At 36.9% G+C, this 1,153,433-nt stretch overlaps 4 protein-coding genes and 1 long non-coding RNA gene across 7 annotated transcripts; 3 read left to right on the top strand and 2 right to left on the bottom strand.

Annotated features, from left to right (window-relative positions):
• Window positions 1–310,752: 310,752 nt before the first annotated feature.
• CMC1 (C-X9-C motif containing 1) lies at window positions 310,753–385,560 on the top strand. Of its 2 annotated transcripts, none has more exons than XM_079114018.1 (4): window positions 310,753–310,945; window positions 335,851–335,935; window positions 381,386–381,476; window positions 384,415–385,560. In XM_079114018.1, exons 2-4 carry the CDS (start codon window positions 335,893–335,895, stop codon window positions 384,533–384,535), a joined length of 255 nt encoding a protein of 84 aa, XP_078970144.1. In that variant the 5' UTR covers window positions 310,753–310,945; window positions 335,851–335,892; the 3' UTR covers window positions 384,536–385,560. The 2 variants fall into 2 exon arrangements, with proteins under 2 accessions (XP_078970144.1, XP_078970143.1); XM_079114017.1 differs by having other exon boundaries at window positions 335,846–335,935.
• LOC306645878 lies at window positions 357,177–375,266 on the bottom strand. The gene is made up of 2 exons (XR_013759756.1): window positions 375,017–375,266; window positions 357,177–358,854 (listed from the first exon to the last, which is right to left on the bottom strand). It is a non-coding gene; the product is annotated as an uncharacterized lncRNA (long non-coding RNA).
• A 1,326-nt stretch (window positions 385,561–386,886) lies between the features above and the next one.
• On the bottom strand, window positions 386,887–412,232 carry AZI2 (5-azacytidine induced 2). The gene is made up of 8 exons (XM_079114010.1): window positions 411,965–412,232; window positions 403,999–404,219; window positions 402,478–402,603; window positions 401,916–402,015; window positions 400,723–400,871; window positions 396,803–396,861; window positions 391,177–391,295; window positions 386,887–388,969 (listed from the first exon to the last, which is right to left on the bottom strand). The coding sequence occupies exons 2-8, from the start codon at window positions 404,212–404,214 to the stop codon at window positions 388,557–388,559; spliced, it is 1,182 nt and encodes a 393-aa protein (XP_078970136.1). The 5' UTR covers window positions 404,215–404,219; window positions 411,965–412,232; the 3' UTR covers window positions 386,887–388,556.
• Window positions 412,233–412,264: 32 nt separating this feature from the next.
• ZCWPW2 (zinc finger CW-type and PWWP domain containing 2) lies at window positions 412,265–531,746 on the top strand. 2 transcript variants are annotated; one of them, XM_079114007.1, is made up of 9 exons: window positions 412,265–412,607; window positions 440,223–440,573; window positions 453,140–453,299; window positions 473,594–473,708; window positions 486,234–486,280; window positions 509,483–509,541; window positions 510,684–510,751; window positions 523,167–523,291; window positions 526,431–531,742. In XM_079114007.1, exons 2-9 carry the CDS (start codon window positions 440,236–440,238, stop codon window positions 526,590–526,592), a joined length of 1,074 nt encoding a protein of 357 aa, XP_078970133.1. In that variant the 5' UTR covers window positions 412,265–412,607; window positions 440,223–440,235; the 3' UTR covers window positions 526,593–531,742. The 2 variants fall into 2 exon arrangements, with proteins under 2 accessions (XP_078970133.1, XP_078970134.1); XM_079114008.1 differs by lacking the exons at window positions 473,594–473,708; window positions 486,234–486,280 and having other exon boundaries at window positions 526,431–531,746.
• A 21,288-nt stretch (window positions 531,747–553,034) lies between these two features.
• On the top strand, window positions 553,035–1,153,147 carry LOC306647149 (uncharacterized protein; the record flags this gene model as incomplete). The annotated part of the gene is made up of 5 exons (XM_079116162.1): window positions 553,035–554,006; window positions 582,494–582,720; window positions 831,548–831,616; window positions 1,140,773–1,140,946; window positions 1,153,142–1,153,147. The coding sequence occupies exons 2-5, from the start codon at window positions 582,505–582,507 to the stop codon at window positions 1,153,145–1,153,147; spliced, it is 465 nt and encodes a 154-aa protein (XP_078972288.1). The 5' UTR covers window positions 553,035–554,006; window positions 582,494–582,504.
• Between the last annotated feature and the right edge of the window lie 286 nt (window positions 1,153,148–1,153,433).

The following is a 1,153,433-nucleotide window of genomic DNA, read 5'->3' as shown; positions in this document are numbered from 1 at the left end:
GTCTTTGGGCCCATAAGTGGAGTTCAGAGAAAGTCCCTCCCTGCATTTGCTGTTTTTCAGTGAGTAGTAATCAGAATACCAAAGTAGCATTTTCTGTGGTGGTATTTCCTAAACTCCTTCATCCCTCTGTAAGAATTTTCTTTCTTGTTCCTTGCCTTCCCCTCTCTCCTTATTTTCTTTTTGCAGTACTGGGGTTTGAAACCAGGGCTTCCATGCATGGTAGGCAAATTCTCTACCACTGAGCCATTGACTACACCCCCAGCCTTTTTTATTTTATTTTATTTTGTTTTATTTATTTACTTATTTACGTATTTATTTGTTTATTATTTATTTTTGAGACAAATTCTCACTAAGTTGTTGAGGCTGGTCTCAATCTTGCAATTCTCCTGCCTTGTCCTCCGAGTCCCTGGGACTTCAGGTATGTGCCACTCACTGCTCTTGGCACCTCTTTAAGAATTTTAAAAATCTCAGGGAAGGATTCTAATTGTCTTGGGTCACATGTTTACCTCTGAATCAATCAACAATGACTGAAGGATAGGATATTTAGGACAAGCAGTCCCCATAAGGACTGCATGGCTAGCTTGGAGACAGGAGTTGTTCTTCAAAAGATGAGGGTTCTTATAAAGAGATACGAGATAAAGATAAAGAGTACGATAAAGATAAAGAGTATGAGTTCATGCAGTGGTGGGGGGCTTTTTAAAATTTCTGAGGTGGATGCTTCCCGTTTGGATGGTGTAGTCCTTCTGTGGTCACTGTGGAAGGTGGCCTAGGCTAATTGCCAATTTGTATCTAAAGTAAGAAGGCTGCATGTTTTCTTTGATCTTGAACCTACTTTTATTTCTCACATGTGCTGTCCTGATAAATCTACTTATTATCACTTTCTCTATTTTGCCCTATATCCTGCATGGTCTCTGTTATGTTTCTGTTGAAAATCTTATTCACACATTTGTGTGCTTGTCTTGATTATAGAAAATTTTACTTTTACTTCTTCCCTATTTTTGCTTTACTTCAAACCCATTGATTCAATCACCAGGTCACACACACACACACACACACACACACACTCCACACACATACGTCATACAACAAAAAACTACCTTGAGTGACAGGATTCAAAAACCAAAGCTTTAACACAATGTAGAAATCAAGGCAAAAACAATTTTCAGGGTAAGCAGACCCATCTAAAAACTGTAGGGTAGGTGGTTTTGGGGGTGGGTGGTGATAAGGAAATGTATCCTGCACTTGCAGACCAGGGAATAAATGGGAAATGGCTAAAATGGAAAACTCCAAGTTTGTTGTTTAACGATTTGAAGGCAAATGCCGAAAGAAGCAGCAACAGGAGATGGAAGTGGTTCTTCTGCAGAGTGGATAGTAGTAGGAAAAAAGAAAATGGGCTGAAAAGTTTCATCATATATTGTTGAACCATATTGCTGAACTATGATAACTTGACAGAAATAAAAATAAAATAAAAGGAACCCCAATTTAAGTCAGTGGTCTTAGATTCTGGCCTAGTTTGGTTGCATAACCCATATTTTCAGTTTATTTCATTAGTGAGTAACAGCCCCATATGTATGTTCTTTTCTTAGTTTAATCCCTAGTTTTGATGTCACCTACTTCCCTAGAAAGTACATAGGATGTATAAATTTTAAGATCTTGTATATATACAAGTCTTAAGCCCGCACTGAAATTTAACTGTCTTGGCCTAGAATTGTAAATTGGAAACCATTTCCCTCAAAATTGCTCCATTTCAGTTTCCCCTGTTTTATTGAGAAATCTGAAGGCATTCTGGATCTTGTTCCTTTCAAATAAACTTTATCTTTCTTTTCTGGAAGTTTTGGGATTTTCTCTTTGATTCCAGTGTTCTGAAATCGTATGCTGATGGGCTTTGGTGAGGATCTATTTTCACTTATGGTGGTGAACATTGATAAGACATTTAATTCTGAGAAAAACCTATTTTAATGATTATGTTCCTCTTTCTAGAATTCCCTTTATTTAGACATTCAGTCTTCTGGACACTCAGAACTCTATGTTCAGTCTTCTGGGCACTCTCAAGTCTCTGATTTGCAAATGATTTCCCTCTCATTTTCCAACTCAATCTTTTGGCTCTACATTCTGAAAAATGTCCTCAAAATTTTCTTTCAGTGCTTCTTCTATTGAGATGGCCATTTCTGTCTCCAGATTTGTGTTTTCCAAAACTCACTCCTGTTATCTCCACGTTTGTTTGTTACAGCCTCCTACCTGTATCTTATGCATGCAGTATCTTTTCTCTTAAACCTCTGGCTTTTATGCAGAGCATTTGGCTGGTGCTCATGTTTAAAAATCCAGCTTTCCTTGGTCAACTAAGTCAGTCAATATGTTTCCTTCTGCTTTCCAACTTCTAAAATTTTGTTATCTTTAGAAAAGGAGTGATATGCCCCAAAGAGAGATCTCTAAGTGAGAAAAGAGGTGTCTTTACATTCTTCCTCTTCTTGTTGGCATACACCATTTGGAGCAGAGGCTGATTGGCATTGTGGTAGGACACAGGAGAACTCCTCTTGCTCAATCGTCCAGATCGATTTGGTTCTGCCCCAAAACTTATGTTAGCTCTGAGAACACAATACCCCAAAGCATGGCACCTTGGCAATGCTAAATACTTTAAAATAAAGGAGATGGAAAGGGATTCAGAAATGAGATTTTTTTTTTTTTTTTTTTTTTTGGGGGGCCTCCTTTCTCTTAACCCTCTGTTTTCCCTAGAGAGAATCACAGAAATCAGAATTCCTCTTCCCCAAGGCAAGTCATAGATAGAACTGCTTTCCCTCAAAGCCAGCCATAAAACCCTTCTCCTTTGAACACTCATTCCACAAGGACCCTCCCCATACCTGGGGGAAGGAATGCTACACAGAGTCCAAGAAGAATCTGAACAGACAGGCCTAACTGGATCTCCCCCCTCAGTCTATTACCATTGGATCAGATCCTTGGGTCCAGTCACCTTTCAGTAGGGCCACCCATGCTTCACTGAATCTAAGTATAAAAATAGTTTTCTCTGGGTCTCCGAGTCTTAATTTCTGAGGTTGGGCGTGTTACACTAAATGTTGGTTATATAATTATGCTTTTCTCTTGCTAACCTGTCTTGTAATAGGAATGTCATTTGTGACCCTGGTGACGGGCGAGGAAAGGGAGCACATTTTTCTGCCTTTACACGTATAAACCTGGCTCAGCAGAGAAAAGCCATGTGCTGAAACTTTGCTTGCTTCATTAGAAAGCAGCTTGAGCCTATTATTGCACACCCTGGGGCCACCGGTCCTGCCCACCCTACCTTCCCTAAGCAGCATGGTGAGCAGTGTGGTAAAGCAGCATTGCATCCACCTGTAAATTTCTCTGAAAGGAGTTTTTGGAAGTAATAATCTCTCCACCTCTTTGCATTTCCAGTGGTTTTTGTGTGTTTGAAGGTCAAATGTCATCGCTTTTTCTGCCTCTGCTTCCTGGCTACCTAGCTTCACTCTCCTTTGAAAAACGGGGGTCATACTGCCTTCCTCACTGCACCCCTGTGAGGAGGAAGTAAAACAGGACAAGTTGGAAAACCAGCGGCTGGAGCCTGCCTCTGCAGGACTCTGGCCTTTGGGGACTTGGAAGTACCAGGGAGACTCCTTCTCCCATGGCCACCTTTACTCATGGACCCTCAGTGAGGTTGCACTCTTCCCCCTCAAGGGTACATTGTCTGCAAAAGTGAAAGTGATTTCAAACCTCTGAGATCAAAACACAAAGTGAAAAAACCCAGTAACTAAATTCTCACCTTAACAACCATTAGAGTCAAACCAAAGAGGGGAGAGAAGATGCTAGCCTCCCCAGACCTGCATGCAGGGCAGCAATTCTCCGCAAACCCAGGGAAGGTGTGAGACAACGTGGAGTCGGCTGCTGCCTTCAGACCCAGGGAATATCTGTTGACACCTCTCTTTCTGCCTCCCTGCACCCCACTTCCTTCTATTTTTGTAACCTTGAGAGGAACAGGAAGTGGTGTGTGTGTGTGTATGTGTGTGTATATATGTATACACATATATATATTTTTTTATGTTTTTAAGCACTCAGGGTCTGTCTGTGTTCTAGAAGCTGACGAGGCTGTGAACTTGCCACAGAGAATGTCTGTGACCTGGGGCAAGGGTTTCAGGATCGCCAACTTGTCAGGAGAAGAGTTACCCTCAGCAGGCTAGAGGAACAATCATCTCCTTCCAGCTGGTACAAGGCGCTGTAGTTCACATGTCATATGCTATTCAAATCCGAGGTTTAAAATGGCTCCCAGGTTCTTTTACTTAATCAGCGAAGGAGAAGGTGGCAGCAGAGCTCTGGTTTGAGAAGGTGGCCACCTGAGCCAGGTTGCTAGATAAGGGTCTCCTGGCAGAGACTGCTGCTGGCTTTGTGCTGCAGGGGCTGGTGAACCCATGGAGACACTTTGATTCAGTAGTGACCAATCAGACTGGGGCCGCTCAGATCACATCCGTGAATCAGTGGTTTGAAAATGTACACAATCTAGAATGGGACTCTCTATGCAAATAGGAAATAGAAAAAAATGTATATAGGTTCCAAATCAAATATATGCGTTTTGGGGTAGCTGACCAATATTTTGGTTGCTTTTCTTTCCTAGCAACCACTTCCAACCTATTCTCTGCTTCTTGGTCTCCCACTTAGCTTCTAGTTCTATTTTTTCTCTCTTTTATCAGATTTGTTATACTACAGATAGCTTTACCAGATTTAGAAAATAAAAATACAGTTAAATTTGAATTTCATATATACATCAAATTTATTTTGGAATAGATATGTTCCCAAAAGTTATTTGATGTGTATTTGACATTCAATGGGACAGACTTATACTAAAATAATATTTTATCTGAAATCCACTCTTTTTTTCCTCTCCCTCCCCTCCCTCTCCCTCTCTTCCTCCTCCTTCTCCCTCTTTGTACTGGGTATTGAACCCAGAGGGACTTTACCACTGACCACACACCCAGAAACACGCCCCCACCCCACACACACACCTTTTTTTTTTTTTTTTTTTTTTAAGATAGGGTCTTACTAGTTGCTTGGGGACTCACTAAGTTGCTGAGGTTGGTCTCCAACTTGTGATCCTCCTGCCTCAGCCTCCTGAGTGACTGGGATTACAGGTGTACACACTATGTCCAGCTCTGAAATCCACAAGTAGAGTCTATCTGGCAATGTTTTTTGTTGTTTTTTTTTGTTGTTTTTTTTTTTTTTTTTTTTTTTTTTTCTGTTTTGAATATTTGCCAGAAAGAGTTTCTGTTAACCCAGGGAAAAGATAAAGGACAGCAGGTTAGTTCTCATGTGCTGACCTACTATAATGAACTCAAATTGAACTAAGGAGCTAGGATGATCTATGCTTACTGATTAATGGTAGAATGAATAAAGTTTTTAAAAACTTACTTATTGTTTTTATTTTTTGAAGTTTGCTTCTGCTCCCACAGAATAGGTAGCCAAATAAATAACTTTATGGTGAATACTATAGACTTCTACAGAGGTGGTAAACTATGAAGTTGGACACTAAATCTGTACCCTTACACTCCTAGTACATTTATTGTTTAACCAAGGATGATGATGATGATGATGATGATGATTTTGAGATTAAACCCAGAGAGCATCAATTCAGTGAAGAAGTACTTTCATAGTAACTCTTAAGTACATAAATGATGAGCCAGAAGGTCCTAGAGTTACAAACCTTCAAGAATGTCTTCTACCTGTGCCATATTCTTATCTGGAAAACACACACAGGAAGATGGTGGCTGCCTGCTGTAATGTATTTATTAGTGAGCAGCAGAAATTAAAAATTCTACACAATACAGAGAAACTGCATTCCCTATAATTTAGACGATTTTTCCCCCTTTGGAAAAGTTTTCAAATGTTCATATACTTCATAACCACTACCCAAGTACCCATCCACTCCGTGAATGAGCAACTCTTGACCTTTTGCATTTTTTCCTCATAGAGAACTTCACACATTTGTTTTCACATCCTACCATCTCTGAAACTGGGTGCATTTGAAAATCAGTGGCATTTCATGGAAACTTTCTTCACGAGTGATATATCAAGTAATAGTAGGTTTTTATAATCAATTGCTTAGATTCGGTAATCCTGATTTATTTTTAATATTAAAGTAATATAACCTTGCCCATAAGATTGTGGGGCTTTTCTTCTGTATGTCATTCTCATTCTTCCTGATGTCATTTTTCTTACTCCTAAGAGGCAATAACTATTGTAAATCTGTTGGGTATCTTCTGGAACATAATTTTATATATACATTCACACAAATATGTCTACATGTTTTACATATGTATGTTATTTTCATAATATGTACTATTATTGTTTTACATGTCATTTTGCAACTCTTCCTTTTTTTTACTTATAATTATATTTTTAAAATTCTACTCATTTTGACTTAGAGGTTTTATCTGCTGAATGTGCTGAATCATATTCTATTATATGCATACTCTAATTAATTTATCCATTTTCCTATTGGCAGATATTAAGAATGTTGTTTCTATTTCATTTCTTCAGTTTCCTACTAGAATTCTTACCCCACCCCGCTTTGTATCACGGATTGAACCCAGTGGTGCTTAACCACTGAGTCACATCCTCAGGCCTTTTTTATTTTTTATTTTGAAGGTCTCACTAAAGTTGCTTAAGTCCTCACTAACTTGCTGAGGCTGGCTTTGAACTTGCACTCTTCCTGCTTCAGCATCCCAAGCCACTGGAATTACAGGCATGTGCCACTGCACTTGGCTCACAGTGGAATTTTCTAACACATTTAGCAATGGATTATCAAGCTTGTAGAGTATACTTTCAACTATTTTTAATTTACCTTTATTATAATTAATGCTACATTTAGTGGTACCTTTACCTTTATTGAATGAAATCTGGACCTGTTATTTTGTGAGGTTTGATTTTTTTTTTTTTTTTTTCTCCTCTAAGGAAAGCACTTTGTATTTTGCCTTCACCCACTTTTTTTTTTTTTTTACCAGAAGTCATAGTAGTACAGTTATAAAGTCACTCTCTGTAAATGTCACCTTTGAAATTTCTGTAGGACATCAGTCTGAACCACAAACACTTTTTAAATCATGGTCGCATTTCCAAAGGCTATCTGTACTTGCAAGACCATATAAGGCCCTCTCAGGTTCATCCATCAACCACCTGGGGTTGGAAAGCTGAAGTAACATGAATTTTAAAGAACTGCCAGTAATAAGTGTGAAGGGTCTAAAAGTGAGCATCCTTATTTGATCCAGTAATGCTACATTTAGGACTTTACTGTAAGTAAATTAAAGCTATGCGCAGGAATGAAGTGATGAGGTATTTATTACCTACTGATAAGTTTATAATAGTATAAAATTAGAGGCACTCAGACTTTATAGTAAATAAAGTAAATAAATAAGTCAGGGTGAGTTTCTATAAAAAAAATGTGCCATAAACTGTTTATAATGTGTTGTTCAATGAAGAAAATGGAATAAAAGATAGTTTGAAGAATGTGACATCTTTTAAAAAATACCTTCTTGGAAAACTATCTTAAAGGATATGATCAAAGCATTAACAATGGGATGTGCATTTTATAGATGATTACAATTTTCTTTCTTTTGTTATGTTTTTAATATTTATACTGTAAACATAAATTATTTTCAAAACAAAAATGATTTTTAGGACCTATGCCAGGACTTTGTTAGCTTGCATCATGATAACATGTTGAGAATGTACACTGGAAGATGGGTAAGAGAATTTAGATGGAGAAATAAGTTTACTAAACACATATCATCGGGGAACAATTGATTTTTCCTGTGCATTTTCTTCACTCTTTCTTGACAGACTTTTAAAGGGTTTTAAGCACCAAAAAAATCCAAAGATAACTGGTGTCTTGCAATAAATAATCTTGTTTTCCTTTTTTCTTAAAGACTTTTGCACTTAATCCTTCACTATAGGAAGAGAATTTATGTTTCTACTAAAGACCTGCAGAAAAATAGATTTGACAGCTTTCTTTGATAATAAATTTAAGAAAGATATCCAACGCTTCTCTTATTATTTTTTTTAATTTAGTTTAGAGGAAACCACAATCATTTGCAGAATAACAAATGATTTATTTTTTTGAGCTTCAATATCCTTTCCTCTAATCTTCACTATTGTAATAAATAAGTAAATAAATACCATTTGATCATCTAGGATGAGCTCCTATCAGCTTCAAAATGCAGAAGTTACAATATATTAAAAAAAAAAAAAAAATAAAAAGGCTGTGTTGTAGAGGGCTCCTAAATGACTGAAGATACTCAAATGCAAATAATCTAGAATTTGCATTATAGTAGGCTAACCAAAACTACTATAAGTGATAAAATCTAATGCTTTCCAATATATAGGTTATGACAAAACTAGCATATATGCATTGATGATAACATTAAAATGGATTCAGTAATTATGAAAAGAATCCTAATAACATGTAAGAGTTATCAAAAATGATTTTTTTTTACTACCCCAAATGAAAAACCTATTTGTACAAGGATCTTTCATTTACTATTCATTTACCATTCTTGCATGATGTAACTTCAGAGAAACTGCAGCCCAAAATGGAGTTTTAAGACCCATCCCAACTCTGAGCCACTGATTTTAGGATCCATAAAGTCACAGAATTTTAGAGAAGGAAGGAAACTTGAAAGCAACTGAATAGCTGTAAAGAATTTAAAAGCTTTGCTTTAGGTCTCCCTGGCTATTAACTAAATATGCCAGGCTTGCAGTTGACAGCTCAGTGATTTTTGATTTAATACATCTTTTCATGCAAAACCCCAGCACACAGTGATGAGGTGGCTCCTAAGGGAAGACTAGGGACCAGAAGCCAGTTGTTGGTCAAGGCAAAAGTGATTGTTGGTTCAGGGGTATACCTTGTGTCTGCTGCTCCCTCTGCATTCCAGACAGACAATAGCTCTGGAAGTGGTGTGAATAACACCCCACCCCCACAATTAGCCTCAAAGAGGTGTTAATTTCACAGTCAAACTGAGGACCATTTAAATTCAGGCAGTGTCAGAAAACAAGCATTTATTTGGAACCCAAAAGAACAATTTGTCTCTTTTCTTTTGCATTGTCTATCCATTAATTTTCCCAGAATAAAACATCTTCAAACACACTTTCCCTGCTCCTAGAATGCCCCACATCCCAGTCCAGGCAGACAGGACTTTAAAGCAAAAAGAGAAGGCTGTTGCTCACCCTTTGGTGAAGATAGCAGGAAGAAGGGCAAGCTGCCTCCAAGGAAGCCATTTTTTGGGGGAAAATTAAGATCACATTTGTTCTTCTGCAGACCCACTTTTATCAAGGATATGATTATGTCCTGTCAAAGTTCACAGAGTTTATCTGAGTTGGACACCTTTCCTCTCAAACCACCCATTTCGTTTCTGATCCCAGGGTTATGATTTTGGATGGTAACTGAACCAATTTTTTCCTCCATCTCACAGTTTCTCAACCTCAGGCACTATTGACATTTTGGACTTAATAATTTTCTCAATGGGGAAAAGGGAGAGAGAAGGTGGGGCCGTTGTATTTGTTATAGGACAGTCAGCAGAGCATTTTGGCTTCTATCCACCACATGTCAGGAGCACACCCCTCCTTCTGGCCTCCATTTATAACAATGGAAAGTGTCTCCAGAGATTACTGAATGCCCCTGGTTGGAGGCAAATCCCAACAAATAGCCATACTGTCCTAATCCCCAAAGGCGCCCTGACAAAGCTTTCCCAGAGTTGGGTTCAAGACTCATGGTTATGGCTTCCTGTTCTTATACTTTTCTAATAGACCATCCACCATACTGAAATGAAAATAAACACACACAAAAAGAGAATATTTGGAAAATCATGGGGATAGGAACCAATTTAATTCTTCATCCCATCCCATCTTGATTATTCCTTTTGTTTTTCATTAACAGCAAACTATGTTCTGTATAAATAAATATATTACCATTTCTGCTAAGTCTCCTGTATAATAGAATGCCATAATGAATTGCCAGCTTCTGTATGATGTATCTTACACTATCTTAAAACCCCAGAGAAATTACAGGTACTTGCCGTCTCAGTGTCACCAGAATATAAGCTCCTGCAAGCATAGTTTACCAATATACCTCCCAAGGCTTTGTGCAGTGGCTAGCACCCAACTGTGCAAAACACAATACCCACTTGATATGCTTTAAAATGAATCAGTGATTGAAGTAAATTTTACCTACAGACAATCTTTGACTTCTTCTCTTACAACCCAAACCTTTAGCAAATCATGTTTTCTCTACTTTCCAAATATATCCAGGATATATTCACTTCTCACCACCTCTATCTATACTGCTGCCCTGGTCCAAGTCACTGTGATCTCTCACTTGGACAATTGCAATAGCCTACTAACTAGTCTGCATGTTTTCACCCTCCCCTCCTGCAGTTCATTATCAACCCAGCAACCAGGGAGTCCTTTTAAACATAAGGTGGATCAGAGAGTTCCTTGCAATGGCTTCCCATCTCACTCAGCAAAACCCCAAATTCTTTTGGTGGCCTACAAAGTTCTGGGGAAAGTGTCCCAGTTACCTTCTGAATTCATATCTTCTCTTCTTCCTCTCATGCACTCAGTTCCCTCTACACCCACCTTCTTACTATTCTTTGAAAATGCAAGAACATTCCTGCATCAGACCTTTGCACTAGCTTGTTCCCTTTACCAGGAACACCCTTCCCACAGGTCTCTGCATACTGTCTCCCTCATTCAAAAAAAAATTTTTTAATTCTTTTTGGGTGTACATGAAGTAGAAGGTACTTTGACATATTATACATACATGGAGTATAACTTCCCATTCTGTGGTTGAACATGATGTGGAGTTACACTGGTTGTGTATTCACACATGAACATAGGAAAATTACCTCCAATTCATTCTACTGGCTTTCCTATTCGCCTCCCACCTCCCTTCCCTTTGTCTAATCCAGTGGCTCATTCAAATCTTTATTCCCAAATATTATCTTCCCAATGAAACCTCCCCTAGCCACTCTAGAGTTACAACATTCCTGACCCTCTTCGATGCTTACAATTTCCCTTATTTATCACCTATTAAACCAGAATATAAACAGATTTCCACCTGCTTTGTTTGTTTTTAAATCTCCAGCATCCAGTATATAAATGCAGTAGGTATTCAAATATTTGTTAGTTGTTAACAGGTGAATGAATGAATGAATGAATGAATGAATGAATAAAGATACAGAGATGTCAAGCAGAACTAGGATGTAAATCTGGACTGCCAGTCCCTAAGTCCTGTTCTTCCAATGCAACTTGAGTTTACCTGTGCATAGAATCACTTGGGGGAAGGGGTATGTTTGTTAAAATGTAGATTATTGGATCCCATGCTGGACCCAGAGAAGAAGGGGATTTAGGAGATTGTATTTCAAAATAATCCCCAGCAAGTCCTATGAAGTAGAATGATTGCCTTGCAAACCAAACCCATAAATGAAAACTTAAGGTGTGATCTGGGAGCTGCCTACATCAGAACCATCAGGTTCAAAGTCTGGAAACTGGAGCTGGCTTCTCAGATTGTGAATTCCAACTCCACTGTCATGAGCCCTGTTGAGTCTTGCTTTTATTTTTTCCTTTATTTCCTTTATCTAATCAGAAACTTTTTGAAGAAAGGACCTCTATATCTACCTGTACTAAATTTTCTCACAGAAGAAAATTCTTTCTCATATCTGCGATTTCTTAACTATATGACCTTGGTCAGGTTACTTAACCTCTGTATCACTATTTTCAATTTGTAAACTGGAATCCTATTTCATAAGATCACTATGAAGATTCCAAGAATTTTTGTTATAAAATTACCAGAACAGTATCTGGCATAGAGCAAGCATATACTAAATGTTAGCCACCATTATCCTAGTCTCATTTCCTAGACCTATGAGATTGGAATCTCTGCAGATAGGGGCTCTAGAGTACTTAAAACAAGCCCCCTGTGATTCTGATGCATGCCGAGGTTTAGCTTGTCCTGGCTCGCTCTACCCGCTGGGAAGACTTACAGTCAAAAGTTCAATCAATGTTGAGTGGGAGCAGCAGTGATCCAACCCCTGGAGGAACACAGGAGACTTGCTACTAATAACAACACAAGTTTGGAGAGATAAAGTAAGATCAGGGACCACCCAGCTCAAATCATTTTCATAATAGCAGGAACTTAAAATGATTCTGTAGCCCATGTGATAATATTTAAATGATGCATAAAACTTCCTCTATGCTCTGTTACTCAGTGTTGGTTCAAGGACCGGCAGAATCAACATCACTAGAAAGCAATCATTAAAAATGCAGATTCACAGTTTCCATGCCAGAACTGCTCCAGGAAGATGACTCTAAACCTCTCCTTCTCAAGTCTACTGCACAGTGGAATTACTTGGGAAGCTTCAAACAATACTGATATCTCCATGCTAAGTGAAATAAGCCAATCCCAAAAAACCAAAGGCCGAATGTTTTCTCTGATAAGTGGATGTTGATCCATAATGGAGGATGGGTAGGGAAGAATGAAGGAACTTTGGGTGGTACAGAGGGGAGTGAGGGGAGAGGCAGGGTGGTGGGGATGGGAAGGATGGTAGAAAGAGACATTATGACCCTATATGCATGTAGGATTACACAACCAGTGTGACTGTACCATGTACAGCCAGAACGATGAAAAATTGTGCTCCATTTGTGTACAATGTACCAAATGCATTCTACCATCATGTATAATTAATTAGAATAAATTAAAAATTAAAAAAATAATATTGATATATCCATCTCATTCCTAGAGGTGCTGAATCATTTGGTCTGTGTGAGAACTAGACATTGGGATTTTTTTTTAAGTTCCCTAGGCAATTTTATTGTGATGTTGGGGGTTGAACCCAGTCCCAGTCCTTTTTCTTTGAGACAGGATCTTACTAAGTTGCCCAGGCTGTCTTTGAACTTGTGATCCTTCTGCCTCGGCCTTCCAAATAGCTAGGATTACAGGCCTGTGATCCCTAGGTGCCTGGTTCTCTAGGTGATTTTAATGTGTAGAAAAAAATGATAACACTTTGTCATTCACTGTATATAGTAACACAAATTTTAAATATTAAATGCATATTTTCACCTTTTAGACTTTGCTCATGTTGGTATTCATTTTGAGTCAACCAAAGTGGATAGTGGCATGTAATCCTGTGTGGTTTTTTTGTTTTACTAAATTATATTGTTGCTGAGTATTTTCTCATTTATAAGCATGTTTTATGAGGAGAATGAATAATTGTCCCTCAAATCCATCCCATTAGCTGTCTAGCACTTCAGCTTGCTCTTTGGTGACCCACAGATAACTTCTAATCCATCTCCCTTGTGACGAAGATTGCATGAGATAATGAAGATGAAGATGCTTTGAAGAGTATCAAGGACATTGCCATCACGGGGAAAGAGGAAGCATCATGAATAAGCTCCATTTGTTGAGGACCAATGTGCCAGGCATTGAATAGGTGAAATATTTTGCATCTGAAACTCATGGTAACCTTGCTAAGTATTACTATTTTTTGTTTATTTGCTTTAAATAAATGGGAGACTGAGACTCAGAGAAATGGAGAAATAAGTTTAAGGTCATCCTGCAAGTACTTGGGAGAATCAACTTCTGAATCTAATTTTTTTTTTTAAGTTGGACATAATACCTTATTATATTTACTTATTTTTTTTATGTGGTGTTAGGATTAAATCCAGTGCCTCACATGTGATAGGCAAGGGTTCTACAGCTGAGCTACAACCCCAGCCCCGAAACTAAATGTTTACAACACGCAAGTTTCTTCCCTAAACAGAGGTTAAGAGGCATGTGTAAAATACTGTAGAATTTAGTTTAATATTATAGGAAAGGAATAGCGGGAGGGCTATGGAATTATAGAAGGGAAGGAAATTGTGTTGTAAATGGAAACGATTTACGCTTCAGTGAGTATAAGGCTTATTGTGCAGATACATTCCAAATCAGAGTGGTAGCCCTCTGTGACTGGCTCTACTAATTTGAGCCAGTTTGAAGAAATTGCTAGATATTCACCAAGTCTTTACAATGAACATTTAACTTGCAAGATATAATTAACTGTTTAGACACCCCCCTTCTGAAACACACTGAAGATGGGCTTAAGTTGAGCGTGTACATGACTGTGTGGTGAATGTTGACAAAACAACACCCTTGGAAGAGCAGATAGGTAACAGTTCTCCCATTTCCCCCTCCAGCCCCTCTTTCCATCTCACAACACATTCTCTCTCCCTCTCCCTCTCTCTCCACCCCCACCTCTCATTTCAAAATGGGGTTAATAGGATAGAACAACTTTTCTTAGAAGGCACTAGAAATAAGTTTATATTTTCAAATTTATTGATTTTTCCATGTTGGTTCTATGTTAGAATCATTTGACTAGCTTTAAAAATATTGATGCCTGGGTCCTTCTGCACAGACTCTAATGCAATTGGTCTGTAGAGAGGCCTGATTTGGGAATTGTGGGAAAATCCTTACAATTCAAATAGGCTTTAGTGCTGGAGAAACACTAGGCTAATTAACCGTAAACAGACTGAAGCTTAGTGACTAAATTACTAAAGAAAATTTATGCAAGATATATGTGGTACAATTACATATGATTAAAAATGCATCAATTGCTGGGCATGGTGATGCACACCTGCAATCTCAGCAGTTTAGAAGAAATACTAAAAATATGGCAAAAAAATATCAGAATAAACCTTACTGGAACTCTGTAAGATAAAGTTTGTAGCAACCAATTGAATAGTTAACAAAGTTAAAAGCCACTGAAATACAGTAGAAAAATGTTCTGGCACCTTAACTTACCCTAGTCTTGATTCTTCCTGGTATAGTGGTGGTTTTAAAGATGGCAGCAATCTTAATGTGGGCATCAGCTGTCAGGAGGAGCAGAGAAAAACTTGTCCTAAGGAATTGGAATTGCCTATGTCTGTTTTGACCTACCCAGGGATTTTTTTTTTTTTTTTTTTTTTTTGTACAGGGAATTGAACCCAGAGGAACTTAACCACTGAACCACATCCCCAGTCCTTTTTTTAATTTTTATTTAGAGACAGGGTCTCGCTGAGTTGGTTAGAGCCTCACTAAGTTTCTGAGGCTGGCTTTGAACTCACAAACCTCCTGCTTTAGCCTCCCTAGATGTTGGGATTACAGAACTACACCCATGCCTGGTTTAACCAGGGATTCTTTAAAGGGATTGATGCAAGAGGCTTTCCTTCCTTTTACCTCACTTGGAACTCAATGACTGTTAGAAGGTTAGTCCCCCTAAACATGGAAAGAAAAAATAAGCTGCTACAAACTTGAGTAAAAGATAATAGTTGGGGCAAATAATAGGTTTATTCAAAATCCAGGGGGGAAAAAGCTATAAGTGAACTTAATGTTGGGTATGAGATTTAAGGGCTTTGAAAGTTTCCTATGTATACTAGAGAATCTAGAAAGCCATTTGTATATTCATGGAAGGGCGCATGCTCAGAAAATACTTGAAAAACCATGGAAGCTAAAGCAGAGTTACCAATGTCCTAAGTAAAGAAAGAGTAACCCATACAGAGCTAATTTGCAAAGATCTGGAAAATTTTTAGTCATAATACTCAAAATCATGTTTTTCAAAGTTGCTAGTTCTAAAAAAATCAAAATATTCTAATAAGAGAGTATGATACATTAAAAAATATATATCAATTAATAGAAACTGTCCATACAGAAGCTTCTGTAATCCCAGCAGCTTGGGAGGCTGAGGCAGGAGAAACTGTTCATGCAGAAGCATAGACTTTGGAGTCAAGAGTCAAGAACTTTAAGTCAACTTTCTTTAAAATGATCAAGGAACTAGAAAAAACCTAGGAAATGAAGGAAACCAAGATAATGAATTCCACCAATAAAGATAAAGAGAAGGAAATTATAGATGACCCAAAGAGAAATTTTAAAGTTGAAAAGTACAAGAGTGGACATGAAAACTACATTAGAGGGCTTCAGCAACTGCTTTCTTCTTCTCCTTTCTCCTCCTCCTCCTCTTCTTCTTCTTCTTCTTTGCAGAAGGAGAATCTGTGAACTTAAAGATTGATAAAGTGAAATTATGTGGTCTGCACAAATAAAATACTTTAAAAAGTGACAGAAAAACTTAGCAAAACCTAAGGGATCTAGGACACCATCAAGCTTATCACCATATGTATTCATATATATATATAATGGGAATCCCAAAGAGAGGGGAGGTAAACAAGGGCTGAAAGAATATTTGAAGAAATTATGCTCCAAAATTTCCCAAATTTGATAAAAGACATGAATCTACCCATTCAAGAAGCTCACTGAATACCAAGCTGGATAAATACAAAGCAGCCCACACTGAGATACTGTTGCAAAACAAAGACAAAGAGTAAATATTCAAAGTGGAAAGGGAAAAACAACATATCACCTACTAGTGATCCTCAATAAAATTAACAGATGATTTCTCATCAAAGCCATAAGGGCAGGCAAACAGTGGGATGACATGTTTAAAGCATTGAAATGAAAAAACTATGATCAAAGAACTTTATATCTGTCAAAACTATCCTTTGAAAATGGAGGAAAAATTAAGGCATTTCTGATTAAAGATAAAGGAGTAAGTGGTTAGGAAACTCACCCTATACAAAAAAGGTAAAGATCTTCATGATAAAATGAAAGAACTGGAGCCTAGGACTTTGAAGCCACATAAAGAAATAAAAGAACATTGGTCAAAATGTCAGAAGCTCTTTCTTATTGGTAATTATTTTAAATATAAACAAAGTAAGGTCTCTAATTTGATAGCGGGGAGTTCCTGGAATAACATACACCAAACTCTCAAAGAAAATGGATGTCAATGAAGAATCCTGTATCCAGCAAAATTAAGCTTCTTACTTGAAGATGAAATAAAAACCTTTCATGATAACCAAAAGTTAAAAGAATTTGCAACTAAAAAACCTGCACTACAGAATATTCTCAAAAAAAAATTCCATAAAAAAAATAGAGATAATACCCTTCATTCTATCAGATCGTAGTGGAATGAAATTAGAAATCAACAAAAGAATAATAAAAAAAAAGAACCTACTCTAATACCTGGAGACTAAATAATACATTATTGAATGACAAATGGATAGCAGAAGAAATCAGAGATGAAATTTAAAAAAATACTCAGAGGTAAATGAGAATAGTGTTATAACATCAAACTCTCTGGGAGACTGTGAAGGCAGTGCTAAGGGGCAACGTTCATTGCATTGAGCTCATTCATTAAAAGAATAGAAAGTCAACAAATAAATGACCTAACACTACATCTCAAAGCCCTAAAAAATGAACAAACCAACACTAAAAACAGTAGAAGACAGGAAATAATTAAAATCTGAGCTGAAATCAATGAAATTGAAACAAAAGACACAATACAAAAAACCAACAAAACAAAAAGTTGGGCTTTTTTGAAAAAATAGATAAAATTGATAAACCCTTAATCATGCTAACAACGAGAAAGAAAGAGAGAGAAAACTAAATTATTAAAATTCATGATGAAAAAGGAAATATCATGATGGACACTACTGAAATACAGAAGATAATTAGAAACTATTTTAAAAATTTATACTCCAATAAAATAGAAAATCTTGAAGACATTGACAAATTTCTAGAGACACATGACCTACCCAAACTGAATCAGGAGGACATACACAATTTAAACAGATCAATTTCAAGCAATGAAATAGAAAATGCCACCAAAAGCCTATGAACCAAGAAAAGCCTAGAACTAGAAGGATTCTAAGCCAAGTTCTACAAGACTTTCAAAGAAGAATTAACACTAATACTCCTCAAACTATTCCATGAAATAGTAAAGGAGAGAACCCTTTCAAACTCATTCTATGAGACGAATATCACCCTGATACCCAAACCAGAGACACATCAAAGAAAGAAAACTTCAGACCAATATCCCAAAGATAGACCAAAAATTTTCAATAAAATTCTGACAAATTGCATACAAAAACATATTGAAAAAATAGTGCACCATGATCCAGTGGGTTTCATCCGAGGGATGCAAGATTGGTTCAATGTATGGAAATCAATAAATGTAATTCATCACATCAATAGACTTAAAGACAAGAATCATATGATCATCTCAATAGATGCAAAAAAAGCATTTGACAAAATACATCACCCTAGTATTCAAAACACTAGAAAAACGAGGGATAATAGGAATATACCTCAACATTGTAAAAACTATCTATGCTAAGCCCAAGGCCAACATCATTCTAAATGGAGAAAAAATGAAACCATTCCTTCTAAAAACTGGAACAAGACAAGGATGCCCTCTTTCACCACTTCTATTCAACATTGTTCTTGAAACCCTAGTCAGAGCAATCAGACAGATGAAAGAAATTAAAGGGATACGAATAGGAAGAGAAGAACTTAAACTATCACTATTAGATGACAACATCATTCTATACTTAGAAGATCAAAAAAATTCCACCAGAAAACTTCTAGAACTAATAAAATAATTCAGCAAAGTAGCATGATATAAAATTAACATCCATAAATCAAGTGATGAAGTCACTGAAACAGAAATTAGGAAAACTACCCCATTCACAATAGTCTAAAAAAAAAAAAATTGGAAAACAATCTAATGAAAGAGGTGAAATACCTCTACAAAGAAAACTACGGAACTCTAAAAAAAGAAATTGGAGAAGGCCTTAGAAGATGGAAAGATCCCCATGTTCTTGGGTAGGTAGAATTAACATTGTCAAAATGGCCATACTACCAAAGCGTTATATAGATTTAATGCAATTCCGATTAAAATCCCAATGACATTCTTCATAGAAATAGTAAAAGCAATCATGAAATTCATTTGGAAAAATAAGAGACCCAAAATTTCCAAAGCAATCCTGAAAAGAAAAGTGAAACAGGAGGCATCACAATACCAGAACTTAAATTATACTACAGAGCCATAGTAACAAAAACAGCAATGGTATAGGCACCAAAACAGATATGTAGACCAATGGTACAGAATAGAAGATACAGAGACAAAACCACATAAATACAGTTATCTCACACTAGACAAAGGCACCAAAACCATTCACTGGATAAAAGATAGTCTCTTCAATAAATGGTACTGGGAAAACTGAAAATCCATATGCAGCAAAATGAAATAAAGCCCCTAGCTCTCACCCTGCACGAAAATCAACTCAAAGAGGATCAAAGACTTAGGCACTAGAACAGAGACCCTGCATCTAAGGGAAGAAAAAATAGGACCAAATCTCCACCATGTCAGCTTCGGAACTGACTTCCTTAAGAAGACTCCTAAAGCACAAGAAGTAAAATCTAGTATCAGTAAATGGAATGGATTCAAACTAAAAAGCTTCTTCTCAGCAAAGGAAACAATCAATAATGTGAAGAGAAAGCTTAACAAATGGGAGAAAATCTTTATCACATGCACCTCAGATAGAGCATTAATCTCCAGGATATATAAAGAACTCAAAAAACTTAACACCAAAAAAAAAAAAAAAAAAAAAAAAAATTAAACAACCCAATCAAAAAATGGGCTAAGGAATTAAACCAACACTTCACAGAAGAAGATATACAATCGATCAACAAATATAGGAAAATATGTGTTCATCACCTCCTGCAATTAGAGAAATGCAAATCAAAACAGCTCTGAGATTCCATTTCACTCCAGTCAGAATGGTAATTATCAAGATATCAGGCGACAATAAGCATTGGCAAGGATGTGGGGGAAAAAAGTACACTTTAATTTGTACACTAAAAAGTACACTAAATATTCACTTTAGATCTGAGGATACAAATAAGTTGAAAATAAAGGAGAGAAAAAGCTGGGTGGTGTCACCTTCCTATGTAACTCCAGCTACTGAGGCAGGAAGATAAATTTAAGGGCAGCCTCAATCACTGAATGAACCCTGTGTCAAAGTAAAAAAATAAAAAGGACTGGAGATATAGCTCAGTGGAAGGGTACCACTTGATTCAATCCCTAGTAACACACACACACACACACACACACACACACACACACACAGATAGAAAGACATTTTGTGCAAATGGTAAACAATAAAAGAACACCAGCCCTCAAATTTTAAAAAATACAAGAGAGGAGATACTACCAAATACATTCTGTGAAGTTAGCATTACCTTAATATAAAAGTCAAAGACATTACAAGAAAAGAAGACAGCAAACCAATAGTCCTTTTAAATATAGATGCAAAGAAAACCTCAACCAAATACTGGCAAAATGAATTCAGTAGCATCCTAAAAGGATTACACATTATGACCAATTGGAATTCTACCAGGAAAGTAAGGGCAGTTAAACACATGGAAATCAATCAATGTAATATATAACATTACTAGAGTAAAGGTAACAAACAAACAAAAAAAGCACATGATCAACTCAACTGCTGTAGTAAAAGCCTTTGAGAAAATCCAAAACTCCTTCTTGATAGGAACTCTAAATAATCTTGAAATTTAAAGGGATTTACTCAGCATGATATATGAAAAACCTATAGCTAACATCAGATCAATGTTAAATGACTGAATTTCCCCCTTAGATTAGGAGCAAGACAAAGATGCTCCTTCACCACCTCTAGTCAACATTGTACTGGAAGTTCTAGCCAGAGCAATAGGGTAAGAAAAAGAAATAAGAGATAATTAAATGAAAGGAAGGAAGGAAGGAAGGAAGGAAGGAAGGAAGGAAGGAAGGAAGGAAGGAAGGAAGGAAGGAAGGAGGGAGGGAGGGAGGGAGGGAGGGAGGGAGGGAAGGAAGGAAGGAAGGAAGTGAAAGAAGGAAGAAAGAAAGAAGAGTAAAACTCTCTTTACTAACAAATGGCATGCTCTAATATAGAAAGAAAATTCTAAAAAATTCATACACAAAACCCCTAGAGCTAATACACAAATTCAGCAAAGTTGCAGAATACATGGTGAACACACAAAGATCGTTGCTCTTCTATACACTATCAATTAACAATCTGAAAAGGAAATTAAGAAGTCAATTCCATTTTAAAAAGCATGAAAATGAGTAAAATATGTCAGCTTTCTATCACAATAATGAAATACCTGGGATAATTAATTTTATCAAGGGAAAAGTTTTATTTTGGCTCAAATTTTTGGAGATTCCTATCCCAGATAAGTTAGACCTGTTGCTTTGGACCTTGGGTGGGCAAACTAAATGGCAATGTCAGGGAGCACATGGTAGAGGACGCTGCTCATCTGACATTCCAGGGAACAAAGAGAAAAATGACTGTCCAAAGTTCAACAATTTCCCTCAGGTACATGCCTCCAGTGACCTAAGGTCTCACTTGCAAAGTTTCTACCACCTTCTAATAGGACCACTCTGGAACCAAGTCTTTAACACATGTACATTTAGGGTACATTTACTTATCCAAACTTTATGGGATTTAATTTGACCAAGGAGGTGAAATTATTGTACACTTGAAGACTAAAAAACATTTCTAGAAGAAATTAAAGAGGACCTAAATAAATGGAAATACATTCTGTGTTTATGGATTGGAAAATAGCATTAAGACAATGATATTTCCCTAAGTGAAGTACGGATTCAGTGCTATCTCTATTAGAATTCTTTTTTTTTTTTTCTGAGAATAGGAAAAGATGATCATAAAATATATGGAATTGCCTATAGCTTTAAAAAAGAACAGTTGAAGGACTAACATTTTCTGATCTCAAAAGTTACAATAAAACTATAGTAATCTGTGTGGTTCTGGCATGAAGATAGATGTTCTCATCAAAGGAATAAAATTGAGGGCCCACAGATAAACCCATACATTTATAATCAACTGATACCTTAACAAGCATAATGGGATCATTCAATGGGAGAAGAGCAGTCTCTTGAACAAATGATGTTGAGAACTGTATATTCATATGCAAATAAAAGAACTTGGACCCTCACATCACAGCAGATATAAACACTAACTCAAAATCTACCAACGAATTAAATGTAAGAGCCCAAATTATAAAACTTTGAGAAGAAAACAGGAATAAATCTTCATTTGTGTTTGAAATATATTCTTAGTTATGATTTCAAAAGCACAAGTTAAAAAAAAAAAGAATAGATACACTGGACTTCATCAAAATTAAAAAATTTGTGCACTAAAGGATACAGCCAAGACAGTGAAAAGACAACCTAAGAAAATAGGAGAAAATATTTGCAAATCATGCATCTGATAAGGAGCTAGTATCCAGAATATATACAACTTTTATGATTCAACAATAAAGAGATGACCAAATTAAAAACAGGCAAAAGACTCGAACACATATTTCTCCAAAAAAGATATACAAATGGCCAAAGAGCATATGAAAGGATTGTAAAATCATCAGGAAAATAAAAATAAAAGTCACAGTAAGATACCACTTCACACTCAAAAGTAGGACTATAATTTCCAGAATATGGAGGAAAAAATGTGGAGGAATTGGAACCCACCTACGTTGTCAGTGTTTGGAATGTCGAATGGCCCAGTTTCTGTGGAAAAGAGTTTGGTGATTTTTAACAAGGTAACAGAATTACTGTATGACCCAGAAATTCTACTCCTAGGTTTATACCCTAAAGAATTGAAAACAGGTGTTCAAATAAAATCTTGTGCTTGTTCATCATCCTTAGAGAAAAGGAGGCCAGTAAAATGCCATGTCCCTGAAGTGCCCCTTTTCATTTCCAAGAACCCAACCAAGTTAAGGTACAACTGGAGGGAGTCTGAACCACAATGTCCAGATAAATCTTATCTCAAAGGAAAGCTGGCTTCCTCACATGCATTCTGGGAATCCAGGCAAGTAAGCATTATCTGTTTGCATGCATGCCAAGAGTTGTGCATGCATGTGAAATCCTCTGGATACTGTTCATGCAAGAGGACAAAGCAAGCTGAATTAGCGATGTCACCTTGTGTAGCCTACTGTGCAAAACCCCATCCTTGTGGTAACTGGTGTGAAATGGAGGGCACTGAGGAGAAGATAAATGCCACTCATTCAGCAGCCACCACTGGACAAGGTGTCTTGAGGAAAGAGATATTACTTCCTGGCAAGACACCCATGAAGGACAAAGGTACTCTCTGTCCAGCCAGTTGTCAGTGGACCATCCACATAAGCATTTTTCAATAAAGCTTAGGTCTCATACCTCATCTCCTAGTGCTTTCTTTGATCTCTTGGCAACCTATCCCACTACCTGAGGACAAATGGGTTCTGGACAGTACAACCTGAATGTTCATAGTAGTATTATTCATAATAGGTAAAAGGTAGAAATGACAGTATCCATCAGTGGATGACTATTAACAAAATGTGTTTTATCCATACCATGGAATATTATTTGGCCATAAAAAGAAGTGAAGCAGTGATTCATTATGTATGTAGCGGTGTATTCATTATGTATGATTCATTATGTGATTCATAATGAAGCGGTGAAACATTATGGAAACTAGAAAAAATTTCCAGAGGCATAATGTATGACTTTGTTTATATGAAATACTGAAAATAGGTAAATTCACAGAGACAGAAAGCAGATTTGTAGTTGACAGGGGCAGAGGTTAAGGCAAGAATTGGGTATGAGGCTTCCTATTGGGGCAATGAAAAAGTTCTGGAACTAGATAGCTTGATGGTTGTACAATATTGTCAATGTACTTAATGCCATGTAAGCGTACACTTTATGGTCAATTGTATGTTAAATATATTTTACAGAGAGCCAAATACACAAAGACCCTTTGGGAAAAGTACTTTAGTCCTCTGCCTGAGGACTAAATACACTAAGAGGTAAATACACCAAGATTCTATTGTCTACTTTTCTTTTATATATTTATGAAATACAAGCAAGTGAAAATATATATTTGTATAGCTATCTTTTCCCCCAAAAAGTCCAGCATGCAATACACAAACTGGCACTGACTTCACTTTTTCAATTGACAGTATGGTCTGGAAATCCCTTCACAACACAGAGAGATGGTCCCCTTTCACTTACAATTGCAGGTTCTCTACTGTGAAAACAGTGCTCTGGAGACCCATTGAATATCAATACCCTCTCAAAAAATAATTACAATCTTTTTGAAAACTTTTTCACTTTTATCCTTTTATTTCCAATTGCAGTAACCAGATCTTCTTTTTATTAAAATCCTAAATGACTCCAAAAGCAAAATTGCCTTTTAGGATACAAATGCAAGATGATGAAGTCCCTGGTGATTTGCCTTATCTGTGCCCTTCTCATGTTCTCCTTATTGCTCACTTCAGGAGATATTTGGAGTTGGTGATAATGGTTGAGAGTTCAAATCACATAGGATTCTGCAGGGCATAAACCCTAACCATTGCCATTTTAGTGTTTTTTTTTTTTTCCATATTGGAAAGTAAATAGGAGGAAAGAAAAAGAAACATGTCATTGCTTCCTATTGGTTTCAGAACTTCTTATAGCTTCCTCAGAGCCCAAACTTTAACTCTCGATTCTTGAATGCATCACAGTAAGGTGATGCATGGGACCCTAAGAGTTTCAAACAATTTCTTCCTTGCAAGCATCAGAGGAAACCAGTAATCCCTCAGCTGCTTTAGTAGTTCAAATCAGAAGAGAAAGTGGTTAGTAACTTGCTGAAATAAACCCAGTCGGACTCCAGATTTTAGCAACCATGAAAGAAATTATTTTCTTTACACATATGTTCAGCATAATGGGTGAGGAGATGAAAAGGAAATGAGTTTGCATGAGGTACCATTATGATTGATTATGATTCAGCAAAGATTCCTTAGTGTCAATTCTTCCCACCTGCAGGATAGATTTCTGATAAGTTGGCATGGTGATCTGTGAGGCTGAAGCAAAGGCAGAACTGGTATTGGAATAAAAATTCCTCCCTCTGCTGACTGTCTCATTTTCTGGTAGCCCTTTGGGTAATGCTATCTCACACTGATTTTTTTCTCCACTCTGCACCCATGGTGTGCCACCTAATAGGCATTCAATAGAAATGAAATGACTGTTGAATGAAGATTATTAATATTGCCTTTTAATTCTATGAAGCCTGTATCAGTAAAGTTTCTCCAGAGAAATAGAACCAGTAGGATGTATGTTTGTGCATGTGCATATAAACACATTATATATATATATATATGTAAAATATGTGCTTATTTTACTTAGAGTTTTGTTTCATACGTATGTATTTATTTTATTTAGAGATTTTATTTTAGGGAACTGGCTCATGTGATTATGAAGTATCTGGCAGGTTTGAAGTCTGCAGAACAAGTCAGTAGAATCAAAACTTGAGTTGGTCCAGTAGTGTTGAGAGGAAATGTACTCTTTTCCCGGAAACCTCATATTTTTTTTCTCATATGAACCCTCAACTGATTGGGGGAAGCCTGCCTGCATGATTAAGGAGGATCCACTTTTCTTAAGGTTGAATGTTATAAATGTTAACTATATTTACAAATATGCCTTCACTTCAACACTTAAATCAGCATTTGATTAAATACCCATATTTTATAGCCTCATCAAGTTGACACAAAAAGTTAAGCATCACACCTCCTTATCTGATTCATAAATACTTCAAGGCTAGGACAGAGGACTCAGTGTACGCTAAAACTGCCATTAACTTACCTCAATAATTTCTGGCCCAAGTCCCTTAATTTATTCTGGAGAAATCTACTCTCTTTTAAATTTTTAATATGCTTTTATTCTTGGTGCAGGCTGGTTTTCTGTCCCTGAGATAGCCTGCAATATGCTTTGCCTAGTCCCAAGTTCCATTGCTAGACTTGCATCTTTTCACTTGAAGGGTACAAAATTATGTGGCTATCTTCTATGCTATGGCTCTCATGTAAAGTGTCCATCCATTATCATCAAATCCATATTCAAAACTCCATTCCTTTGAGAAGACCAAAGAGAGGTGTGATAACCTGAAATTGCAAATTTCAGACATCAAGTTTAAAGCACCTTTAGTTATTAACTCCTCAGTGAAACCATGTTAGCCAACTTTCCCTGAATGTAAATCTTGACGAGGTCTATATTGCAGATAACAGAGGTGGCAGACCATCTAATAGAAGGCAACCATTTATGAAAACGCACTGTGTTAGTTAGCTTTCTGTCCCTGTGACAAATGCTTGAGATCAACTTAAAGGAAGGAAAGGTTTATTTTGGCTTATGGTTTCAGAGGCTTCAGTCCACAGTCACTTGGTCCCATTGCTGTGGCTTGTGGTGAGGCAGAACATCATGATGGGAAGAGCATGGGGAGCAAAGCTACTCACCTCACGGTGGTCAGGAAGCAGAGAGAGATAGGGAGAGAGGCTACTGAGGAAGGGGCCAGGGACAAGACATAGACTTCAAGGTCATGATACCAAAGACCTACTTCTTCCAACTAGGTCTCACCTCCTAAATTTCCATGGCTTCCCAATAATGCCATCAGTTAGAGTCCAAGCCTTTAGCAGATTAGCTTTGGGGGGAAATTTCAGATTCAAACCATAACACAACACATACTTCACAAATTTCTCTGTGGTTAACTAGTCCACTCTGCTCTTAGTGCTGGGGTAAATTTTGACTATATTTCTTTGATAGGGTTACCTGAAATCCAAATCTCTCTTCATACCATCAATCACACTGTTGTTGCTTTTTTGTTTCGTTTTGTTTTATTTTTGTCTCTAGATGACCTAACCCTCTATCATTTATTCAATATATATTTGCTTGGCCCCTATTAAGTGTCAGCCACTGGAAAAGACCCTCAGCCTTTTCCATTGGGTCTAACTGTCTCATCTCTCATTCAAAATAACAGGCCCTGTAGCCTTGGTTATTGTATCTTCAAAACTCCAAAGATATTTATCATCTCTGGATGGAAATAAAATTATCTCAGACTTATTTGATAAGATTGAGGTCATGGAACAATGGGACATTGTTGACTGGTGCTCATGGTGGGCCTGACAAAGTATACTCAGTGCCTGCTGCATGCAATGACCATGGTCACATCAAGAGAAAACATGTGGCTGTGACTGCAGATAGCACAAGTGAATAAAGGAAAAGGAGACCGACCTAAACATTGGTAAGCTTTAAGCTTCCTTTCGGCAAGGAGTCTATCGGCAGGAAATTGATTTTGGCAGTAGGTGTACCTGTGTACTCTTTTGCCTCGGAGTCTGTAAATTCACACAATCACAGCCTAATGGAGCCTAGGAGACGGTCTTTCTTACTCCGATGGGTTGCTACTTCATGAGCAAGGCTGAAGCCGGCTTGACACTCAGACCATCTCTCCATCCAGAAATCTACCTCCTACCTTGTGACAAGACAGTTTTCAGGATTTTGATGAAAATGTATGCATTGTACTAAGACTGAAAAGAAGAGTAGGTTAAAAAAGCCAGAGAAGGAATAGTGAGAGGATGTCTTCCTCTCACTAGTTTCCTACTTTCCTGGAGCCTATGCAAGAACATTGTTCCTCCTGACTTGCCATTACACAATTACATTTTTCTAATGGTCATATTTTCTCCACATTTTAGACCCTTGAGAAAAATTTCATAAAATGTGGCAATGTGGCATCTTAGGTGCAGTGGCACATGCCTTTAATTCCAGCAACTTGGGAGGCTGAGGCAGGAGGATCAAGATTGAGTCCAACCTCAACAACTTAGCAAGACTCTAAAAAGTTAAAGAAAGAAAGAAAGAAAAGGACTGGAGATGTGACTGAATGGTAAAGTGCCCCTGGTTTCAATCCCCAGTATTAAAAAAAAAAAAAGAGGAATCTTAGATAATGAAATATGGTAATCCAGGACCTTAGAACTAAAGACACACTTCATTGCAGTCTGCATCAAATGAATTTCCATCATATTTTCAATTGCTTTGAATATCCATATTTTATTCTTCTAATTAAAATTGTGAACAGTTTGAGGCAGAGAGAGTATCTGGTAGGTGCCAGACACTTTACACATGCCATTTTATTCTGAATTATTTTAAACACACATTTTACAAACAAGGAAATTAAGGTTCAGAAAGGTGAAGTTACTTGCCTAAACTCAACTTAGTCAACGTGATAGCAGAATCAGACTCTGGTTGATGAACCAGAGTTGTAGAAGTAACTCTTTGCAGAGAGGTAAGGGTGGGAGTCTACATGGTTCTGACATGGGTGGGCTAGAACTTACCCTGGAAATCTTGACTAAAATGTTTTTGTGGGTCCAGGCCACAGTTAGGTTCACACTTAGGAAACTCTCTGAGGGTAAAGCCACAGCTTGGTTAAATTGGGTGACTCACAAGTGTGAAGGTTCATATTTTAGCACCTGGCAATCAGAGGCAAAATTAAACCACTTAAAAATGAACACTAATGAAAATTCAGAAGCTTTGCAAGGGCTCCAGTCACAGCATATATTAGACTCTAAATTGCTCTGAAGGACTGAATTACCTTCTGGCCCATCTTTGATTCCTATTAGAGAAATATAATGTGATGTCTGTAGGCAGGTGAGAGTTGATCCTGTTTTGGGGTCATGTCCTCCACTTGGACAGATTTGATTTCAGGAGACTCTCCTGAAAAGTAGGTTTATTGTAGCGTTTATTGGATCAGTTTGCAGCAGGCCCATTATGAAGTCCTGAAAGCTGTAATACAGATCTTTGCAAATCCAAGCCTTAGGGACTTGCAGAGATTAAGAAAAGACAACCCTAGCATATTTAACAGTTAATACCTCTTTAGTTTGAAAATAGCTCTTGATTATTTTTTTCCTGGACAAAATTACAATTGTAAGGGGATAAGCAGAGAGAAAGGGGAAAGGACCTACTATGTGTTGACCAAAGAATAAAGGAACTTCAGCATACCTCATCTTACTATTTCTCTACCTGAGAGAGTTCACAGATTTCTCAGAACTTTGGTTTAATTTTTAACACTTATTTTACTCTGGGTTCTGCCAGTGCTAGCTATCCACAGACACAATTAAAGAGATAAAAATGGGGTCATTCTGTCACTGACTTACAGGACAGTGTGTTGGTGGTAGATATGTGTTTGCAGTTAACCTAATGACTCTGCCCCTTTACTCAGCCTTTGGTCATTTTGATCACTTTATGCTTTACAGATTTTTTTAAAAAGATATTTAGATTTCCCATCTTGTACAGTTTTTCAGTCCTTCCCCACATTTCGACATGTTTACAGTAAGAACTGAAGGTTATGCAATAACAGAAGGTTATGTATTAGTAATACAGATGCCAGGCACTGACTTTGTCAAAAGCCTCCCAGACTCAAGAAGGACTGGAGGAGGGCATTCACGTAGAAAGTAGGGAGAATCTGGGTGTCTGGGATTAGAAAGAAGAGAAATAAAAACTGGATCCACATTCAGCTTAACCATTTATACCTCACTTTTCCCCATTGGATTATAAGCTTTGGGAGGAGAATCATGTCTTGTTGTTGTTGTTGTTGTTACTGGGGATTAAGCTCAGGGGTGCTTTCAAACCAAGCTACATCCGAGGTCCTTTTTATTTTTTATTTCAAGACAGGATCTTGCCAATTTGCTGAGGCAGGCCTTGAACTTGCAATTCTCCTGCCTCAGTCTCCCAAGTTGCTGGGATTACAGGCAAGCACAACCATGCCTAGTAAATCAGATCCAGTTCTGTTCACTCTTGAATCCTCAGATTTTTTGCACAGTGCCTGCAACATAGCCAGGACTACATAAATATTTTCATTAATAAATAAATGAAAAGTGAATGAGTCAGGATAAGAACCCTGTCTAACTCATTCCCTACATGATCCCCAGACTAGAGCATAGCATCTGGCACTAGTAGAAGCTCAACAAACCGTATACACTTGAATGTCTCTCTAGAAACTAAAATACCAAGTTAGACCTACAACACTCAGTATTACTACCATATAACTCAGGTAGAGAAATAGTAAGATGAGGTATGCTGAAGTCCCTTTATTCTTTGGTCAACACAGTAGGTCCTTTCCCCTTTCTCTCTGCTTATCTCCTTAGAATTGATTTTCAGAAGCCAGATAAGTTTTTAGAGTTGTAGTTCTCAGGCAAATAAGGGCCAGTCTTAACTCATGCATGGTCCCCTACATAGATGCCACCACTTTGCCTAGCTTTCTCTGAAGGGATCGACTCTTTACTTATTCCAGCTCATATAATTTTATTAAGCACACTAAGTGATCAAATCCATTCTCTTTCTGTTGCAGGAATAAAGTGGGAAGGGGAAGTCCATATTACAGAACCATGTTATAGAAATTAGGCTGATATTCCAAGACATACCCCTGAATGTAGTGGGGAGAGTGCAGAAGAGTGGGTCAGGGGTCTGGAGTCTCTGGTTTGGGCACTTGCTTTGCCAAAAACCTTAGTGATTTTCTTCTTTAAGTATTTTTCTTCTTGTCTACAACAGGAACATCCTTTTGAAGAAACAGTTTCAAGGAATCATGTCCAGGGTGGAAAGAAAGTATAGCCAGAGGGTAACTGTATCTGATTGAAAATGCAAACTGTGTTGAACACCAATTTGCTCATAAGTCAGTCCTTAATAATGAATCTCCAAAGCTTTGTTAGAGAGCTTGGAAACTCAAGTATGAATGTTTCCATCTGTAGGGCTCCATCCTTTGAAGATGCAAACTCTACTGGGCTTATTTGATACATAAGAAAAATGTTTTTAACGCTCATAATGTGTCCTCATTTTTCTTTTCTATCCATTTCATGTATAATATCTGCCAACTCAATCTCAGAGTTATATAGGACTTCTTTGCCTTATTATTCATCTAATGTGTGGGACTTTGATCTAATTAAAATACTTTCTCAATGTGCTATCAAAGAAATTCTAGCCCTCACACATCAACGGCTTACAGGAAACCACCACAGTGATACCCAGAAGGAAACAGGAAGCACCGCTTGCCTCTGGATGTCGAGATTGCTGAAGGACTTGCTTTACGGGGCTCACACTTTAACAAAAAATCTGTCAAATCATTTGTGGGGTTTCCGACAAATTAGTCCTTCCTATTGTTTCCAGCTTGGGAGAAATTTGTCCAAAAGTCACTTCAACTACGAAAAAGGGGTGGATCGTAAAACAATAATAATGTAGTAGTATTTTCAAATACTGCTTAATACAAGGGGAGGTTCTAATACTGCAGCACCTCAGTTATGGAAAACACACACACGAACATGCAAAATATATGCATACACACACACACACACACACACACAGAGAAAAGATGGAAAGAAAAGCACCAATATGATACCATTGCTCACCTCAGGGGGTGGGTACATTCGATTATCTTCTTTCTGTTATCTCTGTTATACAGATTATATCCATATATTATGTGGGAATCACAAGAGATTAAAAAAGTATTATTGAAAATTATATTAAATGAAACTCTGCTTACAGAATTCCATATTGAAAATCATAGCATACCCAAATCCTAACCCTAAGCTTTTTAATATTTTTTATTTTGAGACAGGGTCTCACTAATTTGCTGAGGCTGCAATCCTGTTGCCTTATCTTCCCAAGTAGCTGGGATTGCAGGCATGTACCACCATGTGCAACTATAGAATTTTGAACTTTGGGGATCTCAAGAGTCATCTAGTCCAAACACCATAATTCATTATAGGAAGAAACTAAAGTCCAGAGAACTCAAATGACTCATGTCTTGGATGATAGGTAGCAGTGGGTGGGAAGGTGAAGGTTAAAATCTTTGGTTAGAGTTCTTCTAGTGCTATTAACATAGTTACCATTGCAGAGCCCCCTTAGCATACATGTGATGTGAGGATAGTTTGGGTTCTATAGATAAAATCCACTCTATAATATTCTCCATAGCTCATTGGAGGGAAATTGCAATTTTTTTCAGCCGGTGGGGGCAGGTACTGGGGTTAAACTCTGGGGTACTTGACCACTGAGTCATATCCCCTATTTCGTATTTTATTTAGAGACAGGGTCTCACTGAGTTCCTTAGCACCTTGCTTTTGCTGAGATTGTCTTTGAACTCTTGATCCTCCTGCCTCAGCCTCCCAAGCTGCTGGAACTATAGGCATGTTCCACCATGCCCAGTAAAAATGGAAAATTTTAAAAAATATCATCAAATGCTATTTGAATTAACTTTTGTTGCTATGACCAAAATACATGACAAGAACAACTTAAAGGAGGAAAAGTTTATTTTAGCTTATGGTTTCAGAGATTCAGTTCATAGATGACCAACTCCATAGGTCTGGGCTTGAGGTGAGATAGAATATCATGATGAAAGGACCTGGTAGAGGAAAGCAGTTCAGAACAAGGAAGCCAAGAAGCAGAGAGAAGAGAAAGTTCTGCTCACCAGGGACAAAATATAAACCTCAAAGGCAAGCCCCTAGTAACCTACATCCTCAAACCATAACTTTCCTGCCTATAGTTGTCACCCAGTTAATTTATATCAATGAATGAATCCACTTATTAGGTTACAGATTTCCTAATCTGAAAATTTTACCTCTGAACATTCTTGTGTTGTACATGAGTTTTGCAGGGCTAACTCATACATAAATCATAACATTCCACTCCTGGTCACCAAAAGATCATGTCCATCTCAGGACTGGGGATATAGCTCAGTTGGTAGGGTGCTTGCCCAGCATGCACAAGGCCCTGTGTTCAATCTCCACCACCACCACCATAATATATATATTTCATTTCCATCTCACAATGCAAAATACATTTACTCCATTTCCAAGAGAACATATTCCTAACCTTTCCAAAACTGTCCAACAGTCCACTTACAAAATCTCATCTGAGATTCAAGGTAAACTCTTGGATTTTTTTCTCCATAAAAATCAAAGGCAAGTTGCATATGTCCAATATATAATGGCACAGAGTAAATATTTCCATTCCACATGGGAGAAATATTGGCATAGAAGAAAGGGAGCAAAGCAAGACTGAATTCCCTCTGGGCAAACAAGTCCCTAGCTCCATGTCCAGCATCTGCAGCACATGGCATCATAATGTTTTCTCCAGAGGACTTGTGTAGCTCCACCCTAAGACCTTGCAGATTGCAGCCCCATAACCTCTCTCTTGACTTGTCTCTGTTGAATTCCTGCAGTTTTCCTCAGCAAATGTTTCCCATTCCTGGCATCTTTTAATATTGGGGAATCTCCACTCTAGCTTTGTCTTTCTTCTCACGTCTTCGCACATAACCCTCTCAGGGGCTGCCTACAGGAATTCTGATTCTTCTACACTTTTCCTGGCCTCACAGGACTTCCTGTGAAATCTCAGTGGGAGCACCCATGACTCCCTAACTTCAGCATCCTACGTTCCTATAGAACCAGCACCACGTGGATGATGTCAAGGTCTGCTACTGTCTCCAGTGGTAGTTAAATCTCCTGAGACTGTGGTCCCAGTGACATCTGATTGCTGGGTGGTGGAGTATGGTGAAACAACTTCCTAGGACTCCTGTGCAAGCAGGTTGCCCCCATGGTCTCTTTGCAAAGGAATTTTCACTTTTATACCCTTAAGATTGGTGTGGTCTTGACAGCTTTTGAGATGCCCTCAAACTGTCTTTTCTGTTGTTTCTGGGCAAAGCACTTAGCATCTCTTTGTGACTATAATCTCTTTAACAATCACACCTTTCTTAGACCCTGTTTATTTTCACTTATCTGGCCAAATTGCAAGTTTTTCAACTATTTCTGCTTTGATTTCTGCTCCTGATTATCATAGTAAACTTAGCTAAAAGCTGCCAGCAATATCCATACCACCTCCTGAATGCCACACTACCATGAAACTTCCTTCACCAGATTAATTAGTCCCTTACTTTAAAATTCAGCCTCATAGAAAATATGAGGACCTGGTCAAAATGTAGACTTCTTTGACAGAATGTAAATGAATGGTCTCTAGTCCAGTTCCCTTAGGGTCATCTCTCCCATCTGCATCCTCATCAGCATAGACTTTACTCTCCATATGGTCTTCTGAGTCCTTACCAGAATTGCTCATTAAACTCCACTTATGGCATTCTAGGGCTTCTCTGGCTTGCATCTTCAAACCTTACAAACTTCCTGGAAACAGTTCCATAGACTTCTGAACCACATCATCAACTATAATCACAGCAATGACACATCTTTTTGACACCAAATTTTCTGTGTAAGCTTTCTATCACTGGGACAAAAAAACCTGAGAAAAATTGACTGAAAGGAGGAAAGGTTTATTGTGGCTCCTGATTTCAGATGTTTCAGTCCATGGATAACTGAGTTGGTTTGGGGCCCATGGTGAGGCAGAACATCATGGCAATGGGAGCATATGGCAGAGAAGGTTGCTGACCTCATAAGAGCCATGAAGCAAAGAGAGAGAGAGGGGTGGGAGAGGAAGGGGCTGGAAACAAAACATACCCTTTAAGGGCACACACTAGTGACCTACTTCCTCCAACTAAGTCTCATCTCCTAAAATTTGCACTGTCCCCCAATAATGTCATTAGGTATGAACATGTCAATGGATTAAATCACTGATGAGGTCAGAGTCCTCATGATCCAACCATGTCTCAAAGGCCCCATCTCTATCACTGCTGCATAGGGGACCAAGTCATCAACACATGAGCTTTGGGGGGATATTTCAGATCTGAACTCTAACACCTCGCAACAACTGAGCTCAACCAGATCACACTGAGCAGGCTGCTATACAATTAGACTTGAGACCTGATATATGCCCACTCCAGTCATGACCTAAATCATTCATCAGGTATGTCTAAACCTGAGGATAGGGAGGGAAAGGGAAGTGACTATATCTTTCCATGTAAGGGAAAAAAGAAAACAAGATATTGACTCTGAACAAGAGCCCAAAATGTAAATAAAATCATCTTGTATATGAGAGATGGGTTCTTAAAATTCCATTTTATAGATGAGTAAAGTGACATTAAGAAATCAATCTATTAGTCCATGATCAAAGTAAATAGCACAGATGGAAATATAAACCCAGTTACCTACCAGACTAATGCTTTTTCCAATCTTTTCTCTAGCCATGAATCTCTATTTACATGAAAATATAATATCCATTACAAAAATCAGCTGTAACAGAGTGTTAAATTGGAAGTGTTCGGTCAACTGCAAGGGTATAGCTGATACTGTAGACTATCAGATGGAACTCTGAAAGTAGTCAATAACCAGTTAGATATGAGAAATGGACACTGGTGGTCCCCAGATGGGTTTCCCTTTTCTGGGCCAGTGTATCATTCTCCCAGCTGCCGTGAGTACTGACTCCTGGAGGTTCACAGCTAACTTCTTAACTGGAGAATTGCTCTCAACTGAATCAATGGGATTCACCTCATCTGGGAGGCAGTCCATAGCCCATGACTGACTGATATGGGGGTGCCAAAACAAGACCTTTTGCCTCAAGGTGGGAACCATTTGTGATACAATATATGTTCCACAGCTCAGACTGAAGCCTGTCTTCAACTGAGACCACATCCTTGCATAGCTTTTTCCTCCTTCAGTAAATCACTTGAACCAGAATTACGGTTGCCAGATGTAGGAAAACAAAACTACATAAGATGCTTGGAGTTTTGATAAAAGAAATTGGATAATTTAATGATTGGATCGAGGCTGTGATACAGAGTGACTGTGAAATTTTCCATTAATTTCAAGTGACCAGAAAAGGCACAGGGCCCAGTCAGTTTTCATCTAGTCACAAGGAAAAACATTCTCCCCAGAATAAATTCTATAGGGTGAGCGAGAGACAAAAATACAGATGCTTTATTATTACATTTTGTATGTCCTACTTTTTGGAGGTAACTCTTACATTTATATATGTAGGACTTTGTCCAGGATATAATCCAGAAAGGCTCCCAATGTTGAGAAATCTCCAAAGAAGCCTAGAAAATTGGCTCTTGAGAATCCCTTTGGAACATAGGCAGGCCTGGAGACCACAAAGCTATGAGAGTAACAGCAAAGAAAAGCATTCCTGTCTCCTCTGTTCTTCACCCTCCTCTGTTCCCCTCAGAGGAGTGGGGTGAGGAATCAGAATCAAGAGCTAGTGAGAGAGGCAAGTGGGAGAGAAAGGGGGACAGGTGACCACACCCTCCTCTCAGCAGGCAGTTGTGGGTTGTGGGTGGGTTAGAAACCTCAGCTTTGAACAAAGATTTGCTTTGTTAAAGTGTCTCTTGATGTTCTATAGGTTAGTCTCTGGGTTAAGACTGTTTGTGACTTGACAGTGACTGTAGGATCTTTGGGCACCTAATAATTAACAGAATAGTCGGGGATGACCTTCACTTTTCATCCAGAGATGGGAAAAGACTATGCCCATGGAGCAAGACTGAGAGAGCAAAATGTGGGTTGTACGACTCCAACCCGAGTCTGCATGTTCAACACACTGATAAATATAAACGGATCATTGTAAAAAGGACTAGGATTCTGGGAGCCCTCTGCGCTGGGCCTTCTGCTCACTTTACACTCCTCTGACTCCATGACCTTGGAAACCCAGTGTCAGGATGCACTGTTTGCCAACTGCTGCAGCATACCTAGCTCTCCTTTACTTTTTTAAAATATTTTTTTAGTTGTCAATGATCTTTTATTTCATTTATTTTTTTATTTTTTAATGTGGTGCTGAGGATCGAACCCCAGGCCTCACACATGCCAAGCAGGTGCTCTACCACTGAGCCACAGCTCCTTTAATTTTAAGACTTGAAGAAAACAGCTTAAAGCTGACTAAAAGTACAATGATAGCAATGAATTACCTCTTGTCATTTTCCTTAGGATGTGCCATGAACGGACATCAGAGCACAGTCCAAAATAACACTGTGGTTCGGGTCAGCAAAATTTTCCTATAAAGGGGCAGAGAGCAAATATTTTAGACTCAGCTGTTCATTTAAACTTGTAAGCAGCAATAGACAATGCATAAATCAAACAGGTGTGGCAATACTAAAATACAAGTTTATTTACAAAAAACAAGCATTCTCCCATGGACTATATATAGTTTGCCAATTCCTGCTGTACTATGTCAAAGCATGTTTTTCTGATATGTGGTCTTATTTTTCTTCCAGAATCATTCCCCTCTACTATCTTTACCACCAGTCCATATAGGTCAGGTGCTTCAAGACCCACTGCTCTTGATCCAGGTGGGCACATATGGCTCAGTCTAGGCAAAGACTGTGTGCCCACTATGATTGACTTAGGGGTGGGTACATGAGCCAAGGTGGCCAGAATTAAGTTAAAGGATTTTTGCCTGAACAGTTCTGGAGTTCAGTCTGGAATGATATAAGGCTGGAATGTTTGGACCTGCACATAAAGCCTGTCCATATTCAGACAGAATAGAGAATACAGCAGACAAAATTGCCTGAATTCAGTGGGAGTCCCTAATATAAGAATTTGTGTCTTCAGGAAAACCTGAGGGGGGATGTGGAAGTCAGGTTGGAGGAGAGGGAGACCAATCAAGGATGCAATGTCAGAAAGTCAAGGTAGGTTAGTTTTGGCTGGGTTCTGCAGGAAGTGGGGGAACTCTGGGGAAAACCTCTACTTTTTTCCCTCAGAGTGAGGGAGTTGGGGTATTTATACCCCTGAACTGGTTACACATTTGTTAAGGTCTGCTCCTGGGAGAACTTAAATTCTCAGGAACTTTAGCGCTCAAGGCAAGCAATGTTGACTTCTGAACTTGAAGACAAAGAGACACAGGTGCCCTTATTGGAAGCCAAAGGACAGTAGGTAAAAGGATGGAGGTCATGGGTAGAAGACTGATAGTTTTTTCTACACTGTTAGAGAAGTGGCTGAAGAAAGAACTAAAGGCAAGAGATAGGAATAACCTAAGGTTTTTTCTTTTCCTTTTTTTTGGGGGGGTGCTGAATTGAACCCAGGGCCTTGTGCTTGTGAGGCAAGCACTCTGAGCTGAGCTACATCCCCAGCCCTTACCTGAGGTCTTAAGACAACTTTTGAACCTGTGTCCAGTTATTCCTGAAACTCTAAGATTTCCTTGGATTTTGTACTTATGTACGGGGAGGGGAGAAACCCCTTTGAGTTGAGTTTTTATTACTTGTCAGCACAGGTGTCTTAATTGGTAGAAATGTACAATTGATCGGCCTTGGCCATAACGGAGAAGGCCAACAAAACAAAACTGGGAAGGTGGCATATTGGTCTTTGGACCTCAAGTCTCAACTGAGCTTTTTTTTCTCTATTTCTGTTCTTAATAACAGGCCAGTTGCAGGCTTGCAAGGGTAGAAGTCTTTCACACTCTTACAACAATCCAACTCCTGAGAATGAGGGAAGGCCTGAAAAATCTGACCTCAGCTGGAGAGGAACCCCAGGTGCACTCAAGGCCCTAATAAATAATGGAGCACAAGTAGAAGAAAAGGCAAGAAATGTGGGAAATGTGATATCTCAGTTCCAAGGCCCGGTGGACCAACGTGGCAGCCTTGGATAGAAACAGATTAAGTGTGAGAAATCACTCATCCCTAATATGCAGCCGTTGCATGGACTTTGCCATGGCGGGAGGCATTCAGCCTCAGTCAGCCACAGACAACAAGATGTGCATTTTTTCACTTCAGAGGATTTAGCCAGTTGATTAACTACAAAAAGAGGGAGCTCGGTGGGTAAAAGACTAAGCTCTCACTTCAGGGAATTCTGGTTGAGCCCTCCAAGAACGGGAGTTCACGTCTCAGCTCTGGGACGCTCCTGGATAATAGCTCACATCAGAAAACCACAGTAAAGGATTTGGCAAGGGGGACCAGGGCGGGGGTCAGATGGGCAAGGGATTATGGGAAGTCTCTCTTGCCACCCTCATGGAATTCTTAAAGACACGGCAAGATAAGCAGAGAACCTTGGAAATCCAGCATCAGGTCTGATTTGAAATTGCCTCATGGTTTTGGAGAAGCAAGGATTACATAGCATGAACAAAGAAACATGACAGTCATAGACATAGTCTTCCTCCTTACCTGTTTCTTTATTCTTTTTCTTACATTTAAGAGTACCTACACATCGATAGAATTGGATATCAGGAAAACACAGATTCACGAATGTCAATGTAGTCAGGGCTGAATTTGCCAAACAGGCAGTTTGAATCAGATTTAACTGTAAGAAATCACTAATATTCCACCATTTTTAAAATAATAGTTGCATATAGTTTAATAATTTGAATTTAGCAAAAGAGGATCTTCAAAAGAATTTTCTTGAAATATATTAATGTTAATTAAAAATGTATTAAAGCAGCTTTTGTGGGAAAACCCGTGAGTGTTTTTATGTTCTCTGACATTTGTTTAATGTTCAGTATTGTCTTTATTTTGAGTTCGTGTTGAAGATAGGGTGTGGACGGAAAAAAAATTTCAGGAACTGGGTATATAAGGATCCCATTTGAGTTAGTATGAATCTCTATGAGTCTTAATAGTTTTTACATTATTCCAAACACTGAACAAAGGATCCTGAGTCCACCACTTAGGAGCTGTATGACTTCAGATTACACAGATGTTTAAGTCCCATGATATTTTAAGTCCTCAAAACCCCTTTTGTTATAAAATAAGATAATGTGATGGGCTGACAGATCTGGCTCCATGAGAATGTTATAGGCCAGACGCTAAAGGAAATGACTAAACAGACTCCATTTTGCTCTGAGACTCTATGTTATGTAGGAAATAAGCTTCTCCCATGGGAACACCCCGCCTCGGAGCCTATCATCAGTTACTAGGTGTGACATGTTTAACAGTACAGAATGATAATTCCTATGTAAAGAAAAATTGCTCTCTTTTGATTCCTATTGCTCCTAAGCAATGTACCACGTGAACAGTGATTGTGTGGATGTTAGTAACCATTCTTTAGTTTGTACCTAGGTAAGGGTCATTTTGACCCACTTCCCCCTCTGTAGATGATCTCATGATGTTAATGTGTAATTTTGAATCATAGCCACAGACACTTATGATTAATGTAATTTTGGGTATAAGAACCCCTATAACCCTGTGGTCAGGGCTGTTCTCCCAATAGCCATTTTTTGGAGCATTGTATGAGACAGTCAGCCGACCAGCTTAATAAAGACTCTCAAATTTGGACTTCTCAGTGGTGATCGGTCTGTTCTTAAGTTGCACCCCATAACAATAATAAAAGTTTATTTCTTATAGGGGTTTTGTTGAGAATTAAATAAGATAATGCCTGTAAGGTATCTTCACATAGTAACTACAATAATGATTAGCCAGGATAATAAAGTTCGTCATCATCATTACTATTATCATTATTACTAGGGCAAATCTGGGCAAAACTAAAAGCGGTGAGGCCTCTTTTCCATTTTCAGTCAGCCTTCCAAGTTCACCTTTCCGGGTTTTCATCCCCCTTATTGGTAACAAGAGATGAACCTGAACTTGGAGTTGAAGAGCTAAGATCATCTCTGCATTGCCACTTCCCAAATGGATGACTTTAAACAAGTCACTTGAAGGTCTCTGAGCCTCAATTTCCTTATCTTAAAAGATGAGAAATACTCCTCTGTGGGTTTGTAGTAAAGATGAAATATTAATCTTGAACGACTAAGCTTGCTATGCAGACTCCTTTCCCAAGCCCAACCACAGCATCTTGGCTGCCTAGGGATCCTGGTTTCCTTGTAGGGCCTGAGCCCCCTCCCTCTTCTCTCTCTGCTTGGGGTCAAAACCTCAGTTCTCCAGATCCTATTCTACTCTCTCTGAATCTGGTATAGCAAAGTGGTCAAGGTGCTAATGACCTTCATTCATTTGAGAACAGTTCTTGTGTTCTTTGTTTTGTTGTTCTTTTTAGATACACATGGTGTATTTTGACACATTCTACCTACATGGAGTATAAACTTATTTTAATTAGGATCCCATTCTTGTGGTTATACATGATGTTCTTGTGTTCTTGATCATCTAACAGGTGCCAGTTTCTGGGGATTCAACAGTGAGTAAAACAAAAGAAAACAAAACAAAAAATCCCTACCCCTAGTGAACTTACTTCCACAGGATTTGAGCCGAGTTTCTGTTACTAGTGGACAACAAAGTAAATGGCATCTACAGCATATGAAATGTTGGTAATTCTTTCACTTCTTCGTATCAGGGATTGAACCCAGGGACACTTAACCACTGAGCCACATCCCCAGACCTTTTTTATATTTTATTTAGAAAGAGTGTCTCACTGAGTTGCTTAGGGCCTCACTAAGTTGCTGAGGCTGGCTTTGAACTTGTGATTCTCCTACTTCTGCCTCCTGAACCACTGGGATTACTATCATGGGCCACCAGACCCAGCCAGGTGTTGGTAATTCTTTTTCTTAAAAAAATTTTATTTGTTCTTTTTAGTTATACATGATGGTAGAATGTATTTTGATATATTATGCATACATGGAGCATAACTTCCCATTCTTGTGGTTGTACATGATGTGGAGTTATATTGGTCATTTATTCATATATGAATATGAGAAAGTTATGTCTGATTCATTCTATTGTCTTTTCTATTCCCATCCCTTCTTCTTTCACTTCATTTCCCTTTGTCTAATCCAATGAACTTCTTGTCTTCCCTCCCCCTTCCTTATTATGTGTTATCATCCACCTGTCAGAAAGAACATTTGGCCTTTGTTTTTTTGGATCTGGCTTATTTCACTTACCACGATAGTCTTCAGTTCCATCCATTTACTGACAAATGCCATAATTTCATTCTTTTTATGGCTAAGTAATATTCCATTGTGTACATAAACCACATTTTCTTTATCCATTCATCTGTTGAAGGGCACCTAGTTTGATTTCAAAGCTTAGCTGTTGTGAATTGAGTTGCTATAAACATTGATGTGGCTGTGTCACTATGGTATGCTGATTTTAAGTCCTTAGGGATGAATTTTTAATTCTTAAGCATAAAATAATTAAGTGGAAAGGAGAGATTGGAAACCTGTGCACGTGTGTGTGTGTGCTGTGTGTACCTGTGTGTGTTTTAGGAGACTGCTAGGAGGGCTGATTGAGAATCCAACTTTGAATACAGACTTGAGGGGTGACAATGGAGGGATGTAGGGAGAGATGGCCCCCCTGTCTACAATCCCACCATATAATACATAATCTACATGACAGAATTTTTGTATTAAGTTCTGAATTATTTGTTTTTACCCTTAAAGAAATTTTAAGCTCTACTCACCTTTGACAAGACTTCCAATATTGCAACTGGGATTAAAAACTTGTTTTGGGCAAGCCAAGTTAATAACTCATCTTGAAAAGATTGTGTTAGCAGAGAAGTCACTTTTCACTTAGTTATAGCTGAAAGCATCCTAATTTTCAGTGCAACCACACCTGCCTTTGGTTAAGATTCTGTTCTCTAAAAAATATGTACCATCATATCCAACCCAGTTTACTGCTCTACAGAGGCACCATGGATGCTTAGAACTCAATCACAATAGCTGCCAACACTTAACATATACTTAAAATGTGCTTAGTGTGGTTATCAGTACTTGATACGTGTTATATGTGACCTAATCCTCTCAACAACTTTGAGGCAGCTTCCTTAATTATTATAATTTTCCAGATGAGGAAACTGAGGGACAGAACAGTTAAGTAACTTGCTCAGTCATGCCATTTGTAAAATGCTAGATATGAGATTTTGAATCTAGTTGTCTATTTAAGTACCAAATCATTCATTTTTAAACCCCAGAATGGATTAATCACCTGAAAAGCTTGCAAAACCCAAATCGCTGAGGTCCAAACTCAGAGATTCTGATTCAGCATGGCTAGGGTGGGACCAGATAATTTGCATTTGTGACAGGCTCTCAGGTGCTGTTGTTGCTGCTACTGCTGCTGCTGCTGATCTGGGGACCTGAACTTGAAAATAACTTTGCTATGTTATGCCATGTCAAGCAGGAGGGGACTGACTTTTCAGATGATCTGACAAAAGAAAAAAAATCGCTGTTCTTAAAAACAAACAAAAAAAAAGTCCACTCTGTTTATTGATAACAAACTGGAGTGTTTATCAGTTTAATCAGCACTGAGCTCCTTTTAGGAGTTCCCAGTCCAGGGAAACTTATGAGACAATGACTGTTAATTTTTAAAAAAGGCAGAATGTGATCAGAGGAGTCTGAGTTTGGAGGTCCACAGGAGAGAATCAGAAGGTAGTTCACTAAAATAATGGCCTCTAATGAGTCATGTCCCTGTAGCCAGGACTCCTTTGCCATGAGATGCTGCCACTACCTCTCCTAAGAGGAGGAATCCACTTTTTCTGAGCTGGCCTGTTGCTTTGACCAATAGGTGGGTGTAGCGTGTTCCAGTTCTGGGGCCTGGCTCCTAAGAGATCTGTGACTCTTGCTTTTGCCCTCTTGGAAGCTTGGGATCACTGAGCTACAGGAAAGCCCTGTTCATTGCAGAATGAGAGAGTACACAGATGAGCACTGGGGTACCCCAGCCACCAGTAGTGTACAAGTCTGCAAAGGAAGTGACCAAGAAAGATTCTGGATTTTTTTGTGGTTTTTGTTCACATGGTCTCTGTCTAATCCCAAACCCACTCGCCAGCAACTCCTAAGAAATTTCAGTTAGATTCCAACCCAACTGCTTGCCTGGCATTGGGAAGTCCCATGTTCACCTGCAAGTGGGTACGGGTATGAGGCTGTCCCTAAGCCTGAGTGTCTGTTTCCCTGTGTGCACTGAGGACCATGAATTTAGGGTCACGACATCGATTGTCCAACCTCCACCCTGACCTTGAGAGCATGTGCCCACAATGGGACAACAGGATGGCTCCCAGCTTGGCATTCCCTACGCTTCCTTCCCCTCTTCATTCTAGATTCCTTGGAGAGGACATCTTCCAGGGTTCTGATTTGGGTTGAGGAAGGTGAGGCACCAGCTCCTGTGGAAGTGGCCCTCATGCTCCTGTGCCCTCCTTTCCCAGTTAACATAAGAACCTGACTATATAGTCTCTAGTAAAAAGGCTCATCTCAGTCTCCAAAGTCCCTTTACTTTTCATTTTGGAATTATGGAGGTGCTCGTTAGGGCTGGTGTGTCTTTTCTTGGGACAGTCCTAGGACTCTGAAGTGCTAAGAAGGCCTAGTAGCTCAAGGCTGGTCCTAAGCCTCAGGCTGTTGGAGACCTCAGGGGATTTAGAGTATCCCCCATAGCATTATGACCAGCTCAATAGTGTAGGAGGGTAGCAGGTACCAGGAGTGAAATTCTAGTTCAGAACAAGAGAAGGAACATTTGCAAGGATGTTTTTGCATCTGGATGATATATTTGGATGCCTGAAAAGGGTGAAAATTCAGTGGAAAAACAGAGGAGGCGGGACTCTCAATATTTCAGCAGTTTATATTTAGTCTTTTGTATGCACCAGGCACTGTCTCACATACAGAAGTAAATAAGGCAGGTACAGACCCTGCTCTTGTGGAATGGCTTTCTAGCTGAGGAGCTCTATAATAAATAAATACTCAATAATACAAGGTATAATATCAGATAGTAACGATAGCTATGAAGAAAAGCTGAGTATCTTAAGGGTATTGAAAGCAAGTATGTGAATAGCAAGAGAGTAGAATGGATTGGACATAATTCCTATGCTCACATAAGAATACAGCACCAGTGAAAGTCCTCATCATGTACAACCACAAGAATGGGATCCTAATTAGAATAAGTTATACTCCATGTATGTATGTATGTCAAAATACACTCTGCTGTCATGTGCATCTAAGAGGAACAAATAAAAATATATTTTAAAAAGGAAGAAAGCAAGTATGTGTATGAGTGTCTGAGGTGTGTGTGTGTGTGCACGTGCACCTGTGTGGTGTGTTAGTTTAGTGAGAGCAGTCAAGAAAAACTTGTCAATGGGGAGACCTTTAATGGAGACAGGGATAAAGTATCTATTAGATACTTTGATGCAAACTGGAAGAATATGGGTCTTCAGACCCCAGGTGTTATTTGGCTTGATGATATCTTGGTTGGCCATTTCACATAAAACCTTGGTTTTCAATTTCTCTGGAAGCAACACTGGACCCACAGACTTATAAGACAACCTTTTACTGGAGTGAGCAATGGATGCCTTCATTCAATGAGGCAAGTAGTCTCTGACTACTCCTCTAGGAGACGTAACCTGTCTAACCTCCTTGGGTAAGTATTTAAGGTCACTGATCTTTGGCCATGATACCAGAAAATAAAACAAAAAAGAAGCAAGGATAATTTGCATGTCCAGATATTATTCATAAATCAGGCCCTCATTATCTGTCAGTCTGTCTTTCTACTGTCCTTGTTTATTCAACCCTAGTATTACATTCAAAGTGTATGATTTCAGAAATGTTAATATCTATCCCTGTGGGAAATAGATTTACCAACTAAAGTAGTATAATATGAGTCTGTATGAACTGCTCTTTTTGTGTTTACCCTTATGGTGTCTAATCAAAACACTGTTTCCCAAAATTATTTGTGCAATATTTCTAACTTTGTTTCCAGAATGACTGCTGTATTTTGCATTTCCATTAGCAATGATGGAGAGTTTTAGTTGCTCTGCATCTTTGTTAGCTCTTAATATTGCAGATTTTAAAATTTTCATCATCTGAAGAATTGCATAGTGGTATCTCATTGGGGTTTTAATCTGCATTTCCCTAATGACTATTAATGCTTAACATCTTTGCTTATGGTTATTTGCCGTGTGTGTGTGTGTGTGTATGTGCATGTGTATTCTAACTCATTAACACATACAGATATGTGTTTATTTTGGTGAAGTGCCTATTCAGATCATTTGTTCATTTTAGAAAATTTTATTTTTTGTTTAGTTTGTTTGTTATTGTTGAATTATGAGAGTTACTTATACATTCTGGACACAAATCCTTCGAAAGATAAATCATTTGGAAATACTTTCTTCTGGTCTTTTCATTTACTTAATAATGTTTTTCATAGAGTAAAGGTGTTTAACTTTGAGAAAGTCCATTTTTTTCTTTTGTGTGCTGAGTTACATGTTTGAAAATTGTTTTGCAAATCCAGTCATAGCAAGTTACTCCTATGTTTTTTCTAGAACTTCTATGTCTTTACATTTCACATTCTAAGAACAATTTCTAGCCCATTTCTTATCATATATGAGGTAAATGTAGAAGACTCTTTTTCCACATGAGTATCTGGTTGTTTCAAGGTAATTCGTTAAACAGACCATTGTCTCTGCCCTTTATGTCAATAATCAGTTGACCATATTTATGTGGGTCTGTTTTTAGCCATTGTATTCTCTTCCACTGATCTATGTGTCTATTCTCTCACCAAACTACACTGTTTTGTTTATTGTAGGTATTTTTGGGAGATGTAGGGTTGTTCATTTTAAAAGTTACTTATTTTAAATTGATAAATCAAAATTGTATATATTTGTATTGGGTAAGAATGCTGTTCTGAAACATGTTTTTACCTTGTGGAATAGCTAAATGGACTTAATTAACATCGGCATTTATTTCATGTATTTATCATTTCCTTGTGTGTATGTGTGAGAGAGTAGTTAAAATCTACTCTTAACAGTTTTCAAGGATACAATACATTGTACAATACATAGTAATTACAATACATAAATACAATACATAGTAATTAGCTATGGTCACCCTGTTGTACAATAGATGTCTTGAATTTATTCTTCCTAACTAAAATTTTGTCTTTTCACCAATACGTCCCCACTCATGCTCCCAGCCCCTGCTGGTCACCCTTCCACTCTCAACCTCTGTGAGGTCAACTTTTTAAGATTTCACACATAAGTGAGACCATGTATATTTGTCTTTCTGTGCCTGGCTTCTATCACCTAACATAATGTCCTCTATACTTATTCATGTTGTTGCAAATGGTAAGATTTCCTTTTTTTTTTTTTTTTTTTTTTTTTTTTGAGACTGAATAGTATCCTATTGCATATATACATTTTTTTTTTATTGTAAACAAATGGGATACATGTTGTTTCTCTGTTTGTACATGGCGTAAAGGCATACCATTTGTGTAATCATAAATTTACATAGAGTAATGTTTGATTCATTCTGTTATTTTTTCCCTTCCCCCCACCCCTCCCACCCCTCTTTACCCTCTATACAGTACTTTCTTCCTCCATACTTGCCCCCCTCCCTAACCCTAACTCTAACCCTAACATTAACTCTTCCCTCCCCCCCTTTATGTGTCATCCTCCACTTATTAGTGATATCATTCGTCCTTTGGCTTTTTGAGATTGGTTTATCTTACATTTTCTTTATCCACTCACTTCTTGCCTTTTGTGAGTAAATGTTGCAATGAACATGTATGTAAGATGTCTCCTTGACCTACTGATTTCATTTTCTTTGGCTATATATGCCCAGTAATGAGATTCTTGGATTATATGGTAGTTCTCTTTTTAATTTTTTTTTTTTTTTTTTTTTTTTTTGTGGTGCTGGGGATAGAACCCAGGGCCTTGTGCTTGCAAGGCAAGCACTCTACCAACTGAGCTATCTCCCCAGCCCCTCTTTTTAATTTTTAAGAAACCTCTGTACTGTTTCCATAATGGCTATACTAATTTATATTTCTACCCAGTGTCCTCTTTTCTCCATATTCTCTATAGCTCTTTATGTCTTTTGTCTTTTTGGTAATAGCCATTCTAACAGCAAGGTGATATTTCCTTGTGGTTTTAATTTACGTTTCTCTAATAATTAGTTTTGTTGAGCCTTCTTTCATACACATGTTGGCCATTTGAACATCTTCATTTGCCTGTTCAGATCCCTGCCTATTTTTAATTCAGTTATTTCCTTTCTTATTGTTGCATTGTTTGAATTCCTTATATATTTTGGATATTAACTTATTATCATATGGTTTACAAATATTTTCTTCTATCCCCTGGATTGTTTCTTTTCTCATTTGCTGTTTCCTTTGCTGTGCAGAAGATTTCAGTTTGATACAATCTCACTTGTTTTGTTTTTACTTTTGTTGTTTGTGCAGTTTTATAGTTTCAGATTTTACATTTTAGTCTTTAACTCATTTTGAGTTCACTTTAGTTTTTCTTTTTAGTTGTTGACGAAACTTTATTTTGTTTGTTTATTTATATGTGGTGCTGAGAATTGAACCCAGGGCCTCACACATGCTAGACAAGTGCTACACCACTGAGCTACAACCCCAGTCCTCATTTTAGTTATATAGTAAGTTTTAAAACCAGGTAGTGTCAGGTCTCCAATTTTTTGGATCAGTTTATTGATAGCTATAAAACTCTTGTGGAATTTTTATTGAGTTACATTGAATTATCTGAAAAAACAGGGTTGATAATCACCCAGGTAGGCCCTATGGGCCATTTTGTGGTTTTTATTCTAAGTGAGAAGGGAATCCTCTGAAGAACTATAAATGGGTAATAGAAATGATTTGTCATATTTTTAAAAAGAATTATCTTGGCTGTTTCAGGAAGAAAACTTATGGAAGTATCAAGGATCTGAGCAGAGACAGCAGGAGGTAACTGCAATAAACTAGGTAGCAAAGATGGCTTATAGCAGTGGACCAATGTGCAAGTGATGAGGGGCCCAGAGTCGTGCACATATTTCTCATGTAGACAGCAGTACTTGCTGTTCAGTTGCCTATAAAAGTTAAAGAGGAGTCAAGGTCTACACCAATTTCTTTTACACTTTTTGATCTGAGCCACTAAAGGCAAAATGGAATTGTTCATTTATTAAGATATATTATGCAAAAGGAACAAAATTTTAGGCATTTAATTTTGAGGTGTCTATTTGGCATTCAACTGAGGTGCATGAGCAGGCAGCCACCTTGGGCATTCAAGCCTAGAATTCAAGGGAGGGATATAGGTTGAAAATACAGATTTGAGAAACTTTAGTACTATTTTTTGATGATATTTCCCTCCGTTTTCTCTTTTTGAAATATTTATTAAGCAGATTTGGAGTCTTTTACACCAAGTTTCTTAATCTCCACGTATTTCCAGTTTCCTAAGGTTTTTGATTCATTTTATGGACTTTCTCTTCCATCCATGTATCTACTAATTTGTATTTTGTTACAATGGTCTAAGTTTTTCAAGTTTTCTGCTTTTGATTTCTCCTTTAGTTTTCTTCTCTGGTTTTATCAATTTGAGAATTCTTGATATTTCTCTGAAGATATTAATTGGTATCTTTGAGGTTTTCCCCAATTACCTAAGTCATCTTTTGGGTTTGTGTGAGTCGGTTTAAAGAACTTTCTTCAAGGGAGAGATGTTTAGTGACCCTTGATGTTCATGAATACAAGTAAAATATTAAAAATCTTTTTAGAAGTTGTTATAGGCTGAATTTTTATGCCTTGCTTCATGTGTTGAGTTCCAAATCCCCAGTACTTCAGAACATAACGGTCTTTGGAGAGAGGTTGTAGAGAGGTTGTAAAGGGTGGACTTAGTTGAACTGAGATTATTAGAGAGGCCATACTCCAAAATGATGGGTGTCTTTACAAGAAGGGGGTTTGTACATCCAGGCAGAGAGAAGATCAAGTAAATACAAAGGGAGAAGAGGGTCATGTTTAAGCCAAGAGGAGAAGACTCAGAAGAAATTATCTCAGACTTCCAGCATCCAGAATCATGGGGAAACAAATTTCTGATGTTTAAGCCACACAGTTCATAGTACCCAAGAAAACTAGCAAAGAAGTTCTCAGACACGGGCCTGTTTTTGCTTTTTGGTGATTTATTAGAAAACTGACTATTTCATTGGTGGATGTTCCCTTCTCTCATATACATAAATGTGGTTTTAGTATGTAGCTGTCATTCAATATCTAGAGTTGAGTCTTCCAACTTCTTGCTAAGAGGCAGACACCTACCTCTACTGAAGTTTGATGCCCAGCTATTCAAAATGCATTCCCCCCCATCCCCATTGACTCTTCCCTGTGCAATCTTATATCCATCTCACCCTCATCTTATGTTCCGTCTGGTGCTTCTGAGTTCTGGTTTTCGCCTTTCACTTTCACTAGAAAAATCTGACTGGCAGTGTTGGGGAACGGGGAACATCAGCTGGCATCTCTGCAAGGGAGCAGGGAAGGTGGTCTATGAATGCATACCTGGAATTTCAAGCCATCCATATGCTTTTTGGTTTAAAGACTTAGCCTCGTCATATGTGACGGCAGTTGTTCCTGAGTTCTCTGCTTTTCACTGGTGTTTCTCTGGGTACACATCTTAGATGCCCACCTCAGCCACCACTTCACCATCTCTTTCCTCTTTGACATCCTCTGAAAATGTGAATAATCTTCTCCTTTTCTTGCTGAGTCATACCTTTTTTATTCTGTTACTGTTTCCTTGAAATCACCTGTCTGAGAAGAGATAAAGGAATGTTCTCAATCTATCACTTTCAGCTGTCCAGGAAGCCTTTGGAAAATGAGGACCATAAAGTGATTATAAAAATTGTTTTTCTTACTAAAAATAAATAATAAGAAGAAGTTAGAGTTAGAATTAGTAGTAGAATTAGAGTTAAAAATTTAGAGTCGGTGTAAATTAGATTGAAGAGTTAATAATAGAGATAACGAAATAAAATTTTGAAGACTTTTTTTAAAGTTGTATTGAATTGAGTTAGTGGCACTTAATGTCTTTGAAATTTTATTACTTGCCAAATAATGGAGTAGGTTTGAGTAACTGGTTCCCCAATCTAGGGAGTTATTATAATAACCTTGGATGCTTGTTTATAATCCAGATAGTTGGCCACAAACCCAGAGACTGAAGTCCCATAGGTCTAGGGTAGAAAGTATAAGGTCAAATAATCTCTTGACACTCTGAGCACTTGGATATTCTGTGAGTCTGAAAATTTCATTTCTGTTGCTTGATTTCCTTTTTAGTTGGAAACTCTTTTATGAATGAAAAATATTCTGACTATTTGGATAATTATAGACCCATTTAAAGCCTTAAACTGAACCTCAATATTGCATATGAATATCTCTAATTAACAAGTAAAATTATATAGTTGATTTTGTAGTTGGGAGGACTAGGAAGGGGTTTAAGGGGATGACATGAAATTCGAAAAAATATTAAAATATATTTTTATACTTGAAAAGTAAAATACCCCTTTACTTAAAGTAACTTCAAAAAATAAAATGCAATGCCTTTTTTCTTATCTCACACAATGCACAGGAAACAATTTATTTTCTACCACACGCAAAGCTCACTCTTCAGGGTGGGAGTTGGGGATGGAGGGAAGTCTGTCATGAGAATTTCAAGTTTATACAAAGGGCTCATGGGTTTAAAAAGGTTGGAAAGCACTGTAGTAGTGAGATGGATTGGTTTTTGAAGAAAAGTGAGAAAAGAAAACCATTAAGTCCAACTGTCACTCTTCCAACTAAATATTGAAACCACCTGGGACAAAATTGAGTGAAGTTTACAGTCATAAGTTACTTTGGTGTTTTCGAGGTTTGCCTGTGAACCTCCATTTAGTGTACCATAGGCTTCTAGAGATGTGATTAATTGCTATATCTTAAAACTTTCAAAAATGTTATGTTGCCTATTACACTGAACTAACTCATTAAAGGTTTCAGTTCAGTTGATTTGGAGGATTTTATGGGGCATTATGGTTTATGGATACAGAACTCGAGAGACTGGGATCTCTGTTCTTTCACAGTAATGGTATGTACGAACTAAACAGATCTCTTAATATTTTGTCTGTAAGTCTTTGCATGCAAGGGTAATTCGGCTCAAAGTTGGTCACCTATGGACTGTGGAGGCTCATTTGATTTACTGATTTGGCCACCCCGGTGAGTATCTTCTTCCTTTCTTCTCTGTAACAATGATGACCAAGGACATGCAATCCAAAGTGATATTGTTATTTACTGTAGTAAATGTTATTTACTGTAGTAATGGTAGTTGTAGTTTTGTTCTAGAACATTCCTTCATTTGAAAGTTAAGCTTGATTAAGGAGATTAAAACACTAATATTAAAAACCATGGTTCAACAGACAAGAAAGTTGATTTCGAGTCTGGGTTCTCCCAGTTTTGTGGATTGGGTCAGGATGATTGATGATTTCTAAGCCTTAGTGTCTTTTTCTTGATAAGCTAATAAGGGGCTCTGGGGATTTCTTCTCCCATCCCCAGACACTCTGTAGGAATAGAACGGTTCTATCAGTAGCTATTATGAAATATAATTATCCAAATTGTTTAGAATGTTTGCAATTTATTTGTGAAATTGAGATCATAAGAACTACCTTATATAATTGTTTTCAGAAACAAAATATATATATATATATATATATTTTTTTTTTTTTTTCAAACAGTATACATCATGCTTGGCATTTTGTCCTGAAGACAACAGTAACATTAAATTTTTTTTTTCCCCCTGGGGATTTGAACCCAGGGCCTTGTGCTTGTGAGGCAAGCACTCTACTGACTGAGCTATATCCCCAGCCCCAACACTAAAGTTTTAAACGAAAGAATGCTACTGAAAATGTAAAGGATGTGTAGGAAGCACATAACACTGAAAGCTAAGAGACTCAAAGTTGGGAGGCATGTGAAAAACTTTTAATAATACACCAAAAAGTTTCATGATCTTGAATAAAGCAGAGGAGGCAGCAGAGAGGATGAGACAAGCTTCAGTGTTAAGAGACTTGATTCCTAGAGTTGGACTGTGTCTCATTCATTTTTGTGCACCTACTACCTCACACAATGCCTGGCACAGAGTGGGTGCTGAGGAAATATTTCTTATTTGATCATAGAATTGACTCAATCTGATTGAATTTCACCAAACAGGTAAAAAGATGAGGAATCTTATAGTTTGGATCCTTTTCCCTTATGTTTCCTGTTAAACCTAATTCTTTTCTTTTTATCTCCAACTTAGGGAGATGGACATTCTGTCTTCATTTCTTTGAGAAAATGTTGCCATAGGAGAGAGTAGCCTTTTAAATGTGGTAAAGTTTCTAAGTTTTGATATTTTCAAAAGGGCCCAGGCCTATTGAGAGGAATACAAGATGAATCAGTCAGTAACTTATTCACAGAGATGAACAAAGACTCACTCCCCTCAAGAACAGAGAGATCCTGGGGTGGGAGGGCACATGGTGACCTCAAGGACAGAGAGATTAGGAGTTGGCTGAGGGTTCCTGGATAAGTTTGGAGACAGTAGAGCAGAGGAGATCTGTGTTATGTCCCTGCTGAGTGTCAGGGGATGAGAATGGAGTTACATAAGCTCCCCCTACTACCATCTTGTCAAGGAAGCCTGGCTTGTCTGTGTGGCGTGAGCCTCAAGGATTTCTCTGTGATGTGGCAGAATATTCCAATGGCAGGTGATACTAGGTTCCAAAACCACTGATAACCACTCCTACACCATCCCTAAAACCTTGACACTCTTGGTTCTGTGAATCATGGCCCAAAATTCTGATTCAACTCTGGGAGGAGCTGAATTTGAATGAATTCAGATTAAATTCCTGCTACCCAGTAGCATGAGAACTCACAATATAAACTGATGTCAGTTCTAGTACAATAAGAAACAACATTTCTCATTTTGTCAGCTGAGATTCAAACATTATATAAATAACTTCTGCTGGAAGTAGAATAGGCATTGATTGTAAGTTGGTGCACGAACACCATATACAGGGTCATATATAGGTTGGTGCAGGATCATCTTGTATAGGTCCGAGCATACCTGAAATGGAAATTCAAACTAAGAATACAGTTTTCAAAAGGCCATCGACAAATTGGAACCTGATGAGAACGGGAAGAGAGTATCAGAGATGCAATATGAAAATGGTACAAGTGTCTGGGGTCCTTCAGGGGGGCTCTTGCATTTTCTAGTAATCAAAGAGGATATTGAAGATCAAAGGTAGAATTATTGTCAACCTTTATGTAGCACTTACCTCTTCTAGGAACTGTCCCAAGCACTTCATTTCGGTTAACTCATAATTCCCACAAGAATCCGGAGCATAGATGAAATTATTATCACCAATGACAGGTGAAGACGTGCAGGTCCAAATAGGTCATTCACTCAAGTTCTTGCAGCTGATAAGTGGCAGAGCCGGGATTCAGACTCAGTTTTATTCCAGGGTTCATGGCCTCTCCTTGCTCTCTGTCAGGTTCTAAATTTGTATAATGAAGAGTTATGTACATTTAGAATGATTTAGAAAGGGATGAATTCTGGTCTTAGAAGCATGGATCCCACTGGAGTGGTTTGGGGAGGTGTCCCACATGGTATGGAGAGGTTTGAGATGCTGATGGAGGTGGGTTTTAGGCAGAATGATTCTGAGGTCTCTGATTTGAACTTCCAAGTCGTAATTACCCTAACATTTTATTTGTTAGTTAAAATATTTTAAAATGGATTAAAATAGGCTCTTTTTTTCTCCCTCAGGTGCGCAGTCTGTGAGATTTACCAAAGAACAATACTGCAGTAAAATTCTAGCTCAGCTTAGTAGCACTCATATGATCATGGGTAGAAATATCTCATTAAAAACAGCATACTTTTGTAATACATGAAAATATTTTATTTATGTATCTGTAGAGCTAACTGAGGATGACTTTAAGTCATTTTCTAATTTTTTTCTTTTATATTCTGGTTTCTTTTGGGGAGGTGTATTTGACTTTATCTCCTGATATCAACCCTTGTTGGCTGAATTTCTTGGGACTGGTTTTCCTGTGTGTTATAGAATTTGTGTTTGAGAGCTCATCTTGGGTGTGTTTCACTCATCTCCTTTTCTCCTATCTGCACTCACTCCGATCTGTCTGACAAACCTGTGATTATCGTGGTCGATCTGGTCTTCTGTCCTATTATGATATTGGCAATGTCACATCTGGTGTCTCATAAAGACCTCTCCCTTAGAAATATCAAAATTTATAGTTTTTCTAGAATGCATTGAGAAAGTGAATGTGTCTAACTGAGCAGAGATTCCAACTTGTTTTACATGTACACTGACTTTTTCAAGTGTGCAACTTGAAAGGACTGTGTTGTTTTAAGATGAACTTTAAAAAATATTTACTGTTTTTGAATATCACATCACTGACAATCCCACCATTTAGGCTTTTGAATTGCCGATACCATACACCTCATTTGTATCTGACTTGTTTAGATGATTGCTACCTAAAGCACCAACTATCTGACAAATTCCGTAGACCTTCAAGTGAGACTGTACTGAGAATGTACATATTGAAATTATAAATTTCTTTCCTTCAGTTTCTCTTTTATATTTAAGTTATGACATTACATTGACTTAAAAAAAGTCTACATGTAAGTAGGTTAAATCATTATGAATTTTATTTGGAGTAAAACAGGGGTTCTTACAAAATATTTATTCTAAAATGTAGATTTGAAGATTTAAGGAGCTTTCATTTTGTGTTGAGTTTCAATAACCCCCAAACCTCAAAATGAAACCAAGGCCAAGCTCTCAATTTTAAAATCAGGGGCTTCCTTGAATCTTGACTCAAGTTTATTAAAAGAATACATGACACTTCACAAAAGCTGGTGGGAGGAAAGGTTTCTGTGGAGGGTGATGTGAAGCAAATATCAAATTTCAGAGAAACCATCATAGTAATAAAATTTACTTTCTCAGAATATTTTCAGAAACTTTCTATTTCTATTTCTTTTCTGTGGTGTGTTCTAAAAAGCAAATTAAACAAGCAACAAGTGCTGTAATAAAATTACAATATTGCTGCATATTTCCATTAGAGTTTCTGTGTCTACCATTCTCTTAATTTTCTTACCAGATGATACACTGTCAGAGGACAAATTCTGCTTGAGGATAGCAGAGTAGAAAAAAAAAAAAAAAAGTGGGGGGGAGCTTTTTTTTTTAACTCATGATTGCTTTGGGCCTAAGGAGCATCTATTTAGTGGAAGTTCTTTTTACCTTTACTGTATCCCACTGTGGAATAGCTTTATGTCAATACTTTCAAATCCTATGTTATGGACTGGGGAGGTTGCTTAGTGATAGGGAGCATGCTTAGCATGTGTGAAATTCTAGGTTCAATCCCCAGCACCAAAAAGCAAAACAAAAACAAAAACTAATCCTATGATATAATCTGAAAAAAGTAAATGAACAAAAATATTTTATGAAAATAAAAAAACCCTAAAGCATAGAGTAACAATTCAGCTTACCAGATAATCAATGTTGTTATAAAGCTATAGTACATGAAAGAGCATGTTAGTGGTGAATGAATAATTACAGATAAAACAGATATTCCCAAAACAGACTCCAGTATATGAAAAATTATGATAACAATCATCAGAATTGGGTAGAAAAGGATTATTACATACAATAGGTAAGGCTTCCAGGAAAAATTAGATTCTTACTATATATTGTACAGTGAAATAAATTTAAGAGAATCAAGAAAAGATTTTTTGATGTAAAATAACAAAAAATATAGAGGATCAATGCTGTGATGTTAAAAAGGAAAATAGTTTTATAACCAAAAATAGAAAGTAAAACCAATAGAAGAAATCACAAGGGAATAAACTGATCAAATTAACTACCTTAAATTTGTTTTTAATAATAGTAACAGTAGCATCAACTTTATTAGGGCTCACACTTTGCTAGTGAGTAGTCTCCAACATTCTGAACCTGTCTATTCAACATAGGAATATGACTGCCATGTACAGATGTCTGGGTTGTGTGCTATACAAGGGCAGGATAACTGAGAGAATGCCATCCCCACTGTAGACATGTTTGTTATTTTGAAAAAGCTTTTTAAAATTGGATCTTTTTTGTTTCAAAGATAGGTTTATTTGTATAATTCTGATGACAATTCTCTGAGCAATTAACTAAAGTGTCTTTCTTAATAGTACTTAGATATTGCTTTGCTTGAACTCTCAAGGCAAGGAACAAGTTCGACAAAAGACTGTGCATATTACAGTAATCAATATTTCTCATGCTGGTTGTTTCTTCTTGATGTGCATTTTAGAAAACATTCCTAATGAAAAAAAGAAAAATTCTCTATTGGCAAAATTTAGCTAAATTTTGGTTTTACTTTGCAGGCCATTATTTGTTTGTTTTACCAAAATAATGTTGCAGCGTTTCTACTTCAAGTCTGATAATATTTTCATACACTGTGAGTCATATATAATTCATGATTGTTATCACAAAATAACAACCTTCTAATTATATCATAGCAATTACTTATTGGTTGCTGTGAAAATTTTGTTATAAAATTTTAATTGATGCTAAAGTTTAATGGGTCATTAGAGAAATGTAATTTTAAAGTATTATTATGCATTTTAAGATCAGTGTGCAAAGCAATCACATCATATTTACCCAGATATTCAAAAGTTAAGAAAATAGTATATCATGATCTGAAAAATTGAAAATGAGAAATCACTAACCTGTAAAATGAAAGAAAAATATTTAGATCATTGGATATCAGTGTTAACAAGAAAACAAGATAGTAGTCTCCGCAGGATCTCCTATATACATGCCAGAGGGGGCCACAGGTAAATTTATCCTCTACTCCCCTGCCTGAGAGTGGATACATTCCTTTAAAATTTGGGGGAAAGCCATGTAGAATTCATTAAATAAAATAAGCTTTCTGCTATCTAGTTACATATCTATGAAGTTTGAATATTAAATAGCATATCAAATGCTCATCTCAACTAAGACAAGTTAAACTTCCAGAAGAAAACACAACTAGAATGTTTTTGTAAGAAACTTTTAACACAAGAATTCTGACAAAGGGGAAAAAAAAAAACAAAACTTTAACTCCTGTTTATCTTTTTTAAAACTCTAAAACATTCTTTCTTTAAAAAAAATGTTTATATTGCAAACTCAAGATGGGAAAAAAACAACTGAATAAAGAGAATGGGTGCAAAAATTGGTAGATTTTGTCATCCAATTGTGGTAAAAAAGGAACAAAGTAAAATACACCACAAACATTTTATTAAGTGTTTAAAGTTGAAATCTATTTTGAAAAAAAATATATATACATATTTTGATACCATAGAAAATAAGCTATGTGGAGATGAGAACATAGTAACATGCTATTCATGGTTGTATACTATTAATAATTAAGTTTTCAGTGACATAATTTAGCATTCAGAGAATGTCTAACATTTAGAGGCAACGAACATTTTCTCCATTTGGTAGAAACCATACCAAAATTTGATGACATTATGACGGATGCATAATGCAAACACCAATAATTACAACATTACACATTATTTAGAGAATAAATACAAAGCCAAATAATTAAGAGTACAGGAGATGGAATGAATAAAATGACTTCATAAGTTGAATAATGCTGTTTATTATTCAATTATTTGGTAGACCACCAGTGAAGGACTGGTGAACTGACTTTTAAAAAAGAAACCGAAGTTTGGATTTGTGGCATTTGCTAATTTCAATGGTATAAATATCTCCACTAATGCTGACTGCAAACTCTAGTGGCTTTATAACTATTTCTTCAAATTCCTGAATATTTAATAATAGGCATCACCAGTCAGTGCAAACTGGTTCCTACACATCACAGACACATATAATCTAAATAGTATAGAATAAAAGACAATCTTTGTAGGGTAAGTGAATGTCAAAACTGCAAGTATTGACTTATGCCTATGACTAATTGGGAAGACTTTGACCAGGAGATGATAAAACCGAAGAGGGAACATACACACACACACAGAGCTTTGTATTTCTGAGATGGTACCTTGTTAGGTTCCCCAGCCTGGTTAGTAGATTATTTACAAAGAAAGAAAAAATCTGGAAATCTAAAATCTGTCTACAATAAAAACACAAATATGCTTGGGCACATAACAAATTACAAAAGTTGATGCTTGATGATGATAGTATATTTTATATTCTGCTTTTCTGTGTATATTTTAAACATGGAGGAAATAAGACAGCAAAAATCTCTTTGACAATGCTGAACAGTTTTTTTTTTTTTTTTTTTTCCTCCTCATCTGAGGAGCCAGGGATTCAAACCATGGCCCTTGCACATGCTAGGCAAGCGCTCTCCAAGAGGAGCTATCTCTTCAGCTCCCGGAACAGTTTTTATACAACATGAACTATACAACCACTTTTTATTTTCAATAAAAAATTGAGTTTTGGAAACACACTTAGCAAATATAGTTTTCTGTTGAATTTGTAATAGAGAATACAGTTTATAGCACCATGCTAATACTGATTTATTACATTTTGGAAAGTAATAATGTTATAAGCAAAGTGTTGCAGAAACTAAAATTTGAAAGACATATATCCTTGAAATTTCAAAGACTAAGACATTCCCTTAAAAAAAGAAATTTTAATTTATATTAAAAAATGTAATTATTGCTAAAGAAATCACAGTCTTTTAACATTGATATGAGACTTCTGTTATAGGAAAAAAAAACCCTGAAAGATAGAAGATGAACAATTCTGATTGTAACTCATCTCTGAAATTAACTTTTTTGTTTTCTTTATCACATGTGATATTACCTTTCAGAAAAGGCTTATGAGACTAAAGGTATATCATGCCTATATTGTGTTTGAGATATCATGTCTTTTAAACTATTTTCTAGATTCTAGATTGCTTTCCTCTGCACTATTACAATTAAAATATTAAAATCCTTGCAGCCATAATTTACTGGAATCATTTCCAAATGCGCCTCTGGCTCTAAGCTTATATGTATCTTTCCCCATTTTTAGTTCCAGTAGAGAATATGGAGTTTTAAAACTAAAATGTATTTAAAACTGCTTACAGTTTCATGAAAACCAGCAAAAAATTCTGAGGCAATTTCTATAGAAAATGAAATATTAGTGTAAGGAAGCATTGCAACTGTCACAATTTCATTTCTATAAAACAACTATAGAAATATATTCTGATGTTTGATGTCTGTAATTATTTTAATTAAAATTTGCACTTTCTATCATGTTTTGATCAATAATCTTATTTTTGTAATTTATGTGGAATACTTTTATACTTGAAGTAAAAATAAATAATATATTACTTAAAAAAAAGACCCTTTCACTTGAAGAAGAACAGCATTTCTCATTTGCCTATTTTGTGGATCAGCAGTATTTTTTCTGATTATATATATTTATTTGTAAGCTATATAATGTGTGACTATAAGTAAAAATCTAAATGGTGTGATGAAGAGGAAAATGATCATATCTTATCTTTAATTTATTTTATTATTAGTAATGATATATTTTACTGGCTATAAAAATAATTTAATAATAGTACTGTGATTGACTATACTTCACAAAATATTGGCTTAACTATTTTTGAGAGACTATTCAAAGGATCATTTCTTAAGTTTATTTCAATGCTGAATTTTAATGACTGTCATAGAATTTTTTCCTTAGAAATATTTTAATAAGAAACTTCAGCATAAACATCTATCATTAATCTTAGGGAAAGAATTTTAAGTACTGGATGAGTGTCATGTGAATTTTAATATTTGAGAAAAATTGTAGAGATTTGCCTCTCAATAGATGCTTGTTTTGACAGTCTTTCCAATATGTTGTCTTTGTGCTACAATTAACTATGAAGGTAAAATGTGCACATCAGATGGTAGTCGATATCTATATATCAAATAGTCTTCTCATTCATTTTAATTGTTATGGCCAACCTCTAGGCAAATCTGATGAGTTTTTAAGGCACTGAGAAGAAATAACTTTACCATCTTCTTTTTTACTTATGCTCGCATTGATAATTTTGTGTTCTATCTCCACTTTTTTGTTGGAAACTTTCTAGACACTTATCCAATTTTGGAGAGTAGTTTAAATAAAGCTGGGTACTACAATTTATAAATCTGTATTTTTTTTTATTGTAAACAAATGGGATACATGTTGTTTCTCTGTTTGTACATGGCGTAAAGGCATACCATTTGTGTAAAAATCTGTATTTTTAAGGCACAGGTAAATGGCAACACACTGAAATCTTCAGTAAAGGAAGGAAGACAGGAGGGCAACACCATCAATTCTTCATGTTTTAGAGTCTTTAGTCTTCTCTCAGGATACATCTTATACCAGGCAAAGTTTGCATCTGTATTATATATTGGTAGTTTAATTTCTATTTTTCTAAAGAGAAAATACATATAAAAGACTACTAAGTATAAATAAACAAGCAAATAAATGATATTTCAGTAGTTTTCTATTTTCCCTGGAGAACCAGACATATACCAAAAAGAGCATGTGTCTTGTCCCATATAAAACCTAGACAATTGGGAATTCCCCCAAACTAACAAAGGCATGAGTATGCTGAGCTGCCAAAAAGATGATCAATATTCATCTTCATATTCATTATGCTTTTGTATTATATATAATCATCACTGAATAAGTCACTGGAAAAACCCAAGAGATTTTACTACTTGAAAATTTAAAATTTTAGAATGACTTTTGCATGTAAAATTTTAATGCTGTGAGACAAATATTTACAACAAATATAATAAAAAATAGGTTAATGACCTTTTATGAACAATTTATAAACAACATGTAAATGTCTTTAAAATATGATTTAAAAACTGCCAGAAAATTTTTTTTAAAAACACAAGAAACGAACAAATGATTCACATAACGCAAATGACTAGCAAACATGTACAAAAAATTCACATGTAATTAAAGAAAAGCAAAATAAAACAATAGTAAGATTGTCATTATTCCTCTATCTAATTGTCTGTGGCAAATGGTCTGCAAAGATGACTGCTCACAATTCCTCCATTGCTGTGCATTCATGTCACATCTCTTCTCAAGAGGGCCATTTTTCCTTCTCCAGTGATTTGCTCTGAACAGTAGAATGGAATAGAAGTGATGTTGGCCTCTGCTTGGCTTGTTTTTTGAGAAGCCTACCAGCTTAAGTTTTCCTTCCTTTTGGATTGAACTGCCAGGCGGATAGGAAGATCTGATAGAAAAAGAGGTCACGGGGAGCAGAGCCAAGGCTAGCTGACAGTCACATCTCAGGTTCCAGACATGTGAGTGATGCCTTCCTGGACTTTGAGCCCAGCCAACCTCCTGCAGTACATGAGTCACTCCAGCAGATTCCACATGTGCAGAAGAACAGTCCAGACAACTCAAAGCAAAGACTTATGGGAAATCATGGATTGTTGTGGTTTTAGAAGCCACTAAGCCTTGGGTGCTTTAGTAGGTACCAATAGATAAGTAACACACTGTCAAAGATTTCAAAATCAAAATATTCAATTTCCTGTAGGTACAGAGAGATAAGCATTTCCAGATATTGCTGGTGTACATACAAACTAATAAAGCTAGATCATATGGTAGTTTTAATTTTTTGAGGAAACTACACTGTTTTCGGTAGCAGCCGTACCACTTTACATCCCCACCATTAAGCACAAGGATTTAAGTTTCTCCCCATCGTTGCCAACACTTTTTGCTTCCCCACTCCTTTTTTTTTTTTTTGGAGTAGCCTTCCTAGGGCATAAAGTGATAGCTCGTTGTAGTTTGTTTTTTTTTTTTTTTTTTACAGACTGCATTTTGATTCACTGTACACAAATGTGGTACAACTTTTAGTTTCTACGGTTGTACACAACGTAGATTCACACCATTCGTGTAATCGTACATGTACATAGGATAGTGATGCCTGTCACATTTCACCACCTTGCATACACTCACCCCTTCCCCCTTCTCATTTACATCTATGAAATCTAAAGTTCCTCCATTCTTCTCTTACCCCCCCCCATTATGTATCATCATCCACTTATTAGGGAAAACATTCAGCCTTTGGTGTCTTGATATTGACTTATTTCACTTAGCATGATATTCTCCAATTCCATCCATATTCCTGCAAATGCCATGATTTTATTCTTCTTTATTACTGAATAATATTCCATTGTGTATATATACCACAATTTCTTTATCCATTCATCTGTTGAAGAGCATCTAGATTAGTTCCACAATGGAATATTATTCAACTGGTATAGATGCCCTTCATCATAGTTTTGACTTGTATTTCTCTAATGGTTAGTGATGTTCAGCATCCTTTCATATGTGTTGTCCATTTTTATATCGCCTTTGCGAAAATATCTACTCAAATCTTTATCCAAAAGCATTGAAAGGAGGGCCTCAAAGAAATATCTGCACACCTATATTCACAGGAACATCATTCACAACAGCCAAGAGGTGTAAGCAACCTAAATATTCATCAACAAAATATGATATATACACACAGTGGAATCATGTTCAGCCTTAACAAAGGAAAGAAATCTTATCATGTGCTACAGCAGGAATGAAGTTGGAGGACATCACATTAAGTGAAATAAGTCAGACACAAAAACACAAATACTACATGATTCCTCTGATATGGAGTATCTAAAGTATTCAAATTCGTAAAAATATAAAGTAGAATGGAAGTTATCAGGGGTTAGGAAGGAAGGGAAATGGAAGTCGTCATTTAATGGGTATAGAGTTTCAATTTTGCCAGGACAAAAAAGTCCTGGAGACTTGTTTTACAACAATGTGAATATAATTAGAACAACTGAACCATATACTTTAAAAGAGTTAAGATGATGATAAATTTTGTCATTTTTACCACAACCAAAATATTTTAATTTATAAAGATTTTATCAAAAGTCAAATGAACAAAAAATATGAGCACTAAAATAAAATTCTTAATCTAAGTCCAGGAACTAATAGCACAAGCAGATATTTATAAGGATATTCACTGAACTGTTGATTTTAGTAGCAAGGTATTGATTTATTATAAAAAAAATCCAGCAACAAGATTAGGATTGGTCCCATGCATTGAAATATATTTATATAAAAGACTATTTCAATAATGTGAGAAAATGTTTATCATAAAATTCTGAGTGAATAAAGTTATTGAAAAAAACGCAGTGTAGTTTTTTTTTATCTTGATTTCTTTTTTTTTAATTGTAAACAAATGGGATACATGTTGTTTCTCTTTTTGTACATGGAGTCAAGGCATACCATTTGTGTAATCATAAATTTACATAGGGTAATGTTGTTTGATTCACTCTGTTATTTTTTCCCTTCCCCCCCACACCTCCCACCCCTCTTTTGCCTCTACACAGTCCTTCCTTCCTCCATTCTTACCACCCTCCTTAACCCTAACCCTAATGCTAACCCCTCCCACCCCCCATTATATATCCTCATCCGCTTATCAGTGAGATCATTCGTCCTTTAGTTTTTTGAAATTGGCTTATCTCACTTAGCATGATATTCTCCAATTTCATCCATTTGCCTACAAATGCCATAATTTTATCATTCTTCATGGCAGAGTAATATTCCATTGTATATATATACCACAGTTTCTTTATTCATTCATCAATTGAAGGATATCTAGGTTGGTTCCACAATCTGGCTGTTGTGAATTGAGCAGCTATGAACATTGATGTGGCTGTATCTCTGTAGTATGCTGATTTTAAGTCCTTTGGGTATAGGCCAAGGAGTGGGATAGCTGGGTCAAATGGTGGTTCCATTCCAAGATTTCTGAGGAATCTCCATACTGCTTTCCAGAGGGGCTGCACTAATTTGCAGTCCCACCAGCAATGTATGAGTGTACCTTTTTCCCCACATCCTCTCCAACACCTATTGTTGCTTGTGTTCTTGATAATCACCATTCTAATTGGGGTGAGATGGAATCTTAGGCTAGTTTTGATTTGCATTTCTCTTATTACTAGAGATGGTGAACATTTTTTCATGTATCTGTTGATTGCTTGTAGATCTTCTGTGAAGTGTCTGTTCATTTCCTTAGCCCATTTGTTGATTGGGTTATTTGTATTCTTGGTGTAGAGTTTTTTTGAGTTCTTTATATATTCTGGAAATTAGTGTTCTATCTGAAGTATGAGTGGCAAAGATATTCTCCCACTCTGTAGGCTCTCTCTTCACATTACTGATAGTTTCCTTTGCTGAAAGAAAGCTTTCTAGTTTGAATCTATCCCAGTTATTGATTCTTGCTTTTGTTTCTTGTGCTATGGGAGTCCTGTTAAGGAAGTCTGATCCTAAGCCGACATGTTGAAGATTTGGACCTACTTTTTCTTCTATAAGATGCAGGGTCTGTGGTCTGATTCTGAGATCCTCGATCCATTTTGAGTTGAGTTTTGTGCAGGGTGAGAGATAGGGGTTTAATTTCATTCTGTTGCATATGGTTTTCCCAGCACCATTTGTTGAAGAGGCTATCTTTTCTCCATTGCATATTTTTGGCACCTTTATTTAGTATGAGAAAATTGTATTTATTTGGGTTTGTGTCCATGTCCTCTATTCTGTACCATTGATCTACCTGTCTATTTTGGTACCAATACCATGTCTTTTTTGTTACTATTGCTTTGTAATAGAGTTGAAGATCTGGTATTGTGGTACCCCCTGCTTTGCTCATTCTACTGAGGATTGCTTCAGCTATTCTGGGTTTTTTATTCTTCAGATGAATTTCATAATTGCTTGCTCTATTTCTGTAACGTACGTCATTGGGATTTTAATTGGAATTGCATTAAATATGTATAGCACTTTAGGTAGTATGGCCATTTTGACAATATTAATTCTGCCTATCCAAGAACATGGGAGATCTTTCCATCTTCTAAGGTTTTCTTTAATTTCTTTCTTTAGTGTTCTGTAGTTCTCATTGTAGAGGTCTTTCACCTCTTTTGTGAGATTGATTCCCAAGTATTTTATTTTTTTCGATGCTATTGTGAATGGGGTAGTTTTCCTAATTTCTCTTTCTGAAGATTCATCACTTATGTATAAAAATGCATTGGATTTATGAGCATTGATCTTGTAACCTGCTACTTTACTGAATTCACTTATGAGTTCTAAAAGTTTTCTGGTGGAATTTCCAGGTTCCTCTAAATATATAATCATGTCATCAGCGAACAGGGATAGTTTGAGTTCTTCGTTTCCTATTCATATCCCTTTAATTTCTTTGGTTTGTCTAATTGCTCTGGCTAGAGTTTCAAGGACGATGTTGAATAGAAGTGGTGAAAGAGGGCATCCCTGCCTTGTTCCAGTTTTTAGGGGGAATGCTTTCAGTTTTTCACCATTTAGAATGATATTGGCTATGGGCTTAGCATAGATGGCCTTTACAATGTTAAAGAATGTTCCCACTATCCCAATTTTTTCTAGTGTTTTGAGCATGAAGGGATGCTGTATTTTATTGAATGCTTTTTCTGCATCTATGAAATAATCATGTGATTCTTAACTTTTAGTCTGTTGATATGGTGAATGACATTTATTGATTTTCTGATGTTGAACCAACTTTGCATCCCTGGGATAAAACCCACTTGATCATGGTGCACTATCTTTTTAATATGTTTTTGGATGCGATTTGCTAAAACTTTGTTGATAATTTTTGCGTCGATGTTCATTAAGGATATTGGTCTGAAATTTTCTTTCCCTGATGTGTCTCTGTCTGGTTTAGGTATCAGGGTGATATTGGCTTCATAGAATGAGTTTGGGAGGGTTCCCTCCTCTTCTTTTTCATGGAATACTTTGAGGAATATTGGAATGTTTTGTAGAACTCGGCTGAGAACCCATCTGGTCCTGGACTTTTCTTTGTTGGTAGGCTTTTGATGACCTCTTCTATTTCATTGCTTGAAATTGATTTATTTAAGTTGTGTATGTCTTCCTCGTTCAGTTTAGGTAATTCATATGTCTCTAGAAACTTGTTGATGTCTTCGAGGTTTTCTATTTTGTTGGAGTATAGATTTTCAAAATAGCTTCTAATTATGTTTTGTATTTCAATTGTGTCTGTTGTGATATTTCCTTGTTCATTCCAAATTTTAGTAATTTGAGTTTTCTCCCTCTTTTTCTTTGTTAGCGTGGCTAGGGGTTTATCAATTTTGTTTATTTTTTCAAAGAACCAATTATTTTGTTAATTTTTCTGATTTTTTTTTTTTTGTTTCAATTTCATTGATTTCGGCTCTGATTTTAACTATTTCCTGTCTTCTACTACTTTTGGTGTTGGTCTGCTCTTCTTTTTCTAGGGCTTTGAGCTGTAGTGTTAAGTTGTTTGTTGATTTCTACTTCTTTTATTGAATGCGCCTCATGAAATAAATCTTCCTCTAAGTACTGCTTTCATAGTGTCCCAGAGATTTTGATATGATGTGTCTTTGTTCTCGTTTACTTCTAAGAATTTTTTAATTTCACTCCTGATGTCTTCTGTTATCCATTCATCATATAATAGTGTATTATTTAATCTCCAGGTATTGGAGAAGTTTCTGTTTTTTATTCTGTCATTTATTTCTAATTTCAATCCATTCTGATCTGATGGAATACAAGGTAGTATCTCTATTTTCTTATATTTGCTAACAGTAGCTTTGTGGCATAAAATATGGTCTATTTTAGAGAAGGATCCATGTGCTGCTGAGAAGAAAGTGTATTCCTTCTTTGTTGGATGGTATATTCTATATATGTCTGTTAAGTCTAAATTGTTGATTGTGTTATTGAGATCTATGGTTTCTTTATTCAATTTTTGTTTGGAGGATCTATCCAGTGGTGAGAGAGGTGTGTTAAAATCACCTAGTATTATTGCGTTGTGGTCTATTTGATTTCTGGAATTAAGAAGGATTTGTTTGACGTACATGGATGAGCCAATGTTCGGGGCATAGATATTTATGATTGTTATGTCTTGCTGATTTATGCTTCCCTTAAGCAGTATGTAATGTCCTTCTTTATCCCTTCTGACTAGTTTTGGCTTGAAGTCCACATTATCTGAAATGAGGATGGATACTCCAGGTTTTTTGCTATGTCCGTGTGCATGGTATGTTTTTTTCCCATTCTTCCACCTTCAGTCTATGGGTATCTCTTTCTATGAGATGAGTCTCTTGCAGGCAGCATATTGTTGGATTTTTCTTTTTAATCCAATCTGCCAGTCTGTGTCTTTTGATTGATGAGTTCAGGCCATTAACATTCAGGGTTATTATTGTGATATGATTTGTATTCCCAGTCATTTGACTCATTTTTGTTTTTTGACATGATTTGGTTTCTCCTTTATTTGGCTATTCCTTTAGGCTAGTTCCTCCCGTTGCTGATTTCCATCGTTGTTTTTCATCTCTTCCTCATGGAATATTTTGCTGAGAATGTTCTGTAATGCTGACTTTCTTTTTGTAAATTCCTTTAGCTTTTGTTTATCATGGAAGGATCTTATTTCGTCGTCAAATCTGAAAGTAAGTTTTGCTGGGTATAAGATTCTTGGTTGGCATCCGTTTTCTTTCAGGGCTTGGTAAATGTTATTCCAGGCCCTTCTAGCTTTTAGGGTCTGGATTGAAAAATCTGCTAATATTCTTATTGGTTTCCACCTGAATGTAATTTGATTCTTTTCTCTCGTGGCCTTTAGAATTCTGTCTTTATTTTGTATGTTAGGTATTTTCATTATAATGTGCCTTGGTGTGGGTCTGTTGTAATTTTGTATATTTGGAGTCGTATAAGCCTCTTGTACTTGGTTTTCCATTTCATTCTTCAGGTTTGGTAAATTTTCTGATATTATTTCATTGAATAGATTGTTCATTCCTTTGGTTTGTTTCTCTAGACCTTCCTCAATCCCAATAATTCTTAAATTTGGTCTTTTCATGATGTCCCATAGTTGTTGGAGATTCTGTTCATGATTTCTTACCATCTTCTCTGTTTGGGCAACTTTATTTTGAAGATTAAATATTTTGTCTTCATTGTCTGAGGTTCTGTCTTCCAAGTGTTCTAGTCTGTTGGTGATGCTTTCCATTGAGTTTTTTATTTGGTTTATTGTCTCCTTATTTCAAGGATTTCCATTTGGGTTTTTTTGAGAATCTCTATCTCTTTGTTAAAATGATCTTTTGCTTCCTGCAGGTGCTCTTTCAGCTTATTGGTATTATCATTCATTGCCTGCATTTGCTCTCTTATCTCATCCTTTGCTTTGTGAATCATCTTAATCATGTATAATCTGAAGTCCTTTTCTGACATTTCTTCTAACATGCTGTCATTGGATTCTATTACTATAGAATCTAGATTTGTTTGGATCATTTTCTTCCCTTGTTTTTTCATGTTGTTCATTATCTTCCCCTCTAGCGCTGCCGATCTGGGGTATTGCAGATTTCCCCCTATAGGCTTATAGTGGCCCTATAGGTTTCCAAAACCCTTTCTTTAAGGGGAGATCAATATTAGCAGTGCCCAAATCAGACACTATGCAATCCTAAGACCAAATAGTGCCTGACAATGAGCTTCAAGCCTCCAACAGGCATCTCAGGATGGGATTTGCCCCACCCGAAGATTGGAGCTTCGGCTTCCAGGATCCAAGATGGCTGCTCTGGCTTCCAAATGTGTTGGCAAATCCATATTTGGTCTTTTAACTGTTGATTGGTGCGATCATTTAATGCCTGCCTTTGCTCTTTCATCTCCTCCTTCAATGCCTGCATTTGCTCTTTCATCTCCTCGTTTACTTCCCTGATTGTTTTTATTATGTACATTCTGAACTCCCTTTCTGACATTTCTTCTGCTGTGCTGTTATTGGGTTTTATTGATAGAGTATCTAGGTTTGTTTGGGACATTTTCTTCCCTTGTTTTCTCATATTGGTCAGATATCAGTGGGACTCTGAGATATTGCAGATTTCCTTTATTGGCTTATAGTGTCCCTGTAGATTTCCAGTATATCACCTCCCAGCCTTCAGTAGCCTGAAGTCTTGGAGGAACTTGATAATGCAGTGCTTTTGAAGAAAGCTGCCCCTAGCCCGCTACTGGTTCCAGGGCTTGGAGCTGGCTCTGTGCGGAAAGGCTCTCACTGGACTGTCTGCTCCGAGACGCTGGCCATGAAAGGAGCCTGCTACCGGAGGGAGCAGGGCTGCTTGGGGAGGTCCCTGGCTGCCCTGCCCTGGTCCCTGAAGCTGCCTGTGAGCCGGAGCTCACCGCTGGCTCCTGGAGTTGGAGCTGGCTCTGTGCAGAAAGGATCTCAGTGGGTGGCCTGCTCCGAGAAGCTGGCTGTGGAAGGCGCCCACTGCCAGAGGGAGCAGGGCTGCCTGGGGAAGACTCTAGCTGCCCTGCCCTGCTCTGAGAAGCCGCCCCTGTCTGGGCCTGCCACCCAGGCCAAGCTTCACCCAGTGGGGGAGACGCACCCCGTGGCTCTATGTTAGTCCAAGTCTCTCAATGCCTCCCCTTCTTGAATCCTGGGTTCTGGAGTGACAGGAGATGCAGTCACCCTCTAGTCCGCCATCTTGGATCGCCCTGTGGAAGGAGCCTGCCGCCGGAGGGAGCAGGGCTGCTTGGAGAAGTCTCTGGCTGCCCTGCTCTGGTCCCAGAGGCTGCCTGCAGGCCAGAGCTCACTGCTGGCTCTGAGACTTGGAGCTGACTCTATGCAGAAAGGCTCTCACTGGGTGACCTGCTCCGAGAAGCTGGCCGTGAAAGAAGCCTTCTGCCGGAGGGAGCAGGGCTTCTTGGGGAGGTCCCTGGCTGCCCTGCCCTGGTCCATGAAGCTGCCTGCAGGCCGGAGCTCACCGCTGGCTTCTGGAGTTGGAGCTGGCTCTGTTTTGAAAGCTGCAGTGTAGTTTAAATATATAAATATATATCATATCATATGTGTAATATGTATTTATATATAAATATATATATATATACATATACCTATATGTATGTGTGTGTGTGTATATATTTTGTTTTGTTTTTTTATATGACCTAATCATACACAGATGTGTAAATCTACATATACATGTGCATATTTATATGTATCATGTGTTTTATACATGCATGGATTCGGTTTGATGAAAAAATTGGACTTAGTAGTTTATATGCATAAAGCAAATTTGCTCTCTCACATAACTATGTTTTTGAATAGGCTCTAGAGATTTGTTCTTCCTTTTCCAAAATGAACTTGTAAGGAGAACCATCAGCTGGTCTGGTGATTTGAAGGCATGGAACAATCTGAGCCAGGCTACCATCAAAACCTCAACCTTACCTAACATCAGTTTCCCTCTTGGTATCACTTCGGAGAACCCTTAGAGGAGAAAGGATCTGGCAGTGTCTTCGTGATAGTCTACTTCGTTCTCCTCACCCGCCACTCTCACTCATGCGGCTACCTCAGGGAGGTAAGGAGGAAAGGAAAGATTAGAAAAGATTACTGGCATCATCTCTTTGGAGGAAACAAATGTTCAAATGCCAGTTTTCATGGGGTGTCTGGCTTACAGACCGCCTCCCTGTTCCCACACACTTCTCTCTTTGTAGACCTTTGTCTTACCTTTTGCTGATGAGCTGATACCTTCTTTGCCTTGTTCTCTACCACTCCCCTCTGGGACTTCACTCCTCGGAGTCCGTCCTTATTTTAGGTGTCTCTTTGGAGGTGGTCCCTTTCAAGATGATTCAAGGCATGGTCCCTGTTACCCACAGGAAAACAAGAATCCTGTCTCTCTCAGAGTTCAGAGTGCAAGTACTTTCTAAGTTAGCATACTTTTTCTGGTTTCTGAAGCCTCTGATTGCTGCAGTCAGACAGACTTCTCTTCAGAGTTTCTCCAAAAAAGAATCAAAGGCTGGTACTTTTGTCCATCGAACTTTAAAGGACTCGGGCAAGCTATTTGCTTGAATCCTCTTACTAGGGCCAAGGCGAGAGTGAAGCACCCCTCCCACAGACATGGGGTAGAGTGCTATGTCTGGTATGTCAGGGCTTCTTAGCCTCAACATTGTTGGCATTTAGGGTCAGATAATCCTTTGTTGTGGCAATTGTCCTACATGCTAGGACTATTGTATAATGGAATCATCAGTAATTTTTTCTTTATTATAACTTTAACATTTTATATAATGAACTTGTTGTACATGTTTGAAAATAATTAAAAAATTAAGACCAAATAATCCAACCAATTTTCAACACATGCCTCAAACGCAATGATGCCTTCAAATATTATTAAACTAGAAATACTTTGTCTGCAACAGTGGCAACCAATTTTGATTGAGCAACATAAGCCGGTACATGCATTATTTTATTTAATCTTCATAATCACTCCATTAAGTAGGGATTTTTGTCATTCCTATTTTGCAGATGAAGAAACTAAGCCTAGAGATGTAAATAAGTTGGCTAATAACACTACAAAGCTGGTTAATGACAGAGCTTTCATTGAAACACGAATCAATTTCTTGAATCCCATCTCCTGCTCTCCATTGTTCTAATCACCAGGCATCTAGCTCTTAGTGATGTTTATAGTGAACTTAAATATTATTAAGACATTCTTTGTTTATGGGCATAGTGTTCTTTAGGAAGAGGCTATTGAGCCTGCATCAAATACCTTCATGGAGGGCACAGGTAGGTAGATTGTTGAAATAGTGCTTAGGTAGAACAAGATGGTGGAAACTTATTCCACAAACATAAGACTAACCCACAGCTTCCATCATAATCACACAGCATCACTTTGCAACAGCAATATAAGAAGCCATGAAGATTGACATGTGAATACTGACCTGAAGGTCTATATTTTCAGGAGTGAGCTACTGTCTAAATATTAGTGACTTTTATATTCAAGTAAAAGGAGAGGTAATGAATATGTAGACAAAGAAAGATGTTGTTAGACATACTCAAGTGATTCTAGGACAAAATAATCATGCAAATTGGGCAACTTCTTTGTAGGAAATAATCTCAAGTACATATTCAATATAATGGTGATGTTAGAGCTCATACTGATTCAAAAGAAGGGGTAACAGCTGAAGAGACATGGGGCTGAAGGGGACTCTTGCTAACTCAGAAGCTTTAGAGAAACAAGAACAAATTGGGTCCCACGAGGTGGCGGGGTGAGGATTCCCAGCTACCGCTAGGCTTAGGTTCCTGTGGCTCAGCACCTGGCAGAGGAGAAGAGTGGGCTGCAAGTTTCAGCCCTGCGTGTGGGACTGGAGTAAGCAGGGACAGATGCATGTGCCATCGGAAAGTCCTGCGTTTTTATCACGGTGGCCAAAATCGGCACATCTAGTCTTTTCTGCTTAAAAGTCAGTGAAACACACAAAGCTAATGGTCAAATTCAAAGGAGACTTTGCATCAGTGGTACCAAAAAGAAACAAACAAACAAAAAAAAAAGTGATCCATGCACAAAATACATCAGCATCAGCTAGAGGCTTATTGGAAATATAAGTGCTTGGTTCACAGCCCAGACCTCATTAATCAGAATCCTTGGAGTTGGGACCTAGGAATTTGCATTTTAACCTATTCTGTAGGTGATTCTTATGCATGCTAACATTTGAGAGGTCCTGGTCTATACCACCTCCTCCACCACCTCACAACAGAAAAAGCCTCTATGAATCCACATAAGATGAAAGTCCTCAATGTTCCTCTCATTCTGTAGTCTAAGACAGGAGGACGGGACACATACAGTTATCGAGTACTTGCAATGTGAAAGACCCAAATAAAGATGCGCTGTAAGTGTACAACGTACTCTGGATTTCAAAGACTGAGTATAAAAAAGGACTGTAAAGTATCTCATTAATGATGTTTATATTGGTTACATATTAAAAAGATAATATTTCAGGTATATTGGACTAAACATATTATTGAAATTGATTTTCCCTATGTCTTTTTACAGGTTTTTTTAAATTAATTTTTTAATTTGTTCTAATTAATTGTACATGACAGTAGAATATATTTATACATTTTGATAGATCATACATCAATAGAGTATAATCTCTCATTTTTCTGATTATACATATTGCAAGATCACATCGGTCATGCAGTCATACATGTACATGAGGTAATAATGTCTGTTTCACTCTATCATTCCTTCCCCCATACCCCTTCTCCTCCCTTCATTCCCCTCTACCTAATATAAAGTAACTCTATTCTTCCCTAGCCTCTTCCCCTTATGGTGAATTAACATCTGCATATCAGAGAAAATATTCAGCCTTTGGTTTTTTGGGTTTGGCTTTGTTCGCTTAGCATGATATTTTCCAACTCCACCCATTTAGCAGCAAATGCCATAATTTCATTCTTCTTTAAAGCTGAGTAGTATCCCATCATATTTATTTATATATATATATAATATATAGTGTGTATACACACACACACACACACACACACACAAACTACATTTTCTTTTTACAGTTTTTTTAATGGGACTACAAAACATTTAAACTTATGTATGTAGCTTACATTATATTTCTATTGGATGCCACTGTCCTATCTAACCTCTTTGAAGGATGATTTCTTTCCTAGTCTATATTATCTAGTTCTAAAGTAGCCAAGACTTATTTGAAATAAAAGCAAAGACAGCAAAAGGAGACATTTGTTTCATATTTAATATGTGCCAGACTTTTTGCTTAGTATCTTACATGGATTATTTAATTCAATATACACAATAATTACAATTTGATGAGATAACTATTATTATCCCCATTGTAATGATAGGGAAACTGAGACTCAGTTTAAATTACTTGCTACCACACGGTACGTGACAGAACCAGAATTCAACTCAGGGCCATCTGACTCCAAAGCACATGATTTTATATAGCCCCCTGTACCTTTCCCTTTTGTCATACAATGTATTGAAAAAGTGTCATTTATTTTCAATGACATTTCTGTATAAAATGATGAGTGTATTATTAAAGTCTATATCAAATGGAAGCTGATTGTCAGAAAAAATAATAACAGAAGCAATCCCATATGTAATGTGTGAATCCATAGGTACTTAAGATGTAAAGTCATTCAGGAACCTTGAGACAATCTTCCTCAGCTTTGCATCTGATGAATTGGTGACCTTTCCAGTCAATCCCCATCATAAAGCTGGTCACATGGCTAGGAAAACTCTGAAAACTTGTTTAAAACTTGTAAATTAGAAATGAACCAAGGAAAAAACAGTAACTTCATAATTCTGCGAAATCACTGTTAGACAATCCTACCAGCTTCAAGGCCCTGAGCTAACCTAGGCCACAGAGAAGTAAGGTGGATTTTTTTTTTTTTTTTTTGGGTGGGGGTTACTGGGAATTGAACTCAGAGGCACTCAACCACTGAGCCACATCCCCAGTCCTATTTTGTATTTTATTTAGAGACAGAGTCTCACTGAGTTGCTTAGCACTTTGCTTTTGCCGAGGCTGGCTTTGAACTCGAGATCCTCCTGTCTTACCCTCTAAGCTGCTGGGATGATAGGAGTGCACCACTGGATCCGGCAAGGTGGATATATATATATTTTTTTTTATAGGCAAGTCTATTCATTAGAAGATCTGTGATAAATCATCTATGTGATGACCCAAATCATCTATGTGATGACTTTTTAAACTGTAAGCAGAGGCAGCATCCATCTTTGTTTCAATGCCTGGCAACAGAGCCAGGAAGCTTACCACTGTTTTGTTCCTTCTATCTGTTCTGTCAATACTTGTTGGTGTTGATAGAATGGATCACCAGGGTAAGCCTCCAAATCAGGGAGTGGCAGAGCAACAGAGACATCTAGCAGTAAACAGCAGCCTATTTGGATAACTCTGGGTAGTTAAATGCATCCTGTTTTCCCTTTTCCATGAAATAATTGAATGAAGTATGAGAACATGGAGCCTGGTACTAAAGGGCCCCAAAGAAGAAGATCAGAGGCTGCCATGTCAATGATGTACTTCATGGCACCTAAATCTATAAGCCTCTTCACCAACTGGGATAGACTTGATCTCTATGACCAATAGCGACATTTATTTTTGTTAGTGCCATATTGAACATTTTTGGCTAATTATAGCACTAATAAAATTGATGATCTGAGAATTTGTCACCAGTAAACAACTTAAGTTGACCACTGCCAGTTAATGCCAAGGTGTTCACAATTTTAATGATGGTCTACATAGGGGTTACAGCATGATCCCAGTGGCTTTTGGGTCAAGTCTCCTGGGGGTTTTAGAATCAACTAGACTTTTTTCACATTTCAAGGACAGGTACAGGTGGACAACAGAGCTTCATCAGTTGAAACTTCTAGGATGGTGTCTGTCTCCTTCACCGTGTTTGATGTTCCCAACGTTACAGATTTCCCAGGTTCTAAGTTCATATAGAAGACATTTCAAACCACAGAAAACAGTGTGGAAACCCACCAAGTGGGGTTGGAAGGAGGGGATGGGAAATGAGGGTAGTGTGCCCATAAAGCATTTTGCAGCTGATCCTCAAATGACTTCATGGAAGCTCTCTCTCTTATTCTCTCTCTCTCTCTCTCTCTCTCTCTCTCTCTCTCTGTCTTTAAGAAAGACAAATTTCAATGGCCACTTAGAGTTCCCAGAGCTTGAATGTGCCAACCCCTGTATTTTCATAACTCTTTCAGAATCTCATTCAATATAAAATGCAAGGGGACTAATGTATAATGATAGTTTGTTTTTGTTTTTTGTTTTTTTTTTTTTTTTTCCACCTGGAAAATACTAGCTTTCATGTGCTGGAAAAGTTCAAGATGAAGAGAGAACAAAGCCTTCCTCTTGATATCAGAAACTCATGGAATTATGACTCCCCATGGCCTAGCCAGCGGTCAAATGCATCAGAATAGCTCTAGTCTTGGACCCAAATTAAAACCATCAGCTCAGCCTGACTGTGATGTGGCCATAACATTTCACCACATTAAATGTGTGATAACTGTACACGGGCAGGTAATGTGATCTGACAGTGTCTGTTGTCACCATGAAACTGTTATGTCTGAATTATTTTCTCAATCCCAGAATGTCGATGTCCATCATGTGTCTTTACTCTGGTTTAAAGTTATCATGATGGTAATAATATACATAGTGATAGATCCAAAGCAGGGGAAGCAAATTAATATTTACTGAGTTCTCACTATGTATCTGTGGCAGCCAAATCCTAAGTTGATCCCTCATGATTTCCTACTTCCTGTTGTCTACTCCTCTGTCTGATTGCTTTTCCTTAAGTGTGCGAAGGAGTTGGAATTCGTTTATAACCAATATGTCAAAAGTATTCTGATTCCATTCCCTGGACGAGGCTACATTCTATGGCAAAAGTGATAGGTGTCATTTCCACAAATATGTTGTTATAGAAGACTCCTTCTTAGCAGAGATTCTCCTTGCTCATTTGATGAAGTAAACAACCATACTGAGGAAACTCACAGAAAAAGCTATTCAAAGAGTCTTCTGTGTCATTTTCCAGGGGTCCCCGAGGGGATTGAGCTCAAGGTCCCATAATGATAACCTGCCCCATTAACACAGTCCATAATGGTTTTCTTCCCCTCCTTGTCTCATTTCCCAGCTCTTACCAGTGCTTCCTAGAACTTCCTCCCAAATAAGTGGTTTCACTTCAATCCCTTTTCTCAGGGTCTGCTTCTGTATGAACCCAACGAAACAGGCAGGCACTTCACATTGGATGGAAATTTATTAGAAACTGTATCAAGAAGGACAGAAACAAGCACAGAGATTGTTTACAAAGAGGGCCTTTAAGAATGTTCTAGGCAAAGTGCCTGAAAAGACAAAATACACTGACCACAGCCTACTGGTTTTATTTGTCAAATTCAACATTTGCTAGTTCAGCTTTGGTGAATAATTTGATGCCCAAATACTTCAGTCCTGGGAATGGAATGTGCTGGGTGGTGGACTCTGGTGTTGTCCCATTTGATAGATAGTGGCCCCATTGTGAGGTCACATTAACATTCTGATTTATACATCCAGTCTCTTGAGTTTGGTTAGCGTAAGCCACTTTCAAAAGTCCTGCCAACTCGGGCAGCAATTGCTGTGATTGAAGGATCAGACTCTGAAACTGCTACCCTAGAAGGCTCTGACTGGTTGGGCAGGCATTTTCCTTTTATATATTTGTCACTTGTCCAAAACAAGTGCAACCAAAACAATCCACTAGATCTTTAGGAAATAGAAACATTTCGTGGCATTAAACTCTGAAATTCATTGTTTATAAATGGTACTAGGTAATAAAATAACCAAACTTCCATAAAATCTGAGGTTAATATATCCAATTCTAGTAGAGTGAAGATGTTTATTATCTTATTATTATTATTATTTTTAAAGTACTGGGTATTGAATCAGGGTGCCCTACCACTGAGCTACATCCCCAGTCCTTTTTATTTTGATAGAGGGTCTCACTGAGTTGCCCAGCCTGGCCTTGAACCTTTGATCCTCCTGCCTCAGTCTCCTGAGTCACTGGGATTATAGGAGTGGAGTGAAGGTGTTTCTGTTGGGACAAAGCTAAGTGATTGCATTGTTGAGCTGGGAGCAGTGATTCCTAACCAGGAGCAAAGAAGCCCTGGCACCTGAGGAGCTTCTCTAAGAGTTTTTCTCCCACATACCACCTACAGACTGAATAAATAGTTCTCACACAGATATCTATAACTGCTTCTTACATAAGTAGATGGATGTTTTTATTATAATACATTTGAATTCATGGTAACAGGTGATGTTTTTGATTGCTATGTATTTTCTTGATCAACAGTTACCAGATAAAACTGTCGTCATGTAGGGAAGGCCTTGTTAATTTTTTAGGTTAATAAGGAATGCTTATATATGTACATATATGATTACATGAATGGTGTGAGTCTATATTGTGTACAACCATAGGAATGAAAAGCTGTACCCCATTTGTGTATAATGAATCAAAATCAGTCTATAAAAATAAAAATAAATAAAAATTTAAAAAAAAATCTAAAAAAAGACCAAGAATCATGATCTAGACAACCATACAGGCAACATGTCCCTTTGAATGTATTTCCTAAGAACTCGATTTTAAAAACCGGGCTTTGAAAAGTGGGATGGAGGAACTAGTGAGTACAATGTCACCCTCTCTGGAAGACCTGGAATTTAAAGTCTGGACCTTTTAGCTAAAACAGATCCCAGTGCTATGGGTGCTGTTGACACTCTGTTATGAGAACTCATGAGTCTGATAAACTTCCCTTGATGGAGCCCATTTTAAGACCCATGCAAGTAGTGCTGGGGCAGAGAGAAGGGGGGCCGATGGCTCCACCGGAAGCCCATCCCAACATCCTGGCCTGGACGGAGAAGTTTCCCTAGAAGTCATGGGACACAACCATCCAGCTCTTGGAGGCCAACATGATTCCACACTGATGCCTCTGGGAGATGGATCTGGGGCTATCGAGGCGGGGTTCTTGATGAAAACCTCCTTCTCTAGGCCCCCAGGTGAAAACACTTGTCAGGGTCATGAAGCTCTTCAGAATAAGGATCCTTCTCATTCCACTAGTGCTCTACAACTTTCTATTTTCTCTTGATCCTTTCTACAGGTCTTGAGGTGGAAAGGGTAAAATGATCCCATTTAGAGGTAAGCTGTGTCTCACTAGATTTCCCGTCTCAGGGACACTTAGCTAGCACATGGCAGAATCATGACAAATACCCAGGTCTTTCTAGAACCAATCTCAAAGACAAGTGCATGTCCACCGTGAAATAATGATGCTATCTTTGAGAATCACTGAATAATTCTCTAAATCATAATTTAGACTCACATTATGATCCCATAAACCTTTAAAACAGCTCACATGCCACATAAAACATGATATTCAACAAAATATATTTAGGAATCCTGGAGTTCAGAGTGGAAAAATGTTTAACATTAAATAAAACACTATTTAATATTTATAGTCTCATTATTAAGTATCATTTTGAATATATTTCTATGGACAAGATATTTGTGTAGGCCAAGTACTAGGGCACACACCTGTAATCCCAGTGGCTCTGGAGGCTGAGGCAGGAAGATTGCAATTTGAGGCCAGCCTTAACAATTTAGAGGTCTAAGCAACTTAGTGAGACCCTGTCTTAAAAAATTAAATAATTAAAAGTATTGGGGGATTTGGCTCAGTGGTTAAGCACCCCTGGGTTCAATCCATGGTACCAATAAAAAAGATACTTGTGTGATTATTCCATTTCATCACCTCCACTGTCTTCTAAGAGCTTATTATCTCCTTTTTAAGATAGGAAAAATAGGCTCAGAGAGTTCACATACTCATTCAGTGTCACACAGCTGCAATGCTGGAGGGGTGGGATTTGAAATTTGCTGCCATCATTTTCTCTTATTCTACAATTCCTACCTGATGTCTAAATATTTCCCTCAAGAGAACCTATGTGTTTCTTGGATCTTGATTTATCCTTTGCCTCCTTTTACCCTTGACATTGATGTTTAGGCTCTTAGAATCCCAGCTTTCAGCTCATCTCACCATGCACCCCTTAAAATGCTCTTGCAAAGCCTCCCGTGGCTTGCAGACAAAGGGAAGGTAGGCTGGACTCACTTCCAGGCCCTCTTCCTAATCCACTAAATATCTCATTACCATTGACCAGCCGGATGTCAGCATGTCACACATTATTCCAAGAGCAGAGCAAGAGCCCCTCAGGTCGGCAGATAATCAGGAAACAGTGTTATGAGAGTTGACATCTTATGAATAATTATTTAAAAAATCTGTTCATTTCTGTTCCTTTAACTCCAGATGGGCGAATCGGTTCTTACCAAGTTGCTCAGTCAAACTGTGATGAGAACATCACTTAAGCAAGATGCCAGTTGCTTTATTATTTTTTTTTCTTAAGTAACTTTATTCCTGAGTTATATTCTGAGAGTTTAGTATGGCCAAACAATTGGAGACAAATAACTTCCTGTAAATTAGGTAACCCTTGGGCTCCCCTGGGAATTCCTCTGAGAGTTGTTTGGCCCTGTTTGTTTTCCTGTTTCATTTCAGTTTCTGTTGGTATAAAGTTCTGTGGGTAGGATGGGTAAATGGCAGAAAGTCGAGTCACGATGTGAACATAAAATGTTAAGCTCATGACAACTTTGAGGGGTGCCTAGCTTACTTTTGAGAATGAAGAGTTTGAGAAGGGGGCTAGGTAAGGACCTGTGGACTTGTTCCCCAAAATATTATTTGAGGTGCAATTTTGTTCTCCCATAGTATGAGGTCTGTTCGTGCGAAGGCTCAAGGTGGAGAAGAGGATGTTCATTATTTTCTATTGCATTTTGGGAAACTGACATGACTCCTGCCCTGGGTATGTCACCCACAGCTTTAGGCAACCTCTCTGTCCCCCAAAAGCTACTTTGCAGAGCTGCTGGTAAAACTTTGATCTTGCGGATATGAATAAATTCTCTTCAGTGTCTGATGTACCACTAATTTAGAGGCAGTTTGGGGAGAAAATGGAAACAGTGCCACATAAAATGTACACATTGCTTGTAATGTTCATCATTATTTTGGAAATATGACATGTGAAAAAAAATCAGCAATAAAGCTATAATACAACACTTCTCAATATGTGGTCAGAAGACCACTGTACATACATATTCCCGAACCATAGATTGCAGGATGGGGAGAGGGAGCTGAAACCTCTGAATTCAGGAACCTGCTAAGGCACAATCTACACCCACCCCTGGGACCTAGAACTTGGAGCAACAATTAAGCTGTTTATTTAAAATACATTTTACACAGACCATTGTAGCTCAAGATAAGCATGAAGGAGAACAATCCATAAAATGCATACACGGGGGCTGGGGTTGTGCCTCAGTGGTAGAGCACTCACCTAGCATGTGTGAGGCACTGGGTTCCATCCTCAGCACCGAATGAAAGTAAAAATTAAGAAAAATAAATGATCAAACTGTTTTCAAAAAAACTGCATACACTGAAGGCAGAGTGTGGTAGGTGGGTGGCTCACTACATTGCTCTTAGCTTGGGTGATTCCTGACTTAATGGCAGTCATGGAAATTCCTCCTTGCTTCCTACAGGACAGCTGTAGTGGAGAACAATCTGACCTTGGAGCCCCATTCAAACATCCCAGCATTGCTATTTGTCCTTCTCAAGCCTCAGTTTCCTCCTCTGTTATGTTAATGATCCCCATGATGACCCAGCAGTAAAGAAGCAGGCGACTGAGAAGACTCCATCTCTAAACTCTAAAGAGTTAATTATAGAGCCTGTGCATTTATATGAGTCATGTCTTGTGTGTGTGTGTGTGTGTGTGTGTGTGTGTGTGTGTGTGGTGTTGGGGAATTGAACCCAGGACCTTGCACAAACTAGGCAAGGGCTTTTGCCCTGAGCTATATCCCTAGCCCCTGACTCAGGCCTTCTTTAGGAGGTTGAAAGGAGAGACTTTTAAGTCTAGGGTGACTAATTGTTCTGGTTTACCTGGGACCAAGAAGTTCTTGGGACATGAGACTTCCAGGTTTGTTTGTTTGTTTGTTTGTTTGTTTGTTTTAACCAGAAAAATCCTGGGCAAACAAGGATAATTAGGTCACTGTATCTGGTCATCATTTTTTTTTTTTTTCACCCAGGGCTGCTGAGTAGAATCACCAGAAGAGCTTGGAAACATGGATGCCTTGGCCCCATCCCAATTGAATCTGGATCACTTGAAGTACCTCTATATGTTTCAAAGATTATTTCGATGTCAAATACGATACAAATGAACTTTGTCTTTCAGCAGACCACACAAAAGACAGAAACTTACAAAAATCAGCCACAATAAAAAGGGGAAAAGCGGCTCCATGAAGTCTTACTGAAAGGCCCATTGGAGAAGGTTGCTGTCCTTAAGGATGTAACAGCTGGAGCGAGCCCTCAATTGATTAAACTAACCAATTGCTGTGCTGGGGGTGGGGCTCCGAGGACCACAGTGCCAGCACAGCCCCAGGACTTGTTTGGGGAGACAGATGCTGCTTCTGGAAAGCCACCTTCCATAGGTTGGCATCCTGTCCCCCTGGCTCATCTCAAGGAGAAGGCAGGGCATGGCCAATATGGTGTGATAAAAACAAGTCTCTGTGGAGCAGGAGTTTTCTTCTAGCTGTTGAATAAAATAAGTGCATTCTGAGAGGTTAAAGGAGTTTGACTTTCCTCAAGGTAAATACTTACAAGTAAAGAAAAATCATTTCTTTCTTTCTTTTTTTTACAGACTGCATTTTGATTCTTTGTACACAAATGGGGTACATATTTTCATTTCTATGGTTGTACACAATATAGATTCACACCATTCGTGTAATCATACATGTACATAGGGTAATGATGTCTGTCTCATTCCACCATTTTTCATCCCCCCCCCCATTTCCCTCTATATAATCTAAAGTTCCTCCATTCTTCTCTCACCTCCATCCCCCCCACCTCCATTGTATATCACCATCCAATTATCAGGGAAAATATTCCTTTCTGAATTAAGATTCAAATGAAATAGGGACTATCACTCAGTGATTATTAGCCAATGGACCTTGTTTCGCCTGATCCCATAATATTCTGCATCATCTGTGGTCCTTTGAGAAAAGACCAGAGTTGAGAATAACTTCTCACTTATGGATTTAAAAACTGCACCTCAGGTTTAATTCATGCCTACTCTGTGACATAATTTGTCCATAGCCAGTTGCAATGGCCAAATATGCTGCTCAAAGTAGAATTTGTATCAGTCTGTGTTTTATTATTTTTTGATCACTGTGGGGTTTTTTAAATTATAAAACCAATATTATTGACTGCTGTTTGAGGAAAAAAAATCTGCTATGCCCCAATGATTATTTTCACCTCTGTGTTTCCAGGTACATGGTATTTTCTGACAGTACCAATAAGAGAAAAAGAAGGACTAGAATTTAATACTTAGTAAGCCTCTTCACAGTGGGATGACATTCCAAACTCTGAAGCAATAGGAGAAATGTCAGAAAGACTGACCAATTTAATTAGAGTCTTAATTCACAACAGTTTGACTCAAGACTTTTTGACATCACCAGAGTACAAAATGATATGCATTTAGTAATACCTATACTTTAAATTTTGGTATTTTGCCAGGCTAGTGATATGCAGTACAATAAGTTGCTGGGCAGAGTCAGCAAGCTGCAGCTCCCAGTCAGACTTGTGATCAAGAGGGCAAGTGATCAGTACTCCACAGTGCCCTGTGTTGCAAAGCTCAGATGCTTAGCAGGTTGGGTGTTTCAGATGCACTTTTGGCTTACCATATTTTCAACTTATGATGAGTTTATATGGATGTAAACCTATTGTAAGTAGAGGAGCACCTGTATATAAAATTTATATCTCTCTGAACATACTCCGTGGTATATGTTTAGATACGTGTGAGACCTGATCAAGCACTTAGAAACTTGCTACACCACTTCTTCATGTACCTTCTGTATTTAGAGGTTGAAAGGTAAAAATGGACATTTCCCAGGTTCCTTGCAGGTGGGGTGGAAGAATCAAATTAGATTGACTCATCAATGCATTCTAGTGAGGTTTTAGAGGCAGAAGCAAGACAGATGCTGCTGTTGGCCATTCTGTTTTGTTTTGGAATATGGCTGTGGAGATGTGGCATTTGAAGAGTGTTACCATGTCTAATTCCAGCCTTGGTGGCTGTCAGGAGACATTTGTGCTACCATGGTGTGGCATCCTAATCCTGGGGTCCCAGCTGCAGTGGCATTTTCTTCCTGATGGTGGCCGATGTAGCAGCCCCTTTTGAGGATTGGTTCAGTGACGTGATGGACGTTATACTTAGGGATCCAGCCTGGAGCCTGTTCCTACAGAATCTCCAGGGGCTTTTCTGTAAGCATTAAATTCTTTTTTTTTTTTTTTTATTGTAAACAAATGGGATACATGTTGTTTCTCTGTTTGTACATGGCGTAAAGGCATACCATTTGTATAATCATAAATTTACATAGAGCAATGTTGTTTGATTCATTCTGTTATTTTTTCCCTTCCCCCCACCCCTCCCACCCCTCTTTACCCTCTATACAGTAGTTCCTTCCTCTATACTTGCCCCCCTCCCTAACCCTAACTCTAACCCTTCCCTCCCCCCCATTATGTGTCATCCTCCACTTATCAGCGATATCATTCGTCCTTTGGCTTTTTGAGATCGGCCTATCTCACTTAGCATGATATTCTCCAATTTCATCCATTTGCCTGCAAATGTCATAATTTTATCATTCTTTATGGCTGAGTAATATTCCATTGTGTATATATACCACAGTTTCTTTATCCACTCATCAATTGAAGGGCATCTAGGTTGGTTCCACAGTCTGGCTATTGTGAATTGAGCAGCTATGAACATTGATGTGGCTGTATTTCTGTAGTATGCAGATTTTAAGTCCTTTGGGTATAGGCCAAGGAGTGGGATAGCTGGGTCAAATGGTGGTTCCATTCCAAGTTTTCTAAGGAATCTCCACACTGCTTTCCAGAGTGGCTGCACTAATTTGCAGCCCCACCAGCAGTGTATGAGTGTACCTTTCTCCCCACATCCTCGCCAACACCTGTTGTTGCTCGTATTCTTGATAATCGCCATTCTAATTGGGGTGAGATGGAATCTTAGGGTGGTTTTGATTTGCATTTCTCTTATTACTAGAGATGTTGAACATTTTTCCATATGTTTGTTGATTGCTTGTAGATCTTCTTCTGTGAAGTGTCTATTCATTTCCTTAGCCCATTTGTTCACTGGACTATTTGAATTCTTGGAGTAGAGTTTTTTGAGTTCTTTATAGATTCTGGAGATTAGTGCTCTATCTGAAGTATGATTGGCAAAGATATTCTCCCACTCTGTAGGCTCTTTCTTCGCATTGCTGATAGTTTCCTTTGCTGAGAGAAAGCTTTTTAGTTTGAATCTATCCCAGTGGTTGATTCTAGCTTTTATTTCTTGTGCTATGGGAGTCCTGTTAAGGAAGTCTGGTCCTAGACCAACAAGGTGAAGATTTGGACCTACTTTTTCTTCTATAATCTGCAGGGTCTCTGGTCTGATTCCGAGGTCCTTAATCCATTTTGAGTTTAGTTTCGTGCATGGTGAGAGATATGGGTTTAGTTTCATTCTGTTGCATATGGATTTCCAATTCTCCCAGCACCATTTGTTGAAGAGGCTATCTTTTCTCCATTGCATATTTTTGGCCCCTTTGTCTAGTATGAGAAAATTGTATTTATTTGGGTTTGTGTCCGTGTCCTCTATTCTGTACCATTGATCTACCTTTCTATTTTGGTACCAATACCATGCCGTTTTTGTTACTATTGCTTTGTAGTAGAGTTGAAGATCTGGTATTGCAATACCCCCTGTTTCACTCTTCCTGCTAAGGATTGCTTTAGCTATTCTGGGTTTCTTATTCTTCCAGATGAATTTCATAATTGCTTGCTCTATTTCTGTAAGGTACATAATTGGGATTTTAATTGGAATTGCATTGAATTTGTATAGCACTTTAGGTAGTATGGCCATTTTGACAATATTAATTCTTCCTATCCAAGAACATGGAAGATCTTTCCATCTTCTAAGGTGTTCTTTAATTTCTTTCTTTAGTGTTGTATAGTTCTCATTGTAGAGGTCTTTCACCTCTTTTGTGAGATTGATTCCCAAGTATTTTATTTTTTTCGATGCTATTGTGAATGGGGTAGTTTTCCTAATTTCTCTTTCTGAAGATTCATCACTTATGTATAAAAATGCGTTGGATTTATGGGCATTGATCTTGTAACCTGATACTTTACTGAAATCACTTATGAGTTCTAAGAGTTTTCTGGTGGAATTTTCTGGTTCCTCTAAATATATAATCATGTCATCAGCAAACAGGGATAGTTTGAGTTCTTCTTTTCCAATTCGTATCCCTTTAATTTCTTTGGTTTGTCTAATTGCTCTGGCTAGAGTCTCAAGAACGATGTTGAATAGAAGTGGTGAAAGAGGGCATCCCTGCCTTGTTCCAGTTTTTAGGGGGAATACTTTTTTTTTCACCATTTAGAATGATATTAGCCATGGGCTTAGCATCAATGGCCTTTACAATGTTAAGGAATGTTCCCACTATCCCTATTTTTTCTAGTGTTTTGAGCATGAAGGGGTGCTGTATTTTATCAAATGCTTTTTCTGCATCTATTGAAATAATCATGTGATTCTTGACTTTAAGTCTATTAATATGGTGAATTACGTTTATTGATTTCCTGATGTTGAACCAACCTTGCATCCCTGGGATGAAACCCACTTGATCATGGTGTACTATCTTTTTAATATGTTTTTGTATGCGATTTGCTAAAATTTTGTTGAGAATTTTTGCGTCGATGTTCATTAAGGATATTGGTCTGAAATTTTCTTTCCTTGATGAGTCTCTGTCTGGTTTAGGTATCAGTGTGATATTGGCTTCATAGAATGAGTTTGGGAGGGTTTCCTCCTCTTCTATTTTATGGAATACTTTGAGAAGTATTGGAATGAGCTCTTCCTTAAAGGTTTTGTAGAACTCGGCTGAGAACCCATCTGGTCCCGGACTTTTCTTTGTTGGTAGGCTTTTGATGACTTCTTCTATTTCAGTACTTGAAATTGGTCTATTTAAATTGTTTATGTCCTCCTCATTCAGTTTAGGCAATTCATATGTCTCTAGAAACCTGTTGATGTCTTCGAAATTTTCTATTTTGTTGGAGTATAGATTTTCAAAATAGCTTCTAATTATGTTTTGTATTTCCATCGTGTCTGTTGTGATATTTCCTTGTTCATTCCGAATTTTAGTGATTTGGGTTTTCTCTCGTCTTCTCTTTGTTAGTGTGGCTAAAGGTTTATCAATTTTGTTTATTTTTTCGAAGAACCAACTATTTATTTTGTCAATTTTTTGTATTGTTTCTTTTGTTTCAATTTCATTGATTTCAGCTCTGATTTTAACTATTTCCTGTCTTCTACTACTTTTGGTGCTGTTCTGTTCTTCTTTTTCTAAGGCTTTGAGCTGTAGTGTTAGGTTGTTTATTTGTTGAGTTTTACTTCTTTTATTAAATGCGCTCCATGAAATAAATTTCCCTCTAAGTACTGCTTTCATAGTGTCCCAGAGATTTTGATATGATGTTTCTTTGTTCTCATTTACCTCTAAGAATTTTTTAATTTCCTTCCTAATATCTTCTGTTATCCATTCATCAGATAATAGCATATTGTTTAATCTCCAGATGTTGGAATAGTTTCTGTGTTTTACTCTTTCATTTATTTCTAACTTCAATCCATTATGATCTGATAGAATACATGCTAGTGTCTCTATCTTCTTGTATTTGCTAACATTAGCTTTGTGGCATAATATATGGTCTATTTTAGAGAAGGATCCATGTGCTGCTGAGAAGAAAGTGTATTCACTCTTGGTTGGATGGTATATTCTATAAATGTCCGTTAAGTCTAAATTATTGATTGTGTTGTTGAGATCTATGGTTTCTTTGTTCAATTTTTGTCTGGAAGATCTGTCCAGTGGTGAGAGCGGCGTGTTAAAATCACCTAGTATTATTGTGTTGTGGTCTATTTGGTTTCTGAAATTGAGAAGGATTTGTTTGACATACATGGATGAGCCACTGTTTGGGGCATAGATGTTTATGATTGTTATATCTTGCTGATTTATGCTTCCCTTAAGCAGTATGAAATGACCTTCTTTATCCCTTCTGACTAACTTTGGCTTGAAGTCCACATTATCGGAAATGAGGATGGATACTCCAGCTTTTTTGCTGAGTCCATGTGCATGGTATGTTTTTCCCCATCCATTCACCTTTAGTCTATGGGTATCTTTTTCTATGAGGTGAGTCTCTTGCAGGCAACATATTGTTGGATCTTTCTTTTGAATCCAGTCTGCCAGTCTATGTCTTTTGATTGATGAATTCAGGCCATTAACATTCAGGGTTATTATAGAGAAATGATTTGGTTTCCCGGTCATTTGGTTCATTTTTAAAATTTTGTTTATTTATTTGTTTGACACAACTTGTTTCCTCCTTTATTTGACAATTCCTTTAGGATAATTCCTCCCTTTGCCGATTTGCTTCTTTGTTTTTCATCTCTTCCTCATGGAATATTTTGTTGAGAATGTTCTGTAATGCTGGCTTTCTTTTTGTAAATTCTTTTAGCTTTTGTTTATCATGGGAGGATTTTATTTCATTGTCAAATTTGAAGGTAAGTTTTGCTGGGTATAAGATTCTTGGTTGGCATCCATTTTCTTTCAGGGCTTGAAAAATGTTGTTCCAGGACCTTCTAGCTTTTAGGGTCTGGATTGAAAAATCTGCTGATATGCGTATTGGTTTCCCCCTGAATGTAATTTGGTTCTTTTCTCTCACAGCCTTTAAAATTCTGTCTTTATTTTGTATGTTAGGTATTTTCATTATAATGTGCCTTGGTGTGGGTCTGTTGTAATTTTGTGTATTTGGAGTCCTGTAAGCCTCTTGAACTTGATTTTCCATTTCATTCTTCAGATTTGGGAAATTTTCTGATATTATTTCATTGAATAGGTTGTTCATTCCTTTGGCTTGTTTCTCTAGACCTTCCTCAATCCCAATAATTCTTAAATTTGGCCTTTTCATGATATCCCATAGTTCTTGTAGATTCTGTTCATGATTTCTTACCATCTTCTCTGTTTGTTCAACTTTGTTTTCAAGGTTAAATATTTTGTCTTCAATGTCTGAGGTTCTGTCTTCCAGGTGTTCTATTCTATTGGATATGCTTTCTATGGAGTTCTTAATTTGGTTTATTGTTTCCTTCATGTCAAGGATTTCTGTTTGGTTTTTTTTCAATATCTCTAATTCTTTATTGAAATGATCTTTTTCTTCCTGTATTTGCTCTTTTAACTGTCGATTGGTGCGATCATTCAATGCTTGCATTTGCTCTTTCATCTCATCGTTTGCTTCTCTGATCATTTTAATTATGTACATTCTGAACTCCTTTTCTGTCATTTCTTCTGCCATGCTGTCATTGGGTTTTATTGATGTAACATCTAGATTTGTTTGCAGCATTTTCTTTCCTTGTTTTCTCATATTGTTCAGATATCAGTGGACCGCTGAGATATTGCAGATTTCCTCTGTTGATTTCCAATGTCTCTGAAGATTTCTATATATATCCCCTCTTAGCCTTCAGTAGGCTGAAGTCTTGGAGGAAGTTGATAATGCGGTGCTCCACAAGGAAGCTGCCTCTCTAGGAGTGGTGGCCTTCAGGTGGGGTATATTCCCTGCTAGTGGGCAGAGGTGCCTCCACTTGTTGACCAATGGTCATCCAAAGGGGACCTAGGCTGTGGGCTGAGGCAAGGCCTGTTTGGGCCTGTGTCTCTGGTTTTACCGTCCTTGTGGGGAAACCTCACCAGGCAGGGAAGACTCACCCAGTGGGGAGGTCTCGCTGGTCAGTTTCCTCCTAGAGGTTCCCCTCAATTTACAGCTACTGCCTGGGCTGGGCTGCCTTCCTCTGCAAAGTTTCCAGGGGCCCGGCCCTACCTCCTGGGCCTGGGAGCCTCACCCTTCGCAGATGAATCTCCTTAGGCTGCCCCTCCTCAGAGAATTTGCCCATAGGCCTGGAGCCTTCGCTCCGCCCTAAGCCTGTCTCTGTGCGGCTCTTCCACCCAGAAGCCTCCTAGATCCTGGGACCCTGCTCTGCACCTAATCGCCTGGCTGCGTGGCCCCTCCTCTGAGCAGCCACCTGTGGCCCCGAACAATCGCTCTGAGTCCCAGAGACCCGCCACAGGCCTCTTCCTCCAGACAGCCGCCCAGTATGCCGGTGCGGTCACTAGGAGTCCAAGAAACTCACTTCGTGCCTCCTCCTCCCACCAACCACCCGTAGCCCTGGGCAATCAATCACTCCGAGTCGAAGTGACCCTCCCCGTTCCTCCTCCTTCTCCAGATAACCCCCCGGGTGTTCAGGAGCAGTCCCTCTGAGTGGCTCTGAATCCACGTGACCTGCTGCACGGGTCCTCTGGGCACCGCCCGGAGCTCTGGTGCGGCCCCTCAAGACCAAGCGTCCCACCACGCTTCTCCTCCAGGCAGCCCCCCTGTGTTCAGGAGCTGTCACTTTAAGACCAAACAACTCACCACTCGCCTTCTCCTCTGAGCAGCCGCCTGGAGCGCTAATGCAGTCACTGCGAGTCCAAAGGACCCGCCGCGCTCCTTCTCCTCCTTCTCCTACTCCTCCGGGCAGGCCCCGGGGTTCAGAAGTGGTCAGAGTCCAAACAGCTCGCCACGCAGCCCCTTCTCTGGCAACCGCCTGTAGCTCCGGTGTAGTCACCCGAATCCAAGCAGCCGCTCCTCTTCCTCCTCGTCCTCAGGGCAGGCCCCGGGGTTCAGAAGCGTCGTTCTGATTCCAAACAGCTCGCCTCGCAGCTTCTCCTCTGGCAACCGCCTGCAGCTCTGGTGCAGTCTCTCCGAATCCAAGTGGCCACGCTCCTCTCCTCCTCCTCAGGGCAGGCCCCGGTGTCCTGAGTCCACACAGTTCTCCCCGCCACTCCTCCCCCGGGCAGCCGCCGGGGCCCCAGTGGCTGCTCCGAGTCCCAGCGCTGTGCCGAGCGGCCTCCTCTACGGCGCTCCAGCGGGGGGAGGGGCGTCTCGCCGGCAGTTCTACTTCACAAAGTTTCCTGCGTTCCGGGACCCCAGTCCCATCCGGGATGCCCCCCCAGGGGGTGAGAGTCACCCGGCTGCTTTGAGTTGGTTCCAAGCGTCCCAATATCTCCTCTCTTGAATCCTGAGTCCTGGAGCAACATGAAATGCAGCCACCCTCTAGGCCGCCATCTTGAAAACCCCCTGTAAGCATTAAATTCTCTGTGTTAAATCCTTTTTGCTAAAATTTCTAGAGTGATTTCATTTGCATTTGAATTATGAAGTCTTGGTAGGAAAAGGAAAGACCCAAAACTATAAAAATGGAAAAAATTAACAGAATGAACAAATTAGTTCGCCAGAAAAAATAAAATAAAATAAATGCACATAAATAGAAAGGACTTGGAGTAGGTTTTGTTTTAGGATTTTCCTCATGGCAGTCACCCAAATGACTGTAAGAAAACCAAACACACACACACACACACACACACACACACACACGCATGCACACGCACGCACACATGCACACGCGAGCACACGCACACACACGCACACGCGCGCACACACGCACACACACACGCACACACACAAAGTGATCCCACTCTCTTGCCCATGAGTGATCAGTTGTCCTTTAAATTCCTTCTTGAGAAATGTGACATTGGAAATGAAATTTCATCAACATCTTTCCATGTATTTGGAATGAAAAGGTACAAAACTTTTACCTGTGGACTGAGACACGGAGAAAGCTGGTTTGTAGTGGGAAAGAAAATTAAGCAGAGAAACAGAAGGAAACTAAAAGAAGTAAAATAAGAAAGGGTTAAGAGAACGAGAATGACACTCTGCTTTCTGTTTAGCCCTGAGGATCAGGACTACGTTTCTTTTTCTGCTTGAGCCTAGGGCGTCTTGGTTACTTATAAAAAACAGCAATAATTTTAACCATCTTTGCAATAACAAAATGGGCTTAAAGTTCATTCACTCAACAAATATTTATTGCACATCTTGTGCAAAAGAATTGAGGAATAGGGCTTAGAATAAGGCTGAGCCTTCATCTTTATGGAGTGAGCAGTTGAGCAGCAAGGAGATACTGAATGAGGCCTCGTAAGGAAGTGCTTGCCTCCTCAAAAAGGCTCACAGTCTGGATGAATCCCAGCTAAGTCATTTAGAACAGAGGATTAGCCAAAACAAGAATGTATTCATTTGTGGTTGGAGCAAGTCCCTTCAAGTGTTTGTGATGTGTGTCCTCTCTGCAGGTGGCGCACCCTTTCACTACTGTGAACAAATACTGAAGTTAAAAACTTCTGGGATGAAAAGATGGAAAACCTAAAAGCAGACAAGATACTCCAAGTTGTGACTTTAGGCAAGTCACAGAAGCATTCCCTTTTACTCTACCAATAGTAGTTTTTTCAGTCCTGACCATAGATGAATGCTCCAAGTCAGAAACATGTGACACTGAAAAACTATTTGGCTCTTATACCCTTGATTTCTCCCATACAGCCCTGTTCTGATCTCCAAACCTACATTCAGAGATATCTATCATCATTCTCCTCCATGAGAATTCTCACTTCAGTTTTGCAGGGGTTTGCAAACATGATTACTTTTTTTGTGTGTTTATTTAAAATACTTTAAACTAAAAGGAACAAATGAAAAATTATAAAATAAAATACTTGATTCATTTTTTTAAAGATGCTAGAAGGTTTCCTGTGATTTCTGGGCCTGGTTACCAGCTGACCACTACTTTGTCCTGTTGTGAGCTGAGGACTCTAATTCTGGGACAATGTGTGTCCAGGAAAAAAGCATTGGGAATAAGAAAGACTGATGGCATCCAGACTCTTATTTCCAAGCTGTACAACCTTCTAGGCCTTATTTTCTTACTCATGCAATGTTGTATTCCAGCTCTATCCTCAGATTCTCTGTTGACTGAGAGCCAAAGAAGAATAAGAATGCAAAAACAAACAGAAGAGGGAAAGAGAGCATTCTGTGCAATCGTTCTATAGCCAGTAAATGAAAATTGGTATGAAACCCTGAACTTGAAGGAACAGAAGATGAGCCAGACTCAGGTCACACCAACAAACCTGTTATAGCCAAAGGATGCGTCTTCCTGGTTAAATACCAGATGAATTGAAGGCCGTTGCCAGCAGCTATGAAGAATGTCACTGGGATGCTGTCTGATTGCCCAGTGAGTCTAATGAGTGATGGGTGTCAGCTCCCACAGGAAGGTCAGCACATTTCCAATGGTTCAACTGTGGGGTTTGGCTGGAGGCACCTACAGACACACAGGTGACAGGAAACATCTCTTCTTCACAGTGTGCACCAGAATAGGCCAACTCTGTGCTGTCAGATGAAGTGTAGCATAGATAGCCTTGGCCACGATAGGGAAAGAGTGAATCTCGGGCAGGCAATGGATTCGAGGGAGCAAAGGATTGAGCCTGTAGTAGGATGTCTTCTTTTCTCTTCTCACTCCTTCCCAAGAGAAGATTGATTGCCCTGTCATCTTGCCTATTACTTTTTATTACAAACTTTATTAGAAATAAAGCAGTGTTGGCTCAGATCAGTATCGTTAGATGCGTTTTTTGCAATCCTGGTGGGGTCGAGGGTCATCTGTGAGATGCCTCTGTGCTATCTGTTGGGAGCAAGCAGGAAGGCTCAAGGTCCCTTGTCTCTCTTCAATCAGAAATGCTCTTTTCTCAGTTTCTTTTTCTTGTTTATTGTATAAATTTATAGTGCATAACAATATCTATTTATCTATTCGTAACTCTATATATCTATATTAGCTCACTTTTTGTTGCAGTGACCACAATACTTGATAAGAACAACATAGAGGAAGAAAGATTTATTTTGGTTCATGGTTTCAGATAGTTCAGGCCACAAGCAGCTGACTCCATTGCAGAAACATTGAAAGGGTGTGGCTGAGGAAAGCTGCTCAGTTCATAGCATGCAGAAAGTGGAGATAAGGTGAAGGAAGAGGAGGAGGGTGAGAGGATAAGTCTTTCCAGGACATGACCCCAGTGACCTTCTTCCTCCAGTAAGGTTCCACTTCCTTCCTAGTTTATCCAGCTATCAGGTGGGTTAATCCACTGATGAGGTTAGAACATGATCCAATCAATGCCCCAAAGCTCTACTTCTGAACACGTGAGACCTTGAGGTACATTCTAGATCCACACATAACATACATACTTAGAAAAATAATTGCTACAAGGAAGCAATTTAACATGCCCATCACTCACATAGTGATCTTGTTTTCTACTCAAAGCTACTAGTTTATATATCATGTTTAAATGTAACATGTTAAGAAATGATTCTGTTGTTCAAAATAAACCAATAAGTAAAACTGAAGACCAATAGATTAGAGCTTTTCACTCTGATGTGCACGTGAATCAACTGTGAATTTTGTTAAAATGAAAATTCTGATGCACAGGTCAGAAGAGAGGCTTGAGATTCTGCCTTCCTAACCAGCTCCTGGGTGAGGCTCAGATTACTGATCTATGGGCCAAACTCTGAGGACCAAGGAATTAGATGAACATATCACAGTACCCACAGCACTCTTAGTTGAGATTTAATTTACTCTTTGTTGAAATTACATTTATATACCATACACTTTTAATGTGTAAGATTCAGTGGTTTTAGCATATTCAGAGTTGAGTTAAGCAACTATTATCACTATCTAAATTTAAAACATTTCCATCACCCCAAAAAAAAGCCTGTAATGGTTAATTTGATGTGTTAACTTGACTGAGCCATAGGGTACCCAGATATTTGGTCAAAAATTATTCTGGGTGTTTCTATAAGGCTGTTTTTGATGAGATTAACATTTAAATAGGTAGACTGAATAAAGTAGATTTCACTCCCTAATGGGGGGGGGGAGTGGTTTTTTCGTTGAAGGCTGACTAACAAAAGGGTTAATTTTCCTTGAGTAAGAATGAGAGAATTCACTTTGTACTTTCTACTAGAACATAATTTTTTCTTGCTTTTGAATTTGAGTGGACTCTTATGATCTTCTTAGATCTTGAGTCTGGCAACTTTTGGACTGGAATAATATCTCCTGGTTCCCAGGCCTTCAGACTAGTACTGGAACTACTCTACTGACTCTCCTGGAACTCCAACTTGCTGATTCATCTAGCAGACCTTGGGATTTGTCAACCTCCACAATTTTATACATGAGCTATGTATTCTGTGTCTATGGAGAACAATGACTAATACAAAATCATATATCCATTAGCAATCCCTCTTCACTGCCTAATCTCCTTAGGCCTGGAAATCACTAATTTACCTTATGCCTCTATGACTTTACATATTCTGAGCATTTCATGTAATGGAGTTATTTGATACATGACATTTTGAGAATGCCTTCTTCCAATCAACACAATGTTTTTAAGATTTACTCTATTGTAGTATATACCAAATATATACCACTCTTTGCAATCCTTTCCAACCCAACTTCATATTCCACCAGTGGCCCAGTAGAGAGACAGGCACTGTTAATTATTCTGTCTCCAGCACTAAGAAGAGTGTCTGGGTTTTATTCAGTGTTAAATAAATAGTTGTTCAAAGAATGCATAAAAGGCAATACCCACTCAACTAGAGGTGTGGAAGAGCTCTTCCAAGGGATATAGATATAAAGAGGTGACCAAGAGGTTTTGGCATATGTATAGGAAGTGGTGGGGAAGAGGTAATTGTTGAGTTGCTATCAGGTGAGACTAGAAACCGTGTCTAAGAGACTTTCCAGAGCATACATCCATTCAGCTGTCACCCAACCTTTTGCTTGGATTGGCTTTTCAAAGCAATTGTCTTAACATCAGAGAGGTTCCAAGAAGAATAAGTTAATTTATGCATTGACTTTGGGAATCTATTTCAGACCTAAGAACCTGCTATGACAATCTTAGGAAATGTGGAATGAATGACATAAGATAATTCTGCAAAACAAAGTTACTTTCTTCTAAACCAATTCAGTTATATCCACCAAACATCAATTGCCTATCTGCTACACTTAAAACATTGTGGATGTAAAAATAAACATGACAGAGCCTTGTTTTAAGAACTTTGTTATTTACTCTGTGGCAGTTTAAGTATTTTGGAAATAATCTCTGAAACATTTAAAATATCTCTGAAAAAGAAATGATTTACCCATAATGGGTAGACAAAAATCTCTTGAATTGTGAGTTAAGCAAATTTGCATAATTTTTCTTCCAGAAGCTGAAAGAAGCTATAGATGTCTAATATTACCATTTCACTTTTAGATAAGCACTAAAATATGAGGATTAGAACATTGAAATATTAATCTGGAGACCTGAGTCCTTAATCTTTTTGACTCTTAATTGTGTCTCATTACAATTTTGTCTCCACACAGCCAGGGTAACATTTCTACTGTCTATGCAAATCCAACCATGTCATTCACTTGCCAAAGATCCCTCCATGTCAAATTGACTTTAGCATAGTTACCTCTGTAATTGTCCAGTGGTAATAAAACATGTTATTCATAAAAGATATGCTGGACATGAAATGACATAGGAAAGTTCCAATAAAGGGTTGAACAAAAACATACTCTGAAATACTAATAAAAATCACTTGTTCCCTCATCAACTCCCTTACCAACTCTTCCACTTTTTAACCATAGCACAAGCATCTTCAAGTTATCAGATAGTGACTTATCATGTTTATTATGGTCTGCCTTACCTTGTTACAGTGTAAATTCCCTGGAGCAGAAATCGTGGCCTATCTTACTCAGTGAGGTATTCCCAGTACATTATGCCTGACATAGAAAGTTGTTCAACAAATATTTGCAAATATTTTTCTGACAGAGGTTCAACTATTTCTTTTTTTTAACATCTGTTTCCATGATGTATTTGCCATAGGGAAGTTAGTCTTTTGTTTGTTTCTAGTAGGAAAATCTACCAAATTTTACCTTGTTCCTTGATTCCATGACTTAGTCAATCCAGAATTACTAAATAACTGAATATATTTTGGTCTACTGATTTAATCATTTCAAAAATAAAAACAGAATTGAAATAAAATTTTAAAATCCAAAGCTGTTTTTTAAAACTAGAAAGCCGAAAAATTCTTCTGGAAATGTAAACACACTAAAAGACCCAAGATAATTTTTTTTTCAGTGCTGAGGATTGAAACCTAAGACCTTATACATGTTAGACAAGGGTTGGTGCTCTACCACTGAGCTACAACTCCAATCAACTCTTTCTTTTCTTCCTTTTTAGTTTTTAAAGAAGAAAGTCACAATAATTGCCCATTAGATATCAAAACATAATAGAATTTGCAGAAATTAAATAGTATAGTAATGGTGTTTAAACACACACACACACACACACACACACACACACACACACACACACAGAATGGATGGAGAGAAGAGAAACCAGAATTTGACTCATGTACAATGAGAACTAAGTATATGATTAAGGTGGAGAAAATAGGGATGGTTTACTAAAGTTTTTGTTGAGATAACTGACTACATAGTAAAAAGTTATATCCCTTCTTTTTATCACAAACACAAAAAATTCCAAATGAATTTGAAAATGAAAAGTATTTTTAAAAACTGTTTGGGTATTAGGTCCAAATGTGTATGTATGATTAGTATATAATCCTGGCAAGAGAAAAATGCCAAGATTCTTGGTGTTTCTAGCTCTTTAGTCTCAGAATACATGTACTTCCGTTTCCATCAAAAAATGCTACCAAAATTATAATTTATTAAGAGTGTAGTTGAGGGCTAGGGTTGTGGCTCAGGAGTGTGTCTAGCACTCCTGAGACCCTGGGCTCAATTCGCAGCCCCACATAAAAAATAAAAAAGGTATTGTGTCCACCTACAACTAAAAATATATTTTAATAAAAGAGTGTAGTTGAAAATGCCCCACTGGAAAGGGATTCAGAAGAATTTGCCTTCTTCTTTTTTTTAAAGACTTTATTTTTTAGAAGGGTTCTAGGTTCACAGCAATACTGAGGAGACAGTGCCTATTATTAACATTCCCCAGTGAAGCGATACACTCTGTCAACTGATGAATCTCCATTGATACCTCATTATCATCCAAAGTCCATAGTTCACATTAGGGTTCACCTTTACTGTTCTATATTCTGTAAGTTTGGACAAATTTATAATGACATGTATGTACCTGCATATTGTCACACAGAATGATTTGTTGGGATTACAGGCCACCATACTTGGCTAACAAAAGTCATTTATAAAGACTGAAATGTTAGGGTTTTCTGAGAAAGTCTGAGAGGACAGGGAATACATTTGTTTCTGGTTTACGCACAGAAAAACTGGAATATAGAGAATTGAGGTAAGTTATCAAAATCAATACAATAGGTCCCTCCATTTGCATATTGTTTTCTAGAATATTCTTCAGTATCTATATTCACTAAATAAAAGGAAGCTGGTCATTACATCCTTTTTTTTTTTTTTTTTTTTTTAAATCACATTTTCTTTGGCTGAATTGAATCCCCTCTGAATTTGGGTTGATGCCCAAACTCCTAGTACCTCAGGGTGGGACTGTATGGAGACAGTACCTTTGAGGAGGTCGTTAACTTATGTGAGGTGCTATAGTGGGACTCAACCCAATACACTGCCATCCATTCAAGAAGAAAGAATTAAGACGCAGACAGTTTCAAAGGGAAGACCGCAGGAAGGCACAGAAAGAAGATTGCCATCTACAAGCTAAGAAAAGGAGCCTCAGAAGAAACCAACCATGCTGACAGCTTGCACTTGGAACTTCTAGCCTCCAGTATCATAAGAAAATGAATTTTCATTGTTTAAGCCACCTAGTCTAAGGTATTTTGTTATGACAGACCAAGAAAACTAACACAGAAATGTTCTTGTTGGTGGTGGCTTCATTTTGAAGTGGGTATCTTTACCAAGCAAAAACTGCATACGCGTATAATACCAGTTTGTACTAAAGAATTAGGAAAATCATTTTTTTTTTCTTTACTGAGAATCAGATTCCCAGCTGAAAATGGACTTTTTGAGCCCAGGATGTGTAATTTGTGATTAACTGGAGGTGAAGAATAGAGAATACATTACCCAGTTGGTAGCAATATTTTCTATAATTAGATGTCCTGGTTAAGCACACCCATGGGTTTGGCATATTTTCATAAATCATCAGCTGTGTATGCCCCATTAATAAATAAGTGACATGTGGAGAGGTGACAGTGATGCAAGTAAGAAATAGGCTGTCTATGCCCTGGGGGTCGAAGAGGAATGAAGCAGAGGCTTTGATAAATCAAACTGTGATGGGGACAGGGCTCCATGACCAAGCAACATGAATCCTTTGACATGAACCAAGTCGAACTCCTGGGAAGTTTGTAAACTTGAAATGGGTTCTAGATCATGGGCTGGGGAAGAATATCTATAGCTGTGCTCCTCAAATGTAATGGATTTTTAATTACTAGGTGACCTTGGGAAATGCAGATTCTGAATCAGGCAGGTCCGAGGAAGGCACGAGATTCTGTATGTCTAGCTAGTTCTGAGATAATGCCAGTGGTTTGGGACATTTTAAATAGAACTTGAAGTACACAAACAAAAGACAAAGAAAGGTAGAACTTAGAGTCATCAAAAGGAATTTCAGAGTCACCCAGTCGCATTTTGAAACTAAAGACACCCAAATTAAAACAATCAGATAGCAGTTTTGGCACTTCCATTTGGAAAAGCTCTTCCATTGGGTGGAACAGCATGGACTCTCTTATGTGTCAGTGGTTGGGATGCTAATAATACACCTAAGAAGATGGAAATTTGGCTTTACTTATTAAAATGGAAAAGGTTCATACTCTTGAGCCTAATATTTTCACTTCTGTAAATGTACCCTGCAGATACGCCCACATTTGTGCAAAAGCATTTTCTATGCTTTCTGTGAAAGGGCTGTATGTTCTAGTGTGCATGGAAGTTTACAAAGGAAAGAAATTCCAGTATGATTTCTGACAGAGGAAAGTGTCAGGAACCAAGAGTCTGGGAGAGGAGATTTACTTCTCACTTTTGTATGGGGTAATTCGTTTTTGTTGGTTTGTTTAGTTTTTAGATTTTAAAAAGGGGAGTGGGGTGGGATGGAGAGATCATTAGCAAGACTCATGAAAGTCAGACACAGTATTCAGACTGACAAGGAGCTGCTACTTTCTTTGTCCCTGAAGTCACATGGAAGCAGCAGTCGTTATGGTTTGCTTATAGTCTTACGGCCCACCCTCATCTGGGTCCCTTGCAGCTACTTGCATGGTGCTCTTAGCTCCTTGGGTCCCCCAAAGTCATCTGGTGCCTCTGAGCTCTTTAGGTTTCTGGGGAAAGAAATTCATGCAATTCAAGTTCAGAAAGGGGGACACTGATGATAAACGTATGTGGAAAGAAGTACAAGTGAAAGTTCTTTGGGTACGAAAGTTACCCTGTAAAGTAGAAGTAGACCCACGGTCTTGCCCAACTGCCTTGTCTCTGAATCAGGCGCACGCTCGCTCTCTCTCTCTCTCTCTCTCTCTCTCTCGCTTTCTCTCTCTCTCTCTCTCTCTCTCTCTCTCTCTCTCTCTCTCTCTCTCTCTCTCTCTCGCTTTCTCTCTCTCTCTCTCTCGCTCTCTCTCTCTCTCTCTCTCTCTCTCTCTCTCGCACTCTCTCTCTCTCTCTCTCTCACTCACTCTCTCTCTGTCTCTCCATCTTGGATGTATGTATAGGTCAGCACTGTCTCCTCTCACGGCTATCAGTCGTCCTTATCCTGGATTCCTGGTCCCTACATTCATGTCCTGTTGGGGACAGAGCTTCCCATGGCTTCCTACTCTTGACCCATATACCTCCTATCTTGAGTTCTGATTCTAAAAGGTTGTTTGGGTTTCCAGTGATTCCTTATTCCTGTTCTTGAGAGGACTGAGCCAGCTTGAACAAAATACGACTCCCTGGGTGGGGGTCACAGGGCAGAGTGGCTTCAGGGTGGTCAGCAGAGCTGCTGGTCTGCTGTTTCATATGGATAGACATTATGACTGACCTTCTAAAGCAGATTCTTCCTCCAAACCTAGTATCTTCTTAAAGACCCAGGCTTGATGTTGAAAGACACATGAGATGTGATCATCTGCAATCTTTCAGTCTTTGGTGGCGTGTCACTTCCTATCTTTCTGTCCATGAGACTCTTTGCCCAGAAACACTCAGAGACCTCCTGGACTACCCCTTGTATGCAGCTTGCTCTGCTGCAAGCCTCATTTGTGCATTAAATAACCACTCCAAGGTGCTGTTCTTTAAAAGACTTAGGAGGTCTTTGGCTACCTTTTACCAGTTGGCCTAGGATCTGTGTGAGTCTGATGTCTCTGCAGAACCCATTCCACTTACAGACCACAGACTGAGATGGGTATCATGTTTCCATTTACTAAAAGATTTACAAAATGCAGACAGGATCACACCCCAGAGGCTGAGAAAACAGTACTTGTGTGAATTCCTGAGATAAAAACATATTTTTTTTTTTTTCAGGTGAGGTTCTTTATAACTCACTGGCTTAGCAAAGCAGAGAAACTAAGGAAACAGAGTGTTATAGCTAGATGTTTCTCAATACTGCCGCTGAGAGGAACAATTCGTAGGGTTCTTTCTCAACGTCCTCTTCCACAGTTCATTTAGCAAATATGTTTCTTAGTCCAAAAGTGACTGTACTTTTGACATAATTCTGGTTCACGGTACCCATCTCATTCTCTGCAGACTTCAAGGTGGGACTTCAAGCTTGAGCCCACTCCTCAGAGCAGCATCCTGCATTCTTGCTTCCTTTTATGTACAACAACAAAAGCTTGGAGAAAAGTGATGACTGATCTCTATGCTAATGCTGCTGGCATCTCTGTTATCACACCCCACAGCACCTGTTCAGTATTCTAAAAAATTAGAAATTCTCACGAGATAAAGACTTTGGCTACTTCCACAACTACTTCTGGTAATCATGTTTCTTCTGGCCCTGATGCTACCCTCCTTCTGTTAAAACCCTCCCCACCTCCTAGGTGGTTTTAAAAATTGTTTTTAAAATAAAATACAACAGTTTAGTTTGGTGATAGTACAAGATGCAGCATAGGATTCATCCAGTGAGCTTTTAACCAAAGCTTGGATGGGGTTCAACTGAACCTTGAAGGATCAGAGAGGCAAGTTACATCCCTGGACTTCTATGCAAGAAAAGGGGGGGTTTCAGCTTGGGCTGCTAATGGCCAGTCTAAACGGAAGACAAGCAAAGAGCAAACAAAATAAGCAAGAGGCAAAGAGAAGCATTTGGGGGAAAGAAGGCTCCTGAAGAAATAAGTCAAACTACCAGTCTTTTTTCCTGAGTTTTTCACTTATCTGGGAACAAATTATTTGGCCAGACATGTTGGCTGCAAAGAGAACCCTAATACTATAGTCACTTTTCCTTTCTATCCAACATCTTAAAGGTAGAGAAATGTAGATTTGGACCTTCTTTCCTTGCCAATGCAGGAAAATCGTAATGTCAGAACCCACCGTCCAAAATAAAACCCAACAGTTCTTGAGTTAGTTCAGAAAGTATAATAACTAGAGCGTTCCAGGAGGTCTGAGTGAGATAGAGCTGAATCTATGTCCCTGTGAACTAGTGTGCTGGGAGCTTTTCTCCAAACTTCTAAGAAGGAGCTTGATTTTTTTTAAATGGCATTTTAAAAATTAAATAAACAGCTCTTTTCCTTTCTCCCTCTCCAATCTTCACTTTCTATCTTCCACTGGCATTATTATCATTCTTTTTAAAAATTTTCCTTATTGTTGTGTTTTGATTTTCCCTTCCTCTAAGTTTCTCTGAAGAGAGAGAGAGATGAACAAGAAGACACAAAGACCCTGAAACAAAAGCCAGAAAACCATCTCAGAGGTGGAAGGAGAATATCGGCAGAAACCAAGGAGAGTCCCGGGGACACAGTGGGCCTTCCGAGAGGAGAATCAATAACGATGACAACGTTGGCTGTGGAAGGGATTTTGTTAATGAAGTAGCCCCCTTCCCACAGCCACAGGACGAAAATGAACTGGAGATGGTAGCTCACTGCAGACCATTCTGTGCTAAATGTCTTTACTCACGCAACATTTGAAAGAAAATCTGTCCATTTTCCTGGATGGAAGCCTTCCTTCTGGGTCTCTTCCCAGTGGAAGCTATTGGACCTATTAAAGTCTCCAAGGCCCAAGTGTCCTGGAATTTGGCCAAACAACAATTGTCTGGGAATTTCACTTACTTCGAAGTTTTAGATTCAGAGGCATGACGCGAAGGACACCAAGCTGCCACTTAGGTGAATCAGAGGAATATTTTCTAAAATATTAAAGAGATCATAATTTCATCCACTTTACATGGGTGGCAGTAACAGAGAAATTAGCATTAGGGGTTGAGGAGAAGACGGGATGAATGAAAGATCCCTCCTTGGGGACAGGAGAACTGGGTTTTAGAGACATCTTGTTACTAACGAAGTGCTTTCATTTAACACAAAGTCAATTAACTACAGAATACATGCTAATATACCTTTGAGTCCCACTTCAGCATTTCGATTCTATGTCACACTGATCCTTGAGGCCACACTCAAAAAATGAAGATATGGGTTTATTGCGTGAGGGGGGGACAGGTAAGTTTCTTTAAATACTTGAATATAATGAACAAACACCAGGTACTGAGACTATAAAAGAGAACAACAATAACAAAATATTGGTAAACAAGGTTAGTGTTAGGAATGGAAGAGGAAGAAATACAATTATGAAACAGATTCCAATAATTTTAAGTAATTATTCTGTGTCCCCTTGGACAAACATTTGAAAATCAAGATAAATGGGTGACGTATTTTCAAAATATAAATGGGAAAAAATTATTCAAGACAAGATAGAAAAGCCAAGTAGATTTAAATTCAAGGAGGAAATTGAAAAGTTTGTCAAGATCTGCCATTTGAAGGGGCGCCAGGCAGGGAGTACACACAACTCTCCAGAAATGATTTCCATGTTATTCCAAATACAGAGTCAACATAATGCTCTTATCAAAACCAAAAAATAATAGCACCAGAAGTTTCATTTACTAATTTTGACTGTTTTATTTCTTGTTAATTTTTGCTCTTCTGTTAATTTTGTTTCTTTTTGGTTTATTTTGTACTCTTTTCCTACTATGCCTAGCTTCCTGAGAGTTTTTACTATGAATGTATGCTTTATTTTTGTCAAATTACATGCCTGTCTATACCTACTATAATGATTATATGGTTTTTATATTTTATCTGTAAATATGATGAGTTACTGATTTTTAGATGTGAAACCAGCACTATAATCCTGGGATAAACCCCAGGAAATGAACATGGTATATTATACTGTCTATGTATTATTGGATTCGATTTGCTAAAATTTTTAGGAGGATTTTTTCCCTATATGTGTATGTGGGATATGGGTCAGTAGTTTTCTTTTCTTATAAATTCTTTGATTTTGGTATCAGAGTAAATGCTGGCCTCATGAAGTGAATTGGGAAATATTTTCTCCTCTTAAAATTTTTGTGAAAAATTGATATTACTTTAAGTGTTTGATAAAATTCACTAATGAAGCCATTTGACCTTGTAGTTTTGGTAGGGAGTTTGTTGACTACAAATATAATGTACTTAATTGTTGATGATAGCTAATATATTTTATTGCTTATTATGTTCCAAGTATTGTGATATTTATATGACCATTGAAATCAGTCCTAGTAATGACATAAAGCTTATAGTATCATTTTTCTCATTTCTAGATGAAGTAACAGGCTTAGGAAAGTGAAGTGATTTACCTGAAGCCCATCCCTAGTAAATAATAAAGGAAGACTTGGATTTATGTCTTTTCTACTTTGACTTCTGAATCCTTTGTCCATATCTTGATTATACATGTTTTATTCTACCAATAGGCCCAGGAGAGGAAAAAGTAGTTCTAATTCATTTTTTTATTCATTCATCTACTTGTTTTTTGCTGTACCATGAGGCCTTACTGTGTCTCAGGATCTGTGTACTAAGTACTAACTGAAAACTCAGATATGAAATGAGTATAAAGAACAAGTTACTGCCCCACGTGTTGGCCCACGCCTGTAATCCCAGTGGCTCGGGAAGCTGAGGCAGAAGAATCGTGAGTTCAAAACCAGCCTCAGCAACTTAGTGAGGCCCTGAACAACTCAGCAAGACCCTGTCTCTAAATAAAATATAAGAAAGAGCTGGGGATGTGGTTCAATGGTAAAGCACCCCTGGGTTCAATCTCTGGTATCAAGAAAAAAAAAAAAAAAACAAGTTCCTGAAGTTACTGAAGAGGAGGGCAAATATCTCCTGAATGTACCCAGAAAGATTTTTCTGTATAGATGAGCATCTCTGCTTACCTCTGCCAGCATGACAGCATTTTGAGCAATTCTTTCTCCTATTCAAATCTTTATTCTAACTCCAAGATGACATGATACAGTACTCCCAAGAGCTTGAGAAATGTGCTACCTGAGGGACAGATCAGTGTCTTCATTGCACCAGCCCTGAAGACATGCCATTCTTTGACAAGTACAGAAAGTAAACATTCTTAGCTCCTATGTGCCAGCTGCCACACTAGGTAAACCGAAGTTCCCTGGTGTAAAATTTTCGAGGAACTCTTGAAATCAAATCCACATAATTTCCTTAGCAATCAAAGAGATAAAATCCATTCCCTTCTTTCTTCCACCCAATGTTTTTTGGCTTCTCAATAAGTCCTGAAGTACAGCTTTACAAATGTCCCAGCTTGTATATATGTATGTATGTATGTATGTATGTATGTATGTATTTTTGCCATACAAGATAGAGACAGAATGAAATCACATATGAACCTGCAAGGAGATTTTCAGTTATCATTTTCTCTTTTACTTGAAACCACATGCCCCTTCTCTTTGAATATTTTCCAGCTGGGTTAAAGGAGGCTAGGGTCGAAAATGTTCTAACACTTAAAAAATAGTTTTTGCCAGGAGGGTTTTTCCCAGTTTGCAAAATAATGCGGTGTGCCTCCAAATAAACAGATGCGTCACAAGAACTGGAAGCCAAGAGACTAAAAACAAAAATGCAAAAGAAACTCAACCCTAACATCTGCTCAGGTGTATGTCAGTACTTGGGGGAAAAAGTTAAACCTGCATCTGTTATAGCTGTCTCAACCCCTACAAAATAACACAGGCTTTGATAGGTCCAACCAAAAAGCAACACCAGGAAGAGACAACATTGAACTTGTAGCCAGAGCTTCCTGGGATTGTCAGAAATTTGACTTTAAATTTCAAAATCTGTGCTCTCTAATCTCCTGATTAGATTATCTTAATTACACACAATCAGATGATGATGGGCACAATTTTAAAATATAAAGGATCTTAAAGAAATCTTTACCCCATGGCATAATGTTTACAAATGAGGAAACTGAGATACATAAAGTGTATTTAATTTTGCTAATATCTAACCTCTACGTAGTGACAGAACTCAGACCAGAACCCAACATGTCATGACTGAAACAATGAATTCTTTCCTTCACACAACACTACTTTTATACAGGTAGGAAAATTGATTCAAGAATGGAGCTTGATGCTGGGATTGCAAATTGGTGCAACCACTCTGGAAAACGGTATAGAGATTCCTTAGAAAATTTGGAATGGACCCACCATTTGAACAAGTTATCCCACTCCTCGGCTTATATCCAAAGGACTTAAAATCAGCATACTGCAGTGACACAGCCACATCAATGTTTATAGCAGCTCAATTCACAATAGCTAAACTATGGAACCAATCTAGATGCCCTTCAAAAGATGAGTGGATAAAGAAAATGTGGTATAAATACACAATGGAATATTACTCAGCCTTAAAGAAGAATGAAATTATGGCATATGCTGGTAAATGGATGGAGTTGTAGAACATCATGCTAAGTGAAATAAACCCATCCCAAAAAACCAAAGGCCAAATGTTTTCTCTGATATACAGATGCTGATCCATAATGGGCAGCAGGGGGAAGGGCTAAGGAAGAATGGAGGAACTTTGGATAGGGCAGAGAAGAGTGAGGGGAGGGGAGTAGGAGTGGGGGTGGGAAGGGTGGTGGAATGAGACAGACATTATTACCCTATGTATATGTATGATTGCACGAATGCTGAGACTCTGCATTGTGTACAGCCAGAGAAATGAGAAGTTGTGCTCCATTTGTGTACAATGAGTTGAAATGCATTCTGCTGTCATACATAATTAATTAGAACAAACTTTTTAAAATTAAAAAAAATAATGAAGCTTGAAAAATGGTTTGGAGTCTTTCCTTGGTTCAGTGTCTACCTGAAGACTCCTGAGCTGTCATACTGCAACATACATGTAAAACATATTCCTAGCAATGAAAGATGTGGTATGTGGTAAATGTCAAACACTCTGCAAGATTAGGACATGCCAACTGAAATTTTAGAAGATTAAGATAATACATATAAGACACCTAACAGAAAGTTTGGTACCTGCATAGAGGTTAATAAATGCAAATAGTACCCGGAGCATATAAGCACACAAAGTTTGTTGTTGTCAACAATGATTTTTCCATCTTCCCATTAGAGGAATCTAGAATACCCCTGGCTTGAAAATAAAACAAGCTGTTTCCCAGGGGGAGACCCTTTATTTAGGAAAGTAGGTACCCCTCTAGCAAACTTAACGCTTTGGGCTTCTAACCTCCATTTTCAGTTACCCAGTGGTGGTGGACAGTGCTGGGTTCTCTCCACTGGTGGAAAAGGCTACCGGACTCATGTTTGGTATTGTGGCAGAGACTGCTGATGGCCTGCTGTATCAGTCAACATTTGTCACAGTACAGCTGCATTACAATCACTAAGCTAGTTTGAAAATAGTTCATTGATAGAACAGGGAGGAGGAAGACGAGACCCAGTGAGAAAGGGGTCCTAAGTGAGGATATATTTAAGGGAGTATTTTCACAGAAGAGTAGACTAAGAGGCAAATATTCCTCTCTTTCTTATGAGAACTAGAAATACTGAATTATACCAGACATGAGTATTACAGACTCTGATCTGTATCTCCTCATAAGATTGTGACTAAGAAGAATACAGAGAGAAAACTCTAGTTTCTTTATAGGGTCCATGCATTGCAGCAAAGTAACAAAGGTGGTCAACACGAAGTTCAGAATCATGCAGATTTAAGTTGACTTACGAGTTCTTCAATTACAGTTTGGGGAGAATTTACATCTCTAAAAGATTGAATCTTTCCATTCATGAATAGCTCATATTTAGTTAGGTCTTCTTTGATTCTTCCAACAGAATTTTGTAATTTACAGCATATAGATCTTATACATATCTTATTAAGTTCATATCTAAACATTTCATTTTCTTTGGAGGTTCATACATTATTGTGTTTTAAATTTTGCTCATCACGTGTTCACATGTTCATTGTCAGCATATAAAATGCCATTGATTTTGGTGCATTGATCTTGAAGATTGATCTTATGAAAAGCAATGTCATTTAACGTACATTTATGTAGTATTTCACTTTGTATGGGTTACATCATATCTTGGTGGGATATTATGTTCATAAGTGAAAAATATAAGATATAATTTCAGTTCATGTATTATATGGTTTATACAGCCTTTTTGAAGCACTGGTGAGATGTTTTGCAAAGGGACAGGGGAAAAGTATTGGGTAAAATGAATTTAGAGTACATTGGGGTGAAAAGTTCTCAAGCCTAGGATTCAGGATATCTGGACTCTATTTGCCTTCTAGATTTTTTTTATGGGACTCTAGCAACCCTGGAATGACTTTCTCATCTGTGAATGGCTCACATCACATAAGCACTGTTTTATTTTTTGGCAACATATTTCAGAATTCAAAAAGATAGCACTCACAATCATGCTTTTGAAACACAGAACTACTACACCGGTGGAAGGTTAGAAGATTTTTCTCTCCTCTGGTGCTTTAAATAATTAAGAGCCATTTTCCACTTGGAAAATGCTTTTAAATTTTAGCATCAAGGTGAGATGTGTATTATCAAGGTAGCCTCTCTAGCCATGTTTCTGGGGAACAGGAGTTAATTACATCACACCATGTATGAGTGAGTGTCCCTTCCATGCAGGCCAACTGGGCATTATTACAAGTACAAGTAATTGCCCTGCCTTTCATCACTTGCCTAAGTCATTAGAACACAAGATTATTAAACTAAGACCCTACCAATTTAGCTGCTCAATGATGGAGTCTATTAGACCATCTGCTACCTTATCAACACCAGACACAGCAAGTCCAGGCAACTTTATACCCAACATGGAGCATGGTACTGCTTCCAACTGGTCCATATACTGTTTTTAAATGATTGTTATTTAATTGCTAGGGCTAACAAGCAATTCAACAACTGCTCCTCAGCTGTTAGAAAGATTTGCCAAAAGTGGACTGTTTGGTTCAGAAAGAGCCACTGTACAATGTAAGTTTACTTCAAATCATGTTGTTCAGGCTACAGTCTTGGAAATATTATTTTGGGAAGGCATGAATCTTACAGATACAGGCTTATGACCCCATTCTCCTCTCTGCTCAAGTTCTCTCAGTAATGAAGCCTTAGTTATTTTAAGAAAGTGAATAGCAAAAGAGAAATGTGGAATGTAGAAAATCTGTGTTTTTATATTTATGTTTTCTGGGTCCTTCCTCTCTGCCCTACCTCTTATCTCTCCCAGAAGGCAGAGTGATTTCTGTGTTGTCCACTAGCATGTTCAGCACTTGATAGGTGCTTAGCAAATATTTTACAAATAAATGTTACCTCAGAGAAAGTATAGGTACACACACATCCAGGGAAAGAGGTTAGGAAGGATATATGGACAGAGTTTAATGAGAGGAGAAGGAAACCTTGGCAGTGGCTCTGGGCAGGGAACTCTTGACAGGTGGCTCTTGGCAGGTACTTCTCAGAACCAGGAGGAGTGAAGAAAATGATTTGAATGTGGAGAACTGACATACTGGCAGAACCTTATAAAGGAAAACCAAGAGTGCCCCAAATAAGTCCTCCAATCCCATTCTTCAATGATGCAGCGTGAATTTCCTCCAGACCCCTGGGGTAAGGTCTCCTCTACCTGCTGGCACTTACCTATACATATTGATTGATAGTAGTATTTTGCTTTCCACCTAAGTATGTGACACACTGTAAGCTCTTCAAAAGCAAAACCATGGCTGCAGGTGTATTTTTTACTGCACCTGCCTAACTGTATAGGACTTGCTGACCACTGTCTCCTGACTGACAGAAGGATCCATGTTTTATCTTCTCACCAGGATGAAGGGGAGGCAGCATGTGTCTCTAGACCATTTTGCATTAGGTACTTCCAAAGTTCAAGGCATAAACCCACTTTTTAAAGAATCCCTTCAAATCGCCTTCAAAGAACTAATGGATAATGGGGACCAATCCTTAAATGACTTCTCCCTTAATGCATCTTTTGTCAGATTGCTTAAGGATACAAAATTATTTGAAACACTTAAAAATTGTAATGATATAACAGAAAGGATTCTTTACAATCAGACCAGTTCAAATTATATCATTCTTTGTAACCCTGTGAACAAAGGCAAATTATGTGACCTCTAAAATCTTGTTTTTCTCTCCTGTAAGATTGCGTTGATGAGGTGGTTATGAGAATTATACATATATGAAACTATTTAAGACAATGCCTGACATTTTGCTGACTATTAATAAATGGAGTTAACTATCTATCAACTTTGATTGACCTCTCTGATCTTTGATTTCCTCTTCCAAATAGGAGGATGACAGTTATATTCATCTCCACAGGGTTTCCATGGGTATCGAATGTACACTCCAAGGGGGAGAAGGTGATGGTATGCTAAATTATTTTCTTGATACTAAAACATTATTCCCACCTTAAAGCCAATACAGAATTTGTTAGCTATTTTTAAATTGAAAGGAAAATATGTATGAGGCTTTGTTCTGATCAGAACAATTTCCACTTGCATCAGAATACTTAGCTTAGGGATACCCCTTAGATCCTAGGGAATTATGATTACTCCACCCTGTTCTTGGGATGATTTGAAGGAACAATTTGAGAACACTGAGAAAATGATTGGTAAATCATAAAACACACACACACAAAATAGTAATAGAAGAGATGCATCTGGTACCTGCTAAGTTTTCTCAGCATGACATTGGATACATGTTGACTAAAATATGTAAAAATGTGTTCTGCTACATTTTCACTATACCCTATCCCCACTATTGCCAGATTCCCTCGCTCCAACACTTCTTCCTGCAAAAGGCTCTTCCAGTTCTCTTGGGGGAATTGAGAAATTCTTTGAGTACTGCTTGGCATTGTGGATATAGTTGCTGAAGGTTTTCAAATGAGTATCATTCACTATGTTCTCCCATCAGAGAAAGTGATGACTCCAGACCAAACACTAAGTTACCGTGTTCTCAGAACTCACAGGAGTCAGACTTTATATTGCCCATAAGATTTTTCTAACAGTTAACTTTATGCTTATGTCTTCTTAAAAGCTCTTCTCATTATATCTCCAAGCTACACACTAGTGGAAACGTTTTGCTTTGAGAGAGCTATTTGCTACAAAAATTATACTCATACTTTTCCTGTCACCTTCACAACAACACAAACCCCTCCTGAACACCAGTGAGTGAACCAATGGTTCAGATGGTCTCCAGGTATATTTGGGCTACTGTAGCTGAAGATTAGAAGTTGCATGATCAAGGTTAGTGGGTTTACTTATCCATTCAACAAAATATTTGTTCTCAGTCTACGATAGCACCGATAGGCAAGGCATTGGATAGATAGATGAATGAATAATGGGCAAAGGGTGGATGAATGGGTGGGCAGAGAGATGGATGGGAGGTTTGATGGATGGATTTATGATGATTATATGGATGAATGGCTCCCCAAAATGTATAACAATAAAAACCTAACTTAAATTAAACATAGTAACCCTAAAACAGATTGAAGGTAACGAACATTTTTTTTTTTTCAAGGTACAAGATCAGCTCTTTAACTAATGGGCACATACTATTCTTGAGCTCCAAGTGGAGTTTCCTAGGTGTTTGTGATAGTTAATCATAGGAAGTATTTCGAATATACTAGGCAGAAGACTTTCTTTGATTTCACCCTCAGTGTACATATTCCTACTACTTGAAATAAATGCTCTGGTCTTTTCCAGTAGAGATTCTTCCAGCTCTAGTTCATTGGAGCAGAACCAGCCTCTAAAGTCTAAGGATGAGCTGAAAGTTTCTGTTGTTGTTCTGTAGATCTGGGGATTGAATCCAGGGCTTTGGGCCTGATGGCTCTACTTTGTTTTTTAATTAATATTTTCAGTTCGTATAAACTGTCCTAAAACTTTGGTTTTGGAGAAATCCTTTCTCTTAGTGATTTTCCTGTTCACACCAGTGTGGCACATGCATATGAATGCCGGCTTCCTGAAAACAAGGACTTTCTGGCTGTGTTGTTCATAGCAATAATCTTACAACATGGTGCAGTACCTTCAACTTTTGATGAGTGGATAGATGAATGACACACATAAACTTTGATCACTGCAGTGTGTCAGTCCTCCTTGCCACATATTGGACTATACTTCCTCAATCATTATAACTCTCCACTTCAGTCTTGAAGGTAAATCATATCTAAAGAAAAAAGTAAAAGTGATAGGAACAAAGAAAACAGATTAAAGTCTACTGTATTTAAACAAAATCAGAATAAGCTTTCTGTATCACTCTGGTTGTCTCTTTCTACTGGGCCAATACAACAGTAGTTCCACTGTGTTTGAAAATTAAGTTATTTCTTACTACTTTCTCAGGTTACCTTAGTTTTTTTTTTGTTTTTTTGTTTTTTTTTTTTTTTTCCAAAGAAATGTGAAATTTTGTCCTTTTTTCTATCTAGGACACTCTTGGAAAAAAAAATTTGCCCTTTAGTTTAAGTTCAAATGCTGGTAGATGTTCTCACCTACAATGCCACGCCCTGAAATAGACCATATTACCCATTTCCCAGTTATAAGCAGAACATTCTAGAATTCCTAAAGAAATAGTCCTGGTTGGTATATTTCCCCAAATCTTGCCTGAAGATTGAATAATTTCCACCATCAAAAAAAAAAAAAAAAAAAAAGGCTAAAATAATACCTGATTCCATTTATACAGTGAGTGGCAGATAAATCCCATCCTTCTAAAATTCTTGACCAACTTGCTAGATGTTTACCCCACATTATTCATTTGTTTCATTAGTAGAGCTTGGACACTATTTTCAAATAACAAAAACCATAATCTTAGTAATACCTTCCAGAATCTCTCCCCAACATATTAGGCTTACCTAGTGCTGGATCTTTCTTAATTCAGTTGGGTATCTTTCAAAGACCTGTATTGGAGGACTCGTGCTCAAACAGAAGATTGGGAGAAAATGCCCATTCCTACTGTTGAAACCTGACTTGCCAGGACATATGTAAGTCCACCCCATCTTGATCCTTATTTTGATGCAAAATATTTTCCAAGGCAAGAAAAAGATGGCTGATACACCATTTGGGACCTAAAGTGTTATTTTCAGGTTTAAGTAGCACCTGGAAGATCCTGTCTCTTACAAGCTATATGTGTGTCCTTCTCCTCCCCTCAGTGCCTATATTGAAGTCCTAATCCTTGGTACTTTAGAATGTGAATGTGACCTTAAAGAGATAAGGTCAAATAAAGTCACACGAGTGGGACCTACTCCTACATGACTGGTGTCTTTATAAAAAAGAGATTAGGGCTCAGACACACACAAAGACAGAGGGAGACAATGGCATGTGCTAACCAAGACATCCTCAGAAGACCCACCCTACCTGCCACACTTCAATCTTGGACTTCCCAGCCTACAGAATTGTTGGAAAATAAAGGCCTACTATTTTAGCCACCAGTCTGTGGTATTTTATTTCAGCAGTCTTAGCAAACTAATATGCTGTCACAGAAAATCTGGAGAGAAGAGATGCCTGACACAAATGGGAAAATTAAGAAAAATTGAGGTTCTTTCAAGTCTCTGAGGTGGTAGAAGTCTGAAATGTGTCTAGAGACAGTTGTCTGCTGGGAAAAAAAAAAAAAAGAGCAGACCTTAATGAAGATGAGGAACCTTTCCTTTCCGCTGTACTTACTTTCAGGTGAAAGCTAGATTGATTTCTGCTTTGTTCCCCAAACAGCTTGCATTAGCAACTGGTCACTGCCAAGCTTGGCCTGGGAGGGAAGAAGGCTTTATCAGTATGCAGATGAGGTGCTGGGGGCAGGCTGCACACCAAACACCCTGGTGTCAGCAGCCTTTAACCCAATGTAGGAATTCAGCCTCACTTCTGGCCAGCAAATCAATTCAATCCAGAGAGAAACCTTGGGGATAAAAATTCACACACCATCAGGAATTCAAAACCTTACCTCCTGCAAGACTGGCTTCCAACAATTTGGAATAATAATACACCTCAACACAAAGACCCAAAGCAACAAAGAACATCTCAGCCTACTTAAACACATTGAAAAAGCTCTAAGCAGATGGTCAGCTCCGTCCCAAACTGAACAGGCTGCAGTGGACCTATCAAAACATGGTTAGCATGCTGCTTTCATCTTTATTCCAAAATCTAATGCTCACTAAGCATTTCCAATATTAGACAGGCCCCATTTTATTTCCATTTGGAGAAAGATGGGAACTAGTCCCCACAAAAATTTAGGCACATAATGCTTAAAACCCATAAGCAATTGGACCTTGAATGTCTAAAATACCTTGTACTTTTCTTTTCTCAGTGGATTCCTACCATATCTGACCCCTTTAGTGGACCATTTGAAACATCTCCTCCTCTATACAACAAAATTACTTTCAGTAATAATCACAAAATGAAATGAATAATGGCTATACAATAAATGCAAAGAGTAACAGTTTTTCTTTTAACTAACTTTGTATATCTAGTCATATTAGTGAAAAAGGAGAATAGAATAAAATATCAACACTGAGAACATGAGAAAAAAATGGATTAATATTTTTTTACTTTAAGTGAAAAAGTCCAATTTAGGTAACCATGAAGTCATATCACTAATTTAATGTTGTGGTTTCTGGATTTGTTTCTTAATTAACAAACGCCAAGAAGAGAGGAAATATTAATTTTAAAGATTTTCAAATTATTGAAGATATTTCAGGAATGAACTAAAATTTGCACTTACCAAGCAGAATATTACACTTTGCAGCTCACACTCTGGTTCAGTATTTGAATTTTAAACACAAATAGAAATTCTAAGTGATTATAAAGAAAGACAAAAATGAAGTTAACTCAAGTTCTGATTATTTGGTTTTTAAATTTTTATTTTTAGTGCATTGTGATTATGCATAATATGATTACTTATTTTTATTATTGTTCATTTTGGATTCCTCCTAAGGGTTGAAGGCTTAAATTGTGCCTGAAGCACACATTCTCAGAACAGACAGAGGTAGTTGAATCCACAGGTGTCAGAGAACAAGTGCAAAACTCGGAATATCCATATTAACATCCGTGCTGATTACCTATTGAGTAAAGGGCAATAAAATTGTGCCAATCTGAAGATATATATATATAACAATTATCTAGAACCTAAGACAAAAAATTTGTGTGAAGGGGTAATCTATCACTGATACATTTAAAATTGCTGGTGCATGGAAGTAATAAAAACTTTCCAGTTGTGGTTTATGATTTTTAAATTCTCTACAGATAACACATTTATTTATTGCCTACATCTGGGGACATGACCCCCAGAACCCCCACTCTCAGTATCCCTCCAGCATCTCTTCACTGCCAGAGTGAGGTAAAACATCTATTTTGTTCCTGCTCACTTCATCCATTCTCCAGCCTATAAAATTCTCTTCCTACAAATCCACAGAACAGCTTTGACCTTTAGCTAAACATACTAAGATTTTGAAAGCAGAGGTTATACTTCTCCCTTCTTGTTATTTCTCATGGCATAAATTCTAATTAAATAAGTGAGAAAGGCAATTGATAAAAGATTTACCCATTTTTCTAAGATGTACACACACATCTTGGATAGTATTCCATACATCATGAGTTTAAAAATCATTATATGAAAATTTCAATATTAGAATTGTAGGTAAAGGAATCCCACAAAGAAGGTTGAGAAAACAAAGAGTCCAGAGTGTATGATTCCATCAAAATGAACAATGGAAGCAAGACAGCTATTCTACATTGCTGTTCTAAGCTGCTAGGTAACAGAACTGTCACTCATAAGCCTGGATGAGGCAGGGAGATTGCACTGATGATGTAAAGGGCATCCAAAGGGTGTTTGGAAGGTTGCAGCAAGGTCGCTTGTTGGTCTGGTTGCTGGTTGCCTGGGTGTGCTGACTTCGTGAAAATTTCCAGAGTTGAATATTTGTGAGATGTGTACTTTTCAGTACACGTTATACTTAGTAAAAAAAAAAAAAAAAAATCTTAAAAAAAGAATCACAGAAAAATGCATTGTGTTTGAAAGAGGAAAGGTATATCTTAACCACATATAGGAAATACATGATCAAAACCTTCCATAGAGGCAGGCAGGTATTTTTCTAATTTCTCTAACCTCCTACAATTCTCTAAAGCCACAGGGTTTTGCCAGTTTATTTAAACTGGTTGTCACTAACTACCGAACTAAAACCAGTTTTTTAAAATGTAAAATGTGAATGTGCTCAGTGACAGTTTCAGCTCCAAACACATCTTGGGTTTTTGTTTTTTTGTTTGTTTGCTTTTGACTCTGGGGGTTGAACACGGGGGCCCTTAACCACTGAGCCACATCCTTAGCCCTTTTTTATTTTTTATTTTGAGACAGGGTCTTGCTGAGTTGCTTAGGGCCTTGCGAAGTTACTGAGGCTGGCCTTGAACTCGTAATTCTCCTGAGTCGCTGGGCACATTTTTTTTTTTTTTTAACATCCACAAACTGGACTGATTCTGGAATGGTCTCTTGCAGTCAGAACTTTCACCACTCTCTTCTCTTCACGCTTTATTCTTTTTTCTCTTTATGCTTTCAGGACATTCCTCATTTCTCTCTTTACATGAGACTTTCTGCTTCCAGAATATTGATGTCAATACTTCCTCTTTCTAGAGTCCTAATACATGCAGGAAAATTATCTCAGTTTGTCTTCAAACCAACTCAGCTGATTGCACATAACTCCCCTAAAGTTTATCAGCAATGTCCTGGGGGCTTGAATCAACGGACAGCCCTCTTCTACTTCATTCTCAACTCCCTTCCTCTGAAGACTCCCAAACCCCTGGATTTCCCATGAATCATGCTCTATCCTGAAAGGAGGACGATGTCTGAGGGAAGATAGGCTGTGAGGGGAAATATCCCTGACCCATGCTATATGGAAAGACTTCATTCAGGGCATGAGAAAAGAAGAGGAAATGAAAACAGGTAGAATCAAGTAGGGAACCACAATGAGTCACAAGTGAGCCACAATTTAACACAATAGTAACAGAAAAACAGTATTTACTGGAGTTTCTCAGAATCTACTGACAACAACAACAAGGACAGTATAACAAAAGGTACTTCTTCTTCTTTTTTTTTTTTTTTCCGGTACCAGGGTTTAAACCCATAGGTGCTTAACTACCAAGCTACATCCCCAGTCCTTTTTATGTTTCATTTTGAGAGAGAGTCTCACTAAGTTCCTTAGGGCCTCTCTAAGTTGCTGAGGCTGGCTTTGAACTCACAATCCTCCTGCCTCAGGTTCCCGAGCCGCTGCAATTACAGGCATGCACCACTGAGCCTGGCTAGCTACTACTTTTTGAGAGTCTAATACATGACAGACACTGGGCTCAGAACTCTGGTTTTGTTTGGTCCTCATGACAAGCCAATGATGGTAGTTATTTTCATGTCCATGTTGCAGATGAAATCACTGAGGCTTCACTAGTTTCGAACATAGTTTTCATCTGAAAGTCCTTATCACCACCCCATATGGCAAATAGAACACAGAGAATGAAACACAGAGTGAATCCAAATCCCAGAGTCCATTTGAGAAACTTAGTTTTGATTGTGAGTAGTCCATGTTCACATAACAGAGATGTTAGTCGATCCTGTTTCTCTTTGTATTTGCTGTTTTTCTTTTGAAATTGTGGGGGTACCTGTCTTCTGTACCTGAAAACTTTTGAGATGTTAGCTATTGGATTTTATTTATTTTCAGGTCTGCAGAATTTTGCAGGGTGCCTGGCACATTGATAACAATGGAGATCACTACAAAAAATCATTCTCAAGATTTTCATCTCTTGATATAACAAAATTAAGCAGAGGACCACCCCATTTTGCTAATTCTCTATGAAGCAGCAAATCTCCACATTCTTATATCATCTTATCAGCTTTGAAACTAGGACCCACAAAACCAATAACCAAAATCAGCAGCAATGGTTTCCAAATCCTTCATCAAACATCCAGGTGGCTTTTGGTAGAGGATGCATTTTTGTCTTTATGTTGTTTCTTGGAGACAGATTTAATTTATTCAGACACTCTTTTACCATCTAGACTTTAAATTGTTTTCATTTCTTTCTTTCTTTCTTTCTTTTTTTCTTTTTCTAAGTAGTTTTTCTACCACTCTGAGGTTTTACAAAAATCTTGCAATTTAGATAAAAGGAAAAATATTCAGGGTAATTTGAGAGGTTTTTTTGTTTGTTTGTTTTCTGTTTTTGTTTTTAAAATAAGAAATGAGCAGCATTATATAGGTCCATTTACACAAAATACACTAGCAGCAGTAGATTTCTACTGCAGAATAGGAGGTTGTGTTCATATGCAAGGAAAAAACTCTGTTTGACAGAAAGTGATGACTAGTACCCTAGACAGCTGCTAATGAGGTCTCTCATATCTCCATGAGACTCAACAGGGGCTGGATAAGACAGCTCCTCCAGACACCCTTGGAAGACTTTATTCAAAAGTCAAGTTCTATAAGAACTTATTGTATGGCAGATTGAGTGCACATGATAATCAATGGTAAGTTATCTTTTCAATCACACCTTAATCTTAACTTGGGAAATGCCAGTTCTGAAAATCTTAAATCTGGGTTTGACTTGTCTTTTTACACAATCAAAAATCTGAAACACAAAACAGAAAAAAAGAACAACAACAATAACAAACCTCTTCGTGGAACCAAATACAAACGTCTTTGATAAGGAACATGGAACAATGAATACAATTCTTCCCATGGTTCTTTCTGGTCTTCCCTTGTCAACCTGGGGAAGGATTAACTAGAACATGGTTATGGCCCCTGAGTACACTGAGAATGTGTTCTTTTCCAAATTCATGTGGCTCAGGGGCAACCGAACCTCTGGGCTCTACACTGAATAAGGTTCTTCTGTTGGCAAACGGAAGATGACTCTTGACTCTATACACATCCACAAAAATGCTTTTTTCTCCCCTAGCATACATTGAGTCCCAAAGTTTATCCAGGATGAGGAACAGCCACAGGTACCAACTTTCTTAAAAAAAAATCCAGGGGGATACGCATGCAGTGACGTATGCCTATAATCCTAGAGACTTAGGATGCTGAGGCAGGAGGATCACTGGTTTAAGGTCATCCTTAGCAATTAAGTGAGGCCCTAGCAACTTAGCGAGACCCTGTCTCAAAATAAAAAATAAAAAGGGCTGGGAATATAGCTTAGTAGTAGAGTGCCCTGAGTAGAATCCAGGGGGAAAAGATTTTTAGAATTAATTCTAGCTCTGATACTACTCAGATACACAAATGAGAAATGGAGCTGCCAGTACTATTAATACAGAGAGTTCATGATGAAGAACTCTTCAAATACTCTCTGGTTTTATGGTAGCCTTAACTTTGGAAATGAAAGTGAATGAATATACATAATAAAAGTTTAATTAATCTTACATTAGAGTAAAATATATAACCAATAGCATTGCATAACATCTTCAACATGCTCCTCCCTTTTAGCAATCCATAGCTCAATGCTCTGAGCAAAATTACAATAACATAGAATTTCCATCAGTCCCAATGAATGCATCTGGGATGCAATGATCCAGTAATTGGTGTTTCTGATTTTTCTGAACAAAAGTACACTTTTAACACAATTCGGAATAAGTTAACCAAAGAATTCAGATCCAGTAAGCATGTTGCCCACTTCACAGGATCATGTGGTCTAATCCATTTTAGAAATTAAACTGCCCCCAGTCCCTCACCAATGGTGGTGCAAGGAGATGGTGCCCCATCCTCTTGGGATCACTCTGGAAACTTCATGCAGCCCTTCAAACTAGAAGTAGAGATTTTTCTTTCTTTTGTGAGGGTGACTATTTTTACATAAGAATCTTGTGTAATGAATTATTTGATTATGGTTCCACATTCAATACATAATCTTTGTTTCTTATTTATATTTATTTACTCTACTAATATTTACTGAAAACATAAAAATGCTAGACATTATTCTAGATGCTTGACTTATGTCTATAAATAAAGCCAAACTCTGGCCTATGTGAAACTTATATCCTAGGATGGATATAAAGGTAATAATCAATGAATATATAAATATGTATATAATATAGTATGTTAGAAGGTAAAAAGCAATGGGGAAAAATGAAAGGGGGATCAGGGAGTTTGTCAATATTCAGATGTGGTATAAATTGGGAAAAATAAAAACATAAACAAAGTTATATGGTCAATCTATAATAATATTTTGTATGGTTTAATTTCAACAGACAATGTCATTTAAAAGAAAAATTTCTCTTAGGAAATTGAAAAGAAAACATCAACCAAAGTATCCTTTTTTCCCTTAATAATTCTGTGACTCTATTGCATGAAGAATTCACAGGTTAAAGATTGGAGGAGATTTATGTGTATTACTATAATAGATTCATGACATCCTCAGCAAACAAATAGCAATCTACTTGATTAGCCATTTTTATTTCTAACCTGAATGTTCAAATCCAGACACGTTGTATTTGCTAATAGACCATTGACTGTACAAGCCACGCAAACCAACAGTACTAACCAGATTCAAGTACAAGTTTAAGAGAATCCAGCTCAAGGAGTGACCCTTTCTTGCACATTCATTTCCAGAAGGAAATGGCTGGCCTTGGCCCGGTTATTTGGTGAAACATGTGTATGAATGATGAGGATTCAATTCTATCTTCTAAGTATAGGAGGAAATGCTGTTTGAACATAATCATTTCCTGGGATATCATTGTGTACACCATGCTCCCTCCTTCCCAACCACAAACTATCACACCCTGACACCCTCCACCCTCAAGTCCATAATCCATGACTCCTCCAAGCTGACCCAGGAACAATGGGGGTACTCCCTTGGAAGAAGTTGGAAAGGGTGGAGTGACCGTTGAGTCTACTCTGATTTCTTTAAAAAACTGTCATATGGCGAGATAGTGGTGGGTTTCAATGCTGTCACCTATTCAGTCAGCCCAGATGAACTAGAATCACCATTTCAGTTTTATCATAGCTCCAGGCAAGAACATGTCACCCTCTTTATTTTCAGCTTCCAACAAGCTGCTTAGGCAGATGCTAAATGTGGTCCTCCCTGCCACGTTGGGTAGAGTGGCCTTTGTGTGGGTTAATTGAGCCCCCACTCCATTTAATAGGCTGTTGAAGTCTTATTGAAACAGAGCTAGTGCCGCAGGTTAAATACATTGCAGTGCTCTTGCTAATCCTCTCATTAACAGGGCTGGAAAGCTGGTTGGGAGCTGTGAGTTTGCATATATTAACAGGGAGCTCTTCGCTCAAGTGCTATCAATGAAATGACAAAGCCAGTTTGCAAATAGTGAAATCAACAGTGACACAACGCTAGATACCTTTAAAAAAATAAACAGTTTAATAACTGATAAATCTTATATTCACACTTGTGAGAAGAAAAAGATAAGCTGGGAAGAGATGCCTTTTGTTGAGTCAGACTTAAGACAGAAATGAGACTGATGTCAACCCACTGCAGACTAGTGGGTAAAGTTGAACTGAGAAATGGCGCTAATGAGCCATAGAGACTAGACCCATGTGAGGAAGTACTCAAGATGGCAGAGTGTGCTGATGTTGTTGTTGTTGTTTTTAATAAGGGAGAAAATAAGATAAAATGAAATGCTGTCAGTGGCTGGAATAGTTAAGATGGAGAAGTGCAGGTTGCCAGCTTTCCTAGGAAAACAGTACTGACAGAACCATTTCAGAAAGTAAGTGGCTTCAGAAACCATCTCCCATAGCAGACTGCTCCATGCCAGCAGGGAAGTAGGAGCAGGGGGACATGTGAAAGGGGGAGGGTTTCAAGTGTATTCAGCTGAGGACCCTCTAGCCTCAGTTTGTATGTCATACAAGAAAAGGGAAAGGGGATTGTGGAAGAGAGAATCAGTAGTGGAGAAAGAGTCAAAAAGGACTAAAAAGTGTGGCCCAAAGACAAGACTCATTCTCACCTGCTCTGATCCATTAGTGGCTCTTAGTGCTCAGCGGAAAGACAAAGAAATGCTCTGTGATGTCAAACAGCAACAAGGAGTTCTTATGTCTAGGTGGATTCTGGGTACATTGGGTAAAATGGAATCTACATTTTAGGAAAAAAACGTTCCTCATGCCAACTGGCAAGAGTTCACATCCTGCACTAAAGTTCAAAAACCAATTAATAGCAGATGATGGATAGTGACTAATGACACTGCTGAATAGCAGCACTATTTAGCTTCCCCCCATGCCCATCAGTTTGTGTGGAAAGAGCAAGTCCCTGGTTTCCAAGTAAATCAAGGGTCACTGATCTGAGAGTTAGTAATCTTAAGGAATTATGCAACTTTTCTAACTTTTTTCTAACTTTTCTGAAGTATGCAAGTTGTGTTTTTTTTTTTTTTTTTAAACATATGTGACTTGGCCCAACTATCCAAAATTATGCTTAAAATGAGCCATGTTTAAAGTGTTATGCTCAGTAAGTCTCAATTAGATCAGCAATCATTCTGTGGCTAGCTAGCTATCATTTACTCTCCAGAACCTAAAAGTCCCTGTGTAAAATATGCATGAGATACACTAGAAGAAGTCTAAGTCTCTCCTCATTCACAAATCCCATGATTAAAATAATAGGACAACTGTAAAAAATTAACAGGTAGATTTTATTCTAAAAAATCAAGAGTCAGCTTAATTGATCTGTGGTGATGATTGGAAAGTGAAGAGAAAGCAAATGGTCTTTGGTAATTGACTTATATTTGACGAATTCACTTATCAGTTCCCAGAGGAAAGGACTGGGCCTTCCATGCTTCTAAATTGGGCTTTACACGTTTATTATTATTTCAAACACCCATACTAGTGACTTTTCCTGAATTTAAAATAGACATTTGGAACCTCTCCCATCTCCAGCTTGATTTACGATTGTCTCACTTTCAATACAAAATCTGTCATGGAGTCTTTTCAATCTGCATCTAAAGGAATCTCAAAGTAGGCCTTGCTTTCTTTCTCCACTACCACTGCCCTTCTTGCTCTTCCTTCTGATCTCCTTCCCAACACATCTTCTGCATAACGGACGGGATAATTTTCCTAATGCTTACATTCAAATATATTATTTACCATTTTGTGACCTTTGATAAATTGCTGCCATTGGGCAGAATAATTATAAATTCTTCACCCACCAGCTGATGGTTTTCATAATCTGACTCTCACCATTCTAGGCTTGTTCTCCCTTATAAACTCTAAAACATGATCTATGTTGACCAAGTGAGGGCAGGTACCCAACTTGCCTTTGCCTTCCCGTTGTTGGGTCTCTATCATCCCAACTGCCCAAAGTCCCTAGCACAGAACACTCAAAATTTTAATCTCCCTTTAGTCTATGAACTGGAGACAAATTAAGTAACTATTAAATTTGCTATAAAAATCTCTAGAATATCATATTCTTCAATGTCATGCTTCCTCCTAATATTAAATCCTTCCTGAAATATTAGACATTGAGTTCTCCTCATAACCTCACGGTTTACAAACTTCAGCAGGGCAGGGAATAATGATGATGTCATTATCTTGAGGTTGCCTGAATGTACCTTGCCAAAAGCCTTTTCCTAGAAGGGGATCTACAAAGATTTGTTGAATTATATGGAATGATTTGCACCCCCGCCCCAAACTTTTAAAGTCCTCTTGTGAGTTCAAACTGCTCTTTAAAGAAATTCTTTTTTTTTTTTTTACATTATACTTTTATTTTAGTTTAGTTTAGTTTTAGTTTTATTTGCTTGCTTTTATTTTGCATTTTTTTCTAGGGTAAAATATAGCATAAAATTTGTCATTTTAATCATTTTTAAATGTGTAACCTAATGGTACTAATTACATTCAAATCTATTCAACCATTACCACTATTCATTTCAAAACCTTTTGGTCACCCCAATTAGAAACTTAGGAAAGGAGGAAAATAAGAAATTCTTTTAAAATGAGGATAACTATTTGTGATTTATTCTTTGGTACTTTAGATTCCCATGTTATACTTTCTTCATGGAAGTATATACCTCTGATCAGTCAAATAGCCTTATATTGTAAAAGAGAAAATATAGAGTGTTTTTGTTGCTGTGACCAAAGAATCCAACAGGAACAATGTAGAGGAGGAAAAGTTTATGTGGAACTCATGGATTCAGAGGTTTCAGTTCATAGACAGCCAACTCCATTGCTATGGGCCCAAGATGAAACAGAACATAATGGCAGAAGGGTGTTGGGAAGGAAAACAGCTCAGAACATGGCACCAGAAAGCAGAGAGAGAGAGAGCTTCCCTCACCAAACACAAAATATATATAACCCAAAGGCACATCCTCAGTGACCGACCTCCAGTTACCACCCCATTAATCCATACTAGTGGATTAAGCCATTAATTAGCTTGCACCTCTCAAAACTTCATAATTTCTCCTCTGAAAGTTCTTGCATTGTCTCACACATCAGCTTTTGGGGGACACCTCACATCTAAACCATAACATAGGTGGTTAGTGAGATATTGAAAGTCACACAGTTGGTTACTGACCTAAGTAGGACTAGGAGGACTAGGTTTTCCTGATCACATTCAAGTGTGGCTCATGGACCAGAAGCATCAGGATCACTGGGGAGTTTATTAATAATGCAGAATCTGAGGCCCCATTCCAGACCTTCTGAGTCAGAATCTACATTTTAACAGGAGAATCATGCACACATTAAAGTTTAAGATCACAAGGGTTGGTGAGGAGTTGAAGAAAAGGAAGCCCTTCAACTGTTGATGGTATTGTAAATTAATATAGCCATTGCTATATAACATCTCCTTGAAATGTTAGAAGTAAAACCACCATATGATCCAGAAATCCCAGTGGATATACAAGGGAATGAAAATCAGTATGTCAAAGAGACATCTGCACTCACAGTAGCTAAGATATAAGATCAACTTAAGTGTCCATCCACTGATGAATGAATAAAGAAAATGTGGTCCATACACAAAGTGAAGTACTGTGCAACAACATGGATGAACTTGGAGATCATTAAGTTTAATGAAAGGAGTCAGGCACTGAAAAACATTTATTGCATGATCTCACTCATATGTGGAATCTAAAAAAAGAAATCTGATAGAAGTAGAAGGTGGAATGGTGGTTACCAGAGGCTTGATTGGTTAGGGGACAAGGGAGATAAGGAGATGTTGACTAATAGATACATACTTATACTTAGATCACAGTGATTTTTAAAAGATGAGTTCAGAATAGGTAAATACATAAAGACAGAAAGCAGATAAGTGATTACACCTGGGATCAGTGTGGGTAGGTGAAAGAGGGAAGAAGAATGAGAAATGACTACTGATGGTAAAGGAGTTATTTTCATGTGTGTGATAAGGTTTACAATTGATTTTGTGATTGTTGCACAACTCAACAATCATACTAAGAATCTCTGGATGATATGCTTTAAGTTGGTAAATTGTATGATATATGAATTATATCTCAATAAAGCTGGCTTTTTCCTAAATGAAGTAAATACAGAATAAACATAGATCACTCAAAAATGTTTGTTTTAATCAAATCTCATAGATAAATATATTTTCATCAACATAGAGCTATCATGGAGGTAGTGCAATACAAAAAAAAACTAAAGCAAACAAACAAAAACCAAGTTACCAAAAAACAAGAGCATTGCTAGCATACTTTCTTAACTGTTCAAGACTAATACTAATTATAGTATTTGGGGTCAAAACAAAACCTCCTTCTACCAACTCACATAAAAAGTCATCAGCAACATGCTGATCCAATTAAGTCAAAGGAATGAATGCGATCACTTTTCTTCCTATTCTGTCCAAACAGCTTATTATTCTAGTTTAGTATAAAAATTTTCAAAGGCTGCACTAAAAATCTTTGGACCTCTCTAAGATTTCCCATTACTGAAATCAAGTACTCTACATTCACATTCAACAATCTATTAGGTATAAAATTATGACTTCTCTTTAGGAAAATTGGGATTTATTTTTGTCTGCAATCATACTGCCAGATTTATAAAGCATTGTTTACACCACTAGTTGTAAAAAATAAACAAACACCAGGGAAATTTCATAGCCAAATTATGCACATAATCAAATTGATGAAAGTAGAAGGCTGTGAATTTAAATTTGTCCTCTCCTCTCTTCCCATCTCACCTCTTTTCTACTTTTCTTTAAAAAAAATAAGACTTGTCGGGGAGTTTCCTTGGAGAAGCACCTTGTCATTTCACCACTCTTTAAGACAACTGTGGAATCCAAGAGGGAAATTCTGACTTAAGAATTCCCCTGTATTATGTTGCCCCACGTTGAAACTGATCACATTTATCAAACACTATAGAAGTGCTAATGCTATGCATTGTTATCCACAGTTAATGCAATCAAGGGAACACCTCCAGTACTCTGATATGTGTGTTTGTGTGTGTGTGTGGGGGGGGGTGTTTGTGGATGTGTGGGTGTTTGTGGGCATGTGTGGGCATGTGTGCAAGAGCTGTTCTTTGGATGAAGAAAGCAGGAGTGATTATAGCACAGATTAGTGTGAACTTCTGTCCTTTTAAAGACAAGAGGATTTGGGTGTCAATTTGGTAGAGTGCTAACAGCTTCTGATAAGTTCTCTCTCAATATCCAATGAAAATACAAAAAGAGGGGGAAGAGGGAGGGGGAAAAGAAGAGAGAGAAAGAGAGAGAGAGAGAGAGAGAGAGAGAGAGAGAGAGAGAGAGAGAGAGAGAGACACAAAAACAGTTCTTAAAGTGGAAAAAAAGACAAAGCCATATGCTATACAAAGCCATATGCTATAGTAAAAGGAAAATTGACTGCAAACTCCGTTGCTTTGAGAAACATTATCCTAAAGTACTCACATTTTATCCTCTGAAGCAAAAACAAAGCAGCAGGTAAGGGATGGAGTAGCAAAAGCAAAAGGAATGAGGAAGTTAAATGAACTGCTGTCTCCACTCGGCTGGCCTAAATGCAGCACTGAGCTGAACTTTGGGTCCAGTCTTCCCTTGTTCTCCAACAGCATGACAATTATTTCTACTTTTATCAGAAAAAGACCTTTAAAAGTGTTCCTTGGTCAAGTTAATATCACAGGAAATTTTTTCCTTAAATTTTAAAACTAGAACATTTCTAGTTATAACAATCTGTGTCATAGTATGGTAAAGAAGAAGGAGAAGGAGGAGGAGGGGTGGGCAGAGGAGGAGGAGGAGGAGAAATGTTCTCTTATGCCTTACAAAGATACTAACCTGACTGCAAAACTAGATAAGAATCATACCCTCCAAGAACATTATTGATATATTTCTTGTATGAATAAGTTAGAAAAATACTACATATAATAGTATCCAATGAACTTAACATGATTACATCCTATTCTAAACTAAGTATTGCAAGTTTATCACTGTGTTCTGTAGGGATCAGACTCTGAAATACCATGCTTGGCAGTAGGATGTTCATTGAGGAGTGTCCTTGGGGTAAATTTCTGTTAAAGAGAGAGAAGAAAAGCAAGATTGGGCCGTGGGAGAAGTTGACTTTAGATATAGGCCCCACGGCCTCCTCCTTGGGGCTCACAGGAAGCTCTGAAGCTATAACAGATCTACCTGTGAATGAGGTGGTCCAGCCTTTGGTCCCACATCAGTCAGATTTTGGGTACATGCCACGTTGGAAGGAATGTGACCTTGCATGAGGCAACTCTCACATTCAATACTGGGAAAGAAGAACTCCTTCTTTATTCTGGAGTTGTTGGGTTTGGTCTGCTGGTAGCCAGAGAGGGTCTATTCATCACAATACAGAATTCAAAAGACATCAGAAAGGACAACAAGAGACTGCAAAAGCTCTGGGTTCAACGGATTGTGACTTGCAATCCCCAAGGCCTGATTCCTTCAGCCTTTCCTTTGATTTTTTGAATATCTTTTCCTTTCACTTCAGTTAATATTTTATTGCCTAATATACAATATCAGATGAACTAAACTACCAAAGTTAAGTAAGAAACATAATTTCAGGCTAGTATCAAGGACAAATATATACAAACCATATTACACTATGCCATGAAAAACAGGATTAAAGTTGTGTATAAAAAAGTATAACCCAGTATGATAGTTGATTTTCAGTGTCAGGTTGACTAGGTTAAGGAGTATCCACATAGCTTTTAAAGTATAATTCATGGTTATATTTTTGTGGATGTTTCCATAAGAAAATGGCAGTTAAATCAGTAGACTGAGTAAGGAAGACATGCCTTCAACCAAGGTGGGCAGGAACCATGAAATTGGCTAAGGGCACAGAAGGAACAAAGATGCAAAGAACTGACACCAGCAACCTCCAGGTCCTTAGGCCTTGGTCCTTGGACTGAGAGTTACACCATTATCTTCCCTGGTTCTGAAGTCTTTCAATTTTGATTGAACCAGCCCTCTTGATATCGAATCTCCTGGGTATTCGGGATTTCCTCAGGGACTTTCAAGATGGTGGAATAGAGAAGGTCACCTTCCTGGCTCTTCCATGGCTTGAAACCAAGAAAGAAGCTTCTCAGTAAGGTGGTGGTAGCGGTGGTGGTGGCGGTGGGGGGTTACTGGAATTTAATACTGGTTATTTGAAGCAAATCAGCGTCTCAGGAGTTTGGATATAATAAAGGAAGAAATCCTAGTGCCATAGCTGTTGCTGCAGCCAGAGTCACCAGTCAGAGTGGTCCCTCTGTGAGTAAAGTGGAGGGACAAGGGAACTAAAGGAACCTGCATTTTTAGGAGGCCTGAGGCGTGTCTGGGTATGGAGAGTTTAGAGATCATAGACACTGAAAGGCATGCTTCTTTAGGAAAGAGGCTACCATCCCTTCAGTCTTCCAGGCTTTGCATAGAGGACAGAGGAAGGAACCATTTTGCAGCCATGCGGGGTAAAGGGGGCAGCTGACAACTGGGGGAGCCAATTCCTGGCAAGCCCTAGTTTGGCCCTAAATACAGGCCTGGCAGGCCCACACAGAGTGTGCCTAAGTGACCAGGAGAAAATCAAATGTGAAGAGAGGTTTACACAGGGGAAAAACTGGTCTTGGAAACCCACCTGGCTCTACCCCTCCCCTTCCAATCTGGTTACTTGTAGGACTAGCTGGGAGAGATTGCCTGGCTGGAATTTGAAAGGGCAGTGGCAGAAGAGATTGAGTTTGGAGACTGAACCGGAGACCAGGAAATGTGGGGCCCACAGGTGACATAATGGACTGAGAATTGGTTCCTTCACATGAGTGGAACCCTGGTGAGATCCCTGGGGTGCAGTCTTCCAGCAGAGACCGGTAATTGCTGGGCCCTGGAGGTGTGCTGATTTAAAGTTTGCAGACCAATTGGCATTCAGGGAAGATCCTAAGCCTAAACCCCATCTCCAAGAGTCCCACCTACAGAATTACCTCTCTCACACCAGTGACCCCACCTAACAGGGCTGAGAAGGGAAGCTGAGAATCTTTTGAACTCCAATGAACACAATTCTTTAACTTTTCAAATTTTCATTGAGATATTGTTTTTCTTTTCTCTGTTTACTTGTGACCTTGATGATTTATGGATATTTATACACATTCATTTTTTTTCTCATTTCTAGCATTTTTAAAACCAGTTATTTTTCATGGATCAGTATTTTGAGGATTAGGATGTTTCACTGGTATATTTCAGTTTTGTATTCTTTTATTTTCATTTTTATTTTTAATTTTTAAATTTTTTTCTTTTATATGTATATATATATATATACACACACGTATATGTATGTGTGTGTGTTCTCTCTTTTATCTGTTGCCCTTGATTCATTCTCTTTTCTTCTGCTAACAGCTAATCTCTATTGTTCTCTCTTAATTTTTTATTTCTATCTTCTCTCCTCCCTCATATCACTTCTATTCTCTCCCAGTCCACCATTCAAAACTGTAAATTCTTTTACAAATTTACTGTTTTTACTGTGGGTAATAATTGATCGTATCATTTTCATTTATTATGACAATTAGCACTGTAGGTGTCATAGCAGGAACTATTTGAATTAATGCTGTATATTTTTTGCATTGGTTGTTGTTATTACTTGTCTCCCCCTAAACAGTGAGGTACTAGAAACCTTCAGGGACACTCTAAGTCCACAGGGTAGAAACTACTGCATAAAATCCATACTGTTAGATGGTAGACATACAAACAACATGAAAAAATAAGGAAACAAACTGCCCCAAACAAACCAAAATACTTCAGTAACAGAATCCATCAACACCACAGTGGAAGAAATGTCAGAGAAGGAATTCAGAATGTATATAAACTGATCTATGAGGTAAAGGAAGATGTAAGGAGTGAAATCAGAAAGAAAAGAGAGGAAGTGAAAGATCACTTCAATAAAGAGAAAGAGATTCTGAAAAAAATATCAAGCAGAAATCCTTGAAATGAAGGAATCAAAAAACCAAATTAAAAATTCAATAGAAAGCATAAAAAACAGAGTAGACCACTTGGAAGATAGAGTTTTAGACAATGAAGACAAAATATATAATCTTGAAAATAAAGTTGACCGTGGAGTAAAGATGTTAAGAGACCATGAACAGAACTTTCAAGAAATATGGGATAACCTGAAAAAAGACCAAATTTAGGATTTATCAGAATAGATGAAGGCTCAGAGATATAAAAGAAAGGAATGCACAATCTTTTCAATGAAATAATATCAGAACTTCCTCTATAATTGTGTGAATCAACTCCCCTAGGTTCTCTTCTATATCTCTATCTCTATTCTATATGTGTTTCTTCATTTATCCATCCATCCACCCACCCATCCATCCACCATCCATACTACTTGTTGTGTTTCTCTGGAGAACCCTGACTAATTTGGCAGACATAACTAAATAAAGTCAACCCTAGCAAGAAAAGTGTAATTCAACATCAGTTTTGAGATATTATGGAGGTGGAAGGGTAGGAAACCTGCTAAGACCTTTGCTCACTCCACATTCATAAATTAAAGAATAAAACAAATATATTTAAAATCTCTGTGTGGGTGAAAGTGAATATTTTTTAAATGTTGCATGAGACGTTTACCAAGTGGAAAATAGCAAAGGACTGAACCTTTGGGGGTCACATGAATTAAGAAGTAAATAACAAAATTAAAATATACAAAAAATAAATGTAACAATTTTTTCAGGTAAAAAGTCAATGTCTTCAGTATGTACAATTTATATAAATTTTAAAAATCACTAAGGTCCCAATAGAAAAATAATGAGGATAGGACCTCACAATTCACACACAGAGGGAGTCAGATTAGAATCTTCAAGACTACATTGGCAGTGATTGAAATAAAAGTCAATTATTTCTTTCTTGCCTACAAAACTATTTTGTCATGTGTTTGAATCTTTTTGGTGTAGGGAGTAAACCTTCAATTTTTCAATGAATCAATTCCAAGACAGCAATAGGAAGAAAGTAATTAACTTAAGAATTTATTATTTATGTACATGGCATATTAAAGGAAATTCTTAATTGAAAAGTAGATAAAATAAATCACGAAGTTTTTTTTTTTCTAAGAATTTTTTAATTTCCTTCCTAATATCTTCTGTTATCCATTCATCATATAATAGCATATTGTTTAATCTCCAGATGTTGGAATAGTTTCTGTGTTTTACTCTTTCATTTATTTCTAACTTTAATCTTTTATGATCTGATAGAATACATGCTAGTGTCTCTATCTTCTTGTATTTGCTAACATTAGCTTTGTGGCATAATATATGGTCTATTTTAGAGAAGGATCCATGTGCTGCTGAGAAGAAAGTGTATTCACTCTTGGTTGGATGGTATATTCTATAAATGTCCATTAAGTCTAAATTATTGATTGTGTTATTGAGATCTATGGTTTCTTTGTTCAATTTTTGTCTGGAAGATCTGTCCAGTGGTGAGAGAGGCGTGTTAAAAATCACCTAGTATTATTGTGTTATGGTCTATTTGGTTTCTGAAATTGAGAAGGATTTGTTTGACATACATGGATGAGCCACTGTTTGGGGCATGGATGTTTATGATTGTTATATCTTGCTGATTTATGCTTCCCTTAAGCAGTATGAAATGACCTTCTTTATCCCTTCTGACTAACTTTGGCTTGAAGTCCACATTATCGGAAATGAGGATGGATACTCCAGCTTTTTTGCTGAGTCCATGTGCATGGTATGTTTTTCCCCATCCTTTCACCTTTAGTCTGTGGGTATCTTTTTCTATGAGGTGAGTCTCTTGCAGGCAACATATTGTTGGATCTTTCTTTTGAATCCAATCTGCCAGTCTATGTCTTTTGATTGATGAATTCAGGCCATTAACATTCAGGGTTATTATAGAGATATGATTTGGTTTCCCGGTCATTTGGTTCATTTTTTAAATTTTATTTATTTATTTGTTTGACACAACTTGTTTCCTCCTTTATTTGACAATTCCTTTAGGATAATTCCTCCCTTTGCTGATTTGCTTCTTTGTTTTTCATCTCTTTCTCATGGAATATTTTGCTGAGAATGTTCTGTAATGCTGGCTTTCTTTTTGTAAATTCTTTTAGCTTTTGTTTATCATGGAAGGATTTTATTTCATCGTCAAATTTGAAGGTAAGTTTTGCTGGGTATAAGATTCTTGGTTGGCATCCATTTTCTTTCAGGGCTTGAAAAATGTTGTTCCAGGCCCTTCTAGCTTTTAGGGTCTGGATTGAAAAATCTGCTGATATGCGTATTGGTTTCCCCCTGAATGTAATTTGGTTCTTTTCTCTCACAGCCTTTAAAATTCTGTCTTTATTTTGTATGTTAGGTATTTTCATTATAATGTGCCTTGGTGTGGGTCTGTTGTAATTTTGTGTATTTGGAGTCCTATAAGCCTCTTGAACTTGATTTTCCATTTCATTCTTCAGATTTGGGAAATTTTCTGATATTATTTCATTGAATAAATTGTTCATTCCTTTGGCTTGTTTCTCTAGGCCTTCCTCAATCCCAATAATTCTTAAATTTGGCCTTTTCATGATATCCCATAGTTCTTGTAGATTCTGTTCATGATTTCTTACCATCTTCTCTGTTTGTTCAACTTTGTTTTCAAGGTTAAATATTTTGTCTTCAATGTCTGAGGTTCTGTCTTCCAGGTGTTCTATCCTATTGGATATGCTTTCTATGGAGTTCTTAATTTGGTTTATTGTTTCCTTCATGTCAAGGATTTCTGTTTGTTTTTTTTTCAATATCTCTAACTCTTTATTGAAATGATCTTTTGCTTCCTGTATTTGCTCTTTTAACTGTCGATTGGTGCGATCATTCAATGCTTGCATTTGCTCTTTCATCTCATCATTCAGTGCGTGCATTTGCTCTTTCATCTCATCGTTTGCTTCTCTGATCATTTTAATTATGTACATTCTGAACTCCTTTTCTGTCATTTCTTCTGCCATGCTGTCATTGGGTTTTATTGATGTAACATCTAGATTTGTTTGCAGCATTTTCTTTCCTTGTTTTCTCATATTGTTCAGGTATCAGTGGACCGCTGAGATATTGCAGATTTCCTCTATTGACTTACAATGTCCCTGAAGATTTCTATATATATCCCCCCTTAGCCTTCAGTAGGCTGAAGTCTTGGAGGAAGTTGATAATGCAGTGCTCCACAAGGAAGCTGCCTCTCTAGGAGTGGTGGCCTTCAGGTGGGGTATAATTCCTGCTAGTGGGCAGAGGTGCCTCCACTTGTTGACCAATGGTCATCCAAAGGGGACCTAGGCTGCGGGCTGAGGCAAGGCCTGTTTAGGCCTGAGTCTCTGGTTTTACCGTCCTTGTGGGGAAACCTCACCCGGCAGGGAAGACTCACCCGGTGGGGAGGTCTCGTTGGTCAGTTCCCTCCTAGAGGTTCCCCTCAATTTACAGCTACCACCTGGGCTGGGCTGCCTTCCTCTCTAAACCACGAAGTTTAATCCAACAGTGATCACAAAGTTAACAAATGACTTTCATATTTCATAAATAAATATAGGATCACTTGGTCTGGGAGAATTACAATAGAGGTAGCTATATGTTAGGACATCAGTAGCACCAAAATTAATAATTGCTGCAGTAAAGTTTTCTCATTGTCTTTTAGTTAATACCAAGAAAGAAGTTAATAAACTCATAACAAGAGACTACACACTTTCAGGGGAATTTTATAGAGTAGAAAGCAGTGACCAGAGAATTAGGATAGGTTGTTGTTTATTGTGAAGAAAAAAAGTAAGTTTTTTTTACAGCATTCGACTATCCTCAGGTAATGAGCTTGGTATAAGAATGGATTTCATTAATTTCTTTTCAAAAGGACACATCTTAAGACAATGAATAGATAAATAAATACATTTTTATTTCAAATTTAATGATAGTTGATGGATATTAAGTCCAACCACAAAGGCGACAATGTAAAAGTCACTTGAAAGCTCTAGATATCAGTTGGCCTTATTGGTTATTTGATAAAAATAATCCTTAGAACGTCTTAAGAACCTATAGCCTCGTCATTGTTTATGCTTATGATCCTTTCCTGTTCTGCAATCTATTACATGATCTTAGAGGTCATCTGTTCCCAACACAATCAAGGGGAAGAAATGCTATGGTCTGAAGGCTTGTGTCCCCTAAATTTCATATGTTGAAATCTTAATCCCCAAAGAGATAGTACTAGGAGGTTGTTTTTATCTTTGGGAGGTGAATGGGTCATGAGGATGAAGTCCTCATGAATGAGTGTTCTTAATGAAAGAGGCCCCAGAGAGATCCCTGGCCCCTTCCATAACGTGAGAACACAGCAAGATGATCACATCCATGAACCAGAGGTTTGATGCTCACCAGACATAAAATCAGCTGGATCTTGGGTTTCCTACTCCAAAATTTTGAGAAACAAATTTTTGTTGTTTATAAGCCACCCAGTGTATGGTATTTTGTTATAGGAGCCCAAAGAGACTAACACAGATAGTTATAAAGATCTTTCACTATAATATTTCAGAACTGAATATCCCAATATAATATAGCTCCACAGAGCTTGTCATTTTATTCCCTTCTGTGTTATCAGTATTTAAGATAATATCTGGCCTATAATAGAAACTCAAAAAATGTTTGTTTCAGAAGTAAGGAAAAAAGGATGGAAGGAATTAAATGTTTCTAAGTTGAAAAAGTCTATTCAGCACCAAACAGGAAAAAGGAAAATAGACTACCCAAGGCATATTATCACAATATTTTATAATACTGAAGAAGATAAAGAAAAAACCCACAGAAGACCCTATTATCTTCCAGGGAGATATAAAAAACAAACAAACAAAAAAATGGTCCATAAATCAGAAAGGGTTTGTAATTTTCACAAGCAACACATACAATAAGCACCAGACTAATGCCTTCAACTTTTTTTCTTTGTTTGTTTGTTTGGTCAGAACTGGAGCTTGAACTTAGGACATTGTACATGCTAGGCAAGCACTCTACTGCTAAGCCCTTTTTATTTTGAGACAGATTCTTGCAAAATGAACCCAGTTGGCCTCACACCTGCAGTTCCCCAGGCTCAATTTCCCAGGTAGCTTGGATTATGGGTGTTTACCTTCACACCCAACTCAACTCAACATTCTTAAGGAAAATCATTTCCAACCCAGAACTTCACTTTCAGTCAAACTGTCAATCAAAATGAAGGTAAAATGCAGATATTTTCAGATATATGCTCTCAAAAATTTACTTTTTAAAAGTCTTTTCTTTGGAAGCCATTGGAAAATATGTTACACTAAAATGAAAGCATGATCCAAGAAATAGCAAGACAAGGGTACAAGAAACTGAGGATTTGGCTCAGAGAAGAGGTGAAAGGAAATCCCTGCTTATTAGCTGTGGAGGAGTAGAGGACAGCAATCAGCAACTTCACACAGAAGTTGGTCCGAAGACTCTTCTATTTCTTTCTTTCTTTCTTTCTTTCTTTCTTTCTTTCTTTCTTTCTTTCTTTCTTTCTTTCTTTCTTTCTTTCTTTCTTTCTTTCTTTCTCTTTCTTTCTTTCTAGAAATGAGAAATTGATAAGTACTCAACACATTGAAATCACTTAAGAGGAAATTTAGATAGTTAATGGAATAAATGAAGTTTGAATTAGGGTTGCTTTGAATCAGTCCACAACATCAAATAAGACTGTTATTAATCATAACAAAGTAAAAAACTGTACAGAAAAATAAGTTAGCAGAGGATACTCCATGACTCAGCTGTGAAAGAATTTTATAGTTAGCTGAGCACTGACTGACATCATCGACAGTCTAAGGAGAGGAGAAGATCTCATAAGTAGGTAGGGGTGGAGGGTGGGGTAAAAGAGAGCTAAATCCTTTCCTTCTACAGGAAAAGCCAAAAGAGAATGTTTAAAACTGAAATGTCAAGAGGTAGCAATACAAGTATATGGTTTTGAAAAAGGGACTTAAATGTCAAATAGAAACAAACTCCGCTCAGTCTGACCAAACTGTTTTTTCCGCTATCCCCCATACATAGTCCCTACGCACAGAGCAGAGGGGCCACCATGCTTCTCCTGGTAATGGCAATAAGTAACACAATGTTCCAACAGTTGGTTAGACAGGAGCCACTGGGAGACTGCCTGCTGTGGCGGTGCATGCTAACATGAAGAAGAGGGAAAGACATCACAATATCACTGACAGCTGGCCGTATACCTAGCTCTGGGCTAGCTTCTTGCATTTGGATTTTTCATTTAATCTTGTTTGTCAGAAAGAACAAGTAACACTTGTTTCTGAATGCCTTAGCCGGAAGAACAGAGTGTTTATTTTTAAGGTACATGTGTTCAGGACATCTTCCACCAAAGCCAATGCATAAATCTCATGTCTTAAACATCTGAACAGCATAAGCAATTTCACTGGAACACTGTAGATAACAGGTGAAGTGTTAGAACTCAAGAAATACCCATGAAGACAACAGTGTACAAGGATAAAAGCCAAGGAACGTTTGGTTAGTTCATAATGTTCCAGCTTTCAGATCCTAGTTAAGTATACATTCCATAGAGGTCTGGGCTTAAAGGTAATAGAAACTTTAATTATGTTTTATTGATTCATCAAATATTAGCATGGCTTTTGATCATTGGGTATTATATGCCCATCTAATTTTCATTTTCTTTAAAGCAACACCTTTAAGCTGAGTTCATTATAAGAAACAGAGTACCAGTCAAACTGAAAATCATAAAACACTTTAAGGGGCATGGGTTTTTCCAAAAACTTTAATGGGGGCTGTTGAAAAACCTAGTTTTCATCATTTCACTGCATTTTAGTCTGACTTTGAAGCCCACATTACTCCAACCAGTTCCTGTCACTGCTTGAGAATCATAAACTATAGATGGCAAAAATTACAAAGTTGGGCGTCCATCTTCTCCATATCCAGTGACAGGAAACAAAATACATTTCTATAGTACAAAGACATGAACTGATGGATAAACACACTCCTATTAACTGTTTAAAGACAAATCTCAAAATAAAGAAAGAGACCATCTATCTGTGCAGATCCTCATGCACCAGTACTTTTTAAAAAGTATCATTCACACTATCAGGCACACACAAATTCAGAAAATTGAGGTTTTGGGTTTTTTTTAGTTTTGAAAAATAGTATTCTTATAAATACATAACTTTGCTATTAATTACTGGAAGGAAAGACTTTACAGTGTGGATTTCCAAGACAGAATCAGTCTCTTTATTTTTGAGGTATGAGGAGGTTGAATAAAACTGACTTTTAAGTCAACTAATATGTAATTGAATGCTTTATTTGTCCACTCATTCATTCATTCAAAAATATTTTGGGTACCTGCCGTAGGCTTGGCACAAGAATTCAGAAATGAAAAAAACAAAAGTCCTTATATTCAAGAAGCTAATAGTCTGGTGACAAAGACAAAAAATCAACCCAAGACCTTGAGATCTTGTTGAAAATGAAGAAAAAAAGTCAGAGACTAGAAAGTGAATGAAGGTTGGTTAAGGGAATCATGGGAGGAAATGGAGTTGGAGATGGAGCCAGGGGCTAGACATTACAAGACCAAAGTAGGATTTTCTGTTTTAAGTATACTGGAAAGTTTATAGGGGGTTCCAAGCAAGAGCAATATGGTCAGTTCCACTACATCATGATGCCTCTGAAACAAATTATTTATAGCACTGAATGTTTGGTTTATCTGGCTACTATTTTCCTTTATCTGATTTCAAAGGCTTATTTTTAAAGACATGAAAGACTGCCTTCAGCAGAGAACCTTTAATTTGAAGCACAAAGTTGATGCTTTGCAAGCAAATCAGAAAAATTTGCTAGATTTAAAGTTCAGATACTTCATTTCTGTGTTTGTAGACCTGTTTTTTTCTGAATTTCTTCTGTCTCCTGCTAATACAAGTTCGGTTTCTTTTCATTCATTATTTCTAGTAATATTTAAACAGCAATAGTGACTTTTTCCAAAATAGTTGGAACCCACTGCATTTCAAAGATGCAATAACAATTCGATAAAACACAACTTTCCCAGTGGCTCTGGAAGCTGAGGCAGGAGGATCAAAGGTTTGAGGCCAACCTCAGCAACTTAGAGAGGCTCTAAGCAACTTAGTTGAGACCCTGTCTCAAAATAAAAAATAAAAAGGGCTAGGGGTGTGGCTCAGTAGTTAAGTGCCCTTGGGTTCAATCCCTGAGACCAAAAAATATAAATACAACTTAAAAACAACAATAAAATCTATAGCTTATCTCTTTAGAGAGCCCACATCTTAGACTTCGTGAAATGGTCCTGATTTTAAGTATTTTGTGTCTATGTCTCTAAAGGATATTTGTATTCATTTGTCATATATCTCCAGTTAAGAACAGATATCATTGTGTTTGTCTCACATTGTATAATTGATTACACTGAGATTTGTTCAAAAAGAGTTTCAGTTGATCTTGGAATACACATCAATATGCTTTCATCTCTTCATTTATTCCAGAACAAAAAGAAATCTCATGAAAAATGCAATTATTAAGGAAAGGGTCATGATCTTTTAAGTTTGCAGATTTTATCAGTCTCAGAAATAGACATTCAACTTCAGTCTTTGGGCAATTAATGAGTTATCTCAGCTAAAGAACATTTTTTCATTAATATTACACTGATAGAAATTTCCAAAGAGAAAGAGCAACTAAGTCTCCAAAGACAGAATTAGAGAATAATTCTTTTGCAAAGAAAGAAGGAGTGGGGGGTGGGGGGAGAAGGGATGAAGGGATTGAGGAAAAGAAAAAAGGGTTCCTTCTTAAACCTGCTGGAAAATACTTAAGGTTTTTTTTTTTTTTTTTAAGATTTGATGCATCATAATTAACATACTAAAGATAATAACCAAACTGTAACTTCGTTCTACTTTTCATTTATGCCCAGCCAGAACGCTTGCCTTTATACACACTTTGCTCTGGTTGGCTTATCTTTTATAGTTTCAACCTGTACCAACAGAATTATGCTCCATACATATTCACTTAGCAAAATACCAACGCTATAAACAGATTTTTTTAAAAAGTCAGAACAACAAAAAATTTATTGAGAATAGTCTTGACAGAGGATAATGTCTATCCAGCTATAGTTTCAGAGTTAATCACAATGGCAAGGTCAAATGGTTTTTACAAGGTAAAATTTTCTTCACCTATATCTACTAAAGAGCAGGAACACGAGGGGCCGAGCGAGGAGACATCAGAGCCTCCACTAGACCTGTGAGCTTGAATACCTGAACCACTGTTAGCCTATTTTTCCATCGGTAAGTGGAAAGGAGATTTCATACATAAAATATTTAGTACATAATGTTTAGCACTGTGCCTGACACATAGCAAGCCCTCCATTGATGGGAACTCTTTGTTATGATTCAGATGGCCTCGGAACCCTCCCTCAGCCCCACTGTCCAAAGGCAGCTGTCTTTGATGTACATGAACTGTCAGGAGGCCACAGCCACTGTGGGGTGGAAAGTACCTCAGAGGTGTTTGAGTTCAACCTCCCACATTTCACAGAGGAGGAAACAGCCCCCAGTGGGAGAAATACGACCCAGGGACACATCCTTAGTTATGAGGGTTCCTCACTACACGGTTACGGGTTTCCTAATTGCAGGGCCCATTTACTCCCTGTAGTTAAATTGTATCCAGACCTCTCAGATGTCTTCTCTGTTGTTCCCCTTCTTACTCAGTTTCAGGCCCCAGTGACCAAGCAGTCTCAGAACGTACGGGTACCTTCCAGCAGCAGGGCCTCGCTCCTTCTGCCGGGGTGGATCACTGCTCCCACAAATCTCCAAAGCTCTGTTTTCCCTGTATTCAAATCTAAGTTCAAATGCCCTCTCCCCTGAGAGGTTTTCCATGGCCTTCCGTGCATGATGCCCCTACCCCTGCTACCCTCTCTTCCTTTCTGCCTGCTTTGTGTTCTTGACACTATCGGTAAGTGACGTTTCGCTGGATATTGATTTCTTTGCTTATGTGTGTCTCCCCACTGAACTGCGAGCTCTGTAAGATCAGAGGTATGGTCATGCTTTCTGTGCGTCTTCAGTCTAGAGGAGCATCTGGCATATAGGAGGTTCACAAGGCGTATATTAAGCAAATGGAGAAAGGGAGGCCAGCAGGAAGGGGTGGAGGAGGGCTCTGTAAGTTTAACAGGTTCTATGGAAGATTCCTGGGTTGCAGAAGAATCGTCAGTATGAACCACTTTAGAGAGAGAGCAAACATCTTTTTAAAAATAAGTTCTTCCCCTCACCCCCATCCCCTGTTAAATGCATGAGTTTATTGTTGTCAGCCTCCCTCATTCTTTTGCAAACATATTAAAAGTAAGAACTTGTTCAGTTCTCTGCTATATTCCCAGCACTAGACTATTAACAGGTACATAATTAAAGCTCAATAAATTCAATGACTCACTAAAGCTTTTTTTTTTTTTTTTTTAAGGAAATAACTGGAAAATGATTTGGGTTTAAGGTACCTAGAAGAGGTTTTGAAAATGAACCGAACTCTCTAATAACCACTTAATACACTTTGGCTCTGATAAAGTTAAAAAAAATGCTTAAAAAACTGAGTCTATACATTGCTTTCTTTTCTTCTTCCCTCCCTCTCTCTCTCCTTCCTTCCTTCTTTTCCATCCATGTACCCTGTTTACCATCAGTGAACCCTATTTGGATGACATTCCTTCATCTACTCAAAAATATTTTTGGAGAAACAACTATGTGTTAGAGGCTACAAAATAATTGAGATGGAAAGGGACATGATCCTTACTCTTAGTATAGTCACACTCTTGTAGAGGAAAGAGATTAAACAAGTGTACTTAGAGTCAATTGCCTAAGTGTTCTAAGGAAAAACCAAGGTACAATAAAAGAAAATAACAGATGAGTGTGCAACATATTGTGACAAACTCAGTAAGCTGAAATCATAAGCTGAGGTATGCCCTATGGGTCTGAGATGCAGCCTAATCCAGCAACCTGAATGAAGGTCTTTCCTGGCATATCAGGCTCAATTCTCCATGAAGTTCTGTTAACTTGATAAGAGATGTTTATCCGAAACATCTAAGTGCTATCTGAGAATTCAGGACACAGCAATTAATTGCTCTGTTGATATCAGCAAAAGTCTCCCAGTTTACAAGAACAAGAGCGATAATTATAACAAACCCTGTACTGCGCAGTAGTCTCAGGTTTTAATCTTTATTAATTTATTTATAGTTATAAAGTAGCTACTAGTATTGTTCTCATTTCACAGTTGAGAGATCAGGCACCAATGGATTGAGCAGCCTGCTGGAGGTCATGCAAACAACTCTTTAGGGACAAACTGAGTTCATTCTTTTCTCTCTGTTATTCATCTTTTGTAGCTTAAGGACCCTGGGGACTCTGGAGTATGTACAGAAAGTGAAGAGACCTTCTTCTGGGTTTTACTACGAACTCAAATTCCAAGCAAGTTGCCATTGCCAAGTGGGTAGATAAAAGGTTTTCCAATCTATATTTAACAAAAGGATGAAGGCTCTTAATGTATCGGTAATGATGAGGTTGAGAAATAATATTATGAGACTGATCCATAATAAAATACTTGTTTTTAGGGTTTCTAAAAAGAAATAAAATAAAAATGCATTTATTGAGCATCTTCCATGAGCAGAGTACTGGGATAGGCCATTGATCTAAGAGATCAAAAGAATGAAAAGACATTAAAAAGCATTCAATAAACTCCTGTTTTTAGGAAAATGGAAACATACCTTCCCCTACTTCTTCCTCTAAACACAACTAAAACCCCTGGAAATTGCATATAAAATAGCATAAATGACTGAAAAACTACTTTTTAAAAAAGCATTAGAGAATTTGGGATTCAAAAACAATATGTGGTGAGACCCCTGGATTTATTTATTTATTTATTTATCTCATTATGTCCTAGACCTGGTGTGTAAATATCCGCGAAACCAGATAGGTTGATGAACATAAGGGAGGGAAGCCAAAGCCCCAGGAAAGGGCCAACCTAGTAAAACAAAAAACATTTAGATAATAACTTTTTCTATTCTGGTCAAATATCACAGGAAAGATTATAGCAAGCCTTACCCCATGCCAGCAAATAGTGCATGGGACCTTGGACCTGTACTATCAAGACTAAATAAGGTGTCCCAACATCCAGGCAGGGGTAGTAAGAGAAGTCCAAGTGAGGTATCAGGACATTTTCCCCCACAGCCAGTAATAAGGGCCCTCTCCCTGCCATAGTCAGTAGAGGTTATGTAGGAAGTCTGAACTACTCTACCCCATAGTAATAAGATACCTCTCTCTATTCCCATTGGCGTGGAGTCAGAGGAAGATTAATGGAACATGAAGACTTCTACTTTCCCAAAAGTAACAAGGCCACTTCCATTGCAGTGTGAGTGGAGACCATACACGGAGCTAGAATTTCCATTTATGTCTAGCAGTGACAAGGAACATCACTCCTTGGTGTCCATGGAGGCCAGGTGGAGAACCTGGACTTTAACCTCTATCTAACACTACCAGAGTGGTGCCCACCATCCCCTTGTCAGATTGTCATAAGAAAAATCCAGCTAAACAGAAGGTATGTCTCAGGACATAATGCAAAATGTTCAGATTTTGATTAACAATCACTTGGCATATTGAAAATGAGGAAGATCTTAAACTAATGGAAAAAGATAATAAATAGAGGATGAGAAATGCTAGAATTATCTTGCAAAGGTATTAAGGAAACCACGGTAAAAACTTCTTTAAGGAGCAGCTACAAGCACACTTGAAACAAATGGAAAAAAAAAAAGGAAATCCTCAGTAAAGAAATAGAGTCTTAGCAAAAATAAAGCTATAAAGAACCAAATGGAAATTTTTGGACTGAAAATTATAATTGAAATAACAAGTTCAGTGGAAGGGCTTCACTACAGAGTGGGAGGGATAGAGTGAAAAACCAGATGATAGAATAGAAATTGCCTAATCTGAGCAACAAAAAGAAAATATATGAGGAAATGAACAAAACTCAGCTCCGTAGGAAATTAATAAAATATTGAATATTCATGTCACAAGAGTCCTTGCAGAAGAAGAGAGAACTGAACAGTACTTAAAAAAATAATAATTGAAAATGTCCCACATTTGACATGAAACATAATCTACAGATTCAAGTAACTTGAATAAACCCCAAATGGGATAAATCCAATTAATTCAATAGTAAAATGGTGACATCAGTAGACTCTAGTGAATTATGTCCACATAATACAATAATGCTCCAGTACATACTCAAAAACACTATACACAAATAAAAGAGGAATTCTAAAAAATGTTATGTAGTCTACAGGACAATAGGGGGAAAAGAAAATAGAGAGGTGAAAAATAGAAGACACAGAAAATGCAAATTTAAATTGCAGACTTAAGCTTTAAAATGTCAACAATTACATTAAGTGTAAATGGTCTAAATATACCAGATAACAAAAAGGCATTTTCAGAATGGATTAAAAAACATCATGCAATTGATGATAAGAAACTCACTTCAACTATAATGGCATAGGCAGATTAAAAGTAAAAAAGTAGAAAAATATTTCCTGTAAATACAAATAAAAAGAAGCTATAAAACACACTTCTAAATAATCCCTTGCTATATTAACCTAAAAAGGTTAATTTCAGGGAAAAGGAAATTACCAGAGACAAGAGGGACATTATAGAATGATAAAAGGTCCATTCACCAAAAAGGCATTTCGGTCCTAAATGTGTATGCATCTTACAACAGGCCTAAAACACAGGTGGACTAAGAACTGAGAGAACCAAAGGGAAAAAAGCCAAATCCACAATAATAATAGGAAACTTCAATACTCTTCTCTCAACAATTAATAGAATAACTAGATAGAGAATCAGCAAGAATATAGAACTCAATGACACCATCAACCTACAGAACCTAATTGACATTTATGGAACACATCCAAACAACCAAATACACATCATTTCCAAGGAGCCACAAAAAATATACCAAGATAGATTATGTTCTGGACAATAAAACTCCAAAACTAATTTAACAGAATATAGATTTAGAAATTACTAAGATTCTTCAGATACCAAAAGGGAATACTTTAAGTTTTTTTTTTAATTTTTAAATTTTTTTTTATTTTTTAGTTGTAGATGGACATAATACCTTTATCTTATTTATTTATTTTTATGTGGTGCTGAGAATAAAATCCAGTGCCTCACATGTGCTAAGCAAATGCTCTATCACGGATCTACAACCCCAGTCCCGAAAGGGAACACTTTTTTCCAGGAGAACTCAAACCAGAAATCAATAACAGAAAGAAAACAAGACAATCTCCAATAGTTAGAAGCTATAAAACACACTTCTAAATAGCCTGTGGGTCAAACTCTTAGGGGAAATGAAAAATACATTGAACTGAATGAAAATTAAAATATAACATATTCTAATCCATGAAACATAGCTAAAGCAGTTCTGAGAAGCAATTTTATGATACTAAACTTATACATTTTGAGTTAAAAATCTCAAAACAACGATCTAAACTTCCACCTCAAGAAATTATAAGAAGTTTATACCCAAACAAGCAAAAGGAAGAAAACTTTAAAACTAGAAGTCAATGGAATAAAAAAAAAAAAAAAAAAAATATATATATATATATATATATATATATATATAGCAGTAGAGAAAAATCAGTGAAACAAAGAGTTGGGTTTCGGTTTTTAAATTATCATATAAACTTCCAACAACATTAAAATAAGACATGAATACAAGTTACCAATTTCAATAATGAAACAGAGGATATCACCTTTTGATTCATCAGATATTGAAAGGGAATATACTGCAAAAAAAAACTCTATATAGGTAAACTTGGCAATTTCAATAAATTGGACCAATTCCTCAAAAAGTGAAAACAATCCTAACCACCTAATATGGAACAGATTATTTGAATCACCATATAATCATTAAGGAACTTGAGTGTGTCATTTAAAACTTTCCAAAACAGTAAATCTTCAGGACTGAAAGAAAATTCTACCATGTAAAGAAGAATTACCACCAATTATTGAAGGGGATAGACCTCATCCCAAATCATTTTGTAAGGTTAATATAAGACGTATAGTCAAAGTGGGAAAAGATAGTACCAAAAAGTACAGAGCAATATCCCTTTTGAATATAGTGCAAAAAATTATTTTAAAATGTAATAAATAGAATTAATCAACATATAAAAAGAATTGCACATCATGAGCAAGTGGGATTTATTCCAGGAGGCAAATCTGGTTTAGTATTTGAAACTCAGTCAGTGTAATCCACCATACTACCAGGCTAAAAAAGAAAAATAACCTGACTAAATCAATCAATGCAAAAATATCTTTAATCATTTATGATTTAGAAAAAAGAAACTCTCAATAAATGGGAATAGGAAGGAATTTTTTTTCAGTAAGGACATCTTAAAAATTCCTGCAGCTAAAATCAAACAGTGATAAAAATGTTTTCCTCCTAAGATCAGGAACAAGGCAAGAATTTCAACTCTCACAACTCATTGAAAATAGATTACTAACTAGTACAATAAGACTATTAAAAAAAAAAGGCATATAAATCAAAAAAGAAGAAAGAAAACTGTCTCTATTTGTGGGTAACATAATTGTCTATGTCAAAGAATCTAAAAAGAAGTCCTAGAAGTAACACATGATTTAATTAAGGTCACAGGATATAACATTACCATACAAAAGAAAATAAGCACATGAATGTCAAAATTAAAAATATAATACCACTTATAAATGTACAAAACACAAAGTAATTGGCTGTCAATCTAGTAAAACATGCACAGGACTTGTATGTTGAAAACTATACCACACTAATGAAGAAAATCAAAAACACTTCTAAATGAAAGGCAAAACTTGCTGTGTTCATGGATTAGGGGCTAGGTAAAGACGTCAGTTCTCCCCAAACTAAAACCAAGTTTAATGCAGTTCCTACCAATATCACAGCAAGTTTATTTTTCAATATAGAAAAGATTATTCTAAAATGTATGCAGACAAGCAAATGACATAACAGTTAAAAACAATTTTGAAAAGGAAGAATTAAGTAGGAGAAATGGACTTCAGTACTTATTCCATTCAAGTTAACAGTAGTGAAGTCTGTGAAACTGGGGAAGGGATCAACACATAGATGAATGGACTAAAATAAAGAACACAGAACCAAACGCACACAAATATGTCCAAGTGATCTTTTATCAAGGTGCATTAATGCAACATATGGAGAAAAAAATGGCATTTCAACATTGACTCCAGAACAATTGGACATCTCTCAGCAAGAAAGGAAAGAACCTTGACTTAATTAAGCCTTGCCCCTTATACAAGATTTAGCTCAAGGTAAATAACTGACTCAAATGTAAAATGTGAAACTTTAAATGTTTTCAATTAAGAAATAGCAGAAAATCTTCAAGATTTAGAGGTAGGCAAAGAGTTTTTAGACTTGATAACAAAAGCATGAGCCACAAATGAAAAAAATTAATATATAGTACTCTATCAAAACTTAAAGTTTTTAATGTATGCACTTGGAAAAAAAATCTGTACCTTACAAACCATAGGCTCATCATTCAGTCCCACAGTCCCAGAATCAGACCCAGTACTAGGCATGTAAGTCAATGCTAAATACATACTTGTCAAATAAATCTACAAATATTTGCAAAGAACCTTTAAAATCTTAATCTGTTATTTATGATATAATTCAGTTGTGTTCATCAAACACCTATTATTGCAAAGCACTGTATTAGACCCTGAAACACTTGAATTTTAGAGAACTGGAGGAGTAAAAATATTGCATGATAAGGAAAACTAAACACAATGTCAGCCTTCTAGATAATAAATATTGCCCTTTGGAAAATGAACCAGAACATCCTCTCTAGAATCACTCATTTAAAACTTTGACATTTAGGGTGAGCATTCATATCCCAATTGACTCCATCAGGCCTTGGTCCTGTAAACTAAAATTTAATTGACAGATGCTTGACACAAGTGTGATTTGTTTCCTGTTCTCTGTCAAGGCAAACTTTACTTGTGAACCTCAGCACTATACAACACTGTCCCTAGAATGGCCTCAGAGTGTACCTCGACCTCGACATTGCTCAAGGCAATGTTCACCAAATGTTTCATTTTTTATTTATCTATTTATTTTTTTATTGTAAACAAATGGGATACATGTTGTTTCTGTTGTACATGGAGTAAAGCATACCATTTGCATATTCATACATTTACATAGAGTAATGATGTTTGATTCATTGTTATTTTTTTCCTTCCCCCCACCCCTCCCACCTCTCTTTTCCCTCTATAAAATCCCTCCTTCCTCCATTCTTGCCCCCCTCCCACTCCCCCATTATGTGTCATCATCCGCTTATCAGTGAGATCATTCGTCTTTTGGATTTTTAGATTGGCTTATCTCACTTAGCATGATATTCTCCAATTTCATCCATTTGCCTGCAAATGCCATAATTTTATTATTCTTTATGGCTAAGTAATATTCCATTGTGTATATATATATATATATATATATATATATATATATATATATATATATATATATCACAGTTTCTTTATCCATTCATCAATTGAAGGACATCTAGGTTGGTTCCATAGTCTGGCTATTGTGAATTGAGCAGCTATGAACATTGATGTGGCTGTATCTCTGTAGTATGCTGATTTTAAGTACTTTGGGTATAGGCCGAGGAGTGGGATAGCTGGGTCAAATGGTAGGTCCATTCCAAGTTTTCTAAGGAATCTCCACACTGCTTTCCAGAGTGGCTGCACTAATTTGCAGTCCCACCAGCAATGTATGAGTGTACCTTTTTCCCCACATCCTCTCCAAACCTATTGTTGCTTGTATTCTTGATAATCGCCATTCTAATTGGGGTGAGATGGAATCTTAGGGTAGTTTTGATTTGCATTTCTCTTATTACTAAATATGGTGAACATTTTTTCATATGTTTGTTGATTGCTTGTAGATCTTCTTCGGTGAAGTGTCTGTTCATTTCCTTAGCCCATTTGTTGATTGCGTTATTTGTAGTCTTGGTGTAGAGTTTTTTGAGTTCTTCATATATTCTGGAAATTAGTGCTCTATCTGAAGTAAGAGTGGCAAAGATATTCTCCCACTCTGTAGGCCCTCTCTTCGCATTGCCGATAGTTTCCTTTGCTGAGAGAAAGCTATTTAGTTTGAATCTATCCCAGTTATTGATTCTTGCTTTTATTTCTTGTGCTATGGGAGTCCCATTAAGGAAGTCTGATCCTAAGCCAACAAGTTGAAGATTTGGACCTACTTTTGCTTCTATAAGATGCAGGGTCTCTGGTCTGATTTCAAGGTCCTTGATCCATTGTGAGTTAAGTTTTGTGCAGGGTGAGAGATAGCGGTTTAGTTTCATTCTGTTGCATATGGATTTCCAGTTTTCCCAGCACCATTTGTTGAAGAGGCTATCTTTTCTCCATTGCATATTTTTGGCACCTTTGTCTAGTATGAGAAAATTGTATTTATTTGGGTTTGTGTCCATGTCCTCTATTCTGTACCATTGATCTACCTGTCTATTTTGGTGCCAATACCATGCCGTTTTTGTTACTATTGCTTTGTAGTATAGTTGAAGTTCTGGTATTGCAATACCCCCTGTTTCATTCTTCCTGCTAAGGATTGCTTTAGCTATTCTGGGTTTCTTATTCTTCCAGATGAATTTCATGACTGCTTGCTCTATTTCTGTAAGGTACGTCATTGGAATTTTAATTGGAATTGCATTGAATCTGTATAGCACTTTTGGTAGTATGGCCATTTTGACAATATTAATTCTGCCTATCCAAGAACATGGGAGATCTTTCCATCTCCTAAGGTCTTCCTTAATTTCTTTCTTCAAAGTTTTGTAGTTTTCATCGTAGAGATCTTTTACCTCTTACCTCTTTGGTTAGATGGATGCCCAAGTATTTCATTTTTTTTTTTAAGGCTATTGCAAATGGAGTTGTTTTCCTCATTTCCCTTTCAGCTGTTTCGTCGCTTGCATATAAAAATGCTTTAGATTTATGTGTGTTGCTTTTATAGCCTGCTATTTTGCTGAATTCATTGATGAGGTCTAGAAGTTTTCTGGAGGAAGTTTTTGGATCCTCTAAATATAGAATCATGTCATCCGCAAATAGTGACAGCTTAAGTTCCTCTTTTCCTATTCATATCCCTTTAATTTCTTTAGTCTGCCTAATTGCTCTGGCTAGAGTTTTGAGGACAATGTTGAATAGAAGTGGTGAAAGAGGACATCCCTGCTTGTTCCCGTTTTTAAAGGGAATGGTTTCAGTTTTTCTCCATTAAGAATGATGTTGGTCATGGGCTTAGCATAAATAGCCTTTACAATGTTCAGGTATGTTCCTACTATCCCTATTTTTTCTAGTGTTCTGAGCATGAAGGGGTGTTGTATTTTGTCAAACACTTTTTCTGCGTCAATTGAAATAACGATATGATTCTTATCCTTAAGTCTACTGACATGGTGGATTACGTTTATTGATTTACGAATGTTGAACCATCCTAGCATTCCAGGGATGAACCCCACTTGATCGTGGTGCACAATTTTCTTAATATGTTTTTGGATATGGTTTGCCAATATTTTGTTAAGGATCTTTACATCTATATTCATCAAGGATATTGGTCTAAAATTTCCTTTCCTTGATGTGTCTTTTCCTGGTTTGGGTGTGAGGGTGATATTAGCTTCATAGAATGAGTTTGGTAGGGTACCCTCCTTTTCTATTTCCTGGAATACTTTGAGAAGTATTGGAATGAGTTCTTCTTTGAAGGTCTTGTAGAACTTGGCTGAGAATATGTCTGGTCCTGGGCTTTTCTTGGATAGTAGATTTTTAATGGCTTCTTCTATTTCATTGTTTGATATTGATCTGTTTAAATCATGTATGTCCTCTGGTTCAGTTTGGGAGGAGCATATGTCTCTAGAAATTTGTCAATGTCTTTGGTACTTTCTATTTTGTTGGAATACAGATTTTCAAAGTACCTTCTCATTATATTCTGTATCTCAGTGGTGTCTGTTGTGATATTTCCTTTTGCATCATGAATTTTAGTAATTTGAGTCTTCTCTCTCCTTCTCTTTGTTAGTGTGGCTAAGGGTTTGTCTATTTTGTTTACTTTCTCAAAGAACCAACTTTTTGTTTTGTCAATTTTTTGAATAGTTTCTTTTGTTTCAATTTCATTGATTTCAGCACTGATTTTAATTATTTCCTGTCTTCTACTACTTTTGCTGTTATTCTGTTCTTCTTTTTCTAGGGCTTTGAGCTGTAATGTTAGGTCATTTAGTTGTTGACTTTTCATTCTTTTCTGGAATAATGTTCACCAAATGATCAGAGTTAATTCTTGAGAAACAGCTGTTACAAACTCTAGTTCTGAAGGGTGATCTTACATAAATCCTTTCACCTGCCACTTGTCCTATGTGAATCTCTCCCTGACCTGCTTGTGTGGAGCATGGCCTCCCAGGGTTCTGCAGTTTAGTAGGAAGAGGAGACTGCAGGTATATGGCTTCAACTGGGTCATTCTCCTTCAGAGGACTGGCTCACAAATGGAGTATTTTTCCTCATCCTCAATAGACACGTCAGCACTGTTCTTCCCTGCTGGCCCTGCAGAGAGAAAGGGAGAGACAGGGACAGAGGGCTGCCATGGATTCCAGGTGTCCCTTAATGCAGTCCAGCGTGGCCACCACAGGGCTTCTCTGCTCACCTGCAGATATCCTTTTGAGCGTTCAATTAAAAGGGACATTTGCTGACGTCCATAGGTGGTGTGCCTGGTCCTGGCAGGTTCAACATGTTGGCTTCCAGCATGGATGTTTATAAGATTTGGGAGACTTTTTGCATTTGTTGAAATGCAAACATTAATGTTTGCAAATTCTTGGCATTCTTGTGCTTATTATAAGCCTCGGAAAATAACAGGATCACATTCTTTAGTAACCTAGATGATATTTTGCAAAAGTTTTCCTGCAATGACCATAGGTGATTTATCATTAAAAATTGGGATTCAGAATGAAGAACGAACAATAATTTTCACAACCTTCCCAGCCAAAAGTTTTCAAAGTGACACCAAAAAGAATTTATTTTCTTACTTCTCGAATCATGTTCTGAGAAAGATTAGGAGTAAGAGAGACCCACCTAAGTTCTTGGACCTCAGTACTCTGATTGATAAAATAAGGCTAGAAATATCTACTTAGAGGATTGCTGAAACAATGAAGGGAATGAGTGAATTCTTCTATTGCTCTGGAGAGGGAGAAGGCTGATTAACTATTACACAAAATCCAGGACCCCTAAGAGAAAAGCTGATAAATTAAACTGTATTCTTAAAATAAGCAAATTAAATGTCAAAGAGAAACTGGAAATAGCTGTGTCATATCACGAAGAACTCAGCACTTCCATATATAAAGAGTTCCTAGAAGTTGAAAAGAAAAAAGGCTGAAAAGTTGATGAATAAATTGCTTACAGGAATAAAAGAAAAGCAATTGTCTGATATATATACGTATGCATATATATAATATATATATAAAATATTTTGTTTTAGTTGTAGGTGGACACCACCTTTATTCCATTTTTATGTGGTTCTGAGGATCGAACCCAGGCCCCCTGCATGCAAGACAAGAGCTCTACCACTGAGCCACAACCCCAGCCCCAATATATTTTTTAAAAGGATGTATTTCACTCACAATAAGAAACAAAGCATTGTGAAATTACACTGAAATAACACTTCTCACCTATCAGGTTGGCAAAAATCCAAAAGTTTAACAACACTCTCTGTTGCCAAGGTCATAGAGAAACCAGCATTCTCATACATTACTGCTAGAGTTGCAAATGGCATAACCCCTGCAGTGGGCAATTTGGCAATCTCTATCAAAATTACAAATGCATTTACCCTTTGACCCAGTAATCCCACTTCTGGGAATTTATCCTACATGTAGGCCATACACCCATGAAATAATGAATACATTAATAGAAGCCTTAAGAGCAAAGTACAAGAAATAATTCAACTGCTCAGCATCTCTGTATGCCTGTGTTTATTTCTAGTGCAATATCTCCATATGCCTCCAGTATTTATAGTGAAAAAAATAGGTACTAGATAACCCACTACCTTTTATAAAAGAAAGGGATAGAGTTGGGAGAGAAAAATATTGATATTTGTTTCAATTTGCAGAGAGGAATATTTGTAATTGCCAAGGGAAGCTAATAGAAACAGGATTATTTTTTACTGACAATGAAAATGGAAATAAAATGAATGGTAACAACAGTGGAAGCAATACTTTTTGAAATTTCTCTTTTTATATCATTTTGACTTTGTGTGTGTGTGGTGCTGGGGTTTGAACTTGGGGCTTTACACATATTCAGCAGCACTCGAACTCTGAGTTATATCCCCAACTCTTTATTTTGATATTGAATTGTGTGATTTTTTTTAACCTTTTTAAAAATAAAAATTTAGAAACAAGAATCCAGTGAGTTAAAAGAATAATAAAATACTGAGCCAGGGTTCCAGGCCCATTCAGGTATAAATAAATGTCAGTGGCTTATATGACTCAAAAAGTTATTCTCAGGGTTATTTAATCTAGGCCTATTTCTTAGTGTGGCCTCAGACCACTAGCCTCAGAATTATCTGGGGTATGTTTTAAAAATGAAGGTGGTTAGGTCTGACCCAATGGTTTCCTGAGTAATCAGAATCTCTGGAGTTGAGACATAAGAACACAGAGTGTTTAGAAACTCACAGTTTGAGAATACTTCGACCTGCTCAGGTACACTGTAAAGGGGACTGAGGTAGCAAGCATCAGGCGCCTATTCAAGTCAAGATTTTCAATACCATAGCAAGGTTTCTAAGTTCAAGATATACCACCCAAGCCTTGTGCTCCATCCCTGTGTATCCAGTTGCCTGTTGGCATCTTCTCTTGCCTACTTAATAGGAATTGTGAATATCAGGCATCTAAAATTGATCCCGGGGGGTTGGAGTTGTGGCTCAGTGGTAGAGTACTTGCCTGGCATGTGTGAGGCCCTAGGTTTGATTCTCAGCACCACATGGAAATAAATAAAAATAAAAGATTCACTGACAACTAAAACAGTATTTAAAAAATAAATAAATAAATAAAATTGAACCTGGACTGTCTGGGCTTGGAATTGACTCCCTGTTTACACATTCATTCTTTTACAAGTTATTCATGTAGCCTTCCCCATCTTAGCAAATGATATCATAGTACACCTAGTTGCTTAGCTAAAAATTTAGACGTCACCTTGGATTCTAACATTTGTCCTCTTCTCAGTGTCTCTCCCTCAGTGTCACTGTGATCCATTGCTCTGCGCTATCCACATCTTGTCACTAATTAGCAAAGGAATCTAGAATCTCATGGAAGAAGCAATTCTCACTTTGGTGCATCATAGAAACAATTTAAACTCTGCTTTATTTTGGCGTCTCTGGCTTCAAGCAGAGAAAGCGCTGCAGTTGATTTCAAACAAGAACAGCATCTTCTTTCCCCCTTGCTCCTTTCTTTGTAAGTCCCTATAAAATAGAGTCACCAGATTCCCCAAAGATAAAAATCCATTCTCTCCCCCTCGTTCACATAAGTGCATCCCCACGTATTCACGGGCTTCTGCAGATTTTAATAAGGTCCCCTGTGTGGATCTCTTCAAATACGGGCAAAATACTTAGAGTGAGAAAATGTCACATCTAATCAAGGGTGCTATAAATGTAGCCCCCGTGGCAGGCGGACAGTTCACAAGTGGCTTGAACCAAATCACAGTCCTTGTCTGTTGGTGACCAGAATTGAAGAATCTTATTTTGGATTTTCATTTTGGCCATTTCAATGGCCAAGTATGTAGGATTATTTTTTTTTAAAGGAAATTATATTTGAACTGGACAAACAGCATAGCCTTCTGTTTACAAGAAAACTCCAGCACTTTATATCCTGGGGATGAAGTGTTTATGAACCAGAAAGTATTCTCTTTAAATCTAAATACCTGGATGCACAGACACAAGTACCCCAAATCTCATTATCTCTCAAGTTCTTTGTAACTCTACACATAATGTTTTTTTTTATTACTGGAATCTAGATGTCTCCAGCAGGGAGCTCTTTGGGCCTCTGCCTTTACATCAGCATTCTATGCTTTATCATGTACAGAGACTTTCCTGGATCTCTGGAGGATTTGGTAGGTAGGCATTGCCCATAAAGGATATTTGGCAATGTCCAGAACATTTTTGGTTGTCACACCTTAGCAGAGGAATCATACTAGTGGGTAAAAGTCAGGGATGCTCCTAAACATTCTCCAACGTTCACAAACATCCTAAAAACCGACATCATCAGGTCCCAGAGGTCCATTGTACTGAGGCTAAGAAGCCCTGTGGTAGGGACCTGGGTTTCTGTGGAGGCTCTACATTGTAGCCATTGCCGGCTGCTTCTCCATCATCATGAGGTCCTGTCTGCAGTCCTCAGCTTGCACCTGGGTCTCTGCTGGATTGATAGATGGCTTCTCTGGGATTTCATCCTTTCTCGTGAGAAGCTGCTGCTTCCCTGCTGGTATCAGTAGTCAGAGTGTTGAGTTGGGACACATTATACTGCTCTTTATTGGAATGTCCCTTCATCTTCCTCTCACACAGAGGCCTCCTTAGCCTTTAACTAGAAGTTTTGGAGGTCAAGGAGAGAGAGAAAGCAGAATTCTGCAAAAGGAACAGGTTAAGGCATTCTATTGCTTTTTAATTGAATTGTTCTTCAAAGGGGAGTTCCTACCAGGACCTTCCAGTGATCTGTCTTTGCTCCTGAGGCCCTGACACCTGAGTGTTCCTACTCGTCCTCTTTAGTTCTCAACCTGCAGCTGTTCCTCCGCCCTCTCTACCTCTGAATCATCCTCATTTATTATGCTTTGCTCTCATTTTCCAATTCCCACTTCCCAGAGGAAGCTTTTGGAGCATTTCTACATTTGAACATCCTGAGAAAGGCCTCCAATCCCAGGATTATAAGGAATCTCACAGAAACTTGTAAATGCATTATTTTCTTGAACATATTCTGGATCAACATTTCAGGCAGGGAATCCTCTCAAATAAGTCTGTGGAGTCAGAGAGAAGATCAAAAGGAAACTGTAATTTCTCTCTAAATCAAGTACGGGAAGGACTTTGGGCTTTCTTTTGTTTTGTTTTTAGTCAGATTAGGAAGGAAGAGCCATATAGAATCATGATTAAGAGAATCAGAAAGTTTTGGGTTTGAACTGTAACTCTAATAGGCAAGCAATATGTAATCTCGGAAATGTTATAGTTCGGAACTGGACTGTCCCCCAAAGTCTTATGAATTGAAGATTTGGTCCCCAGCTGGTGGCACTATTGGGAGTTTCAATTTTAGACTCCCAAGGTAGTGGAAATTTCAGGAGGAGGGGTGTGGTTTGAAGAGGTAGGTCTTTGGGGGTATGACCGTAAAGGGTATGTCTTATCCCCAGTCCTTCCCTGCCCACAGCCCCCTCTTTTCTTCCTGGACATCATGAAGTGAGGAGCTTTGCTCCACCACACTCTCCCCACCGTGATGTTCTGCCTCAGTGGCTCAGAAGCAATGGAGCCAAGTGATCATGGACGGAAACCTCTGAATTCATGACCCAAAATTCTTTCTTCCTCTAAGTTGATTTTCTCATGTATTTTGTCATAGTAATGAAACAGGAAAAGCTATTAGCACAGGAAATCTATTCACCCTCCTTTAGGTTTGGTTCCCAAACATGGGGATGACAACTGTATCCCCTGAAGGATTTTAAAAAGGCAATTGATGTAAACACATAACATTGAGCATGGCACATAACACATTTTCAATGATTATTGAATATGTTTATTGTAAACCTCAAATTTCTGACCTCATTCATAGAAACATCAGAAATTCAGGACCAAATTACTTGAGAAACATGACCCATCAACTACCTGAAAGCCTGGAGGACACAGACCAGCCTACTGGATAGATACACTTCATCTACTGAATCAGAATCTGCTTTCCCAGGATCCCCAAGAGATATGCAGGGATACTAAGACATGAAAAACCCTAGAAAATTTGGAATGAAAAACATGGATGTGGCAGCAGAAAAAGCAGCTTCAGACCATTGCTTCCAGGCTCTGCTCTTGGCCCAGGTGACCTATGCTTACCCTGGTGTTTATGTATTCTACAACTGTGCAATAATTTACCATGTGCTCAGCAGCGTAAAACAACACTTGCTATTATCTCACAGTTCTGTAGATCAAAAGTCCAGCAGGACTTTTGGTGTCCTGAATATTCTGCTCAGGATATCATGAAGGTATTGGCTGGACTGAGTCCCCATCTGGAGACATGAGGATAGAATTCATTTCCAGCATCTGTCAGGATGATAGGAGAATTTTTTTCTGTGAAGTTATAGAATTGAGGTCCTTGCTGTCTTTTTGGCTATGAGGACAGCTGTCAGCTCCTGGAGATCATATTCTAGCCCTTGGCACATGGCTCCCTCCACCTCGAAGAAACTTCATTGCATCAAGTTTCTTTAAAATAAAATCTTTTTGATTTTTCCTTCTGAGAAAAGTCTCTACGTTTAGAGATTTGGTAGGATTAGGCTAGGCCTACCTGGATCATCTCTATCAGAAGGCCAAATTTTCTAGATAATGAAACTCTGAATCATAGAGTCTCCATCTTCTTCATAGTCATGGGCATGCACATCTGGAGAAGGGTCTCAAGACATTTTAGAATCTTGCCTCCCACACCAGCTGTTATAAACTAGTGTCCCTCACAAATTCATGTTACATCCCTAACTTCCATATACTTGCATTTGGAGATAGGAACTTCAAGGAGGTAAAGAAGTTTTAACAATGTTGTGAAAGACAAGGCCCTAATCCAATAGGTATGGTGTTTTTAAAAGAAGTCGAAGAAGTACCAGGAGTACATTCTCCCAAAGGAAAGGACCCTGTGAGAACACAGAGAAAAGGCAGCCATCTGCAAGCCCAGGGGAGAGGCCACTGGAGAAAACAAACCTGAGTACACCTTACTCTTGGACTCCAGCCTCTAGAACTCTGAGAATTTTTTTTTCTGTTGTTTACACCACTCAGCTTATTGCATTCCATTATAGCAACCTGAGCAAACACCAGGTAATAATACCAACGAAAATCTAAGAATTTGAAATTGAAGTGACAAGATCTTTGATGAAGTTTAGAATGCACTCAGGATACGGTTGTTTGAACATTATGCTGAACAGGGGAACCAGGGTGTGAGGGAAAACAATGAGAAATCCAGATGAGATAGCTATGTGGTTACAGTTTGTGTACCAGTATGTACATTGGTATTCTCAGGTATGAGCCAAGTGCTCTGAAAACACAGAGAAAGGTTACTTGCAAATGAGACATAGATACTTTCATAGTGTGGGGTATATTCCACCTGGCAAGCTAGAAGGATGGAATAATGGGTTTAGAGGGATGAACTAGGCTTTGCATATCTATGGTTCTTAGTAAGTGTTTGTGATGTTTATTGATTGAAAAAAACACCAATCCAAAAGGAATCTTCACTGTGAAAAGAGAAAACATTTTCAAAGGAAGATTACTAAGAAGCAGTGACAAAGAGAGAGGGAAAGAAATCTATATTTTCTTCACTTTACATTCTGACCAGAGTGAATTTTTATAATCATTATGTATAGTTTAATAATTATAGTTTTATAAGAAATGGAAATGTGTGTTTTAGTCAATGAATTAATTATTATTAATTTATTTATCACAGTGCTGGGGATCAAACCTAGGCATGCCCTGTACCACTGAGCCTTACCCACCAGTCCCCAAAATGTGCATTTTAAAAGATATGCACTGACATCTTAGTCATCTGGATTGTGATGATGATATGGCTGACAATTTTCATAGTTTTATGTAGGTATAGCTGGACATAAGTCCAGTAGGTAGACCAATTTTTATATTTGTTCTTTTTAGTTACACATGACAGTAGAGTCTATTTTGACATATTATACATACATGGAGTATAACTTGTTCTAATTAAGATCCCATTCTTGTGGTTGTATATGATGTGGAGTTTCACTGTGGTGTATTCATATACGAATATAGGAATCATATATGTCTGATTCATCCCACTTTCTTATTCCTATCTCTCACCCCTTCCCTCCATTTCCCTTTGTCTAATCCACTGAACTTCTATTAAGTAGACCAATTTTTCAATTTGTCATTAATTATCCAGTTAAACTCTATTGAATAGGCTCACACATTTTTGAAAATAGAATAAATAATTTCAGGCTTATTATTTTTCCAGTTTGAATATTAACACCCTTAGAGGAAATATGTAAATCTCACATTTGCATTTTCTCATTGCCAGAATCTAAAGTATAACCTGGATCAGTTACACTCTGAAGGTCTCATATTCACATCCTTGCATTTACAGATGTCATCAGGGGAGGTAAGGAACACAAGAACCAATAGATCACTTCATCAAGCAAATTTCCAGTCTCAGACACATTTCAGAAGCCTTGTGAGGTTGGTGAGAGGTTTCCCCCACAAAAAGAAAAAAGAAACTTTGAAAAAGAAAGGGATTTATTTTGAAATTAGCTATAAGGCAGGTGGGCAGGGAATGGCAAAGGTTATCTTGCATGAGGTGTGACTAATCTCCAAAATGACTTCTATTACAAGATAGCAACCTTACCTTGGTCATGGGGGTTACCACTTCTTTTATGTGTCTCTGAGTCACTTGTTGTGGGTGAACCTATACTTCAAAGATGAAGATCAATGACGGTGTGTTTCTGGGTGTTTAGTTTCCCGCATACACACTTACACAGTTCAGGGCTTACACAGTCCAGGAAGGTCCCAGAGGAGGCCTTTTGAGAAGGATACTTGGATTTTCCAGTGGGTTTAAGAGACAAGCAGTTGACTTCCCAGTGTACTTCCAAAGACTCATTGCCTTTTCCTTCTTCCAACATCCGTGGCCTGCAGGAACTCTGAAGTTTCAGAACCAAGCTTCCTGCCTATAAAGTGAGGACCTTGGATGCATAGCTTTTTCCTAAATTCTATTTTCCCCAGAGAACAACATTTGGAGACCTCTAGAGAAGTTCCTCCACGGGAGAAACATTTGTTCTCTTATCCCATATCACAGCTCCCATTTTTCCCACCCTAACCCATAGCTATGGCTATAATTTCTAGCTGGTATTATTAACCAGAAGTATGAAGGCATGAATCAGTGAGTGAATGAATGATTGAATGAACATTGACTGGCAGAAATTCACAATATACACCCTGAATGCCATCCATACACCTCCATATGACTACTTCACCAGACATGATCTTGGTGATTCATTGTCATTGCAGTCTTTCTCCCACTTCAGTCACCAGGCCTTGCAAAAATTTTAAAAATTTAAAAAGTTTTGCTTCATGAAAGGTTGTGAACCTCCTACCTGAGATGTGCAAAAAGCACTGATAAATCTGCTATAGTCTTTGACTACCAGTTTTTTAAAAATATTTTTAGTTGTAGATGGACACAATATCTTTATTGTATTTACTTATTTTTTATGTGGTGCTAGGAATCGACTCCAGTGCCTCACACATGCTAGGCAAGCGCTCTACCACTAAGCCACAACCCCAGCCCCTGCCAATTTTTGACAGTTTCTTTGACTTGGTGTTGTATATATGATAGAGCATTTTTGCTGCCTTCTGTCTTTTTGTTTCTGAGAATATTTGTCTGTTTTGGGAACCTGTATGTTTATACTACAGGGAGTTTGTATGATAAGTTCTAGGCATGTCCACTAAAATCATTTATTACATTCGGCGCAAAGGGAACAAAGATGTTTTTGCTCTTGCTCTTCCTAAAACAGTACAGGATACATGGGTTTTCTCAGTCACATAAATCTTTCTCTACCCTTCTCAGCAGCATGGAACACTTGTGACACACACTCACAAAAGCAAGATATAGGGTATCTAAGACTCCCTGGCTTGTTTGTGGATAATTTTTAAGAAGGAATGAGTTTTATCTGATAAAAAAGAACAAGTTTGGGAAATAGAAGACAGATTCTTCCCAACCAGGCTGGTACCCTTGCAGCCCTGTGCATGCGATCACAGCTCTTATACAAGGCAATCATATTGACTTTGCAACCCAAGTTTACTTAAGGTTGAAACTCAAAACTAAACTTAAGGGAAACTAGAGCCCATCGCAACGAAGAAAAAGAAAGAGAGAAACAGAGGGAGACTGTGTGGACAGAAACTGAAATTTCCTACTGCTTGTGTTTGTCGGCATCACATCAGAAGTCCCCACCTACCTACCCTCCCTCCTTTCTTCCCAGTGATGCTGAGGGAAGCAGATTCAGAAGCAATGGGAACATGTGCATAAGAAAGCCCTGTAGGGCATCATCACCATAGGGTGGACCTCAGCAGATCATGTACCCAGCTCTGCCTAGCACAACAAGTTTCCTTAACTTACTCTGCCTAAAGTATTAGTTTCAGCACCTGACAAGTGACATTTAACTTTGTCTCCTTCAAAAGGGCACCCAGAGGCCATCACCACCCAGTTCCCAAGTTGCTTTCGGGACTTGAACTCATGTGAGAACAAATGACAAGCCACATGGTACTTTACCCACCCTCCACCCACACGTGGAAACCCAGCTCAACCTGGGCTGTCATTGAGAGCACCTTACTCAAACAACTGTGTCAAAGGCACTCATGCCTCTGGATTCTGTAAGAATGAAAGCATGAGGAGAGGAGGGCTCATCATGAGCATAATACCTAGCACTAATTGAGCACTTACTGTGTGCCAGGCCCTGTGCTAAATATTGGACATGAATGAACCCATCTAATTCTCATGAAAAACTGTATGATGTAGAGGAAAGTAGGGCACAGAGAGACTAAGTCACATGCCCAAGATCACACAGCTGCTAAATGGAGAAAACAGGCCATATAGCTTCTAAACTTACTATTTTAACAAGCATATGCTTTAAGCTTTATGTATGTATTTGTGCAAGTGAGTGTATATGTGTGTGTATGTACATGTGCTTGTGTGTCATGTACATAAGTGGGTTTCTGGAAGTGTGTTGCCTTTGCAACCCAAGGGCAAAAAAAGAAACAGAATGAGAAAAAAGACACATTTAGAGCCTTGGATAGCTATTAATGGACACACCTTTTATGCATTGTCTGTAGAGGCCCTTATAGGCATCAACAGCATGGCTGTTGGCAGGATGTATTGCAATTTCTCACTCTGTCCTAGTGACAGTTTGCGGAGACCAATTCAATAAAACATCATTTGCCAATTACTGGGGTTTCCAAGGAATTTCCTTGGGAAAGGTGTGAATTGCAGTAGAAAGTCCTAACCTTTTCAGGTCCCAAAGCTTGCTCTCTCTAGCTTTGTTCTAAGTGGAGGTAAAAGTGGGGATGCTGAGAAAGGGGGTGGAAATATAAGCAAAAAAAAAAAAAAAAAAAAAAAAAAAAAAAAAATATCTCTAGCTCACACCATCTTATTAAAAAAAAAAAAAACCAAAAACTTACTTTGATTTTTCTTTCCCAAGGGATTTCTATTTTATTGAAACTTGCAAACAACCAGCAAAGGCATCCATCTGGTTATCAAAAGACAAGGTTTTCTTCATGAAGTAGATCATTCTGATACCTTTTTTGGGGAATTTGAGATGTACTACCCCACACTCATCCTGGGTTAAAAAATGATTGCTCTACAGGTTCAGTTGGCATCTCTCTCCTTTGTTCTTTCTCTATAGAACTTCTACTAACTCCCAGAAAAGTCCTATGTGGGTAGAAATGTGAATAATGAACAGAGTTTGTTTTCTTCCATTTCTATTTACAGTCCTCTAAAACATTACTGAGAAGAACTTGGACATCCTTCAGTGCCCTCTTCTTATTTGGGGACAAGGAGAACAAGGCCCAGATATCCTCTAAGCCACATGTTATCTCTAGGTTTGGTCTCACTCTGAGTCTCACTTTATTTCTCACCTTTACTGGATCTTTTATATGCTCTATTTGATTAAGAGCCCAATAGACTGCTCAACTTGAAAAGTGTTGTTCAGAAACTTTCACTGAATCATACACTAATTTTGGACTAGCAATCTTCATTCCAATGTCTAAAGAGATTTTCTAAAAAATGTGTGGCCCTCTTGGCCAAACCTAAATGTTGACAAAATCCAATTTTGCTTTCAGTAATCAGCATATTTTCCGAGCTGTATTGAATCTTTAAAAAAAAAAATTAGCTGTATTAATCAATAGGATTCCTTACTGAGTAGAATCAAAGCAAAGAAGCCAAAGTAGAAGCCAAGTGCTCATGGTCAAGGTAAAGTCACTATGGTGACTAACAGTTCCATGAAGACAGAGAGCTAGCCTATTTTATTTATCAGGATTAGCAAAGTATGTGATAAATGGTAAGCACTCAACACATTTTGGATAAATAAATTAATGAAGAGTAATAGGAGAAGGAGTGCCACATACATTTCTCTGCTCTATCACGTTTGTTCAGTTGCCCGAACAAACAATGTGTTTTTGATGGCACCTCATGAATCTCCCTCAGCTAGATCAGGCCAGGAAAATAGCATCTTCCAAAAGAATAGGACTGGGAAAACAGTACTATTTGGTGCTTCAAAGTGTGAAGGTGCTTGTGTTCCCAGTGGTGGGAGAGGTAGAGCCAGGAATGTTCTCCCCCTTCCCACATTATCAAGACTGTCGGTCACATGTTATCTCGGAATATCTCCTATTTCTCAAGGTTGCCTTCTCTAAGCCTCAGATTTCTTGTCTGTAAAATGTCAGTAATTTGAGTTAAAGATGGTAAACAAAGAACATGCCATTTCTGCACGTTGGAAAAAGACATAAGGAGAAATGATTGACTGAGAGAAAAATCAAAGCATGTCAAATTGCACCACGAGTGAGGGGCTGTCATCCAGGGAAGTGCAGTCCTTCTTAGAGGGAATTCAGCAAGAGTGAATCAAGTGGTGATCTCTGAGATAATTAACAACAGAACAGATGAGTCACTATGCCAGATATTTCTACTCTTTCCATCTCTCTCCCTACAGTTAGCAGTTGGCCATGATTTTGTGTCCTGGTTAAAATTATAAGAATGACCTCTAAACACTTCAAGACCTCTGTTTTGAGGATGAAAAATGAGTATTGAGAAAGGAGAGAAAAATATACTATAACTATAAATTTATTTATAAAATAAAAATACACCTCTTTTCTTGCAGTGCCAAGTGTCAAAACACATTGCTTCCTGAATTTTGCAATCATGAATTGAGGAATCATGTTCTTGGTCCCCTCCCCTCAAGAAGCCTACATTCTGTCATTCTCTCTCCACCAAAAAGTTTTCAGTAAGTGCAGAGACCAATACAAAGATAATATTTCACATCTGCTGAGGAAAACCCACATTAGATGCCTATATTAATCCTCTCAGTGAGTAAGAAACACTAAGCATTTAAAGAAACAAATCATAAATTTAAAAAATTGCTATACAGATTCAATGCAATTCCAATTAAAATCCCAATGATGTACCTTACAGAAATAGAGCAAGCAATTATGAAATTCATCTGGAAGAATAAGAAACCCAGAATAGCTAAAGCAATCCTTAGCAGGAAGAGTGAAACAGGGGGTATTGCAATACCAGATCTTCAACTCTACTACAAAGCAATAGTAACAAAAACGGCATGGTATTGGTACCAAAATAGAAAGGTAGATCAATGGTACAGAATAGAGGACATGGACACAAACCCAAATAAATACAATTTTCTCATACTAGACAAAGGGGCCAAAAATATGCAATGGAGAAAAGATAGCCTCTTCAACAAATGGTGCTGGGAGAATTGGAAATCCATATGCAACAGAATGAAACTAAACCTATATCTCTCACCATGCACGAAACTAAACTCAAAATGGATTAAGGACCTTGGAATCAGACCAGAGACCCTGCAAATTATAAAAGAAAAAATAGGTCCAGATCTTCAACATGTCAGCTTAGGACCAGACTTCCTCAACAGGACTCCCATAGCACAAGAAATAAAAGCTAGAATCAATAACTGGGATAGATTCAAACTAAAAAGCTTTCTCTCAGCAAAGGAAACTATCAGCAATGCGAAGAAAGAGCCTACAGAGTGGGAGAACATCTTTGCCAATCATACTTCAGATAGAGCACTAATCTCCAGAATCTATAAAGAACTCAAAAAACTCTACACCAAGAAGGCAAATAATCCAGTTGACAAATGGGCTAAGGAAATGAACAGACACTTCACAGAAGAAGATCTACAAGCAATCAACAATCATATGGAAAAATGTTCAACATCTCTAGTAATAAGAGAAATGCAAATCAAAATCACCCTAAGATTCCATTTCACCCCAATTAGAATGGCGATTATCAAGAATACAAGCAACAACAGGTGTTGGCGAGGATGTGGGGAGAAAGGTACACTCATACATTGCTGGTGGGACTGCAAATTAGTGCAGCCACTCTGGAAAGCAGTGTGGAGATTCCTTAGAAAACTTGGAATGGAACCACCATTTGACCCAGCTATCCCAATCCTTGGCCTATACCCAAAGGACTCAAAATCAGCATACTACAGAGATACAGCCACATCCATGTTCATAGCTGCTCAATTCACAATAGCCAGATTGTGGAACCAACCTAGATGTCCTTCAATTGATGAATGGATAAAGAAACTGTGGTATATATATACAATGGAATATTACTCAGCCATAAAGAATGATAAAATTATGGCATTTGCAGGCAAATGGATGAAATTGGAGAATATCATGCTATGTGAGATAAGCCAATCTCAAAAAACCAAAGGTCGAATGATATCGCTAATAAGTGGATGATGACACATAATGGGGGGAGGGAGGGGTTAGTGTTAGGGTTAGAGTTAGGGTTAGGGAGGGGGGCAAGAATGGAGGAAGGAAGGACTCTATAGAGGGAAAAGAGGGGTGGGAGGGATGGGGGGAAGGGAAAAAATAACAGAATGAATCAAACAACATTGTTCTATGCAAATTTATGATTACACAAATGGTATGCCTTGATTCCATGTACAAACAGAGAAACAAAATGTATCCCATTTGTTTACAATAAAAAAATAAATAAAAAAGAAAAAGAAAAAAAGAAAAAAAATAAATTAAAAAAATTAAAATGGAGTAAATTCTAGGGAAAAGGGAAGAAACAAACACCTATTTTAAGAGCATGGGCTATAAATATTAATTTGGTCTCAACAATAGGAAAATATATTTCAATACGTTTAAAAACTGGCTATACATGATGTATTAGGGTTTTCTGGAGGAACAGAATCAACAGGAAGTATGATTATTCAAAGGGGATTTATTAGATTGGCTTACACGATCAGAAGCTGGATAGTTCACAATGGCCGTCTGCAACTGGAGAGCTGAAAGTACAAATAGCTGTGCAGTCCAAGAGGCAGAAGCCCCAGAACAAGAAGGATCAACTGTGCTACCCTAGTCTGAGACCAAAGCTGGAAACTACCTGGAGAATCACTGACAGAGTTCACTTTGGAAGAGTGAAGAAGCAAGAGTTTGATATTCTCAGACAATCCAAGCAGCAATTAAAAACCTGTTCAAGAAGAGTTGAGCTTGCATCTGCATCTGCTTCCTTGTTCTTCCAACTTTTATTCCATCCAAGCCACCATCTTATTGGGTGGTGCTGCCCATGCTTAGGGAGGGTCTCCAGTTCACTATTCCACAGGTCCAATCATTCCTAGACCTGCCCCCACTGACATATTCAGAAACCTCTTAATCATTCGCATCTCTTAATGGAATCAAGTTGACAATTCAAATTAACCATTACACTAAAAGTGGAATGTAGAGTTTTCAAAATACTAGTACAAAACAAAAAACAAAACACCACACAAAACCAGGGAAGGAACAACAACAACAAAAATGGAATGAGAGAAAAAACACAGCAAATAGAAAAGAAATAAGATGACAGATATAAAATCAGGCACACACATAGTCAAAATAAAAGCCAATGGCTTGAACTTCATCATGAAAGGACAGACTACCAGATTAGATTTCAAAATTTAAAATGCATAAATGGGGTTTCTAAGAGTTCTTTAAAACTGATTTGAAAATATGGAGATTTACAAAACATACCTGAGAGAGGATAAAAGAGTCCATTCATAGAGGAAGAAACCCGAGTTCTCTGTAAATCTATGAAAATGTATTCAGCAACGAACATGGATAAGAATAAGAACTGAAATGGCCCAAAGATACCATTTTCCACCTGTAATAAGTTAGACAGACATTTGAACAATTGATGGCAGCCACAGTTGATAAGGATGAGGGAAACAGACACTGTGGATGGAATGATAAATTGACTGGAATTCTCCAAGTTATGGAGGGTTTCTAGGACAGGAAGCAAAAAATGGTATTTTTCCACCAACTCAACTCCAGGGTAAAGACCTGGAGACAGGACAAAAGTGTTCAGGACAAGAGTTGTACCAACAAGTCATGTCACCGTAAAGGGTAGAGATCCAGAGCCAGTTCTGACCCTTCCTTTTTATTCTCTATACAAGTCTCTTTATCAGAAAGAGCTTCAATTTTCCCTTCTGCCTACTACTGTCTTTAGATGAAATTAAATAGCATAGCATATGCAAACGACTTTATGGAATATAAAAAAAACTACATGGTGTACAACATCATTTTTATAATAATGACAAAATGCATTGACATATTTCTATAAGAAGCATAGAAAAAATTAAATGTGTATACAATTGGACAAAATCTAGCTACCACCATCTGAATGCCTTTATGGTGTTTTAAAAATTTTTCAAGTATTTTTTTAAAAGTACTTTTCACATCTGGGGTTAGAGCTCAGTGGCAGAGCACTTGCCTAGCATGGGTAATCCCCAGCACCGAAAAACAAACAAAACAAAACAAAAAACAAAGTCCATTCAGCATCTTTGAATAGGTCCAAATATATGGTCAGCTTGTTTTCTTTACAGAAATGCAACAAGATGTCCCCTTGCTCCCCCACAGCTGTGCCTGTCTAAAGCATTCACAATCACTGAGCTTCTTAGAGATCCCACTTAGGAGAAACCAAAGAAAGTGCTTTTAGCAGCTGTGTCCCAAACCCAGGCCACAGGTCTCTGTGTAGCTTGTCAACCCTGAAGTGGGAGGCAGGGACTCGGGATTTGGACAATACCTTCCATTGTCTGCCTTTTACTGTCACAGTCACTATTGTTTCCAAAGATGACATCTGAGTAGGCTTTCATTACTGGGCAAAGAGAGAAGACTTCCACAATCCAGGAATGACAGAGTTTCTCAGAGGGGATAAAATCGTCTCCTTTTTTAAACCCTTGGTATCATCTTCAGGAAAGTCAACTTTTCAACAGAAAGTTTTCATTGAACGACAATGTTCTTTTTGAGTCATTACTCTAGGTACCAAATAGTTAAAAAAAAAAAAAATGTATTGAGCGGATACCAACACACTTTAGGAGCAGTTATGATACTGTGTTGGCATTCTGGTTCTGTTTGTTATTATACCTGCAAACTTGTATAAGTTATTTCAATTCTTTTTATATTCAAAATGAGATAATATTAATACTTTCCCTCTAGATTTGTTATAAGAGTTAAGTGAGATAATGCATGAAGCCTTTTCACATAGTACTGATATGCAACCAGTCCTTATTAAATAGCAACTTTTTTTTTAACACTACTTAATTTCAAGACTTTTTGTAAAGCTAGAATAATCTAAAAAGGGTGATGATGTAAACCTCACTTGGGGAAAGAATGGAAACAGATCAGTGGAACAGAATAGATAGAAATAGGAATGGTCCCTGCATATGTGATCAGCTGGTTTTTTTTTTTTTTTTTTTTTTTTGAAAAAGGTACAAAGGCAATTCAGTAACTATAGGTTAATTTGAACCCAGGGCCTTGTGCTTGCAAGGCAAGCACTCTACTAACTGAGCTATATCCCCAGCCCTAGGTTAATCATTTTGACAAATGGTACAGAACAATTTTGTATCAATATGCAAAACATTTCAATCTATAACTTGTTTTATATACATATTTAATAATGTGGTCAATAGTAATGCAAAATCTAAAACCATAAAATTCGAGGAAAAAGAATATTTTGTGTACTTGAGTTGACAAAAATTGCTTTTTATATGATATGAAAAACAATTTGCATAAAAGGAAATTTAATGAACTGGCCTGCATTGAGAGTCATTTTGTTTTACTCTTTAAACTTCATTGTTAAGAATATGAAAATACAAGACTTGAACGATGAGAAAATTTCAGCAAAACATGTATCTGGCAAAAAAAATTGTATCCAGGAAATATAAAAACTCTCAAAACTAAATAAGAAAACAACCCAATAAAAATGAGACAAAAGATTTGAACAGACACTTTACCAAAAAATATATATGTATGATAAATAAACATAAGAAAAAAAGCCTAAGATAATTATTAGGGAAAAACAAATGAAACCCACAATGAGATACTGCTAACTACCTTTTGGAATGTTTACCATTTATTGTTAAAACTTGGCAATGGAATTTTCATAAGTTGCTGATGTCACAGGGAAAAATGTGGCACTTTTTGTAAAGTTTTGTGTTTGTCTTATCACCTAGCAGTCTCCTCAGCCCACAAAAGTCTGTACATGAATATTTATAGGGTATTTCTTCATTATTATCAAAATTTTAAAAACTTGAAAACAAGCCAAATGTCCTTCAATGAGTAGATGAATAAACAAGTTATGGTTTATCCATATAATGAATTGATACCCAGCAACAAAAAGTAATGAATTATTGACACATATAGTAATGGATAAATAGCAAAGATCTTATGCTAAGTAAAATAATCAAAATTTTAAAAACTATTTTCTGTCTGGTTTCATGTATAGGACATCTTGAAAGGGCAAAGATGTAGAGAAAGATAATAAACCAGTGGTTTCTAGGGGTCTGGGAGTGTGAGAAGTGATTGACAGCATGAGGAACATTTTTGGAGTGATGGACATGTTCTATATATTGGGAGCAATTGTGGTTTTATGACTGTGTTTCTCAAAACTGATGGAAATATACATTTGAAAAGGCCACTGTTACTGTAAGTAAATAATACCTCAAAAAAACCTGACTTCAAAAATAAATCATAATGAGATGACGATGCAAGATCAGTTCACCATCTCCAAACTTCAGCTTGAACCCCAAACTACTACATTGACTAGAGTGGTAGATACTAAAATTAGTCCAAGACAGCACCAGATTTAATTGTATCATTTTGCTATGACAGAATAGTAACCAGATCACTCTTTATGATGGAATAAATAATGTATTATCAGCACACCCCCATAATCCCAGAGGTTCAGGAGGCTGAGGCAGGAAGATTCTGAGTTCAAAACCAGCCTCAGCAAAAGTGAGGCACTAAGCTCACTTAGCTGAGACCCTGTCTAGATAAAATACAAAATAGGGCTTGGAATGTGGCTCAGTGGCCGAGTGCCCCTGAATTTAACCCCTGGTACCCCAAATAATAATAATAATAATAAATTATAAACAAGTGTGAGAAGTGAGGATAGGATAAGACAGATGCTTGGTCTTTAAGTCTAGTTTGGATGCTGGGTCTACAGGAAAGAAACTGTTGGACAAAACCAACTACTTTGTCAATTTGCCTGTTTGGCCCTTCTGAACATACTTTAAACTTTACAGAATGGGAAGCTCATTTCACAGGGTATTCCCCAGCAATCAAACTTTGATTTCTGTTGATGGAACGTTTTTGTCATAGTTGGCTTCTTTACGCCAATCTAGACAGGAAATCCCTTTTGGCAAGAGCTTTAAGTTCATATTAGGTCAGGTTGTTTGGTGACACATTCTCCGGAGAAATTCAGATCTGGAGCTTCTTTATTATGCAATAAAGAGTAGTCCCTTGAATTTCTAGAGAAAGTTTCTTTCAGAGTTCTAAATATTATAAATTTATTTTTTTCTCATTAGTCTTTAAAACATCTATTTCGAACTGGGAAAACAAGGGACACATTACCATTTGCCACATGGAAAAGCTAAAACCAGGGGTGCTGGTAGGTTCTTAATTGTTTCCAAAACCCACTTAAAGAAAATGACCACATTTAAGAGAAAGGTTGATGGATTCTTGATTCTGTTGCAAAACCTCTGGGAAGGATCAGTCTCTTGTACGTGGGAGGGGTTAATAGAAAAACAGCTCCTTTTCACCTAAAGCCATTTGTTTTTTAAACAGCCTCATTAATTTATCGTCTGAAAAGAACTTGGCCATCAAATTTATATCAAATACCAGAAAGCTGTCTTTTGGTTTTGAAAGGTGTCTGAGTCACTTAAGAGTCACAGGGTTCTCCGCTTGAGGAAGAGCTTCTTTGGTGTTGAAAGATGTCTGAGTCATTTAGGATATGTAGAAAGATGGCTCCCTGCCAGCACGTGGGTTATCTAACATCTGAGCAGCCCAAAGTTCATGTTGGCTGTTTGCATTAATCACCATAATTTGACTAACCAGCCCGAAGTGACAGCTCAGCATCAGTGTGGCACTACGGCCACAAACTGAACAAAGAGAAGCAGAAAAAGGGAGAGTGGCGAGACAGAAATCCCCCACTCCCTTCCATGATAGTTGAGAATTTCCAAAATGTCATTAAAAGCATCCACAATTCAAGGAAAAAAATATAGTAAAGGGGAAGCCCAAGTGAAATGAGGACAATTCCCACTTCATGTTCTGTCCATGTTTTTACTTCTTGCTACAAATATCAGCCAGTTTCTCTCTGACTTTTGGCTGCAGCTCTATGCTTGGTACAGCCACAGCTACATCCCAGAGCACATTGGGTTCCTTTAGTCCCACTGTTTAAGAACCCAAACTATTTCAAACAGTTTTTTTTTTTTTTTTTTTTTTTTCATTTCCTAATTAAAAATACAATACTTCTATCCCCAAGACCTGGGTAAGAATGGAATTTTTTGGAATTTCATTGAAATAAGAATAAACATTTTATTTACAAGGGAACTAACTACAGGTCCGGCTGTATACCCCTCACCCTCCCCTTCTCCCCTACCCCACTTTCAAAGACATAGAAACAAAGGACTTTATTGAACACAGATTACATTTTTATTAAATAACTCAAATCAAGCAATTGATTGGCGTAATTGCTAGGCAAGACATTTAGCCATAAGTTCAACTTAAACTTGACTCTTTCAATTTGCCTGAAGTACATTACCTGGCCAAGTCTTAGATCTGTGGCTTCTTTGCCTCTTTTGGTGGGCAACTGGGCCTACTAGTCATGTGATGGCACTCTTCCCTGAAACCAAGCAACCTCTCCAAAGATTCTCCCCCATTTCCTGAACTGAGTTCCAAAGACTACTTCTTCCCTGAGATGTCAGTTAAAAAAAAACTGAAGGATGAGATGAGATGAACAAAATCGTTTGAGAATCTGTTTTAAACAAACTTAAGCAAGGCTTCTCAGAACCTGTTGTATGTTTGTGTGTCTTGCAACTCCCTAGAAGCAAGCAAGGCAGACATAGTTTCCCAAGCCTATTTAACTAAGGAGCCCTTTTAAAATTGTCTACCACAACACTAGTAGTTCCATTTAACACACTTTGGGAATGTCTGTCCAACTCAATTTTCCTTCCCAATGACAGGTGACACTCCTTTTGTTTCTAAAACTGCAACTCTGTATTTCATACTCTGGTCATAATCCCACCTCCAAGTCCTGTGCATTTGTTGAACAAGTACAATCGACATAGCCTGAGTCCAATCCCTCCTGCCTGAGTTTATGATCATCTGCATTTCTCCAGGTGTTGAAGATGGGTTTGTTTGGTTTGGGTTTTTTGCCATGCTGAGAATAGAACCCAGGGCCTCACACATGCTAAGCAAGTGCTGTACCACTGAGCAACATCCCCGGCCTTGGAGATATTTTTATCAAAGAGTAGTCTTTCAGAATTGGATTCATTGCAATTATATTTTGCAATTACCTCACACATATGGTAATACACACACACACACAGTGTTCTCACATTACTCTATCCCAAGTTAATTCATAGACATAGGCATGTAATGTTATCACCTCACCAAATGGTCTGCTTTCTTCCTGCTCTATCCTAAAAATCTAGTCTTCAAATATGTGCTTCAGAAAGCAGCCATAACACAAAATGAAAGATCCTGGGTACTTAGTAAGTTAGAAATAGATCTGCCTATAAGTTCAAGCCATAGTCAGTCTTCTTATTCACAAAATAAGGCCTGCTTTAAAAGAACAACTATAAACCTGCCTGATAATATCCCAACTTTTGATTTCTGAAAACAAAGAAATACTGTGATATGCTCCTCTTCTAATTACTGGAATTTATTTCATTTTTCTTTGGAAGTAGGAATGAATTAAATAAAATTTGGAACAATATAAATTTTGATTAATTTTGGACTTGTATAGCTTAACTCCAACTTACTCTGAGGTTTTTTGAAGTGACTACTTTTTTGTTACTTCAAAAAACCCTGGGAATAAAGATCAACCATTCTTTATTCTTATATTTCTTAGAGTATATATGTGTGTGTGTGTGTGTGTGTATCTCAGAATTTATATATATTATATATATATATATATATATATATATAGAGAGAGAGAGAGAGAGAGAGGTTTATAGCATTTAGAAGAAAACAAAGTTAGCTGAGGGAGGGGGAGGCGGCGTCCCCTGTTTTCACAGAGATTTTGAGGCTTGAGTCATCCTTGTCATTTTCAGACTTAACTGCTCAAAGCTGAGTCACAGGGTGGGATGGAATTGGGGGGTTAAACGGAGTTTTAAAATTTGTCCAGCAACCTCAGTACCTGGTCACACATGATGGTAACCCATGGAAGTGTTCTCATACATTATTACCCTGTGGACTTTTTCTGGTTCCTTTCCATCACTCTCTGAGTAAGAATATGTTAGGCACCATTTTCTTTCTCCAGATGCCCCTCTCCTACTCACCCCTCTCCTATTCAGGGGGATGATATGATTCCTAGTAAAACAACTCTAAATATTTGGACTTGGATAGCTTAACACCAACATGCTCTGAGGCTCTTGATATGGAACAGTAAGTCACTTATTAAAACCCTTGGAATAAAGATCAACTGTTTTTTATTCTTATCTCTCTTAGAGTCCATGTGAAGAATAAATGAGTCAATATATGTAAAACAATAGGGCCTAGCAGAGTGTGTGCATTAGCTTGATAAATGGAAAACAAAAATATTGGCCATCTCTACTACTATGTATTACTACATCTACTACAGCTATCAGTATCTCATTCAAGACCCCTGTATTTCCTTGAACATGAACATTCAAAGTCAAAGAGGTATATTTTAAGTCCTAACTTCTCAGAGGGTGGTCCAGGGGTCAGATGATCAGTAGCAGCAGTATCTAATAAGCAGGTACCTTAGAAAGGCAGAATCTTTGCTTCCATCCAGGTTTCCGGAATCAGGACCGCATTTGAACAAAACCCACAGGTGATTCACATGCACATTAATGTTTGAGAAGTAATCAAGTAGCAGAATATTCTGGTTAATGGAACTGACCTCAAATACCACACACAGTTGATTAACTTTTAAAGATTTGAAACTGAAAGCATTTGCTTTTTGAAATTGTGAGGGACAAATGTGAGACACCAGAGGTCAGCTTCATTTTCTGTATTTTCAGGACCCTGTTCTCACTGACAAGGGAGATAAAACTTTGGTGCCATCCTTTAGGGGACTCTAGGACAATAGTGTATCCTTGTAACTCAAAGTGTGGTTCATGGACAAGCAGACTGACATCACTGGAAAACTAGGTAGAAGTGTAGAATCTGAACACCCATGCTATCCTTAACAAGTTAGATAGAATCCATATTTTAATCCTCAGTGGCTCACAGGGGGATTAAAATTTGAGAAACTGCTGTAGCTCATACATCAAAGTTGTCCCAATCAGTTTGATCAGTCTTTGGTTAAAGTCTGGTCCTAGGGCCCTTAATTTCCTTGATAAATTTCCAGCCACTTCCTATTCTTTGTGCATACAGACCAAGGAGTTTCAGCAGCCTGAGGTCAGCCCCTGACCGAGGGACCCAGTTTTTATCTGCAGAGCTGGTGAAGAAATCCCAGAAGGGATAATGGGATGAGAATTAGGAGAGCCTGCTTTTTTTTTTCTTCTTCTTCTTCTTCTTTATTGGTAGTGGTGGTGCTTCTGGGGATTGAACCCAGAGCCTTGTGCATGTGAGGCAAGCACTCTACCAACTGAGTTATAGCCCTAGCCCAACCTTCTTCTTCATTTTGCTGTTTCTCTTGTCTTCCCTAGCACATAAATCACTTGTCATCTACAAAACTCTGATATCACTTTCCCTCACACGCCAAGACGAATAGGCGGCCAGTCCTTTTGGGCCCTCCTCTGCAAGGGTTCTCAAAACTGACCTCTGTTACCCATCACCTTGCTACTTCCCCAAGTTTAGCTCCCCTACTGCTCTCAACCCGTGTCCTATCTTACACATCTTGAAAGACATCCTTCGAGGTACAACACAAAAGCCCCCTGCTAATCCTTCCAGGTGGAAATGGTCATTCTGCCTTTTCATAGCATTTCTGTACATTTTTAAGTGAGGTATTTATCTAATTATGCTCTTGTTAGTTGCTTACAGAACTTCCATCTAGGTAGATTCTGAGCCACTGAAAGATGAAGAATGTGGTAGCAAGCCAGGCATGTGCATATAATCCCAGCTACTTGGGAGGTTGAGGCAAAAGGATTGCAAGTTCCAGTTCAGCCTTGGCAACTTAGTGAGACCCAGTCTCAAAATAAAAAATTACAAGGACTGGGAATGTAGCATGGGGGTGAAGAACCCCTGGGTTCAATCCCCAGTACAGAAAAAAAGAAAAAGAATCTGATTGCATATCCTAAGCAATATATAATAGGTGCTCAGCAAATGTTTATCAAATAAAGAAATGATTGATTTTAAGGTATTACGAAGTACTATGATATATTTAAGATTAAGTGCTAAATTTATATTCTTTCTCAAGGATATGAATTGCTGTATAAAATGGGGAGGAGAAATATGAGATGTTACATGTTACATGTTTTCCATAGAGGAAACCTCATTCATGGGGCAGATTCTCTCAGCTGCTGTGGAAAAATAAAAGGTATGTGGAATTGTTAATACAAACAATTGGTCACACACATTTGTACATAATGGCTAAAGTCAATCACTGCTTATTGTTCTAGCTATTAAATACCAGTTTCCATATTCATTTTAGACTTCAAACTATGTTTCCCAAAAATAAGTCTTGAAAATAAATGCTGTTGTCTTTTACTAGTATCATCCCACAGTGAATGCAACATTTGTAACTTGAGTAATTAGCATCTGATCTGTTCTTTCAAATTGTATCTCTCCCTCTCTCACTAGTGCCTGCCTCTCTCCCTTTCTCTCCCTCTCTCTCTCTCTCTCTCTCTCTCTCTCCCTTTCTCCCTCTCTCTCCCTCCTCCCTCTCTCCTTTAATTAATGCTAATGCATACTGCCCTACAAGAATTTGCAAGCTGTACTGAGAAATAATGCAGTGTTAGTTTTGTAATTTAGTGCACAGAGCACATTTGTGCAAAAGCTTTGTAAACTGGGCCCATGGTCAAAAGGAGCAATTAGCACTTTGTTAGTATGCAATGATGTACTAATCTGTGCAGTCCCCAAAAGCAATTGTCTGTTCCATTTTGCCCTCATGTGCAAATTTTTTTCCAATGTGTACAGCACTCCTCCAAAAATAACATGTTGCCCGCTTGGTGCTGTAAATTGGGTTCATGATGATGAAGACATATCAGTTTGAAGGTATTTGTTGGGGAGAAATGAACATGAATTTGGCCCTTCCATTTTCAGTAAAACAAGGAATTCCAGACGCATTCTAAAAAGAGAGCAATAGTTGTTTGTTCATCCATCAAAGCAGAGGTGTCTTCATTTTTGGAGAAAGACTATGGGGATGGCATTTGGTGGGAAAAGGAGACCTCAAACCAAACAGTTAAACCCAGAGTCACACAGATTTTAACTTCATTAACATGGCAGGACTGATTTACATTTAAACAGATGACAAGGGTTTCTTTATTTAAATAGCACATAGGAACCATATAAAAAAATTTTTTTAAGATACCAGGGATTGAACCTAAGGGTGCTTAACCACAGTTTTTGTTTGTTTGTTTTAAGGCAGGGTCTCACTAAGTTGCTTAGGATCTCACCAAAATGCTGAGGCTGGCTTTGAACTCACAATCCTCCTGCCTCAGCCTCCGGAGCTTCTGGGACTACAGGCGATCTACTCTGCCCAACAGGAACCATATAACGCTTTGTGCATTCTTTGGACTTTTCAGGTTCTTAGTGAAGCACATGATTATGTTGGGTTAATAATTAAAATAATAATATCTTAGATATTAGGCTGATTTGCAGTTCTCCCAAGGTATTTTAGGCTCATTTGAGTCTCCCATACATCTGTGGGTTCAGAGAGGTTGGATGGCTGGTACAAGATCACCCAGAAAGCAGTATTGTGTAGTAGTTCAGAGCCTGGGCTTTGAAGTTAGGCTGCCTGAAGACAAATTTTCACTTTACTTCTCTCTGGCTGTGTAAGCTTGGGTTCACCCTTCTGAGCTCCAGTTTCCTCAACTGTAAAATGGAAATGACAATTATCATAGGCACCTCAAGGGGTGACTGTGGGGATTAGATCTGAAGCATTTAGCATAGTGCCCCATACAGATCCATGGCATGCAGGCGTCAGCTGTTGCTATTGTTATTACTTAGCGTATAGTAAGTGAAGATATGACATTCTCAGATTTGGGGGCTTTGAAAAGATTCACAGGCATCTAGTATATGGTACCACCTTTTCATCCAAGGACTTATTTTTCAGACTACCAAAAGTATCAAACATAGTTTTGAAGATAAGAGAGAGTCACAAAGGAAATCAAAGCTATTCAACTGAAGGAAAAGGCTATTGAAGGTATAGAGAATATTGTTTATTACCATCAAAGAATGAAATATAACAAACTGTAATAAATTAGAACATGTTTTTGATTTGATATAGAGTTAGTCCTAATAGTAGAGAAGAAGAGGGTTCTTACAGTGCAATAGGTTGCAAAAACGACCACAATCCAGCACCTTTCCTTGTATCAATGACCTTTGGAAGTTACTTTGTAGCTTCTGCTATCAAACAATGAAGTCTTTGTTCCCACAAGTCAATCTGGGATGGTCTGTGGCTTATTTTGGCAAATAGAATGTAGTAGAAGTGACACTGTGACAGTTCTGAGTCTAGGGCTCCAGAGGCTTTCCAACTTGCTCTTGCACTTGGGTTGCTTCCCTTTTAGCTTGAGTTAGCCCGAGCTAGCCTGCTAGAGGTTGAGAGAGAGCCCTGTCACTCCCCTGCATCAGGAAACAGCCAGCAAACACAGACAGCAGTCATCTAACTCCCTGGCTATGACCTGTGGGTTTATGAGCAAGCTTGCCTGTGTCCAGAGGAACCGCCCAGCAGAGCCCAGGCCAAACTGCTAACCCACAGAAACTGAGTAAAATAAGTAATGTTCTGGGGGTAGTTTGTTACACAGTGAAAGCTAATTTAGCACTAGGAGGTTATGGAGTCTGTGACCTTGAAAATTCTTGAAGATAGCATAGGCTTCTCCCAGTGGGAACAATTTGGGAAAAAAACCATAGTAGGTAAAATAATGAAATAAGAGACTTTAGAGGATTTGTTCCAACAAGTGTGCTTCTCTGAGCTGGTGAAATACAGGTTTAAACTCCATCTAGAGAATTATTTTCTCTTCATAAGGCAAACAACATAATCTTTCAATGATGTAATCACTAATCATTGTTGCATACTTACTCAAATAATGAAGTAGTGCCTCTCCTAGAAGAACAAAAAACTAAAAATTGAAACAAATATCATTTTTACCTTATCTGGTTCACTAGGTAATACTCAAAATCAAGCTTTTTTTTTAAAGTATATTGCATTTCCATAGAAATCATTTAAGTTTACTGATAATATTACATGAAACAAGTAAGTTACAAATACATTCTAGAGTGTATTATAGTAGTCTATATATTATAAAGGTAATAAGACATACTTATAAAACTTTGATCTAGAATTGGACATTTAGGTAGACATCAGACCATGTTGTCATTTGACATTCCTAAATACAATTTGCAGAGCAAGTCTAAATATTCAAATTTTGCCTGAAACGCATGCACTAATCAACATTTCCTGTTGTCAAACTCTGATACGCCAAGTTTGGTACTTCATTTCCTTTTCCTCTTTGGCATTTAGATGCCATACTATTAATATAATCCTCTTTCTCATGACATTCTTCTCCTTACACTTGTTCTCTTATTGTGAGCTGTGGTTAGTGCCCCTGTCTCTCTCTCCTCCAGTCTTGGTAGTAGTGCTCTTTAACTGTGGTACCATATTGGCTTGGGGATCAATATTCTTCCAAGCACGTTCTAACAGGATGGTATGGGGCCCTCCCAGATTTCTCCCTGTTGGTGTCTATTTTCATGGAAAAGACAAGAGGCAACTCAATTTTTTTTCAATTTCCTGAAGCATAGTACATAACCCACCATGGTTTCTCATTCATTCATTCATTCATTCACTTGTACCTTCTCTCAACAAATGACTATTAAGACAGGAAATGTGTCAGACTTGGAAGATACAAATGTGAACCGAATGTTAACTTGAATTCTGTCTTTGTGGAGCTCTTAGTCTGGTAGGAGAGTCAGAACTTTGTCAAATAATTATAAAAACAAGTGTAAAATTGTCCCTGGGACAACTGCCACATGGAATATGAGAACTTTCTAGTAACTGAAGCCAGAAAGAGCCTCCCTGAAGAAATGATTTTTTGAAGTGAAATATAAAGTTGGTGAATACATCAACCAAGAGATGGAGGATGCAAAATGGAATGGCAAAAGGAACTGTAAGTGCAAAGGCCCTGCAGCAGGAAGAGGCGAGGATCTGGGACTACAAATCATATAGCATGGTGATATAGACAGTCAAGTAAAAAACATACATGGGATGAGATGTAGAGAAAGCTAGGGCAAGCCTAGACATGCTTTGGTCAAGAGTTTACCTGTATCCCAAAATGCAGAGGAATCCAACGAAGGGTCTAGCAGAGTATCAATACGGACAGAGCAGCATTTTATTTTTTGGTGTTTTTTTGTGGGGGAGGGGGAACCAGGGATTGAATTCAGGGGCACTTGACCACTGAGCCACATCCCCAGCCTCGTTTGTATTTTATTTAGAGACAGGGTCTCACTAAGTTACTTAGTGCCTCTCTTTTGCTGAGGCTGGCTTTGAACTTGCAGTCCTCCTGCCTCAGCCTCCCAAGGTGCTGCGATGAAAGGTGTGTGGCCACAGTAACATTCTGAAGATGACTTTGACTGATGTAGGGAGCAAGGACACACCGAGTTTATTTTCTGTTAAGAAGTCTCCCCCCAAGAAACTGAAACCAAGCTACAACTGAGACTTTAAACCAAGAAATGGGAAGGAGCAACAGACAGAAGATGACTTCAGCGAAGAGAAAAGACATGACTAGGACTCCCATCAGAATATTCCCGGTACTCTGTTAAGCATAGAGATTTCAAGGTTCTATCCCATAACTTCTGAGTGAGAATCTCTGGAAGGCAAGACCTGTAGTCTGTCTTGGGGTATCTTTGCTCATGACTAAGAATTACATTGTCTAAGGTAGATAGGTAAGTCAGAAAAGGATGAAACTCCCAAATCCATGAACTCTCTGGGCGAGCTTTGAGGAAATAGGAAGGGAGGACATGGATTCAGTGAGAGAGCATTGGCCTGGGTTTCCTTCCCAGCTTAGCATAGCACCCTGTGCCCTGGGTTTGTCCCAGAGCCCCCGTGCCTGTTTCCCTGTCTATATATATCACACTGCCAAAATTCCTTCCAGCAAGTAATGCTAAATTCTGAACTACGGTCTCTGAGTTGTTTCTGTTTCCCCACACACTGCAATGTCATGCATTTTATCTGCATTTAATTCTGATCACTGGTAGAAACTTGTTGATAATTCTTCAAATAAGGGTCAGCAAATGACAACTCATTGGCCAAACCCAACTGGTTCCCTGATTGTTGTAGGACCCAGAAACTAAAAATGAGTTTATGTGCTTCATGACTGAGAAAATATGAAAGACTTATTTTATGACAATAAAATTGTAGGAACTTTGATTTTGTGTTCACAAATGAAGTTTTATTGGAACATGCAGTCATGCTCATTATGCAGAGATGGTCTTGCTCCATACATATTCCAGAGAGGCAGAGTTGAATAATTATGATGGATACCATCTGGTCCACAGAGACAAAATTATTACTCTTAAAAAAAAAAAAACACACAACAGAATGTGTTTCTGAACCTGTCCTTAAATTAACCTTTCAGTGTCTTTGGTCAAAATATTAATAAATCACCAAGCTCCTGTGAAGCACATAATTAATTCATAATACCAATAACTGCCTTTAATTTATATCTTTCATAAATTTGACTTTTCATATTGAATCTTCTTAGAGTTGGACATGCTTTTATCTTATTTTACTATGCCTAACTTATGAATCTACAGCTTCACAAAGTCTCTCACATGATTTTCAGTCCACTGTACATGACCTGTGCCTCTCTAGAAGAACCAATTAATAAGACAAAACCAGTCTATGGTCTCTAATTGATTTATCTAAAACAGGATGAATGACTTCTGGCTTGAAACCCATTCCTTAGTCTTCCACCCTGGGATAATACTGTACATTTGAATGATAGCGTTTTGTGAATATGCAAAATGCTTTTGAAAACAGTAAAAATCAGATAATTCACACCAATGACAAGGAGGCACAGTACAGATTAGCACATTTCTTGGGAGGGAGGATTAATTGAAAAAAAAAAATGGTGTAAGTTTACTGAATTGCTCTGTAAACTATGCCCAGAGAGACACACACACTGTTGACAAGAATTGTTCCTAAAGATACCATAACATATCCGGTTAGCAGAATGGGAGTTGCTCTTGCAGGGGACCTCATTACAGCTGCTGGCTATGAAATCATGGTGGAGAAGTGGGGTGAGACTGCTGGGTTTTCTGTGAGAAGTATTGAGTTTGTGGATTATTAAGGAGGTGAGAACCAGTGAATAAGCAGGGTTAGGCTGTACAGCACTTTTCAAAATTCATTTTTGTCTTTAATGCTTAGACTGTTAGAGACGGTCATTCTCGGATTCAGCTAAAGTCTAGGATTTTTTTTTTTTAAATAGTTATTGTTTTGTTTGGTTTCCTTTTTTTTTTTTTGTATCAGGTACTTTTGTTTATAGCAATAAAATCTCTTAATGGAGAATTGGGATGGAAGAGAAATAGCAAATAACCTTTAGCTGTCACCTTCCCTGGCTTTTCCAACTCTTAATAGGTCCATGAAAGGATAGATAGTTTTGAAGCCTAATGGGAAAGGAAATTAAAATTGCTTCCACTGGTCGAGCCAGACCTGAGCCATATTGCAGAGAAAGTATTTTCCCCCTCCTGCCTCCACTCCTCGACTCATACTCTTAATTTTCTAATCGATTATTTCTTTATTCGTTGGCCATCAATTCAACACGTATGTACTTAGCACCTGAGAGGACCCAGGGTTAAACTTCTGGCAGTTCCACAGAGAGCTATAAGACATGGTGCCTGCTGGATTGACCTGCTTAGGAGAGCTGCTGTAATGACGTCCACTTCTCATTGACTTCACATGATTTGAGTTTATTTCTCACTCTTACAACTTTTCACTGTGGAGACTCAGCCCAGGCTCCTTCCACCTTCCTTTCATATTGAATCTATAGCTCTGTCATGCCCTAGGGTGCTGGGGACCCCATTATGTTCTCTTCATCTGAAACAACAGAGGGTGGAAACAGAGGCCAGTGTTATCTGGGAGGTTTTCCATGAAGTGAGCATGGAAGAGGCTCTCACGGTGCTCTGTTGTGCTGCTCAGAGCTCAGTCACCAGGCCATAGTTAGGAGTGATGAGTGTGAACTGTGACAAATGTCATTTAACCCCTTCCAGGGGTAGAAGGACATGGATTTGGAAAAGAGGTAGCCCGTCTTGGACAAACCTGTCTTCAGAAAACTTATTTCTCCCATATTTGAGCTACGAACTGCTCAACATTATCTTCACAGATTGACATTCCTTTCACACTTTCTGCCACTCAATGCTCGGAAACCTTCCAGGCTCTCAGGATGACTGGAAGTAGGGATGGAAATGTTAACCTGATTGAAAATGGAGATTAAGTGAGAAAACACACTGTGCCTTATTATTTTAATAAGTAAATTATTTTAATCTTATTCAATCCTTTCAATCACTCTGAAATGCAGATTTTATTATCAGCAGATAGCTGATGACAAACTGAGATTCAGAGAGATTAAAATCCTTTTAGATTCACTGGATGCCCCCCCCAACTCCATTCTATTGCACTTTTCGCTACTTCTCTGCCTCCCAAATCTCAGTCTTTTGCTCCTTACCACACTATCACCCAGTGTGTTAGACAAGCTCTTCCAACTTAGTCTCAGCCAAGGCAATGCTATCTGTGATTAGGATCTGGTGGCCCTAGATTTCTGGTACATCAGTGGTCAATGCCTCCACCAAGGCAGTCATGTGATGGCCTTTATCTTTCTCATTTGTCATTTAAGACAATAACCGGATAAACAATTCTGAGCAAGGACAGAAGAACAGAGTTAATGATTCTATAACCCTTTTCCCTGTTTTGTTTTTGTGGGGTTTTGTTTGTTTGTTTGTTTGTTTGTTGTTTGTTTCATTTTAAAAAAGATATGCACCTGGTGTGGTAGCTCACACCTATAATCCCAGCAGCTCCAGAGGCTGAGACAGGAAGATTGCAAGTTCAATGCCAGCCTCAGCAACTTAGTGAGGCCCTATCTCAAGATAAAAAATGAAAAAGGGCTAGGAATGTGGCTCAGTGGTTAAGCACCCCTGGGTTAAATTTCTGTCACTGAAATAAACAAATAAAAATGTCAGGGTTAAAACCAGATGAAAATACAATAAATAAAATCTCTCAAATTAAAACCACAGCATATTATCATTTCATAAGCATTGGAATGACTAAGAAGACAAATGTAAAAAGCAAAATTGACAAGGATGTTGACCAATTGGTCCTCTCATCAGTAGCTGGAGGGGGTGTTAAATCATATCACCATTTTGGAAAACTGTATGGCAGTTTCTTAAAATGTTGAATATACAGCTATTATTGACTCAAAATTTCACATGTAGCTAATTATCCAAGAGAAATAAAAACTTTGTCCCTCCACTTACACACACCCATACACACACCCCACAAACGAAGACTATACAAAAAGTACAAAGATTTCCAAACTTTCTGGTCTCAGGACATTTTTATATTCTTATAACCAATGAGGATCCCAAAAGGCTTTTGTTTACGTCATTTTTGTCCGTTAATATTTACCAAAATATAAATTAAAACTGAAAATTTTAAAAGAGATTTATTCAGCCAAAAATAAACTTAGTTAATATTTGTATTAGGGTTCTCTAGAGGAACAGAATCAACAGGAAGTATGATTATAAAAGGGGATTTATTAAATTGGCTTACACAACCAGAAGCTGGATAGTCGACAACAGCCACCTGCAGTTGGAGAATTGGAAGAACCAGTAGCTGTGCAGTCCAAGAGGCAGAAGCCCCAGAACAAGAAAGATCAACAGTGCTACTCTAGTCTGAGACCAAGTCTTCTGGAAACTACCTGGAGAATCACTGGCAGAGTCCACTTTGGAAGAGTGAGGAAGCAAGAGTTCGATATCCTCAGACGATCAAAGCAGCAATTAAAAACCTGTTCAAGAAGAGTTGAGCTTGCATCTGCATCTGCTTCCTTGTTCTTCCAACTTTTATTCCATCCAAGCCACCATCCTATTGGGTGGTGCTGTCCACGCTTAGGGAGGGTCTCCAGTTCACTATCCCACATTACAGTCATTCCTAGACATGCCCTCTTTGACACACACAGAAGTCTTAATCATCAACATCTCTTAATCCAATCCAGTTGACAATTCAAATTAACCATTACAATATTGTTAACACTGTTAGATTAAATAACATTTTTATGAAAAATGGCTGTTTCTAAAAAGTCCATGTGAAGAGTGGCACTATTCACATTTTTGCAAATCTCCTTCTTGTATGTCTTAATAGGAGATAGCTGGATTCTTACAACTGCTTCCACCTTCAATCGTTGCTCTATCACTTCACCTAGCCTCTAGAAAACCCACTGTATGTTTGTGAGAATGAGTAAGTCAATAATGCCTCGCACTGTAATGAAAATAGTTTTAATTTTGCAAATCTCCTGAATGCATCTCAGAAACTTCTAAGCATCCCTGCACCACTCTGGAAACTACTGCTGTGGAAAAATTTCCCACAAACCCAAGCATTTAATAATGTTTAACATGTAACAGAATGATTACATGCACTATAACTTAAATAGGAAAAAAAAAAGTTACAAACAATAAAAAGTGCATTTAACAGGAGGATAAAGTGTTCGCAATAAAAATAGATATTCAACTATGTATACTTACTTGTCCCAACTAGGTAAACTTCAGAAACAAAATATTGTCTAAAAAGAACAGAAAGAAGAATAACACAGTATGAGATTATTTTTTATAGAAGAAGAAAATTTGAAGAAATGTTCTAAATGGTTATTTACTACATAAATAAAGTAAATCTAAAAAAGTTGCATGTGAATTCTAAACTCCAAATTCAGAGTAATTTGCTTCTGGATGAGAGAAGAAAGGAAGGAGGGGGAAGACTGGAGAGGAATACCCAGGGGTTTCAATTGCATTTAAAATGTTTTATTTGAAAACTCAAAAGCAAATATAGCAAAATGCTAAGACTTGACAAGGTTGGATAGCTGGTACATGAGCAACAGTTATTTTACTTCTTATGCTTTTATGTATGATTCAAATATTTCACAATGTTAAATTTATGTACAAGAGTCCAAAAGCCTTTGGGAGTAAGCTAAACCAATGTGTTGATCATTTATCTTTCGAAGGTCATTCATAGTTTTGCTGTTTTGAAGCCTTTTCTTAAAGTCTCCCAAAACAAATACCTCAATCCATGCAGGTATTTCCGTACTTAAATCTTTCCTGAATTTGTATTCTTTCTGAATTTTAAAGGAAAAAAACCTCTCAGAAATGATACATGTTTATATCTATTGAATGAAAAGCTATTGGATACCCTGTACCAAAAGAAGGAAGAGAAGAAAGGAAAGTGGAGAAGGAGGAAGAGGAGAAACTGAAAGGTATTGAAGAGGTATAATAATGCACATTTTGCATCAATCAACAATGTGACAAGAAAGTCATTTCTTATCCCACCTGGATTCAGAGATGATTGGATAACCTAGCAAATACTCATTTGGGTGCATAGGAATATATTCAACAGTACATGGGCACATTTGTATGAAGATGATTCTTGATTTCAATCAATCATTCACTATTAATGGGACAAGGTTGAATAAGTTAGGGTGAGTCTGCATTGTAGAATAGTATCCAGCCCTGGATTACAATAGTATTGACATCTGATAAGGTAAATACTTCCTTGCATGATTATCTGGGTTTTTTTGTTGTTTGTTTAAAGAATTTGTTCTTTCATAAACGTTTTAAGATAAGTTTATCTAAATCTGAAGAAGAAATTTTGTTTTTAAATTAGATTTGCATAGAATTTAAATGTAAACAATAATTTGGGGAGAAATGATGTTTTGTGATTTTAAATTGTGCAAATTCAGAACATATGGATTTCCATGCCTTTGAATCTTGTGTTAGATCTACCATTATGATGTATTGTCTTCTTTACCTTGGTGCTGTCTTTGCCATGCTTAATATATTTTAAGTGATTTGTTTGCTTGTTTCTGTTATTACTGAGAGTGAAATGTTGCGCATTCCAGTTTTCAGGTACTCAAGGTTAGAATCTGTGATGACTAAAAACTATTCAAAATATTTATCATGTATATAGACAAATTTTCTTGCGAATTCTATTTTTTTTTTTTTTTAACAATAAAGATGCCATGGGTCTGAAGGTGTTCTCCAAAATCCATGTGTTAGAAACTTAAACCCCCATGCAAGGTTGGTGGAAGATGCAGCCTTTTGGAAGGCGTGCAGGCCATGAAGCCTCTACCCTCATGAATGGATTAATGCTGCTATAAAAAGTCTTGAAGAGTAAGCTCACTCACATCTGCCCTTGTACCATGTGAGGACTTTGCCCTTTAGCCTCCCACCATGTGTGAATACAGCCAGAAGACCTTCACCAGATCATGACGTGCTTACCTTGAATATCCCAGCCTCCAGAAATAAATAAATCTCTGTTCTTTATAAAGTACCTTTACTGTGGTATTCTGCTGCAGCAGCATAAACAGACCAAGACAAAAAGTTCGCTATGTATCTTTGTAATCCTCTCAGGGCTCAGATCTGTTTGATACTTGTCAGTTTTCCTCCTGGAGAGAAATGAAATGGGCACACCCAGTGGCTCTCCAGTGCAATAGCAGTAAGCCTGCCATGACTTGCATACTTAGGTTGAAGAACCTTTCCACTCCCTACCTGCTGTTCTCTCTCAGCATTCAATCTTCCTGTTCAAAGCCCTGGCCTCTTGGAAATCAGGGATCTCTGGCACTCTCATGAAAGCCCAATGTTGACCCTCTCCCTGGAGTTCAACATCCTCAAGGTGAATTCTTTTCTACAGTTCTACAAAGCTACTCTTTACATGCTCACCTAGCCAGGAAAGAAAGGCCCAGATTGGCTTCCACTCAGTGGAACCAACACATGTGAGTCTCAGAAGGGCAAACAGATTCACTGGAACTGGTAAGGAAGTCCGGGGTTGGATTTAGGTCACTGTGTATCCAGAATCTCCTTTTTTTTTTTTTTTTCCTGTTTCTAGATTATTAGGTCCAGTGGTTTTTTGTTTTTGTTTTTGTTTTTTTTTTTTAATTTCTTATTTGTTCTAATTTGTTGTACATGAAAATAGAATGCATTTATACATTTTTGATAGATCATACATAAATGGAGTGTAATCTCTCATTTTTCTGATTATACATATTGTACTATCACATCAGTCATGCAGTCATATATGTACATGAAGTAAGAATGTCTGTTCCACTCTACTATCATTCCTACCCCCATACCCCTTCCCTTCCCTTCTCTCCCCTCTACCTAATATAAAGTAACTATTCTTTCCTATCCTTCCACCCCTTATTGTGAATTATCATCCCCATATCAGAAAAAACATTTGGCTTTTGGTTTTGGGGGATTGACTAATTTCACTTAGCATGATATTCTCTAGTTCCATCCATTTACCTACAAATGCCATAATTTCATTCTTCTTTAAAGCTGAGTAATATTCTATCATATACATATATGCATACATATGTATGCATTTTCTTTATCCATTCATCTATTGAAGTGCATCTAGGTTGGTTCCATAGTTTAGCTATTGTGAGCTGAGCTGCTATAAACATTGATGTGGCTGTGTCACTGTAATATGCTGATTTTAAGTCCTTGGTATATAAACTGAGAAGTGGAATAACTGGGTCAAATTGTGGTTCCATATCAAGTTTTCTGAGGAATCTCCATACTGCTTTCCATTTTGCATTCCCACCAGCAATGTATGAGTATACCCTTTTCTCCCACATCCTCACCAACATTTATTGTTACTTGTAAGATCTGATGTTACTTTTCAAGGAAACTATTGAAAGATATATCTATGACTTTACCCTGACTCAAACCCTTGATAACTTAACTTCTCACATTCCTCCATTCTCAAGCACTACCTACCTGCATGCCTTAACTAAACAGTGTCTAGATTATTTTAAAAGGAATGTTTTTACTGTAATAGAATCTCATTTCACCCATAGCTAATCCAGGAAACTTAAAACTTGCATTCAGTTGAAAGAGTTTTAGAAGAGTTGAACAAATCACCTGAGACAACCTGTCATATAGGACTGAAAACATCACTAAACAGTGGGGAGTAAAGACCATGGTGTATAAATATATTTGTTGGTCTCCCAGTACACCCATCTCCCAGTCTTCCTGCCAATATGGAATCTGGGCTCTGTCTGTGAATCCATTCAATGAATAGGATGCAGGAATAGTGACAGCAAACAGTTACAAGGTTTAAGCTTGTAAAAAGGTCAGTAAACTTGAGTCACAATGTAAGATGTCCAGTTACTTCATTAGACAGGCCATGTGGAGTCATCTTACGTAGGTGCCTTTTGAAGCAGAGAGAGAGAGAGAGAGAGAGAGAGAGAGAGAGAGAGAGAGAGAGAGAGAGAGAGAGAGAGAGAGAGAGAGAGAGAGAGAGAAAGAGAACTAGCCACTTTCCTACCAGTTCAAGTTCCAGTCATCGGCACCCTTACCAAGGTCAAACTCTTACCACTGTCCCTGTGGAGTAACCCTAAGTGGGACCAGCAGAAGAACCATCTGACAGAGCCTATTTAAAATTAATGAAAGAAATACTGTGCAAAATGGTCTCTGAGCCCAGGCCTTGGGCTGAGGTTGACTTAAGTTTATTCCAAAATCATTCTTCAGAATGCCACCCCAGAGAAGGTAAAACATGAGAAAATGGTCATCATTTTAAGTCATTAAACATCGATTTGTCCTGTAGCAATGTATAACCAAAACACATTAAAGGCGGAAGTCGGCAGTGAAGACAGAGACCCTCAAAACCCACAAAAACTTCTGTCCAGAACTGAATGTGTCATTTTGTCAATGTTTCCATCTGTCCAACCAGAACCTCTGCCACCTTGTTCAACTAAGGTAAAAATCTAAGATTACATCATGTAGAAGATCTAGGGCACATCCCTGACTCTCCAGAATTTAAGAAAGACCCACTAACACCTACAGTGAGGATGTAAATAAAAGCAGTCCTACAAACTTGGATTCCCCAGAATATATATGCACCTGCTGCTGAAAGTGAGAGATTGTTTCTTTTCCCAAAAGCACTGGGCTTTGTGAATCACTTCGATCCAGTGAAGTGTCTACAAGAGAAAAATAACACACACGCGGGCCCATGAATTCATCCTCATAATAAAACCCCCTCAGACATTTTTTTTTTTTTTTTTTTTTTTTACGGCTGTGAAGCAGCACCTGCCATTAGCTGTGGTGTTTCCTATTTTCATATTGTCTGACAGTAGCAGTTGGATCAGGCTTGAGCCAGTGTGACTGAGAGGCAGGCTCCCTGCTTCCACAAAGCTGAATTTAATAAGATGAGAACAGCATGCCAAGATGGGGAGCTCCCTCCCTAACACTTATCCTGACACCAGCCCCTCAGCAGGGCGTATTGCTGTGGTAATCTGGGTGAGCCGGACAGAGCGTCCTGCTTACAAGTTCAATATAATGGAGCAGCAGGAGGTGAAGGGCTGGCAGAAAAGCTTAGCAAAGTTAAAGCCTATTACTCTATGCTTGAGGAAAAATGAGTCACAAAATATTACACCCAGAGCAAGACTTGAACCTGCCAAATGCAGCAGCAACACACGCTAGGCCTTGTCCATAATGGCACATTCATTATTCCACTGTCCAGGGTAATGTGAATTTAAATGTCTTTAACCCTAATGGAAATGTATATGCAAATTTCCTCTTCAGCCCATCTCTCCTTCAGTATTCTTTTGCTCTGAGTCTTAACAGACAAGGTGACTGTACACTACATATGTCAAGGAAAATGATGCCTTTTAAATCTGCCTTTAGTAGCGAGAAGGCAAGAAACTGGACAGAAATCTTCCAGCTGCATTTTGTGGCCTTTGTTGATGTTGTTTTATTCCTCTAAGGTGTTGAATTTAAAGCTAATGGAAGAAAGAGCATGCAAATGATTTCTGAGTTCAGTCCTGGTTGAGGATTAGCTGGCTTAGTTATTTTGAATATCAACTCTTTACTATAAGTAAGTTCTAACAAAAGTTCTCCAAAACAGGGTAGTTTTGGCACAAATTCTTCAATTATAGCTAATCAAAGCACACTGCTAGACTCAGGGCAGGTTTAACTCACATTTTTCATCAACCAGTGCCCCAGAACCAGTCTAAGGCTCCATCCAATGAAAGACTGTTCTTTAGAATCCTGGACCTTAAATTGCTCTAAGATGGAGATTCTTTGAAAGAACAATAGAACTAGGACATGTGATTCCTTCTGCTTCCCCTACACCAGCTCCTACACTATCACAGCAAAGTCCTCGAGATCATCAGATACAGTGCTAATAACAACAACCACCCATTTCTGAGCTCTTACCATGAGCCACGTTCTTGGTGGGTGCTTTATAATCACTATCTCTAATCTTTATAGGTTGCTAATTTTCTCACCGTGTATAAATTTCACCTTTATTTATAGGTGATCAGATTATCTTTGTGATTTTCCAGGGGAGAATCAATTTGAAATGTCAGACGTTCCAAATTCTGTCTCTTGTTGGCTTCCAATTTTTACAAGCTCTTTGGAAGTGCAGTGACCCTTTGATATAGGCTCAGTCTTTTGGATTTCCTCTCCTTTCCCTTGCTCCTCTTGAACATGGTATCTGGGACTCCTAAGCTTAACTTCAGTGAAGAGTAGGGACTTCAGACTCACACAGTGAGTCTTGGATTCCTGAGGGCCCTGCCTTGAAATGACTGGTGTGGTTGACTCCATGTACCACAGAGCCATCAGGTCTCCCTTGCCAGCTGTAGCCTCCTGCTGCTAACTGCTAGAAACTGTGGCCTGGCCTGTTGTCAGTGCTTATGAAGCCCTCACACATTGCAGACTCTGACCCAAGGAGTATGACAGTCCACCTTCTCTATCTGCATTCTGTGTCCCCAAATAGAAAGTGTAAGGATATTTGCAACTTTCATGCCACGTGCAGGACAGGAGAGCAAGTCCACTTTCTCAGACCTGTCCCTCCAGCTCCTCTTTAGTCAATACTGTATATTCATTCCCACCCTATGAACCAAAGGTGCAGAAATGAATATGGAGTTCTTCCTAAGATCTCAGCTCTGTCTAAGGAAACAGACCACGATGTTTTGAGCAGTCTCCTATTTCCATCTAGATATTTCTGTTGTCTTCTCACTCTAAGAGCAGGTTCAAGATGTCTTGTGGGTTAGTGTATCATATTTGTTTCTGTGCCCCTTGCTGCATTGTATGCTCATGGGAAATAGGCATTACTTCTCTTGAATATACACAACATGTATTTTACATGATACTCCGTACTCACTTTGTGTGTGTGTGTGTGTGTGTGTATACATATATATATAACTCATTATTATATATATATTACTCATTTTGTTTGTGTACTATGAGGACAATATTTGTCTTGTGGACCTATAACCTGCGATGATCAGCCTGAGGCCAGCATATCCCCTTGGTTGGAATGTATAGGTCAAAACTTAAAAGTTGTTTTTTACTCATAAGGGTTTAACCTGGTCATCTTAAGCTAATTAGAAGCTCTGATTAGCGGCTTTAGATTCCTTGATTAAACACCTAAATAAACTAAGTTTGAAGCAGGCTTTCAATGATAAAGTTGTTTTTGGTGAAAAGATAGGAAACTGTACTACTTGGTGCTTAGTGAAAATGTTTTGAATTAGTGTATATACACGTTATTGTTATTTATTCATATTAATTCAAAAATTATCTGTCAAATAAATAACAGTTTTTCAATTTAAAAAAAGTGGGGGAAATGAGAATTCTGACATCTGACCTTCTTTCTTTAATCCTTCTGACCTGTCTTCTACTTAACACTGCCCTAGACCAAGAAGAACAACCTACCCCTTCCTCCTCCTGCCTTGCCAGACTCCTGTACCTTATATCCTGACTTCTTCCTGTACTTGGACTTTCCTAATGCAAGATTTCCTCAGAGATAGACAAAGATTCAAGTAGAAGTATTTATTTGGGAGAGGTAGGAAACATTAAAGTGGATTAGTGAGAAGGAAGGCAAGGCCGTGTATAAATTCTTCATTAGAGGCCAGTCACCGGTCTGGACAACTGGACCTTCATGGAGTGACAGTGTAGAGCACTTGTTCAGAGCAACACCACGCAAAGTCTAAGGAAGCTGCAGCATTTATACACCAATTCCTATCACTTACTAGTTGAGAACCACTCCATTTGGAGTAAGGGAACTATTTATTGTCTTGATTGTAGTGAGTACATAAATCTATACCTCTGTTAAAATTAATAGAATGAAGATATACAGATGCCAACTATGCATAAGACAAGATATTCAACATCATATGTCCCTAGGAATTGCAAATCAAAACAACAAGTCATCACTATACATTCAGTCAGAAAGGTGAAATTACAAAACTTGAGAACACTAAGTGTTGACAAGGATGTAGAGTAAAAAGTACTCATTCATTGCTGGTGGGAATGAGATATGGTACTACCACATTGGAAGACAGTTTGATGGTTTCTTACAAAACTACATGTATTCTTCTCATACAATCCAACAATCATGTTCCTGATTATTTTGCCTAGATGACTTGAAAACTTTTGTCTACACAAAAACTTGCACACAGAAGTTTGTAGCAGTTGTATTCGCAACTGCTTAGATTTGGAAACAATCAAGATGACCTTCAGTGGGAGAATGGATAAACAAACTGTGGTGTATACATACAGTGGAATATTAAGCAGTGACACAAAAGAAATGACCTATAAAGCTATGAAAAACAGGTACTTTCAGCTAATATTTCCAAGTGAAAAAAGTCAATGTGAAAAGGCCTCAACTACACAGCATTGTACAAAATGGTGCCAGGATTTAGGGGAAGGGAGGGATGAATAGGCAGAGCACAGAGGATTTGGGGGAAGTAAAACTATTCTGTATGAGTCTATAATGATGTATACATGTAATTATGCATTTGTCAAAATCCATAGAATGTGCAAAAGGAAGAGAAACCCCCACTGTGAACTATGGACTTTGAGCAACAGTGATGATTTAAAGCATATTCATTGGCTGACAAATATATTGGTCTGAAATGTTAATAGGAAGAGAAGCTCTGTGTGTGTGTGTGTGTGTGTGTGTGTGTGTGTGTGTGTGTAGTCAGGGAGCTGCTTTTTCCTTAATTTCACTTTGAACCTAAAACTTCCCTAAAATATAAAATCTATTTTTTAAAAAGTGCTATAGCACTGTACACCAAAAAAAAGTCAATTTTACTCTATGTAAATTGCTTCAATAACTAAAAAGGAAGAAACGAGGAGGGGGAAAGGAAGGAAGAAAGGTATTTGAGGATATCTTCTGTTTCCCCATGTTTTATGGGAACATTAATATTTACCCATCAGAGATGTTTTACCCATAAGCAAGATATTATAAGTCAGATGCTTGGCACTTTACTGAACAAATAGTAAGTACTCAACAGCTGGTCAGTAGGTTCTATTGCTACTTCTTAGACAGAGTCTACTTGGAATCACATTGATATTTATTCCTACAGTCACACCAGCCCAAGAGGCAAGAGTGGTAGTTTTCAAACCTAGTGTATGGTAGAATCACCCAGAAGGCTTACCAAAACACAGATAGCTGGGTCCTAGCTCCAGATTCTGATTAAGCAGCCATAAAACAGAGCCCAAGATCTGCATCTCTGACAATTTCCTGGGTTATACTACTAGTCCTGAGACCATACTTTGAGAACCAATTTTCAAATTCTTCCCATTCCTCCCTATCCCAAGCAGTTGCCCACTTTTGAAATCACTAGTCTGGGTTGGGGATATAGCTCAGATGGTAGAGTGTTTGCCTTGCAAACACAAGGCCCTGGGTTCAATCCCCAGCACTGCAAAAATAAATAAATAAATAAATAAATAAATAAATAAATAAATAAATAAATAAATAATCTAGTGCCTGAGTCCTACATCATGGACTTCTGATTGAATAGTAAGTGCAGGATGTAGCTTGAGTGTTGTTGGTTTTTTTTGTTTGTTTGTTTTGTGTTTTGTTTTTCTTAAATCCATCTTCCCAGATAATTCTAATAATAAGTCAAAGCTGAGAACTAGGGACCTGGGGGTATGTCAGTGAAGCCTTGCATCCCAAAACATGATTCTCAGATTAGCGGCATCTGCATCACCAGGGAGCTTGACAGCAATGCGCAGTTTCAGACCCCACATAGACCTACCTAACCAGAATCTACTTTTTAAAAATTTTTAATTGCCACATAATTATTGTAGATTTATGGGATAAAATGTGATATTTTAATATATGTGCATAATGTTTAATGAACAAACCAGGATAATCAGAATACATTTGTTTGCACTGAAAACACTCAAAAGACTCTTTTCCAACTATTTTGAAATATACAATAAATTGTTATTAACTCTATGTTATCTTACTGTGCTATGGAACACCCAAAACAAATCCTCTTATCTAACTGTATTTCTATACAGACTGTTCTCTATCTCCCTCTCCCACCTACCCTCCTAAACTCTGGTAACCACGATTCCACTCTCCACTTCTAGATCTACTTTATTCAACTTCCACATATGCTTGAGAACATACAGTATTTGTCTTTCTGTCCCCAGCTAATGTCCTCCAGTTCCACCCATGTCATTTCAAATGACAGTATTTCATTCTTTGGGTGGGAGGGGCTGTTTGTTTAATGTCTGAATAATACAGAGTCTGCCTTATCAATAAGATTCTTCTATTTCTATGCACTTTAAAGTTTGAGATGCTACTATTCAGAGCATCCTCCCCCACAACTCACATCAGAATGTCACCAGATCTCCCCTTTGCCCCAGAATTTCCCCTTCCTAAAATACCAGGTATAATATAAAGCTGCTCCTCCACCCTTTATGCTACAGTCATTTCCCGCCTCCCAACTTACAACCTAGCTTGTCAGTTTGTGAACATCCTAGATAGCCACTGGTTCATCAGTCAGCCTGCAAGCATTCTTCTCCATTATTGGTTCCTGCCAGCCCTCGAGATATCAGTATCTGGAAGAAGCTCCTACACCATTTCTCTTCCTTTCCTTTCTTTCCAGCCCCCAGCAGATGCTCTACTCTTCCGCTTAATAAAATCTCTAGTATGAGTTCCCAGTGTCCAGAGTGGCTTTCTGCGTGCTGTTGCTGGACCTTGACTCAGACAGGGCACCCAGAGTGCTTGCTCCCCTGAATTGAAGGGTCTGAGCTGCCTTGAGACCAGAGCTGAGCCTCATTTTTCTTACACCAGGCTTGTAGAACAAAATGTAGAACCCTCTTCCTGTGCCCCTGGCCCCAGAGAGCAGTTTTTACCTCCCACATTTCAGGCACAATCCTGAGGAGCTTTTCCTCCTTTGCCTCCAGCCTTTTCTCCCCGCATCTTCCCAGACTCAGTTTCCATCACTAGACTTCATCACACCTCTTTATTAATGCCAAGGCTGCATCCTGTGATTCAAGTAAAGACAGGAGGCAGGATCAATGTCTCAGTAGGATTTAGAAAAAAAAAAGAAACTCTTCTTTAAAAAATGTTAGCACCTGGTTTCTCCCTAAATTACCCTAACACAGATGTGTTGAGATGGTATTAAAATAGAATCCTTATCCACTACAGGCTAGAAAGTGAAAAGTGACATGGAAGGGATGCCTAATGATTTGGAAAAAGAAAAAGATCTAACTGCATTAGTGAAGAAATTATGAGGTGTCTATGACCAGAGAAACCTGAAATGTGCTAATTGAATGCCCTCAGATGCCATTATCAGAGGAGCCCCTCTGGAGTCAGTAGCATAAGCACATCTGAGCAGAAACCTGAGCTAGCAGCACACAGAGCTGTCTAAGAGAACAGGCCTAAGTTGGGTTCAGTAGTGCATGAGTCAGCAGGGAGGGGCCTGTGCACATGGCTTCATCAGGAATCCTCTACAAACAAGGATGGAATCACCTCCAGTTTATATGCCATCATATGTTCAAAACCCAGAAAGAAGACAAGCTTTGTTTCCAGAAGGGCAATAGTAGTTATACTAGGAATATGTGCAAGCACTCACAGGTACTCATGTACACATGTGTGTACACACACACACACACACACACACTCCAAATCACAACCTTTGCCACTAAAAATATGTTACAGTGTAATATAAAGCCAACAGTGTAATATAAAGCCAATACTCTGCCTTCCCACCACCTGTCAATCTGCACTCTGCCTGTTACAGGAATTTCCGGCCTCTCAACCACTGGTCAATCTGTGCTCTGCCCACCTCTTACTTTACAGGAATTTCCGGCTTATGCTGCGCCATTTTCCTGCTTCCCATGTTACGTCCTAACATGCTAGATAGCTATTGGTTCATCAGTCAGCTTGCAAGTATTCTCCTCCGCTACTGGTTCCTTCCAGCCCGGGAGATTCCAATATCTGGGAGAAGCTACACGCCATCTTTCTCTTTCTCCTTTCTTTTCACCCTGGAGTGGACGTGTTAGTCATCCGCATAATAAAGTCTCTTGCGTGAGACCTTGGGTCTGGGGTGCATTTTTCTGGGAGCTATTGGCGAGCTGCAACTGAGATGAGCAAGCGGGCGGCAGTTCTGCAGGATCCGCGGCAGTTCTGCAGGATCGCGCAGCAGCGGCTAGAATTGCTGCGGGTCCCAAGCTGCCTTACAAACAGTATCAGCATTATCTGACCCTACTCCTTACCAACTATTTAAGAATTTGCATTTTAACTAGGTCCCCAGATCAGTTTGATGCACACAGAAGTTCAATGAGAATTTCTCTAAACCACATCTTGGGCGGCAAACAGGAATCACTCAGGAATTTCCATGCACAGAGGATTTTGAGAACACAATGAAATAAAATACAAGATGAAACTTTGTCCATCTTTTCCCCCCTCAGATTGAGTCCTTTGCCTGTTTTAAAACAGTATGTTGATATATAGCAGAAATACTCTAAGACTACTATTGGCAGACCTGGCTAATAACTCTTTTAAAGGCGAATTTTATTCTGTTCTACTAATTACCATTTTAGTTATATGCTTCCTGAGACCAGGACCCATGACTTATTGTTTTACATCAGACTTCAGGCCAACCAACAAAATTAGGTGGGTGCTCATCCAATGTTTATAATTAATAATAAATTACTAATACTAAATGAAATTCAGAATTCTGTCTTCTCTGTACTGTTCATATTTTGTGCATTTTAATTATTGAAGGCATTATTAGGATTATATCTCCCCAGTAAGACATATACTCTTTGAATGTACGGACACATTTGGTGTTTCTACTTCCCTTTCCATCCAAAGGCATAACATATTAATGAACACAGAATGTATATCCAGTACTTATAAATTGTATTGACTGCCCTCAATTTTTTAATCCAACTAAGAGACATGATTTTACAAGAGAACATCTAAAGCTCTATCAGTCCTATCTATAATAAAATATGCAGATAATTCCATTTCTCTTAAACTACTTTCAATGTTTGATATAGTGATACATATCTTTTGATGTTTCCTGGGATGTTTCACTTAGAGTATAACATATTTGATCATTTATTCAGAGACTGGTTGAAGGCACTAAACTAAGCACTGGAGAACAGGTCTGAATGCACAGGTGGAAGTGGCAGCCTAGAGACAAAGGTGTTATGAGAGATAGGCAAAGCTATTCCTGGAAAGTCGAGGCTTCATCAGGGGTATAGCTTTGGCCTGGATATGAAATGCAAGGACAAAAGACAATATGGTGGATAGTGTTCCAGAAAAAAGTAAGCAGAAGCATGCAAGCCGTCTGCAAATTCAAAGCCAAGAGAAGAAGAGGTCAGTTCTTCCTGCTTCCAGTGCTGTTACGGTTTAGATATGAGGTGTTCCCCCAAAGTCCACGTGTACGACAATGTTTAGAGGTGAAATGATTGGGTCAGGAGAGCCTTAACCTACTCCGTATATTAATCCCCTGATAGGGGATTAATAACTGAGTGGTAACTACAGGGCAGGTAGGGTGTGGCTGGAAGAAGTAGGTCACTAGAGATATGCCTTTGGGGTATATATTTTGTCACTGGTGAGCAGAGCTCCTGCTCTGCTTCCTGGTGGACATGTCCAAAGCTGCTTTCCTCCACCAAGATGTTGTACTGCTCCTTGGCCATCTATGGACTGAGACCTCTGAAACCATAAACCAAATAAATTTTTTCTTCTCTAAAATTGTTCTTGTCAGGGTTTTTGGTCACAGTGGAAAAAAAAAGATGACTAACACAAGTGCCATGTAGCAAGAGGACAGAGAGAACAAGCAGCAGGAATCTCACCACAGTGTTTCTGACCAGTCATATAGACTCTCCAGCTTTAGAGTTCTGGATACCTAACTGAAGGCACCCAGAAACTCACGCGAGAGACTTTATTAAGTGGACAGGCAGAGTGTCTCCCTGCAGGGTGAGAGAGAGAGCGAGCATGTAAGCAAGAGTAAGGAGGAGAGAGTGAGAGCAAGGAGGAGAGAGAGAGAGAAAATGGCGGAGGAGCTATTCTTAAGTAGTGGAATTTCGCGGGCTAATAACAATGGACCAATGGCTGGCGAGGAGGTTGGTGGGCTAGCAATTGGGTTGTAAAGTGGTGTGGGGGAGACAGAGTAATGGCGACAGCAAAATAGCAGATCTTATGACAAAACTAACCAGCCACCACTGTGAGTGCCACCACCCCCACAGGATTTCTGGGGAAATGTGGCAATAGAAAACAAAGAGAATAAAAGCAGGAGGCTTTCTCTTTCTCCTCTGTCCTTCCCCCTCCCCCACCCCTCCCCCCATTGACTAAAGCTAAAGGACTTCTCCTGGTGCTCTCTCTGCCTGTACCTGTTGCTTAATTCCAGGTCTCCAACTGTCTTTGGGGCTAAATCAGGAAATACTAGAAGAGAAAGAGGGTTCTCTGGTCCTTAAGGTTCTGGTTTCTTTCCCCAATCTGCCTGCTACCTTTTACTTTTTTTTAGGCTCCTTAAGGAACTATTTCTTGGCTGGGGATATAGCTCAGTTGGTAGAGTGCTTTCCTTGCATGCATGAGGCCCTGGGTTCAATGCCCAGCACCACAAAAGAACTATTCCTTGCATTCCTTCCAGGGCTTTTAAATGTGAACCTAGTGTATATATTCCACTTTGACTGGACATACAGGAAAGGCTATCTTGTGACTAGAAAAATGGCTTTAAGACTAAAAATGCTCAGAAAGGATCTTACCTGAATCTTACTTGATACTTGAGTCACAGGATCTGTCTTAGAGTTCATTCAACATCTAGGGAAGAAAAGAATAAGTTATTTTAAGAAATGTCTTTCAACTTAATGGTTACATATGGTTAAATCTTCATAAGGAATATTGAAGGGCATTTCCCTTTGAATGATCAATTCTACAAAGCTGGCAGAAAAAAAAAGGTAAATCTGAAAGTACTTGGCATGCTTAATTGTTTTTCAGAGTAGACAGTAAGGGGAAAAAAAGCCACAGATCTCAGTGCTGTCTCCTTGCTTCACTGAATCATCAAAATAAAGGGAGTCTTCAGCCATGGCTTCAGATTAGGACAAGATGGGAACTTCATCATGCTTGTGTTATTGTAGGGGGATTGATTTGAAAATAAAAGACCTAAGTTTCAGCTGGTCCTAAACTATGGAGAATTTTACCCACACAAAGGCCCCAATTGCCAATGCAAATCTGGTAATTGGACACTTAATTACCCTATTTGCACACATAAATGAGGGGTGTTCCTGTAAGAAATCAGAGTCCACTCTTAAAACTTTGGCCCCAAGCAATGAAACTACATGCTTTTGTCAATAGTTAAATTGATTAGAATTGTGTTTATTTCTGCTCGTGTTAGTCCACACGTATTTTCATTGGAGCCTTATGTCCATTGAGTTAAAAGATTAGCTTAAAAAAAAAAAAAAAACCTATGTTATGCAGAAAACCTAGATAGTAATTGCCAACTATGTGCCAAGTATCCTTTCATTATGTAGAGAATGCGAGGTCTGAATAAAAAGAAATATTCTTTGCAACCTCATATGCTTGGGCAGACTCAGCAGTCTTATGGTCAAAATAAAGACAGAAGGGCCTTTTAAAAGAATATGTTAAGCAAAATTTCTAGCATGGATTACTCTCTTGGGTAAATGGCTCAAACATTGAATTTCTCCATTTCCTTAGGGCAGGTAGAGGAGCGAATTTTCTCTGAATATCTTCTAGCTAAAGAGTGTCCTAACAACATCCTTAGGGGAAAAAAATGTTCATTGATTTGGAAACATGTATTGTGAGTAGGCCCATCTGGGTTTCCTCCCCATGAATAAAAACTCCAAGACTTGGCTGTTTTCTGATCTTTGATTACATATAGGCCTGGGTTCTAGTCCTGGCTCTAACTCAAACTAGCCATGTAGTACTGGGTACAGACTCAATTCCTTACAATTTTTCAAAATGGAGGAGGGAAAAGGGAAAGCTGACAAAGTCAGCCAGGTAGCAAGTCTAGAAAAGGAGGTAGGTTATAAGAAGCTGTAAGGTGTCAAATGTGGAGAAGGATGAGAAGGAAGGTGCCATCGTTAGATTTTATGATGTGAAGGTCGACAGTAACTACGTCTCTGTCTTGGCCGCTAGATGCTAATAAATATTGGTTGAGTGGATGACTTAAATATCAGCATAATTTATTGAGTGTCCTTGTACAGGGAGCACTCAGAGAAAAAAAAAAGTGCTCCTGTTTACTAAGGAGCTGCAGGAATATTCCTTGAAGCACAAAAACTGAACAAGACAGTCAAGAAAACTCAACATGACAGAATGGCAATTATCAAAAATATAAGGAGCAATAAACGTTGGTAAGGATGTTGGGGAAAAGGTACACTTATATATTGCTGGTGGGACTGAAAATTAGTGCAGCCACTCTGGAAAGCAGTGTGGAGGTTCCTCAAAAAATTAGGAATGGAACCACCATATGACCCAACTATCTCACTCCTCAGTACGTGTCCAAAAGATTTTAGATCTGCATACTACAGTGACATGGTCACATCAATATTTACAGAAGCACAATTCACAATAGCCAAGCTATGGAGCCAACCTAGGTGCCCTCCACAGATGACTGCATAAAGAAAATGTGGTATATATATACACACAAAGGAAGATTACCCAGCCATAAAGAAGAATGACTTTATGTCATTTGCCAGTAAAAGAATAGAACCAAGAGACTATCACTCAAGCCATTCCCCCCAAACCAAAGATTGAATGTTTTCTCTGATATGAGGCAGCTAATCCAAACTAAGGGTGAGTGAGTATAAAAATAGAAGAAAGATCAGTGGAGTGGACAAAGGAGAATAAAGGGAAGGGAGGGAAGAGGGTTGGGATAAGGCAAAGACAGTAGGATGAATCTGACCTAATTTCCTATGTACATATATGAATATATATATGTGTGTGTGTGTGTGTGTGTGTGTATCTCACCATCATGTATATATTCAAGACACTAATTTAAAAAAAAAAACATAAGTAAATAGCAGAAAGATCAGGAAAGTCAAGGTAAGGGGCAGGGGAGGGAGGAGATCAGGGAAAGGGGAAGTACTAGGGACTGAATTAGAACAAATTATATTCCATAAGTTTATGTCAGAATGATTCCTAATGTCTACGTACAACTAAAAGTACCACTTTTAAATAAAAGTACCCCAAAAATAAAAAAAGAAAACTCAACGTGAGGATGAGGAACAAGATGACCTTTGAGTTCTTCCACTGTAATCAGATGCCTGCTATGCATTGCATTCTGTGAAGAGGTACCTCTCAGGACTGACTTGCCTCTACCACTGTTATCATCTCCTTAGGTTCTGCAAATGCCAAACAATGCAGAGGAGATGTACATGAAGGACAGCCCCACTAACACAATCAAAACCAGTGGACTCTGGAATCAGGTCTGGATTCTGGCAGCCCAACAGTAGAATGCTTGACTTCTTTGCTCTCTCTCTAGATTATGGGGTGTCAGGATTCTGTGGGTTGGGCTCCATCTTCTTCCCTTATTGCTCTTGTGGAGCGTCTGATAAATGCTTGAATAATCAATCAATAACTAAACACATGCACATACATAATGTGTGCATCATACAGAGAGATATGAGGGATTACTCATTAATATTCTCCTTTCACATCTAAAGCATAAAACAATATCAATGTTTATAGCAGCTCAATTCACAGTAGCAAAGCTATGGAACCAAACTAAATGCCCTTCAACAGATGAATGGATAAAGAAAATGTGGTATATATACACAATGGGATATTACTCAGCCACAAGAAAGAATGAAATTATGGCATTTGCTGGTAAATGGATGAACTGGAGAACATCATGCTAAGTGAAATAAACCAGTCCCCCCAAATCAAAGGTTGAATGTGCTCTCTGATATGTAGATGTTAACCCACAACAAGTGAGGGAAGGGAGGGGAAAAAATAGAAGTTCATTGGGTTAGACAAAGGGGAATGAAGGGAAGGGAGGGAGGATAAGAAAAGGAAAGACATTAGGATGAATCTCACATAACTTTCCTATGTTCATACATGAATACACACATGACCAGTGTAACTCCACATCATGTACCACAAGAATGGGATCCTAATTGGAATGGGTTGTATTCCATGTATTTAAAATATGTCAAAATAAACTCAACTGTCATGTATATCTAAAAACAACAAATAAGAAAATAAATAAATAAATATAGGGCTGGATGTAGCTCAGTGGTTGAGTGCTTGCCTAGCATGTCCTAGAACCTGGGTTCCATACCCAGTACCACAAAAGGATTAACTAAATTTTTAAAAACTAGACAACTTGAACTTTAATTAAATCACTTTATTTAAAATGTTGATATCCATACTATAATGTATTTCTGCCTTTTCACCTTAATAGATGAGTTAAACATTTAAGAAGAACAATGATGCTAAACATTTAAAAATCATTTTTATTTTTGCATTTCTTTGAGTTCCATTTTAATTAAAACATTAAAATTGTATATATATTGAATGTGAAAAAATATAAAACATAAAACAAATACATTTCTGTTTGGAAAACCATACTCCTGTTTATTTTATTACCAAGGCAAATATTCGAAAGAAATTTTTCTGCTAATGGGCGGTTATGTGTGAAAATATCTAAGGTGAGAACAGCAGCTGAAATCTGGACTCTGTCCATCACATTCATGATATAATTGACTGCCTCACCACCCTTTCTTCCTCCATGAAAAGTGTTTCAAATCTTCATCCTGATTTTCTTTTTCTTTCTTTTCTTCTGTATTGAGAACTTGCAGGTGCTACTCCTGTGGGGTAGTCTAGAAGCTATTGAAAGTGACTGTATTGGTTGACTATAGAGGTGACAGTGCGGAGGGATGCATTATCTGAGGATAAACACTCTGATCAGATTTAGAGGTCAGGGAGGTAGAAAAAATACTTTTTCTCTGTTAAAAAACCTGTGAACCTCAGGTGGGCCCTGTTGGCTTGAAGCAAAAAAGAAAAGAAGCAAACATTTATTAAGTGGGGACTAGACGCCAGGCTTTTAAACCACATCATCTCATTTCATTCTCTGCCACCTTGAGGTAGGTATTAACATTTGTTTTACACAAGAGGAGAATATTTAAGAAAGTTGGAAATTTGCATCAGGCCACCCAGCGAAGAGTCCTGTGACTTCAAACACATCCAAAATACTGGTGTTTTTCAAGCCATTGGTCAGGAAGTCAACTGAGTATCAGGACTAGAAGTTTCTAAATTTTAAAATAGACGATATTAGATTTGAAAATACCCAGCAGTAATTTTCTGAAGTGCTTGCTTTATGTAATGTCCATGTGTGTATGTGTCATAAGGAAAGTGGCATTTTTGACCCTATGAATTTGGGTAAAAAGTTGGAAAGCCATTGCCATTGTCCATGCTGGTATTATCCAATCTCACCTACTGTCCTCTTTCTGTTCCAGGTTCCTACCCAGGACACATTACATCTAGTCATCCTTGGGCTCCTTTTGACTTTGACATTTCCTCTCTTTCCTTGTTTTTAATGGCCTGATGGTTTTGAGGTGTTCTGGTCAGGTATATTGCAGAAATGCCTCTCTACTAGAATTTGATTTCTTTCTCATAATTAGACTCAGGTATAGGTTTTAGGTAGGAAGATAACAGTATTAAAATCTTTGCTCTATTTTAATTTTTGCATGTGGTATGCAACAGAGGATGGAAATTCATTCGTTTGTGCAGGGATATTCCGATTTCTCAGTGCAATCTGTTGAAAAGGCTCATTTTCTCCATTCAGCTTTTATCCATTCAACTTGTCTCCCTTTTCAAAACTCAATGGTCCCGATATGTGAGGTTTTATTTATTGACTCTCAATTGAATACCATAGATATCTTTGTCTATCCTTATGCCAGCACTACCCAGTTGTGATTACTGGGGCATCCGTAGTAAGATTTAATATGGAAAAAGGTAGGCCCTCCAATCTTGTTTTTTTTCCAAGATTTTATGGGATGAAGGAGTATTCTGAATGATTTGCATTTCCACATGAATTTTAGAATAAATTTGACAATTTCTGAGAAGACATCAGCTAGAAATTGTGTTGAATCTATAAAGAATCTGGGTGGTTCTTCAATATTAACAATGTTAAATCTCCCAATTCTTGAACATGGAATATCTTTCCATTTATTTAGATATTTGAATGTGTTTCAGCAAGTATTTTTGAGTTTTCAGAATACAAATTTTATGCTTGTTTTTTAAACATTTATTTCCACATATTTCCTTTTCTTTGATGTCAGTTCGTTCTTCTTTTTCTTGGGATAGAAACTTACTTGAGGGAATTTTTCATTTCTAGTGTTGGCATTTAGTACTATAAACTCACCTCTCAGCACTGCTATAGCAGCCCCCTGTAAGTTAGTATGTGGTGTACTCATTTTTGTTCATCTCAAAGAATTTTCTAACTTTCCTTGCAATATCATTTAAGGCACACTCGTTATTTAGGAGTCTTATTTAATTTTCTCATATTTGATAATTTCCTAAATTTCTTCCTGGGAAACCTTTTTTTTCTGTTTTCTTTTTTGGGGGGAGGGAGTGCTGGGGATTGAACTCACTAAATTTCTTTCTGTTATGGGTACCTAGTTTCACTTATTACCAAAAAACATACTCTGCATAACTTTAATTCTTTTACATAACTGAGCCTACCATATGGTCTGTCCTGGAGAATGTTGCATTTGAACTTGAGGAGAATATTCTGTTCTCATTGAATAGAATATTCTATACATGCAAATAGTTTTTTCTTAGTGCTTTTCACACCTTCTCTTTTTCTTGTTGGTATTCTACCCAGTTGTTCTATCCATTATTGAGAGTGACATATTGAAGTCTCCAACTATTATCTTTTTAAAAAATTTTTGAACATTTTTCTCCTTTCTACTTAAAGGGGATTTACTGATACCAATTTAATACATGGTTTACTGTCTCATATAGGAGCTTTTCATATCCTGGAAATAAAGGGCCTCTGAAATGAAAATATGAATGTGGAATTAGTGACCCCATAGTAAACATCTCTAGCTTGACCCAATATGCAGATTCTAAAAGTAACAATGGGATATGAATTATTTTAACATATTTTAAAATATGTGGCCTGGGAAGCCTGTTTTAAACCAAATTTATTTTTAACTGACATAAGAACATAAAATAGTACATATTAATAGAGTATGTATTGTGTAATGTTAAAATCAGATTCACCATACGTCTTCAAATGTTTATTATTTGTTTATAGTAAAATCATTCAAGATCTTTAAATGTATCTGACATTATTGTTACCTTTAGCCATCCTACTGTGTAATAGCACACTAGAACTTCTTGCTCCTCTTTAACTGTAACTCAGTACCCATTGATCATCTCTTCCTCATCCCTTCCTCTTCCTACCCTGCCAAGTCTCTGGTCACTGCCACTACATTTTTATATTCCACATTTGAGTTGAGATCATTTGGTACATATCTTGCTGTGCCTGGTTGATTTCACTTAACATAGTGATTTCCATTCCATCCAAGTTGTTGCAAAGGACAGAATCCATTCTTTTTATGGCTGAATAGTGTTCCATCATGCATGTGCTCCACATTTTCTTTGCTCATTCATCAGTGATGGACATGCAGGTTGTTTCTGTTCCTTGGCTATGCTGAATAGTGCTGCAATGAATATGGGAGTGTAGTTGTCTTGTCCACATCCAGACTTCTTCTCTCTTGGATATATATGTAATAGTAGGATCGCTAGATCAAATGGTAGCTCTATTTTTAATTTTTTGTAAATGTAAACTTGCACATTCCCATCAATGGTGTGCAAAAGTCCCCTTTTCCACTGTCTTGCCAGCTTTTGTTATGTGTAGTTTTTTTTTTTTTTTTTTTTTTTTAATAACAGCCATTATTACTGGGGTGTGGTGCTATGATATCTCACTGTGGTTGGATTTGCATTTCACTGGAGATATTGAACATCTGTTCATATACCTGTTAGCCTTTATTTTATTGGGTATTTTTCCTTGGTATTGAGTTTTTGGAGTTCCTTATATATCCAAGATATCGGTCATTTATCAGATATATAGTTTGCAAATATTTCCACCCATTCTTCAGGTTGTCTTTTCACTCTGTTGACTGGTTTGCTGTGTAAAACTTTTCAGTTTTATGTAATCCCTTTTGTCTACATTTTTTTCTACTTGTCCCTTTATTTTCTTCTAGTAGGTTCGTAATTTCAGGTCTTCTATTTCAGGTTTCAGTCCACTTTGACTTGATATTTGTAACTGGTGAAAGAACCAAATCATATTGTTTAACTGTACTTTTCTCCTTTAAATTGGCTCTATCCCTGTGTCATTGTTAGATCTCATTTTGATTCTGATTTTCTATGCACCTCATGCCTTTGTTCCCCATTGCCTCTTGTACTGCTGTGTCCTACATCGAGTGAATAGTATTATAATTTAATTTCCGTGGTGATTTTTTTACTATATATATCTTTAGTTGATTTCTTATTGGTTGCTCTAAAGGTTGGCATACACTTCTTATTACTTTAGGTATATGCTGATGATTTCAGTGAGATATTGAAATGTTATTCCTAGGGAGTTTCAGTCCCTCTTTCCATTTTTTGTGCTATTTATTATAAAATTATATACTTTAATAATTCAATCTATATTATATATTACATCTCTATGCTACAAACCTAATGCATATTATAACCGACATTTTATATTGGCATTATTATAGTACTATTTTATAGAACTTTGTATTAAAAGAGCTGAAGAAGGAAAGAGAGCAAATATAACTTTATGAAGTTTCTTATGCTGATCTTCTTTTTAAATAATTCTTGTCCTTGTGGATTCAAGTCACCATTTGGTGTCATTTTTTTATTCCAATAGAGGTCTACCACCATTCACCTACTTTGTAATATTTTAGTCAAATACATTACATTTCTATATACAAAGTATCAAAATATTGATAATTTCATGAAATTGTTTTTTAAATCACTGATGAGACAAAAGAGAGGAAAGAATATGCATGTATACTGTCTTTTAATTACCTTTACTGGTGTGTATGTGTGTGTGTGTGTGTGTGTGTGTGTGTGTGTGTGTTTAATGGATTCAAATTACTGTCTGGAATTACTTGCTTTCAGTCTGAAATCTTCCTCTAGTATTTCTTATACAGCATGTTAGCTGGCAACAAATTCTGTCCATTCTTTAGTTCATCTTCATTTTTAAAAATTTTTTCTTAATATAAGACTCTTGGTTGACATTTTCTTCCTCTCAGCATCCTACTGCCTTCTGACCTCCGTTGTTTCTGATGAGAACTCAGCTATTTATCTTATTGAACATTCCATTGCATGTGATTGAATTTTTTTCCTTGATACTTTCAATATTTTCTCTTTCTCTTGTCTTTTAGCATTTTTACTATGATGTATCCCCTTACAATTTTTTGGACTTACAATGTTTGGAGTCTGTGGAACTTCTTAGATATGTAGATTAATATTTTTCAATAAATTTGGAAACTTTCTAGCAATTATTTATTCACCAAATATTTTTTTCTGTTTCTCTCTTCTATTCTTCCTTTAGTGATGTGCTAATATCTTAAGGGTATTCCACGATATCTTAAGTGTTTGTTCATTTTTCCCTTGTTCCTCAGATTTCAAAATTTCTATGTCTTCTTCAAATTCACTAATTCTTTTCTTTGCCAGTTTAAAACTAGTTGAGTCCCTCTAGTTAAAATTTCATTTGTTATTAAACTTAATAATTTCCACCTGGTTCTTTTTAAAATTTCTCTCTATTGATATTCTCCATTTGACGAAATATTGTCAGCATAGCTTCTTCTCCTTCCTTAGCCATACTTTCCTTTAGTTCTTTGAATATTTTGAAGTCTTTGTTAACTTTAACATCCAGCCCTCTCACAGTAGGTTTCTGTTGCCTACTATTTTCTTGTTTGAACTATATTTTCCTGAACTTTTCGTTTGTTTGTTTGTTGCATGTCTTAGGATTTTGCTGTTGTTTTAAACTGCAATTTTACATAGCAATTCTAGGCACTGATTCACCTCCCCTATCTCCAGGACTTGTTTCTTTCTTGTTTGACTTTTCTCTCCTGACAGAGAAACCTATTTTAGCAAGGTCTATTTCCCCTGTATGTGTAGCCTCTGTTGACAGTTCTCAAGGGTGAAGTCTTGGCTTACACACAGTCCACCTGGGATGACTGGTTTAGGCAAGGTTTTTTGGAATGTCTCTTTTTCCTGATATTTCTGTTACAGGGCTTGCCTTTGCTCTCATACCCAGCTGTTTTGTCAGTGAGAGAATTGACAAGTATATTTTATCACTTACTAAGTGTTGCTTAGGACTTAGGCCAGTTAGTTGCCCTAAGCCTTAATTTGACCAGATTATAAGACATGAACTAATAACACCTATCCTAATAGATTATGCCAATTAAATTAAATCATGGAAGTAAAAAAGTCTAGCATAGGATCTTTGGTGCAGTGTGTAGTTCACACTTAGTTATTCTCATCCAAACTCCTGCAGTACACAGAAAGTTAATGGATATACAAAAATAAATTTTCAGAATGTTAAACTCAAAGTATTTCAGAAATAACTATTTTCTTTCCAAATCTGGTTCTACCCATCAGCTTTATTGACTGGATGATAAATATTCATTAGAATTAAACTCTTTATTCCTGCTTTCTAGATTCATTGAGTGTCAAGAGAAATTCCAGAATAGATTTGTTTAGTATTCATATTCATTTGGCAGTCAAATACATCTTCAGGAAAATAAAATTCAAAATAAAAAACAAGTTGAATCTTAGTAGGAACAGTCATGCTCTTCCCTAAGCACTACCAAAACCAGATCTCTCCCAAAGAGGAAAATGTGATGTTAATAATTCACTGAACAATTATTAATTGCATTCTAGGAAGAAAAAAGATGGTGGACCTAAAGGAATAGAAAAGACAAGCATTGCTCGATCCTCATTAAGTTTATACTCCTATAGAGGTCAAAAGTCAGGGCATTTTATAAGTAAAAAATTGCTTGTGAAACTAAAAATTTTCTCAAGATTGGAAATCAAACTTGTGCAAGGGATATCTTTATAGTCCTGAACAAAGTTTACAAGTTAGTTGGAAAAAAACTAGTATGTGAAAGTTAGAGGGTAATTTTTACCTCAGTTGAATTCCAGGAGATTCTAGGCTCATGGGTGAAATAGGCAATTAAAACACAAAAAGTACATAGCAGTGCCCCAGAAGCAAAGCAGGATGTTCTATAATGGAATCGACTGCTTGTCTTACTATTTACTAAGTACAGAAAAGCATTTGAGAAATACAACACAAAATCTGCCGTGTACTTATACCAGAGTATTGTCAAACATGACTCCTGAGCACAAAGGAAACAAGAGTCATCTAGATTTACATTTAATGGCTACCTTCACTTATTCAGCACTATAGCGACAACTCTTGGAAGTGAAACCCACTTGCGTTCAAGGTGAGTGTGTTGATGGAAAGGACTCAGGACAGAGGATTCAGAACCAGGTCAGCTGCTCATTATGAGCCTATTAGTTGTAGTAAAAAAAAAAAAAAAGGACCTTAAGGTCTCTGAGTCTTTATTTCTTTGTCTGTAAAATTAAAATTAAAATCCTTAGTACCTAAAGCTGTTGTGAAGATTAAATGCTTAACAGAGTTAAAATTAGTGTGAAGATGTGTAGGGAAATGTGGGCCTTATTGCTACCATCAGAAGGTGAGATGCCAACTCCCCTTTACATCAATTGGGCCCTTTCCCCAGACCCACCCTCTGTGTGCTCACACAGCAGAGCTAGTTACCACAGCGAATGTGCCTTCCCTTCTCTGGCCAGCTCTGCAGTTCCCATCCAAGGTAAATCCATCATAGATCCTGTGGATAAAATGGAACCCTAAATATGATGCCTTTTCTCCTTGGAAGCTTAAATTTGAATATGACTAATTCTGTACTCGCTCTACACGCCCTAATCCCTACCCCCTCTTTTCCACCCACCAAGTTGGTTTCATTCTCTTCTTAAAGTCACACCCCATCAGAAGATACATTCCCTGAAGACTCTCTTCAACTGTTGCATTTGTCTTTTATTTCCCAAGGTTCATAGCAGAATGATCAGCATGTAACTGGTGTTTAATATCACCTTTAAAGAAAAAAAGAAAAACACCATTTTAGCTGCTGGTATTCAATAAAATTAGCTCTAACATTTGCGATAACTCTCTTACTCTTTGATATCCAACATTAACCAGAGGGATAATTCATTTGTTGTAAAAATGTTTAAGTTCAGACAAACATTGGGAACACAGTAGTAAGCAAAACCAGACCTGTCTCTGCTCTGATAGAGCTTAAGATCTATTTATTGTTCATGGTAAATAATAATGTTGTATATTACAAATGAAGATAAAAAAGAAAAATTTAGGAGCAGACTTGGAATTCAGCAGGAATACACAGAACAGCTGTGCATATGATCAGAATCTAGTCAGTACTTAGATCATGTATACAAAATATTCTTTCAAAATATTTTTTAGTTGTCAATAGACCTTTATTTGTTTGTTTATATGCAGTACTGAGGATCAAACCCAGGGCCTCACACATGCCAGGCAAGCATTCTACCACTGAGCTACAACCCCAGCCCCACAAAATATTTTTATAATAATTTGGACCCAAATCTACACTCTGTAATTCAAAATGTCAACTGCAAAATAGATGAAACATCATCACCGATTTAGTCACCTGCGTTTGAGTTTATGTTATAAGGTGACACTGAGCTGGAGGGCCAGTGCCTCACTGCTGAACACAGTTGTAGTGGAAATCAGTGTCCATTAATGTTCCCACTCAGATAAGCTCCATGGTGAGCCTTTGCATGCTTTAAGAGTCTAACTGTTTTTCATGGAGCAGACTCCAAAGAAATGTTTTTCAGAGAGAGTTCCATTACCAAAATTGAGGAAAACTGCAAATATAAGAGAGAACATGAAAAGTCTAACAAAAGTTCTGCAGTAAAAAGAAAAAAAAATTAAAAAGTCTGGGGGCTGGGGTTGTGGCTCAATGGTAGAGCTTTTGTCTAGCATGTATGAGGCACTGGGTTTGATTCTCAGCACAGCATAGAAATAAATAAAACAGAAGTCCATGGGAAACTAAAAAAAAATATTTTAGAAAAAGGAGAGATAAAACATTTTAAAAATTAGTTTAAAAAATAAATTAAAAGTCTGGTGTTAAACTCGAGACTTTGCACCTTGGTTGTTTTAGAGCTATTTTTTCAAAACACACACAAACATGATGAAAGAATGATGTTCTAGGGAAGCTATTTTTGGATTCTCTGGTTTAACTTATTCAGATCCTACTCTGGTAGTTTTTGTTTTTTAATTTCTATCATAGGAAATTGATCAATGTATCAAGCTGTTATTTGGGTCATTTTGATCAATTACATCAACTGCTGAACTGACAATCAAATTCCTTTTCTGTATCTTACCAGAGAAAGCAGTTGAAAGTAATTATAATAGCTCTCCATCACCAGAAAGTCAGAGAGAGACAGCCTGGATAGGTACTGGGTGGGGCTGAAGAGGATGCATCCCATAAGCTCATACATGATTCATTTTTACACTTTCAGATTTTTTCTCTCATATTTTTCTTTACTTTGGCAATCTTCAATAAATTTCCAATTTGCCCAAATTGCCTGCAGTGAAGTCCTATCCCCAGAGAGTGTTTTTTTTATTAGTCTCTTAAACAAGTTACACAATTCAAATCACCTCTCCCTATCCACCCATCTGCTTGTTTTTGCCTTTCTTCCTCTCTGCTGGATTCAGTGTAGAAATCCTCTCTGCCTCCTCTCTCCCCTCCCTGTCCACTGCCCTAAACTCTCCCCCACCGTTCTGTCTATCCTCTCTGTCAGGGTCCAGGGGCCCCTTCTGTTCAGATGGCTCTGGGCCCACCTGTACCGGCCCCATCTGTCAGCAAAGCAGCCTCAGCGTCCCACAAACCTGGTAGAGGAAATTCTCCTCTGAAGAATTGACGTCACTAGGTGTTCTCCTGAGAGTTGTGCCCTGAAAAATTAGCTACATTGAGGAAGAATAAAGGGCACGTCAGCATGGAATAGACCCTCTGGCATTGATAAAACTTCGCCCACACAGGAGCACACTTCAGTCTTTCCTTTTGAGCATTATTTAGCATCAACCAGTAAAAAAAATTACAGGAAAATAGGAATTTGAACAGATAATATCTTTGGGCTAACCAGAAAGATTAAAGTAATTATGTATATTTTAATACATATAAAGTTGAAAATATCTATTTTCGAAGCATAGCATGACCAAACATTTGTAGAATTGTTTCCTCTCATTCTTGCCACACAAGCAATGCAGCAATGTTTTCGGAAGATGTCACTCAGCTCAAGTTTCTTGATGCTATTTGCAAAGGAGTCTTGTGGCAGAGGAATTATTTCCTTGAAAGAGTGTATTTCTGGGATTGGAAATTCCCTGTCTCCTATAAAATAGATATGGTGGAGAGAGAGAGAGAGAGAGAAAAAAAAAGGGAGAAGTCCTATAATTGCATAACACAGTAAAGGTTGGCTCTTTTTTCCTCTCTGAAATTTGATTCATATTTAACCCAGATCTGTGTGTTGATTTAGAGACCAAAGTGCCAAAAGGAGAACAGAATGGTCACAGCCAGCCATTGTAGAGAGTACTTTGTGCCAGCAATGAACAAGGTCTCAAAAATGTTGACGGCATCTGAATTCATACACTAGAAACCCTTGAATTACAAGCTGGCCTCTTGGTTCTGATGTTCCCTCGCCCGTTTCCTGTGTTGGGCGAAGCGCTGCAGCGACCCTGTTTATCTGGCCCCTGCACAACATTGTCAGGACACATTTCCATTTTCCAAGTGACTGCTGCCACTGGGCCACAGTCTGTGCTCATTTCTCGAGTAGCTAAACCCTTTGACACTGTGGTTTTTAATTAAAATTACATTAAAGTTAATCAACCAGAAAGAGGCTGCTGTAGAAGGCAGGTTTGATTGCAACCTGCAAAGGGCACGGAGGCTGCCAACTTGCTAAAGATGTGCCTGCAGATGCCAATCTGCCCACACGAGCCCCACGGTGACAGAGCTGCTGAGGAGAGGTCAATTCTGCTTGTATTTTCCTTGGACTGTCAAAAAAATCGAGATGGCAGTAGCATGGCATCAAGTGAAAAAACAGACAAACTTCTCCATTCAAAGAGCACCAACCCCTATCCAGCATTTATACTGCCACCCCAGACCACTGATGCAAAGCTATCACAGCCCAAGTGTTTTCCCTTCAGAAGTAGTCAGCCTCCACGGAGAGCCATTCGGTTTGTGGTTTAGGGAGGCCAGGGATCCTCTTAGAAAATCCTGTCTTCTTTGGGCTGGCTTTCTGGCATATGGTACTGTATTTGGCTTTGCTTTGTTTTGAAAGGGACAGAAAAAATATTTGAATGCTCAGCATTCCTTGTTCTTTTCCAAGTTCTTTGCATGGAGCATGACTACCCAAAGTATAGCATATCATCATGCATGTGATAGTCTCTTTAGACTATCAAATAAAAATGCACAGCTAAGGTTATTTAGTTATTTGGCATTTACTAAATGTTGCAAGTGTTGAGTCTGAAATTTAAATTGTGAGCTGTTCAGTTCTTCCATGATTGATTAACTCAGTGCACTCAGGTTTTAACCAAGTACCTGGTCCTTGGTAAGAAATTAGTTTTGGATAAGAGAATGAATGAAAAAAATGAATAAAAGAATGAATGAACAGATGAATGAATGGATAGATGAAAAGTGTGCATTGTCAATCACAACTAATTTGATGTTTTTTTCTAAAATTGTGTAATGGCCATTAGTACAAAAAGTTAGATGTCATTTTGAGTATCTACTCTGAGTTTTTGGTAGTTGCTGCTTACATCACTGTATTGGGAAGGATTCTGTGGCTGTACCCTAGGAATTAAGCAGAAAACCTCATGTCACAGGCTCAGCATGCTGTCCTTGTCCTTAAACCTAGAAAACGGTATAAAGATTATGTCAGAATTCTGTAATTAGTAGGAAGCAAGTGGACAAAGTCCAGTGGGATGACCTACATGGGAAGAGGAAAAGTAAGGAACTCTACTGAGTTTCAAACTCTTTAAACACTGGAAAACATTTTATTTCATTTATCACTGAGCCTTCCATGGTCAGGAACTGATTGTGATCCTCACTTTGGTCCTGCCATTCCTAGCTTGTCTATGCAGAGTCACATCACATAGTATCTGCCTGAGTGCTCCATTCAGGAGCAACTTTCTCGAGGCAGGTGAGCCCCAGGTGCTATGCACATCTATGTTCATTTGCTGCTAATATCAAAATTACCAGAGGTTGGGTACTTTATTAAGTAAAGGGGTTTATTTAGTTCCTAGTTTTGGAGGTTCAAGAGCAGGGAGTCAGCATCTGCTCGCCTCTGATGAGGACCGAATGGCAGATGGCATCACAGAGGTGGGAGCCTGCACAAGAGTGGCTAGTGGTGCATAGCAGAAGAGAGAGCAAGGGCAGACACCAGGCTTGCTTTATGACAAGCCACCCCCACAGTGCTAATCTAGTCCCAAGAGGGCTGGAACTCTTGGGAGACAACATTGATCCTTTCATGATGGAGGAGGCCTCAGGGCCCAATTACCTACCACCAGGCTCCAACTCTAAAGCTTCCAACACCTCAGTAACTCAACCCAGGGACCGGGCCTCCAGCACATGAACCTCTTAGGACAAACCACACCTGATCCACAGCAACCTCACAGCTGTGAATGTTCATGTCTGCAGAGGGTCACCCTACAAAAATGGTTTTTTTCTTAAAAAACATTCAATTTATTGTCCCAATGTTTAATATTCTTTTGCACAGTAAAGAATTTTAGGACATGAATATTGTTAATTCATCTTTACAGTACTGTCTTCTTATTGATCATACCATGAAATAAAACTGAAACTAAATTCTTTTTTTTTTCTAGGAGGAGGTGGGTACTGGGGATTGAATTCATGGCATGCTATCACTGTGCCATATCTCCAGTCCTTTTTCATTTTTTATTTTGAGACAGAGACTTGCTAAGTTGCTGAGGCTGGCATTGAACTTGTGGTCTCCCTGCCTCAGCTTCCCAAATAGTGGGATTTACAGCTGTGTGCCAAAGTGCCCAGAGAAACTAAATTCTTGAAGACCACTTTCTTTTAAGGGGAAATTACCATATTTTACTCATAAAAGCATTTCATCTAAATATGCTATTAAATAGGAATAACTCTTTAGGGTAATTTGGCCTCCTTTTGTTAAAAAACTCATTTTCTAAAAATTGTAATGAATATGTTTTCTCTTCTCACTTTAGATTAGAGGGTGACATTTTTTATGCCCTCTAAATCATGGCCTTGATAATACCCATATAAATATGATTTTCAACAAATAGCTTCTATGCCCAAACAAACAATGTTGCAGTATAGCCTCTTCCCCTAACTTCCCAGAAGAAAAAAAATCAATTTTTAACCATGACAAATGTTATAAAGTGCATTAGCTCAATCAACTAATATTTACTGAGAATCTACCATGGACTAGTAACTCTCCTCTGGGGAAAGGCATAGGAGTAATCAAAGCCAGTGAGGTTCCTGCTCCTATGGAGTTTTATCCTACTTATGAGACAGCAGCTATATAAAATGTGGAATATAAGTTCATGATGATTGTGGAAGCACTATAGGCTGGCTACTCATCAGACATGTCCTGTCCTTCCTTGCTAACAGCATTCCAGCTTTGTTTCAGAAGGCATTGGGGAATGGTGGATTATGATTGCTTATGGCCAGAATGGTGGACCCATTCATATTAAGCAGGTGCTAGCCTCTTTTGAGCTGGGGAAGGCCAATGACATAGTTCTAGCCAGTAAGATCTAAGAGCACTCCTTTTTGATATAAAGCTATAAGAGAATATTGCCTGGGGAAAGTTTGGTGGAGGCTGCCAGAGGCCTATTTAGCGAGAGATTACTCCAAAAACCTGCCCAGGCAAGAAAAGCTAATCTTTGATAATGTTTCTCTACTAGGGACTTTTACGAGGAATAGACAGATTTTTGATGTATTATGAACACTATTTTGAACACAAAGATGTACAATGATTGATATATTAAAGTAGAAAGATGGAGTAGATTATGAGATTGGGAGTTTTTATTTTCTGGTGGAAAATAAGATTACTATATTAATTAGGATGACTTTTGCTGTAACAGATTTTCCAAATAACAATGGCTTAAGAATTGTGACATTGAATTGTTTCAAATAACATGAAATCTGGAAGTTCCAGTTTTGCTCAACAGTTCAAAATTATCTTCAAAGTCACAAAATATCTTCAAAGTTTCCATCCTTCTCTTTAACCATGTCCAAAATTTGGAATTTGGCTTTCAGTCTTGGTCCCAGCCAGCCCTAACAATTGCACCTCCTGGCTTCTGGGGCTGAGCACCCTCCTGGTATCCATGGCTTCATGTCTGGCTCCCACAGGAAGCCAAGATGTCTACCAGTCCCTGATCATCAGCCTTGACCTCCCTCCACCTGAGAAGCACAGGAGTTTTTGAAGAAGTGAGCTGCATATCTCTATGTCAAACATGTAGGACTTTATTTTAATTATACCTGATGACCTAATTATTAAATTTAAGGTTGGTCACTATCTAAACTGATGATTGTACTTTCTATGTCTGGGAAAAGACATATGGCCTACCGGGATTTTTTTTTTTTTTTTCTTTTCAAAATCAGAGGAAAAATTTTCCCAGTGAATATATTTTCAAGGTTTAATGGGAAAAAAGAAATCAGGATGCATTTTAATTGCATCCCATGAGACATGCTTGTTTAAGGGTGTGGCTGCATGTACTAATATTGGACAAGATAGATTAAGGCAGAAAGCACTACCAGACATAAAGACATGCATTACATAATAGTAAAACATTCAATTTGCTATGACTGTTTTTTAAATTCTAGGTTTTTATGCACCTGAAATATATGAGGCAAAAGTTGAAAGAAATGGGAACTTATAAATCCACAGTCATGGTATGATTTTATCATACTTGCTGCAATAATTAATAGATAGATAAATCAATAAGGATATAGAAAATATGAGCATCATAATGACCTTGGTCTAATAAGCACATATAGAATTCTTAAATAAGTACCTAATTCTTAAAACGTGGACCTCAGAGACATAAAAACAATGAAAATTCATCACATGTAGTCTCCATTTTGGTCTCTGAGGAAAGTTTGGCATCAGGCCTTTCTCTGGACTTATAGGGGCATTATTCCTACATTTTAGTACTTTTGGAAATGTGAACTTCTTTAACCAAAGAAATGACTCAGTGGATTAATTATTTATACATTCAGTAAACAACAACTACTGGAGACCCTACTCTGAGCTAAAAATGATGTTAGGCACATAAAAACTTAAGGCCTAGGGCTGGGGAGATAGCTCAGTTGGTAAAGTGTTTGCCTTGCAAGCACAGGGCCCTGGGTTCGATCCCCAGCACCGCAAAAAAAAAAAAAAGAAGAACTTAAGGCCTGTTGTTCAATTAACCTTGTCCCTCTAAGGATCTTTGCAACCAATTGAACAAAAATAACATTAAGAGTTATGCTGGTAGTCTATTACCACAATAACACTATATAACAAGCAGTCTCTGAACTTCACTGGCATACAACACACATTTATTTTGCTCATAAATATGTAGATTGGCTGATGGTACTGAAGCTCTAACCTGGGTTTGGCTGGTCTCAAATGAGATTGCCTAAGCATCTGCACTTAGCTGGTAGGTTGGCAAGTCTGGGATGTCTTTAAATGGGAAGACTCAGCTCTGCTCCATGTTATCTCCCATCCTCCAGCAGGCTAGTCTAGGCTTGTGCTTGTTCACATGAAGGGGGAGTGGAGAACATGAAGTACATGAGACTCAGACTCACAACTGGCACTCTCTCACTTCCATAGTGTTTATTGGACAAAACAAGTCACCGGTTCAGCCCAGCTTCAAAGGGTGGCATACAGAATCATCTTTGAGGGGAGGGGTACTGGAGATAAAACTCAAGGGCACTCGACCACTGAACCACATCCCCAGCCCTATTTTGTATTTTATTTAGACACAGGGTCTCACTGAGTTGCTTAGCACCTCACTTTTGCTGAGGCTGGCTTTGAATTCTTGATCCTTCTGCCTCAGCCTCCAGAGCCACTGGGAATACAGCGTGCACCACCACAACCAGCACAGAATCACTTCTTAATGAAAGGAGCTGCACAATCACATAGCAAGAGGAAGAACAGAGGAAGGGATGGAGGATTTGGGGGAATTATTAAGATCAATCTACCACCAAGGGCTAACTTGACTCCTTGGCAGAAGCTACAACGGGATGAACTAGAAATTAAAATGGATATGTCCTTCAAATCTGTATGAGTTTTACCTTTTAAAGAAATCCATACCTTTGAATAAGGGTTTGATATAAAGGACCAAGTTAATATATGAAATAATAATTGATGAGTGAAATTAAAAAACATTGCTGAGGTTTCATAAGCTAGAACAAATCTAACTTTAGTCCTGAAAATCTGAATCGCTTATTCAGTATAGGAAGACACTTTTAAACATTAGCTACAAAACAAAACATTGACAAATTAATAAATGTGAATGTCAACATATCTTAGGAAAATAATCTCATTTGGGCTCCATGGCTCCAAAATTTAAATAGCAAGACTCTCTTAAGGACCAGCCATTCCAGAAAATGAGGTCTCTGCTTTTTGATGGTTCATTTAAATTATATAATCAAGCTGGAATATCACATCTTTTCCAGGTTTTATGGAAAAAAGCACCTTTTGCATTGTATGTTTGGTGCAAAGATGGATAGCATTTATTGTACCACAGGAGGGTGGAGGTAGAAATCTTTATGAGTATAAAACAGCATGAGAAATGTAATTTTCACTTTCAGCTCACTGAAAGCTGTATTATAAATGCTCTTGAAGATACTGTCAACCATCTATCCAAGAATCAGGATTCCCAAAGGATCAATTTGTTCATTAAAACATAAAATTTAACTGACTCACTAGTATATTTAAAGTTTCTGATAAGAAAGACTTATATTTTAATGAACAAATTAAAACATCTTTTTTTCTTAATTTTTTGAGCAGTAAATAACACATCATGAAATTTTGCTTGGATTCTTGCACATTCATTAGAACTTTGTTCCTCTCTATGCTTGTAACAAATAAAAGTTGTGGAATAAAAGTTATTTTTTAAAAAAGAATTGCTTATACAACTCTTTTCAGAAACAACAGTGAACTGTTATTGACAGAATCAGCAAATTAATTAAACAGTCTGTTAATGTTGGTGTTAATAAACCTGGCATATTTTCAATTTAGATTGACACTCTTCAGACTGATACCTGTCGGTAATATGTCATAAAATATGGATGAGAACATTGTCTATCTAAATATCTTTGATCAATTGAAAATATTAAAAGTTATTACAGGTGTTCTGTGATCAAATTCTATGTTTTATAAAAATATTTCACTTGGAAAGCCAAGATGAAATGAGGGGTTCTGTACTATTTACCTTCAGGTTACAGAAAAATTGTCAACACATAATTATCCATGATATTAATGATTTAAATAAACAAACTAATTTAAATTTTTAAAGGATGGATGGGTGTGCTGTTGAATTTCAAAATTGAATGATTGCATTTTTGTTACTTTGATGTCTTTAGCAAATATTTGTGAGTTACTATTATGTGACAGGCGCTTTTGTAGGATTTGGGAAAAGTTAGAATGCAGACAAATAAATGACTCTCCTGGAGTTTACATCCTAGTGATTTTATTATTAAAATTCAATGAATTACATTAAGGAATGACTGGAACATCCCAGTGATACAATAGCTTCTTGGAAAGCTATGATAAGCCAAAATAAAAATTTTGAGAAAGGTTTAAGTATTGATAAAGAGTTGTCTCAGAGGATCCCATGTGTTAGCACCTGCTGGCCTCTCCAAGATGAGACCATGTCTTTGACTCCAAAAGTTGAGAGTGGTGTCTAAGGCTTCTAGGATGCGGTGAGAGATGATGGTTTATTCTCAGAAGCAGCACAAGTTTCAAATCCTGGGTTCTAGAAGTTTCTTCTGTTCCACTTATTTCACTAAATGGAGATCAGTCCCTTCCTCTTTTCCACCATAATCATGTGCATCATTTCCTACAACTCTCCCTGTCTTTCACTGTTCTTGAGGCACAATGGCCTGTGTTTTATTTGTCTTAAATACACCAAGCTGACTTCTGCTTCAGGGGCCTTTACCCACGTGGCACCTCTGCCTCGAATAGCCATTCCAGATCTCTGCATAGCTCAACTTTCAATTCATTCTCATTACTGCAGGAATGTCACCTCTGCTAACCACCCTTTCTAAAATAACACATATGCACCCTCTCACCCACTGTATCAAAGCCCTCCCTTATTTTTCCTCATAATATTGGATAGCAGGTATCATAAGTTGCATTTATTTGTTTATTGTTTCTCTCCAACAAGAACATAAGCCCCATTACATCACAGACTCAAACCGTTCACTACCATCACATTCAAGACTGTAACTGAGAACCTAAAATTTGTTCAATTAACATTTTGTTGAATGGAAGGAGGGATAAATGAATACAGGGAAAATTGCATGCAGATGAGTTTGACAGACTTTAAGAAGAGTTCTGAGCTAGGATGAAAGAAGGTCTTAAACTGTAGCAACAGAAATAAACAGAGAGAATTGTAAGCATCCACACTCAAAGAGGCCCTATAGCACTCACTTTTCTTCCTCTTTAAGATGCAAAGCAACAAAGTCCTGCCCTCCTCTCACAGATGAGTTTCTCCTTTCCTCATAAGTTCTGGTACCTATCAAGCCCAGGCCCCTCAAGGGCTCACATCCTGCCCAGACACTTCTTCATACATTTTGCAACTATGACTCTTTTCCTTAGAGGAAATTACTTAGTATCTACTATGGAAAAGTTAAAAATTTCTCCACCTCATTGCATTATTTATTAAAAGCATTTCAAAAATCAAAATTTCAAGTTAACTATTTTCCCAGATAAAAACTATTTATCTGGTTAAGAGATATATCTGAAAGATAACCCTATCCTTAACAAGTAAGAACTTTTAAACAAGATTTACAGCTTGCATTTTTCTGGAAATAAACTTAGATCAGTCTGACAGCGGAAACAGTAAATCGGACACTATGGTCACATCTGAGGACAGGCACTATAGGTGAGGGGTAACACCAGGAAGTTTTTCTGTGGTGATGGAAGAGTTTCATGTCTTGATTGTGGTGTCTTGGTTGTGATTGTGGTTGCATGAATCAATACAAAGAATAGAGCTTTATAGAACTATTCACACACACAAATGAGTGCACATAAAAACTGGTAAAATCTGAATACTATTCAATTTCATATTGTGTTGTACAATGTCAGTCTCCTGCTTTTGATATTGTACTGCAATTATGTAAGATATTGCTATTAGGAAAAAACTGAGTACACAGTACCCACAGCTATCTGTACTATTTTTGCAACTTCCTGTGAGTCTATGTTTCAATATTAAAAAAGTCTAAAACAAAACAGAAAACTACAACTGAAGTATCTGTAGGAAAGTTTCAAGTATCTATCGAAGACCTAGATCGTGATTCTGACGATAATATACAAATAGTTTAAAAAGTTAGACTAGGCCTATAGTGGTACACGCCTGTAATACCAGCAACTCAGGAGGTTGAGGGAAGGGGATCACAAGTTCAAGGCCAGCGTGGACAACTTAATGATTGCCTGTCTCAAAATAAAATTAAAAATAAAAAGTACTGGAGATATAGCTCAGAGTGGGAATGCTCCTGGTTTTAATCCCTAGTACTACAAAAAGGAAATTTATAAATTTATTGGAGAAAAATGCTTTTATTTCATTAGAAATTACAAACTCACTGTCAACAAAATTAATACAGTTATGTTTACCATGATAAAATAAAAGTCAACAAAACCCTCCTAATACATTAAGATTTTTAAAAAATAAAGCTCGACAATTAATACTGTTTAATGCCAATATACCGACACTCACCCAAGCTATATAAATTCGTTTTAATCATTCTTTCTACAGTGGCAATGAGGGTTGTGATGATCTTGTCAGAACTGTATTGTTAAGTGACTTTTCACATAGCTTTCAATTCAGACATTGCTCCTAAGGAGAAATCCTTACCACAGAGCAATTTCACACTTGCAAGGAACTGCAGGAACTTCTAGATTCAGTTCTTTTGGACCCAAAGTTGGTTATTTAGATATTTATGAATGTCGACAGGTCACAGCTTTTCATAACAGGTCCTTTAGTAGGCTATACAAGTCAGACTTTGCAAGGCACTGCAGAATGAAAATGAGTTCCCTATGAATGGTAGTTTCTTTTCCCAAAACTACCAGTCATCCTTTAGTGAGTCTGCATTTGACACAATCACGTTTCAGAATAAAGAGGATCCTGGTGAAGCAAAACAAGGCCATTCTCATCAATCCACAGGGATTGGGGAGCCAGTGTTGTAGCTCTTGGTATCCTGCCTTCTGGATACTATCGTTGTCTCCTATTCTTTTTGTTTTAGTCAGCTTTTTCGCTGCTGTGACTTAAAGACCCAACCAGAACAAATATAGAGGAGGAAAAGCTTATTTAAGGACTCACATTTTCAGAGGTCTCAATCCAAAGACAGCAGGATTCCTTCTTCAGACTCAAGGTGAGGCATGACATCATGGCAGAAGAGTATGGCAGAGGGAACCAGCTCACATGATGATTGGGAAGCAGAGAGAGTCTCCAATCTCCAGATACAAATATATACCCATAGCCACACCCCTAATGAACCACTTCCTCTCACCACACAGCACCTGCCTCCAGTTACCACTCAGTTAACCCCATCAGGGATTAATTCACTGAGTAGGTTAAGGCTATCACTCAATTATTGTCCTCCAAACCTTTTCGAATTGTCTCACATGTGTGCTTTTGGGAGACATCACATTTAAACCATAAGACTTTTGGAGCCAGACTTGTCAAATTCCAGAGGATAATTATATTCAAGTGCTATTGGTAAATTAATCTTCAGTAGGGCAAATGCCCTGATATAATAATATTCTTCATCATTATATTCCAAAACAAAATTCTTTTGCCCTACGTGTCTTTGGAAGAATTGGACTTTCCTCAACAATACACCCATGTTTCACAACAAGAAAGACCAGTGTTTTATAAACTTACTAGGGAGAATTAACAAATATTTCATGATACTCTATAGTGAAATCAAATGCTTCTTTGTTAATTGTAAACTGGAATGTCACCTATAATAAATTAGAAATGCCCTGGGGGGGATATAAAATAGAAATGGATGGAGTGAGTAGGAATTGGAAGTGCTATGGTTTAGTTATGAGGTGTCCCCCAAAAGTTCATGGTGAGAAAATGCAAGAAAGTTTAGAAGTGAAATGATTGGGTTTTATGAGCTTTAATCTAATCAGTGCATTAATCCCCTGATGGGGAATAACTAGGTGGCGACTATAGGAGATAGGGAGTAACTAAAGGAGGTGGGTCACTGGATACATGCCTTTAAGGTTTATATTTTGTCCTTGTTGAACAGAACTAACTCTCTCCCCACCACCCACCTCTCTCCACCTCCTTCCTGCTGTCATGCCCTGATCCACTTTCCCCCCACCACATCCTTCTGCCATGATGTTCTGCCTCACCTCAGGCCCTAAGGAATGGAGTCAGCCCTCTATGGACTGAGATCTCTGAAACCATGAGCCCCCAAATAAACTTTTCCTCTTCTAATTATTCTTGTCAGGTCTTTTGGTCACAGAAGAGAAAAAACTGACTGAAACAGGAAGAAAAGAGAAAAAGTCAATCAGTGAAATGCAAATGAAGCTTATAGTCAATAGTTTGTTCCAATGTAAATTTCCTGGTTTAGGCAATATAGTATGGTAATATAAGATGTTATTTTGGGGTGAAGCTGGGAAAAGAGTGCATCAAAACCATCTCTGCAAATTCCTGTGGGTCTTAAACTATTTTAAAATTTAAAATATTTTCTTTTAAAAATGGAATCAGAGAACAGAGAGGCTGACAATACAGGGTAACTCCCCTTACCCACAAATGAATTTGCTGAAAAAAGTTTCACATGCTGCCCTTAGCCGCAGATGGGCAGTGGTTCTGCAACAGGTTTTTAAATAATGGTATCACCTGTTGTGAGTCACAACAGTTTCTTTGGCGTACTAAACACTATATTAAGTGCTTTGTACACACCAAGGTATTTAATCCCCACAACAGTGCTTCCCTAGGGCCAGTCAACCCTCCAACAAGCAACTCTTGCCATTTTAATTTTACCAATGAAGAAAACAAGATCAAGACAACTTGATTTTTTCAAAACCACATTGCCAATTAGGTGATGGGATTGGGAATTGGAGTCAATGTCTTTGACTTCAATGCCCACGTGCTTCATGGCACAAGTGACATGGATTCTTGATACATACTTGATGGCTCAGAAAAAGAAGATATGATGATTTCTTTCCCATGGTGTTTTAGTCAGCTTTTTCATGGCTGTGACTAAAAGACTGGACCAGCACAATTGTAGAAGAGGAAAAGTTTATTTAAGGGCTCACAATTTCAGAGATCTCAGTCCATACACAGCTATTTCCATTATGGTGGGAGAGTATTGCACAGGGAAGCAACTCACATGATGATCAGAAGCAGAGAGAAAGAGACTCCACTTGCCAGATACAAAATATATACCCCAAGGCCTTGTCCCCAGGATCCACCTCCTCCAGCCATACCCAACCTACCTTCAGTTACCACTCAGCTACTTCCCACCAGGGAATTAATTCAATGATAAGACTAAGGCCCTTATAATCCAATCATTCCTCCTCTACACCTTTTTGCATTGTATCACACATGAGCTTTTGGGGGACACCTCACATCTAAACCATGACACATGGAGAATGTATCGATAGAACAAATACACCCTAGTCAGTCCTTGAACAGACTAAGAAGCAGGAATGGTCCCCTCTGAAGGCTACAGGTGGCTCCTTCCTCCTAGGCTTCTTTTCTTTGTGTTCTAGGAACATAAGACCCTGAGCACAGTTCATTGAACTAAGAAGTAATGATGTACTATAGAATCCCTTCTCTGTTGTTGAGGCTGCCAAGAATCTGAAATTTGGTTTTTTGTTTTTTTTTAAATGAGTAGAACTATTCAAGTGTGAAGAATAGAAACAGAACTCTTGCAGGGACAAGTGGGAACCTCAATAGAGGTTGCCCTGAAATTAGATTCTGGTGCACATCAGATCAGGATTCTGAGTTCAAAACAAGGGAGGCCAGCTGACTGTGTTATGGACTAAGGCGAGAACTCAGCCTAATTGTAGTGTTCAATATTAGATGGTGACTAAGTAACCCAATAACCCAATGCTAAGTAACCTGATGTGCTTGTGAAATTTTGAATGCAAGACACACAAGGAGAAACAGAGGAATCAGAGAAAGAAAAAAGCTAAGTACTGAAAATAACAGTCTTTAGGCAAAAGATCAATGACCACAAGCTGTTGAAAGAATGTAAAATAGTTGGATTTCTAGAGATACTCTTAAATCATAAATTGCTGTGATTAGTGCTCTAGGTTTTCAAAAGTCTGATTGTGTAATTATATTCTAGTGTTCCCTTATATGTTTCAGTCTGCTTTTAGTTACTGTGATCAAAAGACCTGACGAGAGTAACTTAGAAGAGGAAAAGTTTATTTGAGGCTCATGATTTCTGAGGTCTCAGTCCATAGATGACTGACTCCATAGCTCTGGGCTCCAGGTGATGGGAGAAGGGCCCAGATGAGGAAAGCAGCTCCCCTCATGGCGAGCTCCCTCTGCTCACCGAGGACAAAATAAAAACCCCAAAGGTATACCCACCAGTGACCTATTTTCTCCAGCTAAACCCTACTGGCCTGCAATTATGACCCATTTAATCCATATTAATGGATGAATCCGCTGATTAGGTCATAACTCCCACAATGTAATCATTTCACCTCTGAAAATTCTTGCCTCATCTCACATATGTGCTTTTGGAGGACATCATATCTAAACATACAAGGGAACATTATACATTCTCACCTATTTTTGTAATTAAGGGGCTCTCTGTATTTGGAAAGTACATTTTGAGAGAAGTCTCCTGCAGTTAAGAAGTATAAATCAAAAGAGCAGATTTCTATATAGTATTTTGGAAAGTTTTGTCAGATTGAAAAAGAGCAATAAATATACAAGATCATACATTTTTATGCAGAGCAATGGTTTAACGTTTTCTTTAATAATTTTAAACCTAAAGTTTCAAAAATAGCACAAAGAGCTCCCACGAATCCTTTATTCTCCCATTGCTAACATTTTGCCCTACTTTCCTGATCAACCTTGTTTTAATTGCATACCTGCGTGCTGTCTTTTTGTGCGCCACTTGAGAAAAAGTTGCCAATATCATTCTCCAGTGCTCTTAATTATCAAAGGTATTTTCAAGCAATATTCTGACTTCAGATAACTAAAATGCAGTTCTATTTGTGAGATTTAATACTGATGCAGCATGATTGCCTAGTTCACTGTCAATATCCCAATTTTGTCGAATGTCCCAATAATGTCTTCATGGTAATTTTTTCTGGTTCAGTATCCCATCTAATACCATACATTGCATTTAGTTGTTATGCCTTTTAGGGTTCCTTTAGTCTGTAACTGTTCCTCAGCCTTCCCTATTCTTCTGTGATATTGTCATCTTTAAGATTACAGGTCATTTCTTTGTAGAATACTCTCCATTTTGGCTTTGACTGATGTTTGCTCACATTTAGACTTAAGTTATATAATTTTGGCAGAAACACTACATATATGGTGCTCTTCTTAATACTTCAGGTAAGGGGTGTAAAAAGTGAAAATCACCACTTGGCAAACGTCATAGTAATACTTAAGCTAGATAATGATTATCAGTGGATACTAAGTTAATAGGTAAAATTTTGATGAAGAGTATCAACCTTAAAGTTTCTTTCTATAAATGCCTATTAATTACAAAAGAATAGTAATTTTGCAGTGGAGAAAAGCTGCTGGGTACCACCTTAACAAAGTGATCAGAATCACATACTCTTAAAGTTAATAATTAAATACATAGGGGATTCCTTGGACATGTTTTCTGTTTTATTTTCTAGCACCTACATGGAAAATTACATACAAAAATGAAAACTAACAAGCAGGAGTAGTGAGACAAAATACATCAGCAGAGAAATAGCACCTTCCTTTCACATACATCCTAAGTAAATGGATCTTATAAGGTGAGATATTTCTACACTGAATTTCTGCACTAACTTCAAAATAAATACCCAGAAGTGTCTGATAGATCTCAAACCAAGAAGGAGCATGAGTCTGACTGTATATTCTTTACATGTAATAAATACTTCTAGCTGTGGGTAGGGGGTTGGCAACGATGTGACCACCAGAAACTATTAGGTTTCTGAGCAAGGATGCTATTTGGAATTTAAGGAGAAAATGAAGAATAAAGCCAGGGGCAGTGGTACACACCTGTAATGCCAGAAGCTCCGGATGCTGGGGCAGGAGGATCACAAGTTCAAAGTCAGTCTCAGCAACTTAGCAAAGCCCTAAGCAACTTAGTGAGAACTTATCTCAAAATAGAAAATAAAAAGTGACTTAGTGGTACAACACACACACACACACACACACAAAGACAGAGAGAATAAAGACAACCAGAAGACTTGTAAATAATGGCTACAGCTGTAAAACCAATGAAATAAAGATCAAATTGAGCTGTTTTTAGTTTAACTAGTTCAAGAGTCTTTTTTTTTTTTTTTTTAACATTCCTATAAAACAATGGCCCATATGGTCTGGGACCATGAGATCCAGGCTAGAAACCTTGCCTACAATTTACATAAACTCACTTTCTTGGTGATTGACTTGAATTTTCATAATTTTTGAATAGAGGTGATAATGATGAGCAAGTTTGAACTGCCACAAATCCTCACAGAAAAACAGGAAATGATAGCAATGCTCAGATGTCTGTTTCAGTATTCACTGGTGGAGACTTTTCTTCTCTTTTAAAGGAACAACTCCCCTGGGGGTCCAAGGATGACTTAGGAAGTGCAAAAATAACTTCTTTTGAGATTAAATGTACAATGGCTGTTATCTGACATGAAATTCCTCTGAAATTCAGCTCTGTACAGAGTCGCTCAGCACGGAGGCTCATTCTTGGATTTCTCAGCCGTGTTATAGGTATAATGGGGTGATGGCAAGTGAGACTGGACCCTAAAAATGTTTAAAACTTTAATGAGTTGATTCTGGAAAAGCAGTCGTTTGGAAGTTAAAAGGCACCTCTATCTTTTATTATGTAGAGGTTAGACTTTACTTTTGAAGCCAACCTTGTTTTGGGGGAAAACCATGCAAATGGACTTCTAGTTGTAGACAGAGGAAGATTTCTGAAATACAAAGATATGAGAAGTGCAAATACAAGCACTACAGAGAAATGGTGTGAAAACATTTATGGTGATCAGGTGGCATCTCTTCAACTGGATTTTAAAATAATTAATAAAATTTATGTTTAGAGCAGTTTTTAGGTTTATAGACATATTGAGCAGAAGAAAAATAGTTCCTAGGAACCCCACAACCACTGTCCACACACAGTCTGCTGTGTTATTAACATTTGTATTACGGGGGTACACTTGTTACAATTGATCTGCCAATATTGGTATGTTAACTCAAATTCATAGATTATATTAGCATCATTCTTTTTTTAAATTTTGTATTTGTTCTAATTAATTGTACATGGCAATAGAATGTGTTTATACATTTTGATAGGTCATACATAAATGGAGTGTAATTTCTCATTTTTCTGATTGTACATATTATAGGATCACATCTGTCATGTGGTCATATGTGTACATGAAGTAATAATATTTGTTTCACTCTACTATCCTGCCTACCCCCATGCCTCTTCACCTGCTTTCACTCTCCTCTACTTAATATAAAGTAACTCAATTCTTCCCTAACATCCTCCCCTGCTTATTGTTGAATTAGCATCATATATCAGAGAAAATATTTGGCCTTTGGTTTCTTGGGTTGGCTTATTTTGCTTAGCATGATATTCTCCATTTCCATCCATTTACCTGCAAATGCCATAATTTCATTCTTCTTTAAAACTGAGTAGTATTGCATTGTGTATATACCAACACTTTCTTTATCCATTCATCTGTTGAAGGGCACCTAGGTTGGTTCCATAGTTTATCTATTGTGAGTTGAGCCACTATAAAGATTGATGTGACTGTGTCACTATAGTATGCTGATTTTAAATCCTTTGAATATAAACTGAGGAGTGGGATAACTGGGTCAAATGGTGGTTCCATTCCAAGTTTTTTGAGGAATCTCCATACTGCTTTCCATAGTGGTTGTACCATTTTGCAGTCCCACCAGAAAGGAATGAGTGTTCCTTTCTCCTCACATCCTTGCCAACATTTATTGTTGCTTGTATTCTTGATGATTGCTATTCTGATTGGGGTGAGATGAAATCTTAGAGTAGTTTTGATTTGCATTTCTCTAATTGCTAGAGATGTTGAACATTTTTTCTTATATTTGTTGATTGATTTTATATCCTCTTCTGTGAAGTGTCTATTCAGTTCCTTAGTCCATTTATTGATTGGGTTATTTGTTCTTTTGGTGTTAAGTTTTCTATGTTGTGCATTCTATGGGTTTTGACAAGTGTATAATGACACATTCCACCATCATAGTATCATACAGAACAGTCTTGCTGCCCTAAACCTCCCCCATGCATGACCTCTTGATCCTCATTTCTCCTCCTAGCAATCAGTGATTTTTTTGCTGTCTCCATGGTTTAGTCTTTTCCAGAATGCCATATACTTGGCATCATAAAATAGATAGTCTTTTCTGGATTGGCGTCTTTCACGTTATTCACTTAGGTTTCCTCCATGTCCTCTGTGGTTTCGTGGCTCATTTTGTTTTATATCTGAGTGACATTCCATCGTCTGGATGTACCAACGTTTGTTTATCCATTCACCCACTGAAGGACATCTTGGTTGTTTCAAATTTTCGATGATTATGAATAAACCTGCTGGAAACATCCATGTGCAGGTTTTTGTGTGGGCATACATTTTCAATTCATCTGGGTAAATACCAAGAGAGTGTGATTACTGGAGCATATGGTAACAGCATGTTTAGATTTGAAAGAAACTGCCAAATTATCTTCCAGAGCGGCTATATATTTTGCATTCACCACAGACAGATTTGCTTTTCAGCTATTGAGTTATACTGTCTTCTATCTGTATTTTATTGATTTCCCTAGAAGAGTGTGTGTGCTTGTGTGTGGGAGTAATGTGTGTGTGTGTGTGTGTGTGTGTTGGTGGGGGGGGGCAATTGTTTCCAAAGGATTAGGAGATGAGATGCAGAGACTCCAAAGCATTGTGGTTGGCAGTATAATGGGCCCCTGAAGATGTCCATGCCATAATCTACAAATATTCTCTCTGTGTGATGGTAAGGAGGAATTAAGATTGCAGTTAGAATGAAGGTTGCTAAAACCTTAAAAAAAAAAAAAAAAAAAAAAAAAAAAAAAAAAAAAAAAAAGAACTACCCTAGATTATTCACATAAGCCTAATGTAAAAACCAGGGTGTTTTAAATGTGGAAGAGGCAGGCAGAAGAGGAAGAGATACAACGATGCAGTATGAGAAACTGCCGACTTTTGAAGATTAAAGGGGACAAAATGCAGCTATGGAAACCAGAAAAAGCAAGGAAATGGATTCCCCTAGAGAATCTGCTGACGCCTTAATTTTGACTCGGGGAGATTCATTTTGGACTTCTGACCTCCAGAACTTCTGACCTCCATAAGATAATAAACTTCTGTTTTTCTAAACCCAAATTATAGTACTTTGTGACAGCAGTTATATATAGTCTCCTCAAAGAGACTTTGACTAGGGACAAGGTTGGACTAGTCATGTAATTTCACATGTAATTCCAAGATTGAATGACCTAGAATCAAAAGCATGTCCACACAAAAACTTGTACACAAACAAGTACATAGCAGCATGATACACAATAGCCGAAACATACAAATGACTCAAATGTCCACTAACTGATCAATAAATTGACAGAAGGTGATCAATTCATACAATGGACTATTATTCAGTCATAAAAAAGAATGAAGTACAAATATATTTTACAGTATGGATGATCCCTGGAGATATTATGCTAAAGAGGCCAGGCATAAAAAGTCAAGAAGAGTCATGATCTCCTGTGAAATGTCCAGACTAGAGAAGATCATGGAGATGGAAGTAGATTTGTGGTCCCTGGGGTCTGAGGACAGGGCATTGGAAAAGGGAAGGGACTGATAGTTGAAAAACAAATAAATTTTAAAAATCTAAACTGAGTAACTTTTTTTTTTGAAAAATTGTTATTTGTCCTAATTAGTTGTACATGATAGTAGATTGCATATATACATTTTGATATATCATATACAAATGGAGTGTAATCTCTCAATTTTCTGATTGTACTTATTGGAGGATCCCATTGGTCATGCAGTCATACATGTACCTGAGGTAATAATGTCTATTTTCACTCTACTACTTATTCCTTGCTTATCCTCTATGTAATTGCAAATAAGCAGGAAGCTCTATTCCATTTCTCCTCTTTCTGGATTCCAGGTGGATGATACAACCATCATTCCTAAATTACTGGGTTCACAGCAAAAGCAATCAAGTTTTTAAGAATGGTTATAAATAATTTTATTTTTTGAGCTGGACGTGATACAAGTTGTTTCTGTTCACTTGTTGTAGCTAGTTACATCCTCCACCCAAACAAAGGAAGTCGGCTAGTGCATTACTACCCTTGTCCAAATTGCAGATTGAAAGTATTTGAGGAACAGTACTAAAGACTACTAAATAAGAGCCCCCAGATGCATCGAGTCCTACTTCCTCACACCTGTAAACATTGCATTATTGGAAAGGGGTCTTTGAAGATATGATTGCAGGGCTGGGGAGATAGCTCAGTTGGTAGAGTGTTTGCCTTGCAAGCACAAGGCCCTGGGTTCAATCCCCAGCACCACAAAAAAAAAAAAAAAAAAAAAAAAAAAAAGATATGATTACACTAAGGATCTTGAGATGGGAGATGATCACACAGGGCCTTAAATGGCACAATATGTATTATTATAAAAGGGAGACAGCAGGAGATTTGACACAGACAGAAAAGGAGGGGCCAATGTGACCATGGAGACAGACTGAGGTGAGGCAGGCACAAGTCAATGCAGTTACCACCAGAAGTTGAAAGAAGGCAGAAATAATTCTCCCCTAGATCCTCTGCTGACGCCTTGATTTCTGCCCAGTGATGCTGATTTGGACTCTGACCTCTGGAACTGTGAAAGAATAAACTTGTGTTGTTTTAAACCACCCTGCTCATAGCAAGTTGTTATAGCAGCCACAGGGAACTAATGTAGCTATCATAATGGGTATGATAGATGTGCTTCAGTTTCTCTCTTTGGAACAACTATGGTCCCTTTTATATAGTTATATAACCATGATTACATGTAGAGGAGTTAGACAAAAAAGAACCTAGCAGAGAATCACAATCAAGACCGGGATGTGTGAACTCTCAGGACCAATAGAATTGAGTAACTATTCTTACTAGAATTCCACTGCATTGTCCTCCAGTTCTTTGAAAACTCCCTTTGAAAGTTATAGTACTATTTTTACAATAAATAAGCAGTCCAAAGAAGTGAAGATGGCTGTGAGAAGATACAGAAGTATAATAATCATTGGCCCATACCCCAAATTAGCTGGTCAACTGGCCAAAATGGCAAATGACAGCCGGGGTAGATCTATAGAATGTGTAGGCATCTCTTAAGTCTTTCTTGAAGTACCTGGAGAAGGAAATACAGTCAGTATCTGGATTTATTGATCTCCAACAAATGAAACTCAAGCTCTTGAGATTTGGGTATTTAAAGAAAGTGTATTCCTATAACAAACTTTCATATTTTAAATATTAGGAATTATAAAACTTGAGGAAGTCTTGGAGAACATTTAGTACAATCACCTCATTATACTGACAAAGAAACAGGCTCATAGGCTCTGTCAGCACCTCAAGTTCTCCATCTTTAAAATACAGATGTTGAGTGCTATGGTTTGGATGTTGAATGTCTCCTGAGACCTGTATGTTAAAGGTTTGTTTTCCAGGTTGGCACTATTGAAAGGTAGTGGAACCTTTAAGAAATGAGGCTTCTTGGAGGTCTTTGGGTTATTAGGCGCATGCCCTTGAAGGACATTGGAGAACTCTAGCCCCTTCCACTTGCCCTTTTGCTTCCTGCCCAATGAGAGGAACAGTGTGTTTTGCCACTCATTCCTGCTATGATGTGCTGCTTCACCACAGGCACAAAGCGAATGAGGCCAATTAAACATGGAACAGAACCTCCAAATCTGTGAGCCAAAATAAACCTTATGCCTTAATAAGTCAATTAATGCAAGTATTTTATTATAGTAATGGAAAGCTGACTAATAAGTTGGGTAAGTCCATCATAAGTGATTTTTTAAATAAAGAACTTGGAATTCTATACATTAGCTCTAACACTCTCTATTTGAATGAAAAAAAAGAAGACCTAGATACTTTAAAACTGCACATATAAGCTGAAATTGACAAGCATATTTCTTCTCAAAAATGTTGCTGGGATTAGAAGAGATTATTACAGAAATGACCATCATATTAAGGGATTGCTTAATATTAACTATAAATAGCCAATTCTTTAAAAAGTTTTTTAAAAATTTAGAACATGGTGATAAATAAACACCATATATGAATGGGGAGTGGATGGTCAAACACATTTTTTAAAACTCTAAAATATAAGTATATAGCCATAGTGTTTCATCAAAAAATGTTTCTGAAAATATGACTCCATCCTCAAAATATATTCAGATCTGACCACTGCATGCATCTCCACCAGTTTCACCTTGACCTAATCCAACACCATATTTTGCCTGTGCCACTCCAAAGTCATTGTAAATTCTTCCCTGTTTGCACTCAATAGTCTGTTCTTAATACAACAGCCAGAGGAATTTTTAAAATATATGTCAGATAAGTCACTCCTCTGCTTAAATATTGATTTACCTCAATGGTTTCCCATCTCAGATGGAGCAAAAGTCAGTCCTTGCAACAGACTGAGAGGCTGCCCATCGCATCTCTGCGTTCATTTCTCCCCTCTCTCACTCACTCATTTTGGTCTAACCAACAGCCATGCTTCTCTTCTTTTAACCCACCAAGCATGTTCTTATCTCAAGGCATTTGCATTTCTCTTTGCTCTGCCCAGAATGCTCTTCCCCTTCACATAATGGCATGATGCTCTCCCTCACTTCCTTCATTCCTCCAGTGATATTGTACACGTCCTCCTCAGAGAGCTCAGCACTTGTAATCCTACCTTAGACACTTTCATTTTATCCATAGTGCTAATCACCAAATAAAATACATTTGCCTGTGAGTTTGTTCATTGTCCTCTCATTCCATTAGAATGTAGTCTAACCAGTAGGGAAGTTGATGTATATTATTTGTGAGAAATGAAGAGGTAATTTGCCACAAGTCTAAGTGAAATGATGTCATGAAAGACCTTGCCCTGTGCCACGCTTGGGGTGTTGCCTATTGTCACAGAAGTAGTAGCTTCAAGATTGCAAAACATCAACCTCTCATAAATATGTGCATTTGCTCATTCAGTTATTAAGTAAATATTAAGAGAAAGTACTAAGTACCAGGCATCATTGTAAGTATGGGAACATAACCACATAAAAATAAAAGAGGTAGTCCCAGTTCTCATGAAGTTTCATTGTAATGTAAAAAGATCAAGAAGAAAGGAGAGAAAACAGCTTTTTATTAGCTTTTTCTCCCAAGAAAGATCTTAGAAGTCACCAATCTGTCTTCTCCGCAGATCAGAATCTTGACATGCAGAGTAACCCCATCTGGAAGGAAGCTAAGTAGCAAGTCTCTAAAATTTTCAGCCTCTACCAGGACAGATGGATTTTGCTACCAGAAAGGAGACATGGGGGTGTTGCTGCTGCAGGGTTTGCTACACATAGTGCTAAGCGTACGTAGTCATTCAGTATCTGGATTTTGTTAAAATATTGAGATTGGCAATTATTCCCCTGTGGCTAAAATTTAATATTTATTCCTGAAGATTTTTATTCCCTATGTTTCTGTCACTTCTTCCAAAAGCTTTGATCACACAGCAGCCCCAGCATTTGAGATTTACCAAGAAATCCTGGATTGCTCCCAGGACTGAGCAATGGCATTTAATTTGCTCACCTGGAAAGGACCATAACTCCAGAAATGGCAGAAATGCCATTTCTCCTCATTTACTTATAGGTTAACCAGCAACCTTGAGGCCAAAGATGTGAATATATGTATTCTGTCAGCCTTCTCTATGTGTTCTTCAGGACCAGTTCTGAGTCTCAAACTTCTTTTGTCCAGGGCCACTGCAAGACCGGCTAAGACTCTTCACTCCTCTCCTCCGTGGGCAATAAAGCAGCAGTTCCATCACCGTTGTCCAAATGGCAAATGAGAAGTGATGGTTTGAGTATAGGCTGTCTGGAAAAGAAGAGAAAGAGGCAGCTCTTCTGACAGAGCTGTTCACACTTCTCCTGCACAGCTGGGAGACATTAGCTGAATTTCCCCAGACGGCTCTGCTTTCTGGCATGGGAAGTTAAAAAACCGAGAGCCTCCAAGGTAAGCTGGATTTCTATCATACACATTTAGCAGCTAAACCACCAAAAGTCACTTTCAAAAATTCATGCAAAGCTGCATCTTTACCCAAGGTCAAGAGTTCAACAGAAGTTAGAAAAAAAAAAAAAAAAAAAGGAATTGTGGGCAAGAGAGAGAATATACTGACAGGTTGTTTCTGTTCGAGAGCTGCTTTCATTGTGATGGAGTCTGTGCTCACAAATGTAATTTTTAAAGAAATGGTTCTTCAATAAATAGTGTGGAATAGGTATTAGAAGAACAAATGATATTTCTGTGAATGTCTATATAACATCTCTGCATATGTGATTTATATTCCTACCACCATATTAAAGGAACAGAAAGGAAGTTAGGAAGGTTAGAGGATTTAGGTAATTTATATAAAGCATTTGAAATGTATTAAGCAAATAACTGACATTTTACGATGCTTTCCTCACCACGTTTATATTCTGCACTCTGATAAGCCTTTCTTAAAGACTGTCAATTGATCTTATGCAAAAGTGATATATAAAATCTGTTTAAAACAAATTCTGTTTGTAGCAAAATATCTGGTCTTGGTATGTTTTTTGTCAAAGTTATCATGAATCAGGTACCTGAAATGTTTCTTAAGGAGATTTTTTTTAAACATTGCACTATTCAGATAGAGAACATATAGAAAAATGAAAACATCATCTTAGAATAGAAAAGTCTAGATTCCAGTCCCACCTCCTGACCAATTAACAGTGAGATTTTGAGTGTATCATTTGACCATGACATTCAATGTTCTATCCCCTTCACTTCAATGGGAATTTAGTTATAAATAATTCTGTTTCCCCAGCATTTACTGGTCCATTATGAGCTTTTTACAATAAACAAGGACTCTCTGGACTTTGTATTTATATTCTTCTTTATTCAAAAAGAATCCCAGGTTGCTCCATGGAACAACCTATATGACTTCGGTGTAGATCTTAGATTCTAAGTGTTTTTCTAAAATGATATAGCAATTTCAGGATGGATTTTGGTAGTGCTAATTCTAAATTATGGTATGTGCATGTACAAATATGTAACAATTCCCACTGTTATGTATAATTATAATACAGCAGTAAAAAATAAGGAAAAAAACATCAAAACCACTCAAAAAAGTAAAACAAGTGAGCTAAAACAGAATTGCATCTAGATATTTTTTGTAACTTTTCCCTAAACAATTTAATCCTGCTCACCTAAAAGATCTATATGGACCCTCCTAAATATATACCCAACATAGACAAAAATTTAAAGACAAGCACCCTTTCCCTATATTGATGATAAAATCTTACAATATAAGAATGGCATCAAGAACTAATGGAATCTTCTGGCAAATTGTCAATCTGAAGGAAAAGAAAAAGAATCACACATGAAATAGACCATATTTTAGCATTCTTATCTGTGTTTTCTCCTTTTCTAGAACTAGGGATCACTGGAGCAGGACTAGAACTGAGAAAAGGCAAATGGATGCAGCCCTCGCCTTGCCTCACTCTCAGAACAGCATTTTGTTGTATTGATTTTATTTATTGGACTTATGCATGGATGTCATGTAAAGAAAGGGACTTCTTGATTAAAAAAAATATTGTATCTGATCAAAGAAGTAAACCAGGAACCATGAAACTAAAACTTGCCCATGGAATTTATGGGCCTATGATACATTATTAAACTATTAACCTGTTGCTGATACTTAAAAGTAAGTCATTTTAAATAAAAATCTGAATTTCCAGATCTCTTGATAATTGGGATGACTGAAAACACAGGCAATAATCAAGTGGAGCAATGCACTCAATGTCCTGCTTTGGAAAGACTCACGGTACTAATTCATCACATCCCCACCAGTCTCTAGTTTTTATCCACCAAGAAGAATTCACATATTTATTTCACTTGCCTCACACATGTGGACATTTTTGGTGGTGATGCCTGATCTACATGTTTAACTGCAAACCACATACATATCTCAGGACCATTGCATTCTGGCATGTTAATCAGGATGTGCTCCTGCTTAAAATTAAGCTTTCTGAATTAGCCACAATGAAACTTGAAGGACAGCATTCAGTCTCTTCAACCAAGGGCTTGTTTCAGCATTTGGACAGATCCGGCAAATTTTTCCTGCCTTATCTCCTTCTCAGCACACTTAAGGAGGAGCCAGCTGCATCTAGGCATAAATTCAGATGCAGACAGGAGAACATCAGTTTTCTCATCATATATCTGAGGACTGATCATAAATCTGCTTCTAAACAACAGTTAGGGGGTCCTTCACTCTTCTACGCTCTACAGCAGTCTCACTCAAAATCATAGCTGAGATGAGATATACTGAAGGGTGATTTGAAAAAGTGTTTTCGAACTTATTTTTACCTCAATAAATGTGTTGGGTCACGTGTACACACACACACACATACATACGTGCAAGTTTTATGTTATGGTACCTTCCCTTACTGAATACTAATAGCAAAATTATATTTATGATACATATAAATCTATAAAAGCTATTTTTTCAGTGCTGTTCATAACCTACTAACTTGACTTCACAATTTATAACAGGCCATGCCTTGGAGTTTGGAAATCATGGTTTTAGGGAACATGCTGTCAATCCATCTCCTAGGCTTTTAAAGTTCTTTGTCTATACTAGTTAAATCTTCAAGAAAATAACATGCTTATGTAATATTATTTTAGCTACTTATGGACCGACTTCACTGAATTTTGAATGAATATTTTCAACAAAGATCATTATAAGAAATGGTCACGTGCTTTCCAAGTGTCCTTTCTTTGTAGGGCAACATTCCTTACCATGCACAATGTGTTCCTCCTGATGTTCAGGAGAGGCTCAGTTCTTCTGATTGGTACATACTGCCAAGAAATGATTTTTCTAAAACACAAATGTGATGAGTTAAAACACAAAAATGATCAATCCTTTGCTTCAAATCATTCCATGGCTCTCCTTCAGCATCCCCTTCAACTGCCTGGGCAGGCACACAAAGATTTTTCTGAAAACTTGTTCTGGTGAATACTGCTTATATAATATTAAAATTTGCCATACTCCAAAACTATTGATAGAAAAAGAGAAAAATATTTAAAGGCAAATAAAAATGTATAGTGTTAGACTATTGATTCTATGGTTATTTATTATTTTAAATATGCATGTATGAAAGCATAGATAAGATGTTCACATGTGCAGGAATGCTTTGACTTATTCAATAAAAGAGAAACTTCTGGACATGGATCTCAAACTGGCAGTTCAAGGGTTAAAGTCAGCCCTCAGGGCTTAAAGAGAGTTTCAGAATTTTCTCTTGCACACCTTTAGCAGGACATGTGCTTTCAGGTTCACCAACCCCAAGGGTTCCCCACTTAACCTATCACATTCATGCCAGCTACCTGACAGACCCCAAGTAGCTTTGTAATTCAAAATTTTTGTTCAAAAGTTGAAAAATTCAGTATTCAAATGGGATTCTTTTATCATGATCTCTTTCTGCTCTCAAATACTGTTTTTGCATCTGTTTTTCATATCTTTTCCAAGTTTGATTCTAAAATTTCAACAAGAAAAAAAAAAAAAACCAACAACCATATTCCTATCAGCGTAAAACACAAATAAAATCTCAGGTACAGTCTTGAGAAAAGCTTCCATGGTGGTATTTAAGCTGACAGTTGGAAGGTTTGCATTATTTCTATGCAAAGAAACAGACAAAGAATGTTCTAGAAGGAACAGCAAGTGCAAACAAAGAGCCTGAGTCAGAGAAGCCAGCATTAGACCAGTGTGACTGGGACTGAGTAAGAAAGAGAACAAGGTTGATGTTGAAAATGTTGTATTGGGATAGAACATGAAGTGCTCCACAGACCATGGTTAGTAAAAGATTTCATTCAACACATAATAAGAACTCTTCAAGATTTTGAGTTAAGGAGTAACATGGTATGAAGGTTGTTTTTAAACTGTGAAGAAAGATGGATTAAGGGAGCTAATAGTCTGGGAGAACTACCAGAAACCTCCTCCAGTAGACCAGATGGGGGATAACTGTGGTGGAGGTGGGAAAAGTGGATGGACTTGACATATATTTTGGATTGTATTTGACAGAAATTGCTTCTTGACTGGATGTAAAGGTGATATCGAAAAAGTTACTCAAGGATGTTTTCCAGGTTTCGGGGAAACTATTTACCATGGGAAAACCGGGAAAGGAAACGATTGTGTGGCTGTTTGCAGGGCACTAAGAGTTCCACTCTGGGTATATTCAATTTGAAATCTGTTAGTTATCAAACCAGCAGGATTCAGAGGAGCTCTAGGCTTGAAACATAAATTTAATGTCAGGGATGAAATTTCAAGACTTAGTCGGGGAGCAAAGCAAAGAGGAGAAACCCAAATGACATCAGTGATAGTCCAACATAAGAGTTGGAGTAGAAAGGAAGAATGGGGTGGGGGGAACACTGAGAAGAAATAACTGAAAAGGAAGGAAGAAAACAAAGAGAATTGGATGTCACCAAAGTCATCTAGGAGGAAGAAGTTGTCAACCTTTTTAAATGATATTGAGAAGTGAAGCAAGATGAGGTAGAAATGTAGGCACAGGATTTTGCAAAAGTCCCGGTAACCAGAATAGCAGCAGTTCTGATGAGTACTGAGTGGTATGAGGTGGTATTTAAGCTATGAGTTGAAGGTTGAGCAGTGTGCTATGCAAATAACCAAAGTATCTTCTAGAAAAAAAGGAACAAGAGCAAACAAAGCCTGAACCAGAAGAGAAGTTGGCAGATAGAAAGGGTGGAAGAAAAAACATGAGGTATAAACATGGTGATGGCATGTGTAGGGATTAACTGAGCTCCTCTATCAACAGCTGTGTACAACTCTGCTACCTTTTTGGATTGCTTAAAGCATCATGGACATATGAATTTGGGGAATATGTTTTCAGTATGGATTTTACTTTGAGGATCCTTTTCAATTTGAAGAAGCCGGCTTTTCCCTCAATTCAGTGGCTGGTAATGTTTTCCAGTCAGCTCTTCTTTTCAAAAGCAGTTTTTAGGACTTGGCTGTGATCATTCTGCCTGTCAGTGTATACTTCAGGGCCTGAGGTTATCTCAAGATGGTGTGTTGGAGTCTGTACAAGTTTCATTTATTTAAAACATGGACTTGGTAAAAGAGTCTCTTGAGATATCACACCTCCCTTCTCTGGCAGGCGCAGGGAGGGGAAATAAATCATACACAGCAAATATCATTTACACCATTCTAACACATTCATAGTGCTCTTACCAAATCCTAACGAAGGAAGAGAGAATGCACGTGCAAAAGAAAAGTTCAGAAAATGCAAACTCTAGAGTTTTAAGAATATGTATTCCAGTAAAGAAGTTTAGGGAAAGTTACTAACCATAACATTTATTTTTTAGCTTGAAGAGATATCAATATTTAGAATGTCAAAATCTAAAAATAAATGGATTCTGTACAGGAAAAATAAACAAGAAAATACTATCAGTTTGTACCCTTCAATACTTAAGAAATAATAATAATCCCCCCAAAAATGAATGAACTGCATCTTCCAGTAGAATTACAAGGTTAGACTTTCAATATTCCTCATTTTAGAAATTCTGGATCTAGCTAAAATACTGCCATTTAACCCAAACACAAATTAAGTTCACATTTTAAGAATTTTGTCTTTTTCCTGGGCATGGTGGTACACACCTGTAATCTCAGAAACAGGAGACTGAGGAGGGAGAATTGCAAGTTCGAAGCCAGCCTCAGCAACTTTTCAAGGCCCTAAGCAACTTAGAGACCCTGTCTCAAAATAAAAAGTACTGGGGATGTTGCTCAGTGTTAAGTGCCTCTAGTGAAAATGTTTTCTCTTCAAGGCAAATTGTTACATTTTTTAAATGTTCACAACAGGTACCTGTGAAAATTATTTTATATTTCATCCACCTAATATTTATGGTTATATTCTGAAATGTGCAGGAGGGCAGGTCTCTGGATGTTCTCTCTGGACATCTGAGCCCAAAGAGAACTGCTTTCAGGGTCCCTTGGCCATGGTACAATTTGAGGCACACACAAACAAGACTCCCTCTGCTCTGGGCAGCTTTCCTGAGCCTTGAAGGATAGACTCACCATAGATCCTAGGCTTCTGTTCATCCTTGCTGCCTACCTGGGAGTAATAAGTCTGCTTTGCCTGACTTATGTGTATTTTCTTTCTTGCTGGACTCATGTAACCGGTCAAGGACCTTTGTAAGATGGTTGTGGTCAACTTTGTCAGTTCCATCTCTCTTGTCTGTCCTCCTGCTATAGAAGATAATAAATCAAATACTTTCTTTCCCAACCTTTCTTGCAGCAAGAAGTGACCATGGATCTCAGTTTTGGTCAAAGAGATAGAGAAGACATCTACTAGGGGGATTTGGGCAAAGACTTAAAAGGATAGGGACATGTTTAAAGGTCTCCCTCTCTCTCTCTCTCTCTCTCCTCACACCCCCATCCTCTTGCCTACCTCTGCTTCCAGATTTTGGACTTCAGTTATGAGGATGACATACCTGAAGCCACTACTACCATTATTCAACTGTGAAGGAAAAATCATGGAAATGGTACACGGAGTCTCCCCTTCATGGAGTCACTGGACTAACCCTGCAACCAGGTACCTCTAGACTTCTTGTTAAGTAAACTAGTGGTGTCTTTTTGGATTGAGTCAAAGTTAACTGGATTTTCAGTCAACTTGAATCTATAAGCATACTGACTGATGTAGTAGGTAATGTCATTATTCTGGCTTCACATAGGAGAAAACAGATTTAGGGAAATTAAGTAAATATCCCAAAGTTGCACAGAGGGAAATTGGTAGGACCATGACTCAAACTCCTTTGGTCTCAGCACTAAACTATAATCTCCAGTTTGTCAAATCAATTTTTATGCATCATGTTTTTCAGATCCAGCATGGTGCTGGAGAGCATGATATTGTCGTAATTGGTTTTCTCAAAGTATCTCCTAAATGTTACTCTTTTAAAATGTTTTAATAGTGCATTACAATTATACATAATAGGAGGGTTCATTGTCAGATATTCATACACACAAATACATAATTTATTCTATTTCATTACCCTGTACTTTTCTTTCCCTCCCCTCCTTCTTCCCCCTGATTCTGTTCCTCTCTTCCACTGGTCTCCCTTCTATTTAATTATTTTAATTTGTGCATCATAATTATTCATAAAAGTGGGATTCACGTTGATATTCCTACATGCATATTGCATAATTTGATTGGTTTTAGTCTCTGGTACCTCTCCTTGATTCTTTGTTTTTATTTTATTGATGCATTATAATTATACGTAATAGTGGGATTCATTATAACATATTCATACATGCACACAATAGCTCCCCCTGATTCTTAAAGTCAGGTGCAGGCATGCTTTAATCTGACTAGTGTAGAGGGTAGAAAGACTTTATATTAGTTGACATAGTGATATGAGTGCAGACCAAAATTTCAGGAGCTCTTTACTCAGTTTCATTACCTTCATGTCAATTCATATTATTTCCCCCCTAATTTCATTTTGACTTGATAATATGTAGATAAAGGAAATAACTCAAAGGGATTGGAAGGGTTTATATAAAAAGCATTTTCTTCAGTCATTTAATTTTATACATATATATAGGGTAACAAATAATTCTTCCCAATCAAATGAGTATTCCTTGTGCATTTAAAGACATTCAGACACAAGAATTCCTATATTTCACTTGTTTAAAATTATCATGATTATCATTAACTGTGTCAATTAGATGTAAGTTATTCAAACATAGTGACTTTTTGTCTCTATACTATATCTTCAGCATCTTAGCATAGTAGCACATATTAGGCAGTCAGTAAATATTGGTTGAATGTAAATGATTCTAAGAAGTTTTTCCTTCTAGTTTAAGTTCTTAAATTTATTTCCCTATATTCTTTGCACAGCAAAGACCCCAAAAGGAATGACATAAGGTACAGATGCTTTGCAAAACCATAGTTAAGGGATAGATATATTTATACATTTAATTAGCTCTTTCTGTATTCCATTATCTAGGAAATATTTAACCCCACTCTTTTACAACTGATAACATTGTTTCCTATCACACTCAGTCTAACCAATTCCTTTTGCACAGTCTAACTACTGATCTGCCCAGAACATGTGGTTAATCAATGAATGTCACATAGCATGGAATCCACAGCTATGCTGAAGCCAGTGAACAGTGAATAAACAAACAAAATGAATAAAACCAAGATCTATTACACTCACAAGTTTTCTTTGATCTTTAGTCTTGTCTCCTTTCACAGGAGAATTTGTTTCTAACCAAACCGTTTTGATGTTTTCCTAATATTCTGGGATTTTAAAAAAACATGTAGAAACCAAAATTAGTCTGTAAGATCTATGTTTTCTGTCTCTCCTAATAACACTGACTGCCTTTTTTTACCTAATCTTAAAGAATTTCACTAGATCTCCATGATACATAATTGCTCTCTGGTTAGCCAAGGGGTCAACTTCATATTTTAATCAGATTTCAAGAGAACATGTAAGTACTCATTGTCATCAGTTTAATCAATTCTCACCACTTTTGTTTAATTATTTTGCTTCTTGTCCCATAGGGAGCTTGCCCTAGTTTTTGGCTTACTTGCCACAATGATTAGGAAAAATCTTTTAGGCTTTAAGTCCAATAGAAAGCTAAGAGAAACATGTCTAAAATACATACAATTATCAAAAGAGCTTGCCAAAACAAAAACTAGAAAGGAACTCAGAAAAGAAAAAATTCTAAAAGTGGAGTCCCTTACCTAGTAAAGATGATCTCAAATAGGAAAACTATCATGTGAGTTTCTTTGAGAATAGACTCAGAAATATACTACTCTGCATTTCATCTAACCTAATACAGCATTAGAGCATTTGAGGATACTCTTCATGAGTGACATGTACAACTTGGTTTGCCTGCCTAGTGATAGTAAAAATGTGCATTTCTTGACCGAGTGGACAAAAAATCCAGAGTCAGAAGCTACACATCCAAAGTCCTAAAGAGACCCAAGGTAACTGTGGAAACAAAATGATACTTCATCATTGTAAAAATATTACTGACATCATTTACTGACAGCACATTTTATGAGCTAAACACCTAAATACAAAAAATTTTAAAGATAGCAATTACTTGCTTTGACATTGTTGTTATACTTACAGCATGACATAGGTGAGGGCACTTGGGATGAGACTCACCACCTTCTCTGCCAGATAACTGTTCCATGAAGTATCTGCTGGACATTCTTTTTTATTCTTTTAAATTTTTTTTTGTAGAGGAATATTTTATTGTTTGACCATACTCTCCCAAATTTTATTATTTTTATTTATTTATTTATTTATTTATTTATTTTTGCGGGGGTAGGTACAGGAGATTGAATTCAGGGACACTAGACCACTGAGCCACATCCCCAGCTCTATTTTGTTTTATTTAGATACAGGATCTCACTGAGCTACTTAGTGCCTCACTTTTGTTGAGGCTAACTTTGAACTTACCATCCTCCTGCCTCAGCCTCCAAAGCGACTAGGATTACAGGTAATGGACCATTGCACCCAGTTGCTGGACATTCTTATTTTTTGTGTGTGTGTGGCTTTTTCAGTTGTAGATGGACACAATACCTTTATTTTATTTATTTATGTGATGCTGAGGATCGAATCCAGTGCCTCATGCATGCCAGGCAAGCACTCTACCACTAAGCTACAATCCCAACCCTGGACATTCTTTATCAAAACAATTTCTAACATACTGACCTAGGCTGTCAGGGGTCTGGTGAAAGATACTATGATATCCTCCTAAATATAAAACCCAAACCCATCATTTCCATAAGAGTGAATAAAAGACTAAGAGCTATGAAAATGAACATGTTCTGTTAGATTTCTGTATGAGGTATTAAAGAAAAATTACAGGTAAGAAAAGTACTGGTAACTGATGAATTTATTCCCAATCTGCTTCCAAATAGCTTCAAGATCCAAAGACATATGTATGTTTTCCAGATTCAACCCTCGCATATTCTTGATGTGAGCAGAAATCTAAACCATGGCTTTGTAGGGTAATTAAACCAAATTCATTAAAATTTAAAATGTACATTCTCTTTGAGCAATTTTATTTTTAGTATATACAATATATATAATTCACATGTTTTCAAAGTTGTATGTGTACTGTTTATAAGCATGAAACATTGAAAACACCATAAATGTCCATCAGCACAGAACTGGTGGTACACATTCTCCAGTGGAATGCTACATGTCCTTAGAAAGTGTGAGTGATATGAAACAATCACCAATATGGATTAAGTGAGAAAGAAGGAAAAATATATAGCTTTTTCTCCCTTTGTAAACACACTGGATTTCTCTAGGAAGAGGTACACAAACAGGTGACTGTAGCTTGCATTGGGAGAGAGAAACTGGAAGACTTGGGAGCAGGGAAGAAATGAATGAAGAATTGCATTTAATTACACAACAGATTAGATTTTAATATGTCTATGTATTCCTAGTTTAAAAATAATCTTAAATGAATATCTTGCTGGATACAAGAACATATTAGATAAGAGCAAATGATCACTGTTTTAGCTAAAAGAAATTCTGACTACTTTGAATACTACTGATCCATCTTAGAGACTTATGAGTTGCCAGTTTTGGAGGGGAGAGAGTATGGGATTGAACTCGGGGCACTTGATTACTGAGCCACATCCCCAGCCCTATTTTGTATTTTATTTAGAGGCAGGATCTCACTGAATTGCTTAGCACCTCACTTTTGCTGAGGCTGGCTTTGAACTCCTGATCTTCCTGCCTCAGCCTCTGGAGCCGCTGGGATTACAGGCGTGCGCCACCACACCTGGCAAGAGCTGTCAATTTTAATGTGAGCAACACATAGCCTTCCTTCCACTTTTCTCCCAACAATGGTATAAATAATATAGAGTAGATGTTCCTACCCTGGGGACCACAGAGAGGTCAGAGGTCTCTGAATTTGGATGCAAAAAATATTAAAAACATTATTTTTCCTAACATCTAACTGAAATTTAGCATAGCATTTAATCGTGAATATAGCAATAACCCATAGTTGTATTATTATTTTTGTGATTTTATTACTAATGGAAAACACATTTTTAAATCAAAATTGTTCCACCAATTTGAAAATGGTGACACTTAACCTTATTACAAATTACTATAGTTATTAGATTAGTCAGTGGGTCTTGTTATTTAGGTGCTAATAAAGCATATATATATAGAAATTGTATTTTAATAATATTTCATTAACTATATTGCAATATAAATGTTTTCATTTGTAATGCTTTGCCTTTTATTTTATTCATTTAAAAGCATTATTCTGAAAAGGTATACAAAGGGGTCAAAGGAACAATCAAGATTAAGAACCCTCGAATAGAGTGAAGCAGCCTTTCCTGAAAAGAGGTCAATTAAAATGAGGTTTCACCTCTGAAGAATCAACTCTGGAGAAACTAGCAGGCTGGAGGAAACCTTGGAATTGAAAAGACATGGAGATGGGGAGCAGGGTGAAGGGTGGCTATGATGTAGTCAAGGGAGAAATGTTGCAAGGAAAACTTTACCTGGTGCTCTTGCTTCTCATCCACGTTGCCGTGGAAGAGTCACTACAGGCTTGATGGGCATTTTGAGATTAACACCCACAAAAGAAGCCCAGGTGACTGGCTTGGGCATATTACCAGGACACCAAAAAACGTCTGGAGTATGGACAAATTCACAGCTAGGGTGTTCACTCACCTATCCTCTCCTCTTCAGAACCACCAGAACCAGTGGATTATAATCCCAAACCCATCAGCAGTCGGTTATCATCCCGATGTGCCTATAATTCTATGCCCTGGGGCTCACCCTTTCCTCCCAATATATCCACAAGTAGGGCCCTGACCATGCCCTACCCTTTCCCACCAAAAGATGGTGTCATCAAAGTCCCTGGGAGAGCAAGCTCTCCCACACCAAAATGTCTAGACCCCGAGAAGTGCAGCCACTGTAGAAAACAGACAAACTGAGCATAGGGAGATTTGGACCACCAAGGGCCCCATAACCAAAAGTGACCCCAATATCCACTAAGAGATAAAGGAGGGTTTCAGTGATTTTAAATAGGATACTATAGTGTTGAAACCCAGTAAGCAGCATAAAGCATACCTAGTATCAAGGGAGACTAATTGTTGGTCACTAATTTGCCTCAAGTTCGTGAGGAAAACTAAATTTTTATCAGTTCTTACAAGTTGTACTCTGAGGTAAAAGAGTTAAAACTAAAAAGTCCAGTGTCATAAAAAAAAAAAAAAAATCAACCAAACAAACAAACATTAAAGGAACAGTCACAGTTTGCACCACCTGTGGAAGGTCTCCTGGAGTAGGGCTTTGAACCAGTGCTTTGCGAAGGAGGGAAAGAGAGGCTGGTAAAGGGGGAAAGGAGGACATTAAAGGCACATCCCGTGGATGCAAAGGTAGAAGTGAAGAAAACCCAGATCTGGAAACAGCATGTAGCATCATCTGACTTGAGCTGACCCAGTATTTTAGGAAGAGAGAGGAAAGAAGAGAAGATCGTGTTGGTTATTGAATAAAAGGTCAAGGAGATCAAAATCTGTGTGCTAGGCAATAGGAAGCCACTAGATATTCTTAAGAAGCTGACTGACAGATCTCCATTTCACTAGTTTGATGTGGATGGGGGAAAACACTTAAAACGCATTCTCAGACTTCCATTTTGCATCTGCTCTCATTAATCACCAACCAACATCCCTACATCCAAAGCATCCCCAGTTCTCTGGTAAATAACCTAGTGAGGAACACAAGAGTTTCAAGATTTCAATGATAATTCATTGGGGTTTTTTCTGTTAGTAAAACTCAGTTTCCAGAAAATTCATCCTAAAAAAAAAAAAAAAAGTATTTTTAAAATTTTTATGTAGTCATTGACATACTAAAATGTCATGGTCAAGATGTGAGGCTTAGCTGGTATTAATGCATCTCCGACAAATTGAACATGAAAAAGTATTCCTTGTCAGTCAATTAGGCCATTTTCTCTGCTTGCTTAATGATTTCAGGAGTCTTTATTGTGAATTCTGAGGGCTAGATTTGAAGTGTAGTTATAGTTGCTTTTTAAAAAAGGCAAACTTATTATATCAATTATAGTTATGAATTTCATGATGTCTTTAAATCCACATGTGTAAAAGACCCAAATACTTTTTCATTGCATTTCTTCTTTTACTTCATACTAATAACCTGTTTCTCTTAATAATGTACCTTATAACTGAATATTTCCCAGATTTGCATCCAAAAAAATTCCATTTACTTGTTTATTTGTTCTCTAAACTGGGAGTTGATATGAATCATATATTAATTTGTAATTATTTTCATGGAGTTTTTAAATTTTTATTTTTGTCATATATTATGTATAAGTAATTTTGGATGTCAAAGAGTGCTGAAAGACTCCTTGTCTTTCAATTTCTTCAATTATCAAGAATACAAGTAACAATAAATATTGGCAAGAATGTGGGGGAAAAGGTACACTCACATATTGTTGCAAATTGGAGCAACCATTCTGGAAAGCAGTATGAAGATTCCTCAGAAAACTTGAAATGGAACCATCATTTGACCCAGTTATCCCACTCCTCAGCATATACCCAAAGAATGTAAAATCAGCATACTATAGTGATGCATTCACATCAATATCTATAGCATCTGGATTCATGAGGGTTAAGCTATGGAACCAACCTAGGTGTCCTTCAACAGATGAATGGATAAAGAAAATGTGGTAGGTATACACAATGGAATATTACTTAGCCATAAAGAAGAATGAAATTATGACATCTGCTGATAAGTTAATGGAGCTGAAGACTCATGCTAAGTGAAATAACCCAATCCCAAAGAACCAAAGGTCGAATGTTCTCTCTGATATGTGGATGCTAACACAATAATGGGAGGGAGGAATGAAATTTCATTGAATTAGACAAAGAGAAATGCAGGAAGGAATGGGGGAGGGGAATAAGAAAGATAGTTGTTATGATTTGGATATGAGGTATCCCCCAAAAGCTCACAAGTGAGACAATGCAAGAGGATTTGGAGAAGAAATGATTGGGTTATAGCCTTAAATTAATCCATGAATTAATCCCTGATGGAATTAACTGAATGGTAACTCAAGGCAGGTGGGGTGTGGCTGGAGGAAGTGGTTCATTGGGGGTGTGGCTACGGGGTATGTATTTTGTATCTGGAGAGTGGACTCTCTCTCTCTCTCTCTCTCTCTCTCTCTCTCTCTCTCTCTCTCTCTCTCTCTCTCTCTCTCTCCTGCCTGATCATCATGTGAGCTGCTTCTCTTTGCCACACCCTTCCACCACGATATTCTGCCCCATCTGGAGCCCCAAGAATGGAGCCAGCCCTCTATGGACAAAGACCTCTGAAACTGTGAGCCCTTGAATAAACTTTTCTTCCCTAAAATTGTTCTGATCAGATTATTTAGTCAGCAGTGAAAGAGAAGACTAAAACAACAGTAGAATGAATGGGACGTAACTTTCCTATGGTCATGTATGAATACATGGCCAGTGTAATTCCACAGCATCTACAAGCACAAGAATGGGAAGTTATACTCCATATATGTATAAGAGGTCAAAATACATTCTACTGTCATGTCTAACTAAAAAGAACAAATTAAACATTTTTGAAAAACAATAAAAAATAAAGAAATGTACAATTATACACCAATTTTTTAAAAAGATCATTTCTGTTCCTAATTCTCTAAAACTTCATGATCGGGCACCATGGTGTATATTCTTTTTCATGCTTTGTGCCAGTATTCTTACCTTTTAGTTTGGAGAAATGTTCTTGTATTCCTTCCTCACCATTTTCTCCATATTTCCCCCTGGAATGTCTATTCATCGGCTATTACACCTCTAATTCTCTGGACTTTTCTCCTGTTATCCATCTTTTTTTTTTTTTTTTTTCTTTTGGATCAACTTTTGTATTTCCTTATCTTTATCATCCAACACTTCCATTAGGTTTATCAAATCTCTACTCTCATATTTTAAATTGTTCTTTCTATTTCCTTTAATGGTAATCTGTCCTTATTTTATTTGTGTACCATTTCTCTTATATCTCAGATGTCTCTTTGAGGGTTTCCTTATTGCGTTTTCTTTGGTTTCCCCACCACCCCTGAGTTTTGTTTCTCAACTTTTCCCAGTCTCTTCCTCTTCCACTGAAGGTTGTCCTCAAATTTCTGGTTATAACTGTCTGTCTCTTTATGGATAAGATAACAGTTTGCGTAGGGTGGGGTTGTGTGCTGGTGGGCTGCATTGCAGAACCAGGGAGAAGCCACGTGGTTTTCCTCTGAAGTTGTCCTTCTTGTGCCCAGAAGGAGACTCTAGTTTTCTATTGGGAGATGAGGTGAAGACAGGGGAGGGTAAGTAACCTGCTGCTGGTGTTCTTCTGGAACTGGGTAGGAGAAGGAAAGCAGGAGTTCCACCATCCTGGGTGCTCCTGTTTACTTTGTAGCACTGTCTTCAGTATGCCGCCTCCTTCCACCATCTGTCCTCTCTGCTGATGTTCCCAATCCAACAACTCTATTTTAGTTAATGTGGAGAATAAACATCCAGTTTCATACTGAAACAGAGCAAAGGAAGCACCCTGATCAGGCAAGAGGGAAATGAAGAATAGTAGTCCCCTGTTTTCAGAACCTCCCTCCAATTCCTAAGCCTTTCTCGGGTCTATAGAAAACCTCTGCCTGCCTCTGGTCTGCCCTGGCTCCACTCATGTTTGTGCTCAACACAGTCGGTCACTTAGACATGACCCTCCTCCTGCCTACTCTATCATTTGTGATTTTGTCATCTTCTTCTATATCCCTTTTTCATTTGAATCAAACATCTCCTAGTATCATTGGCAAAGCAATTTTTTGTCAGTCCTGCTCTTCGAAGAAAAATATCTTTATTAAGCTACTTTGAGGCAAACATCTCCTAGAATGTCACTGAAGATTTGATCATTTTTGTGACTGATGAGAACTGCATTAGTTTTAGATTAGCAGTGTTCAAGAATTATTTTTTTTTCGTGCTGGGATCCACCGTGGGGCTTCTTGCATGCTAGGCAAGCGCTCTACCTCTGAGCTACGTCCCATTCCCAATAAAAATTTTTGAGATGATGTAACGATTCTATCCTAGCACTGTACAATATTGAAATCATCAGCCAAATATAGTTGCTGAACACTGAATTTGTAATTTGATTTCATTTTAATTAATTTAAATTTTAACACTTACATGGAACTGGTGGCTGTAGTATTGAACAATATAGTTCATATTTTGAACTATATTTAGTTCATGTTTAGACAGTAAATAACATGAGAAGTCAAACCAATATTCCAGTCAAAGAAAGGGCCCTTTCCAGTCTGGTTATAGAATTGGCCTACTCTCACTGACAAATGATAAATGCAATTCCCCAAATATTGTATTCCACACTTCTATAGTATCATAGAGGTTACTTTATGCTGGAAGTTCTATGCCGTCTGTCATAGTTCCAGAAAACGTTAAGAGCACTCCAATGGCATTTTCAATTATTTTAAGACCCTTTAAGAAAAGAAAACATATACCAGAATTGATGGACCACCAAGAGTCCCATCTCATGAAAACATGAATGAACTCTTCTACTTTATGTATTAATTAAATTTTAGCTAATATTTGCTAAAATAACTTTTTTATTTTGCAAATAATTAATACTAATCCTGTCATAGCAATTATTCAAGACTCCTTTGTCCTCTGAGGTCCTGCCACTTTCATTAACATGACAGCATATAATTTGTATATAGAGGAATATTGTTCGTTCTATTTGTTAAAGCCAAGATGCTTATATCTAAGCCATTCTAGAGCAGGTTAAAATCATTAAGTGAAGAAAAAATGATACAGTGCCATTTTGAGCTAACAGGTGAACAGACAATTCTCATTCTCATGTTAGTAAGAAGTAGGTTGCAGAGAATCAAGTAATTAGGGAGTTTGTACTGAGTCTTTACTGAGTAACCCATCATAGTTCTTGTCTCTGGATCCACTGAGGAGACAGGTACAAGTTGAAGAAACATTAGAATATTTCCAACAGATTTCTCCATGGGACAATAAAGCATAAAAGAATAATTAAAGGTAAAAAGGCCATTCCAGAGCCTGCTTCCCCTGTGCAAACTATTGGCCTGGGAATCCAGACTCACAGTTTGCTGAGCAGTCAATTAGAACACTATAAAGCTGGAATTTCTGTCAAATTGATAGTTCCACACTTGGAGGGACATAAAAAATAACTCTCTTTTTTATAAGAAGATGGAAAAAAAGATCCTTTGGCAGGATTATATCCATGGACTCCTAAGTACATTCACTGTTCTTCAGTAAAACTTTCTAATCACAATTGACTTAACAACTATAGTCTGGATACAAAGGTAAACAAAAATTTACAAAAGGAATCATTTTTGTTTCACAGCTGCCTGGCATTGATGGCTTTGATAGAGGAGTATATGTAATATGTGTGATATGTAATATGTGTGTTAATACTGAAAGGCTGAATACATTTTAGTTTCTGCAATTGAGAATATTACCAACTACACTAATTTGGTTTTATTTTAACTATTATCCTATCATAAAGAAGAAAAATCAGTTAATCTAAATTAAAGCTTATATGTTAAATCCAGCAAAATATGGCCTAAGCCAGGGTCAAACACACTTATGAAACCCAAGTGCTCACCAAAGACTGGGGTACTAATGACTATAATGACTTTAATAAGAGTGAAACATTGTGCTTAAAGCCAGTTGATTGACCTTGACAAGAGAAGTGTAAACAAGAGTCTAATGAATATTAATTTTTCTTCTTTCCTGCATTAGCTGTTGCTATTGACTAATTCACTCTGACACCTACATGGTCAAATTAACAAGCACATTCATGAAACTTTTTCTGTTGTTTGTAATATCAACAATATTTCTGAACCTTGGTAGATTACTATTAGCAACTCATCTTTATTTTTTACAAATCTACCGGACTACCTTTAAAACCATCATACATGTTATTTCCTGAATCCTACGTGCCTATTTTGGGGTAGAGGCATATACTTCCAATAACTTATGATAGAATTTCAGAGCCTGAGTCAAAATGTAACAATTACTCCATTATTAGACTTACACATGAGTTAGATTAGTTATCAGCAGCATCGATGCAGTGCAAGTTGGATGTATCCAGAGCTACCATATTGAACTAAGTGCCACTTCCCATTGTGCCCTTGCCATCTGTATAATGACATCAAAGGAGAGAAGGCAGGAGCAGATGGCACCAATGGCATACAAGAACAAAAGTCACACCCACAGCATGCTGCTGAGTAATGAAAGTAAGGTGATACACAGGCAGAAAACAGAAAGAAATTAAACAAGGGTCATTTTGGTGCTATGGCCTGCTTAGCTCCTACCATCATTATGAAAACTGCGTGCCCCACCCACTCCCGCCTCTCCTCTTATGGGAAATGCTCTTTCAGCATTCCCAGCATGTGCTTCCAGCAGGGGATGTTGTGTTTTACAGGACCCCAACCTCCTTGGCCACAGTTAATTATCTCAGGAGGTCAGCATCTGACCCAAGCTGGACCTATTTTGCTCAGAATTTGAACTCAGTAAAAGGAGAGATTTCCTCTGTAATTTTGGTGAGAGACACAAAATGAAAACATATTAGCCATCCACAGTCATGTCTCCAGATATGAGTAGAAAGCCATTCTCTCTATAATTAGTAGGAATGACATATGACACCAATATAAAATGAAAAACAAAGGCAAAACGATATTGGAGGTAGGATTTCAGAGAATAAAATATCTCTACTTACACAAGGAAAAGTATAAATTTCTACAAGCCTCAGTACAAATGCGTAAAAGCTGTGGTGTTCAACCAAGGTCGCGACAGTGAGGACTGGCCAGAGCAGCACCAAGGTCATTTGCTTCCCCCACGTATACCTGTAAAATAAGTTTTATAGTTAGCCACTTTCCCAGCAATAAAGGAGACCACTTAACTTACACACAGCAATGCCTGCTCTCTCCAAATTTTATTTCACTCACAAAGCTTATTGAGGATGCTTGAAGTGCTTAATTCTTTTAATCCTCTAAATCTAGTGGAAGCCAAACCATTACTATAAATTTATAATTAGAAATCACAACATTGGGATGGTTGGGTTCTCTGTTGTGGGCACCATGTGCATTGTCTCTGCTGAAGAAATTAATGATGATGGTATTTAATAATGACAATAAGTACTGAGTTCTTGTATAAGTACTTTGTACATATTAATTCATTTAATTCTGGCAACAACCCTAAGAGGTAAGTGCTAAAATTTCACTATTTTACAGATGAAAAAACACAGGACAGGAAGATTGATTTATTCAAGGTCATATGACTAATAATTAGCAGATTCTAGATGCTAACCAGGTTGTCTAGGGTCAGGTAATCTAAATTCCACTGTACCCTATTTTGTCTAATGTTAAGGAAATGTTAATCATATTTGAGTTGTATTATAAAAATTAAACTAATAAATACTTGAGACTTTTATCAGCTTGGAAATGTGTGTACCAAAATATTAACAGTGGAAATCAATTTTGAAATATTGGGGTTTCATTATTATTGTTATTATTATTATTATGACTATTATCATTTTTTACCAATGGACATGCTTTACCTTTTCAATAAGAAAAAAAATGTCATAAGTTTTCAAGGTAATAGAATTCAAAGTATCTTGTAAGACTTTCTGCACATTGCAAGGGAGTGCTCAGAAAAGCAGGTTCCTTTCTAGACCATAATTGAGTTGCTCTGTTCTTTGGTGATTGGTAACAAAAGTAAGATTTTTGCAGAGACGTTGCATGTGTTATTTTCACCCCTTATGGCATACCATGCTGTTTTAGAAGCATGGGAAAAGGTATGAGGAAGTCAATTTTCAACTCATAGTGATTGATCCTACAAAGTGAAAACCATGAGAATTTTCTGATTGTACACCAAATAAGTATCTGTAGTTTTTGTACTATCTGTCTGGGAACAGTCATGCCTGAACACTGGAACAGCACAGAATTGCAGCGTGATACTACAACAAAAACCTGAGACTGAGAATCAGCAGAGTAAGATTTAGGGCAAACAGATCATTTATCTGATTGGAAAGGGTATTAATCCCAATGATACCTTAAGTATGTCATCTTATATGAGACATATAATCTCTTCAGCTTTTAGTTTTCTTACAGATTCTTACTTTGAAAATATAAGATTTCACATCTGTGTACTAATGAATTTGGCCATGTCTACAGAATCCACTTTTATATGTTAAATTAACAGCAAAATTTCTTAATCATTCAAAAGAAATTCCTTGTCTTTTGGACAGATGTATAACACTCCCTCAGGGAAACAAGATGCTGTAGCTACTGAAATGTGTTCCTTTATCTAAATGGAAGTCAAATATATAACTCCAAAAAGGCAGGGCTGGTAGCTAAGGTTAACCCTTAAGAAGTGGATTTTAGGCTGTTATCAATAGTGCAATGGATGACAGCTTTCACTTTACATAGAGAAGTCAGCACTTAATATTGATAGTTTCACATCAATGCTTTCTGACATAGACTATAGCAGAAAAGAAAACAGGTATAAGAATTCATTTCTGCTTGAAGACAGTTTATTTGGCAATCAGATGGTCTGTATGTGAAAACTTTATTGTTCTTAACAAAACACTGCAAATAAAAAGGTTCAGTTCTCAAAATTTATAGGAATTGCTAATGGGCATAGGATAAATTTCAGAGATGATGTAAATAATTGTATTTATTGATTTTAGTGGTGCTTACATAAGTAACTGAATAATAATTTAGCTACTTTTATTTTAATCAGTAGAATTGATTAAGAAAACAACTCATGCCCAGTACGATGGTACATGCTGTAATCCCAGTGGGTTAGGAGGCTGAGGCAGGAGGATCACAAGTTTAAAACCAGCCTCAGCAAATTAGTGAGGCCCTAAGCAATTTAATGAGATCTTGTCTCAAAATAAAAAATAAAAAAAAAAAAAGAGCTGGGATATAACTCAGTGGTTAAGAGGCCCAGGGTTACTCCCTGGTGCAGTACAAAAAGAGAGAGAGAGAGAGAGAGAGAGAGAGAGAGAGAGAGAGAGAGAGAGAGAGAGAGAGAGAGAGAGATATGAAGGAAGGAAGGAAGGAAGGAAGGAAGGAAGGAAGGAAGGAAGGAAGGAAGGAAGGAAGGAAGGAAGGACGAAGGAAGGAAGGAAGGAAGAAAAGAAAGAGAACCCATGGGGTTTATGTTCAAAAGCTTTCCTTCTCATTTCTCTGTGCTAAAGATCATAAATATTCCAAAATACTGAACTTTGAAGTTAGGCTTATCTGTCAACTCATAAATTCCAGCTAAGAATTCTGAACAAGAGTAGTGATGCTGGAGGCATCACAATACCTGATCTCAAATTATGCTACAGAGCTACAGTAGCAAAAACTACAGAGCTACAGTAGCAAAGGAAATGATTAAAAGGGTGAAAGGAGCCTATGGAATGGGAGAAAATCTTTGCCAGCTATTCCTCCTACAGGGATTAGTATCCAGAATATATAAAGAACTTGAAAAAAAAGATGCCAAATAACCCAATCAATAAATGGGCAAAAGAACTAAAATTCAACTAGAATTTCTCATAAGAAGAAACATAAAATGACCAAAAAGTATGTGAGAAAAATGTTCAGCATCTCTAGCAACTAAGAAATACATCACTCCAGTCAGAATGGCAATTATCAAGAACCTAAATAATAATTCTTTTAGTAAACCTTTTTGCTGCTGTAACTAAAAGACCCAACCAGAACAATTGTAGAGGAGAAAAAGTTTATTTAGAGTCTCACAGTTTCAGAAGTCTCAGTCCATAAAAGCTCAGCTCCCCTCCTCTGGGCTTGAGGGGAGGCAGAAGATCATGGCGGAAGAGTATGGTGGAAGGAAGGGGCTCACATGATGATCAGAAAGCAGAGAAAGAGATTCCACTTGCCAGATAGAAAATATATACCTCAAAGGCATGCCCTCAGTGACCCACCTCCTCCAGCCACACCCTATGCTCCTTTAGTTACCACTCAAATAAACCCTATCAAGAAATTAATTTACTGGATTAAGACTCTTATAACCCAATCGTTTCACCTATAAACCTTCTTGCATTGTCTCACACATCAGCTTTTGGGGGATACCTAATATCTAATAATCAATGCTGGCAAGGATGTGGAGGAAAAGGTACACATATTGCTGATGGAACTGCAAATTAGTACAACCACTTTGGAAAGCAATGTGGAGATTCCTCAAAAAACTAGGAATGGAACCATCATATGATCCAGCTGTCCCACTCCAAAAGAGCTAAAATCATCCTACTATAGGAATACAGTCACATCAATGTTATAACAGTGCAGTTCACAAAAGCCAAATTATGGAATCAACCCAGATGTCCATCAATAGATGAATAAATTAAGAAAATGTGGTCTATGTACTCAAGGGAGTTTTACTCAGCCACAAATAAGAATGAAATAATGGCATTTGCTGGTAAATGAATGAAATTGAGAAAATCATAGTAAATGAAATAAGACAGACTCGGAAAAATCTAGGATCAAATGTTTTCTCTCATATATGGAAGCTAGAGCAAAATAGGGGAAAGAAGGTGGTTGTGGAGGGCATCTTAAAAATACAGGGAATAATATTTAAAGTCACATACTTGCTGTTATTGAAATGCACCATTTTGCTACAAAATAAATATTTGTTACCAATTTCCAAAAAAAATACAGGGAAGTTCAGTGAAGTAGAAGAAGGAGAACAAGTATGAGGAAGGAAAGAAGGGAAAGGGGTAGAAAAATGGGACAGATTTTACAAAATCTTTATAATCATATATAAAGGTATCATAGGAATCTCACCTTTGTATATGTAGAAGGAAGGAAGTTTAGTAGAGTAGAGGGAGAGGAAAGGGGGAAGAAAGAAGGGAGGGAAATGGGGGAAATAAAATTCTTTGCATGTATGATTTTGTCAAAATGAACCCAAATACTATATATAATTATAATGCTCTAATAAAAAGGTAAATTCCAGCTAAGTAATTTATCAACTGCTGAGAACTAAAATGTGTCTTTAAGATGCTCATTGCAATGTTACATGTGATAGTGAACAAAAACTCACAGGAAGCATGGTGAGTCAAGTGAAAGCAGGACTCTGAACCCAGTGTGGTTAGTTTAAATCCTGGCTAGATGGAGATTGGAACAGTTTCTTAACATCTCTTGTCCTAGTTTTCTCCATTCTTAAATGGACTTGATAATGGCACCTTCTTTGTGGGTTTATCATAGGGATTAAATAAATTAAATATTTAGGAAGCTCTTAAAAGAGTACCTAGTATGTAGTTAATGCTTACATATGCATCATAAAAGCAAGCAGTGTTTTCCTTGCTGAATACCAGAGTTCCAACCAAACAATAGTTCATTTTTAGTGTAATTTTTTTCCCATTAGACCTAAGCTAATGTAATGACTATGATATTAAATGGATCTGAATTTTATGATAAAATAGCAAATTATTTTTGTTAAATTACAAATATTTTTGAGTAGTAGCTTAAGACTTGAAGGGCTTTCATTAATAGCAAATTTTCTGTATTCTTCAGAATGATATGTATACAGTTGTTTTTTTCTTAAAAGGAGGAATATATCTGGTGATTGCTTGTAGATCTTCTGTGAAGTGTCTGCTCATTTCCTTAGTCCATTTGTTCATTGGGCTATTTGTATTCTTGGTGTAAAGTTTTTTGAGTTATTTAAATTCTGGAGATCAGTAATCTATCTGAAGTGCATGTGACAAAGATTTTCTCCCACTCTGCAGGCTCTTTCTCCACACTGTTGATTGTTTCCTTTGTTGAGAAAAACCTTTTTAGTTGGAATCTATCCCATTTATTGTTTCCTGCTTTTACTTCTTGTGCTTTAGGAGTCATTTAAGGAAATCTGGTCCTGAAGGAAGGATGGATTGTGTAGAGGGCAATCAGGGTTGGGGAGGGGACAGGGTAAAGGAAAGATAATAGAATGAGACAAACATTATTATCCTATGCACATGTATGATTACACAAAAGATGTGACTCTACTTCTTGTACAATCAGAAAAATGGAAGTTGTACCCCATTTGTGTACAATGAATCAAAAAATAATAATAATAAATAAATAAAAGAGGAATATAAAAATACATGCATATAAATGTTTATAATATAAATATGTATTAAAATATATCACAAGGGAATTTTGGGGGGTGATGAAAATATTCTATTTTTTTATTGTGTTGGTAGTTATACAAGTTTATACATTTGTCAAAACATTGAACTCTATATTTAAATTGGCTACTTTTAATTTTATCAATAGAATTGATTTTAAAAAGAACTTTATGAAGACATACAGTCAGCATACTCAGAAGAATTTCATCTCATATTTGTGCTAAAGATAATAAAACTGTATGTTTATGTATTAGCTGCATCTCTCTCTATATATTGATACATCCTTAGTAATAGACAAAAAGAACTGAAGAAATCAAATTATGCTTAATGAGCATATTATTAACAATATCAGTATGGTTATTTTACACATATATTGCTAATAAGTAATTAAGTAATTAAAGCAAATAAGTAATTATATTAATGCCATTAGAAGCCAAGATGTTAAGTACATAAGAAAGGCAATGTAACAGTAAGATCAAATAAGTGAGACAAAAAATCAAAATTCATGTTGGCAATATAATAATATAATTTTTCAAATAAAAGTATTACTTTTTTTCTATTCAAAGGGCCTAGAAAAGACTAATGCTGTGGTAATGAGCACCTTAAGTGCCCAGATTGTGATTTTTAAACACCATTTCCAACTGAAAAGAAACAGAGCTCCTTGGAGAAATGACTGGTTTCAGCCAAGCAGAAGTTCAAAATGAGCCTCTTGTCACACTAGAAAGCAAAGAAGCTATAGAAGATAGTGAGGGAGGTCAAAAAGAAAGAAATCCAATGTGAAGGGGCTCCCTTAGAGCAAAGATGAGATAATCTATGAGTTTAAAAAATTATTTCAATGTTGAAACACTTCAACTTTTTATAAAATCCACAATTTTCTAATAACAGGCAATTTTTAAAAACCCTCATCAAGTATTTCTCCAATTTCTCATTTATAAACTATTGCCTTAAGGTACCTGGGGCCTTTATAACAGTTGGATCAGGCTGACAATACTTGAATCTATTAACCTCTTTTTTTTTTTTTTTTTTTTTTATTGTAAACAAATGGGATACATGCTGTTTCTCTGTTTGTACATGGCGTAAAGGCATACCATTTGTGCAATCATAAATCTACATAGAGCAATGTTGTTTGATTCATTCTGTTATTTTTTTCCCTTCCCCCCACCCCTATTAACCTCTCTTGACATAATTGGGAAAAAAAAGACAACCAGACACAAAATGCTTTCTGATATGATAATAACCACATGATTAGTAAACATAGTTTGATTTCCTCATAGTTCTTTTTTTATATTTTTTAAATTTTTAAACTTTATTTGTTCTAATTAGTTATACATGATAGTAGAATGCATTTATACATTTTTATAGATCATACATAAATAGAGTACAATCTCTCATTTTTTTTTTGATTATACGTATGCAGGATCACATTAGTCATAGAGTCATGTACCTGAAGTAATGTCTATTTCACTCTACTATCATTCCTCCCCCCATTTCCCTTCCCCTCCCTTCACTCCCCGCTACCTAATATAAAGTAACTCTATTCTTCCCTATCCCCAGCTTATTATAGCTTCTGCATAACAGAGAAAACATTCAGCCTTTGGTTTTTTGGATTTGGCTTATTTCACTTAGCATGATATTATCTAACTCCATCCATCACAGTTCTTTTTGTCTTTACTATATATTTCACTAAGGCTGTAGCAATAAATATATAAAGATTATTGGTATGATATAATGGAATTTAGGCCCACTGCTGAAATATTCTTTGAAAAAAAAATAAATCTGATCAAGCCTCTAGATCTAATTATTAGTTTACAGAAAACTTGGAAGATGGAATAGCATCTTACCCAACAATTAATCAGTAAATCTCGGAAGTAGAAATTTCTATATCACAAATGACCTGCTTTTTCAACAGATAAATAGCAAGAAGAAAATCCTCAAAATACTGAATTTGTAAATGAAGACATTTCAGAGGCATATCAAACTATGGCATGTATGATTCTTATTGCATCAACATACAAACAACTACAAGGGCAAAAAATTATCAAATAAAGAATATAAGACAGCTGAAGAAATTTGAAGAATTAGATAGTAAATGATAGTTAAAAATGTTAAGTTTCGTTTTAACAATTATAATTACAATGATAATGTTTCTGGGGTTTTTTGTTGTTGTTCTTGTTGTTTAAGGTTCTCTTTTAAAGACGCATTTTGAAGTATGTGTACGCGTAATAACAAGAAGACTGATATTTGCTTTAAAATAATCCAGATTAAGAATCAAGGGTAAAAAAAATTGGAGTGGTTACAGATTAAAAAACTTAGGCCATGTCATGATAATTACAGAAACTGAGTGATGAGTTCATGAAGTTTATTATTCTGATCTCCCCACTTTTGTATATGTTTGAAAAAATCCATAATCAAATGGCACCACCTTCTTCCAATTCCTAGTTGAGTTTTAGCTTCTGTATTCTTTTGAACCACTCCTGGTTTAGGCTTTTTGTAATTAAATTGTGGACTGAGGCTTCTTACAATTGAATCAAAACAAGATATGGGAGTGGAGTGGTGGGTAGGAAGCCCACAAGCATATTCAACCTAAAAATCTCCTGGCTTCCAAGTAATATATTATTCTATAATTACATGTGTCCTTACTTTTGTTTGACTCCAAATGAAGCTGCATTTCTTCAATTGGCTGCCACTGGATAATAGTGTGCGATGAATGTCAAACATAATTAAAACATAGCAGAGCACAAGGAGAGACATTGTCAGCAGCCAGTGAATACAGTGCTGTTCTTCCTCCAGTAAAAAACAGTGCCACAGGCAGATGAACAGATGCTACTTTTAACTCAAAAGAGTTTATAGAAAAGGGAAGCAATTTCACAATACAATGTCACCCTGTTCATTTCATCTCCTGGCCCTCATTACCTGAACTATTCAGTCTCTTACCTGTATTCCTTGCCTCCAGACTTTCCCTAATTCTTATTTTCCTGAGATTTCCCCAGCTCAGATCCTCGGCTACTCAGGACCCCCTCACCTGCTCAAGTCAACCCTGGTCCTTAACCCTGGTCCTTAACCTGGTATTTGAAGCTTTCCACCATCTGCACCAGCCTTTGTTTCTGGCCTTAGCTCCAGCTACTCTCTTTCCTGCGACTCATGCCCCAGGTGAATGGGCTTCTTGTTATTTCCTGAACACAACCAAACTCCTTCTCTTTCAGAAGGGCCACCTAGTTACACCTACTGCTTCACCATCCCCATAACTATTCATTAACATGAAAGTTCATTTAAATTTTTTTTTTTAAAAAAACAAACAAAAAAGCGCATTATCTTTAGATTAGGCCACTTCCTATCTCTTCCATTCGCCTTTTGAAGTTATATATAGATACGTATTCAACTCCCTTTTTCAAATTCCAAAGCCAAATGTGGGTGTCCTCTCATTTTATGTCACTTTGCCTGTGTCCTTTCTTTTCTGATAGTTCCTTCTTTCTAGTCAAGCTCTCATTTCACCCTGTATTTGCCAGGTACATACATTCTCCACCATTCACAATCAGTGCTTGTTTTGTGTGTAATTCCCCAACTAAATCATAAATTCTGTATGGCAGGGATCATATTTGTCTTTTTTACATTTTAATACCAAGGTCTGGAGCAAAGAGACAAAAGAAGTATTTTCAGCGAATAAATACGGCACATCTTTAGTATCTTCATTTTTATTCACTATTGATTATTCATTATTAATTTTGCTTTGTCCTTAGTTTTGTATACCCTTCACTCCATGTCAGGTATCACCCTTTTTTTTCCCTTTTCCTTTCCTCATTAGAAAATATCTAAATTGAAAGTTTCCTTACGCAATTTTTTTTTCAAATGGAGTATGTATGAACTTTAACAATTCTAAAATATCCCAGTAGAGCATTTGCTTTTCTTCCTACATCCATATCAGTGTTCCAAATTAGGAAAATTATAAAATAAATAAATTCATGGCAGGAAATTAAATCTAATCATAAAAGTGATACGCACAACAAATAGTCATTCTCAAACAACCACCCATGGGCAAAATCTAGCCTATAGACTAATTGTGTGTGTGTGTGAAGTTTTATTGGAACACACCCATATCCATTCATTACGTATGATTTTTTAGTTATTTTAACTCTACAGAGTTGTGTAGTTGCAACAGAGGCCTGTGGCCCTCACAGTCTAAAATATTTACTTACTACCTATATCTTTACAGAAAAGGTTTGATAACCCATAGTAGACAGGATTGACTTAGAGGATGAGGTCACAGGGATTTGTGGTTCAGTCCCCACTAGAAAGAAAGACATCCTTGGGAACACAGTTTGAACCATACCATGAATGCTCCCTGATACGAAGGGGAAAAAATTAAAGTGTAGTATCACAAAGAAAAACAAATACACCCAAAGGAAAACAAAGTATTACTAAATAATAGTGATGACAACAGAGATGATCCCTTTGCAATTTGAATGAACTCATGAAACAAGTATTTTCAACATTCCAAACTCTGAACATAGGTGTGCAGTACCAAAATTAATTATCTGAGAGTTTGCTCTTGATGTTAAACAAGTGTAGAGGAGGTTGGTAAGATGGTGGATGATGCTAAGAGTCACGGTGAAAGTATGAAACCTAGGAAGATAAGTAAGTGTAAACAGAGAATGAAAGGTATAGCAGGAGCATATAACTGGGTGCCCTGGGGCAAATTAGTTCACCAACAATTAGTTCCAGCCTTCCATTACTGCACATGTGAGAAGAGGGATACTATCATATAGAAGCTTAAATAAAAAAATATGTGTGAAAGTGTCCGGCAAAATCAAGTTAATATACCCTTGACTAGGTTCAGTGGAATGCTATAATTAATCATGGACAATAACAGAGTCAACACCCCATAAACAATAGTAATGATCTTTAGGTTTCCATTTCTTCAACTAGCTAATGCAGAAAAAGTATTGCATTTTTTGTTACATGGGGCAGATGGTTATAAAGTCATCTCACAGATGTGACAATTTGCTGTTTTTTAGTACTACCATGACGTTTCTGTCTGAACTATTTCCACCAAGAACTGGGAATTACTATCAGATTCTCCCCTCTGACTCCCAAAGTCACATGAGAAAATCCTGACCCTGTGGATAGGCAGGTAGCATTATCTACTATCCAATTTTTTCTACTCTTACTTTTAGACAATCTCTAATATAGTCTGTTTGACAATGACTCCCCTAGAAGATCAAAGAAGTGTGCATATATGGCCTTTTTTCTTTGCTAGTCTATAGTGAGCATGCTTTCATTTGCTCACTGAGGTTTACTATCTGCCAGATATTCACCTAGGATTTGAAGGCACACTAGTGAATGCTAATGTTTCTTAAGGTAATGCTAACTGCTATAGTGAATAAAACTCCATATTTCACTACTTTAAATCAAAAACAAAGTTTTTCTTAACATAAGCTTCTGGCCTGTGTGAAGTACAATACAGGGGACAGGGCTGCTCTGTGCCATCTAGTCACCCAGAGATCACAATGATAGATGTGCTGAATTTCCTATGCATGGATTCCAAGGTCATAACCTTTGACATTCAGCTAATAATGAGGAGTATGAGAGGGAGGAGGATGATCCAGAGATATCATAGGTCAGATCCACATTTCACTGACCAGGACTTGGATTCAATGCATGCTGAGAAATGATATCTATAGATAGAAATTCTTCCTGCAGTTCTATGATATTAAAAAAATGTGAACTTTTGCCAGACAGTTGACCGTTCTGCAAAACTTCCCTACAAAGATGAGATACCATTAGTAATTATATGCATAAATATTTAAGCAGGATCCCAGTTCCAAAAAAACAAACTTGTCAAAGGAGACACAGAAGTTCACATTGTCTATCACTAAACAGCTTACAATAAATTTTAGTAAGCCATATCAAAGCCTCTGAATGCAATCTATAGGTGATTCACACCAAGAGCAGAAGAGGATAGACATGTAATAAACCAAGATTAATACAGGGTTATTTTGTTTTTTGTGTAACTATCACTTTTATAAGATCATTTGGTTATTTTCTCAAAACTTTTCCATCTTGGATTTGTTACTATATTATCAGAGGGTGTTTAAATAAAGTCTCTGTTGGAGACTTGCTTAATGAACATCTGCCATGGTGTTTAATTGTACATTCACAATAACCGTAAAAATGCATTCATGACTTTAGCAGTCTTTATCTATACATCATGAAATTGTGTCAATTTTGTATTATGAAGTTTTTGTCAGCGGGGTGGGTAGAAGTTTCCAACTATCACAGGAACTCTGGATCCTAATTAAGCAATTGGATTCGACAAAGTGTATATTAATGTAAGATCACATACCCTGGGGGCATTGAAAAGCTGAAGTCTGTTTCTCTGAAAGTCAATTGCAATTTGTAGTGTCACAATATCACTGTAAAATGTCCTCAACTGGAACCGTAAGTGTCTCCAGTGGTAGGCAGAGAGAAAGTTTTCATCCTTACACTGTAGGACACTTAGTCAGACATTTACTTCTTGGTCCATACAATGAAATACAAAAAGATAAACTATTTAGAAAAAAAACAGCACAATTATTAAAGGGCCGTGTCTCCACAGGAACAATAGTGCTCCTGAGGATCTTTTGGAAATGTGTGAGGGTACATTTAGTTGTCTCAGTCATTGAATGGCACTACTGGCACTCAATGGTAGTCCCCAGGGATAACAGTCATCCTGTGATGTGTTAAATAGCCCCATGTAATGAAGGATTGTCCATAAGTTTACAGAATTTAGTGTCCAACCAGACATTCATGAGCTATGCAATTCCTTCATTATTTGAGACCAGAAGCTAACTGTCTTACGTATTAACACAAAGCACTTTTTGTACGATTTTTTTAGATTCACTCACCTCTCCGGGATTATAACTACCATGTAAATTGATGGAATAATGTCTTTTCTTTGGTTTAGAACTTTAAAAAGAGATGTTCGCCACTTCAACCAGTCAAATACCTAGCTATAATTCTGGTTATGACATTGAATCACCAATATCATACAGCCAGCATTGTGGCTCTCCCATTTGTGTGGATTCTAATTTTAAGCAACCTTGTGACCACATTTTTACAGTCCATACCTGACCTTATATTATTCTTTCATTATAAACTACTTTCTTTATTTTATCTGTCCTTTATTATAGTTTTTATTGGTTTTGGTTTATTTTGTTCATTTGAGGGACAGGGTTTGATACTGGAGATAGAACCTGGGGGAACTTTACAACTGAGTTACATCCCCAGCTTTCCCCTGTGCACCATTTTGTGTTTGTTTGTTTTTAATGAAACAGGGTCTCACTAAGTTCCCCAAACTGGCCTTGAACCCACCATTCTCCTGCCTCGCCTTCTAAGAAGTTTGAATTTCTGGGCACGTGCCACTGCTCCTGGCTTTTAAAAAATCTTTGAATATTGGGAGACTTGTAGAAGTTTTGTGGCCCTGAGTGTGAAAGGATTGAGAACCACTATTTAGAACAGCGTAGGTTTTCAGGACTGTGATGAGATCATAATTATAATAACAGATACCACTTACTGTTTGTTTAGCATGCACCAAGCAGTGTGCTAATCACTTCACAAGTATAATTCCATTCAATTCTCACAATAAACCTAGCAATAAGTACTGTTTTTATCTTTATTTTACAGTGAGACCATAATGCATTCAGAGTTTGAGTCATTTGGCTAATGCACATTAGTAAATAATACAAAATCTCTTGAACTCAAGTCTACCTAAACTTAAAGCCAGAAAGTGTGAATACCAGATAAACCACCACTCTGGAAAAATATTGAGAGAACAACCAAAAAAAGGTAGTAACTATCTGTCAGAACCATCATTGCTTCCAACACAGCAAAACCAGACTCCTAATTTTACAAGAGGAGAGAGACTACTAAAAGGTGCTTCTCAAACTTTAAAGGACATTAAATGTAGCAATCCCTGGGTATCAAATTAAATTTCAGGTTTTGATTCACTAGGTGTCTGCTGGTCTACAGACCACTTTTTAAGGAGGAAAGACCTAAAGATAAGTTTCAAATATAAATTTATCCAAGGTATGGAAATTTGTTAATTTTCAGGTAATTGAAGCAATTTCAAAAATGCAAATAGAAAAGGAATATGCAATATTTTCAACTTTTGTCATAAATGATTGGTATGATACATTAGTATGATGTAAAGGAAAAACATCTAAAACATAAAATACCTATAAAAAACTAAGAAAATACTCAAATAACAGAAGTTAGTGAGCATAACAGAACTTCTAGACACAACTAGAAACACAATGAGTTCCAGAAATGAGAGATGTTTTATGGGAAAAAGATATAAATAATCAAATATTAATTGGATATGATATATAATATCATCTATAATGAAATTATAAAACATAGAAACTGGTCCAATATAAAAATATTAAATATTATTTATTTAAAAATCATATTAACACCAGGAAATAGCCATAATTTTGCCGTTAATATGCTAGTTAATATATAAATATACACACACACACATATACACATACCTAATATATAATATATGTATGCACATATATTAACCTAAAACTAGGTTGGCTTTGGTAAAATATATCTACTGATGCATTTCTGGTTGGCACTATGAAAAAATTTGATCATTTGATAGGTTAATCTTATTAAAAATCTTGAAAAAGTTCACACTGCACAACCAAAATTCTTTGTACTGCTAGGCTGTTTATGGTACCAAAGCTACTTCTCCCATTTTAGAAGCAAAAATGCATCAGAAGTCTCTGTAGGCAAAATCTTGTCTGTACAGCTCATCTCCATGAACAACTTCTTCATATACTCATGAAAATTTTTGACCCCTAAGAAGCCAGCATCCTTCATAATTATTCCTCAAAAAACAACACTTTCTATGCTAGTCTTTCTATAATGGATTCAGAGACATGAATAAAACATCTTAATTTTCCAGTATTTTTTAAATTAATTTTTGAAAGAAAAATGTTTTGTAAAGAAAGGAGTTGTGTTGTTGTTGTTGTTGTTGTTGTTGTTGTTTTTTAATAAGGTATGCCGCTCTTGCATAGAGGAATATAGTTTCCATGGCCTGTCTTGTTAAAACTGTTCTAGTACCCATCTGATGCACACTTATTTATGGATTTTAGACTAAAAGCTCTTTTTTGCCAGTTTTCTTCACGAGCACTTATCTCGACATCCTCATTAGGTGGTTTTTCTCTTTTCTTTTTTGTCGAGGCCTAGCCATGCCCTTGGTACTCTCTTTTGTTCCTTGCTGCAAAAGGAATGGTGTTAAAGGCTCCCTCTCCACCAGTCCCACCTTTTTTCCCTTTGTAATTAGCCTTATTTGAGGATCAGAAAAGCAAAAGACTGGAAAGAAATACAAAAACTGTTGAACAAAAGATAGGATGTTCTTTACTCCAACCATATGCTGTGCAGCTCATGTACAACCTGGGTCAGATGACTTGCATATATGCCTTTAAAACGAAAAGAAAGAAAAAGAAAAAGAAAGAAATAGCACTGACTTACACAGCAGCTGCATTGGTGTAAACAGGCTCAGAGTAAATGTCACAGTACCAGGAGAATAATACATTTTACCTTCATTGCAAAAGTAATTCACTTTAAAACCAAAGAACATGATGAGACTAGTACCTGATAACAATGCTTGCAGAGAGTCATTTGAAATATCTTAATATTAACTTGCTTTAATGGGGATGAGAGAAACACTTCTCTTTTTTCCCCAACTCAAATGCTTTGTCTTTCGAGACATATACAACTGGAATTGTTCAGCTAATTCCTTTAAAATGGGTTCATTAGATACAGTGATGATTAATGACACATTTTCTTCTGCCTCTTTCATTAGTTCATTGGATAAAAGCCTGTATCTAAGTAAAGGGCTGAGAGATTTGTGCCAGCCTTGTATCTTAAAGCAAAACTCTAGCTTTTAAAATATTAAAATTCATGAACACCATGAAACTACTGGGCCTAAAAGAGTGTTCCACGTTCTTCCAAAAACAAAAACAAAAAATTATGTACCAATAAAATTTCATGAAAATAAATATCAAAGGTAGCTTCAAAGGGGCAAGTTTTATAAAGTATAAGCCAACTTCAGTCTTCTTCCCCATTCTCACTCACAAAGTTTGCCCCTAGGACAGGAGGGGAAAAGGCAGAAATCATCATTGAATCTAGAGAGGTAGCATTATATAATGAACTATGGCTTTTGGAAGAGATTTGTAGCCCCACTCCCCTATGACTTAAAAATACAGAAGATAGAGGAACAAATACTCTAACCCTTCTCTTTCCTGGCTTGCTCTGATTTTCTGCAGATGTCTCCCATTAGGCAAACCCATCTGGAAACCAAAGAGCAGAGAAAGCTACTGATGTATTTTATACAGATCAGGCTCCCATGCACGGAGAAGGTAGAAAGGGAATCCTGAGGTGGGGCAGGGTGAGGGGCAAGGTGTGCAAATGGAAGTTCTCCCTTTTTCTTTTTTTCTTTTTTGCAGTAGCAAATAAATTCCTCTTTCCCCGATTTTTTTTTTTTTTTTACCTTTTGTTGTTTATCATCGATAAAGTCATCTATTCCCTTCAAGTCTTCTTTTCCTTTTGCATAAATTCAATTTAATGGCATTCCTTTAGGAAAGAATTCCTAGTGTGGGGAACACACTACAACTTATTGCTAGTGAAAACACAAACATTTAAACAATGTACGTGACTTTAAAAACATAACAGAAAATTTTTAAATAAAGGTTGGCTTTTGATAGTAGACCCATCTTTTTCTTCCTTTCAAACTACATTTTGTTAATAAAGAGAAAATATCAGAATCTGTCAAAAAAAAAAAAAAAGGTGGGGGACGAATGTCATGATTAGTACCAACTTTTTGAAAGGCTGATGTTTTATTTGTTCTAATTAGTTGTACATGATAGTAGGTTGCATTTTGATACCTCATACATATGTGGAGCCTAACTTCTCATTTTTCTGATTGTACATGATGTAGAATCACACTGGTGGTGTAATCATACATGTATATAGGGTAATAATGTCTGAATCGTTCTACTATCCTACCAACTCCCATACCTCCTCCCGTGTCTTCACTACCCTTTTTCTAATCCAAAGTAGCTCTATTATCCCACCCTTAAGAAGACACCGCCCCCCCAGTTTATTGTGAGTTAGCATCCATCTGCATATCGGAGAAAACATTCAGCCTTTGGTTCTTTGGGATTAGCTTATTTTGCTTAGCATAATGTTCTCCATTTACCTGCAAATGCCATAATTTCATTCTTCTTTAAAGCTGAGTAGTATTGCATCGTGTATATACCACATTTTCTTTATACATTCATCTGTTGAAGGGCACCTACGTTGGTACCATAGTTTAGTTATTGTGAGTAGAGCTCCTATAAACACTGATGTGGCTGCATCACTGTAGTATGCTGATTTTAAGTCCTTTGGGTATAAGCTGAGGAGTGGGATAACTGGGTCAAATGGTGGTTCCATTCCAAGTTTTCTGAGGAATCTCCATACTGCTTTCCAGAGTGGCTGCACCAATTTGCAGTCCCATCAGCAATGTATGAATGTACCTTTTTCCCCACATCCACGCCAACATTTATTGTTGCTTGTATTCCTGATCATTGCCATTCTGACTGGAGTGAGATGAAATCTTAGAGTAGTTTTAATTTGCATTTCTCTAATTGCTAGAGATGATGAACAGTTTTCATATGTAAAATGCCGATATTTAAGTCGATTTAGTTTTGCGTTCTTTTAAGAGTAGAGATGCATTTATTGGTCAACAACAGTTCTTAAATTCATGTCCACAAATCCAAGGGTAGAATTCACTCAGGCCATTACAGCTCCAGGCTTCATGCCACTCAGTGTTTACAGGTTGTCTAAGATCAATGTTATGTGTCAGAGAACTTGTTATAACACTTTGGTGTCACTCTAGGAAACGAGATTTTAGTACATGGTTTTATCATAGCATGCCAAGAACACATGCCACATCATGGCATAAACCTAACAAAACCATCAAAACCAGAAAAAACCCAAGCAGATTACAGGGCTGCCTCAAAAGCTAGGAAGAGTTTGAGCATTTCCTGACATTAGAAACAAACTGTTTTTACTTGTGTAGAACTAAAAAAGTGTTAAATGTGCACATGCCATCCTTTAACCATTTGAACTATCAAAGTAAAACCAAAATATATTGAAAAATTACGAAATGCTATGCCTAGTTTAGACTCAGGAGGAGCTGAAAATCTTTTGTTACTCTCCCAAAATATAGAAAAGAACTCCAGTAATTTTAAACTGTTTTTTAGACACTGTTGATTTACCCATTATCTTAAACAGGATTATAATCAGAATTTGGATAACAAAATTCTTGGCATTCTTCCTACCCAGGCAACTTTAATCATCTCAAGGGTTTTTCTATTTCCTCTAGTTCTACATAGCTCTCATTGGTTTTTATGTGACTGGAAGTCTGGGAAAGCAGGAAGGGAGATTCGGGAGCCCTCAGGATATGAAATTTAAGATTGATTTTATGTGACATCACAAAAAATATTTTGTCAGGTTAACCTTTAAATTTACTATTGGTTTCAGATACTGCTCGTTTTGCTGTTAGAGCTTCTCCTTATGGTTCCAAAATTAAATGTAATTTGTATATATTTCATTCTGCAAAATTTTAAGCATGTATTAGTACATTTTACATATTTATATACACATACATGCAAACCTACTGTTTTAACACATTTGAATTTACTCATTTCAAATTTTGGGGGTGGGAAGAATGATTAACTTTATACTCTTAAGAAAAACTCAATTTTAAAAATCGTGCTATGATATGAATGGGGGTTGGGTGGAATCACTGGAAAATATCTAGAATCAAATCCACATTACATTCAGGACTTACCCACTTTTTAAATAAACAAAGGAAAAATTAGTCAATAAATAGTCTTAGTGACTTTGAAAAAAACAATACTATAGCTTTACTTCACACCATCCACAAAAATTGAAGGTATATAAATATTTGAATTTTTTTCTTTTTTGGTATCAGGAATTGAACCCAGAGGCACTTAACACAGGGTCCATTCCCAGTCTTTTTTATTTTTTATTTTGAGACAGGGTCTGCTAAGTTGCTTAAGACCTCACTAAGTTGTTGAGGTTGACTTTGAACTTGCAATCCTCCTGCCTCAGCCTCCCAAGCTTCTGGGATTACAGGCATGTGCTACCATGCCTGGGTTGAATCATTTTTTAATGTTAAGTCATTATAGTAAATTAGATTTATAATCTTATTATGAGTAAGACAATTATAATGTTTGTCAAGGAATGTAGAAACTATGAAGAAACATTTGTAAGACATGAGTACACACAATTTTGTTACTTTTGTAATTCAAAGACACCATAAACAAAGGTATATGACTTGAATCAATAGATCGAAATAAAGTATTGTGAATACTTATCTCAGGCAAAGGGCTAATATCCTTAATACATAAGTGCTTAGTACAAATCAACAATGAGAAAAATAAACAACCCAATTAAAAATGGCCCTAGATGAGATAAATTAGGTGTTAAACTCATGTAGAGATATTTAACCCACTAATGAAAGTTCCGTAAAATAACAATGAGATATGGTGGCAATAATTTAGAAGCTTAATAACAAAATATTAGTAAAAATGTAGAGAAACAGAAAATGAGAATAAAAACATAACTGTTGGTGAAAGTACAACTCTATAAGACCTTTAGGAAAAGGTATTATGACAGTATCTATGTGTTTAATCCACATACTCAATTACCCAGCAATCTCACCAGGAGGAATATATATTATGGAAATACTGACATGAGTGTGCAAACATACCTACAGAATAATGGATTATTGACTCTCATTTAAAACAGAAAAAAAAAAGACAAGTCCATTAAACAAACAAGTACCAATGTCTATAGTTGTTAATAGATACCAGCAAAAGTAATCATAGTATATCTATGCATTTCACTCATCTATTTATGTCTAATTAGTCCATTCCAAAACTTGTGCCTTAACGCAACATAACTGATTAGTTCTCATAATTTTGTGGGTTGGGAATACAGGGAGTCCTCTACGTGATATTGGCTGTGGCCAATCCTATGCTATTACAGCCAGTGGCTGGCCCAGTCTGGAAGTTCCCAAATGTTTCACTCATGTTTGGTGCCTTTACATTCCTCCATACAAAACCTCTCTTGACATTGCTAGTTGAGTCTTCTCACATCATGTTGTAACAGTTCACTAAACATGAAAAAGAAAATAACATAGCCATTTAAAAATGAAGGATGAATCATTTCTATATTTCTTGACGTAGAGAAATGTGTGCAGTTTTTTTAAGATGTCTGATCACTGTGCTTTTTTTAAAGCAAAAAAATACTACTACATATGCTTATCACTCATATGATGTGTGTGTGTGTGTGTGTGTGCATGTGTGCACACCTGTGAGAGAGAGAGATGAGGTGGAGAGAACACCTAAAAGTATATATTCCAATATTCTCCAGTACACACCATCAGAGGTGATTACTGGGATTAGGATAGGGATGGGCAAGATGTTTATTTTTGTTTGACTTAGATTATAATTTTCCATTCTGTTTTGTATTCTTTAAATTTGTTACCCATAGTATGTGTTATTTCTGTGGTGTTTTAAAAGGAAACATATTCAGAAATTCTATCTTCTTAAGTTCATAGTACAGATACATAAGCAGTTACAATAAGTCGTGTACTGATTGTGATCTGCCAGAGCAGTGTACTGTGGAGGGGCAATAGGTAAGCAACACAGTACAAGGACATGAGCTATGGCAGGACAATCTACTGTAATGGCTTCTTAAACAGATTTAAAGTCTTAAGGATTACCTTCATAGTCCCACACAAAAACTTCTAGAAGAACTTTTCATTTCTCTTCCTGTGTTGACAGGATAATAACCACAACACAATGATGATGATAGTGGTGGTGATGATGAGGATTTTGATGATAGAAATAGTGTTTGGTAAATGTCAGGCCCTGTATTAAGCATGTCACCTGCATGACAACACTACAAAGTGTCTACTACTATCATCTGTATTTTCAGTTGAAGAAACTAACAGTCTCCCTACATCATAAGCCACTATTGTGGAAACTGAGATTTGACCTTATGTAGTCCTGGTCCAGAGCTCTTATACAGTTTCTCCTTAAAATTGATGATAGATGGTTGCTGTATATATACAAAAATATCCTTAAAGAATTAGAAGCCCTGTTGTTGGTTCAAATTGAGGAAGCTAATAAGTAAAAGTTTATACTACTAAAACCCACTTTCCTTTGTCATTTGTGGTACACTATCTAATGCAAAATATGTATTTATGCCCATGATCTTGGCTTCAGCACAAACACTTGATCAGTTAGCCAGAGTATCCAGAATCATATATCTCTCTGTACCGTAAGTCTTGTCATGCCAGGAAAAATCTGATAGCCCAATATTCTAATGCTGAAAGTGAAGAGCTCAAACAACAGCTGATTGCACACCATGAGATCCACTAAGATTTGACAGCAGGTGTATTCACCAATTTTGACCATGATGACGGCAATAAGGAGACTTTCTGTTAAAGGGACAAGAGAGCAGATATTGGCACAGGGCACTGGAAAAAAGCAAGACAGTTTTAAACAAGTACCACATGTGGTGACTCATTAGATGTTGAGAGCTAATAAGAGGCTGAAGATTTTTAGCTTAGCACTGATGCTGTGGACAGCAGGAGACCCTAACATCTAGAAATTGAGAATGAATCAGGAGTGGTGATAAATCCTGTGCTGATGCCTGCTGTGCAGAACTGTTATATTTTTAGGATAAAAGCAAGGATGTAAAAATCCAAGAGAGTGCCAGAGTGAAGCATATACACTGAGATCGGCACATTTGTGTATTCGTTCATTCACTCAGCAAGTGCTGCACCACAGGCAGCATCCCAGGTTTCAGAATGCAGAAGTCCACTAAAAAGACATGGCTCCTTTCTCATAGAGCTGGTGATCTAACAGAAAAAGAAACAACCAGATAATGATTATAACATGTCATGGGTGTTATGATAACAGACATATGGGAAGGATATCCTGCAAATCATGGTCTAGAAAAGTGAAGAAATCCCCGTGGGTTTGCAGGCCCAGGACAAGGAGAAGGAATAGCATACAGCGAGGAAGGGAAGTCCCATAAGTAAGGACCCGGGGAAGTCAGAGATGGCAGGAGCTGGGGCTTGTTAATGGCAGGAAGTCAGGATGGACTCTGGATAGATACTGATGCTCTATGCTAATGCATCTCTATTTTTATAGACATGCAAGTTATTTTAATGGTCACTGTTCCTTCAAAGTAGTCAGCTAACCAACATTTATATTTTAAGAAAATACTATGTACCACATAGTGAACAAGACAGTTTCTGCCCTCAAGGAACTTGAGACTATGAGAAGAGAATTCAAACAGTAAACCCATAAAACAAATACCTACCAAGTGCTAGAAAGAAAGAGAGTGCCACGGAAGAGAATGAATGAAGAAGCCAGGTCACTTTAAGTCTGGTGATCAAAATGACCTTTCTTATAGAAAAAAATATTTGAATCAGGGTTTAAACAGATGAGGAAGGAGGAGGTATCTGGAGGTCCAAGGAGAGCATTCCCAGCAGAAAGAACAGCAAGGACAAACAGCTTGTAACAGAAACAAGGAAAGCATGTGTTCAAGGCCCAGAAATTAGGCCAGTGTGGTCAGAAAGAGTAGCTGAAGGCAGGTGGAATGAAGAGTGATACCCAAGAAGTGAGTAGAGAACAAATCTGTCAGGTCTTGGAGGATGAGGGACCTCACATCCAGTTAGGTCCACAATAATCCCAGATACTGCTCTATAACCCATTTCAATTATTAATAATGACCCAGTTAGGTGGTGTAGTTCAGATAAAGACCTCTGGGGGCTTTTAAGCAGGGGAGCAACAGGAACTGATTCATGCCTTTTGAAAATGGTTCAGACATCTTTACCCTATGTATGTGTATGCATCTACATCGTGCACAACCATAGAAACAAAAAGATGTACCCCATTTGTGTGCAATGAATCAAAATGCAGTCTGTAAAAATAAAAAAATTTTTAAAAAGAGAAGAAAGAAAGTTGTTCTGGCTACAATTTCAGGATGTTCTGTTAAAGTGGGAAGAATAAAGCCGAGGGTCTAGTCAGCAGGTCTCATACTTCTATCCATCCTGTTTAAGGCTGTGATACCAAATAGCTTCTAAAACTTCTCCCAGTATTCCAGATTCTTTGAATTTGGGAAGTGTCTGAGGATTCACTTGGTCTACTCTCCCAATTCATGTAAGAATGTTCCCTACAACAGCTGATGCCTGCAACTGGCTTTAGTGAAACTAAAATCGAAGTTAGCTTTTAAGTAGGAAACCACCACGGGATAAAGAAGCAGGAGACTTAAAGTAAAAAGAGCAGAGTCTTTGGAGCAAGACAGAGGCAGATGTGAGTCCTGATCCTTTATGAGTTTCATGAGGTTGGACAAATGACTTGACCTCCCTGAATCTCCTATTGCCAATCACAAAATAGAAATAATAATAACCAACTGACTTCCCTGAGACTATTAAAAATAAGGAGCTTCAAGTGCTGCCTGGTACACACCCAGTATTCCAATATTATAAAAATAAATTAAGCAATAAAGATTCTCAAATGCTATTTCTAAATATGATCCTACCTGACTGGTGATTTTCAAGTGATCCTCAATATTACTTTTTCTAGCTCACTTTGAAACTGTTGAAAACAACATATCTTTTCTCCAGAATAATGTACACATTGATATATACACAAATTTTGCAATTATTTATTGGAATTGCTTTCAAAACAATTTTTTTTTTTTTTTTTTTTTTTTTTTTTTTTTTTTTTTTTCAAAACACAGAACTCCATTTATTTATTTACTTACTTACTTAATGCAGAGTGATGCTGAGGATTAAACTCAGGGCCTCACACAAGCTGGAGAAGCACTCTACTACTGAGCTACACCCCCACCCCCACCCCCACCGCCCCATCGCAAAGGGCTCCTTTTAAAACAAAGAACTGAGCTGGAATCATAGAAGTGGAATTCCATCTAAGCACACCATCAGCATCCCAGCTTCTTGGCAAGGGGACTTAAAACTTTCTCCTTCTTTTGTTCACATCCCTTTTCTATATCTGGTCTAACTGACCTTATTAAGCAAATGGATGTTATAAATGACTGTCAGGCACAAAAAAGGAGAATTTTATGGAATTTCATAAGGAAAGAAGAAACCAACTGAAGGTCTCCAGCAATCACTGTGGCAAAGTTTTCAGTGCAAGTGGTTTCTGTTCTGAGAAATTTGGTCAGATTTGACTGTTCCTGAAATAGACATTCACAGAGTCTCATTCACTCCTGCAACTAGAACAAATTGTTGGGATTTACCACTGGAACTAAGAGACCAGGACAACAAATAACTATCCACTTCTAAAGGAGCCTCTTTTCAGAGGGACTTCATTGTTAACTATACTAGCTCTAAAAGGAAGTCATCATAAGGGTATCAGAGACATTTGTATTCGTTTTTGAGAGCTGACATTACAAAGGTCTACAAATTGAGGGGCTTCAACAACATAAATATGTATTCAGAGCTCTGGAGGCTCAAAGTGGGAAGAACTGAGTCCTTCCTAGGGTTGTGAAAGGGTATCTATTCCATGCCTCTCTCCTAGCTGTTGGCAGTTTCCGGGAATCTTTTGGTGTCCATGGTTTACAATACATCGCCCTGATCTCTGTCTTCATGTTCACATGACATTCTCTCTGTGTACACAGGTCTCTTCCTATGGCATTCTTTTCATAAGGACACCATACATATCAGATTAGGCGTCCACCCTACTCCGTATGACCTCATTTACCTATTAAAAAAAAAACTCCATCTGCAATAACTCTATTACCAAACAAGTTAATTTCTTATTCTGCTGTGCTAGGATTTAGAATCTGAACCTAAATTTAGGGGAACATAATTGAATCTGTAACAACACTGAAATGAATCTTTTTTTTTTTTTTTTTTTTGGGTGATACCAGGGATTGAATCCAGGGCCTTATGCATGCAAGGCAAGCACTCTACCAACTGAGCTATATTCCTAACCCAAAATGAATCATTTTTATATTTTCATTTGAACTTTAGTAGTTTTTTTTTGTTTGTTTCTTTGTTCATTTGTTTTGTGTATCAGGGATTAAACGCAGGGAAGCTTAACCACCAAGCCACGTCTCCACTCCGTTTTTGTGTGTTTGTTTCTTTGTTTTGTGACAGAGTCTCACTAAGTTGTTTAAGTTATCCCAGGTTGCTGAAGCTGGCTTTGAACTTGCGATCCTCATGCCCTAGCCTCCCAAGCTACTGGGATTACAGGTGTGTGTCACTGTGCCTGGCTGAACTTCTCTATTTTAAAAAGAAGTCTGACTTTTTAAAAGAGATCTGTAGAGTTACTTAAAACACTTCCTTTTAAAAAGCTATTTCCTTTGAAATACTTCTGCCTCAATAAAAAAAAAAAATATATATATATATGTATATATATATATATGTATATATATATGTATATATATATATATGTATATATATATATATATATATACAGCATTCTAACAAGGAATTAAAAATGGAGAAGAATCTGGTGCAGACCTCCCTGCAGACCCCCCTCTGCCACCACTTGTTCACAAAGTTGACGTTTGAGTCTCAGGGGTGATCACCAACATGGAATTCATTCTGAAAATCTCTGCTACCCACTTGGTACAACTGTTTGTATTTATAAGGCACATGCTATGATGAAGATTACATTTATTTTAGATTAGTCTGGAGGCTGGCATTGTAGTTCTAAAAATTTGAAGATGAAATTATAAATGTAAACAGCTTAAGTTAGTAGCTAAGCCTACTGCTTACTGTAGCAGATGGCATCTGTGCTCTGCCTATATCCTGTAGGCACTCTTCAACAGTACTGCCTGAAAATCTGCCCAGGGGCTTTCTTTAGGCCTGCATGTAGCACAGGCTAGAAGTGCTGGGGGGTTAACACCACTTGGAGCAAGCTTCAGCCAGTGGTTGATGGAAGTTGGCAGATGAATGCTCTAGTTTCTTACAACTTGGTTAGGAAATGACTCCACTGATTCCCAGCAACTCTAAGAATTCCCCAGTTGCATTAAGTTTCAGTTGCCCATTCTTGCAACTTGATTTACAATAGACCCTTCATGAGTTGCCTTCCCTTCCTTCTCTCACTTTCTTTACCTCCCCAGTATTTCCTGGTTTCATCTCCTAGATAAACCACTCTAGGTTGTTTTAAGAACCCAAACTAGACCAGTGCCTTCCCAACAGCCAATCCTTTCTTGTTTATACAACTTCAATTTGCAGGAAGTTCCCACCCTCCTTGCCAGTGCCATGAATTTTAAGGGAGGCTGTCCACCCCTGCCCCTGGGAAGAGTCCTGGCTGGTCTAGATCAATCAAGTCATTTTTACTTTGAGAACATGGTTCAGTTATGACTAGTGAGACATGAAGCCAAGCCAGCCAGCGGACATTGAAGATATATGAAGAGTCAGTTTACTTTCAGCCCCCAAATTTTGTCACATCCAGATGAAATGCTGGAACTGGTGCAGCTATCTTGCAGCAATGAGAGGAGTTATTGAGAAAACAGAAATGATACAGCAAATGGCAGAGCTCTAATTACATTGAGATGCGTGGCCTTTGAAATTTTTGTCACACAAAATAATTCCAATCATTTAAAGCAGTCGAGTGATGGTTCTTTGATAGTCCAAATAGAAAGCACCCAATTAATACATGCTTATAGTTAAAAAAATGTCTACACTCCCTAGAATGTCAAGAGGCTAGATATGGCAAAGCAAGAGTCCAATAAGGCCAAATAGACATCAAGACAAACAGGTCAGGGGAAGGGGAATTTGGAATCATGTTCAGTAAGTAATCATGGTAAACAAAGGTAGAATGCATAGTCCAGAAAGGGAGGGCATCGGGAGTGGAGAGTTTCCTGCTTGTCTTCTTTCTTTCCTTCCTTCCTTCAGCTATCATTTTCTGAGCACTTATTCCATCCCCAACATTCCTAGGAATTGTGCATTCAGTCATAGACAGGAGAAACATGGCCAGAGCCCTTGGAAACCTGTATCTAAGAGTGTCATGGGCACGTTAGAGCCTAGTTACTTAGTAGTAACTTGGTAGAGCAAAAATAAGGAAGATGGGCACACATATAGGTCTGAATAAAACTCTAGAGCAGCTAAGGTACTGTTTCTCAATTCTCTCCCACAGGAGGATCTAGGTTCACATCTTATCTAGACTTCAAAGGGGCCAAGGGTAACTTCTGACCTCAGACAAAAAATACTGTTGACTAAGCTCTGCCAAAGATAGAAAACTCTTCAGAAGGCCCTGGTCAAAAACATATGAACTGGTCAATATTTGGCAAAACAGTGCTTTGGAAGAGAAAAGTAACTTTTACCAAATATACAATGTGAAATGGACACTAGCACTTGGCCAATGATTTTCCTCCTCAGATAAGCAATGGCCTAAATTGGGGACACCAGATAATAGCTACTGAAAATCTGTATTGATAAATCCATTCTCATTAAGGGAAAAAATGCTGCAATGTCTGCCATTGGCACAGAAAAGACAACAGCTACTCAAATGCCCATCTGCAATAGCAGGAAATCTTGGAAGGAAGATCTAGTCTTGACTCCTCTCTATCCCCCCAGGAGAAATTACTTTGTATCAAAAGAGAATAGAACCAAAATGTAAAAGTATAATTATTTCTCTCCTTGAGATCAAATTTATATTATAAAAACTGTGAATCCCATTCTTGCTTATTGAGCTTTAAATTGAATCCATTGATTCAAACCTTTTTTAAATGCAAAATGCGACATTACTCAGGTAATTTAAATGTAGATTATGCTTTATTACTTATAAGCCTCTGAGATTTACTTAAGACATTTTACTGGATGTTTATTATTTGAACATTAAATCTGATAACACCTTTGTTTTGTTTTTTGTTTTTTGCACTGACTTGCAGATGGCTGTGTTACCTACTGCTGTTCTGCTTTGCATATGCTCTGCTTTATTTTCAGACAGAACAAAAATATCCACATACAAACATTTATGTTCTCTTTTTAAGGCAAACAGCTGATATTGTATTATTGCTAAAAAATCTTGTTATTAAAATGTATTATTGCTTAAAAGAAAAACTCTTATGTTCTTTTTGTACATTATGAAAGCAAAAACACTAGTTTTTATTCCTTCATTCATTCAACAAGTATTTTTGGAACACCTAGTAATTGGTAGATTCTAGAACACTGGCTACAAGTTAGATTTAGCACTGTTTGTAGAACCAGCTTTTCTACCATAGCCTTAGGATGGAGCCCGTTAACCATGAATTGTGTGTTCCAAGGTCTAAACGGTGAATCAATACAGGATGGCAATTAAAAAGTCCCCAAAAGGAAAGATTTAATGAGACATGAGAACCAAGGTTTTTGAACAAAAGAAAAGTTGAGACAAGGCTAAAGTTATATAGTGAGGATATATTATCAGTTATACTGTCTTAGAATAGAAGACTCAAGATAAAAATGATCAAGAGAGTGTATGAAGATCATGGGGAAATCTGAGGCCTCCAAACCACAGAAGCTTACAAATAGATAAGCAATTTAGGCTGTGCTTACTTGATGTGGGCAAATTCTCACTGCCAGAGAACTGTGTTGACAACTCTGAGCCTTGTCCCTTTGTTCCAAATGGTGTCTGAGAGAAAAATTGAGTGGAACGTGCAAAGTACTATTTTCAACTACAGAGCTTTTACTATTTCATCACAGAAAGCCAATCCTTCTCCAATTTCTATTTTATGTTTATTCCTATTAAATTACAGTTGCTTTCCAACTGTGAATGCAGAATTCCAACACTGTATCATAAGAGGCGTGATCTGGATTTCTTCTTCCAGAATAATCGATAGTATACCTTTGATTCATGGTATAGGGTCACTATGCTACCTTAATCTCCTAAAATGCAAAGAACAGAACTGGCAGAGAGCCATTTGCTCCTCCCCATCAAACTCTGACCCACAAATCATCCACACATCAACTGTAAAATTTTAAAAAAAAAAAGATATTTTTACTAGTTTTTCAATTTTGCCAGTCCTTCCAATATTCATTTCCATATCACATAATGGCTACAAAATCATTACTAATTAATAATGTGAAGAGGTAATGATGGAGTTAAGCATTCTGGTTGTTAGGAATTTTTCTCCAGTTAATTTTTTTTCCAGGTTAGAGGGATGTAGCATATAATGGTTAAACATTAAGACTCTTCTGTTTTTAACTGCAGAATAATTAATGCCAGTAAAATACATAGAATATTTGCATACATCTTAATATAAGCTATGTTTATATTTTTAAAAATATATAGTATCATGATCACTTATGTAACCATCACTCAAATATTTGAAAACTGAATATTATAGAAATCTTTGATGCTAACTCCTTGGGTGTACATCTAAAAGCATATTTTCTTTTTGAAAATAAATTATAATCATTAGTGCAAAATAATTGTACAAAATACTGAGTTTCTGTGTATATACACATAACATACTTTGGTTGTATCCAATCTCCCTATTATTCTCTTATACTTTTCCTCTCTCTTTCTGGTCCCCTTCTCTTCCCTAATAGTCCACCTTCACTTTTGGGTCATTTCTTTACCCCCCTAGATTCCATATTGAGAGAAAACATGAAGTACTTGTTTTTCATTTACTAGCAAACCACACTAATTAGAATGGTTGCTTGGTTCTAAAAATCAAATTGTCACAGCCTTAAAAGGATTGAGTTCTGAAATTTTAAAGCCAAATTATCTTTTATGTGTTCATGTGTCTGTGTACCTGGCTATTGACACAGTATGGTAGATGGCTCTAGAAGAAAAAATAAATAAATAAAGTTCTGTTCCAGATTCTGCTGCTAATCATCCACAAGTCCTTAAACAAATCACTCACTCTCTCCCAGATGCAGTATTTCAAGTGCAAAATAAGGAAACTCCACTAGCTAGTCTTCTACAACATTTCTTGTTCTAACATTTGAAATGCAAGTCACAAGTTGAGTCAAGACATGATTCTCATACTCTGCATTAAGATTGAAGCTTAAGATTGAGAACACTTAGTTATTTCTAGGGCAAAATGTTGCAATTTATTTCTGGATGATTGTGTTATCATTTTTTTTTTCTTTGACAATAGTGTGTGGAAATAATGCAAAAAATATATATGAAAAAATGGTTCTTTGTTATTGTAAATTTAATAAATGAATCTCCTTGCAAGAAATTCATATTGTAAGCTCTGTTATCTTGAGAATTAATCTGTAACTGCAGCATTTTCTTTTTGGATCATGTTTTTATGTGGTTTTTGTTCCACTTATCTATTATTGCATAGTACATTATCCCAAAACTTGGTGACATAAAACATAAACTGGTTTATAACATTTCATAGTCTTCTAGATTGGGAATTCAGGCACCAGGGTTTCTATGTGGTATTTAGTTGGCAACTAGGCTGATCTGGACTATCCAAAATGGCTTTATTTACATGCCTGGTACCTTGGCCAGGACAGCTGGAAAGCTGGGCACATCCTGTGCCCTCTCTCATTCTCCAGCAGGATAATCAGACTGCTTACTTGGTGACTCAGTGTTACCAGAGACCAATTCTAAGGCTTCTGGATAACCAGGTCTGATATTGACATTGCATCCTTTCTGCCATATTTCTATGTCTCAAAGCAGTCAAAGACCAGCCCAGGCTCAATGTAAACAGTATCAGATAATCTGTGGCCACTTTATCATTCATAAAGCAAGACATATCTTAAATACTACAGGATTTATGAAGAATCCATTTAATTCTGCTTTCTCCCACATAAACCACTGCCACCACCAATAGCAGAGAGAATAAATCTCTCTTGAATGCCCAATACTTTATGGCAATTCCTGTCTGAAGTCATTTATTATGAATTATAGCTAGTTTGAATCTTGCCCTATTCACCCCAAGGGTTAACTCCATTTATTACCTCTCTATAAAAGCCTGGCAGCATGTAGCACAATAGTGGTATATAATAATTGTACAGAAACATGGTAATTGTATCAAATTGTCTGCAAAATTGTATATAATGCAGCTAGAAAATTGAGTACTTTATTTAACTTCTAGTAAAGAAAATATAGACTATGTTCATGACCATGTCAAAAATTTTGACAACATCAAAATTTAAAATGAATCTGTATCGAAAAAATATCATGTATTAGATTTCCATTACTATAACAATACCTGAGATAATCAACTTATAAAGATAAAAAGGTGGGTCTCAGGTTGTGGCTCAGTGGTAATGCACTTGCCTAACATGTGAGGCACTGGGTTTAATCCTCAGCACCACACAAAAATAAATAAATAAATAAATAAAATAAAGGTATTATGTCCATCTACCACTAAAAAATATTTTTAAAAAAGTCAAAAAGGTTATTTTACCTCATTGTTTTGGAGGTTTGAGTCCATGATGGATTGACTTCATTGCTTTGAGCAAAGCAGAAAATCATTATGGGAACAAAGGTGCAGAAAACTCCTCACTTCATGGCTTGGAAGAAAATGAGGGGTAGAGAAAGAGTTGGGGCCCCACTTGAAGCGTACATTCCCAATTATCTAAAGACTTCCTACTAGACTTTACCTCTTAATTTCCACTACCTCCCAATAGCACCAAGCTGGAGACTAATCCTTGAACACATGGGTCTTTGGGGGATAGTCTTGATCCAAACTATAGCATACATAAAGTTCAAAGAAAAACAACAAATTTGAATACAATGTTTTCAACATATATAAATAGGCCATGGATTAGTATCCCAATTATAGAAAGAACACCTATAAACCAATAGAAAAAGATAAATCTCATGACAGAAAAATGGGAAAAATGCACAAAGAAAATAAGTAAGCCATTCATAGAAACAAAAATAGACTAAGAAAGATGCTAACCCTCACTAAAAATCAGGGAATTGCAAACTACAAGCAATGTAATAGCATTCTGTACTTATTAGATTAATAGAAGTTTAACAATATTGAGTATTGGCAATACTGTAAAAAAATGGGAAATTTTTACAGTCCAGCATTATTTATTGAAACAAACAATATCACACTGTCTGCAATTACTATACCCAGTAATTCTGGTTTTCATTGACTTCCCTTGTTGCTCAACAAAAGGAAGCATTTTGATTTTGTCAAAACTATTGACAAAATTACAACTTTTACTATTCTTTTAAAAGCAGTTAGATAATGATGTACAGCTTGCTAGTTAAAACCTACAAGTTTTGTAGGAGATGTTATATTAAATGTATTAACGAAATTGAAGTCTGCTACATAAATTATACATAAAGAACTATGTTAAGAATTAAAAGGATTATAGCATCATTTGTAAGTATAAAAAAAAAATACCACAAACAACCTAAATGTTAATCGATAAGGGAAGTGTTAAATTAAATGTACTATAATCTCAACTAAAGAATGGAGGTAAGTCTATAGGTATTAACATAAACTGGTCTCCAGATCAAATTGCCAAGTAAAAAAGAACATAGCAGAACATTACATATAATGGAATCCTATTTAGGCTAAAAAAATACACACAAATACAATACCAATAATTATTATGATTTTGGAAGTAATGACATGTAAATACAGATAGTATTGGGTATGGGGACTGAAATCTAAAGCAAGATTAAAAAGGACTTTAACCCCATCTGTAATATTAATTTCTATTACAACAATGTATTTATTATGAAAAGTAAAAATAATTTGAAAATTAATCACAGACGTGTTTATTTCAAAATATTTAAAGATATAGATTACAATTAGTAAAAAAAAAAATAAGATATCCACATTATACTCCTAAGTGAACAAAGTAAGTTTTAGTATGATTCATTTAGTATACCTTCACTGGAAAAGGAGAGAAAGTTTATTACCTAGATGAATGTTGTACTTCAAGGAAGGGAGAGAGAGAGATGTGGTACCCCTTTTAAAAAATGTGTTTCTCTATTGTTTCAGTTTTATAACAACCACACACTTCTCTTATAATAAAATATCTAATTAAAAAAAGTAACTTCTGGGATGTCCTCCATGGATGGTTACAAAACATCCTGAATTTCACACCTAGACCACGGACTATCTCCAGGTCTCACTTTTGCTTAAAAGATAAAAGCATCTGTATCTACAGGATTGACTTGAGGGTCATGTGTGGTCAACAGAAAACAGCCTTCTAACTTCACGTATACACTGATAGGGCTCCTTCATTAAGGAGGGAAGAAAATAGGAAAATGAAAATTATTCTTTTCTAAAGGTTAATAACACATTGCTTTTCATTATTATTATTGTTTTGTAAATCTCCAGGCAAAGTGTATAAGAGCTAAATACTCTAAACCAAATCTTCTCAAGAATGTGATCCGAACTAATCATAAAGCATGCACTAGAAGAAACTGTATGAATTGGACAACCATATTTTTCATTAACTTAGCCACAATAGGATAAGTGTATAGGCAGACATTACTGTTCCACCCCTTTTTTGTCCCTCCAAAAAATGAAAAAGATTTTTTACAAAAAGTGTCTGTTTCGATGATATTAAACATGGTAGGAAGAGCCTCTTCCTTTAGTCATTTCCTGTTTGTCAGTTTTCTATCTAGGTGTCAGGTTAAATTTGGAACATGCAATATGCAGTGAATTTATCTCAGGCAAAGGAAAAGAGAAAGGAAGAAACAAAACCTCAAATTACCCATTTTAAATAAAACATAATTTAATATATAATGTTACTTTTTCTAGTTATAAAAACTATTGTGCTATAAAGGGAGTTAATTTGCACAATGCCAATGAGTGCCACAAATAAATACAGCTCTAATTATGAATTGTTAGACTGTGATTTGAAGTTTGGTTTAGAAATTGCTGACATTAAAAGATGATATAGTAGAAGTGATAATGAAAAGCAATAGATTCCAAAATGGAAGACAGTCAAAAGTGAAATATAAAGAGCTGAAAAAATTTAAGAACCTCCCAAGAGAATAAGAAGAGAGTATTCTAATGCAATCAAGAAATACAATCGTATGCTGGGCATGGTGGTGCACACCTGTAATCCCAGCAGCTTGGGAGGCTGAGGCAGGAGGATCTTGAGTTCAAAGCCAGCCTCACCAACTTAGCAAGGACTTAAGCAACTCAGCTCTTGCTGTCTCTAAAGAAAATACAAAAAGAACTGGGGATGTGGTCCAGTGGTTCAGTGCCCCTGGGTTCAATCCCTTATACCAAAAAAAAAAAAAAAAAAAAAGAAAGAAAGAAAGAAAGAAATATAATAGCACTCATTAAATCATGTGATTTATATAAGGATTCACTGTTACAAAAACTAGTTCCCTCTTAGCTAATATACGGGAAAAATGAAGAGAAAGAAGCCCTATTAGACCATTGTAAGTACTGGCCTTAAGAATAGCAAAACACTAAGAATTCTTTTTATTTTTACCAATCTAATTCTTACCTGCCTAATTCTCTTTATATACCTGCCTAAATACTAGGTAGGATAACCATTCCTGGGTTTTCCAGTACAATGCCAAATTACTTTAAAATTGTGATATAAATGGTACAATTAAAGTGCATAAAACTTTGGTGTACAGCACAATTACTTTGTATGTGTATACATCTGTATAACCATCATACTGATTAAGATACAGAATGATCCATTACCTTGGAAGATTTTTTTCTGACTGTCTCCAGGCATTTCCTATTCCTTCAGAGGTAGTTAGCCACTATCACAACACCCATCATCATAGTTTAGTATGCATGATCTTGAACTCAATACCCACAAAGTCAAATAATACATAATCTTTCATGTCTGGCTTCTTTGATTATTGAATGACATTTGCTTTGTTGCCATTTGGAGATCATTACGAATGAAGCATTCTTTAAAAGTCTTCATTTGGTATTCATTGGATATATACGGAAGAAGTGGAATTGCTAAGTCATAGTAAGTGGGGTGTATGCTTAACTTTTTAATAATTTTATCATTATTATATATTAATAAAAATAATAAAATAATAATATATTTCATATATTTATATATTAATATGAATTTTATATTAGCCTCGCACCTGACCATATTTTCTGTCCCTGTCCTTGATCTCTCATATTTCCTTCTCATCTTTTTAATATTTATGCTACCTTACTCTTTGGCATGACTGGAGAGGTATTTAATTTTCAGAGGTGGAAGGGATGACCAATAACTCACTAAGAGATTACTAACCCATATACTATGATGTTCTGGATATCTATTACCATATATCATACTCCTGCAAAATTTAGTAGCTTCAAACAACAATAATCATTTGTTTTGTTACCAAACCTGCAATTTGATCAGGCCCAGTGGAGACAGCTTATCTCCATTCTGTGCAGCATCAGCTGGGGTTACTTAACTGGTGCTGGAGGATCCACTTCCAAGGTGGCTCATACCCATTGTCAACAGGCTCATGGATACTCTCAGGTGGGACCACAGTTGAATGTCTCATTCCATTACAGCATCAGACTCAGGCTCAAGGAATTAAATATTGCTATGTATGTCAGACTGTATTAGCTCAACCTGCCATAGCAAACACCATGGACCGAGTGGTTAAGGCAATAGAAATTTATTTCTCACAGTTCTGGAGCCTGGAAAGTTCAAGATCCAGATCTACAGGGTTTGGTTTCTGATGAGGGCTTTCTTCCTGGCCTGCAGAGAGCCAACATCTTGCTGGGTCATCACTTAGGAGAGAGGGGAAGGAGGAAGATCTTAATAGGACTGTGGATCGCTCTCTCTCTCTCTCTCTCTCTCTCTCTCTCTCTCTCTCTTTCTTCCTCTTCTTATGAGGCCAAGTCCTATCTAATTAGGGCCTTACCCTTATGACCTCATTTAATTTTAATTATCTCCTAAAGATTTTATCTCCAAATGCAGCCACACTGGGGTTTAGGGCTTCAGCATTTTGATTTTGGGAACACAATTCAATACAAAGCACAAGTCTACCTATAGACCCTCAGGTGAGGCTCCTTGAGTGGAGGTTTATGGGTAGAGTACCTGTTTATCATAGAAGCAGTGATTTAAAGAGAATATTTTTCTCAACCTATAATGATGAGATAGAGACTAGATGATCATAAGGGACAGGCCCATACAAAAAGGGAAGGGACAAAGGTACATAACAATCACAGATCTGTGGCAATTTCTGATTCCACTCAGGCACATGACACCAAGCCTGCTTGATAAAAGGGCCCATAGTTCTTCCTAAGTGATTATCCTTGGCCCTTGGCTTTGACCTCTGGATTCTAAGATCTCCCTTCTCAATCATTTATTTCCCATTTCCAGGTACCATTGCTGTACCAAAAATTACACCAAAGTGTCATGGCTTCAGACAATGGTCTTTTAATTATGCTGCATTATTTTATGTCTCAGGAATTTGGGCAGAGCCCAGCACATCAGGACTTCCAGAAAGCATGTTCCAAGGACTCAAAGCAGAAGCTACTAAATGTCTTCTGACTTAGCCTTAAAGACATACAATGAGTCGCTTCTACTACATTATATTAGCTATGAGTGAGTCACAAGACCAGGGAGTATGGTGGGTAGGAAGGAACAAAGAGATATGAAAAGGTCACAAAATTACTATATCAGTTGAAGAATAAGAAGAAATATTGTAATGTCACCATTCTTTATCCAATCAACAAATAAGAACGTTCAACATTTTAGCTATTATGAGTAATTTCTGTGTTATGTAAATTAAATTTTCTGTACTTTGTTTTCCTTATCTGTTAAGTGGGGATAATAATAACCATGTGATTGTTTTTTGCAATGATTAAGTTGAGACTATAAAGTGCTTAGTTGAGTGTCTAGCACAGGTAAATGTGAGGCATAATAATAAACTGTGTAATATTTTTAGTCCTTATTCCTATAGGAATCTTACTGGAAAGGAATAATTTGTGACATATAATAAACAACAACAAAACAAACCCAAAAGATCTATCAACCAAAATGATGTTATTTTATTGTTGGGGCTCAGATACAGTCATAAGCTGTGTGGTAAAGGGGGTATGTCCTCAGAAATATGTCATTAGGCAATTTTATTTTTTGTGTGACCACAGAATGTACTTATATAAACTAAAATCCCTATGACATCACTAGGCAATATAATCTCATGGGAACATATGCAGTCCATTGTTGACTCAAAGGTCATAATGCAGCACATGATTTATAAATGGGGCTAGTAAATGGTGAGCAGGAAGTTAGAAGGGCATTGTTACATGTGAGTTCATCTTAGGGCAATCCTGATGGACAGTCCTAAATCTCTGAATGACTCTAGTACATCTTAAGATTATTCTGAAAAATGTTGCAAAGACAGGGATGCAAAAGGGATTCGTGTCATTCATAGGGTCTCCTCTGGCTTAGAGTACTTGAGAGAACATGAAAGACTATCTTCTTAATGCCTCAGAGAATCCTTCTGTTTCAGAGCCAACCATAAATTTAAAAGGATTTTCAGAATTTTTTTTGTCCCAAATTAGAGGTCTTATAGACATTGAGGCTAGCCAATGTGTGATTCTAATGGACATATTTTAAAATGTGTATGGGGCTCTTATAAACATATGTTCTACTTTTGGAACTGCTCACAGTATTCAAAATCTTAAACTTCAATATCTGCTCCAGCATAAGACATCTTAGTTTCCCACATCCACCTCTCTTTCAATCCAATTGTGCTTTCTTAGGTCTGTAGCTGGACTAGTAGCAGATTTGGAATAAGCCCCTCAGGGCATGGCACTCCCTACCTCTGGAGGCAAGCCCAATGAAGATGAAGGTGACTTTTCCAGGATTTTTTTTGATAGGAACAGAAAAGATCTTTGGTCTTGGTCACATTTCATAATCTCCTTTTTTGGGGGGAAAGGACCACTGGGGATTGGGGGATTGAACTCAAGGGCACTCAAGCACTGAGTGCCACATCCTCAGCACTGAGGATGAGCCACATCCTCAGCACTATGTTATATTTTATTTAGAGACAGGGTCTTACTGAGTTACTCAGTGCCTCGCTTTTGCTGAGGCTGGCTTTGAACTTGTGATCCTCCTGCCTCAACCGCCCCTCCCTGTCCCTGGGATTACAGGCGTGTACCAGCATGCCCACCTTATACTCTCCTTTTAAGCCAGTTTCTCCCAAACACTGCTGTTTTCAGTTTTGAAAATGTCAGTGATGCTGCTAGGGCTAAGTGTTCTCAGGTCTTCCAGGAAGATCAGAATAGACCTGAGAACCAAAGAGTCCTAAATCCAAGTGGGGTCACAGTGATAAATGATGGCCATTCTTATTCAATGAGTACACTAGGGAATTTAAAGAAGAGTAACATATTAATTGACCAGCCCATTTGCAATGATGCAAAATAGCAAAAATAGTATGCTACATTATAGATTGGTTAGACATGTTGGAATGTTATACTTCTTTCAAGTATTTGCGTTCCTTCTCTCCGCCCCCCCCCCCCACCCCAGGGATTGAATCCAGGGATGCTTAACTACTGAGCAAAATCCACAGCCATTTTATTTTTTAAAATTTCAAGACAGCATCTTGCTAAGTTGCTCAGGGCCTTGCTAAGTTGTTGAGGCTGACTTTGAACTTGTGATCTTCCTGCCTCGGCCTCCAGAGCCACTGGAATTACAGACGCTACTGTATCTCATTTTTTGCCACCCAAATCCTTAATGGCTTGGCATTTGCTGGCCTGGTATCATACCCAAATCAAGAAAGAAGCAGCAATTTGGGGCTTTGTATTTATAATGGGAAACATTTAAAGAACAAGTTTATTGCACAAAGATCTGAGAGCTTGTCTGAGTGTCTAGGGGAAAACTTGTATACACTATCTGAAGAACAAAGACAGCGCAGGAGATAAAAGAGACATTTTTTTGAATGAGAGAAGTAAACTTTAATTTATTTTGGTATTGAGTCAACATTTTAAAGACATAGCATATTAACGATCAATTGCATTGTATTAGCATAGCACCAAAGCTAAGACTGGCCTAGAAATTATTATTTTTCATGAAGGATTAACATTTGAGCTTATTTTTGCTTAAAAAAAGAATGTGATTAAAGATCAGTTTTTATTTCTTAGTTCCTCTTTTCAGTCATGATAAACTACATATCAAAATTAACTCACTGAGATTAAAAAAAAAATCAGATCCCCCATGACTTGGTGAGTCAGATTCTAAATTAACAGACTTCATTATTAGGGTAAGAGATCAGCAGCAAATCAAACGCCAATTGGAGAGATGCTGCTGCTGTTTTAAGTTACCAGACTGCTCAGAAGACTCAAAATATTTACTTAATGTCTAAAAGAACAAGTCTATAATTTCTGGCTTTGTCCTATTGAAGTTATAGTGATTGTTAAAATCTAATAAAGAGTTTCTGCTCCATTTTCTAATTCCATGAAAGACTGACTCTTTTGTAAAATGCCTCACTTCATTCACTCATTTATAATTGAAGATATGCACCAATCTACTCAAGTGTTTTATGAAATAAAATTAAAAGTGTAAACGTGGTTAACGTTTTAAAGATATGTCAATTGAAAGTACTCCTTGAACTCATTTGACCAAGTATATTTTCCCCATTTTTTGAAATCACACCTGTGTTAAGACATGCACTCTTTTCCTCTATCTGGTAGCACAAGGTGTGGGAACTTGTGCAATGGATAATTAATCTCTATTGCTATCTATAGTTTCATAGTTAACACTGTCTTAGCAGAAGTGTGAAAACACATTCACACCTTTGAAAATGGATGATTAACTAATCAAATGACAATATGAATGTTAGACAGAATTACAGAAATGACTGCAAGGCAGAGCTATTTATGATTATAACATTCTATTTAATTTTTTAAGGGTGGATTGTTCAGTATAATCTGTGCTTCTCAAACATATGATCAGATTCTCAACTTTTTAATTGCATGCCTCCTCAAAAAGGAATGAAGATAATTTCAGATTCTCCCTTAATTAAGCATTTTTAAATACAAGGGGTTAAAAAGGGAAAGAGAAGTATAGGTCAAGACCACAGGCAAGGAGGAGCCAAAAAAGGAGAATCAGAGTTAAGTAAATAGTCAGTTACTTATTTTCCCCTTCTGGACTTGGCTATTTCTATTTCAAATGCAAACTAATCTGAGTAGATAATTGAATATTCATTCTATTGCAGCAAGTTCTCTTTTGTCTAATGCATAAAAATCCAAACTGGGAGATGGGCCTCTATCTTCATTATTTTGTTAATTTTCTAATTTAATCTGTGTGCTCTCTTTAAAGCCTTTGGAATAAAAATATTTATCTATGTCATATTTAAAAAGTGTATATATGTGGCCCGTATCACTTATTGCCTTATAGTATTAGTATTTTGAAGACATTTTAATTGCCGTAGAAGGCTTTGAAATCTGGCTACAAATCAGTCTTATTATCCTGTTCTTAATTAGCCCAGAACTTAGTTCTTAGTAGGCATCCTTGTCTACTGAATAAATACTAAATAGTAAATGATGAGCAAAATCTCGCCACAAAGTTGCATATTCAAGAAAAAACTTGATTATTTAAAGCATAAAAAAGTATTATACTCAGTTCACGTATTCACATATTTCTTTGTTACACAGAAAATTAAAAATGTATTAATTAGCACTAGTTTATCAGTGAATATGCTGTCAATGGTTTGTCCCACTGTTGACTGTGGGGACGGCTTAGGTGTACACCGACATCCATTGTCCCCACTTCAGCTTGTCCCCTTTTCTTTACTGAAATCACCTTAGTCAAGGTCTATAACATCTTTTTCTAATTTTTACTTCTCAATAACATTGACACCACTCTATACTCTTTCCCTTTTGAAGCATTACTTTCTCTTGGTTTCCTTGCTGTGGCATGCTCCTGATTTGCCTCTACATCTCTCCTTGAGAGATCTTATTCCCACCTCTGGATTCAGTTACAGGGGAATATGTTATTATGTATATGTTCTTATGCATCATGATGTCTGCCAAGTTTACACCTATAGTTCAAATCTCACTTTTCACTTTTAGTTCCACACATAGGCATGAATGTATGCACACACACATGCATACACACAAGCATGCATGCGTACTACTCTGTCCCCCAAGCCTGCTTCTTCACTGTATTTCCTTCTCTTAGTGACTACGGAGCTATTCACTGTTACCCAAGTAGAAACCTGAGAATCACCTTTCTATCTTCTCTCTCATACCCCACCACATCCAATCTCTCATCTTATCCTATTTATTCCATCCCAAATATTTCTTGGATTCATCTCTCTCCATCACCCCATTTCTCCACCCAAGCTGGGCAACCACTATCTTGCCCCATGTATTGCAACACATTCTTCTTGCCTGTAGTCCGTTCCCCTCTGTCCAGTGTCGTACTGTATTCAAAGTGATTTTTCTAACAACAATATTAAAGGTTTTTGCTCACAAGCTCTCTGTAGAAATTTGGAAAAAGTACATAAATCCTCACATGTATTTTTAGGTTGACATAAAATTATTTTAAATAATTAGTTTAAATAATTACCAAGAACAAAATAACTAGATGATGTAAACACTGATACAGAAAAAATAAAAAATATACATTTGGAAACATTCAAAAGGACAGCTGTGTCCTCTCTTGAATACATCCAAGTGAATCTAAATAAGAATATTTCGTACCTGCCATTGTCCTCTTAAAAATGCATAAACAAGTTCTTCTCTAGCAGTTAGTAATTTTATAGTTTTTATTTCCCTTGAACTTAACCCACAAATTTTATTCTGAGGGAATAAATTTTAGTCTATTATTAATTATCCTATCACACTGCAGTAAAATCATGTGTAGCTGAAGTTTGTTTGTTTTTTGAACCTTAAGCTCAAAGTTAAATAATATCTTACAGATTGATTCACTGTTACATATATCATTATAACTGATAAAAACAATATAAGTATACTCTACATCTAGAAGTATACTTATTAAATAACCATAAGTAAAACTTAAGAAGCTATATCCTTATGTCTTTTTTGAAGAGTCTATGTGCCTGTAGATAAATAGCACTATTTCTAGAATAAGCATTCAGAATAAATTCTATGCCTATATTTGATCTTATAATTTTTGAGAAATCTTGATACCATAAATAACCATGTGGGTCAAAAACGTTTATTATAGCAATGACAATCATTTCTTTAAACTCTTTTCAAGTAATGCACAAACATTCACAAGATATAGTATTAAAATTGTTTTAATAAGTTATCAGTTGGCAACTTGATTATAATCTCCTTCAATTTTATGAAAAATGATTGGACACCACTTACTTTTTGAAAGTAGTTTTTCCCATTCATTAGAATTATTTATTTGGTCAGTGTCCAATAAGTATATTTTAAAAAGTTTTAGCAAAACTTATATGACAATTAATTTTATCCTTTCACTTAGAGGCACCTTATTTATGGATCTAAACTTAGTTTAAGGCAGGTTATCTATTTATTCATCTATGTGTATATGAAATTCCATATGTTAGGATATTTCCTGTCATCTGTTTAACAAAAGACCTTTATAATTTGTGCCAAAGTTCAGTTTTCTGGGTCATTTCATGATGCCTTAAAAGGCAGAGATATCAACATAAACATAGGCTCTTTAGAACTATTATATATAGATAGTATAATAATGTCATTTCTTGGTAAAAACAAATTCAGAATTAATTCAATAAATCCACACCTGGAACAGTAGAAAATTAATCATAATAAACTGATGCGAAATTTAAGTTCAAAGCATTTGCAAAAAATTAATAGCAAGAAGAGATGGCATTGCTACATACTAGGGATTGCTATTCATTGCATTATTTAGAGTAGAACCGACAACATATTTCCTTTACGTTATCATTGTAGCAAATACTTGAGAGTGACAAATATATATAAAAATGCTGATGAGTGACAAAGAGCAGGAGAAAAGTAATTAGTTTCTATGTGCTTACAGTATTAAGTAATTTCTAGGTAAGGTAATGAAATTGTTTCTCCACAATGTAAATGAAAACATAAAACATAAACTTATCTTTGGTATATGTTCTTTTCGCTAAAGTTGTAAAATCTCTTGAAAATAAGTTATTTTCTACATTTTCCTCCTTGATTATCAGGTAAATGCAGTTAAAGAACAGATGAGTGAGAATTCACTCATTGGTGTTAGAGAAGCTCTTTCTTCTTACCAAGGAAGATTAAAAAAAAAAAAAAAAAAAAGATGTCCAGTTAGCATTTTATTGGAGATTCTTATTTTCTAACACACTTTTTACAGTTTGGAATATTCCATTTTTAAAATAGATACAGCAGGGAACTCTTTCGTTGTTGCCTGGACAAACTAAGGTGCCAAACTCATCAATGTTTTTGACCAAAATGTTCTTTATTTTCAGGAGGACTGCATTATTTAATAAAGGATCAGGAATGAAAGGGACAAAAATTCCTAAGTAAAAATTATCATTACTCCATCATCTCCACTCTACAACTTAACTTATTCTAAATCATTCTAACACTCTATTTTTGAGACCTGAATAAACATTTTTTTTAAACAAGGGAAAATCCTACAAAGTTTATTGTGCCTTGAGAAAAGGAGTCTTCACCAATACTGGTACTTTGAACTGTCCATGTACTTTGTGCCCCTGATAACCCCACCAAAGCAAGATTCTGAATGGGGGAATGGTATGACTCTTTTATTTATTTATTTTTTTAATAAAGTAAAAGCCAGACAGTAATGATAGGAAAAGAGGGAAGAGAAAACTATCTGATGGCTTTTCCCATAAGCATGTGCTTTCTCAAGAAGAAAGAATACAGAAGGAAGTTGAGGAGCTTAAAACTATTTAAAACTGTTTATGCTTGTGACCCTTCTTTCAGTCACCTTTTTTCATCATTGTGACCAAAAATCTTATGAGAACAATGTAGAGACTCACAATTTCAAAGGTTGAATCCATGGTCGGAGGACTCCATAGCTCTAGGCCTGAGGTGAGGCACAACATCAAGAGAAAAGGGTCTAGTGGAGGAAAGCATCTCAGGACATGGCAAACAGGAAGCTGAGTCTGCTCATGAGGGACAAAACATATACTCCAAAGATTTCCCCAATAACCTACTTCCCCTTTCCATACTCTACTTGCCTACAGTTATTACCCAGTTAATCCATATCAGTGGATTAATTTGCTGATTAGGTCACAGCTCTCATAATCTAATCATTTCACTTCTGAAAATTCTTACATTGTTTCACACATGAGCTTTGGGGGAATACTGCATGTCCAAACTATAACAAACCTTGAGCCTCAGTACATGAGCTTACCCAGTTTGAACTCTTGTTCTAAACATAATTTCATGTCATTTCACAGATTAACCTTGTAAGTGTCCTTTTTTTATGTTCTAGGATCAAGTCTAATCCCATGCACATTACCTGTAAGGTCAAGAAGTTCCATCAACCCTGCCTGTATCTAAACTTCACCTATGATGCTTGCACTTAAGCATCAGCCAGATTAAACTTTCTCAGGGTTTTCAAATCCATAGGACTTCCTTTCCTTCCTCTGCATGTTTTCCTCAATCTGGAACATTTTTCCTTTCCTGTTTGTTTTAGCCCGAATTTTTTCTATTGATCACACATTTCCAATGTCAGTTTCTTTTAAAAGACTTTGACACCACTTACCACCCCAACCAGGGCTGGATGAGGTACCCCTCCTAGGCACTCTGTGCTATTATTTCTACCTGTTTCCGTAAGGTTCCACCCACTTGTCATCTTTATTAAATAAAATCTTACTTATAGACATAGCCATCTTGAGGGTCACTAACACTACTAACACTATTCACCATTGAATCATCAACACACATATCAATGCCTAGAATATCAGAGTTCAATAGTGAGATGGATATGAGAGAATTTATACATTCAAATCAATCTTTCTTTTTTCTTTCTTTCCTTCTCTATTATTTGAATATGAATTCTTAGTGAGCTCATCAAAGCAATGAGAAAATTAGATGAATCTTTATTCATTCTGCTTATTATTTAGTTTTCTGATAAAAAGTTTGGTGTTGGAAAAGGGAAGTTGGAACTTTAAAATTACTGTGGATTTTTTGAAAATTAGGTTTCATTATTCGAACTCAAAAAAGTAACTACTGTTATCCTGTGTGTAAAAAATTTGACTATATTTGCTATGGAAATTCTATCTTGGAATTTACTGATGGTTTTCATTGATATATTACATTAATGTGTTTCTGTGTTAAAAAAAAACACCGAAAACACCGCATGATCAATAAATTAATAAATTCATTTTTTTAGTATATGTCAGTCATATTCTAAAAATATGACAGTCAAACATGGTGGTGCATGCCTGTAATCCCAGTGATTTAGGAGGCTGAGGTAGGTGGTTCAAAGGCAGCCTCAGCAGTTTAGTAAGGCCCTAAGCAACTTAGCCAGATCCTGTCTCAAAATAAAAAATAAAAAGGACTGGGTTGTGGCTCAATGGTTAAGTGCTCCTGTGTTCAACCCCTGGTACCAAAAATATAAAAACAGTGGAGAATAAAAAAAAAATGCCAAAACTTATTAAAAAGGAGAATAACAACAGATGTGCCAGGGACTTGGAATGAGTGAATTCATGAAGTTTAGCAATTAAAATATTGTGAGTTTCCCGGCAGCTAGTAAATAATGGGAAGTTCATTGAATAAACTCATTCTGTGTCCAATAGAAAAAAATCTACAGACTTTTTCTTTCCTAGACAGATTCTATGCTGTGGTCTTGGCATTTTTCCTCTCTAAAACTCATGTTGAAATTAAATCCCTCAAAATTATATGTTAGTGGCATTTGGAGGTGGGGCCTTTGAGAGGTAATCAGAATTAGATAAGGTTATGAGGACGGGTCCTTGTAATTGTATTAGTAGCTTTATCAACAAGGATATCTGAGTTAGTGACTTTAAAATGTCTTGCCACATAATGTCCTCTGTCATGCCATGACTCGGCAAGAAATGCCTCACCAGATGCTAAGCAGATACCGGCACCAGGCTCCGGTCTTTCCAACCTCCAGAACCATGATCTGAATAAACCTTTCCTCTTTATAAACTACCCGATTTGTGGTACTCAGAAATAGCAACAGAAAATGTACTACATCACTCTTTAAGGCATGGGCAAAATTTAACATATACTACACAAATCTCAATATGTTTTATACTTTCTGAGTCACAGTCACACATGAATTTATGGAATTTCAAGTGAACTGGAAGATTTTGATAAGCCAAAAATGTCATAGCTCAGGTTTGTTTCCCCATTCTGATAGAAGACAAGAACTCTTTACTATTTAAAATGGAGACTCTTGGAATAAGAGATCAGGAAATCAAAATTAGAAAACATTTTGGCACTAGAGAATAACACTTATTAGGCCATATATCAGCTGTTCTTCTGGTTTGTTACCAGTATTTGAAATTAGAAATTGTAAGGAATTTCATCTAGTTAAGATAACAATGAGCTCCTTATGTAAATGAGAAATACCATAAACTCCAAGAGTAAGTAATTTTTCTCTAAGTCAACTTATTTGGCCTAAATGAAGCTAAAACTTTTAATTTGAAACTTGACATAATGTCTCAGCTATCATCACTTCCATCTGGCTCATCAGAAGTTGACAGTTTTTCTTTGTTGTTTTTAACCCATGTATCTCATGGGGGATATAGACTATCATTTATACTTGAAGCCAACTTGCAAGGTAAAAATAATCTACATATTCAAGAAGGTGTATTTCACCCTGAAAGTAAATAGGGTATGCAATCTTTCATGGCAAATAATTTCTATAATTGGAATACATCCAGTATAATTAATGGAGTTAGGTTATTTATCTTTTCTGAAAACCAGCTTATGTTGCCCTCTTAATGGTAAGTTAAAAGAGGCTGTCATTAACAATATTTCACAGATGGGTTGTGATTGGAAGTTTTTAATTTATTTCTTTTCCTACCCAGACTGTTTTTCCACTTTGTGATTTCAAAGTAAAATAATAAATAGTTTGAAGTAGAAATATAGTAGATGATGTCCTATCCTTATCTCTTGAAAGCCCCAAGTGAAAGAATGGATGGAAGAATAAATTGAAGAATGGTTGAATAATAAATCAAGGCCAGTAGAAAAGAGTTGACTGGTGGGTTCTAGAGAAAAGGGAAGGAAAGGAGGGAGGTTCCACCAGGGCCTTCCTCCAGATTACAGTAACAGGCTGAGCAGGCCTTTAGTTTAATAGTTGTAATAAGTTTCAAAAGTCAGGAATCAGTGAGCCAAATCAGATCAAGCTACGTTGTTGCGTTATTCTGGTAGGAATGCACAAACACAGAGAGTTAGAGAGAACCTAGTCTGAACCTCCAGAAGTCAATGCCAACCAGAGAAGGCTGCAGGGTACCAGACAAGAGTTTGGTCAGCACAGCCTGGACAGAGGTCAGTTACATAGACATTCTGAGTGTGTGGGATACTTGTAAAGTAGTAGCTGAAAGGAGTTCAAGAATGTTCCTGGATAGGGTCTTTGATCAGATCCTAATAGAGTGAAAGGAACTTTATAAGATTTCAGGGTGATTAAATACCCCATTAATGATTTAAATCTTTTTATAAGTGATTAAATTAACTTTATACACAAATGTTATGTGCACCAAGCAGCTATTCTTGCCAGATACTGTGTGGATCATCAGAAGTACAAAAGTGAGACCTGGCTGCTGTTATGACTAAACCCCACTGTCTAGTTAAGGAGAAAGATTTGAAAACAGTTGAAGTAAAGCATGAATGTAAAACAAAGATATGAAGATGGTGTATGGAGTCATTATTAAAATTTCCTGGTGGGGGCAGGGGCTGTGGCTCAGCGGTGGAGCATTCGCCTAGCACATGTGAGGCACTGGGTTCGATCCTCAGTACCACATAAAAGTAAATAAAATAAAGGTATTGTGTCCATCTACAACGAAAAATAATTTTTTAAAAAAAGAAAGAAATGGGTGTGCCCATTTAAAAAAAATTTCCTGAGAGAGTAAGAGAAGGCTGCAAAAAGAAGGAAGTTTTATTTTTAGAATATTTATCTCAGTATTAATTTTAATAGAAATAGTGGAAAATACCTAAGAACTGTGAAATAAATTGTGGTATCAATAAACAGCTTTGATGAAGACTTTGATGCTTTCTGATTATTTATTATTTCTAATAAATAATATTCATGAATGAAAGGAATTATTCATAGATATATTCAATATAAGTATCATATGTGATTGTGTTTCAAGCAAAATCAAGGAAACAATTATTTTCCTTCTAATTTCTGCTTTCAAGTGTACAGGCATCAATGTCTTTATTTGACAAAGTTTTGATGAGTACCCTCTACATCTCAGGTATTGGAGGAGATCTGGGTGAGCTGTTTTGGCCCTTGTGGGTCATAGTTCACTTGCAACCATATAATATGGGACTAAATTATGATGCAAAATGATGTCCAGAGAATCTGACAGTCACACCCGGAGTAGCATGATCAATATGTCTTCACAGAACCAATGCCTGGAATGAGTATTGGGAGCTGGAGTTTTAAGCTAAGGGATTTCCAGCCAGATAGGACAAAAACAAAGAAGAGTAGATCACAACAGACAAAGAACAGGTAAACAGTAGTCTGCAGTAATTCTGAAGACTCTTTCTTGTGCCTGAATTCTCATTTTTTCTCATGCAGTTTAATTACTAGCATGAACTTATCTGCTGGGTGATGAAGGGAATATTACAAGTCTTTGTACTAATTGGGACAATATCTTTGTGTAGCAAGGAGTAGGAATCAACAAGAACCAGCTTAGAAAAGGGTGGGAGGGACAATGAACAAGTTATCTTTTAGCTTAAGTTGTGTTCAATTGTGTTTTAGAATCTAATCCTAGGGAATCAGGAGTGAGGAAGAGGAAGAGGGAAATAGGAAAGGAAGGAAAGAAAATGAATGGATGTATTATTGAGTTTCCCACTATACAGATGACAGGTGCTGGTTACTATGAGATCTTCCGAAGCATCTTATAAAATGTATCTCAAAACTGTCCGTCCAGGGCATTAAAAGTGGGACCACATAGCCATTGTGTCCTTGTCATTTCATCAGGGTGGCCTCACAGGCCTTAACTTTCCCTGTACTTATGCTATGTACATGCATTTCTGCTGAGAGGGTTCCTGCAGGTATTTCAATCAATAGTGGTGGAGAAGCAAGTGGGAAGTTCTAGGTTGAAGTAAGGGGCTATCAGATTGCACCAATGCATCTATTTTATATAGTAAAACTTTGCGAACTAGGAGTTCATTTGTCTTTCTCTGGTTGAATACCTAATCATTCTTAAGACTTACCTCAAAGGAACATTTATATGAAAGTCTTTTGAAAGTTATTTCTTCTTCCTTAGGTCTCCCACATCATCTTCTATAGAGTTGTATTGCAACTTTTTTGGTCATACATTTGTCTCTCTCTGTCCAGAGAGCAGGGGCTTCATCTCTTTTATCTTTTTATCCCCAGGACTCAGTATAGTGTATGGAGTATAAGAAGTTCTTGGATTCAAGGGAGAAGTGGATGTTGAATGCAGGATGTTTGTCCCCTTTCAGATTAAGAGTGCAAAGATATTGAGTGTAAAGTTTTCACTGACTTTATTTCCTCCGCATAAGAAAAAGTTCCCTGAGAGGCTTTCAGGGCAGCTGGTCATTTAAATAGAACATCACTGATATTTCAGACTTGGTACAACAAAAGCTCTACTGCTTCTGTTTGTCATATTTTTCAGCTCCTGTGAAAAATTCTATAAAGGGTCATAGCATCTGCACAAAACCACAACAAGAGAAATTCAAAATAAGTCATGTTGTAATATTATCATTAGTTTTATCATTATTCTGTACTTTTTTTTAGGAATAAAAAGTCTCTGACCACAGAGAAAATCTGTGGTCTGTCTCAAAGGAGGCCACCCAGAAAACAATACACAGTAAAGAGAAAAGATAAAATATAGAAAGCTTTCCAGAGGTGAGAGGTGATTTTTTTTTCACACTTTTTTTTCTCACCTGATAAGTGATAGGGCATACTGCTAAATCTCCTCTGTTCATTTGAAGGATGTTTCACATAAAACTGATTTAAACATATAATTATCTAGATTTCAGTCCTGAAGGCAGGCAAGCTCTGAATTATTAAATGTTTTAAAAGTTACTTATAGTACAAAAATAGTTCAAATGAACAATTTTCCAAAACTGAAAATAGAAGATTAAAGGATAATTGTCCCAGGAACCATAGCTATAATTTAGTGAATGGCCTACTGAGTGACAGACACCATTATCAGTGTTTGTAATAGGTCATTGTTAAGCTTAAAATCATCTTCAGGGGTGGGTTTTATTTTTACAGATGAGGAAATTGAGTATCAGGAGGATAGGTGATATATATCAAATGTCACATTAGAAGTAGTGGAATTGACATATAGATATACCACAACACAAATGAATCTCACAGCTATGGGGTTAAGCCAAAGAAGGCAGAACTGAAGGTTATACACTATATGATTACATTAGGATAAAGTTCAAAAACAGGCAAACCTAAACAATGCTTATAAAAGTCAGGAAAGTAATTACTTTCTGTGGAGTTGGATTTTACTGGGAGGTTATATCCAGGAATCTTCTGGACTACTAGAAATTTTATTTTGACATGGGTAATAGTGCAAAAGTATACATAAGGTAGGGCCTGTGCTTGTAATCCAGCTAGTTTGAGGTTGAAGTAGGAGGACTTAATTCAAGGCTAGCCTGGAAAACTTAGATCCTGTCTCTAAATAAGAAATAAAAACATATGTCGATGTAGATTAGTAGTGGGGCAACCCTGGTTCAATTCCCTTATCTCTCTCTCTCACACACACACACACACACACACAAAAGCCAGGTGTGTTGGAGGACACCTATAATCTCTGTGATTCAGGAGGCTGAGGCAGGAAGATTCAAGTTTGAGACCAGCCTCAGTAATTTAGTGAAATCCTGTCTCAAAAATAGAAAGGACTGGAGACAGCTCAGGGGTAAAGTACCTCTGGGTTCTATCCTTCCTTCTACACACAAAAGGGTTGTTTGTGTTAGTCATCTTTTTATCATTGTGGCCAAAATACTGACAAGAACGATTTAGAGGAGGAAAAATTTTTTTTGGCTCAAAGTTTCAGCGATTCAGTCCATGGTTAGTAGACTCCTTTGTTCTAGGCCTGAGGTGATGCACAGCATCATGGCAGAAGAATGCTATGGAGGAAAGCTGCTCAGCTCATGGCAGCTGGGATGCAAAGAGGGAGGGAGAGATAGTCAGACAGACAGACAAAAACAGAGAGACAAACAGGGCAGCTAAGGACATGATATAATCCCCAAGGGCATGCCCTGCCCCCATGATCTACTTTTTCCAGCCATGCCTCACCTGCCTACAGTTACCTATTTCTGGTATACAGCAGGATATTTTGATATATATATGTATATATGTATATGTATACTTACATACATTGTGGGATATATTAATCAATTAGCATATACATTATGGCATGATATTTATCTTTTCCATGACGAGAACACTTAAAATCTAAACCTAGCAAATTTCAAATATATAATATATAGTTACTGACCAAAGATATCATGGTGTATAATAGGTCTTTTGAACTTATTCCTTTTGTCTAACTGAAATTTTGTGTCCTTGGACCAATATTTCTTCAATCCCCCACTTCAACTTCTAACTCCTAGTAACCATCATTTTTCTGTTTCTATGAGTAAACATTCATTTTTTTGCAGTGTGAATATAAATAAGATCATTCAGTATTTGTCTTTCTATGCCTGGATTATATCACTTAGCATGTCCTCCAGGTTTATTCATGGATAAATAATCCGTTATAGCAGTGTGTCCTTCTTTTTTATGGTTGAACAGTGTTGTATTTCCAGATATGCTACATTTTAAATATCCATTCACCTATCCATGGGCACTTAGGTTGATTCTGTATCTTGGCTATTGTGGATAATACTGCATGAACATGAACATGCAGATACCTCTTCTACATTTTAATTTCACATCTTTTGGCTGTATACCCAGCAGTAGGATTGCTGGATCACATGATAGTTCTATTTTTTTTTTTTTTGAGGAATCTCCTTACAGTTTTCCATAATGGCTATACTAATTTGCTATCCCTCTAACTATATACAAAAACTCCCCTTTCTCCACATCCTCACCAATACTTATCTTTCATTTTTTGGATAATAGCCATTCTAACAGATATGAGGTGATATTTCATTGTGGTTTTTATTTGTATTACCCTGATTATTAGTAAGATTTTTTTCCCATATACTTTATGGTCATTTGTATATCTTCTTTTTTTCCATCAGGAAAACAGGGTCAAAGTATGTTGCTTTGGGGAGATGACTGGGTTAGTCAGTTTTCCATTGCGGTAACCAAAATACCCAATGAGGACAATTTGCAGGAGGTAAAGTTAATTTTGACTCACATTTTCAGAGGTTTAGTCCATGTTTGGCTGACTCCATTGCTCTGGGTCCAAGTTGAGGTTGAACATCATGGTGGAAAGGTATGTTGGAAGAACACTTCTTGGAAGGAGAGAGAGAGAGAAAGTGAGAGATGTGTGGAGGGAAGGGGCCACGGGAAAATGCCCCTTGTCAGGGCATGTGCCCAGTCCCCCAGTATCCGCACCTGTGCTTACTTTGGGGGCACATCTCATATCCAAGCCATAACAATGCCAAAGTTAGATAGGTTAGCAGGCCTATTGCCAAGTGATTTGGGATTCAAGGAAGAGTTTTAGTCCTTATCAAGAACTAAAGAGTTTTACGGACTGAATTTTGTCCTCCTAAACCCCTAGTACCCCTAGTCTTAACCCCTAGTACCTCAGAATGTGACCGCATTTGAAGGTAGGATCTTTAAATGGTCATTTTAAATTAGAAAAAGTCATTGTGGTAGCCATAAAAGTGGACCCTTTTGATTGGTGTCCTCACAAGAAGAGATTAGGATATGCAGACACACACAGAGAGAAGATAATGTGAAGACAAGGGAGAATACAACTTTTGATAAGCCACTAAGAAAGACCTCAGAAAAAACCAACCCTGCTGACACCTCAACTTTAGATTTCTAGTCTTTAATCATGAGAAAATAAATTCCCATTGTTTAAGGTATCCAGACAGTAGCACTTTGTTATGGCACACCTAGCAAATTATACAACTTTCTCTAAAACAAGGGTCAAACCTGGGTCTCAGTTCATTCAAATTAGAGAGGGCCCAGGCCATGGGGACCAAGTGTTAAGTCATATAGCTCAGAAAGCAGGCAGAACCACCAGGAATACTTGGTTAATGATCTTCTAGCCAAAAAAAACAAAAAAACAAAACAAAACAAAAAAACAGATCCACTGTAGGGATGGGTCTTCTAATATTCTTTCAAACTTGATTTTCAATGACTCAAAGATGGGGTAGAATAGAGCTATAGGTGAGAAGTCTTTAATTCTGACGCTGAGCAGAGTCAGATGCAAGCAAGGGTTGACTAACCATCTCAACAAGCTAACTAACTGCATATTAACATATAAGAATGCTAGATCCAGTCAGAATTGATAAACAAGATATTCGTTTCTATTTGCACATTCCTTGGGTATTAGACTAGAAGACGTGTGTGTGTGTGTGTGTGTGTGTGTGTGTATTTTGAATACCCAATCTACACAATGAATACTTCAGTTCTTTTCCTTCACATGCAGTACCATGATTCAACCCCTTTCATTGCTTCTATGGGTTACTGTAACTTTCTTCTGTTTTTTTTTCCTATCTTAGAATTGCTCCCCAGCCTCCAGAAGTGAAGAGTAAGGGCAGATAATTTTTGGTGTGAAAAAGCACATTGTCATGATTTTCTCATTTGTATGTATATATTTGCCAATGAAAGAAATCGCCTAGAAATTGTCTTGAGTCCTTGACCTAGTCTCTTAAGTCCCATTCTTTTTTTTTTTTTTTTTTTGCAGTTACTCTCACATTCATCCTTTCCTTTTCCATTTCTACATATCCTAGTTCAGGCTTTTTTCAGATCCTCCTGAAGTAGGAAATAGCCTCACTTTTCTGCTTACTTTTAATCTCTCTCCTCACTACCTAAATTCATCCTACATAAACATTTTATATCTCTATAGAATTTTGACCATAGTGCTATTTTTTCTATTTCTTAAACGTTAATAGCTCTTGACTGCCTTTAGCAACAAGTTCCAACATTCCTGAGCCTAATGTTTAAGAATCTGGTCTCTTCTAGCATAACCTTCTTTACCTCCTTTAGCCTTCCAAATCTTCAAACGCATTAAAGTAGTTTTAGGTATTGTCTTCTACAAGATTGCCACCAGTCCTCTGCCTGCCAACCTTGTGCTTCTGCTGGTAGGTTTCATTTCTTAACCTTCACCTCTTCCATGTTCCACCTGTCTTTTAAGGCCAACTCAAAACCCAGATGCATTTGCTCAGTTTTCCTCCCAGTATGACATGCCTTCTTCTCTGCCTTCCCATGATACCCATCTTTCATGGCCAAGCATAATTTTAACTTAACTTTCAAATTTTTCCTAACCACCCTGACCTTCAATCCTTCCTGAAAGGCTATTGTAGGGCCATTAGTTGACAAACATTGTCTGAGCCCTAGGGATCATAGCTAGATAACGTACAGTTCCTAATGTCCAAAATGCTATACTCCCCTCTCTATACTCCTATTGCAGTTCTACTCAAAGAATTGTTTACCAATAATGGATGTCTTTGGAAATTTCTTTTGTTTTGAATTGTCAATTATATTTCTAGAATTTACCTTTCAAAAAATGATGTGTCTCCCCTAGATTCTGTCCCCCACCCATATATCTAGTTTTTATATGAGAACAGAGAGGTATTTATGTACTAGGCATTGAGGTGCTATTTTTGCTAGTGTTCCTTGTGGTGTGATATGTCTAGCAGTCAGTTTTATGAGGCACACAAACCTCATGATTTTACAGGTATCATTACCTAGGATAAGGTTAAAGTAGACAATAGTTATTTAGGTTTTGTTGAAAAGTGAATTAATTTAAATAAAAAAGTTAAGTAATACTGTTTCATATTATTGTTTTGACAAAAACCAAGACTTGGTTCTTCAAGTGTGCTATATAAGAATGAACTTGCAAAGTAGAAACTAAAACCCAGAAAAACACTGGATCTTACTCAAGTACAAATCTTATAAGTTAGGCTACAGGATTCAAGAGACGGTACCAGGTTTCTCTAACTGAAGTTTTCTAAATTTACTCCCTTTACCATGATACTCTTTTTCATAGAGAAAGATTTAGTTTAACTACTTGAATGTGTCTGACCTGCGTTTTTATACTGCTTCTCATCTCCTCCGTAAGATTCCCTCTTGCTCTTTGAATTAAACCCTTCTCTACCAGAAAAATGAAAGGGGCACTAGAGTGAATTTTGTGGGTCTCTAAGCACATTTATAAAACATACAAGGAAAAGGACTCGATTTCCTGCCTGGCTGAGTGAAACATTAATTCTTCACGTTGGCACCTCAACCTGCAGCTGTAATCAGGGCCGTTATGCCCAAATAGGCCCTTAAACGGAAGACCTGCTGAGCAGAGACCCACTTTCCCAGCCCCACTCAACTGCGTTGTCTTTTCTGCCAACTGACCAGGCGGAAGCAGCAGCAGGGGAGGAGGGACTGCAGGTAGGTGGGGAGGGGATCATTTTGAAAGCCCTAAATCCCTTGCAGGGAAGAAGCACCTGCTCCTTGTTTTTCTAAACATCTGTCCCATCTGTGCCTGGCTTTACCTCACTCTTTGGTGGCTTGAGAAGGTTGAACGTGTTTTTGACGAGGAATCACTTCTAAAGGCTGGCTGGTGAGTCAAATAGACCCAAGTGTCACCCAGAAAGTTTCTTCTGTTGAGAAGAGGGCAGTTGGGGCACTTCAGGAGGATGGCTGCTTATTTTTTTTTTCTCACAGCTTGAAAGGACAGAGTCGGTGTTTGTAACATCACCCAAACCGGACTATATGCCCTGGGGTTATTATTTCACAAAAGTTACTTAATCTCCATGAGAGATACAGGCCCCTGCACACTATATACCACTTCAATGGTAGGACAAGCTGCGCACACCGTGCGTGAGCTGTCAAACCTATTGCCTGTACTTGATTTCCTTGCCAAACCTGTGCTTCTGAGAATAAAGGCCTTATTTTTATTCAGTTATTCTTCTTTAGTACTCAGAACCAGGGCTGGGACCTGGCGTGCGTAAAATGGAGATTTATGAGTGAACGAGAAAGAAAAATAAAGGACGGATGTTTCATTTGGTTCTCTTAAGGAGGGTATGGGACGGGGAATTGGACTTTGACCCAGCAGCGGAGGGAAGGAAAAGTGCTCAAGCACCAGTTACCGCGGATGTAGAACCGCAAAGCAGCGCTCGGTCTCCCCAAGCCAGGCGGCGCAGCCACGCCCCCTTCCCGGCTCTTTCCCTCTGAGCGCTCAGTCCGCTCCTGGAATAGGATTCGGGGCGGGGCCCGCGGGGCGCAGGCGCAATGCGCGGCGGAAGTAGGAACTCGGACAGTGTGAGGGACAGGAGCTTGCCGGGCTTCCCGAAGGGCGCTGCGCTCCTCCTCCTGCCGCGGGAAACTGCGGCGGCGCACGTGTATCCTAGCCCAGGCTCCTCCCCTCCCTGCCCCTGCCCAGAGCCTCCGAGCGGCTGCCCTCTCCGCCCGCCGTGATGGCGCTCGACCCCGCAGGTACGGGGGCGACCAGCGTGGTTTGCAGAGGGCTGGGCTCTGGTCTCGCGCCTCGGGCCTGCGGGCGGGGCGCGGCCTGGGAAAGGTGCTGAGCTGAGGTTGCACCGCTTCCGCACACATCCCCTCACGCTTGGCCGGCTGCTATAGGGTTTCCTGCCGGCTCTGGCTTCTTCCCTTGGTTATAGGTCATTCTCAAGTGTTAAGTGAGGGGCGTTGCGCATGCTATCTAAACTCTCGTCCTTTTGCGGCCTGCGAACATCTTGCAGAGGGACTGTTTGCTCATTGCCGTCCCCCCGCCCCCCCCCCCTTTTTTTTTTTTTGCTTCTTTGGGGCACCGGTTCCTTTAAACAGTGTGTCTTGCAGACACTTGCCACAGGAAAAAAAAAATTTAATTTTTGCCCCAGAGCACGCTTTTTTACATTTCTTTTTGGTAGTTCATGGACCCCAAGTTCATCCTTGAAGTCCAACTTAACAGTTCAAACGCTACATCCTTATGGCCAGAGGCAGACTCTTTGGAAAGGATCCCCAAAGTCTTGAGTGCTACTTCAATTTTCGTGATTCCTCCCAGTTGAATTATTGTAGCGTTCAGTTTCTCTCACCCATTGTACTTTTCTTTAGGCTATTTATGTAAGGGTGTAGCTGAAGAACTTCTTGACATTCCTTTCATTTTAGAGAGAAACACTCAAAGTATTGAGAGGTGGGATAGTTTCAAACCTTTGGAGATTCTTTTGTGACCTCTCAAGGAGAATGAAAAACATGTGCAGGGCACAAATAATAAATTCGTTGAATATTTTATTATCAAACTAAGTAGTTTCAGCTATCCAAAAGTAGTATATGGTGTGCTAGGTTCTTTTATCTCCATTTTACAGATTAGGAAACAGAAGTTCAGAGACGTTAGGTTACTAGTCCAAGCAGACAGTGGTAAGATCTGGAAGTACTCTTTGAGGCAGGCACAAAGGAATTCTTAAACACACATAATGATCTTACTGGGTTTGGGCTAGATGACATTGGTCTAAGATGTACCTAAAGTAGATCGAGCTGCTTTGATGGACCCAAGAGCCATTGCACATGTTTTTCTTTTTTTCTAGAATTTTCCCTTTCTTCCTCATCCCCAGATCTAATTCTGGTTCGTTTTTTGCGCTTCACTTTAAAGTCAGTTTCACAGGAGGCTTTTGCTAATTGGCAGCCCTCCCCAGTCTTTCAAAAAAAAATATGTTTTCTAATATTTGGAATTATTTAAAACCCACCAAAAATTTACATAAACTGTATGTGGTCTGTGCTTCATTCTAGATTTAAAGTTTTCCCTTGGGAAATAAAATGAAACAGATACAGATATGTACATGTAACAAAATAATTTGAGAAAGACAAACGTGATTTGGAGAATGAGAAGATTCTACTTGTGTAGTAAACAGTACATATTTTTCATGTGATGTCACCTGTTTAAACTTATTAGGGACTAGATGACTAGAAAGAGGAGACTTGGACGGTAGGAGATTGCCAGTGAAGGAGTCAATGCACCATGTGGACTCAGCTCCAAATTTGGCTTTTTTTTTTTTTTCTTCCAGATTTGGTCATTAACCGATTCTAAACTGTGTGGTAAGAGGTTTGAGGATGAGAGGTAGGGAGAGTAAGGTACATTAAATATTTGTTAATGTTTCTCCAAGGGTTAAAATTTTGTGACTGAATACTTTGATCTCTGTGGGTTCTTAACTCTGCAGAGTCGATTCACTACAGATAAGAATGTATGTTTTTCATTGAGTGAATTGGTATTCTTATTTTTGCATAAGGGTGTTAATAGCACATGGGTAGAAATTTCTTGTTTGCAGATGTCAAAAAGATCAGAAATATTAACTAGTACTTGATTTAAGTAACAACATTGTGTCCAAATAAGAACATTGTCTAAATTAACCTCTGTGTGAGCCCCCTATTTTTCACATTTTAAAGTAAGGAGATTGATGGGCAAGATTTTTGAGAATTTCTCGCATTGTGTTTTAGCTAAATAACTATTACTGGGAGATTTTTTTTTAAAGATTTAAGGGTATGTTAATTATCTAAGCAAGAGTAATTGAGAGTGTTTCAGATGTTTATTCTGCAGACTAAGGAAGCTTACTTATTACTCATTATTGTATCTACAATTCCTGGCTTGGTATTTGAAACATAATAGATGCCTAGTAAGTGTTTATTGGTAGAATAAATATCTGAGACTATCAAATATTGAAATTCTCTTAAATACACATGTTATTTGTTAAACAGTTAAATGGTTTTATTGCACATTTACCATATGTTAGAAGCTAGAGGGCTTGTTCTAACTCTTCTGGAGGCTAGGAAGTCAATTAACAAGGTGACTCCTGATTTGGTTACTGTAATGACTTTCCTAGATTGAAGATGGCTGACTTTTCTATATCCTCATGCAGGGTTGTGGGGGTTTCTCCGCCTTTTTATAAAGCTACTAGTCCTCTTGGATTAGGGCCCCACCCTCATGACCTCATTTAGTCATAACCTGTAATATCACATTATCCTTTATATAGGACACATATAAAAGTTTAGGTTGAGCAATATAAGAGTCCTATACAATTTTATAGGTGTCCCATATATAGGAATGCTGGGACAATGGGCTAATTACTTCCTTAAAGCACTATCTTAAAATACAGTTCCATGAGAGCCATTGCTTCAACATCTGAACTTTGAGGAGTTGTGGGGGAAAATAATTCAGTCAAGAGCAGTTACTTATCTAGCAGGAGAAAAAGATTGTATAGATAGTGTGATTAGAGCAATAGAATTGGTGCAGGTGAAATCATATGGTTAGAAAAAGGAGAAATTGCTTTGGGTGTTGTAGTCAAGAAGTTCTTCAAGATGGAGAAGTATTGAGTTGGATTTTAAATAAGTAAACTTTGTTAATGAAAAATAAGAGAAGATGGAAAATAAAGACAGAAGATTGAACTGGAATTTGGTTTTATAAGTTATTTGCTGGGTAATGGTAATGAGATTGCTTTGAGCTCATTTTTTCATATCTGCTTCTAAATGAAATGATATTTGTAAATATTTCTTCTACACCTTTTTTCCTTCTGCAAATGTTTTCTGTGCTCCTGCATAAATATAAGCTGATGTGTCAGGTAAGTAGGACAATTAATGGTATGGCAAAATGCAGGTTCAAGTTGTAGAAAATTTAAGTTGAAATTGAGATGCTGGTAGGAGTTGGAAATTACTACTAGTACAGTTAAAAATGGAGGTGAGTACTGAGAACTCTACAGGAACACCATCTTTGAAGCTAAAACCTTGTGGGATCATCTCAAGAGGAGTAAGTGCAGTTAATTTCCTTGGTAGCCTCTATATTTTTTCTAGTATTGCCATTGTTCAGGATATTTTTAAGACTGCTTTAAAATGTGCCTTCAGCCTCTACAATACATTAATTTTAATATCTTCATTTTGGCAAATCTTGTTCTGAAAGTGAATTTAAATTTTAGCCAAAGTTTAACCAGAGATAATCTGATGGATGTGATAGGTGATCATCTTGGGAAATGCTATTTCTGCTCTCCACAAAAAAAAAGAAAGAAAAAAAAAGAAAAAAGAAAAGAAAAAAACACATAATGTATCTGATCTGGTTTTCATGTTTGAGTGAATTGACCCTGAAGATCAATTAAGAAAGGTGGTTTGATTTGAACAATTTTTGAATTATGTGAAAAAATATGTGAAATATAAAAAGTTCCCCCACCTCATTATCAAGGTAGTTCATGTTATGAAATATTGTAAGATAAGAACCAGTGGAGACAAGGAAAATGATGGCATTGGAGAACATTCATAGAATTGAAAATGTTCTACTATCTTCTAGATGTATATGACAGAAAAAAACAAGTCAGGTAATACAATGCTAATTAGGCCACAAGCAAACTGTCTTGTATTCTTTTATCAAATGTCTACTTCTGTTCCCTATAACACTGCTGTTTTATTTTATTAGTTATCAATGGGAAATTGTACTTTTTGGAAAATAGTTTCAAAGTTTTGCCAAATAAAGTAAATGAAACTTGTAAATTCATTTAAGAAATTGCTACATTGTAGTTTATAGCAGATTTCTAAATTTGACATGTCATATTGCATAAGTTGACTTCCTGCTTTGATATACTTTTAGATTTGTTGAGTGAAAGGGGAAGTTTTCACACCTAGCAGTTGGTACAATCTGAAGTTCAAGAAATTGGTATTGGGAAATGAGCATCTTGTGTGAAGGAGGTGGTTATTAATAGTGAAAACTGATAAAGAAGTTCAGGTGAAATATATCATTCTGGGATATAGGTAGTATATGACTCAGAAACTAAGCTGAAATAAGCACATCTACCTTGTTGATGTAGTTTCTATATTTTGTAAAAGTTTGAGAATAAATTAGATGGTGCTGATTGACCTAATATTTGATATTTCTTCTCTTCAAAGAGAAGGTGATTTTCAGCCAATTGATAAATTGCTTTTCTTGCTTTTCTTTTCTTTCTTTTTCTACTTTTTAAAACTAGTGTTCCCCCTATGGTAGAGATCAGAATTCATTTGTCTACTTTCTGATCAAAAAATGAGAACTGTGAAATTTTGAATTTCTTTTATTCCAAATGATGTTTCTGAAATACACAGTCTTATTGTCTAAGAGTTATTCCCATGCTTTGACATAACTGCAGAAACTCACTTAACCTAATTTGCCAAAGTCCCCTTAAATAAGCCCCATGGATATGGTGGTGTCATGGAAGATTTGAGACCTGCGTTATATGACTTAACATTGCCTTTCATCAGAGACTTGGATCATTTCACCTCTTTGAGCCTCTGCTTCTTTATCTGCATAGTTTGATTAAAATCCTTACCTGGGAGCGTTGTTAGAAGACTATATAGCTTTCATTGTCCTTGTCTCCATTTGTTTTGTCAGTTACAAATGGCTGAAGATAAGTCTGTATAAGAACTGTCTTAATTTTCCTAATTTAAGACCTCTCTTCTATTCCTTTCCTCATGTTACACTTTTATTACTGCAAGAAAGTGTGAGCAAGCTGGTAAGAATATGAAAATCTTGTTATGAGCATCTGTAGGGAGGGAACTGGAGTTTGCCTAGTTTCTGGTGTGAAGCACTTAGTGTTATGGTTTGCATATAAGGTGTTCCTCAGAAGTTCGTGTGTGAGGCAGTGCAGGAATATTTAGAGGGAATGATTAGATTACGACAGCTGTAACTTAATCAGTGAGTTAATCCATTTGATGTCTTAGTAATTTGAATGGATTAATGGGTGGTGACTGTAGATAGGTAGCGCATAGCTGGAGGAATTAGGTCATTGGGGGTGTGCTGCAGTGATTCTGTTATCTCTGACTTCTTGCACTGAAGCTCTCTCTGCTTCCTGACTGTCAGGAATAAGTAACTTCTCTCAGCTATGCTCTTCAGCCATGATGTTTGGCCCAGGATTGTGGAGTTTGCCTACCATGCACTGAATCTCTGAAACGTGAACCTAAACTTTTCTTTCTCTAACTTGTTCTTATCAGGTATTTTAGTCACAGGGATGAAAAGCTGACTAATGTATTTAGGAAGTAACAATTGAGAATTGATCTTAATGTTCCATACATGATACCTTCTCTTTGATGCTCTCAGTAGCCAGTAAAGGAGAGGGAACTAAAGATTGAAACTGCTAATGAAAAAACTTGCATATTTATTACAAACATTTGTCTTGTTTTTTTTTCCTCTAGAATAAATAGTAGCATGGAAATGTCTTCAGGAACAAATAGGAGTAACTAGGAAGTTCTTTTTAAAAAAATTGGCATTGAGGGCTGGTTAATCTCAGTGGCTCCGGAGGCTGAGGCAGGAATATCTCAAGTTCAAAGCAAGCCTCCACATGTTAGCAAGGCCCTAAGCAACTCACCAAGACCCTGTTTCTAAATAAAATATGAAACAGGGCTAGGGACTTGGCTCAGTTGTTCAGTGTCCCTGGGTCCAATGCACTGTACACACCTCCCTCCCCTCCACCAATGAGGCATTAATTTAAATAAGAACTGAGTTAAATCAAAACATTCCTATGAAAGATTCTGTAATACTCTGATTTGCTTCACTGTTATCTTTGTAGATTCATTGCAAGTACTGTTATCGGTAGCCTTATAATCTGGTGCTGCCATATTGCAAGAATACATGAGCCCCAAAGCAAAATCTGAGCTAACAAATTCAGCCACTGAAAAAGGTGAAAATTGACTTTCAGGTGATGAGAATGTTGAGAAGTTAGAGCTTTGGAAATTTTCCGTGGTGGTGTTGCCCTGCTTCTTTATAAATTCATGTGTCTGTATAGAAGCAAACTTTCAAAATTTGATTTTTTTCCAGGCTCTTTTACAAATGTATAATGTATAATACATGTGCACAGCATTGACATTAAGGAAGTCAGATTGTAATTTTTTGTTTTATGAAAAGTTCCATATCTATAATACTTGCAGTGTTGATGATAACTTTGGAATATGTATAAAATTATAATTAATTAATAATTAATGTTTAATGACTGGTGTGCTACCAAATGTGAAAATCTTTAGAATTTATAAATTATTAGAAGTGTTATTTTTTGATGCAACACTGAGAGTTTGGGAAACTGAAATCGTTATTCATGCAATTCTGCAATTATTTATTTGCCTTAGGAGGTTTTAGAAGAATGATCAGAAGGAATTTTTGTAAGCAGTTTAAAGAACATGTTTGATAGGATATTATAAATAGGATATTAAAATTCATAATGAAGATAAATTTTTATTATAATTTATTTATGGAAAAATGGTTCAATAGTACTAAGCTAAATCTGTATCCAGGAAACTAAAAAAAAAAATGCTTTAGACATGTAAGACCATTGCAAGATTTATAGAACAAAGATTCTTTAAGTACATTATACATAAGTGATATCAATTAAAATATGTAGGTGAAAGAGGTAAAACTTTGAAATTGATTTTCTAAACTTGATCAGTACATTATAATATTTATTGGAATCTGTTCAGTAGTTACACTGTTAAATATTGATGTCTGATTATGATTTATGCTGTAAACAAGGTGAAATGGAATGTGTGGAGATAGTCCTTGTTTTATTTCCTCCTTAAGTACATATTAGCTTTCCACTAAGCAAGATGACTCGCAAGCATTTCAAATTCAACATGTCCACAATAGTCCCTGGTCTTTTGAATTTTTTATCTCAACGACTGGTCCCATCATTTCACTTGAAACTAGAAAACAGTGTGCCCTCCTTGAATCATCCCTTTTCCTTAGTTCCTTCAGGCCCTGCCACTCTAGTGGGGTCTCCCTGAATCTGTCATTTTCTCTCCATTCATATTTTCAGTTTGTTCTATAAGCTTAGTTTTCTTTTTCTAATATTTTGGCATTTCCCTGTAAAATAAAGGGAAAGGAGAAAGCACAAATAAATAGTATAGCACAGATTTCAGCAAACTCACTTGTGGGCCAAATCCGATAAGGCTTGCAGAAGCTGGGAATGGTAGTAACCTTTTTAAAGGGTTGTTTGAAAACACACACACACAAACAAACTTGAAAACACACACAGATGGTATGTAGCTTGCAAACTTAAAATATTTATATTCTGGTTCTTAAAGGGAGAAATTTGTCCTATTATAGCAAAAATTGTGATTCAACTAGAAGCGTGTTAAAGAGAAAAAACATGTGAACCCCTTCATATAATTATTTTGAAATTTTAGGTGAGATAGTGTCCTTGAGATATTTAAACTTACTGAAACTACAAGTGACCTAAGAATAAAAATCTTTTAGAAAATTGAATTAGTAGTTAAAATTCTCTTTGTGTCTGGCTGCCCTGTGTACATACACATACATACCCCCAAACCAAGGCCCTGATAAGAAAACAACAAGAAAAAGAAAAAAATCAGTAGATCTGTGTCTACACCTGCATGTCTATGTAAGTATCTGTATTTTAAGAGATTTATTGCAAAAAAACTAGCTTAGGTGATTGTGGGTGTCAACTGGTCAAGTGTAGAATGTGGGGCAGGGCAGGCTGTCAGAAAAGGGCAGGCTTAGTACTCTCAGTCAAGAGCTGAAGCTGTAGTCATCTAGTAGACTTGTTCAGGAAAGCCTTGGTTCTGCTTTTAATCTTTTCCATTAATTGAATTAGGCACACCCAAATTATTTGGGGTAATCTCCTTTACATAAATCTGCAAGATACTTGCAGAGCAACACCTTGGATTAGTGTTTACTTAAAATATGGGGTGTCTATAACCTGTAAAAGTTGATCTATAAAACTGACCATAACAGGTGATTTCTGCCAAATTTTGAAGGAACTGATGACAAACTTTATATAGGTTGGGTATCTCTACTCTGGAAATCCAGAATCCGAGATGTTCCAAAATCTGAAACTGCACAATTTCGGGATGCTTAACTGGTAAAGTCTATGCAAACATCCCCATATTCTAACTATGAAACACTTCTAGTCCTAGTCATTTCAGATAAGGATTATTCAACTTGTACAGAGTACTCCAGAGAATATTAGGGGGAGGGAAAGATCACTAACGTCTTGTTTAAATAACATAATTTCGATACTAAAACAATTCTAAGACAAAAGAAGAAAGTCATAAGCAATCTCAACATGAAAATAACTGAAAAAATTCTAAACAATTAGAGCATTCAAGATAAGCATCCTGTTAGATACTATTCACTATTTTTCTAAAGGACATAGCTATAGAATTAAAAGAGAAGGTACAAAACGGTTCCTAAGAGTGTCTACTTAGGTACTGGAAGAGAATCTTGTCAGATTACCAGAGTAATGACAGAGTAAGGTTGTGTGGGTTTTAAGGACAATATTAAAAGAAAAATTGAACCTGTACACCAGCAATAAATAATTACAGCATATTATCTGTGAAACAACACCTTTACCAATAGAAATTTAATTTAAAAATGAGCAGTATCTTTAAGGATAAAATTGTAAGACTTTTTTTTTTGTAATAATTATGTGTTAAAATATGTGTTAAACTATGTGTCTTTTTAAAAGCCAAGCTATTTTAAATTGAGATTATCAGCCAGTGAAATTTATAGACTTTTAAGTGAGTTTTCATAAATGTATACTCTAATCAAGACATCTACAGAGAATACCCTTTTGCACTCCCATGGACAACCACTGTTCTTATTTTTATCACTGTAGGTTAATTTTGCATGTTCTTCAGTTTGTATGTTATCGATAATACCATTCTTTTTTGTTGCTAAGTAATTTTTTTACCATTATGACTAATGTTTCTATAAGTGCAAGTTGTGCAAGTTGTTTTCTGGACATAGTGAAGTTTTCCAAGGAAGTTTACCATTTCATACTCTAATCAGTGATGTATGAAAGTTCTTGTTGCTTCTTCACATTGTCTCTATTGTTCAATGTTGTCTGTGTTTTTAATTTTAGTCATTCTTGCAGTTATAAAATAATATGGGTTTCATTTGCATTTTTGATGATTAATGATTTGGGGCACTTTTTTTTTTTTTTTTTAGATACTGGGGATTGAACCCAGGGCCTTGTGCTTGCGAGGCAAACACTCTACCAACTGAGCTATATCCCCAGCCCGATTGTCCACTTTTTATTGGATGGTTTGTGTTTTTATTACTGATATGTAGGCATTCTTTATATATTTTGGATTCAAGTTCTTTCTCGTATACATATGCTGTGAACTTTTCTCTTGGCCTCTGGTTTTGTCTTTTAATTTCCTTAACAGTATGTTTTGATGAACAGAAGATATTGTATTTGGTGAAGTCAAATTGATCACTTTTTTTCTCTTTGGTTCTTTGTATTCTCTTTAAAAAATCTTTGCTTCAAGGAATTAAATTTTGGCGGGGTTACAGGAGATTGAATTCAGGGGCACTCAACCATTGAGTCACATCCCCAGCCCTTTTTTGTGTTCTATTTAGAGACAGGGTCTCACTGAGTTGCTTAGCGCCTCACTTTTGCTGAGACTGACTCTGAACTCGAGATCCTCCTGCCTCAGGCTCCAGTGTCACTGGGATTATAGGCATACACCACATGCTCAAATTAATTTTTGTGAATACAGTGAAGCAGGAGATCAATGGGATCAGTCCAATTTTTTTTCATGTCCATATAGTTTTTCTGCCACCATTTATTGAAAATACTTTGATTTTCTCATTGACTAGCCTTGGTGCATTGTCCAAATAAATTCATAGTACGTGGAAGTACTCTGGACTGTATTTTATATTACTTTATTTGGTTAATATAATCATGCCAGTACTACACCAACTTTTTGCTATAGCTTTGTAGTAAAACTTTGCAGGTTATCCAAATTTGTTCCTCTATTTTGATGATGATTTGGTCGTTGTAGGTTCTTTGTTTTTGTATACATTTTTTACTTTATTATCATAACTTTATAATGATTTAATGCTTACAAGAAATTGCAAACTAGTACAGTTTCCATGCACCTTTACCCACCTTTTTCTGACATAACCATTGTACACATTTTCTTAATGAATGTGATGCTACTTTCAATGGGACAAAACTTGTTATTGGATGGATACAAAAATTTTACTTTTTTAACATATAAAAGCACTATTAAATGCAGTATATAAATATTTAATATATTTTTGATGTCAATATTTTATGGGGGACATTAGGAATAAATGTCAACAAAAGGGAAAAAATGAAAAAAAATCGTTGGGGCACAATGGTATGATAAAGAAGAAAACCACTAATTGACATTGGCATAATATGATTGACTCAGGTACATATCTTAGTTGAATATTTCCAGTTCTTACATGTACTTTTTTGGTATATAGTTATATGACACTTTATCCTATGTGAAAATTGAGTAAGATTTAAGTAACCATGACAATAGTCAGTGTAGAGCTGTTCCATTACCACTACGAAAGTCCCTCATGTTACCTTCTAATAGCTTCACCCTCACTAATCTGTTTTCCATTGCTATAATTTTGTTACTTCTAGAATTTTTATCAATGGAATTATATACTGTGTAGCCTTTGAGAGTATTTTTTTTTCCATTCAGCATAATGATCTTGAAGCCCATCCAAGTTGTTGTGTATTAAAAATTCATTTTGTTTTATTACTGAGTAATATTTTATTGTCTGGATGAACCATTGTTTATTCATTCACCTTTGAAGGAGTTTTATGTTGTTTCTAGGTTTTGGCTATTACAGATAAAGCTACAATAAAATTTTTATGCATATTTTTGTTTTCATTTCTCTAGGATAAATCTCAGGGAGTGCATTTGTTGGGTTATAGTGTAAATCTTTGCAAAACTTTGTAAATAAGTGCATACTTTAGAGAGTGGCTGTACAATATTGTTACCTTCAGCAATATATAAGAGGCCAATTTGTTCTGCATCCCTGTCAGTCCTTGGTATAATCATATTTTTAAATTTAATCTATTTTAATAGATCTCAAGTAGCATCTGTCTATAGTGTTAATTTGGATTTCCCTAATGGCTAATGATATTGAGCATCTCTTCATATACTTCTTTTCCATCTCCATATCTTCTTGGTATATTGTCTGTTCAGATCATTTGCCCATTTCTAATTGGGTTTTTGAGTTTAAAGAATTCGTCATATGTTCCAGATACAAGTCCTTTGTCAGATATGAGATTTGCAAATGGGCTTTCATAGAGGAAATGTCTATAACTTTGATGAAGTCAAATTGATTGATTTTTTTTCTTTTATGAATCATGTATTTGGTGTTACACAGAACTCTTTGCCTAACTCTTATGTCCTGAAGATTTTCTCATGATTTTTTCCATAAGTTTTTTTCCTTTGACTTTTTATTTTGAAGTATTGATGGCTTCACAGGAAGTTGTAAAAAAATAATACAAAGTGTCTCTTGTAAGCTTAGCACATTTTCCTAGGAGTAACATATAATTGTAGCAAAATATCAAAACCTGGAAATTGAAGTTGGTATAATACTTCAATGAGATTATAGCCCTTTTTAGTTTTTACCAGATTTTATATGCACTAATATGTATGTATGTAATCAATATAATACATTATATTAATAGTTTTTTTTTTTTTTTTTTTCTTTTGCAATTTTGGGAATCTAACCCAGGGCTCGTGCATGCTAGGCAAGTGTTCTACTACTTAGTTACATTCCCAACCAGTTCTATGCAGTATCGTTTCATGTTCCTGCTCTCACAGAGAAAGTGTTTTTTGTCTTGCCACCCACTATGATGTTAGCTGTGGGGTTTTTGCAGTACTCTTTTTTTTTTTTTTTTCCCCTACTGGGGATTGAATCCAGGGATGCTTTATCAGCGAGCTACTTTAGAGACAGGGTCTTGCTGAATTGCTTAGGGTGTTCCTAAATTGCTGAGACTGGCTTTGAACTTGAGATCCTCCTGCCGCAACGTACCATTTAATTACCCAGTGTTGGGAGATTTTATTATTATTTCTGTTAAGTGATTTCTCGATACCATTACTATTAGAGAAAATACTTTGTGGTTTTTGAGTATTCCCTTTGATTTATATATCATGTTTACCATGTGTCTTTCCATTTTTTAATATGATGAATTATATTATATTGAGTATTAACTGAACTTGTTCATCTGGTGATAAACTCGACTTGGTTATAAAGTTATCTTTTTATATATTACTAGATTCAATTTGTTAATCTTTTGTGACACATTTACATCTTCATTCATGAGAATATTAGAGTGCTGTTTTTTTTTGTTGTTGTTGTTATAGCTCTGTCTGGTTTTGGTATCTGTGTAATACTGACCCAAGAGTAATTTTCTGGAAAAAGAATTTGTGTAGAATTGGTAATTTTTTTTTTCTTAAATGTTCAGTCAATCATCAGGTAGCCTATTGGGACTGGAATTTTCTTTTAACTTTAAATTCAATTTCTTTAACAAGTATAGGGCTATACTACTGCAAATCTGTCTTCTTGAATGAACTTTGTGTTTTTAAAGGAATTTGCATATTTCATTGTAGTTCTCAAATTTGTTTACCTATATTTGTACTTAATATTCCCTTATTATCCTTTAAAAATTTTTATCATTTTTGGCATGATGTATGGAATTTGTGACTTGTGGTTTTCTTCTGATTACTTTGACTAGTTGTTTATCATCAATTTAATGATCTTCTCAAGTTACCAGTTTTGGTTTCATTGATTTTATTTCTATTGTGTATATTTTTTTAGTTTGTTTTTATTTCATTGAGTTCTGCTTTGATCTTTATCACTATATTTCTTTTGCTTGCTTCATGTTTAATTTAATCTTTTTCCTGACTTCTCACAGTAGAAATTTAAGCTGATTTAAGATCTTTTTGTAAACTGGCTTTTAGTGCTACAAATTTCCTTTTAAGTATTGCTTTAGTTGCATCACAATTTTGAAATGCTGCTATCATTTTCATTCATTTCAGAACATTTTCCAATTTTTCTTTTGATATCTTAGATCCATGAGTTATTTATAAAAATATTAGCTTGCAAATACTTGGAGATTATTCAAAGATCTTTCTGTTGTTGATTTCCAATTACATTGGTGTCTAGGAGCATACTTAAATGGCTTGAATTCTTTCAAATTTATTGAGATTTGTTTTATAGCTAAAATGTTATTTTGATAAATGTTTTGCTGTTTAGTGGAGTAGTCAGTAAATATTAGGTTAAGGTAGTTGATAATATTGTTCATGTGCTTTATAATTTTAAAACATAAATTTAAACGTATATTAGGCAAGAGAATGAAATAAAAGGGAAAAAAATAGAAAACGAAGACGTCAGATTATCCCTGTTTGCAGATGATATGATTCTATACTTGGAAGATCCAAAAAGCTCTGCCAAAAGACTACTAGAGTTAATACACATATTCAGTAAAGTAGCAGGTTACAAAATCAGCATACAGAAATCAGTCATTTCCCTATACACCAGTAATGAAGCTGCTGAGGAAGAAATCAGGGAAACAATCCCATTCATAAAAGCCTTCAAAAAACCAAACCAAAACAAACCTAGGAATAAATCTAACCAAGGCAGTGGTTAGATCCTATACACAGTGGTGTTTTAGTCAGCCGTAAAGAAGAATGAAATTATGTCATTTGCAGGAAAATGAACTTGAGAACCTTATGTTAAGTTAAATAATTCAGAAAGTCAAGGGTCATATGTTTTCTCTCATGTGGAAGGCAGATAGGAAAAGAAAGAGGGCTGGGGGTCATGAAAATTCCCTGGGAGGGATCCCGGGAAGGGAGGTGGAGAGGGAAAGAAGAAGTTCTGGGGAACGGCCAGATCATATTGTTATATCATGTGCATTTACAAGTATGTAACAACAAGTCCCAATACTATATACAACTATAATGCACCAATAAAAATATAATTTTAAATTATATTTTTCTAATATGCTTTATCTATTTCACATGTATGCATCGTGGATTGATTCATCTTTATTTATTTATTTATTTATTTTTTGGCTAGTTTTTTTTTTCTTTTTTAATTTATTTATTTTATTTATTTATTTTTTATTGTAAACAAATGGGATACATGTTGTTTCTCTGTACATGGTGTAAAGGCATACCATTTGTGTAATCATAAATTTACATAGAACAATGTTGTTTGATTCATTCTGTTATTTTTTCCCTTCCCCCCACCCCTCCCACCCCTCTTTTCCCTCTATACAGTACTTCCTTCCTCCATACTTGCCCCCCTCCCTAACCCTAACTCTAACCCTAACACTAACCCTTCCCTCTCCCCAATTATGTGTCATCCTCCACTAATTAGCGATATCATTCTTCCTTTGGCTTTTTGAGATTGGCTTATCTCACTTAGCATGATATTCTCCAATTTCATCCATTTGCCTGCAAATGCCATAATTTTATCATTCTTTATGGTTGAGTAATATTCCATTGTATATATATACCACAGTTTCTTTATCCACTCATCAATTGAAGGGCATCTAGGTTGGTTCCACAGTCTGGCTATTGTGAATTGAGCAGCTATGAACATTGATGTGGCTGTATCTCTGTAGTATGCTGATTTTAAGTCCTTTGGGTATAGGCCAAGGAGTGGGATAGCTGGGTCAAATGGCGGGTCCATTCCAAGTTTTCTAAGGAATCTCCACACTGCTTTCCATAGTGGCTGCACTAATTTGCAGCCCCACCAGCAGTGTATGAGTGTACCTTTCTCCCCACATCCTCGCCAACACCTGTTGTTGCTCGTATTCTTGATAATCGCCATTCTAATTGGGGTGAGATGGAATCTTAGGGTGGTTTTGATTTGCATTTCTCTTATTACTAGAGATGTTGAACATTTTTCCATATGTTTGTTGATTGCTTGTAGATCTTCTTCTGTGAAGTGTCTATTCATTTCCTTAGCCCATTTGTTGACTGGATTATTTGAATTCTTGGAGTAGAGTTTTTTGAGTTCTTTATAGATTCTAGAGATTAGTGCTCTATCTGAAGTATGATTGGCAAAGATATTCTCCCACTCTGTAGGCTCTTTCTTCACATTGCTGATAGTTTCCTTTGCTGAGAGAAAGCTTTTTAGTTTGAATCTATCCCAGTGGTTGATTCTAGCTTTTATTTCTTGTGCTATGGGAGTCCTGTTAAGGAAGTCTGATCCTAGACCAACAAGGTGAAGATTTGGACCTACGTTTTCTTCTATAATCTGCAGGGTCTCTGGTCTGATTCCGAGGTCCTTAATCCATTTTGAGTTTAGTTTCATGCATGGTGAGAGATATGGGTTTAGTTTCATTCTGTTGCATATGGATTTCCAATTCTCCCAGCACCATTTGTTGAAGAGGCTATCTTTTCTCCATTGCATATTTTTGGCACCTTTGTCTAGTATGAGAAAATTGTATTTATTTGGGTTTGTGTCCATGTCCTCTATTCTGTACCATCGATCTACCTGTCTATTTTGGTACCAATACCATGCCGTTTTTGTTATTATTGCTTTGTAGTAGAGTTGAAGATCTGGTATTGCAATACCCCCTGTTTCACTCTTCCTGCTAAGGATTGCTTTAGCTATTCTGGGTTTCTTATTCTTCCAGATGAATTTCATAATTGCTTGCTCTATTTCTGTAAGGTACATCATTGGGATTTTAATTGGAATTGCATTGAATCTGTATAGCACTTTAGGTAGTATGGCCATTTTGACAATATTAATTCTTCCTATCCAAGAACATGGGAGATCTTTCCATCTTCTAAGGTGTTCTTTAATTTCTTTCTTTAGTGTTGTATAGTTCTCATTGTAGAGGTCTTTCACCTCTTTTGTGAGATTGATTCCCAAGTATTTTATTTTTTTCGAGGCTATTGTGAATGGGGTAGTTTTCCTAATTTCTCTTTCTGAAGATTCATCACTTATGTATAAAAATGTGTTGGATTTATGGGCATTGATTTTGTAACCTGCTACTTTACTGAATTCACTTATGAGTTCTAAGAGTTTTCTGGTGGAATTTCCAGGTTCCTCTAAATATATAATCATGTCATCAGCGAACAGGGATAGTTTGAGTTCTTCATTTCCAATTTGTATCCCTTTAATTTCTTTGGTTTGTCTAATTGCTCTGGCCAGAGTCTCAAGAATGATGTTGAATAGAAGTGGTGAAAGAGGGCATCCCTGCCTTGTTCCAGTTTTTAGGGGGAATGCTTTCAGTTTTTCACCATTTAGAATGACATTAGCCGTGGGCGTAGCATAAATGGCCTTTACAATGTTAAGGAATGTTCCCACTATCCCTATTTTTTCTAGTGTTTTGAGCATGAAGGGGTGCTGTATTTTATCAAATGCTTTTTCTGCATCTATTGAAATAATCATGTGATTCTTGACTTTAAGTCTATTAATGTGGTGAATTACGTTTATTGATTTCCTGATGTTGAACCAACCTTGCATCCCTGGGATGAAACCCACTTGATCATGGTGCACTATCTTTTTAATATGTTTTTGTATGTGATTTGCTAAAATTTTGTTGAGAATTTTTGCGTCGATGTTCATTAAGGATATTGGTCTGAAATTGTCTTTCCTTGATGAGTCTCTGTCTGGTTTAGGTATCAGTGTGATATTGGCTTCATAGAATGAGTTTGGGAGGGTTCCCTCCTCGTCTATTTTATGGAATACTTTGAGAAGTATTGGAATGAGCTCTTCTTTAAAGGTTTTGTAGAACTCGGGTGAGAACCCATCTGGTCCCGGACTTTTCTTTGTTGGTGGGCTTTTGATGACTTCTTCTATTTCAGTACTTGAAATTGGTCTATTTAAATTGTTTATGTCCTCCTCGTTCAGTTTAGGCAATTCATATGTCTCTAGAAACCTGTTGATGTCTTCGAAATTTTCTATTTTGTTGGAGTATAGATTTTCAAAATAGCTTCTAATTATGTTTTGTATTTCCATCCTGTCTGTTGTGATATTTCCTTGTTCATTCCGAATTTTAGTGATTTGGGTTTTCTCTCGTCTTCTCTTTGTTAGTGTGGCTAAAGGTTTATCAATTTTGTTTATTTTTTCGAAGAACCAACTATTTATTTTGTCAATTTTTTGTATTGTTTCTTTTGTTTCAATTTCATTGATTTCAGCTCTGAGTTTAACTATTTCCTGTCTTCTACTACTTTTGGTGCTGTTCTGTTCTTCTTTTTCTAGGGCTTTGAGCTGTAGTGTTAGGTCGTTTATTTGTTGAGTTTTACTTCTTTTATTAAATGCGCTCCATGAAATAAATTTCCCTAAGTACTGCTTTCATAGTGTCCCAGAGATTTTGATATGATGTTTCTTTGTTCTCATTTACCTCTAAGAATTTTTTAATTTCCTTCCTAATATCTTCTGTTATCCATTCATCATATAATAGCATATTGTTTAATCTCCAGATGTTGGAATAGTTTCTGTGTTTTACTCTTTCATTTATTTCTAACTTCAATCCATTATGATCTCATAGAATACATGCTAGTGTCTCTATTTTCTTGTATTTGCTAACATTAGCTTTGTGGCATAATATATGGTCTATTTTAGAGAAGGATCCATGTGCTGCTGAGAAGAAAGTGTATTCGCTCATGGTTGGATGGTATATTCTATAAATGTCCGTTAAGTCTAAATTATTGATTGTGTTATTGAGATCTATGGTTTCTTTGTTCAATTTTTGTCTGGAAGATCTGTCCAGTAGTGAGAGAGGCGTGTTAAAATCACCTAGTATTATTGTGTTATGGTCTATTTGGTTTCTGAAATTGAGAAGGATTTGTTTGACATACATGGATGAGCCACTGTTTGGGGCATAGATGTTTATGATTGTTATATCTTGCTGATTTATGCTTCCCTTAAGCAGTATGAAATGACCTTCTTTATCCCTTCTGACTAACTTTGGCTTGAAGTCCACATTATCGGAAATGAGGATGGATACTCCAGCTTTTTTGCTGAGTCCATGTGCATGGTATGTTTTTCCCCATCCTTTCACCTTTAGTCTATGGGTATCTTTTTCTATGAGGTGAGTCTCTTGCAGGCAACATATTGTTGGATCTTTCTTTTTAATCCAATCTGCCAGTCTATGTCTTTTGATTGATGAATTCAGGCCATTAACATTCAGGGTTATTATAGAGATATGATTTGGTTTCCCGGTCATTTGGTTCATTTTTTAAATTTTATTTATTTATTTGTTTGACACAACTTGTTTCCTCCTTTATTTGACAATTCCTTTAGGATAATTCCTCCCTTTGCTGATTTGCTTCTTTGTTTTTCATCTCTTCCTCATGGAATATTTTGCTGAGAATGTTCTGTAATGCTGGCTTTCTTTTTGTAAATTCTTTTAGCTTTTGTTTATCATGGAAGGATTTTGTTTCATCATCAAATTTGAAGGTAAGTTTTGCTGGGTATAAGATTCTTGGTTGGCATCCATTTTCTTTCAGGGCTTGAAAAATGTTGTTCCAGGCCCTTCTAGCTTTTAGGGTCTGGATTGAAAAATCTGCTGATATGCGTATTGGTTTCCCCCTGAATGTAATTTGGTTCTTTTCTCTCACAGCCTTTAAAATTCTGTCTTTATTTTGTATGTTAGGTATTTTCATTATAATGTGCCTTGGTGTGGGTCTGTTGTAATTTTGTGTATTTGGAGTCCTATAAGCCTCTTGAACTTGATTTTCCATTTCATTCTTCAGATTTGGGAAATTTTCTGATATTATTTCATTGAATAGGTTGTTCATTCCTTTGGCTTGTTTCTCTAGGCCTTCCTCAATCCCAATAATTCTTAAATTTGGCCTTTTCATGATATCCCATAGTTCTTGTAGATTCTGTTCATGATTTCTTACCATCTTCTCTGTTTGTTCAACTTTGTTTTCAAGGTTAAATATTTTGTCTTCAATGTCTGAGGTTCTGTCTTCCAGGTGTTCTATCCTACTGGATATGCTTTCTGTGGAGTTATTAATTTGGTTTATTGTTCCCTTCATGTCAAGGATTTCTGTTTGGTTTTTTTTTCAATATCTCTAACTCTTTATTGAAATGATCTTTTGTTTCCTGTATTTGCTCTTTTAATTGTCAATTGGTGCGATCATTCAATGCTTGCATTTGCTCTTTCATCTCATCATTCAGTGCGTGCATTTGCTCTTTCATCTCATCGTTTGCTTCTCTGATCATTTTAATTATGTACATTCTGAACTCCTTTTCTGTCATTTCTTCTGCCATGCTGTCATTGGGTTTTATTGATGTAACATCTAGATTTGTTTGCAGCATTTTCTTTCCTTGTTTTCTCATATTGTTCAGGTATCAGTGGACCGCTGAGATATTGCAGATTTCCTCTATTGACTTACAATGTCCCTGAAGATTTCTATATATATCCCCCCTTAGCCTTCAGTAGGCTGAAGTCTTGGAGGAAGTTGATAATGCGGTGCTCCACAAGGAAGCTGCCTCTCTAGGAGTGGTGGCCTTCAGGTGGGGTATAATTCCTGCTAGTGGGCAGAGGTGCCTCCACTTGTTGACCAATGGTCATCCAAAGGGGACCTAGGCTGCGGGCTGAGGCAAGGCCTGTTTGGGCCTGAGTCTCTGGTTTTACCGTCTTTGTGGGGAAACCTCACCCGGCAGGGAAGACTCACCCGGTGGGGAGGTCTCGCTGGTCAGTTCCCTCCTAGAGGTTCCCCTCAATTTACAGCTACCGCCTGGGCTGGGCTGCCTTCCTCTGCAAAGTTCCCAGGGGCCCGGCCCTACTTCCTGGGCCTGGGAGCCTCACCCTTGCAGATGAATCTCCTTCGGCTGCCCCTCCTCAGAGAATCTGCCCGCAGTCCTGGAACCTTCGCTCCGCCCCTAAGCCTGTCTCTGTGCGGCTCTTCCACCCAGAAACCTCCTAGATCCTGGGACCCTGCTCTGCACCTAATTGCCTGGCTATGCGGCCCCTCCTCTGAGCAGCCACCTGGGGCCCCGTACAATCGCTCTGAGTCCCAGAGACCCGCCACACGCCTCTTCCTCCAGACAGCCGCCCAGTATTCCGGTTCGGTCACTAGGAGTCCAAGCAACTCACTGCGTGCCTCCTCCTCCCACCAACCACCCGTAGCTCTGGGCAATCAATCACTCCGAGTCGAAGTGACCCTCCCCGTTCCTCCTCCTTCTCCAGATAACCCCCCGGGTGTTCAGGAGCGGTCGCTCTGAGTGGCTGTGAATCCACGTGACCTGTTGCACGCGTCCTCTGGGCAACCGCCCGGAGCTCTGGTGCGGCCACTCGAGACCAAGTGACCCACCGCGCTTCCCCTCCAGGCAGCCCCCCTGTGTTTAGGAGCTGTCACTTTAAGTCCAAGCAACTCACCACTCGCCTTCTCCTCTGAGCAGACGCCTGGAGCGCTAATGCAGTCACTGCGAGTCCAAGCGATCCGCCGCGCTCCTCCTCCTCCTCCTCCTACTCCTCCGGGCAGGCCCCGGTGTTCAGAGGTGGTCTGAGTCCAAAGAGCTCGGCACGCAGCCCCTCCTCTGGCAACCGCCTGTAGCTCTGGTGTAGTCACTCCGAATCCAAGCGGCCGCGCTCCTCTTCCTCCTCCTCATCCTCAGGGCAGGCCCCGGTGTTCAGAAGCAGTCGTTCTGAGTCCAAACAGCTCGCCACGCGGCTTCTCCTCTGGCAACCGCCTGTAGCTCTGGTGCAGTCACTCCGATTCCAAGCGGCCACGCTCCTCCTCCTCCTCCTCAGGGCAGGCTCCGGTGTCCTGAGTCCACACAGCTCTCCTTGCCACTCCTCCCCTAAGCAGCCGCCGGAGCCCCAGTGGTTGCTCCGAGTCCCAGCGCTGTGCTGAGCGGCCTCCTTTACAGTGCTCCCAGTTGTCCAAGTTCACTGCTCCCGCGGGGGGAGGGGCGTCTCGCCGGCTGCTCTCCTTCACAAAGTTCCCTGCGTTCCGGGACTACCGTCCCATTCGGGACGCCTCCCCAATGGGAGAGAGTCACCCGGCTGCTTTGAGTTGGTCCCAAGTGTCTCAATATCTCCTCTTTTGAATCCTGAGTCCTGGAGCAACATGAAATGCAGCCACCCTCTAGGCCGCCATCTTGAAACCGGCCTCATCTTTATTTTAATTAAGTATTCTTTCATCATCTAGTCATAGATTTTATTTTATAAAGATTGTATCCCATCCCTCATGCTCTTTTATAAGGTGGCCTTGACACAAAGAATATTACCTTCCCCTACCTCCACTTGAACATGGACTATCCTTAATTCTTGAAATCATATAACGTAGCAAGAATTGTGTTGCATGGCTTCCATGACAAAGTCAGAAAAGGCCGTATAGCTTTCACTTGATTGTCTTGAAATGCTTAATCTCCAGACAGTCCTTCTGAGATTATTCTTTCTCAGAACCCATTTGCCTTACTGTGAGAAGCCAAACCAAATGGAGAGGCCATGTTATGTTTTGGATATGAGGTGTCCCCCAAAAGCTCCTGAGTTAGTGCAGGAAAGTACAGTCATAAAGTAATTGGATTATGAGTTATCACCTATATCAGTCCATCATAGTTTGAATGGACTGACTAGGTGGTAACTGTAGCAGGTGGGATGTGGCTAGAGAAGGTAGATCACCAGTGGTATGCCCTTCAAGGGTTCATTTTTCCTGTGAGACCCTTTCCCTTCCTCTCTCTGTTTCCTGACCCACTGTGAATTGAGCAGCTTTCCTCTGCTGGGCCCTTCCACCGTGATGTGCTTCCTTGTCTTGGGCTCAGAGCAATGGAGTTGGCTGTGTATTGAACCTGTGATCCAAAATAAACTTTTCCTCCTTTATGTTGTTTTTCTCAGGCATTTTGGCCACAGCAGTGAAAAGCTGACTAATACAGGCCATGTGTAGGTGATCTGGTTTACAGTCCTAACTGAGCCCTTCCTCTGGCTATTCCAGCCCAGATATCAGATATGCATGCAAGTGATGAAAGAAGTAATCTTGGAAGTAGATCCTCCAGTCACTACTTTTGCCTCTGTTGAAATTAACATGTCATTTGAGTGTTCCCAGATGAGGCCCCTCTTATTTGAAGGGTCCCTAAACATAACAAAATATTTATTGTTCAGTATCACTTAGATTGATTAGTGGTTGTTGCACAACAAAGGTGGTAAGGAAATTACTTCTTTTTTCTGCTGGGTTTGAAGGAGGTAAACATTTTAGTTTCTACATGCCTGAAAATGTTTTTAACCTACTCTTACTTGGTGGTTTACTTGACTATAGTTTTCTTGTATATAAAGTAGGTCCCTTAGAACCTTGCAGTTGTTTCATTGTCTAGTTGCATACATTTGCCAATCAGATAAGATGTGCATCTGATTCTCATTACTTGTCAAATTGGAAAAAATTTTGACTTTTGGTTTTCAGATATTTCATCAAAGTGCATTTTGATATCCATGATCCTTTTCCATCTGAGGACTCATGTGTTTTTATTTGCCTTCATGTATTTATTTGTTCTAAGATCTTATTTCCTTTACTTTTTGTTTGTTTGTTTGTTTGTTTTATTTCTTTTTTTTTTTTTTTTTAAGTTCCATGCCTAGTCTTTTGAGGATCCTCCATACTGATTTCCATAATGGTTCTACCAATTTACAATCCCACCAACAGTATAAAAGTCTTCCTTTTTCTCCACATCCTCTCCAGTATTTATTATTATTTGTATCTTTGATGACTGCCATTCTGACTGGCATGAGATGAAATCTCAGTGTAGTTTTGATTTGCATTTCCCCAATTGCTAATGATGTTGAGCAGTATTTCATGTACTTGTTGGCCATTTGCTTTCCTTTGAGAAGTGTCTGTTTAGTTTATTGCTCATTTATTACTTGGATTGATTTATTTTTTGGTCATAAATTTTTGAGTTGTTCATTCTAGATATTAATCCTCTTTCATAAGAGTAGCCCATTTTGTGGGTTCTTTCTTCACATTCCTAATTGTTTCCTTTGCTCTGAAGAAGTTTTTTAATTTGATGCCATCTCATTTATTATCTATTGGCATTACTTCCTGAGCTTTAGAGGTCCTATTGAGAAAGTCACTACCTGTGCCTGTATGCCAGAATGATGACCATATGTTTTCTTCTAGTAGTTGTAGAGTGTCTGGTCTAATCCAGAGATCTTTGATCCACTTTGAATTAATTTTTGTGCATGGGGAGAGATAAGGGTCTAGTTTCATTCTTCTACATATGGATAACCAGTCTTCCCAGCATCATTTGTTAAAAAGACTGTCTTTTCTCCAATGTGTGTTTTTGGTACCTTTGTCAAGGATCAGATGACTGTAGATGTGTGGGTTTGTCTCTGTGTTTTCCATTCTGTTCCATTGGTCTGTGTGTCTATTTTTATGCCAGTACCATGCAGTTACTATAACTCTGTAGTATCATTTGAAGTCAGGTATTGTGGTGCCTCCAGCATTGCTTTTTGTTAGAACTGCTTTGGCTATTCTGGGTCTTTTATTCTTCCAAATGAATTTTAGGACTGGTTTTTCTCCTTTACTCTTTTAACTCTTTTAGGGAGTTTACTTTTTGATTAATTGTGATTGGATCTTTGTTTCACTATGTTGCCCTTGATCAAATTAAAGTGATTCTTATATTTTTTTGTTGATCTTGTTTGCTTTTTGAGATTCGCTGTTCTCCTTTTTGAAACTGTGTATCAGTTCATAGCTACTCTCCTACAGAGTTGATTGGGAATAACAGTACCAGAAAGTGTTTAGGGGTTCTAGTCTTCCTGGCATCACTGGATACTGGGAAACTTCCTGGTCTTTTGGGAATAAATACCTCTATTTCCTTTCACCCATGTTCTGACTACAGTGTAGGAGGTACCTATTTGACCACCCTGAGATACTTTAACAAATAACTAGTTTCCTCCAGGGAAGTTTCTTGCTGTGCCTGTTTACTACTTCAGAGCAAGGAGCAACACCCACTTTCAGCATCTCTTTTTTCCTGGGTGCTCTATGGAAATATGATTGTCTCTTTAATTCAATCTCACTTGCCTTTTTGTCTTTCAGAGATTTCTTGTTATTTATTTTCACCGACGACACTTAGCTCTTTGTTTTTCAGGGCACTTTCAGAATTTAAGAAGCAGGTGGGATGCCATCGCAGTTGCTCCTTTTGCCATTTTAATATCATGGTGAAAGTTCTGTTTAATATGTGCAGAAGTTCACATGCTTTGTTTGGTATATGGACTGCAGTTCTACTTCTTCTGCCAGTTCTTTCTTTCTTAGGCTACTCTTTTTACTAGGTAGACAAACTATATATTTCTTAATCTTCCATCTAGTTATAAATTTCAGTATCTATGAAAATCTTGTTGAGGATTATATTATTTAAAAAATGATGATGAATTACTTTAATTTTGACCAATCTATATTATCAAGTGTTATAGTATAGTTTACAGAAATTTTTGGTAAGGTGGTTGCCTTTGTTCCTCACATTTTATTGTTGTATATCAAAACTATATTTCCAATCATTTTTAGTGAGTAAAATAATCACAGTTTTATCAGGTGGTAAACATCATTTAAAAATATATTTATTTTAACAAACTAGAGTGCTTCCTTTTCCCCTAGTCTGGTGATTTACTTGAGCCTTCACTATAATAAAGATCTTTTTTTTTTTCCCAGAGCAGCATCTCAGACATGTCGAAAAAGATGTTTTGATCCCAAAAATAATGAGAGAAAAGGCCAGAGAGAGGTGTTCTGAACAAGTTCAAGGTAAGAATCAAATATTCCTATAAAGATCAAATTCAATTTTAATAATATGATCTGAATTTAATCCTTTGCCTCAGAGTCAAGTAGTCAATGAATTAATATGTATGAATTGCTTCTCACCCTTTCACTGAGATACCAGTATTTCAGCTTTCAGAACTTCCAGGCAGTGTTCAATTCATTTACAATTTAAAAATATTCTCCCAAATTTCTAGTAAAAAAACCTTTTTTTCCCCCTGGAAGTATGGTAATAGATAGAGAAAAACTTTTATTTTGGTGAGTTTGATAGGGAAGGAACAAACATCTAATCTAGCATGTACCTGTTTTTCATCTATCAACATATTCATGTTCATATACTAAGATGATTTTCTTACAGCCATTGTCTATTACTGAATTGTTAATGGAATCCCAGTAAGACCTTCAGTGAGTCTGGGGAATTTTTAATGTGTGTGTTTCCTTTTGTTTCATTTTATGTTTCTAAGTAAAAGATATTTATGTAAATGCATGTTACAGGCTCCCACACATGTGTATTTTCTTTGGAAAATATTTTTAACATTAGATGTTCTCATATACTATAAACTTTAGACATATTGTTGATTAATATATAACATTCTAGTGAAATATAAACAAGGTGGTGATAGATAAAAAATTAGGTTGTAATACATCTGTAATTGATGGCTAATTAGAAAAGCTGATGGCAATATTTCTATAGAACTGCCCTTTAAAAAAATTCCACCTCTTGGAATGGCCTTCAAAAACAAGTGGTAATACTTTACGGACATAGACCGTTTTCCTCACTCCCCTTCTTCCCTTTCCCCTGTAGTATCTTTGTGGAGGATCACCATACTTCTTAGGATAAAGGAATACAGGTCCAGTGCACCTTCTTTACAGACAACCAGGCTGTGTCAACTCTAGTTTCAAGATTGTGCTAATAATGTTTGGATGCTAAGAACATTTCTTTCCCCTTCCTACCTCCAACCCTTGGAGATGTTCTTTGCAAATCGTGGATGGAGACAATAAAATAAGAGTAGTTTCTTTCACTTTAACAGTGTGTGATTATATCTTAAGTTAAATGTCTTATTCTGGCTGGCATTCTGTTTTTAAATCCATCTACAAATTAGTAATTTAAAATAAAATCATTCTGTGGTATTATTTTTCTTTCACTATCAGTTTGTTATTTAACAAGAGCATCTTTCAGTCCCATTCCAGGTGTCAGGAGAAATTAACCCATTGGCACCTGCAGATAGGGTTCAGTAGCAGGTATCATGCTGATAGTCTCAAGAGGTAGCCTTCCATTTGCCTTATAGAACTTTTAAAAATATGTACCCTGTTTCATGTGAGGGAGGATAAAAGTTCACAATGGATAATAAAGTTATAGGGCTAACTTTTCACTACCAGGAAAATATACTTGTTACTGATACATCAGTCTAAAGTTATAAATTGTATTTATTCTATTTTGTAACTTATAATTCTGATAGTTAAAATGCAAGAAAGCTAGGCAACTCAATTATAGATTTATTTATTTTTTACTGGTAGGATTCATATGGGTTTCAGAGTAGGTCTTTGCTTACTCTCAGTAGAATTTTCTTTTTGATTATTGAAATAGAAGAATAGAGTATAACTAAACTATTTACTTGTTTGTGTTGGCCAGTTACTACTTTTTAATGGTACATAAAAGAAAATGTTTATTTTAAAATTTTTATCAAAAACTAGATTGTTCAGGATGTTGACATGGTTGAGTTTTTGTTTTCTTACATATACTACAATCTTCTGGAGACTAAGCATCTTAAAATCTGAGATTCATTTGGATTATATTAGTATGTTAATGCATTTGCCCTTACTAGAAAGTATGCTATATCGTAGTTGATATTTTAATATTTGAATTTCTTATAGGTAATCATATCTTGATTTTTTTAGGCCATGTGGTCCAAAACAGTGTTTTAGAATGTAAAATTGGTTATTTTATAAAAGAACAATAAGTCCTTAATATTCTCCCTATTTAACCATATGAATTAGAAAAGAATATACATTAGTATTGCTTAGGCAGCAGAAGAAAGCTGCATTGAAGCTAACAATAAGACATAATTTAGAATGAGGATACTTCCATTGTAGTTTATTTACTTTTTATAGTCTTTGTTTTATTAAATAATTATAGGGTTTTACATAAAAGCATTATGTATGCTAATTTTATTGTTCTTGGATAAAGATATAGGAATTTTAATAAGAAATCTGACTTTCTGCTAACTGCCTGAAACATGATTATGTAGGAAAGCTTTTCATTTAATTTTTTTTTATGTCATTTCAACCCAGCTGATCATAAGAATTGGGTCATACTGCCAGCAACTTAGGTTTGTGAAGGGAATGGAACAGCTTTTCCAGGGACAAAGAGAAATGAAATCACTTTCAATGAAAGAAAGATGCCTCATTATAGTCACCAACAGCAGTTATTGACAGCTACACTTCCTATTAACAAGGAGCATTTAACTAAGAGTTTGGCTGTTGGATCTTCGGGCTTGATCTAATTTGCTAGCATTAATTAGTTTCTTTTGAGCACAGACACTTGGTGCTCACAGCTATAGATTTGGAGGGCTAATTAGGATAGAAAATTGAACAGAATGGGGTAAGGCATTAACCTTCAACCATTACCAGCTGGGACACTGATAAAGACCACAGAGTCCAAATGCTCCCTATTGATGTGAAGAGTACCCTAATGAATATCAATTTCAGCCAGGTTGCTATATTTTTTACTAGTCCTCTATTATAATTTTTTAACCAGCTTCCATGATACCTTCATTGTCTATACACTATTGGTTTTTACTGTACACTGATTTAGTCTGACTTGCACATTTCACCTAATGTTTAAACAATTAAAATTTGTCTTAGCAGATAGCATTTAGACTGTTTCATTGTTATATACCGTAATACTTGTAAAATTTAACTTCAGTCTACAATTACATTATTCTAATTCTATAGTATGTACATAGTCATAGTAACCGAACCACTTCTATATAATGAAAACCGTACCCTGATAACAGGAAAATTTCAGCTTTTGGATAACAAATAGTGTTTGTGTTATTAACTAGAGAATCTGTCTTTAAAACATATTTTTTTTAAGTATATAAAATAGGAAACATGAAAGTATATGTTTGTTTTTGAAGAGAAAACTAGTGCATACATACTACCTTTTCTCTGGGAACTTCATTGATTTGATTAGTAGAGGTGGCTTCATATAAAGATTAGATACAGCATAGAGATTTGTGGTCTTATTGTGAAAACTTTTTGACAAGATTATGAACTGTTGATAGCAAAAGAAAGGTTATGGATTTAAATTCAGCGCTTTATTAATATATTGCCAGTGATATTATTGGCAGTGAAGAGAGCTATTGGAATAAATGACTTAAAGTGTATGTGTAAACCTCAACACACTGAGTACATTGGAAATGAAACTGACAGAAAACTCTAGAATGGCCACTTTCCACATCTCCCAAAAGCAAAACACAAATCCCCTTCTGCCAACCATGATGACGGAATCTTCCTTTTTCTTGAATCTGGAAATTACCAGCTTGTGTTTTAGCAAGATGGTTTGACAAAATCTGGGGATTGCTTTCAACTTTGTGCCGTTCCCCAGCTGTTTCACTTCACCATTTAAATGATTTAAATTTTCTGTGTTAATCATATTTTTAAAATAGTATTTTTTGTCACATTTACTGGTAAAGTATGTATTCTGTATTTTAGTATTTTAAAATTTTCTTCTGGAATTGGGCTTCCATAAGAGGAAGAGTTGCTGAATTGAAGTGTTTTGTTAAAAATCCTTATTTTATTCCTTTGCTCTTTCGAAGGGCATAGTTAACATTTGGTAAAATTAGACTCTGTCTTGAATGTTGTTTGCTTTAAAAATAATAAGAGCTTTCCTTTATTTTTACTGTGAAAGATTAAGACCAAAAATTATTTTGTTATGAGAGACCTTGGAACTTTGTTTAACCTAGCTGTGTTGTCCTCTTCACTGACTCTTCTATCCCGTGGACCTTCTTTTACATTATTTTAATATTTGTTTTGTGACTTTGTTATAGCCTTCTTGATCTTTTTGCCAATAAGTGGGATATAGTTCTGAAGGAATTATATAAAGTACAAGAAGCATGGATTGTTTGTGTCTTTGAAATATCACAGAACTGTGGTTAAAAAACAGAAGCTTGGTAAAATGTTTACCCTCTACTATCACTCACAAACAACTGCAGTTATGTTACTTTTTGCTAAATTTCAAAGATATGTGAATAGACCAAAAAGCAAATCAAATTAAGGACACTTAGGATATTCTTTAGGAAGTTTTCAGGAAGAGAACTGTAAAAATAGCATTAACACAAGTGAGAGAGTTACAGACTACGCATGCTCCAAGTGATCAGTCTCTGTGCAACTGTGTTATTTGAACCTGCCCCAAACTTCTCATTTGTTGTTTGAGCTGTACCATTATTATCACATTTATTTTTGTCATAATCAGTTCACCAATTCTAAAACTGAGGTGGAAATGCAACACACCTTTGTTTGGATATACTGAGGATAATATATAAAAATATCAAATTTGATAAGTATCTGTTACATATAAGACTATGCTGTGTACTCTAAGAAATATAGTAAATATAAGGCACAGTGGCTCTTTGGACCTATACTGAACTGTGTCAGGGGTCCCCAAGACCACTCCTGGGTTCATTTGTTTTCTAGGAGGACTCAGAAGACTCAGCATATAGTCTTAATCATGGCTAAGATTTATTATACCTGAAAGATACAAAGCAAAGTCAATGAAGGGAAAAGGCATAAGACTAACTTCTGAGTCCTGTCTCAGTAGAATCACTTAGAATGTGCTTAATCCCTCCAGCATTAAGTTTTGACAACACACATGAACTGTTATCTACCAGGGAAGCTTATTAAAGACTTAGTCCCCTGAGTTTTTATTGGAAATTAGTCATATCCGCACCCTCTGCCTAACATGTACCCAAATTTCATACTCCCAAAAGGAAGGCAGGTATACAGCATAAACCATCCTGTTTACACAGTATGTTTGTCCTAAGGATAGTAGTGTCATGTCTATCTACTGTGTTATCTACTATGTTAACTCTTTTTCTGCGTATAGACATTGAAAACTAGCAATATTTGTGTATGACTATGAGGCCTAATGTTATTGGTAGTAGAATCAGGACTAGTAAACTCATATCAGTCACAAATAGTGCTGAAGTGGTCTTGAAAAAAGTGAAAAAAGTATCGGATGGTTATTGCTCATTGATTTAGTGGTTCTCGGGTTTCTTAATGTATTCGTACTTCTGTTATCAGAGTTGGTAGCTTATTGTGATTTCCTTATTTTGATTAACAGGATAATTTTGCAATAAAATTATATGTAAGTGGACACAAATACCCTTGAATAAAATGATAATTTTTTGTCTCACAGAGAAAGTTCAGAATATTATAATTCGAGAAGTCAGTGATATCTTTAAGTGACAAATATTTAAGTGATTAAATTAGTAGGAAATTTTGTCAGGACATATGAATATAATATTTAAACAGTGAATTTATGCAACTCATAGCTGAAAATGTAATTGTCAACATTCGAACACAAAAAGAATTGCGTGCCTTGAAACTAAAAAAATATTGCTAAAATGAATAAGTATTATTATAAATCATGACATAGCTTTTCTGGCAGTACTTCATTAACAAGTTTTTATTATCCTAGTATTTCTTGACAATAACTTTTGATTATTTTTGTATAATAGACTTAAATCCTTTTATCTTATGAGAAATTAATCCAAAATTGATTGTGGTCTTCAAATATCATACCCTTGTATTTAACATCTAAGTACAAGATCACACTTCACTTAAGCTATCTGATGATCCTCCAGTTGTAATTGGTATTCTTTCTAGATCATCAGAGCCTGACACTGATAAACTTTTTGTAAATACCCACAAATAATTATATTTTGACTGAAATATATTCTAATAGGAATCTTACGCATCTGTTGTTGAAAAAATTATAAAAGAGCTTGACTTGCACAAAATTTTGGAACATATTAGAATGGAACATTTAGAACCATGTAAAAAAATAATCAGTCTTGCTGGTTGTGGTGGCACATGCCTATAATCTCAGCTATTTGGGAGGCTGAGGCAGGAGGATTGCAAGTTCAAAGCTAGTCTCTGCAACTTAGCAAGACCCTGTCTCAAAATAAAACATAACAAAGGGCTGGGGATGTGGCTTGGTAGTTAAATGCCCCTGGGTTCAAATCCTAGTCCAGAAAAAAAAAAAAAAAAAAAAAATCGTCTTTGGTGGGTAGGACTGGAATTTGCTTTGAAGTGTATTGTCAAAACAGATACAAGCAATGTTTTATTAAATTGTTTGATTTTGTTCCATTTATAGAGTCAATACATGAAACAAGTGTTTTTTTTTTTTTTAATGAAGGATATTTTAAATTAGCAATTATAGATTACAGTTACAGCCTAGTATTTCTCCTTTCAGTTTATTTTTGTGGTTTTCTTTTTGGGGTGATGTGAGGTATAGGGTAATTCTGAAGTCACATAGTAATGATTTCTTGTGGTTTACTCAAATTTCCATACTATTCAATTAAATAGAGATCATAGAGTTTTTTTCTTAGGCCCCATAAGCATCTGAAATCATATTTTAATACAACATTGGTTGTCTCCTTTGTGTCAGCATTTGGTAATACTGTGTGCATTTTAATGTCAGTTATTGCACCATTAAAACTTGTTTTTACAAAGCAAATAAGAAATTTTCAAATTCACTTGAGCACTTTAGTAGAACCTTAGGGTTATATGGAACATATTAACTAAAAATATTCATTATTTTCTATATGTCAGTTACCATTATATAAACAGTGAATAAAACAGACACAAATTTTATATTTATGACCTTATATTTTAGTGAGGGAAGGATTTATAATAAGCATTATAAGTAAATGTAAGTGCTCCAGAGGAACGTAAAGTTGAGTAGGGGCAGTGAGGAGTGAGTGTTGGAATGGGCATACCATTTTTAATAGGTGGTCATAGGTCTCACTGAGAAAAAAAAAAAAATTGTACTAAATTCTTGAAGAAGTGGAATGAGATGTGCAGATTTCTCTGAGAAGAATGATGTGGGCAGAGGAATAGCACATGCAAAGACCGTAAAGAACTCAGTGAAGCTGGTGTGTCCAGGGGATACCAAAAAGGTCTCTGGCTAAGGTGGAATGAATTAGGGCCAGAGTGAAAGGAAAGCAGTTCAATAAAAGGATTGGAGGCAAAATTGTTTAAGATTTTATAGGTACTGAGCACTAATAGGTCCTGAGGAGAGAAATGGAAAGGCAAAGATGAATAGTAGAGTGAGAGTATGATTTATAATTAAACAGTACTTATTGCTGTTAAGAATAGACAATGGTGGCAATTGCAGAATCAGGGATGGCAGTGTGGATGTACTTGATATAATCCAAGTGACAGATTAGAGGGGTGGGTGGCAGTGGAGATGATGAGAATGTGCACATCTAGGATCTATTTTGAAGGTACAGACAACACAGAAAATAATGACTCCTTATTTTTTTTTTCCCCTGAATTAGTAAAAGGATAGAGTTAACAGCAGAGATGAGGAAGACTGTATAAGAAATTTTATTGTTTTATTTTTTGGTGATCAGTGGATCAGGAGTTTAGTTTTGGATATGGTAACTTTGGTGTGCCTATTAGACATCCAAGAATAAAACCATTTTTTTGAAGTGTAATAATAAACTCTTAAAGAGAAAGAAAGAAGTATGATAGTGGTTCTAATATTTTTATGTAATGAGTCTAAGTTCATGTAGGGTATAATCAGTACATATGCTTACTTGGACATTTATATATTAAAAATTGACATTTTCATTTCTTGATTTTCCTTTTAAGTTCCACACAGACCACTTCCCTTTCAGAATGAACCATAACTACACTGATTTGTTAAATGAATCAAACACTGTTTTGTTAATTCTACTGAAGGAAGAACTACGCTTCATTACTGCTATGGCAATATATGGTGCTAGGTACAATGGAGAATTAGAAAGCCTCAATAAAGAAAGTAAATTACCTATTCAGCCTCCAGTATGATATGTTAATGTAGCAATGCTGTAATTAGAATTCTGGTGTCTTAATTCCTGGCTTAGTGCTTTTTTATTTTAATTTACTATTTGTGTCAAAATAGCAAATACAATTCATTTCCTAGCACACTATGAATGGGATGAATCAGAAAGTGTATCTTTAGATTAAATAGCACTATCATGAGAGGTAGATTTGGCAAATGCTATGTGTTGTGTGATGTTTTTATTTCTGACATATATACTGCTTTGCGTATTAACTTTGAGGTGCTTATTAGTTCCTAGATTGTGTGTACTAAGTGATATACCATATTTCAGTAAGATGTAAAAGTTATTTTCTTCCTCTACCTTAAGTGATTTAAAATTTTTTATTTCATTTCTTCTTGTGACATTCCTTAGGACTGTAACCAACATACACAAACTGTACTCCATCTATTGGTTAAAAATGGGTTCATCCAAAGAAATGTAGTCCTATGTTCATCGCAGCACTATTCACAATAGTCAAGAAATGGAAACAACCTAAGTATCCATCAACTGATGAGTGAATAAAGAAAATTTAGTACATATACGCAGTGAGATACTATTCAGCCATAAAAAGAATGAAACCCCAACTAGCACACACTTGTAATTCCAGCTACCCAAGAGACTGAGGCAGAAGCATCACAAGTGTGAGACCAGCCTTGCCAGTTGTGCAAGACCCTGTCAAAACAAAAGAGACAAAAACCCCAAATCCTGTCATTTCCAACAATAAGTCTGGAACTGGAGAGCATTATGGTAAGTGAAATAAGCTAGGTGTTAAAAGACAAGTATCATATGATTTCACTTATATGTAGAATCTAAAAAAGTTGAACTCATAGAAGTTGGGATAGAATGGTGGTTACCAGAGGCTGGGGAGTATAGGAGGGAAAGATAGGGAAAGGTTGATCAATGGGTACAATTATAATTAGGAGCAAGAAGTTCTGGTGTGCACAACAGAATATCTGTAGAAAACAACAGTGTACTGTAGATTTCAGAATGCTATAAGAAAGGAATTGGAAGTTTTTACTAATAAAAAATTGCGTTTGAAGAAAGGTATGTTTAACCTGATTTATACATTATATAATATCTATCAAAACTTTTTTTTTTTTTTTTTTTTTTCGTGGTACTGGGGATTGAACCCAGGGCCTTGTGCTTGCAAGGCAAACACTCTACCAACTGAGCTATATCCCCAGCCCCAAAATATTTTTAATATGCACAATTTTTATGTAACTAATTAAAAATAAATTCAATTGCAAATGAATTCATATCTGCATAGCATAACAATGTGAATTATATGTTGAACTTAGTTTTTATTTTATAGTTCATAGTTAATATCTTCTTTGATACTAGTTTTCACTGAAATTGAAATTCTTTTCTTGATTTTTTTATTACCACATATTTTATTGATTATATCATTAAATAAAATATTTTAATTTAATTAATTTTATGAATGATTAGCAACATATATAAATGTGCATATGCTGTGTAAATATCATTGAGATAAAGATACAGGCCAATGGTGGAGCACTTGCCCAGCATTGCGAGACCCTGGGTTTGATCCCTCAGCATCATGAAAGGAAAAAAAAAAGCATTATATAAAATAATATAGATGGTATAAACCAATTTATAGCTAAATCATACACACATACATAAGTAAAAAAATACATCACAAATTTAATAATAGTTACCTGGAAGTATGGGAAGACTTTTTTTTTCTGATTTTTTTTTATTTTTAATTTTTAAAATTTTATTTGTTCTAATTAGTTGTACATGACAGTAGAATGCATTTATACATTTTGATAGATCATACATAAATGGAGTGTAATCTCTCATTTTTCTGATTATACATATTGAAGGCTCACATCAGTCATGCAGTCATACACGTACAGGGGGTAATAATGTCTGCTTCACTCTATTACCATTCCTTCCCCCATACGCCTTCCTTTCCCTTCACTCACCTGTACTATTTCTTTTCTTATGGTATTTTTTTCATTTTCTTGAAAAATGAAAGTATATTACTTTCTTTAGATAAACTTTTATATCCTGCATACACAAATTACAAGTATATATGCCTTGATGTATTATGTGTGAACATTTCTGTGTAATCACTATTAAGGTTAAGAAAAAGATAATTATCAGAAGCTAACTTTCTTTGTACTCCTTCCAAGTCACTATACTTTTCGCCTCAGCCCAAAGTCACCACCATTTTGACCACAAACTTCATAAGATTAATTTCCTGATTTTTAAAATTCAAATGGAATCATATGATGTGTGCTCTTTTGAGTTTGCCTTGTTTTAGTCAATATTGTTTGTTAGATTCATCTATGCGTTTCCATGTAGTAAGTAATAGTTTCTTCATTTTTAGTGCCATATAGTACCCTTGTATAAATCAGCAATAATTTATTCTTTCTTTTTACTGTGATGGATGTTTAGGTCATCTTCAACTTTTATATAAATAGCACCCATATATACATTCTTGTTCAGTTTTTTGGTTTCCATATATATGCATTTTTATTGGTTAAATACCTAGAAGTGGGATTTCTGGATCATGAGATATATATAATTTCAACTTCAGCAGATAATGTTGTTTTCCATATGACTTGAAAGTGTATGCAGTGATTAAAAAGCTATAAATCAATATAAGAATAATAATGAACCTAGTATTACCTACAAGAACTATAAAGAATCAAATAATTTACAATAGAAAAAGCTATCAATGTAGAACAAATTTTTTTGTATCATATACTATAAACAAAGAAAAGAGCATAAACTAGGAAAATACATGTGTAACATATAACAAAGATTCGATAGCCTTAGTTTCTAAAAACTATCAGGAAGTAATGAGTATCCAATTTTAAAAATGAGCAAAGGCCAACAATTTGAAAAGTTTTATATTGTTAAACATGAAAAATTGTTTTTTCATCTAATCAATGGTAAACCGCAGCCTACATTACTATATTTTACCTATAAACTTGGTGTGATATATAAATTCATAATGGAGAAATTCTGCTTCTGGCATGAACTGTTAGCTTTAACAAGTCCTATTGCAGAAAACAAATTTAGTCTATAAACAGATTATGAAAAACAACCTGAAAGCATTGCATAGTAAAAACAACCACAACAAACCAAACACATGAGAGTAGTCACACATTGAAGGAAGGGAGGATCTCTCCCATGTAGGGTGGCTGAAACTCAGATAAAGCATCAGTTAGCAAACAACCCTTCAGTCTTGCTGGTTTGAAAGGACAGGGTTAGGTATAACTACAGCCCCTGGAAAGAGAGAGTGTGTTGTGTGCGCGCATGTGTGTGTGAAGTAAATTAAATTGCTTGCTTAAATGAAAAATTCTTCAGAAAGAAAAAAACCAAAACCAGACTTTCTTTATATCATTCACAGTGGTCATAATACAATGCAAAATTATTCAGTGTACAGAGAAATAGGAAAACATGACACATTCTCAAATCAGCAAAGGGTAATTTTATGATATCTTAGATGTTAGAATTAGTGGAGAAAGATTTTAATGCAGCCATTGTAATTGCTAAGGAATGTAAAGGAAAATGCTCTTGCAAAGAATAAAAAGATAGGAAATCTTAATTGAAATAACAAAGCTGAAATAGAAATTCTAGAACTGAAAAATATATCTAACATAAAAACTTCAGAATGGCAACAACAGGAATCATGAAAAGATTCATGATTCTATTCAAAAGATAGGGCAATAGAAATATTTCATCTAAAGAACAGAGGAAAAAAGATTTTAAATGGACAGAACCTTGGGGATTTGTAGGACAATAACATAAGGACAACCCTCATGTAATTGTAATGGCATACCTACCAGAATCGCTGTAATTAAGAACACTAAAAACATTCACTGAGAAAGTATTTACCCAATGACCTAGCAGCTCTCCTTGGGAAAAATGAAAATTATGCACACAAAAAAGAATGCCTATACTTGTACTAACTTATTTGTAATAGCCAAAAATTAAAATTATCCCAGGTTTATTTCAAAGGAAGAAGGACCAGGCCAGTATCAGTGTATTCATACAATAGATTACTGGTTAGCAGTAAAATGGAATAGATTACTGTTTTATACAACAGCAGAGATGAATTTCAAAACTATTTTTGCTGAGAGCTTCTACAACCAGCGTTGGCTCCTAACCACAGTGGCTGTCAGCTTGGTGAGAAACACAAAGACATGGGACTTAACAGTCCCCAGCCCTTGACTCAAGGGTTAGAGAGCCCAAAAATAAATATGAAGAGTGGCACAACAGCTTGAGCAATGAACATCCATCCTTGCCAATAGTTTTCGCAACTGCAGTGGAAACAAGCCCTTTATTTCTCATTAATAATATTTCTATTCCACCTTCCTTTTTTCTGTTTTCTAAATTTAAATTTTACTTTTTATTATTCATATATTTTAAAGTTTATTTTTAAATGTTTTAAATTTTTTTAACTTTTCATTCTGCATGGTTTTGTGTGTGTGTGTGTGTGTGTGTGTGTGTGTGTGTGTGTGTATAGTATGTGGATAGGTTTGAAGATTATATATTTTTATATAATTTTATTTTAATTGCTCTGTATTATTGTGTTGAAGTCTATATTGGATTTAATACCAAGAAGTATTTTTTTTATGTAATTAGTTGTGCTGATATTTGGACATAAATATTTACTGTCATTATTATCTTCTTGTTGGATCGTTCTTATATTTCTCTTATATCAAAACATCCCATAAATAGGTTGTTCAAATATATAATCAATAAAGATATTTCCAACCTAAATAATACTATAAATCAAATGGACCTAACAGACATCTAAAGAATATTTCACCCAAAAATAACTGAATTCATTTCTTTTCTTTCTTAACCTAACTAATCAGAACTTTAATCTGTGTACACTACTTGTTTTTCTTATGATCAATTATGATGGCATGATCCTATATCTAGAACACCCCCCCAAAAAAATCTGCACCAGAAGACTTCTAGAGTTAATAAATAAATTCAGCAAATAAAAGATCATTATTCATAAATCAATACTTTTCCTACACTCCACTAGTAATTCTGCCAAGAAAGGGATCAGGGAAACTGTCCCATTTACAATAACATCAAAAAAAGTTTGAAAGTAACCAAGGAAATGAAAGACCTCTACAACGAAAACTATGGAAAACTGAAAAAGACCTTAGAAGATGGACAGACATCCCCACCACCACCCCACATGTTCTTGGATAGGCAGAGTTAATATTCTCAAAATGGCCATACTATGAGAAATTTTATACAGATTCAGTGTAATCCCCATCAAAATGCCAATCGTGATCTTCACAGAACCAGGAAAAAAAAAAAGTTTTAAAATTCATTTGGAAAAAAATATTACCCAGAACAACTATAGCAGACTTAAGCACGAGGATTGGTGCTGGAGACATTGCAATACCTGGTCTCAAATTATGTTGCAGAGTTGTAGTAACAAAAACATCATTGTATTGGCCTCAAAATAGATATGAAGACCATTGGAACAGAAGACACAGGGATAAACCCACATAGTTACAGTCTTCTAATACTTGACAAAGGTGCCTAAAAAATATTTTGGAGGAAAGATAACCTTTTCAACAAATGGTGCTGGGAAAACTGAATATTCATGTGTAGAAAAATAAAACTATATCCCCTTCTCCCACCCTGCACAAAAGTCAAAGCAAAGTAGATCAAAGACTTAGGAATTTGACCAGAAACTTTGCAACTGCTAGAAAAAAACTTAAGGGCAATACTCCAACATATTGGCATAGTCACTGACTTCCTTAATAAGACTCCTACAGTGCGAGAAATAGGCCCAAGAATTAATAAATGGAATAGCATCAAATTAAAAACTTTTGTACAGCAAAGGAAATAAAAACTTGAAGAAGGGGAGAAAATATTTGCCAGCTACTCCTCTGATAGAGTTAATATCCAGAATATGTAAGAACTAAAAAAGCTTAACACCAAAAAAACAAAAACAAAAACAAAACCCATATAACCCAATTTTTAAAAGGGCAACAAACAAACAAAAGAAAACATTTGAAACACAAATGGCCAACAAATACATGAAAAATGTTCAACATCCCTAGTAATCATGGAACCGCAAATCAAAACTACACTGAGATTTCATCTCACTCTAGTCAGAATGGCAATTATGGAGAATATAATAATAAATACTGGCAAGGATGTAGGGGAAAAGGTACATACATAAATTGTTGGTGGGACTGCAGATTGGTATACTGTGAAGCAGCATGGAGATTCCTTAAAAAACTAGAGATGGAACTACCATATGACCCAGCTATCTCATTCCTTGGTATTTATCCAAAAGAATTAAAATCAGTATACTATAGCAGTACAGCGCATCAATGTTTATATCAACTCAACTCACAATAGCCAAGATATGGAACTAACCCAGATGTCCATCAGTATATGAATGTATTAAGAAAATGTGGTATATATACACAATCAAGTTTTACTTAGCCATAAAGAAGAATGAAATTATAACATTTGCTGGTAAATGGAACTGTACACCATCCATGCTAAGTGAAATAAACCAGACTCAGAACTTCAAAGGATGAATATTTTCTCATATGCAGAAGTTAGAGCAAAGTAAGGGATAAAAGAGGAGTGGGTTGGATATCAAAGATAGAGGAAAGTTCAGTGGAGTAGAAAAAGTTGAGGGGGAAGGAGGAAGGATAGGAAAGGGGAGGAAATGTGGAGTGAATTTGACAAAATTATACTATGTACATATATAAATATACCACAGTGAATTCCATCTTTATATATATGAAGCACCAATTAAAAAAATAAATATGTGGAAGGCAAACCAGTAGAGGAAGGGGAATAGGGAGTGTACGGAAGGAAGGGGAAGGGAAAATCACCAGGGACTGAAATGTGGTAAATTAAATTTCATACATGTGTGATTATGTCAAAATGAGCCCAACTATTGTGTATAATATAATGCACTATTAAAAGAAAATAAAAGGTCAGACTGTTGTATGAAAATGAACATTAACTGCCAGGTAGTACTTACACAGAGTGAACTGTGGCATGCTCTTTTTCTTTTTTATAGATGTCCTTAGGTGTGTGTTATTCCTTATTTCCTCTAGAGAAATTGGTTTGTTAAATTTGTCAGATTTTTAAAACAAGCATTTATTTTAAGTCTCCAAGTTAAGGAAAATTCCACTTTGGTCTAAGAATGATTAAATACCTAAACTGTAGCTTATAGTAGTTCTCCCTTACTCACTTTTGCTTTCTGGGATTTCAGTTTTCTGCAGTCAACCACAGTTCAAAAATATTTAATGTAAAATTCCAGAAATAATTTGTTTTAAGTTGCACAATGTTCTGAGTAGCAAATGAAATTCCATGCTGTACTACTTTGTCCCACCTGGGATGTGAGTCATTTCTTGGTCCAGTTTATCCATTGCTGTATGTTAACCACCTGTTAGTTGCTGAGTAACCTCTTGGTTATCAAGTGGACTCTTGTACCATCATAGTGCTTGTGTTCAGGTAACCCTACTATTATGTAATAATGGCACCAAAGCACAAAAGGGATGATGCAAAGGAGGCAGTAGGGCATGAAAAATGGAAGAATAATTTAACTCTGGTACTGTGTAGCAATACTGAAGGACATTTAGGGAAAAAACAAGTATTTATGGGGTTTGGTAGTATGTGCAGTTTCTGGCATCCACTGGGGGTGGGTGTTGAAAGTTAGCCTCTGTGAGTGAGGAGGGGAATACTCGGTTCTCTTAATGTAAATGGAAATTGACTTCATAAATAATCTGGAAGTTCACATTGCCAGGCTGCTTTTTCTCCTCCCCAATGACAGCAGAAATCTTAATCTGCATTCCGATGCTGTGCATTTGCCTTTAAAATGCATAAATGAACATCTTTTTTACATTGAACTTTTCATCCTTTAATGCTTCACCATAACCTTAAAACTTCAGTTTTAATGACAACCAAACTCAAAAACAAAGAACAACCCTGAATCTACATCATTAGATGTCTGTCTTTATTTCAACAATCTCTTCTAGCACACTTTAGGAAGTGTGATATGGCTTGATTAAAATAGATTTATTAGGATGATCTTTCTACAAAATGATTTCCAGGTCATCATAAAGAAGTTCAACTTCCTCTTGATTTTCTGAATTTTGCTATTTTTTTTTTTTTTTTACAAAGTATTATTCTGTTTCATCCCTGTACTTGCTTCTGTAGTGTGACACTGCTGAAAAGTCAAGTCTTGCATGATATTAAAGTGATGGGCAGAGTCTTAGATATCATCCTTTCCAGTGGCCTTTATGTAAAAGACAGGTAATTGACTAGGCTTTGGTCTAATCATTTGGTAGTTCAAACACATGATTAGAACTCAGTTCTCTGTAGTAGTAGTATTATCTCACTCTTTTATTAGTTGTCTTTCTAAGCCTCTTAGAAAAACTTTTTTTTGTGTGTGTGAGGGGTTTTGGGGCTACTGGTACAGGGGCACTTGACCAATGAGCTATATCTCTAGCCCTATTTTGTATTTTATTTAGAGACAGGGTCTCACTGAATTGCTAAGTGCCTCACTGTTGCTGAGACTGGCTTTGAACTTGAAATCCTTCTGCCTCAGCCTCCTGAGCCGCTGGGATTACAGGCTTGCACCACTGGGCCCAGCTTTGGATCTTTGAACTCTTTACATTGCAATTTCATTTTCATCAAGAAGCCCTTTACCATAGTGTATAAGGACGTATGTAACCTCTCCTGCTGTGAAGGGGACTTGTGCGGGGACACATGTATACACATTTATGTTCAAAAGCTGTTTATGGATTCAGTAATACTTTGTTCTAGGTATTTTTATGTATATGTACATACACATAGATATATATGCACACACATATGTATACACATAGATAAACATATACACACACCCACACAATGTTCAAAGATGAATATATAGGACACATATATCTCATTTGGGGTCTTATATGACTTTTTTACCACGTCATTAAGTTATTACAGTCTCATCTATTGTCCAGATAAATTCCCAATTCATTTGGTATGATATCCTTTTGGTATACACATTTTATATTTGTATATACCCAATTTCTGAGTTTGACCTAAGGTAACATTGTGAAGTTGTGTAGGTTGCTGGCCTTACTTTCACATTGATGAAGCAATCTTTTTTCCTTTTTTTCCCCCCCATATCAGCATTTTGTGAGGCGTATTTGAGTACCAACATTGCCATCTCCTAAAACAGAGTTAGTTTCAATGGATAGTCAGTGAACTGTTTGATACTTTGAAAGAACATTAGTTTTTCTATAGTGGTTTATGTTGGGTAGTTCATAATTAATTATAATTAATTGTTATTGAACTTGGATTCTTCACCTTTTTTATAAATTTTAACATGTCATTTAATGAATGTAATGTTATGCAAAGCATTTTTATTAAATAGACTTGCTAAATGTGTCTTTCCTATGTGCTACCTGATTCCTACTGAGTGTTAATATTCAAATATTTGTTCATGATGTGTATTATTCAGGAATATGTCTGTTTGTACCATAGTCTTCATCTTTAAATTATTACTGTTAAAATTCATTCCATAATATTTTCATTAGAGGATGGAATATATCAGTTTCTTTCCATTTCCTTTTTGTTCTAAATGAAGTTTTAAGAGATAAGAAAATAGGTCATGGTATCTATAAACTGTGGAACTGAGGTCTATTAGGAAGTAAAAATTGAAGCTCAGTTGCCCTCTAGGGGTTCAGTTTTAACACAGCACATGTAGAAATAATTTAGTGAGATCTTTTGGGGGTGGGGTATATCAGCTTAACGGAGGAACTTTATTTTTTGTTTTGTTAGAGTATAACTGGCCAACAAAAAGCTAGTTTTTATTACTTATTAAAAATGAGAACACATCCACAATTTTTTAAAAATCAGGTGCCTGTACCAGAACAATCCAACCAACAGCATGTTTTCAAGAATAACGTGGTGACCAATCTATGATTCTTTTCTAATACTTATCTTTTCAGTGTCACCACTGTGGCACTTTTAAGTTAAGCTTTTCTCCTCCTCTGTTCAAACTGAACGACACACCCCAGTGAAGTGACTGCGTCATGAATCCTCTCATATATTTAACATGTGATCTTGAAATGTTTTTCCTTTTGGTTTTAGCAACTTTTGGTTGACAGCTTTGGATTGGTGAGACTGTTTCTCCCAGTTTCAGATTGGCTATTGGCCTTTTAGCTTCAATGGTACCCAACTTTGTGTTGCTTGAGGTCCATTAACTCATTGGAGTCTGTGGTGCAGTGCTCTGCTTTGTTATTATACAGTTACACTTGCTGTTTTGGTAAGAGGAAGCAGTTTCTTTTTCCACTATTGAAAACGTTAACTGAACTTTGACTTGCATAAATGGTAAATTTTGAGTTTATTTTGTGTACAAGTATTTAAATGCTTTGAATATATAGGCATATTTCTGTATCAGATATTAAAATTCACGGTTAATACATTTACAAAAGATCTTTTGTGCATTAATGCATGCTCCTTTATTTCCTTTAAAGAATGCTGTAAAACTTTAACCATTTTAACATATAGTATGTTTTTGTTTTACTTTTGTAGTTATATCATCCTCTTGTTTTTTCCCTTATAATATTGAAAAGAACTCCATTTTAATGATTATGATCTTTATTTTTTATCAATTTATAATAATATTTTTAAAGCCTAAGTGTATCTGTTATTTGTTATCTGAAAATCTCCATTGGATTTTTACATATATTAAAATGTTAACTATGTTAATTTTTACCACACAATATGGTAGTTAGTAGTCATACTGGCTATTTCATTTTGGATTTAGAATAATTAAGATTAAAAAATTAAAATTTAGTCTCTTAGAATTACAGGTCACATTCCAAATGCTCACTGTCTGTGTGGCTGGTAGCTATCCCACATTGGACAATGCAGAATCGGTCAGTTTCATCATTGCAGAAAATTCTATTTTACAGGTCTGTCATAGATATGAGAATCATCTTCCTTAAAAATATTAAAACATTTTTAATATTTAGTAAATATTAAAAGCTTAGTGAAACAGGTTAAACTATGAAATTTTTATGTGTCTTTATATTTTCTTTTATCAAAGGAATATTTTAGAAATAACTATAATGCTGATCACAGGAAGTGATCTTTCTTTTGTTTACCTTGACAATCAGGATATATTTCTGATTATAAACTAAGTGACATCGAATATTATAATAAAATTTATACATTTAGAAATATATCAGTACATTTACTTTATCTCCATCTTGTGGTAGGAATATATGAAAATCTTATTCTCAACAATATAGGTAAAACTTATTCCTTATGCCCCTACTACATTTAGTGCTAATTCTTCATTTATTTGGAAAGTTTTGAATCTTATTCAGGGAGCCAATCAAAAATAATTTTAGGTTTTATATTGACTCTTAAAAGAGAAATCTTGAGGTATAATTGCCACATTTTGAATATGTGTTAGAATATTAAAACTAGGAATATAGGCATTTTGATCATAGTTGAAAGGACAAAGCTTTAGATGTCTACTTGACAATGTAGCTTTGTGTTAAGTAAGGTTATAATGAAATATGTTTATATGACAAACCTATAATATTTGATAAATTGTTTTTACTGTTTTTTAATAATTTTCATTTTTGTAGTTTTTGGTTTTTAAATGTACTCACAAGTCCTTTTGTGTAAAATTTTGATACAAGGCTGTTTTGGAAGTAAATGAAAAAATTGGTGTTACAAATTCATAAACTGTAGCAGGCCATACACATAAATAATCTTGTTTTTTTTTTCCTAAGAAAAACATGAACTACTTGATTGGGAAGACTATCTCAAAGGTTTAAGAACATATTTCAAATCAGGTTTATTTTGTATCATTCCTTTGTTTACTTTTTAATTTCTTGATGAATTTTTTCAATTAAATATATTTAACATACTGTATTTTAAAATTTTTATATTCTTTGAGTTTATTTTGAAAAATCTTTAGTTAAAATAATATAATCTATAAAGCAGTATTAATTTACAGTTAACTTTTTATATATGCCAGTTTGTGAGTACTCCAGGCAGTTTGAAAGAATAAAGAAGTTTATGTGTTTCTTGTGGCACTTGCTTTAATCATAAGAAAAATCATTATGAAAACCACTAATAGATTTGAGCTGTGGCTTTCTTTTTATTTGTTCTTTTTAGTTATACATGACAGTAGGATGTATTTTGACATATCATACATATGCGGAATATAACCATTTTCATGGTTGTCCATGATGTGGAGTTACACTGGTGGTGTATATTTTTATATGTATTTTATTTGGTCTAATTAGTTATACATGACAGTAGAATGCATTTTGACACATCGTATATGGAGTATAACTTCTCATTTGTCTGGTTGTACATGATGTAGAATTACACAAGCCATATAATCATATATGCACATAGGGTAATAATGTCTGATTCATTCTACTATCCTTCCTACTCCTGTACCCCCTCCCCTCCAGTCACTCCCCTCTATTTAGTCCAAAATACCTCTATTCCCTACCACCACACCCTTATTGTGAGTTAGCATCAGCGTATCAGAGAAAACATTCGGCCTTTGGTTCTTTGGGATTGGTTTATTTCACTTAGCATAATATTCTCTATTTTCATTCATTTACCTGCAAATGCCATAATTTGATTCTTCTTCAAAGCTGAGTAATATTCCACTGTGCATATATACCACATTTTCTTTATCCATTCATCTGTTGAAGGGCACCGAGGTTGGTTCCATGGCTTAGTTATTGTGAATTGATCTGCTGTAAACATTGATGTGTCTGTGTCAATGTAGTATGCTGATTTTAAGTCCTTTGGGTATAAACTAGGAGTGGGTCAAACTGGGTCAAATGGTGGTTTCAATCCAGGGTTTCTAAGGACTCTCCCTACTGCTTTCCATAGTGGTTGCACCAATTTGCAGTCCCACCAGGAATTTATGAGTGTACCTTCTTCCCCACATCCTCGCCAACATTTATTGTTGCTTGTATTGTTGATGATTGCCATTCTGACTAGAATCTCAGTGTAGTTTTGATTTGCATTTCTCTAATTGCTAGAGACGTTGAACATTTTTTCATATTTTTGTTGATCAATTGTATTACTTCTTCTTTAAAGGGTTCAGTTCCTTTTTCCATTTATCAATTGGGTTATTATTATTATTTTTTTTTGCGATTAAGTTTTTTTGAGTTCTTTATATATCCTGGAGATTAATGTTGTTTCTCAGGTGCATATGGCAAAGATTTTCTCCCATTCTGTAGGCTCCGTTTTCATGTTCTTGATTGTTTCCTTTGCTGTGAAGAGCTTTTTGGTTTGATAAAGGCCCATTTATTAATTCTTAATTTTACTTCTTGTGCTTAGGAGTCTTGTTAAGGAAGTCAGTTCCTAAGCCAACATGGGGAAGATTTGGGCCTACTTTTTCTTCTAGCAGGCACAGGATCTTTGGTCTAATGCTGAAGTCCTTGATCCACTTTGAGTTGGGTTTTGTGCAGAGTGAGAAACAGGGGTCTAATTTCATTTTATTTACATATGGATTTCAGTTTTCCCAGCACTGCTTGTTGAAGAGGCTATCTTTTCTCCAGTGTATGTTTATGGTACCTTTGTCTAGTATGAGATAACTGTACTTGTGTGGGTTTGTCTCAGTGTCTTCTATTCTGTATCATTGGTCTTCTGTTTTGGTGCCAATACCATGCTATTTTTGTTATTGTAGCTCTGTAGTATAATTTAAGGTTTGGTATTGTGATGCCTCCTGCTTGCCATGTTTTTTTTTTTTTTTTTTAACTCCATATTCTTACTTCGAAAAACATTGATTGATTCCTGCTATGAAAATATAGTTATACTTCCTTACCTCCTCTCTTTTACATCCTAGTTGCATTTTTTTACATTGTCAAAGTTTGCAATACTTACATTCTTTTCTGAAACCATAAATTCAGTCCTCATCACATTCTTTACTGTCTTTATTATTATTGAATCCACTTTGCTTGATTTCATTATCATTTATTTAAGAAAGATCTTTGGATTCTAGAACCCTTGACATCTTTCATGCTTGGTAATGACTACCATTGCCTTATTAGGTTTATGTCAGAAAGGGTGGATGTAATATTGTCAGGTCATATTTTCTGTTCCTCAGAACTTGTATACATTGCATCAGTATATTATGACCCTGAATGTTGCTCTGAGATGTCTGAGGCCAACCTGGTTTTTATCCTCACCCACCTTGCATAAATTTTCCCAATGGTTACTTGATTTTTCTGTTTGGATATTTTAAGAGAATCCTTTCTTTATCCTTGAGTTTGGTAATATAATTAGGATACATTGTATTAATTATTTCTGCAACATAATGTGTCCTTTTGGTTTGTAAGTTCAGTTCTTTGAATCGGAAAACTTTTCTTAATTGTAATTTGAATTTTTTTTTTCCTTTTTAGGAATTATCACCCTTAAAGATAGCAATCATCCTTGGAATTTTAAAGCAACACTTGGGGTGCTATTTGCTGCATAACTAATTATCCCAGAATGCAATGTCTTGAAACAGCATGTATTCATTACTTTCACAGTTTCGTTTGGTCAGGTCTCTAGGATGAGTGCTTTAGCTGGGTCCTCTGCATCAGCCATTTAGCAAGATTGCAGTTAACTTGTTGGCTCAAGATCCAAGTTTATCTGAAACCTCGACTGGGAAAGGATCTGCTTCCAAGCTCATTCAGTGGTTTTGGCAATAGTCATTCCCCCTGGGATGTTGAGTTGACAGCCTCTGTTCCTTGCCACCTGAGTTTTCTCCATATAGCATTTTACTTCATCAAAACCTGTAAGCTGAGGAGACAAGAGTAAATTTCTGCTAACAAGACAGTTCACAATCTCCATAATCTAAACATGGAAGTGACAACCCATCTGTATTATCATATTCTTCAAAGAAGCAAGTCACTAGTTTTATCTTACCCTCAGTGGGAGGGGTTTGTATAAGGGCATGGATACCCAGAAGCTAGGATCATTACAGCCTATCTACCACAGTAGTTGCCTTTTACAACTTGGTTTTCATTGTTTCCATTAGCCTTTAAAATTTTTTTCCTCTAATGAGATTATCTAACCTCATTTTTATAAAATCTCTTACTGGAATTTTAGCTGTGTCTCTCTTATATATTTCTAATACATTTACTAACGTGAATTGGTTTTGGTCTTCAGCATATTTTCTTTCTGTCTTTCATCTCACCCTGTTTTATCAGCTGTTCCTTGAGTCCAGTTTTCTTGAATTTATGTTTTTATTAAGTTCTTACAGTGTGACATTTGAGATGCATCTTCTTTTCCTAAGGCATGTTTGCAGAGTTGCTCTGCTGCTTCTCTGAAAAATTGTGGGTGAATGCTCTTTAACACTTTTGCCACTTCTTTCCCAGATGTTTGACTACCCCTGTGGGCTAGATTGTGAGGGCTAGGATGTCCTATGTACTTCCCTGAAGCCTGGAGGGAGAGGGGATGGGAACACAGCCAACCAGTGCAGTGTTTTTGTTAAATAGCCTTTAGGAATGTTTCTTCTTTTCCTATGGGCTTACCTTGGGGGTTTCCTCTTATTAAGTGTGGATCCCTGAGAAATGGCTTGCCCTGGTGGTTTTTGTAACCCCTGCTGAAATCTTTTGAAGGTGTGTAGAGGCTTTTGTATTAAGTGGTTTTCTTTTGTTTCATTTTTCTAATTTCTCTAAGCTTCCTATTTATGACTCCAGCCTGCTTTTGTTGGTAATGAGGAGTGCTATTACTGGGAATTCTCAGGATATTTCAACTTATTTTGTTTCCCAAATACACCCTAGGTTAAGAGCCATGCTGTACTGAACCTTATTTGGAGTCTTCTATTTCCTCAATACTACTTTTTGAAACTTAAGATATGAGATTGTCTTTTATGGTATAGTGTTAGTCAATTTTTGCCTTCTTAAAACTGAGGAAAGGTTTGTGAGCTTACAGTATACTACAGTTTGACCCAGATTTATCCCCATCATCTTTTGCCTGAATTGGTATTAGCATAAGGACTAGCTTTCCCTATCTTGAAAATTTCCTTTCCTTCCCCTTCCTAATTTTACCCTAAATAGTTTCTAGTTAAAGCTTAGAATTATATAATGTATGTCATTCCCCACTGCTTATATGAACAACTCTAAATAGTGTATTTAAAGTCACTAACCATAGTGTCATTCTCTTTTCTGGTCCTTCTTTTTTGACCAAATTTGAATATTTTTTGTTTTCCCATAGATACATTGTGGATTCCCAGAAGCAGTTAGTACATATTATGGTATTTATATACATTGTGGCTTTTAGACTTCTCAGTCTCCTGATAACCTTTCTATAGAAACATGCTCTTTATCAAGATCCATCTGAAAATGTGGTCTTCAGAAATGACCACAGATATGCTGTGAGCTCCTTGCAATTGTGATCGGGACACTGATATTAAGACTGGTTTGGGTGTTCTGTCATGTTTCATCATGTCTTCAAATATGTGGGGTTTATCAAATGTTATTCCATTTCTTAAATTTAAGACTTTTTGAAAACTTAATGTAGGAATTTGCATTTATCCCTAAGAAATTGAAAATGGAAAAAAAAAAAAAGTCAGATTGTCCATACTGCTAGGGTTATTTTGAATATCCTAAATCAGTAGTTGCATGTCTATATGCTAATCGTGCCTTCAGTGATTTCCTACAAGTCTGCACTAGAAATGGTAATTCATGGGAAGGTAAATGAAGTAGGTATGCTATTTTTGCATCCTTTAAATTTAATAGTTTCATTTTCTTCCCCTGTCTTAATAACGTTGCTGATAAAATCGTGGTGGTTCTATGTATGGGATCAGACTGGATGGAGCAGTTGATATTAGAGAAAAGGGACATTTTTCCTTCAATTAAGCTACAAGTAGAGGACCTTTTTGTGAAGGTGACAGTGGGAATGGAAAATATCAAAGGAAGCATGAGCAGGATTTGGTGATTAAAGAGATCACTGAAGAGAAGCAAAATGATGCCAAAAGTTTGATTTAAAATGACTTGCAAGAAACAATGAACCTAGCCACATTTTTGAAGTAGATGGTTGTGAAATGGCCAAGAAATAGTCCTGGCTCTGAGTTACAGGTATTTGATTTGAAACAAAACATTCCTTTCAAAAATATCTTTTCTTTAACTTGAAAGCCTGTTTAATCCTGTGAAATCTGTGTTAATTTTCTTCCTCATGCCTTTTCTGTTTTGGATATTGGATTGAATTTGAATTGTATGGTTATAAAGGAAGTTTCATACATTATAATTGTATACCCATTAAAATGGTATGTCAATGCTAGCTATGGAGCACATACACAAATGAATTCTGTCAGAGTTATATAAATGACACTGCAGTCATGAGAACTCAGTGGTTATGTGCATACAATATAGAAATACTTCTTCCTTTCTTGATATGCAGGTGTTTCTATATATTTGCCTTATTTTCATCCAGTTACAAATTGTATGGTTAAGTAGCAAAATTTGGGGTACTATGTCCTTTTTGTCATATGAAATAAATTCCTCTTTTCTACAATATAGGACAAATAAATAGATGAATTTGGAGAATTTGTCTTAGGACTCACAGAATAAAGAGGAAGAACTTGTTTAGCTTGACAGACATTTTGAATATTGGAAATTAAGAAATATTCTGCTTGTATTTGGCAAGTAAAAGAGATAAAATGCTTTAATTGCAAGTTAAAAGCTATGGACAATGACATGTTAATGTTGATATAAAGTTATACAGAAATCCCAAATTTACTATTTCAGTCATTTTTACAAATTCAAAAAATCATTTTAAACCTAGGATTTTTAAATCCAAATTTCCCATTCTTATTTAGAAAAATATGTGTGTTCATTGATTTAGGTAAAGTAGAGGACATAGTTTCTTAGTTCATGCTGTTGTGATTATTTCCAGATTCGTCATTTCAAACTACCAACCAGTACCCAAATTCCCTATTACTCAGGGAACTAGTTTACTATATTGGAAGTGAAGCTTGGGTTTTTAAATTATTTTGTTACTCATATAGAAGTTGCAGAGGTGCTTAGTATATATAGCTGATTGTTTAGAAAAGTTAAAAAAAATGAATCTATAAGCTCTGGAAGGAGTGAAGAATGCAGTTTTCTACTCAAAAATATCCTTAATGAATAATATTATTCAAATGGGTTCACTTTACTAGGAACCAATTTTTCTTCTAAGATTTCACTTTTTTATGTGTGTCTTGTCACTTTAGTGTTTACTTTCATTTTAATGTCATCTTAAAATTAAACTGTCTGATTTCCACAAGAGTAACGTAGGTGCTTTTGTATTGGCATTAATTGATATGTCTTCTCTTTAATGGTTGGTGGAATGCCCACCTGTATTGGGTTGAGGAGTCTAGTAGTTTTTCTTCATGCTTATTTTCTTTGTAAATATTTATTGATAGCTTATGTATAGAATTAGACATTACAGTATTTGTTAGGCTTTCATTAGATATAAAAATTATGTTGTTGATTTCTTCACTTCTTTTCGCCCCAAAAGTTTCCTCAGAGGAAACAACCTGCCTTGAAAACTCTGCTTAAAATGTAGCACACTGTTTCCCCTTCCCATAATCCCCTTACCTCTTTCCTCCGCTCCCCCAATAACTCTTAACTTTATTCTAGCCTATTCCATAGTACTAGGCTTCTTGTCTTTATCTTTTAACGTAAGCTTCACTAGGGCAGAGATTATGGGTTGTTTTACTGAAGTGTCCCATGCATCTAGAACAGGACTTATTCAGAAATGCTTGTAAATATTTAACAAAAGAATGAATTAAGAATTTATTATTTGAATTCTTTCCCTACTATCGTAAAGGATAAGGATTAGCATGCACAGGACCTGTGTCTTTCAAGTTTTTTTCCTGGCTTCTGGTAAAATGTAAGAAACACATTGTAAAATATAACACAGGGTACGTATACATATGCACTTTGTGCATATGTATGCATTTATATAGATGAAGTGTTCAGTGTACCCTAATATTTCCTATTCTGTTTCATTTTTAAAAATGAATATAATTGCATGGTAGGGTGAGTACAGACAACAATGTACTCAGTATTTCAGAAAGCTAAAAGAAAGGATTTTGAAAGATTTCACTACAAAGCAGTGATGTTTGAGAGAGATGTTTAACCTGAGTTTAAACACTGTACAATGTATATGTGAATCACAGCATCACGTTATCCCATTAATATGTATAATTTTAATGTTTTTATGTGTAAGTTTAAAAATCAATTAAAAAAAGAATGCTGTTTGCAGTCTACCATATTTTCATGATCAATTAAAGAATTGTAGACTTTATTTTGTGGTAGGCAACAGATAACCAAAAACAAAAATTAGGTGAATATAGAACCTAGTTTCTGTTTGTCTTATGTAACTATTTGGAATTGTTTCATCTTAATTTCAGATTAATATTTGGAGCTGTTTATGCTGATTTATTTTCAAGTTTCTAAATCTATTAGCTGTTGGTATGTGAAACTGTTACAGGAACTGTGGATATATTATTTAGTACAGATAAACTGAGTTTGAAATGTGTGCAGTTTCTCTCAAGTGTACTTGTTAACTTTGAGTTCATTTCTTTTTAAAGAAGGATAGCCCTTTCCTGATATCTGGGAGCAAAGAGGACACAGACTGGGACTGCACTGAGTTAAAAGGCAGCCTGTGATTCATTTTGAGATGGAATAAAATCCAGGACCAAGTGGGTTGAGAACAGATTGTTACAAATCTGAACTATTTTCTTCTCCCAGCTGTTAATGACTTAGCAGGCCAGGAATTATGCATATATTCAGTTAACTAGAACGTGGCAGATACCTCCCATGAAAATGTAATGCTGAGACTTCTTAAGTGGTTGGTTGATTAACATTGTAACTGTGTGTTACTTTACTAAAACCAAAAGATATAGAAAATAACTTCTTCCTATTTGACATTAAAAAATATGATGATACTCTGGTTTTCAAGTTTGTGTATTTTGAAGAAGCTCTTTTTAGCTTAATGTCAGCAAAGCAGCTGTTGCTTGAATTTACTTTGTAAAACACTGAATTATTCATTTCCATAAACAAAACTTCCTTAGTAATTATTTAGCATTAATTTATTTCTCTTTATTTCAATCAACCTTGTTTACATTCTGTTTTAAAATTAAAAATATTCTTTGTGGAATCTAGCAAATAAGACTCTGTGAAAACCACTTTCTCTACTTTGTTCTGTTCTCTCAACAAAAGATTTCTAGAATCTGAGATGAACTGTTTTATTATTTCTTTTTACTGTTTTAATAAATGTTACTAATAAAATATGCAACAAAAGTAAAGTACTTATTTAGAAGTGTTTTATCAGTAACTTCTTAAGACCAGGTGCTGGGATTTTGACTTATTAGATTTGACCATAATGCTTTATGTGTAAGTATATTTAATAGCTATTATCTTGAATTCTAACAATGTAAACTTAGAAATATTTCAAACAATTAATCATTTCATCATTTATATGCACAGCTTGTTTAACAGACTAGGGAAAAAAGGTAAAGCTTATTGTTTTACATTTCTTATCATTCTTCCACCATGGTGAGTTCTTACACCTTCAGACTCTCATTATTAGTTATTGCTTGTGGCTTTCTTGGGCGATAAGTCTTTTACTGCTCTTGATTTTTTTTATCATTTCTACAATTGCTAGCTTTTTTGTTTTTCAATATTTGTTTAATTTTAAGTGTGTCCTTGCTTAACTGCTCCATGGAGACTTCTTGATGTCAGTTTGTTAGTTTAATAAATATCTGCTAATTTAATAGAGGAGGAGACTTTATAAATGAGCACCCATTCAAATGTAACATTCTTAAGGTTTTCTCAGAACATACATTTAGACAGGTTTAGCAACTGATACAAAATGTAATCCTTGTGAGTTTAACAGATTACAGACTTTTAATTAAGGACCCATTTTGAATCCCTGATGTTGGTTCCCAAAAGGGAATAAATGCACCATATCTGAGGTGACTTCACAAAACCATGGAGAAGTTTGAGGCCTGTGAAAATTAGGTATGGAAGAAGACTCCATATAATTCCACTACCCCTACATTCTATGATGCTATTTAGGGTGATCATGGAGACCTCTTCCTTACTAGTTGTTGAGTGCATAATAGTTTTTGAAAGGATAGCCACATACACATAATTATTCTAGAACTGAAATGTCCAGGAAATTCTTCAAGCAGATGACATGGACATCAGCCTTCAGCTGAGAGCCATTATGCAGACATATTTTGTTTTCCTTCTGTGCAGTGTTTTAGAAAATAAAATGAACTATTTAAAATTATTTGAGTTTACATAAAACAAAAATTCCAGCCTTTTTCTTTTTTTTTTTCTTTCTTTTGGTCCCCTCTGAGGGGCTGGGGATTCAAACCAAATTCTAGCTTTTAAAAAATATAAATTCTCAGATCTGGAAACTGTGTTTCCATTCCTGCAAGGTAAATCAGGATCTGGTACAGCTGTGTCTTTAAACAGAGGACATGTGTTGTACTTGATCATTGCAGTTCTTGTGCTTGCACTGTTAGCTTATGAATGTATATATATGTAAATATATACACTTATGTGTGTGCATACATATGTATACATTATGTGTAACATACAAAGTTATATTATCTACAGAAGAAATATTTCTTTGAAACTGTTTCATTCATAAATAAGAACAGAAAATGAGTTATCTGTGTGGTTAAAAAAATTAGATGGAGTCTTTTGTGAAAATGAAGAATAGCCATTTATATTTAATATGCAAGTGGCCCAACTTCCAAGTTCCTTAGGCAGCCCAACCTTGGAATATATAAATCTTAGAGATTATCATTTTAATGGTCTTAGTTATAGTCTATAAGTAACTTATATGGCTCTTTCTCATAGGATGAATTTTGGAAATCTATGCTTCCAGATTAACTTGTATGATTTTTGGTTCCTCATATTCTTTTCTATGAAGGTATTTATTTCTTTCATAAGACTAGAAAGAGCACACTTAAGTTAAATAACACCTGTGACTACTTAATGTGTAATTAATAACCTAGTCCATGAGGTTTAGAAAAAAGTACATTTTATGTATTCCATTTGATATAAAACATTTTGTATATAAAATACTTAATATATACACGAATATATAAAGATTTGTATAACTATTCAGTTTTGGTACACACAGCTCTAATTTGTATTGTGTTCAGCTATTAAACTGGTACAGTTTGTTGTGATTTTTGTATTCTTAAATATTCCGATGAAAATTTTCTGAATTTTTGAGTCTGTTAATAAATATAACATTTACTTCTATTCAATTAATCCAGCAAATAATTGGATTTTACTCTTGTCTTAAATATGAAGGGAAATAAGGAATAGAAAAAGAAGTGAAATTCATTCCATGTTCTCTTTAGTGGCACTAATTACAAATACATAAACACTGTATTATTTTTAGACTTACTAATTTTCCTCATCAATAGGGATGGGGCAGTATGTTCTGCTTTTTCTGGAAAAGTGATACAGAAATAGTTTGGTTCTTTTAGGGATGTGCATGCTTGTTTGAGGGAGTAGTGGTGGAAGAACATGATATAAAAAGAGCTGTTTCTTGCCCGCTTTATAAATATCTGTGCTTGACACAAGCCTTTTCTTTGAGAGTAATCAATATTTAATAAAACTATATTCCTAACTACTTGAGCTGATAAACAGGTTTGTTTTAAAGAAGTCAAGTTTATTTTATGTCAATTTTCTATTTGCCCTGTATAAGGTATATTTAATTACTTTATTCCATCTCTGTGTTCAAATTAATCAGATTCTGCTACATATTGGTGCTCAAATTAGAATAATTCTTTAATCAACTGTGTTATCCATGCCATGGTAGACTAGAATAGAAAAGCTACTCGGCATATTGAAGATGCATGCATTTTACTTTCTATTGTAATTTAAAAGTAAAATCAGAAATATTGATTTCTACTTGACTGGAGAGATGATTTAGTTTGAATATCAGTCTGATCTTAATCAGGTGAGAATTAATTGAGTTGGAGGTATTAGATATTCAGTGATGTTAAGTGAACCATGATCAATCTAGAGAGAAGCTATCTTTTGGACTATGTTAGAATCATCAAATAGCTCATGCACTACAATATAAAATAATCTTTTCATGTTCATCCTTCTACCTTCTTGTCTCATTAAATGCACCACTAAATTCGTTCTGTACACAGACTAATCTTTAAAGTATAAGACTAATAAATCACAATTTAATAGAAAATTAATAGCATAATAATTTTGTCATAAAATGCTATTGTCAGAATTTTTATAATGATATATTTTCTAGTGCCCAATTTTAAAATCAAGTGATTAAACATCTGTTTTTCCAGCATACTTGGGACTTAACAAAACCTGCTTTACTATGTTTTTTTTTTTTTATGTTCAACATTGAAAGAAGTGAGCAATACAGAATTATTTTAATGTTTATTTCCAGAAATAAAAATAGAGTCTGTAGCATTATATTGGCCTGAAATGTGGCATGGGCTTTTCATTTATTTTAAGAGTGTGATAGCAATATCATAAGTGTTGTAAAAATATAAATGGTGAGATAACACCTCCATAGGACTTGCTCTTAAGTAGTAAAATTGTAAAGTCTTTAAATAAACTGCAGCCAGAACTGAAAGGATCGATTTGCCTTGTTAACTAGGGATATACTATACTTATTAAATATCTAATTAAATTTAGTATACCTTGTCTTTTAGTAACCCCACTTTTCTTTAAAACTGAGAATTTAGACCTATTTACTAAGAAGGTAGCACGTATTGTCATTGTTAGATTTCTTCCATTTTGGCAGTTGGTGTGACTGTGTTAAATTAAAAGAAAGCGAACAGTGTGACTTTTTATAGTGTCATTCTACCTCAGAATAGTACTTTTCACTTGATAATGGTATGAGAGGAATAGTTCTGACCTATGCAGCCCTATATTTTGTAAAAAGTAATGTTCAGATTTATATTTGGGAACAATTAGCATTTAATGAAATTAACGTACACATGCAGAATCATCCCTAAAGTGTGATGAATGGGGAGTTCTTAGTGAGATGTAGTGGGGTTTCCCACCTAGTTGCTAAGTAGCAATTCACGGAAAAGGCCTTGCTGGGGAAAAAATAGATTGTTGGCTTTTTCACTCTACTCATGAAAGCCAAGCCTTTTCTTAGCTGGACTTCACTTTCCTCTCCCTTCACCTAGAGCTATTTCTTTCTTTATTTCTTAACATTTTGTAAGGTGTATAGAGTACCAGAACACATTACAAGTGTGTTTTTCAATTCTTGTCCCCCAAACTACCAGCTCTCCTCCTATGAGATAACTACAATTACCTGTTTCTTAAATGTTCTTCCACAGCCATTTTCTGCTTATAGATACACACACATTGTATATGTGTGTGTGTGTGTGTGGGGGGTGTATTCTAAACAGAAACAATAATTTTTTATAATATAATGCATTTTACTATTTTCAGTTTAAATCTTGGACATTGCTGAATGCAATCGCATGCATCTGTAGTCCCAGGTACTTGGGAGGCTGAGGCAGGAGGATCACTGGAGCCCAGGAGTTCCAGGCCAACCTGAGCAACATAGAGAGACCTTATCTTGGCAAAAGAAAAAAATCTTGGAAATCATTCCCTTTAAGCATTTTTAATGGCTGTGTATTATTTCATGGCACAATATTTCCACTTTGGTAGTTGTGTAACCATGTTAGATTTGATATTAGATTTGACCAAAAGTCACACTTTTGTAAAAATATTTCTTGTTTCAACTGAGAGAAGACCAAATGAGGAATGACTAATGATTTTATTCTCCTAATGATTCCCTATAAATGGGGACCTATTTATTTATTTTTGTTAAGAAAGATATATGCATGCCTGCGCGCGCGCACACACACACACACACACACACACACACACACACACACAAACTATATTATTTTTATATTTTATTAAAGTTTCTACTGTGGTTGAACTTGAAAAACATTATCTTTATGGATTGTACTTTTTAAAAAAAAAGGCAGATACCAAACTGTTTCAAAGTAAATTGTCATATGGGTAGATTTGGTAACCAGCTTATTTTATGGAGAGTGACTAGGGATTTCTTGGTAATACAGAAACCACATCCAATGAAGAGAAGGCAGTAACATTCAAACTGGCTCTGAGCCAAGAGAAGAGGAAAAAGTACAAATGTTGTTTTTAATAATATTTGATGAAGAGGCAGCATTAAACTTACTCTAGCTTTTTTCAGACTGTAGTCTTTTCCTCTCATCCTCAACACACATCCAATGGAACTGGACACTTTTTGAGATAAATTTTCTATCACCACAAATGTTTAAATAAATAAGATGGAATAGGAAGAACTTTCTGAATTAAGGGTTTAAAGTGACCTCTATGGTTCTCCTCATTCCAGCCTTTTAGATTGCAGAACTGAGAACAAGGCAGCTGGTCCTTTCCAGGACACTTGACAAGTGTTTAATTGTTAACTGAGCCCATTACTGTTCATACTTAATGCCTGTATTCATCCTGTGGATGGGTTGTAAAACCACTTGCAAGGACAAAAAAAAAAAAAAAAAAAAAAAAAATCTTTTGTTCCCCTTTTGGTGAAGGGAATGGGGAAAAGCCTAGCACCCACTGGGAGATGGCACGGAAACCCAGAAGTCTCTGTATTCAGAAGTGTGCACACCTATTAACAGGTAGTTTGTTTTTTTTTTTGTTTTTTCTTTCTTTCTTTCTTTCTTTTTCTTCTTTAAACATTGAAGAGCAGAGGTTTTTTTTCTATGCGAGAAAAATGTGGCATAAGCCAAACTCATTCACTTAATAATTGTCTCACCTTGTCACTTTCTAAATCTTTCACCTCTGTAGTCAATAATGCTGAAGGATTCTGCTATTTGGGATACGAGGGCATCTCATGTCCTTTTAATAAGGTAGGGTGATTTGATGGTTGGCTTAGCCACACTAGGCTCTGCTGTGCTAATTGTATACCCTAAAAATTCTGGTAATACTTAAAATCTGAAGCACAGAATTTAGTACATAGTATTCAGTTTGGAGAAGCCACTTTCTAATGTGTAAAATTCCCATTTAAAATACTGAAGTATATTTATAGGAATTCTGAAGAACAGGTTATAAGATTCAGAGAGCTAAGGTATCTGATGCTATTTTATTTTAGATGATTGCTAAGTTGCCATTTAACAAAAATGCAGCAGTGATTGCTGCCTTATTTTTTCTATGGTAATATTTGATGTGTGCTGAGCCATTGCTCTTTGCTTGCGAGGTCTGTCTTGTGACATCATATGAGAAAATGGGCCTGAGTTAGCCTCTATTCTGTGGGCTAGAATTTTCTAGTAGGTGTAGAGTTTTTTCCTGGGTTCTGATCATAGAAAGGAGTAAGTGGAGTCACTGTACTTATTAGGTCTGGTTTTAAACTAGTCTGAAAGCCACATTATGTGATCTCGGAGATATAACTTATTTAAAGCTCAGTTTTCTCATCTGGAAATGAAGGTAATAATATGCATATTTAATGGGTCTGTAAAATTTATATGAGCTAATAAAGTACTTAGCGTATTGCCAGGCACATAATAAACTTTCAGTATATCTAAGTTGTCATTATCATGTTACTGTTAATGTTTTATTTTTGACACTTTAAAATACTTGGCAAATAGTAGTGAAGTTACATGGAAAAATGGGAAAACCAAGAAAGAGGCCACCTGAATTAAAACGATTACTTCTGTGGGGAAATAAATAAAAAATTACTTAAGACCCCATTCAGAATTGCTAATGCTTCTTTGATATTTGACTTTCTATGAACAGAAATTATTATGTTCCAAGTACTATATACTAAGTACTCCTTGTAGGAATCACATTTTAATCTTATTAAATTTTTATTCTAATAAACTGAAATAATGAATTCAACTATTCCTCTCAAATTTAATTTCTGTGAAACTCTGAAGTTTTATGTTACAGATTTTTGCTTGTTTGTTCTGAACTTTTCTTTTGGACAAATTCTGAAAATAATCTGAACTGAAGAAATGATGATGATAAACAGCAGTCAAAAATTTACAAATAAGAAGTTAGATGAGAGCAATGGGAGAGATTATTAAATAAAACCATATTTTAAAATATAAGGGTGAGTTAAATCAACTCAAGTCTGATAGAAAATCAGAATTATAAATTGGTCATTCATGTAGTTCACTTATCTATTTATTCAGCTATTTGTTGAATACCACACCGGTAGTTTCCTGAATGATTATTCATAGCACTTTAGGTTTGATTTCCTTAAGCATTTTATTTTCATTAGGTATTTTAATAGACTTAAAAATGATGAATGGATAGAAAAATATGCTTTAAGAAAAACTAAAGAAGATAAAGGAAAGCTAAGGCCTAAAATGATTCAAGTAAGAACCAAATCATCACCAGCTGCCTGTTTGTATCTCACCTTAAGTGTAGGGAACTAAAAATGTTTACAGCTGCTTTGTCTAATGTTACGGTAGCTACTGGACCCATGTGACTGTTTAAATTTCATTAAAATTTATTATTAAAATGAATTCAAGTTTTCTATTGCATTAGTCACATTTCAAGTATTCAGAAGCCACATGTGACTCAGTGGCTACACTACTGGAAAGTGCAGAGAACATTTCCATAATCACAAAGTTTTATGGAACAGTATAGTGCAAGGCAAATGTATAATTTTAAAAAATATAGTAATCACATTTTAAGATGAGAAATTAATTTAAAAAGGTAAAATTAATGCCAGCATTTTATTTAATCTAATAACGTATCCAAATAATACCTTTTTAACTGCAATTGCTGTAAAAATTATTAATTAAATATTTTACTTTCCTCTTTTATCATGAGCTTTCAAAATCCAGTATGTATTTTATACTTAGTATAGTAGAATTCAGATTAGGAATATTTCAAGTGCTCACTAGCCATGTGTGGCTAGTCTTATCGTGTTGCACAGTATAGTTCTAACCCAAGTTGACCTGACAAAGATACAACTACTTAATAAACAAACATACTGAAGTTAAAAACTACATTTTATATTTAATGACCACTTGATTTTAGGGCATAACCATCCTAGAGAATTGAAAATGAAAGCTATGTTTAATGCATCAGACGTAAGTAAGGATTTTTGTTTATTCCAGTCTCCACTTTGGCGTTATGTGAATTGGAAATGTTTCTGATTTGTATTTTATTTTATTCTGTTGTAGTACTGGGGTTTGAGCCTCACGCATGCTAGGTAAGTACTTTATCACTGAGTTATATCCCAAGCTCTCAAAGATATTTCTGGATAGTAATATGAGATTTACAAGTTTTAACAGAAAGCTGATGTATGCCTTTCTCTTCTCTTTTTAGTAAAACATCTTAGCATTTGACATTGGTGACCAAGCCTTCCTTAACTGAAAATATCCCAGAAAAAAACAGACATCCAATGGACACCATTTATTTAGCTTTATATTTCAAAATTCTTACAGATAACTTATAAAAGAATAAAGGGATATTGTCTTTGGAAGTTTTAATGAGAATTTAATCATAATAAACCCCAAATTTTATTCCATGTTTTTCATGTTTTGAACGAATTATACTTGGTCAGTGTCCTTTGAATCCAGCTGGCTGCTTATCATGAACTTGGAATATATCTATTTTGTAATTTCAGATTTAAAATGTATCTCTAATAGGTTCTAGTTTACCATTAAGCTTGTTTTTCTGGTACTTGGATCTTTAAAATGTGATATTTTGAAAACATTTTAGTTCGTTTTTGCTGAAGTGATAATGACTATCTTACCCCATAATTTTAAGACATTTTAACTTATAGACTTACAAACACTATAAATACTATATACTCCTAGTCACCTTGTTTATATACCTGCCTTCAACATTTGGTCAAGCACATTTCAGCACACAGAAAACATAAAAGATGAATGAATACTGCATATGTCCTTTTAGTGTAATGGGATAGTAATGTATAATGCTATATAAAAAGTCACTTCCGTTGAATGACTATGGAATGAGAATACTATACTTCCTTTTTGTCCTTAAAATTTTATTAGTCACTATTCAGTTCCTGATTTTGAGAAAACTCATCTAGGCTATTATCAGCTGAAGACTCATAGCCTGTGATGATGTGATTATGTGCTTATGTGCTTATGTGATCAATTGCACCACCTTTGAAGTCCAGAGTGCTGCTGATAGTTTCTTCATATTCTTCTAATTCATCTAATAATTGTGAAACATATTCTGGTCATTTTTCTTCCTTATGGAAATGTATTTGTTTTATATTGCTACTGTAACAAATTATACAAGATGAGTAGTTTAAAACAACACACTTTTGTGTTTTTTTTTCCCCCAATATTCCGTAGTTCTAAATTCTGACATAGGTCTCAATGGGTTAAGGTCAAGATGTTGGTAGAGCTGTGTTCCTTTCTGGAAACTCTATGGCAAAGTGTGTTTCCTTGCCTTTTTCACATTCCAGAGATATCTCCATTTCTTGGTTGGTATTTCCCTTCTTCCATCTTTTAAGCTAGCAAGTTAGTTATCTCTGCTGCCACTATTATGTCTCTTCTCTGCCTCTCTTTTACTGTTAAGGACCCTTGTGATTACTAGGGACCATCCCAGATAATCTGGGAAAATATTCCTATTTGAAGGTCTACTGATTATCAACCTTAATTCCATCTGCAATCTTAATTTGCCAGGAAACATAATATATTCACACATTCCAAGAATTATGACTTGAATATTTTCAGGCACTATTATTCTGTCTAACATAGGCAAAAAAGGAGAAAAAAAAAAGAAACCCTCAAATCTCAACTTTGCTGAGAGAAAGCCAGAAAATTTGAAAAACTAATTTTTAAAAAATCTTCATGAATGATGTACATTACAGAATTGAGGTGAAAATGATGTAATAATAAAGATATCTCATTGTTGCATCATTCTAGGCCGTTCCATTATTCTGTAACTGACAAATCATGATGCAGTAATGCTTATAGTGAAATAAACTGTGACAAGCTATAGGGAAAATGAGGTCACTGTTTTATATTATTTCTTAGCTTTCTACAAAGATCCAATGAACCTATTTGATAATTTCAAAATAGAATATATTTTTATTAAAAAATGTCAACTTTCCTCCTCCCTCCCTCCCTTCTTCCCTCCCTTCCTCCCTTCCTTCCTCCCTTCCTCCCTTCCTTCCTCCCTTCCTTCCTTCCTTTCGCCTTTAAGAAGGAATAAGTCATAACAGTCATCCTTGCAGTATTAAAACAGCATCTCAAACTTGGTTCAGATGCATATCTATACTGCTGGACAACACCATTTGGATGTTTCACAGACCTTCTAGCTGAATGTGGCCTAAACTTATTTTCTGTATTTATTTTCCTCCACTGGCTCCAACCAAAACAGCAAGATCATATGATAGTCCTTTTTTTGATGTGGCTGTTTTACACATACAGTGTTTTTGATTGATTGTTTTTCTGGTCTTTTGTCTTCAAATTGCTATTGTGTACCCAGCAAAATAATTAGGAGTTCTTCTTGACTTCTACGTCTACTGCCCTCATGATTAATTATATTGTAAGTCCTGTTAATTCTCTCACATTCCAGTTGTTATTCATCCATTTCTGCCTGTTCCCACTTCCTCTGCCATTTTAATTTTAGCCCCTTTGCCATTCTTGCTTGGGTTATTGAACTAACTTCTAGACAGTTTTATTATTATTTTCAGTTCTATTTCCCCTGTCTACTCTTCAGTTTTCTGCAGAAGAAAATATTATGGTGCTATTCCAGTTTTAAAAACTCTTCTGAGGATTTTCTTTGCCCTTAGGACAAAGCCTAAACATTTTAACACTATCTAAAGGTCATCCTTGGTGCATGTCTTTCCTCTTTCACTTCATGTCCACCACATGTGTACGTGGACACACACACAACCTAACAATGCAGGTTACAACCATTCTGAATTATTCCCTAAAACATACCCTGCCTGTTCATCTGCATACCTTTTTCCTGTGCTTGTCCCTTTGTTCAGAATACTGTTCCTCTTCCTCTTTAGCCAACATACTATATAGATCTTAGCTTGAAAGTACTTCCCATGTTTTAGTCCCAGCTACTCACGAAGATAAGGCAGGAGTATCCCAAATTTGAGGACAACCTGGGAAAATTAGAAAGACGCCATCTCAAAATAAAAAGGGTTGAGGATATAACTCAGAGGTAGATTGCTCCTAGGTTCAATATCCAGTATCTAAATAAAGAAATTAATAGAAAAGACCTAGGGATGTAGCTCAGTGGTAGAACACTTGGCATAGCATGTGTGAGGCCATGGTTTCAATTCCAAGTACCACCAAAAAAAGAAGTACTGCAAGTGGGAATTTTCTCTTGACTATGTCTAGTGTTCCCATTCTGTGTTTCCACGTGCCCCTTCTGTACACTTTCAGAGTAGGTATGAGTCAGCCCTTAGCACTTTTTAATTACCTGTTTGCCTAATACATATAAAACATTAACTCATTGGATGGTGCCTAGTACATAATCAGCAATGTTAGCTATTGTTGCATTGTGAAGACAGGAATGTAGGTGATTTTTTTCTTTTGTGCTCTATTTTGGAAATTTAAAAAAAGTTGATGTAATACTTCCAAATGGATCTGTTTCGAAACATTCAGGTAATAACATGATTTAGTACTTTCTTATCTGCAGTAGTATAGATTTATATTTGGAAACCAAAATATTTTTAAAGCTCTGAGTGCACTGAAGAAGCCACTATTTCAATGTATGTTTATTGTAAACAGTGCATATTATGTTCTTCCATTTGAGATATTAGTTCTGAGGATCCAACGGAGAATTATTCAAGGAGCTCCTTTTATTTTTGGTTAAAATGTTTGCTGGAAAAGACTCATTGATACACTTTTTTGAACTTAAGTGAACTTGTCCTAATTCACTAACTTCTCATCTAGTCTGGCCTTATTTATAATATTTAGCTTTTGTCTAAACTTTATATTGAATTCTTTCCAAAAGGCAAACAGCTGTAATCACTGACTCGGGTGGAATTTGTTTTATAGTTTTATAAACTAATGTATATAAATTTAGAACTATATACAAAATCTTTTTCATGAGCCTCTTGAAATCCTGTCCATGCTGTTGGTTATGCAGAGTAATGTGCTGTGTGGCCTTAGTTGCTTTCAGTTATAGTCATTAGAAAGCAAAGGACAGAAGTACCATCTTCATTATCTCTGCCTTGGTTCAGGCCTTCTTCACTGCACTGAAACTGGTGAGCTCAAGGCTGAGAGTGACTGCCTGTTGTCTACTGGCACTTTATGCTTCACGGCTTCCAAAAGGGAGGATGCTCACTGAGAGCAGCACTGCACTAAGATATTGTCTACAGGGACTGATGTTAGACTTTTCACTACAGAAATCTTCACATAAAAGAGACCTTTTCTTGATATATAAATTTAGAACTTCTGTTAGAGTACCCCTGAGTTCAATCCCTGGTACCACTAAATAAACAAATAATAAATAAAATCATTTAAATATTTAATTAAATAAAAATTTATAAATAAAAATGTAAAAATACTTTATTCTTATCCAGTTTTATATAGGAAATGTTTTATACTTAAGATTTTCCTTTTTTTTATTTGTTGCTTTTAAATATACATGACAGTAGAGTGTATTTTAACATATTATACACACATGGGGTATAACCCATCACAATTTTGATCTGATTCTTGTGGTTGAACATAATGTAGTGTTACACTGGTTGTGTATTCATTTATGAGCATAAGAAAGTTATGACATTTATTCTGCTGTCTTTCCTATTCCCCTCCCCCTTCCTTCCCTTTGCTCCCCTTTGTTTAATCAAATGAATTTCTATAGTTTCCCTCCCTACACTCTTTTGTTATGAGTTAACATCCGCATATCAGAGAGAACATTCGACCTTTGTTTTTTGGGGACTGGCTTACTTCACTTAGCGTATTTTCCAGTTCCATCCATTTGCCAGCAAATGCCATAATTTCATTCTTCTTTATGGCTGAGTAGTATTCCGTTGTGTATATATACTGCAGTTTCTTTATCCATTCATCTGTTGAAGGGCACCTGGGTTGGTTCCATAGCTAGACTGTTGTGAATGGAGCTGCTATAAACATTGATGTGGCTGTGTTACTGTAGTATGCTGATTTTAAGTTCTTTGGGTATAAGCCAAGGCGTGGGATAACTGGGTCAAATGGTGGTTCCATTCCAAGTTTTTAAGATTTCCATTTGCAGATGATATGCTATGAATTTGGGTGATTTGGAAATCCACTCTGCCATGATCTTTAATAAACAGAACCTCCTAAATATTTTTCATTTAATTTGAAGTTCCCAGTTTAAAGATGAAAGTCATTATGATGTTGTAGTCATGGAAATATTGCATATGATTTGTGTATAAAAATTCTATATTATATTGTATCCAGGTATAGCTTTCCTTTTTGTAATGTGGGGGAAAAAAAAACACTTAAGAAATACTGGTTAAGGAAAGAAAACTACAGGTAAGTTACAGATAAGTGCTATATCTGAAGATGTGAAAAAATTAATTTAAAAATTACAATGGAGATATAAACAGTGGTTCTAGTCAGAGATGTGAAATAACAGGGATTTTTTTTTTTAACCTGCTATCTTTTGAAATTCATTCTCAGTGAATGCTTTATTTCTAACTGGGTAGCTGTATTTGCAAAATAATATGTTGTGTGAAACTCACTAAGTGCAAAGAAAAAAATGTAAAAGAAGTGTCTGATATTTCTTGTTTCATGCACAGTTGTTGCTCAATAAGTACTTATCATTGGCTTAATTAAGGAAGCTAATAATTAAAGGTAAAATATTAAAATATATTCGGGTGCACCATAAATTGATTTTTACATTGTTACCAAATTTTTTCATATAGTAAACTGAAAATTTTATAAGGCACTGGTATCAGATTGCAATATGAATAATTATTTTGCCTGTTAAAATAGACTAAACTTTTAGTGTTTTCATAGATGTTTTTAATCCAAGTTTTATTTATCCAAAGAATAGTTTTAACAATGCTTTATCATATGATACTAAGTCATTTCTTTGAGAGAAATGAAGGTCGTACAAAAGAAAAACACAGAATTTCATTTTCTTGATATTTTAAAGAGTAAAGGTCTTGAGTTATTCCTTTAAACTTTAGAATAACTGAACACTTTATCCACATTGCTACTCTGTTTACTGATACTCATTTTCATTACCTATATTTAATTGAATGAAATTTTATTTTCATAATCTTTAATAGTAATTAAAATTAAATTATTGGTAGAATCAGTTGTACACTAACAGTTGATATAAAATTGAAAGAAGGAATTTAATCATAAGAGTTGTTTCATAATACCATTTTAGAAATCAGTTTGCAGTATTAGCAACATCACTATTATATGAATATATGCTAATGTAGGATGAAAGAAGGATCCTCATTAAAATCTTGTTGCTAAACAAATGACAAAAACCTTATAAACAGCTTGAGGCTTCAGGCCAGTCAGTCATAACTACTCCAGAAGAAATTTGGACAAGTGTGAAAATATATAGACTACGTGTTTAATATGATCAGAACACATAAATGCCATCTTCCATCAGTTCCCTACTAATGGCATTTTTATTAATATTAAGGAAAACTTCTTTCTTCCATAGTTTAATTGGTGCATTACAATTGTATGTAGTGGCAGGGACTGTTGTTATATATTTGTACGTGCACACAATATAACAATATAATTTGGTTAATATTATTCCCCATTATTTCCCCTTTCCCTTCTTTTTCCTCTCCCTTTCCTCTGTTTATCTCCCTTCAATTTTCATGAGACTGACTTGTCCCACCTTTCTTTTCCTTTTTTCTTTCTAGCTTCCACATATGAGAGAAAACATATGACTCTTGACCTTCTGAATTTGGCTTATTTCACGTAACATGATGGTCTCAAGTTCCAGCATTCTTCTTTATGAGTGAATAAAAACTGGGTCTTACGGTGGTTTCCATTCCTAGGCTTTTGAGGAACCTCCATACTGATTTCCATGGTGGTTGTACTGATTTACAATCCTATCAATATTTGTAAAAGTGTTGTTTTTTCTCCACATCTACTCCAGCATTTATTATTTTTTGTATTCTTGATGATTGCCATTCTGACTGGAGTGAGATGAAAACAGTATAGTTTTGATTTGCATTTTAGGGAAAACAAATCTTAAAAAATTGCAGTGCCTAAGCATTCTATGTTGAAATTTTCAAATAAAAATATTTTCTTTTTAATCCAAAAGGTAGACTCTTAATACAGCCATTGTGTGTGTGTTTTCCAGGAAAGGACTGTGGTTTGGTCAGCTACATCTTTTTTTTGATTTTTTTTTTTTTTACATATATATGACAGTGGAGTATATTTTGACAAACTATACATACACAGAGTACAACCCATTCCAATTAGGATCCCATTCTTGTGGTTGTGCATAATGTGGAGTTAGATTGGTTGTGTATTCATATATGAGCAAAAGAAAGTTATGTCCGATTCATTCTGTTGTCTTCAGGATATTTTCATTAGGCAGTATTCTTGATGCCATTATCTGTCTTCTAAGTAGGTATAACGAGGTGACAGTAACGGTGAGGTGGTACAAGGGAATCCAGTTTCTTGTTTATCACTTCTGAACACAGCAATTCTTTTAAAGAAGGTTTTATCTAGTTTAATCAATTCTGGATTAACTTTGTGTACACATTTCCTTTGAGTATTGCTCATGTTCTTATTTGGGATAATCTTAACATCTTGATACAGCATTAGAAGTAGAAAAATTAACCATATAGGAAGAGATAGGCATTCCAAAGTGAAAGTTAATGGCCTTTTTGATAGCCACACTCCTTAGTGTCTTCACTGAAGGTGAATTGGCTTCAGGTCTGCTTTGCCTTTTGAATTGTAGGAAGTCCGTAGTTGAAGGACACAAGGCAATTTCCATCGGATTGATTTGGCCTGTAGGCCCAGCTCATCTGCACAGGAACATTTGTAGTTGGGGAGAAAAAGATACTCTGTGAGGTTATCTAAGTTAAGGCTGGTTTGGGAATGAAAGTAAATGGTGGGACTGCTGCTATTAATGAACAAGAAAAGCAATGGGAGCCCATTCTGTGTGACCGTGAAGGGGAATATTACATGTCACACATAATTTCATGTAATCATGCACATTAAATTATTTGACTTAAAATCATTTCTTGCATTCTTTGTCCTTGTTCCTATTCCACAATTTTTTGCATAGTGTAGCTAGGATGCTGTGGTGGATACACATCTATGCTGTAGTGCTTTTGTCCCAGTCAAGTCCCTCTAATGAGTTTTTTACACATTTAACAAGTCTCAGTTTTGATTGTTTATGGTTTAAAAGCATTTCTTGTTACTTATTATAGGTATGTAGCCTCATGAAGACTTCTCAAGTTTCCTGGCTGCTTTTTGAAAATTATAATTTGTGGTTCCTCAGTAACTGGTAGGATAATGTATAACTCAAGGAATGAGGGAAATCTTGATCATATAAAGTTATGAGATATTAAACTTTTTTTTTTTTTTTTTTTTGTCTATAGCTTCTTTGTGAGACCGATGTCATGTTTTAAAATCTGAAATCGAAATGGCTGGTTACTTGACGGCAGATCAGAGGTGGCACAGCCTAGAATTGAAGCAGCCAGGGTCAAAAGAAGGGCCAGAATAGTTCAGGAAGGTGGCTCCAAATAGTGGACAGGATGGTAGGACTGATTCTGACCTAACACAAGAGTAGCAAGTGACCTCACTGTGGGTAGAATATGGCACCAAACTTTCCTGGGTTGGTAGTCCTGAAAAGGCAGATACCGAAGGTACTAGTGCAATTTAAAAGGTAAGATACTAGAATGGAAATTTAACAGAAAACCATTTGAAATTTCTGGAAAATCTAGAGCTGACTTTAGAATGAAATACTAGAAGTTACCATACCATTACTAGGTTATTTAAAAGAAAGGGGCTATTCGATGCCATCAGGTTGGGATCCACCACTTCTGAGACACGCTGAGCCTAGACATCAGTCTCTGGAAACAATTCCCCTTTGACTCCTTAAAAGTATTTATTTCCCCTAGAACATGCCCTTTTCCTACTAGAAATGCTACTCAGAATCTACATTCTGTCTCTAGGTAACCTCCTCAGCTTTACCTAGAGGTCGTGGCTCATATCAAATTTCATTTGTTTCTACAAAGTGAATAGTACTCATTCTGCCTTTTATTAGTGTGCATGTAATTTGTTGAGCATGTACTGTGTGCAAGGCACAGTTTAAGTAATGTTAATAATTTAGAGCTATTAAAATTTTATTGATATAATTTCAAGTTATTTTTGTTTCAAATTTTTAAATTTCAGATTTTACCAATTGTTGCAAGGACTCTGGCATCCTTATGGTAGTAAAATGCCGGAAAGAAAATTCTGCATTGAAAGAATGTCTAACTGCTTAGTAAGTAGTTACCTCAAAGTGTTTGTGCTTCTGTGTGTGTGTGTGTGTGTGTGTGTGTGTGTGTGACTTATTACAGGTTATACATTCTATATCCCACCCAACCAAATTGTTCACCTTTTTGACTAAATCTAAAATTTCAACATGTTGAAAATTATTCTAAAAGAAAAAAAAAAAACAGCATATTTACGAACAAATTTTTTCAAGTTGTTTGTCAACATTATATCTGATTAAAAATGTCAGCAAACAAAAATATATGACTTTACATATGACCTAATAATCCCTTTTCATCGAAGGGTTGGTTTATAGAATATATTATTGACTGATTTTTGCTTATTTCACAATAGAAACTGAATTAGAATATCTCTAAGAACTTTGAAAGCATTGTGATTTATAGAATTTTAATTCCTAGAAAATTGCAATAAATCACATGAAAAACATAAAAATTTAGATTTTTTGAAGTTAATCAAATAATTTTAAAATAGCATTTTAATGTCATGCTCACTAATATTTCATTGTAGTTCCTTAAAACCTTAAGGGAAAGTATGCAGTTTTTTGAATGCAGATGCTTTTTGTTTTATCTGTTTTATTATCCATATTTTTGACAGATAATATTGCAGAATATTTTAGAGAGTACTGTTGATAGTTGTGAGATCTTACTTTTGGCAAATTCTTATTTAATTTTATACTCTGCTTCTCAAGCCTGTTAAGTACGTGTCAGTATGGTATGACATTTCTTAGGCAACTAAAATAATAATTATTCAAATACCATATTTTTTAAAATAACAAATTATATGTACATAAACTTAAGGGTTTAGAATGCTGCCGATGAAACTTTAGAGATCATCTAAACTCATCTGTACATTTATAGATGAGGAAACACACTCAATATTCATTTTTTTCCAAGTTACTATCAATAGCAGCTCTTCTGGGCCAAAACTAGTACTAAGCACTTTACTGTAGAGGAATTCATTCTGTGATGTATTTGTTCTTCCAGTTTGTTTCCTAGTGCATCTAAGAGATATTTAATAATGTCTTAAACTTCATATGACTGAACTTGTTTTATACACTGATGAAGAATTTTATTTTTACCTCCAATTCAGTCATCATAATAATTACCTTAACATATTATCCCTCCCTCCAGATGGGCTGGGTTTAGGGTAGACAGGAACACTGCAGAGAGGGCAGTCTGAGCTCAGCTTCTGAGTCAGTAGTTTAGCTAGCCATGTAACCTTGGACAGGGTCCCTCACTGTAAGAAGGGGTGCTTCTACTTGGAGTGATTGTGAAGTACTATATGTGAACACATTTAGTAGTAGATACTCAGTAAATGTTAGCTCTTATTGGTCTGTATTTGTTATTAGATTGGTGTTTGTTTGTTACCCTAATATTAATCATGTGAATTCTATTCCATATCCCCTAAAGACACGAGGAAATAATAGGTTCTAGTGCATCTGGGGAATGGGTTTGGAAGAGAGAGCAACTCCTGTTGGTTTTAAAAGAGAGAAGCAGTGAAATAAACAAAGGATGTGAATGGAAAGTTATTGAGGGAAATTTTACTTTCAACCCAGAATACTCAAGTTTCATCTTTGAGTAAGAAAATGCTCTGCTTTGTTCATATTTGACATTCCATGAATGTAACCACTACTCTTAGTAACATCTTGAAATATTAGTCGTTTGTGCTTCTTTATTTCTACCTCTCACCTTCATTTATTCCTTGACACACTGTGATGTGATTTCTGCCCTGACTCCACTGAGTTTTATTCTTAAAGACTCTTAATAGTCAAATCCAACCAACAGTGCTCTTTGACTTGACCTTTCTCTAACAATAACTTCTTAAATTTCTCTTCTGATTCCCAATGACTCTTGTTTCTCAGATAGTTCTCTGTACTCCCAATTCTTTCTTAATCTATTCTTGAAAGTTGATATTTCTCTGGGTTTTCCTCTCATTCTTAAATCTGAGAAAGTTCAGTTTGTACCCATGGATTAAATTACTTATAGATCATGAAATTTTTCTGCTTTCTTCAAGTCCCAAACTGAACCTGACTCCCTTCTGCTCTACCTGCATCTTGTGTCTTTGTGAATTAAGAGTTGTCTCCTAACTCCAGTTGGTGATTTCCTGTGTCTCACCGATCTAATTTTTCCTTTTCACTCCTACAGCTCCTCATTTGGCCTAGGCCCTCATTCTTTCTTGCCTGGATTATTTTAGTAGTTTATTGGACATCCTGATTCTAACCTTGCTGCTTCCTTTTATCCTTTCTCCAATATGCTGTCAGATTCATCCAAAGATACAAAATTTTGATTTCTCTGTTAATCATGCCATATTGCCTTTAGGGTAGATTTAAATTTCTTAGTGTGGCATAAATGGCTATAATTATTTGGTCCTTGAACATTCCGTGTTTAGATCAGGCCCTTACTGCTGTGTGATCCATTGTAGTAGTAGCAATCCACTTGCTACTACTCCATGCATCCCAGCTTTTCTTCATCTGTGTGCCACTTACATGGATTTCTGTTGGTCCTACACAATTCGTCTCAAGCATTCCTTCATGACTTCTTTTCTCATTTCTGTGGTGTACTGGGTCATATCTGTTACAGCACTTTTTACACTTAATTGTAGTTTAGTCTTACTTGTCTGCCCTATAATATACCATAGGTTCCTTGAGGATAGGAGCTGTGCTTCTCATTGCTCAATTCTGATTGTGTGCTCTCTAAAAGAATCTTTATATTAATATGTACAGTTAAACAGAATTTTTAGGCCTTTATATTTCCATTAATTTGTTAACTTAATGTTCACACTGAATTTGTGACCAATATATTAAAAACTCTTCTAAAAATAGAAGATTGAACCTGATGAACTGGATATCTGAATATCACTGAAGTAAGCTCATGTTCATTGCTTGTAACTTATTAATTTTAAAAAAGATTTTCATTTCCTTCTTGTAGCTATAATGATCCAGCTTTTTATGAAGAATGCAAAATGGAATACCTGAAGGAAAGGGAAGAATTCAGAAAAACTGGAATTCCTACTAAGAAAAGGCTACAGAAGCTTCCTACAAGCATGTAGACAGATATTCAAATGACAGGAATCTCATATTAATGGCAGTCTTTTATACTATAAATCATCTGAAATAATGGACTCAAGAATGTGTTTGCTTTATTCTAATTATGAAAATATTAATATTATATGAAATAAAGATCTTTATTTCAAAATTGTTTTACTAAATTGTTTTATAGGAATAAATATTGGAATGAGACATGGTTTTCCTTATCATTCTGGATTTTTCACAAGTTTTTCCACAATTATAAACACTATAAACAGTACTAATGACTTTCAGAGTTCCATATGGACAATGCCTTTTTCCATTGTATAGGCAAATGGCTAATCATAGGGATCAAAAATATTAAATGAAAGCAGAAAGAACTTTCAAGGGTGTTGATAATCACTAGGCAGTATAGCAGAATGGCTAGGAACCAGAATCCTGAAATTCCACAACCTGTTAACCATTTGCAACTATGAAAGTGAATCTCAAACTGTTGTGAGAATTTGATGAGTATAGCAAGTACACACAGTATATGGGACAGTGCTTCAGATATGGTAAATGCTTTCTAATTGGTAGTAAGTTGTAAAGTTTATTTGAAAACACAGACAAGTATATGTAAATTAATTTTATATTTTCTGAGGGAAGTTTTTTTCTGAAATTGTTTCTTGATCAAGTTAATTATGTTAACTTGACTATTGAAAATAACTTTTTATTTTAAAAATTCATCCTTTGAGGATGAATAAACACCTTGTAACACAGTAGTGAATTCAGGAGGTAGTGTAATAAGTTTTTGTCTCAATGCCATAATTTGGAGCCCAGGTTGATTTAATACTAAAAAGTCATTTCTTCTCCCATGAGCTATTAGCTCTGCACCACAGCCAGTATAACCAGTTTACAGATAAATACGTTTTATATTTTCACATCCGTCATTAAAATCACAAAACAAATTTAATTGCCAAAACAAGATTTAACTTTGGTCCCAATCCCATGAAATAGATGACTTAGAAGAAAACGAACTTAGAAATGCAATAGCCCCCCCACAAAAGAATCAATGGATGTTCAAGTTCCCACTTTACTCATACTGAGTTAACTAAAGAATGATTTTACTCTTATTTGAAATACAAAGAAACTACATTTTTACCAGAACACAGATCAAAAGGAGGGAGATTAGTAGAGCAGACAAAAACAAAGCAAATATCAAAATCTAGAAACCACACAGAATAGGGACTAATAAGCCTACAGTCCTCCATTGGCCTTCTAATATTGGTGCATTTCCTAAAGCGCAGAACCTTCATTCTTTTTTTTAATGACTCAAATGGGGAAAAGGTAGAAATATACAGTCATTAATATACTTTAAAGTAGCCAACTTCAAATTTTTTGTTTTTGTTGTTGGGGATCAAATCCAGGGTTTTACACAAGGAAACTTCAATTTTATGTGTAAAATTTACTTATGTAGTAGGTAACATCCTCCATAGGTGCTAGACAAATTATATAGTACACTCATCCTTCTTTCTCATAGCAAAAACAAAATCATTCATTGTAGACTTTATTCATGCCTCACTACGCTCAGGTCTACTTACTGGACTAAGGCAGTTGTACTTTGCTTGCTCACTGGTACCTTTGCTTATATTACATTCTGTTTGTAAGTAACAATCCACAGGATTTTACCCTTTAAAATTTACCTTTTCCAAGTAGCTTTTCTGGATGAGATCATTACTTTGCTATTACATGATTCAATTATTTAGCTTTTTAAGTCTGAATTCCCCACTTATTTTCTAATATATCACATAGGTATGTCACTGCTCTGCATATGAACTAAGTTCCATTTTGGCAGCAACTCAATAAAACAATCTTCCTTTTAGAGCAACAAATTCTACCTCAAGCAAAAGGGATATATTAAGAGGAAAGAAAGGTGGCTTTTTTGTTATTTACTCTTCATATTGTTGAGTTATGGATGTGCTGAACTGGGTTATCTTGTAAAAAGAAATCTAAGATTAAAGAAATGTTCACTGGAAGCTCTTTGGACTGTTTAGTATAAGAGATTGACATAAAATTTTCCATCTTAAACATCATAAGCCACAGATGGGCTAATTTTATCATTTTTGAATCAATGAGAACAGATGATATATTTAAAAATCTGTGCGGGTAAAATATTTTTGATTAATATTTTCTTACTAAAGTCTTATGCATATTTAGCACTTTAATTGTTGAGAACATCAGTCACTGAATTTCAAGCATACCTGTTTGATTGCTATCATCAATCTTCTTTGGAGGGAATCTTCTCCAGTCTATTTAACAAGACATATGTCTGTTATAGGAATTAAATTAACAACTAACAATTAGTACCAGACCTTGGGGTAAATAAGCAAGGACATTATTTCACATCCACTTCCATTTCAAACAAAAATAATTTTAATTAAGCAATTTCTTGGCATTGTTCAAAACATCAATCAAGCCATTATCTCATAAGACTTTCTTTACGAAGGGAAATTTCCTATCTTGGTTTTAAAAACAGCAAACCAGTAAGCCACATTAGAGATTAGAGATAATATACAGCCTATGCAGCCACATGAGAAATAGTTTATGCTGCTTTGTTATTACACAGGTAGTTGCTTCTTTCAGCTAAAGCCTGGAGTCTTATATTTGTTTTATGCATATTGGATTTTGTTCTATTACTTGGCAGAAGACTGTACTCCCTTGAGTCAGCTGTGTTCGTTGGTCAGAATAAATTCCAGCATCTGACTTCAATTCCATTAATCACAGACAAGCTTGAATAAGTGAGTAAGATAATAGAAAGGCAAAAATCTGACGAATGGTGAACATTGTCTATGTATGTATGCTATTCAATAATATGGAAAAGATCTGTGATATTCTTCTGAATTTAAGATATATGAACTATCAAAAAGATAAAATCCTTCCTACACGAAACACTGTATCCTAGGCAAAAGGTGTATGAACCAAGTAATATATTATTACTAATATTATTAATATCTCTACCTTGAAAGGAATTAGATCAATTTCCCTGTGAAGCCACCTTTGTTATTTTCTGACTGATTTACAAATGACTGACCCTGTTAGAATGAGTTTGGGGATATTTCATGATTGTACTGTATCAACGCAGCACAAAATTTAGTTCTAGAGTGAAATTTTCTCATTAAAAAAACACTTTCTCAAATACTGCATTTCAAAACAAAGTTTTAACAATTTGTAAACTGCTCTGTACAACAAGCAGCTATAGTCCCTTTGAAGAAAATGACTATACAGTTATACACATTTAAATTTTCATTATGGACCACTGGAGGGACGGATTACACTAAAAACTTTTAAGATGCTCTTTTACTTCTAATTGAATGATGCTCAAGGTTATAATAATTTATTCACATACCACATAATTTTTAAGCATTTCATCTTTTTAGGACTTGTACTGGGACAGAGTTGGCTTCAATGGTCTTAGAGTTCAAATTGCAATTTTAAAAGTTTGATTATTTAAATCTTAACCTCTGAAACACAATACCAGAGATATAATAACCTAGACATTTTTATTGTTATGATATTTCATATTTCTATGCATCACAAAGTCAATAGAAATATAACTTATTCACATTGCCATTTGCTCCTTTATGCAAATCTGAACCAATGAACATGGTTTTTTGTTTTTTTTTCTGTATTCAAGGCTTTTATTTTTATGAATAGCTATTTAGGCCTTTCACATATTTTGTAAAACCATGTCTAAAAATATCCAGGTCCCTTCTTATCTGAGGCAAAATTTTACAATTGCTATCAAAGGTAGAATTGTCTTTTTGAAACACCTTAAGTTTATAAATTAGTACAGTAGCATATTTCTGATTCTTAGAATATGGAGCTGGAGGGTACTATCTTTGTTACTGGAAAATCAACTACATAATATCGTACAGCACGTTTCAATGTATATACTGAAACTGCAAAATTTTAATCAAAGCCCACTTTCAGTTTGTTAAGTAACTTCCTGGGAGAACCACTGAGAGATACAGTGTCCTCATGATAAAATCATGAATCTCTTCAGAATTAATTCTTATAAAGGCAGTTTTGATTATGATGATCCAAGTAATGCAATGGTGGCAGGTTTGGTAAAGGCAAAGTTTTACTCTTAGTTTCTCCAAATGGTGTCTCACTTGATTTAGGAGGGCTTGGGAATACCCAGGAATTATCTTCCAGAGAATTTCTGCCGTAAGAGTTGTGTTCCTGAAAGTCTGTACCATCAGTATGGATGGATCTCTCATTATCTGTCCATGATTGGAGAATTGCTTTCTCTGATAAAACCTTTATATCTCCTGGTAAAGGAGAAGATGTAGTATGACAAAGAGCTTTGCCATTTGGTGAGAGAGGGGGATGTCTCTTGTATGTTGCAGTGAAATTCGTGAAGTGCAGTTTTGTGCCATCTTTACCCAGGTCTTCGATGCATCCTACTGGTGTGCAGGCTAAAAAGAAAGCACAGGCTAAATAAATGTCAGTTTTCATGACATCTGTGATCATAAAATATAATACTTCATTAATTGGTTAAATCCTGGAACTGGTAATGAAATTTACATTTCCAAGTTAGTATAATGATCACTGAGACATTGTGATTTGGTGACAAATTACATGTGATCTGAGTTCTAATCCTGGATCAACTATTTACTGACACTGAGTGAAGGTCAGTCACTGCTTCAGGAGTCACTTTCCTTGTCTGCAAAATGGATGCAGTAATCATGTCCTCCTGTGTCACAGAGCCATCAACAGATAAAGAATCACATATTTTAAAAAGTTCTAAACTAATGAAGTTAAAATACAAATAAAGATCCTGTTCTTGGCCATTTATGTGACTAGTGAAGGCTTATAGATCATTTGTGTACAAGTGGGGACTGAAAAAGTTGTTCTTAAGTTTAGTTAAATATCGTATTCCTTTGCTTATTCAAGGTTTATCCATGGGTATTCCACTAGTAAATTTTTTTTTTTTTCAGAAATATTACTATTTTTAATTGTTAAAGGACAAATGAAGTTTTAATGTAGATTCAAAGGCTTTTTATGGATAAAGCAGTTTAAATAAAAGTTGTAAATTAATTCCATTTCTTATTAATGTACACATAAGAGCAACTGTAAATTCTGTGGTCACAATACAGGTAGTTTTTTGAAAAAGGAAAAAAAAAAGTTTCATAAACATGCAGTAATGACTTAAGTCTTAAGGCCGCCCTATTTGGCCACAGCCAGCACATTGGTAATATGGGCTTTTCCTCTACTTCTAACTCAATTTACCAGGGTTGAAAGACAAATGTATACTTATCCCAAGATGGCCAAATGAACTAAGGCTTGACTCCATGTAGTTTAGTACAAACTGAACCACATTATGAAATAAGCTCATGGTCTTTTTTCTTGGGAAGGTGAATGGGGGGGGGGGGCAGTGTGAGAGAAATAGAATAATATTCAGCTTTTGGACAAAGGTAATATATATAGGTCGGGGTGGGGGGAACAATCACCACCACCCAGTGATCTATAGTCTTATTTCTGCCTACTCCTTAAAACAATGAGTTCTATGATGAGGAGTGGTGGCTCTGTGCCTGCCACTGTCAAAGGAAATATGCTGGTGAATTTACAGTCCCAAGCATCAAAGATATATCATCAACCAGCTAAGAAGGAACAACAGGTAAGCCACTTCTAAGCTTTTCTCCTTTATTATTCTTTGAAAGTTAGTATTTACCATGTGAATCACACTGAGAACTCACTGCAAAACTGTGTCTATCTACTTGTAGTTTTTCACAGAGTCCACAGAACACCACATTATTTTGCCTCATTCTTAAGTAACCAGCTCTCTTGAACTAAAAGGAATTCTGAATTCAAATTTCCTTTCCAATATGTAACATTTTCCTTCACTGAGAAATACTGAGAAAACTTATTTATAAAACACAATTCTCTCATGAATGAGAATGCAAATAGCAATTTTAAATTAGGTGATGATTATTCTTTAAAAGTCATTTCAATCTTTTAAAGAGTAATATTCAAATTTTTAGCACTCTACTTTTTTGAAATAAAACTATTATGTAATTCTAGGCACAAAGGCATTGATTTTTCTCCAAGGTATTAAAAATAGATTTGGCAAAAGTAGCCACTACTAGCTAACACAAAACTCAAGCAGTTAAAGGAGACGGTATGAAGCACTTAGCCTCCCATCTAATAAGCTATCCTTATTAGAAAGAAAAATTAAGTTTATAAAAAATGCAAACAAATAGTCAAAGTTATTGTTTTGAAAACAAACAACTTGAAAAGCTAGGTCTTTGGTACATTTTGTACCACTGGAATGAAAAACTGCTTTGGGGCTTTAAAAAAAATATATATATATGAAGTAGTTGTGGTAGAAGGTCAACTAGAGCAAACTTAACACCTCAGCCTTATACACATAAGCAACACTTGGCTGAGAAAAGCCACAAGGGGAAAAGAATACAGTACTGAAGAAAAAAACACATCAGCAACACCTTTATGTGTGAAGTTGACCACTATGAAACTGAAGCCAAAGCAGAGAATGGGTAGGCTGCGAACACACTACATATACTTTGGCTTATCAAACTCATTTGATGAGATTTTGATAAGATATGATAGCTAGCTGCTCTTCAGTTTAGTTGGAATCAGTAGTTTCTGGTAAACAGTGACTTGCCTTTCTTGATTGCAGTTGGGGTTTTCAGTTTTCGTAGTATTTCAGCTTGTACTTGAGTCACGAGATGTAAATTGGACATTTCTCTCTTTAGTTCCCAGTATGCATGTTGCATATTATCACTGAAATACAGTTATTTATTTTTTTTAAAAGTTAGTATTCATCATTCTTTTTATGGACAAAAAGGAATAACTTTAAAATAGAAACAAGCAGATCTACATTTCTGCTCCTCTTAGTTTTGTGATGATATAAATTAAACAACTGAAAGATATAAAGTGAAAAAATCTAAGAATAACATCATCCTCCTAATTTCTAGCACTTGTACTGCATTAAACAGAAAGTTAAAAAAAGAAACATTCTAACCATTGTGTATTCCTATGGGTTTCAGAACTGACATTTTATTATAGCCTACAATGTATAATAATGTTAATATAATTTATAAGTAGTAAAGAATATGCTCTTCATTTGTAAATCTGATCAAGAATCATTATAATCATAAATGCATTTAAAGTTTCTATTTATCTTTTGATGATTTTGACATTGTAAATTGAAATGATGTATCGATTGCTAAATATATACCCAAGTCCACATTAAAATAAAATTTAGGTTTCACACATTACATTCTTTATGTTTGACTGGGTTGTCTCATACTGTTGGTTCTAAACCAATGTGACATGACAGCATAAGACATGAAGAGCCAGATGATTTCCTCATAAGGAAAAAGAAGATACAGAGGAAGGATTACATGAAACAAATAAAAACTTCAAAATTTTTATAATTAAAAGTATTTTATCTCAATTATCTGAGGAAATATAAATTATTTTATATCTAATTTTTAAAGGTTTTATTTCCCATTAAATATTCTTACTTGAATGTTCATGACTTTCTTTAGATTTTTAATTGTAAACTAAACAGATTGAAATCTTCAGCACATATTCTCAGTTTGTTATACAAGACTACCCAAATATTAAATATAAAAATAGCTGATCTCATAGCATCCAAACAACCATATTGCTTCTCAGAGATACAGTATAATTTTAGAAGTAAGGAAATCAAGCTAAACAACCATGTCACCTCTTGCCTTCAATTTCTGTTTAGCCAGTTACAAAACTTCAACTTCAAGGTGATAACCCTCTTAAAATCTAAATTTAATATCCTAATTACAGAGGCAATAGATATAATTATTTTGAATTGTGTAAGGTTAACTACCTTTTTTGTTAAAATATTCTATTTAGACTATAATTCTTTCAAAATAGCAGCACAGCTAACTTTATACTGCTTTGTAGAAAATACAGTTGTGAACATCACTGGATAACCTTTAGCACACTAAAAATGACAGGACTTTTTGCAGATTTTTGAAAGACATGAAATATTTGCAAAAATTAGTTAACCACTTCTACTTCAACAGTAAATGTCTGAGATGTTTGCTACAATTAATATTTGACACAGCAGACAGTCTTAGGGTGAAGAGAACTGCTGGTTCCTTGGTCCAATTCTGGGCATTTGGTATGTTTTCCAAAAAGTTACTCACATTATAAAGCACTAAGTATAATCACTGCATATGCTAACTCATACACACAGTCAAGACATCAATAATACAGTTTAAAAATAGTTTACTATTGGTATGACACGATAAATGAATACCTGACTTGGAGAAAACACCCATGATAGTGTTAGGATATTGAAATACCAAGCACTTTAAAGTAGCTAGGCATATATAATAAAGTGTGTTAACACTGTCTAATATATATTTTTAAACTTAATGAAGACTGCTTAAACATTAGATTAAGCTGAATACTGGGTCACCATGGTTAACACACATTTCATCATTTTGTCTTATGCCTCTCATAGTCACCTGAACTGAAAACTAATTAAAAAAATTAAGACCATTACTAAATATAAGCTCTCCCTCTTGTGGATAACAAAGTAATTGCAGTTAGTGCTACCTACTGTTTAATATTAAGTGCTATAGTCTTCAAAATGCTTAACATTTTAATTCTATGAACATGAACCAAGTGTTTAAACCATTAATTAAGTGATTAGAAGAGCCAAGTTGTTATCTCTCAAGTTTTTAGCAGAGTTCCAACTAACCCTGGTGAGTTATTAGGTACTTTATGTAGGTAGCTATGAGATTATTCATAGTAGCTTGCATGCCACATTACCCTAGTTTTGATTTAAGTGATATACAAGCAAAATCCTATTTACAGTTTTACATAAAGAACTTATATCACTGCTTGGATATTGGAATGTCACTAAAGCAACCTAAATGAGAATTCCAAAAAACAACAGATTGAGCTGGGTATAGTGATGCACACCTCTAATCCCAGTTACTTGGGAGGTTGTAGCAGGAGGAGTCCAAGTTCAAAGCTATTAGCCCAAGCAACTTGGTAAGACCCTGTTTCAAAATAAAAACTTCTAAAAGGGGCTGGGGATGTAGCTAGTGCAGCAGAGTGCTTGCCTAGCATGCACAAGGCCCTGGGTTCAATCGCAAGTTTTGAGGGGGAAAAAAAAGCTAGAGAAGAAACAAAAAATAAGATGACTGAGCATTTATTATGTGATAGGCTAGGCATTTTACCCACCAATTCATACCAACTTGGCAAACTGTATAACCTTAATTGTGTACATGAGGAAATAGGCTCAATAGTGTATTTCAGTGTGCTATGTTGCTTTTCAAAGCTCTTTTTACCTGTCCAGTCTAATAATTGATCACTGCATTTTGGGGGCAGCATTTCTCATATCCTCATCATCCACTCGCCAAGCACCTACAATATGATGACTGCCAACACAGTCTTCTCAGCCCAGAATGAAACTTCACACCTCTGACTTTTAAATGTTATGAATCTTGTCTGCATCTCAAGAACTGGTTACAGTCCTGATTATAAAATGAAATTGTATAAAAGTCCAGTTTTCTTAACTGATACTATATATTCAATTATCTAATACAAAAATAAATACTCCTTATATAAGAAAAATCAACTAAGTTTGTACTTAAACCATACATATTTTTTCCTCAGTGTTTGAAAATATCCTTAATTTCCTAAAATTAAAGTATGGTATATTCTTAACTGAGAGCTAGAGGATAAAAAAAAAAAAAAACATTTTGCCAACTTTGATTTCCCCCACATAAGTGTCTTTCAAACATTTTTGACTGCAAGGAATAGAAATCATTTTACACTGCAAACAAAGGAAAAAAAGAGATACCATTGTGTGTGTTTATATATACATGTATGCCCAGGTATGTACAGGCGTGTGTGTGTGTGTGTGTGTGTGTGTGTGTGTGTGTGTGTGTGTTAAACCACTCTGATACGTTCTGTTGTGTTTTATTCCATATTTTTAAAATGCTTAACAAAATTTCATAATCACTAAAGAAACATGAAGATGAAAAACACTAATCCATATTTTCTAAACCAACAATTTATATTTTAATACATCCTCTAAAACACAGCTAGTTCTACAATATAAGTTTATAGCTGATGAGCAAAGAAGTACAGTAACTCCACGCCTAGATCTGGTTTTAAAACCAAAGCTGTCAACCTAAAGCTGACACTGAAACAGGGCACTGGCTAAATTTCTGACAAGGCTGTTACTGTTAAAAAAATTTTTAATACAACGAATACCATATAAAAGGCCACCAGAAATAAAAAGGGTCAATCTGTCTTAAGGAAATAATATAGTATCCTCCTTTGCCCGGAAATACAGAGGAATTAAAAAAAAAAAAAAATTCCAAAAAGAATTTTCCTAATACTGGAAAAAAAAATCTAAGCCTTTAGTTAAGAGTTTTATGGAACTATTCCCATGTACTTTTTCTCAACTTACCATCTGCATTGTTTCACTTAAAAGAGGATAAAGTAATTACAAAGATAAATAAAACAGAGAATTACATACTGGAAATAGGTATAAATGATGATATGCAGAACAAACAAGACAAAATTCATGTGGGAATGAGGCTAACATGAGAATACATGATTAACTCAAGTTTACCAAAGTTAGGCCACAACTTTGGTTAGGTTCTTTAGTTGCCAATCAGAAGGGTGAAACCTAACCAGTTTCGTATTTCACAGTGCCTACTAAGATAAATGCAAACCAATTTGGGGGAGGAAAAAAAAAAAAAAAAACAGAATAGTATACTTAAGCACTCGGGGGAGCCATGAGCATTTACTCTAATTGCACAGTTCTTTAACATACCATACCCTTGGTACGGTTTTAACACAAAGCAACATTTAGACTGAATGTAAGGCAATTCTTTCTAAAAACTGTTTCTCTTAGCTGATCCTCTGAATTGAAACTGGGCTTTAGAGAACCTGAAGACTATACATTGATGCTGTCAGTATAGCTACCTCCATAGCCTCAAAAACTACTCACTTCCTTGGGCCTTCAACCTCCTGCAAATTCTGTCAGAGGTTTTTCACTTTCTTTTTAATTATCTGATGCCTTCAAACAGGTATTTTTTGAAGGGAGTAAGTTTTTAAGTTATTCTTAGTGGATATGACACAAATTATGTAATTCCCAAATGGAAGAAGTCCTATCCTATACCATGTATTCCTAATATACTGTTTTTATATAACCCCATTTATTTAAGCTACTCGATTCAATGTATTTATTTGTTCCCTGCTTCTTTTAAAAAATGATTTAAAGTGGCTTTATAAAAGTGATAAGTACAACAAAATTAATGAGGGGACACACAAGTTGATTGGAGAAAAGAAATAAGATGAACCTCTAAGGAAAAGTTTAAATGAACACAGTACTGGAAAACTTCCTTGCTGCAAAAATAAAATTTGAAGACACAATCAAAATGCTGTTCCAACAGCAGCATTGAATAGTTCTAACAGATTGCATGGTCAGTTCACAAAACTTAAATATTTATTGCTCTCACTTTACACAAAAGGTAGGCCTTCTCCTGATTTCCTCTGTTTTCCTTAGTTGATCATTTTTCTCAAGCAAATTTTTAATAGGAATAGGTCTGAAACAATTCACATTTTATTTAGGTCACTAAACTCTAAAATCCAAATGACTGAACACTGAGGTCAAATCAGTGTTCTTCAATGGAAGGAAGATACTCATGTAGAAATGGCATCCTAACATAACAGAAACAAAAAATATTTAAAAGAAAGAAGGTACTTAAGAAAAAATGGTAAGTATTTGAGAAAAAAAAGTATTTGCTGAAATGCATGAACTCTGGTAGCTTCTTCTGTTCTTAACCTAAGGGGGACTAGTTCTCTTAACATTCATGCGATTCCAAAGACTTAGGTTTTCTAAGCTGGCCCTTCAGATAAAGGGCTATTACTGTAAACAGAAATGTGTAATTTCTCATGTACAAAATCAAGGTTTATTACCGAATACTTCCACATAGCTAGTTCCTTAAAAATCATATCTGAAATATTATTTAATGTTCAGAAGTTTTGTCTAAGACATCACATTGTGTACCTTTCTACTACTTAAGTTCAAGGCTGCTGTTAAGTGACGGTGAAAATGGTTTTATAAGTATATTGTGATCAGAGGTTAAATTCAGCATCAAAGTATCTATTTGCTTTGTTTTTAAGATTGAATTGAAACAGAAATCCAGGTACCTACACAAAGTGACCTACAGAGGAAAAACATGTAGTATGTTAATACTGAAGAATTTTCATACCTTGAAATGCTTAGTCTTTGGAGATCTCTGCTCTTCATACTGTCTTCCTGAGGTGGATCCTGTCATTTATTTAAAAAAATAAAAGTTGAAAAGTCATAATTATTACTTTCTGTTTATTCTCAGCTCGGCATTACCAGAGAAGTTTTAAATTTTACACAATACACCTATAATTGAATAGCATAAAACTAAATTTCATATCCAATTAAAAAAAATACCACCAAGCTATCACAAATATTTCTAAGTCACTTTCAATTATTTACAGAATATCTGAATTTTTGTTAGAAAATAAAATTTCTCTCATGTCAAAGAACTTGGAGTATCCGAACAAATGTATCCGAACATACCAATCTTCTGCAGTCTATATTCAAAATAGTACAACACTTTATTACATTGCTGTTTATTCAAGGTACATGTGAATAAACTTTATGAGAAACTTAAAATTTTTTGAGTATTTCATCTTTTTTGTATTATAAAAAATGTACAAAATATTTTTCCAGCTACTAACAAAATAATTGCTCTAATATGCAAAGACTGTTTACAGACAGTTAACAGTCTGCAATGCTCTGAAGGCAGTAATGGATTTGTTTTCTAATTCATGCAATATAGGAGTTTCAGGGGGCCCATGACTACAAATTCGTGGGAAATAATATTTGAATTATACGAAGTTTGTATACTATTGCACTTCTCAGAACCTTTAATTCACAATTGCACAATCTGAACCTCTATATGGGTTACTTTTAGGGACCTTACACATCTATAAAAATCCCATTTTTACCAACCCAGAGTTTCTTATACTTCTTTAGCTCCAGAGTTTGTATTTCTTTATAGGATCGAGTGGTCTAAATGTAAATGCTGGAATATTGGGGAATAAAGAAAATCTAAAAGTGGAACTACCTCTGACACCATGACCTCACTAACACCAAATACTAATAGAATTAACTAACAAAATACTTTAAAATAAAAATGAAAACCCTAGCTGGCTGTGGTGGCACATGCCTGTAATCCCAGCAACTCGGGAGGCTGAGGCAGGAGGATGGTGAGTTCAAAGCCATCTTCAGAAACCCTGTGGTAAAAAAGGGTTGGGGATGTGGCTTAACAGTTCAGTGCCACCCCTGGCTGCAATCCCTGGTACCAAAAAAAAAACCTAAAACCTTAATATTTCCAAGTAGGATGCTATTACACATTCCAGAAGGTATTATAGAGTACATTTAAAAGAAAGTACCATTTTAATATTTGCATATTGGGCTATAAGTATAAGCAAGTTTATTAGCGTGAATATAAATCTCTTTCTTGGATTGTTTTAAGAGTCCACGTTCAACAGGATTCTAATCAGTAACGCCTCTGAAATAAAATTTAAAAGGGCATCAAGATTTAACAACATTGAGATTTTAATTTGGAACCTTTGATATTGTTATTTTCACTCTTCCTCAATTCACTTCTTTATGATAGTTATGAACATTTTTACTTCATAGCCTCTACCGCTTAAATGCTTGAGAATGGGGGTCATGTTTTAAATCTTTTTCCCCCTCCCTTATCTCACCCTCAATTTTTGAAAGTCTCTTGTCTCTAATTTCATCATTAAAAAAAACAAAAAACTTTTTTCATTTAAAGTTTCTTCCACAATAAATGTCTGTTTTTCTGTGATTGGGTTGCTTGTAATAGATCTAAGCTAAAAGCAAATTCACTCCCTAGCACCATCTAGTGGAAAAGAGTAATAGTAACCAAAACTATCCTCTAGCCCCTCAAACATAGAGGCCTAGGAGCACTGCCTCTCTGGATTACCCTAATTAAGTCTTTTGGAAAAGATTTACTTACTTAATACACTAAGTTCTAGGCACTATGCTAACTGCTTTACATACAATAATTTAACTCTCATGAAAAAAATACGTACTTAACATCTAAAGAAAATAATTCCCTAACAAGGTAAATGAAGTTCCTAATTTTACAGTGATAAGCAGCACAATTATGAGCCAGACTTCCAAGATTTTGTGACAATGCTTCCTACGCTACAATAAAATATTCACCATGTATAAAAGTTATTGTTATGGTTTAGATGTGGTATTCCCCAAAAGCTCATATGTGAGACAATGTAGGAAGGTGCAGAGGTGAAATGATTGGGTTATGACACCCTAAACCCTATCAGTGAACTAATTCCCAGATAGGGATTAACTGGTAACTGAAAGCAGGTAGGGTGATGTTGAAGGAGATGGGTCATTGGGGCTGTGCTCTCTCTGGGTTTTATATTTTGTCCCAGTGACGAGAACTCTTTCTTTCTGCTTCTTGGTGGCCATGTCCTACCTAATTTTCCCCACCACAACCTGCCATGATTATATGCCTCAGCTTGAGCCCCCATGGCCACCTATGGACTAAGACCTCTGATTATAAGGCCCAGTATAAACTTTTCCTCCTCTAATTATTCTTGTTAGGTATTTTTGGTCACAATAGCAAAAAAGCTGACCAAAACAAATCAAATAATTCAAACAGAATGTATAAACTAACAATTATAATTCAGAGCTACAAATCTTTTTTTGCAAGCACATCTTTTAAAAAGAAGCCTCTCAGTGGCTATGGTAATGAGGCTTATGGAAAGGATACTGGAAGCTTTTGAAGAAACAGTAGTGTGTGGCCATCCACAGGTTCAAAGTTGGGAAAATCAACTTCCAATGACAAGTAGGAAAAACAAAAACCATTGGCTTTTTGTTGGCTCTAACAGGAGTTAACTAATTTTTGTAGTGTTTCCCCTTTACCAGAGCTAGGGGCACCAAAGGAAGTTCTAGTTGCTCAGTTCAGAGGAATTCTTCTGATTATAACTGAGGCAGAATATTGTGTTATTCTTATATTGGCTCATTCTTATCTGGTGGCCACCTCTGATAAAGACTGCATTATAGAAGAGAGAAGTATTAGCTCTACCTATGAACACTTGGGATTCAGGGGCAGAATCCTGGCTGGCAATCAGAAGTACAGGAGGTAGTTCCTCTTTTAGATAACAGGATCCCAGAGGAATATGGAACAGCAGATAGTTCCTCAATAGTATTAGAAAGCTTTGGTGGTCAAAATGGTTGAGCTGAGGATTATTTAACTGATTACACCTAGTTTGAAATACATGAATGCATGAAATGACTATTTGTTTCAGGCAACTAAGCTTTTCAATTTCTTTCAATAACTATTTCACGTTTTGCATGTGGTAGTATAGTGCTCTCATGCTCCCCTGCTTCTTTATCACTTTCTTTCATTCTGAGCACTATCTGCCATGATACCTGAAAACATATGGCCATGCTTATTAGAGCTTAATGTATATTTTTAGTAAACATACTCCTGGGAAGGACCTGGAGCATCAGATTATGTTTTACTGGATGAATAAGGCTAACTACACTATTACAGCTTGGCAGGTTTGGTTCTTTCCCAATGCTTGAATTCTCAGCTATTTGCTAATAGTTAAAAGTTGCCCCTAAAGTATTATTCTTCTGGAAAGAAGCAGACTACAGTTTTCTTTGTTGGTGGTAGGTTTTTAAAGAATTCCAAAAATTAACTTGTCTTTTGCAATGTTTAAATCAAATTATTAAATTTAATAAAATGGGAAACCTAAAATCTTAGTTCTCTTTAAACTTTATAGAAAAAAATCCCAAAGAAACTGAAGGAAAGGGAGTTTGAAAGAACAGTTACAATAAATAACCTGATAAGCCTTTTAAAATATAAATCTTTTTAAAATATACATTAAATAATTCTGGGGTCTGGCTAAAAAGTACATAATGTATCAGATATTAGCAGAAATGATTAAAGAAGATAACATGAACTTCCCAAGGGAATGAGTTCACTAGTAATTATAATTCATAATAAATCTATAGTTTAATACTTAGTAAGAAATCCTACATATGATGCACAAAGAATATTTAATTTCCCAATTAATAATTTTGTAGTACCATTTGTTTGGCTTTTTGCAGTTCAATTTTAAGATCATTACATTCTTTTCTCATCAGTTCCAACTCTTGTTCCAAACCATGGATCTTCAGGTCACAGCTCAACTTTTCCACCTCCCAGTTTGATGAAGGTGGATTTAAATTCCTCATCACTACAAAAAGGATGGACATAAAAATTGTTATCCCTTGCCTTTTACATTGACTGCAATTCTAAAAATGTTATGCTGATAAAATGTAGATAAAATAAAATACAAAACAGGTACACCACAGTTTTGTTTTAAAAGAAACGGTAATTACTTTAAAAGATCTATGCTAATGAAAATAAGAACTCTAACAATTTTGCTTTAGAATGTATGAACCACTCCATCTCTGATTTCATTATTTAAGTTAAAGTATAAATTTGTCAGTATGGAATTTTAAGATGTCACACACATCAAGCAAATGCTAAAATGTAGACAATATCAGTAATATGTTTTGCATAAGCCAAACTTAAAATAATGACAAAAATAATAAATTGAGGCTCAGCTAATCACTCCATCTAGTCCCTTCAGAAAGAATAAAGTTTGACCAACAGGTCCAGAACATGGTGTCAAAATAATTTTGTTCAGAAACATTATACTATAGAACTGCTTTATCTTTGACTTAGTACTTTTAGTCTTTCCATCTACCAAAAATAAAACCCAACCAATTACCATAAGAGATCTCACATTCATTTTCTATTCAAAGATCTCTCAAAAGCCTACTCCTATTCTTAACTTTATCTCATGAGAATGTTCATAGGAACAGACTATTATTCACAACTCCCAGATCTAACTTCCCACCCCAACATCTCATTTGTAGCTTTAAAAAACCTTCAGGAATAAAACAAAACAAAACAAAAAAAAACCCCTGAACCTAATCCATGAATGCATGTCTAATTGTGGGCAAAAAGTTCTATAAAATGAACAAGCCAGGACCTTGAAGTTTTGATGAGGATGGGGTTTTTAACTCCTTTCCTACTCCATCATAAACTAATGCTAGATAAGAACTAACAAATTTTTCTCTAAAAAAGTACGATTTTTAAAATTAAACATGAAAAGGAGTTGATATTGTGTAAAAGCAGAATAGAAAAACATAAGCCTAAAAATAAAATGATAATATTAACACACATATGGAAAAATGATTGTTAGAATATTTATAACAAGTAATTGGCATACCCTGCTGAGTTTCCACCTCTGTTCTTAGCTGGAGGAGTTCTACTTCTTTAGATTGTAGCTGCTCATTCAATACTTTCAAAGATTCAGAGTTGTCTTTATTCTAGTTAAGTAGGGAAAATGCCAAATTACATTCAATAAAATCTATAGGTTGGTATTATATGCTAATTTTCAGGTAGATGTTGAAAAAACTCATTCTAGCCTTTAAAGGCAAGATGGGAAAATGAACTCAGTTTCTTGCTAATCTACTGTATCTAACATATGAATTATTATTCACTGGCTTATTATTATTTTTTTTTAAATATAATGACTCCCATGTCATGATTTTTCAAAATAAGTTAGTGGCATTATATGTATTTATTTAAGTCCTATGTATCATGACATATCAAGTACTTATTCTTGTATATAAGTTACAAATATAATTATTAAAAATTTCCATTTTGTCTTAAATATGTATGTTTTTAATTTTTAATTAAAAATGAAAATATTGAACCTCATTTTAAATTTTAAACCTTTTGGAGAAAACTTTTGCAACTTACAGGTAAATTCTTTCTAAACAACTTACCATCTTGTCCAATTTGCTCTTCAAATTATCTCTATCAATGCAAACCTCTCGATACGCATGGTAGGCCTTATTTACTTGTTCTCGTCCCACAGAATTTGTTTCTTCATCTAATCGAGCTCCTACAAGCTAATGGTATAAAATCAGAAAATGAAGTTTAAGAGAATATTCTATAGGAAAAGAAAAAGGTCCGTCAGTTTTCTGATGTCTCCACACCACTTTAATGCAGGGATAGTGCCCAGCCTATAACTGAATACTGTTCTTCCAAATGATTAATCTTTACTGATTAAGAAAGCAAAATAGTATAGAATACTTTTAAAAGTGTTCTATGCTTTTACTTAACCAGCATTGTATCCTCTATAGTATCTGTTTTGTAATATATTAAACCATCATACTATAACAGAGTACACCATTCTTTTGAAGTGCTTAGTCTGTAGTACCTTTTTCCACTATCAGAAAAAAATAGTGAATGAAGTCATACTTGACATTTTAAGAAATAAATGTGTTAATTCACTAAATCTTATATTATTCCACAACTGGAATTAATAGGCTTACTGTTCACAAAGTACACAATTAATTCCAAACATAACTATACACCAAATCCCATTTTTCTACTGAATTTTAAATGAATCCAGCTATAAGCTCCCAAAAGTTCCCTTTTCTCACTTTATCCTAGTGTATACTAATTTACTTAATTACTATAAATGTAATGAAATTATCATTTTTATAACTGACTCCCCTCGCTTTACTTTCCCCTATATGAAGTGAACTCTACCAGCTTCATTCTCCAAGTTTTTTTTAATATAGGATAATTCATTTCTTTGGCTGCTGAGAACCCATTTTCTTCACCCTTTATGGAAGCTGCTATTTATAAGATAAAATACAAATCTGAGTTGAAGAAATACAACTGAGAAGTCAAAACTTTAAAACTCAAAAATAAATGGATGACTGAGGAATATTTTCCAACACTGAAACCATAATGTCTGGTGACACAGTAAATCAGCTACCCTGCTCCATAATATATGGAAGTTTTCTAAATGAAAAGTAAACAACATTAATTTATCAGTTAAAATAATTATTTCTATTATATATGTGAAAGAATAAATGGGAATGTAGAGGTGAAGATTTCAGTCCCGTGAAAACCTTACTAAATATTAAAACAACGTTCTGGAGCTTTCTCCTTTGACACTTAATTTTCTTCTTTGGTATGTCATTTATTTTTGCACAGATTTCAAAGTTCTGAGTAAGATATATACAGCTATAAAGGTAAGGCAATCTGAAAAATGAAGAAAGAAAAATACTAGGACTATAACTCTTTCAATCTGTTAAATCCTAATGTATAAAATTTGCTAAGCACATTATATGAAAAACAGAATACATTTAATGCCAGAGTTTGAGATTTGAAGTGAGTTATCCTTGGAAATTTAGCACAACCATGGAATACAGGACACAAAATACTTAAAATTTTAAATATTTTGAATTATTTTCCATATCATAAAATATAATGAAAACAGAAGAAATTACCTTTTCTTCCAAAAATCTTATTCTTTTCTTTAAGAAAGAGTTCTCTTTCTCTGAATCCTTAAGTCGTTTTTTGATGTCTTCATATGCAGTGACAAGGGCAAAATGTGAAGCAACAGACTCATCTCCTGAATATATTGAGACAGGAGTCAATGTATCTCTTCTTTGGGCTTTTTCATGATTCAAGATGCAGATATCATCTTCTACTAGTGCATCCATGACAGCTATTGAAAAGAAAAAAACAGAAACACAAATATCTCACTGAATAAATGAGCAGAAAAAAAGATATATTCGGAATAATGTGAATGCAGGGTCGATGTTTAAAAACTTCTATTTTTCTTTTTAGAAGCAGTGAAGCACAGTTGTTAAGAGCCTATCTGTCTAAAGCTACTGCAGTGGTTCACAAGTTTGCAATCCCAGTAACTCAGGAGCTGAGGCAGGAGGATCACAAATTCAAGGCTAAATTCACAAGTTCAGAGTAAATTCTCAAAATAAAAAAATAAAAGGGACTGGGGATGTATCTCAGTGTAGAGCATTCCTGGATTCAGTTCCAAGAAAACATGGATTGTCAGGCAGTTGGGATAGGAGCATAGCTATAAAGCATTTAAAACCACAATCTATTAGCAGAAAGTTCTACAAAAATCTACAAAATATCATTTTCACCAAGGAATCAGAATTTTTAAACACTTATGCCCATATATTTCTTCCTCATCAACATTCACACTTTCAAACCTACAGTAGCAAATTTTAGTTTTTGAAATTATAAATTTTCAAAAAAAATTGAACTCATGACATATAAGTTTTAATGCCTCCTTTACTATATTCTTTCCACACTAGTAATATGTGTCATATATTTGCAATAGAAGACAAATGAACATTTGAGTGCCCAGTATGTCCTAGTACCACATGCTACATTCTTTCAATATTATCTCATTTAATCATACAAATTATTCTGTCAGGTAAGGATCATCTATATTTTATAGTTAGGCCTTATTGCCTAGTTAAAGTTAGTAGAACTTTAACTCTATGAGGACAGAGGTTATGTCTATTTTCTTCATTACTATGTTCCCAATTCATCTGTGTGTAGGAGGTACTCAATACTGATTACTGTATGAGTCAATAAGATAGGATTCAAATCAAACTGACTCCAAAACCTAAAAGAAGTCAGTTACCTTCTTTACTGAAAAAAATACTTGCTCTGTGTATCTGTTTTTGTTATTAAGTTCAATATTACCTTCCCATGCAACAGTTATGTACCTGCAAAATGCTATGGAAGAAAACTTATAGCTGAAGCCTTTTAAGACCTCTAAAAAATGGAAGCTTAAATAAATGTGTATGCCATGTTTTGAGTAGGTAAAACCTACCATTCAATCTTCACCTATTCCAATTTAAAAGTTTCTAAACATAAAGAGCAATTCCTATTAAGTTGGAATTTTTTCAAGTTAATCAATAAAGTTCAAGAACAAGTATGGACTATACTATTTGCAGTATTCCAAAAGTCAGATCTCATAAGTAACTCCTGTAAGCTGCACTCTTTTCTAGTAATTGTTCAAGATTTCCTCCTGTAAATGGGTTTACTTTTCCTAAATTCAACTATTTCAAATTACTTAAAATAGTTGAATTTAGGAATTAAGTTATTCCAATCACACTGTTCCCTTATTTTTTCCTTTCTGAAAGGAAAACATAGGTTATTCCAATAATGCAAACTGCACATACGTATATGTATCTGCATATAAGATTCTTATACATGTATACATATTACCTTAAAAATAGAAAAAGTAGAATAAGTGTAGATGGCTATTTAAGTCAGATCACTAGGAGAGAGAAAATTTAATCAAATTTAATAACACTTTTTCAAAAAACAGCTGAAAATAAGAAATTAGCATACACTGAGCTACAAAGTTAAAAAGAAGTCCCATAAATTATGTACTTTAAGGATCTGAGATTTTGCACTTTTGCTTTACAAAAGCTCTAACTAGTTCATTTGTGTAATCTGTATTCATTTTTATGATAATTATGACCAAAAATAAGTAAATAAAAAGCAAGAAAACTCAGTGTGGGAGAGAGGTGCCCAGAAAAATAGTTATTATACCAAAAGGTAGGTAATATATTTGAAACAATACAGAATGATACGGGGACTGCAGATGGGGAGGAGTGATCTTCAAAGAAGGTACCATAAAAGATCAAAAGACTGGGTAGTTATCTTTATTGTACTTAAACCATTACAGTCTGCTTTCTTCCAGCAGGAGCAATAAGTTCAAAGATCTGAAAAAGTATGGGGGAGGTTGAAAAGCAGAATGACAGATGAGATTTGAAAGAAGCAATGAAGATAAACTGAGATGATTCTTTATGATAGACAGTCATATATTTTGGTCCTTATTCTGCAGAATTTTTAAAAAGATAGAAAGTATGGAAAATATTCACATATATTCATGAAAAACATTCACAACTGCTTTGGTTTGAATGAGTGCTCCTCAAAGGTCCAGTCCTGGTCCAGCACTGGTAAGTACTGTGGACCTTTAAGAGGGGGCCTTATGGGAGGTCTTTAGGTCACTGGGGGTATGCCTTCAGAGGTGACTCCAAGAGTCTGGTCCAGTCTTCTCTTTTCCTGCTTTAGGGCTTGTGATGTGAGTAGTTTGGCTTACATGTGCCCCTGCCATAATGTGCCATCCTTGCCAGATACCCAAAGCCTGGTAGTTTCTCCACTTGAACCTCCAAAACTGAGCAAAATAAAGTACCTCTTCTTAATAAATAGCCCATTCTCATGTATTCATTTAGTAATACAAAGTTGATTCATACAACTCACTAAATGAACTACCTAGTGTTGGCTGTTTACAAATATTAGACCCATTTAATTTTCATGACCATCCTAATTAGAACTACAAATGAGAAAACTGGAACCTAGAAAGGTCAAGAAGCTTACCCAGAATCAGACAATTAGTATGCAGTAGAGGAACTTGGATTTCAGAATGTGAGCTACTAATATTTTCCCCTCTCCAATGAATCTTTTGCAAACCTTCATCAAGAACTACAAAACAAGGAACTCAGTAGAAGGTTCATAAGTACTTCAGATGGAAGGGGGGGTCCAGTGTATTGACACAACAATATTACATTGTATACAATGACAGCTTGTCACTTTTAGGATAAAATGAGTAGTCAGACTTAATCTGTATCTGTTGCAGTTTTAATTTATAAATCATCAAAAAATTGCATACTGTATGGTCTCTCTAAATATAAGAAAACTTTGCATATAAAGAATTTTCATGTTTTATACCATTCCATATATTAATTCTATAAACATGATTTGTAAAGCAGCATAAAAATTTCTCATCTACACTAAAAATTATATGAGAAGTAGTCACATGAACAAGAGATCAATCCACTAGCACACATACACCATTTTATTAAATTTTAAAACAGTTGCTAAATTCACTGTAAAATGAAAATCAGAATTTTAATTTCTATCCCAAAATAAATATAAAATCAAATGCATCAGAATATAAATGTGTACCCCATTATCTGAAACACACCAGACCTCTGGAGATTAAAAGCTATAGTGCCCGGGAAAATAAGATCTTAAAAAGAAATCAAATAATATGAGGCAAATATCCCATTATATTTATTATTACAATGAAAAGAAATCTGCTGGCAAAGTAAAAGTAGGCTATTTGTAGCCTTCAGCTTTATTATTTATACAAGCCTCCTTCATCCTTTCTTAACCTTCTTTCTACTGAAGTAAAGGGAGCCATAGCAGTTTGCTCGATACAAAGGCTCAGTTTTATATACTCTTGCTGTGATGAAATGTTTTTTAGTAGATATACAAATAAGCAGGCCCAGAAATTTGATTTTTTGGATAAGTGGTAAAAATGTAACTACTGTACACTTAACTAGATCAAGCTACCTTTAACATTTTGAAAGACTTACCTGAATCTGACCTTATTTACCATAACTTAAGTTTTCTTAAAATAGCAAACCTTTGTTTCCATTAATCATATTTTAAAAATGAGTGCCAAAAGTAGAATATTGCCAGTGAAAATTAGAAATCACACGGCTAGGGGTATAACTTTGGTAGAATGCCCAGTCAGTACTGCCCCCCAAAAAGAAAAGAAAAGGTGGGGGGAGAACGCACAGTACCAAAAAAACCTACACCATATTTTCATTAGTCTAGCAGGAATTAGTAACTCTTAAAACTTAACAAATGTCAAAACATCATCCAACTACAAGTTTATGTAGATTTCTTTCAATCATGAAAATTGATAATAAATTATTCTAGAGACCACAAAGAAATTTGACTTTTTCAAGAACATTCCAAGAAGCTGGATATGACATAGCTTAGAACTGGAGAAAGTGAGGTAAGGAAGAGACCATTGCCTTAGAATTATTTGAAGTTCTGTTCAACAATACTGATTACTTGGTTCCACTAAATATCTACGTAAATTAGAATATTGGGTAGAAATATCAAACTGCATTTCAGTAAGCACCCTAGGCAATTTTAAGTCCATACTAATATAAGAACTACTCATCTAGACACAATAAGTTAACAAGCTACTATATGATTTATAGAATTCCAATTATAACTAGTATTCTTGAACATTTGTAGGTAAGGTTAGTTCTATGCTACCAGCTGGTAAACACCACCTAATTCTTTCATGAAGATTTTGTTTTTAATAGTATAGGAAGTAATTTCATTCACCTCATCACATCAAAGAGTTAAGTGTAGTATATTTAGTTAAATATATCTATATGTAGTCATGCAAACATTTTATGCTTCTGATAATTCAATTTGTTTCTTCTTAAAGGTTTACTTAAGTATTAAAGATAAATAGGAGGGATTGAGGTGAAAGATGACAATTATTGATGAGAACAAAATTTCAGGAATGATAATGGAGAAAGAAGGGCACGATTTATCAGATAAGGTGGGTAGAAAATAGTAATATCTGAGGCTAGTGGACAGATATGGGGGGAAAGGTTCAAACATTATTAGATAGCATTGTTAGCATTATTAGTTAGCATTGTTTTAAAAGATTTTCAGTGTTCACTATAATTGATACTGAGAGGAGTCTCACTTCTTTTAAGTTACATATACTGGGGTTTGGCATAGTAGAAAACAGATCTATCTTCTGACACCATATTGGTCTTTTTTCTGAAAATAAATAGGATTATCCTGTCATTTTTCAATATTGTTATGTCTATTATTTACTGATCATTTGTTTTAATGCTTTTATATGTATTTTCCTACTTCTTAGATCAGTACTATTATCCTATTTTACAAAGTTTTAGAAACACTAAATACCTTACCTATAGTTAATAAATCAGTGACAAAGTTGGGATGTGAACCCACATAAACTGTCTCCTAAATCTATGCCCTTGATGCAACATTCTGAATGGCAACCCAAAATGAATTCTGATTTTTCTAATAAGAATCTGGACAAGTCAGACCTCTGGTAGAAAGAATATTGGTCTAGGACTCAGAAACCCATATTCTAATCTAAAATTCACCACCTGGACTATAGATTAATTTACTTTACCTTTCCAAATCTAAATTTTCCCATCTATAAATGACAGTTGGACTATCTCACTAAGAGGCCACCTTACTAAACTATGAAGGCAAATTTTTAATCCAAATACAGAATGGCAACCTAAACAGATAGAAGAAATTTCACATTTGTGCCAGAACTGAGTAACAGGTCAAATATAAACATTACCTCATGTCTATACCAAACTTGGCCATAAAGGTATTATCACCACCAGTGAAGAAACTGAGGCTCAGACACAAGGTAAATGTGCCTATAATCACAACAGTAGTATGTAACTGGGATTTGAATCAATATCTACACAGTAGGCTCTTTCCTCTTTCTGTACTGTTCCCTGAAATAAATCTTGTTTGAATTTCCATTACCTTTCTATCTCTGAGACACCAGGATATTCTTGAGCCCACTTAATACAGTTCAGATACTATGGAACAAGGATTAAGTCTTATGAAGGCAAAGAGACTAACACTTACTGCTCTTTGTCTATCTGTAATGAAACAATTAGGGGCAAGCAAGGTTTCCCAGTCTATAAAAAGGGATCATTAAGTGCCTTTTTTCAAGATACAATCTCTTAATCTAGGTACCTTAGCAATCAAATTGAATCTATTATTCAATAAGTCTCCAAAAAATGTAATCAGTATCAGAGAGACAATATGAAAAACTCCACTTTCATTTTCATGATCCTCACTGACTCACTAACCGCCATAGTCCAGAAATTTAGTTTGTGTGGACAGGGAGTCCTAAGACTGTTTCAGGAATAGCATATTGTCAACAGCAGTCTACTTCTTTTCATTCCTTTAAGTAATATATAAGGCAACTAAGCTCCTATTATACATTAATAAATGACACTGGTGTTACTAATAAATATTTCCTAACAATGATAAAAATATTAGTGCCATAAAAAAGTTACATGCTTCTACTACTTCACGGAGTATAAAAAAAAAAAAAAGGCACCACATTATTTTACTTAATAATTATAATAATGTTCTGTGTTGTTAACTTTTTAATTTTTTTGTATCAGGGATTGAATCCAGTGGGACTTAACCAGTGAGCCACATCCCCAGTCCTTTTTTATATTTTAGTTAGAGACAGGGTCTTGCTGAGTTACTTAGGTCCTTGCTAAATTGCTGAGGCTGGCTTTGAACTCCTGATCCTCTGGCCTCAGCCTCTAGCCACTGGGATTACAGGCATGGGCTTGTTCACTAAAATTAATCAAGTGTTTACGGTATGCCAGGCAGTATGCTTCACCTTTTAGGGCAACTATCTCATTTGTTCTTCATAAGAATTCATCAAACCTACATAAAACCTCTGAGTTAACTAGAATCTCCTCATTCCACAGGACTAATTAAGACATGAAGAGGGACAGTTGACTCTGTGGCCAACATAAGTCTTAGAAACTATATTTTGTTGTCTTAGAGAGTAGGCATTACCCTTATTTTAAAGAAAGGAGAAGGAAGATCTCTTACAACTGTCAAATTAATCAGTGGAAAATTCAGTGCTCAGATCCTGGAGTTCTGATCTAATTCACTACTATTTTCCATTACACTATGCTGTCTCTTTAACATTAAAATTTATATTGGCATGCAACTTACATTTACAAACAATAATGCATTAAAATTCTGTAATCATCCTATGAATGAGCTACCATTCCCACTTTACAGAATATAGAATGATCATCAGACTGGGCAATAGCGTTTAAAAAGAAGTGGAATTTAAATTATGTCTTAAGATACTGTTCAATCCATTTGAAAATTCCAATAATAAAAAAAGAAAGTGTCTTCTATGTTTAAGGAGCAAGGTCGGTTTCAACCCTGGTACCTCAATGTCTTTGAACACCTTACGGTATTTCCAATACGTCCGAGGCCATTTGGTTTGATCTGTATTACAATTTTTTTTTTTTTTTTTTTTTTTTTTTGGTTATTTTATCTCATTTTCGATTATTCGAGCTCCTTGTGTGTAGGAGATTGGGTGTTCGCCTACCTTGCAACCGAAATAACCCAAACGGGGCTGGAATCGACAGGTTAGATACCGGAAAAACGGCGAATACCTACTGCTTACTAGCCCTCCACAAGGTGCAAGGGGCTGATGTTCACTGCTGGGACTGCCAGGTAGTGCCGCCCTAGTTATACGTCCCTCTTTCCTTCCCGATATAAATGCCATCTCAGTGAATGAAATAAAACTGGAAAGAGCCCAGTAAATCAGAGCACAGAAGCGAATGAACAATAGGTGAAAAGTAAAGTGAAGGACAAGGCGGGGCTTGGAACAGCTGGGGGGGATGACAGGGGCCAGGAAAGCCTGAGGTGGGCCGCTCCCCAAGGGAGGGGGCGTGGGAGAGGGGGAGGGAAAAATGACGTGTCGTTCAGACCCGCGGCAGCACGGAGGTTCGTTCCAGCACTGCCCGCATTCTAGCTCCCACCCAGCCCAATCAATCCACTCACCCTGAACCCTGGCTACGTGGGGCCGCCCCCAGGACCGCCGAGTTTCGATTCCCCAGTGTTTGGAAACCGACTGAAAACAAACCGGGTCGCCAGGGGTCACCACGGGCTTCCGGTTTCCTCGAAGACACCGCTGCTTCTCCAGAGAAGGTAGCGGCTGCAGGTGTGCCGCGGAGGAATTCCCATTTCTTCTTCCTTGTTTGAGTTCACGGCGCAGCCCTGCCCTTTGGCAGGGGCCCTGCAAGTTCTGGAAGGAGGAGCAAGCCGAGGCAGGAGGGGCCCGGCGGCAGCGGGCACAGGCCCGTTACCCAGCAACACGCGCGCGAGACCCAGGCCCGGCGGCGCCAGCTGGCGTCGTTGGGACTCGCACGCGCGAGTACCGCGTCACGCGCAGCCGGGGCAAACCTTATCTAGGAAGAGTCGGAAGGGTGGAAGAGCGCTTCAGAGCCGGAAAAGGGGCTACCGCCTTCCCCCGGCTCCACGCTTGGGCCGCGCGAGGAAACCGGAAGTCAGACCGGCGGGAGCTGGGAGGGCGTTCACGGAGCCGAGCTGGAGGAGGGGTCGGGGCGAGCGGCGTACTACGTGTCCCGTGAGCCTCTGGGACGGGGCTGGGCCGTGGCGACGCGAGGAGGCGGAGTGGAAGTGGGTAAGAGCGTTACCCCGCCGCGGCGGCTGTTGGGCTGAAAGCCGCCTTCGGGGGCGCCCTCTAGCGCGTCCTTTCTCCTCAGCGCCCACCCGGGTCTCCCGAGCGTGGGTTGCGAATCGGCTCAGCCTAATAAGGGCTCTGGGGTTGCCGGCGTTGTGGCGGGTACTTGGGACGCTCGCTGGGTTAGCTGGGAGGGAGCCGTTTAACCTCCACGGCCTGGTTTCTGGGCGCTTCGCGAACTCTCGGGCGATCACTGAAAGCCCCTGATGGGCGAGTTGCTCAGGGTCGCGTAGTTATTCACAAACGAACTTGGGTGCCAGCGTACCGCTCGACTTGTGGGTTAGGGAGAGCGAAGGTCCTCTTCGCTCCCCGAGCGCTGTCGACGCCCTGAGTTATTTCTGGGTGGAAGACAGTCTTGAGTTGTGGGGTCAAGTCACCGTGTGGGGAGGGGTGGGGGGGTCTCATAGCGAACCCCCCAAAGCTCTAGGTCATTTCTGGTTAAGGAGGCAAACGAAAGAACAGTACTTGTGGGCGGTGTATCCTCGTTCATCGCCAATTACAATCACGGACGTCCCCGGCTCCCTTATCAAGTAGTAGTTTGTCACCGGGAGTCTCACATTTTGGCAGCGTCCTGGTAGAAGGTCTTTCTGCATCGTGCAACAAAATTAGCCCAACTGTGGGCTCAGAGAATGGGTTCACCGCCAGAATTTTCTTGGAAGATGTTTTCGTTGTTGTTAAGCCAGTCTTTTTAAATTAAATTGAAAAGGCACAGCTGTTGCGAACAAAGGCCACAACTTTGTTACACGATAGTCTAGAAAATTGTTTTAGAATCTCCCTTAAGGTACCCTGTAAGGAGATCCATTCGCCTCAGTTTCTTGGAATGGAAGGTGGAAGAGCGCAGTGATTTTTAATATTTTGAGCTAGAATCGGTCCTTGGCGTTTTTTATTGTTTGCATGATGGGGTTTCTGATTTTTTTGACTTAAAAACAAACCACCAAGCAGTGTGTTTTGACTAGTAGTTGATGAATGTTATCAAAAGCAGTTGAGACATCCGAAGTCATCAAATAAAGTGATACTCTAACTTTTCATTTGAATTTGTAGAAATGTTTCCTAATTTTAAACATGATTTGGAAAAATCTGAGTTGAAAAAGCAAGAAAATTCTTTTTTTTTTCCTCTCAGGGTAAATAAAGAAAAATGGCATAGATCAATATTTTAAATTCTGATGAGAGGGTTCATTTTTGTTGTTATATATATACCTCCTGAATGTAACTATTTTAAAACTGGACTTTAATAACAATTATTTTCTCGATCACAATGCATAAGTTTATTATTTTAGGCAAATTAAACTTGTTAGTTTTTCATTTAAGGGCATTGTGCTGCTGCTAGGTTATGACAAAATATAATCCAAATCTTCAGTGCATTTAGCCAGAAATGGTCACCTTCCACCCACTCCTAATCATCTGCTTTAATTAACTTTGGTGAATAAAATAAATCATTAGAGAAGACTTGTCACGCAGTTCACTTATAATCATGTATTTGTGTTAACAATCTTATTGCAAACAAAAAGACCTTTGATTAAAAGATACAGTCTTGTAGGAGCATTTCATAGGAAAAGAGAATGGTTAAATAATCATTGTTAAACTAGATACCAGAAAGAAAAGAATTTGGGTGTTAGAAGTTTCTTAACTGATAACAATTGGCTTGGTGAGTGGCTGGTTTTCCAGGGTAAGGCTTAATTCCTCTGATGTTTATTGAAAATTGCTTAGGGATTGTTTTTTAGGAATGCTCATTTTTTTCCCAAGAGGGAGTTGTGAATTGCACCCTCCAAAAAGTTCTCTCCCCAGCCAGGTTTGGGACAGGTTTTTGGTTTTAAAATCATCCTTACATTTTCTGTAGCTACAAATGTAATCCAAAATTTTCAGAACAATTGAGTGCTTTTAGAAACTGCACTTGTTACAGAAGGGTCATTTAGGACTGCTTGAACGCTCTAGATACCAAGCACTTTTTCAAGTGTCCTGTTTAAATGTTGTTTTGAACAAAAATAAGAAAATAGAAATCATAAGAGTTCTGTCACCTCTTCTACCTTTTCTCATCTCCCACCACACTCTCACCAAAGTTTGGATGTTCAGGATATGATATTGACTATGTCTTGGTACCCTTTTTCACTGGAATAGGTTTGGATTTAATGGTGATATCAGTGAAGAACATGGGCCTGTCACAATTTCTGTGACTCAGCCTGCTTTTTTACTTTTAGGCAATTGAGCTATTTTAGAGTTACTTCACATTTTATTGTTTCATGTAAAACATACAGCATGTGAAAACAATGTAAAAAGCTTTTTTAAAAAATTATTGAGTGCTGTGTCTATTTAAAAACTATGAAGAATACTGTAATAGGGAACAGTAGAATGCTATTTTTTTGAGGAAAAAAATTAAAGTGAATGTCTGTTTAGTTATTTAAATTGCATATTAATCCAATTCAATTAAAATTGTACCACTCTGAGTCATTATTTCTGTCACTTTGTTTTATGTTCTGAGTACTATGCTCTATGGTAGATACTGGTTCTTCAATGTCAGTAGAACAGATATAAGCTATCAGAACTGCTAACTTGTGATAGCAGTGTCTATCTTCATATTAATATCAGCTTCAATGTAATTTTATTGATGTTATTTAAAATGCATTCTTCTCTTTTCCCCATGTATCACTTATTCAGGTTAAGATAGAATTATAGTGGCAAAGGTAGAGAGAACATTGAAGAACACTACCAAAAACAAAAAAATGTGTTGGGGCATACTTGGTATCTTGCATCTTTCCCTCTGACTCCCCCCACTCCCCCCCCCCCCCAGTGTGTATGGACACATGTACACAAAGAGAGGGAGAGAAAAATAAAATATTATAAACTTAAAGTTTACGGAAAACCGCCGCTTCTTAGCCTGGGTCGCTTCAAGCAGCTCGCGCCGCTTCTTGCTCTTTCGGCCCTGACCAGCGGGACAAAAGACACATACTCTTCAGAAGTTCATGAAGCAGCTTCCGCTTTATTCAGATAACACCTTCAATATATAAGCAGTCTCATGCATAAGCAATTGTAACCAGATATGTCCATCCAATCCTGTTAAAGGTCAAGCGATCACTTGCTCAAGCATACTTGTAAAGTATATCTGTCCATGCGCTAGGCGGCTGAACTGATTATCATACAGCCAATTGTAAACGTTTTCTGCCTTTCTCCAGCATAATCAGGACGCCGTTTTCTGTCTGCCAGTTGCCATCTTTAGATGCGCGTGGCGTAACCCTGGGCCCCGGGTCTCACCCGCCACAAAAGTTCCTAACTTCTGTCATATTGTGTGTATACAAATGTGTATGTATGTTAAAGCAGCAACCTTCAAATCAGGTAACACATTTCTTTCTTAACCTTCATGTAACCTTAAGGTACAAGAAGGCTTTCCAGGAGGTTAATGGGTAGAATTTAACAGTATTAATTCTAAGTTGTTAACTTGCATGTTTTTGTCTCTGAAATTCATCTGCCTTAGAGTGTGCTAGACACCTTTCTGTGTTCCTCTCATTATACAAATAAAGCAATGCCTTTAATCTGACCTAAATCTTGATAGTGGCGAATAGAGAGGGAATAATTCTTAATGACTGGGTAGTTATTGTTTTGTAAAACTGGTGATTCCACTTGCTTTCAGAAACATACCATAGGGACCAGATTAAGCTATCGGCTAATCATTAAAACTAATTTTTGATGGCATACCCCCATATGATTTTGGATATATAACAGAAGTTTAAAAAAATAATTGCTGTAACCAGAAACCCTAATATTTGGAATGGAGGAATATAAAATGTAAGAGTATGATTAACCTGAACCTTGTGTATTTCCAGCAATATATGATATTCATCTCTGGGTGCATGGCTTAATGGAGGGGATAAGGGGCAGGAGGAGATAAGGGGCAGGAGGGTCAAAATCTAGTTCTCCATGACATTGTTGATATTTATAATGATTATAATTTGTGATATGTTTACTCTTTGATCTATAGTGTTCAGTAATGGTAACAATACTAAAGAGAATTTTTAGAATATATGTTCTTAGAAATTTGAAAATTTACTTTTTTTGCCTTTCCTTGAGATTTAAAATTTTTTTATTCTAATTAGTTATACATGACAGTAGAATGCATTTATGCATTTGATAAATCATACATAAATGGAGTACAATTTCTCATTTTTCTGATTGTACATATTGTAGGATCACACCAGTCATGCATTCATATATGTACATGATGTAATAATGTCTGTTTCACTCTACTAGCCTTCCTACTCCCTTACCCCTTCCCATCCTTTCACTCCCCTCTACCTAATCTAAAGTAACTCTGTTCCTCCCTAGTACCCTCTCCTTTAATGTAGGGAAACGTGATAGGATGATTAAAGTACTTTAAAATACTAAAATATGTTACATCGGTATAAGCTTATGTGGGAAGTGAGATGAAAATATAATTTCAAGTAGAAAAGGAATAAGTTCTTAAATGTTAAAAGATCTTTTTATGTACTTTTCAAAAAGATGTTGGTAGAATTATTTTTTTTTTTTCTATTTACAAAAGAGAGATGTATACTTACCTCTAGCACCTAGTTTTGTACAGGGCATAAAATCTGTGCTTTATTGATAACTTTTTGATTTGAAATACTTTTGTAGTCAACAGGAATTAGTTTCTGAAAGAGCTTTTTTTTTTTTCCCAAAACATGAATGTCATAATTGTATGCACAGTATATAAATGGAGTAATTTGCAGACAGAAACATGTTAGTGAAGAAAAAGTAATGGTCCTTCAAAAGTCTTTGGTATGAAAAGCAAGGAGAAGTAATACAGAAACAACAACAGGAGAACAGCAACGGAAAGTTCAATATTCAACATGCAATAGAAGGAATGTGAACCACTAGCTTATAGGATAAACAGAAACCAAATCAAAATAGCTTAAAGACTTAAGCTATGTTAATTTTATCTTAAAAGTAAGATGAAAAACTAAAACTCAGTAAAAGCTTTGTAACGTTGTTTTTGCCAAAGATCTCTTAGATATAACATCCAAAGTACAGGCCCCAAATCCCCCAAAACCCAAAAAAGCAAAAAATGAGCAAGTATGACTTTTTCAAACTACAGTGTAGCCAGCTAGCGAAGGAAACAATCCACAGTGAAAAGGCAGCCTATGGAATAGAAGAAAATATATGCAAACCATACATCTGATAAGGACTTAACATACAAAACATACAAGGAATTTGTACAACTCAATATCAAAGCACCCAAGTTACCTGATTAAAAAACAGGCAAGGGACTTGAGTTTACATTTCTCTAAAGAAGACATTGAAATGGTCAATGGTTTTATGAAAACAAGCTTAGCATCAGTAATTATCAGGGAAATGGAATTCAAATTCAATAGCTCAAAGAGATGTTACTTCATACCTTATTAGGATGGCCACTATCCAAAAAATCTTCAAGTAATTTATGTTGGCAAGAATGTGGGCAAATTGGCATCCTTGTGGGCTTTTGGCGGGAATGTAAGATGTCACAGCTGCTATGGGAAACAGTATAGAGTTTCCTCAAAAAATTGAAAGAATTACCATATGATCCAGCAATTCTACTTCAGGGTATGTTTTCAGAAGAATTAAAAACAAGATGCAGAAGAGGTGTTAACACTCCTGTGTTCATTGCAGCAGTATTCATTAGATAGATGGAAATAACCTAACTCTCCATTATCAGATGAATAAAGTGTGGTATATACATACAGAAGAATATTATTCAGTCTTAAGATAAAAACCATATTATGCAACAACATGGATGAAACTAGAAAATACTAGGCTACATTATATAAACCAAATACCGAAAGACAAATACCGCATGATTTATTTCACTTACTTGATATGTAAGTAGTCAGTGCCATAGTAGCAGAAAGTAGAATGGTGGTTGCCTGAACGGGGGTTGTGGGAAATAGAGTTGCTGTTCAGTAGATAGAGTTTCAGTAGTGATAAAAGATGACTTTTTCAGTCAAGATGGAAAAGTTCTAGAGATCTGTTTAATGATGTGCATATAACAATTTTGTATTGAAAAGTTTTAAGAGTGTAGATTTCATGTTATTCATTTTTAAAAAGGCATCAAATAGTAATTTAAAAAAGTGAAATGGACTTTGCAAAGTGGGAAAAATTACTGGGAACATGTAGAAACAGTAAAAAACAAATACCTGATAATCAGGATATGTAAAATTTAAATTATTAAAAGGATAAAAGACAACCAGATAGAAAAGTGGGCAAGAGATTTGAGCAACTATTTTAGCAAACAATTTTCTAGAGACCAAGAAAAATTGCTCAGGTTTTTTTTTTTTTCCTTATAGTAGAACCAGGCTTAATCTTATTCTTAGTAGTTTGTTCTACACCTTGAGTGAACATATTAGCCCCAGTTCTAATTTCCTATGTTCTCATGCTTTGACATTCTGATGCTTTGCTAAGCCTAGAACCATTGCCCCTTCCAGTAATAGCCAATATCTAGAGATGGAAAATAACTGGCCTAGGAGTGTACTTTTCAAATGGAAATTAACCAGTCAGGAGGCCACACTTCTAACCACCTTTTGCATACTCTCACCCTCCTTGCCACTATCCACTTGTACTAATGAACTACAGGCCAGGTAACACAAAAAACTCAAAATAGCCTCTATGTCTCATACCTTCCTGAAATTACTCAAACTACTTAGTTTTAAACCTGCTTTAACTTTTTAAGCAGGGAACCATAATATTAAATGAATTATAGCCTAAAGTAGATTCTTGTATACTAGAGCAAAATAATTTCTTTATAAAATATAAGAGTTTTAGAAGTTTTCACATCCAATTTTGAAAAGAGAATAAGCAAATCATGAAACTTTGGTAACAGCCCAAGTTATCTCAAGATATGATGTTAACTCATTAGGGAATGATGTAGATCTTTATTAAACTTTTGGACTGGGGTAGTAGCTCAGTCATAAGCGCTTGCTTAGTATAATGCTCTAGCACCAAAAAAAAAAAAAAAAAATTGACAAAACCACAATGTATACAGTGCTATTACATTTGAAGTACATTCTTCTAATATCTATAATTCCTTACAATCTTTTCTGTAACTTATTTTTTAAATATTTTAAAATTTGGACTTTTTGTAATTTTAATATGCACATGATATGATTCAATTACTTTTTTAAAAAAGGGAATTCTAATGAAAAGTGAATAATTCCTTATCCCGTGGCACACTTCAGGACTTAAAAGCAACCATTTTTTAAAAACTCATTTTAGGGCTGGGGTTGTGGCTCAGTGGTAGAGCACTTGCGTTGCATGCATGAGGCACTGGGTTGGATCCTCAGCACCACATACAAATAATTAAAAAAAAAAAAAAAAGGTATTGTGTTACAACTAAAAATTAAAAAAAAAAAAAAACTGTCATTTTAGTTCTGCCTGTAGTTACCATAATGCATGACCTTATACTTTACTTTTTAATTTATCAACTTATGGCAATATTTATTCTATACTATGAATGATGAAATTATAGCTTAACTTTTTGTATTTACATTTTTCCTGTGTGAATCTATTTTTTTTAGCTTATATTAATTCACACATATATTGTTTCTTACAAATCCAACTGGTCTGCTTAGATAACTTTTTCTTAAAAATCCAATCTTGTAAACTCTGACTCAAAAACGATTCTAGTGTCAAGATCATGTATACCAATAACTGCTCAAAATCATGCCACATTTTAGTGCATATTTGGATGATAACTTTGATGTGCATGATTTTTGTCTTACCTGAAGTTTTGCCTTTAATTTTTTCTTGCTTAATGAGGAAATATTTCTTCTTTATCATATTGTATGTTGTTTCATTTTTTTCCTAATGTTTATTGATCTAATGAATATTAGATCAATATTTTTCAATATTTTTCATTTTTCTAAATTTTTCAATATTTTTCTATGACCAGAAGAATGACTTACTCCTAGTAGCTGATAAAAATTTCTGTGTGTCTTGATCTAATGAAATACATTCTACTTTTTAAAATCTCTTTTTTTAAGAACCTTCTTTTCAAAACCTCATTAATTTGAACCATTTGCTTTCTTTACTTTTGCTTAGTTGTCATGCTGGAATTTTTTAAAGTTATATGTGTTGTGAACTCCTTGAAAGCATGAATCTTGTCTTTCTAATTAATGCCCTGTGCCTAAATTTTTCAATATTTTTCTATGACCAAAAGAATGACTTACTCCTAGTAGCTGATAAAAATTTCTTTGTGTCTTCAAAGGGGAACCCAAATGGAAGTTTTGTACTCTCATGTGGCTCTGTTTACTTGCTTTATTTCTCTTTGGTTGAGTCACCTGAAAGCCAGAGGTGTCATTTGTTTTATTGCATCAAGGTAGAAATAAACAGCCTTTGAATTTCCCCAGTTTGCTCAATTTGTTTTTAGTTTATTCAAAGAGGGTGTTCTCCTTTCCTGTCTTGTTAAGAAACCCTGGATTCCACATTGGCACATTTGTTTCATAAACGACTTCCAAAAATCTCATATTCATTTCTGGCTTTTCATTTTGAGCCTTCAGTGGTTAAAATTCCAACTCCAGAGCCTCACATGCTGTTTTTTGCAGGGAAGATTGCTGTCCATCTTCATTGTGGACTTCTCTATAGTATATCTATGTTGAAGCTTCCTGGGCACTATTTCATTTGGCAAGACATTCCCCCCCAGTTTCTCTCCAAATATAGTTGAAATCCTTTGTTCACTGATGACTTCCTAAACCCTTCTTTTGTCCCCTCTGTAGCCTGTGTATTTTCTTTTTATGTTTTAACTAATTTAAATGGAAAAAATACAAATAAATTAGTGTATCATCTTCAACAGAACTTGACCATTTGCTTTCTTTAATAATATATTTTCACATTATCATTAAATATCTTTGTTAAGCATAGGTATGATTCAATTTTGAGGCTGAGATTATATTTTTATGTACTTCTCAATTATGTAAATAGTTCTAATGAAGTTCAAAGTGAAAATAATACTATTTTTTCCAGTTTGGCATCACTAGATGATTTTTCTTGTTTCTTTTTTTTTTTTTTTTTTTTTTTGGTGCTTTATTTGTGATTGGCTTAGAGGCCTTAGTTTGTTTCTTTCCAGGGAAAAATTCTGAATTTTTATTATTCTTAGCTTGTCACGTTTATGAGTTGAAATGTTTTACACTAAGGAAGTATGCTTTCAGTTTTGCATTATGCAATTTTAAATTACTTTCATTTTCACATTCTCATTTTTAAACTTTTCAGTGATAGATTCCTTTTGTTTGTGTAGTTACTTATTAGAATCACGCATAGGAAAGTCATCACTGAATTATTAGGGTTATGACATTTATTTTTAAAATAAAAATAAATGCCAATATAAATCATTTCGAATGGCAAGTTGAAATTTTCTAATTAGATTGAGATTTGGTTTTGTGTCTTATAGTTTAAAAAAAATGGTTGAAGATTATTCTTCCCTAGCATTAATAGAATTAAATTTTACCTTTAACCATATCAGTTATATGACTTCTATGACAATGTAGCCTAGATGAAAGTCAGTTGAGAATGGGCATGTGAAGGTGAAAGTAAGTGGTTTGAAATTCATACTTTTTGTTTAATCTCCTCACACAGTTCGTTTCCAGTGAAAGCACAATTTTATCTGATAGACTGTCTTAAGAACTTAATTTTAATTATCCTTCTTGAATCTGTTTTATTCTTTCATACTCAATGTACTGAATAAACTGGGATATTGTTAGCTATCTAATATAGTCCTAAAGAATATAAATTGATTAATAAGATTTGAAGTTGGTATTTAACACAATATAACAAAATACTATTATTTTATTTTATTACTTATTTTTTCCTTGAAATAATTTAAAGCAGTATAATATAGTTGTTGCAAAGATACCAGCCTTTAAATATGCCGTTAAGTTTTCTCTTTCAGTCTGCTTTGATTTCTGACTTTGGATAAAATCCATCAGTTATCTTCATTATTAAATAATAAAAAAAGAAAAAAGTATTTATTATGCATCTTGGAACTGTGCTGGAAGTGTCCAACAGTATCTGCATAAACTACTCCTGGAATTATAAGATAAATTACAGATTTGCACAGATAATAATAGGCTCTTAATAAATTTTTGTTGAATCATTAAGTATAATCTAAAGTTGGCATATATCCACAGATTTTTAAATGAATAAACAGTGACTTAAATTTACATCATAGATAAGATTAAGGAGAAATGAATTTTAAAGATTAAAAACAAAGTAAATAATTATTTTTAAGCTGAGCACTTGATAAAAATCATGTAAGAAGATAATTAAAAGTCTTCTCATTCTGCATTGGTTTTTACATAATTTTTTTTTTCTAACTACAAATATAGCTCACTTAAAAGCATTCTAGAAAAGGAATCAAACATTTGTTATTTAATATCTTTGATGTTCCAGGCACTGAAATGGGTTTTTTTCATATATTGTTTCATCATTAAAACAATCCTATGAATTATTACCTTTAGCATGTTTAGATGATAAAATGATTTTTAGATAATTTAACTGACTTGCCTTCATTTTAAAATCTCATAGGGAATGAAGCAAGAATTTAAATTCAGACCTGGGGAAGATATTCAGTTGATATGCATAGCCTCACTGATTTAAATATTTTGAATATCAGCACTGCCTAGACCAGTATAACTCCAAAGTTTATTTTTTTCCCATTATTTCATGCCTTATACATGTTTGTTCAGTGCTTTACTCTGGCCAGAACTCTTCTGTATACCTGGAATACAGTGGTTATCAAGCTATGAACTTTGTCATAAGTAGATTTTTCCCATAGTAAAATTTTAAGAAAAAGAAAAAATTGACCATTTGTTTTTCAAATAACAAGTAAAAACGTTTCTTAGAAAGTAGCTTTATATTTTGGGGGAGAAAGGGAAAATAAACTGCAATGTGTTGATTGCAGGCCATAATTATTAAATCAAGTTTTTTTTTTTTTTTTTTTTTAATCTGGGCCTGTCCTCTACCATCCAACCTAAATGTAAGTTGTGACTGCAAAACTTTTTCCAACTTGTTACTTCATTTGTATTTTCTCCCCATTCACATAAACAAAGAATACTACTCGGAAGATTTATTTAAAATTAATTTATTCAATTTCTTGTTTTATAATTACTCTTTAGCAGGTTCCATTTAGGATTCCATTCCCAGGATTAATCTGGCATTGCTCTTGTCAGATCATCAGTGTTTTCCATTTTGAATTCTAATGATCCTTTCCAATTTACCTGTCCTTGTTACTAAAATCCTAAGTACCATCTAACATAATTAACCTCTCCATCTTTCTGGGAACATACATGTCCCTATCTTTGACTTGAATATTTATGCTTGAAATTTAGTTGTTTAACTTACCTCAATGCATCTCTTTTCTTTTTTCTCTATATACAATAATACATCAGAGAATTCTGCCTATTCGATCTCTAAAACACATGCAGAATCAGTCCACTTTTTTTCAGAACCCTATTTCCATCCAATGTATAATCTCTTGCCTCAAATCTATCATCTATACAACAAGGTGATCTATTTTTTAAATAAATGTTTTGTTGACCTATACCATTTTGTATATATAAAAAGTGCAAAAATGTAATAAGTTCATATCTTATCACAGTGAACATACTTATTTAATCATCTTTCAGGATAAAGCCAAAGCTCTTTTCCTCACTTCCTACTTTTCAGTTTCCAAGGCCCTAGAAGAACATTGCTAGCCTTACAGAAGCTCCTTCATGCCCCCTCTCAATTTCTTATACTCCTTATGCTGCTGTTCTGACTTTTAGCATCCAAAACATGTTTCACAAGTTTTTAAACTATATAAATGGAAAATTTTGTACTTTTAGCATATAACAAAGTTATATAAAGCTTCATTTAACTCATTACTTTGTATTCTTTTATATCTGACTTCTTTCCCGCAATATAATGTTTCTGAGAAACATCTAAGTTATGTGTAGTAGTTTGTTCATTTTTATTGCTATTTCACTTTTTAAATATACTATACTTTGTTTTTTTGTTCTATCATTTATAAATATTTGAGTTATTTCCAGTTTTTGACTATGCATGTTCTTATACCTATCTCTGGATATACGTAGGTATTATACAGAGATATTTATGTCAGTATACATCTAGAGGCAAGCATCTTCAAATTTGGTAGAAAATGAAAGGCAATTTTGCCAGATATTTTACTAATTGACTGTTCAACGTGCTATATATGAAATTCAATTTTTTAAAATCCCTGTCAACACCAGGCATTGTCAATCTTTAATATTTGCTTAGCTGGTGAGTGTATAGTGATATCTTTGTAGCTTTATGCATTTCCTTAAGTGTGAGTACTTTTTCATATTTATTGGTCATTCATATCTCCTCATTTTCTAAATACCTGTTCAAGTCTCTTGGCTTTTTTTTTTTTTAATTACCCAAATTGAGGTCTCTGATTTTTTTTTTTTTTAACTGATTTTCTGTAGGTTGGAAATCATTAAGGTAGAAAATCCTCCCTTATTCCTATTACCCTGGTCTCATATTTGTCCTTTAAATAGGCCAAAATGTTCCCCTTTTCAAATATATTTTCAAATATTGCAGACACATCTACTCTTTGGCTTTCACCCTCGTTTCCCTCTGGAAAAACCACTTCCATTGTTGAGCTGTCATTACCCTTTGCTCCAAGCATGGGTATGTGACCTATGCCTAAAAATTGTCACATACTATTTATTGACTGTAGTCATTGTTACTGGATTGGGCATAAGTCACTTTGGAGCCAGTGTGATAAAAGTGAGACATGTGGAGAAGAGGTATTGCTTTTACATAATGGACTTTCTCTTGTTGCCACCAACTTTTATATCACCATATAGGATAAAGGCATTCAAAATTGGATCCAAGGCAGAATAGGGAAACTAAGAGAAAACAAATCCATTTGAAATCATTTGTTTTTGAATTTAGCTGTGCCTATGTCAGCCATACCACCCACTTTTGATACATGTTCCCAAAGGTTTTTTTTTTTATTTTAATTTAAAATTTAAAACCCTTCTAGTGTATTTAAACCTGTTTGAATTGTCTGATAATTGCAACAAAGTGAATAAGAGCTGATAAAATTTAGTTGTATTGGTAAATATTTAAAATATTGTTTTTGCCCATATAAGCGTATTTGAATATACAAAATCAACACATTTCACTAATACATTAATTAGTTTGTATATTAAAATGTCCGTTTTCAACTTAAAATACATTCTTATAATAAGTGTCCAGAACCCATGGTGTACCATTTTAACAACTTTTTCAGTTCATTTTTCTAGTTCATTTGCTCATAAGATTATTCAGTGCCTGGAAATGTAAGAAGGTGGGCTCTTTTAAATTTTTTCTTCCATGATATATTCCAAACTCTTAAGAGAGTGCTTTGGTAGAAAATTTTTGTGCTGCTGTGTTGTTCTGGAATTCAACACTTTTAGTCATAACAAAGTAGAAGCTGGGAGCCTTTTTCGTGCTTCACATTCTTGCCATAGAATTTGAAATACATGTGATACTGTGCCACTTTATTTTTTTAAAGTTAGTTTTTTGAACATGGAGATCATTCAGCTCTTACAGAATAATACTTTAACATGTTCTTTATTTTATGTATTTATTTTTATGTGGTGCTGAGGATTGAACCCCATGCCTCACATGTGCTAGGTAAGTGCTCTACCACTGAGGCACAACCCCAACCCTACAGAAATAATCTTTCGAATAAATTTAAGTGTAAATAACTGATTATGATTGTTTATAGTTATGAGGATAATGTCAGTTGAATCATATTTGAAGTTACTTAAATCAGGATATATTTGAAAATTTCATATTTTCTATTTATAGTTCATGTTCATTTTTGTATTTCTTTTAATATATATATTTTTCCAAATCTTATAAATATATTAAGGTTTCTTATTCTAAAAATACAATAGCTACAATGTGTAGTATTTAAAGACTTAGCAATATCAAATAGCAAAAGTGTTAGTAAAGTTTATTTTGCTATAACTTTTTATCAACAAAAGCTGTTCTAAAATTTATTTCTTTAATGGCAAGTTGAGATAATCATATAACATACTTGACAGATTTATTTGGATGGGAAGAGAAGGCTCTTATGTAGCTTGTAATTATGAGGCATTGTACATAGTATTAGAAAATGTAGCACAGCAAATATAATAAAAGGAAGATAAACAGTTCTTTCTTTACCATGAGTGGCTTAAATTTGCAAACAGCAAATTGTGATATATATTAATATTAAACATAGTCTTTGAGATAAGCTCAAATGAGAAGTGCATGAGTGAAAGAAAGAACGAGAGTGAGATTAATTCTGGATGAAAATGTTAATGGAATTCATGGAAGTTATTCATTGTTGAGATGAGGCAAAGGAGGGGAGGTTGCTTTCAGGAGAGGAAAGGTACAGATAATTGTCTAAGTGAGTGGGAAAGTAAACTTAAAGTGAACTGTGGTAGAATTATGGAGAAGTATTGAGTGTCAAGGTTTGTGACTATGAATTTAAAATCAGACCAATGTACCAGATAGCAAAATTAGACAAAGACATCAAAACCCTCAACAAAATACTAGTAAACTGAATCCAGCACCATATAAATACACTTACACATCAGGAGCAAGGAGATTTATCCCAGGAATTAAAGGTTAGTATAACATTTAAAAATCAAGTAATGTGGTGTATTGTATCAATAAGCAGCAAAACTCATGGGGTTGGCGGTACAGTTCATGGTAGCGCTCATGCTTAGCATGTACAAGGTTCTGTGTTTTATTTACACACTGCACACACACAGACACACACCAAGATAAATAAATAAATTAATAAAATAAAAACTGCATGATAATATTTGATAGATGCCAAAAAACCCTTGACAAAAATTGTAATATCATAAATACACTGAAAAAACTAGGAATAGAAGTGAAATTTTTCAACCTGCAAGAGCATCTACAAAAGCACTACAGTTAACATCATATTTGGTGGTGAAAGAATTGAGAACATTTTCCTAAAATTGAGAACAAGAATGTCCACTCCCCAGTGGAAGGATTCATCACTGATGTATAGGAATGCATTTGATTTATGGGTGTTGATTTTTTTATCCTCCTACTTTGCTGAATTCATTTATTAGTTCTAGAAGTTTTCTGGTGGAATTTTTTGTATCTTCTGAATAAGCATGTCATGAAATTTATTTGGAAAAATAAGAGGCCCAAAATAACCAAAGCAATCCTGAGCAAGAAAAGTGAAGGAAGAAGCATCACAGTACCAGACCTTAAACTATACTACAGAGCCATAGTAATAAAATGTCATGGTATTGGCACCAAAATAGACACATAGACCCATGGTACAGAATAGAAGACGCAGAAACAAACCCACACAAATACACTTATGTCATACTAGAAAAAAGGGCCAAAAACATTCATTGGAGAAAGGATAATCTCTTCAACAAAACTGGAAATTCATATGTAACAAAATGAAAATAAACTCTATCTTTCACCCTGCACAAAAATCAACTCAAACTGGATCAAAAACTTAGGTACTAGAACAGAGACCCAGAGGCTAATAGAAGAAAAAGTAGGCTAAAATCTTCATCATGTTGACTTAGGAACTGACTTCCTTAACAAGACTCCTAAGCATAAGAAGTAAAATCAAGAATCAGTAAATGGGATGGATTCAAACTAAAAAGCTGCTTCTCAGCAAAGGAAACAATAACATGAAGGGGAGCATACACAGTGGGAAAAAATCTTCGCCACATGCACCTCAAATAGAGCATTCATCTCCAGGATACATAAAGAACTCAAAAAACTTAATACCAAAACAACCAAAAAACCAATAAATAAATGGGCAAAGGAACTGAACAGACACTTCACAGAAGAAATAAAATTGATCAACAAATATATGAAAAAATGTTCAGCATCTCTAGCATTTGGAGAAATGCAAATCAAAACTACACCGAGATTCCATATCATTCCAGTCAGAATGACAATCATCAAGAATACAAGTGACAATAAACATTGGCAAGGATGTGGGGAAAATGGTACACTCATATATTGCTGGCAGAACTGCAAATTGGTGCAGCCACTCTGGAAAGCAGTGAGGAGATCCATAGAAAACATGGAATGGACCCACCTTTTGACCCAGTTATCCCACTCCTCGGTTTATACCCCAAGGACTTAAAATCAGCATACTACAGTGACACAGCCACATCAATGTTTATAGCAGCTCAGTTCACAGTATTTAAGCTATGGAACCAACCTAGGTGCTCTTCAACAGATGAGTGGATAAAGAAACTGTGGTATATATACACAATGGAATATTGCTCAGTCTTAAAGAAGAATGAAATCATGGCATTTGCCAATAAATGGATGAAGCTGGAAAATATGTTAAACAAAATAAGCCAGTCCCCCAAAAAACCAAAGACTGAATGTTCTCTCTGATATGTGAATGCTAACTTACAATAAGGCAGGGGTGGGGCTAGGGAAAAATAGAGGTACTTTGGATTAGGCAGAGGGGAGTAAGGGAGGGGAGGGAGCATGAGGGTAGGAAGAACAGTAGAATGAATCAGATATTAATAATCTGTGTACATATATGGCTACATGACTGGTGTGATCCTACATCATGTACAGCCAAAAGAATAAGAAGTTATACTCCATTTATGTATCATGTGTCAGAATGTAATCTACTGTCAAATATAATTAATTAGAACAAATTAAAAACAAAAAAATTTACTCAAGAAGTGCAAAATTTATATTCTAAAAATTATAAGAAATTTTTGAAAGAAAAAAATAAACGGAAACATATCTTATGTTCATGGATTAAATAATATTCTTAGTATTCCCTAAAGTGATCTGTAGATGGAATGCAATTTCTGTCAAACGTCCAGTTGGATTTTGATGCCAAGTTTCCTATGGAAACTCAAGGGATCCAAAATAGCTAAAAACACTCTTGAAAAATAATAACATTGGAGGATTCACACTTCCCAATTTCAAAACTTACTACAAAGTATAGTAGTTAAGACTGTACTGGCAAAAAATAGAGGAACAGATCAGTGAATTAGAATTGCATGTCCAGAAATAAACCCTTATATTAATAGTCAATTAATTTTCAATAAGGGAGCCAAAACAACTCAATGGAATAAAGAATAATGGTACTTGAAGAGCTGAATAGCCATATGTAAAAGAATCAAGTTAAATGTCTTCCTTACACCATTTAGAAAGATTAATTCAGAATGAATTATTGACCTAAATGTAAGAGCTAAATCTATAGATGTCTTAAAAGAAAATATTAGAGTAAATTTTTATCACTGTGGGTTAGACAGAGCCTTCTTAGATATGACATCAAAATCATAAATGACAATAGACAAATTGAGCTTATCAAAATTAAGATATTTTATGCTTCAAAGGGCACCTCCAAGAACATGAATAATAAAGCTGGGTGCAGTGGCACATACTTCAAATCCCAGCATTTGGACCGAGGTGGGAGAATCATTTGCTCAGGAGTTTGAGACCAACCTGGGCAACAGAACAAGACCCCATTTAAAATAAAAAAGATAATTCAGATGGGAGAAAATATTTTCAAATCATGTATCTGATAATGAACTTAGATCTTGCACATATAGCTGTATTTCCAAATCACAAGCTGAAGCTGAATAAAGATACTTCCTTAGTCAGTTTAGACTGCAATAGCAAATTATCATATACTAAGTAGTTTAAGGAACAGATATTTATTTTTTACAGTTCTGGAAACTACAAAGTACAAGATCAAGATGACAGCAGATCCCATATCTGGTGAGGGGCTGTTTCCTCTTTTTCAGACTGCTGTCATATCTATTCTCAGATGATGGAGAGCAGAGGGAGAAGAGCTTGCTCTCTGCTCTTTTTTTTTTTTTTTTTTTTTTTTTGTAAGCTTGCTAATCTCATCAGAAGATCTGTATGGTAAACACCTAATTAGCTCCCCAAGGTTCCTGTGTCCCAAAATAATCACACTGGGGATTAGGATTTAGACCTGTGCATGGGACGCTGGTGCTGAGGGGGATGGTGGTCCATAGCAGATACCATTGAAATAATAATAAAGTGTGCCATTATTTCATCTACCACTAAAAAAGAAGTGTTAAACTATGACACAACACTTTAATTTATAGAATTTTTAGTTACTTAAGTTCTTTTGAACTAATTTAGATACACTTATTACAGCTCACTTTTTGAATACATTATAAAGAATATATGAGTATAATAAATTGGGAAAATAATTCTTTGTATGTCTTTGAGTAACAATAAATGTTGGCAGAGATGTGGGGGCAAAGGTACACTCATATATTGCTGGTGGGACTACAAATTGGTACAGCCACTCTGGAAAGCAGTATGGAGTTTTCCTAAGAAAACTGGAAATGGAACCACCTTTTGGCCCAGTTTGACCCTCTCCTAGTTTATACCCAAAGTACTTAAAATCAGCATAACAGTGATACAGCCACATCAATGTTCATAGCAGCTCAATTCAAAATACCTAAACTATAGAACCAACCTAGGTGCCCTTCAACAGATGAACAAATAAAGAAACTGATACATATACACAATGGAATATTACTCCACCTTAAAGAATAATGAAATTATGGCATTTGCTGGTAAATGGATGGAACTGGAGAATATCATGCTAAGTGAAAGAAGCCAATCCCAAAAAAACAAAGGCTAAATGTTCTCTCTGATATGCGGTTGCTGACTCACAATAGGCTGGGGGGTCCAGTGGAGGTTCCCAGATTGGACAGGGGGAAATGGGGGAAGGGGGAGGGAAATGGGAAAGAAAGACAGTAGAATGAATTGAACATAACTTTCTTATGCTCATGTATGAATACGTGACCAGTGTAACTCCACATCATGTACAACCACAAGATTGGGAAGTTATACTCCATGTATGTCTGATGTGTCAAAATTCTGTCATGTATAACTAAAAAGAATAAGTGAAAAAAAAAAGTTAAAATACCTTTGATGTTTGGAATTCTCCTAAATCACTTTCGACTCAGAATCTTTGATGTCCATTTTTCCAGGTAATGTTGCTATGGTCTGAATATTTGTGTCCTCCAAAATGTTTGTTACAACCTTAATCCCCAGAGTGATGATATTAGGAAATATGACTTTTGGGAGATTATTGGGTCATGAGGGCATGGTTCTCATGAATGAGATTCATGCCTTTCTTATAGGACCAAAAGAGACCTTCACCTGCCCCCCCCCCCTGCCCCCTCCCGGCCCCCCCCCACCACCACCATCATGTGGAGAACACAGCAAAGATGGTTGTTAATGAGCCAGCCAACAAGCAGGCTTTCTTTATACTGAATCTGCCAATGCTTTGGTCTTGGACATCTTAGTCCCTGATTTGTAAGAAATAAATTTCTGTGGTTTATAAACCTTCAAAATGCTTACTGGTGGTGATTATCTAATCATACCATGAAGGACCAGTCATGTCTCAACAGTTTAATGAGTTTATATGTTATCAATCAAGTTTGTTAATACATAGACAATGATAGCTGTCATAATTTTAACATGCCATAAATTTGAAGACACTTTTTTTGCCCAAATGTTCAACTGTAAAAATTGGTGACATAGAAACTTAGGAAGTAAGATAGCTGATTTTTGTGATATTGTTTGCAATGGCTCCTCTCTGCCTCTAGGGTAATGTCTATTATCTGACATAGTAAATAAGGCTCTTTTTTTTTTCCTTTAAAATTTTTGTTTTTATTCTCATCAAAGTTATCTATGTACTTTTTCTGTGTGTGTGTGTGTGTGTATGGTACTAGGGAATGAACCCAAAAGTGCTCTGCCACTTAACAACATCATCAGCCCTTTTTAATTTTGAGACAGGAAGTTGAAGGAAAACATAAAAGGCTAGGAATGTAAATCTGTGGTGGAACACTTGCCTAGGAAGTGTGATGCCCTGGGTTCAATCCCAAGCACCACAAAAATAAATAGATAATTAAATACAACCATATACTTACATAATCACAGTAAACAACAAATATTGACCAAAAATATTATAACAATATTGGGGAGTTGAGGGAGGATAAGGTATAATAACTGTGAAATAATTAAGAAATAATACTATGAGCATGTTGCTTAGAAATGAGATACATACCTTAAAAAAAAAAAACTAAAAGAGTTTGAGGTAGTTGCTGTTGGGTGAGTGGGTATGGCACGGAACAAATGTTTTATTTCAATCTTTATAAAACTATTGATTTTATAAAACTATTGATTTTTTAAAAATAAGAACAGCTGGGCATGGTGGCACATGCCTATAAATAAGGCTCTTAACAGTCTTACCCCTGGATGGCTTCTCAGCCTCAAGCTGCCACTTTTGCTTCCCTGAAAAAGAGCTCTGGCTGTGTCTGGCCATTCAGTATTCTTGTACATGCTTTGTTCTTTTGCACTTTCATGCTTTTGTTCATGGGTTTCCTTTTCTTGCTCATTTCCTCCTTTACCTCTCCACAGCGAATACCTACTTATCATCTTACGCTTAGCTCAGATGCTAGCTGCTCCATGTATCTTTCATAGATCCCATCTTTCCAAAGAATTGTTTTCTCATTTATGTTCTCCTGAGTACTTGTACATTTATTATTACATTAATCACACTGTATTACATTTATCAAGGATTTTATGTAACTAGATTTTATCTGAATTTCTGTGAACTCAAGTCCAGTGGTTGTTTCATGTTCATGTTTTGTGCACAGTGCTTAAATCTCTGCATTAACATTGAATAAGAATGAAGTATATGTTTAAATTAACATTCTAATTAAGGTAAATTTATTTATTTAAGAAATATTCATTGAGCTGGGCGCAGTGGCCCATGCCTGTAGTCCGAGAGGCTCAGGAGGCTGAGGCAGGAGTATCATTAAGTTCAAAGCCAGACTCAGCAAAAGTGAGGCTCTAAGCAACTCAGTGAGACCCTGTCTCTAAATAAAATACAAAATAGGGCTGAAGATGTGGCTCAGTGGTTGAGTGCCTCTGAGTTCAATCCCCGTTATCCCCCCAAAAAGAAGAAATATTCATTGAGTATCTAAAGTATATAATAGTCTGTGCTAGGAGCTCAATATTGGGCCATTGGAAGTACTCTTTGATTTCCAGATAAGGGACCAGAGATTTAGTGATTGTTTAATTTGTCTAGTAAAAAATCTTAGAACTGTCTGTCTAAAATTTGAGTATCCATAACCATACATGTGTATTACTTTGAATGAAAGGACAAACTAATGTATAAATCCTGAATTTAAGGCTGTATAATTTTGAAGCCCATTCAGTATTTTCTGTATTTTATTTTTTATGTATTACCTAGTTCAATGTGTTAGCCTAGTTCTGAAATAGAAAATTAAAAACAGAAGTTGAGTAAATCAAGTGTCGTTCTTAGCATAGGTTTGCACTTGTCAAAGTCTCTATAAAGCTAAAGTGTGGGCTACTTACACATGATTTTATAGGGCACCCTTCAAAGACTAGCATTCTTGTGATCACATCTTCCTGGTCATTTGCATCTTCTGATTGTGACAGTAATTTGAAAACCCAACAAAATGTTGGAGAAAAGGTAATAGAAACAATAAGGCTCTTTTAAGATGAATAAGCATTTTATAATCAGTACTACAAATTCTCTTATCCTGGATAAAATGTAGCAAAGCTAAAATACTGAGAGGTTTAAATTAGATGTGATTGAAAATGAGTATCACTATTTAAGTAATAATGACATTTTCTTAGTGTTAATTTATCTTTTCGGCATTATCCACTATGAGACTGAAGTTCCTAAGAAAATATGAAAACTTTATCTGCCACTTAAAAGTAATCTTTTAATCCCCTTAACATTTTATAATAGACTATCATAATGGATTTTCCTGAGCTTTTCATTGATGTGGTGCCAGTAACTTAAGAGTACTTTCTCTTCTGTAGCAGTCTATTGGTTACAAGATAGACAAAATCCTAGATGGTCAAGTGACCACGTTTACTTTTTGCTTACTTTCATATCTCTCACACTTTAATTGTTTGCATTATTTAATATTGTTAAATTTGTCTATTATTTTTGTTTCTTTGTAGAAGAAGCAAAGTACATTTTGTGAAGAATGGTTTAAGTAATTTAATTTACAAGTATGTTTGTCTAGAAGTATAACTCTAATACATTGTGATGTGCTGAAGGTAAATAAATAAATGAAGAGTATCTTCATGAAACTCTTTAGATTATGGGACATCAAACCTTTCTTAGCAGGAGGTCTCACGTTCCATTCAGGACCAGCTTACATGTGGTCTGAATGAGTATGCCAATGTCAGTTGATATTAAGTACTAGTAAAGCTCATTTTTGTTATTTAATAAAATAAATAGAAAGTACTTGAATCAATGCACATAAAAAGTAAAATTAAAGTCTTTCATCATTTCCGTATTTGACACAGTATTCCAGATGAGTTAAAGTCCTAAACGTAAGAAACAAGGCAATAAATATATTGGTCAAATACGGAGGTTTTGTTTACCTGGGGTCAAACAAACTTTTTTATTTGGTAAGACATAATTATAATGCAGGTCATATAAAATTTTTAAGTTCCTGTATGATAAAAATGTAAAGTTAAAAGACACGTGAGAAACTGCATGAAAACGTTTGCAACGTTTATTATAGTTAATATCCATAATATATCAAGATCTCCACCAAATCAATAAAGACAATAATCATGTATGAGTAAAATATAGGTTTTCCAATAAATGGAAATACAAACAGTAAAACCTCACTATAGTAGTCAGGGGAATGTAAATTAAGACTACAGTAAGATAACTCTTTGAATAAATTTGAAAAACATGAATCATTGTTAATATCTATTGTGTGTGAATGTTGAAATCAGTACTCTTATATGTGGTTTGTAAGGTGAAAATTGGAACAAACATTTTTATAAGGCCATTTGGAATCAATCATCTATTAAAATAAAAATACATATACTTTTTTTTTTTTTTTGGTACTGGAGTGAACTCAGGAGCACTAGACCACTGAGCCACATCCCCAGCCCTATTTTGTGTTTTATTTAGAGACAGAGTCTCACTGAGTTGCTTAGAGCCTCACTTTTGTTGAGACTGGCTTTGAACTTGTGATCCTCTTGCCTCAGCCTCCTGAGCCATTGGGATTACAGGCATGTGCCACCACACCTGGCAAAAATGTGTATACCTTTTGACCATCATTTGTACTTCTAGTATCCTTCCAAGAAGAATACATGCTGAGATACATGAATTCATTAATGTGTGATATTTGTTACCATAATAATAAAAAAAAATCAGACTTCTTGAGAGAGAATTAGTCAGATTAGCTATGTTTCATTCATTCTGTGTAATGCTATACAAAGTTAATGGTGAGAGGATTTTTACTGATATGTACTAAGGGGAAACAAGGTCTAAAATGCAGAAAAATAATTTGCAAAAAGATGAAAAATAGCAAATTCCATGATTAGTAAAAACATAAATAGATGTATACATAAAAATTATCTGGAGAATACACACTAAAGTATTTAGAGGGTCACTTTGAAGGAAGAATGGGATTGAAGTTAAAGGTGGTTTTATTTTTAATAAGAAAAATAGTCATTTTTAGAAGATATAGTTTCTATCAATAAAAGTCTTTAATCAATTAAAACTGTGAAAAAAGAAGATGCCAAGTTATTTCTTCTTGAAAATATAGTTAATATGTTCTTTATTATGTCACAAAGCAAAGTTCACTTCATTAGAAATGGGAAGGTACTTCTTCCTGTAGGATTTTGAGTAATTCTGACCCAACATTCTGAATGTGAGAGTCAAAAATACAACATGTAGTTTCATTCAATAAATCAAGGCAGAATAAAGGACACATACAAAAATAAGAAACAACATCCAAGTAATAGCATTAGGGCAAAGCTTAGTAAAATGGAAGATAGGGAATGCAGCTGGAAGAGTATTTAGAAGATACTCGGTTTAATGTTTTTCTACAGTACTGGAGATTGAACCCAGAAGTGCTTTGCCACTGAGCTACATCCCAACACTTTTTTATTCTTTATCTTGAGACAGGGTCTTGCTAAGATGCTGATTCTGGCCTCAAACTTTGGATCCTCCTGCCTCAGCCTCCTGAGTATCTGGGATTACAGACAGGCAACACCTATCATGGATGCTATGAATATATACAATATGAATTCCAAGTTCTGTGTATGGAAAGGTCTTTGACATTAAAAACTCAACAGTAGTTAATCATAACTGAAGAGAGAGGAGCTAAGGAAATAATCATGAAGGTAGCACAGGGAAATAGTTTTAAAATATATTAAAGTGATTTTTTGATACTTTTTATTTTATTTTTATTGGTGGTTTATAATTACACATCATAGTGGGATTCGTTACATATCCATACAGGCACACAGTAGAATAATATAATTTGGTTAATTTAATTCCCCAGGATTTTCCCTTTCCCTCCCTCTTCCTGTTTCCCTTCCTGTATTCTACTGTTGTCCTGTTTTCATAAGAACCACCTTCCACCTCCTTTTTTTTTCCCATTTTTCCTCTCTTAACTTCCACAGATTTTTCGCGAGAGAAAACATGATCCTTGACTTTCTGAGTTTGTCTTATTTTGCTTAACATAGTGCTGTCAAGTTCTGTCTGTTTTCCTTCAAATGGCATAATTTCATTCTTAAATTATGGCTGAATAAAATTCCATTGTGTATATATCCTGCACTCACTTATCCATTCATCCATTGATGGACATCAAGGCTGGTTCCATAATGTGACTCTCGTGAATTGTGCTACTATCCACATGGTATGTGTGTATCACTATTGTATGCTAATTTTAATTCTTTAGGATAAATACCAAGGAGTACTATAGTTGGATCCGTTCCTAGTCTTTATATATATGTTTATGTGTGTGTGTGTGTGTGTGTATTTTGGTTGTAGGTGGACACAATACCTTTATTTTTATGTGGTGCTGAGGATAGAACCCAGTGCCTCATCCATGCTAGGCTAGGCAAGTGCTCTGCCACTGAGCCACAATCCCAGCCCCCAATTCCTAGTCTTTTGAGGAAACTCCATTCTGATTTACATAGTAATTGTACTAATTTATAAAACCATCAACGGTGTTTAAGTGTTCCTTTTCCTCCATGTTCTCTCCAGCATTTATTATTATTTGTGTCCTTGCTGGCTGCCATTTCTAACCCTAGGGAGGTGAAATTTCAGGGTAGTTTTGAATTGGATTTCCCTAATTGCCAAAGATATTAAACATTTTTTGTCATTGGTATTTCTTCCTTTGATAAGTGTCTGGTTGATTTGCCATTAATTGGGTTATTTGGCATTTTTGATACAATTTTTTTGAGTTCTTTATATATTCTGGATATTAATTTTCTGTTGGAAGAGTAGCTGGCAAAGATTTTTCTCCTGTTCTATAAGGCAGGACAGAATGGAAAGTGCTATCGATGGAGTTCTGTCAGTACAGACATAATAGATGTACTTCCAGCGCAGGGGTGACACAGAGCTCTAAACGGGCATTTCTGGTGGCTAGGGTTAATAATCTCTGATTAGAATGTCAGGTGGTGTTTGCTTGGGAGAGATTAGATCAATGCATCCTAGGTCCAGTAAGATGCTAGTTTCTGCTGGGTGTTAGGGTATCAGGGACCTCCAAAAAGATAGCAGGATTACCAGCTCTCCACAGGTCTCCTACTCTTCACCACCCATGAGTATGGCCTTCCCAGACTTAGTCCCCAAGTATAATTATTTCTTCTTATTCAGTTTCCTCATCCTCTTTAGCTGACATGAACTGCCAAACTCAAAGGGAAAATGACCTTCTCTATATCTGACCTAAATACCCTTGGGTACAATCTTCTCTATGCTTGTTTCAATTGCATTCTGGCCTAGATCGATGTGGCAATATTTGCTATGATCCCCAGGTCCCTGTTTCAGCAAACATTGAATAAAATAAAATTGCATAAAAAATCAATAATAAAAAGATAAACCTCAAATACTCAGACCCTCTCAAAAATTTTTAAATGTAAATAACTCATGGACCCAAAGATGAACAGAATTGAAATTGAGTATTTAAAATTAAATAAGAAAACAAAACTTAAAGGGGAATGTGTAGCCTTCAATACTCAAGTTAGAAAAGATTGGAAGTGAATTAAGCATAATAAGAGAAAAACAAGTAACAAAGAATTCTAAAAAAAATAGAAGGTATACGGAAAAATGTATTAAGTAGAATTTCAAAACTGATTATTTAAAAAACTGACAACATAAATAAAGGGTAAATCGGAGAAGGCATAAGCAAATTTCAGAGTGAGAGAGAAACATAATAATCCATTCACTTCATTTGTAGTTTACAGTGGTTCTTATAAATTTCCTTACCAGTTCAAGGATTAAGCAAGTAAAAATTAAATGTCATAGACAAAATTTTATATTTGTTTTCTGATATATTTAACTCTTCCTGTTTTTAGATTTTCCATTCTTTCAAAATGATAGTGCTGCAGTGAATATTTTTTAAATATAGGTTGGTCTCTTTTATGTTTATTTTCTTTGGATATAGTCACATAAGAATTATTGAAATATATTGGCAGATTTCTAAAGTAATTCATAGTGACCCAGGAAAGATATAGGATGTGCATAAGTACATTTCTAAATATATGAGTAACTCATGAATTAAAGGCTTTTTTTAAATGGTGCTAACTTATATAATAATGTTTTACTAGTTCATGGGTATGGTATACCAAATTATTTTTTTTAAAGAAATAGGTTTTTGTGTTGCAAAATAAATTGTCAGTAATTAGTTTTATTTGTATTTTAGTTATATTATTAGTATACATATAACTATTATTACTGATGTTATATTTTAGAGACAGTCATAAAATTCTAACTTTATATGTGTAGCATTTTCATAATTAAACTCTGAAAATAGTTTGGATTTATAATAGATAAAAGGTAAAACTTTACAAAAATTCCTTTATATTATAAATAATTTTAAGAACTTATGTGGTGGAATAATTTGCTGTGTTTCATTTTCCTGAGAATTAGAAAAAGGATGCTCTGTGAATACTCAAGGAACAGTACAGTACTTTTGAACTATTAAGTTCAAATCTCAAAATTTAAAACTAAAACTGCCAGCATTTAAATTTTAACTATAGTTTATTTTAGCTCTGGGTCTTCAACAAAGTGTTTACTTTTCTCATCTCAGTCTACCCTATAAACAGGCATTAAAAGGTTGTTGGGAAGACTATATGAGCTTTGTACTTAAAGCACTTAGAATAATACTTGGTGCATAGTTGTCATTCAATGAGGCTTAGCTGTTGACAGAAAGTATTGGATATGTACCAGATTTGTGCTGTGTAGTAGGTTAACAGAAATTAACTCATTTCTACTCCTCTTCTGCTCCATCATATTTGTCCTATTTTTATTTTTGGAGCACTTTTTGCTCAGTTGTTTCTATTTTGTCCTTCTGTTTCTGGGTGGTTAGAAATAAAACATGTGCAACATATAGTCTTCATGATACAGAGAGGGTGGGCAAAGAAGAGTTATTTCTTTGACTTTGGATTGGTTTCTCTCATTCTTTTGAATCATTTTTTACTTTCCTTTTTCTTATTTTTCAGATTAAATGTATTTATGGAAAAAGAAAAAATTAATAATAAAATAACTAAGTTTTGTAACACTGCAATGGATTCTTCAGTGGAAAACAGTATGTATATAAACAGAGTATGGGTTCAGTGTGAAAATGAAAGTTGTTTGAAATGGAGATTATTGTCAAGTGAGGATGCAGCCAAAGTTGATCACAATGAACCATGGTACTGCTTCATGAACACTGACTCAAGATATAATAAGTGCTCTATCTCTGAAGAAGAGTTTCCTGAAGAGTCTCAGCTTCATCAAAATGGATTTAAGATTGTCTATTCACAGCTCCCTCTTGGAAGCCTGGTTTTGGTAAAATTACGAAATTGGCCAAGGTAAAGCTTTTGTTATTTTTTGCTAACTATGCAGGTGTAGTCTTGCTAGGCTTATGAATTTTTTAAACCTTTTCAAAGATTCAACTTTTTTCTCTTTTGTTTGTTTACTTATTGACTTCTGATCTTATCATTATTCTTTCCCCTATTTCTTTGAATTTAATTTATTCTTTTTCTTGCTTTTAAGATTGAAAACTAGGTCACTGAATAAAAATCATTTTTTTCTTCCCAAATAAACAATTTAAGATTTGAAATGGGTTCTTTATGTATTTTTTAATTAGAAAATATGTGGGGACTTTATCTTTTTGCGTTCTAATTCAAAACTATAATAGTTACTACCACTGAATCTTATTTTTTGGCTCACAAGAGTGTATCTTATGAATTCTTTGTGCATACTTGAAAAGAATGTGTATTATATAATTGTCTTGATGCCCGATTTTTTTCTTTAGATTTATGTGGATATTTAATAATATAGCCCAGTGTTTTGCATTCTGGATTGATTTTCCCAAATATGCAGTGTGCATTTTCAGTTTATAATTTAAAGCTTTATTTTTAACTTTCTTAAATTATATGCTACTATATTTGTTTTTTCTCATGGCTTTGATTTTCTTATTTCAGGACTCCTGTCTTATTTATCTTTTATCTTCTTTGTTCATCTTATGTATTCCTTTTTCTTGAATTATTTTCATCTTTTCAATTCTTTTTACACATAAATGTTTTTTCTTTTCCATGTTTTATTTTTCTGAAGGTATTACCATTTGCTCTTCTATTCTTTCCAATTTATTATTCTTCATTGAAATATTTTTAAAAAGCGGTTCATTAGATATGATAATTTTTTAAAAATCTTTAGTCACTTTAAAATATTTTTCTAATTTTCTAGTTTCTAATTTTCTAGTTTTTTCACTGCCTACATTATTTTATTTCCATTAGCTTAACTTCAAATCTCAGGTACAATGTTGATTTCTTTTAAGACCATGCCTCTCTGGAAAGCTTTCATTTTATGAAAATGAAAGTTCACAAAACTGAGAATTATTCAGTTTTGCCATAATAACTTTATATCAAATTCTACCATGATCCTTTCTTGTTGTGCACTATTATATAAAAATGCATCCCTTTTCTTTAAGAAGGGAAGAGCAAGTCAGAATAGATTTTTCTTTTAGTCTTATTTTCTCTTTGTTGTTCAAACTGGCTCATTCCTATTATTCTGTCTTTTAAGTTCATTGAGTCCTTCTGCCATCATATTCATTCTGCTGTTAAACTATCTGTTGATCTTTATTTTATTGTATTTTCAGTTATAAGATATTCATGTGTTACTTCTTCATGTCTTCTATTCCTTTTGAATTTTGTGTGTGCGCGCGCGCGCGCCCATGTGTGTGTGTGTTATTGGGGATTGAACCCAGGGCCTTGTATGTGCTAGGCAAGTGCTCTACCACTGACTTAAATCCCCATCCCATCATTTTATTTTTTATTTTGAGACAAGGTCTCACTAAGTTGCTCAGGCAATCCTCTTGCCTCAGCTTTGTGAGTATGTGGGATTACAGTCATGTGCCACCATGCTTGGCTTGCCTAATTTTGCTTATTATTTAAAATACGTTTAGCAAGCTGCTTTTGCTAGTGCACTGCAGGAATTTGGAGGCACCTCTTTATTACTGCCAGATGGGAGCGGATGTCCATCTTTTCCAGTCAACCTCAACTGATTTCCAGGGAAGGATCTCTTTCCTACTAGGGAGAGGTAGGAGTTAAGGTTCCCTACTCAAAACACTGGAAGAGAGTAGAGGTATCTTATTACTCCCCCCCCCCCCCCAGGTAACCTTCACTGACAACATGGGAGATAGTCTTCCTAGCACTGGAAGATGGTAAAAATCTTCCCTTCCTAGTAGGACTCCTTTGCTACTTCTTAAGGGAGAAAGTGCTTCATTACTGCTTGTTGGTTTGAAGTCCACGTTTACCACTGATCTTTGCTGTGCAGATAGATTAGAGTGCAGGATGGCATAGTTTGTCTGGAATAGAGAAGTAATTGTATAAAAGACTTCTGTCTTGCTATACTGCTGCTTTCTTTGACTCTTGGCTAAAAAGAGCAGGTTTCACTGGGGCTTTTTTTTATTTATTTGCACCTATTTCTGGGCTGGCTATCTCCTTTAACACTCAGTCTAAGAATATGTGAGGCAAAAAGAAAGCCCAGAGAATGCACTGTCATATTATTCTTCACAGGTTTCGGTGTATTAACTGTTCTATTTTTTCACTTTTCAGTCTTCTTATGTTGTTTTATATATAATATCCAGAATTTTTCTGCATATCTAGAGGAAAGAATATAGAGAAATGACTGTTTTGTTATCTAGAACCAGAAGTTGCAGAATAAATTTGTTTTATACATTTTTAAAATTTATACATTTTAAAATTTATACATTTTAAAATTTAGGGCTTTTTATTTTATTGTTTTCTCAAAGTATCAAAAATGTAGAATTATTTACAGAAATTCTTAGGTATTTTCCCTCTCCTACTTTATTTTTTTAATTTTAAATTTTTATTAAATTAATAGACTTTTTTAGAACAGCTGTAGGTTCACAGAAAAATTGAGTGAAAATTAGAATTTTCATGTATTACTTCCTCACCACACACACAGCTCACTCACCATCAACATCTTTCACCAATAAGGTACATTTATTATAAGTTACAAACAACATTCACTCATCATCAACCAAGTCAATAGTTTACATTAGGGTTCATTCTTTGTGTTGTATATTTTATGGGTTTTGACTGTAATGACCTGTATTCACCATTATACTGAATGGTTTTACTAGCATAAAAATCCTCTGTGCTTCACCTATTCATCCCTCCCCCAAAACTCTTGGCAACATTGATCTTTTTACTGTGTCCATACTTAGGCCTTTTGTAGATAACCATATGTTGGAGTCATGCAACATGTAGCCCTTTTAGATTAACTTTTTTCACTTAGTAAAATGCATTTACATTTCTTCCTTGTTCTTTAATGCCTCCATTACTCATTTTTTTTATTATTGAGTAAAATTCCATATTTGTATGTATTACAATTTATTTATCCATTTACTTACTAAAGGACTTCTTGTTTGCTTCCAAGTTTTGACAATTAGGAATAAAACTTCTATAAGCATCTGTATGCAGGTATTTGTGTAAATGTAAGTTTTTAATTTCTTGGGGTAAATATCAAGGAATGCAGTTGCTGGATTGTATGATATAAGTATGTGTAATTTTCTAAGAAACTGCCAAATTGTCTTCTAGAATGGCTGTACCATTTTGTGTTCCCACCAACAATGAATGGGAATTTCTGTTGCACCACATTCTTATCAGTATTTGTTGTTAGTGTTTTTGGTTTTGTCCATTCTAATATGCATGTAATAGTATCCCATTGTTATTTTAACTTGCATTTCCCTAAAGATATATACTATTAAACTTCTTTTCATGTTTATTTGCCATCTTTATATCTTTTTTTAGAGAGATGTCTTCAGATTTTCTTCCCATTTTTAAATCTTGTTTCTTTTAGAATTTTAAGAGTACTTTATATATTTTGGATACCAGCCTTTTATCAAATATTTTTACAGATGTCTTTTACAGATGTTTTCCTTCATCCTGTGACTTGACAGTGTTTGTTGCATAGCATATGTTATAATTTTAATGAAATCCAACTTATCATTTTTTTCTTTCATGGAAGCTACCTTTGGTGTTATATCCTCACTTTTACTTGGATCTTCATTTTCCTCTGTTATTATTTATCCTGTCCTCTTCTAATCTGATTTTACTACTAGGAGTTTCTCATCAGTATGAACTTTTGTCCTGCAAATGATCTCTGTTAGATCTAAGTATTCATAGTGTCCAGACTGCTTTAACACCTTCAGAATTCGTTGCAGTTTTTTCTGCTGCTCTTAGTTCAGCCTGCTGCACTTTTTGTTGAATGCTTAATTGCAGTTTTGAAGTTCTCATTTCTCAAAGCCATCAACCCTCTGGTTGCCTTCCTTACCAACCCTTGTTTTCTCACACAGAAGCTAACATTTTGCAGGTCTTGTAATTATCAGTAGTTTGTAGCTACTAGTCCTATTTTTGTGTTTGTAGATAGCTTATTAAATTTTATCATAGATGTTGTGTGTCAGGTATTGCTGTCTTATTGTCTGTACCTACATTGGAGAAATTTCAGGAGATTCTAACATGGTACTATCATTGCTGCTATCTTTTCAGAATCTCATACTATCTCATATTACATTCACCAACATAAATTCTCAAAGCTGGGATATTTTGGCTTATTATCTTGTTTTCATTCATGTTCCTCTCCATGAAAAAAATAACATGAGTATGAGATAGTACGATTGGTTTATTCCAGCATACACACAAATATAGCAGGTCTTGAAGTTAATACCTAGATTCATGTTCTTGCACTCTCATTACCGTTATCCGGGAGGTACCAAGGATTGAACCCAGGAGCACTCAATCCGCTGAGCCACATTCCCAGCCCTATTTTGTTTTTTTTATTTAGAGACAGGGTCTCACTGAGTTGCTTAGCACCTTGCTTTTGCTGAGGCTGGCTTTGAACTCACAATCCTCCTGCCTCAGCCTCCCAAGCCTCTGGGATTCTCACTGTTTTGTGTTGAATTGTGCTCCTTTAAAATTCTTATAATGAAACCCTAAAGCCTAGTACGTCATAGTGTGACTATATTTGGATATGGGAGCTTTAAAGAGATAATTAAGTAAAAATGAGACCATCAGGGTGAATCTTAAGCCAAATTGACTGGTGTTCTTACAAGAAGAGATAATTTGGATACACAGAAACTTTAGAAATGCATGTATAGAGAAAAAAGGCCATATGAGGACACAACAAGAAGGTGACCATCTGTAAGCCAAGGAAAGAGAATCTAGAAGAAACCAAATCCATCAATACATTGATCTTGGACTTCAAGCCTCCAGGACTATGAGATAGTAAATTCATGTTATTTTACCCACCCAGTCTGTGATATTTTGTTATGACATCTTAGCAAACTGATATACTATATTGGAAAATGTGCAAAATCTTTTGGAAATATGTGCCCTTTATTGGTTATGGCTTTTCTAGGAATCAAATGGAATAATGTTGTGAAAAATGTTATTATTAACTGACTTCCATGTAATAATTTAAGTGAACAGTAAGAAGAAATAGTTGCATAAGACCAAATATTTTAAGAGGTATGTATATAAACACATTTTGTGAAGTTACTTATGAAGGTACTTGTAGTCCCATATCATTTTTCACATCTAAAACCAACATTTTGAAAGCATAGTGTTAGTATTCTCAAAGCAAAATACTGGAGTTTTAACAACTCTAATTCAAGAAATGGACTTGTTTTTGTCACTATATCTGAAGAAACTGTTAGTAATTTTCATTAGGAATTTTTTTTGCCATTTTTAAAATTACAAATGAAACATATTTTACTCCTGTCCCTAAATTATGTCTAATGTATAATTAGGGCCATCAGCATGCCTGAAAAATACAACTATATGTAACTTTTTATTTACTGGAAAATAAGGTGCATTTGACTAAGTAGCCACTTAATGTTCCCTTTTATGAATTAAATTGAACACAAATTTAAAATTCAAACTAAGAAGTTCAAATGTACTTATATTGCTTATTCAGTAACACAAATGCTGTGAAAGATAATAGGATAAATTGCAATAGTAAAATATAAAGATGGAATTAACCTATAAGAAACAAACATCGGATCTTAATTAAGCAATGTTATAGATGCTGAAGTTTCAAGTGGAAAGACCAGCTGCTGACTGTAGAGATACTTAGCATTGTATCATTATCTGGGTCAATTCTCATTAACCCATGACCTTACATCCAGCTTTTAAGACTCAGAAACTCAATCTTGTCAAAATCTCAAAGTTATTGTTTCTCAGAAGAGTTGACCTGCTCACATAAAGCTAAAGGGAAACTGAAACAGAATTGAGAAATGCCTATTTATGAAAACAAATAATTGTCAAGATAATAGCACTTTCTTTGTCTATGGGCAAGCTCCATGAGGAATCAAATTATAATAGTTAAATCTATCTCCACATGCTGACACAACATAAATAAATATACTTATATATTTATAAATACATATGCCACCTGTGTCTTTAGATTATGTCTATGTGTACTTGGGGTAGAGTTGTACATTCTATGAAGACAAAACTTATTTCCACAGTGTTTAAGCAGACTTGCTTTTTACAATTGAAGAAATAGTATTATATTCAGCTAGAAAGAGTCCAGAAGTTAAAAGGAGACAATTACAGTGAATATTTCACTTAATTCAGGTGGATGCACTGCCAAGCAGATACTAGGTTTTATTTTGGATATATTTATATAGCATTTTACAAAGCTTTTTAATAAATATGAAAATTCATTTATAGAAAATATATTTTCACCTTAATGTGCTATCATCCAAAGAGCCTGGTATTTAAATATGCCTTCAAGTTAACAAAGCAATTCAGTGATACTTTTTAGATATAATGTATAAATTGATATTTCTGTTAAATCCTTTCAGTATTACTTACTTCTTATTTACGTTATTTTGCATACAAATACTTATAACATATTTGTGTCTGTATGGGAAACTTCCCCTTTCCATAAGCTTCTGCGGTTAGATTACAACACAGAGATTTCTTGGAAAATATAACGTTCATTTGGTGATGACTCCAGCTCATTCACTTTATTCCAACGGTTTAGGAATAAGGCCTAAGTTAACTCTCATCTTAAACATCTAAACCATAATTAGAAAATGATAGTGACTTATTTCTAATATGGTATAAATATGAGGCAAATGTAACCATGCTTTAAACTCCAACTTGTGTTAGTGGCAAGAATTTTCTTTTACAAATCAGTTCTACTGGATACCAAGTGTGTACAACATTAGTTTCTTCATGATATATTTGTACTTCCCTTGAGGTGGTTTATCCTGCTAAAATTTGTCCTTTCTCTTGATTAACTGTAAAACCTAGCATCTCTTTTTTTTTTTTTGGTACCAGGGATTGAACCCAGGGGTGCTTCACCACTGAGCCACATCCCTAGCTTTCCCCTGCCTTTTTTTTTTTTTTTTAATTTAAAAACAGGGTCTCTGTGAGTTGCTTCATGCCTCACTAAGTTGCTGAGGCTGCCTTTGAACTTACTATCCTCCTGTTTCAACCTCCTGAGCCACTGGGATTATAGGTGTGTGCCACCATGCCCAGCCAGCACCTTTCTTTCTTTCTCTCTCTCTCTTTTTTTTTTTTTTTTTTGTTTATGCATTTTATTTTCTGTCACCCACATACTTTTCTTGTAATTCTGATGCCTTTCCTTTGCATTGTCTATTCTTACTGTACCTTTCCACATTTAAATCCATAGAATGATACTTAAGAATTTCTCTTCCATATGAAAAAGAAAAATAGGGAAGTAGAAGTGCACAGTACAATCTAGGGTTGACAGTGTTTGAACTGAAATTGAAACTAAGGGCGGAAATGAACATCAGCTTCTTCAATCATAGCCAGTCAGAGAAAGATGATGGATGTAGTAGATGGGAGAAGTAATATGTTTTCTGCATCTCTTCCCTATGCTTAGCGTTTCCTTTAGTTTGGTACACTCATTTTTAGCTGAGATATAGAGACTCGGAGTTAGAAAATTCCTCTCTCTGGCCTGAATACTAAAGTGCCCCAGTTATTTGGACACATAATAATACTTTACATAATTCATCTTTACATCAGCATGTGATATTTTCTATAATTTAACATGCTTTAAATAATGAATGGAAACAGCATCTAATTCTTTTTATAAGTTTTCTCTTTTATTTATATTTCATAGAGTAATAATTTAAAATGAATAGTCTTGGGCCCAATCGATACTTAATATATCATAATTTGTATCATCAAAGTAGCAACTTGTCTGCAAAATATTTCTCTTTTGTGATTTAAGTGTTAGAAAACTTGAGAAAGTTTTATGTAACTGGAATAAGTACTACTTATAATTAGAAATTACTTGGTAATAATCCTTTTAAAAATTGCTTTGAGGAGGTATAAAGCTTCAAGTACTAAACATGAACCCCTTACATTTTACAGAGTTTAAACAGTGAAATGTAACGATTACAGTTTGGTTGCTTTAAAAAAATGGATGTTAATTGGGTCAAAAGATCTATGGTTCCTAGATTTCTGGTAAGTTTGGGGTCTCCATTGCTACTGCCAATCACTTTTAGTAGTTTATCTTCCTACTGAAGTGATCTTTGAGTGGATTCTTTCAGAAGCGTAGATTTCCAGTATGAGTTTCAAAGGAAAACTCTAAGCAAGTGTACTGTTCAACGTAGCCTGATAAGAGCCATCAAGCAACAATGAAGTATTGTGGTATGAACCTGATAATTATAGTCCTATTTACTTTGTCCTGAAGCTCTACTAGACTTAACATTATCACTTCCAATTCTTCTAAAGTTCCTTTGGTTTTCAGACAGTCTGAAACAATGTGTAATCCTTTTGTCCTTCCTGTTGCACAATCTTAGGCTACCAGGAGCCCTCCACTTCCCTTTCCCCTAACTCCGAGAGGCCAAGTGCCACAGGACTCTGCTCAGCATCTAGGGAACAGGGGATCATCTGTTCCATTCTCTCACTCCACCAACCCTATTGACTATTGGCACCCAAGTCATCACCTTCTGACACCTCTAGTTGGGACTTGACATCCTGCTAAATTCAGAATTTTTAACCTTTATAATACTAAGCATGAATCTTTTTTCTTTTCTTTTTTCTTACTTTATTGAACCAGTTCATAATTTTATCTGACCACCTACAGTGACTTTTTGCATCCTTATCTACCCTCTGCCTTTGCCCTTAGTTTAGCCTCCAGAGCCCATGTGGCTGCCTTACCCTTTCATAACCTTTCTGTAACATATATAAACACATATAATTATGTAAAGTGTGATGTGCACCTTGAATGTTACAGATATTAGAAATTGAGATTGGAGTAAAAGAACCTGTGATTGCCTGGCCTATGACTACCAGTTGACTCACAAGTACTCAGTGAACTGCCACTGATGAAAAGTGGTGTAGCCTGTGCATTTATTGTTATTCAATAAATTTTGACACTGTGGAAAGACACAAATGTATTTCATCTGTTAATAACATAGCACACTCATTACAATTTCTGTTATTTATGATCTGTAAAAATCATTTAATAGTTAAATATAGGGTAGGCATATACATTTCTGTATTATATTATAACTTTAATATCAATTTAGGTCAACAATCTTCAGTCTTCAAATCCAGTTGATTTAAATTTTATTGATTTTTTTATTTCTGTGATTTGATTTTTCATTGCATGACCTGTATACTTAGTTTTTAATATTGTCTAAATATATAATTTATATAGTTTTTAAATAATTACCTAAATGAAGGGAAATTTTTTTGGATCATCTTCTCAGTTGTATTAGTTACCTCACATGAATATAGTCATATTAGTTTGCTAGGGCTGCCATTACAAAATACTACAGACTGGGTGACCTAAACAATAGAAAGTGATTTTTTTTCACAGGCTTGACATTCTGAGATCAAGATGTCAGCAGGGTTGACTGCTTCTAAGATTCTCTACTTGGCTTACAGATGGCCATTTTCTTGCTGTGCCCTTCATGGTCTTCCTTCTGTGCATGTCTGTATCAATATTTTTAATCCTTATAAGGAGATTAGGTATACTGAATTAAAGCCCATCTACCCTAATGGACTCATTTTAAGTATCTCTTTAAAGGCCCTCCTCTCTAAGTGTAGTCACATTCTGAGGTACTGAAGGTTAGGACTTCAACATATAAACTTAGGGCAGGACACAATTCAGACATAACAGTGGCAAGTTTTTTAATTTTCCAAAAGACAAAAATGTACATTTGAACTTGTAACAACACACTGAGGAACCAGAGTTATAGCGAAGTGTAGATACTTTCTTGAGGCAGGTTGTCTGGTAGAAGACAGAATGAGAACCCGGATCTCCTGATTGAATGTCATAACCTTTTCCACAGTCTTTCCAGTGCTGTAAACTGAAATAGAATTTGTCATTTGTACAGATTTTTTTAATGTTTGGGTATATTAAATGTGTATTTTACACCTTGAGCTATAAAATTATGACTGATTTCTTCTGTATATTCCTTAGTCACAGCTTCTTGATCTTATTTGCTTCCTTCCCTTCCTGTTTTATTCTCTGAACCAGAAGGTCAGAGTATGGAATGGTTGGTAAAATATTTAAAAATAAATTGATGTAGATATTGCATTATTGGCATGAATAGAATATTAAAACCCATGGATTGGATCACTAACAGTTTCAGCCCAATAATTTACATTGTCATTTTAATATAAAATAATAACTTTGTACTTAAATAACATTTTAAAATTAAAAAGTCAATTTGTATAAGACCTTAAATAATAAATATTTAATCAGATATTGTCTTAATATAGAATAAATAAAGCATGTTAGGGTAATTAGGTTGTTTTATCTGAATGCAAGAAAAGTTAATATTCCTGAGACCAACTTATCTATATCCTAGTCAATGTTATTACACAGAAAGCACACCATCATTCTGTCCTTGGTCTTGATGCAACAGTATTCCTTACTGATCAAATGTCTTGTAAGAATGGCCTTTTGATATAATAGTACCTTTGCTTTTCTGACTATGTTGCAAGATATATTTTGAATTCATTCTATTTTAGAGCTAGAGAAGACTTTCAGAGGTCATATAGTTAGTTCTCCCTCTCTTATACACAAGTCATACTCACACAACACATACACACACACACAAAGAAACACCCTACATTATATTATACTATACACCACATTACCCTTTACCAAATGGTTATTTAGGCTCTGAACCAGCAAGGAAATATAATTTATGAGACCAAATATTCCATCTCAGAGGTAATTAATTCTTCCCATGTTCTTGAATTGAATGTAGCCTACCTGTGACTTCCCTTCTTTTGATATCAGCCCTATTTTGAGCCATGAGTGTGATCTAGTCTGGTGAAAAACATTTGGGCTTTGGCATCAGAATGACATCTTTTGAATTATGTCTTCTTAATTAAGACATAATTAAGAGTCTTATTAAGAAAATGATATAAAATCTCCTAGACTCAGTTTTGTCATTTTAATAAAGAAAACCAAATACCTACCTCATCAGGTTACTGTAAGAATTAAATTTGAAAATGAAAGCCTCGAAGGGAGTGTTGGGAACACTTGAAATGCCATTAACTTGCTCCAGTAAAATGTAGTTTCATTCTCTTTATTTTATTTTATTTTATTTTAAACAAATGGGATACATGTTATTTCTCTGTACATGGTGTAAAAGCATACCATTTGTGTAATCATAAATTTACATAGGGTATTGTTGTTTGATTCATTCTGTTATTTTTTCCCTCATTCTCTTTAAATTTTAACCCAGCCCAAATTCAAGACAATTTGGTTTAAAAAATATCTATTGCATTCTACCTCATTTTTTCTCTCATAATAGCATAGAATTGATTTTCCTGTTTAAAAGTCCTGGAATTATTTAAATATTGAATAAACGTATTGAAAATTCTAAATTTTTTAGTGATAAATTTGGTTTTATTTACATTCGTAAATAGAAAATTTAAGGTGACTATTTACCAGTAGGTTTATAGGTTGTTTCAAACTTCCTTTTAAAACAAAATCTATTAAACCAAATACATTATTTTCTAGGTGTGGGTTTTCTCATATCATGAGTGTTTCAAGACTTATTTTCTAATTTCCTATTCAGACTCCGTAATGGAAATACGGTTTGTTTTTGCTGATCAAAGTTGTCAACAACAGGAACTCTCTGCTGCATATATAAAAAGAAAAACCAACCAAAACTAGACTAGAAAATGGAAGAACAGAAAGGGACAGAAGTGGAAAATGAATAGCCAGAGAGAAATCTGAAACATATCAAGTTGTTTCTTGAGATTTATGTCATGAAAGAACATCTCTCTAAAAGTTTATTTTTAATTAGAATAAATTTTTTCCAGGACGTTTAACAATTTGGTTACCTCCAACAGAGGAGATAGAGTTAAAAGTGACAATATAGAACTGTGGTGCTCTGTCTCTGCTTTTTCCACAGTAGTTTTACTGCATGGTATTATTACAGCCTGAGCTAGCAGTATTTTTTTGACAGTCCTGGTTCAGGAAAGTTTCTCCCCTTCTGTCAACAGCCATGCCAGTGGATTAATATTTTGCTAATTAACCAGTCTGATTGGTTAGAATTAATTCAGTACTGCCATGAATTTGATGAATCTTTTTTATCTTTCCTGTCAGCAGTGCCTGGAGATCATTCTTTTGTTTTATAATTCTTTCCTTTTATGTCTTATCTATATCTTAAATTTGTGACTATTTCAATGATTTCTGTAGCTATAGAGATACAACTTATTACTTGTATCAAATGAATAACCTATCTTTAAAAGATGTAAGTAGAAATATATTTGTGTTTTGTTCAAAAGTCATTAAAATTCAAAGGAAGATGTCAAATGAATGATTGTAACAGATGTGTTGATGTCTGCCTTTTTTGTAAAGCATCAAAATAATTTAAAATATTTTCTTTTGAAAGTTGGCCAGGAATACTTTGCCCTGATCCTTTTAAAGGTAAATACGTGACTTATGATCTGGATGGAAATGTTGAACAGTATCACATAGAATTCCTGGGTGATCCACATTCAAGATCATGGATAAATGCAACATTTGTTGGACATTATAGTATCACACTAAAGGTAGGTACAGTAAGATAAAATCAGTATTCTTTTTGCATTTGTTTTTATTCATGGTTGTTTTAAATCTCAGATCCTAAAAGATATACAATTATATAATTATTTATTTGCATAAATAATTGTTTATATAAACAATAATCTATACTACTTGTTTAAATTAAAACACTTATATTTTAAAGCAGTTTTTTTTTTCAAAGAAATTATGAATGTAAAATGGTTGTAGGATTCTAGATTTAATTTTTCCAATGGCAGTATAGTAAAAATCAACTGAAGACTTCATGTAATTGCCTTTAGGAACAGTTTTAAGATTGTCATTTGGCAATTTTAAAACTCTCATGATAAGACTCAAGTTGTAGCTGTAGTCACAGGGAAAATTAATTATGGAGAACACTAAGCTTTTCAAATTTCAAAAAGAATATTTCATTGTACTAACTCCTTCAGTATTTTTTTTTTTTTAGTATTTTTTGAGTCTTTTAAAATTTAAAATCCCATGCTACAATTAGTGAATAGATTAGATTCTCAAACTGATGAAAATAGGTGAACTAGACCTATTTCTGAGGATTTGTTGTTTTTATATGTGTGTGTGTGTGTATCAATTCAATTATCTTTGTATTCTAATATTGAAACTTTCCATATGCAAACCATGCTTTCATTAAAAATCTGATAAAAAGTAGATGTCATAAATGTGGACACCTTTGACTCAGTTTGGATGGTTTCTCTTTTAATATAGTGATAAATATACAAGTAAGCATGTATATTTAAAGCATGCAATTTTATCTCCAGTAAAATCAGTGAAAATATGAGGTACTTTGAAATAGGATTTACTTTATCTTTTGCATAAATAGCATTTTTATACAATTCAATTTGAAACAACTAAAAGGAAACGCTGGTTAAATAAAACCACGTACGTATGAAGCAATGCCACATGCATCCATTTCATATTAGTTGTAGACCAGTCATCTTAATGTGAAGTCCCTTATTTGCTCTCATGTTTTGGGTATGTTCAAGACACATAAACTGGTAACTACAGGAGACAGAAAAGAGTATACTGTGACCTATCTTTCTGCTGAATGGGAAATCAGGTTGCTCATAAAACTGACTTCAGAATCTTAGATTTTTAACAATGAAGTAAACAAAGAGCAGGGCATTCCTAAGAAATTACATTGAAATATAAGTATAAAAGTGTATTTTTAAATTATCCAAACAAGTATTCTCAGAATTTGAATTTTGTCAGGATTAATTTGAATAGTCTGATTTCAGTATGTGGAAGAGAAGTCTGCATGCCCAAGTTTATTGCAGCACTCTTAACAAAAGCCAAGGTTTGGTATCAACCTAAGTGTCCATCAACAGACAAATGAATGAAGGTATTAAAAAGTGAAATCTTGTTATTTGCTGCAATATTAAGTGAAATAAGCCAGACAGAAAGACCAAGACCATATGTTCTCACTCATATATGAAAGATAAAAAAGTTGATCTCATAGATGTAGAGGGTAGAATAGTGGTTCCCAAAGGCTTGGAAGAGTAAGAAGGACAAGGAAGAATAGACAGAGATTACTTAACAGGTACAAGATTACAATTACAGTTTTTTTTAAGCTTATAAGTAGTAAACATGTATTTCTCATCATTCTGGAGAGTAGGAATTTCAAAATCAAGACACTGGCAGATTCACTGTCTGGTGGAGCCCTGTTTCCTGTTTCACAGATGGTCTTCGTTTCACCATGTCCTCACATTGCAAAAGTAGAAAAGAGAGATCAGAATTCATCAGAAATTTTAAGTTCCACAAGTGACTTTAATGGGTAGTACAAGGAGAAACACTGATTAAGTTTAACTCAACCTTGAGGCATCAGATTTTTTGGTTTTATCCCTACCATTAATATAATAATCTAGCTTTGGTTATGGTCTATTTTCTGTTGACTTTCTTCTATGTACTATTTGTTAGTATTGCATTTTCATTAGCCTAGAAACTATGCTTTCTAACACAGGTTCACATTTCTAACTGAATACTAATCACTTTCATTGAACACAGCTTTGAGGTTGTTCTTGTCATTCAGCATTATGCATAATTTGTATATAGCACTAATAAAACTGATTCAGGTTGTGAACTTAATATTTATAGCATGTTTAAGTTGATTATTGTATGGGTTATATAAAATCATTATAATTTGTCTTAGGCATAAATAACATGACTACTAGCAGTATACAGAACTAATGATTGCTTGACTGATGCCTTTCTAGTTTCTTATATTTCCAAGGAAAAGTAGTTGATTTACCCTCCGCTATGGTTTGAATGAGGTTCGTCTCCACCAGAACTCATTTTGAAGTTTAATTCCCCAATGTAATTGTATTAAGTTGGTGGAGACTGTTAGAGAATTAGATCTTACAGGCACCACCTTTGGAAAAGATTACTAGTTCTCACAGAGCTTAATGAGTTCTTGAGAGTGTGTATGGTTATATAAGACTGAGCCTGGCCCCTTGTACACTCAGCCAATTCCCCTTTCACTTCTCTGCCATTGATATGGTATGGGTATGGTTTGAGAGTACTCCAAGTGTTCATTGTTATTGAAGGCTTGGTCTTCATAGTGGCATTCTTGGACAGGGGTGGAACCTTTGGGAGGTAAGACCTTGCAGGATGTCCTTAGGTCATTGAAGGCATGCCCTTCGAGTTGATTGTGGGACACTAGTGTCTTCCTCTGACTTTCAGGCTTGTGAGCTCTTCTACACATATGTTTTCATAAGGTGCTGACGTCTGCTTTCTTCACCAGAGGCCAAACACATGGAGCCTCCAGATTTTGTACTTTGAATCTCTAATACTGTAAGCTAGATAATTTTTTTCTCTTTACAAAGTTAGCCACAACAGGCATTTTTTTAATAGTGATGAAAAACTGACTAATATATCAGATTGTGATGTAACAAAGATCCCATACTGATTCCATACTTTTTGAACCCTGTAGTCATCAGAAGCATGAGCCAAATAAAACTCTTTTCTTTATACATTACCCAGTGTCACATATTTTGATATAGCAAACATAAAATGGACTTAGACTCCCTAGTACTAGGCTGTGCCTATGGTCATAGTTTTTTTTTCTTTTTGATCCATAGTGTTAATAGATGCTTTTGACTTATTTCAGCAGGGTGTTTGCCATTGTATGTAGCACATTCCTGTATACATATGCAGCCATTTCTTTGGGTACCAAATGTCCTTTGAGTATTTACCCATTGTATTATGAAGTGTGCCCGTATTTTTCAGGGAAATGAAAAGACAGTGTTGCCATATTATCACACTTAAGCTCTGCAATGCAGGTAATTCTGCTTTTTAATGTGGTAATCATTAATTGTATTCATCAACATTTTTTAATTTCTACCTTCCTTACAAAGTGTATTTGCACATTTGGCACCCTTGTGGTGTGGGATAGAGCCAGTTTGTTAAAGGTGAAAGTGATGAGTGTCACTTCTTGAGCACTTAACTGTTCGTCTAACATCACTCAGTTTTCTTCTGTTCCTATGGCACAGTGACTGTTGATGTTTGAGGTGTTGGTTTGCTGTTTCCCGCCTGGATCCTGACTGATTACATTCAGCAAAGGTCCCCTTCCAACACAGGATAGATATGCAGTATGAGGGAGATACAGGCTCTAGTTGTATTAACTCCCTGGTATAATTCTGCAGACACACTAATGATAGCACAGAAGACTTTGTTCTTTGAAAATTGTATCTTTAGAAATTCCACTGTTGTTCAGAATTTGGTTAAATGACTTAGATCATGTTTGTCTAATTTCTCTGGTCTGTAAATAAAAATAATATAACTTTTCCTATAGTAATTTATCATATAAGTAGATTTCTTTTCTGTAAGAGGAAATAAACAAAAATTATGGACAGAGGATTGATATATTGGCAGAGAAAATGTTCTCCATAAAGGTGTCTGATGTCAATATGCACTATGAGGGGCTGGAGTTGTGTCTCAGTGGTAGAGCACTTGCCTGGCATGTGCGAGGCCCTAGGTTCAATACTCAGCACCACATATAAGTAAATAAAATAAAAGATCCATTGACAACTAAAAACATATTTTTTTTTAAATTTGTACTATGATAATTTGAATAACTAAAAGAGCCCACACACATTTATGCCAATTGGTATCAAGTTCATATATAGACCAAGAATTGGGTAGATACATTTCATTTAATTTTTAAAGTCTTAGAACAATCCCATCAAAGAGGCATCATCATGGAAGAAAGTGAGATTCAGACTACATATGTACACAGTCAATCAGATGCTAAGTAATAAGGTAATGATTAGACTGAAGATGTCTAAATCTCAAGTCACATGCCTTTCTCTTTGCACACTATGCCCATTTGCATGTGCATACCAACTGCTTTAATTTGTTGAGTATTTTCTCACATTTGTACCTATAATGAAGAAAATTTTCATGTGTATTAATTCTGATATTCATGTTAAATTATGGCAGTCCTTGGTAGATGTGCTCTTTACTTTTTTTTGATGTTCCTCTTTGGAGGGCTAGAAACCATGAAGAACAAGCAGAATTCTTGATATTTTCATATTGCATATGCAATAATCATTTGATCAGTGTATCTGGATTAGCATTTATTTGTGCAAGTGTTTTGTTCAAAGATTCATTAGGGTCCAAATTATAGCATGCAGTCTGTGGTAAGGATTAGCAAATGAGTTTGTAACTAGATCATTAGGCAGTGTGTTGCTCTCACAGTAACAGGATGAAACTGGATACATATCTGTTGAGCCAACCAATTGGATAATTTATTTGAAAACAAAAACCAAGAAACTCTTCCACCATTCCTACTAGCAGATAATCTCATATAGCTGCCAAATTCTCAGTAAAGTGTTATCATACTGATTTCATATTTGTATTTGATTTGTTGTAATTTTAGAATTGTTGTATTGCAAATAAAAAAATAAACTCAATGATGAAATATTCCCCATCACTGCAAGAAATAATTATTCAATTACAATTTTTGTTTGCTTTCTAAACATTCTTTAAATTTTGGCCTGGAAAATGGTTAAGAGAATTACAACATGTTTCTTTAATTGTGATCTGTTTATGAATAATCTACCAGGAAAAGAATAAAGTTATGAAGAGGTTTAACAAAGTGGCTGAAGAGGCAGGTTCTAGAGTCAGGCAGGCTCTTTGAGTTTATATCTTGGCTCTTTTGCTTACTAATGAATGACCTCAGACAAGTCACTCAACATTTACAAATCCCAAGTGTTTCAACTATAAAATAGAAGCTATGACAGTACCCTCAGTACCCTGTGAGGGTTAACTGAGATAATACATGTAAAGCATTTAGTACAACATTTGGTCCTGTAGTGGATCCTCAATAAATGTTAGTTATTCATTGGAAGTAACAGGTTAAATGCGAAGTTCAATTGTGTAGTTTGTTTTCATAGAACCTCTCTGTCCATAAGAGGAAGTATTTAAAGAGATACCAAGGACAATCAGGTGGAGTATATCCTTCATTAGGAATTGAGAATAGAGTTAGTTGGTCATCTTATTCTTTGATTTTCAGTGTATGACTTGAGTGAGGCTATTACTGCAATACCTTTTTAGTTTAGTATAAACAGAAGTAATAACTATTGAAAGTAGGAGATAAGTTAGCATTTTCTTAATCTGATTGTTTTGTGAATGAATAGTCCCCAGTATCAGCAATGCCTCAAGATACTTTGGGTTTGTTTGATGGAACTTGGAAGGAGAACAGGAAATACTATCTCTCATGTTCTTTGCAATTGAATGAAACCACTTTCTTTTCCTATCTCTATTTTGCTTTTCTGACTTAAATTTATATATGCTGACTTCACTGCATAAATTCTTGAATTCACCTCTGTCATCTCTCTTCTTCATCTTTTATGAATTTAGACAGCCGTGAACTTGTATGAAAGTTAAAAGTACAAATCCAAATAATATGACCAGATTCACTCAGTTTATAAAAGATGGAATAGTTGGCTACCTTTCTCATCAAATACATGAAAAATGTAGTTAACTAGGTTTGTCATATTGACTCTTCAGGGGGACAGTAATATTCTTTTCTAAGAAATTCTAATATATAACTTTCTAAGTTTTCTCGAAGTATGTATTTTCTGTTAAAAATATTGTTTTTAAGCCAGTATACAAGGCTAACTAAATTTCCCTCAGTCATACTGCTTTTGAGTAAAGTAAGCTGTCTTAAAATGAGTCTTCTGTTGGAGTTCTTAGATTACCAAATAGTTGTAAATTAACTTCTTGATACATTCTTCTGATAGGGATATTGACATCTTTTTCATTTTCTTTAATTCTTTTTCCACTTTTTTTCTTCATTTTGCTATCTTATAGCAAAAGATTTTAGTGGCATACAATGTCATTCTATGAATTAAGCAAAACCCGTTGTTTTTAAACCCTAAACAATGCCAATTAAACTAATTTTGAAAATAAATTTCTAATTCTTTGTTCTGTAAATAGAAATAACTTCTTGTCCTATAGTAATTTATCATATAAGTAGATACCATTCTGTTTAGATCAAAAACTATAGACTGATTCTGCGTGACAGTTAACCATCCTTTTCACCTAAATCTTTCACCTGCTCTTGTGATTCTATCATTAAACATAGAATCTGAGTATCTGTTTGTAGTAAATAAAACCAATGTTTTCCCATAAATATATAGTTGATAAAAGCAAGTGTTTTAGTCAGCTTTTTCACTGCTGTGACTAAAAGACCCAACCAGAACAATTATAGAGGAGGAAAAGTTCATTTGGGGGCTCACAGTTTCAGAGGTCTCAATCCGTAGACAGCAGGCTCCATTCCTCCAGGTGAGGCTGAACATCATGGCAAATGAGTGTGGCAGATGGTAGCAGCTCATGTGGTGATCAGGAAGTAGAGAGAAACTCCACTCATCAGATAACAAAATATATATCCCATAGCCATGCCCCCAGTGAACCACTTCCTCCAGCCACACCCCACCCCCACCTGCAGTTATCATTCAATCCTGTCATGGATTAATTCACTGATTAGATTAAGGCTATGGCCCAATCATTTCTCCTCCAAACCCTCTTTCCCTTTTTCACATGTGAGCTTTCAGGGATCCAACATCTAAACCACAACAGGAAACAAATACAGATTAGAAAATAGTAGCCAAGTATGTTATTGTTTTTTTAGGTGCAGATCTTGATATCCATTAATACCTTTGTTTAAAATACTTTAGAACAGTCCTGATTTTTTAAGACTGGGGAATATTAAGCACCTGCTTATTTTCATGACAGATTTAAACCTATACATTTCTCCTAGTTGTTTAACATCCCTACTGAAGCAGTCAGCCTGGCTATTGCAGTGTGAGATAACAGCACTTTAGACAAGCACTGGCCTTAAAAATTATGTATTGACTCAATGCTCATTTGCTCCCTGTGCTTTGTTCATCAATATGTTTCTAATACTTCACCATCATTTTGCATAGCAGTGTTTACACTGCTTGCTACACTTAATGATATATTCCATTTCATAAAATGAAAATTGTACATCTTGAAACCAGTGTATATAAAATACTTTAAAATGTATACAATAAAGTTGACTTTTTAAAATTATGTGAAAATATATACAACATAAAATGTATCATTTTAGCCATATTTAAATGTAGAATACAGTGGTGATTTTAAGTTTTTAACTACTGATTAATAATCCTAAAAAAAAAATCCTAAGCCATGTAAAAGTGGCCTGACATAGAAAGTAAAGTACCATATGAGAGTTTCCTCTCATTTTCAACTCCATTTTTTTTTTTTTTTTTTTATGATATGGGTTAGGAGCTCTTCATAACACTGTCTTTGAGATTTGTGCAATAAAATTATCTTGTAGTGAAATGGTATCGTTTTGTATGGCGTACAAACTCTGGAACTAGGTTGCCTGTGTATAAATTCCAGTTCTCTCTTACTAGGTATGCAGATTTGGGAAATTTATAAGCTCAGTTCCTCAACTGTCCTTTCTATAAAGAAAATATAACAGTACCTACCTCACAAGCATGTTATGAAGTTAAAATGACTTAGTCCTTTATAAAATGAATTATAAGTGTTTAGAATTATGTTTGTCTGTATAAGCACTAGTTAAATTAGTAAGTTAAAAATAATAATAGTCTCGTTAAAAATAATAATAGTCTCTTTAAAAAAAATTGGTACCAGGAATTGAACCCAAGTGTGCTTAGCCACTGAGCTATATCCCCAGCCCTCTTTATTTTTATTTTAATACAGGGTCTCACTAAGTTGTTTAGGACCTCACTAAGTTGCCGAGGCTGGCTCTGAACTTGTAATCCTCCTGCCTCAGCCACCCCATTGGCTGGGATTATAGGTGAGCCAGTTAGTAGTCTTTTTAAATAATAGAACTCCTATAGAAATGAAATACGTATTTAGTCAACTCCTTCCTATTGTTAACAGAACTCTTGTCTCATTTTCTTAAACTATACAAACCAAATCTTGTGTGATCTTCATTCATTGGTCAGACAGTGGGAGGTTCAAGTTTAGTAACGTGCCTGAGACCACACAGCTGCAGAACTGGGATTCAAAACTAGGTATTATTACTACAGACTCCATGTTTCCATATTATGTGTCAGTCTGCTTGAAATTTACATTGGGCCATCTGCTTGTATTCTTAAAACATACCAAATTTGTAATACGATATCTATAAACTGCACAATTTATTAATTAACTTAGGTTGATTAATTAACTTAGGCTTTAATCAAGGTTTTTAAAAATCAGACAAAGATGTGAAAATTCTTTTCTTCACATTGAGCACATTGATTTCTTGCGATGGTTTTGAGGGTTCTCCATGCTGTCATTAAACTTAGGATTCATTCCCTTGTAACATTGGCAGTAAATGGTTAGTATCAATACAAATGTTGGGATCCTGATGGTAGAGTTTGTTGTTTTTTGCCTTAACTGTTATTGGTTCCCAAACTTGTTATTTATCACACTCTGCTGGAAAGTCCCCCAAAGCATATTTTTCTGAACCTATGTATGAGCAAGTATTTTGAGAATCTAAATTTCCAGCCAGGTTGGCTATAATCTTCTTGGTGAATCTGAAGAACCATTGCATAGCAGGTAATCTCCCCTTAAATACCTGTTTTCTTTGTGTTTACTGGAACCAACTAAAGAACATATTTATAAATGTGTACTAAGTGTATTGTGTTTATTTTGTGGAATGTATAAATGTGTTTTTGAGTATATGGTGCTAAAGAAACCAGGCTAAGTCTTGGACAAAATTGTAACTTTAGACTTCCTTATCCTTTGAAACATGTTTCTTCCTTTGATGGTGCCTTTCTCCCAGCTGACAGTTGCAGCCATCTCAATTTTTCTCTCCTCTCAAAATCTGATTTCAGATCCACTGCGCTAAATGGCTGGTACATTGGTGGGTATAAAAATTATTTTCTAGGTGCTAAGGTTGTAGCACAGTGGTACAGCATTTGCCTAGCATATAAGGCACTGGGTTCAATCCCCAGCACCACATAAAAGTAAATAAAATAAAGGTATAAAAGATTATATTTTAGAGGATGTCACTCTAGTAATGGAATAGTCTAAGGTGTCAAATGGGGTTTGTTAAAAAAAATTTATAATGTATAGCATTGTCTATCTTTATAGAAAAAGATCTAAAAATATTCAAAATACTTGTAGATGCTTTTAAAAGCTTATCTAGAACCCTATGGGTTCTTTTTTTTTTTTTTTTTTTTTTTTTTTCTGATTTGTCAGGTAGGATCATTTTATCTTAAACCATTATTTTTTCTACTTCCCCATCACACACCCCTAACATTTTAGGGAATACCCAGTAAGGAACTAGGTCTCCTGTTTCTGTAATTTCCAGTATTTCAAGCCAAGTTACAGAACTACATTGTGAAGATTTGACTTTCAAATTTCCTTTTTTTTTTTTTTTTTGGCCTAATTTCTCCTCTAGTGTTCATTGCATTCTTGGTATTATTTCTCAATCTGATGTAAAAGGTCACACTAAATGGAGCTAGACTTTTATTTTTTTTAATCAAATTTACTGGTTCCCATTTTCCAGTGGTATGAAGAGTGGGTGACATGAGGTGTTTTGATCTTAAAATCCTGCAGAATTAAAGTAAGCAAAATTCCTATTTATGTCTAGAGTAGGCAACAATTAAATTAGATTTTAAGGACAATATTTACTTCAAGTGTTCAATATTTAAAGCTTCCATAATATACAGAGTTGATTATAAAAACCTATATTAAAGATGTTGGTTTAAGGAAGTCAGGGATTAATAGGAAGCTAGGAAGACTAAAGCTATAACTTCTGTGGTGCACATGGGCATGAAGTGACTATCTTCCAGTATGCATCAAAGAAACAAGAATGTTCTTACTGTCCAGATTACTGGTTGCTGTTGCAGAAATCCAATTTAAGGAAGACGAGATATCGTTGTGATTAACTTTCTACTGAATTGCTTTAAGTAAAAATTATCTGCCCAAAACAGGAAAAGAGTAATAGCTTTGGCACAGTAGTAAAATAGAATGATGCATCAGTGCAATACATGGTTATATTTGGTGAGCTACACAGCAACTTTCAATGTATAAATAGCAGCAATTGACATTAATATCCAGGTAGAGCACTTTATAATTGGTGATAGTAGTGGTCCTCAAATATTTATTAGAGATGCCTTCCAAAATAATAATTTTGTGTTTCTTTAGATTATTAAATCTAAGACTTATATTTTAAAGACATATTATACCTTTTTAAAGGTGTATTACATAAAACAAATAATGGCCAATATTTGAAGTCATTTTAATGAATTTATAAATCTCAATAAAGCAGATTCTAAAGTATTTATTTCAGTTTTCTGAATTTTTAATATATTTTCAACAGTGCATCTAAAAGATATATTTCTAAATTATAAGTACCTATGTTTGCAGTTAACTTTGATATTGATATAATCAAAATTCTAATTGATAATTTGAAATTTAAGATGTTATCATTTTATCTGATGAATTCTAGTGAAGTTCTACCATCCCCCAAATCAATCATATTAAGAAGCATTTAAGTTACTATAGTTTTAAAATTAGGAACTATATTTTATATTACATTAGCACTTAAAATTAGACATACTTATTTTTCAAGAAGGAAATGCTACTAGTGTCATAGATCATAAGCTAATTTAGTGATCCATGAAATACTTGGCAGATCTTAATTCTATACCAAAAAAAGTCTATATTACAAGTAATGTTATCATTATACTAGATAGTCATCATCTGTGTAAAATTTTCCTTCACTTTTTTTAGGGATTAAAATGTACCAGCCTTGGGCTGGAGTTGTGGCTCAGTGGTAGAGCTCTTGCCTAGCATGTGTGAGGAATTGGGTTCGATTCTCAGCATCACATATAAATAAGTGAATAAAATAAAGGCCTATCAACATCCAAAAAAATTTTTTTTAAATGTACCAGCCTTTTATTTTCATACTTAGTTTCCTGTCTTGGTTTTACTCATGCCACCTTGATCAAACTATGTTTATTTATATATTTACTGAGCTCAGAAGTGAACAAAACAGACAAAATTAAGTGACCTCTTGAGAATTAAAATAGCAGAATAAGACATGTAGTAAACACATAAATAAGAAAAAGACATAGTTTGTTAGTTGTTTATGAATGTTTTAGAAAAAAATTAGGGGAGAACAATAGACAGGGTAAAGGTATAGGGAACCAGTGGGTGGAAAGGAAAGACTTTTACTCCCTATCTCTACTAATATTCAAAGCCCACAGGTAGGACTGTCTTCCCTGGAATTAACAAAACACTAGTGCTTGGTTGAAAATAATCTCATTTTGTTTGTATTTTCCTCTGTCAGTAATCAGGCCTTTTGTTTTCCAATACAGGCACATTTTCTGTTATGAGATCCAAAGTAGGGCTTACCTGTTTTCCTGATCTGAGTTCCTTGAGGGTCGGCCGAGTGGACTGAGAAGAGAAACTCTGGTGTCTTTGAGAGGGAGAGGCAGGAGCAGCAAGCTTAGAATATATTTTTTCAGACTTAGAGGAGGACAAAAATATGTTTTGTTGGTTCCACAGGCAAGTGACAGTGCCTGGAGAATAGTAGCACTGTAATTTGGGAGGTTGAACTCATGCCATTAAGGTTCTTAGCATATGAAAAGATTACTTTGTGATGATGTGGCAAAGAAGCTATTGGGCTACCTATTCACGTAACCATTATGTGTTGAAGAGTAATCATCTGCTTTCACCTTTCAAGCACTATATGTTCTTCTAATTTTTTTGAGTCTTTGGTGAATGTAATTTGTCACCTTCAGTTTGATTTAGCAAAACATAAGGTAATATGACATTGTTTAAGCATTCATGTTTGAAGAATAAGATTTGTCTTGCTACAACCCCAGTTTATTTTGTCTTTATTAACTAATTATTAATTCTTATGTGGAGAAAAAGTCTTGAAATGCAAAGCAACAGGCACACAAATTTATGGAGAGATTGAAAAATTCTCTCCACTGGACTTACTGGGTGAACAAACACATATAATCTTTTTCTTGAATTTGCACCTTCATATTACTGTGCAGTGATGGCACAAACTTTATTCAGTGAGTTAAAAGTTACTGAGAAGGGACATTCAACTTCAAACCCTGGGAAATGGAAAAGTGATATTAAAGACTTCAGTTGTACAATAACACCTGATTGACACAAGATCACACTGGACAGTGGTTTACAAACTTTTCAATTTTGGACACAGCTAGGAATTTTCTCAGATGTAGGGTGTTATCTTTCCCTGTCTAGCCATCTGTTTAGTCTCAAACCTCATCCTTATTCCAAACATTTTCAGGCTTATTTTCATCTGTCAAGAATAATCTTATTTATGCTCATAAATTTACATCAATTTTTAGACTAATTGTCTTTATTCCTGTGATTATTACTCCCCCCCACCCTAAGTTTAATAAAACTGATTGAGACAACTCAAATTGCCAAAGTAATATAGACGTAATAAAGCATGTGATATCCTCAGGTTCACAGAATTAACTGAAATTTGAAGCTCTGCATGCCCACTGCTTCCTGTGGTCTCATTTGAAGTCACTGGCCTTAATCCTTGACTTTATAAGCTTCTACTTCCTTTAAAGTTTCCTGAAGAGTTGTCTTCAAAATTTCATTCTTTAAACAGTATATTTTAAAACTCTTCGTGTTCTATTTTAGGGTGGAAGATCAGCTAATTTAAAAGTTCTGAAATTACTATATGTACCCTGGTTTTAGTGAAAGACCTAATGTTTAGAACCCCAAGCTGAGGACAAAAATAATTATTTCTGTATTGCAAAGTGAAGCTCAAAGTATAGATGCAGGACTTACAAAGGAGGTGCCAAAACTTGCGAGGCAATTACATAAGGATATAAAAGTCAGATATTGAATGTACAGGAATTTCATAAAAGAAAATGTCAGTGTGCTGTGGAATTTTCCTATTTCTCTTCCCTCCCCACCTTAGAGAAAGGAAGGATAGGAATTTTCCTTTATTTCATGTATAATATAGGAGTTGGGTTTTTTGTTTTTGTTTTTATTTTTGAATGCTTAATGTACGATGTAGCCTGAAGCTTAAACAATACAGCATGCTTGTATCCATACTTGTACACCTTGAGAAATGTACAGGGTGAGAGTTTCTGGTCATTACAGCTGTAGAGGCATCGGGGCCACTGAGAATGACCAGCATTCTTTCTGTTTTCAGAGGAATGATATAGACCTGGGAAGAGTCAGGGGTCATCTTAAAGGGTATCCACTTGAGAGAGCTTCCTATCCCCATGCAGGCTAAACAGAAAGATGCAGAAAAATGGTAATGGTAATGGAATATTCAAAGAAACTAACCACCTGAAAGAAAGACATTGCCCTATCAAGGGAGCTGCAGTCAGATATACCTGGTTGGAAGACAGAATTCTCAGAAAATCCACAAAGCACCCAAGAAAGCACCAACTAACTCCACATTGCCCTAAGAGCAGACAATGTTTTCTTTAATTTCTTTTCTGTTCCCTACATTTATTCCTTTCAACCTCAGAGAATGCAGAAAACGTGGTGGGAGAAGGAAAAACACAAGGACAAGGAGAACCACTTTGGCAGCCTAAAGTGTACCTTGAGTTTGTGGAGCACAGGAGCTTTAACTTGAAAGGAAAATTTCTTCCCTTATTTTAGAAAGGAAATTTGAAATGTTGTCTCTTACTTGCAAGTGGACATTTTAGTTTTTAAATTTTGGGGTGGGGTGCTAAAAATAACTGGAGGGTGTTACCAGAAAAGTCACACAGCCTGTTATAGATATTAGCCAAGGATTAAGAAACATCTAGATTGTTTGAAAAATTGAGTTGAAATGACTGTTACATTCTACAGAAGTTTGAATCCTATTTTGAATAGTATGTGACTTTAAACAAGTCTTTGTCAAGTCTGAACTTAATTTTTTGACTTCTGATTAGAAAGGTAAATGTAAATGTTTTCATACTTTTTAAAGGTAGTTTTTGCTCAGTTTGGACTTACTTATCAAATATCATTGTTTGCTTAGTTTGTTTTCAGAATATAAACTTTCAAGTTGAACATTTATTTCATTAAATATAGTATTTTAAAATTGAACTGTTTCACAATGTTATTACTGTAAACAATTTATGCATGATATTCATTCATGAAAAACTTTATCCTAGTAATTAGTATATGGAATGAATCTATTATATTTAGTGAGATACTCAGTCTTTGCATATTTCTTGTCATTCCAGAAGTCTTTCCTGGGCATATTCCAATTGAGAGATTATTGTAATGTCTCAAAGAGCTAAGTTTATCAAGATGATTGCAAACTTATTTTTGGTAGCTTCTATGGAATGTGAATCAGTTCATCATGTTTTAAAGAGTACATGAACTAATTTGATTGAATATTTTATTTAGAGGAGAAATTTGCTGTTTAGGGGGAAGTTTTGGATTTTTCAAAATAAATTGAATTAATACAACACTTAAAATTGTCATAATTGCTAATATAATTATCTAAAGAAGCAAAAATGCTCAGATAGGAAAGGAAGAAACAGAATTATATTTAGTGGATGACTGTATACCTGAGAATCCCATGGAACTCAAAAGAAAAACTGTTATAAACAAAACCATTATAAATATTAGAAAAACTGTTAATAAGAAGCTGACGTGGTGGTCCACATCTGTAATCCCAGCTACTTCCCAAGTAGCTGAGGCAGGAAGATTATAAGTTCAAGGCCAGCGTTAGCAATTTAGCAAGACCCTATCTCAGCATAAAATAAAAAGTACCAAGGTGGAATTCAGTGGTAGAATACTTGCTTAGCATGGCCAAGGCCTTGGATTTAATCCCCAGTACCAGAGGGGGAAAAAAGAACAGTAAGAAAATTTAGTTGTGTGTGAAATTTTACAGTTACTATACAGAAGTAAACAGTTTGAAAATATAAAAGGATTGAAATTCTCATGTATAACAAAAACAAAGCCTATAAAATATACTTGAGTAAACTTAAGAAGAGAGGTGTAAGATCTGTATGAACAAAACTTTAAAATGCAACTGAGAGAAAACAAATAAAACTTGAGTAAATGGAAAGATATAATTCTCCTTTTGGTTTAAAGTATTTCTTATGGAAGATGTCAATTTCCCCTAATTTAATTTTAATGAAATCTCAATTTAAAAAGACAGGATTTTTAACAACACAACCAGTTCTAAAATTTGTAGGAAAATTAAACAAGAGAGAAGAAGGTAGGCCTTAAAATACAAAAGATGCACAAAACACTAAAGACATACTAAAGCTCCAGTTGTTTAAATATTTTGGTACTAACAGTGATTTGACAGATTGATAGAATAATGGAGTTTAACAAAAGTATTTGTAAGAAGAGTTATAGTCAAGGTCATATTTAATAAAAATTGGGCCTATAGTTATAACTACTCAGGAGGTTGAGGTGGGAGGATCACTTGAGCCCAGAAATTTGAAATATGTAGCTAGACCCCATCCTTAAATAATTAAATAAGTAAATAAGAAAAAAAGCAAAGTGGTATTGTTTATCAATGGCATAGGTACGAATAGCTTTCTTGAGAAAAATGAATTTGGAATTATATCTCATACATACATCCATGTTTAGTTTGAGAAAAATGAAAGGTTTAAATGTACAAAAAAGGAAAATCAGAAGTACTAAAACACTAAAAGATAAACTATAAACAACAAAATAATTGTAATATAGAGCAAAGAACCAATTTCTTTAATGTATAAAAATCTTTTACAAATCAATAGGAAAAATACAAATGTAGACCTTAACAGAGGACTTGAACAGGAAAATATAAGTACCTTTTTAAAATAATGAAAAATTGTCCATAATTTAAGAAATGAAAATGATACTAGAAAGAAATTGTCATTTTTTCCTTAAGAAGTTTGACATATGTCTAAAAACTTGAAACAGAAGTATTCTCCATGAGGTGGGGGAATATATTGTTTCTGGCATCATAGACTGCAAGAGTAATTTCATAAGAGCTTCTAAAATCTAAAATATGCATATATTAAACCTGGCAATTCAATGTCTAAAGATGTATCCTTTAATAGACTCTTACATGGGCAAAATATCTTGTAGATAAAATTTTCATTGCAGCATTGTTTCAGATTGCATGTTAGAAACAACCTAAATGTTCACTAGGGCTTTTGTCACAGTGGGAGGTGCCTCTAATCCCAGTGATTTGTGAGACCCAGGCAGGAGAATTGCAAGCTCAAAGCCAGTCTCAGCAACTTAGTGAGGCCTTAAAGCAACTTAGCTAGATCCTGTCTCAAAAAAATTTAAAGAACCGGGGATATGACTCAGTTGTTAACCATCCCTGGGTTCAATCCCTGGTACCCAAACAAACAAACAAACAAAAACCAGGGCATTTGTCTAACAGTGGTACCTATGTATCTTGTATGTGGGATATGTACATCTGTTTCCTCATTCCTTCGTTTACCTCATCTAATTTCTTGATTTTTAAGCCCCCTGCCTCCCCCCACCGTGTGTGTGTATAAAAATAGAGATTCCTAGAATTTTCTTATCCAATTGATACTTGATATCTCCACTTAGATGTCATAGTCATCCTTCTTATGGACATGAGTTTGAGACGTCTTGTACTCAGCATACTGGAAGTCCTCAACTTCCTCCAAATCTCACTCTTTTAGCCTACCCCATCTCAATAGATAGCAATTTCATCATTTTATTCATTCTGCCTAAAAGCCCTAGCTAGAGTCTTTCTCACTTTCTTTCACAACCAATTTTCAGTTGGTCCAGTAATTATTTTTGGTCAACTTATATCCAGAATCCTAACACTTTTCACCACAGGAGCTGCTACTTCATTAATCCACATCATCATCATTTCTTTGCCTGGATTATTGCAGTAGCTTCTACCTAACTGTCTTGCTTCTCCACTTTTCTCTATATAGTCTGTCTTCATCAAAGCAATGAGAATTATTGTTTTAAAACATTAAACCAAATCAAATATTATTATTCCACTTATAACACTACAGTGGCATCTCCTTTGTTCAAAGTAATAGCCAAAGACCTTATAATAGCCTACAAGAACCTCCATGAGCTGGCCCTTGCTGATTTTCTGACATCATTCCCTATTACTCTTCCTCTTTGTCTTTCATACTCTGCTCACCCTGGATTCATGTGCATTAATGTTAGGGGATTTTTTTTTTTTCTAACTGAAAACTCTTTCCTTGGATAGCTAAATAGCTAACTCCCCAGTCTCCAATCAAATATCACCTTTTCAGTGACTTACTCCTGAACATTTGTGATCACTCTTATTTTGTTTTGTCTTTATTACATAGTATTTAACACCTCTTATGATACAGCTTTTATTTATTTGTCGTGTTTGTGGTAGGTTGTTTGTTCTCACAGGCTAGAATGTAAGTTTTATGCATTTTCTTCAATGATAGATCATGAGTATATAAAGTATATTGAACCAATAGACAATCTGTAAGAAAATTGAAAAATGTAAATATTTGTGAACTTCTAAAATATATGTTCATATAACTTATTTAAATGATTGTAAATGAAGTATCTCTAGAAGAATATAAAGGAAACTGTTAATTTTACATTTGCCTTTGTGATAAAAAGTATCTGGAATGGGGAGGCAGACACATTCCATACTGTTAGAATTTGCACCTGTGACTTCTTGAATTAAAAAAAAAAAACTAGTTTAAAAATAAAATGCACAGTTGAGCCTAAATCTGGAATTCAAAATTCTTCTATCAAATAGAGCTTTAGCTTTTTAAGTTCCTTGAAAGTGTTCATTAGTATTACCACTAGGTGGCATGTACCTACCAATAAGTTCTTAAAGATTCCCAGAGAAGTTTTAAACAAAGCTTTCAGTTCCCTTAACTCACTCAAATTTATTTTAGCTATATCACATTGATTTTTTTCTTAGGGGAAAAAAAAAGACTATTTTTATACTATACCAATAGGTATAGCAACTATTTCTCTCGCCTTCCTCCCTCCCTCCCTCCTCCTCCTCCTCCTCCTCCTCCTCCTCCTCCTCCTCCTCCTTCTTCTTCTTCTTCTTCTTCTTCTTCTCTCTCTCTCTCTCTCTCTCTCTCTCTCTCTCTCTCTCTCTCTCTCTCTCTCTCTCTCTCTCTCTCTCTCTCTCTCTCTCTCTCCCCCTCCCTCCCTCCCTCCCTCTCTCCCTCTCCCTCCTGTACCAGGGAGCCTTTACCCCACTGATCTACATCCCCAGTCTTCTTTTTTTCTTACTTGTTTTTTGGGGTTTTGTTTGTTTGTTTGTTTTTGAGACAAACTGAGTCTCACTGAGTTGTTGAAGATGTCCCTAAATTGCCCAGTCTGGCCTTAAACTTGTAGTCCTCCTACCTCAGCCTCTGAAGTCTGGGATTACAGGTGTGCACCACCACACCCAGCTAATAGCAACTGTTTAGTGCCATATAAGCTTTTAGGTGATTTTCCTACTGTAATTTCTTATTTATCATCATGAAAACATTGGACTTGCAGAAATACCTCAAATATGCAAAACCTAGCTTAGATATTTTAAAAGTAATTTAAAATTCCCAGTTTCAACAAACTGAATCTGCCTACATTTTCATCTTTTTACTAAGAAATACCTTAATGAACAAAATGTGTATATCCTGTGTACAAAGGTATGCTTTTGTTTGATTATATTGTTTCACTGCTTTTATATAAAATTAATCAATATCCAAAACAAAAGTAGCAATCACTTTCTGAATACTTCCATAGTGTACAATGAGATGTAAGCAAATGAGTACTGTAGACGTTACAGAGATGAACTGTTCTTTATTGCCTTTATCTTTATGGGTTGTTCATTGTATGATGGTGACAATCATGAGCATAAATAGCTATAATACGAGTCAGAATGTAAAACATCATTAAATGAAACAATAACTGTAATAGGAATAGGTAGTTGACTTTGGGGATTCCATGAATATTGGTAGCATTTGAAAAGAGCTTTATATATAGAGTTTTGTTCTATGAATTGAGTGTATATGTTATATAAATTTAAATTTCTATGTAAAGGGTGAATTACGTATCTGAGATTAAGATATGATCTTTATACATAGGTGGCAAATATGGATGAATAGAATGAATATCCATGTTTTTATGATGGTAAAATTTTCAAAAAAAATGGTGGCATCCATTTTATAAATTGTAACATAAAAATCATGGAAACTGGGGACTAGGGTTATGGTTCAGTGTTAGAGCACTTGCCTAGCACATGTGAGGTGCTGGGTTCGATTCTCAGCACTGCATATAAATAATAAACAAAATAAAAGTATTGTGTCCATCTACAACAACAACAAAATTTTTTTAAACATGGAAACTTTACTGCCAAATTTTTTTAAATTTGGAAAAACTATTTGACTAGATAAAATTTATAATATTTATAGATAATATTTATAGTTTTAACCCATGGATTCTTCATTTTCTATAAAACTAAACATTTAGAAAATGTGCTATATCTACATTGTAATTTTTTCAGTTCTTACTCTCCTAAAAAATTATCACCTATTACTTAAAGCTCATGGAAGCCTATGGTGTACATATTATTAATGTTCACCAGATAACCAGGCCCAAAAAGTTTAAGAAACTTTCTGTGTGTAAGATGAATCATAATGTAAGTCAGTGAACCAAGCATCTGACCCTTTTGACTATTAACTTGCAAAATTCCTACAACTGTGCTGAACTGTTAATTAATAAAGCAGTGATCATAGATCAAAGTAATATACAATGTTCAAAGTAGACTTAGTTCCAGCTCAATAGGTAAGTATGGATTTTAAAATAAAATTACATATTTAAAATATATCTTTTTTTATTTATTTAGCCAGGAAAATGTACAAATAAAAAGAAGTGGTATAAAAGTGCACTTCAAGAAGCATATCTATTCTACGGATATTCTCATGAGCAAAGACTGGAAATGTGCTGCCTATCAAAACAGGGTATTTGAGTTTTTGTTTTTTACCACCTCAAAGAAGGATTTATCCAGATGTATGTTTTCTAAAATATGTTTGCACATTTTAAAATCTGTGTGTCTTTATAGGGAGATAATATGTCTGTGTCTATTGGAAAATAATTTTTGCATTAATTAATAGCGTGTATTTTGTCCTTGGAAACTATTTTCAATATACTCTGTTAAATACAGGGATTGTAATTAATGCTTCTGGTTCTCTTTATCTGTGCAGTTCCTCTTGTATGTTTCAAAACCAATATAAATAATTCAAAATTAGAATCACAACTTTAAAACATATTCCTGATGTGATAATTTCACTTGGATATCCTATATTTTTTCATAACGCAGTATTCTCAAAATGTTTCACTTTTATGTAAATTCAAAGCAGGAATAAAAGATAAACTTTTATAATTAAGTAAAAATCTATTTCAAAGAAAATTCTCTTGAATCATAAATGTTATGGTTTGCTTCTTAACCTATTTCATTTGAAAGATTATAATAGTGTATGATACACGTTAAATCTAAAAGATCATGATTGTCACATAAAATGATAATTTTCAATAAATTTATGTTGTAATTTTTTTACTTAGTGATCATAATTTTATGTTTAACAAAGTCCCTTCTCTATTACCTTAAGTTCTAAAACAGGTTGCTCTATGGGAGGATCTGGCCTTCAGTAATGATTAAATTTCAAAGAAACAGTGATTATTTTCTCCTTTGGAAAAGTTTCATTTGTATTTTCAGTCAACCTATATGTGAAAATATTTTACTTGAGAAAAAGTTTAAATATTAACCCAACCACCTAAGTTTAGGTTTTAAGGAAAATAAGTAGGTTTAAAAAGAATGACAAGCATACCACTCTGGTTTATTTCGAGGCCAGGAGAAGAGACATTTATTGCCACAAATGCAATTTTATTCCTTGTGTTGAAAATATAATGTCTCTGTTTATTAGCAATAAAGGTTGAACTCACTCTATTGTCACAAATACAATTTTATGTCTAGCACAGACTATATACTGTTCTCTTGTTTAACTACAATAGGCCTTGAAATATTTTTAACCATTAATACTTTTAAGTAATATAGTCATTTACTTTTAAAGTTATATTACATCTATTTCCCACTCACAATAGACTTGCTCTCCCAATAAGTTATGGAACTATGTCTTGGACATTGTGTGTGCCAGGCTACTTCTGCCTTATGTCTTTTGGCATTTCCTATTCAGAGACCTTGGGGAGGGGTTATTTTGTTTGATTTTTCAGTAGTAGCTTATTTTCTTGATGAAAGTCTGATGATTTCTGCATGCAGAATTTATAAAATTCAGTTTGATTCTTAAGAGCAATGAGCTGAAATACTACCATTTTGTCCTCAAAAGTGCCTACAGTGGGGGAACATGAACTGACATCTGAGAGTTCCATCTTTACTATAGCAAACTTACTCACTTAGGTTCACTATTTCCAAAATAGTCAATTTAATCCTTTGGTCTTCTTAGCATCCAGTGTGGATTCTGGTATAGTATTTGATTTCTTATTGTGTTCAAAAGTAGTTTTGAGAGATAATTAGCCATTTATCAGATCAAAAGTAGTTTTGAGAGCTAATTAGCCATTAATCAGATATTTCACAAAAGATGAGTACCTTAGAGACAACTCATTTATTTCATTCCAACAAATTTGAGGATTTCTTCACCTAACAATTGCTTATTCCAACATAGAACTAATTCTAATATTTAGCTCATATTCTTTCTATTCTGCAAAAATTGGCACACTCTCATGTGTGATGCAATTCTTTCATTGTTGAAATATGCAGGATTATTAAATGATGTAAATAAGATTCAGTCAGATTATAATGAATTTCAAAGTTCTGTCTACATGATTTAGTTGCTCTGTTTTTGTTGAATTAACTATTACTCCAACTTGGTAATTCTAGTGGGGCTTGAAAGCTTTTTTACTATTTATTTTTAAAAATAAATAGGATATAATCAATGTGATTTCTTTATAACTCAGTTTCAGAATTTTGTGTTATTTGTAAGATTAATATTTTTTTAAAAAATATTTTTAGTTGTAAATGGACACAATACCTTTATTTTATTTATTTATTTTATTTGGTGCTGAGGATCAAACCCAGTGCCTCATATATGCTAGGCAAGTGCTCTACTACTGAGCTACAACCCCAGCCTCAAGATTAATATTTTTGTTTGCGGACTACATTTTATGTGTTGGGCACATGTAGAGATTAAACCTGAAACCTCATGCATGCCAGGCAAGTGCTCTACCTTTAGCCTCACCCATGCCTCATGCTCTGCATTTTAGAGTAGATGTGCCTTTCTCTAAAATTTCCCCCTCAGGATTATCCATTTTTAAATATAGGCTTTAGTTTTTAGAGCAGTTTTGGAATGAGTGGAAAATACAGAGTTCCCAGACATTTATACAGCCTCCCCCACTGTCAACATTCCACACTACATGATTCAGTTGTTACATCATTATCCTCCAAAGTCCATAGTTTACATTAAGGGTTATTCCTGGTATTATTCTGTGGGTTTTGACAAATATATAATGACATGTATTCAACATTGTAGTATCACACAAAATTATTTTACTGCCTTAAATATCTCCTATGCTCCACCTATTCATCTTCCCCTCCCACTAACTCCCAACAATCACTGATACCTACTGGAACCTCTAAAACTGTTACTATCTCCATAGTTTTGCCTTTTCCAAAAGTTCCATATAGTTGGACTTAAGTATGTAGCCTTTTCATTGGCTTCTTTCATGTAGTAATACGCATTTATGTTTCCTCCATGTCTTTACATGGTTTTATAGCTCACTTAATTTCAGTACTCAATAATATTACATTGCTTATATGTACCACAGCTTATCGTTCATCCATTTAGGAACATCTTGATTGCTTCCAAATTTTGTCAGTTATGAGTAAATATACTGTAAACATTAAAGCACAAGTTTTTGTGTCAGCATAAAGTTTTCAGCCCCTTTTGGTAAATGCCAATTAGCATGATTACTGATCATATGATGATAATATACTTAGTTTCATAAGAATCCGTCAAACTGCATTGCATTTCCATCTGCAATGAATAAGAGTTCTTATTGCTTCACATCTTCACCAGCATTTGGTGTTCTCAGTTTTTTGGGGGGTTTTAGCCATTCTTACAGGTATATAATATCTTCTTACTATTTAATTTACAATTCCCTAATTATATATGGCTTTGAATATCCCTTCATATGCTTATTTGCCATCTTTATATTTTCTTTGATGAGAAATATATTCAGATCTTTTGCACATTTTTAAATAAGGTTGTTCATTTTCTTAGAGTACTTTCAGCTGGAGATGGTGGTACAAACCTGTAGTCTCAGTGTCTAGAGGAGCTGAAGCAGTAATAGCTAAAGCTTAAGGTCAGCCTCAGCAATGTAGGGAGACCTTAAGCAACTTAATAAAACCCTATCTCAAAATAAAAAATAAAATGCCCTTGGTACCAAAATAAATAAATAAATAAATAGTTCTTAGCATATTTTGAATACTAGTCCTTTATCAGTTATACGTTTTGCAAACATTTTCTCCCATTCTGTAGGTCTTTTCATTATCTTGACAGGATATTTTCCAGAGCAGATGTTTTTAATTTTAATGAAGCCAAGCTTGCCATTTCTTTCATAGACCGTGCCTTTGGTATTGTATTTAAAATGTCATTGCCATGTCCAAGGTCATCTAGTTCTTCTTGTTATTGTATTTCAGCTTTCTGTCACTATAAGAAAATACCTGAAATAGTTAACTTAAAAAAGATATGTTTTATTTTGGCTCACAGTTTTAGAGGTTCCAGTAGATATCAAATGGACCCATTGTTTTTAGTCCTTTCATGGAATACCTTTTTGAGTGGATGTGCTTATCTCTAGCTTTTTTTCTCTAGCATCATCCACTTTAAAAAATTGTTTGGGTGTATAGAAAAGTGAGTAGAAGGTACATATAGCTCTCATATATTTTCTGAAGCTACCACACATAGCCTAGCCTCTTCCACTCAAGATCTCACAACACACAGTTCATTTGTTAAAATTGATGAACCCACATTGACACATCATTAACACTCAAAGGGGCAATGACAGGGCATGTGTTATGGAGTAAACTACTTGCCTTATGACCAAAAAGCAAAAGAAATTCAAAAATGAAGTGGTCAAGGAACCACAATCTCTTTTGAGGGCATGTCCAGTGATGTAAAGATCTCCCACAAGGCCACACCTCCTAAAGGTTCCACAGTCTCCCCAAAGCACCACCCTTCAACACATGGGCCTTTGGGGAACATTTAAGATCCAAAATCTATCAGTTATCTACTAGGAATTTTATAGTTTTGCATTTTACATTAAAGCTCAGAACCCATTTGGGATTAATTTTTGTGAAGGGTGTTGGATCCATGTCTATATTCATATTTTTTGCATATAAATTTCCAGTTATTCTGGTACTATTTCTTGAAAACACTGTGTTTTTTCTATATTGTATTTCCTTTGCTCCTTTGTCAAATGTCTGCTATCTTTATGTGGGTCTATTTCTGGACTCTATTCTGTTCCATTTGTCTACTCTTTTATTAGTACCAAACTATTTTGATGCCTTTAGCTTGCATTACAGTAAGTCTTGAAGTTGGGTAATACCAGTTTTCCATCTTTTATCATCTTCAACATTGAGGTGGTTATTTTCAATCTTTTTCCTCTCTGTTTAACCTTAAAATCAGTTGATATCCACAAAATAACTTGCTGCCACTTTGTTTGGGATTGTTATCAAGTCCATAAATCAAGTTAGGAAAAGTTAACATCATCACAATGTTGTTTTCCTAATCATGAACATACGATGTTTTCCATGATGATGATGACAATGATGATGATGATTTTGATTTTGTGGCAGTGGGGATCAAACCCAGTACTTCTTGCATGCCAGGCAATTCTCTACTACATCCCCAGACTCTATTATTTCTTCAGAGTGTTGTAGTTTTCCTTTAGATCTTGTACATAGTTCACAAGAAATCTTCTAGTTTATAATTATTAAATGTGATATTAGCCTTAGATTTTTTGGGGGGGGGTACTGGGGATTGAACTCAGGGTCATTTGACCACTGAGCCACATCCCCAGCCCTATTTTGTATTTTATTTAGAGACAGAGTCTGACTGAGTTGCTTAGCGCCTCACCATTGCTAAGGCTGACTTTGACTTGCAATCCTCCTGCCTCAGCCTCCCGAGCCTCAGGGATTACAGTCTTACACCATTGCGTGCAGCTAGCCTTAGATATTTTTAAAATACATTCTTGATCAAGTTGAGTAAGATCCTCTTAGTTTGCTAAGATTTTTATACTGAATGGGTGTTAGATTTTTGTCAGTTGCTTTCCCCCCATCTATTGATATGATCATGTGATTGTTTTTCTTTGTGTTGGATTATACTCATTTAATTTCAAATGTTAAACTACCTTGCATCCTTGGGATAAGTCTTACTTGATCATGATGTCTCATTTTTTTACATTGTTGAATTTGATTTAATAATATTTTGTTTCATTAAGTATTTTTGTATCTAGGTTCATAAGCGATATTGGTCTGTAGGCCTCTATTCTTGCAGGGCCTGTATCTGTTTTTGATATTAGTGAAGAACTTCCCTCAGTTAATTAAGTAAGAAGTGTTTTCTCTATTTCTGTCTCCTGAGTTTGTATACATAATTGGTAGAATTTCTTTCTCAAATGTTTCGTAAAATTACCAGTGAAACCATCTGAGCTTTGTGCTTTTAATTTGTAGGTCATTATATTTATTCAGTTTCTTTAATATATGTGGACCTATTCAAATTTGCCGATTTTTCTTGTCAGAGTTTGGCAGAGCACATATTTCTTATATGTTATCAAATTTGTGGATATAGGGTCTGTGTTGATAACATTTCTTTATTATCCTTTTAATGTCTATGTTATCTGAAGTGATGTCCACTTCTTTCATTTCTTTTTTTTTTTTCATAGTTTTTTTTTTTTTTATTGTAAACAAATGGGATACATGTTGTTTCTCTGTTTGTACATGGCGTAAAGGCATACCATTTGTGTAATCATAAATTTACATAGAGCAATGTTGTTTGATTCATTCTGTTATTTTTTCCCTTCCCCCCACCCCTCCCACCCCTCTTTACCCTCTATACAGTAGTTCCTTCCTCCATACTTGCCCCCCTCCCTAACCCTAACTCTAACCCTTCCCTCCCCCCCATTATGTGTCATCCTCCACTTATCAGCGATATCATTCGTCCTTTGGCTTTTTGAGATCGGCCTATCTCACTTAGCATGATATTCTCCAATTTCATCCATTTGCCTGCAAATGTCATAATTTTATCATTCTTTATGGCTGAGTAATATTCCATTGTATATATATACCACAGTTTCTTTATCCACTCATCAATTGAAGGGCATCTAGGTTGGTTCCACAGTCTGGCTATTGTGAATTGAGCAGCTATGAACATTGATGTGGCTGTATTTCTGTAGTATGCAGATTTTAAGTCCTTTGGGTATAGGCCAAGGAGTGGGATAGCTGGGTCAAATGGTGGTTCCATTCCAAGTTTTCTAAGGAATCTCCACACTGCTTTCCATAGTGGCTGCACTAATTTGCAACCCCACCAGCAATGTATGAGTGTACCTTTCTCCCCACATCCTCGCCAACACCTGTTGTTGCTCGTATTCTTGATAATCGCCATTCTAATTGGGGTGAGATGGAATCTTAGGGTGGTTTTGATTTGCATTTCTCTTATTACTAGAGATGTTGAACATTTTTCCATATGTTTGTTGATTGCTTGTAGATCTTCTTCTGTGAAGTGTCTATTCATTTCCTTAGCCCATTTGTTGACTGGACTGTTTGAATTCTTGGAGTAGAGTTTTTTGAGTTCTTTATAGATTCTGGAGATTAGTGCTCTATCTGAAGTATGATTGGCAAAAATATTCTCCACTTCTTTCATTTCTGATATTATAATTTGTGTCTTTTTCTTTTCTTTCTTGTTTGTTTGTTTGTAGTTAGCCTAATTGGAGACTTATTAATTATGTTGATCTTTCAAAGAACTAACTTTTGGCATTGTTGATTTTTCTCTATTTGTTGTCTATTTTTAAATTAATTGATTTATACTATTTCTTCATTTCTTATATTTTGCTTACTTCTAATTTCTAATTTTTAAACTAGATGCTTAGATTATTGGTTTTAGAGCTTTCTTCCTTTCCATTATATATACATTCGAGCCTATAAATTTCCTTCTAAGCACTAGTTTTGTTGTATCCCAGAAATTTTAAAACAGTCTCACTGAGTTGCTTAGCACCTCACCATTGCTGAGGCTAGCTTTGAACTTATGATTGTCCTGCCTCAGCCTCCCAAGCCACTGGGCCTACAGACGTGGGCTACTGTGCCTGGCCTGAATTCTTTTAATATCTCTCATAAGGCAGGTCTACTCATTTTTGTTTGCTCACCAAAGTCTTTATTTCTTCTTCACTTTTAAAGACTTCTTAAATAGGGTATTGAACTCACAGACAAATCTCATAAAACTGCAAGATTTTTTTTCCACCAACACTTGAAATATTTCATTTTACTCTCTTATTGTTTATGTGGTTTCTGAAGAGAAGTTAGTTATAATTTTCATCTTTGCTTTTTTATGGTTTTTTTTTCCCCCTCTGAATTGCTCAAAAAATTTTCCTTCTTTTATTTCCTGTATTTTAATATAATAAGACTAAGTGTAGATTTGTTGACATTTATCTCACTCTGTATTCTCTGAATAGAAGCTATGGTTTGGTGAGCAGACCTATGGTTTGATGCCAGACATTTTCCTTCTGGTACTCCTATTATGTACAAGTTACACTTTTGCACTTTTGTAGTTGTCTTACAGTTTTTTGATTTTTTTTTTTTTTGCCTTTTTTATTTTTGATTTTAAGTTTTGGTAGTTTCTATTAGTATATTCTCAAGTTCAGAGGTTCTTTCCTCAGCTTTGTCCAGTTTGCTCATTAGCCCATCAGAAGCATTCTTTCATTTCTTTTGATCCTCCAGTATTTCTTTTTATTCTTTCTTAGAATTTTCATCTCTTTTGCTTACCCATCAGTTCTTTCTTATTGTCTGCTTTTAAAATATTAATATTCATTGCTGGTGGAGTTGCAAATTGGTACAGCCACTCTGGAAAGCAGTATGGAGATTCCTCAGAAAGCTAGGAATGAACCCACCATCTGACCCAGGTATCCCTCTCCTGGGTTTATACCCAAAGGACTTAAAATCAGCATACTACAGTGATGCAGCCACATCAATATTCATAGCAGCTCAATTCACAATAGCTAGATTGTGGAACCAACCTATATGCCCTTTAACTGACGAATGGATAAAGAAACTGTGGTGTATATATATACACAATGGAATATTACTCAGCCATAAGGAATAGTAAAATTATGGCATTTGTTGCTAAATGGATGAAGTTGGAAAATATCATGCTAAGTGAAATAGACCAAGCCCAAAAAACCAAAGGCCTAATGTTTTCTCTGATAAGTGCATGACAATATATAACAATGGGGAGTGGTGGGAGGAAGAGAAGAATGAAGGAACTTTGGATAGTGTAGAGAAAAGGGGTGGGGAGGGGATGGGAATGGAAAAACAGTAGAATGAAACAGACAGTATTACCCTATATATATATGTATGATTACATGAATGGCGTGAATATACATTGTGTACAATGGAAATGAAAAGTTGTACCCCATTTGTGTACAATGAATCAAAATGTATCCGTAAAAATAAAAAATATTTTAATAAAAAACAAAATATTAATATTAATCATAATTGTTTTAAATTCACAATCTGATGATCCCACTATTCCTACCAAATCTGGATCCAGTTCTGATCCTTCTCTATCTTTTCAAATTGTTTATTTTTCATTTTAGTATGCCTTATAATTTTTATTGAAAGGTGAGCATGAAGTCCTGATAATTAGGAACCACAAGCATAAGCCTTTAGTAGTACAATGCTAAGACATGAGGGCAGGGGAAACATTCTACAGTCCCATGATTAGGTCTCATTTCTAGACTATGAACTTTGTTTCTTTTTTCTAAATTTTCACTTCTCTCAGGTTAAGTTAGGCTGTGAAAAAAAAATGATACGTTTAATGGTTTCATCTGAGGATAGGACTTTTTGAGAACAGTGCTCTGGCACATTTCCTCCTCATCCTGCTAAAATCCTGGGACAATTTACTCCATGCTTCATAGTGAGAATGTGATGCATCTCCTGGAGTTTTTGTCATTCAGGTTTGTCCATACTGAGCCTCCAGCAATATGTCAATTAAAGTTCAAGTTTTCCTATCCCTGTACAGTTTCCATGGAGATTTCAAGTAAGTAATGATTCTCTGTGTTTGTGTATTTTTCCAAATTTTGGAGAACAAGTGTGCCCCATGACCTTACTTCTCTGAGGGATCTAAGAATTGTTCATTTTTCGGTGTGTAGAGCGTTTAACTTGATGGGATGTAGTAGCAACTTCTAAGTTCCTCACATGATACACCAGAAGCTGGACTGTCTACTCTAAGCTGTCACATTTAAAGAAGTACAAACTGATAGTTTTTCAGAAGCTATGAATGAACAAGCTTTAAAAAAAGATGGGGGAAGGGGGAGGGAGGGAGAAGCCATTAAATTATGTTACCATTTGTATTTTTCTCTAATATGGCTGTAATTTTTTTAAAAAGAATTTTACCATCAGTTTTGGGACCCGGGGCATTAACTACTTCTACTCATTTAGAACATTTTCATTTACCAACTGCTGCTCTACTTTTGTACTTCAGAGATACGACTCGGACTCAGCTCAGGAGGAGAGTGAAAGCACTTTTCATTATCCAAATCTAAATTCCATGTTAACTGTTTTTTACTCTTTATTGTGAGGGTCCCTACATACAGAGATTTCTGAAGAAAGGAAATTAAACCTTTCTCATTAGGGAAAATTCAGCTCTTAGAAAGTAGTTAATATTGCTGAAGTTGAACATAAACCTCCTGTTTTTAGTAGAGAAATCACTAATGATGATAATGGTTAGAGTATTATATGAGAATTTCCCTTTGACATTTGAAAATCACTGTGATTGATGGTCCATTGTCCTGTTATTGGAAGATGGTTCTACAGCTTTTTAAAAAAATTGTTATAAATAGACATAATAACTTTATTTTATTTATTTATGTGGTGCTGAGGATCGCTAGGCAGGTATTCTACCACTGAGTCACAACTCCAGCCCAGTTCTACAATTTTTGAGCATAAAAAGTTCCTTGAACAACATTCTGGATATTTCTCTTCTCAATTCATCTCTGTATTGGAAAATTTACCTAAGAATAACTGTATTTTGAGAAGAAAGACAGCAAATATCTATTATGTTTTCATTAACTCTGCTATCAGAGTTGATTGAATCTCATTTTATTTTTTGAGTTTTTGTTCAGTTTTAATTATATCAAGATTGATATTTCATCATTACTTTTATTCTTACTAGAGATCTTCAAACAATAGAAAAAACACTTTTTAAAAAAAAACCACAACAATATTTATTCTATCTTTTAATTACAGTAAAATCCATTGGTTTTTTTGTTTGTTTGTTTGTTTTTGTACTGGGGATTGAACCCAAGGATACTTTAGTACTGAGCTAAATCCACAGCCTTTTTTATTTTTTATATTGAGAAAGGGTCTCGGTAAGTTTCTGAGGCTGCCTTAAACTTGGCAATTCTCTTGCCTCAACCTTACAAGTCACTAGGATTATAGACATGTACCACTTCACCTGGCTCCACTGATCCCTTCTGTAAATCTAAAATATATTGTGGGATTTTGCTTGTCTAATTTCCCTATATCTTAAAATATTTTTCTATTTTATTGTTACTCATTAATCCTTTCCAGTTATGTTAAAAAGACTGAGATAATTAAATAAAAGATAGTAGGATAACCTAAAAAAGATGATACAACAATGAAATATACTATTTTTCCTACTATTCAAAGGTTAAAAACCACCCCCATACACACATCTACATATCCATAATATCTTACTTAAAATGGAAGTAAACAGTTGTTGGTTGTATATTATTTTTCAGACATAGTTTTAGGAGCTTTTTTTATATGAATTATATTATTTAAATCTCCCAATATACCAATAAGGTAATAGTCATACCACCAGTTTATCAGTAAACTGAAGGTCTGAGAATATATGTGCTCTTTTACGTCTTGCACTGTCTAGTATAATAGCTTATACTAAGTAAATGCTTAAACTGTCTAGTATAATAGGTTATATTAAGTAAATGCTTAGTTTATGTTAATAAACTTCATTAACTTGTTCAGGTAAAATGTGTATTTCAGATTGATGTAAGATTTTTGGATAAAATGCATATATACTTATTATAAATTATATCAAGCACCCATTACATATAAAATTTTGTCCCTGCCTTTGAGGAATATTCTAGTCTTGCAGAATGCTTAGATATATGCAAAAGTAACAATAATATGAGGAAGCAATTTTCATGGCCTAAGAGGACCATGAATTTGCAAAAGAGGTGCAGATTTTTCCTAGTTGGAGGAATCATCTGTAATGGTAGATGGTCTTGTACTTTCATCAGTGGGGAGAACATGTATTTCAGGAAGAAAGATCATCTCAAGCATAAAGTTAGGTATATAGAAGAATAGTTTATGTGTGAAGTTGTAACTATGAACATGATAAACAGTTTCCCGGGATTTTTATGTTTGATGCCAATAATTTTTACCGAAATGTGAACACACAGTTATTGAACTTACCAAAATAATATCCTGGAATAATTTGCCCATGATCTATTTGATTACTAATTAATCTGATTTTAGGAGTGGGTAGGATACCAAAAAAAAAAAAAAAAAAAAAAGGATTTGTAGTCCTAATTCTTTTTGACTTTTGTCTGAGGCACTGTTGGAACTTCTTTGGTCCCAAATGAAGGCAGCAGACATACTGGAATGATTTGGGGTTTGTATCAGAATGGGTCAGGTCCAACTGCATGACCTTAGGCAGACTATTGAATGTAGGTTAACATCAAACTAATCAAGTGAAACTCAGAGGAATTAGTAAAGTGAGGATGACTTCATACCTTATAAAGTTATCATGTGGATTCAATAAGATACTATTTGTATAAAGTTTTCACCCCATTTCCAGCATGTAGTAGATCTACAAGTGGAGATAACCAGAATTTAATTCTAGATTCTATATACCCCTATAGTACACAGGCAGACACTTAACTTAGAAATCAGCTGTACTTGATACTAACATGAAGAAGTCCAATTAGCCAATAAAATTTAAGGGAGGAGGTTTTTCAAATAAGTATGTGAATTGCTGATATTACTACTTGTGAGTTACTTAGTTCCTGGGGGCTGAGTTTATTAGCATTTTAATTTAAAGGACAGCTAAAAACAAAGTATTGTTATTATAGTATTAGAAAGTAGAAAATTCTATGCAACACTGTGTTTATCAGAACAGTAGCATAGGTAGTTTTTGAAGCAGCCACATTTTATTATCTTACAGATAAATCCAAAGCAGATGCCAAAGTTGAGGTGGTGGCCAAGAAAAGGGTAAGGTCATGTTTTATTATTAAAAAATAAATAAGCTTCAAATTCTGTTTAACTAACATTACTTTTTAAATAATATTAAATTATTTAAAACAATGATATATCTATTTTTTCTTGTAAATGTTTGTTAAGTATATATTTGTTTTCTTAGGGTGATGCTGTTAAATTAATGTTTGTCATTGCTGCTATTAAATTAATATTTGTGATTGCTTATGTTCATGTTAAATAATTAGAAATTAGAGACTTATAAGTGAACAAGCAAACAATAACTTTTGTTTAAATTACATTATATTTAATATACATACTCCATATACTCAAATATTTTTTCTTGCATATCATGTTATTATAAGGTATGCAAGCAATCTCATAGGGAAATTAAAAGTTCACAGCTTAATATGGACTTTACTTTAAACTTAAATAGAGAGGAACATTAGGTGTTTGAACAAACTTTCTGAACATAAAAACTTTTTAATGAAAACTTATAAAATTAATAGAATTTTTGACAATTTAAAAAAATTAACCTGTTATTCTAAATATTAGAAAAATGTTTAAATCCACTTTCAAAAATATGATTGAGGAGATCCAAGATGGTGGACTACAGGGTGACTGCATCTCCCGTCACTCCAGAACTCAGGATTCAAGAAGGGGAGGTATTGAAAGACTCAGACCAACATAGAGCCGCGGGGTGAGTCTCTCCCACTGAGTGAAGCTTGGTGTGCGTGACAGGCCCAGACAGGGGGCAGCTTCTCAGAGCAGGGCAGGGCAGCAAGAGTCTTCCCCAAGCAGCCCTGCTCTCTCTGGCAGCAGGCCCGATCCACAACCAGCTTCTAGGAGCAGGCCCGCCCAGTGGGAGCTTTTCGGCACAGAGCCAACTCCAAGCCCCAGACCCAGCGGAGGGCCCTGGCCCGCAGGCAGCCTCTGGGACCAGGGTAGGGCAGCCAGAGACTTCTCCAAGCAGCCCTGCTCCCTCCGGCGGCAGGCTCCTTCCACGGCCAGCTTCTCGGAGCAGACAGCCCAGTGAGAGCCTTTCTGCACAGTGCCAGCTCCAAGCCCTGGACCCAGTACCGGGCTGGGGACAGCTTTCTTCAGAAGCACTGCATTATCAAGTTCCTCCAACACTTCAGGCTACTGAAGGTGAGGAGGTGATATACTGGAAATGTGCAGGGACACTATAAGCCAATGGAGGAAATCTGCAATATCTCAGAGTTCCACTGATATCTGACCAATATGAAAAAACAAGGGAAGAAAATGTCCCAAACAAACCTATATCAATAAAACCCAATGACAGCACAGCAGAAGAAATGTCAGAAAGGGAGTTCAGAATGTATATAATTACAACAATCAGGGAAGCAAACGAGGAGATGAAAGAGCAAATGCAGGCACTCAAGGAAGAGATGAAAGAGCAAATGCAGGCATTAAATGATCGCACCAATCAACAGTTAAAAGAGCAAATACGGGAAGCAAAAGATCATTTCAATAAAGAGTTAGAGATACTGAAAATAAATCAAACAGAAATCCTTGAAATGAAGGAAACAATAAACCAAATTAAAAACTCCATAGAAAGCATAACCAATAGGACAGAACACCTGGGAGACAGAACCTCAGACATTGAATACAAAATACTTAATCTTGAAAACAAAACTGACCAGAGAAGATGGTAAGAAATCATGAACAGAACTACAAGAATTATGGGATATCATGAAAAGGCCAAATTTAAGAATTATTGGGATTGAGGAAGGCTTAGAGAAACAAACCAAAGGAATGAACAATCTATTCAATGAAATAATATCAGAAAATTTCCCAAATCTGAAGAATGAAATGGAAAACCAGGTATAAAAGGCTTAGAGGACTCCAAATTTACAAACTTACAACAGACCCACACCAAGACACATTATTATGAAAATACCTAACATACAAGATAAAGACAGAATTTTAAAGGCTGCGAGAGAAAAGATCAAATTACATTCAGGGGGAGTCCAATAAGAATATCAGCAGATTTTTTAATCCAGACCCTAAAAGCTAGAAGGGCCTGGAACAACATTTACCAAGCCCTGAAAGAAAACAGATGCCAACCAAGAATCTTATACCCTGCAAAACTTACTTTCAGATTTGTGACGAAATAAAACCCTTCCATGATAAATAGAAACTAAAAGAATTTACAAAAAGAAAGCTGGCAATACAGAACATTCTCAGCAAAATATTCCATGAGGAAGAGATGAAAAACAATGATGCAAATCAGCAACAGGAGGAACTAGCCTAAAGGAAGAGCCAAATAAAGGAGAAACCAAACCATGTCAAAAAACAAAAATGAATCAAATGACTGGGAATACAAATCATATCACAGTAATAACCCTGAATGTTAATGGCCTGAGCTCATCAATCAAAAGACATAGACTGGCAGATTGGATTAAAAGGAAAAATCCAGTAATATGCTGCCTGCAGGAGACTCATCTCATAGAAAGAGATACCCATAGACCAAAGGTGAAAGGGATGACAAAATACATACCATGCACACGGACACAGCAAAAAAGCTAGAGTATCCATCCTCATTTCAGATAATGTGGACTTCAAGCCGAAACTAGTCAGAAGGGATAAAGAAGGACATTACATACTGCTTAAGGGAAGCATAAATCAGCAAGACATAACAATCATAAATATCTATGCCCCGAATATTGGCTCATCCATATACATCAAACAAATCATTCTCAATTCCAGTAATAAATAGACGACAACACAATAATACTAGGCGATTTTAACACACCTCTCACCACTGGATAGATCTTCCAAACAAAAATTGAATAAAGAAACCATAGATCTCAATAACACAATCAACAATTTAGACTTAACAGACATATATAGAATGTACCATCCAACAAAGAACGAATACACTTTCTTCTCAGCAGCACATGGATCCTTCTCTAAAATAGACCATGTTTTATGCCACAAAGCTACTGTTAGCAAATACAAGAAGATAGAGATACTGCCTTGTACTCTATCAGATCATAATGGATTGAAATTAGAAATAAATGACAGAATAAAAAACAGAAACTTCTCCAATATCTGGAAGATTAAATAATACGCTGTTATATGATGAATGGATAACAGAAGACATCAGGAGGGGAAATAAAAAAATTCTTAGAAGTAAATGAGAACAAAGACACATCATATCAAAATCTCTGGGACACTATGAAAGCAGTACTTAGAGGAAGATTTATTTCATGGAGCGCATTCAACAAAAGAAGGAAAAATCAACAAATAAATGACTTAACACTACAGCTCAAAGCCCTAGAAAAAGAAGAGCAGACCAACACCAAAAGTAGTAGAAGATAGTAAATAGTTATAATCAGAGCTGAAATCAATGAAATTGAAACAAAAGAAACAATTGAAAAAAATTAACAAAATAAATATTTGGTTCTTTGAAAAAATAAACAAAATTGATAAACCCTTAGCCACACTAACAAAGAGAAAGAGAGAGAAAACTCAAATTACTAAAATTTGGAATGAACAAGGAAATATCACTATAGACACGAGTGAAATACAAAACATAATTAGAAGCTATTTTGAAAATCTGTACTCCAACAAAACAGAAAACCTCAAAGACATCAACAAGTTTCTAGAGACATATGAATTACCTAAACTGAAGGAGGAGGACATACACAACTTAAATAAATCAATTTCAAGCACGGAAATAGAAGAGGTCATCAAAAGCCTACCATCAAAGAAAAGTCCGGGACCAGATGGGTTCTCAGCCGAGTTCTACAAAACCTTTAAAGAAGAGCTCATTCCAATACTCCTCAAAGCATTTCATGAAATAGAAGAGGAGGGAACCCTCCCAAACTCATTCTATGAAGCCAATATCACCCTGATACCTAAACCAGACAGAGACACATCAGGGAAAGAAAATTTCAGACCAATATCCTTAATGAACATTAACGCAAAAATTCTCAACAAACTCTTAGCAAATCGCATACAAAAATATATTAAAAAGATAGTGCACCACGATCAAGGGGGTTTTATCCCAGAGATGCAAGGTTGATTCAGCATCCGGAAATCAATAAATGTCATTCACCATATCAACAGACTTAAAGTCAAGAATCACATGATTATTTTGATAGATGCATTAAAAGCATTTGATAAAATACAGCATCCCTTCATGCTCAAAACACTAGAAAAAATAGGAATAGTGGGAACATTCCTTAACATTGTAAAGGGCATCTACACTAAGCCCATGGCCAACATCATTCAAAATGGTGAAAAACTGAAAGCATTCCCCCTAACAACTGGAACTAGGCAGGGATGCCCTCTTTCACCACTTCTATTCAACATCGTCCTTGAAACTCTAGCCAGAGCAATTAGACAAACCCAAGAAATTAAAGCTATATGAATAGGAAACGAAGAACTCAAACTATCCCTGTTCGCTGATGACATGATTATATATTTAGAGGAACCCGGAAATTCTACCAGAAAACTTTTAGAACTCATAAGTGAATTCAGTAAAGTAGTAGGTTACAAGATCAATACTCATAAATCCAATACATTTTTATACATAAGTGATGAATCTTCAGAAAGAGAAGTTAGGAAAACTACCCCATTCACAAAAGCCTCGAAAAAAATAAAATACTTGGGAATCAATCTAACCAAAGAGGTAAAAGATCTCTACAATGTAAACTACAAAACATTGAAGAAAGAAATTGAGGAAGACTTTAGAAGATGGAAAGATCTCACATGTTTTTGGATAGGCAGAATTAATATTGTCAAAATGGCTATACTACCAAAAGTGCTATACAGATTCAATGCAATTCCAATTAAAATCCCAATGATGTACCTTACAGAAATAGAGCAGCAATTATGAAATTCATCTGGAAGAATAAGAAACCCAGAATAGCTAAAGCAATCCTTAGCAGAAAGAGCGAAGCAGGGGGTATAGCAATACCAGATCTTCAACTCTACTACAAAGCAATAGTAGCAAAAACGGCATGGTATTGGTACCAAAATAGACAGATGGATCAATGGTACAGAACAGAGGACATGGACACAAACCAAATAAATACAATTTGCTCATACTAGACAAAGGTGCCAAAAATATGCAATGGAGAAACGATAGCCTCTTCAACAAATGGTGCTGGGAAAACTGGAAATCCATATGCAACATAATGAAATTAAACCCCTATCTCACCCTGCACAAAACTCAACTCAAAATGGATCAAGGACCTTGGAATCAGACAGAGACCCTTCATCTTAAAGAGGAAAAGGTAGGTCCAAATCTTCAACATGTTGGCTTAGGATCAGACTTCCTTAACAGGACTCCCATTGCACAAGAAATAAAATCAAGAATCAACAACCGGGATAGATTCAAACTAAAAAGCTTTCTCTAAGCAAAGGAAACTATCAGTAATGTGAAGAGAGAGCCTACAGAGTGGGAGAAAATCTTTGCCACTCATACTTCAGATAGAGTACTAATTTCCAGAATATACAAAGAACTCAAAAAAACTCTACACCAAGAATACAGATAACCCAATCAACAAATGGGTAAGGAAATGAACAGACACTTCACAGAAGAAGATGTGCAAGCAATCAACAGATATATGAAAAAATGTTCAACATCTCTAGTAGTAAGAGAAATGCAAATCAAAACTACCCTCAGATTCCATCTCACCCCAATTAGAATGGCTATTATCAAGAACAGAAGCAACAATAGGTTGGCGAGGATGTGGGGAAAAAGGTACAGTCCTACATTGCTGGTGGGGTTGCAAATTAGTGCAGCCACTCTAGAAAGCAGTATGGAGATGCCTTAGAAAGCTTGGAATGGAACCACCATTTGACCCAGCTATCCCACTCCTTGGCCTATACCCAAAAGACTTAAAATCAGCATACTACAGAGATACAGCCACATCAATGTTCATAGCTGCTCAATTCACAATAGCCAGATTGTGGAACCAACCTGGATGTCCTTCAATTGATGAATGGATAAAGAAACTGTGGCATATATATACAATGGAATATTACTCAGCCATAAAGAATGACAAAATTATGGCATTTGCAGGCAAATGGATGAAATTGGAGAATATCATGCAAAGTGAGATAAGTCAATCTCAAAAAAACCAAGGACGAATGTTTTCTCTGGTAAGCAGATGATGACACATAATGGGGGGTGGGAGGGGTTAGGGTTAGGGTTTGGGAGGGGGGCAAGAATGGAGGAAGAAAGGACTGTATAGAGGGAAAAGAGGGGTGGGAGGGGTGGGGGGGAGGAAAAATAATGAATCAAACAACATTACCCTGTGTAAATTTATGATTACACAAATGGTATGCCTTTACTCCATGTATAAACAGAGAAACAACATATATCTCACTTTTTTACAATAAAAAAAAAGAAAAAAATATGATTGAGATAACATAAACCTTTGCATTCTCCTCAAGTGACAATGCTCTTACAGGATACCACTGAAAAAGAAAAGGAGTTGATGCCTTAAACTAATTCTGTGAACATATATTAGAATCACTAGAAAATGTATTGTGCTGGACACTATGTTGAGTGGTGGGTTGAGGCATGACAGACCCAGGGAAGGTCAAATGTAACTTGAAGGAACAAAAAAGATTGTTAGGTGTGAATCTAGAGATGACTGGGAAATGGGATGAATATCATTTTAATAGTATGATATGTATATTTATTAGTCCCTTTTAAATCATATTTTACTTTTTTCTGGATTTTTGGTTTGTAAAAGGAATCTGGACTTTTCACTGGCTAACTAATGTTGATACTGCTTTACATGAAGGAATTTATTTTCACAGAAGACACAGTTATCCTTTATGAAAAGAAAGGGAATAGAACTCCTATGTATATCTGGAGATTTGGCAGAGGTATTGAGATAGTGCAACAGTGTTACCATGGATAGAATTGTTTATTTCAATCTCTGCTTAAGGATATTTAGAATAAAAAATATAGTGATAGTAACAACTAACATTTTTTATACTTTTTTTTTTTTTTTTTTTAACCAATCCTTCTCAATAAGGACACTACTGTTCCTAGGAAAGTGCCAAAGTGTGGTCTGCAGTTACATACAGAAAGTGAGACTAAACAATTAGGGTTTTGTATGGTAATTTGACAGATAATTTTGTCTATTGACTCTGATAATAAATTGGAGGTTATAGTTTATATATCTTCGTTTTTATTTACTTTGCTGCCAGAAACTCATTTTCCTTTTATAAAATAAACTTTTTCATTTTATAAAAGTATAGATCTCACATAGACAAGGGTAAAAAAACTGGTTCTTTACACAGAGAGATACTACCTATGAGACGTTTTAGGAATTTGTGGCAATGCTTTAGGTTATTGTAATTTTGGGAAATATAAGGAATTTATTGGGCAAAGGCTAAGGACACCAGATAAACTAAAATACAACAGAAGAGAACTGTGTAACAACTATCCAACATTTGAAATTACTTTTGAATGTTCTGCTGGATTCAACAAACTACAAAATAATATAGAGATTTAATACAAAATAATACTGAAACATGATATGTTAAGCCAAAATCCAAGAAATTTTTCAGAAGTCTTGTTATGGAGAAGAAAACTGACATGGAACAGACACATTGTTCTTGAACTTATGAATAATTTACTTGATTTCTATTTAACATATTGTAATATTTTTGACTATATTGTAGCTTCAAAAGATAGAAGTACAGTTACTGAGAAACCATGGAAAGCATTTACAAATGCAAGTTGACTTTTAATTGTTTGAAAAACAAATGTTACTAAGTCGACAGAATGAATAAAATACATTGATCTCATTGAATCTAAAAAGATAAATACTTGGAATATATACACAGTGGAATATTATTCTACCATAAAGTAGAATAATTTTATGGCATTTGCAGAGAAATGGATAGAATTGGAGAATATCATGCTAACTGAAATAAACCAATCCCAAAAAACCAAAGGCCGAATGTTTTCCCTGATAAGTTGTTGATGATATATAATGGGAAAGTGCGAGTGGGCGAGAGAAGAATGGAGGAACTTTAGATTATGTGGAGGGAAATGAGAGGGAGGGGGTGTATGAAAAATGGTGGAATGAGACAGACATCATTACCCTACGTACATGTATGATTACACCAATGGTATGAATCTATATCATGCACAACTGTAGAAACGAAATGATGTACCCCATTTGTATACAGTGAATCAAAATGCAGTCTATAAAAAATAAAAATTAAAAAAATAAATAAAAAAGATAAATATTTGGAAATATTTTATAATATTGCTAGGGTTTATAACTTCTAACTACTCATAAGAAATATATGCTATAAAAATTACACACTAAGATAATTTTTGGATAGCCTGTTGTTTTTCAGTCTTACTTTCATATTGTCCTCAAAGATCTACCTTAAAATTCTTTATTACATCTTAGTGTTCCAGTTTATCATTAAGATATTATTCCCTTCCCTTTGAAAGTTATGGTCAAGTTATTTCAGGTACTGGAGATAATGTGTGCCCTTGTATGTTTGGAATTTTCAAAAAAGATTTATTTTCTGTGGTATTTTGTTAGTAGGTCATCCCATGTCATAGCACAGAAGATTATTTTCCCCGTGAGGAATTGTGTTACCAGTTCATTTGGGAGATTTTTACATTTCCTATTTTCTGTAGTTGGATAATCTGCAGCTTATTTTGGAAGCTGTCTCTCTTTCATTAATGCCACCATCTTTTCTCCTGATATATACAAATATTTAATCTGCTGTTACTTAATAGTGGGTTCTATTTTATATCTATTACTACTTCTATTAGTACATTTTCCTGTAGTTCTTATACATAATGACTTTATTAATTTTATTTCACATATATCCTTATTTATGATAGGGATAACTAGCATTTCTTTTATTGCTTATGTCTTCATTTATAGTTGTTCTAAAGCATATACATATGGAAATATATTTTATTATAAATACTTTTTTACTTTTATATTATAATTTTTGAAATAGTTTGTATTGTCATATATATTAAGTAGGGTACAGACTATAGTTCTGTAATAAGGAAACTCCAACTTGCAGTGAGTCATACAAGATAGAAGTTTATTTCTTTGCCATATATATGACCAAAGATAGGCTGTGAGTCCACATTGGGAGGAGGCCTTGCCCTATGAAACCATCCAGACTGGCAAGTTTCCTAGGGTGTGGTTTTATATGGTCGAAAGGTTGAATATACTGTCACATTCATGTTTACACTCTTAATCATGGAAAAAAGTAAACTGGAAGAGAAGCACAAACAATTAGCTGAGGAAAAAATCATGAACTTGATGTTGCACATGTCACTTTACTCACTTGCTGTTGGCCAAAATTCAGTAATGTATGGCCACACCCAATGGCAAGGGGAAAATGGAGAATACAGCTCCCAGTAGGGCCAGCTTACAGGGAAGTTCTGTTGCTAACAGGAAGAAGGAAAGCTTAGATACTGGGTTACACTTAGAGATCTATGAGTTTCATTTCAAGATAAGGAATGGAATATTTCAGAGTATTTGTTATTAAAAAGGGACCTTATAGGGTTAAAAAATACTATCATATACTGTTTCATTTACCCTCACAATACTAATGGGAAATAGATTTTATCAATTATTCTTAGAAACTGCCATAAGAGTATTTAAGGTGACTAATAGAGAAGTGTCAGAGCCAGAATAAGACCTAGTTCTGATGATTCAGTAACACAGCATGTTTTAACTGTTCTTCAGATTTCTAAATCACTATAGTTCCCTTCATTTGGAGTTTATTAAACTTACAAGTGGACCCAGTCCTAATTAAAAATTATTCTTAATCTGTATAGATTATAAAACATTCCAAACATGTTTTTCAATTCAGACCCCTGGAGGAAGGAAGAGCAGACATTATTATCATCTTCATAGGAAGAGGTCATTTACAGTGAAAGAAATTAAGGAATTTGCCCATAACTATACATTGTTCTTTAGATACTTTTATTTAACTATATTTGTTTGCCTTGGTTATGTAGCACATAACTATCTTAAACTAATATAGACCTGGTTTTAGCCTTCTGCATAACATACAACAGCAGATATACCAGTTTTTAGTCAACAAGTCCTATGTTGATGAACCATGGTGTTTTCAAACTGTTGTTATGGTATGTTTCCGCCGCAAGCAATGTTTAATATATATGCATGCAGGCACATGCATGTGTGTATTTTAAAATACTGGTGCTATTATTTCTGTAGAATAATTCCCAAAGAGGGTTGGCTAGATCAAACCCAGTCATCGTGTCATCCTGCCTTCTTTGACATATGAGAGGACCTTGAGGATTATGTTATGCCATGTATTGGCCTGTGTTAAGTTTTAGTAGCAGTTACAACAACTTACTTGAACCAAAACATAAGAGTGTTGCCATCAAGATACAATTACTAAGTGCCCACTAAGAAGGGTGCTTCTACAGCTAGCACAAAGCCTCTTACCATTCCCCTAGCTCTCCTCTTTTAAGTCTTCATCCATGTGTGATGAGGTCAATAATGTAGGTGCAACCTGCCTGACCACTTCTACCCCAATGGCAGTAGTCTGAAAGAAAATAATCTGAGTGAGTCAGACTAATTCCTCTGAGTTTCACTTGATTAAAGAAGAAGGGGTAGGCCTAGGTCACCTCCACGTCCCTCCCCACTCTATTTCATAAACTAAAAAGTAAGTAAGTACTTTAAGAGTGTCAAGGGACCTGTGCAGACCAAGGTTAATATCCACAATAAATATATGAGATAACTGGGCCTAGAAATAAAGAATAAACCATTAGTGTTGCAACAAGACAGGTAGGATTTTGGAAGATGTTTGAATATACACACACATTACATATATGTATGTATAGTCACTTTGTATAGTTTTAAAAGCTAATATACAAAGCAATTATAAGAGCATATAGTTTCTGTATTATAATAGTTGCTTAGTTAATAAATGCTAGTACTTCCTCTATGATTTCTACTCAGGAAAAATTAGGAAGTAAGGTTCTAAGAAAATTAAAAATCCTCAGATTTATAATAGTATCATAGTTCTATTAGGATTGGATAAGAGTGTGTTTTAAAGTAGATCCCATATATTAATCATGATATTTTTTCTAATATAATAACATTATAGAATGCTAGAATTTTAGAATCACTCAAAAACCAGAGTCTTGTCTTCCCATATTTTATTGGTACATTATAGTTTTGTATAATGGTGAGGTTTATTGTTATGCATTTGTATAGTCACATAGTATAGCAATATAATTTGGCCAATATCATTCCCTAGTATTTTCCCTCCTCTATCTCCCTGGTCTCTTTCCTGTACTGATCTCCATTCAGTTTTCATGAGATACCACCACCACCTTTCTTTCCCTTTTTCCTCTCTAGCTTCCACATATGAGATTGAAAATATATGACCCCTGACCTTATGTATTTGGCATATTTCTCTTAACATAATGTTCTCAAGTTCCATCTATTATGTAAGTGACATAATTTTTCTAAAAGTCACCATCTTAATTAAACCAATTTTAACTTAATGTATTTATGTACAGTCATTTCTATATGCATGTTTTCATAATTGTTGATTAAAATATTTTTAATGTGTTTATATTTTATATCACAAACTTTTTCATATTGTTTTGTGTTTTTTATTACTGTGTTAGTCAGATTTTTGTCACTGGAACAAAATACCTGAGAAAACAACTATGAGGAGGAAAAGTTTATTTGGGGCTCATGGTTTCAGAGGTTTCAGTTCATGGTCACTGACTCCATTGCTTTGGGCCCGAGGTGAAGCTGAATATGATGGTGGAGAGCATGGTAGAGCTATTGGCTCATGGCAGCCAGAATGCAGATAGAATGGGATGGGGAGAAATAGGGAGAATGGGTATGGGACAAGATATAGTCCCCAGTGACACTCCCCCAAGGACTTATTCCCTTCATCTAGGCTCCACCTCTTATATATTCCAGTACCTTCCATTATTTGTCCATTCAAATTATTAATTCATCAATGGGATTAATTCACAGATGGTTACAGCCTTCATGATTTAATCATTTCTTAAAAGCTCCACCTCTGAGCACTGCTTTATTAGGTACTAAGCCTTTAATACATGAGCTCTTGGGGGGACATTCTAGATCAAAATCAGAACAATTACTTTAAGATTAGCTCTTTTTTTCAATTAGAAAAGGAGCATTGTGTGAAAAAAGATACAGGTATGTTTTCTCCCAGCTGTAATTTCAGTCCTAAAAGAGAAACATTGCTAACAATATATACGCACATACATATGCATTTATAAACATGTGTCTTATGTACAAATACCTATTAGTAAAGAAAATATATATTGTTAACAGTATACAGTAAAATTTATAAACAGTTCATAACTTTGAATTGTGTGCCAGTCTAGAATGAAGTATTGTCCTGTCCCCCCAAAAATGTGAATTATTTCTTTGTTTAGCATATCTACACTATGTGTCTTACCCCCATTAGTCACTTGGTAGCTATTTGGGTTATCAAATAGATTTTTTTTTAAACATTTTTTTAGATGTTGATAGACCTTTATTTTTTATTCATTCATTTATATGTGGTTCTGAGAATCGAACCCAGTGCCTCACACATGCTAGGCAAGTGCTCTACCACTGAGCCACAACCCCAGTCCAGATAGATTTTTGAGATATTGCAATGCCTATGTTCAAGTAACCCTCATTGTACTTAATGGTCTCAAAGCACAAGATTAGTGATGCTGGCAAACATGCCAAAGAGAAGCTGAAAATGTTTCTTTTAAGTAAAAAAAGGAAAATTCTTAACTTTTCAATTGCGTGTGTGGTACTGGGATTGAACCCAGGGGTGTTCTACCACTGCCCTATTTCCCCAACCCTTTTTATTTTTGTTTTGAGACAGGGTCTAAGTTGCCCAGGCGGGGCTCAAACTTGCAGTCCTCTGCCTTGTCTCCTGAGTAACTGGGATTACTTGCATGGGCCACAGAACCTGGCTTCTCAGTTTTCTTTACTGTGCAGTTTGTTATCCTTCATTACTCCAATTGTTTAAAAATTATGTTGGTTATTCTTACCTGTTGACTTTTTCCACATGGATCTTAGAATTATTTGGTCATGTCCTAAGAAGAATCTGTTGAGAGATGATTTATATTGTAGATCTATGTGCTAATTTAGGGAGAAAATCCATTTTTATAATAGCCAAATGCATCCCTGTAGAAATATAACTTGTCTCCATATTCATTTTTCTTCAGTCTTTTTCAGTGAAAAGTTCTACATATTTCTAATTAGCTCTATAGCAGGTGATGGGAAAAAATCTTTTTCTTTTTTCTGGTTTACCTATATAACTTGTGTGAGTGTGTGTATCTTTTTTTCCTAACAGTTAATAATGACTTTGAATTATGCTATTTGAAAGAAAAAATTAATGACCGTTCTCTTAATTTATACATTTATGTATAAAGAATTTAGACTATTATGCTGGGTGTGTAATGGTATAAAAATAGAAAAGGGTTTGGGGTGTAGCTCAGTGGTAGAGTGCCCCTGGGTTGTCTTCAATATTGAAAAAAAAAAAAAAAAGAAAGAAAGAATTTAGACTATAACATTTTCTGACGAAAAATTATTTTCCCAAAGTTATTACAAAAATTCTCCACAGCAAGCAGAAAATTTTAATTAGTCTAGTTATTAGGATAAGTTACTTACATTTTATGACTAGATATTTGGATGTTTGTGTTAATTGCTAATAAACTCACTATTAACATGGAATTCATGTACTACAATTCACTCAATTTACTTAGCTTTATATGCATCTTTCCCCAAAGATAAATATTATAACATCCTCACTGCTGACTTATAGCCCTAGGCAGAGAGAAATCTCAGAAAAGAATAGCAAGCAGTGAACCCCTTGGGAAGAGTCACAGTCAAGCTTCAAAACTCATTTAGTTTCTTTTTGGAATCAACTCAGTGAGCATCATTCACTTTTCCATAGACCACTGTTTTCCAACCTTGAATCATTCAGATTTTCTGTTACCATTTTGTTATTTTCTGTAGTGTAGTGCCCCTGGTTCAATCCCTGGTTTAAAAAAAAAAAAAAAAATCACTTTCAGTTTTCAAAGAATAAAATTTTAACAACTAATTGACTTTTATTAGCAATTCATGAATCAGTCAGCATCCCATCTTGGCATGACAGAATAATCAGATCACCTTTCTTTTTTATCATTATTGTTAGAGCTTTGTGGTTATACATAGTTGTTGGGTTCATCCTGACAAACTCTTATATGCATGGAATTAGATTTCAGTTCATGATGCTCCATTTCCCTCCCTCCATTTCCTCCTCTTCTCCCTCCCCTCTCCCATTCTCCTTTCTCTACTTCCTTTTGCTTATCTATTAATTTGTATTTGATTGTTTTTATGTAATCTTTTCCTTTATTCCCCTTCCTTTATTTTAGTCTGCCTTCTTCATATGAAAGAAAACATTCAACCTTTGAATTTCTGAATTTGACTAATTTCACTTATGCTATTGAGAAATGATATTCTCCATTTCTATCCATTTACCAGCAAATATCATAATTTCATGCTTTTTAATGACTGAGTAGAACTCTGGTGTGTGTGTGTGTGTGTGTGTGTGTGTGTGTGTGTGTGTGAATTTCTTAGTTCATTCATCTATTGATGGGCATCTTGGTTGATTCCATAAGGTAGCTATTGTGAATTGTACTGCTATAAACAAAAGGCCAATAAATATATGAAAAAGTATTTAATGTCTCTAGCAATCAGGAAAATGCAAATAAAAAATACGCTAAGGTTTCATCTCACACCAGCCAGTCAAAATGTCAACAATCAAGAACATGAACAACAATAAATGCTGGCGAGGTTGTGGGGAGAAAGGAACACTTGTACAGTGTTGATGGAACTGCAGACTAGCATAAACACTTTGGAAACCAGTATGGAAATTCCTCAAAAGACTAGGGGTGGAACGAACACATGACCCTGCTATTCCATTCCTGGATATTTTCCCAAAAGATCTAAAATTGGCATACTACAGTGACACAGCCACATCAATGTTTATAGCAGCACAGATTAGCTTTCTTAAGAAAACCCTAGCAGGAACAAGCATAGTACAAATTGAACAGCATTAGATTATTTAAGGTTACTTTCCTTTTGTATGGGTTAAAGCAAAAGAAGCTTCATTATACCCACTCAGGTTAGCTGGACCTCATGATTGGTTGCTGTGAAACTTGTGTTTTTGGGGAAATTGGCCTTTTCTATGTTCAGTTTGATAATGTGACACCTAGCACATGTGATTCCTTTCTGGTTTGGTCTGTTCTGTTGGGGTCATGAACTCAGTCCACAACAATAGCCTCCCATAAATTTTATTTGACACATTTTATTGACTTTTTTTTTAATTAATTTTTATTGCGTTAAAATTTAAACACAGTGAAATGCGCAGATATTAAGTATACAGTTTTATGAACTTTTCTTAAATGGACCCATCCATGTAATTATCATCCTCAATCAAAACAGTATATTTTCCTCATTCCAGAAAGTTTCCTAATATAAATTTTAAAATGTAAGTGCATTTTTTATTGGTGCATTTTAGTTTACATAATGGTGGGATTTGTTAGATATTCATACATGCACAGAATATTATAATATAATTTGGCCAGTATCATTTCCCAGCACTCCCCCGTTGTAAATGCACTCTTTTGATGTACATTTTATTTTTTAAATATAGCACATAAATATGTTAATATAGAAAATTGTCTGTTGATCACTTAAAATCATTGGTGGAAACTTTAACATAGGATATTCCTTTTGTACTGATTTCAGTTATCCTGTTCTCAAAATCTGCAGCCAGTGTTAAAAAAGCCTTCCAAAGAGTGTTTTTTAAAAAGGTAAAAAGAGTGTTTTTTAAAAAGGTAATCTTTAGTGACTTCATAACTAAACTTGCTTGATCACATTGCAAGGTTTACCTCTTAATTTGAATAATATAGTCTACAGGAATTCTATAGAATAGGAATTTAGTATTAAAATATTAAAACTGGACAAAATAGATTGATCTCTGATTCCAAAGGATTTTATACACCACTTATGGGAACAAGCAAAGATTGCTTCCTTCAGAATACCTATTTTCTAGTATGGATGATTGTTTTTGCTCCTTAAGTTAAAAAAAAAAAAAAATGTCGTCTTTGAGACTTACATATTTGCTTAACCTTCGCAACTGACTGAAAAGGGCTATTTTTTTTCCATCTACAAGATTTCTGGGTGCCAATTGTTGTCCAGGTTGCAGTTCTGAAGGGTTGCTATGGAAGGTGAAAGTGGAGAGGGGTATTATTGGTATGATCCTAAACCAGAGTTTTGCCCCAGTGCAGTGATCTGTCTGAGAAAGTTCAGGGTATAGTTACACATATCTCATGCTGATAAACAGAAATTGATGTACTTGTTTTTAAATTTTTGTTTCGTTATACATAATGCCCACTTAAAGATTTCCTTAAGATTAATTCACTTGGGGGAATTTGAGTTTGCTAATAAAGTTGACCCTCTGTGGGTTTTGCATCTATAACTTCAACCAAACATAGATAGAATTCTTTTTTTAAATTGCATTATACTGAACATGTTATAGATTTTTCCCTTGTCATTATTCCTTTAAAAATAAAAATACAATATGGTAACTATTTCCATAGCATTTGCATTGTATTCAGTATTATAAGTAATCTAGAGATGATTTAAAGTACATGGAAGGTTGTATATAGGTTATATGCTAAATACTATGTCATAAGTCATATAATGAAAGCAGAGGTTATATACTGAATACTATACCATTTTATATAAGAGACTTGAGTATCTATGAATTCTGATATCCATGGGGGCAGGGTGACACTTTCCAGAACCAATTCTTCATAGATACTGAGGTATGACTGTATTTACAATCTGGTGCCATGAAGTCTAGAAATTTTAAAAATTTCCACTATAACTGTTCCTGTTTTCTGTTCTATATTTTAAATTTGAGTGAGAAGGCAATGAAGAGAATTCCACACAATGTGTTTCCTATTTTGTTATGAGTTAAAAATCTCTTCAACTTGAGTCTATTTTCACATGAAGTTTATCTTTATTTGGGACTAAAGGTTGTATTATGCAACTTTCGTCCATTTATTTTGTTGATTATATTCATCACAAGTGTAATCCTTCCTCTGTAATCCAAATACACGTGGAATTTTGTCTCCAACATCAGGCTTTACAGAAAAACCTATTTCTTCTAAAGTTTGCAGTATCTCTCATTTACTGTCACCTTCCTCCATTAAATCTAAAAGCAATATTACTATAATTAATATAACAAAATAGAAATTTGAATAATGAGTTTGTATTTTGTAGCTTATAACTGTTACACACTAAATATTTAATGATCTTTCTTTGCCCATAGTAGCAACTTCTGTTCAATATCAGTGAAAATTAATAGAATTAACTTATGTTAGAATTTATTGTTAAAATTTAAGAGTGTAAACATTTGGCTTCTTATATAAGTCTTCCAATTTTTCATTTATATTGAGTAACCCAACCCTTTCTTTGAAAATCTATGCATTATTGCCATTTTAATTCTTTAAAATTATACTTACTTTGAGGTGCTATTTATTTTTATTACATATTTAATACCTTTATTTCATTCCAAAAATAATTTTCTGTATTATGAAAATGCTGATGTTAGATACACATCTTAAATCTGTACTCCACAGCTTACGGGGGAACACAGTTACCCGGATCAAAGGGAACTATATCCTTCATGTCCTTCCATGAACCTATACAGCCTCTGGGGTTTTCAAAGAGTTGATATAAAATATTTGGTTAAGACAAAATTTTTAAAAGTATAATATTTTTCTTATTGTGCTATTGTGGAAGTAGATCTTAAGTATTATGCTGAGGTTTATAAACACTTAAATATTTGGCAATGATCTTTGGGTTGAAGAATCAAGTTGGTAGAGGGAAAAATTATGAAAAGAGAATAAAGTTCACAGCATTCATTCTTTTGTTCAAAAAAATGGTGAAATATTGATATTATGACCATTGAATGTTTTCTGTGCATCAGCTTTTAAAAATTTAATTGAAATACGTAGATTCCAAAAAATCTCCCCTGGAAATAGTATCTTCTCCAAATATTCCTCTATTATTAGAAGTTATCTAATGCCTTTAGAAAAAAAAATGTAAAGAAATAGGAGTTGTTATCAACTGATTCAGATTTTTAGAGACTCTCCAGTTACAGCTAATTTATGGACAACATTCAGTTGGGTAAGCAAATATGCCCTAAGTTCTGCTTTTCATGCAGTTCTTCCCTCCTTGGATATCCTTTTTGGATTAATAATTAGTATTCCTAAACTCTATAGCTATAAATAAAATCTGTTCTACTTTTTAAAAATTTTTTTCTGTATTTTATCCCTGATATAGTCAAACATTAAATATATGTTTTTTTTTTTTAAACCAAGACTTTAAAAACTAACAGTGAGTGGTTGGGGATGTAACTCAGTGGTACAGCAATTGCCTATCATGTATGAGGCCCTGAGTTCCATTCCCAGACTGTAAAAACAAAACATAATAGAACAAAACAAAACAAACAAATTAACAGTGAAGCACCAAATCATAGAGCTCCTTGAAGTTTCCTATTACTCTTATCCTCAGCCTCAATTGGAGGTGTTAATAGAAAACCTTTCACGCCTTTTGTTTAAGGTGGGCCTAGTGGCCAATTTCTATTTTTAGAGAAAATACTCTCCTGTGTCTCAGCTCACTGCTTGAATACACACTGTAGTGTTTTCTCTGGTAAGACAGTCAAAGCAGAGAAATCCATAGTGCTTTATTGTGAACTTACACATGGATGAAGAGAGTATGCAGAGGATAGCAAGACGTAAGTCGTGCTGCCAGGGACTGGGCTCTGATACTGTCCAAAGCTCACAGGACCACTGAACTTCATTTAAAATCAACTAGAAAAGAGTGTGTGGCAATTGATGATTAACCTTTATGTAAGAAACACTAGATTTGTGTTCTTTCTGTTGAGAAAACAGGGCCAGAAAATAATCATTTCAATTTTCCACCCTTTTAAAAGAAGTTTTGCAAGCATTCATTATCTTGACCTGAAGACTTAACTATATTATCTGTACTCTCCATATATTCAGATTAAGTAATTATAATGATTTATAATGCTGCATGAAACTAGTTTTTATCCTTTTTCCAAGCAGATTTCCCCAACATATTTTCCAAAGGGAAATAAGACTTTTCAAAATTTCTGTATGATTGCTTTTAACAAGAAGTTTGTGTACATTGTTCAGAGCATACAGATTCACTTTCAGCAGTTCAAAGTACATAGCTCTTTAGTGATTATTGACTGACAATTTTCAAAGTTACAAAACATTTTTGTCTTCTATGCACATAGAGTGCTAGAGATATATTTTAAACCTCAGATTTGACAAAGCTAACAAACTTGTTCCTTTTACTTAAAAATTTTAAAAATATTGTTTAGATGAGTAGTGACTTAAGGAAATGGGCAGTGTCAAGCCAGAATATATAAATTTTATGTAAACACAAATTATAAGAACTTTCTGTCATCTGGAATTAAAGGTAATTCTTTTTCAGTAAATAGCTTATTTTTTACATCCAGAAAGAGAAGAATGAATACTTACTTTGGTTTCTTTAAAATCAGTGACATTTATATAGTATAATTTTGTGTAGATGTTGGAAAAGACTAGGCCATTGCCTCATAAACTTTAGTTTTATGGTTTAGATATGTGTCCCCCAAAAGCTCATGTGTGAGACAGTACCAGAAAGTTTAGAGGTTAAATGATTGGTTTATGAAAGTTCTTACCTAATCAGTGCATTGATCCCCTAATATGAATTAGCTGAATGGTAACTATAGGTAGGTAGGGTGTGGCTGGGGGAAGTGGGTGGTTGGGGGGCACATCCTGGGTATATATTTTGGTTTTGGTGAGGAAAGACCTCTCTCTTCATCCTGGTGGCCATATCTTGAGCTGCTTTCCTTCACCACACTTATCCACTGTGATGTTCTGCCATACCCGGGACCCAGAGCAATGGAGCTGGCCATCTGTCCACAGAGACCTCTAACACCATGAACCCCAAAATAAACTTTTCCTCCCCTAAAATTATTCTTGTCAGGTCTTTAGGTCACAGGAATGAAAAAGCTGACTGAGACATTTAGTTTTCTTGAGAGTCAACTAAAGAGCTTATTTAAAGTCCATTCCTATGGTTCTTGTGGCTGTTCCTCTGAATAGAACTGTGCTAGATAAATAGGAAAATTACTGTACAGCCATGGGAAAAGAAATGGAAGGGATGGAGTGAAGATTACACTATCTTCTTACAGTAGGTAGAATAGTGTACCCCAAAGGATACATCCTTCTGGAATCCCAGAATGTGACCTCATTTGGAAGAAGAGTCTCTGTGAATGTAATTACTATGAGAATATTGAGATAATTGATCCAGGATTAGGTAGGCTCTATGAGTGGCCTTGTAAAAGATAATTTATTGCATAAAACTGTAAGATGATAAATTTCTGTTGCCTTACCAAATTTGTGGTAATTGGTTACAGCGACCTAAGAAAACTATATACTACTCAAAAGACCAATCACACTAAGATAAGTTCCCTAGGTTTATGCTGTAAACAAAAAGGATAGAATTTGGATCCCTGACCAGTAATAGACAATGATCGGACAACTAATTAATAAGCACAGTTGAAAACTTTCTGACATTTATTTGATTTAATCTTCCCCTAAATATTTTGAGGTAGTTATTTTTCAGCATAATTTAGCAGAGTACCTTAAAATGCAAAATGGTCATTTAGGTAGCAGATATTTATGTATTTATACCAGACTTTAGCTAGATTTTGAAGAAGCCAAGTAACCAAAAATGATATAGCTAGTAAGTGCCAGTTAGCATTCAAATTGGGATCCTTCCATCTAATGTGTGCTCATCTCAGTCACATCACACTTCATCAAAGGCTTGAAGCAGGAGGGCACAGAGCATTTTGGCAAATACTAACTAGTTTATTTTTGTTAGTATGAAATATTTAACAAAGTTTAGAAAAGGAATTTATTATCTCCAACACAAGTTTCCCTGATTTATGCTAACTGTTTAATGGTATTATTCTATTAATTCTATAAAGTCATTTTCATTTTGTTACGTTAATCATTTCCTCTTATAGTAACCCTTTTACTTCATACTCAAATATACAGATAATTTAAGCTGATACTTAACACAGCATGGTAATAATAGCTCTACATCATCTTCAGAGATGTAGATCAATGATTTTGCCAATATTTCTATATCCTTTTTTTACTGTGCGTGCACATGTGCGCACACACACACACACATACACACACACACACACAAACACACAGTACTGTGTCCTAGAAGAAACATTTGAATATTACTTTGAGGTAGAAGGTCACAGAAAGACCACTAGTCTTTAGCATCACAGGATGAATTCCCTAGTGTTTCATACTAACCTCCTTTGAATGACCTTTAATGTATTTTAAAGTGTTTAATAATGTTTCGAGGGTTATTAAATTCAACCTTCACTACTTATAGTTAAAGCTTTTAAGTATACATTATGAATGGCACTTCTAACTGCTAAGCATTTAGTATGTTTTAAAAAATTGTTCCTACCTTTGTGGTTGATTCAAAATCAGTAAAATCAGGATCAGTAAAACAGTGAATGGCCAGGTGAAGTGGCACACACCTGTAATCCCAGTTGGCTCTGGAGGCTGAGGCAGGAGGAAATCACAGTCAAAGCCAGCCTCAGCAAAAGTGAGGCACTAAGCAACTCAGTGAGACCCTGTCTCTAAGTAAAATACAAAATAGGGCTGGAGATGTGGTCAGTGATCAAGTGCCAAGTTCCCCTGAGTTCAATCCCTGGTAACCACCCACCCACACCAAAAAGCAAAACAAACAAACAAACAAACAAACAGTGAATGGACTAGACAAAATGGACTAAGAAACTGCTCATATTGACAGGTTTAAAGTGAATAGACAAGAAATAAAAGAGGCTAAAAATATTTTGAAAAGAGAATTGCTTTGAAGTTCTGGCTTAGAAGTTGAGTCTAAATTTCATAAAGTCATTAAATGTCTAAATCCAAAAGAATACTGCTGAAAAATGGGTAATAACACTGACACCTTTCTCCCCCTTGTAATGATGTCAATTCTTACCCCAGCATGTTATTTTTCTCGCAACATTTATCCATTAATTTAGTCCACAAACTATGTGCACCTGCAACTTGCAAAATATGGCATAGAAACAAGGGTATTATCCAGTGGTGAGACTCATATTAATCATGGAAATATGAGACAAACTTTTTTCCAAATGCTATAGATCATAACTGTTCTTCTGTAAAGGCTCATGGGGAAATATAACTTCTGTTCCTATCAGTTTGTTACAGATTTTAGTCAGCTGTCTTTTGGGATTTGATTTCCTATGTTATTGGATATACACAATAGTGAGATTCACTGTGGTGCATTCATGTATGAACATAGGAAAATTATGGTCTGGTTTTCCACTTTTCATTTAGAACATTGGTCTCAAGATTTACCCATTTGTCAGTAATGCATTATTATTATTCCTGAATAATGTTATGTTATATGGATATACAGTAGTCCCCCCCTTAACTGTAGGAAATACATTTCAATACTTCAAACTTCAGATAGTATAGAACCCTATGTATAACTATGCTTTTTCTTATATATGCACACCTGTGATAAAGTTTAATTTATAAATTAGGCACAGAAGAAAATTAAGAACAATAATTATAAGAAAAGTTACAACAATATAAGGTAGTAAAATTTATTTAAAATTTAAGAATTCTTATTTCTGTAATTTTACATTTTACATTTTTAATATTTCTCCATACTCTGCTCTTCCAAAAATTCTTTGTCTTTCTCCTATAGATTGATGATTTCTTGAATACCTTTCAGTATACTTATTCTCTCTTCCATATATCTAATAAGCTCTTTAAATCATTCGCTGAATTTTAAAAATCAATGATTTTTCTATTTGATTATTTTAGAATACTTCTATAGGTCATAAGTGAACTAGAGACCTGACCTTTGTTTTGACATGGTGATATGTAGTCTGATTGTTTAGGAATATGAACTAGAGTTTTTCTTCAGCTAAAATTCTTGAACTATTTGGATCCCATTATTATAGTGAGTAGATCCCATTCCATGTGAACTAACTCATTTCTTTTTTGCTGTTGTTTTATAGATACAAGTTTCCAAAACTAATATTGAAAAGAAAAAGCCCAAATTTAGGAAAAGGAAAAGGTATGCTGGTAGTATGATAAAATTTAAATGTGTATATATTGTTTTTAATTTTTATATGACATTTCCCATAATTCTTGATTCCATTTTATTAGGGAAACATTGTTTAATTTTTTCTAAAAGAATTAATAAGATTAGTAGAAATAAGGAGAAAGTTTCACAATTATGTAGTTTTGTAATCAGAACTTTTAAAGATTAATATTATTTGACCAACTAGATGAAATAGGATTCTAAGTTAAAAATAGGTAACACAAACCAGAAACAGGCCTTCATAATAAACTAATAAGCTAATGACAAATTTTAGCATTTATCATTGAATTGGCCATACCATTTATTGTTTAAAGAATATAATCAGTGCTGGGTTTGTTGAAAGAATTCTACTCAAAAATAAAAACTGACATGAGTAGTCTTTCTCTTCTTCTTTGTACCCTTTCAGAAGACAGCTAATTTATTAAAATGGACTTTCATTGCCTTATATCAGTAATACTTCATAGTAACACCATCAAGTAAATAGAAAGTGTAGCATAATGATCTCCATTCAAAAGATGAAGAATAGGGCTGGGGATATGGCTCAGTTGGTAGAGTGCTTGCCTCACAAGCACAAGGCCCTGGGTTCAATCCCCAGCACCACAAAAAAAAAAAAAAAAAAGATGAAGAATTTGAGGTGCAAAGAAGTGAAGTGACTTTCATAAAATCTTATGGTTAGAAAAAATGGATTCGAACAAAAGTTCTGACTCTAAGTCATCAACATAATATAGTGAAAAACCTTAAGTTTGCAGTAACAGAATTTAGTTCTGTCGAGTTCAGCTACTTACCTTTATTGTAAAACATCTCAGTTTCTTTATATAATGAGAGGAACAAATACTTAATAGATTTTTATTAAAGGAGAATTATATGAACAAAACTGTGTAAGCTGTTTAGGAGATCATCGGTGTATTGTGCCTAATGATACTTAAATCAATATTAGTCCTCTTTGTTTTTTTTTTAATTGTGTCATACTATCTTACTGTATAAAACAGCCAAGAATAAGTACCCTAAGATAAGTAAATATTAATTATCTATGATTACCAATGATACACATGAATGGTAATTTACATGTATATAATTGAACATTTGAAACTAAATCTGTCAAATTCTTTTTCTAGGAAAGCTATTCTAAAATGCTCTTTTGAAAATGTTTGTTCAGATGATGCCTTATCAAAGGAAAGCATGGGTATGTGAAGTCCTGTTCTACTTTTAGTTCTTTTGCCTATGTCTAATTCTATAAGATATAGTTGTTTCCTTTGAAGGCAAAAAGAACTGTTGTATATTTATAAGAGAGAAACATTAATAGGTCATTTTCAGTATTGATTTATTTACAGGGACTTTTCAATTGTCTTTAGGTTTCTGATTCCTTAAATTAATTTTTTTATGGCTTTGTCATGTATTTAATTTTTAAAAATAAAGCACTAACAGTTGTGGGAGGAGATGCCAGCAACTGCATTTCAATCCACACTTCTCCATTTCAAACTTGTAGTCCAAAGGGAGAGAAGTAAAGTAAACACCTGGGGCTTCCAGCTGAATTAATTGTCATTGGTAGTAGAACACAGTAGGGTGAATGTGAAATGCAGGGAGAAAGTTTTAGTTTTCAGAAATGATTTACTCTTCCTATATTTTCATTAGTCTTGAAAAGCAGGCAAATGCTTATTTACAAGATGGAACTTTGGCAGTCATGTTCAAAGCCCATTAAACCCAGAGGAGTTACAGATGCCATAGGCCCTCTCCTTGAAGCTACCCCATATCCTACAGCATTACATTTCAATTGGCTAAGTAAGCCACTTAATTTCTCATTAAAAGACACTAAACACGGGCAGAAAGATTTTTTCAATCTTATTGTTCCTCTTCTAAACCACACAAAATTCTGTTCTTTCTTTTCCAACTTGACCTGCTGCTGTTTTCCCACTAATCAAGGACTTTTCTTTGCTCTTTCTTCCATTTGCCTCACATGATCAGTTCATATATTTCTGTAGAAAAGCAAAAGTCTGCTCATCTCCAAGCCAGTTTCCCAGTAGGAGATCCAGCTCCAAAACCAGCATCCTTCTCCCTTCCATCTCACATACTACAGGATACTACAGAAGTCCTTTCTAGCCAGGAGACCATTGACTGGAAATAATGGATGAATGTTCCCCACTAGTTACCCAGGTAAAGGGAAGCTTCTTCAGGAATCTCATATTCTTTATGTTTTTAAAATCTCAAAATTATTTGCTAAAACAGCTAACCTAATCTGTGTTTTATTTCATCATTCCATCATGAACTATAGGAAGCAAGAATATCTAGTGTACTATATTCTTTCCAAGAACTGACTTCCAGAAAAAATGTGAATCTTTTTGAAGTTTAAAATTCCTCAAGTATTTTTTTTTAATTCCTAACCAATTTCTGTGGATCCCCTCAATCCAAGCTTGATATCTTTTATTTCTTCATAGTTTAAGATAGGATCAGTCCTGCATCAGGTGACAGAAGAAAGTTATACTTTCTTCTTGAATTGCTGCCCTACTTTCTTGAACCCAATTTCCTTATACACCCAGGTACTAAAGTTTCCTATTAGTCTCCTATACCAGATTTGCCCTTCCTGGGTGAGCTTTCTGCTCCATAGACTGCTTCTCTCTCCCTCTCTGTCCTCCCTCCCTTTCTTCCTCTCCTCTTCTTTCTCTTTCTCCCTGCCCCCCAGTAAGTTAGGAATCAGGACAAGTGCTAATTAAATACAGCTACTTTATCTCTCCAGGTATCAATTTCCTCATCTGTGAAAAAGAGATGCAGCAAGAGCTCTCTTATCCAGTGAAGATACGATCTGTTTTTGTAAATTAATAGAAAAAGCTGAGGATCATTAAATAATTTAAACTGTATGCCCATGACTATGAAGATTTATCTAAGAAATACAATTTGTAGAGCATGTCTGCATTTTGGGGAGACCTGCTGTCAGGAATAATCATAGTACCATCAATATAATATCCTATTATATTTTTATTATTCCCTTTAACTAATTTTTTTAAGTTTTTAGAAACAAAAAAAAAAACATGTATCATGAAGAAATGGTAGTAGCAATAATGATGATCAGCCTGTGTCTGCTTATTGTTCTAAATACATCATATAGTTTTGTTTTTTTAACCCACACAAGATTTATATTAGGTAAAATGGATATTACATTATCTTCCATTTTATTGATTGGGAGAGCAAGGCACTTAATATGTTGCATGACTTTTCCAAAGGCCCGTAGCTTATTAAAATTAAAGTGTGCATCTATTTTCTTGTTTGCTTTGATTATGAGGTATTAATAGCAGCAGTAATAGTAGTGGTACCAGGGATTGAATCCAGGGTGCTTAATCATTGGGTTACATCCCCAGTCCTTTTTATATTTTATTTTGAGACAGGGTCTTGCTAAGTTGCTTAGGGTCTTTCCAAATTGCTGAGGCTGACTTTGAACTTGTGAACCTCCTGCTTCAGCCTCCCAAGCCATTGGGATTACAGGTGTGTATCACCACACCCAGTGATTATGAAGAATTTTAAAACCAAATTCATAGAGGTTTTGGTGCAGCGATGGTAGTTGTTCTGAGCATCTTTTTTAATTATTGCCTTTCATATTTCCCTTTTAGCTTTTTATTTATTGTTTATTATTTCATTGTTTTCTGTTTACAAATAGCTCATTTATTTTGAATGGGTGGACAGTTCTATAAAAGTTTGAACAAAAATATTACTAAGGACCAACTAATAACCTATTAACATTTCATTATTTAATTAGCCACTTGATATTGATAATCTTGGAAGAGGATGGTTAATATAGGGAAGGTTTGGCTTATGGGGTAAGCCCTAGAAAGAGCATGAAAGGCTTTGGGACTTAAGTCCAGATGTAGACAGAGTGACAAGGAGAAAGGTGCTATTTTGTTACTCAGGATACACTTTGCCTACCAACTCTTGGTTTCACTTCTAAGCCAAAGGTGTTGGCTAAAAGATGGAGACGGTTGGCAAGTCACCGGAGAAGTCCGCTTTATTACAAGATGAGGCTTACATATATACTCTTGGGGCTTCCGGGTTAAGGGAGAAAGTGACGTGTGGGTTTCTGATTGGTCCAGCTTGCCACCGGCGGGAAAATAAGTGGCGGGAAGCCGAGACTTATGGGAAGAAGAAGCCGCTCAGGGGCCATCTTTGGTGTGGATCGGACTGCATATGGAACCTTACATTCCCCCCTCTTTGGTTTATGGGAATTCGGGACGTTGAATTTCAATCTGGCTGCTTCCTGCTGATCAGGGGCGTCGTCAAGGGGCCCGGGGCAGGGGGGTTGGTTGTGAGGGGAGAACAAAGCGTTGGCTATTATATTGTATAATAAGCCATGTCAGATCAGAGTAATATATTACTTCGTCCCCCATAAAGTCCATAAAACTCCCTTGGAGCCATAAGCCCTCAATTTGGTCTAGGAATTCATTGTAGTCATTAGTCGGGTGGAGGAGCCATGCATCAGTGTCCAAGGTCTGTAGAAAGGATCACCAGGCATTGTTCCCAGTAGGTAGCAGTTGATAGTTCCTGAGGAGAAGCTGGTTAAAGGCTTGGTTAGAAATTTTTACTAAGGATTACTGGGTATGGTCCCAGCCATTTAGGAGATAAGGGTTCAGGTGTGGTTGGTGGAGTATAATAGGCAAGATCCCCTGGGTTCAAGGAGGGAGGAGGGGAGGTTGCAAGAGGACGGGGAAGTAACCAGTAGGAGAGGGAGGCTGAGGGTATTTGGGATGTTTAGGGAGGTAGGAACGATTCCGGGGGGTACAGGAGATCTTCCATACATCACCTCAAAAGGGGACAAATTGGTAGGTTTCTTTGGAAGTAAGCGTAGTTTAAAGAGTGCCAGAGGGAGAAGGCGAATCCAGTCTAAGTGGAGTTCTAGGGAAAGTTTGGTGAGAGTCTCCTTTATGGACTGATTTGCTCTTTCAACCTTACCTGAGGCCTGGGGACGATATGGGCAGTGTAGATGCCACGGTAAGGCTAGAGATTGAGAGAGAGATTGGATTACTTGAGCTGTGAATTCTGGTCAGTTGTCCGATTGAAGGGAGGTAGGCATCCCAAAGCATGGGATGATGGAGGTAAGGAGGTGATTGGCGACAGTGGAGGCCCTTTTGTTGGTAGTAGGAAATGCCTCAATCCAGCCACTAAAGGTATCTAGGAAAACTAGGAGGTACCAGTGTCGGCAAACAGGAGGCATGTGTGTGAAATCAACTTGCCAGTCTGCCACCGGAATGGAACCGCGGGCTTGATGTGAGGGATATGGGTAAGGAACTGTAGTGGTGTTAGGGTTGGTTCTTTGGCATATAACACAAGTTTGAGAAAGTTGTTTTAGCATTTCTCTATCTTGGGATGTGAGAGGAAAGAAGGATTGTAAGAAACGAGACAGGCTTTGAGGACTGGAGTGAAACAGGTCATGCAGCATTTGAAAGAGAAGTTTCTTGTCCGGGATTGGACTGGGAGAGGACAAGTGAAGAATGGGGGCTAGGGTCTCAGATGACTTGCTAAATGCTGCGTTCTTGGCAGCAGCATCAGCTAATCGGTTTCCTTGTGTAGAAGGAGAGTTGTCCTTCTTATGGGCTTTACAGTGGATAATTCCGAGCCGCGTGGGTAGTTGGGACACTTGTAATAGCTTGTGAATTAGGTCAGAATTGGTAATGGTGTTCCCACGAGTTATCATAAATCCTCTCTCTTTCCATATTGCCGAATGGGAGAGGAGTGTGTGGAACACATATTTAGAGTCGGTGTATAAGTTTAGGGTTTTCCCTTCGGCCAGAATGCATGCTCGAGTTGCCGTGATAAGTTCAGCTTGCTGATTGGTGGTACCCAGAGGGAGAGGTTGGGCTTCTATAGTGGCTGTTAGGGAGACTATGGCATAACCAGCTTTGGGGGCTGTTGGACTTCTATATGAGGATCCATCCGTGAACCAATTGTGATCCGCATGGGGTAAGGGGCCCTCGACAATGGTAGAGGGAGAATGAGTTAAGGATTGTAATGTTTCTAGACTGTTGTGAAGTGGAGGCTCTGGGGTAGGGTGAACAGGAAGAAGAGTGACTGGGTTGAGAGGAGAACAGGATTGGAAGGATATAAAAGGGTTTTCTAAAAAGGAAGTAATTAGGGCTAAAACTCGTGAGGGGGGTAAAGTATGCAGGGACTTGTAAGCTAGGAGATCCTTTAGATGGTGTGGAGAGCATATAGTTAAGGGGGCTCCAAAAGTAAGTTTAAAAGTTTCCTGCTGTAGTTTTTGGGCAGCTGCAAGGACCCTGAGACAAGGGGCCCATCCCCTTACTGTGGGGTCAAGTTGTTTTGATAAATAGGCTACTGGGGCAAATGTGGGGCCCTGCATTTGTCCCAGTACCCCTAGGGCCTGTCCCTGATTTTCATGAACATAGAGAAGAAAGGACCTTGTTAAATCTGGTAAATGTAATGCAGGGGCGGATAGGAGTTTGAGACGTAGGTTATTAAAAGACGTTTTAGGGGAGGAGGGGAGTGGTTCATTTGGGTCTCCTTTAGAGAGATCGTAAAGGGGTTTGGCTAAAAGAGAAAAGTTAGGGATCCAAGCACGGAAATACCCTGCTAAGCCCAAAAAGGAGAGAATTTCAGCCTTGGTTTTAGGTACGGGCCAGGACGAAAGGGCTTGTTTCCTGTCAGTTGTAATGGATTTATGTTGTGGTGTGAGTAAGAACCCTAGGTAAGTGACTTGGGAGGCTGAGATTTGAGCTTTAGAAGGTGTCACTTTGTATCCATGTTGGGCCAAAAAGTTAAGCAAGGCAGCCGTGTCCCGTTGAGAGATATCCCAAGAAGGGCTACAGAGAAGGAGATCATCAACATACTGCAAAAGTGTGGAAAGAGGACAAGTGGGGTAGAAATTTTTGAGGTCATGGGAGAGGGTCTGTCCAAATAGATGTGGGCTGTCCCTAAAACCCTGAGGAAGAACCGTCCAAGTGAGCTGTTCGGAGTGTCGTGTGTGGGGGTCGGTCCATGTGAAGGCAAAAAGGTCCTGTGAGGAAGGGTCTAGAGGTACAGAAAAGAAGGCATCCTTCAAGTCCAGAACTGAGAAGTGAGTGGAAGAAGCTGGGATGAGAGAGAGTAGAGTGTAGGGATTGGGAACAAGAGGGTGGATGGGTATGACAGCGGCATTTATGGAGCGGAGGTCCTGTACCAAACGGTAGGAACCATTGGGTTTTTTTATACCCAGAATGGGGGTGTTATAGGGGGACTGAGTGGGACGTAGATATCCTTTGCGAAGAAGGTCAGAAATAATGGGAGAAAGTCCGAGAAGGGTAGAGGTGGTTAAGGGATACTGAGGCTGATGAATAAATTTGGTAGGGTCCCGTAATTGGATGGAGACTGGGGGGCACTGAGCTATGGAGGGATTGGCCGTGTCCCAAACTGAGGGGTTAACAGGGTGGGAGATACGTGGATGTGAGGAGGTAGGATCCTGCAATAGGGCCATAAAAAAGGAAGTAGAGGCATCGAAAAGTGGGAAGGAAATAGACGCCTTGAATTGGGAAAGAATGTCCCGTCCCAACAAGGGAATTGGGCATTGAGGCATGACTAAAAAGGAGTGGATAAAATGTGAAGAGGAATTCTTAAGGCGACACAGAAGTGGGGGAGTTCTGAGTGGATATATGCGTTTCCCTCCTACCCCGACAATAGGAGTGGAACTAGGAGTGGTGGCACCATGGAACTCTGTCAAAAGTGAGAAGGTTGCTCCTGTATCTAATAAAAAGGTGACAGACCGGCCATCCACTACAAGGGTTACCCTAGGCTCGCGAGTGGTGATATTGAGGGTCGGGTGTGGCCCAGGGCTCTGTCAGTCCTCTTCAACCAATCCCACTATCGGAGGACAAGAGGGGGGCATTCTAGCGATTGGCCCTTCACCCCTTCGGGAGAAGGGGCAATCGGAGCCCCAATGTCCTGTTTGTTTACATTTGGGACAGGGTTTATTGGGGGGCCGTGGCTGAGGACAGGAGCGTGACCAATGACCCTCTTTTCCACATTTAAAGCAAGCTCCAGGAGGGGCCCTTGTAGGGATCGGGAATTTCTGTGAATGGAGAACAGGATGAGGAGTCCCCCTGATCATTTGAGCAACCATTAGTAAATCAGTTTGCCTGGCCTTATGCCTTAGGCGTTCTTTTTCGTCATCTCGTCCATGGAAAACCTTAAAGGCCAGCGACAGAATCTCACTTTGAGGAGTTGCCGGTCCATGTTCCAATTTTTTTAATTTGGCCTTAATGTCGGGGTAGGACTGAGCTAGGAAACTGGTCATAAGGATATGACGGCCCTCATCTGTGTCCGGGTCCAGTGTGGTATATTGCCTGAGGGCCTGAGTAAGCCTCTCTAGAAACTCAGTGGGGGTTTCATCCTTTTTTTGGATAATTTCCTGGACCTTCTGAAAATTAACTACTTTGCGGGCTGCCTTCTTTAGGCCCACAACGAGACACGAGGCAAACCGATCTCGGGCTTGTATGCCTTGATTTGTATTGTAGTCCCATTGTGGATCGATTTCTGGGACAGCTTCAGGCCCTAGAGGGAAAGTAGGGTCTATGCGATGTGTTTCATTCGCATGAGTTTGAGCTGCATCCCAAACTCGTCGCCGTTCCTCGGTCAGGAGGGTGTTGGCGAGGAGCATAAATATATCTTTAAAAGTTAAGCTGTAGGCTTGTAAAATCCATTGGAATTCCTTTATGTAAGTGGTAGGATCGGAGGAATAGGAGCCCAATTTGCGCTCCATCTGAGATAAATCTGCCAGGGAGAAGGGGACGTGGACACGGACAATACCTTCAGCTCCAGCTACCTCCCTTAATGGGGCCATAAAAGTGGGAGGGGCCGGAGGGGGTCCATGGGAGCGCGTGAGCCGCGGGCTGAAGGAAATAGGCGGAGCGGTGGGTGTAGGAGCTATGGGCGCGGGAGCCAAGGCGGCGGGGAGGGGAGAGAGGGGAGGAAGGTGGCTCTGGGAGTATAGGGTTGAGAGGAGGGGCCCTATAAGGGGGAGGCTCATCGGCCGGGTCAAAAGAATCAAGAGAGGAGGATGGGGGAGGGGAGGACAATGGGGAAGCAATCTTAACCTAAAAGCTTCGACATAAGGGATCTCCTTCCACTTGTTCAGGCACTGGCAATAGTTGAAAAGGTCCCTTAAAAGATTTGGATCTAAAGAGCCTTCAGGGGGCCATTTGTTCTGGTTATCTAGAGGGTAATGGGGCCAATCCTGAGTGCAGAATTTTGTCAATAATTTGGGTTTGATGTCAGGCTTAAGGGAAAGAGGTCCTAGATTTTTGAGGAGACACTGGAGGGGCGTGTCTGCCACCGGGGAAGATGGGGAGGTCCCCATGGTTAGAGGGAAGAAGGGTGTAGGGAGCGGAAGACCTCGGGCGAGGAGGGAGCAGTCTGCGAGGTAAAGGGCGTCCCCAATGCCTCGAGAGAGACCCGGAGGGGGATCAATCTACAAGGTAAAGGGCGTCCCCAATGCCTTGAGAAGGATCCGGAGGTTCCGGAGATGGAACGGAAGGGAAAGCGCGATGGAGATCGTCACCTCGATCGCTATTCCCAAAGGGGTAAGGAACCCGGATGGCCACGAGGTTACCAGTACTGGATTTAGGCAGTTGGAGAGGAAAGGTGACTGGGGTTCCCCGGGGGTAGATTAAGCTCCTCACTCCTCATAAAGTGTCTTCTATTGGCCTCTTTTGTGTTCTGACGGAAGGGCACAGGGGTCCACTGTGACCATGAAGGTCGTGGTAGGAGGTTGTCCCCCCTTAACTCAGTGTCAGGAGGCTACCGGACGGTCACGGCTAGTACTCCCGCGTATAGCTGAGGTAAGGTGTGCTCTTCCAGGGGGAAACTTACGAATTTTCGAAGCCGGTGTTGAGTGTCGAGAGCCAGCGCCGGAGCAAGAGGACGAGGGTGGCCTGCCAACAGAGGAACGGAGTGCCGTTGAAGGCTAACTCCGTCCCGGGTTTCGGCACCAATAAAAGATGGAGACGGTTGGCAAGTCACCGGAGAAGTCAGCTTTATTACAAGATGAGGCTTACATATATACTCTTGGGGCTTCCGGGTTAAGGGAGAAAGTGATGTGTGGGTTTCTGATTGGTCCAGCTTGCCGCCGGCGGGAAAATAGGTGGCGGGAAGCCGAGACTTATGGGAAGAAGAAGCCGCTCAGGGGCCATCTTTGGTGTGGATCGGACTGCATATGGAACCTTACATTGGCCCTCTTTTCAAATTGCACCATACCTCCTATTTCTGTTTGTGTCTACAAGAATAATGGTCTCTTGGGGCTGGGGTTGTGACTCAGTGGTAAAGCACTTGCCTAGCATTTGTGAGGCACTGGGTTAGGTCCTCTGTACCACATAAAAATAAATAGATAAAACAAATGTATTGAGTCCACCTACAACTAAGAAAAAAAACTTAAAGAATAATGATCTCTTCTTATGTCTCAGTCTGTATTTTTGTTGTTGTTGTTTTTATTTTTTTGCTGCTGGGGATTGAACTCTGGGCACTTGACCACTGAACTACATCCCCAGCCCTTTTTTGTGTTTTTTTATTTAGAGACAGGATCTCACTGAGTTGATTAGCACCTTGCTTTTGCCAAGACTGGCTTTGAACTCTCAATCCTCCTGCCTTATCCTTCTGAACCACTAGAATTATAGGCATGCACCACCATACCCAACCTCAGTCTATAATTTATTCATTTCTCTATATTGTAAATACACATAGGAATATTTGTGGTTACCTCAAAACAAAATACTGCTCCTCACCTGCTTCCTTTATTGGGGTGCTTACAGAATTTAAACAATAAAATAGCTCTGCAAATTTATTTAATTTTTTTTTCAATGCCAGTTTTGGGCTAACTCAACCCATAGCTTATAAATAAGGAAAGAAAGTTTCTGTAAACACTTAATAGAGAAGTAGAGATTAAAGAAAACTATACATTTAAAAGCTTTCAAAATATTGATTATTGAGACTGACATTTCTTATCAGGAATGGATTTATTTTATACAAACTAATCTTTAAAAGCCAGATATGAGCTTCAGAATTATAGATAACTCGTTTGCTCTCTCTCCGCAGCTCCCCACTCCCATCTTTCTCTGAGTGATAAGAGTAGCTGTAATGCTACCACTTTACTCTCAACAACAAATAGAAGCAAGTCAGGGAAACCACAAGATAATCAGTATTGATAGGAGATGATTGGTCATACAATCAGCAAGGCATTCATTTGGTCTCTATCTTTGGAGGATATCATTGACCAATTTTGATAACCTGGTTTGTAGATTACAGTAACTGCCCTTTTTGGAGAATTAGTTTTGAATTTTAGTTTACAATTCAGGAATACCTGTTTAGTAAAGCAAGCCTCCCATTCCTTTGGAAGCAAAATTTGACCTTAGTCAAGTTGGTGTTATGAACCCTGGTTGGTTTATGAAGTCCATTATTTTTCTACCCTCTGATTAGAAGACAGTGTATTTTTCCAGATCACATGAAAACAGTGAGATTACAGTGCTATTTGGCAGTGGCATTCATTATCATAAATAGATTGTATTTTAGCCTAACGTTAGAAATATAAAGATGTTTGTTTGCCATTTTTCCTTCACAGCATAGCTCAAAATCCATCTTCTTAACAGTGCATTAAATTTCAGTGTCAGTTTCCATAGACTCAGAATATAAAGTAGGAAAACATAGCATTTGTGAGTAGTACTGGGAAATTGGTGTGAAGATAAGATAGCCACAAGTAGTTATCTGTTAAGTAACAGATTACTAATAAGAAATCTATCAAAAATTGAGGGTTGATTTTATTAAAAGTGCTTCAACAAAAAAATTCCTCTAGAAAATTTAATTCAGTAGACACAGAGTTGTATCCTTTTTCTTTAATATATTCTCCACTGACTCTTATGCCTACCAAATTTTGAATTCTATTCTTCTAGAATGGAGCATACTGTTATCTGAGTTCTTAGTCTTTAGCAGTAACTGCAGAACACATCTATTTGGATACAGCTCTCATTTTAATTGAGTTTTTTGTTTATTTTTTTAAACATGAGATTGTGTTCCATAGTGTGGAATGCTTTATTATTATATACTTTAAGAAAGCTTCCCTAGAGTAAGTTTTCCCTAGAGGCAAACAAAGATTGACTGGGAAGAGCGTATGGTCAGGAACTCTATACTTACTGAGTTCCTGGTCCCTGTTAGGTACACAGTAAATATTTGTTGATTAAATATAAAGTGCTTAAGATAAGTAGTAAATATTGACAGAAAAATCATTTTTGTAGACAAAACTATAGTGCAAAAAACGTAAACTGAAAATTGTTTTTCCAGTACTGTAATGACAACTGAGAGCATTTATTCTGTCCTTCACCTCTCAGATTTACTGTTCTTTCTCTCTCCTTTGGGAAACTTGCTATTTGATAACCTTCCTCAATTTTATTTAACACTGTTATTAATAACTTTTAGCAGAATTTTAAATCTTCTTTCTTATGTCCTGCTTGGGAACATTTTCATGTTCCATGAACTTTCAGCTGCTGTGATTTTTGGTGACCTGCCAATGAATGGCAAGTAAGAGGAGGTGGTATGGCAGCTTTTAATAATCAGAATGAAGAAGAAGGGGCATGTACTCATGGACATTCCCTCCAAATTAGGTTGTCTTTGGAAGACCTTCCCAGATTCTCCATCTGTCTCTGGTGCAGGGCAGCAGGCCACACATGGCCTACTTTTTTGATCTTTGCTTCAATAAGATCCTATATCAAATACAAACAATTGTTTTGTTTAAGTCAAGGATTCAAATGCATATTGTTAATCAGAATTTGATTCTATAGAGTTATACTAGGTTTCCATATCTTTGGTGGGGATATTGTTTTATCTCAGCAAGGTCAATGAAGTATCCAATTGAATTTTTGCCTACTTATGTATGTCACAGTAATGAAAAAAATGCTCCTTATAAATGCAGTATTTTCTTTATGAAAGTAGCTTAGGAAATTAAGATAGGTTGATATTTGGATTATAAATGAATAAACCTGTGTTCAGCCTAGCCACTTACGTACATCTCGTTTTAAATAATAGTTTTAATAGATTGGCAAATGGGATCATAGGTCACCAGTTTCTACCTGTGTTTATTAATAAAGTTTTATTGGAACATGGTCATTCTGATTTGCTTATGTACATGTCTACAGTTTTCTTACAACACAATTGTGTAGTTGCTATAGAGATCAGCCTGGCCCACAGAGTTTGAAATGTTCATTCTCTGGCTCTTACAGAAAAATTTTATTGTCCCATGGTCTATAAAAACCATAATTTAGTTTGGTTCCCTGAGTTCCTTATTTAAAAAACAACAACAAATAAAACATAACAACTTCTGGTGAGCTTTTTATATTCCAGAGTTATTTTGTGGTATATACATAGCAAGAATATCACCTATATTTTTCAAAGAACAATTATAAAATTTGAAAATGCATAATAATAATTTTGTATCAAGCAAAGATCATATGTAAAAATTACATGAAATATTTAGTTTCTTATCCTTTAGCATTTAGAAGTGTTCTTTCTGGGTGGTTAAGATTATGAATTGTATCAAATTAATTAAGATGTGTAGCATATTTGATATGTTAATGATATTTCTTTAGTTGTCTCTGAGACAGAAGTTTTACTTAAAGAGCTGGAGCAAATGCTACAGCAAGCCCTAGAGCCCACAGCAACACCTGATGAGTCTGAAGAAGAATGTGGAGAAGAAATAAATGCAGGAGAAAAGGTAGTATTGATAGTTATTATCAGGCCTAAATAGCAACTTCAAATTGTTTTAATGGCAGAATTGTTTCTGATTGTACACTTTAATTATACAAATGCCCTTTTCACATCTGAAATTTGAGCCCTTGTTTATCATGAAGTGAATGATAAATGGTCTGTTGAGAAATCAGAATACATCTCTCAGTGTTGGAAAAAACATCTGTGTTTAAGTAGAGAAGTTCTTTTAATTTGAGATCTTTGGGTTTGTAATGAAGAAAGATGGAAGAGGTTCACTGTAACTGTAGTTCACTCAGACAGACCTCTCCCTAGCTTCTGATCTTTTCAATTGGAAGGGGCCACAATAACAGTAGCTCACTAGAAAAGGGTAACAACATACTGGGAAATCTTCCTTGTCCTGATCATGCAGCAGGATGACCTCTATTACAGAAAAACCTCATTAGAAACAGTAGTGGTAGAATTTTTCATTGAATAAGTTTCACCATTTATAGGTTTATGTTCCACAACCCCCTGCTTTTTTTTTTTTTTTAAACCAGTTATGTTGGGCTTAGAAAGGCCATATGTGCTTACTTTATTTAATGTCTACAACTAAAATGAGGATTTGTGATATAAGACCCAGGCCCTTAATACAGAGCAGCAATGAAAAAAAAAAAAAAATAAGCCACAGGGTAGACTTCCACCAGGCATACAGTTGTTCCCTAACTAGTAAGAAGGAAAAATGACAGTACGGAGTTGTATATATCAAGGTTTGATTCATTCTTTCAGATACATAGTGTACCTGCAGTCAAGAGAGCATATTGAGACTGACTCTGGTGTATAATTCCTGTTTTATCACTAAGGACTTTTGTAATTTAGCAAAGTTGCTTGTCACCTGCCTCAGAGGATTGTTTTAGGAATTAAATAAGGTAAACTGGGAAAAGTGTTTGTTATAAGATCTGCCACCTCAGGTTAACTACTATAGATGAGAATTGGCTATGACAGTTTCTGGAGAGCATGAACACTAAAAATTTCTTACTTCACTTTTATTTTCCCACATTCTTGCTTTGAGCAACTACCTATCCCCAAGTCTGATAGTTGTCAGATGCAGAAGAAGGTGGATTTAGAACCATTTCTAAATGGTTTATACATTTTGGCAAACTGTTCAGTTGCATGATTTCAGTTAGAATGTCAACATGTGTAAAGATGAGTCTTTAACACTTTCTTCACTGAGTTAGAAATTAACAAAATATACAGAATTTACCATTATGAGATAAATGTATTAAAAGAATAAAATTAGTATCAACTACTACTGAGTTGAAAAACATGGTAAGTTTTCTTAATCAGCACCAGCAGTGCCAACTTTTACCTGAATTTGCATGAGTTATAAATCCCATTTTAAGGTTCCTTTCTTTAAAAAAAAAAAATGTTTTCTATAGATGGATCTTACCCTTTATTGAACAAGATCTATAGATTGGTGACATACATTTTATATACATACAATTAACATACAAATTATTCTTTTTTAGCAGTTATGTGCCTTTTTTGAACACCATATGGTTTTGTGCAGGTTTTTTCAATCCTAGGCCGTTTGTCTTTTCAAAAATACAGCCAGGTCGATTTTTAGAGTGATGTCCTGGAGCTTTTACAGTCACAGAATTGGCTTCTGTTTTGCCATTGTAACTAGTAACTTGATAGAACAGAAAATTACTTCTGATTTTTATTTCTTAAGGTAAAATACATAGTTTTAATTCACAACTAGGCAGGAGCTTACTTTTTGTTTTAGATTCTTGTATTATTTTATAATTTCAAAAGGAATTTAGGAATCATAAAAATTAATTTTTTTAACTTGCTGGCAGGCAGGTGACTGCCTCCTGCTGACTGGTTTATAAGCTGCTGTGCACACTGAGCTTTGTAAGTCTGGCATTCATGCCAGGTTCAGGATATTTAGGGTCTTGTTCACTTTTAAATGAGGAAAATAGCAATGAAACTGAATAGCAAAACTGAAACAGTTTCCAGAGTAAAAGTAAAGAAATTATTACTTCTAGGATTTCACTTTTTTTTTTTTTTCATTTTGGTTATTTCAGAGAATTAATGTGCCTTCCAAAGGGAATTTCACTTAAAACTAGAGATTATTTTGGCTTTTAGGAGAAAGTAGTCTCTCCAGCTAAACATGCCAAGAAGAGCCACTTGATAATTTTAAAGTCCTGAGCATGTTGATTCTCTTAGAAGATATTATGTGAGCTATTTTCAAAGTTGTAATTTTAATGATGTTTTCATCATTCATTTTACCTGTGAGATTTCAATTTGATTACTCTCAAGCATTTACACCAACAGATGAGAACCACAATGTGGAAAAAAGCATACACACATGGATAATCAAAACACTTTTCTATTTGTCATTGAAATGCTTTATGAGATTATTTTCCTCAGTAGAGTCACCTTTCTAATTATGTTTTTCTTTAGCTAATATTAACACTGGTTGACATGCCCAGATTTGGCAAGCAATGGGAAGAAATTAATTTCAAATTTTATAAATCAGAATAATTCACAAATTGGATAATCCATATACAAATAAGACAGTTTAGTGCATAATTATTTGGATTAAAAGGTACATTTTTATCTATTAAAATACTTGTATGAACTACAAGTACATTCTTTTTTTCCTTTGAATTGAATGAGAAATTAGCCCTGCCCTTAATGAGCCTTGAAGTTATGGATCTCATATGTGTATGTGCATGTGCACTAAGAAATTGTTTTCACCAGTCCCCTTACCCACTAAGCTAGAGGAACTGTCACTATTTGTGAGTAATATAGGTGCTTATGAGAGGGTAACCACAAAAAATGTGACTAAATCATTCTTAATCTGTATTCTCTATAATGATTTTCAAAATAAGCCAATATAGAAAACTAAGAGAAAAGTAAAGTGATTTTTTCCAAAGCATAAAAGTAAAAATGGATAATATTGAGCAATACAGACAGAACTTAATAATTTACTCCTACACAAATACCTTTACTATATATTATACTGTATGTAAGAATCATTGACCACCAATAAAAAAAACTTTATACACTCCTGTGGCTTGAGGAATTTCTGCCACTTTACATTTTATTCAAATAATCAAGTAAATATGATATATTTCTGATGATTTATATGGTTGTTTTTACAGTTATCTAAATGCATCCCTGAAGCTCCTGCAAGCAGCCCATTTCAAAATCAACATGAAGAGGACTATCTTGTAATTGATGGGATGAAATTAAGAGCTGGAGAATGTATTGAGAATATAACTAATAAGTTTAAAGAAATAGATGCCTTGATGTCTGAATTTTAGGGTGTTACACATATTTTCAGAAGTTAATTGGGAAAACACTAGTAATTTTCTGAATTCAGAAACTTAAAAATGTTTGATGAAATAGATACACATTACATACAAAAGTTGATATTTGTAATAACTTTATACTTTATGTTTTGAAAATATCCATGATTGTGAGAGCCAGTCAATTGAAGTATTGAAGTAAGGGTTAGAATTTTAAGTTTAAAAAAAGCTTTATTTTCTTTTTTGTAGATTTTCTGTTTGCCTTATTTACAGAATGGTTTTATGAAACTTACCTCATAAATACATACTTCCCAATGATTATTTAGGTCATTTATTCAAGTATGGCAAAGTACTAAAATGGCTGACTATGTTATTACAATTCTTAGGGATAATTCAAATCTAATTAATATACTTATAGAACGTGTATTTGTAGTAGAATTAAACTTATAAAACAAAAGGAAATAATAAAAATATGGTAGTATAATAAAGTTGGAGATTTCTTAAAAGACAAAAATGTCAATAGCCTCATTATAATACAAACAATTACTTCAATTATGGTTCCTCAAACTGCTTATTTAACAGTCTCCAGGAAACTGGAGCAGAAGAATCCTGGAACTTTCCCTGCTAAATCAGTATCTCTGAAGGTGAGGATGAGAAAATGTAATTGAAAATGTACAAAGAGAAGTTAAACATGCACTATAAAAAATCCAATAATATAAAAAAGTTAAAAGTGCATCATTTTTAAAAATTACCTCTTTAAGACCCTATATCCTAATACTGTCACATTCTCATACACTGAGACTTAGAAATTTTGGAGTATGACACAATTTAGCCCATAACAGTATAGTATAAATGTGTCCTATCTGCCATGTAATGTCTCACATAATTTTTTTTCATTTGTTCATTTTTAGTTATACATCACAATAGAATGTATTTTGACATATCGTACATACATGGAGTATGATTTCCCATTCCTGTGGTTGTAAATGATGTTGAGTTACACTACTCACGTATTTATATATGACCATAGGAAAGTTATGTCTGATTCATTCTACTGTCTTTCCCTTTCCCATCCCCGCTGTCTTTCCCCTGTTCCTCCCTGTCCAATCCAGTGAACCTCCATTCCTACCCCTGATTCCCTCCAAACCCCATCTATCATGAGTCAGTATCCACATATCAGGAGAGAATATTCGGCTTTTGGTTTTTTGGGATTGGCTTATTTCACTTAGCATAAGAGTCTCCAGTTCCATGCATTTACTGGCAAGTGCCATAATTGCCCTTTATGGCTGAGTAATATTCCATTGTGTATAGGTACCACATTTTCTTTATCCATTCATTGCTGAAGGACACCTAGATTGGTTCTATAGCTTAGCTGTTGTGAATTGAGCTGCTAGAAATATTGTTGTGGCCAAATCACTATTGTGTGCTGATTTTAAATCCTTTGGGTATATGCTGAGGAGTGGGAAAACTGGGTCAAATGGTAGTTCTATTCCAAGTTTTCTGAGGACTCTTCATAGCATTTCCCAGAGTGGTTGCATCAATATGCAGTCCCACCATCAATGTATGAATGTATGGTTTTCCCCACATCCTTGCCAACTATTCTTGATAAATGCCATTCTGATTGGAGTGAGATGAAATCTCAGTGTAGTTTTAATTTGCATTTCTGTAATTGCTAGTGATGTTGAACATTTTTTCACATATTTGTTGACCATTTGTACTTCTTCTTTTGTGAAGTGTCTGTTCAGTTCCTTTGCCCATTTATCGATTGGGTAATTTTTTTATATTAAGTTTTTTGAGCTCTTTATATATCCTGGAGATTAATGCTCTCTCCGAGGTACAGGTAGCAAGGATTTTCTCCAATTCTGTAGGCTCTCTTTTCATGTTCTTAATTGATTCCTTTGCTGTGAAGAAACTTTTTAATTTGATAAAATCCCATTTATCGATCCTTGATTTTACTTCTAGTGCCTTCAAAGTCTTCTGGAGGAATCTGGTTCCTCAGCCAACATGATGGAGATTTGGACCTACTTTTTCTTCTAGTAGGTGCAGGGTCTCTGGTCTAATGCCTAGGTCCTTAATCCACTTTAGTTGAATTTTGTACAGGGTGAGAGGGGTATAGTTTTATTTTATTACATATGGATTTCAGTTTTCCCAGCACCATTTGTTGAAGAGGCTATCTTGTCTACAATGTATGTTTATGGCCCCTTTGTCTAGTATGAGATAACTGTATTTGTGTGGGTTTGTCTCAGTGTCTTCTATAGCATACCATTGGTTTTCATGTTGGTTTTGTTCCAATACTATGCCCTTTTTGTTGCTATAGCTCTTTAGTATAATTTAAGATCTGATATTGTAATACTTTCTGGTTTCATGTTTCTTCCTGAGGATCGCATTGGATATTCTGGGCCTCTTATTTTTCCAAATGAATTTCATGACTGCTTTTCTATTTCTATGAAGAATGTCATCACAACCTTAATAGGAATTGCATTGGGTCTGTATAGTGCTTTTGGTAGTATGGCCATTTTGACCATATTAATTCTACCTAACCAAGAACATGGAAGATGTTTATATCTTCTAAGGTCTTTTTGAATTTCTTTCTTTAGTGTTCTGTAGTTTTCATTATAGAGGTCTTTTTATCTCTTCTGTTAGATTGATTCCCAAATATTTTATTTTTTTGAGGCTATTGTAAATGGGGTTATTTTCCTAGTTTTCTGTTTCAGTGGATTCATCATTGATGTATAGGAATGCAGTTGATTTATTGGTGTTAATTTTATATCCTGCCACTTTGCTGAATTTATTTATGAGTTCAAGAAATTTTGTGGTAGAGTTTTTTTGGATCTTCTAAATATAGAATTGTGTCATCAGCAAATAGAGACAGGTTGAGGAGTTCTTATTTATATCCCTTTAAATTCCTTATTTTGTTTAATTGCTCTGGCCAGAGTTGAATAGAAGTGGTGAAAGAGGGCAGCCCTGTCTTGTTTCAGTTTTAGAGGGAGTCTTTCAATTTTTCTCCATTTAGAATGATGTTGGCCTTGGGTTGAGCATAGCTTTTCTAATGTTGAGGTATGTTCCTACTATCCCTAGTTTTTCTGGTATTTTAAACATGAATGGATGCTGTATTTTGTCAAATGCTTTTTCTACATCTATGGAGATAATCATTTGATTCTTGTCTTTAAGTCTATTCATGTGATGAATTACATTTATTGATTTCTGTATGTTGAACCAACCTTGTATCCGCTGGGATGAACTCCACTTGATCATGGTACATTTTTTAATATGTTTTTGTATGTGATTTGCCCTATTTTATTAAACATTTTTACATGTATGTTCATGAGGGATATTGGTCTGAAATTTTCTTTCCTTGATGTGTTTTTGTCTGGTTTTGTTATCAAGTGATACTGACTTCATGGAATGTGTTTGGAAGGGTTCCCTCCTTTTCTATGTCATGGAATAATTTGAGGAGGATTAGTGTTAGTTCTTCTTTGTAGGTCTGGTAGAACACAGCTGAAAATTCATCTGGTCCTGGGCTTTTCTTTCTTGGTAGGCTTTTGATGGCATCTTCAGTTTCATTGCTTGAAATTGATCTGTTTAAATTTTCTATGCCCTCCTGATTTAGTTTGGGTAGGTTATATGTCTCTAGAAATCTGCCAGTGTCTTCAGGATTTTTTTATTAGAGTATACATTTTCAAAATTGGCTCTGATTATCATCTGTACTTCAGTAGTGTCCATTATGACATATCCTTTTTCATCCTGAATTTTAGTAATCGGGGTTTTCTCTTTCTTTCTCTTTGTTAGCATGGCTACTGGTTTATCAATTTTATTGATTTTTTTTTCCAAAGAACTACCTTTTTGCTTTGTCAATCTTTTGGATTCTTTTGTTTCAATTTCATAGTTTCAGCTCTGATTTTAATTATTTCCTGTCTTCTACTCCTTTTGGTGTTGATTTGTTCTTCTTTTTCTAGGGCTTTGAGATATAATATTAGGTAATGTGTTCTTTGACTTTCTATTCTTTTAATGAATGAACTCAATGCCTTGAACTTTCCTCTTAATACTGCCTTCATAGTGGCTCAGATGTTTTGATAAGTTCTATCACTATTCTCATTCACCTTGAAGTATTTTTTTTTATTTCATCATTGATTTCTTCTGCTATCCATTCATCATTCAATAGCATATTATTTAGTCTCCAGGTGTTGGAGTAACTTCTATCTTTTATTATTGATCTTTAATTTCATTCCATTATTATTGGATAGAATGCAGGGTAGTATCTCTATTTTTTGTATTTGTGGTATAAGATGGTCTCTTTTAGTGAAGGATCAATGTTGCTGTGCAGAAAGTGTATTATTTACTCATTGATGTATGAAATATTTTATATATGTCCATTAAGTCCAAATTATTGATTGTATTATTTAGTTTTATAGTTTCTTTGTTTAGTTTTTGTTTGGAAGATCTATCCATTAGTGAGAGAAGTGTGTTAAAAGACACCCAGTATTGTCATGCAGTGTTCAATTTGTTTCTTGAAATTGAGGAGGGTTTGATTGATGTACATAGATGCTCCATTTTGGAGGGCATAAATATTTATGACTGTTATGTCTTGTTGATGTATAATTCCCTTAAATAGTATGAAATGTCCTTCTTTGTCCCTTCTGACTAACTTTTACTTGAAGTTCACTTTATCTGATATGAGGATGAAACCCCTGCTTGTTTACATGGTTCATGTGAGTGATATGCTTTTTCTCATTCTTTGACTTTCAGTCTGTGAATGTCTTTGTGAGGTAAGTCTCTTGGAAACAGCATATTGTTGGGTCTTGTTTTTTAATCTAATCTACCAGTTGGTTTCCTTTTGATTTATGAGTTTAGGCCTTTTACATTTAATGTTATTATTGAGATGTGATTTTTATTCCCTGTCATTTTGATTTATTTCTGGTTTTTAATTTGAATCAGTTTTTCCATTGATTCATTGTTCTCTTAATGTAGTTCCTCCCTCTGTTGGTTTTTGCTTTTATTTTTCATTTCTTCTTCATGAAATATTGAGTATGTTTTATAGTGCAGGCTTTCAAATTGTAAATTCTTTTAACTTTTGTTTATCATGGAATGTTTTTATTTCACCATCAGTTCTGAAGCTTAATTTTGCTGGGTATAGTATTCCTGGCTGGCATCCATTTTCTTTTAGAATTTGGTATATTTTATTCCAAGACATCCATCCTAGCTTGATGGTCTGGGTTAAGAGATCAGTTCAGATCCAGATTGGTTTCCCTCTAAATGTTAACTTTGACTTTTCTCTGGCAAACTTTAAAATTTATCCTTATTCTGTATGGTAAGCATTTTCATTATAATGTGCTTTGAAGTGGTTCTGTTGTAATTTTGTATATTTAGGGTCCTGTAAGCCTCCTATATTTGACTTTTCATTTCATTATTTAGGTTTGGGAAATTTTCTAATATTTCATTGAAAAGATTGTGCATTCCTTTCATTTGTATCTTCAAGACTTCCATCTGTCCTAATAAATCTTAAATTTTGTCTTTTCAGGTTATCCCGTATTCCTTGCACGTTCTGTTCATGGTCTCTTAACATCTTTTCTCCATGGTCAGCTTAGTTTTCCAGATTACATATTTTGTCTTCATTGTCTGAAACTATCTTCTAAGTGATCTATCCTGTTGCTGAGCTTGCAACTGAATTTTCAATTTAGTTTATTAATACCTTTAATTTTAGGATTTCTAATTATTTTTGTTTAAGAATCTGTATCTTTATTGAAGTAATCTTTCAGTTCCTGTGTTTTTTCTCTGATTTCACTCCTTATACCATCCTTTACTTCACAGATCAGTTTAACTCTGTATATTCTAAACTCCTTCTCTGACATTTCTTTCAGTGTGGTCTCCATTGAATAACAATGGATTATGTTATTAGAGTATCTTGGCAGTTTGTTCCCTTGCTTTTTCATGTTGTTTGTCTGCCCATCTAACAATATGGATCTGAGGCAGTAGAGTTTCTACCCTGTCTCTGAAGTTTTCCAGTACCTCACTGTATAGGTAGAGACAAGAAATAACAACCAATGCTAACAATGTACAACATTAAACCAAATAGTTCCTAATATGACATCTACAATGTTAATTATCACAATAAACAAATTATATGATCAGTTATTGTCTACAATAAAAACAGTAAGTTTGCAAAATGGTTAATGATTTCAAGTGGTGGACAGGGAGAGAATAGAAGTGATAGTATGAGATTATGAGGGAGGAGAAGAGAAGATAGAAGTGAAAAATTAAAGGAAGAGTGAAAGAGAGAACAATGGAGTTTGGCTATTAGGAGAAGAAAAGAGAATCAATGGAAATAGGTAAGAGAAAAAAATATATAAAGTAATAATTTTTAAAAAATTAAAAAACAAAATATAAAGCAAAAGTAAAATATACTAATCAAACATCCTAGTCCTCAAAAAACTAATCCATGAAAAACAGCTGGTTTCAAAAATTCTAGAAATGAGAACAAAAACAAATATGAATATATATAAATGTTCAGGTACCATTAAGGTCACAGAGAAAAGAATTAAAAAAAAAAAAACATGATGAAAAGTTGAAGAATTCTTTCCATTGGAGTTCAGAAGATTTACAGCTCAGCAGTTTTAGGTGGGGTTGTCTGGAGAATGATGCTACACCCTCTGGATTGCTGGCATGAAAGAGATAATCCCACAGTTAGAATTCCTGGAGGCAGGGTTTAGGCTTAGGTGACCTCCAGGGTCTTTTCTGACTGGCCAATTGGTCTAGAGATTTTAAATCAGTGCACTTCCAGTGCCCAGTAATTTCTGATCCACACTGGAAGACTGTTCCAGGGGTCTTTCCTGGGTTTCTTTCACTCACGTAGTGCTGGAGCCAATTCTTAGTTCCCTGTGTCACCTGTGGACCCTTTTCTTGGTCTCACATTCAGTCTCTAAACAATCTCTCCTGCCCCCACCCTTCAAAAGTCTCTCCCAGCCAGTCCTGCAAGCAGCCTGATTGGAGGAAGAAGGGTCAAACCAGGTGGGTTTCCATCATAGTTGACCCTGTGTAAATCTATCTCCACATTTAATTTTCTCCTGGTCACTTAAGCACATTCCATCTTGGGCAGCGTGTGTTTACTGGGCCTGTATTTCAGGCCAAACTCGGATCTGTCAGGAATTGACTCCCTCAGCTGTGGTCTCCATGCTGTAGCTGCAGAGTGGTTCATTCTTTTGTCCTCTGAATGCCACCTAAAGAGATGGCAACTTCTTTTTCACACAAGGATATTGTGCAACAAACCTTTTAGGTTTGTCAGGCATAATCCTTGCTCTCTAAATGCTCTGTACCCAAACACACCTTGGGCTTCCTAAAAATGTGGGTTCCTTTAATTCTTTGTTCATTTAAAACTTTGCTCACTGAGGGACTGCTCTGGCTGGTGCTTCTGGCCCAGCTGTGGCAATGGCTGAGCTGTTGGGAATTTCTTCCTTATTTTATTATATCCAACGTCCTGAGTCCCCAGTCTACTTTTGAATGTCAAGTTTTAAATTCTAGTAAGGTCTTCCCACCTTTTTTGTTCACCCACCTTGTGGAGAAGCTACCTGTCTGCTTTCTTGTTTTCATGCCATGGAGCAGCCAGGAAAGCAACCTTCGCTATTCCACCATCTTGAAAACCCCCTCTTAATTGGATTCTATTTATGTATACTATGGCTAATATTTTATAATATTCTTTACTGACAACTATAAATTTGTATAACTAAGATAATTGCTTTGGTAAAGATCCAGTGGAAAATAATTACATCATTTTCAAGGAATCCCATAAGCAATTTTAGTAGATGTCATTTTAGTCTTGTCTATGCATTTCAAAATGTGTATGCATGCACATCTAACTACCATTCCTGCTGTAGGATTCTCTCTGTCTATTTCTAAGGGTGGAGAATTAGAGAAAGCATATTCTAAGCATGTAAAAACTGAAACCAAAGCTTGAGCAGATCAGAGGACTATGTGCACAGGCTAAGGAACTTACAATGGCCCTGGAAACTAGAGGGACTAATCAGAGAGTTTTAGACAGTGCAATTGCTTTGAGAAAGATCACATCAGCAATAGTATGGATAGGAGTGGACAGATGACCATTGAGTAGACTGTTCTGAAATTGTTGAATTTTGAGAACATGAATTATGGTGGTGCTGCAGTGGTAAGTGGATAGATTGAAGCTAAATTAACATCAATGGGATATTAGGATTTGGAGATTGAATATAAAGATGAGACAAAGGGCAGGAATCAGGACAACTCTAGGATTCTGATATTCATAAAGCTATTCAAAAGATAGGAATACATGCAGATTAGAAACATGGAACAAATAGCAAATTTGGGCTGAGTTCAAAGGGATTATAAGGTATTCATTCTTTTACAAAACTTGCATTTCAATACTACTCTGAGAACCACAGTAACGAAGAATATCTTCACAATACACCATATTTAAATTTTAAGTGGTACAAAAACAGGGAAGGTCAAGGTTCATACTTTTTCTTATGGCTGAATTTATCCTACAGCATTTTTGAAAATCCTTTTTTTTTTTTTGACAATATGATTTTATAATCATATCTTACAAGCTTTCTCAAGAAGTTATTGATGACATTTTTGTTACTATTTAGAATCAACTATAAAAATTAGTACAATTATATATAAAAGATTTTGTAATTCAAAAGTTCAATTTTAACCCACAACTAAGATCAGTTAGATAAAATGCAGATAATTCCTCTTGGTGAAACAGCCATTGTTCATCAACATGAGCTTTCAAAGGCAAGAGACTGAAATTTCCATCTCTGCCATGATTTGGGTTGTATAAGTCTGAGATTTCCAACGAAGTCTTTTTGCACTTTACCAGTTCAAAATGATTCTGAAAACAAACATTTGTAGTGATTTTCTCTGCAGAGGAAACTGCAGTCTATTTCCATGACTGGGGAACTTCCATCCACGTGAAATTACAGGTTTTCAAATTTCAAAATAGAATGTGCCCAGGAAAAAGAATAAAGGAGCCATGGACTAACATCTCTGTCTTTAGGGATGATAATCATGCTTGGCTGGCAGCTCCCTATTTGAAAATATCCATGTTCAGAGGCAAACTGTATGACAGTCCTGGGGATACAGGTGGGACTGTTGATTCAGAATGCCTGTCCTCAGATCTTGGTTCTGCCACCTACTAGCTGGCTGACCCAAGGCAAGTTATTTAACTTCTCTGAATCTAGACTTTTCTTCCATCTATAAAATGGAGAGTTCCATGAGAGGATTCAACATACATAAAATGTGTATAAAGTCTTAATCATATGGTAAATCATTCTGGTTATGACTATGATCATTGTTGGCTCCAAAGCATTTCTCTACTAACCGCCTCTGCCATGACTCTCCTATGCCTAGTGGACTAACATGTTTATTTCAGCAGGTGACACACCTGCTTCTTGGGGACTGGGACTGAGGACTGTGTGGGATTAACTGACTCTTGAGGTAGGCCTAGAGATGGGTAATACCCTATTTTATACCTAGATCTTCTGTGTGTCCCAAAGGAAACTTATCATAAGGAAATTGCATCTGCCCACCAAAAGAGGTTAAATTCTAAGTATACTAGTTATACCAAGTTCTATATGTAAGGTATAAGGCCATATGCCAGGACATCTACACAAGTATTTTGGTTAGAAAAAGAGCTCCTCTTTGTCCAGGTTGAGGAATGGCTGACTGATCCTCTCTGGAATGAGTTGGATCAAGCTCTTCTAATCTTGGGGCTATATGAGTTAATTGAGAGGTCTGAATCTATTGGAAGACTGAGTCACCAGTTAGATTTGCAAACTTTGAGGTTGATCACCAAAGCAGTTCTATTAACCCCCTGTTCCAAAAAGTCTTGACCCATTTGCCCCATTCTGGGAACTGAATTACTGCAGGGATTTCTAGTGGTAAGAGGCTTACTTAACTTTATCTTTATTAGAGACAAAATAAATACTTTTGATGGGTTAGCCTTTTGTGGTCACCATAAAAAGGAAAGTGCACCCATGCACTTGTAAATCTGTATTGTTTACAGCTTTGAATTTGCTGATTCTGTAATGGAGGGTGTTGGGTCATAGGCAGTTAAATCTCTCCACACAATTGCAAATATTGTAAAATCTAAAATCTGTATAAAAATAATTAGTGGACAGCTCTGTAGGAACCTTTCATTCATGAACCTGTAGTGATGGTGTAGTAGTGCTTTTGATGGAACCAGACCATTTCATTATCTAATGCTTCTGTCAAATGGCTGGTAATCCATGACCCCACCATTTTTTTGAGACTAGCAAATGGTAGAGTCCTGCTTCACATACTCCTAGACTGATAGAATTTATATCCATGGCCCTTCCTAGTGACCAAAAGTCTCCCATTTTTCCAAGAGTGGAAATTTGAAAATTCTAGACATATCTAAATCTTGCTCTATTTAATTTGTTTCTGTGGGGCTCCAAAAAGAGATCTAGACATAATGCAATTTTAATATGTTAAGTACTTCTTTAGGACCAAGCCAGCTCTCATTGCCTCTCAAATTTGTAGAAAAGTTGTTGAGGAAAGATAAATTAGTATTTAAGTTCCCAGTGGGACATTCTGTACCTGAAGATCTAAATATTGGCACTTTTACACTACCAGAAGCAATATACAGATTTGATGAAATTCCCATCAAAATACCAATGGCATTCTTCACAGAATTAGGAAAAACAATCCTTAAATTCATTTTGAAGAATGAGAGACTTGAAAAAGCTAAAGCAACGCTAAGCAAGAAAAGTAATACAGGAGGTATCACAATACCTGATCTGAAATTATATTACAGAGCTTTCGTAGCAAACACAACATAATATTGGCATCAAAATAGGCATGAAGATCATTGGAACAGAATAGAAGGCCCAGAAGAACCCTCATACCCACAGCCATCTGATACTTGACAAAGGTGTCAAAAATATATGTTGGAGAAAAGAACCTTTTTTAAAAATGGCACAGGGAAAACGATATATGTAGAAGAACGAAACGAGGTCCCCATCTCTCACCCTTCACAAAAGTCAAAATGAAGTGAAGATGTAGAAATTATACCAGAAACCTTGCAATTGGTAGAAGCATAGGATCAGCTCTCCATCTGCTGACACTGACTCCCTTAACAAGACCCCTAAAGCTCAAGAAATAAAACCAAGAATAATGCCATTTAATGGGATGCCATTAAATTGAAAGCTTCTGCACAGCAAAGGAAATAAAAGTGTGAAGAGAAAGCCTACAGAATGGAAGGAAATCTTTGCCAGCTGCTTCTCTGATGGGATAAATATCCAGAATATATGAAGAACTCAGAAAACTTAACACCAAATACATAATCCAGTCAATAAGTGGGCAAAAGAAATAAACAATCATTTCTCAAAAGATGAAACACAAATGACCAATGAACATGAAAAAATGTTCAACTTCTCTAGCAATCAGGTAAATGCAAATTTAAAAGTACACTAAGATTTCATTGAGATCTCCAGTCAGAATGGTAGTTATCAAAAACACAATAATAAATGATGGGAAGGATATGGGATAAAAGATATCCTTATCCATTGCTATGGGACTGCAGGCTATACAAATGTTTCAAGAAGCAGTATGGAGATTCCTCAAATAACGAGGAATGGAATATCATATGACCCAGCTATCTCACTCCTAGGTATTTATCCAAAAGAACCAGCATAATATGATGATACATCTACCTCAATGTTTACAGCAACACAATTCACAGTAGCTAATTATAGAATCAACCCAAATGCCCATCAACAGATGAATGGATTAAGAAATTGTGGTATATATGCACAATGGGGTTTTACTCAGACCTAAAGAAGAATGAAATTATGGCATTTGTTGGTAAATGGATGGAAATGGAAAACACCATTCTAAGTGAAATAAGGCAGTCTCAAGAGTTGACTGTTTTCTCTCATGGAATCTAGAGCTAAATAAAGGAAAGGAGGGGAGGATCAGATATAAAGCTACAGGGAAAATTAGAGTAGAAGGAGAGAGGGAGAGGAGGCTTGGCAAAGAGGAAGAAATGCAAAATTAATTTATAAAAATCATGCAATGTACATGTATAAATATACCACAGGGAATTTTGCTTTCATGTATAAGAACAAATCATAAATAAATAGATGAGCAAAAGGAAGATTTGCTCATCTATTTAGAGCAAAGGAAAATGAGGAGAGGAAGAAGGGGAGGGAAAAGTAGGGGAAACATGAACTGAAATCGAATTCCATCCATGTATGATTTTGTCAGGATGAACCTGACTACTATTTATAGCTATAATACTGTAATGAAAATATAAATATTTTGCACTTGTATACTCGAAGTGGTAGGCAGCATGATCAAATAAAACAGCAAATCAAGGGAGGAAAAATTTTGAAATATGTCTTTAAATGCACATAGTAAGGTGAGCAAGATTCTCAAAAAAAAGGTCCGTTTACAAAGCAGAATTTAGAGTCTATGGAAAGCATGGAGGTTGTTAGATTAGAAAATAACTTTTTTCGTCAGCCTTGGAAGAAACAGATTTTCAAGTTAAGATATAGCCTGGGGCATAGATAAGTCAAGGACATTGTGGTTATATTAAAGCAAGAGCATCAAACACCAAATCTAGGTGGACTGCAGGAAAACATGACCTCATTTTAAGGACCCTGTCAGGGATGTGGCTATACATTACAAAATATTTCAAGGTGACTTCTAGTAGAACTTTCAGCTGGATAAAATCTGTAAATCTTCAAGACATACTATATCCACCTGATATGCCCCAACTACCAGTACTTAAATTTGGAAAGAAAAATGTTATTTTGAAAAAAACGTGTGATTTTTGACACATGGAAAAACTGTAATCGAATACATAGAAAATCCACTCAGTTTTAAAGGGAGCAACATTGTTTACTGAAAATGCATGAGAGGGAAAAAAGACCTCTGAATCCCAAATATTTTACAACTTGAGCATGGTCCCAGTGAGACTTGTGGCCATTTTTCATTGGTACTGGTCCTATAGAATGTCCTCTACCTAGGGTAGTGCTAGTATCAAAATGGTTTTGCCTCCTGAGTTGCACCTAAAGTGCTAGCTTGAGGCCTTTGATCAGTGGCCTTCCTAACTATCTGAATCCCATACTGGCCTCTCAACTACTGCGCCTCAGCCTATTATCTGCCTGCACAGGGGTAGTTTTATTTTAAAGTGCATCATATTGCTTTATCAAGGAGATAACATATGTATCCACTATAAATAGAACACCAGCCCAATCAACATATCATGGAGGTTTTATTGAGTGGGTCACATCCTCTTTTAAAACTTTTGGACTCTATGATAATCACACAGAATGGACAGTGGAGATATCCCATAGGGGTGGAATACCTCCTTGGGTAAAGAAAAGTATACATATATTTTCGTGCCTTATCTTTTCCCTATTCCTTCTTTAGCATTTTGGTATTGTATCAGGATGTTGAGTTATAAAACCTAGCTTGTGTCCAGTTTTTATCTACTAATCTGTGTAAGTCATATAACCAATAAATGGAAGGGCTAGAATTTGAGTACATTTTTGTCTGGTTCTATATCTCCTGCCCTTGGCTACTGTCTATATTGTCTTAATATGTTGTTTACTATCTGGGTAGCAGAATGATCATTTAGTTTCCTCGTATGTAAAATGGTGATGGAACTGTCTAAAGCAAAGTATTGTAAGGAACAAGTGAAATTATTTTATGTGAAAATTGTTGGCAAATCAACTTGATCTTTTATTTACTTTTTCTGAAGAAAACCAAGTATGTTTTAGTATGTTTAACATATTAGGATCTTCTCTTTGATGGGTATATTAACTATCTGTTTTTAAGGTGCATCTGATTTTTAAGTTTTAGAAGTAGCTTTAAATAGCCTTGCTCTCTTCACAAACATTTACTTAAAAGGGAAAGGTGGCAGGGTGGGAGGAAGTCTTACTGCTGATGAGTAGTTGTGAGGCTATGTTATTTTGAATGTGTTCCAGTAAAGTCCATAGCAGGGAATCTATGCTAAGGGGGCTCTCTTCCAGCAAGTTGGAGTTTAGGCCCAGGCTCATAGTATCTTTTGAAAACAAGAAAACTCACCAAAATATTTGAGCAACATTCATCTCTTTTATTATTGACACTTCCTTATTTTGACATTCAAGAAAATTGCATACATTTTAAGTTTTATAAAATGAACCTCTTGCAATTTGCAGAGGGACTGATGAAGCAGAAAAGAAATGTGAATGTGCCTATGTCCCTCTCTTCAATAGCATATAGTATAGTGATAGAAGAATGTGAGCAATCACAAATGGCCTTCAAAGGAAACAGTACATTTAAAAATTGAATGTCTAGAAGGAGGAAGAGGTTCACTTTCCAGATAGTTAAGTCATTACAAAACCCACCAATAAATTCCTTCAGGCTCAGTTGTCTCCTAGAGGTGAGAACTCACCTCACAGAGTTTAAGGTCAGTAGATGACTTTAGACCCTGACTGTCAGGAATTGTCCATAGAAGGAGTTAAGCCAGGGCTAGGCCTCCCCTCTGAGGCCCTCCCTTGTTTCTTTGTGAATTTCAGAGAGGGTTAATAATAATGATGCCTGGCTTTTATATCACTAGGTCATGGCCTAAAATAACTTTCTGCTTTTACAAGCACACATGGATCAGACTGCAGGTATCCCATAGGACTTCACTGCTTACCTGCTCACAATACTCTGACCCCTGTTCCTCCATAACCATTCTGACTCCTGTGTATAAAGCCAAGATATGGGAGGCACAGAGGGCTGATTGGCAAAAGACACTCATCTTGGACAGTGATTCTATCTAGCCAGTGAGTTCTTGGAACCACATCACAACAGGGAAAAAAGGCAGACAGTGAGGAAGTGGGCAAGGCTGTGCTTCTTCAGGGTAAGGAGCTGGCCAGTCAGGCTCCAGCTCCTGTCAGCAGTCCATCTTACCTCTCACATGAATGCCTGTATCTGTCTTTCAACAGCTGCTGTCAGGCAGTGCCAGAACGGGAAAGGACCATTAGTCACCTGATCTCTAAAAACCTGACTTTTTCCAAGCAGAGGAGGATTCAGTGTCAATCTATAGCAGTGTGTGAAAGTGCAGAATATTCGGAAATGGGGCCCAACCTTATGTGGTAGAATGTGTTAAGTAGTAGGGTAGAGATATGGAAGCAAAGGAGAATGCTATTAATCCTGCCTGAAATAATAGCTTCATTGAAACATTTCACTCATGATTTTATTCAATGCTGTGAACCATATTTGTGCTATACACTGATAATTGTGAACAAAATAGACATGATCTCCAACTTCATGGAATTAACTCTGACCTTGGACAAATTTCCTTAGCCTCTCTGTACCTCACTTGTCTGAAAATTAGGATGAAGGTGATAATAATGACAATGGTACTAACAATAATACCAATCTCTTAGAGTAATTAAACAGAATAAAATGAGGTAAGACATGCAAAACACACAGCAAGATGGCTTGCAAGTTGCATGCTATGTTTCTATCATTGTATTTTTATAGTCTAGTTGGGGAGAGAAACCTTTGAAACAAGACCAGATTTTGAAGGCAGAATAGTGTGCTGGCTGAAGATCAAGTCACAGATGAAAGCAGAAAGATGAGAAAAGTAGGAACAGCAAGTAACTAACCTAAGTAACTAGAGGGCAGGGGTGGAGGGTGTGAGGGAAGGAATGTCAGGAGTTATGACTGGACCAGGCAGGAGGGGTTCTCAGGGAGAACCTTGTATGCAGACCAAAGGTGCAGCACTTCATACAACAGATTTTGCAATAGAGAAGACCACAGACCACCAGAATGTCTGTAATAAAACACTCAAGAATGTTGGGTGTTGTAACTGACTTGGGATCAGACATTCTACAATTGGCATGCGTCAGAGGGCAGCAGGCTGACATTACTGTGCCAACCTGTGCCCTTGTGTCTGAGGAAATCCATACCCTGATGTGAGCTTAGATTGTCAGCTTCCACAGCAAGTGCCTTAGGGTTGCTAGCAGGCAGCCAGACACTGGAAGGTTAGGTGTCTCTTCGAAGTCTTATTAAACTCTCTGCTGCCTGGTAATAATGCACCACAGCTGCTGAGTTTTAAATGGCAAAGGGTCCCTGGCTGTCAGAAAGGTTACAGGTGGATACTTTCATTTGTCCTCCATGAAAACTTAATGTCATTTTCTTCTGTTCAAGTCAACTTATAGACCTCATTACTTCAAGTTCATCGGGTGGCAAGAGCGGCCTTTTTTATTTTAACGGGCTCTCAGAATCATGTTAGCAAAGAGTTAATGCATTTTTAACCAACTTCAGCAGTTTACAGATCTGATGCTAAAGTGGATCTATACAATATTTGGTAACTCTCTGAGACTGCTCTGAGTTTCAAAAGAGACTCTCAGTCTCTGACTCCCAATGTGAAGTCCTGGAGGTAGGGGCTTTGTGTCCTTTCACTTTGTGACCTGCCCAAACTAGAGCATAGTACTTTGCATGTTAGAGCATCTCTTCTGTTTTTATACTGATTTTAAATTCCTGTCAGTCTAGCATATTAAAAATTATTTTCTGACAAGTTTTGTACCCAAACTCCTTTGGTCTGAATCTAAGGTGGTGGTGATTTTTTCTTCTAGGTCCTTCCAACACCCTATAGCAAACACGACAATAATGCAGGGTAGCAAGCAACTTCAAAATGCTAGTGTCAAAGCCTATTTTTAATCTGGGGAGTCTGCAGGATTCCATAATTTGGCCACTTTCAGGATGTCTCACTTGTATACAGTCAGGTCTACTCAGAGGTGGATCTGGTCAGGCTCACTCAAGTGTCTGGGAACCAGAAGCTGCTTGTGATCTAAAGCAGTCTGAGGTGGAGAAACTGGGGTAACTTGACTGCTTCATGTGCCACCTTTCATCTTCTAGCAGACTAGCCCAGGCATGTTCTCATGGAGATGACTGAGGGACAAGAGTAAGATCAAGACCCACCATGGAAGTGCTTTCCAAGCCTCTGCTTGCTTCACAGTTGCTAATATCCCTTTGACCAAATCAAATCCAGAGTCAGATGGGGGTGGAGATACTGCCAAAGGACATGGATATGGGCAAGGGCAATCTGTCTACTACATTTGTTCATTAAAAAAGAAGGAAGTCCCAATAAGTCCCTGCAGTCCTATGAACAAGAGATAAATCATTACAGGTGGATACTTTCTAATACATGGCTAATAATTTAAAAATGACTATAAACTTATATCCAATAAACTATGTACTTTTAAAAACATATAGGGACCAAAATCAGTCAAATGTTCCCATTGGTTTTTTTCCTCTCAACTATTGTGAACATATTTGCATGCCATAAAATATTGCTCTACAGCATAATCATACTGATTTCCTAGTATTTTATTATATTTCTATCCACACAATGAAACACTTTTTTTTTAACTTTTTAAAATTTTTACAGACTGCATTTTGATTCATTGTACACAAATAGGACAACTTTTTGTTTCTGTGGTTGTACACAATGTAGATTCACACCATTCGTATAATCATACATGTACATAGGGTAATGATATCTGTATCATTCCACTATCTTTCATGCCCCTGCCCCCTCTGTCTTCTCATTTCCCTCTGTGTAATCCAAAGTTCCTCCATTCTTCTCTTACCTCCCACTCAACCACACCCAATGTGTATCATCATCCACTTATCAGAGAAAACATTCAGCCTTTGGGGGGTTTGGCTTATTTTACTTAGCATGATATTCTCCAATTCCATCCATTTACCTGCAAATGCCATAATTTTATTATTTATGGCTGAATAATACTCCATTGTGTATATATACCAATTCACCTATTGAAGGGCATCCAGATTGGTTCCACAATCTAGCTATTGTGAATTGAGCTGCTATAAACATTGTTGTGACTGCATTACTATAGTATGCTGACTTTAAGTCCTCTGGGTATAAATCAAACAGTGGGATAACTGGGTCAAAAGGTGGGTCCATTCCAAGTTTTCTGAGGAATCTCCACACTGCTTTCCAGAGTGGCTGCACCAATTTGTAACTCCACGAGAAATGTCCTGCACAAAACTCAAAATAGATCAAGGACCTAGGAATTAGACCAGAGACACTGCACCATACAAAAGAAAAAGTAGGCCCAAATCTTTATCATGTTGACTTAGGACCAGAGTTCCTTAACAAGACTCCTAAAGCACAAGAAATGAAAGCAAGGATCAATAAGTGGGATGGATTCAAACTAAAAAGCTTTTCTTTCAGCAAAGGATACAATCAATAATGTGAAGAAAGAGCCTACAGAATGGGAGAAAATCTTTTCCACACGCACTTCAGATAGAGCACTAATCTCCAAAATTTATAAAGAACTTACAAAACTACACCAAAAATACAAAGAACACAATAAATGGGCCAAGGAACTGGACAGACACTTTACAGAAGAAGATATACAGACAATTAACAAATATATGAAAAAGTGTTCAAGTTAGAGAAATGCAAATTAAAACACTTTGTTGGACATTTGTTTCCATGTTTTCACAATTATAAACCACTTTGCCACAAAAATCCTTGTTATTCAGCCTTTGCATGCACTTATAAAATTTTTCCCAGTCATTCCTAGAAGAGGAATTGATTGGTCAGAGTATGTACACAATTTTAAGGCTTTTTATGTCTACCATTTTTTTTTAATCTTCCAGCAGATGTATATGAGTGTATCTTTCTCTGCAAAGCGAGTCTTTGGTTTCTACATGAAATTTATTTTTCTTGTAATAGCACATTGGATTAATTTTGGCCTTAAAGGACACTGGATAAATGTGTCAAAATAAACAAGATGGGTAGTTTGTCTTAGTTCTGTAAAGAGGGATGAAAATTGTCATTAGCATAAGTCATAAACTTGGATCTGAAAGTGACCCTGATAAGAATAATAAATTGGGACATCAACAGGAAGAAAATGTAGTGTTAAAAAACCTAATAGGCACTCGATTCAGATACTACCTGGACTTTTGGTAAATTGTGAAAAATATGTGGAGAGTCATCGGTCTGATAAACATTTGGATGAACTGATGGAATTTGAAAGTCTAGGTGATATATCAGCTTGTGCACGCGTAGGGAAGTGGAGGTGCTTTAGAGAGTAACTTTCTAAAGGTTCTTTTTATTATAGTGGCTTATAATCATGATCAGTGAATTTTTTATATTACTTAGCTGATAATTTCTAAAATCTGCCTTTCTTGGATGAGATTAAAATGATTTAAAAATGAGAATATAAAAACTATTTTTTTTAATCCACAGATGTACTTAGTTTGTACATTCATGGTTTCTATTTATAATGCCTGACTTTGGATGATGGTTCTTGTCCCTGATCAGGAAGGAAGGTTTGATATCTCTTTATACATCATTAGAGTGGTGGCCAACTCTCCTATAACAAAGGCAAGGTTAACAAGGGAAAAGCACACCAGTTTTATTTAATCGTAGTTTTTCATGACACAGAGCCTTTTAAATGAAGACCTAAAATATCCCAGGAAAACTGCCTATTGTTATACTTAGATTAGATGAAGAATGGATGACCCTGTAGAAATACGATTAGACAAAAGCAAATGATGCAAAGATGACAACTTGAGCAGGGGAACCCACAGAGGCCTGCCCAGATTCTTATTGTTCTCTGTGTAGCACTTCTCCTTCCCAGGTATGGAGCAGGGACCTTTCTAGACTGGGGGGCCTTATAATCTACTGAATTCTAAAGAGAATTTCTTTATGGCAATCTTTCACAGAGAGGAGGAAGGTTAAAGAAATATCTTTAGGTTTTATGGCTGACATTAGAGAAAAATGTTCTGGTTCCCATGATCCATCTTTGGGAAGAAGAATTCTAGTTTCTGTGGCTTCACTCAGAAGAATACAGACAAGAGACAGAAGATCAAAAGATGGTCAGAGAAAGACTTTATTTCTGAGGCCATTCTTTACTTTGGGGTAATGTTTTCTGAGCCCCAGCACCCACCCCCCCCTTCACAAAGTATTTAAATTTATTCAAAACCATTGTTGCTCCATGATTTTTACCTTACACACAATAGATTATGAATACTACCACATGAGGGTCAGAACTTGATGGATTTTATAATCCTTGGACCTAGCACAGCAAGCAAGGTCTTATTATATAATTGTTGCATAAATGCACCAGTGGAGTTTCTGTTATTAAAATTTATAATTTTAATAACATATCCTTGCCCAAATAAGGGTTAACTTTTCCATCCAAGTTAACCTTTCCAATTTTATAAATTCAAGTTCTTCAAAACTGATTGAATTTTGAATGTTTTCGTAATTTAGCACTTAAACATGGACATATGTGCTTTGTTACTTATTTCATGTGTGGATTAGCCACATGGGAGGACTCTCTAGAAGTCATCTACCAGGCTCAGCCAAGCTTTCAGATGACCATTAGCTAGACCCATATTCTGACTGCAACCTCATGAGATACCCTGAGCCTGAACGACCTGGCTATGCTGCTCCTGGATTCCTGACCCACAGTAATTGTAAGATGATAAATTTTATTGTCTTAAGCCACTAATGTTTTGGGATCATTTGTTACACATCAATAGACCGTTAATACAATGTGTGATGGGCCTGTCTCACCAAATAGATTATAAGCATCTTGAAGAAAAGAACCATATCTTTCATTTCTCACAGTGACCTTCCACAGCACTGAGATATTAGTCTCAGTAAATGATGTTAATGCTTCATAATTACTTTCTAGTGTAGTCAAGAAATATTTACTTAATGCCCACCAGATAGTCTTTGAGCTGCTATGGAAAGTAGTAAACAAAAAGGGACAAAGTAAATTCTAGTGGAAAAAAAGATAGTAATAAAACAGATATGGAATTGCTCAATGAGGATATGAAGTTAAGAAGAAAAATGAAGATGAGGAATGCTATTTTATATATGTAGGCAGAACATCAGGAAAGCCTTCTGTGATAAGACATTGCAGCAGAAAGCTATGCACATATCTGAGGAAGGGCATCCCAGGCAGCAGGAATCACAAATGCAAAAGCCATGGCCCTGGAAAAGCATGGCATATTCAAGAAGGTCCATTTGGTTAAGACTGGGTTCACTGTTTGTTTCCAATTTCTCATCACTGTAGCTCTGCATTTGAATCTTGCTCAGTGGCTGGAAGAGAGCCATTCCATCCCTTTTTCCTGAGTTTGAACAGGGCACCAAATACTGTTCTCCTTTAAAACGATCTATCTATGCAACACATCATTTGTAAAGATATAAACATGGCTAATGAGTCAAAATAGGCTAATATTTGTAGAGAGAATGAGTAATTTTACTGTTTGCAATCTTCCCTTTGTTGTTTCTGTTCCTTCAAGTTTTCTGACTTCATTAAAGTTGCTAGTGCCCAATGATAAATTATATAACTTTCATAAAAACACACAGATGTTACTGACATCTTACTCAATATATATGTTTATTAAGACATAAGGTCTCAAATGGACGAGTAATTAACTTTCCCAGCAGAAGAGCAAATAAAATTCTGTTTCCTAAATGTTCTGTCATTCCATGCTGTGGACTTTACCTCTTTTCTTTCTCTTGCTGCAAGTAACACATGTCACAGTGAATTGAATGATCAATGAATAATGAATTCCCCCTTGATTACAGAATGTTAGTGATCATACATACATGAAATTGCATTTGTATTTCACAGACATCTGAATTTTTAAATTTTGTATTTTACCTCAGATACATATGTGTATCCTTACCCTAATAAATGAACATCCTTCTGAGGATAATGCAGAACTTAAACTCACATTTAACCTTTTAAGTTACCTTATAAGCAAAAGCTCTTGCATTGTTTTTCTATGACAGCAACCAGTATTCTCTTTATAAATACAAATGATTTTATTTCTTACACATGATCTTGGCAAGTTAATGAATTATTTTATTCATGATTTAATTCATAAATAGGGACACACAGGAGACTAGAGTACTAGGGTAGGATAGGGCAGAATGAGAGATGATCAAATGCAGAAGCAAGAAAGACAATCAGAAATACCTGCAAAGACAAAAAATAATCCTATATCCCCTGTGAGCGTGTGTGTGTATGTGTGCATGTATATGTCTGTGTGGGCTACAGAGAGTTAGGAAATTGTCACTAAGATACAACCAGAAAGGAGGAGAAAGGATAACACTTAAAGACTAGAATTTGTCAGAAGGAAGAAGAATACGTTATTTTAAATATGTTTAATGCAAGAAAAAGTAATTACCATAAATGCTTTCTTTTCTTAAATAAAAAGGAGTCCGAATTATAATAAGCAAAATAGTTAAAATAATTGAAAGGAAATGCACTTAACAAATAGTTTACCTGGAAACCTACCACTGTACATTTTTATCAAAGCAAATTAAAATGTATAAGGACCATTTATAGTATAGTAGCACTTACGATTAATTTTTCTCTGCTGTAAATGCTTCTGCTATATAACAGGTTATGAAAACAATGAGTTTAAATCTCTTTCAGAATTTCTTTTATTAGTCTAATAATACATAAACAAAAGTATTTTTTTAAATCTTTCTTTGGTACATATTTAACCTTTGAGTCAAGTGAGTTTCATAAAGCAAGTTTCAAGCAAAAAAAAAAATGTGATTGATATAAATGACAATTTGAGGGCCTTAGTTACTCAGAATTTAAAACCAAACCCAATGTGTATTTGCTTTGACACTCCATTTTCCTCTACATGAATAATAGTTAACATTTATTAAGCCCTATTTTATACCTGGCACAGTGCTAAGTGCTTCAGCTGGTAATAAAGCATTTAGTCTTCACAACTACCCAATGAGGTAGGCACTACTATTATCTGTGTTTCACAGATGAGGAAATTAACACCAAAAAAAGGTTTTGCAACTTACCCAAGGCCTGGTAGTAAAGCCAGAATTAAAATAATTTGGTTTCAGAACCATGTGCAAAGAAAGGTTCCTATCTCTGGAAGGAGGTTGTGCACAAATCAAACTGCCAGAGTATAAGTCTTGTCAGACAGAACACACACATAGCACATCAGTCAAGGCAAATTTATTTTTCATGGATAGGCAGAAAAGATAGAGGCCTAGAATCCACAGTAAATGCCTTCCCCAAGGTGCAGGAAAGCAGTCCTGGGTGAATGGAGTCTCTGTTCATGCCCCACCTCACTCTGAAGCTAAAGGATCCCAAAAGCACTCTGCACTGGGTTTTGTACTCTTAGTATTACTTGGATTTGTGAGCACAAGTGTTACAAATCATTCTAGAAGGAATGAAGACATGACCCAGGTTGTTTAGGATAATTCCTTATCTCAGGATGTTGTATTCTCAGTACATTCTGCACAAGAATTGCAAGCAAAGGGAAAGAGATGAGTTAGCCAAGGCCATCCAGGAACCTGTTCTCTTGCACCATGGTCTTCAGTACCACATACACTTCTTCACTGGATAATCTAGTGTTTGTGGTGTGATATTAGTCTATGTGTCAAATTGTGCTAATGATGTGCCCAGACTAAATATTATTTCTGGGTGTGACCGTGAAGGTGTTTCCAGATTAGTTTAGCATTTGAAATGGTACACTCAGTAAAGTAGATTGCCTTTCCCAACATGGGTGGTCATCAAGGAATCCACTGAGGGCCTGAATAGAACATAAATGTACAGGAAAGAGAGATTCATTCCACTTTGCTTCCTGCCTTCCTATTCAAGCCTTGATATCTTCTCCTGTCCTTGGACTAAGTTACCATGGGTTCCTTTTTTTTTTTTTTTTTTCTCAGACCTTTTGACTTGGACTAGAATTACACCACTGATTTTCCTGGGTCTGCAGTTTACAAACAACAAAACTGGGGGCTTCTCAGCCTCCATGATTGCATCATTTCAAGGATTAGTGGTACTGACAGGACTTGAAAAATATGGAGGTAGTGATTCCACCACATCCCCTTTCAATTCTCTTAAATAGTCTGTGCAGGAAAAAAAAAAAATGAATTTTGGAGAATGATGGTAGATTATCCTAAGATTAGCTAGGTGTTAGCTACAACTGCCACTTTCCTTTGTGTGTGTGTGTGTGTGTGTGTGTGTGTGTGTGTGTGTGTTATGATACCATAGACTGGGTAATTTATAAAGAAAAGAAATGTATTTCTCACAGTTGAGGAAGCTGAGAAATCCAAGATCAAGGTAATGGCAATTTCAATTATCTGATGAGGGCTTCTCTTTGCTTCCAAGATGGTGCCTCATATCTGCATCCCCTGGAAGGGAGGAATGCTATGTCCTCACATGGTTGATAAAGTCAAGTGAACACTGCATGATGCCTCCTCTGTAAGGGCCTTATTCCTACTCATGAGGGAGGAGATCTCATGGCCTAATTACCTCTTTTGAGCCCCAATCCTTACTGTAATCACATTGCAACACCTGAATTTTGGAGGGGATACACATCTGCTATACCAGATGTGGTTTCACTGTTTGTGCAAGTTAGCACGTTTTTTAGCACATGGTATGCAGTTATGGATCTGGTAGGTGCTATTTTTTTTATCCTTGTCAATAAGGCTCACAAAAGTTTTTTTTTTTTTTTTTTTTTTTTTTTTATTCTGAAAAGGTCAGTAAAATACCTTAACTCTTCTACCACGGAGCATTTTTTTTCAATTTGTTATTTTTAGTTATACATGTTAGTAGAATGTATTTTGACATATCATACATACATGGAGTATAATTTCCCATTCCTGTGGTTGTACATGATATGGCATTACATTTGTCATGCATTCATATATGACCATAGGAAAGTTATGTCGGATTCATTCTACTGTCTTTCCCTTTCCCATCTCTGCTTTCTTTCCCCCATTCCTCCCTGTCCAATCCAGTGAACCTCCACTCTTCCCCCAAACCCCTATTGTGAGTCAGCATTTGCATATCAGAGAGAACATTTGGCCTTTGGTTTTTTGGGATTGACTTATTTCACGTAGCATAAGAGTCTCTGGTTCCATGCATTTACTGGAAAATGCCATAATTTCATCCCCTTTTATGGCTGAGTAATATTCCATTGTGTATAGGTACCACATTTTCTTTATCCGTCCATCTGTTGAAGGGTACCTAGGTTGGTTCTATAGCTTAGCTATTGTGAATTGGGTTGCTATAAACGTGTGGCCACATCACTATAAAATGCTGATTTTTAAATCCTTTGGGTATATGCTGAGGAGTAGGAAAACTGAGTCAAATGGTGGCTCTATTCCAAGTTTTCTGAGGACTCTCCATAGTGCTTCCCAGAGTGGTTGCATCAATTTGCAGTCCCACCGGCAATGTATGAGAGTACTCTTTTCCCTACATCCTCACCAACATTTATTGCTACTTGTATTTTTGATAATTGCTATTCTGACTGGAGTGAGATGAAATCTCAGTGTAGTTTTAATTTGCATTTCTCTAATTGCTAGTGATATTGAACATTTTTTTCATATCCCATAGGGGTATTTTTATTCTCAATTCCTGTGTCATACTTTTAGTTTGCAAAGCCTTTATTGCCTTTCCTTTCCATAAAACATCACATTGGTTCATTAAATTGATGATGTTACGCAGATTGAACCTAATGAGCAAGATATAGCAGCAACTGGACATCTGGGTTCCAGAGGGTGGAAAATAAATGCCACAAAAACTCAAGGACCTCCTACCTCTGTGATATTTCTAGGAATTGAGTGGTGTGGAGCATATCAAGATATCCCTTCTAAGATGAAAGATAAATTGTTACATTTGGCCCCAGCTACAAGCAAAAAGAAAGAAAAAAGAAAAGAAAGAGAGCACCATGCTTATTGGGTCTTTTTGGATTTTGGAAGCAATAAATTCCTGATTTAGGTCTGTTACACTTATTTGCCAAGTGATTAAAAAATGGTTCATAGTTTACACCTATGAACTCACAGAGAGTTCTCTATGCTCAGTTGATAGAAGAAGAATCAGGCCTTTTTTACTGTGTTATAATACCACAGACTGGGTAATTTATAAAGAAAAGAAATGTATTTCTCACAGTTGAGGAAGCTGGGAAATCCAAGATCAAGGTAATGGCAATTTCAGTTATCTGATGAGGGCTTCTCTTTGCTCACCAAAATGTGAACCTCTGCAATATCAAGGAACTCACCTGGGTGGGTTCCTCATGCAATTCACAGCCCCCTCCTGGTACATTTGTGTGGACAGTGGTTAAAAACAAAACAAAACAAAACAAAACAAAACAAAACAGAACAACAAAAAGACTTTAGGCCTTCTTAGTGAACATAACTTCAAGTAGTCTGTCTGGTTGCTCACTTTGTTTGCAAAAAGAAATGGTTATATGTGAAACTATACACTGATTCATGTGCTATGGCTAAGTGTTTAGTTGGATAGACAGGGACTTGGAGGGAACATAATTGGAAAACTGGTGACAAGAAAATTTGGAGAAGTATGTGGATAGAGTTCTATAAATGGGCAAGAAACAGGAAAATATGTCTATGATGTTCACTCTGTGAACATCAGCAGAGGAGGTCTTTAATATTCCAGTGGTTACATGGACAACTTCTATAGCTACCAGTCAGTCTCTTTTGCCAGCCACCCTTCTCATTGCCTATTGGGCAATTAAACAAAGTGCCCATGGAGGCAGAAATAGAAGCTATGCTTCAGCACATCAATATGAACTTCCATTCACCAAGACCAAGCTGGCTGCTGTCATTACTGGTTGTGCAATCTTGCCAGCAACAGAGAATAACACTGAGTCCTCAGTATGGTGCCATTCCCTGGGGTGACCAGCCAGCTTCTTGGTTGATAACATTGGATTGCTGCCATTATGGAAGCATTTTGTTCATACTGGAAGATAAATTTTGAGTATAGATTTTCCTTCCATGGATACAATGCTTCTGCCATCCATGAGCTTTTAGAATGCCTATCCACTGTAATGATAGTCCAACAACCTTTTTTATAATCAAGGAACTCACCTGAGTGGGTCCTCATGCAATTCACTGGTCTTTCCAAGTTCCCCACCATCTTGAAGAAACTGGTTTGAAAGAATGGTGATATGACTTTTGAAGACTCAGTTACAGAACCAAATGGATGACATTATCTTTCTGGGCTATGACAAAGTCCTGTAGAAGGCTGTTTATGTTGCGAATCACTGTCCAATAAGAGATGATAGTTCATTTATGGCCTGGATTCAAGGTCCAGGAATCAAGCAGTGAGAACAGGAGTGGTGCCACTCACCATTAACTCTAGTAACCCACTAGCAAAATTTTTGCTTTCTGTTTCTTCAACCTATACGCTGCTGACCTGGAGCACTTAATTCCAAAGGGAGTGATGCTTCCACACAGACAAAACGGCAATTCCACAGAACTGAAGTTCAGATGGCCACCCAGCCATCTTTGGGCTTCTTATACTTCTGAGTTAATAGACAAAGAAGATAGTGACTGTGCTGATTGAAGTGATGAACTCTGATACCATGGGGGAATTGGACTGCCAATCTACAATGAAGGTAAGGAAGAGTGTGTTTGAATCCCCTAAGGAATCCCTTGTATTGCCATGCCCTATGGTTGAATTCAATGGAAAACTGCAGCAGTTCCATACAGGCAGGATTACTAATGGGAAAGATTCTTCAGGAATGAGAGTTTAGGTCTCTCCATCAGGTAAAGAACCATGACTTCTACAATATATTTTCTTAGCCCTCTTGGTGGAGGACTGATAGGAAAAAGTTGCTTTTTAGGACATTTTCTTTATTCTTTTCACCTATATTTTGACCAAGTTTCAACCCTGTGGGAACTTGTAGTCATCTTAAAATCAAACTAAACTTAAAGTTGTGGAACAGAAAAACAACTTTGAGGCCAAATAAAGTCTAAGTATGTGAATGTTTGGAAATGTGCAGAAATTGCTCTCATTTACAATAGCTTGAAGAGCTGCAGAAGAGGAGAATACCTTGTTCTATCCCTAAGTACATAAATCAAAGCAAAATATTTTGGGTTTTTCTACACATAGTGTACAATTTAAATTTATTCTGTATGGTATCTTATGAACTGAAATTATTTGATTAGTAAATTGGTCAACATGTTTTAGTCTAAAATGGTAAGTTTGAAATATTCTAGCATATTTATTTATGTGTTTTTAGATGAATGTTGTAATATGATTCCAAAATAGGGAGTTGGCTGGGGAGAAGCCATTGTAAGAAAAGTAGTATAACTTTTAAAAGCTATTAATTGAACTACTTAAGTGGTAAGTTTTTGTTTTTTTTTTTTTAATTTAAGATAATTAAAAATAAGACATAAGGAAAACTTCATTTACAATTTTTTACACTTTTAAGTTTTTTCCAGAAACTTTGTCTTTATATTTTTAAAAACTTAAATGCCAAAGCCTCTTTTGATCTTAAATGTAGTGTTGGAAACAAACTAAGTTAAACTCTAAAGACAGAGTTGGAAATATTCATTTGCTTTTATTAAAAAAGAAAAAGATAGTGTTGTTACTTAAAATGGCCAAGAGGCCAAGTTAGTTCTATCTTCAAAAAAGAAGAAAGTGTTCCCCCAAATGATACAGTGTTGTGTTTTACTCAAGCTCCCAGGAAAGCTGTTTTCAGATCATTTCAAAACCTCATATACTACAACGTAAGGAAAGAATAGAAGTAAGCACAAACAGATCCTTTTCTGGAAGGGGAAATCATTCCAGCTATTAAATTCTTGGAAAGAGTAAACAGGACTTGGTGAAAGTAATTTATCTGGATCTTTTAAAGGTCAGGACTGGGCTTCCAAATAAACCTTGTGAAAGAGCCCACTGAGTCCACAGGACAAGGCTCACGTCCTCACTAGTCAAGTGTAGGATCCTGAGATCACACAGCAGCTCTCTTCTGAGTAGAAAGGATCAAACCTAAGTTTGTCCAAGGAAACAACCTTTTATAAAAGTACATAAGTACCCTGTGGTCACCTTTTGCCATTGAGGGTTAAGCATCTATGCTGAGAGGAAAATGCATCATGAAAAGTTTTCAGGACTGGGTAAAGAGGAAGCAGAGATGATGACAGCATGCTGCTGTTATTATCATTTACTTTTCTCAATCGCCGATGTCGTATGGGAATGGAATGAGATGTTTAATAATCAGTAGTACAAGGAGATGCATGTTGGAGGAGGAATCATGCTCTCTGTATTGTCTGGGCAGATGGCCCAGCTGTGGCAGCCATCTTTGGGGAGACTTTCTAGCCCCTACACACAAAGGATTTATGTTCTTTGAAATTCTATTGTATCCTCCCCAGTTATTTTTCTCCCTCTGGGATTTGGAACTGTGCACAGAGAAGCAGAAATTGGAAGTTTTTGCAGGTCAAAGAAAGCTGTTTGTGGAAATATCCATACACTTGAATGCTGAGGATATGCCCTATTTCCTGTTGTATCTATTAGCTGTCAGTCTGTAATGAATCACCCCCAAATTCAGTGCCTTAAGAAAACAATCATTTATTACTGTAACACACGTATTTGTGTGTTGTCTGACCTTTATTGGATTCACTCTTGCATCTTTGGGTTGTCTGGGGGCTCTGATCTAGTTTCAGCTTCCCTAAGGCAACTTTATTCTATGGGTCTATCCTATTCTATGGGTCTCCTACCAGGCAAGTCTTTCTCATGGTGATGCAAGAAGTGCAAGAGAGCAAGTAGAAACATGCAAGGTTTCTTGAAGTCTAGGCTTGAATTTGGCACACTGTTGTTTCCAACTTACTCTATTTGACAAAAGCAAGTTACATTGCTGAATACAAATGCAAAAGTGCATGCACAGGTTGGAATGTATGTGTATCTATCAGAATGAATGTTGAAACTTGCTTCCCATTGTGATGGTTTTAAGAAGTGGGGTCTTGGATTGGTACCTTACAAAAGGGCTGGAGGAAACTACCTTAGACCCTTTTTGCCTTTCAATCCCTTCCACCCATGTAAGGATACAACATTTGTCCCCTGTGCAAAATGCAGCAACAAGACACATTTTAGAAGGAGAGACCGAGTCTCTCAGTGACACCAAATACACCAGGATCTTGATCTTGGACTTTCCAGTCTCCAGAACTATGGGAAAATTAGATTGCTGTGCTTTATTAATTACCTGGCCTTTGGTAACTGGTTGTAGCAGCATGAACAGACTGAGAAATTGGTATAAGAAAAGTAAGTTTTTGCTGTAATATATATCTAAAAATGTAGAAGTGTTTGGGGAACTGAGTAATGGGTAGAGGCTGAAACAGTTACATTGTTCTCAGGAATATAACCTGTATTGGCCAAATAGAATGAGATAGAAATGATAGCATGCCAGTCCAAGTCAAGGCTTCAAGAAACCTTGCATCATGTTTCTGCTTTCTCTCTTGCACTTCATTCTAGAAAAAGCCTAGATTGTCATGAACTGAGTGTAAAGGTGGAAGCTCAGAATAGGAGAGCAGTAGAGAGCTTCAATCTTCTTAGATATTATCTAAGTAGTCACAGTCAAAATGCAGGTAGAAATTTGAACGGCCAAGACCATTCTAATGAGATCTTAGAAAGCAGTGAGGAATATCTTATGGAAACAGGAAAGAAGGCCAACCTTTTTGCAAAGGAGTAAAGAACTTGACTGAACTATGTCCATGTCCTAGTACTTTGTGGAAGGCAGAATTTAAAACCAATGAACTAGGATATATGGCAGAAGACATCTTCTATCCAAAGTGTTCAGGATGCTGCCTTATTTCTCTTAACTGCTTATATAAAATGTAAGAAGAAAGAAACAAATTTTAGGTATAACTTATAATTAAAAGGGAAGCAGAACTTAAAAGATTTGGATAATTTTTCAGCTCAGTCAGACTATAAAGAATAAAAAGCATGTTTGGGAGAGAATACTAAAGGTGTGGTCCAAGTGCCACTTGATAAGATTAGTTTGGATAGATGGAAACCAAATGCTCATCATGCATTTCATCAAGACAGTGTAAGAATGATATCAAAGGCATTTTGGAAATTATTGCTGCTTTCCCTCCCATTACCCAGAGTATCAAGGCCTGGGGGACAAATATATGTCAAAAGAGAGACTGTGGGTGGCTGTAGGATCTCAGCATTCACGGCCCTGTACTTTCCCAACTCTCCTTGGCCAAACCAACTGTGACTTAAGTGAACCCAGGTATGGTTTGGGCTACCTCTCCAGAAGGCCATAGTCCTATTTAGCATTCACATAGTGCTAACTCTGCAGGTGTGCAAAGTGCAAGAGTTGCAGAGGCATGGCTACCTCCCGCTAGATTGCACAGGATGACTCAGAGAGCCTCAAGGCCCAGAAAGAGAACTGTCACAAAAGTAGTGCCACTACAGAGAGTCCCCAGTAGAGCCATGATTAATGGAGCCTGGGGAGAGAAGAGCCACATACAGCCCCAACTAGGAAATCCCATGTTTAGAGCCATGAGGGCAGAGTGCCCCCAGGTCCCCAGTAGGGCCACCAGCATGTATTGTCAGCCTAGAAAGCTGAAGGCACCCATCTGCAGCTCCTAAGATCAATGGTGTGATTTGCTGGGGCAGTAGGAAGAACAATAGCTCTCCTATAATACAGGATACCTCAAATTGTATTTTGAGTTCAGTTTTTATTCAAATTGTAAAGCTCTTTCTTTAACGTTACCCAGATTCCCAAATTCCAGGGGTCTGGACATTCTGGAAATGCTGCCTTTTGTTTTTTTCCAAATTAGAAATTTTCATCCACTTCTTTGTAGCACTACAAAATTCAAATAAGGGAGAGTTGCTGCCTTGGGATATTTTATTTGGTGGTAGTTTCTACAAGCTAAAGATGACAGTGGAACATGCCTGGTCCAGGGCCAGCTTTATCTGTGCAGAGGAATGGGCATCTTTTGTAACTTGCATATAGATAAAATAATGTTGGCCAATTTCTGCCCCAACTTTCCTAGTTTTTCCTTGGTGATAATTCTAATGCTGGTGATTTTTTTCCAAATTAGTATAATCATAGATACCTCTGTGGATCAACTATTCAAAGGACAGCTTTTACTTTCTAGTATATCTTACAGTTACCAATTGTCTCAAAATGACCTATTTTTCCTAACTCTCCTTATATTTTAGTGCAAGCCTATTTTCCCTCAGAATGTTAACTCTACTTATTTTTCAAGTACTAGCTGAACTTTAGCATACTAATATATTTTACTTTCAATTTTTTTGTCCATCTCTACCTGAGACCTACTCTAGTTACTTAAAAGGGCCTTAACGAATAGCCCTAACTAATACATTAGCCAAAGAAATAGTGCAAAGAAACACAGCATTGCTTAATCAACATGGCAGTTCGAGCTGCAAAAGTAAAAAAAAAAAAAAAAAAAGCCAAAGAAGTCTTGGCTGTATTAGCAGCATCAGGCAATTACGGGATCTGCTGCAATAAATGGCCAAGGTTATGGCACCCATAAAGTTTAATTTGCATTCTGAATATTACGATGTGTTCACTGAGAATGCAAAGCAGGCTCTGCAGGATTGAGCAGCTGAATTACAGTGCATTTCAGAATTTCTTTGGTTCACGCAAAAGCAGGAGGAGAATGGCTTGCTGGTGCATGGTCGGCCTCAACCTTTGCCTCTGTCGGCAGGACATATGGAGCATTAAAGCAAATGGTCTTTCTGGGCTACCCTTGGAGGACATAGAGCCACCAGATGGTCTGATGTGAATTGTGACTGGGCTGCACTGCAGCCAATCGGATTATCTGGGTCATTTTGGGGATTAATGTAGATGGCCAGAAGATTGATTAGGATGCCATGATTGGAATCTGCTGGTACGAGGATGAAAATGATTCAGCCAATTGAGCCAAATGCATATTCTTCCCAGTTACTCAGTGCGAAACTGAGCTGGCATTGCATAGTCTCTGAAATAGGATGAGAATCTCATTGTGAGAGAACTAAAACATATAGGAAATTTTATTTGCATCTCAACCAAATGTATAGAATCACACGACTACAGAAGGATGCAGTTCTAAGCCTGTAAAACTACCCAGAGATGCTTTACACTCACTACCATGCATGCATCAGTGGACAAGGGAGTCAGGACTCTGGGCACGCTGATAAATTTCTCCACTTGACGCATGACTCTCTTGCCCTCCTTTTCCCCATTCCTGAGCATTCCTCACCCATCAGGGTTTCCCATGAACCCATGGGACAGGCACTTGTTGACAAGAACTTCATATAACTAGGGGTGTCCTTCCATCACCTCTGACTATTCCACAGTTAATACCCTATCATGGCCACACATGACAAGCACCAACTTAAAAATCATAGGGAATTCTTTTTTTTTTTTTAGTGAAATAGATGGAGTTTTAGGATGCCAGAAGAGACCAAGAGAGAAAGGGAGAGAGGAAGGGAGTGGGAGAGAGAGATGAGAACCTAGCCAGAGCATTTCTTTATCCTTTGTTTCCTGAAAATACAGTGACAAACTATATTCAGATGTGATTCCCCTGGAAAGGTGAGGTCTTCAGTTGTCTACTGTTCCAGAACCTCAAGCTTAGCTCATTCCACTCAATCTTGCATGTGGTTTGTGGGTGGAGACGGCTATAGGGCAGCACCTCAAGTGAAATGAAATAGTTCTGCTTGGATGTCACAGCTGGTCCTCAGTTCCTGCCCTCAGTAATGCAATAAATGTATGCCCCTTTCACATAACCAGTCTCGGTTGGTGATTCATTCTCTCTCTCTCTCTCTCTCTGTCTCACACACACACACACACACACACACACACACACACACACAACACACTTTTCCATTAAATCTATTCATTTTCTAGGGCTGCCACAAAAAAATATCAGAAATAGAATGACTTCAACAACGGAACTTTAGCTTTTTCACAGTCTGGAGGCTGGACGTTCAAGACAAGGTGTCAGCAGGTTTACTTTCTCCTGAGGCTTCTGTCCTTGGATCGCTGAGGGCTGTCTTCTCTGTGCATCCTCATCTGGCCTTTTCTCTACGTGCACAGTGCTGGGGTCTCTTCCTCTTCTTGAAAGGACATCAGTCATATTGAATTAGGGCTTTACCTTTATGACCTCATTTGATCTTAACTACCTTCTATTCAAATATAGTCATATTAGAGGTTAGGACTTCCACATGAATTGGGAGGAACACAATTCAATCCATAGCAGTTAAACATGTTGTATAATGATACAGTCTCAATATCAGTAAGTAGTCTTAAAATATATTTTGATGGCTATACTATAATCTATATAGCCTTTTCCTATTGTTTTAGTTCTTTATAATGAGCAACAAATTTTCATGCTCTTACATAATATTTCATGAACATCATCTTAGATAATTGTGTAAATATCTTTTAGTTACATTTCTAGCTGTTTGTTAAAAGATTATAAATAAATTTATATTGCAGAGATACAAGTCATCAGAGAGAGAGAGAGAGAGAGAGAGAGAGAGAGAGAGAGAGAGAGAAGTAGCAAGAGACAGATCCAGAGGTACCCATGGATTCATTTGTCCCATTTTTCCTCTCTTCATATGATGTTCATGAACTACAAGCCACCAACCAGAAGTTTACTCCGGGACCACAATCAAATACTTGACTCCTGATTGTGATCCTATCCCACGTGAGAAGTGCTCACAGCGCCTACTGGTCTACCTGTACCATCATTCCTGTTACTGACTTTCCTCTGATCCCCCACTCCCCTTTCCAGGACCTTTACTTCTCTAAATAATTATATAATATCTCTTTCTTAGTTCATTTTCTGTTGCTGTAACAAAATGTCTGAGATGGGGTAATTTATTTTAAAAAGAAGTTTATGTTATTTCATGACTCTGGAGATTGGCATGTCCAAGCTTATGGTGCTGGCATCTGCTTGGCCTCTGGTGAAGGCCTCATGATGTTTCAACTTATAGTGGAAAGCCTAAGGGCAAACAGCTTCCCAGAAAAGAAAGAAAAGGGGTCAAACTCTCACAACACCTAACCCAATCTTATGAGAAATGGATTAACCCATTCTTGAGTTCTCCATCCTCAGGATCTAATGACCTCCCACTAGGTTCCACCTTCCAGTTACCCAACATTGAGGAATTAACTTTCCAAGACATTAGCCTTCAAGGAACACAGCAGAACCATGGTAATCTTTGTACTTGAACACACTTCTTATTCCATACTACTTGTAGTGGCTCTACTTCCTTGATTGAATCCTTGCCTATGCTGGCAATTTACCCCTCTGTATTCATTATCTTCATAGGTACAGCAGCAGTAAAAGTAGTGTCTATGTCATAGAAAGGTATCTACGTGTCCTAAGGTGTGCTTAGAATAACACCTAGCACATAAAAGGACCCCACATATTCGGGTTCTCTTTATTACCAAAACCTACATGCCTTCCTTTTGGTTTGTAATTTAGTCCGAGTATGAATCTTAGCTTTCTTCTTGATTTCAATAGTTTGCTCACAGGAACATTTGCAAAGTCATAGTTAGCTTTACTGAGCAGGAGAATAGGAAAGAGGATTTTCAAATTATGGCATTGAAAAGAAACTACAAGGTGAAGAGCCAGTTTTTCTTGTTCTTAAATTTTCTTTTGCTGTTTAACCCTGGGGATTCCCACTTGTTCCTTACCCAATGGACCCAAACAGCCTACCCCATGCCTCTACTGGGCTCTCCTTTCTCCTCTGCCTTTTGCAACCTTGTAAATCTCTCTTCTCCCCTTTCTTCCCAACAGCAAACCTTACTTGCTGGTTTTGTCCTACAGCATAGCTTGGCTATAGCATTATTACTTGAATTGCTGCAGTGGTTCTCAAATGAGGGGCAATTTGGGTCCCAAAGGAAACTTTATCTGTATCTGAAGACATTTCTGGTTGCCAGGACTGAGAGTGATATTGTTATCCAATGAGTAGAATGTAAGGCCAATGTTAAACATCCTACAGTGCAGGAATTATCCAGCCTGAGATGCCAGCAGTGCTGAGATTCAGAAACCCTGCACTCATATGATGCTCATGTTCCTGAAGCCTTCCACTGCCCTGACTTGCTGACCAAGATGGTGTTCCAAGGAGACAAAGGTCTCCCCAGGAGGCGTCTTGGTACTGGCTATTCAGGAAATGCACCCTCACCTCCTTACAATTGGAAGTTGTCCCTCATTTTGCCTTGTGATACAGAACATCCTCTAGCTGCTACAGAATTAGTTTCTAAAGCTGCTGTGTCAAATACAATAACCATTTAATAAATGTGGTTTCTAAGTTATTAAAATTGAATGAAATGAAAGATTCAGTTCCTTAGTCATACTAGCCACATTTGAATTTGCTACTTATGTGACTACTAAATGGAACAGTGAGGATATAGAACTATTTCACTTTCTAGAAAGTTCTATCAGACAGTGATAATGAAGAGCTTCTGATATGGTCCCTAGACTTTTCTCACTGTCCTCTTTTGACTACTTCTATAAATCACTTTATTCTTTTTTTAAAGTTTTTTATTTGTCCTTTTTAGTTATACATGACAGTAGAATGTATTTTGACAGATTATACATACACGGAGCATTACTTCCCATTCTTGTAGTTGTACATGATGTGGAGTTACACTAGTCATATATTCACATATGAACATAGGAATAAATCACTTTATTCTTGCTGATCCAAGCTGTGGTGCTGGGAGTGAGTTGGCAATCATAGCAGATCTCATCCCCAGCACCACAGCTAGATGCAAAGGTGACTCCTGGAACGGAGTTCTGTCTCAAGGATGAGGGGAATGATTAAAAGTGTCAGGCCCTTTGAAAGGAAAAGGCCTTTCCTTTCCTAAGGATCCACACAGCATGTAGCATACAGCCTGGTGCATGGCCAGGAGCAAATAAATAATTGTTCACTGAGCAGGTGAATTATATTGATTCCAGCAAGTACATTACTATGTGTTCTTCCATGTCTTGGGCACTCCACAGCTAAGCAGTTTGTCATCAAGTTGGTTTCTTGTACCTGAAAGCTACATGGCAGAGTGGAGTAACAGAGAATGGATGTTTGCCTTGGATTCTAGTCCCTTACTAGCTGGGTGACCATGGTCAGTTATTTGGTTGATTGCTTATTCATCGTGAGCCTCAAATTCCTCCTTTGGAAATTGAGGACTTAATTCTAGATGTATCTACCTACTGGGATTTTAGTGAGGGTTACAGCACTTTTTAAAATAAAGATACCAGTAGTTTTAATAATTATAACTACACAGTCAACAATCTTGGTTAGAATCAGCAGGGACCCGACCCCTGTATTTTTTCCTACTGTATATCTCTAGCATTCAGATTCATGACATTTATATATCTCATTACTAAAAAGAGTTTTTTGTTAACTTGAATGTATCCTCTATTTCTTTATTTAAAAAAATTAATCTAGTTCATAGGGTTTTGCTAAGGAACAGCTAATGAATTACAGATGCTGTAAATGCCAGGCAATGACAAGAGGCTGCTCTCAGGGGTCCAGTACCCACCACATCAGTCTCTTCCACTTTCTGTTCAGTTTGGCATCTAACACCACACCTGGTGACATCCTGGTCTCATCTGCAGAGAGTGGTGTCACAGAAGTTAACACTTTTGTCATTATCCATTGAGCTGATTTTGAGATTCCTAAAAGAGTGTAAAAGCAAGATCAGCTGGATCCAGTCACAGCAGATATTCCAGTGGAAACAGGCTCTTCTGAAATGGCTTTTATGTCTGCATCTACATCTACTTTGAAATTATCCTCAGCAGCTGCATTCCCCCTTCATTTAAGGAGGGGGTAAGGAGAGTTGAAGTTTAGAGCATTCAACTATGAGACTTCACATTGTAGGCAGTATTTCTGCAGCATGTATTTCCAACACCCTATTCTGATTATAATGCTTTTAAATTTCACTTTGTTCATATCTGCAACCCTCCAAGACCTATTTCTTTCTATTCATCTTCTCTGAACCTGTTGGGACTTCTGCTGGAACTACTACTTTTACTTTTTCTTTCTGTGTAGTGAAAGAGTGATAGAAACTTCAGGTTTAAAGGGATCTAATGGGTCCTCTAATCTCAAATACCCCACAGTACTTGAATACAGACCAGTTGTTCAACCTGTGCTTGAACAAATTATTACATCATGCCCATTGCTTTAGAATTTTAAAAAATGGTCCTAATTATCTTAGAACTTAGTTTTCACTCTCCAGTAAAACATTTGTATGTTGTTCCATTTTTATTTCTTTTAATCCATAACACAGTGCTAGGTATTTCCCCCAGAGTTGCTTTTAAACTGCACACAACAGAAATTAGAATTAAGTTGACTTAAACAAACAGGGTTTTATCTTCTCCCATAACAAGAAATCTCAGAGCTGGACCACTGTTCTTGCTGGCTCAGTGAGTCAATGATGTTGGCTCCAGTGAAGTATCTGCTATGGATATCTTCACTGAGGCTCCAGGCATCATGATCATCTTCAAGGCAGAAAGAGGACAGTTACACCTATCACTTTTTATCAGGAGAAGAACAGCTTCCTCAGGACATTTTCATCAGCTGTGTGCTAACCCTACGTTGGCTCAGCGTTCATCACTCCCTTGTACCTGAAAGATTTGAGTGAAGCCACTGAAAATGAGATTGTCATATTTGGCATCCCCAGTAATCATCCATATCCTGGGTCTAGGCTTGCTGGTGCTCTCCACAGTATTTGAGGCCAGGAAGAGAGGATGAATACTACCAGGAGGTCTACTGTCCTTTGGAAGCTGGTCATGAGACAATTTTACAAGCAAAAGGAGTCTCCTTAGGAGGCAATCCCAGGATGCATTGGCAGGAGAGTGGGAAAGTGGGGGAAAGGAAAGGTAGCAAGTCAGTCACTGCTGTGGATATTAACAAGAAGGTCAGTGCTGTGGACAACTGGGGTTCTGTCCTACTCAGGACTTCAGTGACACCATAGGACATGATCAGAACTGCACTGCCTGAGGGGCAAAGAAGTTGGAGTACTTGTTGATTTATTTATTTTGGTGCTAGGGATTGAACCCAGGGTCTTGCACATGCCAGTCAAGCACTTTACCACTGAGCTATATCCCCACCCCAGATGCCGGGGTATTTAACCATCCATTCCATCCATCATTGGTTGAGAGCTGTACCAGAGATATTAACTCCCCAGCACCTGCAGACTGCCCTATATATGCTCAGATGCTTGCTATAAGAGCCATTCATGTTCTTGGGCATGATAAATGCTGAGGAATAAGTAGAGTATCTGCTAAATTACCATCAGTGCCTGTCAGAGTACTTACAAGGTGCTCAATAAATACTTTAATTCAATGAACATTTATTGAGTACCTACTACTTGCCAAGTACTGTACAAGGTATTTACTAATTGATTTATTCTCAGAGAGACTTTCTTAATATAAATAACAGCATAATATGTTGTATTTGTAGTCAATCTTGATAAATTAAAAAAATGCACTTTCCCAATGGCTGTGATCCTTCCTCCTCCCTATTCAATACTGGTGTGTAACTTCTTGTTCCTATCAAAGGAATCAGTCAGTACTGGAACATCCTGTCACTGCATGTAGTACAGTCCTTAGGAAACAAGCTGTTTTATTTAATGAAATGTTTAGTGTTTCAGAGTTCTACTTTGTCCTTAAGAACACACATTTACTAAATAGTCCATTAGTTGCTTGAAAAATGAATGTCTCTTTTTCTTATTCCAGTGTGGTGATTTACTGCCATGAACTATCTTACATTATAACCATATTGTTCTTTTAATAATTAAAACCAGGAAGTGGCTCTCATGAATGTAGGCGTTGGCTTCAAACTTCCCTAAGGAGTTACATTCCTAAGTCCCTGCAACAGCAGAAAAAACAAAACAGTCATCCTACCATCCTGCTCTTCTGCTGGTGCCATGACTGCTTTCACAGTTTTTGACTCCTTCTTTTCTGGCTCCACTTTCCACTGACCACTAATTGAGTGGGTGCTGCAGTGGGCATTGGTGTCTTTATATTATCTATTTTGTGCCCATTTTCTGTTTTGGCAGGCATGTAGCTTAGTAGGTTCAACCACCACCCTTTATCCAGGGACAGAACAAGATTGGTTTGTGTCAATCAGATTATGGCATTTTCCTGTCCTTGGTGATCAGTTCCTCGGAGGATACGTGATTAATATAATCCAAAGAATTGTGGAGCCAGCCTTGGGGAAAATATGACCCAACAGAGAAGGATGGATCCAAGAGAACAGTAGTGAAGTAAAGTCACAACCCACTTCAAACTATTACAGAAACTATGTCATTTTTACACATTTTAGATCTATATGGACCAACACATTCCCTTTGTTGTTGAGACAGTTTGAGTTTGTTTCATCATTTGTAGCCCCCATATTAAAAATATGAAACATGAAATATGAAAAATATGAAATATGAAAAATGGAAAAAATGGCTTATATTGTTTTTCTTCTTCCATCCTTGAACTGATCCTACATTCCACTCTCAATTCCCCTATTATTTCCCTGGCTTCCAACTCTGGGTGCAGTCATTCAATACCCATGGCTCAGCCTGCCATTATCTTCCCAAAATATCATCCATACTTGACCATGGAAAAATCCAGTCATCCAGCTTACTAAGCCCTTCCTAGACACAGGGAATTATTACTATAAGACATATTATAACCATGTTCCCAAATAGTGCCTTTCAAATGTAAACTCCAAAAAAATTGCCATGTACTAAATTACATAAAACTGTGAGGCAAGAAAATATAAGAATAAGTTCAGTTCTGGAATTGGTGTTCAGTGTGGATAGTTATCCCACTGCAACCCCAAATTCTTTTATTTATAAATGACTAGCTGTGGAACCTGGGAAGTGTAACTTACAGCAAATTACACTTAGTGTCATTCACCTTGCATCGATCTCTAAGGAAGCAGTCATTTTCATACATAAGATCCAGTCAAGTGCAAATCTATGCCTTTCATATAATGGCTATTCTTTATCATCCTCCAAATAGCATAAGAAGAAAGACTGACCTGGCCAAGTGAAAGACTTAAGAGTAGGTGTGAGGAGGCATTTTTTTTTTAATGTGGGGGTGATTATGAACTGGAGTGGGTGACTCAGGGAGGTTTGGAAATACATTTATTTTTAGATCCTTAAAAATAAGGTGGAGTCTCATGGGCCAGACATTGTTTAGATGAAGATTTGCTTAAAGGCAATGGAAAATAGAGTCTTTGGAATCCTGAGGTTGAAAACAGGAAAACATACACTCAGTTTCTTGATAAAAGACTCACTAGAGCTTACAGAGGGAGTTGTACTATGAAGCATAGAAGCAAACATTTGGGTTCTTCTTTTTCCTCCTTAACAATAATTCCATAGAATTTGTTAACCTCTGACATTCCAAGGCATAACTGATAGCAAAGTAGGTCAGCCTTGGTGAGAGTCTAACTACATGGCACACACATGTTGCCCGCCCCTTGGCCATCTTTGAAGTCTCATTTGGTGTGCTCACATGTGTCATAGGATATTTATAATCTGCTAAGTGATATTGGAACTGTTTAATTTAGAATTAATAGACATATCAAATGACTTACTCAGTCCCATTGATTTTGCCTTTGAATCGCCTCTAGAATCCAGCACCTTCTCTTCCTTTTTGTGCCTTGTTCAAAACCTTATTTCCTGCTTTTGTTACTGCTATGGTGCTCTAGTTGGTTTTCTTGCTTTCTAGTCCCACTTTTCTCCACAGAGTTGTCATGCATTCTCCCACCTCTTCTTATTCCAAGCTTAAAACACCACCATCATTCTTCCACAGCATGCATGGCCTGATGTCTGGACTCTTTACCGTGATATAGAAGTGCCTTCACAATCTGGATCCAGGCAACTTTTCCATCCACCTCTCATTTCTCACATACTTGGGATTTTGCAGTGCATCATGCTACTTCCATTTTTTGTGCCTCTGCACTGCTCCTCTGTCTGCCTTGAACAATATGTTCCCTCCCTTTTATTCCTCTTTATTAACACCTCTTCATCTTTTCAGCTTCACCCCAGACATGGCCTCCTCTCTGACCCCTCAGGCTGAGTTCCCACAGCCCTTTGTGCTGACTGTCAATTCTCTGAGCTCCTAGGGGGTTGGAGCTATACCTTACATTTCTGCATTACTGGCATATTTCTTAGTGTCTGGGACAGGTGCTCAAGGAAGTTTTGTGAAATTAATGAATGAGGTAAATGTTATGTGTTATTTTCTCTTTTAGGGAAAGAGATGAATGAGTTAGACTCATACCTTCATGAGGGATTTGGACTTTGGTTGAGCAAAAGTTCTGCCTCAAAATTATGGGTATCTGTATTTTGTGTTGTTAATCAAAATCTAGACTTGTGACTTTTTCTACTACACAAAAAAGCCCCAGGTCATGGGGTTCCATCATTCAAGCATATCAAAAAATGACCAGGCCCTTGGGGCTTGTCCATTCCACATCTGCAGCTTACCTAACTGAGTACAGAGTAGTCATATACCCTGGAGTTTGGGACAGCCTGGTGAAGGTTGCAAATTGGGTGGAAGTATTCTTTTATCAGTGTGTTCTTAAATAGACTCAAATCAGAATCCCTTATAGTGTATGAAAGGTTTTACCATTTAAAATTTAACATTTAATATTTGCAATTCAAATTAAGTCTAATAATACCTAAACATATATTTACAAACATGACAAGTAAATCTTTTTGTAATTTTATCATCTAATCCCCATAATAGCCCCAAAATATAGAAAATATCATTATCCCCATTTTATAGACAGGGAAATTGAGGTTCATAGGAATTAAATAAAGTCAGTAACTTTTCAAAGTCATACATTTGCTGGTAGTGAGTGGAGTTAGGATTTAGAATTATATTTGTCAGACATCAGGGACTTGCCCTCTTAATTAACCACCTCTGAAGCTCAGCCACCAGGGAAAGCAACATGTGCACATTTTTAGTTCTTTTTATTGATACTGTGTCAACAAAAGCATATGAAGTTTAACTATATGAACAAGCTAGCAAGATGTGAAGCATCAAATATTTAAAACTAAGAATCTGGAATATAAACAAATATGTAGGGAAAATATTATTCTCCTAGCTGTGCCAGGCAGGGGTTATTACCGACTATGTAGAAGATGAAAAAACCGAGAACAGAGAGGGATGGGTAAAGAGACCAAGGTCACAGAGTGAGGGCTGAGGTGGAATTTGAAGAAGTTTCCTCTTCTCTGAAAGCCTCACTGGGCCTCAGTTACTGCATCTGGTAAGGCTCCTATTTAAACTTGTCATGGAAATACAGGGCAGCAATATGACTAGAAAGCATGTTTGAGGGAACAGTTTTTGTCACACAAAAACAACCATTCTAGCATTAAGGTAAAAACTGCAGTGTGATACCACCTTGCATTCATTACAGTGACTATCATTAAGAAGGCAGAAAATAAGTATTGATCAAAATGTGGAGAAACTGGTATCCCTATACATCATTGACAGGAATATCAAGTAGTGTAGTCACCTGGAAAACAGTATGACAGGTCCTCAAAAAAATTAAAAATAGAAATTATCATGCCATTCTGCAATTTCACTTCTGGGTGTATACCCCAAAGATTTGAAAGTAGGGACTCAAAAAGACATTTATACACCCATGTTCATAACAGCATTGTTCATAATAGCCAAAATGTGGAAGAAATCCAAATGTTCATTGATGGATGAATGGATGAACTGTGGTGTATATGCAAAATGGAATATTATTCATTCTTAAAAAGGAATAAAATTCTGATATGTGCCAAAACATAGATGGCCCTTGAAGGTATTGTGTTAAGTGAAATAAGCCAGCTACAAATAGACAAATAGTGTATGATTCCACTCATATGAGGCAGCTAGAAAAGTCAAATGCATTGAGAAGAAAGCAGAATGGTAGTTGCCAGGGGTAAGGTTGTTGTTAATGGGTTCAGAATGTCAGCTTCTGCAAATGAGAAGCATTTTAGAGGTGAATGATGGTCATGTTTGAACAACAATGTGAATTCACTTAATGACACTAAACTGTACACCTAAAATGATTGAGATATTACATTTTATATTAATTTTAAAAATTAAAAAATCATTCAAAAAATGAGGTAGCTAGGTGTATTGACCAGGGACCAGGCAGTGAACATAAACCATATGGTCTTTCAAAAAGAAGGGATTGTGATAGAATTGGTTACACTTACACATGGGGTGGCTTCTAGGGATGGCGAAGCCACCCAGAGGTTAACAGAATCAGGAGGCTCTTCTCACCTGCAGGACTGAACGTCCACAGAGAGGAGATATGTTATTTGATCCCAAAATCTATAGCCATGGTGAGGGCCGCTGTCCAGCAAGACCTGGGGCCACTGAGACAGTGCCTGTCTGGCAAGCCACAGAAGAGATGCTGCTGCTGCAAATACAGCTGAGGCAGAGAGGGCTTTTGTGAGGAGAAACAAACCAGCTTCTCTCCTCCTGCACCCTGCAATGTTCTACTACTGCTTCCCATGGTTGGAATTCCCCAGAGACAAGTTAGCAAGGGAGCCTGGAAATATATTCTCCTGTGACACCAAGCGGAGCAAGGGATACAACAAATGACAAGAAATGGATCCGAGAGCGCAAGCTGGCAACATGCCAGAAAAACAAAACTGTGAAAGATTTCTTTCCCTTTCATTTAAAAAGCCTTCTAAATTCACTTTCATAACATCAAGTGGCTATCTTAAATATTCACAATAAACTTTATTTAGAAAGGCAAATTTAAAACAATCCCTCTACATTGAGTTTCAATCCCTACAATGCTCAATGATACTGATTATTCTCAATTACATTAATTTACTTTCTATGGGCATGACCAATAAAGTCTATAGAGAAATATATTTGAACAGAGGTTTAGCTTTGGGGATCATTTGATGCTTCAGACACTATCTCTTGGCAGACCAACCAAAAGTCATCCTGAACAAAATGGTATACTGTTTGAGTTGGTTTGATTTCTATTTGTAAAAGGTGAGTTCAGATGGAATAAAACTCCTAACGTTCTTTGCTGGGAGAGATGGCACTCACCTGTAATCTAGTGGCAAGAGGATTGCAAGTTCAAAGGCAGCCTCAGCAACTTAGCTAGGCCCTAAGCAACTTAGTAAGACCCTGTCTCAAAATAAAAAAAAAAATAGAAAGGGCTGGGGAAATAGCTCAGTGGCTAGGTGCCAGTACCAACCAACCAACAAACAAAAAATCTCCAACTATTCCTTTAAACTTGGATCAGAGTTCACTTCTTTCTTTTCTGGTTCTTTCTCCCTACTCTTCATTCACCCAAAATCTAGGTTAATGTCCCTTGTCTTTACATTAGTATCTTTAGTATATTTGGAGTATAATACTTTTAACAATTTTTAACATTTTTAAAAATTTACCTATTCTTCTAATAAACTACTTAAAAGCAAAGATAGTATGCATGTGTGTGTGTATATACACATATACACAGGTGTATTCATATGTGTGTGTATACCCTACTGTACTTCTATCACTGACAACTAGCAATAACCCATTCAGGATCAGATACATAGTAGGTTGTCAATAATTTTAGAAGAATGAATAAATGAACACATACATTATTTAATGAAATAGAATTAATAGGTTTCAGGACATGGGAACAAGAGAAGTCCAGGCTGCATTTAAGCTATTCACACTTGTTGATTAGAAAAAATGGTGCTGATAATGTAAAGAATGGGGTAAAAGAGCTTTGTGAATTTGGTTTTTGTAAAATTCTAACAATCAGAAGCAGGAAATCATCTTCAGAAGAGGTGTCAGGGCTTGTAGATAAAGAGTAGAAGTCACCTGTATGTGGGTGATTTATAGAGGAGTCATGATGTGCCAGCTTACATTTTCTGCAGAAGGCTATAACAGCATTTCCTCCTATCCTTCATGTTCTTTTGCTACATTACTTCTAGTACTCTTTCCAGAGGTGGAATCTATGTCCCCTGTCCTTGAACTTGGATGGGCCTTTGTGTTTGCCTTGGCCATTAGTGCATAGTAAAGATGACATGTGTGACTAAGTCATAAAAAGACCTTGCACTTATGCCTTGCTCTCTTAGGTTCTTTGCTCTTGGACCCAGCCGCCATGCTGTGAGGAATCCTAAGGAGCTCACAGGGAGCTCATGTGAGCTCATGGTGAGCCACTGAGACCCCTGGACCCTAGCTCCTGAGTGCCCAGCTGATAGCCAGTACCTACCTGTCAATCACATGACTGAACCATCTTTAGTGTGGAGCCTCCAACCCCTACTTAAGCTGATACTGCAGGGAGTGGAGGTTTGTCATATCCACCAAGCTCTGACTGAATTGCAGATGTGTAACCAACAGAAATGATTATTACTGTTTTGAGGAATTATGCCCAGGGATAATTTGTTGCACTGCAGTAGATCATTAATATACAAACAGGTGGATGAAGCCATCATGAAATTTGTATCAGACAAACCTGAAGTCAAATTTCTGGCTCTGAGAACATCTGGATTGTGGTTTTGGGAACACAATCTTAATTGTTAGAACCTCAGTTTTCTTGTATGTAAAATGGGGCTATTAGTGTTCACTGCAAGTGCTGTTACAATAATTAAAAGGGATGTTGTATATAAAATGCCTAATGTTGTGTTTAGTCTCTGGTGATTAATAGTAATTGGTATTTCCCTAAGATGAGGAAGTTGTAGCTTTGTGAATTCTCTGGAGAAAGAACAAGTATGGAGAAGAACAGATGATTAGCCACTTAGAGGTGAATAGGAAAAGATGAGTTGAAAAAAGAGTTGGTGAGGGAAGAGTCAGGAATGGAGGAGGAATCAAAACTGAGTGGCTTACTGAGAAGATTTGAGTGAGATAAGGGACAGAGTCTGATGAAGATCAAGGAGACAGACAGTGGAGAGGTGACTAATTACATGTAATAATATAGTGGCAACAGAGCAGGTGGCTGGAAGCCTGAATGCTGGGGAAGAGGTGAGAAGCAGCAGAGTCCGTACTTACTCATTACTCCATTCCTGAGCACGTATGGTATTCTTAAGGGATATGAGAGTGCTGTCACGTTAAAAAGGCACATTATCACCAATTGCAGTTTCAGTTTCCCCCCTGTAGCAGTCTCTCTCTTTTCTCTGGAAATACATCCAGGTAGACCTTGTAAACTCATCACTCATACTCTACTGGTTTTCCCCACAAGTTCATTTATAATGTTTCTGTTTCAATGGTTATTTTTTCTTTTGTGTTCCACATTTACATTTCAATTCCCCATTTCCCAAAAAAAATTCATATAATCATTTATTGTGGTTGCACATATTTCTTATATGCTGGTTCCAAAATGAATAGCAAAATGTACAGATAAAGGACATCATGACTAGAAGACTAGTGGCCATATCCAGAAATAGCAGATCTACCATTTAATAGATGGAATTGAAAGCATACCTTATAAAAATATAGAGGGTTTCCCGCCTTCACCTGGTTATCTGATACTTTTAGCATACATTCAACTAGTCAGAAGATGTCCACTGTTACCTGAGAACCTTTGACCTAAAAGCAATTTTAAGTTCCTCATTTATAAAATGAGACTCAGAAAAGGTCATTGTGCAAAGTTAAAGTTATTCACCTTTCTGTAATAGTTCAGTGAAATCTACACGCACATTTCATGATAGTCTAAGTCCTTGCTGAAAATCTAGTTCCCAAATAAACTATTCTTATTTTACTTATTTGAAGACTAAATTTTCCAAGATGAGATGCAAAGTCATTTCTAAGCCTTCACATAAAAGGTTTTTAATATTCATTCTCAAACATTTATTTAGTTCCCACCATGTACAAGACACTGCATTAGGTGGGTCTTCTAAAATATGCTATATGAGGGAATGAAAAATAATTTCTGGTTTAAAAAGCCAAATTATGAAAATGTAATATTTATTCAGCACTTGTAAGATAAAAGGTACTCACCAATGCACCTCCTCTGCAAGCTCCACACCTCCCTGAAATCTCTGGTTTGCTCAGCAGAAACAAGCCTAATGCTAATGAGAACTGAGTCAGGAGTTTACCCCTTGACAGCTTTGTACTGGGAATGTTAATTCTGACCAGCCATGTCTAGGACCTGAGAGAGAGTTCTGAAGTTTAGCTGAGCATGGCTGGTGAACTGAGGGTGACTAGTGGCCACAAGGACCAGTGAGCTCACAGAGACAGGGAAAGGAGCTGTCCATGGTACCTCCGCCCCCCACCCCAATTCTCCCTGCCACAGGAGGCACCAGGAAGCCACAGGAACTGGGACTTGGGATACGGCGTAAAGAGCTGAGATGAATGCAGAGTTCACCTGGGGGAAGTAACAACAACTCCTTCTCCTCCTCTTCCTCCTCCTCCTCTTGATTTAAATTTGTGTGTGTGTTTTGTTATTTAAAGATGCTCATGAGGAGTTTCGGGATGGTCAGAGGCAGTTAGAGGAAGGAAGAGCTAAAAGTGAAATATTTCTTTCTTTTACCTCCTGGGGTCTGGCTGCCTGCTGGGCAGGCACATGCCCACACTGCTCTGATGGAGTGGATTGATCTGCTTGATGCCAATATTCAGAAATAGGAAGACCATTGGCTTCCAGACACAAACTACACACACTATATCCTCTAACCCAGACTTTGTCAGTAATATAAGGGATATTTTGACCCTGTATATTCTTTGACCTTATTTCTCAGTTTAAGAACTTGGATGAGTTATTTATTAGCTGCCCTTTTGGAGATTCCTATAAGATACACAGGGAAAGTCTTCTGACTGCTGGAACCCTGGTGTGAGTACTTTGTACTGCCTTTGCTATTTCCAGGGCTCTCTCCATATTTTGTAACATGCTTATGTACTTTTATTGCTGCAGTTTGCAAGGCGGGGGTCACCATATGCTTTATCCTTGGGGCTCCAGTGTCCAGCAAGGATTCTAGTAAATAAAGTAAACATGGAGCAAAAATGACTAGGAAGGCAGCTAGAAACCCAAGGTGGGAGGCCCAAATCAAAGTAGAGGTCACAGGGATGATCAAAAGAGAGTACAGAAAGTGCCTCCCTCCACCTGAGCTTTCAGAAGCACAAATCAAGTCTTAGAACCAGCTCAGCAAAGCTCACAATCTGTACAAGATTCAGGAAGTCAAATGAGTCATCATCTCACTAAGGCAGAATTGCTCCAATATTGCCTGGGCAGAATGTGATTGCTCTTTAAAACTAAAATATACTGGAAAATGTTCAGGAGAATCAGAGATTATAGTTCAGAATCCTTAGAAATTTTTATGTGTATAAAGTACACTTATAATTTTGGTAATCTCTTCAAAAACATGTGTGTTCAAAAAAATGATACCCCAAACATTGCCTAAAACAACTATTAGGGTTTGTGGTTTAATTTGAATGACTTATATTCTTAGGTGTGTGGTATCAGCAAAGCTGCAGAGACATAGAACCAAGTTTGGGCTTTTTTTTAGCCCATCACTGAAAGGAAGTAGTCCTGTTTTCTCTCATTTTCAGTTTGCTCCCTCTCCTTTGAGGTTGACTAATGTGGAATATCAAGAAAGAAGTCCTCAGTGTCTGAGAAGAAAGAGGGCCTGAATTTTAAGATGCTGCACTAAAGTCAGGATGTTTGGAATGATGTCTGAACTCCCTGCCAGTCTCCTGAAGTCATACTATCTGAAGTCTCTTGGAGTCTCTTTCCCGAGGACAACACAGTGGTCTATTTATTGGTTTCAGTTGCTATGAAATGACCATACCGCAGACATGAGGCTGTTGCCCTTAGCTACACGTTTCTTTGTGGGAATAATTGTGAATCACACAGTACCAAATCAGCAGCTGGGCAAGGCACAGACCCTGATTACATATTTTCCTAGTACTAACCTCCTTTTAAGATAGGTTGTGGCTATTGCTGCTTAGAAGTAATCAGAGGAGAAGGTCTAACTTTAGCACTGTCCTCTTCCCTTTCAGGTAGGAATTTGCTTATGTATATTAAGCTTTACTAAGGAGTGTCAGTTAAAATAATAGAATGGTTTGAATAATCTCTTTCCTGATTGTATTATCCACCTCACAGGGATGTTGAGGGGACTCCAGGGGCACACTTAATAGATTGGAGTCAGTGTTATTAGAATTGTTTGCTGTTGTTATTACCCTGTAGAAAAAAAGACTCAAGGGGACTGGTATTTGTCTCAAATTATGAGTATTTTTGTTTCTCTCCCCTTTCCTTATCTCCCATCCCATACCACCTTCTCCTATTCCATTGGCTCCACAGACTAGATACATTCAGACTAACTGTTGAGCACATTTCTATATTAAATTTTATTTGCTATCTTCTGGCATTGTTAACTTCATGATCTCTTCTTTGTTTTTATGTTTCATCTTCCATTTTGAGAATAATCTTCAAGTTTTGATGTTTACTTTCAATATAGATGAATTCTTAATGTGTGCAACTTTCTATTATGCACCAACAAGATGCTGGGTATGGGGATGTCTCTATGTGTCTTCCATCCTGAATCCATTTGCAGTCTTTTGTCTCTTTTTCTTAAGGCAGTTTCCAAATGTACCCATGTCTGCTGATGTTTGAAAAGGCTGTAAAATTAAAGCTACGTAATTATGAATACTATGAAAGAGGTTTTGACAACTTTTGGTGGCACTTAATTCAAGTTAAACTCCTCTCATTCAAAATAATAAGCATAATGTTACTTATTATGTAAATGAGGTGGCAAGGCAGATGTTTTTCATCCTGGTGTAGTCACTAGGGATTAATACATACAAAAGCTGAGTAGGAGGGGCTAGTGTTCAACCTGGGAATGTGAAAAAGTGCTAAGCAAGAAGAAGAATGATTACTTTGGAGCTGTATTGTCTAAAACTGGAGCCACTAGCCACATGGAGCTATTTAAATGTAAATTGATCAAAGTGAAATAAAAGTAAATATAGTTTCTCAGTTATATTAGCCAAAATTCATGTGTTTGAAGCTACAAGTGGCTGGTGGCTCCTTACTGAAGAGCACACTGTAGGAAGTTGGACAGTGGTGCTAGGGATAGAAAGGTTAAAATAGAATGAGGAATGTTTGTAGATTCTTCTCATCAACTGGAACTTTAGCTATAAAGGTTCTACAAGGTTCTCAGAATGGGAGTAGATCCATAAAAACAAAAAGATGTTGGAGTTAGGATCAGGTTGCTAGTTGAGTGTCAACTGTGAGACACAGGAATACACTTGAGCTATGCTTCTCAAACTTTAAAGGTGAACACATATCACCTGGGATTTAAAATGCTGATACTGTTAAGTAGGACTGAGGTGGAACCTGAGAGTCCAGCTGAAGCAGATGCTACTGGACTGCACACCACACTTCCGGCAGTAAGGTGCTAAAACCCTTAACAGCAGTTCCCTGATTTATAGGGACGTCCCCTGAGTTGCCTAACTCACAGAGGAAACTTTCGTCATTGCAGGCTGGTGCCAGGGTATGTTCCATAGCCACCCCAAACTGAGTCATTTCACATCAGAGTCCTGCTGCAGAGAGCAGAAGCTGCTGTCATGTTACCAAGAAGGAAAAAAAAAAAAAAAAAAAAAAAAAAGGCGGCTCATCAGAAAATATTGAGTACACTAATTTGAATCTGTGATAATTGGGCTGGTACTCTAATTTACCTTTCCAGGCACTCCATTTTTGCAGATTAAGGAAGGATTTTTTAACTAGCATAGAAGAAACGGCTGCTCCATGGAAACACAATTTGCATACATAAAAATTCAGTCTATAGAAAAATTTTCCAACTCTGGCTGTACAACTGGAATCACCTAGGGGAACTTTGCCACCAAATTAACTTTCACCCTCTAAGATTTTTATATAATTGATTAAGGTCTTAATCAATTATATAAAAATCAGTATTTTTCGACCACTCCCCAGTGATTTTTAACATGCATAGAGAAACTTTGATCACAGCCATGGTTCTCAAAACTAAGCACACATCACAATAACACTGGGGTATAGTACTGATTGCTAGACTCCACCCCTAGAGTTTCTGATTGGCAGGTAGGTCTTGGGTGGAGTACTACAGTTTGCATCTTTATCAAGTTCCCAGGTGCTGCTGCTGAACACAGCTGGAGAATCAGCCTGATTCTCAGTCTTGGCTACACATTGTAATTACCTGCAGAGGTTTTAAAACTTCTGATACTTACATTCCACCTTCAGAGATTCTCATATAATTTATTTAGGGTTTAGTCGGTACTGCAGGTTGTTAAAAGTTCACCGAGTGATTGAAAATTGAGAACCAAGGATGGAAATAAAGCAAATATTTTAGTTCCAAAGACCCAAAAGCATGGGATTCATATGGATATTTGTTACAAATGTAGTCTCAGGCCCAACCCAAGACCTGCTGAATCCTAATCATTTTGATGACTTTCTCCAGGTGATTTCAGGTACATGCCAGGTAAGAATACTGTTATCAGGTAGACTTTTACAGTAACAATTCATTCATTTTTTTTTTTTTTAATGTATGTGTTTCAGAGAAATTCTTTAAAGAAACATTTTCTGATATTTCCTAAAGTTATTTGGGACAAATAATTTAGTTCAAACTTACCCCAAATGATTGAAGCTTTATATATGTCATTGCACAAACACAAACTTGTTGGTTTCTACTTACATTGTAAGAGAAGACATTGCTTATCACAGCACAGGAAACTGCAGGCTTTCAAGTCTCAAGTAGAAGGCTAAGAGCGAGTTTCCCACATGTTTGCATTAAATGTATTATTCAAGACAAAATGCTTTTTAGGTTAATGCATTTTGATTGTAGACAATTGTACACTTCTTATTCAGTGCTAGAGATACAACATAGATATGTTGCTTATTTGTGAAACTTCATTATGCATCAGTAAGACCCTGGAGAATGGGAGTTGGGTGGGAATATAATGTCTTGAGGGGAAAGAAGTTGCTACCTTGTGTTTTCCTAATACATCTTTCTGGGTAGTACTTTAGGGGAATAGTGAGAGTCAAAGATAATTACAATTACAAAGACCAACCTGTGATATGAGAGAGCAGTGTTTCTTAAACTGAAGGAAAAAGGAATCACTTGGAGACCTGGTGAGACACAGGTTCTGATTCAATAGGCCCAAGGTGGCGAGTAAAGCTGCATTTCTCCTAGGTTTGGGGACACTTGGGGTCCAGGGACCACACTTTGAATAACAATGAATTAGACTGACTACACTTCCAGGACACTTCTTTGTAGAATCTCTTCTTAGTAACTCAAAACATCAAGTGACCTGGTATAAATAAAAGGAAGGGTGATTTTGTTAAAAACTGCTTATTTATCAGTTTGAATCATTTGAAAAAGAGAAAGTGAAAAGTCAAAATTATTCTAGACCCATTATTAATGGAAAGTTAATGGGGATAGGAAGTCATTTAAGGCAACTACAAAATAGTAACACAAATACCTCAGATGACTAGTAGGGCAAAATTTTCAAAATGTTGCAAGCTGTCTGTATGCCTGAAGTAGCAATTTACATGCATAATTAGGTGCAATCAACAGTTTTGAAATGTAATATATTTTCTGAGCCCATATTTACTTATGACAGATGCTAAAAAAAACTGTGTCCCCAAAAAAATAGAGGGGCAGAAGAAAGAAAAATATTTGCATTTAACAATAGGGATCTTTAAAAGCATATGCCTAAATTTAGAACAAAGTTAGTTGAAATTATTTTATCTTTCTTTCGATTTAATCTTCATTTAAGCCTTGAAAGAAGTTCACAAACACATTTTGGAAGTAACAAGCATGGAAGAATAATAACTTTACCAGTCAGCTATTCCAGCTCCTGTCTGAACTGACATGTGATTTTTATTTCTACATTGTAGAAGGAAAATCTGTCAAATTCAAAACTTCATTGCACAAAACACCACTGACTTTCATCCTGTCTTCAGAAGGGGCTTCATCCTCTGAAGATGGCAGATATCTTTTAGAAAATTTAAGTAAAGATTAATTAAAATGGTAGCTTCTTCCTTCTAAATCAAGATCTCCAGACAAATGCTCAAGGTGAATGCATCCTATCTTAGTCTTTCAATATAACAGACAATGTTTGTTGGGTGCTCAGTATATTCTATGCAATTTGCTAAGCACATTACACAGATAATCTAATTTACCATAATAAAAATCCTGTAAGAATTGATGGTTTATTACCACGTACTGGAGAGGAAATGGAGAGTAAATAACATCTTTAAAAAGGCATACAGCTATTTTCTTGGCTGGTACATTACTATATACAGGGGCATAATGTCATTTACAAGTATAGTGAGTCTCCGATTAAAGCAAACTCAAATTTAAGACATTACCAACCCAGAAAATAAATTCGAATCTAATTTTTAGAAATATTGAAAAAAAGATTGGGGGTAATTCAGTCACTTTTTCCTTTTCAAAATCATGTTCACTGTTGCATTATTGTAATTGGCTGATTAAATTGGCAATTTCTGTCATTCTTGCATGCAGAATCACATTGAGATTGTAGTGGCCGGATAGAATTCAATGTGCTCTTGTGTAACTGCATCTACTGGGACAGTGGGTCTTGTTATGTAAAAGTTGTGTTTAAGTTAATAAAAAGCAGACAGTGAGCTGAACAATGCAATTTTCCAGTTTCATTAGACAAGTGCTGTTTCACATTATATGCTGAGAGAAAAAGCTACCCTCTGCTAAGAAGTGAATGAAGAGTTCATTTATCTGCTGATCCATTTGGGGGCATTATGGAACTCAAAGCCCAGAACAATGGGTTCTATTTAATATTAAGCAGGTTCTTAATAACCCGCTATTTCTCTCCACAGTTGCTCCAAGGTCCCCCTCCCCCCCCCCCGACGTCTAGTAGAGTTGCTGTAGCAATTTCTATGAAGTTGTAAGCTATTCCCTAGGATCAAGTGCTGTTAAATTTAGAAGTCATCCCTATCACTTGACGATGAGCCCTGATTTAAGAATTTCCAAGTCTACCCTTGCCATCTCTCTATATATTTATAGACGCAACTCACTGCCTGCTCCTGGGGTCATCACCCAAGCCTCCTGGAGATGCCCCACTAGCCCAGGTGGACTATACTTAGGAGAAACAGCGCCCAGCTGCCGCCCACCCCGGGACACATTGCAGTAAAAGCCGGGCAGCTATATCTCATTTCTTCCTTCTCCTTTCCCCGACCCTCAGCTGTCGACCTTTATGCCAAACTCCAGCGCGCCACGAGACTCGCGTCCTCTCCATCCCCGTGGGGCCCCACCCCTCCCAATTTTAAGCCGGATCTCGGCCAACGCAAGATTAGGTCGATTTCCTGCCCGGAATTTGCCACTGTTTCCCCCTTTTCTACTCCAGTTCTATAGTGCAGGGCTGTACGGTGCGAAGCCGCCGCGGCGGAGCAGATCTAGGAACGGAGCTTCAGCTACACACACACACATACACACATGCCCGGAAGGGACTGACCCCCGAGGCGCGCTCCGCCACAGAAGAGAGGGGTACTAGGGTCAGCGTGGAGGTGGGGGTCGCTGGGGTTCCGGATGGGCTCACTAGCCACGAGCCCTCCGCATGCTCCTGTCCTAGTCCTCGCCGCTACCACCTCGCACAGGTCGGAAAACCCTCCTTTTCTTGGCCCCTCGGCGTTGGGGAGGGGGCAAGAGTGAGGGTCGGCGCTTGGTCAGCGGGTGGGCATGGTAGATTTCACTTACACCTGACATTCCCTATTCCTGCCAGTTTCCCCGGGCAAATCCCGGCGATCTGGTTTGTTCTTCCAGCAACTTTGTTCCGAAGGTTGGAAGGGAGGGGAAACGCCGCGGGGCCCCAAGAGGCGCTGGAAAGCAGCGAGGATCTGGAGGCCGGGCTGGAGAGCAAGTCCCCGGGCGGCCCCGGGGCTGGGCGCGCGGCTGGGAGGCGCCGCCGCCGCCGGGATGCGCTCTGCTTAGCGGGACTGCCGGGGGCGCCTGAAGGCCACCGCTCCAAGGACACGCGGCCACTCGCTCCTCGCGCTCTCGGGTCCAGACGCCGCCAGAACCCGAGCCGAGCGGGCGAACGGAGCTGCGGGGAGCGCGGGCGAAGGGTGGCAGGAGGGAGGGCGCGCGGGAGGCGGCCCCTCCTCGGCGAGCCATGCGTGCCACCGGCAGCTGAGAAGCCGCCGAGCGCCGCTGCCAAGTCTCCGCTCCGCTTTTGTCTTGCCCTCCAGTGAATGGGAAGATGGAGATGGATGTTGAGGGAGTTTCTCCGCGCCCGGAGCCCATCCCCCGCTCCCAGGGGGCTGGCGGAGCCTGCCAGGCGCCGCCACAGCCGCCCCAGCCCCAGCCGCAGCAGCAGCAGCAGCTGGCTCAGGATGAACTGCCCGGCGAGAGTGCAGGCGCTGAGGACAGCGACGATCCCGAGACGAGACCCAACGGCGAGAAAGGAGAGAGCAAGGTAGGTCCACAGTGTTGCCGCTGTGACATCTTTTGAACAAAACCAAGGAGCTCTTGTAGTGGCTGTTACTTTAACCCCTCCGCTCCCCCACCCCCTTACCTCGTTTGTGTGGGGGTGGGGGTGGCAGATGTGGAGAAGGCGTGGGATTCTGGGGAATCCACTGGCGATAGTGACTTTCCGAACTGGAAAGCGTGTGCTGAAGTCTGTCCTGGTTTCGGTGTTCAGTGATGTGTGCAGAGAAAAGTCTTCTGTACATGCGATGTGATGCTTAGGGCAGAGCACGGCACCTCGGGGGAGCAGTGTTGAGACCTTTGCTTGCCCTCAGTCTAACAGAGGCTCATTCGGATGATATTGATCTAGGGGAAATATGCCTTTTGGAGCTGCCAAGTGTCTTCTGAGACTCCTTGGAGGGAGGTGACATCAACCTAAAGATGGTAACAATGGGAGCAAAGTTTGGCTCCTTCGCAGAATGGAGAGCGTTGCTCAACCCAGCTCCAAGCTGTGTGTGTTTCTCCACACCTGACATTCTCTTGCCTAGGAGGGCAGGGACGAAGTGCCTGGCAGCAGATGAACCCTGCAAATCTTTTGCAGCCCTGCTGTGTCATTGTAGACTAGGGGATAGCTGCTACTTACTGTGCAGTAAGGAGTTTTTCAGGTAATTGAATTCCAGTAAGAAATGTTCACATGCCATTCTCTAATGCTGATGTTTCCTTTACTGACAGAAAATTATAAAGTAGAGGAAATAGCATAGAAAATAATGCCTCAGTAATAGTAGTAGAGCATATTTATTACAGCTTTGTCTCTAGACAATCCTGTCTCCGTACACACTTGGACTTTAGTTGTGTGTAAGCTAGCGTTTTCCATTTGTGTAAAGTGCACTTGTATTTGTTAGTACATTTTGAAAGTAGCTACTAATATTGGGGAAAAGTTGTTTCAACAGATGAGAATATTGGAACCAAACCCGAGTCAATCTACTTTTCCTCCTTTGCTCAGTAAGGAAATGTATAGGAAAATAGGTGCTTCTGCTGCTTAGAAGCGCAAATTGTGTCTGGTGAAGTGTTCCTCCTTGGAGATTCTCTTGGTTTCCGTGGGACCTTTCCTAAGATACTAGTAGATTAAACAAATACCTGAAACATGTTGGTAACGCATTGAATGTTGCTGTTCTATGTTTGGAGACAACTCACTTAACAAGTTTGGATTTGCAAATGTTCAAAATTGTTTTGCATTTTGAAACTGAGCTAAGAATCGAGATTGTTGTTTATCTACCAAAATCAATATTGTTATTTAAATGGCAGTCTACCAAGGAACTGGAATTTGAGCACACTGTAGACTGGACGGGGTGCCTTACAAATGCATACAAGATTTACATTGTGAGAACTATGATGAATTTTAATATTCTGATATCCTCAGCTTCCCAGTCGCTCTTGATTTCATGAATATTTAATTCTGTCATGACTGCATATTTACTACTTTAAATGACTGCTCAGTTTTTATGAAATAACCATAACAGAGCATCATCTTACCTAATTGAACTTTAAGTCTCTTTTGCAAAATAGGTGTGGAGAATAATTAAAACACAAAGGCGGTGCTGTCTTTCCCATATTGTTGGTTCATATGCCCTGAGCATGAGAAATTCCTGCCATCAGCAAAAATCTGCTTATTTGTTTCTCTTTGCTGCACTATGCAGACTGTCTAATGTTGTATCGGTTGTAAGGAATGAGAACGGCAATGCACTAGAAATATTACAGCAGGTGAAGAGAGGACTGAAAGCGGGTTGATTACATTTAGATAATTAGCATGTTCAGATAATTGACTATTCCCGTGATGTGATTTGCTTCATGTTTGTCTGCAATTTCTTCAGATGGAAACAAAATACTACTTTTTTCTCTCCAGGTGTTTGCCTTAAAAAATTGTTGCCTCCTTCTCTTAAGCTAGAAATCATCTGTGTTAACCCTTGCTGGTCTCTGGTATACTCCTATAGGTTCCTAGAGTTTGAGGAAGGTTGCTGTGTTTCAGTTTTCAATAATTGTTTTTGGTGGACACTTTGGCATGTTAATTTTTTTTCCTTAGCAAATCCTGATTTCTCTAGGAGTGTTTGACCAAATTATTCTACCAAAATATAAATGGAACACAAACTAGAATAAAGTGTACTGTAGTTCAGGCTGTTTGGGGTGAGGTTGGGATGGTTATCAGTTTAAAAACAGTAATGTGCAAACATGTATCAGACAACTGTTTTCTTTTTCATGAGACTAATAAGAATTTTGAAAACTAGATTTTTTAAATCTTTTCCCACACAAGGGTCCTATAAATAGAATGGGAAATAAAGTGATGTGGGAGCAATGGTATTTTTTTTTTTTTTTCCCAGATTTTTGGCTTGGTGCCATGGTTTATTCTCATGAGGGTACCACAGTTGTCTTATTGGTAAAGAAATCAGAGCTTAGTGCCACATCAGCTTGTCTCCCAAATTGCAGGTTCATGGTCATATGACCTCAACATTTCTGAAATAGGAAGAGGTTAGAAAACTGGATCAGTCAAGGGATTTTTTTTTTACACCAGAGTTTCATGGTGTGACTGGTACTTTCTGTCCTACAATAGATATGCCTGATTCCTCTCCGGCAACTGCTCTTCAAAGAAATGTTATAGCAGCTACATATCGTATATGCTTTGAATCTGAGTTGGAAAGATCCTAAATCAACTATATTTTCCTCTGTACTTTTACATTAAACTTTTATAAAAAAGCAGCCCCCTCTTGTTGCAATGACCTAAAAACATGATAATCACCTTTGGTGACCTAGTGAGATTTTTTTCCTCAGCTATTATTTTAAGACCTTCTTCCTCATATCTGAAAAGAGGTTCTAAACTGGACAAATCTCTTCTAACCGTAGGCATGATGGTTAAAATAGTTCCAAGCAAGAGACTTTCAAATCCTTAGAAGTGTTCTTGATTTTGGACTTGATCACCTTCACTTAATTGTCTGCAGGTCCCAAATATTCTTTTGTGACTTTTAAAACTTCTGCTTTGTACCAAATAACTCTTAGATGGTTGTTCCTGAAACTCATTGAAGGAATTAAAATAATTTCCTATTTTGAGTACAACTACAGTGTTTGATGCCCTGTTTTCAAGTTAGTTGCACAAATGTGTAAATTCTTCCCCTGATCCCAGATGTGTAATAGAAATGATTCTTTCTTGTCTGCTCAGCTTCATCTCATTCATGTTCATTTCTTCTGCACTCCCTATGTTCTCCACCTCTTATCCTCACCTCCACACCTCATTTACCATGTTTTGTATAGAATATATTTATAACCCAGATGTGAATTATCATATTTATGCTCTTTTGTTCAGCTCTTTTTAAAAACCTTGGCTTGCAAGACACATTCTTCTGGCTTTTGACTAAAGGGACTCTGTTACCAATGATACTACATTGATGAAAATGACTCAAGATTCCAACGTTAATCCCAGCTCATGGGTAAAGCTATCTTATCCCATCCATCTTGAGGATGTTGCTGAATATCTTACCTAGCCTGTCTGTTACATTTTTTTAAAGCCTTTGATTTTGAAATAACTTTAGACTTGGGGAATAAAATAAGACAGTTCTGCAAATCCTTTACTCAGCGTCCCCTGTTTCTAGGGGAAATCCTATGTAATCATGGCATGTATTTCACACTGAAGAAATTAACCTTTGTAGGATCTATTAGCTAAATTGTACATTTTCGTTGAGTGAATGTGCAGTATATCAATGTTTTCCATTCTGTTTTTGCATTGTTAAAGACCACCTTTACAACTGGAAAAACTCCAGGAATGGGTATTGAAGAGTCAAACTTAACTTCATGGTACCTGCCCAAATTCCATCCCCGCTGTGGGTAGCTTGCAGAGTCCAAGTGTCAAGGTTCTTGAAGCTGTTCCTCCACTGCAGTGAGCGCTGTGGGAGTTAACAGCTTTGGCAAAACTCTTGAGTGCTGTTCACTTGGGGAATGATGGTCTTTTATTTTAACTTGCAAAATATTCCCGCTTTGGGTGAGATGAGATTTGTCAGTATGCAGAGGACAGCAAAATCTCAAGTGGCAAGTGAAGGAGAAAAGACAACTGATAAAATCAAGGCAGTTCACTTAGCTGCCTAACCCCTTGGGTGATTGTTCCTGGCGTGAAGAATAGTGGGAGCCCTTTGTTTTTGCATTGTTAGCCAGTTGGACTGATTTCTGACCCAAAAGCAGAAACTTGCCTACATTAGGCAGGATATTACAGTGATGAACAAGTATTGAGCATAAAATCAGAAAGATCTGAATTTGATCTGAGCTCTTGACTTTAGACAAGGTCTAACCTTTGCTTTTCCAAACATCAGTCTTTTCATATGTAAAGTAGAAGTACTTGTAGCATAACCATCTGTGATTATTGTGTTGCATGAATGAGATAAACCATAAAAAGTTTGAATCAATGCTTCACAGGTAATGACTACCTAATATTAATAACTTGATTATTACTTTTGGGGTCCAAGTTTCTACAGAGGTAAATAAGTTGGGACTCATAAGTTCCCCTAAAATTTTAAGTTTTATAGAGGAAAAACAAGAATATGGAACATTTAGCAGCATTTCATTTCTACCATTTTAAGAGAAAGAATATAGAGAATTATGAAATCTATTGCTTATGTACAGAAAGGACAGAGAACTTGATTCTTCATTCTTACCTGTGGCATGAGACTTGCAGAATTAGGAACCTGGATTTTGGAAGGCATGGCTTACTAAGCCTGGTCAACTCACTTTCATCCACACCATTTCCTCAGACTTGAGAAAATTAGGGCCCCAGATGAGATTTGCCCACAGGCAGACCTGGCCCTTGAAGACCTGTTAGCCATCCAGGTGGCAGGAGTGCCTAAGTCAAAATTTCCTTCTCTTAAGGAATTCTGATGTGATTATATGAAATATTTGGAATCTGCTTCAGAATTTCAGAATCCTTAGTTTCTTATAAAATGAGATTAGAAGTACATATTTTTCTTTTGATTTTTGCAATTACCAACAAAGTACTTTTTCTTCCCCCCCTCAGTTCACTTCTCTTGTCTGCAACCAAAGAGCCCTAACGGGTACAAATTTGCCACCGATTCCACCCAAGAAACCATAGGAGTGTCTAAAAGCAAGGCAGTATTCTCTGTTTGTGTCCTCTGCCTATCCTTAGGGTGGAATGTAGGGACTTGCCACCAGGGCCTCCTGGTTTTCCTGATGAGAGAAGAGCAGTCTGACAAGTCGGGGTAACTCTTGGCTAAGCTGTTACCAGAAGAAAACCTGGGAACATCTTAAGACCCACATGGAAAAGCCAGGTTGGTGAGTACCAAACTTGACTTGACTGTAGAAAGGTGTGCTCTGTCATTTCCAGCCCCACACATCTCCCTGCCCCATGCATCCCATCTCATCCCACTGTACCCATTTGACTACAGTGTCCTCACTTCTTTGTGGACTGACTGAGTCCCTTTTGTGGGCACTGTGTCATACTTGAGGTTGGGCTGAAGCATTTGACAACATTTATCTTCTCTCTTGGACTCAGTCTTGCCAGAGTTGAAATCAGCAGCAAGAGAGATCTGTGTTCTTAGAGTAGTAACCTGTCGTCTTCATTTGTAAACAATAATTTTTAAAAATCACTGGAAATGTAGCAGAGGGCAGCAGGAGTAATGACTGCTAGCATGTCCTTAAAAATGTAGGTCATGTAACATATTTTCTGAGAAAGTATTGACTCCACATTAGAAGCAGCCAAGTGAAATGAGACTGGGACACCCAGACACTGGTCAGTAAGTGACTTTTTTTTCTTGGCTTGCTCCCCAAATAAAGACCTAGGTCACAGTTCGTTCACTGAGTCTGGTTGCTGGCCATGTCTTACATGTGTTCCCATGTCTCTACATCCAATCTCCTCCCAGGAGGATCCCTTACCCCGGTTACACACATTCTTCATAATCTGTTTTTTCTGTTCAAAATCGGTTGTCACATGTAATTAAAACTTGCCCTTTTTATGTATATAGTTTAATGCATTTTGACAAATGTATATGTGCAACCACCATGAACAGGACATAGTGTTTACTGCATCCCCAGAGAGTTCCTTTGTGTTCTTCTGCATGTCTCCTTGTTCTTTCCTAGCCTTTTCCAAACTTTCATGTCAATGGAGTCAAATAACATGTAGCCTTTGTGTTTGACATCTTTTGTTTAACAAAAGGTATTTATCATGTATATATTTTGTCAGGTATATCAGTAGTTGATTCCTTTTTCTTACTGAGCAGTATTTTACTGTGTAGACGTAGCACACATTTTTCTCTTCACCTGGTGATGGTTTGGGTTGTTTACAGAATTTTTGCTTTTATAAAGTTGCTATATGCTGTTTTTGTGGACTTATATTTTGCTAGGTCATAAAATGTGTGCTCAGCTTTATAAGAAACTGCCAGTCTGTTTTCAAAAGTGCTATACTGTTTTGCAGTCCCACAATTGATGAAAATTCCAGTTCTACATCATTGCTTAGATTTGGTAATTGTTGGTATTTTTAGTCATTCTAATAGATGTGGTAATATCTTATTGTGGCTTAAATTTGTATGCCCTTACTAATGTCAAGCATTGTTTCATGTGCCTGTGTGTTATCTGTATGTTTTTGGTGCAAAAAGTGTTCAAATCTTGGGCCTAATTTAGAATGAAATGGTTGCTTGTATTCTTATTGATACAATCTATTTTCATGTAGGTTTTTAGTCTTCAGAACTTTGAAGTTTGAGGACATTATAAAGTGAAGGGACATTGAGTTTCTTTTTGGGGGGTGGTTTGTGAACTAACATTTATTGAGTATTTATCATGTGCCAGTCACAAAGCAAGGTAGATTCACATCAGTTGATCTTACTTTATGTTCCACAGTAATCCCAAAAAATACTATTATTAACCCTGAGGTCACACAGCTGGTACATGGCAGTGGAAGGATTTAAATTTAAGTCCACCTGACTCTTATTCCACTTCCTCAGGTGAGACTCCAAGGTCTGTTTTCCACAATTTACTGGTTGGTTTTCCAACTCAGACTGCTTGCACTGCTCTGGGTGCTTTAAAAGCAGCCCTCAGGTGAAATAACACTGCTGGCGTTGACATGCAAATCAGAACATTGAGCTTAAGGCGAAAGAGAATGCTCCCAGTTTTATTTCAGTCCTGAAAAAGTCCTATCCACTTTAGAAGGCAGAATACTGAGAATTCTCCAGAGAAGTGGAAGGCTTGAGGTGTTCATTTACATGGTGGTACTCTTCTCTCTCAGCTAAATGATGCTGCTATGGTTACCCAGGGGCTAAGATAGGCTTAACTCCTGGATATTAGACCTCCATTCAAACCTCACTTGTATTCCCACATGCTCTGAAGATCGTGGGCAAACAATGTGAATTTTCTAGTCTGGATTCTTTGATCAGTAATGATGAAGGGTAAAAATGAGGTTATAAAGATTAAATTACTGATAGGGCAACCAACTTAACTCAGTTAAAGTATTACAAGTCCTTGTTCCCAAGAAATGCTGGATCTTGGATAAATGGGGCAGTTGGTCACCCTACTTATAGGATATAAGTAAAACAACTAGACCCTTAGAGACACTCCAGATATGAGAGCTGTCATATTGAAAGTGCTTTGGGACATGTGATCTGTGAGTTGGAAAATGACTCATTGTATTTCAGAACTAATGGTCCTGTGAATGATTCCAGGGTCTCCAGATCAATTTAAAAAACAGTTTAAAGTAAGGCTCTGGATTTGAATTGGATGAACAACATTACCTTCTTGAAGTTGTCATAGAACATTACAGGCCAGCTTCCTAAAGCTTCAACTATGAAGTAGGTGTGCTTAAAGAGCTAAAGTCTCCCTGACTGGGAGGAAGGCTCTTTGGGCAAAAACATTCACCACAGTAATCACCTGGATAAATAATCACTGTGTAATGGGCACAGTTGGTGATATTGGAAGCAAATGCAGTACTTCCCCATGAGCACTGAGTTGGGAAGATCTTTTCTTGGAAAGAGTGTGGAACCTGGATAGTGTGACTTTGAATCCTGGCTCTGCCCCTTCTCAGCATGAAAACTTGTTGGACAGATCATATTTTCTTTGAGTTCCTGAATCCATAAGTGTAAAATGGGAATAATGTGCTTTTCTAAGAACTATTAAAACTAGGAACTCAAAGAGTACTTTCATGAGCAAAGCATTTTGTAAACTTCTGCAAGTCTGTGTGTGTGTACATGTGTATAAATCTCCCCTGGTTCTATAAATGTCTTCTGTTTTTAAAAATAACCCTACTTAAAAAACTGAGTCCCCCCACCAAAAAAAAAAAAAAAAAAAAAAAATCATCAGATTAGCATTACTATTGCAGGATTTTGCACACGGAGAGCCAGGGCACTAGGGCATTCGACAGGAAGCACTGTTTATTTCATGCCAGCATAGACCTGGGAGAGTTACATCCAAAGACTGAGCCCTGAATGTGGAGAGGCAGTGCATTATATACCTTTTGCAAGCTTTGTCTCCCATATAAGGTAATAGATATTTTGATCGGGTATGCTTATGTAATAGAATTGCAACAAAGTTGTTACTGCATCGCACATAACTGAGTTATTACAGAGTCAGGACAGATTTACGGCAGAGTTGGCATGCACGCTAAATGTGATGCGTTGCCTTTTTCTGGAAGAGCCCCTACCACATTACAGGACTGAGGGATAGATACTTAAGGTACTCAGTAGCTTGTGGTCCTTCTAGGCAGGATGCCCTCAGATGATACAGGCTGGGTCAGGGATTTGGGGGTGCAGCACTCCTCTGGGGTCATCATTAGCTTGTTCTCCTATCTTGTTTGCTCTTTGGATTAACAACAAGAGTGAATTTTTTTTTTTTTTCTTTCTATTCTTAGAGCTTACCATGTCTACCCAGGCCATTCTCTTTGCCAGGAATGCTCTTTCTTCCTTTTCTCCCCTTCACTTTCACCCACGTAATTCCTAATCAGCCTTCAAAATTTAGTTTAACCCGTCAAAGGTTTTTCCTGCCTATACCATAAGCCTATGCTGATACAGTATTGTACATTGATCATCTTATGTGTTTTAATGTAAGCCATAAAGGTAGGGACCAGTTCTGTTGTTTTTATAGCTATTTCTCTGACACTAACATAATTCATTACATGTAGTAAGCCTTCAAATATGTTTTTGATGACTAAAACTCTAAAACTGGGTTCTAATACTCATTTGGTGATCTTCTACCTAGTACTTAACTTTCTTGTGCAGGATGGTCATGTCCTTATGCATACTATGTTCTAGAGAGAGATGGATGCTAAACTAACAATGAAATATGGCAGACAATAAGGAAACAACTACTTGAACGCTGCTTACCTTTTGACTGATGGTAGGCACATATCTAAAACCTCTGCCTAACCCTATTTATATATAAGTATTGATTCAGAGCAGTAAAGAAATAACCATAATCTATTGTTTTCCAGAGTAGCCATCCATCTAATGGCCTTAGAACCTGGCCTCTTCCTCTACTACTTTCTACTTTTTCTAAAGATTTTAAGTTCTCTTTGCCACTGGCATTGGGAAATAGACCACACTGTGTCCCGTATGTTAGATGTTGCTCACTAGTCACAGTATCCTTTTCTAGTGAGTTCAGCTCTGCCTTGGGAGCAGGCATTCACTGACTGTCATTTGCAAGAAGAAACTGCAGTGCCACACTTGTCCTAGGTTTATAGATTTTCTGGTGAGGCCTCTCATGTGCCAAGACTGGACACTCGGTTCTCAACCTCCCCTCCTCAGTTTCTATCTTTATCCATTATGGTAGTCAACAGACCTGTGCAGGTATTTAAATTTAAATGTAAGTAAAATTAAAGTTAAAAATTTAGTTCCTCATTTGCACTCACCACACTGCAAATGCTCAGAAGTTCCAAGTTTTTGGCTCTCGTTTTGGACAGTATAGAGAAATTTTCTATCATGTAAGAAGTTCACCTGGACAGTAGGGTTATAGACTGACTTTACCTCTTCTGACTTTCCTCAGCCACTTTTCACTGAAATCCCTCTGAGATGTTCTGAAACCAGTCCTTTGACAAGGAGAGAGATTTTGACAACTTCCCTGGGTTTTAAGTTCTTGGTGAATTACTTACAAATCGTTTTTGAGCTACCAATACTGTTGTGTATAGAGGCTGCTTAGAGCAAGGTCTCATTCAAAAACTTTGGCTAGCAGTGTTGCTATTTTTATGTAGGTGTTCCACTGAATCTTGGTATTTGTCCTTGACCATTACAGAAAACAGTCTCTGGTAAAGTGGTTCTGAGAGATAGGTTTTCTATTATCCAAGTTCAAAGCTTTTATTAGTGGATAGTTGAACCACTGCCTGAAGCACCATTGACATCTCCTCTTAGCCATTTACTAATGATTGTCTTCACACTGTGGGGATTACTATGATGGTACTTATTGTCAGAATAGACAGGCAGAGAAATCTTGCCAAGTGCCCAAATAAAGCATCACAAGGCCTCCATGCTTGTAACAACAATGCTGGGAAAAATTTCCAAATGAAATAATACATAAAAAGTACTCAATTATAAAGTTACATCCTTAAGGTGCCCTTTTCTTATCTCATTCAGTAAAGTCCTAAGTGCAGTATGATTGCTAGTGGTTTCAGGTATGCATGGATATGAAGAAAAAAAAGTCTGATAACAGAAACTACCTTTTCAGCCCTTTTTGTACTTTTTTATCCAGGAAGGAGAAGAGGGATCTTTTCAAGATTAGAAGAACAACTGGGGAATTAGTTCTGCAAGATCCAAATATGGGACTTGCTGTGTCTTTGTCTAGCACATTACATGACTGTCAGCAGGAAGAAGAGATGGGAAAATGGCCCCAGGGTGGATTTGGTGAATTTCCTCCCTGTTAGCTAGGATGAAAATTTGAATGACACCTTGAAGTGCTCTAAAACTCTTTTATTTACACATCCAGTTAGCTGGGAAGCCCCTAGGCATCACATTGAAAATGTAGCAATGCATGGAAAACTGAGGGTGAGATGTGAGCTCTCTTCCTTCCTGCAGTGGCAGATGATCCAGACCAGGGAGTCAGAATGCAGCTAGTAGGGCAGTGGCCAAAGAAGAAAAAGGGATAGAGTTAAGTCAACCTCACAGTGATGTTCTTCTGGTATTTTTATGCACCATTAAAGGAAGTTTTAAAAACATAGCGGTGCAGAAAAAGTTAATATATTTGTGAAATGCTAAAGTTGTAGTCAAGGGAACTGCAATTTCCCATTAGTCATTACTTTCTCATTTCTTTATATTTGAACAAAAGACAGGAAGCTGGAGCTTGTTCCTGTCTTGTCAGGAAGTTTACTTTGCACCCCTGGGTTTTGTGGGTGAAGATGAACTGCCGGTTTCTGTGGTGTTAATAGCTTCAAGCAGCTTGCAATTTAGAAAGGAGCATGTATAAAGAAGCACAAATTGGTGCGCGCCTGTAATCCCAGTGGCTCAGGAAGCTGAGGCAGGAGAATGGCGGGTTCAAAGCCAGCCTCAGCAACTTAGCAACTCGGGGAAACCCTATCTATAAATAAAATATGAAAAAAGGGCTGGAGATGTTGCTCAGATGTTGCCCTGGGTTCAATTCCCAGTTAAAAAAAAAAAAAAAAAAAAAAAAAAAAAAAAAAAAAAAAGAAAGAAAGAAAAAGCACAAGTGAGGGAAAACAAAAATGAAAGGTTTTTTTCATCTTTGGGGTCCTTCTTGCCTGAACCATGTGTCTTCACTGCTCAAACGTGTACTTTCCCTGTATGTTAAGAGAGTGGCACTCAGCTCAGGTTCATGCCAGCTCAGTCACAGCCCAAATGCTGGGTATTTGCTTGACCCCTTTTCCCCTAATGTGACTTCTAGGCAATTTTGAAATTCAAAGAAACCTTGTTATGGCACCGTCCCTCAGTCCTTTGGGGATTTGGTATCTGCAGCAGTGTCAACATGTCAGATGTGGCTTTGCCCATTGTGTATCCCTCTGGTGAAGGAAGGGGAAGTGGACAAAAAAGGAAATCCTTGAGGGAAAAGCAATATTGAAGACCTAGCATTTCAAAGCTGCTGGGATGTTGGAAAATATATATGAAGTCTTTATTTGGATGTATCAATTTAATTGTGGTCTAGAGTTGAGATTTGCATCTCTCAGGTTATCCAATCAGACAGCAACAAAGAAACACCATGTTCTTTGCTCCATTGTTTACTGCTGTTTTTCTTTCAGTGTCGGGTATGTGACAACTATTTCTGAAAAACTAGAAGTCCTGTACAGGGTTAATTTTATACTAGGTTCACTATGAAGGCCTGAAGTTCTCCAGGCCTAAATGGAGAGCTAGACTTGTCTGCTTAGTGACAGATTTGTAAAACAGTCAGGCAGAAGGGGTGCTCGACCTTAGGCTCATACCACTCCCTAAATAACAGCCTGGCTTTCTACGCTTGGACCTTATGTGCTTGGTTGAACATTTCTAGATCAAAACATCACATCGTACTCTATAAGTATACACAATGGTTGATTAAAAATTGTTAATGTGCAATATGTAAGCAATAATCTGTCACGTGAATACCTCAGCAGATGTGGGCCACTGTTTTCTGATGAGCTACAAGAGTCTGCCCATCATCACTATTGCAAGAGGGTGGGACTTGGAAACTTGAGGTAAAGAGTGACTGAATGTCTAAGGCCTTTGACATGTTAATCAGATTCTGGGAACAAATTCTGGGTTCTATAGCAAAAGATAACAACCTGAAGACTTGCCCAATGGGATTTTCTGATGAAAATATTGGTCTTTGTGAGCATGGCAATGATTAAGCCCTGTGATAGGACATGTAGCCACTTAATTTTGAAAGGGAACAGATCTGGCGTCCAACTGCATGGATAGTTGGTTTGCACAGGTTTGATGAAATAACTTTCGGCAAGCTAAAGGTCTAACTCTCTTCTAGAACTATGTTCTCAACTGGAGGTCATCCAGAAATACCTGCAGACAGTTTTGATTGTTATGACTATTGGCAGGGGGTTCCTGGTCCCTACTGAGTAGAGGCAAGGATGCTGTTATGTTCTGTGATACACAGGACAGCCTCCCACAACAATGAATCTTCAGTCCTAAAATGTCAATAGTGTGAAGGTTCAGAAATATTGATCTTGAGAATGTTCTAGATCTTTGGGGTCTTGCCTTTTGTTTATATTTCATGGGGATAATATTTTGAGGGGAAATTTTAAAACAGCATATTTATAGTCTTTCCTTGTTATAGGAAGTTAGAACTTCCCAGTTTGTGGATCCATCCCCTTTCCAGATCTCATTCTAAGAGACTAATGTGAGGAGAAAGTCCTTTATGCCAAGAAATCCAAGTATTGTCCTTTCTCTAATAAAACTGATACTCACTGGGACCCTTTCTATTGGCTTAAAGGTGAAAGATTGGAATCGCCTTCCGGAAAAATCAGTCTCAGACTCAGAGTATAACAGACTTTGTTTCAATGCCAAAATGTACGTGATTTGTGTTTCTGAATTAGTTCAAATCCTATAACTGTTAAGAAATTTCGCTATATGCATTTTCTTATTTTGTACAATATGCATTAAGCCATGCTTATGAATTTTCAAGTCAGGGAAAACATTGTATCCCAAATAGTTGACATTAAAACAAAAACATCGTAAGGCTAAAACCACTTAGCTTTGTGAAGTATTGGTGAACAATCAGACATGTGGGTTTAAAAAACTGTTGAAAAAGTATATGCACAGTTCCGGTTGCATTTTTAAATTTTGGTAAGCATAGTTAGGAAATACTTAATGAAGATCTTGACAGTCAGTCTATAAAATGTATTGTTATAATTTTACTGAGCATAGTGTCGAACTACGAATCAGTGTGACGAGGCCAGGAAGGGTCTTACATCAGCTCATGCGCTTGAAGTCTAAATCGAGAAGTGGGATGATCTATCACGGGTTGGCAAATTTTTCTGCACAGGGTCAGATAGTAAATATCTTAGACTTTGTGGGCCCTATAGCTTTTGTCTCAACTACTCAACTTGGCTGTTGTGCAAAAACAGCCATAGACGACCTTAAACAAGTGGATGTGGTACATTACAACACTACTGTTTATAAAAACAGGTGTGGGTCCAATTTCACTCTCACTTCATAGTGCCCACCCCTGCTATATTTACCCTATAAGCAGTATCATGGGCAAATGCACATTTCCTGTTAGATTTTTTTTTTTTTTTTGCAGTGACTATTTGTGGAACCCTAATACTAATATTCCAGTTTGGGAATCATTGCAAGTTGTACTGAAGTGTGAATTTATACACCATCAACAATCTTAGAGAAGATGCCATATCGACAAATTGATTCTATTAAAAAGGGATGCAGTGTACTGGAAGTGATGTAACAGGGTCTGCTGGTTATTAAGATGCCATGTCATTCTTTAATATTTGCAAGATTTCAGACATACTGAAGAGTCAAGTTGGCCGAAAAATAAAACCATAATCTTCAAAAGAAGATTCCCATGGACTTGAACTGTGCTGCGGTCTACTGGTCAGAACAGAGCGTGTGTCTGATTTGGCAGTCAGCAGACACTGACTCTGCCCTTGGTAGTATATGATAAGGTATGGCGCTGTCTTGCTCAGCTCTATTCCGGGTCTTCCTGATGGTTTTCAGACATGGGCTTGTGTTATTAGGCCTTGTCAGCGTGTCAGCTAATGTGATGTAAGAGCCAAGCGATGGTTGCTGCAAACTGTAAAGGGAGAAATGAGCCCCTGCAAGTTCTCTGCTTTCTGTTCCTCAGTAATCACGCCAGTGTGATCAAACACTGTGGCACTTCCAACAAGGCAGCCAGTCGCAATGTGGAGGCAATGAGAGATTTTTTTTTTTTTTTTGTCCCATCCCTTAAGTGCCTTCAGTCAAGAAAGATAAAACTGAAGTAGTCTTGTGTGAGGGTTCTCAATCATGGACTGGGAGAGTGCAGAGTGCTGTATAGCAACGCAAGCATAAAATTGCCCTGAAGTCTTCATTTAATGTGAATTGTGAGGCTCTTAAGAAATAGTCTGATTCCCTGAATGAAATATATGCTACATTCAATTAACCATATTTTCTTCAGTTCTAGCAAATACACATGCATGCACACAATGAGACTTAACTAAATTTGCTTTTAACATGAGCCAGTAACAAGTTCAAAAGTAAAACCTTTGCTGCCTTGTTAAAGTGTCACATGTAGAACTGATGTACAGTTCTACAGTTTTAGTTGGAAAAAACTGAAGGTAATGCTAACTGGATATCTAGCATGATTGATTCCCCTATTTCTAGGAAGCACTAAAAAGGTATTGAAGATAGCCACACATTTTTAGCTTAAAACAAAACTCATGCACACATGTCTTTTTCAGGTGCTCTGCCTGTATACTGAAGAAACCAGTGAATTAGTTATCTGTTGCTGCTTAACAAATTACTCCCCAAACTTCAGAGTTGAGAATCTAATAAATACTAGATATTTATTATTTCACACTGTTTCTGTGGGTCAGGAAATGAAACAGCTTGGCTGGTTGTTCTAGATCAGGGTCTTTCATGAAGTTGCTGCCAGATATCCCTTCCAACTACAGTTATCTGAAGAGCTGATTGGACTGGAGGATAGACATCCATTATGGCCTGGTGTTGTGTTGGACAAGTCTGTGCTGGTAGTTGGTAGAAGACCTGAGCTCCCAGTACCTCATTTTCTCCACAGGGCTTCTTGATATATCCTTTAACATGGTGGCTATTTTCTCCCAGATGGAGCGATTCAAGTGAGAGGGAGATGAATGGTTTTAGATGGTGATGAGTGATGTGGGGAGATGAGTGGTTTTATGACCTTGTCTTGGAAGTCAGTCTGTCATGTTTGCAATACCCTGTGGGTTACACAGGTCAGTCCAATTCATTGTGGAAGAGGATAGCTCAGGGGTCTAAATACCAAGAAGTCAGACTTACTTGGAACCATCTTGGAAAGGGGTTCCTAGAACCTAGTTAGTTGGAAAGATACCTTGAATAACTATGTGGTCTTAGGATTCTTTGAATAAGTTTGTCTTCCTAATTTTTACTTGTACAGGGGTAGAAAATTCAGCAAAGTTCCTTTCTAATTCTATTATTAACTTGAACTTTTCATACAGGTAGGGTTTGAAACCAATTGCATATCTGACCAGTTTATTCTCATTCATATATATGTGTATATATGTGCATACATACATAACTTTTGCTTTTCATAACACCTGTCAGATACAATGGCTGGGTATGGAGTATGGCTTTGTATGTAATGGAGGTTGTTTGTTAAGTTTTTAAAAATCCTCTTGAAGCATGTCATGTTTATTTAGATTTCCTTTTGTTCTCTTGCTTAGTATCCCAACTGGCCTTGTTGACTCAAGTATTTTTTGACCTAACTTTATAGAATCTGTATTGGAGGTAACTTGCTTTGTAGAATAAGAAAAAACAAAAACCCTAAGATGTATGTCTCACATACGATAGGATTTCATTTCTCACTCATTTCTTAGTGAATGGCTTTTCTTTGTGCAGCGATTAGGGTCCCAGACTCCTTCCATCTTTCCATTCTGCCATTCCTGATGGCCAAAGTCTTGCTTGTCTCTGGTCTGCAGAAGGGTGGAGGGTGGTGATGGCAACACCACTCTCATGCAGCTGGAGGACGCTGGTCATGCAGCTGTGGCTGGGAAGTGTGGTTACTTGTTGTTTCAGTCAGCTTTGTCGCTGCTGTGAATAAAAGGGTCTGACCAGCACAGTTATAGAGGAGGAAAGGTTTCATTGAGGGCTCAGGGTTTCAGAGGTCCTCCTCGGTAGAAGGCCGGCTCCATTCTTCGGGGCTCTAGGTGAGGCAGAACACATGGTGGAAGAGCATGGCAGAGGGAAGTAGCGTGTCTCATCGGGAAGCAGAGAGTCTCCGCTCTCCAGATACCAAATATATACCCCATAGCCACGCCCCAATTTCCACCTCTAGCCACACCCTACCACTTCAATTAACCCCATCAGGGATCAATTCACTGGTTGGATTTTGAGAGTCTCAACACATTTTTCTCTGAACCTTCCTGCATTGTCTCATGTGAGCTTTGGGGGGATACCTCGTATCCAAACCCCACTTGTGGACCAACTGCTTCCCTAACACACGTGTGTTCACTAGAGCCTGGACTAGGAAAGATTTTGAGAGAAGAGCAAACAGTTCTCCTGAGATGGCAGATATCAGAACTGGGCCTGCCTAGGAGCAGTCACATTTTGAGAGGACTGGAACTATGTACATTCGAAATTTTGTAGTACTGCTTCACATTACAAGTAAAATTTCAAATAATGTGATAGCCCATAATAAAAATTGCAGCAACCATCACATAATTTCAAAGTTGGTGGCTAAAGGCAAACTGCAAACTTTTTATACTCTTGGTGGACAAGGGCACCGCTTTGAACTGATGAGCATAAATGCCCACCACCCTTTTCAGAAAGGTTCTGGATTAAGGTGTGGTTTTCAGAATTTCAACCCCTTCATAGGAAGCCATCCTTTGTTGATAGTGTCCTTGGATTTATATTTATGTCCCTGCTCCTAGTCACATTCTACTTTGCATCCCTCAGCCACCTCTTTTGTCTCTAGTGGTAACCTGGTTGTCACCCAGGTTGAAGTACTTAAGGGGCCTTGTCATTACTTGGTAATTTTTGTTATCGGCAACACCACTTTCCCTGCATTTACTAGGGCCAGGCATTGACCTAAGTGTTTGGCTTATCTGTTATCTCATTTATTCCTCACAAAACCTTGGAAGGTAAGCACATCACCCTCACATAGCCATCACACTTACTGGGTCTCTGAGGCTAAGGCACAGTTAGGTGGTGTTGGGATTTAAATATATTCCATCTGGTACAAAGCCTTTACACCTTATTGTGTACATCAACTAAGTGTAACATGGCGGGTGTATTTGACTTTTTGGTCTCGCATCTCCAGGATAAATTAAATCACGTTTCTTGATCCTTAAATCCCTTGGTGGAAGTGTCTTCCTGCTCCTTTTAAAATCCCTCCTGGTCCCAAGCCTGGCCTTTGCAATTCTGAACACAGGCCTTTTCTTTCATGTCATGCCTTTGAAAGCTCATGAGAGCTTTAAACAACCTCCCCCCACCCCATTTCTTAGAACATGGATCTCCTCTGTGAATAAATTTGCAAGCCTCTAGGAGAAAATGGAACACTGGGCAGTAACCACTTTGGCTTTATAGCAGAGAATCCAATCTCCTGTGACAAAGAGTGGCAGGATTGATAATTCTCCTGAAAACAGTTTCGAAAGAATTCATCTATTACTAACTTTAGCAAGACTTCTCGTTCTGTCCCACACGACCGACTCATCGGTACACTAGTAAATGGATTCAGCTGATACAGATTTTCTTATTTGCTGGACTTGGAACTCATGTTGTCTTTGACAGCTCTCTTCTTGGTCTAGCCTTATTGAATCATTCTTCAAATGTGGTAAAAAGAATAAGATTTCAACCAGAGTTCAGAGTTGGACTCCTGGTTTGGAAACTTCATAGCTGTGTGTGGAGTTTGAGAAATAACTTAATCTTTCAGTGTCTGTCTTTAATTCTGTAAAAAGTAACGATGGTGCCTAAAGACTAAAAGAAAAAAATTACCTTTTAAAGTGTAAGGAAACTAATAGTTTTCTTATAGTTACTGCTTTATTAATTCCAAAGTATTAGGAATGTGGCAAACAACAAAGCAGTTAACCAACTTGGAATGGAACCACCATTTGACCCAGTTATCCCACTCCTTAGTATATACCCAAAGGACTTAAAAACATATTATAGTGATGTGGCCACATCAATGTTCATAGCAGCTCACTTGAAAATAGCTAAGCTATGGAACCAACCTAAGTGCCCTCCAACAGAGGACTGGATAAAGAAAATGTAGTACATATACACAATGGAATATTACTCGACCACAAAGAAGAATGGAATTATGGCTGGAGGCTATCAGGCCAAGTGAAATAGGCCAATCCCCCAAAGCCAAAGGCTGAATGTTCTCTCTGATATGTGGATGCTGACTCCCAATAGGTGGGGGAGAGGAAGGAGGGGAAGGTCTACCAGATTTGATTGGGAGGAATGGAAAAGACAGTAGAATGAATCGGATATAACTTTCCTATGATTTATGAAAACATGACCAGTGTAACTCCACATTATGTACCACCACAAGAATGGGAAGTTATACTCCATGTATATATGTCAAGATATTCTACTATCATGTATAGCTAAAAGGAACGAACTTAAAAAAAAACCTGCTGACCCAGGGTTGGTTTTTCTTTTTTAATCACACAGTAATCCTGAAGATGGGTGGCCACTAATGTTGGTTTGGGAGCTCCATGGCATTGGAGAGATGATGTGATTCTCTTGGGTTTGTCCTCATGGTGGCAAGATGGTTTCTGCAGCTACAAGTGTTATATCCATGTGCAAGGTGATAGAAAAGGGGCAACATCAGCTGTGTCTTTTTGTTATCAGGAAAACAAAGATTAAGTAGAAACTCCCAAACGATATTGCATTGGTGTTTCGTTGACCAGCTTGTGTCACGAGATCATCCCTTGTTGCAGGAGAGACTAAAAAAGTGACTCTTCGGATTTTCCAGCTTTATCAAAGAAGGTGGGTGAGGACCTTGTTCCCATCCCATGTGGTGGTAGGGCTGGTGTGGGAATAGGGGTTTAAGAAGTGGAAGAGGGGAATGAGCACGACTTTGTTAAGGCATGGTAGAAAAGTGACGGCACAGGAGTAGGATTGAGGCTCAACTAGAAAGGGGTGTTAAAGATCCCAAAGAATAGGTGCCAGGTAGAGAAAAGGAAGTTTCCAGGCAGTAGAAATGGGATGTAATGGCATGACCATTATGTATGTATTTGAGATTTGGCAGAAACTTGGTGGCACTAGAGTGTGAGAGGGGTCTGTGTGTGTACATGGTATGGTTGGTGGGGAGCATTTAGATGGGAAAGAAATGAGACTTTGAAGAACCTGACTTTATTAGAGTATTATGGCTTAGATCTTGAATGTACCCCCAAAAGCTCAAGTGTTGAAAGTATGGTCCTCAAACACCAAGATTCAGAGGTGGGGCTTTTATGCAGTAATCGGATTGTGATGGCTGTAGCTTCCTTAATGCATTAAACCATTTGGTGGATTAATAATTTGAATGGACTGGGTCATAAATATAGGCAGATGGGGTGTGGCTGGAGGAATTGTCACTTGGGGCATGGCCTGGATTATGTCTGTCCATGGCCCAGCCCCTTCTTCTCTGCTTCCTGGCTACCATGAACCGAGCAGCTTTCCTCCACCATGCCTTTCTGCCATGCTGTTTGTTTTGGAACCATCCAGTCATGGACTGAACTACTGAAGTGAAGAGCCAAAATAAATCTTTCTGCCATTTGGTGGTTCTTGTCAAGTATTTTGGTAACAGTGATGGAAAACTAACACACAGGGAGTGAACTAGAGCAAAGAAGTATCTGATACAAGTTAGGAATATGGGGGATTGGGCTAAGGCCCTGAGGAAAAAAGACAGCGAGTACTAGAGAACTTCAGAGGACAGGACATCCTGAATTGCTAGAAGAATTACAGGGAGGAATTCAGACGAACTCTAAGGTGTTCTACTTGGGTGCACCATGTTGCTGTTGAAAGAGAGGGAATGTGTTTTAGTTGGCTGTTTCGCTGCTGTGACTAAATGATCTGACCAGTACAATTATAGAGGTGGGGAGATTTATTTGAGGGCTCGTGGTTTCAGAGTCTTGGTCCAGAGAAGGCCTGTTCGTTTCGTTGGGGCTTGAGGTGAGGCAGAACATCATGGCGGAAGAGTGTGGCAGAGGGAAGCAGCTTGCACCATTAGGAAGCAGAGATGGAGAATGAACCATAACAGAAGGCATAAAACCAAAGTCATTATTCCCTCCTTGGAGCAGGCTGGTGGGGAGGAGAATAATGACTTTGGTTTTAGATCCATAGAGTTGAGTGGGCCCACTGGACTTCTGGAGTTGGGAAACTGTTACAAAGGCAGGAGGATGTTGGAAGGTACAAAGTGGTAGCTGACATCATCCTGGGGCAACTTTGGATTTAAACATTATGAAATATGCACATGTATCACATGTGTATACACATCCGGGGGTGTAGTGACAGAAATTTAAAAGGGGTGGGCAGTGGCATCCTGAAGTGAGAGAGTGCTCATTGCTTTAGAGAGATCATGTAGGATGGAGAAGCCACTGATTGCTACTTCTGACTTGGCTTGTCATTTGCCATGTCTTTGATATGTTCTCTAATTTCCTTGCTATCTGAATTGTGACATCTAACTTCCTAGTTTTATACAAAGTAGCAAGTTATCATCCCTAAAAAGAGGTTTTCAAAAATAAAACCTAGATCACTTCAAAAGCAATATAAGCTCATTGTAAGGAAAATTAGAAGATATTGATAGGTAAAAATAAGAGAAACTCATAATCCCACTTTTCAGTAATAACTTTTGCCAAGATCTTGGCATATTTTTGTTAATTTTTTAACCAGTACACAAAAACACAAGTTGTACGTATTGATGGGATATTATGTGATAATAGATACATGTATATATTTTGTAATGTTTAAATCAGAATAAACCTATTTCCTCACTTATTTCTTCATGGCTAAAACTTTCTCATAGTTTTTAAGTTTTTTTTAGTTGTTGATGGACCTTTTATTTTTATGTGGTGCTAAGAATCAAACCCACTGCCTCACACATGATAGGCAAGCACTCTACCACTGAACTACAACCCCAGCCCTCTCCTAGCTTCTTTATTTTTATTTTTATTTAAGTTTTTTTTATTATAAACAAATGGGATACATGTTGTTTGTTTGTACATGGCATAAAGGCATACCATTTGTGTAATCATAAATGTACACAAGGTAATGTTGATTCATTGTTATTTTTTCCCTTCCTCCCACCCCTCTTTTCCTTCTAGACAGTCCTTCCTTCCTCCCCATTCTTGCCCCCCTCCCTAACCCTAACACTAACCCCTCCCTCCCCCCATTATGTGTCATCATCCACTTATTAGTGATATCATTCGTCCTTTGGTTTTTTGAGATTGGCTTATCTCACTTTGCATGATATTCTCCAATTTCCATCCATTTACCTGCAAATGCCATAATTTTATCATTCTTTGTGGCTGAGTAATATCCATTGTATATATACCACAGTTTCTTTATCCATTCATCAATTGAAGGACCCTAACACTACAGCTCAAAGCCCTAGAAAAAGAACAGACCAGCACCAAAAGTAGTAGAAGACAGGAAATAGTTAAACTGAGAGCTGAAATCAACAAAATTGAAACAAAAGAAACAATACAAAAAATTGACAAAATGGTTGGTTCTTCGAAAAAATAAACAAAATTGATAAACTTTTAGCCACACTAACAAAGAGAAGATGAGAGAAAACCCAAATCACTAAAATTCGGAATGAACAAGGAAATACCACAACAGACAGGATTGAAATACAAAACATAATTAGAAGCTATTTTGAAAATCTATACTCCAACAAAATGGAAAATTTCGAAGACATCAACAGGTTTCTAGAGACATATGAATTGCCTAAACTGAACGAGGAGGACATACACAATTTAAATAGACCAATTTCTCCTAGCTTCTTAAATGCACTTTACATGGTTACGGAGAGTCATCCTACCATGCGGGGCAGACCAGCACGTCTTGTTCCTATCTAACTGTAACTTAGTACTCACTGACCAAACTCCCCCAACCCTCCCTCCTTCCTACACTTGCCATCCTCTGGTCGTCACCATTCTATTAATGCCCTGAGCTTATCTTTTGGAAACTTCACCTCTGAGCGTGATTGTGTGGTACTTGTCTTTCTGTGCCTGGCTTCTTTTACTTAATCTGATGATCTCCAATTCCATCCTTGTTGGCTCCAACGATGAGATTTCATTTTATGGTCGGAGAGTAGTGCATTCTGTATATACACCACACTTTCATCCTCCTCATTCATCCATCAGTCGATGGACAGGTTATTTGCATTTCTTGGCTACTGTGAATAGTGCTAGAGGGAACCTAAGAGTACCATCTCTCTTCAACATGCTGGTTTCATTTCTTCTGCGTACGTATCCCGTAGTGGGATTACTGGATCACGTAGTAGTTGTTTTTAATTATTTGAGGAACCTCCATACTGTTTTCCACAATGACTGAACTAATATACATTCCCACCAACAATGTGCAAAGCTGCTTTTCTCTACATTCTCACCAGTACTTGTTACATTTAGTCTTTTTTTAAACATATTTTTAGTTGATGAACCTTTATTTTGTTTATATATGGTGCTGAGAATTGAACCCTGTGCCTCTACATGTGGTAGGCAAGCACTTTACCACTGAGCCACAACCCCAGCCCCAACAATTAGGCTTTTTGATAATAGCCATTTTTATTTGGGTGAGGTGATCTCTCATGGTTTTGATTTGCGTTTCCCTGATTAGTGAATTTGGACATTTTTTCATGTACCTCTTTGCCATTAGTATATCTTTTGAGAAATGTCTATGTAGATCTACTTTTAAAATCAAAATCTTTTTTTTTTTTTTTTGGCTGTTTTTGGAGTTTATTAAATATCTGGATATCAATTCCTTTCAGACATACACATTGCAAATATTTTCTTTCAGTCTGCAGTTTGTCTCTTGCACTCTGGATTATTTGCTATGTAGAAACTTCCTGGTATAATATTGCATTTGTCTGTTTTTGCTTTTGTTTCCTGTGTTTTTTGGGTTCTTGATAAATTTCTTGCTCATTCCAATGTCCTGAAGCATTTTTCCTATGTTTTCTTCTAGTATTGTCAGTTATAGGTCTTGTTTGTCTTTAATCCATTTTGAGTTGATTCTCATAACTGGTGAGAGACTGATGTCTAGATTAATTATTCTGAATGTGGATATCAATTTTCCAAGCACCATTTACTAAAAATATTCTCCAATTTGTGTTCTTAACATCCTGGTGAAACCAAGTTGGCTGTAGATGTCTGAGTTTAATTCTAGATTCTTTATTATGCCCTACATGTCTCTTTTTAATGCTAATATTACGTTTTGATGACTACAGTTTTGTAGCATGTTTTGAAGTCAATACTTACTGCTTTGTTGTTTTAGCTTGAAATGACTTCAGCCTCTTTGGGTCTTTTGTTATTTTGGTAGGGATTGCATTGCAGTTGTAAGTCTGATTTGTGTAGTAGGGATATTTTAGCAGTGTCAAAATGTTAAAAGTATAATTAAAATTCTTCTAATTCATGAGTTTTTGTGATTTTTTTCAATTTCTTTCATCAATGTTTTATGATTGTAGAGATTTTTCACTTTGGGTAAATTTATTTCTAGGTATTTTTTGTAGCTATTGTAAATGGAATTTTCTATTGTAGATATTTCAATATTGGCATATAATAGCACTACTGATTTTTGTATGTTGGTTTTTTTTCTTTTCGGTTTTTTTTGTAACTTTACTGAATTTAATGACTTACTGGTGGAGTTTTATTGATTTTTCTATATATAAGGCCATGTCATCTGCAAATGGAAATAATTTCCAGTTTGGATACCCTTTATTTCTTAATCTTACCTAATGTCTCTGTCATTACATTGAATGGAAATGGTGAAAGTGGGCATCCTTGTCTTATTCCAGATTTTAGAAAGCTTTCAACTTTTTTTCTATTTAGTATAATGTTAGCCCTTGGATTATGATAATGGCCTTTATTATTGGGCTCTGTCTTTCCATGCCTAATTTGTATAGTGTTTTTATTGTAAATGTGATGTTGAATTTTAAAGATTTTTCTGCTGTGAGATGACCATATTGATTTTTTGTCTTTCATTTTGTTAATATGAATCACACTTATTGATGTGCATATATTGAACCATCCTTGAATTCCTGGGATGAATCCCACTTGCTCATGTTGAAAAATCTTTTAACAGGGTTTTGGACTTACTCTGGTAGTATTTGATTAAGGATTTTTGTGCCTGTGTTCATCAATGATGTTGACTTGTAATTTTCTTTTGTTCTTATCTAGTTTTGGTATCTGGGTAATGCTGGCCTCACTGTTTGGAAGAATTCTTTCCTATTCTATTTTTGGAATAATTTAAGGAGGATTAGTATTAGTTCTTTACATGTTTGGTAGCATTAGCAGTGAAGCTATCTGGTCATGGCTTTTTATTGTACATTTAATCTTGTTATTGCTCTGGTCAGGTTTTCTATTTTTTTGTGAATAAATATTGGTAAAGTGTATGTATCTAGGAATTTGTACATTTCTTCTAAATTACCAAGTTTATTGGCATACAGTTCATCATAATTTCTAGTTTTTTTTTTTTCCCCCCTGTGGTGTCATTTGTAAGGTTTTCCTTTTCATCTGATTTTATTTGCATTATCTCTTTGCTTTTATTTGAAGAGCTAGCTGTTTCATTGATATTTGTATTTTTTTTAGTCTCTATTTCATTTATTTCTGCTCTGATCTTTATTTCTTCTAATTTGGGGTATAGTTTTTCTACTTCCTTGAGATGCAATGATAGGTTGTTTATCTAAGATTTTTATGTATTTTGATATGGGCATTGATTTCCATAAAATTTCCTCTTAATACTGCTTAGTACTCCTATATTCTAGAGGTTTTGTTTGGTATGTTATGTCCCAGTTGCCATTTGTTTTGAGAAATTTTAAAATTTCCTTCTTGATTTCTTCCTTGATCCATTAGTTGTTCAAAACTAAGTGAACTTCCATGTATTTCTATAGTTTCCAAAGTTTTTCTTAGTGATTTCTAGCTTTCTTGAATTTATTCAGCTAAACTACTTGATAGGATTCCTCTGATTTGTTGACCTATTTTGTGGTCTTATCCTACGATCTGTCTTGGAGAATGTTCTGTGTACTGATGAGAAAAGGTGTATTTGGCAGCATTGGATGGAATGTTTTGTAGATGTCTCTAAGGTCCATTTGGTCTAGTGTACAATTTCTATCAGAATGAACTCTCCATTGTTGAAAATGGGGTGTTAAAGTCTCCAAATATGATTGTATTCCTGGAATCTCTCTCTCCCTTGAGGTCCTGTAATACTTCACATGTTTGTGCTCCAATATTTGTGTGGGTGCATCCAAAATATAAAAATTTCCTCTTGCTGAATTCATCCCTTTTATCATTATATTATGACCTTCCTGGTCTCTTTGTACAGCTTTTGATTTAAAGTGCATTTTACCTCATATTAGCATAGCCACTTCTGCTTGCTTTTGGCCTCCCATTTTCATGGGGTATCTTATTCCTTCACTCTTAATCTGTGTGTATCATTAGAGGTGAAGTGAGTTTCTTTTAAGCAACACTGTTTTGTTATTCACTTTGTATTTTAATTGGAGAACTTAATACATTTACCATCAAGGTAATTATTGATGGTTAAGAACTTATTACAGACATTATGTAACTTGTTTTCTAGTTTGGGTGTAGTTTCTCCCTTTCTCCCTCTCTTGTAGTCTTCCTTGGTGGTTAAGTGAATTACTCTTGGAGTGTGTTTTGATTACTTTTTTTGTTTGTCTATTATAGATTTTTGCTTAGTCGTTACCATGAGACTTAAAGCACTTTTTGATTATAACAGGATATTTTGACATGATAGCAACCTAACATAAGGATAAGAACAGAAATAAATGAACAAAAGAACAAGAGAAAATAGACTCATGAGAAAATTCTCCAGTTGGATTTCTTTCTTCCCCACATTTTGAATTTTTTGATATCCCATTTGACATCTTTCTCTTTTAATCTCATTCCTTTTCTTCTGTGCTTTGAACTAAACCCAGGACCTTGTGCATGCTAGATAAGTGCTAAACCTCATACATCTTTGCCTATTGCTTAACATATTAATATAGTTTATTTTTAGTTTTGTCTTTCAGTGTTCATTCTAAATATAAGAAGGGTTTACACAAAATACAATATTAGAGCATTGTGCATTTTTTTTGTCATTTTACCAATAGGTTTTACACCTTCCTATGTTAATTTTTTTTTTTTTTCAAGTTTGAAGAAATTCCTTTAAAAATTCTTGTAGACTAGGTCTGATGGAGATGTATTTTCTCCGGTTTTGTTTGGGAAAGTCTTTATCCCTCCATTTCTAAAGGATAACTTTATTGTGTACAATATTCTTGGGTGACTCCCTACCTCTCTTCAGCACTGAAAATCTCATCTTACTCTCTATTGGTCTGTAAAATTTTTGCTGCAAAGTCTGATGTCTGGTGAATTGGGTACCCCAATGTGGTGTGTCTTTTCTCTTGCAGTTTGAGAATCTTCTCTTTATCTTTCACGTGTAAGGGCTTGATTATAAGATGTCTTATCCACAGTTAATGACTTGTGGTCAGAGACTACAGGATTCTGCTTTGCCATGGTCAGAGTTACTGTGGATGGAACAGCCCGCGGTTCCTAGGTCATATCTGACCAAAGCTGCCATACTGAGCCACACCCTAAACCCACTCACAGCCGACCAAGAAGAGCACATCACTGGGGTAGGAACAAGGCCCACACTGCTATGGGCTGCCAATTGCTGAGGTGGACCATGGTTCAAGACTACTACAACCAGCCACAGGTGATGCTAGCTAAAAGTCTGATAGACTGGGGTGGCATGTCTTCCTCTGGTACTAGAGCTGTTATAGAGGCTCTGACTATGGCAGACCTGGGGATAAGGGGCTGTTAGGATCTTCCCAATATTAGGTTTCACCAGCTCGGCACTATTCTCCAGGGTAAAGTCTTGAGCTTAATACATTGTCCTCCAGTGAATGTGGTCTTGTATCATGTGGTGCTGCCTGAGGTCAGAGTAGTGCTGGAGCCGCCTGGTTGATGTTAACCTGGGTTGTGTCTGAGTCCCATAGTCACAGGGTTCTGTACAGTCTCGGGGGGTTGCACAAAGTCCCACAGAGCTGATAGTGATAGTCTGAAAAGTGAGTCTGTCCCACTTGGTTGCAAGTCTCTACTTGGTGCTGAGACAGTTCTAGAGCCCCATCTGTGAGCACTAGCCTGGTGATAGATACAGTGCCTGATGCTGGTAGATAGGTAATGGGCAGATAGACCCTTGGTCACCCAAGCTGGTGCTAAGTTGGGTTGCAACAGGGTCTCACAGCTGCGGGGGACTGTACATTTGCAGCAAGAGGGCAGGTGTTCCCCAGGTCCACACCAAGGCTGTAATTGATGTTCCTGAAACTCGGGTCTGCCCTCTGACACACAGGTCACCTCATGATGCTGAAGTCTGTCTAGAGGCTTGGTCTCTGAACTATGGCTGTGTACAAAACCTTCAATTTGTACTTGGTGCTGGTGCTCACCAAAGTGAGCCTGCCACTGGGCTGAGACAGCCTTGTGCTAGCTTCTGTGCCCCATTCCCCAGCAGGTGGAATCTTGCTCCTTGCACTGGTGCTTGAGGTTGGAAGAGGACTATGCCTTCTGATGTAAAGCAGTCGCCGCAGCTTGACTGTAGGTATTGGACTGGTGGTAGATAGACTAATATTTTTAGATACACACAAACATAAATTAGAATATTCTGTAGATAGTCTTGCAACCTTCCTTCTTAAATATCATCATATACTGTATCATAAAAATATTTGTTAATACTCAACAGCACTGCTTTTCATGGACAAAATAGTCCACTGAGTGTTCACACAGTTCTACATAATTATTCTTTTCACGCTGGGCTTCTGTGTTTCTCTTAATTTTTCTCCATTGTATACAGGGCTGCAGAGAACATCTTTGTAAATAAATGTTAGTACACATGAGTTGATACATCTTAATGTTAGGAAATATCTTTAAGATGTGTAGAAAGGGATCACCAGGTCTTGTTTGTTTTGTTGTTTAGAGTTTCTCTGTTTCCTCTCACACGCCCAGATTGTGGGCTTCTCCTGCTCTCCTTACAATTAATATGAATGTGCCTCTTGGCTCTTTTCTGTCCATGACCTGTTCTCATGATGTAGTTTTTCTGAGGAGCTATCGAAGTGCCTGGAGGGCTGCGAAGGAAGACTCAGAAGCAGAGGTCAAGTAGAGCAGCTGCTCTTACTGAACAGCTGGGCAACACATTTCCCATGGGGGAAGAACTTGTCACTGAATCAGGATCAGCTACTATCCTTGGAAGTTAAACAAAACAAACAAAAAACAAAACAACAACAAAAAACAGGTTGAGTCTGTAGGATGGGTTATTTAAGTTCCCTACACAAAATCATTTCCTGGTAGTAGAGGCTATTCAGCTTTGAATTGTGTTCCTGGGTGTGACTTTGGAGTCTTATCTAGAAACGTTGAAATTTTTTAGACTCTGCTCTAGCAGGTGTGGTTAAGTGGACTTTTAGAAGGAAATGCTCCTCTTGGTGACCTCTTGGGGCTATTGCTAAGTCTGTGAAGTCGCTCCCCAATGGTGGGAGATGTGCCATTACCCAAGGTTTATGGTGCTTTGTTCAGGTGATTATCATTTAAGCCCGATTTCTGTTTGAGCTGCTCTGTAGAGTAGATTGAAATCTGGAGTTATTTTTCCACTCTAGTTCCTTTGTCCATGAATAGTGCTTCTGTGAGGAAAGAGATTAGTGTTGTTTATTGTTGCTACTTTTGTTTTCTTACAGCTGGAAGCTTTTTCTATCAATACAAATTCCAATTCTTTATGAAAGATCAGAGGTAGTCGCCTGTAAGCTGTACTTCCAGGGTTATTCTAAATGATACCATTTTCAACGTCCTGCAAAAATCACTTCGATTCTGTTTCTTCATTTCTTAAAATTTGGGCTTTCTTTAGAATTATTTTTCTCTTTTTTCTTTCTTTTGGGCTAAATGCCTGAAGGAGAAAGTACAGGCGGGCAGCTGAATAATTTTTCCTCCTAAATAAAAGATCATAGAAGGTGCCTGAGGAGATTTAAACGTTGGGAAAACTAAAATGAGCATTTTAATTCATTCTTCTGGGACTACTTTACATTTTGGGGAAGGCCTTTGTGATTCTCTGCTTTTTTTCCTTTAAGTATTTTGTCAGTGAGAACGAATTTAATTTTCTAGTGCTACAAAGTTGTTAAATGTGATTAATAAGTGAGGAAGATAGGGGTTTTGATTTGGGGAACAATGACCATATTATGTTAGATTTTGAGCACTGCGGCCCTTATTCAGTAGTGGAAAATGTTTAAAAACTCAGTTCCTTTGCCTTTTTTTGGGATTTCATGCGAGAAGCAAGAAAGCATGGAACTGTCAACTGCCCTCCACCAAAGGTCCCTGAGTTTCTGGATCCTTGACTGTACCTTTTCCCAACATTATTATGTGTTTGTGATTTTTTTTTCTCCCATTGAAAACTAATAGTGAGCCCCAAAAGGCTTTGTTCCTTGCTTAAAATAACATTATTGGTTTCACTAGGGAAGGACCATTGTGGGGAAAATAGCTGATTAGTTATCAGAGCAAAGAAGTCCAGTGCAGGAAGCAAGAAGCTCATGGTCCCTGGTCTCTGGAGACCTGTAGTCTGTCCCGACTGTCTGAAACTAGCTCTTAGGCAACGCCTCATCTTCTGGGCTTGATCATACTAGTAGAGATGCTAATTTGGAACTCGGGGTCTCTAACTTGTCATTTATGGCTTGATGCTAATTTATTAGATACATGTGCTTAAGACTTTCCCCTGTCACTTTTTCATCTGTTTAATAACTAATAAGAATACATACTTTCAAATTACAGTCACATTTATGTGAGCATTTAAGATCAAGGATAAAATTTTCTTAAGTGTCCCTAAAGATTCTGAGTTGATTTTAAAACTGTCACATCCAAAAATCACAAAACAAGTTGGAACTTGTAAGATGAAGTAGGCACTGATGATTACTAAGATACTTGTTTTTAAAAACAAGTGTCACTCATTTGCAAACAAACTCATAGGAAATAAATATTGAGAATTTAGTAGATATGAGGCACGTGGGGAAAACAAATATGTAAAAGAAGAATTAGGGGTATTCTTAAGTGTTCGGAAAGGAAAGGTATAGGGGAAACTGAAAACTTCAGTGAAATAGAGAGGTTTCCAGAGAGGCCTTGTGTGTGTTTTCTGTTTCTTGCTTTATTTTCATTTTCCATCTTTAATCCTCAATACCTCTTACTCCATTTAATTTCTCTTTCGCATAGGTACCTACTGTTTCCATCATTAAAGATAGGTGTACCTGTATACAAGGTGCCATCTTGTTCAGTATATTATACTATGATACTCTCCTGGGTTCTTAGTTTATCCAAAAACAGTGCATTTGATATCTGCCCATGTTTTGTGTATGACTAGTTTCAGCAATGCATATTATTCCAAGTGCACATCCACTGTATTTACTGATTCCTCTCCCCAGTGATAGCCATCAAGAGGGCCTCCAGCTCCCAGACATGTATGACAACTTCCACTGTATTTTTAAAATGTCTCTGGGGTGTACATTGAGGGTTGGATTGCTTGGGTATGGCATATATAGTAAATACTGCTGTATTGTTTCCAAGATGGTTGTACTTGTTGCTTGTTGCAAGATTTCAACTCTTCTAGCAGGTTTATAAAAATCGAGATCATTCTGACCATCATTTGAAACTGTCCCCCTTTCTAAATTGGTCACCCTGATGAGAGTTGGTTGTGTTCACTTATTAAAAGTACATTTGAGATTTTTTTTGTATTTGTTAGCCATTTGTTTTTTCCTTATCGTGTGTGTGTGCAATTCTGGATAATGAAATGATAGAAGTATGGAAGTTCACCTGATCTTGATAGCTATCTAAAGCAGTCAGCTGTCAATCCCATCAGTTAACTTTTGTAAAGACAAAGGATTAGTAGTAGAATTTCACCCTTCCACCACCAGATAGAAACCATTGGTAATAAAGCTTTTAACTAACAGGAAAATTTGGGAGTTTCATTGCAATAATGTTAATAGAGGTACCAGCCTGATAGTTGGAGATGGGCCTCTTTGTGTCCTATTACTAATTTCCTGAATAAATTTGTTCAAGTAGATGTTGTCAGTTTTATCATATTTAAAATGATAGGGATAGATACTTCAGACACATTCATCAAGTATCTAAGATCATAAAATTCCATTTTCTAGGTCTGGCATGTAAGAAGTTTGGATGTCATTTCCTCTAGATGATAACAACAACAACAACAACAAAAGCCAAACTGAAAAATCAATTCTTAGCTCTATTAGAGAACTGAGGGTCGTAGGGCCCACTGCTGTACCCATAATTAGAGATGGGCAGATACAGAGAATTAGAACTCGGCAGAAACTAGTTTAGGACTAGGGAAACCTAACTTAAGTAACGAATGACTGGAGTCTCAGTGTGAACAAGATTGGGAGTTGGAACTCTAGGAGACTCTGGTCTTAGTGGGGAATAGTCATGCTTTAGAATTTTTTGCCACTAGGAACATGACTAGGTTCTCAGAATATCGGAGAATAATCTACTTGAGCTTTTGATAAGGTGAGAGGGGAAATAACCATTCTGAAATATGCCCAGACTTCAGAAGAAACTATTTTGCAAGAGCCTGGTAGATGGGTATCTTGGGCATTTTACCAAAGCACAAATAATGTGGGGCATTTTACAAAGCCCCCTGCAGACTCTGACTTGGGACCTGGGTAGGGTAGAAGCAGGAGTAGACGAAGTCCTTGAGAAGTTCACCTGACCCAGGGGCACAAGCTCACTAAAACTGAGGCCTAATCACAAGCTCTTCCCCTACATCTTTTCAACTCGCCAATAGAGTCATCTTAGCTGCAGTTCCTGGTCCTCACTACGTTATGTGTGAGTTTCAACAAACTCACAAGACATACTCAAAGACAAATATAATTGAAGACAGCTAGCATCAATCAGACTCAGATACAGTAGGATGTAAGAATTACCAGAACAGGGACCATAGCAACTCTTAATATGCGAGGAACTCGAATGGAAAAAGTAGATAAAGTGCGAGATGAGATGGATAATGTACATTGAGACATGGAAATTCTAAGAATAAAAAAAAAGCTACAAATAAAAAGTAACAAATGAATATCTTTGAAGGATTCATTAATAAACTGAAGTGCCTCTGGATGGTATAAGTGTATTTGAATGCCACTTTTGAAATTAAAAAAAACTAAAATTTACTGTCTGTGTGAAACATTTTCCTTTTCACCTAATTCATTCTGGTCCTGGTATGCTGTTCTTTAAAATGAGGAAGGGAGAAAAGAATCAAAGTCAGAGTCACACAGTGCCTTAGAAGATAATGCACAGCTAGACATTGGTTCTGGGTGAAATCAAAATTGTCATTTAGAAATTATTTGTTGAAAAACACTTTTCTTAATGATGATGAATTCAGATCATGGGGAGGATTCTGAAATTGGCTCTAGAATTTGGAAACTTAATATTTGAGAGATGCAAAGCTGGAAACTGGGATATCAAGTGTTGTAAATTTAAAAAAAATACTTTAATATTTTAGAACAATTTTCTGATCATTATATTAATATTTTCTTTTCCCAAAGAAATCTTGTATTTCATGCACTCTGACACAAACCCCCCATTTCCTTTAAGAGGAAAGTACATTTTTGCAGTTTTGTCATCACCCTTCATTATTAGTCTTTCTAATTTCTTCAATCTGGTGGGCTGAAGTTGTATCTGGAGGTTTCTGGCTCAACATGGTAGACTGATCACATGCATCTAACTTCCACCCTTTAATTAAAATTACAGAATTATTTTCAAACAGAATGAAACTATTAGCCCTGGAAAATGAGCCAAAGGTACTGTCAGTGGTTAGTAATTTTGAAGAATATGTGCAACCCAGAAAACATATGGTTGTACTGGTGGAGAAAGCTCCATAGATAACTGCAGTCCAAAGCAGCTTCAAATCTGGAGTCTGTTGAGAGCTAAAATAAGCCACAGAGTAATCATTAAAGCTATTCATTTTATAGAAGTACGTTTCTAGCAGTCTGGCATTTGGTTGGTTCTCCTAGCCCATATTAGAACAGCTTGGAGGAATAAGTTTTTGCCCTAGAGCTAAGGTTGAAGCATTCTTAAGTGATTTGTCTGGGGACAGATCCCAGTAAGAATAGGAAGTCAATGACTGAAAATGAAGTGAGGCAGGAAATTCAGATTCCCAGACATGGGTATGATAAAGAGAACAGAAGAAAAGGCAGGGACCTGGGAAAGAAATGTGCTTATGGCCTTTGTGGCTGCTTTTTTTGCGTGCTTCATATCCAAGCCAACTCTAGGATGTGTACTTATTGACATGTTCCTGTATCCACCCTCCTGCCTAGAACCTGCAGCTGGTCCTTCCATTCAAGGGACAGACGCTGATGGAAGCAAATTTATGTTACCTACTGCTGTGTGCTATTTATTCAGAAATCTGAATGAACAAAAATGGGTTAGCAAATTTTTTATGAAAACCATAAGGAAGATCATGAAAGAAGACAACAAAATGAGCAGAATAACTCATCAAGTATAAATAGAAATCATTCAAATAATGGAAAAAAATTCAGATTGGTATTCTCAGAGTAAGTGAAGAACTTTGATTCATGAAACAGGCAAGAGTTTTGAAAAGTTTAAAATTGATTTTGTGATATTAAAAAAAAAAATCAGTGGATGGACTAAAAGAATGACCTGGAGACCAAGTTGATATTCTTGAAGGTGGGATCAAGGAAACTTTCCATAATGTACAATATGAGTCTTATGGAAATTGTGCTAAGAAACAGGGGTCTATGGATCTAATGTGATGCTGATGGGAGTCTCAAAAAGAGAATAGGAAGAAATGTAAGATAGGACATAGCCAAAACAGAGGAAAATTTTATTTGGTAGCAGGAATATAGCTCTTCAGGTTGGAAGTTTCCAGTCAGGAGCTGAAAGAAGAAGGAAAAAAAACAAAACCTACTGACGTATCTTCTGTTGTCAGATCAGTGTTTGGTAACCAACAACTCCTTCACTGTGTGTTCAGCTGGCTGATAATGCTTTTTAAATGATTGATATGGAAGCTGGGAGAGAATGGCTAACACTTAAAAACATAGGAACCATAAAACACAAAAAAGGGCCATTTTTGTCCCTTAAGGAGATATTCAGCATGAAAAAGAATCCAACATGTAGAGGTGTGAAGAAAGAAACCCATATCTAATAACACGGTTTGAAACCATCAGTCTGACCTCATCTGGTTTTGGAACTACCCCTTGGGCTTTGCAGTAAGAATAGATTGTTTGAGATGGTTTCTGTCACAGAAGTAGAGATAATATACTTAATATATCCTAAGGGAATTCTAGTATTCAGAGCATAGAGGAACTATCCTAAAAGCTTCCATAAGAAGAAACACTTACAAAGACTGTGACACCCTACTCTTTCAGCAGTGCTGGCTGGTAGGGGATAAGGAAGCAGTGTTTTTAAAATACTGGGCGGGCAGGAGAAGATTTGAAACTAGAGTTCTATACTTAGCCACATAACCAATCAAGCATGAAGGCAAAATATATTTTTTGAAGTGCAAGAATTCAGGAAGTTTATGAAAAGATGGTGATAGGAGGTATTTCTGCAAAATGGAAAAGAAATAAAGCTTGTGAGACCTTAAGGAAAATAGCAGGAGGAGTGAGAACCTGGCAGTGTTGCCTCTGACAGGAAGTGACTTGAGAACAACACATTCCTTACATCTACTCCCTTTGGTTCTTTTTTTCTTTTTTAATATACTTTTTTAGTTGTAGGTGGACACAATACCTCTATTTTTAATGTGGTGCTTGTAAGGAATCCCATGAAAACACGCCAGACAGAGGAAATCACATAAGGGAGTTTATTAAGCAAACAGTGTCTCCCTACAGGGTAAGAGAAAATGAGAGGAAAAGAGAGAGAATGAGAAAGGGTGCACGCTAGAGAGAGTGGAAAGCGAGGAGGAGAAAGAAAGCAAGTCAGGGGGAGAGAGATACAAGAGAGAGAAGATGGTGGTGAAGCTGTCTTTAAGAATCCTGCTGGGCTAACAGGGGACCAATAATGGAGAAGGATACTTGCAAGCTGACTGATGAACCAATAGTGAGCTAGGATGTTCACAGACTGACAGTAGTTGGGAGGCGGGGAAATGGCTGCAACAGAAAGGGCGGGGGAGCAGCTTTGTATTACAGTGCTGGGGATGGAACCCAGGGCTTGACCCATACGAGGCAAGAGCACTACCACTGAGCCACAACCTCAACCCCTCCCTTTGGTTCTAAACTATCTATATGTTTATAAAAGTTAGAAGTACTCTTGATGAACTTTCCATTTTTACAATCAACTTGTATGGACAAACGGAGCAGGCTGCCTTAACAGTCCACAGGCAAAGTGTGCATTCTTCAGATCGCCACTTTGGTAAAGCAAACTAAGAGGTTTGCTTTCGAGGATTATGAAATACCATTCCTCTCAGTGGACTCTTGTAGAGTTGGCATCTGACTGGGGAAATGAAGATAAGCACACCTTGGAAATAGGGCAAAGGGAAGACGGGGACACGTCAGCTGGGAACACTGCTGCATCCGACCTGAGACAGTCTTCTCAGAAAAGCAGAGGAGATGTGGTGAGGTTTAAGAGGTTCAGACCAGCGGCTGTGCTCCTGGCTTGGCCCAGCGTTTGCTCTCCAGGAAAACATGGAGATCATTAGATCATCATTTTCTGTCTCCCAGGATCCTTTTCTACCAAAATGGAATATGAAGTTTTGTTGTTGAGGCAGTTTGGGTTAGAAGGCACATCATGTACTCATTTTTTTGTGTGATAAAATGATGCCTTTTTAATGGTCTGATGCTTAAATCTTAAATACTTAAAAAGTGGGAGAGAGGGAGAAAGAGGAAATGAATTCCACTTCATCCCCCCCCCCCATTTGAAATCCACGTGAAAGGGCTTAACCTCTGTTCAAAGAAAGGAGAGTCTAACTCTCAAAGTGCATGAACAGAGCAAAGACCAGAAAAATGCTAATTGGTGATTAAAGGAATAAAGTTCAATATTTTTTGACTGCATGGCAAAAGCTTATGTTCTCAAGAATAAACATTTCTAATGAGATCCTCAGACCACAGGGCAAAAATAAAATGGGATGGTAAAGACTTTTTAATAATCTAAAGTAGCTAGGGAGAAATGAAGACAGTTTTAAGGCTTTAGAAAAAATTATTTGCTATGATGTTGGGGAAAAAACAACCCGATGTTTAGATTGAATTTTTCATTTTTCAACCAGTTGAGTTGGTAAGATTTCTCTAAATCATTTTTTTTTCCTTCTCAACAGCTAACCCATAGCTATAGTTTGGTTTTTTCTCTCTTCAGATATTATAAGGCAAAGGAAATATGAAATCTTGAGGACATGTAACACTTTATCACAGGCTAGGGTTGGGCAAAGAAGATATGAAGTCATTCTTAAGGGAGCAGCTAGAGAACAGCTCAGTTGTGCTATTGGGAGGAGACCAGCACTTGCTGAAGGTCATCCAGGGACAATGTGAAGCCACCCACGTGCTAGAAGAGTTGTAAAGTAGTTCAGGGGGAAGTATAGAGAATTTCTAGAAAATGACATGTACGGGTCGAATCTTCCTTATTTGAAATGCTTGGGACCAGAGGTATTTTAGATTTCAGTCTTTGAGATTTTGGAATATTTGCATAGATTTTGTCATTAGAGCATTCTTAACCCAGAGATCTGAAAGGTTTCAAACCCCAAATCTCTTTGAATGTCAAGGTGCTCAAAAAGTTTGATTCTGGAGCATTTCAGATTTTTGGATTAGGGAAGCTTGACCTTTATTTAAAAAAAAAAATCCAAAAAATCAAGCTTCTGGAAGGATTTCATTGAAAGAAAAAATACTCCAATAAATGGAAAGAAAAACGGGAAAACAGAAAACCTTGAATAGCTCTGGGTGTTACCATTGCTGGAAAAATGATGGCGAGCGTGCTTACGAGAGGTGCATTGTGGACTTGATGGTAATAGTAACTACTTTGTTTTCTGGAAATTGTTTAGTTTGCAACCCCCTCAAATGAACACACATATCAATAGACATAATTTACACAAGAGGACTTGGAGTCTAATGAGAGGAGGAGGCCAGGTCCAAAATAATAGCTGACATTATTAAAGGTAAGAGAATTCTTACCTTTGCAAAATGCTTTTGATGTGTCATTCCATGAATTCTCACTGACCTCTTATGAGGTGTGGGGGCCCTGTAGAGATGAAGCCTCAAGAAGTTGAACAACTTGCCCAAGATCTTGCTAGGAAGTTGCAGATTTGGGTTCTGAACCTTGATCTTCTGAGCTTGCCCTTATGGTCTGAACGACTGTAACGACACTATTATGGTGTCATTGCTCAAACCAAGTGATATTTCACTGAACAAACAGGAATTGTACCAATATAAGGAGTATCTTCGAACATTTTAAACTGAAGGACCTATATTTCTTTTGCCTCATTCAATGAAGTAAGAATTAACAAACCAAAATAACTGCAGTCTGAATACATAATATATGCTGGGTGGTGTATTTTACATATCTCTTGTCCTTTATTATACTATCAACCCTAGGAGGCATTAAGGAAAAGGACTAAGGAGACAGGTCACAGTCACAACCTGAGTTCAGTCCAGCTCTTGGGATGGCTAACCAGTTAACCCTGGCAAGACTTTGAATTTCACAGAATTTGAGTCATCCTTTATAAATAGCAATGGGAACTCCACCTTCATCATGAAGTGATCAGGTTTGAATCGCTAATCAGAATACCTGGATCATAGTTTTGTTCAACTGATGTTAGCCTTTTAAAGAATTCTAGTCATCGTGAGAACTGACTCAGAAGTTAAATGACTTACCCAAGGTCAGTAATTCTCATGCAGTGAAGCGGGGGTGTTCATCTCTCGGCTTCAAGCCCAGGGTTTGCTCTTAAACCCTCTGCTGCAATACCCACCTGGGGTTGGCCTGATGACCGTTTTCCAAGCATTATTGAAGGTCCTTTTCTCCCCCATTTAAACTCTTGCAGGGATTGTCTTATGAACTATGCCCGTTGTGCCTGGACATGTCAAGGCGAAGGCACTGAATAAATCAGGAAATGACACAGTTGTAGGTTACCCATTTTATCAAATTTAAAAGCACTTTCTCTTCAAAGGAAAATGGATTTAGTGGAACTGCCTGGATTTGCTAAAACATGGACCATCTATTTGAAACATTTAGAATATTTTATTTCCAATAGTGACTTGTTCATCAATGTGTAATGTTAAAGGGAGCAGAGCTTTTAGTTTCAGTGACTTTGAAGTAGAAAAATAAAGGCAGCACAATAGACTCTGTAATTCATATCCAAAGTGCACAGTAGTATGAAGAAGTACAAATAAGGCATGTCCTGCATTGCTGTGTTCAGGGGAATCCCTTTGCAAAGGTAGTGTTAAAGCATAGTGTAATGAGCTCTTCGTAGGTTAACTACATGACCTTAGGCTTTTATTTTTTGTAGTTTTCTTTTAAGAGTTTGGGGAAATTCTGATACATCAGAGATGATGAGTTGTGTAATTGTGTGGATTTAACTGAAATGGGTCCAGCATGGCCACTAGAAACATCCGAAATATTTTGCCCCAAGCCTGCAGGGAATCACATTATAGGATGGCATTTACTTTGTGTATTGTCACGTTTTGGGCTCAGTTCCACTGAGCTAGTGCGCTGCTAGGTGTTGCTCCTATGAGTTGTGGTCTCGTCAACTCTTGATCCTAATGTGCAAAACTAGAAAGCCAACTGATAAAAGCTGTGAACCCTGCTGGCCCAGTGGGTAGATGTATGTCACCAACCAACCCTTATGCCTGGTAGGCACAGGCAGTAATTATAGTCTGCTCATTTTTTAGTTGAGGCTCTAAGCAGCTGATATGAGTGAGTTACATAATTTAAATATTCAGTGGCATGAGGCTGGGATAGTCGATTTACATCAATTCCACAAAGGAACAAGGCCTGCTGCTGGGACCGGATTGCCTAAGCTGTGGTTGGGCGGTACTAAAGACTGTGACTGCCTGATGTGACCTGGGACAAGTTACTTGCCTCACTGTGGCTCATGTTCCTTGATATAAACAGAAGGATGAGTGAACAGTTTGATGAAGTGTTTGGCCCCTGAGAACCTGTCCTCATCATTGAAGCCTCAACCCCAATGGTTCTTTTCTTCACATAGAAGCCATTATGTCTCTTTAAAGTGACTTTTCACACCTGATTTTAAAAGTTCAGTTAATTGAGGAAAATGTTTTTGCCAATTTCCAAGTTCTCATAATTTCCAAATAAAAAAAGAATGACAGAGTCCTCATTACTTATTTTTCCTTAAAGAACGTCCATGTCATTCAGCTAGAAAACATTTAGGCTCTTTTGGTGTTGATAAACCATGACATCCTGCCAAAAGTCTGTAGAAATGAGACCTGTCTATGTAAACCATCTATTTTTAACTTCTGAAAGACTAAAGTGTCCTCTATTGCTGTGACTTTTCTTCCTTTTCCCTCAGTGTTTTTATTGAGATTAAAAAGCCTTGCCTTTTCTTCAATTTTTCACAAATATGTTTCACTTTCCTGTAGAGCAGTGAACGGTAGCTTGCTGCTTTCCCGACATGAGAGGCTGTGCTTGCAGAGAACAAAGAAGAGAGAACAAGAGGGCCTTTATGCTGAAAGACAATTGGTAATAACTGGCACCTGCATTGAGGCCATACTGAATGTGCAGTATTTAATTCAGCTGCCTTTTGACTTTTTATTAGAGAACTACCTTTGCATAACTTCGCAAATCTTCTATGTCTTTTCCTTCTCGGTCTCAGATTATGTGCTTAGAAGCCATTATAACCTGTTTGCAGGGGGTTGGGGGTGGTGGACAGCACTTGAAGTGTGTGATCCAGTCTGCTTCAGGAGAAAGAAAGCCATTACCTATGGTAATGTGGAGTTGAACTCCTAATTTAGTATTTTATTTTGAATGTTGGACAGCCGTTTGTTTTTGTACAAATTGAGGAGTTAAGAGTTCCAGAGTAAATCATTTTCATGTTAGGAGTCTTGACTTCCCAGTGTTGGCCCTTGACGTTTCTGTGAAATGTGTTATCCTGGATTAGTACAAAATCAGGCCCCAATGCCTCAGTATTAAATATCACACAGCTGTATTAACTTTTTATGAGATGAAGCTGAGCTGCAAAATATTATGTGTGGATTTTGGAGAGGATTGTTTCTGACTGGTGAGTTACGATGACTGGGTTCTTATCTATCGTACTAGATTTGGCTGATCGGATTAATGCATTTTAGGCATATAAGCCTGAATTATAAAGAAGAGAAATACGTTCTCATTGCAAGCAATTCTTTGTAGGTAATGATGTAACTGTACGCATTTTTTAAGCTATTGAAATATACTGTGGATGATTGAGAAAGGCTTATATTTCTCGATTCCCCAAGATCCTAATATGCATATCTCTAAAAGGAAACAGAATATAATGGCCTTGCCAGGCCTGTCTGTAGTTGATGGGACACCCAGTGCCATCAAATCATGGGCTGCACTAAATGTGATTAGGAGCTGTCACAATACATTTAGCCCTCATCGGTTAGAGAGAGAATCCGGGCCAAAGGTCATTCTCTACAGCAAAGTGGGCATTTAGTGCTTTTATTTGCCCTAATGGTAAATGATAGTTAATGAAAATCATTTATAAACCTTGTCCAAACCGGTGTTTCTCTACTGAAAACGGTGGCTGGCTGCTGCTCGGAAGGACCGTAATTGCAATACGGTTGATGCCATGTGATAGTAATTGGGCTTACAGCTTAATGAACTCTGTGTCCAGTAGCTCATTTCCACATGGTGGGAAAACAGGCTGATGGGTGCTCCTACTCCTGCCTCATCTAGCTGACCTTCTCCACTTCATGCTTGGACGTGACATATCCCCACCTTTTTAATGCTGTGCCCAGGCTGAGGCCTCATACCATTGGATTGAGCTTGACACATACTCTAATGATGATTAATAGCCTTTCCAAGTATACTAGTTGTTTTAAAGGTCACTTAATCTTTATGTAGCAGCTTAATTGAAAGTTTTATCCTTCTTATATACCTGGCATTCATTCTGGGAGAAAGAGAGGTAGTCAACACTGAGTTGATGAGGAATAATTTGGCATTCCCTCTCTTCTGTTAGATTTCCTTTTTACTCATTAAAAATTTTTATTTCTAACACTTCCCCCCTAATAGAGGTGGCAAAGTTTCTTCTGGTGAAATCCGATGCTTGTAGCTTCTTGGGTCAATTCCATTTCATTAGTCAATTGTGGGAAAGTATGCCTAACGATCCAGTCTTCTTTTTTTAACAGAGATGGTAGAGCTGGGGAACCATTTATCAGTGCTTAAGGGACCAGTGTTATGGTTTAGATATGAGGTGGGGTCCCCCAAAAGCTCATGTGTGGGACTCTGCAAGAATGTTCAGAAGTGATGTGATTAGATTATGAATGTTTTATTGGGCAGTAAACTGGACAGTAACCATGGGCAGGTAGGGTATGGCTGGGGGAATTCCGTGGGGGGTATGCCTTTGGGGTTTATATTTTGTGCCTGGTAAGCTAAGCTCTGTTTCCTGTTACTACATCTTGAGCTGCTTTACTCTGCCTCTTCCTTCTGCCATGATGTTCTGCCTGTCCTTGAGCCCTGACTATAGAGTCGGGCCAACCATGGACTGAACCATGAGCCAAAATGAACTTTTCCTATTCTCAGTTGTTGTTCTCAGGTCTTTTGGTCACAGCAACCAAAAAGTTGACCAAAATAACCAGTATTATAAATTGTTTCTGAAGACTTTCTGTAGAAAATCCAAAATTGGGGATGATTTTTATGTTAATAATAACAGGCGTTTATTGGGTTTTACTGTTAGATGCTGAACCAGGCCTTTGTAAAGTATTTCACTTGATCTTGCAGGCCCTATGGAGGTCTCTCCATTTTTATAGATGAGTAAAATAAAAAGAGGTAATGTCTTCCCAAAGTCAGGCTCCTCTAAGCAACACTGCATGCTATGTCTGTGTGCCACTGTACGCAACATGGGAAATGACTTGCACTCTGGTGATGGCTTCGCTGTCAGAACACAAATAATTTTGGCCCCTGTTTACACCACTGCCAGGTGCCCTTGTTCACTACACACCCACACAACCTATGTGAACTGGCTGGTGAGTGATAGATCCTAAATTCAAATTGCAGCAGTAAAGGAGTGCTGTTCAATGGAAATAGAATGCATTAAACTTTTTTGAATAGTCACACTAAAGTTGAAAAAACAAAATATTTTAGAAATGCATCTTATACAACCTAATATATTCCTCAAAATTGCCATTTCTTCATGTAATCAATACCTTTTATATTTTTTATTACCCTTGATATCCAATGGACATTTTATCCTAAGAGCATCTCTCAATTTGAAGTAGGCACATTTCAGTGCTGGGTAAGCTGCATGTAGTTAGTGCTTGGATAGTGCAGTTTTAGAGCCCCAGATCTCAACATCTCTCCCACTCACATTAGTTCTGAAAGAATTAAATGAATTCACCCAAATCATCTTTAAGAAAACCTTTAAAAAATAAGATCAGAAATCCAGACATGGCTACCTCTGGCTGCTTATCAGTGAAGTTGTGAAAGGTTTACTTTTGCATACAAAAGTCCTATCAGCACATTGTTAATACCATATCTTCATCATACATTGGTGATGCAAAGTCTGTTAATGGGTTGTCATATTCTGTGAATTATTTGCCCTTCTTGGCATTCCTTCTGTCCTTTGCATTTTAACCACAGGATGGGCCAAGAACTCAAGTGGGAATAAGATCCAAATCAAAGAACTTTACAACTTCTCAGCATCTCCTGGGTAGAATAATGTGGTCCAGAAGCCTACATTTCTAGTTGATTGGTTCAAGGATTTTGGATGATGCTTATGTTCTGTAGAGTTAGAATTACCAGAGGCACAAAATTCAGGCCAACTCCAGTTTGACTTCTTACCAGAGCTGCTAGCATAATATAATGAATTCAATTTATAGAACTTTTACATAAATAATCTTTTTGGTTTAGGGTATGAATCAGACTGAATGTCATCAGTCTGAGACTGGTCATATCTTTTCGGAAAATGTTAGAGATCTTTTCGAAACTCTCTGGGAAGTGATGACATCACTTGAAAGGGTTTATAGAGCTTTAATTGCTAGTTGATGATGCTGAATGCAGTCTGGGAATCTTGCCACATGATGGAGAATGGTATTTGGGTGGCATGGCCTGGTTTCCTTGAAGTAAGGATGGCTGTGTATATTATAGCATTTTGGGAAAATAGGTTTTAAAATCTTAGGTTTCCAATGACCTCTTTAAATTTCTTATCAGTAACATGGAAGAATGAGCCCTACTAAGGTTGTCATTGAGGAATTAATGAGAATAAATTTAAAGCATCCAGCTCTGTGCCCAGGAGAGAGTAGACAAACCATAAATTCCAGCTCTCATCATTGGTAATAGAACTGATTGACATGTCTTTCTGTGTTGTATTTTTTCCCATCAAAGCATAATTATTAATTATGGTTTATTGTTAATAACTATCTTCTAGCACTCAGGGTCATGGTCTCACTATAGAGTTATATTGTTAGAAACAAGTTTCATTCCCAGAAAAGGAATAGACTGGGAAGTTACCAAAATAAAGATACTGGTGACACCAATTATATAGAATTGTATTGGACAAAAATAGAACTTTTCGATATCAGAGTAGAATGCTAAAAACTAAGGACTCATATATATTTTTTTCTGCCAAAAAATGTGCAAAGTAATTGACAATTTTTTCTCATTTTTCTTTTTTCCGTTTTGCCCATTTATCTTTCCTCCTTTCATAGGACATGGCATTGAAGTGATAAAAGGTTCAAGCTTGGGGTTTCATGTGACTATAAAATTTTAATTCACAGGTCAAGGTGATGTGTATGGATATGGCTGTGGGAATATTTTTATTAAAGAACTATTCTGAGCTAGCAAGCTCTGGATAATGGGTATATAAACTGCAAATGATCTTAATCTTGATTTGGTATTTGTTACTGATATGTAAGTTGTCCAACTTTTTGAAGTGGCTTCCAGATAGCTTTAAAAGAACAACATGCCTTTTGGAGAAGGGACTAACACTGAGGTGTAATTGGACACTCATCTGTTAAGAGCCTTTGGTGTAAGCCACAGATGGCTCTCTCCTGTTCAAGTTGGGGAATGAAAAGGGAGTTCAGAGAAGGGATACTGAGCACATGCTAGAATGTATAGACCGAAGGATGATGCTTGACAACAGAAAGGAACTAGTAACTCTTGGCATCCAGCAATAGGATCTATGCGAATGTTTCATTTATGGTCTTGTGTCACCTTGCTCAAGAATAGACATTAAAGTGTCTGCTGACTGAAGTTTGGATTCCATGACTGCCTCTTGGATGGGTTGGGGTGCACCTGGCGCATAATTCCGCCAAGACAGGAGATCGCATTTGGATGCTAAGCAGCCAAACTAGTCAGTCAATCAATGTCCACTGCAGGTTCAATTTTCATCTGGGAGCAACTGCTTAATGACTGCTTCCATTTACACTATCTTTAATTCTGATGATCCTGATGCTTTAATTCACCTTCATAGGATCATCAGTTCTGTGAAATAGCCTCTGCTTTTTCTCTGGCACTTTTGTGCTCCAGAACTTGGCCCTTCTTGTGGCAGGCCACAGTCTCAGCAGCTGTTGAAAATTTCTCAGTGGAATAGTGCTATTTTTCCTTTGTTTCTGTTCTCTATCTCTTGTATGCCAAAAAAGCAAGACAGACAAGAACAAATTATATTGAAGTTTAATTTTACATCTGCAAAAACAAAAAACGGCTCATCATGGTCTTTGTACGCTAAGCTTTTCTTGGCAATTAGCATCTTAGTCTTCTGCAGTTGAAAACTAACACACATACACTGACCCAATAATAAAACCAACAGTTACAAAACTGTGTCATTGAGGTAATATTCACGCCCCCTGATCAGGTAGTCTGATTGGTACCTTTGTAAATTAATGCCTATGAATGGTGTCAAACATGATCTTGTGGTTGATGGATACCGTAGAGAGGCCTGTGTGGTATTTCCTACAAATTTGAGATGTTACAAAAATAACTTGGACATTTTAATAAGGTGCTAATGTGCATCATAATTCAGAGCATTTCATAATGCTAGGCACATAATAGGAAGTCAATGCATTCAAGTTACTGATTGATTGATTGATACACCTGTAGTGTGTAATTGCTCATCCTTCAAGACAATGATTAGGACATAGCTGGTAATAGAAGTGGTACAATACCATAGTTTTGCTAGGGCTGGTTTCTTTGATTCCTTTTGCTGAAAGATGGTTGCCATTTTGAACTTTTCCAGTCACTGCTGTGGGTCTAGGAGTTTCCAGAGTGGGAATATGAAGTGAACTCTGGAAGACGCCAGGTTGGGTTGAGATGGCATGTCTAAACACTTGTATATTCAGAGGAAAATAGGCTAAATCCTAAACTACAATAGGAATTACATTATCTTTCCCAAACTTGGTCAAAATTTTGTATGTCTGTGGTGTTAGTCTAACATCCATTTCTTTCCTCATGATTTTTCTTGAGGTATCTCCTATTCCAATGGACATATGGATAACTGCACAGCTCCAGAAAGGGACTCTGATAGGTTTAATCTAAGAAAATGTAAAACTACTGATAAACAAGAGATGTAGATTATTAGCAACTTCATGAAATTTTTTTTTTCAATCCCCTTACCACACTAGTTATATTCTTTCAATTGCAAATACAATACCCAGCAATACCACTAGGGCTAACTTTATGCTCAGTTGACTTCAGGGCTCAAATTAGGATTTGGTTTCTCTTTCTTTCTTGGCTCTGTTCTCTGTGTATTTGTTCCATTCTTACACAGTGTCTTCCTTCATAGTCTCACATGGCTGCCAGACATGGCAACAAACCTATTAGAGTTTCCTTTGTGGCTCTGACTGGGTTGTTGTGTATCTAGTCTTATGTGATTCACTAAATCCAAGGTAAATAACAAGACTTGATTGTCATAAAAACATTAAATTGCATAGCATATCATATGTGGTATTCTATGCATTATAATGTAAAATATTACAATGTAAAACATGTATGACATCCTATATAAGATAAAATAGGATAATAAAACAATTGGTTAATTTTTGGCATTGTTGGTATTAAACATGTTTCAAGTTTTGCTTCTTTGTGAATTTTCAGATCTAAATATAAAATTGGTATAGTGTTAATTTTAGTTACACTTTAGTAGTAGAGAACTCTTTTTGCATTCTTAGATTCTTCCTATTCCTTTTCCATTTTTTCCTTAGAATTTATTTTTCTCAAATAAGCTAAGTATTGTGGTACATTAAGTTTTGTGTACATTAATTCTTCAATCTATGTGGGACTTATTTGGGTGTAAGGTAAGACTTTAATTTCATATTTTCCCCCCAGATTGGCAAAATTGGTTGAAAAAAATCTTTGATTTCAAAGGTTTATTTTCTTGTGCACTCCCCTCTGCCAAAGAGAATCGTGCTAGAGTTCTTCTAGGAAAACTGTTCCTGACTTTTGATAAGCCACCCCAAGTTGACTAAAAAGGGGAGAAAGGCAAACATGAAGATTTGGAAAATGGGGAAGAGCTAATGGTTCTTGCTTAGAGAGCTGCATGGTTCTTTAGAGGTGGCACCAAAAAAACCAAGCTCTACGATCCTGTGCAGCCCCCTTTCCAACTCCAGTGCAGGAAAATGCTGCTGATCTAGCAGAGGGAAGCAATAGTAGGCCCTCCAGATAACTCCATGAACAGCCATGCCAAACTCATCTCGTCCCACATGGTCAGCTTCACAGACATAGAACTCGGAAACATTCATTACTGTAAAAAAGTAGTCCATATTAGCACATAAACAAGGCATTTAAGAGAAATGTATTTTAATTGTTTCCATACTTATAGAACCCCTATCTGAATTTTGCCAATAAAGTTTTATACTTCAAAGCATAACTTTTACCATTTTGGAACAGCGTTTGGTATGGATTTAAGATGAAAGATTGTAGTGTAATAGGAAATGTTAATAATTAGAAGCCTTATTGTCCTCCATGACTGACCTCTGACAAAGAAAACGGCACTGAACATTGTATTGGTGATTGAATCTGGGAGAATTTTTAAATCTTTGTGATCTTTCTGTTAGTGTGTTAAAATCCTGCATGGAAATATCTCTAGAGATGTTTCAATTTTAGAAACTTCTTTTAGAAGTTTCATTGAGGTCAATGGAAGTCTTGATTGGGAATAACTGCATTTTACAAAGTATTTTTTAATGACAATTCAAGAATACTATGAATTTTTGCCAATAAAATCTTCAGGATTTGTGTGTGTATTTCAAAAGCCCAGTTGGAGTATCCCTCTTATAGTTCACCACCATCCTAACTCAATATTCTTAAATTATTTCTCATATAAATCAGTGTTACTCTTTTTAAAAGATCAATTACATTCAATGTCATGTCTCTGTCAGTTGGTAGGAGATGAAATTTCCCTGAATGGGCTAGTTTTTTTTTCTCTTGAGACTTGGGGACTGAATGAGACCATCTGCATAGATATGTTTAGTGTCTTATTTAGATGTTTTTAGTCTGTTTAATTGATAATCAAGACTCAGGCCTATTAACAAATTGGTTTCTCTTCTTAGTTGAACTGTGTTTCCCATAGTAAAAAGCAAACTTCCCTGTGCCAGACCTCAGAACTGATAGGAAATTGTATAGGTGAAGTCACTTGTCAGGTTCAGTTTGAGTCTCTGTGATAAAATATCTAATATATGTCGGATACTGGCTCCCCCCTGGGAATTGGAAATAGGCCATTTTTACATCTCAGATCGCATACTGGAGTGAATTCATGGTCATATTAAATTTTGGATTTATGGTTATGAATCTATTGGTAAGCCCTTGTGTGGGGCCGGCGAAGTTATTTCTTAAGTATTTCACTCTGCACTTGGGTCTAGCTGTGTCACTATGATTATGGTCTCCATGTTGAATATTCTCGTACTCTAGCTATGTCAGTGGGAACACTTGAAACTTGGTGAATTCTGCTAATTTTTGTTTGCATGAGGTGCCAAGTGCTCCTGAAAACAAGGTCACTGTATTATAATTAATTGAAGATTATTCATCTGTTGCAAATACTTAACCAATACAAAGCTCAACAAACTAACACCAGAAGTACAATATTATTTGGGTCAAAAATCCTGTGTTTATGACTGTTTCTTCATAAAAATATTTGTTCCTTGTGAGTTAGAATTGTCAGGATTTCTGTAACCCCGGTGCAGAACTCGGACCTTATAAATACATGTTGCTGTCTTTAGCCAGATGAACAGAAACCCACAAAGCCCTATGAAGAGGAGAATGTGTTTCCTTGGATGGGAAGACATCTTCCACTCTAAGGATGTATTGTGGTGTCTTCAAAGGTGCATTGTACATTTAAAAAGTCATTTGAAGAGTCATTCTTCTGACTGAAGGGTTGGTGGAGAGGAGTTAAACAGACTCAGGGTTTTAAAGAGGCCATTGTCATCAGAGGCCCAGGAGAGTCAGGGCAGAGAGGCTATTTCAGGAAATCCCCAGAGAATGCTCCCACAGAAGGAAGCTTGTAGAATTTAGGCCTGAGCTTAGCAGCAGCAAGCTTCTCTCCAAAACAAGAAATAATTTTACAAGTGAATTTTGCAAAACTGGTATGAGTAATTCCTGTTAACATGGGATATGAGCTATTTTCTTACAAGCTGAGCCTGTCATGTTAAAAAGAAATATGTATTTTAAGTACAAAAAAGACTTCATGGCATGTTTATATTAAACCAAATGTAAACTTGTTTCATTATTAAAATCAGTATCCTTTAGAATACTGAAAATGTATATGTATGTGAGTACAATATTTATTTTGGGGGATGAATAAAATCATTTTAGTAGCTGTAGCAAAATTGTTATTAGTGAGGTAACTGTTCAGGAAAGTGTCTAGGGAAAGGTGAGGCCTTGAAAGCAAGGTCTGTAAGAACAATGTTAAACAACTAGCTAAATCCTGTTGTATACTCAATGAACAAGAATGATTATGGGTAAGGTAGATGAGATAGGACACAAAGAAGAATGGGCAGAAGAGAGGTGGCCCTGGAGGAGTCCCTAGTAAAAATTTGAATGAGGGACATTTTGATTCATATACAGCAACAGATAGTTGAGTGGCAAGGCCTTGAAGGACTTTTGCAGGAGACTGTGCTCTGAATCAGTGTCTAGTATGTAGTATTGCTTCTCCCATAGGCAGGATTTGAAGTCCAGGAATCCATGGTGGACATGAGTGAACCACTTACTATTATCCTTACATGTTTGTTTCCTGTTCCTGAGCCTTTGTGCTCTGCTGGCCTGGAGGTATTAGTTCTATAGGGAGAAAATTCTCTGCCAGGAGATAAAACAGTGGCTCCATTGAAGTGGCAGTTAAGCCACTGGGCCATTTGGGGCTCTTTGGTCATCTAAATCAGGCGAAAGGGAGAGCTGACCTTTGGTTGATCTGGACCACCAAGAGGAAGCTTCAGTGGTCGTGAAGAAATGTTTGTCTGGAATTCAGGAGAGTCTGCAGGCATCTCTTGGTATCGCCATGTCTTGTGATTAAAGTCAATAGAAACCACCACTACCAAATCTAGGCATGGTGACCTGTGCCTTGGACCCTGCAGAAATCTGGGTCACTCCACCAGGCAATGAACCTTGACCAACTGACACTCTTGTTGAAGAGACAGGGAATACAGAATGAGTAGTAATAGAGAATGGTTATAGATACCTGCCGCTACAACCACACGACCAGTTATAGGAGTGAGGACCGTAATTTTCATGAGTATTTTCTCCTTATTTTGTTATGAATACTTTTATGTTGATATATACATATATTAGGCAAATTTTTTTTTTATCTTGTTCCCATATGTAACATACGATTTATTTAGTTCCGAAGGTTCAACGTTCAAGATCAGGTGGCCCCGTTGATTCAGGATGATGGCAGGAGCGTCACATCCACAAACAGGAAGCCAAAGAACAACAACCACGTTTCCGTAATCCCTTCTGGAAGACATGTTCCCAAATGACCTAATCGGCTCCTGCCAAGCCTTACCTCTTATAGGTTCCATACAACCATCCTGGACCAAGCCTCCAAAGCATGAAACTTTGGGTGGCACAGTTAAACTATATTTGAGCCATAGCACCCACTAATGATAGTTAGATTTAGGAATCTTTTTTTTTTTTTTTTTCCTTTACAATAGTGTGAAATGGATATCCATTCAGTAGAAAATGTACTTTGAATTTTGATCTTTTCCCAGGCTAGTGATGTGCAATATTGAAACTTTCTCGATATTGGGCAATTTCAGATACCTGCAGCTCCCAGTCAGACACATGAGAGTAACCAACAACACTCTGTAGTTCAGTGGATTGCTCTGCTGTATTTGGTAGGTTAGGTGTATCATACTCATTTTTTAACTTCAATGTTTTCAACATAAAACGGGCTCATTCGTACATAGCCCATCATAATTTGAGGAGCACATGTATTTTACATTATAAGTTATGAACCATCAGGACGTGAGTAAACGTTACTCAGGGGCTCATTCTTAGGAATTGATTAGTTGAATTTTGGTTGTATAAAATGATTGTATCAGTAAGAATTACCTTGTCTTGATTAGGAGTTAGCTATGGCTTAAGAAGACACAGATACCCAATTAAGGGGTGAACTTAAAATGCCTAATTTTGTGTCAACTTGAGTGGGCTGAAAGATATCTATATAGTTGGTGAAACATTAGTGATGTGTCTACTTCCAGTATAGATTGGCGTATAAACTGGGGAATTAAGTAAAATAGATGGCCTTCTCCAATTTGGTTGGGCACCATCTAGTCCACAGAGGGTCTAAGAAGAACAAAAAGGCAGAGGAAGGCTAGATTTTTGCTCACTGCTTGAATTGGGGTATCCAGCTTCTCCCTTCCAATGTGAGCTCCTGGTTTTCACTCAGTTTCAAACTTAGAACAGGACTTACACCATTGCTTACCACCCCTCCCCACCATCCCCCAGTTCCCTTGGGCCTTTGGACTTGGACTGAATTACACCACCAGCTTCTCTGGTTCTTAGAGACAACAGATTGTGGAACTTCTTGGCCATCACAATTCCTTGTGCCAATTTCTATAATAAATCCACTTATGTATATATTTATAAACAAACTTGAAGGCTGTTTGGAGGAGTTTCTTAGAGACTTACTGGTATGGAAGAGTCTGCATGGAGCTACTAAAATAGCCAGAGCCTACCGTGTGTAAACATGAAGCCCTCTTGGGTTCTAAGCAATAGATGAACACAAGATGAACCTGTTGCTCTCTCCATTCTAAGAAAATAACTTGTGTTAGCAGTCTTATGTATCATCCCCACCTGCCAGTCCTGAGAGAGCGAGTTCCCTCACTTATAACTCTGTCCTTCAGTTTTCCCGAACACTTCTGACTCTATAGAAGAATTAAGATATAGCGGAATGCCTGAGTTGAATTAACTTCTGCATTACTACAGAATAGTAGTTCATTCATTTTGGTTCAAGTGATGTATATATAACTCCAAAATATTGGTTGCAGTTTTTTTTTTTTTCTTTCTATTTGCAAGCAGCCTATCCCCAAGTCAGAGTTTAATTAAGATGCACACTTGAGGAACATTTTATATGTAACTGTGTTGATTGTGTATAACTTGGTTATCCTATCTTGGAAACATTTTATTCAAACCTGTGGGTTTTTACATTTAAAATTTTTTTAATTAAAATTGTACATACATATGGAGTACAGTGTGACGTTTAAAACTTTTTACTAATGAAAAGTTCTTTGACACTAATCTTGCATAAAAGATTAATTCTCACAAAAGAAATAAGTATAGTACTTGGCATTTGTTGATTTTCTTGGGTCTTAAATTTTCCATTTGTTTCTTGTGTTGCTCTTATAATTGGGCCCTTGTCACTTTCTGCTTGCATTCCCAGAGGTTTCTCACATCCTTTAGGATGCAAAGTAGACCCTTAATAAACACTTGCTGATTGGCATTCAGCCATGAAAGTACTTCCGGGAAGGTGATGCATGACGTGTGATCTCCCAGCCTAGTTTGCCTGTTGTGTTGGATCTTGACATAAATGCTTCGAGTCCATGAATGGTGATATCGTCTTGTACTACAAGCATCTCAAACAGAAATTTTAGTGGATTGATAATTGAGTGGAGAAAGGGGTAGAAGAGTGAAGTTGTTTTGAGTCAGACTCCCTGGGCTCAGATGCCTGCTTGTTTGTTATTTATTAGCTGAATAATATTGGAAGGTTGCTGAATAGCCTGTGCCTTGGTTTTCTAATCTGCCAAATGGGCATAATAGTTCCTGCCTCATAATTTTGATAGATGAAATGGGTTTGCATATATGCATATATCTTTGAGAACACTGCATTGCACTCAAGTGTTGTGAAACTGTTCACTATTGTATTAAGTATTACTACTTAAAACCTGAGTGTTCAATAATGGTGTGAGTTAGACATGTTTTCCCCCCTCCTTTTCATTCAGGAGGTGTATTCCTATTTAACAGGGAGTTCCTGCAAAAACTATACATTTTTCTACAAATTTAGGGTTTTCCCTGGGTGGCTGAAGGGTACTACTATTAAGTAGCAGTATCTTTCACCCAGCACCAGGAAGCATCCACATGCCCAGGACCCAGTGCTACTCCTGTGGTAAAAGCAGAAAGATCTGAACTTAGCCAGAACTCCCCGCCTGTGTCCATCACTCTTTGTCTAGCTGCAGCCTGAGTGGGTGCATTTATCCATTTTGATTAGAAAGTGAATCGATAGTCCAGCATACAGAGTCCCTCAGGCTTAGTCCCAGAGCTGCCTTCAGCTTAAAGGCAAAGGAAAATATTCTTTTTCTCCCTTTATATCATTTCCTACTGAAATCAGACTTTGGAGGATGTGCCTTGGGGCTCTGATGGGCAATATATTAAGGAACCTCTTCCCCCCAACCCCGCTTATATCTTTTGAGCACACCACATCCACTGCATGATCTATTTGATTATACAATAAAAGCTGAAATGCTAAATGATACTGCCCCAGGAGTATTTTCAGGGAATGGAATTTAGTGAGGCTTCAAGACTCTTGATAGTTAACCATTATTTTGATCATACTATGAAATAATGAACAGAAACCTCATGCAATGAGTCATTCAGCAAATTTTTATTGAGTATTTAGTATGTTCTAGGCCCTATACAATGTGCTGGGAATATAGCAAGCTTACTGCTTTCCTGGTATTTATGATTCAGTGTGGGAAGATAGAGGTGCTGAACATTTTCTGTTGCTACTTCAGAATCAACTTTTCAGCCTTCATCTCTGCCTTGGGAGGCTGACCTGAATGGTCTAGATCAGGAGCTTGGAAGGCTCTGATCTGACTCAGTGCCTGATTTAATATGATCACAAACTAAGAATAATTTTTGTGGTTTTAAATGGTTTAAAAAAATCAAAAGGATATTTCATTACATCTGAAAATTAAAACTCAAATTTGGATTTATAAACTTTATAAATAGTCTTACTGGCATCGAGCTACACACATTTGATAACTCTTTTTTATGGTTGCTTTCTGCCCCAAAACAACTAAGTCACTGACAAGACGACCCCTGCTCATGAGGCCTGAAACACTGTCTGACACTTACACAGAAAAACTTCCTGAGCCCAGGCCTCGCTCAACAGATGCCTTGCCCTTTGCTTCTTGAGTTTGGCAAATCTAGACCTATTGCTGGAGTTGAGAGGGCAAGGGAAAATGAAGTTCGGCTCATTTGTTCTATAACTTTTCTTTGGGGTCTCTTGTGATTGAGTCGATCTGAATTTGAAGACCACAGCTCCTGCCAGATGACCCTTGCATTACAAAACATGTTGCTGCTTTGTGTGCCAGCATCTGCTCCTTCCCCTGCCCCTCCAGGCCAGGGATGCCAGTGGCTTCACCGCTCCTGGGCCCTGGGCACTGCCCTATCCCTGTGGGCTCTCTACACTCTGCCTTTGTTTTTGTAAATAGATTCTTCATTAAGTGATTTTCAAACCTTCTAATTTTTTTATTTTTTGTAATCTACTTCTTGCTTGGAACCTAACAGATAAAATAATAAGGAAGAAATAAAAAATCATGATAATTTTAGTTGGTGATAAATGTTAGATTTTTCACAGGTAATGTGGCAGCCTGGGATGTAGCTCGTGGTATATAGCACATGCTTAGCATACACAAGTCCCCGAGTTCTATCCCCAGCACCACCCAAAACAAAAACAAACCCCAAACAAACAAAGCAGCAAAGAAAATGGGCAAAGATAACTGAATAGTTGGAAAAAGATTGCTCTGGGGGTGAGGTTTGAAGGGTGAGAAAGAGGGTGTAGTTAAGTGAGAGTGCATGCTGAGCGTGCATGAGGCCCTGACTTCAATCCCTGGTACAGCCCCTACAATTCCCCCTTGCCCCCCAAAATATTTAGGAGTGAGGAAAAGATCCTGGGCAACGGCATTTCAGAGTGAAGAAGCAACTGGCATTCTTCAGTGTGGTTGAATTACAGGAAGGGGCCAGTAGGCTAGGGAAGAGTGAGCCATATAGGATGAGAGAGAGATGCAGAACCAATTGATACTTCACCTTTTGGATTTTCAAAGACTCTTGCCCATATTCCCTGGTCACCACCTTTGTGGTGACCAAAACCTTTGTGATTTTGACTCCCCTATGAGTCTCTCTCATGGGAAAAAGAATGTGATGGTCTTGGTGATACAAGTAGTTCTATATAACCAGCCATAGTCATTTGTAGGCCATACCTTGTAAAGGCTGCCATTTCTGCTCTTGGCCTCTACCTCTTCTCTCCTGCCCCTCTAAGCTATTGGAGAATTGGATCCTTGATGATGTCTTGCAGTGATTCCCAACAACCTGGAAAAAGGAGATGATCTTTAGCCTGGATTGCATCTCGAGGTGGTCAGAATATTTTGTCACATCCCTTCCTGTTTCTCTTCAGTGCAATGTTGGGCCTCCCCACATGAGAGATTTTCCTTTTTTCTCAGTGGTTGGCCTCTTGCTGGGTGAATGAACAATATAATCCCAGGAGGGATCTTCCTAACATCTTGGGTAAATTCACAAGATTGGTCTACTGAGGATTCTTTTCTTTCAACTTCTGTTTCACTCAGTTTTGCCCATTTCCTGAGGTATTTGTGGTATGTTCTTTTACTAGGGGGCAACACATAATCTAAGGCAGAATAGTAAACATAAGTAAGATTTATTCATTTTAGCAAATACTGGATGCCTCGTAGGTAGCTGCCCCAGTGGTAGTGGGTGGAAAGTCTTTGCCCTCAAGGAGCATGTGATGCCATGGGGTAGTTGGGTTCCTCAGCTGGTAATTGTAATTCGCATAGTAAGGATAACAAAGATGGTCATTATAGAGGTGGTCAAGGGTTTTGTTTGATAGCCCAGATCAAAAGGTACTGTGGAGTAATGGTACTGCTCATTGTCCAATCCTTGTGTCCCTGGGACTTTTCTTACCTGTGGACAGGTACCTTGTACCAACTGTAGAGAACATACCTTTATCTAATTTGCATAAGGCACTGAATAGTCTTATAACGACCATGATAGTAAATTCAAGATTTCATTGCCATGTACAATGAATGCCAAAGTGGAAAGGGAATGTGTAAATAATGCCCTGTTAAAGCCTGTTGCCCAAAATGTAGCTCTGTCATAGTATGAAAACCTGTTTTCTTTCTGATCAGTACACTTGATCCCAGTTTCTATTATTTTCAGGTGGTTTCATAATCATACAAATAATTCATTATGGTCTTTCCTCTGTACCAGAACATTGATGTTAAAAACATCCATTAATGATAGATTTTTAGCACCATTTACATGTTGATTAACTGGAAGGAATTTAAAACTGAAAACCTCACATAATCCCTAACTGTCCTCTTAGTCAAGACTTGTTAATCCAAGCTCCCATTGAATTTGTTGGAGAAACTGATAGTGATTAGAAAAATGGATACACACACACACACACACACACACACAATTTTTTTTTTTTTTTTTTCCTGAGCCTATTCTGTTCGACTCTGCTAATGACTAATGAAGGGGCTGGAGATCAGGGAGCAGCAAGTCAGCCAAGTCCTCATTGAGCTCCTGCTGGGATCTGAAGAGAACAAAGAGGTGAGGGAACTGGGCTCGTCTTTCCTGAAGTCTTGAGTCCAGGCCACAGGCCAAAAACTCCATGGCACTAACCTTGCTTGTCTCTTGGCTGGTAAAAGGAATTCAAATGCATCCTTTGATTTCACCAAAAAACTAAAGGATGATAGTGCTCAAGCAAGTAACCTTAATGAAAGAAGACTACTGGGATAAGAGGATGTGGTGGGGGTGAGGATGGACAGGTGAACACCAACTCCCTCTGAAAGGAGCAGTATCCAAACCCACCTTCAATGTGTTTCCAGATGCCCCCGTATCTTCAAAGGAAACTGGAAAATCTAGTTTTTGATGTGAAATCTAATGAGTTTTTATTTTTTATGCTTTTTTTTTTTAGTTGTAGGTGGACACAATACCTTCATTTTATTGTTTGTTTATATGGTGCTGAGGATGGAACCCGGGGTCTCATGCGTGCTAGGTGAGCATACTACCACTGAGCCACAACCCCAGTCCATGAGTTTTTAAATGTTGGCTTGAATTATTTTTAAAACAACATGGGACCATAAAGCACATACAAGAGCAGACCACTTCTATTCCCCAGAGAAGGAGCAGGATCCCTGTGTCAGAATTCTCCAGAAAGTAGAATCAGAGAGGTACACCCTGATGCCCCCTTATGTATTCCAAGACATCAATAGATGCCTGAAACTGCAAATAGTACCAAAACCTAAATATGCTGTTTTTTCTTATGTATACTTACCTATGATAAAGTTTAATTTAAAAATTAGGCAAAGCAAGAGATTAACAACAAATAATAATTATAGCAATACACACTAATAAAAGTTACATGAATATGGTTTGTATTTCTCTAAGGATCTTATACAGTACTTGCCCTTCTTGTGATGGTGAGCTGGTAGCCAAAGGAACCACTTCTCAGCTTCTCTTTGGAACAAACTGTTGATTATTATTACTGTTGCACTTGAGGATGATTAAGTAAAATAAGGGTTACTTGAACACAACAAGCATGGTGATCCCTATGCCAGTTGCTTGGATAACTGGGATGGCTAACTAGTGGGTATGGTATACTGCTTGGACATGCTGGGCAGAGGGGTGATTCATGTCCTGGGTGGGATAGAGTAGGATACTGCACAAGATGGTGTGAGAGTTCATCACACTCACTACTCAGGATTGCACCAGTGTAAAAAGTATAAATTGGTTTTGGAATCTGTCAAGTTTTTGGATCCCAGTTAACTCTGAGTAACTGAAATTGTGGAAAGAGAAACTGTAAATAAGGGGGAACTCTGTTCCTATATGTATGTACATGTACACATTTATATAAAATTTATGTGCAACTTACATATTTATAAAGATGAAAAGATTTCTACTTTATAGATTTTAAGGAATTGATAAGTGATTGTAGGAATGGCAGATATGGAACTTGTATACAGGAGAACAGCAGACTGGAAACTTAGACAGGAGTTGATCTTGGAGTGTGGAAGCAGAATTTCTTTTTTGGGAAGGCTGAGTTTTTTCTTACAAGGCCTTCAATGGATTAGATGAGGCCTGCCTGCATTGTTGAGTGTGATCTGCCTTATACTCAATTAATTATAGATGTTAACTATGTTGAAAAATACCTTCACAGCAATACTTAGACTTAGTATTTGATTAAATTCCTGGGCACTATAATCCAGCCAGGTTGACACAGTAGCCATCATACCTACTATTGGGGAGGATATCTGGAACTATGTCCTAAGGGGTGCTTAGCACAGGCCATCACACACTCCATAAATATTGCATTGAATGTAATAAATTCTAACCTCAGCCAGAGGAGGAAATATCTTGCAGTGAATACAATTTAAAGTAGCTTCAAGGCTGTGTTGGGTATGGATCTCCAGAGAAATAGAACCAATAGGAGCTATATGGAGAGACCATAAGGAATTGGCCCTCATATTTGCGGAGGTTACGCCTACAATCTGCCATCTGAAAGCTGGAGACCCAGGAAAGTCCTCCATGTAGTTTGAAAGCCAGAGAGCCCTTGGTCTAGATTGCAGTCTGATCCTGAAGACCTGGGGGTGACAAGGAGTTCCAAGGGTAGAAGATGATCCATGTCTCATCTCTTGGAGGCAGGCAGGAGAGTGACCCAGCCTTCCTCCACCTGTCCCCACTTGGGTGCTCAGTGGAGCGGATGGTGCCAGTTTGGGGTGGGGAGGGTAGTCTTACTTGACTGATAGCATCAATTCAGATGCTAATCTCCTCTGGAAACATTCTTATGGTCACACCCAGAAATAATTAGCTATCTGGGCATCTCATGGCCCAGTCAAGTTGACACATATTATAATCAGAAAGGGCTGCCACTTGTACAGGATCCTTCCAAAGCACTTGCCTTGTTCTGTGTAACATTGAGGTTTTTTCCCTTCATTTCTATAGGCTTCAGACCCTTGAAAACTTGTATCTCCCTCAGTCAACTCTGCTACTGTTCCTTTATACCCTCCAGCCAGTTCTTCCCTGTTTCTGAGCCTCTTTCTCCATTTGTTAATTAGAGAAGATAATTTCAACCATCTTCTAGGGTTCCTCAAAAGTTAAGAGTCTATGCCATTATGAATATATAAAAATCTAAATGCTTTCTCTTAATTTGTTTCTCAAAAATACTATATTAGGATTTTATTAGCTGAAAAGGTAGGATCAGGTTCTTGTACTACCTAAAATAGAGAATATATTTAATTTGTATCCTCAAGGATACAAAGTGCTTCATATGGGAAGTATAGGTGTCACCAAGCAGGGTAAATGGCAACTGGGGCCTCTCACTGGATATTGCCTGAGGCCTGGAACTGTGCTGAGAGCCTCACACACGATTATTAAACATTCTCACAGTGATCATGAGGCGGATGTCCTCACCTCTTCCCAAATGGGGAAGGTCAAGTGCACAGAGGCTCAACTTGCTCAAGGTCAAGTTAAGCAGCAGAGGTGAAGTTCAAACCCTGTGATATATTGTTCCATTTGGGGTCTGGAAGGAAGGAGGTAAAGGGGAGTAACTGCTTGGAGTGGTGAGGAGGGCATTCGTTGTTGGTGGCCACTTAACCAGGTAAACTGGGGTCCTGAGAACGTGACTGAAAAAAGAAATCCTCCGTCACCTCTGAGGAAGCCACTTCAGGTCTACTTCAGATGGTTACATAGGCTGTGCACTGCCCAAGGCTTCTGATCCTTGGCAAGTGGAGGCTAACTGTAATCTGTTTCCTGTCATTAGCAGAGGCTCCTGAAGAATTGCTCTGGCCCAGTGGGATGTCTTTTCTCTTAAGCACACACGTCATTTTTGTAGAGCCAGATGTCCCCATCAACCCTGTGTCTCTTTCCTTTCTTTCTGTAAGTCCCTCAGAGTTTAAAAACTCTCCCTATTCCTTTCTGAACACTTGATACTTACCATATTGGGGTCCATTCGTCTTTGTAAAAGAAAAAAAATCTCCTGACCTCCTGGTTCACTGGGCTGTGATCTCCAGTCCCTCTTCAGTTCTATTTCATGGATTCATTTATTGCTCCATCAGAAGACATTGAGCATCTACTATGTGCCCTGAACCATTTTAGGTGTTGGAATTAGAATGGGGTAAAGTCTTAAGTGAATGAGAAGGAATTTTTGTAATCAGATTCAAATTTGAGGGAAAAGGATTATGTAAAATAGTCACAGTAACAAACTTGTGTGTTCACTGTGTCCTTGGTATGTTCTAAGAATTTGCTTGTGTTAATTTGATGGTTGTGGTAATCCCATGAGAGTTATGACTAGTATCCTCATTTTATATTAGTCATTGCCATTGACACAGGACAAAGCAGTTGTTAGGATAACAGTTTAAGGGGACTGATTCTAAGAGATGTGGAACCCTTCTTACAGTTTTATAACCTGAAAGCCACTCACAAATTTAATGGTGGAGCAAACAGGTAGTCAAACTCCAGAGTCCACATACCTTACCCCAAATATGGTAAGTTGCCTGATAATTTGAATGTTAGCTCTCAGAAGAAGGAGTAGTGCTTACGTTGCCTGGAAGAATCAGGGAAGGCTTCTCCTAAGGTGGTTTCTGGAATCTTACTTAACATTTCTTGACTTTGTGTTGTGTGTCCATCATTATATTGCAGGCTTATGGAGGGTGAACCTCATTGGGGATTATCACCTTCATCATAGCATCTGATCCAGAGCTTGCAACTTGGGAAGAACTTTGCAAGAAATGTTGAAGTCATTCATACTTTTATTGTCAGTGTGTCTCAATTGTCTGAGAAAGAAAATGTAGAAAAAGAGTGCAGGCTTTAGGAAGAAGGAAGGAAGACATTCAAATAGTTAAGATGAAAACACCTAAAAGTTTCTCTAAATAAATACGATAAGTGAGGACTGGCTCTTTAGAATATGAAAAGCAAGTGAATTTGATTCATAATTGAGTAAAACGTTGGACGGAGCTTCTTCCTTTCTAATACTTCTGTATTCTGGTCCAGCCTTGTCACATTGGTATTTCCTGGAGGCTTGATTCCTTCATGATGCGGGAGTCCTTATAGAAGGAAATCTCTGAAGGGCTTGTTATCTGAAGTGTATTACTCCACTTTAGGATTGAGGGAACACAGTGGTTTTTATAGAGATATGGATAACGATTAGAGAATCCAGATAGCAACACGTTGTTATAGAATGACTTTAATCCGAGCAGACGTCCCTTTTTTCAGTTAATGATGTTTTTTCCAAGGAAGACACTCTTGATGCATGCAATGTTGACTCCATTAATCTTTGTGTGTGGTGTGTGTTTGTGTGTGTGTAAGTACTCATTATAACATACTCTAAATATGCTAATTTTAGAGTGGTTTTTGTTGGTGACAGCATTTTATGCTTTTGCCTTCTGGCATGTGTTCACTCCCCCCACAACCATGGGAGCACAAAGGAATGAGTGAAACTTTCTGTAAAATTTATGAGATGGTTTTATTTTTGTGATAAAAGATTCACTCTTCACTATACCCTCTGGTAAATTTTAAATTTTACTCAAATTAGGTTAAATCACAGCAGACAACTAAAAAGCATATTGTTATTCTCTTTAAATTCAGTGTCTGAGGTTTATCAAGTTCCCAATAACTGTAATATCCAGATCCTGAAATACCTTATTTAACTGGTCAAAATGTCATTAGATAAGTGCTTCTTAAATGGCGGGGTGCATCCCCCCAGGATTTGATTGTCACAGCTGCAGAAGGGGACACTTGTAAAGCTACCTGATGGGAGGAGCCAGGGATGCTGTTCAGTGTCATAATGCACAGAATGGCCCAACAACAAAGAATTACCAACTCAAATGTCAGTGCCAAGGTTGAGAAGTCCTGCATTGCTAGTTACATGGAAGAAAACTCTGACTAAAGATAAATGTATCAGGGCTTTAACATTTATGGATGGAAGAATATGTGGAAAAATATCTAGCTTACTTAGGCATATTGTAGATTACTTTTGAGAATTGTATGCAAAAATGGCACATAATTTTAAATCAGATATAACATTTGTTTGAAAGCGTGTTAGTTGTTTTTGTCTCAGCATTTTTTAAAGAGTTTAAACTTAATTTTTAGAATTGTGAGCTGTGAACCAGTGATAATGTAGGACCAAGAAATTTTCAACTTCTTATATTTTTTCCCCTTAGTTAATAAATCTCAATTTCTAAGATATTCATGAAATTCTGAAGAAACTGAATCTACTTTCTGAACTGAAGGCATTTGGGGACAATTTCTACCTCTTCTGAAATGTCTTTGATTTCATCTCAGACCACATTGTCTTGTCCAGAAGCATGAGCTTTCTTACACATCTTCCCAGCTGGAGGTACATTGTTTACATACTGAGAGATGTTTACTGGAAGTGTCTTCATCATCTTCCATTACATAATGTGTGTAATCGCGGACTTCTGATGCATAATGTGGCATGTAGTAGGGCCTGGGCTTCCTTATTGGGAAATTGTGCCCTGGGAATCATTTAGATTCACTGCATTTGGGATTCTTCAGAGCCATTCCCACATTGTTTCTGGTGGTCGTTCTCTTAGACCATATCTAGATGAATGAGTGCACCAGGCCACCATCTTGTGTCTGTACTTTTTAAACCTCTGGGGAGCTTTGTCCCTTACAGACCTTGTCCATGCCAAGTGTAATTCACAGCTGTGGGGTGGGAGCCAATCAGCATCATGTGCACTAAATGGTCCGACGGGTCATCCTTCAGTGCATTTTGGGAGTTCAGTTAAAGTGGAAGAAAGAAAACATCCTCTTTGCAGGCTTCTTACAGGATTCACTTGCTGTAACATGGGCTAGCCACCATCTTGTGACTTTGTTACACCGTCTTAGGTTTTGTTATGGTTTGGATGTGAGGTGTCCCCCAAAAGCTTATGTGTAAGACAATGCAAGAAGGTTCAGAGAAGAAATGACTGGATTGTGAGAGTCTTCACCTAATCAGTGAATTCATCCCTGATGGGACTGAGTGGTAACTGAAGGCAGGTAGGGTGTGACTGGAGGGAGTGGTTCACTGGGGGCATGGTTATGGGGTATGTTTTGTATCTGAGAATGGAGTCTTTCTGTCTGCTTCCTAATGATATGAAGTGCTTCCCTCTGCCACACTCTCCCGCCATGATGTTCTGCCTCACTTCGAGCCCTGAGGAATGGAGCCAGCCTTCTATGAACTAAGACCTCTGAAACCATGAACCCTCAAGTCAACTTTTTCTCCTCTATAATTGTGCTGGTTAGATCACTTAGTCACAGCAGCGAAAAAGCTGACTAAAATAGGTTGTTCCAATTATTCCCATCCTGAGGTACCCAGGATTTCCAAGCATAGAGTCATCAATAAAACTTTTTTGTCCTCACCTATATTTCTTTGGTATCACTTTTAGGAATCCTTATTGTCAATTTCACCAAACCCTGTCCTGCTGAAAAGAAAGCCTGACTGGACATGAACCCTTGTTCAGAATTCACAAGGGATACATGTTTATTTTAGATAAATGTGAAAATATAGAAAACTATAACCTGTTACTACTAAAATTTTAAAGACATTGTTTTATGTGAATCTTTGCATGGATATTTTAACAATATGGAGAATACTGCTATTTTGCTTATTTCATTTGAAGCATTGCAATAGTTAACCTGTATCCTTATGTAGCTCAGCTAACATTTTAAATGAAGTTTGGACCATAACATGCATGTATGCATAAATTCATACACAAATAATTTTACGAGTTGGTTTGGCTCAGTTTACATTTTTATTCTTTCCACTCTGACGGATATTGATCATATGTGTGAACAACTCTGATGACTTATCTCTGAGGATAAAATCCTGACATGGAGTTGCTTAGTAAGTAGCTCTGAACATTTTTAAGACTTTTGATGTTTCCAAAAAACCTCCAAAAGATGTTATCCACCTCTTTAATTTTCCAATTTTGAATGTGCTCAAACTTTAAACCTTCACCCTTTTTAAAAAAAAGTTTTAAAAATCTTTCAATGTGAAATTTTCAACTTCTTACCATTGAGGATATTATAGAGATCTCCACTATTCTAAGTTTTAAATGACAGTTGAATTAGGAATCAGTGTTGAATTTCATCAAATGCCTTTGACCATCTGTCATTGTTATGAAGTGGTTCCTATCATTTACTCTATCAATATGAGAAATTATATGAACAGGTTTCCCAATACAGTCACCCTTCCTTCCTTGTCCTTTGTGTTTTTCTGGGTTCCTGTGCTTCTAAGTGAGGGTGCCTCCTGTATGAGATGGAGATGTTCTCTTGCTCATGGGTCACTTGAAGAGGTCATGGACATTGTCTTTGGCCAATGTTTCCTGCAGTGCAGTGTTAGTAATAGAGCCTGGAGTTTGTAACTCACTGAAGGCTGTTGATCTAAGGAGGGATGACTTCGTTCCAAGTGGGGTCCTCTCATTCTTCATACTCCTGTGCCACTTTCTCACTGACCTCAAACTTGGGGATGCTGCTGAGACATTTCAGCATTTCCTTTTATTAGTGGTTACACTGCACTGCCTCCTCATGAATAGAAGTCAAGTCAATGTTTGATATCTTCTTTCAGGTCAAATTAGATCATTTATGGCAAATATACTTTGAGGTGTATGGTGGAACTTTAGCACCATGGCCTGATCAGTGTTGATGATGTATTTTTCATCTTTGTTGTATTCATTCATTTTCATCCCTGCTTAGGAGACAGTTTATATTAGCATAAACTTACAGCAGGGTACACACCACAGTATACAACAGTATACTTGGGTAATCTATCATAGGGGGAAAAGACAAATTCAATGTACATGTGTTGGTTAATACAAAGTGCTTTATTAAAAATATTCCTGCTTTTGGTTGAGATTTCAGAGATGTGGAGATAATTGGAAATTGTAACACAGGTGAATAGAACCATGGGTATAAATTCTACCATGGCAACATTCTAAGAATACTAACATTATCTGGTAAAGTTTAATTGTAGTCACTTCAATTATTTTAATATTTATTGGAGGCTGGAAACAATTTTCTGAAAACTAAATTAACTATTATACCATTCATTGTCTTAAAAGTAGAGTTTTTTTAAGATTCCACCTTTGAGAGTTTTCTTTGTATTATATACATCATGCAATAATGTGGTTTAGACCAAGTTCTGTAGAAATTTGGTTCCACAATTGAAATATGCCCAAAGCTTTTCAGTAGTCTTATACGTCTCCATGTATCTGTGAGAAGAGATTTGTGAAATCTTGAGAATGTATGTAACCAACTGCTAGGCATATACTCCATTGCAGTGGAAAAAAGCAATTTACATTGATGTGTTAAACCAAGAAGCCAAAGTTACCAGGATTTAATGAAAACCAAATTTGAGTGTTTTCAAGCAATTCCAGAATATAAAGGCCTGGGGAATATTATCAAATACAGCATTATCTGCTAAAAGTCTTTGTAGATAGGAGGGAAAACAGATAGCTAGATGTTGACAGTGAATGCCAGGTTTTAACTGTTAGCTTTACTAAAGCCATTTATTTGCAGCAGTTCTCAGTGGGGTTGATCACACATCTAATAATGCTTGTGAATCTGTATGTGGGAGCTACTCTAAACATGAGAAAATCATCCACAAAACACTCATTTTAACTTATAAGCTTACAGCTCTGTAGTAATGGATTGATGACTTCATTAAGAGATTTTTCAAAAAGAGGATATTTTGATTCAAATACAATCAGTGACTATTTCAAGTTTTTTTTTTTTTAAAGTAGTAATCTCATGTAATTTTATCATCCTCCGTGTGATAGTGTGGAAATTGAAGATTGTATTCAATGAATATATTGGTGTAAAGTTCTATGTAAATCACATTTAAAAATCAATTGAATCATTTCAGATATATTAGAGGATCTCTCTGTGAAAGAAACCATTTGGAAAAGTCTTCATAGACTGATGTGTCATCGCCGAGTTTATAACATTTAAATATGGATTTTCTTAGACTTGTTTAAAGAGTGTGTTGTAGTTAATCATTCTGACATCCTAACTTGACTTAGCCTTGTAGTCGCTGAACAGATTTGGAGAGGATAGGATGTAAATGTAATTGTGGAGTTAAAAACTAAGCAAGGAAATAGAATTCCTGCAAGTATACATTTTTTTTTCAAGGTTACACCTAATTTTATAAAAAGAGTACAGTTGTATAAGATTCACAATGAACAGCAGTAGATCTTGTATTCTACTCAGCTCAATTCCCACTCCCTAGTGTCAATGAATTTCTCAGATAATGTTTCTCCTGAGTTTTCTTATTGTTTCTAAGAAAAATTTGTGTATACTGCTCTTTCTGGATTTTTCAGTTTTAGATATTCTCTATTGACTTCTTTAAAAGCTAGCCTTTTCAACTCAGATTCCACCTTCCCCATACTGGAGGTGTGTCATAGGGTATAAAAATCAGTATTTGGTTTCATTACATTTATGTTAAGTGTGAAGGGATAGTCAATTGTTTCATCCTAATTTTTGTTTTGTAACAAAAGATCAAATCCCAAAAGGAAGTTCAAAGTCAGTGTTTTAATCAACTTTTTCACTGCTGTGACTAAAAGACCCGACCAGGATAATTGGAGAGAAGGAAAAGTTTGAGGATTCATGATTTCAGAGGTCTCAGTCCATAGACAGCTGGCTCCATCCCATGGGGGTCAAGGTGAGGCAGAATATCATGGTGGATGAGTGTGGTGGAGGGAAGCAGCTCACCTAATGAGGAAGTGGAGATTAACCTCAGTTCACCAAATACATACCCCAAAGGCATTGCTCCCAATGACCCACCTCTTCAGCCACACCTTATCAGCCTTCAGTTACTACTCAATTAATCCCATCAGGGGATTGATACACTGATTGGGTTAAGGCTCTCATAATTCAATCATTCTCTAAACCTTCTTGCATTATCTCCCACATGAGCTTTTGGTAGACGCCTCACATCCAAACTATAACAATCAGGATGCATAGCCCAGAACCAACCACTTGTTCAGTGGTGGTGAAGGAGATTATTGTGCTGTAAGCATTGCTGAGGTAAATTAAAGAGCCAGTTAAATAGAAAGCTATACCTAGAGTTTGAAGGTGCAAGGATTGCCTGGGCATTTCCCATGAATGTACATATGTGGGCCCGATAGCATACGCTGACCTGGAACCATTGTTACTCTGACCCATGAAGATGACTTTAGGTGTGTGTTGGGGTTGTGGTCAGGGAGAGTGACAGCACAGGAGTCTGGAGAAGGAGAGGTGGTGTGGGGGATCTATGCCTCTGCTGCCACTCTTGGTTCTGGGGATTGAACCCAGGGGTGTTTCACCACTGAGCTACATCCCCTACCTTTAAAAAAATTTTTTTTTCGTTTTTTGAGACAAGTTCTCAATAAGTTGCTGGCTTCAAACTTGGAATTGTCCTGCCTCAGCCTCCCAAGTCACTGGGATTATGGGTGAGTGCTGGCCACATCTGGCCCTAATTTTTTTTTTTTTTCATTTTTTTCTTTTTAGATACATGTGGGAGTAGAGTATATGTTGACATACACATCTGTGGAATATAACTTAGTCTAAACAGGATCCCGTTCTTGTTTTTACAAAAACTTTTGGCCATTCTTCCTACACTGTACTCTGCCCTTGTCTTTCATAGGTCTGTATTGTTCTTGAATCCTGAGTCCTTCAGGAATTTGTTGTATAAATTATCCCCTTAAAAAGGAGGTTACCCAATGCTGACATACTTTTGGTTTGAAAATGGCATGTGCTTTGAGTCCCACATTTTTTTTTTTTCTGTCATTTTTGTGCCTTAAAATCTCCATTGATACAACTTGTGGCGTGTTGAGTCAGGGCGGTGGTAAACATGTGTTCCATCTTTAGTATTTCTCTAACATTAAGACATACAAAGGCAGCCGAAGGAGAAGGCAAATAATGAACTCTGCTGAAGACTTGGAAGCATATGAATATTTGTACCTTTCTTCTTTCTACCTTGTCTTGATTGAGCTGTTTTGCCTTCTTGAAGTGGGAAGGGAAGGAAAACCATTCTATTCAGAGAGGGTAACCATGTTCTCCAGGACAGCAGCTACCATGGGGTCACACCACAATTTGCACTTTCTCACATTCACCTGTGGCAATTGGGATAAGGGCTTACAAAGTATGTTCCTTTGCCCCATGGGGCTCCATGTACTCCCTTCAGTGATTTTTAGATAAAATACAAAGAATCTAGAAGAATTATCTTTAAAAATTGATCAGTGCATTATGCATTACAGTGGGATTCATTAAGTCATATTTATACATGTATACATGTATTCTATAAGTAAATTGAGGTGCAGAGAGGTTAAATAACTTACCCAAACTGACATAACCTTTCACTGATAAGGTCATTTGGATCAGTCTTTTTCCCCACGACTTTCCCTTCCCTCCCCATGATCTGTTTGCTTTACTGATTTTCCATTACTAGTGCATTATAGCTACACATTAAGCAGGATTCATTGTAGTATATTTGTACATGGACATAGCATGATCTGGTGGCTTTCGTTTTCCCAGTACTTCCCCATTTACTTCCCTTCTCCCTCACACTTGATCCTCTTTCTCTACTCCATTGTCTGCTATTTTCATGAGACCCCCCTTTTAAAATTCATTTCTCTTTCTGCATGTGAGAAAGAACATTCGACCCTTGACTTTGATACTGTCTTATTTCACTTAGCATAATGCTCTCTGGTTCCATCCATTCACCACCAAAAGCCATAATTTCATATCTGAATAATTGATTGTTGACTTTTGTGCTTTTAAGGACTGGTGAATCAAAATGCAATCTGTAAAAAATAAAAAAAAAATTAAAAAATTTTAAAAATAAAAAAAAAATTCACTACAATAAGAAACTAAAAAAAAAGCTAAAGATCCATTAAAAGATGATTCAATGGTCACTTTTGTCTATACTTAATTCTACTTTAAAATCTGCTTTCAGATCCCAACTTTTGTCAGATGAGTCACTATGATCATTCTATTCTACACTGTGTAGAACCAAAATATCATATGCATTCTTGTGACTATATGGCATAATGGGAAAAATTGAATCTTACAATTCATACAACCTTGGGTTCAAATTCTAGTTATGCCACAGTAGACACATTATTTAACTTTTCTTAACCTTGCCTCTAGAGTAGTTACAGTTACAGCTACTTAATAGGTTTATTTTAAAAGTTAATATTAAGCAATATTTTAAGCAGTATGAAAAATGCTATGTACACAGTACATGTTTAAAAGATTAATTTCCTTCTTGGACCCACAGCAAGAATTCACTTACTATTTTCCATGAATCAGATACCTTATTACTTACAGGATCTTGGTGTAAGCCCAAGAATATTCACTCACATTTATTGAATACCTACTACTTTATATTGTCCTGTGTTTTCTGTTGACTTATTTATTCTCAATAAAGTAAGTTAGTTACAATTTTCATTTCTATTCTATATATAAGTAAATTGAGGTGCAGAGAGGTTAAATAACTTACTCAAACTCACATAACCTTTCACTGATAATGACGAGATTTGAACCCAAAATAATGATAGCATTTGCTGACTTTGTTCAGGAGAAAGGATGAACTCTACCTTTTCTTGCACTTCGACCTTCTGGCAAGTTCATATTAGCTCTTAATGTCTAATGGAAAATCATAGAGAAGTTTTTCTGTAAGGAAATAATATGAAATATATGTAGACCTCATTTTGAGGAGTGTCATAAATTGAGATCTCATTAAAAACTAGACACAACACACCACACACACATACACACACACAAACACCTTATTTAGAGAATTCAAAGAATGTTTAACTCACCACAGTAGAGAAGGCACAAGTACTGGTGGGCCCAGGAACAGGGGAATTGAAACCCATTAGGACTCACTGTCCCTGATTGACCTGTGTCTTTCTGTGCCCGTCCACTCTTTCCTTCCTCAGTGGGAGTGGTTTTCTATCCAGTGCAAAGGGCACAGGTGCTAATAACCTAAGTTTAATATCTTACATGACTTAAGCCACCCAAGAGGTTTACTTTCCTTCAGAGGTTCAGTTTGTAAAATTCCAGATAAGGACTTCAGTCAGGGCCTCAGCCTTAGAATAATTCCCTATACCTGAGAGAGTGGTTGAAAAGGATGTGACGACTTTGGAGATGGTTTTGGAGCTGGGATTATGGAAAGTGGAGGCAGGTAAATCAGGGATACTACTGGCTAAAAGTATCCTTAAGTATTGGCTAAATTTAAAAGCACATATGTTTACTGTTACAACAAAATATCCAGAACTAGAGTTGAAGCATTAAAATATGTCACTAAAATAGTGATGTTATTCAGCACCCTTACAGCATTCTACTTTTTATTCCCCCTACTCCTTTGTCTCTGTATAAACTTTTCATATTTCTGCTGGTCATCTCTTCTTCAAGGTGGCTGCCAGAATTCCAATGTCACGTATACACCAAAAGCAAAAAGAAGAAAGGAGTGTAGTTACCAGGGTTTCTTCTTTCCTCAGTCTTATTTTTTCAGAAGCCCATAGGAGAGACATTGACCTGGCTCGTTAGCCAGAATGGAGCCATGTACATGTCTCTGCCTATGAAGGAGTTGGGAAAACAAGCAACTAGCTTACTGGCCTTTCTTGGGAGAAGCAGTAGCTGGACAGGTTAGGAATGGCTGTTGCTTTAGCCAGTCAACTGTGTCAGCCATGATGGGTGAGACCTGGGCAAAGTCGTCAGTTGCTATGGGAATGGAAAGCCCTGGATGAGGCAGACAAGGCTTGTAGATGTATACTTCATGGTGTATAAATCGTTGTGAACTCGGACCTTGATGACTTTGAACCATTGCATTCTACTTTTTTCACTCACACTACATGGACCTTTCTGCCTCCAGCATCTACTCATGTGAGATTGCCATCAACCGTTCTGCCATTTCTTCTCTTCTAGAGCTGCCAGAACTTGATCTTGCTTCAAGGCTCACCTCAGCCTGCCAAGCTCATGGTGGTGTCTTGTTCCTTTTGTGGCTAAGAGTTCAGAACAGTTCTTGATCTCTCAAGTCGTGATTTAGTTTACGAACTGCCTGATGAACAACTTACATTTTGCCGTTTTGTCATGTAATTTCTTTTTGACATCAAGATGTCCTATTCCTCCAGTAAGATTGCAGATTGCCTTTTATGTATTCATTTTTCAACAGAAAAAATTGTGTATGTTACATACAGCATGTTTTAAAATATATATGGAATGGCTTAATTGAGCTAATTAACGTATGTGCTACTTCATGTACTTCAGTTTTTGTGATGGGATCACTTCAAAGCTTGGTAATTTTCAGGAATGTTATTTTTAACCATAGTCACCATGTTGTATGACAGGTCTCTTCCTTCAGTTTCAGAGCGAGGCCATGTGATATTTGTCTCTGTGTCTGACTTATTTCACTCAGCATAATGTCCTCCAGGTTCACGTTGTCACAAAAGACAGGATTTTCTCAGGCAGAAGAGTATTCCTTTGGGTATATATACCACATTTTCCTTATCCATTTCTCTGTTGGTGGATGCACCTTGATTCCACATCTTGATTATTGTAAGCGGAGCTGCAGTGAACTTGGGGGTATAGATATCTCTTTGTATTCATTTCATTTGATTTTTATATAAGCCCAGTAGTAAATGAGTGGCCTCATGTGCTAGTTTATAATTTTTTTAAGCCCTTCTGTACTGTTTGACATAATGGCTGCCCTACATTATAGTCCCACCAAGGTTCCCTTTTCTCTACATCTTGACCAGTACTTGTTACCTTTAGTCATTTTCATAATGGTCAAACAGAAGTGGACTGCGTCTCACTGCTTTAAATTTTAATTTGCATCTCCCTGACATTTAGTGATCTTGAGCTTTTTTTTATGTACCTGAGGCAATTTGTGTGTCTTCTTTTGAGAAGTGCCTACTGAGGTCCTTTGTCCATTTTTAAGGTTGGGTCATTCATTTGCTTGCCATCCAGTTGTTTGAGTTCCTTTATGTATTTTTGGATATTTAGTCTTGATCAAAGATGATTTGAGAACATTTTCTCCTGTTTTGTGGGCTGTCTCTTCACTCAGTTGATGTATTTCTTTTGCAGTGCAGAAGCTTTTTAGTTTGTCATCTTATGTGCCTGTTGACACTTTGGTTGTCCATGAAGATGGTGGTCTTCTTCGAATGACTCTTCCCCTCTTTCTTTGTTAAGACCATGGCAAAAAGCAGAGCACCTGGTTGGCGTGTGATTCAGATATATTGGTTAACTACCTTCGTATGAGAAAGTTCAATTTTAAACCCTAATTTATTCATAAAAATAATTTAAATCTTTGAAACAGGCATATTACCTTATGTACATGTATAACTGCATGACAGTTGTGATTCTACAACATATACAGTCAGAAAACTGAGGAACTATACTCCATGTATGATATATCAAAGTGCGTAAATGCATTCTATTGTCATACATAACTAATTAGTACAATTAAAAAATAATTTTAAAAAATCTGTGACATGCTTCCAAAAGTTTTAGAAAACAAACTGGGGGAAACACTCTTCTGAGTTTACTGAACACTCTTCTGACCCAGCTTGAACTTTGTTTTAAGGCATATACTGAAATATGTCATCTTCCTTAAACCCCTATGGTTCACTGTCTTGCAGGTAATGATGATTGGGGTTGAGGGGGGGGACTCAAACTTGGTTCTCTGAGCTGTTTTGAGGTTTGTATTACAGACAAAACAGTCACTATGCCTATCCACTGTGCTATCTTGGTTCTCCTGTTTTTGAAGTGTTTTCAGTAATACCATGGGTTTTTGAAATGTTACTTTCTCTACAGTCAAGTGACTATTAGGCATGGGCAGGAAAGGAAAGAACTTAATGTGAGCACAACAGTTTTTAAAGACAATTCAAATTCTTTAGAGAATGGAGATAGCAGTGGACCTGTGAAAGGTGAGGTGCTGGAAAGCAGGAGAAACAGCAATAGGCTGTGTTTGCTCAGCATTTGATGAAAGAAAATTCTATTTGTACTTGAGGATGATAGAATTCGAAATGGTTGTATTTCAGCTTTATAATGTTCTTGAGAGTGTGACTGCATTTTTCGTGCCTTTATTTTTTTTTCTTTCCATCTTTGATGTCCAGCTGGTATTTTGAGACAAGAGTATGATTATGGAATTGGATTTGAAGAGCAGCACTAAATCATTCTCACTTGGTACTTGACCTTCATCCTAAACAGAATAGATTTCATGGGAAGAATCAGGTTGGAGGAGATATAATTTAATTCTGCTATGGGTCAAGCAAAAAGGTTAAGTTCTTAAAGTTCCTCATCCTATGATACCACTTGGTGATTTTTTTTTTTTTTTTTTGGAAGAAAAGCAATTTTTAATATTGGAATCATTTTTTCCTGTCCCACATTTTTACTTAACTACTTTAATACACAAGTATATTTAAAATTTTTTTTCTTACCACTACTTCTTGGTGTATCTTTTAGGTAGGAAATGGTCAATTTTTTTGAATTAAATGTAAACATTATGTTGCTTCTATTTTGGTGTGGCAGGTGGCAAATAATACTTCAAAACCATAAGGTTTTACTATTCATTTAGAAATGTTTCTGGAACAGTAATATGTGTATCTGTTTCCTCTTTACCTTAAAATGAGTCAGAGATGAGGATCACTCTGAAGATTTCCTCTATGAATTCTTTAGTTCTTATGTGGCCAAGTTTTGGATACGTCTCGAAGGAAAACCTCCAGCGTCTCTTTGTCCCATTTGTGCCCAGCATGGCGCCCTGCTTCAGGAAGGTGTTCTCTCCTCTGCACTTGGATTTGTCATGTCCGTGGTATGGTGCTCCCTGCCCCCCACTTGAAGGAGATGTCATCTCTCTGGTGGGTCAGTTGTTAAATGAGTATACTAATCTCCCAAACACTCTTGGGTGTTTTCTTTGCAGGCCTGGTCCTGTGTACACATTCTTCTCAATTTGAAAATAAATATGTATTGAGCTATTCTCTAGGCATTGTAGCCATCCTTTATCACTCTGCCGCCTTACCTCCCATCTCCCGGCAGGTTCAAAATGAAGTGCTTTAAATTGTGCGTGGCATTCCAAATGAGATTGGCCTGTAAAGATCTTCTGCCCCATAAATGGTGCATTCCATGTGAATGTCAACAGGGTGCTAATGCATTTTGGCTCCTGGTTGCTCTGTTTCTGGGACTCTGGCCTCAGACTTTGCCCTCAGGCTGCAAGTTCAGATTTAACCTGTTAAGCAGTGTTTTCAACTCACCCAAAATTTTAAGAATGGTTCTTAGTGTGTGAAGAGAGAGCCTGCAGAATGTGAGAAACTCCCCACCACATGTACCTCAGAGAGAGCATTTATCTCCAGGATATATGAAGAACTTAAAAAACTCAACACCAGGGCTGGGGAGATAGCTCAGTTGGTAGAGTGCTCGCCTTGCAAGCACAAGGCGCCCTGGGTTCAATCCCCAGCACCGCCAAAAAAAAAAAGAAACTCAACACCAGAAAACAAATAATCAATAAATAGTCTAAGGAACTGACTATGTCACAGAAAAAGAAATACAATTGATCAACAAATACTTAAAAAGTTTTCAACATCTCTAGTAATTAGAGAAATGCAAATCAAAACTCTGAGATTTCACCTCACTCTAGTCAGAACAGCAATTATCAGGAATACAAGCAATAATCAATGTTGGCAAGGATGTGGGGAAAAAGGTACACTTGTACATTGCTGGTGGGAATGCAAATTAGAGAAATCACATTGGAAAGTGGTATGGAGAGTTCTAAGAAAACTTGAAATGACCACAATTTGACCTAGTTATCCCACTCCTCAGCATATACCCAAAGGACTTAAAATCAACATACTACAGTGGTGCAGCCGTATCAGCATTTATAGCAGCTCAACTCACAATAACTAAACTGTGTAACCAACTAGATGCCTTCAACAGATGAATGTATAAAGAAATTATGGTGTATATATACACAGTGGAATAGTACTTGGCCTTAAAGAATGAAATTGTTATTTGCTGGTAAATGGATGGAGCTGGAGAATATCATGCTAAGAGAAACAAGCCAATCCCAAAGAACCTAAGGTTGAATGTTTTCTCTGATATGTGGATGCTAATTCACAATAAGCAGGGTAGTGGGGGTTAGGGATGAATAGAAGTACTTTGGATTAGACAGGGGAATGAAGGGAGGGGAAGGGGATATGGGGTAGGAATGATAGAATGAATAGGACATTAATACCCTATGTATACGTATGATAACATGACTGGCATGATTCTACACCACACAACCAGAAGAATAAGAAGTTACACTCCATTTATGTGTGATGGGTCAAAATGCATTCTGTCATGTATAACTAATTAGAACAAATTAAAAAATAAAAAGAATGGTTCTTAGTGAACGTTCTCCAACTTTTAATCAAATCATTTTGGGATGCTCTAATAAGTGTTTTCCTTTAAATATGATCCGATTGACTTAACGGGCAGCCTCATTTTGACGGGAATGGTAACTGAGTGTACTTTACTGTGAAACTGTAGGTTATTCTTTGGGTCACTTTTGGGCATAATAAAAATAAGGTTGTAGACAAATTTGCAAATTTGGGAGTATATAATACTAAACAAATTTATTTGATTACTTGAGATCCCAAAATTTCAGTAAGACCTAAATTGATTCCAGCTTGTGTTTCTCATTGAAAAACAGTATCTTTAATATCCTTGTGGCATATAACATGCACCAATAATGAAATGGCTGAGAAAGAAATCAGAAAATTAGCCCCATTCACAATACCTTCCCCCAAATACCTAGGAATAAATCTAATTAAGGACATGGAAGTCCTCTATAGTGAAAATCACTAAAGAAAGAAATCGAAGATACTGGAAGGTGCCAAGACCTTTTGTGTTCATGGATTAGGAGAATTGATGTTGGTAAAATGGTCATACTACCCCAAACAATCCACAGATTGAGTGTAGTTGCCAAGAAAATACCTATGACATTTTTTCATAGATGTTGAAAACTCAACCCTAGAATTCATATTGAAGCACAGAAGAGCCTCAAGAGCAGGCATTCCTGAGCATGCAGAGTAATGCTGGCGGTATCACCATGCCGGATTTGAAAATACACTGCAGAGTCACAGTGACAAAAACTGTATGGTATTGGCATAAAAATAGACCCATGGACCAATGGAACAGAATAGATGACCCAGAAAGAAATTCACACATCTTCAGCCAACTGATTCACATACATCAGAGAAAGAAGAATCTCTCAGCAGACGGTGACAAGAAGGCTGAGGACTCACATGTAGAAGATTGAAACTGGACCCATATCTCTCACCCTGTACAAAAATTAACTGAAAATGGGCCATAGACCTGGAAGTTGGAAACTACTGAAAAACACCAGAGGGGAAACTTCAAGGTAATGGCTCGGGGAATAATTTTATGGAAAGAATTTAATAGCTCAGAAAATAAAAGCAACATTATATCAAATTAAAAAGCTCCTGCAACAGCAAAGTAAACAGAGTAAAGAGACTACCTACATAATGGAACAAAAGATTAGCCAGTGATTTATCTGACAAAGGATTACTATCCAGAATAAATAAAAGAACAATTTAACAAAAACCTCAACCCAATCAATAAATGGAGAAGTATTCTGAATAGATCCTTCTCAAAGGAAATACAAGTGGCTGATAAATACATGAAAAAGTGCTTAGTATGTCTAGCCACAGGGAAATGCAAATCAAAACTACACTATTTCCATTTCATCCCAGTTAGAGTGGCTATTATCAAAAACAACAAAAATAACAAATGCTGGTGAAGTTGTAGAAAAAAATGAATGCTCATATACCATTGATGGGAATGTGAGTTAGCATAGTCACTATGCAAAATATGGAGTTTCCCCAAAAAACTAAATATAAAATCATCAAACAATTCAACTCTATCACTGCTAGTTTTTTTTTTTAAAGAATATGAAGTTGGCATACAAGAGACCTGCATACCTATGTTTATTGTAGCACTAATCATAGTAACTAAGATACAGAATAAGTGTAGTTGTCTTTCAGCAGATGAATGGATAAAGAAAATATTCTGTATTTATACAATGGAGTAGTATTAAATCATAGATGTGAATAAAGTCCTCTCATTTGCAGGAACAAGGATAGAACTAGAAGATATCATGTTAAGCAAAATAATCCTGATACAGAAAGATAAGCATCACATATTTTCCCTTATTGAAACTTGAAAGAGTAAAAGAGGGACTATTAAGGATCAGAATGAGGAGGTGGTTAGGAGGAGAGAGAGCAAGAGAACAGAGGGTGGGAGAAAGGAAAGTGAATTTGGTCAAAGAATAATCTATGCATGTATGGAAATGACACAGTGGAAACATGAATTTGTACAATACGGGTTAATAATCATAGTAAAAAAGACATGCATGCACAGACACAGTATTTAAAGGGCCAATGAAAGCCAACTTAAAAGTCAGTTTCCATGTCCAGGATTATGTCATAGATTCCCTGACCCTACTAAAACTCAGAATCTCCCAGGAGGCCAGAAATCTCAGCTTATCACCCACTAGCTCAGTTTCTGAGGGCAGGGCCTTGATTCTGTTTTGTCTCCTAAAAAATTGGTCATAATGCTTCATACCTCATAGGTATCCTTGACAAAATGGTGAGATCAGTGTCAGAGTGAGCAACGCAGGCATCGTGGGGTGGACCTTCTAGAGCACATGACCACTTGGTTTGTGACTAGAAACTAGACCTCTGCTCCATTTCTGACACTAATTTCACTGTCTTTCACTACCACTTCTGGATCCATTACCAACTGTAGACCCTGGGTGGTTCTTAAGGTTTCCCCAGAGAAGATAGTCTGGTCTGCAAAATTTTTACCATCATATACTGACATCCTGTGGTAGCAGGTTAAGTTTCTGAAATGCATCATGAAGATGCAAACCATTCCAAAAATGTACTTTATTGGATTTTTTTTTTTACTGAGTCATCATAATACACATACCTTAAGAATCAGTTAGTACCATACAAGGAGAAGTATATTGGGGAACTTTGATTAATCCATTGGGAATGTCTTTTATTTTTAATCTTGCAGTCTTTGGTTTCATGCATTCTATATTATTCCTAAACACCTAAAAGACTGAGATGGGACCAGTCATTCCTGACATCTCGTTATCAAGGATTCATTCTTTGATTATTTTATAGTCCCTATTTGGGGCCAGGCATAATGCTATATACTAAAGAATAGCTACCCCCATCCAAGGGATAAAATTCTCTACCCTTGCAGAGAATGTTCTGGAAGAGAGAGGCAGACAAATATCTAACACAGACTAGTTCGAACTTCTGTCCTTTCTGCTTTTTCTTCCCATAACCCATCTGACCTCCCAGTAGAATTGGTGGGGCTGCCTATGTCATGGTGGATGATAATTAAGGTCTTAAGAATGAATACACAGGGTGAGATGGGAGGGGTTGATGCATCTTTCCTGTGGGCAATCATACATAAGGGCAGAGGACCAGGATCCCCAAAGACACCGAGAAGTGTATATGGAATGGAATTGAAGATACTTTTAAGAGTTAACTTTATCAAATGATGACAACGGCACAAGAAAGCTACACATCAGTGAATCCATTGCATTCAGAAGTAATTACAAGTGAGGGGGCCGAGGATGTCTGAAATAAGCACAGCAAATGCAAGGAATGGAACTAGAAGAACTGGCCAAGAAAGCACAGGAAGGAGGGGTTATGGCCCTGTGTAATACTGGTGTAACATTTCCAATATTTGTGAATAGGTTGTTTTTGTTCTTATGCATGGTGTTAAATGAAATCAGAGATACTCTCACATTAGTGAGCTCTCCTTTGATGTCGCCCATTTCTGTGGGAAATCCATTTCCAAGAGGAGATTGTTGTACTCTGTTGAAAATCAGCCTCCAAGAAACTCATGGGGGAATTCTAAGGAGAAAGGAAAAGCTTCTAGGGAGATGTTTTGAAATCCTTTGAGCTGCATGTAATCAGTGCAAACTTTACATGTATATTGACTGTACATTAAGAGCACTTTAAGCAGTAAAGACCTCAAAGGCACTGGTCCATTATGAGAACAAACGGCAATTTAAGCAATATTTTCCCAGAGAAAAGAATCCGGAGGAACAAAGATGCCAGGGTTGAGGTTTTTTTTCCCCTGTTCATTTGTGAGAAAATGTGCTTTTGATTGATATCTACCAAAGACTGTGTTCAGCATAGCGTATTTTTTGATGGTTAATGAAGGTTCAGAATAGTAATTCAAAACATTTTGGGGTGGTGCCTCCGGGCACTTTTTCCAATACCTCTTTTATTCTTTCCAATATCTGGAACATGAAGACTGAGAAGGAAAATAATTGCACTCGCTGCCTTTCCTCCCTCTCCCATGAGTCCGATCCTCTCTGTACCAGCACACCTATCCTCTTGAATTCTTCACTTTTTAGTGATAGGGCTGGAATCTTTTTTGGAAAGGCAAGAGTATGTCATGCTATAAAAGATAGGACCTGAGATGACTTTAGTGTACCTCTCTGTACCTTTTTCTTTGGAATTCTTCTACTGGAGTGATTCATATATAGAACTGTGGAATGGGGCTAGGGATGTGTCTCAGTGGAAGAGCACTTACCTGGAATGTTCCAGGCCATAAGTTTCACTGAAAAAAAATTTTTTTAAAGTAGAGATGGGGAATTTTTAGAGGAAAATCTGTGTTTCTAATTCAGGTCAATGTACTGAAATGAAAAGGTTATTGTTCCCCATTTGCACATGTTTTTCTTCTTCATGATTGTATTTGAGTTTTATAGTCACACATTGTGTCTTGGTGGCATTCGGTATCGAGACTCTACACAGATAAGATGCTACTGAGAACCATCAGACCATGAGAACTTAATAGCATATTGGTAATGTGTCCAGCTTATATCTACTCAGATTCATATACAGTGTAATTTCATATGCTGTTTAGAAAAATGAAGACAAGAAACACCACCATTTTATAATAGACCACTAATTTCAGGCTTCATTTACAAACAAGTAATGCTCTATGTTAAATATTAAAGATCTTCCTGTTCTCCCCTTTTGTGGTTGAAAAATATTTGTCATGTAATAACTGAGTTAATATATTTGTGTTAAACAATAAAGGCATTTAATAAGAAAAACGTGGGCCAGAATACATAATTCTTAGCTCTAAAGTATGTTAACTCTTCAGTATTTCAGATACTCTACAACTGTTTTTGTGGCCATAGTTACTAAACAGCATGACATTTCAAATGCATTAGAATCCTTGAGGGCTGCAGGGCCTTCTCTTATTTCTCTGGTTCCTGATTAATTCTTATGAAACCTGAAGAATAGTGAGTATTAATAATGAGCTAGTATTTTTGGAGGTGCATTGTGTGCTGGGGAGTATGCTGGATTTTGCATGTATTATCTCTGATCCTCCTCATAATACTGTTCCCTTGGTATAGATTAGAAGACTGAGTTTCTGTTTTGGTCAGCTTTTTTGCTGCTGTGACCAGAACAATTGTGAGGAGGAAGCATTTATTTGGGGCTCACAGTTTCAAAGGTCTCAATCCATGGATAGCAGAATTTATTCCTTGGTGTTTGAGGTGAGGCTGAACATCATGGTGGAGGAGTGTGTCAGAGGGATGTAGCTCACAAGAGGCTCAGGAAGTAGATTCCACTCACCAGATACAAAATATATACCCCAAAGCCATACCCCCAATACCCCACCTTCTTTAGACACACCCCACCTTCCTTCAGTTACACTCAATCTTATCAGGTCATTAATTCACAGATTGGGTTAAGGCTTTCATAACCCAATCATTTCTCTTCTAAAACCTTGATGGTCTTGCATTTGAGATTTTGGGAGACACCTCACATCCAAACCATAAGTCTCACAGAATTTAATTTTCCAAGAGGAAATAACTCATAACAATGAAGAAGAGACTAAAATGCAAGCCCATTGGTCTCAAAATTTCAGCCCTGTCCACTGGACCAGTTATATCAGAATCTCTGAGGAGGGGTCCCCAAGTGTTCTTGAGAAGGGCCCCTTAAAGTGTTGGAAAAGGCTATGCTTGTCTACTCTTGACTTCACTTTCTTTCCCATGTGCACAAGTAAAGAAATTAGTTTTACTACATGGTTTATTTGTGGGGACAAAGATAGACTGGCAAAAAAATTTTTCATTTTGCATTGTCTTAAGTTTCTGTGTGAAGTTTCTTTACTCTCTATAAGGAGAAGAAGGGCTATAGTATGTGTGCTAAATGAGCCCATGTGCGGTTGTTGCCATGTTCTTAGGAATGGAAAACTACTTAATGGCAGATATGTAGATGGAATGTTAATTCAGAATAAATATGTGGAAAATGTTGAGCAAAGTTGTGTGCTTATTGAAAAAAAGTGTTGAGGAAAAGGAATTGAAGTATTGTGAATATTGAATATAATGTTGAATAGGTGTGTGTGTATGAGAGAGAGAGAGAGAGAAGGTGAAGGAGCTCATTACTTCATAAAACTGAAAAATGAAGAGAAGTCACTGGATATGAAAACTGAATGCTTAATCTCCCAGCTCTAACTAAAAATGACCATTTTTTTTTTCTGGGTGTGGGGATGGGACAGATGAATGGGCAGTGGGGATAAAGATGATTTACTTGTACTTCTTCACTGCACATCCTTGATATTTGAAGTTCAGGTCAAATCATAATGACCAAGAAGCTGGCCTGACTTAAATATGTCAGATTGTCAGCAAAGGTGATTCACCATCTAGAGTGTTGACTTTTTAAAAATTGTTCATTTCCTTGATGTGGTTTGCATAGTGGGGGAAAATTCTTTTGCATTTATCTCTGCTGCCCACTTAGGCCAGTGAACCCCTAAAATAATCCTATTGACATCCTTGTTTAAAATTCACCTTGGCTCCATTTCATATCCTGCCTGCAAATCAAACCTTGCCTCACCCTTCAATTTATGACTTTGGTATCAGTGGGTCCTTGGGAAATTAACTATCAAAATGACAACAGAAGGCTGTAGAAACTGATCAACAATATCACTAGCACAGTTTGCTCGGAGTTGCTTAACTGTGTTACAACATTAATTTATTTGGACTTTCAAGGTTGAGTGATGCTTCACCAGGTAGTGCTAATAGAATCTAACATCATTATTCCCATTTTGACCATTTTCATTAACTATTGGTTGCAAGGAGTTTCTGCAATTTCTGTTGTCTCAGTGCATATTCTTTTTGTTATACAGTAGAGGAACATTACTATTAATAGTTATTTGACCTTATGAAGAATTTCCCCAAACATAGACATAACACAGATTTTATTGGATAAATGGGATTTGTTCTCTGTGCTTGATTGGCATAGAATTTAGGAAAGTACATGGTCATTATCAGGACTGGAGTGAGAGACATATGTAATCAGAGAGGTGTTAGGCTGAGAAAGGTCCCTCTGCTTTCTGAACCAGATCGTTATTTTGTTGCTACCGGGTATGCTGTGAATGGAAAGTTTAGGATATTAACTGGTTCCATGTGGTCTTGTATTCAAAGACAATGCTCACAAAGTGAGTAATCCTCCAACTTCTTCCACACTTTTCCCTGAAGGGGGAACTCCTCAATAAGTCCAAGGATCCACGGGTGTGAAATCTGTTATCTCCCTTAGAGATGGGACAGATGAGGATAGACAGGGGTCTCACAGAAAGATCACTAGGTAGTTAGTGACCCTTTTCTTCAGCAAAAGAGAAGGGATGTCCTGGACCATTTTATAATCTCTTACTGATGTCAGAGGAGTGGGCTGCTGGGAATAATTTAAACCCATATCTATTTCAGTTGTAACTTCAACACATGAGATCCTTTTATGATTTGGGGAAGGGGGATATGAAGGTGAATGTCCTACTCTAATATATTTAGGAAGAAATAAAGATCAAGTATGTAAAATTCCTATACAAAGGAATTTCCAGCAGTGTTTTTTTTCTTCCAAAGGCAAGCATGCGAATTGCTGACCTTCCTTGCTTAGGGTAATGGTGATAACATTACTCTCCTGTGTTCCCATGGGAAGAAAAAACAATTCAAGGATAATGCTAATGGGATTTCAAGTGTCATGGGCACAGAGGATAGTTCTGTTTGTGGAAGAGCTTAGTCCTGAAAGAGATGGGAGCTGGGGGAAGCTAGTATGGTGGGAAGAGGGAAGAAGAGATCAGGATAGAGAGAAGCAGAAACTGCTGCCAGTCTGAGACCTAGTAGGACTGTTCCTGAGACTATGTTGCATGCTTTGAGACAGTCTTCTATTTCCAATGTTTTGGAGTTCCCTCACAGGCATGGAACCCCAAGAAAGCTCATCAGAAACACGAGCAAGATTCCTACTGTGCCTTTAAGGCCCCTGTGTCTGCTTTTCATTGGCCTTTATGTTTGCTTTCCATTTGGCCTACTTGGTTATCTTCAGATTCTAGGCACGTCGAGAAATGCATATTTTTGCAGTTGCCCTGTTCTATCTATATTTGAGTTTGCAGGAGGGCATGCCATTAGAAAAGTTTTACTTAGTAATAGGGAAGGGAAAGAAGACTTTGTGTTTGAAGTGCTAGCCTTGTTTCAATGACATTTAAAAGATGGATGTTCACCACCATGCATCTTTCCAGGCTAAGAATCTACTCTATCTTGAGAAGATGAATGGATCCGAGAGGCTGGTTAATACATTATCTTTGTTTTGCTCCTGGCTAGCAAGAGAGAATGTTACAATGGCCAATAGATTGTCCTGTTCTTGTTTTATGTTCATGTAAAGTATTCAATATGCTGAACACTAAAAATTGCCTTTGCTATTTAATTTCTGAAGATAACCAAAAATAGGGTGGAGAGAATGAGTGAAATGTGAGTTAACATTTTTTTTTAGTCTTTTCCCCTCTTTTCTGAATCAATCAGAAACCTCTTTTCTGGCGTCCTAATACATAAAGATTTCTAGGCCTTGTTCCTTGCCCTTGGATGGGATTTTCTGGGGAATGGAAATAGTATGTTCATGGCTTCATTTCTGCAACTGTCTCCGAAGTCATCTGAGGTAGGAGTTTAGAGACCTGAAGGCAGAACTGATTTGCAAGAGGGAAATTTCTCATGAGGGCAGTACTTTGAATTATGATCATTTATACCTGGTCAGATTTAAGAGGGCAGAGGACTTTAAGCTAATCTTTATTTGCCTTTGGAAGCTGTGGAAGAAATGAATTATGACAGGTTGGAACCATGGAGATGGTAAAGTAAGCCATTTGACTATTGTGCTTTCAAAGTAACTTAAGAGTAAAGTTTCAGGAAATATCTTAGAAGTATAACAATATGAGGACTATTTTAAATAAGAGTTTAATCTCCTTGCCCAAGGCTTGCTATACTTACAAATTGGAGGAATATACATCCATTAGGATGTAATCTTTGAAAAGAACAACAAAATCAACTCAAACAGGGAAAAGCCAACAAAGGAGTTGTATTGGCCCACACAACTTTAGAAGACCAAAGGTAGAGACAGCTTCAGGCAGTATCTGATCCAGAGTCACTAGTTGTCTGACTTTAGTGCTCATGGTTCTCTTGTCTGTGCTTTCCCTGGTGTTCCAGTATCCTTCCAGTAGCCAAGGTCTACAGAAGTTCCAGGCCTCCTGTCCAGGTGGGATGATTGCACCCTGTTTCTTCAGTCCTTGAGAGGTCCTGAGATTTATTCTGGCTGGTCCACTTGGTTGGCTTATGTTAGGTCACATGCTCACCCCTGGAGGTGAGGATGGAGTGAGTGTTCTCAGAATCACATAGCATCTCAAATGTAAATGGCAAATGTCAGTGAGGGTCCAGTAGGAACTTGAGATGTGACCAGTGTGTCCAGGATGGTGTGGTGGGACAATTTCCATCAGTTTCTGTTAAGTCATGTTTGTGGTGGTTATTAACATGTAGTAATCTGTTCCATTCAAGATACCCATAAGGCTCAACCCCTTACTTTATGTGAGAGGGCAATATGGTCTTTCACAGGCAGCCTGTGCACTCCCCCCTTTAATTCCTGGTGCAATTGAATCTCATTTTTTCTTATTTAATAGTCACTGGAAAGAAAGAACAGCTGTTCTAGCTCTTCTGTATCATCCTTAAACCTATTTTCCATGTTTTACTATCACTTTTATTGGCTCTGCCTCCTGGTATCACAGCCACGTAAATGCCCTTGTGTTTTTGGTCTCCAGCTCACTGCTTTGAGATAGTTGAACTGAATGATTGAAGATCATACTCTGAGTTATAAGAAGTGGTACTAACAGCCATAGCTTCTAAGTTGTAGAATTTAGCAAATTGCAGCCCATGGACCAAATCTGTCCTGTGGTCTGTTTTTATAAATAAAGTTTCATTGAAACACAACCATGTTTTTATGTATGTATGTCTATGATTGACTTCACTACCCTAGCAAAATTGAGTAGTTGTGGAGGACACTGGATGGCCTCAAAGGTCTCCAATATTTACAGTGTTGCTCTTTACTGACCCATGGATCGAATGAGCCACATTCTTCACTTTAAAAGCTGGGGAATGATTTTATGGCTGGATATTACTCTCTTCCCAGTCCTTTCTGGTTAAAGGTTGTCTTTCAAAGTGATCAAAGATAGGTGAAGGTCAAAATCGTCTAAGATTCATCCAATCCGAGTCTTTCATACCACAAATAAGAGAAGAGGATCAGAGATGACAAGTGATTTACACAAGCTTCCATGGTACTTCAGCAATTGACCAGAGTGTTCTTCATTTCCTGCACCCAGGTTTGTGTATTGGATGGTTACCTAAGCAAACTGCTACCCAGCAGGACATGAAGTCTGAAGTATTTGGGGGAGAGTTTTGGGGAAGATCAGTGAAATTCTGACATTTATATATTTGGGCAAGTCATTTAACAAAGCTTTCCACATTTTCTCCCTCTGAAGAATGAAAACCAGCAATGGCATATGCTACCTGTATCTCTACTATGATTGAGACATTCAGTGTAAAGGACATAGGATTATGAGCATTAGCTATTACTGTCATCATCGTTGTTGTCATCATAAAGTCAGCAGTGGCAGTAGATGACATTAGTACCCAGCCTCATTTTTCTTTCCAGTCTTAGAGGAAGAGGTTCACCCTCCCTCTCCAAGGCTGACTGCTTCAAGTGGGAACCAGATCATTGTTCTCATGCCTTCTCAAGGACCTTGTTCTCTTAGTTGCCTCGTCTTTCCTGGATCCTCTTTTGCTTCTTGTTCACGTATCTTTCAGATTATCAACAAAATATTCATGTCTTAAATGCTGTTCCAAAGACCTTTCTGTAATCGTTTCATCTTAAAATAACATCATGCGTCTCTCCATCTTTTCATTACCCTAGTGGGTCACACCTCACTGTCTTCATTCTCTTAAGTTCCATTTTAAAGTCTTCTAAAACTCCCTGGTCGGGTGTCACAGATAAATCTGTGAGACCGTGGTCTTCATCTGTCCCAATCTTCTGTAGCGTTAAAATTCCTGACACCCTGCTTGGTGGGAAACTTTCCCTTGAGTTTGAACTGTTATCCTCTTTCATTTCCCACCTCCTGACACACCTTCCTCAAATGACCCCTTCTCTGCCATCCTGTGTACAGTATGTTCTCAGGCTCTATACTCAGGTGCTCTGCTCAGCAATCTCCTCTTATGCCTGACTTGAATGACTAAATGTAACAGCAGAATTTACACCCCCCAGCTCTCCTTCCAGGTGGCTCCTCTATTTCACTCTTTGTTCTCTTCATTTGCATGATGCTTTCATACCTAGTGTATACCAAACATTCCTTATCGGCCACATTTTCTGCTGAGAGCTTTAAAAACAAGATAACAGAATTTTTTAAAGTTTAAAAAAAAATTAACAAAAATTTACAAAGTAAGTACATTCAGATAAATGGAACTCAGATCACAAAAGAACATCACCAACATTTTAGGAAACTTCCCTTGCGGTTACTAATCCTCATAATGGTGATCAGTGTTCTGGCTTGTCACAATGTGTATGGGTTTTTGCCTGTTTCTGTGCATTATTTAAATGGATTCAAACAGTTTGTACTATTGGTGTCTGGCTTCTTTCCTCAATATTATATTTAGGCACACCCATCTTTTTGTGCATAGCTGTTGATTGCACATTCTTATCACTATAGCATTCCATTGTGTGAACACAATTTATCCCTTTTTCTGTTGTGGAAAGTTGGGTTTTCAGTTTTTTAAATTACTAATGAGACTATGATGAAATTTTCAAATAAATCATTTAGTACCCCTACATAGACATTTTTGAATGTATTCCTAAAAGTGAGATTACTAGGTGGCTAATACCCACTACACTTGATAATTTCTCAATTGTTATCAGTTTATATTCCCAGCACCAGCATGAGATTTCATGAAGCATATAGGATAAGCACATGTTTGAGAAGTTGTTACATAATGACTATTTTCATTTCACATTGGAATAAAATCTGAGCCTTGGACGAGAGAAATGCCCAGGTCAGGTACTGTTGATTCATGCTCCCAGGGATGCTGACCCCAGAGTCTACGTACTCTTAATCCCCATCCTTGAACAGGTTAAGGATGTCGTTATATACAGATGATCCTCTACTTCATAATTTTCAAATTTCATTCAACTAAAGCTTACAGCTAACCCAGTGCCAGCCCAATATGTCACTTCCTACCGTGGCCAATAGATGGTGCCAACAGTAGTTTGAGACTTGAACGAATGAACTCAGATATAGCCTCTTAGAACCACTATTTATATGGTGTGAGCTGGCCTGAGAGCCGGAAATCTTGGGATCATTCCTCTCTCCCTTACTGAAATGCCATTTGAATGTGCATCCCTCTCTGTTCTGTCTCCTCTGTATTCCCATTACCTTCTCTTTCCATAACTTAACACTTACATAGGTGGCTGCTTAAGTACCTGCATTGCTTTGCTGTGCTTTGAACTCTGTAGGGCAGAGACTGGGTCGTACTCATTTTTGGTCCTGAGAGTCTGACATAGTGCCTGACACAAAGAAGGTGATCATGTTTGGACCTGCAAAATTCTTCTTGCAGGAGCCAGAAGGTCAAAATGACTATTCTTTCCTGTGGCCACAAAAGCTCAACAGGTATTTGGCCTGCCCTGTCTGCTCTGAATGACCTAGTATCATGCTCTGATCTATTAGAGAAGAGCTCATGGGTTCACAGGCCCCAGTCTAATTACCTGGCTCTTTTGTTCCTTCCATCTCCCTTCTTCAGAAAGGTGAAAGACAAGAGATGGTCCAAGTATAATTTCTTTTAAGAAAAAAGTAGTTGCTATAGCAATTGAGATAGGAGACAAAACTGCTCATTTACCCTCCTCAAATTGAATGGCTAGTAATAAGTGACAGGGAATGGGGGTAGGTGGGTCTGCAGTCAGGTAGAACCACCAAGGACAAATTTGTCCCTTTTCCGAGAAATAGATTTCTGGTTCTTGGACCATTGGTAGGCTAGGAATTTGTTCTTCTACACTTGGAAGAAGGTAGAAAAAAAATTAAGCACAATAACACTTAAAAATTATTTCCTCTGCCTGACCTTCTTTTCCCTACTCACTTCCTGCAGGTTATAACTTTTCAAGGTTAGTGTTTCTGTTCTCCCTTGTTCTAGTCTATCACGTGCTGGCTTAGGAGCGGGACTGCTTGGGTACAATTCTTGGCACTGCCACTTTTACATATGTGATCTTGGGCAAATTGCTCAACCTCTCTGACCCTCAGATTTCTCATCTGTAAAGGGAATTTACCCCATTGGGTTATAATGTGGATTAAATGAGTTAATATACAGAAAACCCTTAGACTAGTACCAGTCCACATTAAGTACAGTTGGTAAATATTGACTCTTTTATCATACCAGATATAGCTATTTTATGATGCTATCTGGAGAATAAAAAGCACTTCTACAGTAACCATGAACAAATTCATTTATTATGTTTCATGTTGTAGTAGTTTTTATTGCAAGGGTGAAAAATGGCCAAATGTAAATGAACTTATATCTAAGCTATTTTTCTCACCAGCTTTAGTGTGTATTTTCTATGTTCTTCTCATAATAGAATCCTATACTATCTGCACATTATAATAATTCCTTGTGTTTGTATGGCATCTTCCAGTTTATAATCTCCTTTTATTTACAGAATCTCATTTGAATCTCTTAAATCCTTGCCAGATGTACAAGACTTTGAAACTACTTGATCCTGTGTTATTTAAAGGGTACAAAAACTTGTCCTCTTGTGGTGAGGGGAAGTTGGGAGGTCTCAAGGAAAGCAAATGCAGAGCTGGATCACTGTCTTTCCTGTCTCATTAGTTTACACACATGGTCAAGTTCCCCAAGTTGATGCATAACTATGCACAGGAGGGAGATTGGTAAGCTGCAGGTGAATAGCATACATGTCCATTACTAAAACCTGTGCATACAATAGCTTCTACCCAGCCACAGAAATTCGGTATTAAACTCCCTCAAAGTGAAAGGATTCACAGCCAGACACACCATTTTGAAAATAAGGGTGGACTTGACATATCCTAAATGAGTCTAGTAAAGCTTTTATAATTTTAGGTTCACTAAAATAACTGAAAAGAGCACCATTGATGAGGACTCTCTCAGTGAGAGTTTGTAAATTTTTAGGGAGTAGCAAGAAAAATCCCAGGATCTCTCTTCCCATTGGTTACAGCAAGTATTTTTATGTATGTGTTTTTATTTTATTATTATTATTATTATTATTATTATTACTACTACTATTATTATTTTGCAGAGATTGTTCTTTCTTTCTGGGTTTGCTTTGCCATCCAAATGTCCAGTGCCTTTTCTGATTTTATGACTCAGAATTATTGATTTCTGCTTTCCTGGGACCGGCTTCTGACAGACCCTCTTAGACGCCTCTGCGCTTTCTTCCTTGGCTCAGACACAGACAGAATGCAATACTCAGGATCCAGTTTAGCTTCCCTCATCTCACCCAAGGTTTCCTCTAAGACCCTTCTTTTCTGCCATTTTCTGTATATCCTTAATTCCCAAACCCTAGGACATCTTAATTAATTTCCCTTTAAAAGACTGACCTGGCATATTCTAGAACCAAAACCTTCACTGTTTCAGAATAAAAGTTTTGAGTGGCCCAATTTTGCATAAGATTTTATTGACTTCAGTTAAGCAAATCTGCCTGGAGTTTCTCTATATTCCATCACAGGTCCTCAGGAAAATTCCCTTCAAAGGCCCAGAATTGAGTGATTCATCCAGACTCATTCAGATTCAGTGCCCTTCTCTTGGGAAGCCTGTGGAAACTGTGGAATGAATAACATAAAACTATTCTTTATTCTTCATTAAGTTGCCTTAAGTCTCCTGTCTTGTTGCAATCCCTCTCCTCACCTGGCCAAAGCTGCACACCTGTTGCCACAGTCAGTCTCTTGAGAGACCTGGGGGGCTTTGTCATTTGAAAATGTTTTCTAGTTTAGATTTTCCCCCATACAAATGTAAGGGAGGAAATCTGTCCCATTGTATTAATGATTGTTTGAAGCAAAGTTGTAACTGGTAAGTACCATGGACTTGTGGAAGAGCTGAGCGCCCCTCCTTCCCTCTGTTTCACAGCTTGTGTGGTGGGTGCTGGGTGTACAGTCCAGAAGCTTGATTCAGGGCCCAGGTATTCATTTTCTCAGCTACAGCCACAGCAGGCCACTTCGATTTCCCCCCTCACTATCTTGTCCCTAATTGTGCACTGCCTTTAGGAATCCCTTTGCCCAAGGTCATGATGCCTCTCCATACTGAAATGGTAGACAGTGCTCAATGACTTCTCTAGAGCACAAATGCCAAGCTCTTTGCTATAACTCGGGACATCTCTGAAGGACTTCCACATTCCAGAACGCTCCAGAGGCCTTTGTTGAGACTTCAATACATTTCAGCTTCTCCCTGTCTAATCCTGCTTCCTCCAGGGTTGATCTCAAGAGCACACCCATAAACCTTTGGCACATGAATCTCAGAGCCTGTTTCCCATGTAACTCAATCTCTGACCCAGTCTTATTTTCTGTGCAGTGGGTTAGTTGAAAACTGAGGTAGAATCCCTGTGTCCATCACCCATGGCTAGGCAAACCACACTGAAATGTATTTTTTTAAAAATCCCACATTTAGCCATGAAGCCAAGCCATTTTTTTGACATCTGGATTTTTTCCCCCCAATGGAACTTCATAAGAAACATTGGAAGTACACAGTTCTTTAAATCTTAGTATCTCTTGGTGAAAATTTCTTACTGTAGAAAAGATAAAAAATGGGTTAGCCTGAATGACCTTAAATTTGCAGTCTTTAATCATTGTCCTCAGTGTTGAGATTGGACATATCATAGTGAACATGATTGACATTTCTGGACCCTCCTAGAGCAGGAGAGACAGGAGGTAATGATGACATGGCTACAGTCACAGGGACTGGGTTGGCTGTACTGTCCGACAAGCAGCTAAGCTGGAGAAAGGGGGTTTTAGAGGAGTCTTTTCTATAAATGCTCAGCACCAGGGTTTGGGTTGACGACTTCGGGCAAAGGTAGGGCAGGGAGTAGAGGTGTTCATGGAGAGCCTTGGGAGGGAGATGGGACCCTTGTGAGCTTGACTAGCAGATGTTGATGGTTCTTACTGAGCATGGCTTTGAGGTAGATGAGGTGAGAACAGAGGCTGGAAAGGTCATCAGAGTTCAGGTTTTTGAGGGCTTAGCCAACTACTTTAGAGAACTTGACCTGTATCCTTAGTGATTGAGCAGGGTTAGTAGATTTCAGCAGGAGAGCATTCTGATGGTATTTGCTCGCTTTGTGAGTTTAATATTATGGTTGAATCATGACCATTTGATTTGTAGTATAGATTAGTATGATCATGTTAGTTGGTGGTTTAAAAAAAAAAAAAAAAAGAGTCCCAAATTATCAGGAGAAGGGCTCATTCTCTCCAGTTGTGCTTTTGGCTGTGAGGGACTTTGTTTTGAGGACACAGATGGATTTCTCATTTTCCAAAGACAGAAAAGAAAGAAGATGATGGCAGAAAGGAGGCAGCCACTCTGTGTGACTGTGTTTTATACTCTCTGGGTATTTATCTTCGCCTTTATTCTTCGCAGTATCTTTTTTTTTCCTCTCTAGCTCTGCGTCTCTGTCTTTAATTTCTGTCTCATTGGGTTTCTGCCTCTTGAGGCAAAACAAGCACTAAAAACAGATCTGCTGAAGAGATTCCCCTGTAGAGAATTTCCCCCAGCCCAGACAAGGGCCCAGCCTGTCCCACCTGGATCCCCAGCAGTACCTGGCTCTACATTGATAAGTGCTAGGGAGTGCCAGGTCTTCATGGAAGGCAGCTTCAGTCCTAAACTGTTTCAGGATTGAATAGAAAGCATAAATGTTTATTTTTGTGATTTTATTCACGTCTTAGCTTTCTCCATTAAAAACTGATGGCATTTCCTCCCTCCCCACCGAGTACATATTTGATCTTCAACTCAGCAGATGCCCTGGCACATAAGTGCTTCTCAGGAGAAAAGTTTTTCCAAATCCTGGTCTGCTGTGGGTGCCCAAACCCAAACCCCACCCATGCATCACACTCCTGCAGAAACTCATTTCTTGCAGATTGCTAAAATGTGGGGGAGGAACTGACGGCAAATATTGATCTGGTAAGAACAAATAAAAAAAAAAATGACCAGAACAAATAAACTTTGAGAAACCAAATCATAGAAATCATTTGTCTCCATCAAAGTCCCTGGTGTGTTCTATGCTTACATACTTTGAGGTGGAGAAATAAAGGCGAAGAAAGGAAGAACATAGACTGATAAAGTTGTTAAGGTTTGGGGTTTGTTTTTATATAAAGATGTTATTGGAGCTGCTGCTTTCTGATGTTTGTCATATTTTTTGTTTTTAGTATTTCTTCCTAACTCTTTCATTAGAAGTAAGATGTGTGCTTCACTCAGGCAATTTGGATTCCCTAATTGATGTTGCCAAGGAAGAGGCCTCTTCTGGTCCCTTTGTCACTCTGCTGCTCTTGGAATTAGAGTCTAATCCCTCTAATGACTATCTTCACGGCATGCAAGCACATCTTACGCTGAGAGGAGTGTGGCAGCTGAGGACAGAGTTGAGTCTTAGCCAGAATGTTCAGGGAATGGAGTTACATGAACAGACTGCCTCTTGATTAAGCTGGAATCCTTGATGCTCTGCTGCTTCAGTCATTCAGTTACGTTCATTTCAACTTTTTTTTTTTTTTTTTTTTTTTTTATGGTAGTTGCCCAGCATAGTGACACTTTAGAATGGGTGTGGGAAAGAGAAGTGGGAAGAGATAGGCAGGCTCTGGGGTTGGGCCTGCTGTGAGTGATGAGGCCTAGGCAAGTCCCCTGACCTCATTGTAACTCTCCCGTTAACAGAGGTCAGACTGAAAGTCACTAAGGACCTTTATACAAATCTCATAATTAATGTTTTGGGACAGAGTAAAAAAAATCTTAAGCAGTAGTTGTTCAAAGTACAGATAACAGGAGAAACTATCTCTGTGGGATTGGTGGTCCTTACTTCTTGAGTGATGATTAATTGATGGACCTCCTATTTCAGCTTCATGTTATTCCTTTATCATCTTGTCCATCAAATGAGATAATTATGTGTGGGGATGGAGGTGGCCATCGGTGTGTGCATGCATATATACCGACGTGTATGCTTGGGAGGGTGAAGTGAGGGACCTAAAGAGGACCGTTATTCCCAAAGAATATAGAGGACCAAGTTGCAATTTTCCTCACTCTTTGCTTAAATTCCTTTTTATATCAAGTTCTATGCTGTACCTTCTAGAATTTCCTTACCTGCTCATGATTATTTTCTAGGCCTGCCTGGTGGGAGTAACTTACAAAGCCTTCTTGAAGTTCTAATAGGCCTCTTACTCTGCACCCAGCAGGTCGTTAGTATAAGACTTCTTGAATGGATTGGAATATAATTGTTTCAAATATTAACTCTTAGATGCAGCACTTCTCTAAGGAGCCTGCAGTGCTGAAGTCTTTAGGGTTTGGAAAGCCTCAAGCAAGCTGAGTTCCTGGAGGACAATCATATTGTTCTTTGTATTGCAAGACCTGAGTTGGCTACATTTCTCATGGCTATAGGAAGTGCTGTTCATTCACCTCTGCCAGATTTGTAGGAAGCATTTACTAATACTTATGAATTGTTCATAGATGAATGGTTCTCACCTCTGTATACATCCTGTTGTAAGCCACTATAGCATCTTTTCTGGAGTGGTGGTTTTCCAAATTTCTATGTGCGTCAGAGTCACCAGAAGATTTTGTTAAAACACAGATTATCTGGTCCTCCCCCAGAGTTTCTGATTCAGTAGTTCTGGACTGGAGTCCCCCCAAACTGCTTTGCTGACAAATTATCAGGTGATATTGAGGTCATTGATTATTAGGCCTTACACTGAGGATCCGTGCCCCAAATAGTCTTCTTACCTCCTTTCTTAGACCCCCAAGCTCATGATGCAGAAGTTAGAATGATCTGCTAGAAGCATGTCAGATGACATCTCTGCCCTCATATTCTTCAATGTCCTCACCATAGCCCATGAAGACCTGTGTGTTATGGCTCAGGAGGCTATAAAGTCTGACCCTGCCTGCTTCTCAACCTCACCTGACCTCTCACACCTTCTCCACCATTCTTTGTCTCACCTGCCCCCAGCCAGGACCTGGCCATACCCTCTGTTCTTTCTTGCCTCCACAAAGCCTTGAGCCCCTTTGGAAGCCTTATTCCTCTTTCACCTAGCAGGACCTGCCTATTCTTTCTTCTTTAGCAATACTGTCACTTCTTCAGAGAATCTACACCTAACCACCCAAGCAAAGCTTACATTTCTATTTATTCCTTTAGCACAAGATTGTTTTGATACTCATTTATGATTTGGTTTTATGAACAACTATTTCCTCTTGGATTGTAAATTTCATGAAGTGACGACATGTGTTTTGGTCAGTGCTGACTCTTTTGTGCCTAGTGGTGCCTGGCACATTAGTTCAGTGAGTGAGTGATGGTTGGTAAAGGAAAACTTTTATTTCCAACACTTCTGACACCAATGTGTGGTTTTCTATACATTGCAATTCTCCAGTTTTCTGTGGACCCAACTGGGTGTCCTACAATGTAAATTCTCAAAGTAACCACCCAGAGTTAACGCAGACATCACAGGTTAAGGACTTAGTTCCACAAGACTGCCCCTCACTTCAGAATCCATTCACAAGCAATTGGTCCCCAGATCCTTAGGTTTACTGGTTTATGGTGAAGGGTATAGATGTATAACCAAACTAAGAGGCTCATAGGATGAACTCTGAAAGGGTCCAATGGTAGGAGCTTTTGTTATCACCTAGTTTGGGGATTTGCAACCCTTTCTGGTGCACAGATATATTCATTAACCTCACAGCTCTCCAATATCCTTTATTGAGAATTTTTAGGGAGGCCCATTATGTAAGTAAGATTGATTAAATCATAGGCCGTCAGCAATGGGATCTCTAGCCCCTCTCTGCTTCCTGGAGGTTGAGTTGGGGCTGAAAGTTCTCTCTAATCTTGCCTTGGCTTTTCCAGGGACCAGCGCCCATCCTGAAACTGTCAGTCATGCTAGCCACCAGTTATCTCATTAGCATTCAAAAAGACAGTCATCACTCCAGAGTCCAAAGGTCAGGGAAGCTCTTGTGTTAAGAAACCTAGTGTGATAATAAAACATGCTCCTGTCACCCTGATCACTCAGAAAATTTTAGGAGTTTTAGAGGTGACTGTGTCAGGAATGGAGGAGAGGAGGCAGAGGCTAAATATACATGATTATGTTCCTGGTAAGATTCTAGTTTGCTTGGGGATTGTAGCAAAAGCTTTGCCACCTAGCTTTTGCCTAGGACCATGTGTACTGCTTTATCTGCCAATGAACACATCCAAAGTCTGTTTTGAAATTTTTGCCAACAAGCTCAGAATTGCTAGGTGTGATCAATACCTCCCACACCCAAGACACACACCACTTTGCTTGGTCAGATGAGTTTAAAACATTGTGTCTCTCTTTAAACTCTTTTCCCCTGCTGTCTGACTATGAAGTTAATAAAAGCATGTCTGTGACTCAGAGCTGAACTATTTATCTTTGAAATGCATAGTGTTCTTTATGCACAATAAGGTCAACATGCTGAGAAACATACTTTTGACGCAGAATAACAGCATTCTTTCAGTTAGTTTGGAATTCCAAAGGCCTGCCTTTTTGGGGTTGTCCTTTGGCATGGCCTATTTCCCTGGGAACATTTTACCCCTTCTTAGATTCTGTACCTTTCTGACTAGTCTTCTCTCTCTAGATTTCATTCTTTGAATCTAAGTCCAAGGACAACCAAAGCATCCCTCAGAGTTCATGGACAGGTAGGGTCATAGGAGTTCCAACAAAGCAGATTCTGAATCCCAGGCTGCTATTTACTCATCTATTCTAGCATAGCACTAACCTCCCTGCCTACACAGTAAATCCCAGTTTTCCTTTAACGTGTGTGGCGTGCAGAGGTAGAGAAGAGCAATACAGGTGCGAAATTGTCAAGTTCTTGTTCCTACAGGGTCAATCTATAAGTGGCTGGGAAGTTGAGACAGGAATTCAGTCTTCACCACTCCTGGCCAATGCAAAGATAGTGGTCCCAAAATAACTAGTCCCACTCTGGGACTTTCAAAGAAGTGTTTCAGGGAAATACACTGCCAGGTGGAAAAAACTGTTCAAACTGAGCTTTGACACAATTCATTGAGGTATTAGTACAGTGGCAGGGACAGCAGGTAAAAGTGAGTTGGAGAGTCAGAATCCACACACCTGGAGTTAGGAAGGAAGCCTGAATTACAGCAGGTACTACTACTACTATTGGGCTACTCAAGGTTTCCTTTCTGGTATCAGAACATGTTTACCCCTTGGGGAGAACCCCCACACCGTCATTCCTCATGGTTTAGGGTCTTACTGTTGGAAGAACATGCCTGTGGGTCTCAGGTTTCTGCCCATCATATACCCACTTTCGTTCTGGACTATCTTGAAGAATATTTGCAGAGCAAACAGCCTGAGATTGTAGCTCGAGAATCTCCCTCACAGCAGTGGGTAGGTTTGCTAAAGATAATAGCCTTATCCAGGGTGAAGGGTGGGCAGGTTGGTTAGCAACCCTTCTTCTAAGATTAATATTTTCTAAACTCGGGGCCCTCTGATGAGTGCATCAACTGTGTGTGTGTAATGGGAGATGTGGGTGAGGACACTCAGATCTGGAAGTGGTACTTCATTAGAGGCACTACCCAGTTCAGAGGGATAATTCCTAAAGTCAGAGCCCTGAGTGCAACAGGGCTTTTACTTTTTTACATAAGTGAAATTTGGGTATATTAAGGAAAGGGAGTTGGAGCAATTCTGTTGGAGGGTGCATTCTATATTTCTTATATGGGTACAAGCTTGTCAACAACCTAGGGACTCATAGCTTATATGCTTTAGGGAATTCTGCATTAAGCCTAAAGGGGGAGTGTTCTGTCCCTGTTGCTTTGTTTCCTACTTCTGTGGTCAGCTTTCAGGTACCTCTCGGCTGCTGCAAGCCTCTATGGTTACATGCCAGTGAGCAGAGCTGCTGTGTGTCAGCATGCAAAACCACCCCCTGTCAGCTCTTCAACTGCTAGTTTCCATTCTGTCCTACCACATGTGCAGTATCTACCTGGGCTTTCAATCAACACTACTGTATGAAATCAATCTCATTTGATTTGAAGAAAATACCTGCATTTTCTTTAAGAAACTTAGATAACAAGGGGACCCTATGTGCATATTGAAGCCCCTGCCGCCTGCTCTGCCATGAGTAATATAGCACTGTGTCTCTAACCAGAAGTCTAGCAGCATGTGTGAAGCTGTGGCTGCCTCACCTGTTAACGTGTGATAGAGTAAAATCCCAGATCCCTACAGCTCTTGACAGCTGATCCTCACCTTGGTTTCATAAAAGGACATGTGAACCAGACCCAGCCAGCATGAGTGGGCCTGGCTGAGGGATGGTGTTGGTCTAGTCACATGATAAAGGTCAGGCCTGTAGGAAGAATCTTCAGGAGTTCTGTTGGACTTACTGGGCAAAAAGTATAGAATATAAATGCAGTCATCTTTGCCATCACATGGAGAGAGCTCCCTGAGAAGGAATCCCACAGTAAAGCAGAATCAAGGAAAGGAGAAAGGCAGAAAGTATGGGGGATTGATTGAGGTTGAAATTGAGATTGATTTCATACAGCAGTGTTGACTGAAGGTCTGGATATTGCCCTACCCATTCAGTTAGGTGGTTACGTAAGCCAGTGTATTTACTTTGTTAGTTTAAACCAGTTTGTATGGAATTTTTAGTATTAGCAAGTGAAAAGCCATGTTGAATACAGATGTAAGAGGGAAGATTGGACTGAGTCTCCCAAAGGACCACTTCTCTAGGTTTATTATAGTGTGCATGTGATAACGTGTTTGCTATACTTATGTGCATTCCCCTCACCCCAGGTGGGAGTAAACCTACTTTATTTCTCAAAATCCAGCAAGGCAATAGTTCTCTACCTAAACTTTGCCTGTATGGGCAGCCACCCACCCTTCTCTGAAATACGTCCAAGCAATGATTATTCATTAGGATATGTTGTTTGGTACCTCTGCCCAGATAGCTCCCCATTAGTTGTCTGGGTCTCTGCACTCCACTGATACATCCGTAAGTCTCTTTCCAAATATAATGTGAGAATGTGCATCAAAGCAAATGCATGGTGCCTGGAGAGGCCCGATGAGGGCAGGAAGAAAGATGGGAAGCTTGGAATGTGGTAGTGCTTTACCACTCCCTGAGTCAAACACATTAGGAAGTTAGGAATTTGGGATTAGAGATTTTTGCATCTATATCCATATCTTATAGTTGATCTGTGGTTCTTTAAAGAAATAATAAAGTAGAGGTAGATTATCAATACAGTATTGTCACTATTATAACAAAGCATGATTGGAGATTGCTATGGCATTAACAACCATGCAGTGACAAAAGATGGGTTGTCGCTTTTAGAATCAGCTTTGTTTTCAAAGGAGAGAATACTTTTTTCACTTTGAGGTATGTTTGTACATATGTGTATGTTCACATGTATGCCTATGTACAATGTATGCATGTGTATATATGGACACATCTGTATGCATGCACAAATATGCTTTGTGTCTACAGAAGCCTGTATATTGACATGTATTCAAGCATTTAAATTTCTCTTATGGGTGCAGAATTATAATCATCTTCCCAATATTTCACTACAAATTGCACAAAATCAGTAACTGTCCTACCTTTCTAGTAATAGTTTCAAGTGACTTTTTGGAGAAGGGACAGAAAAAAGAAGTAGAGAAAACTTTACCAGGCACAATTGAAGCAGGGAATGCTAATAAATGGAAAAAGAATAAGAGGGGAAAATAGAGCAAAGATACAAGGACTTCTTTGAAATGGATCCAGGTGAGGCTGGCCCCAGTGCATTCTCTAAACTTAGTTTTGATTTGTCATACAAACCGTGTGTCAATCCCTGAAACTGTGCATCAGTGTTCCAAGAGGATTTGCTCATTGCCTGTCCAGGCATTGCCCTTGCCCTCTGGTTTCCTGCAACTGTGCTTGCATTTATGCTTTGCCTGGAATAAAGTGCCCTTCTGTTCTGAGCCCTGTCTGTCTCACTATGGCCAGATACACTCAGGGTCTGGGTCCAAATTGTGGCTGAATACATAGCATCCTATAGGCTAGATACCATGTCCCAGAGGAAGAAAACATGTGGAGTGATGGATGCTCCTAACAATTATACTCTGTCTCACTCCCACCCACTCTCTGCCTGTGTCTACCTACCACCCACCCAAGTTACATTTAAGATCAGTTTGAGACTGGTTCTGAGATGAAGATAGGCCTGCATGGAAGTTGAAGTCTTTTTTTTTTTTTTTTTTTTTTTTTTTTTTTTTAAAGGAATTTTCACTTGAGAGCAAAATTTTAATTGGACATCTAAACTTTCAGATAAGCTTTTGTTCCCATTTGTCATGAATTTACAGGGGGAAGGAAAAAAAATCAATATGCTACTGTACTTCTTTCATCCCAAGGAGGTTGAAAGACTCCAGCTGCAAAGTGAGAAGATCAGAAGAGAAACAGATTTATTTAAAAAAAAAAAAAAAAAAAAAAAAAAGGAAAACCCATCTTACCCATGTCATTTGGAAGAACAGACCTTTTCTGAAGCCATTTCTGATCTCCTTTCCAAAGGCGATCATTATAAATGGGGCACCACAAAGATGAGAAGCAAGAAGGTGGTACAAAGAAAGAAATGCAAGGTGCAATTTTCTACTTCCCAGAGTTTTTGGGAAAGAGATGCCAGCTGTAAATGTGGACACTTTACAAACATGTCAGCCAGATTTTGTGCCAAATGTGTCTTTGCCTATCAGGACAAGAAGCATCTTTCTGATAGAACTCGACACAACAGGGAAATCACAGCTAGTGCACAGCACTCCTATTCTAGCTTTCACAGGACCCTTCCTAGGCACGCTGCAGATTTCTTTGTAGTACAGTGATGTTTTATCACTTTGGTTCTTTTAACCAACTGCAGCTTTTTGAATACGTTTGAGAAATTCCTGGTATCCTGTTGTCTAAGTACTTCGGTATCACAAGTGAGGGGGAGGGGAAACAGTATCACTGCAAGGCCCATAGCTGATACCCCTGTAACCAAAGACAGAGTCACAGAGAGAAGCTTAACTATTAAACAAACGTTTTACATGACACGGGAATGTTCAGAAATTAAGACTTATAGGGAAAACTATTTTAATGCTTTGGTGTAGAATGAATAGTTGGCTACAAGTAGGATTGGACAGAAGAGGGGTATGAACTCATGGCATTGTAGTGCAAGGTTTGCTTGATCAGATTCTTTGTGGCCTCTTTGTGTGATGGTTCTTTCCTGTGGGGACAGGGCAGGACACCTACAATGCGAGGCTCTTTAAGAGAGAAGGTCAGAGAGGCCTTCCTGCTTCTGCAGTTTTCTTAGTCCTTCAGCTTAAATGTTCAGCAAGCCAAGGTGCCATATTCTGGAATAATATTTCATGAACCCTATCCGTATTGTATGTGAAATACGTTTTTTTTTTTTTTTTTAATTAAGTGCAGTCAATTAGCTCTAGTGCACTATCTTACTGAATCCCATTTAGTTTTAAAGTTATTAACTTTAAAAGTTCAACCTGTTTAATTGCTATTTTTTTTCAGCTTATCCATCTTCTCAGCTTCTTTCCCTTCCTCCTACCCCCAGCCAAGGATGAACTTGAGGCCCTGGTGGCTAGTGGAGGGGCCCAGGTCACATACTTTCCTTTGCATCGCCTTGGGAATGTCTACCCTTGTGTTGGGGTAGCGAGGAAAGGGATGGGATGAGAATGTTGCCTTATCTGGCCCACAGTGGGATTGTGTGACCCTTCCTTTAAAAAAAAAAATTTTTTTTTAGTTGTAGATGGACACAATACCGTTAATTTTATTTATTTTTTTATGTGGCACTGAGGATCGAACCCAGTGCCTCACACGTGCAAGGCAAGAGCTCTACCACTGAGCCACAGCCCCAGTCCCTCATGTGGTCCTCCTTGATTGATGGTAGTTTCTGACTTGGTCTGTGCACTCCTTGAAGATGGCTGGCTGCACTCCAAAGGCATCTAGCTTCTAGTTGATCCTCCCAGCTTCTAGTTGATCCTTAGCTGGAGGTGTCCTATTGCTTTTCCTTACCCCGTGACTGTGCCTGAAAGACAGATACAGTGTCTTCTAATGTCTGTTGTTCTCATCTTTGTGGTCTACTGGCATGTTCAGCTCTAATTTGCAGACATCATGGGAACTGGAAACTTCCCAGCCTTTACCTTTATACATAGATCATCTCTACCCTGTGCTATTTGCCTAAATCCAGGGACCTAGGGACTTGGCTAGCAAGGTCAATGACTAAACTCATGTCCAGAAGAAGCACACAATGTCATCTCCCCCTTTTTTGGGAGCCCCTCTCCCTTCACAGTGTTGGAAGAAGGGAGAATAGCTAATCTTGAGAAATTCTTGGGTATTCAGCTTCCTCTTGTCCCTCTTGAGTCTATTTTTGTTAACAAGGTGGCTATGGAGGGGTGTGGTGGATGCTGATTCTATTGATATGTTACCCTTCAACAAGTCCTGGGCTATGATGGCTGGTTCTTTGACCTTAGTATGTGCAGTGCATAATAATACATATGTTCTCAATTACAGAGACATCAGGACTCTGTACCTAGCATCATCCTTTTATTCTGTAGCCAAGTGCCTTTTACTGGAAAATGGCGAAGGTAAAAAAGAAAGTGTTGGAAAGAAATATAGGACCATTTCCTCTCATGAGGGCCCAAGAAATGCTGATGGGAAGTCCATGACTGTGTAATACTGAGATCTTTAATGGGGAGGTCTAGGCTCTGCATCCCCAAAGTCCAGCACAGTGTCTGCCTTGGTGTGTTAATGTTCAAAAAAGTTCCAAAATACCAATGAAAGTGGTGTGATTTTGCTATAGAAAAGACTAAATTGAGAGATGTGCTTACCTAGACTTGGACATTGCATAGTATATGTAGATAAGGAAACATTACACAACACCCCATAAATATATATGATGTTGATGTGTCAATTACATTAAAAATTTAAAAAAAAATGAGAAAAAGTAACCCTGGAAGAAATAAGATTCCAGTGGTTCTCTCATCCAGTTTTTCCAAAGCTCTAATGTTTTCTTGCCCGGGTCACATAAAACTGTCCAATGAGGAGACTGAAATTGTCTTTGAGCCGGGTGTTTTGGTTCACACCTATAATCCCAGTGTTTCAGGGACTGAGTCAGGAGAACTGCAAGTTTGAAGCCAGCCTCAGCAACTTAGCGAGGTCCTAAGTACTCCGTGAAACCCTGTCTCTAAATAAAATACCCAAAAGGGCTGGGGAGGTGGCTCAGTGAGTAAGCCCCCTGGGTTCAATCCCTGGTACCAAAAAAAAAAAAAGTCTGAAGTGACCATGAATAGCGGTGGTTATCAATACTAAATCCAATACTAAATTACTACTTTGAAATCTTGGATTTGGCTTGGTAGGGCAGAGTGAGTGACATTAAAGCTCTCACTTCTGGAGCATTGTGGAATGACTGGTGGGCACCTAGAGATAGTGGTTCATCACTACATTAAGAAAATTAATGCTGAGCAGTACCATGTCTGAAACTGAGAGTGGGACCTCACTCTGGGGAGGACCTTTGGTACGTACACACACGTGCGCTCTCGCTCTCTCTCTCTCTCTCTCTCTCTCTCTCTCTCTCTCTCTCTCTCTAAATGGATAAAGGAAACATGATGCCCCTTACTCAGGATTCAGTCCTCAGCATTGGCAGCTAAACATCTACTCTCATGACTACTAATACTGTTTGGGCCCCAGGGAAATGCTTTCCCACATCTTGCTCAGTGTTCTCAAACAAAAGATGACTGCATCTGAATGCCATGAAGACTTGTGGGTTGTGCTTTCTGAAACGGGCATTGCTCTGGAGTGTGGGGAGGATCTGAGCAGCAGAAGCACTTAGGTAAGACAAAAGACTAATTAAATGGTGAAGCCTTTCTCTCAGCACGAGGGTGGCAGTGTGCTCCATAGCAAGGTATTATTTTTCAGGAGAGCTAAGCCTCCATTCTCTTCATGTTCCAGATTACTCACATATTAGTATGCTCTTTGCAGTGGTTGCACATGATGAGAGAATATTTTGAAATATTAATAGCTACTCATTCACAAGTCGCTGGCCTGTCAACAGAACAACCCAGATGTGTGTAGTAACAATTAAATTCGATTGCCTTTGATATTTTGCTGACTTTCAGTTACATAAGCCATGACTTTACATGCATTTAACACATTGTATCGTTATGAAATATTTTCCAAGATAGGAGATTAGAACATATTTAGCTGTTTTTAGTTAGCTTTATATATGACTTTAAAATGTTAAACTTGTGATAGATAGGCTTTGTTTGTATTTTTGTCCCAGAGCCCTACAAGTAATAGGGTTGAGCTTAATGTAAAATATCAGATTATGGTAGTTGCCACATAAAATTTAGCTTTTTCCCCTTGTTTCAACTGTCTTTTCCAGCGAATATGTGGCTGTGTCTCTGAACTTTGTCATCATTTTATGGAGGTGAACTATAGGAGGATGGCTAAGGTTTTTTCCAATTTTACACAACCTGCTCTTTTTCTGTAGAATTCAAAACAAATACTGCAGAACAACAATGGAAAGTGATCCCTTAAATGTTCAGTTTTCACTAAAGCTGCATCTTCATGAGAATCAATAACAGAGTTTTGGAGCGTGTTTGTGATTTAAATATGTTATGTTACTTAAATATATTCTTTTCCCAGAATGGAGGCAAGTTTACTTGGCAAAATATGCATTTTTTCTCATCATTTCAGGATCATCTCTGTCTTTAACCATGACAGCAGTAGCAACAATAATATTAACTGACTACCGAGAAGCACTTTGCAATATTCAATATGCTTACATGTATTTTACCACCTGTTAATAAGTTAGGAGAGAAGACTGTAGCTTCTGACAGTTTGATGGCATTGCAAAGGTAATGGCAATGTGGAAGGGTTTGCACGTCTATTTATTCTTATATTCTATTAACAAATGCAGGCCAGGCATTAATTTCCATCTGGGTTATGTATTTCATAACATTTTAAATTGTTTTCTTTGCATGGCGATGAAAACATAACTGTAACTGGTCTTCAGAGAATGTTTATGCTGTGGTGGTTTATTTCTCATTCTGGCAAATCAATAGCTACATCTCTGGGGAAAGGATAATTTGTTGATTAAAGTGTTTAACCTTTTGCTTTTCAGAAGTCTTTGGGGACATTGCATTTGTCATTCATGATGGTAGGTTTGGGATCTGTATCTACACAAAGCTTAGGCATCAAGTATCAGGCCAGAAATCAAGAACTCTAGGTCCTAGGCTCCACTGTGCCTAGTAATTCAAAGCCTTGTCTTGCCTGTTCAGTGGCATTAATATGTATACCCCATATGGCTGTGAAGAACAGACTGAATGATAGATATCAAACCAATTACAAGGACAAATAAGAATTATCAGACTAATAGCCCAGAGTGAGCAAATTATGACCTAAGGACCAAATCCATCTTGCCACTTGTTTATGTAAATAAAGTTTTATTGGAATATAGTGGTCATATCCATTTGTTTTTATCTGTTGTATTGCTGCTGTCATGCTGTAGTGGCAAAGTGGAGTAGTTGTGATAGAAGTCACATGGCCTGCAAAGCCTAGAATATAGGCTTTGGGGTTTTTTGAAAGAAAACATTCTGCCAACACCTATGCAAGACTAGAAGCTTTGTTGTTGGAATTCCCCAATATAGGGAAGAAATAAGTATCTACTATACAAGTATCTACTAAACAGTTGTAGGAGGAGTCCTCAGTTGATGAGAGGGAGCTCTTCCTTAATGAAGAATGGCAGCTACAGAAATAATAGTACAGAAGCAACCATACAGAAGTAATGATAATATAAAATCTCCATTTTTATAGTCCCTATGACAATTTGCAGACAGGGATTGTCAATGGACATTAAAACTTTTGCCTTAAGTGTCACTGGGCAAGGGTATACTCCCATCGTGTGAAAATATGGTACTGCTAACTGCCTGCTAACTTCATAAGGGAGACCAGCCTTATGTGAGGAAAAGTTCTGGTAGTCACTATCTGATCCATGTTATCAAACTCATCTTCCCTAAGTGTGGGACAGTGGACATATCATGACCATGCTAATGCAAAGAAAGGTTTTGAGCTGCAATCATATATGAAGTGTTCTTGACAAAAATTTGTAAGGTGAATTTAATCAACATATAGCTATAATTTCCAAGTAATAGGACATACTGAGAACAGAGAAATTAGTTCAATGTCCCCTAAAGGAAACAAACAAAAAGAAAACTCAAAATAGAGGGCTTTCCTGTTACATCAGAACTATAACAACAAAATGTAATGTGGGAACTTTGGGTTCAGTGTGAAAAAAGGAAAGCTATAAAGGATATTAAGAGTCAGATAAGGAATTGGAATATGGACTGAATCACTGGATATTTTTAGTGAGATGTTAATTGCTGATCTTATTAATGTGATAATGTCACTGCAGTTATACAGTGTATGCCGATGTTTGAGTCATTTTCAAATGCATGGAATAAGACAGACACAAACATAGATATAAAACATTGCAAAATGTTAGCAATTAAAACCTACATAAAAATTACAGGGTAGTCCAGTTGTATTAGTCTTTAACTTGCCTGTGTTGGACGTTTCCAGAAAAAAAATTGGGAGGCAAAACCAACATACCATATTATTGATGGAATTAAGAACCCAGGGAATTGATGTCTAGCAGAAGGAAGACACCACCTTCTTTGATATTTGGTTAATAATGCTGTATGGCGTATTTCTCTCTGGTGTGCCCTGTCCAGCTTCTAGTGGAAGAATTAGATACAACATCCACTTTTCATCATTTTTTCCTGAGACTGTTCATTCCTAATGGTGATTCATCTTCTAGCCAGGGAACCCACCCATGCAATATTTTTTCCCTTGTAAAATTTTATCTTATTAGTTGGCACCCATCACTCAAGCTTGTCAAAATCTTTAGAATTTTGATTGGCTCATTCAATCTGCTAGTTATCTCTCCCAGTCTTGTGACAGCTGGATGGTTGATGAGCTCACTTTCTATGTCTTCATCCAAGTAAGTAATGAAGACATTGACTAGTAATCCCTCGCTGTTCCCAACCAGCTGAAGACAAAGCCTTGAGTGCTCCTACTGCCTCTTCCCTTCCAGAATATGGTGCACTTAGCTCATTGGCTGTGTTTGGGTCCCATGCTTACGTAAGGAGAATGCAGCCTGTCAACCCTGCCCAGTCACATCAGGCAAAGCCTGTCTGCCTCTGCACATCTTTCACCTACTTCTGTCTTGACCTACTCTGTTGGGTTCTTATGGGGTCCACCAGGTGCATCCTGATAAGTGCCTGCCTATCAATGTCTGTGAAGGGGTCTCTCACCTTCTGTCCCAAGATATTTGTGCTGACATCCAGGCACAGGATACCCTGATGACTGCAAACCTGCCTGTGTGTGTTCAGCCTGGATATGTCAGGGTTTTCTGCCCTGTGGAGCAAATCTTTGAGCAAAGGGAGTCTGATACTTAAAGACACATTCTCTCTGCTTTCTTCTCCTGGGCAGACCATCTGAGTTGCATCTGATAAACAGTAGGTAGCACTTAGTGGCTCAGTGTGGGCTCTTTCTCTACTCCCCATTTTGCTCACTCCATTCTCACTCTGACCCAGGCTCTGTTTTCCAAAAACTGAAGCAAAGACAGACTCCTTCTGTCATATGTCTGCGTGTCTCTGGAGTGTCCCCAAGAATGTGGTGAAGGACTGCCAAACGCTTTTCTCAAATCAAGAGCTCTCCTGGGAGTGTTCTCCTGAGTTATTGTTCCAGGAAACCTTCAGTACATATCCCTGAATATCAGGAACACATGTGACATAATGGGATCCATGGTTCAGATTTTAAATTAGTCTTGCCATATGCAAATTGCACAAAGTAAAAATGCTCTTAGAAATAATATCACGGTGGTTTCCCCCTTTTCCATTCTGAAGAGCAACAGATGAGTATTTCTTTTGAGCCAGTGGCTCATGATTAACAGTACATGTACAAAAGCACCATTTCAAGTTTTTGTTGTTCCTACCATTAAGTTTTACTGTTTCATATTTCCTTTTATGTCTTTTTCCTGTCATGTTAATTTTTAGATCTCAACTGTGATTAATGGACTTACATGTTGATTGCCATAAATTATTTTAAAACAGCATTTTGAATATATATGTATTTATATATATCTCAACCATTCGTATTTAAAGTATAGAATTGCAACCCAGTAATGTCTCTTTGGGATGTAGCATGGGGTAATTGTTATCAGCACACATTTTAAAATATCTTGGGCAGATCAGGTCTATCCTTTGCCATTAACCACCTAATTTTGGTAATTTACTGTATTTAAACTCACTTCTCAATTTCTTTATCTGTATGAACATAATACTAGGATTTATTTTATAGAGTTACTGTAATGATTGAGTTAAACATATAAAGCAATAATGAAAGCACCTGGCGATAAGTATTCTGTAAGTGTGAGCTGATATTATTATTAGGATTATTAATTCTTATTTAAATAATCATTACTACCAACACAATGACTTCTTTTCCAGAGGTCATTTTCTCTTTAGCCTACTCTACAAGGTATGCCTATACCTAAGATGTAAGCAAAAATAGACTCCTGGGCAACTAAAATCATCAAATAATAGCACTAAATACCAGGTCTTCATCTAGATCAGAGCTTTTTTGTTTTGTATTGTTCTAACTCTGATGCTGTGTTCAGTTCTAACAAGTTTGGGGTCTGTTTTTATGAATTATAGGTAATTGAACACATCCTATTGGAAAGCAGAAGAGTGAAGTTGTTGCTGGGGTACACTGAAAGTCACATGGTAGCAGGTGGGCATCTCACCGTTAAATAGGAGCCAGCGCATGAGACAAGATCCCAAATATGATTATGAATATTAATGTATTCAAATATTTATTAAGCACTCACATTGTGCCAGACACTCTTCTGGACCAAGAATATGCAAAAAGGGAATGTGATTGACGAGACCTGGCTCTCAGGAGATTATATTCCATGATACAGAACCAAATGCTGATGGTCTTACGGTAGAGAGCAGCTAAGGCATCAGGGTAATTAGAGACTGGGATGAGAACCAAAAGATGAAATGAAAACTGGCTGATCAAGGGCTAGGGGAGAATTATTCCATGTAGGAGAATATGCGAGTGTGAAGGCCAGGAAGTATGAGGGAGCTCAATAGATCGAGGCTAATGAGGGAGGCCTAGAGACCTTGAAATGTGATCAGCCCAGGGAGCAGGTAGTGCTGGGCAATCTGAGCTAGTACTGGAGAGTTAAGTGGCAAGCTGACATAGGGTCTTATACTTGGAAGTAAAAACATGAAATTTACTTAAAAGAGCAGTAGAATCCACTGAAAGGTTATAAGCACAGTGAAATGATCTATATGTACATAATATATGTCACTGCTAAACACAGAATGGATTGAAAGAGGCAAGATTGAAAACAGGGAGATGTATTATAAGACTTTTGCATCATCTCTTAAACTTTGAGAGATGATGGTAGTTTGAATCAAGATACTGGCAGTAGAAAGAAAGAAGTGCTTATGTTTGTGACACATTTTAAAGATTGACTCTACTGGATTTCTGAAGAATGGGGAGGGTTTGGGATGGGAGAGGCATATAAACAAGAGGCAGGAATCAGAAACAGCTGACTGCTGTTGCTTTGCTTGAAACAAGTGGTCGACAGAGGTCATACTTTCGGCAGTGAGGATGGACAGGGATTGAGTCAAGGGTGCCCTTTGGGCCACACTTGGTTTGGGGAGTTCATTTATTAGACAGCCACATACACGAGCTAGGCAGCCAATTGATAATGCAGTTTCATGCAAGAGAATGTAGGACAGAGGTCTCGAGGTGCTTAGGAACCTGTGAGGGTTGATCCATGCAACAGCATAGAAATTTAACCAGCGGTAAACCTTATGTGATAAATTTTGGCAGAGGTTGGTATTGGTGTGTACTTTTTGAAAATATCAGCTACCTAATTAGGCAACAGTTTATTTTGTCCTTATGAAAGTATTTTAAAGCTCTCCTATGTGAGATAACATTTCTTTGATTAAGAAGACAAAAAAAAAAATCCAAAATTTTTTACACAAACTCTGGCTCACTCTAGCCTCCCTGATATTTTCTAAAATTGCCTTTTCAGAGCCCCTAGCAAACTCTTTATGCCTCCCTGTTTTCCCATCTGAAGAACAGAGGCAAATGATCTCCATGATCTTTGAGGATATTCTAGATGGTAAATATTCCCCCTAGGATGTTGGGTCATCTGACCCCATTTATTTAAAGCTGCCCTTTTCAGAGAAGCTCATAGGCACTAAAATATTCAAGGAATGACCAATCTCAGTTTTATTACGTACCCTTACCATCCTGGGTAAAGGTTGGAGTGTCGAAGTCATTTGGCACTGGTCCAGGGAGACTGAGTTCCAAGTTGGGTCAGTGAGTGTGGAGATACTTGTGCAGGCACATAAATTAGCAAGACTGCTCTAGAACCTTCTCTGAGTATGTGATATCTTTGATTCTGAAAGAAGTTTCATCTTTTTTTTTTGGCTTGTTTAGTTTGTAAAACTGAAGTATTATACAATATTAGTCTCTTAATAAGCAAACTCTGTCCTCTCCCTGCCTGAACCAGCCTTGGACTACCCATCAATTTATTTTGCTGGTGAGAGCAGTGATTTTTATTTCCTTCCACTATGTGTGGGATGGTTCCGTGGCAGTTTGATTCAAGCCCCTTGGTGGGGAAGCCTGCTGAACTTGTAAAGTTATCATCATTTACTCTTAGAATATTTTTAAACAGTGGCAGTTACGTTGTTTGCTTGAAATAAAGGCACTGAATTTCAGAAAAGAGGGCTTTCTGTAGGAGAGCCTCAGCAGGCAGATTTGCTGTTTTTAGCCTCAATTTCTTCTTGATCACTTCAGTTATGTGTTAACCTTTTGCCACGTGTTGGCTATTTCTGTCATGGGGGCAGGTGGCTTAGTGGAAAAACTCCTTGAACTAATGATGACAGAATTGATGGGAAGAACAGAGTTTGCATGACTTAAATTGCAAGCTCTTGAGTCAAGTTCCTGAAGGCTGGGGAAGGGGGGATGAGATGGCAAATACCTTTCTGAAAATAGAATGTTGAGTTGGGAATTTTGGCCCCATTGGGAAGAAAGAAAGAAAAAAAAAAAAAACAACACAAAGAGTAAGGGCTTAAATGATTTGAAGAAAATCTTTCATTTTCTCTCAAGAAGATTAGAACGGTGTGCCTTTTGTGGAACACTTGGTCCACGTTTTCTGAACCCTGTTCACTCACTTGTGTTTTTCCACTTTTTATGTACCCCAACCAAGGCTGCCTCAATGACTTTTTGTATAAAGTAAATTCCTAAACTTTGACTTGTAGTGTCCATACCTTCGTATGTACTTTTGATAGAAACTCTTTGGATTTGATAGTGTCTCCACTACTTACAAGCACAGAAGTTCTCATTCACAAAAGTGGGATGACTTCTGCCTCAATGTGAGAAATTTATACAAATAGCAGGCATCAAGTCCTGTGCATGGCTTTTGAGGTGGTATTTTGGATTTGTGTCTTCTTGACTGTACGATTCTAGGCAAGATTTTTCACTTCTTTGCACCTCATTTTCCCCATGTATTTGAGATAATGTCTGTGTTGTAAGGCAGTTGTAAATAATCTAGAAAATCTTGTTACATGCATGGTCCCTAAAAGAGGCATAGTAGGCAGTAGCTGCTGTCACCATGGTCTTGGGCATGTGCATGCATACATATGTGTGTGTACATGCATGTATGCACATTGAGACTCTGAAACAGCTTATGGTACCTTGAACTTGTCTAGACAAGATATGTGATCAGCACCTGATCATGTCTTGATCTTGGAATGAAGTTTCACAGCATTGATCCTATAGACAATTGCACCATGTTGAAGAACATGAAGCCAAGATACTGTCCTCTCCTGCAAACATATCATGCACCAGGAACCTCTGCTGCAGGGCGTTTTGTCAGATTCTGTTGTTTTTTTGATTGCCAGTTCAATGAAGTCCCAGTGTCAGGCTCTCCAAGGTCAGTGTCAACTGGGTATCTTCCATGGTTGCATGTGTTTCCAAAGTACATGGTGTTAGAAACTTAATCCCCAACATTAGAGTGTTGAGAGATGGAACCTTGTAGAGATGGTTAGGTCATTAAGGCAGAGTGGGTAAGATTCAAATTAATATGATCATGGTAGTAGGTTTATTGTTTTTAGTGTTTTTTTTTTTTTTTAATAAGAGGGTTCATCCCAGTTGTGCATGTGCACCTTTCCCCCTGCTGCCTCCTCTCACATGCATAGGTGCTTTTGTTCTACTATCTGCCATGGGATGACAGCAAGAAAGTCCTTGCTAGATGCCAGCCCTTTGATCTTAGACTTCTCAACTTGAAGAACTGTGAGAAATAAAATTCTATTCATGAATTACACAGTCTCTGGCATCCCTTTATAGCAGCACAAAATAGACCAGGGAGTATCAGCCTCGAGTATTATTTTAGTGACATCTTTCATATGTGAAGGAGTAGTTATAGATGGTTCAGAATTTGAGGTCCTGGAGTTATCCTATTTTGGAGACAAGAGACAGGGATGCACTAGTTGGCCCCTGGATTGTGCTTGGTTCTTGGGGAGAAGCATTTTCTCAAGTGGCTCTGAGAGCAAGATGTTAATTGATGTTGCATCAAATAAGGGTTCAGGTGACAATGAAATCTGGAAGGTGAAAGGAAGGTATTTTGGAGTACAGAGGTGGATATGATTGTGAGCTCAAGATAAACTACCTATTGCCCTTTCTAGTGTGACAATAATAGTAGAACATTTTATCAGACTCTGAGCAGATGTCAGTCTGTAGGCTTGGCACTGGGAATATATTATCTTTAATCATCCCCAAATCCTGCAGAGTCCTTGGCTGTATCTCAGTGCTGCAGGTGAAAAGACTGAAGTTCAGGTTGCAGGACAGCATTGTGGCCACAAAACTAATGGAAAATCTTGGGACGATCCCAAGTCATTCTGATGCCAAAGTGCAGGCTTGGAGCATTGTGTGTGTGTTCTAAGGGGGCTGGGGGAGAAACAGTAAATAAGTGAATGAGTGAATAAATGGTACTGCCTAAAATGATACTTTGAAAACCATGCCTTCACCAGTTTGTTTTGGGAATGGTGAAGATGGTATTACCCAGGGAAGGAGTCACTCTCTATATGATCCATTTTCTTATGAAACAGAAGAACAAATGATAGAGGTGATGTTTAATATTTAATAAATGATAAAGCATGGCGATCAATCATTCTGAAGATCCTGAGCTTAAACCTTAATCAGGGTCCTGGAGGTTGCCTGCTGTGGTAGCTGTTAACAAGTCAGGTGTGGAATATTCAGGAGGTCCAGAAAATTCCAAAAGACAGGCCAAGGCTAATCAGAGTGGGGGAACACCTGATGGGATTCAGGACAGAAAACATTCTGTCCTATTCAAAGGCTTGCTTTCTCTTGCTGTTGAATATTTAGATGCCTGAGCATGCCATTGGGTCACCTCCCAACTGAACTGCAGCTTTGTGGGAGTGTGTAGAGCTGATTTGAGGCCTGGCCATTCTTCCTGCTTTGCTGGGTGATAAGTTGCACACATACCCCTATTACTACAAACTCTTATTCATTTTAGTGAAAGAGGCAAGAAAACAAGTAGCTGTGCTTAGAGAATCTTTGGTCTGCCTTAGATGTTGTCTTGCTTTAAAGCCAATATCAGTAGGAATAGTTCTCGAATTTTAGGGCTTTGTTTACTTTCTAATATTGATATGGAGTTATCTATCTTGCCCTACCTCGGAGCGCTATTTTATGAAGGATAAGTTTAGTACCTTCAGCCTTTCCTAAATTTTAAATATGAGAAGAATTCTCTGTGTGTTTTTCTTTTTCTTTTTCTTTTCTTTTTTTTTTTTTTCATGGTGGCTGAGATTAAAGCCAAAAAACTTCTCAACTCCTCTAATTGTGTTTCCCATGAGTGAGTGATCTACAGGATTCATAGCTTTATGGAAAACATTCTGCAAAACACATCGATTTTTATTTAAATTCAACAGTGCCCCAGTGTCCCATGTGCTTTGTTGATATCAACGTAAATCTTGGTTAATTTAAAATGCAGGAGGCACTGGGCTTGTTTGATTGGATTCCCAGAGGCCCCTTCCATCCCTTGTGTAACTGAAGAGAGGTTCTGGAGGCTTCGTGACCTGCCATGCTTCCTCCCCCATGCATCCAGGGGTGTTCTGTTAGGAGGGATTAGAGGAGATGTAGGAACTCTTCTGGGGGTGGAGCTGTGAGAAGCGGCCATCATCTATTTTCCATCTGTTCTCTATGTAGATTTTACTGGTAATGTCAATAATATTTATAAACAGAATGGTACAACATTTTCCCCCCAGAAGTCTCTACTTTTCCCATTTGGCAGAAAGTACATTTTATGGCTGTTGTAACCACAATTTCAGAGTAAGTCAGTGACTAAACCAGGACCTGGGCATTTGAAGCCAGCATCAGCTGGTAGGTAGTTGTAATGGCATATAGATAAGAATTTTGACTTTTTGTAATTATTTTCCCATTGAGACTTTTCCCTGATCTCCAACTTGTAGATTTTTTGATCTGCCATCCCTTCTTCCAATCCAATGGCAGTTTCCTCTAGAACAGTGTGGTTCTAAAAGGTGACCTTGGACTGATCCTCATTGATCCCATCAGCAGTGACTGGGACCAGCCTGTCGCTTATTAAGCCCTATCCTTCAGCTGGACCAGATTCTCTGAGGAGACTGGATTGAGATAATCACACATGGAACCTGTAGAGTGATGTCATACAGACATCTGGTAGCCCAGTCAATGCCTGGATTTCTGTTGGCATTAAACCAGAGGTGGCTAGACTCAGAGTTGTCTCCAAACATTTCATGACTTCATTTTAAAACCTAAACCTGAGAAACTGACTTGTCCTATCATGTCTAGACTCAGAAGTAATGGGACTAATATTTTGTGCTTAGAAGGAACTCTTGCTTATTTGTCAACATTATTTGAAAATAATTTCTTGACATGAATATTTAAGTAGAAAGATTAATGAATGCCATTTGTGAGCCAGATAAAGCTATTGCTATTTAGAAAATACATAGTCATAATAAGGACATGCATATATTTGGTGTCAGCCTTCTCTAAATATGGATGAAGTATTGGGTATGGAAGATAAAGAACAGGAGCTAAGAGACATGGGCCTGTACGTGGGCCAAGTGAGTTGCTCGATGACTTTGTGCTAAGGTTTCATGGAAACTACCATGGGGGTCATTCTTTGAACAGGGTCAATTGAGAATTCGTAAATGTGGAGATGTGTGTGGCCTTAAGGTGGTGAATTTAAAGTCCAGCAGAAGTAATAATACTGAAAAGGAATAAAGTGATGGTGGGAAGGTGGACATCAAAATAGGCAAAGCAGGATCCTGCTGTTCCTCGAAGTTTATTCCAGATGATAGGGGTTCAGTGATTCAGGAACCCCTGAATCAGTAGGGCAGGAAGAAGAGGAGATAATATTTAAAAATCAAGGAGAAATGAACATCTGAAAGGAAGAATAATGAACTTATAATACCAAATTGAGAAAAAGAAAATGGCAAGTCCTTCTAAAAGGGTGTTGCCTCCATTCTTGCTGTTCAAGTACCAGAAAGAGAAAGCAAAGGCCAGAAAGAGAGAGTTCCCCATGCAGACTCTGTGGTGAAGAGACCCATTCCAAGCACAACTCAAAGGGCTATTTTGGGCAAGGCTCAAGGATCAATGCAGAACTAGGTTCAAAAAGGGTTGAGTATTGTCCACAAGAGTCATGAGTTGTGGAAGCCTTGCTGTCAGTCCTTGCAGCTGATTGTGAAGAAACTTTTTTTTTTTTTTTTGCAATGATTTGGGTTTCAGAGGTGATGTCAGTCTTGGGATGGAAAGAACCACAGACTTGTTTTGGAAGGAAGCATTTGAAGGAAAAAAATGAGAGCTATTGCTTAATATTCATGGAAATGTCTTGAAGTGGAAGTCTCAGGCTTGCTTTTCTTTCTTGTCTCTCAGATACAGTAAGGCCTTGGGTTTCCAGGGCACAGAAATCTTTTATGTAACTTTCTTATCCTGGTCAGAGGTGTTTTCTTTTTTTTTTATTCCCTTTCATGTGGATTTCTCTTTTCCAGAATCTAGACCAGTTGCCTTCTCCTATGTTGGACTGCTATCTATTTTAGATACTATGTCAATCTCCTTGCCGTCCCTTAATGGTTAGCTTGAACCCTGCATAAGTCATAATTCTGTCATGATGCTATTATCCTTGGTGTCCATGGAGGATTGCTCCCACTCCAGTACAAAAATCCATGGATGCTTAAGTCCCCCATAAAAAAACGGAATAGGACTTGAATAAAACCTAGGCACATCTTCCTCAATACTTTAAATGATTTCTAGATTATGTAATACCAAATACAGTGTAAATGCTATACAAGTACTTGCAAGGTGTTATTTAAGGAATGACAAAAAAAAGTGTACATGTTTAGGTGAAATTAAAAAATACTTTTGTATAACACATTGCACAGTAGTAGGCTTCAGGTTGCTTTCCCATAAATGGTAGCTACTATGATTGTTGTTTGTTTCTTCTATACAAACATAACCTTGAGGTTATCCACAGGTAATAAATATAACAGAGATTCAAGGGCTCACACCTCCTGTCTCAGCACTTAGTCTGAGTTTGTACTCATTTGCACTTGGCTCAAACTTTTTTGTCCTTTCTTGACTTTGGCCTAGTGTCTCTAATTTTTAAAATCTTGATCTTTGGAGGCTCGTCTGAATATTTGAACTTCTTTTTGTGGCCGTGCCAATTAATCCTTGATCTGGACACCGTAGCACCTGCCAGAGTTCAGCTTCTAGCTCTGGCACTTGCTTAACTCTGCAAGTTAATATTCTGAGCCCCAACCATGTTTCAAATAGTCATTGTACTAATGATGACATTACGAGATAAAGTATGAAAAAGTACCTAACTCTACCCACCATTCAGATGGTGCTCTGTTTTAAATTGGTTTCCCGGGAAACAGACTATGAGGCAGAGAAGTACAAGTAGGAGAAGGGTCTCTAGAACAACATCTGCAAGAAAGTGAGGGCGGAGGCTTGGGTAGAAGGAGGAGTTGAACTGCAGTGCAGTTGAGGCTGAAGCTTCGTCTAAATCCCAGGGAAGAGTTGAGTCAGGCTGATCCCCAAGAATCATCCCAGGGGGGGCCCTGCCTTTGTTACTGCATCAGCAAGTCATTGGATAGGGCCTCTAGGGAAGACTGTGTAACCTCGCATGTAAAGCTGCATTCGACCAAGGGCAATTATGGAGAAGGATGCAGCTGTGAGCTGTCAGTAGCCAGCACTTCTGATAGATGGGGAATTGAGTGCCTACATCCTGAAGGAGATCTGGGTGCATACCTCACCATCAGCTCTATGCTCAATAATTTTGAATTGCCTCTGTTCCACTCTTTGGCATCCATCTCTTTTCTCTAGTTACAGCTTTGTTTCACTCTGATGAGCAACCATTTTTTTCCCCCAAAGAGTCCAGTGTTGTTCTTTTTGAGTTGATATAGATTCTAGGATATTTTATGTTTAGGCAACATTTTTGAGGGACGGTGGATTAAAGATCGGGGAAACCAGCTATTCATCTTTCATCATCCATTGAAGAGACCTAACGTATAGTACATTTCCATCCTAAATAGAAGGGCCGCTTCTGGTGATCTGTTGGTGTTGAATCTACTACTTAGTGTACTGTGACGGACAGAATTACAAGGCTATCAATTTTCTGTTAATTTTTTTTAACAAAAAAATTCTATATAGGTGATATTTAGTGCAATAAGTCTCCTATACACTCACAACACAGAACACTTCTGTGATCCCATGGGAGTGAAGAGATTGTCTTCACACACCAAACAGTTTTGCATTAGGTTTTCCAGTGGACAACTGCTGAGTTTCCTCTGACTCAATTCTGGAAGGATTTAATTGAAGATAGTGTTCGATCTCAAAAGTTGAGGGATCAGTTCCACAAGGTAATCTGCCCCACCCTCCACACCTATTCAGATGCCAATTGCAGATAGCAGATTGTTACTTTGTATTTCTGATCCACTTACTATAAATCAGGATTCTGATAACCCTGTCCTTGGGTGTGATTAATTTGCTACAGTGGTTCACAGGCCTCAAGGGGATACTTTACTTATGTTTATTGGTTTGCTGTAATGGGTATTAAAAAGAATACAAATGAACAGCAACTGGAATGGAAGCACAGAGTAAGGGATGGGAGAAGGGACGGGCACAGAGGTTCTGTGCCCTCTCTGAGCATGTTGTCCTTTAGCCACCTCCATGTTTTAGCTATCCAGAAGTTCTCATTCAGGAACTTTAGGGACTCAAGGGGGCTTCATTAGGTAGGCATCATTTGCTGTCGATGGCAAACTGGAGGTTGGGGAATTGTACTGAAACCTTAAGCTTCAAGTCATGCTTTGTTTTTCCATTGACCATCCCCCATGCTGGAGATACTAGTGACTTCCAGCCATCAGCCATCTTATTAGCATGCAGAGACACTCATTACTTTGGAGATTCCAAGTACTTTAGGATCTGTATGAAGACCACAAGTTAAACTCTCACATCATGTCTTCCATGCGAGTGGGTTAGGAGACTGAGGACTCAAGTTCTGTTTTCTCCATCCTAAATGTAAGGCTTTCACTTCCCTTTGAATATTGGATGCTAGAATACTTTTGACTTTTCCTAGTCTTACTGGTTAAATTTCTCTAATAATCCTTACATCTAATTTGCTTCTTCAAGTGCAGGTAAGCTGTAAGTCTAGAATTGTTACTTGGGTCACCTTAATCACTTCATCTCCCCCTTCATCTCCAGAAACCCTTTAATTGGATAATTAAAATACTTGATTAAAAGAGTTGGTTCCTTTTATGAATGCTTAGTTGCCTTTCCATTAAGTCTGGATGTACCTTTTGTGAATACGTCACATCAGTGTTTGTTTTATGGATTTATTCAGGGTATCCCCTGGGGAGCGTTGTTTCTCTGCCGTCCTTGCCTGTCTTAGATTGAGTAAGCTCCCAGAAGGCGAATCCTGTCTTTAATTGGCATGGTATAGTGCTATGCCCAAATGACTGATTCTCACATCTCTTGATGGTGGGACAAGCGCCAAGAAACTGGTGATAGCTTAAATAATTTCAGTGATGGCTTTACTGGTTATCCCCAATGTTTTAAGAATAATAGGAAAAGAATGAGATAATAGTCACAGTTTGAGTTTCTCTGAACTAAAGTCCTGGTTAAATTGAAATGATGATTAAAAGATCAGTCTTGGGTACTTCTGTCTCTGTCTCCAGGCTATTATTGTTGGATGCTTCTTCCAGGCTCTTCCAGTGGTCCTCCTGAGGCTAGAAGCTGAGGGATATCAATGGTGGCAGTAGAGGAGGTGAGGGTCATCCCATGTTTGATCTGTGTCAGGTGGTTGGCCATCTTTCTGTGTAAAAAGCCACAGAGTAAAAATATTGTCATCTCCGTAGGACATATGGTCTCTGTTAGGACTATTCAGCACTTCTTTTATAAACACTGTGGAAGCAGCTGTAACATTAGACAAATAATGTGTGTGGTGTTCTAATAAAACTTTATTTACAAAAACAACGAATTTGTCCTGTGGGCTGCAGTTGGACAATACCTAACGTAAGTGATTAAACTAAATTTGGTGGATTTCTTAGGCCCTGATTCTTAAATACATGACTACATTGAACCAATGGCAAGACAAAATTTCAAAGGGAAAAGTGTGACAATAATTTCAATGAATTAACATTCATATCATTTGGTTCCAAGTTTGGTTATTCCTGGGCATGGCACACTGAAATGCTCAGAGGAAATCTCTACCTCCAAGTGTCCTGGGTACTTCCCTGAAGAGTCTGGCCAGCAGGTGGTCTGAGTATGGGCTACTTCACTTACTAATGGCCATATTTGTGGAATCCCAGAATCTTCCTCCATGTAATTTCAAATTTCATTCTGGTATGAAATAGATTGTGATTATCTTCCCTACTGATTTAATAGGGTTGTTGTAATGGCCGCATGAAATACTGCTCATGAGCACACTTTGCTACACACTTATATTAAAAAGTGAAGGGATATTGTATTTGCTTGATCCACTCTTTATATCGAACTGAGCATGGTATACTTGGTTTATTTTTCTGTGTGTGTGTGTGTGAGAGAGAGAGAAAGAGAGAGATTGGATAATTGAATGATTCTGAAGCTTTGCTTCATGGTTGACTTAACTCTACAGCACTTTTGAAAATCCTTTTAACACCTTGTTTGGAAACACCCCAGAGTAACTAAATCTCTAGGAGTGGGACCAAGACATTAATATTTTTTAAAAAACTGTTTCATTGCTTTTTATTATATCTGTAACAAATTGCCCGCAAATTTTGTAGTTTGAAACTGCACAAATCAATTATGGTGTTGTAGGTTAGAGATCTGATGCAGGTATCATAGAGATGCAGTCCAAATACCAGCAGGGAAGGACAAGCCCTTGCCTTTCCCAGGCCTTAGGGACCACCCATATTCCTTGCTTCATGGCCTCTCCCTTCTTTTTCAAAGGCAGCAACAACAGATCAAATTCTCTTCTAACACATTACACTGCTTACCTTCTGAAGTCTCTTCTCCCTCTACCTCACCTCTTTTGTGGCCTTCTTCCCATTTTGAGGACTTTTACATTGGGCCCATCCATATAATTGAAGATAATCTCCTTAAGATCAGATGATTTAAAAACCTTAATTTCATCTGCCATGTAACCTAACATGTTCAGAGTTACTGCACATGGAAGCTTTGGAAGCTCACTCTGCCTAACCACACCAAGTAGTTCCAATTCTGAACAGATCAGATTATGAACCCTAACTAGAAGAAATAAATTATTCTATGTCCTATTGAGCGAAAGTTTACAAGTATTTATTACTTCAAAAACTCATTCTTTAAATCGGTAGTAGTTGTGTTCTAGGTATTGGTTCTTGGTACAAATAATACGCATGGTGGCAAGGTATAAGGAGAGGAGAATAGAGAAAAGGCAGGTGCCTTGAGACCTGAAAGTAAGGGTTCTTTACTGAATTTTGAGACCACATTCTAATTTAGGGTTCCAGAGGAATGTGATTTAAGAATTTGGGAGGTGGTTTTAGTCAGTTCCTTAGTTGATATGACCAAAAGACCTGAAGAAACAATTAGAGAAGGAAAAGTTTATTTGCTCATGGTTTCAGAGATCTCAGTCCATAGATGGCTACCTTATTGTTCTAGGCCTGAGGGAGGCAAAACATCATGGCAGAAGGGTATGGAGGAGGAAGGTGGCTTAGGACATGGCAACAGGAAGCAGAGAGAGAGAGAGAGAGAGACTGCTCTACTCCCCAGGGACAAAATATAAGCCCCAAAGGCAAGCCCCTAATGAGTGACCTACCTCCATCTACATCCTACCTGCCCATAATTACCACCCAGTTAACTCATTCAAGTGGATGAATGCACTAATGAGATTGACTATCAATACCCAATCATTTAATCTCTGAACTCTCTTGCATTATCTCAAACATGAACTTTTGAGGGATACATCATATCTAAACCATAACAGAAGTATAGAATGCTGACTAATAATAACAACCTGGGTACATCACGCAGGCATGTAATATACTATATTTGGTGCTTATTGTAAATTTACATGTTAGCTACTATTGCTACTTTGCAGATGGTGGAAACTGAGTCCCATAAAGATAAAGTAACAGTAACCTTTCTATGAAATAGTATGCATGATTTTATACTAAGGTATTAGAATGACCATCCTTCCTTTAAATACAGGCCAAATTTATTACTCTTTGAAGTTCAAATGACTTTAAAAAAAAATCTTACTCAGCCTCTATATTATAACCTGCACATAGCCCTGTGTTTAGCCTTGTGGTCTGTGTTCTGTCTGAGCCACCATGCTTTCTGTGGAGGTGTAGTCAGTATTAATTTTATTGGGCATAACGGGACTTAGAGCATGCAGTCACTCTGTTGCCATTGGCAACACCATAGTTCATCCGGGTATCGAAGTAGATTGGATATGAGGGTCTGGTGCCTTCTGGATCTCAGCAGTGAAGGACAATTGGGAGATTTCAGAGCCTGCTGCTCTTCTGAAGGGTAAGAGAACCCAGAACAGTGCTCTTAGGCTCACTTACTTCTTTCTTTCTACCTTAAGCCCGGCAGACCCACTGGTGGTGCTTTCACCATAAATCCATTTTTAGTGAGTCACTTGACTCCCACAGATCACCAGATCTCGTTTCTCTGTATCAAACGCTTCCTAGACTGGTCATTTCTTACCTGTTATTTGGGCAACCAGCACTGACAAGCATTGGAGGAACAATTTACAATGTGTAGAACATTCAAATACACTGAAAATGTCTATAAGGGCCTTTCAAGAGTTTCTTTGGGTTCCTGCATTCTAGGCATTGGTGCTTGGAATATAATGGCAAATATCAGGGCCAAGCTATGAGTGAGAAAATCCAGACAGGTAAATAAAGGAAACACAGGTGTCTTAGGGTCTCTTATGAAGAAGACTTAGACCAAATTTTAAGACCAGGTGAGAATTGTTGAAGGGAGTTATGCTCAAAGGTGGTAAGAATTGGGAAGGTAGAGAAGGATGGGTAATAAAGAGCCTGACTGCCTCTTCAAGACTGTCATATTTTAATCTTAGTTTCCAAATGTGTGATCAGCTCCAGATTGCAATACCTTGGACAGTAAACTCCTGGTACCCTGATGCCCTATAGGATGGATTGTGTTACCACCATTTTGCAAGTGAGTCTCCTCCAGACTAAGTCCCACAGGAGAATGGTAAAACTGGAACTGGTCTGGGGAAAGACTCTAAGGCTCCCTTGGTTAATATGGTAGCCATTAGTCACATGTGGCTATTTCAAACTAAATTGAGTTTAAAAAAATTATCTCCCCAGTCTTACCACATATCAAGTGATCCACATCCACATGTGCTTGGTGGGTGCTGAATAGGACGGTGCAGATTTAATGGCAGTTGCTTCATTGGAGGCAGAAAGTGGTACTGGAAAGTGCTGCTCTAGACTATAGAACCAGATACAGACTCTATTTCAGTGCCAATAGTTTTTCTGTACTCTTAGGGAAGGAGTGGACAGTGGAAGATTCAAGGAAAGGATTTAACTCAATCTGTTCTGATATGTGGAGAGAGAAGAATTCTAGGGATCATATGATTGCTTTCAAGGACCATATACCCCTGTAAGATTTATCAAGAGGAGAATGCAGGTGGTAACCTTAGCATGGGGAGCACAGTCGATTATGTTGGCAAAGTGAAGTACAGTTACTCTACGTCTAGATTTAGGGATTAATACTTACAAAGAAAGTGTGCATAATAAACCAGTCAAGTGTGTCAATTTAGAAATGATTACTCTGCTTTAAGGGAATTTTCTACTGGTATCTAAGGTTACTGTGCTTTAAGATAATTTTCTAGTGGTATCTAAGTATGCATTTATGGAAAAAAACAGTAATATGCTACTAAGGAGTCATTTATACTTACCTGTTTATTAATACACATCCTTAAAGGATTTTATTTCAGTAGAAGCTTACATTTTTTTGCATGGTGCACATGACTTTGCTAAGGTACTTTTTGAGTTTTACATCTTCAGAGTCATCCTATAAGGAAGGCTGTGCAAGTATTGTGACCTTTAGTGAACAGATGAGGGAAATAGTGCACCAGGATTTTCTCACACAAGCTAATGTGATATGGGGTTGATTACACATCCATTGGCTCTGGATGTTGAGATATTTCTAATGAACCACAGAAGGAAGATGACCTCATTTACTTAAGGAAAACTAATCTGTTGTTACTTTTTCCTCATTGTTTAGAAAATTTACCCCCAGAGCAGTTCATGCTAATGACATTTTACCACTGTTTAAAAAGATGTTGATTTATGAAGGATTCAATAGAATCCAGTAGACAGTTTGTGAACTCATTTAATATATATACGTCACTTTTGGCCTCAATATTGAAACAATAGGAGACAATTTATAGTTGCTGTTTAATCACCTAATTGGGACTAAGCACTTGCCAAATGTTGGCACCTAAAATGGATCTTAGTTTGCTTATTACTGGGAAACACTTGAAGTTTTTAATCATTGTTTCAGGGCACGAAAGTGAAATAGTTCTACTATTGATGGTCTCTGTAGCAATTCCAGTGTGATAGATGCCAACAAACACACATGGACTTAACTGTCTTGCTCTAGTCTTCAAATAGAGATCAATGACTATTTTATTCTCTCAACCCTGCCTCAAGTCCATGGCTGTGGCCTCCATCATGAGGTAGCTGGAATGATTAATGATCTGTTGGGGGTATTAATGCCTCTTGTTTTGGTACTCTAATTATAGAAGCAGATTGGAGCCAAGCTTTCGGAGTGGGTTTGAGATTGAAAGATATTTAAAAAGCAGGTGATTGGTCCTACACTTCTACTTCTTTCAATTTAACCATAAATCAATTGTGAATGATTTTTCCACTGTAATTTTTCATAGGTTTTGAACTTGGGTAATGAGCATTCCTGTCTTAGAGTGAAACAGTGATTTTCCTAGATCTTGTTGGAAAGAAGATGAAGATTTATGAAGGAGCTTAGGGGCGAATATATTGCATTGCTTCTTCTCTGCTTATTCCGCCCCCCCCTTTTCTGAACTTCAACCCCGATAAGTCTCAACTTTCAGGCATGGCAGATAGTATTTGGGGAATGGGAAAGCACTAGTGTGTCTTGACCTACTTTTCAGTGACTGTACAATTAACCATAAAAAGTTGCTACTGTATAAAGTGGAACTACATCCCACACCGAAGAGAACATATGGAGAAGCAAAGAATGCATTTGCCTGAGCAGCACTGGTCCTGCCACTTACTTGTGGAGCTTGTTGACTTAAGAGTTTTTAAAAATATGGGGCAGCTCTAGGTGTTATTCCACCACCCAAGAAGCTACCATGAGGATTGTGAGAAAAATTCTGAGGAACTGTGGGTGAAAGGATAGCCTCAAATTGGAATCACTTCGACAAATTTTCTTTCCCTGACTAGGACTGCAGCTTACTCCACCGAGGGTAATGTGATAGTCCGTGCCTGATGGAAACCTGGTTTGTAAGTTATGAAAAAGTACAGGTTTTTTATATTTGTGTAGTTTTTAACTTTTAAGCATTTTATTGTCTGGGAAATCGACTGGCAGCAAACGGCTTGTTAAAAATAGATTTTTTACAGACACTCGTGCAACAAAATGTGCATTTACCTTCATACCATAACACATGGGGACACCCAAGGGGTCTTTTAAGACGCTCAATTTTTTGGTAGCTGTAAAACTGTTTGGAAGCCTTGTATATTTGAGCAATTTCTTAGACTTATCTAACTAAAACAAGAGTGATGTATGAACAGTTTTGTATCCCAATTCTATGAATGTTTGGAAAGAATGATTCCATTCTTTATTAGGTTTCTTCAGAAATATAGAAGCAAAAGGATATATATATATAAATAAAAATCCAATAGGTTGTGTATGTGTATATACACACATATAAACATTTATACATTATATATACATATATGTATATAGAGAGAAAGAGGGAGGGAGAGACTTCTTGTGAGTGATTGCAGTTATATAGTTCAAGGAATCCCTTAGTCTTTCATCTATAAGTTGGAGACCCAGGAAAGCTGGTGCTATAGTTCCATTTCAAACCCAAAGGCTCGAGAACCAGGAGAGCCAATGATATTAGTCCCATTCCACATCTGAAGGCCTGAGAATGAAGAGTGCTAATGTCTGAGACAAGGAGAAGATGACTGTCCCAGCTCACCAGAGAAAGCAAAATCACTCCTCCTCGGCCTCAAGTGGATTGCATGATGATCACCCACATTAGTGGGGGTGGTTTGTCTTGGTCAAAAGATGCTGATCTCTTGTAAAAACAGCCCCAAAGATATGCCTGGCAATGTTTTACTAGCTTTGTGGGCTTCCCTTAACCCAAATTAACACATAAGTTTAACCATAAACTTTCCTACTATCCTTCCTGCCTACCTGCCTTCCTAAAATATCTTTTGAGCTATTATTATGTATCAAAGCCCTAAGCTAGTCTTACGTAGCCAGGTAGTGGGAGGGAAAGGTAATTTTAAACTTAAAATTCATTCCTTGCACTCAAAGACCTTAGACTTCAGAGGGTGTAGAACATAGGTTTTATTATTTTCATTGTAAAGAGTCCATTCTGATCTTACTCATGGGTGTGCGTGTGTGCACACGCACATGTATTTGAGAAACTGAAGTAGCTGAAAAAGGCCCAGGGTCCCACGTTTAAATGTTAAACATCTAACTATAAAAGGAGCTGGGACAAATAAACACAGGGTTACTCTCAGAAAAGTCCCACCACTACTGGCTTAAGACAGGGCAGGACCATCTGCTAGAGCTGCTGCGAAAGAAGAAATCTCTTAAAAACTTGCAGGAAGAGCCAATCTAAGAACATCTGTGACCTCATGTTGCCTTCTTTTTCATTCCAAATGTCTCACAGGTAGGCATACTTAGCAAAATGTAGACCATATCCTCTAAACTGCAAAGAAGTCTGGGATAAATACTGTTTTAGCTTTCTAATCTCTACGGCACAGGAAATATCAGAAAGTTGGAATCTGTATGGCAGGAACGTATCCATAGTACCTACCACAGGATGTCAGTTCAGCAAATAACCACAGTAAGTTGTGTGTTATGCCACAGCAGGTAATAGTGCTATGGAAAACACTCAGTGAATGTACCTGAGTGGGAAGGAAGGATGTTCAGAGAAGCATTTCATAGTAGGGTTATACATACTGAGTCTTGAGAGGTTTCATGGTTATATTAGTCAGGATAGGATAACTATACAATGCAGAGATAAACAGCCCGAAAATCCCAGTGGCTTAACAAACTCAAAATTCCTTCAAAGCTTGTTCTCTGTTTGGGACTGGTTTACATTTTTGAAGCCTGGTACAAAATGAAACTATTGAGTCCCTTTTCATTACAAAAACTTTCAGGTTTGTGACAGCAGAGCATTAAACCAAGCACAGAGCCTTTTTGAGTGCCAGGTCTTGGGTGATCACATGACATCTGCCCACAAAGCTGGCCCTGGGTGGGAGTCCAAGAGATGCCTCAGGAAGATTGCTTCTCTTTGGTAACTCAGTAATTCAAGCAGCTTCAGTCTTCATTGCTACTATCTCAACATGATCTCATTCACTTTTGGCAAAACTGGGCAGAAGAGAGACAGAAGGGCCATGCAGGGTCTTTTCAGTGCCTCAGCTCAGAATTCTGCAGCTCAGAATGCAGCTTCTGCTCACAGTTCATAGGCTAGAACTGGTCACATGGTCCTAATTGACAAAGTAGGTAGGAAGCAGAGGTTCCTGTATACCCAGGAAGAAGGGGAAAACAGATAAGGGTGCACCAGCAATATCTACCAAGTACCTCAAAGAAAAGGAAATGAGGGAAACAATATCTGTGCTGTTTGAAAATATTACTTATATTTGAACATTAGTAAATTTAGTGTGGCTTATGAATTCAGGAAGTATGTGTACTTCTTGCCCGTCCACTCATTTTGAATAGAACAGAATCAAAATTTAAGCATTTTGCTAAGTCCAGGTACTGCTAGAATAACTAGTAGTAACTAATGAAACATTTTTGAAAGAATTTGAGTAAAGTACTTGGAGCAAGGAAAAACATTTCTGTTTTAATACATATGTCTCATGCACAAATTATATTTTATGGAAAACTTATATTTGAAAATCAAGTGAGTAAAAATATACTCTTGGATGTTTTAACTCTTACTCTAATGAATATACTCAAACATGTAATGCTTAGATAACAAAATAATAGCATCTCAATGATTCTGAAGATTTTTTTTCCTGCTTCTGCCAGATGTTCTGAATTATCTTTACCTGTTGTGGGCCCAGGTATACTCATGTATGAAGCCCTATTCTAACTTGGGAAGTAGGTGTTCAAAAAGCTTACTCATTTCATTGCTAATATTCTGTGTCTCTCTCTCATAGTTTTATTTATGAATTAAAACAGTCAATTTCAATGAGGTAGTTCAGAGTCAAAGGAGCTAAGATAAAAAATGCAGTTCACAGAAGACAGGAATATCTATTGGCAGTCGTTTTTTCTCATGAACTAGTACTGTTATGCACATCTAATTTGTACTTCTTTCTTTCTAATCCTCTAAATTTAATTTTGTTCCTTTTCCCATTTCTTGTGCTCTGGTATTGAAATGCTATCAGAATATTTTATTTTGATGTACCTAAATACTGTGCTTTGTTGGAAAGACAATAGGACTTGAGAACAAATCATGAGTCCTAGTCCAAATACTAAACCAACTAGGCTCATATATAAATTGGAAATGATAATTATAATGATGAACATGGTGTTGGGATAAGTGGTGAATTGACTGTTTTTCTAGCTTTGTGGATGGCAGGAATTTATACCCCACAGTCTGAACCTGAAATTAGCAAACTATGATCCATAGGTCAAAGCTGATCCTTTATCCTAACTTTATTTTATAGATCAAGTTTTATTAGAATATAGCCATGTCCATTCACTTTTCATCCATGATTACTCTTCCTCTTAGAACAGCAGAGTGGAGTGGATGTGACAGGTATTCAGTGTCCCACAAAATTTAAGATATTTACAATTTGGCCCTTCACAGGAAAAAGTTTGAATCCCTGGTCCACTTAGTGGCCAAAAAATATTTGTTTTGATTTGAGAAAATTTATGCATATTGCCTTGAATGGATATGAATTCACCTTTAAATAAAATTTTTGCTGTATACTACATCTGGAAAATCCCCCAGGACAGCCTAACCCAGCCTTCAGCTGCTATAAGACAGGGGTGGCATTTATCTTTCCCCTCGAAGTGCTATCCTACAGGGTGACTGTTGGTGGAGGTCATTAGGCAAATGAACACTGCTCTCTTCATGATGCCACATATGAGGCATTTGCACCAAAATAAATTGTATTAAGGCCTGAATGTAATGTATATACTCTAGTCACTTTATGAAGTCATCTGGGTATTTTTCACTTTGTTTACCAGGAAATGTGAAATAGAGAATTCAGCAATTTTCTTGTCAATTTGATCATTGTAGATGCAACCTGGATGCTTTTGGTCTTAAAAAAAATTTTTTTTTCCCTCAATTGCTGGAACTTATTTATTTATTTTACTAAACTGCCCAGTTAATTACTCCAATTTTCTAATCTTACCAGTGAAGGCCCAGCCTCTGAATTTGCCATGTGGTTGGTACAGTTGAGATCTGTTTCTAAAGCATGAACTTCTTCAGTATAGCATTCATGGTGGTTTATCCATCTACTTTCTTCATCCTTTACATCTGTAACCCTAAACTATTCAAATTTCATCTTTGGATCAATTAAACATCATTATAGAAATATAAAAAGAAAGCAAAAGGAAAATTAGAACAAGAAATCAGAAATGGGTCATTTGGAGAAATAGTGTCCTATTGGTTAAAAAAGGAAGATATGAGGAAAAGGCCCAGGGGGACAAGCAGGTGATGGAAGACCAAAGATTGATGCTCTGAGAATAGTTATGTATGGTATGAGGGGAAGCAAAGGCAGCCAGGAACCCTCAGTTGGAGAGGAGTCATCCTTGGTTTTACAAAGGGAGAAGGAATGCTTTACAGAGAGTCAGTTGCTAATAAAGTTTTGTTAAATCTGAGAAAATAAAACTGGATGTGAATTCCAACACTGTCCTGAGTTAAGGGGGCATCTTGAGCTGGTTCCATGTAGTTCTGCCTTGGTCAAGTGGGGGATTTTTCACATCAGACACACTTCTATCTTCAGGTGTTCAGTAACTGTTCTCTCCAGGTATTGCTGGGAATCCTCATCATTAAACAAAGAACTGTCTACGTAGTGGGACAGATGAGGTCAGGAACAAAGTCTCAGTTCACAAACATGTATCCTCTTTGAGTGGATATCAATAGGCACCAACCATATTGGCCCCTATGAGGTGGTGATCCTCAGTGGAATCAAAGAAATAATCTGGATGCTGGAATGATTTCATATCCCACGTGACTGTCATAAATGCAACTCGCTTTAAAGGATCTGATTTCTGAGTCTTACATCTTTCAGTTTACGTAGCCTTTCTCCTTCCTCTCTCCTAGATTATTTGTTCAAATGATTTGTACATTTTAAAGATTGGTTTTTGCATTTAATAGGGAAGTATTTTTGCAGTCTTTTTGTTTCTCCAAGGGTGACTGATGCATTCTAGAAAAAAAGCCCTCGTGGTTATGAGGAAGGAATTTTGTGGGAATAATAATACTTAAAAATACCATAAGCTGCCCAAAGTGGTCATTAGATGTGGTAATTCAGTTTATTGTTGACTTCTGACATTGAAGAGGGAGGAAAGCATGTCTTAGGACCAAGATTCAGATAGCATTCAGGAAAAATTTCTTCTTGGTTGGCTGGTTGATTGGTTGGTTGTAGACATGAAGTTAGATGTGAATACAGAAAGGTACTAGAACAATTACATGCAAGATACAAGTCTTGGGTACTGAGAGTTCAGAAGGTATCTGCAAAAATTAAAGTCAAGACTTGGACTAAGAGAGGAAGCAGTGCAGTAGCCTGTATCCAGAAGTTCAGATCTTGAGGAAGGAGGTGGAAAGAGGTTATTCAAAATCATAGACCAGGGGTCAGAAATAAAATCCTTCAGAGAGAATTTTTCAAGTGGCTGACATCTTTGAAGAGCTCAGTCTTCCTATGAGTGACCTTCTTTCAATTGTAAGAGCCTTTCAAGATTTTCTGAGAGTGAATTTCTGACAAGTAGTTGTTAACTTATGTGTTGAAGAACATATAGTTTAACATGGCAGCTTAGAGGAAACATGAGGTCATTCTAATTAAGAGGATTCACCTGAACAAGGAAAGAAGTGGTATAAGTCTGGCACGTCCTGAAGACTCTTAGCAAATTGTTATATTCCATCAATGCATTCCTGGAGTTAGTATGAGTTCTGAGAGTCTCGAGGCAGCTTTGATTGTGTTTCTAATGCCCCCTTTTTTGAGTGTAAGGGTACAAACTGTTTACTGAGTTAGGTTATAGACTTGAAAGCTCAGGCTGCATTTTATCTCAAAATTAGACCATACTGGTGGAATTACAATCCTTTTGGTGTTTGAACAACACATTTTAAGTGTTTTCCTCTCCCTTACCTGACCAAACAGCTTCTTGGCCTACACCTGTATGCATTTTAATGTATACACAAATCACTTTAGGGTTCTTAAAAATGCAATTCTGATTAAACAGGTCTGGAAAGGATGTACTGCATTTCTCACAGGCTCTAAATGATGATAGTGGTTTAGGGACTATACTTGGAATACAAATGGTTAGGCAAAGGGGAAGGAGCTTGGTAGCAGAAAAGGACCCAGTTTTACAATGGGCAAGAGCTGGGTGGTCTGAATATTTGTTCTGAAGCTTCTGAACTATATGACTTGGCCAAGTTATTTAAGCTCTTTGGGCCTCTTTCCTTATCTGAAAAATAGGGATAATGATATCACCTTTGCAGGTATCATCCCAATAGATGGACATGTCCCTCGATCTGTTCACTGTTTAATCTGCAGTGCTGAGCCCAACACTTGGCACATTACAGTTGCTCCAAAAATACTTAATGACTGAATTAGCTAACGAGTTTCCTCTTGTAATAGTAGTGGAATATGGAGAAAAGTATTTGACCCTAGGAGACATTTTAATACAAGTTGGTTGCTTCTTCATGTCTATTCTACATCTTTACCCTCTGAAATAAAAGCCAAATTCAGAGACATGTCTGAAACTGTTGAAGCAACAACACATACGACGAGTAGTCTCTTTGTGATCCATCAGTGAAATAACAGTTACATTCTAGGTAATAGCAGTTTTGATGGATAGAGGATGGGGCGATCTCCTAGCTTGTTGTTACAGGTAAATGGACAACTGTAAAGTAGGCATTCACTTCTCTGGAATTGATCTTCTGAATATATGTATATTATGTGCTGCTACAGTGCTGTCAAGGGAACAATTGCAAGAAGCAGGAAGCGTTTTGGAATTCTTGGGATTCAGAAGGGGCCAGAACCAGGTATCCAGCTGCCCTTGACAACAGGAGTGATGAGCCCTACTCACCTACACATAGACTCAACTTGCACACTGTCAGGATTCTGAGTTCAACAAGCTTGGTCCTTGCAAAGTGCAATAGCTCTGGAACATACAGAGTTAACTTTAGTATGCTTTAGTAAATATTGTAAACTACCTGAAAGTGAGGAAAGCAATCTGATTAAGTGCCCACTATGTACCAGGAACTGAAGCAGATGCTGGACTTGGGGCGAGGTGGGCAGAATTGGTCTCTGCCTTCATGAGCCTGAGCCTTGTTTTAAGGAGTTGGACAAGGAGATGGAAAAAGAGAAAAAGAGACCAAGAACTGAAATGTTCAATTGACTTTTTAGAAGTACATTCATTGAGGTGAGTTGTCACATACTGTCTAAATTAAGACTAGCTCTAGAGGTAACTAATAACTATGACTACAGGGCAATAAGTCTTTCCTTAAGAGAGTGGTAACTTTTTAAAAATCCTTATTTTTAAGCATGTGATAGTAGGTGTTTTTACTGTTCACTGCTCTATCTTCAGCATTGTTTAAGTCAACTTTTTTGCTGCTGTGACTGAAAGACCTGCCCAGGACAATTGTAGAGGAGTAAAATTTATTTGGGGGCTCATGATTTCAGAGGTCTTGGTCCACAGAGCCTGTTCCATTCCTCGGGGCTTGAGGTGAGGCTGAACATCATGATGGAAGAGTGTAGCAAAGGAAGCCGCTCACATGATGATCAGGAAGCAGAGAGAGGGACTCCATTCACCAGATACACAAAATATACCAAAAGGAAGCTCCCAGGGACCCATCTCCTCCAGCCACACCCTACTGATCTTCATTTATCATTCATTTAATCCATCAGGAGATTAATTTACCGATTGGGTTGAGACTCTCATAATCCAATCATTTCTCCTCTAAACCTTCCTGCATTTTCTCACACAAGATCTTCTGGGGGACACCTCACATCCAAACCATAACAAGCCATGTACAGCAATGACACTATAGCAGTTTAATGATGGAAAACTTAGCAGGGATGTGCTCTTAATGAATCTATGTTAATGATGAGTGAGGACTGTGTATACTCAGAACAAATATATTATCATTTCTCTTATGCGTTACCAATAGTAGCTTCAACCATAATTAAGGTTAATAAAAGAAACACCCCCCCAAACACAGAATTATTTTTATTCTAATGCATTTGAATTGGTGCAACAGAGAATTAACAGAAAACAGCTCTGACAGTTCTCTTTATTAACAATTCTCTTCTTAACTTAGTGTTTTTAATTTTTGTGGTATTTTCCACATAATAATCATTAGCAAGATTGTTGTATTTTAAGTATTTATTGTAGTTGACAGTGAGATTCACAAGACTTTGGGAACAAATATTAATTGCAAATCATCAAATCGCACTACATTACCAATTATGAAACAAGTAAAGTTAGTTTTCCAGTTAATTGGAAGCATAAAGCAGAATTGTTTCCTTTTCATCATAAATACTTCCTTACTAGAGAAGGGATAAGAGTGAGAAAATCCTGACTTGTTAGATCCAGGGATCATCCTAGGATTACTGTATCTTGGCACTTTTGAATCAAACCTAACCCCATTTCTATCACTTCTAAAATTCAGTTGTTTGCATTTTCATTTTGTTCCCCAAACTGATAATTAAGTGTATCACTCTTCAGCTTGCTTTGCTATTTTACAGATCTCATTGGGGTCAACCACTTTGATTTCTTAAATATAGGATTGTCAGCAATATTGCCACCTACTAATTTTGCCTAGTTCGTGTGCCCCAGGACACTCATTGTGCAACACAGGAAGTAATTGAATGTCATTATCAAATACATCTGGTCTAGAAAGAAGAAGAGCATCCTGGCTAATATGACTTCTGGTAGATATGCAGCAAAGAGAGCCATTTGACCAGAGACTGTCTATGATTATGATTATTCTAATGGGAAGGTAAATAAGGATTTAGCACAAGGTGTGGTAAGAAGGTTCATCCTTTGGGCTTGCAGATCTGACTGATACCGTGGCATCAGCATCCACAGCAGCACACCAGTCTAATTAAATCTTAAGCACAAAAACTGGGGCGGTTTCTGAATTGATGACGAGTGAATCCGTGAAGTGGCTGAGTGCTCAGTGGGATGGCCCATTGCTTTCCAACGCAGTCAATCATACTGAGATTGGGAATACTTAAAAACATGCATTTCAGACATCACTTGAAGTATGTAAGTGTGTGTGTGTGTGTGTGTATGTAGCTGTGAGATGAGTATTTTTAAAGGGTAAAGGAGAGGAATAGAGAAGAGGATTTAACAAAAAAACCAAAAAACGATGAAAATAAGTTTTCTTTTGACCTGGAATGATTGTCATCTAGTGATATTGTCCCAAGGGACCAGTGGAGTTTTATCTAGCCATAGAGGAGGAGGAAACTATGGCATTTGCAGGAAAATGGATAGAACTAGAGAACATTATGCCAAGTGGGATAAACCAGACTCGGAAGTCAAGGGTCCTGTGGTTTTGTTTTTTTTTTTTTTTTTTTTTTTTTTTAATATGTGGAAGCTAGAGCAAAAGGGAAAGAAAAGGGACCACATGAAAATATAAGTGAGAACACTAGAGAAAGGAATTGAGGGAGGGAAGAGTAGAGTAAAGGAAGGTATAGGGGAATGTAATTTACCAATTTATGCTACGTGCATGAACGGATCCCACTCCTAGGTGTAATTAGAATGCCCCAGTACATTTTTTTTTTTTTTTTTAAGAAAGGAAAGGACAATGATCAGAAGTAATTATTCTTACCATTTAATACATACTGTGAGAGCAGAAAGACCTCAGTTGTGTACAGTCAACATGTGATCATGAGAGATGGGCTCTGCATCTGGCAGGCAGAGGGTGGAGATGGAAGAACTCCAAAACTCAAATGAAGACCATGATCTGGAGCACATGTATTAAAACAAGAAAAGAACCATGAACGGGAAACCAGTACGGAAGAGGAAAGGAGACACGGCCCTGGGCAAATGGAGTCCCTCACCCATAATACAGAGTTCAAATGTTTGAAGCATAAAGAGGGACGGGGAGGAGGTAGATCCAGAAAGAAAGAATGCTATCTCTGTGCTGGTCACATGTCCATCATTGGTCAAGGCTCTTCCTGAGTTCAGAGTCTTATTCTATTAAGTGAGGCAGATGGACTATATTGAGTGGTTTTTATACTGTTCTTTGTGGGTTTCATCCATTCTTCTGGTACTGGGGATTGAATCCAGAGATGCTTTACCATTGAACTACATCCCCATTCTTTTTTGTCTTTTTGAAACAAGATCTCCCTAAGGTGCTGAGGCTGTCTTAAAACTTGTGATCCTCCTGTCCCAGTCTCCTGTATCACTGGGATTACAGGTCTGGGCCACCACACCTGGTTTATTTGAGTTTTAGAGATACTGGAAATGGGTCTTCTTAGGGAGTAGGTTTGAAGCAAAAGTAGCTGAAAACCAGTAATCCTGGGATGATCTCTGAATCTAACAAATTAGGATTTTTTTTTTTTTTTGCCTTTTATTCTCTAGTAGGAAAATATTTATGATGAAAAGGAAAATAATACTTCTATTTATGCTTCCAGTTAACTAAAAATCTTTACTTAGTAATCTACATGTAGTATGATTTGATGATTTGTAATATTTTCCCAAAGTCTTATTAATGTCATATGTGTGTCGTTTAGAATAGGAGTTCCTGAATTCATTTTGACTCATTGAACCACCAAGTTCCTACAAATGTGTCCAACATAGAATAGAAATTGGACTAAGGTTCTGGAAGGAATTGCTATGCAAGTGGTGTCCCCAATAAGTGACCTGTTATTTTAATAGTCTTAACTAGGACAGGTTATGAGCTCAGTGCTGGCATTAGATTTTATTTGATTGGATAACATGGTGACTTGCTCTCTTTAGCAATGTAAAGACAGTTTAATGGATTAGCACCCATAAAGAGGTGCCAGTGTTTTATAGGTTTATGGGTGAAATGAAATAAATCCTCATAGTAGCATATTACGGAAGCGGGGGGAAGGTAGTGAAGAAGGTAGGCAGGACTTCAAGAGAAGAAGAAAAAGGGCAGGGTAATAGTAGCAGAGACAGTTTCTTCTGGGCCAGTTTAGGCTGAGTTGATTACTGCATAAATGCGAAAGGATACAAAGAGTCGATAAGGCAAGCAAAAATAAGGAACGGGGCAGAAACCCTTTTCCACATATTCGTGGTACTGATTCTACAGTCAGGATCACAGTTGGTGGATGGTGGATTGGCCTTCTAGGTAAGAGGAAAGGTACATTAGGAAAAAAGTGCCTTTCAGAAAAAGTTCAAGACAGTGAAGCCAAAATAATGACAGGAATAATTGAATCTAATTCCTATTTTATTTTTACCAGTTACTTTTAATAGAAAATTGATTTAAAATAAAAAGTCTAGTGGGGAACAATTTTCTCTTTTGGCTGATTATTTTGGTGAATGGTACACAGACACTACGGACCTTTTCCCCTTCCTATAACTGATGGCATGGGGAAACAAAAAAATCAATGGGCATGTGTGGTGTCTTTACAAAGTATGTTCCAATAAGCAGCTGCCACCTTTCAGAGAGACCCCGTATCAAGGCTTCCTCACTCACCTGGCCCTCCACACCTTGAGTTTGCAATAGCTGCATCTCATTTATCTCATTATCATCTTATCTCTGTTGTGTTCACGGTGGGCCTGTGAATAGATTCTGACAAAGGTCAGTAATTATCTCAAATAATGTTGTGTTACATCCTCCACATTTAAAAAAAAAAAAAAGATGCTGAAAGCTGCTATCAAATTGTTTTCCTCTGGCAGGTAATGGAGATTGGTTTTTGACCTGTTATTATGCCCATAAATAGTTAATTCCATTATCATGAAGAAAATGATGCTATTAGCTTTATATATAGAAGGGTATTTTAAAAGAGGGAACTGTTGGGGCTAGAGAACACTATCTCGAGGTTTTAAATGCAATTAGCAGATTCCCAGCTAAGGACTCTAGAATGGAGATTTTCTCTTCTAAATGTAAGTTGAGCACATTATTTTGTGCATCATTATCTATATAGGAAAAATTAGAAAAGCAGTATATTTTGATGCCAAAGGGGTTTTCCTCAACATGTGCATTTCCTAAGCCATTCAGCTAAGCATTCTGAGATCCCTGAATCTTATTCTAGAACAATTTTTCAGCCTTATATCAAAAACTTAGTGTGCATGCTGTCATAATTACCACCAGGTGTGATACCTGTAGGACATAAAGGAAATGAACAGGTACAATTGTGATTTGCATGCTCTCTTCTTTATTCTGTTGTTTCTCCCTTGCTGTTTTTTCCTGTTATCAATAAAAGTTACACTTCTGTGACTTCCCAGTCTTCTAACAGCGTGAGAGTCTTAGTATCATTTTTTGGCATTTTAGGTCTTGATACACATGACTAACGACCTCTTTCATAACACAGGAATTGTTTTGCTGCTTGAGAGCTCTAATGTACTTAAAATTGATGGCAAGAACTAATCTACTTGGGGTGACAAGTCAGAGCATATAGTGAATTAATTGCATGCTCAAAATTTCAAAGCAAGCAAGGATTTTCTTTTTCAATGGAATTGAGAAATTCTGATCAGGTCCCCTAGGTAATTGGAGACCCACCCCCTGGCATGTTTGGGTGCATTTCACAGAGTAATAGTCTTCTGTTTAGTATCAATGCTCAATGAGAAGGAGGAGGTCAACCTTTATAACTAAATGGCCTGATTGTGAAATGGGAATTTCCATTGAAAAATTGAAAACAATACTGATTCTAGCCTTTTTTCTTCCACCTCTAGCTATTTTGTTTACCTAGCTATTTTGTTTGTTTATATGGTCACTGTACATGTCTCTAGCCTTTTCATTCAAGATCTTTTTTTTTTTCTGTTAACTATAGCATTTTTTTTCATTAGCTTGATTTATTTTAATCTGTAGAAAATTATATAAATTTCTTTGCTATGTTTTTCCCACTAACCCTGACCATGTAGAATAATGCCCTCTGGTCTTCTGAATCCAAAATACTCTTCCATCCCACCCTTTCTCCGAAGCCTTCTTTGACCATCCTAGAGATCACTGTCTCATTAACTAAACTGAAAAATGTGTTCTCCTTATCCCTGGAATATTGTCTTACTGTTACTCTATGTCCCTCTTTCCCTACAGCTCCTTAAGGATTCTGAGCTCCTTAAGGATACATTGATTACCATAATTTTTATCTAGTTCATTTTGTGAATTTAAAATGAGTCGTTCGAATTCATTTCTCATCTTTATATTGGACTGATACCTGAACTAGAAGACTGTAAGCATACTGAGGACAGGGCTATCGTTTACACAGCTTTTGGTGTCCAGCACCTAGAGCTTCACATGTTGAACTGGACTGAATCACCTAGTAATTGATTATAACCTGCCTGTTTTAAAGATGTTTGGTCAGAAGAGAGATGACATAGCCATTCTTGATCACTTGACTTCTTAACATTCTTTGTGTTTGTTATCCTACCTGAGACTGGCACTGATATGGCTTCCTGATTCCATTTTGGCAAAACCTTTTGAATTATTGATAACATGACAAATTACCATCTCCAGTGAACATGGTGTCACTCAGGTAAGCAGCACCCTGGTTTAAATATTTAAAAAAAAATTCCAAAAAGCTTTAGCCTGGGGTATTTTAAATTATGTGAATTAAAAGTACTGAGAGCTTTAAGCACAGTTCCTAATACTAAAACTTTAAATGGAGATGTGTTCTACAGCAGAATCTCAGGATTTTCATCGCAAATCTCAGGCTTATGAAAGAATGGTAGAAATTCTGACTGAGAAGTGAAGTCATTGCTCTATGACCAAGTAGCTTGACAATATTTCCTCTGCAATGAGCAGTTGATGAACAGCCTCAGTTAGACCCTGTGGTGGGAATTCCCATGTCTACCACCTAAAACCATTTTGGCCTATGATACAGTTAGTGGCTTGTGAACAAGCTGTCTAGACATGGCATTAAAACTCCTAAAATACCATCTTCATTTGCCCCGCTCTTGTCAGGAGCATTTCAACCATCTCTGTGAATCAATCCACCAAGGGAAGACCAACCTTGGAATTTCCAGGTATTTAGATGCCAATTCCCATGGAGACATGTCTTTGTATAGACAGATAAAATGTACTGCTATGAAAATGTGCTCAAGAGACTTAGGGGCTAGAAAGATGAGAAAATACGCAACTCCACCCCCAGCAATAGTCGATGCACTTTCCATAGCCTAAATCACTGAATGCCCTGCCCCCATACCTGAGACCTGAGCAGTGTGTCGGACATGGTATATAGCCCAGATTTTACACTCAAGTAAATATGCTCTGTGTGTTCCCAAAAAGACCAATATTTATATATCAAGCTCACCAAGTTAAATTTACTTTCCCACATTAAGCCCGCATGATGAATGGCTTTATCTTGCCTATTACAGCCGGTTAAACCATAAATCCCCAGGCAGGAGAAAGAGGAAAGAAATATCCTGAACGAAGAAAGCCACTGAGGGACAGACCATTGCTATTTAAGATGGCTGTACTGCATCACATTTGTGAACAATAATATGTAAAATATGCTGGAAGAAACTATTTACTCTTATTTTCCTTCCATTTCGATTTTCTGTTAACAACAAAAAGGGAACGTTGACATGAGTATCTGACTAACCTAATATTTCCATTTCCCTAGTTTATTACTTACATAATGTAGTATTTCTCGAATCATTTTTACTTATATTCTCCTGGTTAGGTGAATTAATGAATTAATGAATAAACATGAGCATGAAAGTACTTCCATACTCTGGTTGGAATGCCTTTTCCCTTACTGAAATTTTAACCCATTTCTTAGTGTTTTAAAAAAAATTCTCATTTCTCCAAGAGACTCACTTGTTACTGTTCAGAATTTTTCTTCCTTTCCACCACACTTCCTTATAATTTGGTATTTTGTTTGGGTAACTATTTTGATCCACTTTGTTTTAAAGGTGTTTAAGTAATATTCATGATCACCAATAAAGTGTCTCGTCCGATTCAAAACTACCCAGTTAATTTCTTTCTTTATATTACACAAAACAGAGGAGGGGCATTTAGAAGTTACTAAAATTTAATTGAGGCTTTATCAGCTCACCACTTCTGGAAGTCTACTTTCTTCCCTTACTGCTTTGAAAAACCAGGACATTGTTTTTTTCCTGGGTACCTGCTTTCACTCCTCTATCTGTGAAGATGGCTAACCAACCACTCATCTCATCTACCCATCTTTCTTAACTCATTTCTGGAACATAACAGAAGACAAGTGAGAAAATGTGTGTCTGTAATTCTACAATCCTAGAGATTTCTAGAAAGAAAGCAGGTCCAGAGTTTCCTTTTCAGAGGCACAGACAGGGTAAAGGGACAAGCAACACAGAGGACTTGTTTCACATTAAATATTCCATCAGCTACAGATCATGATTTTGGAGATTTTTGTGAGGAGCCCTCTTGCTGCTTTTGCTCTTATTTTTCACTAGTCCTGCTGACTCAACTTTACACATGTTTCACCATACAGTGGATTGGATGCCTTCTAGTCTTGACATATGAAAAAAGAAATTCACTTGTCTTCTAAAAAACTAGTTATTAGAAAAGACCCATTCTCACATCCCAGGAGAAGAATCTGGTAAATGCGCAGCTGACCGAACAGTATTAAAAAAATACTCATTCTATTTGCTCATGGCTTCAAACTACTTGAGAAAGTCCAATAGCCTAATCCATACAAGTTATGGAAGGAGCAGTCAACAGACTAGAAAAGCAAATTTTCATCAGAGAGGGATATGAAGCAGACTGTATCAGGATATCCTGAATGTTGCTGTAATAACAAATGCCCTCTAAAATGAAGTAGTTAAAAATAGATTAATTCTCATCTAGCCTCCAGGTTGACTGAGGTTTGACTGGACAGCTCTTCTCCACAGTCTCATTCTTACTACAAGGCTTAGGGTGATAGAAAAGCCACTAACTGGAACAATGGTGGCAGTTGTGACATAGAGGAATCTTGTGTGTGCACCAGCTGTAAAAGCTTGTACCCTGAAGTTACATGCAACACTTTTCTCACATTTTATTGGCAAAAGCAAGTCACACTTAACTTCACATGAGCAGGAAATATAATGCCACTCTGTGAATGAAGAGAGAACTGAAATATATGTAAACAGCCAAGTGAACCAGTTGAAAATGGTTTGCTGTTAAGATAGTTTTCATGCATCCATTACATTATTTCTAAGGGGATTTTTTTTTTAAAGATGCCATTAGACTACTGTATAGAGGGTAAAAAGGGGTGGGAGGGGTGGGGGGAAGGGAAAAAATAACAGAATGAATCAAACAACATTGCTCTATGTAAATTTATGACTACACAAATGGTATGCCTTTACGCCATGTACAAACAGAGAAACAACATGTATCCCATTTGTTTACAATAAAAAAAAAAGATGCCATTAGAATCCCCACGTTCTATAATTAATTTCTAAAAATGCTCTACAAATTGAAAAATTCAGATAATGTGATAAGAGAATTATCTTTTCTACAAACCAGAGTAGATTCCCAGAAGATCAAGTGTAACTCTTTCCTCACAGTGTGAAGCGAAGATGCAAAGAAATGAAAATACTGCATGCAAAAATATAGTGCTAGCAAATAAAAATTCCAGGAGGAAAGAAACAGATGAAGGAGCAACAATAAATAAAATACAGCAGCAACAAAAACCTGAAGAAGAGTTCTTAAAGATTTGAAATTCCCTTTTGAAATGTATAATTCAGGTCCAGGTGGGTTTCCTGAAAAACACATAGAACTATACACCTATGTATGTAATACATATGTATTTATCCATATTTGAACACATACATGCATAAACATGGAGTTCACATGCACATACACATGGATAAATCTTCCTATAGCTATTTTGGTCCTATAGCTATGTATATGTACACTGGGGTTAAATATATGTGATGTGGGGAGGTGTGGATATATGTATTTATATGTATACAGATGAAGTATATATGCACAGTTATGTATATGTATAATCTACATTTCTTGGTGAAATTTTGGAAGAATAGATTTAAAAATTTTCTCAGCTTCTAGAGCACAAATGTATTTCTTAATAGGAAGAGAGACTCAGACCAGTACTGTCCTGTAACCAGTGAAGCCAGAACTATAGCATGTGTGGGAACTGTCAAGAGGAGGAGTAGTAACCAGGCGTGCAGTCTGATGTTTTAGCCACCAACCAGAAATCAAAATAGAATAACTCAGACATGCAAAACTATGGAGTGTGAACCATTCTTACACCATATCTGTGAAAATATTTGGTAAAGTAATATAAGCAAATGAAAACTGACCCAGAAGAGACATTTCAAGATAGTGGAGACAGTACAATGGACAGAGATGAACAGCAAAATTCACAATACAGTTAAATATTTACTCAACTTAGCAGTGTTCTAAATGTGGTACTTTATTTGCCCTGATTTATAGACGGGGAAAACTGAGACTGAAAGCAGACTGGCATTTGGAGGGGCAGAGCAAAGCTTCAAATTGAAGCTGTTTGTGGTTTCCTGGATACCGTGCATTGAGACAACTGTTTAGTAAAACAAGAAAACTAGGAATCACAAGGGAAAAGATAGACACATTGTCTGCAAAACTGTTTGACCCAGGATGCTAAATGCAAAGTCTAAAGATGAAAAATAAAGAACAGTATTTGTAACATGACAAAAGTTAATGCACTGTATAACCACTATGGACAGAATAAATGATACCAAAAATCACTAAATTAAGAAAATTAGTTGGTGCAGTAGCACACGCCTGTGATCCCAGCAGCTCCAGAGGCTGAGATAGGAGGATCGAGAGTTTAAAGCCAGCCTTGGCAAAATTGAGGCACTAAGCAACTTGGTGAGAACATCTTTCTAAATAAAATACAAAAGAGGACTGGGGATGTAGCTCAATGGTTGAGTGCCCGTGAGTTCTATCCCAAGTACCCCCCATAAATTATATGTAAATGTTTCATAGCAGTTTCATGAATATTAGACAAAAACTAGAAACAGCACACATGCCAACCAGTTAGTAATAATCAACAAATTATGGTATAGTCTTATAATGGCATACTGCTTAATAATAAAACTTTTATAAAGGAACAAACTGCGTGAAGAGGCAACTGACAAAAATACAACTCGCAGATATCTGTATAAAAACTCCTGCCTTATTCATAATCTGCAGCACAAATTAATAAAAGGATCTAATTTTCTACCCTATATATTGACTAAAATTAAAAGCATGCGTGATATTCATCATAGGCATGATGAGGATTCAGTTATGTGTGTGCTTTCACATGTGTACAGTCACAGTATAAATTGGTACATTAAGGAAAACATTATCTGCTGGCATCAATGCAAACATGCATACCCAGAAGCTCCTTTGGCTATAGAAGTTGTAACATATTATGTTAAAAATTGTTACAATGGTCAATATTTAACCACTGGCTCTCCAGAAAAGGCAGGGGAAAGAGGAAGAAAGGTGGGCAGGGTGATTTGGGGGTGGAGGAGACTGGAAAGAAAGGAAGGAGGGAAATATTTGTAGCATTTGTGATTTTCCATCTGTAAATAACATTTACCAGGGTCAAGTTTCAACCATCACTAAATGCAGAGTTGGGGAAAAAATACACAGTGCTGAATTTACCTACTCAACACCTCTGCATTAAGACATGTATGTGCCCAAGGACCTTGATGGCAACATTTTTGTGACCCTGTAACTGTCTCCTGCATTCTCTTTGTTAGAGTAGTTAACATGTAATACTTCAGTGGCTTTTGAAATTTTTATATAAAATTTTAAAGAGTAAGATTCTCCATGTGCTCGACAGTTACCCATAAAATCTTTTCAGTGTCTCAGCATCTGGTTTCTTTGGTTCTGGAGTCTCAAATTCAATCAGTCAAGTGCTCTATTACTATTTCCTCATCATCTCTTAGACATTGTAAAGAAATCTGACAGCTCCATTAATAAAATGAATCTTCAGCGCTTCAAGGTTGGCAGAGGAGTGATAGATAACTTCTTTGCTAACCTTGGGAGATCTGTGTGTGACTGTACTTAGGCAGCTGTCAGGTTTCCTTTTAGTTTCAATTTCACTAAAATTCAAGTTGTGTGAGGGTCAAGGTCATGTTTGCGTATGAGCTGAACTTCATCCAGAGGTTAACCCAATTCTTGGCACCTAGGAGTTATTTAACAAATCATTAATCAACTTATAAATAAGCAAATGAGTATCCTCTTTGATGAATTTGACCCTGTTATAAAAGCCCTGTTCATAAAGAAAATGATACCAAAAATAATTGCTGATTTTTTTTTCCCTGCTATGAACAGCCACCTTACTATATGTAACTGAGCTATCTCTATTTGATTTTTCTTTTTGGAGTGTGCTTTTTAAAAGACCCCTAGAAGAAAAAAGGCCCTTAATTTCTTTAAAGTTTTTTCAGAAATCTTTGGTTCGTTCTCTGCTTTAGCTTTCCTGAAATTGTATATGCATCCTTCACACTAGACAGTGTTTCTGTCTTTGAATACACCCTTTAAACATACAAACCTATCAGAGAACTTGGTTAGTATTTTTAAAATCTTCCTGCTATGTTAATTTGTATCTTTATAATACTAGAATTTCTCACTTCCACAACCTCCTGCCTTGCTTGAGCTACCTTCTTAATTTTTAGGCCATGATGTCATGTCTCTATTTGTTTTGGTCTGATAAGCAAGGACTTTATGGTTTTCCAGCATCTGGAGCTTACTGGACATAGGCACTATGAGATACTGGATTATTTCCTAAGTTTTATACTTATCTTTGTTTCTCACCTCAAAAGCCCTTGGGCTGTGGTATAGGACAGGCATTTCACTGGGCCTTCACAGTTTAATGATTTAAGTAGTGTTTGCCAAGCATTCACTGCGTGTCTAAGTCGGTATTGCCTATTATGAACTCCTTGGACAAAGTGTCAAATATCTAATAAAGTGTAGCTCCTTGGGCACTTGGATATTGTGTGTTTATCTGTAGTATATGTGTATAAGGAAAATTCTTTCCAAAGGAAGAAGGTCTGAAAGTTATGAAATTGGTTGGTATTTAAGTAGTTTCATGTTCTTTTAAAATAATGGGGTATCTGTATGTCATATGTTGGGTGAGCTGCTTAGAGGGTTACAGAATAAACCTGAAGGGAACACACGAAGCATTTGTTGAATGATTGTAGAACTACATACTTTCCAAGTTAGAGTTAATCATGAGAGGTGTCATGAAATATGTCATTTCTCTGTCCTGCTTGGGTCCCCGCCCCACCATACCACCACTACTACGCACCCATACTCTTTTAATAAAGACAATGAAGAGAAGAGGAATCAGGAAATTGAAAGGGGAAAGAGGAAATATTTTGTGCTTACTGGTTAGGCAGAAAGGAGAGGTGCATTTTTCTGTCAGTGTGAATGTTGGAGAAAATGAAAAATGGGGAAAAAAAGGTCACATGGAGTTTATTAGATACTCATAATAATGAATAGATGGTTTGGAGTAAAGACTCCCCCCTAAAACACGTACATGCATGCACACACACTCCTACACACACAGACAAGAAACTTGGAATGGCATGAGACCTGATCAAGTCTGTGTTTGTGACCATGTTTAGTGACTGCTGGTGATTGGAACACCTAATTATACCTAGGTATTTTGAATTTTTCTCTTGCTCTCTGTATTATTTGACCAAATATAAAGGAAGTGTTTTAATAAACAGTTCTATTTTATGGGGAAAAGAAAGCCTTCCTAAGTGGTATTATTCTGCTACTCATAATAATTTTAAAACCATTGTTAAGTGTCTGCTGCTCAGTATGCAAGTGAATATCTGAATCGTAAATAAAGTATTATGAAGAAATGAAGAGTCTCATTCTACGAAGCCAGACCTATAAAATGACAGTCAACTTCATTCTAATTAGATTTTACACTCTGATTAGGAACACATAAACCTGCCAAGTAATCTTCATCCTGATGTCTCTGGTCTAAACACCAAGCTCCATAGTCTGAGATCAAGGAACAGAAATTCCAGATTCTGAGGGACACAGGGCTGTTCTTTGAGTTCCTCTGTGCTTACCCTGCAAAAATGGACATTCTCTTTACCAGTTGCCACACTCCCCAGGAAATAAGAGGAATGAAGTTTGGAGGCTCCACAAAACATAATCATTTTAATTGAACACTCTCCTTGGGCAGATGAATAGGCCTCCCGCTTGACAGGCTCCTTTTCATCTCCATTACCTGTGATGAAAACCAATCAATCCCACTCCAACCAGCTCATATGTTAATATCTTCAATAGGCTCCTGATAGATCTGCCAACTGAGATGGATGTGATTTCTGACCAACTTCATGTTCTGGTTGTGTAACCAACTAGAAGGGCGAAGAAGTTCCACTTTGGGCTTTTCATTTTTCCAAGCATAATAATGAATTCCTTTCTACTTTCTCCCATGAGAGCACTAAGAAGATCTTTTTAAGAGGTCAGAGTGTTTTAAAGTGATGACCAGACAGATATTTAGGCCACAATTCAATTTGAAAAGTTATTACTAAGGTGCCTACTAAGTGCAGGGGATTCTGGTAGGTATTTGGTAGAGAAAATGTTTTCAAATGCCAGCAATATTTGTCTTCTTTAAGAGTGTGTACACACACACCCACCCAACCACACACACACGCGCGCGTACAAACACATAAATATATACTTTTTAAGGCACTTAGACTGTAAGCAAAGAGGTTAAAAATATATAAATTATATAAATTTATATATTAATATATATTTAGCATACATTTTAATATATATTCAATACCAGTGAAAACCAATTGTGATGAGGCAGAGCAGATTGTTAAACAGAGATTACTGTGTAGAATTGAGATTAGGTAGCAAAGATCACTTGAAGCAAGCGTTGAAGAATTTACATTTATTACTATTAGCACTACAGTTTTAAATTGTAAGGACCTATCTAGATGGAGGTAGAAATGTATTGGTCTGAATAGGTTAGGGTCCATGATTGACCCATAGGTGATATTAATTAACTCAGGTAACAGAAAAAGCAGAATGAGGAGACACTCTGATAAAAGGAACAAGACTCTCTCTGGGTCTCCAAGAGCCTGCTCTGGGGCTGGTGACATGGTGGTGCTGTACATGTGCAAAATATAAGACTTTCTGGAGAGACCATCTCAACGTGGTGGTCCTAGAGTTTGGATGGGAACTTGAGAGGAAAGAAGAGGAATTTTGAGAGCATTAGACTCTACAGGGAAAGAAAAGATAGAGATTTGAAGATAAAAAAGGATATGGGGTGCCGATGAATGAGAGTAGGTGATGAACAAATTTTAATGAATAGAGCCCTACTTTCAAGTCTGTATTTAGAAAGAACTGCATGTTTTAGGAACTTTGAATTTAAAAAAATTGATTTTAAAAAATAATATTGGACCTTATCTTGAATTCTAAATGTTTTATGCTTCTTTGATTTCATACAAGATAGTGTTGGGTTCCTGAGTGTTTTACCTTGACAGTATTGATATACATAAGCCCTGTTTACCTAAACAGGGGCTTGGGATAACTTTGCCTAAATAGAGTTACATTCTTTTTCTGCAGACTTCAAGCATATTACCTGTGATTATGAGGAATGTTGGTTTCAGAACTGCAAGAGGAAAGAGAACAAAATTCTAATTTTATACAGTGAATTGGAATGCAGTTAATACATTGAATTTTACTAAAAAAGCATACACCATTCTTTGAATTTTATGTCATAGAAAAATCTGATTTTTTTTCCCTGTCTCTTCCCTTTATTAATAAATTAAAACAGTCATTTCAACTTCATTAGTTACTAACAATGTCAAAAACATCACTGGCCTATGGGTTCATTTTGTGTATGTCGATGGGACCATTACAGAATATGAGCCCTCTGTGAGCCAAGAATTTAGTAGAAACTAGAACTTCCTGGAAAAGTTTTCTAGTTGGGAGTGAGAAAACCTATTTCTTGTTTCTGTCTTTGTTACCCACTAGCAGAGTCCCAAATAAACTCCTTTTCTTTGCCTCTGTGTGAATGTCTGTATAATCTATGGTTTAAAAGTTTTTCTTGGTCACAGATAATAACAACAGAGACCTCTTGGGCACTTACCTCTGTCAGACACTATGCTAAGCACTTCATCATATTATCTCACTTAATTCAAACAACAGCTCCTTCGAGAATTTTTGTCCTAAATGTTCAGCTGGGGGAACAGAGATAGACAGTGAACCCTGGTATAACATCATGGTAGTGCATGGAATGCTTTTCACGGATCTTAACCTACCGCACAGCAACCTTGAGGTCTACCTGTTTTAGGAGGAAGGGGAGACATCCAAGAAGTCGGGCAATTTGCCTATTTTCTCCTTGTGAAAACATGGGAGATTCAGAACAAATACAGATCTGGACTTCAAGGCTGTTGTTCTTCCTCTGTATCCTGCTTATAGAAAAACCATTGAAACCTGACATTTTCTGCAGCTTTTTATTTTATCTATAGAAGAAACCTAGGGATTTGGCAAATCGCAAGCTGAATCTGGCCCGTAGATGTGTCTTATTTGCTTGCACGGTAATTAAAAAACCTTGTGGTTGCCAACATTTTAATGTCAGCAAGCACCCCATAAATAACCTAGAGTTTTGGCTTCCCTTGAAACATAGGAAGATCTGGCATCTCTGGGCCTAAGAGCCTCATGGCAAGTGATCACTGGAACTGAGTCACAGGCTTTCAGAGTTTTACACGGTGTTCACCCAGCTGTCTTCATTGGTCTGGGTTACCTCCAGGACTTTTGTGTGACTTCTGGATTAAAGATGTGTGCTCCTGCAAAATCAAGGACTTTGAAGGTTTTCAGTGCCACATGGCAAGTAGGTCATCCTGCTTGGCTTCTTCCCCATGACATCTACGGCAATGAGAGTCCCAATGACGTGGCTTCTCTCTCACAGGGCTGTTACAGAGCATTTCTCCAACACAAGTGACATTTCAGATTCAGGAAGGCGAGCCGAGTCATAATTGGCCCTGTCACCATTCGGGTTTGATGCTGGCACCTCATATGTTTGCCCTGGTTGAGTAATCTGTTTGTGTCTGGGTAGGCCACACACAGGCAGATGTGAACTGTTTATATTCACTTTTTGCCTGGGAACTTGTTTCCTCTGGGTCATAGCTTTGGAACCAATGATAGATTGGAAAGTTACTGGTATAGACTTGGAAGCAAACACTTCACTTGAGCCCATTTTGGTCTCTGACCTTCATAACCTTGGTTGGGCAACAGCAAAAGGGATTTTCTAATAGACAGCATCAGTGGATGAGAGTGATTGAAAATATGTCATTTCTCAATGCAGTTGAAACATTTAGTAATCCCATTTTATACACGAAGCAATTGAAATGCAGCATTGTGGAAAATGCCCATGTAAGTACCCGTACTGTCACAGATACATCTTAGTAATCAGTGAAATTCTCTTATTTCCTGGGTGCCTTTCCCAGTCGGGTCACAACCAGCTTTACCTCCAGCATTCACCAGCTAAGACAATTTCCCTGCCTCCTTTTCCTGTGAACAGCAGAATGCAAAGGGCCAAGAGGAAGGACGTGAAGCTTAGGAGACCTGAAACTCCTGCATCTGTTTTGTGCCTTGTCCTGTGGGTTGGCCAGAGAGGCCTCCTTCCTAGAGCTTCATTTCTCATTGTGACCATCTGGGAAAACCTTGTAGCACTGGCATCAATAAGCTGCATATTAAATCATTTTGTATGAAATGATGATGATTTTTTTCATTTAAGAAAGACCTTGTTTAGAGCTCTTTCTTAGAAAAGGGTGCTAAGAGGCGATGAGAATGCTAGAAGTCATTTGGGTGAGATTGTCTTACAGTTTCTTCCTTGCCTCACTCCCACCTTCAACAGGCTGCGGGTAAAATCGGGAGAGGAATAAATAGGGGAAAAAATGGAAGCCCTCTAGGTAACTTCCTGGTGTCACCTTGATCAGGAACACTTATCTGGAATCTTCCCCAGAAGCCTAGGGATGAACAGTTCTGGTTTGGCAATCCTACAGGATACTTTCTATTACAATAAGCATCAGATTTTTTTTTATTCAGAAAATAGTCACTTTAACTTAGTGTCTAGCCCTCTACCAGGCAGTATGAAACTTGTAAAAGGAGCATGCATAATGAACAGACTCTGCCTTCAGGGGTTCATGCTCTGGTTACCAAAGTCATGTGTGGGTACAAAAATGTTGATGTAGGACTTTCAGTTTTCTTCATAGTACTATCAGCGTCAGAAAAACACTCAACATTATAAACATTCTCATTTTCTTTCCTTATTAATGACACCCAGAGATTATCACAGACAATGCATTTTGGGGAGGCAAATAAAAATAATTGGTATAAAACTAAGGAGGAGAGACATTAAGTTGCCTTAGGAGTGGATACTGAACAACTTTAGCATTGACTTCAAATATGGGACTCTTTAATATTAGGCATTAATAAACCTATCAAGGGGCATTCTTTAATTTTATAACTTGTTAAAAGTCAAAAGGCTGAAAAATTCAAAACTTAAGCACAATTTGGAATAATATGAAATATTTGTAGCCTGACTCTTAAGCACTGAAGTCGTCTTCATGTGTGGGTAAGTAATTGGCAACATGAGACATCATTTTCATGCTGTATCAACATGCATGTATGCAGATAACCCAGAGAACGAATGAGTTTAATGGGATGTTTCCTTTTTCACTTTTGCCATTGTTCTCTTTGAGTGGACATGACTTTGAAAGTACATAAGTAAATGTTCCATTGGTAGTATATTTCTTTCAGGTGTGTGAAAAATCTTAGCCGTAAATATTTCCCTAAATAAATGAGCTACACTGTTGGGGAAATGCATATCGCAACTATGTTGAGATTTCATCTCATATCAGAGTGGCAGTCATCAAGAATACTAACAATAATAAATTCTAGAGCATATGTGGAGGAAAAGGAACACTTTTACACTGTTGGATTGTAAATTAGTACAACCACTCTGGAAACAAGCATGGAGGCGCCTCAAGAGACTAGGCAGGGACACATCAGATGGCCCAGATACCACTCCTAAGTATTTATCCTAAAGATTTAAAATCATCATACTATAGTGATACATTTATACCCATGTTTATAGCAACCAAACTGTGGAATAATAGCCAAACTATGGAAAAACCCAGGTGTCTGTGAATTGATGAGTGGGTAAACAAAATGTGGTGTATATATGCAGTAGAGTTTCACCCATGACAAAGAATGAAATTGTCATTTTTCAGAAAGGTGGATGGACCTGAGAACACTATGTTGAGAAAAACAAACGGAACCGAGAGTCGAGGGTTGTATATTTTCCCCCATGTGGAAGCCAGAGAAGAAAAAGGAAAAGGAAGGTGGGAAGAATCTCATGAAAATTGAAGGGAGTTCTGTAAAATACAAGAAAGGAACCAGGGGGAGGGAGGAGAGGGAAAGGGGGATTACCAGGGAATGATATTAGGCAAATCACGTAGTTTCATGATGTATGAATATGTAACAATCACACTATCATGTACAAAGAGAAGATAAGTATGCTAAACCTTTTTTTAAAAATTCTTTTTAGATATACATGATAGTACTGTACATAGTGGAATAAGTAATTTTAATTACTATCATGTTCTTGTGGTTGTACATGATGTGGAGGTACCCTGGCCATGTATGCATATACAAGGGTATGCTCCATTAATTCTGGCCTTTTCCTCTCCCCACTCTCTTCCCTTTACTCTTCTTTGTCTTATCCAATGAACTTCTGTATTATCCCTCCACACCCTCCCTTGCTGTGGGTTAGCATCCACATATCAGTGAGAACATTCAGCCTTTGGTTTTGGGAGACTGTCTCATTTCATTTACCATGATATCCTCTAGTTCCATCCATTTACTGGTAAATGACATAATTTCATTATGTATGGCTGAGTAGTATTCCATTGTGTGCGTATACCACATTTTCTTTATCCTTTCATCTGTTGGAGGATACATAGCTTGGCATTGTGAATGGAGCTATAAACACTGCTGTGGTTGTCACTGTAGTATGCAGATTTTAAGTCCTTTGGGTATAAACCAAGGAGTGGGATAACTGGATCAAATGGTGGTTCCATTCCAAGTTCTCTGAGGAGTCTTGATACTACTTTCCATAGTGGTTGTACAAGTTTGCATTCCTCACCAACATTTATTGTTACTTATATTCTTGATAATTGCCATTCTGACTGGAGTAAATTGGAATCTGTGTGGTTTTAATTTGCATTTCTCTAATTGCTAGAGGTGTTGAAGGTTTTTTCATATATTTGTTGACCATTTGTATTTCTTCTTTGAAGTGCCCATTCAGTTCCTTTGCCCATTTATTGATTGGATTATTTGGGTTTTTTCTAAATAGGTTTTTGAGTTCTTTGTATATCCTGGAGATGAATGCTGTATCTGAGGTACAAGAGGTAAAGATTTTTTCCCATTCTGTAGGTTGTTCACATTCTTGTTTTCTTTGCTGTGAAGAAACTTTGATACCATCCCATTTATTGATTCTCGATTTTGTTTCTTGCGCTGAGGCTTCTTATTGAGGAAGTTGGTTCCTAGGCTGACACGATGAAGATTTGGGCCTACATTTTTTTTCTAGGAGGCGTAGGGTCTCTGGTCTAATGTCTAGGTCCTTGATGGACTTGAATTTTGTTGAGTTTTGTGCAGGGTGAGAGATAGGGGCTCAAATTCATTCTAATACTGGATTTTCAGTTTTCCCAGCACCATTTGTTAAAGTAAACCCTTTTGAATTAACCAGCTCATGTAGTACTTCACTGAAACTTAGTTGCTCTTCCCGTCTTGTCTGTTTTCAATATACCGTCTCTAAGTGATCATTTCCTGAGGAGGTTAAAGTGATGGTCAAAGGAAGCGATTTCTACATAGAGGAGTTAGAGGAAAATCATGAGTGTGTTATGGGAGCCTTTGTATTTGGAACCTAAAGTTCTCTGGGTGCCATCCTGTCTCTCTTCCATGCTTTTCTTAATTCTGGCCTTTTTCCTGGACAGTGCGACAGCTGTTTGTAATTCTGTTTGCAATTCATTGCTGGATGAATTACGGATTGCTCTGTCTGCTTGTCATTGTTGTGGCCTCTTCAAGTTCCCATATGACAAGGGGGGAAAAAAAAAAGTCTGGGTTCTATAAAGGACTGGACTTCCTATTCCAATCAATTATTTTTAGAAAGCTTCCATAGAATGGAAAGTTTCCTCAATCAGCAGGATTTATATAAAGCTGTATGTTGGTATGCTTTTCTCAAACAAAACCTTAGAAAAGTTCTTTGAGGATCCCATGGCTTGTGGGGCCTGCCTTCTGCTTCTGGAACCATGGCAGGGTCCTGCTTAGTGCTGAGTGTGTGGTGTCCCCAGGGACCATTTGCTCTTGAGAGACTCCATCAGGAAGGACTGAAACTATATTACAGTGAACTCTGTGAGCAGCCAAGTTGAGGATGCACAGCAATCTGTTTAATCAATATCTTATCTCAATTGTCAGTTGTAAAAGGCTTAGAAATAATGCACCAAAATACTCAGCCCTGACTGTCATTTCACCTTTGTTTGATTCAGAAGGTCCTTTAGAATCTGTGTGTCCTGGGGGAGTTAGTTAAAAAAGATTCTTGGTCTAGAATGTCTGATAAGCTAGCTTTTTTCTTCTCCCTTTCCAGTTACGAAAAGAAAGAGGCAAGTGAGAAGGTTATATTGTCCTCTTGTTCCAGGAGGTAAACGAGAGTCCAAGCAAGTGAAGTGTGTTTGTAATCACTGAAACTAGTGTTCATCATTTTCTGCTGCTGTTAAATAGCCCACCAAACTCTCTTTGAAGTATAGTCAATAAAGAATCTCCTCTTCACTTACTTTGGGTCTCTCCTATTTGGGTACCAAGTTCTGTGGTGCACTTTGAGGTGATTAATGAGGCAGATGGCTACCAATTTGCAACCAAGGCCCATGGTTCTCAAAAAAGGTCTCCCAGGGATGCCCTTGCACTGGCCTGTGTAGCTCATCTATCTGTTTGCCTCTGACGGGACTCACTCATAAACAAGCTAAAAGAACATATCTGATTACCCAGCACCTCATATCAAAAGGATGTGGCCTGAAGGGCATAGCGTATGCCATTTGACTCTGAATTGGTGCCCTCTCTCAGATCCATCTTCCATTCTGGGTTTCCAGGTTCATCCTTCAAAGCATTGAAAACAACATGATTTCTTTCTCTGAAGAGCTTTCTCACCCTTGACAAGCCCATGGGACAAACAGAGCTAACCTCTATGACCTTCTGTCTGTCAGCCTTTATTGAATTGAATATTCACTCTGCAGAGCGTCACAACACGCATCTTGGAAAATTATAGAAGGAGGTGATGCACTCCTGGCCTCCAAACATCTTACCAACTTATGGGAGACACAGAACTGGCACACAGCAAAATACATGAAAACTTAAATGTCAGCAGGACAATATGTAGTTATTATAAATCCAATTAACACAACAAATATTTATGTATACACACACGTACGTAAAGCATTTTTGAAAGTCATTGGCGTTAGAAAATGGTAGTTTTTTTTTTTTACCGTCTTAGTTTTCATTTCCCAGAAGTGACACCAAGGTAAGGATTTGAGTGTAAGTTTATTTGGGGAGTTCAGGAAGGAGCAATAAGGGGAGATGGGAAAGGAAGAGAAGAAAAGGAAAGTAGCCAGAAACATGTGATATTGAGCCAGCTACTATGGACAGCTGGAGCTCAAGCCTCTTTAAAAATTCTGGGAAACAATTTATAGCATATGCCTCAAAATTATGCCCTGAAATGTCAGTCACTGGTTGAGGACTCCTCTTAGGACAAGTTAATTTCAGATACTCCTGGACTGCCATACTCGGAATGGTTTCCGGAGAAATATCTCTCCTGCAAAGAGATGCAGTTATTGGCAGTTAAAAGTTGGCCTTGGTAGGCCCTGAGGGATTTGAGGGTTAAACAGCCTCTGCGACATGTGTTGATATTAATGAAAACACTGGTTGGGAAAGGGAAGGAGAGGGAATTTGCACTTAGAGGAAACCATCAAGACAGAATTAGGGTTCTTTACATAATTGCTCAAAGGAGTATGACTCAAGTGATGTTAGAGAAGAAGGTCAAGGCTACCAGCTGCAGCAGTCCAAAGAAGGACAGTAATTCAGGATGCAAGGATCCAGGTTGGTTTTTCTTGAGTTGGGATGCCTAGTCATCTACTAGTCAGGTCTCAGCTACAAATCAGGTTGGGGGCGGTGGGTGGGTGCAGGAGTCATCTCAGACCTGAGTGTGATCAGAGATGCAATGGCTCAACCTGTCTTACCTTCAAATCGAGCAGATGGAAGAGGTAGGCAGGGACCAGTAAGCCATGGAGGTTTTGTCCTGTGTCTTCTGTTATTTGTACAAGATAACACAGCATTGGGAAGGTGGGGGTGGGAGTAGTCATCTAAAGTGAATCTGATACAGTACCCTCGTGCATTGTATTATAAATATGCATCTTCTCTAGAAACTGGCAGATGAGACAGTTAAAACTGTCAAAGGCTAAAATATTGCAAAAGGCTCTTGTTTGTCTGTTACCAGTTGTCGAGGTATTGTTTCAGAAGGCCTGTATCCTGGGCTTTGGCAAGTACCCGCTACAGGGACTTTTTTAATAGAAATATCCGTGTGTTCTGAATTTTAGCTGTCCTGGCAGATGTGCCCAGGAATGAGCTCCGTGAGAAGGCATGTCTGTGGTTGATTACTGGTTGATATATCCAGTTGTGTTATCGGATGAGTTCAATTCCCTTTTTGCTATCCTGTATTTAGATGCAAGATAGAAGAAGATCTAGAACAGAAACATCAGGATATGCTGATGTTCAGATAGATTTCATCTGGTTAAAAATAAAAAAAGTAGAGCAGAACCATGGTAGTTGCTTGTTTTCTTACATGGTCAGTAACACAGTTACATCTGTGGGCTAGGGAGGAGAAAGGTGGATCAGGATGGGTTACTTCAACAGCAGAAATTAATATAAAGAATTGCTAGCTGGGTACAGTGGTGCATACCTGTAATCCCAGCTGCTCAGGAGTCTGAGGCAGGAGGATCACAAGATTGAGGCCAACCTGGGCAACTTAGACCCTGTCTTAAAATATTAAAAAAAAAAAAAAAAAAAGTTGGGGTGGGGGCTTGCTAAGGAGGTAGATCAATGGTACAGCACTTGCCTAGCATGTAAGGCCCTGAGTTCGGTTTCCAGTATTGCCCGCCCCCCTGCAATAAAAAAAGTCAACATGCATGAGAAGGGAGGGAGGTAGGAGGATGTGGGGTGTGTGCATGTGAGAGTACTAGCAAGAACAAAAATATATAGAACTGGCTGACATAAGGAGGATTGCTACTCAGTTATAAAAATAATCATAGCAGTAGTCTGTGTAGCACTCGGTTCTGAAGGGAATGACATTAAGGACCCTTATTTGGCTGTGGGGCGAGGGGTGGTTAAGTCAGGGCGTTAGGGGAAAATCACATGTAAACACTAGAATTGTACACTGACTGCCAGAGCATGCTGTGATGGGAAACAGATTTTTGTCGTTCACGTCATGCTCACTCTGTGATATACGTAGGCACGGAGTCGAATGCAAAAGAAAAAACTTCTCCCCCAGTGACTTGTATTACTTTTTCCCCATCTCTTCGGCATGCTCACAAGCATAGAGAGGGGAATTCACAGAAGTTTTGTGTATATACAATACAGCTTCACCTTAAACTGTACTAAGCTTGTGCTGAGCGATCTATTGCAGGCACTGTATTACTTGATGGTCTCATTGATCCTAGAAATATTCTCATACCTCCTTAACAGAAAAGAGATTGATATATGGGAAGGTTGACTAATCTCCTGTAGACACAGCCAGTGCACAATCAGATTTGAATTTCAAACTCGGTGTATCCTACTCCGAAGCCTGTGCTTTGTTATTAGCAACATTGTGCTCCCCGCCCTAAATATTCTGTGACCTTATGTCTACTATGGATCCTGTCACTTTCAACAGTGAAGCTAGGGGCCTGAAGGAGGTGATCTCTAAGATGGAATAAATGTGTCCAATACAGTAGCCACTAGATGTGTGGTTATTTAAATTTGGTAAAATTTCAGTTTTGGTTCCCTAGTCAGAAATAACTTCCTTTGGAGAGCTTCATAGCTACAGGTGACTAGTGACTACCATATTAGATAGCACAGGACATTTCCACCATCGCAGAAGGTTCTGCAGTAGCTCCACAGGGAGTTACAGTGTGACTCAAAATCCCAGTTTCCAAACTTAGTGCTGCAGCTTGCTAGTTGTACACCCAGGGGCAGGTTATTTCATGTCTCCATGCCTCAGTTGCTGCATCTGTAAAATAGGACTAGTTAATGCAGTTCCTCATTGGGTTCATGTGAGTGGTAAAGTTATGAGCTTTACCACTGAATTTTTGAGACATGTTCCTTAAAGGGAGAAAGGTTCTCTTAACTCTAACAAAACATTGCCCACCTCTGGGGAAGGCAGGAAGGAGTCTTAAGCAGGGGGAGGAGGAGCTTCATAATTTAAATTAGGACTGCTCTGTGAATATAAGAAATTGTACATTAACTCACAAGATTATTTAGCCCATAGTTTTTACAGTGTACACTATGAACTAGGTTCTGATTTAAGGGCTTAGCACATATTCTATTATTTCATCCTGAAGGAGACCCAGGTCCTAGGTATTCTATAATTTTATTTTTCAATTTCTTTCACATTTTATTGACTTCTCTTGATAAGTCCTCCAAGAGTGGGAAGGAGAGGACAATGGTAAAAGCTTAAGATTCTCCACTTAAAGGACGAAGTGCAGAAACCCATCAACTGTAGAGGGCATGTTCTCTCAGGCCAGATATTTGGTGCCCGTCATCTAGTTTAATGCAGCAGCACCCTGAGAGAGGTGGTATTCTCCCATTTATAGATGTGGGAGCAAGCTAATGAGTCTCAATAATTAGCCCAGCATTGCAAAAATTAGTTCAGGGGGAGAACTGAGAGTCTAATCCAGGCCTAATTCCCAATCACATACCCTTTTCACTGTCTTGATGTCTGTTAAGAGGGATATAACACATTTGAATATTTAAATATAGAGTATAAATCAATGTAGATAAATTGCCCTAGGGGTTATATGGAAGAAAGGCTCCTCCTAGCCCAGTAGGTCTTCAGAGGCTTCGGGAAAAAAGGAGCATTAGAACTGGTGCTTGAAAGTGAGTAGGATGTTGGCCAATGAGATTGAAGAATCCAGGCAGAGTAGGCAGCACAAGCAGACTCTGGCAAGATGAGGAATCCATTAATATTAGCAGAGATGGACCAAGGAGGGGGATCTGCCTGGATGGGTGCAGTGTTTTGTCACGAACATGGTTTAAAACTGTCAGTGCATGGTCATCATAAGATGCAGATTGACTGTTTTATTACTGCTTTTTAAAATGCATTTATTTTTATGTGGTGCTGAGGATGGAACCCAGTGCCTCACATGTGCTCCGCAAGCACTCTACCACTGAGCAACAACCCCAGCCCCAAACTCCTTTTAATTCTCTACATATAAGGCATTTGTTTTGTTACATGTACCCAGGCAGAACTCTTCTACTAGGCTGCACCTTATGCATGACCACTGGTCACTGGGTTTGAGTGATAAGTATCTCTGAATGCCCTTCTTTCTGTGCCCTTCTGGGTAGCACGTCAACTCTGATGCTGCCAGTCTGGGTTCTTCACTATGCGTTATCCACCCTGGGTTCCAGAGAGATGGGTTCTGTGAAGAGCAAAGAGGAAATGCTGGGCTTTGCAAGAATTGTGGGGGGTGGGGGGGTGAAAGGGTCACAGGTGGAGCCAGAAATTTCTCATGTTCCAGGCCTGGAGTTCTTCTTGCCTGGGATAGAAACACTCTCCAGGGTCTGATTGATGACTTGGAGTCAGCAAGCAATGCTAGGCTGTATCAAAGGGGATGGGCCATAGGACTGACGGAATGTGCTAGAACTTTTGTTGCTTGTTTGGAAGCCAATAGTGGGATTATTTGAACCTGAAAACCGCTAAAAGAGAAGATCATGTGATTGATACCCATCCTTCCCCATGTCCGTGGCCTTTCCCTGACTCTCACCCCAGGGCAAAGGAATAAGGAGGACTTCCTGCTAATTTTCAACTGCATTTTGCTCTCTGTTGTGTAGTATTTCAGTGACAGGATCCACTCAGGAGAGTTGGGGAGAGGCTGGCTGAGGTTCTCAAGGAGCTGAGTTTTGAGTTCAGGTGCCCGCATGGGAATGGACTGATGCCTCCTGACCTTTCAGACCTTTGAGACCTCTGGGAGGTCTTAGAAATCACCTCAAGCCTCAAGTCCAGGATACGGCTGCCTAGGGGAATCCCAGGGAAAGGTGGCAGGTAGAGTATCCATTCTGAGTTTTATTCTCTTGTCCTCCCTCCCTCCCTTTCTGTGTGTTTGTGTTACTCTGTTGTCTCCTCCTCAAGATTCCAGAGACCATTGATGCAGGGTATTTATTTTATGTTCTTGTCAACAGAAATAACATGGACTGCAAGATGGTGGATACTACAGTGAGCTCACAACAAGATCTCCAAGATCCCAAACCACTGGCTATTCCAAGGCATCACACTACCCTTCTGGACAGGCAGCAAGAAGCAAGTTGGGAGGAGGTAAGGACCCATCCCCTCTGTCCCTTGACTCCATCCACCTTTAGTTATCAGATGCCTAATGGGCTTTTCCATTGTGTCCTTCCACAGGCCCACTTCTTGACCCAAGAAAGGCTGGACCACCTTCTCAGGTGTCCTGGGGAGCTACTGAAAGACAGTGAGGAAGGTGCTGCTGGGCCCCAGGACAGAAGTACAGTGGTGGGGGCCCAGAAGCACCTTGAGTGGCATCACACCCAGCGTGCCTCCAGACTGAAGTCATCTGAGTGACGGTTCTGAATTGGACTGTTCATCCATTGTCATTGCTTGCGTAACACAGTTCTGGATGACTTTGACTGGTTGGCTTTTTATTGCTGCGTTGTTTTTTTTTTTTTTTTTTTTTTTTTTTTTTTTCATTTTCTTTTTTCTTGACCCTGGGAGTTGTAAAAAGTAACGGCTTTAAAAGGTATAATTCTGTGCTGAAATTAGCCTTGTTTATGAACCAATTCTGTTCCTAGGGAGTTTCTGAATTGCAGTTCCAGGTTAACTAGTAAACGGGGCTGTGTAGTTGGATTTGTATAGCACTGATCCTTAGATTAAAAATATATTTTCTTTCTGTTTTTTTAAAGTTTGTATTCGGGTAATGACCCGAGTCACAATTGCTTAGCTATTGAAGAGATTTCAACGTGGTATCACTTGGAGTTGAAATATAATCAAACATACATTATACCTGGGGCTCTTGCACACCATTTGATAGAAATGTTACACTACAAAGGAAACTACAACTCACAGGTTGAAATTTAATTCCTCTCTGATCCTGCAGCTAAAATGGCAAAGAAATTATAAATATCAAAAGTAAACTTCAAATATCCTGAATATAAGCTAGTCAGTTTTGGGTGGTTTTGAAATGCCATTTCCTAACACAACACAGGAATTGGAGATTGACCTCTTCACCAGTGTTGCTGGGGTATTTGTGGATCTATCCATTTTGGAGGCATTAGAGAACAATGCATGCTTCTGTGGATGGGTTGATGGAAATTGTGGTATTTCTAACTTTGTCCTGTAACTGTGCCTGCCTTTCAATAAAGAAACTTCAGTTGATTCAGCAACAAGGTCTCTGTCACTTTCCTGCAACGCTGTGTCCTTAGTAGTTTCAAAAGAATGTCCTGTGTAGATCAAGTGGTTGACCTGCCAGAGGTATCCGCTGGGGTCAGCATTATTGCTCTTTTGCAAATAGCACTAGAGCTATCTGTTGTCAACCTCTGGGATCTGAATTGTGTGGTCACCTGCTCTTCATATCGTGGTTAGCTCTAAAAATTGCTAGTCCTGGTATTATCTCTAGCAATGGCTGCCATGTGCCATCCTTCTATAATTCTGGAGTCCCCATTTTTTCCAGGCAGGACAAGCCATCAACTCTGAGTCTTAGTTTCCTCATTTGCAAAATGAGAAGAATGACATTTACTACAGTAATGGTGACTCGAACCTTAGCCCTTGACTTCCCCATCAAGGACATTAGTCAGTTTTCACTGAAAGAAACTTTTCCCACTTCCCTCTAACAGCTTGTCCACAGGGTGGAGGCATGGTGCATTTGCTTAAGGGACCATTGGAGTTTAAAGCAGTTTACATATGTTGGCAGGTTGTAGCAGTGCAGTTGGCACCCTGTCTGTGCTTCTGAGGATTTTCTCTGATGGGTCTTTCTACACTGCAGGCCCTAAGTGCTAGAGCCCTTACCTCATAACAGCTCTTCAACCAGTGACTGAAGAGAGTATAACTACCCCATTGGGGAGACCAACAAGCTGGTTTGGAGTTCCCCAGTGAGGTGTCCTCCTGCTGGTAATTAGTTTGAGAATCCACTTCCTTTGTCTGCCTTTGTCTCCTTGTCTCATATTCTCACTTCTCAGCCAGTGTTTCCTAGGTTCACCTCACTAACAGGCAGCTAATTTGCAAATAAATTTCCATCTTAGGGTTTGCTTCTCGGGGGAGCCTAATCTAATTCTAAATTCTGGTACTGTTTCCTTAGAGAAATAATGCACCAGAGAAAATACCGCAGTTATCATTCAAGACTGAAGAGTTTCTCCCTTTGACCTTTTCCGGATAGTCTGCTATGTTAGGAATAGGAAGGGGATCTTATAAACCTGAGATCCAGTTGCCAGAGAAGGATTTCCTTCCTGTGAAACAGGCATCTTCCCAAGTGATGAGATATTTTTCCTCTCAAGGAAAGACTCCGCTAACATATGAGATCAGACAAAAGTCACCTGATGGCAAATCAAATTACAATGCACCGGCTAGAACAAGTAATTAAATATAAGGGGGTAATGGGAAAAGGAGAAAGTCACAATCCCAAGCCCCCCTCTCACCTCTCAAAGATCTCAAGGACTCCTGTTTGTCTTTGAATCACTTCTGCTTCAATTAACATTGATTGAGCCTGCCTAAAGTGCCTGGCTCTTGTCAAATCCCATTACAGGAGACTCCAAGATGCTATCTGTCTGCAAGCCTTTGTTGTGCACGACATTTTTGTGGGAATATCGAATATTATGTGGAGTAGCTAACACATTGATCAGGGCTGTTATATAAGAGGTTTGCTTTTTCTAGCACAGCGGTTTTGTAAACGGGCTTTCATTTTTACCGTTGTCATTATCAACTCAAACCAATTCTCCAGGTTAAAGTTACGATGCTCTAAAACGCATGTCAGACTGACCCACTGTTGCTTTTTGAGATAAACATTGAAAATGTCAACCCTGTAAGAAAATGTGACTGAATCCTTGTTGCAGCCATCTTACACACCAAATTTATTTTTTCATTGTTGAGAAGGGGTGCATGGTTTCTCTGTGGAGTTCCTAGTAAAGGACTTGGATGTTTATTTTACTGGAGAGGTGGTGGAATCACACTGTGTCTGTTTGGTACCTCACCCTTTGCTCAGGTGTTGGGAGTGGGGTCGTATTGATGCATCTTTCTTTTCAATATGTGACTAATGACAAAGCTTCTCTCATGCTGGGTATCCATTGCACCTTTACTCAAAATATTTTATAGACTTTCTACTGAATTTAAGTCAACAGAAGTATGCATCCAGCCCTATTATCATCTGGGTTGTGAAGGAGAAATCAAAGTTTCCTGCCTTGGATACCTGTTGAGGGGCAAGATTTCTATTAAGAAAAACATTAGGGAATGACATTATTCTTTGGCTGTTTAATGACCAAAAACCTCTTATGTAGGGAAAGCACTACTATTGGTACCTTTTTAAAGCTTGCATTGGAATTTTGTTAATTTTTATAATCTTTCCTAAACATTCAAATGCTAGTTTTGCTACTGATAAAACATTTTATGATTCAAATCATCCTAAATATTTAAATGCAGAATACAAACTAGTTAGGCAAAGTCTCCTAAATATTCGGTAAATATTTTAGGAGTGCCACAATCTTTAAAAACAAGAGATGTTTGTATATGTGTATATGCACATATACATAGAAATCATCACAATGAGATTTTCATACCTACACCGATACTATGAAAGAACTTTTTTCCTACGGGTTCGATTTATGTCTTCTTTATTTTTGAACTTTTTCCCTTGTTTTATACACTTCATTGTTTACTTTTTTCCTAGGGTTGCAGTAATCTTGCCAGAGTCAGAGAATGGTCTCAGACTTGCTAATTTTACAGGATCTGAGTTATTATCCATTTAAATTTTGGTTAACACATGGGTCTTATTGTACTTTTTCAGAGTCTCTTTGATCCTGAGCCATTTTTTAAATTTATGGCTGGAGTGTTTTTGTGGGGGAGTCAAGGTCCAGTTGCTATTTCAATGGCCCTCGGTAGCCTTGGTCTTAACTGACAATGTGGAACCTCCCCCAAGAGTTCCCATGTACATCAAATCTTAATTCTAAACAGTGAGATGTGACTTCATGATGCCATATTTTTTCAGTATTTTTGATAGAAACATCCAGAACTTTCACTATCCAGGAATAACTGAATGAACTGAATGAGCCTTGGTAGATTCTCTTTCTGGGATCAACTCCTTCATGCATCAGCTTCAAACAAACCACTAGACTCTACTGACTGACATCAGTGACCATGGAAACTGATAACTCACGTGGTCTACCAAGAAAAATCCCCAACTTCTCTTGAGTTGTTTGACTTAAAATGGTAACTCTATTTGTTTAGAAAAATTACATTTATTAAAATGTATGTGCAATGAAAACAACTGAAATCTGTATATCACAACTCTCTAAGGTTAGAGAGTTTAATAAGTAGGTCTCATTAATAAACACACTCTTTTTTTCAGTGGCTTTTCTGTATGATTTCTAATTTTTCAGTGTTCTGTACCATTATAGACTCAAGGCTTCTCATAGATATCAGTTATTCAAGTGAACAACAGTTACTCTTGTTGCCCAAATTATTGCAGCATGGGCACCCCATTAAGCTGGCTCCACTGTCTTTTCAGCATTTCTCTGGGATTATTTTTTGAAAGTCATTTTATTAGAAAGTAACATGTTCTGTATCCATTTAGAGTTTCTTTTACTGCTAAGATTTTCATCCCTGAAAAGCTTTACTTCCTATCAGTGGAGACTGTCTGTAGGATTGCATATCAGTTTTTTCCATATGAATTGATGGTGGACAAAATACTTAAGTATAATTGAAGTGCTGGAAAAAACATATTAAGATTTCATTGGTATTTTCTAATATGAATACTAATATTATTACCTGTTCTGAATTTATTTTTAACATTTCCTGTGTTCTCCTCCCTTGGATTATTAACTTAAACCGTAGTCATACTCCCTTTCTGGATGACCTTCAGGCATTCGATCATTTTGTAGTGCTCTTATTGACAAAGACAGGATCCACATAGACATAGCCACAGGATAAACAGAAAGATTTGAACCGATGAGGCCAAGGATTGTAAACCATGGAATATTCCTTAGAATTTTTCCATGGGTTTGAGGAATGGTTCTCAAAGCAGAAACACTAAGAAGCCATATTAAACACAGGTTGCTGGGCCTCATTTCTTATTATCACAGTCTGGGGTGAGACTGGAGAATTAATTAGCCTGTCTAATAAGTTCTAGGTGAGTCTGATGCTACTGGCCATGAGACCTAACTCATCAGACCACTGGTCTGATGAACATAGGAATAACTTTTGATATCTTTAACTTTGAAGACATAAACTAAGGTGAAGTTTGAGTATGGAAAAGTGGAAGTAACAACTTCTAAAAAGATGTCTTTAAGCTAAAAAGTTGGAATTATTTTGAATCTTGCTTATTCAGTCATGTCCACCATTACCTCTTAGGTCCCAATCTCCTCTTGCAAATCTGACTGCTTATACAGTGACTAAAGGGCAGAGAAGTATATAAACCTCAGTACAAAAAAAAAAAAAAATACAACAAAATTCCATAATTCATGTGAGACAGTTATCTTCACTATAAATAAATACAAATGAAATTTCTTCCAAAGATTATTTGGAGGGGAAAACAACTCACGCAAAACTATTTTTAAGTCTTTAAACTCAAAGATCTAAACTCTTGATTTTAGGGTTGAAGTGCATATCTTGTCTCTCCCCTTACCTGACATTTGTTACAGCAGGAAGTCTGTCTTCCAAAGTGTTTAAGCAAGTGCCAGGTATGCTGTCACTTCAAGATGAATAATAAACAGCCATAATAAATGGATGTTGAGGGTGACATTAAATAAGATGTTTGTGATCCTGCAGGAAGAATCATGCTGGAAGATAAACAGATGCCTTCATTTACACTATTGTTAGGAACCTGAACTTGACACATCAAACAGGTGTTCAGTCTATTTTGAAACCATCTGACAAAACTCCATTGTTTTGTTTTTCTTCTGTATGACCCTGAAGGGTAGATGTTCCTTAAAGTTCTTCTTTCTCTGTCATTGATTTATTTTTCTATTAGTGAATTCTTTACATAGTTTAAACTCTCTAGGATGGGTAGTCCACAGTCCAGGTGGACTGAATTTTCAGTTCTAGCTGCCTGTAGGCCATCTCTACCTGGATGAGCTTCAGGCTTTGGATTACCTGCCAGTAGCAGGACTCAGAGCTTCCTCTTCTTGACCAACTTCACCTTAATTTCCCTTCTTCCAGAATATTAGTCACATAATTTTCTCTGCTAAAATTTTTATCACTGCACATATTCACATGGGTCAGCCTTAGTATGTTTCTCTGACTTTGATATCTTCATTTTATCTTCTATGGAAAAACACTGTCTTAGGCACCCAATGCTGCCATTCAAATTATTATAGCCTTTTAACAGGTTTTCTCATATTCTGCCTTGGTTCACTGCAACCCATCTTAAATATCACTGCAACACAAATTTTCCCAAAGATCATGTCACTGATCATTGGCCCAGTCTAGAAGCTTTACAATTTTCAGTACTTCCTGAGGTATGTTCAGATTCTCAATCCTGCCATTCTTCCAGATTTTCCAAGAAAAAGCACCAAGTTACTTTCTCATTTTTCTTGCCATGCTTTTGAACATTGTTCATGCTTATGAACGTTCTCTCACTATTGGTTCAATATCAATCTTTAAATATTTATAGAGGTTGTATTGTCAATCTTTAAAAAACTTAAAAATGTTTTTAAAGTTAATATTTTGAGTTACTCTTTTTTTAGGGTTAATCTGTTTAGGTGATTTCCTCCTTTACCAGCTGAAATCCAACAGTCTTTAAAGATGCCTAAGAACCACTTCCCTCTAAAGTGTTGTTTGATTCACATCAATCAATAGTACCTTTCTACCTCTTTTCACCTACATTCCTTGATGGAATTTCCCATTTGGTTTTGGGCCTTATTTCTGGTGGTTTTGATGGTTATGGAACATTATTTCTTGGACTATGAACTTATACATCCTTATACCTCTATATAGGAAATACTAAGATGGACACGCCTGTCAAATGAATGCTGTTTATAATCTATAATTTAGAGGGACCTTTCTTGGCCAGACATTGGAGCCATATTGAACCTAGACTCTTGAGTTTATGCTGTAGAAGAGGAATAAAGAAATATGCTAACATATAGGTTGTGATATGTGTTCATAAGAAGACAATGGTAGAGCACTTTCCTAGCATGTGTGAGGCACTGAGTTCAATCCTCAGCACCACATGTAAAAAAGTAAAGTAAATAAAGATCATCCACAGCTAATAAAAGGATTTTTTTAAAAAAAAGTGATGTTAGTGTTACAGGTATAAAATGTATGCAGTTGGGGAAGTTCACCTGAAAAGGTGAAACAGACCTAAAGAATGAGAAATAGCCAAGCAGAGGTCTGGGAGAAATGTTCTGAACTTGAAAATAATCTGTGAAAATCCATGACAGGAATGAGCAAGGTTTGTTTAAGGAAGAGAGAAAAGATTAGTGGCATGGAGTGTAGCCATAAATGAAATTTGTATGAGATGGGAGTGATGGAATTAGATCATTAGAATTTGTAGGCTGTAAAGAGAGTTTGGATTTTATTCTAAGCATTTTCTTAGTTTGTGCTGCTTTGACAAAATATCCTTGATTGGGTAACTTATAAACAACAGAAATTTACAGCTCTGAAGATTGGGAAGTTCAAGATCAAGGTATTAGCAGGTTTGGTGTCTGATGAGGGCCTGATTTCCATTTCCAAGATGGCGCTGTTGCATCCTCCAGAGGGGAGAAGTGCTGTGCCCTAACATAGGAGAAGGTACAGAAGGGAAAGAGTGCTCCCTTCATCCTCAGACCCTTTAATAATGGGGTGAATCCCCTTCACCTTCCAAGGCCGCACTTTTCAACACTGCTACACTGGGGATTAAATTTGAACGTGAATTTTGGAAGATACGCTATCATTCCAACCACAGCGGCATGATTAAAGGAGTTAAAAGCAGGATAATTCTTTGGGAATGGAGTTACAGTGTCCTTAGCGAGGAGGCAAGCAGTCTGTTATCCCAAGGTGTTAACTCCGAAGTGTTATTTGTGAACTTTAGGTTGAGTGGGCTGACTGGTCTTTATCTTGCTTTTGAAAATATCTTCTTCTCTGTGGTAGATTAAAAACAAGTAGGTCACCTTTATGACTTCCTTCCCCTTTGATCGTAAATGATTCCCAACCCTTGACCTTATGAATCCTATAGTTGGGGGGGGGGGGGGGGGAAAGTAACCTTAAAGAGCTCAGGGACAATTTTACTTTACCAGTGAAATTTTCAAGAAAAGAAATCCAAAGAGTCTGGGCTACTTAACGTTTTCAAATTTCTTTCCTCATGACACTAACTTCTAAGAGGACAGAAGCAGCTCACCAAGCAGTGGTGTTGGCCTGTCCCATGTCTGCATTCCCTCTTGGATTCATAAAGGCAGGCCTTGAGCTTTTTGTACAACTGGTTTCTTATTCCCGTTTATAAATGGCAGGTGTATAGTAGGCACCCAATATAAATTTTCTAAAGTCTGCATGCCTTTTTAGATATATTCTGAGTCCCATGACTGTTAGCTAAGTAACCAGATAAAATAACTGCTTGGATGATGAATGGCATTAACTTAACATATAATCTTTCTTAGATTAAGAAAATAATTCTAGCCATCATGGCAATAAAATATGGAATAGTTAATGAGTCATAGTCTAGTTTCCCTACTCTTTGTATTTGCTTCAATCCTATTCTAGTACTTAGGCTAGAACAACAACAAAAAAAAAAATGTGGAAGAGTATGTGACTTTAAGAGAACCCAGTCTAAGCTTCCTGTAGTCTCAGGGAAGGAATTTGAAGGATTAGAGTCCAATACTTAAATTCCCTCTGCAGAGTCACTGCCAAGTGGAGATCCAGCTTCCCTTGGTAATTGTGTCCATGAACTCATTAGTACTTATACCAAAATCAGTGCCATTTCTGGGAAGCTCATCAGGATCAGGTGAAAATGCATGTCTCGGGGTTTACCCTTGGGTCCTATTCTACTTCAGGAAATTCAAAGACCTATAGACGTTTGGCAGATAATGCATGTGTTAAAGAAGCCAGGTATTTGAATTAAAAAATCAAGTATTAAAACAAATGACACCAAGTAGTTACCCCAAATGTGGGTGGGTAGTGGAAGGGACTGTGGTAAACTACAGAGTATGCTGCTTTTCAGCTCCCATTTATTGTTTCTTTGGAAAAACATGGGTCAAATATTGAGTCTTTACAAGGAAACAAGACTTTAGAAGTTTCAAGTGATTTTTATTTAGACAACTGGTTCAAATCTTCGAACTCTTAGATAATACATCTAAAGTCAGAATTGGGCCATGGACAATTAACTTTCAACCTGCTCTCTAAATTCCACATTTGTAAGGAAGAAATCCATATTCTTTTTTACTTGATGGAGCATCAAGTATTTGAAGACGACAATCACTATCACCTGTCACCACAATCTTCTTCATAACCTCTTCCTCAATTTTGAGCAACATGTCAGCCACACTCACAGGATGTTCTTGACCTACCCAACAAATACCTGCCATCAAACAACTGATTGGGTGACAGCTGTACAGGAATTAGGAAAAACAACTTGTGAGTGATATTCAGAGGACACTTACCAAATTGTGGTTGCTGTACAGAGCTATTCATTTAAAAATCTATCAGAACACCAATGCAAACCCAAACCTTACTGAATGGTACAAATTTCAGGTTAACAGATTATTGAGAAACAGTTTCCTTAGTTCATTTCTGAATTGTATCTACTTATATCTTTAATTAGATAAAGTGCCAAGTCCATTGTCTGTTTCTTATAGTACACATTCAATAAATATTCCTGTTCTGATTATTCCCCATTTACCTCCCCACATGGATCTACTCTCTGCCCTTTTGTTTGATGATTTGGGATATGGAAGGCTGACTACTCTGGGGGACAACACCCAGGCTTCCTTGATGTGTAGCTTGCAATAGGGTTTAACCAATAGAAGGCACCAGAAAGATAACAGCAAAAGGAGAGAGGCCAAGGTATTTCTTCCATGTTCCTTCCCTTTGAATCCCCATTTCCAAGAGTCGGTGTGTTTCTCTATGATCTCAGTTTCTTCAAAGCACCACTCTGCCATGGCTTTGATGGAATCTGAGATCATGCAGCATACAGAGACACAACTCTTACCAAACTCCCATGATGTTCATTGTGATCTCTGGTCTTTTTAACCCTAGGGTGGTAATGACTTCGCAATGTTCCTCTTATCTGAGTATATTAGTCTTCTCAACAGGTACTTCTGGCTCTGATTTAAATTTTGGGGGTGAATACTGTTTTGCTGCAATGTCTCCTGAAGGATATGTTCTCTTTTGCATTTTCTTTAAGCCTTGTATCAATTCCTCTCTCCATTTCTGTTTGCGTCAATGGTAGGAACTTGTTTCTAAAGCAAAGCCTTTAGATATTTGTTTGGAGATAGTAAATTTTTGTTTGTTTCACCATCTTGTTGGATTGTGGGATCTTCTTGGGTAAATGGCAAGACCTGTCATCCATATCTTAGTCCTCCTGGCCAAGGTCATGCCTAACCTTTCTTCACTATTTTTTTTTTAATTTAATTTAATTTTTTGTATCCTCCAATTAAGGTCTCAGCATGGCTGGGGAAAGAATTAGAACTAGTTGTGACTATGACAGTGTAATATAACAGGTCACCTTATGAAAGCAAAAATTTTATGAGTATTAAATGTCAAGAACCAATAAACATTACACTATAGCCAGTCCTGTATCTGTAAAATTCATTAAGAAGTAATTAGGGAGAAATGAATAGAGGTTTTATGTTTAGAAATTCACAGCATCTCTTAGCAAAATCCATCTTCCAAACAGTATGGGTTGTAAAATCTTCACTAATAATTTTAATATGGTCTTATCTTGAAAGCACTTTCTAAGTACTAATTCTCCCAGCATGCTTCTGGAGTATGTATCATTACCAAAGGTGTAGGCGAGGCTGCATTATTTTACAAACAAATTAGTATACTTAATAGGCGTTCTCCTTTCAACTTAATATTTAAATTGGATTTTTGGTGATTTAAAACTACAGAATCAAGGCAATTACTGTTTTGTTTATTGAGTTGGGACTAGATTATAGGTGGACATTTTATGCTGGAATGTCAGACCTTTTATGTTGTGTATTCTCACAGAGTGATCACCTAGAGCGGGGATTTTCAACCAGCAGCATTTTTGTCCCTTATGGGATATTTGGCAATATCTGGAGACATCTTCATTGTCATACCTGGGGAAGGGTGTTTGTGCGGGTTACTCCTATCTAATGAGCAGAGTTCAGAGATCCTGCTAACTATCTTCCAATGCAAAGGATAACCTCTGTATTTCCCAAGAATGATCTAGTTCAAAATGTCAGTAGTGCTGAGATTGAGAAACCCTTTCCTAATGGTTCTTTTTTTTAAACACCAATTCTGTAGCCTGTCTGCTCTTGCCCTTCTCTTTCCCTGAGACAAGGGCTAACATTTTGCTAACTACATCTTAGTCATTTCAACCAAAGGAGATTTTTGCTCAGAATTTCTTCAGTCTCACTAAGTGGTCACTATGCATATCGTGCTATCTCCACAGTAGAATGGAGTACTGAGATGTTTTTTAAGGATCTCTCAATCAAAGTTTATGTGTGCTTAGGAGAAGAAATTCAGGGGGAGGGGTTGGTAGAAGAGAGTGGCAGCCTAATTGTTAACATTGGGAAGGTAAATCCCTATACTGCTTTCATCCATTTATAATGGCATATAGGGAGAGATAGGCAAGTCTGAAATTTAAAAATAAAAAACGCTGCCAGTTCTTCTGTGTTACTAAAGGTAAAGATCTGAGCAGATGGCCCTTTGTTTAACTGACAAGGATGAGGGGAATTTGCATAGGGAAGCAATGAGTGAAGTTAACTTGCTCAGTATAATAGAAAGAGGGTTGGACTTTACAGTGGGGAACCCTAAGCTAAGAGATCAGAAAATAAGAAAGCTAGAAAAGGTGCAGTAAGCCTAGAGGAAGAGGGGAGTAGTAGAACATTCTTGCTAGACCTGGGGTCTCCAAGTGCCTTCAAGCCAAAGGCATGTCTACCAGTAAGGTCAGCCTATTTGTTTTCCTGTAATATAAAGCCCTCACTTAACCTCAAAACTTGAGTAAAGTCATCTTTATGCACAAACACACATTTATGTGGTGAGTAGTTTCTGATAATGTAAAAAAAAAAAAAAAAAAAAACCAGCTGAATTCTATGGCTGCCTCAGTGTAGTATAAAGAAAGATGAGTCTTCCTGGGACCATCAAGTTTCAGCAGACATAAAGTAAGGACCTAGAGATAAATGCAATAAGGAAGCTGTAAATCCCTGCCAACTTGCAGAAAATCTTGGGGAAAGGCAAGTGAGTTACTACAGAATAGAGGGTAGGGGATGCAAATAAATTTTAGTGAGTTCTCAAAGGATGAGGTGACTTCAGTTGAATCGGGCTAACACATAATATATCAGAAAATGCTTGATTTCAAATAACAGATATAATTTGAGTTGGATTAAGAAATAAATGGGAAATTATTGGTCTAGATAACTGGGAAGCTCAAAAGGTTACATCTAGGTAAACCAACACAGTCAATAGGGTTCTGATGGTCTCCATCTTTATCCTGTGACAACGTCATTTTCAGGATAATTCTTTTCATGTGGCAGCAGAATGGTTCCTGCTTACTCCAGATTTCTAAGCTCTTTGGTGAATACTATCTTAAAGTGGGGAAGGGACCCTCCCCCAGCCCAATGTTTATATAAATCCCTTCAAGAGGACACTGATTAATCCTTTGGGGCCTTGTTTTCAACCATAGATCAGTTCCTGTGTCTGGAGGGGAGCAGACCCCAATTGGCCATCTGGGGCCATGAATTGACCGTTGTGGCTGGGGAATCAGGCTCATATGATAGGCACACCCACCAGATGCAGAAGGGCCTGTTCCTAAAAGACAAAGTAATGAAAGAGGCAGAATCATAGTAGATGTCTGCTGAACACTGCTTGATGATTTTGAACCTATAATCTCATTGGATAAAGTAATTTTTTTTTTCAATATTCTTAGCTGCAGATGGACACAATATCTTTAATTTTTTTTATGTGGTACTGAGAATCAAGCTCAGTGCCTCACACATGCTAGGTGAGTGCTTTACCACCCCAGCCCCAGTAATTCTGTTTTTAATACGTCCTGTGTTGTAGAGCCAAATATATTTTCACTAAAACACAACTTCTTCTTCTGGGAAAAACCCAGAATTCAAACAGCTTTTCTACTTCCAGGTGTTTCCATTAGTGATTTTTAAAAAATCTTTATTTGCATCAGAATCATCTGATGTTGATGCTAAGTAAGTAAAGTTAAAAAAAAAAAAAAAAATCAACAGATACGGGACCTTACTCCAAAATACTCTGATTCAGTTAATCTAAACTGGAGCCTAAGCATTGGAATTATTTAAGATATTATTATATTGGGGTTAAGTGGTAGCATCCCAGGACTTTAATGTTAATGTGCAAACAGTGCTAAAATAGGCAAAAAAAAAAATGTATATATATATATATATATATATATATTCCATCACTAAAGCTCTGTGTGTGTTTGATGGTTTTCCATGGGAGCAAGTATTGAAGGGAGTGATGGCCAAATGAGATTAGACAGGTCAGTGTTGAAGGGGGAGAGTTTGAGGGGAAAGATTTAACTTGGAACCTAGGTACTGCTGAGGATGATGGACCTGGGTGTGGTGGCATGTAAGCAAAAGGACCCTGAGGATAACCAGGCCAACTTTGGAGGTCATTTGTGCCCACTTTTCTTCTGATCAGCTTCTCACCTCTTGTCATAGTCAGATTCTCAGAATGTCCAGTGCTGGACTAAAATAGCTGGGTGTTTATACCCCAGCCTTTCTCATTCACCAAATATAACTACTCCAGAAGGAGTTTTACCTTTTACAAGGCAGCTCTTTGCTGCTAAGGCAGATATTCAAGGAACTGACAGTTCCCTGCAGCTTGGCAGCAATTCTTTACTTAATGGAGGTTATAGGAAAATGTTCATTGTTGACTCTGCTTTGCTAATATTCTACTGAAGATTTTTGCATATTCGTTCATGAGAGAGATTAATGACCCCCCACTCCTCCTCCAGAATAAGAGGAGCTCTTTGGTTTTAAAATCAGGGTAACATTGGCTTCTTAAATGAGTTGAGAAGTACTTCTTCCTCTTTTATTTTCTGGAAGTGATGATGAAAAATTGCTGAAAATTCTTCGTTAAATATTTGGTAGAATTCTCAGGTGAATTTTTTCAACCATAGAGATTTCTTATTCAAGATCTTTTTAATTTGAAAGACGTTCGTGGTTATGGACCTATTCACATTGGTTTTCTAACATTAGTTGGATTTTGGTAGTTTTTGAGCAATTGGCTTTTTTTCTTCAAATTGCTGAATTTATGCACATGAAGTTGTTCATATATTTCCTTGTTACCATTTTACTACTGCAGGATCTGAAGTGATAGGCCCTGCTCCATTCCTAATATTATTGATTTATGCCTTTTTTTTCCCCCTTTGGTACTGGGAATTGAACTCAGGGGCACTTAACATCCTCAGCACTTCTTATTTTTTGAGATAGGGACTTGCTAAATTATTTAGGGCCTTGCTAAGCTGCTGGCTGGTCTTGAATTTGCAATCTTCCTGCCTCAGCCTCCCAAACTAGTAGAATTACAGGTGGGTGCAGCACCTCAAGCCTTTCTGTGTTTTATTGGGCAGTATTTTAAAGGTTTATCTGTTTTATTTTCCCCCAAAGCACCAGCTTTTTGATTCATTGATTCTTTTTTCTATTGTTTTTTCCTGTTTTTCAATTCCATCATTTCTGTTCTTCATAATACTTTCCTTCTCTGCTTTTGGGCATATTTTGCTTATTCCTTTTTAAATTTTCTCCTTCTTTGTGCCGTTCCCTTTTCCCAAAGGTTCTTCAAGTGCCTGTCAATATTTTCATATTAAAAATGGTTTGAGAAATAATATCAGTTTTATATAGGAACTGAGAATGATAAAGATTAAGCAATATATAAATGAAATTTGGAAAATTGATTTTTCTTCCCGAAACTCCAAAGTCATCATTACAATCACCAAGTATTGTACTTTTTCCCTAATCTTTGAAGTAGAAGCTTAGATTAGACTTTCTAATTAGAAATTAGGTTATATTTGAGGTTTTCCTCATCTCTAATGTAAGCATTTAGTGTTATAAATTTTCCTGTCAGCACTTTTAGCTAGGTCACAAAAATTTTAATATGTTTCATTTTTGTTTAGCTCTGTGCATTTTAATTTTTTTCATGACTTGACTCATGTATTCTTTTTTTTTATTAAAGTCTTTTTTATTTTTTCAGACTTCATTTTGATTCATTGTACCCAAATGGGGTACAACTTTTCATTTCTATGGTTGTACACAATGTATATTCTTAAGAAGCAGGTTAGCTTTCATGTTCTTAGAGATTTTTCCTGTAGTCTTTCCATCATTGATTTCTAATTTGATGATGATATAGTCAAAGAACACCCTGTGATTTGAATTTTTAATTTGATCAAGTTTTTTTTTTTTTTTTTTCATGATGTGGATATGTTTTATCTTGGTGAATGTTCCCTGTGAAATTGAAAAAAAAATGCATATTCTATTGTTGAATGGAGTGTTCTCTGTCAAGTACCTGCTGTTAGTTGATTTTGTTATTCAGAAATTCTGTGTCCTTTGTGGACTTGCTATACAGCACTTCTAATTAGTTGCCAACAGGAGATACTGGAAAATGTTTTCAGTGAAAAAGAATGCATCTGTGAACATGCATACAACGTGAGCACACAATTCTAGGGAATTTCTGAATTTCTTATTTCTGTTGTGGGAACAGACGACTGTAGGTAAATCTCTGGTCTTAATAGAGCTTTACTCTATCTTACCATGAGTAAGAGTTTGTCTGATCAAGTCTACTATTTGTATTAATGCATTTTAATTGTATATTAATGGGGTTAATTGTGATATTTCTGTACATACATAAAGCATGCTCTGATCATAGTCAACCACCCTTTTCCCACTACCCATCCTCTCATCCTCCCAAATCCCTAATCATCACTATCTTACTTTCAGATCAACATTTTTTAGTTTCCATATGTCACATAGACCCTACCGTGCTTGTCTTTCTGTGTCTGGCTCATTTCACTTAAAATAATATTCTCCAGTTCCATCCATTTTGCTAGGTAACAATATATCATTATTATTTATGGCTGAATAATATGTCATTGTGTATGTAGAACACATTTTCTTTATCCGTTAATCCATTGATGGGCACCTAGGGTCCACACCTTAGCCCTTGTGAATAGTGCTGCAATAAACATGGGAATGGAAATATCTCTGATATGCTGTTTACAGTTCATTTGGATGGACACACACGCACACAGGAGAGAGAGAGACTGTTCTAGTTTAGTTTTTTGAGAAACTTCCATACTGTTCTCCATAGTGGCTGTACTAGTTCACATTCCCACCAACAATGTATAAGGTTCCTTTTTCTCTACAACCTCACCAGCATTTGTGATTTTGTTACCATTGTTGTTCTTTTTGATAATAGTCATTCTAAATGGGGTGAGATTATATCTCAGTGTATTTTGATTTGCACTTCCTTGTACTTTGCTTATTCATTTGCATATGTTGAACCATTTCCTGATGGCAAATGATAGCATTTTTTCATTTTTTACACCCATTTGTTTTTATTTTCTTGAGAACTTTCTATTCAGAACATTTGTCCATTTTTAAATTAGTTTACTCATTAATCATTTTTAAGTTTTTTGAGTTCTTCATGTATTCTGAATATTAAATCAGTCGGATGAATAAGTTGGCAAATATTTATTTTCTCCCTTTCTGCAAGTTGTCTGTTCACTCTGTTGATTTTTTTCCTTTGCTGGGCAGAAGCTATTTTATTTTGATATAATCCTATTGGTCAATTTTTGCTTTTGTTTCCTGTGATCTTTGGTATCCTATCCAGAAAAATTATTGCTAGTACTAATGTCTTGAAGCGTTTCCTCTTTTATTCTAGCAGTTTCAGAGTTCCTGGTCTTACATGTAAGTCTTTGATCCATTTTAATTTGATTTTTGAACAGGGGCAAAATAGAGGTCAAATTTCAGTTTTCTGCCTGTGGATCTCCATTTTTCGAGCACCAATTGTTCAGGAAGTTGTTCTTTCTTCACTGTAAATTTTTGGCACCTCTGTTGGGCATCAATTGGTTGTAGATGTTGGGCTTATTTTGGGGATCTCTACTCCTCTGCTGATCTATGTGTCTGTTTTTATGTCAGTGCTGTGTCATTTGGTCACTGTGACTCTGTAGTCTGGAGCTTTTTCTTTTTGCTCAAGATTGCATTGACTTTTCAGAACCTTTTGTGTTTACACACAAATTTTAAGATTATTTTTTCTAATTCTGTGAAGAATATCATTGGTATTTTGATGGTCATTGCACTGAATGTAGATTTTGTGGATAGTATGGCTATTTTAACAATGTTTACTTTTCCAATCTAAGAACATGGGAGGTCTGTCTTTTTTGTCTTCCTAAATTTTTTTTCTTCACTGTTTCACAAATGTTATTGTGAAGTTCTCTCCCTTCCTTAATTTTGTTTATTCTTAAGTGTTTACATTTTTTTTGTATCCACTGCAAATGGGCTTGCTTTCATGATTTCTTTCTCAGCAAATTTTTTATTGGTATGTAGAAAAGTTACTGATGTTTGCCTGTCAATTATTTATCCTGCTATTTTACTGAATTTATTTATCAAATTTAATCATCTTCTAGAGGAGTCTTTAGGTTTTTCTATGTATAGAACTATATCATCTGCAAATAAGGATAATATGACTTCTATTTATAAGTCATTTATTTCTTATGTTTGCCTAATTCCTCTGGATAAAACTTCTAGTACTATACATTGAATAAGAGTGGTGAGAGTGGAAACTCTTGTATTATTCCTAATATTAGAGGAAATCTTTCAGGTTTTCTCCACTAGGTATGGTGTTGACTATTTTTGTCCCACACACAGCCATTATAGTGTTGAGATATAATTCTTACATAATAATTTATTCAGGACATTTATGGAGGGATATTGAATTTTATCAAATGCTTTTTCTGTATTGAGATGATCATATGATTTTTGTATTTTATTGATATGATATGATATGCTTATTCATTTGCTTATGTTGAACCATCCTTGCATTCCTGGAATGAAACCAATTTTGATAGTTTTTAAATAGAGCACTATGAAGGAAAAGATGATTTTATCAAAGATTATAAGGTGATGTTGACAATTTACATGTGATACGTCACAGTTTTGTTCATGCTTGGGTATGACTCCTTTAATATTTATAATAGTACAAGTATTTCCATGAATTGTAGCTCAGTATTGTGATAATCATACAGGGTATAAACACCCTCTGAATAAGGGGGTGCCATTTAGTCACCTTAGGCTATAGGCAAGTCTCAATCATCCATTACAATGTGACATGTAGTATTAGTCTGTATCAACTCCATGGAAACGGAAAAATGTCAGGTAGACCAGCTGATCAAATGGTAAGCAGATAAAGTAAAGATGAGGTCTCTATCAGTTAGATATTGTTACATAACAAACAACTACCATACTTAGGGCCTTAATATTTATTACTGCTTACAAGTTCAGCTGGTTTGTTTTTCTTATCTCACTTTAACTGAGTCTCATATCTGAGGCAAGCTGTGTTAAGTAGGAAGCCCACTTACAATGATTTGACTTCCTCACATATTTAAAGAGTTGACTGGATATTCAGTTATCAATGATTTTTATCCTCAAATAGGACAATGTGAGTCTCCTCTACTTGGTTTCCAATTTTCCAGTGAGCTAACCCAGGCCTGTTATGTGACAGTGGTTGCAATTGTGAGATTGAGAGTGCAGACATGAAAAACGCTTGAGGCTTAAAACTGACACTCTGTCACTTCTTTTGGCAAAGGCTTGTCCAGATTAAAGGAATGAGGAAATAGACTCCTTTCATGATGGAAGAAGCTGCCAAGTCACATTGAAATGTGAGAGGATACAGTATGGCCATTAATTGGGCCATTAATGCAATCAATCTTCCACAAGGTCCTTTTGTAATCACTCTTGCCCAGATTCCTTAAGCTAGTATATTTGGAAGTAATTTGGTTTTCAATTACTTAAGCCTGCTTTAAAAAGCTTTCTGCTACTTAAAATGATAAAGAACACTGTGAGGTTTTGCTCTGTGTCTTAAGTAAATTGGATGCTATTTTCTTTACGTAAGTTTTTGTCATCATGCATTAATAGGATTAAGACTATAAGACAAAGAAGGAGGAAGGAAAAATGAAGTCATAAATACAGAGAGGGAAAGAAGAAGCCAGAAAGAGAAAGATGCTTCATGTAGATTTCTAGTACATGCAGTAGTTATTTATTTTGTCTGGCAGAATAGGTCCTCACTTATTATTTCAAGATAATACTGTCAAGTGCAGTGACTGTTGGAAGGCATTAAAAGTATTATTCAATATTACTAGAATACTTTGTTTGCAAAGTGCTTTATAATCAATTTTTATTTTTCTATGGGTTGGCATTTTTACTATTGTTTTATAGTAAAGTAATAGTGGTTAGATTTTTTTCTCTATTGCCATCCTTTATATATTATCATATAGTCCTAACAGTCTGAGAAATTATGAGGTAAAGAAATGTTTGGAGCTCTTCATTTGATCTCCCCAGATGAGAAGATTTTGGAGATTCTGGAATGTTCTTTGGGATTCCTGCTTCAATATTTTGTCACTATGATATGTGAATCCTTCTTTATTCACAGCCCTAATTTCCTGTCTTCTTCTTGTTCAGTTTTCATGAGGACATGTGTCCACAACCTCCTGAGAATACCATTAACAAAATAGATATTGTCATAGCACTCCGGAGATTTCTAGTGAAAGTTTCTTAATGCAAAATCAATGTAAGTGGCAGACCAAAACAGTATGTTTAGGACAGGTGAATCAGGTTGAAAAACTATGTTTATCCATGTAGTTATTCAATCGATCACATACCTTCCATGTGCCATGTTCTATTCAAGGTCTTGAGATGATAAAACACACCCCTCCCTTCAAGAGCTCACATTCCAATCCAGTAAGAACAGACTTGTAAGTAGATCAAGTACTGTATTCTGTCACAGGTAAGAGGTGACTATGCATTCTGTCACCTATGTGGTTTCTCACTGAACCCTCTGAGGATGGAAGGTATTTTAGATATTCTGACTTACTCAGATTTCTCATCTGCTCTAGTTAGGTGACTTGAGTCTTCTTTGTAGGGAGTGACTGTTTGTTCATTCAGCTAAAATTATCTGTTGAATTCTAATTGCTCTAGTTCAGGACCTAATACTAGATGTGGAAAGTTTTGCAATAATAGGAAATAAAAGTATTCGCAGTGTCCAAAAAATACTTCATAGTATTGTAGGAGGATTGGAAGAGTATACCTTTGAGGAATGACCTGCCAAATGTTTAGGAATGCATAGAGCAGGTGTCTACTGACAGAAAATTGACAACTTGGTAATAACTGGCATCAGATGGGCAGTTGACAGTGGGTGAGGTGGGGTGGGATGAGACAGGGGTATTCCTGACTTATTTGGATAATTGAACCTGGAGTAAATTTTCAGATAAATTGTGGAGAGAAATGGAAAGATGTTTAAGTAAATGACTCAGCACTTCCTTGAAGTTTTTATGATGGCTTTCATGACCACAGAGAGCCTGCATATTAAGAATGCACTTAAACAGTAAAATGAGTACATGAGTAGAGATTAGGTGAAATCATTCATCAAGTTCCCTAACTGTGCCTAAGAGAACACTGTACGTGAAGTGTCACAGAAATACAAAGCAGAGGTGGCCATTATCAAGGAAGGGTACTTGACCCTAATGCCCCTGTTAAACAAAGGGAAAACTGCAGGGGAAAGGTTGTTGAATGGATTTGGGTTGAGAGAAGGAACCACTCAAATGATAAACAAAAAATCTTTGTCACTTATCAAAGAAATGTAATTTCTAGAATGCTTTATGAAAACATAATCTCTGATCACTTTCTCTCTACCATCTAGAAGGATGTTGCCCATTACCTGGGACTGAAGATTGCTCTTGTGTAGTCACTGATTTAGGGGTTTCTCAGAATCTATTTACAGTACATTGAAGAGGCATAGTACGGTATATATAAAAAGGAACATCTGGGATTTATGTGTTGGTGATGAGTTAGATCACTGAAGATATTAGATAGTACCATAGCCTAGAGGCAATGTGGGACTCTGATTTGTTGGCTTATTCTAGAGAGATGGGCTCAGTTTCTGAGTGTTTTAGGATTGGTCAGGATGTGCCAATGAAATAGCAATCTTCTAATCTCGGGGGTTTAACACATAAAACATATTATTCCTTTGTGTTAGGGAAGCAGGTATAGTCTTTTTTATGGGATTCCCCCCCCCCCCATTCTCTAATGATAGTTAACATGCAAAAATAAAATTTAGCAGAATTATAAAAATATGTTTGTTTTTCTACCTTCTGCTTTGGCAATCTCAGTAGAAGCTATAGTAAGATACTTTTGGTTGTCCTCCAAACTAGAAAGCATATTTTTGGGGCAAATTTTTCCATTCCCATGTTTTAGCTGAATAAGATTGGCAAATAAAAAAAGAAAACTTTTATTTATTGTGTCTGATGATAATTAAGGAGGATCTGGAACTTTTCTTTAAAACAATAAAATGTAAAATTATGGGAAACAAATTCATATAAGCATAGCATGTGACAGTAATAATAATGAAAATAAATCTCCAAGTAGTACTCGTTAGCTCTGAAACTGGAAAGTGTGACTTGTGGAGTTTCTCATTACTTAGTAATCTTTAGAAACCCCAAGTATGTTAGCTGTATTTGACTCATTGTAATTGTTATGTCATGCAGTCAGCTTGGTTTGCAATGAAACAACTAAAATTTATTTGTATACCAAATTGAAGACATCCTTCTCTACCCTAAAAATCACTGTGAACTCGGCTACTATAAGGAGTCAATGCAGTTTCCCAGTCTCCACACTGACGTCATTTTGGGTGACATAATTCTTTGTTATGGGGCTGTTTTGCACATTATGGGATGTTTAGCAGCATGCCTGACTTTACCAACTACACACCAGTAGTATTCCCCTTCTTGGTCTTAGTTGTTACAATCAAAAATGTTCCTAGATATTGCCAAATTTCCCCTGAGTGGAAACTCACCTTGTTCCCCATCTTCTCAAGTTGGAGAACCAGCGATGGGTATCCAATTGAGTTAAAGGTATCCAACATCTAACTACTTGAATTTTTAGGTTTTAATGGACTCTCATTGATAAAGAATAATCCGAATTTTTAATGATAGCTGTAACAGGCAAGTTCCTTTAAAAATACAGTTTCCCAATGCTGTGTAGCAGTCATTTGTAGTGAAGGTCATATAATTCATAAAATGTCACTGCTGGAAAGTGCTTGAGAAGTCATCTATTATAACATCTTTTTGACAGATGAGGAAACTGAGGCTCAGGGAGGGGATTTATCCGGTGTCAGGCGGCCAGTGGATACCAATAGCACAAGATAAATAGTTTCATCTTTCTCATGCAAGTTTCAAAGTAGGGTTTAGACCTAATGATTTTCTCTGCTGTGTAATTTTATGTTGATATAGTTTCTACAGAAATAGCTGTAATACATTGGAATAATTTCACACCATTCTTAAAGAGGCTCAGGAAAAAAAAAAAAAAGAAAGAAAGAAACAGAGGAACCAATGTGATTTTAATCAAAGGTCTATTGCAGCCACTTTACCTGGACTTATGACTGTGGTCCAAGGCAGTAGCTCCCTCCCACTGGGGTTTTGAATTCATCTTCCCCATGCAGGTTTTCTAAGCAAACAGGGGTGTATCGTGGATTATTAATGCTGCTTTTTCTGAAGTGTTTGGCAGACACTGTTATTATGCATTTGCTATGCAGTTTAATGCTGTGAACGAGAGTATTGTAATATTCACCTAAGGGAAAAAATGGAGCCCAAAACCCAATAGGAGAAAACAAACAAACAAACAAACAAAAAAACCAGAAAGATGGCCCCATAGGAAAAATAAATCTAGCATTTTAGAGGTAAATATACACTTGGTATGTTTACATTAAAGATAATAACCTAGAATCATAGAATTAAGAAATGGAAGGGACCCAGGATTACATATGGATAACCACATCCCCTTCCCATGCCATAGTAGGCATTATTAATCAATCATGACATCCTCAACTGTCACAGCGTCATGATCTTCTCCAGGCAGCACTCTAGGAAGTCACTAACAATTTATTGGCATTGACAAGAAAAACTATCCATGATTTAGACACACTTTTTTCCTTATAGACAAGCCTGGACTAAATCTTCCTTAAAAGGTATTTACCTCAAACCATGCAACTAATCATTTAAAGTATTTAGGGACTGTATTGTATATGGTTTGACTCCTTGACTGTTATTTTTCTTTTCTACAAAAGGGCTAGGGAATGCCCTTGTCCTTAGAAATCGTTGGCCCTGCAAGACTCCAGTCACCTGACTTTGCTGAACAAGGCTACTTTCCAAATCGTTGACTGAATGGGTACTTAGCAAATGTAGTAGATCATTAAAAAGTGTTCTAGCTTCTTCTCCTGATCATATGCGATCCTTTCTTTGAATGGGCCAGGGATTTTCTCTTAGGGTTCTCCAAAGAAACTGAGCCAATAGATATACATATACATACATAAATACACACATATATATGCATTATGCACACATGTATATATAAAGTAGTAAATATATGTGAAGAATTTTATTATAAGGAATTAAGTCTCTCATGTATGGAGGTTAGGATGTTCTATGGTCTGCTGGCTTCAAGATGGAGCCCCTGAAAGCCAGTAGTGTAGTCCAAGATCTAAGAGCTGGAGAGTCAGTAGTGTAGTCTCCAGTCAGTGTCTGAAGACTTGAGAACCAGGAGAATCAAGGGCAGAAGACTGAGATCCCGATTCCACTAGATAGGAAAGGAATGGGGTGAAGTCTCCCTCTACATTTTTCTTCTAATTAGGCCCTCAGTGAATTAGATAATGCCCAACCCACATTGAAGAGGATAACTTGCTTTACTGAGTCCACCAATTTAAATGTGAGCCACATTCAGAATCACCCACACATACATACCCAGGAGTAATACTTAATCCAAGCACCCCATTGCGCAGTCGATTTGGTACCTAAAATTAAATATCTTATGTACCATGTCTAATAGGGAAGACAGCATTCCAAGGGCATCCAGAAGCCAAATAGCCAAGATTCAGAAGTGAAAGCAGAAAGTTTTGGTTCCTTGTGGATACCAGAGATGTGCTTGGGACGGTTGGGGTCTCTTAGCCTGAAACATGTTGCTTCTGCCTCTTCTGTCTTCAACTGCCCTGATCTTTCCCTTCTAAAAAATATTTTTTGCTACATTTCTTTTACTTAGTTTCTGTTCCTTTATATATCTAGTTTTCCACAATCCCTCACAGCTCTTACTTTTTGTTCCTCTCTCCATGTTTCCTTTTTCATCCTTAAATATCTTATATTTGCAGGATTTCCTGGTTCAAATGTATTTTTTTGACACTGGAAATTGAACCCAGGGGTGCTTTACCACTGAGCTACATCCCCAGTCCATTTTATTTTTTTGAGGCAGGCTCTCACTAGGTTGCTTAGGACCTTGCCAAGTTGCTGCAGCTGTCCTGGAACTTGTGATCCTCCTGCCTCAGCCTCCTGAGTCTGGGATTACAGGCATGCTCTGGGTCAGATTTTGAAGAAATAAAAACTGATTGTCCTATCTGTCCTGTAATTTAAGCATTCTAAACGTTTTGTTCCTTGTCCAGCAGCATGAGCATCATCTCAGGAACCCCTTAGAAATGCAAGTTATCAGGCCCCACCTATTCAATTAGGAATCCTGGGGTGGAGTCCAGCAATCTGATTTTATAAGCTTCCATGTGATTCTAAGTGCATCTTTAAGTTTGAGGGCCATAGTTGAATCCCAGGTCTATGCATTGATGACTCTTCTGGTCAGATTTCTCCCTGCATTCCAGAGAACTATAGTGGTACCATGGAGGGTTAGGTAGAAGGAGAGTGAGTAGAGAATGACATAATGTAAAAATGACCACCCAAAGCCATTCCTTCTTTGGTGACTATGGATGAAGCAGTTGGAAATTTAGAATAAAAATTCTGTTTTAATTTTAAAGTTTTTAACCATAGTCAAGTCACTTTTAAAAAAAAAATTAGCCACACTATATTCATAGGGAATATGTAAGGATCAAATTATAGTAACTAATGTTTAAATACACTTTACAGTTTGCAGCACACTTACTCATATATTTCTCAATTATTCCCTTAGGTGAACATATGTAAAAGTACTTGTAAACTCTGGTGTGCTACAGAACTGTTGCTAGTATGGTTATTATTTTCCCCAGGAAAGCTGAAGGAAGAAAGACATGTTCTGTTGTCCAGATTGGCCCACACAGGCAGTGACCATCAACTTGTATTTTACTGGGAATCTCACACTACAGCATCTGACCTTGTTAAGAGAATTTCCTGCAGTCTTGTTTCTAATGCTTGAGTTGGCCTGAATAAAGGCAGTTTATAATTCTCCTCAATTTGCATTGACTTGGGACCAGACTTTTCATTTTTCCAAAAAGTACATTAAGCATGTGAATGTTTTCGGAGAACATCATGGACCTAAAAGTTATACCTTGGGAACTTATCATGGATCTAAAAGTTATACCTTGGGAACTTATCAAAATGTTATTCATAGTCCGATTTTAATCTTCATAAATGAGTACCTTTGTACTCTGAGTTCCCACAGCACTCATAGTTATCTATTTCCCATAGGTCTGTAGTTTTCAAGATGTGGTCCTTGGATTAGCAGCATGAGCATCAACTGGTGACTTGTTAGTAATGTGAACTTCCAGGGTTCATTCCAAACTTATGAACCAGACACTTTGGCAGGGAGCCCAGGATTTAACAAATTTCCCAGGTGATTCTGATAATGCCTAGGTTTAAGATTCGTTGACAGAGGTCTTGTTTGTGCTGAGTTTTTTTGTGAACCGAGGTCATGCCTTAATTCTTTTCATTATTTTCTACATAGTGCCTTGTACATAGTCCTTAATATCCAATGACAGATTCCTACACAAAATGTGAAATGGTCCAAATTGGGTGTCACTGGATCTCAAGCCAAGACTTGTATTTGCTATGTAACATTCAGCACAAGATCTAGAACCCTTGGACAGGTGTGGTATCAATGTGTCATAGTTGGGATATATACCACTATCTTTTTCTAGTGAGACTTCTTGTTCTGGGGATTCTTGGTTAGTAAAGGAAAAGTTACCCCTCCTTTAGTGCTAAAATCTGGTGTTCCATTGGGAACAAACAGCCCTGTATTTCCACACTTGCCACTGAGCCATCTCTCTACCTCATTCTGTCTAATGGAACCCTGGATTTCCCTGAGGTTGCTTCTTGCCTCGCGGTATCCTTCTGAAGAAGCTGCCCCATCATTCCTGGCTCCTCACTGTTGCCTGTATATCTTTGCAAGCTTAGGTAAGCACTAAAGACTGCTTTGAAGTGCATTCTACCCTCTACCAGCCATTCCCTGTCCCATGCAGCATTGCTGGCTATGAGCACTCCCCAGTGTGGGAAGTGGGTATAGTGCACTATCTCTCCTTGAATCCCGGCTGCTACCTGGAGCTTTCAGCACCCATAACACCTTTATTATCTTTTTCTGCTTTGAGAACATCAGGCCTTGATCACAGAGTATATGCCCTATAATTTCTTTTCTTTTCTTTTTTTTTGGGGGGGGTGCTGGGGATCGAACCCAGGGCCTTGTGCTTGCAAGGCAAGCACTCTACTGACTGAGCTATCTCCCCAGCCCCGCCCTATAATTTCCTATTGAATGATATTGAAGGAAAACATATAAAGAGAGTTTAGAGTCGTACATGTAGAGTTTATTCTCAGACATGGGGGATCTCTGAGTTCTGCAACAATGCCTTAAACTATGGATTTGGGGCAAAGTCTGGTTCTTTTTCTGTATTGAGGATGCTTTCTGAGATTCACATACGTACTCTTTTCACTCTTCCGAGGGGTAGATTTAAGACAGACTTTGAAATATATTATTTTATGTAAAGCAGACATGAGCATCATAAAAAGATCAAAAATATAGTATGTTCCAGATAATTGCAATGTCTCTACAGTTTCAATTATGATGTTGGCTATTGTTTTTAGATACTTACTGTGTATCCATTATGGAAGTTTATTATTTATAAAGAATCTTTGTTTCTAATCAGATTTTTTTTTTTAACTAAATGTCCTTTGGCATCCAGTAAGATGATTATGTAATTCATCTAACTTAGCCTAATGATGTAGTGCATTTTGTTAATAGATTCTCAAATATTGGACCTCTATTACAACCCTGGAATAAACTCTAGTTGGTCATAAAGGATAAAGAATTTATTAAAGCATTGATTCCATTTTACTATAGTTTCTGCTCAGGGATTTGTATGTTAATGTTAAAGAGATTCCATTTTTAACTGTATTCGCTCATAGAGAATCATCTTTTCAACTTTTTTTTTTACCTATTGTTTTTTTTTTTTAAAATCATGCTCACAATTAAAAAATGCCAACAGAAGAGTAGTAATGAAAACTAATACTTTTACCACTTCAAATTTGTACTGACTTTACCCCCACCATTATGAAAACAACTCTTTTAATCAATCTTTCTAGAAATTTTTATATATGTGAAAGTATAGTACATTATGTGTAATCCATTTAACACAATTAGGTAATTCATTATACATATTTTTATGAATACACTTTAGAGATCTCTCTACATTTCAAAAATGTACTGAGGTGCATAGTATTTCACTGTATGATGAGGCATCATTTATTTAAGTTATTCTCTCATTGATGACTACGTTTTCATTTTGGTTATCCAAATTTTCAGTATTATAAATAAAGCTGTAACATATTTTCATACTTCTCTTATAACTGTGTGTCTCATGGACAAAATTATTTGAATGGGAAATGTCAGTTCTGAATGTTATGATAGATATACCCAAGTTTCTCTTTGAAGAAATGGTATCCATTTGCCCTAAGCAATGATATGAAAAGCAAATCCATGTTTTGCATTTTTCAGTAAAGTAATGGTCACTTTTAAGATCGAAACAACAGGTCCAGCCTCCATTAGTCGCCCTGACTGGCACCTGGGAGGGCTGTCACTAAAATCTCCTTGGCTCCTTTTCCTACAAGCTCTCTACCCTTTCCCTCCAGGGCCAAAATGGAAAAATTAGGGAGCCTTTATTTCTATTCACCTTCTGAAAGAACTCTCCCTTTGAGAGCTTTTAATTTTTCAAAAATTTTCTCCATAGTATCAAATTTTAAGCTCGTTAGCTTTCAGAAGGAAAAGCATTTCCAGAAAACATTACGGAAGAACTGTGAGCAAAAATTCTCGCTTGGTATCCCTGCAGTTGTGCTTTTAATAAAATCTAAGGAAGTGCCCCCGAGTTGCCCTGAATTGCAGCAGCTTTTCCTGCTCCCCAGAGGACAGTGTCACCAGGCAGCCTTCCCCTGCTAACTTCTGCCTGTTTTCCCATCTCTGTTAACAATTAGGATGTTTCTGTTCTCTCTCATTCACCCCACCGTGCCCTCACTGCTCTGTTGACATGCTTTTTGTCTCCTCTTTTATCCTCGCCTTTCCCTGTGGCTTTCTTTTATGAGTGAGGCACAACCAGCCTCTTCTCCTCCTGTTGGAATTCGTCCAGGTCATGTGTCCGGTCATTCTACCAGGAATGCAAGACTTATGGCAAGGGCATTTGTAAAGCGAGTGAAGCTTCTCTCTGTTTTTAACCTTATGCTTCTGATTTTTCTCATTTCAGTCCTGTGGTTCTGCTTTTTAGCTGTTATATTTTGTGTGTGCGTTTATGTCAGGTTGGCCAGGCTTCTGAGGCTCCCCAAGAAACCTGGTTGTAACAATCCAATAACTGCATCCATAGGCTGCTGTGGCTGGGGGTGGTAGAAAGAACCAGTTTCCCAGTCACGGTCCTGCTTTGAATCTCAGCTCATTTTCCAGCTTGTCATAGGACTCATCCCATCTGAGGCTCAGTTTCCTCATCACTGAAACCAGAATTGGGAATAGGTAGTGTAGAAATAGGAGATCGGGTCAAATCAAGGAAATGGAGGCCATAAAATCATCTGCCTCTGGAAGTTGGAGACTGCCCCTGGAAGGATGGAATGTCAAGGATCTCCGGAGCCCATTGATTACCAAATTTACCTGCCCTTATCAAGGACTGTGGGGAAGGAGCTGCTAATTAATGCCCCCTGGGCCCTTGCCTGCCTGAATCACCCTGGCCCTCCCCCTGCCCATGGCTTCTCACTTAATGCAAAACCAGGCCTAGTCACGTAGGCAGGAAGGAGAGATAAGGGGGGAGAGAACTGGAGAACAAAAGAGAATTTAACCTATAAAAGATGTAGGGAGCGCTCACTTCTTGGGACTTTAGAACATCAGCCATGGCCCCCTTCTTCCTGCCGGGAGAAGTCTGCATTATTACCTTTAAATAAAACCTGCTTAACATGCTTGCCTTGGCGTGCTTCTCTAGTGTTCAGTCTTCAACATTAGAAGGAGCAGAACTCGTCACCGGTAAACGGCGGTATCATCACTACCACAGAAATAGAGTGTATGGATCTCACAGCCTCATTAGAAATATTCCATGAGAAAAAAAATATATGAAATGCTGAATGGTACCCGGTAAATAGAGTCCAGAAAGTTCCAGCAATGGCTGATAATAATATAGCTGTTGATGTTATTTACAAGTGGATTTTTGCTGTCTGTTTTAGGCTTTCATAAAGTGTGCAGAGTTGAGGAAACTGAGACTGAGAGGTTAAATGACTGCTCAAGTCCTTACATGGATTTCTTTTTTTAACTTTTATTTCTCCTCTCAACTTCATGGATTGTGTTGAGATTAACATTTATAAATGAACTTTGGTCTAATTGCAATGACATATTTGTGTAGGTGTGTATATATATATTTCATTGTGCAAACTGATTCCACAAAGGGCATTAAATCACCTTCAAAAGCCTATTCCACGCTGATATTCCCGGAAAGTGATTATGAATTACCTAGATAAATACCCTATGCATATTAGCACACAGATACTATTCCATTTCCTTCTAGCTTATCCTTACCATCAACCCCATTTCCTGTGGATGAGATTCCTGTAACTTCTTCATTAGGTATTTCTTCCATCATTGTCTTCACTGATTTCTCCTTAGTGAATGATTTCAAAATCATATTCCTGTATCTTGCCCATTTTGATTATGTCCATTCTATGCTTGACTTCTCTTAGACACTCCTAGAAGAAATGAATTTAAAGATTTGCCTTGAACCATACAAAGTATATTCTTAAGATCTAGGTGCTATATGTTGAGTCTTACCCTATGCTGAACAGTGTGCCAGATGTCCTTTATTCCCTACATTAACACCATGAAATGGAGATTTTCACATTTATTTCCAGAGGAGAGGAAATTATGACAGCATAATCTTTAGGATAATGAGAGAGGGGTAGGTTTATCAACTTTATCCCAAACACAAACCTCACCATGGTTGCACAGATGTGAATTTTGGACTAACTTCAAAGTTATGAAGGATGCCTTTAGTTTCAAAGCAGGCTTAGGGGCATTTAGCTGTCCTTTCTCTTTACTCGCACCCTTAAGAAGCATCCTTTCTTATTTCCTCTTAGTCGGACTCTTGCTTTCCAGGGCTTTTATGACCAGGGTGTTTTTATCCTTATTATGGAAATGCCTCAGAACAGTTTGAAAACATGGAACTATATAAATAAAATGGACAGGGCCAACTAATTGTAGGGCTGGACCAAGGTTCCAGAATAAAGAATATGACCAGAGTACCAAATCTAGCCCCCAAGGTACAGCACTAATGGGAACAGTCTACTAGCAAATTGATGTGGTAAGAATCTTCAAGAGGGTTGGGTATGAGATTCAAAATCACTGGTCAAAGTTCAGTCTAGGTGAAGATGAGAAACAGGAATAGGACTATTTCATTGGCCATGAGGAATTAGTTCAGAACATCTGGAAAGCTGTAGACCCCCTATAAGTCACGGAATCTTACTATTGCATGCTGCCTCCATTGGCCTTTGATTCCACTGGTTGTGAAAGTTTTGCTGTATCCAGTAGTGAGAGCCACAGGCTTCTCCTTTGCCAACTTCATCATGAAGTTCTTACGGGGACGAGGATAACCACAGGGCACCAACCTATCCTTGCATGATATACCATGAAGAACACGGGCATTAGCCTCTTGCAGAATTAGATTTCAGTTACATCACTTGCTTACAATGTGATCCCGAAACACTTATGTGCTTTTATCTTATTTTCTTTTTGGTCAAATAAAGATGATATCTAGTATAATTCTTATAAGGATTAAAAGTAACATACTAATGCCTGTCATATTGATGAGTGTCCAGCGTAGGCTTACATGGACAGAAAGATCAGATATGATATAAACTGCAATAAACAAAAAGGGGTTACTTGCCTAAAGGATGCTAGGGAGTCAACACATTTAGGAAACAGAAGAGAGATTGGCATTTCCAAATTCTAGACAATGACGGGTTTCTGACTTATGGAAGTAGGCACTCCTAGCATGCCCTCAGCCTTGGGCATAATGTTGAAGGGAACAGTAAGTGAAAAAGGGCCTTATCCTGCTGCCTGCCTCCTCACTCAACCTACATCCTTTAGTCTGTAACAGTTCTATACTTATGTTAATCAGAACCCATGCCAGGCACCACTTCCCTGACTCAGAGTCTTGCACTATTTATAATGGCCACAGGAATGGGGATCAGAACAATGCCTTCAGGTATGAACACATCACTCATTCAGCCTGTCCAGATTTATTTCAGACACTTTCCTTAACTAGAGCTGCCAAACTGGAATAAGAATCATTAACTCTTGTGCCTCTGTTGCCATGTCTCTAGGCCTCTAGGCTACTCCTAGGACCAGTTATGAGTGTGAATCATCTGTCACTGAGTATAATTGTAGTGGATAATATGATTATTGTCAGTATCATCACCATCATCTCATTATTGTTTTTTATGTCTCTCTTTCCTTACATGACATTTAGCCTCTTAATTCACTTATTTATCAAATGTGTTTGAACATTTACTATGTGCTAGGAACCAGGCTAGGTGAGTGAGTCAACTGTATGTCACTGTGACCAAAATATCTGACAAGGACAGTTTAGAGGAGGAAAGATTTATTTTGGCTCACAGTTGCAGAGGTATCGGTCCATGATTGGCCAGTTCCGTTCCTTTGGGTCTGAGGTGAAGCAGAGCATAATGGTAGAAAGACATGACAGAAGAAAGCTGATCAGCTCATGGCAGCCAGGGAGCAGAAAAGGGAAAGAAGGGACTGAGGAGAAGATAAACTCTTAACAGGACATACCCCCAGTGACCTCCTTCCTCTAACTAGGTCTGGCCTCCCAGTAGCAGAACCAGCTATCAATGGATTAATCTGTTTGATGGATTCATCTACTGACAAGGTCAGAGCCCTCATGACTCACTCCTTGCCTAAATGCCCTATCTCTGAATCTTGCTGTCTTAGGGACGGTGCTTTCAACAAATAAGCTTTTGGGGAACATCCCAGATCCAAATATAACACGAGGCTCTGAAGAACAAAATTGAACAAGGTAGATAAAGTACCTGGCTATATAGATGTCAAAATTGTATTTGGTGCAATGTGATAATTGTCATAATGAAGAAATTACAGGATACTTCAAGAAGATGTAAAAGGAACAATTAAACCAAGATTGGAGAAAGTTCTCAAAGGAAGAAGAGCCAAATTTGGAAACTAGAGAGTTTTCTTATAATTTATTCAATTGTTCACCTTTATTCATTCAGTAAATATTTATCACTTTCTAAGAGAAGTAAAATGTAACCCATATATGTAACTTAAAATTTCTTAGTAAGTTCTAATGTGAATCTGACCAACATTTAACAAAATAAGAAGCATGTAAATTTAATTTTAATAACATTCTCATTAATATGTATGCCCAAATTATTATCATTTCAACATGTGATTGATATGAAAATATTGAGGTATTTTACATTCTATTACACTCAGTATTCAAAATCAAGTATTTCATATTTTGAGCACAGCTCAGTTCAGACCCTGGCACATTTGTAGTGTTCACTGACCAGTTCTGGCCAGTGCTTTCTGTATCAGCAGGTTTCAGGTTCTATACTAGGTGGTAGGAATACAATGGGGTACACAATAGACATAGTCCTCATTGTGATTGAGCCTGCAGTCTACTCAGTAGTGACTGTGAGTAGTCAATGTGAGTAGTTGTGATCTAGGTAAAAAAAAGGATTGTCAGGGGCTGGGGTTGTGGTTCAGTGGGAGAAGGCTTGCCTGGCATGTGTGAGGCACTGTGTTCAATCCTCAGCACAACATATAAATAAATAAAATAAAGGTCCATCTACAACTAAAAAAAAAAATTAAAAAAATAAAGAATTGTCAGGGAAGGAAATAATGTTCTGTTAGAGAATCAGCATGTGCCAAAGTTTACAGATGAAAAACCATGGTAAACTTTGGAATGAAATAGTTTTAGAGATAAAAAGAGGGCAAAGTAAACTGTGAAGAAAGAGATTATAGAAATAACTGGATGTCAGAAGAAAATAATGTTCCTTTAAAAATTCAGATTTGATATCAAAGCCAATGGGAAGCATTGGAGGGTTTCAAGCAGGTGAAATATAAATCATATTTATATTTATGAAAGATGATCCTGACTGTATTGTGTAGGGTGGTTAAAGTGAATCAAGATCACATGCACTGAAATCGTTCACATTTGCTATAGTAAACATAGTCAACTTGATGTTGGCTTGGTCTAGGGTTAAAAGGAAGCGAGGGTGTAAGAGAGTCTTAGAACGCATATGATTTGATGATTTATCAAATTCTCTACTCACTGTAATGAGTGGGAGGAGGAGGAGCCATCTGTGACTCCCAGGCGCCTGGAGAGTCCTGGAGGATAAATAGTAGAACCATGCACCGTGGCAGGTAGAGCAAGAAAAGTCTCGAGGCTCGGGACGAGGATGATGGAATGGAGACATGAGAGATGTTGAATCCAGTTATGGACAAAGTGAATTTGGGTACTACTGTGAATTCAGAAAGGGAAATTAAAGACAGTTGAAGTCTTAGGGGTCTTTTAGCAAAGCTGTAGGCAAGGTCAAATGAAATCAACAATGGATAGTGACCACCATCTATGTGTGTCAAATCAAAGAGAAGCTATGTTTTTCCGAGTTGATTATAGCAGTGGGAAAGGGCCACCCCCATGTGGAATACTGTGGACTTGTCTAAACATACCCTGGCAGGAAGGAAATTCGCAGAATAAAGATCTCAACCTCTCCTCTCTCCTCTGTGCTCCTGCCACCGACACTAACTAAACTCACCTAGACTTCAGAAGGTTGGGGAAGTCGATTGAAGAAGTCCCAAAGAGGCAGTCTCCTAGAGTCAAGAGCAGAGTCAAGGGTGAGGAGGGTTTCTGTGGGGACAAGTGAAAACTAAAGAGCACCTCCAAAAGAGCTCATTGGAAATATACAATATCCTGGTGCCTGCATGGTTTGGGAATTAGAGGGACAGTTTGGATTAAAGGAGTCCATATCTTAATGTAGAAGCATAATTCATGAAAGTGAATGACATATCCTAGCAAGAAGATGTAAAATTAGGACAGAACTCTGAGGACCACCCCTATCTATGATAGAAACCCTTTCCCTGAATGGAAAGGAATTTTCCCCCGTTACCCCTTGGAGGAATGACTAAGGAGATGCATAGCACTTTGGTCTGTTAATTTTTTTAAAAGGCTCTTTTATGTTATGAATCAAACTGCTTGCAAACCATTGGCTTCACAAAATTGGCAAGTCAGTGATTATATTTAATGCGTTTGCTGTATGGTTTTCAAGTTTTCCGTCCTTATTATTTCTTTAAATGACTAATCACCACTCCTGGGACCAACTTGCTTCCTGCTAATGATGTGTACTTGCTGAATCTGTGTTTCTTTCTTTTTTTTTCTTTCTCTCTCTCTCTCCTTTTTAAATTCCCATCATCCCATTTCCCACTTTGGACTGTCAGGTAAACAAGCAGAACATGGGTCTTCTGCTGTTGAATCTCCCTAAGAGAAAATAGAGATGGAAAACACCAATTTTGGAAAACTAGACTGTGATGGTAAATGTATATTTAATAAAAGAGAGGGTAAAAAAGAAATAATGAGGACAAATGAGAACTAAGAGCAAACCGTAAAAGCTTATTGCCAACTGAACAGGATGGATGAAGCTCAGTGACAGAAATACAGGTAAGAAATTTGGATAAGAGAAAAGGTCTTTGGAGGTGAGGTTAAGGGAAGATGTCATACAAATAACTCAGCCCAGAGTCCTTGGGTGAATTTTACTGGTGGTGAGTGGTCCTGGTATGGATGCAGTGTTTGAAAGGAGCGAATCATCCAGGTACAAAAAGATGATAAGACCTGAGGGAAGGGTCTGGGGCCCAAAGTAGTGGAGCTCTTCATGACCTAAAGTTCCTAAACTGGGAATCAGGACCTAGGTAGTGGGGAGTTTATCTAAGTTTATTGGAATCAACTGGTGGAAGATGAGAGCACAACGCTTCTTATGATGCTCACACAGGTTCATGGGCACCAGTCAATAATGGGCACACTGGGCGTGGCAGTTTACAGGGAGTTCTTATTAGTAAATGGAAATAATCTATTGTCCTCATATAATCAATTCTAAAGCAGAGTTATTAGTGCTCTAATAAAGATAAGTGGATGCTATGGGACTATTAGGGATAGCTACTAATTCTGATGGAAGCTGCAAAGATGAGGTTTTAGCTTAGCACAGAGGGGAAAGACTACAGGCAGAAGGGACAGTATGTAGAAAACAGTGGTATGTGTGGTATTGAGGAAAATCAGTCTTCATAATAAACCGAACTTTGTATCACCTATTTGAGATGTTACAAAATCTCAAAAAGACGGCAGTAAATCCTTAGAGTAGCTCTTCAGTGAACTAGCAATCAGAAACCATAATCTTGTTCAAATGTATGTTGTGAGCATCTCTCTCAGCTTTCTTGGATTTGCTAACTCATGACTCTTATCAAAAGTCCTACAGTAATGGAATATAGAAGGAAATGCAGGAGGAAGGAGGGACAGTATAGAGGGAAAAGAGAGGTGGGAGGGGTGGGGGGGGAGGAAAAAAATAATGGAATGAATCAAACATCATTACTCCATGTAAATTTATGAATATGCAAATGGTATGCTGTTACTCCATGTACAAACAGAAACAATATGTATCCCATTTGTTTACAATAAAAATAAATTAAAAAAAAAGAAGGAAATGCAGAAGCTCATGGTGGGAGTTGGGGGGAGTGGGCATGGAATCCAGCCTCAGTCAAAGGAAGTTTCCCAGGAAAGTGACATCTAAGATAAATTTAAAAGGTGAGAGTAAGAATAGGCAGGTGAAGGTGGTGGAGGGGAGATAGGGTAGGGTTTTCCATTCAGAGAGTAAGTTCACTTCTGAATATGGCTTCTGTTCTTAACATTTCTCTGGATGAATCTGGTCTATTTCCATGAGATCACAGATCCTCCCCACCCCAACTCTAGGCTCAGCCATTTGGTTTGCTTTGGCTTATGAGATCTTAGTGGACATCACGAAAGCAGAGCCTTGAATAAGCAATTTTCCATATCTGCTCGCCCTTCTTGCACCGTGCCTTCATCACAAGAATATGCCTGGGTGAGAATGCTAGAGTGCGGCTCTTTGATCATTTAGTAATAAACACCATAACCTTGTTCAAATACATGCTATGAGCATCTTTCTCAGCTTTCTTGGATTTGCTAATTTATTACCTTATCATTAGACCTACTGTGATGGGAATTATGTATAAGGAACTATAAATGTTCATAGGGAGGGGCATGGAATCCAGTCTTGAGCAATCAAAGGAGTACAACCTGGTAATTAGTCATCCAGCTGAGGTCATCCCAGATCAGCCAATAGACAGTCAACCCTTAGACAAGTGGACAAGTCTAGCAGCAGGCTATCTACCCACCTCTGATGCATGAACAATGAACATTTATTGTTGGGAGCTATTAAATCTTGCTAGTTGTTTTCTTATTCAGCATTATTGTTACCATAGATAATTGATACATAGGGTTTTGGGGTCAATGAATGAAGGGAGTACTTAAGTCACTGAGAGGAGTTTGAACAATAACCTTTCCCATTGGTTACTTTAATATACATTCTCCAGACTGCTGTGAAGCAGTTTAGAAACAGTTTCCATTGTATGATCGATACTTTCAAAAGGACTATTGAAAAGTCTTGAGGCAAATTCTGATGTGGGTCCTATTGACCTCATTCAAGGAAACTGAAGCCAGCTTAAGAGTCTCACAGTTAAAGAGCTAGAGTTAGTGATGTAGGAAAAGTTCAATGGATTTGTTATTTGGTATCCTTGAGTAAAGATTTATAAACAATCAATAGTACTCTCATTTGTTGTTTCTCTAAAATTAGAGTACAACGTGATATTGCTGGGACTATCAGATGTGCCATTTAAACATGAAAATCTATCAAGTGACTGAAGCCCTTGAAATATCAGGCAATTAATAACCTGCTTCTCTATTAACACTTTTTCTGCAAACTAAAAGGTGAATCTAATACTCTGGTCCAGTGGTCCTCTCACTCTGGTGTGCATCAAAAATAGTTGAAGGGCTTGTTAAAACAGTACTACTAGACCCTACCCCCCAGAGTTTCAGATTGGGGGTTGTCTAGGGAAGTTTCAAAAATTTGCATTTCTAATAAGGTTCCTGGCGATGCTGACTTTGCTGGTTGGTGATTACTGTTTGGGAACCACTTCCTCAGTGACTCTGTTGGCTAACTCTGGGTCAACATGGCTAGGCTATGGTGCCCAGTTGCTTGGTCAAATACTGGGTTTGGAATAAAGCAGATTACCCTCCAGAGTGTGGGTGTCCCTCATCTAATTCTTTGAAGGTCTTAAGAGCAGGGACCCATGTTTCCAGAAGTAGAAGAAATTCCGCTGCCACATTGTAACTCCACCATCTTGCTTGTGTTTCCTACCTTTCAGTCTGCAATTCAGACAGGAATGCAACATCAGCTTCAACTTAAATTTCCAAACTGCCAGACGACCCTACCAATTTTGATGTGCTCCAAGTCAATTGTTTAATTTCCTTCCAATTTCTCTCTCTCCTTCTCTCTCATATGAGAGTTTAGATTTTAGTATCCGTAAGTAAAAATTTACAATTAATAGTACTTTGTTATTTTCTTCAAAATTAGAGCACAACTTAATATTGGTAGGACTATCAGATATGCTATTTAAACATGAAAATCTATCAAATCTAGTAGAGAGAGATTGATTAATGACCTAATGGTTCTTCTGCTCAGAAGAAGCCTAATACAGTGATACTGTTATAAAATTTCCTGGAAAGAAAAGTTAAAAAAAAAAAAAAAAGAAAAAGAAAAGAGAGAAAGGCAGAACTTTATAGATGCTATTCGTTTCATCTAGCACCTTTCCCTATATTTTACCATTCAGAAGATGTATTTAAAATACCCATGTGAGATGAAATCTGCCTGATTCCCTCTGGAGTGCTGTTTTCTGTTGGGAGCTCCATTATGGTAGCAATATAAGTTGTTCATCACAGAATAGGTTGCTGTGCAGAGTTGGGCATTTAATAAAATCTTATCTTGTAATATTGTTCATGAGTCCTGACCCATAGCCATCATTTAATAAATATTTTGAATGAACAAACATGTGAATTAAAGTTTCTATTTTTATTGAAATTTATTAATGCATCAATGGACTATAAAAATAACTACCCATTAACCTTAAGAAGTAGTGTAAAAGCAAGCATTCATTTTTCAACTTTCCAGGCTCAGCCAAAACAAGGGAACAATAGCTACCAGATAAATAAACAAGCTGTTATTATGTTATTATGTCTTGATTTGTGCCTGAGCATCTGTCATAAAAATATAGTCTCATTCAGCCATTCAACAAGCATTCATTGAATGACTACTGTATGCCTGGCACTGTCAGGTGATGTATATATAACTTATCACTCATTATGGCAATTTCATTCAGTGTTCTTAAGAAATTTTAGCAAGCAATACTAAGACAATATATTTTCACACATCCAGAAAATTAGACATGTTTTCTTGCATATTAGAAATTAAAGGAAAATTAAGCAAATGGCACTAGAATTAGAAAGAATGAGCAATTCATTAGGCAATAAGAATATTAACTAGAAACTGGAAATCTCTTTCCTATTTTAGTATGCACTTGAGCTTAATTGGCTAAGTTTTGAATATGGGGTGATGAGTTGAGTTGTTAGTACAAATCATACACCTTTTATATACTTAATAAAATCCAAGAGTCTGGGATGCATTTGCATTGCAGACAATTTATCTGGAGGAGTCAGTGAGTTGAGTAATAGAAAAGGATAATAGGAAATCAGTGGCTGAGAAACCTATAAAGTAAATTAACGTGTGCCTTACTTTATTAATTTATAACAATAATGTAATGGATAAATCAATGAGGAGTACTTTGAGAAATAGATGCAGGAAAGAGTTCCTCCTTTTTGCAATTTGATGGAATCCTTTCCTTTGCAGAGGAAATGTTGGCCAGAGGTAAAGAAATGTCTTGACATAAAGGGGAGGGGTGTGATTTGCAAAATCCGTGGGTGCTCTGCTCATATCCCTGGAGCCTTAGCATTTCAGACAACTCCTGTTGACTTCCAAATGCTTATGTTCACATCTCTTTGTCTGAGGACTTTTCCCTAAAGTCGCTGCTCTAGGAAACTGTCAGTGACTCATTCACTCAGCAGCCCTCAACTGATGACCGGCACAGTTGGTATATGAACACCCCCACTCCCTGGTGGAGTATAGCTCTTAGGCATCATTTGACAGTTTTCCAGTCTCCGCTAGGGATTAATCTCCACTTATTCACAAGGGACCCAGAATGCTAGGCTGCTTTCTCTTCCCTGTGTTGCTTCCACACTTTCTGTGTAATACTTCTTGTATCTCCCACAAAAATTCTTGCCCTTGGCCCCTTGCTAAGAGTTGGCTTCTGGGAAAACCCAAAGTAAGGCATGCACACCGATGTTGAAATGCTGATGTTCTTGTTTTGGGTTGTTCCTGGGAAGGGGCTTGATACCTCCAGGCTCGGTCCTGGCTCAGAAGTACATGCTATAGAATCTCCTTTGTTGCTATCCTGGGCTTCCATGTTTTGAGGAGCTGGTGTTTGTAGGAAGAGGTGTTTGCAGAGGAGCTTCGGGAAAGATGACAATCTTACAAGGGAGTTTAGAGGAATGCTTCCTTGTCCTTGTCTCTCCTCATGAGTTGTATCCTTTTCCACAACACATAACATGTGGGACACAGATTGATCCTAGTTAGACTGACCTTTGTTCATTTTCTATTGCAAGTCATCATTTGTCTCTCCAGTAACACTAGAGGTAAGCTTTTTTCTTTGTGTAATTCCTCCTGTCCTGGTACTTAATTAGCAATTCACACACACACTCTTCACAAAGCCTGGAAATGCCCTCTCTGTGTTCCATTTAGGGAGAGAAGCTCCCCTTTCATGACTTTCTGTGTGGAGGGAAGTTGTGCAATGAGTTTTTCTTTCAACCATCATCTCCCATGGTAACTACTATAAATAGTCTCCTTACCCATCTCTTACTCCCTCCCCTAAACCTCAGGGGTCTGCCCTCCAACTTACAGCTAGAATGGTCAGTTGAAATATAAATCCTCACATGACCTTCCTCTGTAAAATCCAGTGGCTTTCATATGCACTTCCCATAAAATTCAAACTCTTCCCTCATATTATAAATTCTTATGCTCCCCTGCCTGTCTCCTTTTGGACTTTGCCTAAATGTCATCCTTTCAGAATGGCCTGTCTGGATCACCCTATTTGAATTTGCCAATCTATCATTGACCCTCCCTATTTTCCTCCCCTTCTTGATTTTTTTTATAGTACTTATCACTATGTGATTCACTGCATACCTTCAGCATAGAGACAAAGAGAAGATTGAAAAAAATTATACACACAATTCTTGTTTATTGCCTACCTCTTGAAATATTGACCCTGAATGAAGACTCAGAAGCCCCATGTTCTTTCTGTTGCTTGTGTTCAGCAATAGAATTGATTTTTTTTTTTTTTTTTTTAAACCTGGGATTGAACTCAGGGATGCTTAACTACTGAGCTACATCTCCAAACCTTTTTGTTTTTTATTTTGAGACAGGGTCGCTGAGTTACTTAGGGACTCTCTAAGATGCTGATGCTGGCCTTGAACTTGTGATCCTCCTGCCTCAGCTTCCCAAGTTGCTGGGATTATAGGCATGCACCACCACACCTGACTCTAGAATTGATTTTTATATTTTAACTTAATTTCTCTGAGCTCATTGAATTCGTTAATTCTAACTTTATCATATAAATTTAGAAAATATAAATGCAATCCTAACGTTAATTTCTCTTTTTAATTCTTATATCTCTTAATATTCCTATATTACATCACTACAATGTTTCAATCCAATACAAATGCTGACATAGGACGTTTTTGCCTCCTAATCTCTGGGGGTTAAGGCTTCATGAATTCATCATTAAGTATGATGTTTGCAGTATGATAATTATTATTATTATCCTATTCATATTATCCAGAACTGTTTACATATTGAGTTTCTACTTCTACTTTGCTTTATTTTCTAGAAAATCATTAATAAATGTTGGACGTTATCAAGTATGTTTTTCACATCTATTGAGAAAACCATATAGATTTTTTATATTGTTAAAGTAATAAACTATACCAAATATTAGTATGAACAAAATATTAAACCACCTTGCATTCCTGGAATAAACCCAACATAGTCAGGATGTATCTAGCCTTTTTTAGATGCTGCTGGATTGTACACAGAATATTTTCATGACTTTTCATTCATGTTGATAAGAGATTATCTTATGATATATCATTCCCTTAAAGTCCTAATTAGGTTTTGCTACCAATATTTTTCAGGCCTCATAAGAGAACTTGGAGAGAGATCTCTTATTTTCTGTTGTACAAAAGGTTTTTATTCATGTGTTAGTATGACAATTACTTAAATATTTGGACTGGGTCATTAGAACTTAGCTAAGTCAGTAGTGTTCTTTGTCAGACTATTTTTACTTAGTGATTGAATTACTTTTGTCAATATAAGACTTTCCAAATATTCCATTTTTTCCACAGTTGAATCCAATTTCTTGTTAGTTTGGGAAGTTATGTTTTCTACAAGATAATACTTTTATCTACAATTTCACATTTATTGGCATAAATTGGTTCAGAGTATCACCAGTTTTCTTTAAGTATCCATAAGATCTTTACTGATGCTCTTTATTTCTTTTTAAAATTATTCATCTCTTCAAAGAATATACTTTTGGTTTTGTTGCATTTTTAATATTGTAGCCTTGTTTTACTAATTGATGTCCTTCAATAGGTTTTCTTTTTACTTCTCTTTACTTTTTGTTGTTATATATATGCTAAAATGCATTAATTCTAAATACACATTTTGATTAAGTTTTACATGTTTATGTACCTGTGAAATTACCACCCAGAAAGACACACGTACAGAAGGTTCTCTCATGGCTCTTTCTGGTTATAATCAGTCCTCTCCTGGCTATCTCTATTCTTTCTTCTGTGATAATCAATTAGTTGATGATCATGAAATGATGCCTGTTCTAGAATTCCATGTAAATAGAATCATAACCTTCTGTAACTGTCTCCCTGTGCTCATTGTGTGTGTGAGATTTCCTGATTTTGACAGACATATCAATTGTTTGTTCTTGTTTATCTGTAGTATTCTATAGATATGATTATGTCATAATTCATTTATCTATTCTTTTGTTAATGGACTCTTTTTCCATTTTGGGGGTGTTATGAGTAAGACTATGAATACTCTTTATGTGTCTTATGGAGGTTATATGCACTCATTTCTTTTAGCTATGTGCCTAGAAAGAATACTACTGGGATAATATGCTGTAGAATGGTGCTTAACTTTGTTTGATACTGCTAAATGATTTTTTAAAGTGAGTCAGTTTATGCTTCTAGCAGTGTCTGAAAGTAAAGTCACTTCACAACCTAAAAACTGAGACCACAAAAATAATCTTCTATATTTTTTATTCTAGGATTTTCATTATTATTTTACTTTCAGTTAGATATATGATCTATCTTGAATAATTTATGGTATGATTTAGGTATCAAGGTTTATTTTCCTCCCAAGTGAAAATCCTGTTCCTCCAGTACAATTTATTGACAGGACTGGGCTTCCTGTACAGCATTCCTGTGATGCCTTTGTGGAAATCACGTATGAATAAACCATTTATAGACTTGCTTGTCTACAATGTTGATTTTTTTTTTATGACTATCCTTACAATCAGACCACATGGTTTTACTGAATATGGCCTTGTTTTTCTTATAATAGATCTTATAATTCGTTAAATTTAAATTCCCCAACTTGACTTTGATCTTCAAGATTCTGTTGACTATTTTTGGATCCCTCTGCCTTTTAGTATTTATTTTAATGAAAGTCTATTAATGACAAACCCTTTTTTAATTTCTATTATTAAACATTATCTTCCCTTTATTTTTGAAATAGTTTCACTTAGTATAGAATTCCAAGTTGATGTTTGTTTTCATTGTTGCTATTCAGTTGAGAATTTAGGGATCAGGCTTATTGTTGCTCCTTTGACTGTAATGTATCTTGCAGTCTCTGCTTTTAAGTTTGTACTTTGTTTTATTTCATAAGTTTTACCATGATGTGTCTAATTGTGATTTGCATTGTATTAATCTATCTTAAGCTAATAGAGCTTCTTTCATCTGTGGCTAATGTCTTTCATTGGTCTTGGAAAATCATCTCTTCAAAAACTGTGTCTGCCTCATTTTTCTCTTATCCACTCCAATTTCATATATGTTATATATTTCCACTGTCTCATTTTTGCTTTATATGCTTTTCTATACCTCATCTTTTTATCTTCCCAATCTCTCAGTCTGGATATTATCTACTGGCTTGACTTGAAGATTACTAATCTTTTATTCCAAAGATGCCTATTCTGTTGCAAAATCCCTTAATATTCTTAATTTCAGTAATTGTTTATTTTTAAATTCTAGAATTCCTACTTAAGTTTTCATAGACTTGTTTTCTGGTGAAATTCTCTCATCTCTATTTTCTTGAGAATATTATCAGAGTTATTTTTAGTTTATATCTGATAGCTCTGGGTCACCCTTAGGTCTATTTCTGTTAACTTCCTTTTCTCTTTGGTCTCTTGAGATGCCTAGTAATTCTAAACTGAATGCCAGATACCATGTTTAATAAATGTTACATACTATAAATGATGTTATCTGTCTCCAGAGAAGGTTTTGTTTAGCTTCTGGCTAAAGAATTAGAGTTGATCTGAAGCTATATTTCAAACCTTGTGAGATCTGGCCCATTTGTATGTTGTTCCGAGTCTGGTGTGTAATCCTTTGGAAATTTTGTATCTAGTTTGGACCTGAACTTCCGATTTTCTCCCCCTAACATAATATAGTAGGTTAAATTAACCCCTCAGTTTCCTAACATCTGCTTTTTTCCCTGTTATCCAAATTTGGTCTTTTGTACACATTAATAAGTGGTTAAATTAATAAAAATAGGCTCCACATGCATTTCAGTGATTCTCTTCTTATCAGTAGCATCATGGCTCTTTAGTTCCATCTACCTTGTTAACTCTTCAGTGCCCCAAAATATCTGTAATATTTTCAAATTATTCTGAGTTTTGTTTTAGCATTTCAATGAAGTTTCTAGTTGCTCAATTAGGGGGTTATTCTGATAGAACCTGGTGCATTAGATACAGAGGTAGAATCTGTAGATGCCAGATTTAGACACAGTGTGTTATATTCCTCCAGATTCTATTGGCTGGAAAAGATCTCATGACTCCTCCTATGTAAAAGCTGGGCTGTGCCCAGGCATGGTGGCACACACGTGCTATCCCAAGCAGCTCAGGAGGATGAGGCAGCAGGATCACAACTTTGAAGCCAGTCTCAGCAATTTAGCAAGACTGTAAGCAACCTAGTGAGACCCTGTCTCAAAATTAAAAAAAAAAAAAAAAAAAAAAAAATGGATGTGCCCTTGGTTCAATCCCAGGTACCAAAAAAAAAAAAAAAAAAAAAAAAAAAAAAAAAAAAAAAAAAGAATCTTGGCCATAAAATAAGTGTGCCCAGGAGGAAATTGAAACCATTTAGGGAAAATACAGCATTTTTCCCCCTTTATAGGCAATCACTACTTGTGAACTTAACTTTCAGTGGGATCTTTATGGATTTTAAGGCAAAGCTTAAGCTAATGTTTAAGAGATAGCAGAAGACACATAGAACAGTCTGTGTATATATATTCTAAAAACTCAATTTTTATTAAATTCCTTTGTTTTGGGTACTATGCTAAGCACATTTACACCTGTTCTATTTTTGAATTCTCACATGTATCCTGCAAAATAAGTATTTTATTTTTTGACGCAGTTTTTCAAATGGTCAGTATTAGATGAAGGTGGTTGCTTAGTTTGAACTTTTTGATATGGACTAAAACCTATTCATTTGTTCCACAAAATGGTATTTTTATTATTTTAAATTACTCTCATATAGATGGAATACATATAATAATTCAGACCAAGACCTTTAGAACTGGGCTGCTCAGTTTTCAGTCCTACTTCCACCACTTCCTGATTACTCAGCCACTAGGCAATTCACTTCATGTCTGTGCCTCAGTTTCCTCCTCTGCAAGATAAAGATAATAATAAATTGTAATAAATGAATTAATCTTTGAAAAGAGACCTTAAATGCCCCTCGCACATAATAAACATTTAATACTATTAACATTATCTGATTCTACAACAGATTTGCACAATGCTTTTATAGTTTTGTAACTAATTCAATAGAACATAAGTTTGTAGACTTTATCCCTCAGGAGCATGTATCATGCTTAATACCCACTAGTAGTACAGGCTATTCAATTTCAGATCATCAAAGGAGAAAGTTTGAGTTTCCTTTTTAGAGTTGTTTTTGTCAGTTCCAGTCAATAATGCTTATCATATGTTTTCCCCACTTATACTTACTCAATTATTTTTGCAAACAATGTGTTTTTTCAGTGCTAAAGTCCTAAGTCGCTCTAAATATCTCAGTTATGAACTTATCCCTCTTCAACTGGAGATTTTTGTAAAACATGATTAAAATGTTAGGAGAGGCCTGTGTAATTTGGATGAGGTGGTAGATATTTATTTTCTAACTTGAAGAAAATTTTATGCTTTTACACTGTCACAAAACAACTTGTACTGTGACTTGTGTTTCACAGTTTTTGTACTTGATATCACATACTTTTGACAGTTCTTTCCTTTTTCTGACAGATCTTTTTTCCATTTGCAGAAGTAAGGAAGGCACACATTTCTATACTTGTATTCACTTTGTTTTGCTTGTGGTAGTATCTTACGCTTTATCACACAAAATACAGTTTTCTGTCAATCAATATTTTCTAATCTCTAGCTGTATCTCTGTGTGCACATCAGTACATTAGGGTCTGATGATTGGAAAAAGAGCATGCAAAGAATAAAAGGGGGATCATACCTTATATTGTTGAAAGTTAATTGACATATGCAAAAATGCTTTGAAAATAAGTGAGGTCTTATTTTCTTGTAGATCATCATATCATCTCATAGATATCATATCATATCATGTCATATCTAGTATAATTCCTTTCCTAGGGCTGCTATAACAAATTTCCATAAACTGGGTGGCTTCAAACTATAGAAATTGATTCTTTCTCAGTTCTGGAAACTGGAAGTTCCAAATCTAGGCATTAGTGCGATGGATTTCTCTGGGGTTTCTGAGGAGGAGTCTATTTCACTTTCTCTGTCCTAGCTTCTGCTGGCTGCAACATCCTTTGTGTTGCTTGACTTCTAGATGCATCTGTCCACCTCTGGTCTTCACATCACCTTTTCCTCAGTTTACTCTCTTCTGTCCACATCTTCTCTAATAAGAATAGCTGTCATTGGATCTGGGGCCCATTTGGATGGATGATTTCATCTCAGGATCCTTAACATAATTGCATTTGCAAAGACACTTTCCAAATAAGGTCACATGAATAGCCTCTGGATGGACACATCTTTCAATGAGGACTGCCATTCAACCTACTCTATCTAGCATGTGTTTTCTTATTTTCCTTGACTATTATCCATTTTCAGGTTCATAGAAATTCCCTTCAAACACATAAAGACCATGTCTTAGATTCATGTGCTCCCCAGATCACACATAAGTGCTCTGACTAAAAAATATCCTTTTAATGAAGTCGTATTAAGGAATGAATGGCACATATGCAAATGCAGGCAAGCAAAATATGAATGCTCATGACGTGAGGTGCCACAGTTGGAATCCAGTGATAAGACTGATGACTGGTATGAGATGGAAGGTGCTCTGATATGGGGAAGGGCACTCAGAAAGTCATCCAAGCTGAGGGAGCTGGAAAGGCTTTTGATGAAGGGAAAAGAGAAAGTGAGTTTCAAAAGACTGAATAGAAAGTTACCTGTGAGGACACTGAAGTAGAAGATTCTAGGTTTAAGGGGAACATAGGCAGAGATTTCCAGGGTGAGACCTCCTGGAAGCAGCAAGAAGGACTTGATATTGTTGGCAGATATGGTGTGTGTGGGATGGAGATATGACTGGGGATTGGTGTGTGGAGGGTGAACTATAAGAGAGAACACCAGGGTTGCATGAGTGCTAGATCATTAAGAACCTTGGATGTTCATTTGAGATAATATAATAAAACACCACAGATTAGGTGACCTGTAAATAATAGAAATTTATTTCTTAAAGTTCTGGAGACTAGGAATTCAAAGATCTAAGTGTCTGTACGTTCCATGTCTGGTGAGGGCCCATTTCCTGGTTCATAGATGGTATTTTCTGTATCATCACACAGTGAAGAGTGAATGCGCTCTGTGGGGTCCCTTTCATAAGGGCCTTGTCTTTATCTGTTCTTTATATGGCTATAACATAATGCCATATACTGAATGGCTTATAAGTAAAAATAATTTCTCTCTTATAGTACTAGAGGCTGAAATATCTAAGATCAAAGCTCTGATAAATTTTGTGTCTGGTAGGGGCTTCTTCCTCTAGGATAGTGCATCTTACTCATGTCTTCACATGGTGGAAGGAGCTAACTCCTTGAGATCTGTTTTATAAGGGCACTGATTTCATTAATGAAGGATCTGCCATCAACCACCCAATCTTTTAATACTATCACCTTAGGAGTTAGGATTTCAACATAAGAATGGGAGGGGGTATATACATTCAACTACCAAGGAGTTTGTACTTATTCTTAAAGAATAATGAGAATCATGGAAGTGGTACCTAAGACAGCTTCACATTAGTATCTTACAAAAACCCACCAAAAATAGAGAAAGGGATTGGATATTAGTGATATAAGAATTAGGTTGGTCAATTTCAAGTTGTTGGAGGAATCCAGGTAAGGAATGAGGGTGTGGTAATTAAGACAATTAAGACAGCCTAACAAAGGGTGGAGAAGTTGCATTTGAGAGTCTTGAAAATTATGAAGGACTATGGGGATATGGTAGCTGAGTGGAGTTAGGATATATGGGAAAGAGAGTCAAGGATGATTTAAAATAGCTGGTTTGTTCAACTATAGTAGGTGCTGGTACCGTTCATGGGAACTGAGGACAGAGGAAGAAAAGCACGTTAACTTTCAGTGCTTCATTTCCCTGATCCATGAAATGAGAAATAATACCTGCCATTCTCATCTTGCAGCTTTATTATTAAGACCAAATGAGGTAAAGCCTTTCCACATGTTTTTAAAATCATAAAACAATTTTGCAAATTACTTTTATGATTAGTTTACATTTTTATGATTTTAAAATTAAAACGAAATGGAAATTAAGAAGTATGTAACTGTGGGCAAAAAAAAAAACCCTGTTTTTCCAAAACTCACACTGATCTTTTCAGATGGCAAGAAACATGTACATAAAATCCAGGTTCTCCTTTTCTCTCTGCTTTTCCATACTGCACCCTGATTTCATAATGCATTTTGCCCAAGGAAAAATCCACAATCATTTTCTAAGCCTGACAGTTCAAATTGAGACCTTTACGCCTCCGGTCAAGGTTTGTCAGTGCCTTGCCACTTCATCAAGTGACCTTGCCACCTTTACTCCCGGCACCAGATTGCTCACCACCCCTCCAGGTGTGTACCCGTACAGGGCATGAACTCAGAAATCCCTATTTAAGATCTCGGGTACCACATCATTCATCTCCATATATAAAATGGGGAATAATTATATCTATTTCACAGGAATGATGGCTAGATGAAAATAATCACACAGGTGACATGTGCCAACGATTATGTACTATATACCTGGTAAAGAGTAGGGACTCAATAGTACTTTTATTATTATCATTTTCCAGTCTAAATTCTTTGAAGACAGATACATCTTATCTTGTTCTTAGAAATCTTTTCTTCTGCTCCAGCTTTATAGATTTCTCAAGATGCCAGTGGAATTTGATCTCTGCATTAGAACTTCCTTGTGTCTCTGGACCTCCTGGTTTCCCATACTTCACCCCACCCCATCTTTATAAATTTCTGTAACACTAGTGATCTGCCTCACAACACCTACTACTAGATTATTGAATTATCTGCTCTCTGTCCCTTTGTCTCTCTAAAGTAGACCTAACATCCCTCAAGTGACTATATCTAACATAGTGTAACACATTAGAAGACAAACATGAATGAGATGACCTGAAAATCAACACATCTTTTTTGCCTTCAAAATATTCAACATTTTTCTTCAGGAGTCTTATTAAAGATCTTCCTTCCTAGTCCTCTCTTTGTATATCAAAATCAATATTCATGTTTCAAAGGAAGAAAGAGCAGTGAAAAACTGAGGTGAAAGATAAAACATTTTATTGTTTAACCTCAGAACTGAGGAGAATGTTGGTTTTAGAACATTTTGATCTCCTTGAGTTTATTTTCTTTCTCTGTCAGCTCAAAAATTGCAATAATAATTGTATTGTTCCCTAAATGTCCTAGTTACAAGAAAAGCCAAGATGATGTCATCTGACTATTAGGAAAAAGTTGTAGGAAAAAAGTCCATAAAGCATTCTTGCTTTCTTGATAAGAATGCAGATCACTTCACTACTGAAGGAAAATCAGCCTCAGGCACAGAGGTCTTGGCCAGACTACAGCCGAATGTCTTCCGCCAAGTGCCTGGAGCAGCTTGTGGCCTTAGCATGGAGAGGTTGCTTAAGATGGAAGTGATTTATGTGGCAATTTTAAAATTTCATTTTAAAATTCTATTCATGGAAGTTAAAGATTGTATAATTTGGGGGGGAAAAAAACTCCAGCAGGCATCCACTAGATTATGAAGTCTTGAACTTTTAATTAGGACAAATTTACTTAACTTCTTCACATTCAGTTTCTTATATGTTAAATGGGAGTGAAAAATATTTCTTACCAAACAAATCTAGGTAGGTATTTGGAGAGCAATGATAATAAAACAACATTCTATCTCCTAACTCTTGGTGCAATTGGAAAGTACCTATAAGTGATTGGGAGAATCTTCTAACTTTATTCCAAAGTATAATTTAAAAGAATTTTAAGCACTACTAACATGTCAAAGATTTATTTAACTCATTAGTGAGGGAACCAGGAGGATGTTAGAACTGGTTCAAAGAGAATTGGAAAAACTGAATATATATACATAAGGGTTCTGAAAGAAAGACTGCTGGACTAAAGTTGCTGAATTTAGATAAAAAAATTTTGTTCACCTTGTAAGGAAAATAAAATCAATCTCTGGGATTGCCATTTCTACTGTTTATACATCATTTGCATGTTTATCAGATAAAATCTAAAGTTAACATATTTCTTCACAGTTTATAAATCCTAAATATGGTAAGTAGCTACACAAAGGTACATTCTCTTGCAAAAACTGAAGAATCCCAAGAGAGATCTGTTAGACACTACACCTATGATACTAAAAGGAAGTGCAGGCAAATGGATGAAATTGGAGAATATCATGCTAAGTGAGATAAGCCAATCTCAAAAAGCCAAAGGACGAATGATATCGCTAATAAGTGGAGGATGACACATAATGGGGGGGAGGGAAGGGTTAGAGTTAGGGTTAGGGAGGGGGGCAAGTATGGAGGAAGGAACTACTGTATAGAGGGTAAAGAGGGGTGGGAGGGGTGGGGGGAAGGGAAAAAAATAAATAAAAGGAAGTGTAACCATTATTTTTATCTTTTTTTCAAGTTTTGGATATATATTTTAATATTGCCTTCTGTTTTCAGAATTTCCTATCCTGTTTGATGCCTTCAGTTCTCTTCTGTCTTGGCAGGTCTACCCGTCCCTAGCTCTTTTCCATCAGCCATTTATTGCCCAATTATATCCTCTGGTCTTTCTCTTTTCTGCTCCCTCTTCAGATAATTTTTTGAGTCTCCTTTAGTTCTTATGCTAAAAAGCTGACTTAAACTAAATTGGCTGTGCACTCTATTAGTTTCCCATTAGTATTAAAGACAGATAAGATTTCTATTCCCTTCCCAGTATCTCTATGTGGAATAAGGAAAGCAAGTCTCAAGCAGAGTTCTATGCATCTTAAATCTAAAGCAAACAGGCACAAAGTGCTACAAACTCAATGAAGTCCTGGGTCTGTCCTTTTGTCTGCTCTAAAATCACCTTGTGAGGGGTTCATTTAAAACAAATGTGCACTTTTGTCTGTGCCATACATTTTCAAACCATTTCTCTCTAACATAGAGTAGTCAAAAATCTTCTAAACATGCATCTTAGGACTAATTAGGTAGCAAATTGTGGAGCCATTACTAAGGGTAGCAGATGTGTTGAACTTTTGTTTATGCTGTTTTCCATCCTGTCCTAGTATCTTTTTTCTTTTTTTTTTTTTTTTTTGGTACCAGAATTGAACCCAGTGGGAAGTGGAGGTGCTTAACCATTGATCCATATCCCCAGCTCTTTTTTTTTTTTTTTTTTTTTTAGTTTAATAAACAGGAACTTTTTATTGTCAAAGTCTTAGGTGCTTGTTGCCAGCTCTTTTTAATTTTTTATTTTGACACAGGGTCTCACTAAGTAAGGGCCCTGCTCAGTTGCTGAGCCTGGCTTTGAACTTGTGATCCTTCTGCCTCAGCCTCCTGAATCACTGGGTTTACAGGTATGCGCCACTGCACCCAGCCTGTGCTTATACTGTGAACACCAGGGAAGGCCCATATCTAACATCCATTATACTTATTAACAAGCTACTCATTTCATCAATAAAAATCAATTTATATCCATTATGTTGGTTGACAACATCTGGTATTAATCCAAGAGAGCCAGTTGAAGCCTTGCAAATGCCATCTATGATATGCGGTCTTCTGAATAAATGTCAACTAACCACCCCCAATTAGAGAAGCTGTCCTACCCTAGAGGTACCGCGAGCATTCACACGTAGTACACAACATAGGCTGGAAATAAGTTTAAAAATAAAATACAATCTACATGGCAAGCTGGGATTCATCTCTACCATTCATCATGAAGATGTCCCAGCCTGCTGCTCTCTCTGGGAGGCAGAGGTGATGTGGTACCTACTGGGGTGGACGTATCCTTTCTCCAAACTCTGGAAGCTGGAGCAGTGGCAAAACTTCTTTAGGAACGTAGACTCTAGTCACTCTGGCCATGGGGAATTAAGCAAGGAAAATGCTGGCGACTCTGAATTTTGCCCTGGAGAGTTGGGGTGTTGCAAAAAAAAAAAATGAGACCCCACAGTCTAATAATTGCCATAGCTGTAGTAACTGAGAAAATATGGGACAGCAAAGTGAAAGATCCTGACTTATAAAGAAAAAAAAAATATATTTTTACATTTCTTTTGGGCGCTTGTGCCTGTCAGAGCTTCCAGGAAAAACAAAAAACAAAAGCAACTCTGGTTTAAATTCAGTTGTATTTGTGTCAGGTTTTATATTATGATAAAATTTTAGCCTCTTTACAAGGAGGTGAAATCCCTTGTCGATTCGAAGTGAATTTAGCTTCTCCAAAGATGAGCAAGATGAGACAAAAACATGACCCGTTTTTTTTTTCTCCTCAGAGTTCAAGTTCTTGCTATATATATATATATTTTTTTTTTTTTTTTTCCTTTTCTCTCTACCATGGGAAGTTTTCTCTCAGACAGAAGTGCAGAGAGATGCTCTTGCTGCTTGGGGAGTAGAAAGATCCATGGCTTCCTCCAACACAGAAGACCCTGGGTTATTTTCTGTAAAGAAAGCATCCTGGAGTGATCAGTAGGTAGTATGCTTGTCATGCCCTGGCTGGAGCCGCTACCTATTTGTAACAATATAATTTCATTTGCTCTTAGAGATACCATTTTATGTTCCCTGTGTCAGACTAACTCAGATATATGTCCACCAGGCAAGACACCGTCTACACCGCATGTAGCGCAGTGGCAGAAGATAAAATTGAAGAGTTGAAATGAAGGGGATGCAGCAGTTGCTGAAACTCCCAACATTTATGGCTATGAAATTTCTAAATCCATGCATTGCTCTGACCCCTGTGTGAAGATTAACCTCTTAGAATTGAGAACACAGTTTAAGTGATTCAACAAGTGTTCCAGTTTCTGGATTTTTTTTTTTTTTTGCTGTGTGGATGGTAGGGTAGGTATAGTGTCTATTTTTTAGTATGTTTAATTTTCCCTGCATTTCATATTACTTTATCTTACTTTTAAAATCTTCATTCATTTCCTAAGTTGTTTTTAATTTAGTTTTTTGTAGACTTTACATATATAAATGATGTGACTGTCAACATCATGAGTCCCCATGGATATCCCTTCCAGTCTTATGAAGTGATATTTTTGCCAGGTTTATTGATTCCATTTCTTTTCAGAGTGAACTATTATCATGAATATTATGTTCTTTATTCTCCTTCATATGCTTATACTTTAATACATACTTTCACATCCATAAATGCTGAATATTTTTGTGTGCAGGTTTTTAAATTTCGTAACTACTGTGTAGTTTTAGTTTGTATAATTTTGCCATAATTTATTTATCCATTAAACATCCACTTAAGATGTTTCTAGTTCTCCACACACAACAAACACTGTTACAAAGAACATTCCTATCCATGTTTCTATGTGTAAGGGTTCTCTAGAGGATTGGACTAAAATGGAATTGATAAGTTTATCATATGAAAATCTTCAACTTTACTAGATATAGCCAAATTGCCCTCCGAAGAGAAATTTTGAAATTCTTTATACATTCTGGTACTAAAATATTGTCAGTTATGTGCACAACAAATACATTTTCCAGTCTGTGACTTGTCTTTTTCTTTTATTCATAGTGGGTTTTTATTTTTCCATGTAATTTTAATTTTAATATATTCAAAGGTATCAAAATTTCCATTATGTTTTATGTATTTTGAATCTTGTTGAAAATCCTTTATCTTCTGGTTCTTTTGTGTGAGCACACTTTATGGATGGCAGTATGTTACATGGATACTACCTGGTTTGTTTATTTACTTAAAAGAATATTCTCAAATTTGCATGTTACCCTTGCACAGGGCCACACTTTCCAAATTCAGCATATCATTTTCTCTGTATTATTCCAAATTTAGTGTATGTGCTTCAGGGAGGCACCTATGTGGTTTAATCATGCTGACCCAGGTATAAGACTTAGCCCCTTTAGTGACTCTTCCTGCGTGAATGTGTTAGTGACCAAAGGAGGTTTGACTGAAGCTTTGCTGTATGGCAGAGGAGTTCACATCTTCTGCTCTATGTGGGACAAATCAACCCCTCCAGTTAGCTATTTCTGATTTATCTTTCTGTTAAATCTTGACCTGACCAGCACATTCTCTACCAGAATTAGCCCTGCTTTTTCTCCTTTTGGAGAGCAAAAATAACTCCTGTCTTTATTTCATGAAGAACTCCCCCACCTCTTTTGCTACAAAGCATAAGAGAACAATTGACTTATAAATTAACAGGTGGCAAGCATATAAAAGTGTCATTTCCATCACAGTAGGTATTTCACTGAACAAAATTCTCTTAATCATTCATTCAAATAACCTTATTGAGTCCCAGCTGAGTGCTGCATGTTACACAAGTCACTGAGTGAACAAGACATATCCCAGGTGGAAAAGAGAGAGGATGAGGATCTAGAAAGGCTTCTTCAAGGAGGTGACATTTAAGAAGCAAGAAAAAGAAGAGGGGACTAGTCATTTCAAGGTGGGTGGGAATGATGAACAGGAGTTTAATGGACAGATGGAAAACAAAATACAGTGAAAAAGAGCTTAGCATGTGAAAAACTAAAGAATATCACTTATGGTTAAAAGGAAATAGAAAAGAAATGATATGGAATGTAGATGGAGAACAGAAGGGATAAGATTATTTAGTGCCTTTTAAGACTTCCTAAGGAAGGGTCGGTGATTTGATTAGTGGTTTTAAAAAATTGGCTGAATATGGTAGATGAATTGGTGGTACACAAGGGTAGAGGAAAACCAGTTAAGAAGCAGTTGCTGGTCTCCAGGTGAAATGTGATGATGGCCAAGGTTAGTTTTGTGATAATCCATGTGTAAAGAAATACATCTTAGAAAAAGAGATGGCAGAAAAAAGATATGTTTAAAGAGTACAGAAAAAAATATAGAAATAAAGATGGTACTCAACATTGTGCAACTCTGAAGATGGCATAAATTAACATGGTGGAGACTTCATGGGAGTGACTGAGGGTGGGACAAGGCTGGTGGCAGCACAGGTACACCATAGGCATACCATTTCCAGATGCCTGTGGGCACACAAGTGGAGGCACTGAGTAGTCAGTTGTACTCAGAGTTCAGAGGAGAGAAACATTTGGGAATATAAATTCATAGAAAAGGATTATTTGTTTCTACTTCATGATAAAGAGATAAATATACCTGGCATGATGGTGCACACCTGTAATTCAGCAGCTTGGGAAGCTGAGGCAGGAGGGTCACAAGCTCAAAGCCAGCCTCAGCTAAAGCGAGGCACTAAGCAACTCAGTGAGACCCTGTCTCTAAATAAAATACAGAGTAGGGCTGGGGATGTGGCTCAGTAGTTGAGTGCCCCTGAGTTCAATCCCCAGTACGCTACCCCACAAAAAAGAGAACTATATAGCTAAGAAAGGGGATGAAGGAGATCATTGCTTTAGTTATAGCCTAAAATTTAGATTCCAGTGGCTATCAGGCATGGCCTTGAACTTGTGTGCATGAACAGAAGTTCTGTGCATGCCTGTATCTCAGGTATGTCAGGAGATGTCAAAGGTAAGAGTTGTCCATTTGGACCTATTCACACATCTTATTGTTCCTCTGGGGGTATGTAGTTTCTCAGAATTTTCTGAATTAAGAATTAGAAAGCACCTCAAAGGTAATGAGGTAGACTGAACATTTTAAAGGAAGTATTGATCATGTCACAAGAGGTTTGTTCAGAGATTTGTATCACAAAATGTGTTTGTTGACGGGCAGGAAAACCAACATGACCGTGTTTGAACAATGTTAACAATCCCAGCCTTTTGTTTAGATTTCTGTTGATATTCCCAAAGTTGATTTGTTGATTATTTCTGTGTAATTGATAAGGAATTTGGCCTTCCAGCAGATTGTACTTACTTTTTCTTATTGTAGGTAGACTGATGACTGAGTCTCTTTGCTTTTTTAAATTAATTATTTTTTCCAGCTTTATTGAGGTATGTTTGAGACTCTTTTTTCACGTCTGCTGCATGATTTTTAAGGCTATGTCTTCAACTTGTATTTTATGCATCTTCTCAATGTCTAGTCCACTTATATTTACCTTCAGCTATAACTTGTAGATAATTCTGGGCTCAGTCATTCGGTCTTACCAATGACAAGTTATATCTATCAGTCTGATAATATTGGGTTCCTACTTAACCAGCTGCTCTGGTACCCATGAGAATTACCAGAAGTAGGTCATCATTCCTGAGCAAGAAGCTTACAGTCTGGAAAATAAATGGGTTTGTAGTTACCTATGTGCACTGGAAAACAGATTAGAAAAATGGTTATAATAGATTTAAAACCACAACTTGCCATGTCAACTTCAGATGTCATGACATGACATAGGTTCAAAAAATATCCTTAATGAAATGAATAAAACTAGTGAAAACTTGCAAATGAACAAAAAAGTAGATCACCAGTAGTACAAAACAATGAAAGAGAAATAACTGAAGGCCCTGAATTTCTCCAAGTGGTAGCCAAGAGAAGATTAAAACTTGGTAGTTGGCATGGCATGTCTCTAAACAGCTCTGAAATTGAACAGTCAGTATTGGTGATTATATTACTCAGATCAGGCTAACTATTACATGAAACATTAAACCTTGCTGTTTTTAATGCATCACAAAATTCTTCTGTACTCATTTCTGAGTCCAAAATGGTTACCATTGTGAGGTAGCTTTCAGATCTTTACCCTTCTAAGCTCTCAGAGTCCTCTCCATTAAGGGAAAGAAGGGTAAAAAATCATAAATGAAATTTTTTATGGAATTGGCTTGGAAGTGGCAAATGTCCCCTGGCCAGAAGACTTGAGTGACATGGCCACCCTCAGTGGTAAGAGAGACTGGAAAGTATGGTCTACCTGTGTGTCTGGGAGGAAAGGAAAAGGTTTTCATAAATATACACATTGCCTAAAATTCCCATCAGTCATACCCAACATGGCCAGAAGTGAAATAATGGATTTTCTTCCATTTTTTTCCCTCTCTTGAATAGGGTAGTAAATTGGCTAAAAGAAAAATGAACAACTGAAGATAACTCCCTGCAGAAGGCTCCAGAGCTCCATCATAAAGTGGGGAGAACTCAGAAAACCTCCCAGGGGAACAGGGTGCAGCACTCTATAGGGGGCATAGATGCTGGTTTAAAACATACCTTTCAAAATCAGAAAGTGTTAGAGAGCTCATGTCCCAATGATGATGATGACCGCCTCAGCTCAGCACCTTCCTTCCATCTCTTCCAGCCCTTTCATTCCAGCTTACTTGGGTCCCTAAAACAAAAGCAAAAGCAAGAACAATTGGTCAGGGCCCAGAATGCCCAGGCTCTCCTAGCAGTTTGGAGGATATAATAACTGGTCTCAATGGAAAGGAGCTTAGGGGAAATCATTCCCTGTCTCTAGCAGATCAAATGCACATTCTGGGCAAGTGTTTCATCATGACCCTTAGATGAAAAAGGAAGCCACAGAGCAGCTAGAACACATGCCACAGAACATAAAAACACAGGAGGGAAAGACAAAGAACTCAATCTAAAAGACAACTGTAACCCAGGGACTAAGAGAAAATTCCAAGCATAAGCTTTGTTATAGAAGACTCTCACAGAATTGAGAAGTGAGTTACAAGAGAGCTCAAAGATGAAATCACAAGGTAAGAGGGTGTAGGTAAAGCTCAAGGGACAATCCCATTGTCAGTCCCCAAGGCACCAAACACGCAAAGCAGATCCAAGAGGGCCACCAGACAAGAATATTTACGCTAACAAGAACTGATCACAAAGACTCTGTTTCCTAAAACATAAGGACAAGAAATCCTGGCTGCTGGTAGGGAGCAGAACTAAGGGTTGAGAAGTCCAGAGAACTCTCCTCATTGCTTATCTCTGCTGTTGTGTTGTGAAATAATTCCCCCCTCTTTCTCTGCGGATTTATTTACAGGTTCTCCTTTGACATTGAAGAATATGTTTATATGTAATATTTCTAACAATAGATAAGATTCATGAGTGGGTTCTCAATCACAATCCAAAACTCTCCTAAGAACAATCTGGTTGATCCACCTTTGGTTATATCCAGTCACCTCGTCCAAGCAGCCATAGAAAAGCAATTACTGAATACAAACTGACTGTCAGACACTGGGGCACATAATTTACATGGGTGTTCATACAACCTTCATATGGGCTCTCCCAATTCTGATATCATGCTTTTTAAATATTGGGCCAAAGCTCAGAGAATTTAAGTTACTTTCACAGTTTCACATAGGTACTAGTGTTTCAGTGCTGGGTTTCAAATCCACCATCTACCTTTAGGCTGTATTACCAGTATTCACAGAATACCAAGAACCAAGTTACCAAGAATGTGAGGATGAAGATCGATGGCTTGTACAGATCCATTATATTCCTAAGATTTATTCAGGATAGAGTCTTAAAACCATAAATATTGGGTCACTGGGGATACTGCCCAGTTGTTTTCCTGAAAAGTTATTCCGATTGATGTCCCAGGAGTAATGTAGGAATGCTCTTTTCTTGTTATATTTTTGCCAACATTTAGTATTTAAATTTTATTTCATCTTGGCCAGCTGATTAGGGAGGTAGATTAGGAAGAATTCTGAATGGAGGAATTAGGGACATCTCCACAGAGGAGGTGGCATGGATGCTGGTCCATGAGCACACAGTGAAATCAAAGCTGAAAGGCTTGGAACACCACAGGCTGTTCGGAGGAGTCAGGGCCACTGGGCTAGCTTGAAAATAGTATGAGAAATGATTCTAGTGAGCTACGAAAACCAGAATGAAATATAGTGCTCTTGTTATAAACAGCTTAGAGATGAGAGGTGATGGTATTCTAAAAGAAAGTAGTCCCTGAGAAATCTTGGTGTGAGATATTTGCCTATGATAGATACATATCTTATAAGGCTAGATAGATATGTATACATACATGTGTATACACACACACACACCCCCCCACACACACACAAACACGTTCCTTAACCACCACCTCTCTCCTCCATTCAGTCATTTTCAAACAAGTAACCATTTTGTTGAAAATCTGCTGATGGGGCTCACATAGGATTGCTTGTATTAGGGTAAAATGAATTCACTAATGGGGTGACAGGTGTGAGGGTTTTCAGCTTTGAAATGCATCTACCAGCGACATTTGCATTCTATGAGAAATCTATGCTAATATAACATTCACACTCAGAGTTTAAATTGCAAATTTTGAAAAGCTTGAAGTCAGTAAATAATATTTTGAGATAGAGTGTGCCCAGACAGTATCCGTGTAGAAGAGGAGTGGAAGGCATTATTTGCTAGGTGTTCCTGGAGCTGAGCTCAGGCCCAACTACTTTGACTTCTAAAAAAAATTTCCAGGTGCTGTTTGTCCCAGAGACTGCACTCTGAAAACCATTGCTCTAAGAAAACCCTAAGAATGTACTTGCTTGCCAAAGTGGGTGGCAGAGGATGACTGAGTAATAACTAAAGATTCTTCCTGTTGAAGTTATGGTCAACATTTCTCCATGCTTTTAAAGGTGGCTCTATTTCTTGGAAGGACAGGATGGAAAGAAGGGGCAGGGAGTAGGTGCAAATATTTCCCTCACCTTCCAGGGTCCAACCGTGGTTCTCAACTGCTTTCTTTTCTGAGCTGGCAGTTTGGAAGGAGAGAAATCCAAAGTCTCCAGGCTGCTGCAGCCACTGCTGAGAGCAGCATCTTAAGCCAGTTTTCCCTGGCGGCTTCTGAGCCAGCCAGCCGCTCACCCTCAGTGATGATGTCAGCATTCTGCTCCATCACACCTGGCTGGAGGAATCAGATAAGCTCCATGGGAAGAGGCCTGAGGAACGAGGAATGAACACAGCCTTGACAGGTGAACCAAAGACCCTTTTGTTTGCTGGGCTGGGGCTGGCAGCCAGGCTGTGGGTTTCTGTCAGTCAGCTGGCTGCAACACTTTTCTGCTTCTCTGTTTTTCTGAAAAAAAGAAACTGTTAGTGATTTGCTAAAGCTGCTCCAGAGCACATGAGGTTTTAATGTGAGACTAAGAGTTGGGTAGGATGGGGACACCATCTTCTTACTTTGGCCACCTGCATGAGTGGAACTTACTAATTAACAGCAGCCAAAGGGGCTGTGCAGGTAGAATGACACACACTTTGGTAGTGAGCAAGGCTTGCCTGGGATCTTTTGGTAAAAATCCTGAACAGTCCTTTTCCAGGTGAAGTATAGGTCGATATGTCCCTGATAATGCGCTGAGCAATGGCTTTATGCTCAGTCCTTCCAGGCAGGTACTCATCTGGGTGTCTTGTCCTGTTGGAGGCTCTCCTACTTGGGACCCCAGTGAGGAGATTTGTGCCTACCACGATTGCTGCTCTGTACACACGGTGGAACTCAAAGCAATACCTTTGAGATTTAGAACCTTTAATGTTGTTCGTGCCTACAGAAGTTTAAGCCAATCCTATTTGTTTTCCATCAGTCAAGGCACTGTGATCTAATCTTGGCATCTGGATTTTTTTCTTACCCTGTGGTTGTTAGGTGTGAGGGGATGATGGGCAGTGTGTGCAGGTAAGGAAGGAACATCCTCCCTGGATATGATTTATTGGCTGATCAAAACATTTTTAGGGGCTGGAGTTGTGGCTCAATGGTAAAGCACTTGCCTGGCACTTGTGAGACCCTGGGTTTGATCCTTAGCACTGCATATGAATAAATAAAATAAAAGATCCATTAACAACTAAAAAAAATTTAAAAATTTTTAAAAGGTGATATTATATATGTGTATATAAATTGATATATATATAAATATATATATACACACACATATATAAATTGATAAAATATAAATTGTTGGCAGGTCTTGATATGTTTTAAGAATTTTCTCCAAGTGAGAAAGGATAGGAAGGAAAGACATACACTTTCTGTGGTGCAAGACTGACAAATGATCCCAGGGTGTCACTCTTGATGATTCCTGGACAAGCAGCCAGGACTAGGGTCTGCTTTCTTCCCATAGGAGGGGCCCACCCTAAGCTTAGCTTCTCACAGGACTCACAGATTCCTCTCTTCTCAGAGGGACTACAGCTTTCATGGACCTGAAGTCTCCAGGTGGTCCCAGAGGCCTCCTATAAACAGCTGGCACCCAAAGCTACACTGACTTGTACCAAAACAGTCTGATTGCTCCCCCATGGACAGAGTTGCTCCCATGCTTGTCTAGAACAGCCTTCTCACTCTAAGCACTATTGACATTTGGGGCCAGATAATTTTTCTTGGCAGTGGGCTGTCCTCTGCCATGTAGAATCTTTAGCAGTTTCCTGACCTCAACCCACTAGATGTCAATAGCAACCCTCATACCCAGATATGACAAGGAAAAATATCTCCAGATATCACCACATTTCCCTTGGGGTTGAAGATGCCTGGCACTGAAAACCACTGATTTCTAAGGAGATGCAATCGGGGTTAGAATTCTCTTCAGGATCCAAAATCCATTACTGCACGGAATTTCCAGGGCCCAGCTACCTCCCCATAAGGCCAGTGAAAGGGTGGTATTTGTACCTTTTCTTCTCTCACTGACCCATGTATTAATTTGGGTTTTTCCAAAATCAGTATATACAGGTAATTTATTTAGGAGAATAAGGAAGTGCAAAAAAAGTGAGGAAAGTGAGACTGGAAATAGAGGAACGCTAATAGAATGCATGAAATGAGTAGATTCTTGGTATGGATAAATGAGACTGAATGTCTCAGAGAAAAATGTAGAAACTTCAGAAGTATCCCTGCAAAGGATGGAGAGTTGGGCACTTATCTATCTATCCATTGGTAGAGGCTGCCCCTGAGGATGTCAGACCCTTAGGTTGTGCACTGAGAAAACCCTCAAGCACAGAAATGGCAGGTGCTGTACATAGGAAGCTCTCAGCATGCTGGAAAATGTCTACTGCAGCCAAAGAAGCCAGGTGTACTGAAAAGATCAGTAGATTAGGACCTCACTGGCATGTTTCATATCTTTTCTTTGTTTTTTTGTTATTCAATTACAAACCCATTCCTCAACCTGTAGCATGTGATATTGAAGAATTTGTCCCAGACCCTGGCATGACAATGAGGACCCCCAAAAGTATCCAACTTGAAGGACATTCCGTGATTGCTATTGTATGGGCTAAGGAGATAGTTTCCTGTATCTGTAGACTCTCATTAAAGATACTGAAACTACAAATTGAAGAAAAAATAACTCAGTGCTTTCTGAAAATGGCAGAGTTTCTGAAGATTTGCTTTGCAGATGGCCTTGAAAGTGTTAAAATGAACCGTTTATCCCATCCCCTGTTATCTGTCTTTACAAGGGGTTTGTGGTTTATCAGGGACATGCATGTGTTAAAAGAGTTTGTGGAATGTCTCTGGGCTTAGTATGCAGGCAGCATGCTGGTGAGGTACTGTGAATTCCAACAAGCCTGATGAAAGATGGGAATTAGAGTTATTGCTGTCTTCTGTGAATAAGGAAATTGAGACACAGCGTGGAGGGTCTATAGGGATTTCAATGACCTTAGCTGGTTTTGTGAGAGTCCACAATAGCCCAGGATTATTGCTGTTGCTTATGGGCGGACAGGTTTGAATGCCAACCTGAGGGGGTTTGGATTAAATATGACAAGCCACGGGAAGCTCAGAGCCTTGCCTCATAAGGAAGTGACATGATGAAAATGGTGATGGAGGGCTTCATTCTCACAGCTGCTGGATGACAATTATTCTAGGAGCTGCCTGGCCACTGGGAGGGTCGGAATAAGAAGAGACTGGAGTGGTGGAGGCCAGCCACGAAACTGTTATAATAGTACAAGGAGAAGACAGTGAAGATTGTAGAGTCAAACCCGTACTCAGATAAGAATTTCAGTCTTCTAGCAAGTTGTTCTAGATCTAAAAATAGCGAGGCAGTACCAGACTATCCTGATCTTAATGTAGAAAGTATTCTCTGGGAAGTCTCCCTGTAAGTCATGGATTTATCTAATGTGGTAGCTGGAAGGATCTAGGGCCATCTACTGCAGTGGTGGTGAATTTGGATGTCTACAGAGATCAGACAGGAAGTAAGGGTGTGAAGCAGGTGTGATTTTAATGTGCATCCCTGCACTCTATGGATGTGGAATATTGGACACTGACCAGTGGTATGGTGGAAACAGCTCATGAGGGCCAAATGTTAAATTTTCTGGAAAATATTAAGTTGTCTGACATCATGGTGGCAACTAGAAACTATGGCAGGAGTATTTATACCATTGAAATTAGCCAGTGCTACAGGTCAGGACTCCCTATCTCCCAAGAACTGGTTGTTAAACATTTGCTCAAGGGGCATTGCTGGCACTGTGATAGATGAGGGCATACATACCCTGGTTGCAGTGACCAGCGGCTCCTTAGCTTCTTCTTCATGGTCTGATGGGAATGCGGGCTCAAGGCTTCCAGATCTTTGAATGTTTCAAAAGTCAGATACCATCACTTTACATGTGATGTCTCACAGGCCTATTTTTGACTGAAACATACCTGTATTTTGTGGAGGTCTAAGGGCAGAGAGACCAAGGAAACAACTACTTCCATCAAACAGTGTAATATTAAAACATGTGTCTGTTCTCTACCTGTTGCTCTAAGATAATTGAACAAATAGTGCTCTGTGAATATGTTAAAAATCAAAAGAGGCCCAGGCATCCTTCAGCCTGAGCAAGAAAGTCACTTCATTGGGTTAGACGTGAATAACCAAAGAACTGATGAGATCAGTGGCTGCCATGTAACTGTGGAAAATACTTCCTACTCCTAATATTCAGTTACTTTGATGCGTAAGTGTAAGTGTAAATCTTAGAGCAAATCTAAGCAAAATTAGACACTCTAAGATTCTTCTCTTGGGAGGGTCATCATACTTCTTGAGTTCCCCCTATATCTGTGGAAACAAACAAGTACTTTCAGGGATCCTTTTAATTTAAACCTCGGGAGATGATTTTGCACAGATGACATACACAGCTCAAGCTCACAATGCCTCAATACCATGTCAGTAGGTTATGGTCCCTTCCATCCTGTTTTCTCATTTAATATTCAGAATGTGTTGCCATTCTAGGCAATTCACCAACACGTGGGAAAGGATCCTAAATTTAGCTAATTTCTTAAGAAAGAATCTAAAGTATACTTTATGAGGTACCTCCATGCTGAACATAAAAAAATTTTAAAAAGTTTCTCCTAATTGACTGTCATGTGTGTGCAAGGGCCTGGGGAGAAATAACAATTCAATCAAAAACTACCTCTGCATCTTAAATCTAAGTTCCTTGAAAAAAGATGACTTATTTTAAATTAATTGCAAGACTTCGTATGATTTAGAATTTTGACTTCCTTTACACAGAGAATAGTATGACTAAGTAGTTAAATTCTTTCTCTTCACCTGAAAACTTTAATTAAGTTTTGTGTTCTATAACTTTGTCAGATCGTTGTTCTGTCTTAGTCTTAAAATAAGTTTTATGGCCTTCTTGACCTTCATTTACCTTAGAAATAGAAATAGGCCCAAGTGAAAGTAGAAAAGCTCTGTACTGTTTAAAAATACTGCAGACTTACTGGTGACTTGGGACTGCATGGTTCTTTAGTGTTCTCTTGGAAGTGTTTGCTAGCTCATTAACCACTGCTCATGCCCTCTTTAATTGCTCTTTATCTGTATACCATTACAAGTTCTGTTCCTTCCAAAATCGGTTTAACCCAAAAGGCCATCGTAAAGAAAGTTATTTTATTGACAAGAAACAAGGACCACATAATGCCTATGGAATTGAGTATATACATAAAGTATCTATGGGTTTTTATGTGACTTTATGAACTTATATCCCCAAATACATAGGTATGTTCATGTAAAATGTTATGGTTTATATGTATAGAGGTTTCTCTGAAGTGTATTTGTAGGTGTAGGACTAATGGAGAAAACTAGTTAGGGTTAGTTTAGGGATTGAACATTTTCATCTGTATATAGGAATACAAATATGAATATGTAAAAATATACATGAACATATTTAAATGGATATAAATTTGTTTCTTTTGAGATGGATGTTTACAATTTGTTTTAGTTATAGTTTATAATTATGTAACTGAATATATATGAAAATGTATGAGCAAGAACTTGGTTGCTGTTAGGGCATATTCATATATATATATATATATAAATGTATGTAAACATATATAGGAATATATATGTGAAGAAATATGAATATTCAAACTAAAAAAAATAAACTAAATTAAAAAAAAAGAAACAGTGACCACAGTTATCCTCTTATAGATCAGATGAAGTCAAGCCTTAAACTAAAGCTATAAACTTCTCTCCACTGGTCTCCCCATTTCCTCCTATCACACAGAAGGAAGGTACTTCTCAGCCCCATGTGGCAAGTTGAGGCCGTAGAAGCAGTTCTAAATCAAGGCATTGAATCAGAAGTGGCGCGTGCTGACTAGTATAGACATTCTGATTTATAGCTAATCGATCAGGTGGAACTCTGAGTGAATGACTTTGAAACCAGTGGCCCCACCTGCTCCTTCTCTAGTGACTCATGTGAAAGTATAGCTTAAGTATGAAATAAACTTTTATTTCAAACCATTTGAGATTTGAGGACTATCTGTTATAGCAGCATAACCTATCCTGTCCTGAGTGACACAGGTCCCTAGTGATACCCAGGAATCCTCTGATCCTGAGAGAAATGACTGCAAGTGCAAGGAAGTGCCTTTGACCCTAACTGCTGTACTGTTTTCCACATCATCTGAGGTTTGGAGTAGAAGAGATCAGAAAGATTCTGAATCGAGCAAAATAGAGTGGTCAGTTTTGGTGGTTAGCTCTCAGTTACTACCAACACAACCACCACAACCGCCCTTGTCTCTTTCAGTTTTCTCAGATCAACATTTGGAGGGTTGGAGCATATCAGGCTGTGTTTGGAGTAGAGTAAGAAATTCATGTTAGAACAACCAGTGCAAAGGCCCAGAGTTGAGAAGGAGCTGGATATGTTACCCAGTAAGCTGATTACCTGCTGATCTTGGGCAACAGGAGAATTCTGTTTTGTGTTGTATATTCCAGAGCTTCTCCCCATCTCTGATCAGCCCCTTTTCTTTTCTACCCTGCTTTCCTTGCTCCATTACACATTTGTATCCTCAACAAGCCAAGCACAACCAGGTCCCTCTCTCAGGCTCTGCTTCTATGGAACCCAATGGAAGACTATACTGAATAAGAAAGAATTCTAAGGGCAGAATATGTGGTGAATTACTGGATGCTGTTGATTCTTCTTGAAAGTTCCTTATAACGTGGCATTAGCTTCTCGTAAGTCCTGCAACAGAGCAATTTGTCTAACTTCAACTTATTTAATTTTGAGAAGCTAAGGAGCTCAGGGGACCGGGTTCCGGAGCGAAGAGCCCTTCGTCCTCGGAAATGGGGAGCAACCGGAAAGGGGGCTGCCCTCTTGCCCCTCACGCAACGCACGTGCGTGGGGAACCTGGCGCTAAACCATTAGTAGGCGACTGCTTCTGGGTTGGGGTTTCCTACCAGCGGAGCCAGCTCCCTTGCTGCGATCCCTTGACACAAGGATTTGTTTTAAATATTAAAAAAAAAAAAAAAAAAATGAGTTGTGGAGTCGGAGATCTCAGTATCAGACCCTTCAATAACAAGTTTAGTCACCTTATGCAAGGTCCCAAATTGTCTTGAGCTTCCCTTTCCTCTCAACAAAATGAGACTATATATATTGATGGGGGAAAGATAAATACAGAATTGCTGATTTCTCCTCAGGACAATTGGTAACATAGATTCACAACAAGATGTCCACAAGTGTTCATAGTGGCATTATTCATAACAAATATGGTGACAATCCACCTATCCACCAACCATTCAGCAATAAAAGGTAAGAACTAACTGATACATAATACAATATTAACCTCAAAACATCGTGCTATGTGAAAGAAGAGAAGAATAGAAAATTGCATAGTGCATGATTCCATTTATAGGAAATTTCCAGATTAGTGGTTGCCTAGGTCTTGGAGAGGTTGTGGAGTTGACTGTAAATGGGCATGAGGGATCTTTGGTGGGGTGCTACAAATGTTCTAAAACAGTTGTAAAGATGGTTGTATAACCCACAAATTTAGTAAACATCCTTTGAATTGTGTATTCACAATAAGTGAATTTTATGGTATGTATGTGATATTCAAATTATGATAATTCTTGTTGTTGCTATTTCTGATGTAGTTGATCCAGCATTTCCCCCACTTAGTTTTAAAAGCAAAACTTTTTTTTCTTGAAAATGCTGATAGCCAGGATGCTTTAGGATCTGCTGTGTGAGACATTTTGTCCATTGGTTGTTTTTCTTAACAATAGTCATTTCTTGTAACTTAATTAGCCTATATTTGATTAGATAAAAACTTTTTTATTCCTCATGTAAACAGAGACTGCAAAGCATAGTGACTTCTCAGCATCCCAGATGCAGTAAAATGTTAACCTGTGGGTTCTAGCAAGGACACAGTTCTACAACAGGCATTACATTCTGAGCAAATTCATATTATTTTTGAGAAATTGAATATAGTATGTTGGGCCAAGTGTCTCTGAAAAACCAATACATATTTCCTCTCTTTATCTTGGTGACATTAGACACACTGAAAATCCCACCTAGATGACCTTGTATTTTTGAAAGGCAAATACACCTGCTGATGTGCTATTTTGGGCTTAGCTGGAAATTATGGTTAATTTTGTCCCTTCCCCCCAAAAGCAGATTACCAAAATACATTAGTGTTGGGGGTATGTGCAGTATAGACCAATTTGGACCAATTTTAGCCTTTGGAGCAAGACTACACCCAAACACAAGTGCTTGTAGAAATGAATTGACGACTCCAGTAGTTTTAAATCAATGCATGCTGGGCAATCAGACTCCCTTATCGCTCCCCAAAATGACCTGCTTACAGGAAATTGAAGCACTGTTATAGTTGAGATAGCTGTGCAATCCCCATGCTCAAAGTGGTGATCACCTTCAAATTTAAGCACTTAATTTAAGAGCTCCAATAATTTTAAATTGCTATGTGCCGCAAAGAGTGACAGACGGTTACCAGAGTGCGCCAGTATTTTTAAAACACTTCGCTGTTCAGTTTAATATATTTCTGTGGAAAGGTTCACAGCAAGTTGAAGCAAATTTCCAAATTAACATTGAAAAATGAAAAGCGACATAGCAACAAACTTCAGATTGGTTTTCTTTTTCCTTTTCCTTTTTTTTCCCCCTAGCCAAAAGAACGGAGTAAGCCTACTCACTCATCTTTCCTTTGTATTGAAAAGCCTTGGGGATTTGTCAGGAGCTAAAAATAAGTCTGCCTTTTTAAGTATGGAACCCCCTGGCGAAGCCACACTTGGCAGGAGAATAGCTTCTGCAGAGGGAACCAGCAAGAATGGCCCAGGGAGCCAAAGGGAGAGAGGCAGCTTGCATTAATAGTGGCTCTGAAAATCCCTGCTAGAGTTTTGAAGCACTAGGGAGGCAACTGGAATCTGGCCTGTGCAGTGAAATTTAGAGGGTGCGATTTGGAAGCCTCACACAACCAGAGGCTGTGTCTGGAAGTGCCTCTGCGTCCTGATAACCTTTCTTTGCTCTTCTGCCTTGCATTTCTGTGCAAACCCAGCTCTTTGCTCAAACACCTGCCAAGTCCCTGGCCTTGTCCTGTTGCCTTACTGAGACTAGGCCAAACCCCTGGGGCTCTGCTCACTTGGCCTTGCTCTTCTCTCTTCCTGCTCTGGCCTCTTACTCTCATTTTCTTCCCTTGATGTGAAGTTTCTCTGTTTTCCCTTTAGGGGCAAACTGCCAATCAGGACTCAACATTGGTCCCTAATCCTTGCCTCCCCTCTCCATTTTTTTTTTTTTTTTTTTTTTTTTTTTAAATCTCTATTGATTCTATCTACACTATGTTCCTTTACTTCCTAATAGGGTCTATACTTTTTTCTGCCTGCAATTGGATCCATAGTCAACAGCCTGTTTTTAACCTCTTCATTGAAAATAAGTTTTTTAAAAATTTTATTTTAGTATACTTTAAACCATAAACTAGATCTGCTTTTGAGATACAGGATTTTTGTTTTAATGCACGTATCCAAGGAATTATCACTACGATCAAGATAAAGAATATTTGTCACCCCCCTACCCCCAATTTCCTTCATGCCTGTTTGTAGTCAGTGTTGCTGACCCTGGCTCTAGGAAGCCATTGCTCTGTTTTCTGCCAAAACAGATTTTTGTGACTGATTCTTGACTCATGAAATGACCATGACAATAACCTATAGCTTACAGGCTATTCCAAGATTTGAGTGGGGACTTAGTGTTTCCCAGCAACACTAAGGGCAAAGGAAAGAGCCCCTGGGATCGGGGAGACCTTTTTACAGGCCTGAGTTTCTTTGAAAATTTTGTGTTATATTTTTTTCTTTTACCTCTTTTATATTCATGTTTATTATTACCTCATAGTTACATTTTAAATTCCTCTCATCCGAGAAAAATAATGCTCACTGAGATGTGCTGCACTTACTCTGTGGTTTCTCGTGTGTCCTGACAGACCAAGGCTTTCCCCAGAGTGAGGAACGCTCTAAGAGTCCTCGGTTTAGGAGAGCCGTCTAAAATGTTTCTCGCAGCCTATGCTGCCACAGAACTGTCACTCAGGATCCTCAAGGTCTTCTAAAGTTCAATCATGAACAAAAGTTGGTCTATCAATGTGGGTCTTCCCAGAATAATACTTAGGGAGGAATTTAGGCTTGAGAAGACTTTGATGTGGCAATATGGAGCCAAAGGCAGGACTATTCATCTGCAAGGCTTATATGCATAAGGGCTAGCTTTACATGTGGAATTTTTGCCTTTGCATTTATGAGGTTTATTCAATAATTATTATAATTTGGCCACATTCATTGAACTTGTATGTGTCAGAAACTGTTCTGTGTGCACACTGACTTTGTACATTTAGCTTACAACAGGATTTTGCAAAATAGAAATGAGTATCTTCACTTTATTGATGAAGAAACTGGCCCCCCAGAGTATTTAGCCAAGCTACTTAAACTTGTATAGAGCCCCATAGCAAGAAGGTGGTGAACTCTGGAATCATAGTCACATCAAACCCAAAATGCATCTGTCTACATCTGTGTATTAAAAAAAAAAAAAAAAAAGTTGGGTACCCAAAGAAAAGGTGAAAGTTCAATCAGCTATTATTATCTCAGGCTGAGTATGTTTTCACATTGTGAAATGAGGTCCTTTAGCCAGAAATTTCCAGTGATGGTGCATGTGTGTTTAATCCCTCCTCTTATTCATGACCCTACTCCAGCTCTCTCCACCTCTGGTTCAGAACTGGGAAGGATGGTTCTTTCTGAAAAATCAGATCTCTGGAAAGGACAAATAGGTTTAGCTTTGATCTTCTATGAGAGAAGGGTCCCAGAAAGGAAATCGGTGAATGATGAACCACGTGGCTGTGATGAGGGCATCAGTCGCAGAGGGTTGCCTGGACCTTGTGATGTTGGCTGGAAGGGGTCATGGATTTCAGTTAAAACAGAGAGGGAGAAGTAGCATTCTTCATGTGAGAGGCTCTTATTCTGTTGCAGGCAAGTGGTACCAAAATAGATAGGGCCTGGCTGCTGTGGGATGTGGGGATGAGGACATAGCATGTCCTTGGCGCTGGGAAGGATCCAGTTCCAAATGGAAGCTGAACATCTCAGCACCTCCTGTCTCCCAGCAGCCCCTCCAATCCCATAGAGGGAGGGTGACTTTTCATTTGGAACAATGCTAATGGAGTCATTCGGGTCAGTGTCTCTGAGATAAAATCTGTCACTCCCTTCTGCAGGCTCATTATTTCTACCTTCAGGCTGCAAGGAGGTTGCAGAACACTAGTGGATAGGGTTGTTTCTCTCAGGGCTGACTCTGTGTGTGTGTGTGGTCTTAAAGGGGTGATGAATTAGGAGAAATTCTTTTGTCTTAAAGAGGGTGTCAAAGTTTCAATTCCATACATAAATTTTATTGCCCCCCCCCCAAATTCTGCCCTCGATTCACTTCTGTACATGCTTTAATATAGACATTTAACAACAACAACAACAATCAGAAATGAGCTGTATACAAGGCTGGACTCAGCCTGGAATTACACCCCACACAGCTCTAATTGTTTAGTAATTTAAACAGAAGAGTGGCATTATGTTGAGTCGGCGGTTTAAAATTATGCTAAAGCAGGATTTTGCCAGCTGGATCCTTGGCCTCGTTCAGGAACATACTTGGCGGTATGCTACAGGGACCACTAATCCATGAGGGTAGAGAAAAATGAAACATTTTTAAAGACAGAGTTCTCCAGAAACCAGCAAACAATCACCAATCAAGATGCTACTACTTCACGATGAGTGGGGACTCTGCGATTATGTGAACAGCGTAACACCTTGTCCTTATGTGAGCTCAGCTGTCAATCAAAGATGAAATGCCACCTTTATTTAACAGCAAGGACAGAGGCATGCATGTTTCATATTTCTCTCCAGTTTTTGAAAAGATACAGCCTTTCCTAATGACTCAATTCCACTTTGCACCCTCCTGTCCAGCATCCTAGAGAAATATTGACAATAAATGCCCTGATTTCACATATCTCTAAAGTTTTTGTGGCCACCTGCAATTCAAATGCCTATAGAGTTTGCCACCTGTGAGCTGACCAGGGGCCACTGTTAGTCTTTGTTTTTACGAGACAGGCAACTGCTTTATTCTCCAGTCTGTAAGTCTACATGACTGACCACATGGCTGCTTTAATGACTACCATATAAGCCTTTGTGGCTGCTCTAATGACCAATGTCCCTTGACCGTCCTCCCCTTCCAGTCACAGCTGACTTTTGTAAAGCATGGATCTAGGCTTTGTGTTGCCAGATCTTCATCTTTCTTTATTCTGGATTATAATGTAAAATTTCCCAGTATTTAAATATTCCCAGTATTTAAATATAAAGCAACTACCTGACTTAATGAAGCAAACACATACCCACAGAGAAATCCAGAGAAAATTCCTGTATGGGCCAGATAGGTCTGTCCGTCAGACTGCTAGTTTTGATGCCTGATCTCTAGAGTCTTGGATTCCTGTGATTTGCTGATGTCTGACATCTTCTCATCTTTTATTTTTCAGACCAAGGAGGTGTCTTTCTCCTGCTGGGAGGTGACTGTTGTAGGTGGCAGGAGCATTGCACTGAGCTTTAGGATTACTTTAGGTCAGACTGAGCTTTGACCTGAATGATCCTAAGTAAGTTGTTTCTCTGCTCTGCACCTCATTTAGTGGCTCTATCATTGAGATGTGAATGAGGGCTGTCCTTGTCTGTTTCTTGTTTTTTAAATTTTATTTGACTAGGATTTATGAAGAATGGAAATGAAAGTTCAGTGTTTGGTGAACCCTTGAGCTCTACAGAGGAACAAAGTTTAGGACAGTTGTCAGACGTCAGATTTGTGTCCTGCTGAATATATAGCATACCAGATGTGAGATCTGGTTAGGTCTGTGGTCCCCCTGGGGGCTTCAAGTTTCTCATTCATAAGAAACTATTTTTTTCAGGAGGGGAGCGGTATAGTGAAGGAGAGGAGGCAAACCTGAAGACAAGAGGAGGCTTGGCAGTTACTGTGTAGCTGGGACAGTCTGTGATCTCTTGCTGCTCAGGGTGGTGGGGCAGCATCAGCATTTCCTGGAACTTTTTTGAAATGTAGAGTTTCAGGTCCTGCTCTAAATTTGCTGGTCCCAATGTATTCACCCAGGCAGGGTGTAAGCATGTTAACGTTTGGGAAACATTGACTTAATCTATTGGTGTTCAGATGTGGTCCAGGGCCAGCAACATCATCATCTGGAAACCTGTTAGAAAAGTAAGTTCTTGGGGGTCCTTCTCAGATCTACTGAATCAGCAAGGTGGGGATGGGTATCAGGGATTTGTAGTTCAACAAAGCTGGTAGGTGATCCTGATGCATTACTAATTAACCTATTTGAGATTTGGTTACATCCTCATCTTTAAAGTAACTGCAACCATTTGGCAATCATTGAGATATTTGAAAGATGACAAAAATACATGGTATAGTATATATAATTCAACAGAATATAATATAGTAGAATATAATATACTATATGTTACAATGTGTATGCATGAATAATAATATATATATAATGAAAAGAACTTAGTGGGCAGTAAATAGTGAAAAACAAATTGGAAACAGGTACTTGGTAGGGATCTGTACCAGTTATGGCATGTTGGTTTTGAGCCAATAGAAGCTAGCCCTGGATAACTTAAGGAAAATGGAATTTATTGGAAGGATATGGTGTAGGTCATATAATTAAATTTAAGAGCAAAAAATAAAAATGGGCCTCCAGCACTTGGAAAAGGCAGTGACAAGGGAAGCTAGGACAGCTGTAGAAGCTGATAAATGGTCTCTCCAGGGCACCTCTGTCAGGATGACTCTCCTCCAGTTGCCCTTGGGCCATTCCATTCAAGATCCAAATTCTTGATGAAGTGACTGCCTAACAGGCTCGAGTCTTTGACCAGAAGAGGCACTGAATTGCCTTGTGTAGTGGAGGTGTGAGAGTTTCTCAAAGGAATGTGCTGTTCCCCAAAAACACAGGAATGGGAACTGGATGAACTCGTTGACAGAAGCCCATTGTGGATAATTCTAGCTCTAGTATTCTGAATCTAATATTATGCTTGGACCTTGGACCTGTGCAATGTTGGGAAATGCTGAAGCAGCAAGGTGAAAGACAGCTCTCTTGGGAATCTGTCTGCCCCCTTCCATGCACAGCTGTAGGACTTTTCTTTGTATCCAGACTTGAGTAGTTTTGCTTTGCATGATGAAAGGAGTTGTATGTGCCACTGGAATGAAGTGCTCCTTCACCTAAGCCATGTGGCTCACAAGCCTTCTTGCTCACAGCAAAGCTGTGAGGTTTCCCTTGGGAAAGGGCAGCTCCTGTCCACTCACTAATGAAGCCAGGAAGCAAACAGCGAAGCATGGGAGAACGATTGGTTGGACATCTCTCTTTTCCTCCCACAGTTTTATAAGTGATTATGAAGACCAGCCCAGGCCTGGAATTTGCCATATTGGTTGCATGCACTGTTTGTTTTCATGGATATTTTGTTCCTGTGGGGCAAATGGCTATGCATTGCTTGAGCTCTGGTTCTATTATTTTTTCTCATCTTGATTGTGCCAAATAATCACAAAAATGACTCTTCTGTGTGGGGTTTCCCCTGGCATGTGTCTGTGCCATGATAACAGTAGCTGATAATGGCTGTTCTGTGAGGGAAAATTGGCATGAATGCTGGCTTATTTAATGTGCATGTGAGGGAACAAGGGGTTTGAGAGCCTTTTAAAATGTTTGTGCCGATACCTTGACCACTGTCTTGTGCCTCTTAAAGTTCGCTAATCAAAGCACAGAACACCTGAAGAGGCTGGGAAGGGCAGGATTGCAGTACCCACCTATCTTCCAAGAGGTTTGCCCAGCACTAGCCATTAAATCACTTTTTCATTATATCCTGGGTGACCTGGTATTTTTTTCATTAGAACTTACAAGAAAGGTATCAATGACTATCTCACAACATTGTATTTAAAATAGCCAGTAGACTCTCACTGAAGTAGCAAGTACCAATGAAAAAAAATGGTTGGTTTTAGATGTGAAGGATTAAGGCCTTAGCTCAATATCAGGCATGTTTCTGACTGAAGAAGGAAGGCTGGTGAAGTACTGTGAGAAGAACAGATGTAGTTCATCACCCCTTATGAAAAGGCTCTAATTCTCACGTACTTATTGAAGGTGGAAATTATATAAATTAAGATCATGGGCTGGACATGTGATGTAGCTTAGTGGTAGAGCATTTGCCTAGCATGCATAGACCCTGGGTACCATCTATAGAATCATAAAAAAAGAAAAAAAAAAAGATGAGAAAATCTCTTGAATTTCAAATTAAGTTAGAATCTATAGGTTTTATAGTTTTATATATAAGATTAGGCAGTACTATAACAGTATATATGGTATATAATATGTATATATTATGTACTGCATATTATATTTTATATGTAGCACATTGTGTAATATATATCAGCTATATACTATATTACATACTAATAAATATCATATATTTACAATGCTTACATAAATGATAAATATATAATTACCTGTATATATTTATACTTATATGACATATATTACCTATATTATGTATGTATGAACTATGCAAGCCTATATACCCATGTATCTAACATTATGTTTGAATGCATAATGCATGTTCATAATATAATTTCAGATAATTTTAATTAGGTAAGTGAATGTACTTATATTAGAAATCCCAGAGGTTATGGCACATGTGATTAACCTCTCTCCACCTCAAGGCCTTCTTATAGAATAGGAAGCCACTCCTTTCAGCTCCATCAGGAATTTCCTCATTTTTTCCCCAGTAAACAGACATAGTCTGAGCTAGCATTTGATATTAGTCTGAATTTTCTGCCCAAATGCTGTGAATTTAAGATATGTATGAATATAAAGCATAGGTCATCTTTAAAGGGTACTTTTTTTTTTTTTAACCAATTTTAGTTTTGGACCCAGATAATTTGGGAGCACATGAATTCAAGGAAATTGCTAGTCTGCTAGAAATATCTTCAAGAATAGCAATTGTTTAGTATCCATTCAAAGAGAAGCTGAGTATTCTGGCAAATGGATGATATTTTAAATCCTCATAATTTATTTACTCTTATTTTAACCATCATAAAATTATAATCAATTATACATGAAACCGAATATTAGAAACCGGCAGAGAAACATGCTGGCACACATTTCCTTTGTGCACGGTCACCTCAAATGATAAACAACTTAGTTCTATACTTATGTCTGTCTGCTGAGATGCATACATATATTATGCATGTCAAGTACTATGTAAATCAACAGTTATCATTGCTGCACACACTATTTTCCTATAAACTTCAATTTGATTTTCATAAACAACTGTTTCTCAAAAACGGTGTTTAGCATTTCCCTCTCCAAGGACCTCTGTTTAAGTGAGTATATTATATGCTTTTTCCTTGCATTGTCATTATGAAGCAAAATAGGCTACCTTGCAAACTAAACTTGTTCCTGTTCTTTCTACAGAAGAATAGAATGGGGATCATTTTCTCATTTGTTGGGTTTCTTTTTCTTTTGCTCTAATTCATTCAGGACTGACTATAAAGAATTAAAATTGCTTTTTGAGTGTGGTTCTTAGAATCCATCTCATTATATTAGACTTCTACCTTAAATTCGGTCATTGAAAAAATTAACACTTGTCGGGGTGGGGAGACCAGATCAGGACATACAGAAAACACAAGTTGTGTTTCAAATGAAGTTTTCCACTCAGTTTCCCTACAACCTGTCAATAGAGTATTCTAAGGAACTCTGCTGACAACACAATTAGTGCCCTCCAAAGGTCCCAACTATGCATAATGTATCGTGTTATGACAGGATTCTCTTAATTGTCATTTCAGGTTGTGTAGAATTGACAGGAATAAAACAGAAAACAAGAGTTTTGTGTGGAATAAGAGTAGAGTTCATCACGGCTATTAAAAATTCTAATGACATGAAAGCCAATTATTGTGAATTCAGGTGGTTATTCTGAATGTACTTCGGTACGTGACAGCTGAGGTAAACATTTCAGTCCCAGACAGCTCCATTAATTAATTACCACTCAGGATTCCAAAGCTTGCTTAGGTGCTTCAGCAGCCACACAGAATACTTATAAGATGCACACTCCAGGCAAGTCCAGACAGGCAAACTAGTACCTAATAACAGTTTCTCCATGTACGTGTTTGACATTTATTTATTAGAGCAAAAGCTCTGATTTAAAAAAAAAAAAAATTTTACCCCAAACTCTATTTTCCCCTGTTATAGAAAATTGGTAGAAAATCTATAGTAACTTTAAAAGAAAAAAAAAATACTGTGTCTGAAGAGGGCAGCCTTTCCACAATTTCTTAGAATTCTCTCCACTTAAATGCACATTGCATTGGTCAGTTAATTTTGTGTGTGTGATTTAATGCTTGTCGAATGCTTTTACCCATGCCTGTTCTCTTAAAATTACCCTCAATTCTTCACCTCATTTTCCTTTTTCATATTTTTTTTTCAAAATTTCAAATCGTGTAGATGGCAACAAAATTCTACTCCATAGAAATTTGTATTTGGAGGAAATAATTTCACCCCCAATTTACTCAGGAATATTTTTAATAGTGTATAGTTGCTTATTTCTGTATAAAATGTTAAACTTTACAGGGTCAGGTTGTCCCTATGTTAAGGATTGTACAATCTTGATTTCTCTGCACCTTTTATGGCCTACAAGAAGGATCAACATGCATATTCTGAAGGAATGTCATAATAGCACTTTTTTTGATATTCCATTCAGTCAAGGAGTGAAAACTTCAGAGTTTTTGTACTTGTTGACACACTTGTCCTGGGAAGTGTGCATGACAAAGGCATTTTATATGTGGCAGTTAGTATGAAGGATGGTTAGTCCTGGTCCAGTTTAGATGGTGGGGGCATGTTGTCCATGCTGTCTGGGCTACCCACATCCAAATGGTTAAATCAGGGCCTTGCTCCAACTGCCCATGGTTAGGAGCTTACTGCAGTAGAGGTGGTATCTGGGGCTGTTTTTGCAGAGGAGAACTTGATCTTCAGTTTCCTTTCATAATGAAGATGAAGAGGTGGGAGGAAATCCCAGGGTAACCATGGAGAGCTACATTGCACCAGACCATGTCACTGGATGCATTTTTATAGAAGAAAACTTCCTGAGAGTTTCATATCTCTGTGTGATGAGGCAAAGTATATGGGATAGGAAAGCGAATCTCTAATTCAATAGGAGGTTGATTACTTCTTAAGATTCAGTGAATGACACCATCCTCCTCAAACTTTGAAAGTTGAAGCTTTGAAGAGCTTTGTGAAGTCCAGAGCCATGGTGACTCCTAAGTGAAGGGAGGTCAGACTATCCTGAGGATTCCTATGGCTTTGAAGGAAAAAGGGGGTTGAATCCTGGGTTAGAGGCAGCCCTGTTCTGGGAAACTGGGTTCTAGCCAGCCTGTGGCATCATTTATAGGAAAATACTTTGAAGATATATAATGTAATATATGAATATAGAAAGACTCATATTTTCACAGAGGATTTGACTTTAGTTCAACCTTCCCAATTTATAGATGAGCAGAAACGACTTGATTAATGCCACATAATTAGTCTCCGATCCAGGAGGAAAAAAAAAAAAACTATTCTTCCTAGGTGTATTTCCTCAAAACTTATGAGGCAGACGGTCCTCAGAATGGCCTCTGATCCCTGCCTCTTGGAATTCACATCCTGTTTAGACCCCTCCCACATTGTGCCAGGATTGATCTGTTCGGCCAATAATCACCTGTAATCATAGGTGATGAATGAGGAAATTTAAGATTTCTCTGTTTAAAAGAACTCTGCCAATTCCTGACCATGCTATCTGTGTCTTGCAAATTTGGAAAACACTGTACCAACAACAACAACAACAACAAACCAAACAAACAAAAACAAACAAATAAACAAAACCCTTCAATCTATTAATTAGACCAATTAACTAAAGCCTACTCTTAGTTTTTGGTTCTAGATATGCTAGTACGCTAATACTTTGGGATTTTCTGGAGGTAATAACCCTATCTGTAACTTCCTAATGTGGTGGTTTTCATAGTGTAAATCCTAAAAGTAGTAATCACTCTGGGATGGGAGTGTGCTGAGTTTGAGGACCCAGGAAAACGTGTCAAGGAATTAATAAGTCTTCTGTAAAAAAAATTAAAAACCCCCAACCAAAAACTTTTTAGACTTCAAAGCTTTGGAGCGATCCTGTATGATAAAATTAAGAAGTCAGGTATGTCTTAAAGTATTCACGGACCCTCCAAGTTCCAAACTGGTTCCTTGAGGAGTTAGGATCAAATTGTTCAGTAAGGCTGATGTAGACTGCAAGTTAGCGTACTCATTATTTCCTCAGGACTGTTCTAAGACTAGATTTCTGAGATGTTAATAGATACTCAAAAGTGGAGTTGAGAGAGGAGGAGAGAAAAATTAAAGAAGTACATAGATGCTTTAGACAAATAATACTGGGACAGTGAGTTGAACAAATTGCTCTTGGCTATTTTAGTAGTTCCATGCAGACCACTCTGTATGAGTAAGCCCCCAGGAGTTTGAAGACCATCTGTGGAACAGTAATTCTCAGGTCTTTTATACACTAAAATACCCAGTGATTCTTCAAAGACGGATCAGAGCAGTGTCCTGCTTTCCTGGTACCTTAACATTCCAGGGAGGGAAAAGAACAGCAAAGCTAGTGATCCAAACCTCACCCAAGACTGTCTTCCAAGGATGTTTTAATGGCGCAGAGCCACACTGCTGCCACCAGCATGGCCAAACTCGTGGTTCCAGGGAGGAGCGAAAGGGGATTAGAAAATTAAAGATTCACATACACAGACTTTGAAGATAAAGCTGGGATCAGGTGGAGTGCTGCTCTCTGATGAAGATGCAGATCTAAAGAGTTCCACCAGCAATCTTTATTTATATACATCTCATTATAATTAAAGACTATGCAAGCATTATTCTTAGTAGTCAGAAAAGTTACAGAAACCAGGACATCTATGTAGCTGTTCTGTAGTTGCAATTCACAGTTGCAAAGTGTAATGTCAGGAGTTTTGTATAGCTTTCAAGAAAGTTCATTGTTAAAAGTTACTGTGAAGTGGGCAGGCTCCGGAGAAGTGGAGCTGGTGAAACATTGTGGTTGTCTAGCATAGGAATTTCTCTATTCCCAGGAGCTATGAGTTCAAGGTCAGAGCTGATAGGACCCTTGCACAGAGCCTCCTCATGCAGGGCATTACCACAACAACTAAACACCCTGTGCCCTTGCACAGGAACATTCCCAGGCACAAGGCATGCCACAGCCATGAGATCATCAGAGACCCCCCATCTCAGTCACTGCTTTCCCATCCTCTGTTGCCACTGCCCACACCACACTGTTTATTGTAGTCTGTGGCTACTTTTCATGGCTCACTTGAGTAGTTGTGAAAGAGACTACATGGTTTACAAAGTCTTAAATATTTACTGTGTCCCTTATAGAAAAAGACTGAGTGAACCCTGGGTTGGATCAGGGTTGTGAATGTACCAGTGCCCCCAATGGACCAAAGAGTCATTTTCCAGTAGCTCATTCTGTGGGCACAGTTTCTGTATAACAGTTTGGGGAACACCACGTCAGTTCAAGCTCTCCAAATAGATCTGTGTGTGCTTCACCTCCACATACTCCCTTAGAAGCAGAACCCCCTGTACTGCCCTGTTTTGTAGCTGGTAGAGGAGAATTTCTATTTCTCTGAGACAAAGTGGCAGATTGAGCCCAGTAGCTAAAGTGAATCAGTCCATTTCTGTACATTGCAGCAAGATCAAGTTGAGTTACAGAGAAAGATGCATGATAAGAGGAAGCTTATCATTTATTTACTGAGCATCCTGTTTGCTGTTTTTAGTCTTGTGCTGGAAGAGAGCTGGAGGTTACCTCGTGCCCATGTCTTCAGGGACTTAGGTTCTGTCTCCTTGAAGAAAGTGACTGCAAGACATGTTAAATAATGATGTGAAAATCCAGGGACTTAATTTTTAAAAAGGACCTAAAGGTGGAAAAAAAAGTCCTGAAAGTCCTGTTTTCCATGATTCAGAATAATGTTTTCCTCTCCCTTCAGTATGATTCAGAAGCTACTGTTTGCATTCTTTAGACTTTCTCTTGTATTATGGTAAGAGGCGAATAACTTTTCTGCTAATAAGGTTCTTTAGTTATCTATTTCTGTGTAAAATAAATTACCTCCATATTTAGCAACTAAACATGTATTGGTTTACTCCATTTCTAAGGATAGGGATTATGTAAGCAGATTGTTCTGGGTCAGGGCCTATCTTTAAGTTCTAGTCATGTCATTCACCAGGATGACAATCTTTGAAGACTTGCCTGGGGTTGAAGTATCAGTTTTCAAGCTTGGCCTTGAACAGGAGGCTGAAGTTCTTCAGCATGTAGGACTTGCCTAGAGTGACTTGTAACTTCTCTCAGAGTGATTCAAGAGTGAGAGAGCACACCAAAGATCTTGTATAACCTCATTCTTTTATAACCTAACCTAGGAAGTGACATGTCATCCTTTCCACTTCATTCTATTGGTCAAACAGACTAATCCTGGGACAGTATGGGAGGGAATTATACAATGATGTGAATGTCAGAAAGCTGAGGTTGTTCGTGGCCATCTTGAAGCCTGGCTTCTACATTGTAGATAGCAGTATGTGTTGGTGGAGAGACAACCATGCCGTCATTTCTTCTCCCTGCTCAGGACACTCAAAACTATTATTCTCAAAACACAAGGCCAGGGAATTGCCCCAACGTCAACTCTCATATGCAGGAGCATCGCTATTCCCGTGGGACATTTTTCTGTAAATGAGAAAATCCTACCCTCCTTAAGATAGTTTATTTCCACCAATAGGAAATTTGTCATAGTATAAATTGTTTTACAGCAACACACACTGCCATTTCTGCGGGAAAGTGTTGTAATATACCAATGTTTGTTTTAATATTGTACATGACTTCCTCATTCATTGACAATCCATGTCGTTTGCATATGCATGTGGTCTGTGTCATTTGAATTCTAGCCAGTTAATTGTACATTTAAAATGGCTAAGTGCATTGGCCACCACATCTTGGCTATAGTCTTTCTAGAATCTCTCAAACAGGTTTCATCTCTCCTTTCACAGCATTCCCCTAATACTTCTGTAATAGCAATTATATACTATCCCTTATAATAGTTTGTTATTTTATAGTACGCTCCTCACTGGGCTGTTAACTCTTGAAGATAGGAACCTTATTCACTCACTAACTCATCTCTCTTCTATATTCTGAGGTACTTCTGTGCTCATGATGGTAAGTAATGGTTAATAAAGAAAAATGGTAAGCAAGACAACCCTGTTCTGGTATTTACGTTCTAGTGTGAGGCATGAACAACATAAAACAAATACATGAACAAGGAAATTTCATATAGCAATGGAAACTTATGAAGAAATTATAACAGAGTAAAGGGATAAAGAATGACCAAGTGGGCTTGGATGTGATTCTTTGGGGAAAGGGGAAGAGGGAGGAGCAGGAAAAACTTCTCAGAGGAGAATTTCCTCCCTTTTTTATAACCCTTGTTACTAATAGAGTGCCTTTCATATACTAGATAGGGAACAAAAATGCTTGTAAAGTTCAGTGAAGGAAAGGTCAAAGAACTAGCAAATACTGGGCATACCATTTTGATTTCAATAATTGTGTACTGCATTTTAACTCCATGAGGAAGACTGAGTATTTATTATTCCACATCTGCTTTTTGTAAGCAAAGCACAAAGGCTTGGTTAGGTCTCCTCAAATGAGACTCATTTATTCCTCTTCCCTCACTGGAAAATAAATAAAATCAAAAGGCAAAGCCTATTGAATATAGTTACTGAATCAATTTTTAGTGCTTAATTGTATTTAGATTTTTTCCCTTTTGTTATTTTGCACTGAGGCCAGCTCAGATTTATTTTATGTTTTGTATTGGAATAAAGACACAGTGAGTAACTCATCCAGGATCAGATTGCACAAGTTCAGTGTGGCGAGTTTAGAAGTGGCCTAGAGGAGGTCCTTGAAATGAAGGAAAACCTGGAAAGTGGGGCCCATGGAGAAATGTTAAAAAACAAAACCCGAGGCGATTTAATCAAGAAAAAAGCAATAACAAAGGACGGTTAGTATTAAAAAGACATGGAGAATATGTGAGCTTCTTGCCATATGCTTTAATAATCTGGGGATTTATTGAGACTGGGAAGATTTGGCTCGGCATTTACATAACATTCCTTTACCAATTGTTAGGAGTCTCTGTGGCATTAGCAATTTGTTAGAACTCCTTTTCTGAGTGAACTGGATCCAGACTTATTGGTTTCCATAATTGAGGTCAGTAACTTTTTATTAAAATGAGGGCAATTAGTCCATGACTGTGTTTATATAGGATAGAGTAGACATTATTTCTTATGTATCTAGTGGAGAACAGTAGCATAGACCCTCAGGAAATTCTGAATCGATGTAGTTTCTCGTGCCACACCTTGCGTATTGAAGATGCCACTACTGTCTAGGTCATTTGCTTTTCTGGTCTTCTTTCTTGCGTAATTCACTTCTTTGGGGTTGGAAACCTGTTTTTTTCCAGCTGAAATTAAAATTCCAAAACTTAGGTCTGCCATCCAGAGTTCAGTCTGTCTGAACAACCCATCTTGGTTCCTGGATCCTATGTGTCAATGACTTTCTTGTGCTAAGATGTGAAATGCAGATGTCCAATTGGCAACTTCTAACACTGTTGTTGATCGATTTTTCATTTTTCTTTCTTCAAATGTGTTCAAGGCTTCATGCAGCCATACCAGGAAAAATTCCAGTTACTGAAAAATGTACATGTTCCTAAAATTTCTTATCTTATGGTGATGGGCAATTAGACTTGAAGGAAGCTAGCCAGGCATAGGACAGTGATGGGATCGAGCACAGTAGTTGCCTGGTTGGCTGGCGTTCACTCTGTACCAGTTGGCGTCATTCCTTGACACTAAACTGCCAGTGCATTTGGTCTGTTTTCCAGGTTCCTACATGGCACTTCTCCCTTTTTCTTTGTTGAACACCACGGTCTATTAAAGAGGAATCCACTGAATTGTATGCTTTTGTCACCAAAATGTTCTATGCTCATTTCCTCCTTGACTCCATTCTCTGTAACATCAGTAACCTGGATTTCCACAAGCACCACCTGCCTGTGGAAAGAGAGAGAGAAAATGCAAAGTAGGGTAAATATTGTAGTCTCAATACCTCTTTGAGTCTTCTAGCTTCTGCCTGCTTCTGGAGATCATCTAGTTCTTTCAAAGTGACCTCACAGTCTTCCTGAGGCTTTTCAGTTGGTACATCATGAACTTCACCTTCAAAGGGGTTTCTGCCATTTTCATTATTTCTTGCCCTGACTGCTTCTGCCATTTATATTTTCTGTGAAACCATATTGAGGAACTCCCCAGGTTAATTTCTTGAAGTCTGGGTCAACGATGCTACACTTTCTAAGAAATTACAGATGACATTGGGGCTCTTGAGTCTTACCAAGTTTTATAGGTACTGGTTCTCAAGAATGTCACTTCCTTCGATCACCCCTGTCCCTTATTTTCAACTGTCTCCTGTTCATACTTGCCAGAGGTGAATAGGATTAATTTATTGAAGTTATTAATTAGTTTGATATTTACTAGGAAATTACTGTACTCCAGAAACAGACTGACCAGCCCCACTTTGCCCCCACTGCCCACCCTAACTATACAGTCTGTGAGAGGTGGCTATATTTAGAAGGCTCTTTGAAGATAATGTGGTAAGAATTCTGGTAAGGGGTAATGGTGGGTGGGTTGGAAGCAGATCAGAAGGGCAATGACCTTTCTTGGTACTGAGTTTTCCAAGGAGAAGGTAGGTGTCTAAACTAAAGGTCTTACCCAGTCATTTAATTGGCCTGTGGTTCAAAGTTCAATCTGTATCAATCAGTTAAAACCCAGACTCTTTCTTCCCTAAGTAACTTCCTACAGTTTCCGGAAGTGTTTTTCTGGAGTTTGAGTGGTCATTTTATCTACTTAGAGAAAACTTAACTTCAGTGACTATCTGTGGCAATAGAAGGGTGTACAGGGATTATTCTGGAAATTTTCTTGGCTTCTAAAATTTCATGTAAATAAATTAAAAAGCCTCTTAAAATGCAAATCTCTGGATCCCACTTGTAGAAATTTGTAAATTCCTGAGGTCAGAGAATTTGCATTTTCAACAAGGATGCCTCATTATTAAATCTGGATTCTGCCCTTTGTTTAACCACTGGTTGCTGGGGACATTGGTAAGAGGAAAATGAGAATGTGAACAATTACTTAGCTGGTTTGTCAGGTACATTTGTTTTCATGCAGGCTGAAATCCAAACCACACATTATGGCTAGTTCTTCCCAAAAACGCATCAAGGAAACTTGACCAGATTTTGTGAGCTCTGAGTTTGATTTTCGACTATAGCCACATCCACTGCACTCTTCTGAACTTTGTCATATCTTGTCTTTCCTTTGTAATTGAGGCTGACCAGTTGTTTTGTTGTTTAATTCTTGCTTTTCACATTTAGCCTCAGCACTAGAAAGGACATGAATGTGTGAATCACAATAGACTGCAATTACCATTATAAAGTTAATTATACTTTTGTCAATGCTGAAATGTGTGTGACCTTTTGTTAAAAGTTAAGCTATGCGTGGGCATGGGAATATTGTGACACTTATCCAGAAGGGATATGTGTGCGCTTCATATTGAGTTATTATTGCATTCAAGTCCATAAGTGCCATCTTCTTCCCTTCCCACTCCAAGGTTCCTTAATGACTGGACTGTGGGTTGCAAGCCTCACATCTTCCTTTTCTTTAAAATGTGCTTTGCTTATCAACTGTCATAGCTTGACTTTACCATACTTTTATTTTGTTTAAAAAACCAAAACTTGGCTTTCCTGATAACAAAGGTAAAATTTATTATTGCAATTTCAGAACCCCCATATTGTGGCATTAAACAAAGATGAGTTATATTCCGAAAACATGATGCCTCAAATATTAGTCCGATGGTGAATTCCAAAATATTGTGATTTAGAGAGATTTGCTGTTGAAGAGAACGTCTGCTAAAGTCCAAATCATCAGGCTAGGAAACCAGTTGACAGCCCGCTCCTAAAAAAGCAGGGAAGTTGGAATCTATTGAAATATTCAGGCAAGGGTCTGAAGGGTTATGGAAAATAATATTCCTACAAGACAGTTCCCAGGAAAAAAAAAAAAAAAACAAAAAAAAAAAAAACAGAAAAACAATGTGACTGGAGAGGAGGGAGAGAAATCAGCCCAACATTAAACCTCTCGCAGTAAATCCTTTTCCCAGTAACAATGGGCCCTGAGGGAAAGGGCAAACCTTCATCCCTTCCTGGGTTCATCCCCAGCATCTCCACCCAGGGCAAACATCGGGAGGAGGCAGATACCGAAATGCTGGGCCCTGGTCTTTTATCCTTTCCCATTGCCAATTAATCCTGAACTGAGGCACAGTAAATAGCAAAACTCTGGGAAACTAAATTCCAGAGGTAGATGAAAAGCAATGGGTGGGATTTGAGTTTTCATCCCTCAGGATCTCAGCTCCTACCCCTCCTGGTAATAAGGAGTTTCAAACTTCTTACAACTGCCTTCCTGAGTTAAAATTTTAACCTGCACAACTAGTTCCCTGACTGTCAGAACGGCATGTCTGCAGTTTCCAATGATTAATTCACCCTCATTGTAAACTACAAAACTCAGACTCCTTCTGTAACCCATGGGTCATTTCCTTACACAGAAAATGAGCCCCACCCTCACTTGGTGTCTGATTGACGACTCTGCAGAATAAAGGAAAGTTTGCGGATCAGTTTGAGGTCTGCTTCTATCCCCGTTATTTGTATTTTCATTATGGTGCTGAAACTGTGTTGGTTATTTTTGCTTACAGGGACTATTTTGAATTATAAACATTTTCAAATTAATTCAGTTTAAGACATTTCTTTGGTGTTTAAAAATCTAATATTGAGAGGAATCCAATCTTTTTGTGGACATTGTGTTGCCATATTATAACCAGTAATCATTTATGCACTCCACAAGTGTAGAATCACTAATTTGTACAGATTTGTGGCTGGATTCATTAATATGGAGGCCATCTAATTTAACCTTATTTCACAATTAGGAAAATGAATATCAGAAAAGGTCATGATTATTCAGTAGTAGAGTCTGATCTGTTTGAAGTTCATTTCTGTTTCTTGTCATTGAGGAAATATGGTTAAGTTTTTGGGTGAACTTCTAGCTGTCTTCTTGCTAGCTCACCCTTCATTCAAGTTGAGAACCAAATGTTCCACTTATACTTTGCTCTAGGGTCCAACTCCATCAACCTCAGGAACTGGGGAGGCTTGGGAGCTGAACCCAGCTCTGCCTCCTCAGATGGTCAGATGCTAGAAAGAAGTTGGATTGAGCACAGCATTTAGCCAGTATGACATCCTCTGTGTGGCAGAGATTCAGGAAAGCTGTCAGAATCAGCAAAGGCCAACATGGAATTACACAGGAACCCCAAAAGGCGGATGCAGTGCGTGGTGGTGAATGCAGGAGTTGGCGGTTATACATTGCTGTGCTGATCACTTTCAAAAGTTCCAATCTCTTGCACATCTTCATGCCCCTGTCATTCCATTCTCTCTGCCTGTAGTACCCATACGTTTCTGATGAATTAAATTCTTATAATTTAACTTTTCATTTGAATGAGATAGCAGAATGTATCATTACACTCTGCAAGTAGCAGGAAAATGTGATTATGGTCAATTGCATAAGAAGGATTCAGAAAAAAAAAATAGCAGCCTGAAGCTTTGCTTCCTTTGCTTAAGAAGATCAAAGTCAGCATCTCTGCTCTCCTCTGGTCTTTTCCTTATGTTCACAAAATTATTGCTCCAGCTCCAGGTAGCATGCCTACATTTAGAGAGGAAGAAAAGTGGCGGAAAGGTACAAGCCTCTTTTGCCCTTGATCAGGAAAACAATTCTCCCTCATAAGAGTCATACTCAGGTCCATTCCTGGAGAGGAGGAATGCTGGGACAGTATGGGGCTTTCTAGTGGTAGATGCAAAGAATATGGGAGTTAAGAATGGTTTTGGATGAGTTGATCTACAATGGGATTGCAGCACTTTTCAAGCCCAGTGAGGTGAGAGCAAAGATGTGGTCAGGTCTTTCCTAAGATGAAGGATCTCTTCATAACAAGACTGACTCTCAAAGGAACTCATTTATTAACTTCAATATTCCTATGCCAGTTTTCTTTCAAGTAGGAACTTCTAATAATGTGGTTTATTTCCTGCTTGTTGAATTAATGCTTTATGTATGCATAGCATTTTACCAAGTGCTTCATAATGTCATTTTGACCCTCACACAAATTCATAATATAGAAATGATTATCCCAGCATTGTGGAAGAGAGAACTGAGACAGGAGGTGGGTTCAAACAGTTCGTACAAATTGGGACTTGAGCCAAGTGGTGCACTCTTGTAATCCCAGTGACTCGGGAGGCTGGCTCTGGAGGCTAATGCAGGAGGCAGGAGGAGAACAAGTTCAAAGACATCCTCAGCAACTTAGCAAGGCCCCAAGCAACATGGTGAAACCCTGTCTGTAAATGAAAAGCATACACCAAAAACAACATCAACAAAAATTGGATTTGAATCTAGATAGATTTGCTCTCCTGTCTGTACCATTCTATGTGCCACGGACAGTAGACTTTAAGACATGTAAAACAGAAAGGTTACGTTCAGAGTCTAAGTTGTGTTAAGTTTTGGAACCATAGACATTGAACAAGTCGTTCGTTTAGAGAAATATAAAGTGTCTTCTGTTTGGGCGACAGCATGAAAATCTCTTTTTTCCCCTTACTCAGAGATCCTCAGCCAGCAAGTCTTCAGGTGCTCCTTCCTACGGCAGATGGTCCAGTTCACAGCCACATCAGGTAATATGCTCTTTTTAAGAACCTCCATGTACTTGTTTTCCTTGAAGTGTGCTTGAACTTGTATTCACTTTTTCACTGGGCTACTGTGGAAGCTACTGGGTTCTTGTCTACTCTTTCTGTAAACGTGGCCCCTTTTGATAAAGGGCTGTGCAATTCATTGTGTGGATTATTTTCTTCCACCTCAATTGGATTCAGGGCTTTTGAGGGGGACCATGAGTGAAAGGCAAGAGGCTTGGAAATGGTGAAGTTCCCCTTCCAAAGCCCTCCTCGGTAAATAAAAAAGGAAAAAAAAAAATCAGTCTTGCAATTATTGGAAATGAAGTTTGTCTTATTTCCCCTCAGTAAACAATGTCCTTTCTGTATCTTTTATTCCAGGAAATTGTGTACATACCCACATATATGTGCATTCACATGTATGGTACACAGTAGCTCTGTGTATACATTAAATATATTTGGAAAAGCTACTAACATTTCAAAGGACTGCTTTTGTACTTAGTTTTTAGGGTGATTAAAAACCTCTGTTCAGGTCAATAAATACAAAGCATTATTCACCTTTTTTTTAAGGGAAGTTAAGCCAGTCTTGGTGTGAAATCTTTGTGTACAAAACAACAGGGTCTTTTCTGTTGGTGAGCAGTTTGCAAAGGTGACAACATTGTGATGCATGGGTCTCTGTGTGGTCATGCCTTTTGATTCTTGAAGCTGTGAGTATGGAATGCTGGCTTTGTACTAACAGCTGGGTAGGACAAACATTCCAATCATCTACTAGTTATGAGATCAAGAAGAAATGAGCTCCCACTATCCTTTGAGTTATTGGTTCAATTTCCTTCTTAGACTTTTCAGGTCACCTCAAGTTCTACAGTGATTTCAAAGACAAGCACATTATCAATACTTCCTATTAACATACCCTCTCCATTTTATAGCCTTTCTATGAAGTAGAATATTGGTGCTAATGTACTCCAACTTCAGGCTAATGGGGAAATTTTTTGTGTGTTCATTTTTACCTTTTTGTTATCAATGATGAATTGATCTTTTCCATAAATACGAGTAATGAGAAAAATGAATTCCTTCATGATGCACTATTGTCTCACAGTGCCTATTTCTTATCTCGAATGGGTTGATGAAAGTCGAAGTAGAGGTGAGGCTCTGCCCTTCTTGGCACGGGTTTTGTGTGGATGCCGTAGCACCTGGTAAATTTGGAAGGCCATACTGCTTCATGAATGTGAGCCGAGCATGGGGCAGATGTAAGGGGAAGATGCCAAGAAACAGAGGTTGCTTTGAATTTCCAGGTTCCATTTCTTATCTACTAGTGATAGCAGGAAGGTGCACAGTGGGTTATGAATCAGTATTTCTCAGCTCGTGCTGAGAGTTTCTAGGGTCAGACTTGAACAAGTCATGCCTCGCCTCTCTGCTCTCACCCTGAGAAAGTCTTTGGGGATGTTCTAATCTAAGCTCTAGTCTAAGGCAAGAGAGACCCAGAGATTGATATGGTTCAGGATTATATGACTTCAGTTGCTCTAAGATTCTATGCTCTATTCCAGAACTCATTCCATTTTACAAGTCAGTAAGATCCTTCTGGACCTTTGCGGGGAACTTCCCAGGGAGTAATTCCAAGTTTCTTTTCTGCAAGTCTGTGCTGATCTTGGAAAGCTGTGCATGCGAGGCCATGAAACGAGGAGTGAAGATGGGGAAAACTGGGGACAGTCCTTTGAATGAAATAGGTCCTTTTAGTTTTCTGTGGTTAAAATGACTGTTATATTATGAAGTTATGGAACATTTAGATGGCATTTGTCTAGTTTTAATATTCTAGGCAAGTTAAAATAGTGACCATCTTATAAATATTTCCAAATTTTTTTCTTTGAATACTTATGATCTCTGAAATCCAAGAATGGACAAGGTATTAAAAAATGGGTTTCAAATGGAATATTACTCAGCCATAAAGAATAATAAAATTATGGCATTTGCAGGCAAATGGATGAAATTGGAGAATATCATGGTACGTGAGATAAGCCAATCTCAAAAACCAAAGGACGAATGATCTCACTGATAAGCAGATGGTGATACATAATGGGGGTTGGGAGGGAGGCAAGAATGGAGGAAGGAGGGACTGCATAGAGGAAAAAGAGGGAGGGGAGGGGTGGGGGGGGGAAATAACAGAATGAATCAAACACCGTTATCCTATGTAAATGTATGATTACACAAATGGTATGCCTCTACTTCATGTACAGAGAAACAAGTTGTACACCATTTATTTACAATAAAAAATAAATTAAAAATGGGTTTCATTTTTATGTGTCACATACTGGAAGAAATGTATTTATAGCCAGGGGAGGGTGGGACTTTCAACCTTAGAGGTGTCTTTTTAATTGAGGGACATAACTGGGTGGCATTTCCAAATGATACCCTGATTAAAACTAATATTGGTTTTTTATTTCTTTTGGATTGAGGGTTGCCTTTAATGGTAAGTGAAATCAGTGGTACGGTTTTCTACATTCCAAAAATTTCCTTCGAAGATGTGTGTCGTGCTGACATTTGTTCCTTTTCTTATAGATGTATTACATGATCCACCCTTTGGTCTCCCTTTTCAGGCTCTCTTGCTAACCACCTTCCAAGTAGGTTGTTTTTGTGGAAAAACTGGTGCTAATTAGAAAGTAGATAGTCAGGGAAAGCCTGGGATATTCCTCATCCTCTCTATCTGCTTGGGGAAGTTTCTCTCTACTGTCTGAGCCCCTGGGTGGATACAGCTCCTAAGAGGCAGCCCTGTGTCCTGGCCTCTGACTGCAATGTCTTTTGTTTTTTGAGCCCCCAGGAGAGGTAATGGCAACTTTCAGCCTTCCCTGCTGACTTGTTAACCCTTTCAAAACCCTTGTAACTAGTTTCCTATATTAAATTCCATGCACTGCATGGTATGGACTGTTTTTTTTTTTTTTTTTTTTTCTGAAAGTTGGTCTAGCTGTTTTTGAACTAATGCATCTATCATGGCATTATATACTTCATTCTTTTGTTCTAAGAGTGAATTTTTATTTTATATATTTTATGTGACTATTTAAAGGCTCACTAGCCTTGCTGTTGCTGAAAACTGAAGATTTATTCTCCTGAGGTGGCCTGGTGGGTGGTAATCCTTTCACAACCCTGTCCCACACAGAATAATTATTTCTCTTCTTTGTTACTCATGCTCTAATTCTTCCCTTTTAAATTTGTGTTTATTGCAAAAACCTTTGTCTTTTGTGTTTGCCATATAATAGGCTTATCGGCTTCAGTCTTTGAAAATACCTACACAGATTCTCGGTCTGAGGTTAAAAGTACAACTGCCGTCTCAATTCCAGCTCCCATGTCTTCCTCTGATTTTTGGCATCAGAATATATATATATATCAGAATATATATATATTCTTTAAGTATATATTTATATATATTTATATATATATTTTTATATATAAAATATATTTATATATATATTTATATATATATGTAAATTGAGTCATGGGTTTATATTCACCAGAGTCCAAGTGGGTCTTGCATTATTTGTTTTCATTACTTGAAAACCTGAGATAGACACAAACAGATACACAATAAGTAAATCAGTATACAGGTGAATACTTACCTTTTATAGAAGTGTGCTCATGTGAGAATTAAAATAATCACTGTTCCTTCATAATCATTATCATCATTGCTAACAGTTACAACATTAATGTGGTCTCTGCTAATTTCTTCATGTGCACCATCTTATTTAATCCTCTCAATATCTCTTTGATAAAGATGTCATACTTTTACAGATGAAAGAACTGACAACCTGAACATTTAATTGACTTGTCGAATGACACAAGGTTAGTTCTGTCAGATTCCAGTGCCCTTATTTCTTACTGTATCTATAAAGGTTTTAGAGTAAAGTCACTGAAAATCATTTTAACCAATATTTTGAACTGACCAGAATGTAACATTTTTGGCCTTTAGATATTTGTTCTATTTGGGAATTATATTTGTATGATTTTCTTTGTTGGAAAAGGGCTCATATCAACTTCAATATAGGTCAGTCTAGTTGCAAAAAGACAAATTGCAAAATGTAGACTTTAACATACTTATTAATATGCTTTCTTTTGAAAAGCATCATTTTGTGCTTAATTTGGAATAATTTGAAAATGTACTTGTAAGGAAATGGTTTTTCTTTGCCTTGCTTTGCACTTTGTAAGTGATGTACTATACAGTTTTATAAGCTTATGAATATCTGTACCAAATAGAACAGTCATTAGAAATAAATCAAACAGCTGAAAGTGGTGACTAGCTGACTGGTATCTTCAAATTCAAAACACACGATGATAAACTAAAATTGTGATAGGTTTTCTGTGCATCTTACATATTTCTTTTTGGAAAGGTTTCTTCTCTCCATATTGACCCTCTCACATTCAGAAGATTTCTTGTGAATATTAATTTATCACTTTATGCTTTATAAATTGAAAATTTTTTCCTTTGAATAATGGACACCAATCTAAGTACTGTGTTTCTATGTAAAGTTTTGTTCAATAGTGATCAATTGATAGATGATTCATTGACACTTTGGTAAACTTAGTGTTCACAGTGATCCTTGACAAGGTTGGAACCTTAATTTTATCTCATTAAAAGTAAACACCATGCCTGTAATCCCAGTGGTTCAGAAAACTGAGGCAGGAGGATTGCAAGTTTAAAGCAGCCTCAGCGACGTGAGGAGGCTGTAAGCAACTTAGTGAGACCATGTCTCTTAAAAAAAAAAAAAAAAAAAAAAAAAAAAGAAAAAAGTTAGGGATGTGGCTCAGTTGTTAAGTGCCCCTGGGTTCATTTCCTGGTATAAAAAAAAATAAATAAAAAATGAAAATCAGTGAATTTTTTAAAAATGAAATAGTGTGTTCAGGTGTAACACTTGACTCAAGGGAGTTCAATTAGATCGTACAGTAGTGTCTCATAGTAGCAGATAGAACTGGCAAGATTCAAGGCCAATGACTTAAGTTTCAGGTATCAGGAAGGATTCATGTTAAACTAGAGAAACAGAGAACATTTATTTGTTTCATAAGAGAAAAAAGGGGAGTGTGTCCCACTGTTAAAAAGCTACAGTGAGTATTTTTCTGAGGTTGTCTTGTGTGTGTGTGTGTGTGTGTGTGTGTGTGTGTGTGTGTATTTTTTTTTTTTTTTAACAGTGCTGGGGATCGAACCCAGGGCCTTGTGCTTGCAAGGCACACACTCTACCAACTGAGCTATCTCACCAGCCCTTCATATGTATTTTTATATTGTCATATCTAGTACTCTTCAAGGAGTAAGGGCTTGTGAAATATCTGATGAATGAATGAATGATTTTATGAAATAATAATAGAAATAGAACAGGAAATGGGGACTTTGAATCCACATCTATCATTTTTTTTTTTTTCTTTCCTTAACTCATTAGTTTCTACCTTCTCTTTACCTGAGGGTAAGTAGCATCAAACCTGAAACTTATGAATCCATTAAGGTAGAATGAGTTCACTCCTTCTTTGATGAGGTGAAATCCCCATCATTACCTTCAGCATTATGGTGGGAGAGGTACAGGTGGCCAGAGACCAGGATAGTCCTAACCTTAACCCTAACTCTGAACCATTGGTCAGTCGTGATGTTGTGCTTTTATGTTATCCATGTTCTACATTGGGGATTAATGTGGTAGCCATGAGATCTCTGTGATGAATCTGAGTGTTGAGACCATATGTATGGTTGCTTGGTTTTATGGTATCCATGGAGACAAACGTGAACTTGTATATTCTGGCTTATCTGCATGGCAGTTTGTCAAACTATATGCTTACAATATAAGGAGATACAAAAACTGTTTACCTATATTTATACCTCTGTAACATCTACCAACCAATATCAATCAGAAATAGACACATGTTCAACTATATCTGGGCATATGGTCTGAATATGTTCCCCAACATTCATATGTTGAAACTTAATTTCCAATAGATTAGTATTAAAGAGGTAGGACTTTTGGGAGGTGATAAATAAATTATGAGGACTTAGTCCTCATGGATGGGATCAGGACCCTTATAGGGTGACTGAGTGAATGGCTTTGATCCCTTCTGTTCATTTTATCATCTGAGGAAACAACATACATCCTGCCCCCACAGAGGGAAAACCAACAAAGCATTATAATTTCTGATAATTTCTTTACATGTATTATCTCATTTAACGCTCTTGATATCTTTTTGATATTGAGAAGCAGAGGTCAGACCATCACCAGACTCTATCAAACCTGCTGACACCTTGCAGTCTTGGACTTTAAGCTTCCATAACTGTGAAAAAATACATTTATGTTCTTTCTAAGTTACCCAGTCTCTGGTATTTTATTATAACAATATAAATGGGCTGAGATTGAAATTAGTACCATGAAGTGGCACATTGTTAGAGCAAATATCTGAAAATGTGGAAGCAAATTTGGAGCAGGGTAATGAGTTAGAGACTAAAATAATTTGGAGGAACAGACTTGAAAAGGCCTCAGGTATTTTGTTATAGCAGCATGAAGACAGCACATCATGGAAAGGAGAGTTTACAAGTAAGAGGAGGTTGTTAGGGACTTGTTATGGGACCTGGGTCTGGTTAGATGATTTTGATCAGAGTTGAGAAAGTGGACTTTGTTCAGGATTGGGTAATTTTAGGAAGTGAGGGCAATTGTATGATTGGGTATTTTAATAATTTTATCTAGAAGGATACAGGAGCAAAGCTAAAGACATAAGTAGTAAAGAAGCAATGGTCACTAATGTTACCTGGGTGAGGGGGATGCTTGGTCACTTTTGTGATTTGGATAGTGATCTCATTCTTCTCTATGCTTGGACATGCTTATTTTTATCCAGTTCAATTACAGTCATGAAGTAAGCTTAGCCGATCTGTTGTTGGTGTTCTGTGAAAAGTTTTTGTTCATGAGGTAATTCCAGGCTCTGTACTTTAGACAGCTGTCTTTTACACACACCTATGTGATTTATGATTGTGTGTGTGTGTGTGTGTATATACATATACATATATATATATATATGTATGTAATGGAAGGCCTGTGCTGTCCTTCCTGATACTTACATTTGTCCTAATATTTGCATTTATATATTTGAGAATCTGACCAAAATAGCAAAGTGACAGTGTCCTTAAATACAGTTCATATCTAGGTAACATCCCAGCAGTATAAATATAGACATCAAGAGAAATCTGAAATCTAATTTCTTATGCATTTGTAAACCATCTTGTCTTATTTATAGTTCATTTAGAAGAGAAGGATAAAACTGGGAAAGCAAATTTTGCTATAATATGAAATCTCATTTATAAATGAGGACTTGAATTTAAAAATAAATTCATAGAATACAGAAAATTAGACCTGATTTTGTCAATTTTTGTCTCCAAAGATTGTACCCTAATGAACCCTGCCTCCTAGTACTCACACTTCTGTGTCCTTGCCTCTGTTTGGAGCTTAGCTAGCCCTGTCATTGACTTTGATCTGTAGAATGGCTTATCCTTGTCTATGTAACACCTTCCTGCCAGTGACCATCAGGAACAGACATGTGTTCAACCATATTTGGGCTTATGGTCTGACCTGAGGACTTCTGAGCCTAGATGCTAGGTGATCTTACAGTTGGGGCCTTGTCTTTGTACAATTTTCATTCTGAAAGAAGTTATGTGCCATGTAGATGCCCAGCTCTCTTGCGAATCCCATGCTGTGTGGAGGTACAAGTGAGTGTTGCAGAGAGGCCAGTGGAAAGAGAGATTCCCAGCCAGATCCACCTGTTTCATCAATCCCATTAGAGATGTTGAACATATGAGAGAAGACATTTTCAGATGGTCTCAGATACCATCTGACTGCAACCCCATAGAGGACCCCAAGTGAAGGAACTCAACCCAGCTGGTAGTTTGTTGTGCAAAAGTAGAGAACTGAAATAGTGACTCATATTCAAGTAGACATTACTGTTATCCATACTAATGAGTAGGAAAATGTTGGCAGTTAAATGTCAGCTATGCCGGGTTGAATGAATTGTTCACATCGATTTGCATTGATCATGCCTCTTATATAAAAATGAATATTACCTGGTGCTTGAAAAAGTTAAAAGTTTCACCCTCTAAATTGTCTCTTTATGATTCATTTGCTGAACAAATATTTTCAGACACATCAATGCCCTTTTAAGTCTCATTTAATGTTCACTCATTTTTAAGGATCAAGAAATCATAGGCTGTACTTTTCTTGCAGTGTTGACTGAAGGAGTGGCTGAGGTATAGTGAAAATCATAATGTGCATCTGTTATTGTATTTGGTCCCCTGCATTGGATGACTTTGTTGTAGGACAGTTTTGGTCAATGGAATGCTACTGGAAGGGACATGTCTCTTTTGATCTGACAGAATAGGAAGCTATCTGTAGTTCCCTAGTTTTTATTGCCTAATCAAACAAGCCAGGTGTTCCAGGTAGTGCAGTTTCAGTATGAAAGAATCTCTATCAGTCTGAATCCCTGGCACGTGAGGGGAGTGCAACCCATTTTGTCCTTGATGGGCAGTTGCATAAGCCAGAAAAACATCTTTGCTGTTCTTAAACCACTGAGATTTGGGGTTAATCTGCATCTTTATTATAGTCTACCCCCTTATGATGAATACAGCAAGCTTTAATATCCTATAAACTCCATCACAACTACCCTAGGCCATTCAATATCAACTTGCCATCTGTATAAAAATACATGATATGACTTCTGTGTAAACGGAGCTTTACGACAGAATTTCTGATTTGCTCTCCAAATAGACTCCTACCTGTAAATCAATGCAGAAATTTTGCCACTATTGTAGTTATTTGGGTAATTTGAGAATGCTCAATATGATATCATTCTCAACTTTGGTTGTTTTCTCTTTTGTTTTTGATAGTAATTCTGTAGCAAGTTAATAAACTAATTTATTAGGAGATTTAAAATATTCAGTCATTATTAATGAAAATATCTGAGTTTTTTTTTTTTTTTTTAAATATGTGTATGATGAAGCCAGGCATGGTGGTGCATGCCTATAATCCCAATGACTTGGGAGGCTGAGGGAGGCAGATCATGAGTTCAAAGCCAGCCTCAATGAAAGTGAAGTGCTAAGCAACTCAGTGAGACACTGTCTCTAAATAAAATACAAAATAGGGCTGGGGATGTGGCTCTGTAGTTGAGGGCTCCTGAGTTCAATCCCCAGTACTTCCCCCCCAAAAATATTTATGATGAAATTTCCAAAACTCATATGAAAATAAAGAGAATAGTATAATGAATCCTGTGAACCCCTTAACCCAATTATAGCAAATATCAGTGTATGGGCAATTTTCCAAGGAAGTTTTGACTAACTAAAATTTTATTCTGTTTTGATTATTCTTTATAAACATAAGTTGATAACTATCCTCCAAAATTGGATACAAACTTTCTCTGAACACATGTAGTCTATGGTCAGGGTTGTGTCTTCCAGATTTAATGCTAATTTCCTTCTGTTTGCTAGAATGGCTTATTTGTAGAGCGATCATTCCACCTGATTTGGTCAGGACAGTCTGAAGTTTATACTTTATTATAGGGTAAGTTTTAATAGCTTATCCTTTCATTTGCAAAAGTATCCTGATTTGGGGGACAAATTATGTGGTCACCCTCATTAATAAAAAGAAATGCCATTACTCTAATTTGTTCTCTTTTTGTTTCTTCCATCCCCTAGAAATGGCTTCAGGCCCCAGAGAAGTCTAAGCCCATCAGAATCAGTGAACTCTTATCCCAACATTTATCTCTGTGTGCTTGCCAAATCCTCAATGTCTAAAGGTCGCTGGCGTCTATAATGCTCTGCTCAGGATCAGTTATAAAGATTTGTGAGATTCCCTTGCAAAATATTTAAAAATATTGAGAATTTTGAAAAACTATTGAGAATTTAAAGATGAAGAGAGCTAAGGCTTTGAAGGAAGTGTGAGGCCTTTCCAAGCAGAGCCCTACATGACAACAGAGAAAGTAGACCTGGGAAGCTGACCTTGGGCCTACCAGGCCTTCTCCCCACTTGCCACAGTCTGCCTACTTCCAAGTATTGACCAATTCGGGGACTGCATTCCTGCACCAGACCCTCTGGTATAATGTGCTTGGTCACTTTACTCCTCAGTTCTTCATGGATATGAGCCCTGGTCTATCTAGCTATCCTCAGCATCTACTCAGTGCTTACTAATATTAATGAGTGGCAGAGCCAGAATTCAGATTCAGACCTGGGTATGCTTGATTTCAAAGTTATATGATTATAACCTTTCTGCTGTTCTGACTCTTAACCTTTATAACCTACCCAGCTCTTTACTAAGTTCTCTCTCTGGTCCAGGTGTCTGAGGAATAGGATTTAGGCATTCAAGAACACGAGTCCAAGGAATGAGCCACAGTTTCACTGTTGGCTGTGTTTCTACTAGTCATCAGGAATTTCCCTCTGGCACATCTACCGATTCAGTGGTTCCTTCTTCCTCATTAGGACTGTGTTTGGGGACTCTGGAAAATGGAATAGATTAGGAAAACCAGGTGTCTTACTTTACTATGAATCCACCTATCAGTATAAAGGCCCTATTAACAAAATAAGTATGAATGCCTAAGGTCCAGAAGCCTACCAGCTAACAGGGCAAGGTAATACAGGCAGTTATTCTTAGCCGTTTGTGGGTTAGTGGAGGTGGTCTGGGGGAATCTCCTTCTCTGGCTGCTGATGGCTGCTGGAAGAAGCAACAATGAATTATTGACTCTGTTGCTGTACTTCAGCGCAGTGTTCCTTATATCACAACTGTGGGCTTCTTAGCAGAGCTAGGTAAACCTATTTGACTTTTACACAATCAAACTATCAATGAATATGTCTCTTGGCATTTGAAAAATAAGATGCAGGATTTGACCTCCATCAGTCTAAAAAGCTGTTAGTTCCATAGTTAAGATAGAGATTTATAAGACTTTTTTTTAAATAAGGGTGTGTGTGTGTGTGTGTGTGTGTGTGTATACAAAATCTTTTACACTGGGAGGGAATAAAATAAAATAATGAGAGTGATGGCTTGTCATATAGCATGGGAAAGCCTGGGAACTCTCACCACAATAACAGTTAAGCACTTGGCCTCTAAAGACACACACAGTTAGATTCATATCCCGGTTCTGTTACTAGTTTGATCTTGGACACACAGCTGAATATCTCTATGCTAGTTTCCTTATCTGTAAAGTGGGAAAACTGATTTGACTTGATTTATATGGTACATGAAAAAAAAAAAGTCAACAACACCTCTAATGTGTTGGTTTTCTGTGTAAAGCATGCCATGATGATAGCTAACTCATTTCTACAACTCGCAGATACATGCTGGCAATGGAATTATATTTCTGTGCTCTACAGTGGTGGTTTGAACCATGGCTCATGCCCAGAAAGCCAAGGCTTCCCTATAGATAGTCTGATTTAGACCGGCATTCATTTGTCACCATTCAAGGTTGGGTTGGAGTCAATTTGTTACTCCAGGTGAAGAGGAATGGAACCAACATGCTCCGACCTTTACCCATGAATGGTCCAAGTTTTTCCAGGCTTCCTTAGTTCTCTAAATCATTGTTTCATTTGCAGTTTGGCTCATGTTATGGTTTGGGCATATTGCCTGGGATTCTTGTGTTAGAAACTTAATTCTGAAAGTTCTATTTTAATGGCATTTGGAGGTAAGGTTTTGGGGAGGTGATTGGGTCATGAGGGCAGAGACCTCATTAATGGATTAACCCATTCATGGATTAGTGGGTTAGTGGATTAATGGATTAACAGGTTATTAAGGGAGTGGCTTTGTTATGAAAGTGAGCTTCTGCCAGTGCGCTGGCTCTGTCTTGCCATGTGAATCATCTGCCATGTTTCAGTGCAGTAAGGAGGCCCTCACTAGATGCTAAGCAGATGTCTGCCCCATGCTCTGGACATCTCAGTCTACAGAACCGTGAACCAAATAGACTTTCCTTTATAAGTTATTCAGTCTCAGGAATTTTCTTACAGTAATAAAGGAACCAAGATAGCCCATGATGGCAGCCATTTCTCTAGGCATTTCAGGACTCCCATATGTCTCAACATACCAGTGCTCTGTACCTTTTCATTAGTTTTTGATACATTGGGAAACTGGTTGTGTAATTATTCCAAAGAAAAGCTGTAGCACTTAGGCTTCAAAATATACATGTGTGACATTTCTGGGGATGTGCTAAATTAGGTCTGTCTGCTCCTTGCAAGGCCCGTTTGGTTAGTGGTTTCCTTTCCTCCCTTTGCTGAAGAGAACTGAAGCTAGTTTCCTGCTGTATCTCCTCCCAGCTCTTAAAATCTCCTGCTCCATTTTGCTGGCACCACACATGCCAGTACCCATGGTGCATTTTATGGCTGCAGCTGTTCCACTCGCCTATTTTCGACAGCACAGAGGTTAGTCTCAGAAGTGACGGCTTAAAATAATTCACCTGGTGTAGTCTTCTTGGACATCTGAAACCTGAATTATTTTCACAACACCTGAGGACACTGAGAAGCCTGTTTCATCACTTACAGTGTCTTTAGCAAAAAGTCAACATTGAAATCCAGATTTTCTCTTTGTATGCAGGCACACAGTCATCCCTGTATTTGTCTGTTCATCCAGCAAGCATTTATCAAAATCCTCGTAGTAGCTCGTTGCTAAGAAGGTCACATGAAGATCACTGGACAGCTGTCTCACTGGAAATACTGTGAAAAATAATGCTTTTCAGCACTGGCATGGCAAAGTCATAAATTAGCCTAAGCATTCACAACTTTGCAATGGAGTAGGCCAAGGCACCTCCCCCCCCCCCCCCCCCCCCCCCCCCCCCCCACGGCTACATGTATGAAACCAGGCAAAGAAGTGAAATGTTATGGTTCGTAGTATTGCACTTTGGGTGACATATGGCCTGGGTTCAAAATTTAATTAGCAAATGACTAGGCTGGCTGATTTGTGTAAGTTGCACATACTTGGGGTACATTTGAGAGCCTCCTGACTTTTGGTTCTGTGAAATGACAGTGACGATGGCTGTTAGTCAGCTTTGCATCACTGTGACAAAACTACCCAACAGGAACACGTTAGAGGAGGGAAAGTTTATTTTGGCTCCTGGATCTAGAGATTTAGTCCATGGTTGGCAGACTCTGTCCATCTAGGTCAGAGGTGAGGCAGCACATGATGGTAGAAGGGAGTGGAGGAGGGAAGCTGCTCCATTCATGTCAAGTAGGAAGCAGAGAGAACGAAAGGAGAAGAGGCCATGGGGATGGCACCCTTCCAGGGCTCCTCCCAGTGTCCCACCTTCTACAACCATGCCCCCGTCCATTCAAACTACTATGGACTGATTAGGTTAATCTCACCACCCAACCATCTCACCTCTGAATGTTCCTGAATTAATGCAAGAACTTTTGGGGGATACTTCACATTCAACCATAATATAGAGTTTACCGCTTGGGGACTTAAAGAGGTCACGTATGTGTGACTAGTTGATTGAACTGTTGAAAATACGGACAATCTATATAGGTTTGTTTTTTCTCCCACTGCTGTCTTTTGACATATTCTCTCATGTCTCCTTCCCTGTCTCTTGATGGCAGATTCTCTAAGTTTATACTGCTTTTAGCAATGGAAACAGTATTATTTTCAGGCATTAAATAAAACCCTCCAATCTAGTTTAAATTAAAAATCTATGTAAACAAACAAAAGAGTGGTAGATGATATTTGAAGTACATGTATATACGGTGAATGACCTATATCCAGACTGTATGAAGAAATACATTTTCTCACAAGTAAGTGAGAAAAAGTGAGAAAAAGATGACAGCCTGGTAGAAAAATGGGCAAAAGACTTGACAGAAACTTAGCAAAGGAAGATATCCCAGTGGGTAATCTGAGCAAAGGTGCTTCAATTCATTAGGTAACAACAAAGTATAAATTAAAACTACAATGATATACTACTCATGACATAGGGGAAGAAGAAGTCATTCATCTGCATGCTTCGGGTCATTGCATGGGGCCTGTGAATTAAATTAAAAAAAAAAAAACCACTAATAGGAGAAAGGGTTTATCTCATAGGCACATAGGAGCATAACAGAAAAGAAATGGAACTCAACAATTAGACAAAAGAAAGAAAGAGATATGAATAGGAAAAGAAGGACTCAAACTATCCCTATTTGCTACTGACATGATTTTATAGTTGGGAGACCCAAAAAAACTCTGCCAGAAAGCTTCTAGAACTCATAAATGAACTCGGCAAAGCAGCAGGTTATAAAATTAACACCCATAAATCAATTACATTCCTGTACACAATGATGAATCAGCTGAAAGAAAAATCAGGAAAACTATCCCAATAACTATAGCCTCAAAAAAAGAAAACAAAAACAAAACTTGGGAATCAATCTAACAAAAGAGGTGAAAGACTCTACAATGAAAACTACAGAACTATAAAGAAATTGAAGAAGACTCTAGAAGATGTTGTTGGAGAGACAGAATTAATATTGTCAAAATGACCATACTACCAAAAGTGCTATATACCGATTTAATGCAATTCCTATTTAAAATTTCAATGACTTTTATAGAAATAGAAAAAGCAATCATGAAGTTCATTTGGAAAAATAAAAGGCCCAGAATAGCCAAAGCTATCCTTAGAAAGAGAAAAAAAAAAAAAAAAAAAAAAAAAAAGCAAAGCAGGAGTCCTCACAATAACAGACCTTAAATTATACTACTGAGCTACAAAAACAAAAACAACATGGCATTGGCACCAATACAGACATGAAGTCCAATGGAACAGAATAGAAGACACAGAATCAAGCCCACATAAATACAATTATCACATATTAGACAATGACACCATAAACATACATTGGAGAAAAGATAGCCTCTTCAACAAATGGTGCTGGGAGAAATGGAAATGTATATGTAGCAGAATAAAATTTAACCCCTATCTCTAACCCTGCACAAAACTCAACTCTGAGTGGAACAGGGACCTAGGCATTAAACCAGAGACCCTGCACCTACTAGAAGAAAATGCAGGCCCAAATCTCCACCCATGTCAGCTTAGGAACCTACTTCAACTTCTAAAGCACATGCAGTAAAATCAAGAATCAATAAATGGGATGGTATCAGACTAAAAAGCTTCTTCACAGCAAAGGAAATGATCAAGAATATGAAGAGAAAGCCTACAGAATTGGAGAAAATCTTTGCCACCTGCACCTCATATAGAGCATTAATCTCCAGGATATACAAAGAACTCAAAAAAAGAAAAATTAACACCAAAAGGAAAAAAAAAACACACACAAATGAATAAACCAATCAATAAGTGAGCAAAAGAACTGAAGAGGCACTTCACAGAAAAATAATTAAAATCTGTCAACAAATATATGAAAAATATTCAGCATCTCTAGCAATTAGAGAAATGCAAATCAAAACCACACTGAGATGAAATCTCACTCTAATCAGAATGGCAATTATCAAGAATACAAGTAACAATGAATGTTAGCAAGGATGTGGGGAAAAGGTACATTCATACATTGCCAGTGGGACTGCAAATTGGTACAACCACTCTGGAAAGCAGTATGGAGATTCCTTAGAAAACTTGGACTGGAACCACCCTTTAACCCAGTTATCCCACTCCTGGGCATATACCAAAAGTACTCAAAATCAGCGTAGTGCAGTGACTCAGCCATATCAATGTTTATAGCAGCTCAATTCACATTAGCTAAGCTAAGCTATAGAACCAGCTTAGGTGCCCTTCAACAGTTGAATGGATAAAGAAAATGTGGTATATATGCACAGTGGAATATTACTCAGTTGTAAAGAAGAAGAAAATTATGGCATTTGCCAGTCAATGGATGGAACTGGAGACTATCATGCTGAGTGAAATAAGCCAATCCCCCAAAACCAAAGGCTGAATGTTCTCTCTGATATGCAGATGCTTACACACAATAAAGGGACTGGGGAGGGAAGAATAGGAGTTCATTGGATTAGACAAAGGTGAGTGAAGGGAAAGGAGAGATGATGAAAATAGAAAAGACAGTAGAATGAATTGGACATAACTTTCCTATGTTCATCTATGAATACATGACTAGTGAAACCATGTTCAACCACAAGAATGGGATCCTAATTAGAATAAGCTATACACCATATATGTATAATACGTCAAAGTACATTCTCCTGTCATGTGTATCTAAAAAGAACCAATAAAAAATAAATGAAACTTAAGGAAGTGGAAAGACTGACAGCTTACCTATTATCTTGAAAGTGGACAATAAATTGTGGAGAAATGAGCAGACAAAGGAAGGGGACTTGAATTATGGGAAAACAAATATGTGAAAGGCAGAGTAATGGACAAAGGGCTCCTTGGCAAGATTTGCTTGTGCAGATTCATTTTGGTGCCAACCTTCCTCCTCTGGTAATAAAGATTTATTCCTTCTCCTGGTACTGGAGCAGGGAGGACGGACACTTTAGTAAAAGGAAATCTGTGTCCTGTTTTAGGCACAAAGAGGAAGAGCAGAGAATCATCCTGTCTCTTCTGTTTCTCAGTTATCTTCAGCTCAAAATAATCCTTATGCTAAAGAAATATAATTTGGGGTGGTGCATTTCGATCCGCTTGAATAGCTGCTAAGAATATCTAAAATAAAAAGGGAAAATATTAGGTATCAGAGTGTGGCCCAACAGGAAACTTTAGTCACTGTTGATGGGAATATAAATTGACATTCCCAACCTCATGAAAAATTCTTTGCAAAATTGATTGAAACTAGATATAAGCATATGCCACAAGCCAGAAAATTCGTTTTAGAGAAATGCATAGATATGTCCACAAAGACATGTTCTGGAATGTTCATAGAGATACTACCCGTAGTAACTTCTTTTGGGGCTCAGAAAATGATATACCCAAGTGTGGTGCTTTGGCATGCTGAGTACTCTGAACTAAAGCAAATGGCTAGGCTTTTGGAAGCAGCCTCAGAACCCAGGTCTTTCCGACTTCTTATTTCTGCCACCAAGAACAAGGTGAAGTAACTCATCTGAAGTTCTTCTAGGAGGAACATGATTGCCTTAGATCCCCTCTCTGAAATTTCTTTTTTTTAAAATATATTTTTATTGTAAACAAATGGGATACATGTTGTTTCTGTTTGTACATGGAGTAACAGCATACCATTTGTGTAATCATACCTTTACATAGGGTAATGATGTTTGAATCATTCTGTTATTTTTTTCTCCCCCCACCCCTCTTTTCTCACTATACAGTCCCTCCTTCCTCCATTCTTGCACCCCTTCCACCCCCCATTATGTGTCATCATCCGCTTATCAGTGAGATCATTTGTCCTTTGGATTTTTGAGAATGGCTTATCTCACTTAGCTCTCTGAAATTTCTTTAACCATAGAAGACTAAGCTTGTATCACAGGAAGGAAGACTGAGAATGTCACTGTTTCTAGACAGACTTTGTCACAAGTTACGGTCTGTTCTATGATCGATTTTCATAAAGAATCATTTATAAACCTTTGTTCTTTGTACCTATTCAACTTCCTTCAATGTCATTTACAATCCCTCAGAATTGCCTACCTTCTCCGATCTCACTGTCCTCTAAGAAGAGAATATATGAGCTTCTGAACCCCATTAAGTTATCAGGTACATACTTTCCTGTCATTTCTACGTACACATTAATATATTGGTATACTTTTCCTGGTGATCCGTACATTGCCAGTTTCTTTCAACAGACTTGAAGACTCCAACCTTTAGAGGAAGAGAGGAAAATTCCCTTCACCTCTACACCCCAAATGGAAAACTTCAAATTATCATACAAATAGTATATGACAATACAAATCATTGATTTACAACACATAAGGACAAATGTCATAAGCAAAATATTGATTAAAAAAACCATCACTCTAAAGACTAAATATTCTTTTATTCTATTGGGAATCAATAGGAAAAAACTAATGGATAATGTTAGAATTCATGTTTTGGGGGATAATTATTGGGAAGGGCTAAGAAAGGGGCTCTTTTTTCTTAATTATGGTGCTACTTCCATGAAGTGCTTAGTTGTGAAAAAAATTCAGACTATATGGTCATAATAAAGTACTTTCCTATTTATTATATTTCGATAAAATTCATTTTCCACTGGAAATATGGTCTGAACTTGCTTTTTCTATCTACCCGTAGCACTGATCCATTCTTTGTATATTTCTGTTATTATGAACGTGTCCCTTAGTTTTGGGATTCTATCATCTAGAAGCCCATGGAGACCTGCCTAGAGTAAGATCTCTGTCCTCCCTTCGTCCCATCCATGCCCTGCACCCTGGTATAATTCCCTCTCTATCTCTAGTCCCTAGTCCCTAAAAGACACATGAAGGATTGCCTGAAAGCAAAAAGTCTTCTTTCAGGAACACCTGCTGAAAATAAAATTATTACTCTCAATGCTTCTGTGCACATGGCTACCTAAAGAGCACATTCAGGGGCCAAAGACTTTCATGGATAAAAGATATAAAATTGCTATCAGTAGGATAGCAATAGAAGCATAGAATATATGAAAAGTTAAGGTAAGCAGGTTCTAAGATCTTTATGATTTTAGAGTCTTTTGGGTCCTTACAAGCTAGATAAGATTGATTCCAGTATCTGAGCCATTCAGTTTTTAGAAACCACCAGAATTCTTAAAAGTTCTGTAACTGTCCTCCTTTTTAGGTGGGAATGGAAATTTGTGTTCTCTACTTCAGGATTAACAGAAATATGGAATTTTCCCTTGATCTTCCCACCACAGTTGCTACCAATAAAGAACTTGCGTTATGTATTTTAAGGGTTATATTTGATACCAAAAAACAATAACTAAGGTACTCTAATAAAATTATATTTATTTTCTTTTTATCTTAACTATGATTATCTAGAACTATAGTTTAGCATGTTGCTGGTTCTCCTGCAGGCCAAGCTAATAGCCTCTGCTTGTCTCATGAGAATTTCAACATTCGTCTCTTGTGCTATTGGTTTCTACAAACCCATGTCTCCACAGGTTTGCATAGTTCTTACCAATAGTGTTATTTTCCAAAGAAAAATATTTTCCCTCCTGAAGTCGAATCCTGGTATTTACTCTTTTAGTAAACTATTGACATTTATTACCTAGGACAGTAGCCAGTAGCCAAATACAGGTTGGAGATTTTTTTTTTTTAAATACCAATTTATCTTTGTTCTCTAAAAGCATCAGCTTCACAAGACATCCACACAGGGAAACAGAGAAGCTGAGTTTGATTAGATAATGCCTGTCTTACCATTTGTCAGTGATTTTTAGACCTATAGGATTGGGGAATAAAGCATCAAAAAGATCGCTGAGACGTGAGAGGCAATCTCTGTGACTTTTCATATCCTCCAAGGAGTGAATTGGCATCTTTGCTTTTCTGGTTGCGTTGTCTTCACATGCCCTCCCAGATATCCTATTTGGCCTAAAAATATTTTTCTTCATTGTTTAGTATATTTTGTTTTCATCTGAGAAAACTTTTAAAGTTAGCTACATAAAATTACTACCTACCATGATGTTTTCTGGCAATTCTTTCTCTCTCTAATAAAGCAATATTTCAAGATAGTACAATTTGAGTTTATATCACTAACCTTTCCTACTAAATTCTGAATTCTTTGAAATTTGGGACCCTGTCTGTTCATAGGATTTGTTCTAAAGCAAAGCATGTTTCTTCATGTAATTGGCAATTAGGGGAATGATGTCAGAGTAACAAGTTGTGTTGATTAACTTGCTTGGTAAACTCATATATGAATGTTTTGAAATGATCAGATGCAAGCTGTCTTACAATTCAAGAAAAAAATTTAGCAATATATAAAATCTTTGAAAACAAAGATAAAATTCTTGCAAATGCCCCTTCCTTTAGTGAAGGAAATGGTGTTTGAATTGGTGGCTTTGAGATAAAACTGATTTTTCACTATGTTATTGAGAGAGACTTCAAGTAAGTATGAAAATGTTGCAAAAGATGTGGTCTGTTTTGGAGAAGGATCCATGAGCTGCTGAGAAGAAAGTATCTTTGCTTGATGATGGATGAAATACTCTATACATGTCCGTTAAGTCTATATCATTGATTGTATTATTTAGTTCTACAGTTTCTTTGTTCAGTTTTTGGAGGATCTATCCTGTGGTGAGAGCGGTGTGTTAAAGTCACCTACTACTATTGTGTTTTGATCTATTTGATTCTTAAAATTGAAAAGGGTTGGTTTGATGTACATAGATGCTCCATTGTTTGGGGCATAAAGGATGGGGGATGAGAGAAGAATGGAGGAACTTTATGTAGAGGGAAATGAGGGGGTGGGGGGAGTGGGAGTATGAAAGATGGTGGAATGAGACTGACATCATTACCCTATGTACATGTATGATTACACGAATGGTATCAATCTACACCATGCACAACCATAGAAATGAAAAGATGTACCCCATTAGTGTATAACAAACCAAAAGGCAGTCTGTAAAAATAAAAAAAAATAAAAAAATTAAAAGTTAAATGTTTACCAATTTAAAAAATTTTTGTAAAGACATTTTTCCTTATGATTTTCAAGAAAAACAATGGCTATAGAAGGATGCTACTGGGTTGTAGTTTTTGTTTTGATAAGCTGATATCTTTTAGAAGCAAACAATTTTAAGGATTTATATCTCTGAGAAGGGTGAAGCCATGAGGTATAGGTCTTGCTAAAACTTGCAAGTTCTAATTATAGTATAGGTTTAACTGTGCTTATTGTTATTGTGTGTATGACGGTTCTACTTTTAAAGTTTCACAGATTTTGATTGGCATGCTCCAATTCTGTTTTAACCATAGAACTGTCACTTTCTACAAGTGGGATGCAAGATTTTTCAGATTTATTTGCTGTTGCCGCAGCAATGCATGTATCTGCAGTTCCTAGCAAGAAGAAGGTTCTTAAAAATATGTGCTTAATGGGAAAGAATTATAACTCTGGAGAATAGTATTCCTTGAACTTTTTGCCTGAGTGTTTCTTGTTTAGAGCTGAGCTCAAATTCTCTAAGATTCTTGAGGAATTCTCTCTCTTGACCATCCCAATGATAAAATAGACCTTTTTGTTTTTCACAATGTCGTATTTTTGTCCTCTGAACACAAGTTCTTAATTATCTGTGTGTGTGTGTGTGTGTGTGTGTGTGTGTGTGTGTGTTTCCCATTATGCCGTGGGCACTGCTGGGCAGGCCATGTACTCGTAGGCACTCCATAGACGCAAGTAGTTGAATGAATGAATCAATGTTGATTGAATATTTGTATTACTTTCCAACCTAGAATCTTTCTCTTGGGAAAGATTGAAAAAAAAAAAAAAAAAAAAAAAAGATACCACTTATCTATCAACAGCTTTCCATGGTCCCACAAGAAAGCCAATTCTAATAATGTTTAGCATTTATTTAGTAATAAATATGCACTAATGTATTAATTACTGTAATTCTTGCAACCACCATGTATCATTTATTCTTGCTGTTTAATAGATGCAAAAAACTAAAACTGAGTGAGATTACACTGTAATGTTAAATAGCTGATGCTTGGTGGAGGTGTGGTTCATGTCCAAGGCAGCCTGGCTTTAGAGACCAAATGTTAATGAACCTGTTTTACTACCTCAGAATTATAACAAAATCATTTCACCATCAAGGCTATGTAAATGCATTTGTGTGAAAACCCTGTGTTTCTTGGTAACTGAAGATGCTATGGCCCATGACTGAGTGACTCTAATTTGTTTCCCTCTCAGGATCTAATTGAAGACTCTTTTTTACTTCAGATCCGGAAGTCTTATTAACTGTGCACAGACTTGCAAACTCATCCTGTCTCTAACTCATTAAGGGTTGTAGTTTGCAATTCTTAATTAGCTAAATCACCTAAACCACCCCCCTTCCTATTTCTTAGAAACCCAGATTCCTCTGTCTTCTTACTCCTCACCATTCTGTGAGAATCTTTTCTTAATTGGTAAGGTAATAAACTCAGCAACAACTCTTCTTTGTCTGTCTCCTCTTCATCCTCTTCTTCCTCTTCCTTCCTTTCTTTTGTGTCTTCCGTGGTCCTTGATTTATTTTTTTATAGAGTATAGTGCTGCAGGAGAATATTCTAGAAGACCACTCACCACCATTAGATCCCAAGTTCTAGGCTTAGTAACTTTACACTCTTGGAATCTTGGTCAAATAATTAGGCAGATTCATCTTATTTCTTAAATATCATAAGCCCATTAAGTTTTAGGGATAATTATGTAAATTAGTGACAAGATGATGTAACACAAGCTTTATATGCAGAACCAAGTTCTATGTAAGAAGCAATTCAGCAAGATTTTGTCTATTGGAGGCTCTTTGGGAATTAGTTCTGAAGAGTAAAGAAGGATTCAAAATCAGTTTACCAATGTTTTATAAATTATTTCTACTTTATGCTATTGCTGTGCTGAATATATTTGAATTTTTTTTAAGTAAGTTAAGATATACCCTCATCCCAAAGTATACCCAAGTAATTACTCCAAATTATCTGGGGTATTTCAACTATTTTTAGAGAAAAGTTAAGCTTCCATTTAATTCTTCCCCAAATATTGCAAGTTCAATGTTTGGGAGTTTGTGTTAAGACCTGCTCTACTTTTGTAGAAAGTAGAGTTTATGCATGTGACTTTGGGGAGAGGGCACGCATATAGGAGCACATGTATATATATGCTTGTGTCTATGTAGGAGAGACTGAGGCATTCTCTACAAAATATTCTTCACTATCAGCATTAAAAAGAAGCAGCATGGGGAAAATGACATACTTACATAAAACCCCTCTGCACATCCTGAAGAGAATCTGTATGTCTATTTGTTTTCTCTGTGGATCTGAATTGATTGTCTTGTGATAAATATGCAAAGATTTTCTGAGAAGTTTGAACAAATAAACGGGTTAATAAAAAAAATGGAAAAAAGTGAACTGGGTATAATCTCTGATTTTTGTGGGAAAACAGAAGGAAAATGTAAAGTGTTTCTTTTCTTAATTTGCAATGTAGAAGGATGTATTACCCTTTATAATTTGCTCTTCTTTGAAGCTGATATTTCTGAGATTTTTGGCCCCTTGGAATTAGATAATTTATAAATGAATGCTCCCAGAGGAACTCGTAAAATCAAAAGAAAAAATATGCTGCTTGAAAATTGATTTGTCACCAGTACTTTTGAGCGTAAATATTTCCAACTCTCATAATTACCTGATTTTAAAATCACATATGCTTGAAGCCAGAAATATGCAAATTATGTCAATGAGAGGAATGGGCACTGCCATGATGTCTTAGAAATATTTCAGCAGCATTTCTCCTGGATATATATAGATGGTTTCATCCAAATGTACTTATGTACCTTTATTTTAGTATTTGAAAGAGCTAGGAAGAGAGAAAATTCAGGCTGAATCTGGATCATCAGATCATTGGGTAATGAGCCTGGCATTGTCTGTCTGTCCCAGTAGGTATGATATCATTGTCAAGGCAGCCCTGGGAGGAAGGAGGATCCCCATGTTACAGATGGGGAGCAGGAGACAGAGAGGTCAGAGAGCCTTCCACAAACACAGCTAATTTTACCAAGTTTTTAGGGCTTCTTCGTACTCCTTCCTCTAAGAGAAATTACCCTAAAATCTGAGCAAGTGTTGGAATCATTGCATGGAGGGTTTTTTAAATACAGATGATGGGTCCCACTTTCAGATATTCTGAGTCAGTAGATGTGATGAGGCTGCAATTTTTGTATTTCTAATAAGATCCTAGGTGATTCTGTTGGAGCTAGTCCTGGGGTCACACTTTGAGAACTAGCACACTCTAACATATCATAGACTTTCTAAACCCATTTCAATTATGTCCCACTAATAAAAAGTGTGTGTTCAGTGCCTGAGTGGAACTGTGAAAAAAATGTAGCCTGCTGAGCTGTATGCTCCTCATGCACAGATGGCTGCATGTACCCACTGGGAATGGCATGGTTTGCTGGGGGTTCTCAAAGCTACAGGATAAACTCCATGCATCTAAAAGGAGTCCCAGTTTTCCTTGATGGTAAATAGTTTAACATGCTATTTTTATATTAAAACAAACACATAGCTGTGTTTTGGAGTAGAATATAAATTCATATGGATTTATAGCATAAAACTAAGTTTCAAAGGAATTCTGTCCTTATGGCAGACTGCTTTAGGCTATGCTTCAAGTCTCGGAGGGAACCTGTTTGCTCTCCTCTGGCAGTAAACAGATTTAGCTGAGGAAAAAAAGAAAAGGTTATTTTACACGGATATTCAATACTTTCTTACGCTAAGAGTTTCTATCTCTGGATTCCGATTCTAGCCTCCTCCTTGAGCTTATGGAGAAGCATTTCTCAGGGTTAACCTTCAGGATAAGGCACATCCACATTTTTCTGAAGGTGTATAGAAACCCTAGCATTAGAGATGATGCCTATGTTTATCACTGGTGCAACCAACCTAGAACTTTTTTAAAATTTAAGGAAATGAAATATTTTTTAAGCTTCTTCATGAAAGAAAAGAGTCCAAGATGGAAGAATCTGCAGACTTCTGCAGAACCTGGGGGTTTCTTCCTTCAGTTTGGGTCCCAGAAACATTGGCGATTGATTCCATAGGAATTTCCACACATGAACACATGCACACATCCCAGCAAATGCAATCCCACTTTCTAAGTTGTTGGTACACACTACTAAATCCGGTGCACATTGTCCTAGGTTGTGTTGTCCACACAAGATGAGTGGCAGTATTCTTTTTATGTCATATATGAACAAAGTACCCTTTTCTCAGGTCTCCAATCTGTCTCTCAATCACCTTTTCCTATAAGTTGTTACTACAGAGGGGAGTGTGACAGACTCTGGCCTGCGGGCCAAATCAGGCTTACCACCTGTTTTTATAGGACCCACAAGCTAAGAATTGTTTTAGTTTTAAATAGTTGTAAAAAAGATTAAAAGAAGGATGATGTTTCACAACACATGAAAATTGTGAGAAATTCACATTTCCATCATAAGAAATCTGTTTTCCACAAATAAAGTTTCACTGGAACACAGCTACACTCATTCAATTTCTTATTGTTTTAATATCTTTGGATTGCTTTCCTGCTACCAATGCAGAGATGAGTTATTGCAACAGAGCCCCGATAGCCCACAAAGACAAAAATATCTATTCTCCAGACTGCTACAGGAGATGTTTATAGATTCCTGCTCTAGACTCTGCACAGTAGCAGGTGTATGTTTGCCTTTAGGGAACCTGTACCATTGCATTTCCAGAATCAAACCAGTTCCATCTATTCTGCAGTTTCTCCCATCAGTTTATCTCTCCTCCGTGGAATGTTGAGAAGTTATCAGTTGACTGAATGTTCAAGAACTTTTTGTAACAGAAACAACACGAATTTGTCCTTAAAAAAAAAAAAAAAGGTGTCTAGGTCCAGAACTCAAGACTATTGGTGGTGAGGAAGGGAAAAGTAACTTCATTTTGATACCAATATTATCAAAATTAAATTAAATGTCAGTGCATCTTCTTGCCCTAAATTCTTCAAGTTTTTGCAAGGAAAGGCTTTGAGAAAATAAGAATGTATGGGGTTTGCCCTTTATCTCATTGCTAGAGGAAAGTTACCAGTTGAAACCTGTGACTCCCCTAGATGATAATGCTTGTAGTGGTGTTGCCTTCTGACGTTTTCCTTCTCCAAGAAGAAATACACCAGTATCACCTTCAGAAATGAGAAACTGCATCAGGGCTCACCTGCTGCTAGTTTATTATGGGGCTGATCCAGACAACAGGAGTAAAGAGCTGGGAAGAGAAAAACAGGAATGGAGAAAGAAGCCATGCAAGCCTGCATTCATTTTTAGTTTCTCAGTTTTCTTCCTTTAAAAAAAAATAACAATTTTGTTGAGATATACTTTGCATGTCATTTAATTCTCACGTTTAAAGTGTAGAGTTCAGTAGTTTTTCATATGGAGTTGTGCAACCACCATCACAATGAAAGTTTAGCATATTTTTTTTCATAACTCCTAAAAGAGTTATTAGTGGTTACTTCCCATCCCCCACTCTCTTTCTCACACTGGAAACCCCAAATCCACTTGCTGTTTCTATGGACTTGCCCATTGTAAATAATTCATATAATTGGAATCACATAAGACTGACTTATTTCATTTAGCACAATGTTTTCAAGTTTCATTCCTTGAATAGGGTTTCATATCTTTTTATTGCTAAACATCCCCTTGTATGAATTAACTAAATTTTTTTCATTCATTTACCAGTTGTTAGACATTTGGATTGTTTCTAGTTTTTGCCCATAAGGAACCATGCTACTAGGAACACTGTGTACAAGTTTTGTGTGGACGTGTGTTTTAGTTTTATTGGGTATATACCTAAGTGTGAAATTGCTGGATCCTATGGTAACTCTGTGTAGCCTTTTGAGGAATGGCCAAACTGTTTTTCAAAGTGGTTGAACTGGTATATTCCAATTAGCAATGTGCACGTTCCAAGTTCTCTACATCTTCAACACTTGTTACTACCTGACATTTTTATTTCAGTCTTTGGGTTGGTGTGAAGTGGTAGCACACTGTTTCACCTTTTCCTGATGGTTTATTATCTTGAGTATCTTGGACATCTTTGGAGAAATGTCTATTAAGATCATTTGGTTATTTTATAATTGGGTTATTTTTTATCATTGACTTATTAGAGTCTTAGTATGTTTATCTGATATGACTTATCAAATATATGATTTGCCAGTACCTCCTCCCATTCTGGTTTGTCTTTTCACTTTTTTGAGGGTATCCTTTGAGGGACAAGAGTTTTAAATTTTGATGAAGGTCAGTTTATCTCTTTTTTTTTGTCCATTGTGCTTTGGTGTTAAATCTAGGGTTTTGCCTAACCCAAGGTTATGGAGATGCATTCCTATATTTTCTTCTAAGACTTCAGTAGTTTTAGGTCTTATATTGAGGTACTTTTTTGTTTCGTTTTGAGTTCATTTTTGTGTATTATGGTGAGAAAAGGATTCAAGTTTATTCATTTGCAGGTGCATCTCCTGTTGTCTCAGAACTAAATTTATTGACACACTATTCTTTCCCTTATTGATTTGTCTCAGCACCCTTTTCAAGAATTAATTGACCATAAGTTTGTGGTTTATTTCTGGAGTCTCAGTTTTATGAGAGAGAGAGAGAGAGAGAGAGATAAAAATAGTATGGAGGGAGGGAGATTTGCCTTTGTGCCGTGCTGTGATCTTGATTTCTGTTGCTATTTAGTCAGTTTTGAAATTGAGAGTGTGAATTCTCCAACTTCAAGAGGAATTCAGTTGAGAGTGAGTACTTAAAATTTTTCAAGGTTTTTTTTTTTTTTTTTGTTATTCTGGGATCCTTGAATTTTAGGATTATCCCGTCAATTTCTTTAGTAATTTTTTTTTCAAAGAATGCAATTGGGATTTTGATAGGAATTGTGTTGATTTTCTAAATCTCTTTGGTGATATTGCCATCTTAATCTTGAGTCCTTTGACTCACGTACATAAATGTTTCCATTGTTTAAGATTTTCTTTTTTTAAATAACTTTCAACATTTTCAAAAGTATAAGTTTTACATTTCTTTTATGAAAATACTTTATTCCTAAGCATTTTATTCTATTTAATGCTATTGTAAGTATAATTTTCTTAATTTCATTTTTAGATTGTTCACTGTTAGTGTATAGAAACACCACTGTACATTTTATGATAATCTTATATTTTGCAACATTGGTGAAAATGTTTATTAATTTGAATTATTTCATTTTCTTGCCTAATTGCCCATCAAGCAATACAATGTTCAGTAGAAATGAAGAGAGTAGACATCTTTGTCTTGGGCCCAATCTTAGGGGAAAAGCTCCCATTTTCTACTACTAACTGTGGATTTTTCATAGATATACTTTCTCATGCTGAGAAAATCCCTCCTTCTACACTGACTTTGTTGAATTTTTGAATCATTTAAAATTTTGTTTTTCGTCAAGTGCTTTTTCTGCATCTATTGGGATGATCATGTGATTTTTGCCTCTTTGTTTTATTGATATGCTGAATTACACTGATTGATTTTTAGATATTAACCCACATTCTGGTATAAATCATTTTCCTAGGATAAATCCTATTCGTTCATGGTTTGTTATCTTTTTTATATGTTGCTAGCTTTGGTTAGATACTGAGTTTTTTGGACTATGTTGGTATCTATATTCAGAAGGGATAGTGTCTGAAGGTTTCTCTTCTGGTGATATTATTTTTCTGGCTTTGGTCTGAGGCTACTAACTAGTCTCATAGATTGCTCTGGGATATACTTTCTCCTCTTTTATTTTTTTTGGAAGAATTTGTGAAGAGTTAATATTGCTTCTTTAAATATTTGGTAGAATTTACCAATGAAGGAACCAGGAAGAATACAATCTTTAGTTGATCACTAATATAGGAAACTGTGGCTGTTACAGATTAAGGGCCTGTCACAGAGCTGAGGCAGCCATGGAGGCCCTCAGTTACCCGTTTTGTGATCATGTTGGAAATATTTCAGACATATCACTGAGAGTAGGTCACATGAGTTTATTGGAAGGGTTAGGAAAAGATAAAAAGGGGACACTCTCAAGGGAATGGACCTTCTCTGAGAGGAAAGGGATGGTGTTCCCCTCCTGATCTGTTTTACTGGGGTCCCCAGGGAAGATTCCAGAGAGTTTTGCAGTACCTCTTGACATTTGGCTGGCATTAGGATTGCACCAGACTTCCAAGTCCCCACTGCACATGGTCTTAGACCATGAAGGGGAGACATGCTAAAGATCCAGGCAACTCTGTGTCACTCTGGCCCATGCTGACTGGTTCTAATTAAAACTTGTTCTTACAGATTTTATGGTTAGGGGGTTTTCTTTTAATTATTGTATCTTCCTGAGTTCTGGAATCTGATCTCTGTAAAGGTCACAAAAGTCTCCCCCTCTAGGGGAACTGTGTTCTTATCAGTATGGAGGAACCTTTTGGCCTTGCATTTCTCTTTCAGGTAATAAGTTGTTTGCTGAGGGATATAGCTTGTCCTTTTGAGTTAGGCCAGGCAGGGCTTCAGGTAAATTGGTTTTAAAAAAAGAAGAATGTGGGGGTCATTACAGTAGATCCACTTTATAGGATTCTCCCTTTAACCTCAAGTTCCTGCTGCTCATTTCTCTCTCTTACCTATCAGCTAGATTATGCTATACCCCTCTGGAAGACCAAATGGGCTGTATTTCAGAAATGTGTACCAAGGAGTCAAAAGAGGGAAGCGTTTATTCACCTATCAGTTCTCATCCCCTATTTTTCTATGGTTTTCCAATAAATTGTTACCTTCTTTATACTTTCATGATTTTTGTGTTTGAGTGACAAGTGAATTCTTTTTTTTTTTTCCCTTCTTTTTCTATGGGTTAATAATAGTTAAACAAAACAAATCATTTTGACATAATTATAAATTTATGGAATAGAGTTTGTTCTAATTAAGTCCCCAGTACTTACCCTTAATCTGCCACCATTTCTTTTCCTCTACTCTACTGATCTATTTACTTTTTTTTTTCTGTAAGATTAGTGTCTTGTGGATATACATAATGATGAAATTCATTGTAGTATATTTATATATGTACATTGGAAAGTAGGTCAGTTTCATTCCATTGTTTTTCCCTTATCCCATGCCTTGTTCCTCCCCTCAGTCGCTTTCTACTCCCTTGATCTTTATTTTACTTTGGTAGAATTTCCCCCTCCCATTTCTTTTCTTCTTCTTCTTTTTTTCCTCTCTCTTTCTCCTAATTTTAGAGTAGCTTCCATATATCACAGAAAACTTCAACCTTAGGTTTTCTGAGTCTGGCTTATTTCACATAGCATTATATTCACCAGTTCCACCCATTGACCAGCAAATGACATAATTTCATTCTGTTTCCTGACTGAGTAATACTCCATTATGGATGTATACCACATTTTTCTTTATTCATTCATGTGTTGAAGGGCATCTAGGTTGGTTCCATAGTCTGGCTATTGTGAATTGTGCTGCTTAAAACACTGATGTGGCTGTGTCACTGTAAGTATACCGATTTTAGATCTTTTGGATATAAACCTAGGAGTGGGATAACTAGGTCATACTGTGATTCCATTCCTAGTATTTTGAGAAATCTTGATACTGCCTTCCAGAGTGGTTACACTAATTTGCAGTTCAACAAAAATGTATGAGTGTACCTTTTCTCCCACATTCTCATCAACACTTATTATTTGTATTCTTGATAATTGCCATTCTGACTGGAGTGAAATAAAATCTCAATGCAGTTTTGATTTGCATTACCCTAATTGCTAGAGATGTTGAACATTTTTTATATATTTGTTGGCCATTTGTATTTCTTCTTTTGAGAAGTGTTTGTTTAGTTCTTTTGCCCTTTTATTAATTGGGTTATTTGTTCCTTTGGTGGTAAGGTTTTTGAGTCCTTTATGTATTCTTGATATTAATGCCCTATCTGAGGAGTAGTTGGCAAAGATTTTCTTCTGTTCTGTAGGCTCCCTCTTAATGCTCTTAATTCTCTCCTTTGCTGTGTGGAAGTTTTTTAGTTTGACGACATCCCTTCTGTTGATTTTTAGTTTTATTTCTTGCACTTGAGGGGTTTTGTGAAGGAAGTTGGTTCCAATGCCAATAAGTTGGAGTGTTAGACCTTTGTTTTCTTCTGGTAGTTACAGAGTTTCTGGTCTAATTCCTAGGCCTTTTGTCTGCTTCAAGTTGACTTTTGTGCAGGGTGAAAGATAGAGATCCAGCTTTATTCTTCTACATATGGATATCAAATTTTCCCAGCACCATTTGTTAAAAAGACCATCTTTTCTCCAATGTATGTTTACAGTGCCTTTGTCTAGTATCAGATGACTGTATTTATGTGTGTTTATCTCCATGTCTTCTGTTCCACTGGTCTTCATGCCTGTTTTGGTACCAGTACCATGCTGTTTTTGTTACTATAGATCTGTAGTACAATTTCAGGTCTTGATTTGTGATGCCTCCAGAATCACTCTTTTGCTCAGAATTGCTTTGGCTATTCTGGGTCTCTTATTTTTCCAAATGAATTTGAGTACTGCTTTTTCTAATTCCACCTAGCATTTTAATGGTTGTGTTAGATCTGTATAGTGCTTTTGATAGTATGGCCATTTTGACAACATCAGTTCTGCCTATCCAAGAACATGGGAGGTCTTTCCATCTTCTCAGGTCTTCTTGAGTTTCTTTCTTCAGTGTTCTGTAGTTTTCATTATAGAGGTTATCCACATCCTTTATTAGATTAAATCCCAGGTATTTTATTTTATTTTAGGTTATTGTGAATGGGATTATTCACCTAATTCTTTTACAGAAGATTTATTCTGGGAGTATAGGAAAGCATTTGATTTATGTATGTTGATCTTTTATCCTACTACTTTAGTAAATTTTCTTATCAAGTGTGGAAGTCTTCTGATGGAGTTTTTGGGTCTTATGAATATAGGATCGTGTCATCAGCAAACAGGGATAACTTGACCTCCTCTTTTCCTATTTGTATTCCTTTAATTTTCTTCTTTTGCCATGATTGCTCTGGTTAATGTTTCGAGGACAGTGTAGAAATGGAGTTTAAGAGTAGGCAACCTTATCTTGTTCCTGCTTTTAGAGGAAATGCTTTGAGTTTTTTTCCATTCACTATTGGCCTAGGGTTTGTCATATATAGCCTTTACAAAATTGGGGTAAGTTCTTTCTATCCTTGTCTTCTCTAGTGTTTTAAGTATAAATGGTGCTATATTTTGTCAAATGCTTTTTCTGCATCTATTGAGATAATCATGTGGGTTCTTGTCCTTAACTTTATATATGTGATGAATCACATGCATATGTTGAACCAACTTTGCATCCCTATAATGAAACCCACTTGATCATGGTACACTCTTTTTTAAATATACTTTTGCATTAGATTTGCCAATTTTTTATTAAGAATTTTTGCATCTATGTTCATCAGGGATATTGACCTAAAATTTTCTTTGTGTCTTTGGTTTTGGTATCAGGGTAATACTAGCTTCATAGAATGAATATTTTAGTGTTCTCTCCTTTTCTATTTCATCAAATAATTTGAGGAAGCTATGTGTTAGTTCTTCTTTTAAGGTCTGGTAGAACTCAGATGAGAATCTGTTCGATCTTGGGATTTTCTTTGGTGGAAAGTGTTTGATAGCTTCTTCAATTTCCTTAGTTGATATTGTTCTATTTAAGTTTTGTATATCCTCATTGTTTAATTTGAGTAGGTCAGGTACGTCATTTATCTCTAGGAACTACAGAGATCCATAAAATCATTAGAAAATATTTTGAAACTTTATACACAAATAAAGAAAATCTTGAAGATATTTTCAAGTGAATTCATACAGATGCAGAGGCAGAGAGATGACATTGCAGGTGAAGTGAGGTTCTATCATGTATAACCATGAAGCTAGTTGATGCATTAACTGCTGGAATAAATGGCTGCAGTAAAGATGTGATTTAGGATATGAGAGCTGTTCAGTATATTGCATCCATTTGAAGCACTTCAGTCTTTCTGTACTCTCCATTATGTTTAATCAGTTGCAGCAACTTTAAAGTTGTGTTCACCATCCTCCTCCCCATCCTATAAGACTTAACAGAGATCATGGGACAAGATTCAGCTGCTACTTCTGCAACTCGTTTGGAGCCATAATTAATATTCACCTCCTTTCTCCACCTCTCATTCTAGATTCCCCTCACTTCAGTGCTGGTGTGGTTGGATAACGCAGAAAATGTACGGGATGTGAGACCTCAGTTGTTTTCCCTTTGTTGAACCGTGGTTTCTGAAATTCTCCATTTACAGTTAATTCTAACTTTAGGGACACAGTACCTTGTATATCAGTCATTCCTTTAATGCCAAATTCCAGCGAGTTTCTCAAGCTCATTGGTTATTGTCCCTGAGGTAGACCTTATCTTGAGACTTCAGTTTCATCGTACCATCAGAGTAATTATTTCTGAGCAATGTAATATATGGTAGGCTTAGTGGATCAAGTGGTCAAATGCCTATCATTGCTCCTCTAATGCCATAAAATGGATCTCTTTTTTTGAGGTGATTAGTGGGATATGATTCTATAAATTACTAGATCCTACTAGTCTTTGGACAGTGTGGCTGATAGTGGGACTGCAGGCTAGGAAAGCAATCCTATATTTAGAGTGGATATTAATTCTACTAAGTAAAAATCCAGGTGGAAGTTGTTTGATAACTCAGTCTGCCAGTAAATGGTTTGTCTCCACAGAACACTCTGGATGTTCAGCACTGGACTCTGCTTCTGGCAGATTGAGCACTCAGTACTGGACTTCAAAGAAGGATTCCCATTCTGTTTGACCTATGCATAACCTTTGTGAGAAGTTCAGGTTTAATAATTTAAGTCTATTAAATAATCTGGCAATAGATAGATTAACAAAGGGAAAATGGTACACATGGGAGTCATGCAAAAAGTACTGGACTGAAAGTTTGGCTAGAAACTTACAAACTGTGCAGAAAGAAATTTGGGGCTCATGGAGGGAGGTGATGACAGGTTAGAAAAGGGTAAAAAGAAGCAGATACACCAGACAAAGTTTGTTTTCACATGTAGATAAGAGGACTCTCAGGTATAGTCACAGAGCCATCTACAGTCATGAACTATGGTTACCAAAGCCACCATTGGTCATCTCTGTTTGGGGCAGGTGTCAGAAGCCCAGGCTCTTCTTCCTGTGAAAAAGAAAACTTTCTTAGACTGATGGGGAATATCAGATAGAAAACACAGTGCCTGAATCTGCTGGTTACTAAACAGCTTTTACAGAAGGACAGCTTTTCAGAGTCATTCTTGTATCTACAGTACCTCTGAATAGGTATCTTAAAATATGCTAAAGAAGTATGCTTTTGGGGTGGCTAGATTTACGATCCCTCATCTTCATCTTTGCTATTCTTATCAGTTGCCCTTTATGGAAGCCCTGGGTGGTGGTGACTTCACAGTTATCCCTCTGATTGGTTGCGTACCTCTCCACAGGTAGCTTCTTCCCCAGATTTGTTTCTGATCTTCATATCTTATTCCCTCAAGGCAGCTTACTAGTCAGATAAGTCATTCAGCACTGTTCAGATAGAATTCAATGTTACTCTACACCTCAGGTCTTTTCTTCTTCCACACAAAGTGAATGACCATATGTACTGTACTCATCTTTGTCTATGAGGAATATTTCCCTTTACCAGTTTCCCTGAAGGTCACCTATGATAGGGGCTACAGCATGGCCACACTTTCAACTAGTACCAACATAGAGAGGCAATCCATCAAAGAATCAGGCTTCTTCTGAAAGTTGATGGCAGCATCTCTGTTCCTCTGAGGCCATAGGTACAACTCAAGAGAGAGTCATCAGTTTACAATTAAGGTAGAGGTATGAGCTTGGAGGTCTGGGTCAGCAAGTTATTGATGACTTTTAGACCTTCTTGGATCTGATCCTGAATGTAGAATTTCCAAAACATGATAGGTTACTCTTGTAGCCACCTGATATTGTGACTTAGGGAATCTGATAATATCAGCTCAAAGTGGGCAATTCCAGGCACATGATTTCTTGGTGTCTTTGGTCAGGCTCTTAAACTCTACTCAGGATCCTTAGCACTTCAAGAGCTGTTTTTAAAATGATGACCAATTTTCTCCTGCAGAAAGCATGGCCTCATTGGAACACAAAGGGTATGAACTTGAGCCTTCCACTGAGGCTTTTGCGGGGACAATATATTGCATTGTTATTCAACATGCCTCCAGCACCATCGCATATATTGGGTCATACTGCCTGAGCAGCTGGACAGCATGCACTGCATCTTAGAACTGCTGCAGAATTTTCTCTTGCTCTGTCACTGAAAATTTGTACCTTTCTGAGTCACCTGATAAATGGCTTAAAGCCAATATTCCTAAGTGTGGTATGTGCCACCTCTAACATTCACAGAGGCTCACTGAATGCTGTACTTCTTTTTTAGAGCTGTGGGATACAAGGTGCAATGACTTATACTTTACTTAGCAGAGGATATCCTTACATGCTACAGACAGGTAGACATCTATCCTGCTCTTAGCAGTACTATGGTCTGTTAGCTATAGTCACAGATCTTTGCAGGTCAAGACACCCTGGTTGCCACTTTGGCTTTGCTTTCCCTCCCAGTGACTTCATCCATCTTGCCTCTGTCTGTTAAGTAATGCCACATGGCCTCTGCTATTGTAGAATTCCATCGTCCTTATTGAAGCTATAAATCCCAGTTCTGTGTCGGCATCTCCAACTGTTAACTCTCTCTTGCAGAGTAGAACATTAGGGAGCTTTTTTAAAAATGCTGCTGTTCCCCTCAGCAATATAACTTGTGTATCACCAACTGACCCTACTCCCTGAGCTTATTTGTATGTCCATCTTGGGGCACATTGTAGTTCCTTTGAAATACCTGAAATACCTTAGACTAAATAATTTGTAAACAACAGAAATTTATTTCTTATAGCTCTAGAGACTGGGAAGTCCAAGATCAAGGCACTGGCAATTAAATGTCTGGTGAAGGCAATCTGCTTCATAGATGGTACCTGATAACTGTATCCTCACATGGCAAAATGGGTGACAGCTTCCCTTATGCCTTTCATATAAGGGCACTAATACCATTTGTGAGAGCTGAGGTACCATGGCCCAATCATTTCCTAAAGCCCCAAATTTTAAATAATACTATATTTAAAATATTAAAATAATCCTATCCTGTATTTTAATAATACCAGCTTTTAACCTGTGAATCCTGGGGGACACAAACATTCAGATTGTTGCAGGTATCATAGACTTTTCAGTCTGCTCTAACAATGGTAAGCCCCTGGGAGTCAGTTGGGGGTGGTAGTTTATAGTTTACTTCCCCAGTATGTCGTTCTATGGAGTCTTTGTGCCTTGCAAATGAATAATTTTTTGAGGGGGGAGGGGATGGTGACTTTGTATGTTAGAAATCTCCAGAAAAGGAACAAGTAAAGGCTTGTGCTCTCAGAATTACCCTTAGTTTTAAGAGGATTCATCTCAGATGACTTTTGTCCTTTGGTTCTTGATCTCTTATTGTTCTAGCTCTGTCTGTCTTCTTCCCCATGTCAGAGCTTCTTCAGCTCTCATTTGGGGTGTATGTGTGCAGGTGTGTAGCCAATTGAGATTAGTGCTCAATAAAACCCATTTTCTGATTAGCACTTCCTCTGTACTTTATGGATGGATGCCTTCCCACCATGTTCTCATACATCTTTTTCTCTGTGCATCAAAAGAGAGCAAGCCCTCTGGTGTCTCTTCCTCTTCTAAGGGCACTGGCCCCATCAGATAAGGGATTCATCTTTGTTACCTCATTTAATTTTAACTAGTTCCTTATGGCCCCATCTCCAAAACTAGTTACATTGGGAGTTAAGAGTTTCAACACATGAATTTTGAGGACATACAACTTAGTCCATAGGAGCAGTGAAAATACCCTGTGCCCTTCGCAGCTTTCTTTTCCTTAGTCTTGGAACTCCTGGATGACATGTGTTCCAGGTAGCATGTTCACAGTAAGTCAAGCTGGACCCTGAGTAAGTACTGGAAGGGACTTAGAGAGTCAATGGGACTACAGAAAAATTTGAGTAAGAAATAATAGGCATTAAGCCATGGAGATTTGGGGATTGGTTCATTACTGTAGCATAGACTATCCTATACTGACTAATACAGGGGGAAACTACCTCCTGCTGTACATATTTTCCTTAATTCTTTTTGTCTCATGACTGGAACAGGGTTGTTAAAATCTAGAAAATTTTATTTCTGTCTTTCTATACCTGAATGGTACAGGGGAACAAGACATATCTTTTGAAGTTCCAGTTAATTGTTTCTTTATAAATTGACCCTTCATTTTCCACCCTGCTTTCCAGTGTATCTTTCTTGTCCACCTTCCATGCAGAGGGTGGTTTAAGTTTTCCTAGATATTTTTAAATAATATGTAATAATTTGCATATTGCTTTTCCCCACTTCATTATTTTCTTTCTATAATTCATCATATTTAAATCCATTGACCGAGACACTATAATTCTGGAGATATTCAAGTTATTATTTTATGTAGAAATTTGTTTGCTAATGAAAAGTCATTTACATTGGACCAAACATTACCTCTCCTGGAGTGAATTATCAGTTTAAAAATACACCCTTATTTTTAATTTAAAATCAATGCAATATTCAGATTCACTAGATAATCACATATGTACTCTCTTAAACTGTAGCATTTTCCCACACTCTCTAGTTGTGGCTCCCAGGTAGCTTCTTTATGTGCTACTTCCCTGTACACACAGCTTTCTCCTAGAATGAGTTCTGTTGGAGAAATAACAGAAAGTTCCTTCCCTAAGGAACTGGAGTCTAGATGCAAGTCACCTAATGTAAGACGAAGAATAAAAAGCAAGCAGTGTGTGTGGGCCGAGGTTGCTGTTTCTGGAAAGATCAGCTGCAGCAAAGGTGTGTTTGTAGCCTAGTGACACACAATTGATGCAATGGTACAATGATTTATCATGTAAAAGGAGACATTTAACAACAAAACAGGCTATTAGGGAGCCACCGGTGAGTCATTACAGTAGGCATTTCTGTTTTAAGAATGGCCTCAACCTTGTAACAGGGAGTGACAAAGAAATGGTTTACCCTTCAGGAGATCTCCGGGAGGCTTAAGGCTTAGCTATTTTTTCATGCTTTTATGTGGCACCTGAAGGGAACACAGGAGGGCAGAGAAACAAATACAGTTAGCTTTCCATCGCCACTAGTGACAATACCATCTTCAATTATAGCCCTCCGAAAGATCTCCGAAATGGTATTTCTGAAATGATCATTTATTAAAAGCTTAAGGTGCTCCTGATAAATAAACTGGGAGGTTCTGTCATGTTCACAGGGCCAGAGGGAGGCTGCGTTTGTTCTGCTGGTGTGAGAGCAGGTGGGTGCAGGAGGGCGGACGGAGGGGAAGAGGCGCAGGAGTTCAAGGATGTGATTCAGCTGTATGAGTCATGGAGTGACAGGCTGCAAGGCAACTTCATTATCTGTGTGCCCTGGATCCATCCATCTGTGGGGACAGAGCCGGAGAGAAGCAGGGGAGAGAAGCCGGAGGTGTGCAGGGGGAAGGGGCCGGGCATGTGGTGGAGTGTGCAGTGGGTGATCATGGGAAGTAGAGAAATTGAAGTTTGAATCCTGGATCCAGCCTGAGAGATTTGGGACTGTTTCCTTAACTCCTGTAAGTCTCAATTTTCTCCTCTGTGCCTTGGGGACAATGGTAATACCTTACAGAAGGATTGTTGGATATATTTTGTAAAATAATTTGGATAATATACTGAGCCTAATGCCTGAGAATAAGCATGATAGTAACAACCATTTACTTCTGGGATCACCCACTGAGTGCTTTATGCATTATCACAGAAAATCTTCTACTTGTAGCCTACTAAATCTCTGTAAGAAATCATACCCATTTTGTAGGAGAGAAAACCCATGCCATCCTTTTGTGTCTTGGCCACTTGAAAAGATGTCAATCTAAGGGACAGTTTGGGGGAAGTACAATCTATCAGCACATAATTGTCACAACTGCATTAACATATATTCATGTATTCCATGAATTCTAATCTTGAACCAAAGGCAGTTTGGTAATAAATGATTTTTTAAGTAATACTGGCACAATTTTTTAAATAAACTTTCATCTTATGGCCATTCCCCAATTATCTGCAAAAATATTGACATAAAATCTGCAATAATTATGTGGTGAAATATGGTAATTAGCAGGAGTGTTTCATTGTATAAGGTGGATTGGCAAACATTTACCATTTTCCTCCAGTATGCTGAGATTACTTGAGCTAATACACTACAAATTATAAAATGCTAGACATCATTATATTACTGCTGATGACTGTAGTGATATAGATTTTGTAATTTCAACCAGGTTTTCTAAAATGACTTATCCCAAGCCACCATACTCCTCTGGGATCTGTTCAGTTATACCAGGCATCTGGGAGAAGTACTTGATATGAGGATTGTTCACCTCTAAATGCCAACAGGTCACCATGATGGTATGAACATCACTGAGAAAATAGACCCATGTGGTACTTGTGATGCTGCCCCAGAGTATGGAAGGTGACTGGATCAGGATCGAGGGGATGGGACTTCCAGGCTTGGTTCTACTGCTCATTAGCTGTGTTCACATTCATCATTAATTTATTCACTGAACACTAGACTCAAGTTTAACTAAGATGCAGTCCTTCTACCAAAGCTAATAGAGAAAGAAGTAAAACTCCTAAGCAGATAATAAAAGCTCTCCTGGAACAGACATGAAAGAGTATATCCATTTCAACTTAAAAGGATAAGGTGAATTACCTATTTGGGAAACAATAAAAGGATTTTTAATGGCACTATTCACTTCCATGCACATTTTGAAGTGTCTATGTATATTAGGAACTATGTTATAGGCTGAGATTGTGGATAGGAAAAAGCAAACCAGAATTGGTATCCTCAAGGACTTCACAGAAAAGAGTCAGGTATGTAGAAAGGTGAATTGCCAGAGTGAGATGGACACAGTAATGGAACCCTGTACATTAGTAATGGGAAGAATCATTGGTGGGAACATTATATGGTAGGGTTCTTAGTTGCAAACAACAAACAATAAAAGCTTTCTTTAGCTAACATAAACAAAAAAGGGACTGATTGAGACTCCATTAGGGAGTCAGTGAGTTGCCTGGAAGGATAGCAACAGGCAGAAGTAAATGGAAGCTAAATGCTTCAAACCAAATCTTGCCAAGGAATCATTCTACCATGGATGCCTTTGACTATCAGTGCACCATCGTGAACCCTCATTACCGCAGGCAGTGAATGCCACCCAAGATCTAAAGAGTACATCTTTTGGATAAAATGTTGGTCACATGCTTTCTCCTTAATTGTGAATGAGCTGGAAAAGTGTCTTCGGCAATATCTATAGTAATAGCAGTTTCTGTTTCCCACTAATTTATAAACTAAGAAATTACTTAAAGGGAGGAAGGGTGTTCAGAAACTGACATATATATATATACACATACAACACATATATATTTAAAATCATATTTATATGTATATATATATATATATATATACGTGTGTGTGTGTGTATGTATAATGAAAGGTCATGTTTTCATCTTTGTTGACTTTCCTCTGCTTATTGGTAAACAGATTTCTCATCATTCCATGCTTTTGGAAAAAACATATATAAAGCTTTCATAACATCCTATGGCAATTAATCAAAAGAAAATCACATGTATCTTGGCCTTCATAAACTGAGTTTTACATATTTTTTTTCTATGCCAGAAATAAGGTAGGCACTTACACAAGCTCCTGACTCAAAACATGGCTGCATACCAAAGAACTAATAAACAAGCCTGGGATTCTTTTGTTCCTCTTTTTTTTTTTTTTTTTCTTTTTTTGAATAATTACTTTCCCTATTTCTTTTTTACCAATGCAGCCAGCATACTTTATCTCGAGGAAATTACATTTGCTCATGTAGGTGTGTGAATAAGCAGAATGACAAGAGTTCATTTGAGCCAGAATTAGATGGATATTGCAATTACTTGGGAGAAAGAACATTCCCTAAATCCGGCTATGAATCCTCTACAGATCAAAACAGGGATCACTTACCATCTTGTCATGTGGTAGAGTACTTCTTGTTGAGGTGCAAGACTCTTTGGCATCAGAGAAATGTATTTGGAAGTTTACCCTTTCTTCACAATGATAGGGAGAACAAAATGGCTATTTTCTGGAAAAGTCAAGAGACTATATCTTTGCTAGTGTGTGTGATAAAGGCTAAAAAGGGAGTGCTGTGGGTTTTTCATAGCTCTGAAGAGTCCACCAAGAGCCCCCCTTCGGGATTATAACCTCAGTTCCCTTACTGGAGGCTCCCTTTGCTTCTCTTTGAGTTCTTTGGATTTTGGTCAGGGTCCCGTCTTTACTCTGCTCTCAGCTTCTCAGTTTTTAGCTCACTTATGTAACTGATGGATAAGGGGTGGTAATTTTTTTTCTCTCAAGAATTCTTTTATCATAGTAGCTCTAGCATCTATGTATGTTAGAAACAAGAACACTGAGATGATGAATGCATCTACAGTACTGTGGATATTTATTTTTAATTCAGCGTTATGTCAGTCAGGTAGGACATTTTGAATACTTCAGTGTTGTGTTAGGTATGGATTCCTAGATTATAGAACAGAGTACTTTCATTTGGAATCCAGCAGGTTGTGCTTCCAGGAAAAGACGTTCTAAAATTCTATATAGTTCTAGGGAAAATTCCAAAGTTTGTTATTTTTTTCTTTGAAAATTAAAGAAAATTATGTAAGTAGTATTTACCTTTTTCCTTTGGTATACAGTCCCATGAGTTTTAATACAGGCATAGATTACTGTAACCAGCAATGTAACAACATAACAGGATGAAGAGTAATTTCAATACCTCAAAGAATTTGTTTTGCTGCCAGTTTACAGTCAGACATACCACTTGCTAGTCCCAGATCCTTGCCCCTTGCTATCACTGATATATTTTTTGTTCCTATGATGTTGCCTTTTTTGAAATGCTGGGTAAATGGTATCCCATTGTGTATAACCGAGACTGGCTTCTTTCACTTAGTATACTTTCTTTCTCTAGTGTGGTACAGCCTGGTTTCCTAAGAACTTATCTGAGGAGCTGACTTCATGAAAAATGAATTTGATGAAAATTTTTATTTGGTTGTTTTGTTTTCTGTATTATTAAGGAGAAGAAAAAACTCAGATTAAATATTAAACAAAAGGAGAGTTTGGTTTACTATGAGAAGGGAATCCCCCCCCCCCAGCATTATCAAGCTATTAAATTAGGATGCACCTTTAAGAGGAAATTTATTTCCTGTCCATGGGTATTGAGATATAAGCTAAAGAGCCACTAGAAAAAAAATCAATATAAATTAACTGAGAGAAAAATATTGATGATGATGGAGGTATCTGGGGGGAGATGGAGTGGGACAAGTTATCAGAAGGTAACAAGTAATTTCAAATGATCCGTAAATTTAACCATGGAAATTGAGTTTCATTTGAAGGCAAGTTAATGTTGTTGGGTATGGTGGGGACTTGAATCCTAGTCATCTCTCTATGAATTACATGAGCAGGGAGTTAGAGAGTAGATTATAAAGGAGGGAGAAATGACCAGGTCTCAACCAGGCTGGGAAGGGTATGGTGGGGTTGGGAATGGCAAGATCAAGTGGGACAGAGCAGAGGGGGAGGTTGAGCAGAGGAAACTATAGTTGGTGGGGGTTGGAGATGGAGGTCAAAACACTGAATATTTGGTCAAATAAGCAGTAATTATGCCTTTTACTGCATGATCTCCTAACGCATGTGTGTGTGTAATGAACCGTGTAGTATTATGAGTGTTCATGTATTTTGTTCCCTAATGTCTGTTTTGATCAGATGATTGTGAATAATTACAATAAACAAAGACATTGATGTGCTGCATAGAAATTCTGCTGACAAACTTAAGTTTTGTGAAATTTCTGTATTTTTTATTTAAAGTCTTATTTGGTTAGCAAACAATGACAACTTCTTCCCATTTCCTTCCAAAAACCTCTATCTGTATGTGAAGAATTCCATATATTAAATGAGGGATATGGAGGAAGATTGTATTCTAGAATATACTAGAATAAAGAGAAATAAAACATTAACATAAAAATGTCACAAATGGAGAACATAAGAATTAATGGAATTTTTGAGGAATAATGGAGTACCACTGGAATAGAATCAATGACCAAAGATGTCATTACAGGAAACATTCTGGATTTGGAAAAGAGAAAGATCTTGGATATTTACAGTGAATAGATTGGATGTATGTGGGTGCAATATAAAGATGCCATTTCTTGATAACGAAATTGAAAACAAAAAAATTCCCTAATAATTAGATGGAGAAAATTCCTAATGTACCAATAAAGGAAAACAAATTTAATATCACTAGACTCTAATAGGATGTTACCAAAACCAATGAAACAATGTTGAACAATATTGAAGGGAAAGAATTATAATGCAAGAATTCAGCTAAGTCAATTTATTTTTTATGGTGAGGTTGAGAGAATCTCTGTATCTTGTCATGAGTAAGAATTCAGAAATTTACTACCCACATACTGTTTTTTGGGATGAACATTTTATTCCCAAATTATTCTTCCTAACTGAAGGTTGAGTCAAAAACAAACCCTTACAATGTGGGAAAAAAATGTTAGATTCTTGCTAGGAAAAACCTATTTTAAGATGGTCATAATGCAAAATAAGAAAAATGATTCATACATAAATATTTTACTGCAGTATTTTTTATAACAGTACAAATTGGCAAAACTTTAAATTTTCACGTAAGGAAAATGTCAGTAGTAGAACATAATGTCACTTAAATTATCAAAGAACCTCCACTGATGTAGGAAATCATGACCTTAAATGAAAAAACAACAGGAATTATATGTATTTATGTATATATATATATGTATGTGTGCGTGTGTGTATGTATAAGTACGCATGTATGTATGTCAGTTATGTAAAGGAAAAAAACTAGAAATAGGTAAAAATATTTGTAATATTTACCAGTGGTTGTAAGGGTATAAATTTACTTCAGGAATTTCAACTCTGTGTGTGTGTGTGTGTGTGTGTGTGTATGATTTCAAAAATTAGAATAAGAGCAAAAATATAAAACAAGATTTTTAATAAAGAAAATTATTTAAGCCTTTTAAACCATAGCAATTTAAAATTCTATAAAGATTTGTTATTGTAGCTAAGCTTAGTGACTCGTACCTATAATCCCAGTGACTCTGGATGGCTCAGTCAGGAGGACGGCAAGTTCGAGGCACCAGCCTCAGCAATTTAGAGTTCCTATCTCAAAATTAAAAAGGGCAGGGGATTTAGCTCAATGATAAAGCACTCCTGGGTTCAATTGCCAATACCCACAAAATAATAACATTTTAGTTATTAGAATAAGACTATTGGTGGCCTCTCTTCTCCTCCTTTAAAATCATAATAAAACTGTATTTACATAAAAGGAAGGCAGAATGAACATTGTGTGAAGTCAGTGAAATGCTAATAAGTGACATGAATAAGACAGTACTTTTTATTTTTTTACCTGAGTTTTTTGACAAATTGTAAAGTAGAGTAAGAATTGATAAGGATATTTCTATGTCAAGGAAAGACTACAAAAGAGGATACCTAGATACTTAGACACATCAAGGAAAGAAAACTTCAGATCACTATCTCTAATGAACATAGATGCAAAAATTCTTCAATAAAATTCTGGCAAATTGCATATAAAATATATATTTAAAAGATAGTGCACTATGATGAAGAGGGGCTCATCCCTGGAATGCAAGGTTGGTTCAACATATGGAAATCAATAAATGTAACTTAGCACATCAATAGACTTAAACACAGGAATCATACAATCATCTCAATAGATGCAGAGAAAGCATTTGACAAAATACAGCATCAATTTATGTTCAAAAAACTGGAAAAACTAGTGATAATAGGAACATATCTCAACATTGTAAAAGCTATCTATGCTAAGCCTATGGCCAGCATCATTCTAAATGGAGAAAAATTGAAAGCATTCCCCCTAAAAACTGGAACAAGACAGGAATGCAGACCCAGAATAGTCAAGGCAATCCTTAGCAAGAAGAGTGAAACAAGGCATCACACTACGATACCTTAAACTATATTACAGAGCAGTGGTAACAAAAACAGCATGGTATTGGCACCAAAACAGACAGGTAGACCAATGGTACAAAGTAGAAGACACAGAGACAAACCCACATAAATATGGTTATCTCATACTAGAAAAAGGTGCCAAAAATATACATTGAAGAAAAGATAGCCTGTTCAACAAGTGGTGCTGGGAAAACTGGAAATCCATATGTAACAAAATGAAAGTAAACCTCTCTCATCCAACACAAAAATAAACTCAAAGTAGATCAAAGACTTAGGCACTCGAACAGAGATCCTGTGCCTAATAGAAGAAAAAGTAGGCCCAAATCTTCATCATGTCTGTTTAGGACCTGACTTCCTTAACAAGACTCCTAAAGAACAAGAAATAAAATTAAGAATCAATAAATGGGATCAATTCAAACTAAAAGTTTCTTCTTGGCAAAGAAAACAATCAATAATTTGAAGAGAGAACCTACAGAATGGGAAGAAAACTTTACCACATGGACCTCAAATACAGCACTAATCTCCAAGATAAAAAAAGAACTCAAAAAATTTAACACCAAAAAAACAAATAACCTAATCAATAATGAGCTAAGGAACTGAAGAAGAAATATTATCGATCAACAAACATATGAAAAAGTGTTCAACATCTTTGCTACTTAGGGAAATGCAAATCAAAATCACCATAAGATTTCATCTCACTTCAATTAAAATGGCTATTATCAAGAACACAAGCAATAGTAGGTGTTGGTGAGGATGTGGGGAAAAAGGTACACTCATACATTGCTGGTGGAGTTGCACATTGGTGTAGACACTCTGTAAAGCAGTATGGAGATTCCTCAGAAAACTTGGAATGGACTCACCATTTGACCCAGTTATGCACTCTTCGGTTTATACCCAAAGGACTTAAAATCAGCATATGACAATGACACAGCCACATCAATGTTTATAGCAGCTCAATTCATGATAGCAAAATTATAGAACCAACTTAGATGCCCCTCAACAGATGAATGGATAAAGAAAATGTGGTACATATACACAATGGAAGTTTACTCAGCCTTAAAGAAGAATGAAATTATGGCATTTGCAGGTAAATGGATGGAACTGGACAACATCATGCTAAGCGAAATAAGCCAATCCCCCAAAACCAAAGGCCAAATGTTTTCTCTGATAAGTGGATGCTGATCCCTAATGGGGTGGGTAGGCAAGAATAAGAAACTTTGGATTGTACATAGGAGAGGTGAGGGGAGTGGTGGAATGGGTAAGGATGGAAAGGATGGTAGATTAAGACAGACATTATTACCTTTATACATGTATGAAAATTTTGTTTAAAAAATTAGCACTGTCAAAAAAAAGATAATAAAAAAAGTTAAAAAATGAAAAAATAAGATACTTCAGATATGCTAGTTATCAGTGACAAGTTCTTCCTCAAATGTTGAAGTTTGAACTTTAGAGAGGCATGCTGAGGTAAGCACATAGAGCAGGTTTTCTTTAAAGGTAGTAACACAGACTTCTCCCAGGAGGAGAAGGAGGCCATGGCTGGTATTCTGGTATCCCAAGAAAGGAGAGTGCCCTGCCCTTTTTATAGACTCAAGTTTCCTTTGTTTTCCTGTTGTCTCCCCACTTATCTTTCTCCTTCCTATATGACTAGGCCCAGGAGACACTAGTGGGATGGCCAAGAGGTGGGAAGCAGATGGGCAGGGGGAAGGGCCAAAAGGAGTAATGCAGGCAAGTAGCAGATCAGGAGGCATTAATTAACAACTCCCTGTCTGCAACCTTTTGGGAGGTGTAGTATAGGCAGGTAATCTTGGTAATCAAAGGGCTCTGGAGACATTGAAATTCCAGTCTCCCAGGGGACGTCTCCAACTTCCTGGATCCAAACTGGCTTCCATTTTCTTCATTGGACCTGATCACCTATCTATCCTGTCTGTCTTTAATTCTGGCTTCAATTTCTCTTATCCAGCCTGGATTAATTGTGCTCTGGAGAAGTGATAAAGAGTAGAGAATAAGAAGCAGACCCCCCCCCCACACACACACACACCACAATTTACAAAAAGAGAGAGAAAAATAGAATATGAATGAGATTTGTAAATTTGACACCAGTTTCTGGGTAAAACTTGAGCAAATTAGTAACATATGGTTTGTGAGTTCATAGAAACGGGGAGATGACTAATTTCTGAATGTGTTCTAGAAGGACAGGTATATGAACTACTCCTCATTCGTTTTTTTGGTAGAACACTAGACTTCTAGATAAGGTGATTTTAACAAATCAAGGTCTTTTTAAACTTGAGCAAGGCACTCAACAGTCTTCCCTGATTTCTTGCTAACAAATTAGAGAACTGCCAATAAAGAATATGGGTCCCAAGATTTTACTCTGAAGGTGGCAGAAGAAGGCCCCGCCTCAGGACTCTGCTCTTGTCCTTACTCCCTTTAGAAACCTGGAAGTGGACTGAAAACGTATCCATTTGCCTGAAGACCCAGGGTCACACAATAAATAAGGAACTGAAGATGCTTTAGGCTGGTTGGAACAACCAAATTTCCTGTCATTCTAGCAGGTGGTAGAAGTTGTTCCAAGGATGGGGAATTCAATTCAACTGCAAGAACTTTTTGGTTGTTAGAACTGTGTGAATTTAAAGATGAAAGTCCCACGAGATAAGGAGCTCCTAGGATTTTTTTTTCCTTTCAGATATGTATCTGAAAATGCTTTGGGTAGCTGTAGATCTAAGCTGTAGGTCCTGTCTGTGTTTGCTTTTCACTGTAAAAGCTAGTGCTTGACATGTTAAGGTCATCGTCCTTACCTTACACGGTGCCTCAGTGAAACTAGTGAACAGAACTCTGAGGAGGATCCTGGCGACTTTTGGATTGCAGTTCTTCACCAGGACTTAACTGAGATTGATGTTAACCTTGATCTATGTATGTATCATGTTCTGTTTTGTCATTCTTCAAAAATTTCTTTTAACTCCCCTCAGAGCGACTAAAAACTTAAAATCATGACAGTTTAGTATGCTTTTAACTAACCAGAATTAGACTTTTATATGTGAATTGAATTCTAAATTTAGGTGGCATTCAGATGCCTAACAGAAACTTCCACTATTTAGGCATGTAGGCAATATTTTTTTAACCTTTATTTATTTATTTATTTATTTATTTATTTATTTATTTATTTATTTATTTATTTTTATTGTAAACAAATGGGATACATGTTGTTTCTGTTTGTACGTGAAGTAAAGGCATACCATTTGTGTAATCATACATCTACATAGGGTAATGGTGTCTGATTCATTCTGTTTTTTTCCTTCCCCCCCACCCCTCCCACCCCTCTTTGTCTCTATACAGTCCCTCCTTCCTCCATTCTTGCCCCCCTCCCACCCCCCATTATGTGTCATCATTCGCTTATCAGTGAGATCATTCCTCCTTTGGTTTTGTGAGATTGGCTTATCTCACTTAGCATGATATTCTCCAATTTCATCCATTTGCATGCAGGCAATATTCTCTGGCAAGTTGACAATCTACAATATTACCACCACAGCCATAGTTATCGAATATTTAGAATATTTACCCTTCATGGGACATAGTTGTGGTCACTTTTTATGCCGTATCTCATTTAATCTCGACAGAAATCCTGTTAGATAGATGATATTCTTATTTTATGAAAGGTTTAGAGAGTTTAGGTTATCTATGGTGATTTAGAGCAAAGATTTTTTTTTACCACTAATCTCATCACCACAGAGTAGAGAGATTTATTTTGACTATATAAAAATCTGCCATTCCATCCCACTCTGCCCTTCTTCCTATCCCACCCAGCAATCGACACTTAAGAAATTGCCTTTTATATGTACCTTATATAGTTTTTTTTTTTTTTTTTCTATCAGCTACACATGAAAACACACATCAGGCTTTGTTTTATTTTTCTCTAATCATTCTTTCTACCCATTCTGTTCAGATGTTTTAGGTCTAAACATTTAGAACTGCTTTCCAAATTTATGTTCTAAAAATTGTCATGTTAAGCAAAATAAGCCAGACTCCAGAGATGTATCACGTTTCTTCTCATATGTGGAATCAAAAAAAAAAAAAAAAAAAAAAGACAAAAGAAAAAAAAAGAAAAAAAGAGATGGCATAAAAGTAGAAGGGGAACTAGGGACTCTCAGGGAAGGTGGAGGGGTGGTAGGCAAGAAAGGACAATAAAGAATGTGGAAAAAATCAAAGTATGTCATATGCTTGTATGAAAATGTCACAAAGAAACTCGTTATTTTGTACAATGAATATGTGCTAATTATAAAATTTGTACTCAAGTATGTCTAAACTATATTGTATCCCAAACAATCATTTTCTTAATGTTCCTAAAATGCCTCCATGTCTCAAGACAGTCCATCTTCTGGGACCACTGAAGTCCACACTGGGGAGAACTCTGACCTAGCGCCCATGGACAGAAGGCCAAGAGAGAAGAGTGCCAACCCACCAACTCACCTTGTGACAAAACAACACGCTGAGAAAGATGCATGGAGCAGGGACAAAGTGATTGCATTCTGAGGGTTTGACCAGATAATCTGTTGTACTTCTGTAGAATGTCGAGTACCACCGCTGAGCATATAATCAAGAGTTTTTCAATTCAGATTTTATAAAAGGAGTCAGAGTACATTCCTGACCTTTTTATTTCTTCCAGCCATGCAGGCTTCCTCATTCATCTGTGCCTCTAGGAGCACGTGCAGTGTCTTCACCTGCCACAGCTCCTGCTCTCTGCACAGGCCACAGCGGGCAGCAGGTGGCCTAGTGGGACATGTTGATCCAACAAGATATCTAAATATGCAACCAACCTTGTGGAGATAAGGCTGAGGACTATTGCAACAAGTTTCTACCCTCTTTGTGTTCGTATGAGTGACTCTGCCTTCCTGCCTTCCTCCTGGATAAACTCTTTGAGAGCTGCTCTCCCTGGATGTCCTAACCAGAAAGAGCCAGAGATTGTATCTGAATCATTAGTTGTTTATCAGTTTGGGGACCAGAGAAAAATTACTTTGGATAGTGAAAACCTCTCTCTTTTTCTTTAAATGTATGTCATCCCTCAATTAAAACAGAATTTGGTGTGAATGAATAGCCCAGGCTAGGAATAGAGGTTCATGTTTTTCCGCCATGCTACTAGGTAGACTGGTCATAAAGAACTGATTACAGTGCCTGAACACTCTGAATTTCAATTGAAAATCTCTAGCTGAAAGTCCAGTGCTTATTCAGAAACACCATTATCTGATTGGATGCTGGGCTTGGCAGAAATCAGTTTTCAGCTCAGACGTGGGATGGCGACAGAGTCTCATTACGTTAATTTTATTTACAGGGCAGCCTGGTTTCCTGTGCTGTGAGCTGGGTGCTTATTCAGCTGGTTTGGCTTTGGTGGGTTTGCTGCACGGTGTATTTTTGTTTCCGAACTATTTTGGCCTTGGAAGGATATCTGGCCTTGTTTCACTTTCATAACTCTGATGAAAGCCACAGAAGTTTCCAGGGAGCCTGAACGGGGAACTTGTGGGGCCCCTCCTTGCACTGTGTGATGGCTACTGGAGGAAGGGTCCTAATCTGCAAAGAGACTCTGTATCCTTAGGCTTTTGCCTTTGGAGAGAAAAGGAATGTTTTTACTTAATGGGCCTTGTCCTCCCTGTGCCATTCCATAAGGTGTTACAAGCCAAGAAGTCTTTAGATTTACTACTTTCTTTCTTAAAATGGGCAAAGGTGGTGTCTTATTCCACCCCTTGCCCTGCCCCAGGATGCTCTGTGTTATTGCTTATTACAAAGATTGCATGAGAAACTGAAAGAGTAAAGACTCAACTTTGAGACTGGTGCTGTTGGTTTTGTTCCATGAGAATATTCAGGTACTTAAACAATAGCAGGGCATCTACACATAAATTCTCTTGTGCAACTTCACAACCTGTGGATGAAGGAGATGGAGACAGTGATGATATGCCCATTTCACACAGGTGACTCAGAGTAACTTATGTAGGTCACAAAGCTCAGAAATGCTAGAGCTATAATTTAAAACTAAGTCTCTGACAAGTAATCATTGATCTTTTTATTTTTATGAAGAAGGATTCTAATCAAAAATTAATATTATGTTAATCTTCAGAAATTATTAAATTAGTCATAATAAACATTGTTTAACATTTGGGGAAAACAATTACATATTAAATTTTACTCAGATCGCAAGAACAGACTGCTGAGAAATCAAATTGGAACTAAAATTAAATTTACATTTTAGCAGTAAGAATTAAACCTTTGAAACATTCGCAGTAGATAAAATATTTTATGTTGATGTGATTGCTCTGAATATATCATAAGTGATATGGTTGAGTCTATACTTTAAGAGTGCTGGTACTACGGAAGTCTTCAAACAGCCCTGTTTTTACCATGCAGAGTTGGATGGTCCTAAAAGCTGATGTATTTGTGCTTTAGGACTGTGAAAATGAACTTATTTATGCATCTATAGATGAAGTGGCCCCAAACTAACTCAGACTCATAGCTCTTGTTACTAAGCCCATGCTATTGATAAGTGCTGTGTTAAGTGTTTTGCTTGTGTTACTTTGTAATTTACTAGTCACTGCCAGATAGCTTGTTAGGTACCTGATGAAGACACCAAGGCCCAGAGAGGGAAGCATTCCATTAGAAATCCAGCAGGTTGGGATGCAGGCCTTACTCAAAAGCCCATGCTAGTCACCTAAATCTCCCACAGCCAGTGTTACAGGAATCTCCAAAGTCTCTTGACCCCAAAGCTGTCACTATTGGTCTCGTCAACCCTGCGTTTCATAAGTACTACAATTGCCAGGTATGAGGAAAATCAAAAGCTCCCACTCTCATCCTCCAAGAGGAGGAAACTCAGATTCCAAAGGAAAATATTTGAGATGTCAGATGTTTAAATTTGTTTTAGCACAAGTTTGGTGAAATAGGAACTTTAAACAAGTCTACCTATGACTAGGGGAAAGGAAATGGGGTGGTGGTGGTGAGGGATGGAGACAGAGAAAGAGAAGCAAGCACTGGCTTGGTGCATAGATGTATAAAGGCTGAGATGTTTCTCTGACGCTGCAGGACGTGGGTAATTGGCTCAATTTTCCACTTCTCTTTTCTCGTGCAGACGTGGCCTCATTTTTTTGAGAGCTTTTCTACCAACGTTGCTCCAATATATTTGAAGTTTTCAATTGTCTCAAGTAGAATGTAATAAAATCTTTTTCTTAGGGGCCTCTTGTATTTTAAAAGAATCATTAAAATATGCATACTTGACTTGGCAGTGTTAGCAAATATTCACATCCCTCCAACGGCAGCCACTTTGTGGGCTGATAGAAATTGTGCAGGAAATTAGGACTATAATAAACCATTAACGTTAAAGTCGGGCGTAAATGTCATTCTGTTGCCTCCCCTTTACCTCTTGAAAAAAATTAAGCTGCATTTTTAACCAAGTACTTCCTGTTATTTAAAAAATTTTAATTATCTCAGTTTATCTTAGACGCTCAAAATTAAGTTTTGCATTTTCTAGCTTTATTTTTCAAGGTTGACAAGTTAACACAGGATATTTTAGAATAGATTTCTTCAGCAGCTGAGATGATTTTCTGTAACAGTTTGCTCAAAAACTATTTCCATAGTAGGATCATCAACCAGAAAATCAGGACTGATACGGAGAATGCTGTAGCCAGATGGGGACCACAGTTGGGTGGCAAAGTGTTTGGAATATAAAGAAGAAATAGTCCGTAAATTTCATAATGGGGAAATTGGATGAGAGGTTCAAATTTATGATCTCAACCCTGTGATTGAGCCAAAGGCAACTTTTGGCTCTTTAGTCCTAGTACATCTTCCTTGTTCAACTAGATTTCCTGACTTCAGGGAACCCAGCTGGTGGATGAAAACAGTGATAGTTATAGTCATGGTTCAAATGTGCTACTAAATTTGCCTAACTTTTCATTACTGTCTTCAATTGTTTCAGCAGGTTGAATACTTAGAAATCCGCTTTTATATGAAGATTATTATAACATCTAGAAAATAGTATAAGACTAAATTACTGAATATTCTAGTAATGTATGTATTATGTGTTCAAATACTTTATTTACATTCAATGTCCATAGATTTTTCTTTATCGAGCTCTAACAAACAGGCAACAAAAAAAGCCTTTTTCTTAGGTCCAGGAATAGTAGATGAATCTTTGAAGAATCTGAAAAACAAATCCTGCTTCCCTTTCTTCTTCTTGCTCAAATGCCCACAAACAAGATTGGAAAATGTAATGCAAAAAGAGGACAGTTTGAGTCCTGTGTTCACAGATAGTAACCAGTTTTCAGGGAGTCCTGAAGCTTAGTGGGAAGATGATAATAAAATAACCCTTCTCCATCTCCCAAATGCAAAATTGTGGTCTGATCCAGGGGAGCAGGTGGAGAAGTGGTGGTTCTGTCTTGTGCTCTCATTTCATTGGCATTTGTTGTTCTTCCATTCATTGGTTCATTCACTGAATCATTTGAAAATTGAATGCCTGTTTTCTGCCAGACCCAGTGCTCATTTCTGAGCATTGGTACGATTATCCTAAAGTCACCAAAAAATCATGGCATCTAAAAGTTTAATGGAATCCCTAGGACAGAATGTCAGAGTTTCCTTGTACCTGTCACTGCTTGACTCTGTAAAGTGTTTGGGCTAGTTGGGTTGACTTTAGATGGAAGCATAAATTCTGAAAATGCCTGCTATCTTCTATCCTTTGAATGTGGTTTTTTAAAATTTTAATTTAATTTGTTCTAATTAGTTGTACATGACAGTAGAATGCATGTATACATTTTGATACATCATACATCAATGGAGTGCAATCTCTCATTTTTCTGATTATACATATTGCAGGATCACATCCATCATGCAGTCATACATGTATATGAGGTAATAATGTCTGTTTCACTCTACTGTCATTTCTTCCCTCATACCCCTTCCCCTCACTTCACTCCCCTCTACCTAAAATAAAGTAACTCTATTCCTCCCTAACCCCCCCCCCCCATACCCCCTTATTAGCTTCTGCATATCAGAGAAAACATTGGGCTTTTGGTTTTTTGCTTTGACTTCTTTCACTTAGCGTGATATTCTCTAACCATCCATTTATGAGCAATGCCAAGATTTAATTTAGGGTTTTCAAGATGGCGGCCTAGAGGGTGGCTGCATTTCATGTTGCTCCAGGACTCAGGATTCAAAAGAGGAGATATTGAGACACTTGGAACCAACTCAAAGCAGCCGTGTGACTCTCACCTGCTGGGAAGGCGTCCCGGATGGGACGGTGGTCCTGGAACGCAGGAAACTTTGTGAAGCAGAGCTGCCGGCGAGACACCCCTCCCCCCGCTGGAGCAGTGAACTCGGACAACTGGGAGCGCCGTAAAGGAGGCCGCTCAGCACAGTGCTGGGACTCGGAGCAACCACTGGGGCTCCGGCGGCTGCCCAGGGGAGGAGTGGCGAGGAGAGCTGTGTGGACTCAGGACACCGGGGCCTGCCCTGAGGAGGAGGAGCGTGGCCGCTTGGATTCGGAGTGACTGCACCAGAGCTACAGGCAGTTGCCAGAGGAGAAGCTGCGCGGCAAGATGTTTGGACTCAGAACGACTGCTTCTGAACACCGGGGCCTGCCCTGAGGACGAGGAGGATAAAGAGGAGCGCGGCCGCTTGGATTCAGAGTGACTATACCAGAGCTACAGGCGGTTGCCAGAGGAGGGGCTGCGTGGCGAGCTGTTTGGACTCAGACCACTTCTGAACCCCGGGGCCTGCCCGGAGGAGTAGGAGGAGGAGGAGGAGGAACGTGGCAGGTTGTATGGACTCGCAGTGACTGCATTAGCGCTCCAGGCGGCTGCTCAGAGGAGAAGGCGAGTGGTGAGTTGTTTGGACTTAAAGTGACAGCTCCTGAACACAGGGGGGCTGCCTGGAGGAGAAGCGTGGTGGGACGCTTGGTCTTGAGTGGCCACACCAGAGCTCCGGGCGGTTGCCCAGAGGACCCGTGCTGCGGGTCACGTGGATTCAGAGCCACTCAGAGCGACCGCTCCTGAACACTCGGGGGGTTATCTGGAGAAGGAGGAGGAACGGGGAGGGTCACTTCGACTCGGAGTGATTGATTGCCCAGGGCTACGGGTGGTTGGTGGGAGGTGGAGGCACGCAGTGAGTTTCTTGGACTCCTAGTGACCGCACTGGAATACTGGGCGGCTGTCGGGAGGAAGAGGCGTGTGGCGGGTCTCTGGGTCTCAGAGCGATTGTACGGGGCCCCAGGTGGCTGCTCAGAGGAGGGGCCGCATAGCCAGGCGATTAGGTGCAGAGCAGGGTCCCAGGATCTAGGAGGCTTCTGGGTGGAAGAGCCGCACAGAGACAGGCTTAGGGCGAAGCGAAGGTTCCAGGCCTGCGGGCAGATTCTCTGAGGAGGGGCAGCCTAAGGAGATTCATCTGTGAAGTGTGAGACTCCCAGGCCCAGGAGGTAGGGCGGGCCCCTGGGAACTTTGCAGAGGAAGGCAGCCCAGCCCAGGCGGTAGGTGTAAATTGAGGGGAACCTCTAGGAGGGTACTGACCAGCAAGACCTCCCCACTGGGTGAGTCTTCCCTGCCGGGTGAGGTTTCCCCACAAGGACGATAAAACTAGAGACTCAGGCCCAAACAGGCCTTGCCTCAGCCTGCAGCCTAGGTCCCCTTTGGATGACCATTGGTCAACAAGTGGAGGCACCTCTGCCCACTAGCAGGGATTATACCCCACCTGAAGGCCACCACTCCTAGAGAGGCAGCTTCCTTGTGGAGCACCGCATTACCAACTTCCTCCAAGACTTCAGCCTACTGAAGGCTAAGGGGGGATATATATAGAAATCTTCAGGGACATTGTAAGTCAATAGAGGAAAACTGCAATATCTCAGCGGTCCACTGATACCTGAACAATATGAGAAAACAAGGAAAGAAAATGCTGCAAACAAATCTAGATGTTACATCAATAAAACCCAATGACAGCATGGCAGAAGAAATGACAGAAAAGGAGTTCAGAATGTACATAATTAAAATGATCAGAGAAGCAAATGATGAGATGAAAGAGCAAAAGCAGGCATTGAATGATCGCACCAATCGACAGTTAAAAGAGCAAATACAGGAAGCAAAAGATCATTTCAATAAAGAATTAGAGATATTGAAAAAAAACCAAAAGAAATCCTTGACATGAAGGAAACAATAAACCAAATTAAGAACTCCATAGAAAGCCTATCCAATAGGATAGAACACCTGGAAGACAAAACCTCAGACATTGAAGACAAAATATTTAACCTTGAAAACAAAGTTGAACAAACAGAGAAGATGGTAAGAAATCATGAACAGAATCTACAAGAACTACGGGATATCATGAAAAGGCCAAATTTAAGAATTATTGGGATTGAGGAAGGCCTAGAGAAACAGACCAAAGGAATGAACAATTTATTCAATGAAATAATATCAGAAAATTTCCCAAATCTCAAGAATGAAATGGAAAATCAAGTTCAAGAGGCTTATAGGACTCCAAATATACAAAATTACAACAGACCAACACCAAGGCAAATTATAATGAAAATACCTAACATCCAAAATAAAGACAGAATTTTAAAGGCTGTGAGAGCAAAGAACCAAATTGCATTCAGGGGGAAACCAATACGAATATCAGCAGACTTTTCAATCCAGACCCTAAAAGCTAGAAGGGCCTGGAACAACATTTTTGAAGCCCTGAAAGAAAATGGATGCCAACCAAGAATCTTATACCCAGCAAAACTTACCTTCAAATTTGACGATGAAATAAAATCCTTCCATGATAAACAAAAGCTAAAAGAATTTACAAAAAGAAAGCCAGCATTACAGAACATTCTCAGCAAAATATTCCATGAGGAAGAGATGAAAAACAAAGAAGCAAATCAGCAAAGGGAGGAATTATCCTAAAGGAATTGTCAAATAAAGGAGGAAACAAGTTGTGTCAAACAAATAAATAAATAAAATTTAAAAAATGAACCAAATGACCGGGAAACCAAATCATATCTCTATAATAACCCTGAATGTTAATGGCCTGAATTCATCAATCAAAAGACATGGACTGGCAGATTGGATTTAAAAGAAAGATCCAACAATATGTTGCCTGCAAGAGACTCACCTCATAGAAAAAGATACCCATAGACTAAAGGTGAAAGGATGGGGAAAACCATACCATGCGCATGGACTCAGCAAAAAAGCTGGAGTATCCATCCTCATTTCCAATAATGTGGACTTCAAGCCAAAGTTAGTCAGAAGGGATAAAGAAGGTCATTTCATACTGATTAAGGGAAGCATAAATCAGCAAGATACAACAATCATTAACATCTATGCCCCAAACAGTGGCTCATCCATGTATGTCAAACAAATCCTTCTCAATTTCAGAAACCAAATAGACCATAACACAATAATACTAGGTGATTTTAACATGCCTCTCTCACCACTGGACAGATCTTCCAGACAAAAATTGAACAAAGAAACCATAGATCTCAATAACACAATCAATAATTTAGACTTAACGGACATTTATAGAATATACCATCCAACCAAGAGCGAATACACTTTCTTCTCAGCAGCACATGGATCCTTCTCTAAAATAGACCATATATTATGCCACAAAGCTAATGTTAGCAAATACAAGAAGATAGAGACACTACCATGTATTCTATCAGATCATAATGGATTGAAGTTAGAAATAAATGAAAGAGTAAAACACAGAAACTATTCCAACATCTGGAGATTAAACAATATGCTATTATATGATGAATGGATAACAGAAGATATTAGGAAGGAAATTAAAAAATTCTTAGAGGTAAATGAGAACAAAGAAACATCATATCAAAATCTCTGGGACACTATGAAAGCAGTACTTAGAGGGAAATTTATTTCATGGAGCGCATTTAATAAAAGAAGTAAAACTCAACAAATAAATGACCTAACACTACAGCTCAAAGCCCTAGAAAAAGAAGAACAGAACAGCACCAAAAGTAGTAGAAGATAGGAAATAGTTAAACTCAGAGCTGAAATCAATGAAATTGAAACAAAAGAAACAATACAAACAATTGACAAAATAAATAGTTGGTTCTTCAAAAAAAAAAAAAAAACAAAATTGATAAACCTTTAGCCACACTAACAAAGAGAAGACGAGAGAAAACCCAAATCACTAAAATTCGGAATGAACAAGGAAATATCACAACAGACAGGATTGAAATACAAAACATAATTAGAAGCTATTTTGAAAATCTATACTCCAACAAAATAGAAAATTTCGAAGACATCAACAGGTTTCTAGAGACATATGAATTGCCTAAACTGAACAAGGAGGACATAAACAATTTAAATAGACCAATTTCAAGTACTGAAATAGAAGAAGTCATCAAAAGCCTACCAACAAAGAAAAGTCCGGGACCAGATGGGTTCTCAGCCGAGTTCTACAAAACCTTTAAGGAAGAGCTCATTCCAATACTTCTCAAAGTATTCCATAAAATAGAAGAGGAGGGAACCCTCCCAAACTCATTTATGAAGCCAATATCACACTGATACCTAAACCAGACAGAGACTCATCAAGGAAAGAAAATTTCAGACCAATATCCTTAATGAACATCGACGCAAAAATTCTCAACAAAATTTTAGCAAATCGCATACAAAAACATATTAAAAAGATAGTGCACCATGATCAAGTGGGCTTCATCCCAGGTATGCAAGGTTGGTTCAACATCAGGAAATCAATAAACGTAATTCACCATATTAATAGACTTAAAGTCAAGAATCACATGATTATTTCAATAGATGCAGAAAAAGCATTTGATAAAATACAGCACCCCTTCATGCTCAAAACACTAGAAAAAATAGGGATAGTGGGAACATTCCTTAACATTGTAAAGGCCATTTATGCTAAGCCCATGGCCAATATCATTCTAAATGGTGAAAAACTGAAGCATTCCCCCTAAAAACGGGAACAAGGCAGGGATGCCCTCTTTCACCACTTCTATTCAACATCGTTCTTGAGACTCTGGACAGAGCAATTAGACAAACCAAAGAAATTAAAGGGATACGAATTGGAAAAGAAGAACTCAAACTATCCCTGTTCGCTGATGACATGATTATATATTTAGAGGAACCTGGAAATTCCACCAGAAAACTCTTAGAACTCATAAGTGAATTCAGTAAAGTAGCAGGTTACAAGATCAGTGCTGATAAATCCAATGCATTTTTATACATAAGTGATGAATCTTCAGAAAGACAAATTAGGAAATCTATCCCATTCACAATAGCCTCGAAAAAAATAAAATACTTGGGAATCAATCTCACAAAAGAGGTGAAAGACCTCTACAATGAGAACTATACAACACTAAAGAAAGAAATTAAAGAACACCTTAGAAGATGGAAAGATCTTCCATGTTCTTGGATAGGAAGAATTAATATTGTCAAAATGGCCATACTACCTAAAGTGCTATAGAAATTCAATGCAATTCCAATTAAAATCCCAATGACATACCTTACAGAAATAGAGCAAGCAATTATGAAATTCATCTGGAAGAATAAGAAACCCAGAATAGCTAAAGCAATCCTTAGCAGGAAGAGTGAAACAGGGGGTATTGCAATACCAGATCTTCAACTCTACTACAAAGCAATAGTAACAAAAACGGCATGGTATTGGTACCAAAATAGAAAGGTAGATCAATGGTACAGAATAGAGGACACGGACACAAACCCAAATAAATACAATTTTCTCATACTAGACAAAGGGGCCCAAAATATGCAATGGAGTAAAGAATGCCTCTTCAACAAATGGTGCTGGGAGAATTGGAAATCCATATGCAACAGAATGAAACTAAACCCATATCTCTCACCATGCACGAAACTAAACTCAACATGGATTAAGGACCTCGGAATCAGACCAGAGACCCTGCAGATTATAGAAGAAAAAGTAGGTCCAAATCTTCACCTTGTTGGTCTAGGATCAGACTTCCTTAACAGTACTCCCATAGCACAAGAAATAAAAGCTAGAATCAACCACTGGGATAGATTCAAACTAAAAAGCTTTCTCTAAGCAAAGGAAACTATCAGCAATGCAAAGAAAGAGCCTACAGAGTGGGAGAATATCTTTGCCAATCATACTTCAGATAGAGCACTAATCTCCAGAATCTATAAAGAACTCAAAAAACTCTACTCCAAGAATTCAAATAATCCAGTGGACAAATGGGCTAAGGAAATGAATAGACACTTCACAGAAGAAGATCTACAAGCAATCAACAAACATATGGAAAAATGTTCAACATCTCTAGTAATAAGAGAAATGCAAATCAAAACCACCCTAAGATTCCATCTCACCCCAATTAGAATGGCGATTATCAAGAATACGAGCAACAACAGGTGTTGGCGAGGATGTGGGGAGAAAGGTACACTCATACATTGCTGGTGGGGCTGCAAATTAGTGCAGCCACTCTGGAAAGCAGTGTGGAGATTCCTTAGAAAACTCGGAATGGACCCTCCATTTGACCCAGCTATCCCACTGCTTGGCCTATACCCAAAGGACTTAAAATCAGCATACTACAGAGACACAGCCACATCAATGTTCATAGCTGCTCAATTCACAATAGCCAGACTGTGGAACCAACCTAGATGCCCTTCAATTGATGAGTGGATAAAGAAACTGTGGTATATATATACAATGGAATATTACTCAGCCATAAAGAATGATAAAATTATGGCATTTGCAGGCAAATGGATGAAATTGGAGAATATCATGCTAAGTGAGATAATCCAATCTCAAAAAGCCAAAGGAGGAATGATATCGCTAATAAGTGGAGGATGACACATAATGGGGGGGAGGGAAGGGTTAGTGTTAGGGTTAGAGTTAGGGTTAGGGAGGGGGGCAAGTATGGAGGAAGGAAGGACTGTATAGAGGGTAAAGAGGGGTGGGAGGGGTGGGGGGAAGGGAAAAAATAACAGAATGAATCAAACAACATTACTCTATGTAAATTTATGATTACACAAATGGTATGCCTTTGCACCATGTACAAACAGAGAAACAACATGTATCCCATTTGTTTACAATAAAAAAAAATGGTTAAAAAAATTTAATTTAATTCTTCTTTAAAGCTGTGTAATATTACACACACACACACACACCATTATATATATATATATATATAATGGTGTGTGTGTGTGTGTGTAATATATATATATATATATAATCCATTCATCTGTTGAAGGGCGTCTAGTTTGGTTTCATAGTTCAGCTATTGTGAATTGAGCTGCTATAAACATTGATGTGGCTCCTTCACTGTACTATGATGAGTTTAAATACTTTGGGTATAAACTGTGAATGTGTTTTTAAAAATGTTCAAAAATATTCCATAGTAGTCAGAAGATTAACATATGCTTTAAAATTTGTAATACTCTATGCCTAAAAAATTCTATGAATTCCTATTTTACATTTGTATTCATTTGCTAGGTTTTCCATGACATCCGGTGAGAGGCTGCATTCAATAAGTTCCAATCTTCTGCTCAAACAAGCTGAACAACTCCCGGCACTTTTTTATTGAATATCACATCTGCTGTTAAGCAACACAAAAGAATAAATAAGTACTTAATGGAATCATTTATTGTGAAAAAATCCTCAGTAGTCCTATAGGAAAATCCTAGAAATATTGTTAAATATTATAAATGGTGGCAAATGTTAAAATTTGGTTAAATTCAACCTACTATTTTAATAATAAGGTCATTAAAATGCTAATAAGTAGTTTCACATAAAGTGTATTTGTTTTGAGCCACTTTAATAAATGTGTTTTAATCTCTCACTGCACAAGGCACTGTGCCTTTCTCTCCCATGTTGAACTGTAAATGTCCAGGCGTGGACATCTCTGTCTTCATTCATTTGTGGCATTGGCAGTCTTCTATCAGAGATCATTTTTTAAACACTACTTCCTCCAGTTTTATAACATCTTATCAAAAGAATACAAGAACATTATGAAAAATTTGGAAAATAAGTAATCCATATATCTGTCCAAGTAGTTATAACCATTGTTACATCTTATCAAAAGAATACAAGACCATCATGAAAAATTTGGAAAATAAGTAATCTATTATCTGTTCAAGTAGATATAACTATTGTTATATTGGCTCTTTTGCTTTCTTTTGACCCATATGTTTTTCTATCTCTAAATTGAAATTCTAACTACTTATTATTTATTAAATCATTTGTTCCAGATTTGTAAATCATCTCCATGTCATAAGCATTTCCTGATTATGTTTTCTTCAGGAATATGGTTTTCACTATTTCAGCTGAATAGTGTTTGCCATATGGATGAAGATTTTTCTGGCAATACCATACCGGAGGGCACTGTATTAATTACATAGAGACTGAGCAGCTGTAAGGAGAGAACCTGAACATTTATTTAGTCATTCAGATACGGTAGTTTATTTCTCTCTTGATGTGACACACAAAGAGGCATGTGGCCTGGCTCTGATGGGCAGCTTTGCTGGGTGAGGTCACTTACAAACCCAGTTTTCTGTGCTGTTTCTCTTCTGTCTTCAAGGGTGTTGCCCTCTTCTGTGTGGTTGAAGTCATGAGCACCATGTCTCTGTCCTTCATATGAAAGGCGAGCTGCTGTCTTACAAAAATGTCATCTGATAAAACCTGTTGAGAGAGAGGAGAGCAGTGGTGTTATTACAGGATGAGGGGGTGAATAGAGAGCGGGGAGCAGTTGGTAATATCTGCAGCAGGCATCTGGAATCCCTCGTGTTCTCTGTTATAAATATTGTACAGAACATGCTTGTGTATCAGTAGTAACGTGTGTGTTTAACAACTGACTTGCGATAAAAGGTAGAAATGTAATATGCTTTTACAGCTTTTGATCTACTCTCTTAATGTCTTTCAGATAATTGTGCTGGTTATTATCTTTTATTTTAGTTTTCCATAATTCTTTAAGAAGGCATTATATCATGGTATTCTTTTATTTCTTTCATTACTATTAAGTATGTTTTTCAGGATCATTTTTCCACTTACATGTTATTTGTGACTTTCTTATTGATATTCTTTTTCTAAGAATATTTTTGTTTTCACTGACTTGACAAATTCTATCCATTGCCACACATACCATATATATTTTCCCAGTTTATCATTTTTCTTTGAATTATTTTTTGTAACATTTTCTTTGTTACATGTAGTTGGAGCATCCATACTTTCCTTGATATTTTGTTGCTTCTCTTTTAGTTTTGCTAGTAAGGTTTACACAAACTAGAATTGAGATATATAATTGCCATTTTACTTCTAATTGTTATTTTGACTTTTTTCCTTAAAGTTATGACTTAAGTTTCTATGTCATTGACAGCTAACAAATATTTTTCTTGATTATTTTTTCACTGAATTATTGAACATTTTTAATTGGTTGTTGAGCATATACCAGTCATTCCCCTAATACCAGAGATCTAAGACCTATGCCTGTGTATTTAGCATTGTTATGAATGAATTTCATCTTTATCTAGTAATTGAAGTGTTGTTTTTCCATATATAAATCCTTATATACTTTGAATCTGTTTTGGACTGTCTTTTCCATTAGATTCTGTTACTGTTTGACTTCAGGATCAGTCTCAAATAAGGTTGGGGCAATATATTCTAATTAATGCAGAAACAAAATGTAAGACTCAATGAAAATATCCAACTGAAATTTCTGGCATGCTAGTGATAATGTTAATCTTACATTTTTTTAAATACTTGAGAGGAAGGTGTTAGAAAGCAAAGTTAAATAAGGAAGTATGTGTTATTATTTTGCATTACCTATATTTCAATACTAAATTATTAGTATTTTTACTTGGGAAGATCAGGTTTGAGAACGCAAACTTTTAATTGTCTTTGAAATATGATAGGACCCAGTTAATTGGGTCTAATAAAAACATTCTTGTTGTGATTTGCAATGTTAGTAAGTTTTATAACAGAGTGAAGCTCTCTCAGACTGGAGCGTTGAAAAGGTTAAGTATTTTACATATGTCTCACAGGGTCAGCCTATGAGAAGGAAAAGCATGGCCCATGCCTCTTCAAGAGATGGGGAGCAAGAGGGAACCGCGAGCTGAAGCCTTCGAGTGTAGACAGATGCCCTGTGACTTTTTTGGCTCCTGTTTTTATCTGTATCTTTCTGGTAGATTTGCTGATGGTTGAGTCTCTAACTTTCAAAATCAGTGATTTAAAGGGAAGCATTGTTTTCAATGATCTAACCTGTATTGAGTAGGTTTAAACTATCTATTTGTCAGTGAAACCATTTCTCTACCTGGTGGTATCCAAGTGATGCAACTAAATCACGCTTGCTTCTCAGTGCATGCGTGCTGTCAGTTACCATGTATTTGTTATTTTTGGTGAAATAAATTTAAAAGTTTTAAAAGCATCCACTGTGAATATGTGTTATTACCATTAGCAATTATAGGTGACTATGACTCAAATCAGAAATGTTAGTGCAATTTTCTTTCCACTGTTTCATACGAGGTTCCAGAATGATCTCAGGAAATCACAATAAACCTATGAAGAAGTGGGAATGTGTCACAAGGCATTGAAGTTTGAAGACACCAGGAGGTTCAGAAATGGCAGGTGACGAAGTTGTGAAGTTGGAATACATCAGAACATTCTTACATTCCAGCCTTTGATTGTAAGTTTAGGGCACTTGCAATATATCCTATACAACAAAAAATAAAAAGCAAACAAAAGAAAACTATATAATAGGATATTGATTTATTTAATGCTATGGAGTATTGTTTATCAAAATACTTGCATCAAAATATTTCATCATTATATGCTTTGAAATTGGTTGCAATGAATTGTAAAAATTTGTTCATTTTGTTCTTGAACACTGGATTGCCTTTAGGTTCTATTTTACTGTTTTGGAATTAATGATTCTAATCTATTATAAGTAAAACACATTTGTCTAATCATTTTTGTTGATTATGTTAAGCTCTTTTATTTAAAATCATTAATTTAGTGATTATCAATTTAGGATGTGTCCATTGTAGGGAAATTGAATATACATTAAAGAAAATGAATTATAGGTAATTCCAATACCTAGAGATGACAGGTCTGTTTATTATACATATATGCACACATATTCATATGCATTCTTAAGTGGAAATGTATGCAAATGTTTTCTTTTAGAAGAATTGAGTGTACCATTTATACAGAATATATTAGGCCTATTATAAGAATTTTCATAGTCTGTGGTAGCATGATGTAAAATTTACACTCTATCCATTTAAGCAAATGTGTTTTCCTCCCTTTACCTCTACTCTCATTGAGTGGCTTGAACTATCTTCTTTCTGTTTCTCTAATAGTGTGGGAGAATTAATTACTCTGTTTTTATTCTTTTTTTTTTTTTTGCGGTGCTGGGGATCAAACCCAGGGTCTTGTGCTTATAAGGCAAGCACTCTACTGACTGAGCTATCTCCCCAACCCCTGTTTTTATTCTTGTGTAGGACCTTATTTAATGTTATATTTGTGATTTTTCCCCTAAGCACACAGTAAGCATATTCTTTTATAATTATTAGTTACGATTACTACTGAGATAGGATAGAAAAAGTAGCAACCATTAATGAAAGAAAATTTTAGTTAAGAATGCTCTACACTTGTTTCACTGAGAAACAGTGGTGATAACAATAATAATAGGGCTTTTAAGCTCCTATAAGTCAGTGGGAAATGAGATGGTGGAACAATTTAAGAAGACAGATTGCAAAGGAACAGGTCCTGCTGGTAAATAAGATTTTTGGACTCTGTAAGACTGAGCCTGGGGCATGTGGCGGATGGAACTTCTGTGATGTTCCAAGGATGTTTTGAAAACTCACTTGATCTTGTTTTTTTTCCAGTAATAAGCATTTTTGGACAGCCAAACATCATGGTAAGGCTACATCTATTGCCACCCTACTCATGATTAAGAATTTAGTTCCACAAGAATTTCTGGGCATGGGACAGAAGGGAGGAGCCTGGCTGGTACCTCTTTCTTCTTCAGTTTCGGACACACATAATATATAAGACTCTGTGCTCTTTCAAGGCCTTGGTCTTAAATGTTCAATTTAATTGCCTTTCACGGCTAGATTAAGAAGTTTGTGAGAATATTTCACTTTTAGCTCTTCCTTCCTCTAACTGCCTTCTGATCATCCAGAAACCCCTCATAAGCATCTTTAAATAATAAAACTCACACATTTGAACATAAATTAAGAGTGGAGGAAGGAGGAGGAAGAGTAGGAGGAGGAGAAGGAAGAAGAAAGGAGGAGGAGGAGGACGTGATGGTGATGATGCTATTAATACCCGAGCTAAATGATGATAAATTGAGAAAGCTTTCCTTTCTTTTCTTCTTGGGAGAGAATATGGGAGAGGATACATTTCGAATTTTGTTCAAAATAACCTGCATTTTCAGTCTAGGTTTTTATTTCTTACTGATTCCAATCTAGGTTATTACTATTACTAGTAATAATATTATTACTATTATTAGTAATAATAATTATTAGTATTAGTATTAATATAGCATTAATTATTACTATTAATAGTATTAGCAATAATTAGTAATAATAGTAATAGATTAATAAATTATTTTGACATTAGCATATGCTTATATTGTGAACAATTATTTTCACATGGAATTGGAGGTCGTTTCATTAATTTCACAGATGTGATTTTATTTTCCTATTTCTTCCCTCTAATCTCATTTTTTGGGGGAGGTACTGGGAATTGAACTCAGAAGCACTTGACCACTGAGCCACATCCCCAGCCCTATTTTGTATTTTATTTAGAAACAGGGTCTCACTGAGTTGCATAGTGCCTCATTTTTGCTGAGGCTGCCTTTGAACTCATGATCCTCCTGCCTCAGCCTCCCAAACCCAGGGGATTATAGGTGTGTGCTACCGCAACCAGCTTAATCTCATTTTTATGCTAGCTCTTAGTGTAAATGCTTGAAAAATTTGGCTTCTTGAGTCAATATAGTATTTTCTCCATTTAAAATTTCTGACATTTATTTCAACAGAAAGTACTGATAGAGGGGACTTGAAAAATATGGATTCAACTTACCATACTGAAGAAAGTTCCTAAAACATAATTGTATTGACTGCAATCTTTTCAGATGGGCAGATTCATTCTAATCTATTTAAATTTAATATTGTTTTGCTATTTTAAAAATTTTTCTAAATTTTGCTTTGATTAGTAACACTGTAACCAGTTTCCTTGTATCCATAACTTTATCCATATATGTCAAGAATTTTCTTGATTTTGCATTTATTGCTTCTTAACTCTAGGACACTCTAACATTTGGAGACAGCTTTTAAAGTGACACAAAAAACAGGAGATAAAGAAAGAAAAATGGTGGCTAGTTTTAGAACAGAAAACCAATCTGTTAGAAGTACACTTGTCTCTCTTTCATCCCCAGCCTCTGCATAATTCAAACTGAGAATTATGGGGGTGGACTTACTGGAAGGTATAAATTGTAAGAAGACATTTGTACTCCTGAGTGTCTGCAGTTTGAATCCTTTCCAAAGTTCAAAAGAATAGAATCTCAGCTTAAAAGGTGGCTTGGAGTGTTTAAATTCAACTAACATTTATTAAATATATATCCTGTGATAAACAACATACCAGATGGTGGGAGGGCAGGAATAAAATATAAGATTCTTGCCTTCAGGTTTTTATGGGTTTTATTGAGAAGCAAGGACTTGCAGTTTTGAAATTCAAACAGTATCAAAGTGATTTGAATGTAAAATATAATTTGTAGAATAAGAATAACAACTATTGGTGGCTGATTTAAATGGACATTGGTCAATTATTTGAAGAATATGTTGTAGTCATTGTGATACCAAGGAAATCGATTCTGGGATGGCTTATAAAGTTTTCTGAGGAATCTCCAGACTACTTTCCAGAGTGGGTGCACCAATTTGCAGTCCCATAAGCAATGTATGAGTGAACCTTGTCCCCCGCATCCTCACCAACATTTATTATTGCTTGTATTCTTCATAACTGCCATTCTGACTGGAATAAGATTAAAAATCAGTGTAGTTCTAATTTGTATTTCTCTAATTGCTAGAGGTGTTGAACATTTTTTTCATACATTTCTTGACCATTTGTATTTCTTTTGTGAAGTGCCTGTTGAGTTGCTTTGCCCATTTATTGATTGGGTTATTTTTTTGTGTTAATTTTTTTTGAGTTCTTTGAATATCCTAGAGATTGATGCTCTGAGGTGCAGATGGCAAAGATTTTCTCCCATTCTGTAGGCTCTCTGTATGCTCTTAATTCTTTCCTTTGCTGTGTAGAAGCTTTTCAGTTTGATGGCATCCCATCTATTGATTTTTAGTTTTATTTTTTGCATTTTAAGGGTTTTATTGAGGAATGTGGTTCCTAAGTCCACATGATGGAGATTTGGGACTACTTTTTCTTCTAGTAGGTGCAGGGTCTCTGGTCTAATGTGTAGGTCCTTGTTCTATTTTGAATTGAGTTTGTGCAGGTTAAGATTGGGGTTTGTTTTACTCAGCTTTTTTGCTGCTATGACTAAAAGATCTGACTAGAACAATTTTAAAAGAGGGAAAGTTTATTTGAGTGCTCAAGGTTTCAGAAATCTTGGTCTATATACAGCCAGCTTCATTCCCAGAGGCTCCAGGTGATGCTGAATATCATGGAGGAAGAGTGTGGCAGAGGGAAGTGGCTCACATCATGATCAGAAAGCAGAGAGAGGGGTCTTCACTTGACAGATACAAATATATACCCCAAATCCATGCCCTGATTTCCACCTTCTCCAGCCACACCCTACCACCTCAGTTACCACTCAGATACTCCCTATGAGGGGAGTTATTCACTGATTGGGCTAAAGCTCTCATAACCCAATCATTTCTTCTCTGAACCTTCTTGCATGAGCTTTTTGAGGACAACTTCCATTCCAACCATAACAGAGTTTAATTTCATTTTGCTACAAGTAGATTTCCAGTTTTCCCAGCACCATTTGTTGAAGAGGTTATCTTTTCTTCAGTATGTGTTAATGGTGCCTTTGTCTAGTATGAGATAACTGTATTTATCTGGGTTTGTCTCTGTGTCTTCTATTTTGTAACATTGGTTTACATGTCTGTTTTGTCACCAATACCATGCTTTTGTTACTATAGCTCTGTAGTGTAATTTAATGTCTGGGGTTGGAATGCCTCTTGTATCACTTTCCTTTGTGAGAATTGCTTTGACTATTCTGGCTCTCTTATTTTTCCCAAATAATTTTCATCACTACTTTTTCTATTTCTATGAAGAAAGTCATTGGGATTTTAATAGGAATTGCATTAAATCTACATAACACTTTAGGTAGTATGGTCATTTTGATAATATTAATTCTGCCTATCCAAGAGCATGGGTGATCATTGCATCTTCTAAGGTCTTCTTCAATTTTTTTTAGTGCTCTTTAGTTTTCATTTTAGAGGGTTTTCACCTCTTTTGTTAGATTGTCTCCCAAGTAGTTTACTTTTTTGACACTATTGTGAATGGGATAGTTTTCCTAATTTCTCTTTCAGTTGATCACAGGTATATAGGAACACAGTTGATTAATGGGTGTTAATTTTATATCCTGCTACTTTGCTGATTTTTTAAATGAGTTCTAATGACTTTTAGTTCTAATGAATTTTAGTTCTAATTTTAATGAAGCTTTCTTATGGAGTATTTGTGATTTTCTAAATATAGAATCATGTTGTTTGCTAATAGTAGTAGTTCACGTTCTTCTTTTCCTATTCATATTCCTTTAATTTCATTCATCTGTTTAATTGCTCTGGCTAGAGTTTCAAGGACTGTGTTGAAAAGAAGTGATGAAAGAGGGCCTCCTTGTTTTGTTCCAGTTTTTAGAGGGAATGCTTTTAATTTTTCTTCATTTAGAATGATATTGACCTTGGGTTTAACATGTGTAGCTTTTACAATGGTGAGGTATGTTCTTACTATTCCTGTTTTTTTTTTTAGCATTTTGAATGTATATATACTTTTGCAATCAACTTTTCTCTAACTTAATCTAGAAAGTCATGTCAGTGATATAGATCTAAATCAATATTTTGATTCAAATTACAGTTTTTATGAGTAAAATAAATGAATATTTTTGGGAAAGTTTGCTACTCAGCAATGTAAACATGATCCATCTGCTGTGAATTGGAATTCTGCAAAACTCTTATGCTCAATTTGTCATCTTCTAAGTTGATATCTTATATGCACACACAAATGCACATGTGCATGCATACACACTTGCAGATGGCACATACATGATTGTATCCTGTTGAATAGCATCTTTGCAATAGCTAAGTGTTAGTTAAACTGGCAAGGACTAGCATTGTAAGAAAGAATAAATCAGTCCTGCTCTATGGGATTCATTTTCCCAGATTCTTTGAAAAAGAATTGGATAAAAGTGAGGTTGGACTCCAAAACCATGATCAGGGTTTTATTTCCTGCCACAAATGGTGTTGCAAAGAGTCATCTCTCAGTATCCATGACTACAAACCCAACCCCTACCCCCTAATAACAAAATCTGAGAATGCTTAAGTCCCTTACATAATAATGGGGTAGTATTTGCATATAACTTATGCACATATACTTTAAGTCATCCCTAGTTTACTTATAGTACCTACTACAAGGCAAATGCTATGTAAAAAGTTATTATACTGTATTTTTAGGTAATAATGATAAGAGAAAAGGTCTGTAACTGTTCATCACAAATGAAATTTTAAATGAGCATTTTTGATCCATGTTTGGTTAAATCTGTGGATGTGGAACCTGCAGATACGAGGGTCAACTGTGTAAGATTCTGTTTGTTCCTGAGAGAGGTACGGCTAGGAACTATGCAGTATAAAAGCTGTGTTAGAAGATTGTGTACCTGCTAGTAATAATCTTGATCTCCTTTCATCTGTCTACTGTATAAAATGAAGTGCTTTTTACAACTTCATCCTTCCTTTTAAAAGGTTTCTCACTTAAAACCCAGAACAACTTACTTTCCAGCAGTCTCTGTCCACTTTGTCTGTCCCAAATGGAACAGATGATCCTAGCTGACAAGGAAGTTTTATTCATGTCTACAGCATCAGCTCATAACCCACAGGGTATGTATGCAATAAAACTTGAGTCACACTTATGATTTGGAACCAGCTACCCTGAAAAGAAAGCCTTAGAGCCAACCATTCTCAGTTACCTGGCAAGTATTCCGGAAGTACTTGAGGTGCAAGATCAGTGCACTGAGTCAAAAAGGAAGAGGCTTTCCCCCAAACTTCTAGGACTTAACAGTTCCTGTTAAAATTGTAGCAGTGCTCTATGAGGAGGAAATAAAATCATCTCTCCAGGACAGGCATTCTTCTGTTCCCAAGCTCCTTTCCTTGGGGGATAAGAACCAAAAGGGGAAATCCTCCCTGCACTTCATGATATTCCTTCCACAGAAACTCTGGACACTTAACCTGAGTTCATGAGAAAACAGTTCCTGAGTCATGACTCAAATAATTCGGCTGGGATTTTTTTTTTAATTAAAAAAATGGACTTATTTGTTCAAAATTTCCAGGAAGAATGGAAGAAAATAAAAATATCTGAGGACCTGTTCATGTCACTATGGAGACTTCCAGCGTCTGAGTGAGGACTTGAGAAATATTAGTGACAACAGTAAATACAGGAAAAAAAATTTGGGTGGGGGGTTAGCTGCACCTTCTTAAACCATCCCCATTGGGGATTGTGGAGCCATCTACTGAAATGGCAAATCTCCCACCACTCAGTTCCTCCTCTTCATGGCTGCCCTCACCTCCATCATAATTGCAGGTCACATTATTTCTCAGAAGGAGTTTTATTTTGCTACCTAGAAGGATCTGGCATGCCTAAGTACTGAAGGGTCAACACATGCCACTTCTGTCACCTGAAACTAACCCTAGTATGGGCAGTGTTGAGATTAGGGGACTGATTTCTACTCCTGTAACCTCCCACTGACACCCACATGGCTCTTGCTTTGTGAAATTCTCTAAGTCTCTAGCACCCCCACAGTAGATCCTAAGGTCACTCAGCTTCTTGGAATAGTTTGCCAGCACAAAATACCACTCAGTGGGCATCTACTGGTGAAGTAGATGATGGTTACTCTCAGTCAATCACCATAGGAACCATTGTACTGAAAAATTCATTTACAGAAATTTAATGTATTCACAAATATACTAGCCAGAAATTGATCCTTCCTTACTACCTGAATAGGAAATGGCTAAAAAATAAGAAAGGTGACCAAAGGTGAACATGGCAAGAAAAGAAAGAATGATTTCAGAGAACACATTTGTCCTTTGGTGTCCATGGTGGATTGCTTCCAGGACCCTCACAGATTAAAAAAGTCTGAGGATGCTCAGATTCCTTGCAGTATGTGTATATAACTTTTCCACATCCTCCTGTATACTTTATTATCTCTAGACTACCTGTAATACCTAATATGTTACAAATGCTGTCATCCTCTATTGTTTAGACAATAATTGTAAGAAAAAAAGTCTATACAGTTCAGTACAGACATTATCTTTTTTCCACAAATATTTTCAACCTATGATTTGTTGAATCTGTGGATTGGAAGCATGTGAAGACAAAGAGCTGACTATAATTTCTTCCTTTAGCTAGCACTTTGAGAAAAATCATAAAAACAGTGATTTCTTCTTTGGAATAGAAACTCTTTGCTAATTGTTCCAGAGCTTCTGCATTCATGATTTTCATTGTGTCTGAGATTCTATTATGCTATTTTAGTTTTAAGGGAAACAGGAGATAACTCTTCAATACTTTAATTCTGAAAAAATTCAAATAGTTCTTGAAACAAATTTGGATTCTTGCATTGGAACAATTAAGTGAAGTAAAATCTCTGTCAGGCTCTGTATCTTCATGGAATTAACTAGCATTTCCAGTTGTAGGCTTCATTCTCATCTCTAATTAGAGTTAGTCTACTTTGAGGGATGACCTCTGTTTTCTGCCAGTTCATGGAAGTAGGAAATGGGCATTAAGCTCCTGTCTAAGTAAACTGGCTTAAGAATATGGAGCACATGCCTCACTATGAGGGATCTGAGGCTTACTAAGATGGGCCCTTTGCATCCTGTGTGTTTCCCACTGACTTACAGTCACCTCTGATGTTGGGATTCCCTATCACAAAGATGCTTTGTTGGCTAGCCCCATGATAACTAGCTTTCTTTCCATACATGTCCTCAGTTCCTCTGCAAAGGTCGTAGTCTTCAGAGTCTCCCTGGTACTTTAGTTTGACTTTCCTCTTAACAGTTCCTCTTTGATGAAAGCTCTCCACATCTAGAGACTTCCCAGGACTCAGCTGTCTATCTGATTTTCTAAAATTTATATAATCCATCAGATCCATGATTATATTATGTTATTGCTGAGACATTTTCCAAAGTCGAGCCTGGTTCTGTTTCTGGGACACCTTGCGACATTATCTTAGATCCGATGTTGCAAACTCAGATAATGACTTCTGAAGTGAATGGGCGGTGCAAAGATTGAGATGGATTGGAGAGAGCCTGCCTCTTTAAAGGAGGCAGCCACAAGTCACATCCAGCTGGTAACTGCAATTTCAAGAGAAGAAATAATCTGAATTTTAGTGTGAATTTTCCAGATTTGAAAACATTGGCAACTAATTCATTTTTTTTTTTTTTAAATGACACTTGCCAAATGAACTCCATCTGCAGTCTGGCCTGTGACATGGCTCTGTGTGTATGACTTCTTTCTCAGATCATTTTCCTGAACTATGCAATGACCCTTGTGTCTGTTCTTTTGTCTAGGTGGATCAGCCTGTGCTATCAGACCCTGAGTCTGGAACACCTCCTCACTATCTATCTTAACCAAGCAGATGGTTGGTTTCTAGGATCATCCTGCATCCCCAGTATTTCCTATCTTGGTGTGTTTTGTGCATTAACATGTTACCAAGGAGAAATTCCTTGGCAAATATGATTGTCCAAACCCAGAAATAATCATTTATCAACTCTAGTTATTTAAATATTATGATGGCATTTAAGACCATAAACACTAAATATTAGTAAGACATAGGCCTTATTTTCTAATTGTATGGAGGATATAACATAATGTGACCTTCTAACCAGTTTAATCCTCTCATCTTGCAGACAGGAAGAACCTATGACTTGCTTCTAACCAATAAAGTGTAGCTACATAATGGAATGTGAATGCTTTGATTAGGTTAAGTTAATGGCAGAGGTAATGGAAGCACAAGATCTATGATTATATTATGTTATTATTCAGACTCTCTCTCAGCCGACTGAAGCACAGACACCTCCTGCTGGGCTTGAAGCAAATGGTAATCCTATGAATGAATAGTCTGTAGAAAGGGCCACATGCCTGGGAACTATGGTCCCAGTCTCTAGGACTTCAGCGCAAATTTCCTTCAACTACTGGTAAGAAGATGGGGCTCCTAGTCACACAACTGCCAAGAAAATAATTCTTCCAAGATCTGAATAAGCTCAGAAAATTTCCCCTAGTTAAACCTTTAGATAAGATGACAGCCCTGGCCCACACTTTGATTATAACCTGTAAGATCCTGAGCAAAGAAATCAGCTAACAAATCCTGTGTCTCGTGAAAACTATGAAATTATAAATGGTGTTGTTTTAAGATGTTAAATATGTGCTAATTTGTCACGCAACAATAGAAAATGAATACAAAATGAATACCAGCCATTTATAGTCTACCATGGACCAGGCAGTAGACTATACAACACATAAAACTGGATAGAGAGACATTTATTTGCTTGAATTCCAATCAGAGAATATGTCACTCCTGTTAAAAAAAGAAAACACTTGATTGACTAAGTTTCAGGTTGCCCCTAAGGCTGCTGCGCAACCACAGAGAAGACAGTGTTGTCTTTGTCAAGAGCAAGGTGTGTGCTCGTGGATATCCCAGAGATCAGCAAGATTTTGAGTTCTTCTTGGCTGGGTACATGCTGCTATATGAAGTTGGTACCTTCCCCTTTCTCTGTATTCTACAGGGAAACTGGTTCTTCGAATCTGCTACTTAGAGATGACACCAAGCAGAGGCACTGATGGGAGATTGGAGAGGACGAGTGATGGGATTAGACAGATCAGGGACTGTCTTCTGGGCCTTCTCTAGGTCTGGTGGCATCTTAGGCAGTAGCTGTATATCCTCCAAGTCTCTAACTCCTGAAGGAATTGCCTAGTGTGGTTTCCAGAGCTTCACTGTGTCATGTGGTAGCCACTACTATACATTGTTATATGTAGCTATATAATTTTAAGTTAAATAAAGAAATGTTATTTCTTCAGTTACATTAACCATATATCAGGTGCTAAGTAGCCACATGCCTTGAATGGTCATCACACTGGATGGTACACATAGAGATTATTTCTAATATTTTAGAAAGTCTTACTGGGCAATGTAATGCTAGAGAATTATCTGGCCTCTGAGATTTGGTAGCACCATCTCCACCCTTTGTCATCTAGCCTAGGAGCAGGAGTGACTGCTTGATGGTGCTCATCTCATGATTTTTCCCTCTGTCCTTTGGGTTCTTAGCATTTCTATATCTCATATAACAAATTCCCTGCTTTAAAAGTCTATTTGACCAAAATAGCTAAGTGACTTCTTTTCTGGTCACCCTTCAGTTGAGATGTCAGGAGGAAAGGGTAAGATAATCAAAAATCCTATGTTAGCTGCCCGTTGTTATATATTTCACCAACCCTAGCATTTATTATTTTATAGTTTCTGTGAGTCAAAAGTCTGGGTAGCTAGGTGGTTCTGGTCAAGGACTTTCGTAAGATTGTTGTCAAGGTGCTGGCAGGGGCTATGGTCTCATTCGAAGGCTCAAGCAGGGCAGGATTTGCTCCTGGGCTCATCCTTGTGGTTGTTGGTAGGCTTCCATTCCTTACTGGTTAGTTCCTGGAACTCCTTGCCACCAAGGCTTTCCCATAGACTGAGCATTTCCACGGCATGGCACTGGTTTCCTCCAGATCAAATGATCAGAGTGAGAGGGAAGGAAAAAGACTGAGATCGATTAAGAGACTGAAGGAGAAAGAGTATCCAAGATGGAAGTTGTCATCTTTTGCAACCTAAATTCAGTAGTGACATAGCATCATTTCTAGTGCATTTTGCTGACAATGCAGCGATCCTGGCACAGTGTAGGAGGAGACATCACTGGATGAGAATGCCAGGAGAAATGAGTCACTAGGAGTCGTCTTAGAATCTGCCTTCCTTAAGTGCCCCAGAGAGGTTGAGTGGATTTGATATGTGAGAGATTGTTCTGCTTCTCCATGACTTGAATTGGAAAGGGCAGAAGCCACATAGCTAAGGGTAAAAGAATGCCCTGTTATAGAGGAATTGGGTAGGAAAAGATCAACAGTTCTGCGATGCTCTGAATTGTAAATGTCAGAAGACGGTACTTGCTCCTTGTTTTCATCCAAATCCAGGAGATGATGGAAAATTAAAAAGAAGTGATAGTACTTGCTCTGAAAAACAACCTGAAATCTTTGGTCCATTTACTAATAAGATTCGGGATGAATGTGTTAACATTCAGAAGGACAAAAACATAAATGCCTGGCTGTAGCAAAATGTATTACAAGCTTTTGGTTAAGCTGGTTCCGGGTTCACTCTTTTGCTTGATGGTTTAGCAGCATAGGCTCTGTGAGCCTCAGGTAGCTCCTGGTCATGGAGGGGTTTTCTACAAAGAAAGATTCAGAAAGCACAGTTCCTCATCTGTCAGTTGGGATTAAGTCAGGGTCCCGTGTAGATGGGCAAGGATGGAAGAGAGAGGACCTTCATTCCAGCTCCAGCCTGTGGTGAGGAGATGTGGACCATCCGGTGCCAACGTGTCCTTCCCTGGTGAACGTGAACATAAAGAAGCATCACTGGTCATGTTCATTTGTAGCATATGCCATTGTTATCCTTTCCTGGGTGAAAAGAGAGTCTGGCTTCTCCACAGTCAGTTATGTTTACGTTTGGTTGAACACAGTCTGCCTGGGAAATGGCCCAGTTCAAGAAGAGTGCCATTTCAGAGAGAGATTTACTATAGTACCCTTTTATCTATTGTTTTGCTTTCTTAGGTTTCAGTTACTCATGGTCCTCCGAGGTCCTAAAACACAGTGAGATACTTAGAGAGCGAGAGAGCACATTCACAACCCTTATTACAGTGTATTGTTAATATTGTTCTCTTTCATTATTAGTTATTCATCTCTTACTGGGCCTAATTTTTAAATTAAGCTTTATCATAGGTATGTATGTATAGGGGAAAAAGCTCAGACACACACACACACACACACACACACACATATAAGGTTGTACTATCCATGAGTTCAGGTATCCACTGGGGTCTTGGAAGATATTCTCCATGGGTAATGGGGGGCTACTATATGTCCTGTTCCTGATAAAGAATTGTGAAGAAGCATTTTTGTCTTCCTGAAAAGAGGAAGAGACAAAAAGTGAGAATGAGCAGGGAAAAAGAGAATTGAGACCGGAAGAAACTCAGGATGTAAAGTAAATTTTTTTCCCTAATGAACTTCAGTGAATAGGTTTTTTTTTTTTTTATTTTAATTTAAATTGAAAGGCATTTTCGTGTTTGAAAGTTCTAAGCTATAAAAATAAACCCTGGAAGTAGATTGCCTGGGGTAAGATTTAATTAAACACTGTACAGTAAATTAGCATAATTTGATGAGGATCAGCTTTAGTTCCTAGAAACTGCAACAGGCAGAAATTTTAATTTTGTAATATCTTTTAAAATTCCACTGTCTCATCTCCAAAGTGTAGTTTTAGAAAATAAAAACTAACTAAGGTATTACCAAGAAGAAGGCAATTTATTAGCGAGATCATGGACTGGCACTGGGATTTGAGAAGAGTCTTAATGCAGATACTAAAAGTCTATAAGAATAATGGTCCCTTGTAAAAAAAAATTATGGAAAAATAAGTTGAATTCCTGAGCTGTAGCAGGATGAATACTTCCCTGCACTGTGACTTCATTAGAGCATCAGGGAGCCCTGCTTGTCTGTCTTTCCCCCTTCTTCCCTCTTTGCCCCTTTCTCCCTTCTTTATTTCCTTTTTCCTTGATCTCTTTCTAAATAGACCTCTTGCCAAATATAGAGATGCCAGATAAGAGGAAATGTTTCAAAAGGAGCGAGAAGCAACCGAGAATTGGAATGCACCTATATTTTGTTGCTTTGCCCTGCCCGAAATTCACAGAGCACATCTCCTCAGCCTTCCACTGTCCAAGAGTCACAACGGGATAGAATATGCATGCTTATTGCAGATAAAAAGGAGAAAAGGGTCCTAGACAACGAAGCCCCCAAAAACTCTTTTCCGTGGGAGTTCGTAAAAGGTGAAATGAGAGAACTTTTTAAAAGTTTAAATAACTCTATAGGGGGAGCAATATAATAGGATTGCTAGAATGAATTGTGGAGAACCATAGGTGGGTCTTTAATGCAGACACATGCTCAGCATGAAGAAGGAAGCTTGGGATGTAGCTGGGTCTTTTTCAATCTATGCCGAATGACACAATGGATGGTGTCTTGCTCTGTACGTGTGCAGTTTACATCAGTAAAGTTTAATAGGTCCTAAGGCATCTTTCCTCACCTACAGTAAGGTTTCAAAGCAGAGTTTTGTCTTTTCAACCCCAAAGATTAAATTCTTGAAATTCCCATAGTGGGAAAAGTAATGGTTGAGAAACTTTAAATTAAAAAGAAGTCAGAATTTCCCTAGAAATATATTTTATTTTATAAATGAGGTATAATTACCTTTATACTCATTTCCATTTTAAAGATCTTATTTGCTTAGATGATTTCATGACCTCCCTACCATGTGGTCCTACACATGTATAGATTCAGAATGGACACTGGCCTAAGCTGGGCCAGGGGTCAGTCCTTAGTATGTGGGTCCTGGGAAGGTCTGTGGCTTCTGGGGTCTCTGGGGAGGAGATGGGTAGCAGAGGGAGCTGAGGGCATTGACTATTTCAAAGTCAACACATGTAATAAATGTGATACCAGGTGACTATCAGCTCTGCTCATAGAGTCACTTTACTTTGTTGCCCAAAATGAGCACATGTCAAGGTGTTTTCTCCTTTCTGTGTCTTGTGTAGCTCCCAAACATCTCCTGCCTTTGGGATTTCACTTTGGAAGTTTTATAGCACAGAAGCTGTTGACTACATCTTCCTGTGTCCCACCACCAGCCCCCTCCTTGGCCTCTAGGATGCAGAATAATCTAGGTACTCAGTTTTGTCAGATATAAATTTATGCCAAATATAGACAACAGCAGCTATTGTTGCAGATGGGACTATTTCCCTCCTGCCAACACACATGAGGATTTGGTTCAAAGTCCTTGCTTTCCTGTCTCCCTGTGCTGCTTTGAGCAAGAGTGAAAAAGCATCTCAAGGGATTGGCCAAGCAGTTTCCAAAGATGAGATGAATCTACCTGCAGTGAATTTCTCCAGAATTATGTGACTAAAAATACTCCAAAACAAGAAAATAGGATGAAACTAGTTTCCGTTTGCTATACATTATACCCAATATCCAGGTTATAAAGTTTTATTTTCAGTTACATTTAACAAGAGGAGAATAAAACATTCTTTTCAGTTAACTCTGGCCAGGTTTTACCTTATCTTTCCTATCTTCTGTCTTTCTAGGTTTTGTTGCCAAAATTTCTACATCGATTTTACCTTGTTAGTTACCTCCTTCCTCTGTAAACTTTGGTTTTTATTTTTCTTTAATTATCTCCAACTGAAGTAATTGGCTAATCATTTGTACTGGAATCTACATTTTTGTGGCTTTGTTGAAGAAAAAAAAAAAAAGGTCACATAGAAATAAAACCACATATACTTAAATTTTGCATAAGGGGACTCTAGACCAGGGATAGGTTGTGGTTTTGTCAGAAGATCACCTTCACCCTCAAAAAGTACTTTTTCTTTAAGGAGTCCCCACTTTGTTTATGTGGGACATTGTCCAGGGCATAGCGAGTGTCTGGCAGGACTTTGCTGGCCTTTTTTGGCTTTCTAACTGCCTGTTGTAAGCAAAAACAGCACTCTGGAGTCTCCCTATTGAAGTAACATGTGCAGCTGCAATTTGGAGGTGGAGGGAGAGGGAGAGCAAAGGCAGGGGAGGAGATCCTAGCTCCTTACCCACCCAGAGTTTTAGAATGTCAAGTTTAGATCCTTACAGCCAGAGCTCATGACCTCAAGTAAAGAGTGGCTCTGGAATACACACACTTCCCTTAATCCAGTCTGTAAAACAAAAGTATTCTGACGTCCGTCCATAGATGTTTGATGTCCTTCAGTCTGAGCTCTAGTGTACATGCTGGGGCTCCTTCCTCTCTCTAGTGTCCCTAGCATCCTAGCAGCTGCCCCACAATGTATTTTCAGACTAACATTCTTCACATTTTCTTTACATCTGGTGACCAAATCAAGACTAACTGCCTTAAGTCACATTTTTGAGTCCTTATATTGAGAAATTTCATGACATATAGATTAATTCTAAAAATCTTGTGAGCATGAAATATATTAGAATTTGAATTAGCTTAGACACTGTAGCCTGGCTTCCTAAGTCTGATTTCATCACATATAAGCTATGTGACCTGGGCTAAGCTTTTTCTTTTTTTCTTTTATGCCTCATCAAGCATCTGTTTTCTCTTCTACAAAATGGGTACAATAATAGAGGCTATCTTATGAGTTTTGTGAAGTTTAAAAGAGATGGTTATCACAAAGCTCTTAGAACAGTGCCTACAAATAATAAATAGTCAATTTCAACTGCTATTGAGTTTGTGGTACTATTGCTATTGTTATTTTCTTCCATGGGGTATAGATCAGATTACCTAGGAGCGGAGTATAAGAGAGGGATACTGGTGCAGACCTTTTTTTTTTTTTTTGAGAAATTAATCTTGGGCAAAACTTGTAAGGAGAAAATTAGGGTAGGATGAGGAAGAAATTAGGCAAAGATGTGGTTTCATCTGATCCCTCAGCTCTGATCCCCCAGGGAGCTCTGGAGTGTGAATTACACCAAAAGTTGTCCCAATGTGGAATGACAAGATTAACTCTTATACCTCTGAAGCAGCTACTCATTGAGTTTAGACTGCCCATATAGAGATAGCGTAACTCCCAGCCCTGAGGATCTGCATGAATTAGCCAGAAAGAATAATTAATTAAGAGGAAGCAGGAAGCTTTTATGGGGTAGATCTCATTTATATAAATATGGTTATTGAAATGGTCATGTGTGTCAGAGACCAGAGCATCATAAGCACCTAGGGAAAGCTACAAGGAGATCCTTTTGCAGGTTTGCTTTGGGCTCGTTGGATGGAAATCAAGTGCATTCAGTTTGAATTTTCATTAGTTTTTAGAGCCTGCAATTTCTTTAGTCTCCTCGGCAGCTTCACCGAGCTGTGTTTGGTGAATGACTTTCTAAACTGGTGGGTCTGGGGAGATTTATTTGCTCTTGCTCTTTGTTTCTGATGCTCAAAAATCATGCCCAGTGGGTTACTATCAGATGTCATCTGCATCATGGTTCTCAGCATTTGAAACCTGCTATTTTGAAGCCCTGGGCTGTTTTGTTTTGTTTGCTCACACTAAGTTGTGAGAAAAACTCTTCACTGAATAGTGAGGAGATCAGACTCAGCCACAGTTCTTGAAGCGATTGGATTGTAAAGTATAATGTTCAATCTCCTTGCTCCTTAGTGCGGGGGCACCTCCTCCTCTAACTTTATACACTATTCACTGAAAGAGTCTCTTAGTATCATACCGCGTTGAGTTTTCTTTCATTATGTTCCTTCCTGAGTTGCTTAGAATTGAGGTAGGAAAAAAAATGCTTCCCATGCCCTCTGAATCGTTGACCAAGTTGAGAAAAGCCCTCTAATTAGTGCTTGACTTTGATATTAATGTGCTTTACTTTAAAGACCAGTTTAATCTTGAATCCTTGAGTCTAGAATTAATGGAAGCTGTGGAGCCAATGGCCGACTCCTCTTAGTCCACCTGTGGCTTGTCTCCTTTGCAGGATTTTCCTCTGTGCATGTTCTCTGAGACTCCCTGCTTCCCGCTGCCAACTGTTCACAGTGTGCCAAGTAATTTAGACATAGACCCAAACGAAGGGTAATAAGGGAGGGAAATCAGATAGGATAGGACAGAAAAAGACTTGATGTCTTCCTAAGCAGATATAAGAGGTATTTTAAAACATCCGTGTGCTGGGACATCTATGCCATTGACTTTTCCCTTCATTGGTACAAGTTTTCAAGAAATGGTTGTAGCAAAAATAGACAAATGGGGTTGCATCAAATGAATAAGGTTCTGCACAGAACAGGAAATGATTGACAAGGAATGAGAGAAAATATTTACAAACTATATACATCTGGGGTTAAGATCCAGAATTTATAAGGAATTCAAACAACTTAAAAATAAGACAACAAATAACCCATTAAAATTGGTAAAGGACCAAAATAGACATTTCTTAAAAGAAGAAGTTCAAAGTGTCCACAGGTATGTGAAAAAATGCATGTCACTAATCATCAGGGACATTCAACTCAAAACCTCAGTGAGTTAGTACCTCATACCTGTTAGAATGGCTGTTATCAGAAAAACCAAAGTGAACAAGTCTGAGTGAGGGTATAAATAGAACTTGGAACACTGTGGCAAGAAAGTAAATTGGAATAACCAATATGGAAAGCAGTGTGCAGTATGGAGATTCCTAAGAAAACATGGAATGGACCCACTCCTAGGTTTATACCCCAAGGACTTAAAATTAGCATACTACAGTGACACAGCCACATTAATGTGGCTCAACTTGGAATGGCTAGATTGTGGAACCAATCTAGATGTCCTTTAATAGATGAATGAATAAAGAAACTGTGGTGTATATACACAATGGAATATTACTCAGCCATAAAGAAGATTAGAATTATGGCATTTACAGGTAAATGAATGGTGTTGGAGAATACCATGCTAAGTGAAATAAGCTAAGCCCTTAAAACCAAAGGCTGAATGTTTTCTCTGATAAGTAAGTGGATGCTGATACATAATGGGGTGGGGTAAGAATGGAGGACCGTTGGATTGTGTAGAGGGTAATGAGGAGAGGGGAGGAGGTGGTGGGAGGAAAGATGATGGAATAAGACAGACATCATTACTCTATGTATATGCATGATTACATGAATGGTGTGACTGACTCTACATTATGTGCAACCAGAGAAATGAAAACTAGTACTCTATTTGTGTACAATGAATCAAAATCCATTCTGTTGTCATGTATAACTAAATAGAACAAACAATTTTTAAAAATCTGGAAAAAAAACTGTGGAGTTTCCTCAAAAAATGAAAGATAAATGCCTTATGATCCACTATGGGTATATATTGAAAGGAAATGAAATCAGATTGTCAAAAAATCTGTTTATTGTGTCCTTATTCATAATAGCATATATAAGTAATGAACCTAAATGTCCATTGACAGCTGAATGGATAAAGAAATGTGTGTGCATGTGTGTCTGCACATACACTCCACTGGCATCTTACTCACCCTTAGAAGGAATTCTTGTCATTTGATACAACATGGATGAACCTGGAGGATATTATGCTAAGTGAAATAAGCCACATACAGAAACATAAATACCATATTTTTATATAGAATCTGAAAAAGTGGAAATCACAGAAGCAAAGAATACAATGGTGGTGGCCAGAGACTAGGAGTGGGGAGAAACTGGGAGATGTTGAAACAATAATATTTTTCAATTGGCTGTAAATACTCTCAACCTTTGTGGAATTATGATTTGCACAATACCACCAGAAAAACTAAGATTTTTTTTTAAAAAAGTCTGCCATTTGGAAATTTTCAGGGGGTGGATATGTGTATGTTTTAAAAATAAACTTTTAATTTTATAATAGCTTTAGATTTTCATGAAAGCTGTAAAGAGATTCATATGCCCTTACTCAGTTTCTCTTTATTAATAATTCACTTTAGTAAGGATTTTACTAAGGATTCTCATTTTTCTGATTATACATATTGCAGGATCACATCAGTCATGTACTCATACGTGTACATGGCAGTAATAATGTCTGCTTCACTCTACTATCCTTCCTATCTGCATATTCCGTTCCCTCCCTTAACTCTCTTCTACCTAATCTAAAGTAATTCTATTCTTGTCTATCCACCTTCTGCTTATTGTGAATTAGCTTCCACATATCAGAGAAAGCATTCGGCCTTTGGATTTTTGGAATTGGCTTATTTCAGGTAGCATGATATTCTCTAACTCCATCCACTTAGCAGCCAGGATTTCATTCTTATTTTACTAAGGATTCTTCTCTATTCAGATCTTTGGAGGTATACACAGAAATGAGATAGCTGGATCATATGGTAGATCTATTTTTAGTTTTTGGGGGGAGATTTCATACCGCTCTCCATAATGAATGCACTAATTTACATTTCTACCAACAGTTTATGAGAGTTCCTTTTTGTCTACATCTTTGCTACCATTTGTTATTATTATTATTATTATTATTATTGACAATAGCCAGTCTTACTGGGGTGAAATGATATCTCATTGTAGTTTTGATTTGCATTTCCCAGATGACTAATGATATCAAGCATTTCCCAGATGACTAATGATATCAAGCGTTAAAAAAATATGGTCATGTGTTTTTCTTCTTTTGAGAAGTGTCTATTTAGATGATTTGTCTCTTCTAAAATTGGATTACTTGGTTTTTAAGTTTCCTGAGATCTTTATATATTCTAGATTGCAATTCTTTTTCAGATGAATAGTTAGCAAACCTAGCATTCTCTAGGTTGTCTCTTCATTCTATTGTTTCCTTCGCTGTGCAGAAGAAGTTCAATGCAATATCATTTGTCTATTGTTGCTTTTGTTTCCTGTGCTTTTGGTATCCAATCCACAAAAAAAAAAAAAAAAAAAAAAAAAAAAAAAAAAAAATCGTTGTCTGTACTAATGGCTTGAATGCTTTTCACATTTTCTACCAGGAGTTTCATAGTTTCAGGAGTTATATTTAGGTCTTTGATCTACTTTGAGTAGATTTTTAGAGTCATGGTAGGTATTTTATAGAAAAATCTTTCACTTGGGTTGAATATGGGTCATGGATTCTTGGGAGAATGATCACAGAGGAAAAAACAAATTTTTATCACTTTTAAGAGAAATAATTTGATGTGTTTTCATTAAAAGCGATACTTGTCGAATCGGGAGTATAGGCTATTGACATGATCTTTCACTGATGAGTTTTGATCACCTAAATATGGTAGTTTTCTCCACATGAGTTATTTGTCCTTCTCCTCTCATATCCCTCTCCATACTATACTCACTGGAATTAAGTCACTGGTGCAGACTACATTTGGAAGTGGGGCAGTAGAAGGTTGCTATGTTCCCTTACCTGGAGAGAGAGTAACTATGTAAGTTATTTGGAATTCTTCTGCATTTGGAGATTTGCCTGTTCTTCATGTACTCTTTCACTACCTCATAGCCTTCACTCATGTCCAAAGTTTGCATCCTTTTTCCTCCACCCCCTTCACTATGGTTGTCCTATATTTAATATGTAGTCAGAATCTTTTTTCGGGTCTGAACTTGAATCTTGGAATCCCATTTTCTTTTACTTTTTTTTTTTGAAGATTTCAAATAATTCTGAGAGTTACCTGATTTCATTACCATAAAATTGAATACAAAAATGGCACAAGGAAATGAGAGAGTCCCCATCTGACAAACACTGAGGGGAGAATACTTGACTAATAGTGAAAAGGATAGCTTTGAAGTTCCCGTCTTGAATGACTCTAACTGACCATGTCCAAAGTCCTGTAGGCCTGTTTCCCTATCCATAGAGATGGGTATGGTTTCTCTGGTTGTCATGAAAACTGAATTGGAAAATGAAGTTGAAAGTATAAATGCTACAATATACTTCAGAGTAGAATTATTAAATGAAAAAAGTGAATTCCAAACTCCTAGTAGTGGGCTGGGGTCGTAGATGGAGCGCTTGCCTATCATGTGTGAGGCATTGGGTTTGATTCTCAGCTCTGCATATAAAAATAAATAAATAAATAAATAAGGGTCCATCAACAACTAAGACGTAAGATGTGTTTTCATTAAATACATCTTACGTAAGATGTGTTTAATGAAAACACATTTCCTTGTTGTAAAGGAAAGTCAAGGATATGGCTTTAATAGAACTGGCTTCTTTAGGGTAGTTCTTCAAAGTTCAAATGAAAGGATGATATCATTTAACTGATTTTCTCTGACACAGTATTTTCTTTTCCTCAGTGGCTGCATACACCAGTACATTTGTACACAGCAACTGTGTGCGTGTGTGGGTCTCTGTGTGTACATGTGTATGTATGTAAATAGATTGCTGTTCATATTTCTAGGGTAACCCCAGGAATCGCTTGGGGGTCTTGGTCCTGTTCCATTCCTTGTTGTCCTCTCTCACGAGCACTTAGAATGCTAAGATTTAAGAGTTTACATATTGTACAAAGTCATTTGGACCTTTTTGGTTACTTCTACTTTGAATCTGCCTTTAATTTTCTTTTTTGCATTTGGTGACAACCTACCAGTTAACCTAGACTGTGTTTGCTGTGTCTGTGGGGTGCAACTGCTCTGCTTTTGAGGGTTTGGCTCTTGATGATTCCATTGACTCGTGATGATTCCATAGTGTGTTTCTTACGCCATCATCTAACATTTTGTCTTAAAAAAAATCATTTTAACAAGGGTCATGGGAACAGTTTTGAAAAGATGCTACTCTTGTAGCCTATGTCGCTGCCCATGCCCTAGGGCACTTTGCACTTGTTATCTAAGACCGAGTCTCCTCATCTGTAAAATGAACAGGAGAGGATAAAACAAATACTGTAGGTAAAGTGCTTTGCGAAAAGCACATCTATCTGCATTGACGACCTGTGCTGAGCCCACTTCTCATTCAATGTTGCCCTTAAGCTCCAGAATGAAAATCGCGAGGACACAAATTCATCTTACCGCGTTGCACTTGGTTCCTTTCATGTCTGACTGCTCTCCGTGCCGTGTTTTATTGTACATACCTGTTGTACTTTGATAACTACATTGAAATGAAGGCACTGTTTGTCGCAACTTATTTATACAGCTTTTTACTTTCTTTCATCTCAGCCGAATCCATAAATAAAATGTCTTCTCCTCCAAGCCTTTGACTCTAAAGATACTCATATTTAAGAAAACCCGCAAAAAAGAGTATGCTATCTTTATGATTTACTTAAAGAAGATAAATGAGGTAAAAAATACCTTTCAGCTTTCTATCATGAACTAAAGAGGGAAAATGTGTCAACGGGTATATAGATGCCAAGAAATGGTAGAGAATTATAGTTTTATTACTCGAGATCCTTTTCAGACAAATGGGTGGAGACAAATATTCCCTGTACTTTAACTGTGATTTATTTTACAGGTAAAGCTCTATCTGTGCAGCACAGCTTAGAGTTAGAATTTGAATTAGACTGTCAGCTGTAGCCAAGCCAAGCAGTTCAAACTGTGAAGTGAAGCTATGAGTTGAATTCTCCAGCTTGTGTTAAGAGAGAGGCTTCTATATTGAGAGCATCCTGTTCAGAATAAAGGTGACTCTTGACTGCAGCTATTTGGCACCCCAGATTTTCTGGAATAGACCATCTTGGTTTCAAATAATCCTTCCTACCTGTTCCCTGATAAATTCTTTCTGGTCAGAATGCATATCCCTATTTATTGTTCAGCAAATGTAATTGCCATCCATGCTGTGAAATGTAGATATTTCTACATCTTAGTTCACGTTTATAGGGTGTCATTTGCCACTCCAGATTTGTCCTTTCAGGCGTGTTGAGGCAACAGCTCCTTGAGGTAGCCGTCTTAGCTGGAAAATAACATGGAAGAGTGTAGTGTTTCCTAAACTGTGTTCTGCAGGACACTTTCACAACACATTAATGAGAGTTTATAGAGCGTGGATTATGGGTCCAAATATGTTTGAAATTCCTGGGCTGAACAAAATTAAACAGGTTTTTACTTTTCCTGCAGGAATTCCCAGAACTGTTGATATACATTTACACACTGTGAATCTTTGGGAGGGATTTGTAATTTCAGTCTTTCAAAAATATTTATGCTTGTGAAACTTTCTGTTTTTAATTTCACAGAATTCTGTTCTTGTGGTTCACTGTGGTGGCCTAACAAGCCACCCTCTAATTTAAGACTATTACTATCTCTTGGGTTTGACTGGTTCAGTTAGGTGGTTCCATGTGGGCTGTCTTGTGATCAGACAGAGGCTAAATTCAAAGTATCTGGAGATTCCACTAGTCTCAGCATTGATGTGAATGGCAGTCGGTGGTGACTGTTGGCTGAGAGGTTAACACTGTCTGTTCATAAGAGCACCTACCTAGGCTCCTTCCTGCATGCTTAGGCTTCTCACAGGGATTCTGTGAGGGATCATTCTCCAAGGGAGCATCCAGAGTGAGCACTGTAAGAGACCCTGGGGAAGTGCCATGGTTTCTAACAATCTACCCTTCATGGTCCCAGAACGTGTGTGTGTGTGTGTACACATATACATACACACACAGATACTGCATATAACTTTATTTGGTACTGGGGATTGAATTCAGGGCACTTTTCCACTGAGCTACATCCCCAGCCTGACAGGGTCTCTGTGTTGCAGAGACTGACTTGAAACTTGTGGCTTTCCTGCTTCCGTCTTCCAAGTCACTGGGATTACAGGCATGTGGCACTGTTCCTGGTTGTCAAAACATTACTATAGTAATGATCCTGCTGTAGTTTTCTTGTCAAACAAGGCTTAAGAGGAGGGGTAGTGTCCACCACTAGATGGAGGCACATGGGCACTCAGGGCGAGAAGGAATCAGTAGTGGCTGTCTATAGACCATCTGCCAGATGCACCAACATCTTGTGGAGCATAGAGATTCTGTGGGACATCTTGAATAGTGGTGACTGAGAATGTTCATGGGAAGGTGGTTTAGAGGAATACCCTGTCATGGACAAGTGTTCTTGTCATTGGCATGTTTAGAAATGTAGGTACATGATGATAATAAAACACCTACTAATTGTTAAGTAGTTTTATTATTGTTTCAAAGTTCTCTACATATAGGGTTGCTAGTTAAAATACAGGATTCCTTTTCCCAGTGAAATGTGAATTTCAGATAAACAACACAGATTTTTTTTTGGGGGGGGATGTAGGTATAGCCCAAACATTGTATAGGACATACTTATATCATGAAAATGACTATTTATCTGAAACTCAAATCTAACTAGGCATTCTGTAGTTTTATTTGCTAAATCTGGCAATACTGTCTACAGATAATAAGCTTCTTTATTGACAGTATCATTGGACTTCTGCTTCTTCTCCTCTCAACATTGCCATACCATGGACTTTAAGAGAAAAACTGATACGATGAAAAAAAGTTTAGATTTTAGAGTCAGAGCCATCTGGTCTCAGACCCCAACTCTGGCACATTTCAGTCTTACAATCATAAATTATTTAAGCTCAGTGAAGCTCAGCTTCGTCATCTGCTGGGACTGAGTCATAACTACCTGGCAGAATTGTAGTGCTTGGTGAGATGACTGTGTAAACACCTAACACTGTAATTGGACTATAGCAGGCATGGAACCAACATTCATCCTAATTCCCATTTACCCTGAGACAACTGAGATGAGAGAAATTCCCATTAGCTTCATGTTTGTTCATTTGATAAAAATGTCAAGGTGGGAATCCAGGTAGTTTGCTTATTTTAATTCTTGTAGCAGAAGTTGGGCTGTGGCTCATGAGAGGTTGAGTGCTAGCATGCACAAAGTCCTGGGTTCCATTCCCAGTACTGCAAATAAGTGAATTATAGAATGTGGTACTAATGAGGTATCATCTTGGAATTTCAAAGTTTGAAGTGGAACCATCATGGTGAATTGTTCAGAATGATCCCTGTGATCATGATTGCTGTGATCATCCATGTGGTCTATCGCATAATCCATGTGAATTATCCACTTAACAATACTTTAACTTTGAGATTTTTGGTTGCATACTCATACTTTTATGTAGCTTGCTATGAAAATCCACTATAATATTATTGACTACAGGGTAAATTCATGAGTATCATTCCGATGAACCTTACCAGGAAAAATTAAGGAACAAATTCAATCTGAATTCATGTTCTGAAAGCACAAGATGAGCCTTGAACATGTAGGAAATATAAAAGGGAATACAGACTTTGGCAAACACTGTGGTATTCTCTCTGCTGTAGGTTGTGGTTAGTGTCATTGTTACAGCTGGAAAAATTGTGGCTAAAGTTGGCCTCAAACCAGTCACAAAAGGCCAACATAATCCTCCCCAGCCATTATAACAGCTACTGCCAAGGTGACCAATGTCATCCTTGTCACTGAGTACCATGGACATTTCTCAATGCTGATACTATCTGCCCTGTCAGTAGCATAACGCAGCGTTAGCCATGAACACCCTATTTGAAAGACCCTGTCCTGGTCTCAACCGTATGCTCTGCCTTGAGTCCCTCCTCCTCCTCTGGCCTTTCCCTCATCTTCCTTGGGAGTCTGTCCTCTTTGATTGAACAAATTCCATGTTTTGAAGTTCCTCAAGAGTGTGCCTGGAACAAAATCTTGCCATCTTTTACCTTTAAGAGAAAAGAAAATATGATTTCTGTCCCATCACTGGGTTCATGGCAGAGACCCTGTTATGGTTTGGATGTAAGATGTCCCCCAAAAGCTCACATGTGAGACAATGCAGGAAGTTTCAAAGGAGAACTGATTTGGTTAGAGTCTTAATGCCATCAGTGAGTTAATTCTTGATGGGATTAATAGAAGTGGTAGGATGTGGCCGGAGATTAGAATTGGGGTATGGCTTTGGGGTATATATTTTGTTTCTGGAGAGTGTAGTCTCTCTTTCTTTGTTTCTGCTTCCTGATGATGCTGCTTCCCTCTGCTATGCTCTTCTGCCATGGTGTTCTGCCTCACCTGGAGCCCCAAGGAATGGAGTCAGCCTTCTATGGACTTAGACCTCTGAAACTGTGAGCCCTCAAATAAACCTCTCTTCCTTTCTGATTGTGCTGGTCAGATCACTTAGCAATAGCAGCAAAAAAGCTGACTAAAACAGCCCCTATAACAAAAGAAGGATGGACAAGAGAAAAGCATACAAATTATTTAATGGAAGTCTAACATGATGTTAGAGTCTTTGGAAATAAAGACCCAAAATAAAAAAGAAACCTATGTGTTTTTGTGTTAGGGTTGGTTAAAATATGGATAGTGATGGAGAAGTATGATTGAACGTAGAGGTATTATGTGAGGGTGACAGACTGGGGGGTCGGGGGTGTTTAGCAGGGCCTGTCTGCTTAGTCTTCTCCATGTCTGTGTCTTCAGAGATAAGGACTTTCTTTTCCTTTGAGTATAGGGAGGGCACCTCTCAAATGAGGGTCTTATGACCTGCATTAAGGGAGAAGAGTGGGAGAAGATGAGAGAATGACTTTGAAAGGTTTTATTACACAATTTAGTGGAGAAGGGAAGGGGAAGGTGAGACTTTCCTGCTTCTACTGTTTTCTCAAATGCCAAGCTGTTGTATTTTGGGGTATTGTGTCCTGAGCCACATTGTATCTCAGTCCCGTGCACAGCTTCAGTCAGAACCTCTTGTAGTTCTTCTGGTGTCACCCATTTCTCACTGTTCACATCAGAGTTACATCCACATTTTTACTGTTGTATTTTTCATGTCTTCATGTCCAAATTTGCTCACTGTGAGATGCTTAGTGCCTTAGTGTTACCTACCTAACATAGACATGAGGATTGAAAAAGATAAATCAATGAACCCCAATTACCATGATACCAAGCCTTTATTTTCACTCCCTACTTTGCCTTCTAAGGAACATTTAGGCATCCAAGAATCCCAGAATTGCATTTAGCAAGAATGTAAGATGAGATTTTGGATTTCTTCAAAGTCACATAGCACTCAGATGCTGGGCCTAGGACTCTGATGCTTTGAAGTTTGGGTGTCCTGTCTCTAGAGATTTGATTCCAGCTCACCTACATGGCTGAATATACTCACAAGAATGATGCTTTTTCTTTTCTGGTAATGGAAAGAAGGACTTGGGGAACTGGATTAGCAAAGTTGGTTCTATAGTACTTCTCTTTCCTTGAGATCTAGCCAGACTCTAAGGTGGTTTTTCTCTGTATCACTTTCCCAACCCTCTTCTGTTTGGTTTCCATCTTCCATAATGACTCAGCACTTTTCCATCATTTTTTTTTTTTTAAATTCACTGTATCTTATAAAATAGCCCTTTAACAATAAAATATGATAGATTATGCAAATTATAGAATTCTTAGAGATTCCATAGGTCTGAGATTTGAAGTTCTGTGTTGAAATGCCAAAAATACTAGTGAAATCCTGATAGCTTTTTCTCAAATTCCACAAAAGGAATCTTCTGTTTCCATGCTACAGTCTGTACACACACATTTGCTGTGGTTGGTGGTGTGGTGAGAGGTACCTTTTTTATTGACTGACAGAATAAACAGTGCATGAAGCCAAAATAACCCATAGGAGATGACTACATGCATGTTAGACTTAGCCAAGAGTAAAAGGCACTTGTCATTTAAAACTTTCCTTTTGCTTCCTCTTTTTCTAGTGGTGGCGACAGGAGGTGGCCTGTGGTAGAAGAGTGTGGATGGCCAAAGCAAGCAAGAGAGAACGGAAAAATGTAGTATAAATGAGAGAAGCTAGGGAAAAATCAAACAATATTTCCATCCTGTTACAGATTTATGAAATTCTTGACTGATGGAACTGAGAAATCCTCAGAAACTCCTTTTCTTCCTACTTCATTTTATAGATTAAAAACTATAAACTCTAGGGAGGCTATCTGATTTATCTAGGATCAGTTATTTAACGGAAGAATTGAGAGTTGAGGTCATTTGATTTGAGTTCTTCCTTTAAGACGGTTCCCTTTTTGCCTTCTCTGCAATGCCTTCTCATAGTTTCCACACATGGGGCTGTTTATCCATCCCCCCCAACCCCAATATTGCCATAGAAGCCTACCTACCTCATACATCTCATGGTGTCCTGTGTGTCTCTTTGTTGGCCTTAGCCAATGAGTACCATGAGCTCTGGGATTATGCTACTCATGCATTGAGGATGATGAAAGCCAAAAGTGAAAAGCAAAAAAAAAAAAAAAAAAAAAAAAGAAAAAAAAAGAAAGAGAAAAAGATAAAAAAAAAAAAAAAAAAACACTGACATGTTTTCCAATGTGGTGGGAATTTACTTACTTCCCTTTTACACAATACAGGCCTCCTTGTCCATTGTTCTCTATGAATTCCACAGACAGCTCTTTTGTTGCCCTTGGAGAGTTTCATCTTTGCTCATTTCTAGGACTCAGTTGACCGTGCTGGCCAATGCTTTGCTGGAAGACCTGGCCTGCTTCCCTGTGCCTGTTACTCATGTGTTAGTTGGTGTAGGGCAGGTTTTTGAGTCCTTCTGATCATTAGTTTTCTCACATCTGTCAAATGAGTATACAATTAAATAACTCAATTTCAAGATATTCAGATTATATGAGAGGTGGAAGAAATCTGCCAACTGTTGTCTGGCCTACCTTTTGTCATTGTTCTGTTGGTTCCTGTGGTACCTGGGCTGAAGTAGTAAGGCAGCAGAGTGGACCAGGAGCTTCCTCACAGACTTGCTGAGTGGGTTCAGGCATTGTTGTGGTGTCAACGATTGTTGCCCCTTTCCTTCTGATTCCTCAGATTTTTAAGAATCTTTTGCTCACTATGTTATCTAGGATTCCATGTTAATTAGATAGATTATAGTGAGTGAATTTTCAGTTTGAGTATTTGGATAATGTTGACTCTAAAAGTTAGGAAGTAGTCCTTCTGCTTCTGTTGTCTTGGAAGAGATGTCTTCCTTAGATGTTTAACCATATTTGTCTGATGCTTTTATTTTCGGAGGGTTATTGATTATTGATTCAATTTCTTAAATAATATATTGGGGTATTAAAGTTGTTTATTTCTCCTGATGTGAGTTTAATAATTTGCATCTTCAGGAATTGGTCTGTTTTATCTAAATGACAAGATCTGTGGACATAAAATTGTCTGTAGTATTCCTTTATTATCATTTTAATGTCCATGGGATCATAGTGATTATAAAACTCTTTTCTGGTATTGGTGTAATTTGTGTTTTCTCTCTTACATTCTTAGTCTGGCTGGAAGATCATCAGTTGTACTGATATTAAAAAAAAAAACTGCTTTTAATTTATTGATCTCTGATTTTTATTACTTATTTTATTCTATTTGCTTAAGGCTTAATTTGCCTTTCTTTCTATTGTTTCCTAAGATGGAAGCTTACATTGTTTATTGTAGACTTTTGACCTCTTCTAACCTCTTTAACATTTTCTGAAATGAATTTCTCTGTAATCATTGTTTTTGCTGCATCCCCCAAAATGTCAGTAAGTTGTTTCCTTTTAATTTAGTTTCAAAATGTTTAAAAATTTCCCTTAAGACTTCTTTCACTGATGGATTATTTAGATGTGTGTTGTTTAATTTCCAAATATTTAGGGACATTTTAAGCTATGGTTTTAGTTTAATTTCATTGTGGTCTGACAACATACCTTATATGATTTCTACTTTTTAAAGTTTGTTTAGGTGCATTTTATGGCCTTGACTATGGTTTGTTTTGAGAAATGTGAGCTTAAGAGAAATGCATATTCTGCTGTTGTTGGGTGGAATAGTCTGTAAATATCAATTTGATTGAAACTGCTTCTCAGTTCATACATATTTTGCTAATTTTCTCCTTATTGATCAATCAGTTACTGGCAGGTGTTAAAGTCTCCAATTATGATAATAGTCTTCTTCTTCCTCTCTCTTTTTTTTTTTTTTTTTTTTTCTGTGCATGCGAGGCAAGCACTCTACCAACAGCCATATCCTCAGCCCAATAATAATAGTTTTAGGTGATAGTTTTCACTTCTATCAGTTTTGCCTTAGGTGTTTTGATACTATGTTTGTAGATATATTTAGGACCCTTATATCTTCTTGGAATAGAGGCTCCTTTTTAATTATGTAATGCCCTGTTTATCCCTGATGATCTTTCTTGTTCTGAAACCTGTTTTTCTTGAAAATAACATAGTATTACAGCTTTCTTTTGGGAAGTGTTAGCTCACTATATGTTTTCCATTCCTTTATTTTTAACCTATTGTGTTTTTACATTTAAATGGGTTCTTATGTATAACATACATTGGGTCTTGTTTTCTTATCCATTCTGACAATCTCTTTCTTTGACATGATGTATTTAGATCATTCAGCTTTAAGATAATCATTGATAAAATAATATTCTTTTATGTGCACTTATTTTCTACTCATTGGATTTGTTCTTTGTTTCTCTACTTTCATATTCTTCAACCTTCTCTGGTTTTAATTGAGCATTTATGATTTAATTTTCTCTTCTCATAGCATATCAGTTACACTTCTAACAACTGTGTTGGTTGTCAGAGTTTACCATGTGTATTTTTAACTAATCCAAATCCGCCTTACATTAAGCCACACTGCTTCATGTATAGAACAAGTAGTTACCTTCTAATTTCTTCTAATTTCTTTCTAGTAATTTCTTTCTAGCAGTAATTCCAAATTCCCACCCTTCATCTTTTATGATATTGCTGTCATTCATTTAACTTAATCATCTGCCACAGTCATCCAATACGTTATTACTATTGCTTTAAATTGACTATTGGGTCAACCAAGAAAAAGAAAATATTTTACATTCATGCATTCCTTTTCCCTCACTCTTCCTTTCTCTATGGTGATCTGAATTTCTAACTTGTTTTTCCTTTCCTTGAAGATGCCTGTTAACATTTCTTTCATGTCAGTTCTGTTGGCAATACATTCCCTCAGTTTTTGTTCATCTGAGGAAGTTTTTATTTCTTTTTAATTTGAAAAGATTTTTTTCACATACCTAGGATTCTACGTTGTTTTTCTTCCAACATGTCAACTATTTTAATCCATTCTCCTTTTACTTACATAGATTATGACAAACCATCTGCTATAATATTTTTCTTGGTCCTCTATAGATAGGGTGCTTTCGTGTTTGACTTATCTCAAGGACTTTTGTTTTTCAAAGAAGTTTGAATATGACATGTCTAAGTTTATTTATTCTCTTGATATTCTGAGTTCCCTGGATTTGTGGAGTAATGTCTGCCTTAATTTTGGAATATTCTGAGTTATTATTATTTCAAAAATCAAATATTTCTTCCTTACTCTGCTTTCCTTATTTTCTTTCTAGCATTTTTTTTTTTTTTTTTTAACCTGCTGGGAATCATAACCAGGGCCCCACACATACTATGCAAGCACTGTACCACTGAGCTACATCTCTGGTCATCTTTCTGGCATTCTAATTGAACTTTCTTAATACTCCTGGATTTATTATTATTATTTCTCTTTTCATTTCAGTTTGGGAAGTTTTTATTGAACCCTTTTCAAGTTCACTTTTTCTGTGGTCACTGATAGTTTCTAACCTATTGATAGGCCCAGGGCGAGGATGATTAATTAAAGGTGTTCTTCATTTCTTTTCTAATGGTTTTAATTTCTAGTCTTTTGTTTTGATTCTTAGAACTTTTATCATTTTGACCACATACATTGTTCTTGCATGTTGTCTGCTTTTTCATTAAAGTTATTAATACATTTATCATTGTTTTTAAAAATTCACTTCCTTTTCAAAAATCTTTTAAGCATAACTTTTTTTTCCATATTTTGATTGGTACATTATAATTATACATAATGGTGAGATTCATTGTTTTGTGTGTGTATGTGTACACAATATAACAAATTAATTTGGCCAATATCATTTCCCCTTTCTCTCCTCTGCTCTCTCCTTATGGTTCTTTTCCTCTATGCTATTGACCTCCCTTTGATTTTCATGAGATCTCTCCTCTTATTTTCCATTATCCCTTCTAGCTTCCGCATGAGAGAAAATATAGGACCCTTGACTTTCTGAGTTTGGGTTTTTCATTTTGGGGAGGGGTACTGGGGATTGAACTGAGGGGTGCTCGACCACGAAGCCACATCCCCAGTCCTATTTTGTATTTTATTTGGAGACAGGGTCTCACTGGGCTGCTTAGTGCCTTGCTTTGCTGAGGCTGACTTTGAACTTCTGATCCTCCTGTCTCAGCTTCCCGAGCCACTGGGATTACAGGTGTGCGCCACTGCGTCTGGCTGGGTTTTTCATTTTATATGTTTTCAAGTTCCTTTCATTTTCCTTCAAATGACATAATTTCATTCTTTATGGCTGAATAATGCACCATTGTGTGTGTGTGTGTATATATACATATATACATATGTATATATACACACACACATACAACATTTTGTTTATACATTCATCCAGTGAAAGACACCTACGCAGGTTCCATATTTTGGCTATTGTGAATTGTGCCACAATAAACATGGATATGCATGTATCTAGTACTATACTAGGCTGACTATAATTCTTTAGGATAAATACTGATGAGAGGTACACAGCTGATGTGGGTCCTTTCCTGGTCTTTTGAAGAACATCCATACTGATTTCCATGGTGATTACAGACCCACTAGCAGGGTGAGAGTGTTCCTCACTCCCCCCATTCTCTCCAGCATTAATTTTTTTTTGTATTCTTTTTTGTTCCTGCACTTAAAATAAAACTTTGACAAATTCTTCAATATTTTAATATTTTAATACTTGTTTCCTTTGGCTCAAAGGAGAAGAATTTCTATCACTGGGATAAGACCCCGGCAATCTTTCTCTCTGGAGAAAGACTTCCTTAAGACATCACATGCCTTCCTTATGATGAAAGCTCTGGTGTGAGTTCATAATTATTTCTCCTCCCTCTATCAGAGCTATCGGAAGACTTTCTTTTCTTCACTTTAATGATTTGCTGGGACTACTGGGGATAATGCAGATAAAAGTGTCAGGACTCTTACAAGACAGTGAGCCCAAGTCTCCACCAATGCTTCAGAATTATGATTTAAGTATTCCTAAAATTTTCTGTTTTTAGAATTTTTAGTTACAAGTAAGGAAATCTTGGATGTGGATCTCAGGATGCACCACTCTCCCCAGATTTCTGGGTTGAAGGTTTGCTTGTAACTTCAATTACCTAATGAGATCAATAAATTTGATTGACTGTCAGTTTGTTTATTTTTTTGTCAATGTAAGGATGGGAATAATGACTTCCAAATTCTTTACATATAAGAGCAAAAACTCAACTCTCATTTATTGTGTTTTTAATATATTTATGCATACTATATATGTACATATGTATATACAAATATGCATACTGACACATATTTTAAATATACTTGCACACATATATATAATTACATGTAACTAAATATTGGTATATGTATGTATATATATATATTTTGTATATATATATATATATATTTCTTTTTTCCTTCCCATTCCTATAGGCAAGTTTGGGTGGTATATCCATACTTCCATTTGAGGTCTTGGTACTATCTTTTTCTTTCCTTTTTTGAGATGGGATCTTGTTTTGCTCTGTTGCCTAGACTGGGCTGAAGTGATTCTCTCACCTCAGCCTCCTAAGACATGAACCACTGCCCCAGTATTTGTGGCCATCTTAAACAGAAGCCTCAGTTGGGCTATTTATATATGTTGTTCATTCTGCTATCACAAGAGCTTTTAGCCTTGACTTTCTATTTCTATAGAGATGAAAAGCAGAGGGCCAAATCTTGTTTTGTAGGAAGGGAAATATTAAACATCCTCTTCTGTTCCTTCCTACTTAATCTTCTCTTCTCATATGTATGAAGACCAATGCTATATTAGTTGTATACTTTGAGAGAAGATCATCTGAGAGATGGTGAGTCCACTGTGCTGTTGTGGCTATTGCCCCCTTGGAACTAATGTCATGGGAGTCTAAGCTGAGGGCTGCAGCCTCAGTTAATGCTACCTCTGCCTCTGCAGGACCTCAGGCCACCCTGTTCCTGCTGGCAAAAGAGTAGAATGATAGCAGTATTATTTAGCATTCAACTTCTTTGGTCCCCAAAGCCAGATGTACTACATTTGCTTTAATATTTTCATAATTCCTATGGTAGCTGCAATAAGTTTCTGAGGCTCCATTTCCTATGCTCAGGATGCCAGGTTTCTCTGCTATGCAGATGCTAGAAGATTCATAGGAAGAATGCCAGGCACCATGAAAGCCAGGAAATGAATATTACTACTAGTTTATATTGGGATTAGAAGAACTACAAATGCTATCAACAAGTTTTCATTTTTCTTAAGGTTGATTAGTATGTGGTTTTAGTCTGAAATTATTGTAGTAAATGGGGTTTAATGTCTTCTATTAAAGTGGTATGAAACTAGGAACAGCAGAGGACACATGTTGAGTGAAAGTATTAATACTGGGATGTTCGCCTAGCCCAGCACTTTTAAAAGAAAAAGTCTCACTAAATAGTCCCTTGCATAAAAGAAGAAGCAATCAGCATCCCAGCAGATGGGTAGACATACAAGCAGTAAGAAAAGGCAAGGAAACAAACCACCCCATATAGCCCACAACACATCCACAAATGATAGCCATGACACCACAGTAGAGGAAATGTCAGAGACAGAATTTACAAAGTTCATAGATAAAACGTTGAGGGAGCTAAAAGAAAATCTAAGATGTGAACTTAGAAAGCACAGGAAGTGACAGATCATTTCAACAAAGAGATATTCTCAAAAGAACCAAATTGAAATCCTGAAAGAACAATTCAATAAATCATGTTTAAAAGCATCAGTAATAGATTAGATTACTTTGAAAATAAATTCTCAGGTCTTGAAGACAAAGGATGTAATCTTGAAAATGAAGTCAACAAAAAAGAAAAGATGTTCAGTGACCAGAAATCTGGAATAACATTAAGAGATCAAATTTAAGAATCATTGGTTAGACAAAGGCTCCAAAATACAAACTAAAAGAATGCATAATTTTTTCAATGAAATAATATCTGAACAATTTCCAAAGCTTAGGAATGATGTGGAAAGCCAAATATAAGAAGCATACAGAATGCCAAGTAGACCAGAAAAAAGAAGGAAAAAAAAAGATCTATTATAATGAAAATGCCTTATATATAGAATCAGGATAGAATTTTAAAAGTCCATAGACAAAACTCACATTTGAAGGTAAGTCAATTGAATTTCTACTGATTTCTCAACCCAGATGCTAAAAGGAAAGAGGGCTTAGAATAATATATCCCACGCCCTGAAAAAAACGGATGCCACCACAATTACTGTATCCAGACAACAGGAAGATGGTGATTTAGAGGAAAGAAGCCCCTCTCAGCAGCTCCTCAGCATGGGACTCAAACTGAGAAGACAGCTTCTCAGCCAGGTAACTAAAGGGAGATCACTGACACTTTATAGTGAACTATTAAAATCTTTTAAATTATAGAGATGCACAAAGTCAGAAACTTTAGTGTAAGAAATAATAAGTTAGAGAAGCACCAGCTTGGGTGCCGCCCAGCCAAGCAGAAGGGCAACAAAGACAACAAGATGGTGCAGCAGGTGGATAAAGAAATAAAAATAAAGAAAATTGACTTGGGGAACCTGTGTATTAGAGAGAAAGACTGATTTTAATGAACACACAGGTAGTAGGGGGAGTGGTTCAGTGTAAACAAATCCAGAATTAGTCCTCTCAGATCAGGAGATGCTCTGGGCATGGGAAATATACCTGGGTAGGGAAAGAGGGTGTAGTGCTCTGGAGCACTGAGCATAAACAGTTGTGGGGATATAACCTGGCTCTGCTGGCCTGTCCAGCTGGGACCCACCACAGTATCCAAGCTCCCACACCCCGTGTGGGCCCCCCACAGGAAAACTGTCATGACATGAGCACCACTTCTCCAGTTTGTGTGTGTGCCTGCTGGGAAAAGGAAAAAGTCACCAAAATGACATTCCCTGCATGTGCCCAGTTGGAAAATGTCCCCTGTCCTCGACCCTCCCCACACACATGCATCTCATGGAAAAGGCCCTTGGAGTAAGTGTGAACACCAGATGGGAAGAACCCCTTCAGTGCCACCACTGCCTTGTAGGCACCTAGAGAGAGGCCTGCTGTGGGCTCACCCAGTGCAATTACTAGCAGTAATAGGAAATGGGATACTGCTGTAGTCGACTAAAAAATTGACTAGCAAATTGCATACAAAAAACATATTAAAAAGATAGTGTGCCACGATCCACTGGGTTTATCCCAGGATGCGAGGTTGGCTCAACATTCAGAAATCAATAGATGTAATTCACCACATCAACAGACTCAAAGTTAAGATTAATATGATTATTTCAATAGATGCAGAAGAAGCATTTGATAAAATACAGCACCCCTTCATGCTCAAAACACTAGAAAACTTAGGGATAGTAGGAACATAGCTCAAGTTTGCAAAGGCTATCTATGCTAAGCCCTCAGACAACATCATTCTAAATGGAGAAAAACTGAAAACATTCCTCTAAAACTGGAACAAGACAGGGAAGCCCTCTTTCACCAGTTCTATTCAACATCATCCTTGAAACTGTAGCTAGAGCAATTAGACAGACCAAAGAAATTAAAGGGATACCAATAGGAAAAGAAGAACTCAAACTATCACTATTTGCCAAAAACATGATTCTATATTTAGAAGATCCAAAAAATTCCACCAGAAAACTTCTAGAACTAATAAATAAATTCAGCAAAGTATCACGATATAAAATCAACACTCATGAATCTAATGCATTTCTATTCATAAGTGATGAATCCTCTGAAAGAAAAATTAGGAAAACTACCCCATTCACAATTGCCTCAAAAATTTTAAATATGTGATAATCAATCTAACAAAAGAGATGAAAGACCTCTACAACAAAAACCACAGAACACTAAAAATAGAAACTAATGAAAACCTTAGAAGATGGAAAGATCTTCCATGTTCTTGGATAGGCAGAATTAATACTGTCAAATGATCATACTACTAAAAGCATTATACAATCAATGCAATTCCAATTAAATCCCAATGATGTACCTCATAGAAGTAGAGAAAGCAATCATGAAATTCATTTGGAAGAATAGAGACCCAGAATAGCCAGAGCCATCCTTAGAAGGAAGAATGAAGCAGGAGGTTTCACAATACCAGACCTTCAACTATAATACAGAGCTATAGTAACAAAAATGGCATGGTATTGGCACCAAAATGGGTAGACCAATGGTACAGAATAGAGGACACAGAGACACACCCACATAGCTCAAAATAAACTAAGGTGCCAAAAACATACAAGGAGAAAAGATAGCCTGTTCAACAAATGGTGCTGGGAAAACTGGAAATCCATATGCATCAAAATGAAATTAAACCCCTATCTCTCATCCTGCACAAAACTCAACTCAAAATCGATCAAGGACTTAAGAATTAGACCAGCGTCCCTCACCTAATAGAAGAAAAAGTAGGTCCAAATTTTCATCATGTTGGCTTAGGATCAGACTTCCTTGACATGTCTACCAAAGCACAAGAAATAAAAGCAGGAATCAATAGATGGGATAGATTCAAACTAAAAAACTTTTTCTCAGCAAAGGAAAAAATCAGCAAATGTGAAGAGAGAGCCTAGAGTGGGAGAAAATCTTTTCCACACACACTTCAGATAGAGTACTATGTCCAGAATTTATAAAGAACTCAAAAAAATTTACGCCAAGAATACAAATAACCTATCAATAAATGAGCTAAGGAATTGAGTAGACACTTCACAGAAGAAGATGTACAAGCAGTCAACAGATATATGAAAAAATGTTCAACATCTCTACTGATAAGACAAATGCAAATCAAAACTACTCTAAGATTTCATTTCACCCCAATTAGAATGTCTATTATCAAGAATACAAGCAACAATAGGTGTTGGCAAGGATGTGGGGAGAAAGGTACACTCATACATTGCTGGTGGGGTTTCAAATTGGCTCAGCCACTCTGGAAAGCAGTATGGAGATTCCTTAGAAAACTTGGAATAGAACCACCATTTGACACAACTATCCCACTCCTTGGCCTATACCCAAAAGACTTAAAATTAGCATACTACAGTAACACAGACACATCAATGTTTATAGCAGCTCAATTCACAATGGTTAGATTGTGGAACCAACCTAGATACCCTTGAATAGATGAATGGATAAAGAAACTGTGTTATGTATACACAATGGGATATTTTTCAGCTATAAAGAAGAATAAAATTATGGCATTCACAGGTAAATGGATGGAGTTGAAAAATATCATGCTAAGTGAAATAAGCCAATCCCAAAAACCAAAGGCCCAAATGATTTCTCTGATAAGCAGATGATGGTACTTAAGGGGGGGGGGGGGGATAAGGCAAGAATGGAGGAAGGATGGATTGTGTAGAGGAAAATGAGGGGTGGGGAAGGGGTGGGGGGAAGGAAAGATAATAGAATGAGACAAACATCATTACCCTGTGTACATGTATGATTACACAAACAGTGCCACTGTACTTCATGTACAACCAGAGAAATGAAAGTTGTACCCCATTTGTGTACAATGAATCAAAAAATAATAATAAGAGCATAGTCATGAGTATACTAAGTTATCACTGAGGATGCCTGCTTTAGTTGATTGGAACATAAGTATCTCCCTACTTATGGGAGCTGTGGACGTGCCAAAAGTAAGGAAAAGGATACTTGTTTATATGGCATTTCCTCTTTTAAAGAAACTCTTCTCCTATATGTCTATATATTTAAATGGATGGCTTATGGACTATATACAGTTGGGTTTGGTTTCCTTTTTATCAGGTTTGGCAATCTATGCCTTTTTATTTGTAGTGCTTATAGATTTATATTTAGTGTAATTATGGTTGTGATTATTGTTAAATCTAGCCCAGGAACTGAGTAATAATTAAATCAATCCCCCCCAAATCCAAAGAAGATATGAATCAGAGAGAAACAAAATACACATACATACACAAAATATTATATTAGACCATTCAGACTCCGGATCCTAGGGAGAAAGCTACCTTTATTGCTGTTGCTATAGCAGACAAATGGGAGCTCTGCACTCCAGGGCAAATGCCTTGTATTTTGTATGCATAGCAGTGAAGCTGAACCTGGGGAGCTTTTATCCTTGTGCCTAAAAGTGGATTTTAACAGAGAACCCAGAAATCCAGACTTCCCTGTAGTGACTGCCATCTCTCCAATTATATGGGAGCCCATGGACCCAATTCTCAAACTCCCACCCACAAAGTTCCAAAGTTCAGTTGAAACTAAACCATTACTAGAATCTCTAATCCTCCGTTGGTCACTTTTTGAAAAATATTTTAAGCTTTCTCCCACTTTCTCATCCTATTATCTCTTTAAGAAACTGCAGTCCCATTCAATAATAGAACTATATACTTAATGAAACTCATACCCATTCTTATTGAGGTGATTACTAGTACAGAGACTGACAGTAGATACTTGATGTTGGATACCAAATCTAGTTGACAGTTTTGTATTGCTGGTACTGATGTTAATGCTGACCCCACCATTCCTATGTGGGTAGTAATTGATGTTATAAAAGTCAGACACTGTACATATAACATTTTATGTCAATTAATGACAATAGTGCTATTTCTAGCACTCTCTCCCTCTAAAAGGGCCTGGAAAGTGATTGGAACACTTCAAGATTACAGAGTAGAAACCCTGCTGCTGAGAAATTCTGATAACCTAGCCATACAGCATTGACTCTCAACCCAAACAAGACCTGACCCCCACCTGAACCTAAACTTATCTTCAATTCATATAACTTGGGAAACAAAACCCCCCAAATTAAAACCAGGCTCAAAAGAGGAACAACCAAAGGGGAACATTGGTTTACTTCCCCTTGACATCCACACATATATCAAAAACAGAGGGAAATCCTTGACTTAAAAAGAAAACTGCACACATAAGGAAACGTATAAAGGAGAAAGAGGAATCTGCCTCAATTGATGTGCAAGTCCAGGACCTCTGAAAACATGAACAGGCAAACAAATCTCCCCCCAAAAACGTACAACCCGCAACAAGGGATCCTACAGATACAGAAGTGGATGAAATTCCAGAGAAAGATCATAAAAAAACTGATAATGAAAAATTTCAATGAATTAAATGAAGATCTAAGGAATTAAATTAATACAGCAGATTCAGGATATGACAGACAATTTCAATAAGGAAATAGACATATTGCAAAGAAACCAATCAGAACTACTGGAAAAGAAAGACACAATTCATCAAAGTAAAAACTCACATGAAAGCATCATCAACAGATTAGATTACATAGAAAGTAGAACTTCAGCCCTTGAAGACAGACCTAAGGTATGAATATAGGATATGTAAATTTAGGTACATGTAATACAATAAAGGAAAAAAAAAATAGAACATGATCAGACTATGTAAGGAATTTTACACAACATTAAGAGACCAAATCTGAGAACCACTGGGATAGGAGAGAAGATGTGGATACAAGATAAAGGCATTAAGAACATTTTAAAAGAGGTAGTCACAGAAAACTTTCTCCAATCAAAAAGGAGATAGACATTCTCATACAATAAGCATGAAGGACCCCAAATAGACCTGATCAGAAGAGAAGTTCTCCAAGACGTATCATAATCAAAATGCCTAACATAGAAAATAAAGAATATTAGAAGTTACAAGAGAGAAACATCAGGTCACATATAGAGGCAAACCAAAAGGTTCATTTCTGACTTCTCAATGCAGGCACTAAAATCAAGGCTGGCCTAGAATGAGATATTCCATGCTCTAAAAGAAAGCAGTTGCCAACCAAGATTGCTATACCAAGCACAACTCTCTTTCCTATTTTATGGGAAAATAAAAATTTTCATGACAAAGATAAACTAAAAGAATACATGAAAACCAAGTCAAAACTACAAAAAAATCCTCAGAGGAAAATCACATACAGAGAAACACCCCCTCCCCAATCCAAAACTCCCAAATAAATGAAGATCAGTTGAAGACTAATAAACTAAATGTGAATCAAGGCAAAATTAAACATAACAAAAATCAAACTGACAGCATACCACAAACATATCCATATTAGTACTGTGTATAAATGGTCTCAACCCCCCTATTAAAAGATGTGGACTAGCTGAGTGGGTCAACAAACAAACTACCAGAACAACAACAAAAATAGAATGTAAAAACCAAGATCTAACTATGTGCTGTTTGCAAGAAACTCATGTGATAGACAAAAGTTTGAAAAAAAGTATTCAATGCAAATGGAGTTAAAAAAAAAAAGCCAGAGCAGTTACTGTCATATCTGACAAAGCTGATTTCAAGCAAAAATTAACTAGAAGAGACCGTTATAATTGATTAAAACAGGCCATTATTTCCTGGTAAAGGGAACAATGCAAGAGGTTATAATGATAGTAAACATCTGTGCCCCACATTTCAATGTATTCAGTTACATTTAAAAAATGCTCCTTGACATTAAATTCCAGATAGATCCCAGTACAAGAATACAGGGCAATTTCAACACACACTTATGCAATTGACAGGTCATTGAAGAATACAATCAACAAAGATATATCCAACCTAAATAATACTGTAAACAAAATGGAACTACGAGACATCTACAGAATATTTCATCCCCAAATAGCTGAATTCACCTTCTTCTGAGCAACTCATGGAAACTTTTCCAAAATAGAAAGTACTCTATATCATAATGTAAGTCTTAGAAAGTACACAAAGATTAATTAATAAAATTCCATGCATTCTATTGGACCATAATGGAATGGAGCTAAATCAACAGCAACAAAACTAACAGAAATCACATAAATACATGGAGATTAAAAAATCCTCTTTTAAATGAACAGTGGATCAAAGAAGACATGATAAGAGAAATTAAGAAAGTCTTAGAATCAAATGAAAACTTACCAGAGATGCAACATCAAATATTTGGAAAAGTATGAAAGCCGTACTAAGAGGAAAATGCATTGCATTGAGAGCCTACAGTAACAAGAGAGAGATTCCAAATAAATAAACTTATGTTCCAACTCAAAACCTTAGAAAAAGAAAAAAAAAATTCAAAACTAGTAGAAGACAAGAAATCATAAGAATCAAAACTAAAATTAATGAAATTGGGACTATAAAAAGACAATATAGAGGATCAATGCAACAAACAGTTGATTCTTTGAAAAGATAAATGAGATTGATAAACCCTTAATCACTAACCAAAAGAAAGAGAAGATCCAAATGAACTAGATTAGAGATTAAAAAGAAGATATTAATACATACATTTTTGAAATTTGCACTGTCCTTACAAACTACTTTGAAAATTTGTCATCCAATAAACCACAAAATCTAGAAGATATTGACAGATTTCTAGATATACGCAACTTGCTCAAACTGAACCAAGAAGTTAGAGAAAACATAAACAGACCAATGTCAAGTAATGAAATTGAAATAGCAATGAAAAGCCTACCAACAATGAAAAACCCAGAAGGAGATGAATTCTCAGCAGATTTACTTCTTGTAGACCTTTAAAACAGAGCTTACCCATCTTTCTCAAATTATTTCATGAAATTGAAAGGGATGGAACTCTCACAAGTACATTCTATAAAGCCACTATAACTCTGATACCAAAACCAGACAAAGACCCATCTAAGAAAGTAAACCATAGACAAGTGTACTGGATAAATGTGGATGTAAAAATCCTTAAGAAAATGCTGGCACACCACATTCAAAAACATATGAAGAAGATAATACACCATGACCAAGTAGGCTTCATCCCAGGGATGCATGCCTATTTCAACATATGTGAATCAATAAATGTAATTCACCACTTAAATAAAATTAAGAACAAGAATCATATATGACTATGTCAATAGATTCAGATAAGGTCTTTGAAAAAATAGAGCAACTATTTATATTAAAAACCCTGGAGAAACTAGGGATAGAAGGAACTCACCTCAACGTTATAAAGCCTGTATATGACAAATCCATAGCCACAATCATACTGAATGGATTAAACTGTAAACTTTTCCTCTGAAATCAGGAACACGGAACAGATATCTACTTTCATGATTTCATTCCATATATGTCTTGGAACTCTAGCCAGGGCAACCAGGCAAGAGAAGAAAATTAAAGGAATACAGATTGGCAAAAAAGAAGTCAAACTATGACTCTTTGCTGATATGATCCTGTAACTAGAAAGTCCAAAAATTTCCAGCAGAAGACTTCTGGAGCTGATAAATGAATTCAGCAAAGTAGCAGAGCATAAGATCTCATTCGTAAGTCAATAACTTTTCTATATTTCAACAGTGATTCAGTTGAGAAAGAAATCAGGAAAACCACTCCCTTCATAATAACCTCAAATAATACCTGATAATTAATTTAACTAAGAAGGTGAAAGGTCTCTACTATGAAAACTATAGAACACTGAAGAAAGAAGTTGAAGAGGACTTCAGAAGATGGAAAGACTCACCATAATCTTTGGTAGACAGAATTAATATTGTCAAAATGGCCATACCAAAAGCAATATAAACATTCAATGCAATCCCCATCAAAATACCAATGATGGCTCCTGGACGCCGCCAGACTGCCCGTGACCGTGACTGCCTGTCACTTCCTGGAATTGGCACCCATGCTGTGGCTCCCCAGGGTGTTTGGAGGCTGATGCAGACAACTTGAATTATCCTTGAGGGTGTGGCCACCATCTTTTGGTGGGGGCTCCCTTCCTGAGACAACTGCTGGAGATTGGAGGCTCTTTGACAGGTACCTTGCTTTCATTGGGATATGAATACTAAGGACTGCGAGGTCTGAGTGGTGGATGACTATTATACTGCAGATTTTTTAAAAAAAAATTAAGTTTTTATTTCTTTTCTCTCTATTTTCCTTTTGTTTACCTGTTTCCTCAGAGTTTATTACTCCCTTTTCTCATGCTGATGAGCAACTTCTTTTGATCTTGCTCTCACTCTTCTCTTGATTGAGTACTTCTATATACTCACTTCTTATCCCATTAACAGTTACATTCTCAACCCCTCCTTATCTTCTTTGTCTACCATTTGAAATTGTAGAGCTCATTGTAAGCCTATTGGCTATACTGTAGATAATAATCAAATTCATCCTGTTTATTATAATACTGTTAACATCGTCATAGAGGCTATCTGGTTTAGGGCAGCATATTGTTTGTATTGGGTGCTGCTTATATTGATTTCCCCCTCAAAGGAGAGGTATTGGAAACCTGCGGGATCACAATAAGCCTACAGGGGGGAAGCTGCAATACTTCAGATCTTCACCACTAAAGGAGAAGACACAGGAACAACATGAAAAAACAGTGGAAGAAAGTGTCCTCACAAACCAAGATGCTATTTTGATAGAGTACAATGACAGCATGGCAGTAGAAATGAAAGAAAAGGAGTTTAGAATGTACATAATTAAATGATTCGTGAGGCAAAGGATGAGATAAGAGAGCAAATGCAGTCAGTGTATGATCACTCCAATAAATACTTAATGGAGCAAATGTGGGAAGCAAAAGAACATTTCAATAAAGAGATAGAGATTCTGGAAAAAAAAAAAGCCAAACAGAAATCCTTGAAATGAAGGAAACAATAAACCAAATTAAAAACTCAGTAGAAAGTATAGCCAGTAGGCTAGATCACTTGGAAGACAGAACCTTGGAAACTGAAGACAAAATAGTTAATCTTTAAAACAAAGTTGACCAAATAGAGAAGATGATAAGAAATCATGAACGGAACCTCCGAGAATTATGGGATATCATGAAAATATCAAATTTAAGAATTATTGGACAGTGAGAGCCTTTCTACACAGAGCCAGCCACAAGTCCCCAAGCCAGCGGAGACCTCCGACCTGCAAGCAGCCTCTGGGACCAGGGCAGGGCAGCAAGAGACCTCTCCAGGTGGCCTTGCTCCGCTCCAGCAGGAGGCTTTTTCCACAGGGCGATCCAAGATGGTGGACTAGAGGGTGACTGCATCTCCAGTCATTCCAGAACCCAGGATTCAAGAAGGCGAGGCATTGAGAGACTCGGACTAAAATAGAACCACGGGGTGAGTCTCCCCCACCCGGTGAAGCTCAGCTGGGCAGCAGGCCCAGATTCAGGTGGCTTATTAGAATAGGGCAGGGCAGATAGAGTCTCCCCCAGGCAGCCCTGAGCACTCTGCGGTGGGCTCCTCCCACAGGGCCAGATTCTCCAGCTTCGCGGAGCAGACCCCCCAGTGATAGCCTTTCTGCACAGAACCAGCGTGTGGCCAGCTCCCCGGCCCTCCTGCAGGTAGCTTCAGATACCAGGACAGGGCAGCCAGGGAATTCCCCAAACAGCCCGGTTCCCTCCGGTGGGAAGCGCCTTTCTAGGCTAGCTTCTAGGAGTAGACCGCCCAGTGAGAGCCTTTCTACTCAAAGCCAGCCACAAGTCCCCAAGCCAGCAGAGACCTCCGACCCGCAAGCAGCCTCTGGGACCAGGGTAGGGCAGCCAGAGACCTCTTCAGGTCTCTCCCTGGAACCAGTAGCGGGCGGGGGCAGCGTTCTTCGGAAGCACTGCATTATCAAGTTACTCCAAGACTTCAGGCTACTGAAGGCTGGGAGGTGATACACTGGAAATCTACAGAGACACTATAAGTCAACAGAGGAAATCTGCAATATCACAGAGTCCCACTGACATCTGACCAATATGAGAAAACAAGGAAAGAAAATGTCCCAAACAAACCTAGATACTATATCAATAAAATGCAATGACAGCACAGCAGAAGAAATATCACAAAGGGAGTTCAGAATGTACATAATTAAAACAATCAGAGAAGCAAACAAGGAGATGAAAGAGCAAATGCAGGCATTAAATGATCGCACCAGTCGACAGTTAAAAGAGCAAATACGGGAAGCAAAAGATCATTTCAATAAAGAGTTAGAGATATTGAGAAAAAACCAAACAGAAATCCTTGAAATGAAGAAAACAATAAACCAAGTTAAAAACTCCATAGAAAGCATAACCAATAGGATAGAACACTTGGAAGACAGAAACTCAGATATTGAAGACAAAATATTTAATCTTGAAAACAAAGTTGACCAAACAGAAAAGATGGTAAAAAATCATGAACAGAATCTACAAGAATTATGGGATATCATGAAAAGGCCAAATTTAAGAATTATTGGGATTGAGGAAGGCTTAGAGAAACAAACCAAAGGAATGAACAATCTATTCAATGAAATAATATCAGAAAATTTCCCAAATCTAAAGAATGAAATGGAAAACCAAGTACAAGAGGCTTATAGGACTCCAAATACACAAAATTACAACAGACCTACACCAAGGCACATTATTATGAAAATACCTAACATACAAAATAAAGACAGAATTTTAAAGGCCGCGAGAGAAAAGAATCAGATTACATTCAGGGGAAAACCAATACGGATATCAGCAGATTTTTTAATCCAGACCCGAAAAGCTACAAGGGCCTGGAACAACATTTACCAAGCCTTGAAGGAAAACGCATGCCAACCAAGAATCTTATACCCAGCAAAACTTACTTTCAGATTCGATGATGAGATAAGATCCTTCCATGATAAACAAAAGCTAAAGGAATTTACTAAAAGAAAGCCGGCATTACAGAACATTCTCAGCAAAATATTCCATGAGGAAGAGATGAAAAAGAATGATACAAATCAGCAACAGGAGGAACTAGCCTAAAGGAATAGCCAAATAAAGGAGAAAAGAATCATGTAAAAAAAAAAAATGATTCAAATGACCGGGAATACAAATCATATCACAATAATAACCCTGAATGTTAATGGCCTGAACTCATCAATCAAAAGACATAGACTGGCAAATTGGATTAGAAAGAAAAATCCAACAACATGCTGCCTGCAAGAGACTCATCTCATAGAAAGAGATACCCATAGACTAAAGGTGAAAGGATGGGAAAAACATACCATGCACATGGACACAGCATAAAGGCTGGAGTATCCATCCTCATTTCAGATAATGTGGACTTCAAGCCGAAACTAGTCAGAAGGAATAAAGATGGACATTACATACTGCTTAAGGGAAGCATAAATCAGCAAGACATAACAATCATAAATATCTATGCCCCGAACATTGGCTCATCCATGTACATCAAACAAATGCTTCTCCATTCCAGAAATCAAATAGACCACAGCACAATAATACTAGGTGATTTTAACACACCTCTCTCACCGCTGGATAGATCGTCCAAACAAAAATTGAATATAGAAACCATAGATCTCAATAACACAATCAACAATTTAGACTTAACCGACTTATATAGAATATACCATCCAACAAAGAACGAATACACTTTCTTCTCAGCAGCACATGGATCCTTCTCAAAAAGACCATGTTTTATGCCACAAAGCTACTGTTAGCAAATACAAGAAGATAGAGATAGTACCTTGTACTCTATCAGATCATAATGGATTGAAATTAGAAATAAATGACAGAATAAAAAACAAAGTTCTCCAATTCTTGGAGATTAAATAATACACTATTATACGATGAATGGATAACAGAAGACATCAGGAGGGAAATTAAAAAATTCTTAGAAGTAAACGAGAACAAAGACACATCATATCAAAATCTCTGAGACACTATGAAAGTAGTACTTAGAGGAAGATTTATTTCCTGGGGTGCATTCAACAAAAGAAGTAGAAATCAACAAATAAATGACTTAACAGTACAACTCAAAGCTCTAGAAAAAGAAGAGCAGACCAATACCAAAAATAGTAGAAGACAGGAAATAGTGAAAATCAGAGCCTAAATCAACGAAATAGAAACAAAAGAAACAATCGGAAAAATTAACAAAATAAATAGTTGGTTCTTTGAAAAAATAAACAAAATTGATAAACCCTTAGCCACACTAACAAAGAGAAAAAGGGAGAAAACTCAAATTACTGAAATTCAGAATGAACAAGGAAATATCACAACAGACACGAGTGAAATACAAAACATAGTTAGAAGCTATTTTGAAAATCTATACTCCAACAAAACAGAAAATTTCGAAGACATCAAAAAGTTTCTAGAGACATATGAATTACCTAAACTGAACGAGGAGGACATACACAACTTAAATAAATCAATTTCAAGCAATGAAATAGAAGAGGTCATCAAAAGCCTACCAACAAAGAACAGTCCGGGACCAGATAGGTTCTCAGCTGAGTTCTACAAAACCTTTAAAGAAGAGCTCATTCCAATACTCCTCAAAGTATTCCATGAAATAGAGGAGGAGGGAACCCTTCCAAACTCAATCTTTGAAAGCCAATATCACCCTGAACCTAAACCAGACAGAGACACTTTGAGGAAAGAAAATTTCAGACCAATATTCTTAATGAACATCGACGCGAAAATTCTCAACAAAATTTTAGCAAATCGCATACAAAAATATATTAAAAAGAGTGCACCACGATCAAAGGGGTTTTATCCCAGGGATGCAAGGTTGGTTCAACATCTGGAAATCAATAAATGTCATGCACCATATCAACAGACTAAAAGTTAAGAATCACATGATTATTTCAATAGATGCAGAAAAAGCATTCGATAAAATACAGCATCCCTTCATGCTCAAAACACTAGAAAAAATTGGGTAGTGGGAACATTCCTTAACATTGTGAAGGCCATCTATGCTAAGCCCATGGCCAATATCATTCTAAATGGTGAAAAACTGAAAGCATTCCCCCTAAAATCTCGAACAAGACAGGGATGCCCTCTTTCACCACTTCTATTTAACATCGTTCTTGAGTCTCTAGCCAGAGCAATTAGACAAACCAAAGAAATTAAAGGGATACGAATTGGAAAAGAAGAACTCAAACTATCCCTGTTCGCTGATGACATGATTATATATTTAGAGGAACCTGGAAATTCCACCAGAAAACTCTTAGAACTCATAAGTGAATTCAGTAAAGTGGCAGGTTACAAGATCAATGCTCATAAATCCAATGCATTTTTATACATAAGTGATGAATCTTCAGAAAGAGAAATTAGGAAAACTACCCCATTCACAATAGCCTCGAAAAAAATAAAATACTTGGGAATCAATCTCACAAAAGAGGTGAAAGACCTCTACAATGAGAACTACAGAACACTAAAGAAATTAAAGAAAACCTTAGAAGATGGAAAGATCTCCCATGTTCTTGGATAGGCAGAATTAATATTGTCAAAATGGCCATACTACCAAAAGTGCTATACAGATTCAATGCAATTCCAATTAAAATCCCAATGATGTACCTTACAGAAATAGAGCAAGCAATTATGAAATTCATCTGGAAGAATAAGAAACCCAGAATAGCTATAGCAATCCTCAGTAGAAAGAGCGAAGCAGGGGGTATCGCAATACCAGATCTTCAGCTCTATTACAAAGCAATAGTAACAAAAACCGCATGGTATTGGTACCAAAAAAGACAGGTAGATCAATGGTACAGAATAGAGGACACGGACACAAACCCAAATAAATACAATTTTCTCATACTAGACAAAGGTGCCAAAAATATGCAATGGAGAAAAGAGAGCCTCTTCAACAAATGGTGCTGGGAAAACTGGAAATCCATATGCAACAGAATGAAACTAAATCCCTATCTCTCACCCTGCACAAAACTCAACTCAAAATGGATCAAGGACCTCGGAATCAGACCAGAGTCCCTGCATGTTATAGAAGAAAAAGTAGGTCCAAACCTTCACCTTGTTATCTTAGGATCAGACTTCCTTAACAGCACTCCCGTAGCCCAAGAAATAAAATCAAGAATCAGCAACTTGGATAGTTTCAAACTAAAAAGCTTTCTCTCAGCAAAGGAAACTATCAGTAATGTGAAGAGAGAGCCTACAGAGTGGGAGAATATCTTTGCCACTCATACTTCAGGTGGAACGCTAATTTCCAGAATCTATAAAGAACTTAAAAAATTCTACACCAAGAATACAAATAATCCAATCAACATATGGGCTAAGGAATTGAGTAGACACTTCACAGAAGAAGATGTACAAGCAGTCAACAGATATATGAAAAAATGTTCAACATCCCTAGTAATAAGAGAAATGCAAATCAAAACTACCGTAAGGTTTCATCTCACCCCAATTAGAATGGGGATTATCAAGAACACAAGCCACAATAGGTGTTGGCATGGATGTGGGGAGAAAGGTACACTCATACATTGCTGGTGGGGTTGCAAATTAGTACAGCCACTCTGGAAAGCAGTATGGAGATTCCTCAGAAAGCTTGGAATGGCACCACCATTTGACCCAGCTATCCCACTCCTTGGCCTACACCCAAAGGACTTAAAATCAGCATACTACAGAGATACAGTCACATCAATGTTCATAGCTGCTCAATTCACCATAGCCAGATTGTGGAACCAACCTAGATGCCCTTCAGTTGATGAATGGATAAAGAAACTGTGGCATATATATACAATGGAATATTACTCCACCATGAAGAATGATAAAATTATGGCATTTGCAGGCAAATGGATGAAATTGGAGAATATCATGCTAAGTGAGATAAGCCAATCTCAAAAAACCAAAGGACGAATGTTCTCTCTGATAAGCGGATGATGACATATAATGGGGGGTAGGAGGGGTCAGCGTTAGGGTTATGGTTAGGTTTAGGGTTAGGGATAAGGAGGGTGGTAAGAATGGAGGAAGGAAGGACTGTGTAGAGGGAAAAGAGGGGTAGGAGGGGTGGGGGAAGGGAGAAAATAACAGAATGAATCAAACAACATTGCCTTATGTAAATTTATGATTTTTAATAAAAAAAATGGAAAAAAAAGAATTATTGGACTTGAGGAAGGCAAAGAAATACAGACCAAAGGAATGAATAATCTATTCAGTGAAATAATGTCAGAAAATTTCCCAAACCTGAAGAATGAAATGGAAAATCAAATACAGGAGGCTTACAGGACACCAAATGTACAAAATTACAACAGATTCACACCAAGGCACATTAGAATGAAAATGCCTAACATACAAAAAAAATACAGAATTTTAAAGGCTGTGAGAGAAAAAAATATCAGATTACATTCAGGGGGAAACCAGCACAGATATCAGCAGATTTCTCAACCCAGATCCTGAAAGCTTGAAGGGCCTGGAACAATATATTTAAATCTCTGAAAGAACATGGATGTCAACCAAGAATCTTATACCTAGCAAACTAACCTTCAGATTTGATGATGAAATAAAATCTCTCCATGACAAACAAAAGTTAAAAGAATTTACAAATATAAAGCCTGTACTACAGAACATTCTCAGCAAAATATTTCATGAGGAGGAAGTGAAAAACAACTATGCAAGTCAATAAAGAGAGGAACTTATCCTAAAGAAAAAGCCAATCAAAGGAGATATCAAGTCAAGTTTAAAAACAAAAATAAGCCAAACTGAATAGAAATACAAATCATATCTCAATAATAACTCTGAATGTTGATGGCCTAAACCCATTAATCAAAAGACATAGACTGGAAGATTGGATTAAAAAGAAAGACCCAACAATATCCTGCCTTCAAGAGACTCATCTTATAGAAAAAGACATCCACAGACTAAAGGTGAAAAGATGGGGAGAAATATACCATGCACATGGACTCTGAAAAAAGTAGAGATCTCCACCCTCATATCAGATAAAGTGAACTTCAAACCTAAGTTAGTCAGAATGGATAAAGAAGGACATTTCATAGTACTTCAGGGAACCATAAACCAGCAAGACATAATGATTCTAAATATTTATGCCCCAAACAATGGAGTATCTGTGTACATCAGATAAACCCTTCTCAATTTCAGGAATCAAATAGAACAACACAATAATACTGGGTGATTTTAATACACCGCTCTTACCACTGGATAGATCCTCCCCACAAAAACTGAAAAAAGAAACTATAAAATTAAATAATCAATGATATAGATGTAACAGACATGTATAATTTCCTCCATCATCTAGTGAATACACTTTGTTCTCAGCAGCTCATGAATCCTTCTCCAAAATAGATCATATGCTATGCCACAAAGAAACCCTGAGTAAATACAAAAAAATAAAGATACTACCTTGTATTCTGTCAGGTCATAATGGAATTCAATTAGAAATAAATGATCAAATAAAAAACAAACTACTCCAACAGCTGGACACCAAATAATATGCTATTGAATGATGCAATCATAACAGAAGACATGAGGGAGGAAATAAAAAAAAAAATCTTAGAGATAAATGAGACCAGTGATACAACATATCAAAAATCTCTAGGACATTCTGAAAGCAGTAGTAAGAGGAAAGTTCGTTGTATTGAGCTCATGTATTAAAAGAAAAGTCAACAACTAAATGACCTAACATTACATCTCAAAGCCCTAGAAAAAGAAGAACAGATCAACTCCAGAAGTAGTAGAAGACAGGAAATAATTAAAATCAGAGCAGAAATCAATGATATTTAAATGAGAAATAATTCAAAAAATTGACAAAACAAAATGTTTGTTCTTTGAAAAAGTAAATAAAATTGATAAACCCTTAGCTACAACTAATGAAGAGAAGGAGAGAGAAAACTCAAATTACTAGAATTCGTGATGAAAAAGGAAAGATCCTGACAGACACCACTGAAATACATGACATAATTAAAAGCTACTTTGAAAATCTATATTCCAACAAAATAGAAAATATCAAAGACATTGACATATTTTTAGAGACATATAGTCCTCCCAAACTGAATCAGGAAGACATACACAATTTAAACATCAATTTCAAGCACCCAAAGAGAAAAAAAAAAAACACCAAAAGTTTACCAACCAAAAAACAGCCCAGGATCAGATGGAATCTCAGCCAAATTCTATAAGACCTTCAAAGAAGAACTAATATCAATACTCCTCAAAGTATTCCAGGAAACAGAAAAAGAGGGAATCCTTCCAAACTCGTTCTATGAAGCTAGTATCACTCTGATACCAACCAGACAAAGATATATCAAGGAAAGAAAACTTTAGACCAATACCCCTGAGGAACATAGATGCAAAAATCCTTAACAAAATTCTGGCAAATCACATACAAAAACATTAAAAAAGATAGTGCACCATGATCAAGTGGGGTTTATCCCAGGGATGCAAAGTTTGTTCAACATCTGGAAATCAATAAATGTAATTCATCATGTCAACAGACTTATAATTATGAATCATATGATTATTTCAAAAATGCAGAAAAAGCATTTGATAAAATACAGCACCCCTTCATGCTCAAAATGCTAGAAAAATTAGGGATAATAGGAACATACCTCAACATTGTAAAGGCTGTCTGTGCTAAGCCCTTGGACAGCATCATTCTAAATGGAGAAAAACTAAAAGCATTTCCTCTAAAAACTGGAAGAAGACAGCGATGCCCTCTTTCATCAGTTCTATTCAAGATCATCATTGAAACTCTAGCCAGAGCAATTAGAGCAAAGAAGTTAAAGGGATACAAACAGGAAAAGAAGAACTCAAACTATCACTGTTTGCTGATGACATGATACTATATTTAGAGCATCCAAATAATTCCACCACAAAACTTCTAGAACACATTAACGAATTCAGTAAAGTAGCAGGATGCAAAATCAATACATATAAGTCTAATGCATTTCTATTCATCAGTGATAAATCCTCTGAAAGAGAAATTAGGAAAACCACTCCTTTCACAGTAGCCTCAAAAAAAAAAAAAAAAGAAAAAAAAAAACAAAAAAAAAAAAACTTGGGAATTAATCTAACAAAAGAGTTAAAAGACCTCTACAATGAAAACTACAGAACACTATAGAAAGAAATTAATGAAAATCTTAGAATATGGAAAGATCTCCCATGTTCTTGGATAGGCAGAATTAATGTTGTTAAAATGAACATTCTACCAAAGTGCTATATAGATTCAGTGCAATTCCAATTAAAATCCCAGTGACGTGCCTTACAGAAATAGAGAAAGCTATCGTGAAATTCATCTGGAAGAATAAGAGACCTCAAGTAGCCAAAGCAATCTTGAGCAGAAAGAGTGAAGCAGGAGGTATTACAATAGCAGACCTTCAACTATACTACAGAGCAATAGTAACAAAAATGGCATGGTATTGGCACCAAAATAGTCAGGTAGACCAATGGTACAGAATAGAAGACACAAAGACAAACCCACATAAATAATTAACTCATACTAGGCGAAGGAGCCAAAAACATACAATGGAGAAAAAATAGCCTGTTCAACAAATGGTGCTGGCACAACTGGGAATCCATATGCAGTAAAACGAAATTAAACCTCTATCTCTCACCCTGCACAAAACTCAACTCAAAATGGATCAAGGACCTAGGAATTAGACCAGAGACCCTGCACCAAATAGAAGAAAAAGTAGACCTGAATCTTCATCATGTTGGCTTAGGACCAGACTTCCTTAACAAGACCCTCAAAGCACAAGAAATCAAAGCAAGAATCAATAAATGGGATGGTTTCAAACTGAAAAGATTTTGTCAGGAAAGGATACAATCAATAATGTGAAAAGAGAGCCTGCAGAGTGGGAGAAAATCTTGTCCACATGCACTCCAGATAGAGCACTAATTTCCAAAATTTATAAAGAACTTAAACTTTACAACAAAAATACAAAGAACCCAATTGATAAATGGGTCAAGGAACTGGACACACTTTAGAGAAAAGGCTATAAAGGCAATTAATAAATACATGAAAAAGTGCTCAGCATCTCTAATAATTAGAGAAATTCAAATTAAAACAACTCTAAGATTTCATCTTACTCTAATTAGAATGGCTATTATCAAGAACACAAGCAATAATAAATATTGGCATTGATGTGGGGGAAAAGGCGCACTTGTATGTTCTGGTGAAGTTGCAAATTGGTACAGCCACTCTGGAAAGCAGTATGGAGATTCCTCAGAGAACTTGAAATGAACCCACCTTTTGACTCAGTTATCCCAATCCTAGGTTTATACCCAAGGGACTTAAAATTAGCATACTACAGTAATGTAACTACATCAGTGTTTATAGCAGCTTAGTTCCCAATGGCTAAATTGTGTAACCAAGCTAGATGCCCTTCAACAGATGAATGGATAAAGAAACTGGGGTATATGTACACAATGAAATATTATTCAGCCATAAAGAAGAATAATATTATGGCATTTGCAAATAAATGAATGGAATTGGAGAATATCATGCTTAGTGAAATAAGCTAATCCCAGAAAACCAAAGGCCTAATGTTTTCCCTGAGAAGTGGATGATGCTACATAATGGGAGTGGGCAGTGAGAGAAGAATGGAGAAACTTTACGTTACATAGAGGGAAATGAGAGGGAGGAGGGTGTGGGTATATGAAAGATGGTGGAATAAGACAGACATCATTACCCTATGTACATGTATGATTACACAAATGGTATGAATCTACATCGTGCACAGCTATAGAAATGAAAATTTGTATCCCATTTGTGTACAATGAATCAAAATGCAGTCTGTAAAAATAAATAAATAAATAAATTTAAAAAAGCAAAATATCATTGACATTCTTTACAGAACTAGAAAAAAAGTCCTAAAATTCACTTGAAAGAATAAGAGAACCAGAATAAACAGAGCAAACAATTCTGAGCAAGTGATACAGGTGGCGTCTCAATACCTGATCTCAAAGTATACTACAGAGATGTAGCAGCAAAAGAAGCATGGTATTGGCATCAAAATAGACATGAAGATCAGTGAAATAGAGTGGAAGACACAGAGACAAACCCAAATACTTACAACCATCTGATACTTGACAAAGGTGCCAAAATATATATGTTGAGAAAAGACAGCCTTTTAAATAAATGGTGCTGCCAAAACTGGATGTGTAGATGTAAAAGAATGAATTTAGATCACTATCTTTCTCCTGAATAAAAGTCCAATAAAAATGGATCAAAGACTTAGAAATTAGAGCAGAAACCTTGTACTTCTAGAAGAATGTGTAGGGTAAACACTCCATCACACATGTGCAGGCACTGACTTCCACAATACCCCTAAAGCTCAAGAAATAAAACCAAGATCAGTAGATGAGATGTCATCCAATTAAAAAGCGTTTGCACAGCAAAGTAAATGTTTAAGAAATTAATATGAAATGGTAGAACGTCTTGGCCAGTTATTCCTCTGATCGGGGATTAATGTCCAGAATATAGAAAGAACTCAATATCTCAATGCCAAAGAAACAATCCATTAAATGGGAGAAAAACTAAACAGAAACTTCTTAAAAGATGAAACCCAAATTTCCAAAAAATGAAAAAATGTTCAGCATCTCTAACAGTTGGGGAAATGCAAATCAAAACTACACTAAAATTTACTCTCACATTAGAATGGTGATTATCAAGAACCTGAACAAAAATAAATGCTGGTGAGGATGTCCAGGAAAAGGTACATTCTTACACTGTTTGTGTGACCTCAAATTAGCGTAATCACTCTGGAAAGCAGTGTGGAGGTTTCTCAAAAAACTAGGTATGGAACCATCATATGACCCAGATATTCCACTCCTTGGTATTCATTCAAATGTTCTAAAATCAGTATATTGTAACAACACAAGTACAATTCACAATAGCAAATGGAATCAACCCAGTTTCTTGTCAGTAGATGAATGGAAAAAGAAAATGAGATATATATGTATATACATATATACACGCACGTGTGTGCACACACAACACACACACACACACACACACACACAGTTTTACTCAGCCATAAAGAGGAATGAAATAGTGGCATTTGCTGGTAAATGGATGGAAATGGAGGAAATCATGTTAAGTTAAATAAGCCAGACTCAGAAAATTAAGGATCTCTCCTATGTGGAAACTCGAGAAAAATAAGGAAAAGAAGGTGGTTGGGCTGGAGATTTGATGTCATAAAGGTACAGAGAAGCTTAGCAGAGAAGAAAGAAGAAGAGACTGAGAGAGAGAGGAAGGAACAAAAAAAAAATGAGAAGAAAAATGGAATAAACTTAACAAAATCTTGTTATATTTGTATATAAAGATACCAAAGGGACTTTCCCCTTTATGTATATGTAGAAGAAAGGAAGTTGAGTAAAGTAGAGGAGGGATAATTGGGGGAGGGAGGAAAAGATGAAAAGGGGCGGGGAAGAATAGGTATTGAAGTCAAATTCCTTGTATGTATGATTTTGTCAAAAGGAACCCAAATACTGTGTATGATTATAATGCTATAATAAAAAGTTTTTAAAGCTTACATAAATTTTAAAGATATTACTATATTTAGCAAAACTATCCTACAGAATTAAAGGTGAAATAAAAACTTTCCATGATATGTAGAACCTAAAAGAATTCATAACCACTAAGCCTGCACTACAAAACATAATGAAATATCTCATGAAGAAGAAATGAGAAATAAAAATGAAAACCAGCATAGGGATGAATTGCACTAGAAGAATAGTCAATTAAGCAAGAATCAGGTCTTCAGTAAGTATTAGATATAAATCAAAATGTCAGGAAATAAAAATCATCTCAGTATAGTAACACTGAATGTAAATGGTTTCAGTGCTTTAATCAAAAGACATAGATTGGCAGATCGGATTTAAAAACAAGACCAAACCATATGTTGATTACAGGAGACTCACAGGCAAAGACATTTGCAGACCGAGGGTGAAAGGATGAAAAAAGATATTCCGTGCAAATAGAACACAAAGCAAGCAAGGGTATTTACTCTCATATTACACAAAGTAGGTACTTGGAGCCAGAATTAATCAGAAGAGAAAAAATGTCACTTTGTACAGGTTAAGGCAATCATCCAACAACAAAATAAAAGGTTTATAAATATTTATGTCCCAAACAACTTCATTTATATACATAAAACAAACCTCAATATAAGAAAATGAATATACTACAATACTGGTTGATTTCAACACACCTGTCTCACTAATAGGTCAATGTGACATAAAGTAAAAGACTAAAGGCTTTTTAGAACTAAAATATACTATTCATCAAATGGACGTAATTGACATCTATAGAATATTTCACCCATGAAAAATGGATGGAATGGAAAAAGAAAGATGAATGGAAAAAGAGAAGTGTACATGAAGCTTTCTTCTCAGTGGTACATGAAACTTTCTCTAAAATAGATCATATTTTAGGACACAAAGCAACCTTAGCAAAACAAAAATATAGGGAAAAGATCTTAGATCCTATCAGATTGTAATAGAATGAAGTTAGAAATCTATGGCAAGGTTTAAAAAGCATAGATCATTCTAACACCTGGAGGTGAAATAATGCACTTTCAAATGAAGAATGGGATTACAATGGAAAACAGGAAGAGATTTTAAAAATCTTAGAGATACAACATATTAAAGCCTCTGGGGAAAATTATGAAGGTAGTTCTGTGAGCAAAGTTTACAGCACTGAGTTTCCTATATTAAAAATATAAACTACAGAAAGGTATCAGATGTATCATCTAACATTACACCTCAAAGTCCTAGAACAAAGATAACAAACTAATACCAAAGTCAAAAGACAGGAAATAATTAAGATCAGAGTTAAAAATGTATGAACTTAAAGTTGAAAAGCAACATAAAGGATCAATGAATTAAAGAGTTGATTCTTTGAAAATATGAAAAACATTAGCCAAACTAATCAAAAGAAAGAAGACCCAAATCAACAAAAGAGTAGATACAAAGGGATATCACCACAGACACGTCTGATATCTAGAGAATCATTAGAAACTATTTTGAAGATTTATGCTCCAATAAGCTAGAAAACATTGAAGATATTGCCAGATTCCTAGAGATGTATGACATCCAAACTGAACCATGAGGGTATAGGAAATGTAAACAGGCCAATATCAAGCAAAGAAATTGAAGCAACTCTTAAAAGTCTTAAAACAAAGAAAAACCCAGGAATAGGTGGATCCTCAGCCAAGTTCTACCAGACCTCTAAAGAACTAATGCCAAAAGGTACAGTCATACATTGCTGATGGGAATGCAAATTGGTGCAACCATTATGGAAAGGAGTATGGAGATTCCTCAGAAAACTTGCAGAGGAACCATCATTTGACCCAGTTATCCCACTCCTTGGTTTATACCCAAAGAACTTAAAATCAACAAACCACAGTGATACAACATATCAGTGTTTGTATCAGCCTCAATTCACAATAGCTGAACTATGGAACCAACCTAGATGCCCTTCAACCCGATGAATGGATAAAAAAAATGTGATACACACACACACACACACAATGGAATATACTCAGCTTTAAAGAAGAATGATATTCTGGCATTTTCTGGTAAATGGATGGAATTAGAGAATATCATGCCAAATGAAATAAACCAAATCAAAAAACCATAGGCCAATGTTTCTCTGATATTCAGAAGCTATTCACAATAAGTAACGGGGTTGGGGACATAGGGAAGAATGGAGTTACTTTATATTTGGTAGATGGGAGTGAAGGGAGGGGAAGGTGGAAGGGGTGTGGGGAAAGAATGATAGTAGAGTGAAAACAGACATTATTACCTCATGTATATGTATGACTGCATGACCAATATGACCTGCAATATGTATAATCAGAAAAAAATGAGAGATTACACTTGGTGTATGATCTATCAAAATGTATAAATTCAGTCTACTGTCAAGTACAACTAATTAGAACTAAAACAAAAAAATTTAAAAAAGAACTAATGACAGTCCTCCTCAAATTATTCCATGGAATAAAAAAGGAAGGAACAAGGCAAAATTTATTCTACAATTCCAGTATCTGGAAAAAAAAAAAGAAAAACTAAGACCAGTATCCCCTGATGAACATAAGATGCAAAAGTTCTTCATAAAATATTGCCAAACCATATTCAAAAACACATTAAGAAGATAGTGCAACATGATCAAGTGGGTTTCATCCCAGTGGTGCAAGTTTGATTCAACATACATGAATCAATAAATGTAATTCAATGCAAAAAGTTGAGATCAAGAATCACATGATTATTTCATTAGATACAGAAAAAGTATTTGATAAAATCAAATACCCATTCATATTTAAAACACTAGAGAAACTAGGCATAGAGGGAACCTACATGAATATTGCAAAGGCTATGTACAACAAACTCAAGGTCAACATCATACCAATGGGGAAAAACTGAAAGCATTTCCTCTAAAAATGGAAACAAGACACAGTTGTCTACTCTTGCCACTCCTACTCAACATTGAAACTCTTTCCACAGCAACCAGGCAAGAGAAGAAAATTAAAGTGATATAAATAGAAAAAGAGGTCAAATTATCTCTGTTTATTGATGATATAATCCTTTATTTAGAAAACCCACCCGAAAGCACTCCACCAGAAGACTTCTAGAGCTAATGAACCAATTGAGCAAGGTAACATGATAGAGGATCAAATGTACACAAATAAATCACTTTCTTATACTTCAGTAATGAATCTGCTGAAAAAGAATTTTAGGAAACTATCCCATTCACAATAACCTCAAAATGCATGTGCACATGCACACAGACACACAGATACAGACACACATACACACACACAACTTGATAAGAAATCTAACCCAGGGCCTGGGGTTGTGGGTCATTGGCAGAGGATTTGCCTAGCATGTGTGAGGTTCTTGGTTTGATTCTCAGCATCAAATATAAATAAATAAAATAAAGTTCCATCTACAACAACAACAACAACAAAAAACTAACCAAGGAGGCGAAAGATCTCTACTATGAAACTATAAAACACTGAAGAAAGAAATTGAAGATTTTAGAATTTCCATGTTCTTGGATAGGTAGAATTAATGTACATTCAATGCAATAACCGTCAAAGCAACAATGTCAGTCTTTACAGAACTAGAAAAAAACTGTTTTAAAATTCATTTGGAAGATTAAGAGACCAAGAAGAGGCAAAGTAATGCAGAGCGGGAAAAGCAACACTAGAGGCATCACAATATTGGACCTCAAATTATACAACAGAACTAGAATAACAGAAACAGCATGGTATTGGCACCAGAATAGACATGAAGACCGATTGAATATAATAGAAGACACAGAGAAAAGTCCAAATAGATTTAGTCACCTGATACTTGACGAAGGTGCCAAAAACATACATTGCTAGTAAGTCACCTTTTTAACAAATGGTTTTGGGAAAACTGGATATCTGTATGTGGAAGTATGAAACTTGATCCCTATCTCTCGTCCTGCACAAAAGTCATCTCAAACTACCAATATTAATAAATGCTGGTGGGGATGCAGTGAAAAAGGTACCCTCAAGCATTGTTGGTAGAACTGCAAATTAGTACAACACTGGAAAGTAGTATGGAGATTTCTCAAAAAACTAGTAATGAAACCACTATAGGACTCAGCATACTGTATAGGGATACAGCCAATGTTTACAGCATCCCAATTCACAATAGCCAAGCTATGGCTCCAGCCCACATGCCTGTCAACAGATGAATGGATAAAGAAAATGTGGTGTATATGCCAATGGAGTGTTACTTAGCCATAAAGAAGGAGAACATTTTGGCATTCACTTGTACATTTGCAGACCTGGAGAATATTATGTTAAGCAAAATAAGCCAGATCCGGGAAGTCAAGGGTCAAATGTTTCCTCTCAAAAAGGGATGCTAGGTAAAAATAAGGAGGGAAAAAAAAAAAAAAAAAGGCTGGGGGCAGGGACATTATGAAAACAGAAGAAAGATCAGTGCAGTAGAGGAGGGGGATTGAGAGGGAATGAGGAGGGACAGGACAAGGGTGGAATGATGGAATAAAACTGAATAAACTATCCTATGGACATATATGAATGTAACAGTGAATTTCACCTTTATGCATATCTATAATGCACTAATTAAAATAAATCAGACCAGTAGAGTAGAGGAAAGGGAACACAAAGAGGTAGGAGGGAAGGGAAAAGGGAAGTACTAACTGACTGAACTGCAACAAATTATGTTGTATGCTTATACAATAATGTTAAAGTGGATCCCAATATTATGTATAACTCCAATGCACTAATAAAAAACGAAAAAGAGAGAAGATCATCTGATAGAAACAATATAAATGACTTAATGTTGGCAGGGTGTTCCCTTTCAATTCCACTGAAATTAAGATGGCAGTGCCACTCCTAGTTTAAGTACTCTGAAGTAATTTTTAATTAAGCGTTGATTCCATGCACAGCTGGTTGTATCACACAGACCTGCTCCATGATCTCTTCTGGTGCTGCTTCCCAGGGAGAGCAAGCAGAGATTTCCTTGTTCGGTAGTACCACAGCAATAGGGTATGAAGCATCTTGGCTAAACTACATTCACTTTGCCGTACTGAGATGATATTTTGCTGTCACTTGCTAAAGAGAAGCACGGATATGTATGTGAACCTTGTTTGACACTGATTAGCAACCTGGGCGATTCTGAGAAATGCACTATCTAGTAAAGACACTTCCATAAAAGGTAGCTGACTGATGGTTTAGGCAAAATATGATACTTGGTATTTTATACCAATTTTCTCTAACAGGAGTGGATATTGAATTTATTTCAAAAGTGACTCAAGAATCCTTCAGCCGAGACATTAGTACTTTACGCAAAGCACGTACAAAAAGAAAAATTACTATAAAATAAGTGTGTATGTGTGCGTATGTAAATGGACATGCATGTGTGTGTGTTTATGTTGAAGGGGGATGGTTTAGTGTGCTGTTGAATTCATGTTGATAGACTGATAGGACTGCAGTTTTTTACCTTGTTGACTTTGCAACATTGTCTCCACTGCAGAATTTGGTAATGAAAAGAGAGAGTGATATAAAGAAATTTATCTGATTCCAATAAGCAACTCATGGATAATTTTCTTGACAATAACTTAAACAAACATGCCATTGAGAGCTGGTGACCCATTCTCTCTGTACAACTTCTTCCATCCTCTTTCCAATTTAGCAAAACCCAGTCACCCACTTTAAAATTCTCTCAGGCATTTTAACTACCAAGTCAGAACAATCTTACTTGCTACTTCAGTGGGTTGCCAGCATCATGTGTAAGGAGACAGTATGTTCTTTCTTATGTGTTTCTTGAAATATGAGAGTGGGTATATGTTTTAATTCTTTTTCTGCCACAAATTGTTTCTGCCTTTACAAATTATGAACCCTCTCTATGTCTCTGTTGGTATTATTTAAGTAGGGATTAAGTAGTGTGTGTTCACACACACAAACACACACACACACGCACACACACACACACACACACACTGTTACACATGCAACCACCATTAAAGCCTAAAGTATTTTTTCTTCAAATTTACACCAAGGGGTTGAAATGGTGATAAAGTAAGATAGTACATATGAAAATGTAGAATCCTTTGAAATGCTGTAGCACTCTGGTCCATTGCATTGATGAAAGTATACTCTACAGATAGGAATTTTGTTTCTAAAATTTATAAAATCCTGTAGGAGTAAATATGGGCAAACGGTTGACATAAACTTCATTCTATGAACACCAACCTTGCTTTTATCTGTTGAGTTTTCTACTTTTTAGTCTGTATAATTGAGAAATAAGAATATGCTAAAGTCTGTGTACATGTCTTGGCAGAGGTAAGGTATGATTCAGTGTTTCCTTCAAAACACTCAAATCACACTCAAAAGCTTAACTTGAAGAGAGGATGTAGAACACAAAATACCTTAGAATCACGAATACCATTCATGCAAGAAGAAACTGCTCTTGAACATATTCATCAAAGATATTAGTCAAAGATATTTTCAATTACTTTTAACTTAGCAAAATGAACAGATTATAGTGAAGAGGGGCAGTGTAATCCCTGATTATAACACAAGGTGGTTTTATTTGTAAGGTAAATGTTTTTTTAATTATGTAAACATATTTAATAAAATGGGCATTTTAGAATTTTGAATAATTCTTTTTCTTCTAAGTATCTTTTAGCCTTCCCAAACTATCAAGAATATGTTAAAATAATGCTTTGTTTTTCTGTTGAGATATAATTCACATGCCATGAATTTCACCCTTTTATATGTATAGTTCAGCAGTCTGTAGTGTATGCACAATGTTGTTCAATCATCAATTCCATCTCATTTATTTTTATTATCTGCAAATAAAACTCTTACCCAGTAGTAGTTACTTCCCATTCTCCCTGCCCCTTGTCCCTGACAAGCACTAATCTACTTGCTGTCTCTATGGATTTGGGTATTCTGAAAATTTCATGTAAATGGAATCATGCAATATGTCTTTTTCTGTCTGACTTCTTGCCCTGAGCATGGTTCAAGATCATCCTTGTGGCATGAATCACTATGTCATTCCTTCTTGTCATTGAATAATGTTCCATTGTTTGAATGTACTACATTTTGTTGATGAACATTTGGATCACTCCCACTTTTTGGCTGTTACAAACAATGCCTCTGTGAATATTTTTAAATTAATAAGTTTGTTTTTTAGATTAGTTGTATGTTTGCATAAAAACTAACCCAGAAGTACAGAGGGTCCTTGTATATTCCCTCCCACTCACCTGCCATGACCCATCATTTTCTCTATTATTCACATCTTGCATTGGTGTAGTACATTGTTTTCAATTCATGAACCAATTTTGGTACAGTGCTATTAACCATAGTTCATAATTTGCATTAACTTTCACTCTGTGTTGTATAGTTCTATAGGATTTATTAAACACTATGTCATGTATCCAACCTTAGAGTATTTTATAGAATAATAGTTTTACTTCCCTAAAAAATTCCCTTTTCTCCTCTTATTCATTCCTCCTTCCCTTCCCTTGAAGTCCTGGCAAACACTGCTCCTTTTCCTGTCTCCATAATTTTATCTTTTCCAAAATGTCATATAATTGGAATTATATATTCTGTAGTATTTTCAGATTGGCCTCTTTTACTTAATAATGTACAATTTAAGTTCCCTGAGGTCTTTTCCTGGTATTATAACTCATTTCTTTTTACTGCTGAACAGCAGCATATAGATTTCTACAGTTTATCTACTCACCTATTGAAGGACATTGTGATTCCTTCCAATATTTTTCAGTGATAAATATAAGAATGAACCTACTGTAAACATTCATATGCAGGTTTTTGGGCAGACCTACGTTTTCAGCTCATTCAGGCAAATGGCTGAATAAAATTTCATTGTGTATATATACACCACATTTTCTTTACCTATTCATCTGTTGATGGACACCTAGGTTGGTTCCACAGTCTGCTATTGTGAATTGTACAATTATAAAAATTAGTATAAATGTATCACTACAGTATGATAACTTTAATTCTTTAGGAAAAATACCAAGTAGTAGTATAGCTGGGTCAAATGGTGGTTCCATTACTGGTTTGTTGAGGAAGATCTATATTCATTTTTATAGTGGTTGTACTAATTTACAATCCCATAAACAGTATAAAAGTGTTTGTTTTTCTCTACACCCTCTCTAGCATTTATTATTGTTTGTATTCTTGATAACTGCCACTCTGACTCATGTACCATGAAATCTCCTTGTATGTAACTAGGTATTTTAAATGGCATTATAGAGTAACCTGAAAGCCAGATTGTTCCTCCACTCTAGAATTTGTTGTTTTCCCTGTTTGTGAATTGTTACCAATGATGCTGTTTCTTTGTTTCTACTTATTATTAATTGTTTTTTCATTTATATTTTTAATACCATCACTAAACTCATTCTATAAAATCTATGTTATTTGCCATGTGTGACCACTGAAGTCTGTATCTGGTTAGTATATTAGTCAACTAACATTTGGATAGAAATTTCCCATACTTGGAACCAATAAGTCTTCCAGCTTTTGCAGGGGGCTCTGTACCTGTGGGCATACCTCAGCACCTGGGGGAACACTTTGCTCTGTCTTCATCTTTACTTCCTTTTATAGAATCCCAAGTTCAGCTAGAGGTTAGGCCTTAGGGCCTTCTTCAGTATTTCTGGGTATGCACATGGCCCTTGTTATGTGCACAGCCCTCTGCATTTTGATGAATTTCTAGATTGCCAGGAACATGTCAGAGCTTTTAAAAGCCCTGTGGACATCTTTTCCTCAGAGTTTTGTTTTTGATCAGCTCATTGTTTGCCCCAACTTTTATTACCAACTCTGGTAGCTGGCTTATTAAATAATATTGTTCCTTTTATTTAACAGATACCACCAGCAAAAAGTTGTATATACTTGTTGAGCTTGGTCAAATTCCATGGGTGTTGTTTATTAGGGAGTGACCAGACAGGTCAATTGGCAGTTCTCTGGGAAATGGATTTTAGAACAGCTCTGTCTTAGCTTTGCTACTTTCAGTGACTGTTAGACTACAGATTTGCTCTGTGATGGAGATGGGGGTACTGGTTTTCAAAGCTACACAGACTTGGGAGAGGGAGATGGAAATAGAACTGGCTAAACCATCATTACAGCTCTGTTCTTTCTGAGATTTAGCTGTTTACTTGAATAGATGTTCCCCAGGTTGTTGCAAGCCTTTAGTGAATTCGCAGAATCCTGAAAAAGATGATTTTACCATTTTTCTTCTAGCATTCTCATTGCTGTTATGGAGAAAAGGGATTTGTGAGGTTCTTAGTCATTTATTTCCACTGATGTCATCTCCTGGTGCTCAGAAAAAAGATATTTTCCATTTCAGCAAAGGAGTATCTGTTCTTAGGATTGTATAATAGGACATTTTCCTCAGAAGAAGAGCTTAGGGTGAAAATTTCTGTGCATGTAGTCTATTAAGGAAGGGCTCCCCGGAGGAACCTCTGAAAAGTTGGGGGAAACAAGCCAGGATAGAAGAGGAAGCTCAAGCAACAATGTGGTATTAGACCAAGTCCTGGACTTAGATTTATCCTGAAGAGGAGCTCTCAGCTATATGTCATGTCTCATTGTTTATATTGACTTAAAACGAGGAAATTCTGTATTAGGGGAAGAATTGTAACTCTTCCACCCCAAATTTTTGAAGTCCTTATCCCTAGTACGTAACTGTATTTGGAGATGGACTCTCTAAAGAAGCAGTTAAAATGAGGTCATGTGGGTGGGCCACAGAGTGGAAGACCATGTGAAGAAATAGGGAGGAGATAATCATCTACAAGTTGGGGAGAGAGCTTCTAGAGAAACCAACCCTGCCAATACCTTGAACTCAGACTTCCAAGCTCCAGACTATGCAAAATAAGTGATTATTTAGGATATTCAGTCTGTAGTGCTTTGCTATGGCAGCCCTGGCAAATGAGTAGAAAAGACTGATTTTCATAATTTTGCACTTGTCAGTGGGGATATTAATTCCTAGATGCTTCCAGCCATTTGTCCTGCATTTAAAACTTTTATAGCTAAAAGACATCCAAAAAAAAAAAAAAATACAAGAGTTGCCTTTAGGAGCAAGAGTGCACAGAAGCTGGGAGGAGGAATCATATCTCTGGTGAAAAAGGATCTCAGGGACTGGGGCAAAGCATGGAACAAACCATGGATAGTGTCTACCAGAGTGCTTTTGTTTGCAAACAAGAGAAATCAATCCTCCGTAGTTTAAGTAGAAAATGAGTATATTAAATTACATTACTCTGTTCACAATTTACAAGAAGCTTGAGAAATAGGTGTCAGGGTTACGTAAGAAGAACCAGTGCCCAGATTGCCAATTGGAACTGTTTCAGTAGGATACCAAGGGAGATACATGAGGCATCAGCATAGATCTTCTGCTACCCTGGCCCTGGAAATTTCTTCTGGTTCCAATTCCTTCTCAGTCTCACCAGTTTCTAGTTCAATGTTTGACTTTGTCATGTTTGGTAGGCATGCCCTTGGTTATGTTTATCTTTGAGGGATGTTGTGAAAGTGAGAGTCAGATCTTTCCATAGCCAGATGCATTCTGTTTTACATCAGGATGACAAGGTAGGGGATTTTGCAAATTTGGTAAGAGCTTCTAGGCATTCAAAAAAATATGCTAAATATCCACTGGAGTTGATTTTTGAAGAAAAAGAATTCTATGTCATCAGAATTCAAGGAAAAATTATAAGAGATAAATACCAGATTGCTGAATTATAGTGCTGGAGTACAGCTGTCGGCCAAGAACCACTGAGCTGTATGTGAAGGAGGTCATCATCTATGTTCCTTGCTGTTGCTCTTCTGAGGTACTGCTGCTTCCTAGAGGGATCATGTCCCCTTATACTTACAGTTTTTGGACACACTGATTAACTTTCTTGAACATTATTTTAGGTTCTCTTTCTCTTCTTCTCAATAAAGGATTCTAGTCCTTTAGGCAATTCTTTGTATATCTTCAAAGATCATTTCTATTTGTTATAGGAAAGCAGATGACTTTTCCACATGTTTCTCCTAGTGTTGGATTGTTTTTTGGTGCTTTGTGCTAGGAACGTTTCCCACTATATATATATATATATTTTTTTTTTTTTTTTTTTTTTCATTATAAGAGAAAAATATGGAGATCCAAGATGGCAGACTAGAGGGAGGCTGCATTCCTTGTTGCTCCATAACTCGGGTTTCAAGCAGAGGATATCTGTTTCTTGGTGAGGCAGTTTTTGCAGCTTATAGATCCCCTGTTGTTTACCCCATTTGTCTACTGTGATCACCTGCAGTCTGCCAGCATATCAACTTCTTTTTGAGTGCAGATTGCTCACTGTCTGGTGCCTACTAGCCGCCATTTGCCTGACACTTGCCTTCCATCGCCTGCATTTCACCTCCACCGCCTGAGGTTCACCTCCCGATCGTCCGACAGCAGTGAGTAGACTGACCACAGACTGCCAGTAGAACACCAGCTGCCTGCTCTTGCCTGTAAATTCAATGTCATAGTACCTGCAGGTTTGGTTACACATGGCTGCCATCATCTTGAGACAACAGCCAGGACTTGTAGGACCCCTGGCCCGACTGACTGAGACCCACCTCCAGGATGCTTCAGCCTGACCGATCACTCCCTGCCTTTGGGGTCCTCCCATTGACTGACTGATCCCTGCCACTAGGACCCCCAGAATGACTGCACCCCACCTCCAGGATCCCACAACCAGACTGACAACACCCCACCTCCAGGATCCCTGCCTGACCAGCAGAACCCTGCCTGACCAACGGCACCTGGCCTCCAGGACCTTCAGCCAACCACACCCATACCCTGAGTTGCAGCTTCCCATTTGCCAACACATTTGGAAGCCAGAGCAGCCATCTTGGATAATCCTGGAAGCTGTATCTTTTATCTTTAGGTGGGGTGAATCCCATCCTGAGACACCTGCTGGAGATAGGAAGCTTATTGCCAGGTACCTCTCAAACATCAGGCTACTGAAGACTGGGAGGTTTGAATACTGTATGACTGTTATAGTGTAGATTTTCTTTTTTCTCCTTATTGAAAAATTTTAAGTTTTTCATTACTTGTCTCACTCTTTTTCCTTTTGTTTACCTGTTCCCTCAGAGTCTCTTTCTCCCTTTTTCCATGCTAATAACCGACTTCTTTGATTATACTCACACTCTTTCTATGTTCTAGAACTTTTATATATTCTTTCCTTATCCCATTAACAGCTACATCCTACACCCCTCCGCATCCTATTTGTCCTCCATTAGAAACTGTTGACCTTATTGCAAATCTATTTGTTATACTGAAGATAATAATTGAACTCATTCTGTTTATCATGACAGTATTGTTAACATCCTCATAGGGGCTATTTGGTCTAGGGTTGCATACTGTCTAAACTTGGCACTGCTGATATTGATCTCCCCCTTAAAGAAAAGGTTTTGGAAACCTATAGAGTCACTATTAGCCTGTAGGGTGGAAACTGCAATACCCCAGATCTGCACTGCTAGAGGGGAGATACATGAACAACATGAGAAAACAAGGGAAGAAAATGATCCAAACAAATCTAGATTCTATATTAATAGAATCCAGTGACAGTATGATAGAAGAAATGTCAGAAAAGGACTTCAGATTATACATGATTAAAATCATGAATAAAGCAAAGGATGAAATAAAACAGCAAATGCAGGCAATGAATGATAATACCAATAAGCAGTTGAAAGAGCAACTGCAGTAAGCAAAAGATCATTTCAATACAGAAATTCTAAAAAAAAACAAAACAAAAACAAAAACAAACAAGCAAACAAATGAAAATCCTTGAAATGAAGGAAACAATAAACCAAATAAAAAACTCAATGGAAAGCATCACCAAAAGACTAGACCACTTGGAAGATAGAACCTCAGACAATGAAGACAAAATATTTAATCTTGAATATAAAGTTGTCCAAACAGAGAAGATGGTAAGAAATCATGAACAGAATCTCCAAGAACTATGGGACATCATGAAAAGACCAAATTTAAGAATTATTGGGATTGAGAAAGGGCAGAGATATAAACCAAAGGAATGAACAACCTATTCAATGAAATAATATCAGAAAATTTCCCAAGCCTGAAGTATGAAATGGAAAATCAAATACAAGAGGCTTACAGAACACCAAATGCACAAAATCACAACAGATCCACAACAAGGCACATTATAATGAAAATGCCTAACATACAAAATAAAGATAGGATTTTGAAGGTTGTGAGAGAAAAGCATCAGATTACATATAGGGGGAAACCAGTATGGATATCAGCAGATTTCTCAACCCAGACTCTAAAAGCTAGAAGGGCCTGGAAGAACATATTTCAAGCTCTGAAAGAACATGGTTGCCAACCAAGAATCCTATATCCAACAAAACTAACCTTCAGATTTGAAGACGAAATAAAATTTTTCCATGATAAACAAAAGTTAAAAGAATTTACAAATAGAAAGCCTGTGCTTCAGAATATTCTAAACAAAATATTCCATGAGGAGGAAATGAAAAACAATGTAGGTCAGTAAAGGGAGGAACTACCTTAAAGGAAAAGCCGTTCAAAGGAGAAGCCAAGTCAAGTTAAAAACCAAAATAAGGTTTTCCACGGGGCGATCCAAGATGGCGGACTAGAGGGTGACTGCATCTCCAGTCGCTCCAGAACCCAGGATTCAAGAAGGTGAGGCATTGAGAGACTCGGACTAAAATAGAGCATCGGGGTGAGTCTCCCCCACCCTGTGAAGTGCTGCCTGGGCAGCAAGCCTGGATTAGGGTGGTTATTAGAGTAGGGCAGGGCAGCTAGAGTCTTCCCCAGGCGGCCCTGCGCACTCCGGCAGTGGGCTCCTCCCATGTGGCCAGATTCTCCAGCATCTCGGAGCAGGCCCTCCGGTGACAGCCTTTCTGCACAGCGCCAAGCTTCACGTCCCTGAACCAGGGTGGTGAGTTCCTGCCCACAGGTTGCTTCAGGGACCAGGACAGGGCAGCCAGGGACTTCCCCAAGCAGCCCACAGCCCAGCCCACTCTGGCAGGAAGCGCCTTTCCAGGCTAGCTTCTCGGAGCAGAACCCCCAGTGAGAGCCTTTCCACACAGAGCCAGCTCCAAGTCCTGGAACCACACCTAGACACATTATTATGAAAATACCTAACATACAAAATAAAGACAGAATTTTAAAGGCCGTGAGAGAAAAGAATCACATTCAGGGGGAAACCAATAAGAATATCAGCAGATTTTTCAATCCAGACCCTAAAAGCTAGAAGGACCTGGAACAACATTTACCAAGCCCTGAAAGAAAATGGATGCCAATCAAGAATCTTATACCCAGCAAAACTTACTTTCAGATTTGACGATGAAATAAGATCCTTCCATGATAAACAAAAGCTAAAGGAATTTACAAAAAGAAAGCCAGCATTGCAGAACATTCTCAGCAAAATATTCCATGAGGAAGAGATGAAAAACAATGATGCCAATCAGCAACGGGAGGAACTAACCTAAAGGAATAGCCAAATAAAGGGGAAACCAAATCATGTCAAAAAACAAAAATGAGTCAAATGACTGGGAATACAAATCATATCACAATAATAACCTTGAATGTTAATGGCCTGAACTCATCAATCAAAAGACATAGAGTGGCAGAATGGATTAAAAAGAAAAATCCAACAATTTGCTGCCTGGAAGAGACTCATCTCATAGAAAGAGATACCCATAGACTAAAGGTGAAAGGATGGGAAAAACATACCATGCACACGGACACAGCATAAAGGCTGGAGTATCCATCCTCATTTCAGATAATGTGGACTTCAAGCCGAAACTAGTCAGAAGGAATAAAGATGGACATTACATACTGCTTAAGGGAAGCATAAATCAGCAAGACATAACAATCATAAATATCTATGCCCCGAACATTGGCTCATCCATGTATGTCAAACAAATCCTTCTCAATTCCAGAAATCAAATAGAACACAACACAATAATACTTGGTGATTTTAACACACCTCTCTCACCGCTGGATGGATCATCCAAACAAAAATTGAATAAAGAAACCATAGATCTCAATAACACAATCAACAATTTAGACTTAACTGACTTATATAGAATATACCATCCAACAAAGAACGAATACACTTTCTTCTCAGGAGCACATGGATCCTTCTCTAAAATAGACCATGTCTTATGCCACAAAGCTACTGTTACCAAATACAAGAAGATAGAGATACTACCTTGTACTCTATCAGATCATAAAGGATTGAAATTAGAAATAAATGACAGAATAAAAAACAAAGTTCTCCAATACCTGGAGATTAAATAATACACTATTATACGATGAATGGATAACAGAAGGCATCAGGAGGGAAATTAAAAGATTCTTAGAAGTAAACGAGAACAAAGACACATTCAAAATCTCTGAGACACTATGAAAGCAGTACTTAGAGGAAGACTTATTTCATGGGGTGCATTCAACAAAAGAAGTAGAAATCAACAAATAAACGACTTAACACTACAGTTCAAAGCCCTAGAAAAAGAAGAGCAGACCAACACCAAAAGTAGTAGAAGAAAGGAAATAGTTAAAATCAGAGCCAAAATCAACGAAATAGAAACAAAAGAAACAATCGGAAAAATTAACAAAATAAATAGTTGGTTCTTTGAAAAAATAAACAAAATTGATAAACCCTTAGACACACTAAAAAAGAGAAAGAGGGAGAAAACTCAAATTACTAAAATTCAGAATAAGGAAATATCACAACAGACGCGAGTGAAATACAAAATATAATTAGAAGCTATTTTGAAAATCTATACTCCAACAAAACAGAAAACCTTGAAGACATCAACAAGTTTCTGGAGACATATGAATTACCGAAACTGAATGAGGAGGACATATACAACTTAAATAAATCCATTTCAAGCAATGAAATAGAAGAGGTCATCAAAAGCCTACCAACAAAGAAAAGTCCAGGACCAGATGGGTTCTCAGCTGTGTTCAACAAAACCTTTAAAGAAGAGCTCATTCCAGTACTTCTCAAAGAGTTCCATGAAATAGAAAGGGGGGAACCCTCCCAAACTCATTCTATGAAGCCAATATCACCCTGATACCTAAACCAGACAGAAACACATCAAGGAAAGAAAATTTTAGACCAATATCCTTAATGAACATCGATGCAAAAATTGTCAACAAAATTTTAGAAAATCGCATACAAAAATATATTTAAAAGATAGTGCACCACGATCAAGTGGGTTTTTCCCAGGGATGCAAGGTTGGTTCAACATCCGGAAATCAATCAATGTCATTCACCATATCAACAGACTAAAAGTTAAGAATCACATGATTATTTCATGAGATGCATTAAAAGCATTTGATAAAATACAGCATCCCTTCATACTCAAAACACTAGAAAAAATTGGGGTAGTGGGAACATTCCTTAACATTGTAAAGGCCATCTATGCTAAGCCCATGGCCAATATCATTCTAAATGGTGAAAAACTGAAAGCATTCCCCCTAAAAACTGGAACAAGACAGGGATGCCCTCTTTCACCACTTCTATTCAACATCGTTCTTGAGTCTTTAGCTAGAGCAATTAGACAAACCAAAGAAATTAAAGGGATACGAATTGGAAAAGAAGAACTCAAACTATCCCTGTTCGCTGATGACATGATTATATATTTAGAGGAACCTGGAAATTCCATCAGAAAACTGTTAGAACTCATAAGTGAATTCCGTAAAGTGGCAGGTTACAAGATCAATGCTCATAAATCCAATGCATTTTTATACATAAGTGATGAATCTTCATAAAGAGAAATCAGGAAAACTACCCCATTCACAATAGCATCAAAAAAAATAAAATACTTGGGAATGAATCTCACAAAACAGGTGAAAGACCTCTACAATGAGAACTACAGAACACTAAAGAAAGAAATTAAAGAAAACCTTAGAAGATGGAAAGATCTCCCATGTTCTTGGATAGGCAGAATTAATATTGTCAAAATGGCCATACTACCAAAAGTGCTATACAGATTCAATGCAATTCCAATTAAAATCCCAATGATGTACCTTACAGAAATAGAGCAAGCAATTATGAAATTCATCTGGAAGAATAAGAAACCCAGAATAGCTAAAACAATCCTCAGTAGAAAGAGCGAAGCAGGGGGTATCACAATTCCAGATCTTCAACTCTATTACAAAGCAATAGTAACAAAAACGGCATGGTACTTGTACCAAAAAAGACAGGTAGATCAATGGTACAGAATAGAGGACATGGACACAAACCCAAATAAATACAATTTTCTCATACTAGACAAAGGTGCCAGAAATATGCAATGGAGAAAAGATAGCCTCTTCAACAAATGGTGCTGGGAAAACTGGAAATCCATATACAACAGAGTGAAACTAAATCCCTATCTCTCACCCTGCACAAAACTCAAAATGGATCAAGGACCTCGGAATCAGACCAGAGACCCTGCATGTAATAGAAGAAAAAGTAGGTCCAAACCTTCAACTTGTTGGCTTAGGATCAGACTTCCTTAACAGGACTCCCATAGCACAAGAAATAAAAGCTAGAATCAACCACTGGGTTAGATTCAAACTAAAAAGCTTTCTCTCAGCAAAGGAAACTATCAGTAATGTGAAGAGAGAGCCTACAGAGTGGGAGAATATCTTTGCCACTCATACTTCAGATGGAGCGCTAATTTCCAGAATCTATAAAGAACTCAAAAAACTCTACACCAAGAATACAAATAATCCAATCAACATATGGGCTAAGGAAATGAACAGAGACTTCACAGAAGAAGATGTACAAGCAATCAACAGATATATGAAAAAATGTTCAACATCTCTAGTTATAAGAGAAATGCAAATCAAAACTACCCTAAGATTTCATCTCACCCCAATTAGAATGGCGATTATGAAGAACACAAGCCACAATAGGTGTTGGCGAGGATGTGGGGAAAAAGGTACACTCATACATTGCTGGTGGGGTTGCAAATTAGTGCAGCCACTCTGGAAAGCAGTATGGAGATTCCTCAGAAAACTTGGAATGGAACCACCATTTGACCCAGCTATCCCACTCCTTGGCCTATACCCAAAGGACTTAAAATCAGCATACTACAGAAATACAGCCACATCAATGTTCATAGCTGCTCAATTCACCATAGCCAGATTGTGGAACCAACCTAGATGCCCTTCAGTTGATGAATGGATAAAGAAACTGTGGCATATATATACAATGGAATATTACTGTGCCATGAAGAATGATAAAATTATGGCATTTGCAGGCAAATGGATGAAATTGGAGAATATCATGCTAAGTGAGATAAGCCAATCTCAAAAAACCAAAGGATGAATGTTCTCTCTGATAAGCGGATGATGACATATAAGGGGGGTAGGAGGGGTTAGCGTTAGTGTTCGGGTTAGGGTTAGGTTTAGGGTTAGGGATAAGGAGGGTGGTAAGAATGGAGGAAGGAAGGACTGTGTAGTGGGAAAAGAGGGGTGGGAAGGGTGGGGAGGAGGGAAAAATAACAGAATGAATCAAACAACATTGCCTTCTGTAAATGTATGATTTAAAAAAAAAAAGAAAAGCAAAAAAACCAAACCAAAATAAGCCCAATTGACTGGGAACACACATCATATCTCAATAATAACCCTGAACGTTGATGGCCTAAACTCATCAATCAAAAGACATAGACTGGCAGAATGTATTAAAAAGAAAGATCCAACAATATGTTACCTTCAAGAGACTCATCTCATAGAAAAAGGCATCCACAGACTAAAGGTGTAAAGATGGGAAAAAACCTACCACGCACATGGACTCAGTAAAACATTGGGGGTTTCCATCCTTATTTCAGATAAAGTGGACTTCAACTCAAAGTTAGAAGGGATAAAGAAGGACATTTCATACTGATTAAGGAAACCATAAATCAGGAAGACATAAGGATCGTAAATTTTTATGCCCCAAACAATGGTGCATCCCTGTACATCAAACAAATTCTTCTCAATTCCAGGAATCAATTAGACCACAACACAGTAATTGTGGGTGACTTTAACACACCGCTGTCATCACTGGATTGATCTTCCAAACAAAAACTGAACAAATCATAGAACTCAATAACCTAGAGTTAACAGACATATACAGAATATCCTATCATCAATGAGCGAATTTCTTCTCAGCAGCACATGGAACCTTCTCGAAAATAGACCATATGTTATGCTACAAAGCAGCCCACAGTAAATGTAAAAAAATAGAGATACTGCCTTGTGTTCTATCAGATCATAATGGAATGAAATTAGAAATCAATGACAAAATAAAAAACAAATTACTCCAACACCTGGAGACTAAATAATATGCTATTGAATAAAACATGGATAACAGAAAACATCAGGAAGGAGATAAAAAAAATTCTTAAAGGTCAATCAATGAGAACGATGATACAACATATAAAAATCTCTGGGACAATATGAAAGCAGTACTAAGAGGAAAATTCATTGCATGGAGCGCATTCAAGAAATGAATATAAAGTCAACAATTAAATGACCTAACATTACAGCTCAAAACCCTAGAAAAAGAAAAACAGAATAACACCAAAAGTAGTAGAGGACAGGAAATAATTGAAATCAGAGCTGAAATCAATGAAATTGAAACAAAAGAAACAATTCAAAAAATTGACAGAACAAAAAGTTGGTTCTTTGAAAAAGTAATCAAAATAGACAAACCCTTAGCCACACTAACAAAGAGGAGAGACAAAACTCAAATTATTAGAACTCGTGACGAAAAAGGAAATATCATGACAGATACCACTGAAATACATAACATAATGAGAAGCTACTTTGAAAATCTGTATTCCAACAAAATATAAAATACCAAAGACATCAACAAATTTCTAGAGACATATGCTCCTCCCAAACTGACCCAGGAGGACATATACAATTTAAATAGAACAATATCAAGCAATGAAATAGAAGAAGCCATCAAAAGCCTACCATCCAAGAAAAGCCCAGGACCAGAGGGATTCTCAGCCAAGTTCTGCAAGACCTTCCAAGAAGAACTCATTCCAATAAGAGGAAAGTATGGATAATATGAATACTTATTTTTCTCACAAAGTTAGAAGAGTTATACTTTGTGATGTCTGCCAGTTTCAGGATAGCAGACTGTTCCCAAATCCATCTATTGTCAATTCATCAAAATCTCCTCCTTGACTAACTTCTCTTTCTCCATCACTGTTACACCTACTAATCTCATAGCATGCAGCGAAGATAGTGTTCGGAGAAAAAGAGAAATGAAATGTTCTAATGTTCAACTGTAATTTAGGGAAATCTCTCCTTGAAAGTCTTGTGTCATCCTAAGATTTCCAAAAACACATGGAAAAGACTTTGATGGATCTACATGTTCTTAATACTTTGGCATTAATGGAATTCTCTATGTCTACAAACAAAGAATAAATGAATATCACATTTATATAAATCCTATCCATCAAGGGAAAAGGTGAAGGTAAAAACAAATATAATTTATTTTCAGATATTCCTGTGTGATCCAAAAGCCTATGAAAGTTTTTTTTTTTTTTTTATAGCTACAATAATACTTACATCCTGGAGAAGAATGGCAAGAATTGTTAACTAAAATGTATTTTATTTTATATCTTCATAATGTATGCAGGGATTTCACTTATAATCTGTGTTTATACCAAACCATGGTAAGAGTTCCTGTTTCCTAAATAGATGTCAAAATGGAACAAGTCAGTGATATAAAAGCATGCCCAGTAAATAAAAGGATTTAGACATTAAAGATACATTAAAACTTGGTCCTCCATTGAAATGGAGAAAAGCCTCATAAAGCACAGTGGAATCTGGTAAATATATTGCTGACATATCAGAGATGTATGTTAATTTCCAGCATAGGTGGACAGAGAGAATGATAGAAGTGAGAAACTCCAGAGAGAGAGAAAACCAATTTCTTAACTTCTTCTTTAGCATTTTGGTTTGATGTCAAAACCCTTGCTCTATGGTATGTAACTGGTGAGTGTGTTGTAGACACTCAGTTGTGAAAAAGCACAACCCCCCGTCATGGTTACATATAGAAAATAATTTTCCATGTTAGTCAGGGTAGGTTAGGCTATGCTGCAGTAACAAATTCTGAAATATCTCTGGTTTAACATAATAAAAGATTATCAGACTTTTATAGTATAGTGTGAGTCAGACAGCTCTCCTTAGTAACTTCCTTTCAAATGATGACTCAGATTCCAAAATATTCCTGTATTAAGACTATGGCATATGGAACAAATGACTCACATTGCAACCGCTGGAAAAGAAGAGCAGCTGGTAGCACATGGAGCATGTTTTAAAATAATTCCCATATCTTCCAGCCAGGTGGTAGACTAGAATTCAGTGAAATCACCCCAATCTCACTTCAGGAGTGGTTGATTGTCTTCCTCTGTGCCTTGAAAGAAGACGTGAAGTTATTATCCTTGCCTTAGGTTTCAAGATTATGAGGAAAAGAAATGCTGCTTTCTCATGTGTGAAATCCCTGGCAAAGGATTTATTGCCAAAGTTAAGAACTGTACTCGTCATGGGAGGCAGAATAAAGTAGTACTGAACTTTAAGGTAGATGTTAGCATTGGATATTCATTACAGGTGAATAAGCTAATATCTCCTTACATAGAGAAGAAGACAGAAAAAAAATGTGAAAATAATTTGAAGATGAACTATGAGAATTCCCATATTAACACGGAAAGCATTTTAATCAGAGGATTTTCACCTGCTATTGTGATCACCTTTCAACTCCCTAGTCTTAGGATGTATCCTGTGTGAGGGCATACGAGGGTTGGACATAGCTTTTCAGGTCAGTCATGCCTCTAACACTCAGTGATGTGATTATACACTCCCCCTTCCATCTTCCTTGAACATTGGATGGTAAATTTGACACAAAGTCTGTAGCTGAGATTTCTTTAAATTGGGAAGAAAGTTGTTGAAGTTAGAAATGTCTGTTTTCCAATCTTATGTGTCTTATTCACCAGGATTGAACTTTTTTAAAGATTCCATTTGTCATCTGCTATTGCTTCCAACTATTAGATATTCATATTTTTTCCTTTTATTGAAATACCAATTTGATTTCTGTAGTAACTTTTTCAGAAGACAAAAATTCACATTCTAGGAAATATACTAAACCTGTTTATTGTGATCTTTGTTGTCCCTGCCCCATTTTCTTAGAATATTGTTATACCTTTGAGCTTAGAGGTTTTTTTAAAAAAAATGATACTTCACAAGTCAGATGATATTATTCTGTAACATGTAAAGTTAAATTTTTACCCAAAGTATAACCTAGTTAGTAAAAATGAGGTTAGAATGTGAATATTCTCTATTTCCCGTCATTGTTTCTGTGAGCAGTTATGCATGGTGGGATCTGGTTTTACATCTTATTGCTCTGAGACCTTTTAAATAAGTGTATGCCTCTCTGAGAATCAGTTTGCTTCTCTATGAAGGGGTAATTAATAGTATCTACAATAGATTAGTTATAAAGATCAAATAAGAAATTGCTTGACAAGTTTATATAGTGAATTTTTAAGTAATGATTAGATATTATGATAGTCAATAATGGTGTCTTCTTCAATTATCAATTGATTGTCCCATGGGAATCTCCTTAATCTTATTTTTTTAAAACCCTCTAAAATTTCATTTCATGGAAAATAGACTAAATATCCATCATAATATGAAACTTAGCATAAGGTTTCTAGGACATGTGTATAGGAACTCTAAATTTCTCTGGCTTTACCCAGAGTAATTACTAAGTGAGTGTGGTCATTCTTTTGCAAGTCTATGCCTAATGATATCACAATTTAATTCTGAGATGATCCACTGTCTAATATAGTATCCAAGTACTTAATAATAAAATGCTAAATAAACCGTACGTTTATGCAGTGAGATTACAAGCCTCTACTTAGAAAGAAGGAACTTGCTTCTGAAATTATTTTCTTGGATATACAATCATGTTACTTGAACATTCCTTATGTAACTTTAGAAATTCAGCACATTTGTAACCACAGATCATCCATCTAAGAATCTGACCAACCAGCATTCATGTTAACACACTCTAAGAGAAACCTCATGAAAAAGATGAAATGATTGGCTTCAGTTAAGACCAAGAAACCTAGAGCTGAAATCAAAATATTTTCTCTAAAACATCAGATTTCTACCTGACATATGAAAGGACAACTGGAAATTCATAGGAAACCACAGGGAGAAATTTCTCTTAGAAATGGCAACAGCTCCAGACACTGAAGAAAAACAAAAGTGCAATTGAAAGGTGAAGCTGGATTTAAATCAAAACATAGTGCATTTTATCCCTAGCGAGGTAAATACAGACTGAATCTAGGAGGAATACATTTTCCTATTTTCCTCCATCAGATCAAAACCAATGAAGGTTAAAAAAAATAAATGAAAAGTAAAGAAAGATCCAGAGGTTCCTAGGAAATCCCAAGTCAGGCAAATGAGATCCATCAGGACCAACTCAAGAAGTGTTACAGATAGAATCTTCCTGACTCTTCCTGACTTCCTTTTCTTCCTATCCTGCACCCTGGGACTGGGACATAAAGGCTTTCAAAGTAACTTCTGAGGCCAGCTATTGTTTCTTTTCTTTGGTTTGAGGCTTCAGATATTTTAAGTTCTTGGCAGTTTCTTTTGAATATACCTCCCTTCCTCAAAATGATGAAACTCCTTCAATTCCTCCTCCTCCTCACCTCCACTCTCATTTTGTGGGACCAAATGTCTTCCATCTCCCTGCCTGAGCTTGGACAGTTTATTCTTTCGTTTGCTCCTCCCATATCCTTTCTTTCTTTTCCTTCCTCTCCTCCCACTTTTTTAGCTCTCTCTACCTACAAGTCTTCATCACTGTCCGCCCACCCTACTCCTGCTTCCTTCATAAGTTTATCCATCATGATTTGACTTCAACTGTGAACGTTTTAGAGCGCTGAGTATTTTTCTGTTGCACAAGCACCTTTGCAGGCCTTTGGGCAAGGTAAGTCCTTGTTGTTCTAGCTTCCAAGGGCTGCTGCAGGAAAAGTACTACAAGCTTTGTGGTTTGGAACAACAAAAATAAATGAAGCTGGAAATCAAGGTGTTGGTAGGGTCATGCACCCATTTAAAGGCACCACGGAAAGATCCAGTCTGTGCTCTGTGAATTTCTGGTAACTTGAAGCATCCCTTGTCTTGAAGGTGGTCATCTTCTCTCCATGTTGCTTCATATCCTCTTCCCTTTGTGCCTGTCTGTGCCCAAATTTCCCCTTTTCTATAAGGATGCAGTTGAATAGTTTAGGATCTATGTGAATGACCTCATTTTAAATTGATTACCTCTGTAAAGACTATTTTCATATGAAGTCCCATTCTTACATACTAGAGGTTGGCACTTGAACATAGTTTTTTTTTGGAGGGGGGGATATTCATCATTAAGTCAAAATGAAGATTTTATGGATGTTTATTAGAATCGTAATGCTCAATCTTTATGTAAAGTGGTTGGAAAATATAAAAAGTTTTAACAAATACAGAGTATCATTATTATTGTTATTAGAAAGAGTAGACATTTATTTAAAATTGAACCTAAGCTTTTGTTTTGTTTTATACTGAGGAATGAAACGACTGACTCTGTTCCACTGAGCGACATTCCTGTCCCTTTGAAAATTTATTTTCAGACAGGGTCTTGCTAAATTCCTGAGCCTGGTCTCCAATTTGCAATCCTCCTGCCTTAGCCTCTGAGTACACCTAAACTTTGAAGAGAATATATGCTATTTTGACTTGAAGAAAATACCCTTGTTAAATGAATCTTTAGTCTTTAAGCTATCTTTTTAATTTTTCTTCAGGTTTTCTGCTGAAAAACTCTTCTGTACTTGTTTCAATTAGGCATCAATAATCCCCCAATCACAATTCACTTAAAGTTAGTGAAATCTAAGTGGAATGGTTCCTTTGCCTACTGTTGAGTCAGGTGTATATCCATGTATGGGCACCTGCTGCCCACTTTGAATGATCATATGACTGCCCATCTTCATGGCATAAGAAAGAGATATAAAGAGACAGCCATTCCCAGATAAGCCTCAGGAATTAGAAAAAAACATGGGAATGGGTAACATACTCATGTTTTGTTATGATGGTTTTACATAGATCCTTGGGAAGCCTGGAAGAGTAGAGTCCTTGGTTATCATACTTTTGACATGCTGAGCAAGTATCAGATCTGCAGCATATGTTGTCTTCTGATCAAATACAGATGGGGAGGATGTGAGGTCTTCGAATGGGAACAACAGATTCAGCAGCTGGTACAGTTCTTGTTGCTGCAGTGGGTGACTTTCAAGTTTAGAAGAATTTAGGCTGTGAAAGCCAAAATTCTTCTAAACTTGAGACAGTAGAGCTCATGTTTGGGCAAACTCAGTGCTGACTGTATTCCAACAATATGGTGGTCACTTGAGATGTGAGATTAATAGGTGGTGATAAGAATTAAGATCTCAGAAACATTCATTAAAAAGTCCCTTAAATGCTGTATTAGGGTTCTTTAGAGGAACAGAATCAACAGGAAGTATGATTATAAAAAGGGGATTTATTAGAATGGCTTACACCACCAGAAGTTGGATAGTCCACAGTTACCGTCTGTAAGAAATAGCAGCTGGAAGAAATAGCAACTGCACAGTCCAAGAAGCAGAAGCTCCAGAACAACAAGGATCAACAGTGCTACTCTAGTCTGAGACCAAGACTTCTGGAAACTACCTGGAGAATCACTGGCAGTGTCTGCCTTAAAAGAGTGAAGAGGCGAGAATCCGATATCATCAGAGGATCGAAGCAGCAATCAAGAACCTGAGAAACCATTCAAGAAGAGCTGAGCTTACATCTGTATCTGCATTTGCTTCCTTGTTTTTCGAACTTTTATTCCAACCTATCTGGTGGTGCTGCCCACACTTAGGGAGGTTCTTCAGTTCACTATCCCACATTCCCATCATTCCTAGACACACCCTCCTTGACACACCCAGAAACCTCTTGATCATGGGCATCTCTTAATCCAATCAAGTTGAAAATCAAATTAACCATTACACATGCTTTGCTTGAACTAACCCACCGTGTGATGTTATCCCAGATAATGGCTTAATGTTCACTTACAGTTGGTTTTTCTCAACTCTCCTCTATCTTTGCTTGTGTGGGTGATGGAGGCAGTAGTCTTAAGCAGGTCCATGCTGGCTCTCCTTGTCAATCTCCCTGAAGTTAAGGCTACTAATAAAATGGCAGCTGTGTAGAAGAAGGTAGTAGGAATGCTGCTGTTGCTTGTATTGGACACCACCCACTTGTACGTGGAAACCATCTTTACATCCTCTGGTAGCTCTTCATCTCCACCCCCAGGGATTTAACTTGACCAACAGATATAAAAATAACCACCCATTTTCTCCTCCCATCCCCTGGTTAGAACCAGAAATGTGATATTACATTAAAAATTTTGTGATGTTCTTTATATAAAGTAAACTTTTTAGGACAGTATTTTGAAAAGGATGACAAAAAAATCAAATGTAGGTAGTTTTTTGTTTTCATTGTATGACTTTGTGTGTGTGTGCACGAGTGTGCGTGTGCACTTGTCTTTTCTCCAGGAGCTGAGATTTTAATAGATAATGGGGAAACAAATAGAAACATCATGTAATAAACATGCTGTGCACTGTCACTGTTAATTCAAACGTAATGAACGATGACTGAATAATAATGGTCGCATACAGAGGTCTGCCACGTGGTCCTTCTGTGGAGGGCTGTTGCAGGTTGCTTCCTGAAATGTGACTGCCAGGAGCCAGCCAGCAGCACGCCACGTGATCAGATTGGCTGCTGCTCTCAGACTCTCACAGGGATTTTTAACTTTTTCTCTTAGTTGAATCATAATAATGAAATCAAATCCTAGGGAGGTTTATAGATGTGTATGCGGTAGCAAAGAAAGGAGGGGGAGTGCGGGGGAACAAAGAAGGAAAGACAAAAGAGGAAAGAAAAATTAAATGAAACCCGAATGTTATTTTTTCCTACACTGTGAGAATCATCTTCTGAATTAGAAACAGGCTATTTTCTTCTCCTCCTCCCACCATCTGAAGATATATTAACTCCTGCTTTATGTAACGCTGGTATATTAATGGCACAGAGTGTATAGAAGTGGACACTTCTCTCTGTACAGTATTCTAATATCTCAAGTCCAAATTATACCATGTATAATTTGTAAGTAAAGCCAAATGATCCCTCTCTTGTAAAGTTATACATTTGGCACATTCATTTACTTGATAATACTTATTCTGAACAAACTGAAGGATAGCAAAATTTGTGCTAGTTTGGTCCAAAGGTCTGGGGTCTAACTGGGGGAGATTAAGGAGAAAGCCCCTTTTGAAAATAGGAAATTACATTTATAGCAGACTGTACCTTTCAAACTGTCCACTCTGGAATTCACAGTCTTGAACAAAACCTAGAAGATCCAAGAAATATGTTGTTTCTTCCCCAGTGATATGGTGGGGATCTGGTGAAAATTATCTGAGATTATGTAAATTAAGGCACTTCATTCACTGCAAGCTACTAGATCTTTGCTACTGAAAGTATGATCTGTGGAGCAGCAGTATTGGCACCACCCAGCAGCTTGTTATAAAATGCAGACTCTACCCTAGATCTTACAAACTAGAGTCTGCATTTTGGCCAGGATCCCCAGACTATTCATGTGCACAGTTGAGCTTGACAATTATTTGCTGTGTATGTAATAATCTTAAGTAATGAAATAATGAAAACTATTTGATGGACATAATCTTGAGGGAGGGGTTGATGAAAAATCATCAAACTTCCTCCAAAAGAAAATTTAAAAACAGTCTGAACCAAGAGAAAAGAAAACATGATCTAAATACAGAAGTGCATTCTCTAAGGCATTTTCTTCTCTATGTCCACAAAATCCTAAACACATCCACCTTTTGTTTTAACCTCCTATAGTAGGAACATAATTGATAGAGTAGTGACCATGAAAGTTTATAATGATCTAAAAGTTTTAGTTACATTAATATTCTAGTAGTTAGTAGTGGAAAGGCATTTATAGATTTATGAAGATTTTCATTCACAAGTTTCAAAATATATTCTTTCATTATACCATGAATATTCTTATATAATCAGAAGATTTACACCATAATCCTTGAAAATTCTGGCAATTCATGCCTTTTATTACACTTCCTTTCTGTTGCAGCTGAGGCAGCAGTGGCTGTGCCTTATACTAGTAGAGTCTGATTGAAGTGTCATGGAAAATTTCGATTCCAATCAGAAATAGATGCTGAAATTTCCATTCCTTTTCCAAAGGATATTTCATTGATTCAGAGAAAAAGAAAGCAAATAGAAGGAAGTACTCTTTATTAAATATTTTTAATAATGAAAAATGTTGGAAAATGTAACCTCTTTACTTCTCATATCCCTTTAATGCCTACTCTGTATGAACTGAAACTATTTTAGTAGTTTGGGGGAAACAGTGAATGTACAGCAGTAACACACAATCTGAAATGAGGTCTGAAAAGGTCTGAAAATAACCTAGTTAACAAACAAGTTGTGAAGCTTATGATTTTTAATCACTGACTTAGATAACTTAGCTCTTAAAATCCAGAACTAAAGCTCAAATGTGACTCACAATCTATCTCTGAAAAACAAAGTGAATTACGGACTTACCAACCACCAAGTTTATTTCATTATGAGAGAAAAGGTACACATCCCTCAGACCCTTTCAGATCTAAAACAACTGGATCAATCAAATCTCCAATATTCTGAAAAATTTCCTTCCTGAGTGTTAAATACCTATTAATGAACTTCTGGTACATGGAATAGCCAGTTTACTCCCTCTTTCTGACTCAAATACTCTGGCTCCATAGTTGCCATTAGGAATGATTTCAGCTGCAAGTAATAAAGAACAGTGACTTAGACAAAAGGACAATCTAATTATCTGACAGAACACAAGTCCAAAGTTGCAGAGTTTGGTTGGTACTGTGTCTCAATGATGTCATGGCAGACACTCTGATTCCCTACTCATCTATTCTTAGAATGTTGATATTTTCTTTTGTTAGTCATAAAACAACTGCCACAGCTCTGAGCATATCTTCACAATAAGACTCCTCACACAAAAGACATGACCAGGCAGCAAAAAGGACTCACCTCACTGACTCTATTTTTATCAGGGAGGAAAATCTTTCTCAGAAGCCCAGGCTGTAGACATTTCATTAGCTCCCCTTTTCCTTAATCTGGCCATTGCTGCTTTTAACTGCAAGAAAGGCAGATAAAGTGAGTTATTTTTTAACCTCATTAGTAGAAGACAGGCAAGAGACAAAGGATTTGGGAATGGCTGATGTGTAAGTCAATGATTGTCCTATGTAACCATTAAATTGACCTCCTTCAGAGGCTCCTGTGTATTGTCTGCTTCAGAGTGTGTTCCCTATCATTATGTCAGACTCCAGTGTGCATATGAATCCCGCGGAAGTCTTACTGAAGCACAGACTATGATGCAGCAAGTCTGGTGGGGTCTGAGAATTTGCATTTTTAACAAGCTCTCAAGATGCCAATGCTGCTGTGTCATGGGCAACACTCTGAGTAGCAATGTTCCACATGATATCTGGCCCAGCATACCTTTAAAAAGTTTAGCCTCAGTATAATTAGGCCTATTCACAGTTTAACCCTTCAATATCTTTCTCCTATCTTTTTCTGTGTACAGCCAGGTTTTCTTATCTTTATTAATTTTATGTTCTCACTTGTCCCAGTCACTTTAAATAAAATAATGCATGTGAACTCTTTAGCACAAACAGATTTTAAGTGCAAGGCCCCTTAATCTTTTCTTCTTGTTTTTTATTCTTATTTAATTTGTGAAAGATTGTGTGCTTTCTCCCTTTGTAAAATTCCATTTCTCATAAAATTTCATTTATGAGAAAAAAATATGGATATCCAAATTGATGAATGTAAGTTCAGTGGCAGTGATAGTCTTATATCAGGGAGAAGAAAAATTCTGCCTTTTGTGATGTGCGAAAAGTAAGAGAATGATTTATTGGCTTCCTCTAATGTTGATAGAAAAGCTGAGACTATGTTTAGCAAATTGTCACAGAATTCCTTATCCAGATGGACACTTCCTTTTCAAATTAAACTAGTTATTCCTTAATTACAGCAGTCACAAGAAATAAAGTTCTCTCTCAGGCAATGTTACTGTTTTTCTCTTTTGTTTAATTACAAACATAAAATTATTTACCACTGTGCCAGTTTGCGGTATTTAAGTTATACTGAGGACTAAACATACTTTTATACTCCTGATTTTACTGGAAAATACATTTTGACCTCTGGTCAACCTGCTTACATCCATGCTTTTAAGTGCTGTGCTATTGATTAAAGACAACTCATACTCTATAAATGGTGCTGCCAGTACAGCTTTGCACAGTGATGGAAGTGTTCTCTATGGGTACTGTGCCACGTGGCAGCCACTAGTCACCAATGGGTACTGAGCACTTGAAACATGACTCATTCAACTGAGGAATGATTTTTTTTTTAAATTGTAAAATTTTATTTGTTCTAATTAGTAGTATATGATAATAGAATACATTTATTCATATTGATAGATCATTCATAAATGGACTGTAATCTCACATTTTCTGAGCATACATATTGTAGGATCACATGGTTCATGCAGTCATAGATGTACATGTCTGTTTCATTCTTTCCCCCACACCCCTTCCCCTTCCTTCACTCCCCTCTAACTAATATACAGTAACTCTATTCTTCCCTAGTGCCCCTCTGTATTGTGAATTAGCTTCTGCATATCAGAGAAAACATTCATTCAGCCTATGGTTTTTGGGGTTTGGCTTATTTCCCTTAGCATGATATTTTCTAACTCCATCCATTTATAAGCAAATGCTAAAATTTCATTCTTCTTTAAAACTGAGTAATATTCCATCATATCTATATGTATATAATACATACAACAAACATTTTCTTTATTCATTCATCTGTTGGAGGGCATCTAGGTTGGTTCTGTAGTTCAGCTATGGTGAACTGAGTTGCTATAAACATTGATGTGGCTGTGTCATGTTGATTTTAAGTCCTTTGGGTAGAAACGAAGGAGTGGGATAACTGGTTCAAATGTTCGTTCCATTGCAAGTTTTCTGAGGAATCTCCATACTGAGGAATGATTTTTAACTTTATTTTAATGAATTTACTTTTAAATGTAACTAGTCATCTGTGACTGAAGACTGCTATATTAGACATCTCTAAAGACTCTGAAAGGTTGTTAACTTTGTTTTGAGCAGTTGCCAATAGGAGCCAAGGTTTCTATCTCCTCTGTGTACAGCATTGTCTAAGAGTCTACTTGGCTTTTTAGAAATGCAATTGTGCAATATAAATGGGACTAAACGAGCTAATGTTAGGTGTATAGATATTAAGAAAATGTATAATGAATATTTTGGCTGTTGGAGGATGCAGGTATTGAGAAAAATTCTTGTGATAAGAAAAAGCAAGGGAATAGGAGATAGTAATAATATTGAAATAATACTCCTTTAAGGGTTGAAGACCTCATCGAACTTCATAGTTTCATGTCCAGTTGAGTGAAAATCCTTCCCATCTTACTAATAAAGTCATCATTTAATGTCCATGTCATGGATTATTGACGTGGATTTTCATTACTGTCATTAATTCACTCAATTTTTAATGCATATTACACCAACTTTCAAAAGGATTCGGAGCTGTTTCATTTCTGACATCGCTTTGTGTATTCACGTATTTGTCAGGATATTTATAAAGCATCTTGAATATGGCTTCTTGTGCAGGAAAAAATGCTCAGCTGTGAAGATCCCCACCGTATTGATATGGTAATGTTATGTCCATTCTCAGGTTGTTTTTCTTATCCTTAGTTTCCATTTCATGGAATATTTTAATTTACCTACACTTTAAAATTGTGTATATTGCTTTAAAAGCTATCTCAAACTCTCTTTTAGGTAGGAGCAAAAATCCACAATTAATAGTAAATGAGTGTATTATAATAAATTCTACTTACAGTTTATTTGAGGGGCTACAAATATATATATATATATATTAACTTTTTGGAATTAGTTTTGAAAAATATACTCAAAATAATTTCAAATGTTTATAATTTGTCCAAGTCATTCCACTTCTAAGGATTTTCCCTTAGGAAATAAATAATATATAAAGATGTAGGAAAAAACACATACATTGTAGTTCTATTAATAATAATTTATATGAAACATTTGAAATAACATGAGTGTGCACCAATGATAGACTGCATATAAAATTCAATATTATGTATCATTAAAATGACCACATAGATGTATATATATTGATTGACACTAAAAGGTGCTGATATTATATTAGTGAAAATCAGGTTGCAAAATAGTAGTAGTATGTGTCAAATAATTGGTATTGGTTTTCAAGAATGTGTAGGTTTACATTTGTAATAAGTATATGACAAAGTTTTAAGGGCAGTTATATCTGTGTTGTGGGATTAAGAATCATTTTAAATTCCTTATATATATATATATATAAAATATATTTAGTTGTTGGACTTCTGTTTTTTTATTTATTTATATGTGGTGCTAAGAATCGAACTCAGTGCCTCACACATGCTAAGCAAGCCACAATGCCTGTTCTCAAATTTCTTTTTTATATATATATATATATTTTTAAGTGTTAATAACATTTCCGTTTGGGTCAGTCTTCAGCTGACATATTTCCTGACAGCCCTACTAGTGGCTGAAATATGGAAATACTTTCACATTGCCACCTGGGGTACATATAGTCCTCCCAGACCTCCTACGCCTTCCCACAGTCTAGTAGATGAAGTAATCCTGTGCCACAGGACCTTCCAGATCCTTCTTTGTTTATAGCCAGTGTCTGCAGACAGCTCAGTGCCCATGACACAGTGGTTGATAAACAATTTGAAAGTCATCCCTTTCCATGTATAACTTTCATAGCGCAGAAATAAACCTATTTTTATTTCGAAACAAAAACAAATATAACTCATCAGTTGCAGAGGGAAGATGCGTTGGAAGCTAAAGTAATTACTTTCCTACCTCTATAAACCTACCTAGCACACTGCCTGGACAACTGAGTAAAAAGGAATTTAAAATGAGATACTAGCATTGCTATAGTTCCCTTTCCACTAAAAGATGAGTCAGTGGAGATACTTCCAGGATTGGGAAGCAATCCAAATAAGACATGCCAGAGTATTCCTACCATCTCTAGAGTTGGCCTTTACGCCATAGTGATTTACTGTTATTTTTGAAATGACTTGAAATTTTATAATATCTCCAACACCTTTATTAAATATAGATACAATGGTGCCTCGCTTCTCTAGATTACACACCATTCAATTTTAATCTCTGGAAAAGAAGCAAAACCGGGATGGAAGCACAGAAAACTTGTGTACAGTAGGAAGTGGTATTTCAAATTCAGGATGTCCCTCAAAGGAGACCATTCCATCCAGCTGCTCTCTGAAGGGGCCTCTTGTCTCAGACAGTTCTAATAAGCCTGACAACCTGGTTTTTGCTACTAGCAGCAGATAGGAGGCAGGCAGGGTTCACAGTTAGCCAGGAAGGACGTGCCTGGCCATGCCAATTCTTTACAGTTGGCACCTATTCCTGGCCTGTGTTCCACTAGGTATTATTTTAGAATTTCACAAGCTCACACTTGGAATTTTCTAAATGGAATTTGGGAAAGGAAAGTATACTATCCATTCACTCTAATAAAAAGGTTTAATCATATGTATTTATTGGGTACTGATAATTCAGTACACATATATAACCTGTAATGATCAAATCCAGGTACTTGCAGCACTTCCAACTCCTTAAACATTTTATCATTTCTTTGTGTTAATACACTTTGAACCCCTCTCTTCTACTTATTTATAAAATATATAATAAGTTAATGTAAACTATAGTCACTTTACTGTGCTTTTTCCCATTATCCAACCTCCATCGCTCCTTTATCTCCCCTTCCCAACATCTAGTGACCACTGCTTACTGTTTGCATTTATGAAATCATCTTTCAGCTTCCACATATGCATGAGAGCATATGGTAGTTGGCTTTCTGTTTCTGGCTTATTTTACTTAACATAATATCCTCCTCTTCCAATCCATGTTGCTGTGAATGATAGGATTTCATTTTTTTTTGTGAACGAATACTATTCTATTGGGTATATATACTGTATTTTTTTTTAACCTTTCATCCATGTATAGATACCTTGGTTAATTCCGTATGAGGGGTATTAATAATGATATTCTAAAATTTCATTTGTGTATGTGTTTGTAAGTATGTGCATCCTCTCAGAGCTTTGAAGAATTGACTTCTAATGGGCAGTCATTAAGTAAATGAAAAAAAAATTATTAAAAATCTCAAAGAGAAACTCATGCACAGTTGCAGTGTGCTTCTAGAGAGTCATTGACTTAGTGACCTTGGATAAACTACTTTATCCTGCCCTCTTTTCCTCACTTATAAAAGAAAAGTGTATGTGTGTGTGTATGACAAAATTTTATGTGTTTGCACAATGTATACACATACATACATCCACACACACATATTATAGGGTCACTTGTCCCCTGTAATGACTGTATCATTACATACTAATACCAATTCTAAATAATTAGTAACTATATATAGTCAAAATGTGTTAAATTTTTTTAAAAGTTTCTTCTGAATTACAGCGTTTTCAAAAGGCGCTTTTCATTTTTTTCAACAAATTTTTAACTGATGCATTAAAAACACAAAATTGCATGTGTCAGTGGGATATTATGTAATATTTAGATATATATGTGTATTGTATTATGTTTTTTAATTAAGCATATTCATCTCCCCAAACACTTGTCATTTCTTTGTGGCTAAAAAAATCTCTAAAATCCTTTCTTCTAGCTTTTGAAATGTACAGTGCAATACTATTATCTGTAGTCACTCTACGATACAACTGAACAGGGAAATTTCTTCTTTTTAATCAATTTGTTAACTTAATATCCATTGATCGACCTTTCCCCATCCCTGCCCTTCTGTCTCCACCATCTGATAACCACCCATGTACTCTCAATTTCTATGTGATCAACTTTTTTAGATTCCACAAGTGAGATTACATGGTATTTGTCATTCCATGACTGGCTTATTTCACTTAACATATGGTCTCCAGTTCCATCTATGTTGCCTCAAATGACAGGATTTCCTTCTTTTCTAAGGTGGGACAGTATTCCATAGGGTACACATAGTACACTTTCTTTATCCATTCATCAATTGATAGACACTTGGATTGTTTCTGTTTCTTGGCTATTTTGAATAGTGCTATAGTGAACATGGTTGTGCAGATATCTGCTCAACATACTGACTTTTTTCCTTTGGATATATGCCCAGTGATGGGATAGCTGGATCAGATGGTCAGTACAATCTTAATTTTTTGAGGAACCTCCACACTGATTTCCATAGTGGGTGTACTAATTTACATTCCCATCCAAAGGGTGCAGGAGGTCCCTTGTCTCCACATCTTGACCAGGACTTTCTGTCTGTATTCTTCTTGATAATAATCATTCTTACTGCAGTAAGTCAATATTTCATTGTGGTTTTTAAGTTGCATTTTCTTAGTGATGTTAAACATATTTTTCATGTACCTGTTGGCCATTTGTATGTCTTTTTTACAGTGTGTATTTAGATCTATGTTCCATTTTTAACAGGGTTATTTACTTTTTACTATTTGGTGTTCCTCACATTTTCTAGACATCAAATCCTTGTCAGACAATATACTTTGCAATTATTTTCTCCCAGTCTGTAGGTTTTCTCTGCACTCTAATGAGTGTTTCCTTTGCTGTGCAGAAGCTCTTTAGTTTGATGTAGTCCCATTTGTCTGTTTTCAGTTTTGTTTTCCTGTGTTTTGGGAGGGGCCTTTGTCCAAAATATCCTTGCCCATTCCAGTATCCTGAAGCATTTTTTCTATATTGTCATCTAGTAAGAATTTTATCATTTTGGGCTTCTATTTATGTTTTTAATCCATTTTAAGTTAATTATTGTAACGAGCAAGGGATCTAGTTTCATCCTTCTGAAAGTGGATATTCAAATATTCCCAGGAAAAGGTGCTTGTTATTTTTGTTGTTTTTAATTAGCGATAATAGGATCTGTCTCAAAGGAGGACATTTATTTAGCTCACCTACTGGAAATCCAGTTGGATGACAGATTCAAAAACAGAGAATATCCCTTTATGCTGTTCCATCATAATACTGGTTTCTTTCATTCTTCCAAGATGGTTTCCAATGCCCTTTTAAGACATTTTTTTTCCCAGAGGAAAAAGGGTGGTAAAAGTCCTTTTTCCCAAAGGTGACATAAAACAACGTCCCTTGGTGTGATTGGGACCTGTATGTCATGTTTCTATGACTAGAACGTTTTCAGCAGAATGTCTGCCAGCAGTGGCTCAGACTAAACAATATCCCCTCTGTCTATGGATGGGTCTTCCTTCTGTGAGTCACCCGGGAACATGGCAGAAACCTAGAAAAAGTGCTTTAACACTGTGATAGAAAAAAGTGTGGAATTGATGCTTGGAAGGCAAACAGCAGTACATTTCAGCTGCTTAGAGGTTTGGTTATCTAAAAAGATTACCAGGGTGGAACTTCTTATTCTTTTATAATGCATACATATACAATCTAAAGAAAAAATACTATTATATAGAAGCAAATGGATGGTATACTTTAGATTAATATTACCACTGTATTTACAAAAAATATTGTGAGTTGAAATGCATTCTTTGACTTATATTGTTACTTTCATTGCAGTGAGTCTAGGATATTGGTGACAGTGGGGTCTCATACACATACCTGCATGCACAGTTGAAGCTGATCTTGAGAAGCACTTGGGTGCAGTCAGTATATCTGTGACCTGTAGGAAACCCTGATAAAGGAATGAGAAATAATTAATGCAAAGAGAGGAAAGCCAGTGTGTGAGTTGTTGAGCAAGTCATTATTATAAACATTGAAGCAAGGAAACTTGGATAAATGATACAAAATATGCAAAATATCCCACGTGAGTGAGGGGGTTGGGGGAATTTATACACTCCCCTCCCATCATTTATTCATTGAGGGCTTCTCCCAGGGATGTTAATCCTCAGAACACTTTTAGTTTGCTGCATACATGGGCAGAGGGACCTTCTGAGATTCTACAGAAAAAAAATCTTGATAAAGAGATGCAAATTCTAGCAGTTGGACATCATAAGATCACAATGACATGAAAGACTCCCAGGAATGTGGTAGAACTATGATCATGTCTGTCACATACATGTGCAAACATGTATTCATGTGATATACTCATGTATTTATAAAATGTGTATGTGTATGAGAGTTACCATTGTAGTCCTATTATACACATAAGGAAACTGAGGCACAAAAAAGTTAAATAACACATCCAAGGCTCACAGGTGGTTATTGGCACAATGGGAATTCAACATTAGGATGCTAATGCCTGGGATGTGCCACTTAACCCCGGTACTATTAGAATAAAGATATATTTCTTTTTCCTAAGTGAAACCATTTTATAGCATTAGGCTATTGTAAAAGGTCTTGTTACCACTATTTTGACTTTCTTGTATGCCACACTCAGTCTTGGGGCAAATGTTATACTGCCCTCTGGAATAGGCCACCCTGTACAGAATCTAGGTCTTTTATGGCCTCATGTTTACATTGAATTAAAATTTTCATTAATTGATAACCTTTAAAGGACAGCATCTCTTTGAGCTAATGCAACCAGGAAATTAATTTCAAATGGTTGCAGTACTATGTCACCAAGGGCATAAGTCCTAACAAAGGTTAAGAAATGCAAAGCGACTCTCAGCATGATGTTTCTTGCACAGAAAACATGTAGAAATTTAGAGACCCAGTCAAGCACATACTGTTTATTTCTGCTTTAATATATATTCTCCTATGAACAAGCCAGGCGCCCGGGAGCATCTGCTTTATTTTACTGTTGTACATTTTTTATTTGACACTTCAATATCGCCTTTGGTATTGTTGTCTAATACACTTCATTATCTTAAAGTGTATTATTTCCTGAGTTTGACAGCACATTTGGCATTGCACAATATGTAAGAAGAGAAAGCCCCATTCTGAGTGCTAGAGGTTGTCATCTTTCAGCTGCACTTGGGTATACTGAGAGGAACTGCTGCTCAACAGAAGAGTGTGTGGGGCTCCTAGGAATGGCGGTGGAGGGGGCCTGCCTATGCCTTGTCTTCATACCTCTTCTACTGATACTCTCTTTGAACACTGCAAAAGCCCCATGAAGAAGATATTCTCTTATTCTTCCTCCTTCTCCTCTTTACAACAATTCCTACAGCATTGAGGCAATGAAGAGCGTGGACTCTGTGTTCATACTCTTTATGTTCACATTCGAACGTTTTCTCATATGTATCTATTTTCCTTTTTGATGAAGGTACATGTGCTGGAATTGGCTCGTAAGAGCTGATTTGGTGTATCTCTTCCAAATCCATGTTCAGTCAAGTCATGTGGTATTTTGAAATGCTATGTATGTTAGTCAGCTTGCTTTTGCTGTGAGTGAAATGCCTGACAATAGCAACTAAGAGGAGGAAGCTTACTTTGGGCTCACGGTTTCACAAGTTCACTCCATGGTTAGCTGGCTCCATTGTTCTGGGCATTGTTTTGATCATTGTGGGCAGAAAGGTGTGGTAGAGGAAAGCTGCTCAGCTCATGACAGATAGAAAGCAGAGTAGTAGAAGCCAGGGTCAAAATATATAATCCCCAAGGCATGCCCCTAGTGATGCATTTCCTCCAGATATACCCCAAGTACCCACATTTACCCCCCAGTAATCAAAGTGTTAATTCATTAAATGGATTAACCTACTAAATGGGTTACAGTTCTCATAATCCAGTCATTTGGGGAGACATCCTATAGCCTAATCATAACACTGGTATAGCCAGAACAATACACAGGGTATTACCTCCTGAATGTTCTTTCATGCTTCTTGCTCATCAAAATCATCCCCACACAAGGTTGCCCCTTTTGTTACTCCTATAATTATTCATTAATTTTGCTTTTTCTTGAACTTTGTGTAAGAAATCATCACCATATCCTGCATATCTTTTGAGTCTGAATTCTTTTTCTTAAGCATAATTTTGTCCGACTCTGTAGTAGAGGACTTGCTAGCATGCACAAGAACCGATGTTCAATATCTAATACTGCAAATAATGATGATGATAATGATGTTGATAATAATGTTTATGAGAACCATGCACATTTCTGTATGTTACTGTGCTGAACTCCTTTTTACTTCTCTCTTTTTTTCTTGTGTAGAGTTGTATATAGAACAATGTTATATGGTAGTTCATAGTCAGATGTACTATTGAGTATTTGAAATATGGCTAGGGCAACTGAGGATCTAAATTTTCAATTGAGATATACAGTAAGTATGAAAATATACATGAGATTTTGAATACTTAGAAATTTACACAGTGTAAAATATCTTAATTTTTATATCGATCCCATGTTAAAAATAGTATTTTGATATATTACATTAAAATATATTATTAAAATGGTTTCACTATGTATTAATTTCCCTGGGCTGTTTAACAAAATACCACAAAATAAATCAGTAGCTTAAAACAACTGGACATCAGTTCTGGAGGCCATCCCTCTTAAAACAAAATGGCAGCAGTATTAGTTCCTTATTGGGGTTTTGTGGGAGAATTCATCCCATGCCTCTTTCAGCTTCTGGTGTTTGTTGGCAATCCTTGGTATTTCTTAATTTGTAGATACATCACTTCAGTTTTTGTGTCCTTCACATGGCTTTTGTCTGTGTGTCTCAGTGGTTTTTTTCTTTCTATCCCTCATAAGATCACATTTTTTGTTTTTTTTTTAGAGCTCTGCTATCTCTTCCTCTTATGAGAACATAGTCCTGTTGGATTAGGGACTCATCCTTATGACCTCATTAACCTTAGTTACTTTCTTTCATTTTTTATTTTTTATTTTTGATACTGGGGATTGAACCAGGGGCACTTAACCTTTGAGCAACATACCCAGACCTTTTTATTATTTTATTTTGAGACACAGTCTTGCTAAGTTGCTCCAAGCCCTGGTAAATTGCTGAGGCTGGCCTCGAACTGTGATTCTCCTGCCTCAGTCTCCCAAGCCTGGGATTACAAGGCATGAGTCATCCTGTCCAGCTTAGTTACCTTCTTAACTGTCTCTACTTCAGTCACATTGAGAGTGAAAGCTTCAAAAGAGGCATTTTACAAGGACATAATTTGACTCATAACAAAATGTATTATATGGTAGGTAAAATGATGGATACTTTAGTCAAACAAAATTGTATTTAAAACTTGGCTACCATCATCTGCAAAGCTCAAGAACAGGTAGGTGTGTGGATAAATGAGTTGTAAGATCACATTTTATTGCATTTAGGGTCAACCCTCATCTGAGATGATCTCATCCTGACAGTGTTACCTTTATCACATCTTCAAAACCGTTGGTGACATTCTGAAGTTCTACATTTATACATCTATTTATTGAAGAGGCACAGTTCAATCCACTACACACCTGCTTCTTTTTATTATATTTAATGTGGCTACTAGGAAGTTTAACATTACACCTGTGGCCTACATGATAATTTTATTAACTGGTGACACTGTGTAGTATTCTATCATTAACATACTTTAGTGGATCTGTTCATTAGTTTTAGATCATTCTCAGCTGTCTTCTCTTCTATTCTCTCCTCTTCCTGTCTGGGGTTTCTATTACATATATAGAAAAACATTCATATGTCCCACATATTTGCTTTCAAATTTCCATGTTTTTTCCCGTCTCTACCTTCCATTACATATATTTTCTGCTGGCTTGTCATTCCATTTAATAAAGCACTCTTCTACTGTCTAATCTGCAACTAAACTCATGTTCTGATTTATTCATTCATGGATTTTATTTTCAATGTTTAAAATGTGTTTGTTTCTTTATCACAGATTCCAGTCCTCTAGTGAAAATTTTGACTTTACCATTGATTTTCTTGACCTATTAATCATTTATTTTGACATTACGTATGGGCCTTCTGGTGTTTGTATCTAAACCTGTTTGTGTTGTCTTCATTTTTCTCCTTGGTGCTATTCTTTTAATAACTGGCAATGGTTTATTGAATATTTAGAATGTATTTGAAACATGGTAGTGACTTCAAATACTATTAACTCCCTCCTGAGAAACAGTCCGACTTTTGGCAGACTGATATCACCTCCATCCAGCCAGGGCTGAGCTAACTCAAGACTGGGCTGTAGTTTCCACGCGACTCAATCTACCTTCACTTTAAACTCTTCTAAGAGCTCTTCGACTTAGAGTCTGACGTGTTTACTAGGCAACAGTTAAATGCAATTTTTATCTTCCTAGAACCATATGAATACTAATAACTCTTCTCTGGTTTTGTGTTGTTTGGGTTGCCTATTTATATATTTAGTTTCTACTCAGGATTGAACCCAGAGGTACTTTACCACTAATACATATCTGTACCCCTATTTATTTATCTACTTTTTGATTTGTTATTTATTGAGAGAGGGTCTCACTAAGTTGCTGAGGCTGTCCTCCAACTTGAGTTCTCCCTGCCTCTTCTGTGTTTTTCAGCGCCTTTCTACTTGAATTCTAAGCCTTTTGTCTAGCATTCCTTAATTGTCAGTAAATACCTCAAAGGGAAAAGGTACACTGTGGGGTTGGCATCCCTTCTCTTTAGACACTTGGCCCCTTAACTTCTTTCTAATTTAGCACCCCACATGCCATTTTTTAAATTGGATATACCAGACTGTCAGAAGCTGTGATGGCTTTTCTGCCTTGTAGTAGCATCATCTGCCAGGTTTGTTAGTTTCTCATTCTGCACCAAGAATTGGCAAATATCCCAATGGGAATAGCAGTATGCAGGAAGTTGGGCTCAGTGCAAGGATTCTTCTGTGCCTTACTTTGTATTATCTTGACCTTTTTTTAAAAAATATATGTATATTTTTAGCTGTAGATGGACACAATACCCTTATTTTGTTTGTTAGTATATGGTACTGAGTATCAAATCCAGTGCATGCTAGTGCATGCTAGGTAAGCGCTCCACCACTGAGCTACAACCCCAGCCCCTGTGTTGACCTTTGCAGTCCTGGTTTCCTTTGCAAGTCCTACTATCTCAAACATGTTTTATTTTATTAGCTGTCCAGATTCTTGTTGGGAGATTTGTTCATCTTCACTCTGCTTCATCACAAGTGGAAATCAACATTTTAAGCAGAATTCAGAGCAACAGAGAATTTTATTAAAATTTAATTTCAATCACAAGTGTTTTACCCATTATTTCCCTTATTGGAACCCATAAAGTATATGCTTTAAAATATAGATAGGAAGTTCCTCTCCTGACCAGTGCTCTCAGCCCAATGACTGTTATGTTGGCTTAGTGTAATACACAATAAAAGCAAATCTCAATACACCCTTTACTAGAAGCTGAGGCTGTGTTCTAGAGTTATGTTCCTTTGCTTGATTCAGTGATGCCTTCTTTCACACACACAGTTCACCTTCTAGCTGGGTCCACTAAGCTAGCCCTCAGTCTGACTCAGGATACTCCCTCTAAATTCAGAATTGGCTCAATTCCTTGCCATCATTTCAGCTTTATTGTCTGATATTACCCTATCTTCCCTTCATCTTCTCCACATGCTGATGGACCAGGTCAGGATATACATTTTAATTTACTATAGAATTTTCCCAGTATTGCTCTACTAAGTGGCCTAATGTAGAGTTAAGTTTTGACTCTGACCAAAACTTTCTTATTCTGCCTCAGCTCAGTCTGGATCATTACAAGGAACGTTTGAGAACTGCATGTCATACTCTACAGCTGGTGACAAGTAAATTTCAACTCACATGCCATTCAGATGCATTGGAGGGAGCCAACTTAGTTACTCAAAGAGTATTAGTGGATAGATCATGTATCTCAAATATGGAAGGAGTATACAAACTACCCTTGTGAAATTTTGGATGAGAACTGTTTCTTTTAGATCCCATCTATACAAAAAAAAAAAAAGGAAGAAACGTGATGTTGAATATCTATTACATGCTGGGCTTTTCTTTATGTTTTACCCTGTTGCTATCAGGCAGCAGAATAGCCAAGGATGTCTGATATCTTAGCAGCAGAAGAATCTAATTAGCAAATATTCTTTTTGGCATGTATCTGAAAGCAGATTCATAGCAAAGAAGTATTTATAATACTATCACCAATTTGCATAAATGCCTGCTGATTTTCATAGTCATGTATAAATGTGTTTTATACCCAAATGCCACATTTATTGAGGTATAATTTACATCAAGTGTATGCACAGATATTAAATATGCAGATTGATCAATTTTGACAAATGAATGCACTCATGTTACCCATTCTCTGTCAAGAAAGAAGACATATCTATCACTTCAAAGTTTTTGTTCCCTTCCCAGTCAAGTTCCTCCATCCACCATAACAAATGCTCATCTTATTTCTATGATAACAGACGAGGGCTTTCTTCTGTTCTAAAATTTTTTATAAGAATTATATAGACTGTACTATTTTGTTTCTGGAATTTTTGTCTCAGAATAATCTTGAAATTCATTCATGCTGTTGTATGTATCAGTAGTGCATTTCTTTTTATTACTAAATTTTATTCTACAATGTGAATATCCTGTTGAATCACCTGTTCTCTGTTAATGGGCACTTGGGTGTTTCCATATCTGGGCTATTATGAATAAATATTCTGAAAAGGTTGTCAAATGAAGACTTTTTTTAAATATGTGTGCATATGTTAGGTTCTCATTTATCTTTAATAAACACCTAGAAGTAGAATTCCTGGGACATAGATATTTAACTTTTAAGATAATGCCTGCACTGATAATATGCTACATCTTGAAGTCTATTTTGTCTGCTGTTCATCAAGCCTGCTATGCATATATTCATCACATAGTGGGTGGGCATGTATGTGTACACAAATTTATATATTTAATTATAAAGATACCAACAAATAGCTATCTTTAATATATATTTCCTTCATTTTATATTGAAACTTGACAGTCTTTATATTTAAATGACCTATCTTAAAAACAAGATATATAGTAGTTCTTGATTTTTTAATCTCGTTTGGTCGTCTCTTCTGTTTAATTGGCATGTTGACTATGCCTTAATGTAATCATTAATATGTTTGGGCTTAAATCTATCACCTTGGTATCTGTGTTATACTTGTCCCATCTGCTTTTTATTACTCTGCTGCTTTGGATGAAACAAATAACTTTTCATATTCCCTATTCTCTCCTTTTTTGATGTTTTAGTTATTGCCTCCCCATTATTTTTTAGTGGACACTCTAGAGAGTGGGTCAACAACTACATCCTACACACCAAAGATCGGACTTATTTTTATAAATAAGTTTTATTGTAACAATGTCATGCCCACAAATTTACATACTTTATGTGGCCAGTTTTGCACTACAAAAGAGCAGATAAATAGTGGCTACACAGACTGTATGGTTTGAAAAACCTCAGATATTTACTACTTGGCCCTTTTCAGAAAAAGTTTACCAATCCCTGCTCTGGAGACTAAAATATATGATCTTTAACTTATCACTGTCTACCTCAGAAAATATTTCACAACTCCACAAACAATGTAAAAACTGTACAATGATGTATTTATTGTTACTGTATTCCTGCATTTCATGGTCTTGTCTCACATCAGACCTCTGCAAATGCTAAAATCTCTACTCTCTACGTTTTTAATAATTCTACTTTAAATAACCCAATTTATCTTAAATGACCTTAATTTTATTTTAAATAGCCGTTTTGAAAGATAAAATCTTGTAGTGCAGATTTGCTTTCAGCTTTTGTCTATCTGAAAATATCTTTATTTTTTATCCATTTTTGAAATGGAATGGTTTCACTGAATGGAGCATTTTATGTTGATGTTTTTTCCTTTCAGTGCTTTAAAGATGTCTTTTCATTAATTTCTTGACTCCATAGTTTCTGATGAGCTATCAGTCATTACTTCTATCATTGCTCCTCATTTGTATTAGATCTTTTCTTCCTCCACATTTTTGTTGATGCATTACAGTTGTACATAATGACGGGATTTGTTTTACCTATTTGTACATGCACAAAACATATATATCTTTGTTTTCTTTGACCACTTCTTAGATTTCCTTAATCTTGGTTTTCATATGAGTATGTTTTGCCTTCATGTGATTTACTTTGAATTTATCCTCCCTGGAATTCCTGACCATGGATCTGTGGATTGATCTCTCTTATTAATTATGACTATTATCTTTTTATATATTTTTTGCACTATTCTCTCCATTTTTTTCTTCTGGGATTGCAATTACACCATTTATATTAGGCTTACTTTCATAGTGTTTATTTCTTTTATTAAGTTTCCTGTCCTCTGACGCATGTTGTCTATCTTTTCCCCTTTGTAACTTAACATATGTATCTTAGTTGTTTTGGAATGCCTCTCTGACAGTTCCGACATATGGGCTATTTGGGATCTGGTTCTAGGAACTCAGTTTTTAATCTCTATGATGATTTTTATTCTCCTGACTTTTCATGTGTCTCAGAATTTGTATGGAATTCTGATCATTGTGCATAAGACAGAAAAATAGAAGAAAATAGTATTTATAAGCCTAAAACAGGACATATCTCTTCTTCTTTCATGTTATAGTGTAGAGTGTGCTTGTAGAGGTTTGGAGTGGTGTGATAAGTCAATTTAATCTCCAGTTGAGCTTAGTTTTGAATTTTGTTCACCGCAGGTGTGTCTCAGTTCTTCTCTTCTACCCTCAAACTTCAACCAGTTCATGTGTATCTACTCTTGGGGGAAAACTCCATCAGCAATTTTGGCCCCCAGCCCCATCAGTACATGACTGAAGCTGGGCATAGTTGTAGGGTTCTGCTCGATTTGCTCCACTACTGTTTTAGTCAGCCTTTTCACTACTGTGAATAAATGCCTGATCATCACAACTGTAGAAGAGGAAAAGTTTATTGGGGGCTCACCATTTCAGAGATCTTAGTCCATAGAATGCTGGCTCCATTCCTCAGGGTTCGAGGTGAAGCAGAACAGCTTGGTGGAAGAGTATGGCAGAGAGAAGCAGCTCACATCATCAGGAAGCAGAGAGAGAGAGTTTCTACTCTCCAGATACAAAATATATAACCCATAGCCTTGCTGAAATTCCCACCTCCTGCAGCTATACCCTACCACTTCAATTAATCCCATCAGTGATTAAATCACTGATTGGGTTAAGACTCTTGCCACCCAATTGTCTCTCCTCTGAATCTTCCTGTGTTGTCTCACAGATGGGGGACACCTCACATTCAAACTAGAACAACTACTCTCATAATTTAATAGGTCCAAATGCACCTTTGCCTCAGGAGATTCTCTTTTAACTGCTCCTTCAGCAGCAGATGGCCATAGCCTAGTATTCATTGTAATTTTCAGCTCCATATGGGGGAATCTTTTAGTCTTCCTTCATATACTCTGAGACTTAAACTTTCCCAGCAGACCTGTGCCTGGGGAGAGGCTTTCTTAGTTCCCTTACCCCTGCTCCAGTGGTAGACAACTCTGAGGCTCAGCGTGAGGCCAAACTGGGCTGGAATTGATGTGTGTGTGTGTGGGGGGGGGGGGGGTTGGTTGAGGGGGAAGGTAATTCAAGAATTTCTTTTCATTTAAGGCTCCCAGGCTACACTCCTATTCCTGTTCATATGTGGCCTTCAAATGTGCTAAAAGATCATCGGGTTTCTTCATGCCTGCATCTAAGGTATTTTCATTCTTCTTTTGCTAATTAACTAAGGAAGAAAGCCATGATTCTTTTCTGTTCTATAAGAGGTTTGTCATATTTTGTATTTTTTTAAATAGTTTTTCTTTCATTTTGGCAATTTCAGCTCTTTCATGGACTTTAGGGAAAGTTTGACTTTTTAAAAATTATTTGCCTCTTGGTTTTGTTAGCATAGAGACAGTATATGTTAGGTCTTTCTTTTCTCAACAGAAGTGGAAACTCATAACGGCTTTTAAATGTCTGTATCTCAAAAAGTCAGAACAGTGCACCTAGGGAGAGAATTGAGACCCACATTACCACCTTCACTTGGTGATGAAGTGAGTTCATTTCTGCAGGGAAGGAGGAGACCAGAACCTGGGTTTTCTTAACTTTGTCCCTTCTCATGTTCCTACTACTTTTGCTCTGTGTATCCAGTGTGCATCATAACTCATTGAACTCTATGACTTTTCAGCCCTGGCAGGGTACCAGATAATGTACAGATTGATCCTAAACTATGTGAGGTAGAAAGGAAGTGGAAACAAAGATCTTTCATAGGAACGACTGCCCCACTTTTGAGCCTATCGGGAATATTCTCATACTCCCATATTTCTGAATAAAATTCAGCTCCTCTTCCTAAAGGCCTCTTCCAGACACTCATTGTCTCACCACTGTAGCATTTAGTTGGAATGACTTTAAGAAGTGGAATGACTGAGTGAGAGCTTCATTAGTATTTGAGCATGTAGTTCTAGGATTGCCAACAATACTGTTAAGATCATTACATTTTATTATTTTTTAAGAGGACATCAGTTCACTGGCCATGAAAGGAACTTTGTATTGTCATTGATAACTGACTCAAATGATTTGTTTACCCAAAACGATATAGTTCCTTGACATCAGAATGTAAATGCTGATATGAATTCCATACAGTTATAATTTTTTGTATCTCTATTTAAAATTGCATTAAAACAATTTAAATGGAGCTTCCTGTTTGTTGGATTAGTGATATATTTGTTTAATCGATGATATACATTGTTTTATAAAATTAGCTTTGGGGGCTGGGGAGATAGCTCAGTTGGTAGAGTGCTTGCCTTGTAAGCACAAGGCCCTGGGTTCGATCCCCAGCACCCAAAAAAAAAAAAAAAAAAAAAAAAAATTAGCTTTGTCTTCAGACTTGACTTCCAAAGGCCTGAACTGAGCTAATTGAAGAGCTTAGGGAGAGTGATAGCTCAGAGTTAGTATAAGCCACAAATGATTAGGATTCAGATGAATGGCAATATAACTCTTAATATACTGAGTAGGATTTCATTCGTCTACCCAGGATTTATCTAGGTGAGTCTGCACAGTCATGTTAAGGCTGATGGACAAAGATCTGCTGGTCTCCATAAGCTGTGACCTAAGGTTCTCTTCAGAGTATCAAGTTAAGAGGAATCTTTAAAGAAGTGAAAACAGGTTTGTGTGGAAGAGACTGACAAGAAGAGCAGCTGTCACAGTTATCTTCCTTACTCATGTCTCAGTTTGTCACTATGGAGAATATGGAAGTGCAATGAATGGTTCTGAGGTTGGAGGGCTCCACTTGGCTTGGCTCCAATGCTGCAGAGTAGACATAGTCCCTTCTCCTAAGTCCTCTGCTCCTCACAGAACTGGTTCTTATCCATCAAGGGAGATGGAGTTTAGAATATTTTAGTCGATGGTTCATGAAATAGAACTGGATTTTAAAGGTGTCTTATGGAAAGGGAAGAAATTCATTCATAAAAATGATCCATAATGTAACCCGCCCCATTTCCCAAATAATTAAATACTAGGTCAATCAGCTGTCACATTGTATTGTTTTGTATGAGTTTGTAACTCACACAAAGAAGGGGAAGAGCCTGGGATTAATTTATTCACAGATTATGCTTTACTGACAGATTTAAAGATTAAATTTTAGTTCTTTCAAGTTGAACAAATAATTTCCAGATTCCCCCAATATTTTTAAGTTAAAAACATATTTTTAGCAGATATACCACATGTGCTATATACATGGATAATCTTTGTATGATAAATATAAAAGAAAAGCCATTTCTAAGTGCGTACTATTGGCTAAGTCATGCTGCTGTTTATAATTTAGTTATATTTGAAAATTACTGCAAGAAGTGGACCTGGTATAGAACTAGATTTTTTTTTTAAAGCAACATTATCTCAATTATTTTTAGTCTTGTCTGAGAATCACCCATGATCCTTAAAAAAAAAACTTCAGGCCAACTTTTACCACAAACTACTTCCATCTGAATCTCAGCTTTCTAATACTATAGGTATTCCAAAATACAGCCAAGGTGGGAACAAATGGTCTCTCATTCCCAAAGCAGTGATGTTTTAAATGTGGTCCAGCGGCATTAGCACCAACTGGAAACAAATACAAATCCACGTGAAATTAGACATATGTATTCAAAGTATAAAATCTGATAAACTTTGGCATGTGAATGCCCGCAAGAAATCATTATCACAATTAAAATATCCATTACTCCCAAAAGTTTCCTTGTACCTCTCGGTAATCCCTACCTCCTTTTCTTGTTATCTCGAGAGAATCACTGATCTGCTTTTGGCAACATAGATTATTCTTAATATTCCAAAATTCCACAAAAATAGAACAGCTATTTTTTTTAAATTAGAAGATTTTTGACAAGTAAGTATTCAGAAAATATCAAACAAAAATATAGTTTCCATTGACTACCTATTTCTGCTACCACTCTGCCCACTTTCCATGATTTTTTCATCTTGCATGTATGTGGTACATTTGTTAGAATTGATGAGTTAACACTGGTGCAGCCACAGTTTACAATTGAGTTCATTCTTTGTGCTATATGTTCTATGAGATTTGAGAAATGCCTGTTGGCGTGCATCCATCATGACCATGTCATACAGAATAATTGTTTTACTGCATAAAAATTCCTTGCATTTCCCCTGTTCATTCCTTCCTTTCCTTGAGCTCCTGGAAACCACTGCTCATTTTACTGTCTACATTGTTTTGCGTTTTCCAAAATGTCATATGGTTGGAACCATATAACATAACCATTTCCGCTTGATTGATTTATTTTCTTAGCAATATGCATTTAAGGTTCCTCTGTGCCTTTTTTTACAGTTAGATAACTCATTTCTTTCTTACTGCTGACAATATTCCACTATATGGATCTACCACAGTTTATCCATTCACCAACTGAAGGACATTTTGGTTGCTTCTGAGTCTGAGCCATGGTGAATAAATCGGAATTAAGCATTTGTGTGCAGGTTTTTGTGTGGATGTAAGTTTTCATTTGGGTAAATATGAAAGAGCAAATTTGTGGATTGTATGGTAAGAGTATGTTTAGTTTTGTAAGAAACCATCAAACTGTCTTCCAAAGTGGCCATACCACTTGCATTCCAATTAGTAATGAATAAGGTTGCTCCACATTATGGCTACCATTTGTTGATGTCAGCATTTTGGATTTTGTACGTGCTAACATATATGTAGTGGCATTATTTTTTGTGTGTGATTCCTTAATGACATGGTGGAGTCTTTCCCTGTGCTTATTTGCATTCTGTTTAACTCTGGTGAGGTGTCTATTTGGATCTTTTATACATTTTTAATTGAATTACTTCTTATTGTTAATTTTTAAGAAGTCTTTAGATATTTTGGATGCTGATCCTTTATCTGACATGTGTTTTATAAACCCTTCTCCCAGTCTGTGGTTTGTCTTTTTGTCTTCCCACCACACTGTTTTTAGACTGACTTCTTTCCGTATTCAAAATTATTTGAGAATCATCAATGCTGTTGCATATGTCACTATGCATATGTTGATAATAGAGTTCCATTGTATTGATGAAGGATATACCATAATTTATTTATCAAGTTACCTATTGGTAGACTTTTAGATATTTCCATTTTTGACAATTATACGTACAGGTACTATAGCACTCACATAGAAGTTTCTACATGGATACATGCTTTCATTTTTCTTGCATAAAGAACTTGGAGTAAAAGAGTTATATGATGTTTGTATTTAATTTTTTTCAAGAAGTAGAAACTCTTTGTCCACTATGGTTATGTCATTTCTTATTCCCAGAAGCAATGTCTACGTGTTTCAGTTCTTCCATGTTCTCACTATCAGTAAGCTCAATCCTTATAATTTTATCTATCCTAATAGGTATATGATACAACATGGTCTTGAATATTAGCTTTATAACAAATCAAGAAGTCAGGTACTATAAATCCAACTTTGTTCTTTTTCCACATTTAGAAAGAGAATAGAAATTATTATGAGAAAGATAAAAAAATTAAATTCATACCTACTAGATTTTTATTTAGAGTGGCAGTTTTCATTGTTCTGTCTTGGGAATCCCTGCAGGTCCCCTTTCAGAGGGTCCCCAAGGTTAACACTCTGTATGGTAAATCCAGGTGGTTTCTTTTTCTTTTATTCTCTTACAGGGTGAAATGGGGTTTTCTAGAGGGTATAGAAGGTGTGGTGATATCCTCACTCTGACACTTGGTAGAATGGATGCTTATGAATTTAAAAATTCTCAGTTTTAATTTTGAATATGATAAATATCGATGCGTGTATCTCACCTAGGCAAAAGTTCTTTGGAATCTTCAATGATTGGTAAAAAGGTAAAGTAGTTCTGAAGCCTGAGATCTAGATCAAAGTTAAAGAGAGGAAAATGATATAATAAATTGTGGGGAAAGTATAGAAATGAGACAAAGAAAGCAAATATTTTAAAGTGTAAGAAAAGGAATACATTTAAACTTCAAAGTTTGCTGTAGCTTCTCCTTCAAACTGAGAAGGGAAGGCTATATAAACACATCTCTACATGCTGTTTTTGGCCCTGGAGACCTGGCCTTTATTCTGATGGTGGCAAAACTCTGGTTTCTATAGCACTAGACTTGCTTTATCCCAGGGTCATATTTAACCCACAGCTTCTTTCCACTGTGCCTGGTCAAATGCAGCCTTTTTCAAAGTTTATGAAAGCTGCCACTGGTTAACTTGCTTCCAGTGTGAAAATATCACTGCAGGAACGGAGAGAGGCTGGGATTTGGTATTGAAGTTTGCTCTGCTCCTCTGAGGGCCGTGGTGGCTGCTGGGATTCTGCCATCCAAGGAGAATTTAGGTGTTGAAAGAAGACAGAAACCAAGCGGAGATAACTGTGAGAGCACAGTCCAGTGGCTTCTGTCCCTCCAGGTCTGTTGGTATATTCATTATTTGTTAGTAGGTTAATGGTTTTGCCTGAGTGAAAAGAGGGTTTCTAGAATAAGTGAACACAATTTTTCATTTCTTTTTTGTATCATAAGAAGTCACCTGGTGAGCGGATGATGCTTTAGCCCTAGTACTTCTCCTTGCTCTTTTCTTCATACAAGACTGAGATTTACAAAGCCATGGAGGACAAATGGTTTCAGAATTCTGTTGACGCAAATCATAATTCTTTGTCAAATAATGCTACTCCTTGCTTTTTATAAATATGGTACAGCTTCTTTTGCTACTTATAAAATTACTTTTAACATTAAATATGTCCCCGGAACACAAATCTAAAATATTTAAGCAAACAAAATGAAGTCACATTCCTTTGAGACTGTAATGAATGTTTTTTCGATACTCTTCACAGATCTTTAACTTCCTTTTACTCCCAACAATTACCATGTTTATTCTTCATATTTGTAAGTAAACTATATTCTTTCTTTCTGAGAATGATTTTGTGCCTCCAAATCAAAACAACCGAATAAGGGTTTAAAAAGCCCATTCAAAATAAATGAGCTGTACATCGCATATAATTTGTTGTTTTATATATTTGTACAGATGTGTGGCTTGACTTTAGTAAGATTATGATATTAAATCTCAATATTTTAGGATTAAAATAAGAGTAATTTTAAGGATTCAAATTTCAAGTGCCTACCTAGATTTCCCTGAGTTCTACAAAATAAATTAACCTAATGCCTAAAAATATACACTTTCCATAGTATCATAACATAATTAAAGATTCAACAGTAAATATATGTGAGGAACAGATTCTGGCAGCATAAGAAAATGCTTAAGATTATAAGGTTCAAATGTGCAAATATTGGTAAGCACATTTCATCTCCTATTTCACTGAGATAAATTAAAATTGCTAATATAGAATAGTGTAGTGGGGCATTGTTTGCTTATTGTTCACTTGCCACCAGCAAATATGTGACTTCTTGTGTTTTGTTTATTCAGCCCGCAGTTCTGAGCTACCCCTATGTACGTTACTGTATTATCAAGATGAAATAGTTGACTATGTTCTGTGCATAGATCACAAGCACAATTGTGTAATTATAGTTTTACAGAAATTTCGAATCTCTGAGAATGTCATGAAATTTACACCCTCTAGCAAATTACATTTTGAATATCAATATGTGTTTGGATAACTTTCTTCTCCCTTCATGAGATTATATGATCCGCGCATGGGAGTTGAAAGCCTATTTTATTCAGGTAAAATACAGTCTGCTAGTTACTCATTCTTACTTGCTTTTACGATATAAAATTTATAGAATTTTAAAGAATCTAGCATCAATCTTGTCCTCTTTTTCATAAATCAACAAAAACTACAGGCAGGAGACAGTATCAATATGTAGTAAAGCGAACAGTGTATTGTGGTTGATGTTGTGATTGTTGAAATTCTGTATAGAATGGTTTTAGAAAAGAAATTGAGTGGCATGCAGCAAAAGAAAAACTCAACCAGTACATGGAACTTTAAAATTGAGGGTGGTAGAATCAGCCTTCAAGAGTTCCCTGTCTTCTATCCAATTTTTCTCCTGTAGCCAGTACTCATTCAATTCTAATGTCTCAGTACATGACAATGAACTCCATAGAAGCTTGAGAGGAGAATCTCCACCTTTTAGAAAGCATTCCTGTATGTGGCATGGGGACTGGGTGAGTGACAGAGTTCAGACAGCTCAAGTGAACGTCAGGCACTTGCCTTGCCGGAAATGTCTACCTGCCATTTGCCACCCAAGTAAAAGGAATCACAAAGCCAAGAATGGGTTTGACTTTGACTCTCATTAAAAAGAAAAAAAATTCTAAAAGGACAAAACAAAAAATCTCAAGATTGGGCATCTGGTTTAGGTACATTATTCCCTGTGTGAGTGACAGTTACAAATTACTGGGCCTAAGTGAGCAGGCTGGGGTGGGGAGCTAGGGCTTCCTTCAGCATCACAGGTACTACTCAGTCTCCTTGATCCTTTTGAAGAAATTGTTATAGTGCCAGCAATAGAGGAGGTTCACTGAGCACTGGTAGAATGGATTTTGAATAGAAATTTGGGTTACTTTATCTACAAAGAAAATATGGTATCCACATACCAGCATATCACCCAGTGATGCTCCAGGTACTTTATCAGTAGAAGATTTAACAACAAAAAGTGGTAAAAGCAACTTGGTACATGATGGAGATTCCTCAAAAACACAGTAATGGAACCACCATTTGACCCAGTTATGCCACTCCTCGGTATATATTCAAAGGAGTTCAAATCATATTATAGTGACACAGTCATGCCAATGTTTATAGCCATTCAATTCACAATAGCTAAGCTATGGAAGCAACATAGGTGCCCTTCAAGAGATGAATGGAGAAAAAGAATGTATACATATATACATAATGGAATATTACTCAGCCATAGAAAAGAATGAATTTATGACATTTGCTGGAAAACGAGTAGGTCTGGGGTCTATCATGCTAGGCGAAACAAACCCAGTCCCTCAAAATAAAGGTCAAATGTTCTCCCTGATATGTGGATTCTAACACACAAATAAAGGAGAGGAAATAGAAGTTCATTGGATTAGACAAAGGAGAATGAAGGGAAGGGATGGGTAACAGGAACAGGAAAGACAATGGAATGAATCTGACATAACTTTCCTGTGTTCGTATATGATCACACCACAGTGAATTTCCACATCACCCACAAGACTGGAATGAATCCTAATTAGAATAAGATATTTGATATTTATATAAATACATCAAAATATAGCCTACTGTCATGTAGAACTAAAAGGAACTAATATATAAAGTCTATAAATTAGGAAAAAAACTTAAAAAAGAAATTTGATGCATGAATCACTGATTTTAAGCTTTATTACTACAGGTTTTTTTGTAAGTATTTAGAGACAGTCACTATGTCTGTAGTCAGTTTGTTCACCTTTAGTTAGGAACACTAAAAATACAGCAAGAGACCTGCCCCTTAAGAGCTTATAAACTCCTTATGATTAATGTTTGTCAAAGAACTGAAGAGTCATGCTACCTACTCAAAAGTAAAACATTTACACGTATTTTTTTAGTTCACTAATTTCAGGTGGGACTTTGCTTAGCTTAGTGTTTCTTAAAGGTTAATATGCACATAGATTATCTAGGGATCTTTTTTAGTAAATGCGGGTGTTGATTCTGTAGGGATGGACTGGACTTGGGATCCTTCACTTCTAACTAGACACCAGGGGCTGCTGCTGCTTCAGGCTCATGAACCATATTTTGACTAACAAAATAAGTGCTTGTGGCAATTAGAGATAAGCAAACAAAAAGTCAAACAAACATTTTTTAAAAATATCTAGTTTCTAAGAAACTAAAGTCTGCATGGAAGGCAAAATTACATGTTTTATCTTTGCATTGAGGACTTTGAATCTAGGCTATTGCACTATACATACATATATATATATATATATATATATGTATATATTTGGCAGATGTTTGTTGAGTTCACACAATACAGTAAAAGACTAAATGAGCTGGAAACATTAGCGATCCCAATTATACAACTCACTGACTACCCATAAGCCTGAACAATGAAAAGCATTTTGCGTGCTTCACTCATTTAACTTCATTTAAACCCTTCTTGGCATCCAAGTTGCATTAATGCGATAACTCTTGTGTAGCAATTAACAAACTGTGGTGATTGTGAACATTTCTAGAATTTGTCACATTGAATGGGAGCAGGCTCTGGGCAACTAATTCTTTGCTCATTTTCTGGGGTTGAGCTGACTTTGTGATCAGATTATTTGTGTGTGTGTGTGTGTGTGTGTGTGTGTATTTTTGTTTGTTTGTTTGTTTTTTACATTTTCCTTTGCCACAGAAATCCAAAGTTCAACAAGTGATCCGTGGCTCTGTCTTTCTACCAGACCTTTAGTTTTGAAAGTCATTTGTAAAAGTTGTTTCTCAAGAAATGTCTTATTTTTCGCTCCTTTAGGAAACATGTTGAATCTTCAAGGAGATAATCACATTGTACCCACACAAATGCATATCCAACACTTGCACAAAGGTTACAAAAGCTGACTGTTCTCCACTACCCTGAGTCCCATAAGCTCAAGCTTATTGAAAGGCAAATGGTGAACTTGCTCTGCATAATACAGGATCCAGTGCTAACAATACTGGATATTGTGTCTATTCCAGTGCCTCAGAAAGTGTGGCTGGTAGAAGGCTGGGTGAAGAGAAAAACCTGCTTTTCCAAACATGCAGCATAGAGGGTGTATTACCCAGAGGAAAAGCAGACAGTTTTTTGGCACTGGAAAGGAGCACTGGTATTGGGAAGTCCAATTTAAAGGAACTGGCTTAACCACCTTCAGGCTGTGCAAACTGCACCTGGACTTGTTTCCCATCCACTGGGAAAGCAGGGACTTCTTTCCTTCACACACACACACACACACACACACACAAACACACACACACACACACACACACACACACACACAGGGTTCTGCACAGATGAAGTTCATGTTATAAAGAACCTTACCCAGCAAATGTGTTGGTGCTGGTGAGTTCTCAAATCAAGTGTCCCTATTTCATACTGAGTAGGAGTTTCTATGCCAAGCTTTGGGAGCGGTTTTGTCACTCATGTCTGAAGGCTTTCTGCTTACCATCTTACCATTTTCTATCATGGTATGTGAAAATCATTTACTACGTTGTTATTTTTAATATCGTTCTTATCAGGATGAAGTATAGGTCTAAACGCATAATCAGAGGAATTCTGAGCACAGTGTATTTTCCAAAGCATATGTAAGGAAGCCACTAAAACATTCCTTATAGAAAACATAGAAGGAAGGATGGAAGGAAGGAAAAGAAGAAAAGAAAGGGAAAGGGGAGGGAGGGTGAAGAAAGAGAGAAAGAAGAGAAAGAAGTAAGGAAAAATGGAAAGAAAGAAAATAAATACTGTATTGCTTAGAGCATAAAATGAATTTAATACTGTCAAGTACCTTCATAATTGTAGATTTTGGGGTATTTCCTTAATTTCTGGCAGGATAAGATACTCCATGCTCAGCTTGTGTGTTCCCTGCCTTAGCCCTGGAATCAACCAAAGGCATATTTTTAAAAGCGTCTAAGGAAAGATAATCGTTCCCATGTTGACAAAACAAAAACAAAACAAACAAAAAGAAAAAGAGAAAAAAAAAAAAAAGAGCTTGGTACAATCATAATTACCTGGTGATATGAGACTCTCAGTAACTTTTTTTTATTATGTTTTAAAATTTGTTCTAATTAGTTATACATGACAGTAGATTGCATTTTGACCCATTGTACACAAATGGAGCATAAATTCTCCTTCCTCTGGCTGAGCATGGTGCAGAGGTCACACTGGTAGTGTAATCATACATGTATATAGGATAATAATATCTGTCTCATTCCACCATCCTTCGCATTCCCATATGCCTCCTCCCCTCTGCACAATCCAAAGTTCCTTCTTCCCTCCCCCACCCCATTCTGGGTCAGCATCCACTTATCAGAGAAAACATTTTGCTTTTGGTTTTTTGGGTTGGTCTTATTTTGCTTAGCATGATGCTCTTTAGCTCCATCCATTTACCTGCAAATGCCATCATTTCATTATTCTTTAAGGCTGAGTAATATTCCATTGTGTATACATACCACATTTTTTTATCTGTTCATCTGTTAAAGGGCATATATGTTGGTTCCATAATCTAGCTGTTGTGAATTGAGCTGCTGTAAACATTGATGTGGCTGCATCACTGTAGTATGCTGATTTTAAGCCCTTTGGGTATAATTTGAGCAGTGGGATGGGGGGTCAATTGGTCGTTCCTCTCCAGTATTTCAGAGAGATCTCCATACTGCTTTCCAGAGTGGTTGCACCAATTTGCAGTCCAGCAATATATGAGTGTGCCTTTATCCTCACATCCTCGCCAATACCTATTGTTTCTCTTATTCTTGATAATAGACATTCTAATTGGGGTGAGATGAAATCTTAGAGTAGTTTTGATTTGCATTTCCCTTAATTGCTAGAGATGTTGAACATTTTTTCATGTTTGTTGATTGTATTCCTCCTTCTGTGAATTGTCTGTTCAGTTCCTTAGTTCATTTATTGATTGGGCTATTTGTTTTTATGGTGTTAAGTTTTTTGAGTTCTTTATATATCCTGCAGACTAGTGCTCTATATGATGTGCATATGATAATGATTTTCTCCTATTCTGTAGGCTCTCTCTTCATCTTATTAATCATTTCCTGTAACATGTTTTTACTAATATTGTGGTAAAGGAGATTTGAATCATTTATATACTTATTTTTCAAATTGATTCTCATCCAGGCTTTGTGACTTGGTACTGTCTCTCTGTGCCCATTGCACGTTTCATACACATCTCTTACAGAACTCACCATGAGGAACTGTAATTATTTATTATGAGGTCCGTCTTCTTCATAAACTTCATAAACATCTTCATAAACTTGACCCAACCACCCTCAGCCTTGTCATTCCTACCACCTGGCAGACTCCACAATAGGTAAAGATAGTTGATAAATACCTCTGAATTACTGATTGAATACACTGTTCAAAGTCACTTTCTGGGATTTGAAATCTGTCCCACTGAATTAAAGCTGCAGTTTTATCATTTTCTATAAACCTGAGATTTAATACATTATCATTTTACAAAGTAATTTTCCTACTAGGAATCTGTTATGCAAATTTAATAGAGATTTTTCTTTTAATTATTTGCTATGATAAATGATTATACATTCAGTGAAAAATACCAAAGTACTGATCTGCTCTCAGCCAAGTAGTCTCCATATGTTACCACATAAATAGCATTGTTAACTGAACAGTGCTATTGAGCCATCAGGCTATTGGTGGCCTTTCTAGACTAGGTCAGCAAAGACTATAACCTTCAGATATAGAAATATTTTTCATAAATTTCATCTAGAAAATTGTGGGAATACCTATTTTAAAATATCGTTTTAGAAAGAGAGGTTTTATAAAATCCAGACTTTATCATATCTTCATAAAATTGTTGCCATTTAAAAAATAGCATTCTCAAAATTTTACTCTTCCTGTATTATGAATTGTGGATTCACTTTTATGTATACAAAGCAAGTCTGACTTCTGTTCTAGATAATATGGCTTCTATTCTACTTTGAGGAGTGTAACTGAACTCGATATAGTTCAAGTAGCAACCATTGGAGAAGTCTAAAATCATGGAAAGAAGGAAAACAAGATTAGGGACCCTAGAATTGGATAAGCAACATAGCAACAGGACCTTTCATTATTATCCACCCCACCTAGCAACTGAAGAGGGTCCAGGTAGTCTCAGTCCTGTCCTGGATTGCAAAGGAGACCCAACACCAGGTGAGCTCAGGCTCCACTTGGAATCTTCCTGAGAATAAGTAGTCAGAGGAAGTACTTTTCCCACTGCACCTGAGAGTCTTCTGTTGGGGCATTTGAATGGTTTCAGCAGGGAAGGTTCCCTCACAGTGGGTACCTAGTCCAGGAAGCCCTTTTCCTCTCCCTCAGCTAGTGAAGGTCTTTCCCTGTCCAGAGACCCTAGTGACCAGGAGGTACCATTGGGAACTCTTACCACAATAAGCTCTTGGCTGGGGACTCACTTCTGTCCAGGATAGAGAATTCTTCCCACCATTTAAGATTTTAGATCACCCTCAACACTGATCCTGCCATAAACCCAGACTGGTAAATAATCTCTACCCCTTATTCCTCTCCTATAGGCACTACAATTCCTGGCTTGGGACTCTACTTCTATCCCTTCAGGAAGCATCACTAAGGGATCATTGGTCTGCTATGGTCTGAATGTTTGTGTGTCCCTGGCCCCCAAAACTTCCATGTTGAAATTCAAGGTTATGATAGGAAGTTGAGCCTTTGGAAGATAATTAGGTCATAGGATTACTGAATGGGATTAGTGTTTCTCTTATAAAAGAGAAACAGAGAGCCAGATAATCTCTTCTACCATGTGAGGACACAGCCAAAAGGTGCCATCGAAGGAACAAAAAGCAGGCTGTTAACAGACACTGAACCTACCTGGCATCCAGAACTGTGAGAAATAAATTTCTGTTGTTAATAAGCTCCTAGCCTATGGTATTTCCTAATAGCAGCCCCAAAAGACTAAGACAATAAGAATCTTCAAAAGGAGTTATGCAGATCAAGAGAACATTTGCAAAATCTCAGAAAATGAAATCATCATTGGGCTCACAGCTGACAAAACTAGGGATATAACGATTTTCTATATTATAATGAGATCAGCTTAGTTGTATGAAAATTAGTTCTAAAGAAATACGAAGCTAAGAAATTTGAATGACCCACTCATTTAGCATATATGTTTAGCTTTCTAGTAGGATTTTTGTGCCAAACCTAACCAGGGTGACTTCTTGCTAAAACAAAAGATTTAGGTAGGACTCAGTCTCACTATAGAGTAGACAAAATGTTCAGAATATAATAGAAAACCACATACTTGGTAATTTCAGTGTGCATTAGAAAAGAGAATTGATGCCAACACCAAGGTGAATCACATGTTGGAATTCTCTAATAAGGATTGTAAAGTAGACATCACAAAATTGCGTCAACTGGTATTAAAAATATTCTTGAAACATTTCATAAAATAAGTGAGGTGGAAAGAGAGGGAGAAATAGAGGACATAGAAACATCTCAGCAAGAAACAAAAGTTCTAAAACAAAACCTAAGTGGAAATTACAGAACTAAAAAATATAGTAACAGATTTAAAACTTTAAAAAGTATGCTCATTAGTAGAGAGATGACAGAAGTAAATTGAAGACAAATCAATATAGACTATTTAATCTGAACAATATAAAGAAATAGACTGAAAAAAAATTGAGATTTAGGACCAATAGGACAACACCAAAAAAATTCAACATTCATATTGATGTTTCATAACAAGAAAAGCAAAATTGGAGTTGAATGAGTATATTAATACATAATGGCTTAAACTTGGGTTGGGATTTTGGCTCAGTAGTAGAGCGTTCACTGAGCATGCTTGAGCCCCTGAGTTTGATCCTCAGTACCACATAAAATAAAATAAAGGTATTGTGTCCACCCACAACTAAAACAAAATATTATTTTAAAAAGGCTTAAACTTCCCAAATTTTGCAAAACGTGCAATTGTATAGGTTTAAGAAGTTGAGTAAATCCCATTAGAATAATAAACCCAGGGAAATTCATTCCAAGACATATGATAAGGAGACTCCTGAAAATTAAACAAAAAAATTCTTGAAAGCAGTAAAAGAGATACAGCATTTTTCATCATTAGATCTACCCTTGAAGAATGTTTCAAGAACATTTTTTTTTTTAAATGCAAGGAGTTGATAAAGAATCCTGGGTCTTAAGAAGAAAGAGAAAAATATGGGGTAAATACAATAGATTATTCTTTTCATTACCAATTTTCTAAATTATATTCAATAATAATAATTATAATATCATCTAATACTCAAGGCAATGAAATTTAAAAGTGGGGTGGATACAAGAACTGAAATGGAAGTATGGTTTCCAGTGATAAAATGTTTATAGTTTATACCAGTAGATTGTGAACTTATATATGTATATATATATATCTCCCAGATAAACTGCTAAAAGCATAGGACAAAGTGATACATTCAAAAACTATATAAATAAATCAATAATGAATGATGAATGTTTCACAATATCCATGGGAAGGAAGGATGAGTGAATGAACCCATCCCAAAAGGTTAGATGCTGAACATTCAATTTATATACTCTTCTTGAAATGATAAAACTATAGAATGGAGAACAGATTGTAGTCCCAGGGTTTAGAGACTGGAGTATCAGTGGGAGGAAGGTGAGTATGAAATGGCAGCCTGAGGAAACTTTATATGACAGAACAATTCTGTACCTTGACTGTGTGATAAAATGTCATAGAATAACACACACACACACACACACACACACGTACACACAAATAACTACAAGTAAAACTGGAGAATAAGCTTAGTGAATTGTATCAATGTCTCTATTTGCTGATTATTTTACTATAATTTGCAAGATGTTACCAATAATAATGTTAAGTGTATAGGGATCTTTCTGTGTTATTTGCTACAACTTTGAGGTGAATTTACATTTACCTTTAAATTAATTTGAATCTTTAAAAAATAAGCAACCCCAAGTCTTCAGAAACTACTTTATGCAAAAAAATCTAATTCTTAAAGTTATCCTATGATGATATAGCAATGTTGTATTACATATTGATGGTTTGTAGGTCTCTTTTTGTTAGGAAAAGCAAGTAATGAGACACAAGGAGATGCCACCTATGTTATATCTAAATAAAACAATTTTGTCTCTTGTGGGTAAAAGTGAAAATGGAAAGGGACAGTATAGGGTCATATATGAGAATGAGACATGCCAGACTGGCACAGTGCCTACCTTTATGAGAAAAGGGAAAGTAATGAGACAGATGAGTGTGATGGAATCTTAATCATGTGTTCTCATTTTGCTTCTTTTCAAAAAATAAAGCCAAAATGAATAGTAATAAATGCTTTAATATTATATTGTTTTTTCCTGTTAGAAATATTTCAAAATTAAAAATGGTTTCAATAGACACAAATGAATAAATTTGATAAATTATAGTGTTATTCTAACCTAGTCTAGCCATTCTACATAATTGAGCCATTTTGGTGTTTTAAAAGTGACTTTAGTTTAAAAACAAATTTCATTTCATTTCTACTACTTGAAATAATTACAGTGGAAATATGTTTTAACTGGAGCTACATGAAATACCTTGGGGGTATAATATTTTTCTATATTATAATGGGATCAGATTAGTTAGTAGAAAATTCATTCCAAAGAAATGTGGAACTAAGGAGTTTGAGTCAATCCCTTATTTTGTGTGCACATTCAGCTTTCTAGCAGGATTTGAGGCAAATTACCAGTTAAACAAAACAATCCACAAAATAGTTCAATTTAAGATAAAATGCAAACAATTGTGAAAAGGGAAACAAAGAGATTAACTATAAGAAGCACCATAAATCTGAAAAACGTAATTACTTTTATTGAGTACTGTTATTTGGTTATAAGTTTCTAGATGGCTCAGCTAAAAATCAATGAGACTGCATAGTTTTTATTAGTTGCTGAATGAGATTAGGTTATTGCATTGTTGGTACGACTTATCCTTGGAATTTAACTCATTTGGGGTTCAAAATGTATGAAGTAGTAGTTTTATTCCAGTACAATCCTTTTCTTCTTCTCTAATTCACTGTGCTCCAAGGCATTCCCTTGCCAGTCTGGCAGGAAATTTGATCTAAGTTATTTTGGGGGTTTGTTCTTAGACCATGCAGAATTTCACAGGTCTTCTGGCCTATTTGCTGATAGAGAAATTAGGAAGGGACTAGGTCTTTATTGGCAAACACCTGCTTAATCACAGAGGTCTTCTCCTTTGCAACTTGAAAGTCCCTGTCATCTGTCTCCTGAATCCTGCTGCTCCAGGAATTCCAGGAGTTGCCTCTTATCATTGTACTCTGCATAGTCTGTAGTTCAAAGTCCAACACCAGGCCTCCCACCCTGTCCTATGTGGAAAGGGACGGACACTTGCCCTGATTTGTGCTCAAATTGTCATGGAACTGAGGTGCTCCTACCTCCACCATCTGTGGTGTCTCCCTCCATGTCTGCCTCCACTGTAAGCACGACCTCAGATAACAACCTGGGTGAGTATATCTTTTCTGGAGTGAGTTTGGAAAGGGGAAATTCTAAAACCACTGTTTAAGAGAATGAAGAAATGATAGCATTATGGAAGTTGTCTGTAATTCTCCCTGGTACTATTACAGCTAGTTACACATCATTAAAGGAGACAGCCAGTTTTGCAGGGAAACAAATCACAAACTTAGATGTATATTCTAAACTGAAGGATTATTGGAGCATAGTTGAGTAGATTGATTTTAACTCTGTGGTTTTAAAAAATGGAAAAATAAAAAAATTATTTTCCCCACTGTGTAGGAAGAAGGACAGACTAGCAGAAAGCATATCATTAATAAGGGAATGAGAGACTAAATTAATTTTAATTCTGAAGTGGATATATGAGAGTACTTTGTAAGACAAATAAGGACATTTGGTATTGACAGCTAGAAAGTGATAAAGAATAAGCTAGAAAAGTATAGGGAAAGGAAAAGAAAGACCTAAGATTACAACTCTGATTTTCTACTTGGGGTGGGGTAAAATAAATCCATTGTAATTAGATTTTCTTTGAATAATGAAACTTCCATTTGCAATGAGCACATAGACATGAATGTCAAAGGCAAACATATATCTAAGAAGGATTCTTTTGAATAGAATTGGAGACTTCTAATAAAGTTATACTTTTGCCTTGGTAGAAACTTATCACTTTTCCCAGAAGGCAGCCAAGATGAGCTGCATTTCCATGGAAGGAAAACTTTACAATCACCAGTTTATTCAAAACTGATATTTTGCATGTCCATATATGGCCACACAAAAGTGAACAGCTAAATGAATTAATTTTGTGATTGAACTTGACTTAGGGTGGGTGATCGGATCCCTTTCAGTGCATCTGTTAGTTTGTAGCAGATCTTTCACAAAACTTTTTAATAAATGGCCTGGTAGTATATATTTTAAGCTTTGCTGGCTGTTTAGTCTCTGTCATAACTTCTAACTCTGCTGTTGTAGCAAAAATGCAGACAGAGACAATACATAAACAGAGAGGTATGGCTGCTTTCTAGTAAAACCTTTACACAAATGAACAGATGTGGAGTTTGGTTCCTGGATCATAGTTTGCTGACATCTGGTCTAAAACTTCTTAGAACCTGGATTACTGACCCATTACTATGGTTCTAGAAACAGTTTTTATCAGGGATGTTATGAGAAAGAGAGTGCTTCAGAAGCTTAGGAAGTATTAGTTGTTGGTTGAATTAATGATTATGAAAAAGAATAGTAAACTGATATACTTACAAGCATGTCTCATAAGTATAAGTTTTCAGGATTGTACTTGTTTTATCCAGTACAGTACTATTTAAAAAAATAATGGTCTGTACTTTTCCTGCTGTGTCTAGAGCATGTATTTTTATGTAATAACACATTAAAGTTAAGAAGGCCTTCATTACCTTTGTCCTCTCCCTCAAATTCAATAATGTGTTTTATTCATTTTTCTTTTTCATAAAGTCTTTCAATTCATTAAAATTCAATGAAAACTAAATTGGAAAAGAGGAGAAATTAAATGGACTTAAAATAGAACTAATTAAGAAATTTAATGCAAAAGAGTTAGAAATGTGGAGGGTCAAAATTTTAAATGATAAAAAGTTTATTCATACACATATACACTTATTTAAATGATTTGTTAAAGTGCTGTTGTGTAATGTATACTCTAAAATGCATATGACGTAAAAATAAGTCAGAATTTTCTCCCTTAACAGAGAACTTAGTCAAAATGCACTCCTTGTAAGTGACACTGATTAATTAAAAAGCAGTATTCCAAAGAGTTAATTTCTCTTAATACAAATTCTGGGCATTCAGCTGTGGGAAATAGGGGAGTTTTGCCAAAACGAAGTTAACCAAAGAGTAATGAGTATCTTTTCTAATTCCAATGAAATCTGTTGGTTAATATCCTTTGTATCAAGACCTCTGAATTCTCCTTCCCCACTATCTTTCCCCCATCTTCTCAAATACCCACTCAATTATGCTCAATTCAATCATTGATTCAATCTTGTTAACTTTATATTTTTTCTTTTCCACTTAAACAGCAGTGTGAATAAAGACCGGAGTTTATAGTTTTTAAAATATTTTTGATGGGGAAATAGTCAATTGATTCTGTTCCACTTAAATTGAATATTTGGCTACCCTTATCAAGAAGATTCAAAATCTGTCTATTTTTCATCTTTAAACTTTTGTCAGGAGGATGAAAATTGTATCATGGACACATCTTGGGTGGGTGCATGACTGAAAAATAAGAACTTCAAATTTATAATTTGTTTTTTTTTTCAATATTAAGGAATATGACAAATTGATGTTCTCACCCATCTCTGAGGAGCTGATAGTAAGTGTTGGGGTGAAAATAAAGAATGATACATTTTATGGGATGATTTGTGACCCTCCAAAAGTTATGTTGAATTCCTCATCTCAAGTATCTTGGAATGTGACTTTATTTGGAAGAAGGGCCTTTACAGAGATTAAGGTGAGGTCATTAGGGTGGATCCCAACACAACATGATGGGTGCCCTCATATAATAGGAGGGGAATTTGGACCCAGAGATAGATATACACAGAGGTAAGACTATGTGAAGAGACACAGAGAGAATGCAATCACGATCTACAAGCCAAGGGATGTCAGAGATTATCAGTGCATCACAAGAAACAAGAAGAGAGGCATGGAATATATTCTTTCTCACCAACTTCAGAAAAATCAAACTTCAACCCCTTGATCTCAGTGTTTTCACCTGAAGAACTGAGAAACAATAAATTTCCATTGTTCAAGCCATCCAGGTTATGATCCTTTGTTAAGTAGTCTCACGAAACAGATACAGCACAGAACTGTGTAATGAAACAGAGGCCAAAGATAATGTCTGAGCTAGGGACATAGGTTGATATGAACAGTTTCTCTGTAATTTTTTAAAATCATAATCTCAGTCCTCAAATTACTCCTTCAAGTCATTTTTAAAATAAAATATCCAGGATACAGCCAAAGATAATGATGCACTCAGGAGAATAAGAAACTATCAATAGTAACTGGAGAAATCACAGAGAATGAAAAAGATTCATAAAGACCTTGGATATTGGAACTGTCAGGCTCAAACTGCTTATTTTGTTCAAAGAAACAAAACAAAAATTATGAATAAATTAGGGAACAGAGACCACAAGAGAATAAATGAGAAGTATTGAATAGGTAGGAAATAAAAATTTGAGATCCAAATAGCACATGAAATAAAATAATTCTGTAGTTAGGTTTTACATCAGAATGAATTTTTTTTAAAAAGAGTTGTGAATGAAGACATGGATGAGAAAAACTAAACAGATTGCAACATAGAAGAGCTATGATGGAAAATACACATGAAAAGAACAAGATTTGTCATACTTTATTTATGGTCCCAGGGGTGAGTGAAGCTCATGTGGTGAAACTATATTATGGACCTCAAGATATGTAAAATATAATTGGCAAAATATAGAAATAAATTTTCAGTTATTGTTGGAGATTTTAACTATTTTTGATAATTCATAAAAATTTAAATAACATGATAATCAATTTTTACTTAATGGGCATAAAATAATATATAAGAAGTACGCAATAAATATTGTTTAAAAGTACACACAAAAACTGACCATAAATGGATCAAAAAAATCTCATCAAGTATCAGATGAATGTAATCATTCATGTTATATTCTATGATGATAATGGCATTTTGCTATATATTGATAATATAATAATTACAAGAAAACCCATGTTCAGACATTTTAAGATTTTTCATATTTGTGTTATGATCATTATATTCATTCCCTTTTTTTCTTTTTATTTCAGAGTTTCTAATTGCCTTTTTTTTTTTTTTTCCTTCTCTCTTTGCAAGAAAACAGTGGTGCTTATTTAGCATACTCTTAAGTTCATCTGGAATCTTAACCATGTTTTATATGTTTTATGTTCAGGAATTTCCCCATTTTCCCTAGAACCATTGCTTCCAAAAAGCTTTGTTCTGCTTCATTCAGGGCTGGATACTCTCAGGTCATGCTGCAAAACTGTCATTGTGTTTCCTATTTTATTAAAATTTATTTCCTGAAACTTTTTTATTTCTTTCTCATATTATTTGTTTTGCTAGAGATTTTCCCAAAAGGATGAGGTAAATTTTCTGAGTTCCTACATGTTTAAAAGAGATTTTCTTCTTGTAACATTTGAGTGATAATTTATCAAGTTATAGAATTTGGGGATTAGAAAAATACTTTTTTGTAATTTTGAAGGCATTGCTCCATTTTCTTCTAGCATCAACAAAGATAAATGAAATATTCTATGTGTCTGATTCTTTTATATGTAACTTTTTAAAGTTGGAATATTTGTTTCTTATAGATATTTATAGTTTTTTTTTTTGTTATCCTCCTAGTTTCAAGTTATGAAAATTTTTCCAAGGATATTTTTGATCATCTTCTTAGCACTTCTAAGGCTTTTTAAACCTGAAAACACATTCTCCTCCACACTTGAGGGAAATTTTCTTTATTTCTTAGATAATTTCAAAATTTTTAAATCTGTTGATTGTAGTCTTTTGTCACTGTGAGCAAAAGATCTGACAAGACAATGTGAAGAAGAAATATTTATTTTGTCTCATGGTTTCAGAGGTTCAGTTCATAGTTGGCCATCTCCAACTGAAGTGAGGCAGAACAATATGGTATAAGGGCATGGTGGAAGAAAGCAGCTCAAGACCTGGCAAATAGGAAGCAGAGAGGTCTGCTCACCAGGGACAAAATGTAAATCCCAGCATCAGGCCCCAGTGACCTACCTCCTCCAGTCACTCCCTACCTGCCCACAGTTACTACCCAATTAAACCATATCAGTGAATTAAGACACTGATCAGGTTACAAGTCTCATAATCTGATCATTTTGCCACTATGCATTCTTGCATTATATCACACATGACCTTTTGTGGGACATCTCATTGCTAAACCATAACACTGTTTTACTTGAACAACTTCCTAGTGGTTTAGCATCACACCTTCTGCTTACTTATACCTATTTCATGTTTTCTCTGTGTGTTTTACTTTCTGTGCATGTTCATTAAGAGAAAAGATTGTGACCTGAGACTCACTGTTTGAATCTGAGATATGCTATTTCTTAAGCCCTCCATCAATAGGTGACTATTTTCTTATCTGTGAAGTGGAAATATATGCCAGGCACAATCATAAGCATCTTGCATGGATCAAGTCACTTAAACCTTTATGTGTTTACAATCAAATCAGGCACATATAATGTTCCCTCTTATTATTTTCTCTTTTCTAACTACATTCTGATGTAGTAATTTGATTTTATCGTTTTGTTACTCCATTGCATTTTTAAAAAAATTGTTTGAAGAACTTTCAAATTCCCTGATTTTAATTTCTTTTTGATTCTTTTTTATGGATAATATCTTCTCAAATCTCTGAGTAAACTGAAGTATTTTTTAAAAAGTAATTTGTTGTGTTATAGTATCAATTTAGGGGTCTGTTTGGTCTTTTTCTTTCATTTTATTGAGTTTCCCCAGGCATCTGATGATCCTTTTGTCTAATTAGACAAAAGGAAATGAAGGGAAAGGAGAGGGAACTGGAACAGGAAAGACAGTAGAATGAGTCAGACATAACTTTCCTATGTTCATATATAAGTACACCACCAGTGAAACTCCACATCATGTACAACCAGAAGAATGTGATCCTAATTAGAATAAGTTATACTCCATGTATGTCCAATATGCCACAATATACTCTACTGTTATGCATATCTAAAAAAGAACAAAGAAAAAGAATGAAGGTGAGGTAAGTCTTGTGTCTTGTGTTGGTTATTGAATAATTTTATATATTACACAATAGGGCATTCTCCTATGTAGGAAACCTGACTATATCAGTCAACAGGGTATAAAAAACTTCAGACTTATATCAAGTTTAACACAGTACAGATTACTGAAGAGTGCTTGATTGAGGATAACAACAGTCGTTCTAGAAATTTCATGATTTCTTCAGGGGAAGAAACATGTTTTCTTTTAACTTCTTAGCTGTATGCTTTCACTTGGATTGAGGAGGCAATAATGGGATATTGGCACTCTTGTTTCATATTTAAGCTTTTGTTTAATCATACGACTTTGATTTCCAAGATTCATTTTACTTTATTAACTTGAAGCCTAGGACGTATGGAGCTTACTTGATCAGAGCAGCTCATATAGTGATTAGAGAACATTTCCTTAGTGGTAGACATTGGAACCTACAGCCATGGGTCTGCTATGTGTTTTGTGAAATGTTATTAGAAAAACAATCACAGTCCTTCTTTCAGGTACTGTCTATGGCTGTCTCGTCCTACAACAGCATAATTGGGTATTTGTGTCCAAGAACATATTGGTCTGCAAGTCTAAATATTTTCTGTCTGTTATGGATTAGATATGTGGTATTCCCCAAAAGCTCATGTGTGAGACAATGCAAGAAAGTTTAGATATGAAATGATTGGGTTATGAGAGTCTTGACCTAATCAGTGCATTAATCTCCTGATAGAGATTAACTGGGTGATAACTGTAGGGAGGTAGGGTGTGGCTGGAGGAGGCGGGTCATTGGGGGTATGCCTTTTGGGTGTATATTTCGTTCGTGGTGAGGGGAGTCTCTCTTACTCTCTCTGATTGTTTCATGCCACAAATTGCTTTCCTTCCCCACCATATCTTTCTGTCATGATGTTCTGCCTCACCTTGGGCCCAGATCCATAAATGGAGTCAGTGATCTAGTCAGTGACTTCTGAAACTGTGAGCCCCCAAATAAGTTTTTTCCTTTTTAATTGTTCTTGTCAGATGTTTTGGTCACAGAAGCAAGAAAGCTGACTAATACACTGACTCTTCACAGACAGGCTTGCCACCCCCTGCCTACTTTCTCACTTCTTTTATAACTTCATGAAATTTGTTAATCTCTCTTCTCCCATGATGACTCCCTATTTCTATTTTCCTTATATTATGACTTTGGTTTTGTTTTGTATATTTGTTGTTTTATCTCAGTGTATTTCATGAGGAATGAACGTACATGTAGGTTTTCAATCTGGCCTATGAAAAACAGTTCCTTTTGTTTTTAGTTCAGTAAGTTTAAGAGGAATCTAGGAAGATGGAAGGACAGAAAACATTGCAAAACTACCTGGAGAGTACTTGCACAGGCAGAATCTATCTTATTAAATTTTGCAAATCCAAGGGAAGTATTAAAAGTGAATTACAGTTAATTTTGGTCAGTTTCATCTCTTAACCCAGCACCTACCCATCTCCCACACTCGTGACACCAGCTCTGCCTGATTCTGGAGCAGCTTGCACACACCTTGAGGGAGTCAGGGTGGGCAAAAAGGACCCTGTTCTTAAAATATCAGAACTGATACTCTGATGGATTTGCTGACAAAGTGCAGAAAAAGAGGTCGGTGGCCATCATTGACACTGTTCCTCCTTTTAGTTGTGGAAAGCCCCCCTCCCTCCAGTTCAAGTGACTTGCAGGGTAGATAAGTGACACGCATCCTTCTCCTTCTCCCGTTCATTATTCTGCACCCACCCCCACCAACTCTGCCACCTCTCTGGGAGGCAAATATTAAAGACTAGGTAGGTTGATTGATGGCTTCACTGGGGAATTCTATCAAACAGTTAACAAACTCATACCAAGTCCTATCATACTTTTTCAAAAAGTCAGAGAGTGAAGAATACTTCCTAGGGTAAATACCAAAGACATCAGAAGAACAGAAGAGACCAATATCCTTTATGAACACTGATGCAAAATTCTTCAACAGAATAATAGCAAGCCAAATTCAGCAGCATATTAAAAGACTTAAACAACATAACCAAGTTAATTTATTCCTAGAACATTTGAACATAGGAAAAATTGATCAATATAACATACAACATTAACAGAATGAAGACAATCATCTCAATTGATCCAGGAACAGCACTTTCATAGTAAAAAACACACAACAAACTATGAATAGAGGAAGCTTTCTTAACATAATAAAAGTTGTATATAAAACCCTACAGCAAACCCTATACTCCATGGTGAAAACTTTTCCTCAACAACTGCTTCAGAAAACAGTATGGCAGTGCCTCAAAAAATTAAAAGTAGAATTACCATATAAGCTAGAAATTCTGCTTTTTATTTATATATAAATATTTTTATTTATATATATATAAATTCTGCTTTTTATATATATACATATATTTATATATATATATATATATATAAGTTGAAAGTAGGATATCAAAGAAATATTGTTGCATTTGTGCTTATATCAGCATTACCCACAGTAGAAGAAAACAGAAACAAGCCAAGCATCCATCCCTGGGTGTATCAATAAGGAAATTGTGGCATATGTATACAACAGAATATTATTTGACCTTAAAGAAGTTAATTCTGACATATGCTACATCATGATGAACTTTGAATTTCTTATGTATTTGTTGGCAATATGAAGAAACTATTTTGCTGGTGGGAATGTGAAACAATACAACCTCTCTGTAAAAATTTTTGTTCCTTTTAAAACTAAAAATGGACTTAATATATATGACCCTGTACTGTCCTCATGAGCACTTTCCCCTCACAGATGAAACCTTACTTTCAAGAAGAAAATTGTGAACAAATGGTTTTACAACTTCATTATTAACAGTCCTAACCTGGAAACTAACCAAATTTTTCCCGTGGACAAACTGTTAAAGTGAGGTACATACATACCATTGACTACTCTTTTAAATGGACTATTTATATATGAAAGAGTTTGGATGAATCCCAAAGGAATTTTGATGCATTAAACAATCTCAAAAGATCATTTGCTTTCTGATTCTATGTGTATATATGTAAGACTTGTGAAACAAAATGATCATGGTTCACATACGGGCAGATGTGACTGTAGTACATGAACCCCACTATTAGGTATAGTTATAATACCTTTAATTTAATAAAAAATGCTCAAAGAAAAGAAAAAGCCCATAGATGAATCCAAAAGATAAAAATAAATGTTCATGAAGATAAAGCACATGTTAGTGATTTCCAGGGGTTAGAAACAGGGAGAAGTGTGTGAGGCTAGGGAAGGGTAAGATGAGGATGTCTCATGGCAATAGCACAGGGGTGATTGTTCCTGGAAGCTACCATGTGATATACATGTAGAAAGACATGCAAATGAATGCTTGTACATCTGGTGAAACTAAATGGCCCCTATGCATTGTACCCTTGTCCATTTCTGGTTCTGATATCATACTATAGCCATGCAAGGTATTAACATTGGAGGCTGGATTAAGGGTATAGTAGACCTCTTTGTAAATTTCTTACTGACTTTCCATGAATGTATGGTTTTTTTTGAAAATTTAAAAATTCAGTAAGTTAATTGTGTATTCTTTTGAAAGATTGTTACCTTTTAATTCTATCAACTTGCCTTAAGTCATAGCTTATATTTTCTTTTTATTTCTCTGTTATTCTCCAAAGTTATTATCCCTGTCCTTTCTACTTTTACTAATAACCCCATTCTCTCCTTTTGAGCCATGACTTTTCTTAATTAAGGATTAATTAATTGAGTTCTCAATTGCTTACAACCACTGTCTTCACATGCCAACCATTTTGAAGCATCTGTCACTTTTGTTATAAAATTCAGAGGAAAAAATTCAGACAATTTATAACTTTATACCTCCATATACCTTCTTGAGGACCTGGAAATTTATCAGGTAACTTATCATTTTAAAATTAACATTTAATCCTACTTAGTAATCAGATAGCTAGTTATTCAGGAAATAACTAGCTTTTGGAATAAAGTTATATTTGTGATTTTTTTCTTTTTCTAACCACCTGGTTTAATATATGTGAAATTCGCACATCAACCAGGTGTATTCTTAGTTAGCTGTTATGGAGAAAACTTCTGGTGGAGTAATCATAAAATGTGTTGGCTAAATAAGGCCTGAGGATTAGGTGTCTACTTCAGTACTCTGTCTCTTGTTACTCTCTGGATAGCTAAGAGCTTGTGTACTCACTACCTTCACATCACAGTGATGGACTAAAGATGAGTACAATCCGTTTGTGACATGTGTCTGGGATGCATGTCCAAAGGATGTCCTTCGTTAATAGATATGTCTTCAGAGGCATTTTAACTTTGTTTCCTTGGAGACTTGATTCTTTAAAATAGGAGTAGGTATTCTTCTCATTGCTGTTCTTTAGCTCTGCTTGGGGCTTAAGCCCACATTTTGCAGAGATTCAGAATTCCTGAGTTCATTCATACCTGTAATAGTGCTCTGATGGGAGATGCTGCAATGCAGGTTACAGAGAGCAAAGCATCCATAGTTGACTGGAGATATTTAAGAACTGCAAATAAACTTGACATCACAGTAGTAACTAGAACTTAATCTAAAATTTATATAAATGAATCATTTTTTGCAACACAAAAGTCACATCAAGGGCCATCAGTTCTTCAGAAAATGAAGGGAAAATGAGAGGCCTGGCTTAGCAGATCTGTCCTAGTTTTAATTTTGGCTTCACACTTTTGCAATGATTAAAGTCTTCACAATTCCACTCCATCTCTTTCAAGACACACTCATCAATATATCTTTCAATCTAAATTTGGATAACTGCAACTTTCCACATGTAAACATTTGTGTGTATGTGTGTGTGTGTCTTCACATAGTGTAGATGTAGGTAGATATAATTGACTCCATTGCTGAGAAATTCTAGAGTTATAAAAATTTTAATTATTTGGCCCCCATGTAGACATAATTTAATCACACACTCTAATCAAATACCAGATCAATTGTAATACAGAAATCAAGCTAAGACTATAGGCCATCAAGTTTAGATCTAGTTATTCATATATAATCATGTTAGAATCACATTAAGAAAAAGTACAATATCAAGTCACAGTACTTCTTTGTTCGAAAATACTTTTTATAGCTTTGAATTTATTTATTGAAACCATTAGAAGTTGTACAAGTATGTACGTGTGTATTTGTGATTTAATTGAGTTTATTAATGTGTCACATTTTTCAAATGGATCTTTGTGGTGATTATGGGAAAGTTAGCAAGAAATTAATGAAAGAATAAACAAATAAAATATGTTAACCCTGTGCTAAGTATATTGTTTTCTGATTCTGCAACAGCTTACTAGAGCCAGGAAATTTGTCAATATGTTGCAAAAATTTAAACTAGAATTAACAAGAATGCCTCTTAGTACACAACAATGCAAAACTTTTTCTTTAATTCATGAGTTTTACTTTTTTAAGGTAACCTTAAATTAAAAAATTTCAATCCCTTCTTGAGATAAGAATAGATACAAATGCAATTAATATTAATAGATAACAAAAAATACTTGTTTTGCAAGACCAGGTAAAAATATCACAATACTTTATTAAAATGAGAGATGCAACTGGTCACAGTTTTGTTATTATTTTGCTTATAAGATATAAAGAGATGTGACACCTTTTATCTTTAAAACATAAAACACTTCTCTTGGACTTACTTCCGGGTTTGATGGCAGCCAGAGAAGTTTAGTGTTGGCTTGCTGCCTAATCATGTGTGTGAATGAGACAGGCAAAGGTAGTTGAACTCTCAGGAAGACGGCTGACTTCAATGAGCAGATCTGACCTATGAGAGTAGGAGGTCACATTGAAGCTGGTTTTGAGGGATGGGGTGATAACCTTCATTTTAAGTTTTCCATAAGAAGTAAGAGAGAAGCTCTCTTGATCAGGGGAGTGAGATTATATAAGCAGGCATTATCTCACCAAACCAGCATTACAGTAAAGTACATCATAAAGATTTTTAAAAGGAATTTAGACATGTTTTTTTTTCAAAATCTGAAAAGAAAGCAAGAGATAGGTAATAGGTACTGAAATCAAGGCTCTGAAATGAATTGATTATTAAAGAAACACAGTACTGTGTAATATATTCTGAAAGTTTATTCTGTAAAAACAAGCAAAAATAACCTGGATTTGAAATAAAACAAAAATACAAGAATAGCCAAGATTCTTTAAAAAATTATGACATAGTGAGTAAATTATGAGTTATGGGTGAATAAACCTAATGGATATTTAAGAATGTTTTAAAACTATATTTTTAATAAACTAGAATATTAGAATAATTTATACCCATGCATGAATAGGTGATGTAATGAATGAAAGTTTCTAAACTTATATCCAAATATTTATCAAAACTAAGATAGACTTTATATAACTGAAATAAGATTTTAAAGAAAAAGTTCACAGAAATTTAGAGAAAGAATAAAGCTATATAACTGCTAAAACACTATGCTAAATAGTTTTGAGATTAGACAGAATGTTTTATATTTAAATTAATAACAGTCTAGTATTTAAAAGGTAAACTTGCCAGGCATGGTGGCACACCCCTGTAATCTCAGTAGCTCAGAAGGCTGAGGCAGGAGGATCAAAAATTCAAAGCCAGCATCAGCAAAAGTGAGGTGCTGAGGAACTCAGTGCGACCCTGTCTCTAAAGAAAATACAAAATAGGGCTGAGATGTGGCTCAGTGGTCTAGTGCCCCTGAGTTCAACCCTAGTACCAGCCCACCTCCCCAAAAAGGCAAACTTATTATAGTATAGGTAAAATATAAGAAAGACACAAAAACAAGAAATCATAAAACAAAAGAATACATTTTCTAGAGTTAATTCAGATAAACACATGTGCATTTATGCTTACATATGAAATTTACATTAATAACTTGTAAGGATCTGTTGGTTCCTTATCCCTATATTCTGTCACCTGAGTTGGAGGTCATGGGATTCCATCTTCCTGGTTAAGCCCTTGCATCAGCACTGGGACTAATCCTAACTCATTTGAGGACACTTGAAAGATTTTTAGAGGTGTGGATTTATTCCTCTTCTGTAAGATTCATTGTCAGTTCCATGTTGAATTGGTTTCCTTGTTCCAGGACAAGTTGGATTCTGGATTTTATGAGTAACACCTATTCTTTTTGAAAAAATACTTTTATCCCTGTGTTTCTTCCCACCCAGGTGAGAAATGCCTGTTGGTGGTAGAGGGCCTCTTCATCTTTACAAATGCATAGCTCCAGGTGTCTCCTGTAAACAGTTGAGGAAATGTGTTTAAACCAAAGTAGTTCTTTAAAGATCCTCAAAATGGGCAACCAGGTGAGAATGAAGGTAGTCACTAGTCCTAGCCAACATAATAGATGCAGAAATACAAAGAAAGTATCTTTTGGGAGGAAGATATTGAGAAAATTGGTGCTCCGTCATTTTGAATTCAGATTTGCTAAGTACTTAAGATTAAGCCATTTGAAGGACATTGTTTTAGAAAAATAATGAAAAGATCATATATCCAAAATGAGTTATAGGAGGGCATGTTCATTTAGAGGGTCATATGCAAGGCAGGGGTCCTGAAGTAGAAGCTTCCTTGGCTTCATGTCAAATCCACCGCTGTTCCTAGGTCATTACAATATGATTCTTTATATACTATGTACAGATACTTAATCATATAGTGTCTAATTTCATTATTTTACTTTCCATGCCTAGATCTTAAATTCCAGAGGTGTATTTTTCCAAAATTTACTCTTTTCTACTCTTCCTTTCCTTGCTCTTGCTTGATGCCCATCTGTGTTCATCCTGTATCATGCCCATCTGGTGTCCAGAGGGAGTACTCAATTGATACTTGTTGAATAATACTCCCAAATAAACAGTGGATGAATAATCACTTCTTCAGAAATGGACACTTAACCTTCAAAATTGGTAGATAATAAATAAGTAGACTAAGTGTTTTTATAGAAGATGTTTTAAACCTAATTAACAAGTTGGATATGATGAATCACTGTGATTGGGTAGTATCGATCCAAGAGTTTATTAATGTAAGAAGCCATTATTCTCTTTCAAAATGGATTAGTTCCTTCTTAGTACATTCAACCACAACAGAAGATCTCCTGGGGGAGAGTTGCATTAATTCCCGAAAATGACCCCTCTTTCTGTAACACTGTTCCTCCTCAGTCTAAGAAAATACCAAACTTATGTCACTATCTCCATCTGCCATCATTGTGATAATCATAGTGTCATTAGTGACAAATATTTATACCATCATTTCATCTCAGATGTAAATGTAGATGTGGGTGCACTTCTCTAGTTTTCTTCATCTGTCCTTGCCTTCTCCCTTATTAAAAAATTACCCATGTGGAAAATTAAAAAGAAAGCAAAACTAACAATAAAATTATAACTCACAAGCACTCCAATGATTTGCAATTTTCATAACTATTAACAATGCACTCCCTGTGGACTGCAGCATAGATGAGATAGGCTGTTGGTTATGCAGGAGCTCCAATTCAGTCCTTCCCTCCCCCTCAAGGAGATCTAATGAAAGCAAATGAGGGAAAATGACATTGGAGCAAACTTGCGCTAATCTCAATTTATTGTTATTTTTTCTGGTAGTAAAACAAACGATTTCCAACACTAAGATGCGTTCTTTAAGAGAATTATGAAAAGACAAGTTCAGAATTGTTACTTCTTAGCCATGAACATGGCGACAGGCATTGTGTTTTTGTTATCATTCTCTGTCCGACTCTATTAGCATTCAAGAATAAGTGTGACAATACTGCCAAGGGGGACAAGGGCCTCATGTTAATATGCATTCATTCATATAATTGAAGCACAAGAAACATTAGGAGCAAGCATCAAGGGATACTACTAAGAGCTCCACCTCCTTGTCCCAACTTACCATAAGTGTCCAGGTTTACTAAAATTATTCAGTCTAAATCAATCCAGCTCCAGTTCAAAGATCTCACTTGCCTTATTCGGACTAAAGACAGAGCAACTAAAAGTTGCTTATTGACCAAAGAAGGAATAAAACTGGGCTGATTTATTATGTATCACCATTCATTTTATGATTTTCATGGTTATACATGACAAGGACAAGTAGAAGTCGATATAAAATATATCATAAAACTATAGTACAGTCCTATAATGACAGTATCAACATTGATACAATCAAGAATCAGAATATTTCTATGAACTCATGAATGCCTCAAGTTCTCCTCACTTCCCCTCACTCTCTTTCCCTCGTATAATTAAGCCTCTGACAACCACTAATGTTTTATTTCAAGAATGTTCTGGAAATAGTCATTGGCTTCTCATCACTCAAAATAATTTTTTAGAGATTCATCAAGGTGCTTTATGCATCAATAATTTGTTTCTTTTATTGTTATTCTGTGATAGGGATCACAGTTCATTTAACTATTCATTCCGTATAGTACAGACATCTATTTTTTTCCCCCAGTTTCTGTCTTTTATAAGAAGGCTGACATGCCTGTCTTCATTTTGCTGGGATAAGTAACCTGGAGTGTAGTTACTGGATCATATGGCCATTTCATGTTTAAAAATTTTTTTATTTTATTCTAATTGTACATGACAGTAGAATTCATTTATACATTTTGATAGACCATACATAGAGTGTAATCTCTCATTTTTTCTGATTATACATATTGCAGTATTACATGCTTGGTTTTTAAAAAGAAACTGACAAGGTGTTTTTCCAAGTGGCTGTACCATTTTACATTCTCACCAGCAATGTATGAGTGATAGTTTCGGGATCACTTGATGTCATCATCACATTTTATTCCAGCTATTTTAATAGGTGAGTAGTAATACCTAACTGTGGTTTTAATTTCATTTCCCTAGTGGCTACTGATGTTGAATATCTTTTCCTTCTGCATTTCCTCTTTATGTCTGCTCATAAATGCCTGTTATTTTCTTCCCCATTTTATACTTGGCTTACATGGTTTTTATACAGTTGGGTTTTGAGAGTTCTTTAAATATTAAAAACTATAGTCTTTTGTAGCATATGTGGCTTACAAGATATTTTTCCCCTGTCAGAGTTACCATTTTATGCTATTTACAGGGACTTTTGCAGAGTAAACTTGAAATTTTGATGAAGTTCAGTATATAATTTTTTCCCATTTATTTGGCATCCTCTAAGATTGCCTAGATTCCAATTGTTTTCTAGTTTTTCTTTTTCTTTCTTTTCTTTCTTTCTTTCTTTCTTTCTTTCTTTCTTTCTTTCTTTCTTCTTTTGTAGAAGTTTTATAATTTCATAACCTATATAGAATTAATTTTTATTTAAGGCATAAGGTTTTGGTTGGTGTTCCTTTAATATTTTTTAATTTATTTTTTGTCATTGATAAGTTAATCTAGCCTTGAAAAGTCTGTCTTTTCTCCACTGGGTCTCTATAATGTGTTTGTCAAAAATCAGTTAGGCTTAATTGTGTTGCACTATTTCTAGGTTCTCTATTCTTTTCCACCAATATCTGGGTGTGTCTCTCTGCCTGTAGAACTGCCAATATTCAATGCATTCAATCTTGAATACTGTGGTGATATGATAATTTTGAAATACAATAGATTTACTACTTCTACTTTCTTCTTTTTCAAAATTTGGGTATTCTAGTTTCTTTGCCTTTCTGTATAAATTTTTCAAAATAATCTTGCCTATATCTGCAAGTCTTACTGAGTTGTTCCTGGGAATTGTACTAAACTTTTACATCAATTTGAGAAGAATTTCTATATTTACTATGTTGAATCTTTCTATCCATGAACATCGTGTGTCTCTCTACTTAGATTTTTTAAAAATTTCTTTTAGCAGCATTGTGTCATTTATAGCCTACAAGACCTATGCATATTATTGGACTTATTATTCTTTGTGTTTATAAATGACTTATAGATGACATTTCATTTTAGGTTACTATTTTTGTGTTCATTGCTAATATACAGAATACAATTGATTTTTGTTAGTTTTTCTTGTATCCTGGGAACTTGCTGTATGTATTTATGAATTCTCAATTTTTAAAGAAGATTCCTTGGAATTTTCTATGTGAATAATCATGTCATATACAAATAAGGGAAATTTCTCTCTTTAGTACTGATCTATATCCTTTTTGTTTCTTTCTCTTGCATTTTGTTAAGGATATTTTCTTCTATATTAACGAATGATATTGTTCTATCACTTTTAAAATTTTTGTTGCAGTTTTCTTTTATGTTTTGATTTTGGCTGTCTAGTTTGGGATATCAGGGTAATACTATCCCCATAAAATCAATCGGCAAATCTTCTCTTTTATCTAGTTTATGGAAGAGATTGTGTATAACTGTTAATTAATTATTCTTTAAAAGTTTGGTAGAGTTCTTCACTGAACCTATTTTGACCTAAAATTGTGAATTCATCTTTCTTAATAGGTATAAAGTTATTCAAGTTATCTGTTTCACATGTTCTGAATTATGGTAATTTTTATTTTTTAAATAATTGTGGTAATTTTTGTTTTTACATGTCTTAAGTATATTGCACGGAGTCTTTACAGTATTTCTATATGATCTTGTAGGTGCTGTAGGGTCTATAGTGATCTCCTCTGTTTTATTCCTGAAGTTAGTGTCTTGTCTTGTCTTTTTTTTTTTTCTTGTCATATTGTTTACATTCTTTCTTCCTTCCTGATAGTTCAAGATACCTTTATTCATTATTCTTTCATTTCCTATCTTTTTAGAGAACTCAATTAGTGATTCTTTTTGAGTAAGTTTGCTGATGACATAGTCTGTCAGTTTTCCATCAACTGAGAATATTTTATTTCCCTCACATTCATGAATAATATAGTTCTGTATATGCAATTCTAGGTGGTCATTTATTTACATACTTGAAAAATATAATGTCACTCCCTTTAGACCTACATGATGATACCAAAGGACTCCCTTTACTTGGGTTCCTTCTTAGTCTCTCTTTACACCCTGAGAGGTGGGACTCCTTATTATTGTTGGATGAGGATGGATATGTCCCTATTTATGAGGCTTACCTTGTAAACCCCTAATGGTGATATAAGGAAATATTTTTTTGCTGCTTCCCACATGGCCTCCACAAATACCACAGAGTGAAGTGGGTAGCCTTGAAAACCCCAGGTGAAAGGTCTGATTCCACTTGGTCTCTTCTGATTCTGCCCTTGCAAGATGCCTTGTTACCAAGGCATTCCCACTTAGTCTCCACTGATACCAGAAAGGTGGCTACATTACAATCTGATTAGAATGGAAGTCTCAGCTCCCAACTCAGTGAAGGTAGCAGGTGCTTCATTTCAGCTGGGTTTGAATGGAAGTCAAAATACCCTTCTCAACCTTTGCTAGTATAGGTGGTGGTGGGTCCACAGGTTTTTTTTTTTTTTTTTTTTTTTTTTTTTCTTTTTTTGTGTTTGTGTGTGTGTGGTGTTTGTTTGGTATAGAACAGTTTTTATGTTTGTATGGTATAGAACTGTTTTCATGTGTTCGACTTGATAGGGAAGCGGAGCTTTTTTTTTTCCTGTGTCCATGGTTACTTCTGAGTTGCTGTCCTTAGTCCTAATGTGCTGAGTATATGAAGCACAAAGTTTACCTAAGGAACATACCACTCTGTCATCCCTTAGTCCTGAGATCCCTAGCTTTTTTCTGTCTTCTCTCCATCTTTCAGAGTTGTTTACCAGCTTATTTCTCTTCTATCATCCCAGAAGTCCACTTTTAGAATTTCCTTCAAGAGGAATAGATTTTTTTTTTTTCCTTACCAGGTTCACTGTGACTTTTTCTTTCTCCTCTCTCTACTGACACAAAAGCTAACTCTGATTTGTGTCAAGTTTATTGTTTACTGTGTTGGATTCTCATAAAGGCAGCAAGGTATAAAAAGAAGCTATTCAAGATGTTTTCAAGTCAATTGTCTCCTGTAATTAAAATTAAGAAGTACATTAGAATATTGATAAGTTTCAGTAGACTAAACCTATATGTTGGTATTCAATACAGAAAAAGCAAGAGAAAGGAAATACTAGAACAGTTTCGAGAAAAATACAAACACAGCTTGAATTCTAAATATTGGCACAGGTTTAATTGGTTCTATCATGTTCAGTGAACAGGCTTATATTAAATAAATGAAAACTGTAATATTCATATCAGTGATTTCAAATATTATCTTGATTTGAAGTTTGCTTTAAGCATGTTGAAAATGAGAGGCTACTTTTTCGTATTCCATTATTTTCCTTGCTCTTACCAAACAATTAAAATGAAATATCATAGAGCAATGCTACTTGAATTGTGGTTCACAGACTAGAGAATCAGCATCACCAGAAACCTGTTAGAAATGCAAATTCTTAGGCTCTACCTTAGACTTACTGCATCAAAATTTTTGTAGGTGAGACTCCAAAATCTATATTTTTTTAACCATTTCCAGGACTGGCTAGTGATTCTTATGTACATCTTATGTACCACCTTTTACTTTTATGTAGATCCTTTGGGCTCTGGAGCTTCACTACATACTCCATCTTTACCACTTCTTGACTCCCTTCCTGTTTGGTTGCCCACATTCCTTACCTATAAGATAGACTGTGCTATACTTTTGAAGATTATTTTTGAAATGTAATTAATACATAGATAAAAGTTATTTGTAGTAGCGCCCAACACCCATTTGTTGATCAATGTCAGCTATTCCTATTTAAAATGTATACTATGATCATAATAGCTAAAATAACAAAAAGACTTTCATCACTTCTTCCTCTTTTTGTATGTTCACTTTCACTGGAATTTATATGTTATGAAAACATCTGGCTTACTTATACATTTTAGGTCATTTGCCAAGACAGCATCTCTTTTCAGCAATGCAAACATGAGGCTGTTTTGTGTATCAATTTTGCTTTCAGATGCGAGATATTTTGCGTGCACAAAATGAGCATGCTTGATGATATAAATGTGTGCATGTATGTCACTTGGGTTAAGCTTATCCTTTATGGGAGGCACTGTGCTGTAAATGATCAGTTTCATTTAATTTTCACAATCCCACAAAGTAGATACTTGTGTTAGTCAACTTTTTCACTGCTGTGACCAAAAGATCTGATAGAAACAACTTTAGAGATGGAAAAATTTATTTTGGGGACTCATGGTTTCAGAGGTCTTAGTCCATAGGTGGCCAACTCCATTCCTTGGGACCTGAAGTGAGGCATAACTTCATGGCAGAAGTGTATGGCAGAGGAAAGTAGCTGGGACCATCACTCTAGGGTGCAGAGAGAGAAAGATCTGCTTATCAAGGACTAAATATCTACCCAAAAGGCATGCCTCCAATGACCCACCTCCTCGAGTCAAAACCTACCTATTTTCAGTTACCAATTCTTTAATCCCCATCAAGGGATTAATTCACTGACTGGAGTAAGGCTCTTATAACTCAATTATTTCACCTCTAAACCTTCTCACATTTTCTCACACATAAGCTTTTGGGGGATACCACATACCTAAACCATCACAGTACTGTTATATCCCCATTTTTTTCAGAAGATGATATTCTATCAGTAGCTTTCCAAGGTTGTTCCTGATAGTGGTGAGGGGTTTGGAACTGAGTCTGATGCTATTGATTCTTTTGTTTAGTCACCTTGTTCCACAATTTGAGGAAATTCAACAAACCTTTCCTGGGGTTGCTATTTAGGTACTCTAGCTTTATTTCCTGTATTTTTTCCATTTTATCACAGAAGCACTATGAAATAAAATGCTAATTCACAGATTTAGAGAGAATTTTTCCTGTGGATCATATTTTTTTTTCAATATCTGACTTCTGATATGATAACACAGTGATGAGATTTGCTTGTCAAATGTATTAGAAAAATAAAAGACTGAGAGAGGGAGGAAGAAAGTACGGAGAGAGAGGGATGAATGAAGTTTGAAGGAAGACTCAACTCATTAAGGAACTGGGTATTTGTGACTTGCTATGTGCCATCCATGTTTAATATCACTTTTACTAATTGAAACATAAAAGTTCTCATTTGATCATTTCAGTATTGATAAAGATCTATCTATAAAATTTTATAACAAATTTTCCCTGTTTGTTACACAGACAAATGAGAGAAAAATAAACTTTAAAAACACACACACACACACACACACACACACACACAATCACACATGGAGCCATACTTGGGGTCTTGGCAGTTACCAACCACTAAATCTAGCTTCCCATTGTATTAAAGTATTAGGACCAAATTAGGAGGAAAAAATCTGCACATATCTAAGGAGTAACAGAACATTGGCAATAAACAACTTGGTTTATAAAGACCAAATTAAACAAGACAGGTTTGGTCACAGTTTTCCGATTGGATCACCAAGTTAGTGAATGAAGATAAAGAAGTAAGCATAATATATTTAGCCCATGAGTTAGACTACACAGCTTTTGTATCTCTGTACATGAAGTCCATTCCAAGGAAGAGGGTGTTAAGGAATCAAAACGACAATATCAGCCAAGGAAATTATTGATTTTTTTGTTTGAACAATGAGAAGGAATCAGAAAGCACTGAATCATAACCTTGTGTATTTGGAATGATGCTGGGCAATAAAGTTAGTCTATAGCTGAATCCTGTCAATGCATTTGCTAAAATATAGCTCTGTTCCAATTATACTGAAAATTCAAGGGCATAATGTACTTTTTCCTTCTATATTGTAAGTGGTTTTAGGGTCTGGCTCCTCTCATCAAATCTACTCACCTCGTACCTGTACTAGACTGTTGAGTTGTGGCTGCAATCATTGTACTCACTTAAATTTGTACTCTTCAAGACTTGGCAAGGTTGTTTGATGGGTATTAGATTCTGAACTATTTTTCAGGAGCTAAGAACCTTTTGCTTTTATCTTTCCTTATTCCACAGAATTATTGTCTCTCAGAGTATTGAACTGTGGGGCTATACACAAGCTTGTTGACTGTTTCATGGTTTTGTTTTATTCTTTCACAGTTTTTCTGGACAGAGGAAGCATGAAGTTCTCAGCTCCCAATGACTAGTAGGAAGTCAGCTCATTTTCTTTCAAAGGAAATGAACTCCCCCTCCACTAGCCCTGGGAGAATGGCCAGTTAGAATAGTTTCAATGCTCTTTTTCAGCATTTTCTCTCTCTCAAAGACTTTTGTTATGTGTGAAAAAAAAAAAAAAAAAAAGTTGTTAATAGAAACTAGGATACTACACCATGTTCCAGATCAGGCTGTTTCAAAACAAGGTCTATCTTGGAAGCATAAATTCCATTGTTTCATTACAACTATATGCTTTTCCAAAATGAGTTTAGCCCTATAAAGTTTTCTTTGTAATTACTTTTTCTCTTAAAAATGAACAATTGATCTTTTTCCGTATGTGCAAAGAGAAGATTTTTTTCTCTGGAGATGGTTAAGAAGATCGTGGTGGAAATATAATTTAGATTATTGCCTATTTTTCATTTCTATAACCTATTATTCTCATTCTGAATCTGATCCTGAGACACACTTGTTTTTCCATTCTTTGGTGTTTGGAGTGTTGGCCATTGTTCTCTGCAGTCAAGTCAGTTTATGAAACTGATGGCAAGCCTGGGTCACCTTCCTCCACTGTTGGAGGGATTGGGGCTTCCTTTTACACCCACAAAAGTGTATTTCCTATGGTATTAGTAAACAGAGAAAATGAGATGTTCAGTCTGTATCTTCTCAGATTCTCATGTCACTAAGAAATGTATTTGTTGATTATTGGCTCTGTACCAAGATATTTGGTCGTAGGTATTTACTTGACATTTTTGCTCTTTAATTTAATCTCTCCAGTACATCTACAAGATATTACCATTTTACTAAATTGAGAAAATCAAGTATTAGAAAGTTCAGGTTAGTGACCCCATACTGCAGAAATGGTGAGAGGCAGGGCCAAGAGGAACATGAGGGATGGTGTATTTTCCTATTGGAAAGTGTGCTCCGGACCAGCATTTCCAGAACTGGTCCACACAACACCTCTGCTGACTTGCTCAGGTCCCTTTTGGTTATAGGCATTCCCCTGCTACTCTCTCCCATTCTTTATTGTCCACTTTCTTCCATCTGTCTATTATATTTGTTAACATTTTAAAAATAAATTTACTCAGCGAAGGCTAGCCTAAATACAGAAAAGTATACAATGATAAAAATTTGCATCTTGATCTGTTTTCACAAAGTGGGCACATCCAGATCAAGAACATGCATGTCATTACCACCAGAAGCCCCCTACATCATATTGTATGCTTATATTTTTTACTTTTGATTAACAAATTATTATTTTCCAGTTTGGTGCTATTACAAATAATGCTGTTCTGACTGTTTTTAATCAAATTTCTTAGTGCCCATTGGGACACAATTCTGTTGGATCTACAAGAGGAGTTGCTGGACTATATGGATGCATACTCAGATATGATGAGTTTTTATCAAGAATATGCCAATTAATTTTAAACCAGGAGTGTATGAGAGTTGTATTTCTTTCAACTGCCTTGACAGCATTGATATTGTTGGTCCTTTTAAATTTAGTAACTTAGTTGATGTGTTCTGGTACGTCATTGTGGTTTTAATTTGCTTTTTCCTGATGACTTGTGAAGTTAAGCACCTTTTCACACCTTCATTACACACATGATCTCACTTCTGTAGCAAGAGCTCTGAAATCTCCCGCAGAATGTGAGTTTCACTTCGCACTTTATGGTCCAGAGCACTCAAAGGTGTGAGGGAACTTCTGGCATTCAGGCCTATAGTTTGGTCCTGTACAGTCTCTCACTCCAACAGAGTCAATGTCCTCTGGCATGTTGTCAATTGCTGACCACTAACCCAGTCTCCATTTTACTATCCAGCCATACCCAGCAATCTACTATCTAGCAGGACCTAAATTTTTTCTGCTCTGTTTACTCTCTATTTTGTAAATAAACAGTGGACACACACAGTTTTCCTTCAGCTGAAAGTAAGTCAAGCTAATCCTGTTCTGCAGGGAGGTGCAGCTCCAAGCAAATGCCTCGAGTCCCTATTCTCCTTCTCTCTTACTGAGACTTTGATTTGTGGCTCTCGTGACTATGATTTTAATTTTTTTCCCCAGGATTGTTCTGCCTTTAGGGTACCTCTGAAAGCACATTCCATTCTGGAGCTGTCCTCATCAAAGTAGGGGACAGCTGGCATCAAGGGTCTGCTCCAATCACAAGCATGCTCTGAGAAGAATGCACAGAAGCTTTAAAATGTTATCTTTTATGTAGAAAAGGAGCTACAATCCCCACTTTACAGTAATTAACTTTTAACTTAGCTTATCTTGGTCAAAGAAAAAGCAAAAAGATAGCTTTTCTGCCCAAATATATCAATTCAGGAAAAAATTAGTATTGGTTTATGCTCAGTAATTTAATATCAAGCAAAATCATTACTTGTATAATCTAAATTATAGCTTTGCTATCATGGGAAACTGATACAAAAAATAAATTTCTACTCTTCTGCATAAAAATACTTCAATACGATGAGGGATCAGATGTGGAAGCCATTGTGTTTCACTCTGAAAAATTAAATGCAGTTATAATGTAGTATTAAGAGTGTTAAATTTAAAATCAGGTTTTTTTGTCAACATTTTGCTAGAATAGCCTTTATTAGTCTAATTCTTTGTGTCTTTGGATTAGCTAGTGAGAAATAATTTTTCCACCAAGCTATCTTGAATTAGAATGTTTTTAGTTTACTATTAAAAAACAACCAACCAATCAGCCAAATGAGGGCCCTCAGAAGTATATATATAGTAGCTAAGGTGTGATAATTTTGCTTCATCCACAAAATAAGGATTTCTGTTTGTTTCCAGTGCCTGATGCAATTTAATATGGGTATCTTGGACTATAAATGGAGACTGACAAGAAGCTTGTACTAGGTTATGGTAACAGGATGTAAGAGTTGTATTTTAAAACACTTAAATTCTTAATTGGCAACTTTTTAAAATGACTGGTAGCTTACATTTTAAAAATAAATGTGACTTTTAAAAATTCTTTATTTTAAACTGAAACCTGTTCACTTGATTGACATGTTTTTATTGCTACATAAAATAGAAAGAAAAAATAGTTAATAGTAGATGCTATTTGAGCCTCAGATGGTTGTATTTGTGTGGATACTGATTAATTAATTTTAAAATATTTTGTATTCTCATCAAATGTAGTGCTAGATGTAGGAGCTCAGGAAAGAACCATTTCTGGGAAGCCAGTGTGCCCAGATCATGACTTTGAGGATAAATACTATACCTCTTTGTACTTTAATTTCCTATTCATGTAAATATGAATTTACATTTATTATGAAAATACCTAGTATTATATATATGACTTTTCAACATAATGTAAATATGAATGGGATATAAAGTACAAAGATGCATGGTTTTTATATGAATTCATATTTGTGTAAACTTGGTTTTTCAATAGCTTCCCACTCTGAGGGTATTCAGTTCCAATGCCCCATTCTCTGATGACAAGTCAATCAATGTTGGAAAATACTAAGAGTTGGCCACATAGACATTGCACCAAAAAACGCTTTTTTTTTTTTTTTTTAAATTATAAACAAATGGGATACATGTTGTTTCTCTGTACATGGAGTAAAGGCATACCATTTGTGTAATTATAAATTTACATAGGGTAATGTTGTTTGATTCATTCTGTTATTTTTGTCCTTCCCCTCCACCCCTCCCACCCCTCTTTTTCCTCTATACAGTCCTTCCTTCCTCCATTCTTAACCCCCTCCTACCCCCCATTATGTGTCATCATCCACTTATCAGTGAGATCATTCATCCTTTGATTTTTTGAGATTGGCCAAAAAGCTTTATTGCAAAGTGGAAGCATAAACCTTTGTCTGAATTTCATGACTCCTTCCACATTGTTGGCTATTTTCTCTAAAGATTTTAGTTTACACTCAGAAAGTCAGTGGGCTATGCATTTTAAGCAATGTCCAATTCGTCATATGAGTCCCTGAATCCAGTCAACATTTCCACTGTGACAAAAACATAGCAGGATGATTAAAAGCAGTACTTTAAAATCCCACTTCTACATGTACTTTGTGAATTTAGGCTCTTATTACATGATGAGAATCAGATAAAATAAAGATAGATAATTAAAAGTATTCTAGTGGCATTCAAAGTCTTTTGTATGCCCTTGACTTCATTTGTTCTCAAAGACTTTTGTATGTTCTTGATTCCAGTTATTCTTAAAAGTCATTTGCATTTCATCCCTTCAGGGGTTGGGTTATTGAGCCCCACCTTGGAACCCATGGGCCAATAAATTTCTCTCTTTCTTTACATAGTTCAAGTTGGGTTTCTGGTATTTGTTATTACTCCTAGGAGTTATGCTTATGGATGAAGGTATATACTCATATTTGCCTGTGTCCCTGATTTCCCTTTTGTCTTTCTGTTATTATTTTGCTTTGTATTTCAGAGCTGCATCTCATTTGTCATATAAGAAGAAAGATTGAAGGGTTGAATTTCAAAGTTTTAAAAAAATATTCTTATACAACATGATTTCCAAAAATCCTTAAACACGAGTTCACCTTCAGTGCAACATCATTACTCACCATTCAAAAATAATAATCATAAAAAATATAATAATTATCTCAGTTCATAAGAGTATGTATAAGAAATTGGGTAGAGAGGGACAAGAAGTTACACTCCTCACTATTTGGGGGGATGAGGAAAGGATACATTTTCTCATTTGTTTATGAAATAAATATTATGAAAATACCTAGTATCACATGTGCCTTTTCAACACCATCTTTGTCATTTTGATTAGGGAGCATAACTTAGACCTGACAATCATCATTTAGATTCTAAGAGTATTGAGAGTTTTCAGTTTGACTTTTTATAAATTGTTATTAAAAAGCACCTCTTAAGATCCTTTGCATCATGATAATTTTCTCTTTCTGAAAGAAGTTCACAACACATAAGTTCATAACACACAACACATTGCCCAAGATGAGTTAGAAAGGAGGCGCAAAAAATAGAGGAGTTGATAAATGAAGATTGCTAATGAGCCTGTGGCATGAATCACTGGAAGCCAATAGTTCTGCATGATGACTTCTGTGGGCCGTGGGCACTTCTGTCTTCAAAGGTCCCAGCCTCAACAACAACAACAAAAATTTATTTTAGGACTCTTATTTAAAAGACAAGCAGTAATATTATGTGATAAAATGTTTGGTGATATTCAAGTTTCTGGTTTTTTTTTTTTTTCCTTCTAATTAAAAAGATAAAAACATATCCATAGGTCCCTGGAAGTATTATGGAACTTTGTGCCTACCATGTTTGGTAGCTATGTTGCCCTGCACAGTAAGTCCATTTATTCTCTGCCACTGGCCAAATTCAGATTAGATTATCACTAAAATAGATAAAATTAGATTATCACAAAATCAGATAATGGAGCACCAAGCTCTAGAGGAATGAAATGTGGTACAAGTCAGTCTTATTAGAAAGATAAAGATGGTAGAAAGTGGCCCAGTGAAAGAAGACTCCAGTGTTGTTGCAAGGGGTGGGGATGGAGGTGGGGTAGGAATGGAGGTCCCAAGAATCTGTAGAAATTAAAAATGGAGCAGGTGGAGGAGTGAATAGAACAAACACCAACCAAACTCCTGATCCCAATGATCGCCACCATTATCGACAGAAACACACATGTGGATAATGACTTCTGTCTTTCTTAATAGACTTGGTGGAAGAAATTGCTTTTATTTATATAAATGAAGTCATTTGTGATAAGATGCCTATCCATCTTCTTTTGGCCTTATCTCAGTGGAGGAAAATTATCCTCTGTGCAATTTCAGCTCTGAAAGGAAATTACTATTTTTGCCTTTTTGCATTTTCCCCCAGCATACCTTTTAAGTTAACTAACCTCATAAGCTTTTCACTTGCAAATCTTTTAATTGAAGGAATAGCAAAGCCTAACATGTCAGTAGAGACTTGCAGTCTCGGTGTTCGTTTTATTTGTGAAACATTAAAAGACGTTGACCTTGTTGAACATTCTCATCTTTATTCTTACTGAAAATAATGTCAAAAGGTTAGAGGTGTGGGTAGGGGGAAGGTGGTGGGGGCAGTGTTTTAATTGGCTTTCCAACAGGTCTTTGAGGACTGCTTTGTGAAAATTAGGCCAGGATTCATGTACATGTAAATACATTACAGCTGAATACAATTAGAATGTCGTGTCATAGAAAGTTTACTTTTTATCCTGTATTCTATCATAAAAACCTAACTCCTTTTTATATCAAAGCATGCACTTTGCCTTAAACTAAACATAGAATTGATTTTAACTGATTATTCTAAGTACAGTGGGTTGTCAATAATTCTAGGTAAAATTTAATGTTATTACTATCATTTTCCATGAACATGTATGTGGAGAAATACTTGGTATCTCTTTCTGTAGGTTATAGAAAGAGATAGTTTAAATATATTCGGTCTAGGCAGACCCCTGCCTTTCATTGTGTGTTTGAGCAATTATGGAGGAGTCAAATGGAAATAGAGATGCATGATTCCGAAGAAAGTAACACAGAGACCACAAGCTGATTTGAGTAGTATTGACATGATGTATGTCAGTTCTCATAAAGGGGCAGTTTCCTTGCAACCTCAGCAGGTGGTACTTAAGTACTGACAGAAGGCCCATATAAAATCTGTATAGTCGGTCATCAGGAGGCCTGTACAACCCTAGAATTTGTCATACATGTGGTGATTATGAAGTGAGACTGCTATATTCCCTAAACCCTGAATATTAGCTTTGACCTTAACCTTCACTGAACTACTTTGGGTCACCTTATCAAAGTAGCACAGAAGCCCACTTAGCAATATCTCCAAGGCAATTCATCCCTAGTGTAGAGAGGTAAAAGATCATAAAGTTTATAATGGTTATGTTATCAGATTGAGTTAGTTGGTTTCCTATAGAAGAAGCAATTCTTTAGTCGACACTACTTTCATAACAGAAAGAAGTTTCATCTTATAACCTTTTCTTTTTCTCTCCCTGGTGGATGGCTTGTTTGTCTGGCTTTATGCTAATAATCTGAATTCTACAGATGAATGTTGTCCATGCTGTGATGAAAGCACACAGAAAAGTTTAATTTTATTGAGTGCATAAATTATACAGAGATGAACTTTCCAAATGAACACTGAGCCATCTATGTGCTAATAGTGTTCACATTTTTAATGCTGAAGAGGGAATTTTCAAAGGTTTGACTCTCCCAAATTTCATTCTCACCAACTTACACATACTTCAGGATTTTATCCTCACTTTTAGCCAAATGGCTTGAATTTGAAGTAGAAAGTATTCCAAACACCAAGTATGGGTGCAATCTGAGTCTTTTGAGAATCCGAAAGAAAAATCCCAGTTCAGCTGCCCTTATGGAATAACAGAAAAAAAAAAAAAAAAATCTGCAAAGTTTTCTTATTTTTACATGTTGTACATGCAAATCAAATAAAATGCTGTACCATTTTTTGTAATATTTAATTTGAGTAAGTCACATTTGTTTTTGCCAAATGACGAATAAAGTTATCACTTACCGTATCACTTTACCTTTCTTGGAACGCTTGCAAGCAAACAGATTTTGCAATCAGATGCCTGTGATCTGGGTGTTCACGATCTGTGATGGATTACTTTTAATAGGTGCTATTTTCCTACTTCATTAACTGCTCTTTATCTGGTGATGTTTCTTTGGGCAAGTTTGAAGAGAAACAATGGCTTAACCATTTGCCCAAATAGACAGTGACACTGAGAGTATTTTTTCTTTTAAAGTTGATTATGTACATACAAGGATATGTTTATTTTGGGAGCAGGGGAGAGAAAAAACTCAAGTGTGTGTGAGTGAGTGTGTGTGTGTGTGTGTGCTCCTTTCAACTTAGAACTCTGCCTGGCAGGCTGCCATCTTCATGCCAGTCTCCATGGCAACTTCTTTAAGGATAAAGTAACAGAAATGTGAGGAGGCTGCCTGCTCCCAAACAAAGCTGCCACAGCCCTGCCAGAGGCCTGACCAGACATCCTCTCAGAGCACTTCACATTCCATCAGAGTTCTGCAGGTTAGAGCAGCTGGCCCTGCTTAAAGGTGCAGCACCTCCAGTTCAGGAAGGCAGCTGAAGAATGTCTTCTGACTGGTATTTCCACCCGGAATGTTATGAGCAACCCACATGTTTCCACGTGGCTTTTCCACTTTATTTTAATGTTTAATTTAAACATTTTATGTGGAGCATTTATTTTTGAGTGGCATTTGGAGCTTTGCTTGTTAGGAGCTACTGCCTGATACAGTGGATTGAAGACTTACTCAGGACATGATTTAAATGCCTTTAAAATCCTTGTATAAAATGTTGACAAAGTGAGATATGAAATACTTTGTCTACCCTTCTTACCTGAAAAGAGGGTATTTGCTTTTTGTGTGTGTGAAACTTGTATTTTATTTTTTTAATTATTTTTTACAGACTGCATTTTGATTCATTGTACACAAATGGGGTACATCATTTCATTTCTGTGGTTGTGCATGATGTAGATTCATACCATTCGTGTAATCATACATGTACACAGGGTAATGATGTCTGTCTCATTGTGTTTTCTTTTTAATGAAACATTACGGAGTTTTGCAAGCTTTCCCAGTAAGTAAATAAAATTATTTATTCAAAATATATACACAATAAAGTTATGTGTCAGTAGTTCCCATCTAGGAATAATATTTTTAGAATACACACACAATATATGTATCCATCTAGGAATAATATTTTTCTCATAGAACACTTGGCAAGGCTGGGTGGTGGGTAGCTTACTGCTACAACATTTGCCTTCCATGTGGGAAATCCTGATTTTGATCCCTAGGATTGAAAAAACAGAAAAGAAAAAAAAAAAAAAAAGAACACTTGGCAATATCTGAAGGCAAATACTGGCTACCACAGCTGGGGCCATGATGTTGGCATCTCATGGGTAGAGCCTGGGAATACTTTCAAATATCCTATACTCTATAGAACAGCTCCCATAACAAGGATTACTGGCTGGAAATGTCAAATTTGAGAAACCCTGGTATAGATTCATAGATAAAAAATATATAAGTAGTACGTGTGTGCTCATACACAGCAATTTTAAAATTGAGATCATAATGTCTGGTACCTCAGGAATAAATTACAAAGGCACCTTTCTATAGGTTTAAAGTTTAAAAAAACTATTTGCCCAAACTACCTTCACCACTGATAATATGAGCAAAAATATCATACTCACTGTCATTTTTAACTACCTGGAAATATTTCATTCATGCTGAGGTCAATGTGACCTTTATCTGGACTAGTCTGATCAAGCTATCCCTATGTTTGGTTGCAGTATTGAGATTGGTTGGTGCTATGGTTCAGATATTAACTGTTTCCTCAGCCTGGACACCAGAACTCTGATGGCAATTTTCAATCTCAGGTTTACTGTTCAGATTTATCTATGTAACATATTTAACACTCTTATACCTCCATTTTTTAAGATAAAAGATTATCTGAGAAAACCAGACTTACTCTATGAAGTAAAACTATGAATAGTTTGCTTTGCTTCTAACATGATTTCTATGCAATGAGCTGTATTCCATACAAGATGTTTTTGATGTTAACTAGTAATTCCCATTAGTACTGGTAATTTGATAAGTTTGGCTAAAGGAAGTATATATCATCTGTAGCATCTAGATTGCACTGTAGGATATTTAGGTTGTTTCCACCTTATATTATTCAGCAGAATCTCCTATATTTGTTTTTAAAAATGAATTATGGAAAATTCTGGGTTTCTGATTGAACAAATTCAAAGTTCACTTCAAAGACAAACAAAGGAAGTTTTTTCATATTCAACAATACTATTCAAAAAGTGGTGTCTTTTTTTTTTTTTTAAAGAGAAAATGTATTACTGTATATGATATCACCATCTGGAAAGACAGATAAATTTAAGTTAAAATTATAAATAACAATATTCAGAAATGTGGTCAGAATCAAGATCAACAATAATGGATTTCTTTTATACAGAAATAACCAGTTGCAAAATTTATTGAAAAAAATAAATTTTGATCATTAGGAACAAATCTATGGAACAAGTAGGACTAAATCTAAGGAGAAATATGCAAAGTTTATATAATCTGCAAATTTTTATCAAAAGCAATGAAAAAGTTTTCCAAAATGAAGACATGCCATTCATTTGACAAAAAATAAAACTTTATGCTGAAGCCCAATCCCAACAGAATAAAAAGTGGTGTCTTGAACTGGTGATTATCCATAATTATTTGATATTGAGAGTCTTTATAACCTTTATAACAATTAAGCAGTGCCACAGTAGTCAAGTCCATCTCTAGAACACTTTGGGTGTTAAGGATTCACTAAGATCTCATTAGTGTGAACTCACATGGTAAGATCACATATTGGTCTCTGACAAGTTGGAAATTCAACTCCGCCATTGATAATATAAGACAAAAATATCATATTCAACACTTTCAATTACCTGTAAATATTTTATTCATGCAGAGGACAATTTGATCTTCTGAACATGTCTGATCCAGTTACCCTCATTTTGTTGCAGTGTTGAGCTGTTGGTGCTATGGTTCGAATATTACTTTTTTTTTTTTTTTTTTGGTACAGAGGATTGAACCCACGGGTGCTCAACCACTGAGCCACAGCCCCATTCCTTTTTAATATTTTATTTAGAGATAGGGGTCTCGCTAAGTTGCTAAGTGCCTCCCTAAGTTGCTGAGGCTGGCTTTGAACTCAAGTTTCTCCTGCCTCAGCCTGGCTGTTTGAGATATTAAATGTACCTCAATGACTCTTATGCTAAAGGCTTGGTCACCAGCCTGTGGCACTTTTGGGAGGATGGTGGAATCTTTAGGGGGTGAGTCTGGTGGAAAGAAGATAGGTTGTTGGGGGCGTGCCCTTCAAGGGGTTGTTGGAATTCCAGCCCCTTCTCCTCTTTCTCTGTGCTTCCTGGTCACTATAAGATGAGCAGCTTTGGTTCAGCACACACTCCTCACCAATGTTGTACCACTTCACCAGAGGGCCCAAACAACAGAGCACATCAACTATAGACTGAAACTTTGGAAATTGTGAGCTAAAATGAAACTTTCCTCTTCATATATTGATAATCTCAGGCATTTTGCCATAGCTGGGTAACCCTTAGAATGACATAGATTTGGTGCAATCTACGAAGGGTCTTCTCTTGGAGATAAATGGATATCACATGTATCAGCAAGAATATGATATATTATGCCACTGTAATCAACAACTCACAAAGCTCAGAAAGCTTAAATCAGGAAAAGCTTATTTCTAACAGTATCTTTCTATCACAGGCAGGCAGGGAATATGGTTGCTCTTACGTCTGTCACTCCAGAATCCAGGATGATGGAGCCTTCACTATGTTTAGCATTATGGATCACTGTCCAGAAAGAAAGACTTCAGTCATGCTTTCAGCAAGTAACGAATTTACATGTTACTTCTCTCACCTAAATGACCACATCCAGTCACTTGACCTACACAACCACGAGAGAAAAGGGGGTGCCAGGAGGTAGGGGACCCACAGAAATGTGATGAACTCTATTCATGACTATGACACTAGAAAACTTCTGGATTATTACTACTAAGCAGATGCTTTTGCTTTAAAACATTCCTGATTTTGCACTCTAGCCTCTCATTTGTACCTTTTCACAGGTATAGAGAAGCAGAGGAGTTGTTTCCTCTGATTCCAAATGGAATCCCCATTCTACTACTTAGCTGTGGTATAACTGTGCATAAATTGTTTAATTGCTTTGAAATGGGACAATAATGCTCACCTCATGGGTCGTAATGAAGATTAAATTGAGTGACTTTCATTAAAGTGTCTTGCATATTACCTGTTAAATGTAGGCAAGTGAAAGTGTTTATTGTTAGGCTATACTAACATCAGCTCAGTTTACCAAAAAAGAAAAAGTGGAAAAAAAAAAAAAAAACTTGTTTTGGTTTGGAAAAGTCTCAACAATGGGATTAATTTAGGTAGATTTCGGGTTTGAACACTGGTACATCTTTAAGCATCTTTACAATCTTTTCTATTAGCATCAATCTAGCTAATACATCTTGAATTCTCTTTATGAAATCATTGTGAGGGTGAGAGGGTAGAATTATCAATTTCTTTCCTTTGGGTTAAGATGTTTCTAGTCTTTCACACATTTCCCTGTTAAAGCATTTTTTGTGATGCCACGTGGGTTTTTATTGTTCTAGATGACTGCATAATATTGTTTCTAAGAAATTAAAAAATGTGGTATGGTGGTTCTTATTTCAAATCACTGTTCAATTTCAGCTGATTTTCAGGCTAATTACATGAATATTTTTTTTTCTGTTTCAGAGTCTGTTATGTAGGTTAATTCTTTTAAAGAGAGATTATTAAATAGACTAAGAACCCAATAATGGTAATCAATATATCATGTGATTACAAACAGCAAATGCTATTGATGATCAGACAATTTTCCATTCATAACAAGGGGAAATCCATCCTAGAAATAGAACCAGGGCTTGATAATTCTCCCAGGGCAGGGAATAACTCAGACTTTGTATTCTTGTTTCCCTGCTCTGCAGTGAATAATCTGATTATCACTCAATCAGTCTCTAGCTCTTTCTCATCCTGCCTCTTTTGTCCCTCCTTTTCTGGACTCTAGACCCATGCTATTGGTTGAAGGACTTTAAAAATTCATATTTTGCAGATTTCTGGGCCTAACTTCCATTTGAGGAGCCATTTTCATTGTTTTTGTCATGAGTATTGATGTAGATTAATACAAAAAAAAATTAAATTTTATTTACCCATCCCTATAACCATGTTGCTTTGCAGCTTGTGCCTTGAAGATACCGAGTCTCCTTGCCCACCACTTGAATCCAGGCCAGCTGTGAGATTGGCTTCAGTTAGTAGAAAGGATGGTGTACCAGTTTAGAGACTCAGCTTCAAGAGACGTTTCCTCCTTCTGTTTTCTGTATTGGAAGCCTGACACCACCCTGAGGACAAGCCAGGCTGGCCTCCTGGAGGGTGAGACACCACGTGGGAAAGAGCAGAGTCATCCCAACAGAGCTGTCCTCACACAGAATTGAACAGACCCCTAGCTGGCTGCAGACCCAGAAGTGAGGACCTCAGAACTTCCCAAGGAACCCTTTTAGGAGAAACAATGCATTGTGCTGTTTAAGTGACCAGGTTTTAGGGTAGTCTGTTAATGCTGCAACTCTTATGTGTACCATAGACATACATAATTTTTCCACATCTGGGTGAAACAAAGGGACAGTAGTCTCTCAAAGTAGTACTTGAAAGTATTCATTCATTCACTGAATCCTAAATCCTAGAAGCTCTCCTCTCAAAATAAACATGTACTTTATTTACCAGGGGCTCTTCCTTTTGACCACTCTATTAGTTTACATTTACCCATGTAACAAATTACCATAAAACCCCACACCTGTTATCTTACAATTCTGGAGTTCAGGAGTTCTAATATCACATATATATTTTTTTTCTCCAGTCCCAGGGATTGAACCCAGGGGCACTTAACTACTGAGCCATATCCCCAGCCCATTTTATTTTCTGTTTTGGGACAGGGTCTGGCTAATTTGCTTAGGGCCTCTGTAAGTTGCTAAGGCTGGCTTTGAACTTGATATCCTCAAGCCTCAGCCTCTGGAGCTGTTGGAATTACAGGCGTGCACCCACCACAGCTGGTTAAAGTTACATATCTTTTGAATCTGAATAGGCTGAGAATTTCCCAACTCATCAAATCCTGGTTTCCTTTTGCAAAAGAGTTCTTCCCTAAGTTTGTGTCATCCCTTATGTGTTACTATATGCAGCAGGAGCAAACAGGACCAAATATTCAACACTTTGCTCAGAAATCCTTAAGTTAAATACCCCCAGTTAAGGATTACCCGTTCTGCTTTCCACGTATCTGTGAGACACAATTCAACTAAGCTTTCTGCCACTGTATAATGTGGATTCCCTTTCTTCCAGTTTCCAATAACATGTTCTTCATTTCCGTCAGAACCTTTATGAACAAATTTCTGCCAACAGTCTGTTTTTAAAGGTTTGAATATTCTCTATGAAAATATGAATTTTCTCCACTGTGTGTTTTTCTACCATGTGAGGAGTCCTTGCTACGGGGTCATTAGTACCCATAGTTTTACTGTCTAATGAAAGCCATGTTGGCTTTTCTATCACTCTCCTCAAAATTCTTCTAAAAGATTCCTCACAAAATTGCCCATTGTGCAATTCCAAGGCTACTTTTTGGTTTTCACAGAAACACTTTTCTTTCAGTGCCCAGAGTCTGTATTTGTTTACTATTGCTGCTATAACAAGTTACCACAAACTTAGTAGCTTAGAACCACATAAATGGATTGTTTTATCTTTGTGGAGGTCAACATGTCAGCATTCCTTCTTGAGGTTCTATAGGAGAATTAATTTCCTTGCCTTTCCTAGCTTCTGAAGGCTCCCTCCATTACTTGACTTGTAACCATTTCACTAGTTTTCAAATTCAACAATTTAACACCTTCAAATCCCTCTTTCTTCCTCCTCCACCTCAGTGTTACCTCTGCTTCTGCCATCGCATCTCCCCCTCAGTCTCTGTATTCTTGCTTCTCTCTTAAAAGGACCCTGTGATAAAATCACACCCAGACAATCTAAGATGAACTTTCACCTTGAGATCCTTACTCAGTTGTATCTACAAAGATCCCTCTATGATATGAGGTGCTAAGTTCACAGGCTTCTGCAATTAGACTATGGATATCTTTGAACATCAAACTCCAGATCTACAGCAAATAGTATCATTTCTTGAATGTTAACAATGGAATGTATGTATCAACTCAGTGATTCAAAACAAAGTAGCATAAACTTTATCATATCAGAAGCTGATTCACAGTAAAAAAGTACAAGAAACACAGACATTCCCTTAAATAAGTCACTTTGAATTCTAAGCTACTTGTGAATAACTTGTGGTTTCAATGGAACCATTTATTAATATTTTACTCATAAGAAAGAACATTTCATAGAAGTCACTTAACAATAAGCAAATAACATCTTTGGGTTAGTGGGAAAATGGAGATGTCCCATGCTCTGCCATTTCTCTTTAAGCAAATTGACATATTCTGCCTTCAAAGATGTTAAAGATGGTGGATGGACCATGCTTGATTTCTAATGACCAAAGCTCAGCAGCATTTCTAGTTTTGGATAGTGTGTGGAGGCTAGTGGAATCTTTTAGGACCTCTCTGGTTATTAGTTCAGAACCTGGTGTTTTGTTTTTAATTACTCCCCATTGCTATCATCACTGTTGATCTTAAAGTTATTCAACTTTTTAACTCCACCCACAGTATTTGAGACTCTGACCTTCAGTGACATTGAATGCCACAAGCCAATTATATCACATGGGAAAGAAAAATTTCCTTTTATACATTTGGTTTGCTTGTCATTACTTCCTTGTGACCCTAATTCTTGCTTTGTAAAGTTGCATAAAAGAAGACAGCTCTGCATCCCTCTGCCTGATGGTTCATGGTAGTATTACAACACTACTTCTCAGTGTCTTCTATTAGTAAACATGTCAAATTCTTGTCATCTTATGTAATGTAAATATATGATCACATCTCATGCTGACCTTCTGTGAATACCAGAATATTCTTCTGTAAAAAAATATTTTGGATTCTACTTCAAATAATGCTCTTTATAAAGGGAAAGATTATTTACTGTCACTCTAGGACTGTTTCCTTTCTATTTCTGAGGCACAAGCAGAGAAATCAAATGTAATTCTCCAGCATGGTGTTAGGTTCTCTCCCTTTTCACATTCTGCCGAGCATCCTATTTGCTTTCTGAAAATTGGTTTTTTCATGGTGAAGAACACCATCAAAGTAACTCCAAAAATGCTCTAAACTATTTTCTCCATAGAACATTTGGTCACTTTAGAGCCCAGATGTTGACAGATGCAAGTTACACGGAAAAAGTTATCCTTCTGTGGTATTTACTCTCTTGTGTTCACGCTATGATCCTGTGACTGTGAAATACTGTGCACTGACTTTGTATACTAAAATTTTTAAAAATCCAGAATGCTGCACCTGGAAGCTGATTTGATGCTTTGCCCACACATATTATATCTCCTTTTTGGAGTTAATTTTCATCTGCCATCAATCTTCCCTCTCACTCACTGCAACGCAATCCATCTGGAGTTCCTTCACATCGTCTGTGTGTGGGTTCCCCCCCTCCCACCAAGTCAAGCCAGCATCATCAGAAACTTTCCCAGTTACCATCTGCCACCTTACTTCAGATTTGAGATGCCCACTGAATTCCCAAGTCCTGCAAGAGTCATGGTGGCCTTACAGAGCTTTTGCACTGCAATGTGCAATATTATCAATACCGTATTTATTTACTTTCTAGCATTTGATTTGTGTGTGCGCGCATAGGTATGTGTTTTAAGGCATGCTGTGGTTAGCCTTAAATAGGATTTGAGTGTCAAACTGGAAAATTTTAGAGTGACTTGGTATCTAAATATAGGAGTTTAGGGTTAGAACACATAGGTATAAACTATGACTCTCTACTTAATTATTTTGCATTCTCAGGTAGTTACTTTTGCAAAACTGCAGTTTCTCCTTCTTTAAAATACTGATCATTATAGCATCTTCTTTCTAGTCCTTTCAAAAGGACTTTAATGAGGAACTGTAAATGAAATCCTTAGCATAGCGCTTTATAGGCATTACATTCTCAGTAAACTGAATCTTTTATTATTTCTTTTGGTAAGTATATTAAGCAAATCTGCAGGGAAGTTCCAACTCAAATATGAGTATGCTTATATTGGTTGAAAGGGTACTGATACTTACCTACTGCACATGCATTTACTGAACACTTACTACATCTCAGGCATTGTGGATGGAAGTTTGAGGTCCTTGCCCTTAAGTAATACAGAATACAGGGAGAAACAGTAATGCAGAGAAGTACTACACAGCACAACTATGATGGGTGGTGATGTGGCCAATGTAGTGGGAGAAAACAGGGACCTGCCCCTGAGGGAGGGAAAAAGGATGGTGAGAAGATTTCTTGGAAGAAGTGAGGTCATGGAACAAGTGAGGTATGGATGGAGTCCTGAACGTTGGACAAATAGGAGTTTAGCAAGTGAGGAGAAAATTATTCTAGGTGCAGAGGTAAAAAGAAGGATGATTCAAACAAACAAACATGCTAAAAAATTATATTATGACAAAGAAAATGAACTTAATTTCTGGCAGCACTTTTGTTTGATATCAGAACCTCACTAAGGAATTAAATAATTCATTAAGCAGGTCTAATTTAGTCAATGCTATATATTCCTGGCTTAACTCGTGCCTTTTCACAGACATTAATAAAGTAATAGTGACTACTGTTTACTTATTGTCTACTATGAACCAAATACTGAAGTTTGTTGTTTTATAATTCTTATCCTGTCCAAGTGGGTGATATTTTACCAGATTTAAGCTGAATGCAATAAGCATGGCCTGCTGCAGAAATTCTTGTTTACCAAAGTGTTTAGTAAAGGAGTTTTACTGAAAAGCAGTTTGGATGCCTGGCTCTTTGACCCTATCCAGATTATGTCTGTTATGCAGATTAGAATTGCATATCTAAAGAATCCCTCCCGTTGTTACTAAATACAATGTTTTTTGATAAGGCAATATTGACTAGCTTAAAGAGTCAAAATAAAATTATTAAGCATTCACAACATCCCTAAAAGCGAACAACTAGACTCACAACTTGTTAATAGATGTTAGGTTTAAATAATGGAATTATCCATTTACAAAATTTGGAATTTTGGATACTTTTCTCCCTAGTGCTCTTCCTCATTTCTTCCCCTCCAGGGTACATGCAAGACAGGTAACTTTAAGAACTTCTGGATAGGAGGATTTACAGAGAAAGTCATCAAAGGAGGAGAACCCTACAGAGCATTAGAGAATTGAGACAAGTCTGTGGAGGGGCCCTTTCCCTCCTTTATATGGTGGACAATCATTCATATTGTCTGAGAGACTACAAATTTACAGTTGTGCCCTTTAGTGAGAGTGTAGGGTCTGTGGTAAATGCAGAACTCTGATGAGCACACCTGCCCCATGGTAAGAGTTGCTTCTTTTCAAGGCTAATGCACCTGTACTGCTTGACATTGGTTCCTGGATTCATGATCTGTAAAAATAGGAAGTGTAGCCACTCCTACCTATGAATCCTCAGTGTGCACTTGCATGTGGGGATCACAATGTGTTTCCTAGAGCTAAGTACTTAAGGCCTGTCTCAAAGGTACAATTATGATGAATTGAGCTAATATATATTCAACTGAACAACGTAACAGATGGATTGTCTTGATAGAATGTGCCCACTTTTCCATATCCTTCCAAGTCTTTTTTTTTTAATAATTTTTTTAGATGTTAGATGGACACAATACCTTGAATTTATTTATTTACTTATTTATGTGGTGCTGAGGATCAAACCCAGTACCTCACACATGCTAGGCAAGTGCTCTGCCACTGAGCTACAACCACAGCCCCCATTTCTTACAATCCTACATTAAACACACCCACAGATCCAATACTTGTCACTGTTGGTGAGTTGTTGATTTTTCTTCTGAGGCCTGTATAGTCTTATGGTCATGTGCTTTAAACAAAGAGATCAGCTTGTCTAAAATGAATAGCAAATATCTAACTCCCCATTCCTTACCACGAAAGTTATCACCAGCTAATTATAGTATCCTTTTTTGGCTGAATCTATACTTGACCTCGGAATCCTTCTCACCAGCCTGCTCCCAACAGCCCCTAGCAATGGAAGAGAGTTGACAGATGAGATGAAGCCTCTTGTTTCCTTGAACCAACATCAGATTTTCATATCTAAGGGAATCAAGTAAAATTGGGCAATGGGGCTTAATTTTTCCAAAGTGAGAAGAAAAAATTTTACTTTATATGTGTATATGTGTGTTCATGTGTGTGTGTATCTATTAACATGTCTTTGAGGAAGTGAGGAGGATATTAGTTGGTTATATATAGGCAGACAAAAGTAATTGTATATTGAGTTTTTGTAATCTATAATAAATTCAATTAGCAAATGAAATGAGATTGTAATATTTTCCCCATCATCCACATTTATCATTAGTAATGCAGTGTAAAATTGTATTTCTTGTAAAGGTAGAGAAATGTTTTCTAGCTCCATGAAAAATTTAGCCTGGAAGTACCTGCACGGTTTTATGGTCTGGAGCTATAACCATTTTTATGAGGTTTAAACATGGGGAATGCTTTGCATTGATTTGACTGTCATACCAAACCCAGGCAACACTTTTTACTTTTCATTATTCTATGAGAAATAAAATCAAAGTTTAAGAGGAAATTTGTTATACCCCTGTGCTCTGTAACTGAGTAGAAGTGGGTGTTTCTCCTGGCTTTGATTCTGTGCTTCATCCAAACAGCAGAGTAGATATTCTCTCTTCAGGTCATTGCTATTTGCCAAGCATTTAAAAATGCATTTCTGCACAGGTCTAGGTAAGTTGAGCGGAGCATCTTATTTCTGGCACAGATTTTCTAAGGCACCCTTACATTTATTTACCAATGGCTCAGTTTTCAGACAGGAACACCTAAATGCTTAGTCCAAAGCTTAAGTTAATTCAACTGAAAATTTTAAATATTATTTATTTTTTCTCAGAGGGATATAATTTTCAAGCTTTGGGAACACCCTATTGCATTATTAAAATACTTCTTAAAAGGTTTTCAGTAGTTCCAACAGTTCAATTCCCTCTGAAAATAGTAAATGGAATTCAGAGTGGCAAAATAGGTCATCACTGTGATACAGGTGGATTTTTTGATGTTGTTTTGTTATGTCTTTTGTTAAAAATCATTTTCTTTCTCATTCATCATTCAAACTTTATCATGTTCACAGGTGACTTTAAACAAAAGATTTTTCTATGATGTTCAATAGGCAAGATGTGTGCATTTTACTAGCTTTTTGCTAAACTGTTTTGGAAGAACAGATTATCCTGGAAAATGACATATGTCAATATCTTACATTAGAAAGTGTTTCTTCCTTCTTACCAATTGTCAAATTCTATTGATGAAAATTATAGGCACTTTGAAAAATATCGTTTTGGTTGGCTTCCTAGACCTTTTTGACTGAGTTGTGATTCCAGATGTCTTCTTAAATGTTGAAATGATTAGCTTGGAAATTTAAGACCAAGATGTAACCATTAATGTCTCTCTGAGACTGTGAAAGGAGGTTCTTCAGAAAGTCAGTCTGAAGGTTACCACACGTTCAAAAATGTCTTTCTTGACAATTTGAATATGCTCAGAAACACCTTTGTGGTCTCTCCTGTTCCTACAAGCAAGATGACAGTGGCAGTCACGTTGGTGAGAAAGAGAAGGAAATGACAATTGGGAAATGGTACCAGTTATTACCAGTGCTCCTTGGCCATCGGGGAGACTAGAGGGTGGGAGGAAGACATGTTGGGTGGAAGAAATGGAACTATGAAGACCCGCATGTCTCTTACTGTGGAAACATGGAGTCAACGACAGACCTCGCCCTTGGGACTAAAATTTAGCATTTGTCAGACAAATGTGGGTTGTTTCTTTTTTCTGTATTATGAAAAATGTGTATGTGATTTTTCCTTTCTTTCCAGGGTTTTCAATGTAACTATGAGAAGGGGTTAGCAGCAATTATCTTTAATTCCACATTTATCTTACTTCCTCTTTTTTCATTCTCCCATCCAAAATAAATTTTTTTTGGATTGGAAAGTAAAGTTAATGGCAACAGTGACACTAAGAATATCCCCGGTGCTGCATGGAATAGTTAGGGAAAAAATAGCTTTCATTCTAAATAAAATCAAGTGGAATTTTAGAACACTTTGGTGATAACTACAGTTCAGTGCTTGCTTTCACATTTAGATTACATTTTGCATAAACATTCTAAAGTTAGTGCATAAGCAAAAAAATAAAAAAATAAAAAAAAACCTCATACCAACAAATTTTCTTTTTAAAAAAGTCCTCTAGATTTCAGGACTCCCAGGTTTAGAGAAGATGATTGAGTCAAGTGGCCAATGGTGTGGTTTATTTTTTTTTTTTTTTTTTGATCCAGAATGTAAAATTTCTGTTAAATATATATGTGTATCATTCTATCCATCTCTTTTTCATTATACAGTTATGTCATGACACTATGATGTTATGTTCATTTTTAGGAAATAGAAATAATCTCTTCTAATAAGACAGAGATCATGCTGTTAAACATAGTTCACATTGCTTGACCCACTTACTACAATTTGGATTTGACCTCTCAGTTCTTGAAAAGTTTTTTTTCTGTTATTATGGTTTAGATCTGAAATGTTCCCTGAAGGCTCATGTGTTCAAGGCTTAGTCCTTAATATACCATTGTTCAGAGGCAGATCTCTTGGGAAGTGATTGGCTCATGAGGGCTCTGATCTCATCAGTGGATGAGTCCATGATGGGTTCATAACTGAATGAGCTGTTGGGTGCTGATGGCAACTGCAGGAGGTGGGACCTCATTGGAGGAAGTAGATGACTTGGGACATGTCTTGGAAGGATACCTCTTCCTTTTTCTTTCTCTCTACTTCCTGGCTGCCATGAAGTGAGCATCTTTCCTCAGCTATTCTCTTCTGCCATGATGTTTCTTCCTTGTCACAGGTCTGAAAGCAATGGGGCCATATGACCATGGACTGAAATCTCTGGAACTGTAAGCCAAAATAAGTCCTGCCTCTTTTAAGTTGCTATTCTTAGGTATTTGTCAGAGCAACAGAAAGGTTACACAGCTTCACATATCTGCTACTATCCAATTATTATTGCATCTCAGCATCTATAGTGAGATATTCACACCAGCAGTCAGATCAAAGCTCTTTACAGGGCTAAGGGGCCCTCAGTGATCAGTAATTGCAGCAGGTTGTAAGGTTTACCCTTGTTTTTACATATCTTAGCAATATTACTAAATAGTAGAATAGATGGAAGTTGTCCCCATCACAGAAATAATTAATGAAATATCAGTGATAATTCAGAATAAGAAAAGTAGGTCATATTTGAGATCAGGTGATTTTAGAAGTTTCACTCATTTATCACATAGGTGACATATTTAGTAATGATAAGGGTAGAAATAAACATAAGGGCTGGGATTGTGGCTCAGTGATAGAGCGCTTGCCTAGCATGTGCAAGGCACTGGGTTCAATTCTCAGCACTGCATATAAATAAATAAAGGTTCATCAACAACTAATGGAAAAATTAAGAAAAAAAAAAAACCCAAACCAAGCATAAGTGGTAGATTATTAGATTAATCATTCTGAATGAGTCACACCTCCCTGTCTTTACATGCTTGTGTAGTTGATTCCCAGATGGGCTTCAAGCTTGAACATGTGACTTGCTTTGACCACTTGGATGTTAACAAATGTGCCACAAGCAGAGGCTCTCACAGGACTGGTACATTGACAATAGTTGGCTGGTAACACTGAGACATGTCAAGAAGCCTGGGCTACATTGTTGGGGATACATGAGCTCATTTTATACTTTGTAGCCCAGCTGAACTCCAGTTAAGGAAAGCCACATGAATGAACTTTGGTGAAACCACTAGAAGACTCACCAGCAGAACCCACCCAAACTGCTGGCCTTGAGTTAATAAATGGTAAGCATTTGAAGCCAGACATTTGGGATTATTGATTACACAAAAAATAGATTACTTATATAGGAAGTAAACATGAATTTTTAAAAGGCTTTGACTTTTTTCATTAATGACCTCACCTAGTAAGAATGAGGGTTAGTGTGGTGGGGCCAGTGCAGGGGGCCATAATGTCATCAAGGAACTTTCTATCTTTAACATCTTGGTGGTTCTTCATGATGAAAGGACTGCTCCAGCTTTGGGCATCATGTCTGTGTCAAGGCTGGAAGGAGGGAAGTGGCTTTACTTCCTGCTCCCATATTCCTCAGGCATTCCTACCAGACACCTGCTGTGCTTTATTGGACAGCTATGTGTCATCTGGCCACTTTCAGCTGCTGTGTGTGTGACTGTGGAAGTGAGTGTTGAGCTCTTACAACTCCTTTAATGGATGCAAGGAAATGGACTCAGGAATGTCCACTGTGTCATCCAGACAGCAATGTCAGATATATTTCCTTTCTGGTCACATTGCTTTATCTTCTTAGTATTATGTGAAACCCTAGAATAGCAACTTTATAAACCTGTATTTTTGTATGCTCTCTGGTTAGACAGTACTTACTCTTTTTTTTTTTTCCTTTTTTTTATTGTAAACAAATGGGATACATGTTGTTTCTCTGTTTGTACATGGTGTAAAGGCATACCATTTGTGTAATCATAAATTTACATAGGGTAATTTTGTTTGATTCATTCTGTTATTTTTCCCTTCCCCCCACCCCTCCCACCCCTCTTTTCCCTTTATACAGTCCTTCCTTCCTCCATTCTTGCCCCCCTCTCTAACCCTAACTCTAACCCCTCCCACCCCCCCATTATGTGTCATCATCCACTTATTAGCAATATCATTCATCCTTTGGTTTTTTGAGATTGGCTTATCTCACTTAGCATGATATTCTCCAATTTCAGTACTTTTAAGACTCGGTTTTCTTATCTGTAAAAATATGAAACACTGAAATGCAAACACTTTAGGACTGTGCTTTAAATATTTAATTATATAATATAATTACATAAAGACAAATAAAAATATGTCTGATTTAGGTAAATTTTCTTTGTGCCAATTTTCTGATACAGGATGCAGTATGGTTCTGGATGATCAAACCAAGTACACGTTGAATTTAACTTTGTCTTTCTAGTCATTTAGAGTCAAATGTCACTGAAAAACCAATTTAACTCTAGATCCCGAACATACCTATCTAACTTTCTATAAAGATACTGGAAATGGAAGAAGTAAGGACTGTTTCTTCCATTTAGTATATAAATTTAGGAGTTCAAAATATGAATAGAAAAGATAAGTTATGGGTATAATTTTGTTTCAGAATGCAAAATTGTAAGTCTATGGAATGTGAAAGATTCAGAAGCCCCCAGATAAGAAGTGGTTTTTCTGAGAAACTTCCTATCACTAATATCTACAACTTTGGCCAATTGATATTATTGATCTTCTTTGGCATGTGAAGTGGCAGATCACCAATAAAATCTCCAGGGTTTCATATGCATACACACTACTGTCTTGATTTATATTACCTAAGAGAAAACCAAAAGTCTCAGTGGTTTAACACAATTCATTTTTCCCCTTTCTTATGCAAAGTGCTATGCAAATCCAGCAATTTCCCCAAGGAATCACTTCTATTCTGTGACTCAAGGTTCTGGGTTGCTTCCATCATGTGGAAGAACCATGACAATATAGTCTGATGTTCGCAAATAAATAGATGATCAGAGATGAAGGAGGCACATTAAGCCTTAGTGGTCTTAGCCTGGAAGTGACACTTGCTACTTTTTATATTGATATATTCTTCAAAATTGTCACATAGCCCAAAATACTATGTGGGAAGGTAATGCATGGAAATGTGAATATTTATTGAACACAAACTGTCTTTTATACAGAGGAAACTTGTTTTTTCATAGTTATAACTCTGAGGTTTACTTCGGTGAGAAAATGTTTATGCAATATCTAGTAGCATATCTGGCTTCGTAAGGCCTGAGATAATCTTCATTTTGCTTATTCCTATATGACCAGCATTGAGCAGTGTTTGGTTAATAGGAGGGACTGTAAAATGAATGAATGACTGCATGAACAAATAAATACCAACTCCCTTTCTTTCATCTCTGTCTTGTCATCTCTGAGTATAGAAAATAAAACTTATATTCTGTCTCTTCATAGATTAGCAGAATGTCCAGCACATACCATATACTCACGGAATATTTGTTGATATGGAGGATGATGTGAAGCAAGACTCCCAGTGCATGAGAAGCAAGGCTCATAGCATGCTTGTACAGAATGATTGCTCTTTTCCTTCTGCAAGAAAGGTTGAATTTTTAAATGAATGAATTGTGTCCTCCTCTAGAAGTTTGATTTATGTGTATTTTAGGAGTAGAATGTTGAAAAACCTTGTTGAACTTCGAAATACCAGAACAAATGTTCACCATGTGCTGCATGAAGCTCATGGCATTTGATATAACTACCTCTATAGCACACTGCTTTTCTTTCTTAAACAACATAAATTTGCTGAGCTGGACCTTAGAGAACTGTGATTTGTTGACATGAATTCAACACGATCCCAACCTGCATAATAAGAATGTTTGGATTCCTTTGCCAACTTTGATTCCTTTGCCAAGTTTTATGGAACATGCTTTTGGGTTTGGACTTGGCAATCTCCTGCATCTTAGCTATCCCATTCCTTCTAATTTCCTGAGAGAGACATTAATTATTTTTCTTTGCACTCCTGGGAGTCATACATGTGAAATTAATAGACAACAGCAGTAGATCGTTTTCCCGAGACATTCTAAGTTGGGGAGGTACCAAGCACTTCTGAAAGTTGGAGACTGGGTCTAAGTGGTTCACTCTCAGCTGGTGTTCATCAGAAGTTTGTTATTTCATTCAGTTGCAGCAAACATAAGTTGATTGAAGTGCTAAAGTTGTCTGATGAAGACATAAAAGTTGCTTTTGCATATTCATTCATAGGAAGTGCTATCCTGATGGAAAGTCTAGGTGGATGTGGAAATCTGCATTGATGGCAATAGGGGAGACAATGGTTTAAAATGTTGAGAAAACAAACTGAAGAAAATATTAGCATATAAACACCTGGTACTGATGCCATAGAGTCTGGCTGTCCTTCTAGAAAATGAAGAAATGATGTGGATTGTGTAAACAAAGAGTTCTCAATTTTGCCACAAAAAAGATTTGCAAAGTCAGAGGCTTATTTGTTGATTTTAAAAAATATATTCATTTGTTTACTCAGTAACTATTGAGTTTGTATTATGTGCTGGGTATGATGCTAGGTCCTATGGATATGAGGGTGACAACAATTTTAAAACTAACAAACCAACCAACCAAACAAACAAACCCAATCTTACCCTCAGGAAGAAGTTAATGAACTTTCTCAAAGTCATATATTTCCTAAATGAGAGCTGAGATTTAAAGGTAGGCTGTCTGACCTTGTAGCCCAAGGTTTTCACTACTAAACTGTCATGTATACCTGCTCTTTTAAAAAAATTAATAAACCTTATTTTTAAAAATTTTTTGAATTAACAGAAAATTTGAGCAGAAGGTCTGGTGAATTGCTGCATACTTTTATAGTCTCCTGCCCAGCATCTGAGTTTTGATGCCCAAAATGGAAAATGAAGAAAATATGAGTGTCCCTAAATGATGTCCCCTCTCTTTTCCCTTCACATGCATTACAATAGAGGTAACTCAAAACTTTTCCTAATCCTGTTAATTTTCATCCTTTCAACAAATACTTACAAAACCTTTTCTATAAACCAGGCTGCACAAACACAGTGATATATAAACTTGGCCTGGTTTTCTGACCTACAGACCTTATGGTAGAGTATGAATTCTTGCATAAATTCAAATATGAATATCTCATCACAAACGACAGGGACTTTAAAAGATAACATGGCATACAACTTTAGTTTGGAAGTTTATGTAAGCCTTGCAGGAGGCATTAATTTTTAAGTGACACTAGAAGATGAATAAACGTTAACTTGGCAGAGAGAAAAGAGACTATTCAGAGAAGGAGATTAACATATATACAGAGTTGATACAGAGGAGGCAAATAATTTGAAGATTTGAAAATATAAAGAGCTGAAATGGTAAAGGAATTGGAACATGACTGACCTAAGAAGTAAAAGGAAAGCAAGAAGAACTTGTCGTCACAAAAGTCAAGAGGAAGATACTCACAAGTCAAATAATTTTAAGACTTAGAAAAAAAAAGTCCATTGATTGGAGGATGTTTGCAACCTTTATTTTTTGGTATCAACATTAACATAGGTGTTATTTAAATTTTTTTTTTTTTTTTTAACTTTCAAGTGCATGTTTTCATATCAAGAGCAATGTCCTCAAGGTTTTGGATAGAGAAGTGCCTTTGAAGTGGATGGGCTAATTAATGGTGGGTGAAAAAGTCATGCTAGTGTGCACAGATAATACTTATGAGCAATTTGCAAGCGTAGAGGGAGAGAGAGTAGTCGCTGGAAAAGCAGGTGGCACTTGGGAGGTTTTCTTTTCTTTTTGTTGAGACCAATTAGAGCAAGTTAAAATGCTGATCTCGGAGAACTAACCGAGAAGGAAAGGCTGAAAATGCAAGTAGGAAATGACTGAGCTGGCAGAAATGTTAGACTCTGGGCACTCCCAAGGGGACTGCCCTTTGCTAGAAGGAGCCTCACTTACTTTAAGGTGGTTGGAAGGAAAAGAGGAGAAATAGGTAACCGGTTAGATTTGTTTATAAATGTATAGTAATATCAATTATTTATTTTAGGAAGTATAAAGTAAGTAAGTAGAAGGGAACTGAGTTGGAAAGGGTAGGAGTTTGGGAATGAGAAAGTTCACAGAGTTGAAGATATTGAAGGATAATTCTGGAAAGGGAGAAATTGAACTTCTTAGAGAAATGTCTTCAGAGTGCCAAGAAGGTTGGGTAGCCTAATCACCAGGAATACATGGTGGGATCAACCAATTAGAACTAGCTTCAGTAGGCCTAGAAGTGAACTAAGAGTAGTTTAGTATGGTTCTTCTCTTAAGTTTCTTCTTATTAAATGCAGGGTTTTACCAATGTTGCTTCAAAGAACAGGAGCCCAGACCCCATCTGTTTTGATACTCTGCTTTCTCCATCATTTTTTTTTTTTTTATTGTAAACAAATGGGATACATGTTGTTTCTCTGTTTGTACATGGCGTAAAGGCATACCATTTGTGTAATCATAAATTTACATAGAGCAATGTTGTTTGATTCATTCTGTTATTTTTTCCCTTCCCCCCACCCCTCCCACCCCTCTTTACCCTCTATACAGTACTTCCTTCCTCCATACTTGCCCCCCTCCCTAACCCTAACTCATTTGGTTTCCATTTCAAACCAAAGGTGGTACTTCATTCCCACCAATAGCCCAGGGGAAATGGAACAAGAGCATATCCATCTCCCCTTTATATTTAGGGTCAGAGAGTGGGGTGATTGAGCCAATGACCAGAGACTAAGCAGTTTTAAGAGTTCTAAAGTCCAGGATCTTACTGTGGGAATGGGCATCTGGGGTTGATGTGGAGGAAGAAGTCACTGGAGATGAGAAATCAAGAATGGGGGGAGACATCTTAGATAGGTCATTCCTGAGGTCTGTGGTATTCATATTAATGGCAAAATTTAGGGAATAAAGAGAGGCCTTGTTACCCTTGTTATTTTTGATGATTTTTAAATTGTAGTGTATTCAAATCTGGTTCTGATTTTTGTCACATATACTACCTTTATTTTACTTTGCTGCTTTAAGTAAAGTATAAACATAGTATAAAAGATTCCTCAAACATAACAAGTTATAAATTTAGAGGTCAAAACCCCTTCCTCTCCTTGACTTTTTCATTCCTTGTAACCTACCTTCGTGACAAGTGTGTTTAAATGTTTCCAGAGTCTACTGGGTAGTTAATCCAAATATTTGAAATAATATCCCAATTTTTATGGTTTTGTACTTTATCACCTTCATATGGTAACTGTGGACATCCTAAGAAAATTCGAGAATTTAGTATATTCTTAATTCCAATATTCATTGTTTTTCATTTCACTGCTGATGCAATTTCATTGCCTCTAAAATATCATGATTTCCTCTCTCTTGTATTCCTCTCTGTTGGTTGGGGTGGATTTTCAAGTTTTTGTTTTGTTTTCAGAAACAAGAGATGAAAAGTACGTTTTCAGAATTCTTCCACGACATTCTTGATAGATGTCTTTTTACTCCACATTTTTCCCAAAGGAAATGAGGATGATGATGATAAAGAATTTTGATGCCATTTTCTAATCCTGTGTAGATATCATACTTTTCTGAGTGGGAAGATGTGGGATATTCTTCTAGTGGAGTGCTAAAATCTCATCAAAATGTGTATAGAGGAAACTTTTTTCATTGGCCCTAAAGAGTTAAAATAAATTTTCTATTTGTTTACTTTTATCCCTCCCTTTATTCTCTTCTCTTTGAACAATTTTTAAATTGGGGTTTGGGCATTGCAAATCTATCTTCCATGTCTTTTAACATTTCTCTAATATTTGCCCTTTTTCAGCTATGCTCTAATTTTCTTTGAATTTCTGTTACTTGGTATTTAGACCCTACAATCTGTGTCCCTTATGGCATGTGTCCCTCTAGTTGACATGTTATTTTGTAATCATTTTATTAATTTCCAAGAATTCTTTCTTTCTAATGGACCCTTTTTCATAATTGCTTAGATTATGTTAGATGTCTCTTTCCTCAAATTTCCTTCAGGAAAACAGATAGGATCTTTTTTTACAAAGCATCTTCTTATTATATTACATTTCCTCACTTCCAGGTCAGTGTTCCTATTGTCTATTTTGGTCTTTTTCTTTGAGGTTGTGAATTTTCTACAGATACTAAGTGAATTGTGGTTAACTGCACATAAGTACTGCAGGTAGCTGGCCTGCAGTTATTTTACAGGTGTGAAGCTGCTATTGCAAAAGCCTGATGCTATGAAAGGGAAGACTGATTCTGTGTAAGGGTACTGGCCCCACCTGCATGAACCTTTAGACTATGTAGGCAGGGAGTGTATAAGCAGGCCCAGGGCCCCCATGGTTATTAAAATAAAGAAAATTTTATTTTGTGGTTTTGTGGTTAGGATTCTTACATACCAAAGAATCCATTTCAGTGCACCAGAAAGGAATTTACTGAAAGATATTAAATTGCACACCTAATAGTTGAGAGTTGGAGGATCAGTTTTTAGGAAAAACTACCACATGAAAACAGAACACGGTTGATCAAAACTCATTGAAGATTTGACCTAATTAAGAAACTCACAAAAGGACACTTGGACCTTAGCACCACGAAATCTCTGCTGACACCCACAGCACCAGAGGGGATCCTGACTGCTTCTTCACGTGGGCCAGATGCAAAGCAAATCAGGTTGAACACAACTGGGAAAACTAACCTCAACTATCTGCAACTTGGTTGCAATGGAGACTTAAGAAATCAGGACTTTAAAAGTTGCACCTCAGGAAGAAGTATTCACAGTGGGAGGAACCATCAAAGGCAGACGGTGCTCAAAAGATTCGGAGCAGTCACAGATGTCAGAGATCCCCTACATGGGGAAGCATACTTGAGTCTATTTCCATCTCCAGGTCCAGCTGCTTTTCCTTTTAACCCCACTGATCCAGAGACTTTAGACTTGGCTTTATACCTCTCTCTAGTCTGAAAATACCCACTAATGATCTCTTTACCTATAAATCTTTCTCATTAGCTCCACTTGAGGCTTGAGTTGGGCTTCATTGCTGCAGACAAATGAACAGAATATGACATTGAAGGGGTTGACCAGCCCCAGCTGTGCACAGTAGATCTTTTAATTATCCTAATTTCTACCTTAGCCCCCTTCTCCCTGATTCCAAACTCAGAGACTCTGGAGGGATCTACCAAGAAGCAGCATGTCCTCCTCCACTGCAGTCTCTTCCGATTGTTCTCTCTTATCTGATTTATGGGTCCGGAAGACCCATCTAACTACTATCCTCCAGAAATTAATCAAAATGCCTAGTTTGCTGATTGCATGCTTCCTTTTCTGTGCTCCTATGGAGGAATTATTTTTGCATGATTTTACTATTTAGTTCATTGAGACTTTGGAAGTAATATAGTTAATAAGTATAATACACAAATTTAAAAATGGAAAAAAGTTATTCATATTAAATAGCTTGCTTAAAGTCTCAGTTTCTCATTGTCCATAGATATTTAACTAGAAAAAAGGTAGGGTTAAGAGCACACTATTCTACCCTCAATATGCTTTGTTTTACTGTCTCCTTCTGACAATGAATGAAATAGTTTCTAGCAGGCTTTTGTGTGACTTTGTATAACATGAAATCTGCATTTAGAAAGAATTTTCTGGTGTAAAACACCTGTATTAGAAATATTTTCCTTAGAAATTAACATGTTTATATTGCAAAGGAGAAGCATGGTAAAATCTACAAAATGAACTTGAGAAAATCAGAGTTGCAATGTTGTATACATATTTTCCTGGCAAAATAGCATATGAGGAGAGTACAACTAAGGGTATTGAGACTCATTTTCATTTAAGGTTTTACTTGAATGGCAAATCTGTTAAAATTCAGAAGGAGTAGAAGGGTGAAAATATGAAGAGTAGCTATGGTATGAAGTGTTTTGTAGTTTAAATGGATTGGAAAGTTGCTGAAAACATGCTTGCCCACACATTCACTCAGGTGCCTCTGTGACAGAGGCAGATTACATTTCCCTTTCATTTTCTCCATGCAATACTTCAGCACCAATAAAAAAATCCCTTTAACTTAGATGTTAAGCTTGACATTTGTATATGCAAAGTGGAGAGAGAAAGTGTACCTCTGAATTCATCCTGGAAAGGGCAGGGAACCTTAGGAAATAGGGCAGTAAACCTCTGAGGGAGGGAAAATGCTTTCAGGAGAGCTCATTCTCCATGCTTTGTCAGTCAGTTGCTTCTTTGGTTGTTGAGGCCAGTGGCTCTCTTTGGGTGGCTTGTCTGGCTGAGAAGTCTTCACTCCTCAATTCTACTGTAAGGCCACCTCCTCCCACATTCCTCTTTCAAACATTACTAAGAGTGTCTTAAGTGGCAACTCCAATGGGTCCCACTTTACCTTTCCTGACTCTAAACAGCAGAAACATTTTCCTTTCAAAACTTAAATATTTGGCTGAGGTTGTGCCTCAGTGGTAGAGCACTTGCCTAGTATGTGTGAGGCACTTGGTTCCATCCTCAGCACCCCATAAAAAAACTAAATAAACAAAATAAAGATATTGTGTCCATCTACAACTAAGAATATTTTTTAAAAACTTAAATATTACTCAGCTTTAAAGAAGAATGAGATTCTGGCATTTCTTGGTAAATGGATGGAGTTAGAGAATATTGTGCTAAGTGAAATAAGCCAAACCCCAAAAACCAAAGGCAGAATGTTTTCTCTGATATGCGGAAGCTAATTCACAGTAAGGTGGGGGGTAAGGAAGAATAGAGTTACTTTAAATTAGGTAGAGGGGAGTGAAGGGAGGGAAAGGAATATGGGGGTAGGAAGGATAGTAGAGTGAAACAGACATACCTCATATACATGTATGACTGCATGACCGATGTGATCCTGCAGTATGCATCATGAGAAAAATGTGAGATTACACTCCATTTATGTATGTTCTATCAGAATGTATAAATGCATTCTGTCATGTACTAATTAAAACAAATAAAATTTAAAAAATTTAAAAATTAAATCTTAATTCCTAAACCTTTTGTGTTTCTTGTTTTTTTCCCAAATCTTTCCATTTTCTTAGAATCCTTTTCTGCTGCTTGTGTCTTATAAATATAATGTGTTTTGGCAACTTCAATGCTCATTGAAGGACAGGATTATATAATGATTCCATGCCTAGACGCTTATGCCAGATGGCATGGCTTCAAATCTCAGTTTGACTGGTTCCTAGATGCATGCCCTAGGGCAAATCCTTTAACCCTTCTGTACCTCAGCTTATTAATCTTTAGATTGGGCTTAAAACAGTGCTTCCCTCATTAACAGTATTTACCTTTATGAAGATTGCCTCAGGGGGAAAAAATGTGTGAAGTAGCACTGCTCATATTAAAACGTGCAGATGGGAAAAATGGGACTCTTAATGAAATGCAAATTCTGTTGTGATAGTTTGGGAGTAGGGTTTCAGAGTCTGTTTTTCTAACTCCCAGATGATGTGGTTGTTGCTGGTCTATAGACTGCATGTGAGTATCAAGGAAGAAAAGTGTCTAAAACCAAGCTTGGCACTAGAGGGGTGTTAGCATCGTCATTGTCTTCATCATCACAAGTAGCATCCTCTTCCTCTTCTCTGAGACATTCTCCTCTTTCAGTGATCTCATGCATCCTTAGCATCATCCTTTAAGAAAGGAAGCTCTGTGAGTGTTTATTAACCTCATAGTACCAAAGTGTTCACTAAGTATTTGTGGGAAAAAGAAAATGAAGGAAGAAAGCAAGCCTAGGAAGGTATAATAATACTCCATGTGAGTAGCTCACAGTATGTATCAGCAGACCTGACTTCTCTCCAGAATGCTACTTGTATACCACAATTTGGCTGAACATTTCCATCTAGAAGTCCCCCAGGTGTCTCATCTTTAACTGGAATAAAACTGACCTAATATCTGCTCTCGTCTTTTTCTTCTTCATCTCTTTTCTCTAAATCTGTGACTTTCTTCTATGTTTTCTCTTTCTTTTTATGGTACTCTGAAGTTTTCCTTTCTCTTTTATTACTGCCATTTTTTTTTTTTTTTTTTTTTTTTTTTTTCTGAAAGGGAAGAACCTCAGTCAGTGTCCACTTGCTAGGATAGTAAATACTCTTGATGGCTCATCTTATCTCACCTCTTCTCATCTCATCTCATTCCCCATTGCTCCAGGAACATTTCTGTAGTCTCCAGTTAGATATACATACTCAGGACTCTGTCACCAGCAGTATTGCCTATGGCTTCTCTCTAGTGTCCCACACTGCCTTGAGAGCTGTATGAGCTATATCGATGCTGCCCTGGCTTCAGTAATGTACACTCAGCCAGTCCCTGTGCCATCTCTGTTATTATTACCACTTCAATCAAAAGTGTATATGCACATAAAGATAAAAATGCTCAAAAAGTCATTAGACAATCCCTACAACTAAAAACAAGAAACAGCAACAAGAAAAAGAATATTCCTTTCTTGAACACACATGAGTATTTCCTATTCCTCAGGGACAGCCACTTTCAACTCTTCTATGTTCTATTTTTTTAAAAACCTGCACTTCACTAAATAACATGCTCATATTACTGCATTGCTGTTAGTGTTAAGTGCAACCTCTCCATTCTGGAAAATGGCTTAGTTCTCTTTTCCATCCTACCTCTATCATACAGATGTCCAGTTCCCATTTCCCAGAATAGATATTTTATAGTTTGATTTAGATCTATGTTCAGTGTTCCCAGTTTTTGACAGAGGAGGCAACAATACACTATTTTTATATATTCAATAACTGATTTTCTAGGAATTGATAATTGTGTGGGGATTATTATTTTTTTTAATCTGGTTCACATGCTTAATGATTCATATACTGCTAAGTCGGGTACCCAAAGGCAACCAGTTAGGAACTCCCTTCCCAATAGTTTTATATCCATTGAACTCCATTTTAATTTCATCTGGCTAAAACGTTTCTTCCAGAGTTTCCCATCCGGCAACTTGCTCTTTACCGAGTTCTGTTATCATGTGATCTCCCACCATGGCCATTTTGAGGGTATCTTTTACTCTCACAGTATCTCTCTCTAGTGTTGGAACTCCTGTTTCTGGGATTCTGGGCCTTTCCATTTAAAGGGATTATTTCCTTGTTTTTGTACCTTTGTGACAAAGGTACATGAAAAGTAAATTGTTTCACAACCATGCATATCTGAAAATGCCTTTTTCTATATCACACTTGGTTGATAGTTGGATATAGTTTAGTTCTTGGTTGCAGATCATTATCTTTAGAGGTTATTGTACAGTGATGGGCATGGAACTCAGGCCCTTGCACATGTTAAACAAGCATGCTACCACTGAGCTACATCCCCAGCTTCTTGAGAGTTTTGAAGGCATTTCTTCAGATTAGTTTGGATTTAGACTTCTAAACAAACCTGATGCTGTTACCAAGTAGAGGATTCCTTAGTTCTTCTTCCAGAAAGAAAGATTTCAGGCAAGAGACACAGTTAGAAAAAAATAAAGGTTTTATTTAGGAAAATGAATGTAATGCTCCAATATGCATGGAGCGGACTGCCACTAAGAGAGGAAACATCCTTGGGCTTTCCATATGTCAAGTTTTTATATTTTGTCTGGGAACCTTATTCTTCATGTGTTATGTATGTGAGGTAGTTACTGGGGTGCTATGAATCATGGCTTAGTGTACCTACAATAGTCATGTCATGTTGAAAAGTTTACATTAGTATCTGAGTGAAAGCTAGAAACTAACTGGGGTTTAAAGTCATAGCATAAATTACAATGAATCTGGTCCCTAAATAAAGAGTCTCATCACTCTTTGTGTTTTTTTTTTTTTTAATTTTCTTTTTCTATTTAGTTGTATATGACAGCAGAATGCATTTTGAGTCATTGCACACAAATGGAGTAAAACTTTTCATTTCTCTGGTTGTACATGATGTAGAGTCACACCATTTGTGTAATCATACATGTTTGTAGGATAATAATGTTTGTCTCATTCCACCGTCTTTCCTTCCCCCTGCCTCCTCCCCTCCCCTCATTTCCCTCGACACAATCCAAAATTCCTCCATTCTTCCCTTACACTCACTGTATTATGTATCAGCATCCACTAATCAGAGAAAACATTTGGATTTTGGTTGTTTGGAATTGGCTTTTTTCACTTAGTATGATATTCTCCATCTCCATCCATTTACCTGCAAATGCCATATTCTTCTTTATGGTTGAATAATATTTTATTGTGTATATATACCACAGTTTCTTTATCCATTCATCTATTGAAGGGCATCTAGGTTGGTTCCACAATCTAGCTATTGTGAATTGAGCTGCTGTAACATTGATGTGACTGCATCACTGTAGTTTGCTGATTTTCAGTCCTTTGGGTAGAAACAGAGGAGTGGGATAGCTGGGTCAAATGGTGGGTTCATTCCAAGTTTTCTGAGGACTCTCCATACTGCTTTCCAGAGTGGCTGCACTAATTTGCAATCCCACCAGCAATGTATGAGTGTGTACCGTTTCCCCCACATCCCTGCCAACTCCCATTACTGTTTGTGTTCTTGGTAATAGCCATTCTAATTAGAGTGAGATGAAATCTTAGAGTAGTTTTGATTTGCATTTCTCTAATTACTAGAAATGTTGAACTTTTTTTTTCATTTATTTGTTGATCAATTGTATATCTTCTTCTGTGAAGTATCTGCTCAATTCCTTAGCCCATTTATTGATTGGGGTATTATTCAAGGTTGATTCAACATCCAGAGATCAATAAATGTAATTCATCACATCAATAGACTTAAAGTTAAGAATCATATGATCATTTTAATAGATGCAGATAAAGCATTTGATAAAATACAGCATCACTTCATGCTCAAAACACTAGAAAAATTAGGGATAGTAGGAACATACCGCAACATTGTAAAGGCTGTCTGTACTAAGCCCAAGGTCAGCATCATTCTAAATGGAGAAAAACTAAAAGCATTCCCTCTAAAACTGGATCAAGATAGGGATACCCTCACTGAACATGTCTAATCAGCATCATCCTTGAAACTCTAGCCAGAACAATTAGACAGACCAGAGAATTAAAAGAAAAGAAAAGAAGAACTCAAACTATCATGATTTGCTGACGTCATGATTCTTTGTTTAGAGGATCCAAAAAACTCCACCAGAAAACTTCTAGAACTAATAAATGAATTCAGCAAAATGGCAGGATATAAAATCAACGTGCATAAATCTAATGCATTTCTATTCATAAGTGATGAATCCTCTGAAAGATAAATTAGGAAAACTACCCCATTCACAATAGCCTCAAAAAAAACCACAAAACTTGGAAATCAATCTAATGAAAGAGGTGATAGACCTCTGCTTATGCTTGTTCATCCAAGGTACAGTGACATTTTGTCATCCACAATGGCGTAAGCCTTATTTTCTTTCTCCCCAACTCCTTTGTGTCTGACTATGTACTCTATCCCTGCTTGTTGGATTCATGACCATATTTATGCTAATTGTTTTCTTGTACAGATAATTTTAGTATCTTAATTTGTTTTACATCATTATTATATGTGTGGTCTTCGTGAGGATCTCTTTTCATATGTTATGGAAAACTGGAGGCCTTTCAAATATAGAAATTTTGAGTTCTTTGAAAATATCTACTTTTTTATTGAAAAATTTTCCTCCCATTCTGCTTTAACTCATGTTTTCTATCTGCAACTGCTATTATTCATATGTTCAATTTTTAAGGTTCATTTCCTAAGCGTCTTTTCTTTCATATATATATATATTTTTTTTTTCCCACTTTTGTTCTGTTTTCTGGGAGATTTCCTTGTCTTTAGTTTTCCTCCTTTCTACTGAAGCTTCAATTTTGATTAATAGATCTTATAATTTTCAAGAGTACTTTTTTGTTTTTTTGTATGATCTTTTTATATCATCTTCTTGATTCATGAATAAAATATTTCCTTTTAAGGACTTATATTCTTTTAAGAATATCAACAATATTTCTGAAGTGTTGTTCTCCAAGCATCATCTCATTTCCCTCAAATTTTTTTTTCTTCTGTGTTTTGGTTTGTGTTTTGCAGACTATTTTCTTTCCTCACATATTTGTGTATTATTCTCTTTATGCTCAGACTTAAGAGTATGGGGCCAGAACTGGTTGAAAATACTTATATGCAGATGATAATTTTCAAATCTGAGTTGGCTGTGCTATTTTATGGGGAAAATCCCCCAAATCATGACCTTTCAGTTAGTTGGTCAGATTCGCAACAGATTATTCTACTCTCTTGCAAGCTCAACATGCATATGTAAAATCTTACTTCTTTTGCTAAGGAACTTATGATCTTAGCTAAACTAAGACATATTTATTTACTTGTTGGGACAAAAATCTTCTAGCCTTTCACAGAGGTGGGTCGATGGCAGTTGGGATCTATGCAAAGTAGAAGAAGGAATTTGAGCATCAAATTTCTTGGGGTACTCATTGGTTTTGCTTCATTGCCCTGCCTCCTTCTGCAAGTTCCCATACTACCAACTCTTTTGTCTGTGAGAGTTATGTAGCAAAAAGTGGGTAATTTCTTACATTTTTCAGTACAGCATCAGATTTAGCTTTTCCAGAACCAAATAAGCAACTTTTCCCTAATGTTTCTGATATCCAACTGTCTGTTATGTTGCATAGTCTCCTCTTCATTTCCTTTTGTTCCTCTGAGTTTTTTCTTTTAAATATCTATTTACCATCATTTTATTTGGAACACCTGCACCTAAATTAATTTCTCCAGACCTCCCAGTTACTTTTTAAAAGTTAAAATTACTTTTTCTTAAGCAATACTTGTGAAATGTTTTCTCATGTTGTTATATTTTTCTTATACTCAGAAAATGACACACACTAATTTTTTAATTATCCACATAATGCCCCCAATTATTTTAGGCATATCTAATGTTAAACATAACATATTTTTAAAAGTACTATGCAATATTGCTCAGCATGTAGCTGATACTGTTTAGAAATTTATTGACTTGAAAAATTGATGGTCCCTGGACATTCCTTAGAACAATTGTTTAATAGTGAATTTTACACAACATGTTCATGTGCAGGCTGTGTGTGTGTGTGTGTGTGTGTGTGTGTGCAGGCAGCAGCTAATCATTTAGCCACTTAATGGAAGCAATACTGCAGATTGTCTGTGTACCCCCAGGAACAATTCCCCACTGCTGAGTTGCTGTATCACTCAGCAGGGCTGAGACCCTGGCAGTGGCGGAAGTATTATCATTATTTTCCAGAATATTACCATCTGCTCATCTGATCCATTAACCTCCTATTGTACCTCATAAAAGAAATGTCCAGGCATGAAAACAGATACACTACGGAACCAAACAGAGGAAGCTATGTTCGACACATGCTTTGTCTTGGGAGCAGGGTCAATGCTTCTCTTGTTCGTTTTCTTTCTCTTTCCTAGACAGTTCATTAACTTTCCTTCTGGGAGGGGTAGAGTATCCATATAAAAGAAATGATTTTGATCTAATTTGTTTACTTGTTTCCAGTAACAGGTTAAGACAAATCAGTTAATATTCCATGTGGGCATTTCTTTGTATCAACAAAGGGGAGAAAAAATAAATGAACTAATAGTGAACAAATGGTTGGTTAAATTCATGTACAGGTCCCTCCCTATACTCTACTTCACTTTTGTAGCTTATCAATGAACACATTGAAAAGATGGAATTTTCATGTTGATCATATTGACTTTCACACAAGGTTGTAGAATCTGAAAGAGTGTGTTTGTTGTTTATCTGAATTATTTATGTAGGTACTTTTCTGTATTTCTCACTACTTAATAAATACTCATAACAAATACTCTATGGCAGAAATTGTTTAGAAACCTTTATATATTAATTTATTTAATCCTCGCAGCAACCTTTTGAAATAAATGATTCTACTTAACTAATAATAAGATGAAGCACTCAGAGAATTGAATAGTTTTCCCAGAGTCACATAGGTAAAATAGTGGTGGGCCACGTTTAGAACCCAGAATCACTGACTCCAGAATCGGCCTTTCCACATGACACACAACCACCACCTTGACTTTTAAGATAATTCAAGTCCAACATGAGTGAAGTAGGGACCACTTTGACCAAAGGATGAACAATATCAACAACAAAATTAGTTTTTCTGACTTTAAATTATGCTTACAATATAGGTTGCATGGAAACTCAGAATCTACCAAAGACAGTCAATATAAACCTAGTGCTCTCTCTAGGTTAAAAGTGGCCTCTCTTAATTCGTAAAAATTTAATGTAGTTGAAGTCTGCCCTAAAATTAAAATAATGTTAATTTGTTGGATTTATAAATTAAAGGATCATTAAAATAACGAAACTTCAAATGATGAGAATTCTTGGCTGTTAAATTTTTGAAATCTTAGCTAACCATACAAAAAGACTTTGAAATGCAAAATATATCATTATCTTAGTTACAAGGACACTAGAAATGAAATTTTTTGTTTAATACTTATAATTTAATTTCATATTGCTAAATGTATTTCTAAGTGCTGTAAATTTATGGTTATTTCTAAATGTATCAACCTAGGTAAAAATGTGTTTGCACATTGGGAAAGTCACCACTAGTACTTATTACTTTTTGGAAGGTAAAACCTTCAGCAGAAAATTTCCTAAAGAACAGTCAAAAAAAATGAAATACTTGTACTCCTTTCTATCTACCTCAACTTGTAGCATTCATTTAAAACTCTTTGGTTTGGCCATTACTATAGTGTTTCGAAACTGTCCTCATTGTCTAAATTAACTTTTTTTTTATAGTTAGTTGATGAGGCAATATTTTTTTATTCTTTACAAATGACTGCTTTTTACATCTTTATTTGTCCTCAGAATTATGAAAATGTTTGTTTGAATAGAAGTAAAAAATGGATTGATGTCTGTATTCAAATGACTCTATAGGAATGTTGAAACAATGTAGACTTTCACTCACCTACAAAGCAGATGTCTTAACATGTTTAAGAAGTAAAGGTACAAGGGGAAATAATATAGGCTTTTAAAGTTCAATGGTTTATCTTTTTTTAGGATAGTTTATATGAAAATGTATATAATAGAAATTAATGTTAAAAAATGGTAAATGTAAACACATACAGAGATGGCATGGATAAATACTTGCATGTAAATTATATTCATGTTGGTTGGTTTCAATATGTCCCCTACAAAATTCAGGATTTGCTCTTATGGTTTAGATATGAGATAGCCCCCAAAACACTGGAATATTCAGAGATGAAATGATTGAGTTATGAGAGACTTAACTTAATCAGTGTGTTAATTCACTAGGCCAGAGGTAGGGTGTGGCTAAAGGAAGTTGGTCATTGGGGGTATGCCTTTGGGGTTTATATTTTGTCCCTGGTGAGGAACTCTGTCTCTGCTTTCTGATGACCATGTCCTGAACTGCTTTTCTCCACCACACTCTTCTGCCATGATATTTTGCCTCCTCTTGGGCCCAGAGCAATGGAGCTATTCATCTATGGACTATGACCTCTGGAACCATGAGCCAAATACACTTTTTCTCCTCTAAAATTGTTCTTGTCAGGTCTTTTGGTCACAGTGCTGAAAATGCTGACCAAAACAGTTGCCAATGTGATAATATTAAAAGTTGGGGTCCTTTAATTAGGCCATAAGAATTTCTCCTTCACTCATGGAATTAGATTTTCTTATAAAAGTGCTTGACAAAGGGAGTTTGTTCCTTTTGTCCTTCTGCCATGTGAGAATGCAGTAAGAATGCCCTAACCAGACAGCAAATCTTGGATTTCTCAACCACTAGATTGGTGAGAAATAAATTTATATTGCTCAGGAATTATCCAGTCTGTGGTATTTGTCATAGCAGCACAACAATACTGAGTCAAATATACACATATGAATATATTTATATTCAAACATGTACATAGTCAATTTAGGTCTGTTATAGTTTAGATAGTATGGGGTATCTCTCAAAAGCTCCTGTTAATTCAGAAATATCCAGAAATGAAGTGATTAGATTATTGGACCCTCATTCTTACTCAAAACATAATATAAACATCTGAAAAACAAGATAGTAAGTTATTATTTGTTCTCAGCCCCAATCACAAAATCCTGGAACAAACAAAAGTAGTAAAGATTTACTTTGGATCATAGTTTCATAATTTCATTCCATGCTCACTTGGGTTCATTACATTGGGTTAATAGTGTGCCAGAACATAATGACAGGGAACATACGTCAAACAGGGAACAGTAAAGGAGACAAGATGTGACAAGGGTCCTAATATACCCATCAAGGCCCTGCACCCAATGAACTAACATCTTTACCTACATTAACCATAACCCCAATGCCTAACCCCTATCATGACACTAATATTAACTCCTAACCCAGACATTAAACCTAACCCCTAACCTTATTCAATCCTAGCCCTAACTCTAAACCTTAACCCCCAATCCTAACACTAATCCATGACCACTAACACAAACTCTAAGCAAAATATCAAACGTACACACACATGCACACACACAAATCCATTTTATATCTATATACTGGCAACAGACAAACTAAAAATGAAGAGCACCCAATAATGATAACCATCTTTGGAAAAAATTCAAACGAAGAGTAGGACATAAACACAGAGAATTACAGAACATTTCTGATGGAAATTAAAGTAAAACCCAAATAAATGTACAGAGATACCATGTTCATATATTTAAAGACAATATATTTTAGAGTGGCAACATTATGCAAATCAGTCTATACATTCAATGTGATTCCTATGGGCAGAAGTAGGAAAACTGATCCTAATGGTCATAAGAAATTTCAAGGGACTCTGAAGAGATAAAACAACACTGAACAAATTTGGAGAAAAACAAATTTGGAGCTTTATACCTCCCAATTTCAAATCATACTATAAAGCAACCTTAATAAAAAATGTAGTGTAATGCCAGGAAGTGAAAATATGTACATAATAAATTTCTTTCCTAATAGGCCCCACCTCCTAAAGAACTGCTACCTTCCAATAGTGTCAAAGGCTGGTAACCAAACCTCCAACACATGACTTTTGGGGGACATTTAACATCCAAACCATTCTATTCTGTCCCTGGCCCCCAAATGTTCATGTCCATTTCCTAATGCAAGGTGCATTTAGTCCATGTCCAGATTGCTCAAAAGTCCAAGTCCAAAGTCTTAGATTCAAGGCAAACTCTAAGTTGGGAGCCTCTGTAAAAAGTCAAAACCAAGTCACATGCTTCCTACACACAATGGCATAAACACTCCCATTCAAAAAAAGGAGGAATAGGAACATGGAGGGATCAGAAAGCAAGAATGAAATCCAACAAGGCAAACATTACTTCTTGTAGCTGCATGTATGCCTTCTATGTTATGGGATCATGGGATATGGGATCCTGAGGGCTTGGGTAGCCCCTGACCTTACCAACTGCAGCCACATGGCATCTTTCTTGGGCTGGCTCTGCTCACCACCTGGAACTTCACCTAGGTGCCACATTCCTGCCATCTCTAACTTCTTCTGGTCTCCATTTAGATTCAGGTTCACATATCAGCTTTTCAGGGATTGTTTACAGGAATTTTGAACCTGCCACATTCTTCCTGGCTTCCTAGGACTTCCTTTGAAATCTTGATGGAAAGCATCATGATCCCAAAACTCTTGCATTGTTCATGCCTGCTCTATCAGCATCATATGGATAATACCAGCGTCTGCCACCACCAGCATGACTGTATTTGGATTTGCTTACTCCAAGGCTGCAGCAGCCCCTGAGTGCCTGGATTGTTGAACATGTAGAAATACATTCCAGGGAAACAGTTCCTAAGCAGCCCTGTGCCAGACTGCCTTGGAGCTCTTTTCTCAAGCAGATAACTTTAGCTTGTAATAGGTGGGGTCTTGCTGATTCCTGAGAGGTAATTAAAGCATATTTTCTATTTTCCTAGTGCAATGCAAAGTTCTTGGCTTCTTTTTAATGATGATTAGCTCTTTAGCAACACACCCTTTCCCGACTACAATTTTACACTTTTCTGGCCAAACTGCACGTTTTCAAAATTTTTCTTCTCAGTATTTTACTTCTTAGTCTCACTATAAACTGGAATAAAAGCAGCCAGCAATAACCATTCCATAGACTGACTACTGTGCTGCTTTGAAATTTCCTTTACCAGATAAACTCATTCATCATTTTTAAAGTCAGCCTCCTACACAATCCCAAGCATTGAAAAATGTAGACAAAATGTTTTTAACAGAATGCGACACAAATGGCCCCTAATACAGTTCTCAGTTGAGTCTTCATTCCCATCTTGAATCCTCATCAGCACAACCTTTACGTTCTGAATCCCTATGAGCATTTTGGTCCTCTGAGTCCTTACCAGATGGTCCATTAAGCTCCCCTTACACTATTCTAGGGCTTCTTTATGCTTCATCTACAAACCTTTCCACACTCCTCCCATAAACCAGTTCTAAACCATCAGTTATAGTTTCAGTGATGACTCCACTACTCAGTGTGTATTTTCTGTGTTAATCATATTTCTATCACTGTGACAAAATACCTGAGGTAAACAACTTGAGAAGAGGAAATGTTTATTTTAGTTTGTACTTTTGGAGTTTTCTGTCCATGGCTACTTGACCTCATTGGTTTGGACCTATGATAAAGCAGAATATCATGTAGGAAGTGCATGCTGAAGCAAAGCTGCTCACGTTATGGCAGCTGAGAAGCAAGAAGAGAGAAAGTGGGTAGGGTTCCAACATACCCTTCAAGTACATGGTCCCAAGGACCTGTCTTCCTTGCACAAAGTGCTGCCTTCTGAATACTGCACCATCTCCCCAAATAAATAAATACTGCACCAAAGTTCACGACCACGACTTCAACTCATTACCTTTGGGGGCATTTAACATCCAGGTCATAAGAATTGGTCTTCAAGTTTATGTTTATATAAACCTATCTGTTGATTCAGGAAAAACAGATTGAAGTTGACTATGAAAGAAATAGTCTTTACACCAAAATACCTTATTCTCACACTATTCAGATCAAAGATGACTATGAAAGATGGTTGCTAATGTACGCTAGAACTGTGAATGTACTAAGTCAGTAAATATTGTTTCATTGCCTAAGGTATATGTATTGGGGAGTGTTCATAAAAGCTACTTAGGTGTTTCAAATAAGAAAAATTTTGTACAGCTAATGGATTACAAAAGGAGAAGGGCAAGAGAATCAAAGAGGGGAAGGGAACACTTTTCAACTTAATAACTATAACTGCTAAACACCCTAATGTGTGGAATGGATAAGAAAAATGATGTTACCCAGAAACCATTGTTGATGTTATGGTTGAGGCTGTAAGAGCCTTATAGCTACAGCTGTAATTGCTAATGGACAAGCCAATGCTTCTTCCATTTTTCAGGAAGTCTGCAGTACCCCCACAGTACTAGTCAATATCTGTAGAATTGCCAGAATTTTATTGTCAAATTGTTTCTTCCTGGTACAGACAAATGCAATTAATAACAATAAATATACATTAACTGGCTAAACTCTTCTTAAATATATTAATCATTAAGCTGTAATTTCTCTCGGACTTTCTATATAAGTGCTCATATCACATGAATATAATTATAAGTCTTCCATTGTTTACATAGTTACTTTTTCCTTTTAGGAATTTGTTATGTATATTTTTCTCATTTCCTGACTTAATATCATAATATCCTTTTATAATTATCTGGAAAATATCTTTATCATCTATAATTATATCTCCATTTTATTCTAATTTTTATTCCTTATCTTGCCTTTTGTTTTGATCATTTGATCACTGGAAATTTGTCCATTGTAAAACTTTTTCCAAAAGGTAGGTTGTTTACATTGCTGATTAATTTTTTTGTTGTCATCTAATTTGGTTGTTTTAATTTTTCCCTTACTTCTACTTTTACTTGTGATTTATCTGTTAATTTCCTAAATTCTGTTTGTTTTGTTTAGAATATGTACTGCTGAACAAGCATATAATTTCCTGAATTACTGAACTAGATGCTTGTCTCATTGATTTTTTTAGCATTTCTTTTCATATGTATATATAGATATATGAATATATCTATAGACACAAACACATATATATGTTATATATATATTCCATTTCACATGCATTTTATTACCTTCACATAATTTGAATTCTGAAATAATCCTTTTCTCCCAGTTATATCATAGATGAGAGGTTTTTTTTTTTTTTTTTTTTTGGTACGTCTACATTTTTTAAAGAAAAGAATGTGTTGAGAGATTTGAATTGATGTAGCTTCTATTATCCATTGAGAACATGGGGTTCTTTTCTTAAATCTTTATAAACATACGCTTCTATATTGTCTGTGTTATAACTGAAATACCTGAACTTCCTATGGGCCTGATTCTGCTGCTGCTTTTCTTTGTCCTTTCTTAGGGAGCTTTGAGTGTTTAGTCAAATTTTAACAGCAAGGTACTTATTTTTCATTAAAATTTCATTGTGAATTTTGTTAAATTCCAGGATTAAAAACTTTTTCCAGAAAGGAATTTTGTTTGTTTATGTTAGTTGCCTGGGACACTGAGAGTTTCTACATAGTTTTTCTTTATGAGCAAACGTATGCTCTTTGGGTTCTGAACTTCATGTAGTAAATGCTATTAGATTCCTCAGAGATGGCAAAACCTAGAGAAGAATTTCATCTTCCACAGCTTGAGTCCTGTAAGTCTATGAAAAGCAATATTCAGATTTATAGTTTAGAAAGATTGTCTGTGTTTTAAGTCAGATGTTCTAGTCAGTTTGTGCTGCTATATAACGAAAATGGGGTATGTTATATAACAAAAATACCACAGGCTTGGTAGTGCAGACAATTCTGAAAGTATGCTTATGTATTAAATTTTGAATAAGATTCTAATGAATCTGGATAATACATAGCCATATCATTAGTAGAGTCTTTATATGAACTGGTGCTGTAAATATGACAATTTCTTTTGTGGTATCTATGGATCTTTCTTAATTTAATGAAAAACTTTGTCAAAGAAAAATGCTTTTATATAAAAACTTCGTTACTTAAAATATACAAACAAAAGGGGACTTTACTAAATCAAAATGATTTTCCTTTGAGATATGTTATTGTGTTTATGGCATTTGTGTATAAGAGATGTATATAAAGTCTAGCCTGTTCCTCACCTGGATTTTGTATCGTTGGAATCATGAGTCTATTTCATATTTTTCATCTTGAATTTCAGATACTCCTGTTCTATTAAGGCTGACTATTAAATATAGTATTATATTCTAGATATGTTCTTCAAAAAACTTCAAACTTCAAGTTTAAAATAACTTTAATTCAGAGATGGAACTTTCTTCTGTAGATGCATGTATAAGATTTGTTAAAAATAAATTGTCACATAATATATTTGAGAAAAAAATTGTACTCATGTTATAGCAGTTTATGAAAACTGATCTAGGAGTCTCACAGGTACTTTCTTTTCAATTAAATATTTTAGGGATTTTATTTAAAGCAATTATTGAATCAGTAACAATGTTGAGAAAATTAAAAATTTTCTTTGACACATCCAGTTTTCACAACTCATTTTTGAATTTTGAATTATCAGACTGGAAGATAAATATGAGAAGCTCCTTAGAGATTTTTGCTTATTCTGTTGTCATGCGGGACCTTCCCAAAGTAAAATATGTATATCATATTGACAAATCTGTATCTTCAGTCCTCAGGAAATGCTTTCAAAATTTTGCAAATTCATGATCACTTTTGATTTCAAATTCATTGATTTTTTTCAACAATTCAGTATTTTCACACACCTTGTAGCCCTTACAGCTCAGTGGCCTCATATAAAACGTTGATGACAGTGACTTCATTTTATGTCAATGATGTTTGAAGCATAACAAGGTTCTTGGACATGGTGTAGAGGCATTCCAAGTAAAGACAGGAGCATGAGAAAGGACTTTGAGTTCTGAAATAACAGCAACATTTGTGTGTAAAGCAAACAGTGCCAATGACTAGCAGCCAATGGCTGCTACTTGACTGGAATCAAGCGTTAAGAAGCAATAGAGTAATGTACCTGGAGAGACAGGCACTAGTGGAACCATCTCACATGAAGCTATCTTATCACATAATTTACTAGATTGGTAGATAGAAGTAGATAAGTAGATGGAGGTAGGGACATAAATACAGAAAGACAGGAATAAATGCTTATTATATAAGTAAAATTATCAGTAATATACTATGTATTTTAAATAAGAACATTTACTACCTTTTTAAATGAAATTTGCATTTCTGGACTTAATTTTCTTATTAGATGTCTTACATCTAGATATTTAAACATCTTTGAAAATACTGCAACATTGTTTGCTGGAGCTGAATTAAAGTTCTACAAAATCCCTACCAGTTCAGAAAATACTTGAGTGAATTTCTAATGAGGATTTGGGTTATTAATTAGACGTGTTCACTAACATTTATTAAGGAGAACTGATAGCAGGGCTCTCAATTTAAATTCATCTTTCTGACCTCATCCTTCATTTATTCTTGCGTGTGCCCTATTATGGTCCTACAAAATTAATATGATGGACTGTATCATTAAGTGTTAATTATGTGTCACGTATTATCAGATGCAGGAATTAAAGGTGGTAGAGCCATTGTCCTTGAAATAGTTTAGAGGTTTTAAACATGTGGAAACCTTTGCATTCTAAGATCTGCTTAGTTGTACATATATCAAGTGCATTGGTAAGGAGCAAAAATGTTCTTTGATAATACTGTTTGTCCATACTCTAGTATGTACCTTGGAATCCAAAAACATAACTAGTCCCTCATGTAAGTTATTTACAGACAACTTGCCAAACTGTATCATTTAAATATCTTTTGGTTCCAAATGAACGTTCTTTCTTCTATAAATTCTGTGTGATGTTGCTCAGGGACTGGTGTTTCTTTGGAGATAGTTTGAAAATCAGGAAATATCTCTTTAACAGGAATTTTCACAAAATACATCACAATTCCTCCTCCATCCTAAAAGCTTTGCTTATTAAATTTCCATTGGCTATAAAGCAATTTCAAGTTTTTAACAATTTTAAATATCAAGAGTGTTGGAAAGAGAGGTTTCCTTTCTCATCTTCTATTTTATTTTCCCTTGATAATATATATTTTACTCAAGTCAAATATCCTTTATATTATTAGTAATTATTGGTTTCATCCCTTAGATCAAAAACCATTGTTGTTCTTTCTCTTGTCCATGGTAACAAAACCTAGAACTCACCATTTTTGATAGCATTTTCTTCTGTATGTGGCCATATGTTATGTTTTGCTTGATGTGGAGTTTGATGCATAAATATTAATACACAGATTATGATTAGTATGTAAATCAGAATGTCTGAGAAATATGCTATTCTATATAATTCAATTTGGGGTTGCTCTGCTTCATTGTTTCTAAGGTGCATGTTTTCAATCCTAACATCTCTGAAATTGCAACATGGTTTACAATCCACGGTACCTTACAATCTCTTTTGGTCAGGTGGCCGGTTCAGCATAATGCTCATTACCTGCTCATGAGCAGACTTGATCGTGATCTATGATGACCTGTCTAAACAACTTCATCTCTCAATGTAATATTCTTTCCACCTTTTAAAGATCATTTGATGAGATAATATGGATCCTGTCCATTGCTTTAAAAAATTGCAGTAACACTTCTGTTCAAATTTAGGAAAAGTTGACATCAAGACTGGTGGAATGGGCGTCAGATGTTTAGAAGAAAATCTCAGAAATACTAGCAGAACTTTCTCATTAAAAATATGATTGACTCTTTTCAGTTCAAAGAAAACTATTTGTACAAAAGACATGGGTAGTGACATCTTTAAGTTGAAAAGTGATAAAGAAAATTCAGACTCAGAATGTGATAGTGTTACCAGAAAAATATTTCACGTTTTTTGTGATTACATAAGCATGATATAGTTAAAATTATGTCAATGTAAATATAACAGAGCTCTTTTAATAAGTATAATACAAAGATTCTAATAAGACCTTGTATCATTTTTAATTGGTAGATTTTAAATTCATCCGTGGAATATATAAAAATGGCTTATAATGCAAAAACTAGCACCTTCAAGAACCAATAGAAATTGTAATTGAGTTTTTCATAGGAGGTAAAGTGGATATTACTAAAACTGTATTTTAATTGGGAATTTGGTGGAATCAGCCCTAGAAGGGTCAATTCTGACTTTGCAGACTGTCTGTTAAGGTAGAAAGTTTAGAAAACATGAGACTGAATGTAAAGTACATCAGGAAATGCTTCATTTTACATCTCTAATACTAGTTCTTGGAGGATTTTGTTCTGCTTTTGTCTTTGATCTGATGTTTAATTGCAGGAGAAAACTCAACACAACCAAACCAGAAACCTTCATGTGCTTGACTTTTGATTAATTTGGATTTTACTTCACTCTTGCTAAATAATTATGCTTCTTAAAGTATCATACTCACCTTAGGCCATATATGACCTAATATTTATTCTATCTGCATTAATGATGTACAATAAATTCACAAGCACTGAGAAAACATTATATGTGTATCAATAGGGAACTCTTCACCACCTAAGTCTTATTACTTTCACCTTTTGTTCTTATAAACCTTATCTTCATTTGAATCAGCATAAATACTTGTAATGAAAAATAACATTCTTGATGATACCCTTTGTATAGTCATTTATTTATATGCATTTTAAAAAATTCTGCTGCATATAAAAGAGTAAACAAAGATATTAGGCCCTAATACAATATCATTGTATGCTGTCTCTGTTTAGAATTATCGATTTTAGTTTACCCTAGTTCATAAATTCAACAGCTAAGATCTACACATGCAATTTTTCGTTAAGACCTCAGAAATGTGGGAGGGATAATGGAACCATTCCCATTATTTAGATCATTAGGAAGCACCACGTACAAACAACTTTTAGCATTTATCTCACCAGAGAGTTATTATTACTTAAGTAAAAGTTGGTTGACTGAACCTAACCATGCACTTTTTGGCAGCAGGAATCTTTTGTTCCATCTTTAAATCCACAGTACCTAGAGCCTCTTCTAGCATGTGGCCTATTGGGAAGGGTCCAATAAATTATAGTGAAAGGGATATAAACAAATAAGTTAGGACCTAATCTGCTCTGTTTCTTTTGATGAAAAGGTACCCCGTAAATACCTTAAGTCAATAAATTAATGGGAGAAAAAAGATTATTAAACTTTCTCACAAATTATGAGCATTTATGAAACAAAAAGACAATATGAAAGGGGAACAATTCCAGCTGCACTTGTGCACCTGACCCTTGAGTGCTGCCAAGTCACTTCCAGCCAGAGACCTCCCTTCAAAGCCCTCCTGTCTTGCTCAGCTGCAGACAGAGCTGGCAGACAGCAAGGAAGGCGTGTTGCCCTGACCTTGCTTCCCACAGATTCCTGGCCAGCTGCAGAATGGGGACAATAGGTCTGCTACCACTCCAGTTCATTTGGTTTTAGTGAATATTTATATATATATCATTAAAAATTTCCAATTCAATCATTGTTCATTATTTCCTCTCTGAAATTAAGATTTCCAGAATACAGGTGAGTTGTAAATGAAAAGGTTTGGGTTGTTTGTTTTGAGTACTAATACCTTTAGGGCTGACTGCAGGTGTTAGTGAATGACAATTGCTTTTTAGAACCTTATTTTTTTGGGCTACAGATTAATATTGCCTAGAATAGTCTACCTAGAATTGTAAGTTTAAGAGCTGATTATGAGTTGTGTCTCCAGGATATTAGAGACACAGAGTTGAACATAGGGTCTTGAATCTCTCAACTTAAGCCAGGATATTATTTTATAGAGAGTAAAATTTATTTTTCAAACCTCAGCCCCTGAGTCTGCTCTCTAATACGTCTGTAACTTTGCCTCTTTTATATCAGGTGCCATGACCTAACCCCCTGCCTTTTGCACATGTTTTTTCTCTCTTCAAGCTCCAAGATCTTTCCTTTATCCCTACAGCTCAACAGTGTGAATTTTAAAATGATTTATATTCCAAAGGTTTAAGGAGCTGATTATTTTAAGAAGGAAAGGACTTGGAAAACTTAACCATTTCTATGGAGCACTGCTATGAAAAAAATAACAGAAATTTAGGCTTCTAAAAAAACAATGCCATGTTTTTGGTAATCTCTGGGTGGTAATCTCACCCCAACCCCTGCCAATAGCATGACTAGAGGCAGTTATTCTAACAGATGTTTCTGTAGCTTATTGCCAGTGAAAAGAGCCCTTCAATTTCTCAGTGGATATCTTAGAGGGCAACGCACATCGTGGGAATACAATAAACCGGATTTATTTTAAGCAAAAATTGATTGAATGGGACAGAATTGAAACAAAAGGAAAGAATGAGAAAAGCTAGTTGACAGTCAGATTGCTCACTCACTGTTGTTTCCCCCGCTTCCTCCCTCCTTTTGCTTTTTAAAGATTTAGCGACTGTAGAAAAACACTCAAGGATGAAATTTAGAAATCGAAACTACAGGATCAAAAGGGAATTTTCCAAGGCACAGAAAAGGGCAAGTGATGAAAAAGATGGTAGCTGAATTTGTCAACAGAATTATAATAAATGTTGAAATTAAACATTTGGGAGAAGGAAAGAAGGGAAGAATCATTTACAGTTTTGAGCACCTGATGTATTAGTCAACATAATAGTAGTATTTTACTTAGGTTCATTTCTCACAGCAACCCTATGACCTAGACAATATTATGTCCATCTTCATAGATGATGAAACTTAGCCTTGCAATGCAAAGTAGCTCATGTAAGTGTGACATGAATGAGCTGGGCACTTGAATGTATTTCTCCCAATAGAAGATACTTAAGAGAGTTGGAGAATGCATAGATTGGAAGGTTGAACTATAAAACAAGAAACAGTAAGATAACAATGAGATGATGGTGCATAATTAAAAACTTGGACTAGAGAAGAAAAGGTGAATAAAACTCAAGCTAAGGATTTGATTCCACAAAGGAGAATCCAAATCAGTCCGTTCTTCTACGTATTTCATATTTTGTTCACAATTGTTCTAGTGGGAAACTTACACAATAAACTGCAAATTTTGTGTATTTTCCCAACATTTTATGTCCCTTCTAAGTTACATACTGGTTGGAAGAGAGAATCTGAGGACCTGAGAGGTGGGGAGAAGATGGGGAACTCCATTCATAGGTGAATTTACATATTAGATTCAGATCTCGATGGTGCCACTTATCACTTCAGCTCTTGGGATTTATTTCCTCGCTTATGACACAGGCAGTTGGTCTAGATGATTTCTGAATTTTCTTTCTCTTTTGGTTTGCTTGATCAACAGTATGAATAGAAGGGCTTTCATGATTGGTCTGACTTTTTATTCTTTTCCTGTTCTCTAATTTACTAAGTTGAGAGATGCTTTTTATTGTTGTTGATTTTTGCTTCCTCAGACTCTCTTGTTCAGTCTTTAAACAATAGCATCTGCAGGAGCTGAAGATTAGCAATTTATGGGCTTAAACAACATTATTCTACATGTGTCTTTGTTTACTTATCCTTCAAATGGGGATTGCAGTGATAGCCACCTCTTAGAGTTAGCAGATAATTGAAGTTATAAAGTTCTTATTATGCTGCTTGTTATATGGAATATACTGCTTGTAAATTCCCAATAACTGTTCTCCCCTCTTACTTTTCCAAACTAAATATTGATTATTTGCTTTTCAAAGCTTGGAGGCTATCTCCCCAGAAATTAAATAGAGCATCACATATTTTATCTTCTGGAAAAGATATCCTCTTTTCTGTGGCTTCAAAAATTGTGGCTATAGAAATGACACCTCAAAACATCTCATTCCCTTCATACTAATTTGAATAAACACTTATTTTAGTTGTAGTCTAATTTAGCCATTCATCCATGCAAACCTAATGCTAGTTTAAAGATTAATGATTCATGACTTTTCTGACTAAACATAGGTAAACTTTGTGGCTATTTAGGCCAAAATGCACTAATTGTTTTAGTCAGCTGTTTTACAGCTGTGACTCCAAGGTCCAACCAAAACAATTGTAGAAGAGGAAATGTTTATTTGAGGGCTCATGACTTCAGAGGTTTCAGAGGTCTTAGTCTGTAAATGACTGGTTCCATTCCTCAGAACTGGAGATGAGGCTGAACATCATGGCAGAAGACTATGGTGGAAGGAAGTGACTCATATGATGATCAGAAAGCAGAGAGAGATTTCATTTCCCAGATACAAAATACATACCCCAAAGTTACGCCCCCAATGACCTACCTCCTCCAGCCATACTCTACCTGCTTTGAGTTACCATTCCCCTAATCCCAGGAGGAGGATTCATTCACTGATTGGGTTAAGACTCTCATAACCCAATCATTTCTCCTCTTAACCTTCTTGCATTGTCTCACACATGAAGTTTTGAGGGCCACCTTACATCCAAGCCATAACACTAATGTAATCAAGTTCAATTGACAAAGGAAATCATTGAAGTCCCTGTTGCCAATGTCATTAACTGCTATGCTTTTGCTGTCAACCAGGGATCTAGTTCTCTGATATCTTGTAAATTACTTCTTTGCATTGCTATTTAACATATTTCATGCACTCATCTCTTGTCTCTCTAAAGATAAGGGAATTTACTATTTTCAAAAGTAATGGCATAAGAACTGACCAGGGAGGTAGGTAAATTCTGTTGTCTTGGTCCTGTTTCTAGAAATTCTGCTTCCCTGAGTATGCCAAAAAGGTTCAAGAATCTCATTTTTAATTAATATCCTAGTCATACATTGGTTATTGTAACATAGGGACCAATTTAGAGCCTTAATTTGAATTTCCTACAGAACTCATCTATTGTAGCTGCTTAAAATTTCTAGAATGAATGAATCACATGATCAGTAAGTGGTTGTCTGCATATCATCTTACCTGAATGGATACTCATGAGATTACAATTTCATTAAGGTTGCTTTTAACCACAAGCAAATATGGAAACATAATTCTTTTGGTTTTTAAGATACTATGATTGAAATAATGGGCTTATAGGTCATACTTAGCTATTCCTTGCTGATATGGGCCTGAATTGTTATTTAGCACCTTTACTTTTTGTTGTAAAATTGAATCCTTGGTGTTTATCGTCTTCGCATGTAGCAAAATAAATATGAAATAATTCCTTTGTAATATCATAAAAATTTCTCCTTTCTTACTGTTTATTCTTTCCAGTATTTTTAGTAATTTTTTAGAATATCAGCCATACCCTGATCACCATTCCACACAATTCAGTCAGCAGATTGCATTTTACAAGAGGGAATTTATATCAAAAAAGAGATAAGTGGACCTAACATTCACATGACACATCCCCAGCTCACAGAACTGGCTTCTAATTGTTTTATTATATTATATCTTTTTGTTTTCCTATACATCAGAGTCAAAGCCTAAGAGTGAGAGGGAGAGTCTGGAATGAGTCAAGGGTAGCTAGGGTTTTGTTACTAGGCCTATACATTAACATGTAAGCAACATGTTGAGAGGAATTGAATCCCCAAATTAAGAAAAGTAAAAATTGGTTGAAAATACAAAGATGACTAGATAATTTCTATTACATATAACCAAAAACTCTGAGTAGTATTTTGGAAGTTATTTTTCTTCTGATTCAAAGAATAATTATTTGCTGGAATTTTTTTTTTTTTTTTTTTTTTTTTTTTTTTAGTGTAAAGCAAAGCAATAGCTTACTAGATATAATTCCTTTGCTTTACTATGAATACAGTTTTTATGTATAATATCTTTATTTGCAGAAAGTTAGATATACTTGAGCATGTATGTGTATCTTTTCAACTTACTATTCTGCAGCTAGCAATTTTTCATTAAGAATTATTAGAAAAACACTAAAAAATACAAAAAAAAATTAGAAAACATTCCAATTACTGCATGTCATTCTGGCATACAAATGTACCATCCTTTATTTGCTGTCTGTATTACATGTTTAGATCATTTTCTCTCTCTCTCTTTTGTCCTAATTAAAAAAAAAAAAAACATATCCTCATACATGAATCATTGGGTGTATCACTGATTGTTTAATGAAATCAAATTCTAAGAAGTGGAATTTATGAGTTATATTGTTTAATTGTTCTTGAGAAAACTTTTGTCAATTTATACCTTCACCAATATTATTTAAAAATCACTCATTTTTCTATAACATCTTTAACTTAGAGCAGATACAAAATCATATCTCCTTGATTTATTCTCTTCAATTTAGTAATAAATTGGAATAAATATAAGTTTTAATTTCCCCTTTGACTTTTTTCCCAGAAACTAGGAAGACTGGGGAAAAATAAAACTAATAAAACATGTATTCCAAATATGCCTTGCATGGGGTATAAAAGTTGCCAACTCTGCAATGGAGTTACTGAAAAACTTGAGAAGTTCAAATATCATTAATCATCTGACTCATAATATCGACCAGAGAATGCTGAGAAAAATAAATAAGAAACTATGAAGATAAAAATGAGCCTCCAGTAAATGTCCTACATGTTTAATCTATTTGAAATGATCAGAAAGCAGACCATAATAGTTAAAACCATGGACTTTCGAATCCTGCAGTTTTGAGTTAGAGTTCCAGCTCAGCCATTTATTAGCTGGTGCTTTTGACCAAATTATGTTTGTCCTTTGTCAAGTGAGGGTTACAAGGCAATTTCATAGAATTGCAGACATGAAATGGCAATTTAAAAATTCATATCACAACTCCTTGAAAAGTCTCTTAATAAAAGATGGTATGAGTAACAGCAGAGGTCATTATAGATATATTATGATTGCTGTTATCATTCAGGGCAGACTCAGAGTGACAGACTGATACAGAAGCAAGGTTGACAGTGGTCTTTGTGAATTTCTTGTGCTGTGGTTGAGAAAACTCCACAAAGGTATTTCCCTAAAAATTATACCATCCTCACCTCAACAACTCACCATCTGCTCTCCTACAGCCTGAAATTCTACCTTAAAATGTTTATTCATGTTACTTTAAACGTTTTATATTTTGGAATGGAAAATCTGGAAAGAGGAGACCCATTTTTGTTAACAAACCATTGACACTTCCATGTGGATTAGTTGATTGGATTCTGAGTACAGACCTTAATACTGAGAATTTTGAGCTCTTTATGCTGGAAGGAGGCCAGGGAAGAATTTTATTATCTTGATTTATCTTTGATTTGAGGAAGTAAAATAACAATGGTAGCAGTAAATAGGATTGATTAGGAAGGAAAATCATTATATTAGAATTGTGTATTTGTTAGTTAAGACCTGAATACTATAGATGTGTTTGGCAAATGATTTGTAGAGGGAAATGTATTGCGTTATGATAGTGTTTTAATCAGATTTTTTTTTACTACTGTAACCAAAAGACCTGACAAAAACAATTTTAGAGGAGGAAAAGTTTATTTGATACTCATGGTTTCAGAGGTTCAGTCCACAGTTGGCATACTGCCCTGGGCCCAAAGTAAGGCAAAACATCATGGTGGAAGGGGAAAGCAGTTCAGGACATGGCACCGAGAGGTAAAGAGCCCCAAAGGTACATACCCAATGACTTACTTCTCCAGCCATATCCTACTTGCCTACGGTTACCATCTAGTTAATCCATTCAACTGGATTAATTCACTGATTAGTTAAGGCTCTCAGAACCCAATCATTTCACTTCTGAATTTTCTTGCATTGTCTCACACATGAGCTTTTGGGCTATACCTTATTCTGAACCATAATAGGAACAAAATGAGTTCTTTAATCACTGAGTCCAGAAGAACAGATATTATGTGGAAATAGACAAGATAACTGAGGTAAGCCAGGAACACCAGAGAAACTCAAGACAAAGAATCAGTGTACTGGTCTCATTTGGACATGTTCAGTTCTGGTCACTGTTCCCGGGGCTCCCTCCTCTTGGTAATTTTCTTTTGACAATAAAAATATGTATTAGGGAGTTGGACAGTGAGTGGTTTGGGAAACACTGAAAGGTAGTTGAATTATGGGCAAATACTGTGACCAGGAGTGTGTGAATTTGCATTGTAATAAAATAAATTTTCATAAGATGGCAAGGTCCAGAAATTCATGGAAGTGTTGTAGACAATTGTCCTGCCCCTTTTCATCATTCACATCAGTAAAAATTGTTAGATGGAGTACTGCGTTTCTACTTGATTCACCTTCTCCAGTGAGATATTGCTTAGAATCCCTGAAACTGGATGTCCAGAGCTCCTTCAGGTAATTTGTGCACACTGTCCTATGATACTACATTTGTGCTTTTGGCCATATGACATCTTGTGACAATATCTGTCTCCCATTTACTTGCAGCCACCCTGGATGGGGTTATAGGATATTCAAAGTGGGCACCATAGCAAGGGTATCCCCAGGAAGTTGGTGGGAACATGAGAGGTTTTACTTCCTTCACACTTTTTTAAAATTTGTTTTCATTTTATTTGTTCTAATTAGTTGTACATGACAGTAGAATGCATTTACACATTTTAATAGATCATACATAAACAGAGTGTAATCTCTCAGTTTTCTGATTATGCATATTGCAGGATCACATCCATCATGCAGACATACATGTACATGAGGTAGTAATGTCTGTCACTCTACTATCATCCCTTCCCCCATACTCCTTCCCCACCCTTTAATCCCCTCTCCCTAATATAAAGTAACTCTATTCTTCTCTACCCACCCCCTTATTGTGAATTAGCTTCCACATATCAGAGAAAACATTCAGCCTTTGGTTTTGGGGGTTTGGCTTATTTCGTTTAGCATGACATTCTCTAACTCCATCCATTTACCAACAAATGCCAGAATTTCATTCTTCTTTAAAGCTGAGTAATACTCCATTGTGTATTTATTCCACATTTTCTTTATCTGTTCATCTGTTGAAGGGCATCTAGGTTGGTTCCATAGTTTAGCTATTGTGAATTGAGCTGCTATAAACATTGATGTGGCTGTGTCACTGTAGAATGTTGATTTTAAGTCCTTTGGGTATAAACAGAGGAGTGGGATAGCTGGGTCAAATGATGGGTCCATTCCAGGTTTTCTGAGGATTCTCCATACTGCAACCCTATTAGTCAGCCACCTCTATATGCTCTGAGGGTACCATTTTACTGTGTCAATAGTACATTGTTCAACAGTTTTTGGAGGAAGATCACATTTGGTGAATATTCAAATACTAATTACATTCACTGTCTAAAATGTGTACGAGGGGGTTGGGGAAAAGAGAAGTGGCAAGTTAAGAATGCTGCCTACCTGGAGTAACCTGGTGACAATATGTCCTGCAAGGCTCATCCTAGTCTAACTGGTTTCTTTTCCACAGTGAATAATTATAACCTAATTATTCCACATATTGATGTTCAGATTCCTTCCTTTGATGATAAATTTCAGAAGTCAGAAATTAAAAGTCTCAAAATTTGTTACTAGTGAGGAAACCCAGTAGTAAAACCTACCACCTCTTGATTATCTGAAAACTTATCTTTGCACTTTAACAGTGCTCTTTTCAACCCTCTGTTTTCCCCTCCTGTCCCTCAGACCTCTGGCCTGGAGCTCTTTCAATCCTGATTTGCACTTTCACTAGAAGAGGGATCCCTAGAGAAATTGAATTCAAATAATTCATTTTTATTGCTTATAGAGGAGAGTTGATAGGAAGGAAGTTGAAATGACAGAAATGGGATTTTAAATCTCTTCCATAGATTCCATTTATTCCATCCATGTTTATCAATTGTCTACTGTGTAATAGGTACAGTGGGCGACAGAGACAGCATAAAGCATGGTCTCTGCCCTCTAAGAGACTTTAATCTCAAAAAGGATAAGGTCCATACACAAATTTTACTCTCTTAAATCCTCCATTGAAAAAGACTGATATAAATACATACATACATATTCAAAAGCAGCTACCTTCACTACCAGGAAGTTGTCAGTATCATATAAACAGCATGCACACCAAACAGCGGAAAAATTCAGTTTAGAAAGTAGCCCATTTAGAGATCCTGTTTTCAGGGAAAGATTTACAGAAGGGTGAACATTTGTCCTGAGTTAGATTTGTAAGAACCTAATACCTGTGGTTATTTTGAATTCTGAAATGATTATGTATTGATTATACAAAATTGAAAAGTACAGAAAAGCATTAGAAGATAAAAAACTCAAATTACTCACAATTCCACCACCTAGCGAGATGCCCATTGTTGGTTTTGTCGTGGCATATTGTTATAAGCTTTTGTCCACTTACTTGCATAAATGTGTTTATATTTTTATTGTGTCAGTCAAACTCCTGACAGGAAACAGATGGCAAGGTCAAATTATATGAGTAGGTGAAACATAGGCCAACCATGAGGGGTAGGAGTAATCCAGAGCTAGTAATAGTCAAGGAGCTATTACCAGCCCTAGGCCTGTTGATTAAGGTTTAATGGGACGGCATTGCTCCTGGAACACAGAAGGAAAGAGAATGAGGAAAGGTTGCCTGGGGAAAAGAGTGGCCTTCATTCAAGGGACTCAGCCAGCCCTGGTAAACTAGCAGGGACTGGATCAATAAATATCCTCATTTCTTCCTTTCCCTTTATCTCAGATCTCATGTGAGAGTTCCTCCTTGGCCAAATCAGACTGGAACTCAGATCAGGAGGGGCCATGGCATGTTCACACAGATTAGTTTCATGGAGTAAAAAGCAAGATGGAGAAGGGTCATGAATAAGTTTGAAAGGGCATATCAGTTCATCTTCTCAAATTAGATCAATCTGAACAGTTTTGTACATCATAACTGCTACATATGTTATTTAGTTCCCTCCTATGATATTGTTTTTCATTGCTATATATCATTCCATTAAATGACTGACTACGATTTATTCAACAAGTACTCTACCATATAATAATGAGGGTCCTTCCAATTTTTTTCACTATTAAAATTAATGCTATAGTGTGCGTGTGTGTTTGTGTGTGTGTGTGTGTGTGTGTGTGTGTGTGTGTGTGTGATTATTTAACCCCATGTATTCATCTTTAGTTCCCTAAGCTCAAGTCTGAGAAATGGAATTGTTGGGTCAAAAGTTATGCTTATGTTTAAGGTCTTTGATGTACATTTTCCAGTGCTTTAAAGAAAAACTTGAATCATTCGAGTCAAGTTTTGGTACATGGACAGATGGACTATTGACAGGTGGGAATTTGGAGGGTCTTCCACTTGAGCACTATAAAAATGGAATGAAAATGAAAAGGCACATGTTATATTCCACCTTGGGTAACTCAGCTACTGTGACCTTGGTAGAATTAGTAATAGAGTCTCATAGTTCATTTCCACTCAGCGTAGAGAAGCCTGAGAGTATTAAGGTGGAATTGCCACTGGCATACAAGGCAGCCTGACACAGCATAGTTTCAGGAAATCACACCCTGGGTATCTTCAAGTAGGTTCCAGATTGAAACTGATAAATTGGGGACAGGTTCAAACTCAGAGTACAAAAAGAAGATGCACCTAATCAGAGAGTCAGTGAGTGAGTGCCAGACAGCTTAGTACTAGTCAAAAGTCTAGGGGACATTTGACAAACTTTGAATCCCATTGTGACCCCCTCACTTACTAGCTATGACTTTGGAGAGGTGTTGTCGCTTCTTGGTGGGAGGGTTAGAAACTGCATTGAAAGGTACTTAGTGAGGCACCTGGTGTATAGTGGGGGCCCTGTAACTGGAGAATAAATGGTGATGTGTCTTGAACCCTGTTTTGTTGGACATTGGCCCAACTGATGGAGAAAAAACAGCATATTGACAAGCAAATATTGCAGGAATTAAGCAGTTGGGCAACATTTATGCTTGATGTTTAGCAAACTCAATAGAGGTGTTCAGGCTAGGAAAAAAAATTAAATAGTAGACTTCTCTAACATAAGTTCAAAGAAAAACAGACTTCTATCAATTGATAAATTTTATCCCATCATATTTTTCCACACCCTCTGGAGCCTGTTACTATTTATTTGCCTTTGAGCACTAACAGAGGGATTGATATTTATATATTAGCAATAAATCTCTGAACTATTTTATTATATATTAGTATGTCTTTTGCCTGCTGAGATTCCATTTACTCTTCTTTGGGTAAATGAGCATAATTTCTCTCTGAAAAATTCCAGTTTTCAATTTGTGAGGTTTATGTGGACCTCAGAGAAGGGAATTTGTAATTTAGGCTGACTACTAAGAGCTCAGGACTTCTCTGACCCCAGTTTGGTTCAAGGGTGGTATGAAAACTCAATACAGTTGGAGTGAAACCTAAACTTGTAGGGAACTTTTATTGAGCCCACTTTTTCTTTTTTCCCTCATGGACTTTGGTTTCAGGGCAAAAGTCTGAAGCTTCTGGTCATTTTGTTGCCTGCATATGCATCTGTATATAAGGATGTTCTTGATAAAGAGGCCATTATGGAGATGGACTGCAGTGAACTGAACTTAGAGATGGTAAGAGATAAACTAGCTCTTGTCACCTCCTACTAGTATTGATCAATCTCTTTCTGAAGTTTGATGTTCTTTTGGGCTTTACATCAAAAGAGATAATAATTTTCTTCCTTTTTTAGCTTTGGTTAGTTTGATTTGGGGTTTTCTCTTATTTGTAACTAAAATAGAGCTGACCAATGCTACACTTGGTTCAGTAGTTTATTTCTCAGGGAATGTGAGGTCACAGTTAGGAACTTAATTCTTCCTAGTTCCCATAATAGGACTAAAAATCACATTTCATGCTGTTTAATCAGAGTTTGAAAACCAATAAGTACTTCTTTGGATTTGAAGGCATAATTGTGTAATTTTTAGGCAACAAACACTTCAGCACAAAGTCTTCCCATCCCAGAAATAATGTACTTTTATAATACACATATCTGTAAGGCAAGCATGTGAGGAATCTAGTGGAATCTCTTTATTTCATCAAAACAGAATCTTCTAAGAGAAGAGAAACAGATTTGTTGGGCATTTTTTTTTTTGAAAGTCAGGATTGTCTGGCTCAGTGTACAATAAATCATCTGTGTTTTTCTCTGTAGTCTTCTCATTCAGGATAAAAGCAACACATATAACTGCCAGCCCGGGTCTACTCACTGTGGACTGATTTCCTTACAGCTTTCATCTCAGCAGTTACTAATGTCACAAGTAGGCAGGCTTTGAAGTCAGAGGGAGGGGACAGGAGCAGCACCCCTCCTTAACCATACAGCAACCAGGAAACTTCTTGGAAAAACACAAAATCAGCAGTAAATTCAGTCAGGGCGCTCTTGCTTGAAACGAAGTGGGGGGGATTACTGCCAACTGATGCACAAGACTGTTTATTTCCTCTTGCTGTTAGTCTCAGGGGTGAGCACAAACCTTGCCCATCTGTATTCTTGGAGTAGCTGAAGAATCCGGGCGTCTTAGAGAGGTCCTGCTCCAGGTGACTGGCATTATCAGTTCAGCCCTTCTGTGTGGCTTTGAGAGTTACCAGAAAGGAGGGAGCCAAATGGCACTTGAAATAGAGAAGAAAGGAGAAAGACTTGCCATTTGCTTTCTTGCCTTCTGTGCTTGCCTTTGCATTTCTGTCTTGCTTTACTCACAGAGGGATGAACCGATATCCATGACAACTTTTGAGATACATGAGGATCGCTTTGAACTTTGGGTCCAAGTCTCCTGCATTTCTGTTCATTTCCTCTACTGTTCTGGATAGATGAGAATAAACCCTAAACCACATGAGTGAAGGGGGTGTAGAGGTCCTAAGAAATGAATCATCTTAGGACTTTCCCTCCTTCCCTCCCCACCCCCATTTCCCCCACGCTTCATACAACTTTGGAGCTTGGAGGAGGCGGCAGTGTGGAGAATTTCTTCTGAAAAGTGCCATTGTGTGTGCACACTGAGGACTCCATTGCATGAAATCTAATTCCATAGTTCATCATTTCCCGTCTTTGCTTTCCTGTCTCTTGGCTCTGTGTTTAAATTTTCCATCTGCTTCTCTTGCTTCTCTCTGTTTCTCTCATTCTCTCTCCTTCCTGTTTTTAAGTAACCTTTCCAAGCTTGTACCCAATCCACTTTAGTCACTTTTCTCTCTTACCATATATTTATTTTTTACCATATATTTTACCATATATTTATTTCTAGCTTCCCACTTTAGAAATCTTCCTTTTCTGAATTTCCTTCTGCGTCCTAAGGTTCTAGGCAAGAGCTGCACAGGTTATCTGCAAGTTTATAGGGAAAGTCCTTGGAAAGGATAATGGGACAAACACTCATTCCAAACTCAGAATGAATGACTGAGAATCCATAATTCTCCCTGGCATGAGACTTTTCTATAGGCCCTGGTCCATAATGCTTGCATGCCAGAATTTGGAATTTCCAGATGTGATATTAGGATATTAGGGCTATGGACAGTCATTTTCCCTGCAAAAGATAAACTGTAGCTTCTCATAATTTTGAAAAAAATTCTGTGACTTTCTTCTCTCTCTCCCCCTCCCCCCCTCTCCCCCCTCTCCCCCCTCTCCCTCTCCCCCTCCCCCCTCTCCCTCTCCCTCCCTCTCTCTCTCTCTCTCTCCCTCTCCCTTGTATCTTCATTCTAACACATGACTGGGATTTGCTCACATTTAGACAAGAAATATCAATATGTTGACAGTATATTTATTTAACAATAGTTAACTTGATTGTTTCCAAAACTTATATCCAGCCTACCACTGTGTTACATTCTCATCCCTTTTTATTATTATTTTTTAAAATTTTAGGCAGGATGTCACTAAGTTTCTGAGACTGGCTTTCAACTTGTGAACCTCCAGCCTTGGCCTCCTGAGTAGCTGGGATCACAGAGATTCAACACTGTCCTGGGTGTTCCCATTTCCTCTTACTACCTGTTTTAAATATGTAGATGTAACTTAAACCTATTTGCATATTCATGGCAAAAATAGATTTTCCTTCCTATTTCCCAGTTTCCAACATGGATGGGTGTGGTTTAACAGTTTCTCACAGTCTTGATGAAGGGTCTAGTAAATTTCGAAAGGTCAAAATGTGCAGGGGTGTTGGGGGGAACTACTTGGAACAGAAACTTGAATGTGGAGAGTGTTGCCAGGCAGAATTCTGGACTGATAGCCTAGGCATTGTGCCCTGGCACCCATGCTGGTGTGTTGTCACAGGGAAAGTTCACCTCCTCATTGAGCCTCACCCCCTCTCAGTTCTCTGGCTCTTAGGAAGCGATTGATAGCATCTGAACCCTAATTCCTCATATTAGAAGTAATACCATCTTGCAGATCTGTCAATTAGATAACATATTGTTTGTGAAGTATCTTGCACGTTTGTGCTTAAACTTGCATAAGACTTACTAGAAGCCAGGCAGGGTCTGAGTGCTCTGAAAATAATTTTCCATTTCTCATTAATAGTCCTAGGAAATAACCCTATTTGATTTATCGTTCCCATTTTTTCAGAGGAGAACATGCTGCCGCAAGATTAACTAATGATAAGGTCACATAACTAGTGATGAACCTGGTATTCCAACCTGAGTATCTAGTTATTAAAGCCCTGTTCCTAACCTCAGGGTGGTGTCTTTCACATTAGAAGTCAACTCCATGAAAGTTACAACTTCTTCCTGATTGCTGTACCAGCTGTGTGCATGATTTCCTGTTATACTTTCTGGTTTTGTGACATGGATATGGATATTGCTATTTTACCTAAAATATGGCTATTGATTTAACCTTCAGCTTCCTCTTTTAATGTTAATATTTTCTGAGCTGTTTTCTTGATCACTTTCCCTCTCTCTACACTTACTTTTCCCAACCTCCCAACAACTCTCTGCCCTCCTGCATCAGCATATATTTAACAATGTTATATGATTTATTTTGAAGGTTCTTTCCTGCATTTAGTGCTCTTAAGTAGAATTCAGTACATTGCTGGAGAATACATTGTAACCCACATCAAATATAGGAAATTTTATATTTTGTTTTAAATTTTTTTTTTTACTATTATACTCAGTTGATAAGTAAATGGTCTTATTTATTTATAAAGCTTCAAGGCAGGTGACCCCATTCCCTCATTCTTCTTGCTGGGTTCTAGCCTACTCTGCCTTATTCTCTTATCTAGTGCCCAGACCTTGGAACATTAAAGGGTAGGAAATTCAGTTGGCAGAATGTGGCATCAGATATGCTTTTAAAAATGGAACATGAGTCCCTTTCTGTAAGGTTGGTCCTGGGCCCACTGTTCCCCGCTGTCTTACCGGCAGCCACCATGTCCCTACCCTCAGGTTCCCTGCCTCGCCCAGGAGTCATCCGAGTTTTGATGGGTGCTTCACCTTTATGGTTCTGGACACCAGCAGTCACAGCATTTTAGTCACGCTCCACGCCCCTTTCCTTCTTCCTCACTTTGCCCTGCATTTGCCTTCTGCCTTGTTTTGACTTCACCATTAATTCTAAGTCCCAGTCAATTCTGTTTTCCTCTCACTTCTTATATGATTACTAGCTGACTTTTATTCTGTCTCCATTGGGTCCTGGTTCCCCTGTGGCCATCCATTCTTTACTCAGGCCCAGCGCCTGTTGGATCCCACTGCCTTGTTCTGTTGTCTGGCAGCCACCATGCCTGGTTCTTCAGGCTACCTGCAGACTTAGAGACTTTTAACACATTCAGATGTTATGCTTTGAGCACCCGAGGACTGTTTTTCTCTTTTCTGACCCAGTCCCTTTCAACCCTTTGTGACCTTTAAGTCTGTCTTGAGGAACTACATAAGCAAAACTATTGGGAGTCTACTAAATGTTATTCTTATTATCTTCTTTGTGCCTCACAATAAGGTTAAGTGCACACTTCCTCTTATCAAGCATTAAGTGAATTACTGTTATTCCCAGAGGGCTCTTTAGGGTGCTGTAGAAGAAGCACTATTATTTCCTTCTTAAGTGAATTACTCTGCGTGTGGGGAAATTGGCCACGTAGTCCTTGACTGGACTTTCAACTGAACCTAACACATGCAACCTACACAAAAAGAGCTGTTAGAACAGCATTCAGCTGGCACCCAGAATCCCCTGGGGAACATATGTAAATTTGATCCAAGAAGGAATTCTAGATTGCCTACACTAATGCTATAATATTTACTATTAATCCTGACAACAAATAACCTGTAAGTCTCATTAGCTCTCTAGCATCTAACTTGACATATGCCACACAATTTCAAAAGATCAATCCCAACAGACACAGGATGTTCTCAGTTGATGGTGCATAGTATTTAGCAAAGATGTTCTACACCAGTGGCCCAAAGACAGGTCTTTGATAGCCACCACTTCAGTTTCAAGCTGGCGACAGTAGGGGTAGATAGAAGTACACATCTGAAAGACAGCTGAGGGTTTCTTCTCGACACTAGATGCTTCTTTCCTGGAACAAGGCCAGATCAGCGCTGTCTGAATTCTTTGTGAGCCTGCTCCAAACTAACATATTTATTATCAGGGAGGAAAGCTTGCCTGATGTAAGATCCCTGATGTTTGCCTTGCAGTGTTTTCTTGCAGAAAATTGCAAGAAAGTGATTGAAACAACTTTGGCAAGGGAAGCTGCAGAGAAATTCACCCTTTTCAAGGGCAAGATTTTGAAAATATCCTTGTAGATTGGGAAAACTGACTATTTCCTTTTTATTCTATTTTTATAAGATGAATGATGCTTCTGAAAAAACCAAATAATGAGAGTGTACGAGGGGCCAATGGTATTTTTTTTTTTTAAGGATTGGGGCATTCTCACTGAGTGTTTTATATATTCTTGGTTATAAGGATGGGAATTTATTTTTAAATGACCATTTGGCTCAATGCTTATAAAATATCTACATTCTGTTGGTACAACACAAATCTTTTGTGGTGGTTTTGAGAAAGCCCCAGACTTTCTGAGTCTGGGAACAGATGGAGCTCTAAACTCAACTGCATTTCACAACAGGGACATGTGTTACTATTTGCCTGTCTGTTTTCACTTTATGTGAGATGTTCCACTGACTAGTCAGCAGAGTTATTAAACTTCTATGACTACACAATCTTTTGAAGTGGATATGCAGCAACTTATAAAAATTAGAGAAACCTGGACCTAGTCATGCCTTTCAACAGTTCTTGGTAATTATGAAGATCTTTGGAAAGTGTAACCATTTAAATATATTTATAAAATGTGTTCTGAAGCATTTTGCTTATAGATATAATGTGCATAGGTATGGAAGCACTTGAAATCAAATGCATTGAAAACATCAGGATAAGATGCTTCATTCAAATCTTAAAATTTCTCATTCCTGTGTAGCTGGTTTAAAAAAAAAAACTGAACAGGAACTAACAAAATAAATGTGGGCCACTGTAGACATTGTGTATTTTTCACAACTTTGTCTGGTCTTCATGAACTTCCAGCACTCAGTTGTGAGGTTTTTATACCAAAACTTTGCAGAGAAATCCTAGAGTAGGGAGCTGAAAATCACCTTTCATTTAAAGTGAATAACCAATTTTCCTTCTTTCTTAGTTCTTCTTTTTCTTCCTCTCTTCTTTTCTTTCCATGTCTTTCTTCCTTTTTTGTTTTTATTTCAAGTGATATAAATAATAAGGAGCCAAATTTCATGAAATTAAGAATTGCTTTCAGCCAAGAACGCAATTGTTGTGTGTCTCCCTCATGTCCCAAATTAGTTACATCAAACTTAAAAAAATTACCATTATTAAATAGAGTTCAATTATTTCAACAATAATTCATCAAATGAGTTCATTACAAGTTAGTTTGACTACGAAACACTCATATTACAAATGAACTTATACATATGCAGTTGATTCGAAATTTTTTGGAACATGTCTTTGTCATAGAGTGTGCTTCTTAACTAGTCCCCAAATATTCATGGGATAAAAGAATTGATTTTAGAGATTGCACTTTGTATAGGTTTAACAACAATATTGTAAATCATTCTTTTTTTTAATTGTAAACAAATGGGGTACAACTTGTTTCTCTGATTGTACATGAAATAGAGGAGTACAATTTGGGTAATCATACATTTATATAGGGTAATGGTGTTTGATTCAGTCTGTTATTTTTTTCCTTCCCCCCACCCCTCTTTTCCCTCTATATAATAAATATCCTTTTTTCCCTCTATATAATAAATATCCTTCTGTTTATCCCATATTAAGAATGATTTATTATGAGCCAAATGACCAGGAATAAATCATTCCTAATATGGGATAAACCAAAGGATATTTATTATTGAGTATACTGGAAATCTAGAGAAAATATTTGAAATGGTCACATGTTGGTGTTCATATTTTAGTATAACTGCAGTCTTAATGATTTCCATGCATTTCACATTTCCAAGATTATAGCATCTGAGAATGAATTCATTTGTGTCATCTGCTTTCCTTTGCATTGCCTATGAAATGCTCTGAGGTGACAACTAGGATCAGAAGTCACTTTGCTTATCATTTCATTGGATTTGTGGTGGGAGATGGGTGAGAAAGGCCTGGTACAGCCTTACCTTCTACCCCTCATCCAAATGAATATTTCTTCTTGTAATACTGGTTATTCAGAACTTGGACAAATAGGCTGCTTCATGGCTGCTTCATGTCTCTTTTGAGTAGAAAGAGCCATAAGTAAACTTGGCTGCATATAGTCTGCAACTGATTTGATATATCTTACAGAAAGTACCAGTTAAGCATAATGTTAAAATGTCCACTTGCAGGAATGGTGCACTATAGATTAGGTTTGAGATTTGGGTCTTTAGTGTTTTCCCATTATGTTGTGTGAAAGGAAAAAGAGATGGCTTTGGACCAGAGGATTTCATAGAGTTGTCCTTGACAAGCAGCAGCAGCAGCATCTGGAAACTTAATTAGAAATTCAAATTTGATGGTCCTTCCTTGCTTAATTCTAATGGTAGAGGGATGGGGATGTCTTCATGCATGGGGGACAGGGTCTTTGGATGCCACTTAAGTCACAGAGCACAGGCATCCTCTGGCTGTGTGAAGTCCAGAGGCATTTGGTCAAGTTGCACCTCTGTCTCCTGCCTTGTAGGGAAGGACTGTACTCCCATGCAGCCATCTTAACTGAAAATAATCTTATTTTAAAAGAGTCTTCATTTTTAAAAACTATCCCAAATTGAACAACCCTCTTCAGCAGGAAATTAATTCTGTGTATTAATTAAGGCAAAAACATCCTGTTATACTATATTTGAAAATAAAAACAACAGAATGTGACTACTTAACATCCTTTTCCTTTCCTTTGGACACTTGAAAGAAGTTTTTTTTTTTTTCTATTTGTTTATTTGTTTTTTGGTTTTGGGGGGGTTGTTTTTTTTAGTAGGCTGTTTGCTTTTCATATTCATGCTTCTTCCTGCAATCTTTTTATTTGTGAGTTTATCTTTTGGGGACTTACTTCCCAACACCTGAAACTCTGCAGGAATTAACCTAGTTTTCCACTGGGAAACTTGTTGAAGCAAAGTCTCCCTTTTGCATGAGGATACAAAATGACAGTCCTTTGGGTACAAAATTAGTTCCTCCTAATCCTCCCTCAAGGTGTACCATTTTGTGCTCCAACCTGAACGGCCTATAAACCTTGAGGAATTTTATTGTCTTTGAACATTATCCAACAAATCTCCTCTAATTAATTTAATCCCTACAGACATATGCTTGTTGATCACTATAAATCAAGGCCAAAAATATCAGTCCTACTTGGAAAGCTCCAATTTTGGCACGAAGACTCTTAATCTGAGTTGTTCAGAACTCATGCAGCAAAGACGCTTAGGAGGGCTTGTACCCTCCACCCCCATCCTGCAGCAGCAGTTAGGGGACACCTCCTCTTTATGTGTGTGCTCATCCCTTCATCCCTTCAGACTTCCTTCTCCCAAATGCCAATAAAAATTGTTAACATTTTTATATTTGGAGAAATAGTCTGAGAACACTCAGAGGACCAACCATCCCGGGAGGTCACTTCATAAGCTTATTTGCTTAAATCAATTTTCCTTTAAAGGAAAGCCTGAATGAATTTCTATCTTGTTACCGTTGTTTTGGTCAGCTTCCAGATTTAAAGAAGCTTTTCTTTTTAAGGTAACACAGCTCCATGATGAACAACACAGTTTGTCCTTATGAGGAAACTCAAAGCCTTCATCCTATCTCAAGGTCATGGTCTTTGCCTGGCCTTCTTGTCTGGAGGCCTAGCAATAGATCACCCCTTGGACTTTGTTTTCTCTTCTTGTTACATCAGTCTGATTTCTTTCATCTTTTCCCTTTTTCTTAGTTTCTGGCTTTCTTATAATACTTTCTAAACTCATCATCTAAACCAGAATTGACATTTTAGTAGGATCAAGACAGTGCTAATTGGGTTGATGGATTATCAAATGATTCTTGGATATATTTTAGTCTCATACTCCCGAGTTACACTACAAAAATCATTACTATTGTTATTCTTTTACCTATTCTTCACATACTTGCAGATAGGTTAAGTGTTTTATCTTCTTCCAGTCTACTTAATAGGTTGGTAAACAAATAGAAAACCCCTTTTATTGACTGTTTTAAAAGTATATAGTACATAACATGTATTGTTTTTCTCAGTCCAATATAGCAACAGTCTGTATAGGGCCAGATAGTAAATATTTCAGGCTTTGTGGGCCATAACCACTTATGGTTATGCACTTAAGAGTCAAGTGCACAACCACTTGACTCTACTATGATTGACAATATGTAAAATAATGGGAATGGTTGAATTGCAATAAAACTTTATTTATAGATACTATATGAAATTTGAATTCATATAACCTTCTTGTCACAAGATATTATTATTCTGATTTTTTTCAATCACTTAATGGTGTAAAAACCATCCTCCATTTGTGGGCAGTACAAAAACAGGTAGGTAGCTGGATTTGGCCCTTGGGCAATACTTTGCTGACCCCTGAATTACATGAAAAGGAAAGTTTTAATGAAGCACTAAAGATATTAATTAAGCTGTAGCAGATCTCTTTCTCGTAAAGTAGTTGCTTTGCTTCCTCTTAATCATGTTTACTGCTATAGTCTTTGACCAATCACACCCATTCTCACTGTTTTCTAACGTCCTGTCTGACACTAGGCTTGTGCTCCTACACTGCTCTACTCTTGGTGGAAGGAATCACTGTCAATCACACAATGTCGAGTGAATGAGTGGCTGCATGACAGCAGGGATGGGGAGAAAGGAAGAAAAACACTACATAAAATAGAGACAGATTTATAACTGATAAAGTGAAAAATTAAATGCAAGAAACCTCTTTAAAAGAAGGAATTATTTGTTCCACATCAATAATTTTATATTTTAACCCAAGAGAAAAATTCTTAACAGAACAATCCCATTGCTCCTCTTCTTTGTCTTTTCATATTGCCTCAAATTTATAAGCAAGTTTGAATTTTTGTGACTACGTTATGATACTATTAAAAATAAAGATGCCAGCTACTGTAATGACTTAGTATTTCTATTTGTGGCTAGTCCTTCAGACAATATGAATTTTGTGTTACATAAAAGAATTGATTCAATCTACTGTGGACCACTACTTCCGCAGCAGCAGAACTTACTTCAACATCTAAACAGCAATGTATTAAATGATTACTCTTTATAATCTAGGAAAGAAAATATGAGTGAATCAAAATAAATCCTACAACTCAAAATGTATGGCACAGCACATACTCCGCACAGTGCACAAATGGTATTGTTATATAAGGACAACACATTTATAAAACTATTCATGATTTATTCAGTCTAATAGAAAATTGATTCTCATTAATAAAATAAGTCCAGTTCTGTGAATTAATACATTTTGGACACTGGAGATCTTTATCATTGTAGTTCCCATATTTATACTTTTTAATGCATGTAAATGTCGACATAAACTTCCCTCATCTTGACTTTGGAAAAGTCAAAAATCTAATTTGAAAGCTATAATAATGTGCATCCTTGGGCTTTCTTTGGCTTCTCAGCTTTAAGTATATATTGAGCAGTACACTGGAAATGTTTCTTTAAATAAGGAAGCAAATGAGAAATTCACCAGTTCTGTGAGTGTTTTGTGTTCTATAGAACCAGTTGGCTCTGGAAGGATTTAAGCTCTTAAAGAGAGTGCGATCCATATCCATTAGAATGAGCTGATGAACTGCATTTCCGGACTTGACTTGGTCCAGTTAAATGAGAGACAAGCTAGCTAATTGATCCATCAGATAAGACAAATAAGACCACTGCATTTGTTCCACATGGAGGGAGATTTCATTGGGAAGAGGCCAGGTTTACCATCCCATTGCTTTGCAAATATGTCCTATGAAACTCCAGGTTCATGAAATGCAAGCAAAAGGGTTCTGGAGTGGAACTAGTTTAGGAGATCCTATGGGATATGGTCTGCCCCTGGAGAGGCTTACGGCCCATTAGCATCCTAAGGATTCTGAGCAGCCCCACAGCAGACAGCTGACATCAGGAACACATTTGCTGACCCTCTCTTGTCCTCTCTGAAGCTACAATTAAGTAGTAATTAGTTAACCTAATATATTATTTTAGCCCCTGACTTTTAGCCATGGAAAATTCCCCAGGAAGATAAGATCAGAAGTCAAAGAATGTTTTTCCTCTATAAAATGCTCTTTCTCTGCTTAGTTGTGAAAAACTATTTTTTTTTTTAATTTTTAGCAATTATGAACTTATGTACCCTAAACTGGAAGTTTTGTTTTCAAAGGCTTTTGAGGAATTGGCAGTAGAATGAGAAATCAAATACTACCCTCCAAATTTTTTGAGAAGTGCCAAAGTATCCCATTTAACGGAGTCAGCACTAAGGGTCATTGTTCTACCATCCTAGTCATGCAACACCTGATTGTACCTCTGGTTATATCAGGGGTGATACAGAAATGCTAAAAAGAAAATTAATTTTTGTTTACTTCCCTTTGTGTGATGAGTACGTGGCATGCAGGATATTTAGAAGTGTGTTTTGAAATGGCAGAGTGTGACAGTTCTAAAGATTATGGATCACAGGCTAGTGCAGGGTCTCTCAGCCTCAGCACTATTGACATTTTAAGACAGACAACTCTGTTGCAGAGAGCTGTCCTATGCAAAGTAGGAGCTCAGCAGCATCCTTGACTTCCTTCCACTAGATGCCAGTAGCATCCCTTCCTCCCCAGTAGTAACAATCACAAAAGTCTCCAGAAAATATCAAGTGTCCCCTGTGGGGCAGAATTGTACCCAGTTGAGAAACACTGGGCTAACAGCTCTGCCCTGGGGCTCCTTTGTTAGATTTTTGCCCAGCTGATTCTTCATTCCTTCCAAATTTATGAATTAAGCTTTGACTACTTTCATAGCAACTATTCATTTATCTAGAAATGACCTCCAAAAATGTGGCTTTTTAGTTTGAGCCTCCTGCTCAGATTATTACTATATTCTTTCAAATAAATTCATTTTGCAGAGAGGTCCATTTCATTATTATAACATCCAAATTGCATAGAAGGCTTTAGTTTCTACTGTTCTGGGGCAAAGATTGAGGCAAAAATGGTTTATGTGGACTTGGGCATATAGCACAGTTGGTAGATGCTTGCCTTGCATGCACAAGGCCCTGGGTTCAATCCCCAGCACCACAAAAAACAAATAAATAAACAAAAAACATTTTATGTGCCATAATCTCTAATATAGGAATTAAATCATAGAAAAAAAATGTGTTTTCAAGTCTTAGATTTATGAAACAAATGTGAAAAATATTTAAAAAAACATTTGAGAGGTGTCAATCCTCTTTTGAATACATGTTTTTCATATGTGAATATTTATGTGGATGAGAAAAATAGAACTGTACCTCACTATTTTCATAATGGTAATTCTTTGTCAGAATTAAGAAAATCGGTCTGCAAATATGCAGGAGCAGTGACAAAGAGAATATTTTCAGCATTGAACTTTTCACCCCAGATTCTTGGGTCCCATCTCTATTTTTTTCTGAAAGGGATTTAGATGACTAAAAACAATAATAATAAATTTCAACTAGCATGAACCAGTAATACAATTAATGCTATGAATCTGTGAACTGGGAGAGACCATACGCAAGGCACTCTGTTAGCATAATTTTTTAAATGCATCAAATCCATGTCATATTAATGTCATTTCTAAATTCACTTGGCTCATATTTTTATGTTTTGCTGTCTTCCTTTTCTATTTATCTCCACTTTTCAGTTGTCTCTTCGAGAATTCTAAAAGAATGAAACCATTTGCTCAACAACAAATCCACTGGACAAGCATTGATTTTCTTTTTACATGAACATATATGTTTACACACACAATTAGATACAGAAAAAGTGAGGGAGATACAGGAAAGAAAGGAAAGGAGGGAGAAAACTGAAAGGAAGGAATAGAAAAAAGTTAAGGAGTAGTCAAAAGTATTTACAACTGGAAATGCTTCTGATGGCATGATCCTTTGTTCCTGTTTTATGAAAACAAAATTTAAAAGGGAAAGACAACTCTGAGCTTTAATGGGAGACGCTGGAAGGAACGGAAGTCTGGGACACTTGGTGGGATCAGACGTGGAGAAACCTGTGATTCTTTGAGGCTTAGTAACCCAGTGCAGGGATCACTTCTTCCACTTGCTGGGGAAGCTGCACTACACATATGTGCTCTCAGACATGTGAGCAAGGGAGTCCATTATTTGAAGTCTAATTAGTCCCCTAAATCATCAAGATCAGCCCTGAGGATGATGCAGTGCAAGGTGTCCATTTTGACAGTGCTCCAGGCTTTGATGTCCATGCCCTGCGGGACTTCCGCATCTCCTGTTCACTTAGTGTTGTGTAAGGGTATAGCCGAGAGTGCAAGGATGCTCAACGATGGTCCCTGTGCATTAGGATCTTTTAGTCCATTAGGCCCTCTTGGAAATAAGGTCCAGAGAGTAATTTTTTTCTTGAAACCTCTGTTCAAGAGACTCCTGTGAATATTTGCTTTCAGTCTTATTAATATTCAAGATGAGAACAAAGAAAGACAATGTGGTATTTTCATGCCTATGCTTATTCATATGTTCAATGTACTTGCTTCCGAGTTAGTGAGCAAAATTATGAGAGCCAGGATTACAGTTGGTAAACATGACCTCTTAATATATAGTTTTCCAGTGATCAAGAAATAGCCGCAATATGTTGACATGATCAAATTGATATATTATGAAATCTTTCTCTCTCCAACTGAAATATTAACTTTTTATTAAGGCAGGGCCTTATTCATCTTTGTCTTATCATCTTTGGAAACATAGTATGTAATATACAGTAGGAGCTTAATAAATGCCAAACAGAACCAAACTTAGAAATCTGATATGTGATATTAAGATCAGTGGAATATATCATATTGGTTTGTGATTAAAGGTAAGTAAAGTCAGGTTAAATATACTATTTATAAAAAGTCACATTCACACACCCAAGTAATGACCGAGATGACCAGTAGTAGTTTGAGATATGAGCTCTCTAGACATGTAAAGAAAGAATATTGTTTTGTTCTCTTGAAACATTTTTCCTGAAGAAAATGTCATTGGTTTTCTGTGCTGCTTCCTTCATTCTGTCATATAGGAAAAGTCCCCTCTACACAATGAACCCTAGTGTTCCTATTTATTTCTGCCTCCTCTTATTCTCAAGGGGACCTCTTATGGTTTAGAAGTTAGGTGTCCTCCCAAAACTCAAGAAAATGCAAGAAAGTTTAAAGATAAAATGATTACATTATGAGAGTTTTTTGACCTTGTCAGTGCATTAATCCCCTGATAGTGATTAACTGGTTGATAACTGAAGGCAGGTAGGGTGGGGTTGAAGGATGTGGGTTATTGAGGTATGCCTTTGGGGTATATATTTTGTCCTTAGTGAGAGGAGAAGTCCCTCTCTCTGCTTCTTGATGTGATATCTTGAACCACTTTCCTCTACCACATTCTTCCGGCATGATGTTCTGCCTCACCTCAGACCCCAAGGAATGGAGCCAGCTATCTATGGACTAAGATATCTGAAACTATGAGCACCAAATAAGCTTTTTCTTCTTAAAATTGTTCTTGTCAGTTAATTTAGTCACAGCAATGAAAAGCTGATTAAAACAGGACCCAAGTTGAGAAACTCCAGTATGAAGTGTTTCTGGTGATTGTGCACACTAAGTCTCCTGGACCCTTTGCTTGGTCTTTTCTTAAGGTATTCTGCTCTGAGCTGGTTTCCAGCCCTAGTTGCTAACAACATGTCTGGTAAATAATAAATGAAGCAATATATGTATTTCTTATGTGCCATGGAAGACTTACTCTGAATAAATAATGAAACATTCAGAGGATAGCAAGAAAGCTTACAAAGGATTGTTTCCATCAAGCTTTCCAGCTCATCTGGTATTTTACAAACAGGCTTAACACAAGCCACTTCCACTGTCACCATGAATCTGTTTGCCCCACTGCCTTTGGGTGGGGAGAATCATGGGAGTAAATATGGTTGCTTCAGTAAGTTCAGAAAATTACATCAAATGCTAGGGAATTCAAGAAAATGGGATTGAAAACACTCTTCTTCAGTAAAGGTTACAATGTAATGCTCAAAAACCCTTCCATATGTGCCTTTCAGACAAGTATATTATAAGAATCTTCACTTGGTTGAATTTTGAATTTATTTGGTTTTTGAATCATCACTTTTACCTTCCTAAGACTATGTGTATGTATGTGTATCTGGATGTCTAATTAATACATTTAAGTGTGGTAAAGCTACATGTGGCTTAGTTTAAGTACAAATTTGAACTTTGTATATAGCATTAATATCTTTCTAAAGCATGGATGAGCAAACTTTCTGTAAAGGGTCAAGTAGCAGATATTTTCAGTTGTACAAGCCATATTTGGAACTGCCAAATAATGTGAAACAAGCGGACGTGGCTGTGTTCCAATAAATCTTTATTTATAAACAAAAACAAAAAACACAAACAACAACAACAACAAAAAAAACAAGAGTCAGACTGAATGTGGCTCACAGGTCTGCGTTTTCCTGATCCTTTTTCTAACAAAATGCAAAATAACATGGAAAAGAAGCCACTGGTCTACTCTGTAGCCACTTCTTAGATCTGTGTAAATACATTTAAAAACGTCACCTTAAAGATATGTTTAAGTTTCTTGAGAACTCGACCCCTCCAATACCACAGGCCACAGACCTGTGTCAGTTGTCATTACTAAGTAGGAAATTAATTCTTTGTCACCATGAAACATGCCCCCCCACCCAACATAACTCCCCTTAGCATATCCCTTTTCTTTACTTAACTGCTCCGGGATAAACCTCAGTGGTGAGAAGGGGCAGAGATTTGTTGCCAGAATGACTTAGCATCCTCCAGCTCCTGCCTGAGACTCTTGAAAAGGCTTCTCAGCTCAGCTGGCTGCTTGGGCTGGCTCCTTGGGACTGTGGGTTAGAGTGGATATCACATTTCTAATGGATTAGCTGACTATTGGGAATGCAGAAGGATTTTAAAAGTCTCTTAACTTCTAAATGCAGCACATAAATGGAGTTCTATGAATATTTAATTTGAGTGCAAGAACCAAAGTTCTTTGCAATTAGTTTAACTGTTGCTTTTAGGTGAGAATGGGAGAGAGAGAGAGAGAGAGAGAGAGAGAGAGAGAGAGAGAGAGAGAAAGAGAGGGAGAGGGAATTTCCTTTGAGTGTCACAGTATTCACAGTGCAACCTTTGTTTTCCTCATTTTGGAAACTGCATGAGCTAGGTCATGACCACTTTTATAAAATGCTCAGATCCATTCCTTTCTTAGTCCATATGTCTGGTACATGTCTTCTCCCAATCATTAGAAAAGAGATGGAATATTAGGTAGAATCTCTCTTACATTTTTAGTTAACTTCTTTCACACCTTTAGTTAGGATCTCAGCAGAACCTTGACACTCAGGTTTGCCTGATGGACTAGCAGCCTCTGCTGCAAAATTTGTCTGCTTACGTTTCCAGAGAAGTGAGAACCTTTTTGGAAGCACAATCTGCTCTGAAAATTTAGATGATCTTTGGCCCTTTAACACAAAAATTTTGGAATAATGCCCTGGCTCTCAAAAAAAAAAAAAAATTCTTGGCTGAATAAATCCTAAGGTCTTAATCCCAGTTTTCTCCAACAATATGATCTTGGGTAATAATCTTTAATATTTCTGAGTAAGAGTTTCCTCATTTATAACATGAGAAATTTTTATAAGGTGATTTTATTTCCCTTATAGCTCTTAAATTTGAGGCTTCTCTGTGCTCAACAGTTCGCTATGTACTGAAATGTCTACAAAACATTATAAAAATCACAAACTCAAAGAAACAAAACTAATTAGAAAAGCAACGAAAGTACAAAAATAATTAGAAAAGAAGAAATTTCATCTTATAATGAAGAATGACTAATAACTTTTCAGAAGAAGCAGGTTATTGTGAATGTAGGAAGAGCTCATGGAAAGGGAGAAATTGAAGTAGGTCACTCATGGAAATTGGGTTGCTAAAAAAGAAGAAAGAGAAAATTTCCAGCAGAATTATTAAGGAAAAAAAGTATTTTAAAAAGCATATGGAAACCAGGAAATAAGATGATGTATAATGAGAAAAGTTGAAGATACGACAATCTTAAATTTGTGACTTATTAATATTGGCATTGTGTGGCATGGATAGGTTCTTTCTCCCTCTTTTGAGTGTCTTTTCTCCCTTTTCTTTCTATCTTCTGTTCTTCCTTGTCCTTTTTTCCCTTCTCCTCACTTTAGGGATACCATTTGGATAGGTTTATCCATTCACCAAATGTATTTTGCACACCTGATGTATTCAGGAACTCAGGCTGTCATCCTCACTTGCTTAGACTTGCCACAGCCTCTGAACTTGCCCCTTTCCTCGTTTGTCTTTCCCACAGTCCCCCTCATCTTAATGCAAGTCTACAATTATTAAAATGAAACCTCACCACGTCACAATTGCATCCCGACATCAGAGCACGTGGAAGAGCACTTCGAGTAGCATCAACAGCTTTTAGAGTTTGGCTCCCCCAAATTACAGGCCTTATTGTGACTCCTCCTCACTTACACATTAATAAAGCCTGATTTCTCTACATTCCCTGAACACCACTCCTGACTGCAAATGCTAATTTTCTCCAACAATGCCCTCCTTGATGGCATTGATCAGTCCCCATCTGGGCAACTTTCACTGTCTTACTTGTTTAGTAAAATAATTTGCACCACATTCTGATGTTATTAGTTTGCAAAAATTAGATTGTAATTGCATAAGAGAGTTTGAACCTGAATGCTGGTCCACACCTGTAATCCCAGTGACTTAGAAGCTGAGGCAGATGAATTGCAAGTTTAAGACCAGCCTCAGCAACTCAGCGAGACCCTGTCTGGAAAAAAAAAAAAAAAAGAAAGAAAGAAAGAAAGAGGAGGGGGGTCCTCACTGCTTTTCAATTCCAAGTTTCCAGCACAATCTTTGGTACATTGTACCTATACAATAAATGTTGAATAAACATTTAGTCCTCAGCACTTAGGTATGAGGATCAAGAAAGAGCTCACATTCTTTCCTGGATATGGATAAATATAAGTTTAGTGTGCTTTCACATAATTATTGTCTGGTTTTGCTGATTTATCAATTTAGTTGGCTTTCTGTCTCATTTGAATCTCATTCTTAAATATCTTTTTTATTCTCTCTGCTAAGGTCTGTTTAGCACAATTATTATTTTTGCAAAAAAAGTCCTAATGTATTCAACATACAGTGTCCTAACAATATTCTATAATTTTTACCATCATGTTCTGCTGCCTTGTGGTGGTAGATTCTGGAAAATGTTGTGGGCTGCCATTTGTGGGAGAGTCTCTCTGGGTTAAGGCCATGCTGTGCTCTTTTACAATGTACTTGACACCATAACAAGACAACACAAGAACCTTCCATGGCAACATTCTGTGGAGAAATAAATCCTTTTGTGTATGGAAGCATCTGTTTTCCATATGTCTCTAAATGAATGGGGCATGTATTTCCTAGTACCTTTGTTTATTTAGCACAAATAAATCTATTTTCCATGGAATAGTTTAAAATGTATGAATACACTGTGTATAGGCAACACCCTTCACACTCTTTAAGTATGAATAGATACTAACAACACATTGTATCCATGACTTGCCATGAGTTTATGACCTTCCGATGCATGTTAGTAGGGACATGGAAGCCAATAAATTGCATAGTTCAGCATTTTACTACTTTTTTACATTTTAAATTATTTTGTTTCACTTCACTTTTTATTTATCTACCTTTAGTCATACAGGAAAGGTTAATTAGGATGCTTGTATCCTCTCTACCTCTGATTTCAACTTGCTCTACCTCTCCATATACTACCATTAATCAATTATCAGAAAAAAGATTTTCAGACCTTTTCCTAAGAATTTATATAGCTATAATTATAGACATAAAGCTATATGCACTTCACAAATATGTTCATAAAACACGCATATATGTATATCTATTTTTATATAATTTTATAACTTTTAACAATTAACATATCAGTAGGTACATATTTATATGATTCCCTTTAACTGCCAAATAATATTCCACATTATGTATAATAGAGACATCTGGCTAAGAGCAACCAAAACTGCTCTAACCATGGCTGAAAGAATATAGACCTCTCTTATTTCGATTACAAGGAGACCAAAGGTAGGTATTTCCAAGGCAGGTTCAGTGACTGGTCAATGCTCTCAACATTCCAGATTCTTTATCATTTTTAAGCATCCTCACAATTGACTTTCTCCATCTCTGGGTTACGTCAGCTCTAGTCATCTGTTCATATTGTATTTAAAAGCAAGAGCAAGAGGTCTTGGACAAAATAGCTTTCCTTTTATCATGAACCCAGTAACCTTTAGCATACTTCCTGTTATGTCTTACTCATGAGAACTAGGTCAGTCCACATCAACTGCCAAATTAGGATGGGGACATTAGGGTTTAGTAAAGGGGCAATAAATCGTTGTCCTTGGATTGGACATATAATATTAAATTATTGAGACTACAGATATTGCTGCAAATCTAACTATTCTGAATATAAGGAAGAGGAAGGAATGACGGGTGCATAGTCAGCTAACACAGTCTGCCATAGAATATAGTTATTTAATTTTCCATATTCATTGGCTAAGTTAATCAGCTGTCCATTGCTGTGACAATGCATGAGGAAGTCAACTTAGAGGAGGAAAGATTTATTTTGGCTTAAGGTTTCAGAGGTCTCAGTACCTGGTCATTTGGTTCTGTTGATTCCAACCTGAGTTGAGGTAGAACATCATAGTAGAAGGACAACAGCAGAGCAAAGTTACTCACCTTTTGCAGCCAAGAAGCAGAAAGAAAGAGAGCAAGGGAGCAAGGCACTGGGGGCAGTACACATCCTTCAAGGACACATCCCCAGTTACCTACATCCTCCAACTAGGTCCCACCTCCTCAAGTTTCTACCACCTCTCAATAGAGCCACGAACTGGGAACCAAGCTTTTACCACCTGAGCCTTTGAGGGACGTTCCAGATGCAAACTATCACACTGACATTGTAATTATTTATTTCTAATCTTTGCCAATAAACACACCGCTTTAATGAAAACCAGTGTACACGGTTTCTTGTTTTGGGGTACGTCTGTTTCTCATGGAAATATAAAGAAGAGGAATTGATGGCTCATAGAATATAAAATATGTTAATATAGACTGCCAAAGTGCTGTCCAAATGCTTGTACCATTTTATATTCTTTGAGCTGTGTGTGGCAACACCTCTTTCACCACATTTGGCAATATGTTAACTATGAGATTTTGGTTATGGGGAAGACAGTGACATCTTATAGTTGTACTTAGCAAATCTTCTTTGACAGTTTCAGCATGCTTTAACATCCTTATTTGGCATTTTCCCTTCATCTCTATATATGTTCCATTCATATTTTTACTCATTTTAATATTTCCTTTTATGTTTCTGCTTTCTTAGATCGATTATAAATTCTCAATATGATCTGAATACACTTTTTTAAAAAATTATTGTTCTAAGTAGTTGTACATGAGAGTAGAATGCATTTATATGTTTTGATGGCTCATACTTGAATATACTATAATTTATTATATTTTTGTAAAATCTTTTCATTTGTTTTTGAACAAATGTTTCATCATAGAGTAGATTCTAATTTAAATTCCATGTAATTTATAGTTTTTTTCTCAATGATTTTTGTATTTAGTAATTTATTTATATATAGCCAGTCCTATAATAAACACAAACTTTTCTTCAGTTGCTTTTTTAAAAATTTATTTTTTCATTTTTATTTATTTTTTGTTTCTTCTTTTTAGCTAGACATGACAGTAGAGTGTGTTTTGATGTATCATACATACACCGAATATAACATTCTAATTAGAATCACATTTTTGTGGTTGTACATGATGTGGAGATTCATTGTGGTATACTCTTATATGTTTCATTCAGTTCTTTAAGTCATCTGGGTTGTTTTTAAATAATTTTAGCATAATCTTGTTTTTAGATTTTTCACAGATATTGTTTTTTGTACTAGTGGTTTAATACTAAATTATTTTCATTAGGATTTGAAATTTTTTTGTCATAATCCGCCCCCCCCCCCCTTTTTTTTTAAGTACTGGGGATTGAACTCAGGGACACTCGACCACTGAGCCACATTCCCAGCCCTATTTTGTATTTTACTTAGAGACAGGGTCTCACTGAGTTGCCTAGCACCTCAATTTTGCTGAGGCTGGCTTTGAACTCTCCATCCTCCTGACTCAACCTCCCAAGTCTCTGGGATTACAAGTAGGCACCACTGTGCCCGGCTCTTTGTCATAATCTTGATTCTCATGCACACGTGAACTTTTTGAACATTCTTCTGTTGATAAAATATCTACTTTCATGTCTGTATCAAAAAGTTTTTAAATTACCCACTGTTTATACTATCATATTTGATAGAACTTGCACTTATTATTTTTTCATTATTGTTGGAACATTCTTTTTCTCTAAAGTCAGTTTGTCAAGATCTATGAAAGTATTTTAGTTTTGTATTATAAGGACATTTACATAGATCCTTCTGAATTTATCCCTTAAAATGCTGTATTTAATATTGGCATGGTGAATAGATTCTTTTTCCTATTTATTATTTTGAATTGTATATAATTAATATATCTATGGAAACTACTAATTTGTGTGATTTAGTTCTGAATCTATTCAACTTTCTAGAATATTTGATATAATTTTCAACTTACATGGAAATGAATGTATTCTCTTGTCATAAAAATAGCTTTATTTTTACTTTTTATTTTTTTCTTGTTTGGTTGAATTGGCAAGTATATCCCATCCAATGAGGTACAGGTACTAGAATTCTTATATAGATCATAAATAAAATGGGATATTCCTAATATTCAGCCATAATATGTGACTGAATATTCCTTTAGTTTTCTAGTAAATATCATTGATTAAATAAAACATGTCGCCTAGTAAAGCTGATTTGCTGAGAATTTTTCCTTAGTATGTCTTTCAAAAGAATTTGTATTCTCTTTTGGAACATAAAGTATTAGAAATATATGAAACATATATTAGAAGTATATTAGAAATATATGTCTATATCAGTTTGTCTAACTTCTTACAATCAAATCTCCCATGACACCTTTTTTTCTTTTTTAACTACTTGATCTGTGAATTTCTTAGAAAAGTTAATAGTTCCCTTGATAGCTTTGCATTTACTTCTCTTACCATGTTTTCTCCTTTAAAAATTTTTGTAATTTTATTGTGTGCTTAGGGTCCCTAAGATTCTATCTTTCTTGTGGATTGTCCTTTATATGAAATCCTCATTTTTTTTCATTTTATTGATTTTGTCCTTGAATAGCAATATTGGTTCCCTGGGTATATGTTATTTTATTTTATTTTATTTATTTTTTTAGTGTCAATGAGTGTCATTCTTATGGCTAGTTTAAAAATATTTATAAATGTATGGTTAGTAGCTCTTTTATTTTTCAATTACTTCTCATGGTAAAAAGTACATATTATAAAATTTGCCATCTTAACCACCTTTTTTTGGTTTTTGTTTTTTCTCATTTGGTACTAGGGATTGTACCCAACTGTACTTTACTACTGAGCTACATCCCCAGCCCAGGGTTCACTAAGTTTCTTAGGACCTTGCTAAGTTGCTGACTTTGAACTTGTGATTCTCCTGCCTCAGGCTCCTGAGTTGCTGGGATACAGTTGTGCACTAACATGCCTGGCCATCTTAACCATCTTGATATACACAGTTCACTGATATTAAGTTTATTCATATTTCTCTGCAACCATCATCACTATCCTCAAAGTTCTTTTGATTCTGCAAAACTGAAACTCTATTCACATTAAGCAATAACCTCTCATTCACCCTTCTCCAGCCCCTGACAACCACATTCTACTTTCTGTCTGTATGATTTTGACAATAATAAGTACCTCATGTAAGTAGAATCATCTAGTACTTGTCTTTTAGCACGACGTCCTCCAGGCTTATCTATGTTGTATCATGTCAGATATTCCTTCCTTTTGGATGGTGAAGGATATTTATTTGTATGTATATTTATTTTGCTAATCTATCCATCCACAGTTGGTCCACATTTTAAATGCTATTGTGGATAATGCTGCTGTGGATATGAGTGTATAAACATCTCTTTTAAAGATATCTCTTTGAGACCCTCCCTTTAATTCTTTAGGTATATACTCAGAAGTGGAATTTCTGGATTATATAGTAACTCTGTGTTTGATTTTTGGAAGAATGACTTATCATTTTTCATAGTGGTACCATTTTTACATTTCACCAATGGTGCACAAGTTTCCAATTTCTCCACGTCCTCACCAATACCTGTTTTCTCTTTCTTTATAATAGGAGCTCCTCCATGGGTACAAGGTAGTATCTTATGGTTTGGCTCTGCATTATGGTTGAGGGTTCATTCTTTCCTTCAGGTTTCCTACAAGTCCTTCAGTGAATGTGGCATTTGCTTCCCAAAACCTGCTCTTAGAGGTATAGGGGAGTCTCTTTGATGGGAAGGGTCTGCTTTAGTTTTATTTCCCAGGATAGCCAAAGAAGAAACAGGGGATGCTGTAAGATACAACCAATCTCCTGGGAAGAGGCCCTCTCACATTTTCTGAGTGTTACCAGACAGTAAGAATTCTGCCTTGCTCTTTTGTGAAGCAAGCATCCACTCTCCTGAAGGACAGAGTTTTCTTTATTCATGCAATTAAAATTCAGTAAGACCTCATTATGCTGTAGACACTGTTTTGTGAAGTGGGAATATCGTAGTTAACAAATTTTAAAAATTCCATGCCATCAGGGAGGCCTGCCTTTGGTGAGAGGGGACAGATAATAAATAAATAGGGAAGGAAATAGATAATATGCCAAGTAGAAACAAGTACACTTTATAAACAATATAAAGGATTGTATTTTTGTTCTGTTGCTGTGTAACACATTTCTATTATCTTAGCTACTTAAAGTAGCACAAATTTATTACCTACAGTTCACTTTAGTCAGGAGTCCAGTATGGTGTAGTAGGATTCTCTGTTCAGTGTGTCATATGACTGAAATCAAGGTGTGATCCAGGGCATAATCTCAGCTGAGGTTCAGGGTCCTCTTCCAAGCTCATTCAGTTTGTTGGCTGAATTCAGTTCCTTGTACTTGCAAAGCTAAAGTTCCTGCTTCCTAGCTGCCTGTCTACCAGGGAACAGTTCTCAGCTCCTAGAAGTTGCCCATCTTTTCCTACCATGTGGTCCTTTGTACAACATGGTAGTCCCCTCTTCAATATCAGCAGGAGAATCTCTCTGCTGCCTCGTGGCTCTGACTTTCTCTTTCTCTGACAAGTAGACTCAGATCTTAAAGGATAAGATCAGGAAACTGTGCCTTATAATGTTACCTAAACAGGACAATGAGGCACATCATGTTCACAGTCCTGGGTATTATTCAGGGCATGCACACTATTGGGTGGGGATCTTGAAGACCCCCTGAGAATGATGCTTACCACATAGGATAAGAGGTGGATAGTGCAGGAGTAGAATGGCATGGTGCCCTTTTATGCAGGATGATATAGGACAGCCCATCTCTGGCAAGTACCATTTAAACATACCTATGGGATTTATGTAGGGAGAGTTTTTTCTAGGATGAAGAAATAATGAGTGCCATTTCTGAAGTATGAGCTTCCTGAACATGATTTAGAGATGGAAGGGGACCTGCATGACTGAGGAGAGTAATTAAAGTGGGAAGTGGAGGGAGATGTGTGTGAGAGGTTCAGATCAGGTTGGAACCTGAAGGCTATCATGAGAATTTTGGTTTTTACTCCAAATGATTCCCTTGTAAGTTGCCTTGTAAATTGTGTAATGTCATGACTTAAATTCATTACTTTGGAAATAAAAAGGTTCATAAAGTTGAGTTGAGATGCATCTGGGACAAGATATATGGACACCAAATCTATAGTACTTATTGGTTCATAGCCTGGAAGAGCTGAGGTTCTCAGGCATTGATGAACCTAGTGATGGGATGTGGGTGAGGAAGGCAGACATTTATAACCTCAGTGTTTTACATCAATACAAAATGTGTATTTTCCTATGCTGTAACTTCTGAAAAAAAAATAGTGATGTCAGGACATGCATATACACACATGCACATATTATTCATATTTCTTAACAATGTTTTCTGCTAAACCAAATATATGCCTCTTTTTGGTTTAAAGACTTTAGATTTCAATGTAAGCATTTTTGCATGCCCTACCTAATCTTGATCGTGATTTATGAGTATTCTTTGTTATTATTTTTAAATTTGAATCCTATCATTTGAGACTTCTTAAATGAAAAGAAATGGCATATCAGAAACATGAGGACAGTTTCTCTAATTGGGCCACAGATATTTTCTTTTATGATTGCAAAAACCTCTTTGTTGTATCTACTTAGGCAACCCAAAGAATAAGATAAAATAAAAATCTTCAAAATCAATTTAATAAACCAGGACTTCTGGCTGGAAAGTTACTGATGTGTAGGTGGCAAACCATTTTGGGAAACCGGCAGTTGTCTGACTATGAAGAGGCAGATAAGCCCATCCATCTTTCCTACTCACATAGCAGCTTTAAGAGTAACGTGCTGAATTTCTAGGCATTTCTCAGGCTCTTTCCCTGGATGTCTCAATGCTGCGCCAAGATCTGACAATTCTTCTTTCTCTTAGAGTTTCTTTTCTGCCAAGTTACCTTTTTTGCTGATGGCGACACCATCTGCTACCTGTGCAGTGACTGAGGCATCACTGAAACTCCACTGTCACTTTTAGTTCAACATCCTACCAATCGCTAGTTTATCTCTGAAACAGATTCCCAGTCTACAGCTCTTTATTTCAACTTTAGTCATTTTGTAGCTTTCCTCAGTCTTCTTAACTATTTTGCTCCTCCTCCTCCTTCTTCTCCTTCTTGCAATGGGGTCTCACTATGTTGCTCTGGCTGTCCGTGAACTCCTGAGCTCAAGTATCCGTCCGACCTCTGTCTGGAGCAGCTGGCCTGCAGGCATGGTGGCAACCTCAAGGCAGATGTTCGGTAGAATGTTCTAGAAGCTGCCTTTCACTGACTTGCCTACCGTTGGCTATGCATGAGTGTAGATGGTGAGTGAGTATAGATGGTGAGTGTCCTTCATGACTGGTATTTCCCTCATTATTCCAGTGTGTGTCAGGAGTGAAGACTGGTGTGGGGTCAACGATTTGGAAAATGGTGATTCCTTAATCAGTTAGCACAGAACACCACCGAAAAAGCTGCTGCAACCAGCTTAGTGTCAATGCTGTCCCTTCCCAGATAGCAGCATAGCTCTTAAGGGTCCTTTCTTACCCTCTCTTACTCTTATTCATTCCAAGTGGTTTTTTTTTTGTGTGTGTTTGTTTGTTTGTTTGTTTTTTCCTTCTGGTTACTTTTTCTACTTCTGCTTCTGAGATTTACATGGAATTGAAGGGAATCCAGGAGAGAAATTGAAGAGCATGCACTCTATCTAGTTAAAGATATGTTCTATCAAAACTTAATTTTACTATTTGCTACCTCTAGCCCCTCAGTATTGACCTCACACATGAATGTTGTAAGGATGAATTACATCCAGTCTGTAAAGTGGTGGAAAATGGTAAAGCTTTCTATTCATTTTCTGTTTATTCTCTCTCTCCTTCCCTTATTCACTCTGTGCATGTATTTGCACATGGGTATGCCTGATTTGGCATACATAATAGTACAATTAACTGTGCTGTGTATAACACAACTGTCTGTCTCTCTCTCTCCCTGTCTCTTTCACACACACGCATACATGCACATAGTATGCAACAGAGGCTGGATCTGTTGCAAGTTTTCTTTATATTCTTCTCTCCTAAGAGCCTATTCAAGTCTCTCCTATTACCTAGGAGCTATGTAGACTCCTGAGCAAACTCACTGGATCATATCTAAAAAAACAGATGAAGAAAATTGTCATCATCCATAGCTCTAAATTAATCATACCTATTTTATAATCACAGAAATAAAAAAAAGGAAGTTCTTGTTTTTAGTCAGTTGAGAAGAAAGAAACATGGTTGGTAAGCATGCCAAACACTTGCAAAGTAATAATTATGACTAATTAATAAAATGCTTTTAAAACTGAATTTATCATTTAGTGTTAACCAACCAACTTTCTCCTTTGATTCTTAAAAGTTTACTTTTCCCTGTAGATGACCCCAGTTCTTTCTGATTCTTTTTTCTTTTTAACTTGATTCCTCATGAACATCATGTTCTAAAATAATATCAGCTATATTTGCTTTCCTTTTTGGTGCATAGTCAAAATTACACTCCTCTAACCTACAGTCCTCTAACTTTGTGTTTAGGCCTATTCATCATTGTTTCTGTAAGATATTTCCAATTGCGTATCCTGTGAGTATTTAGAGGAAAATACTGTTGGATATAGGAGGAAGGAAATAATTTCCTTCTGTCCTACCAAACTCATCAACACCACTATTCATCTTTTTTCACAGACCTACCATCTTGATGTTCTTTTTCTGTGAATTTCAATATAAATTATTTTCTGAAATAAAAAGTACTAATTGATTCAAAAAGTCTTTTCCTCCAAATGGTTTCTATTTTCATAGCATTATTATTTCCTAGCATAGTTCAGGCAAAATCCAACCTGCTTCCTGTTTTGGGGTTTTATTGGTACCCAGTCACACCATTCTTTTTCAGATTGCCTATGATGGCTTTTGTGCTACAATGACAGACTACAATAGTTGCTACTGAGGTTTTAAGACTAACAAAGCCTGAAATATTCACTCTCTGATCCTGTACACAAAACAATTTGGCCAACGCCCAGAATGAGTATAGAATATGTGTGCATGCATATGGGTGTGTGTGTGAGAGAGATGGTGTAAGATATAAAATGCATGCATAAACACTTATTATGTTTTCAAATTTAACTATGCCTACCACCAAAAAAAATAAATAAATAAATAAATGCTGAGTTTTTTGGACAAGAAAAACAAAGGAACAATTAATACCCACTGAAAAGTTAGAAATTGGTATGAAAATTAGTATAACGTTCATAACAAGAGTGAGAAGAGACAGTTCTTCCAATAAACATTTACTGAGTGTCTACTGATATATTCAAATACTCAGAAGGTTTACCCATGTTAGGAATCTGCCACTTCCTGTGACAGCCCCCTGCCTTTCACAAGACCTCACACTGAGCCTTGCACGTGGTAATTATATTGATAATAAATGCTGGCTATTTAGTTGATGAAGTAGTATGTAACAAATGCATGATAATATTTTAACATGCGTAAACCTTAACAGTGTTGAAAAGACTTAACTTCTGGCAGCCTTTCTTGGAGAGGGTGCATGAGAAATCATTGCAACCGTAGTTTTGTCATAGATAGAACAGTTCTTGGGTGATAATTAGTATTTGTTCCCAAGATTCATTTGTTGCTCTATCCTTAATTCTCTTATTTTAGTCCGTGATGATTTTTGTGACTGCTATATAGTATATTGTTTGCTTTAGAATGAAAATCATCAATCGTCTATGCTCTTTGAAGTGGGAATTCAATAAGTGGTACTAATATTAGAATGAGCTTAGTGCTAAGGGCAAACTACTCAGGGTAGTACTTTGCCATACTTTGAAGCATGAAAACAGTAATTTTATTGGATTTTCCACTAATAAACCACTTCTTCTGTCTTTGACCTATGGGAATTAATTTTTTGGATACAGGGCCTAATTAAATTACATCATCACCTGAAGCTTATACTAATAACTTAGGTGATAGCCCTAAGCTTTCTATCTTTGTGAGTTGGTTCTTTTGCATGGTTTCAGTTACTGATGACTTCTAAATCTTCAGCACAGGGCTTTCTTCTGAACTCTGAATGCAGAAATATCGAAAATATCACCTGTTTTGTGTTTGTCCAAATGTCTTCCTTCCTTCTTAATTAGGACCCTCCATGGAGGGAGGGCCTGTGTTGCCCTTTCCCACTGTTGTAATCCTGCCCTCCGCATAATTCCTGGCCCATTGAAGGCCCTCATTAATTGTTTAATGACTGAATGGATGATGATTCTTGTGCAGTACCGTGTACCAGAAATGATACTAGACATAGAGATAAGAAGATTATTAACTCGTACCCTAGCATTGTTCATGGTCTAGCATAGAAATTCCTTTTAAAACAGAAAAACTAGCTTACCTCTTGATGTTAAGCTCTTAAAAGACTTGTAAGAGTCGTTTTCCATTTATCTTATTGTCATTTTTATAGGCTAGTTTCATTTTGGGGAATCAGCCCATTGCAATCTCAGTCACTCTGGGGCTGTGGGACTGTCCTCTGGGGATGTTCTATGTGACTTTAACTTCCAGCACACTCATGCAGGAGTGCTCATGTGCTTGGGCTCATTGAATGTGCACTGAGCCAGGAATTAGCTGTGAAGGGACTTTTAGTGTGGAAAAGAAAAATAAGTATCGGAATCAATTACTCAGATATAAAGAAATTAGGCTGTGCTGGGTTGACTTTTTTCTCTTCTCTTCTCTCTCTCTGTAATTTAGAAGGCAGGAGGAAAAAAAGATAGCAAGGGAAAAAGGAGAGAGGGCCTTCACAAATTCCAGTTCCCAAGTAATGCTCTGCGCTTTCATCGTTAAATAAAAAATAAATAAATAAATAGTAGCATTTTGATTTGATAATAATTATTAGTAACATCTAATGAATACAAGATAATCTATTAAATGTTTAAGTTATTTAACATCACCAAGAATCTAGGAGGTAGGTTTATTATTAGTCCAACTATATAGATGAGGAAACTGAGGCACAGGAAGGATGAAGAATTTTCCCCAGGTCAAAAATCTATTGGGGTGGGGCAGGTAAGGTAGGTAGAGCTTGCTTTGAACACAGCAGGCAGTCCCAGAGTCTGCGTTCTGAACCGCTTTCCTCCATTTTCTCTTTCTCAACATGTTCTTAGGGAATCATCTATGCATCGGATACTCTCACTTGTGTCTTTTCATTTTACTCTCCACAGTAATCCAGTGAGCCAGGGACTTCCAGAAAAGGGGAGAGTATGCAGGTACAGAGTGACTTACTCAGGATCACATGAGTAGAAATAGGCAGGGCCAAAATTCATGTCCAGGCTTTTGGATTTTAAGGCCATTGTTCTTTGCATCCCTGTTATACTTACCTGACTACTAGCCAAGGGTGAGAAGGCAAATGAGAGAATTTGAGATTGCCTGTGCATTTGCCATTTGTGGCAGAAACCCTCTGTAGTCTCGAGAGCAATTGTAATAATTGGCCCTTAACAACAGACAGAGCTTCTTCTCACTTGTCTTAACAGAGGTATACCAGTCATTGAGTAGCCAATTTCCATAAGAGAGCATCTGACCAGCCAGGGTGGGACAGGCCACTACTGGGTCCAACCGGACACAAGTGGGAGGCCAGTTGATGTGATCTTGCTGGTCTACAGACAGCCCAATGCGGGGCATGGAGCAGCCTGCCTGGCAAAGCCCCAAACCTGTCTAGGAGAACATGTAGAAGTTTCTATCACATTCTACCTTTGAAGTGCTAAAGCTTGACAATAACAATAAAATTAAGTGCCAGAAGCACCATGTGTTATGATTATTTTATAAAAAGTGCCTCTGATAAGAAATATCACTCGGATACTTTGTGCTTACACGTCATAAAACCAGAGATATTGGAAAACTGAAGACAGTCCTCATGTCAGGGGAGCAACAATAAAATTAAGAAAAAAACTTGCCTTTCCTTAGAGAAGCAAATCTGTTGAGACGGAGCACGGGGCTCATCTTTGAGGAATGTTACAAAAGATAAAACAGCAAAGAAGAGCAGATGCCTTTTTCTGTTCCTCTGGGACCGTAGGGTATGAGAAGAGCTTAAAAGTTTCTACCCATTTCCTTCTGCAGTCTCCTTCCTTTTGAGTGTCGTGATTTAGATCCATTTAAAAGGATTTATTTGAAAGGAGCTTCTTATACCATCCGGGCAGTTTGTCTTTCTCTCTCTCGGTCCTTTGTAAATGAACAAAGTCACCGCTTGTCCCACACAGGGTGCAAAGAGAGGTTTGGTGTGGGTTTTACTGTCCATTCAGGCTCCTCACTCAGCTAGTTGTAAGTGAAATCTTTAGAAGCCACACAGTGGGAATCCTTTGCTTGGGGCAGGGGTGGGGAAGGATATTTGAAAAACCTATTGAAACTGAGAGCTGTTGGGTAGAAACTGTTCTTTTTAGACTTCCGCACAGGCAGTACGGGAAATAAACACACACAGGAAGTCATTTAGCCTCTCTGTGAACTTCATGTTGACATTTGCTTACCAAAAAGTTCATTGTGGCTACTTACAGAATTGTGTTCATGGTATGTGCTTGTGTGTGAGTCCACATACATACATAATACACATATGTGTGTATAGGAACATTTGCTGATTCTCTCATAGCATGAGGATCATGATGAGTGCTGCCAAAAAAAAAAAAAAAAAAAAAAAATGAAACTAACAACTGGGAAAAATTATTAAAAGTATAGGTGCATATAAGTTTTATAACATTATTTTCAGTAATTGTAACTGGATGTGCATGACATGTTTTTATACAAATATTCAACAATCGGCTGGTTTTCCTTTCTCATATGTACTTTATTGTGCTTTATACTAACTTTTAGACCCACAATCTGGTTATTCACATGTAGTATTTGGTTCACACATTTAATCTTTACTGATATAATTCTTGCTTTAGAATTCATATAACTTTTAAATCTTCAGTGGAAGTGGCTAATGCAATCTGGAAATGCTGATTTAAAAAGGCAAAGAAAAAAAAAAAAAAAAAAACCCAATCAATAAATGGGTGAAGGAACTGAATAGACACTTCACAGAAGAAATATATACACATGGTCAACAAATATATGAAAAATTGTTCAACATCTCTAGCAATTAGAGAAATGCAAATTAAAATGACACTGAGATTCCATTTCACCCCAGTCAGAATTGCAATTATCAAGAATACAAGTAACAGTCAATGTTGGTGAGGATGTAGGGGAAAAGTTCACTCATTCATTGCTGGTGGGAATGGAAAGCAGCTGGAGATTCCTCAGAAAACTTGGAATGAAACCACCATTTGATCCAGTTATCCCACTCCTTGGTTTATACCCAAGGACTTAAAATCAGCATACTTCAGTGAAATAGCCACATCAGTGTTCATAGCTGCTCAATTCACAAGAACTAAACTATGGAACCAAACTAGATGCCCTTCAACAGATGAATGGATTAAGAAAATGTGGTACATATACACATTGGATTATTACTCAACCATAAAGAACAGTGAAATTATGGCATTTGCCAGTAATTGGATATAGCTAGAGACTATCATGCTAAGTGAAATAAACCAAACCTACAAAACCAAAGACTGAATGTTCTCTCTAATATGTGAATATAAGGGGTCTGGGAAAGGGGAAGAATAGAAGTTCATTGGATTAGATAAAGGAAATTAAGGGAAGGGAGGGGGAAATGGGAATAGGAAAGATTGTAGAATGATTCAGACATTACTTTCCCATGTGCATATATGAATATATAACCAGTGAAACTCCACATTGTGTACAACCACAAAAAGGGGATTCTAATTAGAATAAGTTATACTCCCTGTATGTACAATATGTAAAAATACATTCTACTTCCATGTGCATCTAGAAAGAGTGAATTAAAGAAAATTAAAAAGCCAATGGAAAAGGGCAGTGAATATATTTTATAGAAGAAAATTATGGTGTGTGAACACAGGGAAGAATAGTGGTGTCCAGAAAGTAACTATCTGGTTGTTAGGAAGAGAAATCCACTGTTATGGTTGGTTATGATGTGTCTGCCAAAAGCTCATGTATGAGACAATGCAAGAATGTCCAGAGTTAAAAGTATTAGGTTATGAGAGCTATGACCTAATCACTGGATGGATTCACTGATATGAATTAACTGGTCAGTAGTTATAGGTAGATAGGTTGTGACTGGAGGAAATAGGTCACTGAAGGTATGCTTTTGGGTTTAGTATTTTGTGCTTGGTAAATGGAGCGCCCCCCCGTCCTCTCTGTCCTTCCTGGTTGCCATGTTCCTCTGCCACAAATTTTCCACCTTCTTACCTTAGCCCAGAGTTAGTGAATCTGCTGACTGTGGACTGAACCTCTGAAAGTAAGAACCAAACCAAACATGTCCTTCTATGAATTGTTCATGTCAGGTACTTGGTCACAGCAGCAAAAAGCTGCCTGAAACATCCATTCAGCCTAGTGGAGGTTAGTGGGAGTCTCACAAGAATGATGTACAGGATTTCTATGAAATGTGTTTCAGGGATTAGGGAAACCAGAAAGTCCTTGGTTTCTCTTTCTATCTGGACCATGTGGTCTCCCAGTTCTGCTTCTTTCTGCAAATCTGTTCCTTTCACTTTGCCTAGTAAGTGGTCAATTAATTGTGAAAAGAAAAGAACTTATTATCTGGGCTCAGGCCTATCTTGCAAGAAACTGGAGCCCAAAACTAAGACACGCAGCACCAGGAACATTCCTTCCCTCTCTTCCTAGTAGGATCACCTCTTGTCTCTGCTACCATCTGTATTTTCTCTTCCTCTCTCTCTATCCTTGCTCCTCACTGCTCCTACCCAAATGGGCTTTGCTTATTCATTCACACAATCACACTTCATTTCTTCTGTTATATCACTTTTTATAAAGATTTACAATTTATTGCATGCCAGTTTTGCATTTCCAGAAGGAAGTATCTTATTGGTTTTGGGGACTACCCGCTTCATTCAGATGCAATTTGAGGAAGTCACCTGGAATAATCATATCCTTAAGAAAATGCTTCAGCAGAAGCTGTGGGAAGTCTAGAGAACTCTGCTGAGGCTGGAGAAACTTGTCTGTTACAGTAATTATTATAAGACCTATCTGCTCTGTTAGTACTGGCTGCGTATTCCATATGCTTTACTATTATTTTCTACAAAAGAAAGAAATTCTCCTTAAGATTACTTCAGGAATATTTTAATTTACCATTGAAATATGCTGAAAGTAATTTCTCTGTAAATTTATAAATTTATTAACTATTTCTAGAATTAGATTGCAATTTCCTTCATGGATGGTAACAGCAGGTTATTTACGTATATATTTTTGCCATTCTTGGTATCAAACCAAGAGCCTTGTTCATGTCAGGCAAATACTCTACCACTAAGCTACATCCCCAGCCTACTAAGGGCAACATTTTAAGGGAGACAAATGTGAACAATTTAAGTTGGCTATTGCATCATCACTGATAACTAAACTTGAGTGAACTTCAGTTCTTTATCATGTGGTTATCACATCCCCCACAGTGGAAGATAGTTTTATTCTGTAGCAGTGAGTGGTTCTCATTCTTTTATCTCACAACAGTCTTGTGCTCTTTTGGATCATTGACTTTCTCTATAAATTTATATTAACATGTAGCTATAATGATTTCACTCTTAACCTCTCTCTCATTTAGTGGAATATGTGGTTCATTCTTGAGCTTTTTTGTCCTTTGGAAATGACAAGTTGTTAGTCACATAATCAATCCAAGTTCTGTATGCTTTGCATTTTTAGTCCTTAACTTGGTATCCTTAGTAGCTCTGTGTTTTTAGACAGATCACTTAACCTTGTGCATCCCAGTTTCTTTGTCAGCAAAATGAGAATAATAGCACCTACAACATTGGCTTGTTCTGAGGTCTCAGACAATGCAAGAAAGACACATAACAGTAAGTGTTCGATTAACATTGCTCTTATGAATACCACTTGAGCTCTTATTACTCTTAGGGAAGTGTGCGTAGTGATAGCATTGTAGTCTCTCATCCCTCTCCCAGGCTCATCTTGATTTTACCTGCAACTACAATGAACAGTTCTGATTCATCTTGTACTTGGCAACATCATACCTGATTTTACCTCTCTATCTTTCCAGTTGCTGCCTCAGGACTTTCTTTGGTACCCAGAGAATTCATTCTTCATGCACAAAAACAGCTTGGGAGTACTAGTGGTGATTACCTCCTTCAGGACAGTCCTCACCTGAGGCAAGTGCTCTAGCCTCCCAACTCTCAACAGACAATTCTAGTAGCATTGTGAACACTTCCCACAGGTCTAAGCCAAATCCAATTGCCTTTGACCTTGTGGCATAGATCTCAATCGAACACATTTGTCTCACTTTTTATTTTTCTCATCCAGTCTCTATCCCTTCTCCCTGGTTTACTTGTGGGATTATTGCTATACACCCCTCCCCCCCCCCCACAAATACTTTAAAAAACATAGACCTAGTTCTTAGAATTTGCTTTAGGAAGAACCCAAAGTCAGCATTTTAGCAGAATATTTGAGAGCATGGATTCTGGAGTCCATAACTGAATTTGAATCCAAACTCAACTTTTTCATACTTACATGACCTTACATTTTAAGTCACCCAATTTCTTTCTGCCGGTTTTCACCTATAATATGCACATAGTATCAGTAATTACCTCTTAATATTGTTTTGTGGAATATACACGTTGCTACTGTGCAAATATAAAGCACTTGAAGTAGGATCTGATGGGTAGTAGATTGCATGTAAGTACAGCTCTTATTATTTTCCTGTAATACTCATTCAATTATGTCTAGGAATCATAGTGTTGGCTATTTCCTTCTTCCTCATTGCATTTTTTTTTCCTGACTGCAGCTTCACTCTGCCCCTCCCTATCTTCCTTTTTCCTAGTGCTGACTAAATAGAACAGCAACTGTTCCCTGGAGCTTGGCAGTTTCTGGATACATGTCAGAAGACCCCTCTTTTGTGCAGGACTCTATTTTTTTTTTTCTCTCCTCCAATAGCCCGACCCCTGATCTGTTGGCAGACACTGGGTGAGGCTGCCAGCGCCTAGTTATTCGGAAGCTCTTTATCCAGCCTCTTTGCTCTTCTCTCTGGCTGCCTGCCTTTTGGCTGTTAGAGACTCCCTGGCATTACTGTCAAAGGGCATGCCAAGGAGGGAAAAGATAGTGGAACTCAGATTAGCCAACTCTGGAATCTAGAAAATTAGGATTTTTAGATCACGAGACTTCCACATTCTGAGCCATTTCTCTATGTTGTCACTGAAAATTCAGTCAACCTTTTGCAATAGGCCGACATCAATTGAAATATAATTTCAAACTTTGATTGAAATGCAATTAAGACATAATAAAGTACACAGGTCTCAAGTGTTCAATTTTGATGAGTTTTGGCAAATGTATGCATTCATGTAATAACCACCCAAAATAAAATTGCAAACATTTCTATCACCCTTTCTAATTAATTGCTTTCAACTCTCCCAACAATCACTTTCTGATTTCTCTTGCCATATATGTTTCCTTTTTCATTTTAGACCTCATAGAAATGAATTCACACATCTCTTCTTCCATTCCTATCTTTTACGTGGCATGATTTTTTCATTCATGTTGTTGTATATCACATTTATTCTTCTTGATAGTATTGTAGTACTTCATTATAAGAATATTCTCCAGTTTTTTTAATCCATTCTCCTGTTAAATACACATGTGAGTAATTTCTAGTTCATAGCTATTTTGAATAAAGCTACTATTCCCATTCTTATAAATGTCTTTTTCTATATATATGTTATCTCTTGGGCAAATAACGGGATGGAATTGTTGGATCATGAAGTAGAAGTATAATTAATTTTATTTTAAAAGTTCATTAAAACACTGTCAATTTGTTCTTCAAAATAGTTTTATCAAATTAAACTTGCTACCAATGATATATGAGCATTTTAAGTTCACAATAACACATCCATGTTTAACATTTTCAGTCTTTCCTTTTAGCCATTCTAGTGGGTACATTTCTGTGGCTTTATTTTATATTTTCCTGATGACTAATGATGAGCACGCTGTAGTATGCTCAGTTGCCATTCCACTCTATTCTTGTGTGCATTGTCCTATCAAGTCTTCCATGACAGGATAATCAGTTCAATTTAGTCCATGGTTTTGAACCCTTGCTCTTAGTCATTCAAAAGGAAGAAAACATGAGTGGAGTTCTTAGGACAAATGAGAGAAGGTCAGAGACTCAACCATTTAGTAGAGATACTCTCTGTACTGTCCATACCTTCTTGGTAACTTACCATTACAGGGTAGGTCAACAGTGTCCTGGGACACTCTACTTGAGAATATTCTTTTGGCCTGCATCTGAGACAAGCAAAAGTGCCAAAGAATGTTTGTTTCCAGGAGCAGCTCTCAGACAATACGAAGGGAAGAGCAGGCTCCATCCTCCAGTTGCCTCGCATGCATGGTTTAACTTTGTAGCATGTTCTACACTGTCTTCCAGAGTTCCCCAGTGGAGCCAAATCTCAGTGCTATATAGGAATACCTTATTCCATGATGCAAACTTATCGGCCCACTCTTGATCCCTATTGATTGCTCCTGTTGATTTTCTCTGGAATCAATTTCAAAGTGAACTACTAGTACTCAAGTTCTTGGGTTGTAATATAAGCTTCTGAGAAAGACAACTAAGGCATCTATCCTGCAAGATGTATGCTGGGATGTAAGAGTTGTTGTGTGAAAGCTTATCTGAGCAGTTTTGTGGGCTAGGTTGACGAAGTTATAACTTTGCCTGGGTAGACACAAATGAAAAGATTAGATGAACATGGCAGAAAGTCAAGATGGGCGGTGCCTAGCAGAAGTAACGTCCCTGTGGGCTAATGGCTGAGGCTGTTGGAATAGGTTTTCCAGAAAACGTTGAGTGTGGCAGCATCACGGAAGTGTGAATTGACAGGAGGTGAGGCTATTCCTGTCAATGACATCAATGACAGTGGCATGAACATACAGGTCAGATTGTGAGTAAATTTTCTTAGAACTTGAGATGAAATGGGAAGGAACAAAGAATAAATGTTACAATGACATAGAATGAAATAAGGAAGATTCTCAAAGGAGAGATTAAGAAGCTTTGATTTTGTTTCATAAACAGAAAGCTCTGAACATTTTCCAGCAAGGATTTACACAGTCAAAGCAGGTTTTTCAGAAATTCAAAATGTCATGTCATTATGGGGGGGGGGGTCAATCAAGATTTTTAGAAAGTTCTTGGTCCAGTTTAGTGGTTCTGATGTAAATTGATGAAAATCTTCAAAGTAGGCAGTGGGAATAAGGAATGGAAAGGACCAATCAATTCAAGAACCGTTTGAAAAGATTCAATAGAATTTGATGACACTGATAATTGAAATTGGAGAAAAGATAAATGAGTGAAAGTTGATAAGGCTTCCAGGCAGTTGGTTTCAAAATGCTTTCATCACCTTCAAAATGATCAAATTATGGAGGAGGTAAAATTTGAGAGTAAAACAATTCATTTAATTTTATGAATAGTAATTGAAACTCTGGCTCCCTTTAGGTGATTGATAATTTTACATCCACAGGCAGCAGATATTTTAAAATCAGGGACTAGATTTCAAGAGAGAGTTGGTGCTGTTAAATTATATCTGGGGGTCATCTTAGAAGTAATACTTAAAGCTTTGACCATGAATGTGATCACAAAGGAGAAAAGTTAAAAGGGTTTAGAACACAGGACTGGGGATTAAGTCCTGAGAAAATGACTGAATTTAGGGAGAAAAAGGAAAAGCAGCAAGTACTAAAATAAGAAGGTACAGTCAGACAGAACATGGAGTTTAAGGGAAAATGACATTATTATAATGGGGAGGGGGTAAAATCTGTTAGAGGTTTCAGTGATCAAGGGGAAGAAGCTCCTTAGCTATAAAAAGGGCAATTCAGTACCAGTCTTGGTGACCTCTCCTGAGCCTGGTTGAAAACTGAGATAAATAAATGAATGGATAGATGATGATGATGTTGGTGATGATGATGATGATGATGATGATGATGATATAAACAACATAATCAGATGCTAAGGTATTTTAGCATCACTGTGTGGGTTCTTTAAGAGCTGAAATGCCAGGGGCATAAACTGGTGGAATTAGGAATGGAACCAAGAAGGAAGTTCATGACCTTTACAAAAGAGTGGAAGGAGATTTGCAGGAGGGAGATCACCATGAATAAAATCTTTGAGAGACTGATGGCATTGAGAAGAGAACTAGAAGATGGGGGTATTTACAAATTCGCTCATACATAAAATTTACAGCTCCTAAACTAATGTACATGTGGAAACAGATTTTAAAAAATTAAACGTGCGACTACTGGACCTAGTGTTGAAGGAGCTACTTCTAAAAGCAACTGAGTTAGTGAAAGTGATTTTAGTGAGCAGAGATACAGAGCAGAAACTAAGATACTTTGAGAGCTAAAGGTGAGTTTGATGTGGACTCATTTCTTCTTTGAGATGATTGTGTATGAGGTACAGAGAATAGGGGTACAGTTTCTTGGAACCAAGCACAAACATCCTGTTTTTTATAAAAGTCCATTGCTCCTTCTGCAACAGGTTTCTCCTGCAAATGTATCCAGTAGTATACATTCTGTTTCAATGTCTGCTTATCCTTCTGAAATATTGAGCTAGGTGGATTGCATGCTTGGTTAGAGTGTTGATGAAAGATGGGAGTAGGGAAAGATAGACAGCCAGATAAATTCGGCTACCTCAACAAGACTGTGTTTTCTAGTTTTTTGTTTTTTTTAAATATTTTAAATTGCTAAATACTATTCAATCACTGTTTTAATTTTTCTTTTCTTTTTCCAAAGATTTTTGAGCTCTTGTGAGACAAATGCCCTGCCTAGCATGTTTGAGTTGCTGAGGTCCAGTTACCCCAAGATGCTCAAATCTGTTCTCAGAAAAGTTGTTGCTCCAAGCTAATGATATCAGAATATAGTTGAATGGGAAACACAATCTTGGATAAAAGTTTCTTCCCCACTGGGTTTCCTGAATATAATAGCAATGCGATTAGCTCATTTTCCCAGTGATTGAGTTGGCATAGATCCATAGATTTATAAATAGAATTTATTGTGAAAGTTACTGTGCTACTGGGGTAAGTGGCTATTGCAATTTGATGATAGAATGTGCTCTCTGAAAAGAAACTATTATATGCCTTATATGCCCTGGCCATCTGAGGACAAAGAAGTACAGAAGATACAAGTGAGTTTTGTTTTCAGTCAATTCTACAGTTATGAACAACCAGCTATAGTTAACATTTGGCAAATTGATATTTTACTACTACTCCATTTTCAGTTGTGTTAATCGAGCAGGTTGGGGGTAAATGGCAATTTCAAATGCTTCACCATTTTGCTGTCTTCTGGCAGTCAAATGGTGACCTGTTGGAGTGTGTCCAGATTTCTGCTGATGTCTCCCCGAGAGAGCAATAGACTCAAGGAATTTGAATACCATTCAGAGTTGGCCACCGATCTGTGCCTCACTCTCATCCTCATAAATTAAGATTTTTATTTACTTCATTCAGATTAGACTAATGGTGACTTTCTGAGGTGAGCCCTGTGATGAAGGACATTTATGTAATTGAAAATATCACATGGCTATCACCACAAAAGCATAACTCCTTTCTGAAGGATAGAGTTGCATGTTGCCACTAAACCAAAACTGTTTTCAATGAGTTTGATTTCAGTGGGGCTTTGTGCTTTGTCTTCTAGTCAAAATCGTAATAGTGAGAAAACATTTTTTATCTTAAGCAGAACAGTATTTAATGCTTTCTCTTAAGCCATTGGCCATTTCCCTAATCACCGAGTTCTCTGCCAGGCTCATCCATGAGAATGCATGTGACTCTATGTAACTGGCTTGGGTTGTATACATGTAGAGCTGTCTTTACATTGCATTTCTTTCTCCTTGATAGTCTAGCTCCACAGTGAGAGCCTATCACACTAGTAAGTCACGAATGACCATGAGCCCTGGCTTCAGCTCCCAGTGGAACAGCAGCCAACCAGCCTGGAATACATACTCCTTCCCAAGAGCAAGCTTGCACTACCAGTCCCATGCCAGCTATACCTACTGTACTGGACACCCTGCTGTAAGTACTCATTCATTCCTATTTAGTACATTGGATGCTTTATACAGGTACATTTAAACCTAGAGGTAATATTTCTCTGTTAATTGGACTGTTTTTCTAATCAATACATTGCTCTTAAGTAAATGAGATGATCAGGGGAGAATGTCTAAAGTGTTTAAATGGCATATGTTTGGGTGATCTTTGCTGAAAATTGATATTTCATTTAAAGTTATTTCTAGGTAACATAAGTAGGAAGAATTTTCAGAATGGTGGGGCATGGAGACAATATGTACCAATCTGTTTTTATCCTTCTGGCTTCCTCTTGGCTGTGGAGTATCAATCTAGTTGCTTGCTATGTGTGTGGAGGAATCTTTCAAAATGGTGTAGAGCAGTCAGTGGATCTTGGATGCTGGCATTATCATCAGTGACCTTAGGTATTTGTGCATATTTAAAAATATAGGAATGTTTTCCAGTTAGTACTACACAAAACTCTGTAGATGTTGGTGAAGATAACTCAAGGTCACTTAAAAGTAGCTTACGTTTATTGAACATTTAATATTTTCTAAGGTCTTTACTAGGCACTGTTGAATGTATTCTATTGTGTTCATATTTATGTAGATAGATAAACACATTTGTAGAATTTATACATATATGTGCATATATGTGTGTATATATATATATATACATATATATATATATATATCTCCTTTCAAATAGGTATTTTAGCATCATTTTAAGGGATAGTGAAATAAAGTTCAGAAAAATTAAATGTTTTGCTCCAAGCTACACAACTTGGAGGAGGCCCAAGATTCAAACACTGCCTGTCTAACCTTCCACCAGTATTCTTATCCATTATACTATATTGCTCTTTCTCAGTGACTCCGTGTATTTATTTATATCCAAGGACAATTACAGGACTGTATACTGGATAAAATTCTTTCTAATCCTTTAATTATGCATGCTATTCCTCCATAAGGAGCATTTGTCTTTCTAAAATACCTGATTTTAGGTCTGGGGTAGGAATGGAGAGTAGATACAGCCTATCTTAGCAACCACTGGGAACACCATAGGTTGTAGTCACTTTCTGTGCTTTACAACTTGGTGCCTGATAATTTATTTGTGGGAGACCACTGAGAAGACAGGGAGTCCAATAAGAAAAATTGAAGCAAAAAGATTACAGACTCTTTAAAAAAGAGTTATAGGTGTTACACTTCTGATTTCAGGGATACTGTAAGGATTAACTTTAAAGCCTACTTGACATTCTTCCATTAATCCAACATTTAAACTTTCTTTCAAATTTCCTTCCCATGCTTGATCAGATGACATTAAACTCTTGACTCTAAGATCAGTATTCATTTAGCCATACTACTTCGTGGTAAAAAGAATTATATCATCTGAAAATAAGCCAGTGGTTCAACGGAGGAGACTATGAGAGCCGGGATAGGAGAATGACATCCAAAAAACAGGGACTCTCTCATAGTCCTTCCTGGGATCCATTTTACAAGTCAAAGTACTAGAGAAATAGCTGGGGTCCAAAAATGTAAGAGTAGATTCCATGGTTGCCACGCAGCGTAGGAACCAAAGAGGTTTTGTGGTAAAAACTCCAGAAAGGGAATCCTTGTCTGAACACATTCCCAGTGATTTTTCTGAACTCATATAATTTAGTAGGTTTAGCAGAGTTATAAATGCTCTGCTCGCCTTGTGAGAGCCAGCCCTTTCTCCAGCTCACTAGTTGGGTTAAAGATTTTCAGTTATTTGTTTTGTTTGCCTAGGAAGCACCTAACTCAAAGGGCTGCCTTTGACCTCCATTCCCCTATTACCAAGGAATCCTGATATCCCACAAGTGTCTGATTAGTTAACTTGTAATTGATGACCTTGTTAAAAATCTCATAATACATTATGGCCTCTGCCTAACCAAATAAGTGTTTTCTCAGAATATTCATCACTGTATTAATTTTCTATGGCTGATGTAACAAACAACTTCAGACTTGACTTAAAACAACACATATTTGTTGTCTTACAGTTCTGGAAGTTATAAGTCTGAAATGGGTTTTACTAAACCAAAATGGAAGTGTTGACAAGGCCACACTCTTTGATGAGACTCTAGAGGAAAAGTTGTTTTTTGCCTTTTCTAGCTCTGGGGCTACATTCCTGGCGTATTTTGGCTCATGGGCCTTCTCTGATCTTTAAGATTGACAACATAGCATCTTTTTTTTTTTTTTTTTCAATATTTTTTAGTTGTCGATGGACCTTTTTTTTTTTTTATTTTTATTTGGTGCTGAGAATCAAACCCAGTGCCTCACACTCTGCTCTGCCTTCATATTGCCTTCTTTGTCTGTAGTCAGATCTCTCTGTACCTTCTTGAGAAAACACTTGTGATTATATTTCAGCCCCTTTCTCCGCAATGATCCAGGATCATCTCCCAGTCTAAAGATTCTTAATCACATTTGCAGAATTCCCTTTGCCATGTAAAGTAACATGGGTTCTCAGGATTAGGCCATGAACACCTTGGCAAACCATTTTTTCAGACTGTCACAATCGGAATATCCAGTGACTAATGGCTAACTTCTGAGGCATTAGGTAAGCACTTGGTATAACCGAAAACCAGTGAGACTTATCTTACTAAAGAATGAATGAAAGGTGTTCTTTAATGATGGAGCATAGAAATGGATACCCCACGGCAATCCAAAATCACTGAAACTCATAAGCAAAAGTTTGATTTTTCTGAAACTCCTTGTCTTCACTTCTAAAATGAGGAGATGGTAACTACCATCTGACAACCACTCTAATACATATATTAAAAGAAAATGCAAGACAAGCTTATTAAAGTTTAATTCATTGCATTAGTAAATGAAAAATTCAGTCAAATGAAGAAACTATGTTCAGGCATATAGAATGGCTACTTCAACTTGGGATATAAAATAGCAAAATAATATTCAAAAGGTCCATGTAAGACAATAATTTAACTTAAATTCACATGCTATATATACAATATTCTTTTTATTGTTTAAGGAAGTTAATTATATATATTATAATATTATTATATTCTTTCCTAGTTATATTTATTTGAAGCACATTTCCTTCATAAAATCATCGTAACAATTTACAAATAATACATTGACTGGTATGTTGGTGTGATCGTCCATTTGACACTTTTGTCACTAAATAGTGATAACACTATCTGCTTTGTGATTTGATATAAAGGGTGCCATCAGATTTCCAACAACTTCCTATTAACTCATAGTTGCTTGGTGACTAGGGCTCATGTTAATCACAAAAGAAGGGATTCTTTGGCTACCCTCACACCAGTTCTCCACTCTCCCCACATCTGCTCCTCTCTTTCAGGTATCTTTTTGCACCTGAAATGATGTTATCATTTGGGGGACTCTAGGGAGATGGAGAGAGTGAGAGAAATAGGAAGATTAAGAGTGGATGGGGTGCTGGGTGTGGTGGCACACACCTATAATCCTAGTGGCTCCAGAGGCAGAAACAGGAGGATCACAAGTTCAAAGCCAGTCTCAGCAACTTAGTGAGGCCCCAAGCGTCTTGAAATAAAATATTTTGGAAAGGGGGTTGGGGATGTGGCTCAGTGGTTAAGACTAGGATTTTCTTGATTTTTTTTTTTTTTTTCTTTCTCTAGTGAGGATGCAAGCTATGCCTGCACACTTCACTGGGGCTAAGCAGAAGACAGTTTGTGCGAACATGAGACAGTGAGCAGGGAGAGCCCAGAGGTGACCAAGGAGACAAAGCAGAAAGGGGTAAAGAAAAGAAGACGTAAAGAAAAATTTAAAAATAGTAACAAAATAAAAAGGAATAGTTTGCTCAAAGATACTGCCCTGAGGCCTTGTCTGTCCTTCAAGAGAAGAGGCCATATGGGAGGGAGAGTTGACAGTGTGGCATTAGATTTCTCTTAAAAAAAAAAAAAAAAATATATATATATATATATATATATCAAAACTCTGCAAAAGGAAGGGTGAAGACATGGCATTGCTTTGCTGGAGGACTCTCTCTTTCATCATTAAAAAGACTTACAGTAACAAATAAAAAATAAAATGAAAAAAAATTTTAAAAGGCTTACAGGAAGTTTCCTCCCTAGAAACTTATTTACAGAGCACAGGAGACCATTTTCCAATTGCCTTCCATGAGAAGTTAGGTTGTGAAATAAAACCAGTGTCCCCCAAGACTACTACAGTGGACCTCACCACACAATGAAGGCACTCTGTCCATATCTTTGGCAGCTGTTCATATATAGGGCACCTGATACCCCCAGTGTGGGCTGCTTCCTAAGTCCAGGTCCTGTTTTTCCCCATGGACAACAACAAGTACTTCTTCAGCAGTTTATAATAGCAATTAGAAGAGGCTGCAGGCCTCCTTTCTCTTCCTTGAGGACTTTGCGCTTCAAGAACACCTACCTTCTTTGAGAATAAATATGGAATTCTCTGTAACAGGTACCTCCAATTGTCTGTTCTAATTCCCAAACCAGAAAGATATCTTGGAAACGCAACTTGCTTGTTTGTTGTTTCAGGCAACTTTTTCACTACCGTGACCAAAGACCTGACCATTGCAACTGTAGGGGAGGAAAAGTTTATTTGAGGGCTCACGGTTGCAGAGGTCTTAGACCACAGAAGGCTGGCTCCATTCTTTGGGGTTCAAGGTGGGGTTGAACATCATGGTCGGAGAGTGTGGCAGAGGGAAGCAGTGTACATCATAGTCATCAGGAAGCAGAGAGAGATTCCACTCTTCAAATACAAAATATACACCCCAAAGTCACATCCCCAATTATCCACTTCCTCCAACCACACCCCACCTGCCTCCAGTTACCACTCAGTTAATCCCACCAGGGATTACATCACTGATTAGGTTAAGACTCCACAACCCAATCATTTCTCCTCTGAACCTTCTTGCCCTGTGTTACACGTGAGCTCATATCCAAATGATAACATCTGTAATATCTGGAGATGAAACACAAATCCTGGAATTTAGATTATTAATTGCCTTCATTGGTTATCCAAATTATTCTATTTACTAATATTTTCAGAAATGTTTCAGTACTTTGACAACCAGTACGACTGGGCACTAACTTAATAATAGTTCTGCAGAAACTTTTGAGGCTATGGAAAACTTTTCGAGGGGTGCAGAAAATGGATGGTTTTTAGGGAAATAATGACCAGATCGTCCATTTCATTGAATTTTCTTTGTAATCTGATTTGCTGATAACTCAGCAGTATTCTAGTGCTATGGTCACCATATTCCGGTTTTCCTGGTTTATGCTTATTTCCTAGCATAGTTATTAATAGTGTCTCCTCTTTGCTCTCAAAAATGTTCAGGTTTAGAAGATATATGATCTCCCTACCATAGCCTGTTCCAAAAAAGAAAAAAACAAAGCATATTCTATGCACATAAATCTTACTGTGGCCCATTGCCTCAGGGTATAGAAGCTCCCCAGGAGAGCATCAACAAAGGAAATGCCTCATGTAATGATTAATCAGGCACCATAAGCCAATGGGGCTTCCAGTCTTTCCTAGCCATGTGTATATCTAGTACTGAGGGAGAAGAATAGTGTTATCATGATCTGAAACTTACAGCCTTTGCAATTATTTAAACTTATAATGAGAATTTAAGATAACTTAAAAATGAGAAAGAGGGTATGTAATTTTTCAAAATTCTTCTAGAAACATGTGAACAGACCACTACTTAATGCTATTTAAAGACATTATTCAATGCTATTCTTCCTAAACTTTAGAAAAATCACCTCATGGAGGCCATTCTTAACAGAAGGAGCTGCTAGGAACTCAGTACACTGGCTGCCCCCAGCCCTGCCCAGCTGCTTCTCTGCATGTCTGTATCTCCTCATAGCATACCCTGTCCAAGGCCTTAATTTTCCCCTCACAAGATATCCAAGACAAAATGTACAAAGCAGATGGTAACATGGTTGCCTTCATTTATAGGTGGAGCAAGAAACTCTATCAGGATTATTTTACTCCTCAGAATAGTATATCCAACTGACAGTGGTTTCAGAGGGATAGTTGGGTTTAAACTGTTTGAGTAACACATCTGGATGTAGAAATGTGTATCTTTGTGAAGGATGGCTGCTCTGATACCACTCATCCTAAATCCTCCTTTACAATGTGCCAAGACTGCCCAATGAATGGGGGAAGAAGTGAAGCTGTGGATTTTGGGATGGAAATTAGGAGACCATGCAGTGCTTACTGGTTCTCTTATAGAGCTTTCCTTCTGACTGTTCTCTCTCTGACATGTCCTCTCTGAACCCAGTCACTGTTGTGAGGGAGCCTATACCAAATGGAGAGCCCAACCTGTAGGTTCTCTGGGAAATAGTTTCAGTTTAGCTCAACCTTTCAGGGACCAGACACATGAGTGAAGGAGACTCCAGATGACTCCATCCTGTAGCGCTGACTCACTTTCAGGTATCAGTGTCTTCCCATCAAAAGTTCTGGACACGAGAGAACAGAAACAAACAATTCCCAATGTGTACTGTACATGTTCTCAATCTTCAGAAATTGTGGGCATAGTAAAATTCTTATAGCTTTAAGCCACTGAAACTGGAATAGTTTGTTTTCCAGTAGTAGGAACATGAACAATAAACTTGGTAATGTTTATAGGTATTACTTCACATACTATTTTTTGTTTGTGTATGTTATAAACACTTAAAAATCTACTTGCCTAGCCATTTCTGATGATATAATACATTGTTATTAACCTTAGTTAGTATGTTGTACAATAGATCTCTTCAATTTATTCTTCCTATCTGGTACTTTATATCCTTTGACTAAAATCTGCCAAGCCCTCCCCTTTCTCCAGTCTCTGGTAACCCTTATAGCCTCTACTTGTAGACTTACAGCTATCATTTTCCTTTCTCTTTTAGATTTCATCTTAAACTTGCTAAGACTTATTTGTGGCTTACATTTGATCTGTCCTGGAGTATATTCTGTGTGTGCCCTTGACAACAAAGTGGATTCTGCTGCTATTAGATGGAATGTTCTATATGTATCTAATAGGTCCATCTCGTTGAAAATATAGTTCAAGTCTGATATTTCATTATAGCATTTTAGGCTTTCTCTAGCCTGTTTCTCCAAACTTCTCCCATAAATCAATTCTGAAGTTCCCTTCATATCTTCAGTTATAGTTACAGCAATGATCCTCCACATTTGGTCAGTACCAATTTTCAGTGTTGGCCATCTTCATGTTACTAGAATGAAATAGCAGAGGCAATTAACTTATAAAGAAAAAAAAAGGCTTCTTTAGCTCATCATCTTGGAAGGTCCAGCCCAAGACCAAGTGACCCCTATTCTAGGGACCTCTGTTGAGGCTACAGGCTGGCAATATGGGGGACATTGCTTCCATCATGGGCCAGGAAATAGACTGACAGGTCAGGATCTTACAGTCCCTTTCAAGGACATGCCCCAACATAAAGATCTCCCACTAGACTTTACCTCTGAAGGTTTTTAACATCTACCAATAATGCCAGTTTGAGGATCAGTCCTTTGACACAGGGACTTTGTGGAGACATTCATCTAAACCATAGTGAACTGTATATTTTCAGATAAATTGTATTATTGGTCTCATATTCTTATGCCTCATCAATTCTGTTGTTGATGATTTCCATTGTATTTTTCATTTCATTCATGATATTTTTCAGTTCTAGAATGTCCATGTATATATATATGTCTATGAACATAGATACATATATATTTCAGTCTCTGTTAAATTTCACATTTGTTTACTTTTTATGCTCTTAATTTTAGTGAATCAGTTTCCTATTTTCTGGAAATTCCCTTAGCTTTCATAAACTAGTTATTTTGAATTCTTTGGCAGTACTTTGTATATCTATGTTTCTTTCGGGTCAGCTACTGGGAGATTGTTGTGTGCTTTCATGGAGACAGAGAGATAGACAGATAGATATATGTGTCTTTGTTTTTTCATATTTATTATTGCCTTGTGTTGGTATCTGCATTTGAAGCAGTGGGAACTAATTCCTGTCTTTGCTGACTTACTTTGTATAAACCCCTCACCTGTCTGTAGATTCTAGAAAGGTTATATAGCATGGTCTAAGGATGGGCTTCCTGCTAGAATCCTCAGGCAGTTTAACCATATTCTTGAGTCAGTCAGCAGGCGGACATGCCTAATGCCCAGATCTACTGACTGGAGAAATGAGATTAGAGTCTGTGTCCATAGGAACTGGACTGGCATTAGGATGGGCCTCGAACCTTAATTTGAAGGAGATAGTCTGAAGCTAGAATGGGCCTGGCACCTGAGTCCATATGGATTGAACTTGAGCCTGATTCTTCAATGACTGGTTGGGGTAAGACTTACACTTGGAACAACAGTGATGAACTTGGAACTTGGTTCTGCAGGGGTGGTCTTGGAGCCTCAGTCCTCAGGGTCTGGCCTGCCACATGGTCTGCCTCGAGCCTACTGAAGCATACCTGGACCTGAGGTCCTCAGGATCTTAGAGTGACATGAATCAGCCTGGTGTCTGGTGCTGCCTTGGTACTGAGGCAGAACTTGGGCCCATGGAGGGGTCGGGTCTGAAGCCTAGAATCGTCAGCCTAGAATTGTCAAATACCCTGGTATCTGGAGCAACTGGGGCTGGCCTGAAGCTGGGGTGGATAATGACTTGTAATCTTTGTCTGCTGCTGTTAACTTAGAACCTGGGTGAGCAGGTGGTAACCTAGAGGTTAGATCTGTGAGGTCTATTCTGGGTCTTGCACCTTGGGGGCTGGGTTGAGACCAGGGTACACTGGAGCAATTCTGGAGCCTGGTTCTGTGAGGGAAAGTCCAGCCCTGGGTCCTTCTGAGATAGACCTCAATCATGGATCTGCTGGAGCAGATTTGGACACCCATTCTGCTGCATTTATTTATTTTTTATGTAATAAATTCAAGGTTCTATGAGTACAGGGAAAGGGAGTAGATATCTGCAATAGGGATCTATATTGGTTTTCTTCCCCCTGCATGCCTTTAGCTATTTCCTAGAAGATTAAGTCTCATTGAAACAGTTTTAAAATTCCTCACTGTTTAAGTCATCTTTATTGCTGAGACTAAAAGACCTAACAAGAACAATTTTAGAGGAGGAAAAGTTTATTTGGGGGTTCATAGTTTCAGAGGTCTCAATTCATAGAAAGTTGGCTCTATTCCTTGGGGCTTGATGTGAGGCAGAAAATTATGTTGGAAGAATGTGGCAGAGGGAAGTATCTCACATATTAAACAAGAAGCAAAGAGAGAAAGACTCTACTTGCCAGACACAAAATATATACCCCAAAGGCATGCTCTCAATGACCCAACTCCTCCAGCCACACCCTACCTGCCTTCAGTTACCACTCAGTTAATTCCATCAGAGGATTAATTCACTGGTCAGATTAAGGATCTCATAACCCAATCATTTTTCCTCTAACCCTTCTTGCATTGTGTCCCACATGAGCTTTAGGGGGATGCCTTACATTCAACCTATTTCATACACTAAAATCCAATTCCTGCATATATCACAATATTTAAACCCAACTTAATCAGCTGTGATACTGAATTGTGTGACTGGATTGTCAATGCCATCTGCACATGACTCAAGCTGAATATACCAGGAATTTCTATCTTAAACTCTCCTTGTTCTTTTGCTTAATAAATCAGGGGCTAAGACTTTTTTCACAAAAATGTATTTGCTTCCTGATTATACTTTTACAGTTGTTTTGTACTTATTTACATAACCTTCTTAGAGCAAGAAGTCCCAGCCATGACCCATTAACTGTTTTAAACTTTGGATGAAGCCATATCTTCAATGAAGCAAACATAAATTGAGTACATGCTATATTTTTTACAGTATGCTTACTGGAGATATTGTTAGGAGTAGAGAAGATAAACAAAGGGATTCAGCAGAAAACCAACTCTGTATGTTCAAGTTGCTTAAAAGCATTTAGAGAAGAGTTTGTGAAAACAAATGTTTTTGATGATAACAGTAAGATTCCAAACCAATAGTTTGCCAATGTTAAGTGTGTGACCTTGTGTATTAGTCAAGGTTCTCTACAGGAACAGAATAAACAGGTAGTATGATTATAAAAAGGGGATTTATTAGATTGGCTTACATGACCAGAAGCTGTATAGTCCACAGTGACCACCTGCAGGCTGAAGAGCTGGAAGAACCCATAGCCGTACAGTTCAAGAGGCTGAAGCCTCAAAACAAGAGGGATCAATAGTGCTAACCTAGTCTGAGACCAAAGTCTTCTGGAAACTCCCTGGAGAATCACTGGCAGAGTCTGCTTTGAAGGAGCAAGAGTCTGATAACCTCGGGTGATCGCAGCTGCAATCAAGAGAACCTGTTCAAGAAGAATCAAACTTGCATCTGCTGCTGCTTTCTTGTTCTTCCAACTTTTATTCCATTCAAGCCACTATCCTCTTGGACAGTGCTGCCCATGATGAGAAGCTCTGCACTGCAGTTCGCTATCCCACATTTCAATCATTCCTAGACACCCTCACGGACACACCCAGAAGCCTCTTAATCTTCAGCATCTCTTAACCCAACAAGCTGACACTTCAGAATAACGATTACACCTTGCAACACTGTAAGTTAAAGAAGCTGTAGGAATGTAACAGCTCAACATGGACACTCTGGAATCAGACAGACATCTCCAAGCTGTCTTACTCAGTAGCTCCATGACCTAGGGCAGTTATTGAATATCTGATAGTCAACTTCTTCCTCTGTAAAATAGACAAATTATAGCTTCCTTCTTGTGAACTTGGTGTGAATTTAGTGAGATAATCCACATGATGCTGTCAAACAAAGGCTTATCCCTTTAAGTCACATAATAGATAGACATTATATTAAAATAGGAAAGAACTCAATTTTAATTTGGGTCATCAGAGGTTTATAGACTCCTAATTTGCACTGTTTGGGTGGCATCTTCTTTATGACTCTGGGACTTCAACTTCATCTTTTGAGAAAGCTTCATATACATGAAGAATTATTCCCAGCTTCCTGGAAATTTCAACCTTTTCTCTTTCTTTTCTGTGGAATGTCTGTAGCCGAGACTAGGAAGGTGCTAGAAATTTGCCCATATTTTGGTCTTTTTAGTGAGGCTTGAGAACTAAATTCAATTTGTTTCATGTGCTTTTCTTGCCATGGGTTTTATGAGTGAGAATCCTATGCTGCTTCTATCTCCTGGCCTTTACTTTTCCGCGCAGGAAAAATCAGGGTCTGAGCTGGTGTATTTCTTTCTCTTTGTGTTGTTTCCAGTCATATTCTCCCTTCTGTGGCCTTTCCTCTTTTCTATTGTTCCCTTTCACTATCTCTTCAATGTTTGGCTCAATACTATTTAATTCTGGGCTGGGGATATAGCTCAGTTGGTAGAGTGCCTGCCTCCCAAGCACAAGGCCCTGGGTTCAATCCCCAGCACTGCAAAAAAAAAAAAAAAAAAAAAAAAAAAAAATTACTATTTAATTCTGAGTATCCCAAGCAGATGTTTTGGAAAATGGATTCACTCGTCTATCAGATGATACTCATACTTCATATCAGATGGTTCATACTTCCTGTGGCAGATGCTTGAAGTTTGTTAGACTATGTTGAAACTCTAGGCTGTGGTGTTTCATGCTGCTTGAATCTAGCTCTGATGGTTTTTCAGTTTTATATGTTTGCCTCTCTTTTTTGTTGTTGTTCTAATTACTTTTACATGACAATAGAATGCATTTTGACACACCATACATAAATAGAGAGTAACTTCTCATTCTTCTGGTTGTACATGATGTAGACTCACACGAAGCAGACATTATTACCCTATGTACATAAATGATTACATGATCAGTGTGATTCAACATCATGTATATTTGACTTTCTTAAAAAAATTCCCTGCCATAATTATACTTAAAAATTAACTTTAAGATTGACTAATTATAATACATATCTCATTTAGTTGTAAAATTTGAAATTGTCAATAAAATATTTCCTTACAGAAGTAAACTATTTTCAAAGGCTTTGGTTGATAGCATGAAATCTTATGCAATTTGGTTATGACAACTGGGGTGAGATTAAATTCTTTTTATGACAAGAAATCTGATACATGAGAGGAATTTGAAGATGATAAGAAAAGAAAAAGCAACACCATTGTTACAAAAGGCACATGAGATAGAAAGGTTTTGGTTTATGATCAATGCTGTTCTAAAAAATGCGAGGGCTGATATAAATGACCAGTTTTATCTGTTATCTGTTCTCTATAGGAGTGAAGGCTCCTGACACAATCTTACTAAGCTGAGTCTTTGAAGAAAAAACAATGACAAAATGGACTTTTATTGTAAAGATTCCCTTTTGAAAAGTAAAAGAATAATTTTAAACTTAAAAACAGAATGTTTCAGGTTGCATCCCCTTGTCCTTTTAGGAGGAGCCAGGTATCATCAATTACTTCTTATGAAGGGACTTTCAATGTGGTCTCTTAAAGCCAAACTTTGCAGCAATCACAGGCAGTGAACTCGAATGGCACAAGCTTATCAGCTCGGCTCATCGGAGCATCTT

Source organism: Sciurus vulgaris (assembly GCF_902686455.1).
Source record: "Sciurus vulgaris genome assembly, chromosome: 16".
Lineage (NCBI taxonomy): Eukaryota > Metazoa > Chordata > Mammalia > Rodentia > Sciuridae > Sciurus > Sciurus vulgaris.
The sequence above is the reverse complement of the archived record's forward strand: the minus strand, read 5'-3'. Positions and strand labels throughout refer to the sequence as shown.

Excerpts from the sequence above, each read along its gene's own strand:
- CMC1 (XM_079114017.1), top strand. Across the intron at positions 335,936-381,385 it reads GTGTTCTGAACAAGTTCAAG|ATTTTACCAATTGTTGCAAG; the intron begins GTAAGAATCAAA and ends TTTAAATTTCAG. Across the intron at positions 381,477-384,414 it reads AAAGAATGTCTAACTGCTTA|CTATAATGATCCAGCTTTTT; the intron begins GTAAGTAGTTAC and ends TCCTTCTTGTAG.
- ZCWPW2 (XM_079114007.1), top strand. The coding sequence starts at position 440,236 with ATGGAAAAAGAAAAAATTAATAATAAAATAACTAAGTTTTGTAACACT. Across the intron at positions 473,709-486,233 it reads GTGCTGCCTATCAAAACAGG|ATAAATCCAAAGCAGATGCC; the intron begins GTATTTGAGTTT and ends ATTATCTTACAG. Across the intron at positions 523,292-526,430 it reads AAATAAATGCAGGAGAAAAG|TTATCTAAATGCATCCCTGA; the intron begins GTAGTATTGATA and ends TTGTTTTTACAG.
- AZI2 (XM_079114010.1), bottom strand. The coding sequence starts at position 404,214 with ATGGATGCACTAGTAGAAGATGATATCTGCATCTTGAATCATGAAAAA. Across the intron at positions 400,872-401,915 it reads AGAGGTGGAAACTCAGCAGG|TGATGAGGAATTTAAATCCA; the intron begins GTATGCCAATTA and ends TCCTTTTTGTAG. Across the intron at positions 388,970-391,176 it reads CCCAACTGCAATCAAGAAAG|CCTGCACACCAGTAGGATGC; the intron begins GCAAGTCACTGT and ends CTTTCTTTTTAG.